The 1,039,541-nt window shown below is 41.7% G+C and overlaps 1 protein-coding gene across 11 annotated transcripts; it reads left to right on the top strand.

The window, feature by feature from the left end:
- The first annotated feature begins 83,581 nt into the window (after positions 1–83,581).
- FHIT (fragile histidine triad diadenosine triphosphatase) lies at positions 83,582–1,023,217 on the top strand. 11 transcript variants are annotated; one of them, XM_067541440.1, is made up of 10 exons: positions 83,582–83,661; positions 119,387–119,435; positions 214,845–214,914; positions 274,441–274,542; positions 458,797–458,921; positions 833,768–833,913; positions 834,839–834,868; positions 903,270–903,338; positions 1,012,490–1,012,597; positions 1,022,917–1,023,217. In XM_067541440.1, exons 5-9 carry the CDS (start codon positions 458,819–458,821, stop codon positions 1,012,589–1,012,591), a joined length of 450 nt encoding a protein of 149 aa, XP_067397541.1. In that variant the 5' UTR covers positions 83,582–83,661; positions 119,387–119,435; positions 214,845–214,914; positions 274,441–274,542; positions 458,797–458,818; the 3' UTR covers positions 1,012,592–1,012,597; positions 1,022,917–1,023,217. The 11 variants fall into 11 exon arrangements, with proteins under 11 accessions (XP_067397541.1, XP_067397532.1, XP_067397549.1 ...); XM_067541431.1 differs by lacking the exon at positions 274,441–274,542; XM_067541448.1 differs by lacking the exons at positions 83,582–83,661; positions 214,845–214,914; positions 274,441–274,542 and adding an exon at positions 83,795–84,197.
- The last annotated feature ends 16,324 nt before the right edge of the window (positions 1,023,218–1,039,541 follow it).

Raw genomic sequence — 1,039,541 nt, 5'->3', positions numbered from 1 at the left:
GTGTGTGTGTGTGTGTGTGTGTGTGTCTGCGCACACACACGCCCGGCTCTCACACACGCACGCACACACACACACGCACACAGCCCCTCGCCCGCGAACCCGCAGACACACGCACCGTCTCCCCCCCCCCCGAAAGGCAAAGAGCCGCGCGTCCCTCCCAGCCCTTGGCCCGTCGGTCAGGCCGGTGCCGGCCGCATGTCCGTGCCGGTTTCCTGACCGCAGGGGGGGTTTCAAGCAATATCGACCGCTGTGGCCGGAGCCTGGCTAAGGAGCGAGACACAAGAGCGGACGCCAGGACGGGTGTGCGGCGGTTTTAATCCGATGCAGAATGAGACGGAGAACGGCCTGAGACTTCTGCTGCTGGTTTTTTAATGCACTGAGCATCCCAGGATCCCGATCTCGGGAGCAGAGGGGAGGCTAAAAGGAGCCCATTGCGACGACCGGAATCCAGCAGCGCCCAGAGGCGAGGCTGGTTTCTGGCAGATACTTGGGAGCGATTTCCTTGTTTAGCCCTGGCGTTTAAATAAAAAGCCATCCGGGGGAAATGGGAGCGCCGCTTATCTGTAATGAGTTTTGTCCCTTCCTTTAGACTGTTAGATTGTATCACGTTCTAGTTATAAGCACAGTGTTTTGCCTTTCTACTGTTTCTAACTAGTGCGGGGTAGTTTTTGATTAAATGTGTAATTGAGTCAAGATAATTTGCCATTTGTAATTTAAAATTTCTCACTCTTATCTAAATTGTATCTGTTTGAAGTTATTTATGTTCTTACACCGCCCTTAATGCACACTCTAGCAGGCTGGCTTTTTGAGTAATGTACATTATTCTTCTGGTTATGGCTGGAGACCCCACACAACATAATACACTAGCATCTTTTTTTATTTTTTGAAGCAGGTAAAATCTATCTTTAAACACTACTTTCCAGTTAGGCTTGATAGCTAGCCCAGCAATAGACTAGGGATTCTAAGTGAATGATAACTTTGCCTGGGAAACAGACAATGGTATGAATTGAAAATGAATTATCTTTAGTATTAACTTGAGCTCATCGGGATTTGTTGCCTTCTCTCAAAACTTCAACTTTATTCAGACACAGTTTTTGTCTGATTTTTTTTTTTTTTTTTTTTATTATTACAGATTTTTTTTTCCAGTCCAGGAAGCAATACAAGTCACATGATTGATCTGGGACTGGAGCAATCACTGATGCTTTTGTTCTGTGGTGGCCTTGTCTTACCTTTATTTAGGTGCAGTTTCTTTCATCTATGAGTTCTTTTCAAACCATTGCTTGGAAGGGGGGGGATGGAGGGGAAGAAGGAACAAACCAAATTAAGTCAGAACATTATTTACCCAAGCCATTGGAATGGTTATGCCCGTGGGAGGGACACAAACACAAGCCTTGCTGTAAGGGTGGCATTAGCAGCGGGTCATAATCACCACAATGGTGGCTTGCAATCGGCAACAGTTCAGTGAGTTTTCTTGTACCTGCAGGCTGGAGAGTCTTTGCCCGGTTCAACCAGGGCAAATCCCAGCTTTGTCCCTGTTGCCACAAAAGGGCCTGGGATGCAGTGAAAGCTATGCAGGGAGGGTCCCCCTCTCTCACTCCTCCACATTACACACCATGAAAGAACTCTGCACTCCAGTGTGCAGGAATTTGAACCCAGAGTCACCAGCGGATAGGACGTAGAGTAGAATGTACTGCAGCCCTAAGGGATCCAAATGCAGGAGACACAAAGGTGTCTTAGGTTCACCTTTGCTCAGCCTCTCCCGCCCTTCCCCCTCTCCAGGTTGTGCCTGCTATGAAGCACAGCTCAGAATTAGAGGCTGATCCTAAAGTCCTTGCACACTCAAAACTGCCACTGTGGTCATGAGTGTTTTGGGTGCACAAGGAATGTAGAATCAAGGCCCTTACATAAAGACTAATGTGCAACCAAACCCAAAGGCCTGAGGAAATCGACAAATACCGTAGTCTCTAAATCAGCTCTCAAAGTAGGTGGTTTTTGTCTGTGGAATTTAGTTTAAAGTAGCTGGAAAGTAAAGGAAAAACTGCATCCATTTTCTCTTCCTATGCAAATGGGGGGGGGGGGGCACAGATGTTCAACTAGTCCACACACATTGGAGAACCTGAGCAATGTTCTCTCTTCAGCACCCCAACCCTGACATTTCTGAAACCACTGCGATAGGTAAAGCAAGAGCTTCTACTTTAACAAAGGTTTTCTCTGCAAAAGTGTGGTAGACTGGTGTGTTAAACTGGGACTGTAAATGGAAGTTCAACAGATGACACTATTTGAAAAAAGCAATTAAAAAGCAATTGCAGTCTCATAAGGGCAGAACAAAGTAACTGTTTTTTTAAAATGCAATTTGCATTAATTATTCTCACTGATGCAAAATCATTAATGAAAGTTACTGAGACCATAGTGGTTTTTTAAAAAAAATTAATAAATCAGTCATTTTATGTTAACCTATGTCTTTCTAGATGAGTAAGTGAAAATTTTGAAACCAATTTGAACCTGGAGTTTTGCTTTATACGTTTCCATCCTTAGAACAAACACACAGAACTGAGATATAAGTATGTAAGCCTTTGGCGTTAGTGCCTGAATTCATATAGCAAATTATCCCCTATATCTTTGTAAGGCATATTTTGTAAAGAGCTGTGCCCCATTAAAACAAATGGAGGAGATCAGACTAGAGGATCCTAATGGTTCCTTCAGGTTTTTACATCTATGAAATATTTAAAATGAGAGAAAAGAAGAGAGGAGCAGAAGTTTCGGTTCAGCATGCTAAAAGTACAGTGTGTATAACCCAGTTTTCCTACAGCTGCAGATCAATCATTACATCATAATGTATCAAACAGAGACCTGTAGCCAGGCAAGTAGCTTTCTTTTTACATTAGCAATTTTGGCGGGTAGAAGAACGGTAAAGATGTATGACAGAAGTCTGGAGAATGGGATGCAATGCAGGTTAAACGAGAATCCATTTCTTGCAGCAGCTCTTTGCCTATGGCACATTGTCTAACAACAATGTCGAGGTAGGAATCATTCTGAAGATTTTCCTTGATTGTCCAAATAGAGAAAAATGCCTCAACAGCATGCAGCCCTGAAATACTGATGCCACCTGGCTGGGAGGAATGTGCATTAAAGAGGACAGTCGATTCTTTCCCATTGTTTAAAGTAACTACTGCCATTGTGTGTGATTAAAGTAACTGCTACTGTATGAAGAGATAAGAAGGGACTGTAAGGAGAAATTATAATATAGTTCAAGGAAGAACAGACTGATGTGGATTCTGCAAATCTTGCAATATATACCATTAAACGTGGTGGGCACTGTCAAGGTGAAAGAAGTAGGATCAGCATCTCTGTCTGGTTTGCATGGAAGAGTGAATAATGTATGATAACTTTTATCTCCTTCTGTTTGAACAGGTAATATTTTTACCCTGCCTTCCTCGACATATGGGCATCACTCCTGGGAAAAGAATGACAGTCTGTTAATTTATTTGATCAGACAAGGGAAATAATAGAAAACTGAAACCAAGACTCACATTTGTCATATGTTTGAATTAGTGGAAAGCTGAAGAAAGCAGAAAAATATTGCAAGTAGTTCAAATATGAGGATTATTGAATTAGAAGAATATTAATAACATTAATCATTTCCAAGCCAGGGCTTGTTAATATGTATAATGGCTGTATAAAGAACTGGGTGGGGGGAGGATAAAAACTGAGGGGAAGGGAGGGAAATCCGCACATAGCAACTTATATTTTGTAACATTTTAAAACAAAAGGCTACATCCTTAGCTGGTGTAAAGCAGCATAGCTCCATTAGAGTCGTTGACTTCAGCAGTGTGACACTGATTTACACTAACTGATTTGGCTCAGAGAGCGAGAGAGAGCATCATCATGAAGTACCTAGGAGCAGAGGCTACATTTCAGCTTACAAGAAGTCATGTGTGTGTGTTATAAGATTCCAGATTAATTCAGTAGCCTTGCAAAGGAAGGAATGGAGGAGTGCTGAATTTGGAGTTTCACAGATTATTTTATCAGTAGAGCTACTTTCCCATAGCCTCAGGACAGATTCATTCCTCTTGAAGTGTGTTGTGAGGCATTAAAAGTCTTACATGGCATCTGAGAACCTGCTGAGAAACAGACGTGGAGGGCAAGCAAAGTAGCTGGAAGAAAAAAGGGGCCTTTATTTCATTGTAATCATAGCAACATGCTGTGTTGTTTGATTTATGAAGACATAAAAAATAGATTAATCCAGAAAGATGCATTAAACAAAATGGAATGAAGCGTGTTGAAAGGTGATGTGAACTCTAAGTAAAGATATATTGTAGTGTAGGTCATAGATTATTGCTAATATTGTTTATTAGGCAGCACATCTGCCACCTAAAATATGGACAACGACTTCAGAACATTTACTTGTATGATACCCAAAAATATCTTGATTGGCCAATCTGCCCTAATGTTTGCAATGGTTCCGCTGGAAGACCAATACGTTTCCTTCCTCATGGTCCATAAAGACATCCCCTCCATAGGCTACCCTTCGGCTAAAGTTTTCAGAGCAGAGAGTGGCTCATATGATGAGATAGCCACATGAAAGCCTCATGCTGGTCTTGAAGTCACATAGACCTTTTTTAAAAGAGTCCCCAAAATGGCTTTGTTCTATAAAACTCTGTGTCGGCAACTGGCACAGTGAAGGGGCAGACTGATCTCTTGTGAGTTTAGTTCATTCAAAAGGACCTCTGGTTCAATGTACTGTGGTAACCCATAGACAAGGAAGGCACTCACTAAGAGTTTGGGTGTGTGTGTGAGAGACAGATGCACAAATTCCCTCTTATTATTTAAAAAAAGAAAAAAATCGCTATGCCCGATGCAATGGTAAGCCCAGCAAGCATGTAAGTGAAAAATGCTGAGCCCCAAGGAAGGGAGGGCCTGATTTACTGCTGCTCAGAACCTTCTGTATAGTCATTTGCCCCAGGGCAAGATGAACGGATGCAAAGTGGGCACCAAAGGCTGTCAAATCAGAATGGCAACATTTTGCATGCAATTTGCAGTGGTGTAAAGGACTACACAAGGTGAAGGGCAGTAAGGAATTGGCTTGGAGTTTGCAGAAGATAAATATGTTCATGGGGATGATCACTAAGACCTTGTCTACACTAGGAAGTTTTGTAGACGATAGTTACATCGGTGATAAAAAAGCGCTATAATTACAGCGCTCACCCCATATATCTTTTAAAAGCCTCATATACCTTTTAAAAGCTTTGAGGAGTTAAAGGCTGAATTCAATGAGATAACACACAATAGTTTTTCCTCATTAGCAGAAACTTGTTTAGAGGCTTTAGTAATATATTGTTACACCGTAAGCCTTGAATACCCCACGTCTGGAAAAGCAAGAATCCTTTCGACAGGGAAAGGTCATGTAAGTCTAGAGAGATGGTGGACTTGGTAAGGAGATCATGGGAAATATTAATTTAGCAAAATGTTCTCAAATGCTGAGGAGGTCTGAAGGCTTACATGCAGGCATGAGGAAGTGACTACTGGAATCCAGGAAGTTTTGCTGATCTCCTAAGGCAAAAGTGCTCATTCTGAAGTGTTTGGTTGGTTGTGAATTTCAGAAAACACCTAAGGGAGCTTATATGGCTAAGATAATCATAATAAGTAATAATTACATTTATTAGGTACCTATCCATCAAGTAATGCCCTAGGCAATAGAAATATAAAAGACATCTAAGTACGAAAACATAAAAACAAATCAATGTGCTATGCTGAAGGCCCTCAGAAATAAAAAGGGTTTTAAATGCATAAGAAGGGCTCTCCTGGAAGTAATTTTAAAGTTGAAAGAAAGGGCATTCCACAGAACAGAGTCTCCTGAGGCAAAGATATGAACCATACTCGTGTCTGTACAAACTCCAAACACCCCTTTGCCTCCAGAGATTGGGATGGCACATAACACATCTTCTAAGGATTTAAAAACATTACAACCAAAGCATTAAACTCAGACTTTGTCCACACAGGCCACCAGTGAAAGGAACATAACAGATAGGTAGCGTCTCTTCTGCCCACTCCCAACCAACATCTCACTAGCTGTGAGCGCAGTGCATGTCATAAACACATGCAAGATCAGGATACAGTTTTGCGATATTTTCAAGGTAACAAAATCCTGCCTAGGCTATGACTGAGACCTGATCTACCATAAATCCAGGAGAAGCAATGCCCAGGCTCCATTCCACACTCACCCTCTTTAATGACTCCAAAAAAACCTTTTCCTCTCTGACCTACTAAGAGTAAATTAAGGAGAAGTGTTGTGTGTTACTAACGGCAGGCTCAGTCTCTAACCTGTGATAAGGGATGGAATATCACTGTCACATAAAATGTTCTTCAATTCAGTCGGTATGGAGAGAAAGGTAGATTAAAGAAGTGGGTTGCCCAAAACCACACACTTTTGGAGACACATTTGTCCCAATGAAGGTGTAAGATGTGATTCTTGCTTGCCTGACCCCTTGCTGGGGACATTTACCCCTGTGCAGGTTGGGTGCAAAATACTACTTTGCTGGGTGGGTGGGTAGTAATCCTGCATCATTTGGCAGTGTGCAAATGATTGCACAGCAAAAGCGAATCAGGCCCGTATTGGGTAGCTGCTGCTGGTCCTTCACTGGCACATGGAAACTTTGGGAGAAACAACATTTCTGTATTGCAGCCATGATAAGCACTCATCGGGCATTTGGCCTGTGTATCTGGCTGGGTGATTCAGCTCACAATGCTGCAGAAGTGAAATGCAGGCTGCAGAGTTCAGCCCAGTTGTGATTTAGACTGCTCTGCCTTCACTGTGAATTTCCTGCACCTGAGATTACTCTGAAAACTTCACCAGTTACTTCTATGTTGTTTTATGTGACTTTCTCTATGTATATTAAGAAATTGCTGCTGAAATAGTCTCTTTTGTCATACAGCACATTCGATAACACGACCCCATTAAAAAGGAAAGAGATTCCACAACTAGTACCCCATTAAATGAATGAGGGTCGATAGCTAACAAACTCTCCAAGGAAAGGAATAAAACTAGATACTCAACCATATGCACATCAACATCAGTGCAATTCCACACAGTAGTTGGTCAATCCCCAGTGGCGTCGATAGAGCACATTTAGGTTATTGTGATTTGACGATTCAGCCCTAAGAGTCCTCTGGATTCCCTAATTTTAGGCTTTCAATTCCCCCCCTACTCTACTAACAAACACCAGTGTCATGGGGATGATCAATCCTCCCTGTATACGGTTTTTGCTAGAGTCCATCAGTGTCACTCCTCGCCTGTTATAAAGAAGGTTTCTTGAGAATGATAAGATGCTGCCCCAGAAGATAAGCGGGCAGTACTTCCAATTCCTGCCAACTTACCTCTTGCATGCAACCAAATTGATTTTCATTCATCTTGTCATTTGCATTTGTAATGAAAGGCCAACTACAGACCTACAGTAGCTGGATACAGGTCCACAGACCTAAACAACTCGCCATTAATTTCAGTGGCGTTACCTCACTTACACCAGGTCTGAATTTAGTTTTGAATGTCATTGAATCAAATAGGGATGCAACCAAATATTATGAAAATGTAATTATCACTCCCTGCGTACCAAACAGTTTAAAATCTTAACATCTGTTTTATTTTGATGGGGGGGGGGGGGCAGAAGGGAGGTTTAAATCACAGAAAAATAATATTTTGAGCTAACATTTTTACACTCACATGGTGTAAATCTGACGTAACGTCACCCAAATTAAATTCATACGAGTGTAACTAACAGCAGAATTTAGCTCTTTTACTTTAAAATGAAAAAATCTATTTCCTCCCCTCTCCCCCAAATCTGAACAAAAACTATTTACAGTATAGGATAGATAAATAGCTGAAGAAATGTTTAATGGATGCTGGGTTAACATTAGGGAGGAAATAGTTTAATCGGGGCTGAGAACTAGGCTTCCAAGAGGAAATATTTAGCACAAATACCTGAAAGAGGGATATAACTTAAATGCAGACAGAATCTCCCACTATCCTGTTATTCAAATATGTGACATTTGCAGATCCAGGTTTTAAAACAGCAAGTGAAAAATGTAAACATACAATACTTTATCATCTGTTAAAGGTGTCAGCTTCCCAAGGAAGGGAATTTTGAAAACGGAAAGTTGAAAGTTAAATTGTAAGATTAACTAATGCAAATGACATGTGAGAGCCCATAATTCTTCTCAGAGACACACATAGCAAAAGGTTACACCTTTTTTGTATTTTTACTGAATAAGATAAATTTTTAAACCATCGTCTTATGTGGGCCAAACCAGTTTTGCATTGCAGGCTGCTTCTGAACCTGGGTGTGTTTCTAGGTCCACTCTGAAGGAAGGTGACTGCACACATGCCAATTTGCCCATTATTGTCAGTCTAAGTAGCTGAGACCACTATGCTGAACTTGCCACAGAGCATTTACCACAAGGGGGAGTCTCTCTGCTTGAATGAAGGAGTTTTTCTGTTTCATAAATCATTGTCACTTGTTCTCTCCGTAACTTGCAGCTATTTCAGTTTGCTTGTGAGATAGTCCAGCATTTGGGACATCAGGTGGGGAAAATATCCAGCACTCTAAACCAAACTGTTTGGGGTTTTTTGGGGTGTTTTTCTTGTTATTGTTGTTTTTTGTTGGGTTTTTTTTTAAAGTAAGGGAATGAGCAGGGACTTTGTTGGCAGGAATTGGTCAGGGAGATTTGTGTGTCAGAGAAAGTTCTTTCTCTTAAGCTGAAGTTAACTTGCTGGCTTCCTGGACAGCTCCTTGAGGAAGTCTAAGACAAGTCTGAGTTAAGAAAATGTCTGAGATATTTTAATTATTTAGAAAACTTCAAGACGTGGCAGCCTCCTGGCATGTCATTAGCCCACATTATCACCGCACAACACAACATAGGGAGAACAGTGTCTGCACAGGATTTTGTCATTGCATTACCACATTTCTCAGCAGCACAGCTACCGTCTATTCTCATTTATCCTTCAGCCTCACTAACATATTAATCATCTGTCCAGTTCCCGAACACGTGGGCAGCCTCTGGTGGTGGTGGGATGTGAACTAGCCTGGGTATAGTTCTCTTTGGGTTTAATCGGGATGCTGTCTGTAGCAGATGCGTGACTGGACAACAATACATGGGTAGTGGGCACAGTTTATATCCCAAACTTCGGCAATTCAGAAATTCTCTTGGCTCCTGCATTCATGCTTGTACTGGTTAAAATGGCTGATTTGGAACTTAAGTATAGTGGGATGGAGCTTCTCTTGCTACGTTTCTCTCAGGCTCCTGCACATCTTTGATTTGGCTACACCAGGTCAGCAGATACTAACATAAATGGGTTCATGCATTTGATAAACCATTTTTTATGTCTGTGCTATGTCACAAGGAAGACTCATTTCCCCAGCCCATTGTTACAAAGCGCTAGTGTAGACCAAAGTTATTACACTGGGATATTACCCTGCAAAACAACATGTACTGACAATGTTTAGTGAGTGCTGGCTGCCACTCCAAGAAAAGTAGGGTTACTATTGAACAATACCAAAGAGCTCTCTCTAGCTTCTTCCTCCTGCTACATTGAATGAGCTGTTAATAGACAAGTTGTTATAAAGAAAAAGAATGAAAGAGTTTACAAGTGTAACATCTGAGAATTACAGAACCCTAGCCACCTGAATCATAGCCAAAGTAATCTCCTTCCCAGTTTTATAGAAGAAGAGAAGAAAATGTGACAGTGGGCATTTGGAAGGAAAGAAGAATAACAGTGACTAGGTTTGTAACATTTAAAATGAGAACTGTAGTTGTTAGCATCAAAAGTTTAAGCAAACCACAAACTGGAAAATACAGCTTTTGGAAGCCAGAGAGATGAGTTCATATGTCAATACTACAGTTGAGGGAAAAATGGAAAAGACTATTAAAAAAAAGAAGAAGAAGAAGAAGAAGAAGAAGTCGTTTCCAGTTCTCAGGGTTTGAAATAGAATCATTTTTCATTGTCGGAATTTTTGTGATTTTTTTAATTTCATTTTTTGAAATTTGTCATTTTTCTTTTTTCCTTCATTTATCCCATTTTCCCCTGTCTCCCCCCTCTCCTTTTCCCCTACAGACTGTAATTACATCAATGATGTCCAGGTTTGGTTGTTGTTTTTAATTTGACCTTTTTTTATTCTAACTGTAGAACAGTTACAGAGGGTCATTCTGCCATTTGCCAATCTGTAACTTTTCCAGAGATGAGCAACACTTTGAGAAGTTGCAGAGCAGCAACAAGAAATATCAAAAAACCAAAACAACAAAAACCAAAACAAAACAGAGGAAAATGTGAAAAAAACAAACCAACTCTAAACATCATTAATTCTATTGCATTTAGTGGCAGAAAAGAATTTTAAAATCCCTAGGGGGGGAGGGGAGGAAGAATCAAAGATAATTCAAGATTTCTGGTTTGATAAAAGATTTTTTATAACCAAAACCAGAACATTTTTTGTGAAAGTCTTTATTTTAGATAAAAGGCCATTTTTAAAAGTTTCAGACAAAATGTCAATCAGTTTTAGTCAATACGTTTTCACTTGTATGTTAGTGTCATGATTTGTTTCAGTCTTCAGACAAAACCAAAGCTTAATATCTTCTCACCATTGTTGCAATGACATCTGTTTGAGTTACTGTAGTAAGAGCCAAGACTGATGATAGCTGGTTTAATGCAGCACTTACCAACAATTTGTAGAGATCAGGAGATCGTCAAGAAGATATCCAGTGAAGTATAGAGGTAGCCTATTGCAGTAATTCCCACTAATGGATAGCTATCTTCCATAGCTCATTTACAGTTCAGTTAAACTAGATGAAAATCAGCCCCACAGGAAACTCAGTTTTGTCTTTTTTTGTTTTAAACAGATTTCTTGGTACATTATCATATAAATCATTGCTCACAAACTAGACTAACTTGGATCAGTGATCCAGATAACAGCTCTTCTAGCCACACTTAAGCTTTGCCATTAACCATTGTCTCAGAATCAGAATATCTGTACCACAGAGAAAATTTCCAGTCACATACACTTAAAATACCAGCTCTCTATGGCTTAAACCTGAAGGAAAGCATCTCCCTTCACTCGCTGGCCCAGGGATCGCATTAACAGATTGCACACTAGGGGTGAAATCTTGGCCCATTGGGATAAATCTCCATTTGCCTCCCCTTGAAGACTTCAGTTTGCTCCATTACAGACGGAATATAAACTAAGGGCCCCACATAACCTGGGAATTGTCCCCATTTTGTTCTGGTGGGTTGGTTTGCTTGAGAGCTGTTGAGTTTTCCCTTGTACCAGATCCTTTGGTTCTGGCTGGTACCCTATTCAGTTTGGTTGATCTTTATTTCGGATGCTGATGTTCTATATTGATTTTATTGTACTGCACTTAGCTGATGTTCAACAGGCACCTTATTACCGTAAATAACGTGAGATAAATAACTTGGCTTTATTTCTGCTTTTCAAGTGGCTGGCAGCAGACACCTCCACTTAACTGAGGCTTGGATGCTATTACTGCCAGTCTCCCGCAGGGCAGCTGTCCAGATCTAGCTGTCTTGTGCAGCTGTAACCATATGTGATGTGTCAGAACGTCGCGTTCCCACCCTGTCCATTCAGAATAGACACACACTGTGCGTAGCCTTGATTCTTCCTCTTCCTGGGCTTTCGCTTTAGTGGTAACTCAAATAGCAATAATAGGATATAATCCGCAGCCTGATCTTTCTCCCCAAATTTGACTGCTCCTCTGCTGGCACTCCTCTCTGTGGCTTCTTGTCCCCCTGGATTCGGAAAGATATTTAACCTAGCTGGAGTTTACAAGGTGCATTTGCTATTGTAACTCAGAAGGTCACTCCAGCCTGCCTCTTTAAGCAGGGCTCAAGCATCTGACATAAGGATGGGTCAGTATAGATATCCTACATCCTTACGCATCCAATCACCTGTGTAAGTGGGGGCCATTACAGGATTGAGGCAGGTGACAGGGCCTTTGCCGCGTTGTGTTATAGGGATGTATCACTCGATCCCACCCCTCTTATAGCATCTCCTAATTTTAAAAAGCATCTTCAAAGCTTCTATTCCAAAGATGGGGGGTTTTCAGGCTGATTGCTGTGGCCCTGTAGGCTAGGATTGAAGGTGAAACGAGGACTAGGATTTAAATCAACAGCACTGAAAACCCATAGCCCAAAAAAGTGGAAAATTCACAATATCAGCTGATGTCAGGAAATTTCCACCATCTCAGGCTGTGATTTCCTTCCATGATTTGCAAGATTCTACCCACCTCTGAACTAGCAAAAAGACCTCATCCAGTTATTGATCCGATCCAGACCCAAAGTTAGGGGAGTGGCATCAGATCCAGGTATTCAAATACAACCATCCATCCCTGCCTCTTCCCCGGCACCCCAACCTTTGAAGGAGTTCAGATCTGGAGATATTGTGCTGGGTCCGTCTTTATTAAGATATGCATGTAATAAAAATCACATTTTAAAATTTGCAAAAATAAACCAATACATTTTAATTAGGTAATCCCAATTACTTTGAGCAGAGTTGTGAATATTACTGTAAATATATTATGAAAACAAGTAATTAAAATAGTCAAAATAATGAGTAAAAAAAAAAAGTCAAAAAGCACAAAAAGAGTAATCAAGCAAAATAAAAGTGAATTAGATTAATTTAAGTCAGAAGCTCATATATAGCACATTGTATTTTTTTGTGTTTGGAACAGCAATGCATGCTGTGAGAGGGTGTTTTGAACTTCATTAAAGAATAATCTATGTACACAACAGTAGTACTGTGCAAATAAATGTAGTGAAGCAAAATAAATAAGTTTTGAGAAACGAATGACTATCAGTAGTTTGCTAATTAATTAGAACAAAGAGAGAAGTCTAAATAGGCAACCCAAATAAACAAATAAGGAAAGGCAAAATTTGTCTTAACATCTACTCTTCTCTCTCATTCTACTCTTTGATAATTCTTCTTCTCTCAGTTTTTGATTTCTTGTAAGCACTGTTGCCTACGATTTTATCTCAGCTCTCATCATGGCCGGTGTTTTTCTTAAGACCCAGCTCCTGGAGTCCTGTAATTACAGAAGAACCTTGGCTTTCATTTAAAAAACCCAAAACAATAGTAGTTCCTAGCCCCCACATGGTTGTGTAGAGAAGCTTGAAAATGCAAACCATATAGGCTCAAATGCCAGAAGGCAAGTCCTAGGCACATGCGCAATGTGCCAGCCATTTAATGGTGTCATCATCGGCCAGATGGAGAGCCAGTAGTCCACCCCCAAAATAAGATGGTGGATCCTCAACAACGATTTGTGACATCGTCTGAAGTTGACCTCAGCCGGGTCGTGGGTCATTAGAAAAACCCCACTTAATGAGATTGGCCGCACAGTTGCCCTGTCCTGTTCAAAACCGGTTTTGGGAAACCAGAGGAAGGCAAATCAAAATGTAATATTGGCTTCCAAATCATGAGATTTTAAACACTTTTTTTTTTGAGAGAGAGAGAGTCAAGAGAGAGGGGAAGCATCTGACGCATGGTTTGCTCAGTGCTTGGGGTGGCAATCCTGTTGTGATAAGTATGCAGGTTCCAGGAATAGAAACTCCACACTAGCAGGGAGACAGGTCCGCCCTCCACAGCCATGAGGCATGCCCTGGCTCTTTACCCTCAGGCCACACTTTTAATTAAAGAAAATGAGCTCAGGCCCCCAGTTGCCCATGCGTTAGAGGCAATATCCTTCTGTATCAGCTACTAAAAAAATACTGCGACCCCAAGGTATCAAACACTGTAACAGCCTTTACTGGGACACCCTCCAGTGGGACGGAGAAGCTGGTGTCTGTGCACAGGGCTTATGTCACTGTTGGAAGACTGACCCAAACAGAAGCTGGAGAGTGAACTGTGAGTTCCTCCAGGGGGTAGGAGCTACAAGGAAGGTTGGCTGAGAGGACAAGGGGTCCGGAGGAACCTCTAACTTCCCCCCACATGCCTCTGTTCCCTCTTATGTCCCTGTGTCTCTCCTGGCAAGGCTCTGATTCCATCACTTCCTCCCCCTCCTGCACCAGTTCCAGGTGGGATGGCCACCCCTGGGTGCTGTTGGGGAACAGACTTGGTTTCCCTGCCCTCACTTTTGGCCTTACTGCAGAAATTTGCATGTTCTTGTAAACAAAACCAGAAAAACATATGAAGCCCCACCCATGCATTGCCCAAGTCCCAGCTCTGGGGCCAGAGCCCATAGCTGCCTTAGAGGGTTTCCCATTATGGGGTGGGGAGTGAGGCACGGCAGAGGCAGTTTGGGAGAGGTGCTATTGAGTAGCTCCATCCCCCCACCCTGGACACCTCACCAGTACCTAGCGTTGCTGGGGGCAGAACTTTTGCTCATTTCCCAGGATGCACTATGCCTTTCTTTGCAGACAAGTCCAGGTAAAGGACATGTCCCAGAGGTTGCCATAAAGTGGCAAGTGCACCTGCATCCCTGCCATTTGCCAGTGATGGGGGTTTACAGCTGGTTGGTCCGAAGATGAATGGATCCCAATTGGACCTAACTCATTAATGAGCGCTAGAAATGGTTGGTACGGTGGTACCCCCAGGTATGGAGATTTGCAGGGTTAAAGCTGGGAGATGCAGCAGATATGGGGTTAGTATGGTGAGTTTTGTATGGCCAGGACTATCTACATGTACCATATTTCTGTGCATTCAGTTACGCCTTTACGGCTTTATTGACTGATAAATCACGTCTTTCCCTTTCATTGGCTCATTAAGGGGTGCCATTGTTGAGCTGCTAAATTTCAGGGATCCATTTATCAAAGCAAGTGAGATTCACTTTTGTCTTGGCATCCTCTAGCAAACAAATTACCATCACGTTCCTTGCAGAGTCTTGGTTAGCCATCACTTAGTTTATAATCCACAGCCCTCTGCCCTTTTGCAAATAACTTGCACTGCCTATTGACAGGCAGCCCAGCCAGTCTTCCAGAAGCTTCATATTTGTGCCTGGCTAGGTGGGTTGTGTCTCCACAGCATGCATCTCTCTTCTTAGGTTCTGACATGGTGTCCATCACCATTGGTATCTGGCAACGACCTGTTGTTTAGGGTTATTTGCCTCCAGTGAGAGGTTGTCTAGTCTAGCTTCCGGGATGACTGCAACGGTCCTCAGCATCTGTTTTGAAATAATAGCCCCCAACAAGCTTCCTAAGGAATTCTTTCTCTCTCAGGCTGGAATAGCAGCATCTCGTTCCTCCAACGAGGTGACCAAAGATAGGGGGCGCTCTATTACGTTTTTAAGGCAAACATTTTCACTTTACCAACTCAAGCTGCTGCTGTTTATTTGTGACTGCTGGCCTTCTTGCTCCTACAGTTACAATCCCACGAGCCTCTGGAGAGGGAGCCTAAAAAAAAATCACATTATTTTGCTCAGTTAAAATCAGCATATTGCAGACATACTGCGAAGCAGGCAAACAGTCGCTGTTGTGCATAGATTCCCTTTGGCAGCAAGCTGCACCCTGCCTCTCCCAAGACTTTTAACCCTTGCAGCACAAAGCTGCATATGTCTTCTGTTGAGAGAGGCTAGAAAGAAAAAACATTCATTCTCCCCCTTTTCCCTTTTCTGCTCCTTTTCCCCAGGTGGAATGCTGCCTTCCCCCTACTGCAACCCCAGGCCCATAGACTGAGAGGCAGAACACACCACCCATCTATGGGGCCAATGATCTCTGCCCACCTCCTTTCAGTTGTCAGCCCTCTAAGATGGACACTGAACCCTGCCAGCTGATGATTACTCTTTTGTAACCCTGACATGTCATGTGACTGGCAAACTAAAGAGCAGTCAGTCTCTGCCGCACTCCAATGTGTCCCCCCTTTATTACAACCCCCGCCTCTCGGCTCTCTCACGCCACTGTGTCCATCCTAGTTCATTGCTAATGCTGGACTGACTTCCCAGCATGCCCTGCCTCGCCTTGCTTCCTGGCAGGCCAAGGGAAGTGTCAGGAACTTGCAGCTGGGAGAGGTGTGATACAGCAGGAGAACAGGGGGAGGATAGATGTGGATGGAAAAGAGGCGGATCAGGCACAGAGATATTTGTTCCTCCTGGAACCCATCACCTAGTTGTGCATCTTGGGGGCTCAAGAACCCGCTTTTCTTTCAGCACAGCACCTGCTGATGGCTTTGCTTACACCTTAAAATAATGATCAATATACCTCAGAAGAAGCCACTTTCCTAAGAGTCATAAAGGAAGACACCTGGGTTGTAAATATGTTTGTGTTTACAAGGCACCTAGTCCCCACATCAGTATGTTGATTCTGTAGCATAAAATAGCCTGCATTGCCTTTTACTTTCCTTTGGAATTGTTTTCTGTACATTTTTTATATTACTTCAAAATCGGGTTTTAAAGATACTCAAATGAATTGGGACTGGTGAATTAGCTATAAAAGAATTTAACACAAATTCAATAATCCTCCTCTCTGCTGTTTTTCCACTGTTAGTTTTAATTGTACCCCTTCTCCCTTGCTGCCATGGTAGAATCTATTGCCAGCTTCATTCAGGTGGCAGGTAATTTTACTTTTCACATTTGAGTTGTTGGATTTTTTTAGATTTGTCTGCAATAGGTGGAGTTTGCTTGTAATTGCTCCAGAACTGTATATGCCAGGGGCTAACCAGGCCCCTCCTAGGATTCAGAGGGTCAAACAAAGGGGGTCTGAATTTGGGGAGTAGGCTATTTAGAGGACCCACTTGTGTCTTGTTAAACTTGACCACTTAGGGTGGAATTCAGAAGTGTCTAAGGGTACCTGAATACCTTTGAGGCTCTTGGCTTTAAAGGATTTAGGACAAGTCTCATTGCTTTTCTATGGGATTTCAGCTCCCAAGTCACTTGGGTGCTTTGCAAAAGTCCATCCTTCATAACAAAAGCCCTAGTCCTGCACGGGGAGACCTCCGATGTTAACTGGATTCTGTGTGAGCGGCACCATGCACCCTTGTGACAGATGAAGGCAGGAATCCACTCACTTCGTTCTAGTGCAGGATCAGGGCCTTAGTCATTTAATCTTCATGACCATGGCTGGTTTTCACACCTGGACGTCCAAACTAGCTTTTTCCCCAGCCATGCTTTTCTTTCTCTTTCCTTAACACTCAGGGTTAGAGATCTAATTTTTGCTTTAGGGAAGCACTGTGAACTAATGGTAATTTTATAATGATCTTTGTGTGGAGAATGGGACAAAAGTCTAACTTAACCCCTTCACTGCTGCGCGAGCAGCCTAGTGATCAGGACCCTTATTGCTCTAACGTCTTGGTAGTTTGGGTACCGGGAAGCCTATATTAGATAAGATGCCAAGCTGGTAAGTGGTTTAATCCCTGTCTGCTCAATCCCACACAGCTCAATGCAGGATCATGGCCTTAAGTTTTATCCAGTCTAATTGACTTAAAGCATAGGCAGAAGCACCCGTGTACTACACCTCATTAAAACAATGCCAGGGCAGGATCATGAGAGGAAAAGCTGGAACAGTATTTTTCAGGACTAGTTTAAAATATAGCCGAGGTGGCATTTTGACAAGAGTTTTATGATTAGATCTCTGAGGCTTCGTGTAAATTTACAATTGTTTAGCAAAGGTTTAGAAATAGAGAGATGTTTTAAATGCTTCAGAGAGTCTCATACTCATTATTTGATATACCAGAGGGTTGTCCAGAGTTTCTAGTCCTGCTTCGTAAAACCGTGTAATTAATTTGCAATGGTGTTTGATTTTTACATAGCATTTAAAATGCATTTAGGACTGTTGAAAGGTGCAGGATTGATGGTGTTAGAGAAAGAAGTTACTCCTAGAGATGGTATCGCGCAGACTACCAGGGCAAGTTTCCCTACATTGTCCTGCCATTATGCAACACCCTTGACCAGGAGAAGTGTTAATCTCTCAGGGGTGGTGGATAATTGAGTCTACAAATGGCTTATGATGGTGGCTTTTCTGAGATGGGTACTTGTCTCCTAGATCAATCTCACACAGGCCACTGTACAGCTCAATACAGCAAAACATGTAGACGCGCTTAGCTACCATTCATTCCAATAGGACCACTCATGTGAAGTCAAGCATGTGCTGAGGTGGTGTGCTGAAAAAGGCCTCAGCTGGTCATGTCTAGCAGCCCATGTCTACCTGTCCCCTGACAGCTTGAAAATCTGCAGGCATAGAGCTTTAGCTTTAATTGTGAGGTGAGGATAAGAAAGACAACTAATACACTATAGACTGCAGATCAGGAGGTGGGTCTTTGTTATTAGGGAAACCAATTTGACCTTTGTATTAGAAAGATGAAGTGCTGCAGCCATTGGGCAAGTCAATTCACTGCTCTTCCTCTGCCTCAACATCTGTAAAATGGGAATAATTATACTTGCATACCTGTTGTTGTGTCCCTGTTAATGGGAGAATTACTTGGGTGAATAACAATAACACCCAGCTCTTAGCGAGACCTCTTCCTCAGTAGATCTCAAAACACTACACAAAGAAGGTCAGTATCATCGGCCTCATTATACAGATGGGAAAACTGAGGAACAGAGTTGGAGTGACTTGCCTCAGATTACTCAGCAGGCTCGTGAGAAAACCAGGACTAGAACTCATATCTCCAGAGCCCCAAGCCTATGCTTTAGCTAGTGGGCAACAAAGCCACTGTCATTAGCTAGAGGTACATAATGTTCATAGTTCTCCTCCTGTGATGCTGCACTGTGTGACCGCAATCACACAGCATTCTCCAGACTCCCAAAGCTCTGTCTCAACAACCAGTGGTTTTGGCGTAAAATCTGGAATGAATTCTCTGGAACCATTCTCCTCTTCAGTAGTTTCAGAGACTCTGGTCAAGAGTCTGGGATGGATGTTCCCAAGATACTGTATATCACAGAGCTGTTCTGATAACTAATTTATTAATGTGCCAAATCCTGCACCCCTTACTTACGTGAGTTATCCCATGGAAGTCTATGGAACTACTCCCCTGAGTATAAGGGCTGCAGGTTCAGGTCCAATGTTTGTACAGCCGTCTGGACATGGAGACACAGTGCCAAGTAATTTTTGATAATGATATTTTATTTTGCTATAGACTTGTGTGGCCCTCTATGGAAATTTTGGATGGCTTGAAATGATTTTGTAGACTCCTCATCCGATGATATCCAGGGCAAGAACTTAAATATGCAAAGAATTTTAGAAAGAGTAAAACAATCTATTTTGGAATATAAACAAGCCAACTAAAATGTAACAGCTTTCTCTAGCAGCTAAACTAATGGCTTTGTAGATAGCTGAATAGAGAGATTATGATGCTTCTCATAGTTTTTTTTTTTTTTTTTTTTTGCTTTTAAAGTGGCTCAGCCAAGTTATTTCCTTTCAATAAGTAGTCACTGGCTAAAATTTGAAATAAACCACTGTCAGTCAGACTCACTGGGTTTTAAAAATACAAGGTTTGTCCATTCTTCTACCATCCAGTGTAGTGACTGGATCTTTTTATGTGAGAAGGAAAGGGGAGAAGACAGACACCAGGAACACAGTGATGGAGAAAGGAAAATGATGTTTTTGTGGGGGTTATTAGCTACCACTGAAAGTGGAGGAGCTCTGAATCCCTGGGATGTTTTGGAAGCTCTGTTATTATTTAGGAAGTTACTCAGCTTTTATTCATCTCCCTCTGATTGTGAAGTGCCATGTGATATTCAGCAAAAACTGTTGCTATGCCAGCAAAATCTTAGCGAGTTGCCTGTGTAGGGAGCTTTAACTCACAGCCTGATCCTTCACACTCCAAACTCCCCCAGAAATCAGTTGGAAGTGGGAGTTTTGAGAGAAGAAGAAAGCGCAAGATGCTGCATTGGGTCCCACTCTTGTGCTTAGGTCCCAATCTTGCCGGGTGCTCGGCATCTGGCATCATTATACCCAGAGGGTGAAATTTATCCCTGTGAAGGAGACCCCAGCCCCATGTAAGTCCCAGTGGAGCTCTAATAACAGATTTTATTTCACTCGTAGTGAGGTGGGATGACTGAGTTTCATTCAGAATACAGGCTGGTCCTGCTCTTTTCTTTTGGGGGAGGTAGGAGAAGAGACGAGCCAGGTTCTCTCAGAGCTGGAGGACTGTGTTGAGCTGTGTGCATCAGAGGTTATCATAAAAAAACTGGCTGTGCTTTCCCGCTTTGACTGTAGCCAAGTCCTGTTTTACTTTTAAAGGAAACCTACCCTAGGGCTGTAGTCACTGCATGAAGAGACCTATAATGAGGTTGCTTGAACCCGCATTTAATAATAATTAAAAAATAGCATGTCTACAAGGTCCCATTCAAGCAGCAGACCTGCTAATTGCACACATAAAGCATTTGCAAACATTAGCCTTCTCTCCTCAAGTGCCAACAGCAAACTGGAGAGACATGATGAAATTGCAGGGAGTTACAGAAATAGTGCTTGCAGAGCAAAAGATGTCAGAGAGATGGGTGAAGATCATTATCGTTTAGATCATAAACATTTAAATGTGTTTTATGAACAGAATCCCTGAGCCTGCAAACACTTATGCCTGAACTTAACTTTACTACCATACTGCTCATGGTAGTAGAGTTTAAACACATGCCTAAGTGTTTGTCGGATTGCAGCCTTAGACAGAGCTGAACAAAGGTGAACGTCAGCAACGGTAGATTCTGTCCCTAAATTCATGTGTGTGTCAAGATAACTGTTCCTGTTTTATGAGTATCTCCAATGTCACCCAGATATGTGGCCAGTCCCATACCTATGTGTCAACCTCTCACACCATTAAAAGTGATTCCTTTCAGGGAGTTATTTGGGTTCCTCTCTTTACAGGGATTCTAGGAACTCACATGACTTACTGAAGTCACTTGACTGTTTATGTAAATAGCCTAATAAAAAATCCTATTGCCCTCAAATCTTGATATACTTAAGCAAAATAATACATCTCCCAGGGTAGGACTAAAGTGTGTTTGTGAATTATCCACGGAAATAAGGAAGATTCATTCTCACAGCAGCTCCAAATTAAATGCACACCAGCTATTAGTTCACAACAGTAAAACAAACTTTTAAAGTACATTTTTTTCCCCATGAAATTCTCTACCCATCTGAAAAATGACAAGGCATTTGTGCCAGTTTAGGACCTGATCCTGCACACGTTTGCATGCACGGTTAGCTTTACTCACAAGAATAACCATACCGAAGTTAGGGCAATTACTCATGTAACATTAAGTCATGTGCGTTTGCCAATTCTTAGTCCTCTTTGATGCCATGACCTACATGCTGTGCATCCAGGATTTTAACACACAGTAAGGGACGGCGTCTGCGCTGGGACCCAGTGAGAGCTGCGTGCGGCTCGCAGGGCAGAGTTTGGCTCTAAGTGGAAAGCTGGACTGCTCAAGCATCAAAAAATGAGCGTCCTACAGGGGAAGTGTGATTGCGCAGTGCTGTGCACTCCCTTCAGCTTCTTACTTGATGGGGGGGGGTCTCTTATCTCCTCCACACACACCCCGATGTCACACCATGTATTAAGGATCTGCCCATTGGCATGGCCTATGCTGGGTGGTGGCCTTCAGCAGTGGCCGCGAACACCAATGGCGCTTGGACTGCACTGGCCCGTTGTCCAGTCAGCTGAAACAACAGCAGCTTCCACCCGAGGCGCAGGCTCATGTCACAGCCCAATACAAAGGCACAGGGAAGGCAGTGGGGAGCAGGTTTTGCCGGATATTGTTTTGTGAACATTTGCAGCTCTCTGAAAGAGACACAGAAAGACCAGAGAAATAGCAAGGAAGCAGGAGACAGCCACAGAAGTAGTGGTAGTAAGGACTTACAAAAAAACGGAAGGGAATTTTGGGCTAAGACAGAGGCTTGGAGCTGTGAGCAAAGAAACTGTCTCCCGCCGTGTTCTGGGAAACTGGACATTGTGCATGTTTTGTAAATAAAACAGGATAGCATCAGAGAAATACCTGACTGTTATCAATTTCTCCTCTAACAGAAACAACCCTCAGGGCCCTAGGCTCAAGGAGGGGTAACAATATATACTAACTATCTATAGGCACATGTAGTTACAGATACTGCTCTTTATCTATAATTCTCGTGACTTGTATCTTTGCTTACACAATTCACTGTTACACCACTTCCCTCATAAGGATAAAGATGCATTGTACACTGCCACAAAGTTTGACGCACCATGTTTATAGCACACATTGGAGGAGCCTTAATTTGCAGGAAGTCTTTACACATGGAAAAAACGTCGCTAAAATACATCCTATTGAACAGATATCTTGCTGTGCTTAGATCAATGAAGCTTACATTGTGGCGTAGGCCAATTCAACAAGTGAATCACCTTATGTTCGTTCCAGAGGGGTAGCCGTGTTAGTCTGTATGCAGCAAAAACAACGCGAGTCCTGTAGCACTTTAAAGACTAACACATTTAATTTCTGCAGGCACAAGCTTCCGTGGGCTGCAGATGGCATCTGACGAAGTGGGCTGCAGCCCACGAAAGCGTGTGCCTGCAGAAATTAAATGTGTTAGTCTTTAAAGTGCTACAGGACTCGCGTTGTTTTTACCTTATGTTCGATACTGGCAGTGTTTCATGACAGATGTGTGTGGTACTGATTATCTGTGTTTGGTTTGTTCATAAAGAGAAAAAAATCAATGAAAACATCTTGAAAAGTCAGGCGGATGGAGATAAAATGGTGGTACCTGTGACGGTCCTCGCTCAGGGGTTGGTTGGTAGGGTAGCTTTGCCTAGTGGTCAGGGCTTAGGCCCAGGACTTGCAGGGGAGGGGTCGATAGGGGATCCCAGGCCCACCCACTCCACCTGGCTCCCACCCTGGGCCCTTTGAGGACTATCAGTGATCTGACAGCCAGTGGCTGCTTATGGAATTAACAAAACCCATTGTCCACATGAGAGGGAGAGGGAATGCTTCCCTCTCTGGCTGTCTCTGTAGCAAGCCCTCCCTTCCCTCAGGGAGGGACCTTTGGGCAGCTGTCATGGGGAGAGATTCTGGCTTTCCCTCAGCTCACCTCTGCAGGGTGCAGGTCTGCTCTCTTCCCTGGGCTGCCCCCACGTGAACTGCTCCCCTGCCTTTCAACTCCTCCTCCAGTTGGTGCATTTCCTACAGGTATGTGTGTGTGTGGGGGGCAGGGCTGGCTGAGCCCAGAGCAGTCACCCCCTTGTTGCCCAGTGTGTGTGTGTGTGTGTGTGTGTGTGTGTGTGTGTGTGGGCGGAGTTGTATAACCCAACACAGCAGCATACAAGGGCAAAGCAGAAGAAGCAAGCTTGTGGATTTTGCGGGACTGGTACATTTTGAAGCATGCGTGCTCAGGACAGGAATGCTTAATAGCACGGTCAAAGGATATTTTTCCTGAATAAGGATTTGAAAATGTTGGACCAATACATTTGCATAATTTGGGAGGGAAAATCAGTTAATGAGTTACATCCCTGATGAAAGTATCCCCCCAGGAAAAAAGTTATGCCCATGCTATTTTCTTTGCCTTTTATTCTGGGAAACTTTTCTGAGACCCTTTGTTTGCTTCCTGCAAAGTGGCTTGATGCAGCTAGAACTACATTTGTGTGTGTTAACTCGGGGCTTAGGAAAGGTGCTGACCTGACAGTCTTGGACACTGAAAGCCTCCAGTTTATCCGTAGAGCAGGGCCAGCACAGGCTGTGTAGAGACAATACTGATCTGAAAAGGCCATCTCCCTTCCTTAGAGGGCAGCTCTTTGTCCATGGATACCCATCTCCTGGTCTCTCTTCAACGACTGCCAAGAAGGCTGGCGGTAGGTACGAACTGCAGTGACGGATGTTGTGATGCAGGGATTGTCCACTTGGAAATGGTCAGACCCTCAGAACTATTCCACGTAGACAACTAAGTACCCAGCTCCGCCCAGTAAAAACCAACATCCTATCAGGTGGAATCCGAAATGGTGACCTAGAATTTAACTGCATTCTCACTCCTCTGAGAGCCATCCTGTGTTTCTAGAGATGGATCCTTTTTAATAGCTAGAATGCTTCCTCAGACGCCTGTAACAAAAGCCATTCTGCTGGCTTCCAGGGGGGAAAAGAGAAGAGATTACCTGTCACTGGAGGCAGAACTTCCCAGCCAATTGTGGTTGAGATCGCACAATTCAAGACCATTAACAAAGCAGCTGGCCCCCAGGCAGAGTCACACAGCGCTGCCCCACTGCTGGATAGATTCTGAAGACATCTAATTCCAGGGATAAAAGCCCACTGATCAAAACAGGGTTGCCCCAGCATGAGGAATCTGTTCCTCATGGGGCATAAATGCAAAACCCCTTGGATCAGGGGCGTGCACAGGCATACAAATTTGGCCGCTTTTGGAGGGGCACTTTCTGTGCTCCCCGTGGCCGGAGGAGCTGGCTCTCCACCCTCTCTACATGGCTCCTGGTCCTGGGCTCTTACAGAACAGGTTTTCTGCTCCTTCCTTCTCCCAGGACCATCTTCCTCTTACCCAATATCTGCTTTGGCCTGCATTTTCTCTTCCTGGACACCTGGGGCAGGGATGGTAATTAATCTCTCAGCCTGCCTCCTCCGGCCTTAAGGGGCCGGTTCCCCAGTGTAAACATTCCAGGGGGGGTAGCCGTGTTAGTCTGTATACAGCAAAAACAACCAGAGTTCTGTAGCGTCTTAAAGACTAACACATTTCTGCGGACATAAGCTTTCGTGGGCAGCAACCCACTTCGTCAGATGCATGAAGTGGAACCACAGACAGGAGGTATATATATACATCCAAGGGTAAGAAACATAACAAGGGGGAGGGAAAGTGCTAACAAAATCAGTTCAGTTAGAGTAGTTGAGGCCTATTCACAACCGTTGATCAGAAGGTGAGAATGTGTGACCAGTGACAATTACTTCTTGTAATGAGAGAACCATTCCAAGTCCCTATTCAGACCCAGTTTGATTGTGTCTAGTTTGCATATGAGTTCCAGCTCTGCAGTTTCTCACTGAAGTCTGTTTTTGAAGTTTTTGTGTTGAAGTATGGCAACTTTCAGTCAGCGACAGAGTGTCCTGAGAGATTGAAGTGCTCTCCGACTGGCTTATGGATGTTAACATTTTTTATGTCTGATCTGTGTCCATTTATTCTTTCTGACTTATTTCTTTCTTATTGTTTCTCACCCTTGGATGTACACATATATCTCCTACCTGTGGTTTCCATTTCATGCATCTGATGAAGTGGGTTGCTGCCCACGAAAGCTTATGCCCACAGAAATGTGTTAGTCTTTATGGTGCTACACGACTCCCGTTGTTTTTCCAGTGTAAACAGTTTATCACCTGAGCTAGCGCTGCAGCTCAGATATGCTCTTCCACATCTGCACGCTATCCAGCAGTGCTTTCTGCACCCACCTGCCAGCAAGTCTTCTCTGTCCAGGCCCCTGTGAGAGCGTTCACTCCCTGCTGGAGCGCCTCCTCCTGGCTGGGTTTAGGGGAGCGGCTCTCTCCCCTTCTGGCACCCCCACCGATGGCTGCGGTTGCCACCCAGCGTTCTGTCTCTTCCCATAAGGGAGCTCTCCGGTGAGTCACAATTCACCGCTTCCCCCTTGCGGTGTAACAGAAAGTCCAACAGAAAACAGTCTGGTGTCCTCACAGAAGTGTCCTGGGTCCCAGATCCGGGCCCTGTGGTCCTCACACCCTTCTCTCTGGGCCTTCTTTCGTTATCTTGATCCCCTTCTGAGGGACAGGAATCTCAGGGCTCTCCAGGGGTGTAGTTTGGGGGCCAAACTGCAAGCCTCAGGCAGGTGTGGAATTTGCCGCCCACCCCATGTGTGGCCCCATTGGCCTGAGTGGAGCTGTCCCCCCAAATAGAGAAATCAAACTATGCCTGTGCTCTCCCCTGGATCCCCTGACAAAAATCCCAGACTAAGAATACACAAACTCAAACCAATTTCAACTCTCTGTGGGCTTGACTTCCTACCCCTCTCTGCTGCGCTAGCCTCTGTTCCTCCACTGAGCACCCCCGAGGGCTCTCTCCCTGGGTGTCCAAACCCTGCCCTTTTATCAGGGCTCAACACAGAGCCTGCTCCACTCCCAGTGGTTGCTTGGGTTCTTTCCTGGAGTCGTGACAGGCTTCCTCGCCCAGGGCCAATGCTGCCCCTGGGCTTTCTCTTCTCAATCACCGTAGTCTCAGAGAGTGACTGAGGAGTTCCTCGCTCTCTACCTGCAGCCCATTTCTGTTCTCAACTTCCTGCCTTTAAAATCATTCCCCAGCTCAGTTTCCTCTCTAATGGGCCCGCTCTCCAGGTGCAGCCAGATAACATAAGTAGCCTCTCTTTTCCAGGGCTGTGTGGGATACACGACCCATCACAGCACCTTTCACAAGGAAAGAAATGAAGACGTACTTTCAGCAGATCCTGTTCTGGCCTGGTGTCCCCAGTGACATCTAATGGGAAAGGCCCATAAGGCCAGCTAGACATGTCTCAGCTCCCCGTCGGTGTAAGAATGCAGCCTTCATTATATCTTCTTGCACTTTATGAAGTCTTGTTCTAAGTGTCTGAAGCAACAGGCGCTTGCCTGGATTACTTGGGAGACTAACGCAGCCTAAACGACTTCACTCTTAGGAAGTTTTTCCTGATTTTGGGGCACATTCCACCCTCAAAGACATGCAGCCAACTCCCACTGACGTCAATAAGAGATGCTTTATTTATCTGAGAGTGGAATTTGGCCCATTTATCCTAACGTAATTTCTTAATCTCATTGGTTGCTTTGTTACACGCTCTATGCCTAAACCTTCCCTCTACTTTACTGCCATTGAGCCAAGTTCTCCCCTTAGGTGTCTGAGCAAACTGTACACAATGGAGTTGCATCAGGGAGGAATACGGCCCATTTAGTTCTTTTAATCTTTCCTCCTAAACCAATCTCTCTAGTCTCTTGATTATTTTGGGTACTCTTCCCTGAATGGCTATGCATCCAGTTTATTTATAGATTTTCCTGCTCCTTGATATAGATGAGGCAGGCTTAAAATAAAATAAAAAGCTAATGCTTTATATTTTCCCCACAATATCATATTGGAAGACTGTGTCTAATTTACTGAGCAATATTGCACCTGCATCACTTTCAGCATCCCTGCTTTTCTGGTGCATCCTTCCTATGAAGTATCTGTATTTTGGAGTATTTTCCCCCAGTCACATAAGCTTGCTTTTGTCCAGGTTAATTGTCATTTTCTTATTTCCTTCCCATATTTCTAATCTCTAAGTCCATTTGTGTTTTTATTTCTCTCTCCTCAGTGGTGTTCACAATACCACTTCACAGGTTTCTTAACATTTCCAAAGGTTTACTAGCTTTGTCCCCACGTAAGGCATTTCCTCTCTCATAATAACCACATTAAAAAGTTCATTCTAAAATGTCCTTTTGTGCAAGTCACACGTCTGGACTGCAACAAGGCGAGAGGATTTCTCAAAAGTCAATTTCCTACAAGTTCTACTTCATTACAACAGTTGTATAGTTAAAACGAGCATTTCTTCCCCTCCCCCGCTCACTTTAATATTGACAGTGGATTATCTTGCTGGTACCCTGTTCATGACAAAGCTAACATACTTTTCTTATGCTCTGCTGATTTGTTACTTTTGATTTTTTTATTTAAGCCAAAAACTAGCTGCTGAAGTCCCACTGCTCAAGCTATAGCTTCTCTGATTCACAGCCAGAAAATCCTTCTCAGTATAAGAGTCATGTTTGTAATCTAGTGGCACATAACCAAAAAAAGGTCTTTTGATTTTCAAAGTTGTCTTATCCCAGTGCTCATGCCCACTGCTTAATAAATGCAGCATTGCAGTGCTCTTGATTGCTGGATGCTTTTTTCCTGTGAAATTGCTCCAAGTAGGAAAACAAAAATCCTACATTTCCTACCTGAAGAAAAATGTTTAAATAACATCAAGGTGGAGATCATATTCAAGACTATAAACAAGCTAATGTGGCAATAAGCTGGGCTGGTCATAGGAAAAAGAGATGGAAAATAGCCTCTACTTATATTGGAATGGAGGTGCAGGTGAAGAAAATGAAGAAAAACCTTCTGATGAAACAGAAAGCAAGGGTCTTGAACTCTTGTACTCATTAAAGTTCCTCTAGCATGTCTCCCTGTATCTTAGAGAGATTCCTGGGGTTTATATATTTCAGCATAAAAATAAAAGTTAATAACTGGATGTCATGCCACATTCCTTTGTCTTGCCATCTTCTCAGATGTCAGCTTCCTAAAATTGTCCATTTTAACCAAGGTATCAAGTCGTCACGCTGGCTGGATTGGGACGGGAGGGGCATGTATTATATTATTTAACATCGATATGTCAAAATCATAATATTTTATATAAACTATGCCCTGTCAGGTACTGTTAGAAAGGCTATAATGTGCTAAGTAAGATGATGATGATTATGTTCATGTGCTATATGTGTAATAGAAGTTATGGATATGTTTGATATATCTGTATTTCAAATTGTGCTGTGTCTGGGCGACACCCCAGACAGGATGGCTGCAGCACTAACCTGCTTAATGGCCCGTTAAGGAAATTCACAGGTACAATGGGCCCAGGAGGAGAAGCCAGGGATATACCTGATGAGTCACCAGGACTTACTCATGTGACTCTGGACTCCATCTTGTTCCTGTAAAATTCCACAAGCAGCATGGCAAAGGCCAAAGGACATAAAAGGCAGCTGCATGACATCCATTTTGTCTTTAGTCTCAAGTCTACCTCTGGATCAACTCCTCTACAACTGAACTGAAGCTGTGAAACAAAGGACTGAGACCCATCCAGGTACTGGATGTACACCAGAGGGACTAGACAAGCCTGCTAACTTGGTTAGGTGATAACCAAGTGGGGATTTGGCTAAATCTGGGATTTAGGCACCTGAAATCTCTTTGTGGGGGATTAGGCCCTGCACTCTTTGGAGCAGTAGCTGTCTTGCTATGCGACGGTACAGTGCCTAGCCCAGTGCTAGCTGCTATTGTAATACAAAATAACAATAAGTAATTAATCATGCAGAGTACTAGGAGCTAGGCCTCTTGGTTTCTCTTCCTGGTTCAGTGTATGGCCTTGGATAAGTCACTTAACCTCTCTAGGCCAAATTGGTGAAACGTCACTCACCACCTCACCCTTCTGCCCAGGATTGGATGTAGCTCTCGGTAGCTTAGTTTCCCCTACCAATAAAGTGCATGCTGTAATGCTTATCTACCTCCCCGCAGATTGAATAATCTGACGTTTATGAGCCCTTTTAGATCCTTGGAGGAAAGATGTTGCACTAAAGCTCTACACGAGTAACAAGGTTTCATCCCGATTAAGCAGTCTACAGAGGGTGAAGTGGTGGAGATCCAGCAGGAGGGAGATTAAGCCAGGCAGAGTATGGACTCCCTGTGTAGTACAGGGCCTATCACCCCTGAGCAAAGCTGGCCACAGGTGGTGAGCTAGAGATGCTCAATGCATGGCTGGCCCTGCGTTCAGAGAGCTGTAATCAAAGAGTTACTAACCTTCTGCAAAATGGGGACGCCTAAAGAAGTTTAATTGCTCCAATTTTAAAACTGGGCAATTTTAGCTGGTCGAAGTGTTTCAGCATTGATGTAATAGCTAACCATATAGCATAAAATCATAGTACATAACACTAAAATATATATGTAGCATATAGCCCTAAAATCCTGCAGTCTGCTCTTGCAACCCTGATACCCTGTTTCTCTATTAATAAGCTTGTACATCAGTCTTTTTCTCACTAACCTCACGTTCTAGTGACAGTCAGAATAGGGGAAGAGGGATTATCCAAAAACCCAGAGATTAAACGCACCCATCTAAATGCATAGATGAGACATATTTTTGGCTGGAGAACGAGTGCTATTTAACTTTTGAAAAAGAAAGAGCATCATTAGATGTCATCCTAGCATTTTACATGATCACGTGATTTAAAAAACTTGTTGAGACACACATATTCCCCTTTGTTTCCGAGTTCCTACTATGCTATCCAACTTGTAAATATCCCAGGAACTATTATGGAGACAGAAACCTCACTAATGATTTATTTAAACTTTAGGTTTCCTAAGGCCTCATCTAGGAACAAGCGTCTGAGAAGGAAAGCGTTAAAAATCAACCACTTAGTCTTTTCTAAATTCCCAGTCTAAACTAGGGCATCTATAATCACTGCCCAGGTCAGTTTACTACATAATAAATGTTGTTAATTAGGTGAATCTTGCCTGACTCAAGTTACTTTAGGACTTAAACAGGAAGCAATAATATTAGGTAGATGTTCCTTTAGTTAACAAATCTAGTTTAGAAAGCAAGAAGAGAATGAGAGGGAAACAAAAACAACTAACAGCAAAAGCAAAGTTCACAGACCTGCCGGGCTGGTCTGGGGGACCTCAGTGGAACACTGTGTGGTTATCCTGTCATAGCTTCATAGTTCAGCTCAAGCAAGTCAAGACTTTAAGGCTCTTCAAAGCCTTTGTGAGATGAGTAACACAGAATGTTTTGGTTGCATGCCTAAAGGCAGTGATTGAAAAACTAGCTTAGATCAATCTATGCAGCTTTCTGTCAGCAAGATCCACCCACCTTAATCTACAAAGACTCCTCGATGTCACATGTTTTATAAATGAGGAGTACTGTGCTGAAGAAGCTGACACACCAGATGCCAGAATGGGATTCGACTCCAACTAATGGCCCCATGTTTTCCAAGGTGTTTGAATTTACTAAATTGTGTTTAAATTCAGTTCGGTTTGATTGGCTATGAAGCCTCGCCGACAAAGTTTTAAACTACATCTTAGATCTCCCTCACCCCTTGGCAACTCATACCACCGTTAATCCCTAATTCTCATTGTATTTGTTCCATTTGTATGGCTCCTAGTAACTAGAACAGGCAATGGATCCTATATAACAAGCATCCTTGCCCTGGGTAAATCCTCAGGAGGGTTTGAACCCAGACTTTCAGCTACTGGAGTGTGCACCTCTAACTCTTGAGCTAAAGGAATAGCCCCGATTTGGTGGTAGCAGTAGTAGGCTGTTATCTGAGGAGGATGCCACACACGCTTTGCCATTGTACTGTACATTAAAGTGAAGTGATTGATAGCATTTCTTTTATGCTGCCAATATTCTGTTTTCAAATCTGGAATGTTTGTTGCACAGGGTTAAAAGCAGAATTGTGGAGCACTCCTCTGAGATTTGTTGTGCTTGTTTGCTGCTCTTCTTGTTCCATCCGGTCCTTCCCCTGGGCTCCAGCTGCCACCACTGCAGCGGTGGCTGGTCTCTCCGCTAGGCTTATTGCCCTTGCCTATGGGAGTTCCAGCCATTCCCTGCAGGCAGCCACATCCAGCGTCACAAAGATCATTCAGAAAGGTCTTTTTGGTCTGAAAGTAGCAGAAGAGAAAGTGTTGCTGGGACTGGAACTTGTGGCTCCAGCTATGTCCCTGATCTCACCCGCAATCAGTCCTGCTTCTCCTGGCATGCTGAAGACCTTACAGAATCACAGAATCATAGAAGATTAGAGCTGGAAGGGACCTCAGGAGGTCATCTAGTCCAACCCCCTGCTCAAAGCAGGACTAACTTCAGCTAAATCATCCCAGCCAGGGTTTTGTCAAGCCGCAGCTTAAAAACCTCTACGGATGGAGATTCCACCACCTCCCTAGGTAACCCATTCCAGTGCTTCACCACCCTCCCCGTGAAAAACCTTTTCCTAATATCCAACCTCGACCTTCCCCACTGCATCTTGAGACCATTGCTCCTTGTTCTGCACCTTGCCATCTCTAAAGAGCTCTTCATCAGCATGATGAAACTAAAATGTTCCAGACACTCAGTTAACACACATTTATCCTCTCCCGCACCACCTAGCTTTGGCGAATGGCAGTGGCTAACACACATGGTGTCTCCCCGTCACCTGTCACCTGGCTGTGCTGAAACAAAGAGACAGGGAGGAAAGACTTTGCCTAAGGCAAGGTGGCAGCATTACAGCAACCTGGTTCTTGTCAATGATGCAAACAGACTTTATTGATAACGTTAGAACAATAAAATTCAGGGATATCATTCAACAAATTGACTGTTTTGGGAATTTTATGGTAGGCAAGGACTGGTTACAGAGGTCATTTTTACCGTTTGATTGGGCTACTTGCTCAGTGTGAATAAGTGTGGAAGAACTGGGCTGTAAATTGTTAAATAGTTCAGGCAGTTTAGAAAATCTGTATATGGAAACATTACCATTTTACTAAAGGCAGCATTATATTGGATTGCAAAGAGCATGAAATCCAGAATAATATCATCATTAATTCTGGTCAGTAACACCAGCATGCTTCACTTTACCGAGAATGCTGTTTAGTTGTAAACCAGGACATCTCTTCAGAGGACTGGAGTTCAGTGTTTACAGAAAGGTAGCACATGCTTCAGTTCAGTAACACCTGCACTGATACATTTCAATTATTTACCAAAGGATGGATTTAACACCTTAGCAAATCCCTGATACAAACCCTGGGGTACCCCTCATTGGCAAAGATACAAAGTTAAGGAGGAAGTTTTGTTCCACATATGAAATCGTATCATCAAAATTTGACGCATTCTGAAACCCTTAGTGAACTCAAAGCCAGAAAGTTGAAAACTTTCTTGCACTTCAGTTGTGTGTATTTTGAATATGCAGAGATAGAATTTGCATTGGATACCTCCCAAATTTGTACTTTGGCAGTTCTGATTAGAAATAAATATATATTTGGAATTGGAACGGTAGAAACATTGCTATAGTTCAATGTATTCTACTGGGGGAGGGGAATCATTTAAATAAAGTAAATGGATTGATTTTAAGATGTTTGGAAGCTACTTATGGACAATATTAAGTGAAGGATAAGAATGTACTTTTCCTAACAAGCATGGTAAATGATATCATCTCTGATGGTTGATTTTAAATATTTGATAAGAGACATAGAGTTCATAAGGAGATGAACACATTCACTCAGTTTGTAGCTGCAGTGAAGAAAGAAAACATTAGGAAAAGGGATAGATAATAAAATAGAAAATATCACCATGCCACTTTATAAATCCATGGTATGCGCACACCTTGAATACTGCATTCAGTTCTGGTTGCTCAATCTCAAAAAAAAAAAAAAAAAAAAAAAGTAAAATTGGAAAAAGTACAGAGAAGGGCAACAAAAATTATTAGGCATATGGAACAGGTTCCATGTGAGGAAAGATTAAAAAGACTAGGACTGGTCAGCTTAAAATAGAGATGACTAGGGGGTGATGTGATAAAATCATGAATGGTGTGGAGAAAGTGCATAAGCAAGTGTTATTTAACCCTTCACATAACACAAGAACCAGGGGACACCCACTGAAATTAATAGGCAGCAGGTTTAAAACAACATAAGGAAGTACTTCTCCACACAACATTCAGGTGACCTGTGCAGCTTGTTGCCAGGGAATGTTGTGAAGACCAAGAGTATAACTAGGTTAAAAAAAGAATGAGATAAGTCCATGGAGGACAGATCCATCAATGGCAATTAGCCAAGATGGTCAGAGATGCAACCCCATGTGCTGGGTGTCTCTAAATCTCTAATTGCTAGAAGCTGGAACTGGATGACAGGGGATGGATCACTTGATAACTACCCTGTTCTGTTCATTTCCTCTGAAGCATCTGGCACCAGCCACTGTCAGAAGACAGGATACTGGGCTAATTAGATCATTAGTCTGACCCACTATGGCCATTCTTATATTTCCAAAAAAAGTGCCCACATGATTATACAGTATTTCAGCAAATATTTATATCCAATTTACCGTTATTACTAATGTTCTAGGTCAGCGAAGACCACTCCCCTTGCATCTGGGCACTTTTTGCTTCATACAGTGCCCTATTACATATCTCAGGGGATAAGCAATATGAATCCTGTAAAAGAAAACCTTTCAGAATTGTATGGCGCTTGTGGACTGGAGGAAGCAACAACCGTAGCTTCACTGAGCGTCTGACTGCATGCCCTAGTATTCTCTCTGGTAGCTGTGACATGACATAGACACTAGAGTCCATGTGAACTTGTTTGTGTAACCATATCTACATATTCCTTCATGATCAGGCTTTCAAAAAAAGTTAACTGCTGCAATCCAATAAATATTCTGATGTAATGAACAGTTATTTACAACAATAATTCTATTAATGAAGACTTTTGCTTAGAATAATGTACTGCACACTTTCAAAGGAGCAACACCAAAGGTACAGGTAACAATGCAAAAGCCATTGGTATAGTAATAAAATGTAAGTGTCATAATAGGTTACCTGAGACTTTGTATTTTACCACACATGCTTGTACAATTACATCCACATTAAATTAATAGGGGATGTTCACATTAGCCAGATACGGTCAGTTACACATACCTACTCAGCAGTTGTCTAGGACATAGCAGAAAAAGGCAAATCCTAACTGAAATATACTACTTCACTTGAATTGACCAAACAGTAACATTCCAATTGATCTATTTCCCAGTGGTTTGTGGTTTTACTGTTTTCCTTAATGAAACTTCTGATTTCAGAGTCTGGGTATGTAATGCATTGATTTGCCATGTGGGAGTGAACGCCTGTTTTTTCAATGTATTTTTGAAGTTTAATCTTTATTTAGAATTTTTATTAGGATTAATCATTTTGGAGACAGATGCAGCATCGTAACACTTTCAACTCCATTCAGCTTCTATTTTTAGATTTCCATCCATGACCACGGATCTTTGTTCAGCTTATTCTAATGATTTGGCCTCACATTTTTTTAAAAAAGCTGGTAATATAGCATTTGCAGCTGGCTGCTCAAATAAAATAGTTTGTAGTAAAATGGTCATTTCTAATTCATTTATTGATGCTACTCCCTTCGTCTACAGTGTAAGGATAGATTGTATTTCACTACAAAGGGCCAAACCAAGATGATATTTGGATGAAAATATTAAGTTTTAGACTCGAAATTAAGCACTTGCCTAAGTCCACTTACTTTCATCATTCATCCAGTCCTGAATCAGGGCCTTAATTTTCAACTGATGGGATGTCTTTGAGACGGCAGAACTCAGGAAGCTGACCAAAATATATGCCAATATATTTACAATATATATATATGTATATTTACAATATATTTATATTTTACAGTGTGCAAACGATCTAATTTTTGAATTCCTTACACCTTCAAAATTCCCAGAGGAATGTAAGATGGGGTTCAAAATTAAGAATCAGAGTCCAGAAGTGTTTGATGTAAGGACAAACTCAAAGAATAGTACCAAAAGAGGCCAGAGGAGTGTTTATATTTATGTAGGTTTCACATAAAAGTGAGAAGGAACTTAATGTCACTGCACACTGAAGGGAGAAAAGAAAACCTTTGAATAATTGTAAATTGAGTTTACCTAGTTTCTGAACAAATTAATTCATTACTGTGGGCTAGGGAGGGTGGTATTCTAACATATATTCTTTCCGATCTTTACAGATATAAAGAATAACCCATGACTCTGCCCAATCTTTGGCACAGGTTATTCATAAGGGAACCATTAGAGGCTGCAGATTGTGTACAGATTAAATAGAGACCCCATGGAGATGTCTTTGCATAACAACAAGTTTAGTACAGCCAAAGCTGAATGTGTGAATGGAGCAGAAAAACATCATAATGTCTTGCAAAGTTATGTATAAATATCATTATTGGACAGATATGGTCTTTACGTTGTTCAAGATGGGGGAAACAAGTCAGATTTAAAAGCCTGCCTCATGCACCAGCTGTGACCACATTTTAAGAGCACCTTAAAAAAATCCACACAACTGAAAACAGATTATCAATACAAAAGAATCAAAATGGATAGAATTTTATGGGCCTCCTTCCATGCCTAGATAAAGAGGATTAAAATTTACTGCTAGACAGAAGAAAGAAGATTATTATATAGCCGGAAAGATTTTGTTCCCTCTACACATAACCACATGTGGAAACAGGAATCATGCAGACCGAAAGGAACCTCGGCTTCTTCCTCTCTTTACTTATCTGCGCAGAAGAAGGACACTTCACTTTTGTTTCTGGGTAACCCCCCTTTACAAATACAATGCATGAAGTACTTACAAGCTTTTAAAACATTAATGACTATTTATTTATTTATTTATTTATTTTATGGTAGAATCCAATCAGGATCAAGGCCTCATAGTAAAAACACACACTGGAAGAGACAGTCCCTACCCCGAAATGCTTACAGTCTCAGAAGAAAAGAGCATATGCAGGGAAATGGAAAAAGGGATAAAATATAGACGTAAAGTGGTCATTATAACAACTACATAACAACAATATTTACCATACTATTATATGAAAATTGTAACCCTGGCCTTTTTCCTACGCATTCGTTTTTGATCCTAGCCTTGTTCTAAGTTCCATAGCTCCTAAATCAGATTTGAAAATGTGACATAGGGCAACATTCCTTTTCTGGTGTGTATATTAGAATAATTTTTAAATTTGCATTTTAAAGATGTGTTGCTTTTGCGTTTTTCTGGTTTTTGTCTTTAAACCTAGCTTTATTTTTCTCTTACATATAAAACCACATTATTTTATTTATTATATTTAATCTAAGAATTTTCTAGTTTTATTTACCACTACATTAAAGTTTAACCCTTTCTTTTATCAAGACAAAACAAGAAGTATTTGCATTATAAAGAGGATGAAGTCAATGTAACCAGATTGACTTTATTACATCTTGTTTTTCAATTCCCTAATTAAAAGGATGACATTTTGTTTATATACAGCTTCTAAGGAAGATGAAATTCTCAGCCAAAAATATATTAAGCCTCTTTCAGAATAAATTTAAAGACAAAGCTCTTCATATGATCAATGGCTCCATGTCTAGCTGGCAACTGGTCACAAGCGGAGTTCCCCAGGGGTCAGTCCTGGGGCCGGTTTTGTTCAACATCTTTATTAATGATCTGGAGGATGGGGTAGATTGCACCCTCAGCAAGTTTGCGGACGACACTAAGCTGGGGGGAGTGGTAGATACCCTGCAAGGTAGGGATAGGATACAGAGTGACCTAAACAAACTGGAGGATTGGGCCAAAAGAAATCTAATGAGGTTCAACAAAGAAAAGTGCAGAGTCCTCCACTTGGGAAGGAAGAATCCCATGCACAGCTATAGACTGGGGACCGACGAGCTGGGCAGCAGCTCTGCAGAAAAGGACCTGGGGGTAACAGTGGATAAAAAGCTGGATATGAGTCAGCAGTGTGCCCTGGTTGTCAAGAAGGCTAATAGCATATTGGGCTGCATTAGGAGGGGCATTGCCAGCATTTCGTGGGAAGTGATTATTCCCCTCTATTCGGCATTGGTGAGGCCGCATTTAGAATATTGTGTCCAGTTTTGGGCCCCCCACTACAAAAAGGATGTAGACAAGTTGGAGAGAGTCCAGCGGAGGGCAACAAAAATGATTAGGGGGCTGGAGCACAGGACTTATGAGGAGAGGCTGAGGGAACTGGGCTTGTTTAGTCTGCAAAAGAGAAGAATGAGGGGGGATTTGATAGCGGCCTTTAACTACCTGAAAGGGGGTTCCAGGGAGGATGGGGCTAGGCTGTTCTTGGTGGTGGCAGATGACAGAACAAGGAGCAACGGTCTCAAGTTGCAGGGGGAGGTCTAGGTTGGACATTAGGAAAAAGTTTTTCACTAGGAGGGTGGTGAAGCACTGGAATGGGTTACCTAGGGAGGTGGTGGAATCTCCATCCTTAGAGGTTTTTAAGCTGAGGCTTGACAAAGCCCTGGCTGGGATGATATAGCTGAGGTTAGTCCTGCTTTGAGCTGGGGGTTGGACTAGATACCTCCTGAGGTCCCTTCCAACTCTAATATTCTATGATTCTATGATATGTTTCAGAGTGAAAGGCCAATGATTCACTACCTCTGACTAATTATACTTAATTTGAAAAATAAAATGTTTTTAACTCATTAATATTTTATTACTATAAAGGTCTCAAGCATGGACACAACAAGAAAAATTATAAATGCGCAGCATCAATTTCTTTTTCTTGAGAATTTATTTGAGGCCCCAATACTGCAAGACATTTAAGCATATGCTTAAGTTTACTTCATTAAGAAAATACTTAAGTGCTTTGCTGAAGTCTACCAACTTCTGTGGGACTTAGGCAGCTGCTTAAATGTTTTGCAGAACTGGGGCCTAAACACTGATGAATTTGGATGGGTGGAGCACAATTCCTAGTGTCTCTAGGAGCAATGTGGGCAGCTAGTGAGATATAGGAGACATACCTTTCAAACTTTCTGCTAAAAAGGAATCTTAAGCATGGTCATTTGTTGCCAGTTATATAGGGATGAGAGTAAAACACTGACATGTATTTTCAAACTTCACGTCTGATTCTGGAACTTTTCAGTAAGATCTGCCATTCATATGCTGAAAAACCTTTTTAGAATTGGATGACATGAACATGTTGGTCTGATGGACTGTTCTACAAGCATTCAACATTATACGAGAAGTTCCTTCCACAGAAAAGTTAAGGCTTGATAGGTATCTGTCAGGTTTCTTATCAAAATGATAAAAACAATAGCATTAACAGGAACAAAGGATTTGCTGGAGCTTATCAGATTGTTCATCCAACTAGTCCAGTAACCTGCTTGTCTTTGCCTGAATTTGGCTAATACACAGTCACAGAAGTAGGTGTGTTATGTGTGTTTTCACCTCTTCAATTGTGTTGCTAATGCTTTTGCACATAATTCCACAAGATCACAAACCTGACGGATGCAAGATTTCATCAAGTCAAGTATTGTGCCCATTTTTTTTAAAGGGCTCTATATTTTTGTGCTCCTTAATAACATTAGCAGCAATGCAAACTCAGGACAAGCAAATATTACGCTTCATGGCATATGCTGATTATGGACCTGGTCTAAAGCACACATCAGTCAATGGAGATCTGTCCCTTGACTTCAATGCTCTTTGGCTGAGATCATTCTGAAAGGTTTTTTCCGTCCACACATTGCATCACATAGTTCAATAGCTTCATTACAGCATGTTTCATTTTCTTCTAAGTAGCAGGTAACGATCAGGGCTGGCAAAAGGTCTCTGCACTGAATATAGCAAAGCTGCACATGGAGGGAAAAGATCCTTCCTGGCCCTCACAGGTGATTTCAGACTTCACGACACATCGTTATTCACCTACCTCTTATTCATCCTCATCACTAGTTGGCAGTACAGCAAGATGCCACTACAGCAACAATTATTTTGTTGTCTGTTAAAAGCTCCGAGGAAAAGAAATTTCAGGGAAGGAGTTTAAGATTAGCCAAATGACAAGAGGATATTTGAGAATGAGCCTTTGACTCTGGTTATCCAATATGTATGATGAGAAAAAATTGGAGTTTGAGGTGTAGCATTTCTATTTTGCTGACCAGGACAAAGATTCTAGTATATGAACTGCTTGTCCACCTTTGGCTGGTTTCCTATCTGGTCTGAGAGATAAAAGAAAGTTTGAGGATCCTGTGGCTAACAATTCTCCACTCTAAAACACAGAAATGATGGCCAAGTACAGCATGCTAAGGAAGCTGGCCAATATGAACAGAAATGATATGCGTAACCTTGGAACCAGGTGCTTTTATGATGGTTAAAGTTTAACAATTGCTTTCTCAATACCATGTAAATTTAAGGTTGCAGTTAGCATCTTGGTGATTCCAAGGTTATAGAGTGTTCTGATATCAATGGACACTTTGACTGAAATACACTATGAATTCTGCCCTTATTATAGGAACTGTTTTGTAATACTTAACACTTTTGGTTCCTGCTATGGGGCAAACCACCTCCGAAGCACCCTCCGATGGGTCAATTATCTGCACAGGATGCACCTGGAGGGGAGCCAGGGATCAATAATACTTAATTAAGGGTGAAGCTCACTTGGGCAGGTACAGGTGGGACTCCTATAAAGCTAAAAGGCTGCAGTCCTCTCTGTGGCAGGAAGGAGGTTTGCTAGAAATTATAGGGCCTGGCAAGAAGCAAAGGGAGAAGTAGCCACAGGAAAAGGAGGAAGCTCAGAGAGGTGGTAAACCCAGAGCTGCCAGAGGATAGAAGGAGGAAGTAGGACAGATCCCAGAGAAGTAGCAACCAGGTCTGTGAGTAAGCAGACCCCGGAGCATAGGGTCCCTGGGCTGGACCCCAGAGTAGAGGGCAGGCCCAGCTTCCAATACCAGCCACTGGGGAAGTGGCACAGGACGGGCAGAGAGACAGCATGTCCAGAGAGACATTGACAGACCCCTGGAAGGGGAGAACAAAGTGACCTGGCCGGATGACCGAGTCACAAAGGAGAAAACTACCTTGAGCCCTGGTGGATGAGATTGAGACAACGGGCTGAGCGACCTCAGAAACAGGCGTCTGGCCTGTGGTGAGCTAAGCCCCAGACGAACCACGAGGAGGCAGACCTGTGGTGAACAATGAATCCCACATAGCCCCTCCTGGCTTGCGGTCACTCCACAGGCAGCCTCCACTTTCCTTCAAGCGGTTTCTTCGATAACTCACAAACCTCTTATCCATTCACACCCCTTCTTGGGTTCTGGCTTATTAAACTCACAAACATTCAAAATAAAGTCCTCAAGTCCATCTGCATGCCCCCTTATCAGGCCACTCTCAGACCTTTCCCGCCATAGTCTTATTCCCAAATTTCAGGTTATTATTATTCACTCCCAGCAGTCTCTGTTCTTCACTCTGGCCCCAGGTTTCTCTGCTGGAATCTACTCACTCCCAGCAGCTTCTGTACTCCACACGTTCTCCCTGAGAACTCACTCTTTATGGCTACCTGATGTTCTTCATAGGGGAATCAGCTGATCCCTGTTCAGGTGTGCTTCCTTAGTAACAAGTGGCGGCTGGCCCCAGGCCTCTAGCCCTGAAGGGGCAAGCCGCCTACAGTTTCCAAGAAAAGCCACATGCATACAGAGATGTCATTCTGAATGAGCAGTGTTCCAATATAAAAACAAACATAGACTGAGTTACTTCAGTGATGAAGATGTGTCAAAAAGAAAACACAGGATCCCATAGAAACTTCTTCGCAAGAATGAGGGCTTTAACTCTTTTCTGCTGTCTTAGTGAAATTCCAGCAAGGTGTTTATTCTGTCTTGTGGGAGTGTATCATCCATACACTGACCTGATGGCTACAGACGTGGACATTTACAGCAGGCCTGGTGGTGGACACCGGGTCAAGTGAGGCTGCATACAGGGAAGCTGGAAGGTAGCCACTTTCACTCAGGTGCCTCACTGGCGGCGAGTTTCGCGGACTTGGCCGCCATCCACTAGATAGTAGAAAGTATCCAAGGTCGTAAACAAGAGAGTTATGTAAGCTAAGAAGCTACCAATATGTAAGCTGTTCCCGTGCTAAGTGTGTGAAATTATATAATAGCCAATCAGCAATTGTGTAATCATTGTATGCAGAGATGATAAAAAGGTATATAAGCTGGAAAACAAGATGGAATAAACGGTTTAGCTTGCAATCATATTGGTTGTTGTGCTTTATCCGGCCCCGCATGGAACCCGACACTGTCTGTCAAATATTCCTCCCACAACTGCAGTTGGAGAACTTATTCCTCACTTTTCCACTTTAAAACAACCAGTTGTGGCCACTGCATTTCACCCCCAAAGAGGCTGCATTTTAGTGGCAGATAAATATGACATGTAGTATGAAAATGGGCAAGGAATACTTCTGGATGGAAGATACCAATATAAAGATAAGAGATGCATGCTATTAAGTAGAGATATTTCTGGAAGCAGCATAATAAACTTGTTCCAGAATCTGAGGACACTCGGGAATTTTAGCAGTGCCACTGACATCATTAGTGGCAGCACTAATGGGAGCCCTGGTGTACATGTGGATGCAGAGTTTTAATGGATGTGGGGGTAAAAATGCTGGTAAACCACAGGTGTCTTTTTGACATTAAGGCATGTATTTCTGTAGCTGAAACGGTGGTAGAGCTGGTGGGAATTCTTTGCCCGATTTCCCAACTGGAGAGAGCGCCTAGGACATCTGTAATAGCATGCGGTTTGCCAATATCCATGTAACAGCCACAGCTTTTCTGCTCCTCTCTGTGTAGGTGCACCTTCAACTTGCGGAGTCATTTCATTTCTGCCAATAGGACATGTGACATTACCCAGGGTACAATATGGACTGTTGAACAGCTGTGTTCCCTCAACTGTCCAGCCTGGGGTGTCTTTTACACTGCTCTGCTGTGAGAGCAACCACACCTGGTCAACTCACACGCTGCCTCCAGTACATAAATCACTCCCAGCTATACTGTATGAGTGCTATGCTCAGCCACCCTTGAATTATACAGCACAGCTACACTAGCAAATTCCCAGTCCCAGACTTTCCCCAAGAAATGGGCATCTTGTACTGCCCGGCCCTCTCCTCCACAACACAAGCTCATATAAAGTCTGTCATTTTATTAATAGAAAATGAGATGCACAAGTCCTGTTATCTCACATGGAGTTTCCCCAAGCTCTTCAATCCAAGCACACTGGTGTAGATAAAACAATAAAAAAGTTTATTAACTTCATAAAAATAGATTTTAAGTCACTACAAGAAATGAGGCACAAAAGTCATAATTGGTTACAAATATGTAACAAGAAAAACGCAGTACCTAACTTAACAAACTCAGTGAATTCAAACCAAAGGTCTCTCTCACAACCTCTCATCAGTCTTACTGGCCGAATTCCTTTCAGTCAGGATATCTCCTCCCAGTCCAAAGCTATTTCCTTTGTTCTTCAAGTATAGTCGATGTCATGAGTAGATGAAGGAAAAGATCCTTTGGAGTGTCTGTTGCCCATTTTTATACATTTTCCTCTTCTTTGGGCCTCATCTCCAGGAGACAGAAACTCTGTGGGGACAGACACTTCAGCTGTTTCTTTGCCAAGATGTAAATTTCTTACTCACACCCTTTTTCCTGCCAGAGAATGGCCACTGAACCAGGTGATGGTCTATTTGATTTTGTTGATACCTGGCTGAGGCATCAGTTTGTCTTTTGTCTCTGAAGAACTCATCTCCCACCAGCTCCTTCCTTTCTTGTCCTCAGTGCCTTTGGACACTGTTGTCCTGTGACAGTCTGTAACCCTGCATTCGCCCGTTTTTCAAGACTATGATAAATTTTGTACGAAGTATGCCTTGTTAGGTATCATTTGAAAATGCATAATTACCTGGTCATTACTGACCTGGGAAAATATGTGTGGCAACATTCTATGTAGTTATAAGATTCTACTGCATGATGTTACTAAGGCATATTCCAGATCTAAGGAAGCTGTCACAACATCACCACTCAATAATAAGCTGCTCGTAGCACAGCCTTGGGAGAGGACAGAGAAGGTAAGATTAAATAAAGGAACTCTACATCCACCATCCCCATGAATTTTTCATGGCCACAAGCGATAAAAGGTAACTTGTGTAATGCAAGAGGGAGAAAAAAGGAACAAAGTTTGCCAAGATTTTTCATTGTAACAGGGGACTAGAACATTGCATCAAATCCTGCCACTCATCAGCGCTTTATAATTCGAAGCATAATGTCTTCACAAAGGATCTATGATCTTCACAAATTTCAGATTTGATCATTCCAGCATGCCGCAGAGATAAAACGAAAAAAAAAGTCTCACTGTGATTCTTTAAAAAAAAAAAATATATATATCAGTGAAATCCCTCACTAGAAAACATCTGCCCAATACCTTGATTACTTATTAATTGACGGTCCACGTTTTGGGATTTATTTTCTTCACAGTTTGACAGATTCCTCAGAGACCAGTTACAATTAGTGTTCCAACTAAAGATAAATTAGTCAGGAGGCTCGCCTGATGTCTCCAGTCTGTTTGAAATGGAGAGTTTGACTGGATGAATAAGAGATGAAGCCCTTAAACTTCAGGGACTACGCTCGAAGAAAGCTGAGTTTACTATATTGGAGCATGGATGCAACTGCCAATTGTCCAGCAAAATAGATAAGGCAAGGAGAAAGTTTTACAAAAATGACCTGAAAATTTGTGAGTTCAATTCTCATAAGTGTTATATATCAAAATCCGCAAAGTTTATGCAAAAGTTCTCTTTCTCTATCTCTGTGTATAAAGAGAGGCACAAGCTCCTCAGGGTACCTATATAATCAGGAACCTTTCCCAACCTGCTCTAATCTACTCCACTCCCAGTGTATTCAAAACTCACCCTTTTCCTGCAGTCTGGCTTGATAAACAATAGGATAACAAAACTGAGCCAACTCAAGCTTTCCCCGCAGGTTTGGCTGCTCCTAGGGCTCCTCCCTAAGGACTGTTCAGGCCACACACTGTGTCAGTTGATCGATAAGTCTCTCTCTCTCTCTTTCTCTCTGTCACTAATGTTTTCCTATAAAGGCAATAGCATTCTGAAGTCTGCTTCCTCCTTTATAATCCCTCCAGTTGAAGACTCTGTCCTCTTAGCTTCACATTGGTGACAATGGTTGTGGAACAGGTTTAGTCTCAGGCTTCAGGTCTCCCCTTCTTTTGGGTCCAGGATGAGTTTGTGCCCTCTGTTATAGTCCTGTTTGAGATAGCTCCCGTTGCCCATGCTCAGCTTTGTTACTTAAAGGCATAGCATAGCGCTTTCCCCCAATTTCATGTGACCAACCGTCTTATGTGTGGTGCAAATAAGAGATACAGACTTAGTTTAAACATAACTATTTAAATTGCCACTAAGCAGCTTGAGTTCGTCCTCTTCCTCCATCCTTTCCTATGGAAATCACCGGATTTAGGCATGGATCCGACTAACACAGATTCTAATGTAGCTGCTTGCTCTCTGCTTACCTCCGCTTTCAATCAGATGTTCCAGATCCCTTGACACTATGCCAGATATGCATTTTCTCTCACATGCCTGGGATGTAACACAGCAGGGAAATAATACAGTAGCATTTCATGACCAATTTTTAAATATGTTTGCAATTTTTTTCCACAAGTGCTGTTTTTCTTTCCAAAGGCATGGGGGAAATTACAGCAGAATGAAGAAGGGAGAAGGGAAGAGCTATGTGTAGGTGGAAAATAACTATGCTTTGAACTACTAAGGCATTCCTCTTTCATCTTCTCCTTCCTCTTTGAGCGTGTAGCTGGTGGATACACTACATCAGAGAGACCTTTATCACAGACAAGATGTGTGTAGGAGAGAAAAAACACAGTATGTCATTAATTGTCTATAAATACACTCTCCCAACTTTAGCAATCAGATTTCAGGATTTCTGCCTAGCTCTCAGTTATCTTCAACTCCTTCGTTTGACAAAGGGTCTGTTTGTACCGCAATCAGGGGTGTGATCGGAGCTCAAGTAGACATACATAAGCTAGCTTTAATCTAGCTAGCTCAGATACCACAGCAGTGAAACCATTGCAGCGTGGGCTAGCTCCGAAAACAATTGCCCAGGATTTTGGATGGGCTTCTACAGCCCACATTGAAAAAACACACTGCCACAGCTGCTCTGCTCCTCTACCCAAGCTAACTGGGGCCTGGGCTACACTGCTGGTAGTGTCGATGGGAGATACGCAGGCTATGTACTGAATTTTGAATATCTCCCGTTGACTTACTAATGTTCCCTTACCGCAGCCCCTCCACTGCGCTCTGTCGACAGGAAACACATTACTCTTTTCGGGCGGGGAGGATTTACTGGATTGGCTGGAGAACGCTTCCGAGATCGATTGTGTGGGTCTCCACTGCTTGCTCAGTTGATCCCACTGCATCAATCCATGAAGCCCAACGCAGCCCCAGCAGTGTGTACATTACCTGAGCTAGCTTTAATCTAGGGTGTGAGTTGTGGTCAGACCCTGTTACTGCAGTATAGACATACTTTAGGACTATGGACTTGAATTCACTTGCACAACTGAACACTGTGTGCATGTGGATCACCCTCAAGTACAAAGCACTTGTGATTCTCAAAGTACCGTGTGTGGTGAATATAACCTTTGGCAAGATGGGATCAAACTTCCAAAACCTCAGGGCCAGATTCTTAAACAGGGCTCAGCACCCACAGTCAGGGCCAGATTCTTAAACAGCACCCAGCTGTTCCCATGGTGACTTTGTGGCCAGGTAATCAGGGCAGTTTGGCACCCAACATGCCAAGCCCTTCTGAAAATTCCAGTCACACAAATTAAGAATCTTGGCTGTTATTTCTTATCTGGTAAGGCTTGTGTTTTAAAAGTGAGTAGGAAGTAAGGAAAAGGCCGCTCATCTTGGAGACTGCTTTTTCTTCAGTGTGTCGTGCCTTGCATACAAATGGATGCACCTGCAACTTCTGCACGCACTGTGAAAAACATGGTCATAAAAATAATTTTCTCCGAAGCCCTGGCTATTAAAATATTTTTCTCCTACCAAAAATGTTATGCTCTTTTAAATCTGTTTTTATTTCAGTTTCCCTTATTATTTCCCATCATTTCCCCCACTCCCAGCTCTGGAGCATTGAGCAACCAGTACAGCGATGGTTGCAAATAAAAATAAAAGTTCCCTCAAATTTTATGACATAACATCGTGACCTGTTCTGAAGTTGCAATAATAAATGAGAAAAATAAGTGGCTGCAGTGAAGATATCAGCCTGTGGTACGGTGAAAGAAGCACATCACTGATGGCTTGGGCTATGAGTAACAAGGCAAGTACCCTAATCTTGTTGATGGATAACTGAAGAAAGCATTCTTGCTGTATGTGCTTCTGCTCTGATATTGTCAGTAGCAACTGACACTGAGCGTTATTCTTCCCGCACTTGGACTGGTTTGTAACCTGAGTGGCAGCAATGGATTATTACTGAATTGCACTAGTGTGAGTAAGAGGAAAATAAAACCCGCTCTGTCCACTTATGATCCAGTTGATCTTCTCGATTTCTTGCCAGTCTTTAGTTTTCTTTTGAAGCTGGCAAGAGAGTTAAGTAGGGGCTCCTTTTTCTACTGGGGCAGGATACTCAATATCAGGCTGCTGCTGATTTTGCAGTTAAGACTCTCAATCAAACATTTCCAAGAGCTAGATAGCTCCTGTTATGGTCCCACAGGGCTGGAATATTTTCATTGGAGTAATTCAGTTCAGTCACCAGAAGCAGAAGTGTATCACAGTAATAAGATCATGGTAAAAAAATAAAATAAAGGGTTATCAAGGAATGACAAGTACTAATTGCCATGGGACACACGCTGCTAGACAGCTTACCTTTATTATTAATGCTATTGTCTTTCACCAGTGCTGACAGGATCAACTGGATTGGGGCTCCAGTATATGAGGTAATGTACAAACACACTGTAAGAGACATTCCCCGTGTAAACCGGTGGCACTGTCCGGCCAGGGCGTCACGACCCTTCCTCGGGCTCAGGCTCCGAGGAAGGCCACAGCTTCTCCCTTTAGGGGGAATAATCAGTGTCCATTCACAAGTCTTTAGCCCTGGCCCCCAGCAGGGCAGGCTGACAAGCAGTCTATAGCCCCCAGCCCGCCCTCAGGCGGGGCTGTTAAAGCAGTCTGGTGCCCCCGGCCCTCAGGCAGGGCGGGGCAGGCAAGCAATTTGCAGTCCCTGGCCCGCAAGCCAGGCAGGGCTGTTGGGTAGTCAGCAGCCCCTGGCCTTCCAACAGGTGGGGTTTGTACAGTAGGCTGGGGTCCCGACTCCCCAGCTTTTCAGGCAGGCGGGGCCAGAAGAGCTCGGGATCCCCTTTCCGCAACCGCAGAGGATAGCACTCCCCCCTGGGGTGGACCTCCGTGAGCATCTAGTCTAAGCTCCTGTAAAACACAGGGCCTAGAAGTTCCCCAAAATAATTCTTAGGGGCATATCTTTGAGAAAAACACCCTATCTTGATTTTTAAAAAAATTCAGTGATGGAGAATCTACCATAACCCTTGGTAAATTGTTCCAATGGTTAATTACCCTCTGTTAAAAATTTGCGCCTTATTTCCAATCTGAATTTTGTCTGGCTTCAACTCTGAGCCCATTGTTATACTTTTCTCTGCTACCTTGAAAAGTTCATTATTAAATCTTTGTCCCCCAGGTAGGTATTTAGATCCCTTGATCTTCTCGTTGTTAAGCCATATAGACTGAGCTCCTGGAGTCTATCACAATATGGTACGTTTTCTAACCCTTTAATCTTTCTCATGGCTCTTCTCCGAAGAGTCTCTAATTTTTCGCTTTCCTTCTTGGTTGGGGACACCAGGACAAGACAAAGTATTCCAATAGCAGTTACATAAATGCCAGTTACAGAAGTAAAATAACCTTTCTACTCCTACTTTAAATTCCCCTGTGTTCATGCATCCAAGGATCATATTAGCCTTTCTGGCCACAGCATCACTCTCGGAGTTCATGTTCAGCTGATTTTCCATTATGACTTCCAAATCTTTTTCAGAAATACACTGCTTCCCAGGATAGAGTCCCCCATTCTATAAGTAAGTAAGTAAGGCCTATGCTCTGAATCAGTGACCTGTCCTCTTCATTATTTACCACTCTCCCAATTTTTGTGTCATCTGCGAACTTTATCAGTGATGATTTTATGTTTTCTTCCAGGTCATTGATAAAAATGTTAAATAGTGCAGGGCAAAGAACAGATCCCTTTCAGATCCTACTAGAAACACACATGCTCATTGATTATTCTCCTTCTACAATTACATTTTGATACCTATCAGTCAGTTAGCCACTTTTAAATCCATTTAATATGTGCCATGTTAATTTTATATCATTCTAGTGTTTTAATCAAAATGTTGTGCGGTACCAAGTCAAATGCCTTACAAAAGTCTATTATTTCAACACTGTTACCTTTATCAACCAAGGTTCTAATCTCACCAAAAATATATCAAGTTAATTCAACAGGATCTATTTTCCATAAATTCATGCTGATTGGCATTAATTTTATTCCCTTCCTTTAATTCTTTATCAATCGAGTACTCATCAGCCTTTCCTTTATCATGACCAGGATTGGGGTTGGACGGACAGATCTATAACTAGCTGGATTATCCAGTTTACCCTTTCCATGATGGCCCTGCAGGTCCCTCAGTAGAACGGGAGAAGGAAGTTGCGCCTACCACAACCTTCCATACTTTCTGCTGCTTACAGTTCTGGGTCCTATTTTTTTGCCAGCAGTAGCTGTTCGGTGTGATGTGAGTCACTTCAGCAGATAGAAAGGTAGAAATTAGGGGTGAATGTATCCCCATATCTGTAGTCACTACATGACTCTTCGGAATGAGTCATATTAATCATTCTTGATGTGGATAGTTACTGTTGGAGAGAGAAATTTACTTTACTGACCACAGAGGATTTTTGAGCACTCAACTATTTTTAGTAGCATTTGCACAATTAAAGCACTGAGATATTTTCATAGATTTCAGTTCAAAGTCATGCTTCATATACCATTACTGACTTCAGTGAAACTGCAGTAGGAATGAATTCAGCCTATTCATATCTCCTGTATGGTAGGGATAGAGATTCTCAGAGACAGACAACGAGAAAAAAATTAGCAAATCAAATTCACCTAGAGCCTGATCCAAAGCACACAGAATTCAGTGAGAGTCTTTTCATTGACTTTGGAGGGCTTTGGAATAGGCCTTTACCTTGCACAACACAGCAACAGGCCTTCTAAGCTTCTCTATGATGTAAAGACTGATGCTCAAAGTATTGTGCTACAATTCTGATATCCTGCTTGGCTTCAAATGCACGATAGGAATTCGCTCAACTCCTGGACTTCCATCTTCGTGGCTTGAAAGTGAGAGTGGTAGCTGACAGGTTTCCCAGTGTCCTGAAAGAACACATATGCTGAATTCAGAGCACAATAAAGAAAGATCACTGACCAGTGCTGGCAAGAGAGAAATGCATTGGGATTCCTGCTGGAGTATCTCCCAGAGAGGTTGCCATAATTATGACAAAAATCAAATGTATGGAATAGGGATACAAAGTGAAGTGGTCATCTTATTCCCCTGGCTCAACCTGAGCAGACTTATTTGCAGCTTGCTCAGTGTCATGCTTCTGCTTTGATCTCTGGCTGCTGGCCTTGGGGTGATGCTGGATGCCTACACACCCACTTTAGAGGCTTTTAGAAGTTTAGCTGGTAAACTGAGGCCAACTGATGATGTAAACTGATTTTTTAGCATTGGCCCCTCGTTTAGGGGCTTTTTCCTTGGTATTAGAGGTGCAGCTTTGTATCTGGATTCTGCTTATTTTGCATGAATGGCCTGAAGATGAAATAAAGATGCTAAGGCAGTAAGGAAGCAAAAGTCCAGAAATTTCTGTTAGTATTTTTTGCTACCAGGGACTATCTCAGCAGATCTTCTTGGTCAGCCTCTCAAATTCTCCCCCAGGATGAGTGGACTGGAAAAATCACTTGGACTCAGTAGCTTTGCCCCAGCACCAGCAAGTAGGTGCAAGTGGAAATGTAGTAGCTAATTTCAGCATATTCCTGGGCACTTAAATTAATTGTGTTTCAAAGAAGTTTTGGGGAAGAAATGGTGTAATTTGCAAGATTTAAAAAAACCCAACAGATGTGTGAGAGAATAATGGAGAAATTGGTTGAGAAGTCTTGGAAAAAGTGCCTAATCGTTTTTGGGTCAACACTAGATTCATGGCAAATTATCACAGACATCTGCTAAAGACATTTTTTTAGCTACTTGGAAAACAGAAAATGTGGGAATTTTTTTAAAATTAAAAGAATTCTTAAATTATTATTTTTTCATAAAATTGTTGTTCACGAACTACAGACTTCATTTAGGAAAGGAAATTTCCAAGTATTGTGCTTCAGGAGGCCTTAAACTCTCCTTGTAAAAGTTTATTTTTGCCATGTGCCTGTAGGAAGAAAATTTCTTTTGGCTCTATTGAATTGTCTCATTAGTACAGATTTCCTTCTCCTGATAAGTCTTCAGAGTAAATCTCTAGAATATTGTTGTTTGTTTTTGTCAGTTCTTTAGATACACACTGGGTGGTTTTGGCAATGGTAAAGTAAAATTGTTTCCTGGTGAAAAGGTTGTGTTGCTCCTGGACATTCCCAGGGGAATGCAATTATTCAGCTGTCAGTTTTTGTCATATAAGCAGCAGATCTTAAATCTTAGTGCAGAAATCTCTCTTATGCAACTATAGTATGCATGTCGTAAGTTACCACAGCAATGTACATTTTTCAATTATTCTAATAGTCATTTATTAAAAACCAAGCAAAACAAATGAAACTGGAAGATTCACCTATTCTACTCAAGATCTTAGTGAACTGGAAAGTCATTGATCAGATGGATAATTAGTGTTGTGAGAAATGTACCTTTATGCAGCTTAAACCCATAAACATGTTAATAACTTCAATCATGTGAGTAGTCCCAGACTGTAGAAAAAGGGCAATTTAGATCAGTCTAGGTGTATAGTTTCTACATATAATTGTTTGCCGTTTTCTTATTATTTTATATTTTTATCAGTAAGGTGAGACGAAGCAAAACTAACTATAATCATTTAAATAAAAAACAAAAGGCCAGATTCCTCCACTCTTAATCACACTGAACAGTACTTTCCTATACAAAGAGCACCATTGAAATCAGTGGTACCACTGGTGTTGTAAGGTGTTCTCAGAAAGATCTGGCCTCATAGTATTTTAAACTTTTTTATTCTATAAAAGGTAAGTTTCTAATATACTCTTTAGTAGTCACTTGGAAAATGAACATTAAAATGTAATCCTCCTCCTAAGAGGTTTGCAGTGCATTAGAAATTCTAGATGGCGTGCTAGCACAGAGGCAAGTATAAGTTACGCAGTGAAGGCTGAATGTAAGCACTATGTGAAAGGCTGAAGATTATTAATCTTTTGGACTGCCATCCAAATCAGTTCTTAGAGTATATATTCCTTCAGTTTCTAAATGGATATAAGGGGGCCAGGGTATATTTTCAAAAACTTTTGGACTCTTCTCATGGAGGAATCAGTCACTGGACACAAGAAATGGTTACAATTTACACATTTGTGAAGATTCATGCATCCAAATGTAACAGGGGGGGTCTTTTCTCAGTGTCTGGAGTCCAGAGAATAATGTGTTTAACTATACTGATTTCCCCTGTCTCTACCTTTCTTTCTATTTAATGAAACAATAATAACTCTTTAAAGTCGAGAAAGGGGTAGACGGAGTGAGATGAAGAAAATCAGAGAAGTCTCATTCAACCCAACAAATGGTGGCTTAGCTATAACTAGGGGGAGAATGTTGATCTCATCTGTGCTGGGGTGGAGGGATCTGTGCAAGTTCTGGCAGCTTAAAACCTTTTCTCCACACAGTCAACTATCCCTGTACTCTGCCTCCTGGGATGAGTGGATAGCCGCTGTTTCCAGCAGGAGGGAGCCTTGTTAACAGGAGGAAGTATAAACAGGAGAGAAAGGCCCAGGTGAAATCCTGGCTCTGTTGTAGTCAATGGCAAAACCCGCAGGGGGTGTAAAGGAGAATGGTGGCTGCACGGTGCCCACCTCCTTTGCTCTCATAGATCCACAAAGGCTGAACCAGGACTTGCTTTATATGCTTACGAAACCCTTCTGCCAGTCGGCGTTGGCAGCAACCAGGGCTGGGCTCAATATCCAGGGGTTCCTTTTCAACGATACAACACAAAACCCCCTCCACCCAGTAACCTGGGACAATTACACACCAGCCCTGGGGCTCCTCTAGGGGTAATACTTCCCCTAGCGCAAGTACAGAGACTGAGTGTAGAAATGAAACTTTTATTAAAAGGGGAAAAGTAACCTGACATTAACTTGGGGAAACGCTGCAAGCAGGATTCACGAGCATAAAACCATGAGCTAAACACCCACCCCAGAGTACGTTGGGCAGTTTCCGTTTGCCTCAGGTTCTTATGTCCAGCAACCAGAAGTTCCCTTTAATGTGGCCCTCCCCTCACCACACCCCACTCACAGATATTGTCCTCAGTCAGTGCAGACCCAGAGTTCAGAGGTGCAGTTGCACAGCTCACCTTGGACCTGGGTTGGGGGGAAAGGGGAAAAGAAAGCCCTTTGCGTGCTCCACTGTCCGGCCGCTCAGCTGGCTGCCGGGTCAGCTGCTCTCTGCTCCGCTGACTGCCCGGCCAGCCATCACTGATGCACAGCATCACCTTCTGCTGTCACCCGCTTCTCCACTGTGACTTCTGCCGGTCGGTCCCTTGAGGATCCACCCAGCTCTTAGTGGTTGTCAGCTCTTAGTGGAGGAACTATATTGCTGAAGCAGGCTGGGCAGAAAACGCTGTGCCACAGCAAGTGATTTCAGCTCTAGTGATCACTTAATAAAACAAAAGACTTCGAATGGAGCTTTAATTAGCTCTATCTTTGAACATGGGGAGTGGCACATTAAACCATGCCTAGGACTTTTAGGCAGATGAGCCACACTTCCCGGCAGGGAGACCTGCCCCATCCCCTCTCCCTTTCAGAGGGCTCTGGCATCCGAGCCCTTTGCTTTGCGAGTTCAGTTCAGTCCATCTGAGGATGACCCCCTCAATCAGGACAGGCTGAGCACAGTTCTGCTGCCCTTTACTCAGACAACAAGGATAACAACATTTCATGACCCCTGCATTCAAGTGACGTGAATTTGGAAAGTGATCTGTAACCCAACTCCAGCCAAAGTTGATTACTTTGGTAACACAGCTCTGTCTGCTGGGTACCCGTGCAGAATGGGTGTGTTCATGTAAATACAGTCTGGTTCTAATGCCTTTTCCCCTCCGCAGCTAGCTTGGCGGGGGAGGGCTCATTCAGACCCTGCTCAGTTTGCACTATACCTGCAGAAAAGCTTCATGCTGTCCATTTGGGCTATAAAAGGCCAGGATTTTCTTCTATACCTTTTTCTTTGGTAAGTAAATGGCCTGAACTCCAAACCAGCTACAGAAAGTCCACTGTGTAAAAGGCCAGTACTCTTTTTGTGTGGCCACTGTAAAGTGAGAACATTAAGCTCCCTAGTTGTCATTGTGCTTGGCTGTAGCAAGGTTCTGTGGCCTTCCTCGGAGCCTGGGCCCGAGGAAGGGTCACTCTGCCCCCGCTAGACAGAACCCGGCCCTGCAGGCCAAGCCACCCGGAAGCAGAGGGGTGGAGCCAGGGCCAGGGGAGGAAGTATAAAAGGCAGACCCAGCAGCTCAGTCTGGGGGGAAGTTGCTGCTAGAGGCAGATGTGTCTTCCCAGAGGCTGTGGCCGAGGCCTGACCCAGGCCCTGTGGCTGTTTGGTGTAGCCGCCCCGCCGACTGGAGTCTCCCAAGCTTGCCTGAATTGCTAGGCCCCAGCGACTGGAGAGGGCCGCTGGGCCCTAATCGCTGGGAACAGCTACCTGAGCCTGCTGGGTGGGAGAAACCTCCTGGTAGGTCCCCTTGATAGGTCCGTGGACTGGGATACAGAGGAATTGGGTAGGCCTGCATCCCCCTCTCCCCTTCCCTAACCACCCCATCCTCTACATTGCTGGCCCAAGGACCCCAAGCTCTGCCTGCCCCGCCCTGCCTGAAGGCCAGGGGCCATAGACTGCTTGCCTGCCCCACCGGTTGGATGGCTGGGGAGCTGTAGGCCCCTTCCCAGCCCTGCCCTACGTGAGGGCCAGGGGGCTATAGACTGCTGGAGGAGCCCATTCCTCCTAGGGGCTGGGGCTACAGACTCATAAACAAGGAGCTGATTCCCCCCAGCAAAGGCAGTGTGGCCTTCCTGAGTGCCTGGGCCCGAGGAAGGGTCGCGATGCTGCGGGGTGGACTGTGCCACCAGCCTACACTGGTACTATTTGAAAATAGCAACAGATTATTTCATAGACATCTCCAGCATTTTTATGCCTCCAAGGGTGGTTTAGCAAGAAAGAGTTAAGCTCTAAGACCTATCTGTGCAATGCAAAGAAAAGACCTGAAAAATGAAAAACAATGAATCCTAAAAGACTACACAAATATCTTCGGTAACAGGAGAATTTCTGAAGGAAATTCACTGTTAATAGTTTTTCCGTGTGTCAAATTTTCTAAGCAAGATACATCCAGTGTTTGAACTTAAAGTGGTTTATTCTTTAAAGGTAAGCACCCAGCTGCCATTATGCCTATGAGAACTACATCTGTTTCCCAGGATAATGGACATTAAACCTTTTAAAAGCACTTTTCCAAAACTTGCACTTAAAATTCAGTAGTACATTAGAGGTGGCAATCTACTGTTATTTTAAGGTCAGATAGTGGAAAAGCTGATGTCTAGACCGAAAAGATTTGTCTCATTATATAACTAGATGACTCTTAATTAGGCTTCCTTAACTTCCAGATTCCAAGCTGCTCCAAAGGTATGTGGGCACATTTAGACCCCCAGAATAAATGAGAGCAGCCAGAACTCTCACTGTGGCTGCCTGTGAATTGCCTGTGGCACTACCGTTATCCTCCACTTAGGGAATTTCACAGCCAGCCTTTACTGCTCCTTTAGAGCCCCTCTTCTTCACCAGAGTGGCATAAAGGGGCTCCAGTGGGGCCTGTGCATGGCCCTAATCATGTGGAGGGTGCTCTTGGCCATAGGTCTCCAGGAGATGATCCTGGCCTAAATTTTCCTTCCAGATTTCCTATTGGATTGCGACCTCTAGCACCTGAGCTTCTCAGGAGTGTAGATCTGGGTTTTTTTTCTGGATTTCCTATAGTTAGATTGTGACCACTAATACTGAGCTTGTCAGAAGTATGGATCTGGTTCATCCTTATTAAGTAATGCATAACATTAGATACTTCAGTTGTCACCTGGAAATCTATTCCGTTTTAAATCTCCTTGAAAACCTCCAATGTAAATAAGCCTAACTCTTTTTAACTGCCTTATACCAAAGATTCTTACAGCCTGGAACCATCCTGGCTCCCCACGCTGCACCCTTCCTGAGCTGCTAGCATCCTTTCAATGGAAAGGTAATCCAAGCAGTATTGCTGATGGGACCATATTTTATATATTAACAATAGCACATCTTTTGATTAGTATTCTTTCTCTGTGTTTTCCTCCTTCCATTAATATGTGTCAGCTAGCTTCTCTTCTGATACACTGGGCTGACACCTTAAGTACTTCCTACTTCAGGGCCTCACACAAACCAAAATTGCCTGTAGTATTGGATCTCCTGGAGGTCAGCAGCCAAAGGCTGTTACCAATTCTAAGACAATAGTTGCCCCTTAGTAGACACTATTGAATGCTCCTGTAGTTAGCCCAGTATACTGTCTTCCACTGAGACAGTGGCCACTGAGTCATGAAAATGGCATGCACATGTAATCCCAAATGTCTCAATCTATAGCCAAGGAGACAGGGAAGAAAGCATCCTTCTCTGGATGACTGAATGATGGATAGCAAGGTTGTTGTAAATCCCCAGGGTATCATAATCATTATTATTATTATTATTATAGTACCCAGAAGGCCCATCCAGGATTGGGGTTCTACTGTGCTTGGCAGTGTGCGTACACACAGTGAAATGCTTCCTACCCTGAAGAGCTTACAATATAAAATAGACAAAGTAGGCACAGGGTCAGAGAAAGGGAGGATTATTATCTCAGTTTTCCAGATGAGGAACTGAGGCAAAGGAGAGATTAAGTGGTTTTTCCCAAGACCCCACAGGAAACCTCTGGCAGAACTGGGAATTGAATAAGGACTTTAGAGTCCTAGTCCAACTCCTTAACCCTGGGTAAAGCACAATAAAGTGCTTAGGAATCTGGAGTGGCATGAAATATTTTTACATCACACTTTCTCTCCTAAGCAACAACGTGGGGTGTGACTGAAGTAGATTCTCTGACTCTTCTGTGGGGAGCTGACTTTCCCCCAAAGAAGTCATCTCACTGCAAAAACAGTATCTGTGACTTTCCAAAGCTTGCAGAGGTGTTTTTTTCGCTCATGAGATACTGATTTAGTTTCCCCCAATGGTTTACTTCATTTTTGTCTGCATTAAACTTAATTCCCCCTCTACTAGCAGGACAGGATTGGGGAGTCCTTTGATCCTCACTAGAGTTTGGCTCTGTCATGGCATTTCCCCTGAAGTCCTCACAAGCAATATATCAGGTTCCTTGTGTCAGCAACAGAGATGGGAGCTTGTGGAGGATGATCTGGGAGGGCCAGCTGAGAGATCAGTTCCCATGGTGCTCCCTGAGTCCTCCAAACGTCAATGCTGCTTCTCCCCAGGCTTTTGATTTAAGTTTTCTAGTGATTATTTCCTAACCTCCATTTTCACCTTTATTGCTATGGCAGTTAGAGCCAAAATTAATGCTACAGTCAGAAGGTTTTGGGGGCAGTTTTTGTCTTGCTGTAAGTGGGACTGTAGCTGTATAAAGCCCTCTGGCCCTTCAGGAAAGGGTTTGAGAGGGGGTGAACGCAAAACAAAACAACAAAGAAATGAAAAAAACAGTCAGGGTTACCCAGTGAAAAGTAGAGTACAATGGTTGAAAACTCCATCCTCAAGCCACTGTGCCTACATATTTCTGGAAATACTGTGAGGAAAACAACACCCTCGTTTGGGAGAAATTCTACAGTAGTTAGGCAGTGTACATAGAGATGAATATTCAGGTATTATTATTATTTATTATTATTGGATCCCCACTCTGGAACAGGACCCCATTGTCCTAGGTACTGCACAAACACAGAACAAAAAGACAGACCCTGTCCCAAAGAGCTTACAATCTCGGTATAGGGCAAGAGACAACAGATGGACACAAACAGATGGGAGAACAAGGAAACAATAACAAATATTGGTCAAAAATATTTGTGAATTATTTTGCCATGCTAGGGTTAATCAGACCCATCATGTTACTTTAGCATAAGCTTTTGTGGCTTAATTTTTTTCTGTTTGATTGTTTTGCATTAGTGTTAAAGAATCTGGGTGGAGGGGAAGGAAAATGTCTCATGATAAACAAGAAATGCAAAGGGGGAAAAATGCTTTGTTTGTAAGTGTATCAGACTCTGTGAAAGTACATAATCCATGGATCATTGGCACGATCAACTGTAATGGCTCCAAAAGAGCCATTGTGTTAATGTAGCTGATGAGCATGGCTGCTGCTTCTGCATACTAAAAATCCTTATGAAAATCTGAACACAGTGTAGATATTATGTAAGTGCAGCAAGCAGTTGTTGTTGAAATAAAAAACACTGATGGTAAGTTTGGATTAAAATGCAGAAGAGATTAGTCTAAAATATAATGAGCTAATTGTTTGCGAGGAGTGCTTTTTTAAAAAAGAGAGCCATTGATGATGGATTGCTAAAACCAGCATATCTTTTGGGAAAGACACACAGAGAGATTAAATATCTTCCTCAAGATCAGAGATTTACAGAGTGACTTTCATAAGGGCTTATGTGATTTAAGAGCACAAGTCTCATTGGCTTTCTGTGGAACTTGTGCTCATAAAACCTGTAATTGTTACACTTGGGAATAGAATTTGGGACTTCCTAATTCTGCATCCCATGCTTAAAATGTCAGCCCACACCTCTCTCACCAAATACATTTTAATAGTATATAAATATATTCACTATCTTCTGTATACTGGAGTTTAATAGTAAACTTTAAGCACAGCTTGAGATGTCCAAAATCATGTAGATTTTTATTATACGTCCATAAGGCCAAATAATATCATAATATAGGACAAAATACAGGACAAATTGGTTGAGATTTACAAAGCAATCTAGTGGATTTAGACTCCTAATTTCCATTTAATTTAATTTAATCCAATCCATTAATTAAACTCCTAGACTGTTTTGAAAATCTCACACAATATGTAAAGAATGCTTCAGATTACCCAGGTTGTTTTTGTTGTTCTATATATGAAAAACCAAGTAAACCTTGGCACACTAAAGTAGTAGAAAAGCTGCATGAAGCTGTAAAAGTATAGTTTAAAATCGTATGCAGAAGTGAAGGGTGCTTTAACCTGTTTTACGTATTGTAAAGTATCTTGGAGCAAATCCTCACCTCCTCAGCTGCAGGTATGACAATTTACATCAGAGGAGGATCTGCCTCTTTGAGTGCTGCTATGGTGTAAATAGTAATAGCCACATTCCTTCTTGTTTCCCTGTATTTGTATTGAACCTTCTCTTTGAGAAGCTAAATAGATTGAGCTCCTTGAGTCTATCACTGTAAGACTTGTCTTCCAAACCTTTAATCATTCTCTTGGCTCTTCTCTGAACCCTCTCGAGCTTATCAATATCTTTCTTGAGTTGTGGACATCAGAATTGAACATGGTATTGCAGAAGCAGTTGCATCAATATCAAATACACAGGTAACACAACCTCCTTTCTCCTACTTGAAATCGTTGGATGTATAAATAGGGGAGTCCCATTAACTTTTTTGCCTGCAGCATCACATTGGAAGCTCATATTCAGCTGATTATCCCCAAGCCCTTTCCAGAGTCACTGGTTCCTATGAAAGAGTCCCCCATCCTGAAAGTATGGACTACATGCTTTGTGCCTAGATGTATTGATATTATTCTAATGGATTTTGTATGTAAGGGAAATACTAATTAAGTCAAATAAAAATAAAGCTGAAGCGTTATGATGAGTGTAATTAAAGAGATTGTCCTAAATTGAAATCTTTCATTTCTTGAAAGAAAAGAGTGGGCAAAAAATAAATCAAAGATTTAGATACAATAAAGATATAAATACTTTTGAGACTGTTGAATGATCCCCTTTCTTTTCAGTTCTCACTACTTCCATTCTACTAGCATGAGACATTTACCATTATAAACACAGAGATGAAAAGCTGATGTATGAGTTACCCTGGGCAGGAGAGTTACCCTGGCAGCAGAGAGTTTTAGTCAATTATGTCTAAACTAATTGGAGCTACAAAGACATTATAACTTAATGAAAAAATAACCATTGCAATGTCATTCATAGCACTTTTTGGACTTTATATTAAACTTTTATCAGTGCTGATTTTATTATGTTCCCTATCCATTTTCAAAGTTCTGATCATGGGGCAATTTTCACTCTACAAGATGCAACAGTAAATTTGATGAAAATGGAAACTATATTTCTATAGTTGGAGAATAAAAATAGGCTTCTTGCCCAAATTCTAGGTCTGCCACCAATCCTTAAAATAATCTTTTGTATTTCCTCCCATCCTAACATATCTCAGGGACTCCACCATACTGATAACATTTCAGAACTGCCAACACAAATGAGTCACAAACCCTTCCTGTTTTGGTTTTTTCACAGGAGGAGGCACTGGGTGTATATGTGTGGAATACTCAGGAAGAAGAACCTGATGGGTTTTATTCCATTTTGGGGGAGTATACAGCTTTATCCCATCCCTCCCCAGTCCCAACCATCATGGAAAGAGCTGGGAGGTTCTATGTATGCACAGAATCAGCAGATATCCCAAAATCAATAAGACACCAGACCCATGAATATGGAGGCCCTATATGCCTCTTAACTGGTTATACAGCTTCCTGATCTCCCTGTTTGGGGCAGAGATTTCACTAGAGCTCTGAGGAAAGAGCTGCTTGGGAACCTTTTCAGTAGGGTTAAAGGAAGGAAGAAACTCCATGCAAAACAATGCCACTTCAGGCTGCATGAACTTTTCAGCAGACTTACTGCTGGTGATCAAAAGTATATCCCAAAGTATCATCAGACTCTTCCCTGAGTCCTGAGGCTGATCCTGTGCACAATGCTATTACAATGGCAAACAGAAATCAATTGTATTTGTGTGGGTGGACATAGGAGTGTCGGCAAGAAATGATTTCACAGCCTCTGGTTAGTTTAATACAGATAGGAAACTACTGGGTCATGTTGAGCTGTGACACAAATGGACATATCTTTCATTGACTTCTATGGGAGTTGTACCCACTTATGCCAGGGCTGACTTTGGTCCATATTATCTCAAGTGCAACAATAGGAATAGTGCATGTGCTCTTTAAGAGGAATTTAAATTGCTACTTTAAAGCTTTTTATTTGTATATATTTTTTTAGCCTTCCCTGGCTATTTGTCTTTATTGCTCCTGTCCTTTAACCTTTGCTTTTCTTTAATTTTTTTACTGTAAGCATTCCCTTTTCCTTCTAGAGATCTCATCTTTTAGTCTTGGCCAGAGGCAGAAAGATTAATAGTGTCAAAACCAAAAGGGAGATGTACTTTGAACAGCCATTTACCGGAAAGCAGTGTTTGATGCATGATAGCTTAGTGCCTTGGAAAACTATTCTAACACTATAATGCATTGAGCAATGGAATGTTAATTATATACAGATTCATTATCACCATGAAATGAATTTTTTAACATAAAAAATGTAAATATAATGTGTAAATGTAGAATTCAACAATACGAATTTTAGCTTCATATTTTTACACTTCTGTCAACTAGTATCTCATTATGCATGTCTCTTATTATTTTATTTGAGGAAAACCTGAACAGTGTATTTATTATTCATGATGTGAGATATTGCTTTATTTGTCTCTATTGCTGTTTAACTCTTTTTGTGATGTAGGTCTAGTATAACTGCTACTAGTTGTCTCCTATTGGTAGAATGGAAAACCTTGTCTCCCATAGGCCAACGGTTAATAACCTATGGTAAATATCTAGATAATTTTTTAAAAGCTGGATTGGATGCATAGATACCAGTTTCCTCTGGAATGTGACTAACTCAGCTAGCCAGCAGGGTATGGTTGTCTATGTTTAGGATGGGTAGATGAAGCATGCTAAAAGCATTCTCCTGGCAATAATATTGTTAAGTCTTTGTTTAGATTTGTAAGCCTTGAATCAAAAATGCCTGACATGTTGGCAGGTGGGATTGGAACCTGAGTCCTAGCCGGATTTCATGGCTTGCGCCTTTATTATCACAGGTCAAACCAGAACCCCAGAGCCAATGCACGCACATACCTCCTTGACTGTTGGATGTTCAAAATCTGCCAAGTTGTGTATTTTGGGCCAACCCTAATTTTTAATGTAGTATTTTTCTTGGCATTGTGGAGAAATAACTGGCCTATAACATTTTTCTCCCCTTTCCCGCTTAAGATTTGTGCTATTATTCACTCTTCTTCCGTCTTCTTGTACCTTACCTGTTTTTCATAAGGTCTGAAAGATGACTACAAATGATTCAGATATTTCTCAGCCAGTTCCTTAGGAATCTTTGATGAATATGAACGGTCCCTTCTGAATTATAAATATTTGAATTATCTAAATATTCTTTTACCTGCCTCTTATTAATTCTGCAGATAGATATTCCCAGAGCCTTATTAATATTTATCTCACTGAGCTTCATGCTTCCTTCACCCTTTCTATTAAAGACTGAAAAAAAAATGGAGCTTTCAGCACTTTGTGGCTAGTATGATTTGACCTTTCTACAGATTCAGTACTGGCCTTTGTTTTACTTTTACCCAAAATGTATTTATAAAACTCTTCTCCCTGTTTACTCCCTTATCTAAAATTCTATTTTGCCTCCTTGCTTCCCTTATTGATATCCACTGTTTTTCTGAATTGCGACTTGTAATGCCTTGTAGCTTTCCCACTCTTCCATTGCATTCTTCTTTGCTCTCTTCTGCTCCTTCACAATAGGCTGTGTTGCCATGTTCATGGCCTATGGATGTTTTGATGTAAAGGTTGTGTATTAAAATATATTTGGTGGCCTCCTAAAACTATTAAAATAGCTACTTTATATATTGTTCATAAGTACATGGATATAAGAATATCAGTCCATTTCTGCTAACTGGAAGTAATAAAAACTTGAGAAAATAATTTCTGAATGGTGGTTAAATGCAGGTGTTTGGATATTAAGACTCTGCATGTGAAATCCTGGCCCCATTGAAGTCAATGGGCATTTTGACATTAACTTAAATAGGGCCAGAATTTCACCCTTAATTTGCAAACACTTATGCATGTTCTTTTATTAAGCACACGAGCAGTCCCATTAACTTCACTAGAACTACTCGTGCATTTAAAGTTATGTAGGTGCATAAGTGTTTGTTGGATCAGGGCCAAAGTTTCAACTGGCTAAATTAATTTTAGTCAGACTGCATATTAATGTAAAATTAAGAATAAGGATATTCCTAGTTTTGATTTAATACACACAAAGAATTCTCTTATTTTGTTTATCTGGTCAAAAACATATTGTAAAAGTACCTCTGGGCAACTATCATTTGCTCATATCTGAACTACATACATCCTCATTTATACCAATGTTGTTATATTAAATGGTCTGCATAGGTTACCTAGAGGCCACTGTAGACTCTGAGCCAAATCCTGCCACTCTTATTCAGGTTTATCTACTTTTGACATCAGTGAAAATGTTGTCTGAGTAAAGACTACAGAATTTGATTGCAGCACTCTAGCCAGCAATGCTCAGACTTGCAGTTCCCTTCTTGATCCATTTGAATTAAAAAAATGTGTCAAAAGTTGAAGTCTGGGGAGTTTAATACAGGAAGCAAGTGCATACATAAATGTGACCCTTTCTCTGTAAATTTTCATTTTAGGTTCAATATAGTAATACTTATATATATTTGTAATATTAATATAATTATTTTTTAAAAATGGATTAAAATACCAATATGAGACAGCTGTTCACATTTAAAGAATCACACTAATATAAGCTATTTCCAGGGTGGTTATGGAGGTATTGATCATTTTTACTGGCCTCCCTCTTTGGTGGTTGTGTTTTATGGTTTTGGGGTAATGTGTAATAAAAATCAAACCAAAAATCCCATATATTTAAAAAAAAAAAAAAAAAAAAAGCAGTTGCTCCCTGAAAAAACTTACATATGTGGATTGTGAGAGAGGCATCTAAATGTAGATCCAGAGAGCTTTCCAGATTGTAAGGCATTCTTGGAGAAGGTCATGCAATTGATACTGATATTTACAAGTATGGTTGAAAACTCAGGTGTGAGAATATGTCACATCATCTGTCTGCAAACTTGTCATTTAAGTAGACTGGTCCAAGATTACACCAGCTCTCTCTTCTCAGCTTATTTAATGAGTATTTCTTGGTTGGTGTAGCTGTTTGCGCATATCTCATTCCTGTTTAGCTATACTAGAAAATGTTTTCCTATGTTGTGTAACTACAACTATCTTCACATATTTGGTAAAACATAAATCACTCATGAGATGAGGTTCTTTGTGCTGATTCTTACGCCAGAATTAATGTGTACAGGAATTATAAAATCCTGAAAAATTAGGCTCAAAATGGAAATGCAGACATTAACTACAAGAAAGCCAAAGTCTCTGCTGTTCTTAATTATTTTAATCAGAATCCAGAATGATAAATAAAACAGCATCATCAAATACTTCATAAAAGGACTATATGTAGACTATATTGCAAAGATTTAGTTTACTCCAGGAGGTTATTAATTTGAATTAGACTTACTATACTTTTGTTAATTCAGTTTCCATTTGGTATTATCATGTGTTCTAGAAAATACACATGGTTGGACAGATATCTGTCTCACAGGCAAGGCTGCTAGAAATTGTAATGCCAAAAGAATGAGTGTGAAAACTGGCATGCTGTGAAGGATGATAAAACAGAGATGCAATAGCATGAAAATGATGGCTCTGAATAAAAGATTTAGCCTGAAAAACATGTTTTTAAACAATTTATATCCTCACAGGATAAAGTTTTCCTCTTTCACTTACTTATCAGTAGTGACGTTCTTCAGAGAAAAGGAGCTGATATTTTCAAATCAAGAAAATAAGCAATTGTTCAATAACAAAACAAAACAAAAAAAGACAGTTGAATGAGAAATGGCCATAGCAATGTGCTGGAATTGTTCATACATATAATTTTGGTTTATGTTGATCCCTATACAATGTATGCATACAATAAAATATTTTAGTCAGCTTTGCACCATGGAAATAAATATAAATGTCTTAACGATATGCTGTCTATGTACATTTGCCAGCAGTATAGTTTCCAATTTGTCTGCCTTCTTTCTCAGGTAAATAGAACTATTTTTCTACCAAGAGCAATCTTAGTAGCCAACAAACAGGCGATTTGGAATCCAACTAAATATAAAAGTGGAGATTCCTAAATATTTATGAAAATACGACTGCCAAGTGCCGGAATGATATTTAAGAAGTTCAATTAACATGGCTGCCACTATTAACACACGTGCAAAAACCTGATGTGCCTGAATCATGACTATTTCTCTGCTTTTATGCAGATGTAACTCCACTGATGTCACTGGTATCACAGTGTAATACTATGATCAGATAAGTTGTAATAATGGAGTAAATCAGTGGCTCCCAATCTTTTTGGCTCGAGGGCCATAAATATAATTTTTACAGTCCTAAAGGGTCACCAGTCTGCCAGCAGCCCTTCTCCCCCTTCCCCACTGCAGCCAGAGGGAATGAATTCAGCGAGGAGGACCTCCCGTCCCCCAGGCTGCAGCAGAGAAACCGTGCGCTTCACCTGGGTGCCTAGGCAGTGGCTCCCTTCTGCTGCCAGGGGGATGGGAGATCAGTGCTCCCCTCCCTTTGGCTCTAGCAGGGACCCCAGAGCCTAGGGACCCAGGCGGAGCACTTTGCCATGCTCCCTTCTGCAGCCGGTGGGAAGGGAGCCATAGGCCACTCTGAAAGACCCCGCAGGTCACTTTTGGCCCACGGGCCATGGGTTGGGAACCACTGGAGTAAGTGCAGCAGTGAACGAGGCCCTATCTTTCATAAAATCATAGAAGATTAGGATTGGAAGGGACCTCAGGAGGTCATCTAGTCCAACCCACTGCTCAAACCAGGACCAACCCCAACTAAATTATCCCAGCCAGAACTTTGTCAAGCCGCACCTTAAAAACATCTATGGATGGAGATTCCACTACCTCCCTAGGAAACCCATTGCAGTGCTTCAACACTCTCCTAGGGAAAAAGATTTTCCTAATATCCGACATAGACCTCCCCCACTGCAACTTGGGATCGTTGCTCCTTGTTCTGTCATTTGCTACCACTGAGAACAGCCTAGCTACATCCTCCCTGGAACCCCCTTTCAAGTAGTTAAAGGCTGCTATCAAATCCCTTCTCATCCTTCTCTTCTGCAGACTAAACAAGTCTAGTTCCTTCAGTCTCTCCTCATAAGTCATGTGCTCCAACCCCCTAATCATTTTTGTTGTCATCCGCTGGACTCTTCCCAATTTGTCCACATCATTTCTGTAGTGGGGGGCCACAAAACTGGACACAACACTCCAAATGTGGCCTCATCAGTGCCGAATAGAGGGGAATAATCACTTCTCTCAATCTGCTGGCAATGCTCCTACTAATGCAGCCCAATATGCTGTCAGGTCTTGGCAATAAGGGCACACTGTTGACTCATATCCAGCTTCTTGTCCACTGTAACCCCCAGGTTCTTCTCTGCAGAACTGTTGCCTAGCCAGTAGGTCCCCAGTCTGTAGCAGTGCATGGGATTCTTCCGTCCTAAGTGTAGGACTCTGCACTTGTCCTTGTTGAATCTCATCATATTTTTTTTGGCCCAATCCTCCAATTTGTTTAGTTCATTCTGTATCCTATCCCTACCCCGCAGCGTATCTACCATTCCCCTCAGCTTAGTGGCATCTGCAAACTTGCTTAGGGTGCAATCCACCCCATCCTGCAGATCATTAGTGAAAATATTGAACAAAACTCGTCCCAGGACCGACCCCTGGGGCACTCTGCTTGTTACTGGCTGCCAATTAGACATCGAACCATTGATTACTGCCCGATGATCTATCCAGCTTTGTATCCACCTTATAGTCCATTCATCCAACCCATGCTTCTTTAACTTGCTGATAAGAATACTGTGGGAGATTGTATCAAAAGCTTTGTTAAAGTCAAGGTATATCACGTCCGCTGCTTTCCCTACATCCACAGAGCCAATTATCTCATCATAGAAAGCAATGAGGTTGATCAGGCATGAAGTGCCCTTGGTGAATCCATGCTGACTGTTCCTGATCACCTTTCTTTCTTCCAAGTGCCTCAAAATGGATTCCTTGAGGACCTGCTCCATGATTTTTCTGAGGACTGAGGTGAGGCTGACCGGTCTGTAATTGCCCAGTTCCTCCTCCTTCCCTTTTTTGAAGATGGGCACTCTATTTGCCTTTTTCCAATCATCCGGGACCTCCCCCAATCACCACAAGTTTTCAGAGATAATGGCCAATGACTCTGCAATCACATCAGCCAACTCCCTCAGCACCCTTGGATGCATTGCATCTGGCCCCATGGACTTGTGTATGTCCAGCCTTTCTAAATAGTCATAAAGCTGTTCTTTCAGCACTGAGGGCTGCTCATTTCTTCCCCATTCTGTGCTGCCCAGTGCAGTCGTCTGGGAGCTGATCTTGTCTGTGAAGACAGGCAAAAAAAGCATTGAGTACTTTCAGTTCTTTCCACATCATATGTCACTAGATTGCCTCCCCAGTTCTAAAAGGGGCCCACACTTTCCCTGATCATCTTCTTGTCACCAACATACCTCTAAAAACCTTCTTGTTACCCTTCACATCCCTTGCTAGGTGCAACTCCAGTTGTGCTTTGGCCTTCCTGATTTCACTCCTGCATACTCGAGCAGTATTTTTATACTCCTCCCTAGTCATCTGTCCAAGCTTCCACTTTTTTAAGCTTTGTTTTTGTGTTTAAGCTCACTGAAGACTTCTTTATTAAGCCAAGCTGGTCACCTGCCATATTTTTATTTTTTCTGCACGTCAGGATGGTTTGTTCCTGTGCCCTCAATAAGGTTTCTTTAAAATACAGCCAGCTCTGGATCTTTTCTTCTATCCAAAACATTCTGCAGATATCAGCCACTTACTTGTACTATAAAATGCGAAAATGCATTAATTAATGGTCAGAATTACAGCTACTGTAATCTTAAAGGGCCTGATTCTCCACTCTTTTGCACTGGTTTTATCCCTCTGTAACTGTCTGGAGTTACTTATTAATCTACTCCAGTGTATGTGAGGGGAGATTCATGCTCACCATCTGCCGTAAGCTCTCTATTCCTATGTGAGATAGGAAAAGAAACATAAAATGACTAGTAAAGGATCACCCTTGTTTCCATTACAGCCTCTTTGTTAAAATAAAATGTTTAAATACCACTGGCCAGTCACTGGGCTCTGGATTTGAGCCATAATCTCTTTAGTGCATTTTCATCCATATCTCAGCAAAGAGGAATGGCTTATTACTATGCAAAGAGGAGGAGCCCTTGACACAGGCTAATTTTTACAAATCATCTCTTACAGATCCATATTGTATCTTACCAAACCCCATATACATAGTAGATTACAATTTACATCAGACAGCAAGAAAGACACTAAACATCATGCCAGGTATAAAATCATTATTTGTTTTCAATAACATATTTTTGTCTGAATAACTAAAAAGAGCAGAACATTTCACTATGATAACAGTTCTCTTGTATGTAATACCTTTTGTGTTCCAGTTTTGATTATAGAGTTTGGTAATGACTTTATAGTTGAGGATTCTATTTGATTCAGGTTCTTAAACCTTGGTCAACACTGTGATAGCTCATGTAACTTGCTTGCTATTGTAATCTGATTATGACACCCTCTAACATCCTGAGGGGAAAATCTTATCTTTTCTACAGGAAATGTTCCTTGTGTGGGATCTACCCAATAGCATTTTTTGCGGGGGAAAGCTAATGATGACCAAACCAGGTGATTCAGAGAGAGGTTATCTTCCAAAAGCAGATGAAACTGACTTTTAAAAAATCTTTTAAATCATTTTTGTACAAAATTTGTCTCAAAATCAGGTTGGAGTAGAAACCTCAGATTCGATTTATTCTTGAGTCCTAAGTGATATCTTGTGCTCTGGCCTATTTTTAGAGGGCCAGGTATCAATATTAGAACATACTCCCTATGGGCTGTTAAACCTTAAAAATGCCCATCAGATCCTGTCAGACTTCATAAGGTTTGCCATAGACAGAGTTGCCAGCAGAGTTTGCAAGTGAACTTCTAGGGTTCAAGAAGGTTACACACTATGTGCATACTGTCTAGAGCTTGCTTATGATTTTTGTATAGTATATAATTTGTGCATATTGACTTTAGGGTTGCAAAGGACTCTGTAATGTTTCTCTGGTGTGTATAACTGTTTTGAGGCTAGTAATATATGTAAACCGGCAGCAATTGATGCCTTATGTTCATGTATGCCTATGGTGACTTTTTGGTAAATGAGTATGACATACAACAACTTATAGGAATGGAAACAATAGTAAACCTTGCTTTGTACCCATTTAAACTTCAGATGACATTTGGATGTGGATTACTTGTAAATAGATATTTAATTTGGTTTTCCATATAGCAGCTTTACCCATTAATTTAATTTTTAAAATAATTTAATAATTATTTAATATAATAATTTAATAATTTTAATATAATTAATGCTGTTATGCCTAGATTATGGTACCCAATCAAAGGCCATATTGGAGCCAAGAATAAAGAAATGAGCTTCTGATAGGTTCCATTCTTCTTAGGATATCACAATAAGTAATTTTCTAATGCTGTTTTTTGCAGACTGATTCGTAACAAAGACTGGCAAGAATGTCTAATCTGTTCTAATCTATTGCTCTCATTTTCTATATCTGTTGCACTGCTCATAGTACATGACAGTAAATGTACCTAAGTACTAAGCCAGGAAGTGTAATTCTGTCTAGAAGGATGATATTTGCCTACTTCACTTTACACCATTTGATTTTTTTTATTATTATTTGTTGTTGTAATCTTGAAGTGGGATCTTTCTTGGTGTTTGTCTCAAGGAATGTGTTGCCAGCCCACTTTACAGTCATTGTTATTGGGGAAATACCTGTCCAGAGATGGGTCTTGCATTTCACCCTGAAACTCATATGATTCAAGTTCACACTGATATCTGGTGCCTGTGAATTTTGCAGCCAAGGGCCATCGAACAAGCATGGTATTAAATCTGTTGGTATAGGGCTAGGTCCTGCTCATATTGAGCTGGTGCACTATAGGAGCGGGGCAGCTGATTAAGAGTGAACGCAGAGGTTGTGTCTCAGCACAAGCAGCATGGCAGGATTTCTTCCTAGTGCTCGAGAAGGCTATGAGGGAGATGTACCAACTTGAACACTGCAATCCCAAGATGACATGATCAGCTTCCAATGGGGGATAACTCTATCGCCACTATCAAGCTAGCATGATATAGTGTGATCAGACCAAGTTTCATATTGCTTCTTTTCAGAATAAAGTATACCTCGTTATACCTTTCCTCAAGGCTGCCTGGTAGGATCATTCCCTACCTTATAGGTTTCTTAGAGGAGAGGACAGGTCTCCTAGAACCGCTATCCCTCCTGTCCCGCCACTCTTCCTCCTCCCTAGTACAGTGCCTATCCAGGCAGAAATTAGCCTATAGTTTTTAGCCATTCTTCTGGGATAATTGGTGGTATGGGGAACAATTTTTGTGTCTCTTACTTATTTAGGCAAGCACTCTATGCTACATATAAATGTTGCCATGGAGCCTGAGTGTTTGTGGTATTAAAATTTATTTAACTATTGTTGTTGGCATAATGGCATTCTGTTGGATATCTGTCTGGACTTGCTGCCTTGCCAACTCAGAGGTCTTTCATAGCATTATTAGTTTCTAAAACTGCAACATTTTTCTATAATTCCTCTCTTGCTTCTTACATTCATTTTGATTTGCTCAGAAATTTCATGGGGTTGCTGTATGATTTGTATTGTATTTGGCTTTGTGTTGTGAACTGCACAATCTGCAGAAAAAATTATAGCCAAGGAAGATTTACTTTAAAAATCTATGAGTGTTTCACAGTGGTTTCTTTCTCTACTGCATCATCCCCTCGTTGAAGCAGGGACAGTGCCCTTTTAGAAGGGGCAGGGGCAAAGCCTATAAAAGACTGGCAGCCAAACCCCATGGATATCCAATCACACACCTTCTAAGATCTTCCTTCCCCACACCTGTCAGCATGACCAGATCATAACTCTAAGACTGATCAGCTGATATCCACCTAGGTCCTCAAAGATTTTCAGACCCATGTTGCTTTTGGAAAGAAATGTGGCTATCTTCTCATAAATTTTATGAAAGCATCTTAAAAAATCATGTAAATGTATCACTAAAGCTATTATTAGTAATACTAAACTAAGATAGAAATGGAGTATTACAACATTCAAATCAAGATCAAATAAAAAAAATTAGTCTCAATCCTAGTTTAGGGTTAAATCATCAAATTAATTAAATCAAATTAATAGTAAAAATAATATTCTCATAAATTCTAAAGAGAACTCTAAGAAGGTAATTTTGGTTATGAACCCCAGCTAAAGGATTTACTAAGCTTAATCAAATATATGATTTAAAGCTGGTTAAGAACTTAATATTGAAACAAAGTTATCTAATGTCTAAACCACAATCTTAGAGTCAATTATAAACCTTCCTCCTTAGAATTCAATTCTTATATAATGACCCTTTCCTCCCCCGCATCAGAGATATTAAAATACAGACTTTAACATAACACTCTTTTGATAAGTAGGAGTTTGACAATTCTTGTTTACCAGAAATTACAGATGACAATTTCAAGTTTCTCAGGACTTTTTAACATAGGCTACAGAATACGCTCCAATGAATAATTTTATGAGACAATATTTAGGGATGTTTAAACCTGGGAAACATTTTTTTCTGGCTCTTTCCCTATATGAACTTTATGGGTTCTCTCAAACTCATGCATCCACACAACCACACTTTCACACCTTATAAAAAATATGAGTCTACTATGCCTCCTAGCTAATAAAAACAGAAAGGAAAAATAAGATACTTAAGAGAACAGGGATTTGCAAATTCTTCAGCTCTTGCAGTATTTTGAACTCTCGTAAAGTAGGAGCTGGAACTGCAGTCAAGGAACCAGATGGCGATGTTCTGGTGGTACATTTCTTCTCGCTAGGAGATCTTTGGTTTCAGGGAAACTGTGTAAGGACTGCATATCCTTTTTATTGATGTCCCGACTTTCTCTCCCAGGATGGCTGATCTTTTGAGATTCTGAAATGTTAGTCTTTCCCCAGGTAGCTTGTTGACCACAAAAGACAAGATTTCTGGACCATACCTTTGATTCTTATAGTTTGTGATTGTTACCTAATCAGCTTTGCAATGACTCCATCCAAGGTCTTCAGATAAATCAGATGTGAAACCTATCCTGGAGTCATGCAATTTGGTTCAATCAGCTTCAAATTAGGTCATTTTCTAGCAAGTATCAACTTGGAAAAGTCCCACTTAAATCAGCAGTTTAAAAAATATTCGGTGTCCTACATATTGTACAGACTGTGGGTCTGTGACAACTTCCCCCTTCATAAAAACATCATAAATTGACTATATGAGACTATTTGGAAGAAGCTGGCATAGTCTTATCTGGTTGAAAAGATCTTGAAATGAGTGTGGTGTCAGTTTATGGGAGGTTCAATATAAAAATCCCATAAAAATAGTTGATTGAAAAGGAGTCTTGTGACAAATAGTCACTCAACATCCATCCATCAGCAAAATTAAAAAGTTTGAACAAACTTATGATATGTTTTTATCAACTCCAGTTCCCTCTCAGAAACATGGGATTTACAGTAATCTTTCTATTTTGGAATGGGGCTATAAGTCAAACAGCTTATCTTCTGGAATCTTCATCTTTCTAGAGGAAAGCTTCTTTAAAGCCTATCAAGATGAAACCCATTTGAAACATAAAATTTTAAATTTTATATAAGGTTTGTATTCCATGTAAGCTATTCCTCTCATATGGAGCTTGCAATAAATTGTTTGCTGCTGACTCAAGGGACAGGAAGAGCATGTAGGAAAGCCAACATTCCCTTCTATGTACAGGCCCACGTCCTATATCACTTATGCACCTTTGTTCTTTTCTATACTGTACAAGTGCTGCGGAAAATCTGAAAGAATACAATTTGCTAATTCTGAATGAAAACTCCTTCTAAACTCTTCTAAGTTCAAACTCATTTGTTATTTGGCATATGCAATCTGGTCAAGCCAAACCAGAATTCTTATCAATGATGTTCAAGGCATGAAGCCCTCCAAGAAGTTGACTCATTTTGCAGTCCTCTACAATATGTGTAATGGTTTGTGGCTGCCCACATCGCCATAGTGGACTGTCTCTAAAATGCCACCGAAATTCCACTACAGCACAAATTCCAAGTCCAGTACGAAACTGGTTCAGAAGGCTCCATTGCCTTCATGGTAAATCAAACCTAGGCAGACATTGAGTGGGGTCCAAGACAAGATAATTATTTGTCACTTTCTCTGCAGACCATCCTCGTCACACATCCTCTGCTATAAATCCCTCACCTGGTAAACTTTTCCACATTGGAAGCCATCAGCGCAGATGACTGTGGTGGATTAAACAAGTCTTTAATTAAAGGTAGATTGACATATCATGCAGTTTCATTATGAGTTCTGCTATGCTTTTCTCTCTGTGAACACTGGGTGGAGCAATATTGCAGAGGCCCAGTAACCTTGGTAAAGGAATGGATTTAAGTGTGCCTGAAATAATATGCATGGTGGAATTTAGTTGTATATCAATCATCTTTGTGTGAGACGAGAGAGTCCATACTGGAGTGCAGTGCTCTGCCACTGAATAACAGAGTGTCAAGATTGAAATGGGTGACGTTAAGCATTGGTGTCCAATGTCATTCGGGCCAGTTTTCCAAGCAGGTTGTTGTGTGTTTTTACCTTAGTCACTGTCTTTGTAAGATGGTCATGATATGTCAGAGTTCTACCCAATGTAATGCCTAGATAGACCGAATGTGAATTATGCTTTATTCGCTGACCATTGATAACTCAACTCTCAGCTCTCTGCCCGCTTGTGCATGATATAAGTGAAGACACCTGACACAGCCATACTTCCACTTGGCATCAGGCACCACCGATGACAATAATCTGCCATAGCCACCATATCTGCATTCAGAATACTCTCAAGTATGTCAAAGGAGTATGACTGAGTGCTGAGGCAATTGTCATCTGCATAAACAAACTTATGAGACCCGGTATACGGTAGATCATTCGAATATAAGTTGAATAACATTGGAGATAATACTGATCCTTGTGGGAGGCCATTCTTCTGGTGCTTCCAAGCACTTGCTCTATAACCAATATGCACACAGAAATGGTGATTTCTCAAAAACAGAGCCATTACATACACTAACCAGCCATATGTCATGGAAAAGTCACATCATATGTCAATGAAAAAGTAGTTTTCCCTACATTTTGCAAGAAGATCTCCAATTTGACATATGTCTTTGATAGCATAAAAATGTGAGCATTCTTGGTGTGGATACTTCCATTCATTGTTAATCTTTGAAGACACAATGTATGCTTTGTTGGTTTGTTGTCCTACCCTTGTTTTTTTATTTGATTGTAGTAATAGCGTTTTGTATTCGTTTTCATATATCATAACTAGCATTTTGCATGGCAGGTTTCATAACTCAAATAAATGCTTTCAATAACACTTAGGAATGTCTTTATTTTTTTGTTTAATGTAAGATCCCATTAATTTTGTATTAAAATGATGTTGCTTAATAGTGTGTGCTCTCTTTTAACTAAATAGAAATCCTGCAGCTTCTTTAGTTTTTTTTTCAAAATGTTTCTATTATCTTTTATAATTTTTACTTGTACCATTCTATAATCGTCTTCTTAGCTTATGTGCAATGTGCCTCAGGTGGCACATGACCAGGATTCATCTCTGAGTTTGGTCCGCTGGTTGGATCATTAGCTTCCCCAGCGCGGATCGGGTACTGAAGGGGAGTGTGACATGAATGCTGATCCAAGCCCCCCTGCCCCATTCTATAATTAGACCTTGCATGTATATTTTGTAAGTTTCCCATACTACTGAGAAATTATGCCATTATCATGGCATTCATAAAAATGGTTTCTGTGTTCACTGTATTAAGCACACTATGAAAGCTAATTGGATCCACTGCTGGTGGCCGTGTTGAGTGATGGTAGATTTCTGGAGGGAAATGTGCCTACACTTCTCATTAGATATAGCTGTGAGTCCTCCTCCAGATGTTTTATTGTTGGGAGACTTGGATTTCATTGCCAGTATTTCCTAAGATAAAGAAAAACATCATACTCTGTGTAGACTAGAGGTATTCTTTTGTTTTGGACTCGGGACACTTTGTGTCATCACCTTATACAAAACATTGTTGAAACCTTGATTTGTAAAACTCTCTGCTCTCAGTAAAAAGTTATATTAGACTTTTTTGCTTTTTGTAGACTGTTTCAGTCATGGGAGATGGAAAAGGCGTAACTCCAAGAGGCAGTAGTTCTGTGGTCAGCAGCTGCAGCTGTTGAGCTAGTGAAGAGGAAGGCTCATGAAAGGATGTGGTGCTGTAACTGAAAATACAGAACCATCTGTGGTCGTGTTGTGGGTGCACTCATGGGAAATACAAAAGGTGTAGCTCAGCAGGCATCTGGGGATGATATTCTAATAGAGAGGAATGAATGATTGGCCTCACAGAAAAGACTGTTTTGACTGGATGCTGGGCTGGTGTTACTATGCCAAAAAACACGAAAACTGTTGCACTTTTTGAGGAAAAGGGAAACAACCAATGATGAGTTAGGAGAAATGATCAACTGGCTTTACAGAAGAAGCTGTTGAGTTCACCACTGCAGACCGTGCAGTAGCTTGAGGAAAAGGTTTAGCGGGAGGACAAGAACTGCATCAGTCTAAAGAACATAAAAAAAACCACCCAGCAGCCATTAAAGGGATACTATAAAGCTGTCAGGCCCCAAATTTGCTTAAAATAATAATCCAGTGGAGAACATTCTCTGGAGTCTATATACCTACCCTATAAAAACAAAAACAACAAAAGATTGCTTTACTATTGAGCTCCAAAAAATAAAACCGTAATGGTCTAAGCAGGTCCTACAACATTTTGCTGCTTTTCTGCTGCATAACTGGCAAAATGAATCCAAGCACCAAACCCTGATCTCCAAGATGCTTGAACATCATCAATAATGTTAGCTGACAAACAGTAATAAACAGAAATACACTGTCAATCTCAAAACCCAGTAGAAACACGGTGATGAGAAAAAGAATCAGTTTGCCCTATGAGGGAGCATGGAATTGGTAATTGTAGCAAGTTCATGCAGGCCCCACTGCTGCTCAGGCCCTCTTCACCCACAAACCACTTGCAGATGTGAGCTTCATGCGCCCACCAGTGTTCTTTATTTACAACTACTTATTACCCAACACCATCTAGCAATATACAGTCCAGCCTAACAGGCCCAGGGGCCTCACTGCTCCAAGCCACTGATCAAGGGAGTTCATTCTCCTCCTGTTGCTTCTCCCTTTGCTTAACCCCCTTCCTTCCTTCCTGGGAGCCTTTATAGTGCCTAGCTAATGAGCCTAGCAGCTGCTCCTCATCAACCTACTCTGTGCAGGGTTCACTCAGCCTTTTCCAATTCCCTCCAATTAGGACACCAGTACTATTTGGGTACCGGGACGTGGGTCCAGAGGAGGTCTTGGTAGAAGACTGACAGCTCAGAGAGGTCTCGCAGAAGACCCCTCAGGCAAAGATAAAAGAGCTGCTGGTCGTATCGGAACCCTCAGAGGCAGTGGAGGAAGGTGTGCCCTGGTCCGTTCCATGCTGGACTACCTACACTATAAAGGAGGATACCAGTGGCAGGGGGCTGAATCAGTCTGGTCTCTCCCAGCACCCAATCACAGTAAGGAATTTATTTTTATTTTTAAGCTCTACCACGGCTATTACTAATACCACTATTATTTCTTCACGGTGATTAAGTTCCCACTTCTTGGCCACCAAGAAAATAAAATGACAAGGGATGGAAGAGTTTATTTGAATTTCCCATAGGAGAAAATACACATTGTGCAACACCATAGACTCTAGGATTTTTGTTTTTTAGATAAAAACAGTTTATATTGGGATCACTGGAATTCATTAAAAAATAAACTACATTTCCCATGCAACACAATGCCAAACAGGTTCTAAAATTTCACTTGGCAGGGAAAACTGCTTTTAGAAGGACCTGGCACACTGAAGTAGTAAGGCTGGCAAGGATGAGATATTAAAGGCTTGTAGTATTGCTAAGGCTTAGTGAAAGAAAGTTTTATATTTTTGCATCTTAAATAGTAAACAGCTGAGTATAAATGAGGAACAGTGTAGTGTCCCTACTGGGCTAAAAAAGTGTGTTCCCAGGATCTCTACTCTGCTTTTCTTCAAGAGATTTCATGCTCAGTTGAATTTTAGAAACAAATTATCTTGAAACATGCATCACTTTTTGCTTCATGTGGTTGCATTTCTTTCCTCCCTTAATAGCAGAATATTAAAGCTGTCTTTTGGTAAACAAAAGCTTCTGCTCTTGCAGTAGCCCACCTCTTCATCGGTTTTGTGTAAATGTAGCAGTTATAATTTTTATTTAATGCATAAGCTCTGGTTTTAGAGAGCGGTTATAGCATTCGAAATGGAGAATTATGAGAAGAGGTATTGGAAAAGCTTAAGATTTACAATTTGTTTTAACACTTTTCAGTAATATTCATGTTTTCCCCCCTTAATCAGTTTTAAAACTTTTTGACATGCTTAACCAAATTCTAGGATATGCCATTTTACTCAACTCTGGAGTTTTTCAGTGTTTATTTCAGTACAATGTTTGTGTTTTACACTGTCAAGGCTGAGGGAGACAAAAGAAATCCTTATTTTTAATGTGCCTGCATCTTCATCCATTTGTGAATGTTCAGCATCTGAAAGGAGGAAGAAGTACAAAAATACTTAAAATGCCAAGTACAAAAAGAGGGAGAAGACAGATGAAAGGATAAAGGAATATATTTGCAAGGTGAACAACTCGCTATCCCTTGATTGGGCGGGAGTACATAAGAGGTAAGCTTTTTAATCCTTTGCCTCTTATTTAGTTTAAAACCAACGCTAAGATTTTCAAATATGACTAGAGATTTTTGGGTGCTCAACTTGGGACACCTTGAAAGGACCTGATTTTCAGAGGATAGGTACTCAGCACTTTCTGAAAATCAGGTCCCTTTACAGTGTCTCCAGTTGGCCATCCAAAAATTAAAGTGCCCAAAGCCAGCAGTCATGTTGGCCCATAACATTGATTTAACCGTCTTCACACACAAATTTGTTGCGAGTTGCATTAAGGCGCATGTCTTGAGGAGAAAGGCTAGGAGGGCAGATGGATTGATAGGTCAAATGTCTTAGGGGAAGCAGGACAATGAAGATAGTTAGAAGGCTGACTTGTCTGTGTGTGTGGAGAGGTAGGAGAGCAGGGAGCTACATCCAGTGTCATTATGTGCGTGATACGCTAAGGTGGGTTGCTTTTGCAGAATGAGGGGTCATCATCATGGGTGATCTCTCGGTGTCAAGGATGATTGTCTTTCATGGATTGCCAATTTCAAGTTATTTATGGGTCTACTGATGCCTGATTCTAGAGCCACAGACTGCCACATTGCAGACATGTATTTCCAAGCAGGTGTGTGAACCGGGGAAATAGAACATGGCATAGCTCAAACCATTCTGTCGCTCCCATTTTTCCATTCCATGTAGTCGCATCTAGTTCTCAGAGCACTGAGTTCCCTGCCTCAAGCAATTCCTCCATTATTGTTGGTCCTGGTCAATACATTCCCACAAGTTGATGTTAATGTTACATTTCCTCATATTAGCCTTGAGGACGCCTCTGTAGCGTTTTATCTGCCCTCTTCTAGCACATTTGCCTTGGCTGAGTTGAGAATAGAAAACTTGTTTTGTCAGTCTAGAATCAGGCATGTGAACAACATGACCTACCCAGTGAAGTTGATAGATAATAATTGCCTCGATGTTCATGATATCGGCTTGTGAGAGGACGCTGATGTTAGTGCGTCTATCAGCCCATTTAATAGAAGAATCTTATGCATATAGCACCTTAAGATGTCTCCTATATGTTGTCCACATTTCAGCCCTATGGAATAGGGGGGGATCACAACAGCTTTGTCACCCATAAATTTGCTTTTAATTCTGATGTCGCAATCTTCACATGTGTCGCAATCATCTTCTCAGATCACCAAAACTTTGGCAAATTTGAGCCGTTACAGGATATCTTTGTCAATGTTAGGAAGATGGAGAAGAGCTTTGGGGCAATAACACAGGCCTGCTTAACACTTGTCTTAATCTTAAAAGGAGCTGTAGTAGATCCATTACAAACTTGCATACTGCTTGCATGTCATCATGAAGGAGATGAAAAATGATGACAAATTTTGGCGGGCATCCATACTTTAGAAGGATTTTCCATAGCACTTTCCTGTTGATGGAGTCAAAGGTTTTTGTCAGGTCAATGAACACTAGATATAATGGTCTGTATTGTTATCTACATTTTTCCTCCAGCTGGCAAGCAGTATAGATCATATCAGTTGTGCCTTTAGAGGTTCTAAACCCACATTGAGATTCAGGAAGAATGTCTTTGGCAAGAGGAAGAAGACAGTTCAGCAGAAATCTAGCAAGGACCTTTCCTGAAGTTGCTAGCAGAGAGATTCCTCTATATTTCCACAGTCCGATATATCTCCTTTCTTAAAGATCATCATAATCATAGCATCTCTAAGTTCATCTGGAATTTTCTCATGGTTCCAGATTTTCAAAATAAGAGTGTATAGCTATAAGGTGAGTTCCTTTTTCCCCTGCTTATAGATTTCTACAGGGATTCCATCAACTCCAGATGCTTTGTTCTTCTTTATCTGTCTAATAGCTCTACACACTCCTTCCAGAGTTGGAGGTATTCCAAGTTCATCTCTAATCAGGTGTTTGGGAAGGTGAAGACACTGTCATCAAGAGAATTGAGCAGAGAATTGAAGAATTGAGCAGAGAATTGAGGAGATTTTCTAAATGTTCCTTCCAGCATGCATTGACAGCTTCCACTTCTTCAATTGACTCCTCCACATCCATCCACTTCAGGGGGGTTGACCCTCAGATGCACGTAGCATTTAAAAAAGCCATCATATCATGGGTTTCAGCGAGGAGTTGAAGCTCATTCAAATTGTCCAGCCACCACCTGTTTTTCATGTTGAAAGTTCTTCTTTGAAACTCTACCTTTGCCTCTTGGTGAGCTGACTTCTTTTGCACATAATTGACATTCTACCAGACACAAAAGGCCTTATGTTTGTGATCGACTAGGTCTTCTATCTTCCAATCATTTTAAATCAAACCAGGCCTGATGTTTCCTAGTACAGAACCTAGCATGTCTTCACAGACATTGAGGATGCTAGATCTGATGGCCACCCAGGCTACTGTTGACACATTCAAATTGTCAGTTTTTTGCTACGGCATTGGTGAAAGAGGTCACGCTTTATCGGATCCTTGAGTGCCTCTACATTAATTTTCTGTCTGCATTGTTTCCATTGCAGCCATCATTTAGGGGCCAGTCTGATGGTCATGACCGAGCAGATTAGGTGCTGATCAGTCCAGCAGTCATCACTTCCAGTCATAGCTTGAGTAATGCGGATGTCTTTGTGATCCTGGACCCAGACAATGACTTACTCAGTCATATGCCAGTGCTTGAATCGTGTGTTGCTATGATGTCTTACATTTGTTTTGCTGGTGGAACAAAATGTTGGTGACCATGAATTCATGTTCTGCACATTTGATCAAGAGGAGGTTGCCATTTGAAATGATCTTTCCTACACGTTCCATACTGATGAGTCCGTTCCATAGTTTTGAGTCCCGTCCAACTCTAGCATTAAAATTGCCAAGAAGGATAAGCCGATCTGTCATTGGTACATCAGAGAGGACTTGGTCAAGGCTTGGTCTTCTTTGGCATCATCATCATCGGTATCAACTGTCAGGGCAGATGCACTCATGACAGTAGCATATTGGTTTGCTATGAATTTCAGTCAAGTCATGAGCCATTCATTGTTTCCAATAGGGAACTCATTAAGTTGGTTGATAAATTCAGTTTTGATGTCAAATCCAACTCTGTGAGTTTGACATTCCACTTCAGATTTTCCTTTCCAAAAGTCCACCTCCTTGTTCCTTAAGCTGCCCTCTCCTGCTCATCGGGCCTTGCTCAGGACAGAGATATCAATATCGTATCACCTAAGTTTTTGGGCCACAATTGTGCACGACACTTTGGACGATCAGTATTAGGTTGGTCCATGAAAGTCATAACATTCCAAGTCTCAAATTTGATTAAGTGACTTTGCTGATTTCAACTGCTAAAGGGTGATTCCTCTGGCTGCGCTAATCCAGAGGAAAGGTGTGAGGCAAGCTATGTTTATAGCACCTTTTCTAGCTCCTTCCTTGGATGGGGTGAGCTCAGGACTGCTCAGTCACAGTTACAGCTGTGCTGTGTGCCAATTACACTTCATATTGTGTGTGTGACACTGGCTTGATCAGCAAGCCTGCATCCTCAATGATGGTCTATTTCAAGAATCCATGCTGGCTCCTTTATTGTTCAACATCTACATTAGTGACTTACCAGATGCAATTTTTGCATCAGGAAGGGAAGAGTCAACACTGCTTGTAAAAGGAAATCATTCCTCAACAATATGTTAGAATTATTTGAGTGAATCAACAGCACCTGGATAAAGGTGATTCAATGGATATAGTGTATTTGGACTTTCAGAAAGCATTTGATGAGATCCCACACATAGGCTCTTAAGCAAAGTAAGGAGTCATGAGATAAGAGGGAAGGTCCTCTGGTGGATCAGTAACTGGTTAAAAGATAAAAAACAAAGAGTCAGTTTTCACAGTGGAGTGAGGTAAATAGCTGAGTCCCTGAAGATCTGGACTGGGAACTGTGCTGTTCAATTTTATTCACAAATGATCTGGAAAAGGAGTGAACAGTGAGGTGGGAAAGGTTGCAGATAATCCAGAATTACTTAAAATAGTCAAGCCCAAAACGTATTGTGAAGAGTTACAAAGGGATCTCACAAAATTGGGTGACAAAATGGATGGTGAAATTCAATGTTGATAAATGCAAAGTAATGCACACTAGAAAACATAATCCCAACTATACATGCAAAATGATGGGATCTAAATTAGATTTTACCACTCAAGAAAGAGATCTTGGAGACATTGTGGATAGTTCTCTCAAAACACCCACTCAGTGTGCAGCAGCAGTCAAAAAAGTTAACTTTAGGAACAGGGATAGATAATGAAATAGAAAATACCTAATGCCACTATAAAAATCCCACACCTTAAATATTGCATACAGTTCTGGTTGCCCCATCTCGAAAAAGATGCATTAGAATTAGAAAAGGTAAAGAGAAGGGCTACAAAAAAAATGATTAGGGGTATGGAACAACTTCTATATGAAGAGAGATTAAAAGGACTGGGTCTGGTCATTTTAGACAAGACATGACTAAAGGGGGATATGATAGAGGTCTATAAAATCACAAATGGTGTGGAGAAAGTGAATAGGGAAGTGCTATTTAGTCAGTCACAGAATACATGAACCAGGCATCACCCAATGAAATTAATAGGCAACAGGTTTAAAACAAAAACATAAGCACAGTCAACTTGTGGAACTTTTTGCCAGGGAATGTTGAAATGGTCAAAAGAATAACTGTATTCAAATAAGAATTAGATAGGTCCATCAATGGCTACTCGCCAGATGGTCAGGGACGCACCCATAAACCTCTGATTGCTAGAAGCTGGAACTGGATGACAGGGGATGGATCTCTCAATAATTACCATGTTCTGACTAGCTAAGTCAGTATAAACTTAAAATTTTATACAATTACTTGCTTATACTGCTCTATATACTATACACTGAAATTTAAGTACAATATTTAAATTCCAATTGATTTATTTTATAATTATATGGTAAAAATGAAAATGTAAACAATTTTCCAGTAAGTGTGCTGTGGCACTTTTGTATTTTTATATACGATTTTGTAAGCAAGTAGTTTTTAAGTGAGGTGAAACTTGAGGTACGCAAGACAAATCAGACTCGTGAAAGGGGCACAGTAGTTTGGAAAGGTTGAGAGGCCCTGCTTTAGCATATGTGCTAACTACTTATGCTAAGCAATCTGTTCCATCTTGCACGTTGCTGTGATGCTCAGAGAACCTTCCCCAGACTTGAAGAGCTGTGTGTGGCTCAAAAGCTTGTTTCTCTCACCAATAGAAGTTCGTCCAATAACTCACCATGCCACTCTGCGTAACAGATGTCAGTCACATTGCTTACTGTGTTAGTGAAAAGCTGAGACACCAAGGTGATGAATGTGGTAAAAGAACCTATATGGAATAGAATTGAAGGGCAATGGCGTTGGTACCAGGGGCATGACAGCAGGGGTATTACTGCATGCAGCGGGGATGGGTGACAATGGACATCATCTCTGGTCTCAGTGAGAGACAGTGTGGCCTCTGTGGTGGGCCTCAATGGCGCCCGTTACAGCCTACGGGGCTCTTGGTGTCTGTGATGGTGACACTGAGGAGTGGCACGTTTGCATCGGAGAGGGGTGATGACGAGGGTGCTGCCTGTGGTGTCACTGAGGGACAGGCAGTGTTGGCTCAATGGTAGCATGCAGGGCTCTTGGTGTCTGTGTTAGTGCTGTCCCAGGGCATTGGAGACGGGGTGATGGTGGGCTGCTCCTGGGGGCTGCACCAGCCTCTGTACTGGGGGTTGGCACATGGCAGCCCATGCCAGTGGGGCGCAGTCCTGGGGTTTCATTGGATGTGATTCTGGGAGGCCTCTGGCCCAGCCTAGGGGCTGGCAAGCCTGCGTGAGGCAACACTAGTGTCAGACACAGCCCAGCACCCCACCCTGCCTCCTCAATACTGCCCCTAGACAGCCCTGTCAGACCACCCACTCCCAGGGTCAGGGCGGAGCCCCTCAGTGAAAAGAGCGGGAACGCTTCTCTTTACCCCCCCCACTGCCTCAAGGAACAGCCGCATTGCGCATGCGTGCTGTTCATGGCCACGGCACCCAGGCGGGGACTCCACACCACACCCGCTACTTCTACGGAGCCAGTCCCGGCTACCTGACGTCAGCGCGCGCCGGCGCCTCCCGCCCTCATCCCGGCTTAGCGCACGCGCAAATAGAGCAGTCGCAGTGTAAGTCTCCATTTTGTTTTCCCTCATCCCCCCCCCTTTCCCAGCCCCGACCCTGACTCCCTGCTCCTCAGCGGCCGCTCCGGAGCGGCTCGGGTGGGGGAGGCGGAAGGGGAATGGAGTGGAGTGGGGGAGGGGAGGAGTCGGGGGCCGCTAGGTCCCAGTGACAGCCCCAGACAGTGCGGGAAGGGCGGAAAGCTCCGGGGCAGGGACGGGCTGGAGGGGGGGCAGCGCGCTTTGGCTCATTCTCGGTCTCGTCGTGGCCGGGGGCGGCGGAGGGGTCAGGGAGCCGGGAGTCGGTGAGGCGCGGGGCGAGGCCGCGGGCGGCTCTGGCGGCCCCTCCGGCGCTCAGCGCGCTGCTGGCCCGGCGTCTTTGACGAGTCGAGCTGGGCTCGCTCCGGTCCTGCCCCGCCGCAGGTTCCGAACCGGGGGCTCTCCTCCTTCTTCGGAGCAGCCGAGTCACGGGCCAGGCTGGGCTCGTCGGCCGGGGCCGGTCGCATCGCCGCGGAGTGACCTCGTCCCGCCGCCCGTAGCGGCAGGTGCGCGTGGCTGGCTAGAGCAGGCGCTCGTGGGCGGGCCGGGCCTCGTTTAACGTCTGGGAAGAACGTTTAGAAGTTTAAATATATCCCCCTCCCCCCCCCCCCCCCGGGCAGATACTAGTGAACAGTCACCTTGCGTGGCCGTTTTTCCACGGCTTCAGCATCACAAAGATGCTTTCATCTGACTGACAGACACCCCCCCCGGGAGAGGAGCGTTCACACGGGTACTGCAGATGTGTTGGTATTTCTGCGGTACCAACGCACTCGTTTTTCTGCATTGTCATCGGCGGGGGAACAAATTAAACACGCACACACCCCTCCCCAGCCTAGGTGCCGTATTTAGAATCCAGTGGAATCTCTTCATCATGTTACAGACACTTAAATTAAAACGTGGGTATAAAATAATAGCTCTTTATAGCTTCAGAGTGCTTTATAAACCTTAGCTAATCAATCAGACTTGACATAGCTCCTTAAATATGAACTCTCAAGAATGTAATTGGGAAAAAAAGCTGTAGTGGGTGGACTGAGTGGCAGCTTGAAAATATGGGTAGCAATAGTAGTGTATGCTTTTTTTATAAGGATGGTATGTTTCTATGGAGTACAAATTTAATTTCTCTCATTTGTAAATTATTAATAACCCCATTAGGAAATTAATATGAAACTCATAAGAACTTAGATGAAGGAATCCGTTAGTAAAATCACTTTGGTCATTTTGACCTTGGTTTTGTGATGGGATTAGTTTAAATAACACCATTAACGTGTGTGTGTGTGATATTCATTTTAAAGTCATAGTTACTGGATGGAGAAAGGGAGGCTTAGGTGTAACTCTTGGCACAATTAGATATAGTGTGTAATATAATTAAAAATCTTAAATTGTAACATTCTTAAGCATGTATCTATACAGTTCACTTTGTGCGCAATTATTCTTTCATGTGCCCCACCTGAAGGCAGATTTCTTAGTAATTTATTTTCAAATAGCTGATGTCAGTGATTTAAATAAGACATTCCAGAATATTATTTCTCTGTGGTAGGATCTTGGCCATTTAATTTAAAATTAAATCATTGAAATGCCTAATAGAAAACTTGTATTAAGTATTTCACTTTTTTTTCCTCAGGGCAAGATGTCTGCTATGTCCAACACAAAGTAGTTCCCTTGATTTCATAACCTGTTTTCATATTCCCCTCCAATGCATTTTAAGATATTCAGCGGTGGTTTAAATATTCCTTGAATGATAGTTGAGCAGTATTCTGTTCTTTAAAAGTTGCATTCTATGTGCTGAAAAGAAATTCCACATAGACACTGCTTTTTTTTCTTTTCTTTTTCATTTGAATGGTAGGTTTGGAGTGCTCATAAAAGCCGAATTTAGTTCACTTGTCAATTCTGCCACATATTGTGAAAGCTGCTTCTTTCAGCATGGGTATTTTTTTCGTGGAGAAATCACAGCTGATATTATTTAGACAGGTCTCTCCTATAGAATATTATTAATTTCAGCCAACATTAACTGTTGTTTGAGTGTGTGGAAGTTTTGATGTGGGATCTAATTAAGTCCCTTTTAAAACTTTCCTTAAAACGTGTTTTATAATGCAGGTTTTAATTGGTAATTTTACACAGGTGGTTTTAAGTGAATGATTGAGTTGTAGGCAGAGTCTGTTCTTCAGATGTTTCTGCTTACTATACAAGTATAAACGCTACAAGTTTGTTTCTTTATATCTGCATAAGGATTTACATGCATAACTTCCAACGAACTGAGTGGAGAAATGAATCTAAACGTGTACTAGACAACAAATGACTTACTTTTACAGTCCTTCGAAAATATGCTTGCAGTCTCTACTGACTTATTATTAATATAATTTTTACATGCTTAGTGTTTCATTTGTTATTGAGGAAATGAAAAGTATACTTTGTAAGCGTTTTAAATATTCAGTAAATACAGGAATTCACTTTTGTTTGAGTATTTTCTATCCATACCTCTTCCTTTTATTCACTTTATGGCGCTAAGGAACCCTTAGTTGGAATGCCGATGCATTTTGCTAAGTGAAAATCAGAAATATAGATAAGCCTGGAAAAGATTACTTGGGTGAGCTAGTATAACCTGCTGTCTTGTAAGTGATAATTTCACTTCACTGAGTGCCTAATTCCTGCCAGCACCAAGAGATTCACAAACCAGTTTGGCTTTCTAAGGCCAGGTCTACACTACACTTAGTTCAGCATAGTTTATGTTGCTCTCGCGTGTGGATAAGCTACCCCTCCAAGCGATGTTATTTATACTGACCTAAGCACCAGTATGGACAGCTTCTCCTGCTCACATAGATACCTCTTTCATGGAGGTGGATTTATTATGCTGATGGGGGAGTTTCTATTCCTAAATTGTGTGCAGGTCCTGATCGAGTAGGTATGCTTAGAGATCACCTAAGCCCCCATGAAACTACAAAGGTGGGTGGGAGGGAGTAAGAGGAGGTCCTCCTTTTGACCTAGTTGTTAGGGTACTGTGACACAGTGGCTCATTGATAGTTCACTACTCTGTGTCAGGGAATCTTGTCAGGACAAATATTCATTACACCTAACAGAGATTGACAACAATATCTAAAAGGTGTCATGTGAGGTATCATATACAGACTGTTAGAGTAGTTTCAGAATTTTTGTAGTCTCTTACAACATTTGTAACAGGATTGCATATTTTTTTATTTAATGATAGAATCATAGAGTTGGAAGGGACCTCAGGAGGTCATCTAGTCCAATCCCCTGCTCAAAGCAGGACTAACCAGGACTAACCTCAGCTAAATAATCCCAGCCAGGGCTTTGTCAAGCTGCATCTTAACCTCCAAAGATGGAGATTCCACCACCTCCCTAGGTAACCCATTCCAGTGCTTCACCACCCTCCTAGTGAAACTTTTTCCTAATGTCCAACCTAGACCTCCCCCCACTGCAACTTGAGACCGTTGCTCCTAGTTCTGTCATCTGCCACCACTGAGAACAGCCTAGCTCCATCCTCCCTGGAACCCCCTTTCAGGTAGTTAAAGGCTGCTATCAAATCCCCCCCTCATTCTTCTCTTCTGAAGACTGAACAAGTCTAGTTCCTTCAGCTTCTCCTAATAATTTAATTATTAGTTTTCTAAGGCCTAAGATTAGCACCTGTATCAAAAGCCTTATTACAGTCTAAATTATGTTCATCTTGTCTCTTTCCCTACTTTACTGACAACTTTGTCAGATGGGGATCAAGATTGCTTGGCATGATTTGTTCTTCATGGGTCCTTGTTTATTGCTGAACATGTTCTCTTCTGAATGCACATTAAATTGTATAATATGAGCTTTCTTTAACCCCCTGTCCCTCCCCCGCCACACCACCACTGTGGTGTGCATTTAGCTTATATTTTGATCAGGTCACAAATTATACATATTTTTGCAGCATTTGCTACTGATTTTACACATTGAAACATGATGTATTTTAAGGGTTTACTGGAGAATTGACTCATTTATTTTTGGGTTTTCCTAAAGTTACATAGTATACTATTTTTACTGTTACATAATTCCACAAACATAAAATAGATAGGACTGTTGTGTTTAGTACTTTCCCTATTAGGGCTAATAAGTCTTTAATACTAAGCTGATTTGTATATGAAGGTTGGAAGGTTGCTAGTGAAGCAAAAGCTACTTATAGTAAACTTAGTTCTAGTGCAACTCTGTACCACAGGTTGGCTGGCTTTTTAAAGGGAATAGGGTCTAGTCCCACCATCTGACTTCCAGGTGATTCTCTGAGGGCAAGGATCAAGAAATAGCTAGATGATTACTTGGTCCTCATCAAAGATAGCAAGTAGTTCAGTTGAGCTGGAGAGCTGCAGGGAGTTTGAATGCTCTTGCAGGAGTTCCTGTATCAATGAAAAGAACCCAGCTCGTATGTAATTCTCTAGTCTAAGGCCTGTTTGAGTGTAATCCTGAAAGGAGCATGAAGTTTTCTGCAGGAGTTCCTGGTGGATGGGGTCTGTAGAGTAATCTTGCAGGAAGCCGGCTGGGATGGAGAGACAGTGGAAAGGGTCACCAGCAGTCCCAAGGAGAGAATCCCCTCCCCCATCCAAGATAACAACCCCTAAGTTTTTACTAAATGCAATATTCAGAAATATTTTCAATCAGATTTCTATCTATGAAGGAATATCACTCAGGAAAATGTGTGCTGCTTATTGCAAACACACCTAGCATGATTGACACTTAAAAGTAGTTATTCAGTGGAAGAGATAGTAAAAAGTAAAATCAGAGGGTTGGTTTTTGAGCACTTCTTTGGTCAATAAGGAACTAGCAAGCAGTACTGTATAATCAACATAGTCAGTCTCTGCTGTGGGAAACCTGTAGTGATTGGGTGCACCTGCACAAAAAATGGCCATAAACACAGTCTAGTATAAATCACCATGAAAACTCTCACCTATGTGAATTTTAAGTTGACTATCTTACTGCTTTTGATTTATTTATCTGTTGAATGCTGTTACATCTAGGTCAACAGCTGGTTTTTTTGGTTGTTAGCATTAAAGGCTTATAAAGATAATCATTTGCCTTATAAAAAGATAGTGTTAACTAATATCTTCATGTGGGATTTGCATTTTGCTTAGTGAGAGTCCAGTGTAGCTAGGAATCTGATAGTTCAATACACTATTTGTAAGGTTTACATGCTAGTTTCTCAGTATTGAACTGGCACAAGAGCATATTTTTGGCAATTGTATTGTAAATAATTAAGCTGTATGTTGTGAGGTGGTGGGTTAAAAATGTGTTTGGTACCTTATAGTGAAAGTCAGCATGATCTTTTTGCAGTTAGTAGATAAGATGCCAACTTCTAGATTTAAAATAAGGAACATTCTTAATATTAATTGGGTGTTCAGGCAGCAGTAGTCATGAAATCTGATTAAGGGGTTATGTGTTAGCTAGGTACTTTGACTAATTTAGGACAGAAGAGTGCATGTTAGTACTTTTTCGCTCTCTAAGGAGTAGAAGAACCAGATGAGGCTTATTTTGGATAAGATTTTAATTTTTTTCAATGTTAGAGGTATGGATAGACTTCTTTTTTTGAAAAAATGAATAAATAGAAAAAAGGGTTAGCTCCATGTGCAATATTTTTATTTACCTCTGAAGTTTTCACATTTTTCTAACTTAATATTTTTAGATTTTTTTGGTAACAACTATAAATGCATGAAAAGAAAGTCTACAGCCATGTGCTTAAATAAATCTGTTATCTAAATTGACTATTCAGATCAGAAAGCCAGCTTTAAATAAATAAGATACATAGTAAACAGAAGCATTCTATTATATCAGTTGATTGTCATCTGTTATTATTAGGCACAGAGTCTTTGAGATTCAGTGTTTTGGGAGTGTATGGTAAGGATACCAGTAGCAATCAAATCATAAGCCATTTCTAGTGTTGTATTTTTCTGAGAAGAAGCTACTTGTTGTACATCTGCTCCCTCCCAAATATTTCCCACAGTATAATAAGTAGTGAAACATACACTGTAAAACTTAGATACTTTGGGGCAAATAGTGACATCAACAATTTAAATAATCCATTTCTTATAGACATTGAACACAATTACTAGTTGAATAAATGCACCTTCAGGGGATGGGGAGGGAAAGATCTCTACCATTTGAGCAACAGAATAACTTATTTAACTGGCATTAGCAGAAGGAACCTTCTATTTTCAGTAGGCCAGCAATTAGAGGACTGGCAATTAGAGCTGGCAACTGGTCACAAGCGGAGTTCCCCAGGGGTCGGTCCTGGGGCCGGTTTTGTTCAACATCTTTATTAATGATCTGGAGGATAGGGTAGATTGCACCCTCAGCAAGTTTGCGGACGACACTAAGCTGGGGGGAGTGGTAGATACCCTGCAAGGTAGGGATAGGATACAGAGTGACCTAAACAAACTGGAGGATTGGGCCAAAAGAAATCTAATGAGGTTCAGCAAAGAGAAGTGCAGAGTCCTCCACTTAGGAAGGAAGAATCCCATGCACAGCTATAGACTGGGGACCGACGAACTGGGCAGCAGCTCTGCAGAAAGGGACCTGGGGGTAACGGTGGATAAAAAGCTGGATATGAGTCAGCAGTGTGCCCTGGTTGTCAAGAAGGCTAATGGCATATTGGGCTGCATTAGGAGGGGCATTGCCAGCAGGTCACGGGAAGTGATTATTCCCCTCTATTCGGCGTTGGTGAGGCCGCATTTAGAATATTGTGTTCAGTTTTGGGCCCCCCACTACAAAAAGGATGTGGAGAAGTTGGAGAGAGTCCAGCGGAGGGCAACAAAAATGATTAGGGGCTGGAGCACAGGACTTATGAGGAGAGGCTGAGGGAACTGGGCTTGTTTAGTCTGCAAAAGAGAAGAGTGAGGGGGATTTGATAGCGGCCTTTAACTACCTGAAAGGGGGTTCCAGGGAGGATGGGACTAGGCTGTTCTCGGTGGTGGCAGATGACAGAACAAGGAGCAACGATCTCAAGTTGCAGGGCGGGAGGTCTAGGTTGGACATTAGGAAAAAGTTTTTTACTAGGAGGGTGGTGAAGCACTGGAATAGGTTACCTAGGGAGGTGGTGGAATCTCCATCCTTAGAGGTTTTTAAGCTGCGGCTTGACAAAGCCCTGGCTGGGATGATATAGCTGAGGTTAGTCCTGCTTTGAGCAGGGGGTTGGACTAGATGACCTCCTGAGGTCCCTTCCAACTCTAATATTCTATGATTCTTTTACTCTCACCCAGAATACATTACAATATTTCCTTTTTTTAACCAAAATGTTGTATGAATAATCGATGTCTTAATAGGTCTGTTATGAAGTACTTGAGGTATATTTGACAATTAAAATATGAGCAAACTGCAATTAGTGTTTGTAAATTGTCTCTTAACTAAGATATTGTCCTTGAGCATTCTACATGGGCACAATTAGTCATTGAATTTTATAAATATTTTTCCTCTGATTGTTTATATTTTATTAATCTTTATAACTGATAGGCCATGTAACCGATGCACAGAAATTTACCAGTTGTCATGAGATAAGGATCATGGACAGATCCCTGGTTGGTGTAACCTGGATGTACGATAACTTACACCAGCTGAGGTTTTGCTCCCATGTATAAGAAGATGAAGTTGAAGCATAAGAGCCCTGAGAAATGATGGAGGAAAACTGTGGTGCATGCCCTTTGAAGGAACTTAAACTGCAACTACTCAACTATTTTTCAAGTCGAAAGATGATTAGGTTTGACATCATGAAGTTTATATATGTCTGGATTAAATGGGCATTGACACAGGAACAATGACAGTGATAGCTAATGAAATCTCTGCTTTTGGCCATAGTTTTAAAGTGATTTCATGATAGTTACAGCAGGGACCTAAGATAACAATTATGGTTGTTCCACCTTAGGAATTCACATCCCCAACTGCAAAGCTGTTGCATATGGGCAGCAATAATGATTTTCTGCCCCCCTAATCAGGTTTCCACAAGTGTAGTAATTGTTGATGGTGAGAGTGAATTTTCCTATGCCAGTAATATCAGAGACTTGAGTCTGCTCCAAATGGGCTGAGCATGCTGCCTTTCCTAACATCCTCTGTGTGTGTATACATATAAAATATTGTATATAATTAAATATTACTGTTTTCTATAATGCACATTTTATTATCATATTAAAGAACTCTAAACCTTGCAGTACCTTTGATTGAGGCACTTCTCCAGTTTCATACCTCTGTACACATCTATCAGCCTGGTGTTTTGCTGCAGAACTTACTTTTTAAAAAATCTGTTACTCCAAATGTACATTAGAAACATTTATATTGCCATTGAGAAACTAGAAACTTCTTATTCCAAATTTTCTTTAACTGACAGTTTATAAGAATGTTAAAATGACAAACATTATGTATATATCTTTTTGCACAAAAATTAGTTAACATTGTGCTCTTTCAAGTCACTCCCTTTGGTAATTAGTGTTGTTATCTGGTGACGGCAATAAAATGTGATTAATTGCCAATCTTGTAAAATACAGGAGGTTAAAAAGTAAAAGCAATTTTAACTATTAACTAGGCCTAACCTGGATTTCTTTGATCTAAGTTGTCTGGTAGGTCACATTGAAAAGGCAAATCTTGAGACGGCAAAGGAAGGGGGAAGAGCTACTATTGACTGAACATGGTTTTCATTGAAAGTGCAGTTCAACACAGTACTGCAGTTCATTTTTTAAAATTACCCGAGACAACTTTTATATAAACATTTTTTAATGATATGGATAATATAATTTTTTTTTCTAGCATATGGTAAGCATTTCATAGCCTTGAGCGATAGTAAAAAGAACTAAATTAGTAAACAGTGGTACCAGTAAGGTTGTTGTAATGGAAAAATACGTAATGGGAGAAATTCTAATTTTAAATGAGCAGTAGCTTCAACTTCATGTTGATATATTCAGATGTGATAAGGATTCAGAAATAATTTAAATTGATGATTAAATTGCAGTAAATCTTAACCACTAACATGCAAACTTCAGGATCATATTTAGAGGTGTGTTCAAAATGCATATTTAACTCCCATTTCTGCAAGGTGCTGAATGCCTTCCACTATCATTGTAACATTTGGGAGTTGAGGATTCAGTCCCGGTGGGAGACATTATGCACTTAACAGGATCAGACCCTCCACTAACAGAAAAATAGTCTCTCATGCAAAATGGAAGCTAAGAGTTTGATCCTGTAGTCCTTACTCAGATAAAACTCCCACTGACAACATTCTGTCAAATAAGGACTAGAGACTACAGCCTTTTACTTCCAAACATGCTATTAGGAAATTTCACAGTTAAGGTTACTTAACTGTAATTTTGTGTAATTTTTTTAGAAGATACTGTAAAATACCAATCAACTAATAAGTATTTCTAATTTTAACCTTTGAAAACATTAGCTTTTAATTTCTTTAAGTATACAGTAACCACACTTTTCTCATCCCTTTTTTATGAGGCTTCTGGCTGTAACCTGTAGTTTTTTTTTTTTTTATCCCAGTGGTCAGGAAGGTAGATGTCTGTTAGTCTCATCTTTCATACAATCTGAAACTTTAAAGGTTGGATACAAAGTTGTTTGTGCAGGAGTGGAAGCACACAGGTTTGCTGCAAATTACTATTGAAAGTTTCTGGCTAAAATTAGTAGGAATTTTGTTTGCTGCTTAAGTTGATGGGCTTCCATATGTACATATTAGTCTAAAGGGAGACTAGATTACTTCCTTATCCCATTAACAATATACTATATAATCTGTTCATATTCAACTTGAATGCCAAATTTTACACTGTTGTGAGCAGGTTGAAACCCAACGTTTTAAGTGGAGTATGACCCTGTCACAGGGAGCTCTACTCACTGCTAGAGCACTACCTCCTGGCCATGTCTGGGGATTAGTTCTGTCAGCCAGATACCCTCTTCTTGTGATTCCTTGGCTCATCCTCTCACTCTTGCTCTGTGACTCTTCTTTCTCCTCAGGAGTTGCAGTGCTTCATCTTCCTTTCTTAGCCCTCTGTCTAAGTCATAGTATTCCTCCCCTTCTGGGGTAATAGTCTTTCCAGACTATCTGTCCAGCTGGTGCCCCCAATGCTCCTGTGCCACTTCCCAGTGGCTGGTAGGGGAATCCAGATCCACCCGCTACACTGGATTCCAGATCAGGGACCATATAACAAGTTTCCTTGGGCTTCTTCCTGCCTTAGCCCTTTCAGGCTTAATTTCCACACAACTCCTCTGGGATTGACCCTTCTTCTGGGGCTAGAACCCCAGGGCTTATTCTCCCTTTTGGGTTTTCACTTCTCTTCCTCTCTGCTCCCAGAGTGACTGAATACTTTGTCCCTGCAGCCTCTTTTTGTTGCAAACTTCCTGTTTTTATAATCCACCATACCCTGGCCCAATTGACCCTCTTGTTCATTTAAACCTAGCTGTCCATCCAGGTGCAGCCAGATACCCTAATTGTCCCCCTCAGGCCCACATTTAACCCCTTCATGGCCTGGGTGTGGCACACATCCTGTTACAGGCTCACTTTTACATAAATGCTGCCTGATCCATATCAGTAGTGTCTAAAAGTGGGTTAAGTTTGCACTGCTGTTTGCCATGTTCCACCTGGTTGGTGGAGAAAGAGGCTTGGCCTCTAGGGTCTGATTCAGCAAAGTCCTTAAGCGCTTGCCTGCCTTTAAGCATATGACTAGTCTCATTATCTTCAATGGAAGTATTCACATGCTTAGATAACTTGCTGAATCAGGACCTAGGGCTGCTAACCTAGCCTTTAGTCCATGAACTGTGAATCTGAACAGTAAAGCCTTCTCTTTAAAAATAATTTAAATTATGTAATATGTGTTAACTATGCAATGTTTTAGACAGATCTTTAGGAAACAGGCAAATGGCTTGATCTGCGGCTGGGTTGCAAGAAAGTTACTGGTTAATTTAAAACATTTTTTTTTCTCATGGTGAAAACTGAAGCTAATCTTCTGTGGCCCTTTTAAAAGCTCTTTGCATGTCTTTGGAGTGCTGTCATTGTCTGTCCTCAGGCCTGCTGGAATAAGGCAGGGCTGGACTGAATCTAGCCAGATTGCTCTTTCAAAAATGGACACCCTCTCTCTACTTCCAAGGAACATGAAGGACTGGTGGATGAGGAGGAAGGAGGTTAATGGGAGGGAGGACAGGGAAATACATTGTAGAGAGGAAGGTATATACTGGTGGGACAAAGATTGGAGAAGAAGGGAAAGAATGATTGTTCCTTTATTCTATAAGTAAAGAGAGTGTAAGTGCTGTCCCTTTCTGAGCTGTTGTGGATAGGTCCACATGATTTTGTGTGCTTTCAAGTTAAATTTTTTTCCTAAAATGATCACATGCACATTTGGTGTGGGAAACTTTCCCCTTCAGGTTAAAATATTATAAGACCAACTCCCTCTCCTGTTTGTTTATTTTAAAAATTTCATTGTTTTGGGTAGTGGGAGTCTGATTTGAAATTTTTCATCAGGGGTCATCATAGTACACACATTATTGCATATTAATTAAAGGTGAATTGTTATAGGATTTACATAGACATGTGATTCCAAAAGCTCTCTTAATATGTTAGATCCCAATCTTGCAAACACACATTTAAAATTAAACCCATACATCAGTGTATGCAGGATTGGAACTGAAGGCTGTAAGTGCTTTGGGGCATGTCTTTTACTATGTGACAGTACAGTGACTAGCACAATGGGACGTTACCCATTTGCAGCTTCTAGACACTACTGTAATACAAATATATACTACTAATTATGCCTTCACTACATGAAAAGTATAGGCCAATGAACTAATGGTAATCTACACTGTTGTGTGGGCGATCTTGCTTCAGTTCCGGGCTGTCAGTAGGGATTAAGAAGACCTAGATGAAGTGCTGCTGTGTATTATTCGCCAGTAGCCCTCTGGTTAATGGAGATATTACCCATCACTTTCTCAAGACTGATGTTATTTCCAAGGATGGTGGCAGGAAGGTCTGTATGCAAGCATACGGATGCAAACTAGGGAAAAAATAGAGGAAATTGACATGGGGATGGATCCCCAGAAATGTGGAAGACTCTTGAAAAAAGGAAAATAGTTTCTTGAGACCCTGTTTCAAATTTGTACTCATAACTTGGTTTACATACATTGCCTGTAGTTAGTACAAAGCATAAAGTGGACCTTTTGGTCTTTGAATTTTCATCCAGACATTTCTATAAAGACTTTTGAGAAGAACTGATTGAATCAGATTACCATACTGCCATCCTTTTTTAATTGTTGAAAAGCATGCTACATCTTTTCTGTGATTCGACCCTGAAGCACAATAGCTGCCACTGATGTTCACTTTCAGAGGATTTATGTATTTTCCTCTACTACTTTTTCATTTTGAAGCCTATGTCAAAAAATGTTACATCGCTTCACAAGGCTTACGTGGATCATGTGGCCAAATTCTACCTTCAGAAATACACACTCAGCAGCCAGTGATGTCAACAGAACATAACAATGGCCATACTGGGTCAGACCAATGGTCCATCTAGCTCAGTATCCTGGCTTCCAACAGTGGCCAATGCCAGGTGCTTCTGAGGGAATGAACAAAACATAGCAATTATCATGTGATCAGAGACTAGGGGTATCCAGAGCATGGGGTTGCATTGCTGATAATTAGCTGCTTTTAGCCATTGATGGACTTACCCTCCAATAATTCTTTTTTGAATCCAGTTATAGTTTTGGCCTTCACATTGACTGTGTGTGTGAAGAAGTACTTCTTTTTCTGTGTTTTAAAACTGCTGCCTATTAAGCTCATTGGGTGACTCCTGGTTCTTGTGTTATGTGAAGGAGTAAATAACACTTCCTTGCTCACTTTCTCCCCACCATTCATGGAAGTTGCTAGTGGAGAACAGCAATATGTCTACTTTCCTTTTGTTGAACTTGTTTATAGAAATATTCTTTCCCAGGGTTTTTTTATACCATCTTAAAGGCAAATATGAATGAAGAAATATTTTGTATTTTAAGATCAAATGTAGGACAGGTAAGGGTACACTTCAGAAAATAAGGGCTTCCATCCATCTTCATTTTATACTGTAATTGGCTGTATGTTTCATGAAATGCCTTATTTCACCCTACTCCATGATTTAAATTGGGCCAAACTACAGTAGTTCTAAAAATAAAAGTCACAAACTAGTGAAAATTGCTAGTTCAAGGAAACATGCAATATATAAAATTGAATTTTGTGAGAAATATATAGCTACAACTTTATGTAGTTTAAACTATTACTTTTATGCTTTCCTCAAGGCTATTTTGAAGGGATAAATGGTTCTGTAGAATTAATCTCCTATGTATTGTGGAGGCAAATAAGTTATAGGTTTAGAACCATGTAATCTAGAAATGATTTGAACTAATGTTTTCAGATTAAAGTGCATTGTGTGACAAAAAAGTACTTTCAGCCAGTCACAGGCCAAAAAACGGAGTGGTTAAGCCCAGTTAAAGACACTAAATTCATACTGATGCATCATTACTCCACCCACATTCCTGTTTTTCATACAAGAACCCAAGTCACTCCACTGAGTGTTCCCAGTGCTTTGAAGATGCTGTTAGTTTGTTAATTGTATTTTATCCTCTGCCCCATCTTGCTCCCTTTTTCAAGTACATTAGAGCCCCATTCTCACCATAACTGAAAGGTGTTAGATAATGAAGGGAGCACACACTTTCTGAATCTCTGTTAGAGCGTGTGCCACTTTCCACATTATTTCTCCTTTTTATATCGTCATTGAATATCAGTAATACCGATAATGTGGGAATTTTCTGTTTGCACATTGCTTTGAAAAACAAGCCCTAAGGTTACATTTTATCCAGTATAAAATAAGTTTATTATATGTAATCAGGTTTTTTAGGCATTTAATTGTGGTTGAAAAGTTGGCTTCTGCTACTCCATTGCCAAAGATGAGGCTTCATTTTTGCAGAGTACACCTCTCTCCTCTAAAACCTGAGGGTATATTCTTTCTATGGCAGCTCATTGCACCTAAGACTAGCTCATATTTGATTCTGAGCTTCCTTATTCTCATCTTTGCAACCAGCATTTTTACCATTCGAAACTGCTTGTTAGGGAGTATGAGTGAGACATCGTATTAAATCTCGTTAGCTTTGTAACGCACAAACAAACAGGCTGTAATGCCTAGCATCACAACAGAAAGTCTCAATGTGGTTAAAGTGTGGAAAGAACTGCTGAGTACATTTTAAAACTATATATATTTGGACAGCTGCAATGTCTTGCAATGAGGGGAAAGAACAACTTCCTCTGAGGCCAGTCCCTACTCCATTACTCAGCTGGTAGAAGTGTGTTTGTCTGTCATCACCTCTCTTTGAAGCCCTATTGCATAACCTTTACCATATGCCTGGGGAGATAGAGAATTCATTCTTGCACCCAGGACTCTTAGACCTCTCGACTGACTCTAAAAATATTTCAAGATGCTTGTATTTTAATGTTGTGGGTTTTTTCTTAAATAGCTCTGTCATGCTTCTCTTTATGATATTTAAGTTGTGGCTAGGTGTTGGTTAAAACAGAGATTAACATTGGACAAATCTGATTAAAATTATCTGCTATTTCAAAGGTTGGGTGCACTCAATGAATTTGCTTTGAAATTATTTTGTTTGTTCTGCATACATATACATCTCGAGCTCGGTAAAGGTCAGGAGAGGAGGGTTTTTTTTGGAACTTAAAGAAGTAAGGTTTTCATTGCTGGTAACCCTTATTAGTTTCCCTTGCTACTAATGAAAATAACTTACTGGTTTGTTTTTCTCAGTGAAATTTCTGTGATGAAATTTACTTAAAACAGTGAACTCTCATATATACTAAAATTGCATTCATAATGTTTTTTATTTATTTTTAATTATATATTGTGGAAGCACAAAGGAAGCACTAACTGTGTTGGATTCACATATTTTGGAGGGTTATTTTCTACATATTGCAGGTTTACATTTTTCTAGCTAAAATAGTTTATTTGAAAGATGTACAGTACTACTGGCTTGTCATTGGTAGTTTAATAAGGTATAAAGAAAATCCCTGAGAATATACAACAGTCGTGTTCATCAACATGCAGGAGGAATAATAATAAAACCACAAAAGGACTCATGTATGAGTCAGTGAAGCATGGCTAATTACAGTTTTCAGCCACAAAACTAATAACAATCGGCAAGAAACTGGGCCTCTGTTAAATATATATTTCTGGATATCTGGGGAGGAGGAAGAAATTGCATTTTTGTCGTAAAAAACAATGACAGTCACAAGACTTTTTACACTACATTGACATTAGCATTAAAGAGTGGTAGAAATCACATGACATTGATTATATTTTTTAAATGATAAAAACAAGTCATGGAAATGAAGAGAGAGACTCTCAAGATAACAGTAATGGATCCTTAGTTGAATATTAATACATTTTGTAAAGTTTACATTAACTTTGAAAATTGTATTTATTGCTGAAATTGATGAGCAGATTTTTCTCTGTCATAGATCAAAACCATTTTGACATTACGTCTTTTCCCTTGAGCTGACTTTGTCTGGTGGGAGATGAAATCTGAATGAGGCAGGATGTGAGACTGTACTAGCTGAATGTGCATAAAGTAAAGAACTTATCAAAAGACAATGTTTTTTAATGCACATTTTATGAGAAGGTTGAACTTTTTTTGCAGTAATGTCAAAATTAGATAATTATTCTGGCTCCCGTTTATAGGAAAGAAAATATTTAGTTTCAGTTAAGGAGCTGCATCTCTTTTTTCTTTTGAATATCAGAATAAGCAATTCGAGAGTTTTAGGCTGAACCTAGGTCAGGTAAGAAAAAGAGAAAAGAACATACCTTGATCTTTGGAGAGGATGAGCGCTGTTTAGTCTTGGAACGGGGGCAGGGCTTAAGGTTCAGTATCTCAAATTATCAAGGCTAACAACTGATGCTTTCTCCTGCAGTTCCGCTCTCATTTTTCAGTAGTGTAAGGCTTTTGTTTCTAGTTCTGTAGATTGCAGCATGTGTTGCAGAATGCAGTGTTAGGTATATAAAAGCTGCCTTGGATAATACTTAAGTTTCTAAAGTCGATTAGTGACAATTTTCCTCTCTTCCCAAATGTACAATTTGGCTACTGTCAGACAGCCTGACGTTACAGATGGAAGGGCAGAAAAATTGGTACCCATAAAAATTTTGGAAACTTTCTGAAATGTCTAAATAACTTTTTCTGTAAAATATGGTGGCTTGTAACTTTGGTCCAGTCCTGCAAGGTGCTGAGTGACGTGCCAAGTGTCATAGAATTAAGGGCACTTAACACCTCGAATGGTCGACCTTTTTAGTTATGGGGCTATTCTACACTCATTCCAGTAACACTTCTATACTACACTGGTGTCTCATATATATATGAACATAGGGAGTGGGATAAGTTGAGTGTGGCTTTGTACATTCTGGCCCACTTATGACTGAACTTATACCACACAGTACCATAGCTTCACTTTCTAGGCACATCTTGCACGGCTGTATTAACCAGGAGGTTATTTCATAGTGCTGTAGACTTTATTTTTCAGGTGTGGGGAATCCTTGAAGAGAGAGTTCTCCTGGACAGTATCCAATTGGAATTGCTTTTTATGTAAAAACAAAGCAGAAAAAAAATTGAAAACATTATCTTTAAAATCTTAAACCTTCAAGTAAAATGTCATCAAAATCCCAGACTATAAAAACACTATGTGAGTATTGTGTACATCTATTTGTGTTCTTACTGTGGGACAAATCCTGGTCCCACTGAAACCAATAAGAATGCTGTGCCATTGGTTTCACAAACATAAGGTTTTGGTCCAATTCATTTCTCTTTTACAAAGGATGATATTTCTATGAAATAACCTTGTGATTATTTATAGAGAATTGCAGTTCCTGGCGCTGGTTTCATAGATGCTTGTTTCTGAAATAGCAGTATTTCTTTCAGATTTAATATACACCTATTTTAATTACCTTTGCATACATTACATTAGATGTAGGAAGATAGAACTTCACTACTTAAATTACTTGTACTGTAAGTAAGCACTTTCATTTTGGGCTTGATCTTGCTTCTGTTGAAGTCAATGGCAAAACTCTAATGGCAGTGTGAGTTTGTAGGGCATTAATTTAACAGGAACACACAGTCACCTATTCCTTCATACAGTACATCCAATCCTATATGTCTTTCACTATGCACCTCCATCAGTGTGACTTAGACCTTGTGGACACACACATTGACACAGCACAAGTCTTTTAAATAGATTAAGAAGGGGTTGGCAAGTGTCTCAGAATGGAGGAGCTTAGAGAAATACCACACTGTTTTAGAGAAGAACTTGACTAGTCCCTTAATAAACATAATGTATAATATATATTGGGGGGAGGGGGGGAGGAGCTACAGACAGGAATAGAATAGTACATGTTTAATGAAGGAAACAGAACTTTTGTCTTATTCTCAACATTCTGTACTGATTAAAATTTAATATGAAGGAAATGAGAAAAAACCTAAATAAAAATGTTACCCTATAATCTAAGAGATCACAGCACTGCTTTTACAAAGTCAGTAGATTGTGTCTGCTGAACCTGATTATCCCTAAATTTTTGTACAGTGTTTCCGTTTCTGGGTAGTGGTGGCATTATATTACATTATTTAAAAAAAATAATAATTAGTTGTATAAAACATAGCAAATGCAAATTATATTGTGTCTGCGCGCGTGCGCGTGAGCTGGTATTTTCTTATTTCAGCAACAGGACACTGTTTTTTTTGTGAAAGTCGCATGTAAAATCAGGAATTAAGAGAGCTATGTCTAGACCACATTCTTCCTTGTTTACTTTTTAAGGTGTTCTACCATAAACATGAAAAATATATGTTGAACATAGGAAATAGATGAGACTTTTACAATGAGCATTACTCATTCATTCCTTATGCATTATGTGTTTATGCTGTCCCCCTTTTAACTACACAGTGATAGTGCTGTAAATTGACTGATCAATCAGAGTTTTTGTTGAGGTTCAAGTGCTTCCTTTGTTTACAGTGTGTAGAATAGAACTTTGTGAAGTTTTAAAGAAAATGCTTAAGAATGCAGACATAACAGTAAATTATTGCTAATACTGAAGACAGATATATGAATTAGAAAAAATCTCATAATGTAGTGTTTAAATGGCTTCTCATAAACACTTAGGAATCTCATTAGTCCAACATCAGAAGACTAATGAATATTAATGTATGAGATCAAAGAAATATTTAAAAACCAATGCAAGTAAACAATTATATTTTAAGAATTATGTAATGGATAAGATTTAAATTACATAAAAACATCTCTCTTTCTCAGAGTTCACTTAGGATGTTGAATATTTTCCATGATGGATTCTTTTGTTATACTAAAATATAAAGAAAGACAATTATATAATGTAATAAAACAGTACAATACATGCAGTACATCAAACCCTACTGTATATGAAATAATTGAGTATAGTATGTACATTCATAATTCTATAAATGATCCAGAGACAAATTACTTTTAATATTTTAAAATATATAGATTGAGGGATTATTGATTCTAACGACTACCAAAAATTACACATTTTTTGAGATTACCTGTGACAAATGAGAATTTATATAATCTACTTAATTTTAAATACTTCCTCAAAAGCAGGTGTGTAAGATTTTAGTCTTTTGAGTAAGGTATTACAGGTAGTTTAATAGTTGGAAGTATTTAATGATAAATGCTTAAGTCAGCACAAATTTAGCAAGACAGCTAAAATGTTGGTTAGGGCTTTTAAAGCTTGTTAAAGTCATAGAATCATAGAATATTAGAGTTGGAAGGGACCTCAGGAGGTCATCTAGTCCAACCCCCTGCTCAAAGCAGGACTAACCTCTGCTATATCATCCCAACCAGGGCTTTGTCAAGCCGCAGCTTAAAAACCTCTAAGGATGGAGATTCCACCACCTCCCTAGGTAACCCATTCCAGTGCTTCACCACCCTCCTAGTAAAAAACTTTTTCCTAATGTCCAACCTAGACCTCCCTCCCTGCAACTTGAGACCGTTGCTCCTTGTTCTGTCATCTGCCACCACCGAGAACAGCCTAGCCCCATCCTCCCTAGAACCCCCTTTCAGGTAGTTAAAGGCCGCTATCAAATCCCCCTCACTCTTCTCTTTTGCAGACTAAACAAGCCCAGTTCCCTCAGCCTCTCCTCATAAGTCCTGTGCTCCAGCCCCCTAATCATTTTTGTTGCCCTCCGCTGGACTCTCTCCAACTTCTCCACATCCTTTTTGTATTGGGGGGCCCAAAACTGGACACAATATTCTAAATGCGGCCTCACCAATGCCGAATAGAGGGGAATAATCACTTCCCGTGACCTGCTAGCAATGCCCCTCCTAATGCAGCCCAATATGCCATTGGCCTTCTTGCCAACCAGGGCACACTGCTGACTCATATCCAGCTTTTTATCCACCGTTACCCCCAGGTCCTTTTCTGCAGAGCTGCTGCCCAGCTCGTCGGTCCCCAGTCTATAGCTGTGCATGGGATTCTTTCTTCCTAAGTGGAGGACTCTGCACTTTTCTTTGTTGAACCTCATTAGATTTCTTTTGGCCCAATCCTCCAGTTTGTTTAGGTCACTCTGTATCCTATCCCTACCTTGCAGGGTATCTACCACTCCCCCCAGCTTAGTGTCGTCCGCAAACTTGCTGAGGGTGCAATCTACCCCATCCTCCAGATCATTAATAAAGATGTTGAACAAAACCGGCCCCAGGACCGACCCCTGGGGAACTCCGCTTGTGACCGGTTGCCAGCTAGACATGGAGCCATTGATCACTACTCGTTGAGCCCTATGCTCTAGCCAGTTCACTATCCATTTTATAGTCCATTCATCCAACCCATACTTCTTTAACTTGCTGATAAGAATACTGTGAGAAACCGTATCAAAAGCTTTGCTAAAGTCAAGGTATATCACATCCACCGCCTTCCCCACATCCACAGAGCCAGTCACCTCATCATAGAAAGCAATCAGGTTGGTCAGGCATGACTTTCCCTTGGTGAATCCGTGTTGACTGTTCCAGATCACCTTCCTCTCTTCCAAGTGCCTTAAAATGGATTCCTTAAGGACCTGCTCCATGATCTTTCCAGGGATTGAGGTGAGGCTGACCGGTCTGTAGTTCCCCGGATCCTCTTTCCTCCCTTTTTTGAAGATGGGCACTATATTTGCTTTTTTCCAGTCCTCAGGGACCTCCCCCTGTTGCCACGAGCTTTCAAAGATAATAGCCAATGGCTCTGAAATCACCTCAGCCAACTCCCTCAGCACCCTCGGGTGCATTGCATCCGGCCCCATGGACTTGTGAATGTCCAATCCTTCTAAATAGTCTTGAACCTGTTCCTTCAGCACTGCGGGATGTTCGCCTCCTTCCCATTCTGTGCCACCCAGTACAGCAGTCTGGGAGCTGATCTTGTCTGTGAAGACAGAGGCAAAAAAGGCATTGAGTACCTCAGCTTTCTCCATATCCTCCGTCACTAGGTCGCCTCCCTCTTTCTTTAAGGGGCCTACACTTTCCCGAATCTTCCTCTTGTTGGCAACATGCCTGTAGAAACCCTTTTTGTTCCCCTTCACGTCCCTTGCTAGCTGCAACTCCAATTGTGCTTTGGCCTTCCTCATTTCATTCCTGCACGTTCGAGCAGTGTTTATATAATCCTCCCTAGTCATCTGACCAAGCTTCCACTTCTTGTAAGCTTCTTTTTTGCGTTTAAGTTCGCCAAAGACTTCTTTGTTAAGCCAAGCTGGACGCCTACCATATTTGCTATTCTTTCTGCACATCGGGATGGTTTGCTCTTGTGCCCTCAATAAGGTCTCCTTAAAATACAGCCAGCTCTCTTGGGTTCCTTTCCCCCTCATATTAGCCTCCCAGGGAATCCTGCCCATCAGTTCCCTGAGGGAATCAAAGTCCGCTTTTCTGAAGTCCATGGTCCGTATCCTGCTGTTCCCCTTTCTTCCTTTCATCAGGATCCTGAACTCGACCATCTCATGGTCACTGCTGCCTAGGTTGCCACCCACTTCTACTTCCCCTACCAAATCTTCCCTGTTTGTGAGCAGCAGGTCAAGAGAAGCACGGCCCCTAGTTGGTTGGTCCAGCACTTGCACCAGGAAATTGTCAGCGACACTCTCCAGGTATTGTTTAGTATTTAAAATTCTTTATACTCTTATTTACAACTCTCCTTGGAAAATGAAATCAGTATAATTACTCTGTGTTGTGAGCCAACCAACTGTGACTGTGGCCTTGTAAATAGCATCAAAAGGTATCATTCTTGCAGTTTGGGAGAGTCGGTAGTTCTGTGTTATGGTTGTTGTGGCACTTCCATTCTGAAAACCTGTTTTCAGTTGTATTTTACTAAAAAGGAGTGATCCTAAGAATTCCCAATTTTTGGGGCAAAGAAGCAAGATATGTAATGCAAGTGAAATATTTATCAGAGGATGGAGAATAGTGGCTGCAGAACATGTTAAAACTCTCTCCTGTAGCGGATGGAGAAGTACTTATGTTGCTGCCCAGTAAGTCCCCTTTGTGCCTTCTTGCTTGGTGTTAAAGCTACTTTCTGGCCAACATTTTGGCCTTAGTGAATAGGGAACTTTCTGGGCAAGTGCTTTCAACCCCTGCAGAATCCATGCTTTCCTTCAATAAAGAATTAAAGAAAGGTAATAGAATCTTTTAGTACTTTGTCTGCAAAGATAACTAATGTGAATTGCATGTTAACCAGTACAGTGCTACCTGTCTAGATATGTGGATAGCCCTAGTGTCTCTGCTGCTGCTCTTTGGTTTGCTTTGCAGCAGTGGGGTGGAAATTGTCCAGAGCCTTGTCAGTTTAGCTTCTGCTGTTCAGAACATGATAGACAGCAGTTTCAGTGAGGAGAATCAGCTCAGTCTCACTGTGCTGCAGCTATTCAAAGCTATGAACATGGCAGAAAAATACTGAAGTTATTCCTCAGAAGCGGAGGACCCAAAACCAGATGCATCTAGAGTAGTAATAGACCCCTCACCAGCAGGGGTAATCTTTCCAGCAGCCAGGTGGGGTTTAGGGATGCCATGGGACTAGTTTTCAGACCCTCAGTAGCTGGAGGCTTGTGGGGAGCCTCCAAGCAAACTTCAGGGACATGACCCTTCCTTTTTCTAGCAGTTGAGAGAAGAGTCAATTTCTTATGTGGTCACTGCTCCAGACAGGTGAGTTCCCCCCTAACTTTTATATCTGGCTCCAGATTGTAGATCTGAAACTTCAGTCTCTGAGGATCTGAGCAAATAGATGGGGGGTCGATATTTAGTTAATATATGTGTGGGAGAGAAAGGAAGGGGAGAAGTTACATGAGACTAGAATACCGAGGTCAGTGTATTTGGGGAAGAGAAGTAGGAGAATAAACAAGGAACAAATGGTGAAAGACGCAAAGAACAGTAAAGGAAAGAGAAGGGAATATTCTGGGGTGGAGGGTGACAGAAACAAAAGAAAACAGACACTGAAATCATCTCAGGAAAAGATGTGCCATGATCTATTCTAAGTAGGCTTGAAAGGATTTGATTTTTTATCTGTAAATGTCAATTTCACCATAAACAAACCAATGAAAAATATTTCTGTTGATAATAATAAAAGCTTTCTGATAGGCAAAGTAAGAAAAATGTTGTCTGAGAACTTATTAGAGTTTGATTTAAGGATATTTATTTTGCATATTTTGACACATGATGACATCTTTTGTTTTAATGGTTACAATGATTTAACGTCTTGGACCTCGACCTACTGTCATAATTCTTATTGTCTGCCCCTTTAATTTCCCACAACAGAAAATATCAATTGATAAAAATGGAAAAAATGCTTAAAAATAAACATAAAACATGGATCAGCCATCAATTAAATTAAAAAAAAAAAAAAAGAATTCTGCCATGCCTAATTGTAGGGAATTAAAAAAGTGGAAAAAAACTAGGAGAAAAAGAAGGCAGAATGAAAGCAAGTTACATTTGCAAATGAAACATTAAATAGCAAGTTGATTGATAATGTCATGCTTTATGATAATAGAAAGTAAACAGGACACAACTGTTTCTTTAATATGCAGATGCTATGGCAGCACACACAGTTTTCACTCTGTTTCGCCAAGCTGGTGTATTTTAAGTAAAATTTTTTAGCCCTGTTTATGGCAACTATCTAGGTAGGATGCTGTTAGAGATAAGTATGGGGAACGTGGCTACTACAGGCCCCTGTTGGGAATCTGTCTTCACTTTTCAAATAAATGAGATTTAAAAAAAAAACCTTGTGAATATATTTCTCCATATAGTGGTATCAATGTTGGTGTCCGTGTGGCTATGTGCTACTTATTGCATAAGTGCCAGCTGGCAATGTGACTTAAGACTATATCCATAAGTACCTTTAATTTGTGTGCCTGATATATTGTGCACAATATTCTTTTTCACTTGTGAACTGGACTTTTGTGCTGAATTTACATCCTTCCCCCCCTGTGTTCAGCTGCCCTCTTTTTGGCTTCTTTGATTCTCTCGAGTACCTATCAAGTGTTGTGTGACAAGTAATTCATGTTGAGGAGTATGAATTTGGTGTATGACAAGAGAGAATCATGTAGCTTGATTTTTTTTCCAATGCTATTTACACAAAATTCACCTTTATATGGTTGAGCAGGGCCTCTAGTATATACTAGTAATATTTAATGAGTTTAGTGAGTTTATACATCTGTCTTTGAACAATAAAATGATGGATTTAGACTCACATGATGAATGTCACTTGCTTGATATGCTTTTCTTAGAAATTGTCATTTTTCACTTAAAATATTTTCTGATTTGATACAATTATGTGCAGACGTACTTGTTTCCATGTAGTCTACTCTTCCATGGCCAGAAAAGGAATAAAGTAACTCCTCAGCTAGAATCCTTTCCTCATCTTTTACTGATATCAGAAATTCTACGTTTCCACTAATCTCAGTGACACAGGCTGCTGCCTCTTTAAGAGCAGACTTAGATCCAGTACATTCCTGTTCCAACTTCTGGCCCAGAATAGAGGGATTCTGGGAGTTACTGTTCCAAGAAGGTTCTGTACTGGGGACCGTAGAATACAAAGCAAGGCATGCCAGGGTTTCAAAGCAGAATAGAGAATATTCTTCTCTCAGAATAGAGAGACTTGAAAGGCACAGCAGCAGCCAAGGGCCAAGAGGTTTTTGTGGCCTAAGGGTACAGCTAATGGGGCTGATGATTTACCCAGAGGATAGAGTGATGTTTGGCCTGGAAAGCCAGAGACCTGGAGGGAGCTGGAGGTGTTTATGGACCTTTCTAGTGAGGAGGTGAGACATTGGCAATGGGACTGCCAGCTGCAAGGGAGCTGAAGAAGGACCAGGAGAGAGGCACTGAATGGAGTGAGGGGAAAGAGGCCTAGAGGGAGCCTGCAGAAGGACTTTGGGGAGGGCAAGTTTAATTCGGGTTGTGTGCTGCTTGGAATCCATGGAACCAGATGGTGAGTCCCTGCACCCAGGGATGAAAATTTTTAGTGGACTTTAGTTCCTCCCAGTTTGGAGGTAGTTTTGGTTTGGTCAGAGGGCTAATCTGAATTGATATGCCAATAAGAAGTGGAGACCTGAGATGTGGTTACATTTACCATTAGCTATGTAGAACTTAATAGGCAAAGGGGAACCTTGATCTTCACCTACTAAGGTGGCCAGCTTTATAATTTCTGAAAACCAGACACAGCGCTAGAACCTGCCCCACCCCTGCTCCACCTCTTCCCCCGTGGCCCCGTCCTCACTCCTTCCCCCTCCCAGCTGAGCAAGGCTCTAGGGGTAGAGGGATGACTGGGGCCGGAGTGGGGGAGCCACTAGTACCTCTCTCCATTGGAGCCGTTCTTGAGTGCTCTTCCAGGCTCCAGAAGCAACTGCTGCACTTCTTGCCCCCTGGTGGTGGAGACCCATTACTGCGAGTAACCGGACTTTCAGTGTCTGGTTAGCTGTGCTGATCAGACGCTGCCAGGTCCCTTTTTTGAGTGGACTTTCTGGTTGAAAAGCAGACACCTAGCAACCCTACTGCTCGCTGGTAGCCAGACAAGGCCATTAGACATACATAGGGAATTTCCTTATACATGTCATGAATGTATGCAGTTTCATCAGTTTTGGAGTAGCGGAGCACTAATGGATGAAAATGTTACAGTAAGTACACACTTCAAGACAGCTGATTTTGATAAGCCAAAGCAATTTTGTGCATGAATAAGTATTTTCATGATCAAATATTAGATCAGGGTAAAGACCATCTTCATATTAATGTCTACTGTTAGAGACTTAATTTAAATCTATCATGTAGCATTATAAAAGTCACAGTTGTCAACTTCTTGCCCCAAATTACTTGTATTATGAACAAAAGTATTGTATGGGATAGAAATGTACACTCAGCCATAACATAATGGAAACAAAGCCTCTCAGATTAACCGGTGCATTTGGAATAAAGTTTTTTCAAGTACATTTTATCAGGCCTGTTTCTGTTTATTGTATAATACAATCAGTCTTCCTTATGTTTGTGTATATAGTCTAATAAAGCAATCATGCTTATATTTCATTGTAATATAATAAAAAAGTAACTGAGTAATGGGGAATTACTTCCATATGATACAGTGAACTATGGAGGAATGATTTTGCTGTTATAAAATAAAAAATGAATAATTCTAGGAATGAGTTTGGATTTTGCTGTTTTATTCTTATGTTTCTTTGGAATTGTAGACCTGTGTAATAACTTATTATTATCTGTGGGGATTTAAAGGCATTTAATGAAAGCCAAAATGAGCCAAAATGAGAGTATTACTCCAAAAAGTAAAGAACAGATCCAGTGGTGCACCACATTAAATTGTTCAGGGCACAAAGTGCTTGCTATCTGTGGTGGAAATCTATGTTTTGTGACAATCATCTGGAGATTTCTGCAAATCTTTAATGGTAACTTTGGGTTCATAAGTGGATTCATCTAATATTGTCACAATTATAGTTTGATTTTTGGACCTAAATACAAAGCTAATAGTATCCAGTATCTTTTGGAGTGCCATTGAATCACGTTTCTGAAGTAGGAAGCTGACGTTCTGTTTTAAAGTGACGGTATGTTTGACCCAGTTCTACTATAGTAGTGTCATCAGAGTTGTATCTCACTGCTGTAGGTTCTTGGATGCTGACAAGCGGAACAAGTTCCTTTAGCTCACATTGTTCATCTTGTCATGTGGAACAGCTTGCAGATTCTTATTATGTGAATGAAATGGGGAAAGGGATTTTTTTTCTTCCTAGGCTATCAACATAATTGAAAAAACCCCCAGTACATTGTGAGGGCAAATGCATCTCTAAAAGCTGATAGAAATTTCTCTTCCATTTCTAGCAAGTGTAAGCCTCATCTAATAAACTCAAAGGTTAGTGAAAACACTGCAAATGCTAGAGAAAAGCCCCTTGATTATAGAAAAAGCTCATTTGGAGAGAAGGGCTTTATCTTTACAGTAACGGAACAGACAGATGAAGTGCTATTAACTTTGTCTTTAGACAGCTCAGGTTGATGCCTTGTAGTCCAGGGGAGGCCAAGGATGCTGGCTTTTTATGTTCATCACTGAGTGATGAACACAAACACTTAGCATTTGAAATAAGTGAACTTTTTTTATGAAGATTTAGAAATGTGCTACTCAAATTGTACATGAGTCAATTCTACACTCTCTATGCCATATCATACCAGCATTTATGCGCAGAGCTCTTGAGAGTTCCATGAATAGAATGAGGCCAGGGGATGGTCTTGTCTGCTACCCTTATTTTATATCCCACTGGTTTGACTGCTTTTCTGCCCATGACAATGATTCATTTTACTCTGACTTCTGACTCTTACATTGTGATTGTTTAAGACATACATTGTGTTGTATACAGTTATTTTATTTAATGATTTTTTCCCTTTAAAATGAAAGAAATATGATTCAGTAGTCATTCAAGTTATGACTTTGGTTTTGAGATGCCTTTAAAATCACTTAGTAGAATAAAATTCCCAAGTACTGTAACTGTCAGATTGCTTTATCTAATTTATGAAATAGAAGCAAAGGAATCAACAATAACACTCCATTTAGTGTCATTAGATTAGCCATTATAGAAACCACAGAAAGTATATAACCCTTTACTTTGTGTTCACTTGAATTTGGTTATTAAGCTTTGATGGAACTTTCATTTAACCAAATGCCTTTATTTACAACAATAAACTGATTAACTCTTTACTTTCTTGAATTAAATATGGCAGTTTCAGTAGATGCCTACTTCATTGGTCCTTATATTTATTACTTATTCACTTACTTTTTTTCTAAAATTGTGGCAACCCCCGGCTCAAAGAGCAGGTATGTATTAGATTTTTGGATAGCTTTTTCTTAAGTTCCTAAAGCAACTTTCTGCTAATACTCTTATTTTTCCATTTTAAATTTTAGGCTACAAATTAACACACATGTAATTTCATAAAATATATTTTTGCAGCTCTTAATCGCAAAAACAACAGTAGTAAAAAACAAATGAATATTTTAAATCATTACAAAAAAATTCTAGAATAATTTTTTTCCAAGTATAGTATCACTTTGGTAGATCTCTTTAGCCGGTTCCTTAAGTATTCTGGGATGTATTTCAACAGGCCTTGCTGAATGAAAACATTTAACTTGTCTAAGTAATTTTCAACTTGTTCTTTTCCTATTTTAGTCTTAGATTCTACCCCATTTGCACTGATTGATATTAATACATAGTATATGAATTATAGAAAGTTGCCAGCAATTGGCCTACTATGTAACAATAAATTTTTTGCTGTTTTAATGAGAAAATAACCTTCCTTGGTTGAATCAGCAGAGTTTCAGTTTGAAAATTAGCTATGCCCTATGCATGTGCATTAGTTACTTGACATAATGTTTGTAAATACACAGAAATTAATTTGCCTCTGGTATAATGAACTTTTTGCAGAAATACACTGCCATCCTAAAAAAAATGCAGTTCTGCCTGCAAATGTTTACCTGTTAGTATACAAACAAATAATTCCTAAGATTACTGTAACTGAAAGATTAGAGAAAACATGTTTTCAGTTTTACTTAATACATTTGACAGCATTCTGTTTATTGTCATTTGGAATTAAAAACATAAAACTGTAATTGCAAATCACAAAACTTGGCAGAGGAACATGGGGGGGGGGGAATAATTTTTAAACTACTTTTAACCCCTTTTAAAATACAAAATTGTGTAATTGCAAATTGACTGTCCCTTTCAAAAGATTTGTCTCAGATTTTAGTCCAAAATTGATCTAGTTGGACAGTGATCTTATCTATCTCATATTGCTTTCTTTAATTCAGTGATGAGTTTATTTTTGAAGTAAATACTTGATCCAGCTGAAACACACAAACACAAAAAAGCAGTGTAAATTACTATCAGATTAAAAATAACTAATTTGTCAAGCTAGGTTGGTTTTGGAATTGAAAGGGCAGAACACTAAAATGTCCTCTAATGTGCATGTTTTCATAATCAATAGAAGAGTATGTCTGTGTGAAGTAAGTGACTTGTATGAAAAATATCAGCCAAAGTGCAGAGGCAGTTGTGACACGGTACAATCTGGACTGTTGAACAGCTGTGTCCCCTTAGTTCTCCAGCCTGGGGTGCCTTTTACACTGCTTCACTGTGAGAGCAACCACACCTTGTCTGCTCTCACACAGCTTCCAGCATGTAAATCACTATCAGTTATACTGTATGATTGCTATGGTCAGCCGCTCTTGAATTACACTGCAGAGAAAAACCAGCAAATTCACAGGCCCGCAGTTTCCCCCAGAAATGTGCATCGTGTAATGTCCAGCCCTCTCCTGGACAATACAAGCTTATATGAAGTCTGTCATTTTATTAATAGATAATGATATGCACAAATCCTGTTATCTTAAATGGAGTTTCCTAAGCACTTCAGTCCAAACACAGTGATTTAGATAAACAAAAACAAATTAACTACAGAAAGAAAGATTTTAAGTGATTACAAGTAATGAGGCATAAAAGCCCATATTGGTTACAAGAAAATAAAAGGTAAAATGCAACTGATATCTATCATAACAAGCCAAGTGAATTCAAAGCAAATGTCTCTCACCACATGCTTCAGTAGTCTTGCTGGCTAGATTCTTTTCAGCCAGGACCCCTCCCCCAGTTCAGTGCTGCTTCCTTGTCCTTCAGGTGTTGTTGATGCCATGGGCAGAGAAAAAGGGAGGAATGTTTTGTGGCATCTGTTCCCTATTCTTATAGGTTTTTTTTTTGGTTTTTTTTTTTTTTTTTAATTTTAAAATCATTTCCACCTGAGGTTCAGGCAACAGAAAATCTGTGGGCATGGGAACCTCCTGCCGTTTCTTTGCAATGATGTAGATTTCTCATTCACAACCTTTTTCCTGCCAAAGAATGAACGCTTAACCAAGTGATAGTCCATTTGGTTTTGTTAACACCTGGCCGAGGCATCAGTTTGCCTTTTGTTTTTGAGGAACTGGTTTGTGGCTGTTTTGGAGACTTGGAATTTATCTTCTTAATATCATACAGTAGAATATTATGACTTTACATATAATGTGGCCACACATTTTACCAGGACAATAATGATCAGCAAATTATGAGTTTTCAAATGATACCTCACAAAGCTTACTTTGTAGAAAATTTATCATTGTTTTGTAAAAGGGTAAACGTAAGGATACAGACTGTCACAGGATTACCTGAAACTTAACAGGTATCAAACTTAGCACATCAGATGGGGATGTCACACTTTTTTAATTTTGCAAGACCCACAGTAGTCATTACTTAAAATAAGTGGGCCACCCCTGATAATTTCACATACTGTAGCATGACCACTTGTCTTTAAAAGAGGCACTCATGCCAAATCCATGTTGCTTTCGTGGCTACCAAGTAAATATTACTGTATCAGGTTTATCATAATGAGAATTTGCTAAATGGAGTTTGTCATATAGACTTATTGTCAACTGATTGCAGTATGCAGTGCTGGTGATTGAAAATACACTGTTCTGTGTAACAGTGTGATGGAAAATGGCTAGAAATAAAAAATTCCAGATGAAAGTTTTGTCAGAGACTTTCTATCTCCTATCTCTTCCACTCATGTGGAGGTGATATCCATGTGATAAATTAAAGAGCCATGTCTGATACCTCTACCATGGAGATGAGAACTTAAACCATTGAGAAGGGGAGAGTCTAACTTCCCAGCTAAACCTAGCACTCACAGCTCTGAGGTAACTGGTTTTAAACAGAGAGGCTATCGTAACACACTTTTAGCGGTTTTGTGGTCCCTCTTTATGCTTGTAAAGGTTGTAACTAGGGCATCTGGCTTTCTAGGTCGAGAAGTACAAAATAAGTCTTCGCAAAATTTAAAAAAATTCTGAGCTGTAAAAGATTTTCTTCTGTGACACATGTAGCGTATTCAGAAGAGAAGATAATGTGGTATAAAGGTTTTATTGGCACTCATTGAGATTCACAAGTGGGGGAGCAACAGGTCACTTATGTGGGTGTCCCAATTCATGCTGATAAATCCTCTTATACCACAGTACACCATATTATATTTCATATATGTGGGCACATAATTTGATATATTTTAGTTTCAGATCTTTTCAGGAATAAAAATTAATCAGTTGGAGACCCATTTCACTACCTCAACCCCAAATGTAAGCCCCAATCCTGGAAGCTGATGTGCATGGGCAGAGCTGTATGCATGATTCCTCTTTATCCCATCATATTTTATTTAGTCACATAATAGATATGTTTCTTGTGAGCCTTCATTCTTCTATTTTAAAAAAAAATAAAAATGAAATGTGGTCTGAATCTGCTTCTGGATTGCATATCAGCACAAATGTGATTTGAATGACACCCAATTATCCATATTGGATCAAAGCTGTCAAATGTTTGAAGGTACATGAGATATGCAAACAATAACTAGCTGTTAGCTCATCTACAGACACGATATGTACTTCAGTTTTGCCCCTCCCTTCTGTCCCCTGTTCTCTGAGAAGCTATTTGTTGACTGGTACAATTGTGACAAATCAGCCAATTGTCCCTATTCCTCTATTTCCCCTCACTCCAGTAGTAAAAATAAGACAGCCAGTCATATTCATGTCCTTTTTCCTCTGTCTTTTCCCAGTGCAGTTGTGAGATTAAAGGTGACATCATGTCTGTCCTTTTTCCTGCCTCCTTTCTCAACAGAATGATGGTGGATAGTGACATTATAAACAAAACATCTTTCTCTTTTTCCATGACTCTTCCGTTTTTTCTCTGAGAAAGGAAGAAGGAAGGGGGAAGATTTTGACATCAGAGGTAAATCAAACTTTGAACAGCTTTTTGATGGCTTTTCAAGGTCACTGATATCTTAATAAAACACAGCCGCTAGTGGATGGACTTAAAAAAAGCAGACTTTAAGAAATTAAAAGAACTGGTAGGTAAGATCCCATTGGCAGAAAATCTAGGGGAAAAAGGGATTGAAGAGATCTGGAAGTTTCTCAGGGACCATATTAAAGGCACTACAACAAACTATCCCGATATGAAGGAAAAATAGAAAGAATAGTATGATGCCAATATGGCTTCTTCAGGAGCACTTGAATGACCTGAAAATCAAAAAAGAATTCTACAAAAAATGGAAACATAGACATATTACCAAGGATGAATACAGAAGAATAGCACAAACATGTAGGGACAAAGTCAGAAAGGCTAAGACACAAAATGTGTTACATGTATCCAGGGACGTAAAAGGCAATACAAAAAGGTTTTATAGATACAATAGGAATAAGAGACAAAGGAAAGTGTAGGTCTGTTACTTAGTGGGGAAGAAGAGCTAATAACAGATGACATCAAGAAGGGTGAGGTTTAATGCCTATTTTGGTTCTGTCTTCAATAAAAATGTCAGTTATGACCAGATGCTTACATAATCAATATTAACAACAAGGGGAAAGGAACAAGCCACAATAGAGAGAGAACAGGTTAAAAATATGTAGCTAAATTAGATGTAATAAAGACAGTAGGACTTGATGAAATTCACTGTAAGCAAGGGTACTTAAGGAACTAGCTAAAGCAGTCTTAGAACTGTTAACAATTATCAAGAATTCGTGGAGGACGAGTGAGATCTCAGAGGAATGGTAAAGGCCAAACATATTACCAATCTTTAAAAAGGGAAACAAAGAGGAGCCAGGAAACTATAGACCCAGACTGCTTAACTTCAATGTGGCAATATACTGAAACAAATGATTAAACAATCAATTATTAAGCACCTACAGGATAATATGGGTATAAGGAACAGCCAAGCATGGATTTGTCAAGAACAAATCTTGCCAAAGCAACTTAATTTCCTTTTTCAACAGGCTTACTGGACTAGTGGCTATGAAGGAAGCTGTAGATATGATATATCTTGATTTTTCAGTAAGACTTTTAATGCAGTGCCACATGACAATCTTTTGAGCAAAATAAGGAAGTGTAGATGAATTACTATAAGCTATGTGCGAAACTAGCTGAAAAATCATACTCTTATAAGAATAATTATCAATGGTTGCATTTCGTAGGATCCCGCAGAGGTCTGTCCTCAGTCCAGTACTACTCAGAATATTCTTTAATGACTTGGATAATGGAGTGGAGAATATGCTTATAAAATTTCCAGAAGACATCAAACTGGGGAGGGTTGCAAACACTTTGGAGGACAAGATTAGAATTTAAAATGACCTTGACAAATTGGAGAATTGGTCTGAATTCAACAAGATGACAGGCAAAGTACTAAGGAAAGAAAAATGAAATGCACCTCTACAAAATGGGGAATAACTGGTTAGACAGACCACAGAAAAGGAATTGTGGGTTATAGTGGATCAGAAATTGAAGGTGAACCAACCATGTGATACAGTAGCAAAAAAGGCTAATATTCTGGGGTGAGAGGAGAGTCATTTGTAAGACATGGGAGGTAATTATTACACTCTACACAGCACTAGTGAGCCTTAGCTAGAGTATTATGTCTAGTAGTGGGTGCCACGGTTTAGGAAAGATGTGGATGAACTGGAAAGAGTCCAGAGTAAACCAACAAAAATGACAAAAGATTTAGAAAATCTGACCTTTGAGGAAATATTTTAAAAATATGGATGTTTCTTCATGAGAAGAAGAATGGGAAAGGAACCGATAAGAGTCTTTAAATATGTTAAGGGTTATAAAGAGGACAGTGATCAATTGTTCTCCATGTCCATTGAAGGTAGGACAAGAAGTAATCAGCAAGGGAGATTTAGGTTAGATATTACAAAAAACTTCCTAACTAAAAACATAATGAAATTCTGAAGTAGGGTTCCAAAGGAGGCTGTGGAATCCCTGCCGCTGGAGGGTTTTAACAACAGGTTAAAGAAATACTTGTCAGGGATGGTTTAGGTTTACTTGGTTGTACTTCAGCACAGCACCCTGGACTAGAAGACTTCTCAAGGACCCTTCTAGCCCTACATTTCTATGACTCTATATCTGTGGGTTGTGGTTTTCCAGTGACACAGCCCACATCTAGATTCTTTGAAGAAATTGGAATCTATATATCCCAGATTGTATTATTCTTCTGCATGGTTTTCATGTTTTGAGAGCATTTACAAATCTCTCCTTAGATGGAAATTTGTCATTATTTGAGAGAATGCTGCATTAGTTTGCCTGTAGTAATAGTTCACTGAATGCACTATAAGAGCTGGGGCTGAATTTATTCAACGAATTGGTGCTTGTACTTGAATGAACATTTTTTATCTTATGTAAATGGTCATCAAAGGCTTCAAACAAATAACATGATATTCAAACTTCTGGTACATTACAGTAGCCAACACTATGGAAAATCTCTTCTACAATGAAAACATTCTGTATTGTAAATTGTACATTGTAAATTGCACACAAATATTTGTCATTGGTGAGGATTCATAGAGTTTAAGGCCAGAAGGCATTAGATCATATAGGCTGACTTTCTCTGTATCACAGGCCATTAAATTTCATTCAGCTACTACAATATTGGCCTAATAACTTGTGTTTGGCTAAAGAACATCTGCCAGGAAGACATCCAGTCTTGATTTTAAAACATCGAGAGATGAAGAATCTACAGCGGAGTTTGGTAGTTTGGTCCGGTGGTTAATTACCCTCACTGTTATAAATGTGAGCCTATTTTTTTAATTTGAATTGGCCTGTTTTCTACTTTCTGTCATTGGTTCTTGTTATGCCTTTTTCCATTAGATTAAAGAGCCCTTTAGTACCTGATATTTTCTCCCAATGAAGATACTTATACACTGAAATCAAATCACCTCGCAGTTTGATAAACTAAACAGATTGGGCTCTTTATGTGTTTCACTCTAAAGCATTTTCTCTATCTTTTGAATATTTTTTTCTCTCTTTTCTGCAATCTTTCCAGTTTTTCAATATCCTTTTTAAAATATGGATGCCAGAGCTGTATGTAGTATTCCAGTATTGGTCTCACCAAAGCCTTACTTTTGCCATTGAATAGCATTTAATTCAATCGGTATTACATCTATATATCAGAGTGGAGATTTTAGTGGTTTTGATGTTTAAATTATTGTGCCAATTTGATGATGGACAGCTCAGTGTGTTGTTAGATTCCTCTCTATGCATCCTTGTCTGACAGGATAAATCTAAATTCTCCTATTCAAATTTTTTTCCTGGCTATAGGATAATTTTTGGGTCTATATAAGCAGATAGGAAGCAGGGTATTTACATAGACGCAGGTTTGATTTTGAACACCCACCCTGCTGCTCAGACTTCGGATTTCATGACCCCAAGTGGGTATCTGGAAGGACCTAAACCTTGGTAGGCTTGTACCACATGAGATATCAGACAGCATCTTTGTGCAGATCCTTTTTGTAGACTCTCCAGCCCCAAGGGATCCTTCCTTCTAGTTGAGATTAGCCAATGCTTCTTTGTTAGGGAAAAGGTGTCACTAATAAGGTATTGAGTGAAGCTTGTATAATAAAAGTTAGGCACTGCAGCTTTGGGAACAATTTTAAATCTGAACAGGGATATGGAAGTTGAACCAGATGGTAATACATGGAATAAAATTAACAAGCCATTTAAAATTCAAATGGAAGAAGGATCTTTTCAGATTTAATCTGTTAGATGGAAATTTATATTATATTGATTTACTTGATGCAACTAATGTTTTTCCTGGTATTCTATCATGCAAGGTAAAAGCTGAAAGAACTCTGTTAAATTTCCCATGGCCACTTACATTACAATGATGGAGGTTTACTCAGTTCTAATTCTTATATTTGTGGTGGTCTTTCAAAATAGGTTCCATGCCAGCATATGAACTGATAATGTTCCCCTTTCTCCACACAAGATGAGTGGTTCTTATTGCCAGATCAGGCATTTTACTTCCACTTTTGTGCATCATGTGTGGCTCATGCCAACTGCTCAGTGGGGCCCTTCCATCAGGATCAGCTGTGGATCAGCTTCTCTGTGGATTTTGGAGGAAGCCAAATGTGGACACACTTGCCCTGGGCTCCCCCTCTATCTGCAAGCATTCTGGTATATGCCTATGTGCTAATGGCAGCCAGAATTTGGCTCATGAAATAGTAGTGAGAGAACTTTTTATCAGAGGTTTCTTCAGCTACTCCTGCTGTGACATAAGTAAAACATGATTACTAGTGTGTACACGAAACATTCTGTCTTCAATGGCAGACAGGTCAATGCTTTATTTTTTATCCCTTTGTAGCTTTGAAGTACAGCAAAGAAGTGAAATCCACTGAGAATAGTCTGTAAAGGTAAGTGTATTTATTACATTTCATTGACAAACATTGCCTTATAACATTGATTTTTCTTTTATTCAGGGATTTAAGCATTTAAAGATAGCTGACAGGACAACTTCTTTAACCACTTAGTTGTCCCATCACACACACAATGCTGAGCAATAGTTAGAAGGGAAGTGTAAAGGGAAACAAGTTGATGTGCTGAGGATGGCCATATCTCAGAGCATGATTGCTGACTTATGCTTTGTTCAGAGCGGTTAAGATATTCCAGTGTCGCTCTGTTCACTAAGATTAATGGTAGGTGTGATTTAAAAAACAAACAAACCAAGAACACTGGTATTGCTTCTGGTCAATAGTTGAATAAAGGCAGCTGGCAAAATAAAACATGTAAAACAGAATGCAGAGTGGCGTTTTAATCTGGTTGTATTGAATTTATTGCGATAGTCAGTTGTGCAATGGTATGCAGTAGGCAACTCTGCAGAAAGCAGGAAATTATCTGACAGTCCCTGACTGCTGCAAAGTTCTTCTGACTTTGTCACTGGGCTTTAAATGGATAAACAACTTAATTTGAAATAACAGAGTGCAATAGTTATCCCTGCGTGCGGTTTTTCAATAGCTTTAGTCTTTTCTTTGAAAAAAATGTTACCCACTTTGGTAGGTGTATACATAAGTGTGCAACTTAATTGTTCTTTTATTCATACTTAAACTGGAAATAGTTCATGCAGAAAAGAAATTGGGTGATAAATCGTGGGCTGTGACAGGGATCGCTTTCATTAAATGGCTTCATTGGATAGGGTAAAATACCATATAAACTTGTATTTGGTTTCAGCAACCGTTATCTTTTAATTTTGAGATTTTCTGCCCTCAGTTTCATAAGAACTGATTTTAAGAACTGTGATGATAAAGCAGCCTGCAACATAAAAAGCAGATTTAGAAATTCAAGATGGTCGCATTATGCAGTGAGTTTTAAATTATTGTCTTGCAGTGTCATCAGTTGTAAACCACTGTGATCAACTGTTAAAACATTTGTGAAATAACAAAGTTGTATAATACAGAATAAATGAATGTATGTTATAGTATAGTATGTGAGTTAAATTTAATTCTTTTCTGATCACGTTTACATTTTATGACATGGTAAATTGATTTTTAATGTTTATATGTGTAGTTGAGCTGTTTTATAGAAGGAATAAAGCAAAAAAAAAATTGGAACAAATATTTATGTGGTGGATAAAAGTGTTTTTTTAAAGGAGAAAATGTTTTTAAGGGAGAAAAAAAAAACTCTGTTCTTATTTATATATGTCAGCTGCAATTTATGGGCTTATAGCTGTTTGCACCTGCTTAATCTTTTGTTTGTTAAGCAAATGCTGTATATAGTTACCTTAGCGGCAGCTGCTGTATCACAAGTGATAAGTGACCTCTGAACCAATCAGCTGTGCTTTAACCCTTGGTATACTTATTTTTAGGGTTGTAAGATGCAGAAATGGAGATAAGTTAACTTGGCTTCCGTCTCTCTCCCTTTCCTTCTATGCCTCTAGATCAGTGTTTCTCAATTGGTGTTCCGTGGAACCCCGGGGTTCCGTGGGAACACTATTAGGGTTCCGCGAGAAAGTGACATCGCGCCGCCGAGAGCAGCTGTTCTCTGTGCCGCCGAAAAAGGGAAGATGTCCCAGATTTTTCGGTGGAGGGTATTGAGTATGAGTGTAATTTAGGTTCCGCAGGGAAATTTAATTGAGAAACGCTGACCGAGTTGTTTGTATATAATTTGCTTATTTCGACATTTTTTTTGGCCCCATATGTAAAAATACTGTTAAGAGTTTGGGGGGTTCCGTAATTATTTATCGAGTTCAAAAGGGTTCCGTGGCCAAATTTAATTGAGAAACACTGCTCTAGATCTTCCTTGAATCCTCATCCTGCCCCACAGCTGGCTTTTCACCTCAGAGCTGGTCTGACCTTCGTGCCAGGCAGACTATGTCCTCAGTTACTACTATGTTCCTGAGCTGCCACGGTTCTGCTTTTTGGAGGATGAGCTGGTAGGAGGAGAGGTTTTTGGTGGGAGAAAGAACACACTGGTTAAGCCCAAGTGTGAGCCACCAAGCCTTTCCTCACATTCCCTTAGGTTCAACAGACTGTCCCTTCCTCATAATCCGGCATCCCCTGGTGACTTCTGCCATAACGCAGAAAACTATTTATCTGATGATCATATAAATCATAGAAACATAGGGCTGGAGAGGTCATCTAGTCCATCTTAGCCCCTATGCTAAGGCAGGCCAAATAAACCTAGGCCATTTCTGTCAGGTGTTTGTCTAACTGGTTCTTGAAATCCTCCAGTGATGGGGATTCCACAACCTTCCTACTTCCTAAGTGGAAACCTATTCCAGTATTTAATTGCTTTTACAGTTAGAAAGTGTTTCCTAATATCTAACCCAAATCTCCCTGGCTGCAGATTTAGCTGATTACTTCTTGTCCTGCCTTCAGTGCACATGGAAAACAATTGATCACTGTCCTCTTGTTAAAAACGTTAAGGGATGTTATAGACTATCAGGTCTCCCCTTAGTCGTCTTTTCTCAAGACTAAACATGTCAAGTTTTTTACAGATCTGGTTTTCTAAACCTTTTGTCATTTTTGTTGCTCTCCTCTTGACTCTCTTCAGCTTGTCCATCTTTCCTGAAGTGTGGTATCCAAAATGTGACATATTACTCCAGCTGAGGCCTCAGCAGTGCTGAGCAGAGTGGGATAATTACCTCTCATGTCTTACATGCAACATTCCTGTTAATACATCCTATAATGATATTAGCCTTTTTTGCGACTGCATCACACTGTTGACTCATATTGAATTTGTGATCCACTATACCCTCCAAATCCTTTTTTCAGCAGAACTGCTGCCTAGCCAGTTATTTCCCATTGTGTATTTGATTTTTCTTTCCTAAAAGTGTAGTACAAGTCTTTATTGAATTTCATCTCGTTGACTCCAGACCATTTCTCCAATTTGTCAAGATAATTTTGAATTTTAATCCTGTCCTCCAAAGCGCTTGGAACCCCTCTCATCTTTGTGTCATCCACACATGTTATAAACATACTTTCCACTCAGTTATCCAAGTCATTAATGAAAATGTAGAATGGTACAAGACCCATGGCTGACTGCTGCAGCATCCCACTAGATACTTCCTCCCAGTTTGACAGGGAACCATGGATAACTACTCCTCTGACTATCGTTTTTCAACCAATTGTGCATCCACATAATACTAATTTAATCTAGACAGCAGTTCCCTAGTTTGCTCATGAGAATGTCATGTCAAAGGTCTCACTAAAATTCACGATATATCATGTTGACTATTTCCCCACTATCCAGTAATCCACTATCTCTGTCAAAAAAGAAAATTAAGTTGGCTTGGCATGGTTTGTTCTTGACAAATCCATGATGGCTAGTCTTTATACCCCTATTGTCCTCTATGTGCTTAAAAATTGATTGTTTAATATTTTGTCCCAGTATCTTTCCAAGGATAAATAAAATATTTCAGGGTTAGCCAATGTCTGAAGGGCTAAGGGAAGCTCCATATTCAGTTATTTTGCCGCCCCAGAATAATGTTATTCAGACAAATGCAATGGAGCTGGAGTGATACTGGTGAGAGGAATTGTCAATGTTTTAAATCTATTGATTCCAATTTCTTTTGATCTTTCCAGTACTTCTTGTTTATCAGGCAAGTTAAAGGAAGTGAAATTTGGTTAGGGATTTTTCATATCAACATGTAAAGTAAATTGTTTCAAACCCATAATGCAGTAGTGATAATATAGCTCTGTGATAATAGATCTCTGAGTGAGATCTGCAGGAATTGTTGGAAACGTCCCTCAGAAGAAATACCTTAATCATAAATGCTATATTGTGTACTTTCTGTAATTTTTGTGTGTTAATTTAAGTCCTTTATGCACTCTGTTTGTACAATGAATTAATAGTCTAGGTGCCATAAATAAATATCAATTATTAAATAAGCATTCATATGACTTTGCATTTTTATAGCACTTTCATTCAATAATATCAAAAGTGCTTTCTCTGAGTACACTCATCCAATGTCTGGACAGGTAACTGTTGTTTTGTTAGACCATGGTGTAGGTCATGGTTGACTGGGCTGTGGGATCTATTCAAGATGTGGCCATGGACTATCAGGTTTGAAGATGAATGAGTATCTGGAAGCAATCCTCGTCTGTAATGACTTCCAGAAGGAAATCACAAGTGAAGATACCACAAAACCTTCCAGTGGACCAAAGTGTCTAAACTGAGTGTCAGGACTGCATCAGTGTTGGACTACTTCAGTGATGTCTAAAGAGATGGATTCTGAAGCTCTACTTTGATTTCCCCTCGGAGCAGTCAGATAAACCAAAGATATTGGTGCCAATGGGACACATTGTACACAAATACCTTTGGTGTCTCAACATACTGTCCTGAGTGAGGATGAAGACTCTGCCCTGCGAAGTGCTTCACAAGTTTACAGTACCTTAAAAGGACATGACGTAATTTGTGAGTGTTCATCTCATCTCCCCTCTATTCCTGAATGTGGACACTCAGACTATCTGTTCACACCAGTCTTGACAGATGGTCAAGCTCTGAGTTCAAGGACAGGTAGTTATTTTCATTACACCATGTTGCTTTGGCTTTCTCAAAATGGGACAATTTATCCCTGGTCCAGTGGATTAATTTGACCCTTCAGGATCTCTTGTTTTACTCTAGCATTTGTATTTTAAGCACTTATTTTATTTTCAGCTATTTTATTTCTCAGTCCCTTTAAAGCAATAGTTTGTCCCCTCTTTTGTTAGCAAGGTGTGTGTCACCTTATCTATTTTCCAGACTATACTGTAATATATTTTTTATAAATTGTAGCCTCATTCTTGGACCTAAAGCAGTGAGACTTAGTATGTAAGTCAGTTGGCAGATGAACTCTTGAGGTGAACAGGAGCAGCAAACAGGATTTTCAGATGGAGTTGTGAGATGCTTTCTTTCTAGGTATAGTTCTACACTCAACACGGTGGCCAGCAATGGACCAGTGGCTGTGACCTACAGCAGAGCTGGAAGCTGTTTCCTCTGTAGAAAGTGCATTCTGGTGGATTTGCTGGAAGAAAAGATTTAAGCTGCGGCTTGACAAAGCCCTGGCTGGGATGATTTAGCTGAGGTTAGTCCTGCTTTGAGCAGGGGGTTGGACTAGATGACCTCCTGAGGTCCCTTCCAACTCTAATATTCTATGATTCTATGCTGGATGTATCATGCTGCCAGTATTAAACTGTCCTTTGAATTTTTAGACATTTTTATGCCAATTTCCTAACTCAAAAAGTGTTACATCCAACACAGGGAAATTCTGTATGAGACCTCATCTTGACAGATAAAGAGGAACTGCTGACAAAACTAAAAATTTGTGGTAGCCTACGTGAAAATAATCATGAATTGATTATATTTGCTGTTTGGAAACAGTCTAAAACAGTAACATACATGCTTGGTGTTTTTAAAAGGCCAATTTCACAAAGCTGAAAACAATTATGAGCCAAATCAGCTGGATGAAAGAATTTGAACAGAAGATTGTGAATGATAATTGCTAATTGCTTAAGAATGTCTTTATTAAATGCCCAAAAAGTAACAATTGAGGAAAAAGGCTACACTGATTAATAAAACTAACTTGGCTTAGCAGAGGAAAGTAAAGCATTATAAAACTTATATATATTTATAATTGGAAGCTATAAATTGTAGAACATTGATAAGGGAAGCAAAAGGACACGAGGCGACATCAGTGGCTAGCAGACTTACACAGCATAAGAAGGAGTTCAAGTATATTAGGAATTAAAAGAATCTTAACAATGATAAGAACATAAGAACGTCCAGACTGGGTCAGACCATCTAACCCAGTATCCTATCTTCCAGTAGTGGCCAATCCCAGGTGCTTTTAGAGGGAATGAATAGAACAGGTAATCATCAAGCCATTCCCAGTCTCTGGCAAACTGCAATCCCTGCCTATCATGGCTAATTGCCATTGACGGACCTATCCTTCATGAACTTATCTAGTTCTTTTTTTAAACCTGTTATCGCTGTGGTCTTCACAACATCCTCTGGCAAGGAGTTCCACAGATTGACTGTTGCATGCAAAAGAAATTCTTCCTTTTGTTTGTTTAAAACCTGCTGCCTATTAATTTAATTTGGTGACCCTAGTATTTGTGTTATGAGAAGGAGCAAATAACACTTCCTTATTTACTTTCTCCACACCAGTCATGATTTTATAGACCTGTGTCATATCCCCCCTTAGTTGTATCTTTTCAAAGCTGAAAAGTCCCAGTCTTATTAATCTTTCCTCAGATGGAATCTTTTCCTTACCCCAGATATCTTAGTTGCCCTTTTCAGTACCTTTTCCAATTCTAATATATCTTTTTTGAGATGGGGCAACCAGATCTGCACTCAGTATTCAAGATGTGGGCGTACCATGGATTTATAAAGAGGCAATAAGAAATTTTCTGTCTTATTATCTATTCTTTTCCTAATGATTTCCAATATTCTGATAGCTTTTTTGACTGCCACTGTGCATTGAGTGGATGTTTTCCTAGAACTATTCACAATGACTCCAAGATCTCTTTTGTGAGTGGTAAAAGCTAATTTAGACCCCATCATTTTATATGTATAGTTGGGATTGCTTTCCAATGTGCATTACTTTGTATTTATCAACATTGAATTTAATCTGCCATTTTGTTGTCCAGTTTTGTGAGATCCCTTTGTAACTCTTCGCAGTCTGCTTTGGACTTAACTATCTTTAGTAGTTTTGTATCATCTGCAAATTTTGCCACTTCACGGTTGATCCCTTTTTCCACATCATTTATGAATATGTTGAAAAGTACTGGTCCCAGTACAGACCCCTGGGGGACACCACTACTTACATCTCTCCATTCTGAAAACTGACCGTTTGTTCCTACCTTTTGTTTCCTGTCTTTTAACCAATTACTAATGCAGGACAGGGCCATCCCTCTTATCCTATGACCACTTCCTTTGCTAAAGAGCCTTCAGTGAGAGACCTTGTCAAAGGTTTTCTGAAAATCTAAGTACACTTCATCCACTGGATCACCCTTGTCCACATATTTGTTGAACCCCTCAAATAATTTTAGTAGATTGCTGAGGCATGATTTTCCTTTCCAAAAACCATGTTGACTCTTCACCAACGAATCATGTTCATCTATGTATGTGATAATTCTGTTCTTTACTATAGTTTCAACCAATTTGTCTGGTACTGAAGTTAGGTTTACCAGCCTTTAATTGTCGGGACCACCTCTGGAGCCTTTCTAAAAAATTGGCGATATATTAGCTGTCCTCCAGTCATCTGGTAGAGAAGCTGATTTAAATGATAGGTTACATACCCTAGTTAGTAGTTCTGCAATTTCACATTTGAGTTCCTTCAGAACTGATTAATTGATATTCCTCCATTACTAGATGGAAATGATAGAAAGTCAAGAACAATGCAGAAAAGGCAGATGTGTTTAATAACTATTTCCATGCTGTATTTTGGGGGAAAAGCAGATGTATTCATATAATTCCATCAGTAATTCATAGGGATATTAAATTGCAGCTACTAAAAATAGATATTTTTAAATCAGTTTGTGTGGATAACTTGCATCTGAGTTTTAAAAGAGCTGTCTAAGGAGCTCTCTGGACCTTTAATGTTACTATTTGATAAATCTTGAGTCAGTGGGGAAATTCCAGAGAGCTGGAGGAAAAGTAATGTTGTGCCAGTTTTGAAAAAGGGTAATCGGGTGACCCAATTAATTATATACCTGTCAGCCTGACATCCATCCTGGTCAAAATAATGGAATGACTGATATGGGACTCGATTAATCAAGAATTTAAGGAAATCAACACAGGTTTATGGAAAATGGATCCTGTCAAATTAACAATATCACTTTTGACAAGTTTGTAATGTGTAATGTAAAATGTAATAGTGTTGATGTAATATATTTAGACTTCTGTAATACATTTCACTTGGTACCACACATCATTTTGATTAAGAAACTAGAATGATACAAAATTAAAATGGAACACATTCAGTGGGGAAAAAATTGGCTAACTGATAGATCTCAAAATATGTTATTTAACATTTTTATCAATGACCTGGAAGAAGACACAAAATTGTAACTGATAAAGTTGGCAGATGACAAAGATTAGTAGAGTGGTAAATAATGAGGATTAGTCATTGATACAGAGTGATCTGGATCACTTGGTAAGCTGAGTGCAGGCAAGCAATATGCATTTTAATACAGCCAAATGTAAAGCCATACTTCTAGGAACAAATAATGCAGTCTATATTTAGAGGATGGGGGTCTCTATCCTGGGAAGCAGTAACTCTGGAAAAGAGTTGGGGGTGTGGCGTTCATGGTGAATAATCAGTTGAACATGATGTCCCAGTGCCATGCTGTGCCAAGAGGGATAATGTATTCCTTGTATGTATAAATGGGAATCTCGAGTAGAAATAGGAAAGTTATATTACCTATGTATTTGACACTGAAGTGACCACTACTGAAATTCTGTGTCCAGTTCTAGTTGATGGATGTTGAAAACTTAGAGAAAAAGAGAGCCATCAGAATGATTAAAGGATTGGAAAATACGCCATATAGTGAAAGATTCATGGAGCTCAATCTATTTAGTTTAAGGGAGAGAAGGTATGGGCGTGACTTGATCACAGTCTGTAGGAACCTACATGTTGAACAAATAAATATGACAGTAGAGGTCTCTTCAAGCTAGCAGTCAAAAGTATTACAAGATACAGTGGCTGGAAGTTGAAGTGAGAATAATTCAGACTGGAATTAATCCAGAGGGGTAGCCGTGTTAGTCTGTAAACAGCAAAAACAACGAGAGTTCTGTGGCACTTTAAAGACTAACAAATTTAATATTTGCAGTCATAAGCTTTCGAGAGACTTCAGCTTCTACAGAAAATACCTATTACTGCATCTGAAGAAGAGAGCTGAAGTCTCTCGAAAGCTTATGCCTGCAAATATTAAATTTGTTAGTCTTTAAAGTGCCACAGAACTCTCGTTGTTTAGACTGGAATTAAGACGCACATTTTTAACGGGGAGGGTAATTGGCCATTGGAACAATTTAACAGTGGTTATAGTGCATTCTCTGTCACCGGAAGTTTTAAATCAAGATTGAGTATTTATCTAAGTGATATGCTCTAATTCAAACAGGAATTAATACAGGGAGGTATTATGCAGGAGGTCGGATTAGAAAGGATCACAATGGTCCCTTCTGGCCTTCTTAGCTACAAAACTGAGTCTCCAGGAGTGTGGCTCTATGCAAAGCAATTTCTGAAGAAACGAAAATTACTTGCTTATTGTTCTTTTTCCTTGAGTATTTGCTTTTGTATCAGTTGAGTGCCCTTGTCACTGGTTAGGCATCTTGTAGTAATTTTTTCCCCAGTTAATTGTTCCTAATGTGTTTCTAGGCTTCTGTTTAGAAAAGGGATTGCTAGAATTCCACCATAGAGGAGGTCACAGGCTTATCCTGATTTGGAGTCCAATCACTACAGCTAGGGGTGTGTGTCTATCAAAACAAAACTGCTTTCAGAGAAGAATTAGAAATAATATACTCTTGGAATGAAAACTGCGATATGGACTGCTTCTAATAACCTTCTTTCTTAAACAGCCACTTTAAAGCATCCACAAGGTTTCCAGGATAATTTTCTTTAACCTTTAGTTAAAGAGAACCTTTATGAGGCAAATTATTGTTGTTACTTCCCAGGGTCAGTAGCGTAATATAGACGTAAATATATTTATATATTTTTTAAAACATAGTTCTATTGAACAGACTAGGTTTTAAATTTTTAAATTGTTATGTTAAGTGCAGTATCCAAATTTTACAAGATGGATGGTGAGGTGTCTGCAAATACATCATGGCAGAGTCAAGCCATATATTATTTGTCTTTTTAAATTATCTAGTTGGTTATATTTATGGAATGCCAGTCATATTATTTAAGCAGCAATAGAATCCAAGAATGATTCTTGAATAAGGATAATGTACTGTTGATAATGGTATTGATCAATTTTAGGTTCCCTCTTACTAAATACAATCAGTAAGTCACTAGCATCTGCAATAAATACTTATGCTTTAAAGGTCAATTCAGACCTTGTGGACTGTTTTTGCTTTCTCTGATAAAAGGAAATGCAAGCATGCCAAATTGCTTTGCTCCAGCTTAACCATAGCTCTGAATGAATCCATAAGTGCTACAAAAGGGAAGCTTATAAATACATGCTGCACAGAAGGGAAAAAATGTCATGCCTACCTAATCCTTTTGCTGAGGAGGGGGGGGGGGGGAAATGTGTTTGTTCTTGTTTTGATAATTGAGGATAAAATATATGAAGACTAGGTGTTACGTTCATGGTCAAGAATTCTCTTTCACATTCTAAATGGAAATATGAAGTCAACATTTGTGTTCTGCTTTTTCCAATATATGTTCTCTGAAATGTTTCAGTAGGGGAACCTACCTGTCCTAAAGCCGATCAAAATAGCATGCTTGTGTTGCAATTCTTTTTCCTGGAAGACACATCTTTCATATTCAATGACAAAATGTTTCCTAAAAGCAATTGTTTTTTCCAAAGCTTTTGCTTTCAGGATGAAACCTTTAAAGACTCCCACACTTTTCTGTGTACAAAATGGAGAGCCGTGCTACCCAGTGTCTATGTGCTGCCCTTAGTCAATACCAGTTGCAGTAATGGTGGCAAGGGGAGTTTTGCTGTGGACTCAGAGCAGTGCATGGCTCTCAATCCAATCAATAATGTGGGCAGGAAAACAATTCTAAAATAGAGTTCAGATGTAAAAGTACTTGGAAAAAAGCAGATTTTCCTCACCGTAAGTTCATTCTTTCAGAAATCAAGGCAGCAATATTTCATGCCTTCCTCCTAGCACAGAGGTTTTAATCATAGTGTGGTGACTGGAAAAAAGAAATTAAACAATATTAGCAGTAATTGCCTTGGCAAGGTTCCTTGGTACAGTAACTGAGAACATTACATCATCTTAAGAGCTCTGCATATTTCCAGTGGGTATTTCTTTAGGCATCACTATGAAGGATCCTCTGTGAAAGAAAATGTAAGAATGAAGGAAAAATAGCTGATATTCAATAGTACATGTGTTGATAGAATATGCTAACCACACATGCACACTTAGAATGAATTGATAAATTCAATGACCTGATCCTTCCCTGTGTTTATCATTTATAATTGTCTGTTGATATGTTCCTAGCTTTAATACTGCAGGTGTGATGGGGTGACGTTGCAGTCACACACACTGATTTTTTTTATCTTGTGTATACATAGAGATTAAAATTGGTGAGTGCTGAATCATTGTCTCTGAGCTAGATAGCAGAGAGAAGTGACTTTTGTCATGAGCATTGGCAACATCGTACATGCTGCTGTTTTACTACATAGGAGAAAGATAATTCCCAGGAAAGAAAGATCCATGGGTATATCCAGTATTGTTCATACAGACTCTTCATATTTCGTATACAAGAAGGGGGTTACTGGAGTCATATGTTGTAAATAATGGACATATTTCCAGGAGAACTGGGATACTTTGTCTCTCCCAGGCAGAGGATCAGTTTTTTCTTTCTGAACACTAGAGCAGAATGAATGACTGGATAGCTATACTGGTTCCTTAACTGATCATCTTAGCAAAAGTATTTGCCACATGATTTTAGCAGCCAGTCTCTCTCACACTGCTAGAGCTAGAGATTGATGCATTATACTGTTAAAAGCTGAGATTACCATTTCCAGGTTGTATATAACATTGTTTTCTAGCTCTGCTTTACAGGTTCTCAAGACAGTAGCTGCTAAAATCATGTCAGAATTTAAATGGAAGTAGGGGATGGGGGAAAAGAAGATGGCAATCAAATTACATGATTTTAAGGTCCAGTATATACTGATGGCAGATCTAACATAAGATGTCTTTATATGATCTGAAAACTGGAATAAAACACTCATTTTTAGCCCAGGAGGTTCACAGGATATTAGACATTGAACCTGTGCCAAGCCTGTGTTCAGTGGATATAGCAATATTTTTTGAGTGGGATGAAAATCTTGGCCCAAAACATTTATGTGGTCATTTTATGGGCTTTGCCTTCTAAATGAAACAAAGTAGCAATATTCATATCTATTAAAGTGGAAAAGAGCTCTCAGATTTATACTCCCTGAGGTTTGTTTTTAGCAGGTGTGATGCAATACTGCCTGCAATTGGTCAGTTAATCTACAAGCACAGTTTTTAAACCCAGGGCAATACATTATTTCAAAATTCCATAACTGTTGTTTTTGTGCCATACCTATAACTCCTGTTTTATCTTACCTTAGAAGCTGAAATGTACGGTGACTTGATTTTAAGGTTGAAATACTCCAGCTAATGTCCATTGAATTAGTCTCCTTTGAAAGACAAAACATAACACAGTTTCTTTAAGTAAAGTGCTTATCTTTTGTCATAGCCCAGTACACCAGGTTCCAAATCTGAAATTAGGCATGTAGTATTTAAGAGGTCTTATTAGACTTTAAGTTAAACTCAGTATGCCAAGTCTCCCGTTTCTCAAGTGGAACAGAATAATTTCAATAAATATCCTTCCACACCAATGAAATACCAACAGGATTTTTTTTATAGGATGAAGGTGGCATAGAAAGATGTAGTATTTTAATGCTAGCAAATGCAACATCATTTTTCAATGTCTTTCTGATGACAATCTGGTTATTAGCTTGTCAGAGTCTTTTGACAAAATATAGTGTTGGGCTACCTAATTAGATTGTTTCAAAGCCCATTGGGGATGCTGATATTTTTCTAATAATTTTTGGCCTGGTTGTTCCTGTTAAAGTCAAACTTATCAGTCTTGTGAGAAATGTTTGCTTTTTATATTCACTCTGCTAAACATGAAAAATCCACGTATGCTTGATATTCTTGGTAACAGTATAATGTACAGCAGAGTACTCTCTACACGGGAAGTATCATATGTCTGCAAGTTGTAGCTGCTGGGTGGAAATGCCAAAATGCTGTTTAGTCTTCAAAAAAAAAAATTTATACACAAAAAAGTGGGAATTAAATTGTGATTTCTACTTTTAATTTAGAAAAATATCTTGAGCCTGTTTTTATATTTAAAGGTCTATAATGAAAGTCTGTGGTCTTGAAGGAGTTTGTACTTATGAAACTGCAAGATAGAAATACTTATTTTTTGCCCCTGCTTATTTAATATTTTTAAAGGAACTGATTATGTGAAAAAGAAACTTGTTTCTCTTGTGAATGTCATCAGATTAGATTTGTTTGAGAGACTTGTTTTGTGGATTACTTAGGGCAGTGCTTCTGAAACTTATTTGATCGCGCCCCCTTTCTTTGTGTCTGGAGTAGTTTACGCCCCCTCCCCCACCACACAATTACATATACCGATAAAGCAAAACCAACATGCAATATGAATATGAAATAAATATGAAATAGCAGCAAGGCATTGATTGTAACAGAGCCCACGATCCACTGTAATAAGAGCAAAAACAAAACTGCCCTGGTGATCGATGCTTGCAATTAAATGTGCACACCTCATTGTAGCAAACGGATTGATGTACAGATGGCAACGACTTTGTATAATGCTATGCAAGCTTAACAGAAATCCATCCAAATGCACAGTGCCATCTTGAGTCCAATGCACAGTGCCAGCTGAGGACCTGATTTGTCTGGAGGGATCAGCTTGGTTAGTTATTCATGGTGGTGGGTAAAATGTGCACAGTACATTTTTTTCTTAGAGCTTCTCATGCCCCCCTCAGAATACATTCGGTGCCCCTCCAGGGGGGTCCACCCCAGTTTGAGAACCTCTGATTTAGGGTATGTCTACACTGTCAAGGCTGCAGGGATTGATGCAGTGGAATCAATTGAGTGGGCTGTGGAGACCCGCTCAATCAGTCTGGGAAGTGTTCTCCAGTCGATGCCATTAATCCACCGTCCTGAAAGGAGTAAGGCTCTGTCGACCAGAGGATGTCTCCCATCAATGCAGTGTAGTGGAGACGCCGCGGTACGGCAATGTAAGTAACTTGACAGCAGATATGCAAGCTACATTATGTCCACCGCCGGCAGCAGTATAGATGAGGTTTCAGTTGATAAAAATAGCTCTACGTTGTTTAATATAAATGTAGGTTTGTGTGTTAGTAACATTCAAGTACTACTGTATAATATTAGCATGACTAGGAGATCATGGCAATAAATCATTTAATTAAAGGATCTGTAAGGCCCTGATTCAGTAAAGCATTTAAACTTGTGCTTGAAGTAAAAAAATATGATTAAGTTCTATTGACTTCAGTAGGGCTTAAGCACAAACTTAAATGCGTGCTGCATTGAGTACTGAATAGAAAAATGTAGCACCTTCAAACCTCACCACCTGCAATACCTGGTAGGCTCAAGCCTGGCTCTAAATTTGCCTTCTTCAACTGGGAAACTTTTGAACTGAAGCAGACCCAAAGCTGGGCTCAAAAACAGATTCCCTGTAACTTTCTGAGAGGTTTTATCTGTCATTAGGCATGAGAGAACAAACTGCTATTTTTAAAAGAACGTTTTAATTTCTTCAACTACCATTTAGAAAAAAAAATTGGCAGTATAATCCCCAGTAGGTAACTTACTTATCTTGACATTTATTTATTTAAAATATTTATACAGGAATAGCCACTGAAATGCATCATTCCATTGGCAAGAGGCTTTTTGGTGGGAGCAGGACGAGGGGCAACATACAGTACTGCAGATGTGAGATGTTTAAACTAAATCAAGTAGAAACACTCTCTGGCAAGAGGTTAATAATGCCAATCAAAAAAAGACATTCTTTATCAAACATTTCTGAAATTACAGTTTTCAACTCTCAGTACAAATCAAATAAAGAGATCTTTTCTAATTCTGTCTTTTCATATTGTATTCTATTGACATAAAAAGCTGATCTCATTCATTGAAAATTCTATTTTACAGCTAAAAGTTTTAGTTTTATTTAGTGTTGTACTACTGAGGCATTCCTTTAGCTGAAATTGAGATCCTCAAGCATGTGCTTAATACACCCACACTTTGGATTTCATATTGCCCTTTCTTTTTGAAAATATGATCTTATGTTGTAAAAACTCAAAATACTGCAAATATGCTATTGAAAATTGAAATTGTAGCATTTTGGACTATTATATATAAATTACACTATGCATGAATAAGGGATGATTCATTAAACAGCTATCAAAATGTTTATTTTTAAATGTGAAACCTGCTTTTAGGTTTTCAAATAACTCTGCCTTGACTTTCCAGCAGAAGGAAGGGTCTGTTGGACTTTCTGCTGATAATGTTATCAGTAGAACCAGACCTAAGAGGTGGGGGACCAACACACATTGCTCCAGCTGCCATCCTGGAACTCTGTGATTGGTATGGTTTCCTCCCCCTCACCCCTTGCACTAACCCAAATTCCTAACTCTTCTAAGAATCACAGTAAAGCAGGCTGAGATCGGAATCTCAGTGAGGATGAATGATTGGGAAGTCAGTGTAGAAGCACACAAAAAAGTGGATTCTTTGCAAGACAGCAGTAAAGGCAGCTTTTTGTCATGTTCTCGTTATTAAATGTTTTGGTTTTTTCTTCCCCCTAAGTGCTCTGTTATTAATGTTGAAAACCAGCAACTGGTCATAGGCAGTAACTACGTATTCTAGTTTTTACTAACTATCAATATTCCATACTACACATTGTGGAGGATAAACACATGTAACTTAGCTGAAGTGCTTGTGAACTAGCCAACCGTGTTAACCACCAGCATGTTATGTTGTCCAAAATATCCCAGTGGAAATTATTAAGAAGTTTCACTGTATTTCATTGGTTTCAATGAATTTTTATACTGAATTCTGTAAATATAGAAAAAAAAAATTATTTTTAAATGTGTTAAAATTATGCACAAGAATTTGGGCAGCCAAAACCATATTGATACACATCCAGTTCACCTTCCTTTGGCATTCTGTAGGTACCAAGTTTCTATTACACAGGAATTAGTTTTGTTGTTTTGCCTTAAGCTATAGAATCAGTATATCATACCAGAGAACTCAGTATTTTTCCATTATCTCCTAAAGCTCCCAAGTTTACATAAATTCCCCCAACATACTGCTGTATTTGTATCCATAGTTTATACCCTTGTAATTTTGGGTCACTTTGTACTTTTCAAAGTTAAGATGCAAATCAATACTTACAGCATTAACCCAAGGCAAATGCATGCTCTTTACCTGAAAGGTTGGTAAGGATTCAAGCTTACTTCAAATGCTATTAAATAAACTTTAAATTGAATTCTAAGTGATATTCACCCCCAGAATGAATTTATTTGGACGTTCTATTTAAATTCTGAATTTATGGGAAAGAGAATGCAAAAGAAAATTGATAGGTTTATTTTTACATATCCTTCACCAGCTTTTTTGTTTAAATTAATGGAAAAATACTGTAAATAGTCAACAGACTATCTAAAGCAACAAATTAGAAAGTCTTGCTCTTAAAAGAATAAATAGTACTGGTGATGTTTTTAGAGTGCTTGCTGGGTTTAGCTGTAGGTTTTAATTAAAGTTATGTGGAACTCATGATTTGGGTTTGTCTAGGTTTGGTTTGTTTGGTGTTTCAGGTTAGTCTAAAACTTAGAAAACTTCCAAATGAATATATCAAAGTGAACTGCATTAAAAAAACCAGCAAATGTCAACCAAACTCCCCACAACAGGCTTTGGTTACTCTTTAAACTTTGTGCCTTTTGGGTAGGTCACATGGTGTCTTTCCACTCCCTTATCTTGCGTTTTTTTTCAGAAGCTGACTCTCTTAGATCTGCAAGAGATATACATGCCTGTAGCAATATGACAGGACAGGCGCCTGTGGGCCTCCACTAAGTCTTAGCCTCTCCCTGTGTCTGAGACACCCCAGAATATTGTAGGCTAGTCTACAGTAATGGGTTACTTCTACTTTTACTTTTGAGAGTTCAGTTCCAAAATTGACTATAATAGAGAGGTTATCATTAGAGGGGGACCCTGTGGTGCGTAACAGAGACTGCACAGTGCCCTTTCTGTAATAATTACTTTTATTAGCCAGCCAAACAGCAATACACACACTGCAACCTCGTCAAGGAGAGAGAGAACAATATGGAATATCTAGCATTTGCATTACTCTCACCACCTTTTGTGGAAAAACCCAAAGTGTGAGTCATCATTCTCACCAGCATCATCACCACCAGTGGTCCTCAACCTGAGGCCACCCATCCCAAGGCATGCAGGCCAGGATACAGCTTTTATAATATGTTAAGCTGATGGTGACTGAGGTTCATATATATATATATATATATATATATATATATATATATATATACATATATATGTGAAGATTTTAATCCCTGTTCCTTATTCGAACTTCCATATCCCAGTACTTTTGGGGTGCCCTGTTTTCCATAGGCTAACAGAATTTTTGTGTGTGGGGGGGTGTCTGTGGGTGTCTTTCATGACAACAGTGGAGAATTGAAAAGTTTGAGGTTTTCCTCTCAGTTGACCCCATCCCGATCTGTGTTGTCTCTGCTTAAGATGTTGAAATGGGGATAACAGTTTGCTTGCGAATATTCAACAATGTAGCGCACTCTTGAAAGGAGTGAGGAGGTTGAAATGACAGTGTTTTCCAGTACTTCCCTAGGCATTGACAAGGAGGAATGGGAGAAGAGAGATAAAATATAGCCTCACTATTCAAATGAACTGGAGTTTTAAAAGAGATGATGATGAAAACTAGCTGCCTTTAAAAGAGAATTGATACGATATTGAATTGCTACACATCAAAAACTTTGAGAATGTTTTTTGAGAATGTTTTCAAAAGATATTTTGACAAGTACAGGGAGGGAGGAGGAGGTGGTATCATTAAATAAGATGGCAACTTTTGTAACCAGTTTTTTGGTATCATAGCTCAAGGGAAAGTCAATAAACTTTGATTCCCAGCATTAATGTAATTATTTTGATTTTTCTGGCTCATTCTAGGGAAGGCTGGAGTAATGTAATATCAGATGGCCGAAAGCAATTCACAAATCCAGTGTCCCATAGGATGACGTTCAAACGTAGGAAGTCTGGGGGTGGAATAAATCATTTTCTCTGATCTTGTTAGGGATGAGAATATTATAGAGAAACAAATGTACAGGCAGCGCTAATACCAGAAGGCTACTGTAGGCAGAGAAAAAAACAAGAAATTTCTTTGATAACCAAAGGTATCCTTTTAAAATGTTCTTCTTTTTCTTTTTCTCTGTGTTTTCAGCTCGCTGTGTCTACATCATCTAGGAGGGACTCTCAATGCTACTGCTGCTGGCAGTTATATTATACTACTTTAGTTCAGCTGCTACTCTTTTAAAATATTTTGGAATAATCGTTCATATTATTGTGAATTGTTTTCCACCTTCGTCCAGTGAGAAATTACATTAAAAATAGCTTCCAAAGCATGTATCGATACAGAAACTTGCTGTGTCCTTGTGATTTTTAAATGATGCTACTGCTATAATCTGTTTCACAATTCAAGTTTCCTTGAGGGAATGAGGAAGGTGGGTGGGATGGGAGAATCTCAGTAATATAAATCCCTCTTGGGTAGTAAAGGCCACAGAACTTGCAAATGCATCTCAGAAAGAAAAAGCTTCATCAGCTTTAGTTGGAAATATTTTTTTCCCTCAGCAAAAGAAAATTGACATATGACATACTGTTATCTGTATTGTAAAGGTTTTCAACAAGTAAATTAATACATGATGTGCAAGTGTTAGCTGGAATAGAAGCAAAGCTATGAGACCTAATCACGGAATCTTGTTTTTAATAGTTTACATGGTGTCCTTTGCCAAGGATTTTTGGGGGTAGGGATATAGCTGGTGGAGGGGAGGGGCAAGGATAGTATAATGGGAGTCCTGCAGGATTTTGCCCTTTTGTCAGCCTTTCCCACCCTTTAAATCCTGCATCTTCATCCACATCCTGGAAAAACTGGGAAAGAACCTGGGATCCAAAATTAAATTCCATTTGTATTGCAGCTCAGTGCTGTGCCACAGGATTGTCTGGCTGCTACCATTCTTGCGGCTCGATTGTCACAGCTGAGTGCACTATGTGCACCCTCAAAAAAGACTGGATCCTTTTTGCATCTACTGGCCATTTGTTAACTCAAATGATCTCGCTACTAATTGTGTAATGTGTACATATCACATACAATTTATGATTTTGCCTGATTTATATGAGTATACGCCATATTTTGCAGATAAAACTGAATCATATGCATTTTTGGGGTGGCCTTTGTGCCTAGCTTTGAACCTTTGGCTGTTTAATTCTTATGAATATTCAATTTATTTAAAATACTTTTTTCACATTACCATTATCCTTTAAAAATGAATATTGCAAATACTGACTTGTTTCCTATATTGTAAATAACACTGTAATGGAAAGGGTGCTTTTGCTGTAACAAAAGCAACTTATTTAAATCTTCCCGGGGTATTGTGCCTGAGACAGGTACAGTGTTTCTGAAAAACCCTGCTCAGACTCTGCACTGACTGAGGGCTGTGGCTCAAAGCCACAATTTAGCCCATAATCCATTAAGTAATAAATTCTTGAATTTTGGGTGGGAATAATGAATGATTCCATCCAGCCCAAAACATCCTATACAGAGGCAAAGCTGTGGAGGTTTGGTTTATTTCCCAGACTCTGCATCATGAAGGCTGCCAGCTATTCAACTTGAAGGCAGGGAGAGGAAGTACATTATCAGTCTTCATATAGTGCCAATTTCCGCATTAGCCCTAATCCAGGCCTGCCCCCTCCTAAAGAGAATAGTCACAGAACCTGGTTGTCATAGACAGAGAGACATGCCTGTATGCAGCCTCCTGGCCCATGTGTGACCTGGAAGGTGGTGTAGAACTGATTCTAGTTAGGGCCTGAAGTTGAATTCTGAGGCAACAAATCAAATCAGGAGGAGATAAATACCATCCTAGGCAATTTTTAGATTCAGGCTGAATTTGGTCAAACCATCTAAGTGATTTAAGAGCCAAAATTCCAATTTCAGAAGAGATTTAGGAGCAGAAGCCCCCTTGACATTCAATGAGAAATGGACTTGCTAGTCCTGATGGGCCAGATGTACAAAGGTATGTAGGTGTCTAAAGATGCTGTCAAGTGCCCAGGGGGATTTTGAAAAGCACCTAAATACCTTTGTAAATCTGTCTTTAAAGCACCTTTGAAAAAAAAAAGTGATTTAGGCTCCTAAGTCACTTAGGTTCTTTGGAAAACTTCTAAATAAAGTTTCTTTTATAATTAAATGACACTCTTTGTGGCATCAGTGGGGGGATACTTTGCATTCTTTTATTAAATTGAACCTAAAACATGTAGGCTCTGAATCTTGCCTTCTCCATGTACTATTCATTTATTCTCCTTGTTTCCCTACTAGTAGAAACAGGTAACAAGAGTTGCAGGTTTCACACTGGTAAGTGTTGTTCTATACAGCTGTAAATAGTGTTACCCTTTGAAATGCCTACAGGCCTTGCATAAACCCTGATCTGATTTTTCTTGCTTTCTGGGGACTGTCATGATCCTTTATTATTGAGGCAGATTCTTGTGTAGTGTAACTAAAGCTTGAAAATCTATCACATTGTTCTTAAAATTCGTATCTCAGCATTTATGACAGTACCAAACTGATCCCATAATTCTCCATTGTAGAGGTTCAGTGCACTGACTCAGGAGTGTATTGAGCCAACATGACAGGAAAATATATCATTTTTCACAGCTAAAAGGAACGTGAATGTTAAAATAATAGAAGCTCAGTGGAGACTAAAACAAAGAAATATAATTTACGGCACTACTTGTTTCTACCTATTATATAGTTATTATCTCACTGCAGCTCTGCAGGTAATATAATTGCTTATATTAAAAAATCTGTTTTGTTTTGTCACCTTCAGAGAACTTTTTGTCTGGAGACTTAATTAATTCAGCTCTCTCTTAAGCATGTGTTTTGCACAATGGGTATACCTTTAAGTACCCCTTAGGGTTTAAGTACATGTTTTGGAAATACGTTTTGTTTTACAATGCAGCTGAGAGGCACAGAAAAATGGTGGAGTAAAGGCACACGTGGCTTGTCAGATACTGTGTCCTACTAGTAGAGAATAATAGGGTTTTTTAATGTTCTTCATTAGAGACAACTGTCAATACTCTTTCCCTTGGTGAAAACAAGAAGCATTGCATATGGAATATACCATAAAGATAGCACACAAGTGACATGATAAATAAAAACAGGCATTATTAACCAGGCTCATTAGCAAATGCCGCAGTTGGGTTCGAACTGGATTCCATACAGAAGTGTCCCATACATTATACTTTTGAAAAGACTGTCATCTTTTGATTTAAATTTATAGTCAATTGTTAGTTTTTTAATAACTTTTTGCACTCATTCCTTGAAATCCATGCTGCATAGTCTATAGTTATAGTTAGTGGCAGCATCACAAAGGATTATTTTTGCTTAATGATTTGTGCTTTATTTCTAGATGTTTGCACAGATCATTAAATTATTATTTGTGGTGCAAATATTTGTGTAAGAATTAGTCAAAATACTCTATGACCAAGCACGTTTTATAGTTTAAAGTAATCTTCCACAAGCAGTTGGCTGTATGACTAAAGAATTATGTATGCATAAAATCGTTTTTACTGTACAAGCCAAAATGCAGAATAATAGCTTGTCAAACTGTCATTTGCAAATGAGATCATAGATTTTGTAGTCCAAATTAGGTTGTGTTCTTTTTCTTTTTGTCAGGTCACATTCTAATAACCATATTGTGCATTAAACTCTGTGATTATCAGAACACTTGACAGATGGTAGACTATTAATTTGTATGTAAGAGACAGTGATTGCTAGTGCAGTAATAGTATTCAACAAAATATTAAATGTCAAAATCCACTTTTTTTTTGTACATTTTTGCTTGACTTATTTTAGCAAGGTAATTCTAGAAGAACAGTTTTTTTCTTAGCTAAGCATATGCTTTGTTTTACTAGAACTGAATGGTTTTTACTATCAGTAAATGAGGGAATTAAAGAAGAAAAAACATTGTTTACATTGTTATCCACTTAATGATCCTCATTTTATCTTGCAATGTGGTCAGGAGAACAAGTAAAAGCAGAGAACAAACGCCAACAGTAAATGAAAAGTAATATTACTTATGCTTATTAGCCTGCAGTTTTGAGATGCAGACTAATAGAGTAAATACAGTATGTTGATCTGTAGAAGAATCACATTATTCAAAATTATGAGAATTTTAAGAAAAATGGGTATTGGGAGGAATAAGAAAAAGAATTACTATGATAGAGTTAGCATAAAACCTATTTGAGTTGTAACTTATTATACTGGTTCTAAATGATAACACAGCATAAAAGAACTATGGTACTGAGATGAGTAGTGTTAGTCAATAGTAACATCTAGTTTAATTATGATTTTTATTTCTCATCATTGTTTATTTTTAAAGCACCTAAACATATACTATACTATATACTAAGCATGTATCGAAAAACAAGACATCTCTCTGCCCCCAAGAACTTGCAGTCTTAAACGATGGATTTGACAGACAAGTGAGGATATGCCATATGCTAGAAAGGGGGAAGGGGTGAGAAGGGACTTGAGTTAATAATAACTGACTGCATGGAAGCTCATTCAAGGTACATGTGCATTACAGAGGTTCAACTTTTCTTTTTCAGTGTAATCGCTCCTTTTATGAAGACAGTGGTTCAGAAGTATTTTTTAAGAGTGATTTGAACAAGGTGAGGGTGAAAGTTTGACGAAAAGATTTTGGTAGGTCATTCCAAGTATAATGTGCACAGCAGCATGGAAGAAGCATAGTGCTATTTGTGAGAGGAGAAAGGGGTATTGCCCTCTCATGCCAAATTAGTTAGCACTCACTAGAGGATTTCCTTGTTAGCAAATTTAATTCCTTATGTTTAAACCCTTGGGAATTAGAATTCTTCTTTGATGAGCACTTCTGTTGGTGTAAAATGGTTAATAAAAATATGCTCCTGTACCAGCAAAGTTGCCTCTACAATTGCAGTTGAGTCAGTAGCACAAAGATAGTAGTTAGAGAGGAAAAAAACCCTGCTAAAATGTAGTTTCCTTGATTTTCTTTGCTTAAGAGCAGTGCAAAAAATAATAATAATAATTAAGAACCACCTCCACTTTGCTTCAATTCAACACGCCTCTGAACACTGCAAGCATTGTAATTCTTCTTGGAAGTGAGTTTTAAGGCGGTCTCTGGAAGAAATATTTTCCTATAAACTGGGGTGGCTGTGACATGATTGGCACAGAGAAGTTGCCTTGCAATTAGGACAGACCTGAGCAGAGGTTGATGAGTGGAGCTGAGATAGAGAAAAGACAGATGAGACTGGTTATTTGGGTGAGTGTGGTACAGCACAAATGGCAAGCAGGGGCTGAGGTGGACATCATTGTGAAGGAGCTGTGTTAATGCAATTTTGTAAAGAAAGGCTTAACTGGATAATGTGGTAGGCTATTACTATGAGTAATGTTTAAAAAAAAAAAAGGAGGGGGTGGGTGGGTGCATATATTGCTCACTCTGGATTCTGGTTATTGTGATTCTATTGCAATCATAAGATTTTAAAATATACACTCAATTTTCCTTTTTGAATGGCCTCTTTGGTTACTTTAATCCCCTACTGACATCTCAAACAAGATTTGTACAAACACATCAGTACAAAAAGTTCCAAATGAAGACGATTATAAATAATCCCCATTCAGTAAAGGTGTGTTTTGTGTGTGTGTGGGTGTGTGTGTGTGGGGGGTGGGGTGGGGGAGGGGAGGGAGAGGGAAGGTAAAACTTGGGAGAAGCTTTCAGAAATCCTGCATGCAAAGTACTTAGAAAAGAATTGACTGTACATAAAAGCATGCAGAAAGTTTTCTGTTTGTAAAAGCCAAAGCTCCAGGACTCCCATGAAGTGTTAGAGCATTTTGGGTATTGACATGCAAATAAATATATCAAGCATCCCCCATTCCTTCAGAATGTCTATATCCTGTGCTGCCAAGACAAGCCTTTGTGTGTGTAACTCCACTGTCAGTGCTCTGAATTCCAGATACAATAGTGAATTTATTTATTACTTTTTCTTCTTTACAAATGAGATTTTGTTGTTGATCTCTTAGAATTTTGAAGGAGTTCTAATTCTGCTAGGATAAAATGTCTCTCAATATTAGGAAGGAAGTAAAGACAGCCTGGTAATTTTTCCTATGACCAGCTGGTCCTATTGCTTCTTTATTAAAGATTTGACTCTGAGCAGCTGGTCCTGTTCAGAGTCACACCTCAGAGAAATGGCTGAAAGAATATGTTAGAGGCTACATGTCTCTGTAAAATTTATTGGCCATCCTTAAGAAATATCTCTTAATACAAAGCAACAGATGTAACACTGAAGGCATTTCACTTTCTTGTTTTTTTTTTAAAAACTGCTGAAAAATTTAGGAAATTGTTTTAATAGACATGCAAATCAGTTGAGACCAAGTGCATCCTAAATGTTTCCCTTTTGATAGAGCATTTAATTTATTCTGTATTTACCTGCACACCTCCCAGTTGTAGAATGTAACCCAGATTCAATATGTGCTTATAACTTTCATTAGGTAATGAATGACACACACTTATCATTATAGTGTACTAATTAAAGGGGAAAGTGACATTTCAAAGTAATGTTGCTCCCTGGTGTTTTAATGAAATACTACCTGGTTTATTTTTGTTTTAATTAACTAAAATGCCATGCCTGGTTTCAGTATCACTGTAGTATACTTTTTCATGATTCTTTGGTTAAGTTTTCTTTCATTTCTTTTCCCATCATGGAGCTTTTAATATGAGCAAGAAAACATAATTTTGTCATATTTTAGCATATATTAGCAAATAGTAATAACCAAATTGCTACCGTTGGTTAAAAGAAATGAGGAGCAACACAGAAGGGTATTGGTTCCCCCCCACCACCTTTTTTTTTTTTTTTTTTTTTGTTAGGTCAGAATTCAAATGAATGCATGCTTGTATTCTTATGGCAAAATTTCACAGACTGCAAATGAGGTATAGAGATTATGTATGTTAAAAATGGTTGCAACTTTTTAAATGCACAAATTGATATCATGCAGCTATTCTTTCTGAAGCTAAGCATCGGTATATCTTCCCAGCCACCCTTTTGGGGAAATGTGACTCTGTTGCAAATCATGCTGCTCCAATAGGCTTGAATGACTCTCACATCTTTCTCAGCTAACAGTGTGACTGAGCCCTGCAACACAGCCTAGTCCGGAGTGAAATTGAGCCATCATCCATATATGATTCTCACCCAGTAAAGATAGTGGATCTTCCCCTTCTTGTGCTATTTCCTTTTAGCCCCTTCTACAATGGGGAAAGAGCAGCTTGGCAGCAAATTGTTTTCCTCTCCTTCCAGTCAGCCTTCCTCTTTTCTTTCTCTCCATGTTAGAAGAAGCTGCTGATGCCTTTGGCTGAGCTGCCATCTTTGTTCCCTGCCTCAATTAGTCTTCCAAAGAACTTGGAGCCAACCCAGAAGAGTGACTTTGAGCAGGAGAAACAGATAAGGAAGTGGGAGAAAGTATTTCTCGGAAACTATCAGTGAGGCCTGTTCTGACACACAGCTATGCCACGCTTTATATCTTTCTAGCACAATAGGTGTGTGCCTCTACCTGTGCTTACGACAGAGATTCAGAGGATGAAGAACTTGAAAAAGACATGATGGGAGGGATTGTCCCTGGATCCTCCACTGTCTTGCAGGTTACTATTTTGGATTGATTGGGGCTATGTGGCCTATTTTATCTCCCCTCCTCAAGATTTGCTTTCCTACTAAGCTCTCTAGGAAGGCTCCCCAGAAAACTGTCTCTTTTTTTCTGCTTCCTCCGGAGTATTTTCTAGGTATCTCATTGCAGCCGATGTGAGTAGTCAATTTGCACTCCAGTGCTCCCTCTCATCTCAGCACGGTAGAGCAGGATGAAATGACTACAGACATTGTGCTCCCAAAGCACTCTGATTCCCCTCTTCTTTCCTCTCACATTTAACTTTGAAGTATCTCAGCATTGTCTCAGGAGGAATGGGAATAGCATCTTTTCCCACCTTACTCAAATTTTGAAGATCTCTTGCCCTGTGCAACAAAAGATCTTGGAGGAAGTTGCAGGGATTCCCATCCTTTTTCAAAAGACGTGAACGATGGAAAATGGGAAATGACTGCCTAGGAAGGAGTACTGCAGAAAGGGGTCCGGGGGGGTCAGAGTGGATCACAAGCTAAATATGAGTCAACAGTGTAATGCTGTTGCAAAAAAAGCAAACCTCATTCTGGGATGTATTAACAGGAAATTAATGTATTAATCTTCTGCTCTACTCCACACTGATTAGGCTTCAACTGTCCAGTTCTGGGTGCCACATTTCAGAAAAGATGTGGACAAATTGGAAAAAGTCCAGGGGAGAGCAACAAAAATGATTAAAGGTTTAGGAAACATGACCTATGTGGAGAATTTGAAAAAATTGGGTTTGTTTAGCTGGAGAAAAGAAGACTGAGGGGGGACATAACAGTTTTCAAGTACATAAAAGGTTGTTAAAAGGAGGAGGGGGAAAATTTGTTTTTGTTAATCTCTGAAGACAGGACAAGAAGCAATGGGTTTAATTTACAGCAAAGGGAGGTTTATGATGGACATTAGGAAAAACTTCCTATCTGTCAGGGAATAAATTGCCTAGGGAGGTTGTGGAATCTGTCATTGAAGGTTTTTAAGAGCAGATTAGACAATTGCCTGTCGGGGTGGTCTAGATAATACTGAGTCCTGCCTTGAGTGCAGGGACTGGATTAGAAGACCTCTTGAGATCAATTACAGTCCTTCAATTCTATGATGAAGGCAGAAGACCAAAAGCCAAAATCAACAAAATTCCCTGCAAACAAACCCTGTAAGTTTGGAAATAACTTTTTGGAACTACAACCTTGGTGATATTTCTGTGTAGCATAATTGCCTTTGGCTGTCACAGTTTTTGTCATGCATTTATAATAAGTTTTCATAATCAATCAATGTTTTACCTTTATATTCAGCAGTATCTGGCATAAATAGGAATAAGCCTTTCCAGGCAAATGTTCTTCAGTCTGTAGAGTAATTATACTTTACTTTCTAGTAACTCTACCAAGTAGCCATCCAGCTCTACCATACAGTGGGTATTTCATTTGCATTTCTAGAGTACCAAGTTTCATAGTACTATACTGTTGTTTGGGTTGCAGTGAAAAGAAAACGGACCCGGCCTCTGAATTGTGCTTTAGAAAGTAACACTGCATTACTGAGCCATATGTGGCTTAGGAAATCATTCACCACTACTGGCTTCCAACCTGCATAAAAGCTATGTCATCAATATAAGCAGCTAATTTTTGAAGAGAGGTGTTTCCATCAATGCATGGTAACTCTAAAGCTTAATTTTCTTTAGCTTTGAGATGCTTAGATAATCACGTAGTAGAGCATGCACAAGACTTTCAGAAATTAAAAAGGAGGCAGGTGTATTCCGAGATCGATACTCTTATCTAAATGTGTCCTAGCTTTTGAGAGATTAAGGAGATCATTTATTCAGAGTCGTGGATGGTTGTGATGCTTTGAAGGAACTGCAGATTAGCGTAGTGTAGAATGTCGCATATGCTATAGTACAGTAATGCTTCATCTAACCTCTTCCATTAGGACCATAGAATTTGTGTAGCTCACAGCAGATTTAAACATTGCTTCTTTTTTAACAGAGGACATTTGTTCACATACAAAACAACTGAAGTGTTGATGCTATTTGATATAAGTAAACTTTACTTTAGTTTTAAGTGATCAATAAAATATATGTTTAAGATAATTCTACCACTATAATAATTACTGATTAAAAAATATTTATGGAAAATGTGATCATTCCCCCTCCTTTGATAACATACAAAAAGTGTACTATTCTGTCCAAGACGGAAACTTTTGTTTAAAAAACAATACATTGGTTGCCATGTAAATTTTTTACTTTTACTCTTTGCTTAATATAATGCTAATTACTTGCAAACTACAATCTTAGAGATTTTATTGGCATCCGCTATGTTGACAATTAAGGTAGCAACATGAAAAAAGCCTTGTTGCGTCATATTTTTACTTTGTCCTGTTGTGCTTAGAAGAGCACCTCTTTTTAACGTGGAATTTTACACTTCTGTGTGGTGGACAAGGTTTTCAGACGATATTAGGACTTCTGTTCCATGTTAACGGCTACTGAATGTGTTTTATCTAGAAAAAGAGCCTTTCTTTGCCAATTAATTTAATCCTTTCCAGTGGCCTTAAACTAGGCTCTGCACCATGCTATCTCCTTACCTTCTTCATGGTCAAATAATTGATGGGTCATATTTGTAATTCCAGCTGAAAATCCTGCATTCCAGAATCTATAACTAGATCATTAGAAGAGGTTGATAATATTCTTGTGGCCCCATTCAGCTGTTCTCAGGGGGTTTGTCTCATTAGTTAAACCACAAAAGTAGTGGAACAGTTACGTTAGTTCCAAAAAGCTTAGAGACTGTGGTTTGACAGTCAGCACTCCCCTGCTAGCGAGGATCCCCTACATATGGTTCTTGTGAGCAGTGCCATTGCTGCAGAATTCTGTGCCTGTACCACAAGAGTGTCAGGAACAATGAGTGTCTGGCTCCAGCTGACATGCATCTTTCTGCAAAAAGAGGGTTTTTTTAAAGTACTGGGTAGGAGCCTAGTTGAAGGCTTGGGGAGGAGGGCTCTTCACAAGGAACAGCAGACCTGGCCACCCAAACTAACAGCAGAATTTAGGGGAAGGTAATTCCAAAGGATTTGTATGGTTTTTGGATGAGAGGTAAGGGAATGGGATGGAAAGGGAAATAAAATAAGAGAAGCACAATCCAATGTAATCATATTTTTAACATGTCTATCACCTTAGTATTTAAAAAATTAACAGTTATGAACACAAAGTACAACTCTAATAATCTGGATTGGGATACTTGCTTTCCAGATATTCATAAGAAACCTCAATGGCATCCTCCTACTAGATGCTAAAAAAAATTAAGTAAAAATGCAGGATAAAATATGGATATGTAAAGCATATTAGCTGCCTTATGCCCACATCAAGTAGATAATGTGAATTAATGGCTGTTTAATATTTGTAATTATTCTAGAAATGTTGTACCTATGGTTTTAAGTCTTGTAGATAAGATTTACATCAACCCATTTTTACCCGGATTTGTTCCAATAGCACTATTACAACTTAATACAGCAATTTTAAAGTTTATTTAAATAGATTCTATCATCCATTTGTTGAATTACGTCTTTAACTAGATTAATTTGTATTTGTATAACATAGGAGTATTTAAAATATTGTCATGCACATTACCCTTGTTTGCAATTCAAAGCTTTATTAACAGATGGAATGGATAAAAGAGGCTAAAATATTAAGTTTTCCCACAGGTCCTCCTAAAAAATCTTTTCCCCCTTAAAGCAAATCTGTTCCTATTGAAATAATGGATCATACCAAATATGCTCTCCTTTATTCAAAACTGTCTCCCAGTAAATTACTTTCAGTACTGAGGCCAAATAAAGCCTTTAAAAATATACTACATGAACCGCATACAATATTTATATTAAACAACTTCCTCTAGGAAAAATGTGGTTAGTTTATTTAGTGAATTATAGAGGCCATCCCCAGCCCTCAAGTGCATTGAAGATTGTGAAGACTCAGTGGAACACTGGAATTGTTGAAATGTAATCTGTTCTGCAGCCAACAGCATGGAGGCTGTACAGTGTAGAGGATAAGCATCTAGGATAAGTACTGGGAGTAGGAAAAAAACAGAAAATAAGGGCTAATACTGATGAACAAGCAGTCGAATACTATCTTCTAATTGTAGCAAACAGGCATTGTGAAAATATTGTTCTTCAAAACTGAGTTTGAAATGGTTTTAGAATTGTTGCATTTTAAAATGTTTTTAGGACCTGTTGAGACACAATTTTCATTTCCATCTGAGTCACTCAGGCTATGGAAGTCCAAAAATGCTGGCTGTTTTGCAGAGATATGTTGTAGAAGATTTTCCAGAAATGGTATCCAGAAAAGAAAAATCCTGTTCCATAGCAAGAGTTACAGTATCGACTACAAACTCATTTTCTCCTTGCAATGACTCCCTGCCTGCCTTTCTTTTGAAACTCTGGCCCTTATGTTTTTTCACCTGTGACCCCACAGGAAGTAATACAGATCAAGGAATGTAGTACCTAATCTTTTACCAGGTAGGTCATGATGAATGACGGCTACAGTTTGCTACTGAAAAGAGGGCACTTGCTCAATCGATGAGAGAGTCAACTTAATAAGTCCACCTCCTCAACTAGCGTAGCGCTGTGCAATGTGAACAGCACGCAGAAGCAGTCGACGGGAGTTATACAAACTACTCTGCGTAGTTTGTGTAACTCCCGTCGACTGCTGCCGAATTTCCGGGTAAGTGTGAACAAGCTCTATGACATGTTTTGTTTTACATTCTGCAGTCACATGGTGTGAGGAGTTTTGTCCTTTCAGAGTCAGGATTGGGTTCTGAATTCAGAGGAACTTCTGTGGACTTGTAGCTACTGAGGAAATGGTCAGTTGAAGGGAGAGTAGTTAGGAGGCTTTGTATTGCTGAAGGGAGAGCACATGTTTACTACAATGTATGCTGTTACAGCTGACTCTGGTGTCAGATAACATCCTCCACAAATGCACAAGAAACAACGTAATCCTGTGCAAAGACAAAGGAGTGGGAGAAGACAAAGAAAAGTAATATGCTGCTTTTGAGCCACTTAAAGGGGCTTTCCACATGTCTCAGAATCTATTTTCAGCTACACCTACAGTTAGTAAAATACTTCCTTTTACCTGCTAAAAAGTGGGTTATTTTAAAATAAGGTTTAAATTTCAAAACAGTGTTTAACATAAACTACTTTGCACTTATATAGTGCCTTCTATCTGAGAATTCCAAAGCACTTCAAAAACTTTAAAGAATTAAATCTCACAGTGACGTAGGTGTTATCCCAATTTTACAGAGGTACAGAGAGGTTAATTGACTTGCCCAAGGTCGCTCAGGAATTCTGTGGTTGAATTGGAAACAGAAACCAAATGTCTTGCAGTCCTGTGCTTTAGACACTAGACTATGCTTAAGAGATCATTTATTCGTGCTTTGAAAATCATTCAGTTTTTTTGATCATCAAATAATGGCTTATCTACACACAAACTGGAACAAAAACTACTATATCAGTTTTAACTCATATCACCAATACAAATTGGTGCAAGTCTGTGTGTGGAGAATTTTATTTTGTATTAGGAGTGCCCTATTTCAATTTAAGTTGTTAAAAAATTGATTTAAGCTAAATCAAAAGAGGGCACCCTTAATCCCAAATAAGTGCCCACAGATGGCACTGGCCAAAATAACTAGAAGCGTGAATTAAAACTGGTGTAGTTAGTTCAGTTCCAGTTTTTGCATAAACAAGATTTAATTTATATTTCTTAATGTAGATGAGCATACCAACAGAACATACTGAAAAAAAATCAGTGGAATATTTATTTGACTAAAGATAATTTAAAGTGTCATTCAACAAACAATCCTGTTTGTTCCTACTATAGAAGTTGTTGTATAGTCACCACTTTTTATTAAAAGAATCAATTCCTACTAAATTGTCCTGCCTTTCATTAATAGAGAAGGTATTATTTTATCAATAAGAATTTCTTCAGATCAAATATTGCCTGTTGCAGAGAAAATCCATCTACTGTAGTCTTGCTGACTTGACTGTAAACAAAATAACTTCAAAAGAGTTAGCTGCTTCATTCATTGTAATATTCAAGATGCAGTTAGGTGTTTAAAGATATTGTGGATTTCCAGTTCTTTGAATATGAAAATAAAAAAAGGTTCTGTTTCTCAGAATCTTGCTACCAATCTTTTCCATTGCGTGTGTTCCTGCATTTTATTTCATGCCTCATTTGCTGTAAGAGAGGGTTACTTAAACAAATGGGTTTTGGATTGCAGGATTTCTGCTAGATTGTTATTTCCAGGTCTCAGGGTTGTTATGAGTTTGTCTTAGGGGTCCTTCCCAGCCAAATGAAGATTTGGGTTTGCTGCCTGCAGGTTTGGCTGGGATCCTCCAAGCCTGCATATCTCCCAATATATGAAGAGGCCAATGGCACCTGCATGACTTCTTGGCCTCTTCCCTTCCCTTTCCTCTGTGCCCAGAGCAGAATGGTTTCTTCAGCAGCCATTTTGCTACTGCCTCCCTTTCCCCTGGCTGCGGCTGCCAAATTCCCTCTCGGAGGGAAAGAGTCTAGCTGTGCTGTGATGCATGGAAATTCATGTGGGCTTGAGAGGGACAATGCTAGAGTGAGCACTAGTTCTTTGACTTCCCCTCTCCCACCCTCAGGCCCAATCTCCAAGGCACACTAGTAGAAGGGCATCTGTAGGGTGGGGCGAAAGCAGTAAGGAATCACAGAGCAAGCACTTCCCTTGCACCTCTGAGCTGGAACTGCTGCTTTTGCTCTCTGTTTGAGGAATCATAGAAAAGCATTAAACCTTAGTATCTAGGGAGAAGGATGATCTGGTGGATAGGGTGCTGGCTTGGGTGACCTAGGTTTACTTCCTTGTCCAGTACAGACTTCCTATGTGACCTTAGTTGAGTCACTTATTCTCTCTCTCAATAAATGGAAATAATAGCTCTTCCTTACCACACAATAGTATTGTGAAGATAAATAAATACATTAGAGATCATTAGGTGTTTTGATGTTCTGAGATTTTTAAGGCCAGAAGGGACCCTGGTGATTGTCTAATCCAATCTCCTGCTAACACAGGCCATAGGATTTCCTTGTATTAATTCCTGCTTCAGTAGCTGAGTTTGAACTAAAGCATATATTTTAGAAAAACATCCAATCGATTTAAAACTGCCATTGAGGGAGAATTCACCACAACTCAGTACTTTTTTTGAAATGATTAATTATCCTCACTGTTAAAAATTTGCAGCTTATTTCTAGTCTGAATATGGTTAGCTTCAACATTCAGCTATTGGTTTTTGGTATACTTTTGTCTGCTAATTGAAAAGCCCTCTGTTAAATTTCATCTCCCCATTTGGATACGCCCCATAAGGCTGTGATCAAATCCCCCTTCACCTTCTCTTTGATAAGATAAATAGGTTGAGTTCTTTAAGAATTTCACTGTAAGGCAGGTTTTCTAATCCTGTAGTTATACTCATGGTTCTTGTTTGAACCCTCTCCGTTCTTTCAACATCCTTCCTGAATTGTGGACACCAGAACTGGACATGCATAGGTGGAGTCTGAATATTTAATTGGGGGGGCAAGTTGTAGGGAGGTTAGGGCATCCCCTGGGGGGAACATGTCTGCCCCCTTGTTGGTGGCAGCGCCCCGTGGGGTCTGCGGGCCCATTTCCCATTCTCCCCCACTCCTCTGTGGGGCTGGTGGGTGTGGGAGCAGTGGCATGCTGATGGGGCCATGCCTTCGGGCGCTGGCCTGTGGGGGAGGGTGCCAGCTGGGCCCTCCTTGGAGGAACCCCCCTGACATTCCCAGCAGCCGTGCTGACCCGGCCTGCGGCTCTCATTCCTAGTTTAGCCCAGCGCGGGGCTGGAGGCGGAGGGGCTGGGTCGGCACAGCGGAGATGTCAGCGGGGAGTGATGGTGAGGTGGTGGTCATACTGGGACCTTGTATTCAGTTGATTATCTACCTTAACCTTCCCTTCCCCCTAGTCACTGCTTCCAGGATAATGGTCCTTCATCCTGTGAGTATGGCCCACATTCTTTTTTGTAGATATCTGATATTAACTTGGCCGTACTGACAGATAGAATTAAGTAGGATAACACTGATCAGAAGAGATGAGCACCATCAGCCTGCTGAAGGACTAGGGACGGCTGTGGTGTACTGGCAGCCCTTCAAGCCAGACCTCTTCTCAGCGCCACCCGTGTTTGGGGCATTCCACAGTAAAGTGATGGACACTGGGTTTCACAGATATTTTTATTACTGTGATTTAGCAGATGGGGGGTCCTGTGGAGCTGGCAAGGACAGGAGTGGGTAGTAGGAAGGCTGCCTAGTTGGTTCAGCTTAGTATGCTGAACTTTATGTCAAATTTTAGATTTCATTCACATCCCTAGTGGTTAGAGCTGTGGCTTGGTACTCAAGAGACCTGAGATCTGTTCCTTGCTCTGCCATTGGCTCAATAAGCATCCATGGGCTAGTCCCTTGATCTCTTTGTGCGGTAGTTCTCTCTTTGCAAAATGGAGATAATATTTATAAAATGCTTTGAAATCTTCGGATGAAAGGTACTGTATCATGTGAAATACAGTTATTTTATTATAAACATGTTGGAAGCTTTTTTAAATTCAATTACTTTATATTCTTATTTCAGTCCTAAAACTCAATCTAGTAAAGCCAAGTTAAATGCAATTTTGTGTAATGAGTGATGCCGGGATTATGATTCATCACTCATTTTCTTAATTAGCAGCACTTGACTTTATCCACTAATGTACCTGATTTGAAAACTGATATTTTTTGCAGTTAAATAAAATAATGTTTTAGGGCATAAAGGATTTTTTGAAATGCCATACAACTCTCTTTCTTGATTGCTCATTACCAATAACACAACACCAATCTAGGGTGCAGAACTGTAACACAACCTGATCTTTTCTCAGAGCGTTGTTGCTGCTGTTGAGATCATGTAACAAGCACATACCTAAGTGCTAATGTTTTTAAGCAGAAAAATCATGCACTCTGACATTCTCATCTAATTTAATTAAACTGGCTTCTGCAGCTTCAAATGCCACAAATCTATAACATCTGAGTTGAGCTCATCTTTAAGAGACTGATCATTTTCAGGAATAATGAACTTTTCAGCCCTACTTTCTCCTTCCATTCTCATACATCTCACACCTTGTTCTTTGCCTTTGGCAAGTAGTAGCAGTTTCCAGATTTTGATTTTCCGAGAAGCTCCATTTTTAGTTTTTCATCCAAGAATGGACAGTGCTTCTAAGATAAATATTAAGATAACACTTCCAGGAATATCTCTTTGTTTTGTGTTTGTATATTGCCTAGCACAATGGAGCTCTGGCTTCTAGGGGCAACTGTAATATGAATAATAAAATATAATAATGAAAAGGAGCAGTAAGGGGCATAAATGCTCTTCATGTATCTCAGCCATCTTCGATATAGTTATTTGGGGCATATCTGTAGATTCAGATATGTACAAATATCCTTGTTAAATTTCAGCTTTTTCTGTAACATGTTTGATAGGTTAGTTTTCCAGTGTTCACATATTGGTTTTTTGGACTGGGAAGAAAATGGCTAGAATCGAAGAATAGTGGATTAGCAAGGAAATGCCTGCTCTTTCTGCTACTCAGACTTTTGAGGGAGAGAATAAACTGGATTCTGCAGGTTTGTAGATCGGAGACACAAAAACAATAAAACTACAGGTAAAAGCTTCCTATATTCATCCGCCTACTTTTCTCTGCACATAATATGAGACTTGCCTGAGGGATGGAGAATATGGTAAAAAGCTGTACATAGACAAAAAGAAGTCTAGTAAACCCTTCTGAAACTTCAGAAATAAGTTGTAAATGATTGGAGAGAGCCAGCCATAGAATGCTCTCAGATCCTGGACAGAGTTGTCCACTAAGACCTTGTCTTCACTACAAAGATTAGTCGACTTATGTTAGGTCAACTGACAGCCACCAAATTAATCACTGCAGTGGCTGATATCCACAGTACCCTCCTTGGGTCGTTGCTGCATGTCCTCACCAGGAGCGCTTCCACAGACCTAAGAGGGGCAGTGTGGGGAGTTGAGCGCCTGGTCTCTCAGCTCTGCTGGCAGCTCCCTGCCAGAAGCCTGGCTGCCCCATTGGATCCCAGGCTCCTGGCGGGCCGCCCCTCTGCTTCCCCACTGGGGAGAAGGTTCTAGCTGCCCAGGCCTCTCGCCCCAGTTCCCACCTGTGAAAATTGGCAAGAATGACAGGCAACAACTGATGTAAGGAACTGACACGGCATCGCCCTAACTACACTGACATCAGCCCTGCACCTCTCCTTGAGGTGGTTTCATTATGTCGGCATACCAAGGGAGTTACATCAGTGGAAGGAGCATTTTAGTGTGTCCGCTCCACTGTTTTGTTGACAAAAGCTGACTTTTGTCAACAAAACTCTGTAGTGTTGACCAGGCCTAATATTTCCATTTACCTAACAGGAAAAAGTAATAAGATAAGGTGTTTCACAGGGTGCTTTGAGCTTCTGATATTGACAGAACCTTAGTCACAAACCGCAGCATTGGAATAATTGCTACCCCCTTGCCTCCTTGTTCATGTCGAGTAACACCTTACTCTTTGAGGTGGTGTCTTACTGATTTTGATTAGACTGCTGTATATTAGAGTATTTCAATGCATTCTGCATGCATCTTAAATCTGATTAGAAACTCTTTTATTAGAATGTGTATGAACTGAAATTAACAAATGCTTGAAGTGTACCTTACGACAGAGTGAGTAAGTAACACAGCCTAGATCATTGGGAGTTGCACCTGTTTACCTCAGGTCTAAATCTGATTCAATCCAGTGCTGCTATAGGCTTGTCTTACTCCTTCATAGAAACAATAGATATATATTTGGCCAATGAAAAACAAAGGGATTGCAGTTGGAACAATGAGCTACAATAGCATAGTCAATTTGTACAGTACCTTGTAGAATGGGATCCTTAATAAGAATTAACACTTATGCTGATAGAATATATGCAATGTTGACTAGTGTCTAGGAAAGTCCAAGATATGCAGTCAGCACTCATACAGCAGAAAACAAAACATGACGCTGAACTTGAGTGTGATGATCTGGCAATAGTGTTACACATTCATTTACTGTTTTTCAATAAGCAAGGTACAAACCTATTGTCCTTCGGCATAAGGGATCTTGGATTTCCTTTTCCATCCTTCCCTATTGAACAACTGTGTAGCTACTGGAAGGAAAATGCAAATCTTAATCTTTTAAAAATCCTTAGCATAGAATCTCAGGGAAGTGATGCACTACTGAATCTTCTCCAAAACTTGGTTTGTATTTTATTTAAATCTTGTTCAACACTCCAATACATTTAGAGCCACTGCTAGCATTTTGATGGCTGTCTGCATGCATGGTTCTGTCTTTTCAACATGAATTTCCTTACATTAACAAGTGAGGATTCAAATGATCTTTTGGTCCTCCATTGCATGAGAGTTTTCAGTGACACAAACATCGGAGGGATGTAGCAGCAACAGCTTTGGCAGCATCTGAACCCTCTGTGTGAGCAGACTGTGAGACAGTTTCGACACTACGTTGTGAACCCAGAATATCCCTCTCTGCTATGCTCCGATTTGAGGCTTCTTCTTTGTTTACAGATAAAATGTTATCAACTGAGATGGTAGGCACTTTGTGTGTGCATGAGAACCTCAGTCAGGAGAACTCAGGCACCATCATGTTGCTATGTATTTTTGGATTCTTTCCTGAAGTACCCTGCAAAAAGTACATCTACCAAAATGCCTAGAAAAATGGGAGAGAGGGTAAATTACACTTTAATATTAAAAATAATACACAGTAATGTACATATTAAAATACATACAAATATTTGTTTTCGTAGTTTAAAATCAAATATAGATGGCTGCTTTGTCTATGGGATTTTCTACACTAGAAGTATTTTCACAGGTATACTTACATGTGTTGAGCCGGTTCAACTTATCCCAATTTGAAACCAGGGTAAGTCATACTTCTGCAAGCTCCATTTTACACTGGTGCATTGCATCTGGACTAGGTGGTTGTGCTGAGGTAGCTAAGTCAATGTAGCTATTACAAGGCAAAAATCCCTAATGTAGCCAGCTTCTATGTCTATGTTCAGTGAAAAAAGACATTTTTGTTTCATAAAGACCTGGGGTAAAATCCTGATTCCATTGAAGTCAATGGTAAAACTCCCATTGACTTCGTAAGGGTCAGAATTTCATCCCTGATCTTTTTTTTATAGCTTTTCCTAATGTTATTGGTTATACTGGAAATTCATTCAGAGGGCTAAATCCTGCCCTAGCCAATGCAAAAGGCCTGGAAAATGAATAAAGAAGCAACATGGGTGTAACTTCAGAGGAAGATCTCCTATGTGTGCAGAGATACATATAGCTAATGCTGCTGGCTGTGGAGAAAAAGCAAAAGAGGTGTGTCCAGTTTGAAAATTGCCTGGTTCATGTCTTCCTCCCACAGCATGGACAAAACACCAATATATGTCACGTGTAAGCTTCTCCGGTGTGGAGCATAATGCAGTCAGTTCAGAGTTAACATTTTTGGAGAAAAAATTATGTTTGGTAGTGTTTTTTTTGTTCTTCTTTGAGTGCTTGCTCACGTCCATTCCACTATAGGTGTGTGCATGCCTCCGTGCACGGTTACCCGGAACTTTTTTCCCCTTAGCAGACTCCATAGGGCCGGCTTCGGTGCCCTCTGGAGCCCCGTGCATATGCTACAGTATATGAGGCACTGCTGGCCCTATGCCCCCTCAGTTCCTTCTTTCTGCCTGTGACGGTTGCTGGAACTAGCCTTGCTTGCATTGCAAGTACTATTACCTTTGTTTGGACTTGTTTATTCTGGGAAGTGTCCACTGTTCTGCTCTCTCCGGGGCCAAGAGACTGGGTCGATTTCTGACGCATTCCTCATGGACTGTACGGGGACCTCATGTACGCGATCCCCCCCATTCTGCTCTTGCTCAGGGTCCTGCCGAAAATAAACAGGGACAGAGCAGACGTTATACTAATCACTCCCGCCTGGCCGAGACAGCACTTGTTCAGCATGTTGATGCACCTTTCGATTGCTCCACCCCTGGAGCTCCTGAGACGGCACGACCTTCTGTCCCAGGACCATGGTTGCCTGTTGCACCTGGACCTGGACTCCCTGCACCTCACGGCATGGAGGCTCTGTGGCTGACAGAAGGCGAGACAGCCTGCTCGGTGCAGGTCCAGCAAGTCCTGCTTGGCAGCCGGAAGCCTTCTACGCAGGTCATGTGGAGACGGTTTACCAGTTGGGAGGAGTCCTGGGGTATTCCGCCCAGCCTCTTGCCTATACAGGCGATCCTGGAATACCTGCTCCAGCTAAAGCTCCAGGGTCTGGCACTGGCCTTGCGGAAGGTTCACCTGGCGGCTATTTCGGCCTTCTATCAGCCACTAGAGGGGAGATCACTGTTCTCCCATCCCATCGCAGTCAGGTTCCTCCATGGGGTGGAGAGGCTTTATCTGCAGGTCCATGACCTGGTGCCTCCCTGGGATGTCAACCTGGTCCTCTCAAGACTCATGGGGCCCCCCTTTGAACTCATGCTTTATGCCCTCTGCTCCTGCTTTCATGGAAGGTAGCCTTCCTGGTGGCCATTACCTCAGCTAGGAGGGTCTCTGAGATTAGGGCCTTGACCTTGGAGCCCCCTTATATGGTGTTCTATAAAGACAAGGTTCAGCTGAGACCGCATACGGCCTTTCTGTCCAAGGTGGCTTCCCAATTTCATTATAATCAGGATATTTTTCTCCCTGTTTTTTTCCCCCAAACCTCACGGTCGAGAGGAGAGGAGGTGGCACCTGCTGGATGTGAAATGGGCCCTGGCCTTCTACATCAGACACATAAAGCCATTCCAGAAATCGACGCAGCTCTTTGTCGCAGTGGCTGACCGGAGGAAAGGCTCATCTATCTCTACCCAGTGCATCTCCTCGTGGATTACATCATGCATCAAGTTCTGCTACGAACAGGCAAGGGTGCCGCTCCAGGGAACCATCACAGCTCACTCCACCAGAGCTCAAGTCTTGTCTATAGCCTTCCTGGAGAGAGTGCCCATGCAGGACATCTGCAAAGCCACCACCTGGTTGTCGGTGCATACCTTCACATCTCACTATGTCATCATCCAGCAGACGAGAGAGGACGGGGGATTTGGCAGAGCAGTGCTGAGGGCAGCTCACCGGTAACTGTGACCCATCTCCAAAGGTATTGCTTGTTAGTCACCTATAGTGGAAGGACATGAGCAAGCACTCAAAGAAGAAAACAAGGTTATTTACCAGTAACTGCTGTTCTTTGAGATGTGTTGCACATGTCCATTCCACAACCCACCCCCCGTGCCTGCTGTCGGAGTTGGCAGAAAGAAGGGACTGAGGGGGCGTAGGACCGGCAGCGCCTCATATACCATGGCATGTGCGCAGGGCTCCAAGGGGTGCCGGAGCCAGCCATACGGGATCTGCTATGGGGAAAAAAGTTCCAGGTAACCGTGCACGGAGGCGTGCAACACCTATGGTGGAATGGACGTGAGCAATACATCTCGAAGAACAGCAGTTACTGGTAAGTAACCTTGTTTTTTGTGTTCCCCCCACAAGTTCCCTGTAACTATCAAATGAGCATGTACCTTGACAACAAATTTCTATATTGAGGTGTACAGGAACAGACTGAAATAACTAACAAAGAGAACCTTCAATGCAGGTTTATTTAGTAAATTTTTATTAATTTGTCTCACTAATCCACTGCAGGCCTCTGGACCATTAAAAGAGGTATGTCATGTCTAAGTCACTTTTGAAAATGGAACTTGTGCTTCTAAGTCACTCAGCCCCATATTTTTAAAGGTATTTAGGCATTGTTCCACTCAGGATTGCAAAGCCTATGTCTCATTTTCGAAAGTGATGTAGGCTCCTGAGTCAGTTAGGCTTTGCAATGCTGAGCAGAGCAGAGCAGCACCTAAATACCTGTAAAAATCTGGAACTTAGGCACTTTTGAAAATTTTACCCAAATCACTATATGCAGTGTAAACAGGTGTACCTGAGAACAGAATTTGACACAGGGCTCATCATATCTCTTTCATTGCTGATTTCTTTGCTGGCCTAGTGCATGTTTTATGCTGTTTTATGTTTATTCAAGATTTTAAATGAAGGTTTGAAAATTCTGGTTTATGGCTTTGAAAGCCATAGTTACAAGAGATACAAATCAATTTTGCCAGGTACCTCTTATTACCCTTATCGATAATTTAACCAACTGCCAAAAATTGCCACATAATATGTCATCTTTGGCTGCCTCTGCTCAAGAATGGACCAATAGCTTGTAGGGAAAGCTGGGAACAGTGCATGCCCACAGTGTGATTGGCTTTAGCCAACCCTAATAGTTTCTTCTAATAGTCACTCTTTTCATATTGAAACAAACCAGATATTAAGGCTTGGACAGTAAAATGCAAAAGAGGAATTAGATTGAAAGATCTGAGTGACATTAGTTCGCCCACCAAGTTTGTGTAAACTTCTGCCAGTGTCCAAGGCTGCATTGTGGGAAGACCCTAGCAGCATAATTAGAGCTTTGAAGTGACTCTTAGTGGGTCATTCAAGGAGAAGTCTATGGGTCTTTAAGTGCAAATCATGTGTATTTTCTGGATTTCACTAAGTCCATGTTGCTCCCACAGTGCTGTATGTCTGGATACACCAGTAATGTTTGTTGTATGGTTGCTATGGATTTGTCTCTTTGCTGGCCCTATAGATATCTGTGGTGACAGATTTTAGCTTTGAATGAACAGTATAAAAAAGCTACTAAGACTGCAGAGCTTCTGAAATCAAGCAGATGAAATGTAATATGCTCAAAATGTTTAATTTGGTAAACTATATGAATATTGTTATTCCCACTATAGTACCTCATCTATGTAGTTTATGAATAGACTTTTGGAAACCTGCTACCATAGAACTATTATATGTATGTGGCATAGTCATCCTAGAAATAATTGTGAGGCTGAGGACATGATTGTCATGGACAGATCTTGATATGTGACTTCATCCTTCTGTAACTCTAGTCTGGGCTTTCCTGGCCAACTGGCAATTTCCATTTTAAAAAAAAAACCAAACCCAAATCTTCAGGATTTTAAAAAGTACTTGAACCATTCAGTATATCTCCTTGATATTAACCCCATAACACTAATAGACAAGATTTTCTAATGCAAGGCAGTAATGTATTTTACATGAGCACTTAGGTTTGGGAAAACCCAACTCCCAGTGCCAAGCTAAAGGATGATGAAAGAAGCTAAAGATTAGTGTTGTTTCCCTAGGTTTCTCTTTTCTCCAGTTAAATTTGTTTTGTTCCCACATACCAGTGGACTCCCCATAGCCTAAAAATTCCCCTGTACAAACTTTCACATAGGGCATACAGTATATTTTATTAACACTCTTGTTTTGCTGCAGTTCTCACACACGGGCTATTAAAAGCCCTTCTGACAAGGATCATAATGTTTTCAACAACCAAAAAAAAAAAAAAAAAAAGAGTCTTGGTAACTGAAAAGGGCAAAATAAATGTGAATTTCTTACAGTTAAAAAGATGGGGAGATCAGACTATTGTATAATATAATTTATGGCCAAAGTGAGAGTCCTGTGAAAAACTGACTGTTCAAATGACATCTGCAAATGGTAATTTATGAGTAATAAGAAGGCCCAGACCCTGTTGTACTGTCATACCTTGAAAATACTATGCATACCATACCTCTGTCCCTATTGAAAAGGGCAGATATGGATTCTGTAATAGTTGATCCTTGAGCACATTATAATTTAACCTTGCCATGGAAGAAGTACCAAGTTGCACCAAGGGGTGTTTCTTTTCTTTTCCCTTTTCTGTGGCCATTGGTTAGGTTGAACTTTTTACTTTTAATGTATGCATCCCAGCATACGTTATACTCTCGTTTGTAAAGTACTTCGAGATCTAACGACAAAAAGCACTTTATAAGAATCATAGAAGCTAGGTAGTGTTCTGACTACAAGGAAAGTTAAGTTGTGGGAAGCCTATGACTCTTGACCAATTTTGCTTATGGGAGTAGAAGTCCAGCAGCCAGAAAGAAGATCCATCTAGCAATAAGCTTGATAGAAGAAAGGTAACTAAGACCTTGATCCTGCAAAGTACATGCTTACCTTTACCATGTCAGTAGTCTGTCTTGATAGGAGGGGTATTTCATGCTGAAGAAAGGATAAGACGTTAATGAACCAGTACTGTTACAACAGGTCTCAGGTCAAGTTATTGCTAGTTTACTCAAATTACTACTGTCTTTGCACAACAGTAGTCCCGATGGGTTACTCACCTGTGTAAAATTGAGCACATGCATAAATCTTTCCCAGAAAGTGTCTTGTGAATATTTTCAGCAGGATTTCTTTCTGAGGATACACAGTAAGAAAAATATTGTATTTTTCTGTTCATTTCAAGGTCTTTTTATGTCATGAAGTGAGTAAAACAAGAGCTTTATAAATTAATACCACTTACGTAGTAAATAGAATAATTAGGCTAAAGACTGATAAATCCTAAAATAATATATTTAAGGTGGACAAAAATGTCTCTAATCCCTTTTTCTGGGTTATTTAAATGTGAGTACAGATATTAATTCATTATATCATAGCAAAGAAGTACCTTTTTCCTTTTTCATGTCAAATTCAAGCCAGTGCAAATTTCATAACTTCCATCTTGCAAAACAAAGAGCACAATAATGCCAGCTGTTATGGTCTTACCTTTACATAGTAAATTAAAATAATCATTTTCACTTAGGGTGTTCTTTTGGAGTGGTTTTTATCAGCTGCAAAGCTAAATGCATTTTCTTTGCTTAAATTGAGAAACCTACTGAAAGGTTGACAGATACTGAGTGACAGAAAGAGAAGTGGTTTTCAACAGGATACAAATGGAAATGTTGCCAAAGAAAGAAGAAATATAAAAACTTGCCTTTTCTCTTTTTTAAAAGTGGTGTGATTCTCATGTGACTCCTCTGCCCTTAAGATCTCTGATGTAAATCATAGAAATGTAGCACTCAAAGAGACCTCAGAAGGTCAAGTCCAGCCCCCTGTGGTTGAGGTGGGACTAAAAGGGTCTGTTTTTCACACCTATCTCAATAATGTAACAATAGTTTAGCCTAAACCAAGAAACCATTTTTAATTAGTTAATTTTTTTATAGTACCAGCTGAATTAACTCTTTAAAGCTCCCCAATTGACTTGGATAAAATCCTACTTTGAAAGAGACTTATCTTTGGAATGCACGTCATTTAATTTTGTCAAAATTAAAGTATGCTTTCACAGCACTCTGGAGTTGACTTGATGCATGGATGCTGTCAGTCATTGTGTCTTCTCTATAACTTTGTAACTGGAAATATTGGATGTTTTGAGTTGAGACTTTTGGATGTCATCTTTATAAATTACATTACATTACAGGGAATGTAGGCTGATGTTCTTATTTGCTATCATCTTTCTATATTTTGGGACATTTTCTGGATCCGAATAGTCGGATGCAGCAAGCACCTGACCCCCTAATTGTAAAAAATGGCAGAACTTGTTCTAGCCCCCTTCAAAAATTACTTCCACAGTAACTCTTGCTATGCCTGTATCTTATTAAGAATTGAAGAACATTAGAAAACCCATAGATTTCCTTGGTGTCTGGGCAAGAAATTCTTATCCTCCATCTAAGGCAGTGGTTCTTAACCTTTCCAAACTACTGTACCCCTGAAGCCTGAGTCCCACCCTCACGGGGCTGAGGCATGTAACTTAGTTTCATGGCGCCCCTGTGGCTCCAGGCAATTGCCTTTCTTGCCACCCCCAATACCAGCTCTGCACTTGCGACCCCTCTAAAACCCTAGGTTAAGAAACACTGATTCTAAGGCTTCACCAAGCTGTCTTCTCACTACTTCCAACTACTATCAGCAGAGAGAGCAAAGGGCTAAGCTGAGTCCTGAGCCTCATAGCATCATTTTCTCTTGTACTAGTTAACAAGGTTGGCTCATCAGTTAAGTTCTCTTTAATTATAGTTAATGCTGTTCCAAGAAGCTGATGGCTAAGGGTCTAGATGGTCAGAAAAATGGTGCTCAGGAGAGACCAGTATTTACCCATTCTTGTATAAAAACTATGGCTTGGCTCTGTGTGAAAATTTAAGGATTACTCTTGCAACACTTGTGAGGCCAAGTGATTCAATGGAATTGGCACAGAACAGGGAGTCCGTCAATGTGGGTTCTATTTCTAGTTCTGTCATTGACTTACTGTGTGATTGTACTCCATCATAGGCATCCCATTATTTTTCTTACGATTTGTTCCTCACTCCCCACCCTGACAGTCTTGTTGGAAAGGAGCGGTGTGATTGCTGGAGGCAGTTTTTTGAAACAACAAAATTGTGTTATAATATCAAAAAACATGGGCCACCATTTGGAAGCTGAATCCTGAACCAACAACCAAAATGAATTGTCCCAGTCTCTCCCACCCAAGTTTCACACCAACTTATCCTAAATGGTAAGCCAGCCCACATAGCAAAGCAAAACTAGTTAAACAGGAACTTCACATATCTCAGTGACAGCAAAGACCACAGTGTGCAGCTCAACACTGAGGAGATGACAATAGCAATGAAAACCCTGAAATGTGGAAAGGCAGCTGGACTATGTAGTGAAATATGTGATGGGGTCCCTGGGGTGCAACCTGGACTGTGGGACTGCTGAGTCCTCTGTCCCATCAACCTGGGTTGCCTCTCATCCATTTTCCCATCAGATCTTTCATATTTTTACATATTCTGCATTACTTATACCAGCACCCCTCTTAAGATTCCTATATTTCACTCTATATATTTCAGGGGTAATCTGAAATTGTTTCAAAACTATTTCTCTGAATTTACAATCTAAAGCATCCTGAACTGACATTTCATTGAATATATTTATAGCTTTACCAGTGCTTCACCCTGACAGATGCTACAAGTAGGTTACAAGTCCTCAATACATAGAGTGGGACTCTTTTCCCAGCCTGGGACCACCCTCCTCAAGTTCAAAGTTTTTGTCTTCCAGATGTTCTTCCAGGTGGCGAGATAGAGGGAAGAGGGAGAGGCCAAGTCATGATGTCACTTCCCCTTTTTCATACTTTCTTCCAACTTGCTGGAAAGATTCTTGCTGTGATATCTTGGACAGACAGTCTCCATTGCCTACTTTTTCTCTCTGAGATGTCTCTGGCCGTTAGTAGAATGGATTCTCTTTAATGGGCTATCAGCACTGTCTGGGTTTTTAAGAGGTTTTTAAGGTGCGGCTTGACAAAACCTGACTGGGATGGTGGTCTCTAAATTGAGCGAGAGCTGGCATAGCAAAGACTGGTGACAATATGATCAAGTGGAAACTGAGGAATGACCCCAAATTTGAATGTGGAGTATCTGGGCAAAAACTTGAACGTTGCATGGTTCAGTTCCTCTGTCAACATCCTGCACTCCCAAGGAACAAGTAGAGATAAATGTTAAAACCAGTTCTTGGCTGTGGTTTTGGAGTAATAAGCTATGATGATGATCCACCTGTTATGTGTTGTCTTACACATTTTAAGCTATTTGTACAGTGCCTTGCACAATGTGTCTCCTTCCTGATTGGACTTTAAACACTACCACAACATTAAGCAATAATAACAAAGTGACAGACTTAAACTCTTTGTGTGTTTCCTTATCTGTAAAGTGGAGATAATAATGCTTACCCAATTTTGTGAAGTGCTTTACAATCACTGGATGAAAAATGATAAAAAGTGTTATATTACTCATGTTAGTAGAATGCATGTTTGCATAAGCAAATCCTGTGGGGAAAGTAGATGGGCAAATTCCAAACAGCTGTCTACCTTAAAGTAATTATTTTCTTTCTTCCTTCCTATAAGTTTACCATATGGCTGCCCCAAAGATTGTAACAAAATGTCTCTCCTAAATATATATTATTTTTGTTTCAGAATAAAGAATACTAAACCTTCAAGTCTATTTTGAATGTTTCAGTTTTTATTTAGAGAAACTGGAGATAAACATCAATGTTGAGGTTTATAGTTGGCTTCAAATTTGAAGCAAGGTCCTGCTTTCCATATAACTTAACATGTTGTGCACCCAGGGCAGCTTGCATTTGGGCCTTCTGAACTGGAGTTCTGCAGATTTCATGGAGGGAGAGAAAGGCAGCCTTCGGCAGCTGACTCATACTGAGCCTTGATGCATAAGTCTGCAGTGGTATTGCATGCATTAGAATATTTTGTTTAAGAAGATTCCCCAGTGATCATAGGGATGTTTCTAAATTTGTTTTTAGGAGCAAGCCTGCAGAAACTGAAATATAAATCCAGAGATTAAAAGGGTTTTTTGCATTGTTTCCATTTTGGAAATCAAAATGGAGACAAGTGGATGCAAATGAATTCGAAGAATTTTTCTTGTAGATCTGAATTGTTATACTAAAAAATATGGTTGTGTATAGCTTTTTTTACCTGACAGCAGTGAAGGATGATAATCTCCTTAGAGGATGCTATCTAATTCTGACTTTAAATGAGCAACTGGCTTTGTGGATACTGTAAGACAGCAAGATGTCACTGCTTGTATGTTTCTCCTTTGGCAGTGTAGAGAAACATGCCTTCTCCCTGATCAGTGAAGTTGTCATTCTGAAGCAAAGACATAACTTTCCCAAACTTTCTAATCCCCATTAGACATTGTAAGGCAAATCTTTTCATGTATGGGAAATGTTATCTAATAACCCATCACTACAGCTGTGGTGTTTTTTGTTTTTTGTTTTTTTTTAAAGTGATTGTAAATTTTATAGCTTGCGTAATGACGTGAATTACCTGTGATGGAGTACAATAAGTAGTCACTTTGATCAAAGGAAAATTAATTGTTTTTTTGTTAAATCCTACTGATTTTGTCTACAAATCATATACATACATTTTAGAAAATTGTATGTAAATGTACTCATTAGTGCATAATAATATTGAACCCATTCTTTGGCCCTGGGACAATTTGTCTTTTCAGAGCACAAAAGGCTATTTACTGTTTATTAAAAACAGTAATTGGTTTTCCATTTTTTTTAAAAAAGATATTAATTCCCACTCTATCTTTTTCATCTTATATTTGGAGAACTCACAACAAAGAAAACATGTTTTTCTTCCCTAAAACTTTGTAAAGAGGTTTCTAAACAGACCTTAAAAATTATCCTAACATTTCAACCAGTGGAGAGAGTAATTTATCTCGGTGGGTACCAGTGGTTAAGAAAGGTAAATATGATAAATGGCCAGATCCTGAAAATATTTCTGCATTTTTACAGAGTTGGGAGTGAGGTGACAATAGCAATTCATGTGCGGGTGCATTGACTAGTTACTTTAACTTTTATTAACAAAAAAAATCATTCACCTCAAACAATTGTTTTAATTCTATGCATATATATTTCTTAACATATTTTAATGTGAACTTGTTATGAATAGGCACCTTTATTTTCATTGTTACTCCTTTATGGTGTTGTGATCTATGGTGGCTTTTTAAAAGAGTTTATAAAGTGTATGCAAAACAAGTTACTAATGGCACAAATGGACCAATCACTTCAGAGACTATTTAAGTACCTCTGTGCAAGTGGCAGGTGTTTGAGATCTCTTTGTGCAGTATTTGTTGGTCACCAGATATGTGGGACAAAGTTGGGTGACACAGAGTGAATTAATCAAATTCATGACTTTTATAAAGGTGTCCTGCAATTTATAAATCACCAGAAGTAAACATTTCCATCTTTCCATACGTTTTAGTTCTCTAACAATGTTTCCTTTTCAGTTGTCTTTTAGACATCATTTTTCAACTCAGCTGTATAAATCTATTTAAAAACTGCACATAATGGAGTACTGAATTAGAGGCATCAGGTGCACTGTGAGATAAATACATGTATGTAGTCCAAATTAGAGAGGAGTTTCAACCAAAACCCTGGCTGCAGGTTTCCCATAACTTAGAGTGGGGGTGTCAGAATCAAATCTGGATCTGAATTTCAGAGCTGGCCCTTTCCTATGACTGAATCAGACACCCTGAATCCCCTCTGCTTTTTTCACAATCAGGGCTTGCTCACATGGCGACCTACAGGCTCCTCATAGCTACTGAGTGCATGGCAGGCTAGTGCACTGTACATTCACTCCTTGGCTTGCCATGCTCTAACTGACCGTGTGGACAAGCCCTTATTTCCGCTTTATATGTGCATTGTGTACATATCTGTTGTTTGCTGGCATTTGCACTTGGTTTCAGGGTTGGTGTATAAAAGCTGGTTCAGTGACTGAAAGTCTAACGTTATGGAATCAGTCTAAGCTATGATATCAGAAGACAAATGTATAAAGTTATATATTCTCATTACTGAAAAAACTTGGGATTCCATGTATGGATCTCATTAAATAATCTATCAATACATTTATAAATATTCAGATCACATTAATCCATTGATCATTTATTTAATATCCAACTAGTTCTTTTGACCCTACTAACATAATGTAAGGACGTCTCAAGCAACTGTTACTTGACCTGAGGACTGGAAAAAAGCAAATATAGTGCCCATCTTCAAAAAAGGGAGGAAAGAGGATCCGGGGAACTACAGACCGGTCAGCCTCACCTCAATCCCTGGAAAGATCATGGAGCAGGTCCTTAAGGAATCCATTTTAAGGCACTTGGAAGAGAGGAAGGTGATCAGGAACAGTCAACACGGATTCACCAAGGGAAAGTCATGCCTGACCAACCTGATTGCTTTCTATGATGAGGTGACTGGCTCTGTGGATGTAGGGAAGGCGGTGGATGTGATATACCTTGACTTTAGCAAAGCTTTTGATACGGTTTCTCACAGTATTCTTATCAGCAAGTTAAAGAAGTATGGGTTGGATGAAAGGACTATAAAATGGATAGTGAACTGGCTAGAGCATAGGGCTCAACGAGTAGTGATCAATGGCTCCATGTCTAGCTGGCAACCGGTCACAAGCGGAGTTCCCCAGGGGTCGGTCCTGGGGCTGGTTTTGTTCAACATCTTTATTAATGATCTGGAGGATGGGGTAGATTGCACCCTCAGCAAGTTTGCGGACGACACTAAGCTGGGGGGAGTGGTAGATACCCTGCAAGGTAGGGATAGGATACAGAGTGACCTAAACAAACTGGAGGATTGGGCCAAAAGAAATCTAATGAGGTTCAACAAAGAAAAGTGCAGAGTCCTCCACTTAGGAAGAAAGAATCCCATGCACAGCTATAGACTGGGGACCGACGAGCTGGGCAGCAGCTCTGCAGAAAAGGACCTGGGGGTAACGGTGGATAAAAAGCTGGATATGAGTCAGCAGTGTGCCCTGGTTGGCAAGAAGGCCAATGGCATATTGGGCTGCATTAGGAGGGGCATTGCTAGCAGGTCACGGGAAGTGATTATTCCCCTCTATTCGGCATTGGTGAGGCCGCATTTAGAATATTGTGTCCAGTTTTGGGCCCCCCAATACAAAAAGGATGTGGACAAGTTGGAGAGAGTCCAGCGGAGGGCAACAAAAATGATTAGGGGGCTGGAGCACAGGACTTATGAGGAGAGGCTGAGGGAACTGGGCTTGTTTAGTCTGCAAAAGAGAAGAGTGAGGGGGGATTTGATAGCGGCCTTTAACTACCTGAAAGGGGGTTCTAGGGAGGATGGGGCTAGGCTGTTCTCGGTGGTGGCAGATGACAGAACAAGGGGCAACGGTCTCAAGTTGCAGGGAGGGAGGTCTAGGTTGGACATTAGGAAAAAGTTTTTTACTAGGAGGGTGGTGAAGCACTGGAATGGGTTACCTAGGGAGGTGGTGGAATCTCCATCCTTAGAGGTTTTTAAGCTGCGGCTTGACAAAGCCCTGGTTGGGATGATATAGCAGAGGTTAGTCCTGCTTTGAGCAGGGGGTTGGACTAGATGACCTCCTGAGGTCCCTTCCAACTCTAATATTCTATGATTCTATGATTCTATGACCTGGATAAAATGTTCTCATTTAACTTGGAAGTTTTGAGTTTTACTCTGATCTGAACTTGAACATAAGGTTTTTCTTGAGCACATCTGCAACATTTTATCCTAAGCAGAGCCCTTGCACATCCAAACATATACAATTGGAAGCTAAGTTTAGTAGCATAATTCATGTTTTTGCCTTGATTACAAGGATGCAGGTCTGGAAATTTGGCATATCCCAACCCTGTCCTTGGTTCACTTCTTAGCCTTTGACTAAAACTAGTTCAGCATCTGAAATGCCCTCTATTGGGGAATGGTACCTACAACTGCAGAGAATGCACTCAGTGATCACACAAGACTTTTCTGTTTCTCCCACAAACCTATCATGATATTTAAAATAATTATTCAAGATTGTTATATGTATCTGTTTCTTGATTCTGCCCTTACCCTAGGCTGAAGATGAGTTACTTTTATAGTCGAAATTTTGGCTGCACATAACTAATCAAGACTGTAATTTTTAAAAATATAGCTCCTGTATTTACTAAAAGCATAATAGCAGCAATACAAACCAATCAGAAATACAAAAGCACAATAGTAAAAACTGGGAGTTTCAAAACACGTACTGGAATGTGATCACAGTCTGTTTAATTTTAAAAAGAACTCTCTCTGAGGCTAGGAAACTGATGTGTATATTGTTGTCTTATTAGGGTTCTGTTACTTAATTGCATTACTGAATGTCTCCACTTCTCTGGCATCCCAGTGATAACAGGTATAGACTTTTAATATATTTCCTTTTGCTTGCTGTTTTGAACATACTGCTTGTGATTTAAAAAATCACACAGACAAGCCGTAAGAAAAGTTACTCAAGCCTGAAAGTTGGTTGATATCAATTATGCTCTTGTGCCTAATAACCCATGGATAGGAAACATATCTTGTTTGTTACAAATATCCTGTGCCAAATCAAGAATAAACAGCTGCTTTGTTTTAGTCAGTATTTACAGCATCACTTTAACTACTCTGACCCTGCTCAAAGAAATAATGAAGAGCTGGATGCCGGTGATGTTGATAAACGGTGGCAATTTCTGCATTGTGTCCTTATAGCTTCTTCTACTTCAGTCTCCATTATTTAAATTACTTCTCATTACAGTCAGACCATTAACTGGAAGTGCAGCAGTATGACACATAGGAATAAAGCCAGCTAGGATACTGTGAGCCCTTTTTCTAGAGCACAGAACTTTCAAATTTAAAAATAAAAATCTCACAAGAAAGAGAACTTTATAACCACTATACTATATAATTATGGGAAATGAAGAAAATTGCAAAAGATTTAAACACATCTCTTTCTGTGCAACACAAATGTTAAACAGATTTGGCTTAGCAACGTCTGATTGGAACAATTTACCAAGGTCTGTGGTGGATTCTCCATCACTGACAATTGTTAAATCAAGATTGGATGTTTTTCTAAAAGATCTGCTCTAGGAATTCTTATGGGGAAGTTCTGTGGCCTGTGTTCTACAGGAGGTCAGACTAGATGATCACAATGGTCCCTTCTGGCCTTGGGATCTATGAAATGTTACACAGTAGTTGCGTTGGCGAGATGTGGGGTGGAATCCTCCTCCATTCTAGTTTTTGAGTTTCTCTCTGGTTGAACCATTTTGTTGTGAGTCCACAGCCTTGCATTTTAATTGGCTGACCCTGTCCCCAAAGTCTCGCTGAACTAGAGTGGATAAAGAGAGCAAGCTTGCAGAGCTATCTCTGTGGTGTTAACTGCCCTGGATCCATTGCTTGCAGGACTTCCATAGTGTATACTTGGCATGGCGTTACTATATGGTGTTAGATGGTATTGTTCATTAAGTTGTAAAAAGTACAGATGTGGATAAGAAATTTAAGGGAAAAGGTTTTTAAGTGGAAAGGTTAATAGTTTATATTCGTACAAGAATCTTCTTTGACTTGGGTTTTTTGAACATACGCGTTTGCAATAGCAACAAAGATAAGTATTATGACAAATTTTGACATTTTGATGCTTATATAAGATTAACTTTTTTGATAACTGAAAAATAAAGATTTAGTGTCAGGATTTTTAATTAGGCTGGTCGTCATCATCATAGCTTTTCACTCCAAAACCGCAACCAAGTCCTGATGTTGTCAAATATCTCAAAGAGTGCCTTGAGTGAAAAGGATGTTGACACAGGCACTGCATCAGGCAGCGTTCAAGTGTGCTTAGGTGCTCCACATTCACATTTGAGGTCATTCCTCTGCTTCCACTTGATCATATTGTTACCACTCTTTGTCACCCCACTTGCTTGATTTTGAGTACACCAATATTTTCATTTGAGGTCAGTGCATGGTGGGAGTTATTCTGAAGGAACCAGGTTCTTCAAGATCATCAGAATGTCTCACCATTTTGTTACTCTTAGCCTTCCACAATGGTATTTTGGGGTAAGTGATTTTTAAGGCAAAGGTCTTTCAGGACATGAGCCTCTGGGGTGGTGGAATGTGTCCATATAGGAGATACCTTGCATCATACATCTGTTTTTGTCTTGTCTTTTTCCTGAAGTCAGCCCACCTCACTGATGATGGTGCAATCCCCATGAGACAATATAGCAACAGTATGGGAGTTGGTTTCAAACTCCTTGTGGTGATCCTGCAGGACTGATAAAGTTCAGTATCAATTTTGTGGGCCTGGCTCAAGTGTGACCATACTGGGGCACAGTACTCTGCTGTTGTGTAACACAGTATGAGCCTGGTTGTTCTGAGTGTTTTGGGGTCAGCTCCCCATTTCGTATTGACCAGTTTCTGGTGTATGCAGTTTCAGGAGTTCACTTTTTTTCAGCTTCTTGATGTGCCCTTTGAATATCAGAGTTCAGTCTAATGTGACCCCAACGGACAGGATGTTCATTGTGCTCAGAGATTGTACTATCCCACAATATCTGGAGTTTTTGCTTGGCCTGATGGTGTTTCAGGAAGGTATATGCGAGGGCCGGCATTCAGAAACCACATGTGACAGTATTTTCCAAGTACACCAGGAAGCCATGTAAAATATGCTCAGTGCCCTCAAATCTTTCTGATTGAGTGGTGATGCAAAGATCATCTACATAAATCAATCTTCACATGTAGGGGAGGTTTGGCTAGTCATTTATGTAGACTCTGAACAACAAAGGTGGCAGTGAACGTTGAGGTAATCCATTCTGTTAACTATGACAGACTTTTCTGAACATCCATTTCGACAGGCTGGTAGCCCAACTTCAGTGGACAACTCAGCTGGGCAGAATAAACACTGTCTTAGAACTGGAGCCAGAGAGAGAAAGGAAACATTTTCCAAAATGTATATGTGAAGTGAATATCCATAGCTCATTAATGTATGAAAGGGAATAGTGTGCTTATAACATCGGTGTATCATTTTGAAATTTACCATCTAGAACTGACAATACCAAACTTTGTGGAAGTTTTACCAACGACGTCAGTGGAAGCAGGATTGTGCCCTCTAGGATGGAAAATTTTTAATCGGAAAATTAGCTTTTGGCGCTTACCTTTTAGGTGCCATTTTAAAGATGTTAAGATTACAAATGAAAGGCTACATTTCACAGCAATGCAATAAGACAAATGTACAGTAATAGCACCTCACACCATTTGAAAGTATTTGTCTCTGTTTATATTTTACAGGATATACATGTATGAACCCTAATCAACATGGCCTTGTAGGCTAGCAGGATTAGTGGGTACCCTTAACAGAGAGACAGGTATCTGAAATTCTACCCGCTCCTCTGTCTAGTTGGCTAAATGCAAGAGTTCTGCTATAGAGGAGTGTGCATGCTGCAGTTAGGATCTGCTTGCGGAAACCTAAAGCTATGATGCAGGAGGTTTGTAACATGATGATGTAATGAACTCACTTCTGTACATTTACCATTGATCTCTAATGGATGAAACTCAAGGGCATATCTCTTCCCTCTTCAGTTCACAAATAGAAGTCAAAGTATTGGAGTGGAAAGGTTGAAAGTCACTAATGCTGCATGTAGATTGATCCTACCCCACAAAAGTCAGTGGTACTGTTTCCATTGGATTCTATGTGAGCAAGATCAGACTCATATGCAACTGGCTGATCATCTCTAGTCAAATTTTCAGAAAACTTTGCATGCAGTTGTGCATACAAAAATTGCATGTGTGATTCATACCTAATTTAAATGCATGTATAAGACAGATTTTTGTACACGTAATTTTTTCAGTCTGCTCCTGTGTTATAATTACAATTTCAAAATGGCGTTTGGGAATAGTGTGCGCAAATCCTATTAATTTTTTAAAATTAAATAATTCCCGCTTCTGTCTTGGAATTATACTCTACCTTAAACATTTAGTGATAGACAATCTCTCTTTTAATACTTAGATCAGAAAATTAATTCTCTTTATCTTTAGTAAAAAGTAAGTAAACAAATTATTGGGGACATTTTTTTTCCCTTTTTTCTCAACAATGCATGCACTTAACTTTTTGCTTTATTCAGTTGCATTGACTTATTTAGAGGTTATTCATCTGTGCTTAAAGATTGCCCGTTTATGTTTAAATGTGCGTTTGTAATGTGTTTATATGGAGTTAAGAGCCAGTATATGTCAAATACTACTTTAGAAGTTGTTCAATAAGAAAGCCTTTTAGAAAAGTATCCAAGTACTTAAATTATGACATACATTAAAGTAAAATTAATGCTTAAGGACAAGGATATTGGGACACTTCTGGCATTCTCAGTTTCTGATTTTGTTGTTCTTTAGAACAGTCTTATGTCTTCTCTTTACTTCAGATGAAAAATGACCTTAGGAATATCACCATTATCTTTCAAGTGAACAGTGCCAAATATTCATTTAAGGGACTCATTTTCAACTAAATCAGATTCAGTTTAGACAAAAACAATTTCCTTAGTTTATTTGCTTGTATCAGCTTATTTATTTTGATTTTATTTTTAAAATATGCTGATAAATGTCGGTGTAAGTAGATAAAAGAACTTGCCCAAGAAAAATACAGATCTAGTGGGTGACTTAATTGGTCAGTTTCAATGGGGGCACAGATAATTAGAGACTCTTTAAAAAAAGTTTTTTAGGTTTCATAGCAAAGTACAATATTTAGATGGGAATAAAATGGAGAAAAATATAATGCAGTTCTTTCCAATATTAGTATTTACTAAGTATAATTTCCCCCAAAGAAATCATTGGTGATTACTGAAGAAAGTAAACATCAATATAAAAAGCCAAAGTTTCAGATAGACAAGGTGGGTGAGATAATGCCTTCTATTGGACACACTTCTGTTGGTGAGAGAGACAAGCTTTCGAGCCACATAGAGCTCTTCTTCAGGTCTGGGAAACGTATTCTGGGTGTCACAGCTAAATACAAGGTGGAACAGTTTCAGATAGTCCATCCCCAGGTTGCAGAAGGTGGAGAGGAAGGAGATAAATCCATTGTGTCACTAAGTGTAAAAACAAAAGCTTCTGGACTGAGTAAAAATAGATAAAGTAGCATATAACATAAAATGTCTTACCTGCTACCTGGTGAACTAGGCTTGAAAAAAAGAGAAGAGAGGCACATACAGCATAGATCTTGGCAGTAACACAAATAGATTGCCGAGCAAATTTAAACCAACCATCAAAAGTTGGCAGCCCTAGTAATTCAAAGCAAAGGGGGGGAAAGGTAATGAAACAGCTCAATGTCCTCTTGTCTTAAAGGTGTCTCAAACTCTCAATCATTCAGACCCTCCCCAGAGTCACTCTACCAGTTCTGTTCCTTTATCTTCAACAGACAACATGCTGCTTCTCTGACCAAGAAGATATTTCTTAAAAATACTTGTAAGTATCATTGGTTGATTAAATAATAGACGTTTCAGGGATATGCTTTGCAAGACTTTCCTGTGTACAGCAAACTCCCATCTTCTTTCTTGAGTGACTGGGTTTAGTTCTGGGAAGGTAAAATATAGCTGTAAAACTTCTTCTGTTTTTTTCCCCCCTTAACATTCTTTCCTTAATGTTTTTATATGGTCAACAACAAGCCTTTACTTTTATTTCCCAATTTTTCTATGTAAGGATTATAAATGGAGTCTACCACAAGATCTGATCCAAATAGTTTGACTAAAAATATGCCCATGAAAATATCTTTTTAACTAATCTTCTGATCCAGTATGGACTCCCACAATATGTTGTTGGACTATTACTCTTATCTGAAAAAACATGTTAGATTATATTGTTCATGTTTTATATAGGTGTATTTTCCTATTTCTGTAAGAATTTATAAAAATACATTTTCTAAAAAAATAATACAAAGAGCACAGAGAAAAACTATTTGATTTTACTATCAAGACTGCATTGAACAGTAAGAGCTGTAGTGTTGTTTGAAAATACGTATTTTTTATTAATGCATATGGCATATCTTTTGAGCTATATTTAGTTACTATGAAAATCAAAATATTGGAAATGAATCACTGAAAGTTTGCATAGGATTTCGCCTAAATATTCTCCTAACTAATTAGTTAAACACTATTTTCATAAACATGACCAAATTCTTATTTCCTCTGAAACTTCAAACTACCCTTAGTTTTGTCACACTCTTCGCTGATACTGTAGAGAGCTGCTGTAACCACTTTTACAGCAGTTACTGTTATGTGCTACAATTTTAATAAAGGCATTAGAGATTTTAGTCTGAATTTATCTGATAAGTCAATTGTATGAAATTGAAAATGTTAAAAATGTAAAAAGATGAAAAACAATTAAATTTAAATAAAATGTTTAGTGCACATTACATTAATTTTTGTCTCGGTTTTGTATACTGCAGCAGTTTAATAGAATTTTTATAGTTTTTATCCATAATGCTGTCTAGTTGTTTGGATATAAAACAGAGCTGAATAATACAGTACATCCTCTGTAGATTGCTAACACCTCATCTAATAATGGGTCTATGAAAACCCAAGTGTGGTGAAGCAAGATGTTAAACCTTTCAAAATACAGCTTAATTTTACATATCTGGCAAAATAATATCTAAAGTTTCTAAACTGCTCCAACTGGTCATGAAGTACCTTCTTGATGTCATCTAAGCAGATACTAGAGGCTGCACTAGCCATTCTACTTCTGCTGGGAAAGGGAATCAAGTTACCATCCTGATGAGAGCACACACTTCTCGCTGTTTTAGCTGCTAAGGCTCACTCCATGTTTCAAGTGAGGGCCCTGCTAGGGTCCCTTTCTGCATCCTCCCTATAAGGATCAATGGGCCTACAACCCAGGTCTGCAGAGCCTGCGATAGCTGACATTTCTACCTTGCCACCAGGAGCATGCAGAGGTTAGGCACCCCAGGAAGTACCACCCAAAGGGGCCAGAGCAACAGTGGCCTATTCTCACTGTGACCCAGGAAGTTGTCTGGACAATCGTGCAGACTTCTGGCTTGCTGTGACTTCAGACCTCACCTTGCTTTCTGATCTCCAGTTTCTAACCCCAGCTTGACTCTGACCCTGACTCTTGCCTCCTGATTCCAGCCTGGTAACTATCTCTGATCTCCAGCCCAACTCTTGCTGGATCCTGGCTCCAGCAATTACTCTGATCCTTGCTTGCTGACTGTTACCTCATGGCCATCCTTGACTTGTGGAGACAAACCCAGCTATGACTTCTAAGTTAGACCACTTACGGACTAATCCCATACAGTCATGTCAGAGCAGATGAGTTAAAAGTTCTTTCCATTTGGACAGTCAGAAGCAGTAATCAGTCAGAAAGTAGAACTTTTTGGTTCCCTCTGGCAAGATCCCAATGGGACTCCATTGCCTGCAAATGTTTTAACTCTCAGAGACGGTGTGATGGGGTATACAAACCCCACACTGGGAAACCAGGGGTTAAGGGCTCATTCTGTGCTCAGCCATCATTGCCTCGACACACCAGCAGCAAATGCTCCATCAGATGGAGCCTTAAAAGAGAGAGGAGTGGCTTATTTAGATGGCAGAGCTAGAAGGAAGCAGCCCACAGCTCTAGCAGAGTTGAAGCAGGCCCTGAGTCTGGCGCCACTGCCCCCAAAGATGAGCCCTCCCTGACTGAAGGGAGGTCACTATCCTTGGACAACCAAAGGAAGGGGGAACATCTTTCCTCCCTCTTTCCCCACTGCTGAGTCCTGGACATTAAGAATCCCCCCCCAACCTCCCTGCAGGCCACACACTACAGCACGACCACTAGACCACGCTCCCCTTGCAACTCTCAAGAGGGGGCACCCTTACAGACAGCCACAGCAAGCAGCTCCTATAGATCAAGGTTCCTGAGAAATTAAGGAAAAGTTAACGGAATAGTTGACAACTAAAGTGAATGGAGTGATGGACGTTACGCAGCTGTGGAGAGGCAGCTCCTGGCCCTGAAGAGGAGTAAGTGGCTCTGGCAGGCATCTCTTAATACTCCTTACCTGGTTTTGGGCCTACAGGTATAGCATTGTAAACTAACTGAGTTGGCAGGCAGCTCTAACGTCCCTTCAAAACATCTTGGTGTCGGAGGTACAGCTCCACAAACCAGCAAGTCAAGCAACCCTTTTGGACTAAAGCCTGTTCCCCTGATCAAGAGCATAGTGGTAGAGTTATAAAAACTGTTGGGTTCTTGCTCCATGAGGCAGGAAGCCTTCCTGCCTTGGAACCCAAACTGTTCTTTGTGTCTAATATCCTGCCCGAACTCACCAAAGTGCTCCTGGTATTTCTATTTTAAGAGCTTCAACTTTATACAAACACATAGCAGCCTTCTTTATTTCCTCAGCAGCCCTTTATGTAGACCACTTCAAAATGTATCCCCTCTTTGTTGAGGACATTTAAATCTGAGGGAGAATATCAACCTCTGAGTTATTGGGGATAACATAAAACTGAAGTGCTTCTTGATATTACTTTCTTTCCCCTCACTCCTGCCTCTGAGCTATTATCAATCAAGTAAAGAAGGAGAACTGTTCTTGGATTATCAAGGATAGGGGCTGTAGATGCACAAAGTTTCTAAAATGTTTAAAGCAGAGAGTTGGGCGCTGATATATTCATGATGATGAGTGCCTCAGATGTGCTTATAAATAAATATCTGTTTAGCAAGAATCTTGGCTAAAGTATTTTATATTAAAACAACAATAATAATTAAACTTTCAAGCAGCCCTTGGAAGGTTTATAAATAGCTGTGGAAGAAGAAAATGACTTAAATGTACCAGTACACTCTGCTGTAGAAAACTTAATTCAAACTCATTGGGAAAATTTTCACCCATACTGTGTCCAAACTTTATAAGTTGCTCAAGGACAAACAGGGAATTTGGGGCTCACACACATGCGCCTACTGATCATAGATGCAGGTAAATACTCATTACCTCAAGAAAGCAATATTTCTCCAAATGATTCTTTGGATTTAAAAAAAGTATATGGTCTCCTTATTCTGGGGCTTCAAAGAACATGTCTGTCAACTGACTGTATGGGGAAGGTTTTCATTTAGAGTGGATTTCAGGGAATTTTGATATGTACAAGTGAGATTTTTAAAAAATCAGAAAAATCTTAAAATGATTGGCATTTAGCTTCCTGCATAAGCAGCATAAGAATCACTCTTGATGTCAAGGAGAGGTATGACTTTAGGGTGATAGCAACTAAAATAGTTTAGTTTTTATAGACTTGTTCCTAAGATTGCTCAGAAAAGTATAAACTCATATTTCATGGTTTAAAGGGATTTTAGAGGGTAATTTATACAAAGCTGTTTAAAGTGAGGGCTGAACAAGGTTTCCATTTTTTAACAATACCAGAGAGTCCAGATCTTTTCCCCTTTCTCCTGGCAGAAAAAATCTTTGGGTGAAATTCACTAAAGCCAAACTACACCTAGAAAAGAAAAGTCAAATGCAGAGCTACAAAATGGGGAATAACTGGGTAGGCAATACTGCTGAAAAGGATCTGCACTTATAGTGGATTACAAATTGAACATGAGTCAACAACGTGATGCAGTTTTGAAAAAGGCTGCTGTCATCCTGGGGTGTATTAACAGGAGTGTCATATGTAAGACACCGGAGGTTAATTGGCCCACTCTACTTAGCACTGGTGACCTTCAGCTGGAGTAGTATCCTGTTCTGGATGCCACACTATAAGAAAGATGTGGACAAACTGGAGAGAGTCCAGAGGAGGAGAACAACAAAAATGATAAAAGGTTTAGTGAAGGCTATGAAGAACCTATGAAGAAAGGCTGAAAAAACTGGGCATATTTAGCCTTGAGAATGGAAGAGTGAGGGGGAATCTGATAATAGTCTTCAAATGTGGTAAGGCCTATTATAAAAAGGATGATCAATTCTTCTCCATGCCACTGAAGGTGAGACAATAAATAACAGGCTTAAACTGCAACAACGGAGATTTAGGCTAGATATTAGGAAAAACTTCCTAACTATATGGATAGTTAAGTACTGGAATAGGTTACCAAGGGAGGTTGTGAAATCCCAGTCATTGGAGGCTTTTAAGAAAAGGTTAGATAAACACCCGACAGGGATGATCTAGGTAATCTTGGTCCTTCTTCAGCACAGGGGACTGGACTAAATGATTTCTCATGGTCCCTTCTAGTCCTTCGTTTCTATGATTCTATGAAATACTGGCCCCACCAAAGTCAATGGCAGTTTTGCTATCATGTCAATGAGGTCACAATCTCAGGTGCTTTTTGTGTCTGAGTGTGGATAGAAGAGGCCCACTCCCCTCTTTTGCAAGTTTGAAAAAAATCGGTTTTCAGATACAGGACTTCTCTCCATTTAGAATTTAAGCTATGTCAATATGTTTAAAATGTTTGTGTGTAGCCTTATCTAAGTCACAGCTGCTTTTAGACTTTGCATTAATTATCACTGTATGGCAAACATCTGGGCAACCCTATCACGTTAAATTACAGATTCTTTCAATTTTAAGAAAAATGAATTCTTAAAGATTATATATTCAGTGGCCGTTACTCAATTATAAATGCATTACTGAATTGCAGTTATTCACTTCTCTGCTGAGGTATTTAAAGTACAATCATAGCTTCCATAAATGCTAATGGGAATTGCATGTTCAATTCCCATCATGTTGCACTGACTGTTTACTACTAAGTCCCTTTTTGTATCAAATAAGGATGCTGTTGAGCACCTCTGAAAATCAGACTATTAAGACTTGATTTTGATCCCTGCTGCAGAGTGAGAACTCTTTCTATAGGTCCTGACCCAAAACTTTTTTAAATTAGTGGGATTGTTTCCATTGACTTTAATAGCCTTTGGATTAGGCCCATATAGAACAGTTTAAGCAATAACATGAAATCTTGGGTCACATATGGTCCTATTCTTCAAGTTTTGCACTGTCTTCTAGTGGTGCTTAGCATCTTGCAGGATTGGGCCCAGAATGCTGTATCTCAGAAGAGCTATAACAGGTTAAAAGGCATGTCTTTGGTGCGGTTTTTGGTGGCTGACCTTTCCACAATCATATAGAATCCAAAAGAGCCTTCTATGTGCCTAGTTCTAAGTTATCTGCATTTTAGTTTTCATTACATGGCCATTATACTCTGTGCCCTACAGTAACTTCCATTTATTGATTTGGGATATATGCCAGTTTCTAATTGTTTCTTTCAAATTGTTTTTGTTCAGATTGCTGACTCCCTTCTAGTAATTCTTATCCTTCAGATTGTGCCCTCCTTTGCCCTCCTCGGCTAATTTTCTGAGTAGTCAGAGAAGTTGCATGCTTGATCAGTCCTAGTCTATCCTTGTCTAAACCAGCAAACTTTTCTGTCTATAACTTTAAACACTTTTAAAAGACTTTTTTTACTAGCAAATGCAGTTTCTTCTTCTTTGTACATCTTTGTCTATTTAGATATATAGCAGATGTCACTTTTGTTATGTGCTTTAGAATTTTTCAATATCAGTGCTAGACTGAAGCAGTCACTGTCTGTCACTTTACATCTAGATTTTCTCATGTACTGTTTTTCCTCCTTCCTACCAGCCCCCCACCTTTCTGGATGGATTTGTAAGATACTTTTTCCCTGAGGGAGTTACCTTTTTTACTTTTGATGATGCTTTCCTCATCTCTCTCTACTTCTTTCTCTCTGTTGTTCAGTTTTCTCTCAAGAAAAATCATCCTTTTCCTTCACTGTAATTCAAAATGATTTTGATTTTTTTTCTCATTCTTCTTTTACATTTATCAGCAGTTGCAACCAACCATAGAGTACACAGAAGCTTGGAAAGCTTCCTCTCCATTGTAGCAAGAATATGCTTACTTCACAAGGCATGAACAAGTCCATCATATGTTCTTCTTGGACCTGTAAAGATGCTTTGACCAAAAGACTAAACAGATTTTAAGTTCAGTGTTAGGGATTCCAATGTAAAGTCGTTCAATAATTTAGGATTCTTTCTGCTTGTGATTCCAGTGCACTATGCTAATACACTAGAGTCTTGTGTCAGGAAATTGTCACTTCTAGTGCTAAAAGGGGATAAATACAATTATTGTAGTTTTTCATTTTTCAATGGCTCTCTAAAGCAGACTCTGTACATTTTCTTATAAGAGATTTTGTTTTGCTAATTAAAAATGCATATTTTCTCTTCAGGTTTTAATAACACTGCACCTTGGACTAGATATAAAGCCTGTTTCAGACTGCCCCATTATTATAAGTCATAAAATTCTTGCTTTCCTTCAGCTGAGGAAGACCTTCAAATTTAATTCTTCAGAAGAACATAATTGAAAAACTTTTAATTTATGGTCCTGGTATTCACTTAACACAAACTGTATATGTGTTTATTGCTAGGGGGATCCAATACTCGTTTTGTTTTGGATGCCTCAGTGATACCTTTTATTTGGCTTCATGATTTACCGGATTTCTAGTCAATAACTTATTCCACCTTGTTCACCTAGATTTTTAACTATTACCTTGCATAGTCAGAACAGTTAGATAATTTTAAAATATAGCATTTGGACATATTAATATTAGAAATTGCTTAATTTATACCTTTTTTTTCTTCTATATTTACTGGTTGCCGAAGACTCCAAAACTAATTCCCTTCCCCACCCCCAAGTTAAAATCAGGTTATTTGCAAATATTTGAACTCTGCCATCAAACTGCTAAACAAAAAGGATTTATTATATGGTATAGGTTATCCACTAGGACTCCAACAATTTAAAGTTGTTATATTGTTTCTGTTATAAACCCTATGCTTTCAAATGGTTTTAACGCCATAGCAGTAAAATATCTTCTTAGATGAAGCCTGGCCTGCATTCTAGAATCCATTTCTTTGACAAATGAGGGTGTGAGTGTGAGTGTGAGTGTGAGTGTGAGTGTGAGTGAGTGAGAGAGGTGCCATGCTCCCAGCCTGAGTAGTAAGGTTTGAAATAATGGGTTTCCAGTGGAAGGGGAGGAGGGAATCTAAAATTCCATGCCAATCTGCAGAATAGTCCTGAATCTACAAACACTGCTGCAGCCCTGAGGGAGGAAAGTTGGTCTTATGGTTAAGGCAGTGAATTTGGATTCAGGAGACGGGGGCTTAGTCCCAGGCTCGGCTACAGGCATCCTGTGTGTGACCTTGGGGAAGTTACTTAATGTCTCTGTGTAACAATCTCTAAGATGCCTAAGTCCCATTGAAAGTCAATGAGACTTAAGGGCCTAAGTCACTTAGGTGCTTGAAAATTTTACCCTCTGTCCCTGAATTCCCATCTGGAAAATAGAGACAATAACTGGTTTCTGTAGACTGTAAGTTCTTTGGGACAAAGACATCTCTTGCTATGTATATGAATGACATCTAGACAAGGGGGCCCAGATCTCAGTTTGGGATAATGGGTATCACAAAAGTACAAATAATAATAATAATAATTAATAATAATAATAAATAGCTCTTCCTGGTCCTGTTTCCCTGCAGTGTTGCAGGGAATTGGCTTCCATGACACACAGGGGCAGTGTACACCCTGTGCCTTCCTGAAATATTGAGGATATGCACCAGACAATTTTTATTTGAGATTCTTTTTAGCTTTTGCAAGTGCAAACCAAGGGCATTTAACTTCCAAAAAGCGGATAGTGCAAATCTGCGGTAAGGAATTGCCATAAAAATTGTTACTGTACATACTCTGATAGGCTTCTCAAAAGTATTCTGAAAACCTACATGACTGAAATGTGTTATGGATTTTGATTGATAACTGTTATTACCCGGAAGGTTGTCTAAACTGAGTTAGTTTTCCCCTAATCCTATAGTCCTTATATTAGCAAACCTTCAGTAAAGATTTTGTTTGGGTAAGGCCTGGAAGACATAGCCCTCTGAGTAAAACTCAATTTGCATGGATGCACAAAGTGTGGGGGGAGAGTGTAAGGAGCCTAGGGGCCACCCACAATTTGATTCCTAATGCTTCTCCCAGGTAGTGGAAGAGTCTCAAAGTGGAGTAGCAGTAATCATGCTTCCCCCATATGCCTAGGCGGGCCAGAAGATCCTGTGCTTTCCTCAGGCACAGTGACTCCCAGAGTTTCAGCTGGGCAGTGTTTGCTGTCTTCAGTGGCCCGTGCCTTAAAGGCCCATTTGACTCCTAAGGGTATATCTATACTGCAATTAAAAACCCATGGCTGGCCCGTGCCAGCTGACTTGGGCTCAGGCTAAGGTGCTGTTTAATTGTGGTGTAGACATTTGGCTCAGGCTGGAGCCCAAGCTCTAGGGCCCTGTGAGGTGGGAAGGTCCCAGAGCTTGGGGTACAACCTGAACCTGAATGTCAGCACTGCAATTAATCAGCCCTGTGAGCCCAAGTCAGCTGGTATGGACCAGCTGCAAGCTTTTAATTGCAGTGTAGACACACCCTAAGTCATGTGTTTAAGGTCACATAGAAAGTCAGTGGAGAATCTGGGTGGCCAGAATCTCAGTTCTGTGCTCAGACAACTAGACTTCAGCTGCCTGTTTTATACTGTGGGATTGTAGCTTTGGCTCCTTCAATCAAGTTTAGATTTCAAGGCTCCTTTTGAAGACACAGTTCAAAAACTCTTGAAATCAGATAAAGTAATGCTTTCAAATTAGGAGGAAAAAAAAACCCCCACTGCATTTGCCTACGGATAATATGGAAACAGACATAGGGGACCTAGCACAATAATCCTGTAAAACTTTGACCCTAAACTCTGGGTCATAGAAAGAGAATTAAAAAATGCATTCTCCAGCCACACTCATGTGTAGCCCCCAATCATACCTATTCCATGCTAATCCTATAGCAAGATGTCGTCTTGTCTGTGTTTCATTGTGCTGGAAAATACTTGTGTGCTTCTCATCTTGATAACTGTAATGTCATTTGAATTTATTTTTTGAAGATATGTAGCCACTAAAAAATTAGATGAAAGATTTTGAGTTTTTAATTAAGGATAAAGAGACTAAAGAATGTAAAGGCTTTTCATCCACTAGGATGGCAATATAAAAATGAATTGGAGAGGGGGATGGAGAAGCAGAGGGGAGAGAATGGGTGATGAATGGCTTTTGATATCTCAATGCCAACAACTGACAAGGGCACCAGCAGAGGGAGATAACAAGGATGAGAGAATGTACAGTAGCTTTTCTCATCTTCATCCTAGGCTGGCTATCAATTAGGATGAGGAATAGGTTCACTGCGAGGATCATAGTAGGACCGTGAGTCGTCTGAAGTATTTATGTTACTCCTGGACATTAATGAAAGCTCTTGGGTCAGATGAACCTGAAGGAAAAAAGTAGAAAAAGAACTTGAAATTATGAAAATTGATCATATAGGACTACCTGGTAGAGTTAAAATAGTACAGCCTCTCTATTTTTTGAGAGAATTGTTACGAAGCATTCACTTGGCAGCTAATATAGTTTGAGCTTATTAAAATCTTACAGATGTCACCAAAACTGTGAATCAGTTACAGTTAAAGGGTGTGTGTGTGTGTGTGTGTGTGTGTGTGTGTGTGTGTGTGTGTGTGTGTGTGTGTGTGTGTGTGTGTGGTTTTTTGTGGGTATCAAAAAGGACAGAGTTCCACATTAGTAGTAAAGTGTATAGATTGTTTTCTCTGGATTTTATTACATACACGAAACAGTTAAGCATTTCACAATGGGAATGCAGCTTTGCTGCTTGATTTATTGTCCATTTAATTTAATTCACTAAAGGTGACCGTTTTATATTTTGCTACAGAGACAATAGGTAAATCTTGGCTGGCTCTAATTACTCAGCGCTATGTTGCACTTTTCAGTGGTCTAATGTTATGTTACCATGCTCAACTGTGCTTTTATGTGACCAGGCTTGAAGACAGTGACCATAGCTGACATGGATGTAATTTCCCAACCATATACACACACTGTCAGATAGAAAGAATGATCAAAACCTCAGTTGACCATGGTTTATGGCCATAATCTGGTTAAAGTACTGTTAGAGAGGCAACTTTGCCTAACAGTTTTTCAGACCACGGAACAGAGACTCAGGGCATTAACCACAGCTCTGAATAATGGATGGTGCAACCTATGAAGGAAAAGTGCCCTAAGACACAGTTTATCCCTGAGCTCTCTATGCAAGGGAGTTTGTAGATGAACTATCCCTCAGGTTACTTCTGATGGAGCTCCTAGCAAGCTCTGTAGGCTAATGTAGAGGAGGAGGATGGGGCCATGACCTTGCCTCCTCCTTCCCTTTAAGGGCAATTTGTGATCTTGGGAGTCATGAAAGAGTTCTCCCTGTGCTTTCCCAAGTGATGGGAGTTTCACTATCCCTCCCCTTTTCATGAGGTACAACGAAGGAGTCAGGGAATGCTCTTTGTGTCCCATCCCCATCTCTCACGCTTCAAGGCACAGGCCAGTCTCTAATGAATGGGATTGTAGAAGAAATTTTCTCTCAAGGCCATTACTGTCTATTGCAGGGCTTCTTGCATCTTCCATCTGGTACTAGCAACTGTCAGACAGAGTATTGGAATAGATGGAGCACTGGTCTTATCTGGTATGGCAATTCCCATATAAGAATTAAATGTTTAATAGAGGTCATTTTCCCCAGAAGACCACCCTCTTCAAATCGAAAACCTAGGAAGCTTTATCACTAAATGCTGATTGCACCCTCTTTCCAAAAGACATGGGCTTAGTGCAGTAATTTTGGCTTGTGTCCAGATCTAATTTAGGATTAGTGCTGAGTCTAATTAGAATTATTTGAATATTCTAGTAGAAGTTTGACTCTGGTTGCTGTGTAGATACAGGTCAAATTTTATGTCTTTGCATATTAATGCAGATCCTGAAAAGGTGTCTGGTTTTCACAGCAATAAATTTTAATGACTTCTGTTTGTACCACATTAGCAAACATCTGGTATTATCAAAAGTCAGTTTGTTGGGGAGAAGTCTGTCAGTTTCTACTTACAATGACCTCAAACATTCCTGTGTTTACAACCCTCTTAATCCCAAGCACAGTTTTTTGTGTGTGGGACTCCCAGGCCTTTGCATTATTAAACTGTAATTTCTTAGCAAATAAATCTATAAAATGTATTTGTATGCACACATTTTATTAGTTATTTGGATAATAGAAATATTTGGTTTGTACTAAACAGACATGTCTGTTGGTAGAAGTAATATAAAAGCTGTGTTGTTTTCATAACCTGTGAAGTACCTCTTGTGTTTCTATGTTGTGCATTAGAATATGGTTTGCCAAAGAAACCCAAGAATGTATGTTTTCATAATTCTTTCTTCTTGTGTAATCTGTGTAGTAAACTACAGCAAGGCTTGAAAACAAACCCAAGGAAAAATCTTGTAAATCTATTCTGCTCTCTTGTATTTACACTGTTCATCTGTAGAATAAACAGCATCCAGTTATTCCCTTAGAGTGGAGTTTAAATCTATCTTAGAGTGGAGTTTATATCTATCGAATATACATGTGCCATTGCACATGTTGGCAACACTGGTGCCAATGCACCCCGGGTTGTGCCTGCTAATTTCTGAATTATGTTAGCTCTTGTTTTTGTCTTAACAGCTACCTTCTCAAGGTGCTCATGGAAGGTGAGGGTGTAGTCGAGTTTCACTCTGAGGTATGATGGGGTGTGATCATGTCACACATTTTTACCACAGAAAGCTACTTTCATTGTGTTTTCGGCACACCAATTATCAAGGTGAAATGCACTTAGTATTGTTTTTCCAGGTTTGGTTTAAGCCTTCATTTCCAGACGTATTGTTCCATAATTTGGATTTCCTCACTTAATGCTTTCTCAGTGTCATGGAAGTTTGGTGCTTGGATTGTCATGGCGCGATCATCTGCATATCCACATTTTTGTTATTTAATTGGAGGCACGTCACTTACGTAAATATTTAAAAGGGTTGGCAGGAGTACAGAGCCCTGTGGTAGCCCATTGTTTGTGATACAGGGTGAGCTGGTCTTATTACCCTGGTACACAAGGAGGTGTCTGTTACTCAGCATAGTCCCCAGCAGGCTAAGTGTTTGATAGCAAGATATAACTTTTGCAAGCTTCAGCATCAGGCCTTAATCAATACAGTGTCATATGCAGACGACAGGTCAACAAATACTGCACCAGTCTTTAATTTTTACTGATAGCCAGCCTCAATGTGAGTTGTCAGTGCCAGAACTTGGTTGCAACAACTACGTTTTGGCCAGAAGCTTGCCTGTTTGACAGGGATAGTTGGCTTAGTAAAAGGGTGTATTCTTTTGAAGATATGTTCAAGAAGTTTGTAGGTTGTGCATAGTAGAGAAATCGTCCTATAGTGTCCTTAAGATACCAGAATACAATGATGTTAGCGATTTGAATCCTTTGGGGCCAAGATGGTGGAGAAATTCTGGCACAATACCGTCAGGACCTGAAGACTTCCCTTGTTTCACTGTGGCAAGTTCTTTTTACTTCCTCAATACTGACAGTGCAAGGTTCTCCTCAAGGGATTGATGCAAGTGTCCGGTAGAGTTGTTGATACACTTCTCTTCTCATGTGTTTATTGAGGGCCCCTTTTGTGTTCTTCAACAGTTTGGAAGCTATTGGGTTTGGCCAGTTTTTTGGTGGCCTGTACTCTGTGGGATTAGCGTCCCCAAAGTATCACATTAGTATCCAGGCTCGATGGCTTGAATGTATAAAATCAAGGTTTTGCATGCAGTCAAGCCAGCGCTGGCATCTTGCTGTGTCAAGGGAGTGTAGCAAGGCTTTTGTGGTGTAAGAGCTCCTGGTCTGGTGGTATTGCCAGAGGAATTCCTCCGTCTCTCTCGTCCAGCAGGGAGTGTGCCTTTTCCCAAAGCCTCAGGAGCCTGCTGTTTTCAGGAGTCCTACAAACTGTTGGTAGCATTCTGGCCATCTTGTACTAGGGGCTTTATAGACATTGGTAATTTGATCGTTGGTGGAATAACATTAAAATTGAAGGGGAGTTAAGGACAGTGAGCAGGTACTGGCAGTTTTACTCTAAGAAACATAGTTTTGCTGGCATGTTCAGTCTCAATTCTGTCTCCTGCTAAGTATATTCCTTTCTTTGTGGCGAAAGCACAAGGTGAATCAACAGTAGAGTTTTGGATTGGGAAAAGCAATTGTATTGATTGCCAGGACTGGGTCTATGTTACTGATTGGGAGTGTTATGGATCCTGATAGTGAAGATTCCAGCAGAACATATTTGTGGGGTGGGAAAAAAATTCACATTAAAAGTACTGGCTTATTTATATTTATTGTGAATTATGAAGTTTTTGTCCTAGGTGACAGGTTTATGCTATGCTGTGCTTCTGGCATAAGAAGGTAACATTCAAGTAGATAGTGGGTCAGAAATTTTCAAAGGTAACTTTTATGTTTTGGATTTTTTTAAATTGTGACATTGAAACTGTGCATGCATTCGTTATGAAACAAGAAATCATAATGACTGAGGTTTTGTGACTAACCTGACCAACGGTGCTATACAAAACCCTTTAATGTACTACCTCAACAATTATGCTTGATCATAATCAGTGAAGTGTGCCACCTTTTACATTCAGTAATGTGATCAGTTAAATCATTTAATAGGTTCTTTTCTGTAGACAGTGATACATAAGTCCTGTGTGGTTAGTTGTAATAAATCAATATAATTTGCCTGGCTCTTCAAATATCTAACATGAAATAGCACCAACCTTGAATATTGTAACCCAGGAAATAAATTAAGTTTTCAGAGTTTCCACAGAGGCAGCCGCTATACCATACAATCAGAGTTCCATAGCAATTCCAAAACCACAACAAAATACTTCCCTGGAAGGAGGTTTTCATGCTTTTCACCTTGATGGGGAGAAAGACAAGGGGAGTCCTGTCAAGCTTTTGTTGCTTTACAATAGTGTCTTTGAAAATGACAGCATACAGTTAGATTAACCCATGGAGAAAAACATGTATGCATTTGGAATGTTTAATAATCATTACTCGAATAGAGAGGACTTTCTGTAGCAGTTGTGTTGACATTGAGTCAATACAAGAAAAATACTGTTTGTGAATGAATATTTTGTGTATAGTTTTAAAATTTTGTTATGTTCAAGTTCTTGTATTACACTCATCACAGTGATATTTGAGCATCTTTGAAAGCTTAAAAATAAAGTGATTTAAAAAAAAAAAAATTACAGTGTAACAAAGTTAGCTGTCTCCTGTAAGCCTCCTCATAGCCTACGATCATGCTACAGGCAACTTGGCTCAATTTCCCGTCTTAGACTGTTCAAATAAACTTCAGGCTTTTCCTTGGTCAAAAAATACCCTCCCTTGGGGACTGGATTCGTTAATATAAAATAAGCTGTAAATAAAACTCAGCCCCTCCAACAAAGTCTATTCATAAGTCCACACAACCCAAAGTTTCTTTTCCTTCTCTCAGACCTTCTTGCCTGCTGCCTGCATGAAACTGAGGTTGAAGAAGTGAGTGCTGCAATTGTAACAAAATGTGGTGTTGGTTGCAATCTGTTTTAGCTCCTGCAGGAATGAACTCCACAGTCTTGATGCGGAACTTGAGGATCCTAAGCTTCACCCTTAATGTAGGCAGTTGCATTATTCTGGAGAAGAGATGTGGAAGGCAATCTATGTATCAACAGGTGCGGCAATCCCTAAGGTAACAAGAGGCTCTATGCTTGAATAGGTTGAAACTTGGATTTCTGTTCCATGGAAAATTCTGAAATTTTGAAACTTGTTTTTGTTCTGAATTAGAATAAAACTAAAAAATTTCAAAATCCCCCATGAAATTAAATTTTTAAAAAATGTTTTAAGTCCTTTTAAATGTTTCATTCTTCTTCGAGTGCTTGCTCATGTCCATTCCAATGTAGGTGTGTGCTCGACCCAAGTACGGCCGCCAGAAAGTTTTCCCTCAGTGGTATCCCTCAGGTTAGCTCTGGTGCGCTCTGGAGTCACACACTTAGAGAGACTACAGAAGGAAGCCTCTGTCCCACTTCTCATCTGTCCGAGTGCCTGTCCCCCCGAGACACTCAGTGCAGTCTGATCAAGTCTTTTGAGGGTACACCTGAGGATGGCGTACCAGGACAGCATCTGGATCCACCCTCCCCATTGTTTCTGGACCAGTTGTCCCACTTCTATTGGTTGTGGGCCCATATCACTTCAGACCAATGGGTGCTATGCATGATAGGATTGGGATACACCCATAGTTCAGTTTTTCCCCCCTTCCCACCCTCCCTCCCATCTCTTTTCAGGGATCCTTCTCATGAGAGGCGTCTAGCACAGGAAATGCAAATGCACCTGTAAGTCAGAGCGGTAGAGGAAGTTCTTCCAGAGCTAAGAGGAAAGGGTTTCTATATTCATTATTTCCTAATCCTGAAGACCAACAACAATCTCAGATTCATCCTAGACCAGTGAAATCTCAACAGATTAATGAAGAAGCTGAAGTGCTGCATGGTCTCCTTGGCCTCCGTTATTCCTTCCCTGGATCCAGGGGATTGGTGTGCCGCCCTCAAATTGAAGGATGCGTATTTCCATGTTGCTATCTTTCAGGGACTCAGAAGTTTCCTGTGGTTTGTGGTAAACCACAGACATTACCAATTTGCTGTACTCTCATTCGGTCTATCAGCAGCTCTCCATGTGTTCACAAAGTGCCTGGCAGTCGTGGCAACCTTCCTAAGGTGACAAGGGTTTCAGATCTACCCCTACGTATATGGCTGGCTGATCAGAAGTCGATCCAAGACACAGGTGGGAAGCAAATTTAAAGCGAATACAGTCAACCTTCCAGGAACTGGAGCTGTTGATAAACATGCAGAAATCCACACTTTCCCCAGTTCAAAGGATAGAATTCATTGGGGTGGTCCTTGACTCGACCCAGGCCAGACCCTGGAAAACTGGTTCAGAGCTTTAGGGCACTCAGAGAGAGCCTGAGAAGACACCCCATCATCAGTGCAAGAAATTGCTTAAAGCTTCTGGGGCATATGGCATCATACAGCTATGTGGTGCAACATGCAAGTCTGTGGCTCAGACCTCTCCAGTTTTGGCTTGCGTCAGTATATATTGTGACAAAACTCTTCCTCTACCTCAGTGGGTCCAGCGCTTTCTTCTAGCAGTAGGTCAGGGAACCTGTTCTTCCACCCTCTAGTGGTGGGGGAGGGTAATACAGCCTCTCTAACATGGCTGCTCCCTGCTGGCTCCCAGTCCTTGTCTCTTCACTGGGGCTCTTGCCACTCCAGTGAAAGGCCAGTAGGGGTTGGGGGAGGCCCGGTCCCACCCTTAACTCCGGACTCCAACCCAGGGACCCTACAAGTACCAGCCTCGTGCTGTGGCTTCAGGAAAGCTGCTAGCTTCCCTGGGTTAGTTCCCGTGCCCCTTGACTTAATGTCTGCACCCTGCTCGGAGAGAGGTCCTACCTGGCCTCCTTGCCAGGGAAAGCTCTTGAGCCCTGACAGCCCCACTGGGTATGGTAGTGCCCAAACCAAATGTCCAGTTCAATCTTCCCCTTCTGGCAGGGTCTTTTCCCTCAGGTCCCCAGGCCTGGGAAAGGTCCTTTGCCATCTACAGGTAGGGTTTTTCCCTCCCCCAGTCTTTGTACCTGCAGGGTTCTCTTCTGCCAGGATTCTTCTCCTAAACCCTCCTAGCTCTTGACAGCGTCTTGCCTGGTCATACACTCTGGTAGCTCTCCTCATGCTCACAACTCCAGCCACACCCTTTCTCTGGAGGGGAGGCTTTTAACAAGCTCTAGGCAGGGCCTTGATTGACTCCAGGTGGTTAATTAACCTGAAGTAACCCCTACTCAGCTACTAGGGGGAAAGGGACCTGCTGAGCTTGGGGCTGATATATTGGCCTTCAAGCACTCTCCGGTAGCCATCTAGTCTGACCCTGTCACAATATACAGGGTTGACACCACCTGGACAAGGTGTTTTCGCTGCCCGCATTGGTGATCAACACCCTCCTGTGATGGCTGGACCCAGGGTTAGAATGCGCAGGAGTCCCATTCTCATGATCACAACCCTCAATGTCTGTTGTCACAGACACATCGACAATGGGATAGGGGGGCTCACTTGGAGTCCCTCAAAATTCAAGGCCTCTGGCCACCGGAAGAGCTCTTGTTACACATCAGTGTGAGAGAACTGAAGGCAGTGTGCCTAGTCTGCCTGGCATTCCAACCCCATCTGGAGAGCAATTGTGTGTCGGTGCTCACAGATAACACTACAGCAATGTTTTACATAAATAAGCAGAGCGGAGCACACACCTCTCCCCTATGCCAGGAGGCTATTTGCCTGTGGAAATTCTGTAATGCCCATTCAATTCACCTCAAAGCCTCCTACCTCCTCGGGGTCATAAAATGAGTTAGCAGCTGATCTCAGCAGATACTTTTCCAATCATCATGAATTGTCCCTTTGCTCGAGTGTCGTGAACACTGTCTTCCAGAAGTGGGGGAATTCCCCAGCTGGACCTGTCTGCAACAAGGTAAAACAGGAATTTCCTCCAGTTCTGCTCCTTCCTAGGCCACAGTCTGGGTTCACTGGCAGACACTTTTCTCCTTCCTTGGATGGACCAGCTCTTCTTTGTGTTCTCTCCAATCCCACTCATACACAGAGTCCTGCTGAAGGTCAAGGGGGACAGGATACATCTGATCTTGACAGCGCTGTCTTGGCTGTGGCAGCACTGGTTCAACACTCTCCTAGATCTCTTGGTAGACACACCAGTCACCCTGTCATTGTTCCTGCATTTGATCTCTCAAGATCACAGCTGTCTACTTTATCCAAATCTTTAATCCTTCCACCTCACGGCATGGAAGTTTCATGGATGAACCCAGCAGAGCTGCTTGCTCCGGACCCGTTCACAAGGAGCTTTTAGGGAGCAGAAAGCTATCTACTAGAGCCATTACCTAACAAAGTGAAGAGATTTTCAATCTGGTCAGCGCAAAGGGCATTTCACCTACCGATTCAGCACTGCCCTTCTTTCTAGACTACCTACTCCACTTAAAACAGCAGGGCCTAGCGCTGTCACCCATAAGAGTCCACTTAGCTGCAATTTCAGATTTTCACCCATGGGTGAATGACCAGTTGGTCTTCCCAAGCTCCATCTGTGACCGTGTTCTTAAGGGATTGGAATGGCTGTACCCACAGGTACACCAGCCACTACCTCTTTGGGACCTCAGTCTGGTACTGACAAGGCTAAAAGGACCCCCATTCGAGCCACAAGCAACATGCTCTCTGCTCTACCTGTCATGGAAGGTGGGCTTCTTGGTTCCCATCACCTTCGCCAGAAGGGTCTCAGAGATCTGAGCTCTCCCCTCCGAACTACCGTATATTGTCTTGTTTAACGACAAGGTACAGCTGTGACCGCATCCATCCTTCCTGCCAAAAGTGGTCTCACAATTTCATAGTAACCAGGACATTTTTCTACCAGTCTTCTATCCTAAGCCACATGCTAACAGGGAGGAAGAGACGCCTCACTCACTGAATGTGAGGCTTGTGCTAGCCTTCTACATAGAAAGGACTAAATCTTTTAGGAAGTCCTCCCAGCTGTTCATAGCCATCACGGACAGGATGAAAGGCTGCCCAGTCTCGGTCCAGATAATCTCATCATGGATCTCTTCCCGTATCCGCACATGCTACAACCTAGAAAAGGTGTCAGTTCCTCGGTTGATGGCCCATTCTACAAGGACTCAGGCATCATCGATGGCATTTGTTGCTCAAGTCCCAATTCAGGAAATCTGTAGAACAGCGATGTGGTCGTCAGTCCACACATATGCATCACACTATGTCATCACTCAACAAACCAGAGATAATGTGGGCTTTGGCTGATTGGTGCTACAATTAGTGTGCCATTGATCTCTGAACCCTCCACCTGCACAACTTGCTTGAGAATCACCCACATTGGAACTGACATGAGCAAGCACTCGAAGAAGAAAAAAAGGGGTTACTGACCTTCCGTAACTTGCTCTTCTAGATGTGTTGCTCATGTCCATTCCAAAGCCACCCCAGTTTCCCCTCTGTTGGAGTTAGCTGGCAAGAAGGAACTAAAGAGGTGGCAGGACCCTGTGTACTGGCACTATGAGGGTGCAACACCAGGGGGCACCAGAGCCAACCCAACGAATACCACTGGGGAAAAAGTTTCCGGCGACCATGCTTGGAGGGAGCACACACCTACATTGGAATGGACATCTTGAAGAACAACAGTTAAGGAAGGCCATTAATCATTTTTTTCCCAATAAAATTGGAACACTTTATTTCAACTTTGACTTCTGATGGAAAATTTCTGACCAGCTGTACTCAGTCCCGCTAGATCATGAGCACTGCCTATACAGCAGAGTACTTAAACAGGTGCTTAACTTCAAGCACATCAGTTGTTCCATTGCTTTGCTGGATTGAGGATTGAGTGCTCAGCACCTTACAGGACTGAACCCTAGGACTCCACACATTTATAGCCTCAAAAATAATAAGACAAAAGCCTGCACTGGAACCCCCAGTGCATATCCTGGTTATTAGTACTATGTGCTGATGAGATGATGAAGGATTTACTGTTCATGCATTATGCTGCTTTGGAATGCTATTGGCTAGTCAGTCATTTTTCTATAGGCTAGTAAGTCATTTTTCCATTTATGTTCAACCTTTTAAAGTTACTTTATTCGTTATGTAAATGCACAGAATCTTCAAAAAGCACTTTCAAATTAAGACTTAAATTTGTCATTCATTTCTCTAACATTTAGTGAATGTGTTTATAATAGATGCTGGATTGAATGTCTTGGGTTAGTCCTTTATCAATTTGCATTTTTTTTTTTTTACTAAAATTTTCTTTGCTCTTTATAATTGTCATGTCATTCTTTTCTTCCTTTTACATATAACTGAACCTCATTCCCTTCCCTTACACAAAGAATATTACAATATATAAAAGCTGATGTTTTAAGAATATTTACAATTCCAATGCAAGTTTAAAGTGGGTATAGCTATTACCCATAATGTTCAGCCTATTGTTCTCAGAAATATATATTTCCTAAATGTTTATCATTTATTCAATTGTTTTCACAGATATTGATGGAGAAGTTCTGTCAATTTTACATTTATTATTTTTGCACTCCAAGATGGAAATGATGTGACTGTATGAATGCTCTTTAATATACACATTCCATATATACTAGTAAATATCATATAGAAACACTGATTTAAAAGGAACATGAAATTACAGCCTTTCTTGACTACTTAAGAGTGGGAATAAAATAGATTCATAGGAACTAGCCAGAGAATATTACTTGACATCCTTTTTTTGCATTAAATTAGCAGAATATGCTGGAACCAGATGTCTTATTCATAGATTCCAAGGCCAGGAGGTTAACTGTGATGATCTAATCTGACCTCCTGAATTTCCCCAAAATCCAATCTTTATTTAAAAGTTATCAGTCCTGGAGAATCTATTACAACCCTTGGTAAATTGTTCCAATGGCTAATTGCCCTCATTGTAAAAAATGTACACCTTATTTCCAATCTGAATTTGTCTAGCTTTAACTTCCAGCTCATTTAGATCATGTTACACCTTTCTCTGCTAGACTGAAGAACCCATTATTAAATAATTGTTTTCCATGTAGATTCTTACTAATTGTAATCAGGTCACCCCTTAACCTTCTCTTTGTTAAGATGGACCTCTTTGAGCCTTACCACTATAAGGCATGCTTTCCAATTCTTTAATCATTTTCATGGCTCTTCTCTGAAACCTCGGCAATTTTTCAACACACTTCTGGACTAGTGAGCACCAGAAATGGACACGGTATTCGAGTAGCAGTCGCACCAGTGCCAAATGCAGAGGTAAAATAACCTCTTTGTGCATACTAGAGATTCCCCTGTTTATGCATCTCAGGATCGCATTACCTCTTTTGGCCACAGTGTCACCGGGGGTTCGTGTTCAGCCCATTATCTGCCATTACTCCTGAATCTTTTTCAGAGTCACTACTTCCCAGGATAGAGTCCCCCATTCTGTAAGCATGGCCTACATTCTCTGTTCCTAGATGTATATATTTAGCCATATTAGAATGCAAGTTGTTTGCTTGTTCCCAGTTTACCAAATGATCCAAATTGCTCTGAATGGATGACCTATCTTCATAGAATCATAGAAAATTAGAGTTGGAAGGGACCTCAAGAGTTCATCTAGTGCAACCCCCTTCTCAAAGCAGGACCAACCCCAATTAAATCATCTCCAGGTCTTTGTCAAGCTGGGCTTTAGAAACCTCTAAGGATGGAGATTCCACCACCTCCTTAGGTCACCTATTCCAGTGCTTCTCTACCCTCCTAGTGAAAACGTTTTTCCTAATATCCAACTAAGACCTCCCCTGCTACAACTTGAGATCATTGCTCCTTGTTCTGTCATCTGCCACCATTGAAAACAGCCTAGCTCCATCCTCTTTGGAACTCCCCTTAAGGTAGTTGAAGGCTGCTATCAAATCCTTGTTTTCTGCAGACTAAATAAGCCTAGTTCCCTCAGCTTCTCCTCATAAGTCACGTGCCCCAGCCCCCTAATCATTTTTGTTGCCCTCTGCTGGACTCTCTCCAATTTGTCCACATCCTTTCTGTAGTGCAGGGCCCAAAACTGGACACAGTACTCCAGATGTGGCCTCACCAGTGCTAAATAGAAGGGAATAGTCACTTCCCTCCATCTGCTGGCAATGCTCCTACTAATGCAGCCCAATATGCCGTTAGCCTTCTTGGCAATAAGGGCACACTGTTGACTTCTATCCAGCTTCTTGTCCACTGAACTCCCAGGTACTTTTCTGCAAAATTGTTGCCTAGCTAGTCAGTTCCCAGTCTGTAGCGGTGCATGGGATTCTTCTGTCCTAAGTGCAGGACTCTGCATTTGTCCTTGTTGAATTTAATCAGATTTCTTGTGGCCCAATCTTCCAGTTTGTCTAGGTCACTCTGTAACCTATCCCTACCCTCTACTTCTCTCCCCACCTTAGTGTTATCTGCGAACTTTGCTGAGGGTGCAGTCCACTCCATCATTAATGAAGATGTTGAACAAAAGTTGCCACAGCACCGAACCTTGGGGCACTCTGCCTGATACCGGCTGCCAGCTAGACACTGAGCTGTTGATCACTTCTCATTGAGCCTGACGATCCAGCCTGCTTTCTATCCACCTTATAGTCCATTCATACAACCCATACTTCTTTAACTTGTTGATAAGAATACTGTGGGAGACTGTGTCAAAAGCTTTGCTAAAGTCAAGATATATCACGTCCACCGCTTTTCCCACATCCACAGAGCCAGTCATTGCATCATAGAAGGCAATCAGGTTGGTCAGCCTTGCCTTTGATGAATCCATGTGGACTTTTCCTGATTATCTTCCTCTCCTCTAAGTGCTTCAAAATGGATTCCTTCAGAACCTCCTCCATGATTTTTCGAGGGACTGAGGTGAGGCTGTCTGGTCTGTAGTTCCCCAGATCCTCCTCCTTCCCTTTTTTTAAAAATTGGCACTACATTTGCCTTTTTTCAATTGTCCGGGACCCAATCGTCATGAATTTTCAAAAATAATGGCTAGTGACTCTGCAATCACTTAAGTGAACTCCCTCAGCATCCTCGGATGCATTGCATCCGGCCCCATGGACTGGTGCATGTCCAGCTTTTCTAAATAGTTCTGAACTTTTTCTTTCAACACTGAGGGCTGCTCACCTTCTCCCCATACTGTGCTGCCCAGTGCAGTAATCTGAGAGCTGACCTTGTCTGTGAAGACAGAGGCAAAAAACATTGAGTACTTCAACTTTTTCCAAATCATCTGTCACTAGCTTGTGTCTCCCATTCAATAAGGGGCCCACACTTTTCCTGACCTTCTTGTTGCTAATATACCTGTATAAATTCTACTTGTCACCTTTAACGTCCCTTGATAGCTGCAACTCCAATTGTCCTTTGGCCTTCCTGATTTCACCCCTGCATGCGCGAGCAAAATTTTTATACTCCTCCCTAGTCATCTGTCCAAGCTTCCACTTCTTGTGAGTTTTCTTTTTGTGTTTAAGCTCACTGAAGATTTCTCTGTTAAGCCAAGCTGGGTGCCTACCATATTTGCTATTCTTTCTGCACTTTAGGATGGTTTGTTTCTGTGTCCTCAATAAGGTTTCCTCCTCATTAATTACTGCTTCCCTACATTTTGTGCCATCTGCAAACTTTCAGTGATGATTTTGTTTTCTTCCAGATCATTGATACAAATGTTAGATAGTGCAGGGCCAAGAATCGATCTCTGTGGGACCCCACTGGAAATACACCCTCTTGATGAGGATTCCCTATTTACAGTTATATTTTGAGATCTATCAGTTAGCCAGTTCTTAATGAATTTAATGTGTCATGTTAATTTTATATTGTTCTAGTTTTTAAATTGAAATGTTGTTGGCTACCAAGTCAAACACCTTGCAGATGTCTAAGTCTATTATATCAACACTAGTGTCGTTATCAAACAAACTTAGTGTTCGAGTATAGTTATCTGCCAGCTGTTTTAAAACTTTTGGATGCAAGTTATCTGGATATGCTGATTTTAAAATGTCTAACTTTAGTAGGTTCTGATTTTCCATAAGTCTATTGGCCAGAGATTTCTCCTTGTTTCCCTTTGCTTCCCTTATCAATTTTCTATAATTTCTAGCTTCTGATTTATATTCATTACTATCAACTTCCCTTTTTGGTCATTTGCTACATATATATATATATATATATATATATATATATATATATATAAAATATAATTTTTATAGCCTTTACTTCCCCTCTAAACCAAGGTATTTTTTAACCAGTGAAGCCTTTTTCCTTAACTGTGGGATTATGACTTTTTGGGGATCTAGTAAGGTGTTCTTAAATGATTCCCAATTATTCACATTTTTTTAATTAAATACTTCCACCTGGCTCATTTGGTTCATAATTATTTTCTTCTTTGTGACATTGGCCTCATTAAAATACCAAGTGTATATATATATATTACTGGTATGGACTTCATTTTGCTAGCACATTATACATGTGATCAGGTCATGATTACTTGTACCTAAGCTATTATAAATTTTATGTTCTTTGATTTTTTTTTTCCTGTTCATCTGTTAGGACAAGATCTAATAAAAAATTCCCCATGTTAGCTGCAAAATTTGTTGAGACAGGATATTGTCATTGTCATGTTTATAAATTTCAATGATGTTTTAATACTGGCAGCATGAGACTTCCAGCATATGTCACTCAAATTGAAATTCCCCACAATCATGCAGTTTTTTTCCCCCTTACACATTATACATACATTTGTAAGAAAGTGGTCATCCTGTTGCCTAGTGTGATCCGAAAGTCTGTTGCAGACGCCAACTAGTGCCCGATCTTGTGCTTCATCTGTTAGGACATTGATCCATAAACCTTCAACATCATTTTCTTCCAAGTTTATCAGTGGTGTGGAAACAGATAATGCCATTTTGACATAAAGTGCCACTCCTCCCTTTTGCTCACTTGATCCTTCCTAAATAGGTTATTTCTGTTGATTTTAACATTCCAATCATGTGAATCATCCTACCAGGTTTCAGTAATACCAATTAGATTGAATTTATGCTCGTAAATGAGCAATTCCAATTCCCCTTGTTACCCAGGCTCCTAGTATTGGTACATAGATAAAGACTATCTTCTCTGTGTGTCATTTGGTTCTATGATTAATTTGTTTTCAGCATATGGAATTTGTACTAAATGAATGCTCATTTATTCCCTCTTTTTACCTTACCTTTTTGTTATTAATTTAACCTCCTTCTGACTACTCTAGCCAGCCTGTCTCTGAGAAGTTTGGTCCCCATTCTGCTGAGGTGGAGGCCATCCAAACTATACAGCCCCCTCTTGCCATAGTAGTTGGATCAGTGTTCCACAAAACCAAAACCCTCCACCCTATACTGCTTACCTAGCCATCAGGTCACTTCCAGAATCTTCGGCATTCTGTCTTCCTTCACTTGTGGGACAGATAGTATGTCAGAGAAGTTTGCTTTGACATTCTTCTTCTTTAGCATACCTCTGAGTTCTCTGAAGTCATCTACTACCCATGAGATATCCTGTCACACAGTGTCATTAGTACTAATATGAGCCATCACCAGCAAATCCTTGCCTGTCAACTTCTGAAGTCTAGCCAAGCTGAGTGATATCTTGTGTCTTGGCTCTGGGAAAGCACCATACTGTCCTGTTGTTCACCAGTCCTTTGCAGAATTTTTTTTGAGTCTTCTGAGTCTTTTGAGTTTGAAACTTCAACAAGGATTATCTGTCTTCCTTGGACAGTTGAAGAACTCCTTGTTTCCAAGTTTGTTTTCCTTACAGGTTGGGCCTCGCTTCTATCCTCATGTGTGTCTTGTACATCTTTCTGTTGCCTTAGATCTGCTGCATATCTTCCCAAGTTTCCATATTGAGGACTTGGTATTGATCTGAAACTTCTAGCTGTGTGGAATTCCTCCAGGTCCTCTTGTTATTGGTGGCCACAGTCTGCCCATCTTCATCTCTCTCCAGCAATATAGAATACCACTGTGACCTCTTGCCTGTGGCAGTTATGAACTGCCAGGCCTCCTCTCTGACCTCTGTCTCTAGTTCTTTGGTGGTCAGTTCCATTCTTCCTTGAATCAAAGGTACTTATGTTTCCCGAACCTAGCTATGTAGGGATTCCTCAGTTTCTCTGATTCTCAGTAGCATCATACCTTGCCATCTCTGATTCAAGAATCTTTTCCACCACTGTTCCGATGCTGGCCATCTTGATATCACAAGTAGTGCTGAACATGGAAGGAAAACCTCTTGCATTCTCTCTCTCCTGAAACCCCCTTGTTTGCTGCCTTTGTTTATGGCTCTCAAGTTCGCCTAGCAAATGACTTTTTATACCAAGTTTTCCCTTCTTAGCTCAGCTCAGCTCCAGCCCTCACCACCAGGGAGCAATTATCCACTCAGAGATTTCAAACAGCTGGGTTGATCAAAGCTCCAATGGCTAGAGCCTCGTGGCCTTTAACAAGGCACCCTGCTTATTCAGGGCCCACAGCCAGCTACACAACCCGTAAACAGAGAACAAACAAAACAGTCAACCCAACAACCCACAGACCAACCAGAAACATCATTCACCTGCTGCCCTGCTGTCTCCAAGCAGAGTCTGCAGCTGCCCCTCCAAAATGCCGGTTTTGCTTCCTGTTTGCAGTATCCAATACATACTATTAGTATGAGAATGTTTCAGAAGCTCTCTCTTTATTATGAACTGAACACATTTGCTATGGTGTCTGTAGGGCATAATAAACATGGAGACATACAACATCATTTGTGCAGCATGAACGTTCACAGTAGATGGTTGGTTAAGTGGAAGGAACGCAGGGTCTCAAGACTGTGGCTTCTTCATACATCTCGGTTGAAATGTTCGGTGCTGCAAAGGCAGTCGTGCACCCAGTGGGTTGACGGTGTTTGAAGGAGAGAATCCTGTTCCCTGCCTGCTTTAAAAAAAGTAAAAGGTGAAAAATTTGAACGCCTTCTGCCAGTATAATTGTTCAGTTCCCATTACTAATGCTCCTACGTGAAGAGCAGTCTCCTTAATTCACAACTTCAAAAAAAAAATGTCTAGTTGATACTGATAATGTTGTGAACTCCCCAATAGGGTTGAATTATTTATATTTATCTGAAAATAGACCTGCTAAGAGAGACTGAGCAACAGAAATGAGAATAGAAATTGATTCAAAAGCTGTTTGAGTGTTATCTTTGGTTTAATTGAAAGGGAAGTGTGTTTGACAGCTTCAATTATCTCCCTGTCTCAATAGCCTCTCCAATCCTTTCTGATAATTCTCATCGACTAGATTAACATCTACCTGTTGACCACCTATCTGTGAAGTTCCTTTTTAGTGTCTGATTAGCCAAGAAGCTGTTTTTCACCAATGTAAAGATTTAAGCTTTGTAAGCCAATCTGTTCTTCAGAGAGGGCCATAATGGATTTTCCTGATTCAGAGTTTGATGGACTCATCTTTCAAAAACATCCATCTATTCTGGAAACCTGAGGCCAGGTCTACACTCTGAAGTTTTGTTGGCATAGCTAGGTCGGTCAGAGGTGAGAAAAACCCCCACACCTCTTAGCTGACATAGCTTTGCTGGCAAATCCCACAGTGTAGACACAACTATGCAGACAAAAGAGTGCTTCTGTCAGCTTATTTTAAAATGTGGTTTGGGAAGGTTGTGTTTCTATGTTATCGGACAAACTCCTTCCGTTAGCATAAATTGCTAAATATATGCTAGGGGTCTCTGCTGTTATAGCTATACCGTCAAAGCATTTGTAATTCAGAGAAGGTCTGGTTGTGTACTGAACTTAGCTTTCATATTGTTGCTCCTTAGACGCAGTGGTTAGCCAATATATGGGGCCATGTTGATTGTTTCCGGTTAGAAGGAGAAACATGATGCGAGTCAGATATTTATTTGCTGCAATCCTGTTTATTTCCAAAGAATGGGCACAGTAGGAACAAACAACAGCAGGCAGCTTCCTTGCTCCCAGTTTCCAAGCCTGCTTCCGAGGCAGTCCGCTGCCCCAAAGGACTCTGTGCTTCCTCTCAGGGCCATGCTCATGATTGCTTCACTGGCTTTCTCGTTGCTTTCGGGGTTGCTTTTTGGCCTCTAAAATCCAACAGACGAACAGTGCTGCAAACAATCAATGTCCCAGCCCCTGCTTACGCAGTCAGTCCCTGGGAGAATCCCTCTTATTGTCTTGACTGACTTGTTGCTCAGGCCTTCCCTTGTAGCCCAGTGTTTTCGGTGGTGGCGTCTATTATTTGAGCTCTTTAGTTCCACAGAGGAGCTTAATTGTTTCTTCTGTCTAGCCTGGATAAAGGATGGCTATCATGCCCATCAACTTTAATGAGGTTTGTTATTGCCTTCAGATCAAAAACACGCTTGCTGGCAGCCATTAACACCTTTCAGCATAACAACATATAAAATTAATTGGGTTCTCTCTAGTCTACCCGCCTGCTACAGTGGATGTTTTATTTCCTTAAGAAACACCTATGTAAATTGCTGTATCTTGCACTGCTGTCTGTAATATTAACTGACATGCACTCTTTTTTTCCCCCCATTGGACTCCTCTAATGACTTGATAATACTAGTCATTCATCCATCACTTGACCGTAACATCTCTAATATTTCCAGAAACATCTTTGGTTGAATTATTGGTAGCAGACGGGAGATCCTTTTCTGCCTACGAAATCTAATGGCTTCTGAAGTTTTAGGGTGTTGAGATACGTACACATCCCTCATAACACTTTCTTTTGGAGCTGAGACATTTTCATGTGTTGCTTTAAAGTACAATAGGGCCATGTGTGCTTTGCCAATGCTTAGCCTGGGGAAGAGGGACCAGTGAGGCACGCAGATAAGGATATGAGATATCTAAGAGCCATATTCCTCAGACAAAATGCATAAATTGCTAATCTGCAGTCAATGCCAAGACGATTATTTTCCTAAAAATGTAATTGAAATGCTCCCTTAGGCTGGAGAGACAGCTGGGCTACCAATTCTGAAATGTATTTAGCTTTTAGTTACTGAACTGTAATTTAATAAAAAAATATTAAGTAGAATCCAGCAAATTATGGGAGATTCTCTAAGTGAAGGCTCATCTAGTAACTTTCTGTGCTATGCAGACCAGTGACAAGGCAGCTGCTGTCTGGGGGGAAGTTGTCAAATGCTTAAGACCAGCTAGACAGTTGAGTATTTTTTTTAAAAGGGAGTAGTTCCTTTGACAATTATAGAAGAGGAAAGAGAGAGATTTTTTAAAAGAAAAACTATATGGTAGCTTTCATAATTCATCTGCAGTGCAGTATTTCTATAGTTGGTTTGTCAGATTTAGATTTTATTGTGGATGCAACTTACATTAAGGCCATTTCATTCAGGGAGTTCTTCAGATTTTTTATCAAGTACTTATACTGACATACTTTGTCTATACTATACACACCTTGTCTTACTGCTAAATTAAATTTCCCTTTGACAGCTGACCACCAAATCAGACTTCCAGAGACCATTTTGTTCTTTGAGCCAGTGTGACATGGGGAAAGTATTTTATCTGTGAACATCATCTTTTGTAGATCTTTCTTACAAATATCCTTTAACAGGCTTCAAGATTCCTGAGAAGAGTATTTATTTTTATTATCTCTTGACATTTTTTTGCAATGTGAAAGTTTTGAAGAATTGAAAGAACAGATTTTTCTTGATTAATGTAGCCTTTGAGATTCTCAAATTCTTGGCAGCATGTCCCTAATGATTTTTCATATTTTTCAAAACTCTAAAGGAATAAACAGGTATATGCTTGCCAGAAAAAAATGCCTGAAAATAGAAAGAGGAACGCATTTTATTCCTAAATTTAAAAAAGAATGCACAACAAATACACATACACATCAATGGACCTTTTCCTTGTGAATATATGAGTAATTTTAAAATAGATGTTTGTCTGTGGCAGAGGGCGCCTCTTATCTGAGCAGAGCATTGTCATGAACAGTTTGTGAAAGGTGTGAAGAAAAATTGAGTTGTTCTGATGCTGAAATTCTGAACAAGACAGTAGTTTTATTAAATAAGAGCACCACACCCTTATGTGTATAAGAAATAGAGTACCCATTGTTGTATATAATAAGGTAATGTGAGAATGTGATTAAATAAACCACTCCCTGAATCCCTATGGTTTACATTTCCCACTCATCCTCCTAAGTCTCAGGTTCCTCAGTCTACCTTTCTCTCCCTGTTCCCCAAAGCCTCTACATTTCAGGTTAGTCTTTCACTGCCCATCCTCTGATTTGGTTTTAACACTGTTTTTAAAGGCAAATAAAAACTGCCATTGATTTAAATAATTTCTGTTTCACTTTATGTTGAGAAGCAAAAAACGTAAAACATACAGTGCTGAGTATTCGTCACACTAAAAATCATGTCAACAATATCAAGTAAAAAAAATTAAGCTGGTAAGACAATGTACACATAGGGCCAGACCCACAGTCCTTGATTGGTTGTTACACAATCATGATTTCAGTTGGAGTATGCCTGAATGTAAACTAAAACTCCAATCCTGCAAACTTTTATGCACCTGCTTAACTATAGGAATATCCATGTACTTTAAATATTTTAACTTGTGCTTAATTTTAAGGATCGGTGCCTGTCTAAGGACCTTGGCCCATTCTATTCAAGACATAATCCTTGATCTACAAACTGTGGCTATTAAAAGTAAATAGGACATAAGGATATCAAAGTGTACAGTTCCCTGTTTGCAAATGTGGTGGGTAGGCTTCAGGATTACAGTCTCTGCTTGTAAATTCTATCACTGTCAATAAGGGCTGTGGTTTGGTATGCTTACTGCTAGCAGGGAAATGTAGGACACTTAGAAATATATTTGTTAAACCCAATTAGTGAATTATTAATGAAAATAATTCTTATCTGTTGCTGAAGGATTAATTCAGAGTGTTTGATATAATATATCATTACTGTGCTGATACTGGAACAGATGTGGTTACTCTTGTGCTGATACTGGTACATCTAGTAAACGTGACCAAGAATTTAATGGTATTGTGTACTGAATTTAATTAGTCAATAAATTTTGCTAGCTTGTGATTTCCTTCCTAAATTATAAAGATGCCATTTATATATCTGATCTATACCCTGAGTTGTCTCAAATCCTTTGTTTCTGTAATATAAATTGTTCTGCTATTCCCTTTGAATGGGTTAACATGTTTTTATGCAGAACTAAACTGGGTTGCTTCAAGATGTATTCAATAGGTGGACTGTAATGAGTGTCAAGTATTATCAATATTGAAAGTGATTAAATGCTTGTTTCCTATAGGAACGGTCTCAGACCAAAGACTTTAATAAGGATGCCATATTTGGGGTAGGAACAGTGTTAGTGACAGAGAGACCAATCCAGCTGCCGGTGAAGTCCATGGGATTATTTCTGTTGACTTTAATGGGAGTTGGATAAGGCCCTGATCCCTGTCAATACTTGTCTGCTTGGTAGATTAGCAGGAGAAAAAAAAAAAAAGAACTCAGAAAGGGGGGGACTCCAGTATTTGTAAATGTATCATGTGCCACAAATCACATGTTGCATGAATTTGGAAAGCCGAATAATTTATGCAAATTAGGCAGTGCCCTAATTTACATATTAAGTAAATATACATCACCTTGTTTGCATTCCCTTGCCATCACAACTTTCAGTTCCTTGCTCCTCCTGTCAAATCAATAAATTGTTCCTGTCAAGCCCATCATCTCTGCTTCCATTTCTCTGCAGAGTGGCACCCCTTCAGCTTCCCCTGTGTCACTCCTCGTTCAAGTTTCCCCCTGCCTATAGCATGGTCCCCAGCATGCACACAGTCATCAAGACCGGGCTAGAGTGAGACCCTACAACGCTCTGTCCGGTATGGTTCTAGCCATATTTCTGTGGCCATTGCAATGTTCTAGGTGGAGTCGCCAGGGTTAGAGTTCTTCCATGGTGTGTGTGTGTGGGCCTATTGTTGTTTTTATCCAGGGCCATAAGGATCCTATCTAAAGCAGGCTAACTGCTGACACTGCCTCCGGTGCCTCTCCTGGAGCGCTACAGTTCTCCCAATGGGTGGAAGGAAGCAGCTGCTCAGGAACTCAGCAGGGGGTGCCACAAAGTGAGAGTCCCCCGGCCCAGCTGTGAGACTTAACCCGTTGGACATTATGTAGAAGTAACCTCCCCTTATTCTTTACTTAACACATGGTGCTGAGAGCCGGGTCTTGCAAAGCACCAACTGGCACCAGCTTTCACCACCAGCATTGCATGAAGGCTCTTCCTGTTCCACCAGATGGCAGGTCCGGATTAACCACTAGGCACAGTAGAGGCTTGCCTGTGCCTCCAGGCTGCTGAGATCCTTCAGGGTGAGCAGGGTGACTTCCAAAATGTGGCTCCTGGTTAGGCTGGTGCCACAGAGAGCTAATGACCTCTGCTGGCTGTGAGCTACAATCACAGGCCTTTCCTGTAGTTGCCAGATGCATCACGTGTATAATGTTCCAGCCCAGTTGGAAGTGAAAACGTTGCTGCTGCTACTGGGGTGGCTGGGGAGGAGAAGGGAGAGGTGGAGGAGGGGCTGACCACTACTGTTCTTTGGGGAACTGGGGTGAGTACCATCATCCCCTGAAGCAGGAGGCTCTGTATGGGCTGCTGTACCATTTCAACAAGGCCCTCGCTGAGATGGTGAGATCCCCTCTTCCCCACCCCTTCCACAGTTCACCTTTGTTGGGTGGGGTGGGCTTAGCAGGAACCCACTGCTAAAGGATCTGTCAATGGGGCCCAGCTCTGCTGGTTGTTAGGCCAACTGAGGCTTCCCTCCTCAACTCACTGTTTCCCATCATTGGGTAGACTGGCATCTGATCCTGCAGGAGGCGGGAAGCCTCGGCCTCCATCACACCAGCAGAGAGTGCTGTGTGAAAAGTGTGGCCCGCTGCTATACTCATTTTTTTTTTTTTTTTTGGTAAGGCTGAAGTGAAGATTGAGTTTAAAAAAGGAAGCTGTCTTCGCTCATAATCTTGTTGCAGGTGTATGTACAATGTAATAGAATTGTACAGATCTTTCAGATGATTTAGATTCATATTGCTAAACCCATTTTCAGTCAAGTCTGCTCAGGCATGGTATTAATGGCCTTATTACTGACTATGTAGACTAAATGATGATCTTTTCTTTCATTATGAAAGTCTGCAGTACAGCTGCAGAGCAAACAGAACTACAGCTATCAGGTAGACATCAAAGGTATGTTTCTTAGTTTGATGTTCAGTTTGCCATGCCTTTTTTCTCAGCAGGTCAAAATCTTCTTTTGTTCTTTTGAACACTTTGGAATTAGAGTAGCTAGCAGTGACACCTGCTGATGAGGGCAGTGATACCCAACTGCAGCCTTCCCCGAAGTAGCACTCTCCAGTGACACTTGTAGATGATCAGGCTTTTCAGATTTATGAGAACTTCACCAATAGTTTTCACTCTCTCTAGCAATTGGTACATAATTGGTTGAGATTTAAAAATCTTAAGACAACATTTGAAAAATGTATTATTCATGTGTTTTCGATGACTTTTTTTCCCATTTCCTTGGAAGAACTTGAGCAATAGTAGCAGAAATCTTTTGATGTATTAATCTGTTTAAACTAATTATTCTTCTGATCAAGTATAGCAATAACAGGGACATGGCTTTGTTTTAAAAAATGTAACTCATTCATGAGGCTTTGGAAAGGATGATTTCAATCTTGTACTTGAATTGAATTCCAAAATTAAAAGGTCATTTTCTATCTGTTACAACTGCCACTCTTCGTTATAGATTTCCCCATTGATACCGTTTTATAGCCAGGACACACACTTGTCTGTCAAGGCATGCCTTAGTTCTGCTCCTGTGGGAGAACTGTTAGATTTTTCTGTGCTCAAGCCACTGCAGGTGATTCTAGTCCATGTCTACAGAGCTGTATGTGGGAAATAAATCTTATACATCTTTCTTTTTTTGGAATATAGTTTGTTTTTATTTGGGTTGGGTCAACTATTCTTTAATACGAATTTCCTTTTGACATATTCTGGGGCTGCTTTTCAGGAACTTCCTTGACTTCAGAATGGGATGCTAAGGTGGTGACAAAGCAGACTCAGAGGAAGGGAGAGTGAAATCTACTTCTTTGCATTGCATTCTTTCATTGAAAGTTGATCTATGCTTACTCCTCGAAGGTGCCCATTTGTAGTTACTTACAAACCATTATGTTCTCCAGGCTACTTTATTAATTCCCTTGAAAGAATTAAATTGCAGTGGAAACATTTATTGGTTTGTGTCTTCAGATATGTTGTTTCTTTAATACAAAGGTTCAGTGATAGAGAACTGCTTGTGTAGAGTGGAAAAAGCTTGTGTCTTTACTGGATGAATTAAAAAAGTTGTAGGCCAAACCCTACACTAAGCGCCATTGTTGCTTATAACTCTAAGCATCCCAACTGTTGATAACCAATGTATTTGTGCTGAGTGACGGTAAGAAATCCAAAGGAAGCGTGAGTTAAGTAGATATGAAATAATGAAAACTGAATAAATATGCATTTTGTAAGCTTTATAGAAGATTGTTGTGGTTGACAAATATACTCTGCCCCAGCAGTAGACTATGATAAACCCTCCTTCTCTAATCCCATATCAGTGTTGGATAACAAGAATATACCTAATTCATCATCTCTCTATAGATTTCCAGTAATCTATTGTTAATGCTTGTATTCAAGTAAATATAACTAAAGATAACAGATGTAAAAAGTGTTGCATTCGCATCCCAATGAAGCAGTGAAGTGTGAAAAATGGTTGGGAACTGCAAAATATAGCCTTTTGCTAAATCTAATGACAGTGCCTAACTTTGTGATGAAAACACATTATTGTGAATGTCAGTGCACAGGGAATTGTTGAGACAGACTGCAATGATGATTGCTAAAGAAATATCAAAAGCAATAAAATATAGAACAACAATCTTCCATTGGTTTTGTTATAATTCAAACATGTTATCACTTTTGCTGTGTCATTTCACATAAGAACTTGCATTTAATATGACAGGTGATTTCTTTAAAAGAAAGTCATGGGGGAAAAAAGGCTTCTGATATTAATATATTAAATACTTAGAATGGATGCTGAAATATTTTGCATGCTTAAAAGATAAAGTTAAATATTGTGTTAAGATAAAATTCAAAATTGAGGCAACTAGTAAATTAGTTAAACCTGTTAGAGTAGCTCAAGGAGTTTAGCATGAGAATCCAATTAGATTTCAGGACAAAAGTAAAAAGTCCATTCCTGAACTCTGTTGTTATATTTTGGATTCTAAAGATAATTGATAGAAACACTCTTCCTATTCAGGAGAAAGCTTTCTTCTTGTTTTGTGTAGATTGCTTTTACTGATGGCCTAGACAAACAGAAGGTGGCTGCTTTCTTTTGACTGTTAACAAGAGAAATGTTCATCTGAAGAAAGTATTGTGTAATTTCTTCAAAGCTGTTGCTATATTCCCATTTAGGAAATTTTTAAAAATTAATGTATTGTTCATCTGTTAATAAAATATAACACTTCCTATGGCAGCATTAACGTTTTTTCATGGCAAATCAAATGTAAACACTTTGTAAAAAGTGGATTTTTGACATGATAGAGTAATGGGCCATTATGCAAAGGGGTAGCTGGACTGATAAACTTATAAAGTGCCACTCTCCAGACATTGGATTGGTATCTCTGCATTGACCTGAAAAGGCTGCTCTTAACAATCATGGAACTACTTTAATTTCATTCATCTAAATTACACTTTCTTTTTTTTTTTTTTTTAAAGTAAACTTCAAATTAAGGCTGCTAGGCAGGATGAGATCTATGATGGGAGCAGGGTAAAACTGCACTGCCTGACTTGTGGTGAAAGGAAGCATTTTCCCTGCATAGAGTAACCTTATCTCCACTTATGTTGTTTTATGAGTGTATCTTTCCTGCACCTTACACAGAAGGGCAGACTGTGCTTCCCAAGAGCAGCTGAATGGTGTGCTGGGAAGTAGAGCAGGGGCAGTCCCTGTCAGGTATTTAATGCTGCCAACTGTGTTAGGACACCCTGCTCTTATGGAGCATAGCCTCATGAAGGATGATTCACCTGCAGAGAGACAGTCACAATTTGCCCCCTAGCCATGTCTGTATTTTCTAGTAAAAGGAATTATGATTATTTACTACATTGCTCTCAGCTTTTATCACAAGCTGCCAATAAATCTGCTTGTCCCTCAATTGTTTCTGAGGCTCTGACCCTGTAATTGCTGATCTTTATTATATTTCTGTCCTTACAGGTGTGACTCTCCTATTGACCTAAAGCAGCAGTTCTGTGCATCTAGGGAGAGCACAACTGTGGATCAAATCTGCTATTTAGAACCAAAAGTAATATACTGTTTATCATTCACATGATAAAAGTCCTTATACCTTTCGTTGCAGCTGAACTGTAGACAAATTGAACAGTCTTTACTTTGTGTTTTTCCTAAGGAAGACTCTGTCTCCCTTGGCATTTGGAAAGCCCCTGCCACTAGTGAACTAATTAACATAATACCAATTAAAAAAATAAACTCTGAATTCATCCTTTGCTAACTCTGTTTTATTAAATCAAATACTTATTTAAGTAAAGAGACACACAACATTTGAAGATGTTAGTTTTCCAATTCTTAACATGTAAGTGTACCATCTTGAAGGATATATTACAATCACTGAACCACTGTCCTTTTCTTGTTACTGTCACTCTTTATTTTTCCTTTGATGGATTTATACTAGTTATTTTCTATTACTGATAGTTTGTGAATTTTTTATGGAAGATGGACTTAAAAGAAAAAAAACCCCAAAAAAACCTCTACCAAAACTCTGCTGAGCAGACCAAATTTTATCCCCTTATTTTCTTTTAAAAGGCTGAAAATAGTAGTTCTGTGTGTTTCACATATGGCAATCCAGACAGTTGGCAGGAAGAATGGGGATGAGAGTTTATACCACTCTGCACCTGCTGGGAGACAAAGATTTCCAATGAGAATCTTAAGAACCCCACATCTCACCCGTTCTTTTTCTGTCTTGAGTGAATGGACTAGCTAGCTCCCTTGACTGCTTGGTAAAAAAGGAAGACGAAACAAAGGAAGAAGGAGAATTTGTGTAATGGGATTTGATTAGATAGATAGTTTTTTTTTGCCACATTGAGTGACTGTTAAACAGCTCACACTTAATGCCCAGAGCATATCTACACATTGCAAAGATGGGATTTCTTGAAGGTATCTCTTTTATTTGGCATCTGCTGTAGCAGTGAAATTGGACAGATGCCTTGAAGGCATGGGGACCAGAGGCTTTTCTATATTTCGCAATATTCTGTCTGTCACTTGGCACAACATCGAATGTTGTGCTTAGTTTCTGCATCCCATGCTTCTATAAGATGTGTTCAGAAATGTTCTCAGTTACTGTATTTTGATGTATTTTCTTCTGTAACTTTGATTATGTATAGTCTGATAAAATAGTCTTTCCACCTTTAAATAAAAGATTAAAAAAAAAGAAATAGCAGTAGTTAAATATTCACATGGCCTGTACGCACAACCTAAGTGCAGCCAGTTATTCAGATCCAATAATGGAATATCTAAGTAAAACTGACAGATTTTTCAAAACTAGAACTGGCTTAGCTAACGTTCTGAGATATTAGAATGTCTGTGTTGTATAGGTAGCAGTTGGGGCTAGATCCAGAAAGGCTCCAAGGTGTTGCAGTGCTGATCATTATGGTGCCTTGACACCCAGTTGAATTCACGGCCCCAGGTTAGGCATCTATGCTATCTATACAATGCATGGGAGAGCTAGGCGACTAAAAATGGGGTCCACAAAAGCCAGCAAGCTGAGCAGGGAGCTGCTTAAGGTAGCCAGTAGGAAATACTGAGCAGAGCAGCCTGGTCTAAGCCCTGCCCGTGTCAGGGAGTCAGGCACCTAACTCTGCTTGAGAGTCTCAGCTGTGAACCCTCTCCTCCTTAACCTGTTTTTTTGCAAGAAACTTTTAACCTTTAGCCCAGTGGTTAGAGTGCTCACCTGGGATGTGGGAGACCAGAATTCACTTCCCCGTTGTGCCTGATGTGGAGAAGGGATTAGAATTTGGGGTTTGCTTGTCTCAAGAGGGTTATGGGGTGTTCTGGTGTGGCCCGCTCTCGGGGCTTGTCTAGATGGCTAGTTAGTGCAAGCTAGGATGTGAATGTGCAGTGTGCTAGCCTGCTGCACACCAACTGTCCGAGTGGATCCTGCTGTTGCACACTAAAAGTTCCCTTGTGTGCATTGACGTACTCACAAAGGGCTAATGATGATAAGGTGGGCTGCTGCTGCTTCCTCTTGGCCTTCCTCCCCTCCTGCCTGGTTTGAGTGAGTGTAGATGAGCTCAGAGAATGCCAGCTATGTCAGGCAAGATAGGGAGGGAAACACCTACTCTGAGGGGTCCGCTGGAGTTTGGGCATGAGACAGTTGCCCAGGCACCTAGGTGAGGAAGCTGTGATCATACCCAGAAACTGAAATGTAGGGGCACAGGGAAGTGTAACCCTGGAGATGTAGGTGCCTATGAGGTTAGGTGGTAGCTGAGCAGGGATTTTGAAGATCTCAGCAGCACCTAAATGTTGTACGTAGGTGCCTATTTGCCACTTGAGATGCCTAAGTCCCTTTCTAATCTAGCCCTTAGTGAAAATAGTGACTATTTTAAAATCCATTTTATAGCTCTGATATGTGAAATCGTAGGGCAAAACTCTCATTGACTGCAGTGGGGTTGACCCAAAGGATTTAACATCTGATGTTATGTAATAAATCTTAGTACCTGTATGTATGAGATATAGCAGCAAGTTTGTGTCTCCAGGCAAAAGTTATTTATTTCAGGGTTGGGTTTTTTTTGTTTAAGTTGTGTTCTGTTATAGAGCTTGAATTAAATTGATATAATGGAAGTCTAACCTACTCCCTATTTTCCAGGTGATATTGGGCCTCAAGTGACTTCACTGACTGCATAAGAAGTATCAGATTGGATTGCATCTTGTAGCAGGTTGGGTCATATTCATTGTTTTTGTGTGTCTTGAGTCTGAGAGTCCCTAGGGAAAGGATTGTGCTTTCTTTTCTATCTGGAAATTACTTATCACATTTTGGGCAGTATCGGAAATTAGTAATAATACCAATGATAATTTTCAACAATATTTAAGAGTAAATCCCCACATCGGACTGCTTCAGAAATCTCCCCAAATTAAGTTACTGACTGAGATGGCAATAATCTGAGAAAATAAATCACATTTTTTCTAATAATGAACAAAATAAACAAAGATTCTTTGCATAACCAAGGTTTACTCTGAAGTTACCACTGATACTGACTAAGGTCCAGGGCAAACAGGGGATACAGGGGAATAATCAGAAGTTAGTATACTTTCAGTCTTTGCCCTGATGGTCTGCTTAATTAGTTTACCAGAGCAAAAGGAATCAATATGGGAATGTGTTTATGTACAGGGAATAATTTGTTATTTAATTTTGTTATAAGGAGCTTATTGTGAGATAGCTCAGTACCTTAGAGTAAGGGCTGAATACAAAAAAATTAAAAGCTTCTAAAGAAAAGTCAACCCATCAAATCCACTGCAGAATCAGCCAGCATGAAAACCCCCACTTCAAACAATTTGATTCTTCATGTTTTGCCTCTGTCTGTTGTTCCCTTCTCTACCCACCTTTGTTCTGGCACAGCATTTTTTTTCTTTTCCTCTTCTCCCCCTCCCCATGTTCTCTTGAAGCTCTCCCTCTTCTTCCTTATTTCAGGATCTCCTTCAGGGCCTCCCAAATCATCTCAGTTGCTCATACATGCACTCACACCACACTCGTGTTCACCCTTCCCTCCCCCCCAACCTTTCTACTCCCTCCAGAGTATCACTGCACTCATCCATCCATTCATTGATCACTCCCTTCACCCCAACTTTCCACTTATCCTCTGTTGCCATGTTTTGAAAAGCTCCTTGAGCGATGCCCCTTGCAGCTGTGAGTGTTGCTGTGGCTTTTTTCTCCTTAATGGAGAAACTCTGATTTATGCCTCCTCCCCAAATCCTTTCTTCCCCTGTTGCGGTTACCACTCTGCCTTCACAAACAGACTCCCTTCTCCTTTGTTGGACCAGCCTCCCTCAGTTCACTTCCCCAGATATGGTCCTTTATCATGGCAGCAGGGCTTGCACCACTTCCTGTCTTTCCTCTCAGTAGGTCAGCAGGGAGCAGTGAAATGGGATGGGGAGGAGTTAGAGAGACTGTGGCTCTGTAACAGATTCCATTGTCTAGGAAGAGGAATTCCACATGAAACATCAAGCTTGTCTGCTGCCCCATTTCCCCTCTTCCCCCCTCACCAGGATATATGACATTCCAGCACGGATGCAGGCAGGTGTGGCATGCAAATTCAAATATGTGACATTTGTCAGTCCCATTCACCCCCTCCCCATTCACTCAGGGCTTGTCTGTAGAAACAATTAATGCATGGCAAGTTGGGGTATAAATCTACCTCTTGCTAGCCTCCCCCATGCTGTGTGTACACGTGGACCCTGTTTGTGCACACTGAAGTTCCTTGGTGCACTTTGATCCATCCCATTTTGAAACAGGAGTAGATCAAATATCACTAGGGAACCTTTAGTGTGCAGCAGCAAGGTTCCTGTGGACCGTGCACAACAAGCTAGTGCAAGGTAGATTTGTACCTCAGCTTGCTGCACACTAACTGTTCCTGTAGACAAGCTCTCCGTCACACAATCCATGCACTCACCTCCCATGAAGCTATCCCCATAGAGGGAAGAGGAGCGTTTCATAGCCCTCCTGCTCCTAAGGAATGAGTGTTCCACTGTCCACCTTGCTAACTGTTTGAAGAAAGTAGCTGAACTCAAATTTACATGTAAGACACTTTCTTTTTAGCTGATTAAAGAGGAGCTGGAAAAGAGGGAGAAAAACCACCTTAGTGAGATACAACAAAAAAATCAAACTGGTGAAAGATAAATAATAGAAGAAGACAAACTCTTCAAAATTCAGGTCTTTTGTGTGTTCTCCCATTTTCTAGATTGTCAGTATGCAGTTTACAAATTAAGATGACTTTTTTTAAAAAGTGTAAACATTCTTAACTGAGCTATGCACAGTACTTTGGTCTGTCATTTTGAATTTGTGTCCCTCTTCTCAGTTCAGTAAGCCCTTTCAAGTGATATCAAACATGACTAGTGTTGGGAAATATTACAAGCATATTTAAATTGTAAGATGGTTCAATTTTTCATTTTAAAGTTTTACTTGTGGCTGAGAACATACATCTACTTGTATACAGAACCTGGAGTATAATGTTGACAATTTTTGAGCATTATTTTAAGGTTACAGTAAGTATATTTGACCTTCAGTCCAGATCATCAAAATACTGCTGGCAAAATCATCTCTCTCTACTTTTGCTTTAATCATGTAGCATCCTCCTCCTTTAAATCACTTCACTGGTTCTGCTTTACTGGTTTATTGCTTTATGCAACAAGGTCAAACTTTTTGTCCTTGTATTTAAGTCTCCTCTTTATATACTGTAGCCCCTGCCTATGTCTCTGCTCTGGTATTCTTTCATGTGCCCTCTCTACTCAGGGTGGGGCTGGACTGTTGAAGTTGTGATTGAAAGGAAAATATGTGGAAAGTGTGAGAACTACTTTCTTAAAAAGTAAAACCCCAAGCTTCAAGCCCTAACTATGTCAGAATATTGTTTATAATGAGCTGTAAAAAAAAGTTTCCTTTACTCATAGTGCTACACTGGTATTAAAGTAAAGGGAATTGTGCAGTTGCACATCCTCCACCTCTTTCCCCTTGGTTTGGATAAGCAGTACTCACTCTTCTCTCTGGGTAATTCTGTGAGGCCCCTGTCTTGTTCCATTCCTCTTGAATCACTGGGGTTACATGATAAATTAGACGAAAGAGGAATAAAGATTGACAACAGAATAGCTAGAAGATGAGATGATAGCCTTTACTAGACGCTTTATCAGCCTTCTTATTCTTTGGACATACAGTCAATAAACTGAAACTAACTAAAATAAGGATCTAAATACTTGTTCTTGACTTGGGTCACATCCTTTCAAGAGGATTTTTCTGTCTAATGCCTAGGTAAGGATTAGAGAAACATTGAGAGAGAAAAGGGTTATGGATTTGAGAAGTTTGGAGGCAAAAGGAATGAGAGAAGATAGATTCTTCGTTAGCCAAGCTGGTAGGATCAAGGAAGAGATTTTTTTAAAGACAGGTTTGATAGCAGAAGGTAAGGAGCCAGATGAAAGGAAGCTGCTGAGGATGAAGAAGAGGGGAGGGGCAATTATGGGAACAAAGGAGGACAAAGAGACAGAGGGAAATTGGATTAAGGGCATGTGCTGGAGTAGAGTAATTGACATACTCTGTGCTGAGTTGTGATGGAAGATGGGAGAGTGCAGGGATGAGGTTTATACTCATGTTATTTCTGAGGTCTGATTGCACTAGCATTTGCCATCCTTCAATCTGGTGCTGATGCACAAACTTTTAAATAACAAAAAAACAACAACAAAATCTAAAGTTTGTGAGAAGCCATTTCTATACATAATAAAGACTAGCGCAGTCTCTTCACCTGAGGGTGCTGAATTTTTCCAGTATGATTTCTATTGCCCTAAAGAATGACTACAGCAAAACCACCAACAGCACGAGTCAGAATGGCCCTCCGTTAAATAGAGAGCAGGAAATTTCTAAAGCATCCATCGTTTTTCCTCTGACATTCATGGTTTGCAGAGTGTGCTTTTAGCCAATATAATTCATTGGCAAAGTTATATTTTAGGATGTGCATAAGGAGTAGGATGAGATCATACAGCTACACCTACTGTGGATAATGAATGGTGAAAAACATGCTGTAGGCTTTTCGTAATGCAAAAGAAGAGCATTTTGGATAGATTATTTATTAGGTTTTTTGGATAGAAATGCTTAGTTTTGGAAGCCTTATTTCATTTATAATGTTAACACTATTTTGTAGTACTATTTTATACAATTTTATACACTTCTTGCTTAAATTGTGATTACAGGGGTTTAGTTCACAGTTAAAAGACATGATTCATAATCAAGCCTGCTCAGCATAATAGTTGGAGAGCTAAAATAGAACTCCTTGGCTCTGATACAGAATAACAAAATGTGAGTTTGTTTGGTTTAAGCTGCAGTAACTGCTATTTTTAATGCGGTATTATGCAGAGATATGTACTTACAGACTAAAGCAAATTAATTATGTATGGACTATTACTACTTCCTGAAAATTGTTATTGAATTGTTTTATAATATTATCATAGCATGTTTCAAAGGAATAGGTTATATGCGTATGCTGTTGTTCATAGGTAATATGCAGACAATCACGACTGCTCTATATATTTGCTTGGTGTAAGTATACCGGTTGTTATTCAGCAAGCAAGGTTTTAAACACACCTTTTCCTGTCATTTAAGAGTTTTGTGGTTCGTGATTCTTTTTATGGTATTCTGTCAAGAAAACAAAATAAATGCAGCTGCCATCCTGTATTTTGCTTCATGTCAACCCTGACCCTTGCTGTTACCCTTGTTATATACCTGGAAGTCCTGTGTGTCTGTTACATCTTGACTCTCAATAATGCTTCTCAATCTGTTGACCTACCAGATAAAATACTTTGAAATTTCAGTAAGATTTGCTGCTTTACATCTTGAAAGCCTTTTACCCACAAAAAAGAATCACAAGCATGTCTATCTTGCAATGCTGGCCAGGTCAGATGGGCCATGGGGCCTTTTCCTAAACCTGACCATCATTGCCCCCTTTTAAATAGCTGATGCCTCTATATGTGCTATCAAGGGACAGTCCCTGTCTCTCCTCTGGGAATTTTGCTTGTCTCTTGAAAGTAATCAGCCATTGCCAAATTAGACGGAATTGGTGGCCCCACTGAGCTGACTGTGCAAAATATGGGGACATTTAGCTCTTTCTGGGGATGGAGCTACATGACTGAAAAGATTTGTAGGCAAAATGTGTTCTTCTTGGTCTTGCATATAGACCTGCAGCGATAATAGAGGTGTCTGCATAAGTTTTACCGATTGAAAAGCAGAATGACACTCTTAGAATGTAACTGTAGTTGTATTGATCTCACCCAAGATCATTGGTGAGGGGAAAAGTACTATAGGATGGACTTTTGCAATAAATGCATTTTAAGGGAACAATTTGCAGAAGATGAAATGGTGCTGGGGCAAGAAATGGGAAATGTTTCCTTGTTCCACAGGGCAAAGTGAATGGAAGCTGCAGGAGATAAATGGGACAGTGAGGAGCTGTAACCGGAGGGAAGAATGGAACACCAGGGGACATGAGAGTAGGGATGTGACTTGGAGAAAAGTTGTGAGCCATACTTTGCTCTCATACTAGTGTAAATTGGCATGCCTGCTTTGCTTTAATGGAATTACTCCTGATTAACAATGCTATATCTGAGAACTGAGTTAGACCTTATTTGTTTTAAGGGTTGTGTATAAATTTATAGTAAATTACATTTTAAAATAAACAGATAAGTTACTTAATTTTTCTAGTTAGACCCTGTTTTATGGGCTTTCATTACAATTATTTAATTTATATTGATATAGGAGCATGCTCTAACAATGACTAATACATGTTACTATTTAAGTGTTATTTTTTCTTACATGTTATAGGAAAAGTCGCCCATCCATTGATCTGGCACTTCCACAGTAATTCAAATTGCAAAATGTATTGTAACATACAGTTTCTGATGATATGAGCATGCCCTGCAGTAGCGGAATGTAGATTATATCTGTGGAATTATATGGTCTATCACCTGTCATATTTGTTAATCAACCTTTCTATATGGAATTATATTTTAAGCACTATAGCCTTATTTATTATGAGTTCAGTCTCTAATGTGGGATTTGATTTTATAATCCATATTACCTGTTGAGAGAGTGCTATGGCTGATCAATAGTGACATACAAGCCCCTGTGTAAAGCCAATACTCTTTGGTTGTTTCCTGTTTTAATGATGCTGTTATGTTCTGATGATAGCTCTCAATCTGCTAACTATGGCAACATCGTAGTTATATGAAATTATAGTTAATGGAATAACAGTGTTACAGAATTTTGCTGATAGCAATGCGGTAATTCAGACTGAGCTGGAATTTTCATTAAAAAGGCCTGATTTTGGGGGGTTAATATCTCATCTCTTTCATAGCACATTTCATCTGAAATTTGGTTGACAAGATCTCATCCTAAATGGGAACTTGCTTACAAAAGTGACTTGTCATGTTTTTGCAGTAGAGATAAAAAGCCATGTAATTTTTACTGTTTCAGTCACTTTCTCTCAGAAGCTTTAGAGAAACAGAGGCTTGGTTAAGGAAATGATATGTGGACTAGTTTACTTACTTTTTGTTACTAGAATAAAAACAACAGAAATAGTTCTAAAATAAAAACTGATGATTTATGGCTCTCAGAGCTATAGCACCCCACTTGAAGTTTGCTAGTTCTTAGAGCTTTAGATTGAGCCTCTAAGGGGCTTTATCAAAAAGATTACAACTAAGATGGCTGCTAGAGTCCTCAGATCCTATTTCCCAGCATGGCTGGAGTCAGGGCTGTAGACAGAAGGAACCTGAAATCTCTGCTGAGGTTTATAGGGAGGTTTCTGCGTGGGGTGATCTGGATGAGCATTCTGCTGGATCAGTGATACAGGGCTGCTCATCTGCCAGCAAGGGGGACAGCCTGACAGTATGCAGAGAGTTTAAGTTGAGTTTCTGTTTGGAAGCTGGAAGAGAGAGGGCATGGCTCTGGGAGTCCCTACTAAACTCCCAGTCCCACTCCCTCCAGAGAGTTTTTGTACCTGCTCTGAGGCTACATGTATAATATGTGTAGCTACACGCTGCAGTGAAAAGCAGGCTACGTCCACATTGCGGTGTGTAGTTACATGTCAATGAAAGGCTCTTGCAGTAGGGAGACAATGGGGAAAGGGTCAGCAGCTAATCAGGAGGATACACTATATCTATACACATTTATTTTAACAATGATATAGCTTAATATACATTTATTCAGATTCTTAATTTTAATTTTTATATTAGAAAATAGCGAATAATGCATTTATTATTTACTAGATGATGATCTTTCCTTTTTATTTGTGATTTGTGTCAAGCTGCATGTGGATGAAAATTCCAGTTCAATTATACATGCACAAAATGTCATTTGAATGTACTTTTTATGAAATAAAACTCCCTTAAACGTTTTCCTTATGCACTCAACATATTTATCAAAACAGTTTTAAATGCAAAACATAACTGGTTTATTAAACAAAGGAAGTACTATATATAGTTAGTGAACTGAACTTATTGTTTCTGATCAACAGGTCTTCACGATTTTAGAGTTAGTAGATCTCATCTTTTCACACCTAGTATTGTTTATAGATTGGAGAAGAAAACAAGCTTTCTCACTTTTTTCAACCCCTAATCATTTTCTTAACTTTGTACAAACTAGTCATTGGACTGAACTCTGTCTCTCTGTGTCCTATAAATGTTTGGAATTAGCACATTCATTGTTTAAATTAACGAAGAAAATATTCTCTCTGCACCTATAGAAGATACTACTGCTGTCAAAAGCTGGTTTAGCCCTTCAGGAAACTCTGGTTCCAGGTACTTAGCCAGTGACTTCCACCAGTTCAGGGCTTTGATTTTTTTAAAACTTCAGCAGCAAATATACACTGCTTAATTTAATTTAAATGATTTTAATAGATTATGGTAAGATTAGGCCTTAACATAGTATGCCATAATTTCAAATTTAATTTTAAATATTTTAATTTCTAAAAAGGAAAATATATGTTTAATTTATATTAAAAATACTATTTACATTAGAAATCAAAATGGTTTGTTTTAAAAAAAAATTTTTTTTGATCCACCGTGCTTTTTACTAAGAGTTGTTATTTGTGATGAAACAAATATTCTTCTTCTACTAGGAGACTCCTAGCAATAAGCTACAAGTGTTGTTATATTATCATATGAGAGGTAAGGATATTAGAATTTGTTGTTTCCTTGTTTTTTTGTGATATGAATGGACAGCATAGGTCTGGTGGGCCATGTCTCTCAGTGAATGTTTGGAATTAGCACGTTCATTGTTTAAATTAATGAATGATAATATAGAAAATGCGGCTATGTATAGGATATGCCAAGACTTTTGAAAGGGTTGAGGAGCATTGTGTGACTGCAGATATTTTTAGCCTTACACAGCACCTGCTGGTGCTAAGGATTTTGCATTATAACTTCCCATTGCAAACAGGCCAACACTAGTTGGCTGTTTTTTGTTTTAATTCTTATTTGTTGTCTGTGCACTCATGATTGGTTAGGGTTAGAGACCAATGGACTAAAGTGATAGCAGACAGGAGCTTTCTAATGCTATAGAGATGGGTTTTAAAAGAGGTATTTTCAGGAGAAATGTCACCTTAATTTCAGTATTTGAATTATACGAATCAGGTACTTCATTTTTTATAAGATTTGAAGGGAAAGTACTGTATTTTTCACATATATGTACAATGGACTTCTGTCTCCTTTCTGTTCTTACTGCTTTCGAACAAACCTGTGACCCTCACTTCTGTGTTACCCATAGTAGTGACAGTCTAGGGTTGGACGTTTGACTGGTCCAAAAATAATTGGTTATTTATCTGATCAAATATTGACAAATATTGCCAAAAGTGGTCAAATGTTTTAAGGAACTGATTTATTAGAACTGTGACAGCAGTGATAAAAAAGAGTAAGATTTCATGGTGTTCGATAGACTTAAAGTTAGATACTTACGCCTAATTAGAAAAAAACAAGTTACTTAACAGTTATTTTAACACAAAAAAAATGCAAAACATAATGAACCAGTGTTCTAAGAAATGAAAATTATTACTTCTTTTTAGCAGTGTTATGTTAATATTTAAATGTGAATGTTATTCAAGACTGATTAGTTCTAATAGAAAAGAAAAACGAAACAGAAATAAAGCAAACACACAGCAGTTATGAAAGAAAGAAGTCATTTTCAAATGCACTTACACTGTGTAGGCAAAAAGACCAGCTCTTCAAGCAGCTCAATGGCTGTGCATCTTTTCTCTTTGTGTTGGGGGAGGAGATTTCATGACTCTGAACCCTTCTCCTGCTCCCCACTGCCTTGTGAGTTAATTCTGTATGTTTGTCGAGTCACTTTAGATGGCGAGCTCTTTGGGGCAGGGACTGTGTCTTTTAGCTTGTTTAATGTTCCTTGCAAGCTGCCATGTACATTGATGGTCTGGTATACAAATAAAGACAGACAGACAGACATGCGTACAGTGTTTTTTTAGAAGAGTCCTCAATGTTCAGTTAGTTCACCTTGTTCTACCTGGCTACAGCACAGAGATTAGGTGTTGTAGGTGTGGGTGAAGTTGATTGTTCTCCACAGTTTTGTCTGTACCTTATCACAGTGGGGGAGATAAGACTGACGTTGATAATATTATGATCAGTGAGCTCCCTCTGTACTGAGTGGATTTGTCCTTTTCCTAACTTTGGCTTTAAGTGAGAATGTTTGGGGTGACAATAAACCATTGAGACGGTGTTGAAAGCTACACCTGTGTAAGGGGAAAATTAGCCCCTAACTGAAATGTATTGGGTCTTTTTGGTTGGCATCTCTCAATATAAAGGACCGGGGAAGGGTCAATGAGAAAGCAGGACCCTGAAATGGACAGAACCCAGAGCCAGTGGGGAGAGGCCAACACTCCAGGTCAGCTTGATTGACTGGACAGACAGGCCAATGCAGGAGCCAGAAGGGTGGGGGCAGGAGGGGTCCTGTCCTCCCTGTGTTAGCTTGAGATGCCTGGGCAGAGAGGTGGGGCCCAGCTAAGGACAAAGCAGCCAGCAGCTGGGAAGCCAGAGAAGAAGACCAGGTCAGGGAGCTGAGCTGAGCAGACCCACAGCAGCAGAACGAGAAGGGCCCAAGGAGCAGCCCAAGGAGCCAAGCTGAGCAGAGCAGCAAGGAGAGATGCAGCCAGTCGGTGGCAGGGAAGCTGCCCAGGGAGCAGAGCTGTGCTGGGAGCAGAGAGCAGCAGCTGCCCTGAAGCAGATTGGTCTGGGGCCGTCTGGAGCTGCGTGCGGTGAGCACCTGGGGAAAGCGAGGGAGACGTTGGGCAGGGCCTGGCACGGGGAGGCGCCACCAGCCAAGAAGCGGCGCAGGCCAGACTGGGAAGGGGATTGTGACCCCGACGGGGAGGTGACACTGGGGAGAATGGTCCTGTCACCTAGCGCCTGAGAGTGTGTGGCCACCATCAGAGCAAGTGTCTGATCCACAGCCAGCCAGGGCCTGGGCAGAAGATCTGTGATATGTGAGAAACACTATGATTGTCCCTCACACCCCCTAGAGACACTGTGTGTGGTGCCCTGTGCAGGGGCGGTGTTAGCTGTTTTCCTTTAGCCTTTCTCATTTTTTTCCTTATATTTTTTATTGATTACTGTTTAATAAATTGTATTGCTTTGAACTAAATGCATCAGTCAGTGGGTCAGGGAAGTGTCCAGTGCAGAGAGGATACCATGGAATGGGAACACCCTAGCCCCTGCCCTAAGTGACCACAAGAAGATTGGGGGTCAAGCCCCAGGAATTCTGCGCCCAGCCTGGTTATGAAGACCCTGTTACACACGAGAGTGGGAGGGGGGTCCTTGAGGTCACACAGGCCTCTGGGTAAAGGAAGTGGGAGCGAGGACTCAGATCCTTTTGCTAACCAACTCCACTGGAGTTGTGTATGAGCCAGGAAAGTTCTTCACAATTGTGGGACCATTCCCCCACTTACAACAGCAATGGCAGCTAAGGGGCCCAGGAAACCCAATGGAAGCACTGGCCTTCATAGGTGGCTGGAGTTTTACACAGGCGACAGAACTAGGGTTCTTTTTGCAGCCTTAACTGAGGCATTTCCTGTCTTTGAGTTCATAACTGTGCCTCCATGATATTTTCTTAACAAAGAGAGCTTCCTTAAGAGCTTAGTAAAAGCCCTGCACAAAACACATTACTCATATATATGATTTTCAAAGGGCCTTAAATAATTGTTCATCAGAACTACCAAAAGCACTTTCCTTAAAAAAAAGGCTATTGTCCAGATACTTAAATTTCTAAACCCTTCTGTTTGTTGCTGTAGAGATGTTCAAATAAAGCCACAAAGTTTTTTAAAAAACATAATGGGCAAATTGCATTTTTTCATTGTCCCCTTAATAAAAAATGGCTGGAAAATTTCTCACTTAAATTTAAAATTAAAGTTTTGAAAAATGATGAGGAACTAGAATTAGACTGACTAATGGAATTAGACTAGAAACCATTGGACAACCTAAACTATGCCAGTTACTGCCACTGTTGCTATGATGTAGCATGATGTTTCAACAAAACAGTTCAGTTGTAGAGGTGCCATTTATCTGGAATGGTACACTTATGAAATATCATTGCAGAATCTTGTTTTGTGGAAAGAAAACTGTGTGTCACAGAATGTGCTCTGTGTCAATTTTGGGAGGCACTCAAATACTCTGAGGGCCATATGGGAAACTAGGCACAATGTTTTCACTAAAGTTTTTTACATATGGCACCTTTGAGAATATTTGATATCTGATCCATATCTGATTAACTGGCCACACAGGGTAATTTGTCAACATCTTTTTAAAGTGTGGATACCCAAACTGGAAACTGATTTTCTGTTTGCTGTGCTCTGTCCTCCACCTCCACAGCTGGTTAAGGAAAACTAAAATCTATAACCTGTGGATTCCCTTGGCAACTGGCATGTGGCCAGTATAACCTATTATGGCACCACATACCCATTAAACATCATAATATCAGCAATGTAAATAACTTAAAACAGTCAACATCTATATTAAAACCAAATGCATGAGTTTGATCAGTAAAATACTTAACAGAATACTCAGCTTTACCAATACAATATATAAAATATGCAGGTAAATTACTTTACAATGTTTTAAAGTGGAAGAAAAAAACCAATCTACAAAGTCAATTTCAGATTTATTTCTGTTAATGCATTTCTAAAAACTTAGCTTAAATCTGAACAGTATAATGCAAGAAAAATTACACTTAATGGTTCCAAGTAGCGGTACTGTTTTTTAACCCCTCTCAGGAAAAGAATGCTAAAAATAAAGCAAATACTGGCTATTTGGCATGCTAGGATTTCAATAAGTGTTTCTATTTTTCTGTAAAATTTAATCTTGCCTAATTCAGATGCTAACCCCAGAATTTTTATTGAAACCTATTAATATAATAACTATAGGCCTCTATAGTTTTTACATTTTAATTTATTTTTCAAATGTTCTTAGTAGTTAGTTAGTTTCCTGTCAGGTGGAAAATAACATTTTTTCCTCACTAACATTTCCATTTATTACACTTAATTTTAATCCCTCTGTTTCTTAGGGAGTGCAACCTAATTTAGCTATGGTACTAATTACCTCAGTATATAGGTGCCAAATACAATATTAGGATAAACATCAAAAATATTGGAAAGGGAATCTGCTTGTGGTGTCCCTTGGTTTGGTCACTGAAACTTGTCAAATGATTGCCTCTCTCTTGCCTTCCTTTCCCAAAGCTGAGTTTTGCTGAAGGTTATAACATGGAGCCCAATTACATTCTGATCTTCATATGAAGGTATGATCTCTTTCAGTGACACTCAGGAGCCAGAAGCAAGGCATTCTCAAAGTTTCACCATAGCTAACGATTGTTCATAACGAGTACACTTGCCTGGAGTCAGCAGATGGAAAAGTGTCTTTGAAATAGCTGTGGACTACTGAGAGCCTTGATACTGAGGTCCAGGAATTTGAATTGGAGCTGGAAATACATAGGGAGCCAGAGGAGGCTGTGGAAACAATGACATGATGTACTCTCGGCAGTTAGTCATGCTCAGGCATCAGGCTGATATGTGTGTTGCACAAGCTAATCATGTGGAATGGCCTTCATTATATAGCAGGGATAGTCAATTATTTTTTGTCAAGGTCCAGATTTATTGTCCAAGATATAGTCAAGGTCCGGACTCCAGACAAAATAATAATAATAAAAAAAGATAAATAAAAAGATTTCAGGGTCTGTTCAAAAGCATCTGGCAGTCTGGACTTGGCTGACGGTCTGCCTTTTGACTACCCCTGATTATATAGTCTTATGTAGAAGCAGATAGAGTAGTCCAGTCTTGAGGCACTGAGCATATGGTTATTCATTCAAGAGGGGGGGGGAACGTAGCCTCAGGAAATCCAAAAGCAGGAGGGTTTTTCTTCTGGCACTATCTGATTATCAGGAAGCTGATAATCCCAACGGCTACACATTTTTTTTAGATTGTTTACCAGTTTATGAAGAGCATGATAACTGTTACATGCTCCCTCTGCTAGCTGGACTGTTGTCTTCATACCAATGGCAAAATTTAAGATTTTATCATGGGTATTTTTAGTAAAAGTCGGGGACTGGTCACAGGCAATAAACAAAAAATCATAGACGCTCACAATCTGTCCCTGACTTTTACTAAAAATACCCGGGGACAGGAGGGAGACAAAAAGTCCAAGTGCTGCCAGGGGCTTGCAACTGCTCCAGTCTTGCTGCTCTTGCTCCTGTTCCTCCTTCAGGGGGACCAATCCAACCCTGGACTGGCAGGCCTTAGGGCTGACATCTGCTCTGGCCCTGCCCCAGAAGAAGTCATGACAGTCCCAGAAAGTCAGGGACTCCGTGACCTCCATGACAGAATCTTATCCTTACCAATGGCATAAAAATATTGCAGTCATTAGGTAACATGATTTTTTTTTAATTACTCAGTGACTGATTTTAAAGTATCTACTGTTGCAGGTGGGGGGACAATTTCCACTAGTTACCACATTTTAAATTGGATTACATTTTGGACCTAAAGTATCTGGCACTAAATACTCACGCATCGAGGCTGGAAGTTAAAGTGAAGCAAATTGAAACTGGATATAAGGTGGTATTTTAACAATGAGCAAAATGAACTATTAGAATGATTTGTCAAGGCAGGTTGTTATGGGTGCTGTTACTTTAAGTCTTTAAATCAATATTGGATCTTTCCGAAAATAGTCTGTAGCTCAGCCAGAAATTGTGGGCTTCATGGAGCAATTCTTTGGTAAACTTCTATGGCCTTGCTGTGCTGGTGCTCAGACTAGATGACTAGATGAATTATCTATCTTGCCTTAAAATCCATGAACTACTTTACTAAAGCAGGAACTAAATTAAACTGGAGTCTGAGTAAGATTAATCTAAGGATATTGTATTCAAAGAAAAAGATGCATGAAATCCCACTTTGAGGGATGAGGAAGGCTGGGCAAACAGGATCAGTCCAGGTAGAGAAATGTTTCTCCAATCTAGGCTGAGGTTTTAAAAAATAACCCAATTCCGAGGCCTGCCGACAGGGGAGGCAAAGGGGGCAATTACCCAGGTGCCCGCCTGTTTTAAAAGGGGCTGGGCCATAGGTGGTGGGGTGAAAGCTTTCCCTGCCTCGCCTCTTTCACCCGCCTCCACCCACAGACCACCCTCACTCTGCCCTTGCTCAGTCCCTGCCGCTGTGTCCCTGCCCACCAACTCACCTCCCTGCTTGGCCCCCCTCTTCTCTTCCACACCCTCTCTTCCCCACTTGGCCTCCCCACAGCCATGTCCCCCCCCTCAACGCCCTCCCAGCGTCACTTGCCGCATACATCCCTCCTTGCCCCTCTCGCCACATCCCTCCCCCCACGCTCAGCCCCTCTCAGCTGTCACTTACTGCCTGGGGGAAAGGGGAGTGTGAAAGAGAGGGGGACCAAGTGATGGGGGTGGAGGGAAGAGATGTGGTGGTGAGCAGGCTGAGTGAGGGAGGGGTGGGAGCTGGGGTGTGGCAGGGCCCAGGCGGACTGTGCCCAGGGCCAGGGCTGGAAGAAGCTGGGTGGGACTGTTCTGCCCTGTGGCCCGGAATTCCTATTGACAGGCCTGCCAATTCTACACTCTTCTCAAGTAGGTTCTGGGTTCAAAAATCCACCCCTTGCACAGTTTATACATAGATTTGGAACATCTCTGCAAAAGAAATAAACACTTGTGCATTTATACAAATAAACACAAACATATATCTTAATATGGATGTAATCAGACAAAATGTCTAATCATTGATACATGCAGTTGTGCTTATCATGGACTGTAATGCTACATTTGACATGTATGTATTTAGTATGGGAAAAGTATAGGAGATCACAATGCATGCACATTGTGCTACTATTAATTGCTTTTATCTTAATTTCTTTAAAATGTCTCAAACTTGGTAATGCATGTTTTCCTTGATGAATTCTGATGTTAGTTACCACCATGTGACTTCAGTTTTATTATACTCAGGTGTAACTCAGATCAAAATCTGGCCCTGTATTTGAGTTACTCAAACATGAAACATCTGAATTAAAAAAAGAAAAAGAAAGAAACATTTCCATGCACTAATAATTCAAAAACAACTCAATGGATTTTCTACAAACCTTCTAAAATTTACCCTGGGACTTAAAATTTACATGATAAATTTCATCTTCTCCTATCCCAAAAGAAAAAGATTTAAGAGAGCTTTAAGAACTGAAAATAGAGGTTTAGATTGGAATGGCCATCTCGACCATAACTGTATTGTCACTGTTGCACTACTGTAATATTCATTGCTCTTAACTTTGTAGGTCAGTTCCTGGCTTTGAAGTTTAGGTGATTTGGTTTGTGCTTTCATCATCAGCAAGCATGGATTTAGAAGACACTTTTTTTGAGAGTGGGTGTGACTGTGGATGACATATCCTGCAGATAGCATCCACAGAGAATCTTCATAAATTGAGTTAACCCTACCATCTTGACAGTAATTCAGTAAAAATAACACAAGTCAGAGTAAAACTGCCTACACCTCATCAAGTTGTCATTTTCAAAACAGTGACTATATAACATGCCAACATGAAAGTCCTTAACTCCAAGTCATTGAGGTTCATTTCCCAGAACTGCAGGCTGGGTTCAGAATCCAAATAATGAGCATTTAAGAGCAGATTTCTAGGTCACAACATATCTGGCAAGTGATTTGTACAACAGTTGCCTCTGAGGAAAAATAAAAACAGAGAGGAAATACATTATCATGAACATATAGCAGAAAGCAAATCTAGGCCACATATATGATGCTATGCATTCCAGTTTATAGTGAGCAGTATCCTAGTGGTATCACGTTACCAAATCAATATCACTAGCATTTAAAAGACAAGGTTCATTCCTAGAAAGGGCTGGCACCTGCTCCCATTTTTGCCACTGACTTCAATGGGGGAAGGATTGGCCTCAAGTAAAGTAAAACTGCAATTGAAAATAGAAGTGAGTGAAGGAAATATTAATGACCATTTTAATATAATTCATCTGTGGAATTCACTGCCTTAGGGTATTACGGAGTTTAATAGACTTGTAAGATTTAGGAAAAAACCATTAAATGAACATATATGAATAGAATCTATGGTTCCATTAGCCACAACACTTATAAAACCTATCAGGGCTCATTCTTGGGCAAATGATTACACCTGCTGGAGTCAAGAGTCATTTTCCTGTGTAACAGATTTGCCCAGTTATGTGGGTTTGCCTTCCATCAACACATTCACTATAAGTCACTGTTTGAGACAGGATACCAGACTAGACAGATTCTTGGTTTGTTTTGGTATAACGAATCGTATGTTCTTAAACAGCAATGCGCTGAGGAAAGCAGTGTTTTGATCCAGATCAGACTTAGGCTAGAGTACAGATTTCCAGGCCAAATCAAGTCTCTCATGTAAATTCAGATTTGACAGTGCTCAACCTGCACAAACTTGTCAAGATTTAGGCTGCATCTGGAAAATAATCCCTTCTGGTTTGCAAGCTGATATATAACCAAAACCACTTGTGTTGGTTTAGATCCAGGGATTGCATGTTGCCCCTGCTCTCCCTCCTGTCCCTCACCTGCAAAGAAATAGGAGGTGTGGTGGAACACCTCTGTACTGATCCTTGTGATAAACACTGACTCAAACAGTTCTGGAATGAGATTTGATTTAATATTCAAACCAGAGATGGTCACTGATAGTTACTTTTTATTCTTGGTCTTCTCTTGTCTGACACATTCTGAGTGGTGTGAAAGTAGGGAGTTCTATAAAACAAAACCCCCAAAACCAGCAGCAGATAGATGTGACTCTTTAAAGGGATCATATTTGACTTGTATAATCTGTCAACCCCTTTGTTCCCCAGTCATGGAATGGCTGTCTAATTTTTTACTGGTCTTAAAATATTTGTTCCTATATCGTGTCTTCTAAGGGAATGCCTAAAATGGGAGCTGTGATTCTGATATTGGGTGGACAGATTCACACTAGTTCAGATTAAGATAGCAGACTACAAATGACAGTGTAGACGCTGCAGCACTGGAGGACACTCAGACTAGTCACCCAAGGTCAGATCTGGGGGTTTGGGCAAGTTTGGACTTGGGCAGCTAGCCCTGGGCAATGCCAGTGCTGCAATGGCCACACTGCTATTTTGAGCACGCTGTCTTGAGCTGAGCTAGTGAGTTTCTTTACCTGTGCTCAGAACCACAGCTCCCAGTTGCAGTGTAGACATCTCTCACAATCTAATTTAGAGCAAAAGTACCGTACTGAGGTCTCCAGCTTTTGACAACATCGAGACGATGATTGGCTGTTGAAAATGTGTTTGAATTTAACAGTACATACTCCTTTTAGAAGAGCAGTTTTTAAATGAAAGGGATACCTCAACTTTTTTCCCCTTGAAATTAATAATTTTGTCATGTGCCTTGTGCCTATTCAGTAACCATGACTCACCTTAATACCACTGTTTGACATTAGAAGCCTCTCCAGAGAGGAAGAAAATCATTCAGAAACAAGTTGGGTAAAGGTTATTAAACCAACACTTAAAATTCTAGTCCTGCACATTTTACTTTACCCCCTAATTAAATGCCAAGACCAGAGATGAGGAAATTTTAGAATATACACATACTGAATACACGGATATCAGAGGGACAAGCATCTACAGGGAATTCTAATTGTATTCCCAGTTGTCATTTTCTCCCGCTTATGAATTTGGAATGCTATTTTTCAAGAGGGGGAAGGAAAAACCCTCTGATCATGGATCTTTAAAAATACAAAGCAGTTTCTCTATACAAGATAGGGCCTGATTTTGCAACCCTTACTTAGGCAAGTAAACCTGATTCACACAAGTAGTCCACTGACTTCAGAGGGACTGGGTGCATAAGTAAGTGTTAGTGGCATGAGTAAAGCTTGTAGATTTGGGCAACTAACATGTACAGTCTTAGTGCTCATAAACCCATAACCTATCATCCCCCAAGATATTACAGAACTAACTTAAATATCAATATAAGTTATATGCAGAATAGATTATCAGTTTTCCCAGTGATCCTTTGCCCTTTGAATTACAAAAAAGAGTGCTATATTACTTTAGACAACAGATGTTTTCACTTCCGGTTCTTAACAAACCATTTACATGGAGAAACAGTTAATATTTAATCAATGAAATCAGTGAAATTTTAATCAATTGAATATGTTGAGTCGCATACTTTTTACAGGTAGAGAGATACTGGCATCTGCAGAGCAGTAATGATTTGCATAGTTACCAATCTGATCTAGAGCCTGTAACCCCTGGGAGTTCAGGTTGTTTCAATTAGCAGGTAAGAATCTATTATACCTCAGTGTTAGTATCCCCTTGCTTGCTGACAATTTGCAAAGTACTACACAGGTTTGCCATTCAGGACTGATTCTCTCAGTGCAAAAGTTGGGTGTTAAAAAAACAACAACATGGAAACTTCCTTGTCATAATTCATGAAGCTACTTTAATCTTTTATTCTAGTTTTCCCCTAATCCTTTGTGGTAAATTAATACATTTTAAAAGTGTAAAAGGTCTGTTTTAGTCAACTTTCTATAATATTTTTATTAAATGATTTTAGCTCCCATGGGTAATAAAACAGGTGATTCAACTTAGAATACAGGTGCTATATTTAATACTTAGGGCTTACTGGAAAAATTCCAGGTAATAATAGCTTATTTAAAATGTTTAGAATCCCCTAAGAGCTATAAAATTGTGCTGGGAGTTGTCCAGGATAAATAATGCTTATTTCTCCTTTCTTGTGAGAAAATCAGATTATCTTGTAACATACAAGTACTGATGACTTAAATGAAGGTCACTAATATTCTAATGCTATTTCTGTTCTTTTCATCTTTGCACTGAACAATATATGGTTGTAACAGGGCAGCCTCCTATGGGCCTCCTAGCCTTAAGCCTCTTAAGGGTCTCCTAGCAGCTGGGTGTGGTAGCGCAATCTTTTCCCCACTCCTGGCGCCCGCTGTAGGTTGGTGACCTCAAAGGGTGGGTCTTCAGTGGTTCAGCCCTCCAGCCAAGTCACATAGTCAAATAGACCCCTTCCAGGGTAGCAAAGAATTCACTAAGCTGTCTGCCCTCACCATGGTCTTCAACCCAGTCTCTGGGCCCTTTCAATCCCGCCCTTCATTCAGGCCTCCGTATGTCTGCACTGTTTTGTAAGCCTGTGTTTGAGCCCCAGCTCAAGGCTAACCCTCCCCCCCATCTACATTGCAATTGTGCTAACCCAGGTCCCAGAATCCTGTAGGGTTGGAGGGTCCAAGCTTGAGTCAAGCCAGGGCCCAGGGTCCGAGACCTACTGTTTTGCAGTGTAGCTGCAGCCCTGCTTGACTCAGGTCCTTGGAGTCATCCTAGAGTATCCCACAATTCTGTGGGACAACTTTATTAGTTTTCTCTATCTCAACAGTCTGCAATACACTCTATTGAAAGCGGAAGCCGTGTTCTTCTTTTTGCAAATGGCGACAGCTCAGGTCAGCATTAACCCAGTCTCTTCTGATCACCTATCTGCAAACGCTGTCAGAGAATCTCCTGGCTTTGCAGTGGAGAGTGAACGGATCAAACCTTTTACAAAGCAAGCTGCTTCCTGTTAATGTGCAGGGCAGGCAGTAAAGTTTTTCCACAGTGCATCACTTTCCTAGGGCTAGAGCGGTCACATTTCAGGGGTGGGCATGAGGGACTCTGGGATATGATTACTTTGACTTGGGTCTGTGTGCTGCAGTGTAGATTCCAGAGCCCTAGGTTCGAGCACAGGTTAGAAAAATTTTAACCTAGGGTTAAGATACTGTGTGGATGCTCAAGCCCAGGGTTCTCTAACACAGGTCAGCTGACTTGAGTCCCACTACCCTGGGCTTACACTGCAATGGTGACATTCTCTAAAGGAGTCTTGTCCCCTTCTTAGGTCTTAGGCCACTTCACCAGTGGGGGAACCCAGGCCTGCCCGCTACTCTAGGTTCCAGCCCAGGGACCCTATAAACAGCAGCCATGTATGGCTCCTTTAATTAGGTACTGCTGCTTCCCTGGGCCTCTTTCCACCTGGTCTCTTTGCCTTCACTTGTTCTCTTAGGGTTACAGGTCACAGGCCCTCTCTTCTTCAGGGCCAATAAATGCAGCCCATCAAGCACCTTTGGCCAGAGCAGAGCCCCATTCCACACTCCTTTGGTTCCAGCCAAGGACTGACTTGCTAAGGCCCTGCAGCTCCTTTTATCTGGATGTTTAAACTTGAAATTAGACGAAGGTTTCTAACCATCAGAGGATTGAAGTTCTGGAACAGCCTTCCAAGGGGAGAATACGGGCAAAAAACCTAGCTGATTTAAGACTGAACTTGATAAGTTTATGGAGAGGATGGTATGAGGGGACAGCTTAATTTGGCAATTAACTGATCTTTGACTACTAGCAGTAAATATGGCTGATGGCCTATGATGGGATGTTAGAGGGAGGCTGGGTTCTGAGTTACTACAGAGAATTCTTTCCGAGTGTCTGGCTGGTGAGTTTTGTCCACATGCTCAGGATTTAGCTGATCGCCATATTTGGGGTTGGGAAGGAATTTTCTCCCAGGGCAGATTGGCAGAGGCCCTGGGCTTTTTTTCGTCTTCCTTTGCAGCATGGGACAGAGGTCACTTGCTCGTGGATTCTCTGGTGGATTCTCTGTAACTTGAAGTTTTTAAACCAGGATTTGAGGACTTCAGTAACTCAGTCATAGGTTCGGGGTGTATTAAAGAAGTGGATGGGTGAGGTTTTGTGGCCTGTGTTGTGCAGGAGGTCAGACTAAATTATCATAATGGTCCCTTCTGACCTTAATGTCTATGATTCTATGAGTCTTCCACAAGTTTTCTCTAGGCAGGCCTAGAGAACCCACCTTCACTGTTCCTTCTTGGGACAGGATGTAGTAGGACCACAGGGAATCCAGCAGGGAGCCATGAAGGGCCTGGTACACTCCATCACAGTTGTAAAGAAGAGAAAATGTGATTGTCTCTTATTAAATCCTAATAAAAGGATATCAATGCACTGCAATTTGAACCTCAACTAACAATATACTTGTTTTGTATTATGCATTATAGGTCTCCAGTTGTATTTTATATTTTTAATTTTATTTTTTAAAAAGGTGAATTTTGTGCCCCATCTCTGGAAAAAATGCCACCTTATGCATTTCAAAAAATACCTTCCAAAAGGTAAAACAAACCCACACAATAAATATGATTTGGACCCACCGCGGCTCAGGTCTAGAACTGGGGCTTAGGCTGCACCAAACTGATTGTCCATAGGTGTGTCCCTGTCTCTCTTCTACCCCTTCATGTTCTTCCTCCTTGCCCTCCCAAGTCTACTTTCCTGACCTTGTTTCTGTGCTTATTATCCCTCCTGCCCCTCATATTACTTTTAGCCTCCTCTTTGCCCCCCATATTTCCCATCTCCATCACATTCCCCTGATTATACAACTCATTCCCCTACCCATATTCTGCTGTTCATTCACTGTCACTCTAAAAGGAGATGGAGGGGAGATAGTGGCCATTTTGAATACCAGCAAATATTTGAGAGATGGAGGCTTGGGATTATGAGAAAATTAATAAAAACTTATGATATTGCAAAAGTTGGCACCTTTCATTCCTACTCTTAAATGGTCAGGAAGCAGTAGGCACATTAGCATTGCCAGTCCCTGGGACAGAGAGGAGAAGGGAGAAGACAGGGCATCCGTTCCCCTGGATACCTTTACGCAGGGATTTGGATGGGACGAGTATGGGAGAGAGGGGAGAAGGACCCAATCTCTTTTGAGGGAGGGAAGAGAGGATGATGTTCTAAGTCTTTATCAAAGCCCCAGGTTCCTGGGAAACTTCCTCCCTCCCCCACGAAAACCAGGAGAGTAGATATTGGAGAAATCATGGAAATTCTGATTTCAGCAGTTTTTTTGCTTTGTGTTCTCCTGTTAATTGAAATCCATACTCTTCACATGCAAACCCATGTGACCTGAGAACTGAGAAAGGGATCAGACCTCTTTGGGGGATGGTGTGGAGATAAAATGCCTTCTAGAACCCCCCCATGTAAAAGGAGTGCATCCACTGTGCTACCCTTTCTAGATGGCGGAGCGTATGTTGTGCTCTGCCGTGGAGCAGGAGCAGGATTGGGCTACAGGGTTGTGTAGTGCTTATACTCATTGGACACCCCATCTCTCCCTGTGCTCAGACCCTTTTGAGGCACCAATGCTGGAAAAAGCTTCTTGTGCTCCCCACCCTCCACTCAGGAGCCAAGCATAGTCTGGCCCTGGAACAGCCACGGTTCACGCCATTCCTGTTATAAGCAAGAAAGCAACGCTGAGAAAATAAGTTGGGAATGATTATGCGGTAGTTGTATCAAATTTCCCTGCAGTTTTGTAAGAAAAACATATTGTGCATGAATTAAAGCATTGGCTGATCAGAATCTGAAGAGTTAACCGCCATTCACTGGATTTTACCATGGAAGGGAGCACCAATGTCAGGCAAAACTGCATGTTCCCCAAATCTCATATACCCTGCCTAGAAATATTTTCACCTCACTGATATTCCTCAGCTAAGCAGCACTCTGTCAGCATGGAAAAGAGTCATTCTCCCAGATCAGACTATTTAATCATTTCTTGGGATTCTTCTGACTTGCCTATCTGCTTTTTACATTGGCAGTTCCGTGTTAAAAGTCAAACTAGAGGAAAAAGCTGTGACTGCAGTAAATGTCACCATGCTGAACAGCCATAAAGAAGAGATTTTAAAGAACAGAACTTAATGGAAAATCTTTAATTCTCCTATCAATTCACAGTACAATGATTTCAACCCATAGTTTTTCTCATTTATGTTCTGCAGAACTTTACTGAAAGTCCACATCTACTTTTTAATCATTCTCTGTGATATTTAATTTGACTAAGTTTAATTTACAATGTTTATTTCAAGATGTAGTCACCTTTATTGGTATCACTAAGACAGCCAAAAATGATTTTATATTGCAATATTGACATTTGTGGAAGCTTCCAAGGTCATTTACTGGCCTTTCGGAAAGCCAGACCAGAGAGGGTTATAAAGAGCCTTTGTCCTTTTGTAGTCTTCCAGGAGATGAATAACAGTGTATTCACAGCATGGCCAGTGTTGCTCTATGGTTCAGATGGCAGTAGTTTCTCATACAGCAAGTATAGCATGAGGCTATTTCTATAGCATAGTTTCCCTTGCACAAAATCTTTCACCTAGATCATTACGGGTGAATTCCCAATTTCACTAAAGCCAGTGGGATGCAAAGCTCCCATTGACTTGAATGGGATCAGGATTCACCCTAAGGGTGAAATTTACCTCTGCTCAGAGATCTATGCTTAATTTTCCTTGCAGAGATCTTACATCTCACTTTTCCTAGCTCATTGCTTTGACCATGTCACCGCTCTCTTTTGCTTCCCTCCACTGGCTCCTGCTTCGCTATCACATCAAACATAAGCTACATGTCTTCACTTTCAAGGCCTTTCATGGCCCTTCCCCACCCTACCAACTTCTCAATAGCTGATAATAAATGCTAGACTCCCACCTCCAATAGCCCTGTGAAACCAGTCTACACTGCCCACTTATTCATTTTTCAAACAAAGCACCTTCATGCTTTCTCCCATATTGCCCCTCACACTTGGAAGAAGCTTCCCATAAACGTGTGCAAAGTTCATTCCAATCTCTCCTTAAAACTATCCCTCACCAGGATGCATACAAAAACTTTAGTGCTTAGGCCACTCTTGTGCTGAGACCACTGCCACTCAGGCTGACCAAATATTGTCTCATTTGTTCCTAATACTCCTGTCTTCCTGTCTGTATTCATTTGTTGTCTCTTGTCTTTTACTTAAGAGACACAACCTAAACTTTTTAGGGCAGGTACCATCTTTTGTTTTGTCTGTAAAGTGCCCAGCACAGTGGGGTCCTGCTTCATGACTAGGGCTCCTAGGTTCTATAGTAATACAAATAGATAAATAATAATAATCATAGTTAAACTCAACGAGTGATTTTCTTCTCAAGTTGGAATTTCTAAAAGTGATAAATGCTTTTTCCAGACAAAGCAGCATTGCAGACAGAAACATGGGAATACTTACAAAGAAGAAGAAAGCTGGAGAGTTGCCATGGTTTAGGTTTTTTTTTTTTTTCCTGGGATAATGGTACATAAAAATAACAGCTATTTGAGTTTGTCATTAAGCCTAAGACATTCAGACGTTACTTGTTAATAACTTGTTGTTACACCACAGGTATATTCTTAATAAAAATTTTAAGGCATGATTGGTCAAATAAAGAGTCAAATTTTATATAATCACACTGTTTGTATGCCTCTTTTAATTACCAAGAAGCAAGATTTACATATAACTAGTGCTATTTTTATATCCATTATACTTCAGTTTTCAATTAAATACTTTCTATTGAATAGGCATACATACTGTGGGAAACAGCCAAATATTAGTTTTTAAAATTAGAACATAACTCTTAGAAGACATGTATTTACTTGTTAGATTTTTCTCAATTTAGTGTCTTTGCATGTAAAAATCACCGACTGGATTTTGTTACAGAGCACTGTACAGTATACAGATTTTCTTTTTCAAGAAAGTTTCCCCTTTTATATTTTTATTCAATTTAAAGCTAAATAAAATCTCTAATTTGCCTTATTTTCAGGAGGAACAAGGCTGTAATCATATATTTCTGAATCAGTCAGTTTCTCTTGGAACATTTTTGCCAGTTGTGGCCCTCATGCTCTGTCCCTTGACCCATTATTGTTCACTGCAGAGTAGGGGATAGAGCACTTGAACAATTGTATATCATTGAACATTCAGGTTTTTACACTTCAGGGTAAATTTTCAACACAGTATGCAAGAGGATAATGCTATGATTTTTAATGCTGTTGTTATACATGCCTCCTGGGCAGTGCTTGAAAGTGTACCTCTGCTTTTTGACCAGCAGCTGATGAAGACACAGCAATTGTGCTGCAGAGATTTTTGCATGTTTATTATTGATTAACTTAAAAATGTCAAGGTGGCCTTCACATTAAGTAGAGAAAGGTTAGTGATGGTGGTGTGAATTTTTCAATTAAAAAATTCTTGCATGTATCCAATTTTAAATAATGAGAAGGAAGCCATTACAGTTACTAAGTAATGTTTGTATTAATGGCCTACGTTTTTGAAGCTAAATTATTAATAAAAGAATCATTACTGCTCTGTGCTTTAAATTTAAGATGTATATCAAATAAGAAAGATGAGACAGAAGTGGTACTAAGTAACAGGAAGTGAGGACTTGGAGTGATTCCTAAACCTAGAATTTTAACATTGATGAAAAAGAAAGAAAGAATGAAAGAAAAAGAGGAAAAAGGGGCGGCACTGTACATACAATAAAAATAGTTACTAATGAGCAGGAGGACAAAATATTTGAGTGCATGAGATAAAAGAAATGAAGAACGAAGGAGAGAATGTTTCCAGTCTGAAATCATAGTTTATACTCCCAAAGGACTTGAGAATAAAGTTCATAGACAAAGTACTTGAGATTTAAGATGATACACAAGTTAGAGATGGGGAAAAAAGTATATTACCATATTCATCCTCCCTTGGCATTGGCAGGATAGTATATGCCAGTCAAGGATTTATCAGATATTCATTTAATACTGCATTTGATTGAAGGAGAACAATCCTATACTGAGCCCCTGGAGGAGAGAAGAGATGACCTAGTAGGAAATATTGATCGCTAATTTTTCAAATATCAAGGCTCTATATGATATCATTTTGAATGACTTTCCCAGTGGGTCTTCCCGCACTTCTCCCAGGAGGCTCTTCCACAATATAATAGACTTCACTGTTACCAACTTTACCTAATATTAAGGTGTTGATCTGGCAAATCACTGAAAACTCAAGTTTGTCAAGCTTTAGTGAACGGAGGTGATGCAGGGGTTCACATAGGTGGAGTGCTTGGGCACTGAGCAGAAGTAGTAAGTGTAAAGCCTATTTCATATCTGCTTTCTGACTCTCAAACACAGAGCCCATTTCCACACTACCACTTTTGTTGATATGACTTATGTCGCTCCAGGGTGTGAAAAAACACATCCCTGACTGACACAAGTTACAATGCCGGAAGTGCTGATGTGGAGAGAAGCTCTCCTGCTGACATAGCTACCGCTGCTTGTGGAAGTGGTTTTATTATGTCGACAGGAGAGAGCTCTCCCATCAGCACAGAGTGGCAACACAAGTAATCTCACAGCAGTGCAGCTGCATCAGTACAGCTATGTTGCTGTAAGCTCTCTAGTGCAGACATGGCCTTAGTTAAAAAAAAATAAAATAAAATAAAAAAAGGGTAGGATATGCACAGATAATAGGAATGTCTAAAAGGACAAAGGTTTAAATGCAATCATCTGCATGAAAATGTGATGCTTATTAGCCTACATTCAGGTCTGAACATAAGAATGGCCATAATGGATCAGAACAACAGTTCATCTAACCCAACATCCTGACTTCCAACAGTGGCTGGTGTCAGATGCTTTAGAGGGAATGAACAGAACAGGGCAATTTATCGAGTGATCCATCCCCTGTTTTCTAGTCCCAGCTTCTGGCAGTCAGAGATTTAGGGACACCCAGAGCATGGGGTTGCATCCCTGACCATCATTGTTAATAACCATTTATGGATCGGTCCTTTATACTTATCTCATTCTTTTTTTAACCCTGTTATACTTTTGGCCCTCACAACATTCCCTGGCAACAAGTCCACGGGTTGACTGTGCGTTATGTGAAGAAGTACTTCTTCATCGAGTGATGTCCCTGTGGGTGCTCCACTCCAGGTATCTGGTACGTCCTCGCATCCAGATCGGAGATTTCCGTCAGCAGTACCCGTTTGGGTCACATATGCGCAATTCATCTCATGGTGCTGTTGGACATGCGACTCGACCCCTCAGTTCCTTCTCAACCATCCACAGTCCGAGACAGACAGAGCCCACAGCAGCTGTCCTCACAGCCCGTCTAGCAGTTAAATAGGATAGGTTAGTATTAGTTTTCCCAGTAGTTTTGTCAGTTCTTACTTGCTTATCCCTTTCCTAACCATAATAATTAAATAAATAATTTTTTTTTTACAAACCCATAGATTAGAGTAGTTCTATCTAGAACCGATCATGCCTTGTTTCCCAGGCTTCAAAAGAGGTGCATCCTGCAGGGATGCCATGCCAGTCTCAGGTGGGCATTCCCAATGCATTCAATGCCTCGGTGAAGGACATATCTCTCAAAAGCTTCCCCACTATAAGAACTTGAAGGCACGGGCCAGGAGGGACAGGGATCTCAGGCTCAAAATCATTTTAATGGAAAAATCTCTGAGACCTGCCTCTGACCCAGGACATGAATCCTCCCCATTATCAAGGGGGAGAGATTCCCTAAAAAAGCTTCAATCCCATCTAAAAGCCCACCGAAAAAGAAAAATGCACCAGCTAAATCAACAGTAGCAACTAACTCACCTGGTACCACAACTGTAACAGCACTGAAGGAGAACCAACAAACCAGTGAGGAGTCGAGGTCTAAAACCACAACAACCTCCTCCTTGGTACTACTGAAACACATCTCAGCACTGGCAGCGACGGCACCAACGTCAAAATGAGCACTGTGCTTGAATGCAGCACTGATTGCGGGTGCGGCACCGTCATGCACCATGGCACGGACCGCAGCTGCGGCACCACTACCAAGCTTGGCACCAAGTCATGGACCCGCACTAATCGTTACGGAGCCGAGTGGACCCTCAGCACCGACTCAACTAACAGTACTGAATGACCCCACACCACCAAGGATGGCACTGGGGTGAAAACATAAAATGAAGATCCGCCATCTTGAACCAGAGGATCTAGAACCGGCATCATCCTCCCATTCACCCCTATTTTTGACAGACATCTTCAGCTCCACATGATATCATGTCCCCACTACTATTATCCAGTGGAGATGACGAGGATGAAGAGGAAGGGATTTTCTCCCCGCAACACTCTTCACCGCACAGAGCAAGTTCACACCGCAAGATAAATATTGGAAAAGGGTGGATTTGTTTGGACGCAAGGTATACTCCTCAGCAACACTACAAGTATGGGTGGTGAATTACGCTGCACTCCTGTCCAATTACGATCATAACATATATTCTAGATTAATGGATATTATTGAAGTGATCCCGGAGGACTGTCGGGAAGAATTCCAATCGTTCGTTACTGAAGGACAGCTTATATCCAGGATGGCATTGCAGGCTGCCCTCAATGCAGTAGATACAGCTGCCAGGACCACGGCCACTGCCATCGGGATGCGATGGGCTTCCAGGGCCCGTTTGCTGCTTTACCCAAGGACCTCCAGTCTACGATCAAAGACCTCCCGTTTGACAAATCCAAGTTGTTTGGTGAAAAGACTGACAAGATTATGCATACAATGAAGAATTCGCGGCCATGCTGTGGACACTTGGGATATACGCTCCTATAACAAGAAGGAGACAGTACAGATACCAGCCGTATCAACGGAGATATCCCCAATACCCGCAGCAACAAAGACAACATGACAGAAATAGCCAAAGACCTCATAGAAGGCGACAGAACCACCTGAACTAGTCAACATCTCAGCCATCGTCATCGACAAAGCAACAATTTTGAAAAATTGGTTGAGGGCCTGAATGACCTCCCTCAACATCCAGTGTTAACAACAACCGCCAACCACTTTGGTCATCGTCTGTGCCCTTTTCTAAATATCTGGGAGTCCATAACATCGGACAGATGGGTGCTAGAGATCATATGTGTAGGATAATCCATCCCCTTCATTACTATTCCTACTACCCAACCCCCTTTCCTTACCCTCGTCAGGGACCAATCTCACGGGCACTACTGCAACAAGAAGTAGATCATCTAGTACTTCTAGGCGCAGTAGAACCCGTGCAGAACAACACAGAGGGAAGAGTTTCTACTCCCAATACTTTTTAACCCAGAAGAAAAGCGGAGGATGGAGACCCATCTTGGAACTCAGGAGGCTAAACAAATTTGTAAGAATACAAAAATTCAAGATGTTCACGCTATCAACTATAATATAAGCCAGTGTTTCTCAATTAAATTTGGCCACGGAACCCTTTTGAACTCGATAAATAATTGCAGAACCCCCCAAACTCTTAACAGTATTTTTACATATGGGGCCAAAAAAAAATGTCGAAATAAGCAAATTATATACAAACAACTAGGTCAGCATTGCTCAATTAAATTACACTTACACTCGATACCCTCCGCCGAAAAATCTGGGACATCTTCCCTTTTTCGGTGGCGCGGAGAATAGCTGATCGGCGGCGCGGGGCGCAGCTGCTCATGGAACCCTAACAGTGTTCCCGCGGAACCCAGTTGAGAAACACTGATATAAGCAGTAGAACAAGGGGACTGATTTTCAGCCCTCGACCTGCAAGACGCCTATTTCCATGTCACCATACATCCAGCACACAAACAGTTTCCCAGATTCGATCTGGGAGACAATCATTATCAGTACAGAGTACTGCCTTTCGGTTTCTCCACGGCACCAAGAATCTTCTCAAAGATGTTTGCCATGGTAATTGCTTACCTTCACAGGCATGGAATAATAATATTTCTCTACCTGGACAACTGCCTGATCAGAGCAAACAATCAAGTACAAGGCATTACAACTGACCCAACAAACGATAGCACTATTCCAAGAGCTAGGTCTCATGATAAATCAACAAAAAGCCACATGGGTTCCAGTGCAACAGCTAGATTTATAGGCACCTGCCTAGACTCAATATCTGTATGGGTATTACTATTGGAAAAGAGATTCGTCACCATCGTAAATCTAATCTCGTCCATAAGGAACAGCCCTACTATGACAGCCCATACGTGTACAACTCCTGGGCCACATGGCAGCCACTATGTCGATGGTGCAACATGCACACTTACATATGCACTGCCTATTGGCAGGGCTCGGAACAGTCTACAAAACCAAGCAGACACGGCCTCTTCAAGGTACTGACAATGCCCAGCATCATCAAAGACTCACTCCTGTGGTGGGTACATCCCAACAACATGAAAGTTGGAGTCCCATTTTCTCAGGACCCTCCTTCTGCTGTGATCTCTACAGATGCATCCCTAATAGGACGGGGAGCGCATCTATCATACCACACTATTCAGGGCAGATGGTCATCATCGGAAGCACACCTACATATAAATCTGCTAGAGCTCTACACAGTACACAACACGTTTACACTTCCTCCCGATTATGAAGAACAAAACAATAAAAATCATGACAGACAATATTGAGTGTATGTTCTATATAAACAGACAAGGAGGAGCTTGATCACAATTGTGCAGAGAGGTGATGAAATTATGGAAATGGTGCATCCACCATGGAATCAACATCTCATCTTCATACCTACCGGGATGTCAGAATACAACTGCAGATGCTCTCAGCAGACATTTGGCACAAAAAAACGAATGGGAGTTGAACAATCACGTACTACAAGACATTTTCCAACGATGGGTCATCCAACCATCGACTTGTTTGCAACTTGATGAAACTGAAAATGCCCCCTATCCTGCTCCAGAGCAGGATTACAGACCAAATCTATGGGAGACGCATTTCTCCTCGAATGAAACAGACATCTGCTGTATGCTTTTCCCCCTATACCTATGATTCTCAGGGTCATACACAAAATATGCTTAGATAGAGCAACAGTTATTCTCATAGCACCCGCATGGTTGAGACAAATTTGGAATCATTACCTGCTTCAAATGTCCACATGCACACCAATACCTCTCCCGTTGCACAAGGATCTATTACATCAGGAGAACAGCCAAACTCTCTGCTCACACATAGACAAGCTTCACCTCACAGCATGGCTCCTACATGGTTCCAGCACGAAGAGTTAGAATGTTCAGAACAAGTAAAAAACATATTATTAAATGGCAGGAAACCGGCAACTCGCAAAACTTACCTTCAAGTGGACCAGATTCACAGACTGGTGTAAAGCCAAACACATTTCATCCACATCTACGACAATTCCAACTGTCCTGGAGTACATCCTCGAGCTTAAACAGGCAGGCTTATCACTCAGCTCTATCAAGGTCCATTTCACAGCCATTATCAAGCCATTATCACGCAGCTCCATCAAGGTCCATCTCGTAGTGCTGTGAGGCAAGCATCAGGAGCTGCTGCTCTTTGCCCTCCTCTTACCCAGCCCAAGTGGGGAAAGTGATCTACATGGAGGGAGCTCTGACATTGCTCCTCGCTCCCCCCTCACAGCTTCCAGGGGTGAGCGGAAGTGCAGCTTTCAAGGTGGGAGCGAGCGGAGATACCAACTGCTCCCTGCCTGCAGGTCTGTTTCCCCAGCTGGATGCAAGGGGGGGGATGCAGGGGCAAAGGGGGCTGGGGAGCCCATTGGAGCCAGGTGCAGGGACCCACAAGGGTAAGGGAGTCGCACTCAGAGGTTTCAGAACCACTGTGCTAAAGCATTTAACTGTGATGGTGATAACTACTAGATAGAAATTACTTCAAAATTATATGCAGAAATATTTCTTGTTCATTATTTCATTTCATATTTTGTTTTACTAGAATTAAACCTGTATAGTCTTAAATCCATTTTATACAATACAGCCTCCAAAGTAAATAGTTCATAGAATTTATTCATACAAAAATAGGTAAATAGGAGTCTAAAGCACTAAAAGGGTGAATCAGTTATATACACAGGTCACAGTGCACTAAAAACTGTATTGAAACATTTTAAACAAAGATATCATACATCCTTTTGAGTCTATTGTCAAATGTAGTGTTAGTAATTATAGACTGGCTACTTGTCTCCGCTACTAGTATGGCAGTGGTAAAGTTAAATCAATAGATGTTCTGGACAAGGTACAGAGAGAGATTTACATAATTAGCCTGTGGTGGCTCTGAGCCTTTTTGCAAGGGAATCCTGAGGTGGAAATGAAGGTCTGCTCTGGTCATGTAACGAACATTTTACTTTTCTACCAATTTTTATTCCCTTATTCCGTTTTTTTTGGAAGCAAGTGTGAGTGGAAAGGTGCCAAGTAGTTCTTTATGAAGCCATTGCAAATGCCTTTCCATGAATTAGCCAACAGGGGATGAATAGCCATGCAGCTGGCATCCTTCCTATCCCTGCAAGGCCACTATTGGTATTTCTGTTACGATATTCCTAGGCAACACAATTCTGTTTTGCAATTCATATCTTGTACCTACCAGTGTAATAAATGGGAATGGGGTTACAAAGCCATAGTGTTCCCTGAGGACCAGCTATTGTGACTGTCGGTAAAAAATACTACCAATATTTCCAATTTTGGCAAAAGCAAAAAAATTAATTCAGTTTATAAAAGAAGGATATCCCTGTCAATTTGTCACTTCGTGTCAGCCAGCATTTGGGAGATTAAGACCCATCCACATTACAACTACAACCTTGTCTGGGGAGCCTGCTTCCAATACTGCTGTCCTTCGACAAGTTCAAACCGCCCACAGCTTTACTGGGGTTTAGAAAGATGGGTGAAGGTCCAGCTATGCCAGACAACAGAACTGTGTGTGCTGGCTTTGGCAGGAAACAATAGTGTTGTAATCAGCTTCCCTGACACAGTTTATTCCAATGCAGACAGGCTGTGGACGGGGCCTCTCTTTTACTTGGTGAGATTGAATTGATAACTTTCTGGAATTGTTGGAAAAGAGGAAGGATTTAAGAAACAAAAACGAATGAAACTTTTAGTAAGAGATTGATTGATTATAAACCAGCTTTTTCCTAGCCCTTTCTGCACTCAGCTACACTCCCCTATTGAGGTGAGGCTGGCTCCTACTCTACATATTAATCTGCTTTACAGTAGGAGATGTGTAAAGGATTATGTTTTGAATAGCCAATCAGCATACAGAAGCAGTCATATGTTACTAAGAGCTTTATCTCATGTGGCTCTCTCAAATTTGGGGAATCCCAGTTTAATACTCAAAAAGGGTTAGTTTTCCATACAACAGAAGGTGGATTATTTATTTTAAAAGATAGATATTCATGTTGGGAAATGTATGCAGTCCCATATTCTGTTACTGTTGTATTAAGAAAATATTGGGATTTGATTAAATTAAACAAAGACAGATACTTGTTTAGAATTCTTGTGACTGCAGCCTACAAGTGTATTTTGTGACTGATTACAAACACAAATATCAACTATAGAAATGTGGCTGTCCTGAATAAAGGAAGGAAAGGAAATGGAGTTATTCACTGCCCATATTAGTTTAACACCTGAACTACTTAAGGAAAGATGAGGTGAATGGAAGAAATTATTTTTAAAAACTAAAATAAAATTGATCTTAGTGTCATGAAATCAATTTGTATTCCTATTGAAACTCATAACTGTTACTGTTTCTATTCTGCTGTATTCCCTTAGATGTGTATTTGCAGCACTCTCTTTTAGTACTTTGGTAAAAAAAAAAGTTCACTGTTATTTTTATCTCTAATAAAAGTTAGTAGGTAAAAGAGAGATATGTAGACAGTACTAACTTCAGAAATGAAGAAATGGTCTATAAATTTACACAGGGTATAAAGGGTACTTATTTCCATATCAATGCTCGTATGGTATGGGAGCCCAAATGGCTGTGATTTGTGTGCATGAGGAGGGAATGTGTGTTGGAGTGATATTCTGATCACTTCTGCAGCTGTTAAATAGTATTCTGAACAGCAGAGTCCAAATCCTGTGAGATGCTGGTGATCTCACTCAGCAACTGCGAGGAATCAGACCCAGAAGTGAAGGCAGGGAGGATAAAAATCAGTGATATTAAATAAATTAATAAATTAAAAAAATTAAAACCTTTTGTTTTATTTTAAAATCAGGTTTACTTTTTTAAAAGGAAATGTGTTTAAAATTAAATTTGAAATTGAAAAAATATGTTAAGGCATAAACTTATATTAAATTTAATATATAAAAAAGTACACGTTTGCCACCAAGTTTTAAAATAAAGTCAAATCACTGAACTGGTGGAAGTCACTGACTAAGCACCTGGAACCAGAATTTATTGAAGGGCTAAACCAGCCTGTAATAGCAGTAACCTCTTCTGCAGGTGCAGAGAGAATATTTTCTTTATTTCAGTTTATTCAGCTAGTTCAGTTCAATGACTAATTTATTCGAAGTTAAGAAATTGATTGGGAGTCCAGCCTATGAGTGAAAACTAAGTGTGAGAGGATCAGATCTGCTAGCTCTAAAATCCTGAAGGACATGGTGATCTAAAAGAGGAAGTTCAATTCACTAACTATAGCTAATACTTCCTTTATTCAATAAATCAGTTAGTTTTAAATGCAGAACATGTTTTGATAAACTTTTTTCCTTTCATATCCAGCCTATTTAATTTAGTTGTATGTAGGAAAAAAAATTCAAATGTTTTTGTGCATTTTTAATTGAATTTGAATTTCCATTTAAATGCGGCTTGACACAAATCATGAATAAAAAATTATCATCTAATAAATAATAAATGCATGATTCACCACTTTAAGATAAACATTTTAAAATTATGAATCAGAATAAATATATGTTATGCAATATAATTGTTTAAATAAATTAGGTAGTGTATCCTTCTGTTTAGCAAGGAGCACCAAATTAGATGTAAGGGTGTTATATATTTTAACAGTGAGAATCAATCTCTTTAGGAAAATAGCTAAAAAAGTGTTACTGCAAAACAAGATTAAAATTATTTAAATAAAGATTTCCCACTCTCTTATATAAATTGTGTAAAATATAAGATTTAAATCATTTTGATTTAAATCAGTCCACCCTGGTGAGAGTGACCCTGAGGTCTTCTTAGATTAATTCTGCTGTAGCTGCGCACATACAGATTCATTTCAGATTTCCTGCTTTTTGCATAGGGTACGAGGATAAGGTTAGAATAGGGGGAAGTGAGGCTACAGAGAACCACAGACAATCCCTTGCCTTCAAAGCAAGACTTTTTGAAGTATCAGAAGCATGAAATTTATAAATCCTTTGTCAGTTACATTACTAGGGACTTAATAGGTAGCCTGAGAAACTGAACATAACCTTGTCAGCTTCTTTTTGCTGCTGCAGGCTCTCTTCTGCTTGGTACCAGTGCTCGTGCTCAAGTGAATTTTTCAAACCCTGAGTATTAACGTTAGACCATGAAGGACGTGAAAAAAATGATTATGACCATTTCAAAGAGCAGATATTGATAAGATTTGGAAACGTAAGGGCTGTTACATTCTCTGATTTTTTTCCAAGTTGGAAATAATTCTTCATGTCAAAGCTTTGTTTGGTGTGTGTCCCATGACAGTTGTAAAATGTTGCCATGTCTGGAAGCAGTAGTTTTCACAAGTTGCATTTCACAGATTACATATTGTCATATCACCAGTCCCACATGCTCAAAAACCAGGAGTTGAACTACAACAAATCATGAGATTTAAATAAATAATAAATTTGGCATTCTTTTTATTTGCCTTCTGGTTTCTGAGCGTTTACACACAGTACACTCAGTTCAGATATTCAGGCTCCCAATGAGGAAAGCTAAAAACAAATATATTTCTTTCAAAGAATGAAAGCTGAGAGTCTTACATAATCATTTGCCTTTGGAAGTGGGGTTTTTAAGAAAAACACCAGATATCAAGAGTCTTGCAGTATAATTGTGTGAGCTGCCAATGCTGTTAAATGTGTGCTTTGGAACACCAGCATCAAGAACAGATAGTGCTAAAAATATGGTTCACTAAGTATTTCTGCTTTCATTTTTAGTTTAAAACTTTGTGCTAGAATAGGTGTCACTCTGACATGTCTGTTGATATGCTTCCTCACGAGTGTTTAATGATGACTCTCATCCAATGTAAGCTGTCAATGGGAGTTCCCCATGCTCAGAGTTTTTCAGGATCAGGCACATATGCCAATTTCATAATATGCATGCAGTGTAGGTGTAGCCATGTCAGCCCAGGGATATTAGAGAGACAAAGTGGATGAGGTAATATCTTTTACTGGACCAGCATCTGTTAGTGAGAGAGACAAGCTTTCAAGCCACACAGAGCTGCTCTTCAGGTCTGGGAAAGGTACTCTGAGCTTTACAGCTAACTACAAGGTGGAAAAGATTGTTAATCATAAGTAGTTAGCACATATTCTAAGGGACCATTCAAGGCAGAGTGGTTCATTAACACTTCTGCAGTCCTAGGATAGAAAGAGGGGTTAGTATGTTACTAATGGTTGTAATAAGCCATAAATCCAGGGTTTCTGTTCAGTCCATGATTTTTAGTGTCTAAAAATGGGCAGTGGTTGTTTGAAGTTGTTCCCAAGAAGAAAAATTTCTGGACAGATGCACCACGAAACCAATGATGTACCTGAGATACATCGATGACGTTTTCGTCTTCTGGACAGATAGCTTAAACTCCCTTATAGATTTCCGCCATAATGTCAACAACCACCATCCCTCCATTAAACACTCTATGGAACGCTTTCACACTAGTATCAACTTTCTGGACACCACAATCAGCTTCAACAATGGAATGCTACAGACAACCATATATAGGAAAGCCACGGATCACCACACCTACCTTCATAGATCCAGTAACCACCCCAAACACACCAAGAAATCTATCTACAGCCAGACACTCTATACCACAGAATATGCTCTGAACAGAAAGTCCAGGATATTCATCACAACACACTTAAAACCATCTTTGCCAAACAAGGACACCCCATCAGAAAAGTAGATCGCATCATGGAATGGGTCACCTAGATACCCCAAGATAACCTGCTTTACTAAAGAAATAAAATCCCCTCCTATCACACACCCCTAATTGTCATCTATCACCCCACTCTGGAACCCATACGGGGTATCATCAAACAACTACAACTCATACTGCATGGGGTTCCCATTCTGAAAGAAATCTTTCCCAAACCTGCACTTCTGGCCTTCAAACAACCTCCTAACCTCTCCAACCTCATTATCAGAAGCAAGCTCTCCACAGACCAGGACACACCGACTCAAAGTGGCACCAGACCCTCCCAGAACAACAGATGCAAAACCTGCAGACAGATCTCCTCTGCTACAGTCATCAACACCCTTCACAACACACCTTTGAAGAGCCCCGGTTCCTACATATGCCTATCACAACATGTGGTGTACCTTACCCAATGCACTAAATGCCCCATTAACAACTATGAAACTAGACAATCACTATGCTCTTGAAAGAACTCACCCAGGAAAATGATAAAAGACAAAAACACCCCATCATTTATGGGTGAACACTTTTCACAAAGCAATCACTCTATATCTGACTTATCAGTCCTTATTCTGAAAGGAAACCTGCACTACACTTTCAAAAGATGAGCCTGGGAGCTTAAAGAAGAAGAAGAGTTCTGTGTGGCTCAAAAGCTTCTCTCTCTCAGCAACAGAAGTTGGGCCAATAAAAGATATTACCTCACCCACCTTGTCTTTCTAATTTCATAATATGGCACTCTTTGCTTCCGTGAAACAAGTTATTAGAAATATTCACAAAATGTCATTGTCAAATTACGAGCAGTTTTACGATGTGTCATTGTCAAATTATGAGCAGTGTATAAACAGCAGAAAAGATACACTTGGTATGCTAGGTCTTGTCCACTCTACGGGCATTACAGTGGCATAGCTATGACACATAGCTATTCTACCAAAACCCCATAGTGTGGAAGCAGACTACTGCGATGGAAGGAGTTTTTCCTTCGCTGTAGGAACTCCGTCTCCCCAAGCAATGGTAGCTAGGTGGGCAGAAGCATCCTTCCATCGACCTAGCTGCATCTACATTGGGAGTTGAGTCCATGTAACTTCGGTGCTCAGGAGTGTGGATTTTTCAAACCCCTGAGCACCGTAGTTATGTTAGTGTAAGTTTTCAGTAAAGCGTCAGTGATCACCATCATTCTGTGTGCACGCATACAAGTGTGCACATGCATGCGAACAAAGTATGTTATGGGTCTAATTTTCAGAGGTGCTGACCACTTGTAATGCTCATTGATTTCAGTTGGAGTTGTGGGTGCTCAACACTTCAGCACATTAGCCCACACATTTACAGAAATGCAAAAATAGTTGGAAAGATCACTTTAATTGACTTGTGAAAAGTAGGTGACACTACTTGTAATTAAAGAATTTAGACTTAGTAACTGAAAATTCATTAGTTTAACTCCAAAAACTTTGATTGTATCACACTTTATTTAGTAGCTGAATTAACTCATTGATTTATTCAGACATCTGAATAACAGTCATGATCTTCAGCTGTATGCATACTGACCAGACCTTCTGAACTGTTTTCCATCATGACTCCAGTGATAAGGGGCTATGTTGTATATTTCTTGGTGAAGAAGCTGAGGAAGAGTTTAAATGATATCTTTAAAATTTAGGTATATTTGGCAAAATTAAATGCCTTCCATATGCTGCAAGCCTAAGTTTCAAGATAATTTAAGAATGATATAGGTCAGCAGACATGCAAAATTTATAATAAAACTCATCTTCTCTATAAGCCATAAGATATGGTGATATAAAAAAACTAGAAATACTGGCAAATGAAGGAAAAGATCTTGATGTAAATCGATAATTTAATTTAGCTGTGACCCCGGTCTAGTTGTATGCTGTGGTTCATAATTTTTCAATAAATAGACCTTGACGTTTCATGTTTACTTTATCACTCCTCTATGTATTTATTCATATTAATACATTATTTTTGTTGATGTTATTATTGGTCTTACATTACTTCCTTGAGGACTCAGCTGATGTCAGATATCATTGTGCTAGGTGCTGTACACACGCAGTAAGAGACAGTCCTTGCCCTGAATAACTGATGATAAGTTGGAGTGTTATGTCCATTTTATAGTTGGGGAACTAAGGCAGAGAGAGATTGAGTGACTTGCTCAAAGCTACACAGGAAATCTGTGTCAGAGCCAGAAAATGAGTCCTAATACAGCCCCTAAATTATGCCCAGCTTTCTCCTAGTCACACTCTTCATTTTTCATCTACCACAATATGCCTGAAATCTTTACCAATTATTTTTAATCAGCTTTGTATTAAGAGAAAAACACTGACAAGGTGCTCAAATATTTAATCCTCCATTCAAAGCTGCCATTTGTGCTTTGATGATGGAGAACTTTGCCTTAGCATGCAGTTCTCCCCGCATTGAACAAAGCTCCAGAAAACAAGCTTTGAGTGGAAAGCTGAGCTGCAAGTGTGAAAGAAATGAAGTTCAATATTATGACACACAGACGGGCTACAAGGCTAAATGACCTCCCCAATTATATGGATTTTCCTTGCCATTGAACTCATATGAGAATCTAATGGCCCCTTCCCTCTTTCTGTGCCCAAAGAAGTTTCTGCTTATTTAGACCTCACTTGGGGAGACACTCTTTGGCACCAAGGAATTATGGAAGCCCTTTCGCAAAGCTTCTTCACTTGTGGCCCAACCCCACACAGCCTTGTTGTGAGGTTAAGTGATACAGAAAGCCTGGTGTGAGCCCTTCGCCCAGATTGTCTTGGTTAAGAGACTGATCCTCCTGTCTTCAATGAGAGTTTTGCTGTGGTAGTTTGAACGTTTCATGCTCTATACACAACATATCTTAAGGCAGCAGGTCTCAAGCTTTTTATGATCATACCTCACGTTTATCAGAGCAACTGAGCTTACCTTCGCATTGGTAGACACAATGGCTGAGATTGCCAGAGCAGACCATGGGATTTAGACTCATTTTTCTATTATTTTTTAAACACCTTCCAGTGGGATGGAGGAGTTGGTTTCTGTGTCAGAGCTTATCCTACTGTGGGAAAAGTGACCTAAACGGAAGCTGGAAAGTGACCTGCAAATCCAAAAAGAGGAACTGGGAGACAAAATGGGGAAAATGAGTCTCTAATGAGGACATCCTTCCTACCAGTATACTCCTCCTTGAGTCCTCCATTATATTCCTCTTCCTTCACATTCTAGCCAGCAAAAGTCCCTTGCTCTTGCCGCTGCTCCTCCCCACAAGCTCTAGGCTGGCCGAATACCAGCAAGAGGAAGCGTTCGGAATGCAGGAGACATTCCCCTTGCCCTCAGTGCCAGCACGACAGTGTCTGTGGAGGCTGAGAAGAATCCTGCAGGGTGAGCCCTTCTCTGTCCCTGCAGCCCTTCTGGGTGTGTGGCAATGGTTGGAGTTGGAAAGAGCCTCAAGGGAATGTCACAGAAAATCCCAGGCAGCAGAGATTTGACATTTCCTTATTTTTCAAGATTGTAAATAAAAAGATACGTTAAGAGTTTCAGGCTCCAGCAAAATATCGAGCCGTAGTTTGAGAGAGCCTGATCTGCACAGGCTTGGAAGGATTAGATTTTCACCAGTAAATGTTGATTTCACCGCACACTCACAAACCAGTGAAATACTATTTCCGTCGATAATAGTTGCAATTGACAGATAGAAAAAAGGCGAAAAATGCTGCTTGAGAACTTATTAGGATTTTATTTAAGGATATTTACTGTGTATATTTTGACATGCAATGTTGACAATTTGTGTCTTAATGGTAATAAAGCTTTACATTTTTAAAATCAATGCCTCCTGTCCTTAAATAATGATTGTCTGATTCACCCTGTTGTCTTACTTCTGTATAATTTTCTGTAACTGTGAAAATTTAAATGGATAAAAATTAGAAAAAATACTTAAAATAAACATATCTGTCAAAATTATAAAATAAATAAGAATCAAATTCTGCCAACCCTAATTATATATAAAATGTTCATTAATGTAACTGAACTCCTCTTGAAGGAAAATCCCTTTATTACTCTAAAAGCTCCTCCATTAATCAGAAGGAAAATGATTGACTGATTTTTCTCATTTGTCCATTATTCAGGGAACATTCAATTAAACAGCCCCCAAAGTAGACTCATAGATTTTAGACTCATAGACTTTAAGGTCAGAAGGGACCATTATGATCCTCTAGTCTGATCTTCTGCACAACGCAGGCCACAGAACCTCACTCACCCACTCCTGTAATAGACCCCTAATTCATGTCTGAGTTATTGAAGTTTGCAAATAATGATTTAAGACTTCAAGTACAAAGAATCCACGCGAGAATCCACCAGCAAGTGATCCGTGCCCCATGCCGCAGAGGAAGGTGAAAACCCCCCAGGGTCTCTGCCAATCTGCTGTGGGGGAAAATTCCTTCCCAACCCCAAATATGGCAATCAGCTAAACCCTGAGCTTGTGGGCAAGACTCACTAGCCAGACAGCTGGAAAGAATTCTCTGTAGTAATTCAGAACCCAGCCCATCTAACTTCAGAGACATTGGGCATATTTACTGCTAGTAGTCAAAGATCAGTAGTAATAGTTCTGAGTTGAACATATGCTTCAGGACGTGCCGTTCTGTGCACTTGGGTGCTTCAGGCTTACATCGTTCTTGAGCAGTGGGGTATGTATCTTTATTGCCTACAGCTCTTGTGCGTAGTAGTTCTGTACATATACCTAAGAGCAGGTATGGAAGGAGTCTCTCTCTCTCTTTTTCTTTTCCCGAAACAGATAAAGCCTTCTCTACTATTTTAAAGTCACTCCTTGTTTTTTGAGATCTTGTATCAAAAGCTGTACTGATCAAAATATAATTTTATGAAAGGAAAATGAACTAAAAACAATGCATGCAAGATTCACAGTTAAAGTTAGAATGTAATGAATGTCCTTCTAAATCAAAACACAGCTGCAGTAGCTGTAACACTTTATTGGTGCAAATCATTGTGTCTTGGTGTTGGATATGTGCCATGTACTAGCTGAAACCATAGATTCCCTATGGTTTGAATTCTTACATTTTTAACATTGTTTAATGTAGGTGCTGTTGAGTGAGCACCTCTTAAGGCTGACACAAATTAATTCCACTCCCGTTAAGAAATCTCTCGATGGATTTATCACAAATTGCTGCAGCTGTGAGCGATTCCATGCTCTCGTGAGAGGTACGAGATTAAACCCTGTCACCACTGTAGTATTTTTAATTAATTTAACCTCCAAACTAATCATTTCCCATTGCCAGTCTCTCCCTTTCTGGTCAGCGGATTCATTAGTTAATGTCAAATTAATTAGTTAATGCAGTTGATGATGAAAAACTCTCTATAAGTGATAGGAATTACTATTGCAGGGTCTGAGAGTGCTGTGGAAGTAGGGGTTTCAGCCCTTTAAAAGGAAAGGCAAACAAGACAGTATCTCATGTTGCGCAAGGGACTTGGGTATTGTTATTGATTTTATGCGGGGCTCTGAGAGTCTATGGTGATGGGTAGATAACACTAAGATTGATACGTAGACTCCATAGTGATATTTTGGCTGATTAAGGAACAGCACTGGAGTACCATGGAGAATGGGAAGGACCCTCAGGGCTCCAGTAGATGTATGCTCTACTCCCAGAGAGCAGAAAAACACACTCACTCTGTACAGAGGAAGGAGAATTCCACGAGTAAAATCGTCACAGGCATCAGTACTGCTCCTTTATGTAGCTCTTTATGGTCTTTTATGAATAACTATAAATAAATTCTCAGCTTCGAAGACATAGCTTTCATTTTCTAGATGGATTTAAGTGGCTTTCTAACACAAAGGACTGAATTAATCATTGGTGTAATCCCACTACTGTATAGCTTTTTACCCTAAATAATATTTTCAGAAGCTTGGGAGCCTTATACCAGGAGTTACTTGTGAAAACCCATAGAGGCAAGCGTCAGTACTGGTGTCTGACTGTTCTGCTCATGGAATGTTACTTTCTCTGTTTAGGATAGGTCCCCTGGCATTACAGTATGTATGTGCAGGACCCCTGAGGGCTTTTCCATTCTCCCCACTGCGTTTCACACTTCCATCTGCAAGAACCTAAGCTGCAGCCATCACCTGCCTGGATGAGGAAGTTTTCAAGTCAGTAGAGTTACCCCACTGTTGAATTTGGCCCATGTGCTACAGTGCTGTGTTGAATGACACCTTTTCATTCCTGTATCTATCAGGATTGGTGAATAATGGGCAGAGGAAGAGAGACACTAAACCTTATGTGGAGAGCTGGGTAACACCTGTATTATTTTTTAGAAATATTTTGCATGCCTGTGTGTGTGTGTGTGTGTGTGTGTGTGTGAGATGGGCTAATTGCTTTGGAGTTAGATCAAATAGGGCTGTTAGGGGAATCAAGCAGGACAGGCAACACAATGGCCTGGATAAGGAGCAGTACAACAAACACTCCAACGCAACAGCCAGAGTGATAGCTATGAAGGGGCAACTCCATGGTCTCAACCCTGGTTACATGGCTATTTGGCCCAGGCTGAGAACCTGAATATCAAAAGACCCCGATAAGTTAAAAGGTCTGCCTTGCAGAAAGGGAGGTGGGGAGTTTGCTCACTGTTGCTGGCTGAGAGTCAGGGCCGGCAGTAAACGATCATGAGAATCAAGGCACCCAAGACTAAGTCATGTCTGCCTAGATGATTGAGAGGAACGCCAAGTATAGCTAAGACCAGATTCCTGTAAGTCTCGTTGTTGTTTTAAATCCATTTCTCTTGAGCGCTGTGTACTTATGGAAAATAAATCATACTTTCTTTTGAGGAAATAGCTTCTGCGTCACTGCATGTGATTATTGTCCACAGCCTCTTGAAGGGAAACTCTTGCAGGTGCAAAGCCTGCTAGGTATTATGGTTGATAATCAGGGTGGTGTAACCTGGAGACCCTGCAGGGTCCACCCCAAAGAAGAATGATGGCACGGGCCTGTTATTTGAAAGGGGCACACTGGACAATGACAGGAAGGGGCAGCTCATGCAGTCACCATGACACCTTATTCATTTTGACTTTGAATCTAGACATTGCATGATCTGTAAGTGTCATTTAGGATGCCATTTTGCTTCTGAACTGTGCTGATCAAATCCTTGTGCTCTTGTAAATATCTTTACAAAATCTATCAAATCGCTGGATAATTAGGGCCCCATGCTGATACTTAATCTTGCAAACAGTAATCTGTGTTTGTGGGTTTAATTTGGCATGTATTGGGAAACCGAAATAGCCACTACCAGCAAGGCTTTTGTGTGCATCTTTAAGTGCTGAAATTGAGACTGCTAGTGTAATATGATAGTTGTTCATTCTTGGCAAGCTGCACTTCTGCAGATCTCCCTTGGGATAAATTCAGTTAAAAATGATTCTCACCACCATCAGCAACAGTCTTAACTACATAAGTATTTTACATTAGCAAAAGCAAGATAATGAAACATAATGCAGATTGATTTTAGTAGGGGAAATGGCAGGTCACATGATGACATGTTAGTTCTAGGTTAGCTTTTAGTAGGCAAACTGACCTAAGTGGGAGAATGGTGAGAACTCCCTCTGTTGAGGTGCTATGTTCTAAAAAGAAAAAGAATATTATATAGGAATATATTTAGTAGCCACTGCCACCTTTCTGGTGAAGCTTAAGCAGAAATGGGATCTTCAGGTTAGAAATGTAAACAAGATTTATTTTTACACAGAAGGACCTTGATCTTCTTTGATTGAGAAGTGGAGGACGTGATAGAAAATGGGTCCAGATGGGTACTACAGAAATCTTATCTGCGGCCAAAGGGGTCCAGATGGGTACTACAGAACTTTCAGAGACACTGTGTATTGTGAACATGGTACACTTCCCATGTATCATATATCTATGGACTAGCTGTGGCCACATTTAATTTCGGAACTGGAAGCCACACTGAGAAGGATTCTGATTGCTCAGACTGACAAGGGTAGTGAAATGGCAGTTTTCAGCTTTGGATGTGTGCTGTACTGATAGCCCAATGGAAGCTGAAGCCTTGAACTGCACTTTACCTTTCTTGGACCATCGGCGAGAATACAGGAGATTGGTTTTAGAAAGGCACACAAGAGACTTGGAGGATTTATCCTCAGGTGGAATCCTCATCTAGGAGAGGTTGGGAACTTGTCTTCTTAAAAGGCTATTGATTGTTTTTGGTTAATTACAGGGGGAAGAGTTGTTTTTTTAAAATATATATTTCTTGTGTGTATGAAAGGCTCAGTTGTGCCCTGCTCTGTATAGACATGAAAGACGGCTCTAAAAACTATCCTCCTTTGCACCCTGCATGGGTACCAGACTGTTCGTTATCCTTATTGCTCTTCTGAAGTTGAGGAAACTTACACTGTCCGCTCTTTGGATCAGAGATGGCATTTTACAGTGTCTAGCACAATGGGGCTCCTGTGTTCCACTGGAATATAAATAATACTAAAGATGAAATTCTTTCTTCTATTTCTTTTCTTACTATTTAACTCTGCTGTTTGTCTTTCTAAAGTGTTCTGAGAGAGAACATTTTTATGAAGGATGTACTATGAAATAAGGGCCTGATTTTGCAGTCTTTACATGAGTAGTCCTTCTAGAATCTGTAGTCTACTCACATGAATAATGGCTGCTGAACTGGTGCCTAACATTCTGTGCTGAGCATATGTTTCATAACGTAGGTCATTTGGCGAAGTGATTATTGCTAAAAAATATTTTCTTTACTCAACTGAATGTTGAATCTAATTAATGAATTAACTGAATAAATTCTATTCTGAGCAGTCAAAGAAGGTATTTACTGTGCTCTCAATTTTAGTGAACATTGCAATGTGGTTTTTCTTAAAGACTCTTTAACACCTGAATTTTATTCAAAGATGTGACTTAAATTGGATCTTGCCATCTTCAAAAGTGTCTTTCACAGTACAGTTATTGAGTCCAATTGGGAAGATGCAAAGCATATTTCACAATTTTAATGAACCATTTCCAATGACATTTCATTACTCGTTTCAAAAGTGATAGAATTTGGCATTGTGTTATCTGTCAAGTTTTTTCTGTAAATCAAATATCAGTGGGGGAAAAATGTTGATTATCTTGAAGACTTTCAGATAGGAGGCAGTAAGAAATATTTAGATGACTAACTTAATATACAGTAAATGGAATTGTTTAACACAAGCTACCAAATCTTTGGCAGTTAAACATGGTTTCAGAATAGGTAATAGCTAACTTGATGAAAGAAGAAATTATTTCTTAAAAACAGTGTCTCTTTAACATAATTAGATACAGCAATATTTCTAACAATTAGGATGCTAATATTTCTCTGCCATGATGCATTTTTAATGGTAAAGATTTGATTTTATACAACAGAACTACATAAAAAAATTAAAACAGGGATAGACTTCTATATAGGTGGTTTCCATAGATGTAGGTTTAATGTATTATCTTGCGCATAGTTAAGGTTCTGTTACAGAGGTCAGTATTAACAGGAGCTTAACACTTCTAATTTATAAAACATCTAATTGAAATGGCAAAACAAAAACACGGACTGCACACTATGAGTCTTGTTTGAATTTTTCATGGCAGTTTGATAAAAATGAAGTGATACAAAAAGAATAGTGAGAATTTAAAAATCGCCTCTTTTGGCAATTTTTCACTAGATTGTCTAACTTCTTTGTACCCTTTTGCAAGAAATTGAAAACATGCTGGGACCTGTCCTTTGGGTACCTTGTTGCTCATGTGCTGATTCCTACAGTATAAATAGTGTTTGCCTATAGAGCATTTTACAGCTTTTTAGCCGTAACTGAAAATATTTGCATCAAGCTGAATCTGCTGAATTTCATTTGAAGAAGAGAAATCTTCTGTGGTGTGAGCATTGTTACTTGCTTCTTGGAGCAGAAAACCTGACTCCTTCACCAAAAATCCATGTAACCTAGGGAAATCTCTCTGAGTTGGGAGACACCAGGAGTTCATATCTTTCCTTTTTTAAATGCTGTTCAAATTCTGATGCAATCCACTGCCCTGATTATTGACTAAGGTCATGAATCCCATCCTAGAAGACAGTTTGGGAAGAGTTGCTGAACACTCCCCATGACATTTTAAAAATAAATTAGCAGAGCTTATGCAAGGTCACTGCGGGTCTAGAACCCAGGACTTTAATGTGAAAAAACCCAGTCTAATCCATCACACTAGGATACCAATCAAAATGACCAAACCATTTTTATCCTGTCTCTAACCTATACACCACACTCCTCTTTTAGAGCCAGGGGTAGAATCTAGGATCCATGACTACCAATATTCTACGGCTGAGTAGTAGTAAATAGTTTGGAACACACTATGAGGTATTTGACAAGTCCTCCAGTGGCTGACCTACAGAGGAGCCTAGCAGTTACTCCTCTAGCTCAAGAAGTAATAGTCAAAGGGTATGTCTGCATTGGTTGTGGAAGATGTAATTTCCAGTTCCAGTAGATATACCTGCACGAGCTCTGAACAAGCTAGTGTGGTAAAAATATCACCTATTGCCAAGGTAATGCAAGTGGTAGGATGGACTAGTACCTAGGTTCTTGGATGGGATCATACACAGAGAGACTAGCTTCTCCTGCCATTCGTACCATCACAACTCCATTTCTATTTTTATCCTGCCAGCTCAATCAGAGCTAGTGCAGGTATGTCTCCTTGAGCTGGAAATTACACCTTCCAGCTCCACTGCAGACATACCCTATGGTAGGGTTCTGAAGGTCAAGTGGTTCAAACCCTGATGTTGATCCATGTGAGGGAATGGTGACCACAGAAGTATTTAGGCAGAATAACTTCCCAAATGCATGGAATATGTTAGAGTCAGACGTGCTGATCTGTTGATGCAAAAGCATATGAGGTTAATGTTAAGGTTTTCGTTGAAGATGGGGTACGTGTAGTTTTTGGAATCTGTTGGAGATAGAAGTGCAAACTTTCGGTAATGTTGATGTGCATTATCAACAATGTTGATAGTGTAGGCATTACAAAAATGGAAAGGAATGCACAAATCTTTCTCCCTAATTTCATGTTTCCATTCCTTTAAGGTTTTGGGTGGATGTAATGCCTCCTAAACATAACTTGTTTGCTCCTTGAATACCTAGGACTACTTTGAATTCTCTATTTGATTTAAGCTACTAAGAATGCTCTTGAGTTCAAAGAAAACTTTGTGTAAAATAACAGTTGTGGGTTTGCTCATGGATGTTGTCAGTTCATCTAAAAAAGTGATGAACACTTTCCTTAATATTCTTGATTTTCTAGCTATTTCAAAAATGTCTAGAATCTGGGAGCTGATTTCATGTATGGTTTTCACTTCTCAAATGCCGTTTTGCTTCCCTTTCTCTAGGGCCAATTTTGAAAGCCCACCATAAACAGAAGTATACTCTAATGGAAATGAATGGATATTTCATTATCAGACACATGGCCTGCTACAAACTGCTACAGAAGAACTTGCCATCTTACTTGGAGTGGAAGCCTCATTTGTTTTCCCTTGCTTTCAGCTGTTAGCTGGGCACTCCAGATTGCATTGTTAAACTACAATTAGTGCACTAGGGCTTGTCATGATGAGGTGCAATGTAAGTAAAGATGTTGAGCATGAAACACATTTTCTCCTCCAAGATTGCCATGGAATACAGCTCTGTTTAGTTTACCAGCAGAGTAAAAGAGTGAGTGATGTAGTAATTGGTATATTGCAACTGATCTCAGCTTGCTTAGGTAATGAGTCCAAAGGTCCCAAATCTCAAAACTCCACTTAGTCCTAAACCCTGGGTCTGCCTTATCATAGATTTTGTCACAGCATGTTTGTTCAGTTTCTGATTGCTCTTAGAAAGTGATCAGTGTAATCTGAAACTGTTGTGCTGCCTTTGTTACCCTGTTCCTTGACTAATATAATAGGGAAGTAATAGTTAAATCACATATCAGCGTCTTTCGTATTATTACACTGCATATATAGGATTCAGAGGAAAGATGGACTCATACTTAAAGCACAGAACTGAGAATTAGGAAATCCACTTTCTGTTCCTTGCTCTGACACTGAGATGCCACATGACCTTAGGTGAGGCACGCTGTCTCTCTCTGCATTGATCCTTGTCTCTCCTGCAAACATTACCAGTTGCAGATGTCGGGTGCAGTTAAATTGGTGCTGAATGCAGCTTAAGTGCAAGTACAGCCAAGGACAAACCATGTTCCATAGACTGTAGACAGATCATTGGCTACACACTTCAAGTTAATCGTGTTTGGAACTGGTTCAGCCGCACCTTCTGCACTTTTTGTTAGCAATGAGGGATTCCTGCCGTGCAGAAAATGCTTTCATTTTTCATTTGTACAGTGTCTGCTGAAATATTAAGTTCAAAATATGCTCATGCCTAAACAGATCAAAAGAGAGTGAAATTTCAATTTTGCTCTTCTGTGTGTTTCTTTACGTAGTCTTAGGATATTCAGTGCAAACTTGATGTATTGCACTATGATTAATTGAAGGCCAATTTTATCTTTTGAACTTACATTGAAGAAACGATACTACTGCAGAACTTTTAAGCTCAGCAAAAGAGCTGCAGAGAGGCAAAGAAACTACTGGCTGACTGCTGGAAGGCCAGCTGTTGCAGCCAAATTTATATAGCCAGACCCAGTCTCTATAGTTGGGAAAACCTTCATCTAAATCCCTGACTTTGAAGATCATCTCAGGTGTCCTGAGACTTTTGTAAAATTGGGGTTGTGCTGTATTGTACCTGTGACCTTTGAGCCAAATTCTGTCTGCTATATGGAAGTCAGTGTGATTGTATACCTACAACAGAGGGTGGAATTTGTCTCTATGTGTTTAAACAGGTTGAGGTTACTTGTTAACATGGTTTCCCTTTCTATTCATCTGTCACTTTATACAGAAATTATCCTGGTATTTATCTCTCTTTTCTATTTCTGTCTTCCTTTCTACATTACTGTGTGTGAATTATATGACTTTATCATCTTCGCTACCTCAAAATTATTTACATTTTTACTGAATGATTTTTAACAGCCTATTATTTAATAAACATTAGTGCCCAGATGAAGATGAGGATACAATCCCACAGTGCATCCATTTATCCAAAAATAACTTCATTTTCCCCCAAATTCTTGCTTACTCTCAAAAAAAGACTGCAATTTCACCAAGAAAACAGGGTGGTTTTTGCATCTGTTTGTGCCCTATGCACTCCATGCTTAGTCTTCTGTAACAGCTTATCCATGTATTATTTTATGAACTTAGGCAGAGCATAGAATGATATTACTTCTGTGATGGCAGCATGTGAGAAAATGACTAGTAGGAGTTGTTTATTGAAATAATGCATCGGGTTGTGACATTTACAGAGAATGCTAAAACGATGGACCCCAGTTGATGTTTCGTAAAATGCAGCTGTGAAATACGTGATTGTGGATTTTTTCCCCAAATATCTGCAGAATGCAGGTAATCAGTATTCTCAGGTGGTCTGAAAATTAAGGATCTGCTTGACCAGTTAGAATTATAGCCTTGTACGGACAGAGTGAAAAGTTCCAGAGGGGTAGCCGCGCTAGTCTGTATGCAGCAAAAACAACGAGAGTCCTGTAGCACTTTAAAGACTAACAAATTTAATTTCTGCAGGCATAAGCTTTCGTGGGTTGCAGTGTTTTTAAGGACAGAGTGGCACTGTGAAGTCATGAAATGGCCTTTAATCTTCGGCAATGTGTATTATAATCTGCCTCAGGTTAAGTGAAAATAGTTAGTTCACCAATTATTTGGCCATTAGTTAGATTTCCTAAAAAGTATAAATGTTACATTGTGGCATAATGAACAGTTGTGATTTAGGAATTCTTTCAAAGGAAACAAACACCTGGAACCGGCTTTCTTTTTGGTTCTAGGCTCCCCATATTAAGATAAAGATGGATCTCTAACTGCCCTTTGACTGGTTTTACTGTTCCGCTTTGTGCAGTGCTCTATCTTTCTTTGATATTGAGAGAGCCTTGTGCACTATGATTTCATGCCTTCTAACAACCCACATTTTATTGAAAATATGGCAGTGACATTTTCAGTATTTAAGAAGGTGACGTGCTATTCCTCATTCAGAGGAAGTCTGTCCACTGGGCTGCTATCCCAGTTTTACCCAACCACTATTGTCTTCACTCTCTACAGTTAGTGCTCGGTAACAGTAACTTTATTACATTTTAAAATATTACTTGATCTTCAAGTTCCTTTGCTCTGAATTTTGATTGATTAGTGATAAGAGAAAATAATAGAGGTTCTGGTGCCCAGGCTCTTTTTTGTATCAAGAAAAGGCATAAACTGTCAAAAAATATGTTCAAAGTAAAGAAAACCACACAATAAGGTATGGAGGGAAAAATAATGACCTTATGGGATCATACAAGATCATGTACAGTACCATTTGACCATTTTGAGTTGTTTCACAATCCATTATAGAAGAAAATGGTATTGTAAATTTCTCAGTCCTTTAAAAGAGACAGCATTCAAAGGAACTATTAGACAGTGACTTTTACATTTCTCTCTGTTTCAGGAAAATCAGCTCAGTATCCCTCCATGTATACTAAAATAAGTATTTGACAAATTGCACGAACTATAAATAACTTCCATAAGAATTGTGAGTTCTATCAATGCATCCACAGGGATTCCTCTTTTTGTTGCTATTGTCAGTAGTTAATTTTCACTGTTAGTATGTGCAGACATATATTATATACTACACCTTAAAGAGTTAAAAGGAATTCAGAGTTTATGCAGGTGATAAAAAAGTGCTTGTGACGTTACTAGAAATGCCTGTACTCAGTGGTCTAAGTTGAGTCATAATAAATGGGGTGCACTTTTGGAAGAGAAACCAGGCAGGATCAAGAACCACTGCATTTTCTTACATCAAGAATGACTATTGCTTCTGTCCATTTGGCCTGCTTTGTGTGCTATTGTTTAAATGACATTGTCTGTGTCCTGTGATGGTGGAAATGTGGCAGAAAACTCATGTTTTGGTGTCTGAAGTTCCTGCTATCAAAATTAAAAGTAGATAAAAATAAAGATCCTTGGAAACCCCGTTACTTTGGAGGTTTTATTTTGCATAGCAACATTATCATATTTATTGTCAGCAGTTGGCTGTGATATTTAAAGTGCTGACACAAAGGAAGTCTCATCTAGATAAATATAGATGATCCTTTCTTTCAAAACTTCAGTTCTCTTGCTTTCACTGTGCATTGACCATTACAATAAAATAATTGCAAGCACACACTTTTCATTGACTTATTTGTTTCTCTTTCAGATGCAATTTGTTAATGAGTTGCACAAAGGATTTTTGCACAGGGTTTTTTGTCAGAGCAGCAGAAAATGCTTATTTAAAAAACAAAAACAAAGGTGCTCTTAGAGTAATCTGACTTTGCGATGAGACACCAACCTCTGAACCTGGGTGATAATATCAAGACTTTTCTTTAAACCCTTATCATCTTACACCTTGACTATTGTATTATAGTCTTCACTATTGCATTGATGGCAGTCAAGTCTGTTCAAAGTATGCTACTTGGATCATCTTCCTGGCTCTTCATTCTGACCACATCGACCCTCTCTTTGTTCTTTTGCTGGCTCTCCTCTTGGCTCCCCTCCTCCATTACATCAAACACCAGCTTTGGTTTTCTTTGCCTGGGAGTCCTTTTGCCAATTAGCCCCACTCGATCAGACTGATTAATTTATCAAGCCATCCACCCGATCTTTGCCCTGTCAATGATGTCAGTCTTTAGTTGCCTTCCTGTCCATTTCTTCCTCAAGCATTTCTGTGCTTTCTTCCATGTCGCTCTTAAAATGGGGATATACACTGTAAAAATTCCACCAAAATCCACCACCTTATCCCCTTCCAAATTCGTCTTTAAAACTTACCTCTGCTATGATGTCTGCAGATCACTCATGTCTGGGATTGTTTAGCTGAGCCTTCCACTTTTCTGCCCACCTCTCACCATTTTGCTACTTCTTCCTCCCCCACCCCTTTTTGTCTGTTTAGTCCGTGTGTAGCGTCCTGTTTGGCGACTTGACGATAAACTCTGTAGGGCCAGGACTGTTGTCTTTTTTATTTGTCTGTCCAGCACCAAGCACAATGGAGTGCTGGTCCTGGGTTGCGATACCTAGGTGCCACCATAATACATATAATAAACAAAAATACAATGCATTATCAGCAATGCTAAACTATCAAGTGATGAGATTACATCACACATCTTGGAAGATGCTGGATTATTTTCCCTCTTCTATAAAATTTAAAATGCAACAGGCAGTGGATTCAACTTCTGAACTCTACAGGTCTCACAGGATCTGCTTGAATTCTCCATGTGTGATCACTATATCTTGTGCTGTCTCCAAGCCCCTAGCTACCCTCCCAAGCTCTGTCAGCAATGGCTGCTGCACCTAGAATCTTCTAAAAGGTGGGGGTAGGGATGTGTTTTGTAGTGCAGAGAAGGCTCTACTCATTGTTAAACAAACCCCTGGGATGTATTAACTTTCCAGGGTTGAAGGAGAGATGATGGGTGGGAGCCACCTGGCCCAGCCCCCACCCCCCATACACAGCACATGGACTTTGCAGAAAGGGAGGAAAAGTCCTGTTGAAGTGGCTTAACCCTTCCTTCCATGGGGAAATTGTGGTGTATCGAGGACTGTTGGAATTGCAAGCTCTCACTTTAATGGGTGGATTGTGGTTTCCTGGTTCCACTTAGTGTTGCTGGGAGCAGCAGTCAATCTGTAGACAGACAGCCTTTAGTAAAGTGGGGTGAGACTAGCCTCTCTGCTTTAGGGAGAAGCCTACTTTGTCTCTTTGTTTTTAATTCTTGTTGTTAAAGTTCTGGATTTCAAGAAATAAAGTAATTCTATGTTGTATTCTGCAAGCAAGAGTAGTTTATGTTTTTATCTAATTTGAGTATGCCATGAACATAACAGAAATAAGGAGATCCAGATGTGGAAGTTTCTCAGAAGGGCCATCTAACTCTATTTACATTAGGCACTCCAGGGATTTTAATTTGCCATGGATGATATAATCTAGTGATAGCCAAGGATCAGTGGGGATACTGAAAGATCAAGTGATAAAAAGGGAAGGGATTTTGTGCACTTTGTAGAAGATCAGTTTCCCTATCAGTATGTGCTTGGGTAACACTTTAGATTTAATCTGGTCCAATAAAGAGAAATTAGTAAATTAAGTGACTATTATGAATTGTTTGGGAAATAGCGATCACCATTTATTGGGATTCCACATGACAGCCATTGGAAGGATTTTGGATACAAATGCATGCATTAAACTCTTACTTTCCCAATATGACTTGTGAAATGAGGGCCATATTAAACAAAATAGATCAGCAATGTTAATTAGCAAGGTGCACTGTAATTAGTTAGGAGGATGGTAGATAAAAATTGGCTACGGTTTAAAGAGTTGGTGAAGTTGACTCAAGGGGAAGGAATACTGTTATATAAAACTAAACATAAAACTTGAAAGGCAGTGTGGGTTGAGGGAAAAGTTTTCTTAGTTAACTGCACGTACAAGCACATTCAGTTATAGAGGGGGGGGGGAAGAGCTTTATAATAAGGAGTAAAGGGAACGTAAAGTATTTGCTATTCCCAGTCCTGGATGCAGGGCCACTAGCAGTGCAAAGTCCACCCACAGGGAGGTTTGTGTTGGTGGGAGGCACTTCACCTCCATTCCACTAGGTGTCCACAGTGGGCCAGTGCATCATCTGACTAGGGAAGTGCCATGGCCAGAATGGTTGGGGGATGTACTGATTCAGTGCATCTCCTGGTCAGCCTCAACCAATAGAATTTCCATGGAGCCCTGATTATAATGTAAAGGTTGCTGCCTAAGAAAAGGCAGCAATGCAATCAAATCTAATCAAAATGGTGGGGAAGAGAGCAAAAGAGTCTTCAAACATGTTGGAGGAAAGAAAAATTAAGAGGAGAACAGAAGGATCATTAATTAGGGCATCTTACTAAGGAACAATTTCAATTTCTTTTACAACTACTTGTATTGTAAGCTCTTTGGGGGCAGAGCTCTCCTTTTTGTTTTGTTCATGTAATGCAACTAGTGCAATGGGTACAATACTGTTAATAAATAATAATACAATAAAGAGCATCTTTCTTTTAGTCTAGGTGTCTTGAAAATGCAGTTTGTTGAAAAATAAACAGTGGAAAAACTGAATGCTTTCTGTGCATCTGCAGTGTCTAAAAGAAAATCTTGACCATACAGACATGAAGGATAAAGTTTTTGGTAGAGTGGATAAAAATATATTATTTTTATAATTTTTAAAAAATCTGATATTTTTAACTTAAATTAGATTTTTTTAATTTAATATTTTTTTAAAAATTAACATACTTAAAATTTAATTTGAAATTATGGTAGTCTATGTTGAACCCTACATTTACTATAATCTATTAAAATCATTTAAATTAAATTTTTTTTAAATATTGAAGCAGCATAAGTTTGCTGTCAAAGTTTTAAAGAGATTTAAACCACTGAACTGGTGGAAGTCACTGGAACAAGGGTTTGTTGGACAGCATTAGCCTTTTCTGTAGGAGCAGAGAGAATATTCTCTTCATTTCAGTTTATTTAATTCAGTTCAAAGACTAGTTTGTTTAAAGTTGAAAAACTGATTGGATGTTGAAAAAACAGAAAAGCTTGTTTTCCTCTTCCAATCTATTAAGAAAGAACATGGCGAACAGAACCAATCAGTCCAGTTCACTAGCTACACACTAGCTACTACCGCCTTTGTTTAATAAATCAGTTAGTTTAAAATGCAAAACAAGCACTGTTTGTAAAAATGTAAGATGTAAAAAAGCAGGCACTGGTCCATTGCTCAGCCAGCTTCCTCTTCCTGTTGGGGCCTTGACCTGGGGTGTGACTGCTGTAGGCCGTTAGCACCAAAGCTGTTGTTCAGGTGTACTAATTCAGTGTATCACCATAGCTAAGCAGCTAAGGTTGCCACCTAAGGATCTAGAAGGCGTGGGTTCAATACCACATCCTGATATCAACCTCTTTCCATTGGGGTAACCTTGGGGGCACTACAGGATCAGACTTTCCAGATGGTGCTGTGGAAGACTAACCTTTTCTGGAGTGTGCACATAATGGGCTGGTTCCCAGGACTACTCTTCCTCCTGTACCCTTCACAGTCAGCGAGGTACCGTATCTTCTTTCTTCGTATCTGGGAGTCTAGGATCTTGTGGATAAAGCACTCTTTTTGGCCTTGGGCTGGCAGAGGGGGAGCTTGTCTTCATTCAGGAAAGGGATTGTTAGAGAAGGATCTAAGGAGGGAGACATGGAATACAACATGCACCTTGAGATAGTGGAAAAGTTGAAGTTCAAGGGTTACTGGATTGATTTGCCTGCAAATCTGGTATGGTCCTAGGTACTGGTGATCTAGTTTACACATGGGTCTGTCTGTCTTGAGGTGCTTGGCCAACAGCCTTACCTTTTGTCCTTTTCTGTCGAGCTAAAGGAGGGAAAGTGCTCTCAGGGAGGCCAGAAGAAACATTTCAAGGACTCCCTCAAATTATCCTTGGGGCATTTCAACATTTATCCAGCATTCTGGGAAGATTTCGCTCATGATCGTTCTACGTGGCAAAGCCCCATCCATACAGGAGCTACAGTCTGTGAGTGCAGGAGAACTGCGGAGGCAGAGCAGAAGTGCCAGTAGCGTAAATCTTGCAACAGCAGCATGTCTGCTGTTAAGCAACCCATAGCGGCATCTCTTGTTCAGTGTGCCACAGGCAGTTCAAAACTCAAATTGGCCTGATCAGCCACTCACGTATTCACAGAAACCCAACCATCCCGTGATGTCATGGTCATTTTTGAACCCGAAGAATGAACAACAACCTTTTGTCCTACTCAAATGTAGAACCCTCCTGCCGATGACGGTTACCATGATGTTAGTGTGCCGTCATCCAAGTTTTGTTTAAACTCTTCCTGTGTCTGATGGATTTGACAAACCAGGTCTGAGTCTGCGGGGACTGTGGCTGCTCTGAGTATCAAAGGGTGACAACAAGATTCGAAACCATAATTTGCAAAAAGTGGGCTCATCTTGTTTGAGGTGTTGTCTGCATTGTTGTATGCAAATTCTACATATGGAAACAGTTAGTCATAGTCATTTTGCTGGTAGTTGGTGAAGCGTTGCAGGTATTGTTCCAATATCTGGTTCACTCTTTCTGGTTGTCCATTGGTTTGAGAATGGTAGGTGGTCAATGAATGGAGACACAACTCTAGGAGGTGGAACTTCTTCCACCAAAACTGAGACCTGAACTGGCGACCCCAGCCTGAGGTGATGTGGTCCAGGAGGCTATGGATGTGGAATATGTGTAATAAGGGGACAAGCAGTATGTTTGATGGTGGGAAGGGAATGAAATTTGCCATCTTTGTCAACTGATTCATTACTGTACATATGGTATGGCATCCCTCAGATTCTGGTAATTCAACAGTGAAGTCCACTGTAATGTTAGCCCAGAGCCTCCAGCAGTTCTCAGCAGATATAAACATCCCAAAATGTTTAGTATGGAGAACTTTAGTACAGCAGATGTTGCAAGACCTAATGTAGACCCCAAGACCGAAATGGTGAAGCACTGGTTTCCAGTATGAACAGCTGACTTGGGTTGGGATGTGTGAGGATGGGCACAAAGGTGAACACTGCCTAAAGATAATTAAAGGCTTCTTAGGCTTCTGGCACCCAAGAGAACTTGGTGGCTTTTCACATCAGAGAGGTTATAGGATCAGGATTCAGGAGTAGCCCTGTATAAAGCATCTATAGATATTCACAAACCTAATGAAGTGCAGAATTTCTCAAATGCTTTCTGGTGTTGCCCAGTCCACTTTCTGCTTCCACCATTCGGGGATCCATGCGAACTCCCTCAGTGGACAGAATGTAGCCTAGGAATTCCACAGTGGGGTCATTGAGGTTCTATTTCTCCAGCTTAGCATACAGCCTGTGTTGGCGGAATCTTTTTAGGACTTTGCACATATGATGGTTGTGCATAGGCTGGTCAGAGTAAATTGGGATATCATCTAATTAGGCAACCATGTATTGGTCCAGCATATCTGATAAGACATCATTAATTAGATTCTGAAAGGTTGCAGGAGTCATAGTAAGTCCAAAAGGCATCACCAGCTATTCAAAATGGCCATTCCAAGTGTGAAAAGTGTTTTTTTTTTCATCTCCTGAATGGATTCTGACTAGGTTGTATGCTCCTCTGAGGTCCATCTTGAATAACTGGGCTGTTCTTACCCAGTCCAGGAGCTCTGGGATCAGAGGTAGTGGGTATCAATTTTGCACTGTGATTTTGTTTAGAATGTGATAGTCCACACAGAGTCTTAGGGAGCCATATTTGTCCTTTACAAAGAGGACAGGACCAGGAATGTGGAACACAGGATGAAGAGTTTCTCCAGCTTCTGCTGGATATAGCCCTGGAAATTGGCTACTTCAGGTTCTGACATGGAATATGTTTGGGCAAATGGACTCTTGGCTCAGGCTATAAATCAATCAGGCAGTCATATTCCCAATGAGGAGGTAGTGTGTCTACATGTCATTTTTCAAATATATCTGAATATTCTTGGTATTTTGTGGGGAGTGTGATGTCTGATCCCAATAGCTAGGAGTCCTACTCTGTTGCCTGAGCATCTCTCCCTGTTTCCAAAGCCTGGGAGGGTTCCAGACCAACCTGAGGTTCCAGAGGCTTGAGTTTGCAAGTCAAGAGGTAGGTGTCCTGGCAAAATTTAGAATGAAATGTCATAGTCTGTTGACACCAGGAGATATGCAAATCAGGTGGTCAATGCTATTACATTAGAAACACAAGTTCTCCCGATGTCAGCATTCCCATTTGGACAGATGAATTTGGGACTGTGCCTTGTACACCTGAGTGTGCTCAGATAACGGGCCCTTTGCAGGGATGGTGAGCAGTGCCTGGGTGTGGGATGGAATCCTCTTCCTCTTGACTTGCTGCTCATTAATTCTATTGTTGATTGGGAGGCACAGCTCAATAAAGGATATAGATACATGGGTGAGCTCATCTTTTATGTCCTTGCTGAGACCAAGACAGAATTGATGTAGCTGGGCCGGCTTATTCCAAGCCATATCTGCCTCCAGGCATTGGAAGTGGGCTTCAGATATTGCAGCTGACCCTGAGGCCTGGCAGAGTCTCTGTAGGGCCGCCTCTATGGTGTGAGTTCCGTGTGAGTCAGTGAAGAGTGTTGCTAAGGCTCTCGGGAAGGTGTCCCACTTGGCCAGGATAGGGTGATCCTGTTCCACCAGAAGGGACGCCCAGTCCAGGGCCTCGTTTGTTAGAAGGCTGATGACCAGTTCTACCTTTGCCTTGTCCTTCTTGTAGGCATTGGGCCACAATGGGAAATCAAGCCTGCACTGGTTCATGAAACCCCAAAAATCGCTGGTAGTGCTTTGGTAAAGGTACTGTGGGTTCGGGTCCTGAAGGTAATGTGGGTCGTGGGGCTGTGGGAGACATTCTTACTTGCAATCCTGTGATCTGTTTTTTTCCAGGGTGTGGTTTCTGCCTGAAGCTGGTGGTCCATTTTGTCCTGTAAAGCTTGGTTTTCTGCCTGTAGACTCAGTGTCTCCCCGGGCACCTGTGGCACTCTACTGGTGAGTTCCATACCCTTTTCACATAGGATAAGCCTAAGAGGAAACCAAAGTAATCTGAGCAAACTGTAATGCCTGGTGACTGAAGCGGGCTAGGAGGCAGTCCAGAGCAGTAGTCAAAGGTGTGCGAGTGGTTGGGTAGCTGGCAGGTCAATCTAGGGTAATGATGAGAGTTCTCACATGGGTCAATAGCTGGAAGATCCAGTCCAATGGGTCAGGTCAGTTGGTTGGGGAGGTGAGGTTGGGTGAGGCAGTGGGGCAACAAGACAGGATCAGGTGAAACAGCAAGGTGGTCTCTCCAGCAACCAGCAGACGCTGGTCTGTTGCACAGACAGAGAGCTTCCGCTCTTGAGGCCTTTATGTAGTCCAGGTATCCAACGAGAGCACTGTCTATCCATTTAGTCGGGTCTGGGGGTGTGGCTGCTGTGGGCCTAAAGGCCTTTTGCACAAATGCTGTTGGCCAAGGGCACTGGTTCAATATATCACTGTGGCACAGCGGCTAAGGCTGCTGCCCGATTGGCCTCAGTTCAATACTGGGCTCCTGATACGTCTTCATTAGGAAAAAATGTTTGAATTATTTTAGTAATAATCTGGGAACATGACTGTTTAATGGGTGAGACCGAGGGTGGATTTGTGAAAGATAAATCATGTCGAGCAATTTGGATTATTTATTAAAATATACATTAGAGTTTTTTAACCCAAGCACTTTGGTAAAGGTAGAAAACAATAGGTGAGAAATATAAATGCATTGTAATACAGTGCTTGTAAATGACAAGAGATATCTTAACTGTGTAATAGTGATCTACATTACCAACATTTCATAGATTCAGAGATTATAACGACAGATGTGATCATCTAGTTTGACCTTGTGCTTATTGGAGACCATAGGACTTCCTTTAATTAATTCCTGTTTGAACTAGGGCAGATCTTTTAGAAAAACATCCAGTCCTGACTTAAAAGTTGCCAGTGATAGTAAATTGTCCCAATGGCTAATTATCGTCACTGTAAAAAAATGTGTGCTTTATTTCTAGTCTGATTTTTGTCTAGCTTCAACTTCCAGCCATTGGATCATGTTATACCTTTATCTGCTAGAATAAAGAGCCCTCTATTATATCATTTCTGTTCCTCATGTAAGTTCTTACAGACTTTGCTCAAATCATCCCTTAACCTTCTCTTTGTCAAGCTAAGCGGATGGAGCTCTTTGAGCGTTTCACTATACGGCATGTTTGAGTCGGTTGTGGCAGAATCCAAACTTCAAAGCATTTTCTCATTACAGATTGTTCTTCAAGTACCTTGTTCTTGTGTAGCCTCTTATTATCATTGTGTAGAGTTGGTCATCCATTCTTTTTTCCATGGTCTCTGTAGTTGACTCAGTATGAGTTTTGCACACAGTCATCTGTTCCGGTTTGTTGATTGTGGCTGCCTGTGGCAAGGTGAGGCATCTCAATTAAAAGAATTTGGGAGGCAAGATATTTAGTTCATGAAGAGACAGGTTATTGGTACATCAAGGAATATTGACACTCACCAATTGTTACATCTTAAATGTGTGAGTGCAAATTATCCAGGCTCCAAATTATACTTCTCCATCCAAGTCACTTTCCCTTAATTAAAGTGCCTTTCTCGCAACTGGGAGCTCACCTTCCAACAATCATCACTGGTCTCCAGCTAGCCAATCAGAAAGCTACACCCAGCCTGAAAGCAGCTTCAATAACAATCTATTCCTGGTTTCTTCCTCCTCCTCTCCTCTGATTCCATTTGCTCTCTGGGGACTAATTAGGCAGGGGTATCCCCTCTGTTTATCTTCCAAATCCTGTCCCCAACAAACCCTCAGGAGGGCTGGAAAGTCACAATAGCATTCGTAGCCTTTTCCATCATTCCGTTTTCAATGGTAGGTCATGCTGCCCCACTGCCCTCAAGACATGTAATTTTTGCCCAGATTTCTTGTAGAAATCTAAGGTGATTATTTTATGGGTCTGTAGAACTGCACACTTTTCCAGCCACCTCTGTTAAAAGTGTAATGTAGCTTCTGTGTGTCACTTTCTGTTTTTAAACTGCACAAACTTTAATCCTTCCACTTTGGGATTCTCTGCTAGGTTCTTTCCATGGAGGGGAGGATTGAGGGTATAATAAAAGTTGTGGGGGAGCTTTTTCTCTGTGTTAAAGACTTATTTGTATTTTCCCCCCTAAATTCTGTGTTCTTAAATGTGTGTAATGCACCTAGAGCTGAAGCAAGTGAAGCATATAACTGTTTAACTGTATGCTTTTAGGGCCAAAACCTCAGTTCCATACTCCATTTTTCTAGTCAGAGGAAGTCAGTGAGTGGCAGTGCTAGTTCTATAGTTCTCTATTTAGCCATAATCCCAGGTACGTGGCAGCTACATACCTCAGACAGAGGTGTTGTTTTGTCCCATTTGTGATTCACATCTGACAGGAGGCACCATGACCTTAGCTGTGAGACTTGGTTCAGACTCACTAATTTTGATAAATCCAGTGTTTCCATTCTCTAGGATTAAAACTGTGGTAGTGCTGTATAGCAGACTGCTGTCAGAGATCCTTGCACTTAGGGCTTTTGGATGGATTTAAACAGTAAGGCTTGAGGTGCAAGTTCAGAATTGTTTAGTTCTCTGATAGACAAAATCCTAATTCCAAACATTGGTTTTGTCAGGTCTTGTTGGCTGTATGGCTGTAGCAATACAAAAGGTCACAGTACAGGGCTTTTGCTGTAAAGAATCTGCACTGACTTTTTAAAATATAAATAATCTGTTTCCTTCCCTGCTGTTTCATGTCATTTAAAAATAGATCTGACCATTGCCTCATACAGAGAGAGACAAAAAAGAGAGAGAGAAGAGTTTGGCATTGTTACAAACATAAGGTACAGAAAAAGACTGTAAACTAGTCTTTCCCATTACACTGCCATTCTAACATTCTCAGGATTTTAAATTTCAATACTGCAGGCCCTAGTTACCAGTGTACATATTAAACACTCACAATTATGCTTTGAAATAGCCCAATCTTGCAGGACCCCCACATGGAGGGGGGGAGGAAAGGGTACATTTTACTGGGGCCTGGAGGCCCCGAGTGACCCGGCCCAGGCTGCAACCCACATTACCATGAGGAAAAAAATGTTCATGGCTCATGAGATTGTATGTATGGGATGAGGGATTGTGGTATGTGTGTGGGAGGGGGCCCGTGTTACAAGTCTGTACTGGACCCGAAAATATTATGCTTGGGCCCTGCAACTTTATAATGTGTTTAGCTTCGGATTATATTAATATTGAGACTATTGTGTTATAGATATGCAGTGTGAAGTCGAGGGTTCCTTCACTCTCCCTTTTTATTTTAATTGACTGTACTTAGCACTAAGGAAAGAGTCTTTGTTTTCAAAATTCTTGATTAGAGAAACATGAACTACCCTTTCTTAATTGTATTAAAGTCTAAATTATCTTCCTGTTTACAAAACCTAGGCAGCAGCCCTGCACACTGTTTGGCTGGAGTAAGGGTGACAATCTGGGTGAGGTAATGTCTTTTATTGGACCAACTTCTGGTGATGAGAGAGACAAGCTTTCAGACCACACAGAGCTAAGTCCAGTAAATCCAGAAGTTGGTCCAGTAAAACATATTACATCACACACCTTGTCTCTCTGATATCCTGGGACCGACACAGCTACCGTTACACTTGCAGAAGTAAAACTTTTTCAGTGAGACCCTCCTTGTTGAGTCTTGAAATTTTCTGACTTCTTACCTCGGGGGTGTGACTTTTATCTAAGTTACAATGGTGTAAAGCAGGAGGAGAGGAAGAGTGGTCTAGAGGATAAAGTGTGAACCTGGAACTCAGGAGACCTATGTGTGCCTTTATGTCTGTGATCTTGACTAAGTCACTTAATTTCTTCATGCATCATATTCCCCTCTGTAAAAAAGAAAATAATGGCTCCTTCCCTCACATAGATGTTATGTGGGGATAAGATCCATGAATGATTATGAGATGGATAGATATTACAATAAGGGCTGTGTAAGTGCATAGCTAGAGGAACTTCAGTGGAAGCATACTAGTATAAACTTGACCAGAATGAGGCTTCTACAGAAAGCTGTGAACATCAGCTAGCCTGACCTAATGTATGGAAGACAGCATTGTGGGGCAGATTCATGAGCAAACATCATGCATCAAAAGACAATTGAAATGTCACCTACAGTAGGTGTAAATATTTTATGGAAAGGGAAAATGCCTGTGCACATTCTGTAGTGTGATCCTGTTGATAGCCTGTGATGGGCCTTAACCCCCATCACCTGCACCCAATTAATCATGCTGTGCACCTGGTGAGGCGAGTTGCTAATTGGTTCCTCATTCCAGAGCGGGCGGAACTAAGCCATAATACGTTGACTGAAGTCGCTCAGTTGAGGGGAGAGATGGCAGAGGAGGTAGGTCTCTCTGGGTAAGAGTTAGGGTGCACGGTATGGTGACCAGATGTCTTGATTTTTATAGGGACAGTCCTGATATTTGGTTTTTTTCTTCTATAGGCGCCTATTACCCTCCACCCCCTGTCCTGATTTTTCACATTTGCTATCTAGTCACCCTAGTGCACGGAGACAATGGGGGCAATGCATGACAAGGGCAGCATAGGCTCCTGCATGGGAAGCCCTGCAAAACAGTTTGTAAACAGAGGAAAAGGCTTCAGTAGCCCAACTTCAGTTTTGGTTATATTGTTTATGTTACCTTGGAATGGGTCTGAACTTAGGTGACTTGGCTGGAGAGTTGAGACACTGAAGCCAGAGGCAGAGACAGGTGGCCAGCAGCAGGTGTTGGGGCTGAAGATAGCGGCAACATCCTGTGCCGATGCTAAGGGGTGCTCTGAACATGAGTGAGCCCTGCCACGTAACATTTTTAGGGTAAATCTTTATTGCATGAAGCTTTCTGATTTTACTGAAACATTGTAAATTCACAGTAACTTTACTGATTTCAGTGGTGTCATTCCTGATTTTGTCTGGTAAACTTTACCTGTTTGCTATAAAACTGGGGAATAGATACACACACATAGACTTTATATTTGTATAGACACAATATAAAACCAATATGTATAACTGTAATGGACATAATATCAAATCTCTGAAAAACATGAAGTTATTTGTTGCTCTTACAGCTGATATTTTATCTCTGATGCTTATTGTTTTTGAACATCAGACCATGGAAATAAGAATGAGGTCCTGATATTTTTCGAGTTTGGCATTATATCATCAAGCTACACAAATCAGTGGAGTCAGGCATGCACTGATTTATCCAGGCATGAACAGATTTGCCTTTTTAGCCATTACAGTAATAATTAAAATGAACACCAACACCACCTCCCCATTTGATATATTTTCATATTTCTTTTGTCCTAGCTAATGCTTCTTGGTTTGCTGCCAGAAGCCTTTATTTTAATCTCCCTTTGACCTTATTTTTGTTTTTGTGTGGCCTGTTCTGCTATGACATATCGGTACCCTCCTGTTTGTCTCCTTCTATTTTTTATTACACCCCTTGCCTATGGCATTTCCTTTTCCATGTTGTTGCGGGCAGGGGGCGAAGAGTTGGCTTCTTTTTGTCTCTTCCAGGCTCCTTTTCATGGCTTATTATGTGTCTCTCTCCTTTCTGATTCTATTCCTTCCTACCTTCTACACCGCTGGTGTGCCTTATATTTCACTGAATTAAGGAGGATGCATCCCCCACAGTGCCACCAATGTGGAAAGTTGATTATTTCTCTACTGATGCAATCTCTGCCAGTGACCGTTGTCACAGGTGCTACCTGGTGAGATAACAGATCATTTAAAAGATAAACTATTTCAGGATAATATGCCATACACACATTTACTTCAACATTTTGCCACTTTAACACTTTATTAAACTGAAGGGAGATTGTCTTGATACCCATATTTGCTTAGTAATTAAAACATCAGCTTTTGACCTGCAGGTGGAGGAAATTAATCATAACAGGATTGTCATTACTTCCTTTCCTCCTCCACAGACATAACAGGGACCTGTAGCTTTCAGCTGGGCTCCTCTGGAACAAGTGTCATGGGGTAGCTGACCCTCTGAGGGGAATTTAGCTCAGCCTCACCTGTAGTAGATCAGCTACCTTCCAACTGAGCCTGATCAGTTAGAGATCAGGCAATTATAAAAACCAGCAAGTGGCTTCCGTGGGGCAGAGAGCTGCCAGAAGGCTCTGGTAGGAAGTTCTGGGGCTGGTTCTCGGGCAAGTGGCCTGAGGGGTGGAATCCTACAGGGAACAGATAGGTCCCTGCAGCAGATCCTGGGTAAGGGATGATATCCTATTTTAATATGAAAAAAAAATTAAGCTGCACTTAGTATTCCTGGGGGAATTCTGCACACATGTCCTGTGCAGAATTCATGTCCTGTACAGATTTCTTTGCTTCCCTGCAGAAAAATGACTTTCTGATAGGGAAGCCACAAGAGCAGTCACATGCTTCTCTCCAGCAATGTGGGCACGTTGTTTTGGGTGCTTGGAGCAGCCAGCGGAGATAAATCAGTGTGGGGGTGAGGGTGGGGCTGGGAACACCCTGGCCAAGGTTGGTGCCCCTGTGCATCTGGACTCCCATACCCAGAACCCCCCCCCCCCCACTGAGCCCTCCGTACCTCAACCCTCACCCCCCTGAGCCTCACCCCCTGCATCCAGCCCCTCCCTGCACTCAGACCATCCCAGTCTCTCCCCAGCTGGTAGCACCTACGCTGTGCCAGGCTCAGCTGCTAGCCCCAGCTGGGCTGAGCTGGGACTGGGGGAGGAGTGCACTTCTGCTGCACGGCTGGGACCAGATCAGACCTACTCCCAGAAAGTTCCCTTGCTCTGCACCCCCAACTCCCTGCTTCCTGCCCCCATTGCTCCTCAGCTGTGGGGGGAGGGGTCACTGTGTGGGCAACCGCTCTCCTGGTTGCCCAACTCTCCTGCATCCAGATCCCTCCTCCCCGCTAAGTCCTACCCTTCTGAATCCAGACCCCATTCCCTCACTGAGCCCCCCCATTGGAACCTCCATTCTGATGAGCCCCACCCCATCTGTACCTGAACTACCCCACGAGCCCTCTGCACTTGGATGCTCACCCCACTGAGCCCCAACCACCTTCACCTGGACCCCCCTGCAGAGTCCATTGCCCCTGCACTCGGGAGTCCCCCAACGAGCTCCTGTACATCAGATCCCCTCCCTCTTGCAGCTCTCCACTGAGCCGCTCGCACCCAGATTGCCCCACACAGAGCCCTCTCACCCAACATCTGGATCCCCCCCACACTAAGCCTCTCTACACTTGGATTCTGCCAGTTGAGCCTGCCTGCCTGTACCTGGTGCACTGGCAGGGGGCCACTAACCCTGGTGAGTTGCTATTCCAGAAGGAATTCTGTGCCAAAAAATTAAAAATTCTGTGCCAAAAAAAAAATTCTGCAAAATTCTGCAAATTTTATTTGTTAAGAAATAAATGTGGAAGCTCCAGCATAGTGGTGGGGAGCAAAAGCCACTGGCTGCATGGAGGTGGGAGATCACGCTGCTGCCCTCCCCATCATCCCTCTGGGGGCAGGCCCAGCCCTTTTGTTGTATCAGGGGTGGGTGCTGCCTCACCGTTGAGTCTGTGTCCTGACGGTTGGGGAATTTGCAGAATTTTAAAATATTGTGTGCAGATTTTTTATCTTTTTGAAGCAGAATTCCCTCAGGAGTAAAAAAGGTCGATAGCCAGCAGAAGGAGCCCAAGTACAGCCAAAGGAAGAATTCTGCAGTGTTGGCATACGGACAGAGGAGGCAGAATGAACACAATAACAAAAAAGGGTTTCCATGTCCAGGCGGTGTGAAGTCCAATGGGAGGGCAGAGAAATGGTAACTGTTGTGGGCAGTGTTGGTGAATTCGATGACAACTGTAAATCATGGGTGGTGTACCTCAAGTGTGTTGAGCAGTTTGTAACCTGCAACACCATTCCAGATGGACAAAACTTCAGCCTTGCTAACAGTGATGGGTCCAAAGGCACAAGGCTACTGTGTGACCTGTTGTCTCCAGCTGTGCCTGGAACTGCCACGTATGCCGCAGTTACTGCAGCAATACAGAATCATTTTTCTCCTACCCCATCAGAGATAGCAGAACAATATCAGTTCCATCAACATCAGGGAGGTGGAGAGTTGCTTGCACAGTTCCTTGCTACTCTAAGGAAGTTGTCAGAGCATTGCCAGTTTTGGACAAACATTAAGTGATAGTCTGCATGATGAGTTAGTTTCTGGATTATGCAATGATCAACTCCAAAAGAAATTACTGACTATTTCAGTGCTTACATTCAAGAAGGCTGTTGAAGTGGCTGTTGCAATGGAGATAGCAGAGGAGGATTCTCAGGAATTCAGTGTGAACCGAGAAGTTCACCTCCTGAATCAAAGAGACAGAGGACCATGGGAACGTAAGGAATTTCTGCGTGACTGTTGTGCACAGACTATGCTCACTGAGAAGGATTGCTGGGCACACCAGTTCATCTGCAGACAGTATCAGGAGAAAAGACACATGACCCTCACTTGTCAGACAATTCAACAACCAGCAACACTGAGTAACTGTCCATCCAAGAAGATGCTTATGAAGACTGAACCTAGGAAGGACAGAAGTTGGAAATTCATAATGTGGAAAAAAAACCAGGGCTCTAGTGACACTGACCTAGCACTACACAGAAGCTAGAGTCATAGATGGCATCTGGGTTCCACCCTTGATTGAAGGAGTTACTACAAGAATGGAGCTTGATACTGGAGCTGCCATCTCACTGATTTCTGCATCTACCTATCATCAGACATTGTCACAATTGTCTCTGGTGGAAACTTCCATGGTTTTGAAGACATATACCAGTGAAAAGTTGGTCCCAAAAGGGAGCTCCAGATAAAAGTTCAGCTAGAAGGACAGTCACTTGTTTTACCTCTGTATGTGATTCAAGGAAAGTGTCTACCATTATTTGGCAGATCTTGGCTTGAGAAGCTCACTGAATTGGACTGAGATCAAGGTGACCATGAAAGCACCTCAAAATCTTCAAGAAATACTGGACAGACACTCCAAAGTTTTTGAAAAAGTTTGGACAGAGGAGCAATGTGTCAGTGAAGCTCACTGTTGAGTTTGATAGCCAGCAATAATATTGCAAGTCGAAAGTTGTGCCTTATACTCTGAAGCCTCTAGTAGAAGCTGATTTGGACTGTTTAGTGAACATTGGAGTCCTGTCATTGGTTTCACACAGTGAGTGGGCTACCCCCATCATATCAGTGATCAAGAAAGGATAACCTAGTCTGAAATAGTGGGGATTTCAAAGTGATGCTGAATATAGTTTTATGTGCAGACTGGTATCCAATGCCTCATATTGAAACTACTCTTAGTGCTACTTTTTGTTACTTACTGCTACTCTCTGCTACTCTTAATGGTGACAATGTATACTGTTGCCAAATTAGGCAGAAATTTATCATAGTAGTAAAGCAGTCCTATGAACGGATATAACTGTGACACATTCTCTGGTGAAGGTTTCAAAAACTCATATTTGTCTTGATGTACTCTGTCCATGGTCTTCCAAATGCTGCAAAACAGCATCCAAATTTTGAAGATGATCCTTTTCTGTAACAAGAATGTCATCCAAATAGCACTGAACTCCATTCAGCCCCTTCTAAATCTCATCAATGTCTTTGTGGAACAGGATAGGTGCCAATGTGATTTTAAAAGGTGACCTGTTGTAACAAAATAAGCCATTTTGCATGTTGATTGATCCAGCATGTCTCAGATATCTCACAATCTGCATTTGTAGGTATGCATTGAGTAAATCCAAGTCACCTTTACATGAAGAGTTATAAACAAAATAAATAAGGAAATGGACTAAAGAATGTGAGCATGCATTTAAGGAGCAAAGAAACTGTTGACATCAGCTGAAGTTCTTAAGGACTTCAATGATTTGCTACCATTGCAATTGACATGAGATGCTTCACCATATGTAGTGGGTGCAGTTTTTTCCCACATTTTCCCTGGTGGCATGGAGACAACAATTGCCTTCCCTTCACAGACATTCACTATGCCTCAGAAGAACTATGTGCATAGAGAACAAGAAGCTCTGCATTATCTTTAGAATTCATAAGTTCCATACTTATCTGTGTGGTAGACATTTTATTTCATTCACAGATCGTTGCTCATTACTTTCCATTTTTTGGACCAAAACATGGAATTCCATCACTAATTACTGCTCAGATGCAATGATGGGCATTGCTACTTTCAGCTCATTCCTGTACTATTCAAATCTATAAAGGGACGCAATACGGCAATGCTTGCCATTCCTGCCAGCCCAAGCTGCCATCAACCCAAAGAAAGTTCAGATGAATTATTTTATCTCAATTTGATGGATAAGTTACACATCAGTAGCGCAGATATCAACAAATGAACTGCTAAGGATGATATGCTTTCTCTTGTGAAAGAAATGGTACTACAAGTTATGGTATTGGATCCAAAGAATTCCCAGTTTCCATGGCATATCAATGTGAATTATCTGTCAATCATGGTTGCATCTTATGGGGAATGTGAGTGCTCATTCCAAAACCACTTCAATCTCAGGTTTTGGAATCTCTTCACAAAGCCATTTTGGCATGGTATGGATGAAGACCATAGCCCGGAGTCATGTCTGGTAGTCGGGGATTTACAAAGACATTGAGAGGATGATGAGGTGCTGTACTACGTGTCAATAAATTCAGCATGATCCTGTCCCAGCTCAGTTACACTTTTGGACATGGCCTCAGATTCCTTGGACATGTATTCACATGGACTTTGCTGGTCCCTTAGAAAGTTTATATGTTTTTGATCACAGTCAATGCCCATTCAAAATGGCCAGAAGTTTCCATAATGAGTTCTACAGCTACCAAAACTATTGGACATTGTAAGTTGGTGAGTCTGCCAGCAGGGGCGACGCGGCCCTTCCTCAGATCTAGGCTCCGAGGAAAGCCACAGCACCTTGCTCCAAGGGGAAAGTTAGCAGGTTCCAAGAGTCTTTAGTTCCTGGCCCCCAGGCAGGGTGGAGCTGGCAAGAGTCTTTAGCCCCCCGGCTCTCAAGCGAGGCAGGGCTGGTAAGGAGTCTGCAAGCACAATGCTTGCTATCCTCTGTGGCAGCAGGTTCAGAGGAGCCAAGCATTCCTGGGGTGGCTAGGGAAGGGGGGAGGGAGATGCAGACCCACCCGACTCCTCTGCGTCCCAGCCCAGGGCCCTATCAGTGGCAAAGGGGTTCTGCCACTGGGTCAGCGGGGCTCCAGCCATAACATGCTGACGCTGGTGTGACCACAAGCTCAGCCAAACTGTAGTTGGCTGCCCCTGGGCTACTTCTTCCCACCCTGAACTTGGCTACCTGGAGCCAGGGGTCTTCCTCTGATTCTCCGGGGTAGATGGCAAGAGGGAGTCCCACCTGTCCCTCGTCATTGGCTGGCGGCATGTTCCCGTCGATGCAGCGCTATGCCACTTGAGGGGGGTGATTTTACTGCATCGACTTCTGGATAGATTGAGCAAGTCTTCACTGACCGCTCAGTTGATCCAGATAGGTCAATCTGACGGCGGCAACTTTGCCGCCCACAGTCCGCTGTCAGTGTAGACATACCCTGAGTTAGTGAGTGGCTATTCCAGGGAAGAATAATCCCTTGCAATTTAAGAGTCCGTGGTAATCCACCCTCAACTTTTAGTTAGGTTATATAGTATGTCATGTTAGCCATGTAAACAATAACATACATGTGTTTGGAAAGTTTTTTAAAGTAGGCTGGAGTAATGTGATCTCCTGTTTGAGCACTCCCCTCTCCAGAGTGCAAAGCCTCACTTTCATGTTAGCTTCACGTTTGATGCCTGACCAGTAAAGCAAGCACAGCAGACAACTATATTTGTATTACTGTCTGATCCCTCTGTCTCTCTGTCTGTCCTCTTCTCTGCTGGGTCCAGATATAACATTGAAAGCTGTGCTCATTATTCTCTCTTATGGGGAGAGATCTGTAGTCCCTGTCTCCTATAGAAGTTCTACCACTTACACTCACAAGTCTCTCCCTATGGGTTGACAGTTTCTATATTCTGGTGGAAAAGAGATGTCACCAGAGGTCATGGTGGGAGAGACAATTTCTCAGTAGCTCATGCTAATTCTAAGAGATCCCCAAGTTGGAAATCTAATGGCGAAGAGAGCTCCAAAAGGACCTCAAAGCTGTGTGTCTTCTTGTCAGTCTGAGGACATATGCCTTGATAGAGGGGGATATTACAAAGGCGGTACATTCTCTAAAACACTTCTGCCTTCCTATCAGCATCAGCTGAGTCCTGCCTACATATAACTTTAGCCAACTGCATTTCATCCCACTGCTAGGCTAAACACTGATACAGCTTGGAGATGATGCTCATTATATTAGATATAAAGTCGTTGTAGAATGGCACGCCACCTATGTAATGCTGGCACGTCCAGCTGTGTTTTCTCACCAGCTCCACCAGTAGCTTCATGTAGATGTTGAAGAGATGACTGAGTCTTGTGGGGCTTTGAAGGTAGGAGCTTTCGGACAAAGAGGCAGTGCCTATAATGACCCTCTGGAAGCTACATGATTGAACGTACTGCTTGAGGCTACATTTACAGCCATGTAGTTTATATCCACAGAAAAGCTGCAGCAGGGCAGAGGGAGAACATATTTAGGGTTAGATTCCATAGAAGAGCAGAAGTCATTGATTGCTGTCTCCCCTCTTCAGCAGCCTTATGCTAGGATTGGCTTTGCTCGCAGTGTGTAGTACATACAGAGTACAGTGTTTAGTGACACATATTTGAAAACATTTTCCATCAAACCAGGCCTCTCAAAAAAAATCCAAAAGAAGCCACACGTTTTTGTTGTTTGTTGTCCCTCTTCTGAGGACAAGGTGATGCACAAGCCTCTCAAAGGAGCAAAGCTGCCTGGAATTTAGGACCAGTTGCATAGTAAGGCTTTTGGAAATGCTGAAGAGGTTTCAAAAAGCATTTGGGCGGTGCTGATATAAACCTTGCTGCTACTACACAAATATTTGTTTCAGAGGTTCCCCTGGTAATAGATTATGTTTGAGGAATGTCAAGTTTGGGTCAATTCTTAAAATGAATAAACATTTAAAATAAAGAACCTGTGATTTTTTTTTTAAATGTAGCTTCTAGGACCTGTTTTTAAATAGGTATTAAAGGGTTTTAAAACTTTTTCTAAATGTGAAATGCTTCAGGGCATTGTTTGAGTTGAAAGGCAGTAAGAAAGTGGAATTTTCATTATATGTTGCAAAACTTAGGTCATTGGTGTGGGGCATGGCTTCATCAGCATGAGTTCTGTCATTTGCAAGGCTGCTGTGCCTGTAAAGGTTTATTAATCTTTATTTAATGTGTTAGCGTGAAAAAAATTAAACATACAAAGAATAAAGCTTATGTCTGCATTGTAAAGTCCCTCTGGGTGTTCGATCTATATTACTCATATCTGTAAAGGTAAAAATGGCAAGTTTTATTACCTAAGTACAAGACACAAAAGGCTATATTAATTTCACAGAATGCATAAAAATATGCAAATATGAACAACACCAGGGAAAACAGAACAACACAATATTGCAGCTTTGAAATTATGGGGTTTAATAAAGACTTGGTATGAAACAACATATGACATTTCTTTTAAACCAAGCTTTTGTTCTTAAACTACATTTAGTATTTTTCATGAAAGACTTCATATTCCCAAGCACTATGAATCATATTGCTGATTGTGGAAAGATTTGGTTCTGTATCTCATGAACATACATTTTGAAGTCTTTTTTTCACTACATGTCTCAATATGATTTAAGATATTTTATGCTGCCTGACCCAAATGTTCAAAAATCATGAGTCAGGCCCCCAAAACATCATGAGATTGGCTCAAACATGCTGAGTTCTTAAAAACACACACACACACAACATAGTGATGTCTTTTTATTTGCTTTTTTAGTTTTGGAGCCCTTAGGTTCCACATAGGTCATGTTTTCAAGCTTTTCTCCACAATCATGAGAGTTAGAAACTCTTCTTTACAAAACAAAAGCAGAGATTCCCATTTAACCAGAGGATTTCAGAAGTACGGGCTTTAAGAAAAATGAATCAAATATTGCGAGACGTATGATAAATCATGAGCGTCACAACACTGATAGTGTGATGTGATGTTTTTGAACGAAAAAGCTGTTAACTTTTCAAAAGTTGCATTGTAGAAGTGGTGCCTAGAGGCTTTCTGCCTCTCACACATACGCAGCTATAACCAGTCAGTCACCTAGCCCCATATTTGCAATCAATCCCAGAGAAATCTTTGTCACTGAGAAAGTTATTGGTTAGGCCTTCCCATTGGGCATAAGGACTTGGGCAGTGGCTTCTATTGTTCAAGTTATCACTTGATAAAGGAGCATTTAATTGCTGCTTTCATTTAGCCTGAATGAAGGCTGTGTAGCACATCCATCAGCTTTAAGCAGGTCAGTTATTGTGTAAGGATCAGAGACCTCCCTGGAGGCAGCCATTAACAGCTTCCAATATAACAACAGCATGAGCTTGGTAATAAAGAAACACTTTAGGTAGGTAGCACATGCTCGTGCTGAGGGTATCTTCTCTGTTAACTCAAAGGAAAGGTGACTGATTGCACAGTATAAAATGTCTGCTTAGTATAATTCTACATGGCACTTACAGTAGATTTGCAATTATCTGAAGGATTCAGCTGCAGCTGGAACTTTTGGAAAATCAAAGTTCAAAAGAAATTAGAGAACATATAAACAGCACAATTAGCAAGCAAGGCTGACGCACAACAGTAGTCCTATTGTACTATATTACATATTCATGTATTTAAACCAAGGAATGTAATAGTAAAACACGTCTCACAAGAGCTTTAATCTTCAGAACTTTTGGGATTTCTATGGTGCATGTTTTATTAAAAAACACATATGTATATTTTACAAACAGCTCCCCTTATAAAGTCTGCACTTTGAGGTTGTTGTAACATTGGTTAAATGGCATTTGATTAGGTGATAATAGCGCTAATTGTTTTCTAGACTAACAGCACTAGGGGATCAAAGGTGCTAATGTGCTATGTGTTGCTAAAATGCTATTTTAAATGAAAATGTTTCCAGGCCAGGACACAGACAGGTAGAAGACAAAAATGTGGATCTGCATCCAAGCTGCATCTGCCAGAATCAACTTGTATCCAACCCTTGATAAGTACTTCACCAGCAGCCCTGGAGACCCCAATCAGCTGTTTGGAGGCTGGCCCCCTCCCTCCTGCCACTGATCAGTTGTTTGGTGGCCAGCCCTTCCAGGCCTCTGCCAAAAAGCTGATCAGCAGCTGATCTGCAGCCAGCAAAGGGGAGAGGTGTTCCAAACAGATGCCAATTTTCATAAAAAATGTTTGGTCAAGTTTAAAAGTAAAAAATATACTTTTTTCTAACTTCCAACCTTGAAAACTCAATCTGGAAGCTCTGCTGGATTTCTTTCCTTGTCCACTATCACATGTAATAAAGTCTTTGCAGGCCAAATTAGGACATTGATTACACCTATGCAACTCCACTACTCTGCCTGGGTTGCACATGTGCAATTGATTGAAACTTAATGCATGAATTTGTTAGTGCATAAGAATGAAGGCAAGTTCTCTCTTCCCTGGGTTGGTTCTGCAGTGCTAAAGGAAAAAAAGCTACTCAAGGTAAAATGATAAAGATTGTGAATAAATACACAGCTTTATTGGGTAAGAAGATGCATGTTTCTGCTGTTATTCTTTAAAAAAGAACACTCTTTGAATAACAAATTTGATAGCTTCTTCCTTGTTGAGGGAAGTGAACGTCTTATCTTGGACCTTCATAATATGGTTATATAAAGTCTTCTCCAGATGTGCGTAGGAAAGGGTCACTTAAAAGTCTGTTTTCCAGGGTGATTTCACGGATACATTATGGAATCTTGAAATGTTCAATAATGTAGTTTAATTTTCTTTTCCTCTATGGAGGATGGTGTAGGGACAGTTTTGGTACTGATTTAATTGTATTGGTTTAGAATCAGATGCTGTTAAATTAGTGCAGTTTCCTACTGTCAATGTAGTTATAAAGATCAAAGGTGCTTATATCAATATGGCTTTTTCTGTACATTTAGTTTATTCTCCTTAATGCTTGTCAAAGCTTTGTATAGACGTTAGGAGTGATGGTAGAATTAAACAATAGGTTATTATTAATAAAGAACTTGTTTTTCTTCAATGCATCCTTTTCCTATACCCTAGTGGAAGACACATCCTCCTTTTTTTGCTGTGCTCTAGATATTGAAATATGTTCTCTCTCTCAGCCCTTTGGCTGCTTTAAATGTTTACTTGAAATATTAGCTGGTCTGCGTGAAGTCATAGTTTTCACTTTTTATATTGGGCTGTTTGTTTGTTCTCTCTATATAATCCCAGTCCAGTTCCCTCAGAGCAGCTGGCCACTTTGCACCCATTATGTAACTGTAGCACTTTTCTGCAACTAGAGTGAGTTTTGAAAGAGTAAATATGACCTTGCAACACAGCAATTTTGCGAAACTGATCTTAATTCATAAGCTTTCCTCTGTTCAGGTCAATATACCCTGCATTTGTGTGTACAAAATACAGCTTCCTCATCTCTCTTTTATAGGTTGATTGCCCATGGAGTCAAGATATGTGAACTTCTGTGACTTTGTGACGCTCTAGACCCTTGGTATCATGTGTCAAATTGAGCCCTATGAATGTTAGAATATGTCAGTGTTTCATTTTATTTGTCTAAATGTATATTAATGATGCCTTCCATATAATGGAACTCTGCTGCTTCAGTAGACTCAGAACTAATGACTTTGTGTTTATCAAGTCTTGGAGATAGACAAGGTTTTTAATACCTGTCCCTTTTTCTCCCAGGCATTCTGCCTGCCAGCACCATCTACATACAGTCTGTCTGGTAATCATCACTGATATTGCTCCTTGCTTTCTGGGGCAGATGTTTCCTCCGCAGCTCTGAGGGATCCTTTCTTCGGACTATTGCCGTTTTCTTCCTTGGCCTGTATCTGGCATGGAGAGACTCTTGGGAGGAGCCCTTGAAAGAAGGCTAAGAACTTCACTAGATCTTGTGCCTGCTACATCCTGGCTCAAAGAAGTAGGTCATTTTGGGCTATAAAAACAGACAGCACTTCTAGATTCAACCTGAGTCAGGCGCTCTGATGTAGTGAAACTCTAGTGGCTCCTCAGAGCAGCTTCAGGTCATTTCACTGCGTCAGTTAATTCTTTCAGCCTCTAAGATCCCCCAAGGCCAGGAAATTCTTCCTCAGCAACAGCTAGAGAGGCCAGACTAGGCCTGCTGCAACTGGGAAGAGAGTTTAAGGATTTTTTTTTTCTCAGATTGTGCTGGTAGCACCTTCAAGAGATGGGTTCTTGAAAGTTCTGGAGAATATCTGCACTGACAGCTTTTTATCTCTAGATCGCAGTGCTTTACAAAGGAAGGTACGTTTTATCTGTTTTTTTTTTTTTTTATAAGGTCATACTCTGAATCATTAACAAAACTTAGGATCCTATGTCTTTCATTCCCATGTCCTATTCACTAAACCATTGGTTTCTTTGCACGCCTCAAATATTCCATGCTAGGCAAGTAGAGGAAATGAGTATAATAATATGAACCCTCATTGGCAAGTGGGGAAATTCAAGCAAACAGTTGATTTTAGTATAGCAATGTACTAGAAAACAATAGAATGCTTGATTATTCTGTGTTTAAACAGGTAGAATTGCTTCTCTATTGTTTTGCTAGTACATGCTGAAATCTAAAATGCATTAAGCACTATTCCTACTGAAACTGACATCTGTCATTTGGTTTTAATCATTAACTCAATCTTAAACCAAGCCCTACATTTCAGAAAAAAGGAAGATATGGTCATGAAAAGTCAATGGCACTTGCGTTGTAGCATTGTATATGAAAACTTGATTTCAATTTAAAATCCCATTTCTAAGTTTTAAAAAAAAGTTGTGGGAATATATGGGTGATGAATAATTGTTTGTTTACCAAATTGAGAGCAGGAATATATGAAGAGCAAAATATGCTGATTGTTAAAGGACTTTCATGTTGTTGTATTTGGGGAAAATAATTCTTCAGAACACCTTATTATTCAAGTGCTTTTCTCTGTATGCCCTTTGTAAATTTTTTTTATATGGCTCTGTGTTCGTTATGCAGGATATTAATAATATATTAACCCCCCTTCCCAAATCCATACAAGATGGAGAACAAGTGAAGGAATTTTGCATTTTAGAAACTAGGAGGTAAACAAATTTTTCAGAGATGTTTTCCAATGTTATCTTGAAGTGCTGTACCATGGCCTCCCACTACTAATCTGTTCTACCTCTCAGCTCTCTGTAGACATATAGCTATCTGCCTGTATTTAGACAGCATTACAGTTTTGGAAGGACACAAAGCACACATTGCAAGGATTTCCTATAGTTCTGGACACAGATGTATGTGGTCAAACTTAGTCAATAATGCAGGTTTTTACAATTACACCAATATTACAGTAGTCCATTTTTTAAATTCGCACACAGTGAATAAATATTTCCTGTACTAAGAATGACAACAGTAAGGGCACTTATGTGTGATAGATTTAATTTATGTAGATAGTAACTATTCAGTGGTGGCCACTCTAGGGCCAAATGTCATGTAGTACGTATGCTTTTAGGGCAGGATGTGGGGAGTACAGTACCTCCTCTTTAAACAAATATTGAAGGAAGGAAAGGGTAATAAGCGTATCTGCTAATGCTTTTTAGGAGCTTCTTTTGAGTTTATTTCTCTACCAAATAGAAACCAACTGACTAATGTTCATGTTCAGTGATTTTTTTTCCTTCTGTATCACATTGTGCATTACTTTGTCTGCCTTTGACCCGAAGGGCAGTGGAGACCCTTGCACACAAAGGGTCTGATGCAAAGATCATTGAAGTTGAGGGAAAGACTCTCACTGACGTGAGTAGGCAATTGGATCAGGCCCCAAAAGGTCAGACTGAAGCTCTATCCTGTGTTTATTGGGGCAGTGGCTAAAGGCAAATACTCTTCTCATGTCTATGACCTTTTCAGTGCCAGATGGAACGCTGACCTGGGACTTGCACAGACTTTGAAGGACTGGAAGAGAGTCTGTTTAAATCTCTTGTTTTTAATAGGGGCTGGTTGGGAGAAAGCGTTGAAAATATGACCATGTAAGTGTCTAAATGGGAGCTGAGCTCTTCTGGAAAACTGGCCCTGAATGCAGGGCTGAGAGCCTTTTGGAAATATAGCCCTACATTAGCTCTCTCTATTCCCCTTTCCCCCCATTTCTTTGGTACTGTATACCAACAGCCAGTGTGCCCATGTGTACACATGAGACTTGCTCTCTTGTATGATATTACTTCACCTTTCTTACAGGAGTGATTTTTCTCTTATGGGAAGTGCCTTATTATAATGATAAAATAAAAGATTTAACAAAATAATTGGCTGTACAAAGAAGCTAATCTAGGTCATCATTCTCATACTTGCAGGGACTCTTCAAATACTGACGGACGGATTTTGTAGCAAATTTGATTCTTTAGAACATCCAAACCTCAATCCAATTTGAAATTGACCTGTTTGTTGCCAGTTTAAAATCTTAGTAGCGGGAGGTATGGCAAATACTATGATACTGTCTCAGGTCTTAAAATATAAGCATAGTAAGTAATTATATGGGAAACCTCAAAAAAAACAACGTAGGTGCTCAAGGAATTGGTGATTCACTAAGTGACATTTGATTCTCTGTCAGGACTGGACTCTAAACAGTTTAGGAAAATAATAAAATGAGATTTGACATAAGCATACAAAAGAAGGTAAATCTGGTGCTCCTATTCACCCATTTCTAATATGCAATATTAAGGGAACATTCAGAGAAATTGACAGGCAACTGATAAAAAGAAATACTATATGCAGAATGTGTAAATAACCTGCAGCACTCCGCTGCCATAAGATACCATTGAGAACAAGGGTAAGATTCTCAGCTAGTGGAAATTGTCCAGTGAAGTCAGTGATTTACATCAAGAGGTGAGTGGGATTTTATTTATACATATGGATAATAAGAACATCTGTGCTTACATAGTAGATTTCATTTTTAAATTGAGAGAGAGCACTGTGAAGATACTTTAGGATTAGCATTCATAGTTTGTAATGGGGACCTGCCTCAGGGTTACAGCTATCCAGATTTCCAGGTTCTTCTGTGTCCCCAAAACAAGTCCATTCTCTCTGTTTTGACTTTAATATGAGTAATTTTATATACTTTAATGGGACTCCTTGCATGAATGCAGAGCTGTAGCACTTCAGTGTAGACACTCTTCGCTCACGGGAAGGGTTCTCCTATTGGCATAGGTAATCCACCTCCACAAGAGGTGGTAGCTAGATCAGCAGAAGAATTCTTCTATCAACCTTAGTGCTGTCTAAGGACGTAGGATGGCTTAACAATGCCCCTCACGGCTATGGATTTTTCATGCCCCTGACCCAACCTGGTTTTAAACCAACCTAACTTTCTAGTGTAGACCAGGCTTCACCCTAGTCACACAAATTGAAAGGACTGGGCCCAGTAGCACCAAGAAAGATATTAATTCAGTCCACCTTATTCAGGAATTGAGGTATGAATTCTGCCTACTCTCACTGAGGTGAGGACTTAAAATATTAAATTGCAATTTCCTCCTCTTGGAGGGAAAATAAAAGAATTTTAAATGAAAAATTGTTAGTGCAACATTAAGCTTCCATGGTTAAAAGAAGAAGTCAGGATATACTGTAGGAAACTCAACTTTTGCAATGTCAGTTCTTCTGCTTTGTTACATTTATGCCATAAAATATACTAAATACACAAACAATCCAATGTAAACTACACATTTCAGCCCCAATTCTGCAACCATTACATACCGAAATAATTCTTCTTCTACTCCATAAGACTTCTCACATGAGCAAAAATTCTCAGGTGAGTGACATGCAGAATTAGGCTTTTAACCAGAAAAAGAGGGAAGGAAAAGATTGTAAAACTGGAAGCATGTGCTGTAAATTAATTTTCACTTTATTTGCAAACTTGAAAAATCTGCTAAAATTAATTGACAGTGATTTCTAGCAATAGGGTAAGCAGCACTGCTGCACAGCACAGCAGGAGCTTGAAAATAAGTAAAACAAATATGTATCCAGCCTTTTATCCACTCACATAAACAAGTGCTGCAGTAAGCAGTTCTACAGTGCCACACAGACAACATTTGAACCAGTTTCTTCTCTTACTCAAGTGTAATTCTGGAGTTCCTCTGGCTATGTTCACACTGCAGCACTAATTCAACTTAGCTTAATTTGACTTTCAGCAGCTGATTTAAAGAATAGCATCAGACTGTTCACACTACACTGTTTGAGCTGGTCTCTTGCGTTCACACCGGCCAGCCTTAATTAGAATTAGAAAGCAATCTGGGTAGCTATCCCACAGTGCAACTAGCCACGGAGACTGTGTCATCATCCCAGGATGCATCGCTGCTTCCCCTACCCTTTCCCCCTCCCAAACAAACAGGAAAAGGATTTTCGCGCTGTTTTTTATTTTTGTTTTGCTCCCTGCGATCACCATTGCTTTAGAGACATGGAGCCAGCTCTACTCTGCACTATAATTGTGATCGTGAGAAATACATCGCGGCTTATCACGGAGTACTTAAGAAATAGAGCAAGAAGGTGAAGCAGCCGGGGCTGCCCTGCTTCAAGACATCCAGTAGAACAACTCCTGATTGCTGCAGGCAATGAGTGATGCATTAGTGATTTCTGTTCCTGGATGTTGCTTGCCTTTGATGCAAGCCTGATTTTGGTTCCTCTGTTTTCCTTTGATGATACCCACTCTCCCCCACCGCCCTTCCAAATCTGTGCCCGACAAATCCCTCATGAACAAAATTTTCTTTAATAAAGAAATGTTTTGGAAAGATGCAAAAATTTATTTTTGAACAGTCATGTCTTGGGTGAAGGGGAGGGGGAGAGGGTTCCTTCACTGTCTCCAGGGGTAGGGTGTTTAGTTTCTTCCTTTTCCTAATCTGAGACAATCTGTGCGCAGCACTGCTTAATGGTCGGGCCACTGGCGGGGTGTCTGCAGAATGAAAGAAAAATAACAAGATAGCCACAGCCAAATTAGTGAAGAACAGTATACATATGTAACATTTTGAAATACTCATGCATTGATACAATATGGCCACAGTTTTTAAAGTTAGGAACAAAATATCTATGTATCAATTTCAACAATGATGGCTTGATACAATGTTGCCTCTAGTTTGTGTATTGAAAAGGAAGAACATACATATGTTTCGGTTTCCATAATTATGTTTTTGTACAACGTAGCAAGTGACTTTCTAATGCAGACCACATGAAGGGCTGGGGGGTAATCCGCTTGCATCAGAAAGCCACGGAGACAGGATCAGTGTTTGCTGGGTGGGGGAGAGGGGTGGAATTTCTCTGCCTGCAGTCCAAACAAAAACAGAGAGCTATTGGGAACTGATTTGGAGGGGCATTGATTTCTCAGCTTGCATTCCAAACCCACATAGATAGGAAAAATGGGGGTTGTGGAGGAGATGGATTTCTCTGTTTGCATTCAACACACACACACAGACAGGATCGGGGTGGGGAGCGTGGGGGGGGGGGGGGAGGGGGTGGATTTCTCAGCTTGCTTTCCAAACACTCACAGATAGGAAAAATGGGGGTTATGGGGGAGGTGGATTTGTTTGCTTGCATTCAATACACACACAGACAGGAACTGAAGAAAGAGAACTCACCAGATGTCCCTTCTCCAGCATGCCCTGGGATATCTTCCCATAAATGTCCAGATACCTTTTGCTAGCTCTGAGCTGAGCCAGAATGGACTCCTCGCCCCACAGCCCAATGAGGTCTAAGACCTCTGGTCGACTCCATGCTGGAGCACATTTGGGCTTTGCAGCAGCCATGCTGAGAACAGTGGCAAAGCTCTCTCCAGGCTGGCAGCACAGGAAATGGAGATTCAAATCTTCCCGGGGCTTGAGGGGAGGGGACTTTACTTGCTATTGTGATCACAGAGCAGCACAGCGCCATTGGGCAGAGTGATGAAAATGGGGCATAATGGGATACATTCCGGAGGGCAATTAAGTTGAATTAAGCTCAGTTATGTTCACACTGACACTAATTTGAATTAACAAATGCCACTATGCCACTTGCAGAGGTGGTCTTATTAATTTGATTTTACAGGCACCTTAATTTGAATTAACAGTGGAGTCAGTGTGAATGCGGGAGTAATTAATTCAAATTAATGGACTTTAAATCGACCTAAGTCCCCGGTGTGAACCAGGCCTCTGACTTCAATCAGTGGAGTTACTCCTACTCCTGATTTACACTGCCATTAACTCAGAGCAGAATCTGAACTCTTATTTCAACCACTGCTTCTAAAAACACTTTTTGCTGAAGTTTTAGTTTGTAAATTTAAGTTTTTATACTTGTTCAGAAGTATTGCACCATCATCGTACAAAGAGACTTTTCAACCCGTATATAGACCACTTCTTCTGTGCATCATGCCTGATTGTACCTTTAGTCAGATTGTTTATGCACATTCCAGTAAAGTTCTGTAAGGGGATCCTTATCCTTATGAAGCAAGATTTTTTTTTTAAAAAAAAGCACTGCAAAGTTCCCCATTTAACTTAATCACAGAAACTAATAATCTGTAAGATTTGTTCAGCAGGACAGCCTATACAGGCTTCTTGGTATGATAATTAAGCATTTTACAAACAGGCGTAATCCTTCTTTGTACAGTCAGCAGCGTACCAAAAAGTTGTGAAGTTCTTTATTTTTTTACAAGGAATTGTGCATTAAGGCAAATTATTTCCCTGAATATTCTACTAAAAATTTAAAGGCTAAAATGCTTTGACCAGCTGGTGAGGTCTTCCCTTCAATCACACAGTGTATGCATTTGTTTAAACAAAACTCAAACATTAACATACTTTTTAAAAGGGAATTTTTGTGTAAGGAAAACACTTATATCTTACTGAGGATGTAGATCTATTGTCTTTCATAGTTCTAACCATTACCTCTGATATTCTTCGACTAGCTGTAATTAACTAAAAACATACTGAATGCAAGGACAAGATCAGTAATGAGATACATTTATTCAAACTCAGCAACCACCTCCATCAGCACTGGTATGGTTTTTGGCTGTTTTCTTGGTACAGACATTGTTATTCGTTGGTCTTCCATCCTAATAACATGCATTAACTGAGGAATGCTGCTATGTGCTCAAGAATCATGTGGTCATCAAAATCTTCTCTGGCACAATCAGATTGCTAGTGACAGACAGATTGAACATCAAGACAGACTGTCTTTAGTACCTAGAGATTGAGTGCCACCTGGATCAATCTGCATGGAAGCTATGCCGGTTAGGATTTGCCTTGATGATGAATTGAAGATTCTCTCACAACCTCTTTATTCTGAAGTATGTGTTACTGCATTTGTGATATCACAATTCTATAGCATTGGATAATGATATCAAACACAGAATTACAACTTTGCTACAGAGACAAATATTTGCAGTGTCTCACGCTGTTTTTCAAAGCTCTGTAAAAAGGACTTGTGTGCTTTCTCTTTACTTGAGAGATCACTGAGAGAGAGGTTAATGGTGAGGAACTTCTGTGAGAACAAAAGAAGATAAATATATTTTAAAAAACCAGAAGGAAGAGAGAGAAAAGAAAGGACTCTTTCAGACTGTTTCTCCTTCCACAGCCCAGCAATCACCATCTTGAAGACTCAGTATTACTGACTCTTTGATTTCTATATATCCTCTTTCACAGCACTCAACCAGCATCATGGAAGTACCAACTATATACATGATATATATGGAGTACTTCACCCACCACTAAATTGCAGACACTTCTAGAGTGCAACATGGTAAAAATTATAATGATGCCAGCAATTCTACAATATCTTAAAGACAAATAATGAAAAGAATATTTGCCATTTAAATCCTATATACTATGATGCTCTTCTTTTTCTCATGTTACCTCAATAATAAAAGATGTATGTCAATCGGCATTGAATACAGTGCTTAAAAATTTGCTGGACATGGTAAAATTTCTGTTAGCTGGAAATTATATTGGAGGAAGAGAAACCATGGAAAATTCACACATCAAATCCTTTATGTCAGAGTTTATATTCCACATTTTAGTCTAATCTTTTAGTATCTTAGGTGCAATTTTCAAAAATGCCTGAATCATTTCTGTGCTTTAGAAATGTTTACCCCATTTGTTTATAAAAGAATGAATGCTAATTTAATTGCAGTTGGAGTTGAAGTTCCACATTTGAGTGTGAAGGAATGTGGGCTGTGCATTGTGTCTCACCCCTCCATAGCAGAAGGGTAAGGGAGTTTGTTGTGAAAGAAAGGAGTCTGAATGTGCTTGGGTGGTGAGATATGTGGATGTTAAAGCAAATTTCTTTAGCAACCATTAAGCGATACTGCTTTTAATATCATTTAGCTATGACTGAGCTCCTTGATAAAGCACTCTTGAGATCTATGGTTGGAAAGCGCTAATAAGAGTCAGGTATTAATAATATTTAATTGTTGAGTGTATTAGTTGGATTTGTTTTTGAGCAACCTTATCTCCAGGCAAACAAAGACTTTGATTTGGGGTTACCATTTGTAGCGGTGCTATTGTTTTTTGTTTTACTTCTCCCTCCCTCCCTCCCCTCAATTTAATTTGATGTGGATTTTGAGCTTCCTATGGGCTCAGAATAAGCAGGTATATTGCTAATTTTTGTAATTCATATTGGAATTAGATTTTTCCATACAGAATTAGTTGTACCTTAGGTCACCGTTTGAACACTAATTAGACAGGTAAGAGCACAGTGCTGTACATTTGATCCAGTATGAAAGTGTTAGCAATTTGGGGCAGTGGGAAGTTAATGGATAAACCAGTGTTAAATTAATTTAAAGAGAGAATCCTCATGGATTTTTTAATGTTGCTTATTGCATACTTAAACATAGCATTTATATCTTTAAGATTTCTTGGGGAAAGATCTCTTTGGAAACTAACTGCACATTCTGGGCCAGGTTGTATCAGAAGCTGTACGGTTTTGCAGCGAGCCAATACACAGACCACTCTCTCTGCCATATTGTACATCTGTGCAGAAGATTAATCCATTCTTTTCTTCCTTAAGTGAAAAGACTGGTCTGCGTGTGCCTCAGGATACAAGACACCCCAAAGGAGCAGGAATGAGGCGAGCCGGTGCCAAATGCACGGGGTAGAGTATGCTGCGTTTTCATAGGTGGTGTAGTCAAGGAAGCAGTTTGCCCCAGTGTGGGGCTGCTGTGTGTAAATGACATGACTGACATTGGACAGTCTCTGACAGAGCCTGATCCAAAGCCCTTTGAAACCGATGGGAGTCTTTCCATTAACTTCAGTGGGCTTTGGATCAAACCAGTATATGAACTTCACTCTGGCTGGAATGATTCTGCAGTCCTCAGGCTGTATCTGCCACTTCCCCTTTTGTGATTTTATGAATAGGCTCAATTTGGCCTGTTTTGAGTGGGCTGTAGTTAAATTCAGATGGTGTGTAATCCTGATTGTCTTTAAAAGAATTGCAGCAATCAGACTCTTACAGTAAAGTATCCTTTTTAATCACAGGCCAATGTAGTCTGGTGCCATTCAGTCCAAACATAATGGACGTTCTTTTAATTGGTGATGAGGGTTTGTTAGCCTGCATAACAATATGGAGAGAGATTGTTTAGAATTAACTGGCAGAACCTATGTGCATGCTCCAGCTACCTTAGGTTGGACAGCCTGCATAAATTATGCTCTGGCACATACTCATCCCCCACACAGAAAAGGCTGCTGGCTGTCTCTGTGAAAGGAACATACCGTCTCGAGAAGAAGGCACCACAGAATAACAAAAGCTGGAAAGAAAACACAGGTCTACCCTAGGGCAACTACTTCCACTTTCATGTAAGTCATTAAATGTTCTTCTGACACAGGGTAGCTTGCCAAACTTAGAAGTTCCTTCTGTTTGCACAGAGTGTGGGGAGGTCACATGAAAAGCATCCAAGGATGTTTATCCCTTTTTCTCCCTCAGTAAAGATCTCCTTTTGAGGAATAGTTTCATTTACCCACTTTGGGACTCGTTTTTTTCTACCTTTCCTTTGGTGGTTCTTTGCAGAACTCAGGTGGGAGAAGGGTGAGAGTCGCAATAAGTCTCTATTTTTTGTCCTTAATGGAAAAAAAAAAAGATGCTATCTCAAGACTTTCTCATGCTCTAACAGGCTTTGCGTTAGAAAGAGAACCTCAGGTGTAGGAGATTTTACCAGGGACTGGGTGGCAAACAAATATTTATTGTGCCCGAGGAAAAGCTTGACAAATGTTGGCTACAAAGGCAAAAAATACCCAGACCTTTTTGTTAATGATCAGTTCTTGATAGGTTACCATCCTTATAAGAAGGCCCTGTTCTTGGGTCTTGCTGTGATCCTCAAAAATCTTTCATTCATCATCCATTTGAAGCCCTTAGAGTCAGAATTACTCCTCAGTAAATAATCTCTTCTCCTTGTTATAATTTCAGCAAAGAAAACTGGAGCGTCAAAGGCTGTAGTGATAGATACATTGTGTTTTAAAGATGATTAAGAAGGCAATACTTCTGAGAGTAGATTTATTTGTATTACCTAAGAAAGATTCACAGGTCCACATATATTTCAAAATTAGATACTCTTCGAAGCTCCGTCAGTAAGAGTCTGATGAATTGCCTCATTTGAGGGATGACAGAAGAATGCCTAAGTGATGCTTCAAAAGGATGGAAGATGTTAAAATCTTGGTAATGGACTTTAAATTTTGTATCAACAAACTGTACTAAGTATGCACATTTCTCTGCAGGCTTTTGTGTGACAGTTAGCTGGCTGCATTAGATTAACAAACTTTTAATACTAGAAGTTATTTTTATGCTGTTTTTTTGGCATATTCTTCTAGAGACTGAGCAGGTGATGATTTAAACTTAATTTTTGTGGCTGCTTCTTGGGCTTCCTAAGAACTTAGCCTATAATCATTTGCTATTTCTTTTATAAAACTCGTATTCTCTACTTCTAATATGATAAAGATACCACTCCCTTCCTCTCAGGCTAGGAATCTAGGATACTGTTTCTTAACTGCTTCATGCTGAGGGAACTTGCCTTAAAAAGGATGAGGGGGCAGCGGGGGACTGCAATAGGCAGACTAAACACTGGTCTTCCCTCAGAGTCCCACTGTAAGACTGAAACAGGTCAGTGCTGGAGCTTAAAAAGTAGGATAATGCATTTAAAGGAACTGTAACTGTTTCACAGTGTCCTGAGATTATTTTAAATGTGCACTGGATCAGTGGTTCTCCAGTGCAGGGAAAATGGAACTATTCAAAAGGATGTAGACACACCTTTGAATGTTACTGCACTGGTTTTATGTATAACATAAGATTATTGGCTGAGCGCTTCATTTTCCTTATAATAGACAGAAATAATTTTTGACTGTGCCTTTTGGCTACAGATATCTTAAAATCCTGTTTGGCAAATCAGTTCTGAGGCATTGGGTGAAGGCGTGTGATTGACTGTATGTTAAAGGTTTAGCTGAACTCCATTGATAGGCCATGGGCTAAGCATCTTCATCATCCTTTTAAGAAATTACAGTCCTCTTCCCAAAGAAATTAAATAGTAAATGCAGGGCAGCCATGATTTGATTTGAGAAGAGCTGATATATGTTAGTATTAGTAGTATACAATTTAGGTTTGTATAAGTGTTTAGGCCTGTGTGTCTGCCTGAGAGGTATCCTGGGCCTGCTTGCCTGCCTGAAAACTAAAGTCTTCAAGATACACATGTAAACAAAGACATAACCCACAACAGGATGGGTTTTCTTCATTACTGTGAGATGAGAGAAGGGATGTAGATCAAGTGTGGTTGGGGGTTTGATATATGAATATGCAAATGAAGGAAAGGTCTGATTCCTCTTCAAGATAGATACCAGAGCAAGGTTGAGCAACTGGTTGGGAGGAGTGAGGGGAGTAAAGGGAGGTGTGAGAAAGAAATACCAAAGGTTCATAAAGTGACAATGGCCAAAATGTAACCTTGCTCCCAACCATCCCCTGAGGTAGAAGAGAGATGGTACGAAAGCCCCCAGAGTCAAGACCCCCCAAAATGGAACATGACCATAAATTGCACGGGGTGGTACTGGGGGTGAAGGGGGACACTACAGGTGTAATTAAGTGTGCCAAGAAGAAGGAGCGGGGAGCGCTCTATCAGCATATGGAGCTATGATTAAGGGAAGAGGGCGCTCTATGTGTGTATAGAGCTATGGTTGGGGGGAAAGAAACTCTGTTAGCATAGAAAGAGATGGTTATGGGAAAGAAAGCATGACTGCTGTGAAGGGCTATGGTTCTATGGTTTCATGTTTAGCCTCAATAAACATCACATTGCCTGCACTGCTGCTTTCTGCTGCGAACGTGACTGGGAACTGAGAGAGATGGGGCAGAATTGCCCTAACTATATATCCTTCAATAAGGGAAACAGTAATTGTTAGAGGAGGGGTTCCCTAAGGCAGTTGGCCAGTTGTGGGATGCTTTTGTTTGTGAACCAAATTATGGATTGTTTTGTTTAAAGATGAAGAAAATATACAAAATAACAAGCATACCACAGAGAGCATAATATGCAGTCATAATGGCATAAGTAATGGAAATTCAAGCAGCAGTAAAATGCACTTGATATTGAGAAGATTGAGATTTATTCTTGAGACAAGACAACTGACTCATGCTCTGAGTGAAATGTTTAATAATAGTGGTATTTTACACTTGTGTTAAGCTATTCATCTGGGAATCTCCAAGTACCTTACAAATGGGGAATTACTGCCATTTAATAGATGGGGAAACTGTGGACTTACTTACACTTAGAAGTTTTGTCATTTCAACTATGCCAACATAGTTGAAGTGACAATCCCCTTCCAATGTGGACACAGTTGTACCAGTATAAAAGTGACCAATAGCAGTATAGCTTATTCTAGTATAAGGCACCTTTTCACTAGTATAACTGGGTCTACACTAGGGCTTTTACTAGTGTAACTGTCAGTAGAAAAATAATCCCATCTCTAAGCAACATAACTATGCCGGTAAAACTTTTATGAGCTTTAAAAAAAGCTAAAACAGGCCATCAGGCTAAAACAGAATAGGTGACTCGACAATGATCACACAGTAAGTCTCTGGCAGAACTGAGAACAAAGCCCATTTCTCCTATCATGAGCTCCCTTTTAAACTGCTCTTTATAATAGTGTTGATGCTTTTTGTTTATTCAAGAAATAAAGGGGTTCTCAGAGAATCTTAAAGACAAATTCTGCTGTCTGTTGTAAACATGTGACTCCATGGAATTCAAGTCAGTGAGCCATATGCATGTAACTGAGACCACTATTGAGTCTAATGTCTAACAAAGGTGCAGGAATGCTAGGCAAAGGGCCCAGTTTAGTGACATTTAAGAAAGTACCTAAATGCTTTTGTTTTCTCTGGATGTTTAGGAAAGATTCATGATGTTCTATTAAGCTGTAGACCCTTGCTTTTCTGTTACTCTTGCTTAGTTTTGTTCTGTCTGTACTATAAGTCTGTTTGTGGTTTTGTCTCGGCTATCGTTCCTATAATTGTGAATTTACTCCTAAAAATATTTATATTTCCCATGAGCCATGATCCAATATTTTTTCTCGTAATCTGAAGAGCCTCCCTAGAAAGGTTTCCATTGACTGCATGTTCTTGGGATGCTAAGACTTTCTTTTCTAGCAGTTGAAGACCCCATAAAATGGCTAATTCTATTTTTTGTTCTGTTCTAGGAAAAAAACCAAAACCTCTTGGGGCAGTTAAACTGTGAATAACAGGCTGGATTAGCCTGTGTAGTAGCAATAGGCCTTTAAATCACAAAGCTTTCTACTTCCAGAGCTGATCAAATATTTTTTCATGAAAACAGCAATATGAAAATTACTTGGAGTGTTAAAACTGAAAAACACACACACATCAATAAAAGCAAGGGAATTGTGAATGAAGGCTACCATGGTGCCTTTAAATCTCCCTATTGTACGGAACTGCAATACATGAGTTTATATATAGTTCAAATAAGCATTCAGTAGTCTAAAGGGACTGCTAACAAAGGCAGTGAGGACTGCCATGGATTTTGACAGCAAACTGTGAATGGCACGAATGGCATAACATTTCATTTCAGTGAAATGTTATTTTAAGTGAATAGATATTTCTGTGCCATCTCATCTCAGTGGTAATTTGTATTTCCCATTTAATAATTGGTGTGAGGAGTTTCTAAAGCTGACTTTCATTGGTTGAAGGTTTGATGAAGATATCTAGAAAGTTGATAAGGTAAAAGTGTAGCAAAGTACAAGAGTTAAATCTGGAGCGTTATGAACATCAGCTGTGCAAATGATCTGAGCTCGCCTGTATTTGGTCTGTACAAGGTCTGTTACGTGACTTGTGAACCGGTGTACTTTGCACTATCACATCACACTTGATTTTTATGTCATTGTAGTGCCATTATGATTGTAAAGAATGATAAATACAGATTGTTGGACTGAAAACTATACACTTAACCCATGGGCATGGCACTTTCTAATGCTTTCACTGACGTGTGTATCCTAAAGGATAATCAATCGTTTTTGTGCTGGCCCTTTAGGAGCCTAACCCTGATTTCACTAATGCTGGTGTAAACAAGCAGTAATCAATGTAAAATCAGAAACACACGACGGATCAGACTGTTCCCATTTATACCACTGTATATCTGAGTAACTTCATGGACGTATTAATTTTTTTTCTGTGAAAAAACAAAGGCATCAGCTTAGCTATGTGCATAGACATCTCTGCCATACTATTGAAAATGCTTCAGAGAGGTGTTTAGCAGACTTCTGTAAAAACTCAGATCTTTCTGTACATGGCTGATAAATAGGTGAAGGTCCAGTTCTCCATTAATTTTCACCTACAACACTTGCAGGTGATAAATTATTTTTTCCTGGAATTTCAAGTTTACAGGTATTTTGTCTACATAATTGTCTATAACTTAAAAGAGGGAAAATAAGATGGACCAGCTGGTGTTAATAAAACTATCACTGCAGTCTACAGTCAGACTGGGGAGAGAGAAAGAATCAGGTGACTCTTCAGTGGACATCCAAACCCATAGTCTGCTGTTACATAGACTAGCTTTGCTCTGCTGGTGGTCAGGAAGCTGAGGTGAGAACATTGTGCCATCTTACCCATAGACTAGGATTGGTATTGATTCTGGAATCAGATGGCTGCCTACCCCTCTGACATATTGACAGCTTTTGGTAAGAGGAGAGGGATGGCGAAGCAAAAGGAAAGGGGAGGGGAGGAACCAAACCCAACAATAAATTCAAGAACAGTTTGAGAGTCTTACCAAAAAACCACTTCTTCCTGAATATCGAATTCTTCTGCTGAGTTCCCCATTCTCAGTTTGTTCTTACCAAATCAGGTGACTCCATCCAGCCTGCCAACACTGTGCTGAAAACCACAAGGTTATTACTGTCCTAGACCCAGCATTCCAGAGGAAGACGGGCATGTCTCTGAAATGAACCAAAAACTATTTCTTTGTCATTTGATGAGACAGTAAAGTCCACGAGGGTGGTAGTAATGGAAGGCATATTTGCCACTGGAATATGGGTTAGAATACCGTTTCTCAATGACCCGTCGCTGAGATCTCCCTGACACAGTATAGGAAGCCGGTCCCTGGTATCAAAAAGGTTGAGAAACACTGGTTTAGAAAGGCTAAAAGCATCCATCTGAATGGGTGCTTGCCTACAGTGTTACCTCCTGTCCTTCCTAAAAAAATCCAACCCCCTGCACAATTAATAGACAGTTATGGTCTTCTCTCTTACAATAAATAGATTTAAATAGAGCCAAGTCAGGGAAGTCACATCCCATGCCTTCTCCTTCTGCACTCCTGCCGTTCATGGTCTGGTGCAGATGTTCCTATCAGTGAGTTTCCCTTCTGTTCTGTGGAACTGCAGACCAGTCCAAACCTGTCAATCAATGGGATAGACCTGAGCTGCTCCCGTGTCAGGCTTACCAGTGCTGTTCTACCTCTGGTCAGACTCTCACAGGTAGCCTACAGACTTGTCTCTAAAGAGCATAAAGAAAATCTCCGTGCAAAACCACATATATGGGTGTATGAAAAAAACTGGCTGTTAGCCGCTCTCCTGTTTGTATGCTAAACTGCTTGCTTCAACAACTTTTCCTACTTGTTTAGCGTCTTGACTGGAAGTAGTGCTTAATTTAGTATTGTTGCAATTTATGATCACTACAACACTAACTACTGTATTAATTAAAAAATTAGGAAATTCAAACTCTCTTTAGTGTCTTCCATAGCATGCAGTAAATGCAGCCCGGAAGCTACTTTAACCCGCAGCATTTCTGTATTGTTTGCAATTTCTAGAAATAGTGAAGTGCACTACAGCTTCATCTATTGTCCCAGGAGACTGGTGTTTTTATCCCCTCCCTTCTGTTTATCATATGATCTCTCTTCTCTTGCTGATCTTTGAAATGCCAGGTGTAATGAACATGTATGGAGAGTTGTATTGCCAGCTGTGATGTCCCCTCTCCCCCCCCCCCGCAGTCTGGACTGGTATGTCGCTGTCACCTCAATCCCTCACTCCTGGAGCCCATTTTGCACTTGCCCTGCTGTCAGCTCACTCTCAGTCTCCTGCAAGCAAGCGGCTCCTACCTCAGTGAGTGAGTGCTTCTGGCCAGCCTCTCGTGGGATTCTGCAATCGAATGGCCCCCAGGCAATATCTTCAGTCCCAGATGCAATCCTGGGAATTGCGGTTTTACAGAGTTCACTGCTGCCGACTGGACTCTGCAAGCTCATTGGTTAGTCAATTTATCAAAGAAATTGATATCCAGCTCTGTCACTCTAGATGAAGTCTGTACACACTCAACCACAAGCACTGCTTTAGAGAAAACAAACATAAGTTTGAGTACAGAAAGATTTTAAGTGATTTATAAGCCAGAAAAAACATAAATCAGGTTTGATCAGGAAGAAATAAAAAGTAAATTGTATTCCAAACTAAACTTGACACTTCAGTAGCCTTGCAGTCTTTGATGTTCTCTTACCACAGGGTGGTTGATCGGCCTCCAACCAGGCTCCCTCCCCCCATGGTCAGTCTTTCAGTTGCTTGACATTGCTTCGTAGATGGATTACAAGGGAGAGCTCCAGAGACCAAAATGCCTCTCATTTTAACAGATTCCCCTGCCACCGCCTGGGGTCAGGTGATCGGAGATGTCTGGCACGGCTTCCTCCACTTGAGTCAAATGAGCATCCCCTTATCAGATGCTCAAGCCAGTCCGTTGTTCCCGTCTGCATGCCTCTGCTTTGTTTTTGCCTGGATCTGTTCAAGCCATGTGAGAGAGACATTTGGGAATATTACATAGCAGAGCTTCATAATCGCGCCTGTGACATTGCAAGAAGCATACTATCATAACCGTAATGTTCAGTATGTCATGAGCATTCCACAAACACCTTACATGACATACTTTGCATTAAAGAATGCACAGTTACACTATAAGGGTGAATGTGAATGCTACACAAATCACACTCTAATGGTGTACGTGGGGGACAGCGTGTCATACCAGCCTCAAGTTTGTCTCAGCCAAAGGCCTTTTTTAGACTACTTCTTTTTAAAAATGTTATACATTTTCTTTCAAAGTTCAAATAACAGCAGTAAAAAGACTCCACCTCTGCTATCAACAGGAAGATGTCATGTACATCACACATCCTGGTAAGAGAATTGAGTCCATTTTGTGCCTTAATTTATATGGGCTATCTATATTTTACCATTCCTAATTCAGTTTTGCCTGCTTCCTGGTTCTTTTAGTTTTTTAGAATGATCTTCTTTGTATAGTGTACACCGTTAGGGGGATCTTGCCAGAGATGAGCCTTATTACAAAAAATGCTTTCAGTGCTCTCCAATTCTTTCATCTAAAGACAATTTAGATTATCAAACACTTCATGAAACAGTTTTGGTTTTTTGCCATATACTCCTAAGTGTGATCCAAGTTTTGCTTACTCATTTGTCAAACAGACCTATTGTTTATCGTGAACAGTATAAATATATGCTGGATTTCTGAGGAGAGGAGAAGAAATCCTTCTGAAGAATCCTAATGGCTAAATCCTGGTCTCAACCACATCCAAGTGACCTATTTCTGTTCCCCCTCCCCGCAACAGGAGTTGCCTGAGTTTAGCTGAGATCACACTTTTTGCTCTAACATTTATGACAGAGCTAAAAACCTTGTCTTTCAGAAGTTTACACTTTTTGCGGGGCAAAAGGGGACCTTTCATAATGGCTTGGAAGTCCTTGTATACAGAACTTATTAAAAGGGAAGTCAGGATTTAGAATTTGAGCTTGTTTCATGGAGATAAGTGTCTACTTGTATGAGAGGTGCTACACTTCCTGAATTCCACTGTTCTCCTCTACATGCTTTCATATTGGAAAAACACATTTCTGAAGTGTCACCATCTCCTACAACACTCTGAAGTGGCACTTGAACATTATGACACCAGTGGACATCAAATAGATTTCTAAAATAAATAAGTGTAAAGATTTCATTAGTTCATATGTGATGCCTGTACATGTGAAGCATTGCATAGAATACTTTCTGGGTGCAAATATTGCCCTGTTCAGTGTATGATAGTATCGCTTTCACTTCTTGTACGTAATCCCTAATTATAGTAGATATTGTAAAAATATATATTGACATTCACATGAGTCTGTAATACCTGATTTATGCTGTGCATATTTATCTATGCCATGTTCAATTTTTATAATGAATGATACTTTGAGCCTAAGATGTGGTTACCTTTTTAACTCTAGTTTCTTCTTTGTTTCATATACTTTTACAAAGATGAAAAACATTATGAATGTCTCTTGATAACCTGTTTAAAAGTGCATCCAGAAGCTTCTGTTTTAGTTTAGATTACACTTATATTTCGTTGGTGGTCTACACAACAAAGCAATAAAACTAAAAAAACCAAACCCTGATAGGCATTTTATAATGAATTTATGTATAATCCAGCCGCATAATGTAAACTGCAGGGTTATTTTCTCTCTCCTTCTGTACATCTTTATTTCAGATTACCCCACTGGAGCATTAAAACTGCTTAGCTCTTACACATTTTAACCTATCAATTGCCTTCTTTATCATTGCAAAATTATTTGAATGTGTGTATGTATTTTTTCTGGCCATCTTGGGCGATACAATAACTATACATGATTCATCCTCCTTTTTAACTGTTCTCTGTTTGAATTTGTATTCATTCTTTATTCCTGTACTTGCAAAGCCCAGCAGGAGTTCTCACTGCACACACAACCTTTCGTTTTCTCCATTAGTTGAACATACTGGTACATACAACTTTTTTCCTTGTGTGTTAATACTCCTATTTAATTGTTGTGCCACCAGAGTATTCGTTCTAGAAAGAAAAGTAGATGGGTGACTTGAATAAAATTAATAATCTCCTGAGCCTGCAAGCTGCTGAGTCCCCCCTAATACCAATGAAATTGAAACCGCCTGAGACTTGTCATACTTATGTGAGCTGATATATCCCCTGTTGCCATGATATCCAAGCATCTTACAAACATTAATAGATGTGCAATTAATATGGAGATTAAAGGACTTGCCCAATACATAGAGTAGCTTGCGTATCTCCTGTCATCTTCCTAACTCCTATTTACCGCGGTGTCTTCAGTTCACTGCACCAACAGGAAATGCGCTCCTGCTGATGCAACGTTACTCCACCTGGTGGAGGTGAATTAATAGCATTGATTTCCAGGTCGATTGAGCAGGTCTCTTCTGTTCAATTGATGCAGATAAATTGATCTGACGGCGGAGAATTTGCAGCCATCAGTCTAGACATAGCCTAAGTAGCCTGCTGGCTCTGCCCACTTTGCTGACCCTGCATGGTTTTCATTGTTTACACCTTCTCTTAGATCAACTGCCGTCTAAAACTTCTGAGCCTCATCCACCCGAGTTTCAGAGCCATTTCCTGTTCTCAGGGCAAAAGCTGCCCATTGTAAATGCTCCTCCACCCAGTCAGCTGTTGGCTCTTTATAGGGTTGATTGCTTATACTGGTGACCACTTGCTTCCTAGAGCTGTATTTGCCACTCAATGAGCATTACTACTCTTTAACACATGGAGATTATGGTTGGGATTTACCCTTCAAGGGAACTGAGACCATAGTGGTAATTTCAAACTCTTCTAGTACTTTTAGAGGCAAACTAAAACATAACACTGGCAAACTCAGTTCAGTCCTTAATTAGCAAATAGGCATACAGAAGTGCACAGGCTTCCTTTGTACATGTTTTCAAACCAATAGTACTCTTAGTTCACCTCATACATTACCCTACACCAAGTCCTTGTAAATCTTTTTTCAACGCCCTTTCAGGTGACTTATCTAGTGAAGAATATTACATCTAAATAGTGTGAAGTGTGGGACATGAGGAGAACCCACAAAATCCCTAATGTCTTCTTAGCCCATCCTCATTGCATAGTAGATTTCATTGCTCTGTTTGTTCATCCTGGATCTCCCTGTGCTCCTTGATGAGGTTATGGGGACTGCTTTTGAAATAGCAGAAGGTTTATTATTCTTGGCAGCTGAATGTGATATTTTGGCAATTATGGTGGGTGAACCTTGAAATGTTTGAATGTTGGCTCTAGTAGGAATGAGCAACTAAAACATATAGATCTGATTCAGAGATTTTCTGAGCTTTGTTGGCCTTGAAATCAAGATGGATAGTTCGCAAGACTTTGCGTCCCCACATCTTGCAAGAACTTTGGATCTAAGTGTAGAGTATTAATGTCTATTACTTACCCTGAGTGAGTTAAAATGAGATGGGGCCCATATCCACCCAAGTGTTGCTGTCTTCTCCCCTCCTTGTGGACGGGTGCTCTCAGTCCAATGAGATTCTGACCTTCCACCCCCCGCAGGCATCTTCATGCTAACTGACGGTCATTTGTCTTTCATGCCACTTCTGAGTGCTCTGCTTGAATCCAAGAATCCACTGTTAATCTGCTCCTGCAATAACAATGACTTTTATATATATAGACTGGTAGGTTGTGCTGGTTCCCATTTGTGTATTGACTTCCTTCATTTCTTGGAGCTTACTTGTATCTTTTAACTCTGATCTATATTTAGCAACACCGTGTGACTTTCCACCTTCAGCACATTCATGTTTATATTGCACTCTCCCGCATGCTGTGAATTTTTTTTTTTTTTTTTTGCTGCTGCTGCTGTTCTACCACTTGGCTAGGGTAAGATTTAGGTTTTCACATATAGTTGAATAGAAAATCGTAAATCACTTGCCTTACCGGTATAAATTTGTTGAATGAAGTGATGCCATATATTCCAATTATAAATCCATCAAATTAATAAAGCCTGAACTCTTCATCTGAGATTTACCAGGCTGCCCTTTTGTAGGGTGAAAGTCTGATATTTTTTTTCCTCTGCGCCCCCAATAATCAGATGGCCCTTCATGTTTCTGTGGGGATAGTTTACTACAGAGCAGACATAAATCATAAGTACTACATGGCAACTAATTATATTTTTGGCAGCTGTTAATATTCCTGAGTTTCTTTCCACACATTCTATTTCTTGTGCAATTATTAGAATATCTCCATATGTTTCGCTTATTGAATTTTGGATTGCATGGGCTTGTGTGTGTATAAATCTCAAAAACTGTCTAATCTAAGATAAACGTGCCATAGCCAGAATCTCACAATCAGAGACCTTGTTTTGAGTATCTTCTTTGCTTAAGGAACAGACTCAGTGATCTCTTTATTCACCTCCTATTTGCTTACCACAGTATGCTTGCATCTTGAAGTAGTGTGGTGAGGAAGAAATTCATGATTGTCATCTTTTCGCGTCATTGAAAACAAAAGGGGAATTTTACTAAGCTTTCAAAAAATTTTATGCAGCCCATTTGGGCAAACTGGCTGAGCTATTAATAGATAAGACAGGTTTCCACTCATCTGCTGTAGGAATTCTTTGTTTTAGTCCTTGGAGATAAAAAATATGAGTTTTCAGCTTGAATTCACCAGCTGCGGTTGTCCTAGAATGACTATTGAAAGAACTGCTCCATGTTGCTGCTCAGGTATATATTTCAGCAAAAATACTACGTTTGTAAAGGATATTTTGGTTAGAAGCACAAAATGGTGATCTGGCCCTTCAGGTAACAGGCTGTTTTAAGGACTCACTGTCTGATCTGAGCTTCAATTTTCTACTCTTTTAGCACAACATCCCTCCTCCCTTTCAGTTTTGCACACCATGGATCAAATCCTCGCTCTTATGGCTTGCATGATGAGAATGAGGGCAGGCCACAAACAAACTATGCAGTGGGACCATGCATTATTCCGCAGCAGTCAGGCAGATTTGGGAGCTGGCCAGGAGAGAGAAGCGGTGCAGACCGTCGGTATACAAATACCATGGATTTCTTGGCAAATGCCATTGGGAGGGAGCCTCTGTGGGTTGGAAGATGCAGCATCCATACACTGAGTGCCTTCTGGAGTGGGAGGAGAGTGTTCAGAGTTCAGCACCTAGCTGCCAAGTCCCACGTTGATCCCCCTATATGAAGGCTGATTACTCTGACTTTGTACCTGAGGAGGGGTGGACGTAACAATTTAGTCCTAAGAGAAGGCCTGTCGCAGATAATTCTGGACCATAGATTTCCCCTGGCCCCACGTTAAGCACTCATGCGTCTTAGTATGTTACAGTTGTGATTCCAACCAGGAGGTCACAGTGGCTTAAAGCTTTTCCCTGGACTTCATGAGCACCAGAACTTAAAAAAGATAGCTCTGTCACGGGCCACATCAGCTTGCTTTTGAGACGACAATTATCAAAATTATTTTCGGGGTAGAAGATGAGCATTATTTATGCACAAAATTGTTAAGCCTTGGAAACCTTTTGTATCATGGTTTTATGATTGGATCTGAATGTTCTCTGTGTTTGGCTATGTTTGAGATATGATCTCTAAAAGGAGAGATGTTAGTGTATATATTGGAGTAATGGAAAAATGTGAAGCCCGTCGGCAGCATGTGCTAAGAATCATGGGTTCTTTTGTAAATTTTCTGTTTTACATGTCATAGGGGAGGAAAGGACACTTTTTAGTGCATCAGTTATCCTACCCGATCTCTTAGATGTGCTTAAAGCACTGCAGTTTTGCAATCCTGATGCCCTTGATTATTCTAACTGTAGCTACAGGTTATGCTCAAAGACCAAGTGCATGGGAAAAGACTCTTAACTTTGGAATAGTCTATAGAGAATAAGAAGCGACAAGGAATCTGGATTGTGGTGGAAGATCAGTACTGTCTAGATGCTGTTTCCCTGGGATTCTTCATTCCAGTCCAGGCATAAAACACTCTTGTGTTCTTTGGGAAAAATCTTCAAAATCCTTTCTGATAAAAGAACTAGAAAAAACAATTCTCAAAAGCGAGGCGTGTGTTGAAACTGCTTTCTAGTACTAACAGAAGTTGCAGGTCTTAGCTTTAGAAGACTAAACACCTACGTGAAGCATCAGCATTTATGAATGCTCATCTCCTGTAGCATCAAGGAGAAAAAGCAGTACAGTTTTCATGAAGGGACTTGAAAGGTACATGCTTGCATTTCCCAGTCCATCAATTGCACAGCAGGTTTCCGAGATTCAAGATAGGGCCCAGAGTTTTCCAGTATGTAGTGCTACCTACTGGTCATAAATGGTGGAATAAAATAGGACTACAAGGGAGAAAAGCCTCTTTTGTTTAAGCCTGTAATGGAGAAAATTAAAAAAATGGCAGAAGTTAACTTCAGATTCCTCCTCTTTGTGTCCATCCCCTTTGTCGCTTCCTCCAAATTTATTTTTCAGTGCTTAGCTAAACTTGGGCAAACCGTGTAAGTTCTACTTTTCCCTGCACTTCCACTACTCTTCATTTCCTTTCTGCTGCTGAATACAGTCAGCTTTACAGTGGAGTTCCTTTCTGCACCCAGTTACATCTGTAGATCATCAGTACTATTCTTTCCCCTCTTCTTGAATTTGATTTGAATGCTGTTTTGTCCCCAGCAGACCCACCTCTGACTGGTGGAGTCTTATCCGATATTATGCTAGTCACTGGGCTGACAGCTGCCTCTAAATTTCACAAGTACGAGGAGACTCCCTTGGGCCATCAATGCTGCAGATTGTATTGAGTGCCTCTTGTCCCAAGGAATCACGGAAGTGTGTGAGACCTGAAGATGGACACTCTAGTGTAATAGAAACTCCATCATGAATTCTGCAAAATGCCAGGAAAAAAATGGGGGAACTCTCTAGTGCAGAAGATGGGAGGGGTTTTGTGATAGTGTGGTTCTTCTGTGGGTTTTTTTTTGTTTTTTGTTAATCAAGATCTTCAAGTGAATCAAGAATTTGGAAGACTAGATGGCCCAAGAGACAGTAGTTTTCATTTGACAGTTACCAGGTCAAATCCAACACAACGTGACAGCTGACTATCTGTCTGCTGTACGAAATGTGTTTTGGTCTCAGCTCACTTTCCAGTTCACAGGTGTGTCCATATAATAACAATCACCACCACAATGTGCACAAACTGCCATCTGTTTGAATAGAGACGTTGGATGAAGTTGAGTGTACGTGGGGACAACTCTCCCCTCAAATGGTGTTCTGAGCGTAATGTGAAGATGTCCATGCTGCTTCCTCTGCTGTACCTGTTGTTTGTACTCTCGTCTTCGAGGGTAACAGTCCAGGACTTTTCACAAGCGAGTTGGAGTTCCGTGTTGGGGCTGAGGCAGTTTCTGGTATACACACAGCTTTGATAATTAAAACAGTGGCAACAATTATGTGGGGGAGGAGCAGGGATATGTGACTTTTCCTGTTGTGAAAATCTTTTAAAGGAGATCTCATTAATTTTTTCAAAGATTTAAAAATGTCATCAGCTATTTTAAAAAGTCGCTGGTGGAGAAGCTTAGGGGAATATTTTACAGCATTGTTTCCTATTCCCTGTAATTGTATAAAATGAAGTAAACTTAATGCTAATTCCCATGTTTGCTGTTAAGTGTTTGCCATCAAGGAGAAACAATCCTAGTGTGACACCCTTGAAGATCTAGATGTGGATTTTTCATTCCGCATTTTTGACAGTTGTTGTTTCAGTGTTTATTCCTCTGTGAGTGCACTTTTTAACTGTGGATGAGATTAATATGGACTTTGAGAAATAATACTGATTATTTAAAGGATCACTCATGATAAAATATTTCTTTCTGGGAATTTGTGTTCCAGTAGATTAGCATTATTGATCATTCTCTCCTCACATACTCTACAGATGATTTTAGAAATCTGAAACTATTATTCTCTCTTGTCTAATATAATTACTAGTACAAGGAATAATCTAATTAGAAGACAACAAGGATGCATTCTAATTGTTCTAATAAATTATGTTAATGTTTTATGCTTGCAGATAGGTTTTAGTAAGAAATCTTTTTACAGAATGACAGCTTGTCTTACTGCCAGCAAAATAACTTCAGTTTCATCTGTGTGAGACAGCGGGGTTAGGGAGTTGTCGGAGAGTGGTACTTTTGGGTTCTGCCCTCCCACAGCTAAAAGCCCCTCCTCCAGCCTAAGAGGAGGAACTACTGAGCCTGGGACTCAACTAATGTCAGGGAAGAACAAATGAGAAAACAGGAACAGGTGTGAAGGTCAGAGGGCTAAACAGAACCTGAAGGGGACACCAAGCAGAGAACCCTGGACAGCGTCCACTGCGCCTCGAAAGTAGCTAAGGAGTCAGCAGAGGCGACCCAGAGGAACTCTGCCTGGATACGTGATTGGATGGAGGAATGGAAATAGCAGAGCACCTCCTCAGCCAACATCCTCTCCCTGTTGTTGTAGATGGCCATCTTGGCCAAAGTGAGAAGGAGGTTGACGAGGAGGTCCCGTGACTTTGTGGGGTCATGGATGGGGTGTGCGTATATCAGAAGGTGTGGGGAGATGTGCAGCCAAAACCACAGGAGGAGGTTCTGGAGGAGCTGGAATAGGGGGTTGTGACCTGGCATACTCCAGATATACGTTTGCCACGGTCTCCCTCACACCACAAAAGAGACCGGTATCGGGACGAGGGGTGAACCGCACCGGGTGTACACCCATGCTCACAGCTCCATGAAGGAGCGGCCTGCTAATATCCCTGGCAGGCCGTGGAACCAAGTAGAAGGGACGTATATAAGCCCTAGAATGATCAGGGCCTTGTTCCCTGTGTACTGAGGCAAGGCTATTACAGATCACTTAGGAGCACCTGAGGCCAGTTAAGGCCCAGCTAGAGACCTGATAAAAAGCCCTGCTTCAGACAGATGAGAGTGAGAGGAAGGAAAGCTGCTGGGAGTGCTGGAGTGCAGTAGCTGAGGAAAAATCAAAAGGAACCAGGTGAAGGGGAAAGCTGGGAGAGAGGCTTCTCTACCAAACCCTTGGCTCAAAGAGACAGAAACCTGAGGGGAAAAGGTCCCTGCCAAAAAGGGGGAACAGGACTGAGAGATTCCCCCGGGCAGATGGATTGGAGGAGACCCTGCCCAAGAAGAGAGGGGGTGGGGAAACCCAGAAGCTGAAAGTGCAGAGAGGGAAAGTAACCCAGGGGAAAATTGCAGCCAGAAGCACTGTCAGCAGTGCATAGCTGCTACTATCAGGGCCCCTGGGCTGGGACCCAGAGTGGAGGGCGGGCCCGGGTCCCTTCCTCCTCCCCTCTTGCCCACTGGGCAACAGGGTGGCCAATACCCAGAAATAGGGGCAACAGGCAATGCCTTATCTGTCCACAAGAAGGAAAACTGCGGGACCCATGGCAGCAGAGCCGGCAATTTGCCACATCTAAGGAAACAGTTTGCAGATACAACAGCAAAAGCTTCAGTCAGATGTGTCTGGACTCTGGGTAAGTTGTAGGCTAGGTAAAAAGCTCAGTTAGTTGTTTCCTAGATACTGATTTAAAAATTGAGCTTGTAAGTCACTATAAACTCTTGTTTTTAAAAAAATGTATTTTCCTACTTTCCAAGCTTCGGTTTTGGACACAATGTTCTTGTTAGAGTGGGTTGGATAGTTGAGGAATGTGAACACAGGACCATGGTGGCGAAGCTTGATGCATTTTCCTTTAAATGCTACCAGATATCTACAGACACGGCTGACCGTAGGGAATAGGTGGAAGGTGCTAGCTTCTCGATAGAAGTTGATGGGGGTGTGCTCACTCTCCGCAGTTGAAAATCTGTCCCACGCAGGCCAAAACTGCGTGAATGAAAAGTATTAAATGAATCTCAAGTATATTCCAGTAAACTCGTCAAGTCAAAAGTATCTTTCCTTACATACCAACATACCACCGGTCTGAGAACAACACGCTCACTTTAGCTTTCCCTTTTGATTGCGCTTTCTTCCTTTAAAAAAAAAAGTTGACTGGCAAAGGTCAGTTAGCTCCAAGAAGCTCTCATTTCTTTTTCAGAAGGAGATGGAGTGCTAAAACGCTCACTGAACTAACTATCCTCAGCATTCATTCCAAATTAGATGAAGTACTGAAGGCAGCATCACTTTTGTGTGCTATCATTATATCTCCAGGGCAGAGATGAGTGCCTGAAAGATGTATCATTAGTTGCATTAATAGGCTCTATTTTACTTTTAATTGTTGGCAACAAAGGGTAAGAAGAACGATAAGCATTAATAATGTTTTACATTATAATTTAGAAACCTCTTCCCCAGACTTTATTACTTACTGCCCTTTTTGTTTTTCATGAACTGCATGGTACCGGGTAGTAGAATTTCATCAGGACTTAAGCTGCTTATGCTTCAGTGAATATGCAAATATATTTAACTTGAACTGTACAGCTCCATCAGCCTAAAGTTTTGGATTTCTGTTTCTGAGATATTGTAGGGTGGCACAGACTCGATTGATTGCAGTGTGACATTAATATATGGACATCACTGGTCAAATGCTGTTGCCAGCTTTCAAAGGTTGATATTAACTTGTTGAATGTCAAAAAATCAGCTCTTTAAGAAGCATCAGAAACTGATCAAGAAGGAATGCTGCTCAAAGTCTGGCTGACCCATCCTAATGTAGTTCTGTCTCCTACTCTGAATGTTTTGTGAAGCAGAATTATTTGCACAGATTACAATTTACTTTTTTGGAAACCTCCTCCATCCATCTTTGAAATAATGGTTCATCCTTGTCCTGCAGAGCGTCTTATTCACAGGAGTTTGGTTATCAGTCAGTCATTTCTTTCCTTAAGAAAAGGGCTATAGGGCCTGATCCAAATCCCACTGCAGTCAATGGAGGGCTCTCAGGATATGGCCTAGTCACAATTACAAGGCGAACAGTGCATTAAACCTTTCAGTCTGTCTTGAAGGCAACCCTCAGCTGACAGGCCTGGCTTCCTGCACCTCACTCTCGGTGGAACCACATGGTCCTACTGCTCTTATATTGGATGTCTGTACTGCAGGCCCCCTGTTCACTAACCCAAGAGACCCAACTGGATTTGGTAGCTATAAGTCCTTTTCCTCTGTGACAGTATACGTTTGCAGTGACACAGAAACAGCTTCTTCAAAACAATGAAATATTCTTTGCCTTATGTCTCCTTTTCTGAGTATGAGGATTAGTTTACATCTTCACAGACCCTATGTTTTTGTCCGAGTCATTCTGTGTTTTAGCTTCAGTCTGCTGACAACCCTTTCTCCCTCGCTTGTCATGCAAGGCAGAACTAACTGCTGGCCAATGTCTTCTGATCTCTCTTCTCAATATTGGTGAAACAGCTGTGTAACTTTGCTGGCACCAGGCAAATACAGCAATTAATTTGGCTATTATGCTTGAGTGTTACTGAGATGCTCCTTACCAAAGTCATTGTTTTGCCTTTCCTACTTGTTTCTGTGATCCCCATCCTCCTCCTCTTGCTCTCACCCCACAGCAAGTAATCCATCATTATAAACACAGAAAAATGCACTGTATTAATAAAAATAATACAAATATTTTTCATTTTGTCACAGACCCATAATAACTAAATCAGATCCCACTTGCAGATATTAATTCTATGGTACCTTCAGTTGATGTGTGTGAGCCGTCCGTGCCTAGAGTAGCCACCTGAAAATCCTGAGGTCAGGGCAGGCTGTAAAAGGAGAGCAGATTCTCCCAACAATGATGGGTGACACTGAAGTCAGACTTCCCAACCAGCCACAAACAGTGCTTCTGATTCCCCACACTGGTTATCAAGAAGCCAAAACAAAATATACACAGCCCCCTTCACTGCATTTCAGTTTCTGGCTCCCATTCAGCCACTAGGTCCAGTAAAGAGACCAGTTATTTAAACTCTATGCTCTTTACCAAAAAGCTTTCTCCTGACCCCAAAGAGTCAGCCACAGCACCAGATCAATATAAGTTTGGATCTTACCCAAAATACCACGCTGCCAGCCAGTCCTTTAGTAAATAAAACCAAAGATTTATTATAAAAAGAAAGAAAGAAATTATAAGAGAAATGTTAAAGGATTAAAGCAATCAGATACATACAAATGATTTGAAAGTCCATATATATCAGGTTTCTAGAAGAATTGTGGAGTTTGCAGGCTTGTATAGTTCCTCCGGTGTACATGCAGTACCTGGATGAGTCTCAGTCCTTTGTTTCACAGCTTCAGTTCAGTTGTAGATGAGTTGATCCAGAGGTAGGCTGAAGACTGACTGAAGACAAAATGGATGTTGTTCAGCTGCCTTTTATGTCCTTTGGCTTTTTCCATGCTGCTTGTGGAATTTTAAAGGAACAAAAATTAGTCCAGAGTCACATGAGTAAGTCCTTGTGACACATCAGGTATATCCCTGGCTTCTCCCCCTGGGCCCCTTGTACCTGTGAATTTCTTGATGGGCCATTAAGCAGGCTAGTGCTGCAGCCATCCTATCTGGGGTTTCACCCAGACATAGCACAATTTGAAATACAGATATATTAACCACATCCATAACTTCCATTACACACATAACACATGAACATAAACATTATCATCTTACTTAACACATTATAGCCTTTCTAACAGTACCTGACACGACATATCTCATATGAATTATTATGATTTTGACATACTGATGTTAAATAATATAATAAATTCCCCTTCCCCCCAGTCTAGCCAGCGTGACAATGTGCATTTTAACACTGTTGGAAACTTTAGATAACCCAAGTAAGTTTTTAACAGTGAACTGATTACTTGGTTTTTTTGAGATCTTTTGCAAGTTTATGCATTTAGTTCTTTTTTTCTTAATGAGAATTATACAATGAATCACAGGTTGTGATTCCTTCACACACAGACAATCAGGTCCCATATTTGTAAGAGGTGGATTGTTACCGTGGAGAATAAAATTAGATGCCGAAGTTCATGCTATTGGTTGGACTGTTGGATTCTGAAGGTAACACTAAATTATAAAAAGAGAGAGTTGCCTGCACCTTACTAAACCACACAGAAGGTATGTTTACATGGACAAATTGATGGAACTGGGCATGATCCCATGTAGCAAGCAACTTACTTAATGGTGTTAGTGGTAGGAATCATGTTGCACCAGTGCTCGAAAAACTGCACTGGCTTCCTATTGGCTTCCAAGTGTTCCAGGTATTGATTGACTATTGGTTGGTAATACATAGTGATCTTTTAAATCCTTATGTATTTTGGCTCCTGTCAGCTTGAGATAGTGCCTTGCTCCAAATTCACTATTCCAACAGATGAGACCAGCTGATGTGCTGTTCCTTATGGTTCCAATTTTCTTCCGTTTTCAGAGGGGAAACTTGGACTGATATTTGCTTCAGCTGTTCTTTGAACAGATTGAGTCTGATGACCTCTGGATATGGTATAAATTGAATCATCTTGTGATCAGTCCCCTAAGAATTGCATAGTTTCAAATTTTTTTTTTAAAGAACGTTGTTCCTCAGATAAAAACTACAAGTTCAAAACCCCCTTTTTAGTAAGAATTCATAGATTGATTGGTTGGTTTGTTGTTTTTAAGGCACAATTTTGAAAAAGACTTATTTGAGTGGGTAATGGTGGTTACAACTCTGAGTGTAGCTGAATATTTCTAGATTTTATGAATAATTCCAAGTCATTGAGACTTTTTTAGCAGACATGTCTGAAGACATTGTGATGGACACATTTGAATATAAAAGAACACAAGCTTAAGTTTTATGAAGTTGAAAAGTTTAATTTTTAGAATATTTTCACAAACAGCTTGCCAAGCCCCTTGAGAATACCTTTCTTGAAAGGGGGACTATGTCAGATTCAAAGGGATCTGTTAGCCTGACCATAGTAGAAACTCACAGCATGACTCCCTCTTGCATTACAGGGAGCGGCCTATGCAAATTCTGGGCACCTCTATCGAGAGGACAGATTCAAAAGATTAAAATGAGGAATCTTCTTCTGCCTTAGAACAATTTAAGCAGACCAGGAAATACTTGGTTTGTTTACATTCTCAGCTTTTGGCCACAATTAGGCATGCCATGATGATGCAGATATAATCTGGTGGGCTGACACATCAGCAATCAGCAAAGATTGTGCAGAAGGAGATAATCTTGATTGCCATACCTTGAAAAAGGGGTCTCCACATACCAAGCAGACATAACTAAAAATTCTCCAACTTGGGCTTCAACCAGTGCCTGGGTATAGAGCCCTGCTTTCCCTCCAGCATTCTTGCTCTGTCCAACAGAGTCCCCTTAAGGCTCTTCCCCTGAGCATCTGTGCAGGAGAAGGGGAAAGTGAAGCTGGAGTTGTTCACAGAGTAGTACGCACCCTGTCACTGCAGAGTAATAGTCTGTCCTGGGGAATTGTTAGATTAGCTTTTCTTGTTACCTATTTTTAATTAGATATTCCAAGGAAGACTATGATACATCCAAGTTTGCAGCTTGACATGAAAATGTCAGGAAATCCTTGAAATACAAAGATACCTATTATTGTTCAAGTTGGCTTTACTTGTCAAGAAGTTTCATAATGCTTGGAATCAGTGCTGGCATCTTTTTGTTAGCAATACTTCAAAGCAATGTGAACAAAATCTACCTCAATGTGTTATCTAAACAGGCAGTTTATGATTGCAGGTTAATTAAAAAAACCATTCTGTGTTGAGCTAAGGGTGAGACATCTCAATATCACTCTTAAAACTATATTTCTTACCATTATATTTTGGTAACTGGCCCCATTTGGCAGTGAGATTATATTTAAAAAAGTTCTTCATTGCTGCATTTTTAATCTTAACAAGTGTATGCTACTTTGATCCCAAAGGACTTATTTGTGTTAAATCAGTGGAGCAAGAACATGGAGAAATCATGTGTATTGTACCCTTGCTTATTAAAAGTAAACTGATAATCACTTGTAAAAATAAATGACAAACTTGAGGATTTATCATAAATGTGAGCTTGACAATTGCAGCTATGTTACAAATTAAATTGAGCAGCTGTTCTTCCTTCATTAATCTGGTCAGCCTTTGGTGCCCAGGTCCCTTTTTCCTACCAGAGCTAACAGCTTCTTCACACGCAGAATCCCTTCTTTTCCCATACTGGAAGCTGCTGAATGCTTTCAACTTCTGTTGTCTTCATTTTGTGTTTGAGGACTCTCAGTGCTTTGCAGGATAAAGTCTTCAAAGCAGTCCCGGGAATACAACAAAATAGATATGCTAGCCCTCAAACAGAAGTTATGACCTTGATGTAAGAATTACTGCATGAGATCCTGTGGCCTGTTATGCAGGTCAGACTAGATTGTGATAATCATCCCTTCTGGGCTCAGATCAGGAAATAGCCTATCTACAAGCCTAAACTCAGTTCCTTGGCTACTGACCAGGTACCAATTAACAACCCTTAATCCTGTCTGTCTTCCATCCCTGAGTCCTGCATACAACTCAATAATATTCATTGCAGTTATGCACCGACTCTCAACTCCAGATTAATCACTTAAAAATAATTCAACATTTGTACTTGTGGAGTTTAAGAAATTCAGCTGCAATGCATTGAACATGCATTATCACTGATAACATTAGCTAGTGTTAACAGTTGACTTGTTGGAATGGAAAGGAAGATGGAAGGTACTGTGTAGTGGTCTTATTTGTCAATGTTTATATCGGGGCATAAAAAGGTAACATAAATAAAGATAATATTTAGAAAAGATGTGTTGTTCCCACTCATGGTTTTCTGGAACTGCACTGGGTTATGGCCTGTCTCCATGCAGTAAGTGATCTTCTAACTGCATTTATGAGGAAATATCTCTCACTTCATTTCTTCTGTGTGCAACTGTGTTAGAGGTACTTACTCAAACAAATTCAATGATTCAGTGTAGTAGCTTTGAAAAGTCTAATTTCCATGGGTGGAATCATTTTTATAATCATGCGCACACACAAAAGAAATGTAAAACTTATTCAAAACACTTATGTTTCAGCTTGTTTGTTTTATTGTCAGCGGCCAGTACAAAGCCCAGCTGTAGGTGTTTATACTCTCTCAGAAATGTTTGAATGTTACAGTTTTAATACTGATGCAAGAAAATACAGAATGAAGCTGTAAATACATTAACTTCTCCTTTGCATGTAGATTACTGTTGGGCTCCTTAGGAATCCAAATAGTTTGTATTTATGGAATTTGAAACGCAGACTATGTGATTGCCTGTAAATGCTCCTTTTGGAGCCATTAAGGTCTTTCATATAAATACACATTTAAGATATCCAGATGATAGGCCGGGTAGTCTGGAAAAGCACCTTTGGGTATTCAGTATAGGTAATTGAGATTTCTTCAGGCTCTTGTGTTGCTGTGCAAACTATATAAACACGAGGCTAATTTCTCTATGAAAAAAATATATTAATTTTTTCCTAACTACATGTCTCTGTTAGGAATTTAATCAGTCATACTAAAATGAAGATCCAAAACCTTGGTAAACAGATTGTACTTACTAACTTCAAGCACTTCTGCACGTGAGTAACTCTGCATAAATAAGTAGTGCTGTGGTTTCAAGTTAATGACGTGCACAAGTGTTTGCAGGGTCAGTGCCTAAGCGCTGCAGTAACCTGCTGCTGCTGCTGTTAGAGGTTAGCGGCTGGAATATTTAACTTCAAATTCTGAGAAGAATTGTCATGTCATCTGAAGAGGGTGAGGCTCCTCCGTTAAACAAATGAAGATTATACGCAGAAGGGGAAATGGCCAACTGTCCAAACCTGTTGTTTTCCTTTGAGCCAGACTTAGCCTCCATTCAATTTCACAGGAGTTTTATCACTGACTTCAGTGGACCTGGATTTGTCACTTTAGTGTGTACAGTGCAATTCACAAATTAAAATCATAGCGCACCCGGTGCTGTGTGATTTTTGTTTTGTTCTGTTTTTTTAAAGCATGGAGGCAATAAGTGGGAAGGCTAAGAGTGTGTCTACACAGCAGAAGTTGTGCGCAGGCTACGTTACCCCTGCTAGCTATAGTCCCCCCTAGTGTGGGTAACAATAATGAAGACCGTGCAACACAGGCTTCAGAGTGGGCCAGTGAGCTGAATACATACTCAGGCTGTGTGCGAAGCTTGTGCTACCTGCACTGAAGGCCACGCTGCACTGTCATCACTGCTGTGCCCTGTGCGAGTTGGATTCCAGCTAGCTCAGGTAGGCTAGTCCATGCACAGCTTTTTGCTGTGTAGACATACCCTAAGTCATCATTAAAACAACTGCCAATCCATGAGGCAGTCTACAGGGTGCAGAGGAAGCCCTCTATACAGTCTTGTGTAATAATCAACCGGCTGTATATCCTTTATTAACTATGTAAAGGGGCGGGCAGCCCCTGCGCACTCTCTTGTGGCTGGCTGTGGTATGTGGTGCTTAATTTCCTGAACTGGGGTGGCAGCTTGTCCACTTTAACAGCCCAGGGTAAGGAGAAGCCGATACACACACCAAGCAGCAGCATGTCCCCTTTTCATAGCGTTTCAGAGCAGGTGTAACTACAATACATAGTTCTGAGCTCCCCAACCTTAAAGTTCACAAACAGTCTCTAGTTAGGCCAGTCTCCACCTCCCACCCTACTGCAGCCTGCTTGGCCTCTACTTCTCTCTCTTGCTGTTTATATAGCCCAGCCCCAGGGAAGAAGGGCCTATGGGATTATGCTTCCACCTGTCCCTTAATGGGGTAGAACACTTCTTCACAGGCCTACAGAACACTGGTGCATAATTAACATCAGCTGCCTTGAAAACGGTCTTCTAAGCAAGGGAACAATTTGCTGCAGATAAACTCATAAAGAGATATAAGTGACCTCTATAAGTGGCCTCTCATCTCTTCTCGGTGGTCTTTAGGCTTTTTCCATACTTTGAATTGACAGAAAATAAGGCACCAAACTGTACCTTTTGGGAAGGGACCCTCTGTGCTGGGCCTTTGAGAACTTGAGCTGAGTCAGCCTCCAGACCTCACCTACCATCTCAGTATGAGGCTTGCAACACAATGAACGATTCCAACAGTCTGAGACCAAAAGGTTGTTAAAGAAAGAAATGTTTATTCAGAAAATTGGAAGAAAGATGTTGCAAAACCTAGCTAGGTCTTGTGTTAAGAGTAATGGGAATTGTGGCACATGCTAAAATAGCAGTTACGCATTCGTGAGATCTAGAAGTGTAAGACTGTGGAATAATAGTTTGGATCTATATCTGCATATTCATCCAGTGGTGGTATTAGAGGTACTGTTTTACGATTCTCTGTATGTTCTGTCATGACTATTAATAGTTCAGTTACTTTGAGGGTTTTACCTCTTCTGATTTTTGTTTGATGTTAAATATTTGAAATAAGACTCCTATTGTGTGTTTGAATTTAATAACGATTTGAGATTGTCCAATAACAGACTCAAATGGAATTATTTAATCAGAGATTAATAATCAGATTAGTATAGCATTATACAGAAGGAATATATCCATTACCACCACTAGTATAAAGTAAACAGCTGGTTTCTGTCTCTCTCCTCTGTATCTGGTGAGATGTATGCAGTTTAGCATTCTCTGCCTAATTGCCATTAACCCTTTTGTGGCTGGAAAAATACTGTCCCATGATTGATTTTTGCCATATGTTAGGTTCTAACATTTTTGTTTACCTTATTACTTATGGAATTTCCTTTTGTTATCTTTATGTTCATGATTGATATGCAAAAAGGAACATATATCTTCTTAATAGTTGTAAAAACCGATCATTCTTAATGACTTAAAAGTATCTTTTGCTGGGTCATCCATTCCACAAAAAAACTTCCATAACATGTATCCCTTATCAATCATCCAGTGTTGTTTACAGCATACTTCTGTAGACAAATTTTAGTAGTTTGAGGGGTAGCGGTGGAGGGTCTTTTCCCTGGATGTCTAGATGTCCATAGACCTGGAGGCGCTAGCCATGGCGGAGTATGGTCCAATGCTCACTCAATCATATGAAATTCCTGAATATAGGTCACTCACAGGTTGTGGACCAACGCTCTGGCCTTACTATTTAAATACAGTCTTTGCTAATACCATAAAGATTTTCAGAGAATCATTAATATGGAAATGAATTAAATATGCAAGAACAGAAGACTGAAAGGGTTAATATTTACTAACAGGTGCAAATACTGAAGCCAGAGTAGCTGGAAATATGACTTACACAGTAAGCTATGGGTATTAGCATAGAAAGATGCTGCTGGTCTTGGAGTCTGAAATGGACTTTCTGGCTAATTCGTTCAGGTGAACATAAGCCAAAAGACCTGAAAGGCTGATGTACGCACTACTAGGAACAGTATTTAATACAGTAGAAGATGGCTGTGAAGCTTTTGTTTTAAGTGAACTAGCTTTGTAAATACTGGTCTTGCTTTAATTAACAGGCCCACTGATTGGGGGGGTTAGGGAGGGCAACTGCCCAAGGGCCTGGCAATTGAAAAGGGGTTGGGAGAACAGACATACCGTCCTCATCCCCACACCTCCTCTTCCCCTGAGGGCCCCGCTGCTCGCGCTCTCTGCCCCTCCCCTGAGCCAAGCTTACTTATTATGTGCCACGCAGCTTCCCAGGTGGCTGAGGCAGTGGTATCGGCTGTTCAGCTTCCCAGGTTCATCAGTAACTCCCTACGGAGTCCAAGGGAGCTGGGAAGTTGAGTAGCAAATACCGCCATATCAAATCAGCAAAAATATCTGGTGGAAGCCCCCTCAGACCTCCCTTTCTAGGGGGGCCATTGCCTGTTCTGTCCCGGGGCCTGGGATTGCTGTCGGTGGGTCTGACTGTTCCCTGTGCTGGCCAAGCTAGATGAGGTGCTTTTCACTTGCTGAATTAGGGTCTTGTGTTTGGGAGCTGCAGGTCCTGAGTTCTGCTTGCAAAGTCATGGGTGTACAGTTGGCTGGCTGACTGCATGTGTACAGGATCCTTACCCAGTGATGTAGTATGGTTCTTTTCTTGGGATGGGGGTGTAATTTCAGAGCAAGTTGAATAAAATACAGATACTAAGAGGTGGTAATTTGCAAGAACTGTAAGTTCTGTACAGCAGAAACTGTATTTTCATATATTGCATTGAAATAAATAGTTTCTCTGTGCCAAACATAGACATTTAATAACAATAATAATGAGCCAATATAGATTTTTTTAACTTTCATGAGTTGTGAACTATAAATGCTTGCTCTCTCCCCCCCTCCACCTGCCCACAAACTATGGTAACTGTAACCGTTAAAAAAAACGAAATAAAATGTCACCAGTCAGGCTGACAGATTAAGTACCATTGATTTTTAACTGTCATCTTCTTCACTTGGACAGTAGGCTCACATCAAACAAGAGACATAGGCCCACATGTCACATTTTACCCCAACCTCCCTGCTCCATTTTTAAGTGAGTGCAAGGTACCAATATTTACAAGTATACTGCACTTGGAGCAGGATTTCTGTTTAATTAAATATCCTGCCTACTTCTGGAAACAGCAGTTGGGCAGAGCACAAGCCAACATGATGAGTGTGTTTTTGTGAACCAAGAGAACATTGGTGGGTATAACATTAGGTTTACCAACCTTCACATTATTCCTGTAAACGTAGTTGTCTGTCACGTTGTGTGTGGAAGGAAGCATGAGGGGGTAATTCTTTTGAGAGAAAAACTCACTGCTGGTATGAAAATATATTAAAAAAAAAATGAAACTTCAACTACAATTCCTTGTCTTGCAGAAGAGACTTAACATGCCACTTGGATGATATGAAGATAATCTAGATAAGGGATGAAAATTTAGACAGTATAGCTAAAAATAGTTGACAAACTGATTCTGGTTGATGGTTTTCCCATCAATATATCAGTTGTTAGTTAGATGTGCACATCATAATGTTCTGAATAAAGGGTCTTTTACTGCCTCTGTGGTGTAAAACAGGTGTTATGTGTGATAACCAATCAAGATAGGATCAGAACAGTTAATGGCGGCGTAATTTGGGCTGAAGGTTTTCCAAAGCCATAACACAATTGGTTAATACTTGTGCTCGATTTTCTGTACTGTGACATGTCATATGAACTTATTGAGGGTTTGAAATTTAAAATAACTAATGTAACTGGACTTTCCGCAGCATGACCCTAAATGTAGTCATCGGGAAAATGGCTGATTGTAGACAGGGTTTCTAAATTACAAAAACAACAAAAAGCTGTATGCAGTCAACATTCAACAATAACTATAAAAGTTTGTTCCATCCAGGGTTTTCCTTTGGCCACAAGGTTGGTCACATTCATAAAAAATCCAAGTTGAATAATTCCCGAGATCATTCTTTAATAGTTTCTGAGATTCAGTATTTAACTCGTATTGAGCTATTCCACGCTTTCAGACTTCCTGGCAATCCCTGCTTTGAGGTCAGGTGGCTGTGGTGGTGTTCTGTACTTGAAGGAAGAAGGTTAACATGCTGCCCTACATTACAGAATTCAGGCAGTGTTGACATGTCTACATTTGCTGGTGTAGTTGGGCCAAGAGCAGGCAGGATTGTGCAGTGTTCCATGAAAGCAGGGAAACCCCAGATGCCTTCTGTAGCCTTGATCTTGCAAACTGCTCCAAATGGATTCAGGGTTTCACCTACATGGAGCAACTTGCAAAATCAGAGCCTTATGCATGCTCATCTTGGGAAGTGAATCCGCTCAATTGTTCATGAAGTTTTGTTTTCCAAAAAGCCTTTGGATAATTCTTAAATTTGAAGACAGAATTTTCAAAGGGTTCCAAAGCAGCTGCATTAACTCTGTTTATCGTGGGGACTGAATCCAAAACCATGGTGATAAAACATCACAGGATTTTTCATGACATTTGGAACTCCAAAGGTTCCATAGGCTTTTAAATGGATGACATTATGAAGATGAAGGCTATGGTATGTCTGGGTGACACATAAGCACACTCACAAACAAGAGTCCTGCACATAGTTGGTTTTTCGAAGAGAAGTATTGGGCCTAATTTGTATTTAGACTGTATTCGTGATACAGTCCTACAAAGTCAAGAGACCCAGACCTGGTGGCAGGCCTCATACACATTGTAGACCGAACCATTTACAAACCTTTCAAGTAATTTCAAGGTTTTGGCTTCTCCCACCCCTCCTGGATTTCATCCAGAGGGCTTTGTAACACCAACATTCCCAGGTAGTCCATGTGACCATGCAGACTTAAATCTAACACAATATAAATTGCATTCAAGCCACTGTGTTTCCCAGGGATACTGTTCTCCCCCTCCCATGGTCTGGCCAACCCTACAGTTATCCAGGAGGGGCTACACTAGAACTCCCACAAGCTACTGGGACAGACTTCAGTGCACCAGACATTGTCTAAGCAAATTATGCCGCTGCATAATTAGAACACTTAGACTCTCTGTTGTTAGCACTAACACACTTAGATGCTCAATTACAAAGAAGGGTTGGTGCTTTATTTAGATGGCACGCTTGTAATCTTTTCATTCCATTATTTATAGATTTTTTTTTTAATGTGATCAAACCAGGGCAGTAATTGTTCAATAAAATATCCATGCTAAATTCCACCCCCAGCAGAATCCATTCTCCCCTGACTTCTCTTAGCAGCTGGTGCTTTTAAGTCTTACGCATAAATGTGTCATCTTAACACACATGAAAAAACATTCAATGTTTTAGAAAGGTTTATTGTGGTTTTAATCTGATTGAGATGCTATTCTGTCTCCTTCCCCCTCCCAAACAAAAAGCAGATGTGCTACAAATATTTTAGTGGCTTAAAATATTTTTGAAGGTAGATATAACTAATAGATGGCAGACCAAGTTCTGCTATATTGCTTGGCTTTATAAAAGATTAGCTAAATGAAATGAATTTAGAAGAAAGTGAACGGATTTTTCATGCTATTTAACAGCTCTTACTCCTGAAGGGTACTGGATTGCTTGGACACTTTACAGATGATTCTCTTCTTAATGACTTGTAGAGATTATTTGAAGCGAGATGAAGGTTAAATCCTTTATGATGTGTCTTAACTAATACAGAATCTTAGCTATTTGACTTGTTCACAAGTAGCCTTTAATTTTGCCAATTAAAGATAGGGGTTAACTTGGCAGCATTTGAATTCACTAATTAAAAATAACCTGAGATAAATTCCAAATCCAATCCAGTTAGTTAACCAAGCCTTCAGTGTAATACAAGATTAATCTGAATATCCTGTGTGTGGAAGGAAAAAAAATCTGATCCATAAAATAATCCAAGTGTACAAGTGGGATTGCTTTTATAGAAAATGTTCTAAAAATCACCCTTTCCTCATAGTAGAGCAGAGCTAGCTGCCTTCTCCCAGGAATGGAACAGCAAAACACCCCTTCGATAAATTTAATCTCCTAATAACCAAAAGGAGTTACAAATAGGATCGGATCAGATTGCATCAAAATGGCAGGAATCTTCCAAAAATTGCTGGTTATGGGAAGTTAGATTATATACCTAGATCCCTCACTATAATTCTTCACTTCCTCTCCCTGTTTCAAATTACACAAATGGAACACCGGGCTGTAGTACCATACATTTAGTCTGCATAGCTTTCAAAACAAAGTTAACTTACAGCAAGTTTCTTTGACAAGTGCTGTTGTTTGCCTCCTTCCTTATGGTTATGACAAAGCATTTTTGTTTAAATAAGAAGTCAAGGGCCCACTCCAAACCCCACTGAAGCAATGGAAAGACTTGTTTACATCAGGCTCCAAATGAATAAATGGCCCAGTTCTTTACCCCAGTTCTGTGCGAACACATTCATGCCTGTGTGCAGGGAAGGGAGATGTTTTTGTGAGAACCCCTTTTTGAAATATTGGCAACACTTCACTGTGTTTAATCGCAGTCTAAATTAATTCAAGAGGTGCCTCAACGCTTCCAGAAAGTCATTTGGCGTATTCACCTTAAGCTATCTGATTTGCTCTCTGAGGTAACTTGATGCTGTCCTGCAGTTTCTGAAGGTATCATGTTTCATGGCCATTGCATGGCTAAAGATGCCAAGGCTACCGCACTCTTACACATACCTGAACCAGTTATTCTTTTGTTTTCGATCATTGGCCTGATATGTCGTGCTGTATCATTAATCTGTTGTATGTCTTCCATAAAATGCCTCGGTATGAAAAACCAATGTGAATTGTCATTGCCAATATTTCTGTTCAGATTCCTGCTGCAATATGTAGCATTAAATTGCTGACAGTCCCACAAGATTATGGAATGTATTTAGGGAGACTCATAACAGCAGCATCACGTGCCACATCAGTGTCAGCCAATACTACAGACTTCCAAAGTATTTGCAGTCAAATTTCCCATTAGTGAATTGTGGGTTCATTAGCCGCTCTGGCTCAGATACTGATGCCTCCTCCTTCAGTCATATGGGGCCATAGTTCTACCTGGTGTAACTCCATTGAAATCAATGGGATATTAAAGAGTTTGGCACCTCTGAAGACCAGCCCACTGGAATTAGGTGCACAGTCTTAGGTACCCTGCTTTGAAGAAGTTGGGCTAAATATTACTAATAGTACTAATGCATTTATTATGGTAATACCCAAAGATCCTAATCTAGACTCAGGGTCCCATTGTGCAGGATCCTATACAAAAATAGGCTCCAGTTTTTGCAAAGGCTTAAGCATGTGTTTTAAATTTATGCACCGTCAGTAGTCACACTGAGTGTTGTAAAGTGAAGCATAAGAATGGCCATACCAGGTCAAACCAATGGTCCATCTAGTCCAGTATCCTGTTTTTTGACAATGGCTGGTGCCAGATGCTTCAGTGGGAATGAACAGAACGGGGCAATTATCAAATGATCCATCCCCTGTAATCCAGTCCCAGCTTCTAGCAGTCAGAGACTTAGGGATACCCAAAGCATGGAATTGTGTCCCTGTCCATCTTAGCTAATAGCTGTTGATGGACATATCCTCAATGCATATGTCTTTATAGGAGGGACTCTGTAGAACGCAGACTGTCCCTGCTCCAGAGGCTTAGTAGCTTGTCAGAGATGATAGATTTAGGAGAGAACCATAGGCCCTGCTTCTCTAACCTCATCTATGTAACTTCAGATATGTATTGTCTAGAAATAGTTCATTAGCAAACATGAATTTCTTTATAAAACGGTCTGAAATATGACAGATCCAAACTTGGTATTTTTGATGAAAATGTGTGTTTTGATTCCAAGTTCTGGAACAAAGTATTTCTGTTGTGTTTTTTTTTTTTAAAGTACGCAACTAACCAACCATGCATCTGAACTAATTAACAGTAATTGGCACCAAAACCAATATGTTCATTTGAAGAAACCCATCAAACTGAAACCAGTTACTTTTTTCTTTTAAAAATATGTATATTCATCAACCTCATTTATTCAGCTCTCTGCTGTAACTCTAATACCCAATGGCTGACTCATTTGTAGTATATGTTCTTCACTCCCGAGAATTATAATGATAGAATCATAGAACATTAGGGTTGGAAGGGACCTCAGGAGGTCACATCTAGTCCAACCCCCTGCTCAAAGCAGGACTAACCCCCACTAGATCATCGCAGCCAGGGCTTTGCTTTGTCAAGCCGCACCTCATAATGCTGTGCTATGAGGTCAAACCACAACTATTTAATAGAAATTCATGCAACTGACAACAATTGATGGAGATTTAACAGATGGAGTTGAAAGCCCACATGTAACCTCTGACAGCATTTACAAACCTTAAATACGTCTGTCTGCTTTAGTTTTAAATAATGGTTTCTAAGTCGTGAGCTGAGGAATGAATGTAAGCGAGGCCAACTAAAGTCAACTAAATGACCATAGTGGGTTAGTTCTGTAGATACATGTGAAATATTTTCAAAACATAAAGCTGCTTAATCAGCAAATGTCCAGGCTTTTTGCTAACGTGTCTCTCAACTGTTATTTTGAAACCAATCCATAGGTAGTATATGCTCAAGGCAGGTGCTAAAGCTGTTTTTAGGTTGTCGGATTACTTGGCTGAAAAAATGTGTTGTGTTCTTTTTGTAGGGTGAAGGAAGGCTTTCAAGGGACAGAATAGGGGAGTATAAATATTTTGGCATTTCTCTTTAATGCAGTGAGGTCGTCTTTCTTTTTTTAAAAACAAAACAAACCCCTTTTGATTAAAGGAGAGAGTTTCTTAAACTTTGCACTCTATAATTGTAATAGTATTTCTATAATAGAGGTATTAATTCTTCCTGCCAGGAGAGGGAAGAGCAAAGAGGCACATTTTATTCAGTGCTGCAATGTCAGCGAAAATTGGCCTTGGATATTTCATGGCCCAAGTGAGCCGATATAACTATTCGGGGCACTCCAGTCTAGCTTTTGCGTTCTCTCTGCTACAGGCTTTACCTTTTGTAATAAATATAGGATTACCATCACTTCAAAGAGTAAAGCGTTGCGGAGAGTAATCCCTTCTGAGACTTAATGTCCTTTAGGATGATTCCCTTTTGTTTGAATGACTTATTAAGATGCCCCCTTTCTACCTAACAAGAGACATCGGCAGTTATCATCCGTTCCTTGCTCTCTCTCTATCAGTGAATGCTAAATACTATACGTTAGGCCTGGAATAGGTCCCTGCAACGGAGGGTTATAATTGCATCCAACTTTAGTGCAACCTCTGATCAAACCTTAACGTAACATTGAAGACCCCTTTAGAGGTTACTACTGCTTTTAGCTTCCTGGTTACTCGATGACAGAAGGGCCCTGGAGGAGCAAAGCGGTTTGATGTGATGTGCAGGGATATAAGAAGGTGTAGTTTTCCATACAGTCTTATTGAAGAATAATCCATCCTAAAATGGATACTATATTGCCCGCCTTCAAAAGCCTGTCACGCATTAAACCAGTAAGATTTTATTAAAGAGTTGTAAATACTCACCATATTTAACTACAATAATAGCATTGTTAGGGAGTGGCCTCCTTCTTGTCACCCCTTCATGGTCTCAGGGGAGCCCTGCAAGTGGCTCCTCACCTCAGTTTCCCCTCTTCATTCCTCCATAAATGAAAAAAGAGGCTTTTGACAGGTCCAATAACAGCCCTTTTTGGGTTTGTTTTATTAATGTAAAGTTAAAAATTAAACACACCGGCATTGCCCCAAACTCCCCTGGTGCCTCAGGGTTTCCTGCATTAGCAGACTATTTCCAACCCTTCCTCGCTGGGGCAACTCCCCTTGTCTCCGTGTCTTCTGTGCAGGAGTCTTTCCCGCAACACTCTCTCTGCAGCCTCCTCAGTTGGTTCTCTCCCTCCTTCCCAGGTGTGGCTCATTCAATAATCAGAGATGGCTAGCCCTGGTTACTCCTAGTCCTTCAGGGGCAAGCCAGCCTGTTACAAGCCTTGAAACAAAGGAAAGGAACGAGCAAATCTGCTCCCAAGTAATAGGCACCTGGAACAGTATACAGATAGAGAGACAGAGGTCTCAAAAGAATCAGTGGAATGCTTATCTCCTAGAGCTCTTTCCGACTGTTGGTTACTACTGCACAGGCCTACAGTAGGTCATATCAGGTTAAATCTATACGTAAGGACTGTGCATTTACACACAAACATTTTCACTTCACCAATTTATAGAAACATTATGTCCTCTGGGTCCTGACATATACTAGCCTCCTTCACATTGGCATATCTTCTACCCCAGGCTCATTTTCCCCAATAAATCATTCATTACCAGACCACAACTGGAATAAGGGCTGCCGATTTATTTCTGTGAAGATGCAATCAGACTTTTGACCTTACTAATGACCTTCACCCAATAATAACAGGCTATTACAAACACTCCAGTCTGTGAGTGAGGGAAGCTTTAATCTCCATTCAGCAGTAATCAACCAGATTGACTGAGAGACACCAATGACTCCTGATCCTGTCGCTCCTGCTCTCGTACATAGAGAAGTCAGCACTACCTTCTATCATAGCTAAGATGTACAGCTCAATATCCTCAAGATTCAGGGACAGAACCAACACCTTTGCAGATTTAATTCTTTCTTCCAGTTGAGGGCTGTCTTCTGGAAGGCACAGCTAGAAATACCTTTTGTTCTGCTTCTTTCATCAGTCTTAACAAACCAATTCACCCCCCCCCCCCTTTGATTTAATGGTGTGAAGTTAACTGTTTTACGTAGATCAGTCTTATGAAAGAAGTACAGTATCATCATCTTTGCTGGTTATAATGGGAAAGGTAATTTTCATGGAGGAGTTGAGCTGGTTCAAACTTGGAATTTCCGTGCCATGGAAAGGGCAACATTTCAAATTATTTTCACTCTGAATTGGAACAAAGATGAAATTTCAAAATTTCCAGTGAAATAAAGCATTGAGGGGAATTAGTGTTTCAGGTCAAGCCAAACATTTCACTTTGATTTTTCATATTTTTTTACTTTTATTAAAATTTTTAAATTAAGGTTTACTTTTTAAATTAAAATGTAATATAATTATAATGCTTAATATTTGTATTGTAATAGATATTTGTTACAGGTATTTGGCATTCCGATTCATGGATTACAGACCAGAAAGCACCATTGTGATCATCTAGTGTGACCACTTGTAGAACACAGGCCATAGATAATCCACCATGACCCTTGGTAAATTGTTTCAAACATTAATTGCTTTCCCACTTAAAAATTTACACCTTATTTCCAATCTGAATTTGTCTATCTTTAACTTCCAGCGATGGGATTATGTAGACCTTTCTCTGTTAGATTAAAGAGCCCATTATTAAATATTTTGTTCCCCATGTAGATATTTAAACTGTGAACAAGTCACCCCTTAACTTTCTCTGTATTAGATTCAAAGAGCTCAATTTATTTAGCCTGGGATTATAAGGCATGTTTTCCAATCCTTTAATCATTCCTATGGCTCTTCTCTGAACCTCTCCAAATTGTTGACATCCTTCATGCATTGTGGGTATCAGAACTGGACACAGTGTTTTAGCCGTGGTCACACAAGTACCAAATAAAGAGGTAAAATAACTTATCTAGTCCTGCTCAAGCTTCCCCTGTTTATGCATCCCTGGATCACATTAGCTGTTCTGGCCACAGCATCATACTGGGAACTCAGGTTCAGTTGATTATCCATCACACACCCCCAAATCATTTTCAATCAACGTTTCTGAGGATAGAATTTGTAATGTATGGAAAAGGTGGTACAATACTGATTACTATAACTGATAGCTGGCTTGGTAATTGTTGGTGTTCTACCAAGTAATGTTTTGATAATGGATGACATAAAGGAATAAAATAAAATATGAAGCCATCACTTCAGAATGAAAAATTGAAATGTTCCATTTCAGTATCAAGTTCAACTAACTGGCATATCTAGACAAACTTTCTGTTGCAAAATTTTCATTTAGTTCTACTAAGGAGCCTTTACAAACTGTTCTTCCAGGTAGAGGTAGAGTACCATGCAGGAGAGAGTTCCTGGAGCTCCTGCATCATTGTAACTTTTCATGAGTGTATAGTTCTGTTCACTGGACCATAAGAACGGTCAGCCATCTCGTCACATGGAGCTGATAGCAACAACTAAAGAAAAGAGAACAAAATCCAGGTAGCCAGTACATGTGTCAGAGTAAAATAGTTGGAAAACATCTTGGAAAGGAGTAGCCAGCTTGTGCAATAGAGGGCCCTCTGTATCCACATCTCTCCCTGTGGCTCCTGTGAACGGAGTGTCCAATAACTTACTGCATCAATCTGTAGCAGAGAAAAACTCAAGGGTTAAAACCAAGCTGGTAATGCAGAACAGCTTTAGGTACCTAGGAAAGCATTCCCTGTATAAATTCCTTCACTGAATGGGAGATTAGGCTGGAGATCTCAATCCCCAACAGACACAGCTGTGTTATTTCATGATCTGTGGTAGATCTTATTTCCCGCTACCTCTTGCCAAAATGTTTTAATCCAGTCACAAGTGCTGATCATATGAAGCAAACAGGCTTGGCAATGGTTAACAGGATACCCAGCTGTACAGCATAGCTTCTGAAGAGAGCTTGCTTTTCTACTCAAATCCAAACCTTCTCACTCTCTTGTCTGCTGCCTCCTGATACACAGACATCATGTCTTCTGCTGTTGTGGGGTAAAGGTATTAATGTTCATAACAGTACCACATATACTGACAGAAAAAATACAACCCCTCTCTCTACCCCAAATGATGATCTCTCTTTCTCAGCTCCTTCCCTGCAATTCGGCCTGTGGCCTGCTGCATTCTCTAAACCTCCATCAGTCTAATTTTGTCCTCTGGCAAGCTGAATTATGCAGCTGAGGTGGCAGTATGAATTCTAAACTTGAAATTTAGACCAAGTCAGAGTATCCCCAGGCAGTCGAAACCTACAGTCTCTACCGTTCAAATGCATTTGGAGATAATGGCACCTGAAGTGGTCAGGCCAGTGAACTAGTAACTTCATAGTTCGTATCACTTGAAGAGATGACACAATGAAACCAAGACTTGTGGACATCTGTTGTTTTTGCAGAGAGAAGTTGAATAACGTGCTGCCTTCAAAGGCAAAAGGAAATGCTAACATAAAACTTCCTTCATTTCTTGCTTAGAGCTAACGAGGTTGTCCTCTGCAGCCAGGGAGTGAAATTTAAAATAAATCAGATTGTTGAATTAGTCTGTTCACCTTAACCTCTGGAAGTTATGCTCCAGTGGCTTTTCTGAACTAATTATTTTCCAGCGATAAGGTTGTGGACAGCTCTTGGTATATCATGTTCTGGTAATCCAAGAGGGCTGTTGGTGGCTACAGCATTGTGGCAGGACATCAGTGCCCAATATTGTAGTCGCAGTATGTCATGAATAAATTATACAGAACATCTTTTTTAAGTGGAGCCCGCTAATTTTTTTTCTATTGGTTTTTGAGTAGCTGTCTGAGCTAGCATAGCTCATTTCCTGTAAAACTGTGTTTGTCAAGATCCAAAGACCTCCGTTGAGACAAAAATTTGTAATGAAGTGTTGGCATGGACAGGATAGATAGTGGGTCCATAATAACAAAGGGTGACTGGAATGTTAATGTACTTCCCTCAGTTCCCCAGGGAAAACTCATTTCTATCCATTCCTTTCCCACAAGAGGCAAAAAGACCTCTTGTGTAAAAATCCTTTGCACAGTTGTTTGTTTATTTACTCTTCCAGTTGTATTTGGACCATGTGATTCTCATCCAGTTTAAAAAAGATTCAAGGAGCAGGCTGAGTAAGTGTAAAGGAAGAGGATTCTTTACTAAGAAAATAGTCAACAGTATTGATAAATTGCTAATTGTTCTGTAACCCATCCATGCATAGGGCAGCCACCTGAAAATGCCAAGGTCAGGGCAGGCTGTAAAAGGAGAGCAGATTCTCCCAACAATGGTGGGTAACATTGAAGGCAGACTTCCCAACCAGCCACAAACAGTGCTTCTGATTTCCCACACTGGTTATCAAGAAGCCAAAACAAAATATACACAGCCCCCTTTAGTGCATTCCAGTCTCTGGCTCCCAATCAGCCACTAGGTCCAATAAAGAGACCAGTTATTTAAACTCTATGCTCTTTACCAAAAAGGTTCCTCCTGACCCCAAAGGGTCAGCTACAGTACCAGATCAATATAAGTTTGGATCTTATCCAAAATACCACGCTGCCAGCCAATCCTTTAGTAACTAAAACTAAAGGTTTTTATAAAAAGAAAGAAAGAAACTATAAGAGAAATGTTAAAGGATTAAAGCAATCAGATACATACAAATGATTTGAAAGTCCAGATATATCAGGTTTCTAGAAGAATTGTGGAGTTTGCAGGCTTGTATAGTTCCTCCGGTGTACATCCAGTACCTGGATGGGTCTCAGTCCTTTGTTTCACAGCTTCAGTTCAGTTGTAGATGAGTTGATCCAGAGGTAGGCTGAAGACTGACTGAAGACAAAATGGATGTTGTTCAGCTGCCTTTTATGTCCTTTGGCCTTTGCCATGCTGCTTGTGGAATTTTACAGGAATAATATGGAATCCAGAGTCACATGAGTAAGTCCTTGTGACTCATCAGGTATATCCCTGGCTTCTCCCCCTGAGCCCCCTGTACCTGTGAATTTCTTGATGGGCCATTAAGCAAGCTAGTGCTGCAGCCATCCAGTCTGGGGTGTCGCCCAGACACAGCACAGTTTGAAATACAGATATATCAAACATATAGCCTTTCTAACAGTACCTGACACGGCATATCTCATATGAATGATTATGATTTTGACACATTGATGTTAAATAATATAATAAATGCAATATAAATAATATAATAAAGGCACAGCACAGTGTGAACGGCGTGCAGAAGGGAAGCTGAGCAGTCGACATCAGTTAGCAAACTACTCTGCGTAGTTTGCGTAACTCCTGTCGACTGCCACTGAATCGCGCGGTCAGTGTGAACCAGCCCTTAAAGGTGACCTTGCAAGGAAAACAAAAATTGGATCTGTGATCTTTTCTGCTGCTTTATGATTGATCAGGAAGATTTTTAAGCTTTCTTTTAATTTTGCTTGCCTTTTATTAGGTCAGGTCTTGTCTAGCCTGGAAGACCCTATTGATTGGAGAACTAGTGAAATGACAACATTAGAGGAGTCAACTGACTAATATGAGAAATTGAAAGGGAAACTGTTTACAACTTTTGAGTTTATTAAGACTTTTCTAGAATGTTCATTAGTCATTGAAGTTATTTTTGTTGTGTATTATCAACACTAGAGCATCAATTACAGTATAAGGAACCCCTCCCATAATCTTCCATCAAAACCATATGATATCTTCAGTAAAAAGAAATGAAACCAACTAACTAAGCCTTGCACAATTTTTGATACATGAAAAGAAGCAATAGAGGTGTGTTTTTGTTTTTGTTTTTTTAAATTTCCTTGTAGGCGCCTTTATATACTTTGGCTGCTAATTATTTGGTAAGTAGAAGAGATTTCAGTGGGTGATAGTGTGTTGAGCACATCTGAGTCAGTAACAAAACTCAATTTAAATGTAATACCAAACCAATTCATTCTTTGCATTAACTTGTTTTCTTTCATAAATACTAGTGAGAATATTCATCACATTTTGAATACCTCGAGCAGCCAAAGTTTCTCAGATTTGTGCCTTTTGGAAGAGTTTGTTAAATCTTCCGAAAGGTTAATCTGGCAGTTGGAACTACAAAATAAATTAAATCAGGAAGGACCATGTTTGTGGAAGAATAGGTCTCTCGTTCCCCCGGTTCCCCAAAGTCCATCTTCTGCTCCATCATGTTCTAATAAAAATGGCCGGATTAGCATGAGAGAACTCTCAATGCAGCAGACCTAGAGATTATTTCAAGTGGCTAACATTTATTTAGAAGATACATGAGTGATGCAGACTTCTCTTTAAAAATGAATTGGTCAGTATTTGTTGGGTGTTGTCCTATTTATCAGTGCCACGAACAGCCAATTCCTTGCAATCAGGTATGTGTTGTCTTTTTTTTCCCCTCTTTATTTCATCTCTGTGGCTATGGTGAGTTGAACATAATAGTCTAAGTTTACTAATAAATTTAAATTTCATTCTTAAACTTCCTTGGTCTTCAGAGAATTCTTGACAGAAAGGAAATTTGCTGCTCCAAATTCTTTAATAGGTCTGAACATGTCTGAAGGATATTTGGAATAGTTGTGTAATAAAAACAGTTGTTTAGAGAATGTATATTTCAAAAAAACTTATATAATTTTCACAAGCCCCTTTAAAATGGTAATCTGAATATTTTGGCTCTCTGTGGGACAATGTGCTGCTTTTAAGACTAAGAAATGGTAATAAGCATTTGGAGCCTTTAATTTATGATGTATCTGACAGCATTGTAGTGAATCCGATATGAGATGCATGTGATTATGGCTGCATGCTGAAAATAAACCAGCTGGTATTTGTTCTGAAAGTGTTCAGAGAACGCCCTCTCGTTAATGGCCCATGGCTTGATCTGGCATCTGGTAAACTAATACATTGTCATCTTTACAGTGAAAGTCACCACAAATCATTAATGATGCCAAAGCCATTCAGCTTCTTATTCTGTCTAAAATGCACCAATTACTGTGAAAGTGTTCTGATTAGCAGCATGATTGAGTGATAGTAACCCAAGAGTAACTTATTACCAGAAACTCTTTGTACAAAGACAGCAGTGAACTGCTCATTACAGTGCTTGTTTGTTCCTCATAATCAAGGTGGGTGGTGTTAGCAGTATTTATTTAATTTGGATATTACATGCAGTAGCCCCCTAGGCCCTAATTGGATCAGGTCCCATTATCGTAGATGCTATACGAACACATACAAAGGAAGGGTCCCTGCACCAAAGAGCTTATAAACTAAAGGTGAGATTCTGCCATTTCTGCTCTCTTCATTGATTTCAAGGGGATCACTTGTGGAAGAAGGTACCTCTTACTGGGTGAAGTTCTTCATTGTGCCTTTCAGGGTATGTCTACACTGCAAAAAACAAACAAAAAAAACCCCAACCACCACCACCACCACGAAGTGCACATTAACTAACTTAGGTTAAAATAGCAATGAAGACATGGCATGTACGGTTTTAATGCTGGTTAGTGGCTTGAGTTAAAGCCTGTATGGGAGCTGGGCTGAACTTGAGTTGCCAGTCTGAGTTAAAAGCTGAATTGCTCTGCCTTCACTGCTCTCTTAACCTGAGTGAGCTAAAATGAGTTAAGAACACACCTTTTGGTTTGCATGTGTGTTCAGACGTGCTTTAAAAGTGAGAGCTAAGTGAGCATTGTCATCCTTATGCCCTCCTGATCCTGAGGTAGTCCTGGGGGATTTGTGAAAGTTAGTCTCCTTGGGCTAGTCTGTGCACAGTAACACTGCCCACCCCGATATACCCTTTACACTAGAGCATTTGAGGAGTCCATTCTATTGATGGAATTCTCCCCTGCCTGGTTCCATGGCATTTAGAGCCCCTTTACATTACCCTGGCCCTTTTACACAGCGTACGGGGACGGGTGTGAAAATGAGAATCTCATCTATGAGCAGGAGTGGTAATAACTGTCATGTGAAGGATGTGGTGAGAAGGATGCAACCATATCCATTCAATGTTGTTGAACATTTGCATTTTTAAAAACTGTTAGGTAAAATATCAACTATGCTTAGCTGTTCCTTAACCCAACCACTTCTTTTTGGTTCAAATCTTACACGTATCCTGGAAAAGGTGGGGCTAGATAATGGGTTTGAAGAAGAGACTGAGTCTTCATTGAACTCAGGGATGGCGTTCCATGTATAAGTAGAGAGATGTGTGTTAAGTTACTCTGATTCCATACCCGCGTGAATATATTTAGGTATGGATTTTAGTATTTGTCTTTAGGCTTTTCAGTTTTCTATTTAGTGCTGCATAGACTTAACAAAATAGACTCAACTTTTTTCTTAAAAAATACTCTTACAATTTAGAACATTGCTTAGCAGATTATCCTATAATATAGATAAAATATGTAGGTTTAGAAGTAGGTAATGAAAATGTAGGAGAGGGAGGGGAACTCTGTGCACTAATTATTATAAATAGGTACACCTTAGTTTTTTCTGTATGATATTATCCTGGTTGGCTGCTTAGGGTTAAATCAAAGGTGGCTGCAAGGGGAAAACAAATGTTCTTGGGGAGGCTATTAATTGGGGAATACCCTTAGTTTAGCTCCAGTCATGCCAGGAAAGTGTATTCCTCTCAGGCCAAACCTAGGATCAAAGGGGATACTCAAACTTCAAACATACTAGCCAAGATAATTGCATCTCATGTTCTGTCATGTAAACAGATTACTGCATGGGTCAAAGTACTCTTCCTACTAAAAGTGTTAGGTTTAGTATGTACTGTTTTCTGTTCATTATTCCTACACTGCGATATAAATAGGAAACTTAAAAAATTATTCTTATGAGGCTAAAAGGAGTGTTTGAGAGCTGTGAAATGCAGAACAAACAGGAATTACTGAGCCTCAGAAAGTACCCTCCTTGCTCCAGCATCATCCATCGTGAACGTGATGAGGTCTCTCAATGGGAGCAAGGTAGCAGGGACTGAAACAAAGTAAGACACGTGAATACACTGGTGAAACTGCTGCTAATTATTCAGCTAACTCCCCTTTCCTCTCCCTCCTCCCAAATACCCTAAGAAAAGAATCATGGCACTAAATGCTTATAAAACTTTACATTGTTCAATCTGTTTGTTTGTTCATTATGGCACTCCTACCTTCCCCGCCCCTGTGTCTGTTTGGATGGTAAGTGCAGGGCAGGGACTGTCTCTGGATCTGTTTTTACAGGGTGATGATCTTGGTGGGACCTCTGGAGACGACCGGCATACAAATTAATAATCATCATAATAAATTATGCACCTGATTTAGCGACCATTTCCAGGCACAAATAGTGCTTACCATCAAGAGCATGAACTCAGCTACTTTAAGGATAGGTCTGGGCTTCCCCATTTAGAGTTGTTTTATTGTTTCCTGGAACTGTCTATCACTTATCATCTTCCTGATCCTGCCTGAAACCAAAAAGATGTCAGATAACTCAGAACAGAGCCTGCACTTCATTCTTAACTCATCCCATTAGGTGTGATGCATGCTACCCTTTAGAGCTGAAAGTCAGAATCATTTTCCAACAAAAAATGTACTTTTGGGGGGTAAGCGGAATTGGCTTTGCCAACAATTTTTTGATTTTTTTTTCTTACCCCCCCATCAGGGCAAACTGAAATGATTGCAGAATCTGAAGACAATCAAGACGGCGGTTAGGGTAAGACAGCCAAATACGGTAGTTATTGGCTTTTACAACCAAATATGACCAAGACAGTTTTGAGTGTTCCATCTTTATACTACCAGAGCTGAATATCTTTCTCAATGGTCTTTCTATCTTTCTCAATGGCTTGGAACATGAATCCCACCCAGTCTACCTTGGAGTAAACCTAGGTAGATCTCTTAACCACCTGAGGAAGACTCCGGCTAAGATGAGGACAAGAAATAACCTTCTGTGCAAATTGGCTGACACTTCATGAGAGCAAACACTCAAACTCTCTTGCTATCTGGTTTAGCTCTCTGTTACTCTACAGCAGAATACTTTGCTCAGGTCTCACTCCATTCGTCTTGCATCAAGTTGGTCAACGTGCAGCTACACTCAACCATGCACTTCATAACTGGGATGATTCGACCCACACCAGTACCATGGCTCCCCGTGTTAAGCAACATCACTCCTCACACATCCAGCATGAGAATGCTACAGCCAGAATGGTGGAAAAGGTCAGGGCAAACCCTAGCCTACTGCTATCTACAGACCTCTTCTACCCCCAAACAGTGCATTTGTCATCGAGGCACCCGTTGTGGGCCCACCTACCCTGCCCAGATTGTCTATGAGGTTGATGTGACATGAAGAATAGCCTGCAGCTGATGTCGGACACCAGCCTCTCCTAACTAACCGATCACGTGTGTGCCCGGCTTTGATTTGGCGCGCTGCTCAGGGGTCCTTCTGAACTGGTTTTGAACATGCTAGGGTCAATGTGCAGCCAGCCTTTACACCTGGGGCCAATGAAAGAATCCCACATGTGGCTGTGAGCAAAGACAATGTTGCACATCACTGATAACTGCCCCTTGACCAGATTTGATGGTGGTCTGAGGGTTCTACACTCCATTGAAGAGGCTGCCACATATTGGCTTGGCAAGCTCTGCATTTGATAAGAAGCAGCAGTAGCTTGCTCCACCGCTCCAGGGCTGGAGAGGCAGAGAGACACACTGAGTCTCTTGGCCACAGAGCTGGTGGGGAGGCAGAGATGTCTGGCCCCAGAGCTCAGTGGGGATGTGAGGCCAAAAAATTGTTTCATTTCTTCCTAAATGGATTTTTTCTTGCAAAGCCCTTCAAAAAATTTCACGTTTTGAGGCTTTGTCCCATTTTGGGATGAATTTTTTCACATGGAGGGATTTCCATTTCCCAGACCGCTCTACTGCCTGTACAAGTGATATCTGAATTACTCCCCCATTTTACATGACCGATCATAAGAGTTTTGCAGTGTTGGTCCCAGGATATATGAGAGAGAGAGAGGTAATATCTTTTATTGGACCAACTTCTGCTGGTGGAAGGAAGAAGCTATTGAACATCACAGAGCTCTCTTTTAAGGTGCGACTTGACAGAGCCCTGGTTGGGATGGTTTAGTTGGGGTTGGCCCTGCTTTGAGCAGGGGGTTGGACTAGATGACCTCCTGAGGTCCCTCCCAACCCTAATCTTCTATGATTCTTCAGGTTTGGAGAAGGTAACCAGAGTGTCTAAGCTAAATACAAGTTGGGACAGATGCTATTAGGTGACCACTTAAAATGAAATGGGCCATTAAAGGATAAAAGGCAGTAGGGTGTGTTACAAATTATGAGCCATAAAACAAGTCTATATGTTTAGTCTGCTTTTTAGTGTCTAGCAGAGTTATGATTTTAAGCTCTCAGGCTCTGCTTTTGAAGGTGTTGTGCAGGTTTCCTTTTGAGAATAAGGGCTGAGAGGTCAGATATGGAGTCATCGCTTTGTGAAAAGTTTTCACCTATGGATGTTACGGTGCCTGTCTATCATTTTTCTGTGTGAGTTCACTGGAGAGCATAATAATTGTCTGATTTCACCCCCATAGTTCTTGTTGGAGCATTGGATGAACTGTATGAGATATACACTACATGTTGTTGGTAGGCATCTGTAGGACCCTGTATCCTAAGGGTTTCTTTGGGGGAGGAGGGTGATATTGATGCTGTAGCATCCAGTGCATCAGATGCTGAACAAGGGGCAGCAAGTTGTTGTGCTTCCCCGGTAGCAGCTTTAGAGGTAGATTGTGACTAGAGCTGGGTGGGAAACTGCCTTTTTTCCTGTTCTGAATTGGGATTAAAAGTCAGTCTCAAATTTTTGCAGACCAGTAATCCAAAACTCCTTTTTCTGGTTTGGTTAACTGAAATGTTTCATGTTGATTTTTATTTTTTTATTATTATTTAACCTTTTAAAATTATAAACTAAATTAAATTTTAAATCAAGTTGTTTCCAACTGAAAACAAAACTTTTCTTTTTGAAAATGACAATATGGGATGTTCAAATGATGTTAAATTTCCCCCCTGCTCCCCAAATATTTCCAAACCGGAAAGCTTGTTGAAACTAACCCTTCCCTGCAGACGTTTCAGTGCAGATGAATTGACATTCCCAACCTGCTTTGCTTGTGGCTCAGAGAAGGAGCAGGAGGAAGTAAACGGGCTGAATCTGTACCTCATGCTGCAATATGTGTCGTACTAGTGCCGCTTTGCTGGCTGGAACAATGGGTTTATTCCCAAACTCCTCCACCTTTCTATTGCCCACCCATTTGCTGGGGAGATAGGGAGGCTCTATGGAGCACAATTCCCTTCCCCTGATGTATTCCCCATTATATCCGTGCACCTCCATGCTATCTAGGCCACACTTTGGCCCTACCTGTTGAAAGACCGTAAGTGTAACATGCTTGTAAAACATGGTCTGTATCCACCTGCAGTGGCTAATCCAAATACACAGTAACAACCAACTACTGTTGCCAGCTAATGAAATTACTCATTCAGCTCAAGTGGCAGAAGTCTGTGCTCTAGAGCTGGAAGTTCTGAGTTCAAACCCTCCCGATGACCCTTGAGAAGGATCATTATATAAGTATGCATAAAAATTCATATCTATTTGGATCATTGCCTTTGCATAAAAATACTAAACCAAAACTTATTTTGGGGCTTGTCTACACTTACCTCGGAGATTCGGCAGCAGTCAACTGGAGTTACGCAAACTACGCAAAAAACTTGCATAACTCCTGTCGACTTCTGGGTTCTGTTTTGCGTGCCATCTTCACTGCACTGTGCCACTTGAGAAGGTGGTCTTAATACGTCGATTTCTGGATTGACTGAGCGGGTCTTCACTGACTGCTCAGTCGATCCAGATAAGTCAATCTGACCATAGCGAATTTGCCGCCGTCAGTGAAGACATAGCCTGAGACTGAAGAAAATTAAGTGAAAAAAAGAAGCTGAAATAGTGAGACTAAAGTTGTTTGTTGTGGTATTCCCTGTCCCCCTGAAACCAGTAAATACCAAAAATAACACTAGAAGTGAACATGAGTGGATTGAAGCTGTAAAACCCTTGTTTGAAATATTGGGGTCTCGCTATTAGATCCTTCATGTTAGTTTGGTGTCAGATGTTTCTTTCATTTGCATTGTACTAGCCACATATTTCCCAATATTGCAGAGTACATAAGAATATAATGTAGGTGACTAAAAAAAAAAACCCACCACCACCTCACCTGCCCCCACCCCCCAAACCCATTTTCCAAAAGACCAGTCATCTGTCTGCATGATAATTCTGTCCTTCAGGTGCTTGTTACCTTTTTAAAGTTTATATCAGTTATTCCAAAGGCTGCTGTCTGTGGTTTATTTTCTATTGCAGCTATTCTCTGTATAAAACATTTCTTCCTAAATTCTTTTAGTGGATGACCTTTCCTTAGCTTAAGTTCATGCCCTTTGTTCTTATGTTTGACATGAGCTCATATAACCTTGTAGAGTGTATTCTTTCTTTTCCCTTCAGAATTCTGTATGCCTTAGTGCGATCCCCTGTTAATTTCTTTTCCAAAGAACAGACCTAGTTTCTCTAACCTTTTTTAGTATCCCAAATCCTCCAGTACCTGCATGATTCTGGCTGACCTCTCTTTTGTTTTCTCCATTTCTGTGCTGTCCTTTTCATAAAGTGGTGGTTAGAACTGTGCATATTATTCTAAATGTGCCCCTTGCAAATCTCTCTACACAGCACTGTATAGTGCTCCTTTGATTTACGGTATATTTTATACTCTTATTTATGTGTCCTAGAATTGTTTAATTTAAAAAAAAAATCATTTTAATGCATAGTGCCAAAAAATTTAATATTTTATCCACCACTGCCTGAAGTCTTCTCTTGTAATGTGACCATTCAGGGCAAATTTTTCAAAATTGTGCTTCTCAAATTAGTCACCTAACTCCCCCCAGCAATTAAATAAGTGGGCTGATTTTCAGAGGTGCTGGGTATCTGCAGGTCTTGTTGATTTCAGTGGTGGTTGAGGTTGATTGGTTCCTCTGAAAATGTGGCCTCTTTATTTATCTTTCTTTAGGCACCCACGCTGAAAATGTTGGCCTGACACAGTATTCTTTCTCTCCTTCTTGACAGTAGCCTAATTCTCACATTTCTCTCTGTTGAATTTATTATTCTCATACTCTAGGATAATATATTGCTGAGCTTCCATTAAGGGCAATCAGAGCAGAGTTTTAGTATAAAGGCAATATGGTGCTTGGTTGGGTTTAGTCAGGTCATTCTGAATTTTCTTTCTTTCCTACTTTGCAGTTACTGACTGACCTCATCTGTTCTTTTGAATCCTTAAACTCATTTTAGGGATTCAGTCCTCTAGGTAATGAATGTACTGTAGGAACCTGAACAAAATCTGTTCTGATTCTATCTGTATACAATCCCACTCTGTCCAAACTGCCTCCTATATTTGAGATCCCAACGAGTTCTTCATCTAATGAAGTAGCTTGCTTAGTGTGTCCTACACGGAGTATGTTATCATAGCTATGCTGGCATCATCTCACAATGTAGATGCATCTTATGCTGATGGAAGGGGTTTTTCCATCTGTGTAGAGACATCATCTCCCCACATAATGGTAGCTATGTTGACAGAAGCATTCTTACGTTGATGTGGCTGCGTCTACACTGGGAGTTAGGTTGGTCAACATAGTTAGGTCAGTTGAGTTTTGTTTTTTTTTCTTCACACTCCAACCCATGTAGCTATGTCAACATAATTTTTAAGTGTAGCCCAAGCCTCAGTATATTACATTTACAGTAGACGAAGTTTGCCTGAGGTAAGGGTAAATTTATGTCTATAGCTCTCTTACCATCAAGTCCTTTTGTAGTATCTCAAAACCATTTATCAGATTATTGGCAGAAAATCTTCCATTATCTTTTATAGTTGAAGTGCAGCTCACGGAGCCCCCATGTGCCCTCCGTCCCATTTCTCCGCCTACCAGACTGTGGTGGGGAACTCGGAGCTTCCACCCTCAATGGGGAGGGGAGTCTCGGGGTGGTCGGTAAGTTTGGCCCCCCCTTCTATGTAACTGTGTGACATTGTAGCTTGGAATCAACGCATACTATGAAGCTTGTTTTTTTGTTTTTAATGTTCTCTGTAGTGCTCATCCACAAGCTCAGTTCACTTCTCTTACCCTGCTCCCTGGGAAAGGGGAGCAGTTTAACAGTTACTACAGAAATTCAGTTTTTCTCTTTTTTTAAATAATAATTGACTAAGAAAGCTTCAAATTCTCAGAGAATTATTCATGTACTCATTTCCTGATCAAAAAATCCTGTGAAATTTAATCTAAAATAATCCTTCTATAGGTTTTAAACTATCCTGCACAATTTACTAGATAATTAGATTCTCGCTCGAGAATTGTGTAGTGCGATTTTAAAAATCTATAGAAAAGTTATCAATTTCTAATACAAATGATAGGGCTCTGTAGAGCTTAAGTCTAAAAACCTAATATCTAAAAAAAACGTACTGTTTTTTGTGCGTATTAAATGCTATAAAATATTTCCATACGTTATTCTTTAGACACTTCATAAAACAGTGCCCCCACTGTTGATTTTTCTGCCCACGAATCCTTTGGTTAAATAGTTTAATTCTTATATTGTTTGGTGAATTAATATATTTGTAAGTGGCTATTTAAGCCTCTCTTGTGACTTGTAAATGCCAGTGCCTTACTTGGTGCAAACTAACTGTTCTGCTGGAGCATGGATAAAATGTCATCTAATTTTGGAATGATCACTCCCTACTTTGGAAATCCATCTGGGAAATTAAGTTAGGAATCCCAGCACGGCGAGAACCTTGGGCATGGGCAGTGCAAAGGGATTGGAAGTTCAGCTATCGCAGTGGCTTCAGGATTGAGCCCTTGGGCTATTACGCAGTGATTCATTACATAAACCCATGGCGAGGTGGATGATGTATGGGCAGAGTGAACAAACATTGCGCTTCAGCAGAGAAGTAGAGAAATAAGCTGCTATCCAGGTCTCCTTCACTTTAGTAAGTTCCTCATACAATAGGTCAGGGTTCTCTCTGGGAATTGGAAGACCAAGTGGTATGTAATAATTTAATTCTATGGGTGTATTCTTTAAAATGGGGTCAGGAATGAAAGGGTGGAACTAAAGCTTTAATGCGCCATGGTGGACCCCTTATCTCCATTGTTTCCTACGTCTGCAAAGTGAAGGGCCCCCAAGCGAGCACTAGGTGGTGAGAAAGTATTTTAGAAGCTGGGGGCTGCTGCTCACTTCCCAGCTGGGAGCTGTGACAGGGCGGAAAGCGGGTGGCTGGAGCTCAGCTTCCCCAGAAGCTGGGGGTTGCCACACGCCTCCCATCTGGGAGCTGGGACCGGGTGAGAAGTGGGCTGCTGCCGCCCAGCTTCCCCAGAAGTTGGCAGCTGCCACCTGCCTCCCCTTCACTCTGTTTTTCCCCAGGTACCCCCTGCCTGTATCTTGCGTACCCCTAAGCGGATACCATGTGGTCATGGTGACTTACTACTGTTTAATTTATTAGTTTGCTCCAAAACCACCTCTAATGACACCTCAAGCTGGGACAGTTTCTCAAATTTCTCACCTAAAAAGAATGGCTCAGGTTTGGGAATCTCCCTCACATCCTCAGCCGTGATGCAAAGAATTCATTTAGTTTCTCCGCAATAATCTCATCTTCCTTAAGTGCTCCTTTAGCATCTCAGTTATCCAGTGGCCCCACTGGTTGTTTTTTCTGAGGAAAATATGTCCTGGTTGAAAAACTTTATTTTATTCAGGGAATTTTAAAATACGTTAAAAGAAAAAAGATCCCAGAACAAACATACCCAGTAAATTTACTATATGGTTGTGATTTCCCCCGCTCTTGCTTTTATACTGGTTCTTTTTCGTAAGTAGTGGTTATCATTCGTCCCTCACTTTTTGCTGTTACGTTACTGCTTCTCCATAGTTGTGAGCCCACATGAATTACAGTGTAGGATGCTGTGACCGGACTGTCATCCCAACACAGATCACAGTGCAGGATCTGGGCCATAGATATGAGTGTAAATGAGGAGACAATCAGGCCTGTTAGATGCCAGTGATGATTTTTTCTAGATCTCGTCAGAACCGAAAATAAATGTCAAAGCAGACCTAAGATACCATGTTCAGTTACAATGTGCTATTAGCATAATTGATGCTACTGTTTAGCGATGTCGGGTGTGAACAAAGGTCAATTTTTAAACACGTCTGTTGTCAGAATATCTCCACCCTGTTTCCTCAGATATGATATTCCTGTCATGTGGGATTGCTTTTCTACATTGGTTTACTCATATGTAGCAATATATTTTTGGACAGACCTGATTGTGAATACAAAATATTAATAAACCAACAACATTAACCAGAAACACACAGTTTCCAAGATGAGCAATTTCTAAAAAATCACATTATGTACACTTAATACCTCACTGACCTTTTCTGCTATTTCTTAAGTCTTTTAAAAATTCATTTAATTTCAAAGCCAAAGTATTAGCCCATTTATATGTAAATTGCCTTTAATTCATGCATTGATTTAAAAGACTAATCCAAAAGATCCTTTACCGCAGATGACCTTTTTGACTCTGTACTTCTGGGAAAACTGTAAAGTGGTTTCTTGTGACCTCACATCCACCTGTAGCATAACATATGCCTACTTCAGTCTGTATAAATCAGTCAGAATAGTACAATTTTCAACCAGCACTGAATTATTAACACTATAACTGTTTTGGCTTGTGTTACACTATAACTGTTAAGGCAGCTTCTATTTAAACTGATGGATATTTTATGCTGCATTCCCCGCCCTCCCTTCCCCCCTCTTTTTTTAAGACCTTAAACAAAAAAGCCCCAAAAACTAATTAAGGCTTTTACTGATTACAATGTATTATTCAAGGGACACACAATCTAATTTTTAATAGATACAGTCTCCCAAGAGTGTAGATTTGAAAAAACTTAAATATTTATTTTTGCCAGGAATCTTATAACACCAAAAGACCTATTAAGCAAATACGAAATCTTAACTGCAAATCCTTTTTCTCAAAAAAGGAAACATTTTCCCTGTGTAAAGAGCAAGGGATTACAGAAGTAAGGTGCAGTACATGTGATGGGTTTATACTTCCTTCCACTTTCCTCTCTTCCTGTTAAAAATAGCTCCTGAACTACACCTGCTGAAGTGTAGATCTCACTGCGGGGAATGAAGAATGACCTGGGCTGATGGACAGCCTCATTGCTTGTTATTTTCTCATTCTGGCAGGTTATTAGTAGGAGGCGGAAGAATAATTATGTTGAATTACTACAGCCTAAACTTGCTAACGTGTAATAGCTAAAAATAACAATTATCGACTGCTTCTTTTTTAACTTCCAACTATATTTTATTGTTTAAATCAAATTGAACATGTCCAGTCTTAAATGTCCAGGTCTTAATTTAGTTGGCTATCTACACAACCATCTGTTAGATAAGAAATTGATAGATTTCTCTCAAAATATATTTTAGTTTTAAAGCAAATATATTTTGTGTAAAGCAGCATTAATTCACACCAAATGGGAAATAAAATCTGCCTTTTAATATCAGCATTAAATGTCCACAGAGGCAATGAAGTACACCACGCAGTATGTTTCTGGCTGATTGTACAATAAATAGAATTTATTTGTGTGTAGTATACTTCTTATGAAATTCCATAAAACAATTTACATCAAGAGATATAATAAAGGAATAATGTTTTGCAGAGTTGCATACAGTAAGACAAAGAAAATGAAAAAAGAGATGCAAAAAGATTAAATATAATCATGTGAGAAAGTGTGTAAAAATGTAGGCTATGAGATATAGGGTCTGATGCAAAACCTACAATAAGCAGATACTAATTTATCTTGCGCTGAATATCAAAATATATTGATAGTATCAGAAAAAAGCCCTATTTGCTTACCAGAGGCTAATGGAAAAACTTTCTTTGTTGAATGATTAAAGTTGGCACCAAAAGCAGAGTACAACTAACAAGGTTCTGGTCAATTGCATTATACTTATTCAGAACAGCAGTGAAATGATTATTTTAGATCAAAGGTATAAAAACATAAATTCTGTAAATAATTTTAAGCAGCTTATTAGTACAGAGGTAAATTAAATATTCTCTAAAATGAAAAAGCAGAGGGCAATCTAAAATATACCAACCAATCATTATAGGAAATGTTGTAAAGAGTGTTTGGCAAAAAACCTAAAGAAGGAAATGGACTATGGATAAATCCCTCCAGCCTACAACCTTGTTAATAAAATTTAGACATTCCAAAGAGTAATGTGAAACTTTTTTGCAGGGTAATAAAGACAATTGTAAAGTCTGGAGACCCTCAAATATTACAGTTGTGCAGAACTCTGGAAACAAAATGAAATAAAGCTCCAAATGTTAATGGAAAATAAGAGAGCATTACTCAAACAAATTCTTGCTACAATAACGGGAAAAGCTCCTGAAGCAGGCGCTAAATGTTTAAACCATTTAAAATCTGCTCTCTAGGCCTCTAATTTATGCTTTTAATTTATTTTTTGATGGTGAAGATTTTTCAGCATCAATGAATGAAACCTCATTATTGGATAAACATATGGCTCAGTGTAACTTGTATAGGACAATTTTTCTTTTGGCCTTCTGGTGACGGGGATAGGTAACATATTTAATCTTTTAGCTAACTCCATATATAGGGACTAAACAGGTTTATTAAGGATGGAAAATTAGCAGATGTTGGAGGAGCACTGGAAATAGTGTATTCAGAATGTTCAGAAAAGAATAAAATTCTGCTCTAGTTAGACTTGGAAAAGGTGTTTGATAGGGTTGAATGGGAGCACAGGAGGTGAGAAATTTTGTGGTGTGGAGATGGAATCCTGAGCTGAAGTGAGACTTTCTACAAGAGACTTTTAGCAAGTACTAGACTTGATGGCTTTATCTAGGAAAAAATACATCTGCCTAAGGGAACCAGACAGGGCTGCACATTTTCACCATTATTTGCTATGACGATAGTCATTTGCCCAAAAAATTAGAGATAATTAGCTAATTACATGAGTCGATGTGGGAAAAGACAGCCAAAAATAAGCTCTGTATGCTGACAAACATAATGTTGTTTGTATTTGAGCCAAGAACATCATTGCAGGAGATTGACAGTTCTGGAAATGCATCTGGGTTTCAAACTACTGATGAAAGGTTCAAGATGCTGGTATTTAAAAATTAAATTAAATATTACCAAGCCAGAAAGGTAGCATCTACATAAGCAAAATAAATCCAAATAGAAAAATAAAAGGATTCCCTTTTTCACATAGCATGGCATTCCAGAGTTTGGGAGGTCCTTGCCATCGTGAAACTATTTCATCAGATTAACAAACAAGACACAAACAGGACACATGTTAAGGTCACAGAGGGGTAGCCGTGTTAGTCTGTATACAGCAAAAACAACGAGAGTTCTGTGGCACTTTAAAGACTAACACATTTAATTTAATTTAAAGTTAAGGTCAGATCTTCAGCTGTTGTAAATCAATGCAGCTCAGTTGATAACAATGGAGCTATCCCAATCAGCATCTGCTTGGCCTTTAGATATTTGTCTTGTAATATATATTCAGAGAAACAAAGTGCAAGAGCACTAATATTTAAATGCACACAAGCTTTCTGAATATTAAGGAAGGATTCTTGGGTCTCAAGTTCTTTGAAGCCTCTTAAATGGCAAATAAAAGGATGCATGGAATATAGGTTTGTAACCTACTTTTTTAAAGGAAGGGAAAAGAGGAGAGGTTAGAGTACATTAGTGCTAGCTATTTAAATACTAACATTGTCTGGTTGTATTCAGATTTTACCTTATAGCCATTTACATTTTGTATACTTATTTTATACTCTGCTAAAAACTGTTGTTAGGGAAAATAATAAAAATAAAAATAAAGTGGGGGCAATGAATGCATCAGATGCAGGTGCATCTAAAATATAGATTTTTCTACTGCCATAACTACGGGAGAGCAAACGGGGCAGCTCCAGAACTGCTGTAAATTGTCATAGCTCCGCTGAAACCAGTGTGCCCCAGATTAGCACCCTGTTAATTAATCTAAAATACTATGGTGTGGGGTGCCAATGCACAAACGATGGATATAAGTAGACAGATATAATAGCAAACGGCAAAGTTGTTCGTGTGTGTGCGTGTGCGTGCGTGCGTGCATGCATACATGTTTGTATAGTGTTTGTTTAATTTGTGTGCACAAACTGTTCAATTAATGCATTTATTTTGGCATTGTATATCCAATCAGAAAGTTTCTGTACTTATTTAATGATATACATTATTTCCGGTAACAAGAGTTGAACCAAATAGTCTCTATTTAAAAAAAAGAAAGGTTATACCATCATAGATCATAATGGATAATTAATTTCTTTCTTTTTAGTTACTAAATGTCTGTCTCTACTCTAGTGCTATGAAATATTACCAAAGTGTTTGTTTAGTACAGTACATATTCCTAGAATTTGGAACATCTACTCTGTTTTAGATCATCATAGTGACTGACTGTTAACATAGCATAACAGGGTGGACTGCTCCTCTAAGGGCCAAACTAATCCTGTTCATTTATCAGATCCAGCTGGCCAGGATCAGGTTTTCACTAAAGGCTGAGAGGCACTCAAGTGAAGGGGGCTCCAGGCGGGAGATTGGGTCCTGTGACTCTCTCAGTAGAGAATAGAGAGAGGGAAGCAGAGTAAAAGGCCTCTAGGTGCGGACAGCCTGCACTGATCAGAAGTTTTGTCTGAATTAATAGAAAGGCACCCTGGAAGAGAAGGGCCTGAAGACTGACTGTGACAGTGAGTCCGAGGAGAGAGAGGCCAGCACCTCACATGTAGATGAGCATTTAATATTTTAATCATATGGCGTAGCTACCTTTCAAATGACACACACAATGTGCTAAATGCTCTCTTCCCAGTCTGGAACCCAGAAAAAACAGTCACACAGTGCATGATGTCACATTAAATACTACTTTGAACCTATGTCAAATAGTAGCAGAGGAACTCAGATCCCCAGGATTTGGACTCATTGGCCCCAGAGCATGACTGCAAGTGACGGGCTGCTGTTCCATATAGCAAACAGAATGAAGACGTTTGTGAGTAGTGCCACCTCCCCAGCACGTAGAATCTCATGCAGCAGGGCGTATTACTTTCTGTAAACTAACATGTGGGAGACAGATTTATGGGGTAAAAATGGGGAGGGTCAAGAGGAAGATCAAAATAGTGATGCATTCAGAGGGTATGGCTTTGAAGAACAAGCCTGTAATAGCATGGATAAGTTAAGATCTTGACTCAGCAAGATAATACTTTGTTGAGTGACAGCAGAAATAAGATGACAGAAAAGATTTATATTGACCAAAAGAAATACTAGCCTTGAGTTAAGGGAACAAATGTATTAGCAAAAAATGATGCAGCTGGGGCTCAGTGACTAAACTCTAACACTATTTAGTGGACACACCTTGGAGGTAACCAATGAAATTAATGTATCAAGGAGCGCATTTGGTAGCCTTATTAGTGCAGTCACAGAAAGAGATACTAGTTTTTGAAAGGCTACATTTTCTTTAACTGGATGTGAAAGTAAAGAGAAGAGGTACAAATGAGTAAATAAGACTAGTAACATAACAGGAGGTGTTGAATGCATGAATAGCTGGTCTGCTCTCTAATGGGGACACCTGGCAGTGCGTTACTAGGGAAGAATAGCATGCTATTTACCCTATGTGGCCATAGCATTTTACACAGTGGTTGGCTGCAGGATATGTATAAACAAAAAGACTCCATGCACTGCCCACCAATCAAATTACTGAAAGCATTTTGAAGTGAAATGCTCCAGTTCATTAAACTTTAACATGCTTTAACAGTGCACTTATGTTTAAAAACAGTTGTGCATGGTTAGAGGGAGAATTGAGTCTCTTCCCAAAGCCAGATTAAAAATTGAAGGATGTAGATGAGCATTACCCCTACTGTAACTCCCATACTTTGTGTACTTGAAGCCATGCATTATTGCCTTGGTGATATGCAAATACAGTTAGAAATGCATATTTTGCTAGGAAGTGAGGGGAAGTCACACACACAATTACAATCCTTAGCACTGCAATGTCTTTGCATTCATAGTCACCAGTGACATGTTCACCCTTTTTTTTCCTGATGATTCATTAAGTAGAAGAGCAGTGGCCAATCATCACACCCTAAGAGCTCCTGAAATTAAGGACTGGAGACATTTCAGAACATTTTGGCCAACATCTTCTATGTCTCAGAGAACAGATGGTAGTATGCCATGGCTAAGGGTGTTAAATGCCTCAGACAGCTCCTGGAGGCTGTGTAGGCATCCTGCCTGAATCTATGGATAACAGAAGGTCATCCATCAACTCTGTCAGTGCTCTCTGTTTCATGACCGGGCCTGGACCCTGACTGAGAGAAATCCAGTCTATTGTTCGTGGGGGTAAGTGTCTTTAGAAGAGGGCTTGTGCTAGCTGATTGATTGTTTTGCTCAGAAGTGGGAGACTTTGACAGGATTGTAATTTGCAAGATCATCTGAGGATCCAGCCCCTGTAAGTGTAAATTGACACAGCTCCACTGACTTCAAGTTCTGTCTTAAGCGCCCAGGAGCAGGCCATTCAGAACTAAGATTCTCATTTGCTAATTTCTGCCCCTTTTTGTGGGCCCTAGGATATAGTGGGGTGGTCATTACAATCCTTGCAGATACCTGTGGACATAATTCATTTAACTGTGTTACTCCCTCTTTGTGAGCAAAGTGACCTACCTACCTGCCCAGATAGAATTGTAGAGATTTTAGGCTGAATTTTTTAAGGGAGCTATTCCCATCAGAATGGGACTGCTCTTGGGAGGTGGGCACCTCACTCACTTATTCTCCTTTTGAGAATCACAGCCTGGGGGCCAGCCTTGCCAGTTCTTCAGTGGCCCCCAAGTGAACATCAACATGTCAAAAATGGCCAGTGGAGAACTGGTCCTGCACAGGCAAGCCCTTTACTGATCTAGCTGGCCCCGCATCAGTAGCTCCTCTGAACTCCGGTGTGGGGACAGTGCGGGACAGAGGTTTCCTGGTCCTTACCCATGATTATCTTCAGCTAGTGATCAGTTAGAGCCATTCCTTAGGAAGCCAGTGGCTGAGGGAGCTAACAGCACCCTCTTCACACACGTCTATATCTGAGAGGAGAATTCATCCTTTAATTGTGATCGCTGTAATCAGATCCTAAGGGCTTCCAAGCCTGGTCCTGAAAAGTTTTGCTGCAAACCCCATGTTTCTGGTTATGGTTTTAGGCCAGGCATTATGTTTGAAGACCCAACCTCATGATCTTTTGGGTTTATTCCAAGCTACTGGACTTTACACCTTCCATGTTAACTGATACCTCTACACACAACACAGATTCCAAAGTCATCCCATTTAAGGATGGTAGACTCTGCTTCATTCATGACGCATGCCAAATTTTCAGTAAAATAACACTGCCCCAAAAAAGAAACACTTGTACATGAAAACTTTGCCAGTATGACTCAGAACCATCCTCTTTGAAAATATTCTCTGTCATTGTTTACCTTACTGAAGTGAAATATTTTTAGTCTCTCTGCTTAGCATTTTTTTCTGTTTTCCCCCCAGCTTTAATGCCCACATAGTCTTCAATATTAACTCAGCTTTTATCTAGTTCTGTGTTTCAAACATACTTTTGTACAACCTCCACCCCCATGTCATGATTGGGAAGCCCAGAGACATTTTCAAGACCTCTGATTAGCAGATGACAAGTGTTCTGTGACTTTTAATCCTTGTCTTAGAGAAATATTTGACAAAGAGTCATTTAAAGATTTCCTCTTGTTCTTTTTTTTTTTTACAAGCAACATTCTCACAGACACAATCTTTCTCTCTCTCTCTCTCAGGTTGAATTGCCTGTAGCTCACTCACTGGCTTTTAACAAAGTTTAATAGGGAGCCCTTTCTGCACTTTCCAGGAAGTCCTTTCCCTTGCCAGTCTGGTTTGGAACTTTGGAGTTCACATCATTTCTCTGTTTAAGGGGAAAGAAAAAAATCTCTGCCTCTGCAATAGGCAGAATCCAGAGAGGCAAACGCTTTGCAGATTGGTTAGCTTGCTTAGCGTTGTCTTAAACAATATATAGTTCCACGTCTGATACTGAAGTTTAAGAGTTACTTGCTGTTTCCATTATCAGCCTTTTACGAGGATTTATATCTAAGCATTTTATTTTGCTTTGGGCTAAAACTTGGTATGTGTGTAATCTCAGCCTGGGGGCACATCTTTCTTCCCCTCCCCCTTTCTTCAGCACAGTTTATTTCTTTTTGTTGTTACTGGCAGAAAGCATAACAAATATTTGTACTTCCCAAATATATCCCTTCAATTAAACATCTTGGGCATGATTCTTATTTCCCTAAGGCCCTTCGTTCCGACTCTGGCAGTATAAAGGCGATTTCAATTCAGCTTAAATTCCATTACACTTGCTGTAAAAGGCGCTTTTAGACTACCAGAACAGTGTGAAGTAGGATGGTCAGATGTCCTGATTTTATAGCGACAGCCCCAATATTTGTGCTTCTTCTTATGTAGCTGCCTATTACTCCCCACCCCCGTCCTGATTTTTCACACTTGCTATCTGGTCACCCTAGTGTGAAGTGTAAGTGAGGTCTACACTGGCAGCAGCGATTGATGGGAGATATGCAAGCTACACAATGTAGCTAGCGCTGCATCAGCGGGAGACATTGTCCCGTCAACGCAGCCTTCCTCCTTTCTGAGAGGTGGACTAATTGAGTCGACCGGAGAGCATTCGCCAATCAACTGAGCGGGTCTGTGTAGCAATCGATGCCGCTGCATTGATCCCTGCCACTGCAGCAGTGAAGACATTCCCTGAGAGTCAGGCCTCTTAACTCTATTTGTACCTCTTAGGGAGACTAGAAAGGAAATCTAGTGAAGTAACTTAAGGTGTTGGGTGTTTTGGTTTTTTTTTTAATTATAAATAATTTTTGACTCACTTTACATCTCCTTCATAATGTTACTGGGCCCCATGTTTCCTCCACTGCATCATGTGCAATGCAATCCCACACTAGGGGCCAAATCTCAGGAGGACATCTCAATGGCTCAGCTGTAGTTACCTGTGGTCCCAGATGCGGGTGATGCCCCATTGCTACCACCCATTGGAGGTGGGATGCCTGGGGTCAAGGCTGGGAGACAGCTAGGCTCCAGGGCATGCTGCTTTTGAGTCTGAGCAGAAATCTGCCCTGAGGGGATGGTGATTGGACGAGCCATAAATTCCACTCTCACCATGCTGCAAGGGGATGTTTCAGAGCCCCAATTCTTTCTGCCTGCCACTGTCCTACAACCAAAGTTTTCAGCTGGGGTTGCCTCCAGTGGTCATGGAGCTATCAGAGCCAGCTCGCATGCTAGCCTCCTTGCAAGTGTATGCTGGAGGGGGGACAGGGAAGGGGTAGTTAGACATCATACAGTCTGGTTATGACCAGCCAGGAGATGGGCCAGCCACCAAGTGGCCCACGGGGGACTAGGTTAGAGCAGTTCTCAGGCTGTACTTGGCCCAGGATTGATGCAGAGAATCAGGTAGCCATGGCTAGCTACGTCCTCCATATGGTTCTTCTGTACCTTGCACAGACCATCTTGATTTAAAAACCAAAACCAAAACTCCTCCACCTTGTTTCCTTGAAATTGAAGTGGCACTGTTCATAGAGGCTTCGTGGGATGGTGTTTGGCTCTGCTACAGCACAGGAGGTGCAAGTTAACAGAGCTATTCTCAGAGCTGCGCTGACGTCACAGATAATGCTGGGGACACAAGCAATTAGTTGGATGAGAACCACGCTGCTTTGTGCGCCACTAGAAATGAAGGAGGTAAAAGAAATCAATGTCTGATAAATGGAAAGGAGCAAATTGGCAGGAAAGGCATTTTGTGCTCAAGTATCTAAGGATTTGTGAGCACTAGAAAGTCAACAAAATAAATTAAAACTATAAAAATGTAGCTAAGAGTCTCCCTTTAGCTTGAGCTATTTGATATTTTTGGAAAGCAAACCTTTTAGCTGCTTTGTGTGTATTGTGCAGTGGTACAGTATATTATGTTAGCCAGCTTCAGACGCTCAAATCTGAGAGATGGATTTATCTGCCTATGTTTTAAATCGTTTTTCTCCTTTTGAAAATGAACCTTTTATATAGTGGTCTCTGGATGTGTAAAAGGAGAATAGGTTAAATTTGCCATATTTTAATGTAGGCTCTGATCCTGCAAACACCTTAATGGTCACAGTTTACTTAAAACATGAGCGTATTCCCATTGGGACCTTAGACTGTATTCTGTCTGTCACAGGAACTGTCTCTTGCTGTGTGTTTGGGCAGTGCTGTTGCTATCAATAATACTTTGAATTGTCTGAACAGTACAGCAAATAACAGATTATTCTGAAATAAATTTTAAAGTGTAACTTTTTTCCACACAGGTTTATTGAGTTTTTATGTCTCTTGGCGTTTGGAGAATGAAATACAGAAGTCAGATTGACTTTCAGGTGCTCAGGAGCCAGCACCATGCAGCAATAGAAGGCCTCACTGTATATTTCATTACAATGGATTTTTTTTAACATGGAAATATTTCTATTGTTCATAGCTTTGGTAAAAGTTATTTTTTATAAAATATAAATTATGGGTCAAATTTGAATGGATCCTGTCCCTTTAAGAAAAAAAGTTCCTTTTCTGTGTAAAATTAATCACTGTTTTCTGCTATGTAAAAAGTTCTTGTTGAGCAGATCAAATCATATAATTTGATCTCTCCTTTCTGCAATGAAGAGCAATCTAAATGAATGGATAGTTTTAGGGGAGAAGGCTGGCTAGACTCTAGTATCAGTGTTATCTTGTATTCATTTCATATTCCTCAGTACCACAATGAAACTACTTCATTGTGTAGTTTCCATGTAGCTCCTTTTTGCTTTTTTGCAATTCTAATTCCTGCTTGCTATTGTATTACAAAAGAATCTAGGAACCAGTGTATTTGCATGAAGGGCATTTTAAATTTGAATGTCAGGGGTCATTAATCATTTGTGGTGTTATACCTATGAAGCACAATTTTGACATACAGGAGAGATTGCTGGAGAGGAATCCATTTTGGAAATATTATTTCAGATTAATTTTTCACTTTCTGTGAGTTATAAAATACAAATTAAAAAGAATCCCAAGTCACAATAATTTACATACCTTTGAATTTTTGGCAGCTGTTATCCATAGTATTTGTTTTGAAAACTGGTGATGATATTAACATTACCTATGATTTGAACTCCTGTCATTTTTACAGTTAGTGTTCCTTCGAACTTTTCTCTTTGTTTTTAGTAAAATCTCCTAGGAAATACCTTTAAAACATTTTAATATCTAGCAAAATCTGCAAATGTTTGCTTTGCATTAGACTTCTGATTTATTTCTCTCAAGACAGCAATATATTTGTTCTCAAACTAAATTAGACGTTAATTAGTTAATGGATGACAAGAGCTATGTAAGTGCTAAGTATTATTATTTACCATTATTACTAACAACAACAACAGTCACAGAGATCAATTTGCCACTGACTTTAATGGGAATAAATTTTGATGTTTTTGAGTTATTTAAAACTAATTAAATACATGTCTCTGCTGTTCTCAGGAATGAAACAGGGTGACCTTAAATCCCTTCACTGTAAGTTGCTACCAAATAGTGTGCAGTGCTCCCATACACAGCTGCTACAGGTTATCCTGTCTTCTTTTTCACATGTGTATCTTCTCAGTTAAGCTGTTGATGGCTCTGGCACTTGAATGGATAAATGACAGTTTCCTTTTGAACTTCGTGTTCCTCTGATGTATCATAGTGTTATGATAAGAGAACAAGTTTCAGTCGATTATTCTAATCCTCAACTTAAATTAAGTTGTTTGTGCCAAGCTTTGAACCTGCATTTGTGTCTCTTTTGGATATCTGCCTTCCTTAAACTAATGCAGGACAATATGCATCACATTCGTCCTCTCAGATTCTCAGTACCCTCTCTCTCAGACCAATTAGTACCTTTTTTTTTTCTTTCTTCTAGAATGGAAGATAGTTAACTAGAATACTCTTTGTAAAGATTCAGGTAGTTGAACATGTCCCAAATTATAATGGGTTCCTTTCATTCCAGATTAAATGAAAATAAAAAAATTTCTGTTTTAATAGTCATGGGGGAGAATTTTCAACATTACTGTCAATACATAGGAAACTTGATAGGTAGTAAGAAGATAAATTGCTCTAATGTTGGTTAGCAAATGGAAAAGCAGTATATAAAGCATTCAGTAATTTTAGGCGTGCATGGAAATTCCCAGTGTACTGTTTTTAAGTCATATCCATAATCCAAAATACGATGGAATATAGGACTGCTATAAATACAAATTCCAAAAGAGAACTAATTGGACAGGACAGGTAGGCAGTCGGACAGGATTTTCTTTTATCAAAATATATAGATTTTTTTTTTCTTCTCTATGTTTTTTTCAAGAAAGGAGTGGTATCTTAGGGTAGCTGAATAATTGTTCATTTCTTGCATATGTAGTACAAAACCAGGCATTTTATCTTTCTATTTAGGTGTTACTGATATTTCATTGGGCAGACAAGAACTTGATACATCTAGCTGCCTTTATTTATCAGCAGACTTTTCACTGAGAGGAATGAGAAATACTGGAACTAAATATTGAAACTTAGTTTTGCTCTCATTAGTTTTTGGCATCTGTAAAGAGTGGAAAGTGCACAAGTTTCACTACATAGAAAGCTGGCTATAGATGGGAGGGAATGAATCATAAACCAGATTTGTGAGAGATACTTTGACAGTAGATTATATATAAACTTAATTTATTTTTTAATAAAAATGATATGCGAAGACCTTGTAAATAAAATGGGAGTTTTTTGTATTTAGCCTAAGTTGTTTTTTTCTTACTTATTAATCAGAGAAACTGATAACCTCTAATATTATTTAGCAAAAACTCTGCTTCAGCATGTGGTGGAGTAAACCTGTTAGGCAATGTGTTTCCATTCGCTAGCTGCCCCCTTGTGGCCAAAGGTATTTCCGCAGGGCTCTCCCTCTGCCCCCCCTCTTAGGAGACCCTTGGGAGCACCATATAGGCTTTCTCGGGGCTCCTGCCAGCTCTCCCCTGAAACTGGGCCTGTAGCCCAAAGTAATTCAAAATAGTCTATAGTATCCCAAACACAAAGTCCATCATAGTTCATACCTAAGGGGTTATTGTCTCTGATGCTTCAGTCACCCGGAGAGACCTTATTCTGCTCTGCAGAAGCCTAGCTTTCAGACTTAATCTTCCTTCCTTTTTCTGTGCATGCCCTATTCTGAAAGGGAAGGCAGCATATATATTATCTCCTTCTGAGAGCTCCTCCCTATTGGCTGGGAGAGAGGGGAGCCCTGACTCACTAAAGTGCTCCTGATTCTGAGCCCTTAACATGTCAGTATCCTGGGATCTTCCCATCCCACTGCTAACTCCCTGGGACCACCATTTCTATTCTGGTCTTGGCCAGTTTCTGAACCAGTGCTCATACCAAGATCACTGGAATTGGGTCTTCTGCCCCCCACCCCTTCATCTTAACAGGCCAGTACAGCCCATTACAAGTAGACTGTAGGAAGATACTGTAACGTGGGGGAAATTCCAATCTTAAAAAAGGGGGTAGGTCATTTCAGGAGCCCAAAGAATGCACTTCCTTTAGGTGTTCCACTTGGATCCAGTAGTACTGCATCTGTTGGGGCACGAGTTTCTCTTTCTGCAGGTTCTCTTCTAATTGAAATTCTTTTATTGTCCTCAGAAATGGTTTCCATCAACTATTGGCACCAGTCCCGTAAAGAGAACAGAAGGGTAGATTTCTGTGCCTCTGTAGAATTAACATGCTTGAAAGTCTAGGGTAGACACTTTGACATGTGCTATGCTAGGTGAGTTAGAGGCTAGGCTCCCCTTTAAGCTTTATCATCTTCCTAACACATGTTAGAGGTAGAACACTACACTAGAATTTTAAAATATATTAGTTAGAACAAATTATTTTATGTAAGAGGTGGTGCTGACTGATCACTCCAACAGTTCATTTCTACCACTCATGGTCTGAGATGGAACTTCTCAGCATCCCAGGTTTGGTAGCGTTCTTCCTTTCGATCAGGTTTTTTTGCTGTAAATAGTTCATCTTTTGTGTAGTTCTAGCATATATTTTAATTGGCAGTGGTTTTTGGCGCTCGAGGGTCATCTGCATGTTCTGATCTGTTCTCCCTTCTCCCTCCACGTTCAGGGCATCTAACTTGTTGAAGTTCTCAGGCTTCAAATCCTGTTTGGCCTGCCCTTAGGTTTTCCTAGTTTGCAATCTCCATAGCTCCTGCTTGTATAGCTTCAGGCAGTCTCTCCTTCTGCCTCCAAGTGTGAGATCTATCATTTCTCTCCTCCTCGAATGTGACAATCCCATGAATTCCACTCTGAAAACACTTGCTGGCACTCTCCATGAGGCCCTTTACACTGATCCATGTAACTGAGTAGAGCCCCTCCAGATAAGCACTCTCTAGTTCTGGCTCTTCAGACCCCAGTCCTAAGGACAGTAATAGGCAAAGACATGAGGAGGTTTGAAGACAAACACTCCCATAAAAGGGAGACAAATCCCACTTTAAAACATCTCCCCTTTCCAAGTCTGGTGAGACTTTGTGCCCCAGTTTGTGTGTATGTGTGGGGAATGTAGGGGGAGCTGGGTTGTGCACCCAGTATCAAGAGCCAAGAGCCAAAGACACGTCACGCACACATCAAAGCCACTGCCTCCACAAGGGTCAGGCCTAACACCCGTGAAGCGATCCCCGGCTGCACTGGTGGCATTGCACCACAAGAAGGAGAACTCGGTGGCACTGATTCTCACCCGACACAAGCCTACACCATCTGCTTCTCCTAGGGGCAGAAGCCCTTCTCACTAGAGCTTATACCATCCTTGAGGACCTAGCGGGTTATATTGACTTGGAGTTGCCAATACTCTTGGAACCAATGATCAGAGAGGTGCCTATGGTCGTTGCAATACTCCCTAATCTGTCTACCAGCTGTAGTGTTGAACTTACCTACCCCAGTGGTGTGTTATTCAGCAGTCCTATCTACTAGCCCTCTTACCACAGAATGGAACCAATGGTTCTACCTGTAGAGAACAGGGAAGCCATGTGCGTAGGGATTCCCTCAATTTCCCCATAACCCACAAATAAGCTAATTACAGACTCCTTCCTACTGGACAGATGAGCATATTTGGAGAACCATGTGACTTGGGGCTCTTGGACTTCAAGAATCCAGAGTACATATCAACCTCCTTAATGTCAAGCAGTACAGGAAGCTTGCAAGAAGTCTGTTCCTTTCATATGCAGCATACATGTTCAGGTCATGTTGGACAACATGGCTACTGTATACTACATAAACAATGGGGAGCGAGGTCCACTGCTCTTTGCATCAAGGCAATCAAACTGGAATTGGTGCATCTGAGGCCAGAGCACTCTTTTGGCGGTACACCTTCCAGAAGTAATGTGGACAGCCTCACAGACCCTTCCACAGAGACCATGAGTGAGAACACCACAACTCGGTGGTACAGAGCATCTTCTGTCAGTGGGGTTCCCACCATGGGAACTCTGCATCATAGGTAAACAAGAAGTGTTCAGCCTACTGCTTCTGTGGAGCTCAAGCTTACAATTCCAGAGTGGACCTGTTCCTGGAGCAGTGGTCAGAGCCACTAATGTATGCTTATCCCCCTCCTACCTTGGGTCTTCAACGAGATAAAACAAGACAGCCTTCCAAGGCGATTAGTGCGGGCAAGAAACCTAGCTGGCTTCAAGATTGAGCTTGATAAGTTTATGGAGAGGACAGCCTAATTTGGCAACTAATTGATCTTTGACCGCTAGCAGTAAATATGCCCAATGTGCCCAATGTGAAGGGATGTTGGGGGGGAGGGGTAGGTTCTGAGTTATTACAGAGAATTTTTTCTGGATGTCTGGCTGGTGAGTCTTGCCCACATGCTCAAGGTTTAGGTGATCGCCATATTTGGGGTCAGGAAGGAATTTTCCCCCAGGGCAGATTGGCAGAGGCCCTGGGTTCTTTCACCTTTCTCTGTGGCATGGGGCACAGCTCACTTGCTGGTGGATTCTCTGTCCCTTGAAGTCTTTAAATCATTATTTGAGGACTTCAGTAACTCAGTCTTAGGTTAGGGGCCTATTACAGGAGTGGATGGGTGAGGTTCTGTGGCTTGTGTTGTGCAGGAGGTCAGACTAGATGATCATATTTGGTCCCTTCTGACCTTATAGTCTATGAGTTTATAAAACAAAGACCGTAATTCTAGTAATGCCTTGGCAGCTGAGAAAGTTTTTGTTCCCCATCATCCTTCAGCTGATCCATAGTGAATGCTCATAGGGACCATGCATTTCTAAGAACTCCAGTTACTTAAAGGTAAGTAACCTTCCTTTCTCTTCAAATAAATGTTCAGCAAAAATAAACCCACTACGTTATGTTAGTACTTAACTTTTATTCTTCCTGTCGTAGAAAGCTCTGATCAGAAGGTAGATTTACTGTCGTGGAATTGGATTGATAATAGGTGGTTTTCTATTAAGGAACTCTCTTGCTGATTATGTCTTCTTCTCTTCCTAATAACTGATTGCAGAATTATCTTCTTAAAGGATAAATGAGTAAGAAGTGTGTCCAGTCTTTATTTCTTCTAAGTGCCCAGCTTTTTCTGACTCTCCCATTCCAAAGGAGTTTTTAAATCAATTTTGGAAAATATGACAGGTTGCATTTTCAAAAGCATCTAGGTGACTTGGGATATGTATTCCTAAATCACTTAGGTATCTTGAAAAATCCCCCCCTTACATCCTTACTAAATAAAAGCCAGATCCAAAGGCCATTGTAATCAGGCCTTAAAAGGATAAAAAGCAGCCTCTTGACAAATACTTGAAAGTATTTAATATGAAAACAAATGCCATTCTTTCCGTACTGGTGATTCTCAGAGTTTTTATCTACATCCAAGCTTGTCAGCGGTGTTTTAGATGTCTCAGAATCCAGCACCGCCTAGGGAAATTTTATCAGTATCAGGATAAAGTTAACAGGAAGAATCAAGCAATTAATTTCCTTCAAGGTAAGATCAGCATATCTGACTAGATATTATATTACTTTGCATAGCAAAATTTCAAAGTTAATTTAGGAGGAAGACTTTACTTCAGCTATTCTCCAAATGCATGAGGAGAGATGATTAAATTCCAGATTCCAGTGTAAATTAGCTTCTAAACATAGAGGTTTGCAGTCTGGAGAGTAGCAAAGAATGTTTCTTTCAGAAAAGCACTGTAGTTCACAGTATTAACTCTTTGATGCCAAAGGTCTTCTTGTGTCCATTTCTGGAAATAGATGTCACACTGGAAAGGTCTGATTCCTTGTATTAATGGCTTGGAGCTTTATCTGTAAGTGTTTGCCTTTTTTTTTTTAAAGATTCATAATATCTTGATATCCTCTTTTCCCCTTCAGCTTAATAAAAAATACAGTAAAGAAATGCTATGCTTTTCTTTCTTAAAGTATTTATGATTTTTGGCAAGTGTATTGTTTTGTGTAGATGTCTGTAAGTCACGGGAGACAGGAGTGAGTGGTTATAGATGACCTTTTTTGTTTAAGTACATTCTAATAAGAAGGGCCTTAGGGGCAAGCAAATCAAGTAATTCCAGATGGATTTGTTTTTTGCCTTCTTAAGGCCAAAAAGTCCAATGGGTCTTGCATCTCTTAGTGCTGTCATAAATAATCTTACTGGACTGTGACAGTTGCCGGAACAGCATATGGAGCAACTGTGTGTTTTGAAATCTTTTTAAATGACTTGGAGTTGTTTTCATGACTTCTCAGAATTCTATAAACTAAAGATTCTCAATTCACTTTGTGTGTGCGCCTTGTGGGTACTTTTAAGTAGAACTCTGTTGGCAGTTCTTCCTTCATTTGGACTGTTTTTGTAGATATAGTTTTGTAATAGATCTGGATTTTCCTTAAGATCTGTTCCTTCCACAAAGCCCATAAGAGAGGGGGTGTGTGTGCGCGTGCACGCATGTACAAAAACACTTCTCCATCATGCTGAGCACATCTCAGGTGAATTACCAGATTTTGTTGTTGTTGTTGCCATTGCTGTTATTCCTACCATGTGCCTCTGTATGGTTTTTATCATTCCACTTCCTACTGTCATGTTGGAAATTAGATTTTAAGATCTTCATCTCAGGGTCTATATTTTTTTATCCCTAGAGTGAGACATATATCACACTCGGAGGCACTGTAAAATAACATCGACCTGTCTGATAACTTGTATATCCCATTAAATGAAGTCTCTTGCTACCTCTTCTTTATATAAATTTACCAGCCAGTGCCTATCTGTATAAACTATAGGCCATTGTACATTATTCATAAAAACAAAAATGCACATGCAACCTGGATCTAACAACCAGAAGGAAATAACTCGAGGCAAAGGAGAAACTGGATGCACATGGTTCTGTTACTTTTGTGTGTATCGATGATACAAATAATCTTCATTTCTGAAAATGAGAAGCCATATCCAACACCCATTGAAGTTACTGGGAGGCCTTCCATTTACATAATTTGGCTTGAAGTCTGGTCCTGTGTGCTGCATTTGGCTAGTGTGTGTTGTATAGCTCTGGTGGTAACTTGGCTGGGATGCAGCAAAATTTTCTCCTTGGAGGACAATTTGGTCTTGCGGGAAACCTTCCTAGTTCTAACTACTTCTATGTAAGTCAGAAGTTTCAGTTCATAAAGGACTGGAGGAAAGCTGGCTCCTTCTTGGGAAGGATTGTTGATCTTTAATTTAGATAATGCTATTTAAGTGATAGGAGCTTTAGAAATGATTCAAATGCAACAAACATCTTGCTCGGATACATATGAATAATGACTTACTACATGTTCAGTTGTTTTAGCTCCTCCAGTTTTTTCTTCCTTCTTGTTACTCTTTCAGGGCACTGTGTTCTGTGCGGCACAGTGCAGTGGAAGAATATTCACCATATGTTCACAGAGTTAAATGGGTATTACTTCGCTGGATCTGTGCCAACTATCCATAGGGCACATGGTGGGTGGGCAACCTCGCAGAAGAAACATAGCATGAAAAAAAGTCATTTAATTTCTGCATTTCATTTTTGTATGTGTCAAGGATTAGATTTATCCTTCAGAATAAAATATTAAGCTACAGTCCTGTAAAAGGTTTACTTCATTGGTCTGAAGATATTTACTATCTCTTGGGTCTCATTAAACATTTTGAAATGCATTTGTCTCTGCTTCTACTTGAAAGAAATATGGCATTACCTTTTCCTAGGGTAGAAAGTAAGACAGGAACAACAAAGGTGTCTTCAGTTTAATGGGATACTATACAAATAAACACCATCTTTGTGTGGTCTTTTTATTTGTTTTGTTGCATCTTTAAAACTTCATTTAATTAGAGATGAGATGAACGCATGATTAGTTCCTTTAAAATGCAGTTAAATAGAGAGAAGGCACAGTGCCTGTGGAATCTTGCTCAAGTATTCAACTGCTATTGTGGTAAGTACACTTCAAACTAGAAAGGCAAGGGGTCAGTCATGGTGTCCACAGCATTCCCAGTGCCTCTTAGAAGGAAGACTCAGAGTATTAGCTAGTCACTGTCAGAACTGAAACCTGTGCTTCAGCAAGGGGTCTGTATTAATAAGAACGTTGGGGAACTTTTGTAATATTTGGTTCCAAATTGGTACCAACATACTCATCCCTAATTCCCAGTTTGGGTTCAGAGTTACTTGCATTGCACCAAGGAATACTTACGCCTCAGTTGCCCATCTATCAATCTGTTTATCAGGTTTTTTAGTCTTGAAATTCGAAGCTGCTGGGAAGCACTGTGAATAATTGATAGGATTTTATTACTCATTGTTGGCCCCATTGCATGAAGAGAACATTTATCTTTTATAGCTTACTCTCCTGTCTACTGAGACAGAGCTGACTTCAAGCATGCAACAATTAACAGCATCAGGATCACCATTTCTAAGGAGGCTTTGCTTCCTGACTAGTTTGGCAGGCCTGTATTTTTAATTAACAGAAGGATAAACATTGGTTCAGTGTTACTTCCATTATAACATACATAAAAACCAATGGGCGAAATTCTTACCTGCCTTTGGACCATTGCAGTAAGTGAAATTATACCAGGGATTATCTTGACCCTGCTATTTTACTGATCTGCTAAGCAAAACAATCTTGTTATACCATTTCACTGGGAAACTGTAGCTCCTTTCTTCCTGCAGTGCTTTAGAGGCTGTTAGGGTTAGACGTCACAAGCTTCCACAGTGGGAACTAGTGAATATTCAAGATGCATCTGGTGTTACAGACTATGTGAGATGAAATGTAAAATAGGTCATTCTGAATTTCCTTTTCAAATATATTAAAACCAGCTCTGATTTCAAATGGATGGATGTCAAAAAGGCCAGGAATTCGTTTTACAGACCATCTTGAACCAGGTCTACTGGGACAACACAGAGACCAGTGCTGTGAGGGTTTTGCAATCTGCTGTTGTTTATATCAGAATATTTTATTTTCCATGGTACTATGTATGATTACAAGGGTTTCTTGTCCTGTGAATAACTGGACAAAAGAGAGGCCTAGAGGACAGGGGACCAAACAGGAAATCAGCTCTGGGTTCTCTTCCCAGTTCTGTTGTTGGCCTGCTGTGTGATCTTTGGCACAACAGGGTTCTATGCCTCAGTTGTTCATTCTGTAAAATGGGGATAATTATCCTCATGAACCTTCAAAAAGCACATTCCAACTGAGAAACTGCCTGTGCCACAAGGTGCTGATTTTTTAAGTACTGGAATTCTTGAAGACTTTTGGAAGTGAGTTGGATTTTTCATTAGCTGTTCTACTGACCCCAGCAAATCTAGATTCTAGATCCTGGGCTGCTGGGAGTGAAGATGCTGTGTCTATTGACTTAGACCAAAATTTCAGATGTGGGTCTGCCAAATAATGAGAGCCTGTTGTGAGAAGGCATGCGGGGAAAAGGCCTTAAAAAAGGCTAACCTGCACTGGGGAAGGTTAGTGGGGACCAGAAAGTGATTGAAAAATGCTGCTGCTGCTGATGGAGCATATGCTTTGTTGGTTTCTTGATACAATATCTGGTTAGATTTGGAAAGGTGCTGAGCATTTAAGTTACAGTAATGTTAAATATTGAATTATGTATGGGTACCTGAGAGAATGTCACAGTTGCTATGAAATATCCCCTACTATTCGCTTGTGTGATCATGAGCAAGTTGCTGAATCTTTTTGTCTTCTCTGTCAGCCAAATGTTCTGTTTAACTCATACAGCTGTCAGGAGACTTCATCTGTCCTTATGAGCTGTTTTGATAAACTTGATTAGCTCATGGTGGTGGCTTTTATTATTAAATATTTAAAAGATAAACTTCCAGAAGGACGATACTTTTGTGCTTTAATGTGAAACATTTTCAAAGGTGAAGCCTCACTTTTGTGTTGAAGTAGTTGAATCCATCTGCTTTAGGAGTAAACGTAATGATTCAGCTGTTAAATATATTTAACTCTGCTCTCCCAAGAACACCACTCTATATCCTGTCATGGGTGGTTATAGAAGCATTTTGCTTGTGGTGCAAAGTAATAGATTCCAGAATTTCACCTGTGGTAAAACGTTAATCTGTAAAGGAACAAAGCATAAATTTACAAATTATGGGATAGTCCTTATCCATCATCTGATGGATTCCTAAGTAGCTTTGTAATGGCTTCAACAATAGGAAACTCTGATTAATCAGAGAGAGGAAACAGAATGAGTACGTGAGCACGAAAGGGGAAAATGAAACATAATTCTCAGTTTCATCGGGTGCCTCTTTTCAGCGCTGTTTCTCCTGCTGCTTCCCTAATTTGTGCGTGAAGATCTACAGCACGAGGAAACATCTGCCGGGTGGGGGAAGTGGGACTTACAGTGATGGTGTATCCATCGTTGTGATAGGTGGGTTATATTTTAGGGTGTAAAAACCACACTTTCAGCAGTCAGTGCATATAATGAAGGGAATGAATAAGGCCATGTCTATATGTACAGCGCTGCAGCGTGTCTGATGAAGACGCTGTATGCTGATGGGAGAGAGCTCTCCCATCAGCATAAAAACCCACCTCCCACAAGTGACAGAAACTCACCCACTGACATAGTGCTGTGCACATGAGTGCTTATGTCAGTGTAGCTATGTCACTCAGGGAGTGGAATATTCACACCCCTCAGCGACATAAGTTTTGCCAACATAGGCCATATAGACCTAGCCTAAATAGCATTGATGGACAGCACCAGTGAGTTTGTTTTGTTGCAATGTACAAGTCTGTGTACTTCGCTGTCAAAAAGTTGCATTACTGCAGAGTTAAGGTTGTCTGGATGTGTGTGGTGACTTTCCAGAATGTTAAGTTCAGTGAAACTCAAACCTCTGGAAACCAGCAAATACGTAACCTTAACTCTGGCCCCCCTGGAGCTGGCACTAGCCACTGGGAATTAACTGCATGCACTCCAACTGCATTATCTATGTTAGGTGCAACTGTGCTGAATGGTGGGGGTGTTAGTTGGAACATCTTGGTGTCGTGATGTGAGGAGATCTGAGGATTAGTCTGAGGAGCGTTACAGGGCAATGACTTGACATCAGGAGATCTGGGCCTGAGCCTCCCGTGTGTGTGTGTGGGGGAGATAAAAGGAAAGAGTCACCGGAGAGATCCAGTAGGCATCATTTCAACACCGAGTTGTGCAGCTTGTTTCAGTAGAGGGGCACAGGAATCTGTGTACCATGAGGAGTGCCAGCAATGAGGTGAGATACGACAGCAGGCTGTGTTGAATGATGAGGTAAGTGAAGATGAAAGTTAGATGGACTCCTGTGAGTAAAGGTTGCGGGGTTGTGAAGTTTAGCAAGTGTGGTGGTGGTTCTGGGGAGTAGACTCAGTGTTTGAGTGTACAACTGGTGTAGGTAGCTCCTGTATAGCTCAGCTCGTCTAAGACATTTACCTTTGTGCAGCAGTTGTTGTGCCCTATTCTCTTAGTGATGTGCACAACTGCAAGGTCAGAGTGTGAGTATGTGCACTATGGGCATACTAGGTCACTGCTCAGAGGGCAGAATTAACGTTTCATTGGCATGTATCTTAACCCTATTTCCCAGTTTTCAGAGGTTTGCGCTTTGCTGAACTCGACGTTCTGGAAGGGCACAAAGTACCACCAGGCAACTTTAACTCTGCCTTAATGAAACTTTTTGACAGCAAATTTCGTAGGTGTTTTTACCAGAAAGAGAAATTTTGTTGTAGGAGTTCATGGTCATTTAGGTAGTTGTAGTTCTCCCCAAGGTTAGCAGTTGATACGCGACTGGGGCCAGTTTTTATATAATGTTTTCATCAGTTGATCACAAAGAAGGTTACATCATTATCCCCATTTTATAGATGGGGAAACTGAGGCACAGACCAGTGACGTGACTTGCCCCAGGTCGCCCAGCAGTCCAATGGCAGAGCCTAGGCATGGTCCCAGTTCAGTAGTCTTTCCATGGTTGCTGTGTGTTTCCTGTGCACTGCTTCCCCCTGTTGTACATTTTGTTACAGTGGAAGGGTCGTGTTATTTTAAACGTTTGGACTGTGTCGTCACGATCCGGGCCAGTGAGAGAAATCTCAGACACGGTTTACGGCCCAAAATCTAGACCAGCGGTTCCCAGCCTTTTTGAGTGTGCAGACCCCTTTTCAACCTCCAAACATTTTGCAGACCACCACATGCTATTTGTTGTTTTTTGCACTCCATTTTTTATGGAACTCTAACGTAATAACAAAGAAATAATATGCACTCAGGAATAATGTATAATGTACGTACATTATTTGACATTATTTTTTATTTGAAATTGTGCATTTTCTTGGTGAGGATGTTGTTGTTTTTCTTTTCCGCGGACCCCTGTAGTAGCGTCGTGGACCTGTGGACCACAGGTTGGGAACCGCTGATCTAGACAGTTTCACTACCTGGTGGTTACAGTAACTTTAAACCTGTGATAGAAGACTGATCTATCTGTGTGTGTGTGTCTCCACCTCCCTCCCCCACTGTCCCCAGCAACATGTAGGGCCCCCCTGCCCCCTCCTGCCACCAACACTTCCAGCTCACTCGCCCCTTTCCACCCACTTAAGCCCCTTAGCACTGTGGAAGTTGCTCTTGCTCTCATCTGCTACTGTATACATATATCGCAGGCAGCAGCTTACTAGAGAGTCAGACGCTTCTTTGGTTTTGAAATCTGAGCTACGCACTGAGCTGCCCCCACCTCCACTACACACCCCAGATGGACCTCTGAGTCCTGTTTCTGCCAGACTTCCCCAGCATGCCTCAGGCCCACCTAGTCCACCTCATTCACATACGTTCTGGCCAGCCCCTCTACCCCCACCCCAGGGTGATGTGTAACTTTTATCTGTTAATTTCCTGGATTTCAGATGTTTACATTTACATTACCTGCAGCGCCACTTCTGCAAGCTGTGAGCTCAGGCGGGGGGAAGGAGGGAGGGAGGCAAGGAGAGGGCCTTGGATGCAGCCAGAGAGAGCCCCCCCCACCTCACACAGACGGGCTCAAACTTGGAAATTGCTCGATCTGTGAACTGCATGAAATGGGTTTTTCCCCCCCAGGGGCGCTCTATCTTGGGGAACCCTGAGTCAAATAATCCCAAAGTTGGGTCACTAATCATACCCTGCACCCACATGGAGTGCTTTAAACAGAAAACTGGTCTAAGTTTTAACTATAGTGGGCCTGGAGGTCCATTACAATGGTGCTGTGAGGGCTATAGATAACACCAAGGGAAAGCATGTGTGTGTTTTTACAGGCCTTAGACTTTTTTTATACTGTCCTTGTCTAATGCATTTCAAGATGAATGCATTGGACAACAGTTCTGTAACAGTTCTGAACTGCTGTAGTCACATTGTCAAAAGACACAAACAGATACTTGCTTATTTTGACTGTCTGATGTATCACCAGTGTTTACAGTGAGCTGAGACTGTAAAATATGGTATGTTTTTGTCTACACTCATCTTCTGTTTCATAATTATTACATAGGAAAATCAAGGGGGATACAGTACTTCAAATATTCCCAAGCCAGTGAGAATGCGCTTCAATCAGTCATATTGTCCTAGTACACGTGTGAAATATTGGTATCCATGCAATAGCCGTATGATTCTCTTCTCTTTCATAGTTTTGTGTTTCTGGCTGCAATATTGTAACTCGTTTTGGGGCCCGTTCAGGGTCTACCTTGCTAGGGCCAGACATGTGCCTCCTTTCTTGTGCTCTCCTTTTCAAGGGTCAAAATGGAAATCTCTGGCAATGTGGAGAGCTTCTCCAACCACAAGTGTCACTGCAGTTTGCAGTGTATTCAGCACCAAGGGTCTACCTTTCTTAGCGTTACTAAACTAAAAAGAATACAAAGCAAGAACTTTGCCCTGACGCCTGCCCTGGGGCGACTTGGGTTTTTCTTACCAGAGTTTGACTTCATAGAAGAAGTGTAAAAAACCATACTCAAACCTGCACACACCCCTAACCTGCTGCTGCTCCAAACAATGTATGAACAAAAGGAAGGAATTGCTCCGCATGACGTAGCAGGATGGTAATGTCATCATCACGTCATGAACCTCTTTTCTATCCCAGACATTAGTAGTTTGTTCTGGGGGATAATAGCATTGTATTCACACAACATAATTCCTTGGCCTTCTTTCCAGATTGTCTTCAAATTCAGTATCATGTATTTTAGATATTTGGAAACTGAATTGAGCAGTGCCCATTCATCAGAGTATAATAATGGAGATGAGAGCTAATGGTCATATCCTAATTCTTGTTTATCAATTAAGTCTTTGTAATAGTGTGGCAGCAATTGCACATGCGAAGTGGGATACTAATTACGTTCTGTATCTTACTATAACAGTGTAGGATTTTTTACTGCTATTTAGCTGTGCAGTGCATGCAGCACAGAGTACCATTTATTAACAAAAACAATCTTCTTGTTTAATATGCTGTGTATGAAACTACAAAACAAGATCATATTAATAATTGCTTTTCAGAGCACATGCACTAAAATACAATATTTGCTGTGGTTAATTAAAGATGTATGTAGATGCCTTCTCTAGATAGCTGCCACACCTATGTGATGTTATCACTTGTCATTATTTCAGGTGAATTTTCTCTGAATGAGAGACACCAGAAAGCGGACCATATTGTGTGTCTGTCTGTCTGTCTGTCTAGTTTATGCTCAGAAATGAGTTTTCTGTAAGACATCAGTTAATGTTGCAGGGGTTTTGTTTTGTTTTATTTGTTTGTTTTTTGTCAGATATGTTCACAGTTGCAATCTTTATTGTTGCATTTTCTCAAACACTGGAAGTATTGTTTCACGCAGTGTCTAGTTCCACAATGGATTAGAACTGAAATACTGTACTTTATCAAAGCTCATTTCTCCTTAAAAAGAATTTTGTAGTCATAAAGGGGCAGTGTATCTGATAGTTCAGCAATTCAGTAGTTTGCTCACGTACCTTGTTCTTCACATCTGTTTAAGGTGGGGAAATCTGAGCAGCAGCAGGCAAATGTAGCAAGAGACTTAATTATCCAATCACTGCATGTTTATTAAAAAGAACCGAGGTGGTGTATTTAAATAGTTGCACCACTCTCAACTGAGAGCTCCCTCCCTCAATTTGATTCCTCTCTTAGTACACAATAAAATGTGATGGGACAGTAAGAAATTATTTACTGACACCTAAAGCTTCATGCCACAAGCATAATTGAAATCAGATGATCATTATAATTGTGGAGTCAGATCTTATATTGGGGAAGAGTGTTATTGCTGTGGTCTCCTTTGTGGCCAAAGAGAATTGATTAGCAACCACAGAGAAAACTTTCAGGATTGAAGTCTAGGGCTCAGCAAAGTTGCCTGTCACTTGAAAATTAATGGTAAATTAATCCATAAAAGGGTGATTTCCCCCATATTTGAGCAGAAGTTGCTTTAAAGGAGCACCATAAACTCAAAAATCACATTAGTCTGACAATGTTTACCTAGTATTGTATCAAGTATCATTTGTCACTAAACCACAATATGTGGGCGTGTTGCTATAACCAAAAAGGATTTTTCTTGATTGTTTGTTTACTTTGTGCATTTGACAGTTCTTTGTGCCTAGGCAGCTTCACTGTATAATCAGTTTGTCACTTTCTCCTGTGTTTTGTTTTGGTTTTTTTGTGTGGGTCTTTCATTAGTCAAGAGGGAAAATACCTTTAAAAATAGAAAAATATAATTGTAAAACAAGAAAAATTGACACAGAAACTCCGAAGCAGGTATAAAACTCCTTTTTAAAAATCTTGATGGGATTTCAAATTGATGGTCTTTCTCTTTAAATCCCAGTAATATTGGTGTAATTAAAGGTGAGTTTGCTTTTTATTATAAAATTTTGATTTTGGTGGTTTAATATGTTAACACTTTTTGAAAATTCATTGCATTGACAGTAAACTGTCAGCTCAAATGTTTCATAATGCAGAGTTTCATTAGCTTTTTATTTCTGGTGAGCCAGATTAATCATATAAATAACACATAAATATGGAAATTAATCAGGAATAGCTATTCTGCTTTAAATTTGCATCCTACCTTAATCTGAATTAACCCTCTGTTGGACAAGTCCTAAATGTAATTTTTAGTGAAAATCTAGTGAAGTATCAGTCAGATAAGATATCACATGTCATGGCTCTGGGCCAGCTGTACCCTGAGATCCAAACGAGCCTTTACAAAACTAAGTATTGTTTAATCTTAACAGTAGGAGCAAAGCATAACAAGAAATAAAGGTTTCTTAACACAATATGTCTACACACATCACTCTCACCTAGAGGTGTAAGCAGGACTATTTTATCCTAGACACCCTCATCTCAGGCTTTCAGTCTGCTCCCGGCTGTGTGTCAGGGGCTGATTTTGTCTACCTCAAAGTTCTTTGTTCTTGATTCCTGCCTCCCCTCTGCTCCCCCATCTCCCACACTAAGCCAGACCGCTGGTCTCAGCATGGTCAGATGTAAAATTTCAAAACCTGTATTGTCCTTTTAAGTAGCAGTTAATGGGGCTATTTGAAGCTATATGCACTTTCCTGTGTAGGTGCAGTTACCTCCTGCTAGAATTAAACCATTATACTGATATAACGAAAATAGTCATAAAATAAAGCAGGCAGCTCCCACATCCTTCAATCCAAACAGCTCTTATCAAGGGGACAATATCTTGCAGTGGCATGCATATAGACTTGATAGTTGAACAGATCTGTCTTCAGCCTTGGTCACCAATTTGTAATGGGTAGATGCTCAGCGTCTTTCAGCTGATAGGCAGCAGTGCCAGACGTTTTTGGCTCCTTTTTTCTGGCTTCCTGCTCCTTACTCTTTTAGTTACTGTTCATTTTCTTGCTCTTGAAGGTGAGTTGCAGCAGCTTGAAGATTCTCACTTCTTTATAACAGAAATGTGTTGGAATGAGGAGGCAGGGAAGAAAATGTCCAAACCATGACTCTGCTTTTCTCGATTGTTACAGAACCTTTCTGCCGAGAGTGCATGGAGAAGTGCAGGGTGGAAAACAATAGAGCTTAGCCAAGCAATGTCAGTTTCTCACTGAAAGTTAAAATCAAGAATCTCCAGGGGACCTTCTAGGGTCAAAGTGCCTGGATACTGGAATGGAGGACTGTTCTTTTGGGTGGGTGACTCAGTTCTACCTAAATCTTCCCCTGTTTACAAAGCCAAGAGAAAGAAAAGACAGCATGCACACAGCTGGCGGAGTCACACATCACAGGTCACAGTTGATGGGCTTGCCCACAACCCCACAGAATTCTGGCTGCTAAAGCAGGACTGCAGGAAGGGAGCAAGGACTCTCTTGCAGTGACTCCTCCAGTCAGCTTGCTCAAACTCACTTTTTCCCATCCACCTGCCCAGTAACGTCCTCCTGGGAATAGAAAAGGGAGGTCAGCAAGAACTCTGCAGGGCAGCAGCTCGTTTTCCTATATGTTTTGTCTCCTCATTAGAACCTGCACACTCCCTTGTCTTCAGATTAAAGATAATTCTTTCAAAGTTGTCAGTCTCAGAAGAAATTCAACAGGCCTTACATACCTAAGTCATTTAGGCACTTCTGAAAATGTCACCTTGAGAGTTCTTACCGCATATTTCCTTATTATTTTTCCCTGTGTCCACTTCTTTCTCCCTGGGAGAGCAGTTTCTTTGTGTGTTCTCTGCAGGGGTTGTTATGCAAATCCCAGCCATTGTGAATTGTTTTCCAACAATGTAGAAACAAGTATTTTTATCTGTTAATTTGTCTCTCACTTCGAGGGACATCATGCTATAACAACTGCCCTGGAGGTCAGGTCAGTTGGTTTTGTTCAAATCAGTAACATTTTCTGTTTAGTTATGACTGTTATGCCCTTTATTATAAAAGGATGCTTAGTGATTCATTATAAAGTGCTGCATGGGATGCTTGGTCCTTGGCAGTACTCCACAGGAGCTGGGAGGGTCAGGAATCCAGACAGAAGGGATCAAGATGCCTGACTAGGCACTGATTGTTGAAAGCTTGTTTCTCTCACTGATAGAAGTTGGTCTGATAAAAGCTATTACCTCATCCCCCTTGTCTCTCTAGTGACTGGTTCTGTCAGCTATTGAGCTAGTGCAGGAGGGTGAGGCTGAGGATGAAGATCTGCACAAATGTGCAGAACACAGATTGGAAGGTCAAAATTCTTCTTTCTCCATTTTTTGACTCTTGCGATTCCCTTATGACTTCTGGACTTGTGAGTTCGGAAGTGTCTCCTTCCTACAAATTACAAGCTCAATGATTTGTCACAAAAACTGATCCCTTTCATTCTAAATTAGACTGAGTGAACCTTGAGGGTTTCAGAAAGGGCTTGAGAGAAAAACCCTGTTGTTTGGTCTGCAAGAATTAGAAGTGAACCAGCTCTTGCAGAGTCATTTGCGGAGTTTGAGTTGCAAAAATGCTCAAATACATGCAGTAGAAGCACCTCCCAAGCGAACCTTTTTGTATCCTCTACCTGTCATCTTTCCAACCAGCTCCAGAGATCTTCTCTGAAGATAGAAAAAGTGGAGGTCATATGGGTTGATGGGGGTTAGGAGGCAGCTTCTGTTGGAGGGCTGGTTGAAGAAAGGTTGGTCCACCAGTTGTCTGAACAAACTCAGTTCATATTAGTCATCTAATGCACTTGCTGTATTATTCCAAAGTGCCTTTTGCCATCCTAGGATTTTGTTATCCTACGGTTGGCTCTTTATACTTGGGGATTTCCCTCTTCCCTCCTTGTATCTGTCATTGAAAGAAGGTTGCTATGAAAATGTGGGCTTTTCAGAGAACTCTGAAAAAGGTTGGGTCTGGCCACATTCTGATCTCCTTTGGTATAGAGTTCTGCCACAAAAGCTGTACTCTTTGGAATTTCCATCTGGGCATGTCAGTGTCCCCATTGAGCTCCGTTCTCTCCGCAGGTCAAAGAAAGAGGGAAAGTGTGTCCGGCCTAATGATTACATCCAGGAACCTGAATTAGATGTGGAAGCACAGAGGAAGTGAGTGGAAGATCTCTGATGATGTACTTTCACAGGCAGTTCTGCTACACGGGCGGGTTTCTGTGTGTTACACAAACTGAGCTTTGAGTAGCGTTAACTATCAGATCAACCTACAAGCACGATGTCCATGTCTTGAGCTGACAAATGCCCGGATCACAGTTGCTAGCTCCTTATCCATGAGAAATGGACAGAAGCTGCTGACAATCTGAAGGTGGAAGGAGACGTTTCTTGTTAGTGCTTTTACATGCTTTTTTTCCCTTGTTAGTCCTTTTTACCAATGAGCAGAGGCAATATTCTTGCTTTGGGTTTTTCCTTAGCCTTTTCTACTTTCATATATAGAACTGGGTGACTTGTCCCCTTTGTTAACCACATCAACAAGTGAATAATTTGCTGATGCTTTCTAAGTCAGCCCTTGGTGGAGTTTGAAGCTGCTAATACCTGGTCTGCAGAAAATTGAAGCTTCCCTGGAAGCAGATTACTCAGAATCTTTATTTGTCATGGCTCTGAGCTCAGTGGTTCTCAGCCATTTGTACATTAATCAAGGAATTGTCCAGTTTTCACTTCCTAAAATTCACTTGGGTAATTTTTTTTTAAATGGTGCGAGGTGCCTTTGTGATCACCTGTGAATTTTCTTCTCAGCACAACCACGCAGTCTCACTATAACGACAATCTACTGCTTGGTTCAAATGATTATATAAGAAAATATTTCTCTGACCATTCAGAGAAACTGGGGAAAAAAACCCTGACAGGATCTGCCAAGAAGTCATAATCTGCTTCTATCGCCTTCAGGAACGATTACCTTTATCAAGTTATTCCTTTCCCACAGTTACTCTGGCACTTCTATCTGTTCTCCTCCCCATCTCCCTCCGTGCGTCTTGGTTAAAAATATAAGCACTATTCACATTTTGATGTACATGTTTCTCTTGAGGGATAATTCCCTTATTAAATTTGAAATTCGTGGCTTTCCCAAAGCAGGGAGAGACAGCAAAGTAAGTTAGTGTTTTTGTTTTTGTTTCTCTTATTGCGTGTTTCCTTCTGCTGCTCAAAGTATCCCGGCTTCCAAATACAGTTTAAATTGAAGGGCAAAATTTGTTTCCTGTAGTGGTTCCTATGTAAGAGTGATAAAATAGTGCCAATTGCATTCAGAGGGTTAATTCTGCTACCTTGCTTGGAAGGAATTGGAAGCGGGGAGGGGGGGAAGATGTTTCCGCTTTTACATAATTGAAAGGTAAACCATAGTGTGTTAATACAATGGTGAGGTTCAAGCATCACTCAAGTCAAGGAATTCCCCAGGTTAAGGTTGTTTGAACAATATTAACTCAGCCATGTTACACAATAAGACACTAAAAAAGGAGACCGTAGGAAATACTTCATGCGAGCAATGTGACAGAGTTGACATTGAGAGAGCAAGATTAATTTTGGGGATTAAGTGAATCTGGGCGCTTGATATTTAAGCCGTAGCACCGCATTAATGTGAGGAGGTGGTTCTGCACTTGACTGCTCAGGAAATTTGAGGCATGTCATTTAAAGGCTTCCGGTCTGGCAGATCTGGCCTCTGCAGAGTTTAGGGACTCCACTTATTCTGAGCACCATCGCCTCTGATGGGCCCATGGTGTTGGTCACACAATAATTAGTTGCTGCAATAGACTTCAAAGGGGGTCTTGCCAAGGTTATTACTGCAGGATCTGGCCTGGAAGTAGAAATAATAAACTTGGCATTTTAAAACTGTTCCATTTTCATCAGTGGAGTAGGGTCCTGCATTGGTGCATCCTTAACATATGTGGCCTTTAAATTCGTAGACATTCGAAAGTTAAAATGCACATGCCAGAAATTGCTAAGTTTAAACTGTCATCACTTTAAATCAACTAACCGCATTTTTTTCATACTTGGCTTGGTTTTTAATCTCCGTGAGGTTGAGAGTCCTGTGTGTGATATTTAACATGGGTTCCTGGGCATGGTTCTGATGATATGATGTGATTGGCCGTACGCAGTAAGGTGAAAAGTTCTAGAACAGTTTATTTTTCATTAGCTCATAACGTTCTGAAACATTTACCATTGGGGCTGAAATTTTACATGCATAGTGTCTTCTGAATATGCCAAAAATTGGAGTAAAATCCCATCAGCCATTTGTTTTGTATTACCATAAAACGTATAGTATGTGTGGAATGTCTAAGATAATGTTGCTCTTAGACTCCTTAACTTTCCCACTTGCTGATTTTGTGTTTGTTGCTCTACATCTTTATCATTGCATTAATTGTAGGAGAAGTGGCCTAAATTTTCAAAAGTGCTTGGTGGTTTTGAATGCCTTGATTTGTGGGTGCCCAACTTTATACACCTTAGAAGGACCTGGTTTCCGAAGTGCTAAGCACCAACAAACTAAGATCATGTTGGACACCTGAAATCCACAGTCACTTTTGAAAATGTCATCCATAAATACTTTTCAGTCAAGCAGTTGTGACTTTGAAAGCTCAAAGTTAGGTTGATCTGTCTCACTCTCACTTTAAATAAAGCAAGATGATATGATCTGAGTTACAAAATATTGATAAAATTTAACACCAACTCTCCTACTTGCAAGTACTATTTGACAAAGCTATTTTTTTCAGAATATTTATAGTGTGCTCTAAAGGTTAGAGTTGGAGCACAGACTGTGAATCTTGAGTTCTGGGTTCTAATCCTGCCTCTGCTACTCACTCTCCTTGTAACCTTAAGCAAATCATTCTTTGCCTACATTTCCCCCATCTATATGATGGGGGTGATGATTCTTACCCGGCAAGATCATCATGGTGTAAATCAGTGTAGCTTCAGATTTGGCCCTGTACTTTAAATACATTTAATAGGAGTTGAGGCTAAAAGGAAAAATTTGAGCTGTTACTGGTAATTTGTACTGAGCTCCCCAGGTAGTTAGCAAAAATCCATTTAATAAAATGATTATGCAAACCAAATCCCTGAAACGCTGTACTGGGAATCAAACTTAAAACCTTGCTCTTCTAAAACAAAGGCACTTTTTCGATGTTTGTGATAACAAAGTCATGTTGTTCGGATGCCGGAGTATAATGCATGAGGTTCAATAGTATCAAATTACACAAGGGCCTACTATTTTTGATCAATCATGTTTGGTCAGGGTTTATTAAATTTGGTAAATACTTTTAAGCCTCTGGGCTGTAAGCTACGATGATGATTTACTCTCAAGGTTAATAAGTGACATAGGGTGTCCTGATGCTGAGAACAACAGCTTCTTAGCTTTTTATGAATAAGTATGTTTTCTTGGTACAAGGTATTATATCTGTGAGGTAATCATCCTTGAAAGAGCTAAAGCCTCCAAGAGCTCCAGTTCTGTGCTCCACTAAGTGTTTAAAGAATTCAGATGTGTATCCATTTGGGCTTTGACTCTAGAAGGACTGAAGACTGGGGATGGCCTTAAAATGCTTAATACGATGAGCAGTGTAAGTAATTTGGCTCCTCTGGAGTTTTAGTCAGGCAGATTTGGGTATATTTCAGGAACACCCAGGCTGGAAAATGCTTCAGGGCTTGTTTTTCCCCCATTTGTCCCCTTATACTAAGCATCTCACTTGCAACTACATACCAGAGAGCTGAGGTTTCTAAACTGGTCTATTGGCAGCTTCTGGTCTGCTGAGAGCTAATGTTTACTTGGTCCTTCTTGATTGTCAGTGGCTAAACTTCATTAAAAGACAGCCTAAAATGTATTCAAATACCTTCCGAACATTACACTTCCATATACAAATTACACTTCCAAATAAGTAATTACAACCAAAATTGGGGCTAGCGTTTGAATAGTGGCAATTTCTTAAGCAGTTTACTATTCCTGTTCTTGAAAAATTTCTTGCACTATCCAGTGTCAAAAGCCTACCTGTGTTTCAGATTTTGTAGTATAAAATGATTACACTGAACTGATAGGAAACAACGAAATAGATACTTTACATTGCTCCTCTCATATTTTGCTCAAGTGTCTTAATCACCAGAAGTAGTTGCTTAATTGAATAAAGATGTCAGAAAATGTTCTACTGTAGTTATCAAAGGAGCTTGAGCCAAAAAGTTTAAAAAATGAGGGTCTGTTTAAAAAATATTTTATTGGTAATAAGTTTTAACTTCTGTGAGAGTTTAATGATTGGGTTGCATAAGCAACCTCTTACTTTAAAATTGTCAGTACCTAAAGAATTCTGATTTGACTTGCTTTCTGAGAAAAGCAATTGCATTGTCAGAAAAACCAAGTAAATCTGTTTGTTTGAGTGGCCCTCAGTTGTTTGGGCATTAAAAGCAATAAAAAAAAAGTAAATTCTTAATCCACTAAGGCTTAAATCTCCAGACACTGAGCCTTTTAGGAGCATACTAATAGTTTTGCTCATGTTGAGTCTGAAAGATCCTGGAAGTCTCTTCTGAAGCAATTCAACTGCCACAATTAAAAACAATTGCCCAAATGAGATGTTTATGGCAAATAATTTTTTGTGGGATCCTGAATCTGTGTTAGCTAATGTATTTACCCTAGAGACCTTCCGATTGTTCATATTACCTTGCATTGTATGTCACTCAGTCAGCTTTGACCTTGGAACTTTACCATTTCTTCAGTCATCAGTGTAATCCAAATCTAGTGCAACTTGACAGCAGAGCAGATTGTTACTAAGTGATGATTCCTTCTTTGTCATGTGTGTTTTTGGGAGCATGCAGCAAGGGAAATATACCACAAGAATTAGCGCATCTTCAATATGACATTTGTGCAAACAAAGGAGATAAAACAGCATAAGTAATCATAACCCATTCGTTGTAATAGGTTTCCAAATAGCATCCCACAAAATTCTGATGCTGAACCATTGATGAGTGTGTCCAAATGCTAGATTTTAAACTTAAAGAACAAGAATCTCAAATAACAAAACTGACAATAGGGATTATGATGATTGGATTCCATTTCTTATGTATCAGTAGATATCATTGTGCTTCTCAGTCATTAATGTAGTTATCCTCACAACATCCTAGAGAATTAGGGAAGTGCTGTGATCCCAATTTTACATGTGGGGGACTGAGGCACAGAGACTGAATGACTTGCCCAAAATACCCCAGGAAGTCGGTGGTGGAGCAGCAAATTGCAATCAGATCTTCCATATTCTAGGCCAGTGCTGTAGCCGGGACAACCCTTCCTTCTCTTTGTCTTCATTCTCATGCAGATCAGTGGTGGTATTTGTAGTGAAGGATTTTTTGTTAAAGGAAAATGATTCTAGTGATGTTAAGGACTATATATAAAAAGGCAAACTGATCAAATGGCTGCAAGTAAAATGTTAAGGAAATTTACTGTCAGCAAATGCCATCTAATTAGCATTCTTAATTGCCCCTGGGATTTTGAGAGACCTTATATATAAAAATAACCTATGAGAGCTGAATTAGAATCATAGAAGATTATGGGTGGAAGGGACCTCTGGAGGTCATCTAGTCCAACCCCCTGCTCAAAGCAGGACCAATCCCAACCAAATCATCCAAGCCAGGGCTTGGTCAAGCTGCATCTTAAAAAGCTCTAAGGATGGAGATTCCACCAGCTCCCTAGGTAACCCATTCCAGTGCTTCACCACCTTCCTAGTGAAAAACCTTTTCTTAATATCCAACCTAGACCTCCCCCACTGCAACTTGAGACCATTGCTCCTAGTTCTGTCATCTACTACCACTGAGAACAGCCTAGCCCCATCCTCCCTGGAACCCTCTTTCAGGTAGTTGAAGGCTGCTATCAAGGGCCCCCTCATTCTTCTCTTTTGCAGACTAAACAAGCCTAGTTCCCTGAGCCTCTCCTCATAAGTCATGTGCTCCAGCCCCCCTAATCATTCTCGTTGCCCTGCGCTGGACTCTCTCCAATTTGTCCACATCCTTCCTGTAGTGGGGGGCCCAAAACTGGACACAACACTCCAGATGCGGCCTCATCAGTGCCGAATAGAGGGGAATAATCACTTCCCTCGATCTGCTGGCAATGCTCCTACTAATGCAGCCCAATATGCCATTAGCTTTCTTGGCAATAAGGGCACACTGTTGACTCGTATTCAGCTTCTTGTCCACTCAAACCCCGGGTCCTTTTCTGCAGAACTGCTGCCTAGCTAGTCAATCCCCCAGTCTGTAGCAGTGCATGGGATTCTTCCGTCCTAAGTGTAGGACTCTGCACTTGTTCTTGTTGAACCTCATCAGATTTCTTTTGGCCCAATCCTCCAGTTTGTTTAGGTCACTCTGTCTTGCTTCATCTGTGTTGTCTGTTTAGACTGCAAGCCCATCAGGCTTGGCATTGCCTTTGTATGTACTTGTTCAGTGCCTAGCACAATTGAGCCCAATCCTGATTGGAATATCTAGGTGCTATTGAAATAAGAATAAAAATCATCAGCTTTCCACTTAGAAGGCCCTCCCTTCAGCCTCTAGACAACGTGGAGACAGTTAGCAAGTCTAGGGTGTGCCTGCACTGCAATTGAACACCCACAGCTGGCCCATATTAGCTGATTTGGGCTGTTTAATTGCAGTGTAGATATTTAGGCTTGGGCTGGAGCCTAGACTCTGGGACACTCCTCCCTCACAGAGTCACAGAGCCAGGGCTCCAGCCTGAGCCTGAGCCCCATGAGCCCAGGTCAGCTCAAACGAGTGAGCCGTGGGTGTTTAATTGTAGTATAGACATACCCTGAGGTCGCAAGGACCAAAACCATGAGTTTCTTTATAGATTAGGGTCAACATATTGAATTGCACCTGGAAGCAGTAGGAAGCCAGTACAGTCTTCTGAGAATTGATGTAACATGCAGCCTGTTTCTTGATTGGCTGAAGAAGCAAGGAGCAGCATTGCATACTTGTCATCCCTTCCAAGTAGTCATCAAGGCTAGCTCCAGGTCATGCACCCTGCAGTAATCTAGTCTGGAGGTCCTCAAAGCATGGATAACTATGGCAAAATATAGAGAGATGGCCACAATTGACTTGCACTTTCACCATCTGCATCAAGCTTTTGGCCACCACTGTCTCTTGAGAATCCAGGAGCTGTCAATGATCCAGACACGTCTAAATTATGAATATCTTTGTCAAAAAGTTGGCAAACTTTCTCTGATTAGAAGGGAAGCTCAAGAATTCTGCATCCATACAGCATCAGCAATCTCTGGCTTGCTTTCCTCCACTGTGGCAGCAGGAAGCTACGTAGGGGAAAGGAACTTAAAGCTTGACTTTCCCATCTGCCCTACAATATGCACAAAAATACAAGCTTTTGCTCATTATTTCATATTGTGTTAAAAACAAAGAATGATTTAGCTTCTGTCATTGCCAGTGTATGCTTGTGATTGCTGATTCTCAGTACCAACCAGGGTTCTTGCTTGGGGTCCTGCACATTGCAAGGCTGGCCCTGCATGTTAAACCTCTTGATTTATGATGTATAACTTCTTATAGTGCAATTTGTATCTGTGTTGTAATGAGCCTGAGAGAGTCCTATTGTGACTCAAGGGAGAAAAATTTAAGAACATGAGACACTTTTGCAACAGAAACAGTCCATTTTTAATTTGGGCTAACTTCTTATAAGGGTTATCTTCATCCCATTTTGCTGCCCCTCCATCACCAAGCTAAAATCTACTTTGTCACTGAAACCCATTTATTTCTGTTATCTATTCCAAAATGTATATGTTTATTATTGTTAGGATAAAACAGGTTTGCAGGAGTCCCCTGATTGTTCTTGATCATGTTTTCTAATGGTTAGATTAGTTCTAATGTCTTATTTTAACTTTTTACCAGTGTGTAAAATGTCTCACTCAACTTTCAGTCCCTGTAATAATTTGGGGAACATCTCAGGTCACCGATAGGTCTCTTGCTTTATAACAGAATATGTCTGATTCTTGAGACCTGTTTTCTGTTTGCTTTTCTGTGCTACAATTTCTCAAGACAACAGTGTCCCCCTTTTGGAACAGAAACACACAGGTAATTCCAGATGGGATGTTTAAAAAAAAAAAAAAAATCAGTAGTAATATTTATCAGCCCTCTGTTTTTCATTCTATCCCTCTTCCAATATTGGGCAATGTACTATCTTGCATTTTACATTATGTTTCAAAGACTGATTTCTTTTTTTTTTTTTTTTTTTGTATCCATGCTGAACCATTTAACTGGCTAATGTGATTGGAGCATCTGTCTCCTTTGTTAGACCCAGTGGTAATTTCTGTATTCTGTTATAAAGAGCAAAAGGAAGATGAGGTAGAAAGATTTATGAGAAGAGGATGTGGATTTACAAACAGCAGTCATTTGTGGATTTGTTTCTATATTTGTAATCAGTCCAAAGTTTACATTTTCATTGCCACTATTCTCAATATAAAAGCCTGAGGAATGGATTACTGTAGTGTTTGCTGCATTGTTTGTTTGTTTGTTTTTTTATATTGGGTCATCTTGCATGTTAATTGTACAGAAGCATTAGCTGCTTTAAAAAATAATCTGAATCAAATTTATCACTTGGCCTAAAGGGACTAACGCAAGATGAAGGGATGCAAGATGTGGTCTTTTCTGGTAGGCTTACATTATAGTTGAAGTTCATCTGAAGCCAGAAAATTCATTTTAAATGAATTCCTTTCCAGGTGGTAATAGAAGAACATGTGGTAAAAATCTGACATCTAACTCCGTGTGAAAGTGAATGTGACAGAAGGGCTGGATCCATAAAAGTAGTTGCTTTCATGAGATTCACACTTCATAGCCCCCAGGTACAGAAGCAGGAAAAGAAATGGCAGGCTAGATAGATAGTTTCCCATTGTTAATGAGGCACAATGAGTATGGGGTGATCAGCAATGAATATCTAACCTTCCCTCTGCACAGGTATAATTGGCACGTAGGTTGATGCCATTATTTTTCATCTCCAACTTCCTTTCTTATGTCTATACTCTCCAGTGCATCTTTTTGCACCTCCTAAATAGCCCCTTGTGCTGTGTTCTGTCTCTCTCCTCTTCACTGCCTTCTGTTATGAGTTCTGTAAGGCAGACTTGACAAGAACAGGAAAGAAGGGATTGGTGGCATCTGATGTGGTGTAGAAACTGCTGTTGCCCCAGAAAGTGGCTGGAGTAGCAAACAAAGCTGATTTAGGTGGGATCGATCCTGCTTTGAGCAGGGGGTTGGACTAGATGACCTCCTGAGGTCCCTTCTAACCCTAATCTTCTGTGATTCTATGAAAGCTGGCATAACATTATGTAACTGTTCTCCACGGGGCTCTGACTTACACTGGGGCCATCACAGATTAGCCCAGGAATCAGGGAGCTGTGCAAACTACTTGAGCAGATCTCTGGAGTGGGTACAAATTGGGCCTTACACTGTATTCAAACTTAACCCCAATTTCAACTTTTCAATATCAGGAGAACAACGTCCTTCATCTTACAGGTTATTCCTGACATTATTTTCTGTCAAATTAATTTTTCTAAAATTCTATTGCAGAATATTATAGAGAAGATGCAGCCCATTGGAATTAGAGGGACAGTCATGATGGTCAAAGAATTTTCTTCTAGGCAGGAGGCATCTGTTTGTGGCATGTTCTCAAAATCTGACTTCGGCAATGTAATTAACTCTTGGGCGTAATGAGAAGAGATGTGAATGCAACACTTGTGCAATCTCCTCGCTTGCGTTACTGATTTATATTCTTTCTTAGTTTGCACATTCAATCTGGAAGCATCTGTTGAGATTTTTTGCTTCATATTTTTGAATGATTTAAAAAAAAAAAGAAAACAACAAAAAAACAGACAAAAAAACACCCCACAAAAACCACCACCAAAAACCGATTCAGCAAAATGCAAATAAATTGAGGCAAATGAGAGTTTGGATGGAAAATAAAGGTTTTTGTTTTGTTTTTGTACAGTATGTCCTAAAGCTCTCAATAGCACATCAGGTGTGTTGTGTAATACGTACTCTGCAGCATTTTCCAATTTCAAAATGTCTTTGTGATTAGTGAACAGTTTCAGTGGAGAGTGCTGTGTTTGCTTGTTTATAAAACTACCCCAACACTCCCTGGGGGAATCAGTTTTATGAAAGAGACAATTGTGGGTGAAGCTTGTCTACTGTTTCCGGTACCTATCTCTCTCTCTCTCTCTAGTCGCAATATATAAGAATAAACATTTCAAGGCAAGGCAATTTAGTTAATTTGCTGTTTGGTCATATTGCACTTCTAAGTGTTCATATCTTCTTGCAACTTATAATCTTCCATTTCAAGCATTGTTTCTTCATCTGCATTTGATTTTTTTTTAAAAGGAGAATTACAAAGGCAAACAGTGATATCTGTCATTGGTTCTTTCTACTTGTATACTGTTAGAAGAGTGTGTATCAAACATGTCTGATGTCATAAGGTTGAACAATAAATAGGCAGCGATGCTTGATTTGTTATTCATGTTGATAACTGTCCTCTGAATGACTGGAGGAAATTATAAATGATACAGTCACAGTTAAAAAAAAAAACTTAACCCAATACAGAAATGAGAGTCAATTGATTCCTTTATGAACCTTTTTGAAGGATCAGCACCGTGGCTTTTCACACTGCTAGTGGAGTTTGGTCAAGGATTGTTGTTTGTTACAGTGGTGACCATAAAAATATCTGCTCAGAGAAGTATTTGAAATACTATATTTGCTGCTTATTTTAAACGTGGGGAAACAGTAGACGTTAAGGATAGGAGACAATAGTATGATGGGATCCCACAAATCCCAGGGATTGGTTGGTAAATGATGACTATTTAATGACAACCACTGTATTTTATACTGTTTGGGATATAAAATATATTTTAAAAAGCTTAGCAAAGACTTGTCATCTAGTTGTCTCATATGTTCATGTGCACACACCTTTCCCCACTTGAAAATAGAGATGATCTTTACTGCGTATGAATGGTCTTTTAAGATATGTAAATGAAAAGTGCTATGTAAGAGCTAAGTGGGAGGGTGATGATGTGTGTGATTTTATATTAAATGTGAAAAAATACCCCCATATTAGTTTATATTATACATGTACATGTGTGCATATATTTACCTGACCCTGGTACTTTAGCTCCAGTGGGGATTGTATGGCATCTGCGATATCAGCGGCACAATATGTGTTAAAGTATAACAGCAGAGTAAGTTGGATGTCATATAGCCATTATACATAAGGAACTGCACAGTTGTGATACTCCGAAACTTAAAGCAGTCTTGCAGAATTTGCTTGGGCCAGGCAAGTGATTTTTCTTTAGAGGTGTGCTAATGCAGTGTCAGTACCATTGCCATTAAAAGTAGAAAATGTTTGTCCTTAGCATGATAATGAAAATCACCTCACAAAGATATCATAGGGTAAATTTTCAAAATGGCTTCAGCCTGCATTCTGCACCCATTTACATACAGTAGACCCTCAAGGATATGAACACCTGGGGAATGGAGGCTGTTCAGAACTCTGAACGAAACATCCTGGGACGGTTCCCCGCAGTCAGTGTCTTCCGGCTCAGGCTGGGAGAGGTCTCTGCAAAGGTGGCCCCTGGCAGCACTGCCTGGTTTGCCAGCGGCTTCCTGCCCTATTCCGGTTTCTTGCCTTTGGGCTGAATTGGGGGGGCCTGCCCCACACCCTTGGCACTACCTGCCCCAGCCCTCAGCCGCCTCTCCCCAGGGCTCGCCCTGCTCAGTGCCCTGCTTGCTACACTCTAGAGGCAGCACGTGGCTAGAGGTTGGTGCCAGCCGGCTGCCCGCGCTTCTCCCTCCCCTGCCCCTTGCGCTCTCAGAGGTCCTGGCAAGATCCAGGAGTGCAGCCACAGGCAAAGCTTGTGCTGTATCAGTGCACGGGCTGTGGCCCTTTAAAACTCCTCCAGAGTGCAGCTGACTCCCACTCCAGCTCCAGGCCAGGCTTTGGCTGCAACCTTCAGTTTTTTGCAGCATCAGCAGGGAGCTTTCTTTCCCAGCTCTGGAGTGGGGGGGAAGGGTGGATGGTGAAAACAGCTTTCCCCTCCCAGCAGGGTGAGGTGGGAGGGGTGAAACAGCACCCTTGGCATACAGGCTGTTTGTGCTCTGCATGCCGACTTTGCAATACAGGCACAGTATTTGCTTTTTCTTCCCCCCCCCCTCCCCCTCCGCTGCTGCCTGATTGCTCTACTTCCAGTTTCACAGGGTGTTCAGTTGATGGGTCAGTTCGTAAGGCTGGTGTTCATATCTTTGAGGTTCTACTGTACTTTAATCTGTGTAAAGTTGGACACACAAACTTAGAAACGTTGTCCTAAAAACTTGGGTTCAGTTCAGGGCCTGAAACCTATTTGGGGCTTTTAAGCACTACTAGAACACAAATAACAATATTTAATAAACAAATAATAGTAACAAAGAGCTTGGTTGCCCATCTGGACTATCCAAACCTTCAGTGTCTCAAAAATTGGGCTGGATTTCTTTTTCACAGCAATCTTCTTTTACAGATTCCAGCTTCTGATCAGACAGGAAATATCCTGAGAAATCTCCTGGCACAGACACTGCGTTGGGCTGCCACAAGCAGTTCAATGCAGGCCCCCTCCCAAGCCCTGATTCTAATGCTTCCCCTTCAAAGCCCTCTTTCTGTGCACAAAAGAAGTTTCAAGGGAATTAAGCAGTCCCTTCAGGGAATCATCACCTGGATCTCAGCTTTCAAAGTTGAGCTTTATATCTACACTATATAAAGGGCTAAATCACTGCTATTGATATTACCAATGTACAAAGACCATGATCAAGTTTCTGTCCAAAAGGACACATCTAATAGAGATTAATGTCATTTGCATTTTTTCAACCTGAGGTGTTTAAAATAAGGATACCAATTTTATTTTCTGAAACTCCCTTAGCCCTCTGGTGACTACACAAATCCTACAGCTTCTTGGAGATGTCATCCAACATGTAGCTGACTGGCAGTCTAGAAGATGTCTGTGTTCTGAGTGACTCTGCAATCTCCATTCACTTATGAAAATGCAAACAATTCTCTATTTTTTGCTAGCCATTCCACTGAATTTATTTCTTCTCTGGTGGCACAAGAGTTCTTCTGTGATGCCACAAAGATGTACAGCCAAACAACATTCTTAAGGATGACAACATAAGGTTGTCAAGGTAATGCAGAAGACCCAGTCTTAGGATTCCTGTGGAGCTGAAACGGAGAGGAATAATTTGGAGCTAGACCACAGCTGAGGGGCATTGAACATGGTTACAGTTTGAGAAAACTCATTCTCAAGGGAGCAGATTCTGACCCAAGATTGGAGACTTAGAACAGAAGAAAACTGAGAGGACAGCTACTCCTGAATCATAAAACTCAGAGGGGTGATCAGTAGGAGGGAGCAGCCTGAATTAAGAGATGTAAATGTATTTGCTCCATTATTTAGCTAGCATTAAGGAAAAGTTTGTGTCTTTGTGTATTTACTGGTCATTTTAATATTTTCTGGTATGCTGGTATGCTAAGTTTCTTCCCTGACATTTTCCCTCCCATTCCTCATCTTGTGCCGTTAGAATACTGTATCCAAACACATTCTTCCTTTGTTTTCCTCTACCCAAGTGCCTGGCTACATTTAGCGAAAAGGGCATAAAGAGTCCTGTATCTGATCGCTCTTCAAATCACGTGATGATTAAATATATCGTCATGGATTTTAAGGCCAGAAGGGGCCACCAGATCATCTAGTGTGAGCCCTGTAAAAAAAGATATAAGGCATAAAAGAAATCAGCGTATTTTAATTCTACCCTGAACAGATTCAGCAAAGGTGAATGGTGGCGGAATACTTTGTCTCAGTAACCAGTTAAGGAATTGCCTTATTACAGATGGGTTTCACTAATAAGAACATACCGGTGACAGCTTTGCTCAAAGTATTTTCTGTTACCAAAACTAATGTGAAGAGAGCTTTGATGCACACTGGAGTTCTCTTTTGATGGAAACAATTTGAACAGGTGTGTTTGAACATTCCCTTGCTAAATCAAGAAGAGTGGCTGTATGTTCTGTTTCTCAAGGATGCTTACATGCCTTTGGGGATACACCCTGGACACCGAATAATACAAATAAGAAGCAGGGACATTGATGTGCCTGTTTTTAAAGTGTTTCTTTTGGGGCTAGCATCTGCTCTGTGTGTGTGTGTCTGAAATGTTTAGCAGCTGTTGTAGTCTACCCAAAGTGTTTAGCAATGGTGGATTTTTTGCTAATTGGATGATTGGTTGATGAAGGACATCAAAGCAAATAGCACCATCTCCCAGCTGTCCCAGTGCCTAAGCCAGATAGCACCTACATTTATTTTCTCTTATTTGTTTAGATTTTTAAAATGCAGCCCTATTTGTAACTCGGAGCATGATAAAAAGCAGCTGGCTACAGCTAACCTGGGCAAGATGGAGCTGGTTTTGGTAGATGTGGGAAACATTTTGAAGAACTAGCTAGCACTCTATCAGTCTGGCTGCCCTGCGATCATCAGGGTGGCCAATAGCTCTGGGGCCCTTCTGGACACAGCCTTGCTACAAGATATCCAAGGGGTAATAGCTGCTAGCAATGCTTACTTCGGCCTACAGCCAGCCAAGACTCTGCACCGTATCCTGACAGATAGATTCCAGGCTTCAGTGATCCACTCGCTTGTGACCTCCAGGCTTGACTTCTTCACGACACTGTACTTGGGAATGAAAATGGGTGGGTGGGTTTCTTGTAGCAGCTTGCCTGTTCAGCAGAATATGGGGCAGACGGCACATTAATCCTAAGCACTCTTACCTGGCTACTCCCTGAATCCTGAGTCAAGCTAAAGATTTGTCTTGGAAGCCCTCATTGGACTAGCCTTGGCTACCTTAGCATAACCTCCCAGGCTACTTCATGACCTCAGCCTCCCATTCCAGCTACGTTTCTCCGGACCAATGGAACTGTCCATGAGTAGGAGGCAGAGATTTCTAGGCAGCTGATAGGCAATTTATGAGATGAGAATAGATGAGAATAACCAAGAACTCCACTACTTGCAGAATGGAATGGAAATGCCATTGCTTTGCCCTTCCTTTCCCACGGGGATAGTATTTACAACAACTTTCCCACTGTTAGAGGCTGTGCAGAGAAGAGGGGAGGGGACGGAGGGAGAGAGAGAGATCCTTGTTTGTATAGCTTAGAATTTATACGGTACACAGAAACCATGGTGATAAGAACTATGTAAATACTCAAATACATAGATCAATGTGACAATTAAAAATAATAGTACCAAAATCTTCACACATGTATATGAAGGAGTTTTGCCATTTACTTATATGGGTCAAACCCCACTCAGATTGTGTACAAAAGGAATCCATGATTTGGATGAAAAGCCTGTTGGAAATTACTGAAAAAGACTCTGAGAACGCATGATTTGGATCTGAAAGGTGAACTCATGTGAAACTGTGAATGCCGTAGCATAGGATAAATGAAGAAACTTGATCAAAATGTAATTTAGTTTGTGTTCTAAATTATTAACTCAAATGCAGCATTTGAAAGCCTAAACCAGTGGCTCCCAACCTGTGGCCCGTGAGCCAAAAGTGGTCCCTGGGGGCTTTCAAAGTGGCCCGTGGCTCCTCTCCCACTGGCTGAAGAAGGGAGCCACTACCTAGGGACCCAGGTGGAGCACACGGGCTACAGGACGCGTGCGGTTTTCCTGCTGCAGCCAGGGGGACGGGAGAGCCTTCTCCCTGAACTCCTTCTGTCTGGCTGCGGATGGGGTAGGGGGCTGCTGGCGGAGACTGGTGGCCCTTCAGGGTAGTAAAAATTATATTGGTGGCCCTCAAGCCAAAAAGGTTGGGAACCACTGGCCTAAACCCTGCAAAAGAAGAGCAAACTCAAGGAGATTAGTTTGTAGATTTCAGAGCAGATGTTTGATAATGATAACCCGTACTTATGCTAACTAGGGTTTATCTCTTCCTGTAATACATAACATGCAGCATGACTGTGCAATGGTTTTGTTTCTCATTGGTTGTTAGCTAGACCTCTCTCTCTGGTAGTCTTGTTTCTTCTGGGTGGACTGAAGCATTTTCGCTGCCTGATCTCTTAGACTAGTTTACGTTTGGTAACATTCTCTTTTTGAAGAATCACATTTTTAGACTTAAGCATCTGTGCCTGGTTGATCTCGAATACTTACCAGTTGTACTGTATTTTGCCTTTAAGATAAAAACATTAAATAGAATGTTTAAAAGAAAAAGGCTGATCTCTTTAATCCTGACTTCTTAAATTTCCTTTCCTGAGAGTTAATTGAGATGCATTTTCACCTTCACTGCCGAAACCAGAGAGATTACAACCAGGTCTACTAGCCTGCTTTACTAGGGAGAGCCTGAACTGAAAACCCACAATATAACAACTAGTGCCCTTTGGACTCCTTGTTTTTGGCCTTATGGTTTCTCATAGGTGAGTTTGAGTTCATAAAAACACACAATGAGCCTAACTGTAAGTTTGGTCTCTCATAGGCAAGTTTGGGTTTGTAAATATACACAATGAGCATAACTGTAAGTTTAGTTTACTCAGCAGGAAGTGACTTGTATGTATGGCACAACACAGGCTAAAAATGCTGCTACTCCTCTTTATGGACGTGCTATGCAGTGTCAGATTCCAATATGCACTTGGAGCTGAGCACTTGCCACCATTGTTATTTTGCAGGGCAGATGGATGAAGGAGGAGGAGAATTGGAGTGAAGCCGCTGTAGGAACCGGTGAGATTGGCTCTATTTGCTGCATAGAGCTGCTTGGTGAAACCAAGCATAGCTGTGGGGGTTAGGAAGAGCAGACCATACAAAATAATGAGTGCGTTCCACATAGCGGAGATGGGAGTAATGTTAGGAATGTGGGGGGGACAGACATTTTACAAACAAACTCCCCCTACCCCCCAGTATTGTTTTTGGAACATAAATGTCAGTTCAAGGAGAGTGAACGAAACCACAGAGTACACTAATTCTCTTTGAGTTAAGGATGCAAGTTCAAAGGCAGAGTGATTGTGCTGTTTGAATTTCAGATGAGATAAAAGGCAGCAGCTTCCTCAACGTTGCTGTGCGAAAGCTTACACGGCTCCTTGTGAAAAGCAATTTATTTTAGATTATGGCACAGCAACTATCATTTAAACGGCTAGGGATTGTAACTGAACTCAGAGCCAACCTTCCCTGAACTCTGGGTGCCGTAATAAGTTTACCCAAGCCTGTTCTACGTAACAGCTTTGTCAGCCCTTAAAGATAGAGGGTGGGAGTCGTATGGCTTCTGTACTGGAGGCCTTATAAAAGCTAGCTTGTACAAAATGTAGTTGGGTTCAATGTATGTGTGTGAATATTTTAATGTCTACAGGTTTTGCCTTTGTGGTTGGTTTCTAACAATAGCTGCAGTAGGAGGAAGCAATCAGGAAGAAACTATAGAAATACAACTAGAGTTGGAGAACTTTTGCTTAATTAAATTGTTGTGCAGATACAACGTGTCTTTGCAAATAATTAAACACCCTGGGCCAGATCCTCAGCTCCATTGAAGTTAATGGCCTCCTGATTCTGATTATTAATTGATAAAGAGGAAGAGGCAGTACCCACCCAGCCAGGCATGCTGTACTTCCATTATGTCATGAGGGGTATTTAGTTGTTTCATTGGAAGAATAATTTGTTGTTTCTCCACAATCCTTGGCTCCCTGTTGTACATGAGATCTATTAGTAATAGTCTTCTTTCCTCAGATGATGGCCTGAGTTTTCAAATGAAAACATTCAGTTTAAAACAATAAAGTGAATAAACAATAAAGCTTTGTTTTTAATGAAAAGTCAGTTTGTTTTAAATCTCTACCTTTAATATCTTCCTTGGGAAGCCTCAGAAGCAAGCAATAGCTGTCTGATATGTATGTATGGACTAGCAATGCTACTTCAGAGGTAACAGGAAACTCCAAGGCAATACATGCATACTGCGTAATAAAAATACAAGCTGATAATGTATTAGATGGTTGGGTGTAGTTTATGCAGATAAGTCTGCAGTGCCTTGTGGCGTAAACCCAAATGGCCTTCACACTTTTATTTTCATCTTCATGGCACAAGTCATTGCATTGATATGCATTATTTTTCTGTTCCCTTTTTTGTTGAAAGCCAAGGTCAGTAGACAAAGTTCATACGTTGGTTTATTACTGGAAATGTGTCGGTAAATCCTGAAATAGTGTTTTATGGAGCTGGTAAGAATTTTCTACAAAATCAAAATGTTTAGTGGAAATGGATGGGCTTTGATGACATTTTTCATTAAGAAGGTTTCTTCAGTCTGAGGGAGGAAATAAAGGACTTAAGTACTTGATAGCTTGCTGTTTAGGGCACTGACCTGGGCCATGTGAGATCCAGGTTTGAGTCCCTGCTCAGTCTGATTTTTGGAGTGGGATGAAAAACACTGCTCTGAATCAGGCAAAGTAAGGACTTGAATGTAGGTTTCCCACATCCCACACCAATGCCCTGATGCACTGAGATATAGTCTCCCTCCAGCAAGTGAAAAATTTCAAAAGGTCTTATTTCATTCCTATGTGTCAAACACATTTCAAAACATGCAAATGTTTTGTGAAATGGAATTGCTGTTGTCTGACCAGCCCGGCTAGTTCAGAAATGGATTCAGACCTCAGAGCTTGAGACAAAGCCCACTGAAGTCAATGGAAAGATTCTGACTCACTTCAATGGGTGTTGGATCAGGCTCTTGTTTCCAGCCCAGCCCATTTATCTCAGTGGATGGCAGAGGTATTACAAAACTTGGTCATTAGTGTGAAAATGTAAGCCTGGCTGAGGTGAGGGACTAAGATTTTTGTTGTTGTTGTTGTTGTTGTCCTGGGTAAACTGAAATTTTTTGCGCTACTGTTACATTGAATGATAACTAAATGGTTAGCAGGGGTAGGCTACCACCCTTCTGACTTTTTAGAATAGAAGTGCCAGTGCCTTCATTATATTTTATTTGTATTATTATACGTCCAGAAATGCCAAAACATAACAGAAGAAGATAGGCTGTTTTAACACAAGTATCACATAGCCTAATGCATAACTTTATCATCACTGCGAGCAGAACCTGTTGACTTGACTTGGAACTGAGAGTCACCCAGTAACAAGCCTGGGCACAAAGAAGTTCTGTATGCCTGATTAATTCCCTGGGAGCAGGTGGGTGGTTCAGAGGGTGCATGGCTTCATCCCATCCACCTGGGCCAGCGTGGTGCATCAGCACCCTGCTATCCCATATTACAAGGCGGTGCAGAGGAGGAACTGCCTTGGTCAGGACTGGGCCAAGAGTCAACATGTCCCGCAAACTCCAACTGAGAGAATAAAACACAGTGGATCTGTTAATCTGACCTTTAGTTTAAAAAGACAACAAAACCAGAATTGCTCAGGCCTCTTAATTTTAAGTACACTTTGATAATGAAACATGATGAAATCTATTTCAGTGTAGGAAAATTAATAATTCTTTGTCCCTTGAAAAAGTACACACCAGGTCTTGGCATTCAGCTTGTAGGGGGGATTGTGTTCTTTATTTTAGCAGTCAATGCTTAAAACCTTCTTGCTTGAGAGAACTCCAGACACTGCATATTATTCTGTAAAATAAATCTGATCTATCTGAAAAACTGCCATTGAATCTCCACACACAGCTTGCGCTTGAACCGTCTACCTACTGTAATTGTTAGAACATTTCCTGTTTAAAATACCAATGTAAATTAATGGATTTGTTTAGAATGAGCTGGCTATTTTGTTCTCCATTTTCTCTGGAAATTGATCATTTTCTCCCACCTCTATTTTGCTTTTTCTTCAAGAGGAAGAGGTTGAGTACTGGCTGCCCTTTCAAACACTGCCAGGAAGTCTGTTCAGTTAGAGTAGTTGGCTGGGAGATGGCTGGATGCTTTGCCACATTCCCTGCTCAAATTATGCTTCCAGTTTTCCTCCTCTATGAGGTCTGTGTGTGTTGACAGGTGAAATTTAAATGCTGCAATGTAGTGAAAAAATAAAAGTGTAGTTTGAACTGCTCTGATGCAAATGCATTCAGTGATAGTTAAAACCAAGCACAATCAGATTAAAGAAACATGCTGATTCTTTACTGATGTATCTAATAACCTAATGAAAACTGTTGTTGCAAGGTAAAGTTTCCTTCTGTAATGCATTAAAAATTATCTGTACATGTATGTAGCGGTTTGGGTAGACAACTGTTAATGAACTAAATAAAATAAGGAGGCATTTTGACATGTAATGGTGAAGTACCGGATCTGCTAGGTATCAAGAACGTGTCAAAAGGCAACTTGGTGCTTTTTTGTATTATCCACCATGTTATTTCAAGGGCAACAAAACTGTGGATTTCTTTTAATTACCTTTGTCAGAATATAAGAATCACTACAATTGATCACACCAATGTGTTATCTGGTCCATTGTCTTGTCTCTGAACATGGCCTGTACCAGATGCTTCAGATGGAGGTGCTAAAATCCAGGTAAGTGACCTTTAAACCTGCCTTTAAAGGGAGGTTTTAAGAAATGATTAATTTTAATCTACAGTTTGGCAGATCCCTTCTGAAAGATCAGCTGTCGGAAAAACAACAGGTAAAGTGAACCAAAACATACAAAGCTGGCCAAAAGACAAACCAAGGGTAGGTTGGGGGAAAACTTACTGAAGTCTCCTTCATATCTAGTGTGGAAAAAAGAGTTGTTACTGTTGGTTATTATAGATGAGAGAACAATCTCTTCCCATTTTATAGATATACACATCTGCATACGGGGAAGAATGCTTCCCTCGTAGCACTTCAGCACTGTTAGTGGTATCAGATATTTAGAAAACAAACACATGGTAGTATCTACAATTAACCTCTGATTTTCTGGGCGTGAAACAATTTTCTAGTAAGAAAAGAAAAGCGGGGGTGCTCCAACCTAATGGGAGGTAGAACAGTAATGTCCTCTGCTAATACTAGGTATTGGTGTAACCAGTCTGGAATGGGTAGTTTCTGATAAATTACTCTAAGTCTCTGGGCTACAGTAACAATGACTAGAAAGGCTCAGGGCTCTGTTTCCCAGACTGCCTAGACTTGCAGGCTGGAGATAGAACAAGCTGGAAGCTACTGTCAGAACCAATCATAAGCCAGAATTCATAGATAAAGAGTTTGGTTTTACTTTTGGTTTTGACTGTTGGTGGAGTGGAGCTAGAGTTGTTGAGTTGTTTGGCTGTTGATGGAGTGGAGAAAGAAAAAGAATCACACTCTGGGGGGTCCCCATTAAACTTCCCATATTTATCCAATGTGAAATTTTTAACTGGGGTGGTGGTTACTGGGATGTTGAAGGGTGTCAACCCAGAAGAGACCAGCAACCTGGGAGGCTGAAGAGCAATTCCAAGTCAAGATACTGAGAGCCAGCCTAATCTTCTGTTGGACACTACACCAGGGACACGCAAGTTGATCCTATCCTTTGAGGGGTGAAGACTTTGTAAGAAATCCCCATGTTCTGTTGATTTTTGCTTGTGAGTTTTAAGTTGGCCAATGATTACAGTGCTGCATCTGCCAGTAAAAAACAGATTTTTCCATTCACTGTCTGCCTAGGTAGGTACTAGGAGGGAGCTGGGGGAGTTGGGCCCATTGTAAGTGTTGTCAGGCAGAGGGTTTAAGGTATTGTTGCTATTTTGTTCTAGTTATTCCTATTAATCCTTATTCCTTATCTTTTGTTCCCTGGATCCAATAAAGTTCCCCATTGCTTCTTTGTATTGCTTCTTTGGGGATTGTGATACTTATTTTATCCTTTGTATTACACTACTACCAAATAATATACTAGGAAACATTTTCCCAAGGGACAGCATCCTTTGTGTTCCGGGCAATCTGACGGGCCTCCTTGGATGGAGGCACCAGGTGCCAGGATACAGAACTCAAGACCCTTTGCTCTGAGGTGAAAGGGGAAAAGCCACCCCAAGCAACAGGCAAAACCAAGCTCAGGGCTGGGGTTACACCTGTTATTACTATCAAGTCAGTGAAAAATATTGGAAAATAGATGAAGATAAAATTAATGAAATCCTCACTTGCATGAGAGTAGAGAAAACAAATGAGGCGGTAAAACATGGAGGCACTTTATTCTTCCTTTTTCTTCAACTTCATGCAAAATAGTATGTAATGTCCAGAAATCTGTCTCCCCATCCCCCAAGCTACTTTCCTCTGTCTTGTCACATCTTAAGGAATGAGGTTTTTTATTTAAAAATCAGAAGAAAAGTTTTATTTATATTGCTGATTCGGCATAGCTATTGTTGAAAAGACTTAACCATTCTAGTCTTTGCAGTAGCTGGAAATGCCTTGGCTGTTATGAAACCAGGACGTATACAAAAAGAGAGGATTAGTGAGAACAGAGAGAACCCCCCCACCGTCTTTTACTTATTTCTTAAGACCTGCTGCAGTACTCTGAATTGAAAATACTGCCCTAGGTGAAAATATTCAGCATGTCAGATTATTATGCTTTGCATTTAGCAAGCTTGTTGGATGTGGAAAGATTCAATAGTACCTGAGAAAACAGTTAGTGAATGTTGTCCTATACAGTTTAGGCAAGAAAGCTAATTCAATTTTGGGGACAGACTTGCATGACATGCTCGTGTATGCCTGGATGAGCAGAAGCGATTTTGTGGGAGGGAGTGGCTTTTATGAGAATATAAATACTTGTACAAGCGATAAGTAAATAAATACTAGTACAAATAATAAAGTGCTGAGCACCTGCTCTCTAAAAATCACATCTCTTTAATGTATTTCACCTTAGATAACCAAGAAACGGAAGCATCCAAATCACCAGTAGTCATGTTTGAAAATTTGTTTCTCTCTTCAGACCAGCTGGGCTGAAAGGTAGTCTGGCAATAGAATTACAAAATGCTTGTTTGCAGTTTTTAGCAGCCTACATGGGAGAAATTGGAGGAGAGATGCAAGAGATCCTGTGAAATCAGACCATATTAACTGAAGAAGAGAAGCAAAATAGGGGAGGTATCTACACACATAGTCAATGGGGAAAATAGGAGAAGGTAGGATCACTTCTAAAAAGGAAAGACAAAATGAGAAATCAGAGATGACTGAACTGAATATTTCCCAGAATTCACTAAGAACAAGATGAGGGAGGCAAATGAGGCCATGAAAGGGTTAAAATTCAATAAAGAAAGAGTAAATGAATAAACAACTTAGTGATCCAAACTCTTCTCTGGTGGAAGCCCATTGATACCACTGGAGAGAGGATTTCAGCAGGCTTACACCCCAGATAAACTTAGCTCAGAGTAGAAATTTGTGGTCTGAGATAGTTTATATATTTGGTCCTGGGTGTACTGGAAGAGGGAATCTTGGAGATTCTAGCAATAATTTTTTATAAATCTTGGGAAACAGTAGTGACACTCCAGGTATACAGAAAGGCAGATGTCATTCTACCCTTTACATTGGACTGGCAGGACATTTGGGATAAAGGTAGGCCTATGAGCCTGTCTCGTATTGCAGATAAAATAGTAGAAAACATAATGAGAGAATCGATTTGTAGAAATATGTAGCGGAGAGGCTTATTGAGTTGCAGTCAACACAGATTTACAAAATACAGCTCACGTCAAAGTAACCTGAAAGCCTTTTCCAATACAATAACAGACTGGGTGGAGAAGGCAAATACAGTGTACATAATATATCTGGGTTTTGCAAGCCCCTTGACATAGAATCTCACAGGAAGCTTAACAGTAACATTGATGATAGCACACTGGTTAACAGACAGGAAACATAGTGTTATTATGATTACTTCAGAATAGGGGTAAGTATACAAAATTTAAAGATCTGCCCTACAAAGAGAGACAGAAGGAAATACATGTGTTTTTCTCTAAATAGCATAAGAGAGAAGGAAGGAAGTGCAATTTAAAAAAATATATTTGCAGTGTGCCCTTAAGAAAAAGGGGTGGAGTTCTGTGGAGCAGTGCCACTGGGGTGTCTGACCCTTTTCTCTATGAGTAGAGGATGAGATTCATGTCTGGAAAGTCCTGTTCTGATGTGGTTCTCAGAGGGCTGATTGGGTGAACGGATAACTGTGGCCTGAAGGTCCAGCTGTAAAAGACTATAGACGATTATATAGACCATAGATGATTAAAGTTAGCCTCCCAAGTTCATAGCTGGGCACTTAAAAATAACTTTCAATCTGCAAAAGTGCTGAGTATCTGAAGCCAAAGGGTTTCAGTCCAGGCTCATAGATGGAAAGATGATCTGCCTTCTGAGTTGAAGTCAGTGTGAGAGTATAATGGACACTAGTATTTTCTTTATTACCAATGAGATACTTGTTTCTTCAAAACAAAAGGACGTGGATGAATCAGACAAATATGGCTAGGTTTTAAAAGAATCATGTGTCTGCCTAATACACTGGAGAAATGTTCAAGAGCAGTTCATCCTTGTAGAACTATTGCCCCTGTAATCCTGCCAAGGGCAGGGGTATGTTCAGTTGGCAGCTGCATAAATGCCAGTAACATAAATTAAAAGGACAGCATCTACTTGAAATCAGGCAAGTTTAAAAAAATGTGCTAGAAATACGGTTAGGGATGGTATCTGCCCCTCAATTTTTGTACCAGTTTTTGTGGTTTGACAATATTTTCCATTTAAAAAAATGGCTTTCACTCCTGTGTTGTTGTGGGAAAGCACTGGACAAACAAGAAAAGTAGCTTGCTCGTAGTAGTATCCAGACAGTTGAATAAGGATTGAGAGCCCGTTCGGCTAGGCTCCGTACAAACATTGACTCTGATTCTGCACACAGATATGCACGTGCTTAAGTTTAAACTTGTGAATAGTTCTAGTGTAATCAAGGTGACTATTCATATTAGTAACTGTTTGCAGGTCAGAGCTGCCTCCAAAAGCGGAATGTTCCCAATCCTGAATGCACACTTGTTTGCAAACAACTTTATCCATGCCAGTAGTGCTGATGCATTCAATGGAACTATACACATGAAAAGTAGAGTAGCTTCCTCAATATGATTTTATTTACATGCAGTGAGAATTGTCACAGGAGTTCTGAAATCAACACTGAAAGTCTGCTTTCCTGTCCTCCTGCACATCTTACCACCATCCCACCAAAGATAAGCAGCAATAATATGAGAACACAATTGTATGACAGTGAACCCAGACTTGCCTGTCTATGAAGATCCCCAAAACCTCTGGGATTCCATTTTAAGTCCAGGAACCCCTTCTAAGCCAGGGCCAAAGCTTTTAAAACTTTTGGACTGTCACCAAAAGACAATTGATGGAGGCTGTGAGAAAACAGCAGGGTCAAGGATCAAGATCTGATTACAGATCCTACAAACCCAATACTTCATCATGCCATGTAAGATATGGAACACAGCAAACCACATCACAAAGGCATTGCAATTACCTACTGTGCAGACAGAAAATTAAGGACAGACCAAAATGTGAATGTGGAGAAGACAAACCTTTGAAGACCTAGTGAACAGCTGTCTTCTAAGATCCTTGTCCACAGGGACAGACTCAATTCATTCCATGTCACCACAAGCCCCAGAGTGGATGAGAAACTTGGATGTTGACCTTTAATGTTTTTCAAGTTGCCATATGGAAGATGACTCACCTGCTTGTTTGCAGTATTGGGTGCCTTTTTGTGTTCTGAACTTTCCAGTGATCAGATCTGTTAACTGAGGGGAAGGGGAAAACTATCCCTCAATATGAGGATGATGACTGCTGGGGGAAAAGTCACTGATGAAACTTAAGATGGCTGAGGAGTCCAATTTGTGCTGTACAGATTTTTCCACATATGTGGCAGGGGTCGCTTGGAGAGAGCACAACTGCTGGCCAGGGTGCTGTATGCTTTCCTTCCTCCTCTGCCGTTTCTCAGCCTCTTGAGCAAGGCAGTTCTCTTCAAAATGGGCTAAGGCTTGATATATATTGTGACATCACTTCAGTCTATTGCCAGCCAGCTGTTCCCAATTCATGAGATCAGTGCCTCTCTTCTTAAGAAATACTTTCTGGGTGTCTCGTAGTGTTTCCTCTGTCCCCCGCAGGTCATCTTACCATGACAAAGTTGAGAAAAGAGGAGTTGCTTAGAAAGATGAGTGTCAGCCATACACAAACAATGACCATCCCAGCGAAACTGATGTTTCACAATCTTCACCTCAACACCAGTGATGCTATCTGCAGACAGAACACTAGCATTGGTATGGTAGTCTTCCCATCACATACAGAGAATCTTCCTAAGATAACACTCTTGGTACCACTCCAGACACTTAAGATGGCTTTGATCTGTCACCCAGGTCTCGCACCCATAAAGAAGAGTGGAGATGACTACTGCGTTGTAGACTAGGATCTTCATTTCCATTCACAGATCTCTGTCCATAAAGACACGATGGAGCAACTTTCCGATAGATACGCTGGCACAACAGATCCTATGTTCAATCTCCACATCAGAATTGACTGTCTGGGAGAGATGGCTACAAAGATAAGGGAAATTTTCAACGTTTTCCAGGGGTTCACCACCAATGACAATTTGAGGGATAAGTGGGGCAAGTTGTGCCAAGGCAGGCTGGTGGAGCACCTTAGTCTTCCTAATGTTGAGGGAAAGTCGTAGGCTATGATAGGCACTGAGGAAAAGATCTAAGGTGGATTGCAAGTCAGCTTCAGTGTGCGCAAGGATAGCACAGTCATCAGCATACTAAAGGTCAGTAATAACAGTCCTGATGACCTTAGTTTTAGAATGAAAACTCGACAGAGCTGGCCTTCCATGCAATACTCAATCCCAATTTTAGAAGAAATGCCCTCGTAAATAAGAATCAAGATTACAGCAAAATAGATGGAAAAAAGGGTTTGGGCAATAACACAGCCCTGCTTTAATACCAGTAGGGATGGTGAACAGGTCCATCTCCAACCCATTACAGAGGATGGTGGTGGTTATTCTAACATGAAGTAGCCTGAGAATATGATTGAACTTCAAGGGACAACCAAACCTAGACAGCACCTTTCATAATTCTTCATGACTGATGGAATCAAAGGCCTTCTTTAGGTCAATAAATGCCATAAACAGTGGCTGGTTTTGTTAACTATACTTCTCTTGGATCGGTCGTGCAACAAAAATCATGTCAGTGTTGACCCAAAAAGGTCTGAAATCACATTGGGATTCTGGAACAACATCTTTGGCAAGAGGGAGAAGATGGTTCAAAAGGATGCGAGCAAGGATCTTCCTGGCAATGGAGATGTGATGCTGTCTAGATTAGGAGGACCTTTTAGAATATTATTTACTATCAATATTGCAAGACCACAATAATTTGTATAGGATATGCCATGGCAGGTACCATTAGAAAGGTTTTAATTTGGTAAGTATGATGATATTGTTTGTGTTTGTGTCATATTTGTATTGGAAGTTATGGATATGTTTGATATAGCTGTATTTCAACTTGTGCTATGTTTCTGGGCGACACCCTGGAAAGGATGGCAGCAGCAATAATCCTGTTTAATGGATCCTTAAGGGAACTTAAAGTTAAAATGAACCCAGGGAAAGAAACCAAGGGCTTTACCTTATGAGTCACCAGGACTTGCCCAAGTGACTCTGGACTCCATCTTGTTTCTGTGAATTTCCATCAGCCGCATGGCAAAGGGACATAAAAGACAGCTGCTTCATTCTCTGTTGTCTTCATTCTCTGTTGTGCTTTCTACCTCTGGATCAACCCATCTGTGAATGAAGCTGTGAAACAAAGGACTGAGATCTATCCAGGTACTGCATGTACACCCCAGGTACTGTACAAGCCTGCAAACTCCACGATTCTACTGAAAACCTAATATATATGGACTTTCACATAATTTATATGTATAAATTGCTTTACTCATATAACACCTCTCACATTATTTGTTTCTTTCCTTTTATAATAAGCCTTTAGTTTTAGTTACTAAAGGATTGGCTGGCAGCATGGTATTTTGGGTAAGATCCAAATTTACATTGATCTGTAATGTACATGTGGCTGACCCTTTGAGGACCCAAAGATCTTTTCTGGTAAAGGGAATAGCATTTTAATAACTTATCTCTTTACTAGACCTAGCTGCTGATTAGGAGCGAGAGACTGAAATGCAGCAAAGGGGGCTATATTTTTGTTTGTTTGTTTTTGTTTTAGCTTCTTGATAGCCATTGTGGGGAATCAGAAGCACCGTTTATGACTTACTGGTGAATTTACTGTAGTGTTAGCCACCAAGTTTGGGAGAATATGCTCTTCTTTTGCAGCCTGCTCTGATCTTGGCATTTTCAGGTGGCTACTGTAGGCACGGACAAGTCACAGGAGAGGATGGAAATACCTCAGTATTTCCCACATATGGACTTGTACCCTTTCTTAAAAATGGTCATAATATTAGCATTCTTTAGGTTGGGTGGAATTTCCTTATTAACCCAAATTCTAAAAAGAAGTTGATGAAGTTTTTGCATGATTGCTATTCCACCAGCTTTGAAGAGCTCTATGGGGATGCCATCTGATGTTGTTTCTAGTCCGTGAGCGATGACACGCCAAACTTCCTCAGAAAATGGGGGATTGGCAAGAGATTCTATTACTGGATGATGAGAAATGGACTCAATGGTGGCAGCTGAGACTCCAGAGTCACATTTCAATAGAGTCTTGAAATGCTCCTTCCAACGTTGCTTGAGGTACTATACATAAATAAAAAAGCAAAGAACTCTAGTTTTGCTGCTATAGCCTAGTATAAATTTAGCTAAAAATGGCACTACAAACCAGGCACAATGTTGATGAGAGTAAAAAAATAAATTAAGTAAGTTTAGAATGGATATGAGATAGAAACTGAATGAGAAAATTCACTTACGTTAATCAAAGCTGTCAGCTCTGATTACTGGAGCACTCCTTTTGTATCAATTTTTAAAGGGTTTAATAAAACATAGGGTCTGTGTCTCCTCTCTCATTAGTTTTACATTCACGTAACTTCACTGAAGTCAATGAAGCTACCTCTTACATAGAATGAGAAGAGAAAAGGGCCCTATTGCTGAAGTATATAGTAAATAACTGTTACTTCCCGGGTTGAAAAAGTCATCTGTAGTAGGTAATTAGAGTTAGCAACAGTGGAACAGAATGCTATCAGCCACCTCTGGGGCAGTTGTTTCCCCACATAAAGTAAGGGCCAAAAGAAATAAATCCATTGGTTTCAGAGGTGCTAATCTGAGTTACTTGGGTATAACTGAGAGGACAATTTAGCCCTTCAAGTTTAATCAGCGTTCTCATCCTAAATATTCCTCCAAGTTATATTAAAAATAAGTTAAGGGCTGAATCCTCCATTAAGCTGGATGTTTTGGCCTGCTCCAGCATAGGATTCAAGCATGTGGTTGATACTAAGAATTGAGTAGTCCCAAGAACTTTCCATGGGACTACTCACATGCCTAAAGTTAAAGTTAAGCATGTGGATGACTACCAGAAACTGGGACTGGCTGACAGGAGATGGATCACTTGATAATTGCCATGTTCTATTCATTCCCTCTGAAGCATCTGACACTGGCCGCTGTCACAAGACAGGATGGACCATTGGTTTGACACAGTGTGGCTGTTCTTACGTTCTTAAGGATTCTGCTGGATCCGAGCTAGAGTTCTCTGTATCTTCCAGAATTGAGTCCTAAGAGAACAGATGAGTAAACAATTATCCTAATGGTATGCACAAAACCCCATTTTATTGTTATCCTTCCTAACGGCTTCAGATGCAGATGATAAAATACATCTGAAAATGGGATATTACCAACTTGCACAGAGACCATTAACAACCATTCTTGTTTAGAGATGAATGTTTAGCCAGTCATCCAACTAGACTGCACTACTAATTATGCAGATAGGAACAAAGGCTTTCCATACTTACAGACTGTGGTCATGACCTTTCCTCCTTTCATCCCATAAGAACAGCAAGACTGAGGCCTTCACTGACATATGCAGCTATCATGTCCTTGAGACTAAAATGCAACCCTTTCTAGGGTAGACTTTGGAGCTGTATAAGAAAAACAGCCACAATGCGCAACAGTTTAGCTCAGGAAATGAACAATGAACAATATCATTTTTAATTGGAATTGAAATCATGTGGGCATAATTCAGTGAATTCTATGAACAGTATAGGTAGGATAATGAAAGGAACTCTATCTGCAATGTTTATATATATATATATATATATATATATATATATATATATAAAAATGAAGCCAAAACTTATTTCATCCTGTTCTTATAAAGGAGGATGTTTGAATCTAGATGTCTTGGTCAAAATTAGTACTGACAACTTTGTAAGAAGAAATAGAAAAGTGTTTACAAGAACCATTTTAAACTAATTAGAATGGAAAGCAGTTTCTAGGTCTGACACAGAAAAGTGGCCCGCTGAACTTTTTTTTTCTTTTCCCATTTATCAAAGAGATTTTTCATCATATTGCACATCTGCTGCTTTCAGAATAAATTCTGGCAAGAGTACTCAGCGTCACCATGAGAAAAAGCCTTAGATGTTTCCCCAGGATAGAAAAAAGCCGACCCCTATCAATTCCCATTTCTCAGACAGAGTGATGCCTTTAACACTCTGTAATGAAAGTTTTTATATGGGAGAGGGATTACCAACATCAGCCTCTTATTGTCCTTTGATGTGCCCAGAAATATTACAGTAGAAGTTATTAAAGAATAAATTGTGGGAACCAAAGAGCCCCACCAGCTCAGTTTGTCATTTTGTCCTTAACCAGTTTGTCATGGTGAATTCCTTCTTTCAAAGGGCTTATTTAGTTTCTGTTAGCTTTCTGTATGCATTTAACTTTTTTGTTTTGGTCTACTGTAACTTAGTAACTATTTATTTTATACCCATCACCATAAACTAGTAGTAATTAAAACAAAAATCAAAACACCAGTAACAATGCTGTGTATCAGATAGTTCAGTGCAGCGAGATTAAACCTGCTAGATCTTTAAACCTTTTTAATTACAAGGAGATGGTTTGCAGAAAGAAACTGCATTTCTCAGCTTTCTACTGAACTGTAAATAGTATGAACACCATTGCAGATCTAAACCTTTTGCTAGCAGCTGTTGTTTGTCTCCAGAGAGGATTTGCTATGATTTGTGGTTAAATTGTACATAGGAAAGCCAGAAAATGCATGGATTCTGGCAGGTGCATTTCCCTTGCCTGACTAATTACGTTAAAAACTGCACACTTGTATGCTGAAGGTTTGTTAGGGCTCACTCAGCGTTCCCCACATATTGGGAAGGATGTTTGCAGCACTATTTTATCTGACTTTCTCTTCGCAGTAGGTCTGCACATAGATGCAGAAGTGATATCAATATTTATGTTGTGTGTTTCAGTAACTTTATTTGCTTGTGTGTGTTTGTGAATCAAGGCCTTAACTTTATTTTGTCCCTTAAAGAAAAAGCATTATCAAAACATGCAAAATCAATGTTTACTCATGGGCATCAGATCTGAGGCTTGGGATCAGAAATCATATCAACAGGAGAGTGGGGGAGAGGAGGAGACAAAAAAGAGGTAGCCATCTTAGACCTCCATTCAAATGCGTGATTTCCTGGATAGAGGCCTGTGCTGACTACCCCTGTTCTCCCTTTCTTTTTGGTTACCTCTGAGATGGGTCTGAACCGAAATCTCAAATCTGATACCCCTGCATTTTCAGATTTGGATCCAAACTTTGCTGTTCTCTTCTTTTGTTGAATGTATTTTACCATCCTGGTTTTAGTAAAACAGAAATAGAAGATGAGTGTGATTTGTTCTGAAATTTTTCTGTCTAAGACAGTAAGATCCAATTTCAGCCCTGGCATAAGGGGCTGGAAATCCAATGGCCCTAGTTTCCATGACAGTTCCTGTAGGCACCAGTATTCATAATAAGGCTGACTTATAACCTATATACTGATCATTGTTTTTTGTATTCCTCTTAACTGCTGAATCCTTAAAGAATCTGTAGCATTCTTTTAACAAATCAGTGCTTTCTCCTGTGCCACAAATTATTGTGGTGCTAGGACACTGTATTTTAATATTTTAAAAAACATTTTAAATACTTTTTTAAACAAACAAGCAAAGATACATTATTCTTTGGTAATGGTCCAAACCATTTATGCTAGCATAGTCATTGGCATAACGTTCATTTTGATGGGGAAGTCTCAGATAAGATGCTGGATCTATTCAGAATTGTGGGCTCAGTGAAAAATTCCAAGGGATGTTTTGCTAAGATTTTCGTATTGTAAGTGAGGTAGAATGGTGCAGCGTATAGGGCACTATGGGGATGCAGGAGACATGGGTTCCGTCCTTAGCTCTGTCACGGATCCGCTGTGTTTCCTTAAGTAAGCCACTTCATCTCTGCCTGCCTCTGTTTTAACTCCCACTTCTTCCTCTGTCTTGTCTATTTAGCTTGTAAGCTCTTTGTGTCTTCCCATGTGTTTGTACTGTGCCTGGCTCTGTGGGGTCCTGATCTTGGTTGGGCCCTCCAGGCCTGCCGGTAATTTAAATAATAAATAAGGGAAGAATGTTGTGCTGGGTAGCAGGGGTGCGGCCTGTAAGTTCCAGGCCATTGTCTCAATGAAGGAAAAGCGTCTCATATTTAAAATGATTTTGGCTTCTTCATGCGTGAATTCTGTATCCGAGAGCACTATATCTTCAGCTCTTTGGTCCAGAAGAAGAAGATTTAATTTTCCCTGAGTGACTTGAAAAGCTGTAAACAGGTGGGAAAGTGGCAATAGAAATATGTAAACCACGATAAACACTTCACTAGCCTGCTTACTGCCAGTGTCCCCACAAGGGATTTAGTAACTAGCATACTGCTAGTTTCATTCCAAGAGCTTTGGAGTCCACTGGTTTATGTATCATTCTATATTTTAAATTACTTTTAGCAAGCAGAAGATGCTGACAACTAATTTCCTGGGTTGCTGGTGTACAGTTAAATCTGTTATAGTTGCTGCATTTCATCCCAAAGGTGACTGCATTTCCATGGTGGGTGAAATGATTCCCATGTAAATAGCTTGTAAATCAGATTTTAAAGTTTGTAAAGAACTTTGGCATCCCTCAGGATGAAGCATGCTGTGTATATAGGTGATCATTATTGTGCTTCCAGGCCTGATATCAAGAGAGAATTAACTGAGCTGTCTCTGAAGCTGACCACCTAAATCTCTTGTAGGAAACTTGATTTCCTTTCCAGAATGCAGTGGCTTAGCTCAGAGGAAGCAAACAGCTGGTGTCAAAAGTTAGTTCTGAAAGGAGTATGTATTTCGTATCCTAACCAGTGGAAGGACACAGCTAGTAGGTGTGTGCTAGCATACATAACAATGCTTTGTGTTTACATAGTGCCTTTCTTCTGAGATTCCAGAAGTCCCTTACAGACTTTAATTAGGTAAGCCTCCCCAAAGCCCGTGAGGTAGGTAAATAGCAATATCTGTGTTCAAGAGTGGTGGAAACAAAGGCCTATTATAGATTGCGACTTTCCACACAATCATTTCTGTAATGCAGTATTTGTGAGTATAGATTGAACTGAGGTTGAGATTCTGCAGCTGTACTTCTTTTGTGTTATTTCTGAGTAGGGAGCTGCAGGCAAGGACATACTGAGGGCAGGTCTTCACTGACAGTGGCGAATTTGCCGCCGTCAGATCGATCGATCTGGATCGAATGAGCGGTCAGTGAAGACCCACTCGATCGATTCGGAAGTCGACGCTCACCCCCCTCAAGTGGCGTAGCACTGTGTTCCCATCAGCACAGGACAGTGAAGACAGTGAGTAGAAGAGGAGTTAAGAAGTCGATGGAAGTTACACAAGAGGCTCTGTGTAGCTTGCGTAACTCCCGTCGACTGCTGCCGAAACTGAAGGTAAGTGTAGACCAGGCCTGAGGTTCCAATTCAGAAAAGCATTTGTATTCAGGATAGCATTTAAAACAATGATGTCAACAGGATTTATGCATCTGCTTAGGTGCTGTCCTGAATAGGGATGTATTTAGGCAAATGCTTTCCTGAATCAAGGCCTGAATGTTAAAAGTCTGCTCCTCTCCTGTATATATATAGAGAGAGACTATGGCATATGGTGATGGTAGGTGGACGGAAGCCCAGGGAAGATTTATATAAGCCTGCTGGATAGATTTAACTTAGTCTAGTCCTGATCAAGGCAACTAGAGATGAAAGGCCACTGCTTTATGTACTTTCTTACACACCTCTCTAAGGATTAATTAATTTTTGTTACTGGGGATAAGCCATAGGACTTAACAGTAATTTGGATAGATGATTAAACTGAAGGAAATCCAGAAAATACAGACACTTCACCATCTGCCTTGTTTATTTTCACTTGGATATCCTTTGTCCAGTTAAAAATGAATAACAGCTGTAAAAAAGGGTAGGATGGGACAAAACATTTTTCTTTACATTAAAAACAAAAAGTTTCTTAAAAATTATTAAACTGCTTTTTGGGCTTTTAGGTTTTTCTACTGCAGTAAAATCTGAGCTCACTTTCATACATTAATGCAAATGTGAACCTGCCTACATTAACTAAGTGTAACCAAAATACTGGAAAAATTATTAAACAATTTGTAAGTACCAAGAGGATAATAGGGTTATAAGGAGTAGCCACCCATGTTTGTCATGAACAAATCATGTCAAACCAACCTAATTTCCTCCTTTGACAGGGTTAATGACCTAGTAGATAGCAGACAGCTTGATTTTTAGTAAGGTTTTTGAGACTGTCCCACATGACAGTCTCATAAGCAAACTAGGGAAATGAAGTCTAGATGAAATTACTATAAGGTGGGTGCAGGAAAGACCATACTCAAAGAGTAATTTCCCATGGTACACTGTATAACTGGGAGGGTGTATCTAGTTGGTGTTCCACAGGGGTCAGTCCTGGGTCTGGTACTAGTCAACATTTTCATTAATGACTTGGAAAAAGATTGTGGAATCCCTATCGTTGGAGGTTTCTTTAAGAACAGGTTGGACAAATACCTGTCAGGGATGATCTAGGTTTACTTGGTCCTGCCTCGGGACAAGGGGCTGGACTTAACGACTTCTCAAGGTCCCTTCCAGCCCTATGTTTCTGTATTTCTGAAACACAAATTAAAAAAAAAAAAAAATCAGCATAACTTTTCAAACTTTAAATATTTACTTGAAGGGAAAGTACAAGTTTCAGTCTGTTGGTGGTGGGACACTGGTAGAGGAGAGAGGCGCTTAGAAAATTACCAGTAGGCTATATGCATTGTTTAAAAAAAGGCATTAAACTAACAGATAATGTTGATTAATGCAAGTTATTATGTAAGTATTGGACTTGCATTCATCACCGAGTTCTGTATGCAATGGAAATTAAACTCATATTTAATTTTAATTACGAGTTATTCTGTTTACTCCTGGTCCTCCACCACACCGATTGGACATATGCTAGGTGCATTCAGCAACACATCCATGTGTCAGTATCTGGCATGGAGGTAGAAGTCAATCTCTTGATTACATACTATTGCAGATAGTTGAAGATCAGATTGGTAGTGTTTAAAATTAAGCTAAAATGCCTTTATTATAATCTTTAAAATCAATCTATCTATCTAATCTACCTACATAGCTAATTTAAGGTGTTTGATTTACAGTGGTCTATCTTAAAAACCTGGCCAGTTTTGATTACAGTCAACTTGATATCTGTAGTATTCTCTGTGCTTTAAGGAATACCCCAAACAAGGAGGTAAGGTTATTTAATTAAGAAATCTGATGACCATTGTATCTGTTTCAGCATACCATTTCCTAAAAATCTTGCATCCTGAAATAATGGACTAATGCTTCTGGTCTTTTTGTTGTGCTGGTGGACATTTCTTTCTGATCTCAGTTAGTTACAGTGCTTGCCACTTCAATTAATGTTCCTTTTGACTTTTCTTTCATGTTACTAGCTACATAAACTGCATTGCTATTGACCACGTTTTTTGCACTGCTTTCCACTTCCTTGCATTGCTGCTGTCTGTGTTGTGATTTTCTTCAGAGCTACTCTGCTGCTGCTGCTGCTGCTGTATACAGAGCTCAAATTACACTGTTCGTGGATGTTTCCAGAGGTATTCTATGCTGCTTCTCCCTGTAGCTTTCCTTTGTGCTGTACTGCTGGTCTTTCCATATTAGTCAGAGCTACTGTTCAGGTATCAACTCCACTGCACTGCTGTTCTCAGTAGCTTTTCAGCATGTTGCATTGCATCTCTTTTTTTCTAGTGTTGTGTTCATGTCTGTTGCTGTCCATTGCACTGTTGATACTGGATCCAGTTGGTGTAGGTCAAAGGCTTTCTGCATTGCTCTTTGCTATGTGTGACAGAGTTCTGGGTGAGAACAGCCTGAGTCAGCCCTCTGCCCCTGGAACTCTAGGGAACAGGATCCACCTGAGGCAGCCTGAAGTGAAGGGGCTAATGGGGAGCAGCTGCGGGCGCTCGTTAGCTGGGCATTATAAAGGAGACCAGGAAGGTTAGCCAGAGGGAGGAGCCCCAGCAGGATGAGCTTCCTTTGGGTCTGTGGCAGAGACTGAGAGGCTGGACCTGATCCTGATGTCAAAAGTTGGTGGTGGGTGGCACGCTGAAAATAAAGATCACTGGTGTGAGCACAGAGCAGAGGTCTCTGAGTGGTGGTTGAGAGCAGAGGTTTGGAACAGCAGGGAGGACCCTGCACAAAACTGCTACACTATGCTTTTTCCCCCCCCCTGTTGTTTTTTATTACTAGCTGTTGCTCTCAGCTGGCCTGAGAAAGATTCATCAGAACCATTTAATTAGTCAGTATTAGCTACCTGTAAAATAACTCTTCTTTACTCTGGTATTCTAATTGCATTGACTGTAAAAATAAAATAATAAGTAAATGGACTGGAAACATAGATCACATTCTCTCCTGCTCTTTTGTTTTGGTTCGTTAACTCTTAAAAGAGGATAATGCCTGTCCTGCAGCTGCATTAACATGGCCCCACACTGGTAAATAGGATACTGGATGCATTAGAAACCCTCCCATCCAGAATAGGGCCTCTATATGTCATTTTGGGTATGAGCCACCTCGCTCAGAATGAGGCCAAACGAGCTACTTACCTATCGTGGTTCAACCTTCGTCACAGCGGAGAAGACAGGGTGTTCTACCGCTCACAGCTGGTGGGAAAGTTCTCTGCCAACAGGAAGGCAAGCACAGGGAGTCATGGAGAGAATGAGTCCTAACGATGATTGAGCATTTATCCAGTCTGGATTTTCATGGATATGAGATTATTGTTCATGGGGAAGAGTAGAATCCAGCCTGATTTTTGAATGGATGCAGCTTTCATGTGGATCACCTTTCATAACTGTAATGCTTTAATTAACAAGAGCAAAGTCCCTTCTCCTGTTGCAGTTACCTGAAAGTGAGTTGCCTCACTCAGTGAGATTTCATGATCATCATGTGGGGCATTGCCAACATGTGATAGCGGATGAGAAAACCACAGTTCTCCTGTTAACAAGCAGAAACATTTTATGACTAATCAGTGTGGTTAAGATGTAACCTGTGAATTCTTGAGACGTGATCTCATTTGCTAGAACAGTAAATGCCAGGCATAGATGTAAAGATGATAATCTACGATAATTCTAGTTTGTTTCTATTTCTAAAGCTGGCCAAATTTGTTTCAGGGAACTTCTGTTACCTGATGCCTTCTGTGAATGAAAGCATGCAGGGATGTGTCCAAGTGAAAACTAACCTCTGAGTTTATTTGGCTATGACCTCTGAAGGGAGTTAGGGTACAAGAAGATCACACACAAACCTCTCCATTGTACTTAAACAGAGGAGGGCGAATACAATGGAGCTGATGTGGTTGCTTGAAAACCTCTCTTCCCCACTCATGGTTTTGAAACTAAGATCACATGAAAAGTCCTCGAGTGTGTGTCCTTGTGGATGTCCTGTAGAACTGTTGGTGCTCTGATAGGATTTGTGCATGCATGCTGTACAAAAACCCAGATTTTAGTTAGTTAATTAAATTAGTTTGAGGTAGTTCAATTCATCTCTGCTTTAAAGTAAATATTTGTTTATGGTATATCAGGAAGTTTTGGTTGGGGATACATTGTTTGACAAAAGGATTAATCACTTGTCCCAAATATTTTTGACATCTTGAATAACACTAGAAACTTGACCTGAAATTGCAAGCGGATACTTATAGGACTGTAACATTCACTCCATGTGCTAACCACTTATAAAAAGGTAGATCTCCTTGATTAGGTATAAAGGAAATGTTGAGGTACTGTAGATAACCTAGACTCAGAATTTTCAAATAGAAGTTCGCTGATATACTAGACCAAGCACTAAAATAATAAAATAGTTGTGAATTTTAGGATTGTCCTCTGGAATGGACACATTTTTGCATTGTATACACAGGATCATCAGAACATTCTTCTCGGACAGATAGTCGACTTGACTCATTTCCACTGAAGAAACTATATTTAGGTCTAGTTCTTATAATACGTACTTCCTGCGGGTCTTCTAATGATATTACTCAGTTTCAGGCAGAGAATGCTTTTTCAAGTGATAATTATGACTTCTAAAAGTCTGCATTAGTTTGGTCGTCTTCTCCTTATCTTAGCTGTCTGCACTTACTCTGAAGCCACAATAGAACTGCAGTAGGTGTAATAGTGTAAATAGACTATCGATGGTTCTGAAAGTCAGTCACATGAGAAATTAACTGATAGAATGACTTTTGACTGCAGAAATGACACTTTGCACTAAGTAGGCAGTTCAACCAGTTGACTGTGCGAGCAATAGACAGTGCATAAATTGGAACAGATTACAAGGGGATTAGCAGTGGGTGTAGTTTTGTCGTCAGTGGAAGATGATAGATCTGGATATGCAGAAGTTTCCATTTCTATGTACTTAAGATTGTCCTTTCATACAGTAACATGTGAGAATTTTAAAAATATACTGTTATTACACAAATGTAATTATGAATGATATAGCCATTTACAACACACTTCATTCCCTGAGTAGGAAAGTCTCCTAGGAACCTTGTTCTCAGGACAACTATGCATTCTGGGCCAAATCCTGGTCTCATTGAAGTCACCAGATGATAAGAACAGCCATACTGGCTCAGACCAATGGTCCATCTCGCCTAGTATCCTATCTTCAACTGTGACCAGTGTTGAATGCTTCAGAGGGAATGAACAGAACGAGGCAGTTATTGAGAGATCCATGTGTGGTCTAGTCCCGGTTTCTGGTAGTCAGAGACTTAGGGACATCTGGAGCATAGGTCCCTGACCATCTTGGCTGATAGTTCTAATAATGGGTATCTTTCATGAACTTGTCTTTTTTTTAAAACCCAATTATCTTGTTGGCCTTCACAACATTCCCTGGCAATGAATTCCACAGATTAACTCTATGTTGTATGGAAAAAGTGTTTCCTTTTGTTTGTTTTAAACCTACTGCCTGTTAATTTAATTGGGTGACCTCTAATTCTTGTATTGTGTGAAGGGGTAAATACCACTTCCCTATTCACTTCCTCTACACCATTCATGATTTTATAGACTTCTTTCATATCTCCCCTCATTTTGTCTGTTTTCTAAGATGAACAGTCCCATTCTGTCCTCATACGGAATCTGTTCATACTCCTAATCATTTTTGTTGCCCTTCTCTGTATCGTTTCCATTTCTAATATCTTTTTTTGAGATGGGCCAACCAGAACTGCACACAATAGTCAGGTGTGGATGTACCATGGATTTATATAGTGGCATTATAATATTTTCTGTTTTATTATCTATCCGTTTCCTAAAGATTTCTAATATTGTTAGATCTTTTGACTGCTGCTGTACATTGAGCGGATGTTTTCAGACAACTATCCATGATGATGCCAAGATCTTTCTTGAGTGGTAACAGCTAATTTAGACCCTGTCATTTTGTATGTATACTTGAGATTGTTTTCCAATGTGCATTACTTTTGCTCTTATTAATATTGAATTTCATCTGCCATTTTGTCACTCATTTTTGTGAGATTCCTTTGTGACTCTTCACAGTCTGCTTTGGACTTAACTATCTTGAATAATTTAGTATCATCTGCAAACTTTGCTCCCTAACTGTTTATCCCCTTTTCCAGATCATTTATTAATATGATGAACAGCACAGGTCACAGTACAGACTTTAGGGGGACCCTGCTAATTACCTCTTTTCATTGTGAAAACTGACCATTTATTCCTACCCTTTGTTTCCTGTCCTTTAACCAGTCACTAGTCCTTGAGAGAACCTTCTTTCTTATCCCAGGAGTGCTTACTTTGCTTCAGAGCTTTTGGTGTGAGAGCTTGTCAAAGGCTTTCTGAAAGTCCATGTACACTATAGCAACTGGATCACCTTGTCAACATGCTTGTTGACACCCTCAAAGAAGAGAGATTGGTGGGCTATGATTTGCCTTTGCTAAAGCATATTGATTCTTCCCCAAACATATCTTGTTTATCTGATGATTCTGTTCTTTACTATAGTTTCACCCAGTTTCCTCATACTGAATTTAGGCTTACTGACATGTAAAAGAATCACTTCTGGAGCCTTTTCAAAAAATCAGAGTTACATTAGCTGTCCTCCAGTCATCTGGTACAGTGGCTGATTTAAGCAATAGGTTAGTAGTTCTGCAATTTCATAGTTGAGTTCCTTCAGTACTCTTGGGTGAATACCATCTGGTCCTGGTGGCTTATTACTGTTTAATAGATCCATTTCTTCCAAAACCTTCTCTATTAACACCTCAGTCTGGGACTGTTCCTTAGCTTTGTCATTTACAAAGAATGGCCCAGGTGTGGGTATCTTCATCCCATTCTCTACAATGGAAGACTTATGCAAAGGGATCAAGGGAGTATAGTCATGAATTTCAGTGGGATCGGAGTCAGGCCATATATGGTCCAAATAAATTCTGGATAAATTGAAACTTTTCTATGTTAACTATACATAAATAAACCTTTACTACCATCAGCGTCACTAAAGTCCGCTGCATAGGTGTAGTAAAAAGAATATGTTCTGTCCTGGTCCCAGTCCCATCCAAGGCAATGGGAGTTTTTCCATTAAGTTTAATGGGTATTGATTGGATCAGGCCCTTAATAACAGTAAAATCGGGGTAGTATGATTTGATTTTTAAAAATAATTTGATGGATTCATCAATGAGTACAATTATGTAACTGCACATATAAGTGGCATACTTACACATACACAGATGCTTACATTCACTGTATTGACAATATACTATGTATTTAGAGATACTTAATATAATCTGTTACTGTGAACTGAATGCTGACTTGAGATAATATCTCATTTATGGATAGCCAAACAAATTCCTGCAGGGGAATCAATACTTGTCATGTCAGATTCCATACTTTCACATGTTGGGAGACAAGGTTGGCTCTGGGGAGAAGCTGATCGTTTATATGCTACTATATTAGCAAGATCTATTTGAGGAATAAAGGATGCTCGGTTTAGATTAATCTATCATTCTAGTCTTCTCTCTCTTGTTTCTGGACACCATGTGCTGGAGTGAATAAATTCTACTTTCTCAACTTGAGAAAGGAATAGCCGTGGCTCCTGGTATATAAGCTTTCTTCCTCTGTGACCTGGAAGCAGTTTTGTGTCTTAACTTGGGATATCAAGTGGCAATTTTTAGGGAAGGTAAGGAGCACTGGGAGCCGGGTGGGGGAAATACACTATTACTGAGGTTATTCTGAAGTCTAGAAATATTTCATAGTAAAAAAAAATCTTGTGTACAACCAGAAGAATCAAGGGTTGAGCTTGAACCCAGGGAATGATGTGTTTCACCCGAGCCTCCTGATGGGAGATGGTAGCAGAATAATGACTTACCCCAAGGCCTGCTCTCTGTGATCAAAGGGAAGAAAATGGCTTCAGACCCCAGTAGCAATAATAGAGATGCTTGTTTTCAAACTCTAAGTAGAACACAGCCCACAGCAGGGAAACTCCACCTGCACTTGTGCTAAAATAGGAGGAATCCCATAGATGAGTTTGGCAGGTACAGAGGGCTGTATTCCCCATTCTTCTAAGGCCACTGTCCACTGCTGATTGCCAGTGGAGCGCTCCCCTGCAGGAATCACCACTGGCATAGAGCTGGTGGAGGTGGCAATTGCTTTTATGCCAGGGTGCAGGGGCTACTGGCATGGGGGCGGGGGGGGGGCGCCAGCTGGAGAGCAAGATGGAGCAGAATGATGGAGCATTTCAGAGCTGACTTCTGCTATGCCCCATCCTCTGCTGGTGTACAGGACTTTATGCCAGCATTGTGAGCAGCATAAGCTAGAGCTGGGAGTCACAACTCGCACTATGCAGCTGCCCCCTCTGCTAATCTGAGTGGAGCTCAGACACAGCGGAGAACTGCTGCCGGAGCACCCAGTCCCTTTGATGTGATGGGACAGTGCAGGAGGAATAGACGAAGCGGTGCAATGGCTATCCAAAATTTCACCTGGCCATTGAACTGAATCTTTTAAAATCTATTCTAAATCCCTCTCTTCCCATTACATTCATGGGCCTGAGGGTCGTCTTGACGCCTTCTCTGCACATCAGCTATTTTTGCAGGAGAGGATATGTCATCCTGTGATCCTCTTTTATGGGGATTCTCTTCAGAGATGTTGCCTCTTTCTAGCAACTACATTTTTAGTGGGAGCTGGCTACTCCCTCCTTCCTAGGGAAACAGATTCTCTGGAGTAGAAAGACCGTGATTCCCTCTCGGCGACGCTGGAAGCAATGGGCAGGTAATACTCCAATAAGCCCCCCTGTCGGCTGCACGGGATCTTGCTCCTTCCAAACTAAATGACTCTGAGACATTGTCTGCAAGTGCACTGAGCTTGGTGAAGTTCCGGCATGCAAGAGTCCACCATCCCTCTTCCAGTGCATTCAGCCTCTGCTAACACTCATGTCCCTGCTGCCTGCAAGGCTGAACTTGGAGAGACATCTTTTGTTGGGCAGTTACATTAGCCATAGGTTTGCTGGGCTGCTGTAGTTAACATTTCTTCTCAGCCAGTGATTTGGAGATTGTTGAATTTCTCTTCCTTTTGTCAAAGCACACTGAACCTGATACTTCTGTAACAGCTGCTTTTAAAGCAGCGACTCACTTTTACATTGAAGGATCAACCACAGAATATGCGTAGTTTGTAAGTGCTCCTCGTGTAATGCATAACCCTGGTATCTGCTAAACTCAGGAACATTTAGAAATGTAAAGGGGCATTTTCAAGTACTCCAGACATTCTCAAACCCATGATTCTACTAGACTTAATTTTTAAAATCTGTTCATTTCCACTTCAGTTAAAATATAGATATAAAGTATGATTTCTATCTCAAGAACTCTCTAGTGAACAGCTGCCCTCCAAATCAGTTTATTATAGATGACTTTTTTCCTTAAAGCAAACAAATAACACACATTCACTTCCCACTTGTACATGTGTCAGGCCAGATAGTTGCTGCCTCTTGCATACAGATGTGGAAAGTAGGCGCACGAACCTACCCTGCTCTCCTTGCAGTCCCTGTGCTTGGACCAGTGTCAGTACTATTCCCTCACTGTACTTCCCAGAGTGTAAATCGCCTCCCAACAGGCGGGGCCACAATACCCGCTGTTCCCATTTACCATGGTGCACAAAGCTGTTTGGGCTCACCGTGGGAGAATTTGGCTGCACCATCCGAATGCGTGATGTTCCGTTCGCTCTCCTTGCAGCCAAGAGAGATGGGAAGCAGCTTTGTCTCCAATGGTATAATCCCCCCAGCGGCTCTCGTGGGATAATGGGGCTCCACAATCCCCTGTTGTTCATCCTAAAGTGTAATGCATGCCATCTGCACTTCACTGTCTAGCATCTTTAAACAGAATGGCCAGATTTCCAAAGTGCACATCTGCCTGATTTGCAAGTGCACAACGCCCATTGCGTGGCCACCAGTTGGGAAATGTACACATACCTCGACGTGGAATCCTGATGTATAGTGCATCAGGCACCATATGCTTACTCTGGGTAAATGCAAACTGCACACACTTGTAAAAGCAGGCACCATTTTGTTCAGTCAAATATATATTCATATTTAGGAACATATATAAAGCCATTGCTATGGCAACCTGGGCACCCTTTCCATTAACAGAATCAATTGGCTAAGTAACAGAATGTCTGCTCAATTAAAAAACAACATTCCAAGCTATTGAAGTATTGTGATCAATCACAACTTTGACCAAACACATGGGCCCTAAATATATACTGCTGGAATCCCCTTTTGATACAGCCTGTTTTCAAAGATCAGCAATGTAACAGCTGAGCTTTGGTTTCACCCCAATCTTTTTAGCTGCTCCTTTTGCAAACTGGTAATTAAAAGAACATTTCATGGGCTATGAAAACTACAAAACATGAAGTCTCATGGCACCTTGACAAAGTATTTCCTTTTTATTCAGAAAGCCTTTGGTTCCATAAATGTGAGTTTGAACTGATAGCTGTAGAATAGTGGAAGTGAACTCCCATGTTATTTCTGCTACTCAAGGGCGGTTGCCCTTTTATAATTTTTTATCTTTTTTAGACGACTCTCAAGATAGGCGGTTTGCTGGCTAGCCAGATAGTGGTTGTTCCATTCAACTTCTGCAATGCGAAGTAATGTTAACCTAACGTGTTAAAATAAGAATCAGCTATTCAAGATTCACGCGGAAGAACCTGGATTAAGCTAGATTGTTCGTGCAATTGATTCGGACGACACTGGAATGAGAGTTAGCCATTGAAATTAATTGTCAAAGAAAATCTTCCCCCAGAAATGACTACCTATTCAACCAGTCTCAGTGGGGAAAATCAGAGTTTGTAATTTACCATCTGAAACGAGGAAAAAAGTGTGTGTGTGAGAGAGAGAGAGATACAGATAATACACTAAAGCCCTCCTTGTATGATTAAACAACTAACACACGGCCAGATTGTGGCTGGCTCTGGCATAGATGGGCACGGAGTGAGGAGCTCAGATACCACAGGGAGGGGTAATGTATGGGGACCTACATACAATAGAACAAAAGGAGCCTTCTCCAAATGCAAGTCCCAGGGACAACCGGTAGTTCCTTCACTGAGTGGAACACAGGGTCTTCTCCCTCCTTGCTCCCCTGGGTATGCAAATCAAATCTGAGGGCGTGAGGAGGAAGTGAGGCCTGGCTGCATTCCTTCTATGTCTCTGAGTGTTGGTTAGTTCCACTCCATGGAGCAGTTTGCACTATCCAGAAGGATGGGGAGGGGGGGCACGTACGTTTCACCCTGTGTACCAGCGAGCTGAAGAGGGGATTCACCTGTACCACAGAGGAGCCTCTCAGCCGGCATAGTGAGGCTTGTTAACTGGTCAGAAGCTTTGTGGTTTCCTTTGATGCTCCCTGATCTTCTCTCTTTCCATGCTGAACAAGCTATGGTTTATGTGCATTACATTGGAGTTCTTGCTGCCACCATCTCTAGGAGGAGGTGAGTGATCCTTTGACTTCTGAGGAGTTGTGGGAGAGGTACCGGAGTGTGAAACACAGCTCATGTTCTTGGTTGCAGGCACAGAAAGGGGGTCTCATCTTATAGGCTAACAATCCAGCTGTGGTTGGAGTTTTGCACGGAAGTACGGAGATCATACAGGGGAGCCCACTTCTGAGAGGATAAAATAAGAGACTGGTGTTATGTTGCAAAATGCACTAGTGCATAGAATGGTTGGTCACACTTGTCTTTTCATCAGGGGTACATGTGCCTGGATACCGCCTCCAGCATATTTTCATTCTCCTTGTGGCTCCATTTCACTGTGGCTTCAAAAGAGATAAAAGTGTTAGCACTCTTACATATTTATGTATGTAAATGTGTATAAGTGCCTGCATGTAGGGGAGTGGAGAATACACAGAAAGATCCTTTCAAGGGTTCTTGAAATGTTCACCTCTTGTGTTTGCCATAATCACATCTTGCTACCCTGTTGTTTTATGTTCTAGTTCCTTAAGGGTCTATTCTCATCCCTCTGTGGCTATGTAATTCCTAGGGGCATGCCTAGGAGTTGCCCTGTATGGTCTTTCAAACAGACATTGTCACTTGCTTAAATAGTTATGTTTAAAATATGTTCCATTTAAACAGAGTTTTAAATATAAATGAAGAGAAATACCACTGGACAGATAAATGAGCAGATGTGAAAATGCTGTTTATTTGGGAAAATGATACCATGTTTAATGGCATGTCGGGTTCCAATGCTGATAGCAGAGGATGAGGGAGAGTTCCACTGCTGATGACAGAGGATGCAGGACGGATAAAGCACAACAACCAATATGATTGCAAGCAGAATCGTTTATTCCATCTTGTTCTCCAGCTTATATACCCTTTTATCATCTTTGCATACAATGGTCACACAATTTCTGATTGGCTATTATATGATTTCACCTACTTCACACGGGAACAGCTTACATATTACTGGTAGCATCTTAGCTCACACAACTATCTTGTTTACGACCTTGAATACTTTCTACTATCTAGTGGATGGCGGCCAAGTCCCGGGAACTCGCCGCCAGTGAGGCGCCTGAGTGAAAGTGGCCACCTTCCAGCTCCCTGTAGGCAGCCTCACTTGACCCGGTGTCCACCACCAGGCCTGCTGTAACTTTCCACTTAAGTAGGCATCAGGTCAGTGTATGGATAATACACTCCCACAATGGCATTTGGGATTATTGTTTGGTACAGTAGTTAAAATAGCTTTTCTCCTCACCTCCAAAGTCGCATTGCTTTTTCCCACTGCAATAACAATGGAGAGTGATATATGTAATGAAATCTGTTTTTAATCTCTTGATTGCATTTTCTTGTTCGTTTTGTTTTTGGTCAAGGTTTTGTGTTTGTCGCATATGTCACACCTAAATACCTAACCAGACTGAGTCTAAATGCAGTTTCACAGCCAGTTCCTGATAGCTTGATAAATTGCATTGGTATTAGTTATGCTTGGATGGGATAAGGTGACCTAGGACTTTCAAATACCTTCTCCATGGCCCAGAAATTCTCATTGTGACCCTGATTGTATAGTTAAAATTCCCATGTATTCTGCCAAGGACCAAGCCTATTGCATTGTTACTTAATTTGTATCCTGTGTAGAAGGCAAAACAAATGCATATACAAAAGCTCATTTCACAGTGTTCAATTCTGAGCTGACATACTGTATCCTTTTTTTAAAATAAGAAAAAGACAATTCAGATTGTTTTACCTGGAGAGTGTCATCCTGAGACAAATCCATTTAGGGAACTATGTAATTTATTAGTCTCTCTATAATGTCTGTGATATTTCTAGTGTACTCTTCACAATAATGTGTTGGCGCCAAATACAGCCATTAAGACTATCATTGGTCTGCCCAAAATGTGGGTTCTGGTCTTCATCTTTCCTAGGTTTGGCTACTTTAAATTCAACCAGAAACAAATGCGCTAACTTCTTGTCATCTGGTATTGTGGGAAAGGCTTTAATAAAAAGCTGGGCTTTGAAACATGCTCTGGGAAACTTCTGAAACAGTTTGTTGTGGGTTTATTCATTGCGTTATCCTCAAATGCTCATCTGTCTGTGTCATTGATGGAGAAGAGGTGGCTCAGGTAGACCAAATTCAATTGGATCTGGAAGTGAACAGGAAGTCAGTGGAGGGGTGAAGTACTGGTGTGATATATTATCTCTGCGGTTATTCATCCTAAGGAGATGAGTTACTGCATTGTACACAAGTTGGAGTTATGTTGCCTCCACCCTCAGCCCCAACAGAATAAGTGACGGTCTAATAGAGAATGGGAAAATGCACTGATTACTGTGATAGGATTCTTGCCTGAAAAGGAAGGGGTGTGATTTACTTGCAAACTGAAGATAGATGAAGGAATTTCTGCCATATTGCTCTCTTTGTTTTCATGCATAAAGATAAGTAAGGTAAAACCCCAAGACTTCATACTGCTTTGACTTAAAGAGGGTTCAGATTTGTTTCTGCTGTTTATTTGGGATACAATGTACTGAAATCTTATTTCTAAAATATTTGTTTCAGGCATAAGCAGTGGCAAACTGAATTCTTTAAAATACTCCCCATGATTTGTTTGTAAAAACTCCTCGAATGAGATATGCTACATTACTATACACATTTTATAATTTCTGGGACTAAATTGCAGGTTTTAGTATGGTTCATACAAAATAGTTATTTAAATGTTAACTCAGTTAATAACTTTGGGATTTTGAATGGATTGCATAGAAATTTTAGAGTCAAACTGCCAGAATTTAGATTTCCCCACATTTTCCCTATATACATTTAACTGGACATAATGTAACGCTGCATGTTAACACATTTTAACAGATTTTAAATGAACCTTCTCTAAACTGATAGAAGAAAATTTCCAATTTTCTAGGGAAATCCCTTGGCAGGTAGCACATCTGTCACATTTTGAGCTGGAGTAATTTTTGTCAGCCTTTATCAGCAGTTTTGTTCAAAACTCAAATAACATGTTTGCTAAAGGCAAATATAATTATTTTAGGGCATATCTCAAACTTTGTTCAAGTACCAAAAATGTTACCGTGGAAACTGTAATGTCCCAAATGATATCAACAATGTTAAGTAAAGTGAAAAAACAGCAGAAGGATCTGAAGTGATGTACAGTAGTGTGAAAGTTACTTAAGGCATTTTGTAAGCCAAGTGAAGCTGAAATGACTATCTTAATAAGTGTTGATACTGTGCAGGGATGTTTGTCTTTATTACTTGGCAAGAGTGTGGTATATCACTTCATAAATTTGCTTTTACTTTTAATTAAACATTAAAGAAGTAGTTGGTTATCTGTTGCTCTTCTTACAAGATGGAATATTGTGTGTACACAACATGTCGTAGAATGATATAAGTGCACAAATAGAAAAATGTAATATCTGTTGACAGTGTTTTTTTAAGTGGCACAAGAAAGTTTATTTAGCAACATATGCATATCCTTTTTGGGAAGAAATACTTTAGGTGAAACTTATTAGACATTATACATCTTGAGACATTGCCTCAGATCCTGCAGATACTCAAGACCATGAGTAATTTTACTCATGCAAGTAGACCAAATGAGGTTCAATGGGACTGCTCACATAAGTAAAGTTGCATGTTTAATGTTTTGCAGGATTAAGCTGTAACACTGGAAAATATATATTTCACATCTTACATCTTTTCAAATGATCAGTAACCATTTGGTTACTTCTGTACTTGAGATAATACACTGAACACATGTCATCTTTAGTTGAAATATGTAGGGCCGTATTATCACTTGAATAGAAAAAATGCATGTAGGATCCATAAAACTCCATAGGGTCTGATTCTGATCTCTTGCATCTGATTTACACTAGTATAATTCTGCTGGCTTTAATGGAATTACTCCTGACTTAAACTAAATGAGATCAGAATCAGTCCTGTTGAGCTTCCTCAATACTGTTCTGTTAGGGTGGGAGGACACCCTAGAGGACAGGAGCTTTTGCGTAGCATGCATGCTATAGCGGCATGGATCTTAATCAGTCACTGCACCAAACTTGGCTTTCCAAAGCACAGGACGCTAACAAGGTCACCGTTATGTTCTTGGGAAGATTTTCCCACACAGTCAGGATGGGGCAGTACTGCATAGAGTGACTTGCCCAAAGCTTGTAAAGCCCCAGTCCCACTGAGTGAGGCCATAGGGGAAGGAGGTAGCCTACTCTACAGCCCACCTGCGTTCTTGTTCCTGCCAGGTTTTGTTCCACTGGAGCTGGCCGGGAAGCATGAGATACTCACGAACATTCAGAGAATGGGATAGTCTAGGTAAAAACATTAAGGACAGCCCGCCAATATGTTTTTCCCCCAAGTCACTTATCTCAAGACTTAATAAATAATAGGTGTTAATAGGAATAGCACTTGGTATGTTTTGGGTGCCTTAGCAATGGAAGAGAAAAGCAGGAGACATGCTGATTTTACCAAGTCCAGGCAAGCTTGATATTTTCTGTCCTAATGGAATTTTTCACCTCGCCTTGTTCATCAGTTTTGGATGAAAATAATCAAAAAGATGTTGGCAATGTGAATATAATTTATTTTTTATTTATCTATTACACACACAAAAAGACTATGTTAAAAGAACATTATTAAGGCTGCAAAATCAAACACTCAAATGTTAGGAAATACCAGAATTAAGCTTGCTGTGCAACCTTAATTTGCCTCCTTAATTGGCCCCCACAATGTGTCTGAAGTGTGATACGGTGTTTAATTCATTGAATTTGCAAATACCTGGAGGATGAAGGGGTGATCACTAGCAGCAGCATGAATTTACTAAGAACAAATCATGCCAAACCAGCTTGATTTCCTTCTTTAATAAGTTAACTGGTTTGGTGAGTAGGGGGGATGTGGAGGACGTAATATACCTGGACTTTAGCAAGGCTTTTGACACAGTCCCACTTGACATTCTCATAAGTCACCTGGAAAAATGCAGGCTTGGCAGAACTACTGTTAAATGGATACATAATTGGTTAAACAACCGCAAGCAAAGAGTAACTATTAATGGAGTTACATCAGGTTGGAGGGAAGTCTCAAGTGGGGTTCCACAGGAATCTGTTCTGGGTCCTGTTGTTTAACATCTTTATTAATGATCTGGATGTAGAAATAGAGACATACTGATCAAATTTGCAGATAACATATAGCTGGGGGGGGGGGGGGGGAGAGTTGCAAACACACACAGCTAAAATTCAAAGGGATCTTGATAAATTGGAACCCTGGGCTATAGACGACAAAATGAAATTCAACAAAGACAACGTAAGGTGCTACACTTAGAGGAAAAAATCCAAATGCCTAAATACAGCTGGAAAGGATTGAGAGGTGAGCAACAAAGATATTCAAAGGGATGGAATGGAAAGTATATGAGCAAAAGCTGAAGGAACAGGCTATGTTTAGTTTGGAAAACAGGAGATTAAGGGCAGGTGCATGATAGTGGTCTTCAAATACTTGAAAAACTGCCATAAAAAGATGGAGAAAAATCATTCATTCTTGCCTCAGAGGGCAGGACAAGAGGCAATGGGTTGAAAGTACAGCATAGCAGTTTTAGATTAAATCTCAGAAAAAAAAATTTAACTGTAAGAACAGTGGGACAATGAAACAAACTGCCTAGGAAACGCATGGAAGCTCCTTCACTGGAGGTTTTCAAAAGGAGACTGGATAGCCATCTGTCTTGGTTGGTTTAAACAAAACAAATCCTGCATCTTGGCAGGGATTTAGACTAGATGACCCTGGCGGTCTTTTCCAAGTCTGAGGTTCTGTAATTCTATGTGATCACGTACTGTTTTTTCCCTTATCTCGTTCAGTGCACAGATGGACCTGCTCTGCAGATGAATCAGTGTTGGGTAGTGAAGGAGCCTGTTGTCTGTAGGGCACTGCCTTATTTGTTGCAGAAGTTGGAAAGCATGTAGTGCAAGGTAATTGCAGGAGGAGAAAGGATGGTCTCATGGTTAAGGCAATTGTGTGCTGCCCTGGAGAACTGTCTTCAATCCCTGCCTCTTCCACAGAGTTCCTGTGTGATGCTAGGCTAGAAACTTAAACCAAACTCTTCCTAAGTGATGACCAGTTGTATGTTCCTTCCTGTCTGGGTTCCCAGCTCAGTACCTTGCAGTCTGATTTGCAGGAGAGCAGAGCATTCACAGCTGCAGTTGATGTCAATGAGGGCTGTGCTTTGACCTACGAATTCTGTATAATACTAAATTCTCAGAAAATCAGGCCCTAGGCATCTCAGATTGGGTGCCGAAAAACAGTGGACATTTTTGCCCTTAATCTCTCTCTGCAGCAGTTCTGTATCTGCAAAAGAGGGATAATAAATTCTCCTAACAGGGGAATCGCAGTCCCCTCTCTCTAACTTACCGCAGAGACAATTGAGGCCTGACCACCAAGTTAAACTGGGTCCTTTGGAGAAAGTGTGTTCTGGCAGAGGAAGGACTGTTTAATAAAAGCTAGGGTGGCCTGATAAACCCTTAAAAAGGGTGATCTGTGTGTCACTAGTTTCCCTGGCATTCCTCAGGAAAAATTATTGCAGAGGAGAAGATTCCAGGATGTATTAAAACTGCTAATTTATTTAAATTTGGAAATAGTATGAAAAAGCAGAATGTGGTTTTTATTTTACAGAAGTATTCTGAATATAGTGGGCATAATTTATAGATCCATTCCATTTCCCTAGCCAGGCGTCTCTTGTTAAAACTAAGTGGCAAAATAAAAAATGGAGTGGTATATTTGTTAGAAACATTTCCTAAATGGTGTGTTGTGTTCTTCCTGTTATAGGTAGTTGGGAGGTTTGTTCTGAGATTGTTTACATTTATTTTCATTTATGTAACATATTTTCACATGCTTCTGTCTTTTCTATAGTATAGATTCCATCCTGGATTTAGGATGTTTTCCTTTAAGGATTCCGTTTTGTTGTGCTTATGTGTACATGTTTTGTAGCAAGTAGATCTACATGGTTCAGTACCTGTTTTTGTTCATGTATTCTCTGTTGGGAGTTTATTTTATACTAGTTCTTGTTTTAGGTTTTCTGGCTGTCAAAATAATAGTAAAGATAGTGTAAGAAAATATTGTACTTCTTCATTATCCTTTAACGTTGACACTATGGACTTGATCCAGAGTCCACTGAAGTCAGTTGGAAGTTTTTCTGTTGACTTCACTGCACTTTGGATCAGGTCCGAAGTCTTTATCTGGACTAACTGGATCAAGGAACGAGGACTCAAGACTTCTGGGTTCTTTTCCTGGCTCTTCTGGTGACTCCATGAGTTTCTTATGCTCTGTTTTTCAGTTTACCCATCTGTGAAATAGGTATAATGATATTTATCAAGATGGTTCTTGTTTAACTGAAGCATTTTGAAAGCTGCAGATGAAGGGTGCTACAAAAGTGACAATTTTTATTATCCTGAGCTTTTGGGGCGGTATTTTGTTTTTCTTCTGTTTTCTAGTGCTGAAGTGTAGGGCTGCATGTCAGATCAAGGTGTGTGTATATATATATTGATTTCATAGCAGCAGGGGTGATTGTTGATGTAGTGTCTTTGTATCTGTTTAGTGCAGACCAAGTATCTCTAAGTTGTTGTCGTAGTATGTGGTGCTGTAGCATCTATGAGCCCACATCTTGGAACAGGATCTCCTTGTGCTAGGCTCTATACAAACACAAAACAAAGAGAGAGTCCCTGTTCCACAGAGCTAACAATCTAAGTATGAGACAGGAGACAACAGATAGATATAGACAAATGGTGGAATACAAGGAAACAGTGAGACGATATTGGTCACCATGGTATGCAGTGATCTCACCATACCAGTAGCCCAAATTTTATCAAGTTTTTTGTAGGTAGAGTAGCAAATGTGATGGTGTATTACATGTGTAGTTTTTTTTAAATAAGAGAGCCTCTCTCAATGTACAGGTTTTTTTGTCTCTGTAACTGGAGATTGTGATATGCTTTCCCTGTGACTTTTGGCAATATTTAGCTGTGTAATTTTTGTGTAGTTGAGGGTATATTCTGGGTGGTGTTGATAGCAATATGCAGGTGTGGGGCCTGTTGCTGTGGGTGGACAAATGATCCAGTAGGATCAGAAACATCTTTGGCCTGTTAGCGGAGAATCATATCTTTGGCAGCAAATAAAATTCACTGGGGCCTGCGAGAGGGCAAGCTGACTTCTTCAGCAACCATTGGCAATAGAAATAACCTAATTACACCCCCATTGTATAAAGGACTAGTACTCAGATGATCATGTGAGATCACAGAATCAGTCCAGTATCTTCCCTTACAGGTCTTTGTCCTGTGGAGACAAGAGCAGTCTGAGGCACTCACAAATATACAAAAGCCACTACATTTATAAATGTCTACCAAATCTGTACCCTAGGCAGTGAATTTCAGCCACCTCACTAGTTTTTCTGCGTTTTAGTTGGAATACTTCATTCTATAGATTAATATTTAATCATGTCCATAGATTTCTAATTATTCATGAATATCTTATTAGAAAGCATTTCTAGCATTTGATTCCAAAGCATTTTTAGTAGATGATATAGAAATTTGTTCCAAAATTAGTTGCAGGCCAGTCAGTTGCATCCAATTCTTGCTTAAGAAATTATGAGATTTACTGACAAATAGGAACATAATCCCCTTCTGTTGTTTCAATTCACCTACTGACTGACAATATTCTTATTTCCTAATCTTGCAAAGTTAAAGAAAGGGAGTTACACTAAAACGTTTCTGTTGTTGTCTAAAATGATGCAGAGTCGGGAAAAGAGCAGAAAATGCAGAGAAAACAAATTCAAAATGATGTGCTTAGACTGGGTTTATGATCTGATATGTGACTCATGCAATTCTGTACAGTGAGATTAGGGACCAAGAATAATTAGAGACCATTGCTTGAAAAGAAACAGAACACAGTGCAAGAACATTAGGGTAGTTACAGATAATATGCTTTAAACTATTTTCACAATATTTAGCAGTAGTAAAAATAGAAAGCAAGCTGGTGCCTGGAGTGTGTATGCAGAGATATGGGTGTAATTAGCAGAGATTGTCTAGTATTCAAAAAGGCCATTGCAATGTCTCACTTGAAAATTATGTGCAATTCTTATAGACCTGTTTGTTTTATTGACATACATACCAAGATCTGCCATTGTTATAGGAAAATGGAGTAAAAGAGTTGAATTATTCATAAAAAGCTCCTATCATAGAGAACTGTAGCTAATGTTTTGAAAAGTAGAAGACCAAAGTTAGAGTCCTAAACTCCGCAGCTTCCTCTGTTGTTCTGACCTGTATGTGTATTTCTGCCCAATGTGTAACAGAATGTTGCAATCATGTTATTGAAGTTTGTTTTATACAGAAAATCAGCAAGACTACACAGCTTTGTCTTCTGCAGCTTGTGAAAGTGAGCCTAAACTAGGAAATGCTTAGAGGTACATTGTATACTGTCCTGGAGTAAAACAGTGATTGATATTAGAAACCTGAGCTGTTTTCATGGTTAATCTAATAAGGAACGATGGGGATTGAATGGAAGAGGAGACTAGTGTGGAAAATAAAAAATTCAGTGGATTTCTGTAAATACAAAATATGGTTGGGAGATATAATGAGCAAATAGCAAGTGCCAGTGAAGAAGGTACTGGCCTTGGCATCTATTTAAAGGAGTCCCTGGACAGCTTCAGATAAGGCAAACTATAACATCAAGGTGTTGCACCGCAGCAGTGCTCCTAGCCTAGGTCTTAGCATGGTGGTGTCAGCATCATGACAAGATGATCGTGAGAAGCAACTCTGGAAGAGCCGATTCTTCAGACTCCCATGCAGCTGGACATCTGAAGGCACATTGATCCAGATGAAGTCTATGCTAAAGGAAGCCCAGTTCTGGAGCAAGACAGAAGGAAACATGGCTCCCCTTTGACCTTTTCCTGCCACCCTTGCTCTGATACCTAGAGCAGGGGTTCCCAAACTTTTTGTCATCACGACCCCATTTTAATGAAGTATTTCCTGCCAGGGGCCTAGACAGCATGGAGGACACCATTTTGCTCTTTGCACAGTATGACCTTGCACACACCGTACATTCAGGGTCATGCTGTGCAGAGCAAAATGATGTCCCACATACAAGGGATTGCTCTGACCCCATCTGCTGATGGCACGACCACATTTGGGGGCACGACCCACAGTTTGGGAACTGCTGCCTTAGAGCATGGGCTTCGCTGCATGGGCAGTTTCATAGACAAGTCAGCTCAGTTTTGGGACCTTATCCTGCATTTTGAAGTCAATGGCAAAACTCACATTGACTTCAGTGAGTGAGAATCAGGCTTTGGTTTGGAGTTCAGCAAATGTTATGGCTAACACCTGAATGCCAACCTGAGATTCTTCTAGCTTGCCTGGTCCTAATGTACAGATTGCATTTCCCTGCAGGTATAAAGGAAAGGATATAAATGGGTCATATTTTCCCCACAGGTTTTAATATTCATTTGCCATTTTTGTAGCTGATATAAAATTATTTTTGGTGCTTTTATATGCAGTCCCTTGTCTCAGGTGAAATGGCATTTCTTGGTCGCATCCCAAACATCAGGCATGGAGGAGATTTTCCCATGTGTATGTTTGTCACTTGATAAAGATCCCTCTGATCTCGTCTAACCCGAGTTAAGGAAGGCCGCGTTGCCACACATTTACAAACATCTGCATATTCCACAGTGGGAACAGTCAGCTACTTCTGGAAGAAGTTCTGTGTAGCCATCACGCACTCTCAAACTGGATACCTCTCATGATGTCTGAAGCTTTGATTGAGCTGCAGACTTAGATTGTACTTCTGACCTCGACTGCAGCTTGGTGTAAGCTACTGTAAAATGATCAGAACGTCGTCATCCTTTTGCAGAAATCAGATTTTAAATTAATTTTTCTGAACCACCTTCCCTGTAGTTTTCTCTTCAATGTGTTTTTAACAGCTATGTTGAACTTTCTCTTGTAATGTACTGAAGAGTTTGAATATAATATATTTCTCCTACCAGGGCTAGTTGAAATGAAGTAAATTGTTCAGTCTGGTGCATGGGGAATTAGATAGCAATAACAAGAGCTGCAAGGCATATTTTCTATGCTGAAAATGTCTGATGAAAGGGGTCATCTTCAGTAAATGGATTTATTTTTATATAATCCTGGTATGGTCGATTTCTATTATCAGATACTCCACATCTCATGGATACTAATCACATCAGGCTGGTGTGACCCGTCCGTGCCAGGGCAGCCACCTGAAAATGCCAAGATCAGTCAGGGCAGGCTGCAAAAGGAGAGCAGATTGTCCCAGCACTGGTGGGTGACACTGAAGTCAGACTTCCCAACCAGCCACAAACAATGCTTCTGATTCCCCACACTGGTTATCAAGAAGCCAAAATAAAAATATACACAACACCCTTTAATGCATTTCAGTCTCTGGCTCCCAATCGACCACTAGGTCCAGTAAAAAGACCAGTTATTTAAACTCTATGCTCTTTACCAAAAAGGTTCCTCCTGACCCCAAAGGGTCAGCCATAGCACCAGATCAATATAAGTTTGGATTTTACCCAAAATACCACGCTGCCAGCCAATCCTTTAGTAACTAAAACTAAAGGTTTATTATAAAAAGAAAGAAACAAACTATAAGAGAAATGTTAAAGGATTAAAGCAATCAGATACATACAAATGATTTGAAAGTCCATATATATCAGGTTTCTAGAAGAATTGTGGAGTTTGCAGGCTTGTATAGTCCCTCTGGTGTACATCCAGTACCTGGAAGGGTCTCAGTCCTTTGTTTCACAGCTTCAATAGATGAGTTGATCCAGAGGTAGGTGATGACTGAAAGACAGACTAAAGACTGGTGACTGAAGACAAAATGGATGTCGTGCAGCTGCCTTTTATGTCCTTTGGTCTGTGCCATGCTGCTTGTGGAATTTTACAGGAACCAAAATGGAGTCCAGAGTCACATGAGTAAGTCCTGGTGACTCATCAGGTATATCCCTGGCTTCTCCCCCTGGGCCTCTTGTACCTGTGAATTTCTTGATGGGCCCATTAAGCAGGCTGTTGCTGCAGCCATCCTGTTTGGGGTGTGGCCCAGACACAGCACAATTTGAAATACAGTTATATTGAACCATATCCATAACTCCCATTACACACATAACACATGAACATAAACATTTTCATCTTACTTAGCACATTATAGCCTTTCTAACAGTATCTGACCTGGCATATCCCATATGAATTATTATGATTTTGATGTACTGATGTCAAACAATACAATAAATGCACCACCCCGCCATCCCCCCCCCCCCCCCCCGATTCCAGCCAGCATGACAGCTGGTCTGTCTTTGCCAAAGTCTAGTTATATCATTATATTCAAAATTATCTAACCAACAGCAGAAAGTTGAAAATGGGCTCTCATCCTGCTTGATGTTGGTTTGATAGAAGAAGAATATTATTGTTCAAACATTTGAAAATTTGATAAAAATGTTTCAAGTAAATTTACTTTTCTGATAGTCAAATCAGCATAGAAGCAGAATGGGAATAGATTTACATTCTGATTCTGAGTTAACATCACAAACGTAATGTTTTGCCCAAAAGGTAGCCTGAAAGAAGTGATAATTTTTAAATAAAATTTTGATAATTAAACTTGATATAGTATATGTACAGCCCATGAAGAAAAATGTTTTTTGCCATATGAATGTCCAGAACACTGTAGCAAACAAAGAAAACTGCAAAAGAAATCCTCTTTGGAGGATACTAGCCAGTCTTAACTTGCAACATAAATACTCATAATTCATAATCAGAGCTGGTTTGAAAATGGAAGTTTCATCCCATGGGAAATTCATAGAATTGTAGGACTGGAAGGGACCTCGAGAGGTCTTCTAGTCCAGTCCCTGCACTCAAGGCAGGACCAAGCATTATCTAGATCAGTAGTTCTCAACCTGCAGCCCATGGGCTGCTTGTGACCCAATCAGCACACAGCTGTTGTCCATGTGACATCCTCAGAGCCATGCAGGTAGTACTGGTTGCAGCCTACAGAACATATTCTGGGCTGCATATATGGCCCGTAATGGTAAATAGGTGAGAACCACTGATCTATACCATCCCTGACAGGTGTCTGTCCAACCTGCTCTTAAGTTTCCAATGACAGAGATTCCACAATCTCCCTAGACAATTTATTCCAGTGTTTAACTACTCTGACAGTTAGGAAGTTTTTCCTAATGTCCAACCTAAACTGCCCTTGCTGCAATTTACACTCCTTGCCTCTTGCCCTATCCTCAGGTCAACGAGAACAATTTTTCTCCTTCCTCCTTGTAACAATCTTTTATGTACTTGAAAACTGTTATCATGTCCCCCCTCAGTCTTTTCTTCTCCAGACTAAACACACCCAATTTTTTCAATCTTCCTTCATAGGCCATGTTTTCTAGACCTCTGACCATTTTCGTTGCTCTTCTCTGGACTTTATCCAATATGTCCACATCTTTTCTGAAATGCGGCACCCAGAACTGGTCACAGTACTCCATTTGAGGCCTAATCAACATGGAGTAGAGAGGAAGAATTACTTCTTGTCTTGCTTAAACACTCCTGCTATTACATCCCAGAATGATTGCTTTTTTTTTTTTTTTTTTTTTTTTTTTTGCTACAGTGCTACACTATTGACTCATATTTTGCTTGTGATCCACTGTGACCCCTACTTCTGTTTCCGCAGTCCTCCTTCCTAGGCAGTCATTTCCCATTTTGTATGTGTAACTGATTGTTCCTTCCTAAGTGGAGTTCTTTGCATTTGTCCTTATTGAATTTCATCCTATTTATCTCAAATCATTTATCCAGATCATTTTGAATTTTAATCCTATCCTCCAAAGCACTTGCAACTCCTCTCAGCTTGGTATCGTCCACAAACTTTATAAGTGTACTGTCTATGCAGAAACCCACATTGGTTTTAGCCAGTTACTCTTCAGTCTCAAACCTCCAGTACCTGGGCAGGGTAATACAGAAGCTAGCCAAATGGCAACTACAAGCGAATTGAAGCTACCATTCTAGATCCAGCACAATCTGGATACAGGCCAGGACATGGAACTGATATAATTTAGTTGCACTGAGAGAAGACAGACATCCATTATCTTCCTCCTGGACTTTCCTATACCATGAGATATTGCTGTCAGACCAATTCTCTAATTTGTCAATCATTTTGAATTCTAATCTTGTCCACCAAACTGCTTGTAATCCCTCCATTGGTGTCATCTGTAAATTTTATAAACATACTTTCCAAGTCATTGATGAAAATATTGAATAGGACTAGACCCATAACTAACCCCACTAGACACACTCTCTCAGTTTGATGGCAAACCACTAACTACTCTTTGAGTGTGGTATTTCAACAAGCTATGCACCCATCTGATGATGACTTCATTTCGACTACATTTCCCTATTTTGCTTATGAGTGTATCATGTTGGGCTGTGTCAAAAGCCTTACTAAAATCAAGATATATCATATCTACGGTTTCTCCCTATCCATTAGCCCAGTAACCCTGTCGAAGGAGGAAATTAGGTTGGTTTGGCATGATTTGTTGTTGACAAATCCATGGTGGCTATTCCTTATAGCCCTATTATCTTCTAAGTGCTTACAAATTGATTTTTTTAAAATAATTTTTTGCAGTATCTTTCCAGGTATCAAGGTTAGCCTGACAGGTTTATAATTTCCTGGGTCCTCTTTGTTCCCCTTTTTAAAGGTAGGTTCTATGTTTGCCCTTCAATAGTCCTCTGGGATCTCACCTGTCCCATGCATTCTCAGAGACAATTGTAACAGTTTGGAGATTGCTTCATCCGGTTTGTTAGGATGAATTTAATCAGGCCTTGCCACATTGATTACATCTAATTTTTTCTAAATATTCTTTAACCTGTTCTTTCCCTGTGTTGGCTTCCGTTCTTTCCCCTTGTTGTTAATATTAATTGTATTGAGTTTGTGGTCACCATTAACCTTTTCAGTGAAGACTGTAGCAAAATAGGGATTAAACACCTCAGCCTTCTTGATGTCATCAGTTGTTAGCTCTCATTCCTCACTAAGTAGAAGAGCTACTTTCTGCCATCTTTCTTTTGCTCTTAATGTATTTAAACAACCTCTTCTTAGTGCCTTTTATGTCCCTTGTTAGATACAACTCAAAGACTTAACCTTTCTGACTTAGTCTGTACATGCTTATGCTGTGGTTTTGTACTCCTCCTTAGCACTTTATCCATGTTTCCACTTTTTGTAGGATTCCTTTTTGATTTTCAGTCAAAGTGCTCCTGATGCAGCCATTTTGATTATGACTAGTCTCCTTATCTTTTCTTTGCATAGGGGTAACTTATTGTTGTGCCTTTAATGTTGTCTCTTTGCCAACTCGCCTGAACTTCTTTTCCTTGGATTTTCTGCCCATTGGCACTTATCCACCAGGTCTCTGAGTGTCTTAGTCTGCTTTTTTTGAAGGCTGTTGTCCTTGTTCTGCTGCTTTCACTCCTTCCTTTCCTTAGAATCATGAAATATATCATTTCAATATTACTTTCAGCCAAATTGCCTTCCACCTTCGGATTCACAATTAATTCCTCCCTGTTGGTCAGAATCAAGTCTAAAATGGCTGTCCCCCATGCCACTTCCTCCACCTTCTGAAACAAATGATGTTCCCAATACATTCCAAGAATTTTTTGGAAACTTTGGGTCTTGCTATATTACTTTTCCAACAGATGTCTAGGTAAAGTCCCCCCAATACTACCATGTGTTGTATTTTGAATGTTTATTTGTTGTAGAAATGCCTTGTCCACCTCCTCTTCCTGGTTTGGTGTCCTACAGTAAGATGCTACAATGACATCATCTCTGTTTGTTCCCCTTTTCCCTTTACCCAGAGAATTTCAATTGGTCTGTCTCTCTATCACTTCAGGATCTCAGAACAAGGTGATGTAGAATGCAACATCTCCTCCTCTTTTTTCCCTGTCTGTCTTTCCTGAACAAGCTGTACCCGTCTATACCAAGATTCCAGTCATGAGATCTATCCCGTACATATACAGAGGAATTATACTACATCATCATTACATAAATAATTTAGTTGTTTACATGTACAATGATGGTGGATGTAGAAGATATGGTCAGTTCTGTTTATTTGTATATGGTATCTTTAATACAGAATATAAAAATGGGGACTTGCTTACTCCCTCTCAATATAAATGTATGAGTAGGTTTTTTAAAAAAAGGTAATATGAAGGAAAAGAAATATTAGATTATTTTAGAGATAAAGAATTATCAATATCTAGCAATATTGCCTATATATAGGAGTTAATCTGACTGAACAGATCAGGTAGTGAAATTTTACTATCTATATTGCTTCAGTATTGTCGGCTGGAGTATAGTAGCTGCCTTATTCTCCAAATATCTATATTATGCATTTTTATTAATACCGCAAGATAAAAATGCTCTTGAGGACACTCAGGTATTGTAGGCGATGCCTAGAACATGACAAATGCATAGTACTACACACAGGGGTAACACTAACATCTGATGATTTCAACACCTTGTATTGGGAATAAGATCACATATGATAAATCTTATTTCAGATTTCTCACCCTCTTATTTTCTTGTATATTGTTTTTTATTTTATTTGGTGTTCAAGTATTGCTCTGCATTTGTTTTTATGATTTTGTTTGTGGATTCTTTGAGCATTCCAACCATATCATCATTATCTCTTGCTGCGATATTGTTTATAAGGTTAGATTTCTCTTCATCATTATAATGTTTTATCTGTATTTTACAGTAATTTCCTCTGACAAAGATGAAACTTTGGATCTTAGTCTTTCTGGTGTATTCTACTAAAGAGGTGTCATTAGCGAAGCTTATTAATAAATTTAGTTCTGTTTTATTAAAAAAACAAAAGATACACATGACCAATTACATTATTTGTTCCAAGGTAACTTTCTTCTTTCAGTACTGGGCCAACTGATTCTATACAGATGAGTTTGGGCCATGAACACCCAACACTTGATTGTTCTCTTATGTATCTCTGTGGAGTACAATGGGTTTCTTAGAGTAACAATACAATTGCCATCTCTTTAGTACCATTATGACAAACCATTAGGTAAATCAGTGCCCTAGATCGGAATAGTATGCAGTCCTATATGTCTCGTATACTGCATTATATAATAATCTGCAGTGCATTCTCAATGCTGTGGAGCACAATACAATTAATGCTAAAATACCATTTCATCGAACCCTTTCATTGTCAAGTTCCTGAGTAAGCTTGTGCCCTGCTCTTGAAATATAATCTTCCTTTTGTCAGACCTCAAGACATAGGAAGAGCCTTTAGAGGTCTTAGTGACAGAAACGCATTTGGTAAGGTCCTCAACCCTTCTCTATCCCCTTTTTATGTAAAAAAAAAAAAAAAAAAAAAAAAAAGGGTTCGAGCAGCATAAAGCATTCCTAAAAGCCTCATATCTGGCCGGGGAGGATGCCCCTGGTTCAGGCACTGTGGAAGACAGCCATAAGTTTGCCTACTGAGGGACCCCATTGTAAGCCCTGTTATAGGTGGTGTGCTGGGGGTGGGGGGATGCAGGTCTGGGAGAAGGAGGGGCATTTTGGATGTGGGATGCAGTAATGTACATAGGCCCCACGCATCACCTGGGCTGTGAGATGTGTGCTGTGTCTCTCACATCCACTGCAAACTACTGTTTTATTGGCTGCATTTAAAAAACTTTGTTATATCCCATTTTGGCCCTCTGCTCTGTACAATTGTGTTTGCATAATGCTCCTTTTTGTCTGACCCTCATATTCTCAAAAGGGTGTCCTCTTTCACGTTGGCCCCTAACTTGTGGGAGAGCTGCCTTTTTCCTGTGCACCTGTTCATAAAGCCCTTTTTCACCTTGCATCCCATGGCTAGTCTTCCAAAACTCTGACCTGCCCCAGCTCCTGTGCCTCATCCTGCAGACATTATTAATCCAAATTAGACTGTAAGCCGTTGAAGGTACTATGTAAGTAATAAATAGGAATGCTAAAACACGCTGGCTGCTCTCTCTTCCTGTGTTTTCAAAGCCTTCTTTTCTCACCGAAGGGTATAGCCAAAGAGCATTTCTTGTTCTGCCATGTTAGCTCTCTTATATTTTGTGGCCTTGAAGGGAATAAGCTTAAACTCACTGTTTCAGTACATGACATGCTATTCTTTATAGCCCTTCTGCTCCCCACCATCTCCACTTCATCCAATTAGAATGTTCCTTATATCTATATATTCAGAGAAATGGCACAATCTTTTATTCTTCCTCTAGCATGTAATGTAGCCTTAGGTAGTCACCCTAGAAAAATGGATTTTCACAGTATAATTTCAGCCAGTTACTGCACACTGTAGAAATACCTGAAATATGCACTTCATTTTTCTGCTTTTAAAAAAGCCATGATTGATATTAACCTTTTTATTTCCTTGATAAAAATATTTTCCTTGATCTCAGCCTTGGTAATACATTACTCACTGTTCTTTCATAACAACCTTTGGCTGTTCCATTACTCACTATTGTTATTACAACACTTAAGGCCACATTCATCAGTATTTAACTTCCACAGGCAAAGCTTACTACCTAACTAATTTCTCCATTCATCAGGACAGCTGTGTTGGATGATTGGTACTAACCAGAATATTTAAAATACAGTATTTTGTTAGTAGATTAACAACTAGGAGAGGTTTGGAAATACCATTATTTGTATCATATGGAATGTTAGCATAGGTTGTTAAGTAGATTGTACATATTTTGCTCTATTCATCACCACAGAGGAGTGTAATGGTCAGGTGAATGTGCTGATCTTACATGGGATGAAATCTTGATTAAAGTGGTCTTTCCTAGTCCTGATGCTTTTGCTTCAGATTTTGAAAAGTTACTTCTTTTGGTGTCAATTCCACCACCAGGAAGAGGAGATGTCATCTCAGTCTACATCTGTTAACTTAAGAAAAGACAGATATAGAAATGTAGGTTGAGACGGTTGTAAAACTAAAGCAACAGTTTTGAGCACTGGAATCTTGAAATGGGATTCTATTTAAAAGATATTGTCTTGGAACATTGCCTTGTACTCAGTCAATGCTGGTGTATTTTGGTGTGAAATGGCCATAAAATAACTCCACTATCATATGAGATTGGACTTTTGTTTCACATTGGTCACATATGTTTGTTCTACAAAAGCAAAGTGGAGGACAAGATAGCATGCGTGGCCAGTGTTTGAACTGAGCTATGTTTGTACCTTATGCATTATTTGAAAATCGGTCATTCTTATGGAAAGACTGTGGCCCTTAGTTTGTATCCACACAGGCAGACATCATTTGTGCAAAGCCCACGCTGCTAACTTAAGGTCCCAGCTTGCAGTTTTATCATGGTCAAGCATTGTATGACTTATTTTATGAATAAGAACATGTTGCACAAGTTGAAGTTCCTAGAACATTTGTAATTTGTGCGTGTCATTTCCCCTTCCCCTCCCTCCCAAAAAAACCCTGTTTTTCATTTGTTCGTTTGTTCATTCATTAATTAGTTCTCTAGTCTCCACAACCTTTAATCTTCTGTTTGTTTTTGGTAGTGTGTAACTTCACATTCATTGATGGGATCATAAAAACTAAACAAACTGGTCTGTTCTGCATTCCGAAATGCTTCATAAAGTAATTGATTTGGAAGTCTTAACAATCCACATTAGCTCAAAAATGTTTCTGCCCTCCAAAACCTCTCTATATCATGCACTGGTCTGGGAGTCCAGTGTTGTCAGCATTTAAAATAGCAGCGCTTGCTGACAAATCTGTCAATGCTATTCACCTTGCATTCATGTCCCACCAGACTCCTTTGCCATCCATGTTGGGCAGCACAGAGAAGTCTGAGTACAGTTGGCTTGCTTAGCTATTCAGACTTTCTTCTTGGACTGTTCCCACAGACCCACAACAATAGAGGTACAGATGTCAAAGAATACTTGCCTTTTAGTGGTGACAGTTACGTAACTCACTGTGGCGTCTGAACTACAACGTTAATCCCTGTACTGTGAATAGGAGATACCTTTGGTGTCTCAGGTACTGTGGTTAAGAATTGTTTGTAAGTTGGGATTTTTAGTGGTGACCACTGTAATACTGTTTGACAGTAATGGAGACATGGGACCAAGCTACTGGGCTAGGTGACATGGGTTGTATTGGGTACAAATACTGTTGGATCACCTGGTCGTCTCAGGACTTTAGGTAGAGGGTGATAGGCAAATTGTTTGACACCATAAAAAGCACAAGACACCCTTTCTTTTTTAGTAGGCAAAGCTTATAAAAGAATCGTGCAAAGAGAAGCAGCGGTGTGTAAGGTTTCCCATAAAACATATAGCTTATCTTTATTGTTGTTTAAAACAGACCAGAATTTGCAATTCAGCCACGTAGACACTGTAAATAGAGCTAAACACAACTACTGTATGGTGGTACTGTGTCTCAGTTATGGTTTTTATAATAGGTTAATGAGGTGAAAATATGATACATATGCAGATGTATTACTTCTTCTGACTATGTAGGGTATATTTTGGGCTAGCCCTTAGAAATCAAAAGTGATAATGTGTTTTAATTTTAAATGTAAGTAGTTTTAGCTTGACTTTCATGATAAGAAAATCACTCTACATTTTAAGCAGTAATTATTCTGGTATTTTCTTTTCTGCTAATACTAAATATTCACTTTTAAAAGAAATAAAATATGTGACAACATATTAAAAATAACCTGGGGTGAAGTCTCACCCATACGGATGGGACTTGGGAGTTGAGTGGTGCTGGCCACATGTAGGATATAAGGATATATTCTGTCTGTCCAGGACAGAATGGCTCAGGCTGGGGACACAGTGCTATTCCTTTGAAATGCATCCCTGACTGGTATGTCCTGCAGACTGCAGCACACACACTAGCTTAGCTGGAGGTATGGCCTTGCCCCCTAGCCTGTATACCATGAGGGCCATGATGGGCTGGATGGCACAGAAGCTGGCCCACTTTCGATGAAATTCCTGTCCAGTTGCTTTAGAATGTGGTGAAAAATGAAGTTGTCCCATATGTTCTCCTCCTTTCTCGGATACCCAGCAGTGCTTTAAACACCATCCTAAGAGTTTGTCTACACAAGGACATCCAGGAAAATGAATCCAAATTAACTAAAGGTGTGAATTTGAAGTGGATTAGTTAAACTGCATTAAATCGCTGTGTGGATGCTGTTGTTCGGAACTCAAGTGGTCTTATTTTATTTTTTTTTTAAATTCATTGTAGAATGAATTAAAGTAAGGCCTCTTTGGGTATGTCTACACAGCAGCTAGGCACCTGGGGTTGGACTGTGCCGGCTGACTCAGGGCTTGTGGGTCTCTGGCTGCGGGGCTATTTCCTTGCTGTGTAGATTTCTGGGCTGGGGCAGGAGCCTGGGTTTAAGGACCCTGCATGGCGGGAGGGTCCCAGAGCTCAGGATTCAGCCCCAGCTCGGAAGTCTATGGGGCAATGAAATAGCCCTGCATCCTGAGCCCTGCGAGTCCCGAGTCGGCTGCATAGGCAAATCCTGGGTGTCTATTTGCAGTGTACCCTTTAATTCTGAATGAGGTTGTTCACACAGGGGTTTCATGTGGTTTTAACTTATCCACTTCAATTTCACACCTTTAATTAATTCAGATTAATTTTCCTAGATGTGCCATGTAGACGAGCCCTTGGAATGTATAGACCAGGCTTTTCAAAGGGATTTGGGCACTTCTTGAGGCCCCTCTGAAAATCAGAGGTATATGCTATTATAATCTTGCTGGTTGCTTTTCAGATGGAGAACACAAATTGCAGTAGTATTCTGTACTTTGGTTTGTTGGATGAGGGAGTCTTAAGTTGTTGACTGTAACAGGGTGGCTTCCTCTTGAGCTGGAGAGCTGGGGCTAAACCAGCCCTGATTACAAGATGGGCCCCACCTGAGAGGAATCAGGTGATTCCCAATACCAAAGGCAGCAGGAAGCTGCCTACTGAGGTGTGGCTGACAGAGTAGCTGAGACTGCCAGAGGTAGGAAACCTGGCAGTGAATGGGGAGGTGCTCTGGAAACAGGAGCCTGAGAGTCTGAAAAAAGCTTGAAGGAGCAGCTGTGGGGAGCAAGATTGTCTTCTACACAGGCGTTGAACTGTGACCCAGCTTTGGGAAAGAAAAAGGACTGGAACCTTCCGCTCCTCCCCACCCCTGCAGCTAAGAGGGGAGAGACACTGAACTGGGGTTGTGGCCTGGAGGGCCAGTGTGGATCTGAGGACTGAATCAATTGAACCCAGGTGGGGAATATATTAACTTTCCTTTGGAGTATATGGAGTTTAAGGAATCCTGTGAAGGAGAAAACCGGAAGGGGGCACTGCTGAGGTACCCCGGCCATGAGGCACTAAGCAGCCACAGTGCTACAGGGACCTTGTTCTGAAGTAGGAAAAAATGGAGGGAAGCACTTAGACCTTTCCCCATTGTGCGAGCAGAGCCAGAAGTAAAGCAACAAGTATCAAACTTCTTTTCTTCCTAGTTAGTTTACAGATGCTTAATCAAAACTAACAAAATAGTTCCTGCTGATAGGAACAAGGCCATACATTGTGCTGTGTTTAGGTTAAAAGCTGTATGCTGAATTGTATAGACTTTAGTCTTATAATAGATCCGTAGAAAAAAGAGAGAAACAGATGCTAAAACATCATGGAGTGGCAGAGAAAGCAGGGGACTGCTCCAGAGTAGCTCTCCTTCATTATGCATTATTGCTCTGAAATGGTAGCGAATGCACAGTTATTTTGAGTAGAAATGTCACTTTCCACATAATCAAACCCTTTTGGAAAGGAGGGGAGTGCCAAAAATACATTTGAAGGGAACAGTTTTGCAGGATAAAAGGCAAAACTCTGCAATGTAGAAAATGTCATTAAAAAAAATCTGAATTTAACCATAAAAAACATTTTGTTGATTTTCTTATTCTTTCTTCAGCTACAGTGTATCACACAAATCGTCTATATTCTGAATGTCTTAGAAACAAGTTTATATTTGCCTTTGTAAAGCTGCGGGAAGGTGGTGGGGGTTGTTTGCTTTTAAGAGAAGGCACTGAGAAAAATGTTCATTGTTTATCTTTATTTTTCCACTTAAAATGTTTTGTACATTTTTATAATTAAAATTGGTAGGGGGTTCCTGAATTCCATATAAGTAGTAAGCAGGTGCATATTTACTACAGTAAAATGACAAATTGTGATCAATTTAAGAATTCTCTCATGAAATGAGAATTGTTTTTCCAGTATATAACCATGTAAGCACTGAGAGATTATAGAATCAGTCTTAGTTGTTTTGCACATATATTTTAGAGGTCTGTTTTACAATATTTTCTGTTATATCTTTATAAGCTTACGTGTACTTATCTATAGTATGTCAAAGTAGTGTCTCATGACGACTTGAGAATATTTAGGACTCTGGCAATGCTTTAGGTTAAGTACAAGTAACTTTCCAAGAATATGAGTCACTGAGACACCTCTGCGTTTTTCTTTGTTAGATTGTCATTTTTACTTGCTTCCCCATTGCAAAGAGCCAGCAGCATGGGAGCCAGGGGCTAAGGAATCCCATTCAAATCTCAACAGATTTGACTCAGGCTTCTCATCATTTATGAGGTTGACTGCTATAGTCAACTTATTGTGTGAGGGTCCTTTAAAGCAAGCTTCTGTTGTCTCTGCATAGACATTAAAGAAGCTCTGGCACTTTTTTTGTTCAAAGCATCTCCTCCTCCTAATGTCAGAGACTGCCTCTGGGACCTGGCCATGCTTTCGCTTTTTTAAAAAAAACCAACAAAACAAAGCCCAGATGGATAGATTTTGCTTTTGGTCTCATTGGAAACAGGATCCCTATTGCTGCTGCCCTTCCAATCTACACAAGTATTGTGGGATCCGTCACGGTCCCTTTAAGAAAAATCGGGGACCAGTCTGCCCACAACTGCCTTCTGAAGGCTCACCTGGGCTAATGGACTGCCCCAGGTGGCTACTTAAAGTTTAATGGGTAAACGAGCACCTGGACCTAATAAAAAGATAACCTGAGCTTGCTTAGGGAATGCATGCCCAAGGATATAGGAAGCTGCTGAGAGAGCTGATCAGGGGAGTTCAGGGACCCTGGAGGGTGTGCTCCTAGGGATGAGGAACCTCTGGGGGGCCCACCAGAGCAGGGAGCCGAGGAGATGCTCCTAGAGACAGGAGGATCCTAAAGAGAGAGCTGCAGAAGGCAGGCATCCAGGAAGGCCTGGTTTTAGGAAGCAGATGTCTCAAACAGTGGGAGGAAGCCCAGCCTGAGAGGGACTAGGTGCTACCCCGGGGAAGAGCTGCAGTTGACAGATCTCCATGGACCCCTGGCTCTGGAGAGGATTCTACCCAGATAGCAACAAGAGAGCTGGCTCCAGGGGCAGAGACCCAAGTGGAGAGAGCCTTGCTGGTAAAGGGCTTGGACAGAGGTGACCACTAGACTCAGATAGAAACAGATAATCTAAGAATCTGTGAAGGTTTGCTTGTGCTTTATGTTGGCCTTTTCTGTTAATAAATGAGCCCCTCCAAGAGGGGTGGGGAGCATTCCTTATTACCTGAAGGCCTATTTGCACTTGTCTATCCTGGGTGAGGGGAAACAAAGGCAGGGATCACCTGCAGTGCCATGCCTGACAACAAGGGGGCAGGCTGGGACAGCCTGCACTATAACAAGATTTCATAGAACAAAACTTTCTATAGAACTGTAGGAAGTAAATCCCAGGTCCTTTTAAAGCCAGTGGGAATTTTGCCTTTGACTTCAGAGGGGCCAGGAATTCACCCAAGATATGGTATCACTGTTAGCACAGGGAGCCCTACTCATTCAAACTTATACTATTTAAATGATCAGTCAATCTAACATTCTGATTGGTTGAACTTCCTTTACCTATAATAGGTACAAAAATAATTCACAAATATCCAGTTCATCTCATTTATATTTAACTACCTTATTGGTCATCTTAAATTTCTTTTCTTTTTCTGGAGAAACATTCGGCCCCAAAGCATGTATTCGATCTTTAAGTACTTTACTCCTAATAAAATAGAAAATTTAAAAAAAAGGGAAAAAGGTCTAATTACAGAAAACTCCTCAAATTTACATAAATTTTGTGAGTAGGGAAAAAAAAAAAAAATCCTCTAAGGAAATGTTGAAGGCGAAACAAAAAGTTGCTTTTTGAAAATATCACCAAATCCCAACGTCTATTTTAAGGTTGATGATAGCTGCATATCACAACATTTTTTTTATAGTGCGGCTTGGTATATCTGCAATCGTGGGCTATACTGCAACATACTAATGAGAGGTTTTTCAGTACAAAGGAAGTTTTGCAGGTTGCTGCAGAGCTGGTGCACTTGCTAAGTTTGCCCTCATTAACACTGCAATACTTTCTGCCCTCCACCTCTCCCACCTTCATACACAGAAACACAAACGGAAGGAGACTTAATTAGCAAGCTGAAATAGGCTTGTAATTGATGTGTGTGTGTCAAGTGCGAAATGAAGGAGAGTAAATAAACTTCTCATTAGAACAGTTGGAATAGTAACCATGTTAAATTGGGCCACAGTGTTTTCTTATTAAAAATGGGTTTTTTTCCACATTCAACTTTACCATGCTATGTTACTCCATAGTAGTAGAGAGGACTACTCTTTATAAAGAAAAAACATCTTGCAACTAATTACGTTTGTTATTTTTTTAACTGGCTGTGACCCTATTACATGACAATTTGAAAATGTCAACCCTTTCTCTTAGGGGAACTGAAAAGACATCTTAAGTGATACATAATGATTACTGGGCATTCTTTGGTTAACCAAGTTCCAATATTCCCTTTTGTAAGTGAGGGGGCGGACAAGAGACAGGAGCAAGACAGATCCATTATTACACAGAGAAAGCAATACAATCTATAAAAGTGGTAAAAATCCAAGTTAAAGTTGCTGCATCAGAAGGAATTAAGAAAATGAATTTATAATAATGATATTAAGAAACTGAATGTAATATACCTGATGCTTGCATGTGCACACATGCTTCCTTTAGCCAGAAAATGTTAATCTGGTCTGGACAGTGAAAATAACTTTGATATCCCAGCTGTAAGCCCAATGTTATATGTATACATGAGATGTACTTTATCAGAGCTCACAACTAGGCAGCTATAGGACCATTGCTTATAATAATAAGTATTGATAGTATATAGTCTTCTGGAATTGTCAAGTGACATGATAAATAAAATGAAGTGGTGGTGTCACAAGGACATTTTGTTGTGGGAATATCTTAAGTATGTGAGAGTGTGCATGGCACATCCATCTTTAATTAATCTAATATCTAGTTCTTCTTCAAGTGATGTCCCTGTGGGTGCTCCACTTTAGGTGTCGTTGCGTCCCGTGCCCTTGATTGAACATCTTTCTCAGCAGTATTCACTTGGGTTTTGCGTGTGCAGTTGCTGTCTTGTGGTGCTGTTGGTGTGTCTTCTAGTGCACGCATGACCCGAGCCCCTCGGTTCCTTCTCAATCGTCCACTGTCCGAGATGGAGCACTTGTCAGCAGTTAAACTTTATTACCCTTTAGACAAATTTAGAGTTGCTTATTTAGCTCAGTTTAGTCATAGTTCAGTTTTTTACTTAGTTAGTTATCTACCTTGTTTGGGGAAGAAGAAGAAAAAAAAACTTCGTCAAATTTATTTTATTCTTTTTTCTTCCTCTGATTAGTGGAGTTTGTAGAAATAAGAGCTGCCAGGTTCCCCTGGTTTTAAGAGAGACATCTCCTGTCTGGAGGGAATGCCAGAGTCGGACAGACACTCGCTCCGTGTGCGGTTCCTGGGTGAAGCCCATGTGCCCCAAAAGTGTACACACTACAAAAACCTTACATTGAGGACCGGAAGTGACAGGCATCTGAGATTAAAGCTAATCCTGATGGAAAAGTCCCTCAGACCTGCGTCTGACCTGGGACCGGACAAGCTCACTGACAAAGAGAACTTCATCTCCTACCTCTAGTCCTTTGACAAAGAAAAAGCATTCTCCTAAGAGGCTGTCCCCTAAACCATGTACCAAGGAGGCAAAAGGATTCTCAGGTACAAGGGGGTCAGTGCCTTCCAAGGACTCGAAATCTCCTGGTCAGGAGTCGAGTGACTTCAAAAAACTGTCCTACCCTGGCACGGCACTGCATAAACATACGGTGCAGAAACACGCTGACTAACTGCCAACTGTCGCTACTGCACTATCATGCCCCATGGTACCTAAAAAGACTACGGTGCCAAGGGAAATTACAGCACCTACGCCAGCACCAAGATTGACCACGGTGCGGACCACAGACAATATGCTGATCATGGGCATCAACTCTTAATGAGGCACCGACCACACTGTCAGCTTCTGACATGGCAGCTATAGCGGAGCTGATTGAGACCACAGCACCGACCTCGGCACCGTCAGGCAAAAGAAGGTGCAAACAGTACCATGTCAAATCGGTTTATACTTCATCCCCAAGATCCAATACTACCAATGGTTCTCCTATACACCTCGCACATGATGAAGCCTTTTTGACGGTACATGCCTTCAGGTCTGATGACAGCGGCTCAGAGGAAGCTCAATTTCATCTGAGCATTCCTCCCACACCCAACCTTCAGTAGAGCCTAGTCACTATCCCCAGCATAGAGGACACGGGTCTCTCCCTTATTATGGTCCACCATGGTTTGCTCCGATGCCATACCACATGCAGTGGCACAACTGGGGTGCCTGCTCCTCCTACTCCAGGCCATACGAAAGATTTGCCAGTTCCCATGTCAGCACAGCTAAATCTGTGAGACCATCCTCGACCGCAGCCTCAGTGGCTTAGGAGGGGAACAGAACTCGAATGGACACCTCTTTTGCACAGCAAGGGACTTCCCGTCCCACGAATGAATCATCCTCTTCACCTGATGAGGCAGTCATCCCACCCACACCAGCTGTTATAGACCATCCCAAACAATTCAATGACCTCTTCAAGAGAGTCGCTCAGGATCTAGAGATCCTCCTAGAGGAGATGGCAGAGTCACAACATAAGCTGTTAAAGATCCTGTGCTGTTGTCTATTCACCCATCCAACATTTGCAAAGTTACACAATATGGACCAGATCATCAGCTGGTGTAAACTGGCATAGCTTCACTGAAGTCAGCTGAGGGATTTGGCCCTATGTGAAAGTGGAGCTTGCATCTTCTATGCAGTGCTTCCAGTTACCAGTAACATAGAAAGCGGAGAAAGCACTGTTGGTGGTACATTGATTTCTGTACTTGCTGGTGGCAGGTGCAAGGGACTGCGTGGTGCATCTGAGTCTTTAGCTAGTTAAAATGTCAGGGTACAGATCCATCACCAGATGGCAGTTTTGCTTATTTCATACCTGTCTTCGGCATGCTTGCCTCTTTTCCAGGAGTGTTTCCTCCAATGAACAGAGCAGACTATATCTCTGATCGTAGGACATAAAAATATCTCTGGGTATTAATAAAGACGATAAATTCTCAGGATAAAAATACAAATAACAATTGCTGCTGGCAGCTAGGGAAGAAAAGGCATGTTTTACTGGGTTAAGGCCATAACAATACTTATGTTCCCAGACATGAGCCCAGCAACACAACAACAACAACAAAGGCATTCCCATCTGTTAAGCCAAGCTTCTAGTAGCTAAACAGAGCCTTAATGTTATATCTGGCCAATTTTCGCATTTAATATGACTGCAAGGAGACACACATCCTCTAGGCACTGAATTTGCCATAAAGTCACTGGAAAAAGGAACCAGACATTAAAGATTGAAATTTCAGGATCCTGTAGCCCTCTCCCCCACCTTCTCTCTTCCATGGCCTATGGATTTGAGAAAAGGACTAAAACAATTGTTACAGAGACCTACCAGGATACTCTATTGTATCTGGATGCATATTACCTGCTGTGTTAATATTGCTTACATGAAATTGTTACGGCTGTTGCTCTGATGTCATATTATAGTGCTTGGGATTTGTTTTAGATATTGTGGCACAAGGTATGGCTCACATAATACATTCCTTGCCCATGCCCTTTATTACTTCATGTTTTGCCCTCCAGCTAGTTTGTGAACTCTGATTGGATTAAATACCTAGAAAACCTACATAGGCTTAGAGTCCGAGATGGAAGCCTGGCAGGCTAGTGCTTGAGTTATTTAAGGGTTTATCTACATGATGGCTGAGTCTGCACCACCTGGAGTGTAAATCCTAATATGCACCAGCATGTCGCACACAAACTGGCTTGTGAGGCCCCTGGTGCTGTGCACTAAAAGTTTTCTTGTGCACATTAATATATTCCCATTTCAAACAGTACTACACTAACACACACTAGGGATCTTTTAGTCCACCCAGGTCAGTTCGTGCATGGTACATTTGTACACCGTAGAATTTACACCCCAGGTGGTGTACTCAGTAAGGTACCGTATAGATGAGTCGTAAGAAGAAACCCTCTATTTGTCATGATGGCAGATTAGAATAAATAGAAGTTGAATGTCTTTAGTTCGACTGGCTGAATGTGAACACCAGTCCTGCAAAATGTTGCAGATAATGCTCACATTTTTTCTTTAGACATTCTTTCCATCTGCCATCAGAGATAGGACTAAATGTAAATAGTTATTTGTCATGACTTCATTCAGGCTATATTTCTTCTTCTGAGTAATTTCTGCTTTCTCCTATCTGGGAAATGTAATTACTCTGTTCTGTTAATCCGTGTATGTATTAACATGAATTGTGATTCAGGATTCAGCTAGATACTACTTATGCTTTCCCAGACTTCTACGGGTACAAATAAATAATTATATACCCTATGAAAAATGGAGAGAAATATTGTCCTGCCTTGTGTAGCCCTGCCAAGATCATAAGACACAAAGGGTTAAAAATGGAAATTAGCAACAATAATCAGTTCATTTGGAACGTTGAACAGCCATTTCCAGACGAATAGTACATTTATGGAAATGTTGATAAGACAAGATAGAGAACGCGAACGCTCTTTGGCCAAGGGTAGGGCAGGTAGGGGAGGGAAGTGCTAAAGTGCAGTGGGCCTTGGGACCCACTCTTCCTGCCAGATTATGGTCTTATTCGTGTGATCACTCTGCAAGTTATGCAGATGTCCCAGTCATCTCCGTTATTGTCTCTGACAGATCCTGAACGTCGGGATTGATCATGTCGTTCCGATTTGGACAGCACCTCATCAAGCCTTCTTTTGTGTTCCTGAAGACCGAACTGTCCTTTGCTCTTGTAAACAGGAAGCCAGTGGTCCCTGGGCGTATCCTTTTCATAAAAGCTTCTGAAATGAGCACTCAAGGGCCCTAGATACTAAGTATCCCAAGGAGAAGCACTCTACTCACTCTGAAGACCAGGTAAGATGTTACTCATATTTATTCTGAAATCAGTCAGTGGGATGTAATATGCTTGATCAGTGTTGCAGAACTTCTGAAAATGGTTGCTTAGCAACTGTGACCTTAGAGGTGAATTTTCTACCGAACTTTTTACCACTGTGAAGATGTATAAATAGACAGGTGTTTCTAAAAGGATTTTTAAGTGTATGAGGTACTTCAGTTTAAATTTCATATGCTGCTGAAAAATGCAGGTTATTTCCTTGTTGTTTCTGTCACCTATTTTTAGATGTAAGTAAATGCTTTACAGAGCATTTTCAGTATGTTTTCTTGGAATTAAACGTACAGTATTTGTCAAATGGAGGTAAAAGTTGTTCAGGTGACTACTTCAAAGACAGGTCATTTTAAAGCAAAATTTACTTGCTTCTGTGACTCTACATAGGAATGGATTAAACAAACCACCTGTTTCCCTGAGGAAAACTTAGGTCTCGTTTTCAACAATGGGTCTATCTATTCAAACCCATTGGGAATTGTGGTGTAGTATCATAAACTCTGGAAGTTCCTTAGAGTCTACTTGTGGTAAGTGCCCCTACTCTGGGATTCCCCTAGGAGGCAACCAGGACGGTGTGTGCCTGTCCCTGTGTTTGTGTATAATTCCCACTAATTTCAGTGGAAGTCCAAGGTAGAATTTTCAAAAGGGCTCAGTGCAGTTCTGGTCTGCTCGAATGGAATTCAATAGTAAAAGTCTCATGGGAGCAGAGGTAGGCCAGTGCTTTGCATGTTTGAAAATCCCATCTAAATGTAAATATTGGGTGGAGAACAGGCAGATCAACTTTTTTAATTGTCAAAAGTTTTCCAAACACGCTTGGGAATTTGATGGCATGTTTGCAATCGCCGATTTTCATCAAAAGCTTTTGGTCCCTCCTGGGGGTGGTGTTATTTCTTACTAAGCATAAGTTACAAAGTCCCCTGTGTATAACTCCCTTTCACATAACCTTATGTGCCTTCTTTTTGGGTCCCAAGTATTTGTTACAGGATTGAGATGTTTGGTTCCCAAGTATTTGTTACAGGATTGAGATGTTTGGTTAAGATTTTATGCTAAAAAATATAGCCAGTAAGGGCTGGTCAGCACTATGAAGTTAGGCCAACTTAACTACATCTCCCAGGGCTGTGAAAAATTTCATGCCCAATGAGATATAAATAAGTCAACCTATGCCCTGGTGTAGACACAACTAGGTTGATGGAGAGGTAGATTTACTACAGCAACAGAAGAACCTTTCCATCACTGCAGTATTTACACCATAATGGTGCAGCTGAAGCGATTCTTGGGTAGACATTTCCTTAGAAGTGTTTATAGAAAATTCACGTCACTAACCAACCAGTGTATTTTGAAGTATTGAGTGAGAAGTTTAGTTTTTGAAATGATACATTATATGGCACACTACACACCCTGTATCTGTTTAATTCATTAATCAATCCTATTTTCAGTCATATTTTCAAAGCAATCCAATGAAAATATTATTGAGATTATCGACTTTTTGAGATGTGGCTCTTGCAAGTACCTAGACAATACAATGCAGTATGGAATATCAAGGTCTGATTATAACGAAAATGTATAGCTATTGTATGTGGAAGTTTTAAAGCAATGATTAATGACTTGGTCAATAAACCAGTAAATTGAACTGGTACATTTGATTGTTAAATATAAAAAGGTGTTTCAGATGGAAAATGTTTATTTTTAATGTTTTGTGGGAAGTTAGGAGTAAAGGTTTAAGGAGCCTGTAAAACTTAATTATTACAGGCTTCTTTCCTTTTTAAATAATTAAAGCACTATAAACTTTAGCTGTATAGTTACTGCTCTCTGTTTGGTAGATATGTTTACTTGCTCAGGTTTAGTTTTGTTGTCCCATAATGAGTTTTTTGCAGCACATTTTATAGTGGCACGTTATTTTAATAGTCTATAATGTGGTCTTTGTTTTCTGTTGAACAAATGTTCAGGTAATAAAAACAAAAACCCAGCCCTTTCTCTCCCTCATTATAATAAGAAAAAAATGGAAAAGTTCATGATGCTAAGGAGAGAATGCAGTATGTAAAGTAGAGCAGTTTGCAATTGTAAGCCTGTAAAATGCCTGTATAATGCACCATTCATTTAAAGACCTGGCAGTAACAAGTGTATTTCCTGTGCTTTATAGCAATAATTTTATCTGCCTTGTCTTTGGCACACTTAGACATTCCTTTTCATTTTTGTTTTTTTAGTAGAAAATATTAATGCTTCTGAATTAGAGAGACAAAGGAAATCAGTGTGAAAGCCAGCTCACTCCAGGTGGTGGCTTTAATTAACTTGTAAGGTTGAAATTCCATCTTTAAAAGGAATTTAGGATGGGAGTCTTGAATCTGCTATAACTGTTCTTAAAGTACAGTTCTACTCTGAAAAGTGCTTCTGTAAAAATGGCATCATGGAGTTCAGTGTTTCTGTCTCGGTGCCTCTATACTGCATTTGCTCAGTTTGCAATTGAAAATTATGCTTTTTCCTAGTTGCCAGCCGTACAAATTCAACCTGTTATTTCTGGCACCCACACCACCAGTAATAAGGCTTCTGGAACTGGAATTTAGTTAACAATTCAGTTGATGAGCCAGTCTGTAGTCCAGTTCAAGCACCCAGAGATGTGCTGCCTCAGCAGAGCTAATGGGAACAAAGAGTAGTAAATATATATCTTGGGGGTGGCATGGGGCTGCCCTCTATCTCCTGAAGGGATTCTGCCTCATTGATCTTCCCAGCATGCATTAAGGTTAAGCTCCAGGCACTTTGGGTATCGCCTGGGGGGATCAGAGCTTCATCGTCCAGAATCAAATCTGGGAAATCTGGATCTAAAATGATAACCTTTGACTGCCTGAGATAAAAGATTTTGGTTCAATTGCTTCAAGTCAGTAGCAGTCTCATAAACCTCTGTGTGGCCCGGCCAACAGAGCCACAGTGGGTCAGCGTGGGTTACAATTGTCTATATGCTGTTTCAGAGCATGTTGTATGTTCTCCCCAAAACATGTGGCCAGTTCCACTGGCCAGTGCAGAGATGGATAGCACCGTCACTAGGCCCCTTTCCCGACTCCTGTGGGGCGTGAACAAATCAAAGCACATGGTGTGAGCACTGGCAGTCCTCATATGCGCCCGGGTACGAGACAGTGCGAGAAGCCCCATCACTATCTCCTCCCTGCCCCTTGAGCAGTCAGGCACATTCCACATCTATAGTGGACATTGTGTAGATTCTTTATTAGTCAGACTTTTTCTTAGATTTGACCGGGATGTTAATATTGGGCATAGTTTGGATGCTGATACTATGGGAATCTTGTCTTTTCTGACAGTTGGGGGAGGAAGGAGAGAAATGTGCAACCCTTGTGTGTGAAATCTCATGCAGTAGGGAGCCCTTTAGAAATCCAGTTCCTGGGTCTCAGAAGGGAGTATTCCCAAATCAGTGTGGCAAATGCAGGGAAAGTGAGAACACCAGAGACCGAGGGAAGAGGGGCTGCAAAAATTACCCTTTTTGGGTTCTTGCTTTGGGAGATTTATTTCTCACAGGTATAACTTTTTGCTGCATTAAGAGCTCAGGCAGTTTATACAGCCTGTTACTTACGTGGCAACAATGCACACAGTTAACCCTTGAAGACTTAGCTTGTGGTATGGAGGGATGTGGGGGGTTATTGTACAGGAACACTATCAGCTGCAAGACTGCACAGGGGGCCAGTTGCATTCTCTGTTGAGAGTGCATGCTGTGTGCCAAAATAGCACCCCCGCCATCACTAGCCTGTGGAAAGGGTCAGGGAAAGGTGAAGTGAATGCGGGGCCATGGCTTTGTGGCTCCAAAGATACAAAGCAGTGTTAGTGTGAATGGACTTCCAACCTCAGGAATAGCATTGGGATGTTTGTAGAATTAGGGAAATAAATCACATGCAGTGGTCCAAGTGAGCAGGACTTCGTAAGAGGAGAGCCTGGCAATGTTAATGCTGCTGACATGAGCACACCACCAGGATTTATGGGTTTTTGGGGTTTTTTTAAGTGTATTTTTAATAGGACTAAGGAAAATCATGCAGTGATTGAAAGACTGAACTAGAAGGAAACAAAGAGAACAAACAGCCTCTGAGTAGGGCTTTTCTGTAGTGTTCTTAGCCTTCTTTACCTTATTGCCATTTTGGTCTGTTGCCCAGCTCAGGCCTATATTGTAATTTTGAAATCTGTCCACTTTGAGCTCTGACTTGATGTGAAAACTGAAACCATGAAGCTTCCGACTAATACTGATGCCATCGTTTAGTGGAGCACTGCAGAATTTCTTCTTTAATTAAATCCATCTGCTCATTAGCATTGGATGATGCTTCCTGTTGCACACTTGTGCTGATATAAATATTTTGAGGAGATACAACCATTTTCATTGAAGTGTTCTACTGATGGTAAAACAGCTTTGCATATCTTCTGCTTATGTTTTCAATAAATTTAAATGGTTTTTTATCACTGTGCCGTTTTCTTTGCCTTATACGAGATTCTTGCTTTCATTTTGTGTTAAGCATGAAAAATGAATTTGAACATTAGTGGAATGCATTTGGGGACTGGGACTTTTATTGTAAATAAAATTATTCATTGACGTCCTATTGTTTTCAGCAGACAAGGTATTGATTTTGGGATTTCTGTCTGGGATGCCATAAAGAGTGCTAGCACAAGAGGAACACAGCGACATTTGTAAATTGATTGAATTCACTATGTAATGACAGAGACAAACATCAGTTCTATAGCAATACTATATTACACAAGGCATTTTTCAACAGTTGAATGAATTGGTTATTAGAAAGATCAAGCTTTCCAACCTGGAACAATGATTCAATGAGGACGAACTGACCCCTAATAAATAAATATACAGACATGCACACACTCTTTATATACATAAAAAAGAGACAAGATGTTTTTAAAGAAATTTTCAGCCAACTTTCATTGTAAAGTAAAGTTTTCTATATTGAAAGATAAATCACAATTTAGCCTTTTTTGCATATACAGCACTGAAGGGTTTTGTGGCTGCACTATGCTGTTGCTTTCCATAGAGAGAACAAAAGTATTCCTGGTTGTTGAAAACTGAGAAATAGAAGTCCAAAGCCTATGGAGTTTTGTGGTGATTTCATCACCAGGTAGAGTTAATGGCCCAGTCATTCATGGCCCAGGCCCTGTCTTGTGCTGACATAGCTATTATGACTTCTTGTCATTTTAATCAACAACAACAAAGTTGGCTGAAGCAGCTGGCTCTACAGGGTGTTGTCAAGTGGAATTGTTGTGGGTCCATTGACTGACTCGGGGAGAGCTTTGTGATCTTTCATGTGGGAGTCACACCTCCTGTGCATTGTGATGCATTATGTGCTGCAGCACATGTCAGCTTTGAAGTCGGATCCATGTGGATCTGTCAGTCATTACGCCTGTTAGTGGGGTAGGTAGCAGGTGCAAATGCGGTGGGCAGTTTTTTGCTGTCCTGAGCCTGAAGTAGCAAATGTGGTTCTCTGTGATCACTCCATGCTCTAGCTGAGGGAGGATTTCACACCAGCCCTGCAGGGACCTTCTCAGTCAAGTTCTACTGCCTGGATTTATTGTGTGGGGATAGGATTTCCCTTTACTGCAGAAATCATTCACTTTAATTGTGATGTTGTTGCTCTACTGGGCTTTTCTGGGGAGTTGATTAATGTTGGCTGAATCTCAAGGGGATAAAAAGTTAGCGCACGTGAGCATCAGAAGCCTGGACGCTTAGGCCGACTATCAGACTATCGTCAGGTCTGCAGAACGACACTTAATCTCTCATGAGCAGGCTTTTTCATGGGATTTCTGATGTTTCTTCTTATGGCTAGCTAGAAACTAAGCAAAATAAGCCTTTGTTATGTTGTTACACTGTGTATCATTTTGGCCAAGAAAAGAATGCTTAGAAATAAAAACAAAACTTGAAATTTTAAGGAAAAGATTTCCATACTTTTCTAAGCCAACAAAGTGATTATCTCTGAATTTGGTTCTAGTTTTAGGTAAAGATTTGGGTGGGTTTAAATGTATCTAAAATGATTCACTCATCCCTAGAATTAATATCTTAAACAGTCTATGAGTATTTCTCTTCCATTTTCTAACATTGTTGTACACTTTTTAGCAGAGCTGGTTGGAAACCAGAATTTCCATTTCATGAGAAATTTTAACATTCCATATTTGTTTCTAAATCCGAACAAAAATTCAGAATTTTCAAATTTCCAGCAAAGTAAAAATTCTGAAAACTTTGAATTCAGGTCCATCAAAATGTTTCACTGTACACTTTGAAATAATTTTGCTTTGATAATGTAGAAATATTTACTTTGATAAGATAAAAATGTCATTTTTTCTTTAACTTGGTTTCATTTTGACTTGTATTAAATACAATTTATTGTTGTTATTTGATATATTTTAACAAGTCAAAATGAAATGAAAAAAAACCCTTGAAATTAAATGTTTCTACAATATCAAAGCGAAATGAGGAAATTAAAATGATTTTTTTTAACTTTTTCCCTTTGAAAATTTCATTGAAAAAGACATGCCCCCAAATGTTACCTTTGAGAAAACTGCATTTTTCAATAGGAAACTGTTCTGTCAAAAAATTTTTGGCCAGCTATAATGTTTAGTAATATGTATCATCAAGTGTAATGACTATAAACTCATTGGATCCCAGCCTTCCTGGTCTGATTCTGCAGTCAATGTTTAGGCAAAACTTGCCTTGAATTTTATCTATGGCTTCAGTAAAGATGATAGGCCCCAACTTTGGGAGAAAAATTAGATATTTTCAATTAATGTTATATGATAGTCTTTCCTAAAGTCAGTGCTACTCATTAGCTTATATTTTGTACATACACCTCAGAATTCTGATATAAAACACAAAAATGGGGTCATGTCTGAGTTAATTTAAAATAATTATGACAATGTTAGAACCTATTGATATTAAATTTAGTCTAAATAAGATTAGCTTTAAAAATTGCTGTGAAATTCTGAGGTATAGTAAATCAAATTAAGTTATTGTGCAGTATATGCATATTTGCACTTACATAATGCAATAATGTGGACTGGATTGTTAAAATTCTATATAGAATATGAAAATACTGTTAGTGTTTTCTGCAGATGCTTTACATCCGTGTCCATGAATATAGTATATAGGAGTTCCTTCAGTAGACCGGCAAGAGAGAAAAATATGTCTGAGTCTATATTGTGAATGTTTGGTTAATTTTGTACTAAGGGCCTTAGCCAAAGCCCTTTGAAATCAGTGCTTCAACCTATTTGCTTCAGTTGGCATTGGCTCACACCCCACGTAATGCTGTTCTAGGGTCCAGTGCATAAACCTTACTTTTATCAGAAGTTTCATTAGCATCAGTGGGATTATTCATTTTAATAAGAGTTAAACACACTGCAATACTATTAATTTGTACATCAATACTTTATTTTTAGTATATTTCTTTAAAGTAATATTTTCTATGCACTGATTCCCCATGTCTTGCAAGTTTCTGTAGTGTGCTCCTTACAAAAGCAAATCTCCAAAAGGATTATACCTGTTAATTACTAAAAATCCCACTTTCCAAAATGTGAAGGGGATGTAGTAATCTGCTGGCCTGTGATTTTGTCATTGCTCTGTGGGAGATGAAACCCTATTATATTAGTATCAAATGAATCAATATAAGCATTTTAAAAGAGCTACATGTATTTTGCTAATCAACGTGTGCTTTAAGAGGAGTAATTCTGAACTGACAATTAACTTGCAATACAGTAAAACAGCCAAGGGGGAGAAATTGCAAGGTCATCCCTGAAGCTTAAATCCAAATTTTGCACAGAGAGACAGGGTAATACCGTGTGAGCAATGGATGATCAGTCGAGTGTTTCCAGGAATCCTACCTCCTTTTAGAGTTGTATATTTTTTTAAAAGGAATCATCCATTTTTATTAAAAATACACACTTAGCCAACTGAAAGAGAAACATATTTTCAAGCAGTTCCCGTCGGTGCAGTGTAGTGAAGACGGCGCACAGAAGAGAAGCACAGCAGTCAACGGGAATTACGCAAGTTTTCTGCGTAGTTTGCGTAACTCCTGTCGACTGCTGCGGAATTGCCGGGGTAAGTGTAGACCAAGCCTCAGGCCTGGGGGGCTGTTGTGGGATCCCCTCTCCCACTTTCCAAGCTGACAGGGGAGGAACCACTTGGGGCTGACAGTTGGAGCGCTGCCTGCAGCTGGCAGGATTTCTAAGTAAAAATAAGTATCACTTTTAGAACTGTCAAATATCAGGATTTTTTTCCCCAGTTGATTGAATTGCTTATTTAAGGATTGGCCTTACCCTGTTCTTTATATCTCAGATGAAGTTTCTCTTCCCTGCTGGGGTGTAGCCATGCTGTCTCTTTCCCTGGCTTGTTAGCTTGATAGCTTCGTTTATCTGATATGTAAATGAACTCTATCTTTCAAAGTACTTTAGAATTAACTGCCTGGGTTTGGCTGGGGAAAAAAAGATCCTGACATTTGAGAGTTGAATTGCAAGATCATGAGTGAGACTTAATTTTACTCAGAAATCGCAACTCTCGTTAGAGTTGGCATGTCTGCGAAAACAGCTCCCTCACAGGTGCCCCTACCTCTTAACAGAGGGAGGTAGCTAAACTCTTTATTGTCCTTTTGATCTGTTCAATCCCAGCACTGGTGAAACAAACTAACTTTGCTAGACGAAGAAAGTGGGGTTTTCATGCTTACTACCATAGGCTTTGTCTCTTAACCGCTTGAAGGGTTTCTGAAGAGGTGTTTTATCTGGAGCCATTGTCTGGCCTTCCTGCTTCTTTGACTGAGACCTCCATAAGCATACAGTAAACATCGAAATAACTCAGCGTAGTCCTACAGAAACTATTCCAATTACAAGGCCACTTGCAATAGTCGTAAATATTTGCAGAGCTATGTTCCTAAATTGTTATAGAGAAGCTGCACACCCGCCGCATGGCCAGGGCCAGGAACTTTTAAAAACAGCAGCCTAACTGCATAGCATGGAAAATAGACTTTCCAATTGGACTGTACAAGGCTTTGGGGGATAGATAGGGAAGTGCTGATTTGAAATATGCTACGAAAATAAGGATAACAGTGAGAAAAATCAGCTAACTCTGATTTTTGGTGTATTTTTTAAATTACAGTTTTGTTTTTCTATTCCACAACTATTTATGAGATTGAAAATCTGCATATGAAACTCAGAGACAAGGCTTCAGCTTGAAGAGTCCATTGAACAATGGCTCAGCAGGATGCATGTAAACCACTCAATTCAAGTGGTGATAAGGAGGGCAGTTAATTATCTCAGGGCTGGAGCCATTTAGTTTGCAATCCACAAACAAAAAGATGTTGTTTGACTCAGAGCAGGGGAAACTGCGTTTGAAGATGCTCACTGTACTTATGCTCACTGTCTAAAGGGAGGACCATCATGATAAAGATTTGTCTACACTGGGTTAATTTGCTCCAGTATAGTTATACTGAAGTAGCTGCTCTGGTGCAAACCTAATTGTCGAGGGATTGCACCAGTGTGAAGAAGTGACCTGCCTTGGTTCAAAACCATGGTAAGCTACACCAGTGCAAGTCATTGTTTATATGGGTGCAGCAGATGTACACTATGGGTTTGCACTGGTGTAGATCAACCCTGTACTGATGAGGCAGTTTAAAAAGCCCAGTTAGGAGTGTAGCTAGGAGGAGGGGCCATTCCTGAAGTTCGTGGAATGGGCTTATAAAGCTTACATTAGGAAAGCCATGCACTATTTAATTCTTGTTCAGCTTACAGATAACATGACCTCTAGTGTGGTAGAGTTCTAAACAAGATCTCAGAGAAAGTTCTTAAAACTTTGTGTGGTGTGTGCATATATACATAAATATACTTCATTTTTGCAACTAGTTTTTGTCACCAAGACCTTCTGCACATCAGCTAAAAAAAAAAAAAAAAAGCACCTTTGTGTAATTCCTTTTACTTTTCATATTCATCTGTTGTCTGTGGGACCCGTAAATGGCTTAAAAAACTGCTCTCTATACGATGCTTTCCGCTCCTAAGTATTTCAAAGGAGCATGTGCCTTTGAAGGCATGTAGCCAGTGCATGTCTTACAGCCAGAACTGTTAGTCTGCATTAGCTGGGACAAGCAGGCGAGAGTTTTGAATCACACCGCCAGCCTCTAACTAATCCCTTTTTTTAAGACTGACAGACCTCTGTAGTGTAAAACTAGGAATCTATTAAATGTTTCAATTTGTGCCCATAGGAGTAAGTACTGCATGGAGACCCCACATTTCTAGTGAATGAGGGATGCATAACATCTGAATGTGTGGGATATTTGCTGGAGGGTCTTGCTGCCTGCAGATTAGATTCGAGAGAGGCTATGCGATGGCTTCTCTGTGCATTGACTTTTATTGCTTAAGGTCCTGATTCAAAACGGTCCCACTTTAATATGCAAGGAATGTACCGGTTTGAAGCATGGATACAATTATTCAACATGCATGCGAGGCATCATGATTACATAGATAATACATGTATATTCAGCTTGCTGAACCTCCCATTTCAAAGCATCTCTCCTAATTGGCCACGCGTAGAAGAGTGTTCACAAGGATATGTCCCTGTACTGCCAACACCAGGATCCAAGTGACAAACACAGCTGGATTTGAACCAAAAGCCTCTGCCTTAATGATTTTCAAAGATACTGGGGGAAAAGATTTTACCCATAATGTTTTAGCATAGTAAGAAGCCAGGCTAACTATCCAGTGAGGACAACAACTTACTCAAGAGAAGAACATCTATTTTTAGGTGAAAGAAAGAGAAGCAAGGTCCACAAAGTATAAACAAAGGATACATCTACACTACAAGCAAGGGGGTGAGTCCCAGCTCTCATAGACATGCTTGCGTTAGCTACCATCCTAAAAATAGTAGTGTAGCCTCAGTAGCATGGGCAATGGCAGATGTGGCCTGGGCTACCCCATGGATATGTACTTGGGGTAGCTAGCCCATGTCATTGCTGCCTTGGTCCATGCTACCATAGCTACTATTTTCAGCATGCTGGCTTTGTTCGAGCTAATGCGAGTATGTCTGTGCAAGGTGGGAATCACACCCCTTAGCTCCAAGTATAGATGTCGACCTAGACAGTAGAAAAGTTAAGAGGCAGCACAAATTCATGTGAGGGCTGGCAGGGAATCTGGGGCTGGATTTGTATATAGGGAAATGAGTGATTTTTTTTTTCTTTTGAATTTAACAAGTAATTGGAATTCATATTTTTAAAAAAATGAAAATCCTATACCTAAATAATGAAGAGCTTTAGTCCAGAAGTTATTTTCTAGTCTAGTAGAGAGTGAGGTTATAATCAGGCTGGTTGCAAAACAAACCCTGCAATATTTTCACTTTAGCCATATTAAAATCAAACCAACCCTGCAACCATAAATGTTGTTATTGACAACAGCTAGGACAAATAAAGGTGTGTTGCTACATTGCTAGCCCGTGATTACAGACAACTCTTTAGTCCCCACATTGCTAATAGATACTAATGCTCCGCATGGTTATTTTCAGATGTTAATTACTAAAATGTTGTGATATAAAATAAAAAAGAATACAGGAGAATTTTTTTTCATATGTATCTGTTTTGCAATTCGGCTTTTTCAGTTTTTAAAATGCAGTTTCTCTCTAAGTCCTTCCCATTATATTTTTTGCATGTCCTACGACTTTTTCCCTTCAACATAGTCATAAACATGTGATATGCAGCATATACATAGTTAACCAAATCTGGGCAATATATTGCAAGGCTTGCACTTGTGGCAGAATATAATTAAGAAATGATTGGAATACATGGTTATTCATAATAAATGTCACACAATTACCATAAGTAATGCAACACCCATTCAGAATTTCCATTTGTAATGAAAATAGATTTGCTGGAAAGTCAATTGGAAATTTCATTTATTCCATATCATTCTTAGCCTATCAGAATATTTTGTGCTATTCAGTGTACTGTGACACACCATGCTTTCCCCAAACACATTTTGAGGGGAATCTGACATGTTTCCTCTTTCAACTCTTAAATGGGGATATAATGATATAATGTTCACTTGTCTTCGCTTCTCTGCACTGAATACACAGATTTTGCCTAATGCATGGTATTTTTTTTTTGTAAAGAGAATCACATAAATGTTGGAACTTGGCTTGCTGTAATTTATATATAAAGTGAGCATTTGATGATTTCACAAATAACCTTCTAAATTTCCTTTTTATATTTAAGATAGCCAGACAAGGGTACATATTCTATGGATCAGAAACGCGGTAGAAAAGATCCCAAACCAGTGGAAGGAGGGGAGATGGGATCAGTGCCCCATGGCATGCCTTTAAAAAGAAGAGCAAGAGAGCTACTTATAACAATAGCTCTAATGAAGATTGATTCATACTGTTACGACATGGCCTAATACCACCCTGCAGACATCAGTCTGTTGTGAGTGGATGCAGCTGCTGGGTCACATGTACCACTGAAGGTTGGCAGAGTCTGGTCAGTGTTACTAGTTTTGGATCTCTATCGTATGCTCACCTGGCTCAGAAAATTGGTCTGAACCCTGCCTTGGGATATGGGATCCAACAAATCAGCCACCTTGAAACCAATGCCTCAGACCTCTCAAGCCCCTCAGTTGCTTGCACATGTTCCTCCAGACTTATTCCTAGTTGTGGGCACTCTGGCTGCTAGTTGAACTCCTTCAGGGAAGATATGAAACAAGGAACACAGGCTTAGCAAAGGAATTTCTTAACCATAGTCATTTTGCCACTTTACTCTTAAACACACTAGACAGTACAGATCTTTGCAAAATAGCAAAAATCCTGAAATGCACACATCCCCAGTCAGGTCTCACTGCTTCTGAGTATGAGGCCTGCCAGGCTGAGCAAAATAACCATTGCCTTCTTTCCCTCCTGACTCTCCAGCAAATCTATTTTCATTGCAAATGGGAATTTTGAATGGGCGTTGCATTACTTGTAATGATGGTCTCTTTCCCCCTTCTTCTGCCCCCCGAACCTCCTGCTTGCTTGGAGAAACAGCTCTCCTTAATATAGTCTCTTTCCTTGTGCCATGTGCCAAGGATGAGAAAATGCAGATCTACCAGTCATACTGACATCCTCATGCAGGAAATCCATCGTTCCATGCGGTTGGGCCAGCAATTGAGAGAGCATCAATGCTGATGGCACCTTTCCTGGGAAGGGTAGCTGACTGGCGTACATCACAATAACTTTGTCTGGGACAAAGTTAGACATAAATTCAACACATAATGCACGTTGGAGGTCCTAATAAAAAATGTGGTTACAACAGAAAATGGAGTTCGCAATAAGGCATTTGATACAGATATATCCCACTCTTACACATTGCATAGCATAATTTCTAAAATTTCACCAACATGCATGGTTAGCAAGACTGACAATTTAACTGTGAAGCTGCTATTTATTTGCCAGAAATTTCCCAACTACACTAGGTCACGTATTCTATGAGGTTTTGGATCACAAGATAGAATCCTTAGTAATTATTAAAAGAAGAATTCATGTGAGGCACTTACACCACACTGTGAAAAGTGAGAATTCTCCTGTCACCAGTCTTTCAGTTAGCATCATACTTTGTTCTGACTAATGGTGTGAAAAGCTTTAAGGGAGACTGTGCCAAAAGTTACTCTTGATGTCTGATTTTTCTCTTTCCTAATAGATCTTGAGATGGTTATGGTTATCAAAAGATCTTTTCATCTTAAAGATTTATTTTCAGTTCAGGAGGTCTGTTTGGACTGAATATTATCTTTATCTGCTAATAACGTTGAAGTGGATCATGATAACCTCATCAGTGTTTGATGAAAATGGCAATTTGGGTGTAATGGGTATTATATAAGATATGTCAGTCAAACAGGAAATATTACTCTAAATTTTTGTCCAGGATTCTGACCTGATCTACTTGAAATATTAGAAAATTTGGCAATAATGTAAGTGTTTTTTAACATGTTTGTTAAAGTGTGGCTTTATTCAGGAAAGTAATTGTGCAAAAATGGCATTATGATGGAGTTGTAGGATTCTCTTTCATTGGCTTACAGATAAAATTTGTTTAATTACAAGTAAAGATGTTTCTTCTAAGTGCCATCGCCACAAACTCAGGCTGAATGTTGCTATCTGTACGTAAGCCCTGATCCTGTGGTGGTAAGTGGAAATTTTGCCATTGACTTCACTGTTGCCAGGATTTATCCCTTTCAGTTTAGTCTGTGTGGGCATAAATTGTAGGATCAGAGCCTTAGTTTACAATTCTATTAATGATTCGTGAGCCAGAATAAAATCCAGCTCACTCTACCGCAGCTATATTGACACTCCAGTGACAAACGCAATAAAAAGTAGTAAAAATGTTCTTTACTTAATAAATCACTTCTCATTACTCATAGTAAAATGGAGTCTGCTCTTGAGAGTGCTGCCAATATTTTTGCCAACCTCAAGCAGTTAGAACTCATGAGTTGTTTCTTTTTTAAAAAATAATAAATGTTGGGTTCTTGTAATTTGCCTTCTGGTTTCTGAGCCTTTAGAGTGACTTGTGGCATGTTTTCAGGCTTTTCTCCACAACACTGGCTAGGGATAGAAACATTTTTAAAAGTATGAAAACGGATATTCTTATGCAGAGTGTCTTGATTCCTGAAGCTCAAACTTTAAGAAAAATATCAAATATTGTAGGACTTGCAATAAACTCACAAGAGTTGGCAATGCAGTGCCTAGCATAGTCATTGCTACCATGAGTAGACCCATTTGCAGGACTGGGCCCTGTGACAGGATGTACAAGCCTGCACTGGTCTGGCCAGGGTTAATTCAGCTTTAAGGAGCATGCTCCACCTGTAGCTCCAGTACAAAAGAGAGCATCCCAGCTCCGTTGAGGCAGACTGCTGAGGAGAGAGGACACACCTTACGGCTCCTGCCCAGGAGACTCCAGAGCCCCACACCACACAGGTCAAGAGCACCACAACCCAGGCAGCCACCTCGCTGCCCTAAGGAGGCCCAGAGGGAATAGAGTTGTCAGGAGCGGCAGTAGCTGACGACCCTGGAGACCCGCGAGAGCTACAGAATTCGTCACCGGGGACAGAAGTAGGAAGTGGCCCAGGGGACTTAAACTTCGCTACCGGAGGTGGATCAGGGAACCAGTCAACATGTTTCAGTAGGACCCCTGCTGATTTGGTGGTGAGTACCCCCACCACTGCCAGGGCCCTGGGTTGGGGCTTGGAGGACCAGGAAGGGCCCAAGCCCCCCATCCCGGGCACCACACACCCCTAGGTGGCGCCCCACTCTCCCAATGTACCATTAAGCCACGCTGCCCTGACTGAAATGGCCACTCTAGTACCTCTGGCTATTATGCTATACTGCCCTGACTGAAAGGGGGCCGCTCTATGGACTCCGGCCACTAGGCTTTATTGTCCTGTGAACTAGGGCCGCCCTACAGTCTCTGGGCACTAGGCCACACAGCACCGACTGCAAGGGCGGACCTATTGACTTGGGCCACTAGGCCGAACGGCTCTGAAATGCAGGATGTGAAGTTAGACCCAACCGTTGGGTCACAATGCCCTGCCCCCCATCCCCAAAGGGGAGGCCGGAATACACAAGCCCTGTGACAGGCCCATGGAGCTTGCAGTACACACATTTTCTTTCCTCTTCTTCCTAGACAAGCTAACTAGTTGTCTGCTCCTTTTCTCTTCCTGCTTCTCTCGATGGACCCGTGGCAGGTAGCTCCAGCCATCTTCATGGCTCTGCTTCCTGAGAGTGTCTCCAACTTTCTCTTCTCATGTGAAGCAGCAACTCAGTGGAAGCAGCTCCTGTAGGCTGGCTTCTTCTCCTCCTCCTTGTTTCCAGCTGTTTTTGGTGTTCTTCAGAATGGGATAGAATTGATTGGAGGGCAGTTTAAAATGGCAGTTTAAAATGGCTGTTGACAAATGGGAAAGTTTTCAGAAAAGAACTACAAGAATGAGTTGTGAGCTGGAAAACCTGCTTTCCAGTGAGAGGCCAAAGAAGCTCAATATTAATTTACCCAAGAGAAGGCTAAGAGGTGACTTGATTATGGTCTGTTGTTACCTACATGAGTCTGACAGTAGAGGGATCTTTAACGGACCGAAGTATAACAAGATCTAATGGGTGGAAGTTGAAACTAGACAAATTCATATAAAAATATGGTGCAGTTTTTTAATAGGGTAACTAACCAGTAGAACAATTGACCTTACGGACAAGATAGATTCTCCGTCATTTGAACTTTTTAGATCAACATTAGATTGGATGGGTTTCTAAAGATATGTTGTACTTCAACCAGAAGTTATTAGCTTGATGCAGGAGCTAGATGGTCAATTCTAAGGCCTGTGTCATGCAGGAGGTCAGACTCGATTATATGAATTGTCCCATCTGACCTTGGACTAGATGAACCTGAAGGGGGAGAATAGAAGAGAGGAAGGGGAGGTGAAGTGAGGGGACACAGGGGAAATAATGATAATCCTCTGAGTCCCCATTCCCCAGCCTGCAAGAGAAAAACCCAGCTCTTTTTGGAAAAAAAATTAAGATCCTAGTTGAGATTAGGGATTAGTTTAATTAAAAATCTGTTTAAATGTTCTAAAAATAGAAGGTTTAAATGGTTAAACACTGGGGCGGGGAGCATGCTGGGCTCAGCTCCTTACTGCCAAGTGAGAGCTGCCTAGCTGCGGCTCCCCGGTAGCTGGGCAGCTGTCACTCGTGGGGAGCTAAACCAAACCCAGCTGCAGCTAACCGCTCCCCCTTCCCCCCCCCCCCCCCCGCGCTCCACGCCTCCCCCTGCATGCGGGGAGCCGAGCTCCCCTTCCCCCGTGTTTAAACAGTAATGAGCTGTTTAAAATGTTTAAATAGCTGATTACCGTTTAAACGGTTATCCTTTTATATCCCTAGGTGAGATGGATGGAGAGTGGGAGAAGAAAGGAAACCAGTTAGGAGGGAGACAGAGGTAAAACCCATTGGTTACCCTTAAACATTAAGAATGAGGTTGTATATCATTTTCCAGATGTATCATTTTAACTTTGATAATGCTGGAGTACAAATAAAGCATAGAATCATAGAAGTTTAGAGTTGGAAGGGACCTCAGGAGGTCCTCTTTGAGCAGGGGACCAACCCCAACTAAATCATCCCAGCCAGGGCTCTGTCAAATCATACCTTAAAAACCTCTAAAGATGGAGATTCCACCAGCTCCCTAGGTCACCCATTCCAGTGCTTCACCACCCTCCCAGTGAAAATGTTTTTCCTAATATCCAACCTAGACTCCCTTCCCCCCTCCTCCCCACTACAACTTGAGACCATTGCTCCTTGTTCTGTCATCTGCCACCACTGAGAACAGCCTAGCTCCATCTTCTTTGGAAGCCCCCCTTCAGGTAGTTGAAGGCTGCTATCAAATTCCCCCTCACTCTTCTTGGCTGCAGACTATATAAGCCCAGTTTCCTCAGCCTTTCCCCGTAAGTCATGTGCTCCAGCCCCCTAATCATTTCCATTGCCCTCTGCTGGACTTTCTCCAATTTGTCCACATCCTTTCTGTACTGGAGGGCCCAAAACTGAACACAGTACTCCAGATGTGGCCTCACCAGTGCCGAATAGAGGGGAATAATCACTTCCCTCCATCTGCTGGCAATGCTCCTACTAATGCATTTCAATATGCCGCTAGGACACACTGTTCACTCATATCCAGCTTCTGGTCCACTGTAACCCCCAGGTCCTTTTCTGCCAAACTGCTGCCTAGCCGGTTGGTTCCCAGTCTGTAGCAGTGCATGGGATTCTTCTGTCCTAAGTGCAGGATTCTGCACTTATTCTTGTTGAACCTCATCAGATTTCTTTTGGCCCAATCCTTCAATTTGTCTAGGTCACTCTGCATCCTATCCCTACCCTCCAGCATATCTATCACTCTCCTTAGTTTAGTGTCATTTGTGAATTTGCTGAGGGTGCAATCCCCCCTATCCTCCAGATCAAAAATGAAGATGTTTAACAAAACCAGCCCTAGGACTGACATCTGGGACACTCTGCTTGATACCAGCTGCCAACTAGACATCGAGCTGATGATCGCTACCCGTTGAGTCCGACAGTTTAGACTGCTTTCTTTTCACCTTATAGTCCATTCATCCAACTCACTTCTTTAACTTGTTGGCAAGAATACTGTGGGGGATCATATCAGAAGCTTTGCTAAAGTCAAGGTATATCATGTCCACTGCTTTCCCCACATCCACGGAGCCAGTCTCCTCTTCATAGAAAGCAATCAGGTTGGTCAGGCATGGCTTGCCCTTGGTGAATCCATGCTGACTGTTCCTGAACATCATCATCTCCTCCAAGTGCTTCAAAATGGATTCCTTGAGGACCTGCTCCATGATTTTTTTAGGGGCTGAGGTGAGGCTGACTGGTCTGTGGTTTTCCAGATCCTCCTCCTTCCCTTATTTGAAGATGGACACTCTATATGCCTTTTTCCAATCCCCTAATCACCACAAGTTTTCAAAGATAATGGCCAATGGCTCTGCAGTCACATCAGCCAACTCCCTCAGATGCATTGCATCCGACCCTATGTTCATCTTATCTAAATAGTGCCAAACCTGTCCTTTCACCGCTGAGGGCTGCTCACCTCCTTCCCATTCTGTGCTGCCCAGTGCAGTAGTCTGGGAGCTGACCTTGTCTGTGAAGACAGAGCAAAAAAAGCATTGAATGCTTCAGCTTTTTCCACATCATCTGTCACTAGGTTGCCTCCCCAATTTAGTAAGGGGCCGACACTTACCCTGACCATCTTCTTGTTGCTAACATACCTGTAGAAACCCTTCTTGTTACCCTTCACGTCCCTTGCTAGCTGCAACTTCAGTTGTGCTTTGGTCTTCCTGATTTCACCAGCAGCTTTATTGATCTGCCATTTTATATTTTTGCTGTGAGCTGGAATGGGACATAGTCATCCCATTGCTTACCATCTATCAACAGTTCATTTAAAATGTGTTAGAATGCCACCTACCTCGGGTACTATTGATAATATACCTTTAATTCTAAGCATGTCCGTGTGCTGTCTGTGGATTGCATTCAGTATACAGCAAAACTGAATTATTTTTAGCTGTGCCTGAAAAAGGTCAGTGTTTGGAATTATATTTTCTTGCATATCCACAACATTTAATCAATCTCTTCTGCCTCATGCTTCCACCAGACAGGTGCTCCGGCAAGGACCACCACCATTTTTCAGACATGGCTCAGTGTCCTTTTTTGATCCATTAAAGCCAGCCACACTATATCTCGGTGTTTGATGGAACTTCTTTTGGCAGAAAAGGCTTCTACAGTATTTGCTAAATGAAATTACGTGTTTCCTCCCCCAAAGTTTATTTAGCTCCAGGTAGTATAAATCCAAGACAAAATGAAACCAAACTTTTTAATATAGTTTTCTTTACAGACCTTCATCCTGGTTTAGGAAAATTACTTCCTAACTGAAAACTTTGGAAGTACTTTTTGAAATAAGATCAATACATTTTTCAAATGAGTTTCTTGAAAAAATTCAGAAGGAGATGCTTTTATAACTAGGCTTCCTTGTTTCCTTTTACAGTGTCACAGAACATAGTGCATACTGCAAGCTGTTTTTGTTAGTTTTTTTATTATGATTTTGCTGTAAGGAATAAAATGCATGCACCAAAATCGACTTATTAACCTTACTCAGGTGGCAAGAGTATTTCAAGAAAAAACTAGCCATCTAATTAGTATTTAGTCATGTGGAAGGAGTCTAATGACAAATTTCTGCTCAATTAATGTTTCCCTGGTATGACCCCATTAATATTAATAAAAGACTTTGTACATGCCTGTCTTTAAGAAAAAAATCTGAGTTTGACATGGACAAAAGTTCACCATGAAAATACCTCCGAGTAAAACTGTATTTTTAAATTTGCTTCCAAGATAGAAGTGTTAATGGAACACTGCTCACTTAGCATGATACCGCTCTTTACATTGGTAGGTTGCTTTCATTTTGATAACTCAAAGTATTTCCTGTAATTCTTATATTAATATTTTGTAGAGGAGTTGCCTGGCAGTGCTTATGGTATGTTTAGTTTTAAAGCACACATGATGATGTACTAAGATATTTGTTCTTATCTGTAAAGATGACTGTTTCTTATATGAAGGAGCCATCATAAATGAAAAATATTGGTCATACAGAAAACTGTTCAGCTAATCCCTTGCCCCCAAATAATGTTGAGGGTTTAAATTAAAATCACGAATAAATGCAAGAGAATTTTAAACTAAACTGAACCTTTTCCTTAAGGGCATATTGGTATTACAACATATATCTTATTGTTTAATACCAAGGCTAGATAGATTCATTCATTGCTTAGAATTTTCTTGCTTTTGTAGTTTTTAAATTAAACCCTTGAGGGAACATTTTTAGCACTGTTACTGAACTAGATGCTCAACTATCATTAACAATAATGGGAGTTACTGTATTTGGCTCCCCCATATACAGCACTAAAAGTGACCCTCTAACATTTCTTACGATCTTCCTCTTTGAACAAATTCATTTTTAAAATTACTATCTTTTTTTCTTTACCATGAAAATGTTCCCCTGAGATTCTGGAAGGCTGTGAAAAACACAGGTTTAGAACAGAATGCAGTAAAAGACAACTTTATTGGGATGGTGTCTTCCATACCAACATTATCCTAAAATACTTCATAGAGTTAATTAATAGATGAGAGTGGAGAATTTAGGGGTTAAGTTGCAGAAAACAGTAGTGCAAATGTATTGCAAGATGAATAAAGTAAGCACCAAGCAATAAAGGCAAATCCAATAATGGAGAGAAATTGAAGCCATAAGCCAGTTGGCGTTCCAAGGCAAAATTTGAAAAGAGCTAGAGAGTGGGAGGCAAAGAGATATATGAAAGTTGCTGCAAATGGCTCAAGCTGTGCTGGATAAGTCTCTTGTGCCAGCAGTGTCTAGACTGTTATGGGAGAGAAAAGAAGCTGGTACTAACTGAGCAAAGGAAGCAAGGAAGTGCCTGAGACAGATAGGGGCATGAGACAGGCAGCAGTTAGTATCTGGAGAGCTAAAAACCAGAAGGGGAAAGTTAGTCTTAGGTAGCACTCCCCCTCTACCCAGCACTTTTTAAAGGAGGGCCATGGTCAGTGTACAGTGTTAAGGTGGCAAAGGCCTTAGTGGGAATGTATGTAAGTCAAGGTGAAATAACAGTAGAGGAAAGCAGATCAGGTGAGGAGAGAATTTTCTTAAGAGACTGGATGATGTCAATTATCTCTGGTAGGGAAAAAAAGTAGGTGAAAATGAAGTGGAGAAAAATATCAGCAAGGGTGAGGGAAATACTGATTTGAATATAAGCAATGCAAATGTAGTTAAATTAGACCAAATAGGCGCTAAAATAAAGCAGAATAGACCACGCCCAAGATGTTTCACTTTTTTCCCCAGCTCAGATTGGCCTCTGAGGGCTTTTCTATATGAATGGTTGGTTCACTGCAAGCTGGGGTGTAAATCTGCCTCACGGTAGCCTGCAGCGCATTAAGTGTTTGTATAGACCCTGCTGCTATGCACAAAGTTCCCTAGTGGGCTTTAATCTGCTCCTGTTTCAAAGTAGCATAGATCAAAGCACACTGCAGAACTTTTAGTACGCAACAGCAGGATCTACGCAGATGCTCAGTGTGTGGCAGGCTAGTCCGAGATTTACACGCCAGCTTGCCACAAACTCAGTGTTCGGATCAACAAGCCCTGAGAGAGCCTGGAATGGAAATAAGGAATTGCATATAGTAGGCTGGGTGGTTATGCTGTGTCTGGACATGAAATCACACTCTTTGCTCCCTTTTAAGTCTATGTACTGTGCTGTTTTTAGAAAATTAGAGGAAAAAATTATATATGAGACTTTAAACTTGCTTGGCCTTATCTTAAGTTGAGGGAACAGGTGAGATTTTTTTCTCTAGAAGTGAATGAGATACCTTAACTAACGCTCTAGTGAGAAGGCAGGTCAGGGTTTATTCACCCTTGAAACAAGTGAAAGCTTTTTCATTTGTGTGTAGAGCAATCATGTCAATATAGTTTGCTTTCTACTCATCCTGAAATCTGTTCTGGCTCCTCTACCCCACTTGATGACTGTACATATTTTTTTCAACATGGATTGGTATCTTTGAGGTATGATCACTTTATTCTTCTTTGATTCAGTACTTGGAGAGAGAGAGAGACGTGACTGCAAAACTGGGCCACCTAAACTGCATGTTTATTTCATGAATGTGCCAAGCAGGTAATTATGGGCGTGTCTATATTGCAATTAAACAGCTGTGGCTGGCTCCTGTCAGCTGGCTCGGGCTGTAGGGCTGTGAAATTGCAGTGTAGACATTCAGGCTCAGGCTGGGGCCCGGGCTCCAGGACCCTCCACACCCTCAGGGTACCTGGGCATGGGCCAGCCGCAGGTACTTAATTGCAGTGTGCACATAACCTCTGTGGGTAGATAAGTGCCCTTCTGAGTTCAGAAATGGGAGATTTGCATGTCGTGTGTTTTGAATATTTGGTCCATCACACATAACATGCCTTTGGCTCTCCTTGGTTAAAAGTGTTAATGGAATAACAAAATGTAAGGCCCTGTATTGAGAATAAAGATACTTATTTGAATAGCTGCAGCCATGTTTTCTACATAGGTGTATGCTCACGTAATGAACTGGAACTGAAGAACTTTGCCTAGCAGTACCCATAGGGGTGAGGCTCATGCCCTGAAGCACTAGCCTTTCTCCAGTCATCTAAAGGCAGCACCGTCCCATCCTCTCTGTTCCTTCTCACCACCCATAGCTAGAATTGGAGCTCTGTGTGGTGTTTTCATCTCACACTTTTGGTCTCAGTTTTCTGAGAATTTTTTCCTGTCTGTAGTAGTTAGTTGTACCTTGGGTTAAGTTTAGTGTTAGTAAAGTATGAGTTAGAGTAGCTGTCGGCCCTGTGTGATGCTCTCACCAGGGTTTAAGCATTGTCCATTGTGTGGCGGGTCTGTCCCAACAGTGATCCCCAGGCAAGATGCTTGTTGGGTCTCGGTGAAGGACACATTAAAGCAGGGGTGTCAAACATGTGGCCCGTGGGCTGCATCCAGCCCACGAACCTTTTTTGTCCATCCCGCGAGTGACTGGATACGGCCTGCGATCCTCTTTGGCCTGGCCCCTGGCGGCTGTATATGGCCCACCAACCCGTCAATACCCCAGGCGCTGCGAGTTTTCTCAGCGGCGGGGATCACGCCGCGAGCTACCACCAAAAGGGAGGACGCAGCGTGATTTCTTGGCGGAGGGCAAGATGCCCCGAGGGTATGGCCCATTTTAAGTTCATTTTATTGAAATGTGGCCTGCCATTGGTTAGTTTGACATCCCTGCATTAAAGACTGGTGCTCCATCTGTAAGTTGCCACAAAGAGGACTCAGGTGGCAAGAGACTTGAGGCTGAAGCAACATCTCCTCGAGCAGGCCATGAAGCCCGCTTCGGCATCAAGGCCCTCATATGATTGGCGGGTCACCTTCGGATTTGGAAGTGATGCCGCTCCTCACTCGGGCTCTGGCGTTTTCCCAAGAGAAAGAGGAGTCGCTCACCTGCCTCTCATATAGCGAGGAAGAGGTCCCATAAAACGAATTGGGACCATTCCAGTGCTCGGGGAGATTCCTCCTCACCTTCTAAGAGGTGTGCTCACTTGCACCGTATTCTCTCTGGCATGCAGGATGGAGCAGATGTGTCCAGCTGCTCTCTGATACAGCACTGAGATCAACGAGAGCCTGATCTGTTGATTCCAGTTCAAGTCACGTGATGTCCGTTGAGTCTGGTACCAATGACATTGGCACCAGCTGTCTCCAGGCTGACAGCATACTCCCACCTGGCCCCTAACTCTCTGGTGGTAACTCCAGCAAATGATAGGTCATGGTAGGGAAGGTATAAATCCACACCAAAGGACAAAGAGTCCAAGAAGATGGACTTGGTAGGGAGGAAGATTTATACCTCCTCTTCCCTGCAGATGTGCATTGCGAATCAGTGGGCATTGCCCTCTAAATATGACTTTGTCAGTTGGGTGGCCATGTCTAAGTTCCCAGACAAGTTGCCAGAAGTTTCCATGGAAGGGTTGAAGATGTTCATTGTAGAAGGCTGTGTGGTGGCCAAGCCTTGTGGCAGTCATCTCTGGATTTGGTGGGTGACTCAGCGGGAATTATGGTATTAGCTGTGACCAGGAGGAGGGCCTTCTGGCTGCGGAATTCAGGCATTGTGCCCAAGGTGCAGCAAACCACTGGGGAATTACCTTTTGATGGCTGGGTTTTGTTTACAGAAAAAGCTGATGAAAATCTGCACTCTTTTAAAGACTCCCAAGCTCCTTTGCATTCTTTGGGAGTATATACTCCGGCTGTGAAGAGACACCACTATAGTGGTCAGCGGCAATACTGCTCGCAACATTTCTTCAGACAGTACTCCATTCCTGATTGGCAGCGGGACTACTCTAGGAAGGGCCAGAGGTCCTCTGGTTTTGGGTTTAGTTTGCCAGCCTCCCCTCCTCCCATTTCCCTAATCACTGTCATTTCCTGCCCACCCCATCATCTGGCAAGCACCCATTTTGACTTGTGTTTCCAGGACAGCGATCCAGTGGTGACCTCTCCTTCTCGGTCCTCCTTGTTTTGGGACAGGCTGACTTGTTTTGACAGTGTTTGGGACTCAGTTACCACAGACAACTGAGTCCAAAGCACTGTCAGACCATTTATATCATGCAGTTCCTCTCCATTCCTCCTCCACACTCACGTACCCCAACCCTTCTTAGGGACCCCCTCACAAGACACTGCTCATTCTCTGGAGCTGGGAGCTGTAGAGGATGTCCCCCCTGCAGCATCAGGGACAGGGGTTTTACTCCCAGTATTTCCTGATTCTGGAGCCCAAGAAAGAGATGAGACCTATTCTCGGCCTCCATGATCTCAACAAATACCATACATCAGAGAGAATCTGTATGGTCACCCTAACAACTATCCTCCCCTTCCTAAATCATAGTAACTGGTCGAGTGCCCTGGAGCTTCAGGACGCTTATTTCCATGTAGCAGTCCTCCTAAGTAACAGAGATTTTTCAGCCTGTCTTCCACTCTCTGGGTTTTTACCATGTGTATGACTGTGGTAACAGCATATCTCAGGAAGAGGGGAATTCATATCTTCCCATATTTGGACAATTGGTTATCGAGCGGCAAGTCCAGAGAGGAAGTTCTCTGTCTTGTTCACTTTACATTATACCTACTCGATTGTCTGTCTCCTCCTAAACAGCAGAAAGTCAACATTGGTCCCAACCCAAAGAATCGAGTTCATTTGGCCCTGCTAGACTCTGAGTTCATGAGCATTTCTACTTAGCGAGTGATTCCAGGCAATTTGCCAGCTATGTCTGGGAGCTGCAGTCTCAATCACAGCCTGGATATGCCGGAGACTGATGAGCCATATGGCTGGATGCACACAGGTAGTCCAATATGTCAGGCTGTGCATATGTCATTCAGATGTGGCTGAAGTTGGTTTGTCATTTGATTTGTCATCCCTTGGACAGGCTAATCCGACTCCCTCTGCCAATCCTGGACTATTTACAGGGGTAGATGATTCAGGACAATGTGTGCCAGGGTGCTCTTTTCACTCAATTTCCACTGATTAGGACGATAGTCTCCAATGCCTTCTTTAGTAGGCTGGGGAGTGTATCTGGGATAGCTGAAAGTTCAAGGCCTATGGTCGGAATGAGGAGCTTCTCTGCATACCAATGTCCTGGAGATTTATGCCATCTACAGTGCCTGTCAGACCTTTCAAGACCATGTCACGGATTCAGCAGTTCTCATACTCACTGATATTACCACCGTGAAGTATTATGTGAACAGACGGGAGCTCACTCCAATGTGCTGTGTCAGGAAGCAATCTGGCTCTGCCAGTTTTGCATCAGGGAAAACATTACTCCTGTGGCCGATCACCTTACTTGAGATTCAGAATCACCTGGTGCCTCACCTCAGCAGAAATTTTTCCCTGAATCATGAGTGGGCTCTGAAGCCCAACATCCTGCGGTCCATTTTTTTAGTTTTGAGCATCCCAATGATAGACCTATTCGCTACAAGAGACAAGAAATGCTGCCTATTTTGCTCCCAAGGTGGGGGGGAAGGGGATCTCAATCTAGCCTCTTTGACCGAGGCTTTCCAACGAGCTGGGAATTGGCACTCCTGTATGCTTTCTCCTCCAATTCTGATCATCCCACAAGTCATTCTCAAACTGAAATTGGGCAGTGCCAAGCTCATTCTCATTGCTGTAGTGTGGCTGAGACAATGCTAGTTCTCTGACCTCCTTGCGTTATTAGTTCGGCCTTCCATACCCCTTCCTCTTTACCCCGACATCCTGACTCAGTATTACGGTCAGTGTGCAGCTCCCTGCATCTCATAGTGGGGATGCCACATGGTTAGATGAGGAAGAGGAATGATGTTTGGAGGTGGTCCAGCAAGTCTTGCTCAATAGTAGGAAGCCCTCCACCAGAGCAGCCTGTTGAACCAAGTGGAAGTGGTTCTTGCTAGGTCGTTAGCCCAGAGAGTCCAACTGCAGCTGGCTTGTATCCAGGACATTTTGGAGTACCTGCTGTGCCTTTAGTCTTCTGGTCTTGCACTTAGTTCATTGAGAATCCACCTGGCAGCAGTTTCAGCATTTCATCCGCTCATCTGTGAGAAGTTAGTGTTTTAAAACTCCGTGGCAATGAGGTTCTTGAAAGGAATCACTCATCTCCACCTGCTGGTGAAAGAACCGGTGTCTGGTTCCTTTGTGGGATGTTAGTATTGTCATAGTGGATCTTATCAGCCCTCCAGTTGAGCCTCTGGCAATGTCTTTCTCTTTTTTGTGCCAGAAAACTGCCTTCCTTGTGGCGACTGATGTCTGCAAGGAGAGTGGGTCAGTTGCAGGATTGAATGGCAGAGTCCCCTTACACACAGTTCTCTAGAGACAAAATAACTTTGCGGCTGCATCCTCGGTTCTTATCCAAAGTGGTTTGCCAGTTTCACTTGAACCAAGCTATGTATTTACCAGTGTTCTTCCCTAAGCCTCATTCAATCCCCGAGGAATAGTATCTTCGTTTGTTGGATGTTAAGAGATGTTTAGCTTTTTATCTGGAATGGACCTCATCTGGATGAGGACTTTCCGCTCTTCATCTCGTTTCATATGTGGACTGAATGAAGGGTCAAGCAGTCCCTACACAGATGGTCTCACAGGAAGTTATCCATCTGATCACAACACTGTATAGAATAACCTGGGCTATGCCCCCTCAATGGGTGCGAGCTCATTTCATGAGAGCTCAGGTGACATCAGTAGCATTCCTAATGGACATTCCTGTAATGGACATCTGCAGGGCTGCCACTTGGTCTTTTGGGCAGGCTGTTACAAACCATTTTGCCATTACTGCTGCATCCAGATGAAAACTTCAGGAAGGCAATCCTGCAGTCCTTCTTTAAATCAACTCTGAGCCCTGCCTCTCACAAGTACTGCTTGTGAGTCATCCAAGTAGAATACATGGGTGCATCTACTCAAAGAAGAAAAACAGTTGCCTACTTGTATGGTGAAGGGATGGGCTAAGGTTATAGGGCATGAGCACTGCCCCTCCGGTCCTGGTAGGCAAAGTTCGCCAGTTCTGGTGTGCTGGGTGCGCACACGCCTAAGTAGAATACATGTCTACATCGCACCTCAAAGAACAACGGTTACAGGTCAGTACTATTTTATACAATTGTTGCTACATTTAACAAAGTCACAAATTTATTGATTCTTTAAAATTTGAGGGTGAGATCCTCAGCTGTTCAATAGTTCCCCATCCATAAAGTATTATCAGCTCTGTCACAAACCCACTAGCTCCCTGCATACCAGCTGAGGCTGGGGGATAGAGGACATGGCCAGAACACAACTTAAAGCAGCTCAGGGGCTTCTCTTCATTATGCCAGAGGCTTAACCAGCAACCTGGCTGGCCCCAGGATAAAGTCACCTTTGCCTCTCCAGCTCCAGTCATGGGTAGAACACAGCTCAGACTTGAAAGATCAAGTGCAGACACTGTACAAGCTTTCGGGTTAAACAAAATAACGTGGTTGGTACATACAGTACCAATGAGGAGGGCCGGGTATGGGTTTGAATCTTCTTAAATTGTTAATCCCGTTGCAGAAAGCAGAATATGAGCCAATGGGGGAGGGAGGGAGAGAGAATATTTGATGTGATAGTGTACTTTGAAGAAGGAAAGCAACTCTCTACTGTGACACAAATATCTGAGCTCTTCAAAGCTGATGGAGAGAGATTTATTGGAATAGAGTCAACCCATCTTTAATAACTTTGTTGAATTATAATGTTCTGTATTGATGGTTTCAAATTACATTAATTTATGAGCACTGTCCCTGAAGAAAGCATGAACATATTTCCACATGGAGGCATCAAATTAACATCTGTTGACTGTTTTATTTCTGTTCAGGTGATACTATGTATTAATGAAAAACATGTAGAATTGTAGAATCGTGCAAAACTTGTTTTTAAAATTTATTTAATAGAAAATTTGCTGTGTTAGGTCTGATCTCTTTGTAGGAAATGGGGGGGAAAGTAGAATCCTTATGACCCCTTTTCGCCTTTTTAAACATAACATAGTTAGAAAATTATTTGTTTATAGTCCTGTCGGAAAATAGAAGGTTTGAAAGTTGTTCTTTTCTTTACTAAATAATAAACTGACAAAGGCAAATTCTGCATTAGGATATACTATTTTTACCTCATTCTGGACAGACTATTCATAGAAAGATCTAATTATAATACTACACCTCTCTTCACCATCTGTGGCATGCTGTTCTTAGTCACCAGAGCCAAAAGCTAACTCTGTGAAGCTCTGGAAGCTATGTTTTGATTTTTGAAGTTAATCCATCACAGAGTTTTTGGAGTAGTGGCACATCCCTTTCATCATTTGGAGAGCAATTTTGCAGTCAGATAAACAGCCTTTTTGGCATCGTTGGCTACAGATTAAGGCTTTCAAAGTTAGGCACGCACAATTGTGGACATACACTTTTTCCTGGCTAATTTGGGCCCTCAAAATAAATAAAAATAAAACCCCCAAAAAAACCCAACCCCACACTTTGATGGTGTATGTGATGGGGTGGGTTCACCTACGCGCCACTCCGAAAGGGTTAAAACGGCTCAGAAGGGGCTACTTGATAGGATGGGTGAGGGGTAGGCGGGCTATAAAGCCCTCACTGAATCTGAAGCGCAGCTGGTCAGGAAGAGGCTGGGCTTTGTATAAAGCCAGGGAGAGGAGAGCGGAAGGGGGCGGCTGGGAGAGAATGGATCAGCAGTCATTCTCAGTGTTGAGAGAGAAGAGTAGGAAGAAGCGTAGGGAAAACAGCAGCAAGGGTGAGGCTGCATGGACCTTAGCTACTGATTGTAGGGTCCCTACGCGGGAACCCAGGGTAGAGGGCAGGCGTGAGTTCTCCTACCAGTCACTGGGGGGTGCGTGGAACAAACAGGGCAGTGGACTTAAAAGACCCGGTGACTTGTTTGGAGAGACTTCGATATCTCAGAAAGGGGGGAAACTGTAGTGAGCAGAGGGCAAAGCCATGAAGAGGAAGCGTTGCAGCTTGTGGAGCGTGAGAGAGGACACAGAGTAGAGATTGGGACAAGGGGCGGAGAAATGACAAGAGAAGATAACAAACCTGTGGTGAGCTAATTTCCAGACGAGCCAGAAGTAGGTGCCACAGCGGTGAGTGGAGCGAACCGGTGACCATGTACCATCAGGAAAGCAGACCATGTACAATCCCCGGAGGGCTTTTATATTGTTGTTTCTACTTCTTGTACGCCGTTGTAATCACATGCTGAGCATGTTGTCTTCAAATGAAGATGAGATTTTTAAACCTTTAAAAGTTCATGTTCTAGTGGCCTTGGACATCACCTCCCTATGTCCCTTTTCTCTCCTCTCCCCTGTCCCCTCCAGACTAAGGCAACAGCATTCTGCTGTAACATTACCTCTCTCAGAACCCAGCCGCAAACTCTTCAGAGCAAGGTTTAATTGACCTCTGAAGTGGGATCCATCTGTGGAGTAGATAAGACAGGCACCCAGTCCCTGCCCTTCTCCTGACATAATGCAAAAGTCTGTGTGGAATACCAAAGTCTGAAAAATGGGTGGGGGGGAAATCCGAAACAAAAGCATTTAAACTTGGGACAGCTGAATAACAGCAGCTCTGTGGACAAATACATAAGATAATGTGGGTGCATTAGAAATGGCATAGACAGATAATACTTCTGATCACCAGGAAGCTTTTCCTGTATGATATCTGGCTTTGTTAAGTACTTGATGTGGATAATGGTGAATGGAGTTGCACTGATATAACTGAGAAGCGAATTTCACCCACAGCCTATAAAACAGAGGTGGGTCATTTCTCTTGGGAATAACGGGTAACCAGATGAACCTGCACAACATCCACTAGTGCCTTGGCAGATGCTCAATTTTTCATACGGGGCACAAATACTCAGGCTGTGTGTATGCATGAGAGCTTACATTCATATGCCCTAAGTGCTGAGGTACTGTAAGCACAGGGAAGATACATCCTCTTCCTTTTATCCACAGTCAGTCTATGCATAGAACATTACTACAGTGGATTGTGATGCACATGAGCCATAACCTGGAAAAGTCTGACAGAAAGCTCCAAGCCAGTTTGTTTTCTAGTCTGCAGCAAAAATGCTACCCATGCTTTTTTAGAAGGTTGCCAGCACAACCTTGCGAAGTCATGTCAGTTTTCCATTAACATAATCAGAGGAATTGTATATCAAAATGTTTACAAACAAGATGTCTGGCTTTTGTAACAGGCATCTGGCTGACATTTACCTAATACTGCATGCTCATATGTGCAAAAAGGGCCTTAATTCTCTCTAGTAAATGTGAAAAACTAGAACCATGAGTTTGGAACAAACGTTTTTACACATACAAAGTCTACATGTGTGACAAGTTTAAAAGAGTGCGTGCAAACACAATAGTCCAGTTTAGACAACATCATAGTCCATCTTCAATGCTGCTGCATAGGAAGAAACCAGTGCTACAATCCTGACCGCACCTGAAGTCAATTAAGTTGTAATACTGACTTCAAGAGAGCCAATTGCACCCTAAATCTTCATGATATGAGGGAGTGCAACAAAAGGCAGCAATGCCAGTTTCATATATGAGATGCATACTAACATTAATTCTGGGATCTGATTTTTGTTCCTTGACAGATGAGCTGCTGAACTCTGTGCATGCTCTACTGTCAAGAACACAGAAGTCTGAATTCCTATATAGTAAAGACTTTCATGACTTGCTAATTAGGTTTCATGACAGACCTGTTTGCTTGATGATAAAAAAGGCCTTTAGGAATTAATTTTAATTTAAGAATACAATAAAAAGGTATGAAGTAAAGTGATAACCCTTTAAAAACGTGCTGCTTACCTTGAATAACTAACTAACTATACCTGTAGTGAAGGGAGCTGATGAAAGTGCTGTAAATACTGAGGTAGCCATAGCTATCTCAAGTCCGATAACATGGTTTTATGGATTGCCACTATTGTCTTTTTAGAGGTGTGATTGATTTTGTGGTGGGTTGAATTGATTTTCTTTTTTGGCTCCTGTTTGAAAATGTTGGCCTTAAGATATTTTTTTCTTTTGTCATGGGTGTTGTGCAGGCCAAGGGTGAAGCTGAAGGTCAGAACCAGTCAGAAGCCAAAGGGTAAGTCAGAGCTGTGGTCAGGGATGTAGCCAGGAGTCAGAGCCAGGAATCAAACACCAGAACAGAACAGGGCTTACAGCAGAGCAGGAGGCGGACTGGAGCACGAAGCGGAAGTGAGAGCAGGGTAAGCGCAGCTGCAAGCGTGGTATGCACTGGGCAGCCGCGGCTGCAAAGCTGCGGTAGTAGACTGCTGGCACCCTGGCCCAGTCAGGAAGTGCAGCCATTGGGAGGGGGCTCACTAGGCCCAGCTGAAGTTGCCTAGTGACCAGACTGAGGGCCAGCTGTACACCTGGCACAATGGTCTGCACTGAGCCAGAATGAACAGAGCACTGTCTCTCGGTCCGTATCCCAAGGCTTCTGCTTTGGCAACAAGAAATAAAGTCTGGATTCTGACTGTCTGTCTGGCATCACACTCAGAGAGACAACGTGGGTGAGGTAATACCTTTTATTGGACCAACTTCTGTTGTGTGGCTTGAAAGCCTGTCTTTCTCGCCGAGTTGTTACTTGCTAGTCGACAGCTGATTCAGACTCCCTGGTCCCAGTTGCATCAGATCAGGAAAACTTGCCTGTAATCTACACTAAGACACACAAAACATTGGGGTGGGGGTTAGGTAAATATCACTATACCCCAATAGAGAAATATGCACGTTAAGGCATGGACGTACCCTAGGTCACAAACAAAGAGTTAGTATTAGTTCACTATAGAGGAGGGATTATTATTTTTGCAGAAGGTAACTTACTTATTCTTTGAGGTGAGATAAACCGTTTGTATATTGGACATCCAGAGCTTATGACTTGGGCATTTATTGAGAAATTTATAAATGAAGTAAAATAAAGAGAGATTCCACAGCGATTCACCCCCAGGAGTTCTGATGCCCACTCTGTTTTTAACCACTGTAAAACACACTGATTAAAATGGTAACAATTTTGGCATTGATTGAGAGGAATAAAGTACAATTAACTGACTTTCCCTTTGCCTTTGACATTACTTCCTGATTTCCTTTACAAAATGCCAAAAATGATTGACATTCAGAAATGGGACTTTTGGATTTACTATCAATGCCAGTAAATTATAGCTGATTAAAGTTGGAAGAATAAGACTAAAATTAGCTTATGTAAATTGGAAAGTATCTTTTATCTGAACAATCAAATGTCATTTGATACGGTTAAAAAAATTTGAAAGGCTACTATCCCAAGGAGTTGGGAAATGAACCATACGTTGTGGCAGCCATGAGAGATTTAGTGGAGTTGAAGGATGAGTTTTAAATAGAACATGAATGAAAGTAATGTTTTTTTCCATACTTCATAAAACAAACAAGAAAAGATGGCTTAGCAGAACGGCAATTATTTTAAAAATGTTTTTACGGCTATATGCAAAAAGGCTTAGATTATTAAATGCAGGGTAGTTGTAGCTGTGCCGGTCCCAGCTTACTAGCAACACGAGGTGGGTGAGGTAATATCTTTTATTGGACCAATTTCTATTGGTGAGAGAGACGAGCTTTCAAGCCACACAGAGCTCTTCTTCAGGTCTGGGAAAAGTACTCGAAGCATCACAGCTAAATGCAAGCTGGAGCAGATTGGACAACTGTCAGATATCCACACCAAACACATCGCTAAACTCATCCATTTCATCCTCACCCATAACAACTTTATATTTAACAACAAACGCTTTGTCCAAACCATAAGAACAGTCCTGGGTACGAGGATGGTTCCCCAATATGCCAACCTCTTCATGGGCCATCTAGAAGAAGTATTTCTGGACCAATGCACCACAAAACCAATGATATACCTAAGGTACATCAATGATGTTTACATCCTCTGGACAGATGGCTTAAACTCTCTCAGATTTCCACCACAACTTCAGCAACCATGACCTGTCCATTAAGCTCTCTCTGAAATACTCCCACACTAACATCAACTTCCTGGGCACCACGATCAGCTTCAACAATGGAACCCTACAGACAACCATGTATAAGAAATCCACAGATCATCACACCTTCGTAGAGCCAATAACCACCCCAAATACACCAAAAAAATCTGTTATCTACTGCCAGACACTCAGATACCATAGAATGTGCTCCAAGAGAAAGTCCAGGATAGTCACCTTAACCAAAGAAGGACACTCCACTAGAGAAGTAGATCACAACATGGAATGGGCCACCCAAGGGATCCTGCTTCAGTACAGAAACAAAACCTCCTCCAACCACACACCCACAGTTGTCACCTGAAACCCCACACTGGGGTATTCTCAAACAACTACAGCCCATACGCGAGGGGGACCTTATCCTGAAAGAAATATTTCCTGAGCCCCCACTTCTGGCCTTCAAACATCCCTCCAAGCTCATCATCAGAAGCCAGCTCCCCACAGACCAGGGCACACCAGCTCAAAGGGGCACAAAATCCTGCCACAACAACAGATGCAAAACCTGCAGACACATCTCCACTGCTACAATGATCAACATCCCCCCAACACATCTTTCAAGATCCATGGATCCTACATATGCCTACCACAACATGTGATGTTCTTCACCGAGTGCACTAAATGCCCCACTAACACCTATGTGGGTGAAACCCGACAATCTCTACACTCTCGAATGCATTCACACAGGAAAATGATAAAAGTCAAAAACACCCCATCACCTCTGGGCGAACCCTTTTCACAAAGCGATCACTCTATAGCTGACCTGTCAGTTCTTGTTCTCAAAGGAAACCTGCACTACCTTTCAAAAGATGAGCCTGGGAGCTTAAATGCATTACTCTAAATAGACATAGACATTAATCATGGACTGAACAGACACTGAATTTATGGCTTAGTACAACAAGCTGTAACCCGTTAACCCCCTTTTTGTCCTCTGACTGCAGAGCTGTTAACAGGCCACTCTACCTTGAAGATTCCCTTAGAATATGTGCTAACTACTTATGCTAAACAATCGGTTCCATCTGGCATTTAGCTGTGATGCTTGGGGAATACCTTTCCCATATCCGAAGAATAGCTCTGTGGGGCTCAATAGCTTCTCTCTTTCCCCAAGAGAAGTTGCCCCAATAAAAGAGATTACCTCGCCCACCCTGCATCTCGGATTTTTAAAGGCGTTTAGACCTGGGTCTGTGCAGTGTTGCAATGCCTAACTGATGTAGAGGCAAAAGGGAACATCTGCCTTGCAGCTGGGAGTATGCTTCCCCCTGAGAATTGACAGGCACGTGCTAGCCTGCTAAAACCAGCTGAGCTGCCAGGCTCTCCTCCGCTAAGGCCAGTGCTTCTGTGGCAGCGTGGAGAGCTGCAGAGCAGGGATGGGCCCCCTGCACGGGTCTCCAGTGAGCCAAGTCCAAGGGCAGCCAGGTTTGGTGGGGCAATGGCTTTGCCTCCCAGCACAGCTGTGTTCATTGTGGGAGGTGGAGAGCAGAGCTGTGCACAGCTGGATTCCAGCAGCAGTGCGAGTTACAGGTGACTCTTGGCTCAGAGGCTGGCTACCTGGCAGGGTTGAGTTCTAGCCCAAGGTGCTATGCTAAAAAGAGCAGAGGGGCAGCATAGGCAGTGGCGTGGGCTTCCTGTCTGAGTACGCACCCAGCGTGTCCGGCTGTTTGTAGCTGCCGCCTGTGCTGCCTGGCAATGTCGCTATATTTAGCATCGCTAGCATCGCTAGCAGGTTGCTGTCTACTCATGCTGGGAAGCACGCTGCCAGCTGCACTGCAGATATACCCTCGGTTTCACTGAAAGTCAGTGGGATATAGGCTTCTAAGAGCTAGATTCACAAAGGGTTCAGACATCTAACTGCCTCCTTAGTTGCCTAAACCTAGCATTTAGGCACCCCTAACATTCACAAAAACGTTGCTCAGCTGTGCCTATCCCTGTAGGCACCTAAATCTCTTAGGCCCCCAAGTTTTTGCTGTTGAGCTGCATGAGTTCTTGTGCTGCCCCATAGCTGACGAGCTGCTCCAAGCCACTGCTCATGCCTATGCCCCGGTGGTATTCCTAAACTAGGCATTCCTCCTCCCACCTTATCTACAGGATCCAACATGGTAGCTGTGCTCAGGGCATGCCTGACCCGCACACAAAGCATCCAGGGCCTCGGAGGTCAGGTCCTTTTTTGTGAGGTGGTGTGAGGGGGTGGTATGTCCCAGTGTACCCAATAGCTCAATGAGTAGTGCACTCGTCTGGGATGTGGGAGAATTTTCATAGATTCCAAGGCCAGAAGGGATCATTGTGATCATCTAGTCTGACGTCCTGTAGAACACAGGCCAGAGAATTTCCCCAATGTAATTCCTAGAGCAGATCTTTTAGACAAACATCCTGTTGTGATTTTTAACATTGTCACTGATGGAGAATCTACCACAAACCTTGGTAAATTGTTCCAATGATGAACTAATCTCACCATTAAAATGTTGCACCTTCTTTCCACTCTGAATTTGTCTAACTTCAACATCCAGCCATTGGGTCGTGTTATGCCTTTCTCTGCTAGATTGAAGAGCCCATCATTAAACAATTGTTCCCTGTGTAGATACTTAAAGATGATGATCAAGTCATTCCTTCTCTTTGTTAGGATAAATAGATTGAGCTGATTGGGTATGTCCACATGTCTATGAAACACCTATGGCTGGCCTGTGTCAGCTGACTCTGGCTTGTGGGGCTCGAGCTGCAGGGCCATAAAATAGTGGTGTAGGCATTCGGGCTTGGACTGGAGCCTGAGTTCTGGGACCCCGACCTCTAGCCTGAGCCCAAACACACGCACTGTAATTTTATGGCCCTGCTGCCTGAGTCCCATGGGCCAGCCACAGGTGTTTAATTAAAGCTCAGACATATCCCTGGAGACTATCACTAAAAGATCCTGGTTTGACTCCCCACTGTCCCTGCTTAGTCATTGGAGCAAGGACTTGAACCTAATTCTCCTACATCCCGTTGAGTGTCATAACCACCTGGCCGAAGAATCACACTCTCACTTTTTCCCTCTCTCTGACCCAATGAACATTTATTTATACACAGTGTAATAGCTTCAACAGGAGAAATTGAGAAAGCCTGATCTCAGAAACCCCATAGCCTGGTGGTGAGGGCCCTCCCTTGGAACGTGGGTTCAAGTCCCTGCTCTTAATCAGGCAGAGCAGAGATTTTAAAACAGGTCTCCCATATCCCAGGTGGGTGCCCTAACCACTGGGTTTTGTGGGTATCTTTGTCTGCTTTTTCATGAGAAAGAGCTGCCCAGGCTTAGGTACCAGCTCCAGGAGAGCAGTCACAGCTGAGAATCCTGAGTAGAGAGAGGCACTTCTCTCTGGCCACTCAGTTGGGTGTGGAAGGCCCAGATCAATAGCAGTTAGGTGTCCACAGTACCTTTGTGGAGCTGGGCCATAAGCTGGCTCATAATTTTAATAAGCCACTTGTAAGAAGGTGAAATAAGTTGCTTTATTAAGGTTTTCTGTTCTCACTTATCCTCCTGCAGACTTGAACCCTCTTTTCTTTGTATTAATTCCCCTTGTTCCTCTCCCTAATGCACTTTGTCATTGAGAAGATTGTGGCTGAGTGGAGACGTTCTGTGCAATCACTGATGTTGTGATTTCTTTGCTAGGCTCTTTAAATCAATACGTTGCTTCTGATGGCTACTTAACAACTGTATCATATCTTCCCATTTTTTCTTCCAGAAGAAAATGGCTTTGATAGGAAAATGCTGGATTTATGCTAAGCAGGAAGTGCTGTTTACTTGCATAGCTGAATATTTACTGAGATAACTTGGCATCAGTCTAATGTTTTTTAATATATAGAGTTAATAAAGTGGAGCTCTTTACATTCTCAGAGAACATGTTTCATTCTTGTGTTTTATGATGGTTTCGGTCAGCACAGCGGGTAACTGACTGAATTGTTTGTGTCAAAATATGTTTTAAATGGCCTGCGTTCTGACTTAATGTGGGACAAAGTATCACTGGCAGCAAAGTTCTTCCTGTTTCCTTTGTTTTCTATCACTTGCCACAGACTCAAATGCAAACTAAAGAGATGATGTCTTGCCTACAGATGCTATAAGTCAATAAGCAATTTCTCCCAAAAGAAAAATGCAGTGATCCAAGAATTGATGGTCTCTGCTCTGAATACTGGTTATATATTTCTGTCCCTATTAGCCATTTACACTGAAAAGCATGATAAACTTACTAGGACACTGAAGAACATACGTTGTTTTAGTAGTTCCTGTAGTAAGTAAACTCATCTTTATATCCGGATTTGATCCAGATAAAAAGCTATTATTTGAACTATATTTTTGCCATAGCGTATCTAAAATTATGATCTTTTTTAAAATGGAGACTCATTTGCTTAGATCTTAGTATCTAAATGATATTTGCTGGTTTCATTTGGAAGTATGATTAAAGTATATAATGTCATTTAACTGTTTAATGAACTCTGGATAATGCAATGGAATACAAATATTTGACCTTTCTGACAGTGACTGATGGATTGAAGTTGCATAGCGTGATATCATTAGAATGTCAAATAACATCATTATTCATGATTATCAGGAATTATTCAGGTGAAATGGGAAAACTAATGGAAAGCTATTATTTGTGTGTGGGCTGCATTTTGACTTTCCTTGTCAGTGCCAGTCCCTTGATGATACAAGGGGTAAAATGCACATATTCAGTGCACTACAAAGAACAATTAACAGTGTAATTTAAACTAATGACAGTCATAATAGAAAAATATTTCAGGGGGTTAGATCGTGTAACAAAGCAGGCTTCAGAATTGTTCCTAGATCAATGTTTGCGTTTACTTATCTTCTTGTAATGGTGTCCCTCACCATAGTATCTGAGCACCTATTAATAATACTACCTTCTGTCATAGGAATGTGTTCACAATCCCACTCTCTCTCCCATTAAAGTCATTGGCAAAACTCCAACACTCCACATTGGTTGTAGCATAAGGTTATATCAATAATAATATGTAATCACTGTATTCCCTGGATGAAATCCTGGCTCCATTGAAGTCCATGACAAAATTCAGAATGACATCAGTGAAGCTGTGATTTCACTCGAAGGAGTCTAAGTCCTGAAAGAAAATGTTTGTTCCAGAAGGTCGAAGTCTGGAAACAAAACTAAAAATCCTAACTAATTAAAAACAAAAATCAGCAGAATGACTGTGGCCAAATTCCAGTAAGGCACTTAAGCTTGAATTCAGTGGGTCTGCTCATGTCCTTAAAGTTAGGCACATGCTTACAGGCTGAGATCCAGCAAAGCATGTACGTCTAGGTAAGTAACATAGTTCATTGTTTTGGGGTGTGAAGTTTTTGTATCTCAATGAGTGTGATTTTAAAATCAATCTTTCCTAACAATTCGAGCATGCTATTGTAGTAATGATTTTTATCTATAAAGTATCGACCTGCTGAGTCTGTTTGTTAACATGGTGCAATCTGTGAGCCTGAACCTGCTCTCAGAGAGCTCTGCTCTCAGAACTCCCATTGATATTGGTGGGAGTTGCACATGAGAAGTGGCTGGAGGGTCAGTCTTTGTATCCCAGCAGAAAACAATTAAGATAGTGAAATTATACATTTTAAATGAAGCGGCCCCCATTCTTCAGAACTGTTAGGATTGCTTGGGTCAGTACTGCACGTTTTACAATCTGTGGTTGACCTGTAATGGGACTTTCACCCTTACGTCACTTAGGCACATTTCAGAATCCCATCCTGTAATTTCTTCTTCTTTTTAAATCTTTTATATATATTTTCTTTAAAAAAAACCCAAACCTACAAAGGAAAGAGTAAATGCAGAAAAACTAAGGACTCATCTGGCACTTCCTTAATCCCATGCGTAGTCTTTATTAAAGCAAGGACCGCTGTTGATTTACTGGGCAAGCTTGCATGGGTAAAGACTACTTTCATAAGTAAGGCTTTCCAGGACCGGGTCATACGTTAGGTAAATGTTTGTCATGTAACACGCTAGGTTGTGTTGTAAACGGACAAGATGGAAAACTCCAACTTAAGTGCATGTTTCCATCTCTGATCGCAGGCATAATGCTTGCTAACATTGGAGGAGTGATGTATGTGCATTCACAGGAGACTAGACTCCCCCAAAGTTTTACATTGTCTTCTTAATGAATGTTACCATTTAAAGCTAACTTTACAGTATAAAACTTGGAGAGGAGTTTGTTTTTTGTGAAAAGCTGTAAATCATTGGCTGTAATATGCAGATTACTGTGGGCGGCCTTTGTCTTTGTTAATGCTAAATGTTTAAAGTGTACAAAATTTGTCTCATATATTTTTCTATAAAATCTTTACTGATATTTGAATGAGGAAGGACCATTCCTCTTTTAGGAACAACTTTTTCCTTTCCAAGTGCGTATTGAGTACCCCCCACTTATATGAACATCCACTGCCATCTTAACTGTGGCTTAAAATATCTCTGGATTAGAATATAGTCTATATTCAAATAACACCAACATTGTTTGTGAGACAAATGCTGCATTTTTGAGACTCAGCAGCATTAACACAAATGCTCTCCTGTAGTTTGATTTGGCTGATTCCATTCACAGGTTAGTTTGCAGCTTTAGTCCCATATTTTGTGCTGCTTTAACCCTATATGTTATCCTGCTTGATGAGAAGGGGAAAATTGAGGCAGATGGAACCAGTTTAAAATTATTTTTAATGAATCACGATTGCCTTATTCATAACATATACTTGAATAGAAACAGCTTAGTGGACCATTGTAGTTATAAGAGCAGTTTTGCAGACTCCAGGGGTGTAAAGGTTTACCCTAATTCAAACTGAGTGGTAACACAGAAAAATATATATGCTGTCTAGATTTATATTTACATCCTTTCGAACACACAGAGTGACTCAATTTTTCCATGTGGGCATGCCCATGCATTTCCTGCAGACTCTGCGCCAAAGGAAGGCAGGCATGCCCAGTATCTTACTGAGTGGGCTCTGCTGTACTTCTTCTGGCTCATCCTGTTCTTCCTCCCTTTGGTTTTACATAAATTAAATTGATGCAGTGAATAGAGGGTTAGGCTTGGTCTTCACAATGCAAGAAGAGGCACATATTTTTGGTTACTGCAATGTTGGTTGTTAACAGCCAAGCCACTTATTCTATGCATCAATTCCTAATGAGCTTCCAGTGTGATGCTGTGGCCAAAAGAGTTAATGCAATCCTGAGATGCATAAACAGCGGGAATATCAAACAGAGGTTTTTTACCTCCATAGTTGGCATTAGTGCAACTGCTGTTGGAATACTGTTTCCACTTCTGGTGTCCACAAGTCAAGAAGGAGGTTGATAAATTGGAGAATGTTCAGGGAAGAGCCGCGAGAATGATTAAAGAATTAAAAAATATGTCTCGGATAGTGATAGACTCAAAGAACTCTATCTAGTTAGCTTCATAAAGAGAAGGTTAAAGGAGGACTTGATTACAGTCCAGAAGTACCTATGTGGAGAACGGGCTCTTCATTCTGGCAGAGAAAGGTCTAAAACAATCCAATGGCTGGGAGTTGAAGCTAGAGAAATTCAGACTGGAAACGAGGTGTAAATTTTTAACGGTGAGAGTAATTAATCATTGGAACAGTTTTTACCCAGGGTTGTGGTGGATTCTCCATCACTGATGATTTTGAAATCAAGATGGATGTTTTTCTAAAAGATCTGCTCTATGAATTTTTGGGGACGTTCTCTGGCCTATACTATTATACAAGAGGTGTGACTAGATGATGGTCCCTTCTGACCTTAGAATGTGTGAATTTATGAGTAATCATAGTAACTTGGTGAGTTTGTAAACTCAAAATTATGTGCTTCCAGCAAAAAAACATGTTTTCCAGGATAAAAAACCTGATGGTAGATGACATGTTTGCTCTTTTTAGGAGTGGTAAAAATAGTATAGGCAAAGCCAGCTCTGATTCTGTTCATCTCCCATAAGTGAACCAAATTATTTTTCAGTTTCAGATCAGTACCCATCCCATAAAGACTTTTATCTTCTGTTCTTCTAGACCTTGTGCCTTTCGGACCCACCAGCCACTATTCAGACACAGTTTTAGAGAACTGATCGCAGTACCCAGCACATCTTGCTGTTTCCTTGCGATGGGAAGGCAAATGGGAGTGGCAAAAGCATAAATCCATGAGTTTGTTATATTTCAAGTATAGTAGTTGGAATATTCCTTGTCAGAAAGATGGATCTAAGCTGCTGTGTTAAGCTCTGGGTCCAAACTTTTCAAAAATTTGAGAATAACTAGACCTGGTTTGGGTCCATCTGTACTGGGTGGATAAAAATTGATGTTAACAATCAGATTTTTTTAAAATTTAAATTAAAGACAGATTTATTTTTAAAATATTAATCTATTCAAAATTAAATTTGAAACTGGCTACCTATGTTAAGGCCTAAACTTATAACAATGTATTAAAACCATTTAAATTAAATACAAAAATAATATTAAGTAGTACATCTTTAGTGCCAGGTTTTAAAGAGTCTTCCACTGAACTTGTGGGAGTTGCTGAGTAAGCACCTGGAACCAGAGTCTGTTGAAGGGCTAGACCAGCTTTTGATAGCAGTAGCTTCTTCTGCAGATAAAGAGAGAATTTTTTTTAATTTGCATTTATTCCACTAGTTCAGTTCAATGACTAATTTATTCAAAGTTTTAAATCAATTTGGAGTAGAAAATGTGGCAAAAAGTTGTGTTCCTCTTCCAAAACCAGGTGTGAGAGGACAACATCTGCTAGTTCTAAAACCTTGAGGGATTTAGTGACCAGAAATAATCAATTCCATTCGTTAACCACAGAAAATACTTCCTTTGTTTATCAGTCAGTTTTAAATGCAAAAAATCTTCTGATAAAACACTTTTACTTATGTCTCCAGCACATTTAAGATAGTTTTATTTAATAATTTTAAAAAATGCTGGCTTTGTGCATTTTTAGCTGGATTTGAATTTCCGTCCAAATTGAGGTTGACACAAAATTAATCTAGTAAATAAGAAATGCATTATTCACAATTTTCTAAAATAATAAAATGTACAGGCTTTATTTACTTAGAAAGCAACATGTTTCAATGATAACGAACTAAGGGGACTCAACTGTTCTTTAGGAAAAAACTAAACAGTGCAAATGCTAAACATGATTAAAATCAACAATTTTAATCAAGGTTTCCTGGTTGCAGATGTAAAATCGTTATTAGAATTGGTTATTTAAATTGCTTTGATTTAATCAGTCCACATTTGTACCAAATCTACAGTCCAGGAGCCTTAACATTTCTCCTGTCCTGCGTGGAACATCTGGCCTTGTAGGGTGAATTCCATTGAATAACAATGAGTTCCTTGGAAAAAGACACTTTCTCCCTATAGAAGAGGGAGGATTTTCAGTCTCAAGTGATGTATTCCATTTGTATGACTTCTGACTCTTCTTCTGTATCCAAGAATAGAGGGATCTGTCCACATATTCTAGCACTACTTATCCTCCTTGTAAGATCTTCTTCTTTCTTTTATAAAAATATCTTCCTAATGATTTTTTAAAGGCCTATTACAAGGTACGTTGCTCTGAAGTAAATATGGGATAATTGGAAAATTTCATTTCATCTTCAGTACACTGCTGTTTGTATCACAAAATTTTTATTTTTGTTGTTTACTGGTGTGAGGTTGCCGGCTAAGTATTCTTTGAAGGATGGTAGATGTTGGCTTAAAATGGAGAATTGTATGTTAGAAAGATAACCATAAAGAAGCTTTAGAATGACTATGAATGTAATATCTCTCTAAAAAACCCTTTTTATTATTTTTCAAACATTAAAACAAATGCTATTGTAGTGGAACATGTGGTTCTATTCTTGCTGTAGTAAATTTTGAAGAAATCAATAACAGCATAAAGACAAAATTAGTAGCTACCTCGAATATCTCCATACTAATGTAAAGGCTTTCTTATCTCTAAAGAGCTGATGGATATATAATGAAATGTATTTAAATACATGGCTAAAGATGATTAAAATATCATACAGAACCAAAGTACTCCAGCTGTAGGTATTAATTAAATTGACCATTAATAACTTTTGATAAAAAGGAATATTACTGCGTTCATAAATTTTGTATGCAGATTTCATTAAGCTGGCACATTATATGAATTGATTCCCTGACATCTTCTGGCTGTGGCTGTATAGATAAGTGTCTCATATGAGTTTGCTATAATCCAAGAATTCTGATTGACTCTTTCTGACGAGTTATTATGTTTTTGTTCTGTATGGCAATTCTTTCAATCAGTCTGCTATCAGGCAATATAATTATATCATTGTTTGGAATGCTATAATGTTATGTCAGCATTTCCATTATAAATCCCTATTTTCTGCGGTTTATAACTTGGATATAAAAATGTGCTGAGGCCTGACATTTTTTGTAGAAGGTTTTTAACCTGCTAATGAGTTTCTCTTCCTTTTCTTTTTTCCATTGCGAGATGTGAATAGAATCTGTATATTCACTTTTGAATTATCAAGCTGCCCCAGAGTGGCTTTATCAGGACTATCTAACATTATAACCATTCATTTTTAGAACTCTTCCCCCATATGTAAACTGTAATAATCAGTATGTTCCTGGTGAGAACAACAACAATTGAGTCAATATCTGACAGAGATCATTACTTAGAGAAATTAGGTAGATAGCTGTACAAGAATTGATATCATCCATTGATACAAAAAACGAGAAAACTGGCCTTCCTCTGCTAGGTGTGATTGAGGATGAACGTGTGGAGAGAAGGAAATGGCACAAGAAAACAAAAGTTTAAACAATAAGTCCTTAATTGTAGAAAAACTTATGCATGTACTTAACACACTCTGAGAAGTCCAGTTGACTTCCAACATTTACAGTATGTGAATAAAGCAGTGTGTGAGTCTTTGTGATAAAAATTGAGTTTTATCCCGTTACTGGGAGTTACTGAAGGGACAGTGCTTTGAGACCTTGAATATTTGTTTGCTTATTTGTTGTTGTTGTTTTTTCCTGAATGGATTATGGAAGTATTAGATCCACTAAACTTTCCAAAATGTGTTAGGCTAGGGATGAATCAGCATTTGTCATGTAAGAAGCTTTCTAAAACTTCATTGCAACATTCCTATAATAGTTTTTCCCCCTTTAATGTATGGAATATCCTAGATACTCAAACTTATTATGGGCCAAATCCTGAATTTCTTACTTGATCTTTTACTTACCAACCAATGTTATTTTCAGTGAAACCATTGTAGTGCAAGTCTTTCTGTGCAGGCTCCCATTTACATAGTAACAGTGATGAAAGATGTATTTTTCCTCAAGTCCTTCATATGGTTAAGATCTTAAATATATTTTCAAAGAGCTGAAGCTGAACTTCTTTTTCAGGGTGCAGTTTCTTCCCCCAAAAATTGTGCCTGCAAAATGAATTGCAGATGGCAGTAGGAGTACCTGTGTCTCTAATTATCTGGTTTACACCAGCAATCAAGTATTTAGAAGCACTAGTACTGAGTTGTATACCTGCAGCTGAGCTATATGTGCAAAATATATCTACAAGCCAATTGTGAGTTCAAAACATGGGCTCAAATTTTGCAGGTGCAAATTGCATCCATCAAACATGACTGCCATTTTGAAAAATTTGGCCCTTTGCTGAAAATATTATGCAACTTTTTATACAAACTATCTGATCCCATACATTTCTTTTTAAAGTGTACATATTTTATGAACTTCAGTGTGACAAACTAAAGTAAGAAATTAAGTAACTTCCAGAAAAATACTTTCATTCCACCTCATTGTTTGTTAAATTAAATGATTGTGATTATAATTTATTTTTTTTCTTTTGGGTGGAGAACTAGAGTTTCAGTCCAATGTAAATTAAAAGTTATAAAACCATATTAGCCATTCACTTTATTGTAACAAGAGAAATAGTGTTCCTTCCAGTTCCTTTCAATGTGAATCATGTAGACTTTTAACTAAACTACACTGGTGAATGTAATGTAACTTACAGTGAATTACCACTGTTCATTCTGATGGGAGAAACTTAATTTCCTGATGTAATCCAAAAGGAAAACTTATACGGTATAAGTAATTTAAAGCACGTTTTCATGATTTTTCCCTCTCCGCATTTGATAAAGTAATGATGATGGTATAAATGGTATTGGCAGTCCTTAGAAAACAGATCACCACAAATTAGTCTCTGGAATTTAGTGATTAGGAGGAAAATCAAAGGTGACTTTTAGAATGCTGAGTTGATATATTTTAGACTTATTGAACTGTTAAAAGTAAGAACATGTTTCACACATCAGAAGAAAGAAAGCCCAGGAAACAATAAGGGCCTTGTTCATTCACCAGTTGCATGCTGTTGCCCAGGCTTGATCTTTACACAAGAGAACTATGAATTAAAAGCTCAAAATGGGAGTGCCATACCCACTTCTTGTTTCTTTCTATTGTTAAAATGTCCATCTCACCATGCACCTTCCCTCAGAATGAGCCTTCCTTTGGTTATTACATCTACTGAGAGAGATGGGTAAGCTCCAGGCTTTAATTATTGACTCACTCTCTCTGAAAAATAAATAGAAAAGCCATTTTCTATTAGCCAGGATATTATTGCCTAAGGTAGTATCAGGATGGCCTATGAATTTTGTAATTAGACTGGAAATATTATGTTCAAGAAAGCATAGATCTGAAAAGAACAGGTTGTAACACTCAGTGGATCACAGAGGCATTGATTAAAATACTGTCTCCATGAGAGTGCAGAATTTTAGGGGAGTCAAGAAATAGGCTGCAACTCTTGCTAAGCAGAGGCTTTCTGGATGGATCGTGAATACAGTAAAGACCTTTTTTGATAATGGGGGTTGTATGCTTCATTCACCATGCATTGCTGGAAAAAAATACTTCCTAATCCCTCTGATTTTTAAGTCTAATTTTCTCAGTCTATTAATTAAATATGACTGACACTATTTGTTTGAGGTTTTTTTTTACTCTGCCCATTTACACCTGTGAATGATCAATATCCTCAGCATCTTCTAATTGAGATAGAGGTTAGGATATTCAGGAAAAGGGCTTGATTCATTCTGATGATGGGCTTCTTCTTGCCCATGAACAAAGGGCAGACATCCAGACTTGTACTGCAGGATGTCTCTGTGGTATTCGATTCAATCAGTGAGGGACCGTAACTGTCATTGCTTAGAGAGAGAGCCAATCGGGAAACAGAATTTCCATTCTAGAAGACATTCTGACATTTTGAAACAATGTTCATTCTAAAACCAAACAAAAAACTGACATTTTGAATTTTCCTGCAAAACAAAAATGTTGACAAAATTTCTATTCTTTGGATAATGTTGTATCATTTTGTTGTAATAAAAAACATGTCATTTTGGTAAAGTAAAATGTACCATTTCTTCTTCGAGAGGCAAGGTGGGTGAGGTAATATCTTTTATTGAACCAATTTCTGTAGATGAAAGAGACAAGATTTTGAATTACACAGAGCTCTTCTTCAACTCACGGGGACCAACACAGCTACAACATCTACTTAAACATTTCACTTAACTTCATTTTGACTTTTATATTATATTTATATACATCTTATTTAATAGTACATGTTTTAATATTTACATATAGCATACATATTTTATACATGATTACATATTTTAATATTTAATATAGCATACAAGTTGAAATGGATTGAAATGCTAGTCAAAACAAAAAATTTACTGTATCAAACAACATGTTCTGACCTTGTCTAAATGAAATGAGAAAACCAGTGATTCATTTAAATTTTTGCCTTTTGAAAATTTAGCAGAAATGACAAATTCTTTGCAAACTGTTTAGATTTAGATTAAATTTTTTCCATAGAAAACTGTTCAACCTTAAAATTTTTAACCAGTTCTGCTACAAGGTTTCCATAAACCTTCTAAGGAAGCTCTAATCTTTTAGAGTGTCTCTAAGAGTGTCCTCTTTGGCAACTGCTCCTCGGTGGACCCTGTGAACTCACCCTTGAGTTACAAGGTTCAGTTTCTTTCTCTCCCCTCCCACGATCCTGTTTGTTCAACATCTATGCAAAGCCCCTGGTGGAGATGGGATCTGTTTCTAAAATGTAGGCTTTAGCTCAACAAAAAGTTATGGGCTTGATGCAGGAATCCCTGGGTAAAGTTATGTGGCTTGTATTATATAACAGGTCAGAGCAGATGAGCATAATAGTCCCTTCTGGCCTTAAGTCTAGGAATCATGAGATCACATGGACTCAGATATCAGCAAGGTATAGATGATACTCAGCTCTGTATGTCCTGTACATTTAATGTAAACAGCTCGATGTTGTTGAGATTAGATTAGTTAGATTACCTGCAAGAATAGCTGCTGATTGAAGCTAAACCTAGGCAAAATGGAGGCAAAGGAAGCATTTAGAAGAGACAGCTACACCATAGCAGAACCCACTATCAAGGTTGTCTGCCGTCAGAATATCAAGGGTTCTTAGCCATGGGGTCCTCACTGCTCGGATATGCAAGGAGTTCCAGTTGCTAAACACGCCGAATGTCCTATGTCCTTATTCCTTAATTTTCTGGGTCTTAAATGTTTTGATTTTGTAAATATTGTGATTGGTAAGGACTTTGTTGTCACTTAGCAACCTTAAATGGTGTCTGAAACAAAGGAATTTGTATTATGTATGTTAAAAATCACCGTTTATCTACTGATCTAAAAGATAAGCCTATAGGACCTTATCCTGCTACCTTTGCTCACACAAGTTGTTCTTACTTACATTAGTAGTTCAACTGTCTCTAATGGTATGAGTGTGGATTACTCGCATAAGTGCTGTTAGAAGTATGTTTGGAAACATATGGGGTGTGGTTATAAAGGTTTTCTTGACATGAATTTGGGGCAGATACCTTATGCCCAAGTGACTGAGCCACATGTGATACAAAGGAAAAAAAATTTAGGAATGTTTCAGATTTTTAAAAACTGTATTAAGACTGTCTTTAGCATCTGCTTGCCTGTAAAACCAGGGGCATTGGCTTACATCATTCCAACTGTACTGGGCTCACAGGGAGTCATAAACTCTGAAAATGACCTAAAAGAGTTTTTTATACCTCTAACAAAAATAAATATTTATTCAACATTTGAATATTACTTTTGTTCAGGATGGAAATCCTACCATTCTGGCGTACACATCAATAGGAACTATTGGCTAAAAGGATAGCCAATTGTTTGACTGCACTCATGGTTTCTTCTTAAAAATGTGCAAGAGACAAAATAACTGAACTTAGCCAAATGTATTGTCTAAAGACAAAGCAATACAATACTAAAAAGGAGACACACATACCCTCCTTTGGGGAAGCAAATCTTCTCGCAGCATGTTCACCTTACACAGAAGGTTTGCTTCAAAGATGCATATTTCAGCTAGTAGTATTTATAGTATGATTTTTACAAGCTACAAAACTCTTCACACATTACTGAAGCCCAACCCATTGGTTGGTGACAGTTCCTCAACTTGTCGTTTTGTTCTGGACTTTTCTTATCTCTGTTTTGGATACTACATTCCAAAGCAGTTGGTTGTAGAGGTACCTCCCAGCCTGTTCTAGAACACACCATTCATATATCTTGGCTTTGGCAAGCATCCTATTTTCTAATGCCAAAGCTGACTTCAGCTTTGCAAAGTATTAAGATACTTGACATGGGTGAATGGAATTGTGAGGAAGCATAATACATGGTTACCATAATGTATCCTATATTAATACTGTGCACTTAGTACCCATAAATGTGATGTGTCCTGTGCCGAACATATATGAATTGGCTAACATAATGAAGTACAGCACACATGTAGACACCCCTGAAACGTAGAAATCAGGGTTCTGATTTCTATGGAACTTTGCCAATCTTTTTAAAATAAGTTCAAGCAAACTCAAGATATTCTGGTTTCATACTACGCCTTCATACTACAGTTTAATAAGGTCTGATAGATTCAATATATGCATTTATTAATCCAGACTCATGCTGATAATGTGTAACTGTGTGAAAAAACTGTGTTTCCATTGGGAGTTGGAGTGCATGATTGGGTCTTCACTTAGAACATATACAAGATTTGATATATGGTGAGAACAGAAATATTATACATGTGAACACAAGGAAAAATAGTAATGTGTAAATGCAGCTAGCAACTTTCCGAGGTTTTAACCCTCTTTCATCAGGCCCTTGCTGACTGGTCATTGAATCTTCAGACATTCGAACAAATCAGTGATTACCTAGCTAACAGACCCAACTAGGGTCTCAAAACTTCACTCAAAGTTTTGGCTGTGGAAGGGCTTTGGTGCTGGGAGCTGGATTTTTTTTTTCAGTTATTCATACCGATAGGACAGTCAATGGAATTAAAGAGCATTACTAACTGCAGCTTCCTTTGCAGGATTTTGCTCTCGGCTGTCAGCACTCTCTCCAAGCTTATTTTTGACCAAGATAGACTCAACTGTTTGTCACCATGTTTTCCCTACCTGCCCACTCTACTCAATCTAGAATTTCCTGACACCCAAACATATACCAGCAAATGCTCCCTGGAAAGTCACCATGGCAACCCTGATGTCACCTCCAGAATGACTGTATGCTGCTTTCCCCTCCAGCTCATTCACAGGATTATCACTAGTAAATTAAGAAGTAAGGACAATTGCTCTCTGACCATATGTTTGACAGGTAATGTGTATGCCATACACAGTGATCCTACAAGTCTCTGCAGATCTCTCCATCATGTCCTGCATTTCCACTTTGAAACTGCAAGTATTTTAAATTACAGTCGTATGAACTGCACATGTAAAATTAGCTGAGGGCCTTTGAATTTATATTCCAACAAACAAAAATTTTGTTGGAAACCAATTATGTTGTGAAAGGCAAAACCCTCCCACACAAACTCTTAAAAGCAAGGGGATGACAAGTGGAAGAAGCCTTCTTCACTGTACCCTCAAAATGTCTAAGGGTTTCTCATTTTTTAATAGCAAATGCACTGAGCAACACTGATGTGTTGAAGTCTTGTCAAAGCCAAAAGCTTGATATAGCCTTAACTATAGAGTCATTATCAGTGTCTCCGTAATCTTTTGTAGGTTAGTGGTGATGTGACTAAAACAGAAAAGAAAGTAATCCTTATGTAGACACTGTCAATTTACTTGAATGTATGAAAAATTTGCATTAGACTAACCCTTAGCTTAGGGTCTTTTTTCACCTTCCACTCCATTTGTAACTTTTCTCTGGTATATTTCTACTGCACATACCTTTATTGCACTTTTTTGTTGGCGTGCTTTTGGTTCCCATAGTGCAGACATTTATGCACTTGAGTAACTTTGTATGTGCAAAATGTCCCATTGAACTCAATGGCTGTGTTCAGGTGCATAAAGTTACTCTTGTGAAGAAATGTGTGAAGGATTGAGGCCATTGTTCACAGCATGAAGTTCTATACCAAGTTTTAAATGATGCTAGTTTGACTGTGGCTGACAAAAATTTAAGTCCCAAAATTGGCTCAGTCCACAGTGTTGAGACAGTTGGATTGTTTTTCTCATTAAAATAGCAGTGAATTAAAATTGGAAATTGCAAGGTGCATGCTGTGTAGAATAATGCATATGTAAGCTAGGGTGAGTTATCTAGAACCTTTCTGACTTTGGAATGCTAAATGTCTCGCATTCTCTTCTGCCCACCATGAAATACTAAAAGGTACACAAAAATAATGTGTGTATAATGAAATTTACCATATAGTGCAAATAGTACACATTTATTGAGCAATGAATTAGATTGGAAGATTAATAAACCTTACAAAAAAGATTTGTAATTTTTCATTATACTTGCATGTGCCAGAATGCTTTCTGCATTACGTGAATTACCTTTGATATATTCAGCTGATATTAAGGCAAGTCTTATATCTAATCCTTTCATTTATATTGAACTTTGCGAGCAGTAACACAGAATTTTAATTTACATTAGTTCTTTATATCCTATCAAAGAAAAACATAGCTAACTAGCTGAACACAAATTACACATTTTCCTCATTAATATATGGGCTTAGCTTTGAAAAATTTGTTTTCCATTGACAAAGGCAAACTGATGGCTAGGTTTCAAAGTGTTTTGAGTTTTTTTCAGTTGGTTGACAATCTTATATTGGAATTTGGTTTGTTTACTTGTATCATAGTCCTAAAGTAGGAGAGACGTAACAATAGAAGCTTATTATATTATGTTGTGCTATGTGGTATATACACTCTTCCCTTACCCTCAATCATCGTCCCTCTCACCCCCCAAAAGCCATGTATCCACACTCAGGTTCTTATTGCATCCCAGCTTTCCAAGGTGCCTCTTGATCCCATCCAAGGCCAATTTCATGGAGTAGCATGAACACAACTCTTACACCCCTTCACCATGGGCTCGTCAAGATGATTGGGGAAGGAGAAAACCTGGATGAACCTGAGAAGCCACCACTGAGTAATCATCCTTCTTGGGAACTGATGTGTCTGTCCTACTTACACAAAAAAAACACGACCCTGCAATTTTCAAGCAACTCCTGCTTTTAAGGATGAGAACGCTATTTGCCTCTTTTCTGAAGTATTCCAGGCAACACAGTTTCTGCCTGTATACTCTAGTGCATTTCTCCTGAGGGGACCTTAGACCAAGATCATTCTACCCCCCCCCAAAAAAAAGGCAAAACATACAAAATAGCAGTAGAGAATTTCATCACTTGATCTCCTCCTTCCCCCGTCCCCCAGCCCTGATTAGTGCCAAGACACTGTGTGAAAAAGGCAAATCTATGGATTTCACCCCTCCCCTTTGCCTCCACATTTCTCTGTCTAGCCACCTGGGTTAGGTCCCCATTCAAGTCCCATCTTTTCCGGTTCTTAAACAAATTCTAAAGTCCTCCTATGTAGATTTGTCTTCATTACACTTATACCTTTACTTTATGAAAGTGGGTTTTTTATTTTATTTTTTGTTTTTGGCCATAATTTCTGTTCTTTGGGTGGGTATGAGAACTCTGGTAGTTTGCTGAGTGACCAAGATAAAGCAGTCCTGTTCACTTGCTGTAGCGGGGTGTGTGGTTTTTTTTAGCTGAGTTCTCTTCTTTCCACATTATAGCCATTTCCCGTGTTGGCCTTTACCTCAAGTGTGAGATAGGAAAGGATGCATTGCCTACATGTGAGAGTGGCCATTGGAATTCTGTCTACACAGAACAGCAGAATTTAGGAAGTAAGAATTTCTGCAAGTTCTTTTTGACCAAATAAGACTCCCAAGTGGATTAGGGAGCACATCTCTGAAACTTTCCAGCCAGTAATTAGGATTGTTTTTTCTACCAGCTGTTGCTGCTTCATGGACTCGGAGGCAAGGACTCTGCGGACAAATGGTGCGAAGGTATTCCCTGCAGATAGTCACAAAACATTACCAAGTTTAACATGTGAGTTTTTGTGGGTGAGGTTCATCTTGGGAAAATTGTCTAGGGGAAAAAAGTAATCCAAAGCATAGACGTATCTTATGGAGAGAGAAACCTGTGAAGAAGGAACTCTGAAAGTGACAGCGCAGGTCGTGGTAGATTTAGTAGTGAATGTGTCATGTGATATGGCAGAGAAAAGGGCTGATGTTTTTGGACTGCATATTGCAGACTCATGAGGCTACAGAGCAGTCTGTCCCTCTCTATACAGTACTAGTGTGCCCACGCCTGGAATACTGGGCCACCTTCTGCTCTGCAGAGTAGCTTCTTTGACTTCAGCAGTCACTCCGGGGAAGAATGGTGTTCAGTTCTGTACAACTAATTGTCAGAAATAATGAGGAAATAATTTATAACTAGGCAAGTGATGACTAAGGAGGCACATGATACAGTCAACAGATATTTGAAGGTGCAAATATTAAGAAGGTATAACTAAGAATAAGAGGATAAAATGGACAGAGAGGAAAATTTAGGTTACATATGAAAAACTTCCAAACAATGAGATCTATTAGCCAGTAGAATAATTTTTTAAACTGCATCATGCCTGGTGCATTTCAAACTTGACTGGTCAAACACTAGTAAATGTAAGGTAGGGAATAATTCTGCATTGATAGAGAGATTGACTTAGAAATTGAATATACCTATTGTCCTCTAAGAGTCTATAAAATATGGGAGTTTTAGGACTAAGGGATCTCATCACTAGAACAATTTCTAAAAAGTAACCCTTCATTTTGCACAATATTTCTTTCACTTACACATGGTTTATTCACTGTTACATAGTAAATTCAGTAACTTCTTTTTATTGGTTTTTCTTCCTTAAATCAGATAGCCCTGCTTGTTTTTAGGGTATATGCATCTCATGATTACTAATGACACTTGATCTACATAAAAATGACATTAAGAAAAAAAAGAAGGCAGACTATTCTTTACTACACTGTAACATTAAATGATGCAGATGCTAGATGCCAAAAAAAGAATAAAAAGTGAATAATGGGTGTTCAAAGCACTTGATTATCCTGCAATTTATGAGATATGATAATTGCTGCTATTTAAGATTAAAAAGCCATTCCTATTCATTTGAACGTGAATGTCTTTTGGTTTTTTGGCAGTCTCCTAATCTAAAGCTTACAAGGGGCTTTAAAAATAATCTTGTGTAGTGTTTGAAAGGTATGTGAAAAATGCAGGTTCTCTGTGTGGGGCAAATACTCCTGGAGAGTGTAGTCATAGGGGGAGAATTGACACATTTGAAATGCAACCCCAGCCAGAACTGGTATGAAAAGGTGTTGACACTGAACTTCAATATGGAGCATGTGAAATGAAGGAAGTGAGGACATGTATGTAAAAAAGTTGTGTGGAAGGTTAAAAATAAAAATAACAGATGTGTGACTCTCATTGCTATGAGTGTATTATAAAATACAGTGTGTGTGTATATATATCAAGTAGGTTTTTAATGCATTGGTAATACTCCTTTATTTAAATTAAAAATGATACAGAAATAATATTCCCAGATGGGTCAACACACTGATCCCTGGATTAGAGAAAAACACAATCAGCAGTAATGCTGGCCTTACATCTCATTGACACTCAAGCTGTTTCTTAAGACATCCCTTCCATTACTGTATCTTATAGATCTCCTGCTACCGTGGGCCAAGTGCAGCTTATGCCCTGTGCAGGCAAAACGATTGCTATTTGCAGTGGCGCTAGGATGGTTTCTCTGCACAGTGGGGAGACTGTGCACCTCTCAACATGAGCTAAAGAGCCCTCCTATGCCATTTCCCTGTTGAAGCTAATTTGTGTTATGGAGTTGAACTGGTGGCTACACCCACATGGACAAGTAGCACCAGTGGCAAAAAAATGCTGCTATCCCCTAATTCATTTGCCTCCTTCCTCTGCTCTCTGGTTCCCACCTTTTACCATGCTGCACTCTCTGCACAGCACAAGTCTCCATAATCACCATCTGCCAAGCACTCTTTCTCATCACAGCCTATGGGGGAGGCTTCCTGTGGAGAAAGGGGCATCTTGTAGGTGTCAAGTGGATGTCCTGTCTTGATGGCTTTTCCTAGGGAGATGGATGACTGGGAAACAATGGCAAATGGGTTTTCTGTGGTAGAATGGCTTCCTTTGCGGTTTAGGGGAGAGAAAGCCTTGCACTCTCCCTTAGGGTAATGAGTGGCAGCTGGCCAGGCTTAAGGCTTAGTTAAGGACGAAATGCTGGGGAGTGAGCCGATTCTCCCCTCCTCCTTTTCTCCTTAGGCGGGCAGAATGCCTCTGACAGCAGGTGCTGGTACATAGAGCTTCCTCCCCCTGAACACATGCAATGACTTAAAAACCACAGTCTGCTCCTTATTCTATGCTCCAAGAAGTGCTTTCATATACAGTGACTGTAATGATTTATGCACTTGCTGGTTTGTATTTTCTCAACAGACAAGTTCACAAACTGGTGTGAGGTAGCATTGTATGTGGCTGGCTTGTTCTTTCATTTAAAAGTTACTTTCTCAAACTTTGTTGTCTCTAAAAGTGAAGCAATGCACTGATCTGCACTTGATATTGATTTTATCTCCTGTTATGTTAAAGTCATTTTTTGTTTTGTCTCATATATGCATGTGTTGCCCTTATGAACAATTTCCATTCACAACAATCTGGGTAAGATAACTAATAAACTGGCATTACCCAAAATACATGTACAGATGCAACAGATTATGTCAGTTTTTAGGGCAAAATCCTCTGTTATCCCACCAAAATATTAAGAACATAATATCATTGATGACTACATACATACCACAGAGAAGAAGACAGTGTTGATCTGATCTCCCCCCTTTACTCTACATGTAAGTGAATCTTCTACCAGAGGATAGTTCTCTGTAGAAATATCTTTAACTGCAGAGAGTCAAGTAGCAATGCCTTCAGAGGTTCTCCTTATATGATTATGTAATGATAGGCACAAGTGGTGATTTTCAGCTGGCAGAAATTTATATTAGTTGGTTAAGAGAGAACTGTTCTGTAGAAAACCATACTGGTGACTTGGTCATCATTAAGCATTTACCCTGAGAGCAAACTTCAGAGGCCAGAAACTTTACATGGTAGATTTCATACAGGTAGGTTTTTTACACCTACAATACCATGCTCAGAATTGCAGAAATACAGGAGTCATTTTTGTTGTTAGCATCTATATGAAATAGCACCTACACAAAGCTTTTAAATAAATGTGCGATCAGATGCTGCATAGTACAACTGCAGAGTGTGAAAGAAATGACTGGGTCCTGGTGTTAAAAAGTACAGTAAATCACAACCAAATTTTCTTGCTTTTTTTATGGTTTTCTCACTTATCAGATTTTCTCTGAACTCTCATGCTTGTTCTCTGTAGTTTTCTTCACATGTACTGAACATACAAGCACGTAGTTACAGTGTAATGTCTCCAGTTGCATTCAAAATAGTGAAAGGTGAAATTTAAGTAATGAGTATTTATTATTTTCTACCTTTTTTATTTAAAATACACTTTTCTGTGTAAGTAATTTTAAAAAATCTAGCAAGACTCTGGAAGCATCTTCATCTAATTTTTAGCAGGTGCAATTTCTGCAAACTTAAAAATAGCTGATCTGTGGCATTAACCTAGGAGTTGCCAAACCACAGCAATCAGAATGATTTTTTCCCCATATATTTTATGCTCAAACCCACACACGCATCTGTGCATAATATACGGGTGAGATTCAGAGTGGGTTTGGGCCCCAGTAGTTTAATGCCTCCCAGTCACAAACTTCTTTCAAGAGGGGGAGAACAACACACACAACCCTGAAAGATGGAGTATGGGATCAGGCTGATCCAGGGGCCGCACTGAATTGATGCATCTGGTGTGCAGATTCTGCCAGCTGGGATCATATTGAGCCCCTGACAAAAAAAGAAAATTAAAATAAATAAATAAATAATGCCACTTGTCCCAGAAGGGAGTCTAATACAGGGACTGGTGGCTGCACCGTCTCCTCTTCCCTCTTCCAGTGAATTTCCATCTGAGTTACAGGGAAGCATTTGGTGCACAGAGGTGTAAATTAACCTTATTGCACCAACTTGGGTGAATCTGGTCCTAAATGGTCAACCTACATTTTTTTTAATTTCAAAATTTTGAGACTTTTGAATTTTGAAATAAAAAGTAAACAACCCTGAAACAAATGATTGCAATCCCTTCCATTATATCCCTTTTTTCGATGAGCTCTAGAGTTTGCTTAGCTATTAATTCAGTGGGAACTCAGGCTGGGAACCCTACTTTATGTTGCATCTTTTAATGTGTTTCCCAGAGCAATAATAATGTTTAAGCAGATTGATGTGCAGCAGTGCACATAATTCCCTTAAATCATGCTAAAAAAAGCTAAACAAATAACCCAAGGATAGTGAATTGCATCAGTAGGGAAGCCACCCTTTGCCTTAGTTACTTATTTAAATGACTGACACTGTTTCACAGAAGTTGGTCTGATGACAGATATTACCCATCACCCATCTTGTGTTTCTCTTATTTCTGGAGAAATTTTTATACTCGGTTTTTTTGTGAAAGAGAGACCCTGTCTACACTTACCTCTGAGATTCGGCGGCAGTCGACGGGAGTTATGCAAGCGACACAAAAAACTTGCGTAACTTCCATCGACTTCTCTGCTCCTCTTCTGCGCGCCGTCTTCACTGCACTGCGCCGACGAGAACCGCGTTCCCATCGACACAGCGCTACGCCACTTGTGAAGGTGGTCTTAGTATGCTGATTTCTACATCGACTGAGTGAGTCTTCACTGACCGCTCAGTCGATCCAGAGAAATCGATCTGACGGTGGCGACTTTGCCGCCCTCAGTGTAGCGCGCCAGAGAGAGAGAGAGAATAAGATGCCTCCATAAGGCACAGTTCCCAAAGCACTGAGATGCAGGTACATTCTAAACCAGCATTCTTTGATATTGCGGTTTGTATATGTGAATTCTGTTCACTTCTTTGGAACATACTGTTATGAATACATGTCCATCAGTAAGGTCTAGTGCCAGTTACAGGTAGGCACAGTTATTGGGGTTTGCTTTGAAATAGTTCAGCTGCGGGAAATGAACATGTCTTGCTAATTTTGTAAACCTTCACAACAGTTTTAAATCTAAAAGTTGCAGGAGATGCCACAGGCTTGAAAAGCCAAGCGTGGCCACTTTGATTTGCCTGTAGTCTTTTTGGGAGTAACTCCAGGAACAGACCCAGCAGGGGGTGCAGTGTTTGATTATTAGCACAGCTCCACTTGTTTGGTGCACTCTGTAACAGCTTGTGTATTGGACTTTGCCAGCCATGCTAGGATTCTAACTTTACAATACTGTGGTCTTAGAGGGATGAATTGTAGAACCACTAGAAACCACAAAATGGGCTTGCCATAAATGAATGTGGTGGGTCTTTGGCCATGAAGAAAAGAGAGGTCAGGGCTCCTTCAAGGGTCCCTACTTTGTTTGGTTATCAGGGAGGGGAAAGGAGACTTACCTAGCAGAGCCAAGTGCGGAAAAGGAAGTGGCTGGGCCATGTGCGGACACTGATCCTCCATGTGCACCAGGGGGAAGTGGGGTAATGTATACCCCATGCATTCTGGAAGGAGTGTGCTCTCTCTCATCAATCACAGAATAGCAGCACCCACCATCCCATCCACAGGATCAGGGTAAGACAGAGTTTTACAATCTGCTTGGGGCATTGAGCTAGTTGTCTTTATTTCATTAGGGCTGGTAAGGAATTTTACCCATGTTGCCCGATTGGCTGGGGTGGGGTGGGGTATTTTTGCCTTCCCCTAAGTGGGTCAGGACCCAGTTAGGAAGGTAAGGGGTTAGGTCAAGATGCCACTCTTTGGTAGGTAGCAGGTATAGGAAATGTCCAGTTCAGGTACTCATTTCAGAGGATTATGGTTCCCAGATAAATGTGAGATGAAAATGGATTTAGGTAGAGGCATCCCCAAAGGAAGCTGGAAAAAGGGGGCTGGGGTGCCTAACGTCTGGTACTGCAGGGAGACAACTCATCATTTTTTCTGCCCTCCCCCACATACATCAGCATCCCAGCAGTAGACTGGGACCGAGCTGAGAGGAGGGAGGGTTGATGGCAGCTTTCCCAAATAGATGGAAACCATTAGGACAGAATGATGACCTGCACTGTACAATTGATTGCCTGGCATTTCCAGATGGATAAAGTTGCGGACTAATTAAACCATATCAGTTGCATCTTGTTTTTTTCCTATGTGGCCGGGACAATGCCAGCTTCTTCTGAGCCTCTGGGAATAGTTCCGGTAAACATTTTGTTCTTTAAATAACACTCCTACTTAGGCGACACATGAGAAAGGAGAAAAGAAACTGGTGTGAAAATACTCCGGGCAGAAAGTGCAAAAGAGTAATCCTTTTGATACAATTTTTTTAAAGGTCAGATTTGCTGGCGGGGGGGTTTCTGTTCCTGTGTGAGCAAACTTTCTTTTAATATGCATTAGAACTAAAATAACAAAAGGTGTTAAAAGGGACAGCATTTTTTAATATTGAGTCGATGACTTCTGATTTTAATGGTTGGAAATCTCAAATCTTACAAAATATATTTAAGCTCATTAATTATTTTGAATAAGAATTTCTGTCTGAAACAAGGAAAGCAAAACGTTAGGTGATATAAACCATCTGGTGTCAAAATACTGAGCATTTTCTTTTGGCTTGAATGTATTTTGAAAGACATTGATGACTATGGGATCAGAATTAAAACAAAACAACAGATTAATAGTTTAATACTTTTGGGGACCGTAAACTGAAACACATATGGGGTGATGTGTGTACTGGGATAGGTGTTATTCTAGATATCCATCTGTAATGTAACACAGCTTTATGGAAGTGATGTTTGTTGAATCTGACTTCCTAACTGTACAAATTTGGAAGCCTGGGTGTACCTATGAGTTTTATTTAGCCTGGCTAAATGGAATTACTGTAGGACATGTCAACATAACTAGTGGCAGTGCAAATAGGACAACAAGGAACAATTGGCTCGTTATCATATTTGCACTGCAGTTTCATTTTTTAATTTATTACCATTCAAAGCACAGCAGTTGTTTCCCTGAAACAAACAAAACATCCAAAGGAATGAAGGTCTTGTTAAGACACAAGAGAAGGAGTGAGGAATTCTGGATGCAATTCCCAGCCCTGGCACTGACTTCCAGTCTTGCCTTATGTAGGTTTCTGACAGGTAGTGCCTCAGTAAAATAAGGATGGTGTTGATAACCTCGGTAGCCTACCACAGTGACGGGTGCGATACGACAACTTGAAAAGCATTGAAACATTAATTATTGCTTGAAAAATGTGCTGAGATCCTCAGACATGGTGTTGTGTAGATGCAAAGCACTATTACATACAATACCCACATTACAAATGATAGCTTTCCTCCCCCCATTAACATTTGATATTTGTGTGCCTGCACACTCACGCGCAGTTAACGCGCAGTTAAAAATAAGTACAGTTTCCCCTCATCCTAGAAAAACCCAACTGGAAGTGGAAAGATTGTATGGTTTTATAAGCTTTACACTTCGATGGTGCCATATGCTGTGTAGTTTGTTCGGATTCGGGTGTCTAGAGAGAAAACAAATGTAGTGCTATTATTTTTGTTTGTGCCTGTCAGAATGCCTTATATTGCTCATTGGCAAAGTGGAGTGCTCTTCTTTGCCTGCGTGTAATAAGGGTCATTACTTATTTTCATATCCATATGGTGTTCTTCAAAGATTAAAAATATTTCTGAAGAGTAACTTTTAAAGTAAACTTTCACAGATGGGTTTTGGTACGATGTCAACAGACCTGACCTTTCAATCTCTAGTGCAAATGGTGATAAAAACCTAGCCTGTCTAATCTGCCTGCAAATAGCTGTAGCTTCGCTGATCTAGTCTAATCAAAGGAACAAGCCCAGAGGGGTTTAAAGGATTTCTTGCTGTTGCCGCTGCCATTAATTTAATTGCTAAAGTACAGTGAACTATCCGGGAGTACAGTAAATGTTTGGATCTTCAGGGAGATAAACAGCTGAACCCTAGGAAAAAAATCCCAAAGCAAACAGGGTTTTCTCAGCAATTAGTGTTGTCTTAAAACGTGTTCTTAAAGGAGTCCCCAGTGAAGTTGATTTGAGTTATCGCCTGTATTTCCATGTGATGTGCCACTAGTTATTTTGACATGTTCTGCGGTAACTCAAATGAGAGGGATGGGAGTTAGTGGAGCCCTGAAAGATAACGTGTGTCACTAGTGCATGGAGAAGTAATTATGATGGTTCCATCATCTGCTTTATTGTTTCCATCTTCCTCCCTTTTTAAGTTAGATTTTGAATTTTGAGCAGAGGCTTCTTCACTGTGGATGTATTCTCAAGGTGGATTGCTGATGTTCTAATCGTGTTTAAAATTAATTACTACAGTGGGATAGTGCTAAAGTACTAGTTGAACATAAAGGACTGATGAGGCAAGAGAAAACGGACTGCTTATTTAATGGAAAATGCCCTTAACTGCAAGGGTCTGAAGTGATTTCAGCTTGAAGAACATTTCTGGATTTTAATGGTTTTATGGTGCTTCTCAAAGCAATAAAAAGTGTTTTACAGTTGCTTTCTTCTGATGTCAGTAAGACTGAAGGGATAATAACAACAAATGAGCATTAGCATTCAGCATACCAAGATGTGTCTACAAAGATGCAGGCTCAAATACTTTTATTTTCATTATTAATATTAATTGAATCATGGCTTTAGCAGCAGATGTGAAGGTGTTTTGTTTTTAATCAAGAAAGGAAAAAGAGTCCCTTAAAGCAAAAAGGTTCCCCTTAGAGTCTGTGAGTTTGTTCAGCAGAGTTGGGGACTGGCACCTTGGACAACTCAAAAGGAATGATCAACTGATTCATTTAATAAAGAAGAACTGATGTGAGCTTCAGCCAAACTGATAAATGAACAAAATCCCTTTTATTAGGTTAGATTTTACATTGCTCTCCACCTGCTTCCTATCTAGACTCCACATACCACTTATCCTAGCTGACATCCAGCTTGTGGGCTTAGAAATTAGATTGACAGTCCCTGCCAGGCTGACTGTTGCTATCCTGCTTGTACAGTTCAGGTTATGGGTTGAAGCCTATGCATGGATTAAAATCTCTAACTGTATTATGAGCCATCTTTCTGATGAAAAATAAACTTCCGAACACAAAATACTTCTAGCTGTGGAAATGCTTGTGGAAATGCTGAAGTATTTGAAGTATTTAATAGGATTAAATGAAATACAAATGTATGTTCAATATATTAAATGCAACCTCCATTTATAGATAGCAGGCTGATGCATAGTAATAATTTAAATTCTACATTGCATTCCTCAGTGCAACAAAGTATTTAAAAGAAATCACAACTAGTATGGAAACTTTTTAAATGCAACATATCAGTGTCCGCACATTTCAGAACATCTCAACATGATTGGATTTCGCCTTTCTATTTTGAAACATCTTTTATCCCTGAGAATTACTCCAATCCCCCTCGGAGACTCCGAGATATGCCATTTACTCCCTCTGCCCTCAGGTTCACAAACCAAGCTGGCCTTTTCTAGTGGAGGAGGTTCCTTGCTCTTTTCCCATCCTCTCAGTTCACCCACTAGAGCCTTGTGTACACTAGGGAATTTCACAGAACAAAGTTCTCACTAGGATTATGGACCAACGTGATAGCAGCTCTGGTGGTGAGCTTTTTGTAAAATACTTTAAAGTAGATGTAGCCCCAGTGTGATCGTGAGAGATGCAGCCGAGGCATAGGAGCTAACTTTGCTATGCCAACATGGGTACTAGTTGGGTTCTGAAAAAGATCTTCCATGTGTCAGCATGTTGCAACTTCATTGGGTGGCCAGCTGAGCCCCTTCAAAAAGACTTTTGTTTCATTGGACTGTGCACGATTTTGTTTGGGGGTAAAAATTGGCTAGTCTGTTGTCCAGCCTACTCAATAGGTAGTCAAGCACCAACGTTTACTATTGGAAATCAGTTGCTTGGGGTTGTTCCTTCCCGGGAACATGAATGTCACTAGGGTAATATGCATAGGGCCTACAGGGAATGTTATGTTTTCTTCTCTACACGTTCTTCCTGTTGGTTGGTTTATGGAGCAGAATACTTTGGACTGTACCAAGATACTATACACTTCTTTTTCCATAGCATTATAGAATGAGGCAAAGCACCATCAGTTTGCTTGTTAATTAGGAGTAGATATGGAGGATGGTATAAGAGTGTAGGAACAGATTTTTAAGGATACTTAGGTGCCTAAGATGTAGATAGGTGCCTGCTGGGATTTTCAAAGGTATTTAGATGCCTAACTCCATTGATTTGTTTTTGAAATGGCCATCCATAGCCTGCCCGTCTGACTGTCAACAGTGATAGGTTTGGGGGAGAGAACAATTTGCCATTTACCGTTTAACACACGTTAGTGTCACCCCAATCCACTGAAGAGTCCTTGTTTTATTTTGTATTTTTGTGTTGTGCTTCTGTCTCAGGAGAATTAGTTCCTATACAGTGCAATGCAAGGCAGAACTACAGTATCAGTACACTTAGAAGCAATTAGGAGTAGAAGTAAGAAAATTCAAACAGAGCCCCCAGAAATTAAAAAAAAATTATCTTGCTGAAGCATATAGTAATTAAACTGTTCATGACTGCATGTAATTACATCATTATGTACACAGCCCTGTTTCTGTAATTTGGATCATTGGAGGGCAAAGTGTCAAAGTCTCTATAATAATGTTTAATTCCATTTTTAACATTTCCTAAAGGGATTGCTTTGGGTTTATTTTCAAACTACAGAACTTTAAAAAGCTCTTCAAATTCTGTGAGAGCCATGTACATACAACTAGTTTGCCCAGATCAGTTAGAAAATATAAAGTTTGACTGTCACAAATTTTGATTCTTTGGCGTCTTTACTTGTGACAGAATAGGAAAGGATGATGGTGTATCTTCTAAACATCTCCAGTATTTGTAGAAGAGCTTACATGTAAAACAAAATCATGTTCTTCAATATTTAAATGTATTAAAATATTCTTTCACTAATTTTAATTTGTTTCTAATATAATGAATTTCCACACATTTCTAAGTAATTATGAATACGAACATGCTATGAGAAATACTGTTTGCATAGTCATGCTATTTTAAGTCTATACAATAATCCTGATGTATGATTTTATGAACTGATGTTTATTCTCTCCTTTCACTTGCATGTATTTGAGTGAACAGCTCTGAAATCTTTTCTGCTACAAAGAGAAATTGGGTCCTACATCTAGATATATGATGATCTTGTTTTTTCTCAGTTCAGACTTCTCATTTTTAAGGCTGTTTATAAGCAATTATCTTGATAGAGTGAGAAATCTATAGGCTTCTGATTGATTACTACCACATCATCATTAAACCTCAAGGTATTTAAATATGTCGAACCTACTGTTTCTCTTAGCATTATACTTGGTATGAAACAAGAGTGACTTGATTTTTACAGAGGGCCTAATGCAAAGTCTGTTGAAGTCAGTAGGAATCTTTCCATTGACTTCAGGAGGCTTTAGATTAGGATCTTAGTTTGTAATGGTCCTCTGGTTAGAATACTGGGCCTAGGGCTCAGGAGATCTGGGTTCAAATTCTGGGTCTTCTGTAGCCTTTGTGTGTCCGCTTTGGAAAGTATCTTACTAGGCTCTACGTCAGAGACATTTGAGACTTTTACGGATGGAGGCAGAGGGTTTTGCACATGGGGAATTGTCTGTTATAAAATAGGGATAACATTCCCTTTCTTCCACCCTTACTTGTCTTCTCTATTTACATTGTCAGCTCTTTGATACAGAGACTTTCTTACTATGTGTTCGCCCAGTACCTAACACAATTGGGCTGGATCTCAGTTGAAGACTCTAGGTGTTACTGTAATATAAATAAATAATAATTTGAGTAAAAAAACCCGGTAAAACCCTTTCATTATTTAACCGGCATAGCGATGTGCATTCTGAGAGTCCTGATTTAAAACAATTCTTTCAAAATAACTGCAACCAATATTTTCTGCACTATCTTCCTCAGAGGAGAGTTGCCTCTCCTTTTTTCTTTAGGCAGTGATCTAACTAAATTAAAATACCAGATAGCTCTGAATCTTTCAAAATGCTGAGTTCCAGCCATATTTCTGTCCATAATTATAATTGAACTCTTGGGAGACCTTATTTTGGTGTTTAGCCAGTGGATAAAACAAACATGATCCCAAATTAATAACTAGTACAACAAATAAATAGACACACTTGTGGTGATTTAAAAAGAGAGGATGGAGGGCAGAGTGGATTCATAATGGTGCACTACTTTTTATTATTAATAAATATTTGTATTCATTGCATTGTTGGTCCTAGAGACCCTGGTCAGGGCCCTCTTGCATGAGGCACTGTATATACAGACACACACACACATATGCAAATGTGCAAACATGCGTGCACACCCCTTCTCCAAAAAAGATGGTTCCTGTCCTGAAAAGCTTATATTACAAATACATGCACAGATGCTGAGATATGCACATGTAAGTGGACATACTGGACACTCTTGTGGTAGTGTTCCTGCAAAGTAGTTGTGCATAGTCCTCTGACTTCACTTTCTCTGACTAGGCCCGCTATACATATGGATAAGTGAGGCAGGGTTGGAAATAGAGGGCATTCACATCACTGAAGGCTGACCACGCTTTACTGAAAGATAATTTATAATCCAAGCACCAGCAAAGATGTCTTTCATTTACCAGGGAGCAGCATCAAAGTGGAATAGAAATACCGTGGGAAAAACAAGCTTTTCCAGTGCCTCCCTGTAAAATGTTCTCGTAACTTTTTAAAGGAGTGAAGCTACCAGTGTCAAATGGCAAAAAGTCACTAAAATGCCTGTTGGCTGAAAGGAAGGAAAACGAGATAGCTTAGGCTTTTAAACTTGGACAGGTTTTAGCTGCTGGGCTGGGAATAATCAAAGACTTTATTTCATAGTGAAAGTACTAGTCCTATCAAACACCTAGCAAGCTTTATACAGATTCTATAATGCTGTGTGCAAAATGAGCAAAAGAAGAGCCAAGGATCCCAGGATGAGAATAATTAGAAGAAAGACAGCAGTTTAAAGACAAACAATTAGAACCTGGCACCCATCCAGCTTTTATAAAGTCAGGTTATTGTGGGGCAGGCAATGCACAACTGTATACTGAAATTACAGTTAGCTTATCTTAGGCAGCAGCTTGTATCATGGCAGTATGTGGTGCTCCATTCAGAACAAACTGAAAGCGGTATCTTGCTGGCAGTAGAGTCCTTAGATAAATTCATCCACAGAGGTTCCACTTCTCAGGAATTACATATTTGAACAAAATAATGCTTCAGGATACACATACCGTGTGTGTGTGTGGGGAGGGGGTGTGTGTAAATTTTGGTTTAGACATTGACCGTGCTATATTTTTATGACGTTGCTTCAAGAACAAACTCTATTAAATCTTGGGAATATTCTGTAAAAGGAAATCCGATTTTCTGTGTTATTACCTGAAAACTATAGAGTACCAGAGAGAGAGGAGTAAATAATGCCCACCAACTTGTTTTTTCCCATCTTAAAATGTATTCAGTGAAATGTGGATGTCACTTTATAGTGACTCCCTTATTCATTTGAAGAACAGGTACAATGCACCCAGCCAACATACCTCAACCCCACTAACAAAGGCTTTGTTTGGTGAGAGTTCAGGTTCCGTACCTGTTTGACTTTGGCCTCACAGCTGACACTGTCATGACATCCACTTGTATTGCTATTTGTTTTGTCAGCAGCTTTCTCATTTGGGTTGCAGGGCAAAGCAGAAGAGCATCTGGTTACAGTTGTTTTAATCTATAACTATATAATCAAATATTTGTCTAGTGTCTCTCTAGATCTGAAAATGTATTAAAATGCACTCAAAATTATACAAGTTAAGAACTCTTTTCACCTCCTTATCATCATCATCACCATCTCTTGCATTCATAGTTTGCATTTGATCCAAAGGTCTCCAGTCACTTTACTAAAATAAGGGTAATTATCATCTCCATTTTACAAATGGGGAAACTGAGGCACCAAGTGGTTAAATGACTTCCCTACTCATAGAAGAAAATGATAGATTTGAGAATAGAACCCAGCTCTCTTATGTCCCAGTCCTCTTTCTAACCTCAAAAGCCCCAGTTCTTCAATGTACATAATTTTACTCACATCAGTAGTTTCATCAAAGCCAGTGGGACTATTCACATGTGAAGTAAAGCACATGCATTCATATTTGCAAGATTGCACCTAATCCATACTACTTCTAGGTCTCTACACAAAAATACACTAATTACAATTTTATTTTTCCTGTCCTATTTAGTTTTTTGCAAACTGATATCTACATGGCTTACATAAGCTAATCAAATGCATTGTTCAGATCGAGTCTCCCTAATAAAACTTGGAATAAAAGATTTTAGAAAAGTTTAGAAAAGATCATAGAAAAGTAGGGATCGGAAAAACAATGAGAGGTCATCTAGACCAGCCCCCTGCACTGAGGCGGGACCAAGTATACTTAGATCATCCTTGATAGGTGTTTGTCTGACTGGCTCCTTACACACTCTCCCATGTAACATCCATCTCCAATAAAGCCATTTATTTTTAATAAATTTTTTGAACATTTTAACATGTAAAGTGTAATTATGTGAATCAAGGCAGCAGATATCCTTTGAAGATTATGTCCAGTTGGGACAAGACCTATGGCCAAATATTCTCCTTAGACAAAGATGCCATCATTTAAGACAAGTAAATAGCTTCTGGTGATCTGGTACTGTCCAGGAACACACAGCATCCTTTAAAAGATTAAAAAACTCCATCTTGTTCCACTCTCTTCTTTTTCAATGTTTATATGAGGACTGCAGGGAACTTTAGTATGGAGGCAGGAGCTTCTGAGGGTTTTTTTCTTCTTCTTCAGTGTTTAGACTGAACTGAGGTAGCTCAAATAGTGTAAAGTTCTTAACTTAATGGTTCTAACTGGCTTTATATCTTAAGGCCCACATTGTGCTGTTGTCTTTCTTAAATTTTGTAATGTGTATGCATTAGAAAATAGCCAGGGAAAGAGAGAGATATTACACTAAGTTTGTTTGTAAGAGCAGAGCTCTGTTTGGTCTCTGCTGTTTATGCATTTAGTTGTTATGTATGTATTTATTTACTTGCATTATTGTAGCTTGCAGTTGAATTTCATAACCTGACAAGCTAAGTCCAGCAGGTAAGAAATTAATTTTTCTGCGAATAATAAATTACAATTTATTCCAGGAAAATAAAAGCCCACCATATTGGGCTGATTACAAGGTTGAAGCCACACTTTCATTGACCATGTCTACACTAGCTAAGATTCAGTATTATTGCTGAGATTATAATGAAAGCTTTCTAAATCAAAATAGGAGTGATGGGGATTCTAAGCATACCTTTTCCAAGAAGAATACTATTTGATAGGATTGTCTTATTTAAAGAAAATACTCTTCAGGATTGAAGTGCTTATGATTACTGGGAACTGTACATTTGTGTTAAGTTTTTGTCTCTAAGAATTGTACATGAAGTAGAAATAATCACAGCAAAAAAGGAGAACAAGTGGAAGAAGAAGCTTGGGCATACTTAAACAAGATTGCGGCTAGCCCTGTGGGAAAGCATTTTTGGTGTGTATTGTGCATTTTCGACATGTGCTACTCATGAGTCGGAAGCTGTAAGAAAGGAAGGAAATGTTGAGCTGTGACAGAAAGCTTGTTGCTTGCAATGTGCCAAGTGGAGAGCAATTGCTTTTTGGGATCATTGCTTTTTGGAGAGGAGAGAGGCTACCACTGGAACAGTCGTCCAGTATTGCTTGGGACCTTTTGTAACCGTTTGCAGTAGGTATTACTTGGAACTATGAACCGAGACAAAGCAAAGAAGGAATAGAAAGGAAGCATTATAGATCGTGTTTATGGCTCAGGGGTGACAGAAGTACTGTTTGAGTGAGATGCTCTACTTCACATTTGCAATAACCCCTGGTTTGTCTGTGGCTTTTGAGCAATACATGCTGAACACAATTTTAGGGGTTGATTCTGCCACCCTTTGAGTCCTACTGCTCACATGCTTAAGTGCTTCATTGGATTGGGCCGTAGAGCTCATCGCTTTGTAGGATTAGTCCTGTTTGCATGTGTAACGACTACTTGCTGGAGTAAGAGTTTGTAGGGTCAGGGCCATGCTTTGGAGCAAAGTATGGATGGAGTAGGAGATAGGGCACTGGAACTGGGACACAGAAAACCTAGTTTCAGTTCCTAGCTCAGCCACCTTCTTCAGTGTGACTTTGGACCCTTAACTCATCCTGTGCCTTAGTTCTTCTCTGCAAAACAAGGATACTATCTCTTGCTTTACTGGGGTGTTGTGAAGATAGAAATCCATTACTGACTGCGAGGTGCTCAGATACTATGGTGAGGAGGGCCAATTATGAGCTTAGGTAGATAGACCGTGGTCCATATTCAAAATATGCAGCACTTTTCTACCTTGACAGAGGATATTAAGCGGCCAAATTCCTTCAAGTTCATTTGTGCACCAATGGGAAAAGAAGAATAGAGGAGAGGGCAGATTGTACAGCTTGCTGGGATCCAGAGACAGTTAATCCAGAAAGATTGTGGGGAGAGGGAAGGAAAAGGAAAGGAAGAAAAATAACGATTTGTCATGAGGTTCCATTTTAATTAAATTTCGGGTCAGGGTTCTTATTTCACAGGTGGAAGAAAAAGTAGGTGCACTTTACAAGAGGGAAACAAGAAAAGGAAGCGAGAGAAATTAATGGAGAAAGAATAAAGTATAGAATGGTGGTATCCAATGTTTTATTTATGTTCTGAGTCACTTATGGGTTCCCATTTATCTTTAATTTCAGTTCCCTATTTTACAAGTTTTATGTAAAAATAAATGGTGGAGTCACTCTCAGATAAACAAAACCCAAACAATTTATGATTTTTTAGTTGGGTATTATGTCTTCAGAGTTAGGTATTTCATTTTGGTATAAATCAAAAGCCTGAAATGTGTAATTTAAGGTGCATGAATGATTCTAGAATAGACTTTGCATTATAAACATTAATGTGTTTAAAAGGTGACAGGATTTTTCTAGGTTAAATTTCAGCATTTTGCAAATTCCATTGAGTATAGAACTGTTTGATAATACAATAGTACATACTCTTCTCAACTTTCTACAATAATCTCATTTCTGTAGATGTAATAATTACAATGTTATTACTGAATTAACAAAACTAGACAATTTTGCAAAATACAGGGTATTTAAAAACAAACGGGAGCTCAATCTCTTTATTTCAGAAATGACATTCCAGTTTCAAACTCTTTATAATGGACAGTAAATCAATCTTACACAAAATAGCTGTTTAAGATTTTTTTCAATAAGCTCTAGCAGTCGTGATATTTTACAGTCTGTATGTGAAGAAAGCAATCAGCAAGGCTAACCTGACCTGGGCCCCTGTTAACTTCTCGGTAGCCCTTTGTGAACTTCAGTCCAATCTTACATTGTCCAAGGCTTGCAAGGATATGTATTTAGCATATGAACTGATGTGGTAGGTACACTTTCAAAGCACTGTGTGGGGAGCTAACTGGGCAATTAACATTAAGCAGAAGGAGAAGGAAAGTTTGATATCATGGTCAAGGGACTGAAGTGGTACTCAGGTTTTGCAGTAGACCTCTGTAGCCTTGGCCAAGTCATTTAATCTTTCTGTGCCTCAGTTTCCCTGTCTGTAAAATGGGGATAATGATACTTCCTTTCTTCCCGCTTTTCTCTGTTTTGTGTATTTAGATTCTAAGCTCTCCTGGGCAAGGTCTATCTCTTACTGTGTGTTTTCCCAGTCCCTAGCACAATGTTCTGGCTTGGTTGCGGTCTCTGGACACTAGTGTAATAGAAATAATTATAATGAGCCACCCAATTCTGTGTGTGCTGTGTTGAGAACTTTAAACTTGATTGTAATTTTGGATTATACGGATACTGCAGAAAAAGCAACTAATATAGGACAGGTAACATCTAAAAGGAAGGGTAAGTTTAATTTTAATGCTGAATGGAAAATAAAATAGTGGAACAATACAAAGAATAGATAATGGTATTTAAAATAACTGAACTTGAATCACAGAGTAAGTATGTAAAGGTACATGATTGGTTTAGAAGACAATACCATAGTGAAGTTGTTAAACTTGTAATTTTAATTTTAATAGATTATTGCTTTTAAGTGAAACAAAAGTTCTGCATGTTCATACTGCCTCTTTTTCAGTGTTGTGGTCTAGTTTTAAAGGAAACTTGACCTGAGGGTTCACCTAGTGTCTGTTTCATTAGATGATAACCAAAGTATTGTTGCCTCTGTTGCATTTATTTATTTGGTGCAAGTTGGAACATTAATCAAATATTTGTGCAATTGGCTGTTTTTCATGGTGGGAATGTAGAAGAAACAGCAGGTTCTGGGAACAACTTAAAATGATAAATTGGTTGAAAGATTGTCCTGTGTCCTCCAGCCCGGTTTTAAGCAATTCTGTGTGCATCTCTACCTTTAAAAGAGGTAGGATTGTTTTTACTATTTCTTTAGATGAGATTGCCTTTGAGAAGAGCATCTACATTTATTTCTTGCAAACTGCTGCTCATAAATTTTAGCTGCTGTTACCATTTTGCATATAAACCAGTTTGGTGTGTTTTGAAAAAAATGCAGTAACATCTGATACTATTTGTCAAGCTGTATTCTAATATTTCTTTGTAAGGTTCAAACAGGACAAACTACATAAAACAATTTTGTTAGGAGTAATGTTAAGAGACAAAATAGTCTGACTCAGAATTGTATTTGCAGTGTTCATGGGATATTTTCAAGGTCTATCATTTGAAGTGTCAGAATGTTCTATAAAGTACTCTGCATAAAAATGTCACTTTAAAAAATGTCAAATTTACCTTTAGTAAGACAGGTCAACATATGAGTCAAACACTAAAATATTTCCTTGCTGTACAATTTCAGCTGAAGTTACAATAAAGATTGTTATACTTGATTGAGAATTTTTGTAGAGTACACACTAAAATGTTTTCCTTGCAGTTTTCCATGTTAGTTGATTTTTTTCATTGGATATAGAAGTCTTTGTAGCTTCTGAAATCTGTGACTAATTCTAGAAATGTTTTAAGCCTGCACCAATGTAGACCAACTCACTATTGAAATTATAAAACAGAATGTAATGTCTTACTTGGAGTCTTTCTTCTGTGCTAAAACTACACCAGTCCTTACCCATGATCTAAAGAGTGAAAAGCTACTGCTTATCATCTACAAGGAACGCTCAGTGTGGTCAGAGTCTTCAGGTGTTTCCCAGAAAAGTATTATCTGCCACTTTATGACTAAATTATGGACTGAATCTTGGCCCAGTTTGCATAGTTATACGAGCAATTAATTGGGTGTCAAGTGTCCCATTATTCCTTTGTACAGGCCATCTATACACAGCTAACCATATGGGAGAGGAAGCAGGCTCTGCAGAGCTGCTTCGTTCCACTTCCTTGTGCAGATGGGCAAGAAGGGGTGAGGAATGGATGGAACTTTGCCTCCACCTCCCATTCTGTCTGCCAGTGTAGCAGTACCAGCATGCCTCTCATACACTGCACCTGGAATAGATCCTGACTGTTCCCTCCCTAGAAGAACAGGGGAATCAGGAGGGAGGTTGTGACTTTGTCACATTCCAGGGATTAGGTGACATTGTGCTGCTCCATGTGGATGGCAGAGGAGATGGTTGCAATCTAGCCATGCATGAAGATAGATATTAATTTTAACCACCTGGCATGCAGCAGCAGACATCCACATATTCATACGTTCTAGTCAGGGTTTGTGTTATTTCCAGATCCGGTATGTAATACAGCTACTTTCCTTTCCTTCTCTATTTTCTCAGTGTCCCCTGTCTCATATTTATCTTCACAGCATCAGTGCCCATAGCAATAAACATTTGTTAGTTTCAAGACTAATACAGTTCTGCAAGTTTTTTCCACAATAAAACTCTACCTAAGCCAGTTATTGATCTAGTTGTTTGGCTTCTCAAATGTTGGGATTTTAAGGTGCATATTCACTCTATTTTGCCTCTCCATTTTCTTAGAAGTGCAAGGAACTGACCTATTGAAAGAAGAAATTAAACCAATTTAACTTTATCAGGCTATTGATACATTCTTTGTGGGAAGCAGGAATTTTTTGCCACAGTTCTCACAGCTGTGGCCTTAATGGGGAAGTGGAAACATTTAAGCTCTGATTCTGCAAACACTTAGCAGGTGCTTACCTTTAAGCATGTGAGTCATCACACTGAAGTCAAGAATAAGAGCACATGTACGTTTGCAGGCTTGGTGCCATGATTTCCCTCCCCCCCTCCCCCCCCCCTTTTTTTTTCCATGCACCATTCTCTCACTGACTATTAATCTTTAGAGTCCACAGTATATTTATGAATCAGGTTTCCTAAAGTGTTGAGAGATTACTGCAACACACAAGAAGAGCACTTCAAAATCAGTACCTGCAAATGGCTTCCAAAGCTACCTGACGTATGATATCAAAGACTCAGGGAAATGGGGAAGAGGTGGAACTAATCTAATATGCTGATCAGAGGAAAAAAAAAGAAAGGAGAAATCTGTTGATATACAAAAGAAATGAAAGTATAATTGCCTCAGTGCATGAGGATGAACAAAGTCACCCAATATACTTCAATAAAGTACTCTGCATCTTCATTCATCATCATTATAAAGTGCTACCAAAAGAATGAATTTGCCTCTTCAAGTTGTGGAAAGCATTTCCCTTCATGCATGCTTCCCCATATCAATTAAAATGTGTGTTTACGTTGATATTTTAAATGTGCATGCACATTATTCTTCATACAAATTCAAGTGACAAAATTATGAGGTTTTTTTTTAACCTAAAAATAAAACATGTCATAATTGGGGAAAATGCTGAGTAAAAATGTAGATCAGCAACAAACACACACAAAAAACCCCACCAACACACACCACCAGGATAGGTATTATACGGTGTATGTTAATACATAATGCTTTGTGCTACATAATGGGATTCAACAATCTAAAGTGATGTTAAAATAACTTAAGTTTTTAAAAGACAGAACTTCTAGTAAAATTGTTGTAAGCAATTTTTGTCTGCATCCCTAGCTAGTGTAAATCAGTGTATCTCCATCAATCTCTGTGGGTTTACATCAGCTGAGGATATCTCCCTGGATGTCAGGAGATGTACTCAAACAAAATGCTTTTCAAAGCAGTATCTTATACATCAAGCATGTAGGTGTCTGGAGGGTTATGCATGACCGTAATATTTCCAAAATGATGTAAGTAAATGTTTTAAAACTAGCTGCATGGCACAAGTTTTTGGAGTTTAATAAAGGTCTTAAGATTTTTAGTAGGCATATTTGCATATGTTGTACATTCAGAGTGATTTTATGCAATGGAAGTTTTTTGTGGTTTGCTTGTCAATTTCTTGTGGGTCTGGCAAAACGCCATCTTGAACAGTAGAAATCCTGAACTTTGACATACTCGATAAAGGAATCAAGTTCAAAGAGAAATTCTGCTGGCTACACCAGCATTTTCTCTGTGCGGAAGGCTGAGTGATAAGTGGTGATATTTTTAATCATTACCTTTTTTGCGAAGTCCCATTGATTAAGACTAGACATTACATTTAGGATATGTACAAAGTAAATTACTTTTTTCATGTCCTTTGGGTGCCTTTGGGCAAAAAGAACATTTTGTATTTTTCAACTTGATTACCCTTTAGCAGCATGTGCAGTGTAAACGGCACTCAGAAACCTAGGATTTTGTTAAGAAGAGTGCATACTACTTTAAAAAGTGATTACAAAATGAAGGTAAGCAGTACGGGAAAGCTATTTGAATAAGAAAGTAGGCTATTTCAAACTGAACCCCACTGTAGGAGATGGTAGTAGGTTAAATGGCTCCATAGATGTCTGCCCTTTGCCCATCTGTATTGCACGCCCCTGTTGGCACGGTCGTCCATTCTCCCTCATCCTCCTCTGTAACTCTCCCATCTTCGGTTTCAATCTGTGCTTTCTTTAGCTTCATCTTCTTCTGTACTCCATATCATAGTTTCTCAACCTGTGGTACACGTACCCCTGGGGTGTATGCAAGACACAGGCAGGGGGTACACAGCAAAAAACCCAGTGAAGGGAGGCGGGCGGCAGCCACCATCTTCTGGGGTAGGTGGGCAGCAGCCGCCAGCTTCCTGCTGGTCCCACCTCCTAGCTGGGAGGTAGATGGCAGCCGCCTCAATCCTGGGAAGCTGGGCAGCAGCTGCTGGCTTTTTGGGAAGCTTGGCGGCAGCTGCCCACGTCCCGCCCAGTTCCAGCTCTCAGGTGGAAGTCCAGCGGCAGTCTCCTGCACCCTGTGAGCTGGGCTCGCAGCTGGGTGGCTGCCACCTGTTCCCCGGCTCTGAGCCAAGAGACAGTCTCCCATGCCCTAGCTTGAAGATGGGCAGCAGCTGCCTGCTGCCTGCCCACATCCCCGGGTCCCAGCCTGCGCAGAAGCCTCCTCCGCCCCAGCTCAGAGCAGGTGGCAGTCGCCCACCTCCCGGGCTGGCAATCAGGTGGCAACCGCCTGCAACTTGCCCAGATGGCAGCTCCCCTCCCCGGCTCAAAGTCCAGTGCGCAGAAAGCCAGGCGGACAGCCCAGCGGTTTGCCCGGTCCTGGAGCTGGGCTCTACCTCCAGGCTTACTTGTCAATTGACAACTCTGACTGCCCCGGATTTTACCAGTATAAAAATCTGAAGAGGGACCCACACAGTGTGATTTGCCCCAGGACTGCACCCCCCTAGGGACGGCCATGGAGTGCGCTGCTGTCCACTCTGGTGGGCCGCTAGTGCCTGCCCATGCCTCACAAGTTCCTGCCTGTGTGAGGAGAACACCAGTGACCGCGCCATCAGGCCATAGCGACTGGCTGGCGTTGACCTTTGCTCCTCTATGGAGGAAGGGGAGGAGGAAAGAGGAGAGAAACAGCAGCAGGTTTGGAACTTCCACAGCCACACAACACTGCAGAACTCAGAACTCTGCTGCTCTACGAGAAATACAGTCGTCCAGCGGTAAAGGGGAAAAGATTGTGTTCTCAGAGTGGAAAATTGAGTGTTGGGCACTTATTACAATTCTCAGAAGTTGGGGGGTACTGGCTACTTCAAAGGTTGAGAAACACGGCTCTATGTCACTGGGCTTCCTTGATTTCTCCCTCCAGCTTCTTCAGCAAGGAAATCCCCTTTGTTCCATACAGCACATATGTAACTTTATCCTCATCTTCTTGCCCTGATCACTGCAGGATCTGATCATATAGGCAAGCTGTTTTCTGTTTTTATTTTTATATATATATCTTTTTTTTTTTATAAAGTTCAAGGAACATCCCATAGATTCCACAAAGTGTTGCTTTGATTCCAGTTGTTGCTTTTACTTCAGGGAAGTCTTTTCTCTTGCTGGAACCTTTCAGTGTCAAGATATTCTTACATTAAGAAATCCCTTGTTCACCACTTGCTGTGCACTGCCACCTTGGATGTTCTAGAAGTAGTTCCCCTCTCTGCTAATTGCTTGCTCAGTTTACCTGATTCCCGCTCAGATAAAACCTCCTTATTTAGTTTTTCTCCATTTCTGGCTTCTCCGCTGCTGGTCCCTCCTTCCTATTGCTTATTTTTCCTATTAGATATAAAATCCATGCTTTGAAAAGGAAGAGATTTACATGAGACACATGCAGTTTTGGTGGCATCTGAAATCTTTCCAGAAACAGGGAGAGATAGTAAATAGCAGCAGGTGCCCTCCCGCCAATGTTCAAATAACATTTCATTTTTCGGAAGGTGTTCTTAGTCCATCTTACGACTCCTGCTGGGTTCTGCAATCTTCGTTTCTCTTACTGTGCTAAATCAGTAGGTTACTTTGGAGATGCTGATGCTGAGCAGAATGAGAAGCAGGGAGCTAGAGAGGTTAGATGGACTACACTTTTAACAATTAAGTATTTCTCTTGGTGTCAAGCAGGGGTGGAGAACCTTTTTTATGTCAAGGGCCTGATGGTGGCCCTGGCGGCGGGGGAGAATTCGGCGGCGGGGGAGAATTCGGTGGTGGCGCGGTTTCACGGCAATGGCAGGGTTCCGTGGGTGGGCAGGGGGCAGTGCCCGCTGCCGAAAAGGGGCAAAGGGCGGCAGGGTTTCGGCGGCAGCACGGTTTCACGGCGGCGGCGGGGTTCCATGGGGGGGGCAGGTCCGCTGCCAGGTCCAGACCAAATGATTTCACGGGCCTTATACGGCCCACCGCGGGCCGGACATTCCCCACCCCTGGTGTAAAGGAATGATAAGCCAGAGGCCAGCTTTCACGCTGAACAAGCAATGGGTTTCAAATGTGTGAAAGGAAACCCTGGCTCATTTTGTTGAAAATCTGGGAGATGATGGCAAACAGGGGGAGCACGTGTTCCCCTCTTCCCTTGGTAGTTAGAGGTTGTATATGAGTAGCTGACACAACCCTTACACACCAGCATAGGAACTTGTGGTGATTACCTTCTATGGGCCAAAAGCAAGCTGAAAACACATTTTTCTGAGTTAAAAAAACAGCTTTATTTACATTATCCAATTATATCCATTACTTGTTATAAGAGAAAATTAACTCCAGAACAATAGTGAAAGATCACCTTCCCGCCATGGCATCCACTTATGAGTTCTTGGGTTGAATTAGGGTTAGAAGACCATGATTTCATGTGTACCGTCTGTGTTTTCACACAGATGCTACACTAATGCTGTAAAATAAAATGTATTTCATATACGTATACATGTGTATGCTTTATAGTACTTCAAGTCCCTGTGAAAGGAGCTGAGAATGGGGCAGTCTATCAGACTGTTCCAGATTTACTGTTGTTGAGGGCTGGAAAGGGTCATATGGGTTAATGTATATATAATAAATACTGTGGGACAGAACATGTACACTTGGACTAGAAAAGACTAAAGAAGAAAATCAGAGGGGTGAAAGGATAGAAATGTTGCCTTGAAGTGGAAACAGGCATAATGACGTGCATGCTTGGTAATGGTTTTGTAACAAAATAGGTGAAGAAAAGGGAGACAACAGAGAGTTCAACAAAGATATTCACAAACAAATGCTTTTGAATGTGCACATAGGGGTAGGTAGTAAAATAAAAGAGGTGACATTTAGAATAGTGACATGGTAATTTCATTTCTGTCCTTCAAGTTTGCAATTGTGCATTTTTTATAGCTATGATCATTTTCTGAAAGAAAGACGTGTCTCGGGGTACTGTGACCTAGCACAAAAATCTTGCTGTGGGTCTGAAATGAACATGTCTCACCACATTGCCATGAAATAATCAGTTTTTTCCCTCCTATTCAGAAGCTGGAAACATTAAAAAAAATTACTTTGTATTTCAAGTGAAATAGAATGGGCAGTAACTGAGGCAACTAATATTTAACTAAGGCTGGAACTGAAATGTTAAATTGCCAGGTTAGAGTCTTAAAAATAGATGTAATGCAACAGGAGGAAAAGTAGCAGGGCAACGGAAGAAGAGTGTTGATTGTAAAGAATGAGAAGACAATAGACACTGAAGGAGACCATGTGGATTTAGATGGGAGATGGAACTGGTAATACATTAATAAATAATAATTAGATATATTTAATTATTATTATAAGGCAGGATGGGAAGAAGCAAAAGCAAAGGTTTATGCTGAGGAGGGTGGCCTGGAAAAGGTCCTACCACTGGTAGAAGAGGATTTCTGACCTCTTGAATGAGGCTGCAAAGAGAAACTATGGAAGAAACTCAGAAAGGTGTCACGTTCTGGAAGGGGCTGTACTTATCTGCACTAAAACACGTCTTTACATTTTGTCCTTTGCACAACTTTTCCCAGGACAGTCAGAAATAACTCATAGAGAAAGAAGAAGAGAGTTTTGAGCGTAATTGTACTGATTCCAGCAGGATCAAGGAAGAATGAAAACATATCCCGACTAAAAAGAGGCAGAAATGATCTAAAAGGATGTTTAGGTTTCTGAAGAAACTTTAGGACAGTGGTGATCGTGGCTCACTTGCTATGCACATAACCTTGTCTACTTATATGAGTGTACTGCACTGCCTTAGTTTTACTACAATTTCCTTCTCATGGTAAGTCAGCTGGGGAGTCCTCCTTCCACCTGAACCTGAGAAGTGTGATGATTATTCAGCCAACTAACTTTTATATTTAATAAGAATATGAAGAGTTATGTCTCAAAATACCATAAAAGAAAATTATAATGGGAGTCTAAAATAATTTAAATCACGAGCTTGCAATATATAGCCCAAAGATATTGTACTGTGCATGTGATTTATAAAAGCACATTTTTACTAATTAGTAGTTTCCTTTTTAGGCCTTGATTCTGCAAATGCACATGATTATCTTTACGCATGTGAATAGACTGATTGACTTAAATAAGACTTGTGTGAATACAGTTAAACATGTAAGAAAGTGTTGGCAGAGTTGAGTTCTGTCCAGGCAAAGGTATGAGCTTTAGTTTGTGTGTGTTTTGGAGGAGGGCGGTATGAAATATTATAGTGCTTCAGGACTTAACTCATTTCTATATTAGAAACATAACTTTGAAAAAACAATGGAACTTCTCTTTACATTAATATTTTGAAGATAGCAGGTCTATATGTGAAGAAAGTACAATGTTACTGCCTAGTGCCATCTGATCGTGAAATCCAGATCAACTAAATTAGTCTAATATAGAATGAGGATTTCATTTGTAGCTTCACAGAAATTCTCAAAATTCCACAGTAAACCTTCACCTCCATATCTGTCTGTCCCTCTCTCTCAGACACACACACCTGGCTTTTTTAAATAACATTTTAGTGAGTATTTTTCAACAAATAAATACAAATAGAGATAAAAGTTCACTTGGACATTCAAGTTAAGCAAAAGCACAAAATGACATCTAAGATGTGAGGAACGTGTATTCATTCTTACTTTGCACTTTGGGAATTTTGGACAGATTCCTTATGTATTCCTGTTGTGAATGTCACCGTTCTTCACTGATTACAAGACTGATGGATGCATCAGGAACGTACAATTGTTGGATCTCATTTCAAAGCGTTTTGGGCTCCAATTGGCATTAGGTTCCCTAACCAGATTAGAGTGAGAGGCCGGTCACAGCAGATGCCCTGTCTCAGTTCATTACTCAACACCTGTTAAACTTGATTAACAGCCCCAGCTAATTATCTGTTAAGAGTATCTCATGCTATAACGGATCCCAGAGGTCTAAGAAGTTAACTTCATTTACATGTTTGTCTCCTTTCACAAGGTCTCAGTTAAACATCACAAAAATCTACTGAGAATTTTATCAATTCCCATATGATCTGCTCACAGCTTCAGGTATATACCAATGCCTGCTCTGAAGCATTTCAAGGGGACTTAAAATGCGGGAGACATATGCCTGCTATGCTATTTAATTTATAAGTTATAGAACAAAAATATCTCTGTGAACAATGGGCTATGTGTAACATTACTACCATATGTGTTGTCATAGCTGTAAACATATGTCAAGGCAGGCATATAAAAAAATGTGCTGATCTCAGATTCAAAATGCTCCCCCATCCAAGTAAAGTTTCCCAAATCAGAATCTGTATGAAATGATATATCCAATCATTGTACCGGAAATGAGGGAGAAACACAATTAGGAATCTGGCTGGAGTGAAACATTATATAGCCCATCTGAAATGGTATTGATCTATTTGGATCAAGGTTTTTCTTACATGTTTTTATTCAGTTCCTAAATCTAGTAAGTATGGTTTAGATTCTGCGCCCAACCCAAACCTACTGAGTCAAAGTTCATTAATTTAGGGATTTACTTTTTAGCCATTTACTTTCCCTATGTTCTTGCCTTTGTCTCCATCTTTGCCTTTGCAACTAAGTCTCTGAGATCAAGTCCAGTTTATGGCAGTGAGGGAAAAACACACACACACACTTGACATAATAATTATTATTATTCCATAAATTAGATGGCAGGAATGTTCTCTGAGGAACTCAGTATTCAGACTTGAAGACAAAAAAAGCCTTTCATCTTTGCAGTGCACTCAGACCTTCTGAGCTTGTTAGAGCAAGTTTGCATTTGAACTTGGGTCTCTTTCATGGCAACATGTTGCTTTTTAATTTACATCTCTTTTACGTTGCCTGATGTTCTTTAGTTTCCAATGCTCTATTTGCTGCTGAGCTCCTGTATGTTTCCGTATTTCCTCTGAAGTAACAGAAGACCCACAGCAAGGAAGGCACAAATTATTGGAAGGGAGTGATTACCTACGCTGCTGGGATGAAAGCTTGTGCCTCAGATAACAGCCAGCCGATAGAATGGACCCCGTACTGAAGCCACCTTGCCAAACCAGTGCAGGAAGCGTGTTCTTTACCTCAGCAAATAAGTCGAGGTGGGTGGTCTTGGAGGAAGAGTGTTTTGAAACAGGAAACCAAAGGATCTATGGCCAGGCTGTTTGAGGATTTAAACCAGTGGTTCCCAACCTTTTGGGTTCGAGGGCAACAGCTATCATTTTTACAACCCTGACTGGCCACCAGTCTCTGCCAACAGCCTCCACCCCAGCCCATTACCACCACTGCAGCCAGACGGAAGGATGAGCTCTTCGCTGATCTCCCGTCCCCCTGCCTGCAGCTGGGAAACTGCACACATCCTGTAGCCCTGTGCGCTCCACCTGGGTCCCTGGGCAGTGGCTCCCTTCTGCAGCCAGGGGAATGGGAGATCAGTGCTTCCCTCGCTCCGGCTCCAGCAGGGCCCCCAGCACCTAGGACCTAGGTGGATCATTTTGTCATGCTCCCTGCTATAGCTAGGGGGAGAGAAGTGCTGATCTCCTCTCCCCCTGGCTGCAGCCAGCAGGAGGGGAGCGGCGGGCCACTTTGAAAGATCCCGTGGGCCGCGAGTTGGGAACCACAGGTTTAAACTAAGCTGTTACGTCTGACCTTGGAGATGTGACTTTTGGGGGGATTTAACAGGCTTTCAAATCTACTCACAAGGGATAAAATTTATCTCACTGCACAAGGCTTCTTGGAAACTTAGTCTGCGGACAGGCTACACAGGTGTGGGAGAGTTAGCTCACTGGCGGAGGGTGACTTTGAAGGAAGGTTTGGGGCCATCAGATCTGTGATTAAATTTATGCTGAACCACTGGAATCTTCACCCCATGCAAGTGAAGTGGAGACATTAGTGGCAGCTCCATATTAACAACGTCAAAATGCTTTTTTAAAAAGGTCTCTTCCCTTCTGTACCCCCAAAAGGGGAACCATGGTTTATTCATTTTTCATAGCTGACAGTGTGTGTATCCCTGCCTGCTCCACATACATTGCTATATGTTTGTTTTTTATCTGTTCTACGGATTTGATAATGTATATGGACCAGGCCCTTGAATTTGGTCTCCCACATCCCATGCGAGTACCCTTGCTCCTGGGCTGTAGTTATTCTCACTCTCTCTGGCCCAATGACTATTTAAATTATTTATACAAAGCAGACTGGCTTGAGCAGGAGAGATTGAGATCCCCATCCTACTGAGAGGTAGGAGATGTGGGTTCAAATCCTTGCTCCCCATCAGAAGAGAGGATTTGAACCTGTATTTCTCACATCCTAGGTTAATGCTTTAACTAGGCTACAGACATCACCTCCTCTATCCATACCTCATTTCACAGACATCACCCCCTCTATCCCTACCTCTTTTTTTTTTTTGGTAAGAAAGGGCCAAGGTGCCAAACACCAGGAGAGGGTTCACAGTTTTGAATCCCAAGCAGAGATAGGTGCCTCCTTCTAACCTGGGTTTAGGTGCCTAACTCCCTTTAATGGGCAAGGTTTAGTCCACACCCTTCTTCTTGGCACTTTCTATGGTCTAGCTTAGGCAGCGCCCCACTCAGTTTGCTGGCTTTTGGGGATCCCATGCTTACGTACCCAGCTGTCCTGATGCATTGTATTAGATAGCTTAGGGTGTAGATTCCACCGGGTGGCAAGGCATCTAAAGTTAGGTGTTGTGACGCTGAGCCTAAATCTTCTGTGCAAGGCTGGGAACAGGATGATTTTGGATTATTTTTTTTATTAATTTTTTTTTTCTGGGGAAATGTCTGAAGTTAGTTAATTACACAAGTGTATTTCCTCACAATATTGCCACCACTAAAGCTTAAGGAAATCCAAAGTTAACGCAACATTCATACTAATCGTTAAGCATTAGCCTACTGACATTATGCTGTTCAACTTTGTCAACCTCTCCAGCACCCACTTTCCACTCAGGAATGGTACAACTTCAGGGAGTCAATTTTCAGATCTCCACATCGTGAGCTTAGTTGCTTTTAGGAGTTGAGATGGTACCCGTTTTCTAATTCCTATAAGTCATTAGCTAAGGATGATACTTTTTGCGAACGTAAACCTAGGAATAAGTGCCGTATGATTGGGAAGGGCACATATATTGTTTACACAAAACAAAGAAGTTCAATAGCTGCTCTAAGTGCATTTATCGACACAACCTTAATTATGCAGCCAGTCTGACACCTCGGTAATGACAATCCTAGTTTTCTCATTTGCATGCTTTTTATTTTCAAGACCCTTCACAAATCAACATATTTACTCTTAAAGCACCGCTGTGCAGCAGGTAAGTAATATTATCTCATTGAATGGATAGGAAAACAGAAGCAGAGAGGTTAAGTCTTTTCCACAAGGTTACATAAGGAGTCTGTGTGAGACCTACTATTAGAACTCCAGAGCTCCTGGCTTCAGTTCTGGGTTCAGACCGCTAGCTGTGATTCTCTTCTCTTCTTTACCATTCACCAACAGTATCTTTTTCCAATTTTTTGTTTTTGTTTTCAAGACCATACTCTGGGTAGAAAAATGAGCTTCAGATGAAAATGTTGCCGTGGCTTTAGACTGGAAGAGGAATGGAATTTGGACTTTCTTCTAGATTCTGCCCTGGGAATATTATTATTTTATTATTGTATCCACTGTGTTAGGCACTGTACACAGCCGTAGTAAAGGATGTTCCCTGACCCAAAGAGCTTACAGTCTAAACAGTGAAGGCAAACAAAGGGTGGGGGACAGAAAGTATTAACATCTCTACTTCGCTGATGGAGAGGTGAGATATAGTGAGATTTAAGTGAAGATTTTTAAACTGATTTGCAACACTGTAGGCTCTAATTTTTTGGTGCCCAGTTTAAGGCACCTTAAAAGAATTCTGATTTTCAGGAAGGGAGGAGCCACTCCTTCCCCCCGAGAATCTAGCCCCTCAAAGTTGGGCACCCAAAATCACCAGTCACTTTTGAAACTCCTGGCTTAAGTGACTTGATCACTAGGTGTTGTACCCAAAGTAGTTCTGTGATTGCACATCTGGCTATGGGATTCGTGGGTTTGTAGATCTGCATTATTGCTGAATATAAGACCATAAGAATGGCCATACTGAGTCAGACCAATGGTCCATCTAGCCCAGTGCTTCAGAGGGAATGAACAGAACAGGTAATCATCAAGTGACCCATCCCATTGGTCATTCCCAGTTTCTGGCAAACAGCAGTCCCTGCCCATCTGGCTAATAGCCATTGATGGACCTATCCTCTATAAACTTATCTAGTTCTTTTTTGAACCCTGTTATGGTCTTGGCCTTCGCATCTTCTGGCAAGGAGTTTCACAGGCTGACTGTGCATTATGTGAAGAAATACTACTTTTGTTTATTTTAAACCTGCTACCTATTAATTTTATTTGGTGATCCCCTAGTTCTTGTGTTATGAGGAGGAGTAAATACCACTTCCTTATCTACTTTCTCCATACCAGTCATGGTTTTAGAGACCTCTAGCATATCCCCCCTTAGCCGTCTCTTTCTAAGCTGAAAAGAGGGAATATGACCGGTGAGTTATCGATAGCTATGTTCCTGTATGAATCTCTAATTAAACAGGACCTGGGGGTACAGTGGACAAGAAGCTGGATATGAATCGAGTCAACAGTGTGCCCTTATTGCCAAGAAGGCTAATGGCATATTGGGCTGCATTAGTAGGAGCATTGCCAGCAAATCGAGGGAAGTGATTATTCCCCTCTATTCAGCACTGCTGAGGCCACATTTGGAGTACTGTGTCCAGTTTTGGCCCCCCACTACAGAAGGGATGTGGCAAATTGGAGAGTCCAGCAGAGGGCAACACAATGATTAGGGGGCTGGAGCACATGACTTGTGAGGAGAGGCTGAGGGAACTAGGCTTGTTTAGTCTGCAGAAGAGAAGAATGAGGGGGGATTTGATAGCAGCCTTCAACTACCTGAAAGGAGGTTCCAGGGAGGATGGAGCTAGGCTGTTCTCAGCGGTGGCAGATGACAGAACAAGGAGCAATGATCTCAAGTTGCAGTGGGGGAGGTCTAGGTTGGATATTAGGAAAAGGTTTTTCCCTAGGAGGTGGTGAAGCACTGGAACGGGTTACCTAGGGAGGTGGTGGAATCTCCATCCTTAGATGTTTTTAAGCTGAGGCTTGACAAAGCCCTGGCTGGGATGATCTAGTTGGGGTTGGTCCTGCTTTGAGCAGGGGGTTGGACTAGACACCTCCTGAGGTCCCTTCCAACTCTAACCCCTGCCAACCCTCATTTTCTATGATTCTGTGATTTATTGTTGTGGTTACCGTATGTCTTGTTCTGACTGACTGAGTCAGAGCATCATTCCTAGCTATTCCTTTGCTGGACATAACATGGATGGGCATAGTTAACAGTCCTTAGCATTATGCAAAGAATAAGCGAAGTTCATCTCAAATGGCATGATGTAAACAGATTAGCTAATACATCTGGGAGAAGGAAATGCAATGTACATACACATAACACTTTATATTGCTTTGCCAGCGATCCACTAGGTGTCCCTCTTGAACCAGTGTCCTAGTAGTGTTTGAGGTCGCATTGCTATTGGAAGCGCTCTCTTTTGGATAGAATTTGAAACTGTAGTACTGCCCACATGAGATCTTGAGTAGAGGCATAGTCTCAGAATGAGCAGAGAGGAAGAGATTAGGAGGTCTTCAGATGCATGTAGGACCCAACGAGTGAAATCTTGTCCCAGTCAAGTCCATGGCAAAACTTGGCTTGACTTCACTAGGTCCAGGATTTCACCCAGTAAGGGTATGTCAACCCTAGAGCTCGAAGGTGTGATCTCGACTCGCTGAGACATACCTGCGCTAGGTCTGATTGAGCTAGGACCCCACATATAGATGGCAGCTGCAGTAGTTTGATGATTAGGAGTTGCTAACCACCCCAAGTGTGCACCTAGCATCTCGGATGGGTATGTACTCAGAGCAGCTAGCCCCTCCTGCCACTTGCAGCGCTGCAACTAGTCTCGATTTTTGACGTGCTAACTCAGTGCGAGCTGGTCCGGGTATGTCTCCTTGAGCTGTGAATTAAACCCCCAGCTCAAAATGCAGATGTACCTTAAGTCTGATTCTCTTCTGGTCCTAGGGTTAATTGGGAGCAGCTCAGCTGAAGTCAGTAGAGTTACACTGGTGTAAAAACACAGGAAATGAGATCTGAATTTGACCTACTGAGTGTGCTCTTGAGTTCAGAATGAAAAACTCAGTTGCAGCCAGGGCTATCCTGGTGAGACTAGCAAAGGCATTACAAGAGATCAGAAATTCCACACTAAGGACAGAAGGAAGATCAGGAAGCTTGTTAGGCTGAGGAGAAATTTCAGAGGGGGGAGGACGAAATGGTTGTGGGGTCTGAAAGAGAGGGACTCACCATTCTGAATAGAGGAAAGTCCTCAGGAGAGCCTTGTGGCATAAGAAACCATCCCAAGGGCAGCACCTTTGCTTGCTCTTCAATAGCGTTTTAATATTATGGTTGATAAGTGTTTTTTGAGGGTGTTTTTTTTTTTGGTGTGAGTTTCCAGTGCTAGGTGCTACTTAGGTATTTCCCTCATAAAACAGCTATCTGTATGTTTTTATTAAGGACGTATCATTTTTCCTAGAGGGAGCCATTCTTGTCTATTTTGCATATTAAAATGTACAGTAAAGATCCTTGGAAAAGCTCTTAGTATGCATACGAAGTAGCTATAATTCAAAAATTAATATCTGGGTGTTCCTTTTTTCAAAGTACAGAAAGTGATTAGAGCTCGTTATGGACTCAACGCTTGCCAAATTTCATTTTTTAAATAATAGTTTGCAGAGCTATGACCTGCTGCAAGACCTTGTGGGAAATTGCATGTAATCTCATGATGGGTATGAAATTAACCTGTGTCTCTATTGTAAATAACAGTTTCTAATATTGCTAGCTAGTTCTCCCCCAGATGTAACCTATCTCATCTGCACTACTCTGTTTAATCCCAGAGAGAGTTACAATTATGCACAAATTACCTGCCATCTTGCACCATCTGGATAACTGTTCATGTATTTCTGCTATCCTACTCAGTAGCTCACAGCCCCACCTTTAACTGGAAAGAAGCCTGAAAACAACAACTTGCATTTTTTCCCTTAGCTCTCCAGATAAAATGCTTGTACATCAACATCAAAACTTCAGATTTCTTTTCCCTGATGTTATTTTTACCTATGTATACAGTGCAGGCACGGTACAGTTCTTTCCTGCATTCAGAATTGATTTATCTACTCTTCTGTGCCCTTAACCTTTGCCCCAGTAAATACATTACTTCCTGGCAGATGTCTGCAAAGAGTCTGATTTTGATTCATGCAAAGTCTTTTATATAAGTGCTTCTGTTAAGTAAATCAGGTGTAGGCAATACAGATTGCCCCCCTCCCCCCTTCTTAAATAGGTAAGAATGGATGGCATTTTGTGTTGGTTTTTTACTTCTAATGTGTTGTACTTAAAATTCCTGCTGCTCTCTAAGTGCTTTGTGGCAAAATGGAGAAGTAACATTTACAGGAATTTGAGTTTCTCAGAAAATATATAAAATCTCCTACTGGAGGGGGAATGTCAACGTATTCTTTTAACATCTTTTCATATGAGAAAATGTTAGTTGAAGATGCTGGTTTCTGTAATGTTCAACATTACTGTACATTCCTTCCTCTGGAAGCCATGTGGTCTCTGATATGTAGCATCACACTTGCAGTGGATAGGATTAAAGAATCTGCCAACAGTCTGGAATCTGAGATGCCTCTGTTTTCCTCTACCTGTAATATAGGAGACAACCATATCTGTGCCTCTCCTGGCAGGTGTTGACTTTTTAATGGCAGTACTTTAGAAATGTCTGCAATTTCCACTAAAAGCATTTAACTTTCTTCTCGGCACAGAACTATGGATAAGATTTTGACATGGTAAAAATGAACAAAAATCATAGTACGGTCCAGGCAACAAAAAGTGTGTAATTATTTAATAATAAAGTATTAAAGTGTAACATTTACATGAAACAATGTTAATGCAATAATTTTCACTTCCTTGACAAAGTAAACTATTTTGAAATTATATATACCGATTGTGCAATCATTTTCAAACAAAAATAACTGATTCTTTTTAGAAAAGTCCCTTTTGCAAACGGTTGCAGTTTTGGTATCCCAAGTTATACACAGACAGATTGTTATTTTTGATGCAGCGTCTGTTGTTGCCAAGCACATTTTTATAAAATGAGAAGGGGTGTTTAGTGCGGACAAGTTTCAGAGCAGCTGTCTGCCCACAATGCAAGATCACGAATGTCATTCGTGACTTGATGAGCATGAACGGTGGGCTCTTCATGAGTTGTACGTGTGTTCATGATTCGGGGTGCAAACTCTTTTAGAGCCTGGGGACTGCTGAGCCCCTGCTCTCCATCGCGGCTGAGAGCTCCAAGGTCCCTGCAGCCCCCTGTAGCTGACAGTTTTGGCCGCACCATCTCAGGGGCATGGGGCTGAAGGTGAAGAGGATAATTTCATGGAGGTCTCTGAAAGTCATGGAATCCATGACTTCCATAACCACCGTGACAAAATCTTATCCTTACTCATAACTAATTTGACTTCAGTAGTTCTTTGAGAAGAAACAATATTTCAATGCAACAAGATGTCTCTCCCATCCTGCCACACGTAGAACAATGTGCCCAGAGTGTTCAATAGGCTCAAGAATAATTATTTGACCTATCAAGGCCTTGGAAGACTGACAAATTCCTTATTAGTTGCCCCTTGATTTCTACATCACACTATTCATACGGCCGGTTCGAAGACTCCAGAGTCAACTGATGGATCAGTTAGCAGTCAGGACATTCCCACAGAAAATCAGCGCTGAAGGAGCCTTGACATAAGTTAAAATCTCTGAGTGGTACTTCAACGTCACTGAATCATTTTACTGCTCCCAGTCTTTGGATTTGAGGAGATATGACAATGAATACAATTAAATGGATTAAATACATGAAGAGAAATGTTAAACAAAATGTAGTCTTTCGTTGAGCTGTTATACTGCGTACTGTAGCTCACCATCTTGTTTTCATCTGAATTGCTTTGAGGTGTGCAGGTACAGAGTCATCATCCCCATCTCAGTCTGTAAGGTGCTGCAGGATTCTTCTTGTTTTTGCTGTATACAGACTATCACAGCTCCCCTCTGGTACTTGTCCCCATCTATAAAGCTTTAAAATACATGCAAAGCCCAACCAGCCAACCAAATTATCACAACTTTATTTCACATCTGCTTTGGGTTTTTTTAAAAGTCACAGCAAATCAAACTCTTCTTAAGGAAGCCTCACTGCTGTAGGTGACAAGTTTTGAATTTCTTAAGTCCAGCAATTTTTGCGTTACCTGCCCAGAACTAACAAGTGCAATGATATTCTTAGGGAAACAAGAAAAAAGTTTCTCTCCAAGGGCACGTCTGCACTGCAGTCGGGCACGTGCTTCCCAGTGTGGGTAGACAGACGCGTGGTGGCTCTGCTGGAGCTAGTGCGCTACAAATAGACACGTCGCCGGGGGTAGCACAGGCTAGCCATCTGTGTACTTAGCCGGAGGGGTCCAGCAGGTTCGTACTCGGGTGGCTAGCCCAGCTTGTCACCCTTGCTATGCCCAGCTACACTGCTACCTCTGTGAGGTTGGTGCCATGTTGTATCTGACTCTAGAAGGGACTTTGAACCAATGATGAGCTCAAAGGCTTGTCAGCTTGGCTTGCTGCAGCAGGGGGCTGGTGCTGGCTCTTGCTTCCTGAGTGGAGGAGACGAGGGCAGGGGCATCCTGTTCGTGGGAGCACAGTTGAATGCTCTCTGGCCACTGCTGGAGAGGGGAAGTGGTGGTGAATCCTTTCCGATCTAACTGGGTGTGGGGTGAAGTGAGAAGACTCCATCTCTGCGCTGCCGTAGACCAGCCTCAAAGCCCAGTGAAAGCTATGTAAGAGCTTGTTTTGGAGAGTCCTGTGGGGGAGAGATCTCGAAGATGCTCACTGGAGCGTGCTAGTTCCAGCACTGAGCTAGGGAGGCTTGAGAATGCGTAGAGCTGGAAGGGCAATGCTGGAGGCAGCCAGGCCTCTGGAGCTCCCTCTGTCAATATGGAAGTGCTGGGAATGGCTGACGGGATGGATCACTGGATGATGACCTGCTCTGTTCATTCCCTCCGAAGCACCTGGCACTGGCCGCTGTCGGAAGCCGGGATACTGGGCTAGATGGACCATTGGTCTGACCCAGTGCGGCTGTTCTTATGTCTGCCCTTCAAGGGAGGGTGGGATTCCCAGCTCGAGGAGACACACCCAGGCTACTCTGCTAGGGCAGGTATGTTTCCTCAAGCTAGGAGTAACAATCCCCGCACCAAGTGGAGACATACCCGAAGTGACTGATCCAGTCTGGTGCTTGTGGGTCATTCAAGGGACACTGGCTGGTATTGTCGATATGGTAAAGATGTCTTACTGCTTTTACTGCTTGCTTTTGAGCATGCTTCTATTAAGTAAAGCTCCGTGTTCTCTGACAGCTTTTTGAGCTAGCCTGAAAACCACATTCCTATGGGCCTGGTTTGGAGATGGCCTAAATGATTATTGGAAGTCACTCAGTTTCCATTGTGAGATTTCTAACGTTGTATAATCTCATGAGAACAGTTTGAGATTTCAGCTCTGTCATCTCCAATCCAAATCTGTTTTGAACCTGAACACTTTCCCAAATCTAACCCCAGACCAATAAAAATAGCCCTAAATCAGAGACTGCCAACTATTCAGCGCATGCTTATTTTATTGTTTGCTTGTTCCCATCCCATTTGTCTGTTTCATTCACCTGTTGCATCATGTTGTATGCCTAGATTGTGAGCCCACAGACAGGGCTCTCTAGGACTTGTTCGTACAGCACCTAACACCCTGGGGCCCTGAACTTTGACTGGGGATTAGCGTAATACAAATAATCTGAACACGGCTTCTTCAGCCGATCCTTCCTGGAAAGGAGTGAATGGAATTTGCTCAGATTTCCAACACCCCTTCCCCATGTCATTATTAGGCTGAAGCCAAGCACAGAAAGTTTCAGCTTCAAATAGAAAATGTTTTGGAAATTTTGAATGAATAAATATGGGGAATTATTGTCAGGGGCACAGTTGATTCCCAGTTTGGTTGCTAGGCAACCCAGCAAGCACAGCTGGACCCAATAAGCCCCTGCAAACAGCTGTGCTTCCTGATTGGCAGGGGAGCCAGCGGTTTGCTGCTCGAGACTTGCAGCAACAGCACCAGCGCAGCTGTTTAATATTTATCTCACACACAGCTGTGCTTACCCTGCTCTGCCTTCCTCTTCCCGCTCCAGCCCTTGCTCCAGCCTGATTCTACTCCTTGCTCCAAGCCCTGCTCCTGCTCCATCCCCAGCCTCCCTGCTCTGTGCTGCTTTCTGACTCCTGGCTCTGACCTTTCGCTAGGTCCCTGATTACGACTTCAGCTCCTCCTTTGGCTTATTCTTTGGTTTCTGACTTTGGCTCTGATCTTCAGTTTGTCCGATCGACCCTGATCCCGGCTTCACCCTTACACTCGTATCTGATTCCTGGATCTACACTGGTCGTTACCCGAACTGCCAATGCACAATCACCAGGCAAGGTCCTGCTCCACCCCCTAGGTAGGCAGACCATGCGTTGACAGCTTACTTTTACAACTGAACCCACTTATTTGTCTGTCTGCCCTTCTAACGCACCTCTTGCCCTAGTGTTTACTGATTATAAAAAATAGTGAAATCTGAATTATAGGGGCCATTGCTAGGCCACTGCTCTAACAAATAGCCTCAAGAAGTGTGTGGGTTTTTTTTTTTTGTTTTTGTTTTTTAAGCAAAGTTAAACGCATAAATATTTTCCCACTGGAAGTTACCTTGTATCTTTAATTGAAAAAAAAACCCAGCCTAGAGTAGCATAACATTGAAAACTGTTCTCTCAAAGACATCTGTTTTCACAAACACCTTCTGTATGAAGGATGGTGTGATTTTATGTCTTGGAATGGTGGTTTCATGCATTTCAGCAGGTGACCGCCATTGGGCCAGATTCTCGTCTCCACCAGTGTAAACTTGGAATTAACTCCACTGACTTGAGTTGGGTTGTTCTGGATTTAGAGGGGGGAAACTAAGGTCAGAAGCTGCCCCATTGATTTTCCTTAAACTGTGCTCGTTCCACATTTCGAGTGGGTCTAGTTTTGTGAGCACACAGTGCTGTTACTTTAAAAGAAATTAGACCCAGCGCAACTGAATGTTATGCTGAAAACTCCTGTTTTTATTATGATTATTGGGCTCTCTGCGGAGAGGATTAGAAGAATTCATATTGGATTGAAAAGACACATGTGAGATTTTAGTCTTGCATGCACAGAGACAGGCTTCCCTAATCCAACACAGGTTTTTAAAAAATGGCTGCAGGACTTAATTGTGGTCACCATTTTGGATTCACTGTGTCTGAGGATTAAGTCCTGGGGCTTTTTTAAGATGCTGTGGCTTTGTTTTTGATTGAAAAAATATATTAATTCCAATATGTCACAGCTGCCGCAGTGCATGGTGTCATGACAGCTCGAATGTCATCCACATTCTTGAGGGGGCAGCATTTCATATCTTTTTCTTGAGTGAGCTCTTATGAAAGGTGCCCTTAAATCTGGACAAGTGAATCTTTGACTTTTGAACTTTTACAAGGCGTATTTGAGTACCAGACTTGTTTATATTTCAGTAGGTGAAAGTGGAAATAATAATATTTACATAACTTTCTTAGGCTCAAATTTGCCCATTTTTATCCCCCGTTTTATTTCGTCCTCTGAGAAGGGGAACAGAAGACGCCAGTAAATCCTTTTGTGTTTCCAATTTTGTCTCTGGTGAGTTCTCAGTTTTTAGTGGAAAATGCACAAAGCCACTGATCTAATATAAACCTGAGATGAGTGTAAAGAGCTTAGAGAGTAACACAGTTAAATAAAAAACTCCTCTTCCTTTCCCTTCCCAAAATATAAACAAATGGCGCTAATAAGTGGAATTGATTTATTTGAAGGGCTGTCTGTCTTCTTCACTTTCCTTCGGGTAGCAAAGAGGTTGTGGCAGTCCTGGCTCCAGATGTCTGAGAGACAAGCTATAATAAGTTTCTACCATGCCCTGTTTGATTCCATTTGTCTGGGGGGAAATGGAATAAGCTTAGTCTTTCTTACAATGATGTGCAGCTCCTGAGAGCAACCTCACAGGGAAGGAGGACATTTCAGAAATACAATTAACAAGCCTCTCCATTTTCACTCTGCTCAGAATATTTGTATAGACTGGAAGCAGCAGCATTGTTTACTTCACTGCCCACTGATTTAACCTACTGTTAGCAGCGTCTTTCTATTGCAAATGGTGGGGCAAAGTAATAGGAGGCAAGCAGCCGTTCCAAAGTTGTGGCTTGAATGAAGTAGTAGCTTCCAAGTTCCATCTATGCAGAAATGCTTTGAGCATATGTAATTTATGAAATATGCTCCCCAATGTTTATAGTTACAAATATTCACGCAATCATGGGAAAACACACCTTTCTATGTTGGAGGTATCATTGGATATTACTTTCATTAGAACACAGCCTTAGCTCATTTCTACTCTTAATATCAAACTCTTGGGCACTCCTTTATCTTGTCTTTCATTTCTGTTGCCCTTCTTTGCTAGTGCTTGCCTGTTAAATAGCGTTTTCAGGACTGTTATCCTACTTTAAATGTTACTTAAGTGATGCACAATATAAATATGTACAATAGTTCTCAACATGTGAGTGTGTTTGATGCAGAAATATTGCTACTTAGCATACATCTACACTGGAACTGGAGGGTGTGATTTCCAGTTCATGTAGACGTACCCACGCTAACTCTGTTCGAGCTAGCATGCTAAAAATAGCAGTGTAGTCAGAGTGGTGCAAGTGGTGGAACAGGGTGGCTTCTTTGAAGCCTGTGTTCAGCAGCCGACGTGTCCTGCTGCAGGTACACTTGTATTTTTAGAATGATACCTGCGGTAGCTCTGTTTCAACTATGTCAGCTCCAGTATAGGAGATATCTTTAGTGATGTATTTGGACTTGTGTGGGAGACTCACTCCAGTGCTGATGTTACTTGATTGCTTGTTTGTGGGCGTTGGGATGAGGGATATCTGACTGTCTGAATTGTTGGCACCTCTTTCTTTCAATGGGCTCACTCTCATACTCAGTAGTAGGCCTGAACTCCATCCGTTCTTGCTTGTACACAAAGAGCCTGGAAAGGATTGGATAACTCAGGGGAACAATAATTGAAAATGGAGCATTTTCATTCTAGACTAGTTATTAGAAATCTCTCCAGGTTGGTGGTAATTATATGTCAGAGCATTGTGAAATAGTGTTGGTCTGTATTTGATGACAAGTGGGAGATGTGTCCACATGACAAAACTCCCCTTACTCGACACCTTTGTAAGGTGAATAGCCCCAGTCTTTTTAATTTCTCCTTATATGGAAGCTATTCCAGAGCCCTAATTATTTTGATGCACTTCTCTACCTCTTTTCCAATTCTAGTATATCATTTTTTGAGATGGGGGTGATCAGAACTGCATGCAGTATTCTAGCTGTTGGCATACCATGGATTTATATAGTGGCATTAGGATATTTTCTGTTTTATTATCTATTCCTTTTCTAAAGGTTCCTAATATTCTGTTAGCTATTTCGACTGCCGCTGCACGTTGAGTGAATGTTTTCAGAAATCTATCCACAATGACTCCCAAGATCTTTCTTGAGTGATAACAGCTAATTTAGACCCCTCATTTTATATGTATAGTTGTGGTTATGTTTTCCAAGGTGCATTACTTTACATTTATCAACATTGAATTTCATCTGCCATTTTGTTGCCCAGTCACCCAGTTTAGTGAGATCTCTTTGTAACTCTTCACAGTCAGTTTGGACTTAACTATTTTAAGTAATTTTGGATTGTTTGCAAATTTTGCCACCTTACTGTTCACCCTTTTTTCCATATCATTAATGAATATGCTGAACAGCATAGGTTCTAGTACGGATCCTTGGAAGACCCTGCTATTTATATCTCTCCATTGTGAAAACTGGCCATTTATTCCTACCCTTTGTTTTCTATCTTTTAATGAGTTTGTGATTCATGCAAGGACCTTCCCTCATCCCATGACTGCTTAGTTTGCTTAAGAGCCTTTGGTGCGAGTCATTGTCAAAGGCTTTCTAAGGGTATGTCTTCACTCACGGTGGCAAATTCAGCACCACCGGATTGATTCTTCGGGCTCAATTGAGTGGAAGTGGAGACCCACTCAGTCGATCCGGAAGTTGTCTGAATAAATCTACCCCTGGAAAAAGATTAACGCTGCATGGACGGGAGGGCATTTCCCATCGGCGCAGCGTAGTGGGGACGCCGCACTAATTAGAATTTAGGGAAGTGTACACCAGACCTGAAAGTCCAAGTACACTATATCCACCAGCTCCCTCTTCTCTACATGCTACATGACAGTTGTCTGTCCTCTCTTTTCTGGCATTTTTCTGAGGACAAGGTGATGCAATTTTCCTCAAAAGTGATCGTTCCTTCTCTGACAAGTCTTCGCCAGTTTGCCCTGTCTTGGTGCATCTGACGCATCTGGCGAAGTCGGTTGCAGCCCACGAAAGCTTATGCCAGCAGAAATATGTTAGTCTTTAAGGTGCTACAGGACTCTCGTTGTTTTTGCTACATTTGCCAGTTCCTTTCTGTCAATGTAGATTTTCCTTGCTTAGTCTGATGATTGACCAGGAGCAGGCTGGTGGAGGACTTTTGTTTGCCGGTGTTCAGAGTTAGCCCTAGGCTTTTGTAAGCTTCAGAGAAGTAATTAAGAGCTGTTTGTAAATCCTCCATTGAGCGTGCAACTACAGCACAATCATCTGCATACTGGAGTTCAGTTAATATTGCTGATGTTGCTTTAGTTCAGGCACAGAGGTGAGAGAGGAGGAAAAGGTTGCCATTGGTCCGATATTGGATGCCAATGCCCAGTGGCAGATGATCTTGGATTAGTGTTTCATGGCTGCTAGGAAAATGGAGAATAGAGTGGGTACACAACTTTGCTTTTCAGAGATAGAGCCACTGCACAGGATGGAGGTAGTCATCTGGTCATGGAAGAGTATTACAGGGGTGGTAAATTTACTTGGGCAACCAAACTTTGACATGATTTTCTACCTAGCCTCATGGTTGACAGAATTGAAGGCTTTGGTCAGATTAATAAAGGCCATATACAGCACCTGATGTTCTGCTCCAGGTACTGAAGTTAGAGTTACTGGCCTGTAATTGATAAGATCACCTCTGGATCCTTAAAAACAAAAAAACAGCATTACATTAGCTACCTTTCAGTCATTTGGTACAGGTGCTGATTTAAGTAAGAGGTTACATAACACAGTTAGTAGTTCTGCAATTTCATGAGAGGTCCTTCAGAACTAATTTACATTCTCCACTATGTCCTTGTCTTTGGGTGCTACTTTAGCACCTCAGTTGTCCACTGGCCCCACTTGCAGTTTGGCAGGCTTCCTGCTTTTGATGTACTTATATTTTTTTCTGTTGTTAGTTTTTGTGTCCTTAGCCAGTTCTTCAAATTCTTTCTTGAACATTAATGAATACTAACTCATGCAAGACTGAGAATGTGCATACCCACTGCAGCAGTACAGGCTCTTAAAGTGACATAAATGACCCTAATCATGAGGTTTTCCCTCAGTTGGTGGATTTTGCCCTTGAACTACGCTGGGAGCCATATAGTGGTAGCTGGTGAAGTGAGCAGATCCTGATCTCAGACATGTGATAGAGATATAACTAGTTTTTATCTTGGCCCATATCACATTACTGGGACCAGGAACTAAAGGTTCTTAACAGCATTCCTGTGTCTTGCACCTGTGTTGCAGTCTTTATTTACCAATTCGGAAGACTTCGGTAGGTAACAATCCTGGGAAAATAATGGAGCTGCTGGTATGGGACTCTTTTAATAACGAATTTAAGGAGGATTATCTAATTAATGCAAATCAACATGGGTTTACGGAAAATAGATCCTGTCAAACTAACTTGATCATCTTTTTTTTTGGATGAGATTATATATGTGGTTGATCAAGGTGACAGTGCTGACGTCATACATAGCCTTGTGTAAGGCGTTTGATTTGATGCTGCATGACATTTTGATTTAAAAATAACTAAAATGATATAAAATTAACATGGTATACATTAAATGGATTAAAAATTGGCTAACTGATAGTTCTCAAATGTAACAGTAGACAGGGAATAATCATTGAGCGGGTCTGTTTCCAGTGGGTTCCCGGAGGAATTGGGTCTTGGCCCTGTGGTATTTAATATCTTTATTAATGACCTAGAAGAAAATATAAAGTCATCACCAATAAAGATTGCAGATGATGTAAAAATTAGTGGAGTGGTAAATAACGAAGAGGAGAAGTAACTGATTGAGGGTTATCTGGGTTGCTTGGTAAACTAGGCACAAGCAAACAATATACATTTTAATACGACTAAATGTAAATGTATACATCTGGGAATGTAAACTGCACTTACAGACTGGGGGATTCTGTCCTGGGAAACAGTGACTCTGAAAAAGATTTAGGGGCCCTGGTGGATAATCCACATGAGTTCTCCATGTGATGCTGTAGCCAAAAGAACTGGTGCAATCCTGGGATTCATAAACAGGGGATCTCAAGTAGGCACAGAGAGGTTATTTTACCTCTGTATTTGGCACTGGTGCAACTGCTGCTGAAATATTGTGTTCGGTTCTGGTGCCCACAATTCAAGTAGGATGTTGCTAAATTGGAAAGGGTTCAGAGAAAATCCACAAGAATGATTAAAGGGTTAGAAAACCTTCCTTATAATGATACTCTCAAGGAGCTCAATGTATTTAGCTTAACAAAGAAAAGGTTAAAGAATGACTTGATCACAATCTATAAGTATCTGCGTGGGCAATAAATATTTAATAATGGGCTCTTCATTCTGACTCATGTTATATCTTTCTCTGCTAGCAGCTGGGAGTTGAATCTAGGCAAATTTAGGTGGGAAATAAAGTGTACATTTTTAACGGTGCGAGTAATTAACCATTGGAACAATTTGTCACGGTTCATGGTGGATTCTCAATCAGTGATTATTGGATGTTCTAGGAAGTATTTTGGGTAATTTCTGTGACCTGTGTTACACATGAGGTCAAAGCAGATGATTGATCACAGTGGTCCTTTCTGGCCTTAGACTCTATGAGCAGCACTGAAGCAGTAATGCAATTTATAGTCAGAATGGTAACATGGGGAGTCTTAACAGAGCTGGAATCAGCGCATTTGTCACTTAAAGTGGCGATATCTGAGAACCTGGTTCTGATTTGGAACTGGCTATGATTAGCCTCTTTTGTCTTCTATCCTCATCTAAGTTTTTCCTACTGTCTTAGAAGGCATCCTACAAATGTCTTCCATGTGGACTGTTTCCACCCGTTCAAGCATATATAAAAACAGCAATGTCTCTCAAACCAGTAGCAACTGTGCAAATGGAAGGAACTCTTTGAGTGCTCTCATTGTATTGATCTCTCTGTAGAACAGAAGTGTGCAAAGTGATAACCTGTTTAATTTGTTTTATTTCACATAGCTTTTCATTGCTATTTCATAAATAATATTTTAGAATCAACATAGGTATTGGGCCTAATCCTATTCCTAGAAAAATCAGTAGGAATTTTGTAGTCAGTTTAAAAATGAAGCAGTTTCTCATTTACCTTAAGACAGGGCAGATCTAGGGGCTTAGTCTGAGGGATTCCCCCTTCTCATTAGTTGCTTTTTCCTGTTACACTACCCCATCTGTTTCATTATCATGTTATCCTGCTAGTTGCATGTACACCGAATTGGTGCAGTGAAACTATTTTGACACAGCCAGTGATGTGTAACTTGCATTACTGTTTACATTTCCTCTGAAGCTCGCACAGAGATCTCTGTAGGATTTGTATACATTTATAACAGGTTTGAATTTCCTCATTTTGTTAAATTAATATATGACATACAAACAGTTTCAATCTCCTTCTCTCTCCGTTACTGGAGGATGTTTATCGTCCATGGCACATGAAGACATATTTATTGGACGTTTTGTATTCTCCTGCCTGCATGATGCCGTACTTTTGAATTGTATCTGGAATTAGTGTAAACTTTTAGATGAATGGTCCTGTATTGGGGCACTGGGCCTCTTATGGGCTTTGAGTCCTTTAAGAGTAGAGATTCTGGGAAATATAGTTCCCCAGAAAGACTGAGAACCCAGAAATCACGTGACCAGGCAATCTGGTGACTGCCTTTGGGAGCTATATAAAGGATAGCTTGAGCTCAGTATTAAAGTTGAGGAAAGAGCTTGAGGGAAGCTTCTCCATGGGGACATGGCTTGACGCCTAGAAGATATCCAGGAAAGTGGAAGGGCATGTCCTTTTCCTTCTGTTTGCCCTTAGAAGCTGGAGAAATCTCTGTCGGCTGTTGAGTGTTTTATGTTACCTTGGACATCTCAAGTTAAGATGGCATTACACCTCTCCAGGGCCACCAAAGAAGCTATGCATCAGGGACCCGGCAAATGAGTTGCTTCCTGACCGCATAAGGCAAATGCCTCTGGCCACTTGGAGAAGTAGTCCACAGTGATTAGATTGAAATGTTTTCTACTCTGTCATCGTCTGGGTTCCCTGTAGGTGGATGGCTACTCACTGGACCTGCCGGGGGGTCCTTTCTGTGCTACGCATGCATCGCACCTCTGGCATCAGCACTCCACGTCCGTCCGATGCCTGACTTGCTAGAACAGGGGTGTCAAAGTTATCTGGCCACAAGGGCCACTTAAGACAAAATTGTTCACTTGGTGGGCCACTCTGTAAAATAAATAAATGTATATATATATTGAAGGGGCAGCACAATGGCGCAGCTTTCACTTACTCACTTTCCATACTCGCTATATACTCTGGGGGCTGGGAGCGGTCGGGTTGGCGGTGCTCTGGGGGCAGGGCGGGGCAGGACGGACCAGGGCTGGGGTGCCGCACGGCTGGCAGCGCTCCGGAGGCTGGGAGCGCTCGGGTTGGGGGCGGGGCAGATCAGTGCTCGGCGCTGGGGCACCAAACAGCCGGCTGCGGTCCAGGGACTGGGAGCGCTTGGGCTGGCAGTGCTCTGGGGGTGCAGCGGGGTGGGCTGGCGGCTCTCCGGAGGCTGGGACTCTCGGGCTAGTGGTGCTTAGAGTGCGCGGGCCACAAAAATTAACCCCCCGGGCTGTATGTCTACTGAACGCTACAGAGGGTCTTTGTGATTCCAAAGTGACCAGCTGTAGTCAAATCATGTGCCATCTCCAGAGCAGCCAGCTGTCCGGCCTTTGGCACTGAGGCGCCAGAGTTGGCACTTCACTTGAATTCCCCAGCTGATGTAGCTGCCGGCCAGCCCAGAGTTCATTTGAATGTATTTTTCCAAAGAACTAATTCTAATTTCTGCCATTAGATGCGCAAAGGAGGGAAGAGAGCTGAAGGAATCTCTCCCTTGTGCGGGGCTAAGGCACAATCATCCCAGCTAGCGCTACCCCTAGACACAGCAGAAGTGGAAAGGTGGAATGAGGGCCGGGCCATGATCCCATGCCCAGTGGAACTGAATTGGTGCCAGAGAAGGCAACTCTGCCCCCTGTTCTTGTGTGCACTGCCCAGGAGCAATTCTAGCTGACTCCACTGGCATTCCTGCAGGGCCTCTGCTTGTCACACAGTCTTTCCTCACCCTGCCACCCCAGCGTGGGGTTAGAGCCACAACCTGGTCTTAGTGATCATCTGAGCCTCCTACACACTGCAAGTTCATCATAATGAAGCATTACTTGAGAATAGGATAGGGACAGTGCTATGTAGAACAAATACCGGAAAGTCAAACAAAAACGAACCTTTTTTAATTGCCAGAGAGGATGTCCCTGTAAAAGGTTTCAGTCTGCTCTTCGTTAAACATTTATTTAAAGTACTGTCTGTCTTGTTCACTTTCTCATCGCTTACGAAAAGGAGTAGTGACAGGGCTGGTTCCAGATGTCTGTCAGGCAAGCAATAAAAGTTTCAGTCATCCCCAGTTTGATTGTATTTGATAGGCAAAAATAGAAAAATGCTAATTTCAAAACCTGATTTCAAGTAGACATTTCTGTATGTGTGTCAGTGTAAGGAAATGTGAGAACTCTGTGTGGCTTACAGAAATAAGATGGAATTTTAAAATAATTATATAGATTAATCTTTCACGTCGTATTTCTGATTAGAAGATTTACCACTAACAATGCCCATGTATTTATCTCTTGCGTCTTTTGCAGTTTGGAATTCCTTATCCTCTTCCTTCAGATGAGAATTATCAGAACTAAAAGGCAAAATAGCATCCTCCTTTATACCTGTGCATCCCCATTGATGATGTGCAAGGAATCTCAGAGCGCAATATATGCGCTACTGCTGCTACCTCATCTCTGGGGTAATGCCCTTTCAGTCAGTGGAATTATACTAGGGAGAACTGGGGCTTTTGTGTATTTTGCTGCTTCTCTCTTCCTCCTGTAGCCCAAATAAGGCAAGCCCCCAGATGACAGAATAGCATTTTTTATCTATCTAAATGTTACCTGTTCTTCTTCGAGTGATTGCTCACGTCCATTCCCCTATAGGTGACTGCATGCCACTGTGCACGGTTCCTGGAACTTTTTTCCCCTTAGCAGATCCTGTAGGGCCGGCTCTGGTGCCCCCTGGAGTCCTGTGCACATGCCGCAGTATATGAGGCACTGCCGGCCCTATGCCCCCACAGTTCCTTCTTTCCGCCCCTGACGGTTGCTGGAACTAGCCTTGCTCTCTGCAAGTTCTATTCCCCTTTGAACTATTGTTATTCGAAGCAGTTTAGTTAGTTTTAAGTAGTTGTTAAGTGTTCTTAGCGTAGTTAGATAAGAAGTCCCTCCGGGGACTTAGAGCGGCCGGGCTATGCCCCGGTTGCCGGGATTTAAGCGTGTGCCTCCTGCGGGAAGGATCGGTGCCTTAGGTGCCTGGGGGAAGAGCACAGGAAAGATAAGTGCAGGATCTGCAGGTCTTTTAAACCGCAGACTCAGAAGGACCGAGAGATCCGGTTAAAAGCCCTGCTCATGGAGGCAGCGCTCCATCCGGCATCCGAGCCGTCCCACTCCACCTTGGCACTGAGTGTCACCTCGGTGCAGAGTGCACTGCCGGCACCGGGATCGACTCGGAACCGAGCAACATCCCAGGTGCCGAAAAAAAAGAAACAGCGCATGGAGCGTGGATGCTCCCTGCACCGTCGGTACGGGCAGGGTCGAGTGTGGAGATGCACCAAGCTGGGCCTGTCGAGTCTTCTCCGGTGCCTGCATCTCTGCGCAGGGAGCCTCCCCCAACTCCTGGAAGTGGGAGAGTGCCCCTGCCAATGTCGTCGACACCGGAGGCTTTTCAGACAGCAAGAGCCTTACTGGCCTTGCCTACGCCACCTCCACCTCCCCCTCCGCTGAGGAAGAAGGAGCCAGTGTCCCGGGGCAAGCCCGCATTGGGTCCCCCCGAAGGACAGTGGAGATCCCCGGTACGGGGAGGAAGATCTCCAGCTGGACGGCCACCGGGGGTAGAGCGAGGGCTCTCCTCCAATAGTCGCTCTAGGTCGGCGTCGTTGAGCTGGCCTGGTTTGACTCAGGACGAGGAGTCTCCCTCTCAGCACTGACATCGGTCCCCGGCACCGGAGGCAGAGCAGGCCAAGAGGTGGCACCGGTCTAGGTCTGCCAGCCGGCACTCGGACAGCTCCTGTTCAAGATCCCCGGCACTGAGGAGTTCACCCGCACCGAGGCGGCACAGAACCTGGTCACCGTCGGAGGACTCGGCATCGAGGAGTTCCACCGCACAGAGGTGGCGCAGAACCCGGTCGCCATCCGAGGACCTGGCACCACACAGTCCATGACATGGAACTCAGTCGCTGGAGTCCGGCTCGGCACCGTGGAGTTTGGAGCGGCACCATTCTCGTTCACCGAAAGGCAAGTGGCACCGCAAATCATCAGTACCAAGACGACGCTCCGGTACCGAGAGCTCTTCGGAGTGCGCCTCCGTCCTCCGTGACTGCTCGCGGCAACGGAGGTGGTCCTCGTTGTTCTCCGAGTCAGAGGCGTTGAAGGGACGGCCCCCAGCACGGAAGGGCGCCCGGGACCGAGGACGTGCACAGCACCGCCGGTCCAGTGGCTCGGAGTTCCACAGGGGGAACAGTTGTCAGGACAGCCGACCCCCCCACAAGGCGTCACAGCAGGTGGCGCAGTCAGCCTCTGGTTGGCCCCAGGGTCAATGGCCTTATTGGACCCCATGGGGCATCTAGATGGTCCAGGGCCCCAATCCATCCTGTCTTCAGGGGTTCAGTCTGTGCCTCTGGCACAGGAGAAGGCCCATAGACACCGCTCCTCAGACGAGAAGTCGGACCCCATGGAGGGACCCTCTACGGGCGCATGTCAGGCGGGGGAGCACCCGCAGGATGCGCCTCAGCAGTCCTCTTCCTCCTCACTAGACAAGGCACTCTCCCGGGACCACATGGTGCCACTGGAGGATTTCAGGGTGCACCAGGAGCTGCTCATGAGGGTGGCCTCTAACCTGGGCTTGGAGGTGAAGGAGTAAGAGGAGGCTGACGATACCCTCTTCAGTGTGCTGGCGGCGGCTGCCCCAGCGAGTGTGGCCTTACCAGTCCACGATAGGGTCCTCAAAATCATAAAGGCCCTGTGGCAAACCCCTTCCTCGGTCACTCCTACGTCAAGGGTGGCAGAGAAAAAGTATTATGTCCTGGCTGAAGGGTTCGAGTATTTGTTCACTCACCTGGCCTTGGGAACCCTGGTGGTAGACGTGGCCAACCAGCGGGACAGGCAAGATCAGCCAGGTTCCACTCCCAAGAACAAAGACAACAAAAAGCTGGATTTGTTTGGGAGAAAAATTTATTCTATGGTAGCCCTGCAGTTCAGGATTGCCAACCATCAGGTCCTCCTGGGGAGATATAACTTTAACTTGTGGGACTCCCTCAAGCGGTTTGCTGAGGCCCTGCCCCAGGACCAGGCCGCAGACTTTACCACCATCCTGGACGAAGGAATCACGGTGGCTATGGCAGCGCTCCAGACATCCAGTGACACTGCTGACTCGGCGGGTAAGGCCATAGCCTCCGCCATTGCCATAAGGAGGTGCTCGTGGCTGCAATCCTCGGGACTGTCCCAGGAGGTGCAATAATCGATCCAGGACCTCCCCTTCGATGGGTCGGCTCTGTTCTCCGATCAGACTGATGCGAAACTGCATGGTCTGACGGACTCCAGGGCCATGCTTCGCTCCCTGGGCCAGGCTTCCAGGCGGCAGCCACGGTCCCAGGCACAGCAGCAACCAAGGCCTCCACCTAGGCGTCGGCCTGGGACATAAAGTGTCCGAGGTTCTGATCGCTCCGGGGTTGCGAGACTGGGTCGATTTCTGACGCGTTCCTCGTCGACTGGACAGAGACCCTCATGTATGTGTTCCCACCCATTCTGCTCCTGCCCAAGGTCATGCTGAAAATAAAGAGGGACAGGGCGAACGTTGTACTCATCACTCTGGCCTGGCCAAGACAGCATTGGTTCATCATGTTGTTGGACCTTTTCATCACCCTGCCTCTGGAGCTCCCGAGACGGCACGACCTTCTCTCTCAGGACCATGGTCGCCTGTTGCACCCAGACTCCCTGCACCTCACGGCCTGGAGGCACTGTGGCTGATGGAGGGGGAGAGAGCCTGCTCGGTGCAGGTCCAACAATTCCTGCTGGGCAGCAGGAAACCTTCTACACAAGTCGTGTATCATGATAAATGGAGGCAGTTTACCTGTTGGGTTGAGTCCTGGGGTATTCCGCCCAGCCTCTCACCTATACAGGCAATCCTGGAGTACCTGCTCCAGCTAAAACTCCAGGGTCTGGCTCTGGCCTCATTGAGAGTTCACCTGGCATCCATTTTGGCCTTCCATCAGCCGCTAGAGGGGAGATCCCTGTTCTCCCATCCCATGTCGGTCAGGTTCCTCAAGGGGATGGAGAGCCTTTATCCGCAGGTCCGTGATCCAGTGCTTCCCTGTGATCTCAACCTGGTCCTCTCGAGACTCACTGTGCCCCCCTTTGAACCCATGGCTTCATGCCCCCTGCTCATACTTTCGTGGAAGGTAGCCTTCCTGGTGGCCATTACCTCAGCTAGGAGGGTCTCCAAAATTAGGGCCTTGACCTCGGAGCCCTCTTATACAGTATTTTATAAGGATAAGATGCAGTTAAGACCTTCCTGCCCAAGGTGGTTTCCCAATTTCATTGTAACCAAGATATTTTCTCCCTGTGTTTTTTCCCAAACTGCACGGTTCAGAGGAGCAGAGGAGATGACTCATCTAACCTTGCAGAGGTATGTGACAGCAGATGGAAAAGGATGTTACAGTTTCTGCTCTAGGACAACTTCTTTCTGCTATTAAATGCTCTACTTTCTTCATGAATTTAAAACCATACCTTGCTGTGACTGCTTCTACGGCATATATCTGAACCTGCCTGTTAAGTACAGTGATGAAGGGGAAAAGAAAAACAAGGTTACTTACCAGTAACTGATGTCCTTCAAGATGTGTTGCTCATGTCCATTCCACTATAGGGGAGTGCACGACACCGTGCATGGTTTCCGGAACATTTTCCTCTTAGCAGATCCCATAGGGCTGGCTCTGGTGCCCCCTGGAGTCTCGCACACATGTCGCGGTATATGAGGCACTGCCAACCCTACACCCCCTCAGTCCCTTCTTTCTGCCAACTCCGGCAGTGGGGACGGCGGGGTGGGTTGTGGAATGGACATGAGCAACACATCTCAAAGAACAGCAGTTACTGGTAATTCGAGTGCTTGCTCATGTCCATTCCACTATAGGTGACTAACAAGCAATACCTTGGAGTGGATAGGAGTTACCAGTGAGCTGCCCTCAGCACAGCTCTGCCAAATCCTGCATCCTCTCTCGCCTGCTGGACGATGGCATAGTGGGATGTGAAGGTATGCACCGATGACCAGGTGGCGGCTTTGCAGATGTCCTGCAGGAGCACTCTCTCCAGGAAGGTTGTAGATGAGGCTTGAGCTCTGGTTGAGTGCACTGTGATGGTTCCCGGAAGCAGCACCCTCGCCTGCTCGTAGCAAAACTTGATGCACGATGTAACCCATGAGGAGATGCGCTGGGTGGAGACAGGGGAGTCTTTCATCCAGACTGCCACTGCGACGAAGAGCTGTGTCAATTTGGATTGCTTGTTTGAGCTGAAGTCCATGCTGCCATGTCTTCACTACTATTGTTACCTACGCTAACTACATTAAAGTTAGCATGGGTGAGCGTAACACGCTTCAATCACAGTTTCATGTGGTGTGTAGACATACCATTAGAGAGGTCTGGCAGGAGGCAGCATTGCTCCATGCAACATTGGCTTTGATCATATTTCTGCAAGGAAATCTATAGACTATGCCGGGCCGGTGACCAAGGTACTGAGAGCAGCTGGTCCCCTTCTCTACCTTCTCCTACCACAAAATCTGCTGAGCTCAGACACCACAAAGCTGTAGCAGAAGGTAGGAGGACAAACCTGCAAAGATGGTTCTTCCTCTTATCACTCTCTTAGGGAGAGTTCCTGGGGCACCGATTCAAGGGGCTATTGCATTTATGTATATCATAGCAGTAGTAGGATGTGATTATGGCCAATTAGTATATGGCATCTGTTTTGTGACTGAATTAATAGGTTCATGGGTGGATCCTCAATTTCTGGAATGCTAAGTTTTTTGCCTTAAACATAACTATTGTTTTCGTCACAAATTAATTTTTTTCAGTAAAGAGAAAAAAAGTTCAAAAGTTCTCAACATACATAAGCAAATGACTTGCACATAGTTACTGCTTTTATTATTTCACCTTTAAGGTTATTAACGACTTAGATCTGAAATTAAGGCGGGCTACATTATAATTTCAATACCCACTTATTATACTCTGCGCTAGGTAAACTGAAATTATTCTCAATTTGCTATTCTGTATCATGTAATTGAATGAAAATTTAAGGCCGATAACTTGCAATTACATTGATTTCCATTTTGCTTCTTGGATATTCTTCAAAATGACAGTGCTTGTAGCAAATGTCACTTTATCAACAACCGCCTCACAATACCCTAATTGCAGCCGACAGCTGTACAGTTATAATGCTGTGTGAAAGTGCTCTCTGAGGAATAGATAAAAAGCTTGAAAACCTGTTAGGGTGGACAACTTCACCAACACCATCATCAAAGTCCCTGTGAACTCATTGTATATTTTACTTATTTTAATTAGTTTGCCGGTGGAATAAATGGGGACGTATGTTGCCATGAGAAAATGGCAAGAGATGACAATCAGTTAATCATGAGAAGTTTCCTCTGACAGGTATTGTAAGCTTGAAAATGAATAATGAAAAAAGTGACAGTAATTAAAATGTGTTTACTTAAGATGACAATTACTTGAAACATGCTTGCATAGTAAAGACCTCATTATGAACCAGACTCTTTACATAAAAATGATACTTATGTCAAGGGGAAATTAATTTGCTCTCGTAGGTGAGTCGATAGGTCACTTGTGGTTCTGTCTCACTTGTTTACATTGGATGATTCCAATAATGAAGCTGATGTACTTAGAATTCTAGATGTTTTTAGTTTCAAGTTCTGCTGCTTGCTCCTTTTACCAGAATGCTGTTTGGGAACTGTGAAGGCCAAAGGTATTAGTGCATGGTTAAAGCAAGATGCTTATCTGAAATTATATAAATGTCTTACTTTAGTGGAGATGAACCTGAAGTGCCATATTAGGTTTTTGACAGCGTGAGTTTCCATTTAAAATGTTAAAATCCTCCATTAATATAAGTGCAAGCTGCAGTACTCCATTGCTGTTTATTTACTGTATATTCTCTAGCCATATACTGTACTTGGTATGTGATTAATGGCACTTTCCACTTCATGTTACATCATAACACAATGTGAAATATTGATTTTATTTCCCTTCAAATGTCAAGTGTAAGCACATCAATTAATTTGTGATCTTACAGGGTGGGTGCCAGAATATACCACAGTGTTGATGTTATTTTAGTGCTCAGATATATTGCCTGAAGGTTCACATTTATGATGGGTAAGGCTGTACTAGAGAATTGTATTGTACTGAAAAACTATTTCTACTTTTAAGATTAGAAGTATATGAAACAATTCAATTTTATTTTCTGGTTTTTGCAAAGGGAAAAGTAGGTGAGAGAGTGTTTTAGGGTACCAGTAGTTTTTTTGTTTATGGAGAAAAGGGATGACTCCGGTTTGGGCTGAGAAGTATAAGGGGTTTAATAGTCATAGGCTTGCACTCCAGTTTATATTGGTGAACTGCATTACACTAGTATTAAACCAAAGTGAAGCAGTGGTGGATTAAGCTCCTAAACTCTAGGTTGACACAACTCCATTGAAGTCAAAGGAAAGACCTACTAATTTCAATGGGAGTTGTATTAGGTCCCTAGTCTGGGATGACTGTTAGGTCACATGTGAAGCTCGCAACTCTAACAGAACTGGTATTCTCTTTTTAACAGAAGTACAGGACTGAAACCAGAGCTATTCTTCAAGTCAGAAACAAAGTTGGTTGAGAGCACAAGATGGGCTCAGTTCTTATCATCTTGAGTGCTAATAGAAAACCCTAAGTGAGAGCAGTGAGAAGGCAGTGGCCAGAGAATGTGCAGCCAGTTCTGTTAGTTTTGCTGTCAGGAGCAGAACAATTCTGTATGTTTTAGGAAAGTTGGGTAGAAGTTATGAAGTGCAGCCAGACTTGTTCGGAATTGATTTATATTTTAAAGCTTAAAAAACCCCAGCATCACTGATCACATGTTAATGCCACTGGAGATTGGCTACACTTTGTTTTTTTCCAAGGGAGATGGAGTTAAAAGGTATACAGGTACTGGAACACTGGTTATTTCTTTCTGTCTGTAGACTGCAGCTAAGCTTATTCACCACCAGTATGTAGATATTTTTAGCTTTAATAAATCTATAAATAACAAGTTGTTGAAGTTGAAATTGCAATAGTGATTTTGTTAAGATCTCTGGGTCCATCAATGGGAGTTTTTCCCAAGAAAGGAATTCAGAATCAGGCCCTATTTCTTTCCAGGTGTGATGTGGAATTGGGATTTCATACGGTTACAGTGTCACATCATGATACATTGAATACAGTGTGATGGATGTGCCAGTGTAACTGTAAGTTGTCTCATCTTAATGATAAATCATGACTGGAAAATGCATTCCTGTGAGGGGGAAAAATCTCAGTAAAAACTCTTTTTTATCATATAAATGTAAGTATGTCTTTTAAAAAAGAATCTGGTGCTAAAATAACACTTACTACATAAAGAATGATTAATATCACATTTTTCACCATGTCTAGGAAATTAAAGATCCTGGGATGCCAGCTTGGTGCCACAAACATCTTTCCTGTTCTGTGCGGTGTTTCATTTCTCTTGTATATGTTAATTGTTAATCAGTCACAGTAGTGCAAAGTCTGATAAACAAATTGCTCTTTCACTGCTTCAGTGAAGGACAAATGATTCTCTTTAATGTACCTTAGGAATTGCCTTACCAGATTAGACTAGTGGTCCATCTATCCCATTATCCCGTCACACTCAGTGATCAGGACCAGGTTCATAAAAGGAAGTTATAAGAATCCCCTTAGTGGAGAATTATGGAATAACAGGTCAGTTGATGGGGGTTAGGAAAGAAGATTCCCACTTAGTGACAGGCTTGTGCCTTGGAAGTGCGAGAGTTTATAATCCTGTCTTTAAAAACAAAAAATGTATCCTATCTAATGTAACTGTGGATGGGTGTGTTAGTCACATATATGTCTAATCCAACGTTGATTCCTACTTAACTCTTGATGCAATATCTTTTGGCAGTGAGTTCCGCAGGTTGCTTATGCATTGTGTGAAAAAGTGTTTCCTTCCATCACTTTTAAAATGTGGTGTCTTTTGGTTTCACTGAATGCTTTCTTGTTTTTGTATTAAGGGTAAATAGGAAGGCCTGATCTACCTTGTATACGATACAGTGTTTCACGTACCTCTGTCATGGCCATCTTTATTCATCTCCCCCGTGAACACTCTCAGTTTTTGACCAGTTTCTAATCTACAACCATACTTTGACTCTCACCCCATAACTATGCATTTTCCTGAAAATACCCTTGTGTGGGACTTTGTCAAAGGTTTTATGGAAATATAACTATTTCCAAATAAATTGCCAACCAGTTATTCGTGTTATTACACCTCGTTCAGAGACATAGCACCTTCATGCAAATGAAACTGCCATCACATCATAATATATTTTCCACAGGATTTTTACTGACAGGGTAATGTATTGAAGAACTATGGCCGGGTAAATTGATTTATTGCCTCAGTAGCATGAATACTGGCTGCATTAGATACACCAAATATTGCCAGCTAATATTTGTTCTGTTCGGGTACTTGTTTGCCTATATCCTGCTCTGCTGTTAACAGCCTCACAGAATAGCTCATGCTGGAAAACATTTCCCTTTAAACCCAGAATTTTCTGGGACATTCCCTAACTCCTGAGTTGAAAGCCCAGTGTCCAAAAGAGTTATTTCCTATAGGATGAAGGCAGTCTGGAATACAGTTCTCCTGCCCCTCTGGAGATGGTCCCAGAAGGTTTTTTTTTGAAGAGGTAATAGAAAAAGAAGTGTAAGGAGCAGGGTGCCTACCTTGGTAGGTCCCTTGAAAAAGCAGGATTAGAGATTCCAGAATAAGGGATGGAACTAAACTACAGTTCTCTGAAGATGGTGGTAGAGGAGGCAGTGGAGGAATCAAGTTCCTCTGTCTCCATCCAATATGAGACACAAAGCAAGAAAGAGCATGAGTGTGCATAAAAGCCAAGGCCTGTTTGGGGATGGATTGATTTTGGGTCTGAATATTTCACAAATCAGAAATTGTTTGCTCATCTCTTCACATTGTGATGCCACAGTCTTCATTCTGAATGCTTAGTGGTCAGTCATTTCTAGCATTACCCACTATTTATTTATGTTAAGGTGATCAAAAAATAACAAACACGTTGAACCTATTTTGGAAATAATTTTAAATTGAGTAAATTCAACATATTGGCCTGACTTGTTACGTTTGTGGGTTGTTCTGTACTTTTGACATACAAGTTTCTCATCAAAATGACTGGCAAATGATAATATTTCTTGGCAGGAATTTTGTGCTTTTTCACTTCCATATGATGGATTTAGATCTGCTCTATTACTATAGACATAGGAGCCCTCTTAGAGCTACACATTTCTGAGTTATTTATGCTAATATAGATCACACTGCTCACCCTTATTATGAATTGACAAACATCCTATCTAATTTTCAGTAATTGCTTTGGATGGTTAGGATTTACAGTCCATATTTCCTACCGGGCTACACACGGCATGCAGCCAGTGGTCTTGGATTCAGCCTTGCTCATAACACTTAGTTATCTATCCCGGGAAGATTTTTGAATGTACAATTTATTCCTTGATTTGCTTTTGCAAAATAAGGTGGTTATGTACAAGCAACATGAACTTGGCATGGGTTTCTTAGATACAGACTGGCTTCTCGATTTACACATTTTACAGAGACATCTCACTATTGGCATGTGCTATCCTTTCATATAGAACTCTGCAGTTCTTTCCTTCAGAAAAAAAAATATTTCTTACCACTTCAGTAACTCCCCACCAACGTCTAATTGATTGGCTCCTACTCCCTAAGTCTTTGCTATAGAAGGCTTTATCTTATCGGAAATCATTCACTCTTCTAGGTTGCAGTCCTGGCTGGCAGGTTACTTAATTTCCTTGGTCTGAAAAGGAAAACTATCCTTGATTAAAATTAAATCTTTAAATGAAGCTTCCAAATGTCTTAAGTGGGGAATTCCTTTATTGTTTTGCTCCATTTTCTCATTTGGGGGAATACGCTAACTTTTTCCCAATGAATTGAAGAATTGATAAGACTTAGCACATTTTGATTCAGGGTGAATATGAGCCAAATCTGCCAGTAAACAGCAGAATTCCGCTTTAGGCAAAATCATTCATTTGCCCCAAAGTGAAATGTTGCTGTTTTCAGAGAAATTTTCATCATGTCCACAGCCAAAACATGGTGTTGGGCAGCAAAAGAACTGGAAGCAGCTGTCTTTTGATTTCAGAGGGAAAAGAGAGAGGAAAAAATTGAGCTAAAACTGGCACAAAAATGATTTCATTCACCAGTTTTTAAGGCAATGAGATTTTTTATTTCTACTGGTCTATCAGTCATTTAAATGTCTTACTCCAGGAAAGGCTCTTGGGGCATATACTAAGCTCACTCTGTGCTCTGGTCTCCCACTGACAGCGGTGGGAGTTCTATGTATGAAGTGAGGGCAGTTTATGGCCTGTCGTTATTCTATGCCCTAAAGGAACAAAACACTTTTGCCACTTAACATTTAATTTACATATTCACAGTAGTGAGGGCGATCCAGTTGCTTCCCATGATAATTCTTTCATAGCTACAAATATGCGACAAAGTTGAGTAAATGTTCTCAGAGCACATTGTTGACTGACTTACAACAATAAACCCCTCCTCACTCTGTCTCTGTCCATTTGGAAATCACGTCTTAAGTGATGTTACCTCTGTTTGTTATAGTGGCATCTGCTTTCATGACTTATGATTGAGACATTTTGGAATTGCTTTAGGAGGAAACAAAACCTACACAGTCATAGCGTAGGAGCATGATTTTTATGAAATGGGGTGGTGGGAAGAATGGAGGGAGCTGCCAACATGTGGCTAACTTTACTTTGTAAGGCTCCAATTCTTCCAACACTTGGCAATGTGGTTAAAATACATGCTCAACTCTATCAGGATCGGTCCTACAAGGATAGGCCACCATTATTATAGGCAGCACAGGTACCATACCCTATTTTTGAGGTTGTCCAGTATATCCATTATAAAACCCTCTTTTCATTTGCTTATAACTTTGCCAAATGTTAATGGTTTGGGCTGAAGTTTTCTATACTGGGTATCTGCCTCAGCCTGCATTAATTTGTTTCTCTCATTTCAGCCAAAAAATTAAAGCAGTTTCTGAAAACAAGGATGATGAAAAATAAGTTTTGCCTGGGTTAAAAAACAAAGAAAAAAAATGGGGGGTGACATTTTCTTTGGGAAGCTCTAGTGTCCATGTGTTTTCAACCAGGCGTTTGAAATTTAACGTGTCGGGTGGGTGGGAGAGAGTGGCCTTTTTGGCACGTGCCTTTTGCTGTCCTGGTGAAAATCGGACCAAATTTAGCCACGTTTTAAACCTCTGGCAAAGTGCAGTTTGCATGTGCTTGCTAGAGCTACACAGCTAAATATGTTGATTGTTCAGTTTATACTGAACTTTTCCTGTCGTTTCAGTTCTGGGCTGGGCTGGCTGGGAGTTGGAACTGAGAGCGGGGAGTGTGCCTCTGTCCTGTGCTTTCAATGGCCTTCCTGCTGCGCCCAGTCAGTGTACAGGGGGAGCTGTTTGAGTCCGTTTGAATGCAGAGGGGACTAGAGCTGGATGTAGCAGGCAGGGCAGTTGATGAGGACAAGGATGCTGGAGGGTAGAGGCTGGGACTGGCAGCTGGCCGTAGGGGGTAGAGGGAAACGGATGGATTGGAAGACTGGGAGTTGGGGGAGGGTGAGACTGAGTGCACAAGGAGACTGCGACTGGCTGGAAAAGGAGACTGGACAAAAAGTTAATGGGTCTGTGGGACAAGGAGCCAAAGAAGGCAGACTGGGAGTGACTGACAGTATGGCGGGTGGGAGGGAAGTGGAGGCCAGGGTGGAGAAGCATAACGGATCAGGTGATAAGATATAAGCAGGGGACCTGGGGCTGGCTTGGCACGCTGACAGAGGTGGGGACGGCTGGGGCAGGGAGTTCAGAGGTGTGAGACTAGGATTTGCTGAGCCTTGAGGAATGGCGATTGGGACAGACTAGGGGAGCAGAACGGGCCTGGAACGAGGAGCCAGGCTGGGGAAGAGGCAGCAAAGGGACTAGTTGGAGGAGGCAGAGGAGTCTGTGCCAAGGAGAATACACTCCCTAGCAAAGCCTGACAGGGAATAGAATATAAGATTCCTGTGTCTCACCATTCACAATCTGCTGTCAGCAACTATCTGAGAAACCCACTGACCAAGTGTCCCATTCCCCTCAAGTGCTGGTCCACGTAGATGATGACAACCTACTACTGCTATCAGTTATTCTGTCAGCTGACGACACAAAGGTCTGTGTGGTGAATCTAAAAGTTTCAGGCCTGCTGATGACCTATGTGGATTTGAATATGATGGTGTTTCCTTTTTTTTTTTTTTCAGTTTGCTTTTTTAGAAGCCTAGGCAATGACGCACGCACACAAATACTTTGTTACAGGGAAATTATAAGCACTGCTAGGTTGAGCACTCAAAAGTCAGGAAATGTCTGTGCAACCTTAATTCAACCCCCTTATGTGTGCATTGTGAATGATATTTATATCACAGACATGAAAGGATTTAAAGGGCATAGCCATACTTCCTTGAACTGTGAGCTTTTCAGATCTCCCCAGTTAAGGAGAGGCAACGTGAGTCACATATTTGGAGAGGAGATCCCTTGGAATATTAGGAGGCCTTTCGGATGGGGCCACTGCCTCTAAGCCTGCAACGTTCAGGAATTTCTCGGAGGTGGGGGCAATAGCTAACTTCACCTGATACCTCCCCATTCCAAATACAAACTGGCCACCAAGGAAGGTAGACTGGTCTTTCCTACAGTCATACTGACAGCTCTGGAGTCTGTCGCATGTTCGTGTATGCTAAGAAACTTTGTAATTTCTAATGTAGAAAGCAGCTGATAGTGGGGGAACAGTCTGTCTGCTGGTCTCTGTGTGTTTGTGGACAGGGAGTCAGAAATCCTACTGCTTCCCAGGAGACAGTGAAGACAGAGCCCTTCTGAAAATGTTGGTAGGCTCCATTGGTATTCTTAAACTGGTCCCTATTGGTTTGTATTTGTGAACTAGTATCCAGGAACCAGGAGTCTCCTCCCTCCCCTCAGAATCCCCCCCCACCTTGAATATTGACCTCTCTGTCCTCATCCTCAAAGGAAACCTGCATGACACCTTCAAAGGATGAGCCTGGGAACTTAAATTCAGAACTGCTGGTCACTAAAACTTATGGACTTAGCAGAAAACTGGTTGTATGGCTTATTACACTCTGCTGCCTGCTAATTCTCCTTTGTCCTATGACTGCAGACATGTTAAGTGCCCACCTTATTTTAGGTGGTCCCCTACAACATGTGAACTCTTTATACTTAACCACTGTCCAGGCTTGCATTTAGGTGTGATGCTCTGGTTACCCTCTCCAGACCTGAAGCAGCGCTCTGTGCAGCTCGAAAGCCTGTCCCCTCCACCAGCAGAAGTTGGTCCAGTAAAAGGATGGGAGAGACCTCAGGAGGTCATCTAGTCCCAACCCCCTGCTCCAAGCAGGACCAACCCCAACTAAATCATCCCAGCCAGGGCTTTTTCACCCCCAGTGTATTTCCCTCAATAAAAGAAATAGCCCACCAGAGAGACCCAGTGCAGAGGTAAGGTCAAAAGCCAATCCATATGTCATTCCACTAGACTTAGGTTAACACTGGAACAACGTAAGCAGCAGGAGAGCTTGTGATGTTGACTGCAAGGGGTGCAGTAGTGTATAATGACGCGTGGTGTGTCACTCACATCTAGGTTTCCTCACGTACTGCTCAGCACTTTGCATGTCATCCGCCTCACCTCACGAAAACAAATGCCAGACCATTAATAGTACTTCCACAGAGTCATTTGAGAGAGAGAGTGAGAGAGAAGGCTGTTTAATGGGTTTGGCTATGAAAGTCACAAAATTATGGAAAACAGGAATATTTATAGACAGGCTTGCCAGTGCATTCGTTAAATAATAATGTAGAATTACAGACAGCAAGGCGGTCTCATTACCACTGCTACAGAATTAAATCAAGCACCCGGTAGAATTTATTTAACCTTTCCACAAAATTGTACTGAATTGCTTCAGACATGATCAGCAACTCTCTCGACCTGATTTTTATTACCCGGCTCTAAAAGTTAATGGTAAACTTGGATACATACAACACACTGGCAATATTATTCTATACACAGATTATTGACATGCTTAAGGAAATCAGTTAAAAGAACAAATTCACTGCTCTCTTCTCTGAGTACCTGAGCCATTCATCCTCCCAGTATGGTAGGCCATGAACCTAAATAGCATCTTTTTGGTATCCTTGCCATGCAGGAAAGCCATAGACATTCTCATTGCATAGGGAGCAAAAAAGTGAGAAAAGGAAGTTTTAATTAAAAACAAGGGGGGGAAAGAGAACCCAGGAGTCTGAGGTATTGATGTCCCTCTTTTTGCAGGAGAAATTTGTCAAGATTTTTTTTAAAGACTTGGATCAGAACTGCAGTTCTCCCACTGCCAGTTGAGTGGAAAGAGATGCTGAGTCTTGGGGGAACTTGTAAACATGGCAGTTGGCTCCATGTGTTGTGGGGAAACAAGGTCAGACCCCAGGTTCATCTCCTACTGCTCCTCATCGGAAGGAAGAAAGGAGAAGGCAGAACTGGACCTGAGTCCATTCAGTGTTGAGCAGAAAGGGGGCAGGCAGACTCTAAATAGCAACTGACATAGTGACAGGATCTCAGAGCCATGCGGAACTGAACTGGGCTGCCTCGGGATCACAGGACTACAGGCCTCTTGGAAGTCCCGGCAGTCCCTCAGCTCTGCATCGTTCCTTGTTTAAATCTGCTTTGCCGTTCACCTTCTAAGGTGAATATAAGGACAAGCGGATCCATAAAAGTGCCATTACTCAGAATCTCCCTGTTTGCTATTTCTTACTGACTGTGGTGGCTTGGGAAACGGGGAAGGGTTATCAAAGGCCTGGTGAGATCTTCGGTGCAATGATAAAGCCTGCTCTAGATGAGGGGAGTGCCCTCTGCCTAATAGGAAATGTACCAAACAAAGACTTAAACGTTCAGAACTAGAATCAGAACTGAAGATCTCTGATGTGACAAGGGGTAGGTATATCTACGATGCAAAAAATGCCTGTGGCTGGCCCACGTCAGCTGACATGGGCTCACAGGACGTGGGCTGCATGGCTATACAAGTGCAGAGTCGGGGTCCAGACTTGGGTTACAGCTGGTGCTCTGGGACCCTCCCCCTAGTGGGGCCCAAAGCCCAGGCTCCAGCCCCAGCCCAGACATCTACACTGGCAGCCCAAGCTGAACTCGGCTGACACAGGCCAGCTGAGGGTGTTTTATTGCAGTGTAGACATAGCCTACATCTCCTGTCAAGAACCCTCTGAATAGGCTGGGAAACTGGTACTTTTGGAAAAGCAGTGGGCTTTTAATACACCACACGCTTCTGCTTTTCACAAACAGCCAATTGCAAATGGAAATTGTTAAAGAATATGTTTTTGTCTGCTTCTTGGCTAGCCTGCGAGAGATACCATTGCATGTGACAGCCCAGAGAAGCCTTTAATTCCCATAAACAACATTTGTTATTCCTTTATGATTGGCAGCGGCTGCATATGTCACAATAATTGACTAGGGAATATAAGTCTTGTTTTAGCCTCCCACGATGGCCCACAATACAATGCCCTGCATCTGTGCCAGTGTGCGCAGCCCAGATAAAGCACAGGAGCAGTGAGTGCATTTGAAACAAATATGTTTACAGCCAATATCATTTGAGGGAAACTCACTGATAGAACATAAAGCTTGCCTCTGAGATGTCTTGTATGCAACCCTTTCATCTTTTTAAATCTAGTTCAGTGTTTTCTTTCTTCTTGAGAACAGCTGATTGCATGAATTTACAGACTAGCAGTTGGCACATCCAGACATGCAAATGCAGCAAGACTATAGAGATAAAACAGGGAGTAATTGATCATTTAAAAGAACTTGCTTTTGTTCATTTTAAGAAAGCAAATGCCACTCGCTTAATTTAAGCTTAGCGTCACTGCTACTGTGCCTTTCATTCACTGCTAATATGCAGGTTTGGTACAGTTCTGCTTCAGTGAGGGTAATGGCAAGATAATCTTCTATGATCTTACAAAATCATCATTATTTGGGAAAAAAGTTATCTTTTCAAAATCTTGGAATGCCTGATATGGTCACTGCCTAGATGGGTCTGATTGAACAGAAGACTTCATGGTACCAAGCCAGCTGCATCTGAGAAAGCTGAGGTCATGTTGAATTCCAGCCAAATACATTTTTAATTCTTCCATAGATCTGGTAACTGCAGAAAAGGCAGTGACATCAGCCTTGCTAATGGCTGTTCCTTTAGCTTATCATTAGCAATGATCACTGGGTCAAATTCATACTTGGTGGAACTCCACTTGAATGCAGTTTTACTCCAAGGTATATTTGGCCCAGCGTATTTACAAGGAATACAGGCACTGAGCCCCGTGTCATGTCCAGTAAGCCACTTACTGCATCAACAGATGTTTTTCTTGTTAGGCCAATGAGAAGTTAGTAAATGTTTGTTCCTTCCTAACCATAAACGATTGCCCACATTGTCAAGCTTGAGTAATTTTCCTAGGGCAAAAAGATACATCTATAAAGTGCCTTTTTTGCCTCCTTTCAAATTTGTTGCCTGAACAGTGAGAAGACTGCTTTTGAGAGCAGCATCGTTACTGTGGGCACATACTGTGGAAGGGAATACACGCCGGTGATGCAGCTGTTGACTAAAGGGAGAAGCCAATTTGTCTGCTCCCAGCGATACCTATTTTACTGCCATAAACTCTGAACAGGGAACAGAATGGAGAGGCAAATTAGATACATTTTCCACGTACTTTATTACAAAACAAAATAAAATTATGCAAAGCTCTGTGACAAGCTTCCTTGGTGAGACTGTGGAAGCACAGAAATTTCTGTCTCTGCAGCACTGACTCACTGCACGGCCTTGAACTAGTGAATTAGCTTCTCTGCCTCAGTTCTCCAAGCTGTAAAATGGCAATAATATTTATCCCCCCCTCCCCCCAGGGGGACATTGAGGTTTGTTAGCTGAAAATGAAAATGACTAGAGAAGTGCCAGCTCTAGTAATATTACTCTGGTACTATCGAGCAATTGCATTTCAGTGATAAAACCCTAGAATGGATAGCTGCAGACAGAGTGACTGGGCTAGAATAATGGCGATACTTAGCTCTTATATAGCATGCCACATTTCTTACTGCCTTCATTAATCATCACATGAAGATGATTGATTACTGGGAGAAGGTAGAGTCTCCTTCCTGGAGCGCCTTGCTAGCAGCCTAAACCCGTTGAACTCCTTAGCCATAAATGTATTGACTCTAGGCTTTGGCTCAGGCCCCAGGGTAGGAGGGGAAATCTCCCTACCAGCATGCTGAGCTCTTCCATACAAGAAGAGAAGGATGGATGGGAGAGAAAGCCCTCTCTGCCCCTGGAGCTCTGAGATGCATAAGGAGTGAAATGTAATCAGCTCCCCACTTGAAACTCATATCCCATAACTGATTGTTTAGCAAACCTGGTAAATGAGACACATCCATCCTTTCAGCCCCAGATGAATCGGATGTCCCTACCGCAGCCCTGCCTTTCCATTGCACAATGCAAAACTCTGCTGCAACTCAAGGTTGTCCTTTTTCTGCTTTGCTAATCAGCATTTGTGTCAGCCATGAATGTCCTATAATCCATGCCAGAAGGGAAGTCAGAGAATTACTGCTAATACTGTTATTAGCTGGAATCCAAACCTGGCAGCTGTTACATAGTGTATGACAAATGCACCTCTGCTTTGCAAGTTTCAAATTGCAGCAACCAATCACACCGTATCACAGTTCCTATTGGCTAATGTGAAAGATATCAAATGATGACAAATGATGCATGTAAACACTGCCTCAATGTTGCAAATGATTTGGAGTGAGGGTGAAGGAGGGAGGATGTTATGGCAAGGCAGACTTGGGCTGAATATCTCAAGCAGTTCTTGACATTTCCCATGCTGGGACTCCCCTCTCATTTAGCAACATCAGAAGGGCAGAGTGGTTGTGATTCCCAACATGTCTTGAAGGTGGTGAACCTTCTAGATGTAGAATCCATGCCTTCACGGTCCTTGCCAGGGGTCTGTGTGGTTGGGGGGGCTGGTATAATCTGCAGTGATTCTCTAACTACCCTCCAGTACCGTCTGTTGGTTGGGGATAGATTTTTCCGAAGATCACAGATATGACGCCAAGAATAATTTGATTTACTAACAAGACATGCATTCATGTCAGAGTTAGCAAATAAAACCTTTTTTTAAAATGTGGTGTGAAGAATAATTTTAAAAACACATTATAATTTTCTGTTACTAGTAGTTTAATAATGGACCTTGAGAGCTGAAAACTGTTAAATCTTTCGAAGTCTACCTTCAATATGAGCAATTTGATATCATCTCTGCAGGAGCTGACCTTCGGAGTGTCAGCTGTTATAAAGGTGCCAGGATTACAAGGTAGTATTCTGCCCAGGAAGGGGAAAGTGAATGGTATTATATAAGAATGGAAGAAGTTTGGGGGTTTTTTTAAAAAGAAAATTATCTTAATGAGCTTTTGGGAAGAGAAAAATCAGATAAAGTAAATATGCAACTGCTAATACTTCTAAGAGAACATGCAGTAAAAGGAGGTAAAAATCAATATAAAGGGCTAGAACATTACTTTATTCAAACTTTAATCGATATCAGTGAGAGTTCTCTGGGGCTCCAAATCAGCAGTGTCTCTGTTCTGCATAGTACTTCAGCACTTGTGTAAATGTGCTGCTGAATTGAGGAGCATGGCATTAGGCCCTCAGCTCTAAGCTAATGGAACCAAGTAGCCCTGCACTTGAAAAACATTTGTGTCAAATTTTGTCTGTGGCTATGCTGGTGTTTTGGAGGAGGGCCTAGGGTTTAGGGCTGCATATTCTCCTGCCTCCAGAGCTCAGAAGTATTACTCATTACCAAAGGTATTGTGCCTCCAAACACAATTACTTAATCAACACATCTCCTTCACCCTCTGTGTACCCCCCACCTGGGAGGAGGAATAAATGAGAGTGTTATCTGTTCAGTTATACTACTAAAGATGTATAATAAAGTTTTGGAATTACGAAGAGCGTTACATTATTGTATTTTTTCCAGGTTTAAAAAAAATTGCATCTGCTACAGTTCTATTTCGAGTGATTGCTCATATCCATTCCAGTATAGGAGAGTGCGTGCCCCGTGCACTGGTTCTCGGAACCTTTTCCCCTTAGCAAGCCCCATAGGGTCGGCTCAGGCGCCTTCTGGAGTGCCGCGCTCATGCCGTGGTATATGAGGTGCCGCCGGCCCTGCGGGCCCTCGGTTCCTTCTTTCCGCCCGTTGACGGTTGCTGGAACGTCTGCCTCTTGCTAACAGCAAGTAGCTTCCCCATTGTTTCATTGTTAATTAGTAAATAGTTGTTAAGTACAGCAGTTTAGTTTGAATAGTTAAGTAGTATAGTTAGGCAATAGATAGATACCCTCAGGGGCTTAAGGTTGGGCCATGCCTGGCTCAACCGGTTTCAAGTCCTGTGCCGCTTGCAGCAAGGCTTTCCCAGTGAGCGACCCTCTCGACCGCTGCCTCCGTTGTCTCGGGGAGCAGCACCGCAAGGACAAGTGCAAAATTTGCAAGGCCTTCAAGCCGCGGACCCAGAAGGAGAGAGATGCGCACTTGAAGGCCATCTTGATGGAGTTGGTGCTCCAGCCGGACTCCGAACCAGCGCGATCCCCTACGGCACCGAACGTCTCCTTGGTGCGGAGCACCCCACCGGCACTGGAGTCGTCCCGTCGGCATCCTTCAGTGCTGAGAAAGAAGAAGAGGCAGGAAGCCGCCCACAAGGACTCCCCCGTGCTGCCAGTCGAGGGGAGAGCGCCCCTGCAAGGGCCGTCGACACCGGACGTGTTCGCTGTGGCACGTGTCCTCATGGGCATGCCCACGCCTCCGTCCCTGCCTCGGCCGAGGGCGCAGGGACCGGTGTCTTGGAGTAAACTCGTGCTGGGTGGCCCCGGTGGGTGGTCGAGACAGGAGTCCAGGTCTCCCCCAGACGGTTGTGGAGGGTAGAGAGTGTGGGCTCCCCTCCCAGCTCCGACTCTGAGTCATCGAGCTCCTCGACACCACGGGCAGTCTAGAGACTCACGCGTGAGGCGACGCTGCTACAGTTCCGCCTCTCATGGGGATCTCAGTTTGGGATCTTGCACCCCAGCACCGACTCCAGTGCAGCACTGGTCCCGATCCCTGGCACACAGCCCGGCGCGGATCCTGGTGCCCGACGACATGGCCAAGGAATGCCGGTCCAGATCCCCGGCGTGACTCCCAGCACTGGCAGAGACTCAACGGTACCAGTCCCGATCCCTGGGCCATAGCCCGGTGAGGATCCCGGTACCAAAAGACTTGGCACCGATGGCGCCTCCGGCACCACACCACTGGCTAAAATCCTCGGAGTCGGAGCCGGGGCGGAGAGGTCACAGCCGGCACCGCTCCCGATATCCTAGGGGCAAGCGCCTTCGCAAGACCTCGGCGACAAGGAGGAGATCACATTCCAATTTTCACCAACCTAGTAACAAGTGCACCAACCTAGTAACCTAGTAACAAGTGCAAACTCCACAAGTGCAAACCTAGTAACAAGTGCACCAACCTAGTAACAAGTGCAAACTCCACAAGCACTATACCAGCCTTAATATGGAGTCACAGACAGTCCCCCTTGGGTACTGCCGTCTATCTTGCCACCCAAGCAAGCTTGCCTGTGTCTTCGATGGCCCCTTACACCAAAAATTGCATCGATATTCAGGTTATTCCTAGTCCCAAAGGACCAGTCACTTATCCCAGGTCAAGTGCACCCTAGATCTCTCACCAAAGACAACGCTTGTAGCCAATCTTGTAAAGAGCTAAAGGTTTATTAACTAAGAAAAAGAAATGAGTTATTGACAGGTTTAAAGCAGGTAAACATGCACATACAAATGAAATACAATCTTAGGTTCCAAAAGGTAATAGTAGCTGCTGTAATATGCAAGCTCCATATGTCTTTTAGGGCTAACCCAAGCCAAGCAGTTTGGGGATCCCTTGCTTATGCTTAGAATAAAAGAACCACAGGGTTAGAGCAGACTGCAAGGATCGTCCAGTCTAACCCCATGCTATGATGCAGAATTGGTTGGGTCTAAAACATCCCAGACACATGGCTACCCAGTCTCCTTTTGAAAACCTTCAGTGAAGGAGCTTCCATGACCGTCCTAGGCAGTCTGTTCCTTTGTCCTACTGTTCTTACAAATAGGAAGCTTTTTCCTGAGATTTACTCGAAAGTTGCTATGCTGTAGTTTGAACCCAGTGGCTCTTCTCCTGCTCTCTGGCTAGAGAGAACAGCTTTTCTACTTTTAGAAACATTGCTGTCTCTGAATTCCAAGCAGCATAATGATTATAATTTTCGTCTGCTCAGGCATTTTTATTCCCTTCCTCCAGAGTTCAGACAGCGATGGGATGAGGGCTTGTGCATGTACCCTCTTCACGTTTGTGTGGGAAGCAATCAACAAAGTTTTTTGTGCACTGATGTTCCACAATGGCTTTCCTGTTGTCTATAGGGCTTTCTTTTATTGTGAAGAAGATGACACATATTATGGTAAACTAGCATTTCACATTTGATAATGCTTCTCTCCTGACCGGGGTTTTGCAGTTTTATCAAACACTTCTATAGTTACAGAGCAAACACATACATATTACTTTATACTATGGGATACAGATATTACAAGTAAGATTAATGCAGGCAGCATCCTACAAGCATTCCATAAAGTCTGAACACATTCTCATCAGTCTAATCTCTATTGTAACAAGACTGACACACCAATGAGCCAGATTGGTTTCCAGCTATGCGTTTGTCAGTGTTCAGTGAGGCCTAGAAGTCTTGGCATAGGCTGGCACTTGATCTGCCAGCATCACAGTTATACCAGTTTAACTCCCCGTATGGACGCTGTGAGAGTGGCCTTTTTCAATTCAGCATAAACTCCTTCCAAAGTGCTATCAGCTAAAATAGATAAAGGCACACTTATTCCAGAATAAGGGTCCACATGGGAAGCTATACCAGTGTAATTATATCCGTTTCAATTCACATCTCGAATTATTCCCCTGCTTTCCCATGTGGATAAGCCCTAAAGTCTTCTGGAAATATTTTCTGCAAATAAACTTCCCGAAGCATGTAGCTTACATAAAAATGAACTCCATGAAGAACTGCATGCGGAGGGAAATTTTTTTGTTACTTACTGGGGATTTGCTAAAGCTGATCCTTTTAATAGGTACCTTAAATGTTGTCAATAAACGATCATTTATAATGTCGAGACTCACTACAAATTTTCTCTGTTCGTTTCCTTACACTGGAGATATAGAATCACCTAAAACACCTTCGTGGGATTTATGACTGAAATCACTGTGACCCGTCCGTGCCTAGGGTAGCCACCTGAAAATGCCAGGGTCAGGGCAGACTGCAAAAGGAGAGCAGATTCTCCCAGCACTGATGGGTGACACTTAAGTCAGACTTCCCAACCAACCACAAACTGCGCTTCTGATTCCCCACACCGGTTATCAAGAAGCCAGTACATAAATACACACAACCCCCTTTACTGCATTTCAGTCTCCGGCCCCCAATCAAGCACTAGGTCCAGTAAAAAGACCAGTTATTTAGAACTCTATGCTCTTTACCAAAAAGGTTCCTCCTGACCCCAAAGGGTCAGCCACAGCACCAGATCAATATAAGTTTGGATCTTACCCAAAATACCATGCTGCCAGCCAATCCTTTAGTAACTAAAACTAAAGGTTTATTATAAAAAGAAAGAAACAAACCATTAGAGAAATGTTAAAGGATTAAAGCAATCAGACACATACAAATGATTTGAAAGTCCAGATATATCAGGTTTCTAGAAGAATTGTGGAGTTTGCAGGCTTGAATAGTCCCTCTGGTGTACATCCAGTACCTGGATGGGTCTCAGTCCTTTGTTTCACAGCTTCAGTTGCAGATGACTTGATCCAGAGGTAAGTAGGTGGCTGAAGGGCTGAACCCAACTGAAGACCAGATGGATCCCAGGCCTCTGCCTTTTCATGTCCTCTGGCCCTTGCCATGCTGCTTGTAGAATTTCACAGGAACCAAAATGGAGTCCAGAGTCACATGAACAAGTCCTGGTGACTCATCAGGTATATCCCTGGCTTCCCCCTGGGCCCCTTGCACCTGTGAATTTCTTAACGGGCCATCAAGTAGGCTTTTGTTCTGCAGCCATCCTGTCTGGGGTGTAACCCAGACAGCACAATTTGAAATACAGATATCTCAAACATATCCATAACTTCCATTACACATATAACACATGAACATAATAAACATTATCATCTTACTTAGCACATTACAGCCTTTCTAACAATACCTGACATGGCATATCTCCCATCAATTATTACGATTTTGACATACTGACGTCAAACAATATACTAAATGCCCCTCCCCCCCCCAAATCCAGCCAGCGTGACAATCACTTACAAAGCATTGTTGAAAAATCAAAGCATTGTTTGAAAACGAGGACTTTGTAGGGGAGGGGAAATGAAAATCCTTGCATTTGCGCTGCACAGCATTGTGTGGGGTTTCACAAAGATGGGGTTGCTCTCTTTAGTACTGTATCTTCTGAAAGCTTTGTTTGCAAAAATGTCACCATGTTCACCATTTTATCTTGTATACTTCCTGGTGAGTTAAGGTATGGAATAGGTTCTGTATGAATCAAACCTGCCACGTTGCTTTCTATAAGCCATTGAAACATCAGTAACTAATGGTAGTCCCTTCTTATAGTTCATTTCTCTGAAAGAAATGGGAAGGTTTCTTTCAGTCTAAAAGCAGGTAACAGATCCCAGACTTTCATTTGATAAAATAGACAAGGGTGTTCTTTCACGAAGCAAGGCCTTTTTAACTCCTTGAGTATTGTTCCCTTGTCACCTGCAGCCACATCTTACAATGGTCACTGCATTTCCTTGAATGTATTTAACAGGAAGTAGAAAAGCACACATACCTTTCATTAAACGTTCTTATCCTTAAGCTTAGTTTTTTAATCTTATATTTTATTTATGCATTCAATCTCCCAGAGTTAAGTTCCCTTCTAGTGTAGAGAGACTTTACAAAGCCACCTAATATGGAATTCAAACACATATTAAGGTCATCAGAGCTTTTTCATGGCCCTGTGCTTGTCTTGCTACACAGGGACAAAATTCTCACATGGAGGCAGAGTTGAGATTATACTGAAAATCTTAACTTTGGGATGTCCTGACTTTTGAGTGTTTCACTTTGTCACCTTCATGTTTTGATGTAGTTTTTGTATGGGATATTTCTCCAAGATGTGCTGAGTTGTTCTGGAGGGGGAAAAAACCACTATTTCAGTTGTACTCATAGAATCATCGAAGATAGGGTTGGAAGGGACTTCAGGAGGTCATCTAGTCCAATTCCCTGCTCAAAGCAGGGTCAACCCCAACTAAATCATGCCAGCCAGGACTTTGTCAAGCCGCACCTTAAGAACCTTCAAGGTTGGAGATTCCCCCACCTCCCTCAGAAACCCATTCCAGTGCTTCACCACCCTTCTAGTGAAAAAGTTTTTCCTAATATCCAACCTGGATCTCTCCCACTGCAACTTGAGACCGTTGCTCCTTGTTCTGTCATCTGCCACCACTGAGAACAGCCTAGTTCCAACCTCACTGGAATCCCCTTTCAGGTAGTTAAAGGCTGCTGTCAAATTGCCCCCTCATTCTTCTCTTTTGCGGACTAAACTAGCCTCGTTCCCTCAGCCTCTCCTCATAAGCCATGTGCTCCAGCCCCCTCATCATTTTTGATTACTCAAGAAATATCTAGTGTACTATTTGAACCATGCTGTTGCAGGGAAGAATGCATTATCTTCTAAACTCATTTGGGTAATTTTAATGCACTGCTCATCTCTTTGAGTTTGTGTCTATTTGATAATAATGTCTTGATTAAACAGAAGAATTGTGAAGAGGGCAAACAGAACAATTTTCAATGAATGGAAGTTTTAACCCAAACTCTAAAATAGATTACAGATAGACAAAAGAAGACACCTATATGTTAAAATATGTATCGCACTAAACTGATTGTTTACAGCTTTTAGCAGTTGTTTTTTATCTGCTTACCAATAGTGCTCTGTAAAAAGAAAAAGAAATTGTATGAACTACACTAAATAAGTACCTAATACAATTTAATTGACAAAACATTTTTTGAAGTTGAATAACCTCCTTTCAGAAAAAGGATTGCATTGTCTGTTTTGTAGGCCCACTGAGTTAATAACTAAATTTAATATTTTTTGTTTCCCAAGTACATTTGTTAAAACAAATGACATATTTTTCGTATTTGACACGATAAATGTGTAACTGTTTGAGTATTTTTGAGAACTAAACTATGCTTTTCCCTTTTTTCTTTTTTGTATAACACCATCTGTTTAGTAAACATTGGCAACTGATTGATATGAAACTTAGAAAGTTCATAATGACAACCAAATAACATATGACAGATTAGATAAGAACAAATCATTAAGATGGCCTATAAAAGGACAACCATCTGTAGCATTAGAACAATCTTCCTACTGATGACAGTAATAACTTTCTAAGTCAGTGACAGCTCTGGGTTTACTGTATAATGTTAATCATGTGAACTGAATAATTGGGATTTAGTTTTGGAAATTAGTGAAATGGTCCATTTTCAGTGTTTTACTTGTGAGTGAGTAGAACTTGATTGAAAATGTCCCCATTTTCTAAACACTATCTTCTGTGCATTATCTTCAGAGCTCATAAAAAGCTCTCGTAAAGCCATGAAAATATACTGAACTATGTGCAATTATAGTTCAGGATAAATACATGGTCACATGCAGTCGCCAGTGAGAGCTGTGAGAATTGTGTGATTAGATAATGGGTGCTAGATGCCCTCAAAAGAGAGAGTTCTTGTTATATTTACATCCAGGTACATAAATTCGCAATGTTGTGGCTGATAGACCTTTTCAAGGACATGTTACAGAGATGTTCCTAGTTTTCCCCCCTGGAGTGACTGGAATGCATCTGAAAGCATTCCGTCAGCTGTTTGCAGCACTTTTGTAATAGGATACCTAGTGTCTCTTCTGTTAATTTGCATCTCACCAGAGTTCTTTGCTTCTCAGCACATCCATTTAGTCTGAATTCATTTTTTGTAAGAGTAAAACTTTTTTTTTTGTAGACTTAAGAATTAAGGCAAACCCTTCCCATTCATTTACAATATAAGAAGGAATGTATTCAATGGGAAGGAAAATTATTATTTTTACTTTTTGTTGTTGCTGTTAGGCACACGTTTAAAGTTCTTCATCTGCAAAGTGCTTTACAAATATTAACTAATTAATCCTCACAATGCCCCTGTATGCTGGGTGTCTCATAAATGCTTTGCATAACATTATAGTTCAGCCATTTCAGATATAATTAATTTTGAAGTGTAGAACATGAGTTAATTAGAACATCATGGAGCTACTGTGTATCTATTGGCTTCAGATGCCTGGGAACCATCTGAAATTGATACATTGTTTTAACAAATATTCTAATGGTATACCTCATAGAATAATTAAATCTTTGTATGTCTTCACGCAGGCTTAGCTAGGAGACAGAGTAATACAAAAAGAACCACTTGAAAGCTATTTCTAAGTAGAAAGACAGATGTCTGGAAGCTAGTGGAACTAGTTTTTGCATACGTTTTCTTCTGTGGTTAATAAAAGTTAAGCATTTTGTTGAGGATATCCACGGGGTGGCCTTGTGCTGCTGCATTGAGCAACAGTCGGTTTGAATTAACCACATTCTTCTGGGTGAAACTGAGGAAGAGAGATGAAGTGACTTACTGACGACCACGTAGTGAGCCACTGTCAGTGTTGGGACCAGAAGTAAATAGATCCAGTGTGTGAGATCTTGGCATATCATTTGATTTTTACCTCATCCAAAGAATGGGTCCCATTCAGCAAAGAATAAGTAATCTCACTGAAGGCATGCCTCTTGTGTCCAGGATTCTTTCTTTAACTGATTCTGGGGCAGGTGAAGGGCCAGACTTTTAAAGGTATATAGGTGCGTAGTGAAATTGATGAGTGTTAATGCTTTTGAAAATCCCACTAGGCACCTGCATACCTTTTAAAATCTGGCCCAAAGAGACTATCTTGAGTGTTGACACGTAACTTTTTTTGCCAGAAACTAAAATCTATATCTTATGTAATGCAAATGGGGATGAGATTTGCAATGAAGAGTTGTAATTTAATTCTCCGAGACAAGTGTGTAGAGCTTACTACTGTGAGGCATTGCATTGGAAGAACTCATGGTCTGAAATCCAGCAAAGCACACAGTGTGTAATTAAGCAAGTCAGTAGTGCCTTTGAAGCCAATGAACAATATCCCACGTTAATGTGACATCAATTCCCTGTTACAACAAAATTAAAGAAGCTGTCTCCAATAAAATTGTTAATCATTGCTTTCCTAGAAGGTATGAAACTTAGCTCTTGATTAGTTCCATTGGGGCAAAGGGAAAATCCCACCTGATTTTTCTGTTTCCTTTGTCTGCCTGCACTCTTTGATCTTTGTATATGTTCTGTTCAACACACAGCCCACAAAACACCCAGAAACTTGAAACTAAATGTTTTGCTTCCTTGGGTTGGTTTACTGGAGAGGAGTCACAGTCTTCTTACAGCACTTCTACAGTTAGCAATGCTGTGTTTTTGAGTAGTTTCACTTATATATAACAGTTTGAGAAACATTTAATAGCACATATGGCAAAGTCTGAACATGTAATCCTTGCTGATCTCCAGTTGTTGCCCTTCCTGGGGTGATGAAATTGGTTGCCCTTACCAATTGTTATTGTATTGTGTAGTCTCTATGTGGAAAATATGCACTTTTTAGAATTAAATATAATGTGTTTTTTTTTCAGGCTCATAAATGACAGTGTCAGAATATCACACGACTTTTTTTCCTCTTAATTCTATTAATTTATTGAAACTTTAGAAGTTTGCCTAAGCTACCTGTTCTTCAAAGGCTCATGTGTGCTCACCTTTAGGCATGTAAATAGTGCCATTGAAATGAATGGGACCAATCATACTCACCTGGTAAAATGTGAGTATAAAGGTATGCACAGTCAGAACTTCAGTTTGTCCCTCTTGTCTAAAAAATAATATGCTGCTGTCCATCACGTGCCATTTTGTCACATAACCATGGTTATCTGTGTCAATTAAAAATATATGGGATTAAGGTTTTAGTCTTGTATGGAAATTGTGGTGCATTTTACCTTGTTATCTTAGTTCTAGTCTGGGCGTCTAAAACTCTGAGCTTGCTGGATCATTTTAAATTTTTGAATAGTAAAACCTTGGTTCATATTTCACAGGAAAATGAACCATATTTTATCCTGTGCAACACAATATACAGTGCACTACAGTTCGGCTGGTTATGATGGCAATAAAGCAGAATTATCTTGTTGAATCGACAGGCCAGCTTCTCAGCTGGTTTAAATAATTATAGCTTCATGGAAGTATGCTGTTTTACCCCAGTCAAGGATCTGGGCCCATGAGATTTTTTTGGTTTTGTTTTTTAAATTAAAAAATTTATTTATATTTTTTTCCAAAGAATAATCAGAAATCATTATTTTAAAAAATTAATAGCAAAGAAATATTTGGATGCTGTCTCACTGTTTGGAAAAAAGCACTAGATTTCTAAATCATCCTAAAAATACCTTTTCCTTTTAAAATATGTTAGATGTTTCAGCACAAAAAGGATCCATTTCCTTCGATGTAAGTGAAAAATATCATCCTGCCTATACAGGGGCTAAACTAGTTAGCAGAAAACTAGAGTAGGCTACTGAGCCACATGGAGGAGTTCTGTGGTTGCCTCCCATCGAAGCATCTAGAATGTACAGACTTTATACTTCTGAACTGCACCCCATGTGGCTCTTAGTTTTATTAAGAAAGGCTAAATATTGACTGTCCTCAGCACTGGGCATGATTTGTGTTAGCCAAAGGTGTATTTATCTGAAAGCTGAAATATATCTTCTCAATGGTCTGAACCCATATATTGCCAGCCAAATGTCCATACGTAGATAGCAGCTAATGGGTTTTTTTGTTTGTTTGTTTTAATTTTGGACTTGCTGTCTTGCAAACCGTGGTCCTTCTCTACCTAATAAATATGATTTACTCTCAGTCAGCATGTTATTACCTTACAATAAATTAAATGTTGACACTTTAAGTGACCCTCTGTTTGAAAGCTTTTGGCGTCTACATCGTAAACAAACAAATATTAGAATGTCTGCAAATAAACAGTGAAGAGACCTACCCTGTCATTCTCAGCCCACCTGATTTATACCACCCAGCCATCCTTAACTTTGCTGCTTAAAATTTGCAACAACGTTGTGACCCGTCCGTGCCTAGAGTAGCCACCTGAAAATGCCAAGGTCAGGGCAGGCTGTAAAAGGAGAGCAGATTCTCCCAGCACTGGTGGGTGACACCGAAGTCAGACTTCCCAACCAGCCACAAACAGTGCTTCTGATTCCCCACACTAGTTATCAAGAAGCCAAAATAAAGATATACATAGCCCTCTTCACTGCATTCCAGTCTCTGGCTTCCAATCAGCCACTAGGTCCAGTAAAGAGACTAGTTATTTAAATTCTATGCTCTTTACCAAAAAGGTTCCTCCTGACCCCAAAGGGTCAACCACAGTACCAGGTCAATATAAGTTTAGATCTTACCCAATCCTTTAGTAACTAAAACTAAAGGTTTATTATAAAAAGAAAGAAACAAACTATAAGATAAATGTTAAAGGATTAAAGCAATCACAAACATACAAATGATTTGAAAGTCCATATGTATCAGGTTTCTAGAAGAATTGTGGAGTTTGCAGGCTCGTATAGTCCCTCTGGTGTACATCCAGTACCTGGATGGGTCTCAGTCCTTTGTTTCACAGCTTCAGTAGATGAGTTGATCCAGAGGTAGGTGATGACTGAAAGACAAAATGGATCTTGGGCATCTGCCTTTCATATTCTCTAGCTTTTGCCATGCTGCTTGTGGAATTTTACAGGAACCAAAATGGAGTCCAGAGTCACATGAGTAAGTTCTGGTGACTCATCAGGTATATCCCTGGCTTCTCCCCCTGGGCCCTTTGTAGCTGTGAATTTCTCAATGGGCCATCAAGCAGGCTATTGCTGTAGCTGTCCTGTCTGGGGTGTGGCCCAGACAGCACAATTTGAAATACAGATATATCAAACATAGCCATAACTCCCAATACACACATAACACATGAACATAAACACTATCATCCTATGTAGCACATTACAGCCTTTCTAACAGTACCTGGCATGGCATATCTCACATGAATTACTATGATTTTGACATATTGATGTTAAATAATATAATAAATCCCCTCCCCCCCATCCAATCAGCGTGACAAACATCAACAACAAAAACAAAGTACATACATTGCTAGGGACAAGATTTTCGGAAGACAGGAGCTATAATTATTTTCTCCTAAATCCATATTTATTTGTTGCCTGATTTTCAAAAGTGCTGAGCCTGCTGAACTCAAGGGGAGCTGCTGTGTGCTCAGTACTTTTGAAATTCTGGCCTCTTATGTCGGTGCCTAACAAAGCATCAGGCTTCGATTTGTTTTTGTTTTTTGTTTTTTTTTAAATCTTGGCCATATAATCATCTGTGAATGATATATTCGAGCTAATGCGCAAGAATAGTGCATTGTTGTGTTTCTTGCCCCGGTTTAGTATGCATCATTTTTACTTGCCCCAAACTACGGCTACGCTAATTTAACCATACTGAATTGTGCTTCACTGGAAAAGTAAGCTTTAGCATAGAATGTAGAACGTTACTATTATTAATGAATTTGGGGATTGGATTTTCTAAAGGTTCACTGGATGAGTGAACCAGTATATTATGAGCTCTTTAGTGTAGTACTTCAGCTTTATTAATGAAGACTAAGATTGGCTTTTTGTGAGGTTCACTGGAAATGTTTTCTTAGAAAAGTGCGTGCAGCAAGTGCAGTGGATTTCACTCCCTCATCCCCTTGGATGAGTTGAAACAGCTGGGAAGAGTTGGAGTTTTCCATCTGCAGAAGGGATGTCTCAATATTAGTTGCTCACCAAGAAATTCAAAGAATTTGAGGAGCTATGACAGCTTCTATGAAAATCACCCCATTTGTACGTTGTTTGGCACAACTGTCTTCTCAGAATGGGAATCACTTTCTCACTATATTTATGGGACGCATCATCATAATTTTGGGTGCCAACCTTTCACTTAGCAATTTTCTCACTCCTGTCTATAAATAATTGTTGTTATAGAAATAACCTTTCGAAGTGACGTATAATATTTCCTAAACCAAGTCCATTTATAGCCCACATACAAAGAGAATGTTATTACCACATAGTGAAATATCAGTGAGACATCTCTTGCAGTTAGATTGAAACTCCAGTATATTTAGTTTCTTTTTTTCCTTTAGTTCCTTCTAAATGCCATCAGACTGATTTGTATCTTAACATTTTGGCCTGAATTAAATGCTCATGGTATGATCTATAAATCAAGTAAAGTAATTTTGATGGGTCCCTTAAAATAGCCACAAAACCCTAGGTAGTAATAACTGCTTCTGGAAATACTATGAGCGACAGTGAATTTGGAGACTTTTTTTCACTGATGTAGTTAGATTTGTACATTTCCTAACCATGTGTTTTTTACATTAATTTCATTTAGTATCTTTCTGGATATACTTCCTTTTTTCCTGGATGTTGCTTCTTAATTGTCAGACCTTTGCAGGTAGTGGTGTAACATTCCCAGAGAAACTGGATACACAGTGGTCCCAAACGGCGAGGGGTGAAGGAACATTCGGGGAGGCATGCAGCAGGACCCACACCAGCCCCCCCTCCCAGGGGGGGGGTAGCACCCCCGAGGCCTGCTCTGCCCTGAGCCCAGATCCACTCCGCCCCCTGCTCTGCCCCCAGCCCAGCTTCACTCTCATTCCCTCTCCGCCCCCAGGCCAGCTCCGCCTCTCACTTCAGCTCCTCCCTCCTCCACAGTTCTGCCCCCAGCTCCGCTGTCAGCCCAAGGTTCTCTGCTGAGTCAACGATGCAGTAACGGAGGACGGGCGCGGACAGATTCCATTATTGGTAGGGGGAGGCGCAACAGACAAACTTTGGGCACCACTGGGGTACACCATCATATATAAATAATTCTTTTCTTGGGGCTTTCTGTTGTTCTTGTTTTTATTAACCTGTTAGGAAATCTAACAGTTACTAGAGCAGTGAATAAGCCTGTCTAAGTAGTTGAATTCATTCTGTATTCACTTTGTGCTTTACCCATACAGCCAACACTTACTGTTTTTAATAACACTTGGCAAAATCCTGCTCTGGGGTACACACACAGGGCTACAATTGAAGGTAGAGAGAGCTTTGTGTGGATGTCTGAGGGCAGAATTTAGCCTACTTTATCAAGTCACTTTTTATATGGGATTACAACACTTAACCTGATGTGAGTCCCATCAGTTAGAGGGGCAGCGTGTAACTTATTTGTATCAGTGTATAAAAGAGGGGCTCAGAGGGCATGTCTTTGTCGAGCCTTGGGAGGAATGGAGAGTCCTGCCATTTAGTGAGCTGTGTCCATTGTTACAGGCATACATGACTCCCTAGAGTCTGCCAGGTGCTATAAACCTGGCGAGGCGCCTTCTCAACTGAATCTGGGTCTGTGGATTCAATGGGCAGTTCGATCGAGGTCTGCACAAGGCTGGGGTAGCACACTGAAAGAACACACACATGCAGCCAACACCTGACAACGCTGGTGACGCCAGTGCACAGCCCCTCACAGTTACTCCAATTGACCCTTGGTATAATGTGACTTCCTTGGGCAGATAGAGGGACACAAGGAAACATTAGACACTGGATAAACATTTCAAAATCGTGCCATTTTAAAATTCCTAATTTCAAACTTTTCTTACTCAAGTTCTTCAAAATGCTCGGAACACGTTGTAGTTGTGTAATTAGGGCCCTTCCATGGAAGATTTCCATGGATTTCAGGGGCCTTTGCATCAGGCCTAAAAAATAGCGATTTGAAAGTATGACATAGGTTCTTGTGTTTGGAATTCCACATGGATCAATATCTGTTTTTTAGTCAGATTGTTATTACACCCTCAACAATAGAAAAGCTACCCCTTCTCCAGATAAACCTGCTCACAGCTGTAAGGCTGGGGTTAGAACTTTGGCACTAGGGCTGCAGAAAATAGGCCTTTATTGCTTGAGATAAAGGAAGATCTGTTTTACTTGTAAAAGGATCTTAATGTTCTTCTTCCTCTGCAACTAGTCCATATAGGAAAAGGGGTGTGTGTGCGTGCACACCCATCCCTGTTCTCTCACTGAAGTCAGTGGCAAAAACTCCCATTGATCACAAATTAAACCTCAAACTACCCACAACAAAACACATTAAGATTCAAGAACTTTGCTTAATTACAGACTGTTATCCCAAATGTAGCTAATGCACATCTTTTCAAGGAGCATGAACTATATGGGAAACTTGGAAGAGGTAGGGGAAGGGGTAGGGTGTGGAAAGTCTGGTTGTGATCTGCATGGAGACTAAGAAATGTGACACAAGTCAGTTTCAGTGCAGGGTGATGTTTTACCGACATACACTGATTTTGAATTATAACTTTTCCTTTTGTGTTGAGAGTAAATCTGGCAACTCTGACAAATTTTTGAAGTCAGCCTTAGTTATAGGAATCCTAAAAGAGAACTTTGGAATGGAAATTGATTACAACCGTAACTGTGGGAAAGAGAGTTTTTCAAGCACATCCCCTGTAGCACTGCGTACTGAATGCAAGTCTAGAGACACACTTGGCATCAGTAAATGGTATAAGCGAGGCTCTTCCTAGCAATCTCCAAGCCTGATGCGTTGCTTTCTTTATGGGTATAATATATTTGTAAACATGTTTCTTAACTTATTTCAAAACATGTTTGTTCTGCCTCATTTAGCTGCAGATAACTTACTGTCCCTTGGATCTTTAGCTTTTTGTTTCTAATGATTCCTTTGAAATATTATTTTAATGAACCTATGAAACACATCATTGTATTCTTTATCTTGTGGTTGGACTGCTAATGATACTCATCCATTAAGTAAATGGTTTTGTAAGCAATACAAATGTAATAAATAAAGTTAGTCAGGTTTTTTTACCACTTTTTTTGCTGATGGGCATACCACATGCTGTGAAGGTAATGTTTCATGACCAAAATAGTTAAGTTTGTAGGAGAATTGGGAATCTTTGTATTTAGACTCAGTTAAGGAGCTTCAAAGAACATTATAAGCTATCACTTGTATTCACTACATTTTATTTATTTATTTATATATCACTCAGTCTAGCAGTGATGTATGGTATACATCTACGTTCAGCTTCTCTTTTATGATGGTGTGACAGATTCAGGTATTATTTTGATTAGCACTGGGTCCCTGATGGGAATACTGGGTCTCATCCCCCTTGAATACTGAGCTAGTTCAAATCCACATCTGAAAGGAGCATCTCGGGCATCGTATCTGAAGCCTCTGAACAGTGGGGAAAATCTGATTTAGTGATGAAGGATAGTCTTGTGGTTGGGGCAGAGGACTGGAAGTCAGTAAATGTAGGCTCCAATCCTGGTTTTGCCACAGACTTCCTGTGTAAACTTGGGCAAGTCACTTAATATCTCTGTGCCTTTGTTTCCCTTTATTTAAAAGGGATAAATAAGGGTTTTCTACTTCACAGGAACATAATGGGGCTTAATTCATTAATATTTGTGAAGTGCTAACTGTGGAACTCATTGCTGCTGAAAAATATTGAGGCTAAGAGGGATTGGGAGTTTAAATGGATAACAAGAATATCCAGACTTGTAAAAGCAAATGCTAACAAAAAGAGTATTGGAGGGATATAAAATCTTATGCTTCAGGATTTAAGCCAATCTAACTATTGGGTATTAGGATGAGACCTTCATGTGGAGGCATAATATTCCATATTGGAATACTGTGTAGTTTCTTTCACCTTCCTCTGAAGTATCTTGTGCACCATTACAGACAAGATATAGGACTAGATGGACCACAGGTCTAATCTAGTGTGGCAATTCTTATGCTCCTATGAGATACTACATACCGGCATATATACATATACATATACATTAATATATCTCTGATGTTGACCTACTGTTTTCTGTAGAAAATAAAAATAAAGTAGACACCAAATGATTTTAGCTTTTCATTGCTGCATTTCAGTGTTTCCAAGAAGCCAGTTCTTGAGAATAAGTCAAGGTGGGCTGTGGAGATGGGTGTTTAGAATAAAGTCAGAGACCCTGGCAATGTTCACACAGTCAAAATTCTTCAGGCGGGTTTTATCTGACTAGATTTGAGTAAGAAATTTCCCTGTGTGGAACAGCAAGGCTTGGCCCAATGGCATAAAAGAAACATGATTGTAGCAACTTATAAATGAGGTGTTTGCGTGAGCTACCGTACAGGTTTCCCCAGTGAGATTCACATCTTTCAATGTATTTTAAAAAATTATTTCCATTTTTCCAAGGATCTCGGAAATATGTAACGCATAAATATGGAGGATAGCCAGCCATAGTCATGTGACGGCCAAGTTTAACCCGACATTTGGAAATGCCATCAAATTTTACTAGCTAGTTATGTCTAGATAATTTAGATTGAAATAATAGGTCAGCAGTCTTCCAGAAATGATGTTCATTCACAGAAGAAATGAAGGTTGTTATAAAAATTAGTATTTTATATCTGGCTCTCTGAGGAGGTGATGATTTTGTAATCGTATTACTGGTAGGTTAAGACCTGAGTTAGCAAGAGTTCAATTCCCCTGGGGTTTGCAAGCACGTGCCTCTGAGGATGAAAAAAATTAATTTACTAACGTTTTATAAGATGCTTGCACAAATCACTCCTAATTTTGAAGCAGACAAAGGCAAATATTGGCAGTGAGCATGGTTGTGCTACTCCAGCCAGGATTTTTCACTATCATTTTAAAATGATTGCCGGTGGAGTTCATTCGGGGAAAGTAGAATGCAGGGGTGGAGAAAAATGGAGATCCTTATACGAATTTCACACATCAAGATGATTCAGGAAAATTATCCTATTTTCTAAATGCCCCACCATCATGAAATGCACAAAAGATTAGGATTTGCTTTGATTGAATTGCTTTTTTTAGGTTTTGCCTCTGTGTTCTGAACTCTATTTTAATGTCAGTCTGACTTAAGATTGGAGTGCTGTACAGGCTGCAGTTGGTGTAGATCATAGCTCTTGATTTACCATAAAAACGTTGAGAATTTCTTTAGTCCATTAGCTTTATCCAATTTGTACCAATATCCATGCATTTGCATAGTTATAAAAATACGGATTTCAATGTAAATTTTAAAAACCAACATATAGAGGGATATATTACCGACCCCTTGACCAGGATGGAGATAGTGACTGTGAAGTGCTCAGGGAGATTAGAGAAGCTATAAAATAAAAAAACCTCAATAATAATGGGGGTTTTCAACTATCCACATATTGACTGGGTACGTCACCTCTGGACGGGATGCAGAGAGAAAGTTTCAGGATACCTTAAATGACTGCTTCTTGGAGCAGCTGGTCCTGGAACACACAAGAGGAGAAGCAATTCCTGACTTAGTCCTACGTGGAGCACGGGATCTGGTCTAAGAGGTGAATAGAGCTGAATTGCATGGTAGTAGTGTCCATAACATCATAAAATTTAACATCCCTGTGGGGGAGGGGAACACCAAAGCAGCCCATCACAGTAGCATTTAAATTCAGAAAGGGGACCAACACAAAAAAGAGGAAGTTAGTTAAACAGAAATTAAAAGGTACAGTGCCAAAAGTGAAATCCCTGCAAGCTGCATGGAAATATTATAAAGACACCAAAATAGAGGCTCAATTTTAAATTAAAAAACATAGTAAGAGGACCAAAAAAGTGCCACTGTGCCTAAACAACAAATTAAAAGAAGCAGTTGAAGGCAAAAAGGTATCATTTAAAAAGTGGAAGTTAAACCCTATTGAGGAAAATTGAAAGGAGCATAAACTCTGGCAAGTGAAGTGTAAAAATTTAATTAGGAAGGTCAAAAAAGAATTTGAAGAACACCTAGCCAAAGACTCAAAGATGAACAGCAAAAAAATGGTTAAGTACATCAGAAGCAGGAAGCTGCTAAACAACCAGTGGGGCCACTGGATGATCAAGATGTTTAAGGAGCACTCAAGGAAGATAAGGCTATTGTGAAGAAGCTAAATGAATTCTTTGTGTTGGTCTTCACGGCTGAGGATGTGAGGGAGATTCCCAAACTTGAGCCATTTTTTTTTTGTGACAAATCTGAGGAACTGTCCCAAATTGAGGTGTCATTAGAGCAAGTTCGTCACCAGAACCAGATGGTTCCACCCACGAGTTTTGAAGGAACTCAAATGTGAAATTGCAGAACTACTAACTGGTATGTAAGCTATCATTTAAATCAGCTTCTGTACCAGACGATTGGGGGATAGCTAATGTGACGCTAATTTTTGTAAAAGGCTCCAGAGGCGATCTCGACAATTACAGGCTGGTGTAAGCCTAACTTCAGTACCAGACAAATTGGTTGAAGCAATAGTAAAGAACAGAATTATCAGACACAAAGATGAACACGATTTGCTGAGGAAGAGTCAACATGGTTTTTGTAAAGGGAAATTATGCCTCACCAATTTACTAGAATTCTTTCAAGGGGTAAACAGGCATGTGGACAAGGGTGATCTAGTGGATATAGTGTTCTTAGATTTTCAGAAAGCCTTTGACAGTTCCCTCACCAAAGGCTCTTAAGTAAAGTAGGCTGTCATGGGATAAGAGGGAAGGTCCTCTCCTAGATCAATAACTGATTAAAAGACAGGAAACAAAGGGTAGGAATAAATGGTCAGTTTTCAGAATGGAGAGAGGTAAATAGCGGTGTCCCCCAAGGGTCTTTAGTGGGACCAGTACTGTTCAACATATTCATAAATGATCTGGAAAAAGGGTAAACAGTCAGGTGGCAAAATTTGCAGATGATACAAAACTACTCAAAATAGTTAAGTCCAAAGCAGACTGTGAAGAGTTACAAAGGGATCTCACAAAACTGGGTGACCGGGAAACAATATGGCAGATGAAATTCAGTGTTGATAAATGCAAAGTAATGCACACTGGAAAACATAATGCCAACTATACATATAAAATGATGGGGTCTAAATTAGCTGTTGCTACTCAAGAAAGAGATCTTGGAGTCGTTGATAGTTCTCTGAAAACATCCACTCAATGTGCAGCGGCAGTCAAAAAAGCTATCAGAATGTTGGGAAAGGGATTTATAATAAGATAGAAAATATCATGTTGCCTCTTTATAAATCCATGGTATGCCCACATCTTGAATACTGCATGCAGATCTTGTCGCCCCATCACAAAATATATATATTGGAATTGGAAAAAGTACAGAAAAGGGCAACTAAAATGATTAAGGATACGGAAAAGCTTAATTTGAAGAGAGATTAATAAGACTGGGACTTTACAACTTGGAAAAGAGATGACTCAGGGGGATATGATAGAGGTCTGTTAAATCATGATTGGTGTGGAAAAGTAAATAAGGAAGAGTTATTTACTCCTTTTCATAACACACAAACTAGGGGTCATCAAATGAAATTAATAGGCAGCAAGTTTAAAACGAACAGGAAGTATTTCTTCACACAAAGCAGAGTCAACCTGTGGAATTCTTGCCAGAGGATGTTGTGAAGGCCAAGACTATAACAGGATTCAAAAAAGAACCAGATAAGTTAATGGAGGATAGGTCCATCAATGGCTATTAGCCAGGACCGGCAGGGATTGCTGTTTGCTAGAGGCTAGGAATGGCTGGAGGATGGAATGGGCATTTGGATCTGAAAGAAGTTCTCAGCATATTGAAAAATCAGGCCAATAGAGGAAAAGTAACAGGCTTGATGAAATATACTTGTTGCTTTCTGACTCTCAGTCATAACAGTAGTAACACAAGTAGTTTAGAAGAGCCATGATAAAATACAGGTACATGAATGCAAAGGTGGTGGTGTTTGTTAATAAGACAGTAAACACACTTTACTTCAGACCGTTTCTAAATGATGATTAATTACTCATTTACTGGGTTATTCTAGAGATATGCTAAATTACTCAACAGTAATTTAAAATTGGCAAACAACAAACATTTTCCCGTCTGCTCTACTACTGCTGGCCAGCTTTTGTTGGATCATTGTAGTTATCCTGTTTGAAAGTGGAGTAGGAAATGTTGTCCTTTAAATTTGAGCTGTCACGTCAAATTATGTCACAATTTATGACATGCCATAATACAGAGTGATGCAGTATGTCATAAACATGGGCTGCTAAAAGCATGTACATCTTATTTCCAATTATCCACCAACAGTTTCAGTATGAAAGTGGTTTTTGCCATATAAATCTTCACTGAATTCATTGCTCCCTCTAAAAAAGATGAAGAGCAGAAATTGCCAGATTCCTTCAGGGTTGCAAATCATATCTATCATTTGACTGTTCCATTGAAAAATCTATTACAGTCAGCACCACAAGTTTTCCAAACATAGCTAAGGTCTGAACAGGGCATCGTAACACTTTAAAGTTGTTTAATTTTGCTGTAGAGGTATTATTGAAAAATTCAATTTTGAAACCTCAGAAATATTTCAGGCGGAGTTATTACTGAAGCAGAGATGATAGACGTATTCCACGAATCAACCCTTTTTAAGAAAAGTAGACTTCAGTTTCTGGTAATCTCAGTAGAGGATATTTTAGAAGAAACCTGGTGCCCTCTCCCCAAAATATAAAATATTACACTTGCGGCCCAGAAAAGTGTCAAGTATAGCAACTTTGATTTTGCTTCCTTCAGCTCTTTATGATAAATAGTTCCTTATGTCAAGTGTGAACAGATATACAAATGTAAAAATAAATAAATGGCTTACTTTTTTATCGTCCAGTTGATCTTACAACAACAAAACAAACAACCCAAGAACCCTCCCCAGCCTCCCAAAATCCTACATTAAGAATCTAGGGTAACAATAGATTTGACATTTCTGTCTAAATCGTAGAACCTATTTTTGCCAGGTTTTACAGTGGGTTATTTCATGTACGTTATGGAGTTGGTGTTGCAAAGATTTTCCCCCCTCTCAGCTATAAAGCTGTATATAAGAAAGGTGTAAATTCTCGACACACACGGTGAACTTCACCCCTGGGCAGAGGGCCAGCCCAATTCCTGTTTGGCACTTAAGAACTCAAGTGGAAGTCCAGAGGTGCGTTGGGCTAGTGCTGGATCTGTGCATGGGGTGAATTTCACTGAGACAGAGTACTCCGAATCTAGAATGCGTCATGCTTACCAAATGTCACACGCAATTTAAGTGAGTGTTTGTGCCTGCCTGCTCTTCTCCTGCCTTATGTGATTGTGGATGACCCAGTCTCAAAAGTTCTTGCTCTCCTGTCCAATGATGGTAAGTACAGCACTTTGGATTATGCAGCTTAAAGTTCAGTTGGAAACGGACAGCCTGCCGGGCTGAGGTAAAGACTAAAGATCTCCTAACAGAGCAAATAAAGCAGCTCTGGCTAACACGCTCTGCGGTGTTTAATACTTTTTACAATAAACTGGTAACACCGACTTTCCCGGTTGTAGGTCAGATTGTTGAGTGTATAATGGCTGATTATGGTTACTTGGCAACACCAACCACTTTGCTCCCATTCTGTAATGCGTTTCTCTGCAAAGACCATATATAATATGTCCAAGGCAATTCCGCACACACCTCCAAATCAATATTGCCAGCGTCATTTTAAGACAGAATGGTGTGCGGGGGCATGTGGCTATGGTAGTCATATGGTGCATTTAGATTGCAGAACTTTTATTTTTTTCACATTTGACCTCTGTACTATGGCCTCTAATCTGTAGCATCTATCTTTGTTAAATAAAGAAGCTGCCACAGAAATATCAAACTCCAATGTGGTTGTTAATATTATTTGTATTACAGCAGAGCCTACAGGCTACAAGCCTGCTAGGTGCTGGACAATTACATAGCACGAGACAATCCCTGCCCTGAAGACCTTAAAATCTAAATAGACAAGACAGACGAAGGGTGGGAGGAGAAATGGGGGCATGGAAGGGTGCGATGAGTTGCTCCAGGTTAAATAGCAGGATCTTATGTCTTAACGTGTTAGGTGCTGTACACAATAAAAGACAATCCTTTCCCCAAAGAGCTTATGGTAAGACTGAACAGATTGGTGAGAGAGACCAACATGGGGGGAAGGTAACAGTAAAGCAAGCCACGTTATTGTCCAGTAAGCAGTTGTCTTGGCTTATCATTGTTCTTCAACAATCAGAAAATTAAAAGGAGAGTATCCAGAACTTCTACTGCTGGGCACTTCCACATGGATATATGCCGCTTCATAAGCTTTCCCCATCAGTACATTTAAATAGTTATGCTGAAGAACAAGGAAAACATTCAGCATAGGATGGTGCCTTTGTTACCATAATTGTTGAAGTGGAAAATACTTCGGGTCAGTAAACTAAAATTAAAAAATAAATAAATAAAAACAAAACGATTTTGAAAGAAGAGAACCTGTGCTTGAGCATCAGCTGAGAGATTTGCATGTGGAATCCTCCCAAAGGACCCAAACCCATCTGCTTAAACAGTGCTTGCAGCAGATGATTGGCAGCTTGCTGAAGTCTTCTCTGTGTAAGGAGAAAAAAGTAGACTCACAGTCATAAAATACTCGTTGTTAGAAATTCAAAAGATGATAACAATTTAATAAAGTGAAGAGCAATAATGAATGACAAAGAGATGAGAGGATGGAACACTCTGACCTTCTTGGGAATATTATACAGAGGATGTAAGAAAAGATCGAGGGGCGTTTGTGCCCACATCTGCTCTGTAGCACAGTGCAGTTAATTTCAGTTATTCATGTTTTGATTCACAGCTGTTAGGAAATATAGATTCCTCTTTTGTCATGTTGGCTGCAGATATTTTCTTCATGCTGGCAGGATTGTTCTCTTATCGTGAACAATAAAAAAATGGAAAAGAACATTGTAAATGAATTAGAAATGCGCACTGAAGTTAATTGGGAACATTTAGTGTGCCATGGCTGCTATATGGAGCAGACTATTGAGAGTGCCGCAAGTGCTGTTACAAAACGTCCAACTAGAACAAGTCAGAAAACAACAATTCACTTTTGTGAAAAATGTTGCGGTTTCCGAATTTGTTTTTGTTCCACAACTGGGGGGACAAAAGGGTGAAGAAAAGGAGAGAGATGCCAGAATGGCCAATAGCCAATTGGGACACTTGCCTGGGATCTGGAAGTCCCTCCCCCTATTCAAGTTCCTGCTCCGAATTGGCCCCCCTTCCCTGTTTTGATCAGCATCTTGAACCTGGGTCTCCCGTGTCCTGAGTGGAGGGCTCCAACCACTGGGCTATTGACCACTCTAGATCTCTCCTCTTCTCTCTTATTTCTATCGCCTGGGGCAAAAGCGATATGCAGCAAGTTTCATCACATTCTGCTGAATGTTTCTGCCCACATAGGTTGAGCAGAGAGAAATGTCTATTTTTCCATCATAAACCGTACATAATGACCCATTTTCACCTAATTTACAGGTGACCGTGAGAGCCACATACATCCCCTCTTCTCTCTTGTGACCTCTTTCTTCTGCTTCCCTCTGGCTTGGTAGAAGATGGTTTTAAAGTGTTTGTGTGGGTGGTGGGTTGTCCTTATCATTCTGTTATATCAGTATTTCTGTGAATTACTAAGAAGAAGCAATGTCTGTGGGGAAACAGCCAACTTAGCACCTAAGTTGCTGATGCCAATAATGGCAGCATGGCAGTTGGGTTTAAAAACTTTGATAAAAGATTCTGCTCTTCCATTTCACAGTCACAGATGAGTTGATGTCCAGCAGAAACTGGAAGATTTGGGAGGGAGCCAAGAGATGCTTCATGGGAGGGTTTTACTGATATATCATCTCACTTAACAAGGTTACTCTTGCTTTCCATTGACATTATTATTTTTTTTGGTTAATACACCACACTGGCCTAAGCCACTGTTTGTAACTCAGGTGTGAACCTGCCTTTTATGAGCCATGTTACCCACGAGCCTGAATCAGGTGCTGAGTGTTATAAGTTAGTGGCTCAGCAACCTTTCCAGACTACTATACCCGTTTCAGGAGTCTGATTTGTCTTGGGTACCCCCAAGTTTCACCTCTCTAAAAACTACTTGCTAACAAAATCAGACAAAAATACAAAAGCATTACAGCATACTATTACTGAGAATTGCTTATTTTCTCATTTTTACCATATGATTATAAAATAAATCAGTTGAAATATAAACATTGTACTTGCATTTCAATGTGTAGTATATAGAGCAGTATAAACAAGTAATTGTCTTCTATGAAATTTTAGTTTGTGCTGACTTTGCTAGTGCCTCTTACGTTGCCTGTTGTAGAAGTAGGCAAATATCTAGATGAGCTGATGTACCCACAGAAGACCTCTGCGTATCCCCAGGGGTATGTGTACACCTGGTGGAGAACCACTGAGTTAGGACATTGAGTACCAACCCACAGCTGTTATATAGTGATGTTTACTCCACATCTCTGCAAAAGGGATTTTTTTTTTGAGGCCAGAAGTGGTGCCATGGTCTGAAGCAGAGATGTCTAGCTTAGCTATTACATGTTTGTTGTGTTTACTTATTCTTTAAATGAGGTTTCACTCATCTTTGTTCCCCTCCAGCAGAGAAAGCTTAGATCTCCATATACATCAAATACTGAACTCAGACAAATGAGTCCATTCTCTTCTCAGCTAGCTTGGAATTGAGATAAGGTAATATGGCAAATTTTCTAGGCTGGAATGAGTGTAAAAGAGGATGAAAGGGACTGAATAGGTGTATGTGAATGCCATGGCAAAATAGCTGCATCACTCTGTTTTTGCTCTGCAGCTTCTGGTGTTACTGATTTATAGGATGGCGTTGTTCAATTAATTATCTGTTGAGAAAGGCTAGTCTTGAACACACGCTGTTGTAGACAGAATCTTGTAATACCTGAGGATTACTAAAGCTCCCTTAAAACCTCTGAGTATCATAAAGGGAATGATACTTTCAGTAGCACGTCCTGTTTAAACAAATGTTATGTATAGTTGAGGATGTATTTATCACAGGCTCCCAGAAGGATGGGGGGGAGGGAATGAAGAATGCTATTCCTTGAGGTGTTGAGGACCCTTAGCTTCCAAGGAAGTCAGAGCCTGGGAGTTCAAGACTTAACTGTGAAGCTAGAGATTAAAATTGAAATACACCACTTCAGCATTCCTCTATGTACTCTGTTTGTTGTCTCTGTCAATAAAGATACCAAAGAGCTTCCAGCTGGAAAACATTCCCAGATTTTACTCATATTTTCAGTGTGGATACAAATGCACAGATTGCTGCTGATTTAAAGCATGTGGAAAAGGCCCATGGAGATTTATATTTCTTTCATGACTGAATGCTGGTGCTTGGTGTCATGTGGAAAAGCAGTCACTTGGCTTAATAGGAGCACAGCTGGTGTTATCTGAAAAATAATCATTATGATAGAAAGCACACATTTGTCATGTTTTCTGTCATATCTATCTGAATATGTTCTGTGCCAAATCTGCACAGTTTATCTGACATTCCTTAAATTAGTGTGTTAACATATAATACTTATAAGAGTGTCAAAGTTATAAAAAGCTACTTTAATTGAACGTATAACAGTGTACAGTCGTGTTAAACAAGACAACTTGAAGGGGTCCATAAGTCGTCATGTTTAGAAATGTTGTAATGCTATTGTTGTCTGGAAGACAAGTGACAAATTAGAAGTATTACAGTTATGGATAGCCAAATGGTGTAGTGGGTGCTGACTTGAACTTTTCCCAAGTGAAATTAACTGGAACCATTTATTTGATGTTTAAAACAGTTCATTTGCAAACTGTATTTCACTTTTTGCTCCTGTACATCAATCCAGACCCTGCGGGTATGATCCTCCCAGCCAGCCCGATGGAGATGGGTCGCTAAGTCCTAAAATGACATTGTGACCTCACGTGTGAAAGTCAAACCACTTGTCCAACTTCAGTTGTTTCTCTTTCCAGCTAGGGATATAGGCCATTCACCTCATAGAGGCAGAGATAAGACGGGGAGGAAAACTTAGTGGTGGTGCTCTCAGAAGTCCTACCCGGTGCTTATGCTCTGCCCACAGCTGGAAACCAAAACGTGATGTGTGATGGGGGATATCTTTCACAGCCACGGCCACGCGGGGGTTAATGGACAGGGCAGTTACTTTCCCACCTGTGGCTAAATTAATTGACTAGCAACAGATGAGAGAAAAGACGGCCACTGCTCAGGCAGAAGGCGACTGTCTCGAGGGAGCTCTTCAGCAGCGGTCCGTCAAGGAGCTGCCTAAGGAACAGACCCCGAAACCCCACCAGGAATGGGATGAAGATGGTTGGTGTCAGGAATCAGGGCCTGCCGCAGGCTGCCTGGTTAGCACGCCACCTCATCGGCTGCCGCAGCCAGCATACCGGAGCAGCAGCAGCTCGCTGGCTTCTCAAGGCTTATGCCCACCACTGTGCCTGGTTCCTGCTTCGCCTGCCTTGCGCCCAGCCTTGCGTCTGTCTGGAGCCCCACCTCTTGCCTGGTACCCTGTCCGCTCCAGCTCCTGCCCTCTGTCTTGACCCTCAGCTTGGGCTCCTGACAATAGACTGGACAGTGGCACTGACGGAGGGTGGAAGAGGGGTGTGGCAGGCTCAGAGAGGTGCAGATACAACATGCAGGTGCGTGTGGTTATTTTGAGCCCTAGCTGGAGGAAAGAAAGCCATCTCGGAAGCCTAGGGAGGCCTTTGATGAACAACATATGGATCCTCAGTCCCACTTGCGCTGGAGTCTCCTTCACCAGTTTCCAGCTGTGAATCCAGACATCGTTCCTTCACAGGGGATAGGTGGGGGGAGTTCATCCATGAAAGGGCCCGAAATATGTCAGACACCATGGCATAGAGCCATGCAGTCCATTTCAACGCAAGCCCCTCGAACTGTTGTTAATTGTATTTCTTTATTATTTTTTCTATTCTAATAATAACCGGGGGCCCTAACTGAAATGAAGGCCCCATTGGGCTAGATGTTATATAAACCTACAGTAAGAGATGGTCCCTGGTCCGAGGAGCTTGCAGTCTAATTACACAAGACAGACAAAGGATGCAATGCACACGTAGAGTGATGGTTGGCAAATGTCATGATCGTTCCACCATTTCATGTTCCCTCCTAAAAGGGATGTTTTATATCTTGAGATATAAACCCTGACCTCTGAACAGGTTTCAGTTTAGTTTTATACCATGCAGAAAACTACTTTTACTCATAGGGAAGGCATTTCTTCCCCTTTCTGTTGCTGGTGTGGCTTATCTTCTCTTTTAATTGGAGTTTTCTGATGTTACTGTCAGATAGTAGAGTTCTGTTGTACGATAATTAGATGGTTGTGTTTGTAGCATACCTGTGGTACATGTAAATTATCTAGCTGGCACCGGTGGGCAGTGGGTGTTTTCCAAGTTATGAGATGGGCATAGTAGTAGGAAATACATTTGCCTTCTAGGGTAAAATCATTGTATTTAATGGTTATGGGAAACAGTGATTTCATGCTGCAATAGAGTAGTGTAAACCATCTTTTCTTTTCGGATTCCTGGTAGAGGACAAAAAAAACAAACCCCAGCAAGGATTCCCCCTATGAATTTCCTACATGTTCTGCTAATATTAGTGATAGGTGGAGTTTGGGAGTTTCCCAAACCAGAAGATCCCTTGAGACTCCAAAAGATACCATTTTGCATCGGTTCTGGCTCTATCTGTTGCAGTTTCAGGAGGTGGACTGAGGCAATTCCCCAGCTGTGAGGGGAAAGGAGGAGAAGTTACATGAAAGTTCCCCTTGGTGGTTTTGATGCCCTGCCCTCTGCAGCACTGATTTGCAGTTCCCATGTGGAACATTGCAGTGCTTTGGAGGGATGGGAGGAACCATAGAATGGATAGGGACTCTCTCATACTGCACTTACTAGGACCCATTGGATCTGCTTGAAGGAGAGGCGAAAGCTCAGCTCTTACAATGTAAATGTGGTTGAACATTACCCGCTAACCCTCCTTATTTCCAAGACGTGATTTACAGCATCCACAGCTATTTGTGTTGCAAGCTCGCCCCCTGCCATGACATTTTAAAGTCCTCCTTTCCAGCATTTAAGGTCTTAATCCAATACTAAAAGGGTTGCTTATGCAATTTTTGCCATGGATATTTCATACCTAAATCAAGAAGAATAGAGTGTGCTTAATTCAAATAGAAAAATTCAGGATTTACATGGACGTGCTCCAGCATATTGCTGTGTTTAGGCTTAGCTAGGTTCCTTTGAAGAAACCCTATAGAAAATGTCCTGACACGAATAGAACTTGCTGTACACTCGTAGCTGGAGTTCATTCAAATATATATTCAATAAAGTAGTAATAGCTGTTTTAGCAATAGCAGTTTAATAAATATATTGATATAATTGCAATACATTTGATATATTGATATATTGATGATATAATATATATATAATTATATATATTGATATAATTGCAATAAATATATAATATAGTCAATAAAGTAGCAATAACAGGGCTGTGCTTTCAGAGAGGCAACAAAAAGAGGGACAGTGGCAGGAAAAAAATCTCACAACCCACATGATTGTCAGCTACCATTCGTAACTCTCTAACGCACCTAGAAAGGCAAGGGAGTTTATATGATGTAGAAGGAAAGACCTTGTGAGAGATGCCTGTTGAAGCAATTGGCAGCACATGAAGATTGTTCTTTATTTTAGCAAGTGTTTCTTTGTGAGGATAAATAGCATTTCAGGACTACTAAATTAATATGGCTGGCGTCCTGCTGTGATGGCGGTTTTAATTTAGGAGTGCGGATAGTAAAATGCCTGCTGCTTGCTAACGTTACTCTCTGCCTCACGCTCCTCCCACCGCCACCTACTCTCCCTCCCACATCTGCTTTTGAGCAATTTTCAGAGGAAATCTGACGCACGAGCTGCTTAGAGTTTTGCATCAGATGTGTGGTCACTAGGTCTAATGACTCCTCAACATGCGTGTTGAAATGAATAGGAAAGGGGCTGCCACGTGTTTCAGTAGGAGTTGGTAGAAAAGAGAGCGTGGGAGAGTTCAGACCAAGGTTCCAATCCAATTAAACGGGGCTTCTGCCTACAATACTCACCTCTGTTCATTTGTATTCATTCATTCACCTTCTTCTGCCACCTCGGAGCTGCTCTTTTGTCTATCAGCTTTAGTTGTAGAGTCTCTCTCATCTATTTGGAATCTCTCTCTAAATCTAAAGGGTAAAACATGATTAACTGCGTGAACTGGGGGAAGAGTTGTGATTGAACTGGGGACCACAGGCATTGACATAGTCACATCCCACCAGAATGTTTTTAATGTACCTTTCCTGCTTTCGGGCAGTGTGATCTGAAAACCAGGCTGGCAGGAATAGTGGCTGAGCCAGGGATGCAAATCTGAGCATGTGTTCTCATTGCGCACCCACATAACCATTGGCCCAGTTTGGGTCAATGCAGAACTCTGTCAACTACCATTGGTCTGACTCGATGTGGCCCATCCCTATGTTCTAATATTTGAGTTTTGTGGGCATAGTGTTGCTGACCTCCGCTGAGAACCTGTGGGCCCTCCTCATAAGGGTAATGGAGCCTAACATAAAGGAGAGAGAAGACCAGAAACAAAGGGGGGTAGAAAAGCTCAGAACAGCAGGGCGACAAAGCTCTGCACCAGGCAGTCTCCCAGAGCGCTACCATGGAGTGGGGATACACTTAAGCAGGGAAGAACCTGAAACAGAGACAAGCCGGGAAGCCCTGTGGGCTCAGCAAGAGAGTGTGAATGGACACCACCGAGAGCCTATGACAGGAATTAAAGCACAGAGGGGCTTAAATGACTTGTCCAACATCACACAGGAAGGCTGTAGTGGAGCAGGGAATTGAGACTGGGTCTTCCGTAACCCCTGGACCATCCTTCCTCCCTTCCAACATGATAACTTCCTTCATTCCTTTTCCATTTGTTTCTTTTCAGTTTAAGGATAGTTGGTTTGTCTGTTTTATGCTGGCAGGGAAATTTGAGTTATTTTCTTTTTTTCTTCCTCTTGTCACAGTTCCTCTCACTTGGTCCATCTTTTTTCCCTTCTTCTTGTTGCTCACCTTTTCAGAAACTCAGACTCTGATCCAATTAAAAAAACAAAACAAAACAAAAACGAACCACCAAACAAAAAACCCAAGCATGTGCTTAAATTTAGGCTTATGATTAGTCTGATAGGAGGTAATTGGACTGCTTGCATGTTTCATGTCAGTCACAAGCTTGGGTGCTTTGCTGCACTGAAGCCTTATGAAACAATTTTGTGTCTTTGTTATTATGATTTTAGTTCTATTCTACTAGATTCTTAGGGGCCCTTGGGATGTTTGCCGTGTAAATAAGACATTATTACCTATTATTAAATGTGGTCCCCTAATCTATTTAAGCCAATCTATCTTGATTATTGTAAAATGGTTGCAGGTTGCTTTGGGATTAGCTGCTTTGTTTTCTTTCCAAATTCATATTTGTTTTCATAAAACACAGGAGATCGGAACACAAATAGATTGATTTTCCATCCTGTTTAGCATTGATCAGATCGGAGAACTTGGAAGGAGTATATCAAGAAGTTTAGGTTCAAGACACACATGAGTGCAATAACAGCAACATAAGTCTTCATTTCTAAAAGCTAAGCTCTTGTGTCTTATAAATGGCTCCAAAACCTCATTATTCATTATTATGCAGCCTTTGATTTTGGTTTAGCCTGCATTCTTCTGTTATTTATGCTTTGTCATTCTGGAATATCATCACAACATTTTTAATCAAGAACAATGTCTTACTTTAATGCTGGGTTTTTAAATGTTTTTTTTTTTGTTTTTTGTTTTTTTTTTAAAGTATTTTACTGCTACAGAAATTATGTTCAATAATACAGGACTGTGCTATCAATGAGACTCTTGTAGATTTTAATGACTAGAGAAAGAGTTATCATCTATGTGTCTGTGATTTACGGCTGCCAAATTGGTTGCTGTTTAGAAAATTCAAAGCCAAACTCGATTTTAAAATCCTAGATTGGACATTAACATTTTTATACCCAAATTCCAGTTGGATTCATGGTATTGAGTCAGGTTGGCTTTACAGGCAGAAGGATGAGAATAATAACATGCATGTTCACACATACACCCCACACACAGATGCACGTGTGTGTGTCTGTGTATATTGTTAGTCTGAAGGTGTCAGTGTCTGTGATGTACAGGCACCCACAGACCTTGTGAAACCTGAGAGGCATGTTAGCTATCCTCCATTCAGACTAAATGGGGTAGAAGCAGTTAACTTCTTTTCCTCTGGAGCAGGACACATGGAGACAGTGGGAGCCACCACCCATGACACTGGCCCTCATGGAAGGCCTGGGCAAAGGTTGGGCCATATGGCCCGTGGGATTTCCCTGGGGACTGATTGCAAACACAAGGACTGATATTGATTGGCTTGCAGGTGTCTGTGTGTGTCTTCCTGTATGCAAGTGCCGAATGCACGTAGGAAGCCAAGAAAAAGCCAGCAGATAGTGGGAGAAGCAGTCATGAAGGTGCCCCTGAAGGGAGCAGAGATGATGTTTTTGGGCCACAGGACTGCCTGGGGAGGTGCACTTGGGGAATTCTGGGCAAGGAAACTGCGTGCTATTTTTTGTTCTTACTGTGTTCAGGGGAACAGGCCATCTTGTCCATGCTTTGGAAATAAACAGGATTGCAGCAAAGACTATACCTGCCTTACATCATCCATTTCTCCTCCTACTGGAAACAACCCCGCAAGGGCCAAAAATATTGGCTAACCTCAGATCAACAGATGAGAAAAGTAACACAAATGCATACGGGTACCTGCTTCAGAAATGTGTACGTGGATAAAATACATGGGTCTATTCAGCTTTTCTCTAAAACGTGAACCAAATACAGTCACGTGTTGGTTCACAGTGGTACAGAGGGTCCGGCCTAGATTAGATCTGGCACATGGGTGGGTGTTAGGGAAGCTGTGACTTGCACATGCAGTAGCAGTTTCTGTGCTCAGATAAACTTCCCTGTGTCACATGCTCAGCTCATCACCAATAATAATCCTCCAGCATCCCCTCAGAATCCCCAAACCTTCATCCCCAAGGCACCTTAACTTCCCCCACCCCCTTCTTCAAACCCAGAAATGAAAAGGGCCTATTCATTTTGTTTGGAAGGTAAAGAAATCCATTATATCAGGAAGCAAGTTCTGCTGTCAAATTACCTTGCCTGCCCGCAGCCCTCCTCCTGTCCTATTGAAAGTGAGCTCAGCTCCAGTGCTTCCATTCAGCTTAGCTGTGGAAAGCTTCGCAAGGTCAGTCAAGCCCAATGTCCTCTAATGAAGATCATTTCTTAGGGTGCAACTCTCCATTTCACACAGGAGTATAATTCAATAAGAATACTGTGAAAACCCAGTTCAGCACAGGATGGACGTATTGTAGTCAGATTTTTTTTCACACTACAGTGTATTGTCACTGCCTTTATTATATATCTTGAGTATTTTATATATATATATTATATATTGAGTATTAGGAAATCAAGACTTAAAGCATGTGTGGGATATTTGAAAACCAGGGCATCAAATTTTCACACTTGGGTGTTCAAAATAAGGTCCCTAGATCCTAATCAAATTGGTCCAAATGTCTGAGGTGCATCCTCAGGCAGTTCCCAGTTCAGTCAGTGGGTGCCAGGCGTGTTCAGCCCCTTTGAAAATCAGCCCACGTTTCCTTTGGAGCCTCAGGCCTAATTTAGGTGTCTAACTCCAGGCACAGAAGTTTGAAAATTTGGGCCTTTGTTAAAAATAAGGGTCACAGAATAAATGACATTTGCAGAGTTTTGAGGAGTCTTTAAATTACCAGCACAGTACGGCTGCAATATATATAACTGGCTCTTAAGAGTTCTTATGCCACTGATAATATTTGCTGTTCTCACTAAGACTCGATTAAATGAGTGTCTAAGACTGACGGGGAGTTTGTCTGTAATGACAAGTGCTTGACTGTAGCAGAAAATGATGAGCTGCCCCAGGGAGACATCACCACCCACTTGAGCGAGATCCATGAAGGGTTTATGACCCGTTTGAATCCTGATCGAGCATCACTGTCTTGACCCTCAGGGAGCCAATTGTCTGGAATACTTGCTCTGTCAGTCTGAACGATGTGCTTAGAATCCCTCTGCAACCTGTAAGGCTTGATTGTGTGTAATACACACAGTGAATTATCAAAATGGTCTACAGACGAGGAAATATTTTATCACCGGGTATCAGTGTGTCGTGTTGAGAAAGTGACAAGAAAAATACACTGAGCCTCAGTTTAACCCTTTCTGGAATAAACCATTTCCGATCTGACATTTAACATCTGATATGTTTCCTTTAAAGCAAACGTGTCTGATAAGTGATTACTGCACACAGTTCATCTTTCCCCTTGGCAGGCAGATGGTCTGTACCCAGAACTCCCAGGGAGACCCGGAGGAGTAGGTGCAACTCCAAGGAGTCTGTGACGTTCTTCCTGCTTATTCCAGTGCTGAGCGTGGCCTCTTGAGGAACAACGTAACGGAGTGGCAGGGCGCGTCTCTTGACCCACGCTATTAGCAGCTAGTGTCCTTTGTAAAACGGCTGACTGCTTTCGGCGGATGTGGCTCGTTAACTCTGCCTGAGAAAAAAGGGATTGGTAGGGACAAGGAGCGAGTGGGGGAAGGCCCTTAGGAATAGCCAGGCTCCGGGAGGAAGCCTAGGCTGAGATTTGTGTTGTGTTCTTGTTTTTGAGCTATCAATAGAAGCTAAAAACCCGAGAGGCAGTTGAGTTTGGACCCTGACTCAGGGTCTGTGAGCTCTGTGAAGGACTGGGGTTGCGAATGATTCAGCCCACCCACAGGCCCACCATTTTGTCTTTTGCAGAAGAGTGCCTGTGCCCTTCAAAAAAAAAAAAAAAAATACAGAAAAATGCTTGCCCATTAATGCACAGCCTTTAATGATGGTTACCAGTGATGATTGACTGTTATGATAGATGGTGAAGAGATGCACCCAGGGGTGTGACTGATTGTCAAAGTTTATCTGAACTTTCCAGACCTTGTGAACCTCAAGAAATGTCTGGCTTGAGTTTAGTGCAATGACTGAGAAGGTGGGGAGTGCTCCTCTTTTATCTGAACTGGTTTATCCACCCCTAATAGTTACTCATGATGGCTGGGTAGCTCTAGTCTCACACTGAGGGCTGCATTGTGACTGGTCTTTGCTTTGTGTGGATGTGCAAATCGGAGGAGGTGCACAAGGAATCGCAGAATCATTGAAACATAAGGCTGGAAGGGACCTTGAGAAGTCATCAAGTCCAGCCCCCTGTGCTGTGGCAGGACCAAGTAAATCTAGACCATCCTTGACAGAGGTTCGTCCAACTTGTTTTTGAAAGCTTCCGGTGACCTCCCTTGTACTTTTGACTCCCTTGTACTTTTGTACTCCACCGTAACAGTGTGACCACGTTTTCACTTTTTCTAGGGTTCCTTTGTGATTTTTCAGGTCATTAAAGAGCTCCTGAAAGAGCCATATGGTCCTCTTACCTTCCTTCCTTCCTTCCTTTGCGTTGGAATAGTTTGCAGTTGTGCATTTAATACTGTCTCCTTGAGGAGCTGCTAGCTCTCCTAAATGCCTCCTTCCCTTAGATTTCCCTCCAGGGGACCTAGCCTACCAGTGCTTTGAGTTTCTTAGTCTGCTTTTTTTGAATTCCATTATCCTTATTCTAATGTCTCACTCCCTCCGTTCCTTAGAATCACGAAAGCTTCATTTCATGATCAGTGTCACCCAAATTGCCTTTCACCTTCATATTGCTACCAATTCCTCCCTGTTGGTCAGAATCAAGTCTAAAATGGCTGGCCTCCAGTTACTTTCTCCACTTTCTGGACCAAAAAGTTGTCTCCAGACTCCTTCCACCCTCACATCTCTGCCAAAGGGCCAGTCCAGTCACAGGACTTGCGTTACACCAAGTTGCTAGCTTCCCAGAAGGCAGTGAGTGAAGGGTGGTAACATTTAAAATATATACATGATGAACTGTTGTTCGTGTGCTCTTTGAAGTCAGATTACTACATGTTTGCTGAGGGGAGCAGTGGAAGGTGGAATTCCTATTGTGAGTGACACAAAACTTTTAAAAAAGTTTTCACATACTAAAAAGAATCCCTCTTATCTTTCCCTTTAATTATAAGTACTTCAGGGCCAGCTAATCTTTACTGTTATTGCTATTGGAGCAGTTGAAAAGTGATCAGTATTAACTATTGTTTTTTCTGTTTGTGGAAAGATGGCCTCTCAATTTGGAATGGTTCTGGTTTCTATATATATTTTGTTATAAGAAAACAAATGTGGTGGGGTGTATATATTTATATGCAGATATCGTTGCTGTTAGCGGCTTTTTTGTTTAAGCAATTGACTAGCATACATAACTAAAATCTATGTTAAAAAAGCGCATTAAATGTTAAAAAGGTTAGATAAATTAAAGGAAGAACTAGCAGCATTCTTGTATAACTAGGTACAAGAGAACATCAATATTGCTCATTGAATAGTCTATTATAATTTGAAAAGAACAACTGTTTGTCATGGTTTCTGTCCTTCAGCTGGCAGTTATCTAATTAAATGCATATGAAATTCTAAAGCCTTTACTGAGGGACAGTAATTTTCCTTGGTTGTTTTTAAAGTCACCAAGATGAAAGAAGAATTACATTGAGCAGATATGGATGGATTCCTCCATTGTGCATTAAGGTCCTGAATTGACTAATCATCCCATGGTTATTAATCAATGTGTTATCTTCTAATTTGAGATTAAAGGTTTTATTCTCATTTATTGCTGACTCTAGGTAATGATACTTCCAGCCCTTGATTGCCATGACACCATGGTATACTGATTGCCTTGCAAAATAGAACAAAACTAATCAGAAAGAGATCGGATCTATAAAGATAATTTTCAATGTATTCTATTTAACTATTCTTCAGCAAAGTACATTTCAGTCCAGAGTCCTTTCAGAATATGCCATAATATTATGCATGTACCCTAATCATATTGTGTTTAGATATTTATATAGCACCTAACGTGTGTGTGCTCACAGTTTCTCCAACTCAGCGCACACACAAACAAAATGGGTGCACTCCACCGTGTTGAAAAATACAACCAGTTCCAGAGAGAGTCTTTCTTTAAAAGGAGGAGATGCCACTGGATATGCTAGAGTAATTCAAAATGGTTGATTCTGTAAAGGTGCCCACCCCTCTATATATATTACATCTAAAGTGTGTGTGTGTGTGTGTGTGTGTGTGTGTGTGTGTGTGTGTGTGTACAATGAATGATATTATGGAGATAGAGCTATGTACTAGATCTATATAATCTATGGACACGAGACCGGATGACTGTGCAGTGGATGTGTGGTGATACACATGTGAAACATGCTGCTCCCATCTCCTCCCTGATTGCTGATCTCTCCACTCTCTCAAGGGTGGCCAGCCTGCAGCCCCACAGAGTCTTTCTGCATCACATCTCTGAGATATGGCATTTCCTATCCATCCACAAAAATGCTCATCTACGGGCTTATCCTCTTGCATCTCAGTTATTGCAAAATCCTTTTGTCTGGCTTTGAAACGTGATCTTGCTCCAATCTTACCCATTCACAATGTTGCTGCAAAGATCATTTCCCTAGCCCGTCATTTGACCATGTCACCCTTCTCTTTGAATTCCTTCACTGGCTCCCTCTTTGCCATTGCAACAAACATAGGCTACTTGTCTTCATTATCAAGTCCCTTCATGACCTATAAGAACATAATGGCCATACAGGGTCAGACTAATGGTCTGTTTAGATTAGTATCCTGTCTTTTGAAAGTGGCCAGTACCAGGGGCTTTAGAGGGAATGAATAAAACAGGGCAATTATCAAGTGATCGATTCCCTGTAGTCCAGTCCTAGCTTTTAGCACTCAGAAATGTAGACACACCCAAAGCACATGATTGCGGTCCTGACCATCTATCCAGGACTATACAAAATGAATCCAAGATCTCTTTCTTGAGTGGTAACAGCTAATTTAAACCCCATTATTTTGTATGTATAGTTGGCATTATGTTTTTCAATGTGCATTACTTCGCATTTATCAACACTGAATTTCATCTGCCATTATCTTGCCCAGTCATCAAGTTTTGTGGGATTCCTTTGTAACTCTTCGCAGTCAGCTTTTGACCTAACTATCTTGAGTAATTTTGTAGCGTCTGAAAGCTTTGCCGCCTCTGTTGTATACCCCTTTTTCCAGATCATTTATGAATATGTTGAACAGCACTGGTCCCAGTACGGATCCTTGGGGACCCTGCTATTGATCTCTCTCCACTGTGAAAATGACCATTTATTCCTACCCATTTTTTCCTGTCTTTTAACCAGTTACTTATCCATGAGAGGACTTTCCCTCTTGTCCTACAACTGCCTCCTTTGCATAAGAGCCTTCGTTGAGGAACCTAATCAAAGGCTTGCTGAAAGTCTAAATACCCTTGTCACATGTTTGTTGACCCCCTCAAAGAATTCTAGAGGATTGGTGAGGCATGACTTTCCTTTACAAAAGCCAAGTTGACTCCTCCCTAACAAATCTTGTTTATCTCTGTGTCTGATAATTCTGTTCTTTGTTTCAGCTGATTTGCCTGGTACTGAAGATAGGCTTACTGGTCTGTGATTGCCAGGATCGCATCTGGAACCTTTTTTAAAATTGGCATTAAATTAGCTATCCTCCAGTCATCTGGTACACAGACTGATTTTAAGCAATAGGTTACATACCACAGTTAGTAGATCTGCAGTTTCATATTTGAGTTCCTTCTGAACTCTTCGGTGAATACCATCTGGTTTTGGTGACTTATTATTGTTTAATTTATCAATTTGTTCCAAAATCTCTTCTATTGATGCTTCAGTCTGGGACGGTTCCTCAGATCTGTCACCTAAAAAGAATGGTTCCTCACACCCGCTGTAGTGAAGACCTATGCAAAAAATTCATTTACCTTCTTTGCAGTGGCATTACCTTCCTTGAGTGCTTCTTTAGTACTTCTACTGTCCAGTGGTCCCACTACTTCTTTGGCAGACTTCCTGCTTCTGATGTAGTTAAAACACATTTTGCTGTTAGTTTTTGGGTGTTTTGCTAGTTGCTCTTTAAATTCATTTTTCATCTGCCTAATTATGCTTTAACACTTGAGTTGCCAGAGTTTATGTTCCTTTCTGTTTTCCTCAGAAGGATTTGACTTCCAATTTTTAAAGGTCTTTTTGTCTCTAACTGCCTCTTTTCCTCTGTTATTTAGTCATGGTGGCATTTTTTTTTGGTCCTCTTACTTTTCCAAAAAAATTGGGGTATACATATAGTTTGAAACCTCTCTTATGGTGTTTTTAAAAAGTTTCCATGCAGCTTGCAGGCATTTCACTTTTGTGACTGTGCCTTTTAATTTCTGTTTAACTAGCCACCTTATTTTTTGTGTAGTTTCCCTTTTTGAAGTTAAATGAGTGTAGTGGGTTTCTTTAGTGTTCCCCCCACTACAAGGATGTCAAATTTAATTACATTATGGTTGCTAATTCCAAGCAGTTTAGCTATATTCACCTCTTGGACCAAATCCTAAATCAAAATTTGCCTTTCCCCCTGTGGGTTCCAGGATTAGTTGTTCCAAGAAGCAGCCATTAATGGTGGCTGTAAATTTTATCTCTGCATTCCATCCTGAGGTGATATCTTCCCAGCCAATATGGGGATAGTTGAAATTCCCCATTATTATTGAATTTTCTGTTTCTATCATCATTGCACCAAGTTTCTGTGATGCCTATAATATCAATATTCTCATTTACTACCAGGTATTCAAGTGAATTAAGATTCACTCATCTTAGTATTTAATTCTTGCAGTTGTACACAATCTATCCCACCCGATCTATCATTTTTTATTCAGTATTGAAAAGTCGATTCCTTCCTCTGACTGGCCCACAATGCCAGTCTTCATCAACCACTTATTACATCTTTGTGCTTTCTCTCAGGCTGCCCTCCGTGCTTAGGAGAAGCTTCCCATATTGCATTTCCTTTTGACCCTATGGTTCTGTGATAAACATCTGTGAAACTAACTCCTTATCCTCCTTCAAAAACCTCTTTAAAACTCTCCTTTGCCAAGATGCTGACAAAAAAAACTTGACAACGGCTAGGCTGCTAGTGTTTTGAGACCACTGCCTGTCACGCTGACCAATATTTCCTCACTGTTTCCTTGCACTCTCCCATTCATAGCTTCCAAGGCCAGAAGGGACCATTGTGACCATCTAGTCTGATCTCCCGTATAACACAGGCCAAAAAACTTCCCCCAAATAATTCCTCGAGCAGATCTTTTTGACAAACATCCAACGTTGATTTAAAACTGTCCATTTAAAACTGCCCACCTGTCTCTATCTATCTGTTGTCTCTTGTCTTCTGCTTAGATTGTGAGCTCTTTGGGCTGGGGCTATGCTTCTGTTCTGTGTTTGTACAGCTCCTAACACAACAGGGTCCTGGTCCTTGACTGAGACACGTAGGCATTGTAGTAACACAAATACTAAATAATCACAACACGCACAGCGAGGCAGCTTCTGTGTTGCATTTGAGGAGGGAAGGCACTGAGGCAGCACTAGAGCCCTGGGATCCCTGGGGATGAGGGCAGATTTCCTAGGAATCCTCCGGTTTTGTGGGTTTGATGGCCCATACCACCACCTCCTCTGCGGCTTCTTACGCCCCACCCTTCCGAGAGAAGCTATTTTAACTTGAGAACCAGATTTAGACCTTGATCCTGCAACTGCAGGTCAGTGGGGCTCCCCGCAGGAGCAAAGGTCTGGCTGTGCATGTGCAGTTGCAGAACTGAGGTCTGTCTTCACAGGTGAGTTGATTCTGGAAATAGCAGCTTCTAAAAGAATAATAGTAACGGAAAACCTTTTATATAATCCTGAGGGTGTTCTTTTTGTTTTGTTTTGTTTTTTAACCTAAAAAGATCAAGATAAACAAGTCTAGACCTTTTAAATAATGATCATGAAAAGTTCAGGGGATGAGATGGGTTTGTTTTCTAATCTGCTAGATACATTTGTTTTTAATTTATCATTTAAAACAAAAAACAACTTCCAAAGTTTATGAAAAACGGTTTTAAATGAGATGTTCTGGTTTAAAGATCAAGATTAACTGCTGCTTTTAACTCTAAGTATCCTTTTGTGAGCATGCAGTAATTTATCACTACTCCAGAATATTCTGGTATTGCACTTTTTTGATTTCTAAGTAACACTGCTGTTTATAAACTCCTAGACTTTCTTTTGGTTTTGCCTGCATCAGTGTTATATTCAAATGGAACTAAATAGTTAAGAGCTTGTTCTAATATCTGATTTTGTTAGCTTGAAGACCCATTTTCTTCCTTTCCTAGTGTTTAAATGAGGAAGGGGCATTCAAAAGGTCTTCCCATGATTAGAGGTTGTGCAGTGGGACTGGACAGGAAATTACTGATTAATCACTTTATTAGTTCACAGGTTAACCTGAGGCACTGCAGTGATGAATCAGTAATTTCCCGTAATTAATTCACAAAGGATGATCATACTCAGTCCACTGACTTCAGTCGAGTTGCACAGCTGTATTTGGCCCACATATATAGAAAAAGCTTCAAATGAAAAAATCTAAGCAGAGAAAAGCCTACAGTATCAGAATTGTGCTCTGTTAGAGCCTATAATGTCCTAGGGAGATTTCATGATGTTTTATACATCTACGTTTACACTGAACTCCAATGTACAGTTCATGCATCTGAAAAATATTAAAGGAGGACAAATGTAGGACTTAGCAAATCAAACTGTTTTAAACTTGTCCTTGTATATTTGGTCCTTTATGACTTACTGTGCATCTGTAGTTATTGTTTCCCAGCTACGTATATTGTCATGAAAATGACATTGTACTTGGAAAACTCCCATCAGGCAAAGTCAACCCCTAAAATAAGTGTTATAATAAATATGCAGAAATGTCACTCTTTACATTAGCCCAAAGGTTTTGTATAGCTTTAGGATATGTGCAGTAAGCTAACGATAAAAATAGAAGCTTGACAGTAGGGATGAATGTGTGTGTCAAAATAATATTACTCTTTCTGGGAGGATGGCAGAAAAAATGACACTACATCTACCAGCATGATTTTTATAGATCTGCCTCTTTGCCAGATGTCACCTTTTATAAACTACTTTATAAAAACATGACAGCATAGTGCAATGGTGTGTTTATAGCTTGGTAAACTTTTGTAATAAAGTTAGAATTGGCGGAAAATTAAAGCTTCAGAATCTGCTCATTAAGCATTTGGGAAGCTTGTACTAGCTTAAAAAGTTAAAGTATTAAATACTCAATATGCAGAACAAGTCAGGAGTAGGATTGGGCCCTTTTGAAGTGCATATGTCTTTTGGTAATATTTACCAGTCTGCCATATAATAACTTATTCAAATATATTACTAGGTTTTAGAGAATAAAGTTTGTACTACTTCGAATTTAAACACACACACAAACAAAATATATAATGCATATTAAATTATATGTTTCCAGTGAGGACTAGGAGAATCCACAGGATTATGCTATAAATATCTCCCAAGCACACAATTGTTTTATTATATAATAAAAGGCTGTATTTTATCCTCAGCTGCAGACTGCAACACATAATTCAAACTCTCATGACATGCCTACTTTATACAAGTCTGTTGCCCTAGAAATTACACAGGAATGGTATCCTGCCCTTTCCGAAATGTTACAAATCTCAGAGACTTGAAGAACATAGGAATTGCCAGACCTGATAGAATAATGATCCATCAAGTCCAGGATCCTGAGCGCTGTCACAGCCTGATGCTGCCAAGGAAGGCAAAATCCTCCCTCTTCCCCCCAGGCAGTGCAATACATAAGGTAGAAATCATTCCAGATCCCTGCGATGACTTGCTGAGATTTTTATGGAAGAGCTTTGACCACACACAATTCCTCCCACCTCTCAGAGAACGCCCCATGGTGTCTCCTTTCCTCCTCCTCTACTTGGCTAAACGTTTAAAAATAACACATAGTAAACTGTGTGTATGGATGGTGAAGTGAGGCCATCGCAAATGGTTGCTGCTCTGCTCTGTGGTCCAGATGGACAGCTGTGGTGATTTGGAGTCTCTGATGGAAGAAAATGGGGTGAAATCTTGGATGGACATGCCTGAGCTGCTGTTTGAATTTACCGTGATGCTTTAGGGTGCTGGGGAATGGAAAAATGGATGGTGGATGGAATCTGCAATTGCTCAGCTTTGAGTATCTTCCTCTGCTCATCTAAGGAGAGGACATTTCCACTGCCTGATGAACCACACTGTAAGATACAGTGCCCTAGATCAGGCGGGGTGGGGGGGGTGGTGGTGCAGGGGAGACACAGAATAGCAGGTATTGGGATGAAATAGAAGTACATTGCCTGTTGCTTAGGTATTTCCAAAACTGATGATAGCGCAGTGGAGAAATTCAGAATAGCAAAAATTACTGCAAGTAGAACATTATGCTCATACTAGTCTTAAAACATGACTATCCTGACGGCTATATTTGTAGCGCCTAGCCTTTCCCACTTCCACTCACCTCCTCACTCGCACACCCGCGTACAGCCAGATGCACAGTTACGTATTTGGGAATCAGAGTGCCATCTTTTGTTTCGCACTGTGTAGATTTGCTTTACATGGAAGAAAACATTCACACAAATCAGAATGATCCAAACAAGGTCCAAAAGGCTGTTTCCTTATTCCTCTAAGCTAACTGACTTAAACAAAGGAAACTATAGTATAAGGCTTTGTTATACATGCTGGGCACCCCGTATTTACTCTGAGAACTAGCAGTGCAGCAAAGATGGTGAATTAACTAAAAAAACGTTCAGTAAACATTTACTCTGGGAATTTGGTATTAATAAAAATCATATGAAACCATCATTAATTTTGTGAGGAGCAGCCACCACAACATGCCCCTACACTACCTAAAACGTACCCGTATAATCATGCTTGCATCTCATGCCAGGAAAGGTATTACGTTAGCTTGGGTTTGAGACCGGATTATACTGCAGCGCGTGTTTAGGTGGGAAGATTGTGGCATGGCTTGGAATGGTATTTGTGTCAAAGGGAGTGCAAACATATAAATGGATGCTTTATCTAAGTAGGAGGTGCCCTAGTCCAAGAGTAGCAGAGTCATGGACTTTCCCTTCAGTGAAGTGGGGACCTCTACAGCCCATCACTAGGAAGGTTGCACTCATGAGATTCTGGAAGACAGCACCTATGTGATCTGTGGCAGGGGCAATAAGGAAAACTTTTCAAGATATATTTTAGGGGACCGGGGTGTAGTTCTATTCCTTTAAAACCTTCTGCAACATTAAATATTTGCTACTGGGAAATGTTTATTGTAACTGTTGATCATTAACAGCTGCAGAAAAGCTTTAGAAGCTCATAATTATTTAGGGCACTTAGTGCTTATTGACAGTGATACCAAAATTATGAACTGGTCTTAGTCTTGTTCTGTTCTTGCTATTGTGACCCAAGTAGCATAAAACACATGAGACAATCCAGTGGTCTTCTAGAAATACTGCACTTCACGCGCCAAGCCTAGAATGTGGCGTGCATACACTACAAAACATTGTGTTGTATGAGCTGGGAGGCTGATATCTTGCTGTAGATGTCAAGTAGAAGACATCACAGTTAACTTATCAGTGTAGTTAAAAGCTGAGAGAATGAATGGGTAATCAGCTAAACTGGAAGCTAAGTATTCAGGTCACAGAGGATATGAAGAATTAGTGATTTTGGCTGACAAAAGAAAGGAAGAAGCAGGAAAGAATGTCTCTGTTTACAGACTTACTGCAGTGATAGCAAAAGATTGTTATAGAAAATGGTCAGAGAGAGTCTTAGAGGTGTATAAGGGATTTAACTTAGTTTATCACAATAACATTTCTGAATATTTTTTCACATTTGCTGTTTCATCAGGAGAACGGACACAGTTTTAGATTAAGGGTGATGTAATCTGCTCAAAATTGTAAAATGCTACATCGTGTTTTTTCATTGGGACTGAGGTATGACAAGAAATAAAATACACCCCATACATTCTAACCTTGGGGGGCCTCATTAACATGATACTCTTCATTGTTTTAATTCTAGATTTAAAACATTTTGACTCGTTGTATTTTTAATTAGGTTATTAACTTGTTGATCTCTTGATTGTTGTTTTGCATTTATTGTTGCTTTAGTGTTTTTGTTTTGGCAAGGTGTAATTTCTTCTTCTGTAGAGCAGAAAGCTGCATATAAGTTAACAGTGACTGGGGCCTTCTCTGCAATAAGCCCACAATAATTACATTTCAGTATATGAGAGAATCTCAATATTGAGTGGAGTAAGTTTCGCTTCCATCCATGTTTAGTGTTGTGTGCTTTTGTGTTTGCCCTTTATTTTGTGGTTGGGGGATGAGTGAGCAAGTTGTTGAGTGGCCACAAGCATATTATCCATATTTGTAATTCATGTTTTAATACATTTTGTTGTGCTTTCTGGAGACCTTTGGGCAGAAGAGTCCAAAAAATTAAAATTGTTGTTAAGCCTCTTAAACTCAATTTTGTGCTTTTGTGTGCCACCAAAAAGCCTCATGATCACGTCGTTTCTAGGCAAATGGACATGGTTTAGCAATATTTCTGTAAAATTCTGTATTCATATAACTATCTCAGAAAAATGTATTCCAAACATGTTTTCCACTAGTGAAAATAACAATTCATATAATTGATAGTACCACTTAAGCAGCACTGCCCTATTTTCCTCTAGCACATATATTTTTTCTACCTCTTCCCCTGTTCTGTTGCTTGTTGTTGTTTGAACACAAAAGATGAGTCGCAGTATGATAAAAATTCTTTGTGCAAAATGTCACATTCTTTATGCATGACTCCAAAGGGGCAGAGTTACCCAAAATCACTCTTTTGTTTGTTTAGTTCTAACACATTTTTTAAAGGTAAAATAATGTAATATTTATGAAAAGGATTGAAACTAAATTACAGTGGCACCAAGCATATAATGGGCATAGAGGTTTATGGGTTACGTAGCTGTTTCCTGTGTTGTATACCTGGGTCTGGTTCTGCTGTTTAACATGAAAATTTCCTCATACCAAGTCAACTGTTCCATAGCATGGTAAATATGTTAATTCACTGCAGACCTGCTCTTCAGTGAAAGTCCCATCCAGCGCATAGAGAAATGGCCGTGTATTCTTAGATACAAACACTTCCTTTTCTGTGGGGTGTAATGTGGTTGTGTAGGTCTATTGGGCCCCAAAGATTCTTTTTCCCCCTTTCATTTCAGGCAACTCGTGTTGCTCTGTCCAGGAAGATGAAGTCTCCTACATAGATTGGGTGTGAAGATGGGCCGTAGCTATTCAATTTGCATCCTGATAGGGATCCAAAGCTGACCTTCTTAAACCTCCAGGGGGGCTCACTCACACGGAGTGTTTGGTTTGGCCCGTTTATGTAAGTCACTCCCTCCATCCCAGGGGCTGAATAGACTGCACAAGGAATGCCTCCTGATCCTGCTGCAACAGATTGTTTTGTTCTCCTCAGATCATTTAATAATTTTTCCCTTTGTTGTCTGTTGAACTCCCTTGCCCTCAACAGCTCCTGCAAAAGCACAAAGTGAAGCTCTGCAGTCGAGCTGGGAAATGGAATTGCAAGAAACCCACTCAGACATGTGATACGGCTATTATCTGCTCTCATAATGATACTTCGCTTATTGCTCTTTTTTTACAGAGGCTTTTAAATGGAATTGGGATTTCTCAGCTATGCTGCAAGTTAGGACTGTTTTCTAATATCATGTTGGTTTTTAATTTATTTATTTTGGCATCCCTTCTCATAAAAAAATTCTGATATACATTAAAAAATAGATACTTCATGATCAGTTCTAAAATATAGGTTAAGTCACAAAATATTAATACATCCCCTCTAATATCCTTAACCCTCAGACGTAAAATATTTCAACCAAATGTCAGATGCATGTGTAAGGATTCCTTTGAATTGCTGATGCCGTTTCAGTGCTTAGGACGGTATTGTCACATTCTGGGCAGAAGTGCAGGGCACCTGCGGTGCCTCACAATGCTTTGCTCCCGTAGCTCTCAACCTGGGCTGCTCACAGCCTAGGACCATGCAGGTCACACCCTGGGCGAATATCCATGCTGCAGTTAGACACTTGCAGCTGGCCCCTGCCGGCTGACTTTGGCTCCCGGGGTCGGGCCAAGGAGCCGTTGAATTGCGGTGGAGATGTTCAGGCTTAGGGATCCCCCCCCCCCCTTCGCACGGTCATAGAGTCCGGATTCCAGCCCCAGCCCAAACGTCTACACTGCAGTTAAACAGCCCCTTAGCCCGAGCCAGCTGGCACGGGCCAGCCGTGGGTTTTAAATTACACCCTGAGTGTCTGTGTATAGCTGCAGCCCTGGTCCAGCAGCTCTGACCCCAGCAGCCTGTCAGCAATGCACCAGTCACACTCTGACTTTCACTAACCGTGGATATCTGCACACTTGCACCCGCTCCCAGTCCCGAATGTCCCCTGACACGTGTATTCTGCACAGTGCAGCCCTCTCCTGGGCCATGCAGATATTCAGAGCCATTGCCCCGAAGGAGTCCTTGTTCAACAGTGTGCTACTTTACCTGGAGTCACCACACAGTTCAGTTTAAACACAGCACTGGATTAGTGTAGAGTACAAAATAAAACAAGTTTATTAACAAAAGAAGACAGGGTTTGAAGTGAATTGAAGTAAAAGAGACAGTTAGAAGTGGTTACAAGCAAATAAAAGTGAAAATATGCATCTAAAACTTAATCTAGCAAGTTTTGGTTCAGGGCTGCGTTTAAGATGGCCTTTCTCACCTGCTGTCTTCCCCCAAGATGGGACTGACCCTTTCATTGGTCAAGATCTCTCCCAGAGGCCCCAAGGTGCTGGTGCCTTTTAGATGAAGGAGAGAGAACTTGGGGTTCTCTGCCCCTTTCTTTTATGATGCAGTGAATGTATGAAGTGGATTGCTTTGAAGGGTAACCCTCAGAAGAAAGTTTATTCAAGCAGTAAAGGTGGTGACATAGAGGCTAGTGGTGAAGGAGATTCCGTGCCCTTTCTTCCTCCGTGTATTTGATGAAATCCAAATCGTTCTGTTTCCTGCCATCTCCTCCCCCAAGGACCCTGTTTATTACTTTGCTTAGGATAGGCCTGAATAACAACTTTTGCCTGGGCAGGGCTGTCTGGTTTTGAACATCTTCTACTAACATCATACGGGGGAATTCATAACTTCCCATACATTTCACCATGATATTATTGACCAGTGAGTTGTTAGTTTTCAGATGATACCTCACAAGGCATATTTTGTACAAAGATTATCACAGAAGTATGTAGGGTGTGAAGACGGGTGCTTTCGGTCACAGGTGTGTCCTGATATCTGCCAGATTTGAGGAGGAAGATTTGACAGCAGAGAAAGGGGAAAAGGAGGTATGGAAAGAATCCATGCTTTCTGGCATCAAAATAATTCTAGAAATAAAAACTGTATAAAGGTCTTTGTTACCTTTCAGACATTTCTATAGCCAAAACACTCTAGTTCAGTCTAGATGTTATAGGATTGCTATACCTGCTCATGGCATGGCTCATAAACAAAGTAATCTCTGTCTTCAGCTTGTTATAACCAAAATGTTGGGAAAGCGAACTAATCTCTTTGGCCAACAGAAGCGGATGCTTGAGATTTAACATTGGCTTTTTTCAGTATACCTCTGAGAGTGGCGTGCTCGAAAGTTAATAATGGAATGCTCCTGATTGAAGAGACAATATTCCAGTTTGGGTTGTCTACCTACTTGACTTCCCTTGTGATTAGAAAACCTGCCCTAGGATCACTAGAAATTCTGTGTTTAATACCAGCGTTTAATTTAGAATTTGAGCTGGAGCCTGTGAGGTCACTACATGACACTGAAAAACTCACTTTTATGTTGGTTTTTTTTCTGGGTTTTGAAAATATTTAATATATCAATGGAAATAGAGTGGACGTGTGAAGGAAAAAACAGCAGGCAGAATGGCTCATCCTTTCTGCTCTGCTACAATAGCATAGGTCTAGCTGATGGAAGTAAGGCCTCTTTGTGTGCCATGAAGATTTACCTCTTTTTTTTTTTCCCCCCCCATCTATTTTTGAATCTTTGGCAGCAGCACACTGGACTGATTTTTCATGACATTTTACTTTAAAAAAATCTTTTATCCTTAAAGTAAAAGAAGCCCTATAAATCATTACGATCTACAGTTGGAAAATTTGAGGGTCTTGACAGGTTTGTTTTTTTTTCCTCCAAGAGCTTTTTCATTTATGAGTGTGATTGTTTCTCTTTAAGAAACTTCTGTGCAAAAGATAAAGTACTGATTTCAATTAACCTGCTTTTACCAACTCCCCAAATATCATTGTAGAAGCGTATATTATAATTGTTTTCTAGTGACCTGATCCAAAGCCCATTGAACTCAATGAGAGTTATTCCATTGACTTCAGTGGGTGTTGGATAAAGCCCTGTTTGTCAGCGACATCCTATATTAAGATCAGCTCTTTTACATCAGCATTATAGGTATCAACATTATCTTCAAACTGCACAGTCTGATTGGTCAGCTGTTGATTCAGATCATTTGTGGACTCTGCGGAACAATCAGAGAAACGATTATTTTGCCATGGTGTCAGCAGTGTCATTTTTTAAAATGTATCTTTGGCTGGGTGTGGGTTGGGGGAGCTTTCCAGCTGGCTGAAAGAGAACAAGTTGGGAGTTACAGATCACACACTGAAAAGCGTGGCATAGTCACAGTAGCCCAGGCAGCAGCAAGCAACGGCCCAGGCTAGCTGCACTGAGTACAGTCCCACCTGGACCCCGTGGGGACATACACGGCCAGGCTAGCCCATACCATGGTGGCCTGTGCTCTTGTGGCTATGCTACTATTTTTAGCGCTCTAGCGCGATGGGAGCTAGTGTGGGTTTGGTTGCATGAGCTAGGAATCACACCCCCAGCTCCAAGTGTAGACATACCTTCCCTTTGGGCATCTTCTTAATTAGCATGAACTTCCAGCATCAGTGCTGCGTCGGGTAAGAGCAGGCCAGGTCTCTCAATCCAACCTTCTTGCTTTTCATCTGTGGCACTGCAACATGTCAAGCTTCCAAATTCATCCTGGTGCCAGTGAGCTGTGAGGGAGTGCATACTTCTCCATCCATTTAAATGGAGATCACAGTAATTACACTGACAGAAAAATCAAATGTCTTGGCTTTCCTAATAGACTGTTAATCAGAGTTCCTTTTAAAAAAGACAGGAGAACTGAAATACCAGGCGATTGAATTTGGCCTACTGTGATAATACACAGTCTTTTTATAGCGACAAGGTGGGTGAGGTAATATCTTTTATTGGACCAGCTTCTGTTGGTGAGAGAGACGAGCTATTGACCTTACACAGAGCTCTTCTTCAGGTCAGTCTTTTTATAGAGCTGGAGGGCCCTTGACTGTCCTCCATGCATGTGTTGAACTCTCATTTCACGTCAGGAAGGGTTTCATGTGCTAATCAAGGGCAGCATATGGCCTAGTGTATTTAAGTGGTCAGTTCCTGAGGTACAATATAAACCCCCCCCCCGATTATTTTAACCTCTTGTGTCAGACAAACTCACTTTAGAGATAAATACAGTAAGAGAAACATTTCCCAGGAAACAGCTGCATGGGTGGGAGACTTCCTTTCCTGAAGCTAAAAGGCATTGAAACATCCCATTGTTAGCAAAGTTAATTCTTAGTTTATTTGTAATTAATTGTGTGCTGTTGCCTGACAGAACATAATAGAACTACAAAACAATCACTTAGAACAGGAAACCACTGTCAATTAATACACTAATGTGTATTACCAAAGGTGAACCAGCTAAGGCTTTGAGCAGAAAAGTATTAAATGCAGAGCCTCTCTGCACAGCAGATTCATCCTCTTAAATTGCAGCTCTATTTATTTTAATTTTCAGAGGTGGTTCCTGATTGGCGAATGCTACCGCAATACTCACACATGCTTGAACTTTGAAATCGTAGCCCTCTGGCGAAGAAAACCTGTCTGTATTTATTTAGTGGTAACATCAGAAGTATCTCAGACTACAGGAGGGCTTGAGTCGGCAAACACAGACATGAGAAACTCTGCTGAAGGAAATAGGCCCTTTTGTGTTTGGTTGGATGACTGACATAAGTAAACTTGCTCACTTGTGTTAACTGCTGACAGATCAGGCCCCCAAAGAACAAATCACATATTACCTTTGAGGTGTTGGTGACATACAGGTACCGTGCCGACAGAAAAAGGACTCCGATTCAAACACTGTGGTTCTTTCTTTTGGTTGCAAGTAGGTGTAATGTACTGTACAAACGTATAACGAGAGAGTCCCTGTCCCAAAGAGCTAGTGACCTACATAGACAAGGCAGACAAAAGGGGGGAGGGAAACGAAAGCCCAGAGAGGTGAAATGACTTGCTGAAAGTCACAGAGCCTGTCAGTGGCACAGCTGGCGATGGAGTCCTGGGTCTGAATCCACTGGGCCATGCTGTCTCTTGCACCGGCACGTGTCTGGGCTAAGGAGTCACTGTAGGCATTAGTAGGCAAATAGGCGGTCAGGGCTTATTTGCAAAGTGTGAATGTTTTTGTTCCTTGCACTCACAAAGCCCAACCAAACCCATATGCATTTTTGAGGACACTCATGTGCAGATCTGTCCCTTGGCAATTCAATATGCTGTACCGAGGTTTCAGAAGCCCATATCTCAATTTGTAATGCTTTGGTCAGTGGTATTTGCCCCAAATTATTTGTGATTGCCTGGTCAAAATAACACGGTGTAGGGGGAAATAAGAGCATTTAAGCTTATGCAGGTTTTTTACTTTTCTTTATTTTTTTTTTTTTTTTTTTGCATGTTAGGTGTTGAACACATGGTAATGCTAGGATGGTGCATGAGTGCTGTAGGATGGAGAGGACACATAGGAAAGGGGAAAAGTTGGGAGATGCGGAGTGAAAGGCGTGGGGAAGGACAGGTAAAGTTAATCGATAGCGTAAAACAAGTGGATAAAAACAAGTGCTAGGGCATCAGTTATCTGCAGCTAGAGGGACTGGGTTCCCTGAGTGCCCAGTAGTGGAGTGATTGTGAAAGGAAGGAAATGTAGGCTCTGACTCAGGAGGACTAGGACACACACATCTGAGGAAGTGCTAGCTGGTGCAAATTACAGCAGCCCATTGGCGTTAGGAAAATCAGCTCCATGCCAGCAGCCCTGCTTTGCTGTGGAAACTGAGCACAGGAGGAAATCTGCCCAGTTTCTGTGATTATACCTTAGTTAACTATCTGGTTCTGATTCTTTCAAGTTCAGGAAGGTTTTCGGCTCTGTTTATCATTATCCTGTGGAGGTTTCAAAAGGCTTGTGTCTAGAAGAAAAAAGAGATCTAGACAAACTTCTGCATTTGAACATATTTCAAAGTAAATAAATCATGTTCTGGTCTAGTGGCGAAGCATCAGTAGGAACAACTGCAAGAGGAAACAGCGTGCGTTTTATAGGCAAGTGATTCTGATGTGTTCAGTGTTGTAGAAACATAGGTAGGCATATAAGAACTCTGTGGGCATTATGTTGATGGCATTTATTGGCTGAGGAGATAATAGCTGGCAATAAAACTGAGGCGCAATCCATTGTAATCAAGCTTTATTTTAATTTCACCTATTTAATGTAACAGAGACATCCCATGTTCTTGAATGTATGGAGGTGTTGCTGTGTTCAACTTTGCAATGCCTAACTAATTTAGGAGCCTAAATATCATTTTCAGGGAATTTAGGAGTCTAAATTCCATCAACATATACATATGGCTTTAAAATTTGGGCCTTAGAGATACAATGTTATTTTAAGGCTCATAATTGAATTAGGGACACTGGTTGCAGCTGTAAAAAAAAAAATGGAAACAGCTTTTTAAAAATGTGTTGTTACTGTCATTGTGACAAATGGTATCCTACTGCTACCTGTAGACTTCATTTAGAAAATAGCGTAATATTTCAGAACTGAATTCTTATTGTAATATCATTGTCCTTGTAAATTGGGTTTTACAGAATACTCGGTATTATATGTTAGGAACATTTTAAATCAGTCTTTAGTGTATGCAACTTGGTGACAAACTTTTAATACAAATTGAAGATATTTTTAAAAAGCAGTATGGTATATTTTAAATATATAATTGCATATCTGGTTTAAGCCTTGTAAAAACAACTAAACATTTTAGTATTGAAGTTTGTTTTATTATCTATGCAGCACTAAACACATTGACAAATTCAACTGTAATGGCATGAATAGTAAATAATTCTTCATTTATGCTTTAAAAAACTATAAAAGTATTAATGAAACATATGTAACTGCTTTCTCTGCTCAAAGCATTTGGCAGTTTATTTCTTCTAGAATATTTTGAGGTGTAAATTTATTAATATTCACAACAAGCAGGGAGATAAAACACATTGTTTTGAAACTCCATGATAAATGGATGATTGAAGATGTCTTCTTTTAAAGCACCAACTGAGAGAATCCATTAGCTGTGTGGCAATAATACATGGACCCACATGGAGCAGAACCAAGAAGGAGATAGCTATAGTTTGAAATGTTATTATTGGCAGGTTTCTGAATAATTTCACAAAGGCATTTGAGGCTTGGAATCTTCTTAGCAGAACTCAATCCCACTTCAGTCCTTATATCGCTGCATGTAAAACTCCGTGTATCCTCCTCAGACTTTAAGTATTATTTTTGATTCAATTCACTAGCCATGATTGACAAGGACCTCTTAATGAATACATGAAGAAAGAAAGGTTTCCTGGATACTATGTCCTTTCATATCTGTCATAACTAGAATATTCATGATGCTGTTTTAACAGGCCTCCTATTGTAACAGAAATATCAGGGAAACAAGCTCTCATTTTTATGAAGTCCAGGGGAAAAATGAATGCCTTAGAGGCTGATAGGTAAGTTTTTCAGCAATTTAGAAACACAATGTGACAGCTGGCAGACTACATATCAACAAGCAGAAAGCTCCTAAATATCAGATTCACTGTCCTAGAAGTGATACAGAGAGGGGGATTTATTTATTTTTGTTTTAGTTTGTGGTGGTCCTGGTTTTAGAATATGTTTTCTGTTTAAAAAACAACTGTGAAATCCAATTTTCTTCATCAGGTTTTTTCAGATATTCTAGTACTCTCTCAGGCCCCAATCCTGCAAAGACTTATGAACACGTTCAACTAAATACATGTGCATCAGCGTTCACAGCATTGGAACCTTAGGTTGTAGAATCTGAAATAACATTAGAGAGTTTACTTATGGGGTTGGTAACACCAGGGCTGCATTAAATTTGAGTATAAAACCATGCCTTAATTTTTTTCCTAATTTTTTTTTACTAGTGTAAAATGGAATAATGAGAAACAATCCTTTTTCAAATGTATGAAGCCAAAAGAAGATTATATTAAATATTTTTGTGTAGGAAGTTTTTTCTGTGAAAACAGAAGTTTTTGTCAAAAGTTCTTTTTTCATGGGAAAATGTCAGTTCTGATTAAAATTTTCCATTTTCCCCAGAGGAAATGTTGAAACAAGCATTTTTGTTTTGAAATAGTTTAATTTTGACTTAGTATTATTTCATTTATTGAGGTTCAATTCCCTTATTGATAGGACATCTGATAACCAGGCTCAATCAGTCTATTAATCAAATACAGAAAGGTTAATACATTTCGAATCTGGAGAACAGTCTTACACCAGTTGCATTGTTGCTCTGTTCCAAATTTATGAGCTTAATTTTGTTCATATTTATATTCTCCTTGCTTATGACAGATAGAAAGTTACACACCTTTTCTTATCTAGCTTTTGTACATAACATTCCAAGTAGCAGTAGATCATAGAAACATCCACACAGACTGTACCAAGTGCACAATTCATATTTGCATTCCTGACCAGAACATACATCTTGTTTCTGACAAATTCCACACACACACAGAGAACAGAGGTTACAACAGGTTTAACCGGTCGTAGATTTCCACAGTAAAGCTTAGCATGAGTACAAAGCATTCTGGGACTATATGACATTGTCTCCCACATTTCAGCTTTTCAGCTTAAAAAAGGAAGTAAGTAAATGACATTTTTGTCAAAATGTTAAACAAAATGAAAACTGTCATTTTGAATCAAGCTTAGATGCCATGTCATTTCATTGTGACATGACATTTTAAATCAAAACCAAACAAAAACATTCACTTCTTTTAGATATATTGGTTCAAATATTCCTATGGGAAAACTGAAGTTTTTCCTCTGAAATTTCTCACAGGAAACGTTTTGTTTACCTATCTCTGGTTATTTCTGTTCCAACAGCTGTCAACTATAGTTGGCTATGTCACTTGTGCTACGTAATTTTTGACTTGCATTTTATTCTGGGGTAAATTATCGCATGGGGTCTCTTGGTTGGTGACTGTGTTCCACTAGTAAATCTGAACTGCCTGCATCCTCCCATGAGTGCACCGTGTCCTTTCTTTGTTTGGATTAGTTTGGTTTAACTCTAAGGGTAGGGCTCTGTCTGCACAATGTGTTCTTTACAGTGCGACGTGCATCTTTGGTAATATGCAGGTAAGGGTGATCGTAGCTGTGAGGAGATCCCCTTCCTGGCTAGCTGGTGCCAGGACTTTGCACAGTAATTAATTCAGTCAGTAACATTCATTTTAAAATGAAAGATGTCGGAATGAGAATGCTGGAGACCAAGCTTCTCTTAGCTCACCATACAGGTGAGCAACGCAATGGGCAACCTTTCCCACTCACCCTGCCTCTGTGTTTTGAAGGGAGCTCCTTTGAAGTACCAAAATGATGAGTTCCCTCTTCAGCCGGTGTAATGCTGTGTGTCTTTGTAGAGACAGTCAATAAGAGGGCCAGTAGTAGTGGGCTTTTTTAGCACCAGCCCATTTCACATAGGCCTCTGTGCAGATTGTATCGGCTTTCAGTCACCACGCCCTCCATTCCGCAAGGCCTTGAATGCTCCTGTCAGGTGCCGAGGGCTGTGAACTGCTATTGACTCCATTGGGAGCTGAGGGCACTCCCTACCTTGCAGGGGTGCTCAGCACCTTGCCAGATCAAGCCATATGAATCTGGCCTAGAGTCAAGCCACCGACGAACAGATGAAAGGCTCTGAACCCTATTTGCTGATCTCCTGCATCGTACAATGCCCCAAAGTAAATCATTCTTGACAGGAAAGGCATGAAAAGCGGCAAAGTTACTGCCTGGGTTGGCTAGCAAGCACCCTGAGCAGTAAGGTCATCCCTGTCTCCCTTGGACAGTGACTGCTGCTGTGGATTGTCCCTGGCAGCCTTAAAAATGTCTCTTACACGATGGAGCAATATGCAAGGGTTCCTGCCTTTCTGGACTGGTTTCCAAGGCCTTCACAGAGCTATAACTTTCCTGAGTAAAGTTGAGTGATCAAACAAAGTGCGTCAGATTCGTTTTAAAAGGATGTCGAATCCTTTTTAGAGTATGGAACCATGGGAATCATTTGTAGCTGCTAAGAGGTGGTGAGGCCTAGTGGGGAATGCAAAGTGCTAAAAGCCAGTAAGGGCTGAGTTCTAATCTTACCCTGCAACAGGTTTCTGCCAGGCTCTCTCTAACATCCACTGGCTGAATCAGTGCATCCCTTTCTATCTTGACTTGGACTCCCTCTTTGCCCTAGCTGTTTGTAGATGTCTCGGCAGAAGAGAAGTTATACGTGCCTCTTGTCACTACAGTCCCCACTCTGGGTTGACTTTCCTGCATGCTGGGTGAATTTAACCCCAAGTTTGTAATACACTGAATACACCTCACAGGTACTAGTGATAGATGGGAGTAGCATTAGTATTTTATTTTCCAGCACATAGTGTACTCTTGTAGAATATTTTAACATCTAAAACACCGTGTGCACGTTTTTACATCATAAGTGTGCTACCTGTGATTCATTGAGAACTCAGCACAGGATCACAGCATTTTTCACAGGTCTCACTGAGCTAGATCTGAAATCACCTTTTCCTTGGTCTTCATATCCCCTGTCTTTAAGGAAAAAATGGAAAGGGAGGACCAAGGTAAGTTAATGCTGGAGGCTATCTGGTTAAAATGCAATTAAGTAGAAAAAGAGATTCAATCAAAATGGTGTTTTAATGTCAAAAGTAGCAATGAAAGTGTGCTACTGGCTTCTGTCTTAATCCATGGCATCCCCACAGAGAAAAATCATGTTAGGGGCTGCATTCAGCTTTATTCATATTGCTTAGAATGGTATATATGCACATCTTTTTCTGTAGAGAGATTTTTTTCTGGTTTCTTAATTATCATGGCAAAAGCCAGATAAATACAACTGTGCTACTATATATTGCTACTTGCAATATGATGCTAATTAAAAGCTTTCTATTCTGCTTGGAGAACCATTTATAAAGTAAGTTAGTGCAGAAGTAGTCAGAGGATGGAAACATGAGAAAAAAGTGGAAACAGTAAATTTTGTATTTCTGTGCAGAATGCATCCTTTGGGTAGTTTTCAAAATGTAACATAAGAGATAGTGAATTTATTTGCCATCAAGCGTAATGTGTAGGTATGAGAGACTGCTTCGTGTGCAGTTTTCAAAACAGTTTTAGAAAGTAAGGTGGAATTTTTCTAGCCCTTCCGTTTTCTCCATAATGCAGACAAACACACTTTTGTTCTCTCTCTTTAATCTAAAATAATGCTTATACCGTATGTAAGCTATTTAGTATTTATATTAATTTCTGTTTCAAGAACAGCACTTTCTGAATCCATAAACATACTGATGCAGTGTCCAGTGAGATAAAGATGTTTGAGCTAAATATCACTCCAGGTTTTTTGAATCTACATTAAAAGAATGTAAAGATTTCCAGTTTAGGCACTCAAAAGTCAAGAAATGCCAGTGTTCAGGTTTAAAGGAGAGACCAAGTGGTGGGAAGAAGGAAAGACTGCGAAGATGGATTAGAAAAGAGAAATGATGGTGTAGGAAGCTGTTGTGGCCTCCCACGGAGACAGAGCCTGAGGAAGGACACGAGTGCTCTGATTGGTCCAGCTCACGCCCTGCCCCGGAGTCTGCCCGGCAATAAGGGACCCGGGCCGTGATAGGACCACCCAGCCAGGCCAATTGGCAGCCGCGGGGCAGAGCCCCAACAGGAAGGGGAAGTACAAAAGCCTGGCCCCTGAGCTCAGTAGGCCCCAGACGGCGGCCAGAGGCAGATGTGCTGCCCCGCCAGCAGAGGCCTAGGCCAGAGCCTAGCTGCTGCCGACGAACCCCGGCCCCCCCTGGGCCCCTCCTGGGCCCAGGGATTGGCTAGGGCCCTCGAGAAGCTGGACTAGGCAACCCGGCCAGGACGACTGGGCCGAGTTACCCCGACCCCGAGCCTGTGCGCTGGAACCGCCAGACTGGGCCGAGACCCCAGAGCAGCCCAAGTGGCGGGCACCCCCAGAGGCCGGGCCGAATTTGGAGGAACTGCCGGCCACCGAGCCCCTCCCTGCAGCGGGGCAGGACTTGGAGGAGCTGCCCGAGGCCGAGCCGCTCCCAACGTACAACGACCTTGAGGAGCTGCCCCCTGAAGAGGAGCTTCCCGCCTTACCCCCGGTCGATGAGGAAGGACTGACGGTGCTACCCCAGGTGGACCACCTTCGCGGCACGGAGGAGGCAGGTACTAGGGTCAGTGGGGAGGAAGTAGCCCAGGGACAGCCACGTCCTGTGGCTGAAGCCGCATTATAGTCGGTGTGTTGCGGCGGGAGCCCCGCCGACACAGTGGCAACAGCTTCTGCCACTGCTAGGGCCCTGGGCTGGGACGCAGTGGAGACGGGTGGGCCTGCGTCCCCCTCCCATTCCCCTTTTCCCTAGCCACCCCAGGAGAATTGCTCTCCTGTCCCTGCCTGAGGGCCTGAGCGATCTGCTCACCCTGCCTAGGGGTTGGAGCAATAGACCCCTTGTTCGCTCACCCTGACTGGGGGCCAGAGCGGTAGATTGAGTGCTCACCCTACATACGGGTGAATTGCCTACACTGATCACTCGCCAAACGTGAGCTATTCCCCTGTCCGTAGGAAGCCGTTGTGGCCTCCCATGGAGGCAGAACGCCTACAGATGGAGATAAGGTGACTGGAGTTGTGAAGGAAAGAAAGTAGAAGAGGAGTTTGGGAGGGGACTAGGAAAACAAGAGAATGAAGGAAGAAGACAGTGAAAGGAACATGGGAAAAAGACAAAACACAACTTGAGAGAGATTTTGGGCTGGAGTTGGGTTGTTCTACTAAACTGAATACTAAAAGAACATAGCATTCATGCCTCTGACTGGTATCTATCATCTTCCCAGAGCTCGTAAAGTGATCAAGATCATTTCCTGCCAACACTGAGATGGGAGACGATCAAGTACAACATAAATGCTGCAAGAAATAGTGTTGGCAAGCTGATAGGCAGCACTCTTTCCCAACTCGGTATTGAACCAAGGTTCTAGCATCATGTGAGGGGCACTTTTCTGCTCTGTAGACATCTCTCATGGGAGATATCAAACCAAATGTCTTGAAAAAAATTCTTTCTCTACATAGTACAAGACTTTTGCATTCGTCTGGTATGATGATCAGTTCCAGATAACATTCTTGTATCCAACTCCTAGTCTGAAAGAAGTTTCAGGGAGGTATTATAAAATATTTCATCACTAGAAAGTTATGGGAGCTTCTTTCTTACATCCTGTAGAATATTCCTAAAAATAAATGACTGTGCTAGACAACCGGGGACAATGTGAGCAGTCAATTAGAGTGGAATGTAGACGTAAGGTGATATCTTCCCTGTCAACTTTGAATGGAAATAGAAAAACAGCTCTCTAAAATAAAATTCATATACTAAATAGATACAGCTCATAATCACTAGTAAGAGCCATTCTGTAATATGTTCATCCAAACCCTGTGATTTCCCAGCCACCAGTTTAGAAGATGTTCTGGGAAGAACATTGCATATCTTCTGTATGGCACCTCCAACTCCGAATAATTAGAAAGAAAGGCTTTCAAGTTGGCTTCAGGTTTTAGGTTGTTATATAAATAAGTTCACAGGAATCTCAAATGCTTTACATAAATCTGACAGCAACTATAAAAGGCTTTTGAACATTTCCTTGCCAAAGTCCCAAGGATTGCTGGAATTTTAAATAGCCTGCTTCAAGCTTCAATTCCAAAGCTTTTTGTCATGTTTAATAATGTGGTGAATAATTCCTTCTCTGTTATAATCCACGAGGATCTTTGAATCGTGGAATGGATATTTTCTAGAAGTATAAATTTAAGGGCCTTTCTACCCAAAATACACAACTTCCTTTACAAGTTGTCACTTTTGTAAGTCTATCTATGTCTTTGTCTGTCTGTCTAGTTTGATCTAAAGAGCTGTCATGCTGATTTGAAAGGACGCTGTAGGTGTACATCATGTTTGAGAAGAACATGTTTGAAATGAGAGAGTTCCGTACTAAACGGGATAATTGCATCCTAAACCCAGATGTACATCGTCAAATGTAACATTCAGACACCTACCATGAGCTTCATGGTTCTCTGGGGACAGGATCCATATTGCATGTACAAAATTAGACCTCAGTCATAAAAGACTTATGAACATGCTTCACTTCATGCACTGTGAATACACCTTAGTAGGATTGGGGCCTAAAAAGCCATTTTTGAACAATGTATCCATAATGGCTCAAAATGAAACTGCTTGTTTTGCAGTTCTGTTTCTAACTATTCTCCAGTGACTGAAGAAAATTTAATCCTCAATGCACTATACAGGAATAATCTGACATCAGATTATGTTAGAAAATATCCTACTAAGTAAACATGATGAAAGGGCAAAAATGATGCTCTTTCAGGCATGCCTTTTACTGCTGTATATACCAGGGGTGGCCAAATTTACTGACCTCCCCACCCCCTGCTGGGCCGAATCCTCTAGTCCCACCACTCTGCTGCAGGGCAGAAGCTCCGAGCTCCCCACCCCAGTCTGGTAGGCGGAGAGTGGGCGGGGAGGGAGCGCTGCAAGCCGCACTTTAACTGTAAAAGAGCTGCCTGTGGCTGACAAGCCAGAGTTTGGCAACCCCTGGTATATACCAAATGATTTGTTGTTTACTTCTGATAGATGAAGTCCAACCTAAGGCTCTCTACGCAACCATGTTAAATAAATCACTAGCCAACATGAACAGTCTGAATAGCATCTGTAAACCAAACCCGCTGAATTTTTGTCACACATTTTCACTTTATAATCACAACTTTTACAAAATTTTAAATGACATACGTGTGCCACAAAAGCTTCTTATAAATCCATCTAAAATGAAGCTTATTTAATAAAAAAAATATATAGGAGGAATTTCCATCTTGTGATTGAGTAAAAGGTTTTTCTGCCTATTTTGAAACCTGTTACTGAATCTGTCTGTGATATTAATGCCCTGCATTGTTGAGCTCTCATCAAAAGACACAATAAAATTGTTTGCTTTCCATGAATACTTCTACTGCTTTGCAATCAAAGTTCTCTTTGCAATTCGTCATTGTATTCACCATTTTACAATGTCACTCTTTAATAAGGTTCTTTTATTTGCACTTTTCTGGGAATAGTTTTTCCATTTCACGGAGAAGTCCTTCTGGTTTATTGCAGTGTTTCTGATTTCCTTGTTTTGGTTTTCAGAATCATGCAGCGCTATCGCCACGTCCTTCTCATTTCATCATACAGCACTTCTTCATTATACAGGTCCCCTTATTTTATGACACATTTCTCCTGCTCCACTTTGCAATTATTTCAAATAGGTTTAATGTATAGTTGTCCACATTCACTTTATGGTTATGTATAATGTGCGGCTGGCTCTACTGTTCCATTAATTTTTAATGAACTGCTCTTTATCCTGTAGTATCTAATAAAGATAATATCAGAATGCATTGTCATACTGCAGTGCTCTGGAAACTTTTTAATATTCCTTACTGCACACGCAGGGTTCCAGCCTCTCTCTCGCTCTCCTTCTCCCCAATTCACAGTGTCTCAGCCACATTTCCATTATTTAGTCAAGAGTCTGCACATTTCACTCCTCATTCCTTACAGGTCAAGATCATGTTGCAGTTAATTGGCAGGGATAGGTGAAGAAGTTCTAAAAGTGCCAGGCCACACACTGACTGACTCTGTTGTTTTCATTTGCTCTTTATCAGGAACTTGACATTTGCTAAATCAACAGAAAAATCATACCAATCAATGTCTCTTATGCCCATTCTTTAAAGTTCTAGCATTTTCATCTCCTGCGGGTTGGGCATCTTACGGGCATCTAAGAAAACAGGGCTTGTGGTTCCACCATCTTTGCGTCTTGTAAAATCAGGCTATTATTCGAAACAGGCAGAGTGACGTTTACTGAGGAAGTAGCAGTTGTGAACTCGTACTAGCAAAAGGAATACTGGAGCTGAAGTGAACACGGATTTATCCATAGTGTGGTTTTACTGTTTGTCCAGAAGTTCACATCCTCCACTGGCAGTGAGCAAACTAGTCTTTGCCTTACAAAGGTGATATTAAGTAATGAAAAATACTGTATTCTTAATACTGCATATTTCTTTTGTGCACAAAAGATGAATGCAGGCAAAGAATGTTTCGAATCCCCTGTATGGACGGCTATTGAGTTTTTGATGCAAATTCAGCACTTACTATTGGTGCTGAATTGTCATTTTTGGAGAAGGAATCCTCTGTTTGGCCAAAGAACTAACTGCATCAAAACAAATTTGCTGCACTGCCCCACCAGTATGTATCAACCACCTTCTGAAGGGATATCTGGATGGTAAGAGGACAGTGCAGTCTGTATAAACCATTCAGTCTTTGGCTTGACCCTGAAAAGGCCAATATGGTTATCGATTAGTGACATTTCAGACGTGGACAATTATTTAGAGGGACCTGGATTCAGCCCACTAACTCATTTCATGTAGGCCACCCAGCTGCCCCTTGGATGGGAACAACTTTTCAGTCACAATTGGCCTCAGCTGGATTTGAGCCTGTGAAAGGATTTATATGCCCAATACCCAAATGGTACATGTTTTAAATCTGCTTTCTGCTAATTCACCTATCTACAGAAAATGTGCTGTCGCCAGACAGCATACCATGTTATGACAGAGTTAGTGACAGAGTTGTAAATGGTTACAAGATCTGATAAATTTTTTAAAATGTTCAAATTAAGGGAACTTTAAATCCAAGAATAAAGATTCTAACACCAGCCATAACCCCATCCTTCCTACTCTGTAGTCCAACCTCATATTCAGTACGGGCAGTGGATTAGTCCAAATTCCAGCCTACACTTCGCATATTGATAAGTGAACCAACCTGCCGCCCACCTCTATGGGCCAGTCTCATACGCTTGTAATTCCCCCTCCTGCTAAATCCCGAAGATTGTGTTATTTGTCATTCTGCCCTTTATGTACAGCCCAGAGGCAACACCCTCCCAGCATCCACTGTATCACTAAAGCCTGCAGAACCCAACCTAGCTCATCTGCCTTCCCTGTATGGGCTGCAAATTCCACTGTACCTGTCTTGGTCACTTCCATAGTAGGAGGGAGTACTTCCACCCTCCAGGTACAATCTGCAGGTTATTCCGCAAACTGTCCTCTCTACACAAACTCCAGCAGACCTCATTCTTCCTAAATCTACTTATGCATAAACCTTCCCTAAAGTTGGGCTGTGCACTCTTGGGCTGTTGTGGCGGGTTGGGGCCATAATATAAATCTGTATAAATACTGTAAATCAAAACCTGCTTTGATATGAATATACTTTACTTAGGTAATGAAAGTTTCAGATTTTGCTGCTCTTATCCCAGAAGGTTATCGTGTTCTGATAAATTTGTGCATCTATTATTAATCTTCATATGCAGAAGATAAAAAAACAAAACCCCAAACCCTTGTTTCTCTAAGTGGAAATCTCAAAAACCCCAGTCTGCGGTTTAAATATTTGTGAAAGGTATATTTATTTTTTTCATAAAGACTAAACTACATAGTAGTGAATATATAAAGTCCCTTCATGTTAAATAAGTAAATCTAAAACTCGGGAGATAACATTATGTTGACTAGACTCATATTACTGTTTGACTTAGAGGAGGTTTTTTTTCGTTTAAACAAAAGAATTTTTATATATTTAGATAAATTTTAGTTTAAATTTTAGATGATAGAATGTATAAAGAACATAGGAATCATCTCAGAGTAGCTCAAAAGTAAAGAAACATACATCTTTTCAGGTCATAGAGCTACATCTCTCTCTCTGGCTCTACTCTCCCATCTCCTTAGTATCTGAACTATTTAGCCCTTATCTGTAGTCCACTGTTTCTCTTTCAAACCTTTATTCCGCATGTGTCTATTGTTTTGCTGTGGGATGGTAGAAAGCTTTGGCAATGATGCCCTATCACAGATGTTTCTGAACACAGAGCCACAGAAATTGGAATTAAAGAACAAGTCTCTTAAGTTATAAATCTTCAGTTTCACTTACAGTTTGTCTTAGAAGTTTTAACATAAATAAAAACAAGTACAGCTGTGGAATGTAAATGCAGTAATTTACAGATATATGATTCCATCCACTAAGTAGATAAAGCTAACTACTGGCACACAACTAAAATATTTTTGTTTTGTTTGGTCCCTAAGTCCTACCCTTGAGAGATCCTCTCTTCCTTCCTTTTTCCGTTTTGCCCAGTAAAGTTTTTCATTCTCTTCTATGGCCCAAAAGATGTGTGTCTTACCATTATGACAGACTTGAAGTTGTCTGGGTATAAAAGTGGTACCTCTATATTCTGGTCTGTAAAGGATGTTTTCAAAGAAAGAATACTTCCTTCAGTCTTACAACACTGGCCCAAGATCTGATGATAAGGGGTAAAAGCCAAGCCCTATTGAACTCAGTGACGAAACTTCTGTCGTCTTCAATGGCACCAGGACTTTGGCCAATATTTTCAAAGTTGGGTGTCTGTGAACAGATGGCATTCCCACCTTGGCCCAAACAAAGAATATGTGTGTGTGCTACATCTATCTTCGTGTTTTATACTGCCACCCATCAATGTAGCATCTGAGTGTCTTCTGCGTAAAATCAATAGCAATAGCCAAATCCCTACTGGACTCCGTGGAGTTTCTGCCACTTCTCCATTTTTGGGTTAAATCTCTGCTTGGGGTAGATTTTTTGTGGGATGAGATGGTAGGAATTTGGGGGCCAGAGGGAATATTATCTGCATCATTTATGGTGGAAAGTCTTTCTCAGAAAGGAAGGTTTTGCAACATTTCCTAAAGATTGTTCCAGAGCCTGATCTCCTTGACAAAGAATGCTCTGTCCCCAGCTCTCACATGCTGAGTCCTGGGCTTTGTGATCTGCACTGTCATAGAGGAGCACATCTCTCGTGGGTGTTCATAGATTGACATTTGGCCTTTGATGTAGCTTGGGCTTAATCCACTAATTGAAATTTGAAAATTAGGGTCAACACCTTAAATTGGCATTGGAAGCTGAAGGAGCCAGTGGAGGGACTTGAGCAAGGTGGAATCTCCATCCTTAGAGGTTTCTAAGGCCTGGCTTGACAAAGCCCTGGCTGGGATGATTTAGTTCGGGTTGGTGCTGCTTTGAGCAGTGGGTTGCACTAGATGACCTCCTGAGGTCCCGTCCAACTCTAAGCCTCTATGATAAAGTCCTGATAGGCCACCAGGAACATATATCATGGAGAAAGCAGACAACTATGTTCTGTGCTAGCATCATCTTCACATGCAATAAGTAATCCAGCCTGGAGGTAACATGTGCATGGATCACTGGGGCCAGGTCGTTGTGCAGAAGGAAGGGATGAAGTTTTCTAGTGAGCTGGAGGTGCAAAAGCATTTTTGGAAACTGATGCTACCTAGTTACGCAGTCTTAGTGAGGAGTCAAACACGGGCTTGAGGCTTCACACCACATTAAGAAATGGAGGCTGTGAGCCTCCAATGGAATGTGGACACAAAGTTTTGGACAGTTCTTAAAACATTTCCCTTTTCTGACCAGCATTACTTCCATCTTGCCTGGATTCATCTTGAGCCAGCTGCTTTTCATCCAAGAGCTAATATCCTTAGGCATTCTGACACTTTAGTAGTCTATCGAGATCTACTGAGATTGAGGTATATAGCTGAGTGTCATTAGCATACTGTTAGAGAGACAAGATGGGTGAAGTCATATTTTGTATAGGACCAACTTCTGTTGGTGAGAGAGACAAGCTTACAAGAGCTCTTCCGGCCTTTATCATGCAGTTGGCAGCTGAGCTGGGGGTCTTTTTCCCTCCTAGTGGTCTCATGTAGATATTGAAGGGAAATGGGGCTAATATGGATCCCTGTGGGACCCGTAGGTCAGGGGCTTAGAGAAGAGGAGCAGTTACCCATCACTACTCTGAGTTCTGCTGGAGAGGAACGATTGGAGCCTCTGTAGTGCTGGGCCACCTACCCCTGCTATGTCATCTAGGTGGGTTAGCAGTATCTTGTTGTCCACTTTGTCAAAGTCTGTAGAGAGGTCCAGCAGCGTGAGCATGGAGATCTCACCTGTGTCCATAGCCATGAGGAGATTGTCTTTCAGTATCCCTGGAGCTGTCTCTGTGCTTTACTCTGCTCTGAACCCTGATCAGGAGGTGTCCAAGACTGACTGCTAACTGTTCTTCTACCTGGAGAAGGTAGTGGTCAGATCAGGAGAGTCATACGTTGGTGACGGACACCAATATTCTGTCCTAGGCTGATGATAGGCTCCAACATATGTACAGCTGCATGTGTAGGTTCTGAGACAGCCTGGGAGAATCCCATGGTTTCCATATAGGCCATGAGATCAAGTACTTCTGTATCAGAATAAATATGTATAGAACATACATTATCTTCTCCCATTTGCCCCTGCCCCAAAGGAAGTGTATAAAACTTCTTCATTTTCAGGGCGAGAGGGACAATTCTCCTTTATTATATCTATCTTCTGCCCCATTTTGAATTTCTGCATCTTAAGGTGTTTAATTAAATAGGGACTGTTATCCAATGGAGAAGAAAATGGGAGTTCAGTCAATGGTAAGAAGCCTGGCTTATACTGCTGCTTTGCCTCATTTTCTACAGAGAAGAGAGTCCCACTCTATTGAGTGTATTGTAAATGGGGGAAGGGGAGAAACTCCCAGAGTGCGTGAAGCCAAGTCCTTATTGTACACTGTTCCCATGGGCAGAAAGCTTTATCAGTTTGAAGTTCTTTTAACTGTCCCCCGATTCCTTTTTTATCATCTTAAAAAAAAATCGTAATTAGGCATATCTGCAACTTGTCAAGATTCGAAAACAAAAGCAATGGTTTTACTGGAGTTCTGAGTCTTTTCCAACTTACTCCCCAGCTGCATGTTCCCATTCTTTTCTCTGCTGCCGTTTTTCTCCTCCTCCTCCTCCTCCTTTCCCAGCTGTCCAATACCAGAGTCCTGGGCAGCACTAGTTTCTGCTGTCATTTGCATAATCTTGCTGAAAGGAACAACCTACTCTGAGCTGGTTTCCTAAAGCTCTTTCCAAAAGGCCCCCTAAGGCTGCCTTTTTCAAAGAGTGTTGTTATGTTGCTATATAAGTTAGTGCTTTAAAAAAGGGGTTTCTTGAAAATAAGAACACATAGGGCGAAGTGTTTTAAACCTGGCTTCTAATTCTGTATGCACAGTTTGCAGTCCCAGATGCTGCCCATTGATGAATTTTCACATATCACACAAAACTGTGCACACACAATTAGGAGCTCCTTTCAAAATTTCTGCCCACACTGTTCCTGTTGAAGTCAACAGCAAATCTTTCATTGACGCCAACAAGAGCAGGAGCCAGGTCTTCGACACATTGAACTCAAAACCTAAGTCCTCATCCCGTAGGCTTATATATGTGGGCAGATCCCTGGGGCCACATGGAACAGTGTGATCGTCCGGCATGGGCATAGGTGTCTGCATGCAGTGATCAGCTTGCATTACTGGAACTAAAATGGTCTAGATTAAAAGGGTATAGCCTGTGGACAGAGCTTGCAGTATTACTTGATCAGATCAGAACACATACAGACATTTATCTCTGCCCTGAAACCACTGCTCAGCCCCAATCCTCAAAAGGCAAGCAAAGTCAGAAATATCCAAAGCAAGGAAATAACCAGGAAAAGGGCGCTGAAGGTTTGGGGGTGAAAGGGAGAAGGGGGGAGGGGAAATTCTTCCCTCTTGATAAAATTTGAAACCTTAGTGCACACTCAGGCATATCCAAAGACTACAATAAATATCAGTGCACAAAATGTGTCCTAGAAAAACAACCGAGGATTCATCCCAGTAGGAAGGACCTGCAAATCAATACAAAAATAAATGAGATTCAACAAGAAAACTTACTCTGTCCCCACAAAGGGCTAACTGCAAAAAGAGAGACGAAAAGCTCCAGCCTCCATTAAAAGAATCCCAGACATCAGCTAGGGCTCGATCAGTGCTAAGGGACTCCATGATTAACTTTTACAGGCATAAAATAATGTTAATGAGTGTAACTGTTCTTGAAACCTGCAAATCATTAGCCAGCACAGTGGTGTAGAGCAGAGTGTACTGCTGCCCTTACAGATAGATCTCTACAGCACTGTGCTGTGTTTTGAAGTCAGCACAAATGCTAAAGTACGTAGCATGATGACGGTGCCATGACTGTGCGTGTCACTGACTGTTTGTACGGCGCTAGAGACATGGTAGGTGCTTTACAGACAAGTGCACTACCAAGGTCCATGCCATGAGTAGTTCACAGTATAACTAGGTGACGTACCGAAGGAGGAGGAAGTGAAGCAAGCAGACGAGCAGCGACATTTAGCATATGGCTGGTTAGTTCCAGATGATGATGAGGATTTTGTTATTAGCCTTCCCCTCTTTAAAGTATTAAAAAAGCTACGGTTCAGGGGCCTTACAGCGAAGTGTGTTTTGAGGAGTGACTTGGGGGAGAGGCTTACAGGTGGAGTGAGTCATGTGACAAGGAGACAGCAGCATGAGTGGGAGAAGGATAACAATGAGGCAATTGAATGGTTTGGTTGAGCTACGTTGTGAAGGGCCCTGAAGACCTGAATGAGGAGATTAAAGGAGACACACAATGCGAGGAGATGCCTGCATCTGAAGAAGGGAATGGCCGGGTCAGAGCAATGGGGAAGGGGAGATGTTTTTCATGGCTGCCTTTTGAAAGGTAGAAGGCGAGTATATGGATCTGTGGATGTCAGTGGGAATACTCAAAATTAAACCCGTGCATAAGTACCTTGCTGAATCCGTGAGACTACTCATTTGGTTACGGTCAGGTAACCAAGTGACTCACTGAATCAGGACCGTTCAGAGGAAGGGTGTGAAAGGGTCAGCAATTTCTTCTTGAAAACTATCAAATGACTTCGAGATACCAAGTTTCTCAGACTAAATAATCAGGCTGTATGTGGATGAAGGTAGAATTCAGCCCCCTGTTCCCCAGAGTGCAGGACTGCAATTCAGACCCTTGCAGCTGTTACACCAACTGGAGTAGTGGCAATAATGCCTTTACAACTTATCCAGTGCTTTGAGGCTACCGGATCCTCATGAGTGCAGAATCTGAGACCCTCCCTTCTGCCTGTCCTAGTTACTGTTCTCTGAATTGGCTAACACAGGCACCCCTACGTGGTAACTGTGGCCCTGCCTCACACTACACTGTCCTAGCAGGGGTTCAAGTGTTGCAGATGTCTTTATGCTGGTTTTCCACACCAAGGTGAACGTCCCAGTAGAGGGGAGAAAGCTGTTCCTGGGATTTGGGATTAGCGATGCATCATTAACTAGCTAGTTACTTAAACGTCCGAAATCTTATTTAAATTGCATGTGTTGGATGATATGAATAGAAGTTGCACTTACCTTAAATCATATTTGCTAGTGGCAGGAAGAAAACCCTGTTCTGGATATTGAAAGGAGTCTCCTTCATGGCTAGATCCTGTGGCTTTTGTTTAGAAGATTTCTTCAGTCAGTCATTGCAAGTGATGACTCTTGTTTTATGTACATAGTTAGCCACTTCAGAAAAAGTATGCTGCCATATATTTACATATTATTTTACATGTGTCAACTGTTTACATCAGAGATACCTAAACATGACACTGAGTTTAGAGAACTCCTTATGGTGAAGTCATGAATCTCACATTATTCACCTTCACTAGATATTAAACCTATTTGTATGCATTACCAGCATCTATGTGCAATCCAGATGTCTCCCTGTCTGAATTCTGCTTAAGCTGTTGTGTAGCACTGGCTTTACAACAGAAACTCGGCCTACTCCTTATTTAAGCACTTCACTATCAGTAAAGTGCCATAAAGGATTAAATATAACCTGGGTCAGTGTTTTGTTTTGTTTTTTGTCATTGTAACCCCAGAATCAACTAATTACTTGTTACTATCAGCCATTTAATCAAAAACCTTGTACAAATCAATAAAGTGAGTACCATAATAATATCCTTTGTTCAAGCCCTTTAGTACATCATCTAGCACCTTAATTGCTGCTGATATAATGTCACATGATGTTTTAAATCTGGACTGATTTGTTTTAGCAGTGACATTTATTCACATAATGCATGATCATTAACATCTCCTTTCATCATTTTTCCAGTTATTGACCTTGGAGCAGCTGTTCCTGGTTTGTTTATAAAAATTGTGATTACCTTTTCATCGTTTTGTTCTCCCTCTTCTTTCCGGGTTAATATTGACAACAAGAATCTAAATTGTTACAGAACCTAATCTTGTTTGAGTGATGGGTTTATGTTTGTAGTTGCACCTGGATCATTTTTGCAGTAATACAGTTCTTATGGTAACTGACCAAAATTCAATTGCTCAAGTCCATGACACTACCCATCACTGTGCTTATATATCATCAGCAAGAATCGGAAAGTGGTCTTCTGCATAACTCACTTCCAGTGGTGTCTCCTGCTGCTGCTTAGTAGTACAGAATCTGAAAGTATTTGCAACGGCACCCTCAAAACTATGGCTCAGAAATTCTGACAGATTCATTTTTTAAACAAAGTATGAAAATGTTTGGGTTAACCAGTTTACGGCCACCCAGTGTACCAGGTGGCTGTACAGACTAAAGAAATGACATTCGCTGGGCCTCTGCTGTGTTTCAGAAATCTGTCATCTCTGCTGTGTTTAAGAAATCGCTGTGTAAAAAGTCTCTTGCAGGGGCATCTCCCTGGCTGGGATGGGGCCCTTCACCATGCCCTGTTTCCAGCACGGGGTTGGCCTCCTACAGCCCACAGCCTCTTAGCCCTGGTTGTAGCTCCATCCTCGAGGACCTGCCATCTTTACTTCTGGGTGAGGGAATAGGCAAAAGTTCACCTCAACATAAATAAATCAAGCCCCATTGCGTCAATAACAAAGCAAAAATAAGTCTGCGGCACCATTTTACTTCAGGGGTGCCTGAGGAACAGCTTTGTTGGGATCCTTATGGCTGGGTAGCTGAGTCAGCCCCTCCCCGGGGTTTGTTGTACGTCTCCCTATTGTTCCCGGAGCTTCTTAGTCACTCTCTTCTCAGAGCTTCTCCACTGGTGCACTTCATATTCCTCCTTTTAAAGCCCCCTCCCTGCCATGCATGATTACCAGGCAGAAGGGGCAGGGCTAGGCTACGTCAGCGCACACAGCCTCCCATGCCCTCCCCTGTCTGTGCGAGGTTTATACACGCCGTCACGCTCTCACGTTGCAACAGACACACCACTCAAGGGATTTACAAACTTGAAAAAAAAAAAACACACAAGGAAATACGTTCGATTCAACAGACCAAATCCTCGTCCCATTGAAGTCAGTCGGAGCTAGGCCAGTGATTTCAATAGCCCAGAGTTTGGTCCTACATGTTTACATCAGTGGAAGCTGATGACAGCTGAAAGCCAGTAGATGAAATTGACAAGTGAAGGTGAAGTCACATCCAATTTATGGAGGGGAGCTAAGATCCTGCAATATCTGTCACGTCGTTGGACGGTTGATGAGCACGCTAAATATCTGCTGTAGGGTAGATAGGTCTGACTTGAAGCATTCTAGCTGAAACCCACTTTTTGCACCCTGAAGAGCTTTTGCTAATTGGCCCCTTGTGACGGAGTCCCCCAGGGATCGTGCTCTGGACGCCTCTCGACACAGCCAGACACGACTCTGGTGCTTCGGAGTCTGCCCCCCGGGTCTCCACACACCCGTCCAGTCGTCTCCTACATCTGGCCTCGGGGGTTCAGAACCCCTGCTCTGCCCGAGCTGCCACTATGAGCCCACTTCGCCGGGGCTCTCAGGAGCACTACGCCCCCCAAGGGGCCATGCACCCGCCTTCGCAGTCAGAAGCGATTCCCAGCCAGCGTGGAAGTCAGAAGGGTTTATTAGTTATCAGGATTACAGCGTAGAAGGACTTTGCTAGCAGCTTAACTAGAAGTTACAGCAGTGACCACCTGGGGACCCCCATTCTCGGGAATCCCTTCCCTCCGGCCCCTCATACCTCTTCCCCTAGCCACCCCCAGACCCATCCTCTAGCCCCTCCCCAGTCCTTTGTCTCCTCCCCGGGCAAGATGGCCACTCCTCTTGGTCTCCACCTGTTGCAACTGGTTGGGCTGAGGCAGGGGGTCGTGGCTAGGTCTGCCTATGCGTGGGTGAGGAAGGCCCATCCGCCCTCTAGCGGTCTTTGAAATGATCACACACCCAGGTCCCATCACCGAAATACATGAGTAACACATGGGGGAAACTGAGGCACACACAGTTTTCAGCGAAAACCCCACAAATATCTCCACTCCATCACACCTCTTCTTTCTGAGCAAGTTTTGCAGCATGATAATACATTAGAAGACAGTGGGTGAGCTATTAGCTAGGTTCATTTGTGTCCGCTGAGGAATGCTGGGCCATGGACAGAATTGTCAAGTCCTTGGGTACGTTTAAGGCTTTTATGGCATGTCAAGTTTTTGAAAGTAAATTTCAGCTTTATTCTGTTACGACGGCAGATAGACAGTGTTTTACACAATCTGTTCAGGACGAATGTATTTCACCATCTGTTAACTGGAACAGGGGCTTATATAGGACAATTTGATAGCATTGTACATATGCTTAGATAGACCAAGCATCTTTCATTATATTTATCTGTAAAGCTCCATGCACACCTGCAGAGCGTAATAATAACAATGCCAACGTGTCACCCTTGTGTTAACATACCTGGACATCAGTCCACAAACTAGGATGGTGCAGAACAGTGGCCCCAGTAAGTGACACTTCCCAAGGGTACCACATGATGCTAGACCTCCACGATCTGTGCTGCATGCATGTTAATTTCCAGACTGAACTGAAGGTGGTATTTTTGACCTTTGAAGCCCTAAATGCCTTCGGACCTTCCCACTTGAAAGACCCACCGTGCCGTCACAGCTGTGATCATCAGAGATGCTCAGCCTGGATCCCCTGAATTTAAAAAAAACGGGAGAGAGGAAGCTGGTGGTCGAGCATTCTCCAGATGGCGTCCTAGTCTCTGGAACAAGCTCCCTCACCTCGTATTGAATAGCTCTGGTTTGAAGATTCATGGGAAATCGCAGGCCCATCTATTTATGAGGGCTGCTGCGAAAAGGTGAAGGTGGGTCTGATGACTGGGGTTAGTCTGCATCGGCGTGCGTTGTTTTGTTGAGAGAGGAGGGGATAAGCTGCTATTTAATTTTTTTCTTATAATTTATAGTAAGGACACCTGGGGAGATGCACGTGTGCCCCTTTTTATTTGTATGCCAGTCCAAAGAAAGAGAAGATAAACACGTGCCAAGGCAAGAAATGGAGTGCTGCCCTGGAGTTCTTGAAAAGACGTTCATTTTTTTTAACTGGGATTAAAAAACAAAAGACAGAGAGATATAAAATAGAAATGTTTCTGTCAGTGCCCAGAGCAGAGCTGGTCCCTCACGTGTACATCAACCAGTAGCACTGCTAATCACGTCAGTCCACAGCCTGACCTGCTACAGGGGAAAGTGCTGGAAAGAAATCTGAACAGGAGGGAAGGTGATAGAGTGGAAGCTAGGGGTGGGAGAGGCAGAGCAGGAATCTGACCTACCCTCAGAGGAAGGCGTGGGAATGGAGGCTAAACGTGAGTAAAGGCGGCAGGGGGTGGGCTCTGGGCAGAGGACTGGGCCGGATAGGGGGGTGGACGGGGGTGGTGGCAGGACAATGGGGGAAGTATGTATCAGCCAGGGCTGCTGCTGACAGGTGGGAGCCAGGAGGAAGGATATGTGACTTTGAGGGGGAGCCACTAGTGATGGCGGAGGGGCCACAGGAGAGGGAGATGGAGATGGAGCTGGAGCCTGGAGGAGAAGCATCAAGAATCGGACCTACCTTCCATCTCTAACAATGCAAGTGTTCCTGAAAAACAGTGACTCCCGTGGGGATTCTGGTAACAAATGTGCTGCGCTGTGAGCCTGTCACTGCAGTGACTTATCTGCTGCTTCCCTTTTAAGTATATAAGATGAGGGGTTCCCAGTGGGGCAAAGGGGAATTCTCCTCCCACAAAATGATCTGCCAGGGGCCTCAAATTATTGTTGGAAAGGCCAAAACATGTACAAAGGCGCCCAGTTTTGATCAGTTCCACAGCAGCAGATTTGGAATCTGCTCCATCCTTTATATCAATTGTAAATCGCAGCAAAACACTGATACAGTCACCAAATTTTACTTTTTTAAACCCTTAAAATCGAAGGTTTTCCAGGGATCTAACTCGCCCCTGGATTCCTGGGAGCTTTGCATTTTAAATAGTGACTTCCACGAGCCCCAGCATACCACAGGCCACCTAGTAATGTAGCAGCAGTCCTTTCTTACGGTGGTCAATTCCATGCTGCCTTCACTGCTGCATGTGCATGGCTGTCACAGTGTGGTTAGGAATTCCCCTTCCCCAGGTAGCTTCGTACCCGTTTGCCCATCTGTAATGAGATACGAGACGCTTTGCTGCTGCTATTTTGGATGTGCCACACATCCCAAAGAAGGGCTGACTACTACATTTGAGGGACGGGTAGTTGCTTTCCATGTTTTCAGCTACTTTTGCTTGCAGGAAGAACCTGGGAGAATTTTCCCCTTTATAAGTTTCACTGTTGAATTCATATCTAAAATGGTTCCATAATAAGGAGAAATTCAACTAGATCCATAGCCAAGGAAACAGAACTATTGTGATAAGGTATGGCCAAGTGGCTATGAGAGAGTCACTGACGGCAGATATGTAAGCCTCAGATTGGTCAGAGCCCTGTTCCCAGCCTGCTGGGAAGGGGTAACCGTAGGTTAAGGAGACCACCTGGGGCTAATTAAGGGCCTGCCTAAGATCTACTAAAAGCCCTTGCTCCAGTCAGAGGGCTGAGAGAGTTTGGAGCTGGGAGAGTGGGCAGCTGAAGGAAGCAGAGTGGAAGAAACCAGAAGCAGGGAGTAGATGAGGGGACAGAACCACAGTAGGGGAAAGTTGCCACTACCTGGAGGGTGACTATTCGAGTCTGTGGAGGATAGCGTGAGGAAGCAGCCCAGGGAAAGACTAGCAGTTTACATGAGCCAGCAGCAGGAGGCTGCTGCCATCGGGGTCCCTGGGCTGGTGTCTGAAGTAGAGGGCGGGCTCGGACACCCCTCACCAGCTGCAGCTGGGACTGCCAAAGCTCTCCCCAGAGAGGGGTGAAGAGCCCATGCGCCCCAGCTGGGGCTATAGGCTATGGCGTGGGCTGACCGCTGAGGGATGCGCAGGACCCAGGGGCGCCGGGCGGTTGCCCCATCAAGTGCCACACTACACTGTTCATTAATATCTGTTAATTTGTTGCAATTTGCAAGCTTTAAAACCAGAGTAAATATGCTGGGTTTTAGTTTAGCATGTAGCGGTTTTAGCTACAGAAAAACCTCAAAATAATCTTCTATTAAGTCTGGGGAGACTTGTCTACCGTATTTTGCTCTCATATTTACACAGGGTAGAAGAAAAAATCCTGAACCAGAATACCTCAGTGATTCAGTATCCTTTCATGTCACTCTGCGTCTTATTCACTGATCACACACCTCCTATTTAATTGGCAAACTCCATTGTTAGGAGAGCTCAGCAAATACTAAAGCAGCCTTCTGATGCAGTACGTATTCAGTCCCTTTTACTCTCCATTGAGCATGATGAATATTTATGTTCTGCCAGTATTCTCTGAACGACTCAGAACTGCTCTGCGGTAGCTGCGTCCGTCAGACCTTTTCCTTTCCATTTCCCATTTCAAGCCTTAAATGCTTTGAGTGATTATGAAATGTCTCACAGCAGTTCCTTCTGGCACTGCCAGACCCTCAGTCCTGGGCTAATGCTGAGGCTGTCCTTTCTGGGGGAAGCACGTCCTCTTGGAGATTAACATGAGGCCATTGCTCTACTTGTTAAGCATGGCATGGATACTGGAGGACTAGTAGTGACAGTAGCAAAGAACTTCTGTTTGCACTACGGTGAAAGTCCAAGCAGTCCTGTGCTAAGGAATTATTTCCACCTCTGTTACAAGGAGATCTTAATAGGTAACCATAGAGCCTGTACTCACACGTTGTCTTCCTTACAGCAGAAATGTTATTTACTGTGCTCAGTAGTTGTCAACAGTGGGTCACCCTGCAGCAGTAGATTTTAAGCCCAAATCCTTGTTGAAGTGAATGGAGAGTTCTGTTCGAAAATTGATAGTATTCTATACCCTGGTGATACCTGGGATATCATGTTTTCACTGCATAAGTAGCTGGCAATAGCTAGAACTTTGTGGTGTCTTTTGACAAACATAGACATTGTAATAGTGAGCATTGTGGTTTCTGATGGCAGGTGTTGTCTCCCACTGATACCGAAATTGGCTGTGGCTCTGCATTGGGTATTTTCAAACCAAACACTACAAGAACAGGCTTCTCACACACCTTTATGTTGAGTGGACTTTTTCTCATTAGGGATGAAAACGTAACTAATCTCAACCAATCAAACTTCCCAGAAAGCTAGCAAAATTGGTGATTTTCATTCCTAACCCAAATTGTAATGAAAAGTTTTATAACTCAACCATCTGTTCTGGTTTGTGAAGTCACTTTGGTAAACCTAACACTAATGTAAAAAACATGTTTTAGCACTAATTAACCCAAAATCTGTTTAATTCTCCTCTGCTAATGAAAAAAAAATGTCAAGTACATGATTTCATAAAGAAAATATTCGCAAGAGTCAATTAAATCTTTAAAGAACCTCAGCCTTGTGCTTGGGAATATAAGATTAAGAATAACTCAGAAGTCATGTTAAATACTGAACATGCGGTAGGATACTCCCAAAGCAGCTAGCTACAGACAATTCCAATTTTATTTAAATTCCTATTTTCACTTAGATATCATTGTCCTTTGCAAGTGATACAAGGTTTTACTATTGATTTTTTGGGGGTGAACGTCAAGAGTGTCTGTAAAGCTACAATCGATTTAATGTCAAAGACCAAATACCACATTACCGCTCAGGAAATCTAATTAATTGAAATACATGCCATTTTAATATATTTGTATCAAATGTTGTTAACCCCTGGGTGTAACAAACCTTTGAGTTGTATTTCCTACAGTGATGGAAATTGTTAGGTTGGTGGTACATGGACAGCATTGTCTCTCATGGCCCTAGGATTGCTGAAGGATTTGAATTTCCTGGTTGGGAACAATGAAGCATGCGTTCTATTGGGATACTAAGCATGTACAATAACTGTTTCCATGTTGACCTTGCGGTAGTCTTTGCTAGCCCGTTTAATACAGGACATTTGCATACAGTAAACGCTTTCCCCACTTTGCTGCAGTAAAAGCAGCAAGACAGTAAACATTTGTGAGTAGATTTGAGCAGACCAGTTGTGGGGGAAAATAGTCACAAATAAGGAGAAAAATTGTATGGCAGAATAGCTGTATGAATAATAAAACCAGCGAGAGTCCTGTAGCACCTGAAAGACTAACACATTTCTGCAGGCATGAGCTTTTGTGGGCTACAAACCACTTCGTCAGATGCAAGTGGGTTGCAGCCCAAGAAAGCTTATGCCCACAGAAATGTGTTAGTCTTTAAAGTGCTACAGGACTCTCGTTGTTTGTGCTGTATACGGACTAACATGGCTACCCCTCTGGAACTTTTGTACGAACAAAGGCTGACTCTCCATATATCACCCCCACTCCTAAATATATTGCTGGGAATTAGTTTCAAGAGCAGTGGTAGTTAGAATGAAAATACCGAGGTGCTTCTCTACTGTGATGTGTAATGTTTCTGTTCAAAGAAAGTAAGCTGAACAAGAAGATCTCCTTCGAGAACTGCACAAAGACACTGGAAAATACACCCCAAGGTTCTCTTTCCTGCCAAACGTTAAGAACAGTTTATCGTATCTTCACTCACTTGGAGTAGCGCCTGACTCCACAGCAGTCCCATTCCATTTAGTTTATGCTTAACGTGAGTACTGCTGTTGGACTCTGCTGCCAAGGTGATAGTCACTCACTGAACTTCAGCAAGGACCAAATCTTGGCTCCTGCAAGGGGAAGGAGAGTTGTTCCATGGACTGCAAAGGGACTAGGATCTGATCCCAAGTGCAATGGCAGGGAAGTGCTTCGATATCGTTTCATTGCTTCATTTTAAAGAATTCTATGTTGTTGGGTTTTTTTAGATAAGGCAAAACTGCTGTCATAGTCCTTAGTCTGGCAAACTCTGACTGACTTGAATGGAAGCTTGCCTAAATGAGGATTGACTACAAGCTAACGAAGGAGCCCCACAATTGACCTAAATATTACAGTAAATATTTTGCCCATAAATAGTGCTGTTCCATTTCAAAGCACTGTACATGTCCTAACCTATCAATGCATATAGCATTCGTGTTAGGCAGGGGACTATTCATATCCCCCTTTTAAAGATGGGGAAATTGAGAGACTAGGGGTGAAATCCTGTTCCCATTCAAATGGATGGCAAAAGTCCCCTGACCTCAGGGGTGCTAGGATTTCTACCTAAATGTTTTTCTGAAGGCTGTGCAGGGAGTGAGGGACAGAGTTGGGATTACAATTTGTGTCCCCGACTCCTAGTCCACATCTTTCTTCTAAACCAAACTGTGTTTTGCATTAAGGGCCTGATCCAGAAGCCTGTATTCACTGGAGTGTAGAATTAATGTACACTATGCATTTAGATTCTACAGTGGTAGTCGCGTTAGAAATGCAGAGAAAGTTAGATGAGTGGAATTTTACTGGGCTCAATGGAAATACGTATGAGTAAGGACTAAAGGATGGGTACGCTGTCTTTCTTAAAATTTAGCTTCATTTTAATCAAATTAAATGTTTTTGAAATGCAGATACTCAAGGTCCTGAAGTAATTCCTGTACAACCTGAGGCTGGCCTTTTCATTTATGCAAAATTAATATCCAGCACAACTCCCTCCTCCTTACTTTGGAAGACGTAGGAACACTTCTTACATTGGAATAGAGCATCCAAAGAGGAGGGAACAAGGATTTTTCCAGATGATAAGTTTATTTCAGATGTTTTGTGCTTTCATTCTAATACATCCTTTAAATTCTTTATTTATCATTGGAAAAAAAGATAAATTCATCGTCCGTTAGTGCAAGTCCTCCATATGTGGAGCTTGCTAAGGTCAATAGGAGCGGCAGGTGCATGGCACCTCTGTAAAATTCAGATTAAGTGCTTCAAGTTGGGCCCCCAAAATCAGTGGCCACTTAGGAAAGTTTTAGCCTAAGTAACTGGTTCATGCCCTCAATAGGCATTCCTGGCAGAAGGGTCTGTCCCTTTACCTGACAGTCCTCTTCTAGGTCTAGTCAGTAACTAGGTAATTGCAAAGCAAAACCTATTACAAATCACAACATGATTGTGCAGCTTGGTCATTAGAACAATGACATTGTTTAAAAAAAAAAAAAACAAAACAGAGGCAGAAATGTGATTGCTGAGTAGATGGTGTCCTGGGAAACACATTTACATTGTAGTCTGCCTCTTTGTGAACGTCCCAAAATGGCATAGTTGACCTCATACATTCTTTCATTATTGTTATTATTTTAAGGGTGCAGGACCAATTTTCTACTTTGCTATAAACTAATGCAGTCATGAATGGAATCTGGAATTGTAAGGTAATGTACATCGATGCAGCTTGCACAGTTTAAAAATCAGGACAAAATACATTTTAAAAAGATTTAGCAGTGTCTTTTTCGAGCTGTTGCGTCTGCAATGCATGCAGGAATTCCACAGACAGTTAATGGTTTTGTCTGCACATTTCTCTTGGGACATTTTGAAATTGTACACCTTAGGCATAATGATGTGCTGATACAATAGCATGCTGTCACCATCAATAATATTTATTTTTCATTCTGAGCTTGATCATATATACTGACAATTTAATGATTTTCTTGAAGGGTCCAGACTGGTGGAAACTATGCCTATTGTTGAGTCAACTCATTTGGAGGATGGCTGCATACATCAATATTCATTACCCAGCATGCAGCATAGGTTGCAAAAGCAGATTTCTTTCCTTTCCGGACCAAAGAAAGTTAACATGCAGCAAGGAGTGTGAAAAAATAAGAGAAAACACTGTAATTACAATGTAGTTACTTTGGAAATCCATCAGATGAATATAAAAAAGTAGCAGTGCTCTCTAATGTCCCTACGTTTTAGCCCAGTGCCCCTGAAATTCTAACTGTAATTGACACTAATTATATATAAACCTACCAGTGAGAACTGAGCTGTTCTACTGTAAGCTTCATTGCTGCTGAACTTGGTTAACAAGTCACTCGTGACTTCAACAGATGTTTTTACTCTTTGGCCATTGGGAACCTTGTGAGCCAGTCTTTCCCTTTTCAGTAGCACATAGTAAACTAAAAATAATTGGCACAGATCTTTGCTGTTTATGAAATGGAATGTGCCTTTTTATCGACTTGACCAGATCACGTGTTGCATCTTTTAAAAAAAAAAAAAAAATCTTCTACATCTCAAGTGCTGAACGACATCATCAAACTCATCAATGCTGAGCACCAAGATTAGATTTCTCCATATTGAAACAATGTTGCTTTAAAAATAGTGCATGTGGAATTTCAAATGGAATCTAGAACTCATTTCCATATCACGGTTTTCTTTACTCTTTTTTTTTTCCCCTCAGAAAACAGTCTAGGAGTCATTATATTTTCCAGCAAGCTATCTTGTATGCCCTGAAGGGAATATTATAAGATTAAATGCAGAGTAGCATTCCTCTAGCAAGGTGAATGTTTCTCATTACAGAGATCCCTGGTTGATCTCCTAAATATAATTCCCTGTAATAATGTGAAACTTCTGAATTATTTATTGTTTCATATTAGATCAGGAATATAATTTCTGAAAATAAATTTATTGTCATCAGCAAATCATCATCTGAAGGTTATCTGTAATCATGGAACAAAAGAGCAGATGCTGTTTTCTGAGAGACTAGTATAGCTACTTTTTGGCTTTTAGGAGGGAACGTTAAATATGGATTTAAGATTTGACGAGTCACAGTTCTGTTAACATGGAGTTTTCTGTTGTAACATTCTTTATCCTTTAGCATTATGCTTATTTGAATGAAAACTTTACCTTCTTTGCATTCACGGTAAAGATTGCTTGCTTGTGTCCCTCTCTAGCTGAAAGCGTTGACAAGGATTACATTAGCCACACTCAGCTACATGTCTGAGGATCCAGTGCAGTGTATTTTGGTCTGGTGCTCCTGTAATACACGTGGTCGCAGAACATGTCATGGACATCTTACAAACCAGAGATGTTCTGATGAAATTTTAACTAGAGGCTCTCCCAAAAATGGTCCCCGTATGTTGATGATGCATGTATCGTTCCCTGGGCAAAACACTGCACTACTTACGTGAAAACACAATAAATCTTCCATCAAGTCCATCAGATATTCCACTACCTTGCAGCCCAGCACGCTTCCCTCTCTCCAGGATCTTGGTGAGGTTCCACTAACTGGTTTCTCTGTCTGGCAGCTGTTCCTCACAGCAACAGCGTGGCAGCCTCTCTGGGCAGCCATGCTGGCTGGCGGTTGTCCTGTGGTCATCGGCTGTGCAGTGGCCAGTCGGGTGATGAGGCGGTGTGGTGGGCCTCCATGGCCAGCTGGGGAAGGAGTCCCTTTTGGTTCTTGAGGTGGTGGTCTCTGCCTCACAGGTTTGAGGATTGGGAAGGCTGATCTCCCCAGCCTGTGGGGTGTGAAGGGGTCCTCTCTCAATGATTGGTTGCATGGTATCTTCCAGGAGCCTTCTAGTGCCAGCCCTTCAGACTGCAGGCTGGAGCTGGTGGCTACTTGGTGTGGAGTACTCCCCTTTAGTGCAGCATCTCCTCTTGTGCTGCTGAGGTGGATGGTGGGGAGTGGGGGAAGGTTGCAGAGAACGTGGTGCAGTTCCCACCCGCACCTAGAGTCACTGTGTGTGCGGGGATGAAGATGGAGTTCTCCATGCAGCAGCTGCCAAAGTAATGGCAATGGTGGATGCCCTAGAGAGGGCTGGACATTTTAATAAGCAGAGATAGCTTTAGCACCTTGTGATGGGGAGTGAACCTTCCCCACGCCCCAGTTTTTGTCACCTCTTTCCCCCAAAGATGACCAGTTTCTGTCACAGGTATCTGCCACTTATGCACTGGGCTGGCTGAAGGATTTTGGATAGGGGTGCGTGCCCATTTAACATCAAAGGAAAGGAGCAGGAGAGATCCCCACAGCCTCCTGCTGCAGAAGTGGAGCGCACCCCTCTCAGGATTTGCAGTTGTTTTGTAATTGGTTTACATGTTCAAGGCATTCTTCGTAAGAGGCCTGCTGTGTAAACAAGCATGGGAAGCACTCCAGATTTAGATGCCCGTGTCCCCATGCACAGCACCCCTGCAGTCTACAAAACTCCTGAGTGGCGGCTGCCACCCTTGTAGGTGCCTAGTCTCACTTCACGTCTGACTTGCCACGGTAAAAGTTCCCTAGTTTTAAATCCTCGGGCGCGTGAACAGCTGCCTCCCTCTGGGCACCCGAGGGCCTAAGTCATGAACTGCCTCCCTCTGGGCATCCGAGCCATGAACCAGCAGAAGAGAGGCCTCCAGCTGCGTAAGCCGTGTGCAGGGCCCAATGCGGTAGACATTCTTCTGGATCGGGCTTCGGGGGGAGAAGGCGGTGGAGATGGTGTCCATCTGAGAGCTTGTTAGCCCAGTGGTTAGAACACTTACCTGGGATGTGGGAAACCCAGGCTCAGTTCCCCCTGCCCATGCCAGAGGGGGAGGGACCATTTGAGCAGGGGTCTCCCATCTCTCAGGGGAATGCCCTAACCACTGAGCAAGGACTCTTCTGACGTGGGGCTCCCTCAATCTCTTCTGTGGGAGCTCTTCCACTGTGGGTAAAGAAGGAAAGTGTGCCTGGACCCACGGTCTCCCACCTCCCAGGTGGGTGCCTAGCCAGGACTGCTCCATGCTGGATGAATTCTTACAGTCAGAGAGAATGGCCATCGCCTTCCCCCCTCCGTTTTGGATGGCGTGAGGAAGGCGCTGAACTCCTTCCCTCAAGAATCAGCCTAGGCAGTGTGATTTCAGGTGGTGGGTTCCCATTTGTGGACAGCGAGCACATCTAGGCACCTGCCTGCAACCCCGACCTAGGCGCCTATCTCCGAGAGAGGGGCGGGGCTTAGCACGCACCCCTCTCATCGGCAGCTCCCATTGGCTAGCTGAGGCAGCTCCCTCCTAGCGCATTCTTAGGCAGCTGTCTCTCTCCCCATGCGTTGCACAGAGCACCCAGGGGCCTACCACAGCTTTGTGGAGCAGTGGTGTTCCTGTGATTTTCTAGGTGCCTAAAAGTTAGGCGTTGTGAGGATCAGTGTTGCCAGTGCCTAGGTTCCTTTGTGGATCCCCCCCAGGTCCCTTATAGGGTTGGGCCCTTTGTAATTTTACATCTGATCAGATAGTCGGAGATGAGTAAAATACTAAACAGGTACGAATCTATTTTTGCTAGACTAGAAGACGCAGGAGGTAGAGTGCTAGCCCTATATCTGGGACAGAGGTTTAAGTCACAGCTGACGTTTCAATTAACGTGAGTTTGAGGTTTCCTGCTGTGTGTCTAATGGATAATAGTTCACATTAAAAAGAACTAAACATAACTTAGCGCATTTTGGTACAGATGGCTGTCTGTGCTGAAGAGATGGCCACCTGGTGACTGTATTATTCTTCACCCCTAAAGAATGGTTCTCTGGGTCAGGTCTGTGATCACCGGCAGGGATATGTGGAGAAGCTTTTTCTGTGACTCAGCATGCCACCTGCCCTGTCTAATTAAGGACTACCATTTTCTGCTCTGATGGCCCCTTAACCTTGGTATAAACAAAATTCACAGGAAATTTAGTATGATTACGAACATCTTTAACTAACGATAGTTTTCTGGATCTGGAAAGAGAAGTCTGGTGATTTTTAGCTAAGTTTGTTCTGATTTGGTAATTAAAAATATAGAAGCGGAGAAGACGAATGTTTTGCTTTCCTGCTGAGTGGAGGTGTAGTTCAGGGAATCAATCCTGCTGAGCTGGGGCAAACAACGGCACAAGCCCTATGTAAAGCTCTTCTCAGATGCCATCAGCTGACTTGCAAGTTGCAAAAGGTGCTGCTTCCTGGTCATGCAAGAATTTTATTACAGAATGTTTTAATTACAAACAATTAAGAAGTTAGCAAGGAATCAATAAATGAATCTCTTCTGTTCTTGTGTTTCTCATTTCTCAGTCTGGTGAAGCCTTGACTATAATTTCAAATGGAAGAGTTTACATAATCCATGTAAAAGACCTTAATTTTTTTTTTTATTAAAGTACAAAATTATATTTTCAGCAACAAACTGGGAACTAATTCATTATTTGGATAATGAGAGAAACAAAGATATGCTGGCTCAGATATATTGTGATCCCTTTTTGTGAGGTTCATTAAATGGAGCCTCTGACTTTTAGAATCCCTATCACTGTTCTCTGTCTTAGGGGGATTAAACTCTGAGATAGATTATATTTCACTCAACCATGGTGGATTAGTTGCAGTTTTTACCTTTTAATTAAACAGCTGCTGTAACTAAACACAATTTTGAATTATTTAATAGTCCACAGTACTTTAGTCAACCCACACTGCTTGGATTTTTTAATTATATGAAGTTATACATTTTTTATGATGAAGGCTTTCCTAAGATCAATCGACAGGCACTAATAATGTCTTTTCTCAATGTCTAAAGCTTCAAATAATTAAAACTAAATTAAAAGCCAAGACTATCTAAGAAAAGATCTGTGCTGTCTAAAATTTGCTTTCTGGCTTTTGAGAACTTTTTTTTTAAGTGTGCCATTACTGTAGCATGTTGTTCAATTACAATGTCTGTTTTCTTATATCCAAGCAACATACTATTATAAACATTGCAGTGAACAATTCAAAATGCAGTAATTGTACAAGATTAATGAGCATCAACTCTTATCAGAGCATCCTGACACTGAGGATTTAATTTAAATGTTGAGATGAATGTACATTTAGGAGTTTCCTCTTATAAGATTCAGTACAGTGACTGCAAGAAATCTTTCATCATCACTTATGAAAAGTAAATCAATCAGTTAAGTATCTGTTATCAACACAAATTAGTTTGTGTGACTGAGATCATTCCTTTACAGATGGCTTAGATTTGTAGATGTCTTGACATTGTTGTGCCACTGAATTCAGACAGGCCGGATGAGGGAGTGAGGAAGACTCTGCACAGCTTTCCCTCACTTACATCCAATTCACATGCTAGACGTGACCTCAACTAATCAGTGATGTCATGGTCATCTTCGAACTTGAAGGATGAACAACAACAAGTTGTTGTGGGGAAGTTCTATGGCCTGTGTTATATAGGAGGTAAAGCTAGATGATCACAATGATCCATTCTGGCCTGGGAATTTTTTTTTTTAAACAAAACACACACAAATTTATTTTTTCCAAGACTCAGGTGTCTGCAAAGTTTCAACTCACAGTAAATGTCCTCTGTCAAGTTATAAATCTGCCAGTAGGTGTTTACAGTGGAACTGACTGTGAAATCTAACCATGTTCCTGATGCTGGTAAACCTTACTCAGAGGAGTTGTACCAGCTGAGTTCAGCTGGCATCTTCAGAACTGCTTGCATAAGTAAGGGCTAGTCAAGAACCCGGCTTCTTGGGTGTGTCATTGTATTGTCATCCAGTGCCGACTTATCACTGCATATCTTCTAATAAATATGTATTCTTCCTACTCTCTTACACTGGTAAGAATTAAGAAACCAGGGACCTTAGTGTCCTAGCACATTAAAATTTGATGTCATGATGTGACCCTAAATATTAGTTATCCTAACTCCCCTGCTTTTATTTCCTTTCTGTTTGGGCCCCGGTTCCTGTATGTATCTTTGAGCATGTGAGTTGTCCCACTCAAGCTTAGCCTTGCTAAACTAGGACCTTAGTTATATTTCTTTCACTTCTTTCATTCAGGCGGTGATAGTTTTAGTAACAATCACTAATGAGATTATGCTTTGGGGAAATGAGAAGCATTCATTTTCTTGGAAACTTCTTTGGGCATCTAACACAGGACTGTTTCTTTATTTACAGAAAGAAGGAGGGTGATGGATTTGGCTACCGGCACGCTCTCCGCATTTAGCTGGTTGTTGAATACATCTCTAAAAAGAAATAATAAAATGAAGTTAGTGCAAAACTTTCTTATGTCAACATGGAAGTTAATTTGTTTTAGTTAACAACTCAAATGCAATAAAAATGAATATATATGAAAAAATAGAAAAATGAATAAAATAATGTTCACTGTACATTTACTGTTAGTTAGGGTGGGAGAGCCTGTGGGACTTTTGGGCAAATCCTAGCAGGTGTGTAAATATTATAGAACATACCTGAAAAATATTTCAAAAGATTAGAGCAGGGCTCAATCCAAAACCCTTGATTCCAGCACTACAGCCAAGTATGCCCATTCCACTCCCTCTTGAGAATGAACATCGACTCCATGAATCTGAGCATTTGGAAACTTGGGAAAGTTCAGATTGGGATCTGGATTTCCAACTACCTGAGCTCTGGGATTTTTCGTTGTGGATTGGCCTCCTACAGAAGGCTGCAGTTCATATCTTGGATTTTGGTTTGGGCTCAACTTTAAAAACAAATGTTACTGAGAATGCAAAGACCAGGTGTGGCGAGGGCGGCCTGTTCTGCCCCTCTGTGGGTCCTGCGCCCTTTTCGGCTACGCTGGTGGTATGGCTGGGTGGGAGCGGGGGCCCGATCCCGCCCTCTACCCCGGGCCCTGACCCAGGGACCCTGTGAGGAGTAGCCTCAAACTGCTTAGTCTGTGAGAGCTGCTACCTTCCCTGGGTTGCCGGTCCTTGACCATGAGCAGTGGGGCTCACTTCCTGGAACCGGGGCAGGAGGCTCCTCGTCATGGGTCTCTCTGATCTTCCCCTGTTTGGATGAGGTCACTGCACCTCAACTCTGTTAAGCCTCTCAGGGAGGCTTTTAATTCCTGTGGGCAAGCCCCTTAATTGGTCTCAGTTGGCCTAATTGCCTTGGAGTAACCCCAGCTGAATCACCCAGGGAACAATGATTTGTTGATCCTGGGGCTAATATATATACCTTCCAACACTCTCCTATAGCCATCCGGTCTGGCCCTGTCGCACAGGACAGTTGGCTTCATCCATCTTGCTCGTATCCTTGTCCTTCCTATACAAAGCAGCTTCCAGAGAACGTTATCAGGAGCTGAGAAGAGCAGAACTGAGCATTTCAGTTTTATTAAAAATGAAAAGGGAAGAGAGGGGCTTTCAACCCAAGAGAGAAGAACCTTTTTGCTCATCCCAAAAGGGTGATTGCTGAGCATGGTAAAAGTTGCATATTGCTAAGGATTTCATCAATCACTTTGTGCCATGTGGGTGAAGGCCGGCCAGCATTGTGCTCTGATGTACTGGAACTGCGATTGCAGAGAGGAGCCATGTCAGGCAGTAACTGAGTGATGCTAAGCTTTTTTTGTTTTGTAACCTTTCCTTTGCAAGTTTTCCTGCCTTAGATTTTCTTATTCTTATTAAACTGGATATGAGGATGTGTTTACTAATGCTCAAACCACTTTTATACAGGCAAGTACTTCTTAGGCACCAGGGGCCACATCCTGAACCTCTTTTTTCCACAGGAATAAGCCCCAGGTTGGCTCCTGTGAGTGAGAACTCTGCACCAGCTGGATTGATCGTGAACCTGGTTGCGCCAGCGCGGAAGAGGGCATGGTATAAATATTATTCCGCTTCAGAGACTGGACTCCACAGAAGTCCAGAGACCACGACTCCACTTCTGTAGTAGCTGTGGTCATGGAAGCCCTGTGCTGAGGCACAGAATCATGGGGCATAGGTTTGGGTTGGATATCCATCCCTCCCCATCCTTAGCTGTTACCACTCAAGAAAGAGATCTTGGAGCCATTGTGGCTAGTTCTCTGAAAACATCCACTCAATGTGCAGCAGCAGTCAAAAAAGCTAACAGAATGTTGGGAATCATCAGGAAAGGGATAGATAATAAGACAGAAAATATCATAGTGTGCCTCTTCATAAATCCATGGTACACCCAGACCTTGAATACCTCATGTAGATCTGGTTGCCCCATCTCAAAGATATATTGGAACTGGAAAAGATACAGAAAAGGGCAACAAAAATGGTTATGGATATGGAAAAGTTTCCATATGAGGAGAGATTAATAAAACTGGGATTTTTCAGCTTCAAAAACAGATGACTACGCCTCTTTGGAGTGGGGGGAATGGGGATCTGATAGAGGTCTACAAAATCATGATTGGTGTGGAGAAAGTAAATAAGGAAATGTTATTTACTCCTTCTCATAACACAAGAGCTAGGGGTCACCAAATGAAATTAATAGGCAGAAGACTTAAAACGAACAAAAAGAAATATTCACACAATGCACAATTAACCTGTGGAACTCCTTGCCAGAGGATGTTGTGAAAGCCAAGACTATAACGAGATTCAAAAAAGAACTAGATAAATTCATGGAGGATAGGTCCATCAATGGCTATTAGCCAGGATAGGCAGGGATTGCTGATTGCCAGAGGCTGGGAATGGGTGACAGGATGGATCACTTGATGATTACCTGTTCTATTCATTCCCACCAAAGTGCCTGACATTGGCCACTGTTGGAAGACAGAATACTAGGCTACATGGATCATTGGTCTGACCCAGTATGGCCGTTCTTATGTTCTAATCCTCATGCATGTCATCTGAACCAAGTTTGAGTGTGCTCAGTGTGAAGATCAGAATGTTCAATGTAGGAGACAGGAATGAATATTTAAAAGCTGTCTTATCTACACAGACTTTGGCTACACAAAGTAGAATTGTTGTGGGTTGGAAGGTGAACTGCTCCAGCCTTGATTTTAGGAGGAGTGCATCATGTTCGTTCATAATGATTAAACCCAACTTTAATCATTGGGGGATTCTCAGCTGGGGGAAATTGGCGTAGGTTCACTGTTGCCAAGGGAGCTATACTGATTTACACCAGCTGAAGAGCTGGCCCTTTACCTTTGCATGCTCTGTCAGAAAGAGATCTTTGCCTGGCAAGGGTTTTTAAAGACTGTAAACATATGTTAATAGGCAAAAACAAACCCTCTAAAACAATCATCCTTTTGGAATCTATCTTGAGAATGAACAGCTATTTGGTGCAAAGGTCTTGTAGACACTCGCAGCCTATATATTTTGGGGGTGGTTTAATGTTGGTTCCGGTGTGAATTTTGTTTACAGCAGCAGATGTGGATATTTTGGCTTTGGAATGTCAGGGTTTACCTGAATGTAGTGATTATTTTTAAATACACACATTTTAGCATGGATTATTTGAGTTAGGACTTCAGGCTGAAAATACTCATTGAATATGTATTGAGCGGATATTCTGTTCCCCCTTACATTCTGTATACTAGTGTACCTTCCAGCAAAACCAACGGCATGATAGCGATGATCTTTCTCCCCTCTGTAATGGGAGTAGAGTAGAATGCAGTATTGTTCCAGGCACACTGGGTTTTCAGGAATAATGTTAGGATTAACCGAATGTATTAACACCACAACCATGTTTTGAAAGAGAATACAAAAAGAGGAAAAACAAGAAAGAAAGAAATATGACTAAATATTGTTGGCACTTGGAAAAAAAAAAACCCAGTAATTTCTTCAACCCCTGCAGTCATTCTTGGATTTTTTAATACTGTTCTGCTTATTGGACCTTTACATGGCATTCATGTTGTTTACTAAATAATTTCAGGCCATTGTAGTCAAACTGAGAATGATGGCTTCCTAGTGTTCCATTTGTTGAGCTTTCAGTATGTGGTGGTAGCATCTGGCTGGGGTGCTGCTGCTGTTTGAATCATTTGATTGTAGGCTGTCAACGTTGCATATTTTATTTTATTTTAACGGTGAGGCTCAATCCGAGTTACTTCCAGAATGCTTTTCTTTCTGGTGCTACGAATGCTTAGAAAAAGGTAAAGCTAAGAAGGTATTTATACTTCTCTCTTTCTCTCCCTCCAATTTCCAGATCTAAAACTTGTATAGTTATTATTAAGGTATCATTAAGAGGGCTGCTCAAATCCATTTAATTCAAATTTTAAAGAAATCTTGTAAATCTCAAGCTGTCCATAGAATGCATTTCACAGGCAGTATTTGTGTTAAATTGTTTTGTTCTATTATTGTGACAGCATGGCTCACTTTAGGCTCTCTCCTGCACAAGCCCAAAATGCTTGTGTATCGGCTACATGGATCTTTTCTTCATTCAGCACAGTAATGGAAAGAATTACTTGTGGTGTTTGAAGCAGAGCTATAAGGTATAAGCATCATAACTTGTGACTGCCTGCCGAGAAGCTCTTGTGCTACTATTAAGACATTTCCCATATGACTAGAGCTGGGTTTGCCAGCAGTTCTGAAACAGCAACACAAATATTTTGTTTCAGGTAAAACAAACAAAAAATTTTCTTACTAAATTTTGGGCAAAACAAAAAATCAGAAAAAAATTGACTTGGATTGAATAAAATCTTTCATTTGACAGAACCTGAAATTCTTTGTTTTCGTTTTGGGCATATAAACAAAGTAAAGGAAGACTAGATTCAGGATATGGGGGAGGGGAAAGAGGAGGAGTCACTGTTAAGTTTTAGTTAAGTGGTTATCATCTGAGGAGACCCATGTTCCATTGCCCCCTCTGCCCAATGAGGAGAAGGGATTTGAACTTGGGTCTCCTGTTTCCCTAGTCTTTGGGCTATGGGATGTTCTGGTGTGGATTCTCCCAATCTCTCTTGCTGAAGCTGTTCCATGGTGTATAAATAATTACATGCAGTGTTGTTGTCAGTCCCAGGATATTAGATAGACAAGGTGGGTAAGATAATATCTTTTAGTGGACCAACTTCTGTTGGTGAGAGAGAAAAGAGAGAAAAGCTCTCACCAACCGAAGTTGGTCCAATAAAAGATATTATCTCACCCACCTTGTCTCTTTATATATAATTAAAGAGTCATTAGAGCAGGGATTGACTTGGGTATCCCACATGCTAAACACTCTGGGCTGTAGAGTCATTCCCTCTCCTTTCCCTAGCCCAATGACTATCATTGTCATTCATAGTGACAATCATTCTCATTTACTCTACTTTGCACTTCTGATAGCACTTTTTGCTCAGGGGAGCCTCAAACCCCTTCCAAGTAAATAATTAAGCTTCACAGCTCCCCTGAATCGTTCTTGGTAACGCTGCACCAAATCCTGAGTTCCTCGCTCAGTTTTTACGCCAGCTATTTTCCCTTGTCTGGAGTTCTCTTCTGTCAAAAAACAAAAGGGAGTTAAGAGAGTGTCAGAATTTGGCTCGCTTGTGGCAAGTAATTTCCTTTGAGACAAAAGTTGCCTTTGTTGGGTATGGAGAGAGTGTGAAGGTTGCCCTTGGACCTAGGTTTAGGGTGTAGTACAGGTTTTGCTATTGTATTCCTAGCAAGCACATACATATCCTCAGTGAAATGGATATTGTGTTAGTGACAAGGAAAACGAGAGTTAAGACTCCTTCTTTTACAATACAGTATTCAGTAATTTATAAGAACCATTCTTTGCCCACTGAATTCAGTGGCCAAGTTCTATTGAAATCCACGCGATCGGGACAATTTGCAGTATTTTTTTCTCACCAGCTAGTCAAGATGCTGTGCAACATTGGAATTTACAGGAGATGTTTTCACTTTCAGCTGTGGACAGTTCAGGTCAGCTGGGACTCTCAAGTTTATATTTCCCAGCATTCAGGAGATTGATCGATCCTAATGCCAGAAGGGATCATTATGATCACCTCCTGCATTAGCAGAGACCATATAATTAGCATTGACAATGGTGGGCTCTTCACTCAGGAACTGTCCAGCATGAGTTTATTATCCTCTAGGCTGAAAACCGGTGCAAGACATCTGAGAACTTTTAGTTTGGTTTTGTATTTAAAGTCATATGATCTGTTAGCAATTGTACATATACCAGAGACCTACGTACTGGGCACATTTTATAAATGAAACAATGTATTAAATAAAACTAAAGGGGAAAAACTTCATTATTGGGAATAGTAATCAGGATAAGTATGTTTGTTTTACTACACACATCACGGTCATTAGCATTAACAAAGAAGAAGGCACAGCTCAGGATGCTGTATCAGAATACCATTTCAAATGGAGTTTGAATCTACGTGCAGCTAATTTACCACCAATAGATTAGTATTTCTCAAATGATAATGTACATAAAGAAGTGAGCTTTACAAATGAGGTGAGGCACGTAAGACCTTATTATAGTGGAGAGTCATCCCAAGGAGACCCTTAAAGGTCATTGATAAAAATCTTAATAATCAATTCTTTGGCAACAGGAAACAACTGAAAGAAAATCAAAGTTTACTTAATATGCTGAGGTTGCTTAACACCAGGTAAAGCTCTAGCAGTGGAATTTAGAGCACACTGAAGTCTGGCAGAAGAATATTTCTGTGAACCTGCTAATAAGTATTTAATAATCAAGAAATAATGTTGTACATTTACCATATGAACAAACAGCTGCCACATCATGTCCTTAGTACTGAAAAAGTGAACCTGTGAATTCTTCATCTTTTTGATTAAAGTGAATTCCAGACAGTCATTATAACTGGCGGCAAAGGAGTGTGCTTAAAAATAGTTCCTCCTGTGGCTTAAATCTTCCCTGGCTCCTATTAATCTGCATCCGTATTTCAGTCAGAAAGAACTGAGAAGTTTTTGTTTTATTCTGGGACTAGTTACATGTACTGTAACACCATATAACTTAAAGAGGAAGAGCTGACCTAGTTTACAGGATATTATTTATCTGTTAGAGATGTCTCCTTATCTAGTATATGCCATACAATCAGATGCTTCCTCATAGACTCTACGACTTTGATCAAAAGTCATCAAAGGAACATAAAACTGGTTATTATTAGCACCAAAACTGTAATTCATGTTGTTGTGAATCATATGGGTAGGAAACAGACAGTGGTACATGAATATATTGCATGTAGCGAGATGCTTTAATGGAGATTGTAGAGATCCACTACCAGGAATAAGATATCCCAGTCTAGCACCTTGCCTGGCATTTCAAAACTCTTTCTATCAATCCTGACTGGCTAAATACAAATAATTACCTGATAGAAAAGGAGCAGACAATCTGAAGGATATCAAACTGCAAATCAGTACAATCTTATCTCAGATCAACCACTTTTTTTTTTAAAGATTGCATACAATTATACTTAAGGAAGAGGAAGATGGTATAAAATCCCCCTGTGTTTTTACCTTAAGCTCAACACTAATTAAGAGACAGGAAAGGTTTGGCAAACTTATTTTTCTCATCAGCTGTCATGCCTGTGTATCTGGATTCCAACTGGAATAGAAGGAAGCAGAAACACCTAGAGACTGTGAGAAAGGCTGTTCCCATGATTTTGCAGCCCAGTTTGCAGACATCATCTCATTTCTTTGAACCAAATCTCTAAATCTTTTGAAGTTGACCCAGTGTTAATTGCTATCTTTCCATAACTATAGGAATTGCTGGTGCTCCACCTTGCACAGTATCCCATCTCCAACCCTGGACAGCACTAGATGCTTCAGAGGGAGGTGCAAAAAATCCCACAGTAGTCAGATATGGGATACTCTGCTCCACCTGAAGGTTTTGTTCTAATTCCTAATAATTACAGATTGGTTTAACCTCTGAAGCATGAAGTTTTGTATCTGTCGCAACTGTAGCCCTCTTCATTATTTACTACTCCTCCAATTTTTGAGTCATCTGCAAACTATATCAGTGATGCTTTTTGTTTTCTTCCAAGTCATTAACAGAAATGTTAAATAGTGTGGGGCCAAGAACTGATTTCTGCAGGGCCCCACTAAACATGCACCTGTTTGATGATGATACCCCATTTACAATTACATTTTGAGATCTATCAGTTAGCTGGCTTTTAACCCATTTACTGTGTGCCATGTTAATTTTATTTCATTCTAATTCTTAGTCCAAGTGTTATTCAGTATCCAGTCAAACACCTCACAGAAATCAAAGTATATTAGACTCTTGGATGCAAGTTATTTAGACCTGCTGATTTTAAAATGTCTAACTTTAGTAGCTACTATTTAACCTCCTTCTGAGTGAGATACTAGCTGAATGGAAAGAGTGGTATCATGTGATATAACTACATCATCTGTTTTCCCCCAAATACTGAACAGAAATATTTATTAAACACTTCTGCTTTTTCTGCATTTTTAATTTTAGTGACAATTCTACCATTTTCATTGAGTAATGGTCCAGTACCATTGTTAGGATTCTTTTTCTTTCTAATGTTCTTTAAAAACTCCTTCTTATTGACCTCAACTCTGCTGGCCAGACATTTCTCCTTGTTTCCTTTGCTCCACTTATCATTTTTCTACAATTTCATTACAATCAACTTCTCTCTTCCATCTGGTGTGTGTGTGTGTGTGTGTGTGTGTGTGTGTGTAATTACTATAGCTGCCTTCAATTTCCCTCTAAATCTGCTCAGTTTTTTAATGCTTCAGCCTTCGTTCTCAACTGTGGGATTGTGACTTTTTGCACGTCACATCATGAACAACCACTAATTATCAATCAAATTTTGGGGATTAAATTCTTCCTCCCAGCTGATTTGGCTCAAATTGTTTTCAGCTTTGTGAACCAGGCCCTTTGAAAGCACAGGCCTACATATTACTGATTTGGACTTCATTCTGTGTGCACATTATAAATGTGACTGAGTCACAATCACTTGTACCTAAGATACCATTAATTTTTAGTTCTGTGATCCACTCCTCTTAATCTGTCCGTACAAATTCTAATACAGAATTCCCCCATTCTGGAGGCAACACTTTTTGAATTAGGAAATTGTCATTGATAATATTTAGAAATTCCAAGAATGTTTTCGTACTGGCAGCGTTACGTCTCCAGTATGTCACTCAAATTGAAGTCCCCCATGATCATTCAGTTTGTTTTCTGACATGCTGTAGATAGGTGCATAAGGAGACAGTCATCCTGTTCCTTAGTGTGATTTGGTGGTCTGTGGCAGATAATGCCATCTTGAGTGTTATCTGTTAGGACATTGATCCATAAACATTCAAGATCATTTTGTTCTGAATTGTTAGTGACACAGAAGCAGGTAATGCAATTTTTGACAGAGTGCCACTCCCTCTCCCCTTTTGCCCACTCGATCCTTCTTAAATAAGTTATGACCATGGGTTTTAATATTCCAGTAGTGCAAATCATCCCACAAGGTTTCAGTAATACTGACTAGATTACATTTATGCTAATAAATGAGCATTCCTCTTGTTTGTTACCCAGGCTCTTGCATTGGTGTATTGGCAATTAAAGAGTATCCTTTGGTTCCTTAATTAATTTTGTTCTCAGCATCTCGATTTTGTGCTAAATGAGTGCTCATATCTTCCCTCCTTTTACTCTCCCCTTTTATTAGTTTAACCCCCTCCTGACTAGTCTAGCCAGCTTGTCCCCAAGGATATTGGTTCATCTGCTGCTGAGTTGGGGGACATCCAAACTCAACAGCCTTCTCTTCCTACAGAAGGTGGACCAATGTTCCTCAAAATCGTCCGACACTTACCTAGCCAGCAATGCCCTTCCAGAATCTTCTGCTTTCTGTCTTCCTTTGCTCATGCAACACGAAGGATCGCAGAGAAGATCACTGGGACATTCTTCTTCAGCACACTTCTGAGTGCCCTGAAGTCCTCTGTTATCTGCAAGATATCCCACAACAGAGTGTCATTAGTGCTTAGATGAGCCAACGCTGATGGATCCTTTCCCATCAACTTCAGAAGCCTAGCCAATCTTAGTGTGGTATCTCATCTCCTGAATCCGGGAAGACATCACTGTCCTATTATTCATCTGTCCCTTGCAGAATGTTCTTTTGATTCTTCTGAATATTGAATCCCTAACAAGGACTGTCTGTCTTCCTTGGATGGCTGACCACAATTTAGCCATCGATGGCTAGGTACGATGTTCAGAGCCTTTAGCTTCACCCTAGATGCTTATATCCTTTACCAGTAAATCCTCTACAAGTCTACCTAGCCCTCATTTGGTCCTAAATGAGCAATGATGGCTGTCAGAAAATTCATGATCACTTAACTCTTGGGATTGCTGAACGAGCAATGTTTGTTTAAATTATTATTGCAGCCCCCATATCGGTGAGAAACAGAAACCAATCGAAAATGAACTGTGTGTTGGTCCATTAGCACATATGTGGAGGAAGAAAGGAGAGAGAGCGTCTCATTATACTTGCATTTAATTCTAGCAATCAAAACTACCAGACAAATAAATCAACTGCAGCTGTCAGATTAAAAAGAAAGTCCTCAATAATAATGTGGTCCCTGAAAAAACCTAATCTTAAAAAAGACCATAAATAGGGCAAGGGGGTGAGGAACAAGGATGATAGATTGTACCAAGTAACATCAGCTACGGTGTGTGCGCCAGCTAAAGTTTTAGAACAACTTAAACAAGGGGAAGGAGGAGTTGGGGGACTTTGAGACCACGTTTTTCCAGAAACAAGAACCTAAAGACTGCCTTGACCTCAGTGGCTACTTCTGGGCACTCAGCACTTTATGAAAATTAGGCATCATGTGCATGGACATAAAAACACTGACTTCAGAAATCTAATAATAATGACGAGGACAAGAGGGAAAGGAACCATGATGACTTACTGCCTAGTGCCACGTAGTACACTCTGCCACCCAGAACCTGCATCCAGGAAAGTGCGTATGTGTAGTCCTGTGCTCTCAGGAATACGTGATGGTGTGATATGGTAGGAAGGGTCTAGGCACGGAAATGGTATGGCTACTAGAGCTCTTGGAGGATGTAAAGATTCAGTTCATGCAGCTTCTATGGAGATTTGAACATAAATTAAACATCCCCTCACCCCCAGTAAAGCCCCCGGAGTGGGTGACCAGGGTGGTACAGTCTGCCCTCTTCCATGCATGATGCTCAGCTGGGCTTTTCTTCCTTTGCCCTACAAAGCAAGATGATCTGGTCTGCACCTTCACTGCATCCAGGAGTGGTGAAACAAGCCTCATTCTATTCTCTGTGTGTCAATAGGTATCTCTCAACCGTTGTGTTGATGTTTATTCTGGCCCAGTGTATTGTCTGATAACTGGCACCATACAACATGATATCCTACTTTCCACCCCAAGCCTCTTTTTCATTATTATTGGATATCTGAAGCATATATTTTTATGTCCGTTTCATTTGGCAAACTCCATGCCTCCTATGAGACAGTCTTGGCAATAATTTCAACAACAAAATGGTAGTCCATTGGCAAGGTTCTTTCTCAAAGGAGTTGGCTTGATAATATCCTAGTAGATGATTCTCATCTGCCAATATGTATCTAACACACACGTGCACACACACACAGTTATGTTTGTGTATATAGAATCTTTAATTTTATAAAAAATATATATCTAACTATCAAGTGCTTTTAACCCTAACCAAATTCCATACTGGAAGCATAAAGCAATCTCATAAAATCAGGTTCCAGTATTTAAAAATCAAGGCACCCTGGTGGAAATGCCAATTGAAAATATTTCAGCCAGCCAGCTGGGTTTTGGATCAGAGATGCAGGTCTGTTAGTCTGCTGGTTTGGGGTAATGGTCCTGCAGAGGGGACCACTAGAACCCATTAGAGAACTACCATGCTTCACCCCTATCCTAGCAGAGCTGCATAAGGGTTAGGTGCAATCTTGGCTGATTGGTGGGATAGGACCCTCTGTGGGATGGGGCAGTTCAGAGACTGTAGCTTGGATGCCACCTAGCTTGCAGTGCTGCAGTTCCCCAGGACCATTACTCTTTCTCCTGCTCTCCAATGTAGTCTGTGCAGTGAGTTGGGGACTGCCAGAAAGGAAAGGCTACATTAGTATGTAATTTACTCTGGATCATGTGCCTCTCTTATTGAACTCCTATATTTTCAAGAATTGACCTCTGTGGTGCCAACCCGTTCTTCCTTTGTTTCACCTGTAATTTCTGTCTTGTTCTGTAGTACTGGATAGAAAGTTTCCTTTGTGTTACTGACATTCCAGCCAGACATCTTTGTCCATCCTGTTTACTCTACAGTACCTGTAAGTTTCCCCTGACCTCTTGGTTTAAATACACCCTGCCTCACACCCACCACCACTATAATTTGTCAGTTTTCTATACCAGTTGTTGGGGCGCCCTTTGGCTGTTCTGGACCCTATCCTTTCCCAGGAGATATTACATTTTAATCATTCCCTATTTACACTGTCGTTTCATCCATGCACTAAGGTCTTGAGGTTCCCCTACATTTAGCTGGCCCTGAAAATGGAAGGAGAAGCATTTCAGAGAAGGTAAGCATATAGACCCTGGATTGAAGTCTTTACCTTGATAATCTAAACGCATCCTCCAGGACCTGTCTCATACACATACCTCCATTACTGGTACCAATATTTATCACCATTGCCAGAGATTCTTCCCCAGCACTCAGTAGATGTTTGTCTAGATTATGAATATTGCCCTAAGGTGAAACTGGTTTCAGTGCACAGGTTCTGCTCACAGTCCTACATACAGCTGTGCCTACATACTGTGTTTAAGTAGCATATAGGGCTTTGAGCAGCTGTTCTACACTGATGACTGTCCCAGTATCCTTAAAAAAAGTTGCCAGGAAAAATATTTCTTTAGCTTTTGAAAATATGATCAACTACAGAATAGCACCTTACCCTGTGTTTTCTTCAGCAAGTGTCTTTCAGCAATTCTGCTGGGCCAATCTTGTTGCAGAACTGGGGTGGTTGATGGAATTGTCTCCCTTACTCTGGTGTCCATGATTCACTGGTAGCAACAGAGCTAAGGAGTTTTTTCTTAGTACTGGCCATGGCTAGTTAACGTAGAGCTATATAATGCCAGGCTGTGCGGAGCTGTACCTGCTCTCTGATGCAGAAAAAGCAGCTAGTATTCGGCATCTACACATTCAAAAAAAAAAAGAAGTCACATTCCTAGTAAACTTTCTATGCTAGGCAGTCATGGAAATGAAGAAGCAGAGAATTCCAGAAGGAATTCCTCCTCCTAAGCAAAGAAAACTATTTGAGTTTTTTTAACTATCTGCCGAAATGCACTAAGATATGAAAGGGGTAAGGATCTTCATTTCATTAACACGGAGTCCCAGCAAATGTCACTTTCTGGTGCTAAGCTGCTTTGGGAAATGGGATTCTTTTCCGATTCCAGCGAATAGTTCGCAGCTGCAGCACATTGCTTCAGCTGCACATTTCTCTTCCTCGTACGTTATCTGCAGTACACTTTAAACAGAAGAGTGAGCTTATTTTGGCTTCATTCCTTTACGTGAACAGAGAGAATTTTGATTTGTTATATATTTCACAGCTACTGTAGATTCCCTCTCCATCTTAAATGGCAGTTTATTAAGATTAAGTACTTTCTTATGTAGATGTATTGAAAAGGCCTTTGATTTGGATGAAATTAAATTTGATTCAATTAAAATATAAGATAGATTGAAGCACTTTTGTGAAAGGAAAATGAAAAAGGCTCTCTGAAAGGGAAGGAAAGCTACAACAGACATGGAATCAGAAGATTGCTATCAAGTAGAGACTGGTTTTGAAAATTGGGTAGCAGTAAAATTACCTGCACATAAGAGTTTAACCTTCTGGTATCTGCTTGGTACACACAAAGAGGGAGTCATGTGATTGTTACCCAAGAAATTATCCAGGAGTGAGTGAGTGACTGGGTCAGAGCAAGTATTGCCTCATTAGTATTCAGCACCACTGCCCCGGCATGAAGGAGAAAAAGAAAAAGAATCATGAAAGGGGAGATTAAAGGAGAGGAATGAGAGCAGGAAAAAAAGGATTTGTTTCTGTGCTATGAACCAATTCTTGCTTTCTGTGCTTTATCCCCATTTCAACCTTTGCTAAAATCCACATCTCAGGTGTTTGGTATATTCTCCAGACAAAACAGGAGAGAGCCCTGTTGTAGTATATGTGGGATACTGAGACTACCGCTAGTCCCCTCAGAAGGAGCCATCAAAAGGAGCAGAAGGGGGCTGAGCATTACATCTCCCCCTGAAGAGGAAAACATATTACATTTCGGGGTTCCACGGTGGGGCCCTGGACTGTTGCTACCACATGCTGCAATTTTTCAGTCCCTTATTTCTTACCCATTGTTACAGTAGCATGTTGCTGAGTCAGGTAGTTGTTCTTAGTTTCTACTCCTTAATAAAGAGGGGAGGAATGGACAAGATGCCACAGTGTTTTGTGGGACAGGGGTTTTGAGATAGGGAGAAAGTCAGCTGTTCTCTGCATCCCTGTGGAAGCCCGGATAGTTTTTCAGTGCTTCTGTCCTTAAGAGCTTAGTGTCAGAGTGTGATACCTTCACTCATGCAGAGTAATACCTTACTCTATAAGTAGTCCCATTCATTCAATAGGTCTGTTATTCAGTGGTGAAGAGTCCTGTTCATTGTGAATAAGGATATTACACTCTTGCCCTTACATTGCAACCACCAAGGGGAGCTGGGCAGGATTCCTTTCAACTTATCAACACTGTTCCTGTCAGTGGTAATGATTGATGCTAGAAGATGTCAGGCACTTTCTCCTTCTTGGTGCTGAATATGCTGCCTTCATATTAGCATTATTTCATTTTATTGCTGTAGCACCTAGGAGGCCCCATCATGGACAAGGACCCCATTATGCTACGCACTGTAACAAAAAAAATCCCTGTCCCAAAGGTTTTACAATCAATAAGTCAAAAGATAGAAAGTGGACGCAGACAGACAAACAAAGAAGTACAAGGAAATAAGACGACCTACTTTTCCTCAATTGTGCTAACACCTTAAAGTAAGGTACCGAGACCAGATTTTTCTCTTCCATTTGATGCTACATCACTGTGAGATTGCCTAGGGTACAATTTGGATCATTGAACAGGTGTTCTTCAACCTGGGGTGCCTTTTACACTGTTTTGCTGTGAGAGTAACCACTCCTGGTCTGCTCTCTCTCAGCCTTCAGCATGTAAATTATTCCCAGCTATACTGCAAGAGTGCTACAGCCAGACACCCTTGAATTACTCTGCAGAGTAACACCACCTACTTCCCAGTCCATGACTTCCCCCCAGAAACGTGCAGCTTGTACTGCCCAGCACCCTCCTGGGTAATACCAGCTCATATCAAGTCAGTCATTTCATTAATAGAAAATGATATACACAAACCTTGTTATCGCAAGTGAAGCTTCCCAAGCACTTCAATCCAAACACACTGGTTTAGATAAAACAACAAAACAAATGTATTAACTACAGAAAGATATATTTTAAGTGATTACAAGTAATGAGGCATAAAAGTCAAAATTAGTGACAAAGAAGTAAAAGGTAAAATGCCCAGACTAATACCTAACTTAACAAGCTAAGTGAATGCAAAGCAAAGGCTTCTCTCATCACATGCTTTAGCAGTCTTACTGGCTGAAACCCTTTGAGCCAGGACCTCTCCCCCAGTTGAGTGTTAATTTCTTTGTCCTTCAGATGTTGTTGATGCTGTGAGTAGAGATGAAGGGAGAGATATTTTGGGGCCTCTGTTCTTTTCTTATAGCTTTTTAAAAAAAATCTCCTGCTGAGATTTAGTTGACAGCCAGTCTGTGGAGATGGGACCCTCCAGCTGTTCGTTGTTGAGATGGAACTTTCTCGCTCACACCCTTTTACTGTGAAAGAAGGGCTATTGAACCAGGTGATTGTCCATTTGATTTCATTGACACCTGGCTGAGGTGTCAGTTTGCCTTTTGTCTCTGAGGAACTGGTTTGTGGCTGTTTCCCCAGATTTAGAATATGTCTTAGTAACATCATAGAATAAAATCTTATAACTTTTCATACAATGTTGCCAAACATATTTTACCAGGACAATAATCATCAGCAAATTATGAGCTTTCAAATGATACCACACAAAGTATACTTTGTACAAAATCCATTATAGTTTTGTAAAAAGGGTGAGCGTAGGGATACAGACTGTCACAATCACATTGCAACAAGTTCACCAGAAAACAGTTTATTTGTTGTTTTTTTAAAAAAATCAAATCTTAGTTTTCATTAAATGTTCTGGATTGACAGCCCAGATGATTGAAATTGGCATCCAGACATCATGGTGAAAGGTGCCTTAGAAATCTGTGCATAACCAGAAAGAAAGCCGTCCTCTTTTTATGCACAGAATAGGTACACCATGGGCAGCAACACTATAAGCACCATAGACTGTATCACTAATGTACTACAACCCTGAGAAGGTAATTAAATCTCCATGCTCAGACACAGCCAAGACTTCCAGCAGAGGTGCTGGGTGTGGTAGAAGTTTTGAGATATGAACACTTGTCCACTAGGAATTGAACTGAGACACCAATTCATTACGCATAGGCCACATCTGATGGTAGCAGCTTTACTACCAGTGTAGACTAGATTAGCAGTGACCAATTTTAGGTGAAAGGCTTCATAGTCAATTGCCAATCTCTAGAGCTATTGAGACCCCCTACACATGTTTTTTGGTTTTGTTTTTAGAAAAGTTACCACTGTGCCTGCACACAACTTTATTTCAGACATAGAGGTGAGATTATAAGTCACTTACTAGTGACATCTATTTAGCATCCCTGACCCCCTATGGATGAATCACTGTGTTTTGTTTTGTCACTTACGTACAAACTAAGAGGGAGTTTCATGGCCTTACTTACCTAAGTTTCATTTTTAGAAGTGTTTGAATAGTTGTTTGCAGAATATCAAGAGTGTCAAATACTTCAATTCAGACACATCTGTCAAGAGCATTCTTTGTCTTGTTAGTTTTGAGGGACGCAATCCTACAAAAACATAAATTTAAAAAGTGTAATTAATGTTAAGATATTGATTTGAAAAAACACCACCTGCAAGGAAATTGAAGTTCTGGTTGACACTTCATCCTAATTTAACTGATTGTACTTGGGTATTGAATAGTCTCACTTATGGTGTGACATTGCGCATTACACGAACATTGAGTGCTTACTTTAACTTAGATTTAAACTTACACTAGTTTTTCTCCTTATTGCTTGCCAGCAGTGCATAGAGGAACTTCTTTGAGCATGCAAGTTTTTGCTTTGTAAGCATTATTTGAGTTCTCCAATTAAAAAGATCACCTGGACTGTTAAAATGAAACCTTACTGAATTCTGCGTTCACTTGGTAAAGGAAAAAATTAAATTCGGGTTTCAAGAGCAGCCACTAACAAGTACTTTCCATACAAATTTTTTCTGTGCAGCATTTTGGGTTTAAGTGCACAAATACCTACTCCTCTTAAGAGCTGCAATAGTATGTTAAGTGAATGTGCATTAAGAATAATAAATAGACTATGGTTAAATGCATTAGGTATTATGGAGCCATAATATACAATATGTATTATTGTTAATTCATGTAGTCCGCATGCACTATAATAGTTACAAAGGAATCCTTATGGTGCATGCTGTGAAGGCATATTAAAACAATACACAACTGTCACTTAAAACTTAATGGGTCCTTTGACATACAGTAACACTAGATCCAAAATAGTATTTCTTCGATTCTATTCTGTGTTAATGGCACCCATTATATGTTTTTATTTTTTGCGATATTAAAATAAAAGAAATTATAATCCCAAATTATAGCTAGTGTATATTCTATACAATATATATATCTACAGCTATGCTGCTTTATATTTGGTAATATGAATTATTTTAGAATGGAGCAGATCAAATAATCTTTGTACCTTTATTATGAATGTCAAAGTAATGGTTCCTGGCAATACGAGGCTGTTAACTACTTTGACGATTCTTCACTGATTTAAAAAAAAAAGTCGTTGGGTATGTTTCTTTTTAACAGCTGGATGCCAGCTAGACCAAATAACTTAATGCATTTCAAGGATATGAAATGTCCAGAATCTTTGACCTCAATAAATGCAGTAACCCTTGTATAAAGAATTTTTCAATTACTGGAGACCAAAACTTGGTGGCTGGCATGAGGTCAGATACAGTATCTGTTGTACCAAAGGAAAAACGGGCAATGAACAATGCAAAAGGTTAATAAACAGCACAGATAAAAAGGATTCTATTTCACTAGCGTAATCCCTGGCACAATAGCGTAGCTTAGAAATGTAATGCACAGAAGCAGTGATCAAGAATTAATCAAATGTCAGGAGGAAAGAAGAACTGGGGCTAAAAAGGACAGAATTAATAAAGCAAAGGGTGAGATAAAATGAAGTATTACACTGGAAATTTGTTGGTTAATTAGAATGATGGAATAAAGGTGTAGAGATAAAATCAAGTACTTTTAAAATTGCAGTAAGTTCATATCCTACAAAGAAATAGTGTGGCATTTTCTTAGCTCATATATTTAAAATAACAATAATAAACTTCCATTGGGTATTTCAACACTGTAAAAACCAAAGAACTAATCCTTTTCCTCTAGCACTATGAAGGAAACCTGCTAATCCTCGTGAATGACTGTGTCCCCTGAGGTCATATCAGCTCAGAATTTCTGACCTTTCTTAGAAACACTGTGTGAGGTTCTGGCCCTAAAAATGCTGCTCTTTCAATACGGAGCAGCATGTAGCCCCTTTGAAAGCCCATCCAATGTATTTCTTTTTCTAGTCATTGCTACTTGGCTTTTAGCTCCCATTTGTCTTGGCTATACCACAGCAAGATTGAAAGCTCGGAAGGGTGTGTCAAAATTTAGAACTGCAGTGATGCTGATAGTCGACTTCCAATCTGTCCTGCCAGATGAGATTTACCAACCTGTTTGCTTGGAACTTCTCTTACCCACTATGCAATTTATGGAAGCTTTGAGACTTTATTAGTAAGAAGATCCAAGTGCGTTATTTGTGTGGTAGGAGATATTTCCTGTCACCAACTCCGTTTTGTTTGTGCTCTATGGAAGCAGTTCAAGTTGCTTAGGTTTACCCAGGCTTGGCAGAAGTCAATTTTTATTTTTTTATCATCTCAACGGATAATATTGATGTTTATTTTTCAGCCTTTTTTTGTGACTTTTATCCATTTAATTTTTACAGTTGCACAAAATTATGGGTTATAAACTTTTTTCTGTTTTTATCAATTTACATTTTACACAGTTGAGGGAAATTATGGGGAGGTCAGACAATTATTTAATGACAAAAGATGTTACGATTAAAAAAGTTAAGGCGTTAGAAACCATTCAGACATAACTTGTCAAAATCAAATGTTAAAATATACAAAATAAATTTCCTTAATTTAACAAATCAGACCTGTTTTTAGTATTTGTTTGTTGGTCCATTTGTGACAAGCCTAATTCAAAAGTCTAAATCACGGGCTTTGACGCTGATAAGTTTTCATACATTTTTCTTACTTTGCCTACCTGTAAATTTCAGTTATCAATGGAAATATTTTTTCTTCCATTTATAGTGTACAGTGAAGTCAACATTTACAGACCTTTGCTGATAAATATCTAATCCTTCTAAGTCTAGGATTAACTAAGTAGATAAAACCTAATTTGTCCATTCTAAAGAGTAAATTCTCAGATACCTTCTGCAGGAGGCTGTGACTGTTCTTTCTCACCCCATCTGTTAATTTCTGCAGGCAGTACCCTATTTGCTTCCCTATGCTTTGTCTTCAGGGGGTACCAGCAAAGTGCTCCAAAGGTGCTGGGAATGTGTTGTGCACCAATCCACCACCTCCTTCCAGCAGCAGACAGGAAATGGAGTTTTGCCATAGCTGGAAAATATTAGAACCTCCTAATTTCAAACTTAGACTATTGGTGTGGGTTTGAAACAAGGGGAAATGTGTTTGCCCATCTCTAATAATTACTATCCTGCTAACGATTCCCATTAGGTGTAAATAGTTTTTCTTTGCTTCAAGACTAATTTTCTTTGCTTCAAGACTAATTCATTGTCTGATCCTTCATCCTACAGTGATGTGGAGGGTGGGGGTGGGGTGCATTTTATTTTTTTGTTTGTTTGGCTGGTTGGTACAAGTGAAATGGGGATATTAACTGATGGAAGAGAAAAACGTACCTGCTGGCGTTGAACTATTCCATATGTTGTTGTTTTGTGTCTGGACTGGAAGAAATCCACAAAATGGTGGCATCTAGTTCTCATTTCAAATAAAATTCCATGCAAGTTCTAGCTAGTCATTCTGTCCCTTCTCTTATGGAGGAACAAAGCTTTCCTGTTTTTGTGCTTCCTTGCTGTTTTGCAAGCTGCCAAACCTTCATTGCCACCTCTGCATCTAAAAAGGAGCTGACATCAAATGCAAAGAGGAACCAGCAAGTGAGCAGCAGAATGGGAAAGGATCACCATGGCAGCCACGTTAAGTACAAAGCCTCTTTTTCAATCATTTTGATTACCCACCCACTCCAATAGTTTTCTTTTCCCCTAGAGGTGGCAACTATATTAATAGTCAGATGCCAGATTCAGGAATGCATTACTATGTTAGTGGGTTTTTCATTAGGTTCAAAGTTATCTTGTAAGATCTCTGTTTGGGGTTTCGGGCTGTAACAATGAAGGATGTGGACACAGTTTATAGGGCTGGTGTTAGTTTACCCTACTGCTAGGCTGCCTTTCCTGTCTAGATGATGATTTTCTTTTTTCTTGCCTGACGGTTATGAACAGCTTGCCGTTATATCTGGCTTTGCAGTGAGAGAGAGCAGAGAATGAACTCATGAATGAGACACCTTAGAAGCTAGCTACGTGAAACACACTTAGATTTCTCAGAAACCTATTGCAGTTTCAGGACTTTGAGATAATTACACCACTATTATGCTTGATTGCTTAAATATACTTTAAGAATTCATAAACCAGCATAGGATGTTCATGAAATAATAATGAAATAAACATAGAAAATACATATTTCCATTGCAGATTTAGATTAGGCACCTCAGAGTTTAGTTCATCATTAGTTTTGCTAAAATACAGTATGAGTAATATGACTATTTAGCTGCAATATGCTGCACTATACATGCTGGCCTACTGTAACTTGCAGGAACACCATTTGCTCACTTTTTTCCCCTCTTTGTATTATTGTTTATTTAAGCAACAGCCTCTGCCATTGGAAGTGTGATATGCTAACTAGTGTGCATGTTGTTATCACTGCTCCATATGGCTGGAATACAGAAGGTAATGGGCCTAATTCCAATTTCCCCTGAACCTTGGGCATTCCTTCAATCAGTGCAAAGCAAGTATTAAAAAAAATGCTACCAAATCAGAACTCTTTACATCCATATTGCATAGGTGTAAATGACTACACCAAGGTGCAGGACACTGGAAAATCAGGCTCAATATCTCTTACTATTTCTTGCTAATGGAGTGTCCCTTTTAGCTCAAGTACTGAAGGCCTATGGTATTAACCTCTGTGCTCCATGTACACAGTTCAGCTGGCAACTATTGTCCATTTCTTTGCAACCATACATTCATTACACAAATACTTCTGCTAGATAATTGACTGTCAGTCAAACTGTGTCCTGAAGGCACATAATGGAAATCAAGGTCACGTGTCACCCAGCCCAGTATCTTTCTAATCTATGGCATTTCCATTATGCCCAACACTGTAGCATCCAAACGCTGAACACGGTTTGTTAGACCTGTGCAGCATAGAGTGCAGTGAGAACTGTTGTGGCGGTAACTTCATGAAAACAGTAGCATTTTCTGCTGTCAAATGCTAAATTCTGTTTTAAAATGTTATCTTTTTAATTGTAAATCTGAAACCAAATGATATTTTCTGCCCTCAGAAGTGAACTTTCAACCCCAACCTCAGAAAAAGGTGCAGGGACATCCAGGCAACTTCAGTTATTGCCTCTTTCAAAATATATATTTAGTTATCTTCCACAGCAGCATTTAATTTAAGAAAGGGGAACTACCTAAAAATGAGGAAACTAGTTAAACAGAAATTAAGAAGTACAATGCTAAAAGTGAAATCCCTGCAAGCTGCATGGAAACTTTTTAAAGATGCCATAATAGAAGCTCAATTTCAGTGTATAGCCCAGATAAAAAACATAGTCAGAGGACCAGAAAAGTGCCACTGTGGCTAAACAAAGTCAAAGAAGTGGCAAAAAGGCATCATTTAAAAAGTGGAAGTTGAATCCTATTGAGGAAAAGAGAAAGGAGCATAAACTCTGGCAAGTGAACTGTAAAATATATAATTAGGAAGGCAAAAAAGGATTTGAAGAACATCTAGCCAAAGACTCAGAGTAACAGCAAAAAATATTGTAAGTACATCAGAGGCAGGAAGCCAGCTGAACAACCAGTGGGACCACTGTACGATCGAGATGCTAAAGGAGCACTCAAGGAAGATAAGATTATTGCAAAGAAACTAAATTAATTCTTTGCATCGGTCTTCACAGCTGAGGATATGAGGGAGATTCCCAAACCTGAGCCATTCTTTTTAGGCGACAAATCTGAGGAACTGTCCCAGACTGGGGTGTCATTAAAGGAGGTTTTGGAACAAATTGATACATTAAACAGCAGTAAGTCACCAGGAGCAGATGGGATCCACCCCAGGGATCCGAAGGAACTCAAATGTGAAACATTTCGGGGCACGGCACTCAACCCCTGTCCTCGGCAGCCAGCCCAGGAACGGAAGCTGCCTCCTCCACCAGGTTTTCTCCCAGGAGGCACCACTTCCACTCCTGAGAGCAGCTGACTGGCGGCTGGGAGCTGCCAAGCAGCTGATGGGTGGAGCTGCTGAACAGTTGATCCATGGCCAGCGCAGTGGGTGCTGAGCACCCACTATTTTTTCCCGTGGGTGCTTGAACCCCTGAGCATTTATACAGTTTGCGCCTATCTCAAAAATGATATATTGGATTTGGAAAGGTACAGAAAATGATTAGGGGTATGGAACAGCTTCCATATGAGGAGAGATTAATAAAACTGGGACTTTTCATCTCAGAAAAGAGATGACTAAGGGGGGATATGATAGAGGTCTATAAAATCATGACTGGTGTGGAGAAAGTAAATAAGGAAGTGTTATTTACTCCTTCTCATAACAGAACTACTAATGGTCACCATATGAAATTAATAAGCAGAACGGAACAAAAGGAAGTATTTCTTCACACAATGCACAGTCAACCTGTGGAACTCTTGGATGTTGTGAGGCAAAGACTATAACGGGGTTCAAAAAAGAACTAGATAAGTTCATGGAGGATAGGTCCGTCAATGGCTATTAGCCAGAATGGTCAGGGATACAACCCCATGCTCCGAAGTGTCCCTTGCCTTTTTTGCCACAAGCTGGAGTGGGTGACGGGATGGATCACTTGATGATTGCCTGTTCTGTTCATTCCCTCTGAAGCCCCTGGCATTGGCCACTGTCGGAAGACAGGACACTGGGCTAGATGGACCATTGTCTGAGACATATGGCCGTTCTTATGTTCTTAAGTGGGTCATGCTAAATCCCACGCTTGGCATCCTTCCCTTGTGCTCTCTGCTCTGATTTCAGGGAGACTGTTCTCTAGTGGAGAGAGCACTGAACTGGAACACAGGAGATCTGGATTTTATCCCCAGTTCTTCCACTGATCTACTGGATGACACTGGGCAAGTCAGTTCATCTCTTTGTGCCTCCATTTTTTTAATGGTGTAAGCATGTGACTCACAGACCAGCACATCCCATGCTAGCTGGGCAGGTCATAGCAGCTCTCCTCTTCCTTTGACATGTCCTGCTGAAAGCAATGCAGGCCCTGCAGTGGTTTGTCTATTCCTTGTAACTGCCAGCTAGGTCGCTCGTAGTCGTGTCCTTTCTGGGGAAACCTGAGTCTAATATGCCAGTGGTCTGGCAACATCATGCCAGAGGTTCAGCCCAGCTTCGGGCTTTTGGATTTTCAGCCCTTGCTTCTGACATTTTCACACTCCCATCCTCTGTGGGCCAGGAGGGGAACCCAGGCCCACCCTCTACTCTGGGTTCCAGTCCAGGCCAATCCACACTTTGCCAGTGTGTTAAATAAACAGTTATATTTTCCATTGGTTACAGATATTTACTACTCCGATGTCCCCTCTTTGTAATTAAAGGAGAACTCCTTACCAACTGGCAAGGTAGTGATATGGCTCAGAATGCTTTGCTCTGAGTCAAGCCACTTGAGTCATGGAACCCAAAAGTAAGGATCTGTGAGAACTGCCAATACTTGAGAACAAAACTCTCAAGTCATTTTCCTTTCATCTCTCCTCCTTCATGTAGATTGCAAGATTATCATCCTCCCTGATAGCAGCACTCCTTCCCAGAGCAATATACTATGATTACTCTTTTCATGGATGTAATGCTATGAAATTACTTCCTGTCTTTTGGGGGACTAGCGGGCAAAATGGATAAAATCACATTTTTCATAGACTGATTACTATACATCAGTATACACTGCTTTTGTACCATATTTCACAGGGTTTAGTGAAAACTTTCTCTTAACTCTGAATTTTAAATGAGCCACAGAAAGAATTCTGTACTTCTCATGTTTAATATATTCTCAGGTTGCTGTTATGCACTGTCACTTTGTGTGTTGTATTCAGTTGCAAATGCATCAATGACTAATCTGTCCCAGAAAAATCAAGAAGATACAGCTTTAGAACAATGTACTGAAGATGAAAAGCCACATTTGTAGTAAAAGTAGCCAAGTTTGATTTCCATTTTGTGTTTTAAATACAGCTATTATATTTTATTTTACACTCTTGCCTCCAAAACCAAAAACAGATGCTTCAGATACTTTACCAGGCAAATGTTCATGGAAAAATTGCAAAAGAATCAGCTAAAAAGTTTTTCTTCTAACATTGGTCAAAGAACTCTTATTAGAGCATGGAAAACAATATTATCCCTAAAACTACTGTCTGTCTGCTTCACTGCAGACCAGCATGGAAACATCTCCAACTCCATTCCTATCTAGCTTTCCACTCTTGTTTTAAGGAAAAGAATAAACACATCCTCACAATCTCGCCAGTAGTGAGGAGTTGACATTAACAAACGGGCATGGAGCTACTTGTAACTCCAACAAGTAGCAACAAAGAGATGAAGTGAATTGCCCAATTGCACACAGTGTGGCAGAGCCAAAAATTGACTTCTGATCCCCTTACTCCATGTTCAGTGCCTTAACCACAAGGTCAGCTTTCCTCTCTCAGAAAACCACATTGCACTTTTATTTCCAGGACGTAAAGTAAGCTATGAAGTATATACAGTAATCCAGATTTTTGAATGGGCAAATGCATGTGCACTTTTTTGCACCCACAACTGAGGCATACGCCATCACTTAGGCACATCCGTAAATCACAGGTATATTCACACCCAATTCCTCTTCTTGCATGCAGCACCGGGCATTGTGCGTGTTCATAGACGCAACAAATGCCTTCAGAATTGTGAAAGGGACCATTTGGACACTATGTGCAATTTGGGTGAATTCTATTATGCTGCTTTTTGGCTTTACTATATGTTACACGCAGGACAAGTTTGCATTCGTGTCTGGAGGGCAAGATTAGTTTTTGTGCCTCTAATAGGTACAGCACAGAACTTACAGAACAGGCACAAGGGAGCTACGGTGGCTTTAAGGCACTTTTGTGCCTTCCCATTCCTGGGAAGTTTTGGGACATTGGAAACCCCCAGTGTAACTTTGGCAGTCTTGGGGACGTGGCTAACTTTGACAGTCTCCCCAGGCTGCCCTGCGGGCTACAGTGCTACCTGAAATTTCTGCAGCATTGCATGATGTCATCCTGACTGCCACAAGTTCCCTATGCTAAGGGCCTTGGAAGGAAATCTTATGGCTGTTTTCCATAGTGCCTGAGCTGGGGGAATCCTCCCTGGCTGGATATGGGGCTTTTAGGACCCCTTTATGCTGCTCTGGTCCTTTTATGCAGCATGAAGGGGCCAGAGGGTGAAGACAATTCCCTTAGATAATAGTGGTTCAAACTGAAAGGTATTACCTACATGGAAATTACTGTTCTATTTTTTAATATTTATAGATAACTATCTTTTAAAAATGGCTTTTATACACTTCGCAGATGAGTACATATACCGGCAAATGCACTCATTCAGAAGTTAAAGCTTCTGTATTATCCTTGCAGATTTTGACTTTCACTCCAAGTTAACCTCTAATTTTTAAAAATTAGTTTACAAGTGAAGTTGGGTGAGTCCAGGGCACACTTGGCTCCCATACACTTGGCAAGACATTGAGAAAATGTGTCAGTTTCTCAAAGACTGCTTACATTAATAAGGCTGTCCCTATAAAAATGTGATTAAAATGCTTTACAGGGTTAGGGTTTTGCCCAGAGCATTTTGAATTTCTTTGGCTTAACACATCTCCATGCTTGGCTTTCTCAGCATGTCTTTTATGCAGATTAAATGTAAACAAATCTTAAATGATTGATCTTAAGTAGCTTGTGTATGTGTCATTTATATAGTTCTCTCTCACTGGCATATATTGTGGATCACACACACAGATACACACATCCCCTTTACATATGTTGTGATGTCCATGTGATAGATGGCATTTATCATGCCTTGTTGACCACCTCCCTCACTCCCAGACTGTTAAAAAGCAGTCCTTGGGGAGAATGCATTGACATTTCAAACCTTTGAGAAACTTTAGATTGCCTTTATTTTTTTTAAATCACCTTCCCTCCAAATTTTACTGCTCTGAGGCAATATTAGTCTTGACTCAATGGCAGGATAGGGACCACTTGATAGAGTAATACTGATTATCATACTTGTTGCTAACAGCAGCCAAAACTGGTAGGTCTTTCCATGCAGCCTTAGCATGACTAAGCCAGGAGGGGAAGGGAGCCTTTTTCTCAACATTATATGACTCTGCGCCCCCACACCCACCCCGATAAAGTCTTGGTGGACATGCTGGGATCTGTGTTTTAGGAGAATGAAAGAAGCTTATCTCTGCATGTTCTCTGGGAGATGTTTGTCAGGGCCTCAAGACCTGCGGATTCTGTGCAAACGCATCTGACTAAGAAGTGATCTGAGGAAACCTCTTGATTAGTTTTGGAAACCGCTTGCCCATCAAGTTTTTTTCTGGGCGTGTTATTGTCTGCTAACAAGGATAAATGGGGGCGAGAGGTTTGAACTCTTTGGGAATCTCTTCTTGGACAGTTTTGGGGTCCCCCGATGGCAGCTGGAAGACTGGCCAATCGGAAAGCTGCCCCTGTACTGCTCGAGAGCCACCTCAAACTTTAGTAATTATTGAGGGCTGGGGGTGTTTTACTGACCTGTTGCAGGCATGTGTAATTGCTTGAGACTGAGTAAAGTATAGCTTTGAAGTGAGAGCACTCTTGTATTATACTGTTTCTACCAGTCCATCTATTGGCTGGATTGCCATTTCTCCATTTGATTTATTTCCTGACACCAGCTTGCACAGAGTAAGGCTACCAAGAGCTTTGGGTAACGAAGCCACCAAGGCTATAAGTGGGAATTTTTTACCATTGGACAGGGGAGATTCCCAACTTCTCAATGTAGTACACAGCCTCTTCTCCTAGTCCTGGAAGGTTCAGAAAGATCATACTTGAAAATTGTGACATGGCCATATGTAGATGTCAGTTTAGGTTCTTGTTGCAGGACCAGATGTGGAACAATAAGAGATGAAAATTTCACTAGAGGTTCAGATTTGAACACACAAATCACCCTCTTTGTGTATGGGTTTATTGCAGTGTCTCTGGACTAATCCATGTTGACACTAGTTTGGGAAAAGTTCCTAGCTGCATTCCTTTCATAAACTCAGAAATAAAAATGCAAACCATATGGCATAGCTTTTGTGCTTTCCAGAACCCTGTGCCCTTCCTGTTGGGCCGTTTAGCTTAGACAGGCTGCTGTGCACTGAACTAGTTGCCAGCTGTTGGTGTCTCCTTGAATTGCCTCTGAACCCTGGCCAGTATTTAAACCCCCAACCCCAAGATCATTGGCTGGAACCTTGGAGGCCTCCTATATTATCTCAAACTATATGGCTGAACTGAAAGTTAGTCTCACTGCACTGCAAGAAATAAAAGCCGATGTTGTAATGTTTGGTGACTCACAGGCAGTGGTCCTGGAGGATTGGCAAACGAGGCAATAAACTGACTTCTCAGTGGATTTCATCATATATTGCTGTATGTGTGAATGAAGTATCTGATGACCTAGCCAAAATTGTAAGATCAGAAACTCAGGTTGGAATAACAGTGGTTGAAGATATTGAACCCCTATCAAGGAAGATATTAGCTGAAATGAATTGTTGAAAGATGAAATATCTTCTGATTGATATCAAAGCATCTTGGAAAACGCCTTCTACTGTTGTGAGGTTGCAGATGGGGCATGGATGAAAATCAATAGGGTTGGGACCAAGATGTATCCACTCTACAAGATGTGATGGGAGCAACCATTAATACCCACCCAGGCTTTGGAATGTAAGCTTGTAAGGAAGGTGGAGCTTTTCGGATTGGACTCCTTAAATCAGGGCTTTACAAAGGATCCTGTGCGAGTTGCTGAATTCATTCTCGAACTTCATGGCATGATGTGATTGTTATGGGACAAAACAACAATAACAAAATTATCGGGACATCCTCTTACATATGCTAGTGGGGTGAGGTATGATAGGGTTTTGTAGGTTTTACACGCTATCATAATCCTTCTTGGAGGTGTTCAAAATTGCCTGGTTTTCATTTTCCTTTTGCTCTGAGGTCTTTGCAGTTGGACTTGGAGGGTGAAATCATGGCCCCATTTAAGTCAGTGATAAAGCTGCTTACTAGTGGGACCATAGATTGCTCCCGTGGTTACTATAGTCCCTGGCTTCCCAGACAAAAGGATAATAAAAGCAGTACCAAATAAAAAATGTGTGTGACATTTTAGCTACCTATTTTTAAATCCACACTAGGGAGGTTATATGGCTTTAACTATACCTGTATCGTTGTTAGTAGTAGAAATTTTGTATGTAGACAAGGTCCAATTGAATAATGCAGCCATCCCAAATTTGTGCTGATAAAATAAACCCACCTACAAAGACACCCACCGACCTACAACCTTGATTTCTGTGTGCCCAATTAGTAGCTTAAAAATAAGGAATGTATTCAACCAAGCTCAATTCTTTAAGGTTTGAGCCTCAAGGGCGGATATAGATAATTTAATTTAGTAGAGGACTGTGAATGAGTGAGAACATTAAAGACTATTTAATATAAAATAGTTATACTATAATCATACTCTGCATTGATACTCAGTCTAAGATTAAATGATGCATCCAGGGTGTGCAGTGTGTGGCTAGGAAGAATAGGCATAATCCTTTCTCTAATGGTATCTTGATGTTTGATGGGTGCACCTAATCTAATATTAGCATGCTGACCTTTTCATAATCAATTATAACATCCTTTAGTTAATTAACATTAAATCCACCTTTTACCATATCTATATTAAATATTTTCTACTTTCTCATTGGCTATTTAACGAGACATCATCTTAATTAGCATCTGTGTAAATACCATACCAATGTCTATCGATATAGAAAGCATTTTCCAAAACATTAATATTTGATTTAAAACATTTATAAAGACCAATTAGGATCAAAACATGTTTACAACATGTCCTGGTCTTATGCCCTAACATATCTCCAACTTGCCTCTGAATTATCTCACTTCACTTTACTCATATTTTACCAGGCCTCTCTTGACTATTGCCAAGCCTAGTTTTAGGAAATATATTTTTGGGCCTAGTTATATTTCAACCCACTTATATAAACATAAACAAGTGTCACCTCTACAGGCTACACACCACACCCTCCTGTATTCACTTTCTAAATAGATATATTTACATACTATTTGCAAAAAAGAGAGAGGTTACAGTTCAATCGCTAGAATCTTTAAAAATTAATGCTGTTTCTTAATGTATTGCTATACCAATGTTACAAAATGAAACACAGATAAAGCTAGTTAAAGTCTGTGATTTGGAATATTTGCCTGAGACTCTAAAAGATTTCACTGGCAAACTTACTTAAGCTATGTATTGTTCAGTATATATCATTAATCTGAGACTTTCCTTTATTTTACATCATAAAACTAGAGATTCTGAGTTGGTCTTGATTAACCAACTCTCATGATATATTGCTATGGAAAAATATAAATAGAGGATAAATTGAGCACTGTAGATGAAATTCAACCCACGCAGAAGGCCAGTGTGAAATCTATGCACCACTCCTATCTACCTGTTTATCTCTCTGTCCGTTTAGTTTACACTGCTGCCTATCACTATGGTATCAGAACTTCCGTGTAAAATCGATTGCAGTAGCAACATCCAATCCCACTCAGCCTTTAAAATACTGCTGAAGTGGGACATAAGTGTTGCAGAGGTCTTGTACTGGCTTTCTGCTTAGTTCATAAAATTATGTAAGCAAGGGTCAGTTTGACACTTCAGGTGCAGTAAGGACAGCTAAATTTAGGGGCATAATCTCATTTTTCAATAATGATGATGAAATCTCAGAAACATTAATGACAATTATATACACACATCAAGAAAAGAATATGCCTCTCAATATTTCTAATAATGAATTTTATTTATTTTTTTAGAAAAAGTAAGAACACAAGACATGGATTGGCATTTTAGCCAATCGTCTGACAATAACAGGGTGCTAGAGTATGCTTGTGTACTGGAACGTTAGTATGATTTTCACTGGTACTTAAAGGTTGCGATACTGCTGGAGACGATTACTGTTGAGTCTTTCCACGCTGCTTTTTACTAAAAGATAGCAAGAAGTGCCTTGCTTTATAAGATTGGAAAAGATTTGTAGGTTTTATAGGCTATTACTCCTGCCTTTTAGCTGAAGAGAGCTAAAAACTGTAATTACTTTAGAAGAATCTGGGACTCCTAGCCAATCAGGATGACTGCATTTTCAGTTTCTTTATTGAAAACCCTAAAAGTTCCTGATTAGTTTTAGCTTCATTCAGTAGCGGGAAAGATGGGACAAACTGATTGATTTGGAAATTTCTGAGTGGTATCTTATCTATTCAAAGCACATTAGATACTTGGATTAATCTTCCCTGAAAGTCTCTGAAGGAGCTTCATACAACTTTGAATAAGACTAGCGGTATGTCTACACTACAGAGAATACACCAGTATAGCTACTTCGGCATAGCTCTGCTGTCATAGCCCTATAGTATAGATGCAGCCTACATGAACAGGAGTTTTTCTGTCAGTGTAGGAACACCACTTCCCAAATGATGTTAGCTATGTCTACGGAAGCCCTCTTCTGTCAACATAGCTATGTCTACATTGTGAGTTTTGTTGGCGTAGCTGGGGTTTTTGCTGAGGTATGGTTTTTTTTTTTTCACACCACTGACCAACATAGTTATGCTGATATAACTTTTCAGTGTAGACCAAGCTTATGACTCATGCTAACCATAGGCAGGTAAGTAAATACTGGTGTATTTTCAGAGTAAAGGGGGTCAAAAGACCCTGTTCCAGGAAGTTGGAACAAACCAATGAATGGCTACACTTGGTCAGACCAAGGTTCCATCTAGCGCAGAATCCTGGCTTCTGACACTGGCCAATGCCAGGTGCTTCATAAGGAATGAACAGACCAGGCAATCATCAAGTGATCCATCACCTGTTGCCCATTCCCAACTTCTGCCACACACAGGCTAGGACACTTCAGAGCATGGTTTTGCATCCCTGCCCATGCTGGCTAATAGCCATTGATGCCCAGGAAATGGCCTTGTAATGGAAGAGAGCACGTGTTCCTGGGGGCTAGTAGTTGTAGGGGGAAACCCCCCAGAATACTGTCCTGGGATTAGGGGCTCTGTAGCATAAGGTGGGGCAGAGCGCCATCTCTTCCAGCCAATCAGGAGGAACTCTCTGGAGGACCGCCTTCTCCCTCAGAACATGGCAGACACTGGAAGGAGCAGACAGTCAGAGCCAGAAGGGTGAGCACCAAATAGAAAGAGCTAGAAATGGTAGCCCTGTAAAGAACAGATTGAGGCAGGCGAAGAGCTCTGGGAGGGGAAAGGAGAGGACCCAGAGATAAGTGAGAACCTTTGATTTGCAATAATGGACTTTATTTTTGGAACATGGAGGACTATGTAGAATGGTGTGTGGTTGTTAAACCAACCCCAAGTGGAGGGTAGTGGGACTCATAAGAAACAACCCTCCCCATAGTCTGAAGAGGGAAAACGGAGAAAGTATGCTTCAGAGGAACCTCTGGCCACAAGTGGGCATTCAGTAAACTGATGCCCTGGTACACACGAGAATAACTTTAATCCAGGTCTTCTGTTTCTGCATTAGTCATAGGATGGAAAGTGGGACACACCTTGAGTTTTAAGTAAATAAATAATCAATCAGCTAGTGAGCGTTTATTCATGAGAAATATGCATGTCACATTCTAACTCAAAAATGTGTTTGCATCAATGTGCAAATGGTGGGTTTTTTCCACCTCTCCTTTATGATATTGCATTGTGTGAGTGGAATAGCTTAGGAAATGTATCTCTGATAATTACATCTTTAAAAATCAGATCTTTGGTTTGGTGCCTTTTGAGAAAAATGGGAAGCAGTCAGTAAGGCGCTTGATCGAATTTTAGGATGTCCACCGGAGATGGCTTTCCTACTCTGCATTTTGATTTCCTAAATGCACAGTTCAATGGCAGATTGACCTCCCTGCTCTGTATTATGCTAATTCTGAGAGTGAAACTGTATTTTAAGATTGATAAAATTCATTTGGGCCCGGCACCTGCCTGCCATAGCTATCTTAGAGCAATATATAATATTAAACTCTCACATGAAATGCAGGCAGAAAAGCAACACTGGTCTTCAAGAGTGCTGATGGACATTTTTTCTTTATGGACACCATGTGGTATGTGGAGAAAGGACAGTGCAGTATCACAAACAGGACTGTACTAAACACACCATACTGTGCCATTATCAGTATTTATTTGGGTAATGGTAGCTCCTTGGAGCGCAAGCCAAGGTTGGGGTTGCATTGAGCTCAGTATTACACAAACACAGAGTGAGAAACAATCATACCCTGCAAAGGTTACAATCTAACTAGCTAAGACAGAGAAAGAAGGGGGAGAAACAGAGCCAGAAAGGTGAAATGACTTGGGCAAATTCTCGCAGGAGGTGAATGGCACAGCTGGGAATAGAATCAAAGTGTTCTGACTCCCGATCCAGTGTCCTACCCACTGGGCTCCCACTGCCTGGCAGCATATAGTGTGTGATGAACACAGTGGAGGTTGCCAGAGGATGTACGCTGAGATCGTATGCGTCCAGCTGGGTCGTTCATTTTAACTTAATTTTTAATTCCAGAAACACATTTTTCAGAAAAATGATTGAGTGACGGGGCACTCATTACAGGCACCCCGTGCTTTACTATTTGTATACTGGGCAGAGAAATACGATGCTTACAGTTCTCCTTATTATCCAAATAAACAACTCATTCAGGTCAAACTCTGAGGTTAGTATTCACAATTACAGGGACATTTACATCCAGCAGAGGCCAAGTAAATAGAAATGAGCCAAGGTTTTGCTGGCTTTTACACAGGACAAGTGGAGTCAGGCTAGTCTAAAGATTCACTGCATTCTTACTGTGATATGTTCTTCTGACTACAGTGACACCTGCTGAGATTGTATTGGATTGTTGTTTTATAATAGTCTTTTTCAGAATTAATTACATATCTGTAATCAGGCAAGCATGGCTGCTGTTTATGAGCAACATCCCCTGTACAACTGTGAACAAGTGAATTAGTGCCAATTAATTTCTGGTTGTGTTATTTAAGGCAGCGAATGCTAGCCCAGGCAGCAGTATTCCTCACTCTCTTTATGAATAGTCTCTTGAGATCCTCAACATCCTCGGAAATCAAAAGAAAGCAGATACAGTACCATGGCTCCCTAATGCGCTATCTGAAAAATGTTACCTTGTAATCGTGCAGTTTTCCCAGAGACGCAAATTGCGGCATTAGAATTCAGGAGGACCGTGTCAACACCAGAAGGACCTAAACTAATAATCCTTCGGGCTACAAAGGAAGCCTGAGGATGCACAGTATTTAAAATGGCCACCCTTTATAAAAACAGCTTTATGAACAGTCACTAAAATGACAGTGTCTCTTGTTACCGTTTCCTTTTCTCTTTAAATATCGTAGATTTAAGATATGATGATTCTGAAAGCATTTTGAACTCTGTTATTAATACAGGTCAAAAACTGATTACATGGAATAATTTTATTTCCATTATATTGCGTTCCAGTTTGCAGAACTACATTTCTTATTTCTTGAAAATTAAGATAGGTCTTTAAATGGGGCACTCTGTTTAATATGTGAAGTCCAAAATCTGACCTTTTCTAACACTGTTGAATCCTGGAGGGGATGTGCTCCTACATAGCCAGTCAACAAATGGATCTGTGTTGACACCATGAATGTATCTGGTACACAAAGAGGACAGCAAAACAAGCTCCATGAGAAAAAGGATGTGGAAGAGAGCGTTTGCTCGATGAAAAGAGACAAAATTAATAAATAAAGTTATTTTCAAACTTCGAAGAGGACATTAAAACATAATGGAAAGCAACAACATGAAAGAAGTTAAAAAGTACATCTATGTAATATACAATGCCCATTACAGATTTTAAAATACTAATCTATAGACTGTTATACTGCCAGCAGAAAGTATATTTAGAATTGAGGATAATAAATATACTAACAGAAAAGCAATGTAGTTATAGAGCAATTTCATCATGCTTCTATTTTTAGTATGTATAGGGCTGCATGTATAGCACAGTGAAATTAGTGCCTTTCTCTTTCATCCTTAGACACAATAACCTAAATTCATTATTGGTACTAAATATTATAATGATCAAATGGGTATTACCCTGGGGAAATTCTGTGCCACTACATGTATATAGAATTCATGTTCCCCACAGATTTCTTTGCTTCCCTGCAGAAAAAGGAGTTTCTGATGAGGAAGCAAAGGGAAGCCGCTCGAGTAGTCACATGCCCCATCCCAGCAGCATGGGTGCGTCATTTCAGGTGCCTGAAACAGCTGGTGGAGAGGTAGATCACTCCTGAAGGGGAATGGGATTCTGGGAGCGCCGCAGCTGGTGGCTTCTACCCTGCACTGGGCTCAGCTGCTAGTCCCAGCTGGGCTGGGGGAGGTGAGTCTTCCTCTGCAAGGAGTGGCTGGAGCCAGAGCCGGTGCTGGGTCAGACACCCCCCCACAGAAACCTCCCCCAGGTGAAAGAGGCTCCGCTCCCTCCTCTTGCTTCCTGCCCCTTGTTCCACAGCTGAGTGGAGAGGGGTCACTGTACAGAGAGCTGCTCCCCTGTCTGCCAAACCCTATGCATCCAGGTCCCCCAGGCTGATCACCACCCTCCCCATGAGCCCCGACTCTGAACCCCCACCCCATCGAGTCTCCTCCCTTGCATCCAGAGCCCCCCCGTACCCAGACCCCCTTGTCGAGCCCTATCTCCCATGCATCTGGACCCGCACTTCCTTGCAAGTGCCCCGCACCTGGATCCCCACCCCGCTGAGCCCCAATCAGCTTTACCCAGACCCTCATCCCACCAAGACCCACTCCCTCAGCACCTGGACCCCCCTGCTGAAATCCCCAAACCCAGATTCCCCCCTGATACAGCACAAGTACCAGGCCTTCCCCAAAAACACCCCAGGGCCCTGCCCGTCTACACCAGGCGCACCAGGTGGGGGCAGGCAGGCTCAGCCCAGCATGATCCAAGTGTGGAGGGGTTTAGTGTGGGGGGAATCCAGTTGTGGGATGAGACGGCTCTGTGTAGGGGGCGTTCTGGATGTGAGTGGCTCAGTTGGGGTGTCTGAATTCAAGGGGCCTCTGGATGCACAGGGGCTCATTGGGGCGGGGGGTTCCAGGTGCAGGGCAATGGGACTTGCGGGGTGCTCCAGGTGACGGTGGTTGGGGCTTGGCCGCGTGATCTGAAGAGTTATTGCTTCTGATTCACGCAAGCTCAGCTGAGGGGTCCTATTTAGCTCCAAGCCAGAAGCTAAAAATGTTCTGTGAATTCCTTTTGAGGAAGAGAAAACTAAGAGCAGGGCAGGATAGGATAAGATGTAGGCAAAAGCAATAGGAATAGCCAAGCTGAAGAGAGAACTTATGCTGAAGTTTGTTTTGTTTGGTTATTTAACTTAACAATAATGGTAAACTCCAGAAAGTTTGGACCAGCTCCATTGTAGGTGTGCTCTGTTAGGAGCAGGGTGGGAGCTCCACCTGTTTTACATATAGATAATTAGATTATCCCACTGGAAGTAATGCTCTCCATTTAAATTTAACAACAAAGCAATTAAAAAAGCCACAAGTATATTCTCCTCGCCAGTTTGAATACTGTATCGTATTTTGTTTTTGTTCTAAACAATAGAGGAATATTTTTGAGATTATTAATAAGCTCCTTCCTCATGAGCACATTTTTTCTATCCTGACGCGAATAGGAATCTATTGTTCTATGTACCTATTGAATTGGTCTATCTAAATGTAAAGGATTTTCCTGGTTAGAAAATAGTACACAGGATAAGCCAAATCCCATGGGTCTTGCTCCCAGCCATAAGCTGGCACTGATACCATTTTGCAGATGGTTCTTAGACGGACAAAAGAGATGAACATATACAGATCTAATGAACGCGCTGAGTCTCTGTCTGTTCAGCATGTCTCTCTGGGCTACCAGTGAAAGGAAATTAAATCAACTCACGACAGCTATCTTGCACATCTCACCTGGGAAGGTATGTATGAGGTAGGACAGGCACTGCTTAACAGTAATCAGTCTCCTGAAGTCATTACATTCATGAGGAAATGTAATTCACATGTGATTACTTTTTAATTTACTCTGTAATCACATTCCAAGTGAACGGGGCAAGCTTAAAATGAAATTTAAAAGTCAAATACTGCTTTGTATTAAGAATTCACAATTTTATATGCACTTAGGTTAATAAAGATTTTACAATAACCATTTGTGACTGAACATACTATAAGTTTTTTTTATGGAAGCGAGTGCCATACCTTGGATGAAAAGTATTTGATTTTTGTCCAAGCACTGCCCAGGACCTTAGGAGTTTCAGGGTTGTTTCATGCTAAATTTTCATCTTGTCTAATTAAAAAAAAAAAAAATAAAAAATACAAGAAAACAAAATGGCTCTATCCCAGATCGGAGCTTGCATGAATTAATGCATTTTTAATTTCTGGTGTGCCTCCGAGGCAGCGTATACATTTGTTTTATTCATCATCAGGAAATGCAGACAAGACTTCATATCAGAATTCAGTTTATAAATGAGGAATGCGGACATTTGGTAATCTCTTGTTTCCTCAAGAATTCCATTAACCTTGGGACTGATTCTCCTCTTGGTGAAACAGTGACAAAACTCCCACATGACTTCAGAGGAGGCAGGAGCTTTTAGAATATCTAAGATCCTTGATGTGATCTTTCTTTCTTTCTTCACTCTGTTCTTTTATTTACATTTCTGTAATTTTTTTTAACATGAGATGGCCAGAAGAGGTCACAGTATTCCAAATGAAATGCTGTGTCACATGCTCCAAGAAGGTGTGTGTGTGTGTGGGGGGGGATGAATTAAAATGAATCACCATTATTTGGCTTGGAGTCGAAGAGGAGGTCGTGTATATCCTTAAGATTGTTGCTGCATATCTGGCCCCCTACTGTAAGGAGGCCCACATGCCATGGACTTGATGTGGATCTGTTTTGCAAGTAGATTAGGAGTGTAGAGCTCATTCAAGATGTCCGGCGCTCCACAGAGCTGAGATCACTAACAGTCCTTCACATCTGGATGTGGGATATGCCAGGGCTGGAATGGAGCAAGGATAGGGATGGTTGATCTGATACTGAGCAAAGGGAAAAGAGCCCAGGAACTCTTTGGTGGTGGTGTTGTCTGTGGAAGGGCTCTGAAGCCACTTTGGGTTTGGGAAATTGATGGGGAACATTCCTGTTTTCCCAACGTCAAACCCAAAGACTCAGGCTGGGCGGGGGGAGGAGGTGCATGATGGAGAAGAGAAAGAGTGATATGTTGAATCCATTAGAGTTCTGTATTAATAGCTAAAGGAATGAATATAAAGCCTGTGTTGTTTTCTTCTCATAGGGACCTTGAAAGAGATGTCAGATAGTGCTGGGATATTTAATGCTTTAAAAATGCAGTATTTATACACCTATATAAATATGTGTGCTGGGACTCCTTTTTTTGACTCATTTCTGATTTGTGTGCACGCAGAGGTCCCCTGCAATGGTGATTCTTGCACAGAGGACAGGAAAGGCCATGAGTTTGGAATAATGAAGTTTCTAACTCATTCGTCTCTTGCCCCTCACCCTTCATGAAACAGGAAGGAGACTCTACCGCTAAAGCACACAGATTTCTGTCGGGCTGATGGGGCCCTGGGCCTCCTGCCCCCCAAGACACGGCTCCTACAGATTCACAACACGTTTGGGGTTAGACTAACCCTATGAATCTCTGTGTGGTTAGAGAGTATGGGCCTAAGCCTGGATCTACCAAAACCTTGACCCTTCTCCAGACATTATCGGTTCCCCTGGATGGCTTGTACTCTGTATACAGTCTGTCTGACTCAGAATCACTCACACGACCCTCAGCAGTTGTCGCCATTCCTATCCCCTCTCAGGTCCCATTGTGACGTAGGATATCACAGGCTTTGGGTGTATCTCCTCTTTCCTGGGAACTTTGCCAGCAGCAGGCAGCTGGTTCGTAAGCAGTTGTCATCTCAGGGCTCACTAATGTTTTGGCCTTTTCTGACTGCAGGGGCCGGGGCAAAACTGCTGAAAAGCTTATAATGACCAATGTCTAAAATGGAAGCATCACTTGTGTCTATGAAACATAATTTTGCATGCATGTATACAAGATTAAGTTTAAAAATTGACGTGTAGATTCTAAATATTTCTCCAGTATTAAAGACCATGGAGCACGGCTTTCAACCATGCACTTTGTTTAAACTAATCAGCGCAGCAGTGCAAAATAAAATACAGACTACTTACATGTTCCATAATAAGCAGATAATTGCTGCTCAGGCATAGCTGCATATCTTCGTTTGGAATCCTGAAGGGAATAATAGAGGATGAGCCTGGAGGTCAACTTTTCGGCCTAACAACCTTGACAAGTGTCCCCTTCAAAACATAAATTGTCAATTTAAATCACGCCCATCTTTGTACGTGGGCATTATTGCTGATTGGCTGTTTACATGACTCTCTGCTATGCTGCTGGGTTAAGGGCTTTCTCTCTGTAAAACTTCGGTAAAAGGATGAATAACTGCTTTATATATTTCCAAAGCAGATAACCTTCAAAAATAAGGGCACGGAGCATTCCATTGCAAAATTACTTTTAAAATATGGTGAGATTTTTGAAATTAGGTTTCCTGTGTGCTTGAACTGTGCCCCGCTCTTCCTGTGTGTTTATGGAGCGTGAATAATGAAAAAGACTTTGTACACTAACATCTGGGAAGTCATAAAAGGATATTTATTGCCACCCAGGATAGCAAACCTAAAAAAACGTTTAGGCCTTTTATAAGTAGCAGTAATAACAGAGGAGCTAGATTCAATTGCTAAAGCTCTCATACATGTTTCCTGCGATATGTCCCTAGTTACTTGATTAACACGATAATGATAATGATAGCGGTTTATATACAGTAGAATCTTTCATTCCACAGGATCCCACTCTGCTTTAGAATCTTCACTGGCTCTTCACTGGATTAACTCAGGACCAGTTCCTGCATTCCTTACCCAGGCCATGCTTCCATTGAAGTGTGTGGGTGTTAAGTAGGAATGCAGGATTTGATCCAATGTTATGTAGGAGTTAGCTTGGTCATTGTTGAAGGGCAGCCACTTCTGGGGTGAAACATGACAGCCTTTCAACAGTGCACAGCAACACTTCATAGTAATTTAGGATTAAGAATGTGGGAACACACATTGGGTACCATTGAAACTGCAGCCGCTATTGTGGGCAGAATGTAATTACCAACATTTGGATTTAGCCAGAACTGCAGGATTAACATTTCATCTTACAAAAAGGTTACCCTGGGCATTAACAATCACAAGTGGTCAAGACCACATCTTTCCTAGCTCTCCAGGAAGACTGTACCTTCAGCAGATGATGCCCTGCTAATGCCATGCTAAGCTATCAATTCTTAAGCGTCTCAGAGGGAAGAGGCCCGCCTATTTAATTTTCAACCTGCGTTCTGCAGTACCTGCAATAGAAGCACTATGCCAGAGTCTTCGGTGCTCTGGTAACACAACAACGGAAATCTGTTTTATGATTTCCATCTATCTCCTCCCAAATAGCTACAAAGTGGACTGGACAGGTTTTTTGAATGTTGGGTTGAGAAATCTTAGTTTAGCAAGAGTTTGAAAAATACCGGCAGTCCATGAATTGCATGGGGTTTACTGCAATTCACAGCACTTCATCAGCTGTCTTTTCCTTTTTTGGCATGAATTAGGCAATATTTTTACCACGGTCGAGCCGATGAAAAAATCTTACCCAAAGCTTTTCATATAATAATAATAAATACCCCAGTTTGTGTGGAGTGCTTTTCATCCATAAATCTCAATGCACTTTACAAAGGATGGAAGTGTCATGTAAAATAAGGCAAGCTAGAAGAACATTCAGCCCTATGAAGATGTGATGTCTGTAAAATCAGCCACGTTAAGAAAGACCTATTCAAAAGGTCAAGTTAAAAAAGACACAGTTGGGGCTAAATTGGCCTCATTGTGCAATTCACAGGGGAGATATGAATTAGTGGGGAGATTGTTAACTCTAATTAATTAAATCTGGGTTTGCTTTTGGAAAATTAAATATGAGCTATAGCGAGAAAGATATGTCTGTTTAGAAGCATGCAACCTTTACTCTCCGATTTATACTCTGTCACAATTATTCAGCCCTTTTCACCTTATGGTTTACCTAGCTTACAGCCCTAGGCCTTAGAACAGTAACTAGGGAGATGCTGGTCTCCCTAGCAACCCTGTAGAAGGGCTTCTGGTGTGCTGATAAACCAGAAGAGAGGTTAGCTGCAGTATCTCTGGGCAAGTAATTCTGGTTGTTGATGTTACAAGGTGAGGGGTCCAGCAGCTTCCAAACCGGTTGAAGACCTTTCTGTATTTTTTGGGGCACTGACTTCTCCAGGTGCCCTCACACCACCAAAGACTGAATGTGGATGGAGTTCAGAGATAGGGGCTTCTGCCCTGATGCCTTATCCAAAGTTCATTGTAGTCAATAGGAATTTTTCCATTGACTTCATTGGGCTTTGGATCGGGTCCCTGAAGAGAGAAAGCTGAGTGAGTTTTCATTTAACAGCTCGTCAAAATTATTTCAAGGAATAGGTCAAGTCCCACCAGCTGCTAATTACTATGGAGCAGGATGGTGTCAAAATACTAATCACACCCATTTTTCTGGGTATGGGTATGAAACATTTGACTCCCGTGAAAAGCACTGATATTTTGGCTGTTTGGGAATTATTTAGTTTGGTTTGCCCATCCCTTAAATACCAGGCACTGTAGAAATACTTGACTGAGTGGTGATATCTGCTAGGCTACACAGTCTTTGACTAACAAACATGCTGTTGGATTTTAGATGTTTTAGTCTAGCCACTGGAGGGCTTTTGTATATTTCTATAATTGCAAGAAGAAACATTGAGTGACTACAACATTTAAAATCTGATACTATACAAACTTTGAAGTGAAGGCAAGTGTATTTCCTAGCTCACACAAAGTCCTATGTACATCCCTTGGAAAATAAAAATTATTTTGTTTTGCTCATTCAAAACAAAGACCTAAGGAAAAGAACAAAAATGCTTTACGTGTAGGTTTCAAATTTTGCCTATGATTAAGGCAATTATTAACACACTACGCATGGCCATTTAGGATTCCCTCTGACTGATAAGGGTGTCTTGGTGGTGGTGTCTGAAGCTTAGCATTTTAGAACAAATATGAAACCTCTAAAATTTCAACTATAGCTACAGAAATTCCTCACTAAGGCCCTACTCCTGCAGTCAGTTATACAAGTTGACGCTAATGGGACTACGCACAAGTGTAAATGTAAGCATGTTTGTTTGCAGGATTGAGGCCCAATGCTCTGATTCTGCAAAAACATATCCATGTGCTTAACTTTACTGACATGAGTAGTCCCATGGAAGGCAATGGGATGGCTCATATACTTAAAGGGAAGCATTTGTAGGATTGAGGTGCAAGATAGCCACAGTGTGCCTGGTGTCACAGCAAAATCCTACACTTGCCCAGGGAGCCTGCCTAACAGACTCCAGTGATGGCATCATGTCCAATAATTTTTGACCCTCTGGCAGATATTTGCCATCTCTAATTCTTTAGCATTTTCCTTTATACTACAGTTTCTGGTTCCATTGAAAACAGTTACTCTGGTTCTCATTTAAAATGTCCCAGCATATGCCAACAAATCAGAAGGGGCACTGTTAGTGTTGACTATTTAATGGTGACCATGAATGCTGTATATCTTAACTGAGGCAAAAATAGCAGAGCAGGCAGTGAATGTGAATATCATCTTTTTCCTGTGTCTGTCATGCACAAGACAGAATGTCAGACTGCCATTTCTTTTGGCACTGTCTGGTTTGCACTAGTCAGGTTTGCACTGCTTTCAGCCAATGTTAGGAATTGTATTTCCTACTGGGGGGAGACGCCAGCATTCCTGAATGAAATAAACAGCATGCAGTTGAAGACTAGTCATGAGCTGACCTAAATGTGGGTCAGAAGCATTCCTGAGGGAACACTCACTTTTTGGTCTGTTTGATCTTTTTGAAATCTTTAGAAGTGGTAACCCTGCTCTATAAATGGTTCCCACTCCTAATTAATAGTGTTGCAGGACAGGTGCAGGAGTGTGGAGAAGCTAACTAACCCAGTCTTAAGAGGAAATAATGTTTTTTGAAGTTTAGTTTTCATTAGATCAACTATCCTTTTTGCTTCACAGAAAAGTATCTATACTTTAAAATACTTCACAGTCATAAGTAATGCCAGCTAGCTGAAAAAAAATCCAGTCATGTAATTTCAATTAATTCAATTGAATTCAAAGCTACTCCATAACGAGGTAAGGTATTTCCCGAAGTGGTTTGGAATAAGCAGTGTGATGCTTCCATGGTTCAGGAGAGGCCATCCTACCATGGTCCTCTGTTACCTGGCTATACAAGTGCAAGTGCTGGGGGAGAGAGATGAGCAAAGTTGTGCTGCTCAGCAAAACCACTGAGAAGTAAGAAAGGAAAAGCTGAAGTGATGGATTGTGAGGTGATTTCAGCGAATGTGACCAAAATTAAAACATTAAGCTAATGACCTTCAAGAGAATGACATTGCCAAATGCAATTTATTCAGTGGGGAGAAAGCAAATGTGGTTTTACAAATAATACAAAAGAGTGAGATGTAGTTGGGAAAAGTAGCCTTCCCCGCCCGCCACCCCCCCTTCTCCCAGAAGATTCAAAATGGAATGCCTGTCAGAATTTTTCATCTGTTTGACCTGTCACAGAAAAGGTCATTACTGATCACCAACTGTACTTTTTAACAGAAAGAGGGCTGTAATTGAGAATAATTCCTCTTCAATTTGGTAGGCAGCAGTTGTTTCAAACTGGCTTTCAAAGGTACTGCCAGAATGGAAATGTTAGAAACTCCATAAGCGAATCAGCTCTTATTCACTAGGCTGCAGACTGTTTCTGATTTTTCACTGAAACACTGCAAAGCGGAAGCATTCACATTTTAGACAGCCGTGTTCCTCCTATTGATGACTTGAAGTGTAATCTGTTTTTAAGATCTAGAGTGCCTGCAAGCTAAAATGAAAGGTAGCCCAAAAGTGCCATGTTTAGTAATTGTGTATTCTTGAATTGAATGATTTTTTTTTCTTGCTCTCCTCTGGGTTCAAGATGAACTTTAGATTAAAATATGCTCAATAGTCCTTAATAATGTAACAGAATATTCTGCTACACAATTACCTGCAAATAGAAAATTTAACTAGAGTTAACTAAACTTTAACTAGAGTTCTATAGAATGGTTCATAAAAATATTTGATGTCAGTTTATAAAACTACATCTCAAGTCCTTTCCCATAGAATATGCATATTTTTTTTGTCCAAAGTAAGTTGATGTTCAGTTGTCTTGTGTCTGGGATTTTCACAAAAGGTCACTTCCTTGGGGAGTCCTGTGCACATTAGTAATGTGATTTCAGAATGAAGTACATTTCCTTGTGCATTTATAAGGGTCTGCTTTCCTTCACGTTGTGTGCAGAAGGAAATGCTGCCAGCCATTGCAATGATCTCAGTAAAATGAGGAAAGAGAAACCAAATATGAAAAAATCCTGCTGGTGGTCCCCTCCCCCTGCAAAATCCAGTGAAATAAATCAATTAAAGCAACCTCTCTCTTAAAAGTTAGTAGTTTCTAGTGAGTGCCAGAATTCAGATAATGTGGAAGATTATTAATGGACAGTAAGTAAACTGTGTTGAAATAGAGGAAATGTTGTGCTGCAGTGTCAAAATCTTACTTGTCAACGTGGCTATGTAAATTGAGCTTGTTCAAATACTTATCCAGGCTGAATGCAATTATCTTACTGGGTTATCCAGTAGCACCCCCAGTGTCTGATTTCATACTCCCAGTAGGCAAAAGAGCAATTAATTTGGAAAAATAATCAAATTCAGCAATCATTAGTATATGTTGCCACAATCTCCAGAGACTACTGATAACAACAACGGGGTGATACATGGCAGACCTCTCATCCAAAGTCTAATTACAGAGTTCCACATTGACTTTTTTCTCAGAGGATGTCCTTTCATCAGAGCTTCGGAATCATGAGCTTTCATTGTGTGTTATCTTCTGTGATTTCATCCATCTTTCTTTCTTTTACAAAGCGTTGGTAGCAGAAGTCTTATGATATGTTGATTCCAATGTGACAGTATGAATCATTAAGGGTTTTATCATTGAGGGACTGACTCTAGTGTGGTTTTTGTGTGTGTGTGAAATCTTTTTTTAACATCAGTAAACAGGCACATAGAAGGACAGTCAAACAGTTCAGAATTCTCACCATTTTATTCCCATGTGTGCCCTCAGAATGGAAAAACACTACTTTGATTTTGCATTGGATTTATTTGCTTCCAGCAGACTCTAATTATGATCTTTCATAAAAAAGCTAGAAGTCTAGCGCAGTTGTAGACCAGCAAAATGATCACACAGCTTTAATAAGTAGAATATTTTCACTCTTAGAAGAGAATTTGAAAGAGTGACTGTAGTTGTAATTTAAATCTCTACCACCTTTGTAATATTGCATTTTGAACTGCTTGTATTTATGTTACATGCAGTGTTGTTGTTGCCATGTCAGTCCCAGGATATTAAAGAGACAAGGTGGGTGAGGTAATATCTTTTTATCAGACCAACTTCTGTTGGGGAGTGCTTGTCCAATAAAATATATTACCTCCCCTGCCTTGTCTCTTGATTTATGTTGGGCAGTTTTAAGATAAAATTGACATTTCTCTAGATCATCCAGCCTGAGTATTCTATCACCTTTGCCTAGGTTATCTCAGGTAGCCAAATATTCATTTACCCCTAATTCCTTCTCCCTCTCCGGCATTGCCAAACATGGCATTTCAAGATAGAGAGATTACCAAAACCACAACAGGCGTATTATCGCTGTTCTTTTCGGTGTCTGTGAACTGCTCACTTGCAGAAGAAATAACACACCTGCACTCATGTCAAATGTGTTTATAATATTGAAAGACCCAATACTTCAAAGACTTTCATATGTGCTTGGCATAACACTCATAGCCTCAAAGACATCCATGGGAGTACTCAGGCTCTAGCTACATTACAGCTTAAGTTGATATAATTTATGTCACTGCGGTGTGAATTAGCCACCCCCACCCCAGCCACATAATTTATGCTGACCTAAGCACCTCATGAACAGCACTATGTCAGCAGGAGAGCTTCTCCCGCCGACATAGCTACTGCTGTTTGCAGAGGGTCTCTCCCATCGGCTTAGAGCGTCTACACTAAGGAGCTACAGCTGCGCCGCTGGAAGCTCTGTAGTGTACCATGAGTGTACCTCATTTTGTGCAGTTTAACACATGGGAAAGTGTTCGCTCGATTGGACTCTAAGTGTTTTGGGGCTTTTGGGTTTCTTTTTTCTCCCCAGAAAAAAATCTTTACAAGTTGATCCCTCAGGATGAAATGCTGCTACAGCTGCACCCATGTTCCTCTATTTGTTCTTGAGCAAATCAAAACATCTAAAATAATTCATTGTGGGACAAACTCAAAACATTTTCTTTCCATTTTGATCATTTTAAAACATCTCTGATTGTTTTAAAATAAAATTAAAGGAAATTTTGAAAAAAAAAAAAGGCATTTTGTACCCCAAAATCTAAATGTTTCATTTAAAAACGTCAAAATTATTCTGCAAAACTGATATGAATTAATGAAACATTTCTGCTTTTTTTCCTCTGGAAAAAAGTTTTGTACAAAAAAATTTCTTATCATGAATTTTTTTCCCAGCTCTAACTTTAAATTCTTTGTTACTGAAAGGGAAGGTGTGAAGGATGGCTAAGATTGATGGGCTGTGTCCTAACAAACTTAGCTCTTCCTATATCAAGTGCCAATTTGGAGCATTCATTTCCTGTAATAAGGATGTATTTATCTAGGAAAAAGGTAGCCAGGATATCTTAGGACTCCATTAAAAGGTACTTATCTGATCCACTACAACAAACTTGATGTATAGTACTAGCAGTTTATGCAGTATTAGAACTGCCATTTGATCTTTTTAGTTTTTAAACTATGTTTTAGTATTCTGAAAATAATTGATAGTAAATTTGAAATTGATTAATTTCGGTGAGTGCATTGATGTGATTTGCTCATGGAAAGCTGATTGTGATAGTAACACCAGTTAATATTGGTAGTTATTTTTTTTTAAATCAGTGAAAAAGACTGGGCCAAATTCTACTGCATTGTACACCACAGATCCCTGGCCACTCCATATGTATGAAAAGAAAGATGTTTAAGTAGCTGTCAAATTCCAGGGGCAAATTCTGCTGGATGAGCTCACTCCAGGGAAATTAAAACCAGAATAGAGTCAGTAAGGTTATATGAGGGAAGGAAGTTGGCTCACTGTTTTTGAAAATGTATAAGAACCCCCCCATCCTTTCAAACTCCAGCTTCTTGGTTGGGCTGGGTATTTACAGCCCTGAAGGTGAAACAGTCTTTGTGGTGTATATACACAGACTTAATTACAATGGCTTAGTTGAAACACCACTGTGATGGGAATACTGTATCTTGAAATACTGGGTGTGCTGCATGACCCATGAGAATCGTCTGCAGACAGAGACATATCTCCAACGTGCTGGGCCATCTCTAGGGATTTTATATTGCCATTTTACCTTAGGCCTCCTCACTTGGTATAGGTATATTTAGTTGTGGTGGTGGTATGTGCAGAACTTTTATTCATGCATCCATCATCTTTATGGTTTACTATAAAAGGAGGTAAAGGAACTTTTCAGATCTTCATAAAGATCTTAATGCTCATGGACATACACTGATCTCTGTTCAGTACAGAGGTTTGGTTTGATTACCCTTTCCCCATTGTTTATACATTCTTTCTAGTAAAATAGCCTTAGTTAGACATGACACCCTCCCTGGCACTAACCAGTTCTCCTAACAGTGCTGTTCTTGACCGTGTATTCTGGACAAAAGTTTATTGTAATCCTGCACAGTTAGTTAGTTAGTTAGTTAGTTGGGGGGAGCGGGTTTTCTCAGTCATGAATTTTAGGGTGGAAATTTGCTCAAATTCCATTGCCACTCAATTGATTTGAATGAAAACTCAGAGTAATATAACATCACTCCTGCGATACTGTGACAAAGTCTCTGCCTAAAGAAATCCAGTGATGCGCTATATTATAATTTACAATTCAGTGATTCACATTTGTAGTTATCAGCACTGGCTGCCGACACAGCAAAATAAATTTCAGCAACTCAGAATATACTGATTGATAATAAGATCCCTTAGAAGCATGTGCAACGAAAGACACCAAAAGAAATAAATTGTACTGTGTATTGTAAAAACGATCACTTGTTCAGTTCCTTCCCCAAATTATATTACCAAACAAGCATCAAGACAAAATCAAGATTATCAGTATCACAATAATCATTTAAAAGTATTTACCATATTTTTTCCTCACTGTTGTTGATAGCTCCTCATGAAACTTGAAATTGGAATTGGATTCCTTACCAAAATTGTTTTCTCCCATGCCATTGCTGAGAAATTTGTGAAAGAAGATATTGGGCCAAATCCTGCTCAGTTCATACTACAGCGTGACTAACGTGAGGAGGATTTGGCCTGTATGTCTCATGTCCCATCCTCAAGTTCCATGATGAAGGTATTTAATAAGACTGGGCCTGCCACGGATCTCTCTGATACTCCAGCAGACACCACCAGTTTTGATATATTGCTATTTATCGTTCTCCTTTTTCTGTAGTCCTGTACCCAGTCTCCATTCCACACGGCTCTGCTTGTGCCCACTGATGTTATATTGGGAAATATTGCAAACTCCAGTGAGAACGGGAGTGAAAAATTCAGAGGGTCACAGAAAGGCTACAAGAATGGGCAGAAAATCCATTTCAAGGATGAACCAAAACCAGAGATTCATCTTGGAAAATTGCAAGTGGAGAAAATAAAGGAATGGAAAGGTCATTCCGAAGGCCGTGGCAGATCTGGGAATAGAACCTACCTCCTCTCCTGTGCTGTAGCTGCAAGATCACCCCCTCCTAGATGAGTCTTCTCTTCTTTGCAAGTGTAAGATCTGAAATGGTTTGAGATTCTGAATTGCTGAAGGACTTGTGAGGTTAAGAGCAGAGAGGAAATGAAGCATTAGCTTGCAATATAATGGCATCGTAATGCAATTGTGGGAGGCATCTGTAGAGAGACATTCCTCTGAACAGTGCATTCTGTGGGAGATTATTAGGAGGGAATATGTTACCTAGGTCGTAGCTCTATGTTTGTCTTCTAGCAGTCTCCAATTGACCTCTTCATGCATCCTGGAATCTAGGTTCCATACAAATCATTTAAAAGGCATAATGTCTGCCCCAAAAGATTATATTTTTGCCTATCCCATTATGTTGTTTTCTTCTTAAGTGAGTGTGGAAGGGGCCAGGCACCCAGTACAGATGTACACAGATCATAAAAATCTAGAATACCTTTGCAAGAGTAGGGCACTAAACCAAAGACAGCTCTACTGGGCCCTGTTTACTATCACCTACCACACTGGAGACCAGAACAGAGGAGTTCCCTAAAAATAGGAGTACCTCACCAGCCAAGATCCATCTTGCTTGAAGCCACCACACATCCTCAAGCCCTGCAATTTCCTGGACAACTTCATTTCTCAAGACCTCGTGTCTCTGATCCACTCAGTAGGGAAGGAGCCCCCTCACAAGGACCTGAGGATAGGAAGCAAGGGGCAACATCAGATATGGGATAGCTTACTCTGTGTCAAGGGTCGCCGGAACATTCCCCTGAGATGCACCCAACTTGAAGTACTGACATTCAGCCATGATTCCCTGTTAGCAGGACACTTCAGTTGCCTCAAGACGTTTTGCCTGTTTGCCCGTTCCTTCTTGTGGTCCCAGATGCAAGCAATGGTGCATGCCTACATAGATTCTTGCAAAGTATATGCTGGCATCAAGAGGCCTTGCATGAGATCCCTCAGCACTCTGATACCTGGAGAGACCCCTGCCAGTCCTTGGGTGGCCATCGCCCTGGATTTTGTAGTGGAGTTCCCCGTGTCTGATGAATGCACTGTCATCTTCACCACAGTCAATCAATTAATCAGAATTTGCAAAGGGCAAACTTGTCCACTGCGGAAGAAATGGCTCAGCTCCCGGTGATGCACATCATCTGTCTTCCTGGACTCCCTGAGCTGGTCAGATCCAATTCAGGTCCATAATCTCTGTCACAGATTTGTCATGAAACACTGTGGCTGTTCAAGATGTCCTCTGCTTATCACCCACAGACTGATGGGCAGTCTGAGAGAGTGAATCAGGTCTTAGAACAGTATCTATGGTGCTTTACAAATTATCACCAGTATGACTGGGTTGCTCTCCTGCCCCAGGCAGAATTCACCTACAATAACATTGGCCATGTCTCCACCAGGCAGAGTCCATTCTAGGTGAACTTTGGGTTCCATGTTTGTCTCCACCTGGCTGCACCTGCCATCTCCAGGAACCCTGCTGCCATTGACCGGGTATGTCAGATCCACAAAGTCCAGGAGGAACTTAAGATACATCTTGAAAATGCCAAGAGGCACTACCAGCAACATGCTGAGCACTAGCAAGGCCTGACAACTGCAGTTGGTCAAAAGGTCTGTCTCTCAGCGTGATGCCTCCACACGGAGAAGTCTTGTCACAAATTGGACTGCCAATATCTTGGCTCAAAGCCAAACAGCCAGGTGCTCAACCCAATGGCCATCAGGCTCCAGCTGCCTGGATCACTCAGGATACCCCAGGGTTCCATCTATTGCTGCTGAAGCCACACAATGACAACTTCTTTGCTCAATGGCAACAACCACCACTGCCTCCAGTACATGTCCAGAATCACGATGAACATGAAGTCCATGAGATTTTGGATTCCAAATCAAATGTGGTTCCCTCTGGTACCTTGTTGATTGGGAAGGTTCTGTCCCTGAGGAGCGTTCCTGGGAACGGGCATCCCAGGTTCATGGGCTCGACTTTGTAGCATCTTTCCATTCAGCCCACCCAGACAAACCTGGTTCTGGTGGGAGGAGAGTTGTGCCCCTGGAAGAGGGGATGATATACGGATCAGTGGGACTCAAACCTGGGTCAGCAGAGCCACCAAGCAGTGGACGCCGCTCCCCACAAACCACAGTGACATGCCTTATCGGAAATCCTGCCAGAGAGACCCAACTGGCAGCATCCCTGTAGATTCCTGATTGGCCCTTTGACCCCATAGAACCTCATGAGGAGTACCAGGAAGAATCCAGGTAATAACGTGCATCCTAGTAAGCTGCCACAACCAATTCTGCTTCTGTGCTCTTAAGCTTGTAGCATAGACTCTGGCTCTGAATTGGATTCTGACCCTGGCTCTGGACCTGGAACCCTGACACACGTTCTAACCACTGGTACTGACCTTAGCTTGGAAATCTGACCTTGAGGTGCTTGAGCTTCACCCCAGGACCCTGATAATTGGGAATTAAAGTTGTTGGTTAGTACCTGGTAATTTGATGGTTCCTGTGAACTCTCCCAACCTGAGTTATGCATTTCAAGATTCATTGGATGTTTACTTCAAAATAAAGGACTAAATTACAGATTATGGGTTGAGGTTTTTAACTTTACAATGTAGTTTACATATCCCTTTATGGTAAATTTTTCTAGTTCTTGATAACCATCAAAACTGATTGGTTTGTAATTGTTTTAACCGGGGCGGAGGGAGATGGAGATGCAAGCTATGTAATAGTTTTCTCCTGTAATACCTCAATTATATAGCCTTGGGATGTTCTAGCTGTTTACAAAGCAGTTCAAAATCAGCTACCTGACATTGAATTCTGAACTTTTTGCTTTTTCTTCTCTTGTCTTGTCTGCATGAAATGCATTTCAATTTCATTTCACACTCTGTAAGCTAACACTAATATTTTATATTTCACAGAAGTCAACTGAATGACGACTGTATTTATTCTGCTTTAAAATCTTGACAGTTTCCACGTTACCTATAACCTTTTAATATTTTGTCTCTCTTCTTGACCATTCAAATGCACCTACCAACAGTTTTACTATTTTTACAGCCTGGTTGATCTGCACTTGTCATTCTTCAGTGTTTCAGTGTCCAAGGAGGAGATTTTGTGTGTGTGTGTGTGTGTGTGTGTGTGTGTGTGTGTGTGTGTGTGTGTGTGTGTGTGTGTGTGTGTGTGTGTGTGTGTGTGTGTGTGTGTGTGTGTGTGTGTGTGTGTGTTCAGGTCACATGACATGTTAGCGAAATTACCAGAAACATAAAGAACCACTGAAATCAATGGTGCCTCTTGTGGAGTAAGATGTTAGTCAACATGAGGAATGGTATCAGAATTGGGCCGTTTCAATACAGAAGCTGAGCTTGAGGTCACCTTGAAGTTAAACCAGTTGATTTAATCTTTGTTTTAGCAATGAGGAGTATTTAACTGTCTTTCCCTGGGGACAGGATGAGAAAAGGAGCAAATGTCACATGACAGATCTAAGTCATGTTACTTAATGCATCACTGGTAGGCATTCAGATACTACAGTGAGGCAGGTGGTATAAGAACCTATAGAGAAGAGAAGAGAATGAACCAACTGTGCTGCAAAAGCGGTAAAAAACCCATAAATAATATAAAATGCTATAATTGTTTTTAAAAAGCTAGATTAATACAAATCTAAACAGTGAAATCTGGTGCCTGGCACAGTAGTTTACAGGCTAACAAAAATTGTTAAACAGAAATCACTCACTGCTCTATGTTGAAGCAGTCACAGTTCCTTTTCCTTTCTTCTCATTTTCTCAAGTAGAAAGATTGGAGAGGAGCGAAATGTGGAGCAGCAGGCAGCTCCATAACTCTGACAAGCCTGAAACTAGTGTCATATTTTTAATGATACCGTTGCAGGCGTGAAGGGGATTTTTAAAAAACTTTTAACATATGCATTACTTGACTGATTTCCACCCCCCTACCCCCCAAGTTTCACAACAGTTTTCTCTACCTTTAATTAAAAGTTAGAATTACTGCCTTTAATTTTCCTGAATAATCTTTTAACTGATAGCTGGAGCCACACTACAATATTAAGCTTCTTGTAGTGTTTTACTCTAAACTTGCTTGTGAGGGGTTTGCTGTGGAATATTTTATTTTATGCAGGCCCTGGTGTACATATCAAGTAAGATTCCTCCCCTCCCACACACACACACACACACACACACACAATGCCATTAAATTTGCTTCGGAATTTTGAGAAAGTTTGGAATGTGGTTTTGTATATATTTTATTTTTTAAAACTTGTAATTTTAGCAACATAGAGTGATTTAAAGCCTCTATTAAATATATGGAATACACGAAAGACACTGAGTCAGCCAGTTTCGTTACCTGTTGTCCACACTAATTGGAGGAATGTTAATTTATTTTGCTCATAATGCTTTACTCTGCATTCCTGGTATGACCAGTTTAATCACCTCTTTAAATTCTGTTGGTATACCTTAGCATCAGTCATATTCCTAGTGGTTATTGCAAATAGAGTATGCAAATATGGTATGCACTGAAGCTTTGCCTTCCAGCTACCCAGCTAAGAAAAATTAATAGCGCTCTAAACATAGGCCAAATGGTCCTAAAAATTTTTAGACTTATATCATTTCTGTGGCTGCATTGCTGTTGCTCCCCTGCTGTCCTGAATGTTTAAGGAATAATCCAAGTAATCTTTTTGGCTTTTCAGCCTATTTTTAGACTGTTGTTTGTGTTGCATTTATCTACATAACAAGTGTGGGAGGTTTAATAGAAGAGGGGAATGGAGTGGCTTGACCTACATTAACTCCATGATGCATAGCAACAGTGTGTCTGATTTGATCTGACAACACCTGGCTAAATTGCTGCATTCTCTGTCCTAGCTGTTACTTTCTAAGAATCTGCCTTGTGTTGCTCTCTGCCTGTTTTCTGTTTTGCCCAGGCTCAGCTGCTGGTGGCATTCCATTTCTGTGGAAGATGGCATCTGACTTTTGTGGGTCTGGGGACCCTTCTCTAAGCTGTGTGGAGAGAAAGTTCTTGCCCGTCTTAGACAGAGACCATTCCTTTCCCTGAATATCTGTGCACTTAGTTGAAATTCTCTTCCATTTTGCATGAAGTGCTCTAGAGTTTATGACATAGGGTGCCTTGGAAACCTGCACGCCTCAGGAATATAGATCATTCCCACTGTGTTGGCATAAGGAGAGATCCATATCTCCTGCTGGAATAATCCCTGAATCTTTAACCCTTTGTTTTATGCAAGGACAACTTGCTAACAATTTCAGTTATTCACAGTAACCAGCCTTTTTTCTCCTTGCAGTTTAGAAATGCTCTTTAAAGAGCTGTCATTCTGGTCTAGCTAATTTTCTTCTGGGACTTGCCTCTGTTTTCAAAACCTGTGGATTTTCACGTTAGCTCCTGAAGAACTCCAGCAGAGTGAAACTTACTGATGGATTTACTGCAGAAGTCTTCGTAGTAGACCTGTATTTATCTGTGAGTTGGATGGGCCAACAGTGAGATTCAGAAGCAGGTTGCTGAGATAAATTTTATAAACATCTGCCTTCTCTCTGGGAATCCAGGTCTTAGATTTTGGGGAGTGACTGACTTGTCAGTCCTATTCTCTGTGACTGAAGCTCAGTGTTTCTAGGAGAGTGTCAATCTTAATCTTGGGCCAGTTTAGTTCTATCTGCCTTAAACACACTGGATCTGTGGGGATGGGGTGTTTTTTATTGCTCCTGATAAAGACAAGGATAGCATTTGCCTGCAAGGCATTTCCATGGACCTTTGACTTTTGCTGTTTATTTACTTTGGTTTATAAAGTACCTGTCTAAGCCACCAGTGTTACTATAAATGTAACCCTACACAATGCATCCTACCAAAACATCACCCATCCACAAGGTGCAAAATACTGAGCAGTCTAAACAATCAACTCCCCTCCCAGCTGTCCCTCAGCCCTCACATATGACCCTAGCAAGAGATCAGCCGTGCAGCGTGTCCTGAATATCCACTAACAGGGGCCAAGGGAGGAGTGAATTCTGCCCTTCATTCTCTTACTGCAAACCTGTATGTGTGTGTTCATGAACTTCATTCACCTTCCTCTTCTCCTACCTGCATCTCTCTCCACTTGTATATGTCTCATTTTGCCTGCTCATTTATTCCATGTGTGTGCCTGTGTCTCCCCAGTACCTCTTTGTGTGTGTCTGTCCTCTTGTTCCCTCTGCGAAAGCCTCTGAATGGTTTGAGCCGCTCTCCCTCTGAAACCTTCTTTTCCCTGTGTTTCCCCCTTTCCTCAGTCTTGGGTCTCCTTATCTGTCCCTCATCTCATACACATCTTCACCTACCAACCATATATTTGCTCTGTGCTTCCCCTCATGTGTGTCTCTCTTCTTTCCTGCCCACTGACAAAATCCCGTCCTCCTCTTGGTACTGATACCATTAGAGATCGGCAAAGCCCATGGAGAGATGAGGTGATAAGTGGCTAGGACTCACCAAGACAGACTTGATCTGTTAATCTTGCGTTGGTTAAGGTGGCATCTCCAACCATGGTTATATTTTGTTGTACCCCTAATGAGATCAAATTCCCAGGGTGAGCATTTTGTTTTTCCTGTCTGAATTGCAGCATGGTACAGCTTTGCGAGATGGCTACATTTCTGACAAATGCAGCACTCCGCATCCTTGAATGAGCATGAGTTATAGCATGTGTCTCTGGTACGCTCACGCAGGCACGCTCTCTCTCGCTCTACCCCTCTGTGTCTCACACAAACACGCACATGATATTATATGGCTTTAGGGAGTTGTCTCCTGTCTGCCCAGATGTTCCTTCATTTCAGAGAGACATTGGAAAGCGTGTGCGTGTTGCTGATTGTCAAGTTGCTGGCTGCGCCCTGAGACTTCTCTGCAAGTCTGAATTATTTTTTGTTCAGCCATTGTGCTTCAGGCTATTTCGAGTTCTTTCATAACATCTAGGGTGGTCCTGCCAATGATCATATCTGAGCTCTCTAATCATTAATGTCACAGACTTGCCTGCCTCATATCCTGTCTTCTCACCTGTAGTCTTCTGATAGGGCTCCACAGGTCTGTTGTGAACGTAGTAATCATCATTCTGGGCAGGCATTAGTGTCTCGTGTGTTAAAACGGCTGCCGAGTTTCTAGCAGCTGTGATCTGTGGTAGTTTGTGGCTTGCCACTATGGCATGTTGCGAGATTTGTTTCCGAGGATATGAGTCACTACTGAACTTTTAATGAGACTGTACATTATGGATTTTCTCACCCTGCAAATTTCCATCAAACTATTCCGTGTCAGATTATCCTCGGTACAATTTATGAGAGGGTTTCTGTCTATTAAATCCACCCTCCCTGTTCTGAGCTGCAGCGTGTAATTTCACTAATGTACCCTTCAGGTGATTAGATATAGTTCAGTCTTTTCTTTTTCTCTTCACTTTTTTATCACTGCCACTCTAAGGAATTAAAACCAGGAACACAGAGAAAGCATGTACATGGTTACATTGTCATATCACACCCTCAAATTCCCCATATCACGTCTTCAATATCACGTCATGATTGCCGCTGTCATAGTACAGACTCACTTTTGTCATTCCAACGCTAACGTAACGTTTGTTTTGTGTTTAATATGGCAGTCTGTCTAGCTTTAGGGTTTCCCGCATTGATATTCAGCGTACTCAGATTATCCGTTTCTGAGTGCTGCATAATAATGCCACGTCTGGCTTTGTGGGTATGAACTTTTTGTTTAATGAACATACAGCACTGCAGTCCACTGAGGTTCATAGATAGGCATAACATTCCTTTTTGGATACGGAAGATAAAATTTGGGAATGGAATAATAGTGCAGTTTGATTTTGAACTGAGAGTCTATTCTCTCGGACAGTGAAGCAGCAGAGACTGAGGAGATAAGGAAGCAGGTTGTTCCTTTCCTTGTGGGGGGCAAGAGAACTCTCTGGCCGTGTGTAACTCAGCAACTGTCCCTCCCATCAGTTGCCAGAAAGGTGTTCTCCAGAGGAGTGAGTCAACCCAAAGAGGTTCTGGTTTGGGGTTTGGTTTCAAAATAATGGTGAACACTGTACCCAAATCCAAACCCCGGACAATTACATTGTGATTTCTGCCATTCAAAGTGACAGTGTAAATATCACCCCATCTCAGAGACAGCACAACAGAGTAGCACAACAGAGGGATGGCTGCCCTGGGAATTGGTGAACCTTGTGATTCATCCCACATTCCTTTGATGAGTACATTGACAGCTGAGAACTTCCGGACAGGATATTTTCCCAGTTGGTCAGCCCTCTCCATCTGCTCTGCTCCAGAAGTGCAGAGATAGCTTGGAGAAAATATAAGAGACAATATTTACCATCAAGATGTTGTGTGATCAGCTCTCAGAACTTGTGCCTGTGAATAAGCATTTCACTGTGGGGAGCACAGTTGGGAAGAAACATGGCATTTCAGAGCAATATTTTGTAATTGTTAGTTAGGAAGTGTTGCTATAGAGAAGATTTTTTTCCCCATGAACAAACATGGTCTGGGAAATGAGCTTAAGCATCACGTTTCAGTTCCAAATTCAACTTCCGCCAACAAATCTAGACCTCGCATCCAGGCCTGTCTCAACATATCACACTATGAAAACTAGGGGTGGAGGTGGAGCCATGAAAGTCCTCTTGCAGGTGGAGAGTGTGCCGCCAAATATCGGAGTTCTACGTTAACCATAATGCCACGTGGAGCCTGACAAAGGGTGGAGGCAAACCATGGACAGCTGGTTAGATGTTAGAAATTGCTGTGCAAAGTGTTGTGAAGGCAAATTGAACACCTGTTCTACTTGGAAAGCTGTTTTTTCCTGTTCCTTGACGTCTCCGTTTTGGTAGTCTGGCTTGTGCTAAGAAACACGGGGACAGTTTAGCACAGCAGGAGTGGTCTTTCAATATGCCAAATAATCTGTACTTTAAGAGTCCAGAAATAAACCTTTCCGTGCCACACCATTGTCCTTTCCCCCCTTTGTAGCACAGGGAGAAGTAATTATTCTGCTGAATAAGTAAAGCCAACTGCCTTGTCAGAAGTACATCTGAAAGGTACAAGTTTTCAAATTAAGGAAAGAAGGCAATAGAAAAAGGAGCAATGCTCAGAAAGAGAACACAGAACTAGAGATTAAAAAATTGAAACACTGCAGTATAGAACTCAAACTGGAAAGTTTCATTGAAAGCAACAGCATGGTCTACGTGCATGGAAGGTTTCTCTCCTGAGCAGCACCGCTGAGCCATTCGTTAGCTGTCACAGACATCTCTGAGAAAACGTGTGTGCTTTTTTTGTGTCCTCTAATTAAACCTTGAAAATTCTATATACAATAAAATAAATAAAAAATCAGGTACTCTTAAAATATAATGTACTCACGATAACTGGATTTAGATCTACACTATATAAGAAGTTGCACGCAAGGAGAGAACCAGGCTGAGCTTTGCATCCATAAGCTAAGGATTCATTTGAACTTGTTTTGAGATTTGAAGAAGTTTATGGTAATTTTTTTCACCATGGTTCATTTTAAACTGTTTCTGCTTCCTGGGTGGACTTAGAAGGAACCATGGGGCCATCAACAACATCAGTATCTCCCCTCCACCCCCTAACTTTTCCTCCCATACCCTCTACCCTATCCTCAATGGACACTTCCACTCCACCCTGCAAACCTTTGCTATATCTTAAACTCCTCATCACTGGTGCTGTTGCTTAGTGGTGGGAGGAATCTAATCATCCGTATGCAGTAATATGAATCCACCCAATATCACTGTCCACCTACCTAGAGTTGCAAACTTCTCGACTGCGGAAAGAACAGTGTGGGATTTTCCCACACCACAGCTGACTCACTCTTGGAGCACAGTGTTGCATAGTGTCAAAATTGGATGCCCCATTGAGACTCCAGATTCAGAGCCTAATGCTGTGAGGATCTCATACGCCAAAGCAGAAATGATGAAGTACTGTGAGACGTAGCACTCATAAGAATTGCTGCCCATGCTTGCAGAACTAAGAGGTCTAGATAAGAATCCAAAAAGTTAAATGTTTCTCAGAACGATTTTTTTTCAGGGGTTTCCCATCACTAGTGAACCACCGCTTCCTGAGCTTTTACTCTTTAGTGACTTGAAATCACACTAAGAAAAGGTTTGATAAATGTGTAGGGCAGTTGGAAAGAGAGCCCCATGTTGAAATAATATACAGTTAAAGCTGACTGAAAATTTTCTGATGGAATGTTTTTTCCAAAAGAAAATGCTGTTTCCTCAAAATTGAAACTTTCCCTGGGAACATGTTGCTTTCAACCAAATTTTGTTTTTGATGTTCTTACCTTATTTGAATGAAACATTTACATTTTTTATTTTAAAATGACTTTGTTTAGAAAATAATTTTCTTTTATATTGTTATAATACAATTATTTTTAAAAGTCAAAATCAGAATAGAACTTTTTGATTTTTTTTATCGAAGTGGAACCTTTGGATTGATCTGAAACTCAATGTTATCAAAAATTTTGTATTGCAGGAAATTTAATTTTTGTTTTGTTTTTCATTTTGATTCAGAATAAAAAGAAACAAATTTGAAACCTTGGAATTTCCTGCAGAATTGAAAGTCTGACTTTCAACCAGCTCTGGAAATGATTTAGTTCGAATCCTCCATCAGATATTTGTTTCCTACAGCATTATAATCTGAAACATACCCTTTCAGGTATTACGTGGGCTTCATTTTGTCACAGTTCACAAACTACCAGTAAATAGGATCGGGCCTATTCATTACTGAGGGACCATCAAGAGAAATTCTGAGATTCTCATGGACTCATAGACTTTAAGGTCAGAAGGAACCATTATGCTCATCTAGTCTGACCTCCTGCACAATGCAGGCCACAGAACCTCACCCACCCGCTCCTGTAATAGACCCTTAACCTAGGACTGAGTTACTGAAGTCCTCATATCATGGTTTAAATACCTCAAAGTACAGAGAATCCACCAGTAAGTGACCCATGCCCCATGCTGCAGAGGAAGGCAAAAAACCCCATGTCTCTGCCAACCTGCCCTGGGGGAAAATTCCTTCCCAACCCCAAATATGGCAATCAACTAAACCTTGAGCATGTGGGCAAGGCTCACCAGCCAGACACTTGGAAAGAATTCTCTGTAATAATTCAGAACCCAGCCCATCTAATATCCCGTCACAGGCCATTGGGCATATTTACTTCTAGTGGTCAAAGATCAATTAATTGCCAAATTAGTCTGTCCCATCACACCATCCCCCCTCCATAAACTTATCAAGCTCATTCTTGAAACCAACTAGGTTTTTAGCCCCCACTGCTCCCCTTGGAAGGCTGTTCCAGAACTTCACTCCTCTGAGGGTTAGAAACAGTCTAATTTCAAGTCTAAACTTCCTGGTGGCCAGTTTATATCCATTAGTTCTTGTGTCCACACTGGTGCTGAACTTAAATAATTCCTCTCCTTCCCTGGTAATTTCCCTCTGATGTATTTATAGAGAGCAATCCTATCTCCCCTCAGCCTTCTTTTGGTTAAGCTAAACAAGCCAAGCTCGTTGAGTCTCTTCCTTGGGGATTGGGGGAAGTGGTTGTGCTGTTGATTCAGTAGATTGCGCTCTTCACTGTGCTCGAGTGACCCAGCATGCCAGTAGAGTCATAGTGGGTTTGAAGATATCAATATTTGGATGAGATCTATCGCCAATCTCCTGGATTCTTGTGGTCATTCATGTGTTCACTTTTTGCAAGGCTTAGTGAATATAGGTGTTAAACCTGACGTTCCTCCTGCAGTTTCAATTGGAAAGTGTATTTTTATTTGCTTCCTGTCTTAAACTGTTGCATGGAGTTGGTACCTGAGCCCAATGCTGCGAGGTCTTGAGCACCTTCAATACCAGTTCACCAGATCCTGCTCTTAAACAGTTACTGTTTTCAACCCCAGAGTTGGCTGCATTTCAGTTACACATGATATTATCCCTGAATAGATAGCTTGTAAAATGTTTGGAGTGAAAGGTGCTATGTAGCTCTGATACAATATTCTAATAAGCACCTCTCTAAACACGATCATAAAAAATTAATACAGTTTCTCATTTTATGGTTACCTTTTTGTCTTATTTCATGCCTCATTTGTACGAATATTTATCACAACTGTCTCTCCTTGGTTAGCTCTGCGAACAATGCAGTATACTTCCTAGCATGCTAGCCCTTACCATTCTACATTGACTTGATCTACCAGCCTTATGGAATGAACTAGGCATATTCTTAATTATTTTGGTACCTGAAGGTATGTGGCATTTCTAAACATCTCAGCCACTTTTCCTCCACAGGGATGTGAATTGCATTACTTGGGGTGAAAGTAACAAATTGGAAAAATAAATTGTAAAATGTGATTGACTGAGCTTCCTTTCCTAAACCTTGCATATCCACCTCCTCTTCCCCAGGAAACCACTGCAAAGAACAAGATACGCTCTGCATTTAAAGACCTGGAAGCTATCTTTTCACCCTGGATACAGTTTCTATTTCAGCTTGTTTTGTGGGAGCTTTGGATCACATATTTCATGCTCAGATAGTATAGCCTAACTCAAGGGTGTTTAGCTGCCACAATGGTTAATTTAACAATGTCTCAAACATCTCCATCTTACATAGGGACTCTGACCTCATAGTACGGATATCCTGACATCAATTCCTTATAAAATCTACATTTTCTCTATTATTTCTCACCCTTTCTTTCTTAAAAATGTCTTACATCAACCAATGAACAAAGCTTTTTTTTTTTTCATATGTGGCCACTAGGAACATTTGCCGTTTTGGGTCAGACATATGCTTTCACCTTGTGTTATAAAACATCCTTGAATTTAGTTTCAAGTGCTTGGAGACATTGAGGGAGCTTGCATCATGAATCTCAATATGTCAAGTTGGTCTTTTTAGTTTGATATCTGCTGGGCTTTCACTATTGTTCCTTGGGAGCTTTAAGACAGCATTCACAAAAGTAAAAAAGGACTGTTGAGGCTCAAGTGTTTTCTTGGAGACAGTATCAATTGTTACAGAAACAACCTTTGACCTTTAAGCTTCAGACAGTTTTATATACTAGTCCATTGACAAGATAAGGAATATATATATATATAGAAGCTAAATACACAAAGCTTCCTTCAGTGGGAAACAGAATAATATGCACAACTATTTTATTTTATTTTGTCTTGTTTTATTTTATTGGTCTTTGTTATTGGGATGTTTATTGATAGTTAGGGCAAAAATTACAACCAATATTAATGAACAGACTGCATTTTAAAGAGATCAATGCACTGTACTCTGGGAGAAGACGGCTGTGGTTATCAGATGGGAATCAGCTGTGAGTGCTAAAAAGACAAATAAGAGGATGGCCCTTCACTTTGGAAATGGCAAACATATCACTGGATCAGTGGTTGACATTGGCATGGATCTGTTATAGAAAATACCTTACGTAATCTGTGTGTTCATGGAAGCTGTTAATAGGCTGTGTACTTGGAACTGCATGGCCAAACCTGCTCAGCGTGTTAGAGTGATTTAATTAATCTAACTGCTGTACAGAGGCTGGGAGATAACTCTCCAGGGAAGGCGAGGATACATCAGTCACTCAACTAATTCAGTGCTTGGACTTTTGAAGTGCAGATAGTGAATGTTGAAAAGTTCATACTGTTGGGTGATATCTAAAGATCCAGAAAGAGACACCTTTCCAACAGACAACAATATGATTTTTCCAGTAAATATAACTGTCGGAAAACATGAATTTTTTAGCGCTCTGCAGGAAGGTCAGAAATGGTTTCATAAACTCTTTTTAACCATTCCGGCTTTGATTATTATTTAATTTAGCAGTTCTGACTAAAGAAAAAGGCAAGTAGCAAAGAGGAAACAAAACCAGACCCCATCTCAACATATGGAAATTTACATGAAAGGCATTCATCCCATGGAAGAAAAGCTTGATTTATTTCAACTTTTACCAGTGAGGCTGTAACATTAAGGCCAGGAGACAACTTCATTAAAATATGCTTTTTCACTGTTGACTCACAGGTAGCTCCCTGCATAGTGGCTGTAAATGGGGAAAAAATCTGAGCAACCACTGAGACGTCTTCGAGACACTCTTCTTTAAGCCCCCTAAAAGCAAAATAAATAAATAAATAGAATCCTCTTACACATGCAGTCCTATGCTTACCAAATTGTCCATCGGATACCATGGCGGCAAAACGATTGGTGTGTGCTATAATCTCTGTAAAACAGAAGTATATGGGGTCTTTGACTGACTGCTCGCTTCTTAAACTAGAGTGAAGTTGTCTGAGTCATATGACCGTGTAGATATCTTTTAAGCATATTGAGCACTTAATAATTGTAGAGCCTGCTTAACTTGATATAGACTCATGTCTTTTAGAGGTTCTTTTTCATTAAATGGACAGATAAATACTTGCAATAGAATAGAGCAGAAACCACATTGCATACAGCAGGTTGCCAGGGTATTTCAGTGATAACTTGAGGATGCTTTCCCTTTATGAATTAATAACGACCTCCTGGCCTAAATAAACCCACAGGCCAAAGTCCATATTCAATAGTCTCTGGATTGCTGCTGGTTTCCTTGCTGAGGATGGTTACTAACTCAAGCTCCTATTTGGCTCTGATAAATATGCATTAAGGAACTCCCCTCTTATAGGGACATGGCACTGCTCTGTGGAAACATCAGTTTATCAGTCACTTGAACCCTGGCACAATGGAATTAATGCTGAGTCATTCTAGCAGGCAGATTCCACTGGCTCCAACCAGGATATATATGGAGTTAAATCGTTTTTCAGGAGCAGTGGGAGGTAGGCGCTAAGGGAGAGAGGTCCTGCAGAAAAACCCTACAAACAGTCAATCTCTGGGGCAATGTTTTGGCTGAAGCTGATGTTGCTGAGTTTGTTGGTTTGTTATTTGGAAAGCCAAACCCCAGGGAGGAAGGAAGTTTGGAATTTCTACCATATATGTATATTCTAACTTAGAGCAGCAAAGGAACGAATTCCTCTGCTCATACTGTTTTCTTGATTATATCTGTGTTGTGGTGTGCAAATTATGTGTACTTGGTACTTTTACCAGTAGAGTGTAGCAAACTCCAGATGAGCCTTTGTTTTCAAGCAATCGGCTACACATTTAAGATGTTAATTTTTGAGCTCAGAGCAAAAACAATTACTTGGAAATCTTCAGTTTTCTGTTTATAAATCTCTCAGACTATAATGGCTCCTTAACAACTTTTGGTCTTTCTTTCATTCAGCCACCCAGTGAAATCTGTTGTTAATTCCAGTGTGCCCCAAGTTCTAAATAAAATCACTGGTCCACTATCACCAACATTTTCAGACGGACTCAGCACCCATATCTGGTACATGTTGTAAGAGCATTTTTGAAAATCTGGCCATAAATGTCACAATGGGGCTGCTGGGGCTTGAGCACTTTTGAAAATCTGGCTGTTCATTGTCTTTTCAAACAGTATAGGTCTTTTGAAATGTTTGGATTAAGAGCACTGGTGGGGTGAGGTGTCCTCTGTTTAACCACAAAATGAAGAGAACAGTAGTAGCAGTGAAAACGTCCCCCAAATTCTCCCAACAATGTCTGATTTGAGGGGCTGTCATTAGGGTTGAGAGGGTTGTATGGTGTCCAGGCCCATAAAATGAGTAGGTTCCTGGCTTCTTTGCCAGCAAAGATGACCGTTAGTGCCAATTGTGGTGTGAACAACTGTTCACTAGGAATGGGACTGAGATCAGCAACCCGTATCACATAGGCTTCCAACAGCTTTCAAATGGCAGTGACTTTCAGTTGTTTCTGATGTGAGCGAGATCTGAACCAGGAATTGGAAAGGAAAGGCTTGGTATCATATTACCAGTTCCCTGATGTATTTATTCTCCCACCTTTTTTCTAAAATACTCAGATACTAGTGCACATTTTGAGGTATAAGAGCACATAAAGTAGTCTGAAACATTTAACCTCTCTTCTTCTCTTACACTTCTGTAACGTAAAATCAGACAACTCCATTAAAACCCAATTTGGTTTAAAAAAAAAAAGTGGCCCTTATTTTGAGACCTTCTGTGCCAAGTTCCAGCCTGGAGCACATTTTTATCGTTGAATTATAAATCTTAGAAAATTGGGATTTATAATGGTAACACGACCTTAACTACAGCAGAGTGGCATGAGCAGTGCTACTATTATAAATAAAACTAGCCAAACTAATGGAGCAAGATAGAAGTGGACTTTTTTTATTGGCTCTTTAGTTATGATCACTGGAAACTACAGAAGTACAGATGGGATGCATCCATTTCAGTGGTTAAAACACCTGAATCCCAAATAATTTACTTGACGGTTTGTACAGGATTGTGCACATTTTTGACCAATTACTTTCCATAATGATGGCAAGTAGGTTTCTATCCCAGACCCCGTTAGAAATTATAATGCCAAGAGGATCTTTGTAGTGTTTTCTGTCTTAATAAACTTGTCAGCCGATATTACATTATTTTCTCATTTTTGTAGTGGAACATGCCACTGCACAGCTGGGAAGAGATGACAGATCTTGAGCACACAGGATGCTATTGTATGTATTTGTGCATGATTACAAGATTATGTCCCAGCAATAATGTACAACATGCCAGCGTTTTAAAATACAGATATAACACAAGAACATAACAATGGCCATATTGGGTCAGACCAATGGTCCATCTAGCCCAGTATCCTGTCTGCTGACAGTGGCCAATGACAGGTGCTTCAGAGGGAATGAACAGAATAGGTAATCATCGAGTGATCCAACTCCTGTCACCCAGTTTCTGGCAAACGGAGGCTAGGGACACTTCAGATCATGGCTTTGCATCCCATCCCATCCTGGATAATAGCCATTTATGGACATATCCTCCGTGAACTGATCTAGTTCTTTTTTTAACCCCATTATAGTCTTGGCCTTCACAACATCCTCTGGCAAGGAGTTCCACAGGTTGACTGTGCATTGTGTGAAGAAATGTTTCCTTTTGTTTGTTTTAAACCTGTTGCCTATTAGTTTCATTAGGTGACCCCTAGTTCTTGTGTTATGAGGAGTAAATAACACTTCCTTATTTACTTTCTCCACACCAGTCACAATTGTGTAGACCTCTGTTATATCACTTTTTAGTTGTCTCTTTTCTAAGCTGAAAAGTCCCAGTCTTATTAATCTCTCCTTATATGGAGAGGGCTGTTCCATACCCCTAATAATTTTGTTGCCTTTTTCTGTACATTTCCAATTCTAATATATCTCTTTTGAGATGGGGCGACCAGATCTGCATGCAGTATTCCAGATGTGGGCATACCATGGATTTATATGGAGGCAATATGATATTTTTATTCTATATCCCTTTCCCAACATTGTTAACTTTTTTGACTGCTACTGCACATTGAATGGATGTTTTCAGAGAACTAGCCACAATAACTCCTAGATCTTTCTTGAGTGGTAACAGTTAATTTAGATCCCATCATTTTATACGTATAGTTGGGATTATGTTTTCCAATATGCATTACTTTGCATTTATCAACATTGAATTTCTTCTGCCATTTTGTTACCCAGTCACCCAGTTTTGTGAGATCACATTATAACACTTCATAGTCTGCTTCGGACTTAACTATTTTGTGTAGTTTTGTGTCATCTGCAAATTTTACCACTGTTTAGCCCTTTTTCCAGATCATTTATGAAATGTTGAACAGTACTGGTTCCAGTACAGACCTCTGGGGGATACCACTATTATCTTTCACCATTCTGAAAACTGACCATTTATTCCTACCTTTTGTTTCCTATCTTTTAACCAGTTACTGATCCATGAGAGAACCTTCCCTCTTGTCCCAGGGCTGTTTACTTTGCTTATGAGCCTTTGATGAGGGACCTTTCTGAAAATCTAAGTACACTATATCCACTGGAACACCCTTGTCCACATGTTTGTTGACCCTTCAAAGCATTCTAGTAGATTGATGAGGCATGATTTTTCTTTACAAAAACCATGTTGACTCTTCCCCAACAAATTGTGTTAATCTATGTGTCTGTGTAGGGGTCGGTGGCCGTCCCTCCTTGTCAGTCTCTGACAGAGGCCACGCCTCTTGCTGTTGCACCTTTGTAGGCAGGCTCAAAGCAGGGAATAAGCTCTCCCTGGTGCCCAGGCCCTAAGGCAGGGCAGGGCAACTAAGCAATCTATGGTCTCAGGCCATAAGGCTGGGCAGAGCAGCTAAGCACTCTAGGGGCTCGCAGGCAGGGGAAGTCTGCCACACCAGGGATGGGGTGGCAGGGGGTAGGGGGACCTGGCCCCACCCGACTCCACTGGGTCCCAGCCCAGGGCCTAACAGTGGTGGAGTGTTCCACCAGCAGGTCAGCAAGGCTCTGGCAGAAATGTGTTAACTGGTGCTTAGGCAGAAGCAGAGCTGGACTTTAGTTGGCTATCCCTGAGTACTTTCTCCCCTCCCCTCAGGGTGTACCTGTGTCGAAGGGTCATTATCCGCCTCCCTGGGGTAAATCGCCAGTGGTAGTCTCAGTGGCTCCTTGGTGAATTGGTAGTCGGGTAGCTCAGATAGGTTGGGCAAATCCTCGGTGCAGCTGGAGTCCTCCCAGGTCCCGACTCCAGCAGCAGGCAAGGGTTGTCTTTGCCCAGCAGCAGCTGTCTCCCAGCTGGTCTGGAGGGCTCACCGTTTATACTTCCCGTTCCTGTCCTGCCCTTCTGCTTCTGGCTCGGTGGGTTTGGCCTTCCTGGCTCCTTCCACCAAGGGTTGGGTGGTCTGATCTCTTTGTCAGTCTCAGAGGGATGCCATGCATCCGTGCTGCAGTCTGATAATTCTGTTCTTTACTATAGTTTCAATCAATTTGCCTGAAGAATAGGCAAGCTTCATTCTTTAAATATGAGGTGTTCCTGAAGATCTGTTTGCATGGTTGCCTTTTGACTATTATATATATATATATATATTTTTGCAGGTGGTTCATAGTCACATTTTTTTCTTATTTTCCCAGTAACTCTACTAAAAGCATTGCTAAAATGCTGTGCAACTGTTTTCTATGTTATTTGTGATTACGCATCTTTTGATTTAAAAACAAGCAAACAAACTCCAATTAAGTTTCTGTTAAGAAGGGAGGAACTACGTGACTTAAGAGATGGGATATAGAGCCTTTTATCTGTAGGTAACCTGGGAGGCATGGACCAAAAGTTATCATCTGGTGGTAGTTGTTCTTAGGATGAGGAACGCACTATAAGAATCTTGATGTCTGGCTGGACAATTGGTGTTCTTCGTCTAGTTTGCATAAGACAAGTGGTTATTTTATAAAAATTGACCCCCCACTGCTGCCACTGACTAGCCCCCTTGTTTGCCATTTCATCAGTAAAACCAAGAGTTAAATGAGCATGACCCTAGAGACGATCCCTTCTGGGTCTCTGTTAGTCGAGCACTGTTTATACAATTGGAGATTTCTCCTGGTTTTCTACCTTGGCTCTATCTGTTCTGTGAATAGCAGACTTCGGTTTCCAGTCTGAGCAGTCCAGCATCTTTTATAAATGCTGAATTCACACTCAATAGAAAATGTAAGTCTCACATAATCCAATCACAATTTCAGAGGGAGAAATCTCTTGTTCACACATGGGTGTATCTCAACTGGTAGATTAGGTGGGATATGGAAAATGGAGTATTTGAATAGCAATAATTTTTGATTGTTCATGGTTAATCACATGGTCAACAACTCGAATATATTGCATTCATGGACTGGCATCAGTCAAGTGATTAGTCAGTAGTGAAGAAGCAAAATTAGTAAATCCTAGTCTTAATCCTAATGCTACTGAGGTCCCATGAATTGTTGTTGGCATCTTGACATATGATATCTGACCTGATCATTCCATTCTCCACACTCTCCCTTTTTCCTCATTTTGTTGGCTCTACCATTTTAGCATGGCTGAGAATAACTATCACTGGCAATAGTTTGCACACCGTAGTAACTAATGCTAACATCTATTATCTGGTTATTGGAGAGAGGGACAAAAGAGTAAAAAGTGCAGGAGAGTGAAGCATGGAGAAAATCAGCAGCTATATCAGTGGAAGAAAAGGAAGAGAGGGCAGACAGAAGACGGCTGAGAGCAGATGAGAAGCAGTCAGTGCAGATGGAAGTCATGGAAAAGATGCAACAGGATGGGGAAGAGACTGGAGCTCAGGGTGGGATGCTGAAAGAGAGCAAGTGATGGATAGAGAGGGAAATCTCATAGAGAGAGAGATTAGAAAAAGTTGTGCTTGTTGAAGACCAAGTCAAGTGAATGGCCATTTTGGTGAGTGGGAGAGTTGAATCAAATGAAGAGGTGAAGGTGAGGAAACATGCACCTAAGGGATCACATAGTTCATCAGCGTGGAAGTTAAAGTCACGAGAGTGCGTGTAGGAGATTGTGAGGAAAGGAGGAGAGATCCAGGAGTTGAGATTGGAGTAGAAGGATGATGGGGAAGGAGATGGGTTGTTGGTAGATGACGGCAATAAAGAGCTGGAAAGGAGAGAAGAGTCATGCAGTGTTTCTCAAAAGAGGAGAAAGAGTGGGAAGAGGAAGGAGGGAGGCATTGGTGGCAGGAATAGGAGAGGAGAAGCCCAACAATCCCATCATGATCAGAACCAAGGAGGGGGGAGTGTGAGAGAAAGAGTGGCTTCCATAAGAGAGGCCAGCTGCAGAAGCAGTGTTAGATGAAGAGACCAAGGTCTCTGTGGGAGCCGGGGCTGGAGGGAACGAGATATGAAGGGAAGACGGAGCTGAGAGAGTGGGGTCTCCTGTGCTTTGTCTATGAGTAAAGAGGAATTGGTTTAGAAATTCGTTTAGGAAGTCTCTCTGTGTTACTTGCTTCAACTGCCACATGTCCCTGAAGGGCTGAACTATACACTGGAGTGCCCATGAGGGTGGAGCTCTGGGAGGGAGTGCTTGAGTGACTGCCATGTCTTGGGAGGGTTTGCTCTGGTTCTGGGGGTCCCAGGACAGCTGGACCATGGGCTTCCAATTCTAGACCAAGAATCTGTGCCCAGGAAGTGCGTCCAGGAGGCCGGAGCCAGACAGTGTTGCTGGAGTCTGTGCAGATCCAAGTGAGCTTATAAGCATATAGATCCAGTTCCCTGGTGAGCATCCACACAGAGAAGCTCAAGCAGCATCTGATTACCATGGAATCTCTCTAGATTTAACTGCTCTCACAAATACAGCATCGTAGGTTTCCCACCCTCCCCCTTTGTTGTATTTTAAAACTTGCTAGGGCAGAGCTAATCAATTATTAAAAATAGCTTACCTAGTTCTCAAGACATGGGGATTATTGACATCTGTGTGTTTAAATAAGCAGGTACTTTACAGCTTGAAAATAACATATGCCTCAGGTTCTACTGCAACAGCTTGGTTTTGAAGAGCAACAGCATCAACATAAGTGTATATAACTCCCTGATTATACCTTGTGAGGGTGACGGGGCAAAAATAAATGCTGCTGCAATAGTCCCTTTCTTTATTAGAGCTGGCTGAATTTTTTCCATTGAAACATTCTTTGTAATGGAACATGGCTTTTTTAAATGGAAATTTTCACGACAACATTCCCCTTTTGTTTAAATGTTGAGGGATTTGTCAAAAACCTGACATTTGCAGTATTGCCAGATGTAGGAGTTGGGTTTTCACTGCTCGACTTGAGATAGCGCACTGAAGGTCAACGAGACTTGGGATCTTAAGTCACCTAAATGCTTTTGAAAATCCCACTTTAAGACATTATTCCTATTCACAGATTTTTCATAGCACCCAACTTTTGGACTTGCATATATTGGTGCTGACTTAAATCTTTTGTCTTTTATTTAAGCTATGTTCACACTAGCACTTATGTCGACAAAACTTTTGTTGCTCAGGAGTGACAAAAACCACAGCCCTGCACGACATAAGTTTAGCCAATGTAAGCGCTTGTGTGCACAGTGCCTTGTCAACAGGAGACATAGCTACCGCCAACATAGCTTCCGCCGCTCGTTGAGCTGGCTTTATTACGTTGAGGGGAGAGCTCTCTACCGTTGGCATAGCACGGCTACACGAGCGCTCTTACAGCGGCACAGCTGTATCAGTACACACAGGCACATCTATTTGCTTACTTCCCCAAAGCTCTTTTTTGCAATACGGGTGTCTCTAACGACTAACTTTACCTTGAGTCTCTCGACTCATATAGTTTACATTATGCTTCTGAAAGGCAAATGTATTGTCCTCAAGCCTTCCGGCTTACATGACCTGTGTTTCTATTCCAGAAATTAGGGTGTCCCTCTAAATAAGTGCTGTGCTATCACAGATATTTAGGGTTTCATACCATACATAATATTTGTTTTTGACATTGAAAATGTCCATATTCAACTAATTAGACTAGCTGTCCCAATCCAAAGTCTTAGTGACACCGTTTGAAATTCAGGACTGTATTTACCAGTTTCATTTATTGCCAATGGCTCGTTTTATAACTAACATGGTGGCATACTTATTAACTGCAATCATAATCTTCATTCCATAAGGACACCATCATTGACAATGCCGCTAATGCATCGTGTCCTTATCATTTGATCATTATAAATGATGGGAATATAGGAATAGGGTAGGGAAGCAATAACACACAACAGGCATTACCTTGCTTGATGATTACAGCATGCCTGGGGGTATTTTAAGGCTTGAGGCCAAAGGCCAAGTCACTTTAACCACCCAAGGGATGCTTTAATTGCCCTGAAATGCACAGCCTATCATGTCCTATTGCTGCTATGAGTATATTATAGGTCTTTATTTGTCAGAGAATTTAGTGCAGATGATATTGTCCCTTTTATTAACTACAAAAAGAGTTTGAGTTTTTATGAAGAACCCAAATATTCTGTTTTTGTAGCAAAAAAAAAGTATAATTTGTATTTTAATTAACATTTCCCCCCTACATTGCAGCTTGTTTTGCAGCTAACTCTGTGTTATTGGTTTGGAATTTATTTTGGTGTCATATGTTGTCATTTGACAAAAACCAGTTTCACTAAGCTGTTTGACATTACAACAGCTGGTAGTGTCACTTTTGTTAATGTCTTTAACCACATTTCTAACAAAACAGCAGATGCTCATCACAAAAGCCATTTTCCTCTTCCATCCAAATGTGTAAAATCAGCTAACTTACTGCTTAAATTAAAGCGGAGCCTCCTAAACAGGGGAATTGACCAGAAAACCAGGGCACCAATTTTAGGGAAAGTATACCATAGGTATTTAGTGATCATAAAAAGGCTCCCATATGGAAGGTCTCTACTATGGAAAGAATACCTCTGGTATGGTGGGTACTGGGAAGAGACCTCAAAATTCTCTTATCTGACTTAAGAGCATCTGCATCTCAGCATTGAAGTATTGAGCAGTGGCAGAAAAAATATGGTTTCCTTATCACTACCACACGTGCAATACCATGCTGTCTTAGCAGTATTTCAACCTGCTAGTTAATATAAATCTGTCATTTATTGTGTGCACTATATTTTGAACTAAAGAATTTCACGGCTAAGATTACATTTTCATCCAGGCTCCTCATGAACCCCAATTTTTCACCAACAAAATGTATGGGCCAGTACTTGTGCTCACAAAAATGTGTGTGCACATATTTTGTACACACAAAAGAGTATCTTTGACCTGATTTGACATGATAAAAGCTTGCTTGCAAGAAAAATGAACAAACAAGAACCCCAGAAACGTTGCCCATGCAATTGCCCATGCCATTTTTGTTGGTGCAAAATCTGATGCCGCAAATGAAAATTTGATAACATTTTAGGATTTGAGCTGAAAAGAAAAAGTAACGTATCTTTTCCCTAAACATTCATCTTTCGTCCTGACACATGAATTTCACTTCGATTAGGTTTCAGTTTGACTTTTCCTTTCAAGGTGACAAACTCATCCTCTCTGTTGTGTTTCAGTAACACTTCATAAAATCTTAGCTTGGAATGGAAAATGAATCAACGGGGAGATCATTTAAAAAAAAAGTCTGGCCCCTCTAACAGGAGTATATTAAAATGAACCCATACAGATGGCAACTTGAGATAGTTTTAAAACAACTTTGTGTGTTGGATGTATAAATAATGCATTGCTGGCTTTTTTTTTTTTTTTTAAATATTGTTTTCATTTTTAGTGTGGAGGACAACCTCTGCAATTGTTACTAGGCAACAATTAAAATTAAATTTCTAACGGTTTTTAAAGCTACTGTTTACTGCATAGAAAATTGTTTGGCTTGTACCATATTGATTTTTTTTTAAATCTCTCAGATTTTGCTTTGAAACCAGAGAATATCAAAAAGCAAATTGACCCCATAATGAAAGGATATCTAGTTCACAATGTATAAATGATGCATTAAAATATTCCTTAATTTTTACAGATCATCTGTATAATTGGTTACCTCAAGGTCAAATAATTAAAATGTGTTGCATGGGGTTATAGACATAGATACTTTAGAATTCCTGTTGTGAAAGTTTGAGCACTGAAAGATGCAGCGTTTAGCTCTTTAAATTTCATGATAGCTGTACACACTCTGCAGCATTGTTTGAGCTGGGCAAATTTGTGTCCCCAGTCCCTCAAATAATTATGCATGTGTTTAACTTTACGAGCTGTGAGATGGCTTCAAGAGAACTGCAAAATCAGAGGCTGAAATCCTGGCTTCACTGAAGTCCGTGGCAAAACTCTCATTGACTTCACTGGGGCCAGGATTTCATCTGAAATGATATGAGCACATGTGTTTACATGTGCATAAGTCATGGGTGGAAAGTTTTAAAAATCTGACTTCATAGTTTACATTATATATATATGAACTGAGTCTTCGGCAAAACTCCAACTGCAGTTAATATGAGTTTGTCCTGAGCCCAGTGTTGTTATATTGGGAAGTCCAATCCTAAAACCTTAAAATGGGAGGAAGTTGAATTTTAAGAAGTTGTGGTGGATTTCATTGCATTTTGAATCCCTTTCCCATATTGGTATGCTTGAGATTTCTAGTAAACTGCGGCTCTTGACATTGACATTCAGGAGTTGTTTCATTCCGTGATATTTTTCTGGGAATTGGCTGTGTAAAATCGAACAATTAAGATGAGTTTGTTCTGAAAGCCTTACGAGACACTGTGCCATAACTCTGTACTATAGTGTCCGTTTGCTGCAGCTTGTGTTCTGGTGGATCTCTCCTGTATATCTGGACAGCCTCAGGCAAAGGGCAAAACCAAAGAATCCATACGCTAACACATTAGAGCTACTGTAACCCATGTGCTTCATACTGCAGTCCTTGGCTTGGTTTTCCCAGGGAGGGGAAGAGAAGCAGTGGGGAGGAGACGTATCTTAGCTGGATATTCTGGGTCCCTGCACACATGCAGAGAGCAGGGCAGGGCAACTCATCCAGAAAGACCCACAACTTCCAGAAGAGAGTACGACAGTTACCTGACACGCTCAGTACTCTTTCTGGGGCTGTTTTCATTGTTGGCAACCAGCGTTGCACCTTGTCACCCTCTGAGAGCTGAGCCAATCGAGGTTCCAATCAAGGGGAAAGGTTCCAAATACAGGAGTTACAGCAGAGGCTGATTGACACAGGACCAGGAGATGCGTCTTCGCTGAGGGCTGGGGGCCAATCCCTGCTTTACTGACTTGGGAAGCCCTCCATCAGGATAATGTTTGGGCCACCACAGGGTGCCCTGAGCCGTCAGCTAGCTGCTCTAAACTGTGATTACGTCTCAGTTAAGGGAGCACTTGGGGGGTGTGGTGGGGCTTGTGAATTCTTGCCTGGTTTAGCTGTGTTTCTGAGGAGAGGGCAGAGTGAGAGCTGCATGGAGATCCAGGACATGGCCAACCGGTCCCCGTACCACTTTGGATACCAGCTATAGACTAATCTGTGTTGCCAGCGGTGAGAACGCCAGTCAGCTGGACTGCTGCTACCCAGGGGGCTCCCCAGGCTGTTTGTTGCTGACTCGGTTCTGAAGCGTTTGAAAGGACGGCGATGCTGCTGGTTCCCAAGCTTGGAGTCCGAGGGGACACACCCACTCTGTGCTGTGGTCACACGACAGACTGAGAAATTATCTTGAAGCGAGGATCGGGGGGGTGGCTTCTGATGTGAGCTGAAGTATAGGAAACGTTAGGCTTGTGTGACGGAGTGGCTGCCCTGGGGCTGGAGAGCCTGGGGCTAAGGCAGCCCTGATTTGTATGAGGGGTAGCAAGTGCTCCCGAGTTAAACTGCAGCAGGAAGCTGTGCAGCAGGCCGGGGTTGAGAGAATAATTGAGACTGCACGAATTAGGAGATAGCTCTTCCGGCAGCGAGCCCTGGGAGGGACCCAGCCCAAGAAGCAGGGGAGGGACTGACAGCAGACCCTGGAACTGGAGAGAAGACTGCATGCATTTGTGTTTTCTTTTTGGAAGACTTTTTGTTGCACTACTGGGAGAGGGGCAGCGGACGGTGCCAGGGCCTGGAGGGCCGATGTGCACCACCGGGGTCAATAACTCGGGATCTCTTCTGGGTTATTTTTTTCATTGCTTTGTGAACTGTGACTTCTTAATGGGCCCCTGAAGAGACAGGAAGGCCGTACGGCGCTGTAGAGTGACCTCTGATCACAAGGGGTTCAGGAGAGGCGCTGCTGCCGTCTGTAACAGAAACTCAAGGGGGGGAGAGGTCTGTGTGAGGAACAGCAGCAGATTTCCTGTCAAATGGCTTTCTTTAAAAGTTGGTCACCGTATTCCAAAATGCTGTTTGCCCTGTCTTGTACTATTTCTGATGAGTCTTGGGTGCATTCATATTTGTTTTACTGAGAAAGCGTAGGGCCCGCTCTCTCTTTCTGAAATTGATGGGACTATTCCCAGCCATTGGTCAGGGTTTTACATTTAATAGCCCTGAGGTTTAACTCTGTGTCATGCTTTCCAAAAAGTCCTGAAAAGACAGAACTGTGGCCTGTGCTTCGGCAAACAGTTAATCTGAGGGGCAGGAGGAAGGGGGGTGAATGGTTATACAGATTATTGCCTCAGCTGCCCCATCTCCCCCAGGACACGACTGGTCCGTTTCCATTTGTGTGCAGTGCAACCCCTAAAAATACGCCAGGAGGCTGACATCTGAAAGCAGGCAGGCACACCTCAATTGCCCTTTCTGTGGGGAACTGGGAAGATGCTCTCACAGACAGTTTTGGATCCCTTTTTTAATAGTCCTTTTCTCTGTGGAAAGGTCTTCTCTCCTTCTTAAATTCTGGTGTAAAGAAACAACCCAGCTATCTAAGGCTTGGATCTAAAGCCCATATTAGAAACCTAGGAAATGCTAGAATTTAGGTTGCCTGTGCTTTTGATTCAGGTGGCTCTTTGTTGCCTGGGCACCGGAAGGGAGGGCATTGGTTGCACAGGAGAGATGGGCTTTCTGCTCTCAGTTCCCGACTCCCAGACCCAGCATGACCCAGAGCAGCCAGTAACCGCAATTGCATGGTAAGTCCTGCACCATCCCGTGCAGTCCTGTTTTGGAGCATGCTCAGTACAGACAGAGTCATTGGGGAATTAGGCTGCACGGCTTTAGCAAGTCTCTACTGAGCGTGTCTGAACTGCCATTTTTCAAAGGCTCCTCACGTGGCCAGATTTGGGCAGATTTTCACGGCAAAAGGCACATCCCCGATACAAAAGCCAACCCCAGTGAATTTCAAATCTCTGCAGCAAAGCATGGGGGTGCTGGACCACCTCCAGGTAAAGGCCACCAGAATTTAACAGGCACAACAGTGTATTTCCTTCATTCTCATTGTTGGAAATAGCTGAAATTTTCTAAAAAACATTCAGCCCGACATGGACACACGGCCTGGAAAATGTCAGACTAGATGGTTCAAGTTTGGCAAAGCTAAAAGCAATTAAAGCAAGGTCTTATCATGGGAAAGATAGGGCAACTCACTAGCGCTGAACATTGGGAGCTGATGTTACCCAATAGAGTTTTGTCTGGACCTTTGAGGAGCGTATCAGCTACACCTCTCCAGTGCTTAAACAGAGGTCAACGCGCCTAATGGCAAGGAACTTTCTTGAGAAATAGTCTAAAACCCTTCTTTTAAACACTGAGGCCTTGTCTGCCAACAAACATGCACTGGTTTAATTATGCTAATGCAAACCCCTGTGTGGACGCTAAGCTTTCTGTTCAGAAGTGGCTTATTTTGTTTTAGCTTTAACCTGTTCCTAATCAACTTAAGCTAAATCAGAATAACTGAACGAAGTGTAGCCGCACAGCTGTATGTCCCAGTTCAATTACCTCAGTGTAAATCACTGCCTTTAGAGAAAAAGGTGCAAATCTGCATGTTATGAACTAACAAGACGACAGCTGCAGGAAAATATGTCAGAAAAACCTAGACTAGTTCTGGGCATGGAGCAATGGTCTCTGTGCTCACAGCAAACTGGAAAGGCTGGAACTAAAGTGGTTGGGATGGCATGGCCCCATGTAACTTTGTGTCTGAACCTTGTGTCTGGAAGATGTGAGGCCCAATTGGCGCTGCTTTCTGGAAGGTTCTTAAGCTGCAGAAGCAGTTTTCAAAGAATACGTTTATATTGCAGTCCAACCAGAACATTTTTCTGATGCTGATAGCAATATGTGATAGTTCTTTCGAATGCTATTCAAGTTAGCCTTTAGAAAGAGTTTGGACTGAAAGGGCAAACGTTGTCACTTGGGAGGAGAGAGGTGGAAGCTGTTTGCATATGGGGCACACTGAAGTGGATATTCTGGTAACACAGCCCACACAGAATGAAGTCTAGCTTTTGTCACCTGTGATATTCTATTTACTTCAGTAGGGGGGCCGGGAGTCAAAAATGAGGCTTTGCTGAGGGCTACAGAGGAAGATAAATGCCTGAATGGAGACTGTTTACTAAAATCCCTATGTTGCAAATATTCTTTTGAAGGTGACGAGGTCAAAAGTAAACGATTTTCTGAGCAGCTACGAATGTGTGTGTTCTGAGGAAAACTGCAGAGCTAAGACAGAGATTTTACTATTAACCTTAGTTAATCTTTATTATATTACGGATGGAACCTCCCAGACAATCAGAACACAGAGCTGCTATACAGTCATTCCCACATAATCATTAACCAGACACCAGACACAATTAATCTCTATGCTTTCAACTCTCTGTTTATGACCTTGGGATAAGTTTATTCATGTGTACCTATTAATGGAGAACTTTTTGCTGAATGACATCACAAACAGAACTTCTGAAACAGCCTGCAAACCTCCTGTGCACTTATTCTCCATACCTGCAGTCATTTAATCAATGCCTTTTGATAGATTTACCTGAGACGTCTGCACTGGACACAGTTCACTAAAAAGAAAGATATCCTCCTGCAGCACACTTAGAAGCATCTGCAACAACCACCAAATCTCTGACTGGATTTACTGACAATCAAATGAAAATGCAGAAAGGTTTTCCAAGCCAAACAGTGTCTGCTTTGGCCTGTATCAATCCACTTCACGTACTTTTTGATGTTTTACAGTTACTTGCAGTAGATAGCTTTTTAATAGCTACAGAAAGGAGTGAACAGAAGAGGCATCAGTGCTACAGCTCTAAATGCCACTCTAGATCCACTTGAGACTTTCCTGGCCCTTATCACCTTTTACAAATATTATGGAGTGGCAACAACTGCTGCATATTTAAGGATGAAGCTAGCTCCCTCTTATATGCCCTGACTCAGAGTTGCACCCCTGTTCTGTGACGCATGAGCGTTAGGCACATAGTTAAGTGCTTGATTGAATAGGGATCGAGTTTATCATGCAATTTAACTCCTTTGTGGAAATGGGGCTGTGAGCCCAATTTTCAACACTCTGCCTCAACTGCTATTTCCCCAAAAGCAAACCGCTCTCCCTGAAATTTCACATGCTACATTTCAATCCTGGGGTGGCCTTTTCTCCTCTAGTAAATAGAACTAGTAAATAGTAAATAGAAAAAGAACTGAAATATTACTGTGCTTATCAATGTTGGTGTTGCTCATTAGAGAAGCATGTTGAGAGGTGCAAGGGGTTGAGGGCATGAGAGGGGGAAATGAAAGTTATGTACAGGGACTGGGGGAAACATAGTGAAGGATGGTGAAAAGTGGACTTGTTTAATCTTGTTAATCTTTAAACAGTTATTGTCTAAATACTCCCTTTCCCTATTATATTGCACACATGCAGAGGCCCAGATTGTACAGGAGAGAGGGATTTGCTTTGGAGAGACTGCTAAACTCTTGTTGAGCTGGGCTAGCTTACTGAATACCTACTCTGCCAGCCTGATTTTTAAAAAACCAGGGAAACTTACAAACAAAAATCTTCGTTAAAGAGGTTGAAAGTATGTTTTAATATAGACTAGCTAACACCCAAAGTAGTGCTGTAAATTGTTAGAGAAATTCTACACCTTTTGAGAAAAAACTGAAATACTGGGGGGAAATGAATAGTTAAGGAGTCCAGCAATTCTTTACTGGCGTATCATCCTTCACTGACTATATAATATAAAAATACAACTTGATAATAATAGTGACAATCTCTTCAGTAGTGTCAGTGGAATCCAAATGTACCATGTTCATTATATTGCATTCAAACCTCAGAATTTGAGTGCGTAATAAGCTTATTACCTAGACATCCAAAACCAGTGTCATATTTTTGTTTGAATAACATATCAGAAATATTTTACATAATGCTGTTTTCTTGTTCCCGCCTTTGAACTAAATCCTGCACTATGGTGACAACAAGAAAATAGTTTTTGCAAAGATATAGAAATATTTTATGACACAAACAGTGGTTGGGGTAGTAATCTGGGAAAGCAGAAACACTTCCCCGTCCCCTCTTGTTCCTCTCATTAAGGCTTCAGGAGACTTCTTGTGCCGTGTCTCTCGGTTGGAATATCTGTCTCCAAACAGCTTTCTGTAGTGGGAAAGCCAATTTAATCTCAAACAGCTTTATCAGTTCTGTGCTACTTTTCTTCTCTTGTTGGAAAATAAAATACAAAGATCATATGTCAAGCTGACTACGGGGTTTAAAGCTTCTGAGTTCGCATTAATAAATTTATGCATCAATTATATGTTTGCACATTTATGTATGTCTGGCTGAAGGCAGCTTCTTTGTAGGCTAAGGCTTATTTATCCTGCATAGAGTAGTTTATCCCAACCTTTAGTGCTCTTGAAGGCGAATTTCTTCAAGAGACTATCCAGCCTTTTGGATCTTTATGAGATACAATGAATTTCCTCCACAGGGCAAGGGAACCTGAAAAATTAAATACAATTGTCCAGCAATGCATTATGCATTTATTGGCTTGAATTTTAATTCTGATGTTAACTCACTTTTAACTATAAATACGTGTCTTGTATGTACAGAGATCACTGTGCATACTCAGCTAAGCTGAGCTTTTCACGAACATGGTTGTAAAGGGAATGGTAATGGGTTAAGGAAGCTTTTGTTTCCGGGTCTCCAAGTCCAATCTAGTTTAGGTTAGCCAGGGGCTAAAAGTTGGTAGTGGCTCAGAGGCAGAAATAGTTGCCGTGGGAAAATAGTGCAAAATATGTGGTCACCTTTACTGGTGATCCTACTCCAAGTGTCAAGAACCATAACTGGCATACCTCCTTAGAGAGAATACTGAGATTCCAAGGACTGAATGGATCTGGAGACTGTACAGCTCTGTCCACAGAGAGAGCAGGACAGAGTCTCAGCTGGTATAAATCACCGGAGCTCCACTGATTTTAGTGGTGCTACACCGAATTGCACAATCTGCAAATCTGGCCCAGTGTCTCCAGTTTACGTGGTCATAGTACACACTTGAGAGAAGCAGCGTGGGAAGGCTGGTATTGTCACTGCCCATACTGCTCTTGTGCTGTCTAATGTAGATCCCTTGATCGCCACCATGCCAGTCCATGAACTTTCACCAACACAAGATCCATTGTAGGGAGGAATGAAAATTTAGAAACAATCTATACCTTTGCTTCAAACAACTACCGTCAGACCCTTAGGAGAAGAAAGTACTTTACCTTGGTTGTGAAATGATGTCCGTAGCTAAAAGGCATTCAACATTCTACATGATCACACGTTTCATTTTCAAGGTATTTTTTCTTTCCTCCGGGCAATATTATACAGCTGTATTCCTCAGAAACAGCCACTAGTTAATACCGCATCAAATGCTTCAAAGTAGCATTAAAGCCGTGTTGAGATAGCAAGAAAAACACTCAGAAGTCAGGAAAAGTTACGGAGTTCTGGAAACATTAACTTGGCCATGATCTACGGCCTGTGTATTTTGTAGTATGACAATTAGCAAACCAGTTCAGATTATTTGGTAATCACCAGACTTGATAAAGTTTACGTTTAACAAGGGAAAGATGAATAGACAATGCTACTTAAGTGCGATACGGAGAGGAAGACGAAGAAAATGAGGCAGTAGTTAGCTTCTACACTTTACAAGATGCTAAGCAAATCCAGTGGCTTTGCCACTCTTACTTTACCATGGTCAAACATAAGCTTTCCAGATCAATTCACTTTCAGGATGAGACAAAGAATGGAAATTTTCAGCCCAAAAGGTGACTATGTCAGAAAGCTGTAAAGCTGTGAAATGAGAGGGGTATTTTATATGTCATATTGCTTTTGGTGCTCATAATAAAAATAAACTTTATTGAAAGGACCAATATCTGACACTTACTCATATTGAGTAGTACCGTTTCTCCACAATGTTCTCCAAGCAGTGGACTAAAATATGAATAAGGGTATCAGAATCTGGTCCTAAGAAATTAGTAAGAGGTGATAGAAATGTCGAATGATGTGGGCTGTATTTGCAAAATATGAGGAAAATCCCTAATAGCGCTTGCCATGAATCAATGCCTTGAGCTGGATAAAAGTGTTATGTTATTTTCACTTGGATATTAAGTAACAATTAGTATTCTGTGTGATCGTATCAAAAACGTAGAATTCTATGGTTCTTCATTTATTTACAATCTTTAGAAACTCTGGCAGTCCTTCACTTTGTAGTCTGAATGATATTTGAGGTAAAATGCTGTTTGCTTGCATTATAAATGTTTATTTCCTGTCTCCACTGTTTGTGAATTTAATTTATAATGATCTGTTGCCTGTTATTATCATGTACAATATGCTCCTTTGTCGAAAATCATTAGAATAATATATTAGCCGTAGTTGTGTGTCTTTTTGGTAATGTGTTTATGGATTTGCTGTTTTTCACTGTTCCATACAAAGAATAAAAGAGGGGAAAAAACGATATTTCAGCCGTCTGCTATAGCAGTTCTCAGCTAACTGAGACACGAAAACTGCACCAGCCCATTTTATTTACTTCATAGCTGACTTTTCAGTTGTTTTTATGAAACATGGCTGTAGGCACTGTAAGTTTGAGTGACTATATTTGTTTGACATATCACTTAGAAAAAGAACATTGACAGATTTTAAGAATCTTATGAGAGTCTGAGCTGCACAAAAAGGCCATCTGAAGTGACAAGCGCTCTTTCTTCATAGACTCGACATAAGTGTGTCCTTGGTCTTTGCTTCTTTAGTGGTAAATTTGTTTCATATGCTTCTGCAAATGCTAACTTGTTTGTTAAATGATTAGTTCATCAGAATGCCTTCTGGAATCTTTATGGCGAACATGCATCTGAAATCTTTACAGAAAAATTGGGGTCACTGCTTTGTCTGGAAATTATTTCATACATTTCTGACAGGTGAAGTGGACTCTGCAGAAAATAAATGCAATATGGCTCTTTCCACTGCTTCTGAATAACCAAGATACCGTCATGCTAATCGTTCATCTAGTTGCTGTGTGATGCTGGAATATGCTTAGTTTCTTTTGACTCACACAGTTGAAATGAAAGCAACCAAGGATGTTTCTGACATCAGTACATCCAGTGGTCATATGTGAGAAATACAAACTAATTCTAATGAATGAAGACCTTAGTTCAACAAAGTGTACTTAAGCTTGTGTCTAACCTAAAACATGTGAGTAGTCCCATTGACTGTCATGATCTTACGTGGCCTTCAGTGTCATGCCTATATATACAAACGTCGGCCTGATTCCTGTATTCTGGCTTACACTGGTAGACCATTAAGTCATGGGGGCATTGCAGAGGCAGACTGGAATTCACACTTACACTATTACCATATCATTATATAGTAAACAGCATAAACTCCCTTCTCTTCCCTCTCTCCTGCTAAACCCATTTGTGTTTTAATAAAGTGATGTGTGAGAAAAACACACTCTTCCCAGGTGGAATCTCATGTACAGTAGGTACCTGAATTTCTTTGAACTGTTCTGTGCATCTAATCAGCATATAGAAATAAATACACAATTCCTTTGTCTTGCAAATGAGAATGACAGGCAGTTTTCCCCATTCTTAGTCTTCTCTGTACTTGGCACCTATGGGAAATTATACGCTTATTAGTTGAGTGACATCACAAAAGATGTCGTGTTCACATCAATGATCAGCACTGGGCATCAAGTAGTGTTGTGGAAAGAAACTGGCATCTCCCACAAAGGCTTATCTGGGAAGTGTGAATGGCATTTAATAAAATAGATTTTCCAGCAAATAATAGGCTGGAGCCTTGAAGCAAAAAGTACTTCTTCCCTGTGTCGATCATTCACCCTCTTCCAGTTCAGTGCATTCCTTGCTTTATCCCAAAGAAGGTGCTGATGTATTTGAAGAATAGTCCATGCTGTATGAATGGTAGTGAAACAAACTCCTTGTTGAAGAGAGGGCAATGAAATAATAACACCAACATGCTTAAACAAGTGTGTGTGCTTTTCACTTGCTAGACCTGCCTTCCAGCAATTAATATGTATTAAAAGTACTCCTGTGAAAAGGCATTATTACTTTGTGCAGCTGCTTTTGTTGCATCCTCAGTGGAAGGGAGCGTTTCATAGATGTATAGGCTCCCATTGAAATCAATGGCAAAACTCCTGTTGGCTTCAATGGAACCAATATTTCCCTCATAGGTTTTAAGGCCAGAAGGATCACTACTGTCATCTAGTCTGATCTCTTGCACAGCACAAGCCAGTGCATTGAGGGGAACATATAGGCATGGACACACTCTCTTGTGATGTTGAACAGAGCATTATTGCAGTAAGTCCGACACAATCACAGTAACCTCTTCTGATGCCTCCCATTGCAACTTTCCCTGGGTAGGGCTTTTGTTTCTGGATTTCTTTGGCCTGGGTTTCTGTCACTGTCTAACAGTGTACCCAGGAAAGAGGTTAAGGACCTGAGGCATGCTGAAAGGCCTCTCCCCACACTCACTGGCCCCTCACTTTCCCCTTTTCTTTTTTCCCTGGGGTCCAGTTTTGTGCCCCTTCACATTGCCTTATTTTCCAGATTGGAGCTGCTGGACAGCCAGATCTTGTCTTTGCTAGGAATGACGGTGGGTTGGTTAAAGCTTGCTAGAATCCCGGTAGATGAGGCACTTTGTAGTTTTAATACTTGTTAGCTTCTCAAGCTAATCCGTAGGCTTCCCGCTACTGGCGTCTACCTCAGCCAACTAATACATGTTCAGTCTACAACTGGTGTTGTCTAGGCTATGATTTTAACATGCTAAAAGTCAACTTGTTTCCTAGTGTAGACATTGCCCAGATGAGAGATGCAATTTGTTATGCGCAGTTAGATAAAAACAATAAATCCTCTTGTTAGAAGGCAATGTACCATTACCTTATTTCTTAGAATTCAGAATTATAACACACAAGAACGAAAAATAATGAGAGACAAAGCAGGCTGCTCCCTAAAACAAAAGACGCAAAACTCAACCGACCCTGACTGTCGGCTGGCTGTCTACAGAACGGACTCGGATAGCAGGTTTCCTTACTCTGCCTGCCAGCAGGACTAGGAACCCAGGAGGACTGGAAGTGATTGCATTTTTAACACAGTTTTCGAAGCAGCACACAATGAACTCCACCCAGTGGTCAAGTCTGGAACTACGCCTCCCATTTTAACTTTCCCTTTGGACATGACAAGTCTATTTAAACGGTGTTTTAAATACACTTCTAGAATATGACTCTCATGTACTCTACATTAATAAATGTCAATACTGAAAATGTGGCCTCCTTCTTCCAAGGTTCTATGCTCTTGTTTCCACTGATCACATTCATTTTCCATTAAAAAGTAATGTATCGCAGAATATTGTAATGTTAAGCAAGCTCAGTTGTATTTCACCGTTGTTAATTACCCTTACAAGGTGGATAAGAAGTCTGTGGGGAATTCCTTAAAAGAAAAGTATTTTGCCCTTGGGATGTGTATTACCATATGGAAAGCAGACTTATGTTCTCTGTTAATTATCTTTGTTGTTTCAGTGCATTTAAAGGAAAGGTAATAATTTCTCGGTTGTTAGTACTTGTGTACTTTAAAATCAGAAATTGTTAAAATAATAGAGATCTCTGGGGGATGCTTACAGTACTCCAGAAAGACACATGTATTTTCCCGCCTGGTATTAATGTTTCTGAGTGAAACTGACAAAACATTAAAACATGATATACAGCACCTTTGGTAAAGAGTAAAAGTGAGTCTCTCCCCCCCCCCTTTTTTTTTTTTTGAACATACGGTTGTAAACTTTCTTTTCTCCAATAATAATCGTGTTCATATTTCCTATTTCTGCAAGACTGCAACAGCATTGAATTTGATAGCTTGGAGCACTAGATTCTTAAAGCCGTTCAGAAACATATCAAAACAATAATTGAAAGTAGCAGGGAAAAAGCTTGAAGTTATAATAATAAGCCAGTGGCTATGGGTATGATCCCATTGAACAGAGTACGTGGGATTATTCCACCTGCCTTGAAACAAGATACTGTTTCTGTGATTGAAAATTCACATACTTTGATTTGTACAGTCCAGTGTAGCTTTTGGTGTGGTCGCTGGGGGCAGTGTTTTGCACTTTGGAGCTGTGTTGAAGCACACGTTTATCTGAGATGGCCAAACCTTAAATCTGATACTAAAGAGGCTCATGTCTACATTGAGGCTTGTATCTAAGCACTGCTATCTTGGCCAATCTCTAGCGTATGGAGAGTTATGTGTAACTATTGGGGCTGTTTCACAGTTGCATTGCTTTTGCTAATAATTGAGAAAGTCATTAACTTTATCCTCCAGACAGTGTTGGTGAAATTTCCCACTCATTTACTCAATATGATTAGTATTTATAATTTGTCTAGTGCCAGCAACTAGCTAGGTATTTCATAGACAGTTATACAGACAAGGGGTCCCAGTTACACACTTGAAAATTCAGAGGTAACTCCCTTGAAATTGGCGGAGTTACTTTGGACTCTCACTGGTGTGAGTGAGAGCAGAAATTCGTTCAACCACCCTGCTGTGTAGGAGCTTTGTAGTCTAAATAAACAATAGCAATTGCTTCCCGGTCAGAAACTGAAGCGTTCATGATTTTCGCAATCTACTAGGAGAACAGCAGTGGGTGAGTTGGCTCTCAGGATCGTACTCCTGGGTATTACCCAGGCAAAGTATAGTGTCCTTCCAAAGCTGAAAGCAACAAGTTTGGAACTTGCTGCATAGGTCCCAGACTAATTTATCCATCTTCTCTGTCTTATTTCAAATGAGATTGAACACTCTGGTAATGATAAAACACATCCCAGAGACAAGGGAGTCAGATGGCTGCCCACTCTGGCACTTCCATGATTATGAACAAGGGATAGTGAAATGAAAACTCACAAGTGAACGGAGATTAAAGGGCGAGGCTTCTCCCATCCACTTGTCGCTCAATAAACACAGTAATGAACAATCTAATTGCCCTTTAGGTGATATTCAGGTGATAGCTTTCAGTTGCCTCCCAAAAAAGGGAGGCTTTTCCGGTTTAGAGAATAGCAGTTCAATTTATAGGTGTTCTGTCAGCCGGCCTATATTGGATATGATTAGCATTTCCATTATCAACTAAATGTGTCATAATATAAGACTGTCTAAGCCTCATCATGAGAGTTTATAGGGACTACGTACTACTGCTAGTATTCCGGTCACACGTTCAGGCTCGGAAGGCAGCAGCAGCAGTAAATATATGTATTATGATAGTGCATATAGGCCTCTCACCCCATCCTGCTGAGCGCTGTACAGAGAAAACATACATCCCCTGTTCTGAAGGGTGTGTGATAAAAGCATTGATGTGCCTAACTGCCAATGAAATCAATGGAAGTTAATCACCTGACTATCTGTGAAGTTCTGAGCCAAAGAGCCAGAGTTCGATGCACTTACAATTCAAGCCCCCAGCAGCGATTATGATGAGCACAGGGCAGACTCCATCTAGAATTCCTGACCTGGTCTCTCCTTTCAGCTCTCGACAGTTATTAGGAACGGCCATACTGGGTCAGAGCAACGGTCTGTCTTGCCCAGTGTCCTGTCTTCTCACAGTGGCTGGTGCCAGATGCTTCCAAGGGAATGAACAGAACAGGGCAAATATCAAGTGATCCATCCCCTGTCATCCAGTCCCAGCATCTGGCAGTCAGAGGCTTAGGGACATCCAAAGCGTGGGTTACATCCCTGACTGCCTTGGCTAATAGCCATTGATGGACATACCCTCCATGAACGGTATCTAATTCTTTTTTGAATCCAGTTACAGTTTTGGCCTTCACAACATCTCCCAACAAGGAGTTCCACAGGTTGGCTGTGTGTTGTGTGAAGAAGGCCTTCCTTATGTTTGTTTTAAACCTGCTGCCTATTAATTTCATTGGTCGACCTCCTGGTTCTTATGTTATGTGAAGGGATAAATAACGCTTCCTTGCTCACTTCTGGTACGCTCTTCATGACTTTATAGATCTCTGTCATATCCCCCCTTAGCTGTCTCTTTTCCAAGCTGAAAAGTCCTAGTCTTTTTAATCTCTATTCATATGGAGCTGTTTCAGACTCTTAATCATTTTTGCTGCCCTTCTCTGTACCTTTTCCAATTCTAATATATCTTTTATGAGATGGGGTGACCAGAACTGCACGCAGTATTAAAGGTGTGTGCATACCATGGATTTAAATAGTGGCATTATGATATTTACTGTCTTATTATCTCTCTCTTTTTATCTTTATCCTTTATCATCTAAGCCTATTCCTTTCTCCTCCCTGCCACACCATTCTCTAGAGGCTCTGCCTTAGTCTGGTTATGATCTGAAAAATGACTGTAAAAATGGCACTTCCTTTCTCACAAAGCCTGTCCACCCTGTGTGTTTGGAGTCCTGTGTGCTGACTTTAGGCTCAAAAGCATATTTTTTACTGCTTTTTATTCCAGTTAGCACTGTGGAGCGGTATAATTGAGGGCAAAATTTGTCCATCAGGATCTTTCTTATTGGCAATGATGTGCAAACCAGAAAGACCACAGCTTGACTTTCATGTCTCAGGTTGAGTCTGCAACTAACCAGCTCAGGAAGTTCTAAAGAGTTAAACTGCTGTTCCGGTCTGGAGAGTAACTCAGCAAAATGGCAGTTGGGAGAGCATCAACCAGCAAAGGCTCAGCAGTGTCTTAGAGGCTGGTACCTCCCAGATGGGTTGCAATGCTAATTCTCATCAGGAAGGTCTGCCTACTGCTGAGGCCAGCACTATTACTGTGTGATTATGATGAATGATCGATAGTAGTAGATCTTTCTGTCTGGATTTATCCTTCCAAAATTGGCGCTGGCCTGGCTTAATTAGAATTGGGATGAGGTGTTGACGTACTGTACTGTGTATGTGAATATTAAAGTACCTCCAACAGAAGCTAGCAGTGTTTTACTTAAATTTTTCTCCTCTGATAGTTTGAAAGTCAAATTCTTAACATGATTTGGAAGAAAACTATGTAAATACATATTAAATGTAAGGGAAAATCACTGGTACTGTGTTAAATGAATTTCTGTGTGTGTGATTCATGGTCCAAACATCATTACGACCCCCTCCAACCCAAGATTTTGCCAGAATCTGTCTCTAGTAGGCAAACACTGGGGACAATATTTGAACTTGGTTTTAGTTGAAAACAGTTGCATCTGTTTCTGAACACTAGTTTTATACCTGCTTTTTAATTGCATGTCTTTTCGCAACCAACAGCATCCTGACTTAACCTGCATAGTCTTTAGTTTGTTGAGTATACTACTCCTGGATGTCTATAAAATCAGGTTTTAAAAATAATTATTGTGTAAAATTGTGTGGGGTAATAGTGATCTCTGCTGTCATGAGTCCTGATTTTAGACTGATTGGCAATCATGGTATGGGGTTTTCTAGCTAGGATGACAAAAATGTGTTTTATTTTTTTCCTACTATGAGCTGCTATTTTTAAACAGTCCACCTATAACAATAGTTGCAGTATTTTTAGACTTAGGTCACATGGGATATTTTAGCTCCTGGATGATAAAATAGGTACAGGTATAGGATTAATGCTGGCAACACCTTCCTGATTTGAACAGAATGTCCCATCGCTGCGTTAAAGACCAGAAGATCTCCGCTTGGCTTCTATAAATAGCCAGTAGTCCCAGATTCAGTCATTTTAATTATTCTTTTCTCCCCAACTGCAATAGAATCACTTCCCTTATTTTCAGAAATGATTTGGGGTTTTGTTGATCAGATCCTTTAGGGATTGTTTTGTTCATTTTTTTCATTTCTCATTTTATCCGTATTAATCGAACTAGGGAACAAATGTAAGTAAAAGGTTGGTTTGGATGCCACGCACATGTACTGGAGTGGAGGATGGTTTTGATTTATAGGCAGGAATAGTGATTTTCACATTGACTGCATCATTTCCTATTACACTCAAGTAGCGCATAGGGTCAGCCCTGTCCCCTGGTTAGAGGCCTGGGAAAGGCACATTACAAAGGGCCCAAGTATGCAGCCGAGTGGAAGGTGTAGGTATGTGACATGCTGCTTCTCTGTACAAGCCTTCAGGAGCCCCCAACTTGGATTTAAGGACTCAGAGGGGGTGGATGGGAAATAGGCAGGCTGTTCACATGCTCTTCCAAGGTGAAATTTAACCATGGGCAGAAGCTCAGGCCAGCACCTATGCACCACTTAAGTCCTCAAATAGAATACATTAATGGTGTATCAGGCTTCTGCTGGGCCTCTGCACACAGGAAATAGATCCCTGCTTAGGATCTGGTTTATGTCTGAGTGAAAATGAATGCTCTTCAGATCAGTATGAGCTCCCCCGTGTCTTTCTTTCTTAATAGGACAGGGGTAGTGTCTGGTTGAGAAGGAGGCAGCCTGGCCTGGGGTTGAGGCCAAAGAGCAGGGAGGAGGGATTGACTGTCTTTGTAGACTCCCCCACTGGATACCCCGCGGTCAAGGGGCTTTGTGTGTGGGTTTCTGTGCTGTGCTTTCTGCAGCCTCTTCCTGGCTGCAAATCCTTCTCTCCAGAGATGTGGGCACATGGCAGCAGCTCCCTGAACTAACACCTGCTACATCTTTCAAGTGCTTTTCCCCTTGTTGTCAAAAACTGGTAGGGAAAACAACTCACCGAGATGCGTAAAGCCGGGGAAGGTGAAGTTCTCCTTCGAGTGATTGTGCATGTGTATGTCTGCCCAGGGCACTCAAATCGGAGAGTTTTGCCTGCAGTACCACTTGTGGTGCAAGTGCCCCTGCTGAACTCTCCGCCTGGCTTCCACACCTGTGCTACATGTGCCAGGAGAAGGGGTTTTTTGTTTTCTCTCTCCCTCTGGTTTCCCACGTTTGGAAAGGTTTACTTTCCCTCCTGTACTGGTGTGAGATCTCACCTAGTCCCCTTCAGGCTGCTAGGATCTGCCTTTGAACCTATGGCAATAAACTCACGACTTTGATTGTCTCTGAAAACAGCATTTCTGGTGGAGTCGCTTCTGCCAGGAGGGTTTCAGAACTTCAAGCTCTCCTGGCTGACCCTGCTTTCACAGTCTTCCCTAAAGACAAGGTTTCTCCTTAGGCCACACCCTAAAGTAGTATCTGCTTTCCAGCTGAACCCAACCATTCCTATTCCTGTCTTCTTTCGAAAAGCCCCATTCTTCCAAAGTGGACGAAAGACCCCATGCCTTAGGTGTTTACAGAGCTTGGCGTTCTATGTGGACCACTCCAGATCTTCTCCCAGCTCTTGGTGGCCTTCACTGGGAGACTAGAAGCCCATCAGTGTCAACTCAGAGAATTTCATATCCGATTTCCGATGGCATTAAGCTCCTCCGTGATCTTGTTAAAGTTTCTCTGTCACTGAGAATAATGGCTCACTCCACTAAGCCTCAGTCTGCTCATTAGCTTTTCTGAGCAACATCCCAATAGCAGATATCTGCAAAACAGCAATGTGGTCATCTGTACGTACCTTTTCCAGACCGTATTATCATTCGAGCCTCTCGTGCTCATGCCAACATGAGCAAATCAGTGTTACAGTCTCTGTTCAGATAACCTGAAGCCTCTCCACCTGCAATGGATCATATACGAGCACATTCTCTCGTTCTTTGAGGTGTGTTGTGCGCACACATTCCACAACATTCCCACCTCCACTGCTACTTCAGATGTTACGTACAGTGTTGTGAAGGAATGGAGACAGAGGGAGCATGCATGCCCCCTTTATACCCTTGTCTGAGAGCAGGAGGAGAGCAATGCAGTGAAATGTACATGTGCACAACACATCAAACCAAACAACCGTTACTGTGCAGGTAAGTAACTGTTATTTTAGCTGAAGCACTGCTGCAGTGAAACTCTAAATACAGAGCATGTAGCACTTCAAGAAATACACGAGTTTGATTTTAATGAGCATTACACAAGATCTTCCCAAAGTATTGATTAACCAGACAGCAGGGACTTTTGAACTTTAATCACCTGTGAAAGCATGCAGGGTTTTAAAGATTCATTGATGGTCCACAGACTATGAATCAGGTTCTGGATAAAACTACTGAATATCACAAACTCTTTGGTATAGCTATTTTGGCCTACAAAAACGTCTTTCAGAGCATGATAATAGAAGCATTGTTGGAAGCACTGGAAAAAGAAGGAATAGAAAAAAAAGCCATATATCCTGAAAATCATCTGCATGGCATTTAAGTTTGGCTAGAAGAAAATGAAAAGATCAAATTCAAAAACTGAGTTACATAAAAAAGGGTTTATCTCACTTCAATCCCCACTTCCCACTTGGAAAGGCTCTTTAGAAACTATGAATGGGAGAAAAGTGGCAAAATTAACAATATTAATGCTTAGCATTTATAGTCCTCTGTGAGTCACCTCTCCAGAGCACCGTTAGTTCTCACAGCCCCCTCGTACTTTACCTTCAGGAAAAGTGAGGCCCAGTCCCGCAACCCTTTACCCTGAGCGGTGCCATTAATCTTTATGGCTGTGCCTACACAGCAAAGAAAAACTACGGACCTACCCTCCATGAATGTATTTAATTCTTTTTTTAATCCTGTTATAGTTTTGGCCTTTACAACATCTCCCCCGACATTCATTGGCTGACATGAGGTGTAAATTTGGCCCCATGTATATGTGTGTTTATTGTAATGTAACATGTTTCCAACTATTTACCATGTCATCGTGGGAGGAGACATGCAGCCTAGAAAACAATCAAATGCTATCTTCTCAGCACCAGACTGAATCATATCATACATCATATCGTATCAAATTTATTAGTCTCTCCCTGGAAAAACTACTTGCTTTTTACCTTCAGCCTCAAACACCTCACTATGTGAATCTGCCATTGGACAATCATTCATCTATAGCAAGCTGTGTCCTAACGTGATATCAGCAGAAAGTCCAGCAAGGTAGCAGCACAGAATGTCTTAACTTCCATGAAACAATGCAAACCTCCTTTTCTTGGTGTGTTCTGTTGGGAAGAAGGAAGAATTTTCTTGTACAACAGGAATAAAGTTGTTGATATTGGAGAATATTTGCAATTAACAGCTTTTGCTGTTTGCTAACATCTCACCTTTGCTTTCACATTTAATCACCTGCAAAAGCCATTTGTTGTCTTGTACACTCATCTGCCATGAACATTATCCCTTAATTGTAACCTAGCAGGAGTGAATTACTAGCGTTAGAGAAAATAACTGCAGCAAACCAAGAAGGGAATATATTTTCAAATGATTTCACTTAACAAGTGTTCTTCATCTTTCTACCTAGCAGACATCCTACATTTCAGCCACATTGGTCATCTCATGGGAACTTTCAAATTCATTGTCAGTCTGTAAAATTGAAAAGAAGAGTGAGTTAAAAACTGTGTGGACATATGCCTTTTCTTATTACAAACCAGCTCTGCCTCGCTAGCCTAGCTGCAGGCCCATCTATTGCCAAGTCTTCTGAAGTCCTTTCATCCTGCCACAATTTTCTTCTCCTACTTTGTTCAGTGCACTTAACAACAAGGAAGTCTGACGCAATAGTGCTGCATCCAGCAAAGCAAGTTCTCACAAAAGAGATATGAGAACAGTGAAACATACCGTGTCTGACAATGAATCCCTGGTGGTCGGTAACATGAGTGTGCAGATTACATTTCTATCGAAATATACAAACAAACGCATGGAAGAAATAACTAGCAAAACTCATGATTTATTTCACATGTATATCAGTCTGGGGATGAAGCTGCTATGCGTGGTGTCTTTCACGCATGTCAGTCTGGCACCTCTAACTTTAATGAGATGACACTGTTCTATGAGAAGATGCATACAGAAGCATATGCCTGTTAGTGAACGGCCTGTTCCTGCCAAGTGCTAATCACCCTGCAGGATTGGACCTTTAATCTGTAGAATGAGATAAAGCTTTGTCTCTTGTAAATGGAAGAAGGGATAACAGGGCAGCTCAACAATCCTTTCCCATTAAGTACAAGCATGTATGGTTGCATATGACAATGGGCAGACACATGTTAAACTTGGTAGAGGGGGGAATTAAAACAGCAGAGCTCTGCAGGAGTCTACGTAGATAATTTCAAAGCAGACAGCTGGCAGGCCAGAGCAGTAAATATTCCAGTAAAACAATATGAGTGGGGTTTGTGCTGCCAATGTTTTAACAAGGGACTAGCCCTCCCCCCCAAAAATATAGGTCTATACTACGAAATTAAGTCGACCTAATTTATGTCGGCATACGGCCGCCGCAGTAATTACATCATGTGTCTACACATTGCTCCTTGTCTCAGTGATGCACGTCCTCACCAGGAGCGCTTGTACCGACTGTAGTGTCAGGGAAGGCATTGTGAGATGGCTTCTGAAAACCTGTAACAGTCGATGGAAGCAACCCAGTGTCTGCACTGACTCTACGCCTCTCATGGAGGTGGAGTGATTAAGTTGGCGTAGTGGGGCAGCTGCTTCGGCGGGGGCGACATTTTAGTGTAGACACTTCCGTAGTTAGGTCTATGTAAGCTGCCTTGTGTCAACCTAACTGTGTACTGTAGATTAAGCTAAGGTTGTGTAGACCAGGGAGGGAGTGGGATATTGGTGCAATTATTTTTCCTCTTTTAACAAAAATTCTTGCTAATAACCACACCCAAGAAGGGGAGGCAGCATCGCTGGTCAAACAAACCTCTGTTAAATGCCCTTTCTGCGAGTGTTTATACTTTATTCCTGACATATCTATTGAGCATGCTGACGGTCCAGCACTGAATTCTGTGGGGTAGTCTGATGAGGTTTAAATATCTGGGGTGGGGTGGGGGATGGATAGGGGAAAGGGTTGGGAAAATACATATTTTGTGGTTTTTCTTCTGGTCCAAAAGCCAAAAAAAATATATATATATATTTTTGGTGAGCCTCAGATATCTGTGCCAGGAGTTATTTAGCCAAGAGAACCTCATCAAAACAGAATTATTTGCAAAACCTCCCTTGACTTTGATGGCAGAATTTTCACCAGAGACTCCCAGAAACTCTGACAGCCCTGTGAGTGGTTCTATGCATCCCACCCACTTCATCTGTATAATTTTAAACTGGTATTTTAGTCTGCTGGATTAGGTGTAACAACAGTGTCTCCTCGATAGCGTGATTAAATAGATTGATTCAGCCCCTGAAGATATAAATACCTGGTAACCATTTCTGATATCTTCAAGTTACTGGGGAGAAATCCCTTCACTGAATGCTGTGATAGATTTTACAGCATTTTAACTGTAGTTTCTGACTATGTTTAGTAAACTGACAGAGCTCCGCTATTATTCACTGCTGAGTATGCAAACGGAATCAGTAGTGTTACTAGTGTACAGAAATTAGAACGCAGGTTCAAACTTCTTCTGTTCTAGCCGTAGGAACCGGTTGTTGATTACACAGCTGTTTAGTAATGCCTAGGTTGTGTGCCTTTGTCTCAGTGTTCATCGTATTGCCAGCTTTCTTTCCCTATTGTATACACTGCCTCCTGGAGTATAACTCCTGAGGAGTAAGAACAGCAGCACCATTCTCATGGATACTGGTGACGTTGTAGAGCTATTGAAAGGTCTCCGGTCTCCGGAGGGAGGGCTTAATTCAAAGCCCATTGAAATCAATGGAAAACCTCCCATTAACTTCAGCGAGGCCCTGAATCCATAAAGAAGTGTTCCTTGCTGCATCGGTATTGTAGGTTTAGATAATGCTTCCTCCTGGGAGGTGTGTATATGTGAGGGCAGGGCATGGTTTTGCCCACACTCAGGTAAGCTTCCATGGACATAATCATTATCTGCCACATGTCCCTTATGGTGCCCATGCCTGAGCCAGATTGTGCTTGTGGCCTGCAGAGGTCAGTGGCATGGGGAAAAAGCTGTCCCTGCTCCTTTCCTGCTCTACCATACCAGTACCCAAGGTGAGGCATAAATGTTCCCCATACTTACACCCTCTGCTGTACATTTTGCCTTGCAGTGCAATAGGCTAGGTCTGATTTTTCTTAGGACACAGTAGTTATTTTCTTATCAAAAGATAATTCAAAGTCTATTATTAAGACAATGGGTTTGACTTTTCAATGAGTTTATGTCTTTAAGGATAGTTTTCAGCAAATGAGTCAGCCATATGTTAAATCAAATTTAACATCCATTATGAAACACTGAATCATACTTTATATCTCTGTAATGATAATAAATGATCATCTCTCTCATGTTCCCTTCATTTGTACCACTTCTCATCAATCTTGCTAATATCACAAAGATTTATTAAATGAATAAGCTTCAAACTATAACTGTTTTAATATTAATAGCTCCATTCTCTGTTGTTTCTCTTACTGTAATTTCCATTTGTGTTTAAGCATGCTGACTTTAAAAGTAATAATCCTTTTTATAGTGAAATGTAATGAATAGAAAACCAGTAAATCAATAGTAAAGTTCTCCTTAATGAGATTTTGTAATTATACCAATACATTACAACATACAGTAAATTTCTTAGTGCCCTCCATATGTACGAGAATCACAGAGGTGAAGGACTACAGATCGAAAGCTAAGGTAACATTTAAAGAGAAAAACAGTTGAGCTACCACTTGAGGATAAACAGCTGAATAAATATTTTTACTTTAGATTTAAAAACACCCAGGGATAAAATTTTAGTGCAAGGCTCAGGGATTTAGTGGTGTAACTCCCTTTAATATAAATTCCTCAGCTAAAAATGTATTTCTGAAGGTTTCAGCATGAATAATTGTGTTAGCTTAGAAACTCCCATTTCATTGGTGTCACGTTTGGGCTGCCTTCATTTTTTTGTCCTCAAAACACGTGCAAAAGAATTCTGTGTTACTTTACATTTATATTCTGTCTAGTCTGCTAGTGCAACACGGCCACTTTGTCGGTGTCCCCATGGCTTTTTGTCTTGTAACAGTAGCCCAAGTAACCCCAGAAGACTAGGGTGCATAAGAAACTAATAAGATATGTGCTAAAAGATGCAGTGGGAGATGAGTAATGGAGAGTAAACGCTGCAGATTTTGTCTGAAGGATCAAAAGTTACATCATGAAGTTCACCTCCTAGTTGTACCATTCTAGGCACACTCCTCTGTGTGTGGCATGAGACTGTGAGCTGGACTGTATTGAATGTCAATGGACTGGTTTAAGTGCCTTTGAGCTACTCCTATTTGCAACACAGGGATGTCTCATGAACAGCTCTGGTTCTGTGCTACAGGGCTAGGAAACACAAGTGGGTGTTTGTCCCTTGATGAACTGTATGGAGATAACTTGTCAGATCAACACAGGGAACCAGGCTCCATATAGCTATCTTGTAGACTATTAAAACATTGGCAGTGGAGGTGGGGAGAGAAGGGAACTAATGAAATAACTGCAGAGTGAAATAAAGTTTATTTTATCAGGATTAAGAATTTTTTGTCCTTCACAGATTAAACTGCTACACAGGAAGGGACAACAGGTAGGACTGAGAGGCCAGTCTTTCTCTCACTGAAATCAATGGCAAGTTTCCCACAGACTTCAGTAAGAGTGGACCTGGGCTCTCGAATAGTATGAGAATTGTACTACACAATCGCTCTGTTACAGAGGAGAATATTGATCCATTCCAGAGATCTGACCCAGCAAGTGCTGTGCAGCGGTGAGGAAAAAATCTGTCTGTTTGCCCTAGAACTCCCCCGAAAATACTTAGAAGGGCAGGAAAAGAATCATTATACTGGGTCCACAGCTCTGTAATGCAGGCAGGATCCGAGCAGAGAAAGCTTTGTAACTGAGGTGAGGGACGGGTAGGGGCAGGTCATGGCAAGTCAGAGATCTCAACACCGGTATTATGGGCTGTGTTCACGCAGAGTGTTAGCTCTCCAGCTGCAGATTTCAGCCTCTGTCGTAATTCCTGAAGTGACTGGTCCGGAAGGCCCGTGACCAATGAGTTTCAATAATCCAGCTGAGATGTAATGAAGGCAAGAATGAAAGATTTAGCACCCTCATGAGCCAGCGTTGGTCATAGTCTTGCTATGCTGTGCAGATGTTGTTGTTTCCATGATGCAACGAAACTGGTAATCAAAAGATGGGCTGGAATCAAAGCTGACCTTAGGGTTATGAACCTTACAAGCAGGCTATCTAGTCCTTCCCACCCAAAGTTGCTGCGAAAGATGAAACATTGTTCTAGAGGTCACGGGGGCAAACCAAAATCAGCTCAACATTCTCTACATTTAACTGCACGGAATTTTTCTCACATCCAAGACCAAATGTCATTTAGGCACCTAATCAAACAGGAAATTACTTCTCTGGGGTCAGCTGTAATGGGAAAATAAGCTGTTGTATCATCAGCATAACAATGGTATCAGAAATTATGCCGCTCAGTCATGGCATCTAATAAAAACCATGTAGCTGCACAGCTTGGCCCTGTGAATTTAGCTCTGCGAGGCACCATAGCACATCTTGATCCCAATAAAAAAAATACCCGCCCCTAAATCTGGGATGCTTTACTGAATAGGGCAATCCTGTAGTATATTGAGATATTTAAAGCAGGAACTAATTGAAATATTGCAGACGTGGTTACAGGATTCTGGTATTATACATTTCTCTTTTAATTCCAAACACATTGTACCCAGACATTTAAAAACCAAAAGAGGAAGAGGTGGTCTCATGATGAAGGCACTGGAGTGCGTCTCAGGAGATCTGTGTTCAATTCCAAGAACTGGTACATATTTCCTGTGTGATGTAAACTCTCTGTGCCTCAGTTTCCCATCCTTTGCCTGTCTTGTCTACTTAGACTTAAACTCTTTAGTGCAGGGACTGTATCTTAGTATGTATGTGTACAGCACCAAGCACAACGGGGTCCTGATCTTGGCTGAGGCCTCAAGGTGCTTACATAACATTAATAATAAAAATAATTCTTCACCATCTTAGAATGTGTAGTCCTTTTATTACTGTGGCTATGTCCAAATAAAAAGAATAAATGGGTTTAAGTATTTTTTACCTCTGAAAATTAAGGGGAACAAAAGAAAAGTTGGCTATCATTCACATAGTTTTAACAATCAGTTTAGCTGATAACCTCAATTCCAAAGGACTGAGAATATGAGGTTATGATACCATACTGGTCTATGCTATCATTTGAAAAGTAAAATCTAATGGAGCTCTTTGTCTGTAGCTGACCTTACAGTAGACCCTGCAAAAACTGAATGCCCGTTTCTAAAGGCTCAGTAAAAGCTTCTTCTTTCTTACCAAAAACTACTTAGCAGCAGAAGAGGTCCCTTGAGCTTCCACACTATATACCTAAGCACTAATGCTCTTCCCCCTGCCCCCTTCTCTATTCACCCAACCTTTTTGTAACATCAGACATTTTAAATGACTTTAGCCTCTAGGGTTCTCACGTCTATTCAGAAATAATCTTCTCCTTCTGGACCTGCAAACTAACTACTGGAAATCTTATCATCCATTAGCTCAACTCATATTAAAATTGAGCAATTCATTATCTCCAGTTCTAATCCAGTAAGCCTGTGCAATTAACATCTGGGATTCAGCATATCTTTTTGCTGACTTTTTAATTTAAGGACTGGGACATAGTAGATCCCCCTAGCCAGAGTTAAGCTAAATAACATCCAACGTTTATTTCAAATTCCCATTCTGTTACCCACCTTGGAACCCACTGCCCTCTTCACCAGATCTTTTACACATTAGTCCTCAACACTAATGAGGTTACTCATAATTTTAATGTGTCTTACTGAACTTTCTTGAGGTGCTGTGGTTTAGATCAGGGCACTGAGATTTGGCACCTCTGGATTCTGTTCTCTGCTGCTTTGATGACCTGCGGGGTCTGACCTTAGCCAAATACCTCGTTTTACCCATTTGTGATATAACCGTGATAATATCTCCCAGTTTATTAATAGGTATTTGTATATTCTTTGAAATCCTTATTAAGGGATCATCTACAAGTGCAAAAATGACTATTAAACTAGCAAATGCTTTCTTGCTTAGTTCCATCTTCAGTGTCTTTTCAGTGAATTTTCCACAGAAAATACCAGATGTTCTGTGATGGTTTTAGGGACAGGAGATGCTCCTTCACAATTGGGTGTTTAATTTCCTGTGCATGTTGGAAAACGTACCTCTTTTTTCATTTTCTTGGTTTTAACTTTTAAGAAAATGATGCTGTTTTAGGTAAATACCTTGAGGGAAGAACTGGACGAAACCATTAAGTATCTAGCTCGTTCCATACAACCCATAGAGCGAGGGCAGTGTAGACTGCAGTTGTACAAGGTCACCTCATCATCCTGCAGAAGCACAGACAACATTTTTCACGGGGTGGGCTTGAGAGTTAAAAATACCAGCTATTGACCTCAGCGAGGAGCGTTGTGCCGTAATTACATTTGTCCACTTTCAGAGAGTGAGATAAATGAACTTCTGTTCCAACCTGAATGTTTCCTTTACTTATTAATGAAATCCCTGCAGCCCTCACACGCTTCAAGTTGTCTACACCCATATCCTGCCAATGTGCCATAGTCCTGTTCCAGTGGGAATCATTTCTCCAGGTGAGCGTATGGTTCAAGATCCACGCTCATCTTAGCGTTTTCAGAGGGCTATGTTTTGCCTTCAGATATGTTGAAGACAAACAGACTTAGGCACATGCTTCTTGGAGAGTTGCATGGGTATATCTGAGGCCAGAGTCACGCTGAGCTGCTTTGGAATTCCTGTAATTCTAAAATTCTCCACTCTCCTCCTGCCAGAGATTAATGGCACAGTCACAATTGTGTACGAGTTATACTTATCTTGTTGCTTGTCTTAATCCTGAGCAGTCTTTTAAATAATCAATATACTGCACCATTCTTTTGGGAGAGAAACAATTTACTTTCTGCTGTGCGCACCCGCTGAGAAGCGCAGGCCATTCGTTTGAATAGGGGGATGCTGGAGCAGTACGGTAATTTTTGTTTGTTTCCACAGTGGTTCTGTCTGCGCTCTGTTGTTCTGACATTCCCTTGTACATATAATACCTGTTTTCGGCAGGGGTTAGCATTCAGGATGAACTTGAGGCAAACCCCATGTGAGGGGTGAGAACTGGCAGGGTTCTGTGTGTCAATTGCATTTCCCCCTCGCCTTCAATATGCCTGAGACCTTGCCGGAATACGTAACAAGGCATGCCTGGTCAGACCTCATTTCAGACGTGCAATTCAATGTGCACGTCACAGCCATGAACACAGGAGATCTAGAACGGGATAACTCCGTATAGCAGTGCAGTGATTCATAGTAGCGTGTCCAGAAGCTACTATTCTGTGGAGGGCTGGCTGCTTGATTTTTGTCAAAATTAAATACATTGGAAAGAGGTAAAAGACAAAGAAAACCTCTGTTTTCAATCTCTTCTCCCGGGGGCAGCAGGCAACCAGAGCATGGGGCATAAATGGTAGTGGAGTCGGTGCTGACGTCTGCACTGCAGAGCTTCCCATGACTCCTACGCACACGCCAAAGGCCACAGCTGCCTCAGCCACTGCAGAAGAGAGCCCATTATTGTCTGTTTATTCCTTGTGTTGGGCGAGTGCCTCAAGACCCCAGTCAGAGGTCAAGGGCCCGTTGTGTGAGGTGCTCTACACGCAAGGGGCACTGGGCGGCTGGACTGGCTGTTGCTGGCATTGCAGCAGTGAGTGTTTAAAGGGGCTGGTGCTGTTCTGGTGTGGCATGTGCGTGTGTGTGTGTGTGTGTGTGTGTGTGTGTGTGGAGGTGGGATGGGGGATGGCCAGGATATCCCTTTGAAAAACAGCACCCTAGACATTCACCTGTGTGGCCTAACACCAATCCTGGTAGCCACTTGCAGGAGAAGGATTGATAGGAACCAAGCAAAATGCAGCAAATGAGAGCATGTTGCCGTGTAACAATAACCTGGAGGCGCGCTGAGTTAATTAGGGAATCACCATGTCCTCGGGGAGGAAACTCCTGAGCTTTGTTGCCCTGGCATGATTGTTACCTTGTAAGCAGGGAGCTCTTTCGAACTATCATTTAACTACTCCAGTAGTCAGCACTGCCAACCTCTAGCCTTCCAAAATCATGAGTTAGGCCCCCACAATTATGAGAATGGCTTAACGACATCACAAGATTTAAAATAATAATAAATCTTTGTGTTCTTTTGTATTTGTCTCCTGGTTTCTGCACCTTTCGGGTATGCACGGTCACATTTCCAGGCTTCTCTCCACGACCATGAGGGCTAGAAACGTTGTTTGTTTGTTTTAAATGAGAGCTGAGATTCTCCTGCCGTCTCTTGGTTACAGCAGCTGGGGCTTTGCGGAAAACAGTGGGGGTGACACACAGGAGTGGAGCTTGTCAGGAAAATTCAGTGCACGGCCATTTTGGATTGTTTTATGGATCTTAAAGGTCCTTGGGAGGTAGCTTGGTAATGGTGAAATATGGACTTGATCCTTGCAAGATGCTTAACTCCCAGCAAAGCCACGGGGAGTGGAGGGCACTCAGCGGATTCTGCTGTGCTGGTTGCCAATAACATAAACCTTGACGGAATAGGAGGGAGGATACATTTCAGTGGTGGAATCTTGAATGAGAAAATGGGCCCATTTGAATGACTTCAAGGCTCCTATCCATCTGGAACACCACCTTTGTTTTGTTTTATTTTCTCTGTCTGCTGCGTATTTTAATTAACTCCTTTTGGGGGTCTGCTTTACGTGCTGTGAGAGCCCACTTTTATTTCGATATTTCTGAAAGCATGAGGTGCATGTCAATAACTGTTTCGCAGACAATATCTGTTTTGCAATCTTGGTTGCATGCAGCTTGTTTTTCTCATCTTAATTTGGAGGCAGTGGGTAAAATATATGTGAAATGAATAAAAAAAATGCAACAGTAGCGTTGCCCATTTAGAAAGGTGGGCACGTTTCACAATCATAACTCTAAACCAAATGGACCTTTGTGAAGGCATATGCTCCTTTTTCATACCTTATTATCGACACACATTTTTTGAACGTGATATATAAATTACACCTCCCTTCTTAGAATAGGGAAGCTCTAACAATGTGAGTTACAGTGTCTGCTGCCTGGGTAGCCGCGCACTGACAAGTACTAAGAACCAGGGAACAAAATGGCATTACTGGGGAGTGGAAGAAAAAAAAAAGGACTATTTGAACAGCATTAAAGCCTAGGGACTTCATTCTGGAAGCTCCAGATGCTGTATATGCTGGACGTAATGTACTACCCAGTCCTTTGCTTTCACCATTTATGTACTATGTAAATAGCAAAATAGTTTGAGGTTTTGCCCTCATCCGTTTTGGCCACGATCACCTTCAGCAACCTACCTTTTATTCCCTTTGGTGTTGTTCGTTAAACCACTTCCCTTAGCTACCACTTTCTCCTCGCTAAACTGGAGCAGGGAAAGCTGAGCTGGGATGAAGAGCAATCCCTGGAAGGCGTGTAGTGATCCACTTTCAAACAGCATCAAGCCCCACAGCAAAGCATTTGCCCAGCCTCAGCTTGTAAAAATGGAGTGATTTTAAAATAGCTTTGGACCATGTCGAGAATTTGTAGAGACTCGCATACCTCCCAGCATTGCAAGTGGCTAAAGCAAGACTCAGCTGGTCACCGCCAATCTCTGTAGAGCAATCCACTGCAGCCACCATTGCCAGTGCCGTGCCCACGAAGGCCACGCAATGCTCAACCCCTATCTTCCAGCCTGGCCTGCGCATGTGCCCATTCCTCAGTTTCCCTGCAGCCACTGAGCATGCCCAGGACCAGCTGAAGCAGCTGCCTCCCCTAGCCATGCCGCTGCCAATGGTACTCACCATGTGTAACATGTGTATGGCTGTGAGCCCCACTGAATGTGGGAAATATTCTGCTTCAATCGGGACAGGGGATTTGAGGTCAATCTGAAACCGTGGGATGGTTGGGAGGTATGGACGGTTCTGGATGTTCTCAGTAGATCCCTTGAGACTCCTAGCTAGATGGCGGGGAGCAAAGGGTTTTTAGCTTGTATAGTTTCAGATACGCAGCTCAGAAAGCATGCACTGTTGTAGGGTGTTACTTGTTTTGCCCTATTCCTTTTCCAGTTGTGACAATCTAGCACTGGGTTGCCCCTACGTCATTCTAACTGTCTTGTTGAAAGCAACTGCTAGCGTTTAGGGTTCTCAGTTAATTTCACTCCTAGATAACTAGAAGATTCGGGGGTACAGTTCAGATCTATCCAGTGGAGATCTGATGCTGCTTGTCCAAAGCTTGTCTAACTCTCTGAACCTGTCTGAATTTGCATTTCTCCTTTCTTCATCCTTTCTTCCTGCTCTCTGTCTGCCTTCCATTCCTCAACTTCCCTCTTCCCAGCCCCCATTCTCCTCTTCTCCTTGCAGAGACTGGCAGCCTGTTAGGGCAAAGGCTCTTGTTTTATTATATGTGAACCGTGCCTAGTGCCACAGGGCCTTGGTACGTGACCAGGGCTTCTGGGCAGCCTGTTCAAACAGGAATTAACTCAGGGAAGTCCTCTGGCCTGTGTTATGCAGGAGGTCAGACTCAATGATACCGTGGTCCCTTTCAATCTAATAATCTCTGGATCTATGATAGAAATAAACAACTCGTCGTCATCATCAATCGCAGAACCCAGCAATATAGATGAATAGTTCAAATTATTCCTTCCAACATGCACTTTTCCTTATGGTATATAGAATTTCCAGAACAGAATAGAGTATGTTGTTGTATGTTTTCCATTTTAAATGAGTTATATCTATACATTGCAGTTAAAAATTCATGTTGCGAATGCTGGTTAATCTCACATTTCCTTCCGGCTAGTATTTAATTACACATGGCAGAGCATTGGAAGCGAGGTTAGGATAAGTCTGATTAAGAGATTTTTCTATATGCAGTAGTTACCATTAGCTGAGCAGCAAAGCCTGGTTTTTGAGTGTCATAGCCTTTCACATTTCCTGTGCTCTGATCATGAAGGCAAATAAAAGGTCACATAAGAGCTGCCCTCGTACAATATTAAATGCAAGAATTGGCTGAAAGCACAGCTGCAAAGTTCAGAACATTAAGGGAAATGATTAGTTACTAAGAAGTGATTTGTGGGTTACGTCACCAGATGTGACCACAGACTACAACAACTTTATGCTCCAGCAGAGCTGCAGCACGGTGAGATGCAACGGAGATTCTGGTATAAACTTCCTTGAAGAGCTGAAGAGCATGTTCACTTAAACAGGCACTGTCGACTACTTCTTGAGAGAATGTGTAGAATTTCTTTAAAAACCACCCACAGTGCTGTATCAATAGAAATGCATTCACGTTTATATATCAATAATAGAATTTCACTGAAAAGTCTTTAAAAAGCCCAGTACTCCTCTGCAGCATTGTGCTAGAGCACAATAAAGAGGAAGTGAAAACTGACTGTAATGAACAGCGAAACCAACCAGTGACTACAAAGTGGTATTTGGGTTGGAAACGATCTTTTTGTTATGTGTGTGTACAGTGCTCCGCGCAGTGGGTGCCGATCCTTGATGGGGTACTCTGGATGCTATCACAATACAAATACAAACAGAGGCAAGACATTTGCTTTTCAATATGTGCATTGCATTGGCAGTGTCCCTTTAAATTTGCTTGTGCCGTAACTCATGACAAATAGTCAGAAACTTATCTTCTCTGCACACTGCTAAGGGCTAAGTAGTGCTGAGTTCTAATGCTGACTGTCTACCCAGGGGTGTATTTCATTACTGCCTATCTTGAAAAAAAACATTACTAATGGTCTCCAGTAAATATGCACGCTGGATTTATGAGCACGCTGTATGTGAGAAATGGAACTTCTTATTGGACATTGGAATCCGGCCTTTAATAGAAAAATATTCAATTAATTTTTTCTGTGTTGAAAATCTTCATAGCATTGATTGGATCCTTATTTATTTATTCATTTATTAAAACACGATATAAAGAAAATACATACACTGCAGCAAAAGAAGATTAGATTTCAGATGTGATGTTTTGTAAGTCCAGATTCCTTATCTTTTACTGATGCCTTTTTAAAAATGTCAAGGTCAGTATGTCAACACTGATTACTAAATACATTCAGTTACTCTCGTGATATATGTATAAGTTTGCCACCAATGTCACACTGTACTACAGCACATAACAGTGAATGCTGCATGATGAGACAGCAGGTCTATTCTTGCCCCCATTTAAATCCATAGGAGTTCTAATATTATTAATTATTTGTATTGTGGAAGTGCCTAGAAGCATCAGTCCGGGATCAATGCCCCATTGTGCTTGACGCTGTGCACACACATAGGAAAACGCCTACAATTTTATTATATTACAAGACATAACAGGGTGCATACACCAAACCAACGGGGAGGGATTGGGAGAGCTGCCTGTGAATTCTGTTGGAGAAGGATCAGACTCGGTTTTTGTAACGAGTCCAAAGAAGCCAGGTTTTCACTTCAGTGGGTGTTTTGCCTGAATAAGGGTGAGTTCCTGAAAATTTAGATTTAAGGTTGATTGACCATTTATAACCTCCGTGTTCTTAAAACTTGCAGTCCTAAGGGTTAAGTGATATATTTGCTGTACTACTTGCCTGCAGTGACGTGTGTTAAGGAAGGGAGGGTAACTCACTCTTATTTTCTCTGTTTTAATCAGTCTAAATCATCAGAGTCTAGCTCTAAATCTACCATAGTCAATACCTTCTTTACTTTTAGGCTGCTTTTTGCTGGTCTGCATTACAAGCAGATTAATTGGTAGGAAAACCGTTGTAATACAGATACAAAACAACTCCCCTTTTTTGTTCTCACCTTTAGTGACAGGTGGACCCTAAAAATAGACCACAATCAATAATCACTAAGGAATATAATTTCTGTTTGTTGATACAAAGCTTCAGCTGTGCAGCTCCCATTAATGCCAGTGGGAGATGCATCACTAACGCAGGGAGAGTCGACAGTAGACCCATAAATATCTTTCACAGTTGCAAACAAATCAACTTCAGTAAGCAGTCTTTCCAGCAAACCTAGGCATGGCTTTGTCCACACGCTGCAGTGTAGCAAAGAGGAGGGAACTGTGAAAACAAAACAGAAACACCCACTTATATTCTAAAATGTAGGAGGTCTTGTTTGGCTGCATGGACAGGAACATTTCTTCTGCATAACGAGTTCCCTTATTTGCTCACTTTTTCATTGCCTTTCAGAAGAAATCTCTCTTGTTTTTAAGTTTTAGGTAAAATTTTCAAAAGAACCCAATTGATTGATAAACCCAAAGCTTGGCACTAGGCTAACAGGACAGGGTGAACTTTGGAGCATCATTGTGCACTCGAGAAGAGGGGTCTAAAGAGGAGACCCTTACATTTATTAGGCCCTCAGGACTGGATTCCCTCTTGATTTTTAGCCCAGTGGCTAGGATACTCACCTGGGATGTGGGAGACCCAGGGTCAAGTCCCCCTTCCACCTGAGAGGTAGAAAGCCTCTGTCCTGGGTCTTTCACCTTCTAGGCAAGTGCTCTCACCACCAGGTTAGGGAGTCATTGGGCTGGGAATGGCTTTGGGGCTAAATACCACTATAGAAATGTGACTAGCTTGGAAACAAAAATAGGTGGACTAGAGCACCCGGCAGTGGAAGAGGACCTTGGGATACTAAGCATTTCCGACACATGGTGGGGTGACATCTGTCAGTGGGGTACTGTCATACTTGGCTGTAAAGTGCATAAGAAGGTCGTGGACCCTAAAGTATATGTCAAATAAATAGACTTGGATTTTCTAGAGATTGTGTGCAGAAAAACGCATGTGCAGTTCTGCACCTAATCTGCATGTACAATTACCCTGTTGTGCGGACATTTGAAGTAATCAGGCATATAAATGACTCGTTAGATGTGTATCTTTGTGTGACTAGAAATTCACATTTGCAGTCATGGTAAATGTGTGTGCAGTTTGGGGGAGGCAATTTGCAGAGAATTTAGGCCAGGAATCTTATACAAGATAGTTAATGCCCAGGAAAGAAAAAAATTGCCTTAGCAGTTGCTTATTGTTATAAGGGTTAGGCAGAATTATAGCAGATTTGCTGAAGACAAGGCTTCGCTGGGGTACCTGGGATCGGAGGTATTTTATTGTCAGTGCGTAATTGCACAGCAAAGCTAATGGAACCGTTGGGTAATACGACTAACATGGAGTGCACATCTGCCTGAAAGTCAGGTCACCAGAACTGCGTAGAACAGCTGTGTAAATCCTTCCCTGTGTTTGGAGGGTACCAGTGCTACAGGGGTGACTTGGGAGACAGCTTCTGTTCCACTCGGGGCAGCTTACGTGCAAAGGACCATTTTTACGTTTATGAATCCCTGGCATCGTTCTAGCACTGGTCACCATGGTGATGGGAGCCCTAGAAGGGCCTGAAATAAACCAACACACATATTTAAGTGGCTTTACTTACCTGAGCAAAGCCTTGAAAATCTCTCCTCCCATCCGATCTTGGCCCTAGAGTCTCTGCAAGCAAAGGGGAGCCTGTGCCTGCAGATTGCTGCTCAGAAGAATGAAAGGTGGTAATTCCACTGGTGTGCCGCATTCCCCTTTCCTCCCTCCTTGAATGGTGCCCGTTCAAAGGGGCACCATGGGGGTTTTGTTTTGCAGGTTGACAGGGGTAGATGAGCAGTGAGAGAGCAGAGTGTGATGGACTGGTAGGACTGCAGGATTCCCTCCTTCCCACCAACTCTGCAGGGCAAAGCCGGGGAATTCAGAAGAGAGTCTGTACCTTTCCATAGCCTGTGTATCTTATTCCCAGACATGGGAGTATTTAGCCCTTCAGAGTGTTCTCAGAAAAGACTTCAGGATTTGGCCTGTCTTAGTTTCCGTATAACAGGAGACGTTGACATTCATCTGCCACCTTGTTTTCATGGATATACTGGTTCTGTAACTTATGAATCATGATGTATGAAAATGAAAATCTCTATTGTGATGTGCTTTTGGCATCTTATTTCTTTTCACAGGTGTCTTATTACGTTTTGACAGGTGTCTGACACAAGATGCTGTCAGTACTGGGATTTAACATTGGCATGTCACCTTCAATTTCACTGACTAAGACTGCGAAACAACGAATCTGATCTGAGTGGTTGAAATCCCGATATAGTTGTATTTAATTTCATTTTCATATGAGAAGTTCTGTGTGAAGGGGCATTTTTTTCCAGGTGAAGGGAACCTGGGTATAACTTGTTCACAGTGATGTAAGTCAAATTCAGTGAGAAGCGCTTCTCAGAGAAGTTAGCTAAGACAAGCCTGTCATCTTAAAATGAATTCAGCAAAACACTGAGTTGTTTTTGTTTTGCTACCTTCTCGCTTAATAGTGTTTTAATTCATCATAAAATCTTGGCTGCTAACAGCAATAAAAGCTACTAAAGATCATTGTGCAGATACATGGAAAGCCACCAGATAAATACTTTGATGGAAATATTGGTTAGCAAGTACGGTCCCCGCAGAAGTCTGAGCTGTGTCAACTCATAAATGTTCAGGCCCTAGACCAGAATACCTGGTTTCCAATATTTGCCGTCTGATAGAAGATATATTCATCCTCATCCATTTATAGCACACGAGATGGGGAAGTTGGTAGTGGCTGGTTCTTCCCACCTATATTAAGGCAGCAGAAGAGGGAAAGCCTCTGGACGTTTTTCTTGTCCTCTGAAGATCCGCTCCTGTGGATTCAGTTGGAATCAATGGGAGCTGCAGGGGCTCAGCACCCTTGGAAGTCAAGCCAAAAGGCTCCACCATAAATAGCAGATGGCCTGCAGTATGAGACAGCAAGGCCATCCCGAGCAAGTAGCTTGCCCAATTTGTGACGGATTTTCCCATTATCAGCTTTTTTTCCTCCTGTTTCTTCCACATCCCTCTACATCTAAAAAGCAACACCCTTTAAGAGTTGTTAGCATCCCACTCAAATGGTGTACCTGCCAGACCGTCAAATCTGGCCCGTCAGAGATGTGTTGACCCATGTCAGCCCTAGAGCATCAAAGATGACGTTGTTGTTACTCTACAGTAGTTGGTAGGTGTTGTAGGAGAGGCTGTCATCTGGGCTTCATTGGTCATACGAAGAAGCTTCTCTACTTTCAATTACTCATGGATGTCAGGAGAAAAAAGAACACTAGAGAGATATCATATGTAGTGGCACTTCAAAGGTGATTACTCTTTCTTCCCATCAATCATGTAAAGAAAATTCTCTTACTGCACTTGATAATCCTATTTTCCTTTGAAGAAAAGAGACAGACTTGAGTCCAGCTAGCCACAGAATTAACAGCGTCATTACAAAATTTTGAAATCATTCAAGTGTCTTTAGTATGCCTGAGATGTAGCAGATTTGAAAAGCAATTTCTTCAATGATGATATGAAAGTGGATAATCTTTTACAAAACAAATTGCAGGTTAACTCCTCAGACTTGCATTTTAGAAGCTGGTAGACGATATATAGATGTTTCACAGTTGCCTAGCTGTGTGATTGGTGAGGGCTAAATTGGTCTACAGAAATAATGTAGTTGCAAGACATAGCAGATAACATATAAAGTTAGCATATCTTTTTTTATTGCATGCAAATGTTGCTGCAAAATATTAGAGAACATTCTTTCCTGTTATGATGATGTCTTTTTGCAGGGCGGAGCCAGGAAATGCATATATTTAGACTAAATACAAGAGCTACCTTATAGCAGTTCACTGATAAGATTTTTGTTTGTTCTGAAAACAGTAAGGTTGTCAGGTGTGATACAGAATGAAAGTTGGCCTTCACTGAAGATAAAGGATTTATCATCAGCTTTCCCTAATAAGATATAGTATATATTGTCAACAACAACAAAAAATCTGTCTTACAAAAAGAAATCTGAGTTGCCCAGTAACCTGTAGATGGATGATTCAGGTAATGCATATGCCACCAAACAGAAAAACTTGAGAACTAATAAATAGCCAAATCTGTGAGCCCAGTAACAAGGCAAAATTGGGCAAGGAGCACAGGGCTTGGCTCAGTGCACTCGACTCATTTCCAGAGCAGGAGAACTGCAAAATACTCCCTGTTCTGATGCTCAAATCTCGCTTTATTCTCCATCTGTTATTTCAAAGCCCTTGCCCAGTTTATTTTACAAATCTCAGGAGATATGAGAGAAGGAATCCCAGGGGACTGCAGAGACCAATAATGACTTCAAGAGAGCCCACTTGATCTCCCCTGGGGCTTGACTTCATTTGACTAAGTAGCAGCATCCCAAGGAGTCAAGCAAACCCAGAAGAGAACAGACAAATGGAAAGACTTCAAACAAATCACCCCAGGGGCAAGAAATAAGAGCCATCAGTGAGTGAAAAGAAATAAGGAAAAAGGAAAGGTTTCTTTGAGACATTTCTCCGTCCTTGATTCCTTAGTCCCTCCACTCTCGCCCACCTCCCTGCTTGGACACTGCAATCAGCACATGTTGCTAAGACTATTTGACTACAGCTATTGGGGAATATTTTTTCTACTCGTGTGTACCTGAAAAAACAACAACACACTCCACTGACTGACGACCATTTGAATAGTTAATGTTTATTCATGCCTCAAGGCATTAGCACACTGATGGAAAATACAGCCGGTTGCTTTACAAGATGACCAAGATCTCAAAGATTATTAGATGGCATGGAATTTGTAATCTTTCATAAAGATGCATCTGCTTTGCATAATGTAGTTATATGCCTAGTAGTGCCACCCACCCATTCCTTCCTTTGCAAAGTCCCAGACCTCCAGCTTACAATACCTTGTAAGGTAGATATTAGTACATCAATTTGACAATGAGTAAGATGAGGCACAGGAAATTAAATGGTTTGCTCAACATCTTAATACATCCCAACCAACATCTTAATAAAGAAATGAAAGAGTTGTGAAGAGAACCTGGACTCTCATGCCCCTGTTCTAACCACCGGATAACAAAGAACTGCAGTGTATGAAAAACATGTTTTGACCCAGCATTCTTGACAGCTTTTGGTGAGGACACAATGAGCTATTGTAACACTAGCTCATCACACCAGTTGGGCAGAAGTGTGAGTTTGAGGTCAGCTGACCTCTGTGAATTTTCTCAGTGTATCACAATTATGACAACACCAGCGTTAAATAATATTTGTGCTGATCCACTGTGAAAATAACCTAACAGTTCTCGCTTCTTCCCTGTGGTGGGAGGGACTTGTTGGAGTTACATGCCCAGTTCTGGACAAGAGGTGAGGGCACAGGTTTAAGATGAAGAGATTTTGGCTGGTTGTTTCTTACGCTTGTTGAAGTGCAATCGTGAGTTTCTTGAACTACTAATAAGGGGAAATAGGGAGAGGAAGAGAAGAAAGAGAAAAACATTCCTAAACCGAAGTACAGAGGAGAGATGGGATCTGGAGGGTTTGCTGAATGCAGATTCCATTGATGTGTATGACACTTGGCTACCACAGCGTTGGCACCTTAGGAATACCTAAAACACATGGATGAATCTGTTCCTGGAGAAACACTCTCCGATGGCAAGAAAGGTCTGTTTGGAACCTGAGTCAAACCAAATACTGCCTTTTGTTGACGCGCAATAGGTATGCATGCTCTATGAGCAGACTATCCTGGAGGCTGTTGAAGTTCTTGATTTTTTTACATCAGTGCAATTTCAATGACTTCAGTGGAATTATTCCTGATTTAAACGGGCGTAGCTGAGGGGAGAGCTGAGCCCTCTATAGCCAGAATGCTATTATCCCACGGTAGCACTTAGACACTTTTCACATATTATGTCCTTTGTTTTGCTGGACACTTTAGGAAGAGTTACAGTTGTGATCTTACATACAGTATGCAAATGTTAACAAGGGATTGGGAGATGGTATGACCTGGGTGGTGAGTTCTGTTCACCAGGAGCACAATGCATTGTGGGAAGTATGTCAATCATCTAGCCTTCCCTTTCCCCAAAAGGGAGTTTGCCAGCTCTTTTGTTTGGGAAGGAGCGTGAGTTATTCAGTGACCCAGCTTGTGTGTGTGTGTGTAATACACATGGCATCATGCAGGATGTGCATCTCCTGAACTGTCTATGTATCTGTGACAGACACTGACCTTTCTTTTAAAGATATAGGAAAACATCCCCTTCTGGTGGAGGTCCAATGTCAGAGATGATAATAATTTTCTGAATTTCTGCAGGCTGACACTCCAGTCAAACCCTTCCCCTATTCTCGTCCCCTCTCACCGTATTCAAAGTATCAAGCATCTGATACTGTTGAAAATGAGCGGCAGCGTGCTTGATTGGAGTTGTATAGTTTGCTTTCATTGTGCCGGGCTCTGATGTCCTTGCACCTTTGAGCCGAGCATAAAAAAGTACAGCTATTTTCTGTCCGTCTCTCTCTGCATGCCAGTGAAGAGTTGAATCCATTGCTGACAGTTTGCCCACCCTCAGCAGAAGATGAGAGATACCTTAAAAGGAAAGCACTTAATCATGAGCATCTGTATACAAAGAACTGGTTTTATCTATTCTTTTGATATTTTTTTTCCAAAATCACAGAGATTAAAATCCGCTGGGATATATTGTATCCAAAATGAGATTAGTTGCTATCCATGTTGATAGATGACTCTTTTTCCTGTAATTCTGTTTGACTGTTCTGTTTCACTATTAATGAGAAATTGTATTTAAATATACTGGAATATCTTTGTTTGGTTGGTTTGTGTTTCCTAGATTGCACATTAGGGAATTAACCCAGATTGTATTATCAACATAATATATCATTAAATTAATGGCAGTAAATGATAGTTTACCATGTTCAAAACACACTGAAGTGGAAAAATATAATTAGCACATCCCTCCTGTAATACTTTATTAGTTGGTATAACACTATCCTACATTCTAGCAGAGACCCTAAATCACAGATTATGTCACGGCAGTCTTACTCTTCTTAGAAGAAGATTATCTGTTTCTGGTGTGGCTTGCTTTCTCCACCCTCGTAATCCGGGTTTTTACTTTACTATGATTCCTTGATGGCTGCAAAATTCTGCAGAATTTAAGGGGAGCCATAGAAATAAGATATAAACCGCAGCAGCAGAAGCAGCAATATTTGACTGCTTCTTTCGCCCACCCTCCACTTTCTTTTTGCCCTTGAATCAGAGTTTCTTTAAAAGTAAGCAATAGCAGGGTGATGGGGAGGAGGGCTAAGATGAGAAACTGATAGATGAAGAGGAAGAATAGAGGTGGGATGGAGTGAAGGGGGATGAATAGATGGAGATGGGATGAAAAAGGAGAAAGTGGAAGGGGGAAGAGGAGAAAGGAAAAGGACAGGGTATTATTTAAAAGTTTCAAAAATAAAATGAAATGAAATCCTTCAGTTCCAGAATGCACCTGACCTGCCACCCTTGCATTCTTGTTTAAAAAGCTTCTTTGTGTGACAACATTCACATGTATGGGTCAAACCCCGGTCCTACTGAAATTGTTAGCGTGTTTGCCAGTGACTTCAATGGGACCCAAGTTTGCCTTTATGATTTATAAAGAAGTAACATTTAAAGGGACACTGTCAACTTGAAACTCGCATTTCTGTATGAAAATGGCATTTCTACTATTGCTACAAGTAACAACTCGGATACTGAAACTGAAGGAAATGAGCAGAAAAAATATTCTCCTCCTTTCAGTTTGTTTATTCTGTGGACTTTAGACCCAGTTGAGCAAGGCTGATAAACACGTGCCTAACTTTAAGCTTAAAGTTAGTGCTTAAAGTTACGTGCGTGCTTAAGTGCCTTTATCCCATTTGGTATAAGCAGTTAGTCTATGTTCTGATTGTTTCCAATAGGAGGAGAAATTCATGATGGCGTCAAGTATTTCTTTGATGGCATCCAGTTTATTTATAAAGAATGTACAAAGTCAACACGCAGGAGAATCATACAACAGGAGCAGCTTTTGTTGCTCACGCTTCCAGGTCTCTTCCCAGCCAGTACTCTGCCCCAAAAGCTCCATCTCTTTGTTTTCTCCCAGGGTCACATTTCCAATGCTTTTCTTCCTGTATGCTTAGTGTTTTGTTGGCTTTTCTCTTCCTATCCTCTACTTCCTTCTGGGTGCTTCTCATCACAGACACATATGCCTCCATCAAAACAATACACAACAAAACCTCTTCACTCCATTTCGTACCAGCCTTGCATGTGGCCTGAGTTTTGGGCATTAGCTCCTATTGTTTCAGGTATCTTGCTCTAAAGGGACCTTAGCTGCTCCTATATCTATTCTGAATGAAAAGTGGCTGTCACACCCACCCAGCTTCAATGAGATTTCAACCAGCCTCCATCATTCAGGACCTTTGTACATGGTTGGCTTGGTTTTCCTGGCCTAGTCATTTAGTTGCTTTCTCCCTAGTGAAGAAGCATGTGTAAAAATCTACAAAGGAGCAGAAAAGCCTTTTAAAAATGAATGGGAAGTAAAAAAAAAAAATTAATCCAAGGTTTATTACTTGAAAGGAGCTCTCTCCGGAGCAGTCTCTTTTGATTAGTCAATTTAAAAAAATTCAGAATGACAATGTCCCTTTAAAAACAGCTGGAGTTAAGGCCATGCGAGGCCTGCCAGCATCTCTTTTAACAAAGAGACCCACAGCTGTATTGGAAAATGTGACAGTTTACCGGACACTCGGGCCTTATAAAAGGACAGAGATAAATCAGTTTGTCGCGTGGAACCCTGGCGGGTGGGTGGGCTGGTTCTGAGCCAGGGTCTGCAGGAGCCTGCGTACTCCAAGGAAACCAGCCTGGGCACTCTAGGCCCCCTCCCAGGGTCATAAAAATTCTCAAAGGTGGCCCAGAAGGGGGCTGGGAATGGGGCCCAGTGGGCAGACTGGAGAGAAGCCCCTGAAGGGCAGAAAAGTCTTTCTGTTTGTTGGGGTTTCTTAGCTGGACTTTTGCTATTTCAGAAGGGGCTAAGTTTTGTTTGTGACTTGGCTGGAGGGCTAAGCCACATCTCTGGCACAGACTGGTGTGAGAAGAGTCCAAGAGACTCATCTCAGGGAAGGAGACCAAAGCAGGGAGCATCTGTAGTGTCACACTTGGCCTGTAGGGGTGTCCCGGGGCAGCCACGACAGGGACCTACGGCGATTATCAAAGTCCCTAAAAGGCCTCAGTGGTGCACAGAGAGAGAAAAGTTCATCTCGGGAGTTTGCGATAGAGCTGCAATTTGAATCTCTGTCTCCCGAGTCCACAAGATCATCCTTCTCCCACCATTGCCATGCTGACCTTCCTGTGGGCATCTTTCTCCATGTAGTTAGCAGTGTCTTATTTCACTGATGTTTGGTACCAGGCACCTGCTCAGAGTCAGGCTCAGCTGTCCACTCTGGCACAAAAAGCCATGCTCAAACATTGGCATTTCGACTAACCAGGATTGTGACAGCAGTTCCATAGAGCTGTATGTCCTCCAGATTTGGGCATGTAGTTCTGCCTCTCACGGCAGCTGTTCATGCACTAAGCATAGAATGAATACGTGACACGCACACATGATTTTCTGATTGTTTATTAGTTGTATTCTAGTGTAACAGGATAATATTGTGCCAGGTGCTGGACAAACACAGAACACAAAGACTGGCCCTGCCCACAGAGCTCACCACCTAAGAAAAAGACAAGACACAGTAAGTGGATACAGATGGTGAAATGCAAGGGAACAATGAGACAATACTGGTCAGCGTGACAGGCAGTGTTCTCAGCACACCAGCAAGATAAAGATTCTCATTCTGAGGAAGACTTAAAACTCTCTGGGGTGTCATTATGGCCTCTAGTATCCTCCCTACTTGAGTAAGGGGTACTTTGTGTTTTACAGTCTCCGATTCAAGTGACTGATGATACAGCTGACACAGCTGGCAGAAGAATCCAGGCGAGCACCACCTGGTGGGCCAACGAGCTTCCAGCCTGCTTAAGGAAGTCTGTTGAAGATTCCTGCAAAAAGGCAAGGTGTGAGCCGCTTGGCAACACACAGTGAATGGGGAGATATGGCACAAGATGTGATAGCGGTAAAATAAGGCTGCAAATATCCTCATCTTTACATGCCAGCCTTCAAGACTGGCAGACAAACACCACTGCCAGATGTTTACCAGACACTGCTGCCTTCCTGACAAATATGATTAATGATTCCGGTTTTAGAAATTTCTTTCAGGCTTGTGTCATTTCAAGGGAAAGTATGGAGGGATCCAGGGTGTCCCTTTCTTTTCTGAAACACTTAATTAGAGAGAGACTGCAGCTTCCAGTGCTCACAGAGGCAGATGCAGTCTTTTCTCAGAAGAAGGAATATTACAGCATGCGTGTTGCCTACTCACACACCACCTTCTGTTTGCTCGGAGAATGTAAATGATTCTTCTTTCCAAATGTTTTATTGTAGAATCTACAAGTTTCCCAGCACTGCCGCAGCCTTCTCTAAATAATCAAGTGTCTATCAGCTTCTTGCACAATCAGCTCTGAATACATAGTAGGAGTTCATTGCAAAGGCCTCTTATCCTAGACACATTAAAGTCCCTCTTAAAGACCTACTTCTGCTGCACTGCTTAGAGTGAATTGAGTTCTCTTGTATAGAAATTGCTTATTGTTCTTCCCCTTCCCTGTCTGTCTGTCTGTCTTTTGACTGGGAGCTCCTTGGAGCAGTTATCATCCATTCTTGAATGTTTGAAAAGCACCTAGCATGTAGTGGGTGCTACCATAAACAAATACTACATAATAAAAAGATCAATGACTCTTCTTTTCTGTAACATGCACTCAACAGGCAGATCCGAAAACAATTATAAGTAAGATTTCCTGTTCAAAATGGGGAAACGGCTGATTCTCTTCTGCTCAGCAAAAGAAAGTGTTTCAGCATATTTAGCATAACAATGAGGAGCCAGAAACTTATATTTGTACATCTCTAACTAGAACTGAAGTAATAGTATGATGATAATCGAAAGATATTTTGCTGGGGAAACAAACTACCTTCTGGAGCTTAACAGATCCTTTGCTAGATTCTTGGGAGCGTCTGGGGGTATGATATGGTGTGGTGTGTGTATTTTGTTTTTTGTATTTTTTGTGAAACATGCAGAAAGGCAACGTTTGACAATTTTCCTGATGATGCTTATTTTTCACGCTGCTCTGAAGTGGGTGAGACCGGGGCATCTTTCTCTTTAGAAAAGGTATGAAAATACATTCATAGTGCATTAGGAACATGTAATCTATATGAATGTAACCACACTGGGATGTTACTGTATGTTGTTATAATACAAAGGGAAGATAGAGCTCTGATTGCACAGAGAATATATTCGATATAAGTATACTGTAGTTTAAAAATAATTGGCAATACTTCCAAACAGGCCTTGAAAATAAGAATTTCAATGCATAAATCTTCCCTATAAGAAGGGTTCTAGTCTGTTTTGAAATGCAGTGCACCGTCTCTTTGGATCTAAGGCATACTTGTTTACTAAGATGTGACCCAATTGATTTCAGTGCAATTGAGAGCTGAAGAGCAATACTCCTGAATTAGAAATTGTCTTATCACCAGGGCGCTAGATGAAGAATAATACTTTGATTTTAGGGGCTGCTTCTCATGTCTTGGTGCAGCCTCGACAGTATCCCTCTATTTTATCCTGCTTTAACCCGCCCTTCGTCTTGAGCAGCTGATCCTGCAGGCCTCTGGTCCTCCAGATGAGGCAGATTGCACAAGGCTCCATCGGGAGGCCTGCCAGTGTAACGACTCAGGAGGGGGAAGGCCCTCTCCCCACCAGACGCTAAGTTCCCGTCTTGCCCAGTGCTCTCTGGGCCCCAGGAGAGAGGAAGCTCAGCTAGGAATCCAGAAGAACCAGTTTACATGCTGTAATTTGCTAAACTCATCTTGTATAGACAGCAAATACAAACCAAAGGCTCAATTCATTTATCCTCTGCTGGTATAAACTGGCATAGCTCCCTTGCCTTCTGATTTATATCAGCTGGGGATCTTAGAATCATAGAAGATTAGGGTTGGAAGGGACCTCAGGAGGTATCTAGCCCAGCCCCCTGCTCAAAGCAGCACCAACCCCAACTAAATCATCTTGCTCATGTCCCCAGAGAAAACTGACATCATCTTCGCCATCGTCATCCCAGCACACAAAGACACCACTGGGTTTAACGTATTCGTTTTTTAAGTGAACCCGCTTCATCTTCAGTCACTGAAAACTCGCTGCAGCGTTGCTCCTCCGTCAGTTGCGGGCTGTAGAGCGCTGGGAGCCAGGGCCTGTGGCAGAGCCAGGCTCCAGGCAGCCTAACCAGCGCAGCTAGTCTGTAGCAGGCCGCCTGATGGATTGGAAGAGTCAGCAGACCGGCTCTTGAGCCCACCAGCCGCAGTTAAGTGGCTGCTCAAAGCATTTGCCCACTGCCGCCATAGCTCCTGCACTCGCTTGTTCCCACCTGGTGCTAGTCCTGTTCCAGCCTTGCTACTGCCTTGACCCCAGCCTTGCCTCCCTCCCTCCTGATAACCTGGTTCTGACTTTGCCTCTGATCCTTGGCTCTGGCATCTACTCTCTGGCTCTGGCACTGGCCGTAGACTCCAGTCCCAGGCTGACTCCTGCTGTAGCCACTAGGCCTGAGTCCTGCTCCAACCATGAGGCCTGACTCCCGCGCCGACCACCCGGTCACATGACACTAGACTGCATTCTAACCTAGTCCCACGTAAACATCTTTTGTGGTAGTGCAGGAAATAATGGTTGTTTGAAGCAAGGTTGAAATCAGCGGTGTGGCAGCATATACAGCAAGTTGAAAGGCTGCGTTGAGTACTTTTAAAAATGCATGGTAGATATTACCGATTAGAGAGGAAGGAAATGACAGACCAGAGCAAAGCAACTGTGGCACATTAGTCATAGTTACATTCCTTCATTACTGCTTCAAATTGAAAAATGCCAGCCATTGCACAGCTCACTGAAGTAAGTTCAAATATAACTGCACACATTCAAAGGTCAGAAAAAGGAAAATTATAAGCCATAGTGTTTTATTGCCTCCACATAATGATTTATTTTTCCTTTGTTTTATTTCCAGAGTTGCAAAGATGGAGGGAATGTGCTATCGAATGAAATTTTATAAATTAAATTTACTTAGAACTCCACAGGTTTTTTTGTTGGAGTGGAATGCTTGTCAAGTGGGCTGTATTTATAGGAATCCGTGGGGGACTGTGGCTCACAAGGTGGCATTTGATAAACGTCAGAGGCTGCTTTCTGGATGTAAATTAAGGAATTTAACAGGGCAGTGGGAAGGTTTGCTGGAGGATTTGCTTTTTTGAGCTGAATGAAATTGACTTACCATTTTTTAAAATTAACAATATATCTCTTTCATTCTGTGATTTGTGTGTAGTGGATTATTATTCTTCTGTGCGTTTCCCAATTCTTGCCTTTCCAGCAAATAATTGTTAAAAACTGTCACATTGAAATTCTTCAGGAAGTGCTCTTTCTAACACTGTTTCTCAGTGTGTAATTTTATTATGTGGCTCTAAACTAAAGAAAACTTGAAACTTTTATTGCTGTGCTAACACTATCTATTGATAATGCAGGAACCAGCTTTGCTCACTTATGTATTTGTGTGCTCAGTTTTTCACACAGGTTCTTGCATGTCCAAAACCTGTTTGCTTCCACAAACCGGGTAGTTAGCATAGGTCTATTTTTTTGCATGTAAATATGGTTTGTGTACATTGATGTTTGTTTCTGCATATAAAAAATTCCATATTCAGAAACAGAGTCCACAAAATTTCTCCTGTATTCCAGGCTGAGAACCCTTTGAAATACTAATGAATATATTAAGGAAAAATAAAAATCAGTGGAACTTAAGTGCTTTGGAACATTTTACCCATGACTATCTAGGAGGTAGGAGTTACAGAAGATAACCATCTGAACATGAGCTCCAGACCCACCATTATGCTAAGACTCAAGGCGTTAACACAGTGCTTGGGCATATACCTAGGGGAATACTGAGTAGTAAGGAAATGATGTCACCTGGGGCTAAAATCGCAATCTGTGCCCTCTCCCCCACCATTCCAAAAAAATTGCCATGGGGGGAGGGAGGCGCTGTGTAGAGGACGAGGGGGACTTTGAAGAGCAAGCCCAAATCACACTCCCCTGCAGCGACAGCGTGGCTCCTATCCAACAGAACTGGGTGTGGCTCCCAGCAAAGTGTGTTGCAGTCTGGCCTGTGGGCATGCACGTTGTGACGGAGGGACTGCTGGGCCAAACCCGAGTGGTGCTGTGCACCAGATCGCCACACTGCTTGGTTTAGGGGTGCTCTCACACAGCAGGCCCAGGGCAACCTGCCCCTTTGGCCCCCAGCCCCGCCCCAGGCAGCCCTGGATGTCACCTTTGTATACAACGGTGAAATGGTGTGGAGCTATGCCAGTTTTACACCAGCTGAGGATCTGGCCTACATTTTCAGTGTCCCGTCCAAATAAGGGAGACTTCCAGAGCCTTTTAGAGCGCCAGGAACTCTTCGAGGAGCAGGTCGCCAGTACTGACATCTCTGGTACTATGGAGATTCCAGGCATGCAAGTATAACATAAACCGTTACATCAATCTTGCTCTGCTCACATAAAGCCACCCTTCTTTCTTCCTGCTTGTTAAATAATGTTTAGTGACATGAGTGACCTGACTCGTATGTAAATCACTTTTTCTGTTCTTTCCTGTCAAGATAATTTTTACTCACTACGGCCCCGATTTATGAAAGTACTTAAGCGTGTGCTACACTTTAGGCACACAGGTGGTCCCAAATGACCATGTGCTTAAAATTTATACACATGATTTTTGAGTTGGATCTTACGGATCTGATTGCAGGAATGAGGACAAGGAAAAGACGTGTTTCATAGTATGAGATCTAGACAATGGTGAAAGGGCTGTTTACATTTAATGTTTAGCGCAAGGAAACTTTTCCATTTTCTAGACTTTACAGCATTTTAATATTGTAACATGTTACGATGTAAAAAATGTGAGAAAAATAAACATCCTAATGTGAGCGAGTCTCCTAACAGCTCCAGTTTTTGTATGTAGCCCCAATACTCACTGATAAAATAGGGGATGGGAATGCATAAATACAACATACTCTCTTTGTTTGCATTTTTATTTTTAACAAAGTAAAACAAAACAAAACGGTACTTGAAATCCTGTTCCAGAAATTGTAAGAACATGGTGAGACTTTCCATAGACTTTCTGTGACCAGCTTATGTTTTTGAAATGTATTTCTTTGCATGGGAGAAGATGCCAGGTGGATTGGATGAGCAGCAAACTTTTTATCTGCCCCATCTGCTAGCATCAGAGCCCCAAAAAGATTTGAGAGAGAGATGAGGATACAATGGGAGAAAAATGCATTTTGATGACAGTTAAAAACAGCATTTTGTAGGAGCCCATGAATTTTTGGAACAATAAGGAACTGCCAAGTTCAAGTAATTTGAAAACCACTGTGCTAGATAACATTCATTCCCCACGTCGCACATTTAACACTGGAGTATTAATCAGTACACAAACAATGTGTTGATTCTTTTTTCAAGTTAATAAAAATGAGTAAGACTTGTGTGATGCATATTAAAAAGACAGTGTTTCGGTCAATCAATAATGAAGGATTTAGTGATCCTTAGTTAATCCTCAGATATTGATTCTGTGATCTAAATTCATTCTAAGCTGATTTTTCTCAGGTTATGCTGTACTGCAGTTCTTTGAAGCCTGGGTGTCTCTTTATTTGTTATATTAATAACGTTTGCAGTAAAGATACATCAAGTGAATCAAGCAGTTTAAGTGGCACTTGTGTAGTATGGTTGGGTTTTTAAAACAACTGAAATAATGTATTCATTTCTGAATACTCTGTTGTTCTTTTTATGAGTCCAATACAGTATAGATGTTCCAAGGGCTATGTAGCAGTTTCTTATTGCCAGAGTGTCTGTCAACCATAAATAATTGTGAGTGTTTTGATCTTTCTTCACACATATAGCTGGGTTGCCCACTGGAGCAGAGAACACCAATTTAACACAGTGTAGGACAGCATTGTGAAGTACATCTTTGATCTGAACTATCACTTACCAGACACTAGGGTGACCAGATGTCCCGATTTTATAAAGACAGTCCTGATATTTGGGGCTTTTTCTTATATAGGTGCATCTTACTCCCCACCCCCGTCCTGATTTTTCACACTTGCTATCCGGTCGCACTAGCAGACACCAGTGGAAGGCAACGTTTAAAAAGTATCAGTGAGGCTATGTATTTCTTAAATATGGTTTCTGTCTAGTTGTTGGAGTATTTTTTTTTTTTTTTTTTGAAGATCAACATTTTTATGGTTAATTTTATTTTATTTTTTTTTAAAAAAAGATAGATTATGGGCCAGGTTTTGAAAACACTCTGCACCCACAATTGAGAGCAGAGTTTCAAACGTGCTGAGCATTCAGCAGTCCCCATTGAGAATAAGAGTATATGTTGGGTGCGGAGTGAGAGCTCTTTTGAAATCTAGCCCTGAAGGTATAAAGTAAGATTCATACAGGCAAAATAAAGTATAAGATCAGAAGGTTTGGGGAATCAAATATTTTACACTATGGAAAAATATTGGCCCAGATTTTAAAAAATGTCTACTAATTAGGCACATCAATTTTATTGTACCCAAATTCAGCAACTTTGAAGGGGATTTGATGATTGCTCAGCTTTCGAAACATTTGGGTCCACTAAAATGTGTGCAAGTTAGACACCCAAAATTACTAGTTGCTTTTTAGCATCTTGGCCCTCATAATCATGATCTTGTGTTCAGCTGTCATAGCAGAGTGAGACCTCTGAGACATAGCTTTCATTCGGAACAGAGAACTGGCATACTCTGACAAACTTAGTAGAGTGAATGGAATTACCCGAACTTTTCAGGCCCTTGGGAAAGCCAATCAAAGCTACACGACTGTGGATCCTTTTCAGTAGTACTGATCCTTTTCAGTAGTACTACTTGTACTCAGGGTTTAGATGATTGCCATATTTGGGGTCGGGAAGGAATTTTCTCCCAGGGCAGATTGGCAAAGGCTCTGGGAGCTTTTCACCTTCTTCTGCAGCATGGGGCATGGCTCACTTGCTGGTGGATTCTCTGTGCCTTGGGGTCTTTAAACCATGGTTTGAGGGCTTTAGAGGCTCAGTCGTGGGTTGGAGGTTTGTTTCAGGAATGGGTGGGTGAGGGTCTGGCCTGCGTTATGCAGGAGGTCAGACTAGATGATCATATTGGTCCCTTCTGACCTTAGAGTCTCTGAGTCTATAAAAGCTGTTATTAGAGAACGGTGATCAATAGTTCTCCATGTCCCCTGAAGGTAGGATGAGAAGTAATGGGCATAATCTGTAGCAAGGCAGATTAAAGGTTACATGTTAGGAAAAGCTTTCTAACTATGTTTGTAGTTAAACACCAGAACAGGCTTCCAAAGGAGGCTGTGGACTCCCCATCACTGGAAGTTTTTAAGATCATGTTAGACAAACACTTGTGAGGGATGGTCTAGGTATATTTGGTCCTGCCTCAGTGCAGGGGACTGGACTAATGACCTTTCAAGGTCTCTTTCAGCCCCACATTTCTGTGATTTAGAAGTTGATTTGAAGTCAGAGTACGTTTGGCCCTACCTAACATGCAAACATGTGTGATTTACTTAGTTTATTTCCTTAGTGGAGATGGCCAACAACTCTCACAAAATGTTTGGAATTTTGTTATCGGAAACATCAACTTATACGTCATTGATGTGTATTATATTGTTGTATTTATTATTGACATATTGTTAAGTACGCGTGAGGATATGGACCATAACATATATTTTTAAAATTCTCCTATCTAGAAAACATTTTGCTTAAGTTATATTTTATTTTTACCAATTACCAAAAATAATTCAGAACAAACCACTAGCTGCAGGTACAGATAGGGAATTAACTAAATTGTTACATCCCCTATAGCCCATCTTATGTCATATTATAAAGAGTTATCCTGTAAAGTAACAGAATGTAAACAACAGTTCAAGATGTTGTACTGTGTCTAGGACCCAACTAATAGCTGACAATAATAAATATATCACTGGCTGTTGCTTAACTACTGCTTGGAGCCTGGATTTTCAATATACTACAGCTTTCTTCAATGGAAAAGCATCTTATGGCCTGATCCAGAGCTCAGAGAAATCAGTGAGAGTCTTTTCATGGACTTCACTGGACTTTGAATCCAGCTCTTAGGATGATGACTGTAGCTCCTTAGAGAAAATTTTAACAGTGGAACAAACAAACTACATTGCAATAGTCCCTAATCCGAGACACTCAAACAAAGACAGAATCTGGGCATACCAGCAATGGTTAATAATTAGATTAAGATATCTGTATTGGGCTATGTCCACAGGGTTCCCACTGGTTTCATGGGAGTTAGCTAAGAAAAATCCAATTATCTGGCAGTCCAGCACAACAAAACAAACCCACTCTGGACAAGTGACATGTAACTGCTCATTGTCCACTGCCCAGCTGACCTTATGATGGGTGCATTGGTTGTACAGTGCGTCAAGAGAAAAATTGGCCTCTTGCCTCCATATCCATGTCAACATGACAAAATGGCAAAAGAAATGGGTGGTTTACCTGACTAGCTTTCTCTTTCTCCATTGTCATCTTCTGACTCCACTCACTCTGCTGCACCCACAGTGCTCTTCGGGAAGAGTGGTCCACTGTATACGTGTCGTCCGCAGAGGGCACTGTGACAGGCCAACCAAAATAGTCCCTGCATCTCTGGAGCAGGCTTCTGGAAATTTAGCACCAGGAGAGTACAAAATGCAAATCTCTGCCACGTTATCAATAAATACCAAGAGCACGTGGTCATCCTGAAACATCCTCACAGATGGGTTCCTGGAAGGGAGTGAAGTAAAGACAAAGAGGCATTTGTTGTTAAACTTTGGAATAACTCAAGGCTAAAGCTGCCATTGGGGGTGTAGTTTCCAGTTATTTTGACTTCAGCAGCCAGGTTTTGGTTCCTGGTCTCACATCATGGCCTAGCAACAATGCAGATTGGCCCGCAACAGGCAAATGGTTTTAAATCTGTTTAAAACGCTGCTGTAGGGGATGCTCTCAGTTATTAGCTGCATTACCATACCCAGGCAAGCAGGGCATGTTGCAATCCAACAACTGTTGACCAGTGTTCAAAGATACAGTGATCACGGTAAACTGATGCCATTGACCAATGGTTACTGTGCTGCTAGTCATTAGTACCATGCTTCCCACAGCCCCCATGCGTAGAATAGAGAGTGAATGCAGTGTCTCAGACACAGCTGTGTGTTACTCATCCGGTAGTGGTGACTACCATCTGTGGTTTTTGCTGGAGCTGTTTGTTTTCCTGTAGCTCTACAGTAGAACAATGGTGTGTTTTCTTCTCTGAACCTGATCAAGTCCAGTTTCCCTCTCCTCCCATTCACAACACAAAGCTGAGCTCACCCTTTGACTTGATGGAGTTACAGATGACTGAGCCCAGTGTGGCTTTCTGTCGCCTGCGGCTGTACTGTGCTGGCTGAAAGATAAACGAGACCTGTTCATGGACACCTGCCCGTCAGTATGAATGTTACTGTGCGGTAAGACATGTGTTCTGATGCCTGTCAGTCTACTCACTACAGAATCTGGCCGTGTGTGAATCCAGAGTGTTACCGGAGTCAGGTGTTCGTGCTGGGTTACTTCATTTTTCACTACCAATTATTTTCCACAGTGTGAAAGTTCAAGACCTATTAACCCCTAACTCTTTACATTTGTCCTCAAACGGCTTTTACAGTCTCTTCCTCACTTCGTGTTTCGAGGCGGAAGAGCTGGTGCAGCTTGGGTGGGCTGCATGACAGCACCAAAGAGAGGGACTCCCGGCCCAGCCCTCTGCCTCTGGAAGGAGGAATGCTCCTGTTGCGAGGGAGGTAGTGGGCGAGGTGCTGCTGTGGTGGGAAGCCAGCATCTCACCAATGCAGTGGTGAGGGGGAGGCCTAAGATGAGGCCGAGATGCAGACAGGCTGAGCAGTGTTCCTGTCTCTTGGGGTGACTCAGACAGCTAGCAATGCAGCTGTCTGAGCGTGGCAGTCACTCCACTCCATGCTTGTTGGGAGAGAAAGTTAAACTCAGAGGCTGGATTTTAAAAGCTTCCTGATGCTGGCCTAATTCTCCTCCCACTGAAGCCAAGGGTAAAATTCCCAGTGACGTCAGTGGGAGGGGAGTTAGCCCAGTGCCGAGGGCTTTTCATGCCGCTGCCCCGGCTTTTTGCAGTCAGAATGTCAGGCAAGTGAGGTCACTCTTGACATTCTTTGCAACTCCCTTTCAGGTGCGCTGCGTGCGCTAGGTTTGACCGAGCATGGTAACACGGTGCCGTCTTGCCGCACTGGTGGACATTGTTTGAAAGATCACTCTGCTTCCCTCATCTAGATGTAAAATCGGCATGCCAGGGAGACAGGCGGTTTCAGCAGCTGGCAAGAAGTCTGGCTGGAAAAACAACAGAGAAAAACATATCCCCACCCAGCCATCTGAACTGGGATCTCTCCCTCCTGGAATGGTACACCAGCTTGCTTTGGCAGACTAGTGCGTTTTCTGTCCTTGAAACAAGAGTGGGTGATGAGGAGGGGGAGGGATTCCTTCTTTTTTGTTTGCACAGTGCTGCAAGTGAAGAGATTTGCTTTGGCCTGTTTCAAGCTTAAAGCCTTTCAACCTGGAATTAAACAAAAGTGCATAGAAGTGGGACAACCCTACAAGTGGAATACGCTAAAACGTTCTGGGAAGGGAACCCGCTGAAGAATTCAGCCTGCACCTGAGGCAGTTTAAGTGGGTGGACTAGTTGGATGGACTCAGGGATTTCCTGAGTTTCTTCCTGACCCCAAATGAATCCAAAGTCCATTTCTGCCACTGACTGCGTCTCTCTCTGCCCACCAGCAGAATGGGTTTACTTATTCCTACTTCACAAGGAGCAGTGAGGATTAAGCAATTAATGTTCACGCAGCACTTTGTAGATGAACCCTAACTATAAAGATTTATACACCCAACCTCACGTACAGAACCAAAAGAAGAATGAGTGCAAGTGAATGTTTGCGCGCCGGGTGGTGAGGTGAGAAAGCACTGCACAACGTAGCAGAGGTTTAAGGCTGGTAGAGGGAATAAGTGAAGATGGAAGATATGGGTGTGACTGAAGTGGCTTCATCTTATGAACGTCTTGTTATTGCTGGTCAAACATTTTCAACCCACATTTTTTCATATAAAAAATGTGTCTGATCAATTTTTTCCCCCCCACTGGAAAATATCAGTGTTGATGATTTTTTCCCTGTCAGGAATGTCAGGATGGAATGTGCTGTTCTGAACGACCACTTCAAAATCGAAAGTTTTATTGTGAAGGTTTGAAATGTGTTGGGTTGACATTTCTGAATCAACGTTTTTCGGAACCTGTTGTTCTGTGACAGTGTTTGATAGTTTGATATTTTACGTGGGGACTGGAGAGTTCAAACGGTCACTCTCAATGGTCACTCAATGGTCACTCACTCGATACGGGCGCATTGGAGTACAGCTCAGAACAGAGCCACCTGCTGCGGCTACAGCAAATGCTCGTTTGTGTCGCTGTTCGGTGGAGGTAAAGCTAAGAAGAACTTGGTTAACATAAGCCCCCCTTGCACTAGAGGGAAGAAGACAGCGCTGAGCATACAGCAAACACTACAGTGAGCAGAGCACTGTTAATTCCCAGTCTATCCTACTTATTGAGGAAATTATAATACATTTTCTGGCTGTTGTGAGTGCCATTGATACACACTTAACTGTTTCCCCGCAAAGTTTCATTTGTTCAGGAATACTCCTGTTACGCTAGGCAACCTTCTAGCTATTTAGCTCTCAGAGAAGCTAAGCAGCAAGTCTGAATACTTCCAGAATAGGAAAGAAGCCCCATGGTAATACTGCTGGGTCTGAGAGTTGCTAATCAACAAGGAATATTATCACTCTGTATTAACAACCAGGTTTCTCTTTGCCTTTTCTAATTAGAGGACTTGGTATTAAAGCACTTCTTTTCACTCAGAGACTCGTGTGTCTAGAACAATATTTGACAGGCATTTTTTTTTGTGCCAAGGAAGGGTAAAGCGACAAGGAGATGCACGGTAGAGATGTCAGTTCATAGCATCCTGAACCTGGAATTGCTAATGAAGTCTCTTCTGTGTCACATAGATGATGTGCCAGTGCATTTCAGCTTCAAGAGGACACAAATGCAAAGCAGTCAAGGGTAACTTCCTTATCACATTAAAAAAGGTTAAAAAAACACAGACGAATGAGACTATAATTCTGAATGGGAATATTCTATTATTCATAAAGTATTTTGTTTCTGTAGCGAATCCTATTATGACATGACATTCAGATCTTATTGCTCTTTTTACTGCTGTGCTGTGCTGTGCAGTGCAGCTGTTCCACGTTTAGGGGTCTGTTCTTCCCCTTGCTGTGTACGCACAACTCGTATTTCGGATTAATGGACATTTTGAAGGTGCATCAGTGGGAAGCAGACCTCTGTGCTTCATTTCTTCTTTATTTAAAAATATATATACATGTTCCTTATCACTGTGATATAATGGGCATCAGTAAACAATCTGAATGAACGCTGGGAAATCTAAAATCAGATTATATATACGTAATAGTAATAATAGAGCAACAATTTCAATTTCCCCCTAAATGCTGATGGAGTTACATGTTCCTATTACTAGATTACACCAGTCTGCTTGTTAATTGTGACACTTCGGGAGTAATAAATATTTCCCACACTTCACTTGGAACAGTACGCAATGTAGGAATAATCCTTCCTCGCTCTTCCTAAATGTTATCTCTTTAGGAGATAACACACCTCTGCAAAGATAGTGAATAGATTCCTTAGCTCAGTTCTGTGATAAACAGAGATACTGCATGATGAGATTCAAAACCAAGAGCTTGTGTACCAAATGAAACCCGGAAGTTCGTTCTGTACAATTGTATCATGACAATTGTATCTTCCAATTAGTAAGAATGCATCTCCCAGCGTAGGTTAACTGTCTTCCATTTTGCCTTAGGGTATATATTAGTTTCTTCATAATCTGACAGCATGATTACCTATTTTACGCCCTGGCAGGACTCTGGAGAAATGCTCCTCAGTTACAATGTAGGCAAGTCAATACAACAAATAAATAACAGCCTATGGAGACTGTTACTTAACAGCTCCGAGGGACGTGCCCCAGATTTCCTCCTCTAATGTCTTTCTCGGTGCTCGTATTACTCCTAAATACTTCTTTGCAAACTTACTGTTTGGAGCTAGACAGAAAACTAAACTGCTCAGCAAACCTACTGCAGAGCATGGTAAATTAATGATGATTCTTTTCATAACGATTCACGCCGGTGCAGACCAGCAGCACAAGGTCCCCTGCTTCACTTAGGCTCTGTGAATTCACTCGGTTGGATTCACTGTCTTTCCTGGCTGTGCATTGGCTGGCCTGGAGCAGAAAACAGATCAAACCCCCTCATTCATCGATCCTCCTTGACTCAACGGGAAAGCTTAGCTCCCCCTCCCTTCATTGAGTTCAACTGGGCGGGGAGAGTGTTCGCTGTTCAGATAAGGTCCTGTTGTTGTGGGTGGAGAGTTCTGAAAGTCACGGCCAAACAGAGTAGAGAGATTTATTCCTAGTAGCCAGTGAATCAAGGTACTATAAAGAGATTTGCATAACCTCTAAATGCAACAAACCAGCATCATCAACTCCAAAACCAGAGCTTTGACCACATCAATGAAGGGTATGTCTCCCCTTTAAATGCTAGAGTTATGCCGCTGCAGCACTTCATTGTAGACGCTACCTATGCCGATGGGAGGGCTTCTCCCATCAGTGTAGGTAATCCACCTCCCTGAGAGGTGGTAGCTAAGCTGATGGAAGAATTATTCTGTTGAATAGTGCTGTCTGTACTGGGGATTAGGTCAGTAGAGCTGTGTCTCTCAGGAGTGTGGATTTTTCACACCCCTGGGAGGCATAGATATACCGATATAAGTTCCTAGTGTAGACCAGGCGTAAGGAACATCACCTTTATCTGTCAGTAAGTAGTGGAACAACTACTCACAAAGGCCCAGATCCTGCAAATGAAACCACTACCTTCATTGGCAGGGTTGACCCTTAGCACTGCAGCACAGACAGCTACCACTTGAGCTGAAAGAATATCTCCATGAGCAGGTAGAAGTACTAATTTGTTATCCTCTAATGAACCTGAAGCATGACACACACTTTTTGCTAGTATGTTACACAAACACACACGCAACTTTATGCATACCAAATTTCATGGTGGACACAATTGTGTGCAGAATTGAAGCATAACTAGTGTTGAGAGGGAAATGTACAATTATATACAACCCGTGTACACTGAATGGCTACTCGTAGGCTTCATTCCCTAAAAATACAGATAAATTCCTCGCTCTTGGTGTAGTCAACTCCCACAAATATGTTCTTCATTTTTGGTCTCTCTCTTCTAGGCTGAGTAGTCTAGTAGTCAGAGGTGGAACAGGGAGTTGGGACTCAGTCTATTTCCATCTTTTTTGCTGAATAGAAGTGGTTTAAATTTCCTGAATTGTGATGAATGTTTTGGTAGGTATTTTGAATTTTGGCAAAGAAGAATGAATTTTTTCACAAAAATTTTGACAGCAAATTGTGATTTTGGGGTCTTGGGTGGCCAGCTCTTTCTGGGTCTTTTATTCATTCATTAATTTTTAGTTCAGAAAAAATTAGCAGTCATCTACTCTATGGCCGTGGTAGCCATGAAATGGATCAACACCCACAATGCACTATAATATCTGATCAGCTCCAGAACATACATTTTGTATGGCAAACATTAAAACTAGACCCAGAACGCCACATCGCAAACCCTTCCAAACCACAGCCCGCCCGCTCCCCGCAGCTAGGGAAAAAGAGAAGCTTTGCAGAATGCCTGGGGGACGGGTCAGCAGCTGCAGCCTCTGATGGAGCACGGCAGGGTGTGGTCCTCCTAGAGAATGTCCTGCCAGTTGCTTCCACCTGTTTGTAGCAAAGGGACTCCGGCTTGAGCGTCTCCACTGTGCCGCAGTGGCAATGGGAACTGGAGGGAGAGAGGCATCTCTCAGGTAACCAGGTTCCAAACCATCTAGGGCTTGATAGTGAAAATCACCTCCTTGTGGCTTCCCTCTGTACCAATTCCCTCCTCACCCAGCTGCTGCCCAAAGCCCTGGAAAGTAGATGTCCGAAGCAGAGCCAGTGGTCTGACAGCCTCATCCCTTCTGCTTCCTGAACGCCACTCACAAAGGTCTTTAGATGGCAGGAGCTGGCTATTCTTCCAATTTCTTGGTCCAGGGAGTCGGCTATGTTCTTACCACTTGGCTCCTTCCAAGCCAGAAGCAGAGCTTCCCATCTCTCCCTGAGAGCTGCAGGTACGGAAAATTCTCCCATGCCTCCTGCAGCAACTGTTACATGCAGGGGTGGGGGGACACGGTGCTGGGGTGAGGGTGGGGTCCCTAGCAACCATGCATTCACTGGGATATAGCAGAATCCCTAGTGTGTGGTTCATAGAGGAACCTCAGGGATTCCTTAGCTACAGAGCTCACGTCTATTTACTCCCCTTTACTTCAGTGGGATCAATATTTCGTCCCTTGGGAGCTGCGTGCCTTCTCTGGCTGTCATATTTAAGAGGTGGGAAGTAATTTCCTTTCCCTCACCCAAAAGAGACTTCTGAATTTAGGGGCAGGAGAAATTGCTCTGTACTTTTGAGCCTCTTCAGAACTTTTATCAACAGGTAGATGTGTGGTTGGCTTACATGCCTTTTGTTGGATAGAACAGTTGTTTAAAAATGCATCTCTTAAAATGCATGCGTTTGCCTTTCTGGTGTTACCAGACAGGACAGTATTTATTTACAATAGCACTTGATTGTCTTACTAACAGTGGAGAATGGCATTATCAGAAGAGGAATCTAGGTTGCCTGAATTCACAGATGCCAATAGCAATTGCTAAAGAATTTTACTCAACAGAGAGTTATAAACAAGTCATAAAGGATATTTTTGTCCTAGATTTCTAAAGTTGTGTGTTGATTTCATATCGTGTCTAGAATTCACTGTCAGATAACGTGGTTTAGGATGAGCCATTGGGACCCTGAAGAGTTGGCTGAACAATTATTTTATTCTGATAATAATTAGGCTAACCAATTAGGCTAATAAATAGCTAACCCCATGTGCACCTTTACACCAGTCCTCCCATGAGTAAAGTTGTACATGTGCAAGTACATGTACATGTGCAGGATCAGAGTCATAGCTAGCACAGTGGTTAGTGATGTGTCAAATAAAGAAATAACCAAGAAGCCCTGTGATAAGCCATTTCCCTGCCATTTTGGGGGGCTTCGAGCATGGGTTCATCTTGGTCCCTCCCACTCTCTGCCTGTGGCACGTAATAGTCTAGTCTCCTGTGAGCTGTAGTACTTTGATCTAATTTCGGTTGTGGGGTTTAGTGTGTGGGTACTAGGTGGTGTTGGTGGCCCGTGATACACACGAGATCAGACTAGATGATCCGACTGTCCCTTCTGGCCTTAAACTCTATGAGAGAACCATGCTTACAAGTTTTCCTTTGTTCTGATCCCTGTGCAATTTGTTATAAAGTCCCTGTGTGAAGACGCTGCAGGCTTTCTGCCCAGGAATGCTCCCAGTGTGGAGTGCTTGTTAGAATACTAAAAGAACTAGTTACACCAGGCGCATTTACTCAGCCACCCATGGAGAGTGGGTCAGGCATGCGTTTGCTGACTGATGCCTTCCAAAACTTTAAAGAGTATTCTTTGATGTTTCAGAAATATGCAGATAAAAATTAACAAAGTGCCCTATAGATCACGGGATACTGGACTCCGTTAAGTCCCCTGGGAAGCAGAAACTGAAAATACTAAAGCTGATTGAAAGCTAACAGCCAATCCATGAAAACAGACTTGAGATAAAACCACTGGACGCCCTGTAACCATCCTCAGGCACCTCTGGCCTGATAAACTGCCTCCAGCATACAAGGGGTTTTGGCTGCCAGCCGTTTCAAATGAGCCTTCACAGCCTGTACTAGTGGAGCTTTTTGCAGCCCCCGGGAAGGTGAGGGGAAGTGATTTCTTATCCTTCTCTGCGTGCATGTTTGTTTGTTTGGTTAAAGTGGGGAACCCACGGCTGACTGCAGTAGTGGGCAGTGAAATAATCTCCGCCTTGTATGAACAGAGGCACTGCTTAACTGCTCCAGACGTTCTTAAGATCAAAGAAAAAAAATCACAGGAAGGCTTGGGTTCCCTGCCCGTAGAAATGCCCCAGACTATGGTGAAGGTTCATGTTAGCTCAAATGGAGCTTTCAGTTCTCATTAGCAGCAGGATTTGGCTCCTGGCTGTTTTGAATAGGAAATTCAGAACCGGGCAGGTTTCAGAAATGCATCTAGTGAATTAAAGCATCATAGACGGCCAAAAGCATCAGCTTAAAAATGGGGGTGTTTGGTTTGGGGATAGGGGGTGATAGAAATCCAAGGCAGAGCCAGATAGACCAGCTCCCGGAAAGAGTGGGAGCATAACAAGTTATACTGCCCTCAAGCCACGCAGGCTTCTGTGAAAATGTTCTGCTTATGCAAATGGATCACAAAAAGGGCAGAGTCTCCCCCCAGGCACATTTACTAGTGTTCTCAGGCTGCACCAGACAAATGTTGCTTCTTGCCTCCTGCGTTTGATAGATGGGAAGTTACTGGGAATGCATTTTTAACTCCCAAGTATTGTAGTGAAAATGTCACTCTCGGAAATATAGCATTCTATGTATGCCGGGCCCCTTAGCTTATCAAATGCTGCTAACGAGATCAAAAGGGGCAGCTGCAATGAGACAGATTTACTCCCATCATTCCTCTTTGTCAACTCAATTTTCTTACTGTCCGACCTTTTTGTTACCATGTGTTGCCTCCTGGTGCAGGCCCTTAGCTGTTACCTAGCTGTGCTTGGTGCGGCTGAACGGGGAGGGGACAAAGATTTAAGCTTAACGTCATCTTTGCACTCCCCTGGGTGCCAGGAGCCACCTTCATTTAGATCGTCCTCCGGGCTGCTCTTAATTACACCCAATGGCAACAGCTCTCCAAGGGCCGTTCTGCAGTCAGGGATCGGCAGAGAGCCGCATGCTCTGGTCCCATGCCTGGTATACCCTTTAAGTCTGATGGCTATCCCATCTCTATACCAGCCAAGGATTCTCTGTGCCAAGGCATTCCACCTTCAGTGCAGGTTAGAACGGCTGGACTGGTGCAGGGTAATGTTATTGGAAGCCAGGGTCTGGACCCATAGGTATATTTTTATCTTAAAAAACCTACCACAATAAACAAGGTCATAAGCTATCATTTAAAACAGGTCTTCTCTACAGGAGAGCAATGCCAGAGACCTGTCCTGCCACGGAGAAGCGATATGAAAAGCATTCACAGAAGTGATAAGAGGTTTAGAAAACATAACCTACGAGGAAAGGTTGAAAGGATTCAGCATGCTTATCCGAGAGAAGAGAAGGTGGAGGGGGCATGATAACAGTTTTCAGACATGTAAAAGATGGGTACAAAGAGGAGGGTGATTGTCACGCTGGCTGGAGTGATTCACGGCCATGAGTGCAGACCTCAGGGCAGACACCGCAAATTGGTGGTGTGTTCTATCATGAGAAGTCACCAAGCCAGTAACAAATGTGAACTCCTGGATCACGACCACAGTCTTACCATGGAGTCACAGACAGTCCCCTTGGGCTCTCCGGTCTGTCTTGCCATTCAGGCAAGCTGGACTTCGTGATAAATGGTCACTCACCCCAAAAATCACAAAATATTCAGGTTGCTCCCAGTCCAAAGAGACCAATCACTTACCCCAGACCAATGTGTACCTTAGATCTCACACCAAAGACAAGGTTGGTAGCCAACCCTGTAGTAAACTAATTCAGGATGTATTAACTAGGAAAAAGAAAGGAGAGAGTTATTTACAGGTTAAAGCAGTCAGTATATGCACACAAATGAGCTTTGTCTGTGGTTCCAAAAGGTGACAGAGATATAGTGATCTGCCAGCACTGAATGTCTTAGGGCTGATGCAGGTTCACCCTGGAGATCTCTGCTTTTTGTTTCTTAGCTCCAGCCCTTGTAAGAGTCCAAATGGCAAAGAGATGAAAAATCTTCATGTCAGCTATTTTTATTTCCCTCTTCCAGCATTCAAACCGATGGGATGTGGCCATCTGTAGGTATTTCTCCATGGGTGGCTGGGGCAATCAATAAAGTTTTTGTCCTGTGGTGACCCACTTAATTGTTATATTCCTCCTGGATAGGCAGGGGAAGTTATTCTTCCCCTCTGAATTCACAAGTTCAGAGCAGGCTTTCTTGCGATTATAAAACAAACGTATATTTCACCTTGGTAGCATGGAATACAGACATTACAAGTCAGATTCATGCCTGGAAAAACTTACAAGCATTTTATAGAGTCTAAACACTAAACGCATTCTTACAAGTCTAACACCAATCTTGAACAACATGAACACACAGGTGAGCTGGTCTGGTTTCCAGCAATGAATTTGGCAGTGCTCAGCTGATGCCTACCCACTTGGCACGAGCTGGCACCTGGTTTACCAGTGTCATAGTGATCCATTGTTTTCCATGTCCACTGAGGATAGAACAAGAAGGAATCAGCTTAATTTGCAGCAAGTACTGGAACGGGTTATTTAGAGAGGTTGTAGAATCCCCGGCACTGGAGGTTTTTAAGAACAGGCTAGACAAACACCTGTCAGGTATGGTCTAGGTAAACTTAATCCTGCCTCTCTGCAGGGGGCTGGACTTGATGTCCTCTCAGGGTCCCTTCCAGCCCAACAGTTCTATGAAATCACCTGATGTGCACGAACACGCTGGGGTATGGTATGAACACACGCCTTTGAAATGTGTAACCCTGAGGTGCCTGCATGCTGCAGGGGTTTGTGTGTGCTACTCGGGCCACACCCAGAAACATGCCTGTATTTATAAAAAGGCGGGCCTTGGTATTTAAAACCATCAAATGGCTCGCTACACAAGGTGTTCTGCTGTGAAAGGTCTCCCTCCGGATTATTTAAAAATCAGCACATCCAAGTCATGTTCTCTTCTTGGACAATTGGCTAGTTGTGTTTTCTGCTTATCGTTGGTGTGGGAGCCTCTCTGCAGTGAGCCCCCTTCTCAGTCTCCAGCCTTCAATAGCATCTGATCAACTTGAGCACTCGTGGAAGTGAGGCACCTGTAGCTCTGGTCTAGGCCAGATATTCCCCCGTGTACCCCTGCAGTGTTACCTCAAACCTGATGTGCAGCTCTGTCTGCTTGTGGGCCAGCTGTGGAGAGACTGCTGGAATACATCGGATTATGATGTGCATGAATGGGACCTGGGGTGATCTGATCAATCCTCGTCTCCCCTTTCTAGCCAGAGTGGGGTTTGAAGTTGGGGTGTCCAGAGGTGAAAGACCAGTGCACTCACTAATTGCTTTTACATCACCAGCCCTGCACTTGCATTTCTTTCTTCTTCTCCTTTCTTTAATGCACAGTTTTCAGACTTGGCTCCCACCGCTATCTGGCTTGTGAAAGATGCGGTCGGTTTGTGAACATCTGTCCTTTCCTTCATGAACTATCGAGCAAATGTGCAGCCAAAATTTTGAAAGAGAAAGTAGTTAAGGACATTGAGGTTAACGGTAATTGGGACAAAATACAACATGGTTTTACAAAAGGTGGATTGTGTCAGACCAACCTAATCTCCTTCTTTGAGGAGATAACAGATTTCTTAGACAAAGGGAATGCAGTGGATCTAATTTACCTAGATTTCAGTAAGGCATTTGATACAGTTCCACACTGGGAATTATTAGTTAAATTGGAAAAGATGGGGATTAATATGAAAAGTGTAAGGTGGATAAGGAACTGGCTGAAGGGGAAACTACAACGGGTCATACTGAAAGGTGAACTGTCAGGCTGGAGGAAGGTTATCAGTGATCTGTCTTGGGGCCAATCTTATTTAACCTTTTTATTACTGACCTTGGCACAAAAACTGGGAGTGTGCTAATAAACTTTGCGGGTGACACAAAGTTGGGAGGCATTGCCAACACAGAGAAGGATCGGGATATCATATAAAAAGATCTGGATAACCTTGTAAACTAGAGTAATAGAAATGAAATTTAATAGTGAAAAATGCAAGGCCATGCCTTTAGGGACTAATAATAAAAAAGTTTGCTATAAACTGGGGACACAGTAGTTGGAAGTGACAGAGGAGGAGAAGGACCTGGGTGTATTGGTTGATCACAGGATGACTATGAGCCGCCAATGTGATGTGACCATGAAAAAAGCTAATGCAGTCCTTGGATGCATCAGGAGAGATATTTCCAGCAGAGTTTGGGAGGTGTTAGTATCATTATACAAGGCGTTGGTGAGACCTCATCTGGAATACTGTGTGCAGTTCTGGTCCCCCATGTTTAAGAAAGATGAATTCAGACTGGAACAGGTGCAGAGAAGGCTACTAGGATGATCCGCGGAATGGAAACCTGCCGTATGAGAGGAGATTCAAAGAGCTTGGCTTATTTAGCCTAACCAAAAGGCAGCTGAGGGGAGATATGATTGCTCTCTATAAATACGTCAGAAGGATAGGTACGAGTGTGGGAGAGGAATTATTTAAGTTCAGCACAATGTAGACACAAGAACTAATGGCTATAAACTGGCCACCAGGAAGTTTAGACTTGAAATTAAATGAAGGTCTAACCATCAGGGGAGTGAAGTTCTGGAACAGCCTTCCAAGGGGAGCAATGGGGGCAAACAACCTAGCTGGCTTCAAGACTGAGCTTGACACGTTTATGGAGGGGATGGTCTGAGGGGACAGCCCAATTTGGCAATTAATTGATCTTTGACTACTAGTGGTAAACCTGCCCAATGGCCTGTGAAGGATGTTAGATGAGGTGGGTTCTGAGTTACTACAGAGAATTCTTTCCAGGTGTCTGGCTGGTGAGTCTTGCCCACATGCTCAAGGTTTAGTTGATTGCCATATTTGGGGTCGGGAAGGAATTTTCCCCCAGGGCAGGTTGACAGAGGTTTGTGGCCTTCCTCTGCAGCATGGGACATGGGTCACTTGCTGGTGGATTCTCTGTACCTTGGAGTCTTTAAACCATGATTTGAGGACTTCAGTAACTCAGTCCTAGGTTAGGGGTCTATTACAGGAGTGGGTGGGTGAGGTTCTGTGGCCTGCATTGTGCAGGAGGTCAGACTAGATGATCTGAATGGTTCCTTCTGACCTTAAAGTCTCTGAATCTGAGTCTTTGGGTACGCTGACCCTGGAGCTGGGGCTGTGATTCCCAGCTCGCGTAGACATATTTGCACTAATCATTGTTGAAGTAGTGTGCTAAAAATTGTTACGTAACCAGGAGAACATGAGCAGTGTCAAGCAGCAGCAGAAGTTAGCTGTCCTGAGTACAAACCTGCCTGTGCCCCTGGATACGTATTCAGCACAGCTAGCCATCACCATGGCTGGTACCTGCCTATACTATCCCCGCTGCACTGCTGTTTTTAGTGCACTGGCTTGATGAGAGCTAGCGCGAGCATCTCTACGTGATCTGGGAATCACCCCCAGCTCCAAGCGTAGACGTAGTCATAGCTACGAATGGGCGTATGGGCAGAGGGGTATTAGGCCAGATTCCTTGCTAGTGTAACTCTATTCACTTTAATGGAGTGAACTGAATTTGGGTGCCAGTATTGGACACCCAGATCTTACAGCTGAGCTACCAGATAGACATAGAGGTGGTTACTGTGGGCATTTGTAGGCCTATGGGAAGAACGGAGAACTCAGGCGCTGTTTAGGAAAGTACTTGAGCACATGGTTAAAGTCAATCATGTGCCTACATGAAGGTGAAGTCAAAGGGAATGAAGCATGTGCTGAAGTGCTTCCTCTAATTGTCTGAGTAACTTGGCTGGAAAGAATCATTCTGAGCCAGAATTTGGCTTAGAAATCAACCCAGGAGTGAACGTTTCAGAATAAACACATTTTAAAAGCATGTGATGTTGTTAAAATTAGGAATAAAAATAGAAGTAACCATTTTCAAGTGTCTTTCTTCAGCTTCTTTGGATCAAGTAGCAATGACAGTAATACAAGACGCTGCTGGCAGCGTTAGTCAATGTAAAAGGCTGATTTCTCCTGTTGTAAAAGGACTAGATCTGCAGAGTCGTTTTGCTGTTGAAAGGGGCGTACATGGCGAGAGATTTTCAAATGGAAGGGTTAAGGGTGACTTGATTCAGTCTGTCAGTGTCTACATGAGGATAATGGCTCTTCAATCCAGCAGCCAAAGATCAGTGCCTGGAAGTTGAGTCTAGACAAATTCAGACTGGCAATATGGTGCTCGTTTTTAAAGTCAGGGTTGTGGTGGATTTTCCAGTTTGGGCAATTCTTAACTCAAGTCTGCATTTGGTTCTAGGAGATCTTGCTCTAGTTCAAACAGGAATTCATTCAGGGAAGATGGATGGGTGTTGTGCAGGATGTCAGACTAGAATAGCTGATCAGAGTGGTCCCTGCTGGCCTTATCTGTGAATTGCTAGCACCACCAGGGTTTTCAGCACAGGGATTTCTGTTCAGTTGTCATGGCCATTTTGCTAAGCTTAGCGTGTGACAGGTATTTTTTTTTTTTTATTCCAGCACAGAAGCAGAGTGACAGAAATGTATATGTTTACTCTTCATAAATGCAGCCTCTGCTATTAAAAGAATAGCATGTGTCAAAGATAGGTATGGGAAGCTCACCGAGTCATCATATTAAACCAAATATGCACATTGGTTGAAGTGCCTGCTTTGTTCTTCCAGTTAATCAGTATCTGGCCTTAAATCGTTATCAGCTTTCTTAATTAAACAGAAAGGACTGTATAAAATGAATGTTACAAGGGTAACTCATTGACCACAGCAGGGAAATTGAGGCTTAAAGGGGCTGACACGGTGTCTGTTATGTGTATGTGTTACTGCAGGGTTTCAAGAACTAGTGTGCCCCTAGAACATTGTGAAGGTGTTTGCATTGACATCAACTCTTAAGGATTTATAGCAAGTGTATAATAGTACAGAATAGACAGGACCCTACCTGAAAACCTGCATCTGAATGAATAAGGCACTGGATTAGGAGTCTGCAGCTCTGAATTCTGTCCCCTGCTCTGGCACTGAGATTCTGTGTGGACTTGGGCAAGTCACTTCATCTCTCTGTGCCTGTTTTCCATCCCACCCCTTGTATGTCTTTTCTCTTTAGATGATAAGCTCTTTGAGCGGGGACTGCCTCTCGTTGTGTGCGTGCAGAGCACCGAGCACACTGGCTCCAGTCTAGCTTGGGCCCTTGAGGAGTTGGTTCAATATAATATAAATATTAGTAATGGAATAATAATAATAGTGAGTCATTTCTTCTCCCTCTGAACTATGGGAAAGTTCAAGTTCAGATGCAAATCCTGATCCCAACTTCACAGCTCCAGCCCAGTTCTGGAGAAGAGGTAGGACGTGTGCTTCCAGAACCTCCAAGGTCCTTATCTCCTCCCCTACCAATCCCCTCACCCGCAACGTGTCTATACTGGGCAGGAAAAAATAAAAACACTTTTTATTTTTCTCTTTTTAAAGCAAGGCGGTTGCGTTTCTCTCTTTCCGCAAGAACAGAGACGCGTTCGTAAGGCCAGGGCCTTGGAGGAGGTACCGAGTGTCATGGAGAATCAGGCCCTGGGTCATTTTTCGGAGCAGCGCTCACTAGCTAGACCGGGCCGAGGCAGGGACTTTCCTACGAGAGCCAGCACTCAAATCCTGGTTGGTGCTGGGCAGTCACGCAGGTACTGTCAGGGACCGGGGCCTGCAGCGGAGCCAGTCTCTGGGACACATAATGAGTGCAGCTGACCTGTAGTAGAAGGCCTGGTTGGCAACACCGCATGACTCAGATGGGAGTATTGTGCCGAGTTCTGGGCGCCGCATTTCAGGAAGGATGTGGATGTGTTGGAGAAAGTCCAGAGGAGAGCAACAAAAATGATTCAAGGTCTAGAAAACATGGCCTACGAGGACAGATTGGAAGAAGTGAGTTTGTTTAGGCTGGGGAAGAGAAGGCTGGGGAGGGACATAACTGTTGTCAAGTACATAAAAGGTTGTTACAAGGAGGCGGGAGAAAAAATATTCTTGTTCGCCTCTGAGGACAGGCCAAGGTGCAAAGGGTTTAAACTGCAGAAAGGGAGGTTTGGGTTGGACATTAGGAAAAACTTCCTAATTGTTAGGGCAGTTGAGCACTTGGAACAAATTACTGAGAGAGGTGGTGGAATCTCTGTCATTGGAGGTTTTTAGGAACAGGTTAGACAAACCCCTGCCAGGGATGGGCTAGTTATTACGTAGTTCTGCCAGGAGTGCAGGACCAGATGGCCACTTGAGGTCCCTTCCAGTCCTACACTTCTGTGATTGGTGGGAAGAGACAGCAGACCGGCTCTTAAGCCCAGCCACGGTTTGGTGGCTGGCCACAGCATTTGTCCATGGCTGTGTGAACTCCTGTGACTGCTTGTTCCAATCTCGGACCCAGCCCTGCTCCCACCCGGCCTCGCTTTTCTCCAGGTAACCTTATCTCTGACCCTCAGCTCCGACTCCAGCTATGACCCTTGGCTCCAGCATCTGGCTCTAACTCTGGCTTTGACTCCAGGCTCCTATTCCTGGCCACTGACTCCTGCTCTAACCACTAGGCATGATGGCCATGTCCTGGTCTCTGATGTAATCCCTCGTTGGAGTCCCAAAAAGTTATATTGCCCCAAAGATATCTCGTGGTGAGATCTGTGCTCCCCAACGATTTAAAAAAAATTGATTGGTGAACAGGATGAGCATGCATGGCTTCAGTCGTTCTGCCCCTCAGGGCTTTACAGCCGATAAGGCTTAAAGGGTTAATGTCTTTGTGGGGAGGCTGTATGCAAGGAGGATGGGCTAGGAGCACAGCAAAGTATAGAGGAAGATGGGTATTGTTAATATTCATCATTTTAATTCAGATGCATTTGTTGTAGGTGAAGAGGGCTCAGTGTCTATTTAGGGGTTTGTTAGGGGATGAGAATTCAGGAAGACATTACAAAAAACACATGAGGAAATGTTTTGAGCTTTTTTCTATCATGTTTAAATTGTTCAGCCTTTAAAAATATTACCCAGAAAGAATTATGATTTTTTTGGGGGAGGGCGTAGGGGAAAGGGAGCCAACTGTGAATTGCATATGGAAGAAAAATACATATGGAAATATTAATAATTCTTTGAATGGTTTTATTATGCAGACTTTCCTGTTGAATCTACTGTGATGCTCGTTAGAAGGTGTCAGGGTGCTAGTACTGCAAACTGAAGGCTTCCACATATCAGAGCGGAGCTGTAGTACAAACACGGCAGAGTAAACACCCCCTACCTGGCCCCCCTGCCTCAACCTATGTGCCTCAGGTGAGTTGGCAGGTTCTCCAAAAGGAGTGAGAATGTCGTTCTGTCTCCATGTCCACTTCATACGTCTGTGTCTCCATGTGGTAGTGCACTGAGATCACCGAGTATCTTCACGTACATCCTGAAGGACCGTTTGGTCATGCCTGAGCTAGGCCTTATTAGAAGCATTGATGTAGCGGTAAGAGATTTCGCCTCGCTATCCCCTGAGCTATCTGGCCTCCTGTTCGAATTGGTTTTCAAATTTAATGAGCAGCAAAAGTCAATGTCTTTTTGCGCAGGGTCAGCTGTGAGCGAGGAAGAGAGAAATTAATATGTACGAAGCATTCTCCTTCCTGACGTTGCCCCTACAGTTATGTTGTAGGGAGAGTCAAGGACCTAGCTGTCATGGGTGGGGATGGCAGAATCTGGGCCAGTCTGATAGAAAGCCCCCAGAAGGACCCAAAAGTCAGGACTTTTTACAACGCCGCAGTTTCATGTTTTGACTATAGCGAAACGCTGCAGTGTCTTAGATAGCACCGGGAGGGAAATGTAGGTACATGTTGATTATAATAGAGACCCCGTAAATGGCAATGTAATCAAAGTCCCATATCTGTCATCGGGTCCTCAAGCTGAAGAGCGCCTCCCTCAGCAAGGCGTGTCGTTGACAATAATAGGACTACTCACAGTCTAAGGCATGACTCAGGGTGGCAAAATTGGGCTTTAGAGGAGATGAAGGGTTACCATATTGACTGATCCATGTTGACACTCACATGTCTGGATAAGGCATTTCCATCACCGGAATAATTCACCTTCCATTAATGGTGTGAGAGATGCCAGGTCGACAAAGCATCCTCTAGAAATGGCTCCAGTGGGTCTGTTAAGAGATCAATGCAAGGTGGTGTCTTTGACATTGTCAGTCTAGGTAAATATGTCATTACATGCAACTACTGCATGGAGACGGGGGTAGCTTTTCCGTTTTGTATAACTTGGACACTTTTTGGTTCTATTTGTTTTGTTTGTTTTCATTTCCAAAGACACCAGCCTGCACAAAGAGTTAGGGCCAAATTTCAGTTAGTCAAATAGCATATTTTGCAGCCATTGTAAGTGGTTGTAATGGTGAAAAAACCACCAAACTCCTGCCCTGGTGAAAGGCACCATTTGGGGAAGCAGAAAGAGACCCAGTATGCCTTACTTACAAAGTACTCGGACATCATGGTCATGAAGAAAAAAACACCAAGAGAGGCTGAGAGTGACTTATTTTATTTAAACTAAGATGTTGGATTTTTTTTTAACACGGAAAGCAAATAAAAAAGAGCTTTGTGTTACTATCTTCACTGCCATGTTACCTGAAGTGTGTGTTAAAACGGGCAAGTTACAAACTTTGGGCAAGTAGGGTTTGAATGGAATCCACAGGAGACCCTTAGTCATCGTCATAGTGGCTCTCGACTTCACGATGGTAAAACCTGTGTGTGTTACCAAGGGTGTTAGATAGGGAATTAACGCCTCGAAACTTGGGTTTTTGACTTTGCTCTTGTTTGAGGAGCCACCTGGGAGCCACCTGGGAGCTTTTCCGTAGGGATTTCATAACAGTAATATGTTAATATTAACTTTGTGTTCTTGTTGCTTTATGTGATTTCTTTGGAACAGGTAGTAAATTTGCCATTGCAAAATTGAGATTTTTTTTTTTCAGGTGTAAAATTTATCTCAGCTCATTTGTCACAAAAATTTGCCCCTGAGGACTAGCTTGCACAGTATCCCAGGTGTTTAATGTTGTTCACCTAATGAAGGCACAACTCATGAAAACAACTATTGAACTCTGGTACATTTCATGAATATTGAGAAGGCATTCAGATTTAAAATGCAGGTACAGTCCATAAACTGCCACTCTGGAAGCCTAGGTGTGCTATGAATATTTCTTCATATGAGCATTTTTCTCTCACATCTTAGTCCATTGTCAACAACAGTTTAGATTTCTGAGGTTGGCATGATCTGACCAGTCAGGATAGAGTTGTAATTAGTCCGGATCAGGCGGGCGTGGTTGATCGTCTGTGAATTAACTACAGGAGTTGTTAACATGCATGAGCAGTCACATTCTCTTCCTCTCAGAGCAGGAAAGACAGGTTGGATTTTGCATTTCCAGATCAATAGCGGTTGCCTATGTAACTGGTTACAAATAACGTGCTAGAAAAGATAAAGTGTGGACATCATGGCCTTATGCTGAGAGGAGCTTAGAGCACGCAGTATCTTCAGCAGGCGGGTGTCAGCTCGGGTTAGAGGGACACACTCTGAGGATGAAGCTATGCCATGGAGTGGATTATGACTACCCCGGCATATGGCAGGGAGAGATTGAAAAGAAGCTAGTCACAGTAACAGACCTTGCATCCCCTGGACTCAGGATGACATTCTGTTTATGGGTATTTACAAGGCCTGCAATATCTGAGGCCTTCACAGCCTTATAACACTGCTGTGAGATAGGGAAATGCTATTATTTCTCATTTTAAGATAAGGACTTTTAGGCAGAGAGCGGCTAAGTGACTTGCCCTAGGTCACACAGTGAGTCTGTGTCAGGGGAAGGGAATTGAACCTGGGACTTTTGAGTCACTGGCTAGCATCCTCACCACAGCTCTGTCACTTCTCCCCTGCTCTGCAGCAGCACTAGTCTCCACCCGGGATGCAGGAAAGCTGAGGCTGGGGCTGCAGACTTGCCTCTTTCTCTCACACATAACACAAGCTCTCCGGCCAGCAGATTGGAGTGGCTGGAAAGTGCGGGTGCTTGCTACACTCTTTCAAAGTGTGGAACCGGGATGATGCTGGTGTCAGGAGCACAATATTTCTGACACCTCCGTCTGGAGAGATTTAACTCCTTATCCCCATCACAGAACAGCCACAACTTCCTCCCGTTTGCAGACACAGTCACACGTAGTCTACGACCACATAATAATGAAGTAGACAAGAAGTACTTCCCTGCCCCACAAAACTCATTGTTTCTGTTAAAGCTGGATGCACTGTCTGCTAATGCCTAGTTCTGCGAAAATGGAGCACGTCCGATTTCATCTTCCACCTATCTTTGTTGTTGAGGGATGATATAATGTGGCTATAAAAACTGTCTTTGTGCTTTCTGGTCAAAACTTGGTGTTGCAGTTTGTGGCATAGCCGCGCCATGTGGAAGAGTTATGTCCTTCTTTCAACGGAGAGGTCTGAAAATGAGAAGTGCTTAGATCTTAGCCATGGAGCACAGGACTTATGAGGAGAGGCTGAGGGAACTGGGCTTGTTTAGTCTGCAAAAGAGAAGAGTGAGGGGGGATTTGATAGCGGCTTTTAACTACCTGAAAGGGGGTTCCAGGGAGGATGGGGCTAGGCTGTTCTCGGTGGTGGCAGATGACAGAACAAGGAGCAACGGTCTCAAGTTGCAGGGAGGGAGGTCTAGGTTGGACATTAGGAAAAAGTTTTTTACTAGGAGGGTGGTGAAGCACTGGAATGGGTTACCTAGGGAGGTGGTGGAATCTCCATCCTTACAGGTTTTTAAGCTGAGGCTTGACAAAGCCCTGGTTGGGATGATATAGCTGAGGTTAGTCCTGCTTTGAGCAGGCGGTTGGACTAGATGACCTCCTGAGGTCCCTTCCAACTCTAATATTCTATGATTCTATGTTTTGACTTTGCTGTATCCCAAGAGAGCTTTGGACATCCTTCTGTTCTGAGCCACGCATGATGGACCACTGCTCTGGTATTCTGCTCTCTCTATAGTAACAGAATGACAGAGCCAAGATCCTGCTTGTTGATCTGAGAGCAGAATATTGTCCTTTGTACTTGATATGTCATTAGTCCATGCGGTGGACTAGCTTCTGGGGAGACAAAAAAAAAAATGAATGTGAAAAATTACACGCTTGAGCCAGTCTGGTGTTGTGGGGTTTGCACTCTGTCCTGTCACTTGAGGAGCTAGGTTCATTTCCAGGGACTAGCCCCTTGAACCTGAAGCAAGCAAGGTGTGTTAATGTAATGGAGGCAGCGTCCCAGGCCGCTCCACATCTGGCTGAGCTCAGAGCAGCACTGAATGTGAGGAATGCAGAATATCAAAGGTGAGATCCACCAAGCAGATCCAAGAACAGAATTGCGCCTCCTATTTGGTGCAGTGGGTAGGCGTGAAGGGGGAATTAGGTGAGGAAGTTTCACTCATACCTGTGAATTGCCTGGGTGTTGTGGTTTTGGGTCAGACCCTCAACATCATTGTAGTGCAGTATTTGTGTCTGAATTAATATAGTAACTGTCAGTGTGGCATAGAATAAGGTCACATTTTACTACTTTGATCAGAACTGTAATCTTCCAAGATTCAGTTTTATTACTAGTATAACAGTCAGACTGGATAAGGTCACCAATATTTCTTTCAAAATAATGTAACGTATAAAGACATACTTTACACCAACTTCATGTTCTGTAGTTTGGATTTATACTATGAAATGTGTTGACAAAGATATACCATGGACATTTTTTGCTTGTAAATCCAGTGGTGATGATGATGTGTATTAAGTTTCTGAAATTTTAAGATGTATGCAGTTTAACTTAACCTCACCGTGGGCCTTATTCTTTACAAAGAAATGAACCTTTTGAGATTTGCACTCTTCTAGTTCAAAAGAAAAGACCTTTTTTTTCAGCTGTATAGTTAGATCATAGCTGCATGCTACACAGCACAATGGAATTGATCTGACTTTTGCATATATATTTTTAGCGCAATGACAACAGTTACCGTAAGGGCTAAATTTCAAAGATCAATGCATCATCTAAAGAAACGTACGTGCACCCATTCTGCCCATAAACACCTGCCCTCATATTTACAGATTGTGATTGGACACCTAACTGTATATTTACATTGCCTGACTTGCAATTCCCATGCTTTTTTTGTGGAATTTAAAAAGACAGCACAACAGGTGTGATGCATTTACAATTTGAGTGAGGAGAGGAGAGGTCTCTGTTTTGGGTAAATCCATCTTTATTGACCTTTGTTGAAGATCTAGCTCTTGATTTCTTCTTCCATTTTAGAGTCTTCCTGTTTGAATCTTTTAATTCTAAGAATTTTTCCTGATATTTGAGTGTGGGAAGAGGAAATGAAACCTAACTTATTATTTTGTAAGCCCTACATCCTTGGAGAGAAAATGCATTGACACGCTTTCTGTGCATTGTGAGACGGGGAAAATGAAGGGGTTAAAAGATTTGGTGCTGTAATAAATTATGTAAGTAAAAATATTAAATAATAATCTCTTCTTTATTGCACAAAGCCTGTTGGGGATTATAAAGAATGGAAGCAGGATGAGCAAAGCCCACTTTTTTACATCCAATTGGCTAAAAAGAATTGGTATATTTTCTGTTATAAAGCTTTGCTCAATCCCCATTTATCTCAAGGATTGGGATTTCTGAATGGTCAGAATGTCACATAACACTATTTTTTGTTTTGAAAGGGGGAAGGGGAACACAAGGGATGTTCCGCTAGGGGACACCAACCTACTACTGCTCCCAGCTAACAGGAGTTTGTCTATTAGCTAAAGTGGTGTGCTATGGCGGTGAAGGTCCCAGAGTCCATATCCCAGTGACAACCTGTGAAGGGGCATGTTAAGTATACACATCTATTTATATAGTTAAAGGTAACTGGCTAATAGTACATTTTCCTAGCGATTTACCTAATGGTGCTGGTGCTGCTGGGATGAATGATCTAACGCAGGAATGACTATACATCATTTCAAAGGAGTATTGAGCAGAAAGCACCATTTGGTAAGCCCCTAGGAAAAACATATTAGTATACAGGCCAGCTTCATGGAACTCGAAGGAATTCCTCGGCTTCTTTTGACCTATGAATGTCCTACGACCATTTTATGAGATTAAGGATATTATGATATCAGGGTTCTAAACCATGAAACAGGCTTCAAGATGCAATGGATTTAGATATATATTTTTAATCTTTAACTGGTTAAATGTAACTTAAAGAGAATCAATTGGAGATTGACTATCAAAGGTCAGTTCAGAGAGCATCTAAAAGCATGGATGCTTATCTGAAGTGCTCAGCTCTGAAACGGGATGTCTGTTGAGATTTCTAGTACCCGACTAGGTCAGCAGTACTGAGGAAAAATAGCTCCATCCTGCAGGATTTCATTATTTCAAGTCTTCTGCTGCCAGTCCCAGCTATAAACCAGAAATACAGTTGAGCCTGCACTTGAACAGAGTCCACGCCTGAAATATTTAACTGAAGGCTTTCCTGAATGTTTCCATATCTCCAAAACCGGTGAAAGATGGAGCTGCTGACATGGAATTCTCCACGAAGGCCCTTGGAGTTTGAACTCTCCCAGCCCCCCCTTCTGTCTGAACTAGCTCACATCTGTTAATTGTTAAAGCATGCTGCAAACTTTGTCTGTCCTCCAGAGTACTTGGAGAAGGGGAAGGACTGAGAGTTGGTGGATTTCGTATTGTTTATGTGCGTAGGTAAAATTGCTAGAGGCAAATATTTGCCATGGGCACCATATCTCTTCTGTACAAAACTGAAATGAGTTTAAAATATATAAAATATTTCAGACTTGGTTTGAGTTCTCAGCAAAGCAACAATCTGGTTCTTGCTTTATACAAACATTGTCTTCCCCATCCATAATGGTAATAGAGTGAATTGCTTTAAACAATACATTTAATGCATCTTGTAATAGCTCAAGCCCTTCAAACTGCGGCAAACTCCAGCACTTGTCTTTGTTGAAACCCCTGCTGGTGTATTTAAACAAAACAAAACAAAACAAAGAACCCCAACAAAAAAGCCAACCTCTCCGTAGGAATCATCTGGCAATCTCAGCTCGATGTCAGGTGCCAAAGTGTTGCCAGTCTACATGTTCTCAGTTTCTTGTTCATGGTGTAGACTAGTGCTGTATTTTCCTTTTCTTTGCATTTGCATTAAAAGAGTCAGTGACAGCCTAACAGTGGGCATTTGATTTTATCAGAGCAGTAGCAAACTTTAAGTATATTCATAAACTTTTTCCACTTCAAAATCTTCTAGGTCTTGTGACAAATGGTGGGCTTTATTTGCATACAAATCACTTTCTTCCTAGAAAAGGCTGATTTCTGACACTTTCAAAATTTAGTTTGTCTCTGCAACTTTTATGAATCAGTTCTTTTGTTTTCATTGACAGCCTGACTAGATTATTCTGTTGCAAAAGAGATTGGAGTGACATTAAATTGTCTTTGGTTCCTCTTTGGGAACATATTGAGCATCATTTGTTACCGAACTTTCCTTTTGTAATTCCCAAAGTTTTCCTCCCTCATTATCATTTTGCCTGGCCTGCACTTATAAATGGGTGTAACAAACAGAAGTACATATCCTGCAGCTTCAGTGCCACTTTTTTAAGGTTAATGGTCATTATTGATTTTAAATGAATTTTTTGTTTGGATATTTTTTAACTAAAGGTTCTTTTGTGTTCTTTGTAGTCTTGTGGCATCTCCTCAGCTTTTTAGTTTTTAATAAGTGTTTTATTTTCTGAAAAAGGAGCAATTTACAAGGGCCTAAAGCTCTTTCATTGAAGTCTGTAGCTGCATAGTAAAAATGCCTGGATCCAATCTACAGGGGAGCTCACATCATTGGTCGTACTGGTGAAGCTGCAGTATTGCTGAAGTGGAGTTAGAAACTTCCTAACGCAGACATGGCCTCGGAGATTTGCCATTGACTCCAGTTGGAGCAGGAGCAGTCTCCATATGGGGGGTGATGAATTGGATTTTGAAAGAAATTCCCAGTCCCTATTTTATCACCTTAGCAATCTACAGTCAGTAATTGAACCAACATTCTCATTATCCACCTAAGGTCTAATCTTCCTGTTTTCACCTTCATCTGTGCAGCCATCCTTAGGCAGACTGGTAGCTCAAAATGATTTATAACCGAGAAGAACTTTGCAGTTGCTATAAACAAGCGAAAGGAAATGCTTTCTGCCTTCTTTTAGTTACTGCTGCTGAAAGTGTGTTTGCTCAGTTTAGGTATCTCTTGTGTCTCCCACTCCGCATCAGTGACACTGAGTCTGGTGTGACTGCGCCACTAATTTCTGACTGGCCCAAGAAGGAGGCTGAGATGGTTTGTTAGTCATATGGAGCTCAGGAAAAATTAATCACACATGTCTTTCCCACCAGAAGCAAATATCAGCCATGCACAAAATTCTGTGTCAAATGCAGACAGGCAGGTTCAAAGGGATCCTGTAGAGAGAATGCATTTAATTTCTAGAGCACCCGCGGTGCTGGTCACTTTTACAAGGCTGGGTTTTGTAGCAACATGCTTAGCCACTCATTGGCATGAGGCCAGGCTAGTTGGATGACTCAGATCCAGTATTTTAATCCAGAGGAGGCTGAACAAATGACAGTGGTGATGCATTCATTTGGAAGGATACCAGATGGCTTTGCTGCTGCAGCTGCCATGGGGCTACACCGTTTGTCACCTCTGGAAGGAGAAGCGCATCCGTCTTTCTTAGCAAGAATGCTTTGAGGGTGACCATGGAAGTGCTGCATGGCCATAATTTAAGGAAGAAACAGAGCGGTCACAATTAGTTCATAGAAAGAAATGTGCTGGTCCAAATCCATCACTGGTATTAGTTCATTTGAAATCATGACGGGATGAGGTTGGGCCAGTACTGCTCAGATAACTTTACTGGGTGACAGTCATTGAAGTGTTTAATGTTGGCAGCATGCTAGTGTATTGGAATGTGTCTGCACTCCCCTTAAGGGTCTGCTAATGATCACGGTCATGTATTGCTAAAAATAGCCCCTAGAGGTCCAAATCAGGGGGCCCAGTGCCATTGTGCTGCGTGCTGTGCAGACATGAAGAAGTATAAAGTCAGTCCCTTCCTCAGGCTCTGATGCAGCAGGACTCTTAGATGTGTTTAATTTTAAGTTTATGTGATCTCGTGGGCAAGGCTCTGGACTCAACATGGCTTTGGTTCCTAGCTCAACCAACGACTTCCTGTGTGATCTTGGCCAGGTTGCTTCATCCACCCTATAGCTCAGTTCCCTCAACCTGTACACTGGGGATAGTTATGGCTCACAGGGATGTCATGAGGGAAAATCCATTAATGAGCCTGAGGTGCTCAGACACTACATTGATGAGGGCCATGCCAGTTCATGGGTAGATAGAGATACTTGCTTGGCTGTGTAAGCAAGAAAGACCAAGCAAGGAATGTGCATGTTAGAGACATACTCAAAGTAACACCCAAAAATGAAAAAACGGGAGTGCAGCCTCAAATGGTTGGGTCATGTAAAGCTAAGACCAACTGACAACTATGTGGGTAAGAGAGTCCAACAGATGAAGACTGCAGGAAAAAGGACAGAGAGAGCAACCCAAGAAAAGTAGCGGGATGTCCTAAAGGAAGACATGTTAGCACCTGATGTTTTAGAGGATATAGACTTGTAGAGTGGACCCCAACTGATGAGTTTAGTGCATGGAAGAAGTGCTCTGACATTGTGATAACGCGCCCCAGACAAGTTCATGGACAGCTAGGGCTCCTTGTTTTGCAGGATCAGGTTCTGAAACAATTGGGTCCCTGATCCTGCACTGAGACGCATGCACATGCCCTGTTCGCTTACAGCAGCCTGGCGCTGCGTGGGCACCAGCAGGCATCTCAGCGTAGACCTGTGACCTTGGATGGTGACCAGGTGTGACAGACGAGTGAATCAAATGAGAAGGTAAGGGGAGGAGGCAGGGGAGGGTGAAGCAACCAGGCTTGACACACTTGATTGTGTAGCAATCCCTGGTCTATCTGGAGAGAGGCACACAAGGTTTCACTTCAGCTCTGGAAGCAATTTTCACTTTTTTTTCTCTCTTGCAATCAATTGATTTTAAATGGATTTTGCTACTTTAAGTTACTTCAGGATTTTCTGATACTTTCCCTCCCTGTTCATATCATGCAGCCAATTTTGATTTCAGAGTTGCAGTGACTCCGTGGTAGAAAAAGGGCTTCTTTGGGTAATTTTAATAGTATCCATAAAAAAGATGGACGTACTGGGGTTCATAATGTACAATACATCATTCTGAGGGCCATATTACTGTGCAGAGTGTTCTTGGGGTTAGATTGCGGTATGTTGCCACAGCCCCCACAGAAGGGCAGTGCAGAGGTGCGCCGCCCCAGTGGCATCTCCTGGGGGCACTTCAGAATGGCTTTTGTGCTGCCTCTTAAGAGAAGGCGCAGCTTCATCTCCTGTCCACCCTCGCTAGTTATGTTAGCCTCTAGAGGGTAGAGGGGCAGGAGCATAGCTCCTTCGTAGAGGTTAGAAGTGACAACAGGCCGGTGGAATCCTTACGCTGCCTGGAGGAAATTGCATCCCTGTGCAGGGAGCCAGCAATCCACCACTTAACTCCCCCTTCTGCGTTGAAATAACACCCTCGGGGCCTCAAATTGGGCACAGCGCTGCTGTTGCTCTGCACAGGGTGGGACTGAATTCCCTGGGAGCAAGCGCTCTCCTTGTGCCCGGCCTTTGCACAGTGGTGCAAATGGAGGGGGGTTAAAAGGCTCCTTCTTCCATCTTTCCCTTGTGCACCCGTGCAGGGGCTGGGCACAATCTCTCTCTTACTATGGAAATCCCCATTAAAATGACAGGCTGGGACAATAAAAAGAGCTGTCGAAATAGATCATGTCAGGAAAGCATGGCTGAAGGGATCCCCTGGTACACGATGATGTGATAAGACCCCATTAAATCAGTAATCTGTGCATTAGTAACTCCCATATTATGCAAAGAACCATGCACGGCCTGTTCTCTCAGTAACCCACAAGAAATGACAGCTAGGTATTTGTAATGACATGACAAAGAGCGCTATTTCCTTGACTTATGGATTAGATCTCGGTTGATTTCAGTGGAAGGGTCATAATCATTTCAGTGATCATGTCCGACACAATCTCGATCATTTTTATTCCAAAGCCACAAGAAGGAAACAATAAAACAGAAAATCATGTTAAAATAACGTTTTCAGATGACACACACACGAACAAGGTTATTCAGAGTTAACTGTAGTTTGTCTTTGTTTCCTTTTGTGCCGGAGTATAGCAGGAGTCTTGGAAGAGTGTATGGATTTATGTACTGTGCATGCTGAAATGCCTCAGCACAATGAGGAAAGCTGTGAATTAACAAGAACCCAACCAGGGATCAGGGCCCTATTGCCTGTACCCCAAATGGTTTACGATCTATGTAAAAAAAATGAGTGAGACCTGAATTCTGATTTCCCCCTCCTCCACAGGTTTCAGAGACTTGGACAAAGAGTCAACATTATTTTGGCATCTGTGTTTGGGTTTTATTTTATATTAACACAAAGAGAGTGATTAAATGCAGACTGTAAAGCATTAGAAACATGCACTTCCCTGATTCTTCAATGTGACTTATGTTTAGTTTTGCCTTGGTTACCTCTGGCAGGTGACTGAAAAGGTGTCTTTGCGAGCCCTACGCCATGACGTGTGGAGTTACTTCCTGAACATTGTCTAAAATATCAAGGTTTTTATGTTAAATTGGGTATGAAATATATTGTCAAAATAAGGTATTCACAGTAGAGTGGCTTTAAATAATTTATCTTATTGGCACTGTAGCATGTTTCTTGAACTCCACTTAAAAACCATTTGGATTCTTCAGCACTTCGCGCCCCCACCCCTTCATCCCCCGTCCTGCAGTGGAGTGAAAGCTGATTCACTAGATCATTGAAGTAGTTATCTTAACTCCCAGGTACATGTTCTGCAGAATAGTCTATTGCTCCTTTTCTCATGATCCTCAAGTATCCCTATCAGTCCCAAATTATAGTTCACTTACTTCCCATTTCAGCATCCTACAACTAATACCCTGCTAAGGGCTGTCTTCCATCTCCTGTGCATCTTGGGGTGTTTTTTTTTTTTTTTTTTTTTTTTTTTTAAGTTTTTCAGCACCTTGGACAGTTACATTCGGTCGCCTGTTCTGCACTCCATTTTAATGCTAAAATCAAGGGTGTTGATCTTGTTTTCAAAAAATTCTCATAACAGGCAGAGAAGAAACAGCAGCTGAAGGAACAGTGGGATTTTCAGACACCTAAGGTGCTCAGCTGCCATTGAAAAATTAATGGGAATTGGGCACCTTATTCCACTGAGCACTTTTGAAAATCTTACCCTAGTTTAATACATGTGCACAAATGCACTCACGGCAGTACAACCTCAGTTATCTCACCTCAATTTTCTGAAACTCCCTGTTATTCTAAACAGGATGATATCCTTCATTATCTATCAATTACCTTCAAAATTACCTTCATCACCTGAAACCGTGAGTATCCAAACGTCCGCGGGTCCCTCGTGATACTCTGGTAATTGAGCGTGTATGATATTCCTCAGGCTGCTGCTCCACTGGTCAGACGTCGAAGGAAAATACAGCTGGTTAGATTCCCACTGCAAACGGCGTCCTCATCGGTACCGATGGCAGTCCTGCAGAGTCAGCAAACTGCACACAGAAAGGATAGATGCCTAACCTGGTGGCTCACAAACCACTCATCTGTGTCCTTAATGGCCTCCTCTGGGTGGAGCTGCCCCTAATTCCCTTCGATAGGAAGAGCTACCTGAACCAGCACCAATGGCCCCAATCCCAGATCCAGCAGAGTCTGAACAGGGGGGAGGAACTGAATTGTCTAGTGAAGAAGACCCCTTAAAAATTCAAACACGGCAATTAATGCCTATGACTTTGAAGCCACCTACATCTACAGAGTTCAGGCGAGTTCTCCCAGCTGAGCTGAGCTACACAGACTGATTTAGCCAGAGGTTCTTCCATCATAGGGTCAGGACTGTGGAGAGAGATCAAAAGCCACACACCAGGTATATAATGATGGCTGTAGATATACTGGCTTATAGAGCTTTCTTTCCCCAAAATGACATGATTCCTTACCATCAAGTTAAAGCTGGCATCCAATTAAGTTTAATGCCTGAAATCTGGTACCCAGTAAATCCAAAGAAAATAGGTTTATCATAGCCCTAATGCTTGGTCATTAATTGTTACAGTTTCTGAGACTTGGGAGACAATACAAAAAAAGAGTGGATTAAACCAGTTTTCTTTGTACAGTGATCCCCCCCCCAAATGTAATGGAAACTGTATTCTGAAACCATGGCTCACGAGTGATTGGTATTTTGGGGTGGAGGGGCTGGATGGTGAGCTTAAGCACCAGGTTTGAAATGAGTCTCTGGAATGTTATGGTCAAATACCAGCAGGGCATGGTTGATACACTGAATTCAGTGCAGTTTCCTGTGGCGCAGGTCATTTGGATGAGACATTAAGATAGAGATGTTGGCTGCTCTGCATGGACATTTTACAACCCACGGTACTCTTCATGCGCCAGTATCCTCCCACTCTTGTATCCTAAGTGCTGGTTGGTTTCTACTTTCTACCCCAGAAGTGGCTGCATTTCAGTGGTAGTATATGTATGTAGTTTTGGACGTACGCATAGCTACGTAGAGAGAGTATGTGTGTGTATGTAGAGATACAGCTTTGGTCCCTTCAGGATACCAGGCACAAAATAATATATTTAGGACTGCTGGTATAAGCCTGCAGTGAATTACCAGCTCTTGGAAGCAGAAGAAGAATTGTGAGTCAGGGATGGATCTGAGGCACAGTGCATGGTGCATCTCATGCCCCCGCCATTGTTCAGGGCTGCATCTGAATTCAGTATCCAGCCTAATAGGACCATTCCTGAAGCGAAGTGCTCCTCACTGTGAACAAGGACGGGGGAGTCAGGCTCTTAGTGACATGGTCCACATATCCTGAAGTCATTAACCTAGAGTGTTAAAGGAAGGAAGGTACAATTGGAAATGAGAAGGTGATGGTACAGCATCTCCCGTTTCCTGCTTTATGTTTCCATCTCCAGTCACTGGAATCTCCACGTTGTGAGTAACAGGTTACTTTGATTGATGCCACCCAGTAAGATTCAGATCACACAACTTCTGTATTTAAATCAAATAAATGGAGTTTTCTACACAAAAAAGTTCTTGTCCATTTTTTAGAGGTACTGCATTTTTCAGTGGCGTTAAGAATTATTTTAAGCAGCTTTAATGGGGTTAGAAGATTGGTTATAGTAAATAATAGATTGAACAAAAGCTGTAAAAAGCAGCCATGGAGGTTTAAAGCTTTGTTCTTATCATCATAGTGCACACAGATCTGTCAGATTTATATTGATTTCCTTTTGTTCCACTGCAACTGTGAATTCTCAGTCTTACTGCTTAAATCTGGCCCTCTGTATTCATGTAAACATGTATAAAGCTGCCTTATCATGATGGACGATGTTCAGATAATTTGATTTATCTTAATGATTTTTTATGAACACCAAGAAGTGGCAGAGTAGATTAGAAGCAAAAACATACATTGTGTGTGTGTGTGGCTAAATAATCTGAATCAATCTTTCAGTTTCTGTTATGAGTCATTTCCTTTCACGCGCCACAATTTCTTTTTTTTACAATTCTCGGTTATATTTCCCCCCAAATGAATTAACTTTAAAAATTGTTTTCTAACTAACTTAACTTCAGTTTTTCTTACATGCATTGAAAATCCAGGCAGGCAAACCACGCTCTCCCCCCCCCCCCCCCCCCCCCAAGAATATTACTCTAACATTATATATTCCTGCCTGGATCCTCACTCTTTTCTCCAGCAGCCTCTGGAAATCTGCTTCTGTCCTTACTGCATGAAATCCATCCCAGTGCAGAGGGCCAGCAAGAGTGGGGACCTATGCAGGGGTGAAGAAAGCATAAATGACCAGCAGTTGTTTTCTGAAGGTATTGTTTTGTTAGTTCTGCATTCTCCCATATTCTTTGAGATCTGCAATTCCTTTTTATTAGGATAAGGGCTTTAGAAGAAGTAACGTTTAGAGGCTATGACAAACTGCATATCCCCAGCCACAATGCTCTACCTACCTCAATCCTGAGAATAAGATGTTGGATATGTCTAAAGCTTGAAAGCTCAGTGATTTCCATGTGCTCTGAACCACATGATCCAAGATCATGCGAAGATAGCACATTAAAAAAGAATAATTTCTTAGCCCCGTGATGTGTTCATTCTCATCAGACGTAATATACATGGGATGAAAGACTTTTATTTTCCTACTGACATATAAAATAAGCTGAGTTACTACATCACCATGAAAGTAGTACTTCTGCCTCCAGCCAGCCATGCTAATAGACCTCATTCTCTCTCCAGGTAGGGTCAAACCGACCAGTAGGAAGTTGAAAATCCCCACCCACTGGGGCTCACCCCCCATATCTCTTGTATATTTCCTCCCATTAGAAAGATATTTTAGCAATCCCACAGCTATCATCAAAACAGGTTGTGCAGGCTGCATGTGTGAAATGAAGTACTAATCCTGCTATTCATGCAGCAATAAGGAGCTATGAGATGGAAGATGAGCAAAGCCTTAATCTCAAAGACAAGAGATTTCTTGCTGAGAATCATTTTGTAAATGGGTGATATACATTCAGCCGTAAGGGATAATCAAGAGACAGGAGTGCAAATTAACAAACACTCTCTTGTAAGATGTCAACAAAGGCTCATGAAATACATGAAGAAATAGCGGCATATTCAGTCTATGTAGGCACCTGGTCATTCTAGTCCTTCAAAGTGAAGCTTTTGGAAGTAAACTGTTAAGGAATTATTAATAGAGATAGTATCCATCAAACACAGGTATTATAAAAAGGCAAGTAAGGTTTCAGTTTTATTTGTGAAAGACCAAAAACCTGTGGGATCTCCTGTTCTTTTTAAACATCAAGTAGTTTGTAGAAGAAAATTGTTACTGTATCGTATTACATCGTTAGAGGTACATGTTTTTACTGTCCGGGTGTCACTACCTGTAAAGTAGTTCATTTTTTGTCCTCATAAGGCTTTGCTTTGCTTTGGTTGAAGCTCAGATTGAAAAAACAAAACAAATGCCAAATGCCGTGTGTGCTGTATACTACCAAAAAAAAAAAAAAAAAAAAAAAAAAAGGTTTAAACAGAAAAAAGCTCATTCCAATTGTAAAGTTTGTCAGATAACTTTATTTTTCACCCCTTTGATATCTGTCAGACAAATATTCTAACGTTTTCTCATTAAAATTATAGAGCAGCATAGGTTTTTAGAGCAGCACACACAGAAATGCCTGCACTTTTGCATGCTTAATGGACAGTTTATATGTGCTCTGGACATTTGCGTTTGGATTTGTACTCATTTCTTCAGCAAACCCCGTGCCTGATCCAAAGCCCAGGCCCCAATGACCTCACTAGAGTTTGGAATAAGCCCCAGATGTGCAATTCTAATAATTTGGGCTTCAAAGTCCAGTGCCAAGTAAAGTGAATTAAAATGTGACTGGCTCTGATTTTCAGCCCAAACTTTCATGCACATTTGTAATGTGAAAACTTCCACCTGTAATTATCATCATGTAAATGTCTGATTTATCAACCATTACAGCACAGTGGAGCTGAGATTAGCGTTTCCTCCTATAGAACAAAACAGGAAATAACCATATAGTATATTCTGGCAAATGTTCAGTTTTAATAGTGATCACTGTACCTGCGTTTACGTTTCCAAATGCCCATACAGACGTTGGGGATTTATACTCACACATGGCAAAATCGAATCCAATTCATCAGCCTCGCTTGTTATATTTGGTGTTGCAGTAGTGCCTACATTCCCCAACCATATAAGTGTCCCATTGTACTAGGTCTGCTAAATACACACGCTGAAAGAGAGCCCTTACCACAAATGCTAAACAGACAAAGGGTGGGAGAAAGGAAGGATTACTAACTCTATTTCACAGCCTGGGTATGAGGCATGGATGGCTTAAGTGACTTCACCCTCCCTTTACAACCTTGGGAAGGGGTAACTATCCATGTCTAAGGATGAGAGCAGAGACCAAAGATTACCCTTGATGTTGGAAGGTGGGGTTCTGGTCTGTCATAGGCAGAGCAGACGGTAGCTGGCTGATGCGGCAGGCTGTCATTGGTGTGTTATGTGGTGTTTAAATCAAAATAGTGTCATTGTTAAATGCCAACTTTCAGCATCTTAAAAAGAAAAACAACACAAGGAGTCTGTCTGTGGGACAGCTGGGAACTGCACCCAGGTCTTCTGAGTGCCCGTTGAGAACCTTAACGACTCTATGGATGGCTTTGGTACTTTGGAATACACTGATCAAGAAGCGGTATTGAAAAGCCTTTAAAAACAAAGTTATATGAGCATGGGGAGCCCTCTGGCAAGTGCTCAGTTTCAAGTAAACACTTCTCAGTGACAGTTTGTGTATACTGGGACTGACTCACCATTGCTCTACTCCAGTTCTGTGCCTATGTAACTCCACTGAGGTCAGTAGAGTAATAAAAGGGGGTGTGTTTGCCGTTTCTGGAAAGTTTAGAGATTCCCATTTTATTTAATAAATCAGTACAAGCACATACAATATGCACATGTGCTAGAGAGAAGAAATGGCCTTTTAGAGACCATTGCTGGATTTATATAGAGCCGTGTTTCTCAACCTTTGAAGTACCCAGTACCCCCTAACTTCTGAGAATTGTAATAAGTGCCCAACACTCAATTTTCCACTCTGAGAAACACAATCTTTTCCCCCTTTACCGCTGGACGACTGTATTTCTCGTAGAGCAGCAGAGTTCTGAGTTCTGCAGTGTTGTGTGGCTGTGGAAGATCCAAACCCGCTGCTGTTTCTCTCCTCTTTCCTCCTCCCCTTCCTCCATAGAGGAGCAAAGGTCAACGCCAGCCAGTCGCTATGGCCTGATGGCGCGGTCACTGGTGTTCTCCTCACACAGGCAGGAACTTGTGAGGCATGGGCAGGCACTAGCGGCCCACCAGAGTGGACAGCAGCGCACTCCATGGCCGTCCCTGGGGGGGTGCAGGCCTGGGGCAAATCACACTGTGTGGGTCCCTCTTCAGATTTTTATACTGGTAAAATCCGGGGCTGTCAGAGTTGTCCATTGACAAGTAAGCCTGGAGGTAGAGCCCAGCTCCAGGACCAGGCAAACCGCTGGGCTGTCCACCTGGCTTTCTGCGCACTGGGCTTTGAGCTGAGGAGGGGAGCTGCCATCTGGGCAAGTTGCAGGCGGCTGCCACTTGGCTGCCCGCCCGGGAGGTAGGCAATTGCCACCTTCTCCGAGCTGGGGCAGAGGAGGCTTCTGCGTGGGCTGGGACCCGGGGATGTGGGCAGGCAGCAGGCAGCTGCTGCCCATCTTCAAGCCAGGGCGCGGGAGGCTGTCACCCAGCTGTGAGCCCAGAGCGCAGGGCACAAGAGGCTACCGCCGGGCTCCCACCTAGGAGCTGGGACTGGGTGGAACGCAGACAGCTGCTGCCTGGCTTCCCAAAAAGCCAGCGGCTGCCGCCCAAGCCAGCAGCTGCCACATGGCATCTCAAGAAGCCGGCAGCTGCCACCCAGCTTCCCAGGACTGGGGTGGCTGCCATCTACTGCCCAGCGAGGAGGGGGACCGGGCGGGAAGCCGGTGGCTGCTGCCCACCTCCCCCAGAAGCCAGCAGCTGCTGTCTGTCTCCCAGCTGGGAACTGGTACCAGGTAGGAAGCGGGCGGCTTCCCCAGAAGTCGGCGGCTACCACCTGCCTCCCTTCACTGGGTTTTTCACCGCGTACCCCCTGCCTGTGTCTCGCGTCCCCCAGGGGTACGTGTACCACAGCTTGAGAAACTATGATATATAGGACCATGCAGTTGTAAGTTATAATAAAGTATAACAAGCTGTCTTACGCCTTAGAACAAAGAAATTAGGTTATTAAATTGTCTGTATTCTGCTTTAATGGCATGGACTGACTCAGAAGAATTGGAAGGAAATATGTAGCTGCACACATCAAAGCTTAAAAACACAAAATTTCTTATTCAGTGGCAATTTACAATGAATAAAGAAATCATGAAAGTATTGATTGCAGTGCTTAGCAAAAGGAAATATGAAGATTCAGACGTGTTCTACAGTAGAATGATGACTACAAAAATGTAAAGGGTGTCTTGTTACATTTCTGAGAGGTGCAACACACCCTTTATGTGAAGTTGCCTTATGTAGCTAATTTAAAATAAATCCACATTCTTTCGCAGAGGGACGTATGAACAACTTTGTAGGATTTCAAAATATATCAGATCAACTGATGAATGTGCTTAGAAATGATGATATCTGAATGATGCTTTAAGTTTATTTCATCCAAAAGAATCCCAATGCTCTTTACAGCTGCTTTCCATTTAGGAAATAGTCACTTCACCTGTCATTGAATGACACTGGGGTGAAGCAAGTCAGTTCTTCAATAGCAGGCAGCAATTCTATGCAATAGATTATGACAGGAAGTGAGGAATACTTTATCTCATTTTAAACTTCAGAGGAAATTTGAGGGAAATAGATTATTTGACCAGATTAGAATTTGACCAAACTGTCCTACTGTTACGTAAAGTAATGGGTTTTTTTAATGATGACATATCATAATGAATTCATTTTGGCATTTGCATTTTTATATATGCATACTTCAGTCTTGTCCTAATTACATTCTCATGTTCACTTATTTCTGATTCACAATTTCCATCATTATTCTTTGTAGTTATCGCAGAATTATTTTTGAAATGATAGAAAGTTTCAGTAGAGACGCTCCAGTCTGTGAGTGTACCTTTGAATTATTTATCATAAACTCACCCAAAAATGTGGCTAAAACGTAATTTAACTTGTAAATAAGTCTCAGTAACTTAAAGGAGTGGGTGGAAGGGGAAAATCCCTTAATAGAATGTTGTAGTTTATATTATTATTAATTTCTACCGTAGTAGCACCGAGATGTCCCAGCTGAGATCAGGGCCTCATTGAACAAACACATAAGTAGGGCTGGATAGGAAACCGGTTTTCTGTACTGTGAGTTTTCAAAATTTGTTCTGTTACTAAGCAGAATGAAATGTCAAAATCTCAAAAAATTTTGTGAAGTGACAAACCAAGAAAAATATTAATCAATCATAATGCTTTGTTTCAACCATTTCAAAATGTTTTGATTTTGAATTTGACTTTTTGCACCCTACATTTACTAAAATTTATAAATAGAAAGTAGTTTTGACTCAAAACGCCAAAGCTTTTCATTTAAAAACTGGACAGGCCCTACTGTCTACTTAAAAAAATTTTTCCCAAAAAGCATCGAGTTGGGAGGTTCTCCGAAACAGAACCTGTTTTGTCAACAGTTTTGGCTTGGCAAATCAGCATTTTTTCATGGAAAAAAACAGTTCAACAAAAATATCCCAATCAGCTCTAATTATAAGAGACTGTCCTTGCCACAAACAGCTAATACAATCTAAGTAGACAAGACAGGTAAAATGTGAGAGGGGAAATAGGTACAGAAAGATTAGGTGACTTGCTTAAAACCAAGAGCTAGTCAGTGGCAGAGCTAAGAACAGAATGCAGGTCTCCTCTGACACGGTCCAGTGAACCATCCATTACATCCACCTCTGCTGGTGCTTTGTGTTATAGAAACACAAACAGGCACAAGCCAGTTTGGGCCCTCATTTTGCTCAATGCAGCAGCAGTGTGGCAAGTAATACCATTTTACTCTGTTGTTCTAGAAACTATGGTTAGTGCAGCAATTTGTGCGTGGGACCTCTGCCACAAGCTAGCCGGGGACCAAACAACTGATCTGGGAAGTAAAGGTGTATGTGTGAGAGAGAGACTGGAAAAAAAAACTTTAACAGGGAAAAAAAAGGAAGAAAGTTGCTTATTATAACCAGCAGTTTTGCTAGAGGTAAGTGAAGGGAAATTCTTCATTTCTGAATGGTTCATTGACCCATGATAACAAAGCAGTGCTGCAGAAGAAGGATAATTATCTATTTAAGTATCAGATGTCCTAAAGGCAAAAGCTTTCCCTCTTTCCTTCCGAAAAATGAACTCAGTTTAAACAAATGTCCTTTTTCTTGTTTTCCTGTTGTCATGAATTTCCTTTTTATGAATAAAATTAATTAGTTTTTTTATTCCTTTATTCCTGGTATGGAAATCAGGTCTGCACAGCAACTTTTCCCTTGGGCTCTAGGTTCACCCAATAGCATCCGTTATGAAGGTGCTTTGTACAGTATGCTTGGAAGACTAGCAGATAAATTACTGGACCTTTATTATACCCTTTAGCTGCATTAGCTGCAGCCCTCAAAACCAGACAATTTTCTAATGTTCTCTGGTTTCTAATTCCAGCTAGCTAAACACATCACTGCATATTTCTTCTTTTTCAAAATATTTTAATATGATGAATTCTAGTAAAATAAAATCAGTCAATGTCTCTGCTGTTCTATCTGCTACATGACAGATTTTATAGAGTGCTTAGTGCTCACTGTTGGCACCAGGTTTCTCTTGTTCTTTTGAGAACAATGGGAGCCTATAGGTGTGATGCTTTTTTGAAACAGCTAGTCCCAATTAGGCAAATATCCATTCCAATATTGTCTGTCATCATTCGGGTTCTGAAAAGTGATCAAAACAGAACCGCCAGGAAACTCCAGGTTTCTCAAAGCAGAATTGCAAATGTATTTCCTTTTGATTTGCTTTGCGAATGAGTCATGTCCTTGTTTATGTAAGTAAACAGTCCTTTGCACTTATCTGAAATGAGAAATCACTAATATCTCCTGGGCATTTTGAAACTCAGCCTGACATATCCTTTGTGTGAACCTCTTAACTTTAACGTATCTGCTGGTTATGGCTGGAGTATATACTACATTTGATATAGTGATTATCTGTGTAAGCCACAGATAAGGGTGTAAATAAGAGAAGGAACATTGGGGAGGATACTCGGTTCTTGTTTTTGTTTGGCGCCTCTTTGTGTCTACAGACTTCCCAGGACTGAGTGAAGTGACTCTTCTAGATGTGGCGGAATCATTCAGAAATTGGGTGTGGTGGGCCCTAGGTGTGCTCATTAGCCATTTGAAGCTACTTATTAGGCGATTTCCATTGTGGGCAAGCAACCTGGCAGGACACATCGAGTGTCACTTTCTAAGAGTGGAATCAATGGGAACTCAAGGGAAGGGACAGGAGTTTATAAAAGGAGGAGTGGGAACCAGACTGGAGGACTCAGCTGTAGAACCCCAAAAGGGCCAGAAGGGTCTGTTGTAAGTACAGAGTTCCTGGGACTTAACCAGTTTGTTGGATCTAGACTACAGGCTCGCTCACCCCCTGGAGGAGAGGAGGAGTAGCATTGCTGCAGTGTCAAAGAGCTTGCGTGCCTACAAAGGGTCTGGTCACCATTGCACACACTGAGAATGAGAAATCCGCCTCTGGGGTGTTTGTATGTATATGCACAATTTTATTTGCATTTAAAACTTGGGGAACTCCTCCTGCAAGTGATATCTTTAAAGGAGTTGTTAGCGACAGTATTCACAGTTGTTTCAAGGGTTATAAGTAAACTGTTATGTATTCATACTGTACAAAATCCTGGGTGTTAAGCCCCTAGCTTTAGGCAAAGTCTGGAACTACATTAATAAAACCATGGACATTACTTCAGCAATGTTGCAGTTACAAAGCCCTAGAAATGTTCATCTATTATTAACATTATGTATTTGAGTAAGTATAGTTAGTTAATTAGAGCGGTTTCCTTTTAAGCCTCGGGTCCAGAATGCTGCAAACACATCTTTGCTTATTCTACCTCCACTACGAGCATTTCATGAATCAGTGGACTGTCTCATCATGTACACAACGAAAGTGTACTGAGACAATTCACGAAGTTCTTGCGTAGAACACAGCTGCCCCAGCTATCCTACCACTACCCCGAATCTAAACAAATTCCTAACTTGAGAGCCTGCAAAGACTTACTGTAAGGCATCAGAGTTTTAGTGGGAGTACAGTTGGGCCGGTCAAAGTAGTTGAGCATTTAAGGCTGGACTCTTAACCCAGTTCTACATCCGTGTCACTCTGTGGATTTCAGTGGAGTTTCTCCTGATTTACACGAGGGTGTTTGCAGAATGAAGCCCTGAAATACCAACTCTATATATGCCTGGTAGAAGAAGAGTGATAAATCTCTACAGGGAAATGTTTACTAAACATATATAATGGTCCCTGAGATCTCCCTGACACAGCATAGGAAGCCTGAGATCTCCCTGACACAGCATAGGAAGTCAGTCCTGGTATCAAAAAGACTGAGAAACTGCTTTAAGAAATGCAGCCTGATTTTCAGAGGTGCTACATGCCAACTGTATGACTCAAGGACCAGTTGGTGACCATTGAAGGCACAGGGGATGCATAGTGGCTTACAGGGATCCTCTGGGTCAGATATCTGCCTAATAGTTCACAGCAGAGTGGCATGTGAGGTTTATACTGACACCCAGTAGCTCACTGGTCATCATAATCAATGCAAAATGTAAGTATGGGTAATATTTAAGGAGTTATGCATCTGTACTGAAAACTATGTTCTTAAGATCTTGGAGTTAAGGCACGTCACCAGGTGGTAACATATATTGGAAATGTTCCTTTCAGGCAGGAAGCAACAGATGCCTATCTCCCTGTCTGGTCATTTGTGTGTTGTGTATTGTATGCCTCACAATGTGTGCCTTTCACATACGGGACCAGGTGCAAACTAAAAGCTTGTGAAATATCCAAGAGAGGAAATCAACTGGAAATAATCATAATAAAAAGAGCAGGAGGTTGTCCTGTTTATGAATAAAGATGAAGGATGGTTCTGGTATATCTTGGGGTGTAAAGAGACATTGGAATCCTTCACCGAGGAGGCAAACTGATAGCATGCGTATGACATGAAAGAAGGGTCACAGCCAGCCTGGTGTTGTCAGGGACCGGTGTTGTCAGTCAGTCGGTCAGGGCGTGCGTGCTGGTGTGAGTTCCCTTCTGCAGGCTGTCTCAGCTTCTGCAGCTAGCTGAATTGACAGACCTTATTAAGCAAAACCCATAAATTGCCACAGACTCAGACCAGCGATGAAGGCACTCGGCCAGATTTATTGCAAGTGAAGAATGGTGCTAGCGCCCCATAGGAGTTACAGGTACACTAGGAAATGTATGCTCATTACAGTGAACCGGTTCAGTTAACGGCTGGACTTTCCGTTATCTCCTAGACCGGACAAAGATGCTCCTGCTAGGATCCCTTTCTTATACCCTGATACAAACAAGTTTTACATTGCATCTCTGACGTCGGCTACTGTTCCATACCTTGCCTCCAAATTGAGCACGACATCTTCATCCATCATCCTGTCTCCTCTATCTCAAGTTCCGAGTGTCTCTGTGCTGTCTCTCATGACTGTGTTTGTGCACCACCGTATCTTGGGGAGAGCCTTTACTGCCTCCTTACGCTCTATTTCTTTCTGTTCAGGGAGCATTTGTACGGGCTTCCAGGATTGTTTCTGCAATCCCCATGTATCGGGAGTTAGGAGTGCTATTGCTTTTAACAATACTCTGTTCCTCTGACTGCTCCTTAGGAATGCCGATGCGTTTTCTGCGACATTTCTGTGAACTTACAAACAGGCTCCCAGCTTGACTCCTGCTAACCAAAGCAGGGCTTGGCTGCTACTTTGGTTCAGGCCTCAAGCCTCCTACCTGGCCTGTTATGCTAGGCCTCATGTCTCAGGCTCTCACTTTCTACTACAGCTGGCTGTAAAGACCTACAAAGGTTTTAGCTGAGCAATGCTCTACAAGACCGGCGAGGATCTTGTTAATTAAGTCTAGGCTCTAGAATACGTGTTATGATTTCATTTTGCGTGTAGCCATTCATTTCCAATACTTTTATTGGCTGCTACTAGAATCTCTGTGCTCCAAGTACTGTGTGTTAAGCAGAGTAGTGATCTGAGGTGGACTGGGAAGCTGGGCTGTACTGCTTCTTTGGAAGCAGCGAATACTGCGAGTGTCCAGTGGACCAGGGACCGGACACAGCAGGGAGACGCTTGAAGGGCTCGAGGGTTGGTGGACGGTGCCTGCTGCTAAGCTGTAGAATGACAGCAGGGCCTGGGAAGCCTAGAGGGGAGTTCTTGTGTTGCCTGGGTCACTGGAGCTGGGGACGGGTGGTAGTGAGGGGCCTCTCAGCTCTGAGTATCCCGGGATGCGTCACACCTGCACCCCCAAGGATGCTTCCATTGACATCTTTAGGATCTGAGTGCTCAGGACACTTTTCTGAAGACACTGAAAAAGCCATTTAGAGGCCAAACCTTAGGCCCCTTGGTGTGACAATTTTGGCCCAGAAGTGAGAGATCTGAGGAAATGCAGAAGGTTTCTGAAGAAACCGCAGTGTGACCGCTGTGTTTTCCCTTTCCTTTGAGTTGGGCTTGCAGTGATCCTCAAATCCAGGTGAGTATAAACCGTGGAGGGGAAATCCCCTTCAGGAGGCTGACCTATTGCTGTGGCAGAGGAAGTGAACAAGTTGTCATTCTGGACTCTCTGGATTTGCATTTGTGCCTTAACTGCCTCCCCCTCAGATGTCCTTGTTTGCCCACTCCGGCCCGTGGAGCGTTTCCGCGACCTGCGTCCCGAAGAAGTCGCTGATTTATTTCAGACAGCACAAATGGTTGGAAATGTGGTGGAGGAACATTTCTGCAGCACTTCACTCACCATTTCGATTCAGGTTTGTGCTACTGGGGCTTTGTTTCCTTTCAGTGTTTTACTGAGGTTTTTTACCCATAAGCCATTGACAAGAGGACACTCAGACACAAAGGAGCAGTAAATACGGAACAAATAGAAGGAAGTACAGTTCTCTTGTACTCAGTGTATAGCAACCTGTGGAGTTCACAGTGGATGGAGGTTAACGATCAAATACTGTGTCTGTCGGGCTTCAAAGAAGAGCCTGGATAATTAAGGACTGCTAAAATGGTGCCTTCCCTGCGAATGCTACCAGGTGTAGTGCTTATTACCATGAGTAGTTCCCTTGGTTTCTAGGAAGTACTCCTCCTAGTAATATGTGATTGCAGGATACAATTCTTTATGAGCTTATGATTCAAGGAATAAACTCATTACCTGCAGGCCAAAATTTCTCCCCATGTGCAACCTTACACCGTAGTTGGCTAGGTGCATTATGTAGGTTTGTTACATGAAGTGTTCTCTGAGGCAGCATTCTGAACTAGATTGACTCAATGGTCTTATACAGACTAACAAATCCATTGTTTAAACCAAATCTGGAGGTTAAGCCCATTTTTGACATAACAAGAATTTAAATAAACAGGCTGTGATTTAAAGCAGCACTTACAGTTCTGTATTTTACGTCAATGAATAACAGAAACGTTAATGCTAGGAATTAAAAACTGTAATCTGAGATCATGAAAAATAACTGTGCCAATATTTATTTCCTTTTAACTTATTATTTCTCCCTTAATCACGACCTGAAATGTAAAAGCATCTGGTCCCACCTGTTTTATGCTGAATGGTACCCAGGAGAATACCATAAATTAACACACAATGAAATTGGATTTAAATTATTAATGGGTAATATTTCTGAATCCCCAGGAGATCCTTGTTAGCTTCACTTATCTGAGTTTTCTATTTTTTGCTTACAGGATGGTCCAGAAGCTGGACAAACGGTGAAGGTGAGTGCCTATGCTTCTTTTGCAGGATACACATTAACAAGAGACAATTATGAGAACTAATAAAAGATCAAAATGATTCATCTGCAGAACTATGCTGTATCATTCTGCTATCCTTCAAGTTAGAGAAATTCTGAGCCTGTGATGCCTGTGAACAATTTTATTGAATTTGTATGGAATTAGGTTTACATTTCACTTCCTTAGTAGGCAAAAGTTTTCAGCTGTGAAAATACTGTCTCTGCCCTTTTACCTGGAGAGAGACTCTGAGATGGTAATTGGCTGTACCCTGTTTATTTCCCAGGCACAGAAAGCTATAGAGGGAAAACAATTTTTGTTGTTGTTTATACAGTGAAAATATTGCCTTTTCCTTCATAATTTCTTTGCCTTTCCTATTTATTACTGAATTAGTTGAGGCTGATGAAAGGAACAGCTAAATTGAACCACATTAGAAAAACGTAGTTCTTTTTAGCCGTGCTTTCTCTCTCCACGTTCTCATCACATTCATGTTATTAAAGTTCAAATCTAAAGAAGCCAGTGAAGCTTAAAAACTGTTTTTAAGCCATGCTAGTGCAAAAAACCAACAACTCCCAAACACCTATTATAGTCTCCATTCGAGTAATACAATAGATAAAATTCAAGATGCGTCGCCAGCCATGTTTCACTCCCCCCATCATGCAAATGCAAACACGGATGTAATTAGATTATATTCCTGAGTATTAGATAAAGACTATTTTTTATACTTGGAATCAAAGGAAAGTCAAAATACGGTTATGGTTTAGCACTTTGATTACATGTCTCAAAAAAGCTGTTTAGGTTGATTAAGATAATTCTGACAACCAAATGATGGCAAATAGAAACAATTCACTTCCTTCCAATTTGCAGTGTTGACCTTACCATTGATATTGCTTTTATTGCTTGCTGTGAATATCTAACAGAAAGCGGGGGGGAAATAAGAAAATCTCCAGACCGCTGGGAAGTTTATGGCATATGGAGCACTGAAACACAATTTACTGCACTGCTGCAACAAAACACATTCTGTAGCTCTCACGTTAGAGCGAAGGTTCCTGGCTTGCGCTGGGAACAGGATGTTGATGGGTGAAAAGGATTATTTTTAGCCTAGTTGTCTTTAAAAAATGAAGGTTTTGACATTAAAACCCAAAATTATTTTGGAACCAAGACACAATATTTCTTTCTATTACCAAGAACCAAGTATCTTTTCAAGGAGAGGCTCTGGGGAAGTTGTTATTTCAAAAAGTGAGAAAAACGGGGTGCTAATAGTTCCTTGACTGAGGACGACGTCCAATGTATGTTTAGGCTTAAAAAGATGCAAGAAGAAAGGCAGGTAAATATTCCTCATTTGCTATTTGTACAAAGTGTATTTACTGTATATGTGCCTAGCCAATGAATTGTGAAAACAGGTAGGCACGCTGAGTGCTCCTGTCCCACACTTCTAGTAAGTGTAATGAGATGATAATGCCCCGCTGCTAAAACCCTGGACTCAGGAAGAGTGTGTGTTTTCGTCAATAGGAAGTTAGCAGGTTGGATATTTCTACTTTTTTTCATCATTGGAAAAAACTATAGTTACTGTCGTCTTTTTGATGATGTATCTCATCTGAAAACACAAACAATGATTATGTTCAGAGAATTAGGGGCTTTCAGAACCTGCCCCCAATGACTATGATTTGAGTCTTTTTTAAGGAAACAGTGAAGTGGGGCAGGGTAATTTAATAGCCGTGTTCCTCCCAGGTTGCTGAGGATCATGAAGTCTGAAGCCATTTACTTGATACATGAATAATTTACACATCTTAAATCAAATATGTAGCGTGTTGGTTATTTATATATAAAAATTGCAGAGTTATATATTCCCACACAGAAAATATTAACTCACCTCAAAGGTGTCAAATGCATTCTGTAGAAGGGACTGCATTTCATTTGTAATTTGGGTCCGTGGACCAGAGCCCATGTTTAGAGTTATCCCCCATCTCCAGCACATCTCCTGCGGAGGTCAGTAATGCTGTGTCTTTGCTGCAGAGTTAAACTCGGTGGATTGGCACTCAGGCCTGAGCACCCAGGTTAGCCTACCCCAGTGTGAGCAGCCAGGCTGCAAACAAAGCCACATCTCACCGACCGCGTCCTTCCTAGGGCTGCACTCCCCTTTGGGTGTCGCTTGAACACCTGGGGCATTGCCCCTGGCTCTTAGCGCTGCAATAGGCTAAGCTGCCTTCTGATTCTTTCCCAGTGAATTATGGGAGAATATGTCTGTCCTTCTGGGCACATGGGGGGAATTGTGGGAAAGCATTGGTGGACTATCTGCACTCACGTGGTTTATCCTACATTCCCATGGCAAATTGTGGGGGGGGAGGAGTTATGAAAGCAGCACTTGGGCATCACCCTGTACCGCAAGACTAGCCAGCTACGCTGTGGTTTTTGTGTTAGGGGAGCCCCAGTGTAAGGGCTAGGGCTGGCTCTGCAGTGAAGATACCCCCTAGGAAGCTTGGAAAAGATCTAGCGGGCTGGATACCAAGTACGAAGTGCCGCCAGTGTACTTCCGCACAAAAACGCAGCTGTCCTACATTAACATTTCCACCTGGCCCAGGACCAGCCTAGTAAACATTGCTTTGCTGTCATCCAGATGCTCATTCCCTCCATCACACTAAGGCCCCAATCTTGCAAATACTCAAACTTCTCAAAGACATAAGATTAAGAACCTGAGTAAGTGTTTGTTTGCAGGATCAGGGCCTATAACCTACCTTCGAATTCTGACTTCCCTTTTAACAACGGTGTCGCCCTCAGCAGAGTGAAAGTCACAGTTCCATAAGTAGCCTCCACTGGAGAGTTTGCTCCAGTTCATGAGTGAGTCAGTCTGAAAAATTAGCCATTTGTTTGCTAGCGTGGTCAGCTAAGGAAGATAAGAAACAGCAATAAACTTTTTTAAAGGGGCTGTTTTAAAATGCTTGCAGCTCATAAACTAATGAACCGAGTTCCGTAAATTCTTTCTTGTGCACCAGGAGGATGTGTTGTAATTTAGGAGAAGACAGACTGTCTTTTTCATGCATACGAAAGAAGTTGAATCCTATTTTAAGTGTAAATCGCAGCTTATCCTTCACTATGGAGCCATCTCTAATTATAGTGTTCTGTGAGTGCACAGATCACATTGTGTATGTATGCTGGATGTATTGTGTCGCAGTGATTTTATTCTTCTGGTTTGAATGTATCTATTGAGAGCAGCCAGTGATCTGAAAATGTCAATGGGGGTTCCTTGGTTTTTGCTGGCTTGCTGTGTGTAGAGGAGGCATTTAGATTTCACTCAGATATCCTATAGCTTTTTGCAATGCCAACCTCGAGCCTAGTTCTAGGTAGCCAATGCCAGCTTGCTGCCCTGCGTATACTGTTTCTGGATTTCTCTTTTCCCTGGGGACACTTTGATAGTGGCTTGTTGATGTGTAGAACCAAGATTGTCAAATACGTCCATCTAGAGAGATTTTAGCAGCTAGTGTAGGTGATCAGAGCCATTCCTGGTACGGGTCCTTCACTGGAATACTGCTGTCTTGATCAGAAGTGTCCAACATCTCCGGTAAAAGGACCAGAATGGAGCTTGCTCAGACAGGACGAGTACTTTCCCTCCCGTATACAGAGCATGCATGGGCAAATTCTAGGGGCAGCTTCACGATACTTCTTCTAAATACTCCCCTCGATGGGTGTGTGTGTGTCTGTGAGGGGGTGTTCTTCCCAGGAAAGAAGCAGCGTGTCCGTCCCACACCCCATGAACGATCTGCACGTGCTCCTGGGTCTCCTGCCCCCTCCCTGCCCTGGCTGTCAGGCTACAGGACTCAGTACATCTGCCTTGCCAGGAAATCCTGCACAGAATCCTTGAGCTTTTTTGTGTTGTTTTAGGCTCTCTTACACAGCTTCTTTGCAGGGATTGTTCACATCCTGCTGGGCCTGGCCTCTTCTACCCCCAACCTGGGCACCACGAAGGACCTGGGAAATGCGGGGCTGGCTGTCCTATCCCTCCCCCACTTCCAAGCAGGCATGTGGGAGATCCGATCCACGCATGGGTCGGGCTCAATGATTTGACGGTGCATCCCGGAGATGGGTTCTGCCTATTCCCCACTCACATCGGGAAGCAGCAGACGCTGCTCTTCAAAGCTGTGCAGATTCTTGTATCCCTTCTGTTTTGCTCTCTTGGGGTTTTTCTTCTCTGCCCATCATTATGGTGTCTGGTCGTCCTCCAGTAGTGCCTTAATGGCCATGACTCGCGCGCGTCACATGCAGTTCTTTCCTTGTTTCTCTTTCTCTTCACCTGGGGAAAATGGCTCGTAGATTCTCGTTTAAAGAGGCTTCGTTTCTGCATTCTGGGATCAGTTTTCTCTAGTGAAGGCAAAGTCTGTGAATTGCCCCTGGCGTTTGGAATGGAAAGTGGTGATTGGGTCTGGATGTGCCTTGACCCTCCAAATCCTTGCACTGGAGCAGGAAGATCAGTCCCATCAGTATTAACACAGGGCTTTTCAATGCATGTCAAGTGAGCAGAATTTGAAGATTCTTTGTGTAATTTACAGCCTTCTTTGTAAGATCAAGTCAATAAATGTGTATCCTGCCTTTCTGGGCATATAGCTTACGAGGCAATAAACCCTGAGTCTGGCCTTTTATGTGGGACTGCAGCCCCCCTGAGAAACTCCACGCATGCTGTACTCTCTGAAGGCTACAGAAATCAAGCTTGCAGAGACGTGATGCAGCTAATTTATCTATAGAGACAAGATAATATTGCACAGCAAGTGTCCGCAGCACAACCACCTATTAACACACATCTCATTCTGCAACGGTGTCAGAACCTCACTCCTCCCAGCATCTCTGCAGTGTTCATGACTACCTGCCCGTTTGCTGGTCTCAGGTTCACATAAAGAAATAAGAAAGCCAGGCTGACGCTGGCAGTGTAAATATGTGGGCAGAAATGTATTTTGTATGTCACATATTCCGCTAATTATTTTACACTCAGAAGATTGCTTCTCCATTATTTTTTGATGTGCATGGTTTTCTTTTGCAGATGCTATTTTAAATGCTGCATTAAATCAATTCTCCTGGTTTGCATTCTCTGGGAATGTTAACCTGAAGTGAAGAGTGTAGAGTTTATTTAAGCCGACCACAAACATTCTCATCCTATTGCCTATGCTGGTTGAGCCAAGTGCACTGGACTTGGGGTTTCACTATTCAAATTAATCACATCACATCAAACTGATTGTATCAGAAGGATTAAAATAATTAATCACAATGCTTTGATCCTGCAACATGATATTTCTGCAGATTTGCAGATGTGAATCCTTGTTTAATAAAACCTTGACAGCCATCTTTTGCTCTCTCTTAAGAAAGCAACACAAGGAGGACAGAGAAGAAAAGTGCAAATTCAAAATATTTTACTTGTTTATAAACACATTTAAAATTTCAGGTGAAAAAACAGGTAAGAAAAGGAAACGGTTTTGGAAATGTAGGCATGCATGGCGAAACCTGCGCGTAAATGGTCTGTTTGCCTTGCTCCTAGCACACTTTCTCTTGAAAGCTTATAAGATGTGCAAAAAATGATTTGACAAAGCACAGTAGCCTCCTTGTATTGCTTTTAGAAACACACTGATATTGCTTTGATGTAGAATATGTCATACTGTAGCTATGTAATTGGTACTGTACATTCAGTAGCCTCAGGACAGGCTGCTTTCAGCTCATCACTTTTCTTCCATTTTTAACATTTGTGTTTTTGATGAGGCATCTGTTTAAAGTTAGGGATACATTGCCTCTTAAAGGGGCAGTGTCTCTGGGTATTGGCTGCTCAACTTGGACACTTCATACCATGTCACCCTTCATTTTGAAGCCCTTCATGGGCTCCTTATTTTCCACTACATCAAATTCAAGCCCTTGTCTTTGCCTTCAAGGCATTTCATCATTCTGACCCTCCGTAATGATCCACTGCCTTTTTCTCCTTCAGATCCCTTATCGGGACCTACCTTTTCTGGGAGGCCAACAGGAAATCAGCCGAGCAATGCTGACTAGCTGGTGCAATAGCCAGGAAGATCTGGGATTTTTATCATTTATTTTTTAAAATGAATGATTTTGAACCATCAAATTGTGCAATAGCTAATGTAGGTATCTCAGAAATGGGAGGGACCTCCGTAGGTCCCCTGCACTAAGACAGGGCGAAGTATTATCTAGATCAGGGGTTAGTCTAACCTGGTCTTAAAAACCTCCAATGATGGAGATTCCACAACCTCCCTAGGGAATTTATTCCAGTGCTTAACTGTATCCACACAGTCTCGTTTCTTTTACCCTCTGCCCCAATTCCCTCCTTCTGTTTGTCACACTCGCTTGTTGCATTTTGTTTTAAATTGGTTTGTGAGCCCTTCAGGCACCAAGGAAAATGGGGCTCTGACCTTCAGGGTTTTTTTTGGGCACTCCTGTTACATACTTAATAAATAATAGGCAGGAAGTAGAAGGAAGCAACTGGAAATCTCTCATGGCGCACACAGTTCGTGCAGTTCATTGACTGTAATTAGGACTCAGCAGACATTGATGAAAGCACAAGCGAGATTGAGGCTGCAGTCCTGTACTACGTGCCAAATCTGAATGCTTTGTTTGAAGGCTGCAAGAGACGAAGGAAAATTGAGAATATGGAGACACACCAATGATTGGTAGATGTGACGCCTCTCTGAGAACACCAAAGGCTGGGGCACTGCTGAATGGCAAAGATGACTTGGATAACGGAGTCTGATTTAGAAATATCAGGTTGTGAGGTTCCCTGAAAGTATGGCGATAGGAGGCATTGAGAGATTCTCTTTTGCAGTGAATGATGATGAGGGCTGAATAATTTTCAGTTCCCACTACAGAATGTCACGACATGCTGTATCCTAGACGTGCAGAGCAATATTACTTTACAGCCCTAGACAGACCTGAAATAGGCCTGGAAAGTTTAAAAAAAATGCTGTGCAGTCAATTTCTTATAGTTATAAATGGGGAAAATAAACCGGAAATTACAAAGGGCTTTGTCTGAACCAGCCTAAGAGAAAGAAAACGTCTCCTATCTCTGCTAAGAGCACACTCTTTCTTTTCTGGACTATTTGTTTTCTTAGAAGAATCTCCCCTTTACTTGGTTGAATCCAAGCCTCCCCACCAAAAAAATCCCCAAAGAAGGTTTCAGGGCTATTGCTATTGATAGAAACCAGTGATGGGGCTCAACTACTCAACTTAATGATCAGCATTCACATGTAGATATTAACTGGTATAATGTGCCATTGGCTACACGCATAGCCCCTGCCCCAGCTCTTTGGCACCGTACCGGCAGCACAAAGACCCGCTGCAGTGGCAGACAGGCAGGAGACTTCAAACCAGTTGCAGAAAAGTCAATGGGACGGACAAGCTGTCATGACCTTGGCGCACCCGTAGGCCTCGCTCCCACAAAGGCTTACACACGCTTCACTTGGAGCACGTGTGTAGTCCGTCCGATGCCTGTGGGAATATACATTTGCCTGTCCGGTTCATAACAAGCACTCCATACGCAGCAAGCGCTTTAGCAACTAAACGAACGTCTGTGCCAGAGGTGGAGAGAACGCAGTGAGAACTCTCTGTGCAGAGATGAGAGGGTGGAAACCCGCAAAGTGAGGCCAGCTACCAGTCAGTGACACCCTAGGCACAAGACAGAGCAACCTGCTGTGAGGACTTGGTCCCTGCTGGGACGTTGAGTAACACTGAACACACGCTGCTGATTGAAACAACAATGATACTGAGCGTGAAGGTTATCAGATTCCCTTCTTCAGTCAGGGCACTAGACAGCTACAGCCCTAGTTTGAGGACGTCAGTTTAAAAATATATGCATTTTGTTTTTTTCTGAAGAGGCTTTGGGCACTCCAGTCTCCTCCAAGAAATCTGGAAAATCATTTTATTACCCTATTAAAAAAGATAGCGCCAGATTCTCAGCCACTCTGGATTTACACTACTGTAACTCCATTGAAATCTGGGCAATTTTCATGAACCAAAAATCTGAAGAAAAGAAATCAGATTGGATCATTCCAAATGTTTTGTTTTGATCATTTTGAAAAGTTTTGTTATGACTGTGAACTTTTTATAGTTTTTTACCATACATTAACTTAAATTTCAAAGCAAAATGTCATTTTGAACCAAAAACTTCTTTGGTTTGAAAATGTCAAATTTTCCAAATGGAACTTTGTGGAAACCTATCCCTGTCTGTGACCAGTTTTGGTTTCAGCAAATCGGCATCTTCTGGTGAAAAAACTTTCATTGAAAAATTCCCATCCAATTCTATCAGTTCTTCGTTATCTGCACCAGGGTCGCTGAGATCAGAATCAAACTCTTGCACCTTAATTTGAAAGAACTTTTACGTTCAGTTTTCATTGTACTTGCCTCTCATTACAGCAATATGTTTTGCATTTAAACTAGTCTCGGTGTCCATGAGTATATATAGTCAAATCCCACTCTTGAGTGTGAGTCCAACAAATTAGTCCATTGTACTGTAAACACAGCTCTTCTATGAATCCCAGACAGTGTATGAGGTGTGGTCATTAATATCACCGTCAATGTTGCCTGATTAATTTTCTGGAACGGAGTGTACAAGGGCTCTTCTGGTTTCATCTCTGTTATGTGACTTCTTAACTTGTCACCCTAACATCTTTTAAATCTTCTCTCACTGCTTTATAGAGAATGCAGAGTGGGTTGGGTTTTTTTGGTTTTCTTTTTTTGTGAAACAACGTTCTTTTCGAGTACGGTATAACTTGCTTTCTGAGAAATGTGGCATGCCTTGTGTATGCAAGTGTTCCCGTTTAACCCCAAGGTTTAACTTGACACTGTCCTGTGCTCCGCATGGGGTATGAATCTTTTGTTAAACAAGCGTTGCAAAGCTGGAATCCAATTTTGATATTTTTTTCTGAATCACTCTTTTCCGATTATTACGTTTCACGTCATAGCCAAATACCACAGGCCACAGTTGTGACCTTTTATGATTTTGCCGTTATTTTGTGACTGTATTCTTACCTCACTGGTAGTGCCTGCGCTCATTCTAAGGAACTCCCCATGCAAAGGGAACACAGGAAAGAAAGGATGCAAAGAGGATCATGGGCAAAACCAGCCTCTCTGTTACTCCTGCATATGTGTTAGTGAGAGACAGAAGTGTACTTTCTGCAAGCACAAACTTGGCCACATTTAGAAATTGGTGCATCTTTTTGCCCAAAGCTATTTTCAGCTGACTGATCTATGAAACTGTGGTATCTCAGCTGTCTGTCTGGATCCCACTCCATCCTGTTTCTCTTACGGTATCAGAGGATCACAGTGTTTTTCTCTTCTTATTTGGAATATTAATGACCCAATTTAAGCCAGACAAAGGGCACGCATTTACCAGGGTGATGGCTGCCTTATAAATTCATGTAATAAATAAGACTAAATCTGGCCCCATATTTTTCAATGAAAGTTGCATCAACTGCAGAGGACAAAGGGCTGTCCATAAAAATCCCATAAAAATGCAGCATTGCTTGAGTAAATTTGACGTTAAAAAATGTAAGGCAGACAGGTTTTCTCACTTGAAAGATTAGACGTTTAGTCCATCTTCTGATCTTTTGAAATGACAAATACATCTGAGATTTGACCTTTAATGGTGCTCAGACCCAGTGGTGCATATTTTACTCTCTGTTCTGCATCGCCATGTTAGCCCACAGAGGAGAATTGTGTAGAAAACAAAGTCCCTGTGTGCATATGATTTACAAACAGAAAACCAAGGTTAAATTAATCAGATAAAACATACATGCAAAAGGGCTCACCTACCTCTTGATGGGACAAGAGGAAGTGGGAGGAAAATGTTACATTGTCCGTCACATGTAACCGAACTGCCTTTGAAAAACTGGAGAAATTAGAGCAAAACCTGGTTCTTAGTTAACCATAAGAGGCTATGTGATCATGGAATTCTCTGGAGCCTCCATGACTTACTCCTCAGTGAAGGCCAAATTTGGGTTTATAGCAGCAAAGCGGAGCAGAAATCACTGCACAGACTTCAGTGGAGTTATGCTGGGTTTACAATCATGAATCTTAGAGTAGACTCTGTCCCGATTTAGTGCACTGGCCTTTTTCCACTTGGAGACCCGAGTACAGATTCTAATTTGTCACACATGACAGCTAGTTTGGTAGTTTTATCCTCCTCCCAGAAAAGACAGCAATGCAGTCGAATACACTTCAGCATGATTGGCAGACGTTCTCCAGAAAGAGACCTGCCATTTAAACAGCCAGGGGTGTTACAGTGAGGACTAACGTTTTCCTAATATCCAACCTAGACCTCCACCACTGCAACTTGGGACCATCGCTCCTTGTTCTGTCATCTACTACCATGGAGAACAGCCTAGCTCCATCCTCCCTGGAACCCCCTTTCAAGTAGTTAAAGGCTGCTATCAAATCCACCCTCATTCTTCTCTTCTGCAGACTAAACAAGCCTAGTTCCCTCAGCCTTTCCTCATAAGTCTTGTGCTCCAGCCCCCTCATCATTTTTGTTGCCCTCCGCTGGACTCTCTCCAACTTGTCCACATCCTTGTTGTAGTGGGGGGCCCAAAACTGGACACAATACTCCAAACGCGGTCTCACCAGTGCCAAATAGAGGGGAATAATCACTTCCCTCAATCTGCTGACAATGCTCCTACTAATGCAGCCCAATATGCTGTTAGCCTTCTTGACAACCAGGGCACACTGCTGACTCATATCCAGCTTCTTGTCCACTGTAACCTCCAGGTCTTTTTCTGCAGAACTGCTGCCTAGTTCGTCGGTCCCCAGTCTGTAGCTGTGCATGGGATTCTTCCGTCCTAAGTGCAAGACTCTGCACTTGTCTTTGTTGAACCTCATCAGATTTCTTTTGGCCCAATCCTCCAATTTGTCTAGGTCACTCTGTATCCTATCCCTACCTTCCAGGGTATCTACCACTCCCCCCAGCTTAGTGTCATCTGCAAACTTGCTGAGGGTGCAATCTACCCCATCCTCCAGATCATTAATGAAGATGTTGAACAAAACTGGCCCCAGGAGTGACCCCTGGGGCACTCCGCTTGTTACTGGCTGCCAGCTAGACATGAAGCCATTGAGCCCGATGATCTAGCCAGCTCTTGATCCATTTTATAGTCCATTCATCCAACCCATACTTTAACTTGCTGATAAGAATACTGTGGGAGACTGTATCAAAAGCTTTGCTAAAGTCAAGGTATATCACATCCACCACTTTCCCCACACCCACTTATTTCATTCCATAAGCACTCAAGACCCACACGCATTTTGAAGGGAAAACATTCCAGTTCAGACTCTCACAATCCCCCATGCAATTCATTTTCTAACTAAAGGCATCCCGGATTTTTGTTGTGTCTTGCTATTTCAAATGTCCAGAACTAATGCTGCAATAAGGAATGAATCAGTGGAAACGAACAGAATGATTTAACAATGTACATGATCCTTTTAATTAATATTTGACAGAAGAGTTCAGCACAGAGGCGCTGGTTTCCAGCTGTAGCATCTGTGTCCAATTTTGGGATAAAAAATGTGTTCTTGGGAAAAAAAACATTAACTATAACAATGGCTGGTTGAGCAACATGAATCCTAAATTTTACCTGTTCCCATTTCTTTTCTATGGTCCATACTATTCCTTATATTGGACTTCATCCTGCAAGGTTCTCAGATGCTTAGTTCCTTGTAGGAGGTTTCAACAGCTGGCCATAGATCAGAAGGACTTGTGCTCATTTTTATCAACAGAATGTTTCGAGCAGATGGTCACTTAAATGAGAGCTGATTTAACAACCCTCTTTTCTTAAACTGCTGAAAGAAGCCCTGGCATGCAGTAAGAACAGGCTAGGACCCAGAATGTTGAGATTTGGGGCCTACTCATCCTTTCCAAGTGGATAACTCATGGGAAGGATAAAGTACTCAGAGATCATCTGTTTGGATTTACAGAATAACTGAACTACTCACCTCTATTCACCTGAGAGGCAGAGTTGTCCAGTGGGCAGAGCTCTGGACTGGGTGCAAGGAAACCTGGGTTCTTCCCCCATCTCTGCCACTGACGCACATTCGGCACATTGCATCACCTCTTTGCCTTCCCACCACTTGCCTGGTTGTACAATATCTAGCCATTGCTGGTATTGGTTGGGGGTTTCTGGTGCTAGCATAATAGAAACAGCCATAATCTTTATCTCTAGGGGTGGGGTCAGCTCAGGCATGGATGTGGATCGTGAACAGCTTTAAGGAATGCTGACACTGTTCTGTGAAACCTGGTGCAAGAATCCCTCCCGCTGCTCTCATTCCTGGAAGCGTGTCTCCCCGAAAACCCATGCTCCTCCTCGGTGCGCTTGTACTTTGGGAGCCCTCCAAGCAGGGTTTTGTAAGTGTCTGTTTTATGCCGTCATTCCTGATGAAAAGTCCCTTCGCCTTCAGACTATTCAGCATGGAGCAGGGGCTCCCTGACTTAGCACACCACCTCCTACCCCAAAGAACCATGTGGAGGGGGCATGCAATGTCTTTTGAAGGGAAAATTTGGGCTACAGAGGGGGCTGGTGACGGCAGATTCATGACATCTGCACTCCTTTCCCATGCTTTTCTGCTCCTCTCTCCGCCATGCTGTGGTTAGGGCCCGTAGTTATTGAGTAGAACCGTATTGTGCTAATCTCTAACTCCTCAATGAGAAGTCTGGGAAATTTGTCATTCGTTTACATCTGGGTGGGAGCCCGTGAAACGTGGGCGTCTGCATGCAGAGATGGATAGTAAATACTGTCTCCTCTGAACGAATCCTGCCTACAAGTGTTGCAAAGCAAGCAGGCATGGTAGGCTGTAACAAGGCCTGCAATCTCTAGGATAAAAAGTTGGACAGGCAGCCAGAGCTACACTAATGAGGCTGTCCAGAAAGGAAAAAGGTGTGCTGTTTGGTAATCCCTCTCAGGAATTTGACTTTTCACCCTCTTTCTTCAGCTCTGAAGTGCCAGGTGCTGCACAAACACACAGAACGAGTCTGTCACCTAAAGAGCTTAGAGTGTAAGTAGGCACGACAGACAAGCCAAATGTGTGAAGTGATATTAGAAATCCATCGTCTTAGTTACTTTCTTTTTCTAGTATTATTTTCCTTCTTTCCACTCCCACAACCTCCTTCCCTCCCACTAATTCTCTGGCCAGGTACCTCGGCCGTAGCCGCCCCAGTGAACACTTGTTGCATCCTGTCCACCTCATGGCATAGATCCAAGCTCAGCCTGAGAGACTGGAGACAACAAGCAAGCAAACAAACTAAACCAATGAGTTGGTGCCCATGTTTTTGAGCATCTGACTCTGTTCCACAGGCTAAAATTCTAACTTTAAACGTGTGTCATTCCAGCAGCTGATCTGAGATGTATTTGTAATATTTGAAATGGATGTAATGCTTGTGAGCAGTGCAGTTTGGACAGCCATAGGACCATTTGCCCAGAGAAGAGGTACAACTCACCCGTGTGCCTGAACCCTTTATGGATAGGCCACCTCAAGTTTCAGACCCACTCTGTTCTTGGTCTCTCTCTGCTCAGACTAATAAGCAAACCAGTTAGTGCCAAATTTAGTGGGGTTTTTTGTTCGGATTTGTCAACTCTGAAGAGAACTGAAACTACCAACCCAGGCCTTTACATTACATGACTTTTGGTTTAGGCCAACCTGGCCTCAAAATGGAGACCTCATGGGGAATAGTTCTGTACCATGTAACTTCTGTGCCTTTGGGTTAAATTCTCAGCTGGTGTAAATGGTGAAATTCATGGGTGAAGTCAATGGAGCAGCACCCATTTACACAGCAGAGAACTTGACCTGGCATGTGCAAACAATCAACTGAATGTAGAACTCTTTATTTGCACCCAATTATCATTTGCTTGTAAATGGAAGATACTGTGTAATCTTAATAAGTACATATGCAAAGTAGATTGTTTTAATGATACCCACGAAGCGTAATTAGATGTACGATGTTATTTCCTTTATATATCTTTCTCTTCACCCAAAGCCATGCTCCGTCACAATGGGCAGCCATAGATTACACCAAGGAAAAATCCCAGAATTTATTAGATTCTAATTAACTCCCCTCAGTGCATACGCATTCAATATCTTCCATTAACATTAATGAGAGTTATGCATGCATCCTGTGTAGAATAGGCCCTGTTGTTTTATTTCTTGTTTTTAGTATTAAATCTCATCCCACAGTCAGATCTGTAGGGCATACGTGTACTTCCGCTGCTCACTTATTTGATCTATTTAAGATACAGCTTGATCACAGCCTTCTTGTATAGTGAAGCCAAACAAATAAAGCACAAATAAAGAAAAATATCTACTTAAGCAGAATTTCTGCATTTGGACCAAAGATGAGGAATATGTAAATTAATGAACTAATGGATAACTATTGATTACTTGTAGAATCTAATGAAATCATCAATATCTCCCTGAACAATGGCTTGATCCACGTTATTAAATTATCAGGTCCCAAACTAGTTTTGAACCTAAGACTCTTAGACTTAAATAAAATGCTTGAGGCAGCACAGTTGTGAGTTGGAGGACGGAGGCAGAGAACTGTATGATTTAATTTGCTGAGTAATCTAATGTAGAGTAACTATGGAGTTTCTAAACACATGGACTTTGATTAGATTTTCTTGTCAGGAATAAATCGGGAATATTGGCCAGTGTATTCATTAGTGGCAGTGTATTGATTGACTGCTGCCCACTTTCTGTTCTTTTATCCTGTGTTCCCTGGTACTGGAAGCCTTCAAGGCTCAAACCCAGGTTGCACCCATGTGACAAGGGTCCAAAAAGAGGAACAGTGATAACTCATTCATCCAAGAAACTGAATCCGTCCTTCAGTGTAAACAAGTCAGCTTTGTGATTCTTTATTCCTGTTGCTCAGTCTGTGTGGACCATAGGGAACTCTGGGATTAAAACGTGGTGTCCCTTGAAACAACGGACATTTGAGAGGTATCCCAAGCGAGCAGTACTCTTCAACGAGGCTGTATTTCACTTGCTTGGGAAGCATTCTTTGTTAACGATTTTGAAAACTGATCACTTACCAAACTCATTTACTATTACCACTAATTCCGTTCTGATCAGTACATATGTCATCTAAGAACAATGCTACTCTGGTTCAATGTAACTCGTAGGGCATGTCCACAACAATGACAGCGCTGCTGCTATGGTGACGTAGAGTAGTGTCAACACTTCTTGCAGCAAGGGAAGGAGTTTTCCCATCGACAGAAGGCTGCCATTTCCCAGAGCAGCAGTAGATAGGACGACAGGAGAACGCTTCCATCAGCCCAGCTGGCGTTAGGTCGGCTTAACTGTGGCACTCAGGGGTGTGATATGTTGGATCAATCTAAATTTTAAGTGTAGACCAGTGCTCAGGGCTAATGTCAACCTTGGCCTTCATGGTGAGTGGGGCAGAGGTGCTGCGTGACGGACACAGAATCATTCACGTCCAGCCAGGTGCTTGCTCTTTTCAACATGAGCAGCATGTGCCACTGGGTACCACTTGCTGCCAACAGCAACATAGTCAGTAACTGGTGAGAGTTAGAAATGTTCTGACCATACCCTTTTAGGGACATGTGGCCTGATCCAAAGCTCACTGAAATCAATGGAAAGATCCCTGTTGACTTCCTGGCCTTTGGAGCAGGCCGACATTGCATAAACTGAAGGTCGTTCTCACAGTGCTCTCTTGAGAACCATGGTGATATCCTGACTTACTGCTTGTGTGAGGTAGTGAGAGGAGGAAGAAGCTCTCTAGCTTCTCTTGTCTGACCCCTGTCAACAGATCCCCAAACTTTCCCATTTTCTGATGGGTAATGTGCTGTGTCTGCTTACTAATCATTCCCCAATATTTCCTGAGCACCAGGGTACATTTGGTAAAATGTTTTTCTACAGTTGCCTACCCGGTTGATCCTATGATGAGCAGCAGATTGTGAGATTAAAGTACAGTGACAGATAGTGCATTATCTGTTAGGGCTGCATCTCGCTTACGTTGGTTTGGCTTGACCTAAAGCAGATCTAGGCTGACAAACGTGTTGTCTGCTTTATTTAGCAGAACATCTTCCAGTTTGCGTTAGTGAAATAGACAATCCAATAGTGTCTATGTGTGCATGCACAAACACACACTTATAACAATTGTACAGTGGACCAGAATAACAAATTGCCACAGGCTGCCAATGGCAGCTTGCAAACCCTATTGGGAAATGATCATTTGCTGTTTGTTGTCATAATTATCCCTTGCCATCCAATGTTGAAACTTAACTACATTTTTCTGAAAAGTTAAAAAAAAAAAATAATATAAGCGTTAGTAAATTAGCCACACTCTAAATGCAAAAATGAGGGCAGAACAGAAAATTAATATTTATCTTCTACCACTGTGTCACAGGCTTTGTTAAGAAATGTCTAAAAGCTAAGAAGAGTTTGTTAGACAAATTATAATTTTAATTGCAAACCTAATTGATTATACTCAGCATGCTCATTAGGTTAAGGGAGAATGACTCAACTCTCAAGGTCGTTACAGAAATAGATATTGTAGGCATGGAATCTGTGATAAGCTAGTTTGTGAACATCTAATTGCTCATTCATGGCAGTGGGTCTGCCACTTTTACTCCCAAAACACCTTTGTCCAATTTATTTAACAACCCTTACTATTCCCCAGTTAGATTTACTAGGGGAAGCATCAAGCAATGGATTTCCAGCATTACATAAGAACGGCCATACTGGATCAGACCAATGGTCCGTCTAGCCCAGTGTCCTGTCTTCCGACAGTGGCCAATGCCAGGTGCTTCAGAGGTAATGACCAGAACAGGTAATTAAATGATTCATCTCCTGTCACCTATTCCCAGCTTCTGGCAAAGAGAGGCTAGGGACTCTGCAAAGCACCCTTTTTGTGCCTGAAAGACTGTCTGCCGTGCTACAAGCTTGGTGTGACACTATGCAAGGTGCCTCACAACTGGAAATACTCACCTGCCAAGAAGAGCATTGAATCCCATCTCTCCCCAAGAGTAAGAATCCTCCAAGTAGGGAAATAGACTGGGACCAAATGCGAAAAGGGGTGTTCTTTTTGAAAGTACACGAAATAATCCAAACGATGTTTTTGATGTTGTTGTAGAAGGAACATAACAAAACCAAGTGCTTTCGGTTAATTCTTTCCTTGTTTGGTCGAGAAGGGCAGGGGGTCCTAAAATTCAAGTCTTTTCTTGGGAGACAAGGCAACTGAGATGTCACTCAGCAAATTACTTCCCAGGCATTTGAACAGGACTTTAAAGGATGAAAACATGGTGATCATAATACCTGGGTTTTATACAGTGCTTTTAATCCATAGAGCACAAGGGACCTTACAGAGGAGGTCAGTATATAAAGTATATCTATTGTACAGATGGGGATACTGAGGCCCAAGGTGATTAAGTGGTTTGTCTAAGACCCCCCCAGAAATTCAATGGAAGATCTGGGAATCAAACCCAGACACCTGAGTTGCAGGCTGGTGCCCTATCCACGGGCTCGCACTGCCTCTCTAATACCTCAGCACAAATGCGTGGTGTCAAACGAGGCTGAATTATTCATGCAGCCTCCCTTTGCCAGGGAGTGTAGCCTATTGGGAGCTGAGGTGAGGCAACAAAAGTCTCCCAGTTAGATTCACAGGTTGTGTTCAGTGTGTGAGCCCGGAGGTGAAGAGCAGGGTTTTTATCCCAGTTAAGACATTTTCCTACATTCCAGGGACTGTAGGTTTATTAAAAATAATTAAATAAAATGGTTGCGTGGTGTGGGGGAGACATTCTCAGGGCAGCACTGGCCAACCTGGGCTGTGGCATAATGCACCATTTACCTGCAATCACATCAGCGTCTGTTTAGTAGCATCACATAGAGCCATTTGGTAGTGCAGTGCCAAAAAAACCCCAAACCAAACCAATACATATTTAACTGTAAGCCCATTTAATTACGAGATACTTTAGTAGTGATTTGATTGAATTACAGTATATTTTAGTAGTGATTTGAATAATTTGATTGATGCACTGTGAAAAAGATAGTAAATGGTCAAGATTCAATAATGCACAGATTCCTGCTATTAAAAAATCATGCAGAAGGTAGTCTTAGAGTTCCCTCTGCTATAGTCAGACTCCTTTCCAGTAAGGGTCTTTGGCATCAGAGTTTTCTTCAGTCTTCCAGGGGAGGTGGCTTTGGATGCAAGTTTTTAAGACTGGTTTTCACCCATCCCTAAAACTCAGCTGTAGGCAGCCAGCTGTGACGGCTGATGAGATCTCTCATTCCATAAAGAAATGTGTTCTTCCACCTTCTACCCTCCCTTGCAGAGGTTAATATGTTGGTTGACTGAATGACTGGTTGATTCACATCACTGAAAAGGGGTCTTGGGATTCTCCCCCATAGATCGGTCCCCTAATCATCACCTTGTATATTGATCTGATGAGAATATGTGTTACGCAAACACACTGCCATCTGTTGTACAGCAGCTCTTCGGTAATAGAAGATAAACTGGAGATATGTCAAAGTAATTTAGCAAGTCAACAAGTTTAAAGTAGGACTTGGTAAATATAATGTGTTGTTATGAGCTTTATTAACAATTTGCATCTGAAAGTATGGAATGGGAAATGCCATTCTTCGTCAAAGAGACAAGGTGGGCGAGGGAATATCTTTTATGGGACCAGCTTCTATTGGTGAGAGAGACAAGCTTACACAGAGCTCTTCTTCAGATCTCTGTCTTCATCAAATTCAAATTCTTCATCAAAGTCTCGATAGTTTTATTTCATGCATATGACACTGATATTACCCTATGTTATGAAGAAATTATCAGAATTATCAGAATTGTAAGATTATAAAATATTATCTTAGTCATGAAGAAAGCAATGTCACTCATAATGTTTTATTTATAGACAAATAAAGATTTTAAGAATCATCAGCCTGATCCAATGCCCCTGGAAGTCCATGAGAAAATCCCCTCTGACTTTAAAGGGCTTTTTTAGATCAGTCCTTTTTGTCCTTGTTTAAAGCGTATGCTCACATCTTGCACTGTACATAATAATATCACTTTTAGAAATTGAAGAGGTGTGTGGAGCTATGTTCTGCTTTAGGAAAAGTGAAGGTAACGGAACCCTAATAAATATCCTATGCCTTGATTAAAGTTTAGGATTGTATTATTTTGCTTCACGTTATTTTTAATTACATGGTAGTAAACTCTAAAGAGGAATAGAGTCTTTTTTGGGAGAAACTTATGCCCTGGAATCTTGTTCTGTGGCTGCAGTTCTCAAACTGGACACATTTTAATTAATTCAAACCAAGCATTTTCCTGTGCCCTGTCTCTTTGCTAATTTCCATTTTTTCCCCATGAAGAAAAGATAAATTGTAACCAATTATTGAAAATGATGTAGGTCATTATCATGAATGGAAGTGCAATTAAATTCAGTTTTCAAGCAAAAAATTATCTTGTCATAATATAGGTGTTAGTGCGGGTAGTACTCTTGCCTCCCGGCCAGAAACATGCTAGGTTTAGATCCTACATAAGACTTGCCTTTAGAATGAATGCTGATGCTGATGGACAGTCATAGGACAGGGCAGTGCTATTGGAATTGAATTGCTTCAGAAGCTAGAATCCAGGTCATGCTTTTGGTGCTGCTCTGGTGCAAGTGAAATGTCCCATGCCACTTTTTATTTAAACAAGCAGCAGGGGGTCAACTTTGTTATCTGGTCAACATTACCCCTCCCACTACAAAAGCACAGCCTAATCACTGCAGAGTTGGTGTCCCTGTCACGGCATAGGGGAGTTTGTGGGAGGGATTTAAAGTGAGGATAGTGTGGTGAGAGGTATTTAACTCATTATATATCTACAGCGCTTTGAGATACCTGGAGCATATGAAAACATTAAAAGTAATTCTGTTCTGTATCGAAATTACAATAAAATTAAACCAACCTAAACATCTAACTTATGTGAAACTAAATTACAATTTTCATATTAGTTTCACCTTAGATTTTCTTCTGATTATTATAGACTTGGCTGCAATCACTGGGAATAATAGCTTCTGATCCTTCTCCTAAAGAGAGAGTGTGAAGTGTTTGCAGTTCACAATTTCTTTCTACATGTTGTTCACGTCCATTTCTATGTACTAAGCATTACCATGCAAATAACTATAATTGAGGTTTGATATTCAGAGAGAGAACAAATACTACTACAGTTAAAATACATCAAATATGAAACAGGCTTTTAATTCAGAAAAGAAGGATTAAAAATATTAGTTTTTTTATAGAAAGCATTTACAATGATTACAAATTCTATTGAGCATGCAGAAATCTGAGCTTTGAGTTCACAATAACTCTCATTAATGCTTAGCCTTAAGAAAAGGGTTATTGTAAATGAACTTAATAATTAGGAATGATATAGCCAAGTGCATTGAAGAGCCTTGGGTGGGTCAGATATGTTTTGTTGGCACCCGACCATGTTGATTTCCCTCCTCGGTGCAGCAAATGTTGAGTTGCACGAAGATAAAGTCAAATGTTATATGCAGCGATAACAGCTAAGACTAGAATGGCAAGAAAATACTTTTCTTTTGATTTTGCTGAAATTTTAGTTCTTTTTTATTATTTCATATGGGATTGAGAAGACAGGCGCTGATCTTATAAATGGAGCCTGGTGGGCAGAAACTTGAAGGGCTCAGTAGAGGGGTAACTGGGTGAAATGTAATGGCCTACGATATACAGGAGTTCAGACTAAAAGATCCAATGGTCCCTTCTGGCTTAAAATCTATGAAGAGCCCCACTGACTTAAGTAAGACTACATCGAGGAAGATAAATGAACCTGGCTGGCTTCACTAGGTCTCTACCCAGAGTCAGACATCCACCCACCTGGGCTTGGAACCTTCATATGAAAGCAGGTTAAAGGGAGGAGTCAGTGCATCTTTGTCCTTAGCAGGCCAGGCTGAGAGGAGCCATTTGATTTTAGATGGTATGGAAGAGATCTCTAACCGCCTCCTGTATCCTGATTTCAGCAGTTGGGAGGGTGCACGGCTGTGAATGGAGGGAGAGGCCTGGAAAGCGGAAATGGTAGCCTAAAAGCTGAGGTTGTGTGGAGAGGAGTGGCTGGAATGGGTGGTATATGTCTACCTTTGGGGCTGCGTTGGGTGCAGCAGGGGCTCAGCGGGGGAGTGGAGGAGATGGAGCATTGGTATTCGAATGGGGTACGCCGCCGTTCTTCATGAAATATTTATGAAGAGTTGATGTGCTCTGATGAAGCCTGTGAAAGCTGTGTGCCTCTAAGTTGAGTTTGGAAATAAGCCCGAAATAAAGGGGGATAAAAGCTGTTCTCAGATGCAAAATTACCGTAAAAAAATCCATGAAAAAATAAGAACAGTATCAGCACTTTGTTTTATTGGAGTTTGAAATAAATGGTTTCAATGCGCTGGGTTTGAACTTTGAGCATTTATTTCGAAGTAGATTATTTGTATAGCCCAGTCAATAAACACAGACAACCTTAATCTCCTTCTCTAAACACCATTATATTTTATGAATTTTTCATAAAAATTAATCACTGGAATATTTCAGTCTTAATTAATTAATGATACTAAAAATTTATAGCCAATGAAGTGTGATGTCTGTTAGAAAAATTACTTAATAAACTTCCAATTCCACCATTGTTCTAACTTGCCAATGAATTACTTAAGTGTCATTTGTTAAACTGGTTTAGTCAATAAAATCCTTTAGTTGTTTTTCAGAGTGTGACCATTATTTCCGAATAATGTATATCTAATTCTCTCTCCACTTTGGTCTATCTGCATTGGCTAGACTGTCTTATTATTAATTAGCTCTTTATAGCGTATTAGCCAAGAAAGATCATGATGCAGTAATAAGTAAAAGTTCACAAAGACAAAATGCTCCAATTAAGGAGTAAAGCTTAGTGGTAAGCAGTTTCTTAAAATGGATTACAGTCTGGTAAATTAAAGCTGATTTCCTTCATACGCTTATATGACATTTCTATGGAAAATGACTTATATTCATTACTTGAAATGATATTTTCCCCGAATTATTTCTTTTTAATTAATTTTGCATTTCTATCATTATATACCGTGAAAATGTACAGTAAAGGAGGATGGGGGGAATTAAAACTCACAGTAAGGGGGGAATGGAAGTGTATAATGAGTGTAATATGAACTGTAGAAGTATACCCAAACTCTGCTTTAAAATATTGCCTTTAATTGACTTTTGTCTTATCTAGCAACATTAAATTCTTGTTGCTGGGGGGATGATACGATGTATTAGGATAATGTCTTTCCATTCTGGGCACAGAAAACTATGGAATATACCCTTTCATGTATCTCTCCATGAGTTAATTTGGAACATTTTCCGTTTCTACCCAAAATGGAACCTTTTTCCAGTGGTGGGCATGTCCTGACCATGCTTCCACAGCTGCAGTTGCGCCACGGCAAAAGAGCTAGTGTGGTCTCTTGAGAGGGTTGGAGTGTATGGGGAGATTTTGGCAGACCAGCAAAATGCCTTGACCTCTACCATGCTTGTAGCTACCAGCAGCCAAAACTAGTAGCCTTTTTTCAGGCCTATGCAGCTTAGCACGACTAAGCCAGGAGGGAAGAGAGCCTCTTGCTAAACTTTTACCTGACCCTATTCCCCTTCCTGATGAAGTCTCTGTTGAATGTGTTTCAGGAGAGAAACAAGAAGCTTATCTATATTTCCCTTCTGGGATTTGGCTATCAAGGCATGCATATTCTGAAAGAATACATCTGGCTAATTAGTAATCTGAGGAAACTTCTGCCTTAGCTTTGAAACTGCTTGCCTAACAAGTTTTTTGATTGACCTGTCATTGTCCACTAACCAGGATAAATAAAGGGAGAGATGTTTGGACTAGTGAGATCTCTTTATAGACACGTTTTAGGGTCTCCACTGGCAGACAGAAGATTAGCTAGCGGAAGGCTGCTGGGACCACTCGAGAGTCACACCAAACTTCAGTAATTATTGAGGGTTGGGGTGTTTTACTAACCTGTTGCAGACATGTGTAAGTGCTTGAGACTAACTAAAGTGTAGCTTTAAGTGGGAGCACTCTTGTGTCAAACTGTTTGTGCCAGCCATCTATCGGTCCGACGGTCGTGTCTCTGTTGATTTATTTCCTGATATCACCTCGCACAGAGTAACGTTACCAAGAGCTTTGGGTTGAAAGAACCCCGGGTAACTGGGGAAGCAAGGTTTGGCAGTCCAGAGGATTTCACAGAATGGAAAAAGAACTTCAAAGCAAGCTAAAAACTTAGATTTGTGCTTAAAAACACCAGTATTCAGCACACATTTCTAGGCTTACCTCAATTTTCATGTTGGCTTTCCTTTAAGATGTGGTAATTTCTGTGGTCTGTATTTAGAGACTGGTGAATTAACAATGTAAAGGAATTCATCAGACATTTGCTTTATTTTGTAATGTCATGAATGAATACCAGCACACTACATATGTTCACCAGGACTCCAAATGAAACAACTATATTAGAAAAACAGCCATTTTTGATAAGTTTGAGTATTTTCCCCTCTCTCTTATTTTTAGTTGGAGCCAAACCTATGTTCCAATTACGTTCTGTTTCTTTAAAATTTGGTCATTTATAAAGTTGCAACAGGGAAATGAATTGCAGGTAGCAGGGAACTAAAGAAGACTTTATGCAGCACACAACAAACATGTCCTTCTAGGAAAATTCAAAAGCATAAGAAGCAAAAGACTCAAATCTTTTCATTTAAAAGCTCAAGATGCATTCTCTGAAGACATTCAAGACTATAAAATATTACCCAGGAGACTCAGTACAACACTACTGTATAAAAATATTCTGCTTTCAAGAAACCCCTCCAAGATATGGTAGTTGAGGGTAGAAAGCTACAACTTAGGTCTTTTTCAGATGATGGGTGCAATTCTAATCACACACCAATTTTCTACCATTAAGGGTCCATTGATGTCAATGGAGTTATTCCTAATTTACACTGGTGTAACTGATATTGGAATAAGGTCTTATATTTCTATGTAGTATTAAAATGCTCCCTGTAAAAAGAATGAATACAAATATGGATGTAGTTGACGACAGTATTTTCTTCATCTAATAGTTATTTTATTTTATTTCATTTGAAACACCCCTTAGTTTTGAAATGGGAAAGATGACCACAGACAGAAAAGCATACAGTAATTTTCTTCTAATAGCTCCAAATTCTTCCTCAAATTGCTGCAAAAGCAATTTAGCAATGTTAGCACCAGATTGATGAAAAAGTGCATATTAAGCTTTCTTCATTAATTAAAAGTAGTGAGTACAGAGGCATTCATTCCTAGTTTAGGTTTACAAAACAAAATGCCTCCAAATGAGCCTGCATCCTGGGACTGGCACATTTGCCTTGGATATTGTTTTGTTGGAGTGTTAAAGAGTTTCTAATCATGGATTAATTACAAGACTAAGAAAAGAAGCAAAAAACCAAAGTAAAACAGGACTGGACAACGCATTTGAGAATATACCGTAGGGAATAATCCTGAACTGGCAGGGAGCCTGGACAAGGAGTCCTTCCCATCTCTAATGTCTTAGCTTTCTTTTGCAGTCTATCACGTTTGTGCCAATTTAATGGTGCTGAAGCTCAGCACCCCAAGCAGAATGTACAATGAAAATGCTTGCAAAATCTCTGTCAGCAAAATTTAATTAGGCTACCACCTCTGTAGCCCCATGCATACGGCAGGGCAAAAACGCTGTGGGATCTGCATGTGTTTATCTTTTGAAAAATTACATGTGAGGTGGGTTGTGGTTAGGAATGCTTAACTGATGCTCCTCCCGGTTCTCCCATATGCCCAAAAGTGCTTAACTCGATTGAAGTCAGATCTGCATGTTTGTTACATTTTAAATAGTGGAGCTTCAAAAGGGGATATAGTGTGGTCAACAGGAGTTTTCTTATCACAACACATCACTCATCCAATTTGTACTATATCACCTGAAAATTGCTTAACAGATTTTCATTTCAGAAGTTCATATTTTTCCATACAACTACTTGCACTTTTCTCTGATCAGTTGATCAGTATTGGCTTGGCATATCTATTTGCAGAACTACAGAATGTGCCAAATCTAGCTTAATGCCACCTTTGCCCTCTGCTACTCTCTTGGGGCAAGCACAGCTTGGTGAGAGAAGACCCTGAGCTACTTAATTAACAATGGATAAGAAAGTGATGCAAAACTAATATCTGAAAAAAGTGGTATCACAGTGTGCTAAATGTATTAAAAAAGTTTCTACGTAACAAATGAGACAAACACATATTTTCCATATAAAAATGCTGTTTTCCCCGAATTTTGCTGCATAACACTCTGTGCAATTATGCCAAATGTAAAATAGCAATTGTGTAGGCTATTTATATGTTCTAGCAATGTCCTGTAATATAAGTTAAGTAGCCTAAGAATGGCAATATTCTGTCTGCTCTATATACATAATGTGTGTATGCCTTCTGTACATTTTGTCTTTTAGGAATAGTGACAGGCATTCATTTGAGTAAAAAACATACATGTCTGTTTAAATAAGTAATATAAAAATATAGTCTGTCTATTTTAGTTATTTATGTGGACTCATCCTGATAATATCTGAACACCTCACACTTCAATGAAACGCCCTTCACAACATCCACATCCACAACATACCACAACATGTGGTAGGGAAGTGCTACATGCCACAAAATGTTGCAATGCCTACTAAATTCTTTCCAAATTCTTGAGGATGGCAAACATGATATGAAGAATAATCCAGCAAAAGAATTATCGTATCTTCAGTCTAATTTGTGGTCGTTGGCATTTAATCAGGATCCTGGTTCCTCAGAAACCAGCCAACTCTGCAGCAGACTGAACTTAAGCAGGGGTGGGGAAGATGGGGAAACCCACTTCATTAGCTAGGAAAGGTAACTGTTAAAAATGTAGGCCCTAGTTCCACATTTTAATATTTTATTTCGTATTGTAACCATTTGTTTCCATCACTCTCTCTTGATTCTAGTGGAATATCTATTCTTTCTTAATTTATTTTATTATAAGTGCTCACAAGCGCTGTGCATTATACAGGAGCAGTAATTTGAAGTAAAACTGGGGTACACTGTTCCTTTGGGAGCAAAGGATCTGGGATTTCTGTGGGTAGCCAGGATCAGGGGCTGGATATCCTAGGGGAATGCTTCAAGAGGATTTGGATGTACCTATTGTTAACCTACAAGGTGAAGACAGGGCTGGAGAGAGAAGTGCTTCAGAGGTCGACAAGCCAAGTGCTTGAGAGGCTGACAGATGTTAGGGACCTGACACCCAACCCTCACAGGTGGGTCTACCTATCACTGGAGGTAGAGGGTAGCAGAGTGACTCACAGTCCTGGGTGCCCCAAGAACCGTCACACACACCAGTGGCCTAACCATTGTCATGTTTTTGTAGGTGTAACCATAAAGGATGGTTGCTAGGAGGCATGTGAATGTGGGCACTGAGGTAGCTTTGTGGCTGTGTATGGAGAGCTCCCCCTAAGCATGAGGGGTATTGTGGCAGAAAGCCAAAGGTGCTGCTTTGAAAGCGTAACCAGTGGGCAATGGAGACTGCAATCACAGGTCGACTGGAGGTGGGAGTTGACAGCGTGATAGTGAATGCGACATGATGGATAGGGTGGGGATAGGTCATGAAGAGCATTCAGAGTGAAGGCAAGTAGTTTATGTCTAATGTAATAGAGAAGGGGGAGCCAGTAGAAGAATTCAAAGGGCGGGGTGTGTTTTCAGGGTCTTTGAGGCCTTCTCTGCCCTTTTGGACACGTAGGCAAGAAAAGCCTACTCAGACTGGGCTACCAACAAGACTTAGTCGTCCGCAGGCCTAGAAGGATCAGCAGGAGACATAGAGCAATTGGGAGCCCGTAGGCCAGTTAAGAAGGCGTGCATGCTTCCTCTTGGGGCCAGTGCTGGCACAGAGGAGGCGCTCCTCACTGCTAACCCAGAACCTCAGGACTAGGTCAGGGCCTTGCCTTCAAACCTTTGTTTGTTTGTTCTGAGTTTGTTACCTTAGCGCTTGGCCCCCTCAGGGGCCTCTATGGATTAGCCCCACCTGTGACATGGTCACATGGTAACAGGCTAGCAAAATGATCTTTGCAACAGCAGTTCGAATAGAGATGTGGGGGGCATGATTGCCCCTGTCAGAGCTAGAGAAAGAGATGATATCATAAGCCTGATGATGAGGGCCTGGAGGAGGGCTCTAGCTATGTGGATGGATAGGAAGGACTGCATCTTAGAGATGATATGCGGAAAGAATCTGCAAAATGTAGGCATAAACTGGATGTGAGCACCTAGAGAGAGATCTGAGTTGGAAATGATACCCAGGTTACAGGCCCAAGTAACAGGCAGGATGGTAGTGTTGTCCACATTGATCAAGAAAGGAGGTGTGTAGGGGGAGTCTTGGGAAGAAAGGTTAAGAGCTCATGTTTAGCTTAAGTTGATCGTGAGTCATTTTTTGATGAGATCGCAAGTTTACTTGACAAAAGTATATCATGTTGATGTAATTAGACTTCTGTAAGACTTGGTACTGCATGACATTTTGATTAAAAAACTAGAACAATATAAAGTTAGCACGGCACATATTACATGGATTAAAAACTGGCTAACTGATATGTCTCAAATTGTAATTACTGGTCATACACTATTTAACATTTTTATCAATGATCTGGAAGAAAACATAAAATCATCACTGATAGTTTGCAGATGACCCAAAAATTGAGGCAATAGTAAATAATGAAGAGGACAGGTCACTGATTCAGAGCAATCTGGATCGCTTGGTAAACTGGGCACAAGCAAACAATATGTATTTTAATACATCTAGGAACAAACAATGTAAGCTCTACTTACAGGCTTGGTCTACACTTACCTTGGCGATTCGACAGCAGTCGACGAGAGTTATGCAAAGTACGCAAAGAACTTGCGTAACTCCCGTCGACTTCTCTTCTGCGCACTGTCTTCACTGCACTATGCCGACGGGAACTGCGTTCCTATTGATGCAGCGCTACACCGTTTGCGGGTGTGGTTTAACAGCGTTGACTTCCTGATCAACTGAACGGGTCTTCACTGACCAGAAAAGTCGATCCGGAAAAGTCAATCTGATAGCAGCGACTTTGCTGTCGTCAGTGTAGACATAGCCACAGGACGGGGGTCTCTATCCTGGGAAGCAGTGGCTTTGACAAAGATTTGGGGTCATGGTGGATAAACAGCTGAACTTGAGCTCCCGGTGTGATGGTGTGGCCAAAAGAGCTAATGTGATCTTGGGATGCATAAACAGGGAATCTCAAGTAGGATTAGAGAGGTTATTTTACCTCTGTATTTTGTACTGGTGTGCCCACTACTAGAATGCTGTGTCCAGTTGTGACGCCCACCGTTCAAGAAGGATGTTGATAAATTGGAGAGGGTCCAGAGAAGAGCCACAAGAATGATTAAAGGATTAGAAGACATGCCTTATAGTGAAAGACTCCAGGAGCTCAGTCTGTTTGGTTAACAAAGAGAAGGTTAAGGAGTGACTTAATTACGTTTAATAATGGGCTCTTCAATCTAGCAGAGAAAAGTATAACAGGATCCAATGGCTGGAAGTTGAAGCTGGAGAAATTCAGACTGGAAATAAGGGTAAATTATAATGGTGAGAGTAATTGACCATTGGAACAATTTACCAAGGATTGTGGTGGATTCTCCATTGCTGACCATTTTTAAATCAAGACTGGCTGTTTTTGTAAAAGATCTGCTCTAGGAATTATTTGGGGATGTTCTCTGCCCTGTGTTCTACAGTAGATCACAATGGTCCCTTCTGGCCTGGAATCTGTGAATCCACAAGGAGTTGTCAGAGACTTTTAGTCTGGACAGGAGACAGGTCTGGAGTAGAGAGGTAGATTTGTGAATCGTCAGCATAGAGATGGTGGTTGAATTTGTCTTTGTGGATGAAATTACCCAGATATACGGAGTAGAGGAAGAAGAGAAGGGGACAAGGACAGAACCTTGTGGAACCCCACAGAGAAAGGAGGAGGAGGGATGAGGAGGACCCTCCAAAGGAGACTCTGAAGGAGCAATTAGAGAGGTAGAAGGAGAACCAGGAGGGGACAGAGTCACGGAGGCCAACATTTCAAGAGGAATATGGTTGACTGTGTTAAAGGAGGGTGAGGATGGAGCAGTGGTTCTGATCTTTGGTTAGGAAGAGGTCATTAGAGACAGTGTGTATGCTGTTCCTTATCTCAAATCCCTTCACACAGGCAGTTCTGCTCCATGGGAAAATGTGTTTGTCACAGAAGAATGTGTTGAGAGTTCTGCTGCTCTGCGCGTGTATAGAGATGCAATGAGTGTGGATAGCTGCATACAATAATCTCCGTGAATTTATCTCATAGTATCATAAGGACCTTCTGTAGAGAAGCTGTCACTAGTGCATGTCAGGAGACGAACAAAACAAACGTCTTTTTAGCTCTACGTGAAAAAATACGTTTCTCAATTTTGCTAAACCTGAAGAGGAAACATAAAGCTGTTTGCAAAAGCAGAAGCGAAAAAGAGCATAAATCATTTAAAATAAAATCCTAGGAAGAATACTCCTCAACAATATAGCTAAATTAGTATGTGAGCCTGCTAAGGTATTTTGGAGACTTTCCCTCAGTTTCTTCTAGATATTGCTCAGAAAACACTATGTTATTTTTTTTTAGTGTTCTCCATTTTAACAACAAAATCTTGAAATGTTTTCCAAAAGCAGCAATTAGAAAGCAAAGTCTTTTCTTTCAAATTACCTGCATGGAAATTGGGCAGTATATTAGAAATTCCAATGAAATCAATGAGAAGCCTCATTTTTTAAATAATCAAATGTGGAGCTTGATTTCTGTTTCCCGGTGGATCACTATTTATAGAGCTAATATGATGGAAGAGAGCTTTATGTGAATAGTCAATTTATCTCTGCATCTTGTCACTTGCAAAAGATCTATAGCCAGCATATCTCCAGTACTGTAGAGTACCAATTCACAAAGGACTGATGTCAACTAATTTTTAATTATAGATCAATAACAAGGATTTTTCTTTTGCTGATCCTGCAAAATAGCACACACTGCTCAATAGATACTTGGGAGTTTTATGGGATGTTAATTTATTCCAAAGTAAAGGGTAATTTGAAATCAGCAACATGTCTGTTTACAAGGCTTCTTAATGATTCATATGTGTTCTGAATCTGTGGTGCTTTCCAGACTTATACATTTAGGATGGCCTATCTGTGCTAGTATAGACCGTCCGTTTCTTGTTTCTTTTATCTGTGTACCTAGATATTGGTGAAATGCTTCCATCTTGGGCATCCTGACACTTGACTCCTATTGTGCTGCATTTCTTTGACAGCAGAGATGTCTGTGTGGCTTCTTACCTTTTCAAGCACATATCCCAATGGCTGTCTTCTGCAACTCTTCCCAGAAACACGTGGGCAGAGTTCTCACAGGAAGCAGCCTTCTGTCCAAAGCTGTATATAAGAAATGGTGGTTTAGTTGTTGTGTAAAGTCAGCAGTGGTTCAGAAAAATGGGAAGCATTTGGAAGCTTAGAGGAAGGGAATCTCATTGGAATCAGAGGGTCTGGTCCTGTGTGTAAAGACTATGGGAATGAGTAACATTTTGTACTCCTTGGTTTAAGATCCTTGAGGCAGAGTTCATCTCTTTCCTGTACGTTTTACAGCACCTGGCACTCTTCAGGCACTTAACAAATGGCTAGTGATAATCATGCTGAGATTCTTGTAGATCTGGATGGCCATTCCAGAGCCAGCCTGTGACCAGCTGTTGTTATTTTTCCCACCCCTACCCAGCATGCTCTAAATCGAATCTAAACTATGGCAGAAACTGAGCAAAGATGAACAGTTAATAGTTTTCCCCTCTGATAGGGTGCAAATCTCACACTGTCTCTCAAAGAGTTAACTGGAGCTGGAGAGCTCAGTTAGGACACCTGGTTGCACCTAGAGGGTGGGCCAGTCCCAATTAAAGATGAGTCCCAGCTGGGAGAAGAGCTGAGCAGTTAATATAAAGCAGAGAGGAGAAGAGGCTGCAGGGAGAGAGAGAAGGAACTCTGCAGTACCTCTTGGCCAAAATGGAGTCCCACGGAAAGAGCTGGCCCTGGGGTTTTCTCCTGGGTAGCAAACTCTGGGAAGAGGCCAGTAAAGAGATGCAAAATCCAGTAGGAGAGAGCAAGCCCCAGCGGTGAGCCCTGATAAAAGTTCAGGACTTGGAGCTCCAGGGAGGCGTTCAACTGAGAATGAAGCACCGGGGAATTGAAGAGGGATGAAAGTTCAAGCCTGAGGAGGCCAGAAGTAGCTTAAGTTTATATTTTCATTTGGGATTTTTTGGAGGACTGCAGGGAAAGAACCCCCTGAGCTCCTGCCCTGAAAGAAGGTGACTCTCAAGAGGCCGTGGAGCCTGGGAAAATAGAGAGTTTTGAAGCCCAGAGAAAAGGGGTGTAAGGACCACTGGTCCCAGAGTCAGGGGCCAGAGACCTGACACAAGCCTTAGAATTAGTTGTTGGAGAGAATTTTCTGTTATCCTGGAAGGGGGGCAGGGATGACTAGAAGTGACCTGGCTGCGGGGCTGCGTCACGAGAAGTAGCAGGTCGCTACAAGGCTGGAGCATCTCTCGGCAATGGACACTAGGCGAGGACTGCCTTCTATGCCACAGCCATCCACAAAGGGGCATGCCAGTGGTGAGTCCCCTCTTCTACACACCCCTTGTGACCCGAGGAGCTAATCGATGTTTGGGGTCCTGCAGGTTGTTTCCAGTAGGAGGAGAAATCGATGCTCAAGCCAGGTATCTTCTTCGATGCCACTTCTTTATTTACAGAGATTTTACATAAAGTCTTGTTTCCCTGAACACAGAAGGAATCAAGCAGCAGGAGGCGGTTCCTTACCTGCCTTTCCAGCCAGCACTCTGTGCCCAGGAAGCTTTCTCTCTTAGCTGTCTCTCAGAGCCACATTACCAGTGCTTCCGTTGCTCTTTGCTTGGCTTTTTGTCTGCCCCTCTCTCTCTCTCTGCCCATGGCTGTGTGCACGTGTGCATGCACACACATCGGGCCACATTACTCAGCTTCTGTTCAAGCTTTTCCACATGCCTGTGTTTTGGGTGCGACTGCTATTATTTCATCCCGAATGAAAGACGGTGGTTATGCCCACCTCTTAACAACCAGTTTTAACCCAGTGCAATAACACAGCAGCATGGGACTAAGAACTGCTGTGTGAGTTCCAGCCAGTGGTCCGTCTAGTCCAGTGTGTGCTCACCAACAGTGGCCGGCACCATGTTCTTCAGAGGAAGATGCAAGAAAGGCCATAGTAGGGGGTTGCTGGATAACACACCGAGGGGGATGTTTTCCCTCCTCACTCACAATAGTTAAGAGGTGGCTTAAGCCCCGGAGGATGAAGTTTTATATCCCTTCCTTTGAATGGGCTCCCCCTTCTCCACAAAACCCTGTAAGCCCTCTTGGTGAATTAAGCAGCACACAGACCCGCCAAGGGACCATCACCACGTGTGTTTGTTTGTCGCCTTCAGCTCCTGGTACAACACAACCTGATAGCAGCTGTCCTGGGGATCTCTCCTGCTCTCTGGGTTAGCCTTTTGTACTGCCTGCTTTCCTCCCCATGTTCTCCAGCTGGTGAGCCAATGACCTCATCAACTCGTCAGGCTACCACAGGTGTGAGTGCCTTAACCACTTAACCTTTGGCCTTAATCACATCCACCGCCCGGGGTGTTCTGCGTGACCAGGGTGCTGGCTTCCATCGAGCCCGCTCTGAAGCTGTTTGCACCCTGTCACGCTTACCAAACGCTTGCTGGGTGGCTTTTTAAGAATGACTATTCTCGCTCTCGATATTATTGTTCTCCATATATCCTTTAGCTGAGATTTCAAAGGCGGGCTGGGTGGATATGGGGCCCAGCCGTAACAAGTAAGAAGAAGTCACAGGGTCAGAGTTATCACAACACAGCAAGCTATCTTTGCAGCCTTTTCCAGCCCTTTCCCTTCAGACATGAGATTCAGAAAGGACCTAATGCAGCAAACACGCTGCTAGCAGGGGCACGTTTGGTTTCTTCTTCCTGCTGTTCCCTTTGCCTGGATGCCATCTCCTAGGGTCTCTGCCTTGCAACATAGCTTCTGAGATTGTGACTATTTTAGGATCCGAAAGGGAGGCATGGATCTAAACGCCAAGCCTGTATTGAACAACGACAATCCAGATCTAATTCTCTCACTGACTTACCGTGGTGAGGCAAAGAGCAGACATCCATCAGACGCCACAGAGCCTACTTCATCTCAGGAAAAACAGACATTTACTCCCCAGGTTTTACAGCGGCTCTTGCCTTGTAACCGGCTTCTCTGAACTGCTAACATTTGTTGCTATGATGATGTAGGGTGTTTTCTGGGTGTATGTTCACTAAGATCAGGTGGAATTACATGAAACTGATGAATCCAGGCCCCAGCACCTCAGGGAAGCGGAGCAATACTTCCTGGGGGGTGGAGCCAGTTCTCGGGAGTTATAGGGTCTTCCCCAGAAATAGACAGGTGCAACAGAAGCAGGGAGAGGGAGATGCCGACCCAAACTCTCCTTTCCCTCTCATATGTTGCCAGTGATTTGCAGAGACAGAGAGGAGAGAGCCAGCTCTATGCATTGCTTCTTTCAGCCACCTGCCCCAGAGAGATCCCATCACAGGCTGGGAAGAAGCAGGGTTGGGTACCAGAGGGGAGAAGATGCTCTCCATAACATCTTCCCTGGAGTGAACCAGCAGAAGCAAAAGCTGATTGAGTCAGCATGGTTCTGTGCTTTCCCTTTCCACGCTGGTAACCTTTTCATCACAGCTGCACTTGAATTAATGAAGCCTCACAGTATCCTCGTGAGGTATGTAAGGAATGTACAAAGATCGTTCCACCCACCACTGAAATGCAGCCACCTCTGTGGAGGAACGCACTGGCTTCTTTTAGTGGCACATAGCAACGCTACAGTACCATTTAGGACTGAGAGGTAAGAGGAATCCCATGTCCAGCTGAAAATTTGAGTAATTTAAAATTTGAGTAATTACAATATAATTACCCAAGTTGGTATTTGGCCAGGACATTGGAGTTAAGACCATAAATGTTCTGTGGACAGGACGAACGTCCTGTCTCTTTGGTGAAGTTTTCTTAAACTCTCCTACCCTGTAGGTGGTAATTCCTATTGTATTTCATATCGCTTACCCTGTTAAACCTCACTTCGAACATACATCTGTAAGTGGGGAGCTGAAATAACGAATGAGCCTTCTAGCTACTATAAACAGTTGGATATGACAGAGGTCTCACCTGTAACCAAAGTGGGTCTGAAGATCCTGTTCCACCCACTGTAATCTTGTTTCTCTCCTGTGGTTCGTCAGTGATGGGGACATTTAGTAACCCTTCACCTCACTCGGCATCACGTTCCTCCAGGGTTAGTGTTATACTGTATGCACAAACAATCCTAACAAGACTGAAACCCGCAAGATCAGCAAGGCCAATCCAGCTGTCCTGCATACCGTGTTCTTTAATCACCGTATGCCCGAGGAGAAGATGGTTACACCGTCGACAGAGGCATGCATGTCTGAGGTGTGATTTGTTTTCTCCCTAAGGCCGGGCAAAGTTGGAAAGTGACCCCTTTGTGATGAAATGAAAGAAATGCCATTTCTCCGGGTGATGGCATTTATGAAATGGGTAGGTAGTGGGCAAGGACACACCGCTGGGAGGATGGACTGCCTGTGCTGCATGTGTCTATGGGAGCATCTGCCTCATTTTACCCCTTGGGGTAGTCGCAGTGCGAAAATAGGTGCACTATAACCAATCATGCTGTAGGAATATTAATCCGCTGAGTGCCATTTCTGTGGAAGAGTGACAGTATCCATACAAACATGGCTCTCATTTGACACAAAAAAGCAGCAATGTCCAGGGACCAGAGCATTGGTCTTGGACCCAGTTGACCTGGGAACTGTTCCTGGGCAGGTCAATTACTTGTTATTGGCCTTGGTCACTGCCCCTGTCTCTTTCGCCTCCTATCTTCCATCTGTCTTGTCTATTTAGTTGTAAGTAGAATGGCCCTTCAGGACAGGGAATGTCTCTTACGGTGTGTGTTCAGTGACTACAGCTGAGAGCAGGGACCCATCTTGGGAGCCTCTCTGCGCTACAGCAGCACGAATACTGAATAGTAAGGATGGATACTGCATTGACGTTGCAATACTTATGGGCCTAATTTCATGTGTGGAAATTCTGCCCGCTGTACTATCAAAAGTGGGGAGCTAGGGAAGAATACTTCTCTGGAGGACTCCTCGTAGTGTACGAGGTCTTGGCACTAGTTAAGACTTCAAACTCGGTCTGGCTTTGTGAGTGCCATCTGTTGGCACATAAGTGTTGATTCATTTCCCTTTGGTGGAGAGCTCCAGTTCTAGCAGCGTATTTTCAGACGCGATCTCTGTACGGTGCTGTTGCATACAGACTTCGAAGTGATTGAACTTCCACCAGAACTTAGATTTTAATCATCACTTTGATCTTCGACTCTGCTGTAGGACCAGAAACAAATGTGTCTTGAATCTGTAAACTTAAAATTGCACAGGAATGCTGGATGTCACATTCTTCAGCACCAGTGTAAATGTAGTTATTCGGGAATCAGATTCTAATCCACGGGGGAAAGAACATTTTGCAGCTTGCTAGAGATTTCTGAACATTCTCTAACCTACCTGATCCATACGGTACCTTGAGGTAGAAGTTGGAACCAAGGAAAACTAAAGAGATGATATCTACTTGATTATTTTTTAAATGGATCATTAAAAAGTCCGTTTTTCATAGACCAGCCTTTCAATAGTATGGCCTGAAACGAGTTTACATTAAACAAAAAATTAAAGGTGGGATTTCAAAAGTGCTCAACGTTGGCCTAACTCTGCTCCTGATCAGTGATTTTATTGGCTGTAACAGGAGCAGAGTTGGGCCAGCACAGAGTAGTTGTGACAGGGTTGAATCCTGACTCCACTTATTGACCTCACTGGGGACGGGATTGTTTTCCTGCTCCCCAGCTGATGATTACAAGAGTCTTTTCAATAAGGGAGAAATCAGCTGATTGACTGTGTGGGGCGAAGAGTGAAAGTGTCTATGCACCTGTCAGACACATGGAGTAAATAAATAAAACTAGCAAAAAATATTTGTCATACAACTTCTCTCAGCTATAGCAGCCATAGCGGTTACTTGTAACTCTCGTGGGTACATTTCAAACGAAGATTTTTCAAGTGGACATGCTCTGTTGAAAATGGAACTCATATTATTATGAAATGCATTTGTTTTGAAGTGGTGCCGGGAAGCCCCAGTCATGGACCAGGATCCCATTGTGCTAGGTGCTGTACAGAGACAAACCCAAAACAATGGTCCCTGCCCCAAAGAGCTTACCATCTTGTATAAGGCAAGAGATCAGAGGTGGCTGTGGACATGGGGAGCACAGGGAAATAATAAGACAATATTATTGTATGGTAGTGGTACCATGAAGGACCAAGAATTGTTCAAGAAGCTGGACAAATAGATAGCAAAAAGATAGACCCTGCCCCAAAGACCCTGCCCCGTCTAAGGCCCTGAGCTCCCTGTGGACAGAGGCACCAAGTTTTGGGATCTAGGTTAAGGACAAGATACTACATGTGGATGGGACAGATAAATGGGTGTGAGTAGTGAGAGGAGAGGATGGGGTAGCAGTGATCTGTCTGGCTTAGGGATTTCTACTGCCCCTCCATCAGAGTAGTGACTGAGCCCCTAAAATCAATAGCAACAGCAAAGTCCCTACTGGTCTTCATGGAGTTTCTGGCTTTCCATTTTTTTCAGGCTAAGAACTCACTCGAGGTCTGTTTTGTTTCTTTCTTCTGGTTGATTTGTTTGCTCAGTTATTTCTTGATGGGGGGCAGTTAAGTAGGTGGAGGTGTCAATGTTGAGAGCACGCTGTTGCACATGTAGCTAATCTCCTGTTTCAAAAGTATTGGTCCAGAAAATATATTCCCTCACCCACCTGGTCTCCAACATATGGGTAAGCAGTTTCTGCGTGGTTTGTGGCCAGTAAGTTCCTGGGAAATGAGGCAATTGGCTGCATTCTGCTCTCTGACACACCAGAGTAAATCCAGACTAAATCCATTGGCTTCAATGGATTTAATCTGGATTTTCACCACTCCGCACAGAAGGTAAAACCAGAATTTGGTCCACCTTCTTTGTAAGTAAAATATCAGCCAGAGGATGATAATTAATATTTAAACCAGCATTAAATGTGTCTCCCTATTTTATTAGATAGTCCTGGGGCTTCATCTTACTATTGTTTGGCATGACTTTATGTAGCTAAATATTTTGGCAAGTCATAATTCTAGTTGTCGAACCCAGTTCAGCTCAGTAGGGTGGGGAGGTCAGAGTCTGAAGGTTTCAGCACATTGACATTTCTGGTAATGAAGAGAGGGTGCTGCTCTTCTTCTTCAGCTGAGACCCTCCTGTTCCAGCAAGAGATGGTGCAAGTGGGGCGGGGGAACGGGCACACTGAAGACAGTGACCGAAAAGTTGACTTTCTGGGCTCTCTCCTGTCGTAGATGTGTGTGTATGTGTGTGTGTGTGTGGGGGGGGGGGGGGGGGGGGGGGGGGTGCATATCTTGTAGCTTTCCCTTCTTTATTTGATAAAGGAATCACCAGTTTTCTGGCTGGAGATGCTTCCTATCCATTAATTTCTGTTCTATTTTCATGCTCCTCAGGCCCCGTTAAAATGCGTGCGTCACTATCCGTTAAATGACTGGAAAAATAAATACTGTAACGAATGGGAGATTCTAATCCCTCTTCAAATCACTGCTATCTTCAAATACACCCTGGATTTGTCATTAATATTTAGATTACAGCAGCAACTGAGGTCAGGCCTCCTGTGGCAGCCACGGTAAAGAATTTCCCTGCTCCAAATGGCTTGCAATCGAATGCCCTGATCTTGCATTGTGAAATATGTGGGTGAAGGGCACATCCATGCAGTCCTCAGCCTAAATAGACAAGGCAGACAAAGGAAGGGCCATTATCCCCTTTGACAGATAGGGATTTAAGGCAGAGAGAGATTAAGGGGATTGCCCAAGTTTACACAGGGAGTCTGTGTCAGAACTGGGAACTAAAGTGATATCCCCTGAATCCTAGTTCAGTGCTTTCACCACATGCCCTCCCTCTGTGTCTTCCTGAGCTTTTCCCCTCCTCTTGGGAAAGAAAATGGGCCGGGAACAAAAAACTCGGTGAGGTTTATCTTGTGGGCTCTCCTGACCTGCCCCCTCTGCGTGGTGACTGCAGCTTGTGGCCCCAGAGCTCCCTCCTGAGTGAGGTTACTAGAGAGCCATGGGGATGTGAGCCGCCCTGTAGGGACAGCAACTGGCCCCATCCTCTCTGGAAACATGGGTCCAGCAGGAGACCCACGGTGCCACTGGCTGGGTCTCTGTGCAGAGGAGATCCACAGGCAGGTGGCATGAGGATGCCAAGCTCTGATTCACCTGCGCAATGTCATCTCCTCTGCTGAGCTGCCTTCTGCCCTGAATGCCGCCGGAGGGATGATCTTGCCCATGGGCAGATCTCATGGATGGCTCTTTTTTTCAGGGGAGCCCGTTGGAAAGACCACAAGGGTCCGTGAGAGCTGAGGGTATATTCCTGGGGGGTGACAGGTGGGGGATTTCCCATTGGCTTGAGACACTGAAGATTAACACCGCTTTGGCTTTCCAATACAAATGTTACACCCACTGTGGGACTCGGAGTGGAAATAAGTACCCCAAGCCCTTTTCTCCTCCTTCGTTTTCCTGTCTTGTATTTGTAGAGCCGGCTACTTTAACACTGGCAGCAGATTGCTGAGCTTTGAATGGCATTACCTTGAACTTTAGCGAGGATTTCACCCTAATGCCTCATTTCGGAGTTTCTCTAGCTGCTCTGACCTGGTTCTATCCCTCCGCTGATAGAGCTGCCGATGCCGCAGATATGCTGCCGAGGCTCACAGGTATCACACAGTGTCAGGCTTTAGTTGTTCTTCTGTGCAGCTTGGTAGGTGAACCCTTCTGGACTGTAAAAGAGAGAGGGGTTCTTTTGTAAAGGGACAGGTTTTGATGTCCCTAGCAGCATTTCACTGCAGTCAGCATTACTGCCAGAAGACCATACCGTTTGTGTGAAAACCTCCGATCTCTGCACAAAAAACGTACCGAATGACTAGCAGACGGACGAATCAAGCATCTGCTGCTCATTTGGATTGCCGTGCCATTCAAACCTCTCCAGTTGCACCCTGAATCAAATTTGGACTTACTAGATGGCACGCTGGGCACGGAAAGGTTGCCACCATTTGCTTTCTTAGTTGTAATCCAGCCCTTTTAAAATTAGAACGCAGCTGTTCATGACAAACTGAATTTGTCAGCTTGTCACAGACGGGAAAAAGAAACAAGGGTTACAGACCCATTTTCCCATCCTGTACTAATAACACCTAAACAACAGGCAGTCAAATTTGTACTCCGTCACATACAATCAATACACATCTGCTTGTACAATGGTGACTGTACACTGCTACCTGTTTACCACCGATTAAGCTTCATTAGTGATTAATGAAGGGAAAAAATCCCACATAATTAAGGACTAGCATATAGTATGGTCTCACGTTCTTCCTTTTTAGACCTTACCTTCTAACAGGACCATTAGTCTGCAATACATTTGTCTCTATTTAAATGCAGCTACATTTCCTTGAAAAGACCATCTGTTCATAAAGACAGCAGTAAACTTCAGAGTGGTGGGATTAGCAAAGGACTGTATTTTAATGAAAATATATGTTGCTTGCGACTCAGTAAAGCGGTTCTCTACACACGGACATGGTGCTGTGCTGCAAAGATTGTGATTATCTTCCTGCTTTTCTCTTAGAGAATTTTTTAGGGTACACTGTGAATTCTGCCATCTTCAACTGAATGATTTTCTACTTTCGACTCACGAAGAGGTTGCACTTGAATGAAATGTACCAACTGCCAAATGTCTTCAGTAACGAGGGTGGTAAAGCTGGTGACAAACAGTTGGTTTTAGTTTGCAAAAAGGAGGCACTTGCCATGTCCGCTCTACGCGAATTGATCATAAATATCCATGTTCGAAAGCTCCACTTTCAGATTCTTTCTCCACTTAGTCATGCTGAGTAATATTTTACTCCACGAGTAATCCAATTGCAACCAATAAGACTGTTGACAGAGTAATGTACTACTCAGTGTGAGTAAAGGTGGCAAACCCTGCGCCATGTGGACAATGTTGGCATCCCTTAAGTAAATAACTTCAGTCTGTGTGTAAATGGAAAGAGTAGACTAAGGACTTGTCTACACTAGCACTTATGCCGGCAGAACTTCTGTTGCTCAGGGGTGTGGACCCCCCTCTTCTCCCCTCCCCCCGAGTGACATACGTTTTGCCAGCATAAGCGCTTGTGTGGACAGTTCTCAGTTGGCTGGAGATGCTCGCTCGCCAACACAGCTGCCGTCGCTCGTTTAGGTGGTTATAATTGCTCTCCCACCGACAGAACGCAGCTACACAAGTGCTCTTGTACCGATACAGCTGTGCCACGGTAAAAGTTTTAAGTGTAAACTAGCCCTAAACTGAATGCCACTAGGAGAGAATCTTACCACTTTAAAGAAATTGCTGAAAGAAAAAGAAATGGCCCCTCTGTGGTTAACAGTACAGAGAAAGTGCAAAAGTGCTGTCCATGAGGCTGGTAATGGTCTCGTATTACACACAACAGATTAACTACTCCCACTACTCTAATGTAGATGATATAAATGCAGCCCTTTATGTCCTACAAAAACATAGTCATGGCCATGGGGCAAAAAAGATAAGTTTTGATGCAGTAGAGACACAAGGTGGGTGGGGTAATAGCTTTTATTGGACCAACTTCGGCTGGTGAGAGAGATGAACTTAGTGTGGTTTGAAAACTTGTCTCTTTCACCAACAGAAGTTGGTCCAATAAAAGCTATTACCTCATGACCCACCTTGTCTCTCTAATATCCTGGGACCCACACTGCTACAACGCTGCATTCCTACGCAGTATTCAGACAAGAGGATACATGTTAACTCCAAGCTTTACTTTCCCATGTGATAACCATATATTTAAATGTAATGGGTTATTGTTTATACCCACTAAATTGCATGTGTTACTGGGCTTTATTAGAAACCAAAGCAAGACAAAGAATAATTGTAACTGCAAATAATGAATTGAATGAGATTGAAGAATGTGATTAAAAATTTTTCCAGTGATGGGGAGAAGATTGCTATAGAAAACTCATTGTTAGCTAATAGCTTCTTCATGAACAGCAAAATCAGCATGTCCAGGGTTGGAATAATTCCCTTGGCTTTGGCTCTATACAACCTTTGTAGAGAAGTAAATTACTCTGTATCTGGCATAAACTAGTCATTTTTGCACAGAAGGCTTAAGTGACAGTTCAGTACAGTGGGAATTATCAAGCTTTCAACATCTCCACGGCCTACTGTGTACCCTTAGCAGATGCATATGCAGCTCTCCTATGATAAGATGTTCCTGTGTGTCAGACAGCCTGCCAAGCAATTGTATTGTCTGAGTTCCCCATATACTATTCTCCAGAGGAACTTCACATAGGAGGATGAGTTAGGAATAAATGAAAAAAAGGGGTCAGGAATACTTCCTCAAACCAAATGCACAGGGTTAAATCAATATGGAGCTGGGAAAAGTTATTCACAAAGTTTTACCTGTTGGGTTTCGAGTGTCGTATTCATGCTGACCCTTTTTGTTCACTTTTCCCAAACTGTTCACGTGGAAAGTATTTAGTTTGCAAAAATTTTATTAATGACCTAGGGCATGATCCAAGGCCCCTTGATTTCTATGGCGTTTGGACCGAGCCATACAGAACTGGGCTAAATTAGTAATTTGGATATACAAAATCTTGGTTAACAGTTAGGTTTGCTAAGGACAAATGATGCTCAACTCAAACCGCAGAGACCAGGAAATACAGAATAAAGCCACTCATAACTCCATAACTTACTTTCTCATGCACCCACGCCCAGTCACAAGTACACACAGCCCCCACTCTAGCCAAATACACAGTTGTCCATCACAGTCCCCAAGGGGATACCCAGGCAACCATAACTTTGCATCCTGTGGAACAAGGGTGTTCCTTTGGGATGGTCCTCTACTTCTGAGTCTGTAAGGTTTTGAGTTGAGTATTATTTGTCCTCTGGAACTTTTACCGGTTTTGATATATTATTTTTGTACTATGGGATTGATGACCATTTGATAAGGACTGTTGATGTGGTATTGTATGGCTCATAGACTTATTGTTACTGTTCATTAGGCAAGGGAGAGATACGTGAATAGTACTTATAATACCTTTACATTCCTATGACACCACCAGACCTGAAACTCTGCGTAGTAAGGATGCACATGTTTAATTTGGCATTAATGCCAAGATCTTGTCATTAAGTAAACTAAATACACCTCGTTTTGTTTGTTGAGATTTTAGGTTGCTATGGCATGAATTGGATGCAAAGGGTCACAAAAGGTGGGTGGAATGGCTGGTCGTGAAAAAAATACCCACGTATTTACCCACTGTGCCTACAAAAACCCGCTTCTGAGTGTGCAAATCAAGAAACGGGGCATGATCCCAGACCACTGAAGTCAATGGGAGTGTTTTTATGAGTTCAGTGAGCTTTGGGTAAGGCTTGGCCTAGGCAGGTACCCACAACTGCACATGCAGTTGTTCCTGTAGACACCTTCTGTATGTGCAAGGGGTGGGGTTTTGTAGGAACACCCACAGTTTAAAGTTATGCTCCTGTTGTTCAGTATGATGTGGTATTTATTGCAAAGCTTCCTGGTGCTCCACACTGGTAAAATCCACATCCTTTGTTTGTCGCAAAGTCAAAGCGAGTGTGAAACAAATGACAAAGTGAGTTAGGTGAGTTGTTAGAATGGGCCCTTCCTCCTTCTCGTGTCTTAGGACCCATTCTGTGTCTGTCACAGTACCACAGGCCCTGGGAACTCTGTGGCTGTGATTTCTATCTGGTTGCTGAAGCCATCTCAGTCCTGTCGTCTTGTACATCTCATCTGTTTACCAGTTCTAAAACCCTCAATTACTTTATTCCTCCTGCAACTAAAAATGTCGTTGTCGATGATTGTTTCACATGAGGGCTACTGCGAGACTCCTCTCAGGAGACTCATTGTTTTCTATATCTGCCCTCAATGGGCCACTCACATTGTGCTGCTCCCTTATTTTCATGCTACCTCACACAGTCCCTGCGTTATTTATCCAGTTACATGCTCTGCCCATTAAACGCAGGTTTAATTTTAACATTCTGCTGACTTTTAACAGCCACAGGGTAATGGAAATTTACTGTCTGTGTGTTCTGGTTTCTGCGTATTTCCCAGTGCATTTGTGAAGTTCATGTCAGTTTCGTGTTGGTCGCTACATCTTCTTTTCATTTGCACATTCCGAATATACAGATTTAGTATGTTCTCTCCCAAACCAGGTCCAGGCACTTGTCAGCTCACCCCCTTGTTGAAACAGATGCTTGGAATTGTTTGCTGTGTGTTCATTTGGCGATGCTTGGGAATGTCACAGTATAAATGAACCCATTAAAATGATAATAACGCAGATGCACCATGGAGCACTTCTCAGAGAAAAACAGCTGCAATTGTGAAAGGAGGATCTAATACTAGGTTGTGTTTCCAGGCCACTCCAACCCTCAAAGCAGCACCCCAGCAGGAGGGAAACTTCTTTGTCCTTAATGTCTCCCAGGACACTCTGTAGCTGACCTGAAAATTGCCATACTTCAACAAAAAAACTTCAAAAACAGACTTCAGCGAGAAACTGCAGAGCTGGAACTCATCTGTAAACTTGACACCATCAGACTGGGTCTGAATAGGGACTTGGAATGGTTATCTCATTACAAGAAGTAATTGTCACTGTTCACACATTCTCACCTAATCAACGGTTGTGAATAGGCCTCATCTACCCTAACTGAACTGACTTCATTAGCACTTGCCCTCCCCATTGTTGTTTCTCACTCTTGGATGTATTTATATATCTACTGTCTGTGGTTTCCATTTCATTCATCTGACAAAGTGGGTTGCTGCCCACAAAAGCTTATGCCCGAGGAAAGTTGTTAGTCTTTAAGGAGCTCCAGGACTCTCATTTTTTTTCTTTGTCCTTGTGAGCAAGTGCAACAGGTTTGTCATCTGGATCATTTTGCAAACCCCTTTTCTTAAAAGTGTTTCCCTACCTCCTCTGACAGCGACCCCACGCCCCATCTGCCTGGTTCCCAGACATTTCATTCTGCAGTCTGCCCGAGATGGCCCCTTAGACTACTAGAGCTTCATGGACCATAGTTTTAGCCCCTGAAGCGTAAAGGCATGTACTCAGATATGAGAACAGTAATTTAGAATGGTGATGATTGGCAGGGGGGGACGCCTCGTCTAACCATCCATCTGTGTTCTTTTATGGCGCTCATGGCTCCAGGATCTGATACTGAAGGATTTACACTCACCATGCCGCTGTGAAGATTTACTATCCCTCTTGCACAGAACCAAGGCACAGAGAGATGAAAGTGACTTGCCCAAGGTCACAGAGGAAGTCTGTGGCGGGATGGGAATTGAGCCCACACCTCCCACATTTGGAGGACAGTGCGTCCTCTAACCCCTCCCTGCTGAGCTGAGAAATACAATTACATGGAACCTGTGTGGAAAAAAGCTTCATACAAAGTTAATCTCACGGTATTTACAACACATCTTGGTTTCAATTTATACCAACAGCCCTCCTACAAATAAATCCCACCCACTCTGGATTTTCTGTGTAATTATTCAGAAAACTTCACCTGCAACACACAAAAACAGATCAATATGGTACCAATGTTTATTAAACTCAGCATCTTTATTATTAAACTCATTATTAAACTCAGCATCTTAACGTCGGCATGAAATCAACCAGTGCATAACTCTGAAAGCTAGGAATTTGATGTTGATATCCTAAATCAAATTAACAGTGAGCAAGAACCTATTCCAGGAAAAACTCTTATTTATCAAATCATGTTTTCAGTTAAATCTTGCCACATTACTTAGGTTAATCTCATTAAATATGAGCTAAATTTCTGACTTCAGCAGTTTTACCAATTTCCGGTTTTACCAATTAAAACAAGTGGCAAATGGAACAATTAAATTTAAAAAATTATGATTCATGGGATTGCTTCACCAGAAATGAAGAACAAATCATAACTGAAAATATTGTTATCTTAGAACACTGTACGAATCAGTGAGCTTCTCTAATTAGTATTAGTAATTCTATGCAAAAATACTATGTGAAAGTTAGGGCTGCCAAGTTAAGCTGTCAGGAGTTAGGAAATGCCAGCATAAAGGCTACCTTTATTTGTCCCATTACGATTCAGTCTTAATTACATAATCACAAGCTCCTTTTTCCACACTCTTGGAGTGCACGGGGTGGATAATGCTCACTGAATGCTCACGAGGTTTTTTTTTATCTGCATCATTCAGCATGTGGCCCCAGTCCTTATTTACCATCCAAACCCTGCACTCTTGGCAGTTCTTAATTTCCTCTTGTGCTTTTCATCTGTACTCATCACCAGAATATCAGAATGCCTCAGCACCATTCCTACATATATCTTAAACTGTCAAAAGGGTTTGCTCATTTTTGGGGTGCCCAACTCCAGATAGCTAGGACTTGATTTCTCAGGGTGCTTAGCATAATATAGCATGGTACATGTCCAAAGCAGAGGTCCCATTGACTTCAGTGGCACGCGAGTGCTCAGCTTTTCTGCAAATCAGGCCTCAATTGTCACAAGTTGGGTCCCAAAAAGTGAATAAACACACAGTCATTGGACAGCTGTGAAACGCTTTGGTTTAAGTGACTTGCCCATCACATGGTTACTCAGTGGCAGAGGCAGGGATAGAATCCAGTTCTGCAAGCTGGCATTCATCTCCCTTAGCCACAGCTTAATCCTTATCTGAATGATTTCCCTTCCTGCGGTCCCATGCCTCATTCAGTGCACATCCTCAGACTTCTGCAGAAAATGAGGCAGGGGTCTGTGGCCGGCTGGCTGCCTGGCTCTTTAAGGGACCTAGCAGTTAGCGCCAGCTGGGTGTGACGTGGCCTCAGTTCCCGTTCGTGACCCCAGCTGGGAGGAGGTCGGGGAGCTACGCAGAGAGGGAAGAGAACTGAGGCTGGGGAGAAGACGCAGGAGAAAGGAGCAAGGGGAGCTCCTCTCTCGGTGGGGCCTGGTGAAGGCAGGCTGGAAAGAACATCAGGGAGCAGGTCAGGCTCCTGAGATTGGGCCTGTCAGAAGCAGGGGGATCCCTGGGGGAAACGGCCAGAGTCCTGGGAGGGGATTTTAACGGATGAAGCCTTAAATGGCCCGGAACTCGCTCACGTGAGAAACTGCCTCTTTCCTGCGCCATATTGCAACCACTGTCTTCATCGGAGGCCTGGACGTGGCTCTGCTGCTGGTCAAAGATGCCAGGAGGGACTCTCAGCAACCGACCAGGCTCCTCTGCTCCATAATATCCCAGCTTTGCTGCCCATCAGCACATGCTGCTGCCGCGGTGGGGTTGGATGGAGACTGGGTTTGTATGTGGGGGGGGGGGGGGGAGTGGTGCTTGCTGTCGGGGTCAATTGCTGTTTAATTTCACTGGTGTTTTCTGGGACTTGATACAATTTTTTTCTGAGGCCAGAGAGGAGCGTTTATGATCATCTAGCCTGAGCTCCTGCAGATAGGGTAACCGCCTCGCCGGTGTTTGACTGGCCTGGCTGGGTTTTTATGGATTTGCCAGTTGCCAGAAAAATAACTTAATCTCTTGGGTTTTTCCCCTGTGGATTTAAAGATTTGCATTATCATCACAATGCAGTGTGTGTGTGTGTGTGTGTGTGTGTGTGTGTGTGTGTGAGAGAGAGAGAGAGAGAGAGAGAGAGAGACCTGCAGTGTCATCAATCTCATCTCTCTGTGTTCTCTCTCTAGATACTGCAAGTGGCTGTTGAGGGGGGGGATTGTGGAGTTGCCCGGGGGTTGGAGTTACAGTGGGTTTGCTTTGGGGGGGAGGGAGATGCTGATTTTTTTGCATTTCAAAGGTGGTAACTGCACCTGCATGGCACAGGCAAGAGAAGTTCACCCAGCGACTCCTGCGTCAAGCCCATAACTTCTAGCGGTTCTAGAGGGTCACGTATCTTTGAAAAAGATCCAGCTGGTGTCAGGGCCACTCTGGATAGCTCCATCCCTTCCTATCACGACAGAAATCCAAATGCATTTCGAAATGCCTGAATAGTGTAATTTGACAGAAGGCGTGAGGAGGACCCTACACAGCGAGAGTTGCATTGGCTAGCTTGGCCTTGCTGTTCTCTTAGGAGCGGTGGGTTCAGTCCACATGTGATAAAGAAACGCTCCTGTTTGAAGAGAACCGGGCCCTGGAGGAGCCAGCTCTTTTGCCCATTCTTCCTCCGTTTCAAAGGGCAGGAGGAGCAGATCCAAAGACTCCTCATGTGCTGTGTAATGACTAGGGAAAGAAAAGCTCGAGCGTTGTATTTGAAAAGCCTTGGGATTAAATTCTGTCATTTTAGAACTCATTAGCCTGTCTTTCAAGTGTACGTGTGGTGGTGAATAATCATCTCTCTTCCCCGGCTTTGCTTTGCACGTGTGTCATATCGCTCGCCCCGAGCTGCTGCTGCTTTGTGGAACTTTAGACTGGGGAAAATCCTTAGCTTTGAAATGTTAAACCCTTAAATTAGCTGGGGTTGGAGACTAAAGGCCAAACATCTCAAACCTTGGTACCTGAAGTCAATGGGAGCTGCAGGCATTCAGCACCTTTGAAAATTAGGCCACTCACTTAGGTACCTAAATATAGATGGAGGTGCCTCACACCAGGCACCCAGCTTCGATAATTATATCCTGTAGTAACGAATTCTTTCACTATCACTTCTCCCCTGTTTTGGGCAAGGTCACTTCCAGCAAAGGGCTGATCAATGCTAAGCTGCTTATAACGTTCACAGTAGCAAAGAAAACGGTCACGTCCCATCTTGCCGTCACCCGTTAGATTCCAGCCGTCAGCAGCGAAAGCAGCCATTCCAGGCGTATTTTCACAAACACCTGCATTAACTCTGAGTGAATGTAGATTTTCCAAGGCCTGGGTGAGCCACAGTGGTACGTTCTGTTGCTCTTAGCCACTCTTGTTATGAAGCCTTGATGTGTTTTCTGTGGCGAGGATCTTCAGTGGCACCAAAGGGTGTTTGGCACCCAACTCCCATTGCATGTGGGCTCCTAACCCTCAAAATAGCACCAAATATTTTTGTACAACTGAAGGGAGGCGGGAAAGTGTCATCAGTGGAAAGTGTCATCAGTGCTTTTCTATGAAGTATTATTTTGTTGGAAAATGCTGCTTCATCAAAACAAACTTTCTGTGAGGTTTTATTAAATAATGGGAGAAGCAAAAGGCTCCAAATAATAGATCAATTTCCTTGCTTTCCCCCAGAGAAAAACCCATCCTGTTTTGGAAAAGCTTTGAAATGGTTGAAACATTTTCAAAATGGAAAACTCCATTCTTCTGGTCTGAAACTATTTTTTTTTCAAAATTTCAGCTATTTACAGTTGCATTTTAAAAATAGCCAAACTCTAAGTTTAAACATTTCAAAATGATCAAACCAAAATGTTTCGATTGACCCAAACCAATTTTTTTTTTTCAGTTTTTTCGGTTCATGAACATTTTTGAGATTTTTACTTTTTGTCCAGGTTTGGGATGGGAAACATTTTCAAAGTCTCAATTTTTGTAGGACAGGGAACTTTTTTCAACCCAGGGTAACCCTCAAAAATGATTCAGCTAATTTCTGTTAGATTAACATGGAGGATAACTATGTACCTGATCTTTCTCCTCCAAGTGCTATTCTATAATGACTTAAATTACACATCCCACGTCTAAGTGGAACATTCTCCTTCTTGTTTTATTTACTTACAGGCACCTGATAATTGGTTCGACTAAAATGTTTTCCAAATAATGTTATAATCTTATTTGACAAGATACTGGCTGAAATCCCATGGTCTGTCTTTTTAAGAAATATGCTAACCAACGAGACCTTTCCCCCCCCGAATTCACTGGGAGCAGACGCACAACCTCAGACAGCCCAGAGAGTAGTTACAATGGTAAGGAATCAAAATTGTTACACTCCTGCTAAGCTTTGACTCATTTCATTCCCTTGTGGCACACGTATGCTACATATGAAGGTTATGCAGTGGGACACTCGCTTTTAATAGCCTTTCATCTGTGTAATGGCTCAGTCTCATTAACTGATTTTGTGACTGAGTCATGTAACAGGACGAATATTGGACCAAGTAGCAGCAGTGGTTTGTACACTTCTGGATAGTTACTCAGGCAATTGCTCAAAGAAGCAAATCCATGGGCCAAGTGATCTTTCAAAGATTTGTATTCATAAGGTGGAGGTCTTCGAAGAGAATATAACTCAGAACCTAAAATGCCTTTGTCTTGCCAGGATCCCCCCTTATATTGACTGCTAGTGCTGAAAACCTGCTCCGGTTTCCCTGGGTTCTGATATAATTCATTATCAGAATGGGAAAGACAAGAAACCAGCAAAAACAAGAAGCGAGGAGCACTTAATCACTGTTGTATTTTAAGTACAGTTTAACAAATGCATTTAAACTCCAGTTTCTAATTCTTTCCAGGTTCTGATCTTATATGTATAGATATATTGGCCTCTCTCCTTCCTGCAGCTGTTTCCAGGTTGCTCTTTCTCTAACCATCTGATTCTGGCCTGAATAACGTTTCAGAAACATTCGCTTAAAAGTGCTGGTGGTTTGTGTGTGTTTGTGGCTGGGTAAAGTGCTGACTGCAAAGCAAAAATGGAAAGCTTCCCAGCAGACTGGGAAAGCCTGTTTCATGCCTACGCTGGTTTGGATGTAGAATGTGGGTCAGTTGTGACTTTGCAACAAGACCCAGCTGCCCTGCCCTAGGGGCAGTTTGTCACCGTGTTCTTGGTTATTCCCCTGCTCCAGCAGTGAAGTATCTTGTCCCAGCCCTATACATGCTGCCGTTTCTTCCCCTCGCATGCTGATGCAGAGCCAGTGCTCCACCCATTTTCTGCTCCTTCCCTACCTCATCCACATACATGGGAAGGGACAGAGCTGCCTCGCATTGGCTGCTCTCCCCGCTGTGCCTCGCTCCTCCTTACTCTCTTGTATGGGTATATAGGATGGTCCACAGTCTAGCCCTGTGCTCTTTATATCAATGGGGTTTCACCTTGAACACCTCTGCTGATCTCAGCTGTGGCAGCATTCTTAAAGACCAACAAAGTTTCTTGAGCCCTACCCTATTGTTTCGCATTTAGGGGTGAGACGCTGGTTCAGTCTTTGACACCCCTACGATAATTTTTCTTCACGGAAGTCTTTCTCTGCTGACAGACCACAGTGGTAGGATTTGTATGATGGTGGTTCTGGTCTCTCTGTTGTGGCAGGGTACTGGCAGTTTATAAATATGGGATCAAACTCCTCTGCATGGAAATGAATGGCATTCCAGTGGGGATGAATTTGGTCCATTATATAGTATGAGGAGACATGCTGTATCTAGAGGCCTGGTCTAATGCAAAATGTGAACACGCTCTGCGCATCTGGATATGTGGAAGTCTGAGGGGACTAGAATTGCTGAGTAGTTGCACTGGCCCACGAAGGGGTTGCTGGGTTGTTTTTTCAAACCTTAATTTCTAGAGGACCTCACTGAGCTCAATCTATTTAGCTAACAAAGAGACGGTACAGGGGTAACTTTTCACAGTCTGTAAGTACCTACATGGGGAGCAAGTATTTGCTAATGTTTAACAAAGGTACAACAAGATCCAGTAGCCAGAAGTTGAAACTGGATACATTCAGCCTGGAATAAGGCATACCTTTTTGATGGCGAGGATGGTTGGCGCAATTTACCAAGGGTTGTGGAGGATTCTTCATCACTGGCAATTTTAAAATTGAGCTTGGATGTGTTAATAAAAGATCTGCTCCAGTTCAAACGGGAATTGTTTTGAGGACATTCTATGGTCTGTGTTATGCAGGAGGTCACAGTAGGTGATCTCAGTGGTCCCTTCTGGCTTTGGAGTCTATGGAAGGAACTCAGCCAGCTGGAGCCAGCAACAGAATGTGAAACATTATGAGTGAATGCTTACCATGCCTCCACGGTGCAGAGATTTAGGCTGGAGAAAGACCCCAGGCTCACATGCTGAACCGAGCCGTATTTCAACTCTCCAAACCCTCGGAGTAGAGCTCATTGGACAAATGTTGCTTTTCACCATGGAAAATTTTGATGAAAACAACATCAAAACTCTTCAGCAAAAATTTCCACAGAAAATGTTGACTTCCCCGCCCCCCAAAAAGTCAACTTTTGATCAAAAAATTTTTAATGAAAAGTCAGAATTTTCTGTGGAAAGGAAATCCTTTTCACACAACATTTTCTTTAGTCAAAAACCAGTTTTGACGGAAAATGTTGGATCAATCCCACCTTTTGGTCTACCAGAAATTGAGCTGGGATTCTCGAGAAGATTGCCCTCTGTGAGTTTGTCTTTACCGCAAATTAAGGGGCATAGACACACCGGCTTTAATCTCGCTAGCACGGCTAACAGGATAGCAAAGATGAGGCAGCATGGAGTACAGCACAAACTAGCCATCTGAGTATGCACCATGGTCCACTGCAGGCTTGTACTGGGGCAGCTAGCCTGCACTGAACCCTGTGATGTCACGTTTTCACTACCATTGCGCTAGCTAGATTAAGACTCCCTTTGCTGTAATTACACCTTCATTTTTAGTGTAGATGTAGCCTGTGAGACTTCCAGTACTTCAGGTTTCCGGTCAGTGTAGCCTCTCCAGGGGCATTTTGGCATTACCACTTTTCTGACCTGATTCAGACTGGAAATAAGATGCAAATTTTTAACAGTGAGGATAATTAACCATTGGAAGAATTGTCACGGTGGATTCTGTGTCACTGGCAATTTTTAAATCATAATTGGATGTTTTTCTAAAAGCTCTGCTCTCGGAATTACTTTGGGGAAGTTCACTGGCCCGTGCTCTGTAGGAGGTCAGACCAGAGGATCACAAAAGTCCCGTCTGGCCTTGGAATCAATGAATCCCAAGGACTTGCTGAACACCTGCAGCTATTGTTGCTTTTAAGGGGAGTATCAGATGCTCAGCACCTCTCAGGGTCGGGCCCTTGGTCTGGTGAATGCCAAGAAATGGGGAGGGGGAAGGATACAATTTACAAAGCATTCAAACTGCAAAAAGATTGGTAGAAGTTTGGCTCAATTCTTATTTTATCTGAACCGGCTTTCCTATTCCCAAACAGCGCATTCTGATCCCCACTGCCCGTTATTACAGAACCTGTTTGGCTCCGGATGCATCTCTGGAGTAGATGTCCCTTGAATTCAACTAAACTAACAGACTCTTTTCAACGCATACCTTGTATTAAAGTTGGAGTCAATAACTCTTCTAATTATATGAAGTCTTTAATATGCTGCTAGAGATGCTGAAACAATTGTACTTGCATTAAATGTGCTGTGCTTATGCAAACATAGCACATAGATCACAAGTTCTCAAATGTATCAGGCTGCCTAATTAGTTAAATGTGAGCAATAGGTTGCATAAATAAAGCGCTATCCCTCCGTAAATAGCAATGTGTCCCAGTGTTAGCTGGTGTCTGGTAGCAAAGAAGAATTAATGTTAACACTTCTGGAGTTTTTTTCTGTCTGATTAGTAATTCTTTCAGTGTTAGTAGATTCACTGAATTTATGAGGATGTCACATACACTTTGGGCCCCTAGTCTGCATTCCTTTTGCATCGCAAACTCCTGGTGACTTCAGCAGCAGTTTGGGTGAAAAAACAATGCCGATTAGGCCCTCGTGGTGTTTGATTTATACCATAATTAGAGCAGATGCAAACCCACCTAGCAACTTCATGTTAACAGGCAGGATAGAATTCAAACCCCCCTGCTTGAAAAGTACGAGTCCTTAGCATTCAAGGACAAACTCCATTCGTGATGAGCAATATAGGGCCTATGACGCACCACTGCCGTTCCATCTGTCAGAAGACTAACTGTGCTTCATTGCACTGTGTGCTAACAAACCAGCTGTTATCAAGGTAAACCTCTCCTCTTTTTGCTGATGGAGGTATGCTGCTTTAGAGAGTCTGAGCGTTTTCTTAAGGAAGCGTAAGCTGCTGATATGCTGCCTCTTGCTTCTGTGCATTTCCTGAGTGTGCTTTTCTTTTGTGAGTGAAAGCTTAGAAAACCCTACTGGGCGAAAGCTGCTCTGCCTGGCCAAGGCGACTTTCATTAACATTACTCACTGCTGTTCCTTTAAAATGCGCTTTACGTCCCCCTCAGTCCTGTTTCAAGAGGCTCTTGCTGTGGTGTTTTACCGAAGCAGCATCACAGAGGGGAGGATGCTTAAAGTGACGGGTCTTGTGTGACTCTTTACTTTCCCAGAAGCAGATCGCATCCCTAGTTCTCATGCTACCTTACGTCCCATTTTAAACATAGAACTAGCATTCGCAATCCCTCTGGGGACGTGGCGTGCAGGTGCTGGTGGTGTCGGTGGCCTGTGATATACAGGAGATCAGACGGGATGATCTGGAGGGCCTTCTGGCTTTAAATCCTATGATTCTTTATTTACACACATCTCCTTCCCCGGCCCCAGGAGTCAGCTCAATTCCCAACTTTCTCACCCGGTGCTCTGAGTATTTCATTTCAAGTGACAGTCGAATGGCCTGGTTTCACAGCGGTGCCGGGCACCGGCAGCTTCCAATGACTTCAGTGGGATTTGTGGCTGTCCTGGCTCAACAGTTGGCAGGCTCAGACGTGACAAGTTCTCCCACCGGGCTGCTTCCGAGCTGCCAGCTTCACTTCTGCGCCTTCCTGACGTGACTGTTTCAGCTGGAGATCAGACCTGATCTCAGTCGTGATGTCAGCAACACACTCCCTGTTACACCCAGTGGAAGCAATTGGATCAGCTCAGTCAGCGTGAGGGATTCAGACAAGCCAGATGTTGTCTTAATGGGTGAACATAAGGATGAATTCCAAACCCAGCCTGCTGGGAGACGCGAAGAGCGGCTTAGTGCAGGTTAAGTTGTAAGAATTAAGAAGCAAACTGCCTCCTAGCCTCAGGTGAGCTGCTGGTGCATCCACCCAAAGGTCTTCAGATGTTCTGCATCTGCAAAATAGTCACCAGTGAGCTGCCTTGCGGAGTGGGAGAGTGCGCACATCCCAGTCGGTACGACCACTGCGGTGTTCGTTGGCGTGGCACAGGCAGACGGCTGCAAATGAAAGTGTGGCCGTTGGTCTCTGGCTTCCCCTCAGCCCAGTGCTCAGTTTGGCCCATCCACACCATGGCTAGTTGCGTGCGAGGGCGGCTGCTACCTCCTCATCCCCCACATGCTCAGTGGGCAGGAGCCGGGGAAATGGCTGGAGGCTTGGTCACCATGGCAGCATGCCAGCCAGCTGGACGGGGGATCTGTGTTGCACCAGGCCTTCCCCTCCTCTCACCCTCAGAGCAGGAGGAAACAGGGAGGGTCTTGGAGGCTCAGTCTGATCCCGGTCTGCTCATGCCCCGGCCCAGAGCCATAATGTAGCCGTTCACGGATCACTTTTTAGTTCAGAGGAAGCCGTTTTCTGTCGTCTTTGTCCTGTTGTTTTCCTCGGAGCCCAAACCAAGAAGCCAAGCGCTAACAGCGGGTTCAGCGAGGAAGCTGCTTTTCTTGATGTCACTTTCTTCCGCTTGTCGGAGTGTTTTCTAAACTCAGTTCTGCCCCTCAGAATTCAGCGGTGTGTCGTGTCGTGTCGTGTCGTGTACAGACACTGCGGAATTGTGATTCTGTGGCTTGGGCCAACTTCCTGTTTTAACAATCTTCTGATTAAACATACGTGTTTGAGAGCATCGACTTGGTGCTCGTGAGTTCTTTGAGCTCTTTCTATCACCAAGGAAACATGGAAAGTCCATGCAAAATAACACCAAGCCAGCTGCACAGATTTTGTGCACTTTAATTAAGTTGTAGGACTTCAAATGGTTCTGGCTCCAGTTTGCCATGCTTCTGTGCGCTGTACTCTGTTCCAGTGTGGGTGTTAAATCGTGCAGAAACAGAGCGTGACCTCACTTTCACGTCCATTGAGCCGGCAGAGCTGTTTTTGTGCAACTAATTTAAAAAGATTGATTGTTGGTTAATTACATTAATGAACTGAACCAACATGGGCACAGACCAAAGCTCAGCAGCCTCCTGAAGAGTCATTAAGAATATACATCTATCTTTTCCTCTGCTCCTCCAGTCTCCGACTGGGCAGCCAGGTGAACAAAATGTTAATTCAGAAGGTTAAATGACTTAGGGACATAATCATAAACTGCTCACTTCTACTGACCTCCTGCCCACACGGCTTGATCACGGCAATCAAAGGACTAAATACCTGGTGCAAGTTCTCCAGTACAGCAAGTCTGCTCTTCTCAGCTGAGAGGCTGGCAAACGGTCGTGTGTAGAAATCTTACACAGTTCTTACAAAGGGTTTAAAGCACTTCTCAGACGGAAATGATTTTGAAATAACTCTTTTCCCAATTAGGGGTAATTCATGTGGATCAAGGTTAGAGTGCAATAGAAGAACTATGTTACTCCGTGTACCAGTTGCCTGTAAATGGCTCATGAATATCCAGAAGGGCTGAATAGATATAAATGTCCTTAATTAAATCTGTAAAGAGAAATTGCTGGGTTGTTTTTAGCAAATTACTAGTGAATGATGTCTTTCTTTGCATTGAGTATTACTATTATTGTGGCAGTGCATGAAGGCCTAGAGACCAGCTCTGGGCCATTGTGTGCTAGGTGCTGCATGGACATTTAGTAAATTACAGTCCCGGCCCAAAAGAGTTTACAGTCTAATAATATGAAAAATGAAATGGGGTTAACTTCTAATATCTGATTTCAAAACGCTGCCAGGGAAATAGGGGTGTTTTAAAATTGGGGAGAACCCCACCCCCAATTTTGGGGACAATTTTTGTGATTATTTCCCCCAGTTTTTGACCAGCTCTGTTGTCACTTTTCTTTGACTCAGAAAGGACCTGATTCTGCACCACTGACGCTAATGGGAGTTTTGCCACTGATTTGAATGGGTGGAGACTCAGGTCAAATCTGCCGAAACTGCAGGAAGAAGAAAGCTAGAGCACCACAAGAGAGAGTGTATATTTGCACTGTCCGTTTGCGAGAGGAGATTCTTCCTTCGCTGTACGTGAACTCCGTTGCGGCTCGTCTCACTCAGTAACGTGCGCAGATTGAATTTTTCAAACCTTCAAGTGGGCGCGTCTCTGATTTTTACATAACACAAATGAACAAAAAACCAACACAAAACTCTGAGCAACATTGGCGCGGAGGCCATGCTGTTCTCCAGGGACTGATCCAAAGCCCACCAACATCAATGGGTCTTTACACTGATTTCAGTGAGCTTTGGATCAGGCCCTACGCGACTGACTTAAAGAAAAAATTTGTGACTGTATTTGCCTCCTAGAATTGAATTGCAGGGATTGCTTGAGTCTTGAACCCCCTCACTGCATATGTAACTCAGGGGGTGGGAGCTGCAAGTACTGAGATTTGCAAATTTTTGAGCCTGATCTTGCACCGTTGAAGTAAATGGGAGCTTTGCCCTTTGCGGATGCAAACTGCGCCAGTAAAAAGTGACGGCAGGTCTCAGCCCTTTTAAAAACATTAGGCTCTGATCCAGCAAACACTAACACATTTCCTTAACTTTTAAGCATGTGAGCAGTTCCACTGACTTCAGTGGACTGTTCCTGGGCTTAAAGTTGAGGATATGCCCAGGTGATTGCAGGATTGGTACCTTGGCACATGATGACTCTAGGAACGTATTCTATACAAAATGAAAAAATTGAGAAATTACATCTATGCAAATGGGTAAAAATCATGAGCTTGCAAAGTTCCATTTCAAGCTAACTGAAGATAGAGGCTGGCACCAGGGGAAGGAAAATATGAAAAGAAAACCACACGGACCCATTTAAGAATTTCTGATCGAGTACAATTCTGTTTCTGTTGAACATTTTCTTTTTGTTCGTCACATAAATTGCCATCTTCGCCATAGTAAATATCCTACAATCAGTTTTGATAGCAGATCATTTTATATTTCAAAGATTTCACGGAAGCAGCTAAAGCGCTAAGATGAATGTGCAGACCCGGGAATAAAACAGAAAAATATTCCTACATTTCGGGAGCTATCGCTGCTTTGTGTAGTTTTTGTATTATAAATAAGTACATTTGGTCTCGGGCATGCTGTACCTGGGAACAGAGCTATTCGCTAGTTCTAAGGCAATGGAGCACGCAAGGATGTAAGATGACTCATTACTGACCCAGAGCTTAGATAGTTTTGGCTAACAGACTGATGTGGTGACAAGCAATGCAGCTTAGTCTAGTTATTGTCACTGGAAATCTTTACATTCTCCTTTCAGTGGCTCCTCTTTTCCAGCTCTATCTAATGGAAAAGGAGACAGGAAGGTGGCCTGAATCTTCAGTCCCTCAGAAACCCTGTCGTTTTAGAACATCATTGCAAAGATTGCTTCAAAATTAGATATTGGCATTTCCCCCTCTCCCCCCTCCAAAGTAAGTAAGTAAGTAATTGTTGTGTCCCATGTGTAAATCCATTTGCAATTTAATTTCTCTGATTTCCCTCCAACTTCCCCTTCTCCTTCCCCTCTCCTGTCCTCAAGAGAGGTTGGACTGCTAGAACTATTTTGGATGGTCTTATTTCCTTCTAGTGGAGACAAGGTGTATTTCACCTCTGGTCTCAGCTGTCCGCACATGTGGAGAAATACTGTATGTGTGTGTGTGTGTGTGTGTGTGTTGTTGTTCGTTCGCTCTCTAGGGACCTGAATGTCCTCTCAAGGGAGGACTATTTCCACTGACATCAGTGGTCTTTAGATCTCACTTCCGGTACCAAGTTCATCTGTTATTAGCGTCAATGGTGAAAGGCACACTCATTTCAAGGAGGTGAGGGCCAGCCTGTGAACATTAGTTATGGAGCTGTCTGAGTTAAACTGCATGCGACTCTCTGGACAGGAATGTTTCTTGTTCATTTCTTGACTCTCCCTTCTGCTCTCTTGGAGCCCATTGAACCTCTGTACATTTGCCAGGTATTTTGGTGTCTGGAATATATCTTGTTAGCGCTAGAAAATAAATGAGCATTTTATTGCCCTTTGTATCTGACCTTTTAGAGGTCTCCCATTCTTTTCATTTAAACCAAGTCTCTGAAGTGAAAAGCACAGTAATAATGCACTGGACCAGTGAAATAATTAGCCAGCACATTCCCCATAATTAGTGTGTTAGCATCTCTGGAGGAACATGAAAGCATGGGCTGTCCCTTTAACAGGACACTTTGAAAATACTCTTTGGACTGATAATATTCCGCAGAAATTTTACTTGGTAAAATATTCCTAAAGGGAGGCTTAAGCAATAATGCCCAGATTATGGAAATGACTTTCATTAAGTATAGGGAGAGACTTTACCAAAGCCATGAATGACTTCAAAACACATAACCCCCATTAGGAGCTTCATTAAAATGTTTATTCGTGGAGCAGTAAATGTTTATTATAATACATGTTATTGAAGCAAATTAAAGAACTGTAATTATGTGTATAGCAAGTGTTAAGGCAATATGCATTCATCAAGGCATAAGTAAAGACTTGGGGGGGGGGAATATGCAGTCGCAGTTTAATTTGCATCTGAATACTTTGCAGCAGATATGGACATTAAGGAGAAAGAATCATCTAAGTTCAGGCATAGGACGGGGAGCCAGGTGATCCAAGATCCATTCTTGAGCCTGCCACAGACTACCTGTGGGACCTTGGGCAAGTCACTTCACCCTTGTGCCATCGCTGTAAAGTGGAGATGGTGTTTCACACGGGTGCTGCAAGCTTTTCAATTCCCTGCTCGTTAGAGAATGTTTTGAGATCCAGGGGCAGGAGATACTGTGTAAATCCTACGGCGTCGTTACTGCTGGCCAACAAAATAAACACAAGGGGGCAGTTCTGTACCGCAGCTCCAACTGGCATCGTGCCGGGTGTGGCCAGGAATCACTTCCCGCTTCCTGACCCTCAGGCAAGCCCTTGGCCCTAGCAATTCTTCAAGCGGCTCCTGGGGGGCACAGATGCAGGGCTGAGCCTTAGACCCAGCTCAGGTGCACCCGCAGGGGATGCCCCTCTGCTGGAGATTCGCTGCTGGCTATTCGCAGCCCCAATCCAGCCCCTTCGCACCCTCCGCATGGCACAAAGGAGCGGAATGCCAGGCCAGGCTGTCCCTGCATTTTCTGGCTATGGGGGGAGACAGACCTGCTGAAATCAATGTCCTGGGGCTGCAGCCCCTGCTCACGTGAAGGGCCTAGTCTCCTCAATCTCCATGCACAGAAGGGACAGTAACTTTGACTAAAATTAACACCAGTGCATGCTTCTCGTTGGGCCAAACTCTTCGCTCTTTCCCCAGGGCACTGAGTGAAGGGGGGCGCTGCAGGAGTCAGGCTGGCGGTATTCTGCCCGTGGAAAGGAGAGGCTCTGCCCTTGAGGCTGGGATTTTGAAAGGAGCCGCAGGGAATTAGATAACCTGTGCGTAGGGAATTTCCGTGGTAGCTGGGGGCCTGAGTCCCTTCGGCCTCTTTGAAAGTCCCAGCCTTATCTCCTGGCTTGTTTAAATGGCACTAGAACAGGCCCCTGAACTTGCAGAGAGGTTGGGGACATCACGACATGATAGGACGGCTCGTGCAGAGCGGTGAGAGGCAGCCGGCAAGAGTTCTCGGGCCCGATTCTCCTCTCGCCCCGGCTTTACAGCGGTGGAACTCCGTTCCCCTCCATAGCGGTATCCCCCGTGCAGAGCCCCACGCCATGGGTGCGGGGCCAAGCTTGAGCGTTCAGCTCCGCAGCAGCTTGGCTCGCTTTCATGTAGTCCCTCGCTACCTCTCCGAAAGCCAGTACCGTGGGACGCAGACACCCTCCGCCCTTATTAACCCCATTGAAGTGAATGGTGCTGTCGCATGGGCTAATTAGCACGTTCACGCCAGGCTTCTGATTTCTGGCTGCTCTCCAGTAGATGCTAAACGTTCCCCTGTGCTGCATACGTTTTAACCTCCGCTCTCGAGTGGGTTTGAAAAGCATCTTGCGTATTTTTCCCTGCCAGTACTATCATTATGGTGTCAGAGGTCTCTGATCCAGCCCACCCACAGCTCCTCTCTGTAACACTTCAGAGTCATCAGCAGAGACGTCCTTTCCCAAGGACGCTGAGTCTCGGAGTTGCTCAGTCTTGCAGGGGGAACTGTTTGCAAATATGCTTCACCAAGGATCTGGCTGCCCTGGGCCTGGGCGGGGTAATTCCCAGCTCCGGGAGTTGTACGCACGTTAGCGCTGATCAAGCTGGCGTGGTAAGAACAGGCGTGTGGCCGCGGTGAGGTGGGAGGCTGCTCCGGTTAGCTGTCAGTACAGCCCCATCCCAGAGCCTAGCGACGTTCTCGGCAGAGCTGCTGCCTGGACAGCTGTGCTAACTTTAGCATGCTAGCTTGCGTACATCGACCCCAGCTGGGAATGACACCTCCCAGCTGCAGTGCACATATCCCCTAAGATCTTGTCTACACGGTGGAGGTAATGTGCCCTCCTGGGGTGTGAGCTGTAAAGCGCACTAATGCATTGCACGTTAATTGGTCTGCATGGACTCTGCTGATGCCCAGTACAGATTCTCTCGCATACCGTAGCGTAGCAGTGTTTCAAAGAGCACTGCATTAAAGCACACTAGGGAACCTTTACTGTCCATCTTCCCGGTCTACACAGACCAATTAATGCACTTACACCCCAGAAGGGCGCATTACCCCGCCTCGTGGAGAAGACCGGATTCTCCGCTAGTTGTTCTGATGTGTCTGCAGATATTTGCAGTGCTGCTGCTTCCCCGGGTACGTGTGTTCTCTCTGAAAGAGCTGCCAATCTTGGAAAGGAGACTGGGAGAATCCAGTGTCTTGAGCGTCTTTAGGAAACCCTGCAAGGCCTTCCTTTTTGGTTCCGTCTACACTACACTGTTCTTTCGGCAGCGTGTGGGCTATAAATAGTGGTGTCCTGCACGCTGGGGCTATACACCCTACTGCTCTGCTTGCCCAAGCAGTGCCTCCCCCTTGGGTCCCACCGCCTCCCTGCTGCGGGGAAGAACTCCTGGGGCAGGGCGCTGCAGGACCCTACTGCCTCCCCAGTGCCAGAGCCTTTCACTGCCCCGGGTAGCTACACACCGCAGCGTGACCGGAGCCGGCTTGTCACCGCGGCCTGTAGCTACACGTCCCCTATCCACTGCCGCAGGAGCGGCGCAGTGCGGACAGCCCAGGACAGAGACTTTTCTCTACAGGTGAAAACAATGCAAACACCCCTTTTGTTTCCAAACCCTCCCCCCAAAAAAAACCCACCCTCCCCAAGAAGAGCTCTGGCCCTGCGAAGGGTGATGTGCCAGATGCACTCTGAAGTCCAGCACTCAGATACTGCAGCTCCAGGCGGCAGTGTAAAACCCTGAGCTAGGTCAGTGATACCGCTAGTTATCTTGTGGGTGTGTCTGTGTTCTCCCTGGGCACCCTGATCAGCTATCTGCTCCACCTGTCCCACTCCTGGCTTCCAGCTCTGCACCCAGCAGAGCCTCTGCTGACAGCTGGGGTTCCAGCCCTGCAGATGAGTGCTTGGAAGCAAGGAGAAACCATGGGCCATCATAGTGACTTGCTTGGCGCTCTCCCCCGTTCTCCCACAGGGCTGCTTCTCGTCTGTCTCCGCACCCCGTCTCACCAGGCTCCAGCTGCCTCTCTGGTCAGATGACGCACACCTTTCAACTCCCAGCCTGTCTCCTTTAACCCAGCGCCCCTGGCGTCTCCGACATCTCCTGCATGTCTCACCATCACCTTCAGTTTAAATGGCCAATAGTGGACTCAGGATCTTCCCCTCCAGGATTTCCCTCCCTCCCCTGCACTCTGTCACTGCTGACAGCACCACTGTCCTCCCATGCCTGCAACCTCCTCTGCTGCAGGTGCGCTGATAGTGCTGGGGCTGCCTCACCTGGGACCAGTTTAGCTCTCAGTGCCAGCATCCTGCAACGGGAGCATGTGACCAGGAACCAGGCCTGCGGGGGAATAGAAGGGCAGCCAGTGTGGGTTCAAGCAGCTTGCTGAGAAGAAGGCAGCTTGGTGAAAGCTTTCCAGCACTCCAGGCAGAGGGACCAGCGGGGAACAGGGAAGCTTCCGCAGGAGATGCAGGAATAGAAAGAACCTGGGAAGGGGCTGTCCATAGCGGCTCGATGAAAAGGCCTGATTGGAGTTACCTGCTGTGATGGGCACGGGCAGACTCCTTCAGGAAGCATGTTTTCGAAAGCATCAGCCAAGAGGACCTGAGTCTTGGGAGGAGCTACTGATCCCAGCAAGGGGCTGGAGAGGCTGCTGAGGAAGGAAAACCTGGTTCTAAATTCTTTAAGTAAGCCACACCCCCAGGTAAGATTGTTCTTTGGTGCAGGAGAGCCCATGTGTGACTGGTGGGGAGCCCCGGAAGGGGAAGTGGAGGCCGTGGATGGACATGGTGTAACAGGGTTTACCCAAACCAGCCGTGTCCCACGACCCCCAGTTCTAAGCTGGGGCCAGATCATGCTGCTGCTCCTTCCTCCACAGAATTTTTAAAATCCGTCCACATTTCCTCTTCCCCAGGATGGCTGTCTCAGGGTGTCCCTTTGCCGCTGCCGGCTCCTTTCCTTGTGTTTCTTTCTCTGTTCCTCTTGAGCAGCATACCCTGCTGAGGCTGGGTGACCAACCAAGAATTTGTAGGTGCCTGGTCTCTGCGCTGCGTGGCTGGGGCTTGTTGGCGGCTGATGAATGGGATGGGCTGTACATTGGCATGGCTTTGCTTTGCCCAACAACAACTACTTCATTGGGCCTACTGACTTATAGATAATGGCACAGATTTGTATGGGCCAGTGGAGAGCTTTTTCTAACTGCCTCCAGGTGTGCAGACCTCTCTCTTTTATAGAGTGCTTTTGTTACAGGGCCAACTAATCAAGTCGTTAATCAAGAATGAGAAATGGATGTGCTATCGGAAGAGCAATGTACAAGAAGGTAGAATTGCTCTCTTTTTCATATGGCTAGCTAAGTGTCGGGTGTGTTACCCTTTATCGCCCACTCTCAGTCTTACTCAGAGGCTGGATATTTTGGATTTTTTTGCTGTGAATCTGGCATAGAAGCTTTGTTTTCTTCTTTAAAATCCAGTGACTGGATGGCAGAAGTTCTCAAGCAAACAAGAAAGTGCTGACAGCAAACCTGTGCTCATCACACTCCCTTTGATTGTAACGATGTGTCTGAAGCATACCGCCGAAGGTTGTAGAGTACAGCTAAGTAACAAGTGGGAAAGTGGCTGGTCCTGCACAGTGCCTTTACCTGCCAGGAAGGTTGTAATGCATGTCACAGATCAAGGCTAGCTGTACCTCTGACTCCCCTGGAGTGCAGCTTGCATCTCCCTTGGTGGAATCTCACCATTCTCCCTCTTTAGATTGGGTCCTTGACTGCAGCCCCGGTTTTTCCAACTGTGACTGCATAGCGGGCCCGAGTGGATTTGGCCGCCCTGTAAGACTTCCCTTTGGGGGCTGTGACACAAACCGGAATATTGTTTCTTCTCAACAGAAGGAATCAAAGTATAACAGGAGAAAAGGATTAAAGGCACAGAAGGCCTACGTGCAGCCGTCTAACCTCTAGTGCGAGGGGACAGACGGACTAGTCAAACATGAATTAATGTATACATGCCACTTTAGCTATATGCATCACTCTGTGCGTGGCCTATCGTATTAAAACAAAACTCACCTGAGCAGGATGGATTATCTCTAGAAAAACAGGCGCAGGATTTTTTTAGCTAATATTTTTGCAAGTATTTTGCAGCTCATATTCCCTGGGAATCTACTGTAGCGGTATAATTCCCACAAATGCCTGCCTCTTTGGCAGGTTTCCACATTAGCGAGATCAGTGCACTCTGGAATGACCTCGGCGGCCTGCCACTTCCAAAGTCACATTGAAGCTTTGCACGGTTCTGAGCCGAAGTTTTCTTCGCTGGAACACGCTGGAGATGGCAAAGACCTGTTGGATCTAGTCACTTCCCTTGCCCATGCAGCCTTGTTCCGTACGGTGACTGCCTAGTTCTTTGTCCATTCCGGGTTGAAAAGGTGTCAAGTGATGGGGCTTTCACTGCTCTCTGTAAGACTGTCGCGCAGCCTGATAAATCTCACCATTCGGAACTGCCAGGGATTGCTCATTCTTCATATTGCAGAAGCACTCTGAATGTACAAGGCACCTTTCAAAGGTCCCTGCCCTAGAGAGCTTCCAGTCTAAAAGAACATTTTGGGGCTTACTTCTGTGACTGGCACACACTGGTGTTTTGAACGTGGATATACTTCCCTGTGCCAGATCTGAACAGAAACAAACCCAGTAGCTGAACACACAAAGCAGTGCTCCGTATGGTCGCATTTCTTTGTCCTTGGGCCGGTACCGTGGATTGTTCGATCAAAATAAAGCGAAACCACTGAGCAATTTTTCAGAAAAAGAAAATGCAGCTCAGCAGCCATTGAAAGCTGCTCCCAGGAGTGGGCGAGTGCTCTGTCGCACTTCAGATATGGAGGTACTTGCAGCACATGCATACACAGCTAGCAGTAGAGAAAGCCTGGGATGAAGGGTTTGCAATCTGGAGATTGACCTGCTCTCTTTGCTAGCCAGGGTCCTTCCAAAAAAGGATGGGGCGCGTTTATTACTCTGTTTGGGGTGGGCGGGAGGAGAGTTTACATGATTACTTTCCCTACTGCACTTTTTCTGTGAATTCAGATTGGACCTTAGCTTCCAGGGGCTGTCGGTCTGCTACCCCTCTCCAGAACTAAAGTCGGTGGGAGAGAACATAGTGAAACCGAGAAGAGACTCTGAGGTCAACAAATAATCTAATCTGACATATCGTCATGTTTTATAGGCAAAGAAGACCTAGAACATAGCCGCAGCTCAGTGCAGCGCAGGAAGGAAGTTAAAAGCCATCTTTACACTCTGTCTTCTCATCTTCCCTCCCTGTGCTTGAAGCCATTTGGCCACTGGGTATCAGTGTAAATTAGAGCAACCTCAGGGCTGCTCTGTGTTATCTGTCTGCCCATGGCCCTAGAGTGCCGTTCAGGGGTCCCAGCCGTAGGGATGCCACTGGCCATAGCCCTTGCCCCAGGATGTAGATAGGAGAGAGGTGCATGAGCTGTTATTATTTATTATTTCTATTACAGTAGTGCCTAGAGGCCACAACTGAAATCAGGGTTGCATTGTGCTAGGCGCTGTACAGAAACACTTCCTGCTCTGAAGAACGTGTGATTTAAAAAGACAAGATTGATGAAGGGTGGGCGGGGAACTGAGGTTTGGAGAGGTTAAGTGATTTGCCCAAAGGAAGTGGCAGAAGCCTGATTGGAATAGGACGGGGTCCCAGTTGGGTGCTTTATACCCTGGCTCACGCTATCTTTGTGCTATGTTGTCTGTGCATGAGCTGAGGATTCCCCTGGCCAGTGGGAATCCTCCGGTAGCTATTAAGCATATTGTAGGGATGTTCTGTGCCATTGAAACCTCTCAAAGTAGCCAGGGCAGGCAGGAGGTTCTGGCATGTAGTCTCTGGCCATCAGGTGGAGTCAGAGAACCAAACGCTGGCCTGTATCCAGCAATGCACTAAACCACGTGCTTAATTTCCAGGACGCGAATCGCCCCGATGAAGTCAATCAACCTGATGCTATAGTGGAGCCTGGGCTTTAGGGCCTTGCTGGATCAAGGCCTTAGCGAAAGAAAAAATGAATTAAGAGCCCCAAAAAAAAAAAAAAGACGACAAAAAAAAAAATCCCCATCCAGAAGGCTGTTAAATTGGTAGGCAAATTAGAGAAGGCGTAAGTTCCTATCCCAGATGTTTCTCACCACATGGCACCTACAGGTCCACGCTGCTATTTTATCCCCTTATTTTCTCAGTAAAGCAGCAGAGAAGGAAACCACTTCAGATGTAATTGCATCTCACTGCTCCCGCTTGGCTCTATTACACGAACAGTGGGGAGAATTTGGATATTCCTCTACGTTCTTTTCAGAGCATTAAAAAAAAAAAATCTGGGCTATCTGCAGTCAAACACCTGCTTTCTAAATGTTTCAAGGTTACCTCATCCAAAAACCATACCCTTTGTTTTTAAATAGGGGGAATAGGTTTTGTTATACAACACATCCCGTTCTGTAACAACAGAATGCAAATAGTAAAGGTGAACAAACCATGAAATGGATTTTAAGTGGCTCAGATGCTGATATAATCATTGGGGTTTTGTGTTTGGTTGGGTTTTTTAAAAAACAATTGCATATCTTTTCTGTGTCTCCTCTTTAATTTGGATCCTGTTTGGGGAGATGGTTCTAAGAAGAAACATTTACAGTGCAAATCAGCATGAATTGTCTCTTCATTCTTTTTTCAGCCTTAAAGCCTGTTTCAAAGTTCATTGAAATCAACAGGTGCCTTCCTGCTGACTTCAATAGGTTTTGGATCATGTTCCTACCTGAATTTCCCAGGTTGTCTCTCTGTCGCAGTCATATGTAGTCCCTATCCCAAGTGTATCTTGGGACACTTTTCCACAGAAATAAAAGCGACTATTAAAAATAGCTCTGTTTATCATTTCATCTGCCTAGCTGATCTAGAGAGATGATATGAGGCTATATACAAACTGACAGAAATACATTAAAACTTACATGTGGCAGGTAAATATCAACCGCTGCATGTTCCAGAATGAAAGACATTGAATGGCTGATTATTTACAGTGGAGAGTGTCAATTTGAAATCTGGGGAGCAGCACAAAAGCTTCGCAGCGTGCGCAGTACCCCCTCTAATCTCCATTCTCTTCTTTTTTTCTTGAAAATCCTTCATTTTCCAAACGTAAAACTGAGAGCCCAGTGGTACCAACGAGCAACTTTAAGCTTGCAGTGTGGTTCTGAGCCCTAGATGCCCAGATGATGCATTGCACTAATACATCATAACAGCACTATCGCTCTCATGATGTATTAGTGTAATACACCGTCAGTGAGTGCACTATCACTGATGTATTACTCAAAAAACACAGTTTTTAACCTACAAAAAGCATCTTCAGCTGAAACTTGATTATTACTATCCTCCATAGTTTTCAGCATAAACAACAGAGTATTCCTCAGCTTCCTCTAGGGCAGCCTAGGAGAAAGGGGAGAGGTATTCAGAATACCTTGCTAGCTGAATCTTTCCTATAATTTCTCTCTATTCCAGTGAGCAAATGTTTCTTACGGACTGAAGCTAACACAGTATATAGTAGTGCGTACATTTCCTACCAGACAAACAGGCAAAATTCGTTTGATTTTTGGATTTCAGTCTAAACTTGAGCCATGTGGTCCTGAAAATCTTGCTGAGGTTCATCACTGTGGGCTGATTTGCAGCTCACCACATGGCACCAGGTGCAAAACATGTGTAACTCTTCGCCCAGAGCATGCAGAACTGTTTTTGATGCACCCAGCTCTGCAGTATCGAGGCAGCAAGTACAAGGATTTGTAGGAGCAGAAACCTAGTCCAACTAGGATCCTCTGTTCTCCCTCGCCAATGACAAGGACTGTATTCAGGGCACGTCAGAATCTGGACTCCCAATGGATTTGATGCCGCCAGAGCCCTCCACCACTTTTCCGGAAGATGTTGTAAAAGCAAAACTTTAAAATGATGTTTTTAGTCTTGCAAAATACATGCCATGGGGCGTTCTGTGCATCCCCATGGGTCCTCGCCATGACACCATTGCTACCTGTACAGCTGTGTGGTTTGACAGCAGAGTCTGATGAGATTTGCCTTTATTCCATAGTCTTCTCAGACTACTGCTGAGTGAATGCTATGTAACCTGCCTCTGCAGCGCCCCCCCCCCCCTCCCTCCCGGCTTGCACCTGCTATCTACCTTCTAATGCAGTCCTAAACTGGCAAATTTGTATTCCTGTCAGTTTCAAAGTCATAACAGTCAGCTTTAAGATACGTTGTCATTTCAAAGTGCTGGCTAAATACAACTCGGGCTGACAACTCTGAGTAACTCCACAGAGCTCCTGAACTTTCAGACATTTCATTCGAAAGTTCCAGTTTGTATTACAGCAAAGTTGCGCTCTCATGTTTTTCATCTCATATAGTCTCAGAAGATTTGCAATACAGTTATAGGACAGGTTAACCTTTCTTCCCTCTGAAAATAATACAATGGCAGCCAGAGTATGGTAATAGGATGTAAGGAGAACGCCACTGTCAGCTTAAAACAATTATCTGGATAATCACCATTGTTTGTTTTTAAATTTTCAGCACCTTCATGTCCACGTTCTTCCAAGGAAGGCTGGAGACTTCAGCAGAAATGACGATGTCTATAATGAGGTAGGTCTGCATTCAAAGATCTTATTGCTAGATCAAAGTGGGTGTCAGTCTTACAAAATCAGCTTAATCAGCCAGGTCTTGCCCTGGATAAAGTGGCACTATTTAAAAACTCATTTGTTTTAAACTGCTGGCAACGAATCTGGTGATTAAAGAACATCAAACAGCATGTTATATGGATTTTCTTGCAGTCGAAGGATCCAATTCCGCAATGGTACAATGTGACAGCCTCGTTTGGCAATGGACTGATCTTTGACTACTGGTGGTAGCTATGCCATTGGCCTGCGAAGGGATGTTAGATGGGCTGGGTTCTGAATTATTACAGAGAATTCTTTCTTGGGTGTCTGGCTGGTGACTCTTGCCCACATGCTCAGGGTTTAGCTGATCGCCATATTTGGGCTCGAGAAGGAATTTTCCCCCAGAGCAGGTTAGCAAAGGCTCTGAGGGTTTTACGCCTTCATCTGTAGCATGGGCCCTGGGTCACTTGCTGGTGGATTCTCTGTACCTTAAAGTCTTGATCTGAGGACTTCAATAACTCAGTCATAGGTCAGGGTCTATTACAGGAGTGGGTGCGGGAGGGTCCATGGCCTGCGTTGTGCAGGAGGTCAGACTGGATGCTCATATTGGTCCCTTCTGACCTCAGAGTCTATGAGTAATGCGCAGAGATGTACTGGAGTCTTAGGTGATCCCTTAACCCCTGTGAGCTACCCCTGCTGAGTGTTGCACAGAGGAAGACACAGTCTCACATGCTCTCCCCCATGTGTGCAGGCAGGAATGAGAAGGCCCGGCTGGGCAAGGGACAGAGTTTTGCATCATGCCCAAATACGCGGGTCGGCATAGCTGTGCCAGCTCTGTGAGGAAAATACATGTCACCGGCCATGGACCTGGAGAGAGGAGAAACCCAGGGGGCTGATTACCAATCTGAGAGTCACTGTCTGCCTCCTGACTGGCTCCAGGGGCAGCACACCAAAGCAAAGCCCATTGCTCAAGGCTTGTGGCAAAGTCATCATGCAGCCCTAAAGATCAAAATGAAGCAGAACGTATGCGTGCATCTTTGACGCAGGTACGCATGCGGGGCCGACTGCAGGCCTGGGGCCAGAATCAGTTACGTTTTTTAAAAAATGAGTATTTATACTGGGCATTACCGCTTTCCCCAGCCGACATGAGTTAAATTAAAATTGTAGGCAATTCGCTTTTGTGTGCGTTTCTTCGTTGGTTGGTAAGAGATTGTATCTTAAATATAAAAACTTTATCCCTTCCTGAAAATCATTAATGTCAACGTTTTTCAACTCCACCACCACCACGGCATCTGTTTTCGGAAGAATTAATCATATTTTTATGCTGTTGCACTTTTTTTTCCCCTTTATGATGTGCCCATGGTAGGGTGACCAGATAGCAAGTGTGAAAAACCAGGACTGGAGGGTGTGGGTAATAGGCACCTATAGGAAAAAAAAGCCCCAAATATTGGGACTGTCCCTATAAAATCAGGACATCTGGTCACTCTAGGCAATGGTGATGCTTCCCTATAGAATATTTTTTACAGATTCAACAATTAAAAACGTTATAGCATCTTTTGAATCATCTCTAAAAGTTATTACTATGTAGAATGATTATGGCAGCGAAATATTTAGCTTCGACAGTAATGTATGGGAGAGTTATGGGGTGGATGAGGGCTCTGATCCTGGAAATACACACGTAGGTAACCATGGGCAAGTAGAACAAATGAGTACATTATGGCAGTACCTGTGCACTGCTGTGGTTAAAGCGATATCAGCAACTTGAAATCTAATCAATATTTTAAAAATGTGTTAAAAACAGTTTTAGGTACTACACCAGTCCCTGAGTTCCTCTGCCTCTTTTAGTTTTGTTTTACAGTGACATTTTCCAATTTTTAAAAATGCTTTTCTTTTCCCCTGTTGCGGCATGTAAAACCCACACAAACAGGCATCGCTTAGTGAAACACACTATATGCTAAGTGCTGTCAAATGGAAAAAAGTAAACAAACGAAACAAGATATTTCTTTCCCATTGCTTTCAGTTATAATAGATGTAGGTGGTATTTGTAGCAATAGTAAGCAAAAAGAAAACTCAGCTAGCAGTCTGGCTTTAAATTGACACTATATCCTTTTGAGGATGAATTTAAACCCCAGTGTTGTTCAAATATTGATAATTAGCCACATGTATTTTGCAATGACTGTAGTTAAGTCCAGATTTCAAACCTTTAAACCAGTGTTTCTCAACCTTGTAAGTAGCAAGTACCCCCTAACTTCTGAAAATTTTAATAAGTACCCAACACTCAATTTTCCAGGGGATTTTATATTTACAGACTAATGTGAGCCGTATGTTGGAAGAAGGGCTGAGTATATAAGGGCGCAGGTGGCTGCCACCCAGCACACGGGACGCAGGAAGGTGCCATCGGGCTCCCACCTGGGAGCTGGGACCTGGCAGGAAGCGGGGGGCTGCTGCCTGCCTCCCCCAGAAGCTGAGGGCTGTTGCTCGCTTCCCAACTGGGAGCTGGAACTGGGCAGGAAGTGGGAGCTGCCCCCCGACTTCCCTAGAAGTCGACAGCTGCCCCCCACCTCCCCTTCACTGTTTTTCCCTGGGTACCCCCTGCCTTTGTCTCATGTACCCCTAGGGGTATGCGTACCACAGGTTGAGAGATTATGCTTTAAACTGTCTGAAGTTAGACTGTGCTGGGCAAGAAAAATGTCATTTGGACTCAGCTTAAGTTATTCTAGACCAAATTCTTCTGGTTCTTTTTTTAAGCAATACATTATTGTAAGAGCAGTGGATGAAATCCTTTTGATGTGTTTTGGGAGGTGGGGAGCCAGAAATGATCACAACATTTACATCTGAAAGCTGGCCATTGCAGGTGTGCAGTTTTGGGTGGTGGTGGTGAAACTGGTCACCACTACAGTGGAGCTTCACATTGTCACAAAAGGATGCATCTGTTTGTCAGGAAGTTGCACATGCAGATCTCTGACAGGGCAGCAGATCACTGTGAACCCGCAGGCTGCAGGTCTGCAATAGGTGCAGTGTAAACTGCGGTGAGATTAGGCTATTGGAGGATTCTCAGATCCAGAGTCCCCTGGAACATAGTCTGAGGTCAATCAGTCTCTTGTTTGGAAGTGTGATTGAGTTTACATGTGGGAGGCTGATACAAGGAGCTAGATAGCAAACATAGACACTCCTCTGTAACGGCCCCGAGGCCCCATTCCCATGCAGCGTGTGTACACATGCTGCTCGGCCTACTTGTCAGCTGTTTATGCTTGGTAGATTGCTGGCATGTCCCATGGCACCCTTCATTCTTTGACAAGTGAAGAAAGTGCCCAGATGTCAAGGCAGCAGTCTCTAGGATTTCTGAAGACGAGATATTGGAAAGGAACTGAATCCTCTTGCTGTCTCTCTCCCTCACCCCCCGGTTTGAGCAGAGGAATGGGAACCACCACTTCAATAGGTTGAGCCCACTTAGATCCTTAGGTAAATCCTATTTACTAGGCATTGAGTGTCAGGCTTGGAGATGCCCTCTCCTAACCCTCTTAAGATACAAGGGGAATATTTAAAGGTAGAAAATAACGTGTCTGTGACAGATATAGGCATTTCCTGTACTTTGGGAGATCTCACTGAATTAACTTTAAGTATCTCTGGAGTCCAGGGTATTAAATGCAAAGGTTCTATATTGCTGTGGGGCTAGATGATCAAAGGACTATACTGAAGAATATGGCAGACAAGAATGAACTTTTGGGACAGTCGTGTGAAGTGGGATTCCTGGGGAAATAGCTAGGCGGAGGTGAATGCAAATTCTCCCCTCCACCCACCCATCTGCCTTTGGTTATGCAAAACCCCAGCCCTGAAGCCAGGACAGTTGTTTGCTAAAAGTACCTGTTCCCAGAGCCCCAAGACCAAAGGCCCAAACTGTATAAAGGAGGGACTCTCAGATTTGGGGGTGGGGTGGGGTTCATTCTGAGCTAACAGTTATGAATCTGTAACTGCAGAAAACCCCTTGGGCGGTCAAAGGATGGATCACCTGCAAGAGTTCCTGCTGGAGTTGGGGGCGGGGGATCTCCGATAAGTTATTAGCATGCATGAAGGTTCTTCTACGGTAACCGATGTTTTCTCCTTAATGCTTTTACCTTAAGAATAAATGCGGTTGCTTAGAAAAAGCTGTGTGGTAGCTTAACTGCGGGCAATTACACTGCTCATCGCCTCTGAGGGAAAGCAAAGCAGGCTTGACTTGCTAGGGAACTCACTGTGAAGACAGGGAATTGCGCAGCCTGGAAATACCCTGGTCAGGAGATGGAGAGAGATGCATGTCTCCACCCAAGAGAGGGGATGGGTGAGAAGCTGGGAGCCTAGAGTAGGTGACCCGGCTGGTCCATAGAAGGGGAATATAAGTGCCATTGACCTGAATTATGACAGTCTCTTTATTGCTTGATGTTTTTTATGGAATTGGCCAATTAACTGTATTGAATGATGCCTGTTTTTCTGGATGCATGTTTGTACTTTCTTTATGAGTCGGTATTGGAAACTTAATCACAAAAGAAAAGAGCGAAAACCCAGTCCCAAAATGCCTTTCCTGACACGTTTCCTCCAATAAGTCACTTGATCTTCTAGGCATATGTATCTCAGTGCATACTTCAGAAGCCACTGCTTGATTTCTTTTAAATATTTATAGAATCATTTGTAATGAAAAAACCTGCTAGATTTGGAACATTTTGGCTGAGGAATATGCTTTCCCTCTGTCTCTTTACCGTGAGATTCCCTGGGATTTATGTAATTCTTGGGGACTGCTAACTAATCAGCATGCCACTTTGGCACAGTGAAGATTTAAGGCCTGTTTTTTTCAATCCTCCCGTTTTCCTGAAATTATTTGCAGCCCAGTCTTCCAGACAACTTACACATGACTGCTCAGTTTCTTTCATAAGCAAATACAGAATCAGGCCCTTTAGAGTTTACTCTGGGTTTACACCCATTTCATATGAATCTTGAGGCATTCTTATCATTGAATTCTATTTGTTTCTTTAAGATTGGAACTGCAGTGGAAGATCTGGATAGCTGTTAGGAAAAGGCTTTAATCAAAACACATGCATATTGTCCACTATAGTTCTTCCATTTTGGTTTAAGAGAGAATGAGAGCTTTATATTTATCCAACAAGGAACTGAAGGGAGTTTTCCCCAAGGAATATCTTTCACACGAGAGGGTTGGTTCATTCCTGTTGTGAAAGGATGACATGACAGATTGATTCAGTTGTGCATCAGTGGCTATCCTCTGTCAAAGAGCTACGTTCTGTGTTGATTTAATGAGCATGAGCACTATGCAGCTATCGGAGGTTATCGTATTAAACACCTCCAAGAACATTATCCTGAAATGTCTCTCCACTCTCATAGCAGCTCCCCTAGGGAACATCATGTGCGGGTATAGCCTCCAACACAGTGGGGCCCTGATCTCAGCTGAAGCTACTAGCTGTTACTGTTATACAAATTATAATCACTATGTCTTATGTTGAGGGCAATAACCCTCTTCATGTGGTAGGTGTGGGGCTTTCCCATTGCTGCGCACTGAGAAGAGAAAAAAACAGGTTTGTATTACCTTCATTGCTCATGAAAGTAGGTTTTGGATTGACAGCCTGGGCAACTGGAGACAGAATCATAGAAGATTAGGGTTGGAAGGGACCTCAGGAGGTCATCTAGTCCAACGTTCTGCTGAAAGCAGGACCAACCCCAACTAAATAATCCCAGCCAGGGCTTTGTCAAGCCGCACCTTAAAAACCTCTAAGGATGCACATTCCACATGCTGGCATTGCCCCGCCGATGGGTGATTGAGCCCTGTTTTGAAGGAGATCTCTCTAGAGGAGTGAATGAAGCTCAGTCTACCTGTCAATGAGATCCTTAATATCTACCAGCGCTGCTCAAAATAGTGTCAATTAGCATTTAGCGATGGGTTTCGGGATGAAGAATCCTGTGTGCCCCATTCTGTCCCCAGTAACTGGACTGAGACCACCTTCTTATTTCCAAAAACAGATACTACCAATATAAACCATATTCAGATCAATGAATTTAAGGTGAAAAACTCTGCGTCTGAACTGGGCTTACTGTCCCCTGCACCCAAGTTTCTAGTCTCCATCTAGGTAAAAGCTCCTTGACTAGATTGGTGAGAAACGAAAAAGGGGAAAGCAGGAACAAGAGAGCCAAGGAGACTCCAATCCCCAGACGCTCTTCAGGATCAAATACGCGTAAGTTAAAGGGCCCGACTGGAGCTGTAGCTGGGATTGCAGCTGAGCCTGCTGCATCAGACCTGGTCAAAACCCTTCCGAGCATGAATTAATCCATGACTTGGAGATTTAGTAAAACTTTTAAAGCAGCGGCAGTATTCAGCCTGCACTGTAGTTCTCCTCCCTCTGCCATTCAGACACAGAGCAAGAGAATCGCTTTGGGAAAGGTATTTTGACTTGCTGATCTAATTTAGCACATTATGTTCAATCATTTCAGCGGCACAGGAACACTTGTTAGTGATCATTTGCCAGGGTGAAGGAAGCAGGTAGGCATAGGACTCCACGGCTTTCTGGCTTCCTTTTCAAGCAGGCGGAACTGGAGGAGAGTGGTGAATCTGCAAACTTAGCCAAACACTCCTAGAGTTCAGGTCTCCAGTGGGTGATTTGTTGTAGCTCTGAGTGTAATACATCTAGGTACTGAAGTGCTGACGGAAGCTCTCGTGCTGCATCATTATGTGGAAAGCCCGGTGGAGGACTCATTAGAAAAGCACAGTTGCAGAACCTCCTGAAAGTAGCTTTCCGCTTTATTCTTCAAGGAAAGTTGTTTAAGACCTGATCCAATGCCCACTGAAGTAAATGGACTGTCAGAGGGTATTAGATGGGGCTCTCCATGCAAGTTAGCAGCATGAGGAGTTAATAAACTGTTCCTGAGTTCATTCCTCAGAGCTGTATCATACCTTATGGCAACAGACTGTTGCCTGCAGGTCGCTCAATCTGCTATATTCTAAACTCTCTAAGAGCCAGATTTTGCCTTATTTAAATCTGGTGCAAGCCCCTAGGGTCAGACAGGACAGAATCTAGCTTTGAATTGACGCACTCTATTCCCCCCAGTGCCTAATTCTCTATTTTCATCTTAGTGGAAATCTCTTTTTCTCATAGGCTGTGAACTTCATTCTGCTCTAGCCAAAGTAATTCTTCACAAAATATTTCCCTTCTGACTGACGAGGCATTTTCTGACACATCCTGTAGCCAAGTGAGCCCAGACTGGTCCTGTTTGCCTCATCTGCCTTGGGATAATGCAGAGAATTTAGCAGAATGAGTCAGTTCAGAAAACTGAACTGCATGGGATTATGCAGGAATACTTCCATCTGAGGAAACTGAAGTAGAAGTCATATTTTGGTCTTACTGTACTTCCCCTTGCAGCGCGTCATTACTAGGAGGGTGTCTGAATATTCCTGTAATGTCCCTGTCACAGCTGGTGATGGTTAGGGCTGGGGAAATCTCAGAAGTTCAGAGTAAGGAACTCAGTTCAGAGAAGTGCTTCTCTGAAGAATATTCAAATTATGCACGCTATTGGAATCTGCAGAATTGAAGGCTGAAAATCAAATCAGTTGGAAATCTCAGAAAAAAAGGCTCTCATGAGATTTGTGTCACTCTGTGGGCCTAGCTGTAAACACTGTGAGAACATCCTTTCTCATATTATTCTAGCATTTCCAGTTCTGGTCTTGGAATATGCAATGTACCGAGGACCTAACATTCTAGTATTTTCATACGGTACATGGGTATAGTCCTACAATAGCTAATGTATTAATGTATTACATCTGAGATTGCATCTACTTTTATTGATGCTACTCATCATGTTCTCAGTGGACCATGAGGTTTATCCTATCATGCTGTAATGGTCTCATATTTTGAAATCCTTATCATGAGTGCAGTAGCAAAGTGGCTGGCAACACATCTGCGTATTTCTTAAGTGCATCTAACCTCCACAAGCCAAAACTGACACATTTTTCAGCAGAGTATTCCACAACTAGTAAGTACATTGAGAGACATCTCATCACCATATGTATTTCCCTTGATGGAATCCCTGCTGTCTGTGATATGTTCTGCCCTTTCAGAGGTAGCGTGATATTACCCAATCCAATATATGAAATCTCTAAGACCTTACTCTACTTCCTGTGTATTGTATACACCGCACATCTTAACTCGGTAGCTCAATGAGGAATAGATAGGCAGGATAAATATTATAGGCAGATCTAATTAACAGTCCCTTATTTTGCTGAAATCTTCCTTCCACCAGCTCTGGAGAAGTCAAAGGGAATCATCCTGACCGTAGAAACAAATTAGACGTAGTTAGAAAGCTCTGTGTTAAAGCAGCTATTCTTCATGATCACACACATGCCCTTTATACCTAGCATTTGTCTGGAAGGTAATGTACATTTGGCATTTTACATATCATCATGCAGTCTAATGGCTCCCTGGGCCATCTGTCTCTCTGAATTGCATCACTGCTCTTATTACTTCTCACCCTTTGCTGACTTGGTTCCGCTTTAGCAGCCTGACTCCAAGATTTCGACAGTCTTTCCCTTCAAGGTACCAAATGTTAGCTTGAAGCAATTGCTTACATTTAGGCTTTATTGTAATGGAGACAAGTGCTTCGATTTGACCACTGTAAAAGAGCTCTTGTCCCCTTCCCCCCAGGATATTTGCTTTGTTTATCTCTTGGAGTATTTGCTATTTCCTGTCCTTGAGGACAAGTCATTGGCAAGCAAGTTAGTCACAAAGAGCCTCTGGTCAAAGACAAGTTGCTGATAAGGGGATTAGTGCTAACATGATCCCAAAGGCTGTTTACTTTGCCTGGTCTTGGAATTATTCAGTAGCTCAGGAGCTTCTTGTATATTTTAGTTCCCTAAGGTAAAATCCTCCTCGGGCCTGCTCCACTTTTGATGCGTATGTGTACGTTGGGGAGAACGGTATGCTGTTTAGTTACGGCACCTTGGTTCCAGAGCCAGCTGTGCACAAGGCAGTGCTGTGGCCAGCTCACATCTGACCGCCTTTACCTACCCTAACCCGATGTATCAGTTTCCCGTTTTGCAGCTGGGTGTACGGGAGGTGGCCTTTCAGCATGGGATCAAGTAGGACTCAAATCTGCCACTTTCCGGATTGCAGTGGAGCACCCTTACCCACTCGGCCACTGCACTTCTAACGTTTCCAAAGCCAGCCCTCTATTTCTTTAAACAGCCTCACAATGAAACATCGCCTCACCCGCTGTCCCTGGAGTTGGTGATGTCCCACAGTAAAACGAGACTGAAGCCCAGGATAGCGTACAGCAGATCCTCTTAGTGGTTTTTTCCTGCTGAAGAAAATCAATACAAAGTAATTAGTTTAACAGAAAAATAAAAGGGTGAGGGGAACCCCTGGCAATTTAGAACCAGGTGCGACTGATTGAGCTGATTCATTTTAATTGACAACAATGGGCTCGTTTACAACCAGTGTCTCACTATTCTCCACCCCTCTGAGACCCATTAGGACTACTACTCAGAGTGACAGAGGCTTAGCCAGTGCCCCTTTTATACGGACATCAGCTCTGCCTGAAGGACAGACCTCTTTGGACTCTGTGAGCTATAATAGTTCTCTTTAGCCGTGCTGCTTTGGAAACAGAAATCACATTTCTCTGAGCTGTGGGTTCTCCCTGTCAGAGGTGCTTCGGTCGCAGTCATCAGATGTTGGGTGGGCTGATTTAAATCTTGTGGTTATGAGGTTGGGAGAAACCACCACAGTTCATTCAGGGTGAATGTAAAGAAGTGACTGAACTAATAGTCTTCAAACCTAAAAGGCAGCCATGTCTTCACCCGGAGCAAAGGTAAAGGCTGCCCAGAAATCTGAATGACCTGCATGGAGAGCTGCTGGATTTTGTGTGTGTGTGTGTGTGTGTGTGTGTGTGTGAGAGAGAGAGAGAGAGAGAGAGAGAGAGAGTGTGTAAAGCAAGAGTCAGAGACAGACACACCCTGGACCAGCACTGTGTGTGAACCTGAGACTAGCCTATAAAGGGGTCTTTTGGGGCTGGTAGTTGCTAAAGAGCCTTGGAGCCATGAACCTAGAACTGTCTCCTCCTGGGCTCAAGGAAAAGGGACTTTGCAGTTCCTTTGTAAATAAAAAAATCACATCCAAGAAAATACTTGGCTGTCTCATCAGTTTTTCCTCCTAACTGGAGGCCACCCCACAGCACCCTGAATTTGGCCAACCACTTTGTAACCGCAAAAGGGGTAACACTGTCTTACAAATGATGGCACTGTTCACTTTTCAGGGACGGGTGTCCACGTAACAAAAGTCACCACCCACACGGATTCTCACTGGCAGTCGGGTGGGCTGGTTCAGCAGTGAAGCCAGCACCGTAGCACTCACTAACTCCAAAAGGTGCTCCTTCCAAATCAAGGTGGAGGCATATTGGCAGGGCAGGGTGGCGGACTTTTCACTGCCCATAATATTCTGACTTGAGTTAGGGATAAATAGACGCCTCCTAAGATTTATTTACCAATAACTGCAAAGTCAAGGTTATTAGTTTTTCCATTTGGAAAAGAATAACAAAAATTGAAGTGTGAAAAGTGGGTATTTTCCCCTAACCCTCCCTCCCTCCCCCCCTGCACACACAATCTTTCATTGATTCTAACGCCAGAAGGGACCATTGTGACCATCTAGTGTGACCTCCTGTACAACACAGGCCAGAGAATTTCCCCACAATAATTCCTAGAGCAGAACTTTTAGAAAAACATCCCGTCGTGATTTAAAAATTGTCAGTGATGGAGAATCCACCCCAACCCTTGGTAAATTGTTCCAATGATTAATTACTCTCACTGGTAAGAATTCATGCGTTATTTGCTGTTTGAATTTGTCCAGCTTCAATTTCCAGCCATTGTATTTTATATTGTATACCTCTTTGTATTCCAGTTTTTCCAGATGGAAAATAGCAAATACTTATGAAAATGGGAATTCCCTTCCCTCCCACTTTCACACACCTGCTTACTGTTTTCCAACTGTTTTATTGTTGGAAAAAAGAGGGGGAAACTAAAAAAAAAAAGGAGAGAAAGAGGGAAAACTCCAACAAGCCAGAAACTGAAAATAGACAACTTAATTTATTTGGTTTCCAAAAATCAAAATGAAATGACACGTTTTTAGCTGAAATAAAAGTTTTCCATTTGACATTTTTGAAATAAAGATGTTTGTTTCAAAATGTGCTTTTGAAAAATTTCATTTTATTTTGTCTCAAAGTCTTGAGGAAAAAAACTAAACTTTTTAGTCAAAAAAATTGAAAGTGGGATTATTTTGTGGTGGAAACATATAGTTCTGGTCTGCAAGAGACTTCTAGAGTCTGCAAGAGACTTTGTTCGTTACCAATGTTTTTTTCTGGCAAGTTCTAATAATAATGCACTGTCACCATGTGTTCAGTTTTCAATACGTTGCAGGTTTTTGAATTCACAGTACACAACTGCACAATCAGAGTTGTCAGGGAAACTTTTGGGCCTTCAGTTTTCCATTGGAATTTGAACATCTTTACAAATTTCCCTCGTTGGCTGGATATTTTCGCTGAAGAGATCAGCAGTCAAACTGTTGAGTGTTAACGTTTCAGTTGTCATCTTTAAGGTGTCATAGGTAATGCCTCATTAAGATGTTTCCATCAGAGCTATTGTTTCAGGACCTGTAGACTCAGAAGGACAACAGTCTAACTTAGCGTTCCAGTTAGAGATAACAAAAACTGTGACTGCATTATGAGAGACCAAGCTCCGTTCATGAATTAATCCTGCATCTAGTGTATTTAAAATGGTAGATAAACTATTCATTGCTAACGAAAGCTTAGTCAGATTCTGTATCTTCAGTGTCCTGCTTTATGGGGAATGTATTGTATATGAAAGGGAGATGTACAAAATACTTCTAGGAGGAATAATTATGGCTTCTCATTCTACTGGCATTTAAAAAGAAAGCCATTCTTTTCTGCATAACACACAGCTTTTGCAGGCTGTGGCGCTGCAATGGGCTTAAGGTACATGGGCCGTTGAGACCAGGCAAAGCCTTCACCAGTCAGGCCGCACAGTGGTCCGTGCCGACCTGATTACAGATCTGGGCCATAGATTGCAGGCAGGAGGCCGCAAGGGAAATGTGTGCAGATTCAAAGTCAGCACTGGTTTTTGTTCAGCTTGGATATTTTAAAGCAGAGGCCCTCAAACTGTGGGGTATGCCTCCCTAGGGGGGCGTGGCTGATCCCGGGGCCAGCCCCCATAGAAGGAAGGGAGGGAGCGCCACACAGCCCCGCTCTGCCTCGGGCCCAGCCACAGTCTCTGTCTGCAGCGAGGCCACAATCTCGGCACCCAGCTCTGCCTCAGTGTCAGGTCACGGTGTGTGCGCGTGGACTCAGCGCCCAGCCCCTGGCTCAGCCTCTTGGCCCGCTACGGCCCCTGACCACCAGCCCAGACCATGGCCTCGCTCCCAGCCCCAGCAGGGGGGAGGGCACGGACAGGCATAAGGGGGAGTGCTGGGTAAAAAGTTTAGGGACCACGGCTTTAAAGGGCATTCCACAAGCGGAAGGATTGCAGGCGTGTCACGCTGCTGAGTATACATTGGTAAATAGAACTCCTTCTCAGTTTCAGAAAGGAGATAGTTATCAAATCATTGACAAGTGAATATTTAGACTGATGCAGTGTCAGGATAATTATATACAATTTGGTTTTGTTTAAATATCATAGTCAGTATTGTTTGATTTCTTTCCACTTTAAGGCTTGATCTGAGCACTACAATGCAATACTTTCCTGTAACAACTTTAACTGTTAAGCTTCAGAAAATAACTTTCCATTTACAATTGTCAAATACATAGTTAATGAACAAAAGAATCTATTGATCTCTTGCGGAGCAGAACTATAGAAGTGTGTGTGTATGTACCGCATGCATGCACGCTTATATGAAAGAGAGAGAAGCTAATTACCAAACCATTCAGTTAATGCTTATTTTAATCATCCTGACTGGCCATCTTGGCAGACAGAGCCGGTAGGCTGCAGAGGCAGGAGGCAAGCAATCACAATAAAACAGTGCTGATGGTGGGAACTAGACTCAGGAGTACAATCTGACTTGTCAGTTTATATAGACATAAAGCTTCATTGTTGTGCACAGACACCATGGCTTTTTAAAAGTCTGTTTCCCTCCTGATGATGTGGAAATCTGCTACCCTCTCTCCTACTGTTCGCCAGCCCTCCAATTTATTAGCTGATATTATATTTACTGTAAACAGTACACAGGGTTCGCAATAGCATGGGCTCCTTGGACTTTTGCAGTGAGCTGCTCCAATAACTGGCTCTCCTCTCTAGAGTCACTAGATTTTCAGACTAAAAACTGGGATGCTTCCTGGAGCATGTGCAAGAAGTAGCAAGCTCAGATACCATGGTGATGGACTTAGTTTGAGAAACTGAAAAGTCTAGGAAATAGTTAGCTTCTAGAGACTGTGGGGGGCGGGGGGAAGGGGGGGGGGGGGACCCAAGACACTGGAGCCAAAGAAATTGGAAAATTGCATGTTACTACTGTATATACAGTATTTTGACAAACCTTGTGTTTCATCAGTAGATTTTTAACTGTGCTTCCTAGAAAATGTCTCTCAAATTAAATTAAGTTCTGTGGGTGAATTATCTTTCTACAAAAGCAGCTTATTTTGCAAGACACTTTCATTTAGTAATAGCTGAAAGGAACACAAGCTGAAGGATCTGGTTCTTATTGATACGAAAGTCCCTTTACATCACTCTAGCAGTGCAAGGACCATTAAAGCACCATATTGGTGGAAAAGGCCCTGCGATGTGGTGTTTACCCCACGCTAGCCTAGAAGAGGTTAACCAGGCTGAGAAGTGGCCAATTAACTAGATAGGCCACAGCTGAGAGGAATTAGGTGGCTAAAGTAACTCCTGAATGATGAGAGAGCCCAGCTGGGCAGGAACAGGTGGGGCTAGGATAAAGCCAGGCAGCTGACAGCAGAAGGGGGCTGCTCTGCTCCGCTCCGCTCCAGCCTGTAGCCACTCTCTGGACATGAGAGAGGAAACCTAGGGCAGAGGGTTTAGGGGAAGGTTCAGAGAAACAGCAGCAAGGGTTAGGATGGTGCAGAACTTGACTGCTGATTAGAGGGTCCCTGAGCTGGAACCCAGAGTAGGGGCTGGGCACAGGTTCCCCTACCAGCCACTGGGGAAGTAGCCCAGACCAGGTGGGGGAGCAGAAGACTGCCTAGAACAGCCTTGCAGTGGTGATACTACAGAAGGGGAGGACTACAGTGACTTGGCCAGAGGGCTGAGTCATGAAGGAGGACCACAGGTCCCAGAGAGAGAGACACCAAGGAGCAAGGAGAGGGGTGTCAGGCCTGAGTAGAGCTAATCCCCCTAAGCGGCCCCAAGGAGGTCCCCAGCTGTGAGTGAACCACAAGACAGGCTCTTAGCATAAATGAGAATCAGGAGCAAAATCCCTACCATAGTTTAAGGTTCAGAGGAAGCTCTTTCATTTGATTACAAATGGGTCAGACAGCATTGGGGAGTGTGTAGCTGGGGGATAGATGTGTGGCTGTATGGCATGCACAGTCATGTGTTGTTTATCTGATTGTCAGCATTATTAGACACATTCAGGAAAGGTCCTCTCATGGATCAGTAACTGGTTAAAGGACAGGAAACAAAGGGTAGGAATAAAGGGTCAGTTTTCAGAATGGAGAGAGGTAAATAGCAATGTCCCCTAGGGGTCTGTACTGGTACCTCTGCTTTTCAACATATTCATACATGAACTGGGAAAAGGGGTAAACAGTGAGGTGGCAAAGTTTGCAGCTGATACTAAATTACTCAAATGATTAAGTCCAAAGCAGGCTGTGAAGAGCTGCAAAGGGATCCACAAAACTGAGTGACTGGGTGTCAAAATGGCAGATGAAACTGAGTGTTGATAAATGGAAAGTAATGCGTATTGGAAAATAGAATCTCAACTGTACATATAAAATGATGGGGTCTAAACTAGAAAGAGATCTTGGAGTCATCACGGAGAGTTCTCTGAAAACACCCACTCCAGGAGCAGCGGCAGTCAAAGAAGCTATCGGAATGTTAGGAATCATTAGGAAAGGGGTAGATAATAAGACAGAAACTATCACAATGCCACTATACAATGCTACTGTGCTCACACCTTGAATACTGTGTGCAGGTCTGGTCGCCCCATCTCAAAAAAAGATATAAGAGAAATGGAAAAGATACAGCGAATGGTAATAAAAAAGACTAAGGCACTTACTGAATCCAGCCCCTAGAAATAGCACCAGCGGCTTCAAGAAAAAGCAAACTTCAAAAGCAGCTTTGACTGAGCCATGATCTGGTTACACCTGCTAAATTCTGGCATGGATATTCCAGTAGCCAGGAGAAGCAGGGAAAGAGACTAACATGTGGCCCACAGCCCTTTTAAAGTGCCTCTCTCCCTGCCCACCCAGCCACATAGCAATCACCTGCTGGCATTGGTTTGCCTCACTTACATGCATTTAAGGCCCCAATACTATGTGCTATTCTGCACGGGAGCATGTCTGCACCCACTGACTTCTGTGAAGCTCTTCATGCGCCTACGGTTAGGTTGCTGGTGTGCAAAGCCCACCGCCCAACCAATGCATGGTTTCCTTGCACTCCCCCCATCAGTCTGTACCCATCTCCTATTTTTGTTCTTGTCCTGTCGTTAGAATGTACGCTTTTTGGGGCAAGTGCTAGCCTTTCATTCCATGTTTGTGTGGTGCCTAGTGCAATGGGGGCTGGACCAGGACGAGGGCTTCTAGATGCTATGGTAATATAACCAGATAAACAATAATGAAAAATAAAGGGTCCATGCACACGGATCAGCTGCAGGACAGGGCCTCATTGCAGAGTGACATACTGTTATCTCATGGAAATGTTATTTCCATTATTAAACTAGATGCATTACAAGGAAAAATAAACCAAAAAGAAAAATCTTAATCCACTTGGTTCAGCCAAGTCACAGCATTCCTTTGTTCCTTTAAAGTCCTGCAGTAAAAATGGCATTCCAGAGCTCTGCAGAATAGCACCGTAATGCTAGAGATTATGGACTTGGAAAACATCAGTCGCTCCTGGCATTGCAGGAACAGTCCCTAGAGACCAGTCACAAGTGTTTTTTGCTACAGTGTGAGCCAGAAAGTCCTCTGACTGAGAATATGAAATCAGCTAGAACAGATGGGGTGAAATCCTGCCCTCTTGAAGTCAATGGGCAGAACGTCAGCCTCAGAATTCCACTCAGGATGTTTGGAGGCTGTTTCATGTGCTTGTGAAGGATGCTTTCTTCAAAAGATGTAAGCTTTTTTCAGTCCAAGTCTCTTAAATTTGCAGTGGGGTCCTGGGGGTGGGAAAGCAGTGCCCATAGGAATGTGAAACTTCCACACAGCTCAGAATATTTAGCTCACCATAATATTCCTAAAAAGAACTCAAATGTTTGAAAGCAAAAGCCTGTATCAGTTCAAACTCTTTGACTCAGAAGCATGTAAAGGCAGACTATTTCCTGACCAGCGTCCCTTCCAGCATACTTGATGGGTGGGAATTACCATGTGCATTAAGGGACTTATCTAAAGTCCACTAAGTCAACGGGAGGCTTTCCATTAAGAAAACACCTGCAGAGTCTTACCATAAATGCCTCTCTTGTGGTTTTCTCCATCAATACATCTTAGACATCAATAGTCCATCTTTCCTATTAGGTTTTATTTGCTGCTCTGTGATTATCAAATCTAATCTATGTCAGGTGTTTGTCACCAGTGCCGTACCTAGAGTTGCACAAGTAAGCTACTGGGAGAGGATGGCCAGCCAGTAATAAAAAGCTTACTCATAAATGTGTTTTAGAAAATGTTACTGACTACAGCCAAAAGAACAAACTTCAAAGATAATACAATACAATTGCCTAAATTATATGCACGTTGCCCAGACTGTCGTTTTGACGCTGTGCTTTTAGACATCCAAGCACCAATTCCCTTACTTAATTGCAGAAACTGCACATGCACAAGCAAGTGTGAGCACACAACTGAATAAATATATTTATTTTCATAGATGTACCTCTACCCATTGAAAATATGCTCAGAGTTTGTGCGCTGTATGGAAATGGGAAGGCTGTGAAATAAATATGGTGGTTAATGCAACAATAACATGAGCTTCTTAGATGTTCCCACTGCACACACTCCTTGATCCTTTTTTTTTAGGAGCAAATTTCTTTCCTCAGTCATTAGATTTACTGTCCTCAGAGAGGAAAACATCCACTACTGCCAAATCATGTACAGCCTGGCAGTTCTGCATTGTCTGCTTTAGCTGAAGCATGACCATGAACAGATTAGATCTCCAGTTGCAAAGGGACTTTGTTAATCCCCGTGTTCAGAGTTCTCTCCCCTAGAATTTTTACAATAAAGTAAATGTATTTAATGGATTTACGAATAGATTCTATTCTAGTCTATGTAGCTTTTTATACCATGTTCATCACCGTGGTACGTGAGCTAATGCTTCCATCAGTTCATTGAGCAATGTAACTATACATCTGATGTGTGGTGTTTGTTTTCTCCTCCCCTCTCCAGAGGGAGAAGCGTGTGCAGTGGAGTCTCTTGTTTTGGTAGGTTTTTCATTTTATGAAATGGATATACCTGTTGCTCGGTGCTTGTAGCAGAGAAGGCAGGTCAAAGAAATACACCTGGCATTTGGAGCAGAAAGTGGGGAGGTTTGTAATGGTCCTTTGCTTTGGGGACAGTTCATTCCATGGTCTCGGACCGTTCCCAGAGAAAGTTCTGTCTCCTGCTCAGCCAAGCGTTAACCTTCTTGTTGAGAGGTCCATTGTGCTGAGGAGTGTAGATGTCAACCATAGTCCTCATCGCAGAGCTTTAGACAGTCTTGGAGCTTCCCCGAGCCCAGTGCTTTCAAAAGAAGGACCCAGACCTTGAACTTCATTGAAAAGTCTATGGGAAACCGGCGTAGAGAGTAGAGGACAGGTGTGACGCATTCAGGGTAGCCTGTGTTACTGAGAAGACACACGTCAGTGTTTTGTACTAGTGCTAAGTGCTGAAGGTTTCATGCCAAGGTATAGCACGTTGCTGTAGTTCAGCCAGGAGGGGACAAAAGCATGAAAACCTGAGACCAAGTCTTCATCCACCAGGATGGGACTGAGTCCCCCTAGCCTTCCAGAGAGGGTAGTAAGCACGGCTCGCTGCCACTGCCATGGGAGAGTTCAGTGTCAGCGAGGAATCCAAGAACGCTCCTAGTCTGCCAGCTGAACTGGCCGCTAGTGGATGCGGGGCTGCAACCTCCTCAGAATTTACGTAGGGTGAAATCTAGCCCTGTGCAGGCGGGCCAACAAAAGGCCAATGCTCCATTGGAGTCCCGCAAGGCACTCAGAGACTTCCATGCTGCTCCCCTGCACAAGGATGAATTTCTGAGGAGATTTTCAAATCTCAGACTGCTAAAGCCCTGGCTCCCATTGATTTTCAATGCCAGTCAGCTGCCTAATTGAGTTAGGGACTTTTGAAAAGCCAACCCTTTGTCCTGATGTATTGTACTCCAGCAAGCTGCACCGACACCTGGTCGGATGAGATTTGCCTGTGCTTTTTCTCCACTAATCATTTATCCAAGGACATGAGGCTGAATAATTTTTGCTGCATATGTACAGAGATGTTTTGGATGGTATGTATCAGCAATTTGTTTATTTCAAGTAACTGTCAAAATATTGTACATTACCATGTGTAGAGAGGAATACGACATAATAATAGAACAAGAGCAGTTAAGCAAGCTAGATAATTTGTTTTACTGCTTAACAACCTTGACTCTGGTTCCAAGTGCAGCGAACAATGAAGCGTGGAGAAACCAGTTCTGTTGCCACTACTTTTTGCAACCTCTTGTCATTTCAAGCTGATGATATTTCCTCTCCTCGTGTGCCTGGTGATTCCTCCTTTCTATACGTTCATTACTAGTGTTTGGTCTCAAGGAATAAATTTGCTTTGTGTGTGTGTGTGGGGGGGAGCAACGTTGCTCATTAGGGTGATGTAACTAAAGACTGGTTTTCTCCACTAAGCACCACACTGGAGATTGTCTGAAATTCGATTTCCCATTGCTATAGTGAGGACAATGTGCTGAAATGATCCCGACTTCTAATAATCTTGCTATTTTGCATTGGAATCTCGTTAATACTTTCTCCTTCATCTCCTTAACCTTAGCGATGTGAAAGAGTGCATAAAATGGTGCTATTTCCACAGGGAAAATAGTAAAGATAGCCCAAATGGGGTGTGTATTCTGAACTGCCTAACACATGGGAGCATGGGGAACGTTAGTTATGTTGTTTTGCTCTGGCCCACTACACTTTTTTTTTAAACGACACAAAGCGTGTATTAACACACTATATGCTGAGACCCTCCTCCTCACCCCCACTCTCCTAGTGACATTGTCACAGCAAAGGATTCCCACTCTGGCAGCTGAAAGCTTCTGACATCTACAGGCAGGAGAATGTGACAAATGTCAGTGGAAGCTTTTCTCCAGATCTTGAATGGCTTCAGTTCGTACACATTCACCAACACTTTCCCCTCTTAGGGCTCAATCCTGCAAGGTGCAGGGAGCTCTACTGTGAGGTGCTGGGACATCCTCCACTCCCATGAAGTAGAATGGCCCTCAGCACCTTCCAACTCTTAGCCCTTTTTGCAATAATCCACTATTTCCCCAGGATTTTTAAACTTCCCAGTTGGAAAACTGGGATAAACCCTTTGTACATAAATTCCCCCAATAACTAGCTAAATATCTCTCTCTCCCCTAGCCCCAACACTGATTTTCCTCCTACACTCTCCTAGCATGTTATCTCCTGCTTTAACTATCAGAAAGCATTGGTAGAGCTGGGGAGCGTAGATGTCTGTGAGTGGACATGGGGGGAAGAAAGCTGTCTGGGATGGGGTGCTGTGGACAATGTGATGGTTTGATATGGGGGGGCATCAGGATAATGTATGGGAAGCCATAAGGCTGTAGAGGGCACATGGAGCTAACCAGGGTATGGGCCACCCCAGCCAGCCTTTTCCACTTACCCTCACCACACACCTACTACTCACCCCCTTCCTTTCCTTCACGGGTACCCCAATGCATCCTTCCACACGTTAGCTGGATGTTACTGCCAAAATGAAAGGCAGTGAAACGGTTAACGATGTTACAGCGACAAGGTGGATGCGATAATACCTTTTTAAAAGGTTAAGATTGTTGGCATTTAAGGCTAGGATTTTCATAGGAGCCAGAGGAATTAATTAGGCACCTAACTCCCTTAGGTGTTTTGAAAATCTCAGCCTAAAACTCTGCAGGTAATGGTAACATATTTGTATAAAACCTTAACTCTTGCTCTTGTCTGGGGACTGACTTACTGTACCCTGGAGAAATATTCTGCCTGTAATGCCACGTTATTTGGAAGTCCCCAAAAAGGGAAACAGGGACTTTTAGTTCTTCCCTTGAATCGACAACGTCTGTTGGTGAACCAGGCCCAGTGAGGAGGTGGGGGCGGGGGAAGAAGGATGATTAATAAATGCTGCTGCCTTTCTAAGTATACTGCAGTGCTTCTCCCTTAATGTCTCACCAAACAGGAATTCCTCTGCAGCCCTAAACGATAGTACGCAAAATAGGAACATGGGGAGGGTACATCTGTATTCATTCAATGGCTATTTGAAACATACATCCACCATCCTTTGCACCACAGAGGGTGTGAGTGGATTGATTACTTATATCGTTTGCTTTGTTGGTCTCCTGATACATGCATTTGTGTAAGCCCTTTTTTTTAGCAATAGGCTTAAATAAATTGTGGTGGTCGTGTTGGAGAAAAGTCGGTTTCTGCTCTTGGAAAAGATGACTGGAGAAGTGCAGCATGCGTACACCTGCCATTAGTGACAATGGGAGTTAGGCAAATGTATGACGAGAATAGCCCAGCACCCCAGATGTGCTAGTTGTACCAGCTGTGTAGCATCACTTACTAGAGTCGTATGTAAACTCTGCATTTCAAATGTATTTTATATTTTCATCTTAAAAGGAAGTGCAAAACTGTGTGGGTGCTTTCATGCCAGAATGCTTTATATCCTTTTATATATAGTGCATGGGGACATGAATGAAAAGGCAAATTATTCCCTGTTGATATTTGTTTGTGTGCTCTGTGCACTTTTCGTGCCTTTAATGTTCAGGGTTCATATCATGCCATCCATTGTTAAACAAAAATCTCCTTTGCTGTCAATGGGGAATTTTGGCTTATAAACATATGGCACAATATGGCCTCTAGTGTTTAATTTAGGTGCCTGTTATTAAAAGAGCTCAGAGCTAAATTTCCAAGGGCTGGAACCACATTTCCATATCGCTCAATGCGCAGCAGCTCCTATTGTGACACTTAAGACCAAATTTTCAGTAGAGGCCAGAGCTCTGAGCTCGTTCCAAAAACTGGCCACTTCTTTTAGTATTTCAACAGAAAGTGAGGTCTTTTGAAAATCTGGCCCTTAGTAAATTCTCCGGTATAGAAATTAGTAAGTTACAAGTATTAGGAAGGATTTTTTAAAAACTTTGGATAGGATCTAAACCCACATATGTGTAGGCATGAACCTCTAGGAAGACTTTTTCCTTGTGGGCTGGTGGTCCCATAACTTCCCGCAAGCAGGTTTCTTGCACACTCTGCTGACGCACGTATCAGATCGGGTGCTGGCCTATGGCCTGAGGTGGTCTGGCAACTCCTATAGTCCTGAACATTCATTCAGTTAATGAAATGTGATTGGCACATGAATGGCAGCAAACCAAAGACCAATGATTTCCCCACCCACCCCCTTTTTTTTAAATGGTTCATTTTCTCCTTATACAACAAAATGGATTGAGTTTGTGTTTTGATATTTTAAATCAAATCTTCCTTCATCTAGTTTGATTAATTGCACTGCATCCCATAGCATGAATTATCTTCCATTAACGATGTCTATAGTCCAGTCAGAGAGGTTTCCTTTACATGACTGGTGGGGCAAAATTTATTTTGACTTACAGTTTGGTCTCTGCAACCCAACCAGAAGCTCATGGGGATGCACAGGGCATAATAAGTGCAATATTAGCCCAGTTACTTTATAGACCTAGGCAGTATCTCCCCAAGGGTGAGACTAGAGATAATGGAAGGGTGGGAGTTTTACAGGTGAATGAAAGGGGGGTTCTAACGCATGGGTAGGCATTGGGTTCCTTGAAAAGAGATCACGGTAATGATATTAAGCTGCATATCTGTGGTGGCAGAATTGGGACTGAACTGCCTGTAGACCTGTTTTCCCTGTGCTACTTGGAGATTGTAGGGTTTTGTTTCCTGAAAGGGATTTCTAGTGGAATATTTGTACTGTAGCTCAAACTTTGGGACCTTCGACTCTCCAGCTGCTTTGTGCCATGCCGGGATGTGAAGTAGCCATTTGCTTTGCATCACTGGTGCAGCGTAAAGTAGCCGGAGCATCCTGGCAAATTCTGCCTTCCATATCTGGAGGGTCCTGTCCAATTAAATATGGTTGGTTCCTCACTCCCTATGGCATTGTGTTTCACTTTAATATAAGTGCTTTGTAAAACATTGAAATCAGTGCAAAAGAAATAAAGGGGAAATAAAGTAATGAACTCTGCAAAACCTTTTATCAATGTTAAGGAACTATTCAGCATCTGTGATCATCCCCTTCTTGTGCAGCAGTGTGTAATTTAATGATTGCATCTGAGGCATGCTATTAACTTCCCTCTGTACTTCTCTGACCCCCACCGCTCATTCATTTCCCTTACCATTTTCCTAGCTGGGCTCACCGTGTGTGTGAGGGGAGTGGTTAAAGAACCATCATGGATTTCATATCTTGGCTTCATCTGGCATATTATAGCAAATGGCAGTTGATTAGGTCTTTCTATAGATCATTACCAATTGTTTTCTACCTTGCAGATAGTGCTATTACGACAAATCTATCATATGCTACAGATCCTGTTCAGCTTGTTATTTCTGTGTGATTTATTACACCTAGAGTAGAAATGTGGTTAGTGAACATTGGGGAAGCAGTGACTATATTGAGAAATATCAATGTATCCTCATGTTCCGGCTTACAGTGACAGTGAGTGATCCATCTCACTGACACTCACCTTGTTAACATTTTGATCAGATGGCAAATTTGTCATTTTTCATAGTAACAAGTATGAGTTTGCACAAGAACTGCAGGAACACAGGGAAGATAAAAGCCCCCTCTCTTATTTTTTCCCTCAGTGATGTAATCAGTAATCTTTCAGGAAAGTTAAATAATTACTTTGTGAAAAAGCTTATCCACTGGAAAATGTGCCGGTTGTAGAAAGCTCAGATTTCTCTTCATTTGGGAAGTGAATGAGTTCTTTTCTGCCAGGCCTGACACTTTGATTAACACACCAAACCGACACGAAATGATAATATAGAACAAAAGGGTTTGCCGTCAGAATTCCTCTGTTTGATCGTCGTCAAGAACATGAAGATGTTTTGTGAGTAAAAATGAAAGCTTTCTCTCCCGATCTGTCAGAGTCCCTAACGCTGCCGTATGGAGTGTCGCAAATTTCCTTCAAGCTCTGTGGTTAGAAATGGTCCTTGCGTCAGCTGGCGGCTTAGCAGCTCTCCTTTTCTAAACATGCGGGGTGGATTCTTGGCCCTGCTGAAGTCCGTGCCATATCATCCAACCATCACAAAGACCAGCTACAACCACACAGTCCCTACACTCAAAACAACGCAAGGGCTGTTCCCTTTCTGTTTTGCTTGGGGCAAGGAAGAGGGAAGGCCATCACCCTTCTACCGCCTCAACATCAGCCCAAAGTGTGCAGGCCAAACGTGCTAGGAAAGCTGATTGGCCCCACCCCAAGGGCCAGAGCTTCATTTTCAAAGGCTCTGCAGACTGGGGAAGCAGGGGAGGGATTGGATTGACTGGGGCAGTGTGGCTTCTCAGCACCCCTTGCTCAGTGCTGGGGTATAGCCTTGTCCATGATGCAGATGTTTGCATCCGCACTGGTGTGGCTGGCTCATACAGGCAGCTAGTGTAGTTAGGATACACCGGTAATGACTGTACAGCATTTAGGTGTCATTATTGGGGGCAGGGACCTTCTCAGGACCCCCCAAATAAAAACTGATTCACACTGAGAGTTAGAAACCTAATGGGGCCACCAGAGGACAAATCCCTGTAATCCCTGTGGGAATTCAGTGTATGATGGTCAGTTGCTGAAAATTGCATATCTTCCCTCACCGCCTCCCTGGTCCTGAATCTGTGAACTCAGTGGAAAGTCCTTTGGCTGCAGTATTTTAAATTGTGCCAAAATCCTAGATGAGGAACAGCAAATGTAATCTCCCACTTGTTTCTGAATGTAACGTTAAAACAAACAAGAAGGGAAGAACGTTTGAACGGCCATACTAGGTCAGACCAATTGTCCATCTAGCCCAGTGCCCTATTTTTGATGCTGGCTAGTGCTAGATGCTTCAGCGGGAATGAACAGAACAGGGCAATTATCGAGTGTTCCATCCCTTGTCCTCCAGTTCCAGCTTCTGACAGTTGGAGGGTTAGGAACACCTGGAGCAGGGGCTTGTGTCCCTGACTATATTAGCTCATAGCCATTGATGGACGTAGCCTCCATGACTTTATCGAATTATTTTTTTAACCCAATTATACTTTGACTTTCACAACATCCCCTCGCAACTAGTTCTGCAGGTTAACTGTGCTGTGTGAAGAAGTCCTTCCTCATGTTTATTTTAAATCCTGCTGCCTCTTAATTTCTTTGGGAGAACCCTAGTTCTTGTGTTATGGGAAGAGGTAAATAACACTTCCCTATTCACTTTCTCCACACATCATGATTTTATATACCTGCATCATATTCCTCCTTAGTCATCTCATTTCTAAACTGAACAGTCCCAATCTTTTTAATCTCTCCTTGTATGGATGTTGTTCCATATCCCTAATCATTTTTGTTGCCCTTCTCTGCACCTTTTCCAATTCTAATATATCTTTTGTGAGATGGGGCAAACAGAACTTCATGCAGTATTCAAGGTGTAGGTGTACCATGAATTTATATAGTGACATTATATTTTCTGTTTTATTATCTATCCCTTTCCGAACATTCGGTTAGCTTTTTTCACTGCCACTGCACATTGTGCTGATGTTTTCGGAGAATTATCTGTGATGATTCCAAGATCTCTTTCTTGAGTGGCAACAGCTAATTTAGACTCCATCATTTCGTATGTGTTGTTGAGATGATATTTTCCAACATGCATTATTTTGCACTTACCAATATTGAATTTCATCTGCCATTTTGTTGTCCAGTCACCCAGTTTAGGGACTCATCTGTAACTCATCTTTGGACCTAGCTATCTTGAGTAATTTTTGTTTCATCTGCAAATTTTGCCACCTCACTCTTTACCCCTTTTTTCAGATTATTTATGAATATGCTGAACAGGAGAAGCTCTCAGTACAGATCCTTGAGGGATTCCACTATTTACTTCTCTCCATTGTGAAAACTGACCATTTATTCCTTGCCTTTTTCCTATCTTTGAACCAGTTACTGATCCATGAGAGGACCTTCCCTCTTATCCCATGACAGCTTAGTTTCCTTAAGAGCCTTTGGTGAGAGGCCTTGTCAAAGGCTTTCTGAAAGTCCAACTACACTATATTGACTGGATCACCCTTGCCCACAAGAAGAAGGGGGACAATCCCACGACAACGCAGATCCCACATGTTTCATACAGCAGAGCAGTAGAGTAGGAGAATACTTGGGACAACAGATTTGTTCAAACATATCTTGTTTTCCATCCTCATTTCCATCTAACCACAGTAGCAGAGGCATGCCAAGGGGGAGGCAGGCCCCCGGGCGCCAGCCTGGACAGGGGCGCAGGAGGCTGAGGGGAGGCTGGATGGAGCCCAGGGGCAGGCGGGGGGTGGGGAACTGTAGGTGATTAAGAGGAGCCCCCCCCCACTACCCCTCTGGCTCAGGGGCTGAGGTTGCCCCGCCCGGTAGGGGGAGCCAGTGCCGGGCTGCAGTGGCGAGAGCTGGAGAGGCAGACGCTGTGCGGCTGATGAGTGTGTGGGGGGTTAAGCGGCATGTCTTCCCCCACAGGTACACCCCCTCCAGGGCAGCTAGGGGGTGGCGCCGTCTTGTGCGAGCCGGGGACAACTCCTGTCCTGTGCAGGGGGCGTGTGAGGCCTGGCGGGGAGCGCGTGAGGCATGGGGAGGGGGGCCGCAAATGCAGTCTTGTCCCCTGGGTGCCAGGGACCCTCGTTACATCACTGCACGGGAGTGGATAGTTGCTCTGCTGCATTGTGTTAGTATTGTCTTAGTAATGAAATATCAGGATGTTGCTGCTCCCAGCTCGTTGTCTGAAAAGCCGTCACAGTGACCAGCGAGTATTCAGAGCAGTTAGCAGCAGTGTCACTGGGTCATAACCGCACAGCTCTGGAGTGTTTAATTCTCCTCACATTACGTATAACAATGCAATGCTTCAGCACCCGAGAAGCAAGCCGTAATGTTCTGCCGTGATTTGGGAATGCCAAGTGCCATATACTGGAAGTGCTAATTATTTCTGATGGTTGTGTACAGTGCAGCCCGCAGATAGGGGCATGCTCTTTTCCTGCTTGCAGAAATGTTCATTAGGTCAGATCCACAGAACTGAGTGTCCTGGGATCCATGAGAGAGGATGTACAGTTGCCTCCACCAACTTGGATTCTGCTGGGGAGAAGGGGATGAGGAGGATAGGTTTTAGCGGTATAGCAACGTACCTTTACATCTACAGCATGCTCTAAAACCACACAGCCGCGCCTTAACTTCTTGTGGATCTGCTGTGTGCTTCTCTCTGTTGCATTAGTTTGTGGAAGTAAAGTTGGGAAGCTTAAGCAACAGGAGAGGTATCTTCTTCTGTCCCCTCACTTGACTCCCTGAACACCTTGAAGAACATGCTGAGCAGAAGACCAGTGCAGGGGGAAAGTAACAAGCCCGGTGGAAGAGCATTGGAGCCGGGAACAGTCATAGTGCAGCATATTGTGTTGGTGCAAACCTTGAAAAATGAGGCAAGAGAAAGAACCTTCAGTTAATCCTTTTTTGAGCAGCGCTCACTGTGCTTCACATTGTCACCAACCCAAAGCATTCCAAAGTCAAGAATCAGGCCCCCAAAATAATGAGATCTTTAAAATAATCAGAATTTGGTTCTTTTGATTCGCCTTCGGGTTCATGTTTTAATTTTTTTCTCCACATCTGTAAGAGCTAGAAACATGTTTATAGTGAAAGCTAAGTTTTGCCCATAATCAGATAATTCCAGAAGCTGGGGCTTTGAGAAAATCACAAATTTATACTGGGAGAGTTGAGACAACACTGTCACAGGTGTCACCTGCAGAGGAGGAGCCAATACATACATGGCATCTTGCTGCCATGCAGGTAGAGGAGCATAAAGCCTGAATATTTTTAATTGCCCTGTGACACAAGAAAAATATTTATTTGCTGTAACAATATTTCTTGGGCTGAATATGTCTCCTAGGCCAGACGACTATTCTTCACTACAATGGGAACTGCTGACAGCTCACACTGGCTATGGCTTTAGGAGCCTAACTTCATAGAATCATAGAGTTGGAAGGGACCTCAGGAGGTCATCTAGTCCAATCCCCTGCTCAAAGCAGGACTAACCTCAGCTAAATCATCCCAGCCAGGGTTTTGTCAAGCCACAGCTTAAAAACCTCCAAAGATGGAAATTCCACCACCTCCCTAGGTAACCCATTCCAGTGCTTCACCACCCTCCTAGTGAAAAACTTTTTCCTAATGTCCAACCTAGACCTCCCGCCCTGCAACTTGAGACCATTTCTCCTTGTTCTGTCATCTGCCACCGCTGAGAACAGCCTAGCTCCATCCTCCCTGGAACCTCCTTTCAGGTAGCTAAAGGCTGTTCTCATTCTTCTCTTCTGCAGACTAAACAAGCCTAGTTCCTTCAGCCTCTCCTCATAAGTCTTGTGCTCCAGCCCCCTAATCATTTTTGTTACCCTCCGCTGGACTCTCTCCAACTTCTCCACATCCTTTTTGTAGTGGGGGCACAAAACTGGACACAATACTCCAAATGCGGCCTCACCAATGCTGAATAGAGGGGAATAATCACTTCCCGCATCCTGCTGGCAATGCTCCTACTAATGCAGCCCAATATGCTATTAGCCTTCCTGGCAACCAGGGCACACTGCTGACTCCTATCCAGCTTCTTATCCACCGTTACCCCCAGGTCCTTTTCTGCAGAACTTCTGCCTAGCTTGTCGGTCCCCAGTCTGTAGCTGTGCATGGGATTCTTCCGTCCTAAGTGCAGGACTCTGCACTTGTCCTTGTTGAACCTCATCAGATTTCTTTTGGCCCAATCTTCCAGTTTGTTTAGGTCCTTCTGTATCCTATCCCTACCTTCCAGGGTATCTACCACTCCCCCTAGCTTAGTGTCATCTGCAAACTTGCTGAGGGTGCAATCTACCCCATCCTCCAGATCATTGATGAAGATGTTGAACAAAACCGGCCCCAGGACCGACCCCTGGGGAACTCTGCTTGTGACCGGTTGCCAGCTAGACATGGAGCCATTGATCACTACTCGTTGAGCCCTATGCTCTAGCCAGTTCTCGATCCATTTTATAGTCCATTCATCCAACCCAACTTCAAATCATATTTCTTACAGCCTTGCCGTAAGACTATTGTTCTGGTAGCTTGACTAGTCTTTACTGGTCTCAACTGAAAAAGATGCTAAGGTCTAAGCCTGAATGACGAGAACGTGTCCAGCGTGCACACAAACTGTTCTTGAAGATAAGTTAGAGAAGATGTTCTCCAGGATTATAATAAAGTTGAAATGAGAATAGACAGTGGAGATTAGTTTACAAGAACCGGTTGCTATTATGATACCATTGGCAATTTACCCCGGAGCTCAGCCAGGAAGTACATCGCTTTTTTCAGGTCTTGGTGACATTGATGGAAAAATAAAAGTTTCCTAAATCACAACCTGAAATGCCATACAATGGTTTCTGATGAAAGAATGTCAAAATGCGTCACATCTTGGAATCAATGAATCATTTGCTATTATTATCTCTTCTGAAGAGCAGATACCTTCTTTTTAGGAGGAAAGATGAAAGATGGCCTTCTAAATGTAACATGCCACAGGCAGATTCCAGAGAGGAGAAAGGAATGAAAAGTATTGAGGCTAGTGCTACTGTAATTAAAGTTTCAGACATGAAAGTCCAAGGTTCTGTACTTTCTTGCAGGGAAAGAATAAATCGGAGCTCCTTCATCAGAGCAGCTGGCTGGTTTCACACTTGTTCCTGGAGTTATGTAGTTGGTGTTACTCAGGGTTTCTGGGATTTTTTTGTTTTGCTTTGTGTTTTTAAATATTTGAGACTTCATTTCCTGAATACACTGAGCAAATAAAATTTGAAAGTAAATGACAGGACACAGAAGTCTAAAGCGAGGAGAAAACTGCTGAAGACCGTTTTGTAGCTGTATTTGGTGAAGAAGCTAACATATAAAATAGCTTAATGTGTCTTACTAGAGCCTGATATGGGTCATTTATGGCCCAATCTTGAGAGGTGCTGATCACCTTCATCTTTCAGTATATTCAGTAGAAGTTGAGGGCGTCTGTTGTCTCACAGGTCTGTATGGCCTGCTCCTTTTCAAGCCTGTAGAAGGACCCCTGTTAACTGCAATTGGAGCTGGATCAGAGCCTTGAGTAAGCATCACCTCCACTTAAACATCAACCATGACACTGGTGACCCCTAAAATGATCTCGTGTTACATCACCCCCTGCTCCCATCCTGTGTCCCCATCTCCTTTCCTATTCTCAGATGAGAGTGGTTCTTTCTGGGTCTTCTCCACCATCTTGCACTTTGTTAGTCACCCTGACTGGTCAGTGCTGTTACACTTACTCTGCACCAGAGTCATTCACCCTGTGCGGGGTAAGGCAGTGGAGAATCAGAGCTTCTATCTCTTTTGGGGGATCTGTAGTTTATGCATTTGAATTTTATCCATTCTTCCAGATCGATTGTTTGTCAGTTATCTGGGTAAGGAATGCACTGAAACACCTCATAACAGGCTCATCCTTACATTTTCATGGAGGGTTTTCATACAGCATCTGTGAAAAATCATTTCCCTATTCATGGTAATCACAGAATTTCTCCTTCCTTTCTGTATATTAGCAACTGAACACAGGTAAAGAAAAAATATGTATCAGTTAAGCAAATCTTCAGGAGAATGGCACAGACACACATTTGTTGCATCTTGCCAAAGTGAGGGTAAAGCATCACAAGAAAACATACATTTTTTTGGCATTCTGCATCAGTGAAGTGGTTTAATCAAAGTCAGAAAAAAACCCAGCATGGTCTTTCAGAGTTAGACTTTAATATAGATGAAGTAGAAGATTCAAGAGCCCTGAATGCAAACAAGGTTACAGACAAATATTGAATTTTACTCATTGCAAGTTTGACAACCAAGTTACAGTAACTGGCTGGCCTTTGATAATGGACATTTAGTAATGTCCTGTACCTTTTATAATGATAGCTTTATTTTTTAGTGGATTTGAGGTTACCATGGCTGATAAGTCAATGTTCCTGAAGTATTTTTATGGAACCGTGTGCTGCTTTTCTTTGTTTCGGTATTTTGGAAATTTATGACTTGTGTGTTGCTGAAATGAGGAAGATGTTAAATATTTTTCCCCAACCCCATCAAAACCCCAGAAAATTTTCCTGCAAGGAAAGACTTGCTACTCATTTGTAGATGTGAAATATATCACTGTGATAGGATTCATAAAGCATGAATGTCTTGCTGGAACCATAGTGTTTTCTCTTGTTGCCCATTTCTGTGTGGTATTACTTGTCCACTAATGCAAGTTTGTCTTGTCAGCAAATCAAGCCATACAATATGCTTGTCTTGCCAAGAATTATGTACTTTTTTGACTAGGAACTCCACTGTTATCTTTGCTTTGCCAGGAATTCACACTTTCTAGTTTTATTTCGGCAAGACCAATATGATTTTGTTTTGCCAAGAATAATATAGGTGGATTATTCTAGGAACCCAACGCTGTTTCTTTTCCACTCGAGGTATTTCAGTTCCTTTACATAATGCTGGAATGCAGTGATACATCTCACGTGCTTTGAGTATATATCTTATTTGTAACCTTCACATGTGATATGCATGTTCCATATTTTTTCTTATCAAGTGTGGTCTGTTCCTTTGGAATTTATTCAGATTTCTTCTGGTAGAAATTCACCCATATGTTTATAGAGTCAGGAAATAACTGTCTTTATCCGGTTTGAAATGAAGTGAAATTTGTCTTGCTCAGAGCTGAATTATATGCTTATCTCATCAGGAATTTTAGCAGGGATTTGGTATTTGTTTCTTTGGTGTCTTCATGTAGTATTAGAGCCTAAATTCCCTACTCTCTTTAGTAATTCAGTGTAGTCTGAAGTTAAGTAAATCTTCCCTGCAACTGCCTTTCTTAATATTTGCCACTGGATTATGGTGTTTTATTTTACAAATTGGTACTGGCTTGGAATATCCTGAATTTACTGAGTTTTAAGAATATCCAGAGTATGATGGAAGACCAGGGCAACAGGGAAAGATGATCACTCTTCTTGTAATTGACCAGTAATGCCTGAAATACCTATCTGCATGTCAAGTGCCATTGCTTGGAACAATTGAAAATGGATTGGTCTAATGACTAAAAATTAAAAATGCCTTGATTGTAATTTTTTGGCCGGGATATGAACTGAAAGATCAAGCAGATGTCTTCCATCTCCAATTTATAGGATCCTATAGTACAGTAAAGCACTCCTAGCTGTTGAAGTGATGCATTGTGTCAATTGGAACGATACACTCCACATTTGCTTGGGATGGCTGCATTTCTAGCCCTTCTCCACTAAAGGAATGTGATTCATCTATGAAAAATACGTTGACGGGTTGACTTTGTGCCACCAGGCAGATTAGCAAATTGCTTCATCTGTCTTCCATTTCTTTATCGCAGCTAGCAACATCCAAGCCTCAATCATTTTACAGATCTCCATTAAAAATATCTAATTATTGAACTCCATCTGGGAAAACAATCCTTCCATACGTGTGTTGTGAGGCCATATTTGAGCGCTCTGACTTCATGATGGCATAAAACTTTTCAGTTGCTTTTTCAGCTCATCCCCTAGTTTCCTGTGAGTCCCAGCCCATGTCCCCTGTACATAAATATGGCTGGGGTTAATTTTTTGTAAATTTGTTTTTAATTTTTAACTGCTAAATGTTGTTCCTGTACATGGTTAATATACCTCTAGGGTTGTGTATTAAATTAATCCATACTTGGAAACATTCTACTTATGTCGCCTTTAACATTTGCCTATTATTTGAATTAATGTCACCAATTCATCAGCTGTTTAGATATGCACTGTCTTTACAACACTTGGGCTTGAATTCAAACCCAATTGTAAGCATATGCAAAGTTTCGCTCCTTTAAATATAGTATAGTTTTTTTTCTTCTCTGCTGCTATATCTAGAAAAGATTTTAGAGGGTTGCAAGATGAGTTATAAAATATTGTTTATGACCCCAAACTAATGGATAATGGGTGAAAATTTGATGTTGTATCCAGTGATAAGTTCTTTCTCAATATCTAAGTCCTCAGTTAACAGCCTAGCTCTTTTAAATGAATTTAGCTCTAATAATTGGCTACTACAAGGACAGAATTGATGATTGGATAAAATTTCCAGATGGTGCATACCCTACTTATTGTACAAATATGAAGCCTGTCTGGTTGGGAAGGGGTAACCAAAAAGCAAACAAACTCAATGGGAGTGTCCTGCTTTGGAAGTACTGCACGGTTAGGTCCTTAATCCAGCCACATCATAATCTAAATACTTTGTGGGGAAAACTGATATCTGACCTTCCCAATCGCTCTTTAAAGAAGTGTAGTGTCAGATGCACACATAAGGTGTTGGGTGACATATGGGTTTCTTAAAGGAAGATCTGTATTGATACGGTATCCAAGAATGGACTATTTGCTCAAAGTAGTTCCACTAGTATAAATATGCTGCATTCCTGTTATAGCAGAATTAATAGGTGCACAGAGAGAGATGTTCAAAATGTTTCAGTAGATCTGCAATAAATCTCATCATTTCTCTGGAGGCAGGGTAGTATGTAAACATGCACATCCCTGTCAATGTGCATCAGGAGGGCAATACACAGCTTATTGGCCATCAGGGTGGCAAAATCTTTTTTTAAAAAAATAGTTACCTGTTTAATGACTAGATGCATGTATATTTTTTGTGTTAAAAGTCAGAAGCACCCTTAGAAGATAACTCTTTGGATCTGCCATAATAGCAACATATAACTGATGAAAATGTCTACCTTAAATCATATTAATAGTCTTTCCATAGATAGTCACATTAAGACCAATGGGACAATTTGCCTGACTTGCGGATTTCTGACATGTGCACCATAGGATCAGGCCTAGATTTTCCACTCGGCTGCAGGGAAAAGGATTTAAGTAGTCACAAAAGAAAACAAGCTACATTAACAAAAGGACAATTGACATTTAGTGGTGGATTACAGTGCAACATGAGGAACAGTATTTTATTCTTAGCTGATGAATTCAGTGCATGTAAAGAGATGATTTACAATAAATAAATAAATAAACTGATTCTCTTGGATTCCACTTATAACCTAATTGCATGTTATACATAGTAAATTTATTTTGCTATATTGTTAACAGAGATTGCATGTAAGTTATTATTTCTCTTCTCACATGTGGGGCTCTCACAAATTACAATTTTTCATCTTAAATTGAAGATGTGCCCAGAAATTTAACGAGGGCCGGGCTAGCAGTGGAGAAAAGATTTTGGCTCTCAGAAACCCTTATCCAGGAGTAATTATCTTGTTATGTTAAAGTGGTTCTCCTGAATATTAAAATCATTAGGACCAACAATCTTGGCATTGCTGTCCTCAGATGTTGTAACTGGAAGGGTGTGTTAACTAATTAAACATATTTATATTGCCGCCTGGCTAAAGGAAAGGATGAAACACTTGTAATTGCGGAAATTCAGTAAGAGCACATATTTACTACAGAGAATAAACGTGTAGCTTACAGTATTTATGGCATGCAGTGTAGCAGATGCCGTGTTATATTTGTGGTAGGCTAATAGCTGGCAACAGCAATCCAAACACATCATACGGGCAAATCCTGTTCCCTAAGCCACACTGAAATAAGAAGGCTTTGGGACAGGGGAATTTCATAGGGCTTGTGTTGGCGAAGAACGCCCATTGGGTATGGAGTTGCTCCATGGTGTTACTGCCACCTCAGGTCTTCATAGAGCGGGCCAGTGAGCCAGAGCTACTGGAGTGGAGGGAAACGGCCCATTGTTCTGTGTTATAACAGAACCACAGGACTTGCTTCTCCCTCATTTCACCTCTAGACTTCCCCAGCAATGGGACAGAAAGAGCTGGTGTATCAGATCATGCTGCTCCATCCAGGCAGGCTACTCAGCCCAGCATGGCTCTGTTCCCAGTTCAGACCAGAACCAAGGCAATCAAAGAGTTGTAGTTCTTAGGCAGACACTGGGAAATGTATACCTGAAAGCAAAGCATTCTGGGAAGGAGGGTCAGGATATAAGTAGCTCCCTTTCCAGACTGCTGAGGAGCAGGGAAGTGATTGTTTAGGGGTCAAGCCAGACAACCTTTCCACGGGTCGAAGGTCCTCAAAGCTTCTCAGGCCCCTCTACTGTGGAGTGCACTGAAGGTTGTTTAGACCTTTGACATGGGTTCTTTGACCCCCCAAAAAAGACTGTGGGGAGCCTGTGGAGTTTCATTACCCTGGAGCAGGCTGCGGTTTTTGTGTAGCCGGGAGGCTGACCTTCTCTACAGGAGGGAAACCAAGGCCCAAGCCTGATCCATAACAACGAAAAAATGAAGCCCCCCGTTGCAGGCCAGTTCTGCAGTAGGCTGAGGTGTGCATCCCTCAGATGGCCCTCTGTGCACAGTGCAAAGCGCTGGGCCCTCAGTGCCCCAGGATGGGGGAGTGGTAGGATTTGCCCAGAAGGCCGTAATGTGCTGTTCTTTTACTGCAGGATTCTCTTTTGTTGCAGTATTCTGGCTGCAGTGCATTGGTTTTGCTGCGGTATTGTGGAAACTGCCCTCTACGGGGGAAAGGGGAATTCATTTAGGGCAGTCAAGTGACACCAAACCTGCTGCGAGCGGGAAGATACTGTGCTAAAATATTGCACTCCTTGCATGCGCCAATCCCTGGGCTTCATCCTTCCTTAAAGAGCTACCAGGATGCTCGTGTACTTGAAAACACTGCACACCACGTCCCTCTGTGTATTTTTATTTCTGCAGTGTTCTCAAACTGCTGAAAGTTGGGGTTGGTTTGTTTTTTCTGTTTTCAAAGAGCTGCTTCTTGCTGTCTCTGGAAGCACTATGCTTTCACCGTGCCCCCTCTTATTCCAGAGCAATCCTTTAGTTTATAGCAAAGAATTAAAAAAAAAACTGTGCAAAACTATTGTCTGATCACATAAAGTAATCAATTTTTTATTCGGCCCCCTATAACTATTTGACATTTCAAGGTCAGCAGGACAACTTTCTGGAAGATTGAAAAGCTGTGTGGCTGGGCCATGGTAGATTATAAAACAGGGACAAATAAAAAGATGCTTCCAAGTGTCTCACTTTTATTTTAATGCCTATAGAAAAAGACAGCAAGTGGAATGGTCAGAGGAGAGGGGACGATAGTAACCCTCTGCTTTCTCTCTCTCGTTCCTCTTCTAATTTATTTTTATTATTCCTTTGAAATAATTACAAGCATTGCAATTGTTCCAAAGAAATAGCTGGGATTACAAACCCCGCCATGTACAAAGCTGCTTGTGGAATCAATAAATCAATCCCTGCTCTGAAGTGTCCATTCAAAGACACCAGGAGACAGGGGGATCAAAAAGCATGGATGTCTAAACCTATGAAGTTGGAAAGAGGAATGAACGGCACCTCCCCCCACCCACTTTTCTGCCTCCTCTCCTGCTTCTCCTCCTCATCGCGTCCTGCTGCCCGACTTCTTTCTCCTTGCTGTTTCCTTGACCTGCAGGATTTTACTCCCACCCTTCAGTCCAGGACAACACCAAACAACCGCAGTCTTTTCTCAGCCAGGAGTAAGCAAGAGCCCCTTAGCTGCCTAAGACAAATCCATCTCCCCTGTTTGCCTCTGCTTTTTAGCCGCTTAATACATGAAAATTCAGTGCACTCGCAGGGACATATGTTTACAATCCCACAGCTGGTTAGGTACATGTATATTAGAAGAGGATGCCAAAACTGGGTTGTCACATGTCACTTTTATCCCAGAATCCCATTTGGTGCCTGGTAACATCTTGATGACTTAATTCAGTGCAGGTCATTACTGAACCCTGTAATCCTACATGAAGGTTTTCCATTTTCATTTATGCACAGTAATAAAAAACACATCTTGGCATCAAGCGTTAGGATTAGCACTGACAAGGCTTCAGCTAAAATGTTTTAAGGCTGCATTTGCAAAGTGTACAGAATAGCTAGCATGCAGTGCACAGTTGTGTTGGCTTCGTGGACAGAAGGATTTACGTTTAAACACTATTAATATCTCAGTGACATCCACGATATAAAAGGAATTTTATTTAAACAAAAGATTGCATTCAGTTCTGGTGTAGCACGACTCTGGTGTTATTCATTTACTTTATGTTTCTAATGTTGATAACCCGCTGGATATTTAACAGGAAATGTCATGTCTAATTTGGATATTTTTTTGTAAAGAAAATTCAAATTCCATGATTATGTATGGTGGGAACGCCTGGTTTGATTTCAAAGGGTGGAGAATGGGGCGCTTGATTCAGCAAAACCCTTCAGGACAGAGTTAAATCTCACTGGTGTCAATGAGCCTTTTCAAGTGAAGCATGTGCTGAATTGGGGCTAATGCTATCAAAACCTGCCTTGTTCATCCCAGCTCAGCTTGCAGCTTTCAGTCACAGCCCTGCATTGTGGGTGCTGAGGAGCTGCACTGCCTCATCCAATTTACAGTCTCTTCTGTAGCTTCTACAGGTGCATGGGGGGAAGCAATCCACTGCATCGTTTTGCAGATTGCTCCCCCAGGGAAGCAGTCCCGCACCATGGGCTCCTATAGAGTGTGTTGGAACCCCTCCTCCTTCCCATCCCCCAGACCCCCTTCTCCATCCTGTTTCCCGGGGGCAGCAAACGCAGTGTGTTCCTCCCCAGAGCACAGGGCATGCTGGGATTACTATTTTGCTCAAAGGTGCAAGGGAAGATTTTGGTGCCTACCTCCAACCTTCGCACCCGTCTGAGATCTGCTCACACTCTGGCCCATAAACAGTACGTTACTGCAGCCACAATGCTTCCTGCTCCAACCCCACTGGGTCTTGTAGTCTAGTCCCCTTCGTACGCCCCTTTGGGGAGAAGCTCAGAGCTGCTGGGGACTGGAGAGCACACCCTTCCCACCGAGAGAGCGAGCCCTGATCCCACGCCCCAGCGTGGTGTTACGGGGCACCGTGTTCGGGACGGGACAAAAACAAACACCACTGTCCTGTGGTAACTTGTGGAGAGCTAATGGCACTTTTCACAAAAGAAGCTGCTTCCAGTTTGGCTGTTCACCGCTGCCTGTGAGTCCATGTGGGCGTGCCCCAAACGCTTTGTGTGGCTGCTCCGTGCTGACCTGCAGAGCAGGTGCAGGTGAAGTGGGGGCAGGGGTGGAGACGGCACAGAGGGCCCATCACCTCCCTGATTTCCTGCGGGTGGCACAGGCGGGCTCTGTCTCCCGGGACTCCGGAAAGTCCGGGTTTGTCTAAACACCATTTTTGGACTGCTTGAACGCTATCGAATTAGAAACCGATAGAGTGCACCAAAAGTTCACAGCACTTGTGAGTGGGTGCGGTTACACTGGTAGAGAGGTGCTCGTGTCGGGGGTATAGACATCAACTCCCATCATGAGAACCTTTCCTCCAGAATAACAGCGCCCGTAGTAAGGGGTTAGCTACATGGGTCTCTATTGCGATATCATTATCCTGGCACTCTCTGGAGAGAGAAGGGGCAGGTGGCACAGACCTGCCCTGGAGGAGACGCTTCCAGGCAGGGCATGGGTGGGGCATGGCCCAGCTACTGTGGCATAGCAGGAGAAAACACGCTACCCTTCTTAGAGGCCTGGCAAGATTCCTTCTTTCGCAGGGGCACTGGCACTGGGGTTACTAGGGACACAACTACTGCCTCTGGTTTGAAGTAAGAATAGCAATCGAATACGTCTCCCATCACTTGGGGGGGTTACCATCTTGTTCCCAGGCTTTCAGCAGAACACTATAACGTTTTTTCTAGCACCCCTGTTCTTACCACCCTCCCCCAGCATCCAGAAGGTGTTATGCCTTTTTGTACTACCACTAAGGCAGAGCGCTTCCTCCCCGGCTCCGGTTCAGTGTCTTTGGAGCTACAGTTACCTGTTGGTGTCCCCCCGGGGAAGATGCATGTGCAGGAATACTCCCCTGTGTGACTGGAGGGGTAACCTTAAATGGCAGGCATACAGCCTTGCTCATGAACTCAGACTGTGATGTTCATAACTGAGTTATGTCCTTGTATTGTATCTGCAGAATGCCGAGATATGGGAACAAGAGAACTGCAATGTTATTTGACCCGAGATGAGCCGGTTTAAATAGACCAAGGCTGGAAAGGGGGCTCATTTGTCATATCTGTCTCTCGTTTTGTTTTACTTTCGTGTCTTCCTTTTCTTTAGCGGGGTCTGAACCTAGGACCTTCAGCAAAGCACAGCTTTCTAATACTTGTGAGAAAAAGCCACTCCCCTAGCTGGTAGCAGTAGGAGGCTGTCATCGCCGAGTGCCCCAGCCAGTAGAGGAGGACATAGCACACACCTTGCCAGTGGGTTACATACTCGCTGTTGCTTTTTAGACATTCCTATTGTATATCTTTAGCAAAGGCTCCCCTGCAGCCCAGTGCGATCTGAGAGTTTTCGCATTGCCAGCCTTTACAATTGCAGAGGATACGAAAAACCAAGAAAGCAATTTCATGTGCGACCACTCCCTCCGTTCTCTGCCCTCTGAGCTTTGTGTTTTGATAGGAAAGAACCACTTCACTTGAGCCGGAGATACTTAAAATGCGCCTCGGGAGGAAGTAGGACGACAAAGGCAATATTGTAGCCCCATGCACGCACAGGCGTGCGCACGCCAGGCACTCTTTTCTCTGCGCCTTCTTATTCAGATTTGGTTTCTAACCACCACATTGATTCTCTGTATTTTCTTTACTGAAAATGGCAATAGAAAAATATACTCTTAAGCTTGTTTTAGAGAAAACAGGCATGTCCTGTGTCAGAGGAAACCATGTGCTAATGCGTCGCTTCCTTATTATCATTGTTTTATTACTTTATATAGTATGGTGGTGTCTGAGAGTCTCAGGGTGCTAGGCCCTGTACAAACTCAGAATATTAGCTCGTTCTGCCCCCCCCCCCGCCCCCTGAGCTTACAATCTAAATAGACCAGACAGACACAGGGCAGGGAAAGGGGTAGAACATGCCAGCAAAATGAACAATGTGATGGCAGCAAATGGCATGTTACTTCCATGGTTTCTTTTGTGGGGGTGGCATTCCTTAGGAGGGGAGACAGGGCAGGGAGGAAGGAGGTGAGGAGGCAGGTGTAGAGTGAAGCTAAGACTATGGATCCGTGTCTGCATGTGAATCTCTTGGGCTAGTTCCCAAGTGCAATCCTGCCTGCTCCCCAGTACGTACGTCAGCAGCTAGCCCGAGCTGCGGCCATGCTGCAACGGCCACACTGGGTTTTTTACGTAGAGCTAGTATGAGCACGCTGACGCCTCCCAGCGCAAATCTAGCCATACCCTATGAGGGACATGGAGGGGGTTGAAGCAAACAGCCTGCCAGCACAGGGCAAATGAAGTGTGGGAAGTTCTCTGAATGTCCAGAGCCCCTGCTATGGCTGCTTTTGCTCCTACTACCTTTGGGCGAAGAGATCCGGTTCGTTGTCTTGCAAGTCGGAATCCAGCCTTCTGCCCCAATCAGGATTATGGCCCACTGCACCAGGCTCTGGACCAACCAAGGGGAGGAGGACAGAACCTGCCCCTTCCTTGTGCAGTCAGTGGGAGGTTGCACCGTTGGCTCAGTCCTGCATCTGGCTGTCCTGTGCTCCTGCAAAACCCCATCTCCTTCCATGACATGATGCCGGGGGCAGGGCAGGGATCCATGCTAAAGGATGCCATCTATTGCTGGCATGGGGCCTTTTTGGTACCCAAGCTAGGAACCCCTCCTCACTGCTGCCCTGATGGGTGACTCTAAGGAGGGCTATTTTGTCACATAACCTCACCAGTACCATGCATAATTCTCAGAGGATTGGGTCCTGCATCTCTACTCAGATACGGCTTCTGTTTAGATCAGTGGGTTTTTCTCCGCCAAAAGAGTGCAGGATCAGGTCCATTAGAGTTGAGCGTTTCCAATATAATGCTGTGAGATTGACTGACAGGAGATTATACTCTGGTATGATTCCCACATCAGCCCAGGATCGTTGCAGTTAATTCCACTATCCCTCATCTCCATGTGAGGTACAAAGCATTTTTGTGAGAAAGATTGTGCAGCAGATGATAAGTCCTGTGTATATTTGGCTGTTGATGCAAACCGTTCATGATAAAATGGTGCCAATGTTGTGTAAAGGCAGTCATTTTTTTTACATTGACTATTTTCCTATTAAGCACTATGTGCACTTCCCCACTCACACCATTGATCTTCATTTTTACAGGGAATTTTTTGGGGGTAAAATATTACCAATTTTTTAAAAGGGTAAACATCTGAGAATTGCACTGGAGGGAAGATATACAATGTAGGCTTAGTGACAACTCGATGACATATACTGTATCAGTTGTCTTCTCTACTGCCCCTTCTCTACACCAAAACCAGTACACAGTAGGGAATTTTTTCTGTCTCATGTAAACGTAATTGCGGCACAGGACGAATGTATGTAACATGTATAAACAAGAGAATTATTAATGTTGTAAATCAACTTTAATTCTACAATTAATTTTTGTTTGAATTAACAAAACAGTCTGAAGATTAATTATCATCCCGTTGGATACTATTTACTAACTTCATATTAAATGCATTGTTTTGTTAATTTAGTTTTTATCCCATGTTTTGCAAAAATCTCATTTTCATGTAGGAAATGCATGCAAATGATTTAAGCTTTTAAGTTTAGCAGAGAAAATAACAGTGTGATATCATTAAGATGCCATGTAAATGGTAAAACCAACGTTAATGCACCATAAAGCCTCCACACCTAAAATTGCAAGGTCTGGAAATGGAAACGATAAGTTTCCAATAGCAACATTAATTTGGTGACGTGGTACCCCCCATATGTTTTCTGGTAGAAGCAACCATTCCCTATCTGAATCTGGCAGACCATGCGATGAGAAAATGGAAACGTCACAAATAAAGCTGAGCGAATAATGGATATTTACTTCCAGGGATGAATAAAAAAATAAGGTTTTGGCAGAAACTATTGATCAGTTTAGATTCTAATTCATGAATAGTTTTGGAACACCCCAAAATACATTTTTTGGTGAAATTTCTATTCACCGAAACATTTTCACACAGTTTTAAAGTTACAAAGGAGTTGAAGTGTTGTTAGACTCTGCTGAGCTCTGAGCAGCCGTCACAGAACATGCTGAGTAGTGGAATTTTTCAGTTGCTTGCATCTTTTAAAAACCCGAAAATCTCAGAGCCACGTGGATGTGCTAGGTCAGAGATACTCAGACTGTGGCACTTTGCCTGCTTCTTAGCACGTGCTATTAAAACACAGTGTGATTTAATTATTAACCAGTCCAAGTTACTTACCAATCAGGATGCTTTTACTATGTTATAAATCAATTAATTTATCAATTTGCACTAAGTTATTAACTTATTTGCTGTGAGAATAATATATATACAATTAAATATTTCCCTTGTCATATCGTTTAAATATGAATATATTGTACTGCAGCCAATGAAACAATAAATTCACACTACGATGGCTCTTTCGGGTAATGTTGATTGCTCCTGAACCGCTGAGGTATGATTATCAATGTGTAGATCTTAGAGCTTATCTACAGACTGGCATAGGTATAGTGGAATAATTATGCTGCACTGTAGCTCTGCGGGAATAACATCCTAAGTGGACACTTTATTCCGGAAAAAAGTCCCTTCTATCCTTGAAGTAGAGTATCCGCACAGGAGTCATACCAGCATAGCTATAGTGGTATAGTTATTCTGCTGTAGCTATACTGGTGAATTTTCCGCTTGGTGGGGGACTCACTCCCTGTCAAGGTTCAGATTGCAGCTGGCTTTACTCGGCTCTTAAAAACTAGATGAATAAATAAACGGGAATAGAATGTTTTTCCACGGGGACAAATATCTCTTTTTTCAGTGTCTTAGAACTCAGAATGGTTGTATGATTTCTGCTCACGCATCCTAGAAAAATTCCCCTTTAGGCAACGTCCAACCCCACGGAAAATATCAGCCTCGAAGGTGAATATGTCAGGAAGTTCTGAGAAAGTTATGTTGAAAACTGGGGCATACAAATAGAAGCTGTTTTGTCATCTTCATAATGGATGCTGACAAATATTTCTGCTAATAGTATGTGTTCAATGTGCTGTTAACACTGATACACTCTGTACACAGGCTATTTATCCATTTTGTTGCTTATTAGAGCCACAAGAATTCGGCAAAGCTTTCCTTTAAAATAAGAAGTAGGTGGTCTATTCTTTCCTCACTGTGTCCACAAGTCCCATGAATGATAAAATGTTAATGATAGTTATGTGTTTACATCAAAGGGAGAAACCGGCTCTCTCATCTCAGTTAAATCTTGTTCAAATAATTAATAAAAGTATCTGCATGGGGGGGAAATACTAAGAAATGTCTTTGCAGTCCATCTTAAACTCAGTGCCCCTAGAGAAAAAGCTCCTAGAATTGAGGACACCAACAAATCACATTTAAGATGGTCCATTCCTGCATTCCACCAGCCTCGAATGCACTGCACTCAAAAAATGTGAAACATGTTATTGGCATTGCAATAGATAATCCACACGAAATCAAATAAAAAATCCCTGACAGGGCCTGTCTTATGAAAATAATCATAAAGCTTACCCTGCGGTAGCTGGCTCCTGCATTAGGGATTCTGATCAGATGCCAGGCCAATATAAAAAAAAGGAATAAAAGTCATGTGAAGTTAGCTAAGCTCCACAGCTGTCATCAGGCTTGGTGCAAAAAAGCAGTGGGTGCTATCATGACCCTGCTCAGAGACTGGGCCAGATTCTGCTCTCGTCTGCATCAGTATAAATCTGGAGTAACGCCGTCGATTTCCGAGAGAGTACGCTGGTGTAATTGGGAGGAGAATGTGGCGCCCTGAATGAGAAACCCAATTCATTGCCGCTATAAGCTGGTGTTTTGCAAAACCCCTTTAACTCCAGTGTTGGTGATGAAAGGGACTTTCCTGTCTGAAATACCCAGCACAATTTATTTATGAGATTTGCTCACTGATTTCATTGGTGTGTGGAATTATGTCTTTCTCTATACAGCAAAGCTCACTCAGCATTACAGGAGAGGGTGGACAGAGAAAGGAAATAGATTGATTAACAGGAAACAGACAAAAACAAACAAGAGACCTAATTTTCTTCCTAGTGCTTATTCTGCATAGGGAACAGTACATTTGTGCTTGCAGCAACTTTGGCCCCTGCTTCACTTATGTATCCAACATATTTGTGTTCATTGACACATGCGACTCATACCAGTTCATGGATCTCTCCCTCTGGATCAATTTTCAGTAAGATTATACCATGGGGACATCTTAAGAGCATGTTTCCTCTTTCTCATGTATTTGTTTCCAAGGGATTTCATTGGACTGCACAGTGCTTTGCACTTTTATCAATCCATGCAGAAATAATGAAGATATTGAATAAATCTTGTAAAATCAGACCACGCAGTTGAGGTTTAGGGCTAGATCCTGAGCCATTTAAACCATCCCAGCTCCAGTTTAGTCAGTGAAGCTACACCAGTTTAACACATCTGAGGATCTGTCCTATAATTTCTTGAAACAAAGATGTGTAAGTTATCAATATAGCACTGGAGGGGCCTAGCAGTGAGAGAAGGGAACATCTGGGGCTTCCGTCATGACCCAATCCATTCTTCCCTTGCTCTTATTAACCCCATCAAATTCCATCCTGAAACCATGCTGATCCCAAGAGGACGGAGCCACAGCCATCTCCTAAAAGAAATACTTACTAATTAAACCTAAACCAAATCCAACCCGCTGGATCTAGCGAGATGCATGCCAAGCATCACTGCTCAATCTTCTGCCCCTAAAAATCCGTCTATCTGTTTTCTACTTAAGACTGACTCCTGCAAGGAACCAATGGTCTCCTGTGAGATGACAAGCACCCACACCTTGCATGGACTTCCAAAAGGGAGAATAGACATGCTGCACCTAGAAGGAGGTGTTTGGATTGTAAACCAACTTTGTAGAACAACAGAGTTTGCACCAGAGCCTGATTTTCTAATGAGGTGAAGACTGGCAGCTCCTCCTGACTTCAGTTCGAGTTGTAGCTGTGTGGTGATGGAGACAATTGGGTCTAACATAGTTTTTTTTAAACTTGAAGTCCCCAGGATGTTTAGACCCCGTTTCCTTTCTAGAAGACTGAGGTTGGAAAGCACTGAGTGTCATGAAAAGACGTCGCTCAGCAGCTACAAATTCAAATCATTAATATATTATTTGCAGAACTTGCTCAATATAAAAAAAGTAGGAATACTTACAGCTAATATTTCCCTACTAGGCTGATGGTATCTCTGGGTAAATGTTGACTCATGTCATATTTATTAAAACGCTATTAAGATGTACATGAGAATCTAGGATACAGATGTGTGTCTGCTGGATTGCTCTTATTTGGAATACTCCCACTCAGGGCCGTATTATCCATTAGGCACAATAGGCACAGTGCCTAGCGCCTATGAAACTTTCAGGGTCTACGAAAAAACTTTTATATATAATTTTTTATTTTTATTTAAAAAACTATTTATTAATAGCTTAAAATCAAATTAGTTATTTCGGTCGAGGGGGCCTACGAAGGCAAGTGTGCCTAGGGCCTATGGAGGTCTTAAAACAGCCCTGCTCCCAATCTTTTCCCACTCCCCAAATTCTTTAAAGTAAGTTACGATCTTTGCCCCATCTGAAGCTAATAGGAGTTTGAATCTCACAGAACTTTAAAAGAATATAACACCTCAGTCCCAGAAATGAGCTGCAAATTAGGTAATAAGATGACTTCTGTTTTGAGTGTTTATTGTGAACACCATTTGCATATCCCTCTGCAAGTGTATATTTCACTGTAACTTGATCAGGGGGGTTAATAAACAATCTCTTTGCTAGTTAAAACTGACTATGATGATCTCTTCTAAGATTAGATTTAGAATCAATAAGAACTACTGAGTATATTGGGATGGTGACACAGAACAAGGTTATGATGATGTGAAATTATAGCAGGAGCCAGAAACAGCGTTGATATAATTAACGTTGAAATGCAACTGCCATTATAGCTCTCCCCACCCACCCTCTTTTTTCAGTTGCTCACAACTTTCTATAAACCAAAGTTCCTCTTGGGCATATTACATTCCTTATATTTACTGTTAGCAATGAAGGGAATGGTTTTTATGGACAGAAATATCATCTAAATCCATTCTGCTGTGTGTTAGTTCTGCAGCTATTAAAAACAAATAAACAAAACTTTTCCCTTGTGCTTCAGGGCTTCACCCGGTCATCTGCAGAGGTCAGGAAGGGACATTTTCACCCCAGTGTATTCTGGGGTTGGTTGGGATTTTTTTGTTTCCTTGCTCTGAAGCGTCATGGGACACTGGATGGGATTGGGCCAGTGCTCTGAGTCTAAAGGTCTTAATTTGTCAACAGACTTAAATTCTGTCTTATATGCTTAACCGACTGGAACTTGCTCACATCTAACTGATCATCATAGGTGGGATTAGGAAGGTATTTTCCCTTGAGTCAGATTTGCAGTGACCTTGAGCGGTTTTCACCTTCCTCTGCAGCTTGGGTTGAACGACCCTTGCCAGGATAATCTGGGTGCATCTCACTGAATTGTTTCCCTGAAATTGCAGGGGGCTCAGGCCCTGGTGTACCTTGGTCCCTTTTGATCTCTGCCTGTAGTGACTAAACATAACGCCTGCCTGTAGTGACTAAACAGCTCTCCTGGGAGCTGTAATACCTCCCTTTGGTGGTTGGGTTTAGTGTGCAGATGCTGAGTGGCGTCAGTGGCCAATGATGATCTGGTGGGCGTCTTTTCTGGCCTTAAACTCTATAACTCTGATTCTTTAATGACCTGGGTAAACTTAACCCATTGCCTGAAATCAACACACTCGGGCTAAGATAAGTTAGCAGAAGGAGATGACCAAAAAAAAAAAGGTAAGAAAAATATCAGAGCGCCTTGGACATAAACTTCAACCAAAACTTATGTCTATACATCAAGAAAGAACAAACAAAACTACCACAACAAAGGCGGTGCTTGGCATTATAGACACTACTTCAAACGGGCAAACCACGGAACTGTAGCAACTAGCGTTGTGTGGGATCACTTAGGGATACCTTAATTATCAATGCCGCATAGAGGTACCTACAGCTGGGAACTAGCATGTAAGGCTTTGTCTCCCCCTTCCTCCCCTTTTGTCCACTGAACTGAAGGAACTCTTGCCTTTTGATATACGAATAGTCTGGCACTGCTTATTGTGTGTACAAATCTTTGTTTTGAATGCTTCCTTTTGGCAGTGAAGATGGTCAGAATATTGTCTGAACTGTCTGCAGGCTTTGTACAGAAGAATTAAGGTGATAAATTTTAATTATCTTGTATAACAAAAAAATTTTTAATTCTGCTATAGTCATGTGTAATTTTAACTATATTTTTTCTCAATTCTTTCCAAGTCTCATTCCTGGCAGTTACAAACTGTAAAATGGTTACTTATATTTTAAAACCATTTTAATTTGACATGAACGACTCTTTTTTCAGAAGTGTGGAGCATCTGTAGCTTCATCTGAAAAATCAAGCCACTTACTTTTCAAATATTTTCAGATATATCCTTTGAAAGCGGGTCAGCCTGATTGAGCTGAGAGGAATTTCTGTGGTACCTTTCCTTCACTTTTTTTCAAGATTTGTGTCTGGAGACCTGGCCAATGAAAAATGACCATATGCATTCCTTCAGCCCCTTGTTGTAACTATAGCCCAGGCATCCATGAATTCTTGTTGGAACAAATACTACAGGAATGGCTAAACGGGACAAGGGATGGTTTTAGATAGCTATAACCATGTATACCTTAGCTGAAGTTCTCCTAATGTGGAAACAGAGTGAGTTCCACAGTGAGTAAACCACCACCAAAAACACTTTTTCACCCATCGGCCAGGATTTGGAGATCTGGACTTTTCACAGCAGCAGCTCCGCTGATCTCCCCTGATGACAGGTTGCTAGGGAAATACTGATCTCTGTGGTTCCCAGGAGGCAGACCACATGGGGTGTTATGTATTACACCAAAACCATGAATTCCTCTTGGGAGCAAACAGGAATAGTGCAGCCCAGGTATAACACGCTCATCGCAGCTCGCACAGCACGCTGCCTGCTGCTGCTGAACTAGTTGATATTTGCAGGGGGACACCCAGGGTAGCCCCAACAGAGGGAGCGTTACCATAGTCCCATCACTGATGATGCATTTTTTTTAAAATGGCTTCTATGGTTACCTTGGAAACCAGGAGGAGTTGCAGGCACTCTGTCCTATCCTGTGAACCTTCTGGACCATTGCTGGCACACGCTCCCTTAATAGAGGGACCAGATAAGATATAGGTCCCCTCCCCTTTATTCATGTTTTAACCATTAAGAGATTATTTCTGGGCCAGCCTAGTGACAGTGGTGGCTGGCATAGAGTGGGCTAGAGTTTGGAGCAGCTTTGGGTAGGCCTGGTAGAGGGTTTGGAGAGCCGTGGAGGGCAAGCGCTCAGTGTTCTCACTCTCCACGAGGGGCTGTCATGTACCAAGCAGCATTTTCATCAGCCTCACAGGAAAAGCTGTCAGGTTAAGTGTCATGCCCCTGCTCCCACAAAGGCTGGGTGGTGTGAAATGAGTGATGAACGAAGAGTCCTGTGTATCTGCCACCAAAACACCGAGGCCCCAGTTGTGTGTGCTTAAGTCCTAATGATGTCAATGAGACTTAAGCACATGCTTAAAGTTGAGCATATGATGAAGTGCTGTTCTGAATGTGGGATGCCTTCCCAAATCAGGGCCTAAATGCTTTGGCTTCTTTTGTAACCGGCATTTCTGAGACAGTGCTTGGTGGTGTGGGGGTCGGGAATCCATTTCCCTTGGATAACTGGTGCATTCTGGGAAGCAGAAAGTGACAGGTAAAAAAAGCAGCTAAGGAGATGAGGTTTCGCAGTTGCTGCCATTAAGGGTCGGGGAGGGAAGAGGCAAAGCAGTGTCTCTGCTGAGTGTTTGACTCTGTCATTTGTCAGCATTAGGAGGGAATTATTCACTTATCTTGAGAAAATGGCATTACTATTTCCCCCCGAAGATCCAAGTTTTTGACCCACTCATGTCACAGTACAGTTGCTATGAATCATTTAAGTGCATCTCTGCCTTTTGATTAGTAACACAGCACAAGAGGCCTACAGAGAGTTGGTACATAAATTCCTTGATTGGATCAAAGTGCCTTGATCTACAAGAAATTTGTGAGGATGGGTTTTTAATTGAAATCTTAAATAAATTAATACAAAAAAAGTTCACAAGAGACAGGCATATTTTCAGTCTATAACCTCTCAGGTTAGAGTAGTTGGACTGAAAATGGCTCATTAACCATAATAGCTTAGCCTCTAGGATCTCCTTATGGTCTGGTGCACCAGACTTCACATCCCTCCTGTAATTTAGGAGGAGCTATGTACACCAATTTTTTCTGGAGGCGAAGGTTTTCCAGTGCTGTATTTCATTGGCATTTTTTTTAATGAGAACTCAGCAGAGGCACAGGGAGCTGTTCACTGAATGATATGGAACTCCTGGCCGCAGACTTCTTATGTATGAAGTTGCAAATTGTGAATGAAGGTAGACGTTGATAAAGAGGCATATTTGTTGCTTGAAAATTTGCTAGTGAAATTTCCAAATTAAAACATTTGTCTCCAGATGATGAAGGCTGACAGTTTTCTCTAGTTTGGATGCTAATAACTAGAGTCTTAACTCATGTAATTTGCATGGAAATGAGTGCCTTGTGCGAGAATTTTTTTCTGAAGCTAGACTTCATCTGTCTAATTGCTATTACAGTAGTTATCCAAATTCAGAAAACTTCATCCTAACAAGCTAATTGTCTATTTTGTCTCCTTAGTTTTATTTATTCCAATGTTTTTTTAAAAAAATCTCTATTCTTTTATTGTGATATTTGTACTTATTTTATATAATCCTCGAACTTGGAAGGAGTTCAATGTTCTTGAAAACCAAAACAGATGAAATATCTTCTTATATCAGGGTAGCGATGTCTGGGAACCTTCCATAGTTATGTTTATTCAAAAATTGCTGGAGAAAACTCTTGAAGACAGAGGAGGGGGGAATGAATCTTGGACAATGAAGTAGTACCAGCACCTAAATGGATGTCTGTCAAAAGCATTTCAGGCTGTGATAGAAAAGCTTTTAAAATTCACAGAGAAGGACTTTGTACTTAAGAAAGCAATTCAGAATTCTAAGGCGATGACTAAGGTGTTGAAAGGAGAGAAAATCCATATAGTTCTGGTCATCATGAAAGGAACAGCTTCCATCAGGAAAAAATTATTAGCCTTCAGAGTATGTAAAGAGGAAAATGGGAGAACTGGCATTAGTCAGTCAGCCTGATAGTGCTGGCTTGAAATGGAACTGAAGTGGAGCAAATGTGAAAAAGGTCCCTGCTAAGTACTGAATGTGCTGAGTCCTTTGCAGAACTGGATCCCTTATGCTAGGGACTGCCATTTTATTTTTTATTATGGGTTCATACAGCACCTACCAGAGAGATCAGGCAGAAGAAGACAACATCAGTAGTAGAAGTTACTCCTGGATCCACTCATTTGTCATCTCTCCTACCAGCACCCACCTACTGTAACTAAGATACCTGCACCTCTTACGAATGGTTCCATCCTCATTTATTCCCTTTGAATGAGCACCTTTCAGTCTGGATTATACAGAAGTCAGTCGATATCTGAATACTAGAGAGGTGAGCATCAAAGCTGAGTGAGACATACAGGAGACATGATCTCCGCATGAAGGGCAGTGTGTATGCTTGAGCCGTATGGACATTTCTTAACAAAGCTGAAGAAGGAGGAACATGTTGCCTGGCTTTGCCTTTGCTTCATGAATTCTGCATTTGTCCAAGGCTTCGGTGAGATTTGGGAGCTTGTCCCCAGATTCAAGTCACTCTCAACAGGAACGCAGACATACCAGTACAAATAGAAATAAGAAATACAAATGACAGACGTGCTAATAATTAACATCTGTCAATAATTAGAAAACAAAAAATGAGCATGCCTCTTTGAATTTGATTGCTGGACTTTTTATATGAATTCTGTACAAAGGTAACCACATTTCAAAATTATTTTCCAAGTTTCCACACAGTAAATTTTCCCCTCGTCATTGTTTCCCAAATTCAGTTAAACCAAGATGCCGTTGGAGCATCATTTTTTCCTCCAGTGATTTGCATCAGAACATCTAGCTGCAAATAGCATGTAGGATATTAAATCTACACGATTCACATATTGTTGACCTATCACTGAAGCTCCCAAGAGCAGGATGAACAGGGCCATTTGTATATAATCACTAGTAAAGTTGGGAGTTTGGTTAAATATTTATTGCCATGGTTTTTCCATTTAGGGCAAAGCCCATGGCCAAGAAAAGCCCATGAAAAAATAAGTTTAAATAAACCCAAAGGCTTGAAACTTCCCGAACCAAACCAAACCCTTCATTCTCCGCATTGTTATTTTGTACTAAGAGCTATGTTTGACTTCTTTAATATTAAAGACTAATTAAGATTTGATATTAGCTGAGCAACTTAAGAACTTAAATCATTAGCACTTCTGTTCAGATGCATAATTTAGATATATAAACAGAAAAAGTTCTCAGCTGCAATTTCCATTTTAACTGCAGTGTGCAAGCTTTGTTGTTGTTGATTTTAAAGAGGTGGCTTTGATAAGTATGCTTAAACCACAGCCCGACATTTAAACGAGTTTTAACATTTTTGCATACACTTCATAGATTAAGTTAGTCTTGTGAGAGGCAGAATGTCACACAAAACATAAATGACATCTTGGGATAATAGAGAGTCAGACTAGGATTTATAGAAAGAGCAGCTGCAAAGTGAAACAATGAAATTGAAAGAATATTAAAAGCAATAAAAGTATGCCAAACCACAGCCCAGGATCTAAAGAAAGACAAATCTGAATAAAGATGGCCTTCAAAAAATCCTGCTACAGGAATTCCAGAACACTGCATGTTCTGGCCATGCTGTATGGAAGCAGGTGATGGGGGTTATAGCGGAAATGCTGACAGTGCCTTAATTATAGCAACAACTGCTTCTGTAATAAGAAATGTGGGCTTCTAAGAGAAGAGAAAAGTTATCACTGTTTTGATGGTTAGATGGAAAGTAAAATGCAACTGTTTACTTCTCAGTAGTGGAAGCTGGCACTTGGACAATGTTTGACTTTGCAGCTGAATTCCTGAATATTTCATAAGGCTTTTGTAATGCTCAAAAGCCATTAGAGGCTTGGTTAAAGTAACTTTCATTGAAAACTGTTTTGGACATAACCTGGTATTAAAATCAATAATTGCAATCATTAGTGTGAGCACTGAAATGAAACTAACGGAATGTGTGTGTGGTATTAAACATGACACGTTCTTCCACTGGATTGTAAAATATACATTATTAATGTCTTTGCCTTGAGGTAGAGCCCCATAGATAGCTAGAATGTCTAAGAGCATCAAGTTTACACCCTCCGCACAGTAGCATTGTCCATGGCTCCCAAGAGATATTCAATCACTGTCATCAAGTCACTCTGGCATTCACCAGGAGGTCAACTGTAAAAACTTTCCTTGAATGCTTCTGTGAATGTAACTAATTTAAAGGTACAATACCCTGTGTGTGTGTGTGTGAGTGTGTGTGTGCGTGCGTGTGTGCATACACAGAGGCCAGATCTTTGGCTGCTGTAAATTGGTATTGTTCCAATTCACTTCAGTGTAGCTGATTGACATCTAGATCTGGCCCGTAGACTGTGATGGTAGTTATAGTAGAGTATAGTATGTAGGGACCAGGATATAATCATGGGGGAATCCTGGTGATGTACAATTTCATCCTGTAGCAATAGAGATTTCCTAACCAAGTTAAAGGAAGAATTGTCAGGCCCGAGGCTGGAATGGCCACGACTAATTGTCTTCAGCACGAAGGCACGTGAGCTGAGATGTATTGCCCTTAGGCAGTCGAGGCTAAGTCCAGGCTTTCTGCCATACTCCTGGCAATAGACACATTCTGGTTCTAGACAGATCTCTTCATTTCATGGGCCGATCACCCCTCCTTCTTAGCTGACCACCCTGCCACTCTCATGGCAGGAAAGAGGACATGCATGGATGGTCTCCCCAAGAGGATGTTGCATCGTGCTGGATTTCAGGAATATGGGTAGTTGGAAGTGCCGTTACGGTAATCTCAGCCATCAGTGTCCGAAGTCTAAATGCCCCTTTCATCCTTAGATATCCCTGGTAATTCACACATGGTAAGAGCTGTACTAACCTGGGTGGTTTCGCGTGGCACATTTGTAAATATCCCTTACGAGTTTCAGGCTCCAATGAATGTAAATATCAAAGTTGCCTGGAGATTTATTCATCACTGATATTTGCTGGGAAGCAGTCCTGTTGTCCCCAGGTGCTTCCTTCTACCCTTAACTATTTGTGATCCAGCATGGCCTGCCGAAGTGTCGAATCATTTGCTGAAATTTCCTCTCCTCTTCACTCTTGAACTTCATGTAACATATTTCTCCCACTATTTACCAGTTAGCCCTAGATATGAATTTTTAGAGGCCTGGGACCCATCTTAATTTGTTAAACAAATAACTAATAAGAATATAAATGAATTAAGATGGGCCCCAGGCCTCTAAACATTTATATGATTATTAAACAGTCCGAGCAAGGATCAGGGTTCCATTGTGATAGGCATTGTACAAACCCGTAAGAAAGCTGACAGCCCCACCCCCAGAGAGATCACAGTCTAGGTGTCTGGGCACAAGAAGTGGAGAAAACAGGAAACTGAGTGGGGGTGACTTGGAAGTGGGAGGTAGTGAAACAAATAAAGTTCAGCAGAAAAGCAGAAGTCAAAGCTAGCCACTTGCCTGTCCAATGGAAATGTTTTGTAGGTATCATGGCAAAGGGATGCTCTAAGGAGGGAAGAAAAAAAGAGGATAAGGTGGCACCTTTATGAATTTTGATGAAGGAGTTTTTCCCATGGGGTGGGAGGCATGGGAGAAAGTGGGTACTGCAGGTAATTGAAGCTGGCACCACTGGCAGAGAAAAGGCAAAGACTGGCAGCTCAATAAGCCGGTAGGTAGGGTGGGGATTAATGCAGTAGAACCTTAAAAGCAAACTGATTGAGAACTGCCGAGTGAGGAAGTGTTCTCTCTGACTCACCATCATTCAGCTCCAGGTTTTTTTGGTTTTGTTTTTTTTTGGCAGAACTCTGCGTGAAATCAAAGTATCTTCACTGACAGTATTCTTAGTTACAGGCCAGGCACTGGATGGAATCAATGCTGTTTAAAAATGTGTAAGGAATCTCAAATAAGGAGTGTACATTTTAAGTAGGAATGAGAGAGATCATTGTAAATATCTCCTGGAGCTCAGCACTTCTCTCTCTGAGAAACGTCAATAGGTGAATCCATAGTATGCAGTTATTCAAGCTGTAGGGTTTGCCTCTGTGATACTATATGACTTCTGAGAGGGAACAAAGTTCATAGTTACCACAGCGATAGTTCAAAAGCTTTCCGTGAGTGCTGTAGTGTGCAGGCCTGTATTTTACATTGATTTGTTGCAAGTTACTGAAAGATAACAGGAAAGTTTTGAATGATCTCTTTTGTCAGGCAGATTGCACCCCTGGAGTCAGAGTCTTAAGGACACATGCTTGTTTTTAAGATGAAGGGCAAGGGTGATTATTTCTACTGATTCTGTCTTACTTTTATGGGAACAGCTACGGATGGCATTTTTTAAAAAAATCCTATTAAAAGCACCACAAAGAACAACCCTTTCTTTTTGTTTTATGAAACATCAAAATAGATTATACTTAGCTGTGGAGATGTACACAGTGAATGGACTCACTGAAATAATATGAAGTTGGATGCTTCAGAAGCTGCCAGATTCTGAAAACTAGAAAATGTCGGCTTTGTAGGGCTTGTTGTTAATTAACCTTAGAATGATGGAAGATTAGGGTTGGAAGGGACCTCATCTAGCCCAACCTACTGCTCAAAGCAGGACCAAAATCTCCTGCAGAGGTGTGGTATTCTCTTCTTTAGGATAAAAATTAGCAATGCTATGCAATATATGCGCGTGCGCACACACACATACATACAGAAACACGCACTCTTGACTAAAGATCAACATTTTGGAACACCATTGAAAAATGTAGGCAAAGTGCCTCCGACGTAAGTTGAGGAGCAGCGTGGATGTGAGTAGGAAAGCTATATTGTATTCAAAGGTTTCAGTCCAGCGGTAAGAAATATCTTTGTTACTGAAAATAACAAAGAAAATATAAACTCAGTAATAACACTGGTTTCTGATCAAGCATTGGCAACACCCGAGAATGTTCACGGAGGCAACACTCTCTAATAGGGTTCCCAGTGCTGACACTGTACCTCCCAGCCATCCATTCCAAGGCATCTAAATAAGTGGGCTGGTTCCACAGACGTGCTTCGCACCAACCAGCTCTGACCGACTTTTGAAAATCAGGCAGAATTTATGCAGGAGCCCAAATGTGGACGTAACGAGGAGGTTTTCAAACACACACGCAGCAGTTCGGATGGGGCTTTCCAAGGGGCCTAAATGACGTAGCAGCAAAAGTCCCGTCACTTCGACACTGCTGACAATTCTACCCTCCGCAATGGCAGGTGCCTATGAGCCGTCTGTGCCTCTGAAACGTCTTGCCCTTCGGAGCAGTTTAGGCTTCTGTTTTTGAAAATTGTGGGGCTTCAATCCTAATGCTCTGCAACCCTGCATGATGAAAGATCACTACCAACCTGCACGCTGCTAAATAGCCTTCAGCTTGCCCCCTGCGGTGCACATTCAGCAGGCAGAATAGAATAGCTCAGCCCTGTCTCAAACGATCAGACAAAGCGTGGGAACGGAGTGGGTTTAAAGTCAAACAGGCCAGTGCCTCGAAGACACTTTGCATGGAGGAGATGCTTTAAGGAACCAGCATGTAAAACATTAAAGGCCAAAGTAGCCCAAAAAATGTGAACAACACCACCCGCAGGCGCGTGGAGACCCACGCTGTCAGAATGCTGGGGTGAAGAACCCCAGATCCGTTTTACACGATGAAAAGAACGCGTCTTTCCTGGATGTACAAGCTAAACGCCCAAACTTGCAATGGCTTCCAGGCAGGTGGACTCCTTTTCTAGTCAGTGGAGCCCACGCAGCTGGCCTCATAAGGTCAGTGTCCAGTCCTCCTCCAGCTGAAGTCAAAGGGACTGGTGGCCTGGATTTCAGTTACAGCAGGACTGAGCCCTACAGCAAATCTAGGGCCTGATCCAAAATGTATTGCAGTCAGTAGAAAGACACCCATTGACTTCAGTGGGCTTTGGATCAAGCCCCCGGAGACAATCACTCAAGACAATTCAGTGTATTATGCAACCTGGCGAATACCAGAACTAGGTAAAATAGTCCCCTAGATCCCTAAATCCAACCAAAGTTCAGATGGATTTGACTTTTGACGTGTTCTCAAACAGCACAGATCCCAGAACCTTTATGGATTGAGACTAATTCTGTCAGCACTGCCTTCGAACCCCACAGATCATCCTGTATTTTCAAACACCCAATACGCACCGGCCCTGCCATGGCTTTGCCTTACATGGCCTCTGTGTGAGCTGTTGACCTGACTGCCACTCCTGCATCCACGCTCACAACCACCCTCAGATTTAAAGAGGCATCTGGCGTCTATTTTCCTCCGACCTCCCACCCCCACTGGATTAGGACTTTCTGGAAGCTGGGAAGCCAGGGAACACTTTAGAAATATGCGTTGTACCTGTTTATGAATTCATCCTCTGTAATCATCACCCACCTCCCAGCCCCATGCCCGCTCGCTTCCCTGGACATGTCTTCATGCAGAAGCACCAGAGCCTTATGAGAGAGACGGATTGCCCAAAGACACTCTCCAATTTGCTGATTGGCCCGCTTCAGTGATGTCATAATGATGCATCAAAACTCACAGTGGTGCACCCTTAGACCCATCACTCAAACAAAAGAAACATTCCCCTCCCCCTATTCACTGATATAAAACAACGTATCTCCACAAAATCGTTGTGTTTAATGGCTGACGAGGGGGGAGTTTTTTAAAACTTCGGTTTGTTTGTTTTTTTAATTGCAAAATATACCCACAAAGGTTTTAGCTGGAAAACCTACTTTCCTTCTCTTTCTCCACCTCTGCATCTTGGCCTTTTCCCAGGCAGTTGCTTTTCCCTTTCTCTCCTCCTGAAGCCCAGCTGCCTCAGGAACTGAATTACTGTGAAAACTCCTAAAATTTACTGTTAATTGGGAAGATTTTGGAAGGAGGGGGGAAATGGAGGAGAGGAAAATTGAACTGGTGTGAACAGATGCCTCTCCCAGCCTGCTCAAAACAACATCCACACACAATGTAGAGTAAGAAACTCACATTTTCCTGGTCTTTGTCTTTTATTAATCATAACAGCAAAGATCAGCTCAGACTGCCTCCCCAGGCTTGGCAGCTCCTAGGAATCATTTCTCAGGACTATTCAGCCCTCACCCTAGGTTTGCGCCCCATTATATCCCAGTGATTTTTCTTTCACCTTCACTGGCTGTCCTCTGATCTGAAATATAGTGCAACATGTTTTTTTTTGACACGTGTTGCAGGGTCCCTTGGCATCTGGATGAGTTGCACATTGACAGAATTAGGTGTTAACAGAAGCATGGTTTGAACAGAATAATATTTATCTATCCAGTTTTACACTCATCACTAAGGTATACATGGATACCAAGGGCCAGACCCCATTGAAGTTAACGGGAGTTTTTTCATTTACTTCCATGGACTTATTGGGTCCAGATTCAAAATGCTAGAAAGAAAGAATGCTGGTTTTAGACCTTATGGGGACAGATTTTTCAACTGAATTTAAGACAATCTGCAGTATGTGTTCCCTTAAACACACAATGGATCCTAAAATGACTACTGCACATTATAATCTAGTGGTAGCTGCTATAGATCTTCCAATCTGAGAACTCTTCCCTGACAGCCTGTGGTAAATCGTGTAAAGTATCTGATATTTAATTGCAACTGTTAAACACTAAGCAACAGCCAGTTTGTAATAGTGTATGTAGCCAGGAAAGAAAACGTTTCTCAATACAGCATTCAGGAAGGAGCTACTCAGTAATACTGCATGCACTGTGCCTTAAACAAACAACTGCATGGCGTAGGTGCACCTGACTTGATCAAAAAAACCATCCCAAGCAAATAAAATGTCAGGCTAGTTCATTGTAAGTCTTGATAGCAAGGATTTTATTTAGCTGTAAATTTGCTAGATAAAGATTCCTTTAATATTTTATAACTCTAGTGGATTAAACCCAGTAAAAATCAACAAATTAGCAGCCACAGTATGTTTATGTTCAGAGGAGGGCCACTGAAGGTGAAGGAAAGATCACGTCTTCCTGGCAGGTTAACTAAACTGAGAAGCTGACTTGAATGACTTTTGCATGCTCACAATGGCGCTGAAGGCGGAGGAAGCGAATAAATAATTAATGCTAGCTGCACGTACAGCAGGTATAAAGTACAGGAGATTTTTATTCTTCTTTGAAGTTTCTTTTCTCCTCTTTTGGTCTGTTTCAAAGGTTTTGAGGTGGGGTTTTTTTTAGGACTTCTTGTAAAGTGCTCAGTACAACTCCCCCTTCCCCTTCTCCCTCCACGCACAGCGTCTCCTGGCTAGGTATGTATCCCCTCAGTAGAATTCTCAGTGAAGTTTAATGCAAAAGATGACCAGAAAGGATACTCCGATTTACCAAAAATTCTCACTGGTGCCATCCCAATCTCTCTTATTACTGACATTTTCTTTCTTTAAGAAACAATTTAAATTAAAGAGAAAATGTATGTGGATGAAAATGATTAGCTTGAGCATGGAGTGTGCTTTGGAGACTGATTTGAAACAGAAACAAATGGTCTTCTATATCTCACAAGTGTGTTGAATCATTTTATTGTACACGCCACTCACATTTTCCATTTCTGTCTTCTAAGCAGTACGTTTTGCAGGAGGCATACAGTATCATATGAGTGGCCTTCCTATGAAATGCTGTTACTATATTTCCCACTTCCGTTTTGATTGTAAGTAAATGCTAGAGTGTACCTACATTTCAAAGTCTGCTGCTGAATCATTTCCTTGAGCGGCATCTTTGGGACACAGAATTTGAGAAATTGGTGTGCTAACAACACATGAAAACATTTAAATCAGATTTAAAAATTCAAGCCTTAAGGCAACTAGTTTTCTGAAAACAGAGTATCTTTTCGTTGGTAATTTAGAAAATTAATGCAAAAACACCATCTGCTAAACTTCAGATCTATGAATACTCTTTGGTCTGTGGAGAGTACAGACTGTACGCGAGACTATTGATCCCCCAGCTGCTTCAATATGATCCTTTACACATTTTTCTGACTGAATTAAGTACTACATTAGTAATTTAACATTAGACAGAGCATAGCCCTCCAGATCATTCTTTGAGACCTGGCATTTTGGGGAGCGTGGAGAAGGATCTCACGCATTCATACCATCTTTGGTAAACATGTTCATGTACTGTGTTCCTATGGACCTTAGCACATGGGTATCCTGGTCCGTGACTGTGGCTCCTTGATGCTACAGTAATACAAATAAATCAGAATAATAATATTCTAATGACATTAATTAAATCCCAAATAAATGGTCATTCATCAAAATATTATGTTTTCCAGTGCAGGGTTCTCAAACATTTTCCTGGACTGGACCACATCTTTATAGAAAGATTGTCTTCTGCTGACCACTTCCACCACCAGTCGCGTTAGTACAGACAACCTGCCTTCCCATTGATCATTGGCTATATTCCTGTGGCAAGTGCAATGATCATTTACATAGAAAAGTAACATTAGGAAAGTAGTCAGTGATTTAAAAAAACTCATGATTTAGCAGCTGGAAAGGAGGAAAGTCAGCACCATGTGATCAGCTAGTGATCTACAGACCAGGGATGTCCACAGATCACTGTTTGGGAACAACCGCCCTAGAAGATCGCTGCTCGTGGGATTTGTGCTTCTAGGGCAAGACTGACATGGAATTCCCATGTCATCCGAGTCCAAGTTGTTGGGTCCAGTACGGGACATCATGCAACACCACAATCCTAGAGTGGAGCATGCTGAGTTCTAGTGCCTCTAATTTTCAGTTCCTTCCTTACTGTTGATGCTGGAGGAGTCCCTTCACTGCCCTTGGTGGTTTGCTGCAACACTGGTCTGTTACCTCCCGTCAGTATACCCACACAGCACACCTCAGGAATTTGAACATTTGGGCATTTCCAGACTCTTCGCTGATTGTCGTGAGCCTTTATAAAAAAAGTCTGTGTTTTGCTGTTCACATCGTTTGTATTTTAATTCCCCTTTTCCCTTATTATGAATGTTGAAAATTCAGCCACCCAAGAGTTCCTGAGTTCCACTGTGTGATGTCTACCAAAGCCACACAGCACTGCTGTCTGGTTTGCTCTGGGATGGACCATACATGGCTGGGCTGCACGCTGTGCTCCCTAAATGTCACAGGGAGGTGTCAGAGCCAAAGGGGAGGTGAGGCTGAAAAAAGAATTAGAGAAATTCATGGAGGATAGGTCCATCAATGGCTACTAGCCAACGTGGTCAGGGATGCCACCCCATGCTCCAGGTGTTCCTAAGCCTCTGACTGCCAGAAGCTGGGACTGGATGACAAAGGATGGATCACTCAATAATTGCTCTGTTCTGTTCATTCCCTCTGAAACATCTGGTACTGGCCACTGTCGGAAGACAGGGTAGTGGGCTAGATGGACCATTGATCTGAAGCAGTATGACCATTCTTGTGTGCTTGGCCTTCCCACTGCATCTTGTTGTGGCTCATAAGGCCTCTCCGAGTATGTCTGCACTGCAGTGTACACCCAGAGTTCAAACTTAGACTCAACCCTAACCCCCTTCCATCTACACACAAATCATACCAACCCAGGGCTTGACCTAGGGTCCCAAGACACCAACAGGGGTAGAGGGTCTGAGCCGGAGTCAAACCAGAGGCCAGGATTCAAGCCCTTTTTCTTTGCAGTGTAGACGAAGCCTCACTGTACTTGTTCTGGGAGTCCACCAAAGCAGCCCCAATGCCACGAGCTGACTTTTTGCCCTTTGGACAGTCAAGTTTGGAGGACTGTCAGGCTTTCCCACACTGCATGACAAAGGAAAGGCTAGAGCAACCAAGGATGCTAGACAGCCTGGGATATGGGTGTTTGGACTTTGGCCTGCCTAATGCAGTGTAGACACTGGAGTGGAGATCCAGAGTTCAACAATTCCAATCCTAGAGTTACCAATAAGTGTAGACACTCAAGCTTTAGGTTAACAAAGCCAGGGTCTGCTAACTTGAGTTCTGCCTGCCCTGGGCATACCCTAAGACAAAAGTCTTAACTGAGCCATAATGAAGCATCCCAGCTGAACATCAAGACTATGCTGGTTTCTGCCTGCTTGAGCACAAGTCTGGTGTGATGGGCCCTGTGTTAATCCTCTAGTGTTGACAGATCACATTTTGTCTTTCCTAAGATATTTGGAAAGCAGGGCCTTGCTTCCTCAGAGCACAGTTTGAGGGTTTTGTCAAGAGAACCCTTCTCTCCTAGCCCAGTCTCTTAGCAGTGAATGGTGAAAACTTTCAACGGATCAAATCTCGATCTCAGTAGCACAGGCCGTTTAGACCCTGCGAACATAAGAATGTATGACATGCTTTGCTGTGCTTTCCCCACCATATTGCTTTGTCTGGATCCAAGATGTACAGGTCTCAGTAGACTGGCCAAAGTAGAGTCTCTTCCATAGTCTATCTCTTCTTGATGTTCTTGTCTATAAGGGCATTTCAGTTAAGTCTTGTATTCTGAACATTCACCCTCTGCTCATGTTCTGTACCCCTGGAACTGACGCCCATTCTGATCATCTCAATGCTCTCCTCTCTTGCAGCAATGACACAACCTGCTCGCCCTCTCTGATTGGAATGTGATGGTCAGCAGGAGGACCTAAACACAGATGGGCAGAGGACTATTCTGATGCCAAGTACATTTCTGGTGGGATCAAGCAATAAAGCCCAATGACAGCTTCCCCCCACTTCATCCTACCTGAGGATCTAAGTTTCTGAGAGCATTGCCAGAGCAGCAGGCATGACCCAGAGTGTCTGATCATTCATTGTCTCCTTCATAATTTTATACGCTACAGTTTTATCCCCCTGCTATCCGTACTAAATCCACCGCTCTTCATCTGAAAATCCCACCATACTTCTAACCATTTTCGTTGACCTTTCCTGGGGTAGCCAAGAGTTGCTCAGTATCTATGCACTCACATCTACAGTATAACACTACATTATGCTCTTAAAGGGAAATGAAGTTTCTCCTTTGATGCTTCTTCATAACAATCTGCCTGTGAAAGAGCATACTGAGTAATACTCAGTCCGAAATAGGCACAAAGCGAATTTCAGAAATGTTCCCCAAGAGTACAGACCAGGAGCCGATTGCATAACTGTAACAAAAAACCGAGCAGGCAGTTCAAGTGCTAAACCGAGTGTCGCTGAAAAAATATAATACTTTGTATCTAAAAAGATAAAAGAGATCCAGATTTCCACCCAAAACTCAAATGAAACTTCTTTGTGAGGTTCTGGGAAGTTTAGTTATCTTTCAAAAATGATTTTTTATTGCATGTGTCACTTTATCTGCTGTTTGGATTGGTAGTGGGAGCACAGTGTCTGTTACAACCTCAGGACATCGGTTCTTGTGAGGTTCACAGCCCATTTTGCAGATATTTGGGTAGCTCCACTACATGGAGTTAGCTATGAAGGTCATATTTTATATTAAGGTTCCGTTTATAAAAGGTTAATAAATTATTAATAGATATTTTATAAATGATTGATGGATTGTTATAGGGTCTGGCAAGTCAATAGAGTGATTATAATTGTGACTTGTAACTATGCGTAATACTTTGTATTGATGAGTTTACATATAACACATTCTATTCATGTCTGTAACATGCTTACAACATTATAGTAATCTTTTATTAACCTTTTACAAACCATTTATTAATAGAACCTGAACATACAGTGTGGTCAGACTAGTTTTGCAGAAGAATTTAATCCAGCAATTCAGAAGGTAATTATCTTAGAACATATGCATGTGCTCCAGGATTGCTCTATTCCTATTCTCTCTTAACCCCTGTCAACAGTAAAAGGAGGTACAAGTGGCTAACCCGCCTGTGTATTTAATTAATCTGGAGATGACTGATGAGAGAGCTGCACGGAATAAATGCTAAGGATATTTTGGTTCCCACCTTTAAATAGAGATGAGTCTGAGCTGCAAAATTTGTATCTTGCTTTTGAACCTCTCAAAGTTCATAATGATCAGTGCCAGAACTAGCGTTTTTGATTCTGACCCATTTTCTCCTGGCAGTCATGTTAAGAATCCACAGTATTTTCTAATACAAATTAAGGCCCCGATCCTGAATATTTGGGGTCACCCCAACACATGAAGTTGATGGTACAAAATGTAGATGCGGGGCTGGACCTGTGCCCAGCTGATTTTAGGATGAGGGCCTACAATAACCAAAAGCTAAGTGGAAATAGTTTTGTATTTGTTCATCTGACTGTTGTAGACACCGCCGTATCATTTGTTGTAAACTTAAAACCAGGCATATGCCTCTTTATTAATGAAACGCCTATCAAGATCAGACGCTAGGTGTAAACAGTATCTATATAAGGGGCCTGAAAGAACCACATGAAAGTGTTAAAAAGAGAGTAAGGTTGACAGTTCCGCTTAATCAGAAACCGCAATAAATTAAATGTTATGAAACGCTTATAAGCCTAGGGACTAAGGTGCTCAAAGACAATTACCAACTAAACATTTCATTAATGAAATAATGATTAATTATAATTACTAATTAAAATTCAGGATTATGATGTTGGTTTTAAGCATTAACAGGAGTAATGACATTACCATTTTTAATGAAATTCCACTAAGGAAAATTATAACGCGCACAAAAAGTACAGGCTGCAGCAAGATTAGAAGTTATTGTTAAACCCAGAGGCATAACATTTTCCCAGCTGGTGAACTTAAGTTAAGTAAGTTTAATATACTGTAATTTAATTACTAATCATAGTTTTTCTTCACCGTGGGAATTGATACTAGGTTTATATTTTACAAGAACAAAAGACAAAATTTAAGCAGCTACTGTGTGATGGGTGTTGACATTGTGCTACAGGCTACAAATAAAAGAATATTTTGCAGACTTTTGCATAACATTTGGATTTAGATATATTATAGTGCCATTTTACATAATATTTAATTAATGAATAATTACAGGATTATAAATTAAATACCCTATATAGATTTTATAATACAGCTACAGTGCAGCCTTTCTCGAGAATATACACAATACAATTTTACATATATAAACTATATCTTCTTTGAATGATTAATACATGGGCATATTAGTAAATGTCAAAGTCCCAATGGCAGAGGAAATTTTACTTACATTAATAAAGCTATGTAGAATTCATTAGCTGTAGACAAATTTCTGAAGCTATTTGCTATTACTCACCTTTTCATACATAATGCAACATGCTGGCTTAAATAAAATTCCTAGCTTGCAGCCTCTTGCTTGCATTGTTCCTGAAGTTACGTGGTATTTGATAGTATTTGTGGTATTTGGTGGTATTTATGGTAATACCATAGTATTTGTGGTATTTGATAGTTCTCAGATGTCAAGGTGTGACAAATGGAGGGTTCTGTCTGTACCACTTCTGAATTGTGGATGATATGCTAAAATTATTGTGTCCTGGAAATCCAGGATCCCCAGGAGTTAGCAGGATTGTGTCATGCCTCTGCCAGGCCAAAGACAATGGTGAGTGATCAGCACTCCAGGATGGTCTATTCAAAGTAAAAACACTTCAACAAAATGGGTTTGCTGTACCTGGGAGAAGACACTTCCTTCTCTTGTCTGAAGGGAGCAGGGGACTGGGAGCACTGAAAAATTACCAGAAGGCAGAACCAAAGAAGCAGGTGCCCTAGTAGGAGTCTGTAAAGGGATCCATAGGGGGAAAGTTTGGGAACTGGGCTGGAGAGATATTTTGCCCCAGATTAAGATGAGGGAGGAGGGAAGCTGCAGTGGGGGGAGGTCAGGCAATGGGGTAGAGAATCCTGCCCATCTGACAGGACACAGATGATCCCCCAAGGGCTCCCAAGGAAAGGATGAGCTTGTGAGGGATGGTGCTTTGAGGATGTTTTATTGTTTTGTGTGACCTGTACTCTCCTCGGCTTTGCATGATCAAATATAAATGGCATAAAGGTGTTGGACGGCCTGCAAAGGGGAAGGGGGAGTGTAGACTGCTTCACAACTGCTGCGTGGCCCTGGGAGAGCTGAGCTGTAAACCAGAAGCTTCACACCTTGTAGGTCTGGGAGAGGGGTAGGTTTCAGTACGGCAGAGTCTGAAGGGTCCACACTGCATCTAGGGAGGCTAAGCAGCTGGACAGAAGGTTCCAAATCTCGGTCGGGTGCCAGATAGGTCAGTGCCCTGAGAGTGTGCATAAGGGGTCCAAGACTGGGACCGTGGCTAGACTCCATCCCAGGAGCTGGTAACACCCTGGAGATTTGGAGCACAAGGTCTTGGATTCCCCTCACGGCTACCCTAGTGGCAGCCAAAAAGGGGCGCTCGCTAGCGTCTGTGGCATGAGGTCACCCAGAAGTCAAGTCAGAGATGTGCACAGCTGAAGCATGGGTGAAAATTCACTTTTCCTGGGTCCTGTGGACCTTTGAAGAAGAGCTTCTTGGAATGAATCTCGTCAGATGGCCAGATCAAACTGAGTGGCTGCTCCTGTTTCCCTTGATGCCAATGGGAAGACACCTTTTGACCCTGTGCAGTGTGGGAGAAAGATGGGCCCTGAAAAGGGGGGTCTTTGTCCAGTCAAATCTGAATGTAAAGTATACACAAAGTCATACGTGTATTGTAAATTCAGATGGAGCTCTAGAAGCCACACAGGAAAGGAGATAGAAGGTATGTCTGCACTGCTGCTGGGAGCGAGGCTCCTTCCTAACTTGAAATAGCCGTGTGGCCATCGCAGCTCTAGCGGAGACCTGGGCACGCTGCCTGAGCTCAGCCCCGAGGGGTTAGGTGGGCGTGAGAGCCTGACCTGCTGGCCACACAGTTATTTTTAGCACGCTAGCTCACACTCCGGCTGGGAAGTTCACTCCCAGCTGCAGTGTAGACACCCCCCCAGCGGCTCCATCCTGGAGAGACAAAGGGCTTTTTAAATTATTATTCGTGTTTACACCCAGTTATCTGTGTTCCAAAGAGACAGCTACAAAACCGTATATGAGGGAGTAGGCAACGAGGCCCAGGAACTTGCCTGAGGATATACAGATAAATGGGTCTGAAGGATACACAGGAGGTTACACAGGTAAGTGATGGAACTGGGCAGAAAGACAGGGGTGTTAACAATCTATTGTTACACTAGTCAGTGGAAGTCAGCTAGACATTGGAAGTTCAGAGGATGTAAGTAGCAGAGCAGCCATTGTATATACACAGCTTGGTGTGGTATCTCTGTGGGTGCAGTATGCTGTTAATCGTTGCCCTGAATAAATGGTGGTGTGGAAGCTGCACTGACCCACCTGTACCTTGACAGACACCCTATGGAGGTACAATCCTTCTGATGCTCCCTCCTTGTGCTAGAGAATTACCCATGCCCTGTTGAAAATAATGAATGTTGAGATTTAGGAGGAAATACTGGCCCCATTGAAGTCAATAGTCTATTAACTTCAGTGGGCACAAGACCTCACACTTAACTCTGTTTCTTGTGTTTTTGTTTACCCTTGACAAAAATAATTGAACCACATTCATCCTTGGTATAAATTTCTCTTTACACAAGAGAAATTTAATGTATTCCCTATTCTTTTCATATAAAGCACTCCAAGTACTAATCATTACTACTGGAGTGTCGTTTCAAAACGATTCAACTGATCAGTGTTTCCATTCCAGTTGTAAAATATCCCTCCCAGATGTAATTGAGATATGTAAAATAAATGGAGAATCCACTTTTCCCAAACTTGACTCCTAACTTTTGTAGTTAGTCCACAGCAAAGATGAACTTAGCTGTTTCACTGTCTTGAATACATGTGTGTTGTCTACCTTTTAGAGAAGAGCTGAAAAGAAACTAGTACCTGGACCTGGCTGGCTGTTCATTTCTGAATGGAAGAATGTTCCATGCACAAGGCTGGCTCAGAATTGCATTGATCTAGTCCATCCTTGTTGTTTAGTGGCTATGTGCCATTATAATCACAGCAGGTCTGTTATCGTGGGTAATTTCTTCTAAAACTTACAATTTTGCATTAAAACAAACACATGGAAAATGTGCAGAAAAAGGAACCCCTAAGTTTAGTTTTATTGGTATTAAATATGGATTCCTCGTTTTTCCCCTTCTGTCCTAAGAGTACAAACTAAGCTATCTACTGGAGAGTTGTTAGAGAAACGTTAGACGTCAAGAGAAATCTACCAAATAAAAGCACAGAGTAAGGGTCAGAACATGTTGTTCTTACTAACCTAGAACAGCTCGTTGACATGAATGACTCATTGATGAGTGTAGAGACGTTTGGTTGAGTAAGGGCAAAAGGACTAAGTCCAATATTTTATCAATTCATAGAATGGAAAACTTACAACATGTGCTAATTACAAACATTCCTAATTAGCTATACTTATCAGCTTCTAAGCAAGCTGAAGTGGGTAACAATCTGACCTTTTCACGTTCTTTGGAAAAAGCTCTTAGAAATGAGGTGTTTTTAAATCTCAGAGAGCAATTAATTTGGGAAATTAGAGGAATATAGTATAAATGAACACATCTGTGCATATCAGCACGTAAATGGACTTTAATGTTGCTGCACAGGCATCGGTTTGTATTGAAAATTCATTATGTGGACAACTGAAGAAATGTATTCAAATAGTAGGATCTTTCTTGTTGCAGTTTTAAACAAAATGAATAATTAGCCCCAAAGCCAGACAGACTCAGTTTTATTCTGGGCATAAATTAGCTAAGGATTTACTTCAACTTCATTTGGAGGATCAATATGGGTTGTGATCGCTTATTCAAATGTTTTGTCTGATGTTAAGAAACAAATGGATTTGCTGTTCTTTTAATGCCAAGGTCTTGGCAACACCTTTCCTATGTGGTTCTCAACCTCTAAAAACTTAGATACAGAAAAGCCTTCTGCTTATTCTACATTCACAAAGAAAGCTTTAATCTGATCTCATTTACCTTTCAGTGCGCCAGAGCAAGTCCGCTGAAGTCAACGGTATAAAAACAGTGCACATAAGAGCAGAAGCAGACCTCTCCCAGTTAGCCCTGTGCCCCATGTAAATCATTACAGGCCTATAGAGTAGTGGTCCCCAAACTGAGGGCGTGCCAAAAAACGTGGGGGCACGGTGAGACGCAGCGATGCCTGGGCCAGTCCCCCTTGAGGGGTGGGGAGCGCACTGAGCCCCGTTCTGCCCCCAGCTCAGCCCCAGCCCCGCCCCCACCTGTATCTGTGGCTCCAGCTCTGCCCTGGGCCATGGCTCGACCACCAGCTCTCAGTTCCCGGCCACCACTCTGCTCCTGGCCCCAGAGGGTGTGGGGGCGCGGACACATACTGGCAAGGGGGACAGGAGAGGAAAAGTTTGGGGACCACTGCCATAGAGTCAATGAAAATATTGTAAACAGAACAACTAGAGTGTTGCGTCACCCTAAAGATTTTGTCCTCGCTTTAGAGGACAGGAGACAATGAAGAAGATGAGAGGGAATTTTAACACCACAAAAAAGAAAGGACGCTCACATGAATCCATCTTTGTTTTATATTGTTAAACAGCACAGCACTTTCAAACATCACCACTTGTTTTAAGGCGTGTGCTGTACAGAAGGGAAGTGAACATTTTCCTTTTAAACAAAACAGTAAAAAAGCATGACCTCTGATGCGGGTTTTAAGATCCAAATAGGATGAGATTTCATTCAAATTTTTATTTTGTTACTTTTTAAGCTGTCAGTTTCTGTAAAGTGTGAGCATCTCCCACACTAGAGATAAAGCAGCGATAGGATCCTAATGTGATTTCAAGCTCATCAGTTGAAATAAATTTCCCCGGCCCTGAAAATGATTATATTCACATTTTTTTCCAGACACATGTGGATGCACATTGGACTTTTCCTCTGAGGATGTCTGATGCTTCTGCTTAACAAACTCTACGTTTTGTAAATTACTGAAGCATAGCACCAATAAATAAGCCTACCTTAAAGTCTGTGCCAGTCAAAACATTTTTCAGTTTTATGTGAAGACATACATTGTTTTTATGCAGCTGTCTCTTTCTGAGCTAATTTTATTGCCATATATCAAGCTTTAAAGGCCATCTTATGTAAAGATTTGCCAATCTTTAATACAGTTTAAGTGCTAAGTATCCTTATTTATTCTCCAGTATTTACTTATGAACATTTGCAATGGCAACAAACCATAGGAGTGGCACAGCAGAAAGCTATATATTCAGGTTAAACAAGCCCGACTGAAAAGAAAACTAACCACACTGTGGCCCGTATCTTGTCTCCTTCCCCGCCCCAGGCTGTGCAGCTGACGATGACACAGATAGGAAAGCAAAAAGCAAGGGGATGATATTCTGGTCCCACTGAAGTCAATGAGAGTTTTGCCGCTGACTTCATTAGGCCAGGATTTCACCCAGAGTTGGGCTTTCCAACCCGGACAAGCATCTGGAGAGAAGACAGCTAACCCTAGAGTGAAATTTCAAATGGTGCCCAGCAACGAATAGGGAAGAAAAGAGAGACTTTAAATTGGCCTAGTCAGTTGATAGATGAGTTTGCTGTACAGCTACAGATGAAAGCTGTGTACCTAATCAAGGCAGATGAGACTATGCCTCATCAAGAAAGGGGTCAGTAATAACTCAAGCACGGCAATGGTAAGGCATTCCACTAGTGTCATAAATGACACCAGATTCACAGCTCGCACGAGGCCCTCAAATTCCACAGCAATGGGTACAATGTAACAACCTAGACAGAGGAACTTCTGAGCTGGAAACATGGATGCCCACGGCACGTGGCTGTACTGACGTGTAATATTAGGGCAAGCATTTGGAAATACCCTGAAGCCAAGGTGGGCAGACGTCATGGCCAACAGTGTAGTTAAAAAGCAGCTGTCTTCACCTAGGAAGCAGTTTTCTTATATCTGACGTGCACTGTCTACTGGTACATTGTGGGATGGCCAGCGTACTAATGAGGAAGGTGGACAGAAAGGCATGGGTTCTAGGAGGTTTCCAAACATGGGTGTCCAACAATTAAAGATTGGCGTCATCTGGGGCTCTCAAAGACTACGGACTCAGAACATTTACTGTCTCTTTACGGTTTCATTCAGGATCCCTCACAACCAATTTCCAACATTTCTCCAGCTTTTGCAACTTCATGAGAATTTGAGTGAAACTTTGGATGTGCCTGGAGCTGTATCCAGAGTTGCGCTTAGATGTCGAAATCACTATCTGAAATCTGGGTTTCCACTCAATAACTCAGCACTCAGCATTTGAAGCGGAGAATATTGTAGATTTTTCTGCCCTCGCATCCCATCTTTCTTTGGGTATTATTCCTCCTTCCTCAAAATCTTCTTTGATGAAATAAATTACCAGTTGTTGGATTATCAGTAAAGAAACTGTTTTGTTGTTAAAAATGACCTGCAGAGGCAACATTTCTAGAATGTGTCACTTTACCTTTACAAGTCTGCTTTAGTAGCTCTAAAATGATAAGAGCCTTCATATTATAAGGGTCTCAGAATTACTTATCTAAATTATAAGTGAGGTGGATGTTATACTTCAAAGGATGTGCTTTCTACTCACCATGTTCTCAGACAAAGTACTGTATTTTCCTACAATGTGGTCTTCTGCATTACTCATTTTTGGCACTATAATGAGATATATGCCTCTACAAAACTGCATTAAAATATTTTTAATGCAGTCGGGAGCCACAGCTAACAGACCTTCTCTCAGTGTAAGTGCAATAGCTCAAACTGATAAAGAGCTAAATCCCTAACAAGCTCTAAGTTATAGCATTTAAACAGAAAGTAGACGTCTTCCATGGATGTTTTAAGTACCTCATTAGTTCTCAATATGTCTGCACGAACTGAAAGAAATTGATCTCATTACTATGGACGTAAATGTGGCTCTGTTTTAAAATTTTGCATATGAGCTTCAATTCAATTAACAAATTTGTTAAAACACAAGTCCTTTCAATTAACAGGGGAGGCAGGTAATATATTGAGGGATCTGTAAAGAAACTGTCTACTACAATTGGGCCACCTAACTATATACATATTCTGAGTCTTATTCTAATCTTCTTTACTGTGCTGGCTCAACAGCTCCAAAAATCTGCTGGTGTGTTTTCCAGTGCATGAGCAGTAAGGGTTCTTTTTTCCCTAAGATAGGAGGCCGGTTGCTCCCAGTTATTTCAGATAAGGATGGATCTGTGTAACAATTTTGATGCTATTATCATTTAGGGCCTGTCCCCATATAATTAATAACGTTACTTGTGGTCTACATTTCTCTGAGGAAGACCATTCTGGTTGAAATGCACCCTGGGGCAAAGGGGTGATCACAAGTCCTATCTTCCAGTTGAGTCTCAGTTCAGCAAAGCACTTAATCATGCTCATAAGGTGCCTAGCACTGCTGACTCAGGGATCTTCAGCTTAGGTGGGGCATGAGTGATACACAGCCATATGCTTGCTGTCTGCCATGGGGTGAATTTCACTTTCTGTGTTTAAATGTGGCTTATAGGTTCCCAAACCAGGTTTACAGCCTCATCCTTCCTCTAGATTTTGTAAGTTCTTTGGAGAAGAGGTACCTCTCTTCATAAACACCGACAGCATCACTAGTGCTATATAACAACTGATAAAATCACCACAAACCCTCTGACCACGCCATCCACTGGAGCCATGAGGATGGAACTATTCATGCTCCTCCCCCAAGAGAGGAGAGAGAAGATATGTGAAGGGCTGCCCAGTGAGTAGAGGAGCTTATTTCCATGAGTCCTCAGCTCCCTCCCACAGGGCTGCTGCTGCCCCTAGCAAAGAGATTTCAGATCAGCCTTCCTCAGAATAGGTCTGGCCAGTGCCAAGAGCTTGTCATGCCCAATATTACGTAAACAGAGGTTGAGATTAGAGCCTTAGAGAGAGAAAAAATATAAGAAGGAAATAGCAAACTGGGATGCAGACTGGACAAATGCACCATTATAAGGTCAAATGAAAATCTTTGAGAGTCATTGGGTGATAATGGATAAGACAGAGGGGTGATCATGGACATCAACTTAGCTATGAACTTCCAATATGAAATGGCAAGAGAAAAACAATATAATTCGGGTGGAGTGAGGAAGAGCAATGGTCTGCTCTCTAGAAGGCCTTCCTGAGACTTCACCTGGAGTAGTGTGTTATGGTATCTCAATATGTGAAAGATGTAGAGAAACGGAAAGGCACTGAGTGATGACAGTGATTTAGGAGCTGGAAGGAATGACATTAAGATAAGTGAAAAGAATGAATGCAATGTTTGTGACATGTACACGAGGAGAGGGAAATTGCCTTTTGCCATCACAAACACAGTTCCAAGTCTCATTGTCTTCATGAAAGTTAAACCCTTGTATCTGAGCTCAGAATTGCTCACAAATACTTTAAAAGACTAAGGAAAATGGATGATACAAGGCAAACTGGGAGAATTTGGATGAAAGAAAGGAAAGATAAATTTAGGGTGAATACAAGGAAAACTTCTTAGAACTGTGATCTCTCAGATACTGGAATAATAAAAAAAATGGAAACTCTGCACCAGATCCTGGGCCATGTTTAGTTTGTTTTCAAAGAGAGAGATTTAAAATGTGACACTGACCACATAGTAAGAGTTCTTGATAAGCACCCTGATTTGGTAGTGGTTCTTGATGTTCTGGTCCTATGTGTATTCCAGTCGAGGTGTGCATGTGCTCCATGTGACAGAGACCAGAAGATTTTTTCATTAATAGTGTCCATTGGTCCACGCCTGCACTCAGGGCCTAAGCATAATTTTTTCAGGCCCAGTACAAACTTGTAACATGGGCCTCTTCCCACAGACATACCACAATCCCTCATCCCATACATACAGTCTCATGAGCCATGAAAAAATGATTCCTCCTGGTAATGGGGGTTGCAGCCTGGACCAGGCCCCCCCCCGGGCCTCCGGGCCCCGGTAAAGTGTACCCTTTTTCCCTCCCATGTGGGGGCCCTGCCTGCACACTCCACCTCCTCATGTTCTGGACCGAGAGAGGAAGGAGAGGCATGGACCAACCGCCTCCCCTGGTTCCTTTCTACCACCAAGATCTGTGACAGAACTCCCTCCAGTGTCATGGCTTTGCTAGTGTTCTTGCTTTGAATTCAAGTGTTTCTGTAAATAGTTTTCACCTTTTTCTAGATAGCTGGTTTTTGTGATTAGTTAGTTGTAGTTAGTGTTGATTGGGGATTCCTTGCCTCCCTACCCCCCAATACTATGACCATTTGAGGTACTTAGCATGCCCAAGATCCCAGGCTTCATATCCTGTGTGGCCTGCCTCTGGGTCTTTCCAATTAGTCTCTTCCACAACTCTTGCTTATGTTGCTCTGGGGAGTCCTACAGCCCCTCCCTTCAAGTGCAATTTCCTTTCCCCACTGAGCCCAGTAATCTCAAGAGTTTTGGCATAGAAGTTTCCTGATGGAACATTCTAGGAGACCCTAGTCTGACCCTTCATCGTCTGACTCCTCTACATCAACTGGAAGAATTGCAAAGGGCTCCTCCAATCATTGCAATCACCTTTGCCAGAACAGTAGGTGAGGCCAGGGCGTTTATGGCAGACCCTCCCTGCATGTCTTCCATGAGGATAGGGTTTCTTTGTGGTTACACCCCAAGTTCATTCCCAAGGCATTCTCCAAAGTCCGCATAAATCCCGTCAAACACCCACCTGTTTGCTACACAGAACCTCACCCTATCCGAAAAGGCAGACATCCACATGTCCGTCAAGCCCTGGCTTTCTACCTGCAAAGGACAAAACTCTTCAGGAAATCTCCAAGACTCTTCATTTTGTCTGTGTAGCAGACGAAACGGGAAGTAATTTCCTCACAGAGACTTTGCCAATGGATTTCAGGTTGCCTCTAGCTGTGCTATGAGCTGACAACTCCTCCCCCTCAAGGTGTGAGAGCCACTAAACCAGAGCATGGACTACCTCAGTCGCTTCTGTTCTCCAGCAGTGGAACACCCCGACCTAGGAACATGGGGTACTGTGCATACCTTTACTAGCCACTACACCCTCAGACAAGCTTCTTGAACAGATGTGTCCATTGGCATGGTGGTCCTGCAAATCTGTGGTGCAACATGGTTCCTCTTCTCCTCCTCAAGGAGTGCTGCTAGTGAATACTTCAAGTGGAATACATCAGTCAAAGAAGAAGGAAAGGTTACCTTACAGTAATTGGATTTCTTTGAGATGCTTGGTCCCTATGTGTATTCCACTCTCGCCCTCCTTCCCCTCTGCTTTGGATCCTTTCCTAAGGTATTTTCAGTAGAGAAGGATCTGGAATGGGGGTCCATCTGCATTGTCTCGTCTGCCCTTGGTTTGGAGCAGGAAGAGATGGGGGGGCCTGGGCTCAGGGTCGGTCCTGCTTTGAGCATGGGGTTGGCCTAGATGCCTCCTGAGATCGCTTCCAACCCTCATCTTCTATGATTCTATGACACTGCTAGTGACAAATTTTCCAGTCTCAGGTGCATGCATTTCTGGAGTGAAATACACATAGGGATGACACATCTTAAAGACATCCAGTTACTGTGAGGTAAGTGTGACCAAATGCACCCCTCTGTTCACACCCTACACACCATTGTAATAATCTTTGTACAAAATAGGCCTTGTAAGGTATCGTTTGAAAACTGGTAAGTCACTGGTCAATAATATCATGCTGAAATGTGTGCAGCAACATTATATGCAAAGTTATGAACATAAGCTGAAATGATGACTGAAATGTGTTCACCAGACAAGTCTGGGGAGGGGTAAATCTGTCCTCAAAGACAAAGGACAAGCCAGCGCCTCTAACTAGGTGTCATCTGGGTTGATTGGCAATCACCGGTCAAGTGGCCATTCTTTGGCAAAGGAGGGAGGCAGGAACAGGTTGATCTGCATTTTAACAAACAACGCCATGGAACCTCTTTCACCGCAAGACTCCATGCCTCCATCCTCATAGTGGGAAGGAACTTTATCTAGGGGTAACCCACAGGAAAATGCATTTCAAAGGGTGACTGGACTATCAAAGTGAGCAGCAAAAACACCTCAGGTATTCTATTTATTTTTTCCTCTTTCTCTCTCTGAAGAAGACAAAGGAACCAGCCTTTAGACTTTGGCAGTGGTTCTGACCTGAGAATTTGGTCAGCCCTGTTGCTGGGAACATGTGGTAAGGATTTTGAACCAAGTCTAGCTTGTTCAGTTTTAGTCACTAGAAAGCGTTTTCTCTTTATTTCTCTTGCGTTGTGTTTAAACTGATCTGTTTGGTAACTCTGGTTAAGGTAGCAAACTGCTGGATATTGACCCTGGGAAGGGGCAACAGACCTTTAATGTCTGGGCTGGGCAGTGCAGAAGACACGTTTTGGGGGAAATTCAGGACTGGAGATGGGGTGGGTTCACCCTGCAAGTGGTAGCCAAGGCTTCTGAAGCCGGAGTGAGGCTGGTGTTTGCTGGTGTTTGCTGACTGCCTGTTGGGGTCAGAGCTGCTGGATCAAGATTCACGGTGTGACCTGCCTGCTGTTTGTAGTTAGGCCCAGGTTAGGAGCTACAGCAGCAAAGCATTGTGAGAAACTCAAGGTTGAAGGGCAGGTGACAGCCCTTCACGGGTCTGGATTGCACCCTGGAATGTGATCGTAATTAACCTTTCTTGGGGGTTTATTTTATTTTCACAATGGTTTGTGTTTGACATACTTTGAGACTGTGCCTTGGAAGGTCTCAAGAACCAATATGGTGACAGAAGTTTGGCCGATCCCCATGAAAGGCAAAGTCACTGAATTTATACGGGCTTCATTCTGTATTGGCCAAAGCCCATGGCCATTGGTCTTTCTTTAATCAGAAAAAGTTCTCATTATTTTTAGGGGGCATTTTGCATTAGTCAGCACTGCAGGATTTGGGCCTGTGATTATTTGACTCTCTAAATGTTCTTGGCAAACTGTTTTTCCATTTCTTAGCGCTTTTAACTTCCTAGAACTTTCTGAGCAAAATGATCTGCTCATTTACGCTACATAAAATGTATCAAAATATTTATTGCATGCAGCTCTGTTCTTCCTTAGTAATAAAAAATCTGGCGCTTGTTCCACTAATTTTAGATTTTTTTGTTGTTTGGAGATTTGGTTTTGTTTTGTTTTCAACTTATACCATAAACCAGGTGTCTAAAGAAGACTCTGTGTGTTTGTGATCATTAGGCAATATTAAAGACTATCAGTGAGACACAGAATGAGACTGAGAACATTGAGTATTCTGCTACCTGCAAAGCAATTAAATTATTGCCTGACACATTTACAGTCCCAGAACTAGCAATCAGCTTTTACTTGGAATAAGGAACATTGTGTTACAATATAGTGTCTTGCTGAGATGTTCATATTTAGCATTTGCATTAGATAATTTAATTGAAATGCACAGAGAGAACACAGTTGTAGTTCTTATCATTACAGCACACTGTTAGTGAAAGACTACACACATATGTGTTTTTGTAACTAATTCTGCATTGCTGGATGATTTTTACCCCTTCCATATTAACCTTCACTGTCCTTGCTGAATAAACTCAGAAATGCTGGATGTCCACAAACTCTCAAGCATTATATTTTCCTTTTATTTAATCGTTCTTTCGAAAATAGAAACAATATCTGAGTTATCTTCAAGTTTTCACAGGATCGTGAAAAGAATGCTAGGAAACCATAAAAGTCCTGAAAGGACTTTCCCTTGGTGGAAGCCTTTATGTACTGGAGATCAATTTTCTGATAAGATTCTCCAGTCTGAAAGGATATTTTTAATTTTAGCAAACATGAATACTAGAAGTAGATAAGAGCCATTCAGTAGCTGGGGCCTGATCCAAAACCCATTGAAGTCAACGGAAAGTCTCCCATCAACTTAGTGGGCTTTGAATCAAACCCTTTGAGTATGTCCACACAGCAGTTAGACATGTACGGCTGAGTATGGGGAGGGCCTGAGCCCGAACATTTACACTGCAATTAAACAGCCTCTTACCCCAAACTCCTTAGCCTGAGCCAGCTGGCACCGGCCAGCTGCTGGTGTCTAATTGCAGTGTAGACATATCCTTAATGTCCAGTAATACAACAGTGGAAATAACTTTTTATGCCATACTGCCCCCTTATAACGTATACAACTATCAAATTCCTCTTGAGGGGCTTTAATCACTAAAGACACTATGCCCAATTATTTAAAAATTCTTTGAATAGTGGCCATCACATGTTCCTTCACCACTAACAGGGCCCATTGTCTCTGATTCAGTCTAGCGTAGAGATCGAAGGACAATATCTGGCCACAAGTGTTGGTTTCTTGACAATAATTAGCTCCTGCCTGGCGTGCTGCTGTTTACAATGTTGTAACCCCGCAACGTTTGGCATGTTTAAGAGCTGATGTAAAGAGCTGCACAAAGGAAGACATTTGCAGTGCTCGATAACAAGTTTTATTGGACCTACAAAACCTGGGAACGATGTTACATCTATCTACTGGAATGGTATTCTGTATTATCTAGCTAGTAACACGTATATAGGCATATATATGCAGGAGACTTAACTAGCTGACCTCCTGAGGTCCCTTCCGGTCCCATGATTCTGTGAGTGTATAGAGCAGTCTCAGAACAACCCGTAACGCTCCTTCCAAGGGTCTCAGTCATGCTCTTTAACTGGAAGTTATGTAGGTGACATGACAAGGTTGATTTTCAGTGTGATTTTGGAGCGTTACGTGTACAATATTGCCTCGATTAATGGGATTTTGTGCATGTAACTCCTCTTAAAATTTACTCTCACTTGTCAAGGAAATTGATTCTTCTGACCAAGCACCAATGTATGCCCTTTTAGAGGGCACAAAAACCAGGGGAAGTGAGAATTTCAAATTGACCGTAGACATGAGGATAATTGTAGAGAGTGGCTCCCATTAGAAAGCCAACATATGGTTCATTGAGTGGCTTGACCTAGAGCCCTTTGGAGTCAATGGAGAGACAGCCGTTGATTTCAGTGGGCTTTGGATCAGGTCCATATTTCCCAGTGTCCCAAAGACCACACAGTCTTTGAGAAGGACATTTGTGCTCTTACAAGCAGAATTTGTGTCTTTATGAATTAAGGCCTCAGTTCAGTTCCCTGGCTTCATGCCCTCCCGCACCTGCCCACTCAACCTCCCACCCTCCCATTTGCTGGCCTGTGTAACCATATCATAATTTGTTGTTGGTATCCTCCTGCATCAAAAGACTAACCTCACAATGAAAGCTGGGTAGGAATTGTGACCTAGGCTAAGTCTACACTGCGGGCTCCACACTGATTGATGAAGTGGGATCGATTGACCAGGTCGTGTAGACCCACTCAATCGACGGGAGATGTGTTCTCTTGTCGACACTATCAGTCCACCTCCCCAAAAGGAGTAAGGCTGTGTCAAAGGAAGGGCGTCTTCCGTCAACACAGCACTGTGACGACGCTGTAGTACATCAATGTAAGGACGTTGACAAGAGCTACTCAAGCTGCATACCGCCGCCGCCAGTGGAGACCCACCCTTAGAGGCGTGTGTCTCTGAGTCCCAGTGCCGCCTCCTGCTATGCCTGTGGGAATGCAAATTATGCACCATCCCTTGCTCAGGGCTGGGCCTAAAGCCATGATCTAGCCCAGAGTTTGGCAAATGCTGTTTCTCGTTTTGTGGAGTTGGCATGTTCTTTGTGAATTGTTCTGCACTCTGAAGCGGTGCAAAAGGTGCTCCATGCATTTCTAAATGACGCTAATGCTGTAATATGTGCATCAAACCACCCACCTAGATAAGCTTATTGCATCGCCTCGTGCATATTTTAACTCTGTAAGGAGGTCCCCGGTTTTGCCGAAATATTAAGATCTCAAGCCAGCTGTGACCTTTTTGTAGTTATTGTCAGTAAGAAATTAGCTATGAACAAAAAAATAATTCAGGTCGGTCTGAACTTGCGGTATTGCAGAAATGGCAGATTCTGTGATACTAAGCTTCCAGCGCAGTTCTGACAGCAGGAGCCCCACTGTGCACGGGGCTGAGTGTGCGAGCCCCCGCCGTCACCCCGGGCCGCAGTTGTTAGCCCCAGGTCCCCGCTCTCAGCCCCAGGCTCTCAGACTGGTGTTCCCACTGTCAGCTCCGGGCCTCTGCTCTCAACCCTGGGTGGCCGGCCGACAGCAGGAAATCGTGGACAAGTAATAATGGACTTTATTACAGCAAATAACAAGGTCCCTTTTTCCTTTTCCACAATTTTCCATGGCTTGTCTGCAATTCAGCCACAATTTTTTGACAATCATCCCATAATTCAAGTAGGGCCTTAGAAATAATGTAATTTCCTTTCTCCGTATAGGCGGCAGGGAATACAATGAAATGTAAGTAGTAAAATATCCAGGGAAATGTACTGTGTGGGGATATTGAATATTATTCTCTTCTTGTGGCTGTGTGTCTTGTGGAGTCTCTAGAATTGTTTGGATTGCATTGCTGTTCTGTGAATTTAATACTTTCCACCAATGAGCACTTTCACCAGGAGTTTTATGATATTGAAGCTTGTGGTTCTGGAACAGCACCACACAGAGTGGTTTAGAGAGATAGAGGCTCTGGGTGTGTGCTGTATTATCCCTGCTGCAGGTACGGTAGTTGCAAATTGGCAGATACTGTGCAAATGGACGCCAGCTATCTAAATCCAGTTTAATATTGTTGAATAATATGCATCGCTAGTTTCTGAATTTTCATAAGAATAAACTCTGTTAGCTCTGTTAATAAACTCTGCACATAGATACTTCATCACATACAGTGTCATTATTTTAATTTGTTTTAAATCCATTATTAGTTCTGTTAATAAAAATGTCTATTTAAGCTATTGAAGACAACCACTAAAAATACTACAATATTAATTTCATGGAAAACTTCCAGCAGAACTCTATTAGTTTTCCTCCGTTCAGGTAACATTATGGATTTTTAATGGACCTCTCAATTATAATGATTTTTATTGTCCTAATTATGAAATGAATTAAAATCATCCGTAGGCTTGTCTAAGTGGCACGGCAAAGTGCACTCGAGGGGTGGGATTTGTAGAACACTCTAACATGTTGTGCTTTAACTGCCCCATATAGAGACCCCGCTGGCATGCTCTAAAAGGTACCCAGTTCACGTCAAAGATCGAGGCCCTTTTTAGAAAGTGCCAGCAGGGTCCACACAGGGTCATTAGAGTGCAACATGTCAGAGAAGTCTACAGGACACACCCCTCTTGAGCCCTTTGCTGCGCTGTGTAGACGGGTTCCCAGTGTCTTTTAAATGACCTGATATATTGTGGAAAAAGGAAATGCAGCCTGTTACCACGGAAAGGTTCCCAAGTACTAACCTTCCTTGTTTCTTGCTCTGATATACGTCACATGACTTACAGCTTTGATTTAGTTTTGCATGAGATGTTCTCTGCACTTCAAAAAGTGATTTTTGGTCTCTGTCTAGTCTTATTCTTTTAAAAGTAAACCTGAACAATTGATGGCTACGTTCTCTCCCCCACAACCTAATTTCACATATGTATAGATCCCAGGACAGAATGTCCTAATTCCTTTAATCAGGTTTTTTATGCGCAGTCTGTCTGTATAAACACACAGATTACTTACAATGGATTATGTTTGTCCAAGGCTATTTCTTTTCCAAATAGGTACGTAATATAGGCATAATATTCTAGGTCTTTCTTCTACATTTCAGACACATCATTACATTTTTCTGGGGTGTTAGTCAGAATTACCTCTGGGTTTGGGATTTCCCTACGAGAACCACAGTGTGGGTCTTTTTTTGCCTCTGTTTCTGATTCAGGGCACGGCCATGTAACTTTCAGCATGTTTAGGTCTGGATTGCTTTGACAGTTCAGAATCCTCCCCAGCCCTGGGATGCTTGCACATAAAGCCATCTCGGCAGGTTGTCTCAAAGAAAGGATTGTGACTGACAGTATTATAAATTCCTTATGAAAATGTACATTTCTTCTGGTCATGGGGGTGTGTACTGGTGATGCTCTGGAGGCTTTGTATACTGACTATATTTTTATGTTCTTTAAGTTATTGTGCTAATAAGCAGCCAGTTGCAAAAGCTCAGGTAATGTGTATTTTATTTGAAAAGAAAAAGCAAGATAATGATGTCCTGCAGAATGTTAATGTTTAACTGCAGTTTATTTCAATGCCAGCTTAGGTTCCATTGTTTTGTTTTCAAAGTCCATTTCATCTCTGCCAGTAAGTTTTGCACCCAGCGGCGGGATTTTTATTACTGCTTGTGTAGGTAAACGCCAGCCATTCTGCATTTCATATCGAGGACTGTCATTGCTGACATGACCATTTAGCGCATCATGTGGCAGTTGTGTAATAAACACGTCTTAATAATGACACATCATCCTTCAACATGAAAAAATGAACACTTTTCATTAAAGCTGAAAAAATTATTCACTTTCCTATGTGAGCAAGTTATACCTAAGTGATAAAGACACACATTTATGATGTATTGATCCTTAAAATTAAATACCTGATCCAAGGCAGTGAAGGGAAGATGGTTAACAGCTAAATCTTTTGTTGTTGTCAATTCTCATTAGTTACCGGGGTTGGGGGAAGAGATTTTTCCACAATACCCAAGGAGATGCTGGTGGTTTATATTTAATTCTTTACACGTCTGATACTGGGTGAAATTCACCGCTAAGCAATGGGCCAGCATGAAGACTGCACCACTTAAGTCCTACATAAGTGCTCCTTTTAGGGCTTCAGTGGTGGTTAGCCTTTGTACTAGGCCTTTGTACATGGGTGAATTTAATCCTCAGCGAACGCTGAGTGATCAGATGCATGAGAATAGCTGATTTCACATCTCAGAACATTTTTTCTTTAGGAATTGATCCTGCACACGCTTTCTTCCAAGTATATCTGTACTACTCTGTGCTTATAGTCCCTTTAACGTCAGTGTCCAGTGCTACACTGGACCTATTCATGGGGGTAAAGCTAGATAGATAAAGGATTATCTATTTGCAGGATTGGGCTCTTACTTTGATTTATATGGACCTACATTTGCAGCATCGTGCAGTAGCTTGAGTCAGCCGCATTCTGTGTGGTTTAGAATTCCCTGACTAAGGGGCAGGAAATAGAGATGAACTCGGAAAAGGGGGGAACAAGATTGAAATATGTTTCTGCAGTCATTCTGTACATGGGAATTTCATTGGTAGAAGCTTTGCATGCCAAAGAGCTGCGTGGTGAGGCACGTCTATTAATCCCTACTAGTTTACAAGCCTTCACATTGGAAAGTCAGGCGCTTCCCGCAAGCAGAGGTCAGCAGAGGGAGATTTATGCTCACCATTGTTCTCATGTTGGCAGTTTCATGGAGCAAGATGATTCCACATATGCTAATGTTGCATCGTTTCATTTAACATTAGAAACATTAGTTCAGAAATAAGTAAAGACCTGCTAAAAAGCCTAGGCCAATTTACCAGGCCATAATTCTGTTTCACGTCCAGTATCTCAAGTTGGACTTAGCTCCATATTTATTTATTACTTTTGAAACAGTTGCCAGTTTTTCATGTTTCACTTCTGGAAACATTTAAACAATAACATGATGCTAGTACATCATTTTGGTGTGTGTAAACAACACCTCGGCTCTCCGTGCATTCTATGTGCCGTGTTCCTCTGTAATGCATGTAAAATATACTGTATATACAACTAGAAAAGAGCGAGCATGTCACACCCCAAGAGTTTCTCATGACATGTTAGCCATAAAAAGGACTAATGCTTCTGAGTATATGATTTTTGTGATAACCAATAAATACTGTTGCTATCCCCAATAAATACAGTAAATATATACATATACTGGAGTATGCATACACAGGGATGGGGCAATTTAAGATCAGATGTCTTTCTAAAAAGCATGTTCTGGCTTAGCTACAGGTTATGGGCTTGATGCTGGAATTACTACTGTGCTATGCATGCAGGAGGTCAGACTAGATGATCATGAGATCGTGATGACCTTAAAATCTATGAACCATCACCCCAGGCAACAGAACTGATACATAATTCAACCTTTGCAAGCCCTGGATTTCCAGACTCCAGGACATGCAGACCGTTGCTGCTCACCTTCTTCCATGTATTACACAGTATAAACATCCTCAGACAAATCCCTTGCTTCCTTGTTTCAAAACTTCCCATAGCCTTGTCCCTGCCTTTCGAAACAAATCTCCTCTCTCTGCTTTCCACATCTCATCCCAGCTTATCTAGCCTCTTTGAATGCAATCTTCCCACTCATGGTGTGGGAACTATCTCTGTCATTCCTACCATCTGGAGCAGACTCCCTGTATCTTTTTGCCTCATCTACTTTCTATCTCTTCACATTTTTTTCTTAAAAATAGATTTTTTCCCCCTCTTCATATGCCTCTTAATTTCTCTCTTGCTTTTTTATTGGCTTTATGGCTCAGTACTTTAATTTATTCATCATACACTGTCTTTACACCATTGGTTTCCATAATTTATACTACAGACTGCCTGTTTCCTAGTATTATTTAATTCCATTCTGTGTTTTGAGATGCAGTTTGTACAGAAGATAGGATATGAGATAAAGTTGTATTATATTGTTCAGAAGTACAGTGACATCTGCTTCTGTATACATATAACTTTTGCATCACTTTTATCATTTTAGTTAATTTGGATATTTTTTAAACAAATCTGTCCAGAAAAAAATATTTTCTGAGTGGAGACATAATGAGTTTCAAAACTGAGCTAAATTCAGTTCATTTATAAACCCTTGAGATTAGGAATGAATAACAAACACCATTCTTGTCAACTCTCTTGATTTTAGAACTAACCTTATGATATATGGTATTTTTCTTAAAGCTCCAGCACCTGGAGTCATGTTAAGTGAGAATCTCGGCTTTCATTTAAAAAAAGAACCTTAAATTTCTAGCCCTCAAGGTTATGGAGAAAAGTTTGAAAAAGTAAACCCTAAGGGCTCAAAAACCAGAAAGTCAATACAAAGAACCCACAATTCACTATTTTAAAAATCTCGTGAGTCTTACGATTGGGAGGTCCCGACTCCGACTTGTTGAAGCCTTGAGGTTGGCAATACTGAAACAGTGATACAAATGGTGCTGCTATTAATGCTTCTTTTTGGAGGGGTGGGGGGAAAGCTCAATCCAGCCTTTGAGGCCTTGATTCTGCAAGCTGGATTGCATGAGCAGCCTTGGTGCCCACAGGTAAGCCCAACTTCAGGAGGTCCTCGTGGGTACGGGGTCCAGCTGCGTAGACCAGCATGCAGGATCAGGCCCTAATTTTGCAGCTGAAGTTTTGTATCTGCACTCAGATGTGGATGCAATCAAGTAGAAGTTAGTCTTTTAACATTTGTCACATGAAACAAACACCTGGGTTGCATAATTTTGATAGGTCAAATAAGTCACCTGGTATTGTTTCTGTTCCCTGATTGGATGAGGGTGTAGATACTTCCAGAACAAATGAGATGCTGAACCCTCAAGAGCATCCATCAAGCTCAGAGGTCTCTCTGTGTGGGGGTAGTTACAGGACTGGCACTTGAGAGTGCAAATTTATTAAGTGCTTAATTTTGAGCCCGTGCTTAACTTTAAGCAAGCAGTTGTCTTCAATGGGAAAACTTGTGCTTAAAGTTAAGCATGTGCAGAAATGTTGGCAGGACCAGGGCCTAAATATTCAATTGCCACGAAAATCTGTGTGCATGACTATGTAATGTTCTTTCTATGAAGATTTGTCCTAGTATAACTCAATGGCTTAAACGCTCATGGAAAGCAAACCACAAAGGACTGTGGGGATGGCTGTAACAACTTCTTCTATAAAATGGTACCAATATTCATGAGTATTTTTTTTATTATTCATCCAGCTGGCGCTATCAGTTATGTCTTTATGAGTTAAAATAGAATAACTGGAGGCAGTTATTTAAAAGAAATCATTTAAATCCTTTTTTTTAAAAAAAAAAAAAAAAGGAGCGCAGCTATGCGAGACCATAATGCTAGGTACTGTATTTGATTGCTAATGAATACAAAGTATTAATCTTAGCAACGAGCAGGAGAGAAAAAAGACAGCGTTCTGCATTAAATCAACTAAATGAGTCAGTCAGTAGAAGCCGTTTTAATGTTTTGAATGCAAAATGTGCAGCCCATAACAACTAAATTCATCGCACTTTTTCTAAACAAATTTTGATCATACAGTGTGCGTGATATAAAGATGCATAATATTTTTGTCTTCACAGCCAGGCATTTTTTAAAATACAGTGGCATTAATTGTTGAAAATGAAATGTCCCTGTTATCCAAGCTTAAAAAAGTTGGCTACAGTTCAGCCCTAATGGATCTTCGGCATTATTACAAGGAAATGTGACTGAAGTCATTTTAGCAGCTTTCAGCTCTGTTATATTTTTAATTAAACTGGCTGGGAATTCCATAGGTGGCAAAGGCTGACAAACTAGCCCTCAGTGCAACATCACTAAACTTCTTTGCCTAGCTGTCACAGTTAGTACATTTATGTGCATGATTTTTTAAACATTTCATACTTCATCCCCCACCCCATCCTAGCTATTGATTTGCAAGATTACGTGTTGTTCCAAAACAGAAAAGTCAACATTATTCCAGAGAGTATGACACAAGTGAAAGAAATAGCTCAGAGCAGCCTGTACAGAAGTGGCCGAGTTTGGAACACACATCTCTCCACCACACCAACAGCGAAATGACAATTGTTGGTGTGTAGAGAACTTACCCTCTGTGCTGGAGGCTGAAGAGTTGTGTGCATTATGGACATGATGACCTAGTTTCTAGTTCAGAGACATCAGTAGGGTCTTTTGAATTTATCATCAAGCTGGCTATCGGAACAGTGTGTGAGGGCCCGCTGAGGTAGTTGTTCAGATACAATTTTAGCCACAAATCGGGGGATATTGTGGCATCTGTATGTTTGTGGAGAGAGCATGAAAAAATTAAGCTCTTGTCCCAGATTCATATGTCATCTCTTTCTCTACAAATACATTCAGACAAATGCTGCTTTTAATGCTGTTGCATTATTGCCTCTTTTGGGAAACGTCCTCGAGCTGCAATCCAGTATAGCAACCAGGAGGCCAGGCATACGATTATAAAACTCCAGTGTTGAGGTTTTGTGTTAGCACTGACGGAGAATTACAGATGAAAGGCTGGAGCAATGCTTGGAGCACAAGTACAGCATGTCCGAGACAGCAGGTAACATCCATGGAAAACAATGCCGGGAGCTTTCTACAGGGGTGTCAGGAGACAGGCGAGTACTGAGAGGAAAGGAAATAGTCACACTATTCTATGTTCCCAGTGCAGGTGATCCAGAGGTGTATTTTATTATGGGTCAAATCCTGAAGTCTTTAGTGTTTCCTTGTTCAAGCAACACTTTGATTAAGTCAAGGCCTGAGTAAGGCCTTCAGGATTTGACTCTCTATTTTTCTGATGCTTCTGAAGACAGGAAATGTAGTCACTTTCCTACATGCTGTTGTCTCACATTTCATACTGTGCAGCACATTTCACTCGCTACCAGGCTTACAACATGCTGCAATTTTTCAAACAGGGAACATGAAGATTTAAGGCCATTGGCTGGATTCATGCCTGTTTGCACAGGCAGGGGCAGATTCCACATCACGGTGCCCCAAACTGGAGGGAATTCACCCGCAGAGAAGGGCAGGTCGTGTTTCCCTCACTGCCTCGCTTTGGGGTGACTTGAGTTTCTGCAGGAGGCCTGCTCCTGAATGCTGCAGTGAGCAGTCACAAAATCCGTCCATCTCCTGGCCATTCCTCCTCCTTAGCCAGTGCTCCCGATTCTCAAGCAGCAGCAGTGCCTGACAGACGCCCAGGGGTGAGTCTAGCCCTGTATTTGGAAAAGCGATGGGTCTGAGTTCAGGATTACCTCAAAGCACTTATCTATTTCCTCAAGCACGCTGCTGTTGTCGTCTCTGTCGAGGCAAATCCTTGCAGGTAAAACTAAAGAAGACAGAAAGATACCGTAGATTTTCTTTCTGACAGACTGCCATGCAGATTTAATTAGGAGCTGTACAGACAGTAAAAACACAGCCAGAGCTCTCTGCCGAGGGTGGCTGTATGAGAGTGAGGGAAATGAGAAAAGGGCAGCAGATGGACTGGGACTGGGAGTGGGAAGGGAAAATTTATTTTCGATACAATACCCCAGAATCAAAGAATTCCATCACCCAGCCCTGGCGAGGAACTGTATACCTCAATATGAATGCAGAGCAGTCTGGTTGTATTGTACCACTGGTATTATGGGAGCAAGAACACACAGTAGAGTGGCATGTAGACAGCAGCCAGCATCCTCACACCGGCAGAATTTGGAGTGTGTTGGCTCCTGGGGTATGTTTTGTGTGTGCGTGTGTAGCAAATACTTTTAATGAAATGTTTAGGGGAACTGATTGCTTTTAAGAAGTGTGATATACATGTGTCCTTGAAATGCCATCTTTTCCCGAAGTATAATGATCATATTTTGATCATTTTCATTTGTTTTCATGTCTTTACGAGCTCTGGCATTCAGCACACTGCCTTTCGCTCTGGCTTTCTCTTCTTTCCAGCTCCTCAGTGCTTACGGGGCTGCATGAACTCAGTTGAATGTGGGCTGGGAAAGGCACCAACTCTGGCTGAAAGGGTGGGAAAGCCCAGGAGTAGAGATCCCATTTAAAATTCACTGCTCAGGCTGCCCTCACTTCATGCTTTCCCCCTTTCAGATGTTTTCTGGGCTGATCCCTAGCATTTTCAGGGTGGTTCGTGCCTGGCCCCAAGCCACTTGCTTGTCTTGCTGATGGTATTTCCCCGTCAGAGGGCTGTCCTTTTCTGTGCTAGGAGTGGAAGGCTTTGAAATGGTTTCGCTGCACAGCCCAAGTAATGAGCATTTATAAAAACAGTCGGGAACCGTGTATTAAAAGCTATTCAAAAGTTAAAACTTCCACCTGGCCTCTTCCCAGTCTACAGAGACCGTGTGTGTGTGTGTGTGTGTGTGTGTGTGTCTGTCTGTCTCTCCGCTGTATGCCTAAAATGTCCTCTCTTTCGTGTTCCAAGCACCTCTCCCTTTCAGACCCTTTCTGTTCATTTTTCTTGAGTGTCTGGATGCTTGTTTTCCAGGTTCCAACTGTGCCTGGCTTCCCTCTCCTCCTTGAGTAATTACGTCTGGTGCCACTGCCACTGCCCCTTCGCATCCATGATTTGTTTTGGACGTTAGTCAAGGCCCCGGGCACTCTCACTACATGCCTCTTCCTCTCTCCTCCTTACGTTATGGTTTGGCAGTTGACCAGCGTCTGTGATGGGTGGGTGAGCAAAGGGAATGCAGTCTCACTGGTGGCTGGCTCTCCCATGCAGTCAGACTGAAAAGAGCAGTATAAAATGGAAGATGAACTTCAAAGGGCTACATGCTGCCTCCAGAATTTAAAGCAGTGTAACTGTTCCTGAGGATGCAGATCACAAAAGCTGAGATGGGCCAGACCATCACCCGTGTAGGTGGATGAGAACATCTCTGAAGTGCTGGGGGTGTTCAGATCTGTGCTCTGGTGTTTCAGCCCTTTATAAAGGCTTTGTAGAGGGGTTTTCTACAATCTCTCCATTTGGATCCAGAACTAAAGGTCCATAAACATCTTCACGGGGTTGGACACCTCCCTATTCAAAAGGTTTAGGATCCTATGTTAAATCGGTTTGAAATAACCCATAATGTCGTCTTAGTGTTGCTATTACAAATTATTTTAGCACATAGAAGTTCAGTCTAATTGTGCTGAAAATGAAAAAGGTCTCATTATATTGCACATTCCATAACAGCACTACATTTGCGGAGTACTGTGGAGAGGATTACTGTTTGCTGGGGAAAAAGAAAATAAAAGATAAATGACTTCTAAACTAACACATGCTTCAGCCTGCAAGCTCCGAGTTTATCTGTGAGACATTTATCTCCTTGTATACTCACCAGGAAAAAAAATGATCATTTAATTAATAAATGTAATAGCCTCAGGTATTCTGATCAATAAACACTAGAATGTGAGAGCAGGGTCTGACACAACGAAATGTTGAGCTGGCTGCAGAAAACGACAGGATCTTTAAAACTGAGCTTGCCACAGCTTAGTTAGTTAAGGGGACATGTAGTGAGATGCACCACTCTGTTTGCTGAGGAGCCAGCCCAGAGAGACGACCACAGGTCAGATGGGCAAAGATCACTAAGCTAAGCAGCTTGGATCCACTTTTTCTTTAAACGGAGGGAAAAAATCACCCCGGTGCTGAGGATCCTGGCACCACTTAAGGCTTGAGTGGTCCTTTATTGGTGCATAAGCCTTCGACTGGTCATTGCACGAAAGGAGAATTCCACCCATCGTAAAATCTCCATATAGGTTTGTATTCAAAGTACATAGAAATATTGATACGTTCCTTGAGACAAATCTCAAATCTTTAAAACTCTGGCATTTTGATGCAAACAACTGAAGAGATTTCTTCTGTGATAAGAAAGTTAGCTCAGATCACTGGACCAAAGACATTTCATTAGGTACTTGTGGTTTTACATAGCACCTAGTTAAAATAGCTGTGAGCCAAAAGGGAATATAAAGTGAGATTCATTGCCTATACTACTGCAGTTCAATAGTGACTCAAAACGGAGGTAACTGAAATCAGATGTTCTCGAAGGGTTTGCTTTTAGGTCTTATTTATGACATATTTGAATCAGAAAAGAAGTCCACTCTGGAAATCAAAGGTTAGTATCACTGTGGGGGAAATCAGCGATAAGGGATAAAATGTTAAAATGTCAAGTAGCCTCTGATACAAGGGAAATAACCAGATGGAAACTGCATGCTGATAAGAATAAAATATTCATCCTGTCTGGAAACATTAGATTCCTATATCTGCTAAATTAAACAGATAGTATTACATTTATTGATCAACTAACATTCTCCCTGTTCCTCTTATTGCTGGAGTCTGCATTTAATTTTTTTTAAGCTCTCAGAATGCATCACAGGGTGCCCTCAATTTGAGCGGCAACAGTGGAAGATTTAGTCTCTGTAGTACACTGGCTGTGCAGTCAACAACGTAAATATCCCTTCAGATAAGATTTGGGTTTGCAGCTTCCCTTAATGAGAACATCATCTTTCAGGGCACGGCTTCACTAGTGCAACCAAATAGGCCACCCACATCCCCATGTGTTACAAAAATTAATAAACAGAATAAATTCTTTACGTAGCTATCTAGACATATACAATTATGTCTGTCCTGATCTGCAAAACCTCCTTATAATGTCACTCACTGGGTTACAGAAGAAATGACAGTAAGGCCATGTGATGCTATATGGGTATCTGAATTTGAAACAACAATTTGAAAGTAGATTAACTCTCATTACTCCACATATCTGTGGCTTTTAAAACTCCCCTGCTGGTTCCCATACTTTGAATGCTACATCACGTGCAAGCCATGTGATGTTCAGCTGTGAACAGAGGTCACAGAACAGCAGGAAAATGGAAAATGGTGATGTTATGTCTATGCATGACCTCACAGATGACACTTGATGCTAAAATGAAATTGGAAGATTGTAGGAGAAAAGCAATAAGCTATATTCACACCTGGACTCTGTTATGGACATGCACACCTACCATTTCTCATTGCTCAAATGAGATCGCAGAAGAAAGGAGAACAGTGCCACTCTGTCCAGGAGTTACACAACATGCAGTGATGCTAACAGGATGACATTTGTGCCAGGTCCTCTGTCCCATTTAAGATGCAGCTTACTAGGATCACAGACCTTCAGGGCTTTCTGTGGGCCCCTTGTGCTCAAGTGAATTTAATCCTGAGTGTGAAAAAACATGATTAATTGTTTAACAATAGTTAGGACTTGGGGAGGGAGGTTGTGGGATTTTATTTTAACCCTTCAAGTTTTCGGCATGTCTTAGGAAGGCAGATTATCCAGCTGCAAGGCCCTGGGGCTGACAAGCTGTTGGAACACTATGAACCACTACCATCACCCCCTTACCCACCTCACTGCTGGGCTGGTTGAGAAGATCACCACGGCTCCCCAGCACACTTCGGTAGATGAACCAATGGGCCAGAGCCTAGAACATCAGTGTCACAAAACTTGCTCTGCATCCATCCGCCAACAGCACAAAGACCTTTGACCAGACTAGCTCACCGCAGAAACAGATGCAAGGACAACCTTCTACTCTACTACATCTCAACCCACCAAGATGGGTGCTCTGTTCTGGGCCAGTGCAACTCGAAAAGCTTAGGCTGAAGCACGAGTGATGAAGATAGGCAATCTTAGTCAATGAGGTTCTGGATGGAACAAGCTTCCAGATGAGATTAGACTCATTGACAATCCAGCCATCACTAAGGCATGCTGCAAAACTCTCCTCTTGGATAAAGCTTTCCCACTGGAACAAGAATTTTTTTTGTCTGTCTAATCTAATCTAGCCTAGTCTAGTCTACACACACCCACCAAACAGAGCTTGCTACAACCAGGGAAAGGAGACGAGCAGAAGTCTCCCTGGAGTCCATCTTGTGCTTTGCAATGCATATCTAACATACCTGGGAAGTACATAGATATTAGCGTGCTGGGTGCATTCAAAACCTGTAAAGCAGGTAGCATCATCTGATATCTGATATCGTACCACTGGTACATAATACACATGGACTGTTATAGCAGTATTTCATATTTTACTGCAGCTATTTCTTTCAATCTTCTACTTATGTAGAGAGAGAGAGATGGACCCAGGCTGACAATGTATTCTATTTTCCTTTATGCACCGTCAGCTAACATACAGACTTCCACAGTGCTTATAGTTCAGACCTTTAAGAATTATACAAATCAATCTTTTTTCTAATTTCAAGTGTTCAGCTGATGACCACTGTTTAAAACCTCACGCTGTGAAGAATGGAAAGCGAATTGTAAAGTTTGTTAATTTTACAATCCCTCTGAGCCTTTGGAGTACTGCATAACAGATCATTTCCAAGCAATGATTATGTGAAAAATGTAGGGCCTTTTTGGCTCATACGTACATCTAAGAAATACAGAGTTAGTGTAAGAAGAATTTTAATTGGTTTGAGATATTAGCAGGAAACGATTTGCCTTCATTTGTAAAATCAAAAAAGTAAGGTACCTCAGCTATTAAATTTGGTAAGGGATTGTGTATTTCTGTACTGCAGTTACCCATGTGTGAAATATAGAAAAATGCTAATTGAGGTAGACTTGTGAAGTGAAATTAGTTACAAGTGGACTCTAGATGAGCAAAGGGATTTTTAGACTATTGTACCTCAGCCATACTTTGAGGTTAATTCATTAAAGATAATTGGAATGTTAAATTGTTTCCTAAAAAAGCAAAACCGTTTCAGTGTTGTACCAGTATAAGCCTGATTGAATCCCATGCTGATTGGTAATATTTAGGGTCATGGTATATCTGTATAAATACCTAACCACCTTGACTGCTTCATGGAAGGCTGGAAACCTTGATTCTTGATGATAAAGCCTTATGTCATCTTGGTTGTTAACCATTCAGCACTCTGAGCCGCCCATTCTAGACTTTCCTCTCCCTGTAGTTATTGAATGTTTTTTCGAAGGGGTACCATTGCACAACTCTTCTGTGTATCACAGATGACCAGATCTTTGCTGATGACTTCACAGTGAAGGTAACAATCCTCAGTGTGTATTTCTTGGAGGGTTTCCAGAATAATGTTGCTTTTTCTTTGAGTGATGGTCCCTCTATGTACTCCAGTTGCAAGGGTGCACATGTGCGCCATGCGTCGGAGCCGGAAGGTCTTTGCAGCAGTGTCCATTGACTCATACGTGTATCGAGCATCTCCTCCTGCTCCCAGCCGAGATTGACGGCTCCAGTTCCCTTTTTGCACCACATGGCGAGAGTTGGAAGACCTGTTCCTTCGCACTCTTAGTATTCCGAGAGTGTCCGTAGTAGTAGTTTGTTGTTAGTTAGTTACAGATAGCTGCCTGGTTGGGTATGCAACCCTATCCCCTGTCCCGGGGACTGTGCCCCTCAGTCTGGGGTTTAAGAACTGAGTTTCGTGCCCACATTCGTTCTTTATGAATGACGAGCACCAACACTGTCTGTATTGCCTCGGGCAAGCGTTCATCGCTACCTGTCGTGTGATCTGCAAATCTTTCCCACCCCAGATGGGGGAGGCGTGAGAACTAGTTGCCACTGAAATCCCAGGGGATCTTTCCGTTGACTTCAGTGGAGTTGGTTTGCAACCCGGTTGGCTGAATCCTGGGTATTGGTGCCTTTGCACAAGCCACCGCTGTGAGACCGACCCAGCATCTCCAACCACATGAGCATGACGGGGTTATAACCCCGCTGGCTCACCCTCTCCCCCAACCCAGGAAGCAGTGTCACAGATAGTCCCAGGGAGGCACTGCAGCAGGGCTGCTTTGGCACCTCTGCAAAGGAGAGAGGTTCCTGCCCGGTGGAGGGACTGGGACATACAAACACCCACCGTGCACAGCTTTCCCAGCTGACGACTCCAAAATGGAGCCAGCAGTCAGGATTTAAGTCCTTGGCCCATAGGTCCATTTCCCTCCCTGCCTGAGATATCCCTAGTCCACTTTCTCCCTTCCCCGCATTGCTAAGAGCTATGTAAATTGCTGCCAGAGGGAGCCATTTGCAGCACACAACGAGCCGTTGTATTGGGCCTACAAACCCTGCTCTGTGTCTCTGAGCACTGTCTGCTGGCACTAACAACGTGCCCATGTGCAAACAGAGAGCACTCCTGGAACACCTGGACAGAGATTAGTGCAGTCCCCAAATGCTGGACAGGATGCCAAATGCTGGGGCTGGATGGCAGGACCTGGATGACCTGATAATTGCCCTGTTGTTTTCATTCCTTCTGAAGCACCTGGCATGGCCACTGTCAGCAGACGGGAGACTGGGCTAGTTGGACCATTCTTGTGTTCTGACATTACAATCTCTGTCGCTCCTCAGCTGTAGGACTCGGATCTGCAGAGGATTGCATGGGGTGGGCAGCTCATTTGCAGGAACTTCTAGAAATTCCCCCGCCTGAGCAGTGCAGCGCCGTGCTCAACTCCCTTGCAGCTGGACTAGATCTCCTTGGCTTTGCGTCCCAGGCCGGACTCTTTGCAGGATCTCTCAGCTCTGTGCAGAGCCTTTTCACTTGACCTTCTGGAGCTTATTCTCTCATGGCTGTGTCCTTAGTCAGCCATATAGTTTCATCTCGCTTCACTGCTGATTGCCTTGTCTATGCTAGCGGGAAGGATAGATGCTGATGGACTACAGTTATTAATGGCTGGCTGATTTGTGTTGTGATAAGATTTTTACATGGGTGACACAGACATAAACATTTATTTATCAAGCTCTTACTGGGATTCCTTTTTAATTGTCCTATCATTTATGTCTGCAGAAGATAAAGCGCATCAGACTACAGAGCCTGACTGTCATTAATTAGGGTGGAACACAATATCCATGTTGTCATCCAGGAAAAAAACAAACAAAAAAACCCAAAGCAGGACATTTCGCCCCCCGTCCCACATGTAAGTGGAGACTTGGTAAATGGACTCTAAATGTGGGGGTAGGGGAGACATATTTCCGTAGATCAGGATCCCAACTAAAATCAAGGCCCGGTTTCCGATTTCTTTTACTTTATTTATTAACGATGACATAAGTCTTCTCAGCATGTATTTTCCCTGGCTTGGGGTTTTAGCCTTGCATATTTAATGTGCCCAGCCGCCCCGCGTCAGTTTACAAAGGCTGATCTTTCTATGTTTAAAGGTACGTTTGCCAGGTCTAGTGCATGTTATCACTGATTTATTGCCTCCCGGCGCCAGCAGGCATATAATTAGAATAACTCAGGCTGGGGATCTGTGAACAGTGTAAGTACTTTTATAATTGACCATTAGCCACTGTAGTTTTGTGTTTGAATGTGTACATGGTTTCCACTACAGGAGGTTTCAACTTTCTTTCATCAGTAACACTTTTTTTCTGTCAGTGTAAATACATGTAAGCTTTGCATTTCAGATCTGATCTCTTCCTGCGTTGCTTTATTTAATGACTTATCAGAAATAAACTGATTTTGGTTTTAAGGAAACTTTCAACCTCACTAAAACAAATTGTCAAGCCCCCCCAAACGGAGAAAACAAGAAAAACAAAAAAGGAAGTGTTAGAAACAAGTTATCAGACTTGACTAAGCTGGCAGCATAATCTGCAAATTCTGTGCATACTGTTATGATATCTGAAACATAATTATCAAGCTTAAGTTAATTAGACTCTTGCTTAGAAAATCTGGCATAGCAGATTGTGGTAAGTAATTATATATACTGATTAAAAGATGTAATACAGAGCGAGCAAAGTCAAAAGAAAAGTCCACTTGACACAGCTGGTGAATAGACACAATTCAGAAGTCAACTATATGAACATAGACAAAGAGACTGAACTTTGTGGAAGGTGATGGGCAACGTGCCATTAGCCGGGGGAACAGATTGTAGGTGCCATCAGTAAAATATTGTTCTTTTGTTTTATGAAAAGCTAAGCTACACTTTCCTGGCTGAACCATATGACAACTCCTTTGGTTTTTGCATTATGATTTGTTGGCCTGGCCGCAAGGGCTTGTGCAAATAACGATTTGACATGAGAACTGGGCACACATTGTAAGCAGGGTCTTGTTTTTTGTTTCATTTTGTATTTTGAGTGATTCACAGAATATCATGTGGCTGCGTGGAAACAAAGCTGTGAAGAGGGTGTCCTTTACAATCTCAGCACCTCCAGTAAAATGTATTAATAGCTACGGGTGAAAATGGATGACAGCTGTTTGCACTTCTTTGCGCATCTCAGCAGAGAGCTGGGATAACCCGTGGAAGTCGAAACAACGTGTAATATCCAGTTTGTCGGAAGACTGGTAAAACAATTGAGAGAATGACTTGAGGAGAGAAACCCCTTCCCAGCACGCGGCTCTGTATGGATCAGCCTAGCTACGGCGCAAAGCCCCACTGAAATTAATGAGACTATTTGTGTGAGCAAGTTTTCCACAAAGAGTAAGAGTGGTTTAATCTAACCCTAACCCTAATCAATTCCCACTAGTGAGACAGCAGGTGGAAACCTGCAAATTCCCTGTCTTGGCAGTTTCGGGGCAATGAAACAAACCCAATGCAGACAGCCTGACAGCTTTTGGGAACCTGACTTTTAATCCTCAAATATGAGCAAGTGATACAGCCCATGCAAGTTTCATCCCAATAAGGGCTGCGAGTTTTGGCCCATAATCTTTGCCATCTTTCTCAGTCTGCTTGGTATATTTCTGCGATGAGGTGTTTCTCACAGAGCTGAAATAGCATCAATGAGCTACATCCATTCCAAGTGTATGAAAGGGCAAGCTGATCCCCTGGAGCAAGAAAAGTAATCCTCTGCCCTCTGGTGGAGCACATGTTCTTAGCTCACACTGAGTGTGTGTGAATAGTGCTGGGCTGTGTGCTGCTGCAAGCTAAAATGTCCGTGGAAATACTCACACTTCTTCACTGGCAGCGGCAAATTCGCCGCCGTCGGAGCGATCTATCTGGACCAATTGAGCAGTCAGTGAAGACCAGCTCAATCGATCCGGAAGTTGACCTGTTAAAACCACCCCCTCAAGTGGTGCAGCGCAGTGACAACGCCACGCACAATGCAAGTTGAGAAGTCGACAGGAGTCACGGAAGCTACTCTGTGTAACTTGCGTAACCCCCGTCGTAGACCAGGCCTCAGTCAGTTTAGGAGGGTTGGATCAGGGCTCTATTGCTCTGGGAGAAGGGTCTGGCTAACTTCTGTTGCTGCAAGTCCCCAAGGGGCTTGAGTGGGAGGCATGGTCTGCTGGCATGGGGGTTTGGTGAATGTACACACGGAAGGATGTGGTGTTTGCTGCTCCTCGCTGGACTTACTCAGTTGTTCCCCACCATATTTTCTCTTCCCTTTTGCTAATCGAGGCCTTCCTGCCACATGATAATAGGGCAAGACAGGGACTCCTTGCATGGCTCAAACCCTCTGACTCCATCCCCACCCCAGGCCATGGCGAGTGCTGTGAGCAGGATTGTGTGCATGTTCTGCAATGGAAAGCTCATTTTTAAAAGTCTGTGCCGTAAGTGAAGCAATTAGTCAAACATCCATGTAGCGTGTTTGAAGAAAACCTCCAATTTACAGGGTTAACTCTTAAGGCAATATTCAACCCACTGGCAACAACTGGAGAGGGCAGTTAACGGTCTGGAGTCCCCATCTTGCAGTACAGCTCACACTGCCGTAGGTCTAGTACCGCCATGCAGTACCTGCTTCAGGTCAGGAAAAGCGATCTAAGCCACTGCTGGTTTTTATACATATTTAAGACAAAGAGGGTACTTTAATAAATGCTTCACAACTTTGTCTTGGACAGAACTTGTCTGGCTGGCATGACACAAAGTCAGCGTATCAATAGATTCTTAATGCTACTTGTATTTTAGGATTTCTGTCATTTTTCACAGCTAGAGTAAATTTCATCCATCCTGGCAAATTATAATGGGAACTTGGAGACTAATTTTTAAAGAAATACACAAGACCTTCTTTGAAATAGTTTGTTCTCCCTACAGTGTGTCCTCAGCAGCAATTACAAGGTTAGACATCCCTTAAGATGATCGAAAAGGTCATAATGTTGTCTTTTCAAGCGTGGTGCTTCAGTGAAATATTCATGGTATTACGCGGGTAGTGGGATTGGATTTAATGTTTCATTGCATTGCCATCTGTTTTTTTGTTGTTGGTTCCTTCCCCAGGTGGGAGCAGAGGAGCATTTAGAGAGTGAGAAGTGAGGCAAACATAAGCATACAGAGTGGATAAAAAAAAAAAAAAAGGAAATGAGCACTGAATTTACAAAAGCAAAATAGTTTGTCTGCTGGCTAACTATTGTCTTTGTGATGTTTAAAGTCTTTTTGATGAAAAGCTGCCTTCGTGCATGTAGCGCGTCTACGATGTCTAGTTCTTGCAGCATCCGCGAAGGCTATCAAGCCACATTAAAAGAGGCTTTGTATGGTATGTAAAGTTCACCCACATAACTCAGTCTAGGCGCTGAAATAAAGCTGTCCTCACTGAGGCTAATGGCATTAGCAAGTTTAGAGACTAGGTTGGTCAGAGTTTTCCAGAGTATCAGGATGTCTGCGTAGCAGGGCCAGGGGTGATTCGACAGGATATGGGAGGGGAGTAGCTGACACACGGCTCCAACACAGCAGCTCCCTAGTGGGAGTCTGTGGGCCCACTCACAGTCGCCTCCCTCGTGCGGAGTCAGCTGGGAGACGTGCTGCAGAGATCTCGATGGAACACATGGGCGGTATCACTCTCTGCTAGGGAGTTTCCACTGTGCCTCAGATACACAGGTTTTAAGCGCCATTGTGGCTTTCTGCAGACAGAACCCCAGGATTTGTCTCACAATATTTTACAGGGAATTCGAAAATCCCTTTTTGATTGTCACGGCTTTTTCAATATTTCCCTCTGATCACTGCTGATTTAAATGTCATGACATTTTAAATATGACTAATTATAACAAAACTGCCTACACGAACAGTGTGCTGTGTAATAAATGTAGCCTTATTTTACAACGGGCGTGTTATTCCTCCATCTCTCTCTTTCTCTTGGTCTACTTATATGGCCCTCAGCGTAGCTCTGAGTCCAGCTGATCGGCATATCTGGGACCGGGAGCGTAGACTGTTTGGTTAATTTGCTATGTACTGGTAAGTGCTATGAAGAAAACAAACTGAATCAACGTCTCCGGCACAAATGAGTCTTCTCTGACGTGTCGTAAATCTTATTGAATGTGCTCCTGGATCTAGCTAATGTTTGCCTAACTTAAGATTAATATGTGACGTTCTGACTCTGGGAAGCCCTGAGTAGGCACTAGAACAGATCACTTCAGTACGGAAGCCTAGAGTTTGTTCTCACTGCCGAGATGGCCTGGAACATTATGCTGCCTATGCAGACGGCTCGAGTCGCCGGCAGGTCTCTTTTGGAAGAGAGCTGTTTTCCACTGAGTAATACATGCACACAAACAAAGGTTTTGAATGATTGTGCTTTGTTCAAATGCTGTTATTGACTGAAAACAGCATTCCTCCAGAACAGCACTACGTAAACAGTGTCATATTCCATCCAATCTCATTGCATATGTCGCTGCCATTTCCTACCCACGCTTCTTCCCAATGTTTCTCAAGCATCCAGCCAGCTCTCAGTACCACATGTCCCTGGGAAGTAACAGGGACTCATTCCCTCTTACCTTCTCTTCCCAGCTCTCTAGCGGGAAAAAGAGCTTTGTGTAAGCTTGAAAGTTTGTCTCTTTCACCAGCAGAAGTTGGTCCAGTAAAAGATATTGCTTCACCCAACCTGTCTCTCGAACAGGATAGAGGTGTTTTTAGCAGAATGAGCTAGCCAGGAGGATAATGGACAGCTCGGTTTTCTTTAATCCCGACTGAAAAAGTAACCAAACACAATGCACAGTCTCCCCTAGACACACACTGTACTGCAGATAACACGCCGCCAAGTGTGTGGCAGACTTGGCCTTGCCCCTGTGGACATTGTGTCAAGTATCTGCCATTTAGTACGTTCTGTTTCCCGGAATTTTATCTCACTTGTAGCCAAACTGGAATTCTGTCAAGATCTGGGCTCTGTAATGATCCGCAGGATGCAATCTGCATATTTTACAGAACATAATAAGTGAAAAGATATACAGCTCTGTTCCTCATGTATTGTTTACAAATCTTTAATACTGTCACAGCCGATTCTTTTAGGACATTTTGGTTTATTTTAAATAAGTGGCTGGGTTTTCTGATCACATTCATATACACATTTTGGAGAATTAGAAACTTCAGCCCAGAGCAGCTGAAGAAGGCTCTGCAGACAGATACAGAACATCCTAGAGGTCCTGATTCTGAAAAGTGCATAAACGTGCTAAATTCTACATGTGTGCTTCAAGTTAAGTATGTGTGTAAGTGCTTTGCTGGCTAGGGATGCAATTACTTGTGTGTTTAGATTTAAGCATGTGTTTGAGGTCAATCTCCAAAGCATCAAAGAGAAGAAAATGAAAACTACAACCATTACAGCAAAGAGTCAATGCGAAAAGTAACTCCATTAAAATACAGCATTGATACACAGTTTATTGCAGTGAAGTAACAGAGATAATATCAATGTTCATGAGATGGTGAAGACATTGTCCTTTTCTTAAAGATGTGCTAAAATAATGGGGAAAAGTCTCCAGTAGATAGTGGCAAACTATAATATTTTATGAAATGCTGATAATTTATTTTGGGCTCCTTATCCGTTCACCCTGGCTCATGAGAATCAAACACCAGCAAGTAGAAGATATCGGAAAACTGTATTTCTGTTAACGCTTTGGCATCACATCCCACTAAAAGTCCTGTTGTAAATGAGGTAGAATCCTATACACAACCAGCAGATTGGGAATTCACAGGATGCCAATATTTTTTCTGATATATAGAATCATGGGGCTAGAAGGGACCACAAGGGTCGTCTAGTCTAATCCCCTGCAGGATTTGTTGTGTCTGAACCAGCCGGGACAGATGGCTATCCAGCCTCCTTTTGAAAACCTTCACTGAAGGAGCTTCCACAGCCTCTCTAGGCCGTCTGTTCCATTGTCCTCCTCCTCTTACAGTTAGGAAGTTTTTTCTGAGATTTAATCAAAATCTGCTGTGCCGTAGTTTGAACCCATCGCCTCTTGTCCTGCCCTCTGTGCAAGACAGAACAGTTTTTCTCGGCAGCCTTTCAAGTATTTGAAGACTGCTATTATGTTCCCCCTTAATCTCCTCTTTTCCCAACTAAACAGACCCAGTTCCTTCAGCCTTTGCTTGTGTGGCTCACATATATTGTTAGTTAAGCGGATTAAATGACTACTGAGTCCTAGCTGTCAGGTAAATACTGAGACAGGCCCTGAGGTGGAACTGAACTGGAGAGAGAACAGGTTGGAGGTAGGGGGGGTGTGGAAAGGTGGCACAAGCCACAGGGCGGTGGTGTGCTCTCCAGATCCTACCGCAGTGGTGTGCGCGGCCGGTCCTCTTGCACTGTGTTAGAACAGAGTCGTTTGTAGGCAGCTTGAATTTACCCAAATGGCTGAAAAAGCAGCCAAGGCTGGGTGTGGCTGTCAGCGTCCCAGCCATGTCCTGTTTTCCCTGTTATGCTGTCGGGTTTGGTGGAGAGGAGGTGTCATAACAGTCCCGGTGTTGGGTCTGCACCAGGGAAGGATCCACCAGTGGGGTGATTCTGGCATCCCGAGGTGTATTTGTGCTAACACAGCCACCGGGGTAGCAAGTAATATGTGATCCATTTGTGAGGCTGGCAAACGCTCAGATCTTTCTTTGGCTACTGGCTTGATAATATAATATTATAATACATAATTGGCTAAGCAATCGAGTTTTGTTATAGTTCAATAGTTTGACATAATTAGTTTCCAGTGCTCTGATTCTTAAGCATCAACACTACATATTCATTGGGAAGAGGAATATTGCTAATTAATAGAAAAGCTATTTTCAGCACTTTTAGCTATAAAGCTACATTAAACCCGTCGGCTTTTCTTCCAAGGGCATTGCATAAGTTGAAGATACTATAATGTACTCAACGCTCAAAGCAGCAACCAGCCCTAGACCTGGGAACACAATAGCTTGCTGAGTTATGAATTGTGAATTTCCCTCTGTAAAGGGCAAGACACAGAAGTTCCACAATGTGAACGTATTATAAAACAATATTGTGTTCCCCTTAAGGATTGCAGTGATAAAAACGTAACCCATTCGGCAGCACTAACAACTTTAATAAAATAACATAAAGCACAGCTGTCAGATTTGCCAGCAACCTCACACTGAGAGACATGAGTGAGAAAATGAACACTTTTCACAAACAGAAATATTCAAAGAGCTTCGCTGTTTACAAGTAATCAAAACTGACAGTCAGTGATTATTGGTGGAAGAGCATTTTCTGCTTGAGGTGAAAGAAGAGGGTAATTTATCAAGAAACCCAAGAAGTCAGACATCAGAAATGATCTGCTTGAGGAAGGGCGTATCTTAAAAATAGTGCATTTATTTGTGCTGCAAGGCAAGAAGATGTAGTAGGTTGGTAAACAAGAGTCTTAGCGCTTGAAGAATGTTGAACAGGCACAGGCTGTAATTTTCCCAGCAACTGTGATTTGAGGATTGGGTAATGTGTGCTTCAGCGTTGGCCCAGAATTACAAAAAGGGTTTATAAATGAATCGAGCTGCACTACAATCCATGTCCAGTTTCTTTTTGCAGTCTATCCATTCCTTTGAGAGGTATGTCACGCAGCCATGCTAATTTGGTCTCATCTCTCTTTTATCAATGTTTTCATTTCCGATAACAGCTAAGCATGCAAAAACCTGATCTTTTCTCTGTGTTCACATCGCTTTGGGTTACTTAATGTTGCAGGTGGACAGTTCTCTGTCTGGAGTGGTGCCTTTTGTTACTTTTCTCTTATGGAAACAGAGCAATTATTGATACTTGTGAAAGATACGCTACGTATCGTTGCAATACAAAGAGTCTGTAGAGGCTGGCATGTTGCTGCATAATGCAACATCTGGGCATTGGAGCTACGCTTCCCTACACAGCTCTGTAATAGCGTAGTTCTGCAAACCTTTGCAATTAGGTGGCCAGGACTGGTCCTACAGAAGTAATTAGTATTAGTATGGCTTGTGTTACTACTCCCTGCCCAGATTCTGGTAGGAGTTCTGTTCTGAAGAAAACACATAGTTCTGCTTGGCGCATGAAGGCTGAATCAATCCAAGGTACCCAGAAGGAAACGTTCTTTCTTTACTGGTATTCATGAACTCTAATCCTAGCAGGTTAACCCTGGGTTCCTCAAAAGGTGTTTATAGCTACTTAGTGGTTGTGTAGCTCCTACTCTTTCTTATGCTAAGGGGGATATATATTTTTACTCTCCACTTGTACAGCTCATCAAGTGCCAAGTTGCTAGGACTACAATTCCACCAGTGATGTGAATCTGTTCCTCCCCCGGAGCCTCTCCTCATAAAGTGTCTGTGGAGCACTTGCCCTCTATTACACCGAGTCCAAGGTAGTGAAGTGGTGGCTCATCATCCTCCATCCGCTGCTCATCAGATCTTGCCCAGGCCAATGATGAAGTTGACTCATACAGAGCTCTGCTTTCCCTGGCCTTGTGAGCCAACCTGCTCATTTCCATTTAGCATCGCTGCTGCGAGATCATCCTCCTGGCCCATCGCTCTGATCCCAGCACCCCAGCTGTGAATGCATGTTTTGGCAATAGGAACATCGCGTCAAACAGAAGTTGCTTGTCTTTACTTTCAAGGCCCTTCCCAGTCAATCCCTTCTCTACCTATCATCTCTCATTCACTATCAAACCGTTGATGCTCACTTCACGCCCCATCAAGCGCCTCACCACAGCATCCAGTCTTGGTCCCTGAAGGATACTGGACAGATGCTGTATGTAATTTACATAGTAAAAATGATTTAAAGACTGTGTATCAGTGTTCAACCTAGGCTGGGAGGTTGAGTGGTAAATGATGTCATCTTTAGTATACAGCAACTACCTCTCACTTGAAACGGGCAGCTTCTAACACAATCAGAAGCTCAGAAGTTTGTTTCCAGTAGAGAATTTAGAACCCAAATTGTTTAATTGAATTTAATGTTGCCCCGAATGCTTTTCTGTAAACTCATGAACCATAAGAAGTAATTTCTAGGGGGGGGGAAAAGATTATTTCTGGATGCACCCCCTTAGCATTAAGCAGTGTGTGAATATTGCCCTCAGAACCTTAGGGAAGGGAACTAAGATATATGGGGAAAAAGCGTAAGACTCTATCATTCTCCGTCTTTAATCAGAAACATCCATGGAGGTTTGGTTAAAGTTACTATCACAGAAAATCATTTCAGGTAGATAAAGTGGGATGACTCCATATCAAATAGTCTTTCCCCAAAACTTTGCAGAAATAGAATCCCTTTATATCAAATCTCAGGCTTCAATGTGTCCTGTATTTGAATCTCTCTCTGCGAGCAAAGACTTCAGCTCAAGTTCTCCAGCCTCATTTGGTCTGAGCAGATAAAAACATTATCCTCAGACAGGCATCTGTGGAAATGGCAGCTATTTGCACTTTGAGCAGAGCCTGGGAACAAGGGCGGGTACATTTTTTGCTTTTATTGCATGAGAGGTGTGAATTAAAATGATAAACCAGAGGTGCGTTTGTGTCTAAATATGAATATTCTTCAAACTGTGTCTTCACAACAGTGTCTCTCTAGGACATGTGTATTGGCTGTTAAGGTAGAGTCATATTTGAACTCAAGGGCAATGGCATTTGAAGCTGACATGTATATTTTTTCATTGCCTGAAAATGAGGCTTCCCCACCCAGCCAAAACTGCAGAGTCCCCGGAAAACTTCTAACCAAATAATCCACATCTTTGATGAGTGCTCTCTCTCGTCAGGATCCTGTGCCCTCTTGAACACAAAAAGTAACTTCCAGCTCATGTGAGAATATATGCTCTGGATGTAGCATGCTGATGAAACCACATAAGGACTGTGGCTCCCCAACAGGATGTTACAGCATCCACTCTTACTAATTCTCGTCTTGTACCACTATGGGATAACCTGTGCCTCAGGCTCACACTTCAGACAATTGGATAGAAAAAGGATTAACAAAAATGAACCATATTGTACAAGATGATAGACTAGCCTCCATGTGTAACAAATATCAGTTACTGCTGTCTCACAGCTCCTTCCTTCCTTCAGTGGCTATGCTCAAGTATTCATGGAAAGTTAGGGGACAGTTGGTCCATTCTAATGCTCTAGAACAGTGGTTCTCAACCTTTTTTTCCCGAGTACCACACGGGCCAGGTACAGTCAGGTCAAGTGCCGCTTGACCCGACTGTACCCGACCCGAGTACCACTTGGGGAAAAAAAGGGAGGGGACTTGCGGCGGGGTTGCGCGGTGGCGGCGGGAGGGATTTGCGGCAGGGTTTCACGGCGGCGGGGAGAGACGGGCAGTGGGGTTTCACGGTGGAAACAATGCCCGCCGCCAAAACCCTTCCGCCATTTCCCCATTTTCGGCGGCACGGTTTCGCTCGGGCGGGTGGGAGGGCCCTTCCGGCGGCGGCGGATTCAGACCGCTGCTCTAGAAGAACGTGTTAAGAAATAGGTAACAAAAGTCACTTTGTAGGAATCACATGTGGGTAGCGTAGTGCTCTGCATTACCCTCTCAGTCTCGAAGAAAAAAGGGGAAAAGAACATAGCCTGACCGCTACAACAGAAACCTGCGAGGACATCTGGCATAATGTCAAAGATCCTCCAGGTTCTTTATCCTTGTGAGTCTTCCAGAACAGGGCATTAAACAGGTCCCACTGGACTCCAGACCGTTTCTTTAATGTTAGATTGGCAACACACAGCAAATGCTGGAGATGCAAACAGCCACAAGCCAACCTTTCAGACATCCTCTGCACCTATCGAAAAGGGCCTGTCTTCTGAAACCCCATAGTCAATGCTTCCTCAACAACTGTGTCACTGGATTTCCGTCTCCAGGCTTGTGTATTTTAGGACATTGAGTCGATATTACCAGTGAACAGTACGAAATGGATTGCAGTAACTGTTTTAGTGGCCAAAAGAGTTATTTTGTAAAAATGGAAATCTGCAATTCCTCCCTCATAACAGACTGGCTTAGTGAGCAATCAACTATTGCATTAATGGGGAAAAAGGCTCTGTCTCATAGACATGTTTGGCAGAAATGTGAGGCTGCCTGGTCACACATGAAACGATTTCATACTTTTCCTGTTTAGTATATAGTTGTCCCCATACCCATAGCTCGTATTCTCACTTATTTATCTATGTATCACTTTAATAACTGATGCCCTGCGTGACCGCTAGGGCTTTAGGTTGTGTTTCGGTTTGGTTTTGGGTTTTTTTTTCCTTTTGCAAATAATGCCGGTTGAATGTTATTTATCTGCTAGTTTCCTCCTGTGCGTGTATGTGCATCTCTCTATATTTTGTTCATGATGTGTTTATATTTGATCTAAAACAATACAAATAAAGTTAAAAAAGAATCGTTTGATACGGGAAAGTGACATGGCCGGCCCTACTTGTAGCTCTTGTCTCTCACTGCGGATCTCATTGCTGTCTCTGAGCTGCTTGGTCATGCCAGCCTCAATGCCCCGTTCATCTGCTTCTCAGCAAAACCTCTTTGTGCTTCCATCTTGCCACCCTGCTCCTGGCATAACCCTTTCCTGACGGCCCACTAAGCCACTCCCCTCGCCTCATTTAAGTGTCTCTAACCTCTTCTGAAAGCCTTCAGGAAATTAGCCAGCTAAGACCCTTGGCTCTGCTGTGCTGTACACCATCCTTTACTGAGGGACCACATGATCTTCTCAGTGTGAACTTTGTCCTTATCACCGTGCCCCTTGTCCTGCCTATCCCTAACGCGAGAGCTGGGCAGAACATTTTGACTACATTTCATTGTGCCAAAATCCGTTGTTTTGTCAAAGCCAAAACAGTGCTTCGGCGAAGTTTTCACAGACCCTCTTGTACCCTGTCGTCAGGGCACCAGCGTGGGATGTGGGAGTCCTTGCGCTGCTTGATTCGGAGCAGAGTTTTTCATCCCGGGAACTCTGAATCAGGCCGTGCAGGGGCTCAGACCCGGCTCCCTCACACATCATGCTGGTGCCCTAATCACCAGGACACACACTCAGGTTTCAATCCCCAAATGGACATTTCCACACAAGTCTATTTTCACACCAGTGTCCGCAGGGTTCGCTTTTCATTCCGATGCAGAATGAAAAGATTTCGACACCTCCGATGTGGCCACGAAAGAGAATTGTCATCTTCTGGTCAGCTCTCGCCAACCCCCGGCATGCTGTCTTGTGACCTCATGTTGTGTCATGGCTGGGATTGGCTTGTAGCTCCTTGGGGGAGGCTGGAGATTCTTGTGAGGTGCCTCACTCACATTTCAGAGCTCTACGTTATCATCGAATTCCTTGGGCATGATGGGGTGTAATCCTGGCCCCAACGAAGGACATGGGAGTTGTGCCGCTAACTTCCCTGGGGCCAGGGTTCCACTCGTGGTATATAAAGGAGCCGAGAGCTTTGGAGGCAGAAGAACAATTCCCCAACTGCTGGAGGTTTCTGATTTCCTCTCTGGCACGTTTCTGGTTTACTGGTTGGCTACTTTCGACTTTTGTCCAGCCCCCAGCTGCCTGAGCTGTGGCCCCCACCCTCCCCTCCTGACCTCCCCCCTCAGCTACTAGTGGGTTGGTAGATTCCAGAGGAAACTCTCTGGTGCAGACCTTTTTTCCTGGCTCCTTCTCCTAACCCCGCCTGGTTCAGTGTCTAACTGTACAGCTGGGAACGCACAAGGGTAGCCAAGCGGCAGACAGTGCCCTGAGTGGCTGGGAGATGGTGGCGGTAACCGAAGAATCAGGGTCCTCTCTCCGTCTTAGGTAGTAATGGAGTCAGGGGCGGCAGAGAAAGAGGCAACTGCTCAGGACCTGGGAGAAGGCACCGACAAGGGGAAAGTCTGCGCGGGTTCTGGAGGCGACTGCGGGAGAGAAGTGGCTCAGGACCGCAGCAGGGGGCAAGGGGAGAGGAAGACGCTGCTCAGGACTTCTGGCAATGGGAGAAGGGGTGGCGGCAGACAAAAGGGTCTGTGGAGAGAGACAGCCTGAGGTGCCCAAAGGAGACACCAAGAAGAAATGAGCTTCTCCCTATGACATCATTAGCAGCTTTGGGGGCTCTATGACTGATGGCAGTTGTCTTGTAAGTTCTCTCTAGGCTATGGCTAATTACCCTCCGTGAAATGCAGGAAACCAAGACCGTTACCCTAATAACCCTAGACGCCTTTACGTTCCACCATTTGAAGATACACAGTCTCATCTGATTACTGGCATTCGTTTAAAGACGCTTCACATCCAGCCTTCTCTTTGATGCAAGTCCTGGAGGCAGAAAGGATCTAGGTTGACAAGATAAGCAATGTACCTTCCCCTGGTTTTTACACCTTTCTCTATAATCCTGTAAAATTGTTACGAGATGGATTTATAACATACCTACAGCTCATATAAAAATGAAAATGAGTCCTCTACTAGTGGAACAGTAATACAGTTTAATTTGCCTGCAGCTATTGTATCAGATTTGCCTTGGCATGGAAGGAAATAGCAGAATGAAATCTGTGTAGCAGAATGTAAAACTTCATAGGCTTGTAGCTGGCAGAAGATTTCTGAGCAGGAGAAACACAGCAAAAATAAAAGTATTTGTGGATTGGATATATGCTAATAATCCTAGTTTATTGCTAAACACGCCATATATGGCAATGCAGTTTGCTTGGCAAATGTAACATTGTTTTCATCTCTGCTCTTAATTGCTTCATTTTCTGGAGCAAAGTTTGTTCATGAATAAGAGGTGCAAATTCATTATTTTCTGTAACTGTTTGTGACAACAACAAAAAGGTTAATATTGTAATGTTCTTCTTTGGAAGCCCTGATACTATGAATATGCACTGCACTGCATTTGGTACCCAGTCACATTAAAAGTCTGCACTACTTTTGAGCCAAAATAAGGATTTAATGTCAATGTTCTTGATTTTTCTTTGATCTTCAGTAGCAATAGTCTGTGTATGATCAGTGGCAGCTATTTAGGAGGACACATATGTGTGAATAGCCACTCGAATGATGTTTTACCACTAAGCATGACTCTCGTTTCACCAGGACCGTGTTTCAAATTGTGACTTCCATAATAACAGCATTTAGGTCTCACTGCGCCGTACGCAGCACTTCCTTTTATGCATATTGGCCAAGGCCTACGCAAAGGTTAAATAATTCACGTGTGTGCTTATTCCCATTGAGCTGGGCAACTGAAATACAGAGTGGTTAAAGGAAAGGAAGCCGTTTTGTGCCTGGGACAGAGTGTGTGTATCCAACTCTTGGCATGGGGAAGAAAGGGAAGGGAGAGAAAGTACCTGTACCGAGTAAACCATCGGTCCTGTGGGGAATGGTGACAGCTGAGCCTCTTTGACACAATATGCATTGAATGCATTTGGGGCCATGGCCAAACCTACCCACATGGCGAAGCAAAAACCAGAGGGAAATTTGGAATAAAAGGTCATAGCGGTTGCCCCCAAACACTCAACTGTCGTCCAAATCCATCAGTTACCCCCACATTCACAATCAGTCTGTTAATTATCCCCTCACAAATGAACATAACTGCCACCCCTTCACCACACAGAACCCATCAATCCTAGCCCTTTCCAGCCATACTGCTGTCTCCCATCCCCCCATTCACGGCCGATCTCAGAGTCCATCCATACCACACGCGCCTACTCACACGGCGACTTGACAGGGGAAGCATTGGGAGACCATTAACTAACTCTGCCCTTGTTTTATTTTTCCCTGAAAAGCTGGAACGTCACGACAAAGGAGAAGAGGACTCCCCTGTCAAGTGGAGAGCGGAGGATGAAATGGCAGCAGAAGCAGCAAGCCTTAAGAAATATTTTCAGTAGTCAGAGGTAAAGGTTCCTAAGAGATGGTACAGATTGATTGATTTACACAGCACCCAAAACTGGCATCTTAGCGTCTGTCTACATGGCAAGAAAAGACTCGTGGCATTAAGTCTCAGAGCGTGGGCCAGCCGCGAGCTCAGGCTGCAGGGCTGTGAAATTGCGGCATAGTTGTTTGGGCGTGGGCTGGAGCCGGGCTCTGAAAACTCATGCGGGGGAGAAGCTCAGAGCCCAGACGCCAGCTGGATTTCAAACGTCTGCACTGACATTTTTAGCCTTGCAGGCCGGAGTCACTTGACCAGGGCTCCGAGACTTGGCACCGCAGGTTTTTTATTGCTGTGCAGACAGACCCTGCCCTACGAAGTTCACAGTCGCAGTGCAGGGAAGGCTACTGGGAGCAGAAAATGCTAAGAACGGCGAGAGTGGGAAGGAAGCACAAGGGTCACAAAAGGGAGGCCAGGCAGTGGCCTGGATTTGTTAGGTACGTGTCGTCGTGGTTCCAAAAGAATATGTTGATCCCACTGCACTCCTCAAACACAGCACTAGCTTGGAGGCATATTCAGCAACCAACTCCCAGGAAGCAAGACCTAACTTAGTAAAACAGAATTTACTGACAGCTGCCACACAGGCCCCAGCTTTCCTTTATATGTAGAATAGGCAAATGTCTCAGTATATAGGGGTAACCTAGTAAATGTGTACTGTTTAAAGAGAGCCTGCTGTGTGCATGTGTGTGTATGTTATGTATAGTATATGCAAGTCCCAGTGTTAACCCTGACTACAGAGGGTGTGCCCAAGTGCTATTGTATGCCCTGAAGTCTTAACTCAGCTGTTTGGTTTCACTCTTAAAATAAATCTGCTGGAAAGCTGCATGCTGGGATACGTTTTCCGTTGGCCCGAACGAGGAAATGGTCTGAAGGGAGGGGAAAAAGAAAAACTGCTTGGCAAATGCTAACATTTGGTGCTGTAGAAATTGAGATATTTTCATCTGGTACCTGGAGCCCGAGAAGTCAGAAGTCAGATCCTTCCAATAGAAATGAATTGGCCCCCTGGGACCCATCTGAGTTGTGCAAGGACGTACGGCTCTGTAATCGCTCCAGAAGCTTCCTCTCCCTTTCCCCATATGTTGTTAGAATCATCCAGCATGCTCATTTCTCTGTTGTTTCTGACTGTTTCCTATTTCATCTCCTAGGGAGCAGCAAGCCTATAAATCTACCTTCCTTGCGGCTGCGACATGCCATTTGCAGCCCAGCACGCAGAATCTTTTGCTCAAACTCAACAGGTTGCTCAGCTGATACGTGTGGCCATAATGAGTTTTGATTGTCAGGTTTCTTAGCCATTTTGTGTCACTTGCGCTTGTTTTCAATTCCTCAGATCCTCTTCTCCATGAACGTTTCCTGGCTCACCTCTCATTTATTCATGAGAGGAATATGCAATTAGAAAATCGCCAACCTTGGCACAAGGGAGGTGTTCTTAGACGATGCACATACAAGCACAGTTATGCATTAACAAGAGGTTCTTGTTTAAGTACTTCACTTACCGCAGCATTCATGCCGACAGTACTTTGCTGTATTTTATAAAGATGGAGATTAAAAAGGCTGCTTGGGCCCATCCTCTTTCCAATGCAGACTCTTTCCTTGCTGTATATTTTGTAGTGCTTCTTGCGGTCTAGTTATAAATGAAAGACTATCACTTGGATTTTCAAAGGAGTCTAAGTGGATTAGGTGCCCGGGACCATTGAAATTCAATGAAAGTTGGGTGCCTAACTAATATTCTGTTGTGTACCAGTCAGTTTAATAAATTCATAGAGTCCAAGGCTAGAAGGGATCATCTACTCAAATCTCCTGTAGAACACAGGTCAGAGAACTTCCCCATAATAATCCCTTGAGCAGATCTTTTATAAAAACATCCAATCTTGATTTAAAAATTCTCCGTGATGGAGAATCCACCACCCTTGGTAAGTTGTTCCAATTGTTAATTACTCTCACCATTAAAAATTTACATCTTATTTCCAATCTAAATTTTCTAGCTTCAACTTCCAGCCATTGGATCAATGTTAGACCTTTCTCTGCTAGACCAAAGAGCCCATTATTAAATATTTATTCCCCATGTGGATACTTATAGTTTGTGATCAAAGCCACCCCTTTCCTTTCTCTTTGTTAAGCTAAATAGATTGAGCTCCTTGAGTAAATAGATTGAGCTCCTTGAGGCTATTACCATAAGGCAGGTTTTCTAATCATTCTTGTGGCCCTTCTTTGAACCCTCTACAATTTATCAACATCCTTCTTGAATTGTGGGCACCACAACTGGACACAGTACTCCAACAATGGTTGCACCAGTGCCAAATAGAGAGGTAAAATGACCTCTCTACTCCTCGTCGAGATTCCCTTGTGTTTATGTATCCTAGGATCACATTGCTCTTTTGGCAACAGAGTCATTTTGGGAGCTCATGTTCAGTTGATTATCCACCATGATCCCCAGAGTAATTGCTTCCCAGGGGAGAGTCCCCCCACCTGTATGATCTATATTCTTTGTTCCTAGATGTATACATTTACATTTAGCTATATTAAAACACATATTGTTTGCTCGCACCCGTTTTGCCAACTGACCCAAGTTGCTCTGTATCAGTGACCTGGCCTCTTTATTATTTACCATTCCCCCAATTTTTGTGTCTTCTGCAAACATTGACCCTTAACTTAAATAACTCATCACCCATCCTGGCATTTATCCCTCTGATGTATTTATAGACAGCAGTCATATCACTCCTCATCTTCTGTTTTGTTAGGCTAAACAAGCCAAGCTCCTTACGTCTCTTCTCATAAGGTAAGTTTTTGAGACCTATCAGTTAGCCAGTTTTTAGTTCATTTAATATGTGCCATCTTAATTTTATATCCTTCTAGTTTTTTTAGTCAAAATGTCATGTGGTATCAAGTCAAGTGCCTCTGAGCTCATGTGCTTGGCTGATTTCAAAGGAGTTGCTCAGGGGCTTACTTTAGGCATCTGGTTATCCACGTTGTATAGTCAGGGCTTCCAATGGTCAAATGTTACAGTCGCTACAGTGCCGCCAGGGGCAGTAAGTAGGCGCTATTTGCTTTGGCTCATTTCATTTTAAATATCCCTTTGGCCTGGGCTTTCAGCTCTGAGTTTCCTTAGCTACCCAAAGACTGAGCTCAGCCTTTTGCCATTGCAGCAGCTATAACGGCAGCTCTGTGACCGCGTTAGGCATAAAAGCACCATGTAGTTGATTGGCTATGCAGACATCGGGAAGGTGTTGTCTTTCTGCCCTGGAGTTGTCACCACAACTTAAACGAGTGCCATTTCCTTCATTAATCCTTTGCAACAGTTCTTTCCTGCTGCCTGGAAGCTGGCTCCTGGCAATTGTCTTTCCCTTCCCCTCCCGCCCGCCTGCCCGCCACACACACTCTCACTCTCAAGGCCCTACCATGTTGACCCAATTGTCATTCTTATTTAAGGGTAAAATAGGGTGGCAAAATGAGATATTACATTGCAGTTAAAGCCTTAAAAATACTCAGTAGTGATTTCTCTTTCCTCTCAGTAATGCATTCGAGTGTCAGCACTTGCAGATGTCTTTAGGTCAAGGAGGACTAAAATGACGGCTGAGCGCTTTCTTTTCTATAAGAAAGCAAGCGAAAGATCATTTGAATATAATAGGAACCTCTTAATTCTCTGCCGGCTACGTCGGTGAAGTGCTGTTCCACCACCGCCACTCCTGACAGAGTTGTACAGTGATGTGCTTGAGCATTAGACCCCTGGCTAACAGCAGATATATCCTGGGGATGGCAGGCAGACATAAATACTGTTTAACATTTCCCACTGTGTTTTGTTCTGTTCGGGAAAATCAGAAAATATTTAATTAGAGAGGATGAGAAGATACCGTTTCATTTTCACACGCGGTCCTCTGTAATAGATGAGACTAACAGGGGAATTCAATTCAGACTCAGTCCCTGTGATGCACCTGTCCCGCTTCTTTCACTTCTTTCTCCCCAGTTCATTGTACTTCTAGCTCTTCGGGATGAGTCATGTCTAGGGTACCCCCAACTCGAGCAGTCACCCACAGAGTACGGCTCACCTCGCTCCAGCAAAGATGACGCTCACAAGAAGCTGTAAGCAGTGAGGGAGAGGACAGGAGTTTAAAACAAGGGGGGCTGCATTTTTAAACACTGTGCAGCAATCCTTAGTGGCTGCACACGTTGCCGCTTACTGACCCATTTAGTCCCTGAGCGTGAAATTCACCCCTATGCAGTGAACCATCACTGCCCCTCTTCAATCCCCTGTAATAAGCTTAAGTGGGGCTTTAATGGAACAAAATCCTGGTGCTGAGCCTCTGCCCGGGGGGTGAATTTTACTATATGGAAAAGAAAGTTCATGGCCTTCAACGCACGTCTCTTTGGGATTTCTGTGGTTTCCTGTTCATATTCACGTAAGACCTTTGGATCATACAGAGGCCCCTGCTGCTCCTCATCCTCCGAGGAGCCTTATTTAACACTGTAATATGTATTGCATCAAGTCAGCGCGGGATGGCACTAGGCAGTGTTACAATTTAGCCGTGTACAAATCCAGACTCGAGCGTCTTCTAACACCTTAAATGAGGTGATGTCCTCCAGTATCTCAACTGCTGGTGCCAGTTTGAAAACAATGGATAAACTAAACATAAAAGGAAACTACTTTTACAGAAAAGATGTTTTTAAAAATCAGTGCTTACATTCTCAGCTGCTGTGATCTGGCTTAAAGTGACCACAGCTTGGAATAGGCATTAGACATGCCTATCTTCATCTGAACCATCATCTGAGCTGTTATTTAGTGCTGTGATTTTTGCAAAATGATGAAACGTGTGAGACAGGATGAGAGAGAAAGTGCTTTTCTTTAGAGAGCAATTCTTAACGCAGTGTTTACATTTTAGAATCTGTTTTCGGATGTATCGCTCCAGGTTTCTAGCCATCACAGGAATCAGGAGTCTTGTTAGCAGGGTAAATGTTTTGATGTTCTTGTGTCTCCTGAATTTCAAAACACAGCATGCTTGCCAGAGAATAGGCTAAAGATGAAAAGGATTAGTAACTTTCAGACATGACAGGAAATAAGCCTCAGCCTGTCTATTTCACTCTTTCTAACTCCGCTCCATGAACTGAGACAAGGTATGGGATACACACAAATCTCAGTGAGGTTCCCTATTTTAGCCGCATGTGAGGAAATACGTCTGTGCCATTGGAGAAGTAATCAGCCTCAGGTGTGATGTCAAAATGTCCCGCTACGTCCAGAGGACTTGGTGGTGATACTCTGTTGCCTCCTACTCCATGAGCTGTCTAGATAGCCCATCGGTTGTGATTGTTTAAACACGTGAATGTTTTGGGTGTCATTCCAAATGCAGGATCCTCTTTAACATGTCCCAAGTCATGCATCTTGCATGCTGGGGGTGTGTCTGTGGTGTAAATCCTCTCCTGCCACCTCTGCCCTGACACTGCCTCCGGAGAGTTTGTCTTTTAACTTGGTCAGAGAACGTGAACTTTCTGCTCTATCTCCAGGAGGGAGGAGGCGGCGATGAAGGCGGCTGGCTCTCGGAAAGTGCTGGGGGAGGTTAGATCCTGCACTCGTCACCTCCTCCAGACCAGGTTCTCAGCTGGGTGTCACAGGCTAGACTGGTCCCTTAAAGAGCAAACTGGTCCAGCCCACCTGTGCCTTGTTAATAGACTCTTGCTGGAGCCTGGTAGAGGACAGTTGTTCTCTCTAAAGAGCCAGAAAGGAACAGGAAACTGTGGCAGAGGTCGCAGAGAACCTGGCCCGAGTGTGGGTTGAGTCTGGAAGCCAGAGGGCTAAAGAAGATAGGGAGTGGAGCGTGGCAGGGCAGTCTCCCAAAGCTGGAGAATAGACAGCACCGAAAGTGTGCTGGACCCTGTCCAGGGAAAGTAAGGGCTCGAGGACTGGGGAGATCTTGCGGGAAGAGCAGGGAAGGACTCCAGGGAGAAGGGGCTGGAGCGGCTGCTCGATGAAAACCAGGCCGAGCAAGAAGAAGAGCTCCCAGCCTGGCGGAAGATGCAGAGATGGAGGCGTGGTGCTGATGGAGAGGTCTGGGAACTTGGACGACTGTGCGGGTTGTTTGTTTATAAGCGCGGCCCACAAGGAGTGATGGCGTTGGCACAAGAGAGCCTCTAGTGGAGTTATTGAGGTATGGCGCCCTGAAATGAGGAAACCAAGGCAGGGTGCGCGCACCCAGAGGAGGCCGACATCACTCCATTGAATTAACCAGAGCTATGCCCAGGAGCTGCAGCTGATTCATGGCAACTCAGGAGGCCTCTGCTGTGATTGGCATTAGGACGGTGTATGGTGAACTAATTTCTCTCTGACACCTTCTCTTTCTGTTCTTGCTCAGCCCCCGGGGGACCCTGCTGCTTTCCCAGCCCCAGCTTGCGCACACAGGCTGCAATTCACTCTATCTTCATCACGCCCACCTCTGCCCACAGGCAGAGAGGCTGGGGAGGTGAAATCCATCGCCAGCCAGGACCAGCGTGGCCGCCGGATCGGCACTGAAGTGGAGCTGATCCAGCAGCAGCAGACTCCCCGAAGTGGGAGAGTGGCTGGCACGGGCAAGCCAAGCGTGCCTGGTCTAGCACATGAGGACATTCAGGCTACAGTCTGGCTCCCTCCAGCAGGATGACTGAGAGCTCGTGCTGGGATGGGACTAGGGGTAGGGCTACAGCGCTAGCCGTGCTGCGTTTATGAGATCTGACTGTGTCTGCAGATAATCGTTAAGCAAACACACATTTTACTAATCAGCTACAGATTTCAACACACTCCAGCCTTACGTGCTGTTCATTATATCACACTCTCAGCAGCCTCTAAGAGCCATTAATTAGAAATCAGGATCTGAGTGTTTGCTTGTCCGCGAGAAACCATTATGACCGAAGAAGGAGAACCTTAAACTCCAAAGGAGATAGGTTTCAGGAAGGTCACCTTGAGAAACAGCATCATAAGACCGCATCAGTAGAAGAGAATGCACTGTTCCCAGAGTGCATTTTAGTACTTGACATTATTTTGAATAGTTGGAAAGGTTGAAGAAAAGAATGTGTCATATTCCAGGGCCTGTCTTCTTCCCCAAAATTAGTTTCCTTGTAATAAGCAACACGTAAATATAAAGCAATCCTTTTTCATTTCAACTGAATACAAGGAAAAGTTAATATCACCAGAAGCTTCATAGACAAACACTACCTGGTCTGTAGCAGTGTCATCTGCAGTATAAAACCTTTGTCTAGCATCTCTTAAAATAGCTCACAAATGGAAGATGGAAATATAAGAGAAATGCAATTACAGTGTCCACTAATGACCCAGGTCATGCTTAAGGGAAAAGGTTCCCCAGAAGTGTGAGGTGTTCATGTATAATGTGCCTACTCTCAAAATGAATGTCACCGCTTGTTCGAGTCTGGGTGGGCAGTCGTTTTTTTCCCCATGCAGCCCAGTGACAATGAAGCAGCAGTGTAAAGCAGTGATCAAGCTGGGTAAAATCCACCCAGTGGAGAGGATCGGCTGAAAACCTGTGCACCGCATTGGCCCCAATGGAGAGTCCGTCTGAGGATTTAAGTGGTGCATAGACGTAGTGCTGTGTCTGCTCAGGATAAACGTCAACCTCGGGGCTTCCCTTCTCTTTCCTTGGGCTTCGTAATATTTACTCAGCTTGTAGGGTTCATGGAGGGCCACAGATCAGCTCCTAGGTCCTACCGTTATCGCCGCAGTAGAAATGTCAGACAGAGAGGCGGAGGCATGTAATTGTACGATAGAAAGTATTACTTTGATTAGTGGTGGTGGGGTAAACTCAGAAGGGTCAGATGTTCTGTTCACACGTGTATCTAAAAGTCTGAATCCCAACTAGCAACCACCAGATCTCTTTCTTCTGGTTGGGCTGGCTTCATGCTCGATTAATCAGCCGGCGGGGGGAAGGGAGGGAAGCACACAACTGCTGGAGTGGAGCGTCCCAGGATCTAGAAGAACACAGGCGGAGCGGGGTATGGCGATGATGGCATTTCAGAGAAAAGGGGCGTCAAGGGCTTTCTGTGCTGGGCTCTGATGCCTGGAAACTCAGCCAAGTGGTGAGTTACCAGATACACTGACTAGGCAAGGGGCCTCTTTTAAGCAGAGTCACAAAATATGTGCCAAGCAATTTACAGGCTGCCCGCCAAACGTCAGTCAAGGGGAGATGTAAATGGAGACGTTGGTGCGCAAAGGGGAACCACGCTTCCATGAGAAGAGACGGCCAAACAAAGAAGGGGCTGGTACGTTCCAGAAGCAGCAGCAGCAAAGGACGAGGAAACGAGTGGAGGTGACGCCCACCCCCTCCCCCCAGTCTAAACACGTGTGAGTTGAACGAGACGAAACGAACTAACCGATCGTTGCTGCCATCTCTCGCCAGGTGAGCAGTTCTGTGCACGTGGAAGGCCTGGTAGTTGTGTTGAGCAATGCACAAGTGGTGGTGCCTGTTAGCATTTGCACGTGCAGACACCTGGGTGCGGGCAGCCACGAACCTTGCATGGCTGCGAATGAGTGGAGAGGGCTGCAAACCCGGTCGCTGATGCCATGTGGTGCTTTCAACGTAGTCTCCTCCAGGGCAGGCAGTTCGATTTGCTGGGCTGTGATTGCTGCTCTCCTGCGTCAGGCGCCTGACTTTTGTATTTATCCATTCCAGTGGCGCCGCCGTGGCAGTGCAGCCATTAGTCTTTAGCAGGACGGGACGTGCTGGGTCCTCACTGCGCACGGGCGACGTCTCTCCTGACCGCAGCCCCAGGCTGCACCTACGTCCCTCGCAGTAAATGGGTGATGAGAGGGCCTTTCCCTCTAAAGCGCTCGAGGGTAAACGGCCTTCGACCTCTCTTCGGGGCTGACCCGCGGCTGGCATGCGACGCACAGGGCACGCGGGGCGTTTCTGGGAGGTGGGGCTCCAGCCAGAAGACAGTGGGACTTGCAGACCGCCTGGCTCTGGGGACATTCCCGCGTGCTGCAGGTGGGATTGCTCCAGGCAGAGAATTCACCCCTCTGGTCTCCATTGGCTGAGTCCTGGAGACCCTTTACAAACTCCGGGCCCCAAGCCGGCAATAGGCTGGGCCCAGGCAGACCCGCAGCCCTACTTGGGGCCCCTTTGGCTTCAGTCGGGCTTCCCATGAATGGCACAGCACGCAGAGTCCAGACTCACAGCGGCACCCAATGGCCTCGGGTTGTAAAGTGCAGTGACAGGCGAGTCACACGATCCCCGCTCAGGTGCTCTGGGCTCCACACGTGCGCTCTCACGAAATAGCTGGGGTGCGGGAGGAGGGGAACTGCTCTCCCAGCTCCTCGCTGCACGCTGAGGGTAATCGCCTAGGATGCAGGAGACCCCCAGGTTCAAAGCCCCCCCGAAAGGGGAAGGGATTTGAACAGGGGAATCTACCGCCACTCCCGAGTGCCCTACGCCCTGGGCTGTGGGCGCCCTGGTAAGGGGATTCCCCCCGGCTCTCCTGGTGAAGTAGGTGTGCTGTGAATAAATAATTCATGACTGATTGGGCCAGAGAGCGAGCGCGAGCATGAGCATGACGCTGCAGCCTGGTGGGTGGGGTGTTCACCAGCATAACCACCCCCTGCTTCAACGACTCTTTGGATAAATAATCCCGCCAGCCCCGACTGAGGCCCCAAACTCCCTGAGAAGGGGGGTGGCTGTGCACATACCTCACCTTGGCATCCCCCAGAGGCTGGCTTTGAATCCCATTCGATGGCACCTGTTTATACAGAGCCTAGGCCCCCCTAACCGAGGCTTTGTGAATAGCAGGGGTTTTCTATATACTTAAAAGTAAGGCGTGGTGACACTCAGCACCGCTGCGCCTGAATTCCTTTCTGAATCTAGCCCCTTCTTCCTCTGGGGCTTACTTTCCCCTTCTGTAAAATAAAGACAACGAGACTAACCTCCTTTGCGAAGTACTTTGAGAGCCAGAGCTGAAAACCACGCAAGATGTTATAACTATATGCACACGGGCGTTATCTGTATAATATAAATATACAGAATCCCATTGGAATATTCAAATGACTTGCTCTAATATATTGTAAAATACTGCTGCGCAGTCATTGTCCTGCTTTCCAAAGGCTAGAGGCTGCTCTCGGACCAGAAATATGCTGTAGCTGGACTGAACACTGCATATTTCATTTGCTCCATCACAATCAATAGTTCCCCTCGCACAATGCTAATGAGCATCTGGCCAATTAACAATAAGCAAACTCATTGTATTTAATAACACAGATCAAAACTGCTACTGCAGCGCAGTTAAGGTCCGGTGGAGATTTCAATGTTTGGTATTTTTCAGGTGGAACAAATCCTGCAGCGTAAGAAAACCAAAAAAGGGCCTCAGACTTCAGCACTCTGTGGCATCGGCCCTGCAGCCACGCAGACTGTATGACGTTCTACAAGTGCTGGATTCCTCCCTGAAACACTTTATGGTACCTTCGGATCTCGTCGGGGATGGATTTCATCTCAGCTGACTAACGGTCTGGGTTCAAAACCACCTCTTGAGTAGCGGCTCACGTTTTCTGAACTCTGTACTTGGGAATGCATCTTTTAAAATTGGTCCTTGGGCTAAACTGAAATAAAACATTAGCAGCACTGTTTATCTGGTGTGTGCAGTATATTCCAAAACCTTTGCTCTGCCTTGTGCCCCGTCTGTAAGGTATTGTAGCTCAGAAAACTTACGTCCTTTAGTAATATTGGGCTTCACTGAAACACAAGCTTTGTTGTAGCCTAGATAAAATAAACCTGGAGAGCTACCATTTTGCTAGAGAAGCTAATAGAACAAGATCTGCGTAAACTTTCTTAAGATCATTCATTGCTCTCCTGCCTTTAATGTTTTGGTACAATGCTGTAGGGGCTTAAAATAGTGCAGTTCACGTTAGGGAATTAATACAAATGTAAAGCTGCTGATGTGGTAGTCAGCACGTTAGGGGCGATGACGTAAGGCTCGCTGCGTGCAAGAAAAAATATTAACCGTGTTTGGTGGTAATTCATTTGCCATAGTCTCTCAGTAGTAATGGTCATGTGCAGAGCTCCTCAGAGGCCAGAGTCTGCCGTAGTAGCTGTTTACTGCCAGTGCATCACAGCGATCATGTGGAAGAAATGAAAGCCAAGGGATGCACACTATACTGGAGCGAGCCCTGACCTGTGGGGAAGTTTGGATCCCCATCCTAACCTGAGCTTTGCAGCGTAGGTCTACTTTTGTCACAAGCGAGAAGGCAGCTTTTGCCATCACTTGCCACACAACGGTATCTGGGCCAGCTGTGTTCTTCTTCATGTGGAATGGGAGAGGATGGCGGTATCTCAGATCCTCTGTGATCACTGCTTTAAAGCATGCCAACCTGGACGGCACCTCTGTAATAGGATCCGCCCTGAACACGTGTGACGTTCAGAGAAGTTGAGAGTCAGAGGGCGCTGAGTTACTACTATAAATTCTTTCTGGCTGGTGGGTCTTGCCCACATGTTCAGGGTCTAACTGATCCCCATATTTGTGGTCAGGAAGGAATTTTCCCTGGGTTGGATTAGCAGAGACCCTGGGTGTTTTCACCTTCCTCTGCAGCGTGGGACACGGGTCACTGGGAGGTTTAAACTAGTGTAAATGGCGGATTCTCTGTAACTGGACGCCTTTAAAACATGATTTGATGATGTCAGTAACTCAGCCAGAGGTTATGGGTCTATTATAGGAGCAGGTGGGTGAGGATCTGTGATCTGCAGTATGCAGGAGGTCAGACTAGAAGGTCATGATAGTCCCTTCTGACCTTAAAGTCTCTGAGTTTATGGTTCAATAACTAATCTCTCCAGGAGTGTCAGCAAAGCATAGTCTGATTTGAGCCTTATTGGAAATGCCCAGTATATACACAGTGCTTGGGCCAAGATCAGTAGAGCTGTACCAGGCAGAAATGTGACTTGTTGACTCAGGAAACTCTACTAACCAAATACAGACAGTAAAATAACATCAGGAGCAAAACAAACTTTTGGCAGAATTCAAATAGTTTTGACAGATAATATAGGTGCTTATTTGTGAGCATTTTTTCCGATTATCTATTTGAATTTTCACAGTCACACACAATTATGGGTTTTAAGCATTTTTTTTTCCAGTTCTTTAAGCAATTTAAATTTTCACAGTTGTGAGAAATTATGGGAGAAGGAGTCAGACAATTATTTAATGACAGTAAAAGTTGAGATTCAAAAGGGTAAAGCTTTAGAACCATTAAAATATAAATTGCCGACACCACACGTTAAAATGTAGAAAGAAAATATCTTTAAATCAAACTCTACTAATTGTCAAGCAGCATTTTTCTTAGTTTACCTATCAGTACATTTTGATTATTAGCTATGGCAATATTTTTTGCTGGTGTATGTGTGTGTGTGTGTTCGATGAAATTGACATTTACCAGTAAAATGCTAATCCTTCCAAACTTTGAGATAGTTATTGCTACAGTACTTTTAAAACGTAGCACCAGAAAGCCTGTTTGCTATCACAGACTCAGACATCTTCCACAGACTGTTGGAAAGCTGCACCCATTCTAATGCTTTTTTTTCCACCAGCCAAAGTGAACAAAAATCGTCGTTTGACAGAGGCTGTGCATTTTGAACAAGCATTGAAATATAGAGACGGAAGGCACAATGGCAACTCAGAAATCTTGGGGGAACTGAGCGCTTTCCAAGAACCCAGCAAATGAACCGTTCTGACTGGTCCTCCTTTTGCATTTTAATATGTAAAGTAGAGCTGATGTTTTTGAAGACACTTGCCATTCAGTACAGGTAGTTTGACATGGAAGACCTGTGCTTCAATAACGTTTGCAAGCTACTTTCAAACCTCGCATTTGATGGCTTCAGAGTAAGTGTGGCATATTCTCGTATTAATTTTGTACCCAGTGATGAAGGCAGGATACCAAACACTCATATCACCTCTGCCTACCAGATGACCCACAAAGAACATTTTATTTGTGTTAATGAGGATGCCGTATCAAAGGTCTAGTTAAAAAAAAAAATCCTCTTGGGGCATCATTTGCAAAACAACCCTGTGATACAGCGCAGGTGTATGCGTTTCACTCCTGCTTTAAAAATAGAATTTGCAATAGATGAGGGCTACATAAAAGAACTAGTGGTGGCTAGGCAATGGAAAAGGCAACTCAAAAAATACAAGAAACTCTACTGTTGTATGGGACGTAAAAGAGCCTTTTTTAAACCAAGGCCTGCCACTGGCGAATGGATCGTTCATGCACTTCCCACAGCCCTAAAGAGGAGAGGACTGGAAATACTGGCTTGATGGGACAGACTATAAGGCAGGCTGCCAGCCCCTTAATTAGTTATACCCCTCTAGGCAACTGAGACCACGGGCCAAGGTCTTTATGGGGCTGACCAAGGATTCAGGCGCTGTTGGAATATTTCCTCAGGCCAGCATGGCCAGGCAAGGGCCCAAGGACTATGCCGCCCATTAGGGACCAGTTTTTTAAACAAGTGTGTGCGCTGTGTCTTGAACACACCACCTTGGCAAACCGACAGGCACTCGCCGGTTGGTCAGGGAGCCACGGTCCCATGTCCTCTTTTTCTCAGTGGCCAATGACTGGAAAAAAATCTCCCACGCGGGTGGCCTCAAAAGGCGAAGTCGCTGAAATACACCAGGTGATTCCACCCTAACGGGACCCCCAGCCTCCTTAATACTTAGCTGCAAGATCAATAAGTGAACCAGACCCAAGAGCCGGCTTGCCAAGGGTGCCTGGCATTCTCAATGGAAGCTGCTGGAGTCTGAGCACTTGAAAACTGCCCCCGATTGATTAGCCAAAAGAGTGAAGTGTGGAAGAAGCTAGGGCTGGGGTTCAAACAGCGAGATCCCAGTTCTCTCCCCACCCAGTGCTGCAGAGGGGCACCTCCTTTGCTACTATTCCTCCCTCAAATCTTTGTGGCAGCGCACAGCGCCCCCCCCCCCCTCCCCACTTGGCTCCTGACCTGCCATGGCTCCATCCCCTTTCTGGTAAGTTGCTCCAAGGGACCATGTGGGGAGAAGCACCTCGGTCATCATCTCAGCACTTCCCCTGGCACCGGACCGGACCTCTGGTTGGCCATGACGTGGGCCGGTCTCCATGCTCCCTTCCCCAGCTGTTCAGCCACAGAAGTGTGGCCGCACTCTTGCCCTTGCTAGCTATGGATGGCGATTCGTGAGCTGGCACCAGTCACTGCAGTGGTTGAGTGTGCTGTTTTTCCTGGGTGAACAGGAGACGGATACAAGGAAACATCATGGTGCAGAGGAATAAACACAGCCATGAGGAGCCAGGCAGGCTAATTATGCTCTTGTCTACTCTTTCGCTCACGTAACTCCCGTGTTTTCGGTGGGCTTGTGCCTGAATTCCCCATGGGAACAAGAGCAGAATCTGGCCCTGTGTTTCCTCCTCTGCGTAGCCACCTATGGAATGAAGCGTACAGGCAGTACTATGACAGTGCCACCTGGCACCACAAAGCCTGTGGCCAACTGAAACATGCACGCGACATGAAATGCAAAGGGTCAGAGGTTCCACGTAGCCTGACGAGATGATGCCTCATAGTCACCGGCATTTCTCAGAGCTGAGCAAGAGTCAAGACTTTGTCTGCGCAGCGTGCAAGCCAGTCTTCATATTGGAAGAGAAGGGTAAAGGATCAGCGAAAATGAAGACCTTCTGGATAGAAGTCAGGATTTGGTACTGCAGGCACAGCATGCTGAAGAATCAGCGAGGGCAGTGCAGGGGGGGAACTGAAGAACAGGGAAGAAAATTGGCAGCGTGTGACCTCCAGAAGATGAAAGAGGAGAACCCATATACCCCCCAGTGCAGCTAGAGCAACTGTTTTCAGGTTCCTTGCACAGGTACTGCTGCAGAGAATAGCTTGGAGGAGTCATCTGAGAGCAGGGATCCGAAGGAGACTCCATGGATCGGAAGGCATGGGATGCATTGTCCTAGGGATGGGGGTTCCACGACCACCACTCCCAAGAGGAGAAGACAAGTGGTGGTAGTTGGGGACTCCCTACTCAGAGAGACGGAGTCATCTATCTTCTGTCCTGACCGGGAAATTCGAGAAGTGTGCTGCTTGCCTGGAGATAGAATTCAGGACGTGATGGAGAGTCTGCCAAGAGTCATCAAGCCGTCGGACCGCTACCCCTTCCTACTGCTCTGTGTGGGCACCAATGATACTGCTAAGAATGTTCTTGAACAGATCATGTGGCTCTGGAAAGAAGGCTAAAGGAGTTTGAGGTGCAAGTGGTGTTCTCGTCCACCCTCCCTGTTGAAGGAAAAGGCCCAGGGAAGGACCATTGAATTGCAGAAGTGAATGCATGGTGTCAGAGAGAGGACTTTGGATTCTTCGACCATGGAATATTGTTCCAGGAAGGAGGATTGCTAACGAAGAGAGGGAAGAGCATCTTCGCAGGCAGGCTGGCTAACCTAGTGAGGAGAGCTTCAAACTACGTTCACCAGGGGATGAGGACCTAAGCCAAGAGATAAGTGTGGAAATGGGACACCAGGAGGAAGCACAAGGAGGAGGGTGCAACAGGGGAGGCCTCCTGATTCATACTCAGAAAGTAGGGCAATCGGCTGGTTATTCTAGGTGCCTGTACAGGAACACAAGATGCCTGAGAAACAAGTACCAAGACCTGGAAGTCCTGGCACAGTCAAGGAACTGATTTGATTGGCATGACAGAGACTTGCTGGGGTAACTCACATAACTGGAGCCTTGTCATGGATGGGTATAAACTGTTCAGGAAGGACAGGCAGGGGAGAAAAGGTGGAGGAGTTGCACTGTATGTAAGAGAACAGTGTGACTGCTCAGAACAAAGCCTGTTGAGAATCTCTGGATTAAATTTAGAGGCAAGAGTAACAAAGGTGATGTCCTGGTGGGCGTTTGACTGCTCTAGACCACCAGACCAGGAGGATGAGGGAGATGAGACTTTCTTCAGACAACAAATGGAAGTTTCCAGATCACAGGCCCTGGTTCTCATGGGGGACTTCAATCATCCTGACATCTGCTGGGAGAGCAATACCGCAGAGCACAGACAATCCAGGAAGTTTTTGGAGAGTGTTGGGAACAATTCTCTGGTGCAAGTGCTGGAGAAACCATCAAGGGGCTGTGATCCTTTTGACCTGCTGCTCACAAACAGGGAAGATTTGGTAGGCGCAGTAGAAGTGGGTGGCAACCCGGGCAGCAGTGACCATGAGATGGTCGAGTTCAGGATCCTGACCAACGGAAGAAAGTAGAGTAGCATAATATAGACCCTGGACTTCAGAAAAGCAGACTTTGTCTTCTTCAGGGAACTGATGGGCAGGATCTCCTGGGAGGCTAATATGAGGGGGAAAGGCATCCAGGAGAGCTGGCTGTATTTTAAAGAAACCTTATTGAGGGTGCAGGAACAAACCATCCCGATGTGCAGAAAGAATAGCAAATATGGCAGGCGCCCAGCTTGGCTTAACAGAGAAATCTTCGGGGAGATTAAACACAAAAAGGAAGCTTACAAGAACTAGAAGCTTGGACAGATGGCTAGGGAGGAGTATAAGAATATTGCTCGAGCATGCAGGAGTGAAATCAGGAAAGCCAAAGCACAATTGTGGTTGCAGCTAGCAACGGATATGAAGGGTAACAAGAAGGGTTTCTACAAGTATGTTAGCAACAAGAAGAAGGTCAGGGAAAATGTGGGTCCCTTACAGAATGAGGGAGGCAACCTAGTGACAGATGATGTGGAAAAAGCTGAAGTACTCAATGCTTTTTTTGCCTCTGTCTTCACAGACAAGGTGAACTCCCAGACTGCTGCACTGGGCAGCACAGAATGGGGAAGAGGAGAACAGCCCTCAGGGGCGAAAGAACAGGTTCAGGACTCTTTAGAAATTCTAGACATGCACAAGTCCATGGGGCTGGATGCAATGCATCCGAGGGTGCTGAGGGAGTTGGCTGATGTGATTGCAGAGCCATTGGCCGTTATCTTTGAGAACTCGTGGTGATTAGGGGAAGTCCCAGATGATTGGAAAAAGGCAAATAGAGTGCCCATCTTCAGATAAGGGAAGGAGGAGGATCTGGAAAACCACAGACCAGTCAGCCTCACCTCAGTCCCCAGAAAAATCATGCAGCAGTTCCTCAAGGAATCCATTTTGAGACACTTGGAAAAGAGGAAGGTGATCAGGAACAGTCAGCATGGATTCACCAAGGGCAAGCCATGCCTGACCAACCTGATTGCCTTCTATGAAGAGGTGACTGGCTCTGTGGATGTGGGGAAAGCAGTGGACGTGATATACCTTGACTTTAGCAACGCTTTCATATTGTCTCCCATAGTGTTCTTGCCAGCCAGTTAAAGAAGTGCGGGTTGGATGAATGAACTATAAGGTGGACAGAAAGCTGGCCGGATTGTTGGGCTCAGTGGGTAGTGATCGACAGCTCGATGGCTAGTTGGCAGCTGGTATCAAACAGCGTGCCCCAGGGGTCGGTTTTGTTCAACATCTTCATTAATGATCTTCATGATGTGGGGGATTGCACCCTCAGCAAGTTCACGGATGACAATAAGCTGGGGGAGTGGTAGATACGCTGGCGGGTAGGGCTCAGGTACCGAGTGACCTAGACAAATTGGAAGATTGGGCTGAAAAAAATCTGATGAGGTTCAACAAGGACAAATGCAGAGGCCTGCACTTAGGATGGAAGAATCCCATGCACAGCTACAGACTGGGGACTGACTGGCTAGGCAGCAGCTCTGCAGAAAAGGACCTGGGGTTAGAGTGGACAAGAAGCTGGATTTGAGTCAGCAGTGTGCCCTTACTGTGTGGCAGTGTGCCGGTTTTGAATGAGGATGGATGGCCGTGTGGTTCTGGCATTTGTGGGTGACTAAGGAAAGCTCAGTTCAATTCCTGGCACTGCTGCAGGCGCTAGATGGCCTTGGGCCAGTCACTTAGTGCTTCAAGTCCGCAGCTGTATGAGGAGGATCATAGCACTGAGCTACTGCACACGGATGTCGTGAGGATAAACTTTGCCAAGGAGGGCGGTCTCTGTGCCACTGAGGGCTCAGCGTTTCGGAAAGTATCAATATATTTCAACTGCTGAGGGAAAAAAAAAATCAGTCTCTCAACAAGCATCCTTTAGGTTTCTCTGTAACCGCACGCCAACACTCTTCTGCTGCCACAAGGGATGCATGTCAGCTGTGGCTTATCCTGTAAGCAGAGCTGGGCAAAACAACTCTCCCGTAGAACTGGCCTGAAAACAGAATTTCCGTCCCAGGAAAAAACTGTCAATGTGCTGTTTCCGCCCAGTTCAGGATGGACTGTTTTTCAAAAACTCACATTTTTTTCACGGGAAGGAAAATCCAGCCCCTGTCATTTCGGGATGACCTCAGTGATGGTTTTTGCCTGGATGGCTGTCTGCCTGGCGGGTGGCAGGCTGCTCAGATTCCTGGCTAGCCCACTTCCCGGACTGTCCGCCGGACAGCGGGGGACCTAAGGAGTTGGCCAGCAAGGAAACTGGACATCTGAGAAGCAGGCTCGTCAGGGAGCTAGCCAGGTGGCCAGCTCGGGCTGCCATGTGCTTGGCCTGCCAGCCAGGCTGCTGCGAAACCTGCCCTGGGGAAGCTGGCCCCCTAAGAGCCAGACAGTCTGCCAGGCATGTATCCCAGGGGGCTGGGGGCTGGATAGCCTCCCTGCCTGGTTTCCTTCGACTGTTTCAATAGGATCAACACATCCTAGCGGCATGTTTCAGTTCTGTAGCCTCAGATGATCTGCTGGGAAGCTGTTCCTTCAGAAGAGTTGATCGAGGTAGAAAATTTAACATTTCACTTTTCCCATTTTACTTGAAAAAACTCTTTTCCTTCCGTAAAAAAGCCGAAGCGCAGCCTGCCTGTCACCCAGGGAGAGCCATGCTCTGCAAATCAAAAAGGAAATGCTGCCTGTTGCATCTCTCTGTGGACACGCCTGCCATGGGACAAAGCAACATTCACTCTCCCAAGGGGGGTGGATCTGGAGAGGCGGCAAGCTCTGGAAGGTTCCTCAGGGATGAATCTGGATGGACGTGTTGCTAAGATGGGCTTCAGTGGCAAAGAGGCCTGCTGTATTTATTTTGACTCCCATTGGTGTCAGTGGGAGATTTGACTGGACAAAGGCAGCCAGCCACTGCATGAGGATGCTCGAGAAAGGTTGTTTCTCTTGTTTCCTTCACCAGGGAGCTGTGGTATTTCTTTAATCTCAGTTTTAACTCAGTTCACATTGCAATGGGGCCGCCCAAGGAACGGAAGAGAAGCCGTTCAGTTCTCAAGCTGTTCTCAGCATGTCTCCTGCCTTAGAGAGGGGATCTAACACCCGCTGCTAATGGGGCAGCTGCAGTGGCGGTAGCCATGGGGCAAGCAGTAATGGGCTCAGCCCCATGTCACAGAAATCGTCCTTGGCTAAGCTCTGAGCACTGGTGCAGTGGGTTGCTCTGGGATGTTGCTGTATTATAGGCTCTAGGTACACCTAAATGGACAGTCTCCTTAATGAAAGAGAGGTTGACCTGATCCTCCTGTCCCGTCCCCCCCAATCTTTGGAGACTGGCTACTGTCAGTCTTCTTGTGGCTCTGTTGCGCCCACGTTTTCCTTCCTGGCTAACTCTGTCCCTTGGTGCGCAGGCTTTTGTGATTTGATCTCCATAATGACGGCCGGATTCCTGGCCAGCCAACTTCCTGGAATGTCCACCAGACAGAGTAATTTCCCATGTAGCCAATCCCTCGCTCTGCTCTGCAAAATAGCCGACCCTGTCCTTTCTGCCCACCTCAGCGTCTCGCTTTTCCAGCTCTCTGACTGCATCCATGACCAAGCGAGACCAGGTCTGGCCCCTCTCGTGGATCATGTTATGCAGTGGCAGGGCCTTCTGTGGGAGTAGGTCACAGCTCCTTAGCCCAGAGTGTTGTACCATGTCGCAACGGAGAGGGATGAAAACTGAGCTTTCTGTAAGCAGCCTAGTCAGGAATCTTTAGTGTGCTTCACCTCACGTTTAAAACAAGGCATATACAGTTACACGCCCAAAACTATGAGCGTTTCTGGTCTATTGGGCCAGGAATGAAATTTGGGTTCCCAAACCCGCCTACCGCTCAATCCACCTTTTATTCAACGGATGTAGCTGTCTGAAGGTAAATAGAGCCCTACAGACTCCTAATGTCTCTGGTCAAACATGGAGCTGCGTAAAAGAGGCTGGCGAGGCATCACAGACCAAACCACGGCTCCTGATTCTCACTTGAAGATTCATTTTTGCACATTTCAAAGATAAATTTTTAAACAAACCAGATAAATACCCAAATACGTTTAAATAATGCTCAGGCTATTCCAGAACCGAGAAAGGGCAGGGACTTCAGAATGAAAAACGGGATTATGTCTTTAACACACACAGCGCTCCCCCCCCTCCCCAGCGGAATATATTCAAGGCAGAATATTGGAGCCTTCCTCCTGAATGCGTTCATTGGCGTTTGTCGGCCCCATCACAACATTAACAGTATTCCCACAGAATTTGGTTATTTCCTTTTACAATAGGCAGTGCCATTAAGCCTGTACCATTTACGAACTGTAAATATTTGATCACTGCAGCTCCTCTAAGATTCTCTTATCAAGAGTAAAGATATTAAACATCGAAATCTTGTCATATTACTGCCTTATGTTTTCAGGTGATTGACAGAAAATGAACTGCCTGAAGTAGATCTAAAGTGTTTTTTCACTGAGAGGTTTAATGCCAGCGGCTATAGAAAAAAGGTACAGAGTCATCAGAAACGAATGCCTGGTTGGAGTTATGTAGCTTTCGTACTGCCGATTAAAAACGTGAATCTACTAGGAGTCTCTTTACAAGTATAAAACAGTGATGGTCTTTTTGTATCTCTTGCCATCTCTTCTGAGCCTTGAAAAGCGTCTTCCCTTCTCCTCATGCAGTTTAAAATCAGATGCTGCTTTTCCAGCATCTTACAGACCTGAACTGAAGTTTTGCAATAGTAAGCTCTTGACTTATCTAACCTACAAAATTTCTTTTTGGCAATAAAATGGATTGCAAGCTAGGACTGAATGTTCCTGCCTAGTGCAGAATATCAAGCCACTATAGACAAGTCAAGGTTTCAATTTATGGCCAGTTAAAAACACACGGGTAATGCTGTTTTAATGTTGTAAAATTACTAGGCAATTGTCATGTGTCTAAAGAGCATGGCTGTACAGCTCTATGGCTGCTCCCTGAAGTTTACCCAGCTCTTACTCCAGCATAAATCAACAGGCGTACAGTCTAGACTGTCAAGTCAGCACTTAAGCACAAGCTAAACTTTAATCAGATGCTTAAATCCCATGAAAGGCAGGAGTATTTAAGTAAGGGTTTTTCTGAAATGGTATTTCAGGATTTAGCGCTGAGGGGAAACAGCCCCACTTTGGTTCGGTTAATTAGCTGTGCAATCCTGCAATTCGCCTCCAAGGCAATTTGTACCCATTACAGATGGACAGACACTGACTGCAGGCATTCAGAATGAATTTGGCATTCTCCTGTCGGTGATCCTGGAGGGCATGAGCGGATGGCTTGTTCGTGGTTATGTCCCACAGCAACGACAAACCATGGCCACCAGCATTAAAAAATCGAGGCTTTGCGATACAGTAGCAAAGTGCCGTTGCAGAATTTCTACGGAAGCTGGAGAAGTCAAAGTGAGAACGCAGCCTGGAGCGGCTTGTTATGCAGAGCAGCGCTCTCACGTTGTCCCCTCCAGCACGAACAGTGGCTGTACAAAAGGAAAATAATTGGACACTCAGCAGACTATTATCTCAGTCGCATGTAAGGGATTTACATGGGTAACTCCCATTAGTGGTAACGGGCGTTCCTTCCATCCATTCCCTGGACGCTGATGCCAGAATAGATTGTTCTAACATTTCACTTACAGGAAAGGTCAAAAGCTGGAGTTTTGTTCAACACGCTCAACATATTCAATGAAAATATCCGGGCATGTTCACCAGCTAGTAACTGTCTTTGCCGTAGTCGTAATTACACTGAGCCTTAGAGACCAAGGCAAATCTTTCATGATGTGCGTTGATCTTTGGGTCTCGTGGACTGAGCGTGGCACTGCAGGCCAGGGAGTTCCAAATTGTAATTCAAACCCCGACACTGACTCACTGTGTGACCTTGTGTGAGTCACTTAACCTCTCTGTCGCACCGTTGCCCTGCCTCTAAAAGGAGCATAACAACAGGGACTTACCTGGGGGAGGGGGAGGAGGTTGGGCAGACTCTTAGCATACTCAGTGCTGTGGAGACATGTAGCGCCGTGACAGTGCCACAGAGAGTTAGTGTGTATTATTGTCTTATTTATTAACTAAAATGACTGTTGAAAGAATCTATTTAAAGATTGCGTTAGCGAGGGAGGAAAGATTTGTGTTAACAGACTGTGTAGCCTTGGTGAAGTCACTTGGGGCCAGTTTTTTAAAGATCTTTAGGAGACTAAAAACCTATGAACATCAGGGCCTTAATCTCTGCGATTCAGTTCCCCATCTGTAATAGAAAGATAATACGCCTTTCCTCCACGCTCGTCTATTTAGGTTGTCAGCTCTGTGGAGCACAGGCTCTCTCTTATGCTCTGTGTGCAGCATTTAGCACAGTGAAGCCCCAGCTTGGTACTGTGATACAAATGGGTAATAATGTGCTCCCTCGGATACAAAGCAAAGCGTCTTGTTGAATACGCTGACACGCTAAGCAATAACAGGGGATCCACACGTTATATTTATGGCGACAGGGCATGCTTCCCTCTGCACAGTGCACGCACTGGGACCTTCACAGGCAGCATGCAAGGCAGAAACTGCCATAAAAAGGAGGTCAAGCAGTTGCAGAATAATAGGAGTCTCTTGCTCCAGCTATCAAGTTACTCTTATTCTCCCAAAAGCCTAGAAAATACATGTGCCCTTGGCCGTATTTAGAGCTGGGTGAAACCTCTGCAGCCTTTGCCGTCCAATGGTTGATTCTGTTAATGTGAACTTATGGCACTGAGCACCTCACAGTCATCAATGAACTTACCCTCCCAACACCCCGTGAGCAGAGAGTCGCTGCTCCCCCCATTATATGCACAGGGAATTGAGGCACAAGGTGGATGAAGTGACTTATCCAAGGTCACACAGTGGGGCAGTCGCTGACCCAGGACTTGGTACCAGATCTGCTGAGTCCCAGTCTGGTGCCCTGTCCATGACGACATCCTTCCCCCTGCTGCTTGATGGGCTCAGTCAGGTGGTAGCAGAGACGCGTTCACATCACACTAGTCACACTGACTGCCTCTAATTTTCACCTTTGTTGATGGTCTCAGCAGAGGGGCCATGGGCTGACTGGACACCCCCTTATAATCCCAAGCCATGGCCTCTCTGGATGGCTGGGGCGATGGGAAAGCCTGTCTGAGGACTGGCTGTGCCATATCTGCTGTGCTGATGGGCGGCAGCGGGCAGTGGATTTCACCAGATAATTGTTTACAAGCAATAAACTCACTTTCAAAAACGTGTTTACAACTGCAGGGATCGAGAGCAATCGCTCCGTGGAGGTATTCAGCAAGGTTCAGCTACCTCCACCTGATCTTCCGTGGGAGTTACACCGCTAAAAGCCAAGCACGCGTACTCCACAAAATGTACTCCAAGAAGCCTTAAAGGAAGAGAAGGCCTAACAAATTATCGAAAGGAAATAAAAACCATCCCCTCAGCCAGAATAGCTCTTCTAATTATTCATGCCGCAGACAAACGTGGATGGAACGTGTTGACACGCCTCAGGTGGAGAGCAGGGGATGTGAGATACTAGACAATACACATATTAAAGCATTACTGTTCTTTGTGCTAAAGAAGAGGGTGGCTATTTACATGAGGCAGAAATCAGGCCTGCAGAGTGATGAGTGACAAGGAATTCAGAAGCACATGTTTAAAACCAAAACACTTCTTGTCATGCGTCTTTCTGGTACCTGCGGAAGAACAGTTCCTGTTCGGAAGGATGGATAACAGTTCGGCGACAACTGCCACTACGGCCACTCTTTTCTTTTGTACCTTTCCAGGGCAGAGTGTAGCTTTCACATGCCTGATTAAAGCCAGCATAATTAGAGGGGGCCAGTTTAGGCTGCTGAACTTCACGTCCTATATTCTTAATATCCAGCATGTCCCCAGGGAGCTGTAAAAGCCACTATGTGTTCGTACTGTGCTGCCATCGCTAGTGTAGCGTCAATGCTTGTCCTCTAATGGCTAGCCCCAGAACAGCTCAGCTATGTCATAGACCCTGTACTGCTGAAGAGAGTTGGGAGTGCCATGCCTGCTATTGCTGTTAAGGTCAGTGTGGCCCTCTGTCCCAGGGCAGCGATGCCTGGGAACGCCAAGGTCACCACGGACTTTACAGATGTGCCAAGAGCAGGAGAAAAAAATCTAGCTTTCCTCTGCAGCTACGTAACTAACGAGATGAGAGAATAAACTGCACCCTGGCTTCCCTTTTACACCCATGTTTGTGTCGCGGGTAAAGTAGGCTTCCCAGCTATCACGCTGCGGCTCAGCCCCTCTCGCCAGTGTGGATATTTACGTATGGCAGCCATCAGGTGTGCTGAGCGACGTGGGCCCTGCGGGTTTGTAACGGGCACAGCTCAAGCCCCCAAGTGCTTGTTAAACCTGCTTCCTGCAGTGAGTGAGCACAGGTCTGTCCGCATGCTCCTCTTAAACCGTGCGCCAAAAGTTGGCCTAATGTCGTGAGCCAATAGCTGATAAAATGGCAGTACGATTAAAGGAGGAAGAAATGGTGTCTTAGCCAGAACGCTGCTAGGCGCCCACTGCAGCGGGAAGATCACCTGAACCCCCAGCCGCGCACCCAAAGCAACTAGGTCAATGCGTCGCAGGCTTCCTGGCGACGACGACACGAGCTCGGCGTGGTCTGTGTCTACACACGCATCCAAATGCCGTGACTTTTAGTTCAGGTTCAGGGAACGCCCGCCAATGAAACGAGAGAAGAAAATTAAACGTCCAATGAGAGCACGTCTACACTGTGCGCGTCTCTCCTTTGGAATGAACATCAGTGTTCTGCAAACGACATGGCTGTTATCTCTGCACACAGCAGAGGGCTTGGAAATTTAAGGCCAGAGGAGGAAATAAAAAGGCACGACTGTTTGAAGCCAAGTATGCCACAATATGCCCAGGGTTAGTCTACAACCAAACAAAGAAGAAGAAAATCAGCTGATCGTTTCTGCACTTTTCCTGGAGTACGACTTCAAACATCTAGGGTCAACCAACAGCATATGGGGGTTTTGGCTGGATTTTTATTGGAAACAAGCGTTGATGGCAGCTGCTTTGTCGCATCCCTAACTGTAGACATGCAAAATCTTTTTGCTTTGTTTGGAAAATGGTGCTAATTAGAGTATTCGGGAAGAACGGTTTCATGCATTAGTTTGCAATAACGTAGCTACTCTTTCTCTTCTGCTGATGGGCATTTGACCTAGTGTGGCATGTGTCCCTGTCCCTGGCACCTCCTACTCTTACACAGTCCATGCAAAGGCCAGCGACAATTACAATTCCTGTACTCAGTGTCTGCTCCCTCCTTGTTCTCCCTACCATTGCCTAGTGGCCTGGAGGAGGTGTCGCCATGATTCGACCCAGAGCGCTTGCCACACACAGAGCGCTTGCACACACACACACACACACACACACACACAGACAGACAGACAGACAGCCAGCGCTCATGTTGCAAAGGGGAAATCTGTCATTCTGTGGCATTTCTCTCTTGCTGTGCTAAGGAATCCATCCCGCTGAAGGAAGTAAGGAAGTGAACAGCAAAACACCAGCCTGGGGCTGACAAGCCAACTGACACTAGGATTGGGTTTTTTTAAGATAATTTTGTATTTGGCTGAAGCGTCACCAGGGGATCTAGCTTTTGGGATGATTCTCTCTCGCCCGTGAGAAAAATCACTTCCAAACAAGATGCAAAGGGAAAAATGTTAACCCAACCCACCTCCCCCTCCAATGGCTAAAATGTTCCCTCTGTCTTTTCTGTAGCTAAACACTGTCAGCTGTCCCAGGGCCACCTCCACGCTCAAAGACTGGTGGTGCAGGTGTAAGGGCTACAGGCAAGGGTGGCTTTGGCCAGTGCATACAGCAAGCAGAACAGAGCAGGGAAATGTTAAGTGAGCACTTCATGTGCAAGTGAGTGGGGCCTGTCGGAGACACATCCTGTCTAAGCTGCCCAGGGCAGCAGACAGCCTAGAGTCAGATCTGCCAGCCTTGCTCACGGCCACGGCCCGCAGAACTACACTGGCATTTATAGACTGACGCTTCCCTTTGCATGCACGTAAGAGAGGGAAAAAATGAGAAACGATTGTTAACCAACCAATGCTTTCAGTGCGTTTCAGGCCAACTCTTAGCGCTCACCGGTTTAACCCACCGGGCTCCTCCACTAGACATGTGCATAGACCAGAGAGGAACCACCGGAGCCATTTCCCTCCTTTCATGGCCTTTGACGGATAGCTGTTCTTCCCCACCTATCTAAGTACATGCCATAGTTAGGCATGTAGAGAGAGAACGGGCCAGGCGCATTGTGACCACAGCGTGAACGTCATGCCCGCGCAGCCCCTGTCGTTACGCGGACAGTTGGAGAGGCAGGGGTAGTTTGCTGGCAGAGTGCTAGGATTCATTAGAGAGTCCCCAGCTCAGAGGGCCAGTGAGCATGCTTACCCAAGCCCATTGTCTAACCTGGGTAACATTCACCCTCGGGCAGGGGCCCAGGACAAGGCCTGATGCACCACCTAGGCACCGGATTGCAGTTCGGTTCTGTGGGGAAAAGACTGGTCCCTGCACGGACTCTGCACGGGGCTGCAGTTCATCTTGAATGCGTGCTGTGGACAGCATCTTTCGATGGCACTCGGCCTGAAGGCCCAGGATATTGAGAGATTACCTGGATTTACAGGACTGCAGAGCTTGGTCCGATCTCTGACCCGTGTCAGAGAAACAGCGA

This window comes from Emydura macquarii, unplaced genomic scaffold (assembly GCF_026122565.2).
Source record: "Emydura macquarii macquarii isolate MOO-44397 ecotype Brisbane River unplaced genomic scaffold, CSIRO-AGI_Emac_v2 contig_71, whole genome shotgun sequence".
Taxonomy (NCBI): domain Eukaryota; kingdom Metazoa; phylum Chordata; order Testudines; family Chelidae; genus Emydura; species Emydura macquarii.
This window is presented reverse-complemented; position numbering and strand designations above follow the sequence as displayed.

Bases quoted from the DNA above. Each gene is read 5' to 3' on its own strand.
- FHIT (XM_067541431.1), top strand. From the start codon at position 458,819: ATGTCGTTCCGATTTGGACAGCACCTCATCAAGCCTTCTTTTGTGTTC. The intron at 834,869-903,269 runs GTGAGTGCCTAT...TTAAATTTTCAG, and splicing joins AAGCTGGACAAACGGTGAAG to CACCTTCATGTCCACGTTCT. The intron at 903,339-1,012,489 runs GTAGGTCTGCAT...TTCCCTGAAAAG, and splicing joins ATGACGATGTCTATAATGAG to CTGGAACGTCACGACAAAGG.